The sequence below is a fragment of the Netta rufina genome (assembly GCF_964035555.1).
Source record: "Netta rufina genome assembly, chromosome: 6".
Taxonomy (NCBI): Eukaryota; Metazoa; Chordata; class Aves; order Anseriformes; family Anatidae; genus Netta; species Netta rufina.
In genome coordinates, this window is record NC_140129.1 from 24,181,329 (window position 1) to 25,091,034 (window position 909,706).

General features: G+C 42.8%; 8 protein-coding genes across 19 annotated transcripts; 6 read left to right on the forward strand and 2 right to left on the reverse strand.

Annotated features, from left to right (window-relative positions):
* Positions 1–2,744: 2,744 nt before the first annotated feature.
* SNX4 (sorting nexin 4) lies at positions 2,745–35,728 on the forward strand. The gene is made up of 14 exons (XM_084289600.1): positions 2,745–2,846; positions 3,799–3,914; positions 12,669–12,807; positions 12,884–13,033; positions 14,162–14,209; positions 18,109–18,164; positions 22,288–22,360; positions 23,873–23,934; positions 25,415–25,480; positions 29,589–29,678; positions 30,890–30,989; positions 31,880–32,025; positions 33,382–33,496; positions 33,842–35,728. The coding sequence occupies exons 1-14, from the start codon at positions 2,760–2,762 to the stop codon at positions 33,887–33,889; spliced, it is 1,296 nt and encodes a 431-aa protein (XP_084145726.1). The 5' UTR covers positions 2,745–2,759; the 3' UTR covers positions 33,890–35,728.
* A 20,926-nt stretch (positions 35,729–56,654) lies between these two features.
* ZNF148 (zinc finger protein 148) lies at positions 56,655–95,756 on the forward strand. Of its 2 annotated transcripts, XM_084289117.1 has the most exons (7): positions 56,655–56,913; positions 74,739–75,084; positions 76,306–76,431; positions 79,401–79,524; positions 80,187–80,270; positions 86,363–86,481; positions 86,824–95,756. In XM_084289117.1, exons 2-7 carry the CDS (start codon positions 74,755–74,757, stop codon positions 88,417–88,419), a joined length of 2,379 nt encoding a protein of 792 aa, XP_084145243.1. In that variant the 5' UTR covers positions 56,655–56,913; positions 74,739–74,754; the 3' UTR covers positions 88,420–95,756. The 2 variants fall into 2 exon arrangements, with proteins under 2 accessions (XP_084145243.1, XP_084145244.1); XM_084289118.1 differs by lacking the exon at positions 76,306–76,431.
* A 9,290-nt stretch (positions 95,757–105,046) lies between these two features.
* On the forward strand, positions 105,047–153,331 carry SLC12A8 (solute carrier family 12 member 8; the record flags this gene model as incomplete). The annotated part of the gene is made up of 13 exons (XM_084289491.1): positions 105,047–105,115; positions 105,988–106,134; positions 109,377–109,568; positions 113,151–113,382; positions 129,734–129,847; positions 136,375–136,462; positions 137,587–137,674; positions 141,108–141,254; positions 144,068–144,740; positions 145,573–145,670; positions 147,989–148,106; positions 150,488–150,548; positions 153,166–153,331. The coding sequence occupies 13 exons, from the start codon at positions 105,047–105,049 to the stop codon at positions 153,329–153,331; spliced, it is 2,193 nt and encodes a 730-aa protein (XP_084145617.1).
* Positions 153,332–161,293: 7,962 nt separating this feature from the next.
* LOC311210672 (uncharacterized protein) lies at positions 161,294–205,431 on the forward strand. Its single transcript, XM_084288759.1, has 21 exons — positions 161,294–161,545; positions 174,950–175,144; positions 175,694–175,987; positions 176,911–177,231; positions 177,625–177,903; positions 178,227–178,556; positions 179,448–179,765; positions 180,406–180,723; positions 181,176–181,481; positions 182,023–182,346; positions 183,403–184,767; positions 187,043–187,162; positions 188,505–188,599; positions 189,316–189,374; positions 189,860–190,020; positions 191,422–191,556; positions 195,803–195,845; positions 195,956–195,993; positions 196,623–196,710; positions 198,049–198,223; positions 199,577–205,431. The coding sequence occupies exons 1-21, from the start codon at positions 161,350–161,352 to the stop codon at positions 199,724–199,726; spliced, it is 5,310 nt and encodes a 1,769-aa protein (XP_084144885.1). The 5' UTR covers positions 161,294–161,349; the 3' UTR covers positions 199,727–205,431.
* Positions 205,432–239,984: 34,553 nt separating this feature from the next.
* On the forward strand, positions 239,985–286,239 carry ITGB5 (integrin subunit beta 5; the record flags this gene model as incomplete). The annotated part of the gene is made up of 15 exons (XM_084288996.1): positions 239,985–240,099; positions 243,228–243,313; positions 248,157–248,361; positions 252,893–253,142; positions 255,909–256,077; positions 260,247–260,408; positions 260,903–260,998; positions 261,697–261,786; positions 264,416–264,550; positions 266,471–266,900; positions 278,982–279,204; positions 279,384–279,484; positions 283,948–284,064; positions 284,979–285,145; positions 285,640–286,239. 15 exons carry the CDS (start codon positions 239,985–239,987, stop codon positions 285,733–285,735), a joined length of 2,442 nt encoding a protein of 813 aa, XP_084145122.1. The 3' UTR covers positions 285,736–286,239.
* Positions 286,240–293,324: 7,085 nt separating this feature from the next.
* On the reverse strand, positions 293,325–299,507 carry UMPS (uridine monophosphate synthetase). 3 transcript variants are annotated; one of them, XR_014618550.1, is made up of 7 exons: positions 299,348–299,507; positions 298,570–298,723; positions 296,384–297,052; positions 295,576–295,751; positions 294,924–295,038; positions 294,085–294,236; positions 293,823–293,939 (listed from the first exon to the last, which is right to left on the reverse strand). XR_014618550.1 is itself a non-coding variant. In XM_084288930.1 (6 exons), the coding sequence occupies exons 1-6, from the start codon at positions 299,486–299,488 to the stop codon at positions 293,764–293,766; spliced, it is 1,431 nt and encodes a 476-aa protein (XP_084145056.1). In that variant the 5' UTR covers positions 299,489–299,507; the 3' UTR covers positions 293,325–293,763. The 3 variants fall into 3 exon arrangements, 2 of the variants coding, with proteins under 2 accessions (XP_084145056.1, XP_084145057.1); XM_084288930.1 differs by lacking the exon at positions 294,085–294,236 and having other exon boundaries at positions 293,325–293,939; XM_084288931.1 differs by lacking the exons at positions 294,085–294,236; positions 299,348–299,507 and adding an exon at positions 298,955–298,994 and having other exon boundaries at positions 293,325–293,939.
* A 3,497-nt stretch (positions 299,508–303,004) lies between these two features.
* On the reverse strand, positions 303,005–796,222 carry KALRN (kalirin RhoGEF kinase). 9 transcript variants are annotated; one of them, XM_084289498.1, is made up of 60 exons: positions 795,978–796,222; positions 640,508–640,582; positions 627,823–627,937; positions 601,789–601,981; positions 597,032–597,544; positions 575,127–575,249; positions 565,850–566,041; positions 558,963–559,094; positions 553,918–554,148; positions 529,373–529,495; positions 507,909–508,100; positions 493,706–493,875; positions 487,559–487,733; positions 475,340–475,535; positions 469,431–469,597; positions 463,690–463,809; positions 460,624–460,842; positions 457,227–457,376; positions 456,163–456,277; positions 453,518–453,633; positions 452,826–452,948; positions 449,714–449,896; positions 448,434–448,552; positions 447,112–447,178; positions 446,119–446,228; positions 443,696–443,765; positions 441,913–442,002; positions 438,838–438,930; positions 437,342–437,453; positions 435,877–436,067; positions 435,365–435,466; positions 434,543–434,685; positions 433,108–433,210; positions 394,959–394,988; positions 393,131–393,377; positions 353,875–354,158; positions 352,922–353,026; positions 347,630–347,760; positions 344,470–344,536; positions 343,009–343,112; positions 340,495–340,564; positions 339,978–340,064; positions 339,121–339,213; positions 338,029–338,079; positions 337,630–337,707; positions 336,597–336,782; positions 332,963–333,134; positions 328,343–328,581; positions 327,188–327,435; positions 323,838–323,961; positions 322,459–322,518; positions 313,416–313,443; positions 312,785–312,956; positions 310,781–310,902; positions 309,783–309,914; positions 309,437–309,601; positions 308,800–308,878; positions 307,423–307,623; positions 306,376–306,514; positions 303,005–304,652 (listed from the first exon to the last, which is right to left on the reverse strand). In XM_084289498.1, exons 1-60 carry the CDS (start codon positions 796,048–796,050, stop codon positions 304,107–304,109), a joined length of 8,856 nt encoding a protein of 2,951 aa, XP_084145624.1. In that variant the 5' UTR covers positions 796,051–796,222; the 3' UTR covers positions 303,005–304,106. The 9 variants fall into 9 exon arrangements, 7 of the variants coding, with proteins under 7 accessions (XP_084145624.1, XP_084145620.1, XP_084145619.1 ...); XM_084289494.1 differs by lacking the exons at positions 303,005–304,652; positions 306,376–306,514; positions 308,800–308,878 and having other exon boundaries at positions 307,468–307,623; positions 460,624–460,815; XM_084289493.1 differs by lacking the exons at positions 303,005–304,652; positions 306,376–306,514; positions 308,800–308,878 and having other exon boundaries at positions 307,468–307,623; positions 352,922–353,023.
* Positions 796,223–833,125: 36,903 nt separating this feature from the next.
* CCDC14 (coiled-coil domain containing 14) lies at positions 833,126–842,369 on the forward strand (the record flags this gene model as incomplete). Its single annotated transcript, XM_084289198.1, has 13 exons — positions 833,126–833,158; positions 833,326–833,381; positions 834,065–834,140; positions 834,820–834,892; positions 834,985–835,125; positions 835,981–836,214; positions 836,305–836,399; positions 837,368–837,923; positions 838,390–838,531; positions 839,162–839,241; positions 839,661–839,879; positions 839,959–840,091; positions 841,403–842,369. The coding sequence occupies 13 exons, from the start codon at positions 833,126–833,128 to the stop codon at positions 842,367–842,369; spliced, it is 2,805 nt and encodes a 934-aa protein (XP_084145324.1).
* Between the last annotated feature and the right edge of the window lie 67,337 nt (positions 842,370–909,706).

Here is a 909,706-nt window from a genome sequence, read left to right on the forward strand (position 1 = left end):
CTGGGGGAACCCTAAAAAACATCCCCTAAAATAGATATGGAATGGTTGCCAGGTCTAAAGAGAGCCTGACTGCAAGAGTGGTTGCGTCTAGCTTTGAGGGAAACACTAAAGCTTATTTTGACCAAATAGAAGTCTTGGAAGTACTCTTAGAAGCACTACTGTGCTGAAACCAGAGCTGGCTAAGGTTTGGGTGCCCTGCCATGACACTGCACTGAAAAAATACCTTCCCAAAACCTGGACACTGGTGATAAATTCCAACCAACTCTCAGCCTTTCAGGTCCTTCAGGAAAAGTTGTGCGATCGGCTTGTTAGACCTGGAGACATTCTTAACTGTTGAGTTTTATTCAGAGGTCTGATGATCACCCAGATGGAGAGACCTTTCACTTTGTCCCAGTTTATCTGTAAGAAAAGACTGTTAGCCCACTTTGCAGGCTGTGTGTGGGAGAAATGTGGCTCAGGAGGAGCACCCTGTACAGCTGTGGGGCCTTTAATGCTTACCAAAGAGCTCTTTGTTGCATGCTAGTTTGTCATGAGGACATCTCACACTTCCCTTTAATGCTCCCCAGGATATAATGTACATGAGGGTTTCCCAGGCAGTAGGTCATCTTGATTTGGATACTCTTTCTGGTACCTTTTTCCAACGTATGCAGTGAATTCATTCTTGTCCAAATCTGTACTATGCCACGTCTCTACTTTTTAGGAGTAATAAGAAAAATCAAAGCTGAAAATAGTTTTTGAAATGACTGGATGTTACAACTGCAAAATATTACTGTATGTTATTGATAATGTTGTTTCCATAATAAAAATATTTAATGCAAAGTATGATATCCTGTATGAGCTTCACATAAATATTTCCATTACGTTGCTGATATGGATCTGAAAAATTTCAGTATGCACATCCTGCAAATGCGAGTGTAATTGATACAAGGTATGTATCTTAATGTACATCTTGAGTAAACATAAGAAGACCATACCCTAATGGAAAACAGACTTTGTCTTACAATGTGCAATCATGCTTTTACATCTAAACTGGACTTTGGGTTTAGAAAACAAATCTTAAATCAATCCTATTCAAAGGACAAACCAGAGTTCACATATTTGTAAAAAAACTTTTGTTCTAGGCAAGCCTTTTGTGAAAAAGCTTGGGAAACTCCATCCAGCTACAGTGGTGGAGGGGTGGGAAAAGAGGTATCAGTTCAAACAATCTGAGGAAAAAGTTGAATAAACACTGAAGACAACAGAATAGAAACCAGACGCCAAATATTCATTCATGGGATCTTCAAAGGGGATTTTGTGATTTATTTTAATTGTTGTTGAAAGAGAAAGATTAATTTTTGGATGAAAAATGTATGCAAATTCAGCCCTGGTCAATGATAAAAAAAAAAAAATGGTTCCTCATCAAAGCACAAGAAAGCAAAATAAAGAAACTCATAGTATCAGTTCTTCAGTCCCCTGAAGTGGCCTTTAACCTGGGTTTGAAAAGGGCAGGTAGGAAAAAAAAAAAAAAAAAGCTACAAAAGTATATTAAAAATATGCCTGAATCAAGGCACAAATCTGGTGCAAAAATGGAAAACCTTAGGGGATCGACGAGGCATCTCCTGAGAGTCTGAAATGAAGTTTGAACTACAAGGGGCAGATGGGAAGAACCTCTCTGTCCAGTTTGCCAGCTGGACAAGGACTGTGTGGGCACCATGGGGTTCTGAGGGAATAAACCCAAAGGCTGTGATAATGGTACGGATCTGTCAAACCCAAAGGCTGCGATAATAGTATGGAAGTATGTTCAGGAGGAGCTGCTGAACATCCCTCTGAAAAGATGGAATCACATGAAAGCACGGTGAGGGCTTGTTCCTGCTCAATGAGAAGAAAGGAGATAGCTGAAACTTTTATTAAATAACAGCAGAGACTTCCCAAAAGGTGAACTCAGGGGATTTTAACTACTCAGGTAACTCTCGGGTAAGCGTGGTGGCGGCCTGTCCATGACAGGACAGGCTTCAGGCACAATGGGAAGGGAAAAGCCTGTCTGGATTTCACAGCACCGCCTGAAAAGAGCCCATAGAGAACACAGGGCAGAAGAGAGGCTAAGTAAAAGCTAACAGAGCATGGAGTCCTTTGGTGCCTGTAAATAGGTGACGTAAAGGAGTAAGAGCAGAAAAATAACCGGCTGGTGGGTTTTACAAAAACGAAAACAAAATCGAGCTGCCAAATGTTAACAAACATCTCATGGGAAAGTTGGCAGCTAGTGAAAGTCTGTAAAGCAAAGTGGCGAGTTGTCTTGCTACAGAGGTCAGCTAGGATGGATGCTGCATGGAAAACCCGTGTGAGTGCATCAGAAACTCCTCGATGACCTGAGCACCAGGAGAGGCAGGCAAGCAGCACCTCCGTGGTACAAACGTAACTGGATGAGGACGAGCGCAGACACGACCACCCAGGGGACAGCTCCAGGCTTGTCCCCGCGGAGGGGAGGCACGAAGCAGCTTCAGGGCGAAGCGGCTGAAGCCTCTCGGTGCCCGGCCGGGCCCTCCACGAGGGGACTTGAGCAGGCGGCCGCGAAGCCGGGGCAGGGAGCCCGAGGCCCCGCCGAGCCCGGCGCTGGAGCCCCGAGCTCCGGCACCCGGGGCGGGCCGGGGCAGCGGCGCCACCTTCCCCCGGTGCCGCCGTGAGCCCGCCCCGGCCGCTCTCTCTAGGACCTGCGATGAGTTTGCCCGCCGGAGCCGGCCTCAGCGCCTGCGCGGAGGGAGGCGGCCGAGCCCCTTATCCCCATGGAGAGCTCCGAGGCCGAGCCGAGCGAGAGCCGCCCGGAGGAGGACGGCGCCGCGCCCGGCAGCGAGCCCCAGCCCCCGGACACGGTGAGGGTGCGGGGGTGGCGGCCTCGGCCCGGCTGCCCCCCGCCGCGGGGCCTCCGGCCTCGGCGCGGCCTAGCCCGGGGGGCCGAGCACCGGCCTTTCCTGAGCGCGCTGCCCGGCCGCCTGCGCCGCCGGCCCGGGGAGGGGGCGCGGGGCTCGGGCGGAGCGGGGAGGCCGGGCCCGGGGGGGAGGTGAGGCCTGGGGGCTGTGCGCTGCTCGCCGCGGGGCTACAGGTGGGAAGAGCCCTGCTCGGCTGCTGCTCCGAGCAGGGGGTGCCAGTTTTCCGTGGTGTTAATTGTAATTATTATTTTTGGCTTCTCGGCCTGCGCCCCCACACCACGGATTGCACAAAGGGATCGGTCTCCTGGCTGGGTTCGCCTAGGGGGTTCCCGGTGCTCTCTGCTTGCCCGGGGGGGCATGCGGTCCGAACCCACTCCTGCCTGGTTGTGTGGGAGATAACCATCGTCCTCGCTGAGATTTAAAGAATAACAGGAAAAAAACAGGGAAATCTCATGCAGGATGTCCTCTCCTCCCTGTGGAAGGGGAGTAGGGGCTGTGTGCATCTCAGGTGTCCGGAGGAGGAATTCACTGGTGGTAGGGAAGTGACTGGGTAGGAAGTACTGAGAACTATTTGCATTAAAAAAAAAAAAAAAAAAAAAAAGTTACTTTGTTACTTGTAGGAAAAATATTTATTCATTCTCTGCCTTCCCGGCTCCTGATGACTGAAGGTGTTCAAAGCTGTTTGTTGACTTAGTTTCATCCCCAAAGCGGGTTTTCTGTGTTTGTTTGCACATGTGGCACAAAACATATGTATAAAACAAAACACTGCCAGAGCCTTTATTCTGTAGAGACCTGCTACTGAATGATAGTGGTGTGAGGAAGGGGAGGTAGGGTTAGTAGCTTTTGCTTTGTGTTGCTAATATTACATGAATCTTTATTTTTCTCCTCTAAAAAGATGGAAGACTGTTTAGCAAAAAAAATGGAAATCACTGTTTCGGAAGCAGAAAAGCGGACTGGGAGAAATGCCATGAACATGCAAGAAACATACACTGCTTACCTCATTGAGACAAGGTGGGTGATGAGAACTTGCTCGCAATTGACCTGGATGTGCCATTCCAAACCCGTTCTCCCTCCTTACCCCATGAAAACATTCAGGTACAGCTGATGAGGGGGTTTAGTTGGTTTATGATTTGTTACGTGATAACAACATGCTCTGGAGGAGTTTTTCCTGCAGAAACCTGGCATCTGGTCTGCAGTTCAGTGCTAACACTGGTTTTGCCTAACTCTGCACTGTAACTCTACATCTGAAGCTAGGTGGAAAAATGTGTGCTCGGAAGGTATTGCTTTAACACAGTGTCAACAACTGGGTTGGATAAATTTATATCTGTATATATAAGGTTGTATATGCAGCTTGCGTGTGAGAGAGGTTGTGCTTTGTGGTCTAAAGTAATGGTTAGACTTGTTTGGGATCACAAGGAAATAAAGAAGTCTCTTGACTTAGGTCATGTGGTCAGAATTTACTGCTCCACTAGTGTTTGAAGTGTATGTGGTGATCAGATCAAGCAGAACTCCTTGTAAATGTTCTAGGGTAAGGGTTAATTATTTCCTTCCTTCATACTAGTTTGAACTTTCACTGGAGAATTTACTGCTTTCAGTCCTCTTCTGTTAGTAAGATTAATAATACCAAGTATGGTTAACACACCCAGTACCCAAATACAACTCACAATTTTAAGTATCGAGTAGTGAACAAAGCTTAAAAATCTTTATTATAGCTCCTTCCCAAACAGTCACAGATGATCCTGCACAACAGGAGTCAGGTTATTCAGCTGAAGCAAGGATTTCAAATTTGCCTTTATTAGGAGTTTTGTATGTGTCTTCTTTACATTAACAGTTTTAACTGTTGGGCCTTGCCTCAGGAATGATGGGCTGTATGGATAATACTCTCTGAAATAAAAAAGTTTGAACTCTTCACAGCCTTAGCAAAATGCAGCCTGAGTTTTCTAGTTGCTAGCTCAAGGGCTTCTCAATTTGTTTAGCTGATGAAGTGTTGTAGCAGCCGTACTGACCATGGTGCAGACCTACGGGGATACACTTACTGTATTTTGCTGAACTTCATACTGTACTTCTGCTTTGGATTTTAGTTGTGTTTTTAGAATACTGTAGCTCTTTGACACTTGTTGAGATGTTTTTAAAATACTTTTACAGTGTATTGATATCAAAGACCAAATCTTCTCACGTAGCTAATGCTATTTTTCCTTTACTGGTATTTGTAAGTGAGAAGGGAAGGAAATTGGAATCACTGGTATCTAACTGTGATATGGAGTATACTCTGGGGGCATCTTTATGCAGCCCTAGAACATGCTGACTGCATCTCCTTTCTCAATCATCCTTACATTACTTTAAACTCTCTCCTGCTGGTCTTTCCCAGTGGTTCCTTCCTAGTGGCAAAACTGTGTTTTGCTGCCCAGATTGCCTTCTTTCATTACGATTTATTTTGTTCTGTGGTCAGCAAATACCAAGACCAATTACATGTTTGTCACAGCGCTATTGAAAATGTGGGTTTGTCACATCTCTAATAAAATAGGTACTCTATTCCTTTTGCTGAGAAGGCAAAATTTCTTGCATAAATATAATTGCTGGCTATTAAATGAGCTTCCTGCTGAGCCTGTAGCTGTAGGTGGGCTTCACAGCAATTTGTCTGTGGGTAATAGGATATTTTGGAGCTGAAGAATAAAACTCAGTTTATAGGAATATAAAAGGACGACCGCTTAATGGTTGTGTTACACTCGTGTGAACTGGGTTTTCGCTGTTACTGCTATCTAGGATTTAACTCTGATTTGAATCGAAGAGTTGTGTGCATCTTGGTGAATGAGGCACAAGATGGGTGCAATTAAAGCCACCATATATTTGTTACAGAACAGGAGCTGACTACTTCAACTTTTAACATGTTAGTTTTGCTAGCTCAGACAAAGCTGTTTTCAGAATATAATTGATGATGTTGCTTCCTTTTTCTTTTTAAAATGAGAAGATTTATTACTACTCTCACATTTTCATGTGATTTGTTGATTTTTTTTTTGTAAGTGATAGTGCACCTCGATGTAGGTTTTTTTTTTTTTTATGAGACAAAACAAACTTCACTGCTGTAGACCACCGGAGTCTCAGCAAATTCCAAGGGTCATGCTTCCTGAAAGCATCTCCTTCAGTCTTGGTTTACACCTTTCTGCATTAGCTTAGTGGATTTTTGTGGTGAGCTATTTCCGTTCAATTAGTCTTGAAGTCAGTTTGTTTCCCAGCTTCCGTTAAACTATACAGTTATTTAAAAATAACTCAGCTCTTACATTCTCCCTGTGAGAACAGATGAACACTTCCACCTCTTTGTGTGAAATGGCATTAAGGGAAATACAAATTCTTATAATTAAGATGTGTAACTAAATATTCCTTCTTGCAATGCAGGTGCTCAGTGTATCATTCCCTTCCTATAAGGGAAAATGCAAATATCCAGGCCCTCTAAATTCACAATTGTTTGCTTATTAGAAATTTAGGCATCTGTGTCTCATACCAGAATCTTCAAGCTGCAAGAACTGAGATGGTATGAAACTGAGCATTTGTCTCCCTGGCTTGTACATTCTTGTTTTTTTGTGACGGGGCTGAAAATTAACCAGGATATAAAGGACCTCTAAATGCTCTGTGTTGATAAACTGCAATTTGTTTTATTTAATTATGGTCCACACAGGGATGCCTTTCTTTCCCCATACTCTATAAACAGCTTCTCCTGTAGTAGTAGGGCACTTCATCAAGCTAACTCTGCTTCTGTCCTTGCTGGCTTTCAGATCTCTAGCCTTGTCCTTGGGGTGAAGATAGTGAATGTAATTATTTTTTCCTTTGTGTGTGTGGCTTTAGGAAAGAGTAACACAACTTTGTGCAGCTTGGTAGTTGACTACATGAAGACTACTCTGAGAGAAATGGGCTTGGAAACCAGTAGCCAGCTAGGTCAGAGTTCAGTGGCACTGATGTAGCACCATGGGACTTCAAGAATTTATCCCTTGCTATGCTTTCTTGGAGTTCCTTTCCCAAAGTCTCCTGTTGCATGTTGCCCAGCATGTGTTTCCTGGGGGTAGCACAGAACAAATGCCCAAAGGGGCATGCTGTCTTCTAGTATAACTGCAAAAATGCAGTTTTCTGCTCATTGAGAGCCGGGAATATTGTTTGCTCCATCCAAAGGAAGTGTTAGGAAAAAAAAAAAAACAAAACAGGAAAGAAGTCTGAATTCAGTATGAGGCTTAAACAGGGAAGAGTCAGGAAGCTGAAAAAAGATGGAAGAGTTAAAACTCAGTTTACTGCTGGTTTTTACTCAATTGATGTTATGAATCATTAGCCTGCCTAGAAGATGTGTGTTTTAATTAAAAACAGCACTCTTTAGCTGATGATATTCATGATGAGGTAACTTGTTTTATGGTCACCTTCTGACAGGAGAACTGCCTCTTTGCCTTACAGCTTGCCAGGTACCTTTGGGTGACTCACAAAGTACAGAGTCGATCTGTAACGATCCTTTTTCTGTTTGTTGAGAGGCCGAAATGCATAGACCGTTTTTAGATATCGAATGGAAAAGGCGTCCTTGGATGGTATTCGTCTTCACAGAGCGTGAACGTTGTCCACTGCAGGGGAGTGGAAGTAGCTGGAAGGTCAAAGGCTGAAAGCTCAGGTGCTGCCTCCCCAGCCGAAGCGGTGATTGGCTTTAAAGGGAAATAAACTAATGTATTTCCTTCTCTTCTGATTTAATATTTTGCAGCCATTCCTCCTTTTATTGCATTAGGAATTGTTTAATGGCTCATTTAAGATAATTAGTTTTAAATGGCGAATGGGAAGAGGTTAATTAGATGGACTGAAGTTTTCACATTGGCACGTCAAATTAAGGCAAATGAACGCGGCTTTTGGAGTAATGTAATTTTCTAATCGCTTACGATAACATCAGTTATGAATGTAAAAGCTGGAGGTTTCAATTTTGTCTTTTAATTTTTTTTTTTCAGGCAGGTTGGTTCATTCAATGAATAACGTGCATTGTTAAAACTGTACTTAGAGGGGAAACATATGGTTTTCCTGCCTGAAGACTGTACAAGTATTATATTGTGTTTTTAAAACCAAAACAAATTGAGAAGTTTGACTGAACGTCAACAAGTGATTATAATCTTAATTGAAACTGGTCTGCAGTACTTGTATTTAATGGTAGAGTTCATAATGTGGTCTAAAAAATTAGATGGTAATGAAGGTATTAAGTGTAACGAGTACTTTTGTGGATTTCCACTTCCTTTCTGGAGCGGTGTTCCTGGGGAGAAACACTCTTGTAATTGGTGATATTTTATGGTCTCATAATGTAGCCAGGTGGGGACATTTTTTGGTGCAATTAAAAAAAAAAAAAAAGGGATTTCTCTCATTGTGCTTGCCTGTCCCAAATCCATCCTTGCAGTTTCAAACTCCTTTTTTTATTTAAACCTTGTTTAAAAGGCCGTTGTGTGGATGTAGGCTTATAATTGAGGGCTGTCCAGTACTTTCCTGCCGCAGCTTTCCAAAGAACTGCTGCTCCTGTCCTTTACTCAGCTGTGCAGTCTTGTGCAAAATCTGGTTGCTTTTACTTTGTCAAAGCTTGGGTGGAAGGGGGATTTTGAGCTAGTATTAATAACTTTAAAATGCATCTTAAACGTATTCAGATGGGTGAATTGGAGAAGCATAGCTGCTTTTTTTGGATGTTGCACAGCTGTCCTGTTGTCTTCCCACTGCAGCTGCTACCAGGGAAGTTTCACTGCCTCTTGGAGAACAACTGGGGTGGGTGCTGCCAGGGCAGAGGCATCAGCAATCCCCATCGTGCAGAGAAGGCAGAGTGTAGTACATGCGTGGAAGACTCTTGCTGAGGTGTACTTTTTACTGAGGTGTTGCTTTTTGCAATGGGAATTCGGGCAAAGAAGTACTGCAAAAGAACTGCAAAAAAAGAGCAAACTACCCAGGCAAGTTTGGCTTGCAAGGTTCTCTAGTAGTCATCTAAACTGCAATTTAATCTATTTCTTCAATGAGGTTTGTGTGCACCTAATAAGAGCTGTAAAGCTTGACTAACTTCAGTTTAGGGTAGCCTAGCCTCCTGTACACAGATCCATTTCCTCAAAACAAACTGGGGCCGGGCCTTCAACTGACCAGACTTCAGTGTGGACAGGGAAGATGTGGTGAGCAGCGTAATCTGTGTGGCATCATCAGTCTGCTTCCTTCCTGCTTGAGTTCTCAAGGCCTCTCTTGAACAAAAAACTAAAGTATCAGGGTCCCCATGTCACTGCTGTGGTGGTACGAGTTGGCTGTGCCTTAGGGCTAGGTATCTACAGAGCTGTGGTCTTTCCCTGCTGAAGCCCTGCACTTCTAGACAGCTTTTCAGAAAAAAATTAATTCCTATTTAATCTCTTGATTCTTTTTTCTTTTGGTGGGTAGGCTGAGATGTTACTACTGATTACTGTGTTATTTTTTTTTCCCTTTTTAGATAACAAATGTGTTGTTAATTCTGACAGGTAGAAAGCTGGTGTAGCAGGCTGCTTGAAAAAGCAAAAAACACGCTTAAGACTCCAAATGGTTTGTCTCTGTGGCTTCTAGTGTATAGTTAACTCTGCAAAGCAGCCATGAAGCATTAAGGGCATAATTTACACCGGAGCATTCTCCTGTCAGAAGGCTGCTCTCTCTTGCAGTGACAGCTTACTGATGGTGTGTTGACCTCAGCCATTGCAAGTGATAAATGAAGTGCTACGCTATTAAAATATGCGATGATCCTATTGATGTGTTTGCCTTCCTTCAGTATTTGTAGGAATGGATGGGAACCTGGAATATAAGTGCGTTCTCTTCTGACCTGCAGTCTGTGTTACAGATGTAGAGGACGCGCTCTTTATCAAGTAGACCCAAGTGTATGAAGGAACTTTAAATTTTATAAATAGATTCTTCTTGATTTCATTTCTCTTTCTTCTGTTTGTAGCAGAGTGCTTTTTTTAGTTCTTTTCCTAGACTTGTGGTGCTAGAATTAATGACAACAAATGATGATAGGACTCTTAAGTGCAGGAATTGAGAGTTTTAAGGAAAACATGGGTCAAATTCTTCATGATAAAGCTGACTTGGCAAAGATGGCTGTGGGGAGGAATGGCAAGCCTGAGCTGGGTATGTGAGGGCAGATCAGCTACGGAAAACAAGTAACTTATTTATGTTATTATATTGGCATGAGAGTGCTATATTGAGACCGCTTCCAAATGCATGCTACCAGAATTCTGGATAGGTCTTTTCTAACATCTTGTGAAGCTGTACTTCTAAAGAAGAGCACTTGAAAATGGTGTTGGAATGTCTGGACCAGAAACTTCAGGCAAGTCTCTGCTGGACACTGCTGCCCTAGCAGTAGGATGTGTCTGCAACGTGGATGAACCCTTCTGCAACATGGCTGCGTTCTCAGGGCTGGCCTGGCCTGTGTTTTTATTCTCTTCCTATTCCTGTTTGCTTGTGCAGTATGTTCTCAGGCAGGGTCTATGTAATCCAGTGGTGTATTGATGGTGGCAGTCTTGCTTAAGTGTCAGCAATAACCCATACAGAAGTGGTGCTCTTGAAGCCTCTGTTGTAAGTCCGTGCAACTGAGTCACAGCTGTTGAAGTTGGAGATCTGAAGGTTCCCTAATTCTGAAGTACTTCAGTGTGAGTGTCTCCAATGGTCAAATTATTTACCAAATCCTGCTGGGAGTTTCTCTTCTAGGAAAGGCAGGTTTGCATCTTCAGCTTTCAGCCAAGCAACTAATCTACTGGGGCCTGATAGCTTAATTCCTTATTTGCATAAATTAACCTCTGGCCCAGCACTAGTACAATCAGCAAATAGGTGCTTTTCAAGAATTGGATAACTGAAATGTTTGAATAATGCAATGTTTGTGTAGCGAGGAATGCCGTGCAGCCTGTCAGCCCAGTGCTGAGCTAAACGTATTCTCCCCAAAATATCATGGTTGTAGTAACGACTTTGAGTCAAAATACTCAGTAATAAGGAAATTCTTCCTACAAACATACAGTAGGCTGTTTGCAGTGTGACTTAGTGGCTGTCAGCGGTGTGCTGGCCTTTTTTCCTAAGTCAGTCTGAAACAGTTTAAATCTGCAGCAGTTTAGGTTGAATTGTTTTTATGAGTATAGCCTTGTTCTTTATTCTTTCTCCCAGTGAATTTTCTTCCTACAGCTTCAGTTACCTTACTCATGATCCTACTCATTTTTAAAAACTCCTATTGTGTAATTCTGTATTATATTACTTCAATCTCAAAGCGGAACCATAATTTATTTTTCAAAGCAAGAGGATATAGAAGTGCTGTTCCTCTCTAGTAAGAGTTCAGAAGGATGACAAAGACTACCTCTATTTTTTTAGGTGTATCAAATACATGGGGCTGCTCTGGGGCAGGGTTGTTTGTTTTTCAGTAAGGTCAGTAGAAAACCAACCTTGTAGATTTAAGAATAGCTTTAAGATACCAAATGATACGTGATCTCTTTAGATATCTTTAAAACTTTAGTCCATGAAGTTCTTAAGAATTCAAGAGCTACGTAGTGTGAAAGAAGCTGTGGCCACAAATGCAAATACAGGAAATCCAATTTAAATGAGAACTTTACTCTGCAGGTCTTCATAGCAAAGAAGTCCATGGGGAATGGGTTGCCCAGAATGGTCGCAGAGTCTCTGCACTTGAAGATATTCAAAACCCAAATGGAAATGGCTTTGAGCAACCTGCTTTGAGAGGGAGTTAGACTACAGACCTGCAGATTCCCTTTCAACTTCAATTACTCTGTGATAAGCTCATAACACAGTTAATATTATTCCATACAGGGTTTTACCAGGGCTTCGTACGTTAAGGAGTCACTTAGTGTAAGAGCTAAGGTAGGCATAGGCATTGCTGGTTTCTGTGAAGTGCCATGTCTGAAGGCTCTCTGTCTATTCTGGCATATGCTAACTGCCAAGAGGTGATCCATCTGATGCTTATTTTAGGATATTGCAAAGATTTTTGGTTGCTTTAACTGTCTTGTATGAAGAATTATTTTTTTCAGGTTTTTAGTTACTCTTCAGTCCTATAAGATTCCACGATTTCTTCTTTTATAGTAACACACAATTCTTTAATCCCTTGCTGGATGATGTTGGCTTTGTGTTCAACGAAATGTTCAGATGCATCAATTTTGTACCCACATACTGTATCTTGAGCTAGGTTATTAGACTACGCATCCTTCCTTAATCCTTACATGTGAAAAGAACAAAAGATTGGAAGTGCTTTGAAATTTGCTCCTTTTTCTTGAAAACAAACAAGCCAACAAAACTTTAAAATTTCATGCTATTTCTCTTTTGAATTATTCTGGCTGTTACAGATGATCTAACTTCTGTCTTATGTGGAGACTCTCCCAATGAATAGTAAATTTCTTCTTGCAATGCACTGTATCCTTCAGCGATTCATGAAGTCATGCTGGCTCGGAGCCTAACGCTGTTCCAAGACAAATATATCTAATTCTATAGTGCTGTGAACTAAGCCACTTGTATAACTGGACTGTGACCTACCTGTTTGTGGTGTGATGAAAATGCATTGACTTTTCCTGTGCTCCTGGCATGTGCAGATGTTTTGAGTGCTATCAGGAAGATATCAACATGATTTGTCTTTTAAATTGAGTTTGTAGACACAAAATTAAGATTAGATTATGAGCAAGTTATGTGGTAATCGTCACTGTGAAACTATTTTTAGGTTCATTGCTGATGGTGTGAGGAAGAAGGCGGTAGCTTACTAATGTTCAAACATGCTGTTTTATTTTTCAGGGCTGTTGAGTCCCAGAATGAGGGACAGTGCTCCCCAGTGGACTCCCTGTGGCGACGTTACAGTGAATTTGAGTTGCTGAGGAATTATTTGTTAGTTACCTATCCACATATTGTTGTTCCACCTTTGCCAGAGAAAAGGGTAAGGAAGCTGTGGCTGCAGCCTGCTCTGTATTGTTTCTTATTTATTTGCCATTAACACTCTTCTTTTCAAATAGGCTGACTTTGTTTGGCACAAACTCTCAGCAGATAATATGGATCCAGATTTTGTGGAAAGAAGAAGAATCGGTTTGGAAAACTTTTTGTTACGTGTGGCTTCTCATCCTGTTCTTTGCCAAGACAAAATCTTTTACTTGTTCTTAACACAGGTACAGGAAAATGATGTACTTTCTAAATATATATTTATAGTGATCATTTATTTAAGATAATGCCCTTTTCCTCTTCCCTCCCACTGTCCTGTGGCTTGTTCTGTGTCTAGGAGAAAGATAGACAACATTAGTACACTTGTTTTAGCCAGATGACCCTGATTAGTACAGATGCTTTTAGCCAGATGACCCTTTTCCACCGTAATAGCCTGTTGCAGTTGTACAGTTGGCCTTCTAATGTACCTTATGGCTTTATTCTAGTCCAATTTTAAGGCTTCTAAGAGAGAATTTTCACCTCTTTCGAACAGCATATTGAGAAGCTAATGTGTTGGCTAAGAACTACTCCAGGTTTAGTCCTAGGAAAGCTAGCTTGTTATACTGCTGGCTGCAGAGGGTGTACTGGCGACTGATTTGCCTTTTGGTTGTGTGTGGTTTCTTTCACATTGCGTTTTAAATTGTGATTCTCTCCTATGTTATCCCAAATGTTGTGATCTGATTGTTAGCCAAAGCATTGCATTCCTGCGGTTTTCAACTTTGGGCATTTTTTGTCTGTGCTCTGATCAGAGATTTCCAAATAGTGGGCTGAACAGAGATGTTTGCAGTAGCACAATAGAGTATGCAGATGAAGTAGTATGGGTAGCAGTATGGAAGCAGTGGAGAAACAGCTACTACACATGAGCAAGATGACTGCGTGCACAGTAAACAGGTGACTTCAGTCACTGCCCGCACGTTTTCTCTGTGCTCTGTCTTAAGCTGCAAAGGTCCTTGGTGCAGCTGATAGTCTGCCGGCAGATATCTACCCTTCTTTCTAAAGAGTTGAATTTTAAGTCTCTTAGACAAAGCTGGGTAGGCTTCTCCCTCACCCCCAGTTGATAGAACGTGGTACTGGAACACCCTTACGTGATGAAAAGAGAAGTTTTGGTGGGAGGTTAGTGTGTAGGCAAAACATAAGGACATGTTAACCTGGGTTCTTGAATTGAGATGGGGAGGGTGCCTGAGGCAGGCCCCAAGCCCACTGGGAGACTCTTCTTTCAGGTCTGATATGGGCTTGGTATAGGGAGTCGGGAAAGCTGTGGCACTCCTAAGTCACTTTAACAGTACCTTCTTTTCTTGTGTGTTATTTCCTTTTAGGAAGGCGGATGGAAGGAAATGGTGAATGAGACTGGATTTCAGTTAAAGGTAATTACTGTAGACATTTCTTTTGTGATTTGTGACACACAAATACTTCAGCAAACATTGTAGGCTATCTACAAAAGGCTATTTGCTGTTAGAATTAGTTAAAGGCATTGCTTTAAGTATATTTATAACTACAAAAAGTGGTGTTCTTGGCATGTAGTAGGTTAAGGCTAAAATTGTCAAGTTCTGTAGGAAGTTTGTTAAAACGTGCCTGTGTTTGATGCCCAGCCTTATAATTCTGCTAGTAACGTGAATTATGCTACTCAGAAGCTTTAAAACTAAGGACTGTGAGATCGTAGCAGTGTTTTTGTATGTTGTCAACTTAGCTTAGTATCAGTTTAAATGTTGGTGTCAGATTTTAGCTGGTAAGAGATACAAGTTGTCTTTGCTTAAAAAAAAAAAAAAAAAAAAAAAAGCAAGAGGAGTGTGAATTTTAAGTTTCTGTTAAGGACTAAGATGGAATGGATGTGGTGCCCCTTAACTGTTTAAGAGGAGCACATCTTGAAGTAGTACTATCCACGTTGACATCAGTGAGTTCCTGACTTGGTAATCTGGTGGAGGACTAGAGGAATAAATGATCAAAGATCTCCTGGCTGGACAGGATACGAATCAGTGAGAAGCTAGCAGATTGCAGGGCTGTGCATGGAAATGTTACTGTATGGGTACAAATACTAAGCTTTTGTTTCGCTGTAACGTGATCAGCTCTTAGGAAATCACAACTGGGAACTAGTTGGAGAAAGCCCATTTTTTTCTGAATAGTGAGAACTGAAGAAAATCACTGGTGCTTATCCTCGGTGTCCAAACAACTTTGTTACTGACACATAATGTTGATAACTTCACTTGACAGTAACTCCCTCCTGTCATGGCAGAGCTTGCATTTTGCTAGTCTTTGTAATGCAACAATGTCAAGCTATTTTGCTAGTCCACATGCTTTTATTTCAGCTGTACTCAAACTTCAGAAAGTTTGGATTGGCAGTGTGTGTTCAGGAGCCCATGTGGTGGAAAAGAAAACTCGTAGAGGAGTGCTGAGAATATTTGAGTACCAGAAACCATATTGCAGATCTAACAAAAGATGAGTGGTCTCATTTTCCTGTTGGATTGGATTGTGGATATAGTTTTCTTTTTCCAGTTCTTGTTTCCTTAAAGAAAAGTAAATTTGCAAAATTCTGGGGAGAATCTTCTTTCCTTTTTTCAATGTTTAAAGTGTAAACCCCTCAGATTGCCTGGTTATTTAGCATTACACTGGAGGACAGAAATCTACAAATGATTCACTGCATGTCTAGGACTAGAGTCAGACCACTGGCTTAAGCGCTGCTGCTGTCTCTGCTGCTGCTGAATTAAAGCAGGATGTGTGCTTGGTCCCAAAAGGTTTGAACCAGGCTAACTTGACTTTAAATTAGGCATTAATGCAGTGTCGCTGGGCATGTTACAGTTGAATGTCAGTGTTGGAGGCTTTGTTTACTCTGCTAGCCATATCATTAAATCATGCCTTTCCTCCCTTCCCCCCACACCGAATTTTGTTCTTTAGGAGATTTGTCACTTGGACCCTTCCTGTAGGGATGAAGAAATAGTGGCAACTATTCTTCCCTCCCTCTTTAGTTTACTTAAACGATTATGGCATCACAGTAGGAATTAACTGTCTGAAACCTCCTTGCTTGTACTTCATTTGGTGGGGTATTACCTCTAAAATGCTTGTTCATATTGATCTTAAATCAAGTTTAAGACTGGACAGATGTTTTTCTAACTGCATAACTGCGTGGTGCGAATGCTCCAAAGTGGTGTGTGGGAGTTACCGTGCTGTTAATGGCAAGAAGGAAATAGTCCAGCATAGTGTTGTGCACCGGCAAGGTCTTGGTTCCTGCCTGACAGTGCTTTTATACTTGCTGAACTCTTCCTTCAGAGCATTGCATGTCTGTAACAGAAGGCAGCAACCTGCCCTGTAATTGTAATGTAGGTAGTGATTCTCTTCAGGTATAAGTCTGTTGAATGTGTACTCTGTCCTTACAAATATGAATGGCTTTGGTGCCTGCCATTTGAACATAAATACAGTATTTTGTGAAAGCTACCTACAGGAAGGGGCTCTGATTAATGACAGCATAACGAGGTAGTGTTTGTACTGCAAGAGATCGTGTAAAGAGGACATATAGGCACATCTGCACTGTCTGAAATCTAGCTGGCATGTATATTGTCTTGTGGGAGCAGAGCAGTGAAGGCATAAGGCTGTACAGGCATGTAGAGCACTCTGAGTAAACACAAAGCCTGGGCTGGGAGCTGGAGATACTGCAGGGCTTTGTGTGCCTTGTGCTGTCTTCGTTGTGCTTCTCAGCCCTGCCTTTCTCTTCACTTTGTGAGGTATTTTTAGAGGAGTGCTGCATTCAGCAGTGATAACGAGCCTGTTTTCTTCCAATATCTCTCAGTCTTACAGATTTCATTTATTTGCCGTTCAGTTCGTGGATTTTTTTTTATTTTCTGATTGCTTGCTGGGAGAAGCAATCTGCCATCCTGATACAGGACTGTTGTGGTGTAGAAGACTTCCGTCAGTAGCTGTCAGCCCAGTTGCTTTTCCCTCAGCTTAGATGCTGTCCTAAGTGCCCTCTGAATAAGGAGGTGGTTCCAGGTGGAAAGAACTTGCAGTGATACTCAAATACAGGTATTTTCTGCTCAGGCTCCATGCAGCGGGAGGTGGAACAGTCTCAAGCAGTGCTTGCCTCCTCAGGAGAAGTTGCTGAGAGAGCCCTAAAGGAAGGACTTCCCCTGGTTTGAGAGGACGCTGTGTTCTGTATGCTGTAAAATTCACAACAGCTCTCCAAGTTCTGAGTTGGCTAAACCAGTGCACAAAATATTCCCATGCCATATACTGGCACTAACAAGTACTGTTGGAGTAACTCACTGCTAGCAGTTGTGACACAGTGCACTATAGGAGATCTTGAACACCTCATAAGGTATATTCTTTTTGTTCTTGCACTGGAAGGAGGGTTGTTTTGATCAAAAGTAAACTTCAGCCATTTTACATGCGCTGTGGCTTTTATGTGGTATAACCGAGCCTTGGTGAAGCTGTATGTGAAGTGCCAGAAACGTTGTAATGTGGGACTTCAGTGGATGAGGCTGAGATGTCTCATCTGGATTTATATATATTTTTAAGAGGAAATAACCATTGCACACTTATTAATGCTCAATTAAACTTAAAAAGCCAACAACCAACCAACCAAAAAACCCCACCTTCTTAGAGATATTTCCTACTGCTGTTGCAGTCGCTAGTAAAATGACATCTCAAAAAGTAGCCAATTAACATTATAATTAGGTATGTACTTTCTTCTGTAGATACCTATATATATATTATAGAAAAGAACATTGAAATTAAAATAGTTCAGTACTGATATACAAATCACATATTTTCTCTAAAGCGACTCATAAAATAAGAGAACACCATATATAAGGTTTTGATTTCACCGGGGAACTGTTCCTAGTAATAAAGAACATACAGAGGTCACTCTACCACTGGTTTTATTTGGTTTGAAAAATATAAAATAGTTTGTCCATATGGTCTTATGTTACCTAATTGCTTCATCTAAGAAGAATGTAAGGTTGTGTATCTTAACTCCATGATTTGTATAGCATTTTTAAGAAGGGACTGTTTTTGTGGGATTTAGGATTATACCTGCTTAGTATTAGTGGATACTGTTTACATCCTAATTCGCAAAAATATATTAGTTTTCTACTTTTTATTAAAAAAAAAATCTGACATGCAGGGCAGCTAGTGTCAACTTGTTCAATGTCTGAAGATTAAAATATGCCAGGAAGGCAGGACTTTTTTCTAATGGTGCTGCCAGAAGGCTGAGATTTTTGTCACTGGAATTTAATTGCATTAAATTAACAAAGCTTTTTTTTTCCCCTTTTTTCAGGCAGATTCCAGATTAAAAGCTCTTAATGCAACATTCAGAGTGAAAAACCCAGACAAGTAAGATTCCACATCCTTCCTCCCTCCCTTTCCCCTTTTCAGTTACAACTGTAACTTCAAATGACAGAATATTCTATCTCCTTAGAATAAATTCAGAAAAGAAAAATGATCTTTCTGCATTTTAATTCTTAACAGAAGCCCAATAAGGAGGCAGTGTGAAAAGACTTGATAAATCCTATTTCTAGAAGCAGGAAGCTTTCAGAAAAATGCCATTACTTCATGTAAAATGAGTCTTTCCTTTTAGCTAGAATAAAAGGAAGGGTTAAAAAAGACCCAGAAAAATAACCTCTTAATATTTGTTTGCAATGAAACCTTTCCAAACATGAACAGAGTACAGATTGATAGTAGGTCTTTCCAAAAGTGTACAATAGTGTACAATTCTGGATGCACGCACGCTGGTGTTGTAGTTCATAGCTGTCTTCAAGCTGCCAAATTTCACAGATGCTCTTGGAAGTCTTGAGGTCAGTTGGGCTCTGCTGCAGCTTAGGAAGCTCAGAGACAGGCGCTAGAGGTATCTGCTGGATCAAAACCTGGAAGTACAAGGGGAGGATCATCCAACCCTAGGTGATGTGAGGAGTGTAAAACGTGAGTTTCTATGCCTGCAGGTGTTGGAAACATCAGGATGCAGCAATAGGATCAGGAGATCTTGCTGTTAGCCCTCTATATACATTAGGCATGCATGCAGCGCCCTTTTGGGTTCATCTGCTGTCCAGTAGTGGCAGTAGGACATGCTGTTTAGGGAGAGGATGTGCCTGACTGCTCTCTGCTGTTCTGTTCCCTTTGTACTTCCCCAGTGCCCGTGGGTGTCATATGAGGGATGTCAGAGGGCACACACCTAGATGTCAGTTAGTAGACTTGTCTGTGAACCGGTCCAGTCCCTCTCTTTTGGAATTTGTTGATAGTGTTTGTTTCTGCAGCCTTCTGTGGCAGCAAGGAAGCTTTTAGCAAGCATTTAATATGTATGAATGCTCATGAATGAGATAAAAGATGGTAATTCTCTTGGTATTTGCAGGTGAAATTGCCCCCTTTTTGAATGTTTCATCCAATATCTTTGTTTGTGACCAGCGGGAGTTTGCTTTTCCAGCTTTCGTGGCAGGGAAACTGCCAGTAGTCTGCTCATAGATAGGAAGGGCTGGTTAATGCCGAGATGAGAAATTTGCTGTTATCTTTCAAGGTAACTTAATGTTGCAGAAAGCAAAGCTGTTGTGAGAAGTGGCTTGGTAAAAAGCAGGAGAAGAGTTAATACAAGGAAAATAGGAGGAATGGCTTGTAACAAAAGCAGTCTCTGAGTATCTAACTCAATAGGGACTTCACAGTACTTGAGAGATACGGCGTGTGCTTTCTGTTGTATTCTGCCAGCTACAAAACTTCCAAATTGAACTTTCAGTTACAACAGCAAGCAGTTTTAAGAGTTGCTGAATAACTGATGAGCGTAACTTGTATTTGTTTATTCAGGGAGAGCCTGTTAATCAGCCTGCATGGCTGTGACAGGAGGTGCAGTGCCTTGCTCTGCCTGGCATAGCTGTGCTCGAGCTGCCTGCAGCCTGACTCCTTACCCTTCTCCGTTACCTTTGGTTATATGAGTAGGTGGTAAAGTGGGTTCAACAACCTCACCTAGCCCAAACAGAAGACGTCCCTGCTGTGTGGAGTGGAGGCTTTCTGGGTACAATCAGATTCCTGAGCCGGGAAGGGTCCTGGTGAAAAATTGCTGCAACTCCCAGTCCAGATTGTCTTGCGGTGCCGTGGAGCTGTGCTCTTTAGCTTAAAGCGATGTAAGGAACTTTAAACAGCTGAAACGATGCTGCTCCAGGTGATCAAATGCAAACCTCCTCCTGTGGGAAGCAATTAAGATCTTTTCTGATGGAATTGTATGGTGATAAAAACGTGATATTCTGGTACTTGGAGGTAAATTTGTAGTTTCTCTCCTACAGACTTCGCTTAATTCGGTCTCATGGCACCCATCCTCTTGTTCTCCTTCTGTGCTTTGAATCAAAACAATAGCTCTCTTCTTGGTGAAAGATTTCTTTAGAAAACACTAAATCCTTTCCTAAGGCAGAATTAAGAAGGCAAACAAAAAACCCTGCTGAGTAAAATGCCTTCTACTGTAAGTGAAAGATTCTTCTTTGTCTTTACCATAAAATACTTTTGAGATGAAACTCACAGAAACGTAACCTGATTTGTTCATCATTTTTATCTGAAGTTCTACTTAATTGCTCAAACTTCTTAAACATCTAGGCTGTTGGTAATGTTGCAGAACCAGGAAAACCAAGGGAAGAGGGTCAGGCTTGCTAGGCAGTTATTGAGTGCCAAAACCAGGTCTTGGTTCATAATGCAAAAACTGGTATTTGTAACATTTGGCCTTCAGGGAACACTGGGCAAAAAATAGCATCACTTTGGTTTATGCTGTTATGAAACAACAAAAAGAAGACAGCTTGATTCTAAGGTGACTTTTTTAATGTACTGGCGTAAGAGACAACGTACGGCTGCTGGAGCCCAGGATACTGAGAGTTCTCTCGGGTTCCTGACCCTTGCCTTCAAGGGAGTACAGCATTCCTGAAAGCTTTCTTGCCACAAAACAGGATAAATAACACTTTTCATTATAAATTTCTGGAGTGGAAAAGGGAGTCTTCCTGAGCTGAAGGCATGCTTTTTAATCTTTTGTTCTTAGTTCAATTATTTCAAATATCTTCACTGTTTGTGTCTGCAGCTGTCTGACATGCTGCCCTGGTGCATATTTTATAAAGTGTAAACTGAAAAGATTGCTCTCTAAACCCCACTGTGCAGATCAATGACTATATTTATTTTTCCCATACAGCTTCTCTGCTGGCTTTTAAATCTTTTTATGTACTTTAACCCTGTGTGTGTCATAATCCTATAAAAGATGCTCCTTGGAGATCAGAAATACTAGAAATGGCAATAAAGCTTCTACTTCCTGAACGTAGGGAGGAGAATGTTTTAGGGGAAGACTTCCTGGCAGGGGAAGAAGAGGTGTTAAATGAAAAACCCTGGAATTTCATACTTGGTCACCCAAAGCAAGTGACCTGACTCATTTCAGTAAGACCTCTTGGGTACAAACTATTCTGAAATACAAAGCCTGGCTGTGTGCATGCAGTGGGTGGAGGAGTTCAGGTGGTTTTTTTTATGGTTGAACATCAGCTTTAGAAGGTTAATTTTAGTATCTCATTCTTTCATTCTAGTTACATTCTTCGGTGTTTATTTTCAGATCATTGTTTAGTAACTTAGGAAGCCAGAAACAACCTTACCTATCTAAAAGAAGCATGTTCTTGTGTACCATGTGCTTTCAGAGTGAGTTGTGAGTTGGATTTCAGTGTAACAGGGAGGGTTTATGCATGAGTGGTCGCTGCTGTGGCTTAACTGGTCACTTGTGACTAGCACAGATGTGGTGACTGACTCAGCTTTCTAATTAGGATGAGCCAAATTGTATCAACTGAAACTACCACCAAGGCTTGATTGGGGTGGCTGATAAATACCTGTTGCTTTCAGCAGTGTGCACGTGAGCACTCCCAACGAGCTGCTGGACTGGTACCTTGTGAGGCTGTGGTAGCCTGCTTGCTTTTAGCTTCAAGCAGCTTCAGTTCTCAGTAGGGTTTCGTGCACAGCTAGTTACTGTATACCTTAGCCTTACAGGCATTGTGATAACTATGAAAGCTTCCTTGAATTTCTCAGAGGCTGTACTGATAACTGGCTAGATGGCAGCTTGAAAGCAAATACCTTTGTCAGGTCAGAAATGCTGAACCATATTACTTCATAAAAACACGTTCACAAATTTCGGCTTGGTACTTATTTTAAACTTTCCTATTCACTAACACTTATTTTTATAAACCCCATAAAAATAAATTTGTAATTTCAGTTCACTACCTATTTCATAAAATGTCTCTTAAATTGATCTGAACCTTCAGCATTTGCATTTCAAAAACAGTAGTCAGCCAAGTGTTGAGGTTGTTCGTTTTAGGGAAACTAAGCTCTGCAGTCGCTTCTTTAGGAGTCTTCAGCGTAACCCGGGCTCCGTCTTGCTGGCTGTAGCGTTGTGGCTCTATCTTGCATTCTGTGAAAGCTTGCTTTCATGATAGCTAATGATGTACTATCTGTTTCCTGCTCCCAGGAGATTTACTGAGCTAAAACACTATAGCGATGAACTGCAGTCTGTCATATCACACCTTCTGCGAGTCAGAGCTGTAAGTATTTCCCATGTGTGTCGTGACAAACAGGGTAATTTATTTATAAGGCAGAATTTCTTGTTTAGTCAAGAGAACTGGTATACGTGTTCTAGAAGAAGGGCAGTTCTGCCTCAGAGAGCCCAACTCTCAAGTGTGGGGCAGGAGATGGGAAGGGGAGTACTGGCTTCGTGCAGATTTTGGGGAGCTGGGGTAGAGGTGTGTGGGGGAGAGTTCCACATAGGACAGTTTAGGTTGATTTGTACTGCTAATCTGCCCACCCTCCCGCTGGTCGCATATCAGGAAGAGGTGTTTTAAAGGGGACCAGGATGTCCACTCAGCTGGCAAGTGGCTTTTGCTGTATGTCTGCATTAGGAAGGGACCCAAAACACAATTTTCTGGTCAGAAATATAAAACTTTGTTTTCCAGAACTTGTAGTATGAATTATGCATGCTTCCCAGCACAGTTTTTTTGGCTTGTTCTTCAGTCTCTGAAGAATAATGTTCTTTTTAATGATGAGAACAACTATGTCATGCATAATATACTGTGGGTTGACAATGGAAGATTTAAAATTAAAAAAAAAAAAAAAGACACAAAAAGTAAACAGGAAATCACAATTCCAATAAAGAGGAGCATGATACTGCCTTTTTAGTATGCTTCACGGAGATTTAATTTTTGATGAAAACTGTGCTGTGGGGAAGGTTGGTAATTGATTGCCCTGTTGAACTGAGGTACATGAGAGGATTAATCACTGGTATTGTACTAACAGTGCCTTTTTCTCAGGACTCTGTGTGTGAGATCTATTAGGTGACTTGCTTACATTTCCTTTGTACTGCTTTAACAAGTTCTGTAATTCTTACAGAACTTCAGTCTCATTCCTTGGTGCATCACAATTACAAGGGCATTATCTGGATTACAAGTCACACCTCAAATTGTACATGTGGTCTCTTTCTGATGTTAGCCAGCATTGTAGTACTGGCTGCAGTAGGTACTAACTCTCCAAACAGCTGAAATGACATATCTAGCTCTAGCAATAAGCTCTGCAATGGATAGCTCATTTCCTTTCCTTTATTTCACTGAGCTAGATGGAAAAATCAAGTCACTTGTTAGAATGCTAGTGAAGCTTTCCCTGCGGTCTTGATGTCAGGATAGATTTTTGTCTTGCCATATTTACGTTAAATAAGCGAGTGTGCATATAAATTTAGCATTATGCAGGCAAAGGAACATATGTCTTACATCTTTCTATCAAAAACTGAATTAACTGATTATTTGTGGACTCCATTGACATACCCTGTACACACGTGCTTCCAAAGAAATACTTCAAATGTTACTCTTCATTATAGCCTTGACTGTGACTTCAGTCTTCAAAGATTTTATGCTGTTGATCTTCTCCTTCAGTAGTAGCTTAGACTAGACTTAGGGCCTATCCTATTTACCTGTGTAAAAATATTAAGACTTGGATTTTGTATGTCGATTTTCACAATGCAAGTTCTCTGATGTTGATGACCAAAAATTAACTTTTAAATGTTTTAGAGGGTGGCAGACCGGCTATATGGTGTCTATAAAGTCCACGGCAACTATGGAAGAGTATTCAGGTAAGATTTTTAGTTTTTAAATGTGCTTACAGGTATATGTAGAGAGAGCAGTGAATTTGTTTTGGTTCCGCTTTGCAAACATGTAACAGCGTCTGCAATATTCAAATGTCTGGCTTGAAAAATTTTGTCTTGCAGAACTAATGAGATTTGTATGTTGGATACAGTGATCTCTCTCCGGATTTGCTGTGCTTAGTTTTAAGTACTTTTGTTTTTTTGTTTTGTATTCCAGAACTTTGAGACTTGTGTTGTGTCATTTGCATTCTGTTTCTTCAGGATGTAACGTACTGCCTGGTTTCATGGTGTTGTCTGAAAAACCTCGAGGTCTTTTAAATAGTTAAAGCTCAACAACTGTATCTATCCAATTTTAGTACCTTTTTTAAAGTGAATTTGCCTATCGTTTTTGATTTATATAAGTGAATTGCATGCTCAAGTTTTCCATCTCACTGGAGAATTGAAGAATCTAAACTTCTGGTTAAGGGAAACCTCCTGCTTCTACACACTGTTCAAGTGCTAAATTTAATTCTCAGGGTTAATGGATTGCAGATGTCTTTCTCATTGGGGGTTTTAAAGTGAAATTAGGTGTAGTTCTGTAATAACACAAAGACAAACAAATGTCAACATTAACGGAGTGGAATGTTTATGAAAAAGTGAAGGACAAAATAGACACATTAGGCACAAATTATGTGAAATAGAAGGGACTGCCCCTCTGCTTTTTTTCTTGCATGAAGAATCGTCGATGTAATTCTTATAACTAATAAATCTCATAAAGTTTCACAAAGCTGAGAACACAATTAAATTTGTGGTGTACATGGGTGTCCTGAACAAGTATCTTACTTTCTTTACTGTTGCTCTGTTTCCTACTTTATCCAAACGGTCTCCCCAGTGTGAACAGGGAGTTGTGGTAATGAGGCGGGAGGCAGTTATGAGTTGATATTTTTTTTAATGAATGGAACTAAACAGCGATCTACCATAAAAATAGAAAACAACATACAGCAAACCATTTCAGAAGAGGTAAAAGGCTTGCAAATGTCCAATCCCACCTTCTGTTTTTTTTGTAATGAAAGGCTTCTACCTGATGTGTTGTAAGTGCGGAGGGCTCAGTTTCTCCTCGGCAAATGAGGTGGACCAAATTCTGTTTTAGAAAGTTTGCTCTCTCTCCTTTAAGTTCTAGTCTCTCTCTGTTTTAGTTTTAGCTATTTAAACAAGACCCTCTTGGCTCAAAACCAACTTAAGCTCTGCATGTTTGTGAGGATGAGTTTAGGCAGCAGGGACAGTTGTTTAACAGAGTGCCTTAAATAGCCTTGCAGTTACACTGTCAGTTACGCTGCCTGCTTAGAGGAAGAAAACAGTTTGGCCAAGTCCAACTTGAAGGCAATTTCCATTCAGGTGTCACCTGGAAAGAAACTATATACAGGATGCAGCTTATTAACTTCCCTTACCCTTCACGTGTGATGTTGTTTCTCGTTTGTTTTTCGTACAGTGAGTGGAGTGCAATTGAAAAGGAGATGGGGGATGGGTTGCAGAGTGCTGGCCACCACATGGATGTGTAAGTACTGACTGAATATCTGATAGCTTGATGGAAGCCAGATGTAGAACTCTCCCTCTTTCCTCTCTTTTCCCTCAACCCCAAAGAGCATACAAGTAGTGCACCGAGAAAGTTGGGGACGCGTTGTTTTTAGGTGCGCAGCGTTTCTGTGACTTGGATGCAGGCACAATTTTAGCATCCATGTACTGTATTAAGTAGCTCAAAAGGTCTCAGGAGAACCAGAGGGGTTTCTTTTTTATTATTATTTTGAAATTGTAGAAGTGCTTGGAATTCTTCCAGCTTTTCTTTTAAGCTACTATGCCAGAAACTGGTGGAATACAACTTTAATGTACTGCAGACCTGATGAGTTCCATTTGTTTTTGATAGTGGTATTTTGTACCATGCAGTAGATGGTACATAGATTTGGACTTAATTACACAAAGCTAAGAAATTTAATTATTCAGCACCAAAACGTTAATGGATTCTTGAAACAAATGCTGTCTGGATGTAATAAAGTAGAGAATCCTCCCTTTTTGCATCTCTAGAGTCAGTTGGCAGAGTACGTGAAACACTGCCTTCAAAATAAGAGTCTAACACTTCAGAGTGCTCACAGAAGTACTATTCTAGGTTCATGCTTTTTGCTTTCCAGGTAGTTGTATCCTGTTACCGTGTTTCAGTTATGGTATAACTTCTCGTGACTCCAATTCCTCTTTTGTAATCAGGTGCTACTGTAAAGTAACAACTTCAACAACAGAGGAAAGCTGTTTGATACTTATACTCTATAAGTTATAGATATACATATAATTTGGGTAGAAGTAAAGCTATCAGTTTACAGTGCAGATCTACGAATGTGGTGCTACTGCTTGGTTGTGTTTGATATTATGCCTCGTCAAATGGAAGGGTTTGAAGAGCCATACCAAACTGCTCTTGGTTTCTTCAGAAGAACCCTGTTTTAATTAGATCTTCAATAATTTGGGCTCTTCTGAATGTGTTCATGCTTCTGTGTTTTGTTCATGTGATGGTTTACGTCCAAAAAAAATCTATTATGTTTTTCTAAATGGAAAGCTCTGGTGAGAATAAATAAATGGAAAATGTGTTTTGCTTTCAGAAGAAAATAATTGCACTCTACTTCAATGTTCAGCACCTACTGCAATATGCAAAAATTGAAGACATTATGAAAACATGCTGTAATGCAGAGAAGCTGGGTAGGCACAAGTAGGTTCTCGGTGGTTGAGATGCATCACACTAAATGTCAACACCTAGAAAAAGCTTAATCAACTGAAGTGGGTCTGACCTCTCAGTCAGGAGGCTGAACCTTCTCTGCACATCAGAGAGGTTTTTCTGAGACATGGTTAGGATTAAAGATCTGGAGTAATGGTGTGGTGGTGACTCTAGCTAACTTTTTTTGCATGATGTCTGAAGTAGCTTTCATTGTCTGTCATCTCTTCTGCTCAGACGTTCTTGTACAACGGTAATCTTTTAGTGGCAGTCAAGAAATGGCAGCGGTAAGATTCATGTAGTCTCCTACCAGCAAGGATCACACTGATGATCTCTTGAAAGTGTAACTTATCAATGCAGCTACTCTTCCCATAACATTAGACTGAGCAGTTTTGTTGCAACAGAAAGCGACTGCAGGAAGGTTGCCTGATAGACAGTAATTAAATTTGTTTTGGAAGTATATCTACCCCATGTGCTGTAGTCTTTAGTATTTATTTATTTAAACTTTTGAGATGTTATTGTTTAGGATGATATAAAACTGCTTAATATATGGAGAAGATATCCCAAAGTACCTCTGGGTGCATGTTGTATAACAGGATGAGGCTTGCTGAAGTCATAAATAAAAACAACTGAATATGCTGAGAAAGCTCAAATGAATGACTGTAATCCTGGCATTTAAAATATGAAAGACGTCTGGCCTTTGACTTCTGTCCTTTATATGATTAATGAATGGCCCTTTATCTCTTTATCAACTGGACTGTCAATACAGGTGGAATCAGTCTAAATTAAAACAGGGTTTTAGTTGAAGATTCCCATGAAGAGTGGGAACATGTTGGGTACCTTTAGTACTTACTACAGTGTTTCTCCGTAATTTTTTTTCCCTGGACAAACCAGTGTCTAAATTTCAGCTTAGGCAGTCAGGAATATAGTTTGTCTTACTACTACTTTGAAAGCAAACTTAAGTGTCTTGAAAGTCTGGCCTAGGTAAGGTGGTTTTTTTTTGTGTGTTTGTTTATTTTGGGAGAGTTGTTCTGCCGCATACAAGCTCTAACAGTTCTACAAACTTAGAATTTAGTTGAAACTGAAATGTGGTCCATCTGCTGCCCTGGGAAATCTAACCGCTATACTAAAATTATTGCACTTCAGAACTTAAGAATAGAGAGGGTAAGCCACATATGACCTGTGTGGCTGTAGGATTTTTCAGAATATGCATGTTTTTCAACAATTTGGACTTCTTCCTTGCTTTGATTCACAATGTGAATTCTCGTTCTCTCTGTTCCTCTTACTCCTTCTACTTGAACTGTTCCACTGCTGCTGATCACCTTGGGTATTGTGCTTATTTATCTCAAGTAGACTTGGTAGGGCTTGTCCTGGGTATGCCATGTCTTTGATTTCACAGAGCATCAGAGGAACCTACCTTGCTTGCAAACTTCAAAAAATAAAATAAAATCATTTTTGCACAGATGAGCATGTCTGCCACTTTTCCTCAAGCTCCTCGTTCTTTGAGTTCTTCTGCAAGTACGTGAAGAACCTATGCAGTTCTTCTGAGGAGGGCAGTGGGTCCGATGATGCTAAATTCACTACTAATGTCTCCATCATATACCCACCTTAGATTCCTGGTATCTAAGTGACGTTACTGTTTCTTCTAGAACTTGCAGGAAGAATGTTCTGTTCTCTACCAAGTCATATTAACAGTTACCTTTCAGCTTGACTCTGCCACTTCTGTCTTAGAGATAATTAGTGGAGAGGCACCAGAAGAAACTGAGGAACTCAAAGACTTTGCACAAACTTTAAAGGCAAGAGGTGCAGTAACTAATATTTGGTTTCGTTGTGCTGGTCACTGGACAGACATGGACACATGCTTACTTCAGGGAGCCTGTAGATGTGGAAATACTTATTTCTTCTGTGCCAGGGATTGCCACGGACTCAAGAACCCAAACTGAATTGGTAGTGTTTGTGATAAGCTCTCATTCATTCTGTTCATCAGTAATGGTACACGCTCCATATTGCTGACTAAAGCAGCATCCTATTTTTGTCACTGTGCCAAGTGAGATGTGCACGTCTCTTAGCTGTGGGCCTGTTCCTGCAGATGTGTCTGAGCACAGTCATGTTGGTTAGTAAGAACCTATTAAATACTGTTCAGTCAGCAATATAAATTAGAAAAAGGAAGTGCTTTTTGCCATTTCTAGTAGAGGTCAGCCTAAATGATGAAACTTACTGAGTATAAGAGCTGTGGAGTTAATTAAAACCCTTGTGCTTCTGAGGATTTTTCCCTAAAAGGCAGGTTTAAACTTCTTGTTGCTCTGAACTGATATGCCTGACTTTCACAGCAGGCAAAGCAACACGTTTTTAAGGAGCCGAAGGACTTCGTGTTTTGGCGTTCAGAGCAGCCACTATGAGTTTTGCTCTCATGCTTATGGGTTGGCTGAATAACAAACAATAAAAGAAGCCTTTTAAATAGTGCCCCTTTGCTTTTCAGAAGGTATGATGTTCACGTTTCTAAGCTGTAGTGCTTTCAGCCTTGCAGGATTTCTTCTGCATCGTATCTTTTCTTTTTGCCTTGGTGCTGTCTGTTGACAATCCACTGAAGACAAGGAATAAATTGTGTTCCTTTCCTGTAATAAAAACTGCCTCATCTTCAGCAGGAAACTTATGATAAATCTTGTACTCATCAAAAGATTTATTGTAGTAACAACCAAAGAAACAGGCCTGCAGGAATGTTTATATTAGCTGACTCAGAGTTTAATTAAAAACAAAGGACAAAGGAAAACCCCTTTCAGAAGCATGTTTCACTGTTTTACTTTGTGACTGGCCTTTCTGTCAAACAGGTGTCCTCCTGTGTTACTGTATGTGCAGTCCATAAAGGTTAAATTAATGAATTCCTAATTGACCATGCCCATTTTTTCACTAGATATGCAGCTTCTATTGATGACATCCTGGAAGAAGAGGAACATTATGCAGATCAGCTGAAAGAGTATCTCTTCTATGCAGAAGCACTACGGTAAGAAACGGAAATATAGAGATCAAGTAAAAATCATTGTGATTTTCTCTAATATTGTGTTGGTGTTTAATTTTGGTATCTTCTGCTCTCTAAGAAGTAGAAATTTCAGTGTTACGGAATCTTCACATTCTTACCTCCTATTTTGCTTACTTGTATTTTGATTGCAATATGGGTGGTAATAAAAATTTAAAACTGAGCTAGCTGGTCAGTAAGTGAAATGATGGAAATATTAAGATCTGGATACTGTGGAAGATAATGCTGTTTCCTTGGCTAGTTGTGCCCCAATGTGCTGAAAGCTTTGTCTTTTAAAAGACAGGCCAAATAAAGCTGCTACAGCTGTTATAAGTCCCAGCAGATTTCAAAGTGCCCCATGTAACTTTTATCCTGTATGTTACTGTGCAGCTAAACATGGATTTTTTATTTTTTAAAATTGTTTTAGACTAGACTTCACAGGGCAGTCTCCCTTACAAACGTGGATGTGAAAGCAAATTTCTTCACGCTGTAAGATTGCACCTAGTGCTATTATGCTCTCTCTAGGTTGGCTCTGAACTTTTCAGAGAGGTCCAGTAACACTATAGAGAATCAAGTTGGCGAGTGTGATGGCTGCTGTCAGGGAACCCAGAGCACAAGTAGCCTCTCCTGGGAGATGAACATGCATCCGGCAGTGGAGTACGGATGTAGCCTCATCAGCCCACACAGGACTGGGACTTGCTGCAGGTGGTCAGAGGAAACTTGCCTCTTTTCCAGATGAAAGGCACTATGCGAGTCTAGGAGCACTGTTTCTTGTTTTGTTTAAAAACTAAAACATGAAGAACTTTATGATTGACTGATGCATTGCTGCTGTGACATGTTCTGTCTCCGTTTACCTTTTGTTGTAGTTGTGATTTTTCTCTGATGTATTTTGAATAAAATTGTTTTACAGTGGTGTACTTAAGTAGGTGGCAGGGCTCACATTGCTGAGAATGTCTTGGAGTGAGTCTAAAAAGAAGAGCAGAATGCTGCTGGAATAAGAACTTTCTTTATACCTTGATGCAAGCTACAGTAATTGCAGAGTTAAGCATTCTGTGATAGGGCTGTTGAATTTGAGCTAGATAAATAACTGAACATGTTGCCTGCCAAACAAAGCATTTTACCATTTGTAAAGTTTAAATGGAGGGAAACGTAGCAAAACAAAGTAGTACGTGACAGATCTTTCATTACTTACTTTTCAGGGCAGTTTGCAGGAAACATGAATTAATGCAATATGACTTGGAAATGGCAGCACAGGACCTAACATCTAAGAAACAGCAGTGTGAGGAGCTGGCAACAGGAGTGAGTCTTTTTCCACTTTCTTCTCCAAGATGCCTTTTTTTTGTGTGTGTGTATGTGAGCCAAGTTACTTAGAATGATATTTAAATGGCACTAACATGCTGGCCCCTGGTTATGAGAAGCAGTATCCTATGAGCTGTAGACCTCTGAGGTTTAAAAGTAATTTGGTTCGTGATGATGTAAGCTGTTAGTGTTCAATAAGAGAATTTGATAGAGAGCAAGTACAAGGTTGCAGGAAATAGGAACTGGGCAGAATAATAACAATAACTACCCTAGAGGTCAAAATGGTAGGACTTCTGGAAGGCTTCCTCTGCCTTTTGGAACATGGACACTAGTGATACGTGGCGTTAGTTCCTCTTATATGGAAGACAATGGCTAAGAAACTACTACTAGTAACATGTATTTAATTTTTTTTTTAATATTGCTAATTGAATCTATTGACATCCTGTGGAGAAATACTTTATAGTTTTTCTTTACCATACAAAATGCAAGGCTTTAAGTTCTTTCCTACCTCAGTCTGAGATAAAAACTTGTCTGGAAGCTTACCCATGCCAGTGGAATGACTTGCTTATGGTCTAATCCACAGACAAGCTGTAAGAGTTTGAACATCAAATTACTTAAAGGTGTCTGAAGGGTCCAGAGTTCCTGGGAATGAAAGCTGAGATACAAGTTTGTTTCTTTCTCCATCCTCACTTGTCTCTATATAATGTGAGCTGCCATACTTTCAATTGCTACCTATATATGGGACACTCAAGAAATTAAATATGCCATTTTCTGGTAGTTAAAGGCAAAAATGAACAGAATAATAAGCCCTAATGCCGGTAAAAGTCATGTGATGTATCATGGCTCTGCTCAAGAATTTCGAAATCTAGAATTTCTTTTGTTTTTCATAGACTATGAGAACATTCTCCCTGAAAGGGATGACCAGCAAGCTGTTCGGGCAGGAAACCCCTGAGCAGAGGGAAGCCAAGATAAAGGTTTTAGAAGAGCAGATACAGGAAGGAGAAGAACAACTAAAATCTAAAAATCTGGAAGGCAGGTAAACAGGCTTGATTTGTTCAAAGGAGATGGGGCTTGTCTTAGCATAAGTCATCGACTGGATGCTCTTGAAGGTGTTTGCATTTTATAAGTGTTTTTAATATATTCTTGGTGTTTATGAGCTGTCTATAAAAGCTCCTGTCAGCTGCAAGTTGTGAAATAAAGTACAGTACATGCAGTTAGCTTCTGGTCTGAGTGTATGGCTTATGTAAAACCTGATGACTTTCCCAGTTACTGAGCCCACTCTAATGGCTGACTTGCTTGCTTTTATGTTCAGCTAGTAATATGTTTAGCAGGTGGGCTTGTAGGTCTGCAGCTGAATAGCCTAAGACTCAAAAGCTGATTTGCTTCAAATACAGTATTTAGTTTGGTTTATATGTATGGGTCCTAAGTTAATATTCTACAGCTCCTCATATGGGGGATAACTGACTCCTGTGTGAAAGAGATTAGAAGTTCTGGCAAGCAGTGTTTGAGTAACTGCTTCTCAATGCTGTAATGAAATTTTCTTCAGGAATGCAAATATGAAAAATAGGAACTAGCATTCCTAAAGCAATGTGTTTGTGTCAAAACATGTTCATCATATAATAGAAGGGGTAAATGTGGTATCTCCTGGTATGTTAGGATTAAAGCTGAGAAGATAAGACTAGTTCATGAGCAGTTCAAAACAACAAGACATTCAGTAAACCCAATTTCTTAATCATTTTGACAGAAGTACTGGAGATCTGCTTTTGTAGCTCTGGAAGCAATTTTCAAGCGAATACTTGTCTTGTGTGTACAGTCCAGCACAAATGAAAAGCCATGAATTACAGAATTCTTCTTCCATTTTGGTTAAGGAGACCTGAAGACACATCCCCAAACCAACAAAATTAATTCCTGAAGTGAATTGTCCAAGTCAAATTTGCATTGTAAATGTTGTTACACTTTACTGTCTCAAATCCTGTTGACAACTGAGTTTTCACATTGGAAAGACCAAGATTCAGACTTGACAATTGAAACAGAAACATGGAATGTTGTGTGCTGAGTGTTAGCATAAAGATATTTTGTCACTGAGAAAATCTGAAAAGTGTATTCTGAATTATGCTGGTTCTACAGCAGTGATGCTTACTATATTTAAAAAAAAATCCTGTGAAACTGGTTCTGGTTTAAAAATCTTAAGAAGTAGATGAAGAATTAAGCAGTAGTGCCAATTACAAAATGAGAACACTGCAGGATGCACAATAAATACAGAACTTGATTTGCTGACTGAAACAAAGTGCTTTATCATACATAAAACTTCCTTGTTGTGGGTTTCAGAAGAAGGAAGATGAGCTGAGATTGTAACATGTAAAACTAACAGAAATATTGCTTTTAATTCCAGAGACTTTGTGAAAAGTGCCTGGGCTGACATTGAACGGTTTAAAGAGCAAAAGAATCGCGATTTGAAGGAGGCTCTTATAAGCTATGCTGTTATGCAGATTAGCATGTGCAAAAAGGTATGTGTAGCTTGTGAAAGGCTAGGCTAGTGTATATATCATGTCAGCAGGGGATCAGATGCAAACTTTCAGCATCTAGGAGCGTTGCAGTCACAGAAGGTTGGAAGTCACTAGCGTAAAACCTCCCACATGTTCCATCCTACTCTAACTCTGTGACATGTTAATGTTGATATATATATAATAGGCAGTGTGGTCCAATCCCAGTGTGGTCTCTGCCTTGTTCTTGTGTGGAGTTTTGTGGGGTTTTCTATAGAGTCTTCCATGGAAAAAAAGTCTGAGGTTTGCAAGCAAATTATATTTCCGTCTATTTTTTGCCTTTATAATTTTTTATTATTATTTTTAAAGGGAATTCAAGTTTGGACAAATGCAAAGGAATGCTTCAGCAAGATGTGATTATCTGGAAATGAATTCCTCCTCCAAGTGCCAGAGAATGGAAGCACAAACGTTTAACACCAATGTTAAGTTGTTACATGACCTACATATAAATCATGAAATAAATGAGTTGAGTGAATAGTTTTTCTTTCTGCTGATTGTAATTGTTAATAAAGGACAAAAAGGTTATGTTATTAAATGTTTAGCTCTGACTGCCACTACTGTGGCATGTTTTATATGTGGTAGCAAATAATTCAGGGGTAAGAGTTACTGAAAACTACAACTCTGTACTTGGGCAAAGGTGTAGGGAAAGTTATCCCAGAAAGTATGAACCGAGCTGTTCTCTCTGAGACTTGTGAAACACCATGCTCCGTAATGTATAGATCACTTCCAGATGCCCTTTTTTTTCAGCTCTTGCTGTTTAGAATTTGTAATGCTCAAGGGTGCTTTGGTTTTATAATAGGACACACAGTTGTGTTCTTGAGGTTTACACCACAGGAGGGACAAAAAATGAAATTGTAATGCGTAGGGTTCATATTTAAATGCCTTTGCATGTCCATAAAGAAATGTGCTTTTCCAAAGGTCAGGTTAAGCAGCTCCTGAGATGTTTGAAACTCTCTACAGTAGAGGTGTTGTACAATGGTTTGATACAATATTCTGCATTTACTGGTTCCCACCTAAGTTTTGATATGGGCATTGATTTCTTATCAAACTTCTTCCTGCAAATTAAGGAAACTGGTGATCCAGCTGAGCAGCAAAACCAAAAACAAGGCTGGTTAAGAAGCAGATGCAACTTCTGCAACTTCTGTTTGGTTGTTTGGAACCTGTTTACATTAGATGTGAATCTGGTTTGTGGTACCTCTTCTTGTAACTGAAGTGGTTTGGCTCGTAAACGAGTAGTCCTTAGTGGAGATGCTGAAATATAAAATCTGGTGTGATTTTTGTAGTAATCAAGAGCAGTGATGTACAGAATCCGCAATGAACTAAGGTATCTGTCTGGCTCTTTTAAGGATGTTTCTGTGTTTAACGTTTATAACATGATATCACCAGTATAACATGATTTGCAGTTACAGGTACTTGCATTAAATGTTGCCAGTTATGAAAAACATTTACCACTGTCTAATATGGGGCTTTTTCTACGTATTTAAAGTTCCTGAAGTCTTGTGGAATTCATCAGACTTGATTGCTAATCCTACAGGAAGCTTCGTAACATTCTCTTGAATAGTGTATTTAATTTTTCCAGATTATAACACTACTCAGATCCTTTTTTTTTTCTTTTGAGATATTCCAGGAAGTCTTTAGAAGTTGTTTTGGTAATTTATCAGTAATATCATTACTTGACGTGTCCCATGTCACTTTTGTCTCTGTGGCATTTTTTCTATAAAATCATTGTAAAGAATTCATAGACCTGGTGTACACTACAACTCAAACTGGAAGTAATGTACTGGTCGCTTTGATAGCGTATGTTAGCTTTCTCAAAGCATTTGACAATGACACTTCTGAGAAATGATATGGACAGAAGGAGGTCTCCATTTAATATTTACAAGGAGAAGTGTTCTCTTCAGAGGATTGCAGTATCCAATTCCGATACAGGTGGAAGGACTTTTACATTCCAAACCAAGAAGTTGCACACTTGACATATTCAGTAAGCCTTCTAAAGGAGTGGTGCCTTAATACAATACCATGAGGCGCTCAGAGTAGGTATTTTTCATGCACTTTGATTTTTGGTAGATCTTTCTGGTGCCTCTTTCCATAATTCACTTGCTGTACAGCTTACTATAAATGTATTAGTATGCCTTTTTTCCCTTGCTAGTTGTACTAAGTTTAAGAAGGGAACAACACCGTTCTTGTAAGTTTTGTGCCAATAAGCTAAATAAAATTGCTCTTTGATATTTTTGTTATGCTGTTTTTGTAAAAATGCTGTATTTTCCCAATGCTGACAAATGTTGCTCACTGTATTGAGTTCAGTTCTTGGCCATCTCAAACAATCTCCAAAATTTGGTTTTAAAATTTAAGAGGTAAGTTGTGCACAACTAGTTGATTCACCTTTTAGGTGAAGAATATAGTATCTAAATCCAAAATAAGATCCTTGTTATAATCCAGTTTTGATCCCTGCTTTGTTTTTGCCCAAACAGAACTAGCTGTCTGAATTGCATGTATGTCATCTGGGTAAGAGAAGATGCATTTCAAAAGGATTTGTGATGTTTGGCAGAACTTGGGTGAAAGCTTAGTTAAGGGTAATTTGAAATAGCTTAATTCCCTTTACTTTTGCTGTTTCCAGATTTGCATTGCATGCAGTCTTGCATGCATTTACTTGTGGATCTTAGCAAACGCTAAGGGTTCCTCCCCCTCTTTTAATTTTTTGTCTTTTGAAGAGGAAATCATCTAGTTAATGTCTGTTTCCATTTGGTTAATAGAGTCCACATGACAGTGCACGCTCGCAAAGTGTGCATTTTTCCAGCACAGATTTAGCTTCTGTAACTCAAGCCCCTCTGCCTTGGCTTGCTTCCTTCTCTTATCCAGTAAACATCAACAACTGGTGGAGGGCCTTGAAAATAACAGCACCCAGGTAGACCACTTCAACTTCATGTCACCCAAATGCTCATATATACAACACCTTACCTACGTGGACAATCTGACTTACTGACAGAGCTGTCACTTCTGCTACAGGCAGGGATTATCAGTGGTGGTGCTGCCCCGACCTTCGCTGCTACTAGCAGGACCTTGATTTGTCAGTGCATTTTACTGGCTACTGTTGTTCATGAAATGCAGCTAGGGTGAGGGAATCAGGTGAAACTGAAAGGTAAGATGTTTTTCTGAAGGGTCTTATTTCTTTTAAAATGTTCTACTTAAATACCTGACATCTTCACAAAGCAGAATTAATTTAGCAGCTCCTCTGGAGTGAGGCTGGGCTGGGCTGCGAGTGCTGCCTCCTAGGAGAGACTTTGTTGTCCTGTATGCTTCTCCCTGCTACTGAAATTCCTGTGTGTGTATTTGTTGAAGAAACAAGAAACATACTTTAATGTTCCCTAAAGGATTACAGAGAAGGCATTTGCCTTATTTTCTCTCCCCTTGCCCCCAACTTGTCTTGCAATGGCAGGGCAATGGTCTAACTCATGTTTTTGTTCTCATGGTCTGTGCATTCCTGGAGCTTCTCTCGTGTTTGCTCCTAGTGCCTCCCCATGGAGCTTTATCTTTTCAATGAAAATCCTACTACGGGGCTGCCATAGAAATAAGGCAAACAAAGGAAACAACTGGAATGAGGGCTGCTAAATGGGAGTAGCAGCTGCAGTGCCAAAATCAAGTACAGTATGCTTGTGTACCACCAGCAAATGCAGCCTCCCCACCCCACACACACACTAACACACTTCTCCCTTGATTCTTCCTCTGCTGTTTTCTGACACTTACTGGTAAAACACAGCGTCACTGAAAGGATTTTGCCATCATGACTTACACTGCAGTGTCAGGTGCAGAGGCAAAACATTGCTGGCTTTTGGTTGCTGTTGAATGGCTTCTGTAGGCTGATAATGTATTTTCTTTCCAGAAGTCTTTTTTTTTTTTTTTTTGACTGACTGTAGAAGGTATCAATCTCCTATTTACTTATTTTAGCCAAATCAGAAATTCTCAGATGGATGTGGAGGAGAAGGATTCCAGGTAGTGGTGGTGCAGTGTTTAAAGATGAGGTGAGATGGCACCATGCCAGGAGAGGAAGGGAGGTTAAACTGTACAAAAGCAAAGAAAGATTTTGGGAAGAGATGCACAGACAGGGTAAGGAGGAGAGGGAAAGTGAAGAGGATGTAGGGCAGACATGGGGTTGGTGGAAGAGCTGGGGAGGAGAACAGAAGGAAAGCATCCATAGCTGGGATGTGCCTTGTGCAGAGGGGGGGGAAGCAGCACTGCATCGCCCTTGTTTGGGAGGGAGGATGAAATGGGGACAGGAGATAAGGACATTTTGAGAGCTGTCAAAGACATGAATGGACTGCCTGTAATACTGATGATGGCCAGCCCAGGTCTGAATTAAACTTCTGGTGGTGGCTGTGGTCTCAAACCTGAGTTGAACACCAGTAATGGTGTAACATCTATTATAACATCTCTTCCACTTGGAAGGAGAGATTTAATTTTCAGCTTGATGCTATATTTAATTTTAATATCTCTTTGGTTTTTAGTATTATTATTTTTGAACGCATAAGATAGGAGAAGATGCTTCTGCCTTTGAAAGCCTAACATAAACTCGGTGGAGACGCAGTCCTGCAACCACCAGCACAATCATGCACACCATTTGGGGGCCCACACAGCCAATGCAAGCCAAGCAGGCTGCCCCATGGAAATCCTAGGACCAGCGGGCATTAAATAGCTCGCCCATCCTCAGCAAGCACTGTCTGTGGTCGGGAGATCTCGTGGCATGCGAGGAGCCCAGCTCTGGCTGTGCACCCAGAGACGCCTTAAGCGGGCCGGGAGCGGCTCTGCGCGGTGAGCGCCTCGCCGGGAGCCGGGGGAAGGATGCTGCGGAGAGGAAAACGCAACCCCGACCGCCCTCTTGTGGGTCTCAGGCGCCGCTTCGCAGGGGCCGGGGGTGTAGCCGGAGAGGTTTCCGTGCAGGATTGCGCGAGGAGTGCGCTCGTTCCCGCAGGGTGCCGCTAACCACGCGCGGTGACTTGCAGGAGCTTCAGAAGCTCGTGGGCAGGTTCCTCGGTCGCCGTCGCACGGGGGCAAACGCTGCCGTGATTTGGGCTTAAAGGTGGGTTTCTAGGCTAGTGGCACACTTCTGATCCTCAGAATTGCTTGGAAGGGGTGCTGGCGGCACGGTCAGCAGGAGCAATCTGTGATCGTTCATGCAATCTGTGCTCTGCAAACGCTGGGAAGGTTGCCCTCGCCCGACGCTGCTTTGAATTAGGGTTTTCTTGAAGCGTGTGCTCTCTGATCCCAGCCTTGAAACTCTCCGGTGACAGTGGCCAAAATCTTACGCTGGTTGTTCCAGAGGCTAAAAGCATACGCTTTCTTTCCAGGCTCATTTGTCTGTTTTAACTTCCAGCCTGTGTTGGGAGGCTTTCGTCTGCTCCCCTCCGAGGGTGTTTCTGCCTGCAGGAGGCAGTCGGGAAATGCTCCTTGTGTGTGGCTGCTACATCGATGCTATTGCTCTGTCAAGGAAACTATGAGCTGTTAAAGCCAGAATCAACCCGACACGGTCTGTTTTCCATGAACATCATGATTGGCATTGATCCCTTCTAATTCAGCATCAACTATTGTTTTCCCAGGGATTACTTTCAGACTGACAGGCCTATAATAATCCAATCTCTCTAATGATATATTTTTATAAATAGGCAAAATATTAGTCGTCTTCCAATTTTGTGGGATTTCTCCTCAAATTCAAAACTTGCTGAAAATCAGTACCAGTGGTTCAGAGATCTCTCACGCTAGGACTTCTGTAAGGCTTGAGAAGAAACTGTAGAGACCTGAGAGGCATTAACGCAAGAAGCTGATCCCCAGTGCTGCACCCTGGATGCGACTAGGAAGAAATGACCTCCTTGTGGTACAGATAAGGCACAGATATGGTTGAGCAAGGCTGCACACACAGCATGATTTATTTTAAGCATCCCCGTAGAATGAAATTAAAAGAATATCCTTAGATGTTGCATATCTAAACTGAGTTATTAGGGGTGAGGAATCCTCCTTTCTAAAACACTTCTCAGTGTTAAATCTTCCCTGAGCACATCTTGTGATGACTGCCAAATAACAGGGCAAGTTGGTCTGGAGGGCTGCTAGGAGAGAGCCTTTTCCAGATGCCCTGGCTGCTCCCCGGGAGCTCCTGCTGGGGGAGAGCTGCAGAGAAGCTCTGGGTGTGACTCTGCTGTGCTGCCGCCTTCGTACGTCCTCGAGTTCCTCCTGCCGGCGTGCCGAGTCCTGCGGCTGTAAGCAGTGTTTGTCCAAATATTTTCCCAAACCTTCAGCGTTTATTGGGCAGGTGACAGCTAAAGGAACTGACTGTTAACGGGGTCGATGGCTGTGTCTCACCTGCTTTTTGGTCCAGTTTTTGGAATTGAAATGTTTTTCAATACTCTGTATTTGATTTCTCTGCATTATTGTCAACAACTCTTCTGTTTCTGGGGTGTGCTGGGCCTGTGCTGGGAACGCTTTTGTTCTTTTTTCTACTTAAGAAGCTTATTCTCACTGCTCGTTCTGCTGGCCATTGGTTTCTCCTTGCTGCCTTATAGATAACTGATCATTCCTAGCCTCTAATTCCTACCTGTGGCTGGATTTACTATTCCTTCCCCCTCCGTAATACTTTACCTGTTTCTATTTCTATTTCTATTTCTCTATTTCTATATAAAGACACGATGGGGATTTGAATGGGTGTTGCCTTTTCCAATTCCAGGGCACTCTAAAATACTCTCAGATAATTTCTGGTGATAGTTTCCGTTCTGCTCAAATTCCTTCTTCCAGCTGATTTGGTCACTGCTATTTTTAGCTTCAAAATGCTAAATATGTGGTGCTTAGCTGGGCCTTTTTCTGTTTCCTTCTAACAAATACAATGATTGTGATTACAAGGCAACTCACTGGATGCTCAGTTTCATGTTACTTTTAAATTTGAAAACATTTCCTTTTGACATCCAGCATAGAACTTCCCGCACTGGAGTTAAATAAAAATGCATCTCTGCAGCTTTTGAAAGTGTAAAGCGTTTGCTCAGGAGGTGTCTCCAGGATCGGCATCAGACATGGTATCACTTTCCCATGCCATGTGGATAGGGGGTTAACTTGCCTCACATCCCATTTCCTGAGCTCCTGGAGGTGCCAGCCAGCCTCCCTTTGCTTAGCTGTCCTTCGCTCTCCTGTCTCCAGCCCGTGGTACTTTGCCCTTTTGTCTCATGTTTAGAAAACTACAGAAACTCTTGCTTAGGTTTGATATGAACCATATTGCTCACAGACACTTTTCTTTTTCCCCACATTCCTTAAAGATGGAGTGACAAGCCTTCTCCAGCTCAGTGGTCCAAGAATTCCTCAATTGCTTGCCAGCATTTGTCTTCCACTCCACTGATGTCTTGGTGGCACAGTGACCAGTGTTGGCTTCTCACAGAGGAAAATCCTTCTGCCTCAGGTAGGAGACGTGGCATGCGGCAGCAGGTAGGAGGTGCGTTTCCATGGCTGTCCATATCAGTGCAATATAATGCGTTTCTCTCAGAAGCTGTTCTGGATCCAATGAGCGGAAAAGCAAATGGTTGTGTGGCTGTATTTGAGCTCTAAATCTAGATAGTAGACTGCCTTAATGTGGGAAAGAAGGGAGAAAATAAAGTGCTGGTAAAATGAAGCCGATGGTCTCTGAGGTCAGCGTGCACCAAGGACATTCCTTTACCTCAAAGTGTCTGAAGGGGCTGATGCTCAGAAGCATAACCTCTTCTTACCTTCTGCCAAGGGGCAATCTGACCCCCATGTCACCAAAGGGGGGATCTGGAGTCATTTCTGTGCAGTTTTCCTGTCTGTCCAAGGGCACTGGATGCGAGACAGATTCAGTCACGTCCCAAGGTAAGGGCTTCAGGTGGGCTCAACGGCTGGCTCCCCGCAGACCCCTCTGTCTGCATCGACTGCTCAGGGAGTTGTAGAGAGATAATTAGATCTTGGATGTAGTCTGCCCTAAATAAGGAACAAAAGCTGTGGTGGATTGTTTTGGTTCTGCTTTTGAAGATTTTTGACCCTCTTGTGTCTGTGAAAATCAGAAACTGGGACTTTTAAAGATCCTTCTTGGAAGTGCTCTGGAAATATCCACTTAGGGCTTCCTTTTGCTAAAGAGCAGTCTTGAAGATATTTTTTCCTTTGTAAAAGAGAAAGAAGTGCAGGTCCATGTGCAGCTGTTCTCTCTGCTTGAGGCATGGGGTGCAGATCCTGGAGATGCAAGGCTCCAGCTGGAGAGCTCGGTGCTGCGTGCTGGGGTAGGTATCGTCTGCATCTTGCCTAATGGCAGCGGTGCAGGCTTGCAGAGCCCTCTGGCAAAGAAGGGTTAACTCATGTCTGTTTGCACCGGGCAGCCGCTAATCCACTAAAGAACGTGTTCCAACAGCAAAAATAAATCTTGTCTGTACCTGCGCTTGCTGGCTCCCACTGGAGCCAAATCGCAGCAGTCGCGGTTCTTACCTGGCTCCTGCTCAGCGCTGCTGCAGGGTTTGCAGCATTGCATGCAAGCGGACTGGGGCTCAGAGCACCCACGCCAAGCACGGGGAAGGCTCTGGTGGAAGGTGACAGCCTGTGTGTGGTCCTGCAACGTGATCTCCCCCTGCTTGTGCCTTTGTGGGAGCTGACTCGCCTGCCCTGTGCGCCGTGTGCCAGTCGCTGCTCTCCAGATGTCGTCGCGAACGTGAGTGTGTGGTTCCTGGTGACTCACAGCCCTGCGGTAGTTTGTTTGTCTCTGGGCGCTGGCAGGAGCACCTGTGGAGCCTCAGACTTCAGGGTTTCATCACAAAAGCTCATGGGTGTTACATGCCCAGGCAGCAGGTGGCACAATGGCAGTGGCCGCACACAGCAAGCCCATGCCACGCAGTGTTAAAAGTGGTGTGGTTTGGTTCAGAAGTCTGCAGCAGAGAAAATCAAAACTAGACTTAAAAATGAAGAAAATAAAAAGGATTTAGGGTGTGATCTTTAAAAGCTGAACAGTTGCTGCAGGGTTTCTTCTTCTTTAGCTTTCCATGTTAGCCCTTAGCTTTGCTCTGAAAATCAGACCATTCATCGTGAATTTTGAGAAGATACTCTGGAAACCTTCACCTGCTGTGCAGTAGCCATCACCGCAGTATCTGTGGTTGCCAGTAGTTTGTATGAGTTCTTCAGAATATTTGCTGCGTTAGGGAAATGAAGGCAAGTTTCCACCTGAGATGCCATGGTGGGAAAAGTGCTTGTGGTGGCTGCATCACAGCCAGGTGTGATGGGGAGGGTGGTGGAGGAGAAGCTGCCTCTGACACTGACAGCACTCACAGTAAAGGGACAACGTGCCAGGCAAGCTGGGTTTTGAAAGAAATGCAAAGCAACATCAAAAGTCATTTAATGCATGCTTTTTGTAAGCCCTGACGTGTTGTCTCTGCTATAACCATGAAAGCAAAACCCTTCAGTTCAAGATTTTCCTACTGCACAATGTCTCTGAGAGAGAAACTCATGTTGATTGTGGGCCCGGGGAATTAAAACAATAGAAATTACTTTTTTTTTTTCTATTTCTTACCTGTCAGAGGAGGGAGAAATCTTGGCCATCGCACTTACATCTTAATCCAAACTTCCTCAATGCTTGGAGCAGACAGATTGGAGCTGTTCTGGCTTACACAGCTCCAGATGCAAAGCTTTGTTCCAGCTGCTTCAAGAGGTTTCTTTGGATTTCACGCTTGGCTGGGGACCATCCCTGACAGGAACTTTATGAGCAGAGCCTGAACTTGTATCTTCTGCTTAGAAAAATACAAAGTACCCTGGGGCAGAGAACCAACCATCAGGGTGCTTCTCAGGCTGGTTGGAGATGCTGCTTCCCTCCTCTTCATCAGCAAAAGCCAGGTCCTTGTTTTCTTCACTTTGGTATTTTTTTTCTATTACTTGATAATCTAAAACTCTTTTTTTCCTTGTGGCATGCTTTTGGCCTTGTTCCTATTATTTCTGCCATGCTTCAGAGCAGCTGGTGGTGAGTTCCTGCCATCCTGGCCATGGCACTGACATCGTGCATGCCACCATAGAATCTGAAATTCAGATGGAGCCAGTCTGATGACAGGGAGACCAAAGGAAGAGGTTCCTTTTGGGGACCATGGGAAGGGTGGCAGCAGCTGCCGGAGATGTGGGACACCCTGGTTCATCCAGACCTCTCATCCTCCCTGGCATTGGCTCAGCCTTTCCAAAGACCCTGGGGTTGTCTGCCCACCCTTGCCTTGGTCCCCCCACCCTGTGCAAACCTGCCTGAAGCTGCTGGGTGGCTTCAGAAGTGGAGGAGGAAGGGGAAATAGAAAGACGAACTGCCTGGTGTCAGGGCCCTTTCAGCTTCCCCACAGTAGGAAATAAGCTGAAGGCAAGTTCCTTGTTTGGGCCACAGTCCCCTATGCTTGTGTTTCAAGCTTGTGCCTGATGCTGTGAATTAGGGGGAAAACTGCCATGGGATGCTACTTTGAGTAGTGCAGCTTAGCATGCTGCCATCATACTGCTAATGTGGTGGTGGGTAGGGATCCTCTGGACCGAGACCCATTTAGCTCTCTCTGTTGATTGCCCTGCTTGCAACTTTTCATGAATAGCTGCTGCCTGCAGCACAGCAAAGCCCTCCTCACAGAGACCTCCCCAGCAGTCAGCCAGTGCTCTGAAGTAGCAGATAGGGCTACTCCCAGTTTCTTACATCTTCTCCCCTGAAAAACCACTGTCTCCACAGCACATGCCTTGCTCCTGCAGGTAGAGCTGCTGGCTGAAGCTGCCTCTTAATGCTCTGCTCCAGAAATCTTTTGTTTCACACCACAAAGAGGGTGTTGCAGCTGGTGTGGCCCCATTCCCCTGATGCCATGTTTGCAGTGTCCTTGCTATTTGTACTCTTCACTAATTGCAAAGCCAGGGAATCTTACAAGGGGTCTGGAATAAAACCCAGCTGCAACTTCTGCTCGAGCGGGGGGGCTGCAGCAGGTGATCTCCAGGGGTCCCTTCCAACTTCAGCCTCTGTTAGCACCAGCCAGCATCTTGTCCCAGGATGGAAGATCTCCCTGGGAAATAACACTTTTATTTTTGTGCTAAACCTGGGCTGCTGGTAGCTTCTGGTGGGCTGAGATGTGCCCTCAGCCCTCCATGTGCAAAGAGGCATTTTAAGGAGCAGAGTTTTAATGCTTTAAGGTGCTTAGAAGGGGCTGAGGCCTGGCTGAACCTGCAGCCCTCTGCGTGAGGGGACACGTGGCCACGGGGGAGCAAAGCAGTCGATGGGATGGGGTCCCAGCTAATGGTGGGGGGCACAGGGGCACGGTATGGGGGGCTCTTCCCCAGGGAAGGCATGGTCTGGGAGCAGAAGGCAGTGTGCTGGGGAGACCCGGCCTGCTCAGGGCGTGCCACTGCGCAGCCAGGCTGTGTAAGTGCCTTCTGGGCCCCAGCTGCTGCTCCAGTGTTACTGTGGTTAAATGGGCACATGTTGTGTGTTTTGAGTGTTTTGTGAACAATTAAACTGCAATTTGTGCCAGCGTGATGGCTCTTCCTCACAACGTGATAACAATTAAGTGAAGTGCAGTATTTAATGACCAGGATCTCATTTTCTAGAGGGTGATTGAGATTTCTTTTCCCACACTACAATGCTTTTTTTTTTTTTTTTTTTTTTTTTAATATATATATACATATAACCTGAAGAACCACCAAGAGGAAAAGGGAACGGTTTGTCTAAGAGAAAGCACAGAAGTTTTCACTTAGACATATGTGTGCTGCATTCCTGCTATCTCTTTTGCTGCTACAGGCTTTGCTGTGGGCCTGAAAAACTTCCACCTTTCTTCTGAGACATCTGAAGTGATGACCCTCACTGGAAGCTATTCAGCTACAGAGGAGTGCCTGCTGCTGCAAGGTGCTGCTTTCAGGCAAGCTGGTGAGCAGGGTCAGGTATGTCACTCGAGAGCATCACTGAAGCTTGCTTCTCTTCTGCCCAAGTTCCCTTTCTGCAGTGGATGATTTAAGGTTAGCATTCCTTTATTCATGAATTTAGTTGTAGCTGTAAATAATACACAACTTACAGGGACTGCTAAGAGGATGTGCAAATTCAGCAACGAGAGACTGAGAACGCTGTACTCGTGTTGGTGGCTGTGCCTTTGCATGTTGTAACAGACGGAAGGACTAGCAGACATCTCTGTCTTCTGAGGACAAGTGTCCAGCACAAGCAGTGCTTTGGTTCCAGCAGGACCCCTCAAGTGATATACCACAATACCAACTAGGAATGATCTGATATATATTAAATGATTTCCTAAGTTTAGATGATTAAATTGATTAAGCTTAGATGATTAAACATTTCCAATAACAAAAAGCATCTGTTGGGTTTTGTTTTGTGTTGTAAAAGGCTGTGCCTGTCCTTACCACCTGCAAGAACATCAGTCTGACAGAACAGAGAGGGGCTGGTGCTCCCCGTCAGCTTCAGGACGCTGGGCTTTGCAAAATCAGGTGAAATTGTTGTGTTTGTCTTTTCTATTTCAAGTTCAGAGGACTCCTTTTTATTGTTCAAGTTACTATGAAAAACATCTTTTGGTAGCCTTAACTTTGAGACTGCAATATTTCACATGTCTACGATCAGCCTTTCTGTGGTAAAGATGCAGCAACATCCTCTTTCTGTTTTGGCCCAGCCCACCTGCTGGTTTTGCATTCACTATTTTTGGTATTTTTGTCGTGTCATACTATACTACTCCCTACTCTTCTGTTTCTTTTCCTTACTTGTGACTCAGGTAACGTTTGTATCATCAAGATAATTTACTCTGAAAACACATTCAGTTTAAGAGAAAAATGCCGTTTTGAACTTGCTTTGTGTTTCTTTCCAACCTCCCTCTCTCCCCCCTGCCTCCAATGATATTATTTCTCTGTGACTCTTTGGCACTAAATCAAACCTGTTTTTATTTCTTTTTACTGATGTACTGATCCCTACATGAAAAAATCACCAGCATTAACATTACTCATTGGTATGCATAGCTATAGCACAGGATGTTTTTTTTTTTGACAGCTTCAGCTTTGTAAACTTCTCTGTAAACTGTGGGGAAAAAGCAGCCATTTTAGTACATAAGTGGGCTGAACTACAAACAGATACATTTCCCAGGCAGGAACTGATCTCCAAAATATTGCCGCTTTGCATGCAGTCGGGAATAAGATTGACTATTACATCTTTAATTAAATATGCCAAGTGAGTTGATCAAAAATGGCCAAGCTGACGAAATGAAAGAATCCTTGATCTACATCTAAATATTCATTTTTCAAATGAAGTAGCTTTTTGTGGTGCCTTCCAATAGCTGACATTGATTTCAGCCTGTCAGCTTGCATCTACTGGTGATAATAAGGAGTCTCTGATAACATGTTGGTTTTTAATAAAGCTGTTTTTCCTCCAGAGATGCATGGATTTGGGGTCACCTTCCTGGGTTTTCCCTTTTGTACTAAATGAATGATTCAGAATCTCCACCATTTATTTATTTATGCCAACCGGTGAAGTTAATGGCTAGATACTTCAACACAGTATTTTTCCAGGGTATATTCACTCCATGCCACTGGCTTCTGAAAACAGAATCAGCTTTGTGTCACAGGTAGGGACAGCAGCACAGCCACCAGCAACTCTGCAATGCTCAGCTCACTGGAGGGGAAGAACCTTCTCTCTCGGGATAAGGCTTTGCCCACAGCTTTGACCCAGGCTGGAAAAAAATCAGTGTGTTACCTCAGTCTGCTGAAAACATTTGTCCTCTCCGACTATGAGTTGTTACACTCTGCTCTCACCCTCTCACCACCTCCTTTGACACCTGACCTTTGAAGCACTGATGGGATGTTTTCTTCCACTCTTTGCTGCAGCTCCTCTCAGGCTGGGCAAGACTCTTTGCTTCCACCCAGGGAGTGTTTTTACTTCATCTGCTTGTCTGGTTTGGTGTGGGCACGTCCAGCCAGCAAACAAGGCCAGTTCGCTTTACAAAGAAACATGGTTTTATTTATTACATGTAATTTTTAATCATACATTTGACTTGTAAATTATCCTCGGCAGTGAACCCTCATCTGTTTTGCAGATGGAAGGCAGCACTTACTAACCAGCCTTTGTTGTCTGGGATATCCCCAGCCCCCAGTCAAACCATTTTGATGTTCTTCTGACCGCTTTCATCTTAACACTGTCCCTAAGGCTCAGGCTCCCTGGATTTCCCAAGCAGGTGGTAACTCGTATTCTGGATGCTTTCTGAGCTAGCACCCTTTGGGCTATCTGACCAACCTCCAAGGCAGGCTTTCTGAATCTGCCTGGGCATGAAATGCAAGGGTATCTTAGTCTCCAGAGGCTCTCCTGCCTTGTTCTTAGCTTGTTCCCAGCTGAGGCCTTCTGGAGGGTTACACCAGCATGAAAGAGGCTTTATGAAGGCTGTGCTGGGTGTGATGCTCCAGAGGCTGCAGGCTGGCATGCACAGCGCTAGCAGAGGGTCTTGCTGTTCTGCCAGCTGTGATGAGCAGAGGTGGTGCTCTTCTCTCAGGCTAGCTGGAAGTCAGGTGTAGTTTGAAAACTGCATCAGTGCTGTTAGCCAAAAATAATATGCAGTTGCAACATCTCTAGCTTCAATGGTAAAAAACAAAACAAAAGACCACCACCAACAAAAAAAAACCAACTGCTACTACTGAGATCATCTACAGAGAGACCACGTGGAGCCACAGAGAGAAGCTGAGGAGGGCTCTGTTTCCAGGTATAAAATGTGATGTATTTAGCATTTCAAAGGTCAAGTTTTTCTTAACGTGCACATGCAGCACCACATTCCTTCCAGAAATTGCTGGTCTCTTGACATTTGTGTTTTAAACAAATTTCTGGCTAAGCTGCTGGTATGTCTCTGATGTGTCCTTGAACTGTTGGCTCTTGTTCTGGGATCCCCCCTCAAGTTCAGTTCTTCATAGGCGCTAGCTGAAATGTATAACATTGGAAGCTAGTGGTTGGAGTTACTCAGTAATAAGTAGATTTGTTTGTTAAGTTAACTTTGGATAAGACTTTGCAGTGAAGACCTTTGCCCCTCTGTTTATAGATACTGTCAGTGCTGTCATCCGGGTTGGAGATCGTTTGTCACTGCTCATTATTGGCTAAACAAGACACACAACCAGCTAGATACACCTCCTTGATACACACACATTCTGTTTTCTTAGGATGATAACAAGGCCATGATTTTGCGAAGGCTGTTCAAGTTACTGCTTTGGGGCAGAGCACTTTTTTGGGTCAGGACACGTACAGCTTAGGGCTTGGGTCAGACCTCTCCTCTGTTCTTTCAACCATGGCCAGTCCTCAGCCTACTGGGGTGGATGGTGCCCTCTTAAAAACAAGCATTCCCTCTGGTTTGGGGGGTGGGTGGCAGCTGGGCTGGGTTTGGTGGCTCCTGACCCAGTCCTTCTGCTCTTGGGAGCACAATGGATGGTTTTCTCCTGGACTGAGGTTGGTAACACATTTTCTTTCTGAACCCTTTTGTTTTCAGCATCGATGCTTTGGATGTACCATAGCAGTGAAGCTCCATATTTGAATCTCTTGTTGTGCATTTTATTTTTATTTTTAGTGTTCTTTATTATTTTTATTTTATTTTTTAGTTTGGACTAACCCACCTTCAGTTTGATAGTTTGGAGAACGTCCCTTTATTTGGCAGTATGAGAGAAGAACAGAAGTCACTGATCGGTCTGTACCAGACATTACTTCATGTACTTTTATTCTGTCTCCATTTTTTTTTCTCTGAAGATAATAATCCCAATCTTCTCCATCTTTCATGAATTGCCATGCCCTTGCTCCTGCTTGCTTTGAATCTTCTGAAGTTTCCAGTCTCTTTGAGATGGCTGGTCCACAGCAGTCTGCCTGAGATTGTACCACGTTTTTTCATTGCTCTTCATCCTATTTTATCTGCTTATAATCTGCTCACTTATTTTACCTGCACACTGAAGGGATGAAGTTATAAAGGTTTCTGTTGCACAATGGAAAACAAAGCTAGGTGGCACTTCAGGGTAAAGGCGATGAACTAGGTTACTTCGTAAAGCATTCCCTTTATGTTTATCCAATCTGTTCCTAAAGACCATTCACAGCCCTCTAGGCTCTCCCAGTGTTTTGTGACCTTTGCTATTAGAAAGATACTTAACCTAAAGAAAACTTCCTTGCTACGATTCACCTGTACAGCTCCCATGGGCAGGGAAAACAGCTTTTTCCACTTGTCTGTGCAATGGCCTCTTACATATTTGAAGACTCCTATCATGTTTCCCCTCTAGCACTCTGCTTGGGAACAAGTGCAGTTCATTTAGGCTTTTTTAGTCATGTTTTCTTCATCTCTTTTCATTCTCACTGTCCCCCCTCTGACTGGGACATCTATTTCCTTAGCTTCATGCCCCAGACCAGCCACAATACTTACAGCTGACATTTCAACAGCACAGTGTAGACTGAATGGGAACAAGTCCTTTGAGTCTTTCACACTTGCCAGTTTGTATGTAACAGCGTAATGTGAACTTTTTTGGTGACTGCATGATATCAGTTCATGTCCAGCTTGTGAGCGACCATCTTCTGAAACATTGCTGTCCTTCAGCTCTGCAGCTGATCCAGGCCTGTCCCTCCATCCTTACTGAGTGGAGCTCCAGCTTCTCCAGCTCACTCCTAGCTTATCCGAGGAGGTTGAAGTTGAACCTGGACACCAGTCATTGTCATGGCCATCTCCAGCTTGGTGCAATCTGAAAATTTAGCTGTGTTCATTCTCTAGTTGAAACATTGAATAGTCTGGTCCAAATCTTGAGCAGTTTCATTCAATGCACCCTTATCCGTTGAAAGAAAATCAGTTGTAACTACTTTCAAGAAAGGTTTGCTAATTAGAGAAAATTCATCTAGTCTATTTCCCATATTTTATGAGAAGGGCACATGACAAAATTGCTTACTGACAGTAATAACTTACCTTCTAGCTTTTACCTGCCAAAAAGAAACCCCACCTGAAGCCGTAGCTCAACTATTTTTTATTTGTAAGGTGTGTTAGCAGGTTGCCTGTTCTCCCAAATGTGCAGCTTCATACAGATGCCATGAACTTTTTTGGTTGTTGTATTGTTCATTCACCCAGCTTTTTTGAAACTCCAAGTCTCCTTCACTCCCCTCGGGCCTGGTTAACTTGGTAACTTCATATCTCTGTTTTTTGTTTATATCTATCAAATCCCAGTTTACCATTCATCACTTCTCAATCTGTATTATAACAAACAACATGAGATGGATTTAGGATGGAAGACTGATACCCTGATCAAAAATGACCATCTAACCCTACTTTCCACTTTCTGTCTCCTGGACAAATTCTGGCATCAAAAAATGTCAAATGTCTTTTGAAAGACAAAGTAAACTTTTTATTTTCCTTTTTCCTTACCCTTTTCCTTACTTTTCTGATACAATTGATAATTCTAAGAGCTTCATTCATAAAACTTTACTTGTAATAACATGATCTTCCAAATATTTTGAAAGATAATTCTGACTGGTTTGTCAGATAGGGATGTGTGGCTGCATATTTTTGCTGGCAGACCAGCTATTTCAGCTTCTGACAGCCACTAGGTATGCTGTGATTTGAAGAATTGCTAATAGTCTCTTTTGTTACAATATTTCTGTATTATTCAGATGCAATTTTGAGAGTATTACCAGAAAAGACCAATAAAAGGAGGGCAACTCTGATGTTTTTGATTATGAAACTTCAAAACCCTAAGGTTTTCAAAGCCCTTTCATGCCTTTCTCATTTTCCTCCTCTTCACTGCCAACTGAAGTTTGAAATTTTCCTTTCTACTGGCTTTTGTAGATTCAGATTTCCATATTCTGTTGGCTTTCCTATTGGCTCAAATAACATGGAAACTTCCCATTTAGCATAATGGCTTGATCCTTGTCCCTGGTGGGAATGTACATCATCTTGGACTTCATTGCTTTCAGCAGTATCCATGTCATCTCCACACGGTGATTTTTTTTATTTTTTATTTTTTGGTAAGTTTTAACTTTGAATGTCTGGTTAATAAATATCAATATCTCCCAGCATTATCCCAGTGCAATGAAGTAGTAATGCAAATGTCCCCCACCCGCTCTTTCAATCTTTGAGTTTTGCTTTAAATTGGGTTAGACTCATGAAGAGGTGTGGTTCTGAATTTTAAAGTATAGTAGTTCCTTGTGTGAGCTCTCTGTGCGTGTTAATTGGTTTGATGCAACCTATAACACCTTGTGTCAGGGAGTATACATTAAAGTAGATATGAAGTAGCTGCCGTATCTTGTCTCACATCTACACCAAATAACCTTCCCTTATGGACAAGCCTTTAGTTAATGCTATCTTTTGAATTAGATTCACTGTAATAGTTCAAACTAAAGAACTCAGCTGCAGTGGGACACTTGGGAAAGATTAAGATGAATTAAGTAAAGGTGTGACATTAAATTGTATTAGTTAAAGCCCACCAAATCCCTGTGTGGATGCTTTCCCTTTAACACATAAAATACACGTAGTTTCCTTTGCATTTAATTCTGAAAGGCTTAATCCTAAAATGTTCACACCAGGGTTTAAGGCCCTTTTCCTTTTCCAACTTCAGTTAATTCAACTTAAATGTCCTAAGTAGACAGGGGATTTCAGTTAAGAGCAGGTGGGTTTCTGCTCTGCTTATGATTTGTGTTTTAAGGCAGAGAAATTGGTTCTCTAAATTCTGCCACGTTGTGTCATTTGGACAATTTATGTTAGGCAGAGTACTACATTATCATCATTTTTGTTGCTTTTTCTGTCTGTTAGGCATCTCGGCATGGGACATTAAACATCCTCTCTTCTTTTAATCTGGAGATTTATAATGTTAATTTTATAGGAATGCCATGTGGGACCAAGTCAAATATATTACAGATATGTGAATGTCTTATGTCTACATAAAACTGTCTTGACTGACGCTGACTTGCTATCTTTCTTTGTTTCAGACAGGTACATCTCATATCAAACTATTACTTTTCATTTTATTTGGGATTTTTGTGATGTCTTTGGATCAAGTTTTAAAGCACTTCAAGATACTTCATTTCTGTAAAATAAATGAGTAAGTTGAGTCAGGCATGTTTGTGGCATTAGAAACTAATCCGATATTAAGATTTCTTCAGGGCTTCAGTACCAGTGTTCCCCTCTAAAGAGATTTAGGAGCAGAGAAGACTTTGGAAATGAGGAAAAGGGCTAAGTCACTTTCCTTCTGACCAATATTTTCTTGAAAGCATTTTTTGTTTGCAGGCATCAGATGCACAGGTATTTTCAGACATACCATAACACATTTATTCATGTCAGGACAACCATGTGACTGATAGCAATGTGATTGATTCCAGATCTGCTAGGAATATAGTGTAATGTAGCTTCAATTGAGTCAGGCTTCTGTAGGATCACGAACTGAAAGCCTGCTCTTAAAAAATGATTAAAACGCAAATTCAATCAGGGCTGTTGAAATAAATAGGAGCAATTTACAGACAATGTGAGTGGATACTCAGACAATAGACACATTTAATTTTCTGCATTGAGTATTTGTGCTAGTTAAATTCCCAGTGAAATGACTGAATTGAAAAAATGGATGGAAGATTTTCTACCTTTAAATAGCAATTGTTCCCTGATTACATCTACTGCTGAAATGTCAGGTGTTCATCTAGGCATTTCTGAAGCACTGTTCATTGTATCACTTGCAGAAACTAGTATTAACTATGTCTACAGCACTTTTAATGGTCCAAGGAAGAAGGAGAGAAATTGAAGAAGGCATTTGGTTTTATTTCTGACTCAATATCTGATACCTCCATTTAATTAAATGGGATATTTGCATTTTTGAAGCTAGACATGCTTGGCTCTTTTGCTGAATGGGGAAGAAGGCATAAATCTACGAGGACCAAACTGTGTTCATCTCCACTGTTATGGTGACAACCCAGTTGCAATAAATGTGTTTATACTTGCTTCACTGTCCATTCTGTGTTTACTACTAATTATGATTACCATTTCTTTATTACAGTCACTGTCTGATCCGGTGCTCATTTTTGTCAAACGGGTTCCAGGCAAAATTGTAGGTCATAGCTAGCATGAAGACTGGTGTGAGACCTAAGTAGAAAATGAACATCTTTCAGCTAGTGTTTGCCATCTACAAGTTATGAGTATGAACATTGATAACCTCAAAAGTCTTCTTCTTTTGAGATTTCACATGGTTACAAAATATCCAGTAAGATATTGATCCTTGATATGAAGACTGCTTTTCAGATTTCCTTTGACCCTATCCTGTAGCCATGTAGAGACATGAATAGTTGGACAGAATTTTTTCCACTCAAGGAAAGGCAGTTGTTTGTGTTTGAAGGAATGGGACTATAGCTGAATGGCATCATCTGCATGGGGAAGGGAAGAAGACAGATGTGTTTTATCCTTGTTTTACACCAAGAAGGACAGAAACAAAGCAAGGAGCTTTCATCACCAGACAGAGTCAATAGGACAAACCACATCACTAGGTTTTGTACATCGCGCCAAAGCCACAGATAAGCTAAGTGGACATTCACATCAGGCACAAAGAAAACCAACACCCTACCCTTGACGTTAGTTGATTCACCTCTCTCTGTGTGCTACACCATCAGAGCAGAAGGCCCACACTAATGACATTTTCAAGCAAACAAAAATATTTTTTGAAAAACTGTATTTTAAAAAAGAGTTACAATGGTAAAGCAAGACTTCAAAAACATAATTAAGAATTCTGATAGTTTTAGATACTGGATTTACAGACTGTCTAAGCTCAGTTAGAGCTTGGTGAAGTCAGACAACTATAAAGGCATAACTTTAACTGTTAGGCTAAGCAGCCATCTCAATAGCATACCTAAGTCGTGGACTTCTCGCTCCAATTCAAAGAGTGGACCTGCCCAGGTTAGCTTTTGCTTCACTAGAAGTTACTATCCTGATGCAGAAATTCCTGAGTGCAATCCTTCAGTTCATCAATAAATGAGGTTAAATGAGGTGGTTCTTATTGCTCTGCACAGTTATTTCTAAAGTCCCTTCCTGTTTAAGACCTTTCAAAACACACACTCTCCAAAGATTCCTGGTAGCCATTCTTTTTAATATGTAATTTACGTGTGGTTCTTATTCCTCTTGGTTTCTGGGTTTATACAGAAAAGGGAAACATTATTCTTTTTATTATATCCATTATTTTGCACCCTGAAATAAATGAAAAGAACCTGAAATGCACCCTACTCAACAAGGTATGCACGCTGCCTTTTGGAGGGCTTTTCATGGGTGGGCAACTTCTGGATTTCAGAAAGGAGAGGGAAGACTACTAAATTTTTCTCTAGGAAAAAGCAAAGTTTGTCTGTTATTTCTGGAGTCATAAGAAAAAAAAAGAAAAAAAAAAAGTCAAAGTGCCCCTTTAAACTTATCAAGCTCCAGACTTTTACATTTTTGTTATGTCTGAACATCGATATTAATAAACACTACATTATTAAATGTGCATCAAAGCATCAAAACACTAGTACGAACAACTTCAGTGTAATAGCTGTGTGACTTGGTGAGAAATTACCATCATTTGAAAATATGGGTGGCAGGGGTAAAGGCCCGAGGTCTGCAATGCCCTGTAACCACACCTGCCTCGGCATGGGGGACTTTCAGGTGAAGGCATCACCGTCAGATTCTCCCAGATGTAGGTGCTCAGTTCCTCTTAAAACAACAACAGAAAACTCCACCCTAACCCAAACTGACATTTGAAAATGGAGCATGTCTTGATTAAAGTCGGAGAAGATTGGTAATGAACAGAAACTAAATATGCTGAGTCTTACTTCTTTGCTTTAAATACAAGACAGTCTTCTTATTATATTGTTAATTGCCAAACAAAATTTTTGAAAAGCAGGCTCCAATTGATGTGTCCTTGGAGAAAGACTTGTGCTCACCCTGCAGAAAGCTTTAATTCCTCAGTGTATTTTAAAACAAGGTTTTAGTGCTGAGCTTCCTGACTCAGACCAAATGAAATTCAAAAGATTTTTTGACAGGTAAAAATGAATAGTTACTAAATTAATTGTCTTTGAAGGAAAAAAAAATATATCAAAGCTGCATAAATGTACATCTTCCCTCAGTTTCTAAAATTCTATTTCTGGAGATTAAAAAGTTTCCCATTTTATTCAGCAAGCAGGTTAACGACGCTTCTTGTGTGTATGTAAAGCTGTAAACGGCTGCGTGAGATGTAGGCACGTTTTATTAACTCCTTCCTCTGTTCATAGAGTGAGTAGTCGGCGCAATTATTTTGAAATATAGCTATTGCATAAAGGCAGGGCAGACCTTCAAACTGGGTCTTAATGTCATTAATACTTTCTTAACGCAATTTATTACAGCACAACGAAGTGCCACGATCTCTGACCCGTGTGAGGATGCAGAACCTTATGAAGGCATCTCGTTAAAGGGAGGTGGGAGCCCTATGTGGGGTTGTTTGGTGCTGCTGGCTCCCCAGATGCACCTTCATCCTAACAGGGTCTGCATGAGGGCTGTGAGCTTTGTGGCGGGGACAGGGCAATCTGGGCATAGCCAAAGTGCGGCGAAAAGCTTTGTGCTGCAGTTGGGTGGCTGCCTCACGAAGCCCTACAGAGCTGCTGAACACCACCCAACAGCACCATTAGGGTTGGGAGCGACCTCCAAGAGGCCAACCGTGCCCTTAGGACCAGTGTCACCCACTCAGTGCGTCCCCAAGGAGCAGCTCCAGCCTTCCCTTGGACACCCACAGGGATGATGACCCTGCCACCTCCACGGACAACCCGGTAGAGCCTGCAAGAAGAGGTCCCGCACAGCGCGGCGCCCCCCTCCCAGTGCCAAGAAGCGACACCAGGCGATGCAGCGGGGCTGGGGGCTTCGCCTGGAGGACGCTGCTCCCGCTCCGGCTCCGGCTGAGGAGGCAGCGAGGCGGCGAGGCCGTGCGCCCCCCCCCCCCAACCTCCTCCCTCTCCCCTCAGGCGCTGCAGGGCCGCCATGTCACCCCGCCGCCCGGCACCGCCCCGGGCTCGGCGGCTCGGGGCCGGCCCCCGCGGGCAGGCGGCCTCCGCCCGGGCCCCGCTGCTGCTGGCGGCGGCGGTGGCGGCGGTCCTCCGGGCGCCTTTCCCATGCTGCACCGCGGCGCGGCGGCGCTCTGTCGCTGTCACCGCCAGCAGGAGGCTGAGGGGAAGGCGCCGATCGCGCCGCCGGAGCCGGAGCGGGAGCAGGAAGGGGCCGGAGCCGCCGCCGCCGCCAACTTCCCCTCGGCCTCCCCGCGCCCCGCCATGCCCGGGGCCTCCGCGCGGCCGCTCTGAGCCGCCCCCTGCAGCCGCCGCCGCCTCGGCCCCGGCTCCGGTCCCGGCCCCGGCTCCGGCCCCGGCCCCGGCCCCGGCCCCGGCCCCGGCCCGCCTTCTCCTCGCAGCCCCGCGGCCGGTAAGTGCCGGGCAGGGGGGAGCCGGGCCCGGCCGGCGGGGAGGGACGGGAGGAAGGGAGGCAGGGGCCGCGGGGAAGGCAGGGGCAGCGCCGCGTCCCGCCCGCCCGCATGGGCCGCGCTTGGCCCCGCCGGCGGCTGAGGAGCGGGGGGAGGCGGCGGGAGCCCCCGGGACCCCCCCGCGGCTCGCTCGGGGTGCGGGGGGCTCCCCGCGGGCCCTCCGGCTCCCCCCGCGTCCCTCCCGGTTCCCCCCCTCGCCGCTCCCCCCCGGCCCAGCCGGCCCCCAGCGCGCCGGGCCCCGCTGCAGGCCGCGGTGGGGCCGGCTGACAGGCAGACAGACGGACAGACCGACAGACAAAGAGCCGGGGCAGCCGCCGACAGACCGACGGACAGCGTGTGTGTGTGTGTGGCCCCGCAGCCCGGCCCCATCCCCGTGCCCCCACACCCCTCGTGGCCCTATTCCCCCCCCCTCCTGCCCGCCCCCATTGTTCCCGGTGTAAGGCAGGTGAAGCGCGCGGAGTTGTGGAGGGTGATTTATTTTTTATTTATTTATCTATCTCCCCCCCCCCCCCCCCCTCCTCTTCTTAAATAACCTTTCCCGAGTCGCTGCTCGGAGGGAGCTTTTGGAAGTGGCCTTTCTGCGGTGCTGGGAGCCTCTAACAAGTGCCAGGCGGGAAGGGCAGGGAGCACGGGGAGTCCAGCAGGAACGAGCCGGGCTCCGAAAGCTTGCACTCAGCTCCCCTGCCCCGGTCCCTGCCAAATCTCAGCTGGGATGAGCGCAGCAAAGGCTTGATTAAGCTGGCTCATAAAAAGGGAAGGCATTTATGTCGCGGCCGTAAATCACCTCTCCGATGGCTTCATCTTCGCGAAGTGTGTGGAGCAGCTCGGAGATGCTTTGCGCAGTGGTCGGAGACAAGTGTGCGGATCCCAGCGGTCGTGGCTTTGGTTTTGCTTTGAAAGTCTGCCGGCAGCGTGACCTGTGCACATGTGACAGTCCGGCCCAGGAAGTTTTAGGTGGGAGAGATGTTGTGCTGCTGCTCAGCAGCATCTTTGCCTTTGGTACCAGGAAGAAAAATTACAGGGAGCTGTTGTTTTGTCTCCACTGGGATCTTGGTTGCCTTGTTTATTTGCCGTACTTACAGATTTCAGCGAGGCTTTTCAGGCTTGCTGGCAGTATGTACCTGGGCCTGTCACGCTTACATATTTTGGAGTGCCCATATCAGATTTCTTTGTAAGCGAGACAGCTTTTGCACTCGTTCTCCATGCGTTTGGTGATGCGTGCCTTGCAAAGAAAAGAGGTGGAGAGGTAGTGCTAACCTACATCGTTTTTTACAGGTGTTCTTAAGCTGTAATCAGAATTCGACCAGGCAGTGGTTGAACCCAGACGTGAAGTCTCTCCTGCCGCGAGACAAGTTGCACACCTGCAGACAGGGTTGGTTTCCCAGTGCCCCGCTTCCCACGCTGGGGATTGGGGCGCTGCCGCTGACAGCTGTCATCTGCAGGAGCTGGGGCTGGGCTGGGAAGCTCCGGAGCTCCTGAGGCCTGGTCACACGTGGATCCAGTGGGATCTGCAGGCTCTCGATGCGGGGTGCAGTCAGGTTCATAGCGGGGGCAGGCAGCCTTGCTCTTGTTGCAGTGATAAAGGGGAATTCTACAAAAGTTAGTTCTTCAGTTGTACTGTTTCCCTGAAAGCAATTCTTACGGCCTTTCCTCCTGAATATTCAGCTGAATGTATGCGCGTATTCAGTTTCCAGAAGTGTTTTCTTTCTCGTTTCTGTATGTCTGCATGCTCTTCTTCCCCAAACGTGTGTAGGCAGTGAGCTCATAGAGCTGAATAAAGCTCAAAAGGACGAGGCTGACCTCTTGCATGCAGCTGGTACGTTTTCTGTCTTTACTGCTCAGGCTAGGGCATGAGATAACAGATGCACTTATAACCGATGTTTCTGTTATTGTTTTCCTTGCCCACGTGCGTTTAATTGCTGCTGTACTGCAAACATATTCTACTTATGGAAAATCCCTAATATAATGGATTATGAAAGGAAAGCTTAAGTGGGTAAGTAGCTGCGTGAAGACCACAGTGGTTAAAAAAGTACTGTCTGGAAGAAAAACTGCTCAGACATTAAAGGTTACGTTGCAGGCTAAATTGTTCACCTGACAGAACCTCCTGTAATGCTACTGTGTAGTTTCTTAAAGGACAATTTTCACTCTTCAGTTCAGTGTATTTAAGTTTATTGGTATTAGGATTTAAAGCTTTGTAGAGCAGGCGTTTATTCTAGAGAGAGTTGGTGTGGTAAAGCCACTGAGGGTGGAAATTCGTACTTCCAGTTGAGAACTTCTGTGTACCAGTAGTGGTAGAGTTGAATTACCAGAATATTAAGAATATATTACTCGAGTGAAATATAATAACAGTACATCTAAAAGAGCTTAGCTCGCTTCTAGCTGGGTTCTTTGCACTACAGGTTTGATGATGTAAAACTGGAAATGGTGAAGATCAGGATATTAGGTGTTAGGCTGTTGACTTAGGTAAAATATTTTAAATTTACCAACGGGGAGGAAAGGTTTAGCTGCTTTCTAGTATCGTGGGGAAAAGCAGAGTGGGATTGTCTTTTCTATCTGGTGGTAGAATTAGCGATGTTTTTTTGTGACTAGGATCTCTGTGGAGAATTCCTCCTGTGAGGACTGTTACGTGTACTGTTGTCCCCCTGTAAATACTACAAGGGGAGACCTGTCTGTGGCGAGCAGCTTGATGGAGTGAGTGGGCCTTAATCTATCTAAAAAGGCTTTAATTGTTTAGCATAGTTTGGGATTAAGCTTGATTTAATTTTGGCTCTAATATGAAATAGATTTTTGTGTGAAGTAACTAAAGTTAAATAAGAAACGGCGACATATAAATCTTTGACAAATAAACTTACTGGTATTGTTCTGGAGTTCTTGAACATGAAACCAAAGTGTCTGATTTTGTTTTCCAAACTTAAAAATCTTTTCCACTGAGTGAATGTGAGAAGGAATGAGAAGTAAATGCCACTGGAAATATTTTAAAGACTCCTCTAAGTGGATCCAGCAGAGAATAGCATCACAGAATCATAGGTATGTTTTATTTAAAATAAGCACTCTTTCTGCCTCTGTCTGGCATTTCAATGATATCTACCTTTCAAATCAACATAATTTACGATGAAATAGATTCAAGCCTTTAGCTCTCAGTCTGATCTGCAGAGCTGAGTGCCTAAAGACAAATGAAGTCCCACAAAGCCTCCATGGATGTAAGTAGACGTGTGTGTCTGCTTCTAACAAGTTACAAGGCTCATGTGAAGCATCACTACAGTGATTAACTCATATTTTAATTTAATTTGATTTTTTTGACAGAAATATGTTTTTGAAAAATTAAATTTCCTGGAATACTGAGATTCATGAGAATATTTTTTTGCTCTTCTGTGTATTGGAATCTGCAGAAACCCTTGAACTAGCGGTGAAGTTTAACTTACTTTAACACACACGCAACTTACTAGCTTTTGGGAGCTGAGACAGCGCTTGACAGGACGTGTCAGAAAGCAGCAGCCATTGGCTGTAACATATGTAGGTGTATGCCAAGCACAAACTTCCCCCTAACAAAAGAAAACCCATTCAGACTTTCATGAGGTTTATTTTCAGTTGCACAAATGCTTTTAGTTACTTCATTCCAGTTACTGTTCAGTGCAGTTAAAAGCACAGTTCCATCTGTTTAGTTCATTAGTGCACTATATGTTTTTCAATATACATTTTTTATCATCTCATTAGAATATTTTATACACCAGCAATAATGTCATAAACTACACAAGTGACATAGGTTAAACCTATTTAACTTACAAATTATCACACAAATTAAAAAACTAACATATGTGAGTGTTCCAGTGTTATTTCTGATTAAAATGCCTGCCCCTGCCCGCATATAGGGATTTTTTTTCATATGTTATTCTGATATTCAGCATTTTGGATAAAATATCAGGAAAAATCCATAATAAGTTCTCACAGGACTTGATTATAAGTGTGTCCTAAAGGGGAAATTCAGCATCTTTTAGAAAGATGGCAGAAAGTTCAACATGCAAAAAGGTTGAACCTCCTGATAACTTCTTCCACGCCGTCAGAATTTTACACTGGGAGGTGATACAGAGACTGTTATCACAGTTGCTCAGAAATAATTATTAGTGTACTTTTATGATATTGTCAGTGTGTTAATGTATTTAAGCCTGATACTGCGAGGCAGCTTTTTCACAAATAAGGTGATACAGTTAATGTATTACTAATTTGTGTTACTTAATGATTTCATTCCCTTTTGTGGAACCAGCAAGGCACAGCTCTTCAGCTGGCTCTGCATGCTGGCCATAGCCTGCCACTGATGCGCTCCATGGACATATTAGTAGTGGAGTACCTGCGTCTCGTCACAGTCTGTGCAGAAAACTCTAAGGCAGTACTGTCTGATTCTCTCCTTATGACTAGGCTGACGTTTTTGTAAGTGCAGAATTAAACAGTCTGATGATAAAACGAAATCTGTGTGGGAAGACGTTCCAACCTGCAAACAGCACCAGGGTATAATTTATGAGCAGCCTATCGAATATAAACTGTCTAGGTCTCTAGCATGGCAAAAAAAATACCACAAGGTGCCTGTGAAGTAGCTGTGAAGCAAAATCATTTTTTGATGCAACACGTGATACTACTATTGCATAAAGCTGTTGTGGTATCTGTGTAAATAAACTCAGATATGGGAGTGATAAACAGTTTTACAAAAGACTTCAAACGGCAGTTGTGTCCGTAAGCTAAAAAGATGCCCATTCATAAGCATTTCAACAAGTATCGTAGTGGTGTGGTAATCATTTCCCATAAAGTCCATGTAAACTTTTACTACATATGTAGCCCAGCACGGATGTAAAAACCGCTGTTAGCAGCGTTTACAGTGCCAGTAACATCGTGACCAGGTCATGCCACCTCAGTGCAAGAGGTGCAGTGACAAATAGTGATGCTGGGCAGGTTTGACACAGCCATATGTTCGCTGGCAGTGGTTAAGACAGAAAGGGGAGACAAATGTGTTGTACACTCCCTGAATTTTAACTTCTACGCGATTGCCTGGAAAATGAGTCAAATTTATTTCTTTTTTTTGCTTTTACTGGGATTAGGTTTGAATGAAGGAGTTAGCATTATATTCCTAAAAAGTATGGGTGAACGTATAAAACAATTCTGGCATCTGTTTGTGATGATTTCTGGCCTAAGGCTTTAGTCAACTGAGCTTGAGAAATGCTCAGCGTAAACTGGAGAGAGTTTTGCCAACCCCAGCAGCACGCTGCCTGCCTGGCATGCAGCTGGAACCCGTAGCTGTTTCCTGGGAAGGGGCAGAGCACACGGGCAATCTCTGCCTTTGCCAGCTTTCTGCAGGCTTCCTTTGGTGATGCAAGCTATTTAGCTGGGCTTTCACCAAGCAAATCTGAAATATTACATCGCTGACATTCTTCAGTTTCGTAAAGGGGAGGAAGAGGGAGCAAAATGGATGTGAAAGCCAAGAAATGAGTGCATTGCACTGGGCTTGATGTCCGGGGATGATGTTTTAGTCTGTAAGCATTATAACAGCATTTCCAGATGCAGCCGATGATTTCGGAGTTTTTCAAATGAAAGTGCTCGGAAGCAAAGTACCATCTCTGCTGCTGACCTCCTGAAATGCAATTCTCCCCTGGTTTTGACCACATACACAGTGAGTCCTGACACAGGTCACTGCTATGCGAGTCTGTCAGATGAAATATGCCTGAGGTGGATGACAATTGTCAGGCTTTTACGTCGGGTCATCTGTAGCGCTGCGCAGTTCTGGACACAATAGGAGCTATAAATAAATTTAAAAAGTCTTCGCGTGTTGTGTCCTAAGTTTCTTTTATCAAAGGGGTTCTTGGCTAAAGATTGCTAAGCTCAAGCAGCACCTTTTTTGCTGAAATAATCTTAACATGTCAGGGGAATTTTTGTGATGAGCACTGCAGACAGAGCAGGTCAATCCTGAGGACACCACAGTGTGGTGTAACTGATGTTAGAGATGATGTCTTCAAGAAGAGTCTGTAGAATATGGGTTTTCAGCTTCTCCTGTGACCTTATAACCACTTTATTTTTTGGGGGTATAAAATCTAGAGTAAAGGTGCTGTGTGTGAATACAACAATATCAAACAGAAATGAGTAAGTTGCATGGGAGGAAGCCTGCCGTCATTCCTCAAGGAGAGCTTTATCAGGCTGCTGTCCTCAGGACCTCCCTCTGGCTCTGGTGAACTCGACAGGTAGATGCTGCTGAGTTTTTGTGTGGGCCAGCAAGAAGATGTGGAAAGTTATGTGGTTGTCTGCAGAGGGCCTGGGAAGTTTGGATTGTTTGGGGGTATGAGGGAGTCATGGAAAGCTACTTGGCTTTAGTTTTGCTTTTTCCTTTTAGAGATTATGAAGTTTGCCAGTAATATCTTTTAAAATGACTCATAGCAAATAATTTTGATGTATTTAAAATATTTATTTTTGTGAGCACAGGTTATTTATACTTGACATGAAATTAAGGGATTGGGATGGAATAAAGCAGAGTTTGTAGGAAAGGAGCATGCAGAGGATGATCATCCAGTTGTCATAATACATCACTTGAATACGTAGACTAGGCGGCAATTTGTAGACAAACCCAGGGAGCTTGTGTTCTTAATCCGACAGGTAAAAGCAGATCAAGCCAACCAGACATGCTCGGGCTTTTCTGGTGCCTGTTAGGAGCCCCTGCTCAGCGCTGTATCCTCTGTATCGGGTCAAATATAAGGAAGCTTCAAGCAGGAGTCGACTGTACTGTAGAAGGGGAAATTGGCACGAAACCTTATCTCTCAATCCTTTGCCTGACCCTGCAGTTCGCTGCCTAGGGAGCCTTTGTGTTGTCCCCAGCTCGCATTCCTTCTGGGCCACGGGGCAGCGTGGAGCTTCCCACAGCTGTGGTGATCCTGTGCGTATGGCTGCGTGTCCAGAAAGCGCGGGATCGCTTGTACTTACACGTGCCAGGTGCCTGGAATTTGCCCCTAAGTCGGGCAGCTCTTCTGTTTCCATCTGTGGTTATGCACGAGTTGGCTTGGGCTTCTCCTGGTGCTGTCGCCCAGTGGGAACCAGTGGGTGCAGGGCTGGAGCCTCTTAGCAGGGTTGGACAATAAAACAGTGTCTGGAAGGCAGTCTGTAAACACAGGGCATGCTGGATTTCTCTTTTCCCCAAGTCTTGTAGGAATATTTTCCTTCTTTACAGGTTAGTTTCCTGCTCATGCAGTAATACAGGATTGTATTGGATGTATCCTACTAAGACTTGGCTTCCCCGTGGAATTGCTCGACCAGGGCTTCTTGGAAGTTTCAGACCTGCTGGGGATGGCAGCTCTGAATTGTTGGCCTGGGAGTTAATGGCATCGAGGACCTTCAAGATTTTTGTTCCTAATAGTCATAGGAGTATGATAGAAATCAGTGGGGTTCCCTGTGCATGCAATTTTTGGGGCACTAAAGTGGCGTTATCTGGAAGTTTTCTTTGGGGTTGTGGCTGGTCTTGAGAAGCAGACGTGCTGCAGAAGCACAGCGTGTTTAGGAGTTACCTGATTTGACTTTTTTTTTTTTCCTTTGGAGTGAGGATCAGCCAGACTGAAAAAAGGCTGACTTACAGCTCTGGTATTTGGTGTAAGCGGGGTGGGAATAGTTCTTAGTTGATTCAGTCTGACCACAAATGTTGGTTATCAGGAGGGAGGTGATGGATTTGTTGCAGCAACATGGAAAAAAAGGCCCAGACTGTACAGAAGCGTGCTCTTCAAAAACTTCTTCGTTGTCCTGGCAACTTTACGTGGTCTGTCACTTGCTATTGTACCAGCTGTGGGTTTTAAGAAAGTGCCCTAGTTGTTGCTCACTTTCCTTAATTATGAATTTGTTTCTACAGCTTCTCCTCTGGCCGATTTCCTGCAGTCTATAAACACAGACGTGTGTTGGTTTGTGTACTGACTGCTCCCCTCCCCCTTGCTGAAGATGCTTGGTACTCCCCTTACGCCGTTATAGCAGGGTGTGGGTTAGGCCACGGTCCCTAATTCGTGGGACAGAAATTGCTCCTTGGTGATGGTACCGAGACCGTTGCCTCTTTGCTATTTTCATATCCTGATCCCGCTGTCACCTCGGAGGGGTCTGACCACCTTACGGAAATGTCTCCTGTGTTAGGATGAGCGGCTGCCACCTGTGGTTCTCTCCTGCTTTTTCCAGGGATTATTACGTGGCTTTATTTTCTATACCATGTTGTGTGTGTTGCCTTGTGCTCACATTAACAGAAACGAGGTAGGTTAGCTTCCTTGAGCTTGAACTATTTTTTTTTATGCTTTGTTTTGTTTAGTACCTTGTAGTTGCTGAATCTTGTGGAATGGGTCCCTGAAAGGACCTGAATTTTTGGGGGGAAGCGGAGCCGTCATCCAAGGCGTTTTTCTGAACTTTTGGGAGGCCTCTATCTGATATTCTGGCCCACGGTGATGGCCTTGAGATATGCCCACTGAAGGTAGCACAATGGTGTCTGAAAAACAATAAAAGAGAGCAGAGGATTCGCCTGGTCTGCCCGCAGTGCCTCTTTCTGTAAAGGAGGGATTCACCCTCTCATGCTCTTGGCTAATTGGATTTTCTGAGGTTACTGTTCCGTGTGCGGGTGAAAGGTATGGTTAAAAAGCAGCCAAAATGCAATAAATATACATTAAAAATAAAGTTACACTGGCATATTGCACAGCCTCCTCAGCAGGCTTAAATGAGAAAATGCTCCTTGCTGGTGCCGCTGTGTGAAAAGTCAGGCTGCAGAGAGCGCAGCATCCCTCACGAGTCCTTCCGAGACCTTACACAGAATGCAGCCTTCCCCTGAATAAGTCTACTGTAATGAAGTTAAGGAAAAAATGTGTACTTAGCTCATGCCAATATCCTAGAACTGAAATTGCAGCTTAGGAGAATGATTCCTGTATTCCAAAACATTTTCCTTGCCCTCACAGTCTGAGAGCCAGTGTTTAAATCATGCTTTCAACCACTCAAGTAAGATGTAGAAATAAATATTGTCTGAGCTCCATGAGATGCTTTGTGTCTGTTATTTGTGTCCTTCTCACCTGTGGTTTAGGTTACTGTTGGTACTTTCCTAAAAGTTTTCCTTATGCTGTTGTGTATGTACATGAGGGATGTCCTCCAGGTTCTCTTGAGACAGCTTTCCCTGGTAACTTCAAGGTTTTGGGATCAAATCCTTCCTGATTATACTTTCATTAGCATATTGCCCAATGTTATTTAGTCTATGTGGACTTACCAGGGAATTGGCTTGAATTTTTTCTGTAATTATAATTTTTCTTTAATGCCTGTGGATGACCTTTTAGAAGAGAATGAGAAGATGAAGTAAAATCATTTCAGGCACGAAAATGGTGCACTTAGAACGCTTCTAGCTATAAGTCAAGCACACAAATGTTAAAATTGCAGTGTTCACCTATGCCACCGTAAGTTTACCATCTGAAGTGTAGGTGCACTGACCCAGGAGTAATATTATCTGGTGGTCTTTAGTGGTACATGAGCACGGCGTTTCCCCCTGCAGTCCCCTACCTTTCTGAATGTACAGGATCCATAGCGCTCGCTGGCTAAGCAGCTGCTCGCTAATTTGTTTTCTGCTCATTGCATAATGCCTCCTCTTACTGTGCTCTGCTTAATCCTGCTCGGAGGGCAGACTGAATATATTTCTTCGTGAAGGAGAGGTTTGTGAGGCCCTCAGAAATAGCTCCTACTGCTCTCTTCGCACCCAGATCCTAGGTAGGTCAGTGCCCCCGCTGCAGCGATGAGGAAGCGGCAGTGCGGGAGGGGAAGGTGATGTGCCAAGACGACAGATTTGCCCAACAGCAGCGGCACGGCTGAGAAACGGAGCCAAGCTCTGTTACAACATCGTGCTTGTAACCCGTCGTGCCGTTGTACTCACCTTTTCTTGATGGTCCTGTGTCTGTGCTCCCAAATTCCTCAGCTTATTCTCCACTGAAGCGACTTGTCTGGATGAGCTGGAAACACGCTGGCTGTGCCCTCCGAGCAGTGCCTCGGTCCCAGGGGATGCCAAACCCCTGCGGTCTGCCTTCTTGCAGTAGTTACCTAAGCCACTAAGGCGTGGGCTCAGCTGTCCCTCTTGCATATGCCACCTTCTTCCCCCAGGAGCTGTGTTGGCTGCAGGAACGTGAGCACCATGGAGTGATCAGTTCACCCTGCTGACCTATATTGAACACTGCTTATTCTTACGACTATTTCAGTGTGCCTCAGGGAAATGAAACGGGTACCTCCATTCTTATTTTATGGTTGGGGAATTGATGCCGGGGAGTTAGATCGAGATTTGTGTGTAGTGTGGCTCCCACTGAGCTCTGGGAGCTGTAGAATTGCAGAAGAAGGAGCAAGGATAGGACCCTATTTTGCAAGGCAGTGTTGAGTGGTCATGACTTTCTTTTCCTGCTATCCATGCCTCGTTTGCACACGTTTCAGCCATCACAGCAAATGCAGCAAGGGTGTTATAAACGTTCTCACTATTTTACCTGCTTATATGGAGCAGATTGATCCAGTGTGCTGAACAAAATGATGCTTTATAGAAAAATACAAATGATCTTTAATTAAAAAGAAGAAAAGATGTGAAAATCTATCATATTTTCATATGATAGATATGAAAATAAGCTAGAGAGGCAAATGATGATGAACCTAATGATGAAAAGTACCTGCAGTGTGGCTGTCCCTGGCTTCTGTAAGTTTGCATGCAACTTCTTGTACTCTCCCAGGGCTTGTTGTGTAAAATGTTTGAAGGATTTTTAAAAATCAATCTGGAAAGAAACAGCAGAAGTACTGTTGTACATACATACATATGCAGAGACCTCTGCCATTTGAGCCAGGAGGGTAACTGATAGCAACAGCAGGTTGTCATCTTCTGTAAAATAACACTAGCATGGTGCTAGTGACAAGAAGAGATGCTTCACAGATACTTGCAGATAGTAGAGGGGTGGTGAAACCCAGGAATTTCTCCAAGGAACTCAAGGGCTTGTCAAAAAAAAAAAAATCACAGTTTTTAAAAAGCAACATATTTTCCTTTTCCGTTTGTTTTCAAGGTGAAATTATACGGGAAAGGCTGAGCCAGTTAGCCTCTGAATGCTGCATGGGGAAGGACCTACTCCCACGCTATTTCGAGCTGCTTCTGACAGATTCTGTACAGTACATCAACTCAGTGAGTTAACCTGGCAGAAAATAAGTAACTTTTTTTTTTCTTGCCAGCCTGAAGGACTTTTAAATGACCATGTATTTGTAGGAGCATTGGGGTAGGCACAAAAGATAGGGTGGCGTGTCCCAGGAGGAGGGAGCTTAGCTATGTCATACGACTGCACTGTAAAAAAAAAAAAAAAAAAAAAGGCATGATACATTATCTGAAATAATTCTACAAAAATTCAGCTTTAGAGGTATGCTTGCAATATATCAAATTTTACAAAATTTTAACAAGTTGGTGTGAAGTTATAAACTAGCACAAGTACTTACAAGGTGCTGGCTAGCCTTTGCTTTGTGTAGGGCTTTCTGTCCCGTGTACAAATTCATCTGAGGATTGAGTTTCATAACGTAAGGGCAGAAATTCTGCTCTTTTGGGTTAGCTGCACAGTGGTAGAGGTCCAAATATACATTCTCAAAACTACTTGTTTTCTAGCAGGTTGAAATTAAGTGCCACCAGATCAGTGGCAAACCAGCTTTTTCTCTAGATAAAAAGCAACACTGCCTGTGACTTCTGTAATAGGGAAAGTGTGTTTGCTCCACTGGTAACATCCCTGTGGGTGTTGCAGTGCAACTGGGCTTTGCTGACACGGTCCGGAGAGCTTCTGATGTGCCTGCTTGATGTTAGACCGTGGTTGTGCTGGGCGTGATCAAATACTGAATTTAGAGTAAGCAAGGTGGCAAGGATTTTCATGCACGGATAATTTTATGCACAATAAGTAGATTTTCGGTGAGTAATCCTGTTGATTGTAAGAGGACTATTCACAGCTCAGCGCGAGCGTAAGTCTGGGTGGGATCAGGCCCTGCGCTGGCACGTGTTCAGTAACATGGGGTGTTTGGAAATAGCTGTGCAACAAGTCTTAGGAGTGTTTGTATCGTACGTTGCATTTTAGGATGCGTTATTTTTATGATCTGTGAACCTGTGCACAATGATTTATGTTTGTTCACTTTTTCTGTTATACAAGTCATCATTTTAATTCATCCTTTCAAATGCCTGTGTGCTAATTGCAAAATCTTTCAGTTGTGTCTTATTTTCTCAGCAGGGAGAAGGGATGCTAAGTTCATGTAATGTTCTTTATTTAAAACCATTAACGAGGGTGGTATTTTCTACTTTCCAGGTGTATGATCAGAATTGAACTTTTGGTATTGTGAAAGCGAGCAGTGTTTCCCTTTCCATTTGACTGCATCCGTACTTTAATAATGCCGCCAAGTATCTTTTCTGAGGTGGGAATCCTCAACATGTTTCATGAGCTGATAGGGTTTTCAAATGGCTAGTAGGAACCTGTGGAATTGCGATCTTTTCCTTCTTTTGGAGAGCGTTGCATTGAGGGCAGTTTTATTAATAGGAATGCATCACCATAAAACGTGACCTAGGCACGTGTAGTTTTTAATGTGCTATTAAGCCATGTTGCTATTTCTTTCTTCTCTCGCATTAGGAATTGCAGAATTACGTGGGTTTTTTTGCACTGCCTTGAGGATATAGATACACATTGCACCTCTAAATTTAGCATAGCCTGTAGGTACGTCTGCGTGGCAGCTGTACCTCCTTCATTTGCATGTGTACATCACACTCGGGCTGCAGGTTCCCCATACACCCATCTCTCATCTAAGCACTGCCTGCAGCAGAAAGAAGCAGCCCCTTTCCCTTCTCCCTGCCTCTTCCCTTGCCCATCTCCTGTGCTCGCTTCCTGCCTACCCCCGTGACCCGGAGGACAGCCGGTGGCTTTGCTGGTGGCCTTTTGTCCAGCTCCACTCGTGGTGGCACGGTGACAGTCGCGCTGCTCATCCCAGTGAAGGCAATGAGAACACTGGGAGAGGGGCTGGGCACCGGGCCATATACCTTCCATTCATTAAAGTTTACATTTTAGCACAAACCATTGTAGTTGGGCCATAAAGGTGAGCTCCAAGAAGGAGTCTTAGTGGTGGGTGCTTACATCAGAACACCATGGAGGTGCTACAGGCACCCTAGGATTGCTGTTGTGTGTGCACACTATTTTCTCTATCTTGTCTCTCAGTTTTTAATTGTCCAACATACTTTTTTTTTTATCTCTCAGTCTTTTAAATCCTACCCATAGAAACTTCATCCAGTACTGCACATAAAGATTAATTTCAGAGGTGAACCAAAGCAGTATCTCTAGGTGCTTGCTGATCATTAAGTAATCCTTTGCTGCCTGCTTCAGAAAAGAAGGGAAGAAGTCGGAGTGGAAAGAAGTGGAGAAAAAGAAGTGGAAAGAGCAGGAAAGTACATGGCACTCCGGTGGCTAACAAGTTGTAGCACTTGCCTTCAGGGGTGCTGCTCAACCTTAGTGCAGAGCAGCCACCATCCCACCAGCCTTTTTATTTTTGTTTTTTACCTATTAATGTTTTCTTTTGACTGTATTGCAACTGTTGATTCTGAATTGGAAAGGTTGTCACGCTTCTCATTTACCCTGATGTGGTTTAGGTGACTGTTTCTATGATAGGAATATTGTCTTTCCCACTCAGCTCTCCAACTTGCTGCACCAGGGATCGCTGGAAAAACTGATGTCAGGGGTACTGAAACGAACAGTTCTGAAGGACTGCCGTAGGCTCTGGCACGGCAGCGGCTTTTGAAAAGGAGCACATTGTTCACTGGCTGTGGATGTTCTGCGAGCAGCTGCTGAGCACTGTGTGAAGAGAGAAGATGCTGAGATGATCTGATGAGACCTTTTCTATGCAGTCCCTCCCCAGCCTCTTTTTTATTTTTCTTTCCTCAAAATGGGAGCTATATATTCAAAGAAAATGCTAAAATTATGCGATTATTTGGTGGAGCTTAATAAAAGTTCTGCAATTTCATTGAAAATGTCTCTGCAATAAGGATAACAATGTTTGATGCCAAGGGAAGTACTTGTGTACGTTCGTGTATGCTTTGTGTTATTGTAACTTCGCTCAAGATAATCTCAAAATGAGTTGATCTTTATCTCACAGATGCATCTTGCACTTGAAATATTTATTTAATCTTTGCAGGCTTGGTAAAGTGAGCTGCTTTGAATGTTTTTAACTTAAATTTTCTTTATCCCACTGTCATTCTTCCAAGAACACTTCTCCTCATCTTTAATGTAAATGATAGGATTCCTTTTATGTGAGCCAAAAGGTGTCAGATGACAAATTACCCTTGTTTCACTGAGATGGTGGCAATTGGGATACTTCTCATTTGAATTAGTAGCTTATTTGTGTTTGTAGTTCTTCTTTTTCAAGCAGTACCTGATGTCATATGACTTACACTGTGCTTCATCGCTTAGAGTACGCAGCCTAAGAATATGCTACAAGTTCTTGTTATTTCTCTCTGAAAAGCCAGATGTTTGAAAGCCTGATTCAATAAGCAGCACGCTCACTGTACCAGCAGCTGATATGACTCAAGATCATGATTGGAAAACAACCGAGTGTTTGCAGTTGCATGACTCTGCTAAGTCTACTTGGCAGGGTGAGAACGAAATAGTTTCCCTTCCCCTGGCAATTCAGAGCTCTAGTGAGACCAGGACATGCCATCTAGTGCCCGACTGTCTTCTGGGCAGCTGCTCTGTCTTGCCAGCTCCCCTATGAATCTGCCTGTCTCTGTTGGCGAGAGCAGCAGCTCTTCTGCAGCCTGAAACGCTCGGGTCTCTCTATTATCATTTGTCTGCCTATCTTCCTGCCGGGAAATAGCTTTGTATCCAGGATTTCCTCAATTCATACCTAACTTCGGGGTGAGACGGCAGTATGCTCCATGTGGAGCAACCGTTTCCGTGAGTGGCTTGAGCAGAGCGATCAGGGCCACTGTGTTCTCAGACTTGATGCTGGTTTTTTTTCCTTAAATCACCTTGCGTTCTTGTATCCCAGTACCTGCACATACCATTCCTCTAAAGACTCTGTGCTGAGCTTACACTGTCGCATTTCTGTAGCATGGAACAAAAGTGCAGCAGATGATGATCTATGTAAGATGTATGCTGAGAGTGGATAAACTTGGGATAAAGGCTGAAAGGAATAAATATATCTGCTCGTTTTCCTTGGAGTCTATCTTTCATTGTACATATTTAACATGCCCTACCAAGAAACCTTAGCTCCTTCGCACCATCCTTTATCAAATAGTAACTCCATGGGAGACAGATTCTCAAGACCTTGAGTTCCTTCTCGCATTTCTTACTTGACACAGGATCCTCTGCACTGATAAAATGATAAATTCACCCTTATGTTCTTTTAGGATCACTAAGGTCTGTTGCACGATCTCTCTGGGAGACCTGCACTGGTAGAAAAAATGCAGCCTTTGTGCTATGCCAGGGGTTTTTTTTGTTTGTATTACTGCTGAGAAACTATCAGTATGGTTTCCCAGTTACCTCCCCGAAATACTTTATGGATTATATAATGTCTCTAGGTGGCTGTGTGGCATGCCAGACATCCGTTTTCTCTTGAAGATGTGAAATCCCATTCTCTTCCTATAAAGTGGATTAACTGGGAGTAAGCTTGTCACCTAGCACTACCTGAGCTCGCTTACGACATTAAGGAGTTGTCAGTACTTGAAGACAGATGCTTTGAAAATCAAGAGAAAGACTCCAAACTTCCTTGTGTTAAAATTGCAGAAGAACAAAAAAGGACAGATAACAAGCAAAAATGCTCTTAACAGAATTTTTCCTCTTCTGCTTCCATCACAGGCTTTTTTGGGTCTCTAAAATGTTTTTGTTTTTTTGCATAGGAAGGGAGATTATTAAAATTGTTGATGACATTGTCATATATAAACAGATTTAGCTTGGTGACTGCGTCCTCCTGACTTGTGGCATCAGAAGGCTTATTAAAAAGACCTGTAATTGTCTGAAAAGCTTCTTTCTTTGGCGTGCCACTTAAATAGCTGAAACTTGGAGAAGTCAGCCCATGCTGGCTATCAGCTTTTCAGTGATACAGTCAGAAATTTGGAACATCTCCTGGTAGGGCATGGGAATAAATATTATTCCAATTCTGTGCTATATGACATGAGCTGTAACTAGAAGGTGTTAATGTGGAATTTTTTAATTTCATTTTTTAGAAAAAATGAGTGAATTTTACTTTAGGAAGAAGATTAAGAGCTAACAGTAGGATTGGAAGCAAAGTATAATGTAGCAGAACTTCGAGATCTTTGTCAGCTGGTTCTCTGGTGGCTTGTGTTCCTACCCAGTAGGCTAGGATCTCACCTGCAGAAAGGCTGCTCCGTGCTTTGTAAGCTCCCTGTAGTTCAGCACAAACAAATCTTTGCAAAGGTTTCAGGTGCATCAAGAATTTTCAGAAGATATTCCTGGTGAAGAAAGTGCTTTGGAAAGCGATCAAACAAGACTGGTAATTTAAATAGTTGATGTACACTCATTTGATCCAGTCGTTTGGCGAGCTGGCAGTGGGTTTGCAAGGAGCTGGCAGTGGGTTTGCAGGGGGCTGCACCACCATCCCGTTCATATTGTGATTCTGAATGCGACAAAATCCAAGGGGCTGGCGTAGCTGTCCCCAAGATATGCTGTTTGTGCTTCACCCCGCGCTGTCCGGCCCCGCTGTGCCTCTGCTCCCACCCCATGCTGTTGTGTAGCCATTGCTGCCAGCTGTGGGACGAGGCAGGGGTGCAGGAGGGATGTCTGTCTGTCTGTGGGTCTGTCTGGAGCAGTGGACCAGAGCGCTGTGCAGCAGGTAGGAGTTAGGGGCCTGGGGACTAGCACGGAGGAGGCTGGCTCCTGGGACCCATGCAGGACACCAAGAAGTTTTAGCCCTGCCATGCCACACATCCCACGGTGTGTAGGGAGGTCCAGAGGGCTGTGTCCTGTCCTAGCAAAGTCACATCACCTGAGGAACAGGGAGGGGACAAGCAGATGCTGCCACTGCCAGCCACAAAAGCCTGCTGCCCTGTGTTAGACAACAGAGGAGAAAGCCATGCCACTTGTTGGAATATTCCACTTGGTATCTGTGCATCACGAATCAGTGTAACTACCGGTATTGCTCTTCACGACTGGAATTAATGTTTCCTGACTAATGCGCCAGCTTAGCGGGTGTGAAAATGACTGCCCTTTTCATAAACAAATTGTACCTCGCTGTAGTCCTTCCTCGACGTGCACGCTTAGCCAGAAAGTTCTCTTTTCTCTCACTCGGGGATATTAAAGGTGTTCCTGCAGCTATAGCATGCCCCGGGGTAGCTGTAACAAAAGAGCACATAAAGAACAAGGAAATAGGGGGGAGCTGGACCAGTATGACATTGGCATTTCTCAGACAAACAAAGCAGAAAAAGAGAAAAAGGGGAAGAAAAAAACAACATTTTTTGAAAAAATAAGGAGTTAGGTCTCATTTAATCTTAGGCTTTTGCCAGCAATCGGAGGGCACCTTGTTACAAACCTTTTGTCTGAAAGTCTTCATTGGTGTACACATGAATGTGTGTGAAAGGAGAATCGTTTCGTGTTGAAGCAAGGTATCCAACTCCCCGCTTCTGTTTGGGTATTGGTGTTAGGAGTGGAGTGCATGTACGTATGCTGAGTACTGACTGGGGCCTTATAAATGTTTTTAAGTGAAAACTTGAAGCAAGAGCACCGATTGGAGATGTTTACTATTAAAACTTTCTTTGTAGGTTATTGCACTTAAGAATGAACATTGAAGACAAGCTGGGAGGATTATTTCTTAAATGTGGTGGCATAGACCAAATGCAGTCATCCAGGGCTATGGTAGGGATGGGTGCAGTATCTGACCAGTCCGGAGTATCGGGAGACCGGCAAGAGGCAGTGCTTCAAGATCGGACTATGGCACACCAAGAAATTCTTGCGGCAGACGAAGTGTTACAGGAAAGTGAACTTCGACAGCAAGAGATGATTTCACATGATGAACTCATGGTCCATGAGGAGACGGTAAAAAATGATGATGACATGGATGCGCAAGATAGACTTCCTCAAGGGCTGCAGTATGCTGTTAATGTCCCTGTAAGCAATTTCTTTGTGAAATATTGGAGAAATTACTAGGGAGCTTGATCCGATAGTCTTATCCTACTCTGGCAAGAATCTATTAATTGCTTGTTTGGATTTTGATTATCAAAATATTTATGAATAGATGCTGTTTATGAAAATGTCATTTGCCTCTGGCTGTGGACAAATTTTTCCAATTAAGTATAATCTTTAAGTATCTGTTTTATAAATATTTTATAATCAGGCTGTTGCCATAAAATTAACGAGTTAAATTGTGCTCTTTTAAATACATTTAATGTTCGAGGGTAACTACAAACCAGAATAAATAGCGTTATGAAAAGTTGCATACTGTTTATGCTGTTGATAGTGCTGTTTAGTTTCTTTTGACGCAGGAAGCATCTTCTTATATGTTTTCAAGCTATGTGGACGCTTAGCAATTGCATTCACGCTGCAGGTTGGACTGTGACACTTCATACATGACCATAAATATGCCCCTCCTTGAGATCTAATAGAAAGTTTCCCTCATCTTGCCCAGAGAGAATACAGATGACTTCCTTTTGAAAGCAGAACGTCTGTCTGTAAAGCAGCACACCATCACTGATAGCTGTCAAACATAAAGGATAATTACAAGGACCTTAAAAGCAGCTAGCCTTATATATGAAGAATAATCCTCGGAAAGGTAGCGTTGTGAAAACACGACTCTGTTAGCTGTAGATCAGGCAGTTCAGCTGTTAGAAAAATGTAAGAGTATCTTGCTCTTCATTGAAGTGCACAATAGGTGAAGAAATATTTTTGGAAAAAAAAAATCCCATCGTTAGCAATATTTTTGTTTTCTTTAAAAGTACTTCTGTCTTAAATATATACTAAACTATTCCGTTAAATCTTGCATTGACAATACACGGACTAAAGTAAAGTAGGTGTGAAAAGCTGAATGCTTTTACAGATGGAAGTGATTTTAATATAAGAACTGATCTCAAAATCACCACAGATCAGAAGGAAAAAAGACTTTGGGAGATGAATGAAAGGATACATCAAAATGTCACTGTAAAAATTAACTATGCCCTTTTTACTTAAGATTCTTATTATTCCTTTCACTTAAATTTCTGAAAGAATGAAGCCACACGATAATTCCCTTAGAAAAAGGTTTTCTGTTTCAGCAGTTTGTCATCTTCTAAAATTGAAAAATTGCTTTTCTGTAGTGAGAACCTTACCTGAAACTGGCACTTGGTATCTTAACAGATCAGTGTAAAGCAAGAAATTACCTTTACTGATGCATCTGAACAACAGAAACGAGACAAAAAACAAATACGAGAGCCAGTAGATTTGCAGAAAAAGAAGAAAAGAAAACAGCGTTCACCAGCAAAAGTAAGACATTGATTTGGCAAAACCAAGATTAAAAGAACCTGAAGATTGGGTTGACTATGACTAATTTCATTAGCATTTGAAGTAGTTAGGCTGGAAATTGTTTGTTTGCTCAGTGAAGATGCAGTTCTGAAGTTTACCAGAGACCCAAATCAAAACCTGATATAACAGTGTTTTTCTTTGAACTCTTTTTAGCAACATGAACCCTTGACATATTTTAACATCTGTCTCTCCAGGGAGTTCTCTCCAAATATTTTTTTTAAATTATGAGTCAGTAGCTTTGTAGACAACCTATAAATCATTACTCTGTATCAGTCTAATAATAGTTGTGCTTTTCTGTGAGCCTGTCAATTTTATATGCTTTATGCATAGTGAAAAGTTTTTAAAAAGAAATCTAAAATGGTAGTTTGGAAAATTCTAAAAAGTTATTAATATATATAAAATAATCTACCAGTAGGGAATATTCCTGTGGTCATAATCATCTTCATATATGTATTTATTGATATCAAAAGATTCTTATGATAGCTGCTGGTTTGTTACTTCAAAAATTGTTTTGTAGATCCATTCATGAAGAGTATGTATCCCTATATGTCTGAAAATTTAGGTTTTCTTCTGTTGAGAGCCACTTCAGATAAAAACAGAATCATTTCACCTCGTGAGGTAGCAGTGTTATACCTTCTAGCAACTCTCCAAATCCATCTTCAGATTTAAAATAGAACATATGCTGGAAGCTCTGATAGGTAAAAACCAGTTATATATCATCACACAGAAGCCCTAAAATAAGCCTACTCTGAAACCAACCTAGACTGTGTATGCATTGAAGGAAAACTCAGCCTAACACCACGAAGAATTCCAAAAACTCCTGCTTGTTGTCCTGGGATTGGGACCCTTCAACCCTCCTCAAAGCACTGTCGTATTCTTGGAAAGTTGACAAATTATATCAAATTGGGTGTGGAAGCAAGTTCCAAATCCTTTGCATCAAGGTATTTGTCCTTTTGATAGAGAAAGGCGATGTAGGTCGAGTACCCTCCACAGATCACTTCCATGGAAACATTGCAAGGTAGGAGAGGCATGTGTCCCTCTTTCTACAGACATATACTTGCATGCTTCCTTTTTATCTTCCAGTCTGTCAGTGCCATTCTTTTGAGATAACAAAAGATTGAAAAATGATCAGGAGAATTGTTAAACAGGTTCTTTTTCAGTCTCTCTTCCCCTTTTTTCAAGCTTGTCAGAGTAGAATGGCAGGATGAAGCTGAAGGGCTGACATAGGTGAGAGCCTTCTGCAGTTTGAGTTAGTGCTCCCAGAGTAACAGGGTAGATTTTTCCATCCAAACAGCAGCTGGGACTTTTACAAATGGAAGTCAATTAATTTACTGAAACATTTGAAATTTTCTTCTATTAATGTAGTCCTCATATACATAAAAAGTCAGTAGCTCTTATGAATCCTATCTACTTTTCCCCTTCCATGCACACACACATGCACAAGAACACAAATGCATGCATGTACACACACACACACACACACACACGTTACTTTTATTATGAAAACTGTCAAAGTTTTCTTGATTTAAGACATGATGCAATGAATGGATGCAGTGGAAGAGCTCAGGGTTAGTTTGCACAATTATTTAAAAAAAATCAATATATGAAAAAAATCATAGCAGGTATTTAAATTTATTTTAAATAACCAGTTTCATTAGCTGAATGCTGTTACAGTACCTAATTATAGTTGTCTGTATCAGAGACTTACTGGAGCTGTAACATACCAACCCTACAAACGTATGAATGTGCTTGTCCTTCAGAGTGAATGCGCAAGAATTTGCTAGCTGAGACTTTCACTCTTGCTGATTTTTTGATGCAGCAAAATTAAAAATTGTTAAGTAGATCCTATAGTATTTGCTACTGTGCAGAGATACTTCATTTATTCTGACTCCCTTTCTCATCGCTATCATTATCATAAAACTTTAAACATCATAGCTAATCAAAATGCAGATGTGTTTCCCCAGCAGATTTTTATTTTATATTTTTTAATAACAAGGGACTAAATGTTTTATGTAAGGTTATTTAAGCGCTTCTTTATAGCTCTGTTTTCAGTTAAGTAAGACTTCTGGAAATGTAATTTATTTACTGGTTTCCTTATGCTCTTGCCAGAGATGATAGAGAGTTTGGGTGTGGGTTTTTTTTTTTTTTTTTTTTTTGACAAATTAGAGCAAACCTGTAATGAGCTTTACTGAATAAGATATGGTGTAATTTTTTTTTTCAATTACTTTTTTCAACTTTATATTAAAACAGCTGCTTTGACACCAAAGCAGTTGAGTGTAGAACGTTGAATTTGTCAAGGAGATGCTCTAACATGTATATTGAGTGAGCAATATTTTATTGAGTGAAAACCTTGGGAGAAGAATGATACTATTTTCTTAGTTGTTTGGCTTTGGGGTTTTAGTTTTTAAAATATAATGTTGTCTCCAAGATTGCTGATATATGTAGATATAGGTAATTTGTATGACTATCCTGGATAATTTGTATGTTACTTTGCAAATTGCAATAATGATTTGAAAAAAAGAACATAACTTTTCACTTTTACTTTAAAATGTGATTATCCATGGTTCAGTGCCCAGAGGTGGTTTGGTTACTTCACGTCCTTTCCAACAGACGGACAAAGTAAACAGTAGCATATAAAATGACTCAGCTGTGAGTAGGGAAGCTCTAAGTTGATTTTCTGAGATGCTTTTGCCTCCGTCCTGTTGAAATACTTCTTAACGTACAATGAGACACAAGTTGGATTGGACTGCAATTGGAAATGTAAGCTAAAAGCCTAAGAAGTAGCTTTATAGAAATTAGCATTGTTTTACCTGAAATATTTAAATTTTCTGCATCGAAAAAATGTTTTTTTTTTTTTTTTTTTTTTTTTGTAGTTAATAAGACATCTTTAGAGGGTAGTGTGAGAACAAATTTTACTCTTTTTAAAATAGATCCTTACAATAAATGAGGATGGATCACTTGGTCTGAAAACCCACAAATCTCATGTTTGTGAGCATTGCAATGCTGCCTTTAGAACCAACTACCATTTACAGAGACATGTCTTCATTCATACAGGTACTGCTTGACTTCAAATTTGTCTTTTCTGCTATATAAAGGGTTGTTTACTTATGTTAAAATGTTTTCAGCTATATGCGGATTTCAGTGTTAAGACTGTAGCAAACTTGGCATCTAAGCTTAGAGATTCCATGCACCAAAGTGTCAAAAGAATACCAGGAAAAAAAAAATCAACGTATGTTTAATCAACTTAAGACCTAACTGTTTACAAGGTTTCTTTTCTTTCTTTATCAGAAAGTAATGGGTTGACTTGTAGCCTAAGTGCCAAAATTGACCCCTTTGTAAAATGTGCTCCGGCTGCTTATTTGCCTGATGAGGTATCTCTCTGGTTCGGAGAAGTGAAAAAGGTACTTACCATTATAATAGCTTGCCAGTATCCTGAATGCAGTCTTATGCCAGCATCATGATTGATCTTGTTCATGAGGATGTTACAGCCATTTCAGATCACTCTTCCATGCTAGTCTCAATGTGATTCTTAGGATCATGGAAACAATTCTGGAGTTCATATACTTAGTAAGGCTAATGTTTTTTGGTACTAGAGTATTTTTGGAATTTGCTCAGATGCTGGTTTCTTATAAAGATTTTAATAATCCTCAAAAGTAGTTATCAGAAACAACACTGTGTAGTTATTAACTTATGGATGTGGAATTATATTGTTCAAGGTGAAAAACCATTTCAGTGCAGTCAGTGCGACATGCGTTTCATACAGAAGTACCTGCTACAGAGGCATGAGAAGATTCATACTGGTGAGTATAGTGCCTTGAGTATCTTTGCTAGTGTGCTTAAAAACTGTTTCCCCAGTCAGGCAAGATTTTGGATAAGAAGTATGCAGCCTAAGACCCTGTTGTAGTTTGTTTTGACTTAACAAATGTTATAAGACTTTAAAAAAAATTACCTTTGTGCTTTCAACATGTTCCACTTTTCTGTGGCTGTAAAGTGGTATAAACTGTAATAAGCGATTTTGAAAGTAGTCTCTGTAAATAATCCCAGAGTGACAAATTTTGAAGTTTGTGCGTTCCTTAAAAACAAGGTTTATTAAGCAGTTCTATCTTTTGTAGTATCAATGTAACGTGGACAACAGGGATTTCCAAATCATATTTTGGTAGATTTTTCTTTTTTTATTAATTTCTTTTGGAATTTGATGGATAAGTGCCAGGACTAAAATGGCCAAAATGCCGAACCCCAAAGGTATTAGTATCAGCTTTACTTCTCACCTTTTTTTTTTTTTTAAAGGTTTAATTCAGAACTGTTCTAAAAATAAGAGCTTTAGCTTAAAAATATCGTAGGTCAAGTAAGGCCTGAATTTTTAAGCCAAAGAGAGTTAAAGTTTACACATGTTTATTTTTTATCTTGTTGCACCGCACAAAACCACATTCTTTAACAGGTTTGGCTTCATTGGGTTTTTGGCATTTTGGTGCATGGCCTTTCAATCCCTCTTTAAATATTTTGTAATATGGTCCCTTTGGACTAGATGCCAACTTCTCAGCCTCTTTTACAGAAAAGCAGAGCTGGTGAATACGCACAGTGTTTCTTGGCTCTAGCATTTAAGTGGATATGAAAGCTACTAACACGCAGTGCAGTGCGTGCATGTGTAAGAGTCGAGAGGGAGAAAAATCTTTGCAAAATGAATTTTCAGAGCAGTGTACAGGGAGTTGCATGCACAAGTGCCCTGTTGTTTATGGGATTTTTGTATCCAAGGTTGCCATGAGTCCAGACTAAGTAGGTTTCTTCAGCCAGTCAGCCACAGAAGCTGCCTCCATTCTTCTGTCCCAAGTCTTTGTTCTGTTCATAGTCTTTCCTCTGGCCCTGAATTGGTGAACCATGCAGCCTTCACTTTGTGTAGATATTATTCTTGAAAAGAACGCTCATTTACTCTCATTTGTCTGTATATCTGCCCCTGACTCCCAAAAGAAAAGGCAATTTTTTTCCACATTTTTCAGAAGTGTTTTTTTTTTTTCTTTTTTTCTTTTTTTTTTTTTTTTCTCCATGATGATTATTCCCTGTACGTGGCTTTGAAAATGAGAGTCTGGGCAATGTAGTTAATTAACACTTGACTGAAAATATTTTTTTAACTGCATCTGATTATCTTTTAAAATTCAGTTTCTAGCTCAAATGACAATTCCGCTGCATTGATTGTAAGCTTTGGAGGCAGGGTTGGGTCTGATGTTGGTGGGACTTTTATTTTTCAGCTCTTATATACTTAAGTCTTTGTCTAGCAGAGAAAGATCTGCCATTTAACAACTTAACTGTATTGTTATCTGAATTTTTAGATAGCTATGTTTTCCTCTTTCCTTAGCACCCAGAGGCATAGTCTGTTTGTTTCCCAAAAAAATAAAATCAGTGATTGTGATTAAATTGCTGAATTGTGTATGTTTCCCTAGATGACAGCTAGTAAATGCTTTGGAGAAATCATTTAAGACCCAACTTCCAGTAGAGTAATTCCTACTTTATTTAGCTAGTTTCCAGTAGACAAACATCTTTCATCTTCAGTGAGATTGTAGTTACTGGATATATACAACTTATTCTGAAAAAAAAAAGAAAAACACGGATTTTATTTTTTTACCTCCTCAAACAGAACAAAACAAAACAACAACAAAGCCACAACAAGCAACACAAACAAAAAACACACAAAAACGATCAAAAAAAAACAAACAAAAGGAAAAAAAAAACATCTTTTTTGAAGTTCACTTGGTTAGTAAGTATTTGACTAGAGCTCTGTTTTAGGGCCTGGCCCCGTATAGCTAATTGTCATTCTGTGTGCCCATCTGTGCTTTCATTTCGATGTGACAATATATTCACTCCTGGGCCATAGCTGTCTGCTTAGTGGTATTCTGTTCTGCAGAACTGCATGTTTGAACCCACCCAGAAAAGGGGAATTTTCAGTTTGCTTCTCTGACATGGAGGTGAACACTGGGTCCATGGTTTTTGCTTTGATGGAAGTGAAGGAAAGTTCTCTTTGTATTACTCATACTATAAGAAATATTCCTTTTAAATTCTGCTGTATTTTTTGTTTTTATTTTGCATTTTTAATGTCTGCCTGGTTTTAGCACCAGTTTTTGTACATTGTTCAAAATACCAATGAATAGCATATGCTTCTTATTTTTTAAAGATGTTTATCAAATTTTCAAGTTCATTATTTTAAGAGAATCAAAGATGGCAGTTATACATAGAAGCCCTATTTTATGCCTCTCATAAGCCCTAAATTTAGAGGTGCTCCAACTAGTTCCAGTCTGATTTGAATTTGGTTCTTTGAACCACTCTGTCGAATGAAGTGTTACGATGGAGGTAGGAAGCAATCAATGAACAGCCTTATTCTGTGTAAATAATTAAATAGTTGCATCTAAAAGCAGACATTATATTAATACAAAATTCACTTTCTAGAAACAATTGTATATAGAGGAGGGCAGCGGCGCTTAGATCCTTGCTGCTGAACTTGTCACTAATGATACGGAAAATTGCCATTTCAGTTGTGAGAAAATGAACAGTCATTGGCACACAAATAATTTCATATTTTGAGTTTACTAGGCTCATGAAGATAGCAGATTTTTTTTCAAGTATATCTGCTTTATTGTTGTTTATAAATGTATCCATAGACGTTACCCACTCATGCATTCATGTGTCCTAATTCTGTAAGCCACCCTACTTTCCATTTTAAACATACACAAAAAAAAGAGATTACATTTAAAAAAGACAAACAAACAAGAAAACAGCATTAGTGGCTAAACATTCAAGTGCCTTAATATTCTGTCATGCTGCTTTTTATTGTCTTATTTTATATTTTATCATTTGTATTTTGTCTGTTTAGATTTTAAACTGCCCTGGAGATTTGCTGCTATAATTGTTAAAGACTTCATACACACAGTAGTTGCAGCCATGCTTTATAAATAGTTCTACTGCTCACTTGTAACATATTTCCAGTCTAGACGCAAAACATAGGCTGCTTTTGTAAATAATGTATATAATTATTTTATTATATTTTAAATATTTTATTTTTTTTCCTACAACTGATTTTTTCCTATGTCACCAATGCACTTCAGAAAAATATATTTTGGATTCTCCCTATGTTACCAGAAGGTTTTTAATAATGAGCTCCATTTGCAATATATCCTGTTCTAAAAGTACAACAAAATTTCAGAATGCACCTGAAGTTTCAGGCTTCTGCTAGGAAGAAAGTATTACAGGATGCATATCTTCATATTAATTTTTAATCTTTTTCTAACACTATCTTCCTTATGAAGATTAAAACAAGAATTAAGCATGGTATCAGTTTCACAAAATGTGTCTTAATTTACTTCCAGTGTTCTGGAATTCTCCTGGAAAGTATGATTTGCTGTCTGGTACTAGTTAGTTGAGGGGAGTATTCCCAAACTTTTCTTCCTATTGAGGCATGGCCAGCAGTGCCCTGATAACGTCCCCATAAGGTCTCCAAAACAAGCAGTCGCAGCCTGCTCCTGTCCTACCCCTGGGGTATGGAAGCTGTTTAGCAGTGGTGCTCGGTCTGGCACAGATGCTGCTGCTGCCAGAGGTACACCTCTGCCGTCTTGCCATCGCTGGTGGGAATACACTGCAGGGAAAAAAATGTTTAAGCCCAGTTAAGCCTAGGAAAGGGAATAGATAGCAGTTAGGCTTTTGCCAGTAAATAGCCAGCTTGTTAAGGACTCTGGGACCGTTGGCTTACAGAGATGGGTGTGAGGCTGAAGGTAAATGTACCCCCAAAGCAGAATGCATTTGAGCCTCCCTGGGATACAGGAGAGCTCCACGGAGGGCTGCTCTGCACTGCAGCAGGACTGAGCTGTCTCGCTTCTCTGGCTTGGTTCAGCTTCTGTGGAGGCTCAGGACAGTCTGCATCCCAACCAGCATTGTGCTGCTCTTAGAAGAGTTTAAGAGACTGAAAACAGACTTTCAGACAACGTAACAAGAGTTGTTCTAAGGGGGTGATTTAAATGAAGCACCAAGTGGAATAGTGGAGAAAAGGAAAATAAAACATAAACTAAAAAGGATTAAGTAATAGTCTTTGGGAATGGAAGGGATTGGTGTATAACAGTAGAACATCAAGACCTAAAACTCTTGCCTCATCTTTCTTAAAAGTGCAAACAGGGAATTTAATTTGACTGACAAAGCCTGAAGAGACTTGGTGCAAGTAAAACACCATAGTAGTAGGTATGCCTAACTAATACAGAGAACATGGCAAGACTGAAACTGGAATTTGAAAGTAAAGGAATAGGCCAGAGAGGAGGATTTACTTGTAGACAGTATGAGCAAGGATTAAGTGGTAGGTGCTACAATTTATAGAGGGTGCTGAAAAGATCAAAATTTTATGGTGGTTATTAATAAACAAGATATGGTAAAGTTGGTCTCGGACCAAAAGTGAAAGAAGAGAGAGGATGCTGAGGTTGTGAGACTGCAAAAAAACAAAGATGGTAGCTGTGAAAGATCTTAGGAGGGGAGATAATTTGATCTAGGAGAGAATAAATTGGAATTATTTCATCCAAGAAAAGGTTTGGTTGACAAGCCACACGGAGAGGTAAGAACTAATAACTGAAAATTGGGTATAGGCTTACAAAGAGAGAGGTTTAGAAGTTGCTTGGAATTAAGAATTGAAACTCTGGGCATTCATGATCTGACAAGGAGCAAACATGTGGGTGAGGCATCGCTTTTCCATTCTAGTTTCTATAAGTACTGACATCTTATTTTAAGGTGTAGTCATATCAATAGTGTTTCCATTTATAGAAGGATTTGGCTGAATTTATCCACTCTAAACAGAAAATAATAATGAAATAAAATTAATATTTTATTTATCATTAATAATTTGGTAATGCTATTTAGTAAATTAATTTTTAAGGAAAAAAAAAAAAACCTACCTTAGAAAAAAATAAGTCTGCATACTCCTGGAAACAAAAGATAGATATTTTATATCCCAAAAATCTGCAGGACAGCATCCAGAACAAAGGATGTTGACTGATTTTGCCAAGATATTTCCTTATGACTGCATCAATTCAGAAGACTTTTTAGTAAATATTAAGGGGAAAGATGACTGTTTTTCAGGATGAGTTCTGAAAAATAATAGTGAACTTTTGTAAAATCAAAACTGACTTTTCAACACATTTGGGATTGTTCAGTTTTGTTGGAGAAACCTAGAAAGTAAATGAATCATAAGGAAAATGTAAGGCAAAAGTTAAAGGAAGTAAAACCAGTTACTGCATGTTCTGAAAGGATCAAAACCCTATTTGCCTGTGTTAGTTCAGCTACAGAGGTTTTCCTTTTTTTTTTTTTTTAATTAATTGCAATTTTAAAATGAATTTTGGTTCCAACCAAAATAGTAAATTGGTTTCAGAGCAGTTATTTCAATTTCACAAACAGATAAGGGGAAAGAAACAACTGAAAATACAGAGTATCCTACAAAAATCTAAATCAACAGCTTGAAAACACACAATTATCTTCTAGATGGGATAGGATTGAGTTAAATGAGTTGGTGAGAGAATTAAGGTATTTTTTAGATAGTCCTCTGCCCTGAAAATTATTTAGGAAGGTTATTTTTGTGGTTCTTCATTTGTTAGGTTTAAGGCAGATATTTGCACCTGCATTAGAAAGAAGGGAGAAATCATTTTAAAGGTGGATTTTTAAATTTTTTTAGTGTAAAGATTTACAGTAATTTGGAAGCATCAGCTCCTGAGTGCTGGGAGAACTGTGATATGAGCAAGCCATAATTTGTTTTTCAGTAGCAACAATCTAAATCTTCTTTATTACTTCTATTAGAGAATGTAATATTTGACCTGGTAATTGTGTGGAAGAACATCGATGGTTTTTTAGATTAATATTGCTACATGTTTTTTATCAGGTGAGAAGCCATTTCGTTGTGATGAATGTGGTATGAGGTTTATTCAGAAGTATCACATGGAAAGGCACAAAAGAACTCACAGTGGAGAGAAGCCTTACCAGTGTGAATATTGTTTGCAGGTAAGATGTTGTAGTGAAGTCTTTCACAATTAGAAAGCAAAATACCAGTCAGTTCCCAAGCAGTACACAGGGAAATTTCTCCAGATACCGTAGCTTTGCGTATACAAATAAACATACAAAAGAATCGTGTTGTTTGTTTTTTTTTCAGTTACAGTGAGCTGTCTGTATGCACAGGAGTCGCAGCTGTCTGCAGTTGATTTTATTGATATACGCTATCATTAGAAGTCAGTAAAGTGGACAGACTGTCAAGTAAATTTGCTAGAATTAGTTTCCTTTCTTAGTGTTAATGTTTTGTTTTGTTTTGTTTTTTTCTCTAATTAAATATATATGTGTATTCTGCAGTATTTCTCCAGAACTGATCGTGTGCTGAAACATAAACGTATGTGCCATGAGAACCGTGACAAGAAACCGAACAGAAGTGCCACCAAAGTTGGCTTTTTGCCATCGGAGGAAGATTCTGGTTTCTCTACGCCTATGAAAGACAGCTCCTTGCCAAAGAAGAAAAGGCAGAAAACAGAGAAAACAAAATCTGGAGATAAGGACGGTATAGATAAATCCGAACAGAAGAAGGACAAAAATGACTACTTGCCTTTGTACTCTGCTAGTACAAAAGTAAAAGATGAGTATATGGTAGCGGAATATGCTGTTGAGATGCCCCATTCTTCTGTCAGCGGGACGCACTTAGAAGAAGCAAATTCTGGAGAAATACACCCACCCAAGCTTGTTCTCAAAAAAGTTAACAGCAAAAGGAGTCTGAAACAGCCACTTGAGCAAAGTCAAACCATTTCACCTTTATCTACATATGAAGACAGCAAGGTTTCAAAGTATGCCTTTGATCTTGTGGACAAACAGAGTTTACTGGACTCTGAAGGTAATGCTGACATTGATCAAGTTGACACATTACAAGAAGGGCCCAGTAAACCTGTACACAGCAGCACTAACTACGATGATGCAATGCAGTTTTTAAAGAAAAAGAGGTATCTACAAGCAGCTAGTAACAACAGTAGAGAATATGCCTTGAATGTAAGTACCATAGCATCTCAGCCTTCGGTTACGCAGGCGGCTGTGGCAAGCGTCATTGATGAAACTGCTACAGCCTCCATATTAGACACACAGGCACTGAATGTTGAAATTAAAGGTAGCCATGACAAAAATGTCATTCCAGATGAGGTACTGCAAACTCTGTTAGATCATTATTCACACAAGGCTAACGGACAGCATGAGATATCCTTCAGCGTGGCCGACACTGAGGTGACCTCCAGTATATCAATCAATTCGTCTGAAGTGTCTGAGGTCACCCAATCTGAGACAGTTGGAACAAGCTCTCAGGCTTCCTCATCAGATAAAGCTAGTATGTTACAGGAATATTCAAAGTTTTTACAACAAGCTTTGGACAGAACTAGCCAAAATGATGCCTATTTGAACAACCCGAGCCTTAATTTTGTGACTGATAACCAGACTCTTACAACCCAGCCAGCATTTCCTTCCATAGAGAAGCAGGTCTACACGTCTATCCCCGTCAATAGCTTTCGATCGGGAATGAACTCTCCATTAAGAACAACTCCAGACAAGTCTCATTTTGGACTAATGGTTGGTGATTCGCAGCACCCTTTTCCCTTTTCAGGTGATGAGGCAAATCATTCTTCTTCCTCCTCTACCCAGGACTTCTTGGATCAAGTAACTTCTCAGAAGAAAGCAGAGGCACAGCCTGTTCATCAAGCATATCAAATTAGCTCCTTTGAGCAGCCCTTCAGAGCTCAGTACCATGGGGCAAGAGCTGGAATATCATCTCAGTTTAGCACTGCCAATGGACAGGTGAACCTTCGGGGACCAGGGACAAGTGCTGATTTCCCAGAATTTCCCTTGGTGAATGTAAATGATACCAGAGCTGGGATGACTTCTTCACCTGATGCCACAACAGGCCAGACTTTTGGCTAAGAAATCTTTGTAAATAATACTGGCACTTTAGAACACATTTGTCAAAAGGGGGTTGCTCTGTATAAGATGGAGTTCTGTACAGCTTTTAAGAGCGCTATGTTAAAACAAAAGTAAGCTGATATTAGCAAGACCAATAACTGCTTTCTTTTTCTTTTCTTTCCTTTTTTTTTTTTTTTTTAAATGGTTAGTCACCAGTCATTGATCTGCCTGATGTTGTTGCCCCTATCAAAGGCAGGTTATTATTCACTTGTTTGAATCCAGTAATTATTTTACCTTCTATGAAAATTAAAATAAACAAAATCCCCAGGTAAGACTTTCCCCCATGGTTGCTTCCTTACTGGTTTCCTTGTATGCTTTGGGAGGACAGTTTATTGTCTGATACTATTCATATTGTCATTTTTAAGCTTGTCAGTGTAGTCATTGCTCTTCAGCAGGGAATCAACATGTATTAAACACACAGAATAAACTATAAGTTTCAAAGTCAAGTAAATAAGGCTTTAAAAGATGGCATTTTCTAGGAAAATAATCTTTCTTCCAACTCTCTTAAAAATAATTTTAGACCATATGCCCTATGTTTCTGCTTTGCATTACCCGAGTCGTGTTTGGAGGAAAAAAAAAAAAAAAACAACAAAAATTCTGGTAGACTAACTCTACTATTTAAAAGTCTAATTAATTTAAAATTGTTTAAACACTTTTTTAAGCAAAATACATAACTGCTAATGCCTTTACTTCATTCCTGAAGTAATGTGTATTTCTTTGTACAGCTGAATCTAGATGTAACTTTTTAATGACTTTTTCATACACAGATACCAAGATTTTGAAGTTTTAGTTAAAATACTCTGTAGATGACATTCCCAATTACGTAATGCTTACACAAACTGTGTGTTCCAAGATTTCAAAGTTTAATTGTACCTTACCCTACATATTCACAATGATTAACATAGAGCACTTAGTTTATTTGATAGATTTGATTTCTCAAAAAATAAAACCATTCTAGATTTTTAGGTTTGATATGGTTGCATCATTTTCATCTCATACAACTCCAACGATTACTTTCAGCATACATTGAAATCGAATATTCTGAGCTTCTGTAAAAACTGTTTTAATTCTTTGTCTAGAGTTTTGACAATTCAGCTCATTAAATTTATCAAAGTATCCCCAAAAGCTGAAGAAGTGGGCATTCAGATTCCATATGTCTTTTTCGAGTTTGCTTGGTGAAAGTCATTACAATTTTGCCAACCAAAACCATTGGATAATGTTAGTGAAAAGGATTTCTTTTCAGCATAGATGAGTGATCAGAAGTTTTCATTGCATTTCACAATATAAATAAACTACAAAGTTTATCCCTGTACCATGAATATGTTTTTTTGAATAGTACTTTGTCTTGATGTATGCAGTATGGTACGATAAGTAGTTCTGTGTGCATTTTAAGGTGGTAAGATTTGAGTAGCATAACTATTGTGTAGTTTAAGTTAACAATTTACAGATTTTTGAACTGTATGTTCATTATATTGCACCTTCCCTAAAGGGACACTGTCTGGTAGTTTAAGGCAGTTTAAGCCTAATACAGGCTGATTAACCAGGGAAAAACGCACTCACACACAACACGTGTGTGTGTGTGTATATATATATATATGTATGTATGTATATGTATTTTTTATAGGATTGCATACATTCTTTTACAGCACTATTGCTAGCTGATATTTCTCAGATGAAGCCATCAGCTGTGAGAAAAGGCTGCACCTCAAGGGGCTAAGATATACGCTGTCTTTTGAAGGGACTTGAGCAGGACACACGAGAGTCCCCACCTCTTCCCAAAACAGCAGCAACATTTTTCTTGACTTTTATGACTAGGAAGCCAATTTCCCTCTCTCTCGTTTCCCTTGTGGTCTCGCTCTTAAAGCACTAACTTTGCTTGGTACAGTTCAGGGAGAAGGCCTGTTTGTAACCCACAGCTTGGTTCCTACATGGACAGGAAATACAATTTATGTAAACTTCTCACTTAGTACTTTTGTATAAGGGAACAGATTATGTTGTGATTCATTGACCCTGTGTATGATATAAGGAAGGTGTTTCTGCATGTTATCACTTACCAGTAATTTGGTCTGAGTATTTGGCCCAGAGTTAAGAATTGAGCATCAAGGGAGAATAGTTAATTCCTTCTGGATTATTAATGATACATGTAAAGAAATTTATTTGAAAGAATAATTTCAATTTGTTCCATGTCTCTGTTTTCTTCCGTTATGATCAGTTTGGGTTTTTTGACTTTCCGTTCTACTTTGCATAGACACAATAAATATGGCCCCTATTCCCCAGGAAGCCACCTCTTGTTACGCATGTTTCGTTTTCATTGTTTCATTTCCATGACATCTTAGCTTGTGCTGCCTGAATAATAATACTGTGTCGACATCTTTGTTCTAGTGCCCTGTTGTTGCAAGTAGGTGACCATTAATAGTACTATTTGTTAAATATAACAAGCAGCAAATGCCAAAAGAAGAAAAAAATTAAAAAAAAAAGTAAGATTATTACTGTACTAGTCTGTTCCAACAGAGAGGTAAAAGGAATATAAAGCCTGCTTCTCCCTAAGCAGATTGATTCAGCTTTATTTAAAGAAAAAAAATAGTTATTGCATTGATCCTCTGCTGTGAAAAAGTGATTGAGGAGTAGGAGGGAGTAATTCTCGCTCCATGCCATCTTCACACTTATGGATTGCTGCTTGGGTACGTGAGTAAGCTCTTGTATGGAGGGAAGGAACTTGCTCTTCCCCGGAGCAAAATGGGAATTGTCGGAGAAAATGTTACTCCTTATGTCGCAGTTCATTCTCTAGTCTGCTGCTGAGCCATTACAGCTATCCTCTGTGCCTTAGGACAGATTGTGAAGTCCCAGCCTAGCCCACAGGGACTATCTTGTAGGATTCTCGCACATGCACAATTAAAGAGGTGGTGTGAATACTTGATCCGCTGATGCTTGAAGCTTTCTGTGATGGAGGAGCTAACCAAAAATACTGCTATAATTTCCTGAGTACATGGCCTTTTATTCTGGAAAAACTCTGTATGTAGTTCTGGAAGGTTTCTCTGTGTGAAAAGCTCTTTTTTAATAATTACATTATTTAATAACATTTTCTACTGCTCTTATTTTGCTGCTTCTAATCTGCTACAGATGCACATTCTCTGTTTTGACCTGGTCAGTGTTTGTTTTTGTTAGTTTTCCATGTATGTCCAAAAGAGCCGGGGAAAAAAAAAGTCTTTGGTTTTCTGTTCTGTTCTTGTACTGATATTGTTCAGTCGGTCAGCATGAGTTCGGGGTTAGCATTTATATTGCACAGAGCTAACAATAGAGGTTCTTTCTTAAAGGTCATGCAGGCACCATGTGTGTGTGCACGATGGAATTTTTTGTGGCTATCTCCTAGTGATAGAGCGATGATGATTTCAAAAAAGGAAAAAAAAAAAGAGGAAATTCATAATGTTTACTATCAAACTATATATATACATATATGTCTATATATATAGACACATACTAATAGGCCATATTTTGGACCTAAATTACTTGACAGTGTCCCTTTTAGCATGAGTCCTTTGGTATGTTTTACCATTAATGTAACAGACAATGAAGGAATCAGCTTGTGATGGTATACTAATAACCAGTTACGTTTTCTGCTTTTGATTTGGGAATGAATTAACCATAAACGACAAGGTCTAGGGAGAAGGATTAACAATGTGTATCCCTGTATGTTGGTTTACAAATAACAGCATAATTTAAATTGGATGATAAAGGAATTATGTTTTATGATCTTGTGTCTCCTAGTATGTCTTTAGGAAAAAGGTGTTTGAGGAAGAAAATAGGACAACAAACTCTTCACATGAATTAACACTTGCATTATTTTTATATTGTACTTGTCAGTTTTTTGCGTGAAGGGAGCTTTTCATTGTTGATTGAGAAGTACAGTAAAATCTTGCTAATTCGCTGACTGCTAATCCGATCAGTTTATACATCCCCCATGGTCTGTCCCCACCTCTCTGCAACGTTCCAAAAAGTACTGGAGCGAGGTCTCGTCTCAGTAGCACTGTACTGCTTCACCCTAGTATACTGCACATATCAGTATACTGGGAGGTACAAGGAACACTGAAAACTAAATTACAGTTGTCAAAATAAATGAACAAGTACCTTTTGTGACGTGACATCCTTGCTTTCATTGCCTGCTTCTTCGCTCTTCTCAAAATTGTCATTTGTGAAGGGTTTCTAAGTCACTGCTGCGAATTATTGGGGTTCTACTGTAACTTTTGGAGTTTATTCTAAAGTATTCATGTTCTCCTATGAAAACTTTCCACCTGGACATATACATTATATTCCATGCTTGTTCAGACTATTTTTATGGTGTTTGTATCATATGTAGTAACTATTTGAAATGAACCAGAATATTTGGATGAATTCACTCTGCATTTTGCAGCGTTGGATTTCTTTATGTATGCATATTTGCTAACTAAATTTTCTTGGTTTTTGAGAGCTTTGATTTTTATTCTTCTTTGTTTGTTTGTTTTAATACCATTACAAATTGCAGGGAAAATCCTAATACTCCTGGGAATACGTTTGGAAGTTTTATTAGGCAGAAATACGCCATCGGTACCAGTATACATGTGAACTTTCAAATTACATGGTTGGTACCGAAGCAAGTTAATGATGTTACACGTCCCTAGTTTTAAATGTTCTCCTGAGATGAAGCCTTGTAACTTTGAAAGTTCATTCAACTTGCAGTAATGCATGTTTATGTTAGGCATGTGATGCATTTAGCTAAAACTCACTTTGCAAAGGGCAAGTACTAAGAAGTATTACTTCTAATGAAAGGAAATGTCGTTAAGTTAAAATTTAAACCTTTGTTCAATTTTAAATTGCTTTGTGTCAGGGAAATACATTTATAGTCGCTTTTGCTCTACTCTGCTAAAGAACCTTATGTTTCCTTTTTAAAATTGTACCTTTTGGTAGGAAACACAAACTGAGGCAAGCAACATTTCTAAGAGCTGTTTCTTGCTTTCCTTAATCCAATGGATGGAAAGGTAATATTGTGTAAACAACATTATTTTATTTTTTTATGCAATATCATGCTGTAAATATGATTTATCAAATAAGGATGTACCTATGATTGAATCTTTGATTCTGCACAGTTAGAGTTTATATATAAATATAAATGTGTCTTGACAATCAAGGACTTATGTCAGTCTTCCTTTATGATGTTTATTATTGTTATGCATTCCATTTGTTTGAATTGAGTACCAATGTGGAAATTTGTATTGTCTGTAAAGTATGTAATGTTTTTTATAGCTTGTTTAAAGAAGAAAGAAAAAACCCTGTTGTAAATACAAACAAACTGAACACAGTACCGCTCTGTTAGAAGGCATACGATGTTGTACTGTTTGTAAGCAATAATACATGACAGTGCTAACTTTACAAGTAGCATAAGGATAAGTTCCAAAAATACCTTTGGGAGTTATTAGCCTTGAGTTAATGAATATTCTTAATCATTTTTTATAAATAAATTCAAACGTCCTCCTGCTGGAGTATATAACATTGTTTACACAGCACAATTTCAGACACAGAGGGGACAGTCTTTAGATCTATGGCTTCATCCGTGCACACTTTGAGTAAGAAATGAATGGCTTGGCTGCACTTCTGCAAGAGGAGGAAGACTGCAAAAGTTGAATAGCTGTGTCTCTAAAGGATGAGAGATACTATTCTGCTTCTGTGCTGATTCTTGACAAGTCCTCTACTTAAATTTGGAGTCTTTAAGTCCTGATATTGAACTGATGAGACTTGGGCCTCCAGTAGAAAGGAGTAGCTCTCTTTGAGTTGCATATTTTTCAAATTATGAGCTACGAGATGAGTTTATTCTGATAAATCAACGTCAAACTTATAGTTTGAATTGAATAGGTATTAGACTGTACAGAGCAGCGAAACTATTTGAACACAGTCATCACTGCTTTAGAACCCCCCATCCCAATTTATAAATGTATATGACCTACATTTTATAGAAAAAAAAATGTTTTTAAATGCTAGTCATTTATATAATATGTGCTTTGAAGGATTTGCTAGTCCACTTCTGTCACTTTTAGTACACTGGTATCTTTTATATGTAATGTATGCTTTTTATTATTATTGTAGTAAAGCATTTCAGTAGGAGGAATTTTGCAACAGTATGAGGGGTTGAAATTTTCATTGTCAGAAATGAATTATACTGGACTTTGTCTGTGTAGTCTTGTCTTTCTTTTAATGCTGTCTGGAAGGCAACTTGGAATATTCAATAAAGCAAGTGACCTCCTTTTCTTTTGAAGGCATACTATGTAGTGCTGAATTGGATCTGGAAACACGATGAATTTGAAGACAGAAATTAATACAAAATCTAGTGTACAGAAGAAATTGTGTTATGAAAAACCTGATGATATATATATTGGAACACTGTTACAGTGCATTTTCTGATATAGTGTTATTTTGCTGAAGTCCATATGCCTTCTTTGTATTTCAACTATTAAAAAAATCCGTATGGATAAATTTAGGATAATAGGTTTATATTAATAACTATACAATATTTCTTTATCCTACAACATCTATTCCGTCCCTTTATTATTAGGCAAAAGATCGTAACCTGAGTTCCATCAGTAAAAGTATGTACATAAATAAGAGATGGTTTTGTAGGAACCTGAAGAGTGTGAAAGTTGTATATTCCTTATGTTTCTGACAGAAATCAGTACAGGAGTCTGTCTTTATACCTGTGAAATGAGGAATTCCCTGATAAAATGTGTGTGTGTCTGCGTGTGTGTGTGTGTACGTACGCGAAAGATGCTTGGATCTCATGGCAAAAATGATACAAGGTATAAAAGGATTTAATGTAGCTCAACATCTGACATTTAATATGTAAAAGAAACATATAAATTTCATAATTCAGAAAGACAATAGTTTTGCAGGAAACAAAACTATTTGGATAGCAGGCTTGACCAAATGAATTTTTTGGTTAAACTTGATATATTTTAAATGATTCTATTTCTGCCTTTATTTCTGCCCTAAAAGCAACTTAAAAATATTTTGGGAGTTATTCTATCTGTTCATTTGACTGTGAGTGTAATTTATATCATGGTTTACAAAACGTGGCATGAAGGATTGGATTGTTTTATCTGTATAATACAATGAAAGATTGCTTTTTTACATAATCATGGTGAATGGTATTGTATTATTAGGATTGATTTATTCATTAAGTGACTTAATAAGTTCCATCACTTTTGAAATTACTGTTTTCTTATGATTAACTTAGTCATTTGGGGTTCATAATACCCTCCTATGTATTGTGATACTAAGGGAAGTTATGTTTTTGCTTTATTTTTAATTAAACTAATAGTTTGATAATTTATATTTGCAAATGATGCATTTTAAATGTGGTCACTTGCTGTTTGAAAAATAAAAATATAGAATACTGTTTTATGAATAGACTTAGCAGTATTTTTCATGTTAGATGATTTCAAATCTTTCTTAACGAGACAGATGAAGGCATGTGAGGATACATGTCGCTGTGTAAGCACTGAAGTGGATGCTTTCAACAATTAAATATTTAAGTACTCGATTTGAGATGTACCAAATTTATTTGGGTTTCCTTCCCCTGTGGATCTCCATCTTGCCACATTTGGTTAAACTGCATATCTGACCTTAATTTTAATCCTGGACTTTGCACGATGGTAGCAGTGGAGTCACTTGCACAGGACCACATAGCGTTAGGCTAGCTTGCCTCTTGTGCTTCTTTTGTCCCCAGAGAGGCATTACTACACAGTGCCAGCAACTCCTCGTGTAAATGAGGATGAGGACTTTGTCTGTTTTAATCTCAGTTGTAAGAAAGGTGAATTTTATTTAACTTTATTGCCTACTGGATACAAATACGCCATGTGTGCGCTACATCATTTTGTAGTCTGTGTAGTATACAACCTATTTAACATGCAGCGTATTTTTGTACCATTCAAGCAGATATGTGAGAAATACTGATGATAGCATTTTTGCACTTAAAACCAGAAATGTGCCCCTTAGCATTAATTACTGGTAATTTAGTTTTCCTTACCTCTGTTTATTCAAACGTTAAAGGTATCATTTGAACCTTTTGGTAAGGTCACTTCTGATGAAGACTTGATTTTTGTGAAATACATGGCTGTCTGGATTTTACTTTGTGTAAGAACAAGTTTTATGTTGGACAATGTTAAAACTTGCACATCACCTTTTAAAGAGAAAAAAGAAAGAGTTAAACTGTGTTCAAACTTGAGCCATGATCAGATGATCACTGCAGAAACAGCTGTGTTGGTTTAGATCCCCTCCGGTCTGTTACAGCACTGGTCCTGGAGCCCGCAGAGGGGTGACTTTCAGCAGGAACCTCAGGGAACCTCCTCTGGTTAGCACAGATTGCGGGTGAGGAGTTTTTTGTCTGGCTTAAACCATTTCTGAGGCTGTTTAAGTCAAGGTGACTGAATTTGCATTGCAGCAGAGAAAGAGCGCTCCTGAGATTTGCTTTAATGTCTCAGCCAGTGGGGTGGTAACTCTAACAGATGAAGGAGCACACAGCCAGAAATACATGAAATCAGCACAGACATTTCTGCAGGAACTATCTGAAATTGGCCTTAGTAGGGCTGCCCTTAGTCCAGCCCCTGTTAGTTGTGTCAGGCTATAATCCTTGCTGCCTCGTAGTCCCTTTACATATGTCTGAGACATGGAATGAGTACAGCAGTATTATTTTATATGACTTTGTTTCAATATTATTCCAGTATGCTTGTTCTGGTATTGTTTTTAAAATAACCTATAAAGAACTTAATGTTGTATGTTGACATCCATCTAGTATAGTTATTACTTTTGTTTTATGTTCAATAGTCTTAAATTGTGGGTGAATTATGCAATATACCTTAGTAAGTAGCGTCTGCTTACTCAGCCACCCTGCTTGTCTTTGTTTTTGTTAGTTTTGCTTACATTAGTCACAATGATTTTTATTTGTTTCAATTATGTGGTGAGAATAAGGAATCAGAACTGATAGTTTCTGCTTTTTGACTCTCATAATTAGATTTTAAAATGTTTTGATGCTGGAAAGAATTGTTAGGACCTACGTTTTGTGTTGAATGAGAAAAATAACCCATGTAGCTTTATTTTTCCTTGTACCACACAGGATAATCTGTTTTGTAGCTCCAAGTAGGACAGCAGGCAGTTCACAACAGCAGAGATTTGGCGGTGGTTGGTTTAGGGAGACGGGGTGGAAGTGTCCAGCTTCTTGGTTATCCTGTGTGTTGCACCTGCCACATCAACAGAGGGCAGTTTCCTCTAGAATATTGTTTGCTCTTTTGTCTGCTTTAGCTGTCAAGATACGAAGTGCAAAGAAACAAGCTTTCTGCTGGAGCTGTACTCGGTCATGGGGGGTTAAAACGGAGCCCGTATGTGTTGTCCTCCCTGAAGTCCTGCAAGCAGTCCTGCAGCGGTCACTCAGGTAAGCTGCCTCCTCCTCAGCATCCTTCCACGTCCACGTCAGGCTGAGCTTTGGGTCTACAACATCCCTAACGCAGCATCTGCTCTGGTTTTTGAATTTCAAAGGCAGTCTCGTGGACACGAGTCGCTGACAGAAATTAAAACACAATTTGGTGAGGTGCCTGCCATCTTACGAGGTGCCACCGTGGGGTGGTGGTGGCAGTCTGCAGCCTGGCCAGCTAAGTTGCTGTTAGCCATGTCAGCAGCCCCGCGTGTCATGCAAAAGAGCACGAGATCCGGTTCCTTCCTCCATTATTTGTACTTCTGGATGTTCGCTGGGTGCACAAGAAGCTGTGTTTTTCTGCTTGGAGTCACTTCGGGCAGTTCCGCCTGCCTTACATGGGAGAGCCGAAGGAGGTTTCTGCGTGGTGACTGAACACTGCTGCCTTCTGGTAGCATGGAGGCTTTTGTCTGCCTGGCAGCTGCACCTTGCAAGCCTCCCTCCTGGAAATCCGGCTGCCTAGTCCCAAATCAAACATTGTGCTGGCACCTTCTGGCTCAGGTCGGCGTGCTGGCAGCGCACAGATTGGACGTAGCTGCCTGTGTTTGGAGGAGGCAGTACTTTCTCCACAGCATTGCCCCAGAGAGGTATGCTGGCACAGCAAGCTGGGCCACTGAACACAGTAGTTTTCAATTCTATTTCTGTGTATATCTGTATTTTTTTCCTGGCTGGATGCAATAATTAGTGCCATTTCAGAGAGGCAGCTTTTCTGTTGGACCAAAGCACGAGTCTGGCCTAAGTGGAACCAAGAGGAATCGTTATTTTTCCACTGCAATTAAAAATATTTCTGTGCTTTGATATGAATAACAACTGTTCAAAATGTATTATTTTAATACTCGGGAGGCTCTTTGGTAGCAGCACTTCCTTGTTCTTATCAAAGGAGATCCCTGTCTTGTCAAAAGATAAACTAAGTGGTGGGAGATGATAAAGTAACAGCTGCTGGGGATACCTCCAGGTGGTTGCAAGGTAATCTTCGCCATGGAGTACTATGTGAGAACAACGCAGAGGATGCCATCAGAAGCTGAAAGGATGACCTGTGAGTTTGCTCTCAAGACCTGCATTTGCTTTGCCAGTTCCTGAAAGCTTCTTTATGATAAGGCTAATTATGGACAGCCTAAGAACACTGCAGCTCCAGAAGAAGGAAAAGCAAGTGCAAAGTAAGCAATGTGCCAAAGTGATCTGTCTCCAAACCTGTAGTCAGAAGGGAGGATTTTCAGGGATTTTAATTTCTTCAAGGCTGTATTTGTTAGCTTACAGAGCAGTCGGTCAGCTAGTCGAACCCACAAATGGACTTCTGGATACGGCAGCTTCTGGAAGGGAGCCACGACGGGAGCAGGAGTCCCTCTGATGTCAGCCGTGGCAAAATGCACTGGCAGTGTGAGCCCTCTGTCAGCCGTCCTGTGCTGCCTGACGTTCTGTTTTAAGGAGTTGAAACAAGAACGTCGTTTGTGGTGGTGCCTGGATACTGTGCCAATAACTGCTGTATGCATGCTCTGAACGACGTTAGGTAAAATGCAATTTAAAAGCAAGGTTTGAACTCCAATAGAAAAATGCTGGCTCTTCGTGTACAGAGCTCTGTTTAACTGTTGGTCTAGGGCTGGTATGTAGAGCGACTGGTTAAATCACGCGACTAGTTAAATCATGAAGTTTATTCACAGCTCTGTCCTCGTGAAAGGAGCGGGCTGTGTGTGTACCTGGAACTCAGCTTGCACACCGCTGCGGCAGGCGATGCAGGTGGGTCGAGCAGCTGAAGCAGGTGGTGCTGAGGTACGTGGTGGTTAACATCCATTCCACTAAGAATCAGCCTTTTCTACAATTCATGTCATCTCTCAGACCTGTGGACAAAAATACACATTTTGTCTTGCCGACTGACCTAAGCCCTGCTGCTTTCCCGCTCCCTGAGGGCTGCTTGTGTGTAGTTTTCCCTTCCCTGTTTTATCTCATAACATTTGCCACCTCCTGTCATTTAAGGAAAAAACACTTTGCACATGACTGCAATTCAGTTACGCTCGGAGAAGCGATGTCAGTCCATGTTTCTGCTAATGTGCTAGGCATGGAAAAGCAGCGTGCTCAGCAGGAATGCATGCAGACCCATCGAAGGCATGCTGTGGGTTGGATTTGGTTGCCCAGAAGGAAAATGTTGAAAACTGCCATGACTTAAATAGGAGCAGGCAGAGAGCGACACCAAGCACTCCTGAAAGTGTTTTTAGCATCGGTGCTTTGTGATTTTACCTTGGAGGGAAGCAGGATGTCTTTAAGGACTGTTCAGCAGTGGGAGATGGCAGCAGTAACTGCCCCAAGAAGTTTTTAATCTCCTGCACATGTGCACATAGAGGCAGAGGTGCCTGCAGGCAAGCCACAGGGCTCAGCTGGTTACTGAATTAGCAAGTCTTCAGCAAGTTTGCAACAAATCACATACTTCAGATTTTGCCCTGGCCCACAAGGTGAGGGAATCTGGCCGAGCCTGTTCCCTGGCAGGTGTAAAACTCGCCTCTGAAGGCAAAAGGGGAGAGTTTTGGAAACATCCCAGGAATGGGAGACCTCTGAGGGAGGAACCTGCTGCTTTCCCCCATCAGGCTTCGTCCTCCTGCGAGAAGTCTCCTCTCCTCTTTGGACTCCTGCTTTCCTCTTCTACCACTCCATCCCTGATGTTTCTGTCCAAGAATACGGGCTGGTTCATGCTTTATCTCTGTGGAAAATCAGAGCGGGCCAGCTGCATTGAACAGGTGTCCTGTACGGATACTATAGTGAATGGTAGAAGGGCCCTGGCTTACTCTAGTTTATTTCATTTTGGAAGCAAATTAAGTCAATGTCAAGTGTTCAAATGCTAAGGAAGGGCACCCAGCTTTAAAATTAATCCCGTTTCCAGAAAGACCACCCCAGATCATGCCTTTAATCCATCCAGATCACCGTCCCCACAGGACACGGCATTTTTGGCAGCCCCGAACGGGGAAACTGGGAGGTGAGCGAGGGCTGCGAGCAGGTGGCGGCTGTTCCGGGGCGGAACAGGAACCCCATCTCCCTTCGGGGGGCACCGAGGAGCCCCATTTCCCTTCGGGGGGGCACCGAGCCCCTTGGCATTTATCAATCTCTTTAACTATCCCTTTGCTTCCTCAGCCTCCTGACGATTCAGGGTTCGGGAGAAGCCTGCAAAAAAACCCCTAAGCGGCTCTGCCCCGCTGCCTGCCGTCGTCTGGGGGGCCGGATTGTGGCAGCCCCTCGCTGCCGAAGCGGTAAGGGAGCGCTCCCCGACCTGCCCGGCCGCGCAGGAGGGCCCCGGGCACACGTGGCAGCGCCGGGCCGGCCCCCAGCGGGGAGGCGCCGCCGGGCAGCGCCGGGCCGGGGGCAGCGGAGCGGCACCGCCAGTGAGTGGGGGACGGGGAAAAAAAAAAGGGAGGGGGACAGAAAGGGTAAAAAAGTCCTCGTAAAGGCTCCATAAAGAGCTAGAGGAGGCAAAAAAGGCAAAAGAAGGAAGGGAAAAGAAAAGGAAAAACACAGGGCAAAAGAAGGCAAGATGGCAAAAAAAAAAGGGGGGGGGGGGGGGGGGCAAAAGAAGGCAAAAAGGAGTTAAAAAGGGCAAAAGGGAAAAAAAGGAGCTAAAAAGCAAAAAAAAAAAAAACAAAAAAAAAAACAAGAAAAGTGCAAAAGAAGAAAAAAAACAAACTAAAGCAGCAAAACAGAAAAAAAAAAAAAGGGTAAAAAAGAGGGGCAAAATAAAAGGGCAAAAGAAGACAAAAAAAAAAAAGAGCTAAAACAGAAAAAAAAAAAAAGGTAAAAAAGAGGGGCAAAGAGGAAAAGAAGGGCAATGAGGAAAAGGGAGAGAGGAAGAAGAAAAAGTGACGGGGGGGAGGTAGAGGGGGAGGAAGGCAGAGCCGGCCAGGTGAGAGGTTCTGGCTGGGCTGGTGGCTTCAGGTGGCTCAGTGCCCGGCACCACCACTGCGGGGTTGTGGCAGGGACATGCTGGCACCCCTGGCACTGCTGGCACCCGAGGCACTTCTGGCACTGCTGTCACCGCTGGCACTGCCACCGCCTCGGTGCAGCCCCAGTGTGCTGACCGTGCCACGGAGGTAGCACTGCTCTGGTGAGCCCAGGCTTGCTTTTTGCCTCTCATGTTCCACACGTTATTTGTGCTGAATATATGTGAAAAAAATAAAAGAGCTGGGTAATTGTTGTGGCTGTTACGGTAAATGAGTAACAGGGAGGGCGAGGGCAGGGCGAGCACTGCTATGTGTGGTGTTACATTCGTGGTGCTGGCGGCTGCTTCGTTTCCCTTTAATCCATCCTTTCCTCAGGGTCCCCTAAATCAGGTGTTTTTAAGAACTTGACCAGGAGAGGAGTGGAGGGGATTTAAGAAACCCGAAGTGCTGCCCGGTCCTTTGGCTGAGCGAGGCCTTGGAAGTGCCTCTTCTGGCAGCAACAGAGCGGGACCACACGCAGTCATGTTTGTACAACCAGCCCTCTGTTGGAGAGCTCGCAGCTCTGAGATGCCTTTAATGGGACTATTAATAAAACATCGCTGCTTTGATAAGGTGCGAAGGCCACAGAAAATTCATCTGCAGGAATATGCTTTTGTAATTAAGCAGGGAAGCGTCTCGGTAAAAGGAGACGAGGCTTTTCACCACCCCACAAGGGGGTTTCTAATGTGCTAGCTTGAAATGTGTTGGAAAGATTAAAACAAGCATTCTCCCTTAATTTATAGACTGGTTAGTGTCTTTGGCAGAAACCTGAGGAAAAGTAGTATCAATTAACTTTGGGATTAGATGCTCGCTTATATTAGAGGAAAACGACGGCTGTTTGGTGGTTTTGGCAGACTCGCCTGTATAGCTCAACACTGAGCTTCCACCCAGTCAGCGACGCAGATAGATAATGCCGCCACAAAATATGTGTGTTTTGCAGTCACTTAGAAACCATGGTGTGCTCATGGTGAGAGGAAGGCTCCTGCCTGGAGGATTGCCACTTCCAAAGCCTGAGTTTCCACGGACGTGCGCCCGGCATCGCGTGCTGGGTCCTGGCGCGCTCCTTCAGCAATGTTTGCTTCGGTTACCTTTAGTCTAAATGGATGTGTACAGCTGTGCGTGTAAACAGTCGCCGAATTAAATAATAGGCGAGGGGAAGGTATTAGGAGGCTTGAAACGCTACTGAGGAGCAATGCTGGAGAGGCAATTTCCTGTAATTGCGGAGGAGAAAGTGCTTGTGGCAACGCCACTGGGAGCGTGTTGAAGCGGAAAGAGCACCGGGAGCTGTGTGCGGGGTGAGGGAGCGGAATAGGAGAGAGCTTGTAACACTGAGGAAAAGGAAGGAAATCCTCAGATGTGGGGCTTTAAATATCTAAGAGGGTAATGTTTCCTACGAGGTCAGCTCCAGGGATGAAACCCATGGATCTCCTCGCTGCGTCGCTCAAATTTTGGCCCCGTAATACTGGTGCATCCAACTTCCCTGTGCTGTTGTACACAGGATGTGCTTCCAGCTGTCCCTACCTGCTGCAAAGGGCTGGGGCCGGCCACTTGTGGGCTCCCTTAGGGGAATGTATCAAGAGACCAAGATCAAGAGAAGGCTGCCTGTAGCCTTCCTCACCTCCATGCATACAGCTGGAACTGCTGCAAAAGACAGGAGCTTGTGTGACCACAGGGAATCCTTTACTGAATAAAATTGCTGGCTTGGAAGGGCTGCACTGGGGAATCTTAGGAGAATGTGTCTATTCAGTTGTAATTGTGGTTCATGTTGCGTGTTTTCTTCCTCAGAAAAAAAACAGAAACGCCTCCCATGCTGCCCATTGTGCCTGGTCCTACAGGAGACTTGCGGCCACCTGAAGGAGCAGTGGTGGTTATAGATTTCACAGGGTCATGGAGGCAGGGTGGTGAAAGCTCTGATAAAAGCTGCGATTCACACCCTGCTGCCAAAATCCTGACGGACCTAAAGTGATTTTCACTCTGATTCTCTGTGTCTCTGTCCCTGTGAAACAGGAGCAGCACGTTTCTGTCGTTTGCCTTGTCTCGTTAGCTTGTGAGTGTGACAAGTCAGAGATTTCTGCACTGTGCCTGTGGTAAAGCGGGTACATTGGTGTGGGTGATCATGTTTGGTTCTTGTAAACCTGTGAACTCAGCTGGCCAGGAGCTGAATCAGCCCTGGGAGAGTGGAGCAGGCAGGTGGGCTACGCTCCCCAGGTGCTGTGTAGCTGTGCTGAGAAGTGGCAATTGGGGGGATGTGGCCACTGCAGGGCCACCTGGGGAAGGTTAAGGCTTGTGGCCAGCTGGAGGGAGGGGTATAAAAGCAGCTCTCTGTAATTAGGAGCATAGAAAACAGACTGACAAAGAGAAGAATGAGGGATGTCAAGGTAGAGAAGTGCTTGTGCTAGCTTTTTCCCTTCTGTTAAGTGGTGTTAAGGTATCCTTGAGAGAAAACCTGATGCTACCCTTCTGGGAACACAGAAGGTGTTGAATTAAGGCTGGCCCTCTGGTGGAGCCTGCCTCTGGCAGCTACAGATTTGAAGCCAGGCCACTGCAGGCAAGAAGGGTGTACCTGCAGGGGTGGGTATGACCACGGTTAAGGCAGTGTAATCATTAGCGGTGCTGGGAAGTAAACACTTCATGTGTCTCGTGTCATAAGAGTGCAGGAGCGTGGAATAAAATTATCAGGTGCCAGAATTAAAAGCAGTGAAAGGAAATACTTTTCCCAGGCAGCGCATAACAAAGCTCTGGAGCTCGTGCTGCAGGATGCTGAGGGTGCCAGGAGTATGAGCAGGCTCAGCAAAGCCCGTCAAGGGCCATTAAGTGTCAGGCTGCTGATACTGCCCCTGTCATGGGTGGGAGTGCTGCTGAGGGAGCACTGCTCTCTGCTGTGCTGTTCAGTGTCGGCTGCCAGCCTCTGTTGGCTCTGGGTTACAGCCTTGTGCCTCTACGGGCTCAGAAAGCAGCACCGGTGTCTTCTGTCTTTCCTTCTTCCACAGTGAGTGCAACAAAACCATGATTCTCCCACAACGGGGGACCCAGCACTGCAGGGGTCTGAGGGAGGAGAAGAGCTGACCTGCTCGGGTCGGTCCTGCCCGCCGTGAGGGCCGCAGCCGTGCCTGGGGCAGGCAGAGGAGACACGAGGGGTGCCATGTCCGGCCTGCGTGCTGCCAGAAGCGAGGGCTACGTGCAGGAGCTGTTCCACGAGGAGGCACAGCAGGTACGTCGGAGATCCGTCTCCCTTCACAGCCCGGGTTTCCGTCTCTGGTGGTCTGCTCCTGTTGCCCTTGGTGGCATTTTAACAGGACTGAGCAGAGCTGCCCCCCATTCTACTACCTAAACCTGAGGTGCTCCCTTTAGAAAGTCCAGCTTTTCACAGGCAAAGAGCAGCAGCAGGTTTTGGTCTGTAGAAAGGGTGTGAAATAATGTCCTGCCCAGGCAGCAGGGGCAGGATGAGGGCAGCTGCAATGGGAAAAGCTGCAGTTCCCTAGAGTTTTAGCTCTTGGCTCCAGCAGCTCTTAAATTCACAGGTGCCCTGAGTACCAGAGTACTGTGTCTCCTCTCAAAATGCAGTATCGTCATCCCCAGCTCTTTTGGAGATGGCTGTATGTGATGGGGAAGCCTTCTTAACTTACTCTTCCAGTCCAAGTCTGTCCAGCCTGCTTTGTCATCTCCTCTGAGACACTTCTCCAGTGCAGAGAGGACCCTGCTCATCTTGGTGGGGACAGAAAGAGAGGCATGACATAAGACATGGCAATAAATAGCTGCAGTCCCTGTAAAGAACCCCTCAAATGACATTTTTTGTTCATGTAACATCATGGACCAGGTTAATTTGCTGAGGCTGAGTAGGATTCTGTTGCTACTTATCCTACAATAATATTAATTCAGTGTTGAAGGGAGCCCTCTCTTCTATGGCCCAGTGATCCCAACAGCTCTGCAGCCCCTTGATCTTGGAGAACTCACAGCAAAGTCATGTTTTGGCACCTGTTGGTGGCCACCCCTGTTGCAATAATGCTGGTCGGCTGTTGCACCACTTCTGCAGCCTGCCCATAGAGCATGAGAGGTAAAACTGAAGGCTTTGCTTTCCTCTAGGTATCTCAAACGCAGACCAGGCCCTGGTGGAAGATTCAGCTGTTTGTGTGGGAGCCGGTGCTTTTTGGAACGTGGGACGGCGTCTTCACCTCCTGCATGATCAACATTTTTGGAGTGGTTCTTTTCCTGAGGACGGGATGGCTCGTGGTGAGTGCTGATTTGGTTGAATGTGTGACTAGGTAATCTCCTTCTCGCCACTTGTCTCCATCACCACCCTTTCTGGTTCTGTAATGCTTGTAGGCACTTTCTTGGTTCAGTCCTCTGGTTATTGCTTAGCTTTTCAGGAGGTTCTACTAAAATCGGAAGCTTAAGTGGTTTCTTCAAGCGTTCCTATTTTAGCTTTCAGAAAAGAAAAAACAGCACATCAACCCACCTGGAAAATAAACAGGAACACCCTTGCCTTGCACTGTTGAGGCAAAATAACCACTTTACCTGAAAAATGTAGTTAGAGCTACTCTGCTGTCTTCCCAGTGCCACCAAAGGGGGTTTGTTCCAAACACATCTGTATTGTTTGGAGTCCCCATTGTGTCTGGAATGGAGAGTCCTCAGTCAGGTGAAATTGTCATCCCTGCCAAAGGGACTTGCACTTGGGGATCCAGAGCAGTATCTCACTCAGGGTCAGTGCTCGTCTCTGCTCTCTTGCAGTGCGATGCAGGACTCTTCCTGATACAATATGTTGTACTGTCCCTTAAAATTTCCCCTCAATAAAAGGCAAGCATCTCCAGGGAATGGTGGAATCTGAGCTTCAGGCAGAATTTGCGTCACAGGGACAAGTTCATGTCACAGGCACGGTGGCCATCTTCCAAAAGGAGCAGGAAGCAACTTGCACTCTATATTGGAAATTGCTTCACTGAGGGCCAGAAAACCAAAGGGAATATCGGGACCCACACTGAAGGAAGAGCCGTAGAAACTCTGCAGGACAACTGAGATGAAATAGGGCTGCTCCCTTGTTGATGGCAGGGTGCAAACTGCATCCCACAAATCCCCCAGTGGATTCAGATCAGAGGGCAGAGTGCTACTGCGTGTTGTGCTTGCTTTGCCTTTGCTAGCAGAAGCATGGCTTGCAAATTTTGAGGAGAACCGCGGTCTGTTCTGGTGAAGAAGTCAGGATGATTTTCCTAGCTCCCTCTTCCTCTTGATCTGATTTCCTCCATGTCTCCTCTGAAAGCGAGTTAACTGCTGGAACAAGCACAAATAAAAATAAAGTAAGTAAATAAAAGAAAAAATGTAACAGCTGGAAGCTAGCATGACGGGGAAGGGAGGAGAAGTCAGGGCTGGCAGAGTTCACGTGGCAGAGCACGGTCAGATGTTGATCCATGCGCAGTCAGGCTTTTGCTATGAATTTCCAGAGGTAAAGGTTGCGATTGCAGGGGACCCTAACCTTACAGGCATGTTCAGCACTCACTGCCTTGCTACACTACTCTATCGTGCTCCATCTTAACACCTTCCAGCATGCATGCATAAATAAGCGTTGCTGTTTAATTTGGACTTTTTTTTTCCCTACTTTCTCGGCTTGCTGTTGTTGCTGCGAGACAACTCCATCCTTCCTCCCTGCTGGTGATCTGCAAGGATCTGTAAGGATCTCTCCTGGTCCCGGCGTTAACCCATTCTTCTGCAGAAACCACTAGCATTAACTAGCTGCCACGTAGCCTGGTGTGTCCAGCAGGTTCTGGGAAAGCCCAAGGCCACGTGTATGTTTGCATGAGTGCATTTTTTATTTTTTTTTAACTGAAGTGTGTCTTATTTATTAACCATTTTAACCTGAGGGTAAGCGGGCAAGCTGCGGAAGAAAAAGAACAATTGTTCTTTTAAAAAGGAGTGTCAGATCCTAGTGGACTGTGGTGCTGACCCAGCCAGCAGCTGCATTTATGACAAACCTTGGCTCTGTTCCCTACTGACCAGATAAAGCCCTGTCAAAGGCAGCGGGACACTGAACCAAAATAGGATTTTATGATGATAGCAACATCCTGGATATGTTTCTGTTGTTTCACAAAAAGCAGAAAAGAGGAAAGGAAGGGAGAAAAAAAAAAAAAAAGGATCTGGGATTTCAACCAACCCCAAAGCTGAGAAGCAGCCTTTTAGTGCTGGTAATAAACAAACCCGTATCAAGGCTAGCGTGACCTCAGAAACTGCTGGAGTGGGAGGAGAGGGAGCGAGGTTGGAAAGGAGCGATGGGGACACGGCCTGTAATACGAGTCAAGGCAGAGGAGAGGAAGCCAGACGTTAACGAACCGCTGGGCACTGGAAGAGATTTCTGACAATGAGTTGGAGTCAACCGTGCACTGGACTAAGCGATTTGCCAGAAGGGAAGGTGGGCTGGAGCACGAAGAAAAACTTTTGACCCTGGAAAATAAATTACAGCCGTGTGAGAGAGAGGAGCAGAGGGTCCTGAGCGCAGAAGAGGCGCTTGAATGCTTTTGGAGGCACCCAGCACCTTCCCTTTGGTCCTGCAGAAGGCAGCCTTCCACTCTTCTTGGAAAATCCATGCCCAGATAGCAAACTGAGTGCCCCGAAGCAGGGGTTTGTGCTGGCCCCTGTGAGACCCGCACCTGGCATTGCTCAGAGGCTTTTGCTCCTCGCCCTGCAGCAGCTCCTCCCTGGCGCTTCCTCTGCCTGGAGCAGGAAGGAAATTTTTGTCAGCAGGGCGAAATCCTCCGCACAAAACTATGTGCGAGTAAATTGAGAGCGAGAACCACCTGCTACTTTGCATATATTGTGCAGATAAGGCCCAGCGTGAGGCAGTTTATGACTGTATTATTTATCTTCCACGCAGTGTTTCCTTTGGGGTTTTGTTCTTTGTTATCTCATCGTTTGGGAGGATTAGAGCTTTCAAAGGTAAATGTTCTGATAAATTAAAATGCTGGCTTGATGCTTTTAATAAATCAGTTGTCACAGATCCCAAATGTTCAGTTTTGAAACTGTTTTTGCTTTTTTTTTCTGAAAGCTTTTTAAAAAACAAAACAAAACATTTCATTCTAAAACATGATGAAACATGGCAATAGGCAGTGACCTCCCTGTGGTCATTGAGTCATTGTTTGACATCATTCTCTCTGAACCAGAGGACAAAATCAGTGATTCATGCAGGAGTCCAGTGATGGAGCAGGACCTTATCACGCAAAGGTCTGTCTGGCCACACAACGAGGCAGGTCTTCTGCAAAAGGGTATTAATGGGAACTTCAGATTTGGCAATCAGTTACATTAATTAGATAATTAGGGTGGCAGTGTGTTGTTTTTGTTTTTTAACCTGTAGTGACTCCATAGTCATTGATCACAAGGAACTAGAAGCAGATGGGTCTTTTTTTTTTTTTTTTGTCTCAATCGATCTGTGTTGTGTGAGTTGGGATTTTTTAATTGTTGTTTTGTGTCTTTTTTTGTTTGTTTCATTGCAGGGAAACACTGGAGTTGTGATGGGCATGTTTCTGGTGTCCTTTGTGGTCCTGGTTGCCCTGGTGACAGTCTTATCTGGAATTGGGGTTTGCGAGAGGTGCAGCATTGGAAGTGGAGGCGTCTACTCCATGATTTCTACTGTCCTCGGAGGTCAAGTTGGGGGGACCATTGGCTTCCTTTATATTTTTGGCCAGGTAAATAAGAAAAAAAAATAAATAAAAACTTTGCAATGTTTCTAAATATGCCCATAAGAGCAGGCCTGTGCATGGCAATCCACCACCTGGCACGGTCAAAATGGAGGAGCTGGGTGTCTGAGCAGGTGAACTGTGCAGGACATCCCTTCTGATCCCAAATTACCCCAGGTGCCAAGACAACTCCTCGCTGGCTTAATGAAACTGAAGAGGGAGAGGCCAGGGTGGCCACCTAAAGCAGAATGAGCAGTCTGGGCTACCATGTTGGCCTCAGCACACTCACCGTGTGCTTGGGGGGAGCACTTCGACCAGGTGAGCCTTGGCCGCTTCCCTGCGGGAGCCAAAGAGAGCAGAAATGGAGCTGCTATGGGAGGGGAGCTGGGCAGAGGTGAGGACCACAGCTAAGTGACTTCTTGAGATCAGGAGTCACAACTTTCTCTGTTCTCTGAAGGGCCCCAAGCAGCAAGTGGTGAAGCGCTGAAATGCAAGTGCAGTAAACATAAGGAATGGAAAGTAATCTCTTAAATCTGTAGTAACTTAACCCCCTCCCCCCCATAAAGATGTTATGAACAGTCTAAAATGTGGTGAGCCGGGAAGAATTTTTATTGAGGTTTGTTTTTAAACGACTGGCTTGCAGCAATCTCTGAAAACCCTTAAAAAACACAACCCAAAAATAATCCCCTCTTCTCCTTTCACTCCAGATTAAAAGCAAGTGTCCATAAAATACAAATTGAATGCAGTTACAAGCCAAGATATGGAAATGGGCCACACATGAGAATCCTTCCTGTAATATTTTCCACTCTCGCTCTCCGAGCGGACCCTGTCTGGGAAAGCAATCAGGTTGCAGCCTGTCCCCAGGGTCGTAAAAGCTGGGCTCTGGCAGCCCCAGCCCGTAGCAAGGCATCCAGCACGCATGGGGGGCTGTGGGGTGGGAATTGGCAGCTCGCAGAGAAACTCTTTGCGTGCTCCTGAAAGCTGATGTTTCCTTTCTCTCTGGCTGTACTCAGCAGACTTTCTGCCCGGTGTGCTTTGCACCAGTTCTGAGCTGCATCCCCACTGCAAGCTGTGTAGGGAGTGCTGTAGTCAGTCAGAAATGGGGCAGTAACTGGCCACATGCTGCTGATGCCCTCAGTGATGAGGAATTGCTCAGCATCCTGCTGCAGTTCTGCCTGCTGGGGCTGCCTCAGCCAAGCTGAGCTGGGACGCAGCTTGGGGTCCTCTTGCGGTGCTCCAGAGGAGAGGTTTAATTGAATCCAGCACACCTATACCAGGTGTACAGAAACCAATGTGTGCTTGGTCACAGTGGCCCTGACTGCAGGGTTGGGGTTTGGTGCTTTTCTCTGCAGTCTCCTTGTCTGGAGTGGCTCACAGTGAGAACTGTTTGTGCAAGGAAACGTTTTCTAGCCTTAAAACCGCTTCGTGCTAAAAGCTAAGATGAGGCAGCACTTGTCTGGGTGTGGAAAACCCACTATGTTCTTCACCCAGCAAAATGTGTGGCTTGCAAATGCAAGCTGATTGCTGCAAGCGTTCAGTGTAGAAGTTCACTTCTGATTTCAAGATGGGTAGTTCAAACCCTGAGAAAGAAGCCTTTCTTGCTGGGGTGATGGTCACTGCTGTGCAAGGTGCAGGGGGGACTTTGCAGCACCCAACCACCTGGTCTGCTGGTGATGCTCATGTTTTATCAAGGGAAAGGCTTCAAGAACATTTGTCATGTTGAGGCTATCACAAGTTCTCTCCTGGCCTACTTCCTTCCAAGTGTCCTCCTAACAAGGAGAAGTGGTACATTGCAGTTGATGTCAGGGAAGTAAAGCAATCTTGTTTAACTCCTTCAAAAATGGTGTTGGTCAGAACTGGGAGTGCAACCATCCTGCTTGCTGCCTGTGGTGCTTTTCTTCATGTGAGATGCAGCCACCGCACCTTGTTTTAATACATTTATTTGAGTTAGAATCTGGTGTTTTTTTTTTTTTTTTTTTTTTTTTTTTTTTTTTTTATGGTTTTATCTCTACTTCAAATCTGAAGTGCAGTGTTTGTGTGCCCCCTTGGAGCTGTGTGGGCTCACGGTTCAATCTCAGCCAGCTCAGGAGAGAGCCTGTTTTGAGAAGTGAGTGTGTGGGTAGTACATGTGTTGTCCTCTTAGTGGTGGTGTATAGGCTGTGCCAAACACAAGTAAAGAAGAGAAAATCCACTTATTTGGGGACTATAGAATGAGCCTAAACAAACAGATTTTTATGTATTGGTTCTCAAGCAAGGCATTCACTTTGCAGGTCCTGAGATATCTTCGGTGGAGATGTTTATGGTGGGGCTATCAGCAAGAAAAAGACTCTTTCAGGGTGTAGTTCACCTCATCTGTGCTAGGTCTGTTCTGCTAGAACTGTTGCATAAATCTGGTTTCTCCAAGAAGTACAGCTATTGCAGGCATTGAAATCATGAGGCTTAAATGTATTCTGTGGAGACTAGCTCATTTTCACACTCGAAAAACCAGTGTATATAGGCCGATCTAATCACTTTCCTGGACAATTAACTTTCTTGTCTAGACTATCTGGATAATGACATTTATGAGAAGAAAAATAATAATGTTATGTCTTAACCGCTTGCAAGCATTTAAGCTGACATCAGAGTAAATGATCAGAACATAGTTTAGGACGTGTGTGCCCCCTGTTTTTTTAATGAGATGTTTGCCTGTGGTGGAAATGAATCCTTCTGCAGCTTGGTGGTCCTGGAGGTGTCTGAGCCCAAACAGGTGAATCCCATGTGTGTTGTTTGCCTAAAACAGTGCATGAGCATGAACTGATCAGAAACTTTTTCCAGGTGCATGATGAAGCTCATATCTTCCCTGTCACCTGGCTGCTGTCACCTAAGCAAAAGAGCAGGCTGGTGGGTTGGGAGGCTCAGGTCCCCGAAGGCATGATGCTCTCCCAAGGGAGGAATTACCCTGCCCTGCAGGGTGATCTGAGGCCTGAACCTGCAGCGATTTTCCTGCACTGCAGCTGTCCTGTCCTGCAGCCTGCCAGCCACCCTGGGAAGGGTGCTCATCCTGCTCTGCAGCAAGAAAAACAAACAGCTTTCCCAAGTGCACGGGGGGCATGGGCTGCACAGTGTGCTCTCCTCAAGTGTGCAGGCTGCCTTCCAGTAGCAAGATGGGGAGCCAGTGAAACATCAGGCTTTGCATCCAAACCAAATACTGAGTTAAAAATAAACCTTAGGAGGCAGCGAAGGGGGAAGTATGCAGCCATTCTTCAGGCAGGTGTTTGACCAAGAGCCTTTCTTTGAGAGAAATAGGAGAAGGGAAGAAGCTTACAGAGCTTGACCCATCCTTTTCTTCCTTGGATATGTCAGGGGGGTTTCTCTTGGGAAGTTAATTGAGGGTAAATTTTAAAGCCAGTGGGAAGTTTCTGGTTGCTGCTGTGTTTACCCAAGCAGAACATGTGCTGCCTTCCCCACACTGCCCTGACAGCGGGCTCTGTTGTAGTAATAAGGTTCAGTCCCTGTGGGTCAGAGTTGCCTTAAATATTGTCGTGTGACAACAAATGCCTGCCTGCTGTGGGCACTGCACCCACGGGATGCTCACAGACCGCTGTCCTTCAGTGTGTTGCAGGTGCCATGTACATCACGGGCTTTGCGGAGTCCATCGCAGATGTGCTGAGCCTCAGCAACATCTGGGCAGTGCGGGGCATTTCCCTGGCCGTCCTGCTGGGGCTGCTCGGCATCAACCTGGCAGGAGTGAAGTGGATCATCCGCCTCCAGCTCCTGCTGCTCTTGCTGCTGGCTGTCTCGACGCTGGACTTTGTCATCGGGTCCTTTTCGCACCTTGATCCAGGTAAAGCTGGGGGTCCTGAGCTTTGGGATCAGTGCACGTTGGTTGTATGTTTGTTTTTTTTTTTTTCCATAGGAGTCTTCGTGAAGGTGTACATCCAGACAGAGGTAGAGCTCAGGGCTGCCAGATGTGGCTTTCCTGTGCTATGTTACCAAGTCTGTAAGAGACAACCCCTAATTTTGCAAGGAATAAGTTTTTCCAGAGCGTTGCCTGAAGATAAGTCATTAATTTGGCAACTAACCTTAGGAATCTAGCTTTTAACTTGTGCTTTTGTTATACTCCTATTGCCCTTGAAGGTTTTCTAGCAACTGAGAGCTGCTGCGCTTGTGATTGAGGTTTGTAACCTGCTTGCTGTTTGACTTTGCATTAAGTATTGTGCTGAGAAAAATGTACGATTACAGAATCACAGAATGGCTGAGGTTGGAAGGGACCTCCGGAGGTCATCTGGTCCAACCCCCTGCTCGTACAGGGCCACCTAGAGCAGGTTGCCCAGCACCGTGATTATTACAGATCCAACTTGTCATGGAGGAGATTTTCTCACTGGAGGTGTGTGGCATCCCTTAAGCCCTGGCATTGAGGTATGCGGTCAGTGCTGGCCCCAGGCTTCCCAGCTGAGGAAGCAGCATCTATTTGCTGCTCAGGACAGGGACAGGTGGGGTGGGGAAGGGAGTTGCTGGGGTTCCAAAGAGTTTCCCCCATTAACTTTCACCAGCCTGATGGCAGCCCACAGTGGGGTCTTCAGTGTGGGGCAGCTGGGCATTGGCAAGGCAGAGGGATGGGGCTCCACGAGTCCCCTTTCCCTTCCCTGCATCCTCATCCTGAAAGGATGTGGGAAACCTGCTGCAGGGAGTTGAGGAGCACTGCAGCCAGCACTTCAGCAATCACTGAGTGCAATTAGCTGAGTAAACAGAAGGTGTCACCTTTTTCTTGGGTTCCCCTGCATCCGAAAGGATCTTAGGCAGGGGTTCAGGAACCTGCTGAAGTAGCTGGAGGGGGAAGATCTCCAGTTGTGACGAGCTTGTTACAGCTAGAATTCAGCTGGAGGGGCTTAGATTCCAGCTGTGCACTGAGGAGACCTTTCATGTAGCCCCAGAGACCTTTCTGATAAGGGGCAGAAGGGGAATGCTCGGGGTGGGGGATGACGATGGGGAAGCAAAGGTGGGACCAGGAGGAGAGAGAGGAGTACATGCGTCAGCAGGAGGCACGGCCAAGCTGAGGTCAGTGTTAGCTGTCTTTGATTTCATCCACTGCTGACAGCTGAGCCATTTTCTTCTGACAGAAAATAGAGAAAGGAGCAGGAATGAGGTGGCTGAGCTGTGGCGGGTGGCAGAGGAGGGTGTGGGACCCGAGGGAGGGCCAGATCCTGCCCAGCAGCTCTGTGCCCACATGGCCATGTCTGTGGCCTGGCTGGGAAGAGCTGCACTGTCTTGTCTTATTTTTAGACAGCTTCTGTGTGAGGGAATGATCCCGAGCTCAGGCTGGATGCCCGGCACGGCGCTGCATTTCCCCAGCAGGCCTCTGAGTGGTGTGTCAGCACTGACGGTGAGCCCCAGCCTCCGCCAGCCTCATCCTCCCCGGCTGGCCAGGTTAGGGTCAGCCTCCTGCCTCTGTGTTGCACCCCTTGGCAAAACACCTCTCCTGCCAGCACCCCACAAACGGCTGGGATGTGCTGGGGTCGGTACCCATCACATCATCACACCATCCCTCAGCCACAGGCAGCGGGGTGCAGTGTATCGGAATGCTGCCCTGGGGGAGGCACTGGGAGCCATATGGCTCTGGGGACAGAAATTAGTTATCTTTGGCCTTCGGTGACAGCAAGAAGTCCTTTTGTTTGTGGGCAGCATTTAGCTGCAGTCTTTTCCTCCTTGAGCACCTGTGATCGGTTGTCTGCAGGCTTCACATATGTACGGTTGCTTCAGGTCTGGTTAAGTGGCTACAGCAGCAACTGTAAATGCAAGGGAAAGCATGAGACATATGCTAAAGGGGTAATTTTGGAGGAAGGACCTGTGAGCTGCAAAGGTTTGGGTTGCTTCCTTGTTTTTGGCAGGTTTCCACAGTTCTGCTTGCAGCTTTGGGGCTCAGTTTCCCCACCTGCGCACTGGGCACACAGCAGCCCTCCCGCCGCGGCGCTGGGAGCATTTCCCCTCGCTCACAGCTCCAAGTGCTCGGTGAACGCTGAAGACCTGTGCCTCTGCCAAGCAGTGATTGTTTGGATTGCAGTGATCTGCAGGAATGCCTGTCCATGCTGAAGGCCTGAAGCCCGTGCCTGTGTGTGGTTGCACTGGATGGGGGCCCCTTGCTCGTCTCCCCCGTTCCCCAATCTCACACCCAGGCACACACAACGTGGGATGTGGGCCAGGCACTCACTCCCTTCCTGTGGTTTGCCTTTATTTTTAGTCAGAGGACAGGCAGTATTTACACAAAAGGGGCTTCTCAGCAGGGCTTCCCGCTGCTATTTCTCCTTTCTCTCTCTCTCTTGCTGTGGCTTGTCCTGCAGCCAGCCTGGGCAGTGCCGGTCCCTTCTCCAGATGCTGCCGTCCCATGCAGAGACTGCAGGGCTCGGCCTCCGAGGGGAGCCAGGAACCTCGAAAAGCTGCAGTGGAGGAGAAGCTGTAAAGAGCGAGGGCAGGAAAAACGAGTGTTTGTGTATTTTAGACGCAAGGGGGAAAACAAACAAAAGGGAAGAAGAAAGGTGAGGATCGCTGTCATTCTGAAGCAAACCTGCCTGCCCTACCTGAGCACTGTGACCACCAGGCTGCAGTGTCCCTGCTCCTGGCCCCAAGGACTTTGGCTTCTCTCTGCATGCTGGTGTGGTCCCAAGCCCTGCAGCCTCCTTTGGGTGCCATACCCGAGGCAGGAACTCTGGCCTGAAGCACCACGGAGAGTGATGCTGGGTGCCTGGTGAGCACAGGAGATGTCCTCCTGACCCATCTCCAGGGCAGGAGGTGGATGCTAGGGGTTTGGATATGACCCAAGGGCTCAGCCAGGGTGTGCTGGGGTGCTGCAGGTCAGGCTGCAGGCAGAGTGGGGTTGGACTGTCTGGTTCTGGAGTTGATCCTAAATCCCCACCTTAGACCCAGCCAGTGCTTCCCCCAGTGATGGGTCATAGTCCCATGCTGGGATCCCTGCGAAGGTCAGTGTTGAGGAGAGGGGCTCTTGTGTTAGCTAAAATCCAGGCTCTGAGCTGTCTCCAGCCTCTCACCTTAAAACTCAGTCTTACCTCCAGAAATGGAGACCCCTGTGTTACCTTCCTGCCTTGCTTTCTTGCCAAACCTAATGCAGGTGAATTAAGATCAGCACTCAGCTTCTTGGCCCACAGCTGGGACCTTGTGCTTGCTACGCTGCCGAATAACAGGTTCCAGGCAGAGCAGCAGTGCTGGGGTTTCTTGGCCTGTTTGTTTTAATTCTGTAGGTGCACACCTCAGAATCAGCCTGAGTCATTTCGGGGGAAGCAGTGAACATAAAAGAGAGGACACTGTCTGCGAGCAGCTCCTCAGAACAGCATGTGAAGCTTTTTGGCCTCTTCACGTACTGAACATTAGAGTCATGGAAAAAGAAGATAAGACTGCTGTTAATGCCCACACTTTTATTTTCCTAGCATATCTCTGCTAATTTTTGTGTAGGGTGACTCCCAAATACTCCCTTCAATTAGGCGCCTGCTTTCCTGTTTTGGCAGTTGCTCGCAGGTACCCCGCTAAAGCAAAGCGGCCGTGGGATTAAATCGGGCGGGGTGGGGTTATTTTGGGGGAGATCTGGTGTTAATTTGGTCCTGCTTTGTTTTGTTGGTGAGATGAAAGGAGTCGCAATACAAGGAAAAGTGCCCCAGCTACAGCCTCTTAAATGCCTGGAATGTTCCTGCGGAAAAAAAAAAAATAAGGATTTTGTTGTGGCAGGGAGTTAAATAATGGGAAGGAGAGGATCTGGCTGAGGGACTGAGGCCTGGGCACTGCTTGGGCTGGGACCCCCATTCTGCAGCTCACTTAGGGTGAGCACAGAGCTGTCCAAGTGGGGCTGAGCCCCTCTCCTGGAAGGAACCCACGCAATTCATCTCCCAGGGATGTCTGGAGGCTTTGAAGCCTGCCGAGGCCCTCAGCACAGCCCCTGCCTGCATCCAGCCCGCTGCAGCCCCTAGGCTGTTGCTGCTGGAGCGCTTCTGGTTGGGATCACTCCCCACACAAACCACATCCTCCGTGTCACCCGCTTCTGTTTTAGCTTTCTGACACTGTTCTCACAGAGCTTAGGAAAGAAACATTTATCCTCATGTCTTCCTCTGACGGCAAGTCCTGTGAAGGATTTCTCCCCTTGGCTGTCCTGTGGCTGCCTGGGAGAGCTGGTGCTCTCCTGGGGGTACTGCTGGTGAGGAGCCGTGGGGAGGGGACTGGGGGGATATCTGCATGGGGCTGCTCCAGCAGAAAGGGGACCTGCAGTTGTTCAGATGGTGTGTACACATAAACACGCTGGAGCTGTAAAGATCCTTAAAATGATGCCTCAGGGGCTTTGGTGGATTGAATTAATGAAATGCATTCACATCTTCTATTTAACGTGAAAATGATCAAAGCGTCCTAATCAGAGGCCTCTGCTTGGCCTGGGCTGTTCTATTGTATTTTTGGGCACGAGGGGTGTGCCCCAGTTCTCTAAGAGAGGGTGCAGGAAGGATGTGTGTGTCAGAAGATGATCTGCAGTTAATCCCAGAGGCTTTATCCAGGCTGATTGCTGACTTCCTGGCTTGAAACACATCTGGAAACTGGCATCGAATTCCAAGTAGAAATCACTGAGCGAGCGGCAGCAGAAAATCCCACTTTGCTACTGAACAAGGTAGACCCGGTGGTGAATAAAAGCAGGAGGCTGCTAATGCGATCTTTATTTATTAAAAAACACGCAATCGCTTTCCCCAGGTTTTTCCAATTATAGCACATTGAATTGGCGTGACATCACCTTTGAGCCAGGGCCAGCCTATTCAACAGTCTGGCGAAGAAATTTATTAACTGGTTACCTGCCAATTGTCTGGGCTAGGAGCTGCAGCACAGATGTGTTTTGAAAAGTGATAACATTGTTAGGGGCCTTGTTTAGATACAGACAGGAAAGCTACACCAGTCTCTCTGAAGTAGGTATTTTAAGGCAGTTGGTTTTCTAAAAGAAGTAAAAATTCAGCCCACCAGCCTGAGGCATCTCCCTGGGGGTGGTGAGGAAGGGATGGGAGCTCAGGGTCCTGTGGGTCCCTGCCCTCCTGCACCCACTGGGTCATGCTGGGGATGCTGCAAAGCATCCAGCTTCATTGATGCTGGTAGCATCCCTGGGAAGGGAGGAAGTTTTTAGCATCTCCCCATGGATGCCCTCATTTTTCCCCATGCTGGCTGCTCAAGCTTGGGGAAAATGTCCCATCAAAGCTCCCAGGCTGCTGCTCTTTTCTCTCGTTTGGCTTTTCTTCAAAATCTGCGACCGCCTTACCCACCAACCTCCCTGCAGTCCTCTGGCCTCAAGCAGCCTGGCTGGAAAGAGGGTTATGATGGGATTTGAGAGCTGGCTTGCTCTCTCCCCACTCTGTTACTGCTCCTGGGATGTGCATGTGTCTAACTGGCTCTTAAAAATTGCAAGCGATGGATTCTCCATTGCATTCCCAGGGACACTGCTCTGGTCACAGCTATCCCAGGCTGTCTCCCTTCCTGCAGCCACAGCCCACTGCTTTGGCTCTCCTGGGGACTTGGGGACTAGCTTTTCTCCTTCTGCTCTGCATGAAGTCCTGCTCCCCTATAGTCTTCTCTGCTCTGGGCTATGCTGTGTGAGTGGCTGTGTGGGAGCAAGCATCATCCTTGGAGCTTGCAGAGGTAGGGATGTCATCAGTCAATGCCCTACTATGTGCTGCTGCCCTCAGGAGAGGGCCAGGAGGCAGGGCTGGGGCAGCAGAGGGTTTGCTTTTATCTTGTGGGTGTTAGTTTTTAACTCATTTAATAGGTGTATAGTAGGAATTAGGCTTTTGATTCAGCTTGTGATAGTATTAGCGTGGAAGAAAAAACACTGCCTAGCCCCATAGTGAAGGGGAGATGATATCCCTACCGATTAATAAAGGAGGTTTCATTTGTGGTTGGTTTAACCTTTAAATTCTTTGCTGTTTCCCTGTGAGATGCTGCTAAGCTTATCTTCCTAGAGCTTGTAGATAAATCCTGAAACACCTCTGAGGCTTAGGTGGTGGTCAGCCCGTGCTGCCCCCCAGCAGGATGCTGTTCAGGGTGCAGAAGCAGAAAGCTGATCCATGCCCCCATGTGTTTGGGACAGGTCAGCTGCTGCTTGGTACCCTGGGCTTTGTCCCCTGCTAGATATTGCCTTCACATGGGGTTTCCTCTGATAAAACCTCCTGCTCTCAGGTTTAGCAGACACTTGCTTAATGCTAGGGGCCTCACAAAACGGGCTGGCTCGGGAATGATGTATATCAGCCCGTAATCCCTCCATCTCTCCCTGTTGCTGTGTTTTAACTGGACAGTTTTATTGGATTGCATTGATTTTTGTGTGTGTGTGCCGCTACATGATTGTTTTCAAACGATGGAGATTTGATACCGTCTCTTATTTCATCCCCCCAGAGTTTAATTCCAGTCACAGTTCGGCTGTGCCCTGAATCAGCTTTCCTTATTAAGGGATTTGACTTAGGAAGGTAATTTCTGGGTATTGGAGTCTTTCTGCCGCCACTTCACTTCTAATTTGCATTTGTGTCCTAGGCTAAAGAGGAAACTGTGCAGGATATGGGTTCTTATCTACTGCTCATCATCTTCCCTGCTGGCTTGTCTGAACGGTTTTTGGCCTTTTTTGGTTGTAGGTGAAAGATTTCGGCCTGGTTGTATCTGCACTGCCCTGGAGGATGGCCTGATGGTGGTTCTTGGTTTTCTTTTATAGTCAAAGAAATGTATTCATTGAAAAATGTGGTTTTAGCGGGGGAAATGTGTTCTCTGATTTAAACTGAATTCAGTGAATGGTTTCAAACAAAACAAAACAAAAAGATCCTTTTATGTGGCAATGTCTTGCTCAGCTTTTCCAAAATCAAACGCTGCTTGATTCCCAGTTCTGAAGCTAGGCTTCGAGCTGTAGCTGTGTGTGCTGTGCAAAGGGGAATGAAAACCTCCCCAAAATAAAATCAAACTATTGTTTTGGACGCAAAGAATTAACAAATGGACTGGTTTTCTTTTTAAATATTGTTACCATCCAATTAATATATCCATAGCTTGGAGGTATGGGATGCTCTAGCCATGAGTATGGCAGGAGAGCGTGTAGAGCACTGAGGCTGTTGCTGCCTCTCGGAAGCTGGGGAGCCGATCCCCATGGGTTGGGCTTTGTCCCAAGCAACACACAGAGCAGCTCGGAGCGAGCTAGCCCAAAGGATGTGTGTCATCGCTGCTGCAGCTCCAGTGCCGCTCACTTTCCTCCAATTGTTGTGCCTTGACTCAGCCTAAATTCTGGGTTCTTAAGGCTGGGAGTTTTCATCTGAGAAGCTCTGCGGAGCCTCCCGCAACAGGGACTTTGGGCATGGCTTCCAAGAAATACCTCTCTAATTAATAAAAATATCCCATTTGTGCAAAATGTTTTCCTAGAAAAAGGGTGAAGCAAGGGATGTTTTATTTCTCGTGTGACTTGTAATGAATAAAACCATTTCTGCTGGCAGGTTTGAATAGTGCTGAACAGCCAGGTAGCGGATACCACATCAAGAAATAAAATAGAAATGGAAGTATTTTATATATTATGGCAAGACTATACTTAGTATTAAGTAATATAAAGCATAAGTGGACTTTATAAAGTTGAAATACCCGTGTCGTGTTAAAACCTTTTCCTTTTCTTTTTTTTCCTCCTAACCAAAATTTCAGATTTTCTACCTGTAGAAAATGCTCTTTCATTATTTTATTTTTCATGGCTTTTTTTTTTTTTTTTTTTTTTTTTTCAGAAAATAGTTAGAAAACACCAGCCTGCGTGGCCAGTGTAGAGGCCAAACAGCTCTGAGTTACTTCCATAAGGCTTACGTTGTTGTTTTTCCAGGTCTCCATCCCCCAGAAGCCGGGGTGGGGATGGAGCAGGGAGTGCTTGTCCCTGGATCACCAAGCCCTGCATCATGCAGAGCTGAGCTCTCCCTCCTGGTGGCTGCCCAGGGCTGTGGGCAGCACAGGCTCCTGCGTTGGCTGCAAGAGGCAAGGGTGTCCCAAGGATGAAATGTGCTCAATCAGCTAAATCCAACCATCGGGGGCTGATTTAAGCAGCTCCTTTTGTTTATTACGGCTTTTGTGCTATTTTTTGCTGCTGGCCAGCACTCATTGTTGCAGGTCTGTTGGATTTAGGGGAAGGAGGATGCCTGCGACCTGCTGGCTGTTGTGGCCAGGATGCCCCAAGGTCCCTGCACCACGAGGAGATCAGGGATGGTACCCATGTGGTGAGTGACAGGGAGCAAGTGCATCTATGGGGGGTCACCTACACCTGGGCCTCTGTCCCCCTTCTTGGGGTCTCTGGGCAGAAGAGAAGGATGCAAATATTTGGGTTTGCCATGCATGCAAAGGTAACTGATAATCCCTGTGTGTTTTTGTTTGTTTTTGCTTTTCTCCAAAACCACCCCACAGCACTTCTGCTCTAGGCTTTCCTTCTTGCTCACAGTTTTCAGCACACAAACCCTGGCCTCCCCCATGCCTGTTGTAACAGAGCACAATATTGTAGCGTCCTGAGTCCAGCCTTTTTCAGAGCATCCTGGAACGGGCAGCAGGATGCTCTGCCGAAGCCCTGAGCAACCTGAGAAGAGGCCACCTTGGAGAAGAGCAAGCCGTTTGGTGAGACAGAAAGCAGGCAAGGAGTGCTTCCCCGTGCAAATGTTGTCACACTGCATGCTGGTTTGTTTGTCTGCTCGACACAGCAATATTTATGCAATGGGGCTGATTCATCACCCTGCAGCAGCCGTGCTGGCAGCTGCCGGCGTGATGCCTGTCCCTGTGCTGGATGCACGGCAGCTGGAGCCGGACCCAAATATCCTGTGATCCTCCCCAGCAGGTGCAGCCGAGGGCGGTTTTGGGGAGAGGGTTAAGGCTGGGATCGCTCGGGGCCCGCCGCCGCAGGAAGCCGCATTGTGTGCTGGCTTTAAACAGGAGGTTTGGGAGATCAGTGCTGGATCAGAAAACAGGGACTTGGGAGGAACAAACACTCGCTGCTTCAGAAGGGCGGTGATTTCCTTTTGGGTAAACACGTCATTAATCTAAGGGAGCACATTCTTTTCCATCAAAAGATAAGGGATTCGGATTGCATTTCTCAGGGCTTGGTCTTTTCAGATTGTTTTAACTGTGGCTTTCACTCCTTCAATTACAGACTTTATATAATCTCTCATTTTGGGTTTGCCGGCCTTATTATGGGTGCAGAGAAGGTCTCGGACAAGGGAACTCCTTTCCTCCTTCCTTTAAAAATACTCTGATCCTTCTCCCCATCTACTTCTTGCCAATTTTTTTTTTAATTTTTTTTAAGTAAAACCTTTCTGCTTCTTGTTCCTTGCAACTCTGACGCATTTGAAGTGCATTTTTGTTACTTGTCCTAATTTATGAATCTGGCTTTCCAAGAAGCCGGGGATAAAAGGAGCTGATTTGTGCACCAGGAGCAGCAAACCTGCTACGGCCCTGCTGCTCGCATTGCTGAGCTGCTCATGCTTTGGGGATGCCTCTTGCCATGGCCTGGGGAGATGCCAACTGTGGCATCCAGCTTAATTTTCAGCTGATGCCATCCCAAAGTGTGGTGGGACACCACTTTTTTCACTCACGCTGTCCCTAGGGCTGTGTGGTTTCTTCGAGCTGGGATTTTTGTTCAGTGAGCCCAGTTTCACAGGAGCAGCAGGGCGAAGGAAACTCTTTTGATGGCAGATTTGTCAAACGGGAACTTAGAGATGAAATTATGGTGTTAAGGCCTTAATAGCCATGCTTTTAGCTCAATATAATCATTGACCTGCAAGCATCCAAAGCCAACTGCCCAAAATCCCCCAAGTTTGGGGAGAGGCAGAGTTGGGGCTATAAGAGACTGGGGGCTCTGGGATAGACAGACGTGACTGCCATTGTCCCACCAGGCCAGGTGGGACCCATGGGAGATGCCAAAAAGGGCTACCCAAATTTGGTGCATTTGGGCCCGTGAGTACATCAGTCCCCTGGTACCAGTCAGGAGGTAGGGCTGCCAATCTCTTCCCCATCTACCTCCAGCTCACCCCACTGCTGGTCTTTCAGCTGAAACTTGTATGTCCAAACAAGAAGCAGGAGATGTCCTGAAAAAATGTTGCAGCATTTTTGTATCTCTGTGAGTTCAGAGAAGTTCTGTTCATTCTCTGAACCTGCCAGCACAGTTCTGCCTCTTACAGTGCTCTGCTTTCCTGACTCGCCCTCGTAAGAGGGCTGGGGATGATCTGGTGAAAATCTGTTCCTGCATCTCACCAACTTGAGTTTCAGCCCACAGCAAGGTGTTGCAGTGAATAGTTAGCACGGAAAAAAACTACTGTTTCTGTCCTCTGTCCACCTGCAGTGCTGCTTCCCTGTCGCTGTTTTCCTTCCCAACCTTTCTGTATTTCCCCTGTGCCTCTTTGCCTCCATCTGTCCTGCGCCAGGCTGGCAGCAGCAGGGCAATGCCTGGGGGTACAGATGGTGGCGTTGGACTTACTGGGAAAAAAAGATGGTGTGGTTTCTGCTTACTTGGCAGGTTGCTTGGTGTCGGCATGCGGTGGACCTCGGGAGCTGGAAATGGAGCTCAGTGGCTGCAGAGGCTTTGGAAGGGAGTCTGAGATCTGATTGTTAATGCAGTTGTTAAAAAAGCCCAAACACAGGAAGCCAAATGTGTGCACAGAGGGATGCGGAGAGGTGGGGCTTGGTGCTGCGCCGCTTTGATTTTTATTATTTCTTCATTCTGTTGGGAAAGGTAATTAAAGCATTACTCATCACCCCTGTGCCCTCTTCATGCCTTGTCTATGATATGGCAAAAACATTCAGAGCTGGTGCCACTGAGGATCCTGAGCTGCTTGTTGCCTCAGGCAAATTACATTTTTGTGTACTGGTAGCTTAGGACTTGGGTGACGTTTATGGGTTTGCATCCACCTCTTCACATCCGCTGTTTCTAGGTGTGTGGCCGATCCTGTGTGTCTTGCAACTGTGCTTGGAGGTGCTGAAAATCCTGGTGGTGGTGGTTTGACGTCTAAGTGTTAAAGCTGGGCATGTCATTCACCAAGGGTAATGATGCTGCTGTTCTTGTGTGACTGGCAGTGGGTAGTGAGTGTGGTTTGGTGACCACCAGACCATGCAGGGACAAACTTCTACAGGTAGGGAAGAATTAGTGCTGCAAGGGAGAGAATTTCAGTCCTCTGCTGTAGAGTGCTTTGACATACTGATGTGTACAGAAATTAATTTGGTTTAGGCCACCCAACGGTCATCTGATTGAGCACAACTTCTGAGAACTACCAGCCTGACAGGGCTTGACTTGCCCAAGGGGGAGTTCACAGCCCATAAATCCTGGGCTTGTGCCTTGCCCTCTGTTAAGTTTGGAGGAAAACTATATGAACTTGGTGCTGGCAAGGAGTTGTGAAGCTTTGTCTGACTGTGAAGGTCTGTGTTCAGCTGCAAGGCTGGGCTGTGGGGTCAGCCCCTGCCTCCTCCATGCTGATGTGCCCAGGTATCTCCAGCAGCCACACCAGGCTCGCTCTGGGAGGATGCTTGGGCTGGGGCCACCTCAGTGGTGACCCAGGGGAATGGTTGGACTTTGGAGCTTGTGCCAAAAGGGTTTAGAGATGGAAGGAGAAGCCACTCTTTGTGGCTTTTCAGATGGGAACGTGTGGGCCTATTTATTTAGGAAAAGAAAAAATACCCCAGCACTTCAAGCCTTCAGCATCCACCTTCATAATTAAACCCCTAATCACAAGCAGAGCGCAGTACGTGACTCTTCTGGGAGCTGTTTCTTAAGGTAGCTTTCCATTTTGCATTATTTCGCTCCATGCTCAGGCCTGCCTACATGCCAGGGTTTACTTAACCTTAAGCTGGTGAACAGGCTTATTGAATTTGGCCAGGACTTGTCTAATCCGTAATGAGCTGCAGGTTGCCTGAGGCTTGATGTCGAGGCAGTCCTGCATGTATTTGTGTAAGGGGCTGGCCCAGCGTTGTCACCCCTGCACCATCAGCATGCTTGTGCCCTGCTCTTTCTCCAGCCTCTTGACATCCTGCTCTGAAGCCTGGGGCTTTGTGGAGGGGTCGCCCGCAAAGGTGTGTCCTGAGGGATGGAAACCTGCTCAGATACTTTCATCCATGGGGAGAGAGGCAGTGGGGAGGGAAAATGCAGCAAGAAAAGACCAAAACCCAGCTGGGGTGGAGGGAGGATGCAGCTGTCTCCATGCAGGACTCCCTGATGGCTTCATGGAGCTTGGGGGGTGGAGGACATTCATCCTGGAAAGTCTCCCATCTAGAATGTCCTGGGTGTGTTTTTTCTTGTTTCCTTTTTTTTTTTTTTTTTCCCTCCTCTGGTTTACTATCTCATTTTAATAAGGGCAACGGGAAGGACTCTAGGTGAGGTCCTTACTACAAACAAAGCGTGCCAGAAATGGGTAACTTAGCAAATATAGTATATTGTAAGGAGATCCAAAGAATGTGCTTAAATTTGGATTGAGTTGGCTGGAAAGGGTTGTGTCTGTGAAGGTTTTTGTCTAAAGATATGAAAAAAGAAATCAAAAAATGATGGAACATCTTACATTGACCTTTCAATGAAGCATTGTGCCTTGGAAATGCTGAAATGTTTCATCTAGATTCAAAATCCGACTTTTTTTTCTTTACCGTGCAGTGACATTTTTCATTTAAAATAGACCTGAGATATCATCTTTTTTTTTTTCCTTTTAGAAAAAAAGAAAAGAGGAAGATAAAAATCAAAGAAAAATTAGAATTCCAGAATGAAAACAAATGTTTTGGGATTGAGCAAAGTAATTTGACTTGAACCAAAGCAAAGCTTTTTAGTGTCTTAATTTGTCAAAGGTCGCAGAAATAATTCAGATGTTGGTTTAAGTCAATTTTTTCCCCTTTGTTTATTTACTTCAGCTCAGCCACTTGAGAAATCCATTATTTGCCTGCTTCTTATTGAGTATCTAATGATGAAAATAAATTGTTACCACTCTTTACTACTCTTTTCCCATAAGACTGACACAGCACAGAAGAAGAACCAGATTCTTTTCCTTCTAGCATGACACTGGGAAGATTGTTTATAGCACTTCAGCTCCATCCCTCCACAAACCAGCAGGGATCAGGCTCATTAAGGGCAGGATTTAGAGTCTGTGGGGTCGCATAAATTAACTGAGAGCAAAACTTGTCAGACACAAATTTTGTCCTGAGTGATGCAGGAGGAATCTGGCTCAGATCTCACATACCCAGCAGCTAGGTGGAGGGAAAAGATCCCCTTGCAGGAATTAAAAAATGGTCGTGCCTTGTTTGAGATCAGAGAGCCAAATATAGACCCTATCGCGCTTCCTTCCCTCCTCCTTCCGAAGCGCGGCCTTTTGAAGTGCACTTTAAATGGGATGTGGATAATTGACTCCATGAACACCCGAGTGAGTGCTCTGTTGGTTTAACCGATTGGTCTCAGTTGCTGATTCCTGTTTTGTTTTGGATGATTTTCAGCCCAATTGCCCCGTCAGCTACAATTAGGACCATTGATAGGACAGCCGAAAGGTCACCCATGGCTCACAGCAGCAGCCAGGAGCTATTCCCCCTGTGGTGTTCTCAGCTCCGAGGTCGTGTGTGTCGACGGTCGGCTCAAATTGATGGTCATTGCCAGCCGGGGCATAAAACTGATCAAAAGGGACATAGGGGGACTGTTTTACAGGAGGATAATTGACTGAGAAATGAGGTCGTCGTAAGATGTAACATTTGGATGAACTTTTCTTTAATGAGACGAGAAAGCTCCTGATTCTGTATAAAGGGGAAATTTTGAACTGCTGGGCTTCCTCCATCCCGCCAAAGCCGCGAGAAAAGGAAATAGAAGTGGGACAGAGCAGTGCGTGTATCCTGTGACTTCTGCAATAAATCTCTTGCTGTCACGGTCGAGTAACATCTGCCATTGTTTGGGGCTTTGTGCATATAAACAGACAGTCTCTGCCATCCAAGACTTATACTTGGAGGAATAAAATATATATGGAATTACATAGACCCCAAAACCACTTCGAAGACCCCAGTCGGAGACGGTCCACTTGCAGAGGAGGAGGTTGTGTGTGGTGAGGTTGTGCAAGGTTTTGGTTTGGTGGTGTTTGGTATTCTCCTTAACTGAGGGAAAAGAGAATATACTTATGAAATAGGCAGATGACTGCAAGCTGGGAAGGGTTTGCAAGCAGCCGGGCTGATAGGATCAGACTTCCAGGTGACCTTGCACAAACTGTGGGAGTGGTGTGAAAAGAAACATTTGTGGTTTGGTCAAGGCAAACAAGGCTTTGCAGCCTGGCAGAAATGATGGACCGTGCCAGCGTGGGATGGGGACTGTTCCAAGTAGGTGAAAGGGCACTACAAAGAAAATGCAGGTAACTTGTGGGCCAGGCAAGAAACAGAGCATGAACTTCAAATGGGGTGATTTTGGCTAGACTCTTTGGTTAGACTCCAGAGTCCGCTTCACGGGGATTTTTAAGACTGTTGGGCAAATTTTTATGAAGAGGGACATAGTGACAGTCAGTGCTGCTCTGAAGCATGGGTTGGAGGTCTGCCTATATCCCTGATTCCTCAGGGTGAGATGAATATTTTCCCCACCCCTTTTATTCTAATAACAAAACGTTACCGTTGCTGTGAGGATCGCGTGAAGAATTGTTTGATCGTAGACCAACATTTTCCTCAAGCAGCTTGATGGAAGTTCTGCGGCTGTGGGTGCAGATTCCAGGGAAGTCTGTAGGAACATCATCTGAAAAAGGGAGTTTGGGTCTTTTCTTGTAGGAATGTACAACGTGCACAAATTCCCCCTTTATTTTCTACAGAAGCTGCACTTTATGCAGACTTCCACAAGGCCCAGAGGTCAGGGTGATGCACTGAGTGTATTCCTTTTAAATCTTGTCTGTGCCTTGTTCTTGTGAAGATGGCTGGTGCTGTTAAAAAGCCGAGCAGCAGGAGACCTTTTCTATCAGTGTGTTTCCATCCATGTTTGGGTAACACAATGAATGCAGATGTAGGAAACTTTTGATTATCTATAGGATTTTTCTGTGGCAACTTCAAAGCTCTGCGGTTAGTTATATTCTGAGGCTTTAAATGGATATGTAGTGTGTTCAGAAATCTTATTTAATTTTCCGGTTTAATCTATTGTCCAAACATCGTTAATGTTGTCTTTGAGGCATGGGACAGCTTTGATGGAGTCTTTTTTTAATTTCTGGCTGTCACCCCGCACAGCCATAAACAACATCCTGCCTGCTAATGAGAAAATTCAAGTTAATGCAGTCACATGTCTTGTGGAAATAGATTGGGGTGGCTGGAATTAAAAAGAAACCAGCTCTGCTCACCTCCCCCTGCAGCTAGCACTAGCATTTGGAGCTCTGACAGGGAGGAGAAATTTCCACAAATGAAGATACGCCATTGCAAAGCAGCATTACCAGCTGAAAATGAAAGTATTTCATAGATGTATCTTTAATTCTTTAATCTCCTCTTGTGAGTTATCTTTTCTACTTATAAACATCTAAAACCTTTCCCATTAAATACTGTGTTGGTCTCAAGTGTTCCTGGCAAATTCAGGCTTGTGGAAGCACTTGACTCGTTAAAGCAAGGGAGCGGGGTACACCATTAAATACATGTGAAGCAGTTCCACGACGTTGCTGTCCTCTCTGTTGCTTCCCCTGCCCTCCCATCTCCTGAAAACGTTTCTGTTTAGGGAGTAAAACCTGTGTATGTGTGTATGACCTTGGAAAAACTTGGTGGAAGTTTGGCGGGGGGCACAGCCTAAGGCAGGCTGGCTTGGTGTTTGCTCTGTGTTGGGCCACATCCCCATGTGCCATGCTAAACATCCATTTGGAAGTGAAGGATTAAAGCGGCATGGGCAAATGGAAATAGATGTTAGCTGATCTCTACAGCAAGTTTTCCTCCATGGAGACGTTTCACAGGCAGGTGTCCTGCTTGCTCACAGGCAGGGCTCGATGTGAGGCAGCAGTGCCCATGCTGAGCAGCACCAACCGCTGTGCTCACCATCAACTATGGCCTTCCCTGGCACTTGCACCCATTTAACCACGTTTACATCTTCCCCCCAGTAAAAAAAAGTTGACGTTTGCCATTTCAAACTACCACTGAAAGCAGGTAGTGTGGCCATGCAGGGGCAGGCGTGGTGGCTCTGCCACATCCATGTCCTGTCTGAGGCTTTCCTCTCTCCCTCCCTGTGTCTGCAGAGCACGGCTTCGTTGGCTACTCCGAAGAGCTTTTGTTCAACAACACGCTGCCGGACTACAGCCAGGGGGAGTCCTTCTTCACTGTTTTTGGAGTGTTCTTCCCAGCTGCCACAGGTACTGTGAGCTTTATCCTCCCCTTTTCCTCCACAGGCACATCTCCAGATGAGCAGAAGCCAGGGGGGTTTCTGCAGCACCTTTCGGTGAGCACTCAGCCAGAGCAGACTCATGCAGCCGATTCAAAATGTACAGCCTTTCCTGCAAAGCCTCAAGTTTTGCACAGTCCTGTCTGGTTTGCTTGAATGTGCTCTGCTTTCTCTCATGTGGCCAGAAACTGTTTCTCAAGTCTGTGAGTTGATCTGATGGTATCACTCCTTTGTTGCCAAGGATTAGGCACTGATCTTGACCAGTGCTTCCAGGCCACAGGATACCAAGCCTTTTTAGTAGTGTCAATCATGATTTATCTTGTTCAATAAGCCTTGTGATTAGATTGTGCTGGACAGGTGGGAAGGGGACAGGAGGGCTTTTCCTCCAGCCTCGCAGCTTGGTTGGTGCTATCACTCAGGATGCTGACTCTCTGCACTGCCTGCTCAGCAGAGCTCACATTCATTAAGTTTAATTGGATGCTTTTGTGTTATTCCTTCCCTTAAATTAAGAGGAAGATCGATGTCCCCTCTCCACAGCTGGCACTCTGAAGTGGGAATGAAATAGCTATCAGTTGGAGTTACAATACCTTTTGTTGATGCTGGTTTTTAAGCTATAAAAAGTACTGATTATAAGCAGTTTCCATAGTGATGAATCCTTGGATTATAGGATGAATTTGCAGAGGATTAGCTCTAAGCAACTAGCTAAAAGTTGTTAGCAGAATTGCTGCAGTACAGAGAGACAAACTAAAAGGTTTTGTGAAACAGATGAGCTGGAGGAACAATCTGCTACCAGACAAAGTCAGGTATACCTAGAGCAGGATCTCAGATTTTCCTTTGAAATCCTCTCTCTCGATTTACCTGGTTGGCTGTTGCCTCCAGGTAGGCTTTCTCCTGGAAAAAGAGCCTGCATGAACTGTTGGCACCATGGAGAAGTTGGCTGCTGCCCTCTTCCTCATTGTTTTGTCTGGCCCACACGAGTCCCCCAGCCACAAAAAGAAACCTTCCTCATGAGCCCTACCACTGATGCAGGAAAATGGGTTTTTCCAGTTCTCTGATTACAGAAGAAGGAATAGTTATGACAAAGCAGAAAATTGTGATGGCTAACCATATTAAATGGTTCTCCATCACTGCTAATGCTTGGCTGCTAGGAAGAAGGCCAAAGCTAATAGATACAATTTATTTAAAGTCTTGACAGCCTGTTAATTTGTTAGTTAGTGGTAGTAACACCAGTAATACTGTTAAATATTCTCCCAAAATACAGTTTGGGCTGATGTGTAATTACTTTGGTTGCTGCAGAGCTTTTTCTTGTGTTCTTTTTAATTGCTTGGTTATTTAGAGGATTTAAATTGTTCTTTGGAGCAATGGTGCCATATAACACCACCATTGTTGCTGTTCATAGCGCTGCAGTGTTCAGGAACCTCCTGAAAGAAAACACAGTGCTGTGTTAGGTGCTCTACGTGGGAGAACTTGTGATCTGATTAAGAAAGATTAAAAAGGCAGGAGATGGGAGTCGTGACTTCTCTGCTCCAGATCACGGCTGGGATCCCAGTGCAACTTCAGAGGTACTGGGAGTAAAGCTCACATCTCCAAGAGCTGGTGCAATGCCTTATCTTGCATACTTACCTATGCTGGGGCTGCAGAGGGGACAGCAGCTTTTTCAGTGTCCAATGTGCTGCAGCACAGCTGCTTCCCATGGTGTTGTGGGCAAGAGGATGATGCTCCCTGCCTGGAGGCAGCCTCAGCCCCCCAGCAGGACAGGCTGCCTGCAAGGCTCCAGGTGACATGTCAGGGAGGGTTTGGGCAGTGGCATTAAGAGCAGACCAGATAGATGCAATGCAATCTCCAGGCCTCTCCTGCAGGGCAGAAAGAAAAGGAGCGGCAGGAATATGTGAGCATTGCTGCCTGGCTACACCTCTGGTTTGTGTTCCTGCACCATCCCAAAGTGGTTTCCACATCTGTTGGGACTCCCTTGGTGATGGGGATGCATCAGCAGCAAAATCCTATGCACTAAGCAAGGTGCAACCAAAATTCAGGGAGAGTTTCAGCAGAACAATGTGCTGTTTGGGGGTTTCCTTTGAATGTTTGCTTTGGGTCAAAGTGATTTTTTCAATGTTGTGTTTACCTTTTATTATTAAATGTTTTGTTTGCTTTTTTTTTTTTTTTAATTTCTAGCATATGCTAGTTTGCAATCTAAGATGCTGTTTTGGTTATTTTTTTAAAAGAATGTAGGAAATTGTGAAACAAGATGTTTAGGTCTTTCTGTGATGAAATGCTTCTCTTTGAAGTGAAACTATTTTGATGTCTTCAGGATAAGCTCTTTAGTCTTCCCTGGAAATTGTTATCTGAATTCAGCTGGTTTAAGTTTGGTCTCTGGGACATGCTGAAAAGTGTTTTATAGTTGTCTATTTCCACCCAAAATAGCTCAAGAAACTATTGAAGAAGATGGCTCAGATTTGCTGGCTTAAATTGGAGACTAACACACTTGCTATGGAGGATGTGAATATACGTTACAGAGATGCTGTGTGTTAACCAGATGTTTTTTTGAGTGTTTGTAAACACCTTAACGTGCATGTTTTGCTGCTGTGTTGTGAAAGGCAGCTCAGCTACCTGTCTAAGCAAGGGGTTTTGTGGGAAAGGAGGCTCAGGAGCTGCCTGCCCACACCACGCATGCGGTTGCTCAGCAGCCACACAGCTGTCAGTGCAGCAACAAAATGAAGTTAAACATTGCTGTGGTGCAGCAAATGGTTTTCTTTTCTACTAAACCCCCAAGGTGTACCATTTAATGAAAGAAGTGTGTTGTCACGAGATGCGAGAAAGTAAGATGATGTTTGAAGTGGCGTTAGTGGAAAATGTAGTTGTACTGACACCAGTTCTGAAAAATCCCATACTTGGCACTCGCAAAATGACAGCATTTAGAAGATTTAGATTTAGAAGTTTTGAGCTAAGTTATCAGATGATGTAAACTGGCGCAACTCCACTGGAGCCTATGGAGGGGTGCCAGCTTACATCAGTGGAGAATTTGGCCCTTTAAAAAAAAAAAAAACTAGCTGCAATTCCTATCTCAGATTTTCCATTCTTCATCTCTTGGTGAAGGAAAAAAAAAAAACAGAACACAACGCTTTTACGCTTTATAGTGAGTTTGCTGAAAAATGCCATGGGTGTTTGCAGGCAGTCGTATCTGCAGTTGTGAGCCATAGCTGGTAGAGCTGTGGGCCAGAGCTGGTGGAGCTGACGACTGCGTCTAACCTACAACGTAGGTGGTCCCCTCGTGCACGTATCCACTGCCTGGATGACTCCCAGGACAGGATTATGCTGGGAATAGCAGCAATGTACAGACTGTCTCGGCCATAATTTCCTGGCTGAGCTGACCGTGTTTTCATGCTCCCTTGTCCAGAAGCTTTGTCATTATCTGCTGCTCTCTGAGATAATAGCCAGTGTGGAAAATCCAGCCTGCTATCTCGTTGGAACAGAGAGGTGGGTAATTTTCTCCGTGGACAATCTGCAGATAGGATTGCTTGAGTTCAGACAGGATTGGCTGTTTCCTTGGGGGGTAGGTCTGTGTCTGGAGAATGAAATGTCCCAGCTTCTTCACTTCATTGAATTTGTAGGGTTTTTTCTTCTCTTGAGTAGCTGAAGTCTCTGGAAACCCTGTTTTTGGCTACTTGCAAGGCAGACTGGTTTGCTGTTTGGCAGGGGGTGACCGAAGCTAGTGCAAGTGGAATCTGTTTGGTTCCTTTTGTCTTTTCACTGAAGAGTGTGGTCATTAGTCTGCTGCTCACAATGATCTTCTCAGCACTGCTCCTTGGCAGCTGACACCCTGTCTGGAAAGTTACTTTTTGGGTGGTGGTGGCGGTGGAAAGGTGGCTTTCCACCAGGGCAGGGGTCAATCATCAATCTCAAGATCCCACTTATGTGGGTTCTGGAGGTCATCTTCTGGCTGCTCCTCAGTATGTGTGGGTCTGTGGGAGGGAGGCAACGAGGTGAACGGGGCTGTGCAGTCATCACTGTACGGGTGACTCACGTGGCTTCAACTTTTTTCGTATTTGGTCCAGAAAACGCCATTTTGGTGTTTCCCCAGTGCTTTGCTGAGCTAAGAGCTTGGATGAGGAAGAGGTGAGTCAAGCTCAAGCTGGAAGATAGAGAAGCGGTGCCAGATGTTTGGGAAACTTGGCCAAGAGGTACATTAGATAAACAGCTGTCCTTCTGACCACAGCTTGCTCCCTTTGGAAGAAAAATTCAGGGCATTCTGTGTTCTCTGCTTTGCCCTTGAAATGCAAAGTAGCTTGTCACCAAAGAGTGCTTTATAGATGCTCCATGTAGCCTGATGTTTTTGACTGTTTCCATGGACTTCTGCCTTCCTAACTTGTCTCACCTCCAGCTAAGGTCATTGTATAACTCTCGAAAAAGGAGCAGTGCTTGAGCCGCGCTTGGAAGCTTTATCCAGGGAAAAGCTCACCAGCTGATGGGCTTTTAGCAGCACTACTCAGATCTATGTCCATGGAGTAGTCTTCCAGGAGAAAATTAACAACTCGTTTTGATTTTTAAAGCCTTCAGTATGGTCCCAGGGATTCAAATCTGGTCTAAATCTGGAAGACAGCTCCTCTGGGAGCAGAGAAGTGCCAGGGGCCCGCAGGGGCTGAGAGCGGCTGCTGGGGCTCTGGCCCTGGGGTGGAGAGGATGACAGAAAGGAATGGCTGCTGGGTGGGCCTGGGATGATCAAGGGGAAGAGAAAAAAAAAATAAAAGAAATAAAGCTCTGGATCTTTAGCTTGATGTGTTTGGCAACATGTGAGTGCCTTGTGCTCATTAGTGTGCTGTCCTCACAGCAGCATAGCGAGCAGAGGAAGTGTTATGATTCCTATTTAGCACAGATGGGGACGTGGGGCTGTGAAAATGCACAGAAAAGCCTGGGATGGAGCAGGCAGTTGAGCCTCTGGTCCCTGATTAGCAACCAAATGTTTGCTCCCCGGTGGCCATCAATCCGTGGCTGTGCAAGGTCTTTAGAGAAGACGCCCATCGGCTGATCTGGGTTTGTCCCCTCTGCTGTGGGATGTGTTCCACGGCTCCTGTCCACCCTTTGCTGAGAAAATCCTCCCAAGCAGCAGTCAGTGTTTGAGCTTTAATATGCAATTGTTAAATTGACCAGTTGTCCTGGCCTGGAGCTGCAGCCGCTTGCATTTGCAGCCTCAGAGGCTGACTTGATCGCTCCTGTGCCCGGTGAATGGCTGCTGGCATTGGCAGCCAAGTGACAGCCCTACGTGCTCCCTGCTTTCTGCCTGCGAGTGCCATGCTGTTGGCATCCTCATCCTCATTGCTCTTTGTTACTGGTCTCACCTGAGCTCCCAGCAGGGTCCTGTGGGTGCTGTGGACTGGCACTTAGCCCACGTGGCCTAGTGATGTTCATCCAACATCCAAGGGATGGGACAGAGGTGGGCAGGAATTAATATGTCAAGGAGGCTCAGCCTGCCTTCAGATTGTCCATATTCTCATCAGGAATCCAAACCATAGATTCTCTTTATAGCAGGTATCTGAAATATTCTAACAAATTTTGTGGGATAATTTGATGAGGAAAGGTGTGCTTTCTTGCCAAGTCTGTTGTGACTCCCTCTTCAAGTGTGAGTAAAGTCTCTTAACCCTTTTGTAGCTTGGGTTCCCAGCCTGAATGCAGAGATTTTAATCCTTTGCTCCATCCTGTTTCCTTTTTCTTTGTTGTCGGTTGCTAATTTGTTAGGCTTAGGTCTGTCCCTTGTCATACAGTACCCTGTACTCTGGCCTAAAATAACATCTCAGTACTTTATTCTTAGTTCTACCGTGTGCTTTCTGTGACGCTGGGACAATCGCTTACCCGCTCAGAGCTTCTATTCTCCTATCTGCAAAGCAGAGATAATGCCAGCCTCCCGGAGCCATGAGCGATGCCTGCGACGCACAGCCCTTGGATGGAAGGTGCCACCTACGTGCAGAGCCTCTCATTCTGCCCTCTAAATGCGCCTGTGAAAGCCATTAACAAGCACAAGCTGCTCTGCAATCGCGGCTGTCCCTTGTGAATGTGGGCACCTGTAATAGATCTGGTCTAACCGGCAGGGTCTGGGCAGGGTAGGACAACCTGCTGAATGTCCTGCAGTGATGAACGGTGGCGTTTTTCTTTTCAACACTCAGATGGCACTGTTTTCCGCTATGGTTGCATTAAGATAAGATGGGTTTTGTTTGGATTTCTGCTTTTTCACCCCCCATTTTCTCCCAGCATTGTTCAAACTGGACAAAGGGTTCTTTGTAGACATGTTAGCGGTAGCTCCTTTCTGTTAAAGACAAGAGCAGTTACTTACCAAGCAGTTGATGGGAGCCAGTAACCCTGTCCATGGCAGTGCAATGAAATGATATAGTTACTGTTCTGAAGTAATCGATTAAGTGACTGATTAAATTATATTGCATATTATAATATATGTCATGTATGCTATAACTTAAATTAACTCTAAATTGTATTTATGTCTGCAAAACATAGGTGTGATGGCTGGGTTCAATATGAGTGGAGATCTCCAGAAGCCTGCTACCAACATCCCCCTAGGGTCTCTGGCTGCTATTGGCACCTCGTAAGTAATAGATTGGGGAGAATTTACTGTCTAGAGTCTGCCCTGGATGTGACCAACCCATTTCATACTCCCATCAACCTTTTATTACTCAGCCATCTGGAAAATTAAAGTCTGGCTCTCATTCAAATCCTCATCCATTACCACCACCTACTCCGGCTGGGTTGGAGAGGAGATTCGTTAATGTGGATACAATCAGTCCTTCCTCATGCTTCAGCCTTCCTCTGCCGGATGGGATGTGTGTTGGTGCTAGAGCAGTTGTGCTGCTGCAGCCAGGCTGTTCCCAAACAGCATGCAAAGTTCTGGAAGGCTTGGAGCACGTGGTTTTGTCACTTCTCGCAGCTGGTCTCAAAGCGCTCCCGTTGCAAAAAAGGAAAATGCATTCGTTATTATTAGAGAAAACGGTACCACGAGAGGTAAAATGACCTGCCTGCCTGCAAGGCAAGGGGAGCACAGGTGCCCTGCATCCCTGGGCAAAGCAGTCCTCCTGGGAAAAGCTGTTTTCCAGGAGTAATAGGATGTTGTGTGTTTAAAAGAACTTCAGTAGGTTCCTGCCTGCTTTCATAGCCAACTAAACTACTTTTAAAATATTACATATATTTGCATACCCAGGTTCAGATGGAAAAGAGGGACCTTCTGAATTTAGTGGGATTCTTGCTGAAAACTGGTGCTTATTTTCTTTTGAGTCAGGGGATTCACATCTCTGCTGTCCAGACTTTGCAGACAGCCTAGCTTATCCCTCCAACTGAGTACTGGAAAAGCCAGAGATACCGATGAGGATCATGGCTGAGGCAGTAAATTTGGCACATTCAATGCTGCCACCAGATGAGGGGACCTGCATACGGGCAGGATGAGGTTATTCCCTCTGTGTGCACATCAAGAGTGCAGGTTTCCTCACCTCAGGGTACCATGCCATCACTCTGTGTCTCTCCCCACTGCACTGCAGTGGGCAAGTGATATGTGTGGGTGTTACGCCGAGCCTCGAGGCTGCCGTGCAGGAGCAGCCAGGACAGAGTGGCTGAAGACCCAGTTTACAGCTTCTTGGCCTTCTTCTGGCTCTGCTGGTGGGCATGGTTCTCAGTGGTCATGTCTGGTTGGTGAAAATAGTTTGTTTTTGTTGCTTGCAGGTGGTTTCTGTACATGGTCTTTGTCTTCTTGCTGGGAGCCATTTGCACCCGCCAGTCCCTCCGCTACGACTTCATGATAGCAGAGAAGGTAACTTGTTCAACAGACTCAGTGTAGTGTTATATAACGGGGCTTTCAGATTTCCTTCAGCATTGTTGAACGCTTGAACTTTTCCCAAATCCTGAGCAATTTGGGTGCCCATCTCTCATTGATATTCAGGGGATTTTCCCATTGCAAATCCCAGCGTACAATTGATTTGAATGGCTTTGCATTCACCAGCATATCCGATAATGCTGAATCTTGGCGTAATCACCCGGCAATAGCTTGAAGAGCTAAAATATGCTAATGTTGTCCAGTGATAAATGCTGTATCTTATTCAACGTATCCTGTCTCATTGGTGAAAGCTCAGACCAAATTGAAATCTCTAAAGAGCTGCACTGCTTATCTTTACTAAGTCAAGCGAAGCTTACGTTTTCATATCGAGTGGACTGTAATTGCAGTGTGAGCAGTAAGATTATCGAACTTGAGATGTTCCACGTTGGTGTATATAAATGAAGGAGGGTTGTAGTGTTACAGGCAAGGAACGTTACCATTACAGGCCTTTGAAAAGAGAGTAAAGATTTTGTTGTGTTGCTGTCTTACTTTAAATTGGATATGTAAGAGCTAATTTTACAATATTCAGCATTACACAAAAGCATTGCCTTACAATATATAACTATTTTATAACTATTTTCTGTATAACTATTTTCCTAATTAATTGGAGATGTTTTCCATTGATTTAATTTATAATATGATTTTAATCTAAAATGTCAGTTTGAGACTCAGACTTCGTTTTCTCTCCAAGTAATTGTAGCCCTAGACTTCCTCCAGTCCCCAAAATAAGCTACAGGTTATTGGTGGGCTTCTATGACTTCCTGCTAAGGAAAAAAAAAAAAAAAAAATCTGTTTCAGGGAACAAAAAGAATGAGCCTACATTCTTTAAGGCAACGCCTTTGTTATGCAAATGAGACAGTTAATGGATGGAAAGTACAGTAATGAAATGGTACTTATAACTGAACCAGCTGAAGAGAGAGAGATTACTGAAGCTATGTTTTAATTTTAAAACCCTCTGTAGGGAAAAAAAAAAAAAAAAAAAAAAAGAAAAATCTCCCAGTAAATGAATCCGGAGATATTTAGTTATGTTAAATAACAAACAAACAACAAAAAAGCAAAATCAGTTTTCTCTTCCCTTTTTATGGTACAATCCGTATACTCATGTGGTTTCTTTATATTTTATACAAGTTGCTTTATATTTTAATGACTGTGTGGACAGAGAGAAGGAGAGAGGGGTCATTATACATTGAGCATGCAAACTCCCCGTTTTCATCAGTCACAGGTGAATGAGTGTTTAGTTGCTTTTCTGCCTCACAATACTTGTTTGGCTTTTTAAACACAGAAATGAGATTCAGTAATTTCCCTTCTTAATGAGCCAGAAGTGCCAATTTCTTACGAAGTATTCATACTCTCTGTGCTTAAAACCAACAGCAAAACCTTTCATCAGCCTCAGTGAAAGGGACTCTTCCCCTCTAACCCTGATTTGAATGTCAAGTAGAACATTTAAATGCAAGCATTTTTGGCAGCTAAACTAATATATGATGTCTGCCACAATTGATTGTTTCGGTCAAGTATTTTTCAAACCAGGCCTGTACTGTAGGAGAGGGAAGGGAAGTTCTGCTCATAAGACTGCTGCGTCCAAGGTCTGTCCATTTGTCTGATGGAAGCTGATAGCTGCTAATCTTTCCCTCAAGTTTCTTCTGTCCCACAAGATAAAATTCCCAAGGCAAGTGGATTTTTGTGGTGAAAAGAAGTGTGTATTTGAGTGGCAGCAGGTTGGTACGGTTCTGAAACACCACATTAATTTTACGTGCCTTCCCTGAGCAGCAAGTGTTTTTTTGTCTCTTTACCCAGTCTCCTTTTTGCCACATGCTGATTTCATAGATAAGAAAAAGGCAGATGTATCTTCAATCATCTTAAGACATGTAAATTTGTCTAATTGCTACTAATAAAGCATATGCCATCAGACTTCAACAGCAGCAGATGCTCGGAGGATGCAGAAAATGGCAGCCGGTCCATTTAGATGTTATTTTCCATGAGGAGAAGGGCAGGAGTGGAGGTCATGCAGTGAGTGAAGGTTGAAGGACCTGCACTGGGTGCTGTCCTCTGGCACCATGTTGTGTGCACCTCCACCTCTGCTTGCAGCAGTTGACACTGGGGACCCACGCAGGGATACACCAGTCCTCACTCTTGTTTGACAGACCCTGAGAGCATTTTGTGTCCCCAGGGGGAGAGAAGGGATGCTTTCAACTCCATCTGTACTTGGCATTTCCCCTTCAGCTTGCCTCTCCCTGCAGTCTGATGAAGGCTGATGTCAGCTCAGGGCTCCCCCAGGAGATGGCTGCTCCCCCTCCCATCCCTCTGCTTGTTTGACATTTGTAGGAACTTCCTGCACTCAGACCTGTGTCAGACTGAGCTGAGATCAAGGAGCGTGTTCAAAAATCATCTGGAAACATCTGGCAAACATGGTGAAAACACATCTTCCCGTGGAAAAATGAGCTAAAAACCTGTTATTAGCAAACCAAGAGAACAACCCTGAAGTCTCTGTATAGACAACTTGTATTTTGGCCTGTAGAAGTTGCCCATAACTACAGGGTTCAGCAGGACCTCCCTTTGCTCTCCCTGAGAAAGGTCAGAGCTATCAGGCTTCAGCTGAACTTTGCAGTCTGTAGGTGCTGGTGGCCGTGCCCAGCTCACAGCTTGCTGCTGCAGCACCGCCAGGTTTCCACCCCTGCAGGAGGTGCTACGCAGTCGCACTGGCAGCTCGAGGTGATGCTCAATACAAACTGGTAATAAAACCAGCCTTGGAGCACTGTGGCTTTAAAGAGTTTGAAGTTTCACGTTGGCTGAAGGAAATTCTTTACTCATTGAAGACAGGAAAATAAGGTCATTGTATTATATCCCTTGGAGCATATTTTTTTTAAGATGCCATTTGTTTAAGTGGCAAGTTTGGTTTGGTTTTACTGCAGATTTTCTTTCAGGATTGGTTTTCCCCTCTGGGACACAGGGGTTTGTCTTCCTGTTTTGGATGGTTGGAAGCCTGGGTAGCTTTTCCTGTACGATGTGCTCTGTATATAAGCGATCTCTCCTGAAATAAACTCACTTCCAGTTACTTAAGTGGAATCTAATAGCTGCTGCTTTGCTGCAATTGCTCCTAGTGACAAAGAATTTCTTGGATATGAGCTTGTCAAATGGCTCTGTTGGTACAGGATGTTTGGTATTAACTTACTTCTATGGGGTAATTTTCCCGTATTAATTGCTTGTACATTATACCACAGACCAGTTAAATTGCTGCTTTCCCAGGGTTCGCTCAGTTCATCATGCAATGTTACAAAATGCAGGGGGTTTCTGAAAATACATGTGTTTAAAATCACTCACAGGTCTTCAAAGAATGAAGTAATGAACTTTGCATCCCCTCTGCTTCCTCCAGGTATCCTTGGTGGGTTTCTTGTTTTTGCTAGGGCTGTACATCTCGTCCCTGGCCTCCTGCATGGGAGGGCTCTACGGAGCGCCCAGAATCCTGCAGTGCATCGCCCAGGAGAACGTGGTCCCCATGCTCGCCTTTCTTGGACGCGGGGTTAGTGATCCTTCTCTGAAATTACTGTCAAAACCCAACCTGAGGGAAAACTGTTGATATGAGGAGGCAGTATTTCTGTGTGTCTGTGGGGCAGGATGGGATCTGTGCACCCCATCTCAGCCATGCCCTGCCCCAGAGCTGTCAGTCCTGTCGCTGTACCAGGACAGCCCTTCCTTGGCTGTGGGACCTCCTCCTTTTGGTCCCTTTCTTTTGAGATGTCTCCAGGAAAACAGCCACTTATGATACAATTTGCCTGTCATTTGTTTTTTGCAAACACCTGATCTAAGCCCATTACTTAGCACTTCTGTGCCCACCCTTTCAGAGCAGAGGCCTGAAGCTTTTGTCTAACCACTCTGGTCAGATGGATGCTAGCTGCCTCTTTATCTTTTTGTTCTTTTCTTCTTCTTTCCTTCACTTTCTCTTTGAAATCTTCCTACCTTCTTTGGTGACCTCAGAGCTGAGTACAGTGCTAGTCCCAGTGCAGTGGATTCAGTTTGTGCATGCTGGAGAAGAGGACACTTCTTTATAGGGTGAGATGCCTTTTGGGCTCAATAAAAGTAATAAGAGAGTAGATTTGAAAGGTTAATTTAGGGGGCTGCTAAGCTTTAGATATACTTTGAAACAAAGCCTTGCTTTGAATATGACAAGAGGCTTTTTCCTTGTCTCAGTCACTAATCCTCATTCACATGAGTTATTCCCCTGAGAACAGCCAAAGTCCCAGTCACTAAGGATTGTGTAGTCTTGGGCTATATGTTTAGAACAAAGTATTTCTTATGGATTTCCCTTTTTCTAAACAGGGAGAAAAAAATTCCATTGCTCTAAATAACCTGCAGCATCTAACTGTCTGTACTGAGCAGCTGGGAAAATCTTAAGACGTTTTACTCCTTCAGAGCAGCTTGTAAATACAGAAAAATATTTCACAATAGTAATATTTAAAATTGTTTTATAAGCATGATTATCTCCTCTGTCATTTTATATTTCTCAAAGCAATTCTTGAAACTGAAAGTCAAGATGATAGTCATAAATATAGGAGAATCAGGAATGGTAAGAACAGCAAAAACTTCCAGCTACTGAGGATAGTTGTCAGGCAATCCCAGAACAGACTGTTCTCCATGTGGTGACGCTTGCCAAATTGTCAGTGATTTAGCCCTAGGACTGCGAAATTGATTCCCTTTCTTCTCTGATGGTTTTCTGTCTTTCTGTAATATTTTCTGCTCTGAACTCTGTCTAGGCAGAGTGCCACAGTGGAAGTACTCAGAAAGAGGTGAGACGTTAAAGGCAGATCACTTTACCCGTTCCTTCTCTCTGCCACCTTGAAAAATGTCTAGATTTGGTTCATGGAGAGTTAAAAAACGTAATTTGCCCTTAACAATCTGTTCCACATCAGTTCTTCTTTTCCATGGTTTAGGAAAGTGTTATAGTCAACATAACCCCAGCTAATGTGAAGGACACTGTTGTTTTCTGTAGTGCTAAACCTAAGCCAGAGGCATCCTGAGATCGTACCATCTGTTCCCTATCTCACTAAGTCTTTCTAATACCTAAGATGTTTTCTGAGAACCGTGCTCACTTATCCCTGAGACATATTTCTCATTTCATTGTGAAAAGGCGTAAGGTCCAGAACTGGTCCCCTTTTCTATTAATAAGTTGGAGGAAATAGAAATAGTTTCCATTTGAGCTGTGTGTTTATTGAAGAAGCACATGCAGTAAATGAAAATGTAGAATGGAAAATGTTCCCCGTCTTGTGCTGGTGTTGGTGCGAGGGGGCTGTAAGAGCACCTTCCCAGCCCATTGCTGAAGTGCATCCCTCAGCTGCTATGCTGCTGGCAGAACTCCGTGTTGTGCCAAGATAACTCAAAGCATTTCCTTTTGATCCTTTTCAGAACTGAAGCTTGTTCTTAAGGGACATTGCCATGGTTTCAATTTCTACCTGTCTTTAGAAAGTCCTTGGAGGTGAGGAGTACAGGACAAACCCTGATCGCAAAAGGGCCTTGGCAGGGGCTCTGATGGACACTTAGCATCATTTCATCTGATTCTAGCAATGACTGAGAAAGGGCATATTAGACCTAGGGTTTAAATTTGTGAGCAGATGGCTGTCACCCCACTTCCTGATGTGCTTTGCTTCGTCTCTCTCTCTCTCTCGTAGTCTCGCTAGCCTAACCCTGCCCCAAAGGAGAAGAACAAGCTAAGTTTCTTCTGGTTGCCTGCCTTCCTGACTGATGCCTGGCATTGCTGGTGCCCCCAGTGTCCTTTAGCTGCTAAACCTTTCTGCTGCTTTCCTCCTGGTGCTGGGCTGATGCAGCTTTCGTAGAAGAAAGGAGAAAATGCCAAGTACAGAGTCTCAGCAGATCATGGATTTAGCTCAGCCTTGAGTCAGGGTAGGGCCTGAAGCTACTGATAGAAAAACGGCACAAAAATACAGAAATTAGAAACGAACAGTTAACTCTAATTAACACGTTTTGTTGCCAGAACACAGCCCAGACTTCCCATAGGCCCCACGTGTCTCTCTGAAAGTGTATTACTGTTGCAATGCCATACTCTGAGATACAGAGGAGAGTTGATGAGTTTTTCCAAGGCAAAGATTGAGTGAGGATCAGAGGTGAGGTGGGAACTCAGCAGCTTTTGGCTTCCAGTCTGTTCTTTAATTTATTAAGCCAATGGGCCTCTGCTTGTGTGCATAGGGGTGTGCATTTCATGACTATGCATGTACCTGCAGACTGCTGGGGTAACCATTCTTTACAGCTAAGCCACCAGAGACCCACAAGGCAAAGTTCATGAGTATTAATTTAAATATGTTTCTTTTATTTATGTAATAGAAAGGACCCAACAGGACTCCAGTGGCTGCAATTTGCTTAACAAGTCTCATCACCATGGCTTTTGTCTTCATTGGGCAAGTGAACGTTCTTGCTCCGATAGTGACCATCAACTTCATGTTGACATACATTGCTGTTGACTATTCCTACTTCTCGATCTCCTTGTGCTACGATGATCAGCAAAAAGCTGGCAAGACACAAGTGGAAAACACTAAGCCTCCAAACTCTTCCCAGCCTTTGATTTTCAACAAGCCCTCCAGCCATGCATCAGATGGAGTAATTCAAAGCAGATCGAATGGCACCTTGCTGGAATTCACAAAAGACATGGACCAGCTTTTTAAACCATTTCGTAATGAGCCAAGTGCTAGCAAAAAAGGAGCTGAGAGTTTAACCCAAAAGGTCAAACAGAAAAAGGTGAAGAAGCCAGCCAAGCAGACATTACAAGACAGCTTCCTTCTGGATCTCGATCACGATGCTCCTCCAGCTCAGTGTGGCTGGGATGAGACTGCAGAGTCCCACCATGAAAGCTGGCAGGACCTCGCTGAGCAGGGCCACCAGCTGGAGGTGGGTCCGTGCTGGTCGCCTGCTGCGGACACCCAGGGGACACCTGAGCTGCTGGAGCAGGGGGAGCAGCTCCGTAGCCAGGCACCGGCGATCTGCAGCCAAAAGGTGGAAGGTGAGTGTGTAGGAGATGGGCATCTCCATGCTCACAGGGAATTATCTACAGTCTTAGTCCTCCTGGTGCTTTGCTGGAGGCAGGCGAGAAACTAGCTTTATAGGGGGCTGTCATTCAGTGATTCATAGCAATAATATCTTTTATTACAGGTGAGGGTAGAGTTCATCGTAATGAATCACAGGAGAAGTTCCAATGTAATTTCCCATGGAAGATTAATCACAGGAAAGCAGGCAGGACTCTATGTAGTGTAGGGCTGTTTACTGCATACTCATTATTCTACAAATGGGATCTTAACACCGTACATTAAAAACATTTTGAGTGTTATCTTGGGCCTTATTTCACCATGATGTGGAGTAGGAGCGATGGAGCCTTGAGAGACTAAAACTCTGGCTGTGGAAATGAGATGATCCCCATGCTGCAGGTGGAGGCTGTAATTTGTCATCCACAGCTAGGAATCTGAATTTATTTCGTTGGCAATATGGGTGTTTTGCCACAGAGGTTGTTGTCTCAGATCTATCAGCATTAGTCAATTAAGCTTCATAAACGCATGTGAGGGAGAAAAGAATTTTAGTTTCTTTTACAAACATGGAAACTGTGCCTCAGTTTCCATCGCAGGCAATGACATCTGTGAGGCCTAAAGATAGACTCAGTACCAAAGTTGTAATTTTTTTTTTCTTGATCATCTTTTCTGCTTTCATTTTAGAAATTTTGGTTAAACTGTGCCATACTCAACTGTCACCTAGAATTTCTGGTTTGTTTTTTGGCAAAGTGGAAAGAGACCAATTCTTTAGCTCATTTTTAACATTTTTTTTTCTTTCCTTTTCTCCTCTAGAACCATCTGTAAGGCAACAAAATCTAGAACTGGGAATTCAGCCAATTCCAGAATCATTCTACTCCAGATTCTGCAATCACTGGGTTTCCTTTGCTGGTGTAAGTAATTTTCTTTTATTTTGAGCACTGGTTTATCACTGCCGAAATGGAAGGAAATTCATCACTTAGTGTAAATACACTCCAGTACTTTCAAATGGCTTTTGTTTCTGGTATCCCAGGAGGTCACCTGAACTAAATACTTAAGAGACCATAGACCCAGCGGTTCAAATTAAGAGAAAGGTAGATGACATTATTTAAAACAACAACAGCAATAAATAAACTCCAACATCTTAGGACTTTTCTAGAGTTAAATGTACATGGCTTGCTGGGAAAAAGTCACAGTGTCCCTCTCTTCACTATGAACCAAAGAGCCTGCTTTTGCTTGCCGTGGAATGGATTGAGACATCAGCTTCAAAGATGTGTTATTTTTATTTACGAAACAGCTTCTGCAAGCTTGGGGTGGGGTTTCAGCAGCACTGAACTCCTGATCAGAGCTGCCTGGCTGTGAAATTCCACATTTTGAGGGAGGAAAGCAGAGCATTCCTCTAGCATGTTACTTTAAAGAATAAATGACTTTTAAATTGCTTGTTCCTGAAGCCACGGAAGAGTTTAGGACATTTAAATTCTTCTTGGGAAGACGGATTAATGGGCAGATAACAGGAAAAGGGTCAGATATGGATAATGAGTGAACCATCTGGCTTTGCTGCATGGATTGGGATTTAATAGCTGTACATAAAACATAACAAACACCCTTGAACAACACACTGAACCCTTCTAATTTAATCCTCAGAGTTTGACACCTACTTTTCAGATTTGATGCTCTGGCTGCCAGCAGCCAACTACTGGGGAAAGGTCTTGCCAGACCCTGGCGCAGTGGGTGGGATGGATGCTGGAGGCTCCTCTCTAGCGATGACATCTCTAGGAGGTTGCACGCTAATGCTTTCTCTGGGCTCAGTAACTAACAGGGCCCCCAAGTGTTTGTTATCGTGGGGTTCAGAGTGGTCAGCTCTGCCTTCGTGGGGGAATTGGCTTAAAGAGATGACTGATGTGCTCATTAAAGCAGATTTGGTTTCCTGTTAATAATCAGACTTGAGAGGAGTTTGCAACAGAGCTGAGAAGAGATCAACACAAAATAAAATCACTGAAATAAAATCAGATGCACTTATTCATCCAAGCTCCTTTCCCCTCTGCCTCATCTTCAGGCTTCACCAGCCATGTCAGCCGTGACTGCTTTAGCTCTTACGTGCTGCCTCTTGCTGTGTCTAGCCTGATCTGTGAAGATGCTGCTTCTGCCCCTACTCATATGCCCCTTGAGCCATTTCTACCCTGCGAGCTGGTGAGGCTCCAGATACAGCTTCATGCTCCCAAATAGTGACCTGTTGGCTGCTGCAGCTTGGAGCTCCCTGTGGGCTAGCCAACACTTCCATGACCTACAGCTGGTGTATGTTTGAGTAGCCTGAGCAAAAACTCTGCCTCTAGGACCCGAGGTAGCTCACTAAAAGCTACCTGCACGCTGCTGAAGGTGACAGTGCAAGCCTGTGCTGTCCCTCATTTATGAGTGAGACCAAATGAAGCTCTGTATAGCATGGGGAACTCCTTGCTGAGAAACCTCAGCCATGCCATACCCAAATCTTTTCTGATAATACTGGATAGCAATGCTTTATGTGTGGCCAAAAGCCACTCGTGATGGAGTGCTCTGGAAGCAGGAGATGATGTGGTTCCTCCAGGGACCTACACCACAGCCCTCAGCTGCTGGTGCCCGTAAGGTCCATCCACCCATGGTTGTGGCTGCTGTCGGTCCTCCCATGGGCAGGGTGCAGGCTGTGCAGTAGATCTCGTGCAAGGAGAACCTTGGCTCTGTCCCCATCATGGGGTGTTATTAAGAGGAAGACACCTCAACAGAAACACTCAGCAGGGTAAACCTGAGTGTCTGCGTCCCAGGTCTAGATGATGCACATCTCTTACACAGTACTCCCAAGAGGGCCTGAGAAAGATGGAGATGCAGAGATGCCATCATAGCACTAGTTCTACATGAATTTGAAACACAAGGTTCAGTATTTCTAGCAGTAAATAAATAAAAATGCAGTTACTGATGCTTTCGTAACAGCTTGAGAACCCTAGCACTGCCTCACTTATTAACAAGGTTTTATTGGGGTTGTAAACCATGCTCAGATTGCAAGATTCAAGAATAAATTTCTGAAACCATGTGAAGCTGTGTGTGAAGGTGGGTAGTCCTCCTCGGGCACGTGCTGCCAGCTCTCCCATGGGCCAGAGCAAGAGATGATCAGAGCTTCTCTGGACTTTGCAGAACAGCTGTCAGATTGACAGCAGTATGCTACCTCGCTCTGGAGCAACCCTAAACCTTGTCTTTTCAACAGGCAATCGTGTCCCTCATCATAATGTTTGTCATTCAGTGGATCTACACCCTTGTCAGCCTGGGAGCAGCAGTTATTCTGTACTTCTACATTGGCCAAGTGAGTCCAGGACTCCCCCTGGGTGAGTAATTTTTTTTCTGTATTATTAAATCTGCTTAAAAATTCATTAAGCTTTAATTTAACTTAATTAGGAATTGAGATGCTTGTGTTTAATATGCAGGTGGCACAGTGAGTGATGAAATTTAATTTCTTTGGTAGTTTCAATGCATTTTATGTCTGGCTCTTTAATATTTGATTCCAACTGTAACTAGCATTAGCCTGATAGTTTGCACATTGCGCTTGCTTTTCGACTGTACTGTACTTTAAATGGCAAAAGCAGATTCTGAGACTTAACAGGGATGGCAGATTGCAAACGTATCGTGGCAATGAGAAAAATCTGTTTTAAAAAATCTGTTGTAAATACATTTTAATAAATTTAATTAATCGGTCTAAAACCACCTGAGAAAACTTTAATGAAAATGGGAATTATGACAAGTATCTCATTAAATCTCAGCATTCGTAACTGCAAAACAAGAGAGCCTTTTGATTCCAGATCTAAACAGGTTGAATATGTTAGGAACGTAATCTGGGAAAATACTCTTAGGCAAAGGGCTTTAAAAAGGTCTGTGCATGTGATGGGCTTAAACAAGTTCATAATTAAATATTGAAGCATGTTGAAAAAGCAGCTCATAATTGCATAGTCCTTGGCACGGAGGCAGGAGAGGTTTGCGTTGGTCTGCTTCTGAAGGGAGAGGGTGATACACAGTAGGTGCCTGCTCACGTCCATATGCATACATATATATGTAGGGGTATAATGCGTACGTACCTGCATGCATGGATGTGCAATGTTTTGTTTGGCACCTGGCTGAGAGAAGTCAAAAAACCTGAGTTTGTGTCTTTTAAACAATGCAGAGGTAGCCACCTGTGTTTATTTAGATAAAAGGTTATTTGGCATTCAGTGAGTAGACACCAGATTTCAGAAACCCGTGCTGTGAGAAAGCAAAAATGAGTAGTCGTTCAGGAACTATCAATATATCACTCACCAATCTTTCTACTACAGCTGAATTCTTTTTTTATTTATCTGTATGGGGTGGAAAAGAGTTGCTGTGAGCAATCTGAGCTAGCACAAGCTATCCCTGCTCTCGGCAGGGAAGTTGGACCAGATGATCTTTACAAGTTCCTTCCAACCCGCACCGTTCTGTGACTCTGTGAATTAGTTCTTCCTACTTGCAGCTTTGTATCTTTGGAAATACATAAATTTTACTTTAACAAACTTTTTGTACTGCCCCCAAATACTGAACAAAACACAAGTAGTGTCTTCAGGCCTTAGGGTTTTCTTTGCCTTTGTTTACTCACTGTTACATCTTTGTTATTTTCTTTTTAAATATTTCCAAAAATGACTCTAAAAATAATTTCTCAGTGTGTAGAGGATTATGGAAAGTGATTTGAGAAATGACAGCATAATTAAACATTTTTGTCCTGGTTTGTTTTGCACTTGTGTTCCCATGCATGCTGTAAAAAAGCACATGGCAAAGAAGTTAAAAATGAACACACAAAGTTCAGCCTGATTTTTATTTGGTTGTGAGTGAAAATGATTTTTGCAGTCGCACCACATCAAATGACCCATTTTGTTCTTCAAAAGACTGCATGACCATTCTATACAGAGAAGTTGTGGGACACTGTCTTGAGAGATGCTCTGAAGTAAGGACTAGATGAAAACCTCAGGAGCGGTGGCTCTGCCACAGGAATGCTCCATGATTTTGACGGGTCCCTCCTCCTCTCTCTTTCCCTCCAACAGCCTAAAAAAAAAAATCCAGCAGTTGTTTCTGGGTCTCTGCTCTCCTCCCTAAAAAAAAAAAAATCCAGCAGTTGTTTCTGGGTCTCTGCTCTCCTCCCTATCCCTCACCACAGACTTCGGGGGCTGCTTTTGCTGCCAGCTCCAGAACATATCTGCCCCTGCAGTTAGCCAGTGCAGGAAATTAATTCTAAAAAAAAAAAAATCCCAAAATAAACCTTGGTGTTGATCAAATAAGTTAAACCAGCTCTCCGTGGGGACAGCCAAGAGGGAGCAGTGAGACCATGGCCATTGTGGCTTAGGTCAGCTGAGCAGCTCTTTGTCTCCCCATCCCTGCAGTGGGAATGGTCTTTGCAGCCTAAGGAGGAGAAGGTGCTGCAGCTGGTATCTTTGCTTTGGCCATCACTTTGCTGGTATTTTAACAAGCTGTCAGTCTGGGAAGGAATAGCTGTTCTCCATATGAACTTTGGGTTAGATTCTCAGCAATCATTTAAAAGCCACAGCGAGTGGGAAGACTTCAGAATTGTTCTCACAGTTGCTAAATCTTTGTGTACTGAAAGCTAGTAACAAACATGTCAGTTTGGGATTTTATGCAAAAAAATTAAATGGTGAAATGCTATTATGAGGGAATTAGCAACATACTGACTTTTCATGTCTTTTCTCTGTAGGAGCAGCAGCGAATTTCAGTTTGTTCAGCTGGATTAAGTCAGCTTTGATCACCTCATGCAGGTTGGTACCAGTCACTTGGCAGAGATTGAGGCAGTGCTCCTTGTTCCCACTAATGTGCATGGGAAGAGTTGACCTGCTTCTTACCTCAAGCAGTCTGTCTGGCCCTTCCTGAAGTTCTTAGTTAAAGGCAAACAGGGCTGTTGGCTTCAATTAGTCCAGTGCTGATGTATCCCAGTGGCTGAAGCTTTCTTGATATTACTCTCCAAACCCCAAAGGTCTGTGCTCAACCTTGGAGGAACAGCTTGAACCCAAAAACACAGTAGTAAATGAGGAGTGGGAGACTCCAGCTCTTCCACCCATGGCAGGTGGTGAACTGCTGTGGTGGTGGAACAGGTACACAGGTGCCAGCTGGGCTGGAGTGACAGAGGGGAGATTTGGGGGGAAGCAGCAATAGCTGCAGAGGCAAATACAATAAACAAGGTCTTCAATGAAGGAACCATTCAGTATCGAGTTTGTATGGGATTGCAGCAGAAAATACATGTATCTTGGTGTTTTCCTTCTCAGAAGGCCTCAGAGCTTTTATTTGGTTGGATACTAACTGGTTTTGTTAATTTATTTTGATCCTATTAATTATTAATTCTGTCATGTTTGGGTTTCCTATGGGGGGTAATGACCATCTCTGCTGCTGTACAGAGCAGTGGGATTTGGGGTTCCTAATCTGTTTGGCTGTTTTACTGTTGCAATGGGGGAGCACTGTAGTAAAGATCACATAACATGAGCTGCCAGGCATTAGGTGTGCAAATTTGGTGGCTTCTTTAAAGTAAATGAAGGTCCAGGCACTTAAGCATGTTGGCACATGTGTATGCCTGTCTTGCCAGCTCCCGTCTCTGCCCACTGTCCCTATAACATGGCTACATGCCTTTGGTGGCAGAGGTGGCTCAGGAGAGTGGCCAGAGGTGATGGGACCTCTCTTAGATCCCCATGAAAGGTCCATGGCACGGCTGAGAACAGACATGTCAGGTCTCCTGCATCACCATCCATAGCTGCCTCTACCAGACCAGTGGATTTCCCCAGGTGTGGGGCTGCCCTGAACACCCACCTGTCCTGCAAACCTCTTTTGCTGTGAATAGCTTTGTTTATGCAGCTGCTGCTGCCTCTCATGGCAGTTGCATAAAGCCACACACTTCTCTGTTAGCGGGATGGGAGCCCAAGTCAGACAAGCAACACAGAACAGGAGGAGCGAGGGGGTGTCAAGGGTGTGCACTGTGCTTTGTGCGTGTCTCATTTGGAATAAGGGGTTGCCCCCTCCTTTCTCCCTCTCACTCACCATGTCTGCTGCACTCCTAACACGAGCCAAAGCCAGGGGTGAAGAGGTGAGGAGGAGAACAGGGTGCACGGGGCTGTGCTGGAAGCGCTGCCAGAATTACTCATTGCAGGGTGAGTCAGACCCCGCTGCTTTGTGTCCCAGGCATTTAGCTGTCCTGTTCCGCCTCGGTGTACAGCCGCATCCACTGCCTGTAATTTTGCCGTGCTGCAGCTATGATGATGGAGCAGTTTTTCCTCCTGGTTGTCCCTCGGCACTTCTCAACCCTGCCTGTTGTCAGATGCTCCCTGTGGGAGGCTGGTTAACTTCACGGACAGCTGCCGTATGTGACTGGGAGTAGGAAAGATGAAGCTAGCCCTTCCGGAGAGGCAGCCCTTGTGCTCCTTGTGGGCAGAGGTGTCATTGGTGCCGGGCGTTTTGCCCTGCAGGTTATCTGGCTGGCACAGGCCTCAGCGCTTTGATCAGTGCAATCGATGAGGAGAGGCTCTGTCAGGGAAGATGGAGTGAGGAACTGGCAGCAGCCCAAGACGGAGACCGATCTTTCTTCTCTCCCCCTAAGACTGCAATCTCTGAGCCAGCCAGCTTGGTAACCTCATCCTAATGCCAGGGATCCTGCTTATGCTGGTATGGACACAATTTTGGCTCTGCTTGTGGGCCGGGTGGGTTGTTTTGAAGCCCACCTTTGCTAAGCTGCAAGAAATTGCATTGAAATCACTTGCACATTTTTCCTCAGCCACAATTTCTTGAAATCCAAACAAGACACATTAAAAAATTTGATGTAAAGAAGTCATTGCATTAGAGTGCAAGAGCAATGAAAGCAACCAAGGATCCTTGGCACCTCAAAGAGGGCTGAGTCAGTGTTATAAGGTCCTCCAGTTTTGATTTGCAGGTGTGCAGTAAGGTTTTCTTAAAGTTGGCCTCTGGGAAAAAGAAACTGCAGGGAAGTCTCCTCTTATATTTAAAAGAGGAAAAGAGTTTCCTGCCTACATGGTCTCAAAAGTAATTGAAATGTACACGAAAGCTTAGGAAACTATAAGAAGGATATTTTTCATTAGCAATAGTTCGTGCTCCTTCTTTTCCTGCACCGTCTGGAAACTGGCAGAGCCAACTTTTGGAGCAATTCCAAAGAGGAAATGTATTTGCTAAGAAAATGTATATTTTCCAGTGTTTATGAGGGAGGAGGTTGAAGTATAGTTTTTGCATGCCTTCTAGGAAACTGTTTGCAGATTAACTCTCTGCCTTCCGAGGGCAATGCAGCCCCTTCTCCAAGCGCCCTGCCGCGGGTGCATTTTTCCTTGGCACAGCCGGGCGCGTGGCTGCTAATGGGTCGTGCCTCTGCTTCTGTGTTTGCAGGAGAAGGCCATCTCCAAAGGAGCAGATCGTTGTGACACCGGCCTTTGCGACAGTTGGCATGGAGACCACGCAGCTCACCGAGGAGAACGCAGACTTTGCCTCTCGAGACCGCTATCACCAGTCCTCCCGTATCAGCAGAGAAGAGTTTGTGAATCAGTTTCAGTAAAGGGGGAGGACAGAAAAAATACCGAGTTGTCGCTTCTGAAAGGGCTGATAAGTGCTAGCCCCTGCCACGGGGCCTTGTGAAATACTTGAATGTATATGGAAAGGATGTGAATAGTTATTTACATATTCAAGGCTTGTTTGTTTATGCAAACTACAGCATGCCCAGGTTTCAAACCGTATCCAAAAGGGAGGGGGATAAAACCAACACGCAAATGAAAGGGCCGATCCAGTGAAGTGATGAGTTACTGAGAATGATATAATCCTTTAAAAAAATCAATTATAAGCACTACTGAGCTCTGAAAACTGCCGCTGCTGTAAGAGCTAACAACACCCGATTTCAGATGTCCTCTGGGGGAGCAGGGCAGCAGTGTGCATTGTATTTGCAAGCAGTGACCTCAGATGCAGGAGCCGAGTGCCCGGTCCCAGCTGTGCCACCGATGGATGCGACCTTCCAGGTCAATTCACTTCTCCTCCCGGCGTGAATTTGCCTGCTTGTGATACAGCAATTTTCTACCTCAGTGTTTCAATTACCAAGGTCTTAGAAAGTACTTTAAGGCATTAGACAATAGGCCAGAACCAGTGGCAAGTGCAAGAGGATTATGAAATATATTCGTAACTGGAATCGAACCTGCGCGTTTCTATGCAGTAATGCAGTATAATGAACTCTTCTCTACTGTGAAACCACAAAGTGATGCCTTAGCATCTTTTCATAGTGGCTTCCCACATCCTTTCTGAAACAAGAACCAAGACGTAAAATCAAAGCTATCTCCAAATACAGCATCTCTTGGATAAAAGGAGAGATGATTCAGAAGTGCCTTAACAAAATGCATTTTGCTAATTCTGCTTCAAGCTCATCCTGTGCTGAGCTTTATAGATGTATGCACCTAAGTAAGAGGGGGAAATCGCTGCCTCTCGCTTCCTGTAATCTCTGATCATTTCAGCCATTAAATTATTTATTTCATCTGTGCAATAAAAAACTTGAGACAGCAGAAATGCCTCTCTATGCTAGCTGTGGGCGTGTTCAGTGCCTCTGAGCACCGGGGCTGTTCAGGGCTGTGGCCCAATGTTGGGCACCCTCTGTCCCACCACGTGGTCTGATCTGCTGTGGCTTTGGCTCTCCAGGTTTCTTAGAAGGACCAAGGGAGACTTTCAGCTGACATGAAGAAGAGAGCAATCCTGCAACACTGCAGAAAGCATATTCATTTTCCTAGGTTGCAGGTATTTCATTAAATATCTGTAACCTTGTCTTTACTATGTCAATAGAAGCAAGCAGAAAACGGTGGCCAATGCTGAACTACCTCATATCATTCTCTGTTGGGAGCTGTCCTGTCAGGATTTCTTGCTGTCGTTTTGTGTTGGATTTCCAAATGGTGTGGATCTGCTGTTTGGATGTGCTGAAGCTTCCCCCAGGTCCTCTGGGGCCACCTGCGTGCTCAGGAGGGCCCTTCCTGTGCTCACAGCATCAGGACACATCTTGCAGTGCTGAATTAAGAGAAAAAATGAATAGCAAAGGCACAGGGCTGAGTTTGGGGATGTCTGTGCTGGTACACGGTAGGCAGAATTACACGGATTCTTCTCTGAAGACAAATCTGAGAAACTTCGCTGGTGCTTTGCTCTTATCAGTTCAAAGCGTGGCAAGATAACAGTCAATTTTTATTGTCAGCTATTAAGATCAAATTAACTTATCTTTGACCTTGGCAGTTGCTGCTGTTGTGCAAGCTTTTAGACTCTGCTTGGAGCTAATCCACCTCTCTGACAAGGCGCATGGTGCTGTGCTGTCTCCTGCAAGTTGGATATGTGACCGCAGCACCAGGGCTGTGAGCCCTCGGGTTTCAAAGAGAGCCCCTGTGTGAGCACTGCGGGGTGCCTGCCCTCCCCAGCATGAGCTTGCCCAGCCCTGCAGCCTCAGGAGCACAGCTTAAACTCAAGGAAACCCCAGAGCCCAGCATGAAGTGATTAATGAGTGGAAATCCCTGCGTTAACCTCGTTAGCTCCCACACAATTTAGTTCCCTTCTTAAAGCCAGGCAGCACTCAGGGGATCCTGGGGAGGGAAGAGAGCAGGTACTGTGCTCACCAGACCCCACAGGGGAGCCATGCTTCCTGCTCTTCCCCAAAACCAGCAATACAAACAGCTCCTCCCTTTGACTACCAGGATTTCGGCCAGCTCTCTCAGGACAGTGCTCACAGCTTTGCTTGTGGCCACAGCCCTGTGAGTGCTCCAGGTGCAGCAAAACACCTTTTGCCTGGGTTTTCTGGGCTTTGGGCTCCACGTGCTGCTTCTGGAGAAGCTTTCCCCAAAGCATCCACCCCTCCTGGCATCACCAGCACGGCAGGTACCAGATCCTGCACCGCGATGTAAGGCTGGCATTTGGTCTTTTCCTCCCATCAGGCCTGCAAGAGGAGTGTATCGTGTGGGGCTGGTTTCCTCACCACCGCTGTGTGTTGTAAGTAGAGCAACTTTCCTTTTCAGTGCTCAAGAAGGGGTGTGCTCATCTTTCTCAGGGCATTACCTTTGATGTAGTTAACAGTGACGGTGGAGGGAAGGCTTGTTTCAGGAGCCACCACCTCCGAAGGGATGGGGACAATGGTGTTAGGAGCAGTCTGACCTACTTCCTCATGCATCCTGTGCTTTTGAAAAGCCAATGCCAGTCAAAAATCAAGCCTGTGCTTTATTTTCTTCCCAACCACTGACTTAATCCTGACAAGGCCTGTGGTTTGGGGTACCCTAATCAACCTCAGAGCAACTGTATTTGAAGTTTCTGGCTGGCCCCCCCTTCTGTAACCCCACAGACTCATCCACTTCTGAGGCTGGATGAGTTCAGACCCCACTGGCATGCAGGTCTTTGTGTATCAAGGAAGCTTCTCTAGGAAGAGAGGAAGACTAATAGCATTGCAGATCATCGGGGTGCATTGTCAAAAACGTCTGTAGCTTTTGTAGCACTCTAAAAATGCATGAAATTAGGGATAGCAATTTGTCAGCTTAACATTTAGTGGTTGAAGGGAAGTAATGTGGGTGTCAATTCCTGCTGTGAGTGGGAAGTGTTCCTTCTGCCCACCTGGGAGCCAAACTGTGGCTCTGGCTGCTGCAGCTTTAGTGAACGCTCAGCATCCCTGAAGGTCAGCTTGGGGCCCAGCACTGAGCCTTATCTGTCCACTACAAGTTGCTTTTTGGTTAACGTCCTTATGAAAAGACCCTTCTATCTTTTTAGCCATGTGAGCTTTGTCATCATCTACAATCTGCTTTCCTTGGAGTTCATGGAATTGTTTTTAAGAAATTAGGATGTTTAGCAATGGGGCAGGGAAGGAGAACATTTGTTTTTGAGAGATATGTGGATGTAAAAGGGCTTTTTTTTTTTTTTTTTTTTTTTTTTAAGGCTTCAACTGTAGGTTGCTAGATCGAGTTTTGACAGGTTCATTTGCAGAAGATATAAGCACAGACGGTAGGATAAATATTTTATTATTTGCCTTGCAGTCTCGCCGAGAAGCTCATGCTGTGTTTGTGATGCCACAACATTAACAAGTGTCCAGAAATCAGAATCTTCTGCCTCAAAACACTTACAACACAAATAAGATTGAGAATGGGCAGGAGGAAAGCCAAGTTTCATTGTGATATCAGCGTTAAATGACAGCTCCTTGGTATAAGTTGCCATCACCCCCCCCAGGTCTGTCTGTGTTCCCCCATCAGGAGTCTGCTCAGGGAGAGCCAAACCCCTTAAATCCAGAGCTTAACCCATATCCATATTTCTTTTTTCTCCCCTCATGGCTCTCTCTTGTCAGCTTTGGGTTTCCTTGGATGTTCTTTGTTGTGTATGTTGGCCAAAAAGCCTCACAGCTAGGGTGGTCGCTTGTTCCTAGCAGGTAACAGCGATCACAGAAGCAGCATGACAAAACGTGCTGAATAAAGGACGATTCTGTGTGTGGGCTAATGCAGGAACAGGCTCCCTGCGAGAGTGAGGCGGTGTGTTCTCACCCCTGCCTTTCTGGTTCACTTTCTGGTTCAGGCAGGCACGGTTTTGTGCGGCATCGTACCCCCACCTGCAAGGCTGGACGAGATGTGCTGAATCACAGCAGCCAGCCTAGGGTAGTCATTTAAATCAGAGGGAAAATGAGGTTATTTGAATTATTGCCTTTGTCTGGTGAATTCTAGAAAGGGCAATTACTGCAATAAACGAGAGAAAATTAAAAGATTATAGTCAACCTATAAATCTGGTAACTCCATATAAAACAGGAACGCAGTGAACTTACATTCCTGATTTCACAGTGCTGAGACCCAGATCTGGTGTAATGGCATTTAAACCCGAGACAAGGCGAGACCTCTGGGTAAAACAGCCCAAAAAGCTGTGGATGAGAGGCTCTGGCAGCCAACTGCGGGCTGGAAACACAGAGCCCTAAAGCTGTGGGGTGCAACAGAGGCTCCTTCCCCTTCTGCCCCTCGTGGCTTTGGGATTTGCCCGGATTTGAGAGGTTTGTGGGCAGAAGCCTTGGGGCCACTCAGCAGAGCTCGGTGGTACGGGGTGCACCTGTAGCTTTATGGGATCCAAATGCTGCTCGTGAACCTTGGCAGCAGCAGCAGCAGCTTCTTGGATCGCGGCGGTGCTGCTGTGCAGGGCTGTTGGAAGGGCTGGGTTGTTCTTGATGCGCTCCAAACCAGAGCTGGCTGAAAAGGGTCCTGAAAGAAATAAATCAGAGGTTTAGAGTTGCCTCTTACCAGATAGATTGAAATGGCTGATTTTTTTTTTCTTCTTTTCCAGAAAATGTTGGGTTTATTTCCAACAACGGGATTCAAAAGGCAACATTTTGTATCCAGTGGCTTTATTTTGTTGTGCATTTTTCTGTGAGGGATGAAAAGAGAGCACAAGACCCGTATCCATCCTGACCTCCAAATGTCAAGGATCTGGAATGAGCTGCTTCCAAGGGAGGTACGAGGCAGGCATTTCTTGTAAAAATAAATCAATCAAGCACCACTATCCCCAGAATTTCAAGAAAAATGTTTAGGTGCTAAGTGCTTTTTGGATGATTGGGATCCATTAATGGATGGCTTACAGCATCGAGAGGAGACGGCGAAGGTAATTAATTGCTTGGTTAGGAACTATCTGTCCACTTCGGAAACTCAGGACTTTTAATAACAAATTCCAGGAGTAGAAAATATTCACTTTGTACCTTAATTCATCATCAGCTTAAAACTTGTCTGAGGTTTATGAGCCTGATCCAAGTTTTAGACAGATCTGGGCTGCGTTTCAAGCGAGCTGCAGGAGTTTCATGATGTTGGCTGGGGCTGTGAAGGGTTCCTATAGAACTGACGAGAAGTGACCAGTGAGTGTAATCCTTACGAGGTGTTACGGAGATGCCTCTTCTGTAGAAACTCCCGTGTTTTTTAGTGATTTCAGGCTGAAACAATGCAGAAACTGGTAAATTGGGCTGTGTGCCTCCAGCCCCTCAGACTGGAACGTGGAAATCAAGGTGAAACAAAAACTGTTTTTCCTCCCCCAGAGCAGGGTGATGGGTGGGATTCAATTAATCAGCATTTACTATCAATCATGTTTTATATAGTAATGTTAGAGGCTTCCTGTGTTGCTGTTATTCTTTTTAAACTCTTTTTTGAGTTGAATGTGCTGCTTTTGGATGGAAGCATTGAATGTATTTATACGTAATTTGGGGAGACTTTTAGGTCACAGCCTCTTTCAGGAGGCATTGTTTGACATCGGGGTTTGCTTGGTCCTTCTTGGGAAATGAATTCCATGCATTTAAATCTCCCATTACTAGGGAGCAGGATGCGGCCCTGCCAAGAGTGCTGGTGCCATGTACAATGCCACGGGGACGCACAGCTCGTGGCCACGCGGGGAGAAGTGAACTGGAGCTCACTTGGTGAGCTGGACCTCAAAGATAGCAGAATTTGTTGTGAGTTGACTTCTTCAGTGTTAGGGTGTTCCTCATTGAAGCAGCAAAGGTAGGACTGAAGTGAGGTGGCAGGAAAAGGCGGTAGCCTGGCATTTACAGCCACGAGGCCTTGGCAAATGGGGCAGCTGGTGGGGGAAGGGATCGTGTTTGGGAAATACAAAACAGCCTGGACATCAGCGCTTCCTTTCCAGGTGCCTGTGAATAACACACTGTTTGTGACTGGAGTCGCGATGGAGCGGGGATAGCTTTTTCTGTATGGTAAATACTCAGTTAATGGTACCAGCTCCCATCATGGTGCTTTTTTCTCAGCCTTGGATGTTGTAGGAGAGGCAGGGCATGGCGGGGGCCCTGCTGTGCACCACCGGGACACCAGGAGATGGGGACACTTGATACCAACCCTGTCTTCCTCAAGGTTGTTCTTTCAGCGACGTTTATTTTGCATTTACGCGTGGCTGATTTTGTTCTCAACGTGCCTGTTGAGTAAAACAGTAGGAAGAATTTATGGAGACTTGTTGGAAGAGCAGTCGATCCCGCGCTTCCTGCTTGCTGGATTTACAGCTTCGGAGGATGCGGAGTGCTTGTTGTCATAGGAGTTGGTGGCGGGGAGTCATGCACTTCGTGCAAAAGGATATCCCCCAGCTATTTGAGCTGCTGCTCTGCATTCCCTGGGCCTTCTCCCAAAGTAGCAAGCTACTTTACAGCTCCTCACACCCGCTTTAACTCTTGATGGCACATTGCTTCGCTGAATGTGGGTATCTCCATCGTGTTGAGGAGGAAGCCTTTTTTTTTAGGCGACCTGTTCTGTAAGGTGTGGGTGAATCCCTTGGCGTAGGCTGGAGGACCCCAAGGATGTCCTGTGCAGACCATGCAGCTTGGTGGCCGCTGCCTGCAGCTTCTGGGTCGCTCAGGTGGCCCCAGCTGCCCGGGCTGGGGTGTTGCCTCGTGTAATGAGAAGCGGGGTTGCGATGTGCTGGTTCATTTCAGGGAAAACCATAATAACGGGATGCCAAATCCCCGTGTCCGGGACTAACTGGACAAGCCCCTGTCATTCCCGTACTTGTGTGGGCTCATCAGTGCCACCTTTTGGGTGGAAAGAGGCCTTCAGGAGAGTTTGTGTTTGGTAGCTGGCTACTGGCTTCTCTTTTGGTGAAGGAAGAAAGAGGGAGCAGGGGGTACAGACCAAATCGGCATTTGGTCCTGTATTCAGTGGGATGTCGCTTGCCAGCTGTGTTCAAAACACCATTTTCTGCTTGGCTGGGGGAAATTCAGCCTGAACCTGAAATAAACAGCTCAGGGAGGGAAAGCAAAGGGCATGCGAGCATCCCAGAGGGGGAGAGGCTGCCGAGGACGGGGTGCTGCTGGTGTGGGGATGGGGGGTTCGCTGGGGACACTGCGACCAGGCTCCTTGGGGCTGCCAGCAGCCAGGGCCGAGCCCGAGCCCCAGCTCGGCGGCGTGTGCTCTCGCTGAACCAGGAGCACGGGGCGAGGAAGGGGAATTTCAGAACAATAAAGGGAAATCCTTTGCCTCCCGTGCAGCCCAGCCTGGGAACTCACCCCCGCAAGAAGCTGCAGCCGCAAAAAGCCGCTGCTGGCACGGTGAAGCCAGCAGCGGGTTCGCTTTATAACCAATAAAAGCTTTCAAAGTTACTTGGCAGGGGCTCGAAGGAGCAGCCGGGAGGGGGCTGGAGCCTGGGGGCTGCCCGACGCCCCCCGTGCTCGGCTCGGAGCCGCTCCGGCGGTGCCCCCCGGGGGACTCGGGCATCGCCCCCCCAGCCGCTGCCGGGTGCCCGGGGGAGGCCAGGCCGGGGTCAAAGCAGCGCAGGAGCGGGGCCGGCCCGGGGGAGGGATGCGGGGGGGGCCGTGCCGAGCAGTGCCGAGCCGTGCGGGGCCGCGCCGGGTGATGTCAGGCTCGAGGAGGAGCCTCGGCCGCCTGCCCTTTTACTTTCGGCCGCCGGCACTTGGCCGCAAGCTGCCGCCGCCGCTGGCCGACCCCCCCCTACCCCCCCACCCCCGGCGCTATGGGCACCCCCACACCGGCCTGGCCTCGTCCCCCGGCGGGCATGTGAGCCCCCCTTCGTCCTTCTCCTCCTCCTCTTCCTCCCCGTCCCGTCCCCAGCGCCATGCCGGCAGCCTGCACCCTGCTGGTGCTGCTGGGGCTGGGGCTGGCCCCGCCGGCCGGGTCGCTGCCCCTCGCACCCCTTCCTCCCCGGCGCCTTCCTCCTCCTCCTCCTCCTCCTCCTCCTCCTCTTCCATCGCCCCGCAGCCGCCTCGGCCGCCCCTGCTCGCCGCCCGCCGCGGGACACGCCGGCCGCCCCGGTGAGTGGGGTCGGGATGGGGACGGGGGGACACGCTGGTGGATAAAGCCGGGGGGCTTTATCCGAGCCCCCTGCCCCGCTCCCTGGGGCTTCCCGGAGCCCCCCGGGTGCTGGGATCCTTCCAGAGGTGAAGGGAGCCGGGGGAGAAGCAGCGAACAGGACGTGGGTGCACGGGTGGGCAGCGAGTCCATGCCACGCATGGGACAGGTGCGTCGGGGTGTCTCCGTGTCACCCCAACCCAGCACATCAGTCACCTGCAAAGTCACGGCTTTCCTTGCCTGCCACATCTGTGACCGGGAGCGGGGACTGGCGTGGTGCTTTGCCGGTGATGCCGGGGCTGGTTTCAGCACAGGGAGTGGGTGGGCTGGGTTTTTGGTAGGAATCGCAGAGCTCGCTTCATCCCCTTGTGATGGGGTTTACTCAGGTGCCAAGAAGAGACAGGGCTCACAGGATGAGTAAGTCCTGATGCGCTGGGGGAGTTGGTGCTGGGCGGCTGCAAGTGGGCTAAGGAGCTCCAGCATGTCAACACAGACCTGTGTGGGTTTTGGGTCCGGACGGCTGATCACCTGCCTGGGATGGAGCGCCGAGTTTTGGCTTAGTTCCTGATGTGAGGAGAGTACCACACTGTGCCACGCAGGGGTCAGTTTATAAAACCCAAGTTGTGAAACTTCAGGAAATGTGGCGAAACTGCATTTGTAATGTTTTGGTTGTCTTTGGGTACCCAAAGCGTGCCTTTGTAGGATGTGCCCATGCTATACAAGGTGTTTGGCTGGGGATCCTGGCTGGGATGTGCCCTGCAGTGCATGAAAGCTGCTAACAGTGTTTGTGAGAGCAGCCTGGTGACCAGGATACCGCGCTGAAATTAGGGAGATTTGGGTCCCTTCCCGGCCCAGCTACAGAGCTCTCGGTGCCACTTCAAGTCAATTCTCCCTCCAGAAGGGGTGAAAATAACACTGCCTTTCCTGCTGTGTGCCTCGCGGAGATAAAATCTGCAACTGCCTGCAAAGTTCTCAGCTGTTATTTGACGAGAGCCTTTGCAGAACCCTTGCCGGATAGAAAAAAAAAATAATATTCAATTTCACCTCAGATTCCTATCTGGCATCTTTTCCTGTGACCTTGATGGCTCCTGAGAGTCGGCGGAGGAATGCGTTTCCTTTGTTCGAGCCTGAAAAGCCCGAGCTGGCTGTCCTCGTGCTGCAAAACCCTGGGTCTGGCCAGGGGCGTGGGGTTCTGCAGTTAGCTCTGTGCTGCCGGCAGCTACAGGTGCTCGTGAATCACGTCAGCCCCGAGCCAGGAGCGGTGATAAATAGCACAGTAGTAGCTCGATCTAGAGCAAATGGCATAATAAATTACGGGGTGTCCCGACAGCTGCAATTCACTCGCTGTTAGCTACAGCTCTAGGCTTGTGTCAGTCAAGGGAAGCGGTGCGGTGGGACGGGATCTCCTGAACCGCTTTCAGGCCAACCTGCAGAAAGCCCCGTCGTCTGTCTCGTGGGCGCTTGCACCGCTCTGAGGGGTTCTTTGAAAATGTTTGTTTGAAGTGGGGAGCGTTTCTTGTGAACCCGTCGCCCTGCCGCTACGTGGAAACGCAGATTACATCTTGGGTGGCTTCGAGACAGCTCTGAGGTTAGGAGGCAGCGGCCCTTCGTCAGCGAGCTGGTAGCAACGTGGGTACAAGTGGGCTTGGGGAGCCCGGCTGCCCTCCCTGGCCTGCTTGTGCCTCCATACCCGGGGAGCGGGAAGGTTGGGGAAAGGAAGTGTTGGTGTCAAAGCCTGTGGTGGGATTTTCCCTGGCAGCTGCTTTGCATCTGAGACAGGCAACCCAATGGGCACCGGCAAGCTGGGGCGTATGTGGGCTCAGTCATGAGCTCTGTCTCCAGCTGGTCTTGTTATTGCAGGTTTCCCACCTGTAAAATGGGAATAACACACCTCTGTTTTCCATAGCTCCATGGGATGCACGGCATGTGGTCACCTCTTTGGCAAACGCTGCTGCTCCTGCTGCGCCCTGCAGAGGCTGTCACAGTGGTGCTGTGGGGAGGGCAGAGGTGGCACTGAGCCCCTGATGAGGTCCCTGTGGACGGGGTCTCTGGCTCTGCGAATCCTCCCCCTGCTCCTACAATGTCCCTTTTCTCACCACACCTCCCCACAGCCCTCTGTCAGCACTGGTGCCCCGTGGGGACGCCAGTCGTGCGGCTGCCCTGATAACTCAATCTGCTGTTCTGCCATCTGTGCCTGCCCTCCTGTCCTTTCTCCCTCCTTCCCCTGCCAGCTGCTGCCTTTCCTTGCAGCTTCCCCGGTGTGAGGCCGGGAAATGAGGTAGGAGATCACCCAAGAAGGAACCAACGTTGCCTGCAGCCCAGGAGAGCCAGGCTGGCTGTCAGGAGCCTCCTGCCCTGGCAGAGGGGCACTCGCTCATCTGTTCATTAACTCTCCTCCTCTGAAACTGTCTGTGGGTGGAAGAAGCAGATTTAGGAGCAAAGGAAGAGGTTCACGAGGATGCTTGTTCGCACAAAAGTGCTGTATTGCCTCCAAATCTGCCTCAGACTTTCCGGTACGTATCGGGTGGCTCTGCGGGGGCAGAAGCCCAGCTGTCCGTGTGGTCGTGCTGGTGCAGGATGCTGCTGGCGAGCTTCGGCACGACGTCAGGAGACAGCTGGTGGCACAGAAGGGATGCTGAATTTGTTTTGTGGGCCGAGAGGTCCCTGGGGTTGCATAGGTTCAGCTCTGCTCCTTTGGGGTACAGAATGAAGAGTGTAAAAGGAAAGAGGAAAAAAAAAGAAGCCGTTTCAGAAAAGGAGGGGGAAAGGCGCGGTTCTGCTCGGCTCACCTGAAGTTTTCGTTTCCCTGTAGCAAACTGCCAGAGCTGGTCCGTGTGTCTCATGAGCTCAGTGCTTCAGCAGCCATTCGCACATCTCTCTTCCCAAGCTGTGATCGCCACTTCAGACGGATAATTTAATTTGCTGTAATTATTTTGTGTGGCTGGGAAGCCAAGGGAGGCAGGCGGCTGCTGCAGCACCTCTGCTGGCTATGGCCAGCCCTGCTGGGCAGTGGGTACCCTCCCCAGGGGATGAGATTTTCAGTGTCAAAAGTCTCTGCTGCTTTGTTTTAAGCAGCAGAGTTCCTAAAATCCTGGAAGTCCTCTGGAGCTTCTTTCCCCCGTTACAGGTCCCAGTTTTAGGGCTGGTAGTCAGAAATGTTCCCTGGTAGGAAATGGAAATAAAAAAAGAGAAGCAGTGGTGGGTTGGCTGTACTGGCTGTGGGTCGCTCTGCCCCGCCAGCTGCCCACCCTGGCACCGAGCTGTCCTCCAGGCGAAAGCAGAGACTGATCCCAGGCAAAATAAAGAATTATTTCCATGGAAAGGTCAAAAATCTGCCTTCTTGCAACATGAAAATGCCATCCTGAAGCACAGCCAAATCCCGGCACCTGCTCTAGCATCTCTCTGCTGTCAGAGTGGTGCAAGGAAGCTTTAAGGGCGGTTTGGCTGTCCAGAGGGTCAGCAGGTGCTCCGAGCAAATGAAAGGTTGCTTGTTCAGTATATTCCCCTGGTAACGCCCGATAGATAATCCATAGTCTGCAGCTGGTGAGCAAGCTTGTCACGAGCCTCTAATACCCCAAACCCAGGCCCTGTTATTTACATTCGATTGAAGATGTAGGTCATACAATGTGTTTTTCTCTTTCCTGATCGGCTGAGCATAAAAGGCAGAATCCAATTTTCAGTGGAAATAGGCCTGATTACAAATTCAAATTTTTATTTCTCTGAGCACTTTTGCAACATTTGCATTGTAATTTGCTGTTTCCATAAATACCAGAGCTTCAATTGCTGAGATATTCAGCCAGAGCACATGCAAGTGGGCTGCGAGCACAGGCTCGGTGAAAGAATGAAGTCTGTAGGTGCACAGAAAGTGGTTTTGTTACATCTGGGCACCCGTCCCTCTCACCCTCTTCTGTATATGTGCAGCTGGGGTGTGCACATGACTGGCCCTACATTTTTAATGCCTGTGTGTTGTGCCACAGCATCCCGCTGCTGCAGCCAGGGGCACGGTTCCCTGACAGCTCTTCGATTATGCACTGAATTTGCAGTCATCCTTTCGGGCTGAAATCATTCGAGTCAGAGGACAAGGAGAGAACTTTCCCACCCAAAAGGGAAATGATGTTGCATTGCTGAGCGACCAGCCCAAGTAATAATATAATCTTAGAAAAATGCAGTTCCCTCGAGGAAAGGAAGCTCTGTAAACTTCAGCTCCTCCAAGCTGCCCGCGTTGCTGTTGCCTGTGTTAGAGCAGTGTCAAAGCTTGTCTGCCGGGGTGCTCGGGAGATCACACAGCAAAGTGGGAATGAGAACCAGCTCCTGCTTGAAATGAGGATCTCTTAGGGTCAGGACTCTGTGAGGTTTCCAGTGCAGATTTCAGGATGCTGGGTCCTGTCCTTTCTTTGCTGTTAATCGCCTGTTTGTGCCAGCTGGGTGTTGTCTGTGGTGGCAGCCACCCTGGTCCTGAAGAAGGAGCAGGGGTGGGACCACCTGCAGGAAGGTGAAACACCTGCAGGGTTTCACTGGTGGGGACGATGGGGTCAAAAGTATGCTTGTGTGGAGCTGGGGAGGGGGGGGAAGGTGGTTTGTTCTTAGAGCTGTCTGTCTTTGGGCAAAGCCACACAAGGGAAAGGTGTGATAAATTGCTCAGATGAAGCTGTCTCATGAGCTTTGTCTTTTCAGAAGCCAGGATAAAATGCACAAGGAATAAGAAAGCCTTTTATTAAGTATCTGAAGTGCAGTAGGCAAACTGTCTCCCCCAGGCAAGGCTCGCTGTGGTGTCCCCAGTCCCACAAGGAATTCTTCATCGCCTGTCCCCCGTGCAGGTGGGGCTCCTCGGGAGGTGTAGACCTGTACATAAATCTATGTCCCAACACCAAGTTGTTCGCTAACTGGTTTTGCAGGCAACCGGTTACTGGAGCATCGCCCCAGCTGCACTCAGCATCTCGGCTGTGGATGATGGGCTGCTGCCAAAAGTCCTGATCTGTGCTGAGTGCCTCGGAAGGTTTGGCTTTCTCTCCTGAAAGCTCCGACTCCTGGAGCTGTCGTTACAGGAGAATCACTTAGAGGGGGAGAAAAGGAGCTGCTGGCTGTGGAGGTGGTAGAAAAAAACATGAAAACATGAGCTGCGAATCCAGGAGACAGACTAGAAGTGCAGGCTGGTTGTATTTAAAAGCAGCACAAGTGCAAAAGTGGTCTCTGGGGCATTTGAGAGGCAATTTTAGCCACTCCTGATGGTCATGCTGTGTGTGTGCACAAGCATCTGGGCCACTGTGATGGTCTCACTCCGCTGGGAGAAGGGAAGGCCAGCAAAGAGTGTGCTAGTGCTGGAAGCACAGGGCCATGCTACAGGAAAACTGGGAGTAAGCACAGCTGTTTTCTGCCCAGTGTTGTGGGCACCCTGTGGTGGCCTTGGCACTTTGACGTGAAGCTGAAAGGGCTTTTAAAGCTGCTTTTGTGTGGACAGCCACCTTGTTCACAATAGGACTGAGCCTGCCCTGCTGCCCTTCACCCTGATGCGGGTCTTTGGCTCCTGGGTCAGCGCTTGGATCCAGCTGGCCAAGGTAACTGTGGAGATGTTTGAGGAAAGCAAAAACCTAAACTCAAAAGATAATCACTGTTTGCACAGTGATTAGAATGGCAGCGAGCTTCTCACGGGTGAACTTTGGGAAAAATGCCCTTTTCTTTTCAACCTGAAGCTAATTTAGCTCAGGTGTGAAGTCAGCTGGGGAGTGATGCTACCTGCTGGGGTAGAAGTGCCCGTGGGTCCCAGGAGGGGTTCACTGGGCCAGGTTGGTGGCTGTCCTGGGGTCCCTGCATCTCCCAGAGTACATGGGATAGTCGTGGTGATACCTCCAGAGCCAGCACATGCACCTTTGGGGCGTTTTTCTCATCATTTTTCCTCATGATGTGGTGTCAGGGATTTGAGAGGCTGTAGCAGAGACCGGGCCTACCTCCTGCCTGTAGTGAGGTGCATATCATTTCCAGATCTGCTTCCCCGAGGTTCCCTCTGGGATGTCTGGACCATGGAAGAAACCCCATGCAGGGGCTTTGGAATTAATGGGCAGCCTCCTTTGGGCTAACAAAGGAGGGTTTCCTCTTGCTGCTGTGTTTTTGGTGGGATTCACTCGGGAGTTTCCATGTACCTCTTATTCCTAAAGCATCCTGCATGCTTGAAACCAAAACATCAAAGTAAAACCTTTTCAGGATGAACTTGCTCTTCACAAGTAAAGGGTCCCCCAGGTACAGGGCAGGGCTGTAAAATCACCCTGCAGTGGCTGTGCAGACAGGGGCCTGCGAAGTGCAGGATTTGCTCTCCAGGAGATTTTGGGCTTTGCTGCCACCCGTGCAGGCAGCTCCCTGGCACGGTGCTTGCTTAAAAGGCACCGGCTGGGGCAGCAGGAGGAATCTGGGCCTGCAGGGCACAATTACCCACGTCACCGCCTGCCGGGACGCTGCTGTTAACACCCTTCCTCTGGTGGAAAATCTCTTAAGCCCTGAGGACCGGTGTGAAACGTCACACTGTGGTGAGCATCGCCATGCTGGGGATGTGGCCGCAGAACCGATGGCAGCCTTGTGGCAGGGTGCTGCAGCCCAGCAGGGGAGGACAGCACTTTTTGGAGTATGGGTACATTGAGGGGAGGAGGCTGGGGCGGGTTGGAGCTTGGGTGTTTGAGAGGTTTGGGGTTTGGTTTCGGTTTTGAGCTCTCTGTAAAAAGCACAAGGCAGGGCTGAAAAGGAGCTGAAGGCATCTCCCCTTGCAGGATTGCCCCAAAAGATGTTTATCTAACATGTTTTCAAGGGGAAGGGTTTCACAGCGTCTCTGAATAGTGGTTCCACTGCACCTGTGCCATCCCAGGTAAGAAAACACTTTCTTATCAGGGAAACTGTAGCAGCCAGAAGTTAAACCTTCTGGGAGGAGCGGTACCAGGTACAAGTGCTGGCCGGGTTTGTCCCCGCACAACTCGTGAGATCTCTCGAGCTGACAAGCAGAGGTAGCTGAGCAGTGTCAGGAGGGAGCACAAAAGGGAGGAATGCAACCTTGTATGCTGGGCTAAGTCCTAGCACAGTGCTGTGAGTGTCCTTCCAGGAGGGGAAGCCTCAGCAAACAAACTGCGCATGATTTGCTTTCCTTGTGCGCCGGAATCAAGGGCCCCGATTGTGGAGCACAATCCTGCTCTTGTAACTCATCCTTTATCTCTGGGCTGGAGCTGGGCACAATTGTGTCTGTGTCTGCAGGACACGGAGCAGGGTTTCAGTAGCTGTGGCTCACAAAGACATCCTTAGAGAGCTCCTTACCCCTGGTACAGGCTTGGAAGAGCTCAAAGGAAAATACCTCTGAGGAGCTTTAGGCATTGAACATTCATCATTGCCGGCTTGGGATTCGGTTACAGGACTAAGATCTAAAAGTTAATTCTTTTCGGGACGTTATCAGCTCTTTCAACAGATGCAGAATGGGGCTACGGTATGAAAGCAGCAGCCAACCCTGCAGATAAAAGCCCTTTGAAGGGATGTTTCTTAGGGGGGAAACTTGATCAGAGAGTGCAGAGTAACTGCGAAGGTTTTATTCTGAGGGACTCCGGGTAGCTAAACCTAAGCCCATGGCAGTCCCTGCTCTGCAGGCACATACCAAGGCTGTGGGTACAGCGCTGCTCCCTGACCCTGCCTTTCTCCATCACCTCCAGCATCCCACTGCACGGAGCCAAAACTGGGAGAATCCCATCCCCGTGGGAGGAACCGGTGGTGTCAGTGCGGAGTGGGAGCAGGGCTGGTGTCCGTGTGCCATGGGGAAGGACCTGGCTCATCCCCGGGAAGAAGGAGGTGCAGCACCATCCTGAGCTCTGCTATTGCTGTGGCCAGCGGCCGCTCGACATGGTGTCATCGAGGAAATGTGATCTAGATCATTGTCCTTTCATGGAGGGTGGGAGAAGGGAGTCAGGGGTCCTTATCTCGTCAGGGGATCCATTTCTCTTTAAGCTTTTAAATTTATTTATTTTTTCTTATTCACCCTCGGGGTGGTTCTGAGTTTTGCTAGCCCAGATGGAAGGGGAAGCCAGCAAGCCTTGTATCTGAGTGTCTCCAACACACATCCACCCTTGGTGGCCTTGGGATTTTCATCCCTCTTGTCCCTGCTACATCCTTTGGTTACTGAGCTCCCAGGTTGGCCATCTGCTCCCAAACCCATTCCTAGCCAGTGACCATAGAACTTGTCCCTCCCCTCGCAGTGAGATGCTGCTTAGAAAACCCCTTTAAAAGAATATAATTAGATACATCTTTGAAAGCACAATCCTTTTTAAACCCCAACGTGGGACCAAACCTTCGACCCCGGCTCAGTGGCACCCACTCCCCTTTCCTGGCAGAGCTGCGCTGGTGCAGTTGGCACCCGCAGGAAGGGTTTCCTTGGCAGGGTGGTGGCTTTCCTGCTTGTTGTCCCTCCCGGCTGCGGGAAGCAGCTCTCAGAGCTCCCGCTTGTTTTGCTTCCAGGGTTTGACGTGGAAATACCGTGCTTTTTTTTTTTTTTTTTTTTAGATTGCCAAGCGATGCCTGTGGTCCCCAGGCTGCCACTGCCGTGTTCAGCTGCGGATGCTCCTTGTGGCTCTGTGCAGCACTGAGGGTGTCCAGCTGTCCAGCTGTCCAGCTGGAGGGCGCTGGGCTTTTCTGAGGAACTTCTGCCAGTGGCTTTGGTTCTTTTAGGTGGCATTTGTGCCACTTCTTCTATGGCTCTGAGTCAAACTGAGCTGCTTTTTTCTCCCCTGTGGGCCACAGCCCGTGACCCGGCTAAAGGTCTTACCCTCCTGCCCCCACAGGAGAAAACACAGCGTCCCAAACCAAGCAGTCCTCTTGGTATCCACACCAGCCCACAAATACCCGTAGCTTATTCTTTTTTTCCCCTGCAAGCTCTGTTTAAGCCTAAACCAAGGCACTGTGCTTATGTTGGGAATAAATAAGCTCCGTTCAGTGACTTCTGCTACACATGAGGTCAGGCAGAATGAGCTAATGCTCCCTCCTGGCCCTGAAATAAATTAAACGCTCAGAAAGCAAAATTTGGTCCTGCAACTTCTGAGCTGCTCTCGCCTTTTCTTTCAGAGGAGCAGGAGCCCCGGGACCACCTCGTGCCCACTTAAATGCACAAGGGCAGCTGCTGGGGGCTGGAGTGCTGCAGGAGGCTGCACAATGCGGGGTGATGCCCTCAGCAGCATTCAGAGGGTAATTAATCTCGCCGTACCAGCAGTGGGCTGGCTTCCCCTGAAATATTGTTCTGGTGAGCCCCATGTGAGATTTTTAACAATTGCAAAGCTTGCGGACAAACCCCTTGTTTCTATTATTTCCTTATTTGTGTGAGAAAGGGCCGGTTATAAATGAACTCGTGTGCTTATAAAAGCCAGCAGTGGCATTGTCCTGCTCTCCCAGGCCTCATTTTGTCCCCCCTTCGCCAGCACTGTACACGCTGGTGGAGCTGCCATAGCATTTTTTTTTTTTTCATTTTTCCCCCCCTTTTTCTTTTTTCCTTTCTTTTTTGCAGCCAGGATGTTTTTTCTTGCCTTTTTATTGTTCCAGTGACCTAGCAACTCGGCTGCGGTGGAGCCCTGCCAGCAGACTTCCTCCCCGCGCCGTCTGACAGTCTCCAGCAGCACTGCCCTCGGATGGGAGCAGGAGTTACACCGACAACAGCCTGGGTCCAGCACGGCTTGGCTCTGCCCTCGCCTGCGCTGGTGGCCCTGCTGCTGCCTTCCCGCCCGGGAAAGCTTTGAGGGGACCTTAAATCCCTGGAAAGAGGAGCGAGGAGTAGTGCGTGGGTGATTTTTCCTCTTGCACCGCTGCAGCAGAAAAGCCTGGAGGATTTTAAGAGGGAATTAGGTGTCTGCAAGCTGCCCGGTTCTTGCTCAGGGAGTTTTTAGTGGAGTTTCTGCATGGATATGGGGTCTTGTGGGGAGTGCGGATAGTCACGAGACGGCTTATCACTATTCGAAGTGGGCTTGTATTTGAAAGTGTTTTCCAAAGGTTCAGCAGTAAAACAGGAGTGTTTTTTTTTTTTTTTTTTTTTTTTTTTTTTTTTTTTTTTGTCAATTCAGTTGCCAAAAGCTGTACAAAAGGCAGACCTTGTGACCAGAGGCTTAAGTCACTGCTCTGAGCCCCAGGGTGGTGGGTTTCCAGAAATATGGGTCCATGGGATCCCAGGGACCTGGGCATTAAACCCAAATTGTCCAAGCAAGTTGAGCACAAAATGCAGGTTTCCTAGGCCTGAGCTGAGGCCTGGGAGGCTGTGCCTCCACAGAGCAGTGCTTCGGACACCAAAACTGAAAGGCTGGAAAGCACTGGGTAAGCAGGACGGCATCCTGTCCTTCCACGGCACAAGCTTTGTCCTTGGCCTTTGGAAGCGACCCCGGCTGGTGTGTGCTCTTCATTTCAGAGTACCTGCTCTTTGCTGCTTCAGGGTGCTGCTCTGAGAGCAATTATGGATTTTTTTCTTCTCTTACGTTATCTCAGGTCCCTGGACTTTGGGATCATGAACGTGGAGCAACTAAAACGGATAGGAAGTAAAAGCAGCCCTCGTCATCCTGTTGTGGTCCCACATAGCAGCCCCACAAGGACCACACCGCTGTCCCCAGCAACGGGGCAGCACAGGCAGACGGACACAGACAGCCAGCCACTGAAATTCCAGCTGCTGCCACCCACGCCAGGGACCTCAAAACTCGCAGCCTGCAGGGCTGTGTCTGGTGTTAAGCCCCATCCCGAGCTGCTGTATTAAAGCATGGGTCACTGGTGGCTGGATAAATCCTCCTCGTCGTGGAGTGGAGAGGGAGCCGCGATGCCAGAGAAAAAATTAGAAAGAACTAGTAAAAAGGGTTAAGTGCATGTGGTTAAAAACCTCTTGCATTCTTCCCGTGCTTAGTGCACACGAGGGACCTGCTTGAAGCAATATTATCAGCGTGTTTACGCTGAGCTGACCAGTCTCAAGCACGAACGTTTTATTTTTTTTTTTTAAGCTCCAGTTTTCCTCCTCCTCCCCCCCGCCTCGGGCTGCTCCTTTCAGGGCAAGAACAAGGAAGGAAATTGAAAATCCCAGCGCGCCCTGGACGGTCCAGATTTAGGGCTGCGGCTTTTGTTCACACAACCTCGCTTGGCTCCCAACCGGCCTCCGCCCTTCATCCCGACATCCGCAGCCGCGCTTCCCAACACAGCGCCCGGGGGCCGGCAGCCACCGTGCCCCCCGCTGCCCTGCCTGCGGCTCTGCCCCTGCTCCTCCTCCTCCTCCCTCGAGCCCACAGCTTCGCCTCCGGCCAGCCGCGAGTTTTCTAAGTTTAGCTGACTTTTTCCCCACCCCGAGCCTGGGGTGATGCTGAGATGATGCAACCCCGCAGATGTGGGCTCCGCAGTTGTGGCTGCGCTGCCTCTTGGGGAGGCTGCTGTGTGCTCACGTCGCCCTAGGATGGTCCTGGGGTGGCCACAGCCCTCCCGAGGATGCCTGTGAGGTGGCACAGCTGCTGCTGAACGCTGGCAGTGTTGTGGTTTTTGGTATCGTGCTGTCCCACGGCTGAGGATGTGGCCAGGGCTGAGCCTTCACCGTCCCTGCATCGGTCACCTCCTGGCCAGGGCAGTGCCTTGATCACTGACGGCGTGGCTGGACACCCAAAATCACCGGTCCCCAGCAGGTCGCTGCATGTTTCCAGCAGTTTCACAAGGTCCAGCCAAGCCAGGGCCTTGGGAAATCTGCTGGAACCTGATCTGTTTGTGCTGGCCACGCCGTAGCTCGGCTCCCCCAAACCAGCTGCCTTGTTATTGCTTGCAGAGAAAAAGGAGCTCCCAGCCCCACTCCGCCTGGGGAGCAGCACTGCTGCTTTTAACGGGAAGCGCAAACACTGGGCCCGCAGGTGGCGCGACGGCTTTGGGCTGGAAGTAAAATATTTCTCTTGACAGCCGTGGTCGTGGGGAGGTAAGAGGCAGCACCCAGTTGGCAGCTTAGCGTGCGACAAAGGAGTGGTGACGGGTTTGTGCCCGAGCTACGGGGCTGCCCTGCTGTAAGCCTTCAATGAGCGGAGGAGGCCGGGTGGTCCCGGGTATGGTTTGTTGGGAGAACCTTGCATCTGGCCCATGCTCTGCAGGAGAGTCAAGGAGCAAGAGGTTGTGGTGGTTGGGGGTCTCCAGCGGTCTGCCTGGTCCCAAAGGGTTCCTTCACCTTTCTTTTTTAAAGCTTTTATGGATAGGGGAAGGGAGAAAAGCTGTTGTGATGCCCTCCAGCACACACGGAGTTTTTGGCAGCGGGTGGACTCATGGGCTATGGTTATAGGCCAAGTGTTGACTTGCAAGGGAGGGCAGCAAGCATCCCACCACGACGTGCAGGCTGAGCTACCAAAACGTCTCTCTGTTCTTCTTGGTGAGCTCCCACCGAAGCTATGGCAGATGGAGGGAGGAGAGCGCTCCCCAAACTGCTGCTGGCTGCTGAGCCACATCCTCAGCCCTTGTCCGGAGGCTGGTGGGGAGATGTGTTTGTGTTCTGGAGGTGCTTGCGGCTTTTGGAAATCCTGTAGAGCACATAATGCCTGTTGCCTTCCCTGGGAGAAGGCAGTTCTGCATCCCCAAAATCCTGCAGGCCCTCGTGCAAGGAAGGGGAGCTTGCTGCTGGTAGCACGTGAGCACAGCTGGCAGCAAGCACTTTGGGGGAAGAGCAAGCTGAGCTAAGGGGCAGTGCTGGCCTGGGAATAAGCGTTTATTCTGCAAATTTGTTTGTTCATTTTCTAACGCATTGAGGAAACACTTCTGGGTGAGGGCAGAGGTGGGAGCTTGGAGCAGCCTTTTCGCAGGAGCAACAACCTAAATCTTTTGGGATGTAGCAGGGGTTCTGGCCACCTTAGCTCACAGAAAAGACTTGAAGATCAAAGCTCTTCCCTATCTTGTTGGTGAAGTTCTGATAGGCACTGGCACTGTTACACCAAAATGTCTCTCACCTTGAGGTGCAGCAGTGCCTGGATGGCCGGTGTAATCCTCTCCATAAGTTTCTCCCCTTTGTCCTATGATGGGCACATGGTGCCTGGCACTAGCTCTGGCTGGACACAGCACATGAATCTCTAGTGGTTATTATTATTATTTTTTCCTCCTTTAAAGATTTATTCCTCCTATCGCACACACAAAAAGCATGAGGGTGTTGAGTGGCACTGCTCCTGCACCTAGAGGTGGGTTTCGGTGTTTGGCACCGCTGACTGGTCTGATTTACACTGGTGTGAATCCAAAAATAAATTTCATGGCTGTGTTTTGATTATGCAACGTTTTCTCTAGTGCAAATGAGCTCAGAGCTTGGCCTCGCTGTTACTGCAGTGAGCCGAGCCTGCACATCCAGCACTGATGGGATTTTAATTTTTCCTCGTTATTCCTTTCAGTCATTGACAGCCATCAGGTGAGGAGAAGTTCGGACACGGCAATGAGGACTTCCAGCTCTCTCGTGGGTGACGTGGAGCTTGTGACGATGCTGGCCAGCAGCCGGGAGCCAGGGGCAGACCATTTCAGTCCGCCCTCCAGCACTGGGGCTTTCCCCCTGCCAGGAGCAGGGGGCACAGCGAGCAGCCCCCCTCCTGGTGAGTTCCCACACCAGCAGGACAGGGCTGTGCTGATTTCCCAGTCCCCATTTCCACTTTTTTCTTAACACCTCTTTGTGAAATAAGTGTTGCTGGGATATAGGAACGTAGAGGTTGTCCTAAATTTTTTTCATTCCTCATTTTTCCCCATTTGAGGACTTCAACAGGAGCTGTCACATCCCAGGCAGCTGCCCCAGCTGCCAGCTACTGTTTGTCCTGGTGGGAGCACTCCACACCTCACACATTTGTAGTAGTTTTTAAAAAAGTCTGTGTTTCTCTTGCCACATAGACAAATGCAGACAAATTTTGAAATCCTGACATCCCATTTTTGATGGCAGAAATCCCTTTTTTGATGACAGAAGCCCTCTGTTCCCAGCAGTCCCTCTAGCTGCATGTGCTGTGAGAAATGTGGGCAGTGCTGCTGTGACCCTACTTACTGCATGTCGTAGTGGTGGGTACCACTGTGGGTGATGCTGCTGCAACCCCATCTGACACACCTTAACCTGGTCAGCAGGAATATTCATTTCTCTTCTTTCTTGCTCTTTGCAGCTGCTGGAAGCCTGGTCAGAGGCAAGAGGGCACTGGCTTCTCCTGGAAACCCTGCAGACACAGAGACAATGCCAACAGCGGGGCCAGCCTGGTCCTCATCCCCAGCTTCGCAGGCCCACAGGGTGCTCCCCAGCACCCCCGTGCCTGGCTCCCCGGGGCAGCCCTCGTCCTCCCACCATGCACTCAGCACCCAGCCTGGTGTGAGCAGTGCCACGCTGCACTCTGAGGACGCCACGGGGAACTCTGCAAGCCCTGCACTTACAGCATTGCCTGCTTCTGAAAACACTTCCAGAGGTGAGCTCTGCTGGCCTATGGTTCTGTGTTGTATCTCCAAAATATCTCTGGAAGACAGGGACCTCCTCCCACCACGCTCCTTGCCCAGGTGCTACCTTTCCTCTGCTGGTTATGTGCCTGAGAAGCTTTCAGATGCACAAGCCATGCCCACGTTCACAAGCATTTGCTTGCTACAGGAGTAGGGGTGTATATGGTTCCTACTGCCTTCTAAGGCCAGTTATGGGCTACTTTATGGAAAATCTGAGCTTTCCGCAGAAATGCTGATTTATTTATTTATTTCAGTGCTTGTTATTGTTCTGATGGTTAGCTGAAATTCCTGGCAGAGACCAGAAAAAAGCATCTGGTCAAAAAACCCCAACATTTTCCATTACCAAAAAAAAAAAAAAAAGGCAGGTAGAACCTTGGGGCCTTATCAATGCTTTTTCATCAGGGTGGGGGCCTGTAGCAACACAATTTCCCTGCTGGCCCACTGCTGGCTGCAGAGTAAAGCCCAACTTCCCACTCAAGCCACGCCGCAGCAGGGGCCTGTGCTTCAGACCTGATAACAGGTTCCCCACAGGGGCTCTGTGGGGAACACAGATCAGCCCCCACCTCTGCAGCCTCCTTGGTTGACCTTCCTTGGGCCTTCCACATCTCGCCTGGCTTTGGGAAGCCTGGAGCAGGCGAGCTGGTTACTCCACCATTTGTAGACTTTTCCATGGGGGCTTCAGCGCGGTGCTTTCCAAGCCGCGGTTCTTGCACATGCAGTAACTCGGGTCTTCCTGAATGGAGGGGATTCATGCCTTTCCAAAAGAGCATTTCATCCAGATTGAAAACTTCCTTTGCTTAATATCCATACGTGCAGTGTAAGCATCTGGGAAGAAAATGGATCCATCTGTTTATAATTTCATGTATATAAATCCAGCTCTTTTATTGTGCCGTAGCCACTGGAAGCAGCTACCAGCCGTCCAACAGCTCAGCAGCAGAGAAGAGAATTCGGGGGTTTCACACCACCAGCACCTTCATGTCCACGACAGCCACCAGAGGTGCCGGGAGGACGTTACGGTCTCTGCCAGCCAGCACCAGACTGGCCCATGCAGCAGAGATTTCCACCTCTGGTACAGAAACCATCTCCTCTCCAGACCAGACCCGGTCCCCTAGGCCATCTGTGGGAGCAGACGCTGGTGGTGGCACGGATGCCATCGTACCCTCCACAGCCCCGCAGCTTGCCCGCTCATCGTCTGCCTCGGGCAGTGCCGCCACGTGTGAGTTTTGATAGCTAGCTGTATAACTCAGAACATTATTTAAAGAGTCTTTATAAACAAAATACATCCTTTCTATTTTAAAGAAAGGAGGAATAATATTGTGCTTGGCACATTCTGTACGTTTAAAAACATTTCACAGAAGTGAAAGTATGGATAAATATTATTCTTGTTGGAAGAGGAGGATAGATTTTTTGTTGAAAACTTACAGTTGAATTTTGCAAGCAATTACTTCAGGAGTTCCTATGTTGAAACCATTTTTTCCTTGTCCTAATGATTTCCCAGTAGTAAATATTTCCTTATTGCATATTCACACATATGTTGTCTGCACCTAGCGATGTTGGGACATAACCTACCCGGCTGTTTTAGTTTTCTATTTCCTCTCTCCTTTTTCAGCTTTTCACAGCAGTCATGGACCCAAGAGCATCCCAGTCACAGGAGAGGCAATGCTGCACTCAGAAGTGCCCCCTGCACTCACCAGTGTGGTTGTGGGGACACCAGGGTCCCCCTCGAGCTCTGCCACCAGCACTGACTCCACCAGCAGTTTGGGACAAACCTTGTCCTCCTCGGTGGCCAAGGCACACCAAACTGATGGCTGGCAGGGAGACACAGCCCTCACTGAGCATCCCCAGGAGCTCAACAGCTTGCTGTCTGCCTCTGCACATGTTTTTACAGGTAATGTGGTTAGTCTGAAAGATGCCTGCTTTGTGCCTGGGGTGGGTTTTGCATCCCTGATCTTCATTTTTTTCCTGTAGGGTATCACCATCAGTCACTGTTGGATGTATGTGTATTTTTATTACCAGCTGCACTGGGACTAGGGGAAGGGTGGAAGTTGTTTTCAGCTTATGAAAAACTGCAAAGTAGCAGTGTCCTAGCTGCTATTGAAATTCCCATACTGAGAAAAGCAGCCATTGTTTATAAATACATATGAAAAAAGATCACTCATCGTATGTGCAACTCTGTATGCGTAAGTCAAATCTGGTTTTGTCCTATCTTAGGTATCAGAAGCAGCCGCCAACCAACTGACACATCGACGGCGGAGAAAGAAACCTCAGCTTCCTTTACCACCAGTGCTTACGTTTCAGCCACCGCCACCGGCAGTGGAGGGAGGCCACCAAGGTCTGTCACAAACAGCAGCCGCTGGGCGACAGAAGTCTCTGCTCCCAGCAGTGGCGTGTCCAGGACCTCGGGCACCATCAGATCCTCACCTGCCTCTTCTGTAAGAGCAACCTATGGAGTGCATGGGGCCAGAGAGACCACAGGTTTCAGCCAGCCTGTGGAAGACCCTTTGCTGCTACGCTCTCACTCTCCTGCAGAAGGTCCTACAGGTGAGCTCGAGTTAGAGGTGAAGCCCATTTTTATGGGGAGTAAAAGGAGGGTAGTTATTTTATCCTGCACTACCTATGTATCACAAAACATTACAACTATGTTGAATATACTGTTAAAGGTGTAGCATGATTTCTGGGTCTGAAGGAATTCAGCTCTTTTTTGAGGAAAAAATTTGGTTTAGTGTTTTTACCTAAAAGGCACACGTGAAAAGTTTCCTTAGGCCAAGAAAAATAATTTACTTTCAAATCATGGTATTTTTTTACCATCTCCAGTTGTTATTTCTATTTCATAAGCAAGGGAACTAAGCACGTGGGGATTCAATCATGTCCCTGCAGTTCCAGGGATTAGGCTTCAGTTCCTGCCTTGTACCCAATGGACCATACTCCTTCTCAGAAATGGAACCAGCTCAACAGATTCAGGGCAGCTTTGGATGTGGTCTCTGAGGTCCATCAGGCTGTGCTTTGCTCCTTGACCCTGCTGTGGTGCTGAAGGAATCTGAGCCCACTTCTTCAGCCATGACCTTCACACACTGCTCAGCGTTGTGCCTGGTCTGAACTAAATTCCTGCCTTTTCTGGGTTGTTAGGATATGTGTTTGTTCTAGCAGCAAGGAGTGCCCTCAGGCACTTAATGGTGAAATCAAGTGCAAGGCATAGTTGTTCAGCAGTTTTTACATAACAGCACTTTTCCTGGCATCAACCCCCTTTTTTTTATGAGACAGATTTCTATGGGAAGGAGTCACATCTTTGGAAATTTCCTATTTTTCCTGGATTTATGTCTTCTCGTATTTTCTACCTGTGCATGTACTCACTGCCTCTGGGTGCTATTGGAAGAAAGCTCATCTGTTTATTTATAGTTTTACATATGTAATTTTTTCTTGGTCGTATCTTAGCTACTGGAAGCAGCCTTGCATCATTCAGCATCCTGACAACGGAGAGGAGAACTGATTTTGATGCCACCAGCTCCTCCATGTCCATGACAGCCACCAGAGGTGCCGGGAGGACGTTACGGTCTCTGCCAGCCAGCACCGGACTGGCCCATGCAGCAGAGATTTCCACCTCTGGTACACAAACCATCTCCTCTCCAGACCAGACCCAGTCCCCTGGCCCATCTGTGGGAGCAGAAGCTGGTGGTGGCAGAGATGCCATCGTACCCTCCACAGCCCCGCAGCTCGCCCACTCATCGTCTGCCTCGGGCAGTGCTGCCATAGGTGAGCTCCGACCCCGTAGGTCTCAAGTACCCGCTGTGTGGAGGAGTGAGGGGACGTTAGGAGGTGCTGGACAATGCTATCAGGTGTTATGGAGGAAAGTTTCAGTGAATGTTAGCTATTTTTTGCATTTAGTCACCAGAATAGCCCAGCCTTATTGCAATGAGCAGCCTGGCACCCAGCTTTGTTGTGGTTTCTGAGGTAGCACCATTTCAAGACAGGCCTGCTGGCTGTATGGGAGGCAAGGCCCATTGGCCCTGATTCCACCCTAGCAAACGAATGCATTATTTACTGATAAAAGCACAGTCATGCTTTGTTTCAAGTACCAGGGAGTTACAGGGTGCTGTAGCCCCATCTCACTTTGCCACGGGCATCATGGGGCACACAGGGCAGACTGGAGCAGGTCGGTGAGCACTCCAGTGCTCCCACCTCTTGTTTTTGGTGCCCTCTTCAGGGTGCCGTCCTGTGAGCAGCCTTTCCCCAGACCCTCAGGTTGGAAAGGCTTGTCTTTGCAATTGGCATCTTCTCCAGGTTTAAACCTTCTCACTCCTTGTATCTTCCTGAGGGTGGTGAGGGAAGAGGGGTGTGCCTATCTGCTTATACTTTAATACGTATAAACCCATTTTGCTTTGTCGTTTCCCAGCTGAAGGAGCTATAACATCAGCCAGGGGACAAAGCCTGCCTGACACTCCTCTGACCAGCACCCCCAGCTCGGTGACAGCCACCAGTGGTGGGGAGAGAACCGTGGAGCCCATGGTGGACACCAGCACAGGCAACTCTGCTCCTGCTTCAGCCAGCACCAGCTCCCTGGATATTGTCCTTCTGCTGTCTTCAGTGACAGAGCCCAGGAGGCAGAGAGATATTTCACAGAGCGATGCTGGCCTCGTTGAGCTTCCAACAAAGCCACTGCCTGTGTTTCCTCCTGGTGTTTCAGTGCCTTCATCTTCACCAAGTGCTTCAGGTGGGTTGTGTGGGTTCCTCATTTGCCATGAAGGGCCCCTCATCCAAGTTCCTACCCTTGCTTTCTGGTTTTAAGCTAGATTTTCCATATTAATGATCCCAGTTTGTGGTGAAGGAAGCCTGAGCATTGCAGGGCTGGTGAGTTATTCACCTCTGCATTGAGGCAGCACTTCTCTTGCCAGGATGTAGACAGCCAGGCAGCTTCTCAGGGCCACACGTACATGGAGCAAATGTTTAAACTCAAGCATGAACTCATCTGGGTTCCTACCTCACAGCTCTTAATATTCCAGCATGAAGTTTTCAAGCAGATATATATTTTTTATTTTATTTTTATTTTTTTTCTCCCTACATTTAAAATTCTGCCTTTTTCTCAGAGCCTGCACATCCTGCACTCCCTGGCCAGGGATAATAATATCATAAATATATGTATGTATGTCTGTCTTTGCTTTGCAGTTCCAGAGAGAGGGCAGTGGGTTTCTGGTGTTCCTACTGAGACCACATATGTCTTGACTGTGCTCTCCACCCGTGGGGAGGGGACATCTCGGGATGAAGCTAACCGCGGCACATGGAGCATGGAAATGGAAAGTCCCACATCCCATCCGGGCACAGCTGGGGAGCCCCACTCGGGCCCCCTCCCATCCTTCCCAGCATGGTCTGGAGGGGGACATGTCTCCTCTGACTATGCAGGGTACACAGAGCCCAAGGTCACCCTTTCATCCAGAGTCTCCACCTATTTCTCAGCCTCCGGTGAACCTTCCAGTGAGTCTTTCTGAACTTCATAGTCGTGGCTGAATTAAGACAAAGCCCCCTTCCCTCACCTCCCAGCTCTTCCATGGGCTGATGTTTCCGCCAACACCATTCAGAGCTGCTGTGGGTGTCGTGGGTATTATTTAAAAGCTATGGTGCTTCAGCTCATTAGTATTGTGTATCTGCAGCTGTTGGTGTTTTAACAGTAACAGTCTCAGGAATGTGACCTGTATCTTCTTGCTACAGGGAACATCTAATACCTGCCTGGGTTGGGGTGACAATTATAAGTAGCCTAAATATGCCATTGTGATGCTAAGGGTGTACTGATTGTGCCTGTATATTTAAACACTCCTCTTCCCTTGGAGTAGGCTTTGTTTGTTAAATCCATATTTAAGGTAACAGATATGTGAGGACTACCTAATCTGTGTTTAATCTGTATTGATAAGTGCAATTTTATTAATCTGCATTTCAAACTAGAATTACTATAGAGCTCAAGAGTACTGTCTGATCTGTGGTGGTAAAATCAAACGCCTGATTTTCAATCCTATTTCAGCTGTGGGAAGCAGCCATCATTCCCCCAGCAGCTTGAGTACAGAGGAAGAGATTTCCAGCTCCTACACCGATGCCTTGCACCATTCAGCCACGTTAGCTGGTGGAGAGGGGACACGGGTGACAAGCAGTGAACTGGCCCATAGCACAGAGAGCTCCGCTTCCTACACAGGGACCGCCAGCTTTTCAGAGCCGATTTGGCCAGCATCAGCAGACCAGAGCAGGGCAGTCAATGCCTCAGTTGGCAGCACAGGCTTCGCAACAGAGACTCTCTTCACACATTCTTCTGAGATAGCCACTGATTCATCTTTCCAAAATGATCTCACAAGTAAGTTAGTGTGTCCAAATGTGTGCTTTTTGAGGGTAAGAGGGTTCCCATTGACATGCATTTATCTGTTATGTTCAAAGCTCTCGTTCATTGGTACATGCAATGCCACCCGTGGGTGTACTTGGAGATGTTCTCATGTCTCCAAATGCTGACACAAACAGAGGCCTCAAAGCCAGGTCCCTCGTAGCAGGATGCTCAATCCAAAAGCGAAGCCCTGAACCTGAGCAGCAGCAGGAAAACTCTCCTGTTTTGATGGTCATGGTATTTTTTTTGCATCCTAACTGGTTTGTTGTGGGTAATGCTTTCAGAAGTGTGTCATGCTGTAGGTCAGCATGAATTAAAGAGTCAGTAATAGAGTTATACCAAATTCTGAAATTTTAATATCCTATTTTTTGATTTTTAGTGATTGTTGAAATTATATGTACATCCTGAAATTCATATTATAAGATTGACTGCTCCTTTAATGCTAAATAATCTGAATTTTTGCATGCTGTTGTGCTATTCATTTAGGATTTCCTGACTGCAAAGTTTTCAGTCAATGAGTTCATGATAAGCTGCAAATTAACATAATGTAATAATTTCATCCTACAGAGGCATGGAGTTCACTGTATCTAAAAACAAACTGACTTAAGAAGATGGATATATTTTAGTTTGGAAAGGAGGATAAGAGGGAGACAGTTTTATATGAGTTTTATAAATAATGAAAGATAGAAAGTGCTGATGGGTTTTCCTGCTTAGCTTGCCACAAAATATCACAGAACGATAAGTGCTCAATCACATTAAAAAAGCAATACTGGAAGAAGAGTTTTTTTTTAGAAACCTGCACTTTTCATGGGAGTTTTATGTCTGTTAGAGTTCATCATTTTAAAATGAGCTAAGGAGTACAGAAGACTCCTAATTCAATAGCCACACTTGGATTATGCTTTGAACTTTTAGATGAGTATGGGCTTATTTATAGACGAGAACATTTTATGTATTTATCACATAGCTATAATATGATATCAAAATAGTTTAATTTTATTCTGTCATTGTGGTGTATTTTGTCCTTTACTCCAGGCTTTTCAAGTAGCCATCAGCCAGTCAGTAGCCTTGATGCTGAGAAAAGGACCTCAGTTTCTCATACGGATGGCACGTACATTTCAACCACGTACACCAGAGGAGGAGAAAGGACCCTCCTGTCTATCTCAAATAGCAGCACCTCTGCTGACTCCTCCGAAAGTTCCACCTTTTTTTCAGAAATTTCCAACCCTTCTGACTCATCAAAATCTTCCGTGGCACAGGACAGGAGGAGCAATGCATCCAGCAATGGCAGTTTTGTTGAACCATCTACGGAGCCGTTGTTGGTGCACTCTTCCCAGCCATTGACTTCTGCTTCTGTAGGCAACACACAAAATACGACTCTCTTTGACACTGACTCCGAGGTGTTGCCCACTGGCAGATCATCTCTGTCTTCATCAGCATTTCCACCCTCTTCCTCAGCGTCACCACTGCATCACTCGCTCACATCAACACCACCAACAACTTACCTGTTGGCAACATCAGAGCCATCCGAGATGCTCTCGTCCTCTGTGATGGCATCTTCAGCCCCTCTGCAGGCTTTGTCGTCCTCTTTGTCCACTTCCTCGCTGCTTTTGTCATCGTATTCATTACCATCGTTACTGCCTCTGTTTTCATCACCATCATCCATCTCACAGTCCGATGACAGCAGTCGAATAAGCACCCCCATAGCTACGACTGCGGTCAGGCGGGTGCCCTCCACGGCCGCCGTGGCTGGCAGCTCACCCAGGGAGACCAGCAAGCACGGTGGTACTCGCCAGCCCCCAAACACCACCACCATCACCCCCACCACGTCTCCCCCACTCCCCACGACGCCCATGGAGCTGCTCGGTGGCCGCATCGCATCCACGCCTGCTCCCACGGTGGTAACAGAGAACACCTCACCGAGAGCCGCCACCTCCAAGGGGGGCACCGCTGGGAAGGCGCCGCCGCTGCTCACCACGGCCAGCGAAGCCCCACGGGCAGTGCTGACGGATGCTCCCCTCAGCACCTCACCAAGTGCAACAAGCCACGGCGCCGTCGTACCTGCAGTACCATTGACCACGGTGAAACCCCTTGTGCTGACAACCCCGGCCAGCCGCCGGCCAACCCCGACTGATGCTAGCACCACAAAACCTCACAGAACTCAAACACCCGCTGCCACTAAACACGTTTATACCCCTGGTGAAAGGACAGAAGCTACAGATCTCACCACTTCAATACCTAGTAAAGTCACCAAGGAAAATATCCCTGCTACAAGTCCTCCTGAAATCCCTCCAACCATTAAGACCACTGTGAGCATAAGAACTACTTTGGCTGCTACCAAACGCACAACCATCCCTCCACCAAGTAGCACAGCTGGCGTGAGGACATCTCCAGCAACAGGTAAGGTGTCTAAAGGTGCTCTTCAGCGTTGGGGCCAGCAGTAGCTGGGTCCCACTTGAAAGGTCTTTGAAGGGTTACTTATGCGTATATGACAAGTCTGTTGTCAGCTGCATTTGGGAATAAGAATTCTGTCTCTGTTCTGGTATTTTTAAGATAAGGATTTAGCAATCATGCTGAGCTGCTGGGGAAAAAAACAAACATTTTTCTGAATGTTTCCGATGGAAATGTTAAGCTGAAATATGGGAATTTAAAAAAAATAAAGCTGATTGGCTTTCCAGGTAAGCTTAGGATGCACTGTATATTTGTCATGAAGAATTGAAGAATAGACCAAGCTCTCTCTTATTCGGGTGAAAAGGCACTCAGTTGGCCAGCACTCAGTATTTTTGTTGGAAGTTTTTCTGTTATCACGACCTATGGCCGGTCTCTCCCCATCCCACTAACTAACCACCCCCTCAGGGGCCTGTCACTTCTCCCGGCATGTCACATGCCATGGTCTTGCTCAGCACATTGTGGCAACCGAGATTGTCAAAGGGAAGCTGAGAAACACCTTATTCAACCATTTCAGATTTGCTTTTTAATTACCTTGTGGCCCAGGAGCGTTCTGTGAATCCATAGTGGTATTAGAGGTGGGAAGGGTTGTGCTTGGGCACAGTGTTCACCCTGGAGAACCCAGGCTTGGCATGGGCAGATGTCTCCCCACATGACTGAAGGGATGCTCCCTGAGCAGGAGTGGGGGCTCTCAGGATGTGGGAGTCTACAGGCAGTGGCAAACTGCAGCACATTCTGAGGAGTCTAGTGTCGAAAAGCACTGGGGAAGAACAAAGGTTTTCATTTATCGCTGCTGCCAGGCTCCTTATCTTCTCAAGTATATATATTGAGCTGTTTTATATGAACGGAAATCGATTCTACATTTAAAGTTCAGACGTCTGACCCTAGTGCCACTATAGGGTATTGTGTATACTAATTGCACTAATCTCAGCGCAATACTGGCAGTAGTGTATATTCTACAAGTAATTAAGCATTTAAAGGTTATTTCTTGGGCTGATTGGTTTTAATTATTGCTATGGATTCATACCAAAAAACAAACAGACCTGGGGGGGATTTTTTTTTAAATCAAAAACTAATGTAATGGATCCATTCTACAGAATGATTTGCATGCTTTCCAAGTTACTCTTTCCTCTAAATACTGAGTTTTGCCGTTTGCCAGAATGAAAAATATCCTCCTTGTGGGATGCTTCGTACATGGGCATCTGCTGCTGCGAGAGAAGGAACTGCTGTCGGCCCCACCACGCAAAGTGTGTGCTGAAGCACGGGGAAACAACAGCAGAGGTTTTAAAATAAACCCACTTGTTTCTGACTGCTCAGGTCAGAGACAGCAAGTCTCCCTCTTGCTGATGCTGAAATGGCCCTGCCAGATGGCCCAGGACACGGGGATTATCCCCTGTTGCTGTCCCGAGGCGGGGGTCAGCTTGGGACTGTCTGGGCTGTGGGGGCTGCGTGGTGTCATGGGCATCGCAGGGGCGTCACAAATAGTGCATGTAAGCTTGTGGCCCCTGTGCTTTGTGCTTTAACCACAAAGCCCATCCTTCCTGCCTCTGTGAGAGTGCTCAGCAGGAACTGCAAAGCACGCCTGTGACGTGTGCTTGTGCTCCTGTGGGCAGCACGCACAACGAGAGGAGCCATTTAGACAAAACATTTTTGAATTATTTTTTTTTTCAAAGGGAAATATTGTGTATCTTCAGAATTTGCAGTCTGAATTGTCTTGTTTAAAAGCTTCTGAGGCTACCACCATTAATTCCCTGAAGCACCGTGTTTCCAGATGGCGTCTGCTCCCCAGACCCTTGCACACCCAGCAGGCAGTGGCTTACCAGGGCTTTGGGAAGAAGCCCTTGCCCGTGTGTCTAGCTCTGCCTGCCATTCCCTTGTTTGATGTCCTTGTCCAGAGCTGTAGCGTTGGTTGTCTTTGAAAAGCGTTCCGAGCTCTGCAGAGGAGCAGTGCTGCTGGGTGTTAATATTAACATGGATCAACACTGGTTCCCAAGGGCTTTTGGATGAATATTCAAGAGAAAGTGTTTTGCATTTATTCTTTCAGCTCCAGCAGAATAATTAAAAACAGGATAAACAGTAAGTGCAAATGATGCAATGAACCATCTGATAATGCTCAGGGGGTCACAGGAGAGAAGCCAAGTTGATCTTTTTTAGCATAACAGTTGTTGATTTTGGGATTCTGTAACTATAGGCTGATCTTTTTTTTTTTTTTTTTTTTTTTTTGTAGATGTGGATAAATGTCTTTCCAACCCTTGTCCCGCACTGGCTACCTGCAACAACACCCAAGGCTCCTATGTCTGTCAGTGCCCTCTTGGATATGAGCTGGAAAAAGGAAAGTGCAATTTGGGTAAGCAAACGAAAGTGAAAAAACAAGGGAGAAAAAGATGGAAATAATTACCTGTAATCTTCTAAAATCAATGAGCCTAAGCTCAGACAAGTTCAGAGCTCAATGTACCCCGCAACTACCACTTTTACAAGAGCCTTTAGTGTTTACACAAGTGCAGTGTCTAACATGTGACCAGACACAGCGATAGGTAAGAGTTTCTCAGCCTGCCCTAAAACACACCAGCAGAGCGGTGAGCTCAGGCTCGTTAGTAAGGACAGATGTGCCACTTCTGTTTCTAATGTGTTTTATTACCCCAAAGCAGATCAGTGAGCAGGGCTGTTGTACAACCTGACTTCAGTGGGCTCAGCCAGGTGCATAAAATTAGGAGCCATGAAAGCCTTTGTAAGATCAAGATTTTGTTTCTTACCTTTCACGTTTTCTGTGCAGCACAGTTATTATTTGGGCTCAGGTTCTGGCTCCCTCCTTTCTAATAAAGGTCTTGAATCCCAAGGACTTTCAGAGATCTGTTGCAAAGGAGAATTTGTTTTGCTGCAGTTTCTTCTGGCCCTTAATCAGCGAGGTTTAAAGGCATGGGCATTTTGCTAAGCAGCATGACTGATGTGTCCCTGAAGGGTGTTTTGAAACCTTTCTTCATGTAGGAATGTGTCAGCTTCTAATTTAGAGAGTTGTTTTGGTTGTGCCTTGGACCGGTATATGGGCAGATTATGCAAATACCATGAAGGTGATTCTAGTCTCATTTTTACCAGGAGTTGTTACATTAGAGCTGTCTGATATAAAATTTGTGGTGAAGATAGACTCCATGGATGGGAAAAAAAATGGGAAAGAATTGGAAGCTTTATAATGTTATCTGCAACTGTATTTGTTTTTCTGGTGGAACATAAAACTTGAGCTCTGAGTTCTCATTTCCACTGAGTATCTCATGGCACTTAATACAAGATTTAGGGATATTATCTCTCTGAGGCTGAACAACTTGGATTATTGCATTCTGTTGCCATGAATCAACTCTGAATCTAAGCATGGAAAAATGCATCTTTTGGGCCTCCTTTCAAACGTCATTGCTCATTCTGTCCAACAATTTAAAAAGAGAAAATATCCTTTCTACAGTGCTTCATTTTGACTTCTCGGTTTGCTTTCCTTCCACTGGAGGGAGGGATAAAAGATTTGATACATCTGACCTGAATTATTATAAATTAGCTTTGACACCTGGAACCACCTTGCCACAAATTTTCCCCCTCTCTCTCTCTGTGTTCAGAGGTCCTTTTAAATGAGCCTGTGTTGCTTAAACAGCTTCAGTTTATAGAAAGGATGAATATGTTCCAACTCACCCCATTCTCCTTTTTAGTAAGAATATTCATCGGCCAGGTCCCCCTGAAACTTAACATGACCCACGGGAAATATGCAGATCTCAAGCAAGTGGAGGGTGAAATCCTGGCGATGGTGAGTGTCCCTTCCAGGGTGGTGGTGGTTCTCCTCGTACAGTTAGGACAGGTAGCCACAAGGCTCTCTGGTCTGGGCTGAACCCTTTTAGTTGCTGAACATCCTGGTGTGGTGGGAGCTTCTAAAGCTTCCCAGGCTTCTAAAGGGTGTTAATGCTTCTCTGAGGTCAGACGTTGGAATGGTGACTTTGGGGCTCACGACACTCACCATAAATCTCCTGTGTGCCTGCTGGCTGTGGTGGCTTGGACTGCACCTGGTGGCAGCTTGCTCATAGCCAAATCCCGAGGGATAAAGGGCAGCAGCAGAGCCCAGCTGAGCATACGGTGCTCTCAGCAGCATTTCCCAGTCACAGTCGGTTCACAGCAAGATCTGGGTGGGATGGTGGGTTCCCCATATGTTGTGCCTTCACCTGTTCCAGAAAGACCCCTGGGATAGGGATATATATACATCTCTGTGCATTATTTAGGCAGATTGTTGCATGCAAGAGTTCATCCAGCCATTCCTGGCTGCAGTTCATCCCAGCACTTTTAGGAGCAGGTGGTTTGGAGATGCAACAAAAGCAGCAGGGTGCTGGGGTGAACCACCTGGGTGCTGCCAGCACTGCTTCTGCTGCAAAGGGAAAACAAATGCCCGTGTTTGGGGGCTGTCTTGGAGTGAGGGGGGCTGCTCGGAGCCGTGCTGCTCTCTCCTCATAGCTACTCTCTCCTTCCTTTCAGCTGGATGCCTCGCTGTCAGGCTTGCCTGGGTACCACCACTCCACAGTCAAAGCCACCAGGTAAGGGGCCGTGAGGAAGAGCGACAAACAGCATCGGTTGCCTGCGTATTCAGGGTGGCCAGCTTGAGGTCCTCATTTTGAGTCAGCCCCAGGGGTGCTGTGCTTAATGAAATCAAGCCCAGCAATAGCGCAGGGCATGGGAAATGCCTTTGCACCCTGGCCATCTCTCCTGGTACCCCTGTTGGGGACAGCTTGCCAAGCAACAGCCTGAAAAAGCCTGTTGCCCAGGGTGGGTTTGTGGCTGGATTCACAGTGAACAACCAGCACCCCATCCAGCCCTAAATCTGCCTCTCTATGTGCAAGTTTGTCTTGCCTTTAAAGTACAACAGAGGTCTGCTGCGATGCACAGCTTTCTTGGTCTGTATGTGGTGTTGTTTCTGTGTTAAACATTGCTTGCATTAATAATTAGCAGGTTGTTAATGTACTAACAATGGACTCAGACTGACCCGTGGTACTCAGGGCTGTTTTGTTTTGTTTTCTGTTAGGGAGGCAAATTTTGTGCATGTTTCAGTGCAATCCACGTTCTCTTTAGCATCCAACGTGACTTTCTATGACATTGTCGGCAGCGTGCAAAGCTACATTCGGGCTTGCAAATCCCCCCCTGATCCCTGCCAGTTCATCTCCAGCTTGAAACCACTCCACAGAGGTAAACAGCATCAGAGAGACTGTGATGGGAGGGTGGGTGAACACGTTTTGGTTGGCTCCTTTTATAAAAGGGGGTGGAAGATTTTGGCATTTAGCAAAACCCCTCTAAAAGTTTTAGTCTCGTTTCAATGGGAATCATCTTAACATGATGTTTTAAACTGCTCACGTGGCTGTGAGTTACGGAGTCAATGGGGTATAAAAGTTGTTCACAATTTAGAGTTTTTGGGCCAAGAATAATTTCTGTGCCAAGTCCCCCACCTGCTGAATGAGCAGAAGGAGAAGCCCACCAGTGCTGGGCAGAACCTTCTCCAGGCTTGGCCCCAGTGGTGCTGCTGCCCCCAAGCTCTGCACCTCCTGATCCTGCCTTCCTGAGGCAGTGAGAGGGGTGATCCTGGTGGGATGCCAGGAGTGAGGATGGTCGGTGGCAGCAGCTACTTTGGGTGAGGTGGGAAGCCTCGGCTGGTCATTCTGGCAAAGTAAACGTGGAGATGAGAAATCCAATGTGGGATTTCATTTTAACATGGTGTATTTTAAAGCCACGCTCTACTATTGTGGACTGAATCAATTTAAATGACTTCAGTGAACCAGCTCAAATTATACTCGGCGGTTACCTCCGTTACAGTGCTTCTGGTAAAGTCTACTTCCTTGCTTAAAATAACTAAGAAACAAATTCAATTCTTGTGTAAGTACTTAAAGAAAAGATGTGAGGTCAAACAATACGATGGTGCGCCCAGCAGGGAGGGGCTTGCAAAAGGGGAGCTCCGGGTGAGTGGCACATACGCCATACGAGTTCCTGCTTCTCATGAAAACATTTTCATTTGTTGGCTCCATTTATCCTACCTCCCAGTAAAATAGGTAGATTGGTGGCACAATTTCCATTGTTTACCCCCAGTTTTGCTGTATGCTCATTTCAACAAATCTGACTTTTTAGAGTAAAACATCACTTCAAAGTAATGTAAATGAAAGGACAAAATCCGTGGTTTAAAAGTGGAAAGAATATGGGGCTTGATACTGAAATGGAAGAATCTCTTTTGGGCTGAGCAAAATGTTTTGCTAGATATAAACCTAAAAAATGATTTGTTGAACTGTCTCGGGGGGAGGATGTGTTTCAGCTTGAGCCAAAACAAATTTTTCTTTTTAATTTCCCCTCCTGCCTCCAAGCTGAAATATTTATTATTCACCCACTCTCCTTTCCTGTACAAATGACAGTAGATATGCAAGAAATTGTGACGTGTTGTAATGTTGATTGTCTCATAGTGGAACAAATATTGTTTTTTTTTTTAAAAAAAAAAAGAGAGGTGAAAGCAGTGCATCAGCTGAATGCAATGCCTGGGGAAAGCAAATGTGCATGGTGGTGTGTTCAGAGAGAAACGTGCTGTTCTTGGCTGTGTCTTCCCAACAGTTGGCAGCTTGTGCAAGCAGAAGGACCCCGAATGCGACAAGGAGACTTCTGAGTGCACCGACTTCGATGGGGTTGCACTCTGCCAGTGCAAAAGCGGGTACTTCAAATACAACAAGATGGACCATTCCTGCAGAGGTATTGTCCTTTATACAGCATTCTTGTTTTGGCCTGAATTCTGCTTAACTTTTTTTTTTTTCCCCCAGCTAAAAGAGTCGTGCATGTGTGTGTTTGCCTTATGCATCACTGTGTGTGCAAGAAGCATGATCTTATGAATAAATATTAGCAGCTCAAGTTTCTTTTTGTTAGTTAGGGGACTTTTCAGCAGACATTGGAGATACTGTCTCTCTCTAGGAATAATATTATCTCTTTCTGGAGCATGCTGCGAGTCACAACGATTGAGAAGAGGGAGAAGGGGGCCTGATTGCTTTGGGCTTCAGTTCAGTGGCACAGAGCAGAGATGTAGTGCAGCTCTGCCTGTTTAGATTTTGTCTGAACTCTCGGCGAACTGGAGATAATTGCTTTAAACTCACAAGCTTATATCAATACATCATCACTATTTTTTAAATAAGCAACTATCTGAAAATGATTATGAATTTATTTTTCAACGGGGTTCTTAATAGAAATTTTAAGCTTCAGGGTTATATTATTTTTTAGCTACTCCTCAGATCATGAAATTTCTTTTGTTACATCTTAAACAAGGTCTTTGTCCTTGTGCCAGCAGTCAGAGTGACTTTTGTAGGATCAGGACGTCCACTCCCTACTTGCAGTGGTTTTCATAGGTCCTAAGAAGAATTCAGTTTTCTGATTCAGTTTCAGAGTTTTCAGAAATTCAGTTTTCTGATGTTATATCAATAATAATTTCAATAATGTTTATATGTTGTTTCTGGCAGTGTCAGCAGGGTTACTGTTGAAGTAGGAGATGCTTTGTCAGTTCCAAATCTGATCAGTGAGAGAAATGTGTCTGGAAATAATGCATGTGCTGCAGGCTCTGGGCTGGGCCCCTCTGAGATGGGCATCCCTGGCTGCTGGGTTGTGGTCCTGCTTCTCCTTTGCGCTGTGGCTCCAGGCTAAACCTTTCTCCTTTGTATTTCCCTCCCATCAACTTGTATTTTGGGGAGGATTTTTATTAGGAAATACTGACTGCCTCCACCTTGACAGGCAGAGAGGGGCTCATGCAGTGAGTGGGGAGCTGAGAAGACTCCTGGGAGGATATTGCCCAACTCTTTCCCCACCACCTGTGGAGGGAACCATCCATTTGTTTTGGATGTGACCCGTGCCAAATAGTTGTGTAAAGATAAATACCTAAAAGGCTGCAAGGCACTTGGATGTGATGGTTATGGAGTGCTACATGATGTAATGTCTTGTAGGGAGGGAGATGTGATCAGTCCCTACCCACTTGTCTTATTTGCTGTGCAAAATATGAAAGACCAACCCCCACACTATGAGGTTGCGATTTCCCACCTTCAGCTCTCTGCTGGCACTAGGAAACATCTTACTGACCAGCTTGGGAGTGCCTGGGGGACAGGGATGGTGAGGGGTTGAGCCTGGGGATGGAGGTTAGGGGTTGATGCCGAGCGCACGGTGCGGTGCTCCGGCGATGTACCAGGCTGTCGGCATCACTGTCCCCACTGGGTAAGCCAGGCCATCACATTTTTAAAAGTCTTTTTCAAATACCATGCTATGGCCCTTATTTGAAATTTAGGGCTATTCTCTCCCATCAATACAGCAAGTAATATGCCAGGCTCTTTTAAAATCCTTGCCCTCTTAGTGACTAAACAGGAACTGCGGCCTCCCGAGCATCCGACCCCCATTGTGGATCATGCAGACGTGGAGTGCTAACTCCTATTATGTCCTTGCAAAGAGGGAAACAGCCATTGTGCTGCCCCGTCTGGCCTCCCCGTGGGAGGTTTAGGTTTGTTCTTCCCTGCCTGGCTCTGTCTGTCACCTGGGGCACGCCTGGAAAGTGTCCCCTGGAGCTGGGAAGGGTCCCTCTGAGCCAGGGCAGTTTGATGTTTGGGCTGAGGTACCGTGCGGTGTGCATTCAGTCATCTCGGGGTTCTTGCTGGTTTCAACCTTCCTGGTGTCTTCAGGGCTGCTCTAGAAAGAGGTCAACAGCCTCACTGTGCCAGCTTTTCTGAGGCGTGCAACTTGGGAGAAAAAGGGAGAGTCAGGAGAGGCAAGGACATAAACTCTGAGCATTAAAGCTCTGCATTGCTCTAAGTAAAGTAAGACACCAAGACACACCTTCAGGACCTTGCTTTTCCTCTTTCCAGCCCATGTGGAGCTCCCGGGCTGGCAGCCGTGTGCCAATGGGTCCCCAGGGCTGCTCCTGCCGAAAGGGGGCTGCAGTGCTGAGGCTGCTCGGGATGCGTATGCCTGCATGGCTGGGTACAGCTCCTGCACCTCTTGGATGGAGCAACCCTCTTGGGATGTAGCAAACAGCATTTCTACATGACCACAAGCATCTGAGACAAGAGTGCCAGGCATGCTGCGAGTCACATCTCCTGAAAAGCCAGGACTGGGACAGAGCTGCAGAGGGGGCCTGGCAAGCAAAGAGGAGTCCCAAGCTCTGGCTCAGGATAATGCCATGCCTGGTGCATTTAGGGGCATGGGCAGGCAGAAGAAGGGAGGTTTTGTTATCCCTGTGCTTGCAACATCCAGTTCTGGGAACCAGAACTCAAAAGGGTCAGAGAGAGAATGGGAGTGTTCAGAGCAAAGCTGCAAGAGCCAGGGAAGCTCAAAAATCTCGGAGTACTTGGCTTTACAAGAGGCAAAGGAGTGATCTGATGGCGAGGGGAAGAAATGGGATAATATAACCTTTTCCAGCCTACCGAGAAAACATCCAAAGACTGGATTTTGACACAGGAATAATGCAGAACAGAAAGAAGGTGAATGTTTTTTGTGGCTGGGGAAATTAACTTTATGAGCATCTGACCCAGGGTTGTGGTTGATTGTCCGTTGCTGGAAATATTAAAATCAGGCTTGGATGGTTCTGTAAAATGTAGTTCCAGTTCAACTATTTGATTTGAAACTGGAACTGAATTTAGGGAAGTTCTGTGACCTGCATTATGAGAGAGGGGTCATGGTCACATTGCTCCCAGCTGGCACTGACACCCCTTGTTATTGGTGCTGCGAGAGCCATGAGCTTCTGTGTCCAGCTAGAAAACTAGGGGTCCCTCTTGGTTTATTATGGTATTGCCAGCCCATCATAATAAGCTGCACATTTGCCCTCCTTTCCTCCTCCCTCCCCTCCTGTGCTAGGTGCTTCTGAAAACATGTGGGCTCCAGCTGTGCGGGGGGAATGGCATCTCCCGTGCTGTGCTGGGAGGAGGTGAGCACTTGGCCACGCTCCTGCAGCTCTGTGGGGCAGCCCCCTGCACCCCGAGGGATTTCCCTGAGCTTGGTGGGGTTTAGAGAGCCCCCATGTTTGCAGCCACACCTTATCCCTGCAGCTAGAGGTCAAGGAAGAGGGAGGAGGGCTCAAGAGCTGCTGCATTGCTGTTTTTAAGCATACGGTGTCAGGAAAACAATCCACGAGCAATGCCTACCGAGGGACTAATGCGTGAAAAAGTGCTGGTCTAGGCAGTAACCCAAAACTTGTAGTTGTGTGCCCAGTGGGTCACCACCTTTGCTGTTCATCAGAAGCATAATACAATTTTCTCAGGTCATTCAGATGATGAGAGAGCTGTCCATTAAGCACATCAGTATGGCTTCGGGGTTGTTTTTTATCCAAGATTTTATATGTAGCAGTTTCTGGGTTATGTATACCTACTCCAAAATTTAATTTATATTCAATACAACTATACTATCGTGAAATATGACATTTCAAACTTTGATTTAGCTCCAGCTTTAAGAGAAAAAAAAAAAAGTGGCATTCTTAATGAGGTAAAACATAACATCTCACTTTGGGTTAACCGCAGCTCTGTTTGGATAACATTTTCTGGCAGTATTAACATTTAAAAACAATGAATAACGTGCATCATTGCTAAAGTAGCACAACTTAAGTGAGGTTTCAAAATGAAAGCTGGTGACACTTGCAGATTTTGTACTCTGATATTTTGTGGGAACAATACAAGCGTGCGGTGAGTTTCCATTTGCGCAAGGAGGGATTGTGTCAGGAATTGTTTTACCAGCTGCCCACCCTATGGCAGGTTCCAGGTTAGTTCTTGGGAAACTGAAACGGCCCTGTCAAAGCTAGTGGGAGGTGAGTTTAAGTTCACAGCATTTTGTTTAAAACAGAGGAGACGGAGCGGGAGGTGGTCCTGCTGCTGTTGGTCCCGAGGCTGGCTGGGGAGCAGCTGCCGAGGGAGGTGGCGATGCTGAATGCCTTCTGTGCACCACTGTGGGGTGCTCATGGCCCTTCTCTCTTGTCTGCTTGTAGCCTGTGAAGATGGATATAAGCTGGAAAACGAGACCTGTGTGAGGTATGGTGACTGCTCTGCCCCCTCCTACCCCACCATCCTTCTTAGTCCTGCTTTCGTGACCTGTTGGCATAACCAAGCTACTGAAACTCCCTCTTGTTTTCTGTTATCAGCTGTCCCTTTGGCTTAGGCGGGTTCAACTGTGGAAACCGTAAGTACAGAGTTTCGTTTCGTTTCATTCATTTTGTTTCGTTTCATTTCGTTTCATTTCATTTCACTTCATTTCATTTCCACTGTGTCAGAAGTGGGAAATTTTGAAGAAGTAATTGCAAATAACTGTGTCTAAAACTCAGTAAGTGTAGACTACTCTCATCAGGGTTTTCTGTTTCCTCAATGTCTGTCAAAAATTATTTTGTCTGCCAAAATATTTCTTTGACAGAAATTATTTCTGTGACAGAGTTGCGTTAATATTATCTGCTAACAAGATCAGTATTTTCCTTGGAGATCTTTCTCTGGATACTCTGTCATGACAGCACATATAGCATGCACTCTTGAAGCAAGATATTTGGAGGTGAATCAATGAAAGATCAATTGAGTTACTGAGATTTATCAGTAAGGGGAATCATTCCCCTCAGCACACAGGAGCTTCTCCTTTCCTCAGCTAGAGATCCCCAGCTCCATCTATTTCACTTGAAAAAATGCAGTAATATTGTTTATAGAAGGAGGGAAGGCAGGAAGCAAACAGTTAATCCTCTTGTGTGAGGACTGTGGAGATGTTTACATGAATACTTATGACCGCATTGCTGTTTCTAAGTGAGAATATGTCTTTCTTGTCCCTAGCATACCAGCTCATCACTGTGGTGATTGCGGCTGCAGGAGGGGGACTTCTGCTTATCATGGGCATAGCGCTGATTGTCACCTGCTGTCGGTAGGTATCGCTGCCAGTCCCACTTACACTGTGCTTAGCACTCCATGTAGGAGCCCTGAAGGATACAAAAAACACAGCTAAGCAAGCAGTTTAAGCAGAGGTATTTAAGTATTACCTTGCGCTTTCATTTGGGACATGCCTCTTTTTTTTTTTCCAGCAGTCAGGTTAATAAATTCAACTAGGTGTCTCTTAATTAATTGCCTGGCAATTGTGTCCTGTATGGATGGAGAGGCAAAGGAGTCCTTCCCACTCAGAGCCACAGGGCACCAGGCAGTAGCCTCCAAAAATGCAAGCTAAGTAGAAGAGAAAAGTTTAGGCAACAGGAAGGGCTTCTGGGACATTGCTGAAGAGGTGTGGGAATGCGTTCAATGCTCTTTTCCTCCAAGCACAAGCCCTGCATGTGCTCTCACTGTGTCTTTCCCTCTCAGACACACACATGTGCACATGTAGTTCCCATACCAGCAGATAGCTTCGGAGTAGAGGCAAGATGTGCTGCTGAGGTAGCTGTGCTTCATGATTTACATACCATGAGAAAGGGCTGCCTTGCAGTAACACCCTCTGCCCCCCATTCCAGCCCCCAAATCTGGGATTTCAAAGCTCTCTGACAAAAGTCAGCAGCTGGATTTCTCAGTAGCAGCAAGGTCCAGCTGGGAGGTGAGACGGTCACTCCAGGTCCCTGTCTGCGGGGACAGACCAGTCTTCTCATCAGTCCTGGCCTTTTGCAGGCTATGTGCTTTCCTGGAGGGTATTCTGCTCTGGACTGGGACTGTCACCAAAATCCGCTCCTACAACATGGCAGTGATGTAGGGGTGTTTGGTGGTGTTCAGACTGGCAGCTTGCCAGCCTTTTTTCTCAGGAATTAAGGTGGTGCCTGGAAGTGCTACAGTTCAGCATTTGGAGACTTGAATAGCATGGGGGCTTCCATGCATTTTTCATTCTTCCTAGGCTTTTTCACTGACTCTAGTGAACATGCACATTTTCAAGAGACAAGGGGCATACATTGAAACAGGAGAGGTTTAAACTGAATATAAGGAAAAACTCTTTCACCAAGAGGACAGCAAGGCAATGGAACAAGCTGCTCAGAGATGTTATGCCATCTCTGTCCTCAGAGATTTCAAATCCCACCAGACAGTGCTCTGTATGGCACGATCATATGGCTCCTATCTGTGCCTTAGAGCAGGAGGTGGATTGTAGCCCTTCTGGGGTCTCACCTGGTTATCTTTGTTCCTGGTGAAAGTTTGCAACATGTGGTAAGTCTCCTGAGATCATGTCAGAAATGCACATAATATATGAGGATAAGTTACATCTTTTCGCTTTCCTTCATTCTTTTCTAAACAGAAAGAATAAAAATGACATAAGTAAACTCATTTTCAAGAGTGGGGATTTCCAGATGTCACCATATGCTGAATATCCAAAGAACCCCCGAGCACAAGAGTGGGGCAGAGAGACCATCGAGATGCAGGAGAACGGAAGCACCAAGAACCTATTGCAGATGACAGATGTGTATTACTCGGTATCTATCCATAGCTTAACTATTAACCCTTTGTACCTGATACAGCAAAGATACATTCCTTTATTTTGGGAATCACAGATCCCTTTCCTGCAAAACAAAAAAGCTAAGCAAATGGCTTCCATAGACAGCAAGGCACTGGGAGTTCGGTGGACTCCAGCTATTACTTGTGTGTTGAATACCACAAGGAGCTGTCATTAGGAAGAGTGCTAGGGAAATGTCTAGGAACATTTTGGTAGATGCCTAAAAAGCCCTATCGTAGAGTAGAGAAGGAGAGTTGAAGGTTTGGGGCAGTCTTGTAGGAATCTCTGTGGGCAGTTTTCTCCCTTTCACTCTCACTGATGATGCTGAAAGGTTGAGACCTCTCCCTGGGGGTTCTTCACCCCCAAATGGGAAGATGATGGTCACTGAGGACCCCTCTTTTCTTCCACTCCTCTCCTCTCCAAGGTATAGGCCCCTTTCTGAAGCCAAAAGGATGCATAAGAAGCATCCCTCCAGCTCTGTGAGAACACGCATCAGGAAGGAGGTGGTGAAGGAGTAATGGGCTGTGTAGGGCAGAGGAAGGGTCACAATACCTGTCGTAATGGATACTGTAATACCTGCATGGTTGGTACCAGCTGCTAATGTCTATATCCAGAGCTGTTGTGTTGGTATATCATTTTTCACTATCCCACATCAATATACCGGATGCACTCGAATCTGTGTGGGGTTACTCACGTTGGTGAAGGTTGCAGGATTTCATCCGAATCACACTTTGTAGATTCCTGCTTTCCAGAGAAGAGAGTGGTGGGCAATACTTTTTTTTTTTTTTTTTTTTTTTTTTTTTTTCTGGCTTGTATTTTAAGTTTTCCCAAAGCAATTTTACTGGGTTACACAGCATCACAGCATGAAGGGAAATGAGAAAAAAAAGTCCTTTCAGATAATACTGAGAAGGAAACAAACTTGGCTTTTCTAGAAACGTTTCCTTCAAAGATGACTCTGGGACAATATCCTGAATTAAGGAGTGTTATTTCAGTGCCCGAGATCATCAGCACAATTCACTTGGATTAAAAATTAACTGTGTACTTAGACTGCACTTGGAGTCAGGTAAATTTCCAGCCAGGTAAACTTCAAGTCTTCTAATTGGCAAGACATCAAAACTCAGTTGCGTGAGAATACTGCCCTCCAGAAAATGCATAACTCTCGCAGTGAAAATCATTCTAAGTTACAGAGATAACTAGTGATCATATTATTATTCCTTGTAGCTACTGAAATAACTGCTGGGAAAGGTGGTAAGGATGTGTTGGAAAGAGGATTTGACTATAAGAATAAGACCCTTTTAAAATGTTATTTATCTATTTATTTTTGCTAATACAGCCAACTGGACTGAGAAATCCTGAACTGGAAAGGAATGGACTTTATCCTCCCTACACTGGTTTGCCTGGATCTCGACATTCATGCATCTATCCTGGACAATACAATCCATCCTTCATTAGTGATGAAACCAGAAGAAGAGACTATTTTTAGCAGGACAGAGAGGGAGTGGAAGACTGACGCAAATTGGCCCTTGATCCCCAGGTACAATGTGTCTCCTGGCAGTTCAGCCCGCACCAATCTTACTCTTCCCATATAACAGGATGATCTTTGAACTCCATGCCAAGCATTGCTGCCCCGAGGAATGGTTACACTTGCTGAGCAGCAGCGAAGAAGAGGAGGAGGAGGGAATGGCTCAATGTGCACATCAGTAAAAGACCCAAGTGGAAGCTAGTGCGTGTACTCCGGTTTTGTTCTGTGCTGTTTCTTCACCCTTCACGCTACACGGCAAGCATCGATAAGTACAGGCAGATGAACTGTTCCCAGCACCCAGTGAATACCACTAGGGAGTGTTTTGTTTACAGATCTTGTTCACTGTTGACTGTGCTTGTCTTCTTGGCTAACCTTCATGCAAAGATTCACTGTGTGACTGGTTTTGGTAGGACAAGTTTGTCCACCCCCATTTCCCCTTGCTGCATTGCTTTTTGCATCGTATGTGACAGGAAATTGGCTTGTCCTCTGGCCTTGATCTCCATACTGGTAGAAGTTCTCCAAATGGCCGGGCCCTTACTGAAGGCTGGTGCCTGGCAGTGTTGGCTGAATTCATGGGTTGATTGTCTCCAAGGAGTAAGGGAAAGTTAGTCATACCACTGCAGTTCAAACTGAAAACAGGCACAGTTGATTGTGTAGCTCTGAAAACTTACATATATAGGGAAGAGTTGGTGTATGTTGTCGTTTTGTCAGCCAGCGTGGTTCAGAAGTGATGACACTACACATCATCATGGTGCTTCTGTGTAGGACCTTATGAGGCTGTTTATTTGCAGGGATTTAAAGGCTTATAAAAACAGCTATGAAATGTAAAATTTTATCACTTCGTTGCTCATAAGGAAGAAAAACATGATCTGGGAATTCACCGTGCCTCTTATGTGGAACTCAAGGAAGGAGCAGTAAGGCTATGTCTCTGGCTGGATAGGCAGCACGTGAGTGCTGGGCACTGTGGGTGGGACGTAGTTTTCAGCCCTCCACAGCCACCTTGACTTCCTTGAAGGAAGTCAAGGAGCTATATCAAAATAGGTTGATTTCTTCTGTCCTAGTTTAGAGTGATTCAAACCAGGCAGGTTTCCCCATCTGGGCGTAAATTCATGTCAAGCACCTTGGCAAAAGCAGAAGAATGTACGTTATTACATTCCTCACCAAAGATCAGATCAAAAGTTTATTGACTTTTTTTTCTTTACAGAGCAGGGTGTCAAAAGAGATCTTATTACTGATGTATATTTCCCACTTATTTTTACTGCAGAGATGTAAACCTAAATCATCGCAACCGCAGTGCCTCTGTATGCCTCACCCCTTACCCACCACCAATAACAGCCATGTGGTCTTCAGAAAAACAAATCTTTTTGGATGCCTGGGGCAGCATGCTGTGCACTGACGTCATTTTATGGTGACAATGTATGTGACTTAATCCACAATCAAACTTGCAGGTGGTAGTACACTGCTTATCTCACATGTAGGCAGGAAATGGATGCTTATGCTGCCAAAGGAACTATATTTAAGGAACATTCCAGTTGCAGTATCCAAAATAGTGTAACAAGTAAAACACAAAAATTAACCGTTCCCAGTGGTTTTGGTCTGTGAATGACACTCTTCTGCCTGTCACTAGCAGCCAACATCTTAATTTCACAGGGTCCACTGGATGATGTGAAGCAAGGGCTTGGCCCTGCTGTGCTCTGAGGTCCTTCAAAGAGTGTGTTGGTGAGGTTGTTCTTGCAGGGGTGAGTAACACCAACTCTAGTTTTAAGCATGCCTAGGACGGATGGGACTGCTTCTCCCATGGTGTGAAGGAGGGTTTTGTCCCTATTACGGATGAAAATGGGGAAGCTGGGACTTTGTGCTGGATCTAAATCCAAAGTGTATAGATGAGCACTGGAATCTGTCTCTGTCTACTAAAGAAGCTTATCAAAAACTAAGCAGCATGTCTCAGCAGTGATGGTAGGATTTAACTGCATGCCAGCATTTCCTCAGACAGGAAAGGGTTTAGGTATTTACTTATACAAGGTATGTTTAATCACTTGTTTAGTTTGAAGGCTGTGAAATGTTCCTTTGTGTGACAGGTGCAAAGACAAAGTAAGAAATACCAGCTCACAAATGCAGATTAATCCTTCTGTATAAAGTGTAACATATGGGTTATATGAGCAAAACTCCTGGTCTGTATCGTCTCACAGCAATTTGCAAATTATCAGTGTCTCGGTAAACCCAGCAGGGTTTTCTAGGTGAGGACTGCAAAACCTGGCTCTTTTCCAAAAGAACAAACTTTGTTGCACTGAAGTTTTGTCTCTGCCAGAACAGGTAAATGTTGGGGAAATTATTATGAAATTAACCCATTGCAGCTTCCTTTTGGTTTTGGTGAGAAAAAAGTCAGTGCTTATCCCACAGGAGAAGGAAGGGGGTCTCTGCTGACCTGCCCCTGCCAAGACCTTCATTGGTGTTCCAGGAGAGGAAGGAAGAGGAGAGGATCTGGGGAGGTGACAGCCCCGAGGTCAGTGCAGGTGCTTACCTGCGTGGGAACCCAGGAAGTGTCAGCCAGCCCTGCCGCTCCCTGCGCTCCCCTCTGTCTGCACCCAAACCCCACCGGCTCCACAAAGGCAGAGAGGATGGGTGGAGTGCAGCGTGTTTTGCCATGGTTTGACAGTAGCTTTACTGCAATTAATTGGCAATAAATTACTACTGCATCCCAGTAGCAATGGGCTCTCCCAGCTGCGGCAAGGATGTGAGTTGTTTCCGTGCAGCGTGCCTCTGCTGAAACTGCCACCGGGATCCTCTCCATCTGCTTGTCTATTTGCCATCAACTAAGCACCCTTGGTAGTGGTTTTAGGTTTTGTTGATATAAGGTTAGGTTTTGGATATAAGTCAGGTCTCCATGCGCCCTATCAGTCCCTCAAGTCCACCTTTGAATATGGATAACTCTCCTAGGGTGCCTAAGTAAGTGCAGCTTGTTTCTCAGGCTATTTAGATTGCTTTTAGCTACCCCAAATTGCAAATTTTGAGCACACTGGATGCTTTTGCCAAGGAGAATTGTTTTCAACTATCCAAAAGGATAAGATGGAAATGGCACGTTTCTTGTAAGAAGACTGCAAGTGGCTCAGACAGATGTGGGGAAAGGAAGTAAAGCCACACCAATACTGCATGGAAATCTGCTCGTACTCCTGGCTGATGTGTCCAGCTGAGCTGTCAGCAAGGGGCCATGGGCAGGTGTGTGGGAGTAGTTTTGATCAACTTTGGGGGGAAAAAAAGCTAATTGTGTTGCTTGAAAGAGAAGGATGTAGGAGGCATATGTTTGCTGCTATAGTGCTCTGACAATTGTGTTGACAAAAGCCCCTTGCCCAGAGAAATACCCCTGGCAGTCAGCCTAGGAGAGGCAGTCAGAATGAACAGAGCAGTGAGAGGCAGGCTGGAGGGGTCATTGGAAAGGGATGCAGCAGCCTCCCTGTGTCCCTGTCCTGCACTGCTGCTCATCCTGGCTGACCCTCCCACGCTGCACTGGGAAAGCAGAGTGCTTTTGCACACTGTTGAAACCTTGAAGCACTGAATTTAGCTGACGTAAGGAGTACGGGGAACAGGGATAGTTTGATGCCTTTTGCCCTCCACGTATTTATATCCTTTATAGTGTTAAGCAAAAGACTGGCTCGTTGCTTTTTCAGCATGTCCCATAAAGTTCCACTGTCACAGTCATATACAGAGACACTGCCTGTGACCTGCCTTCTAAAAGTGATTTGTTTCCACAACGAGCAATAGGGAAAAAAAAAAAATCTAAAAATAGCAATAAATTGTATTTACTGAGAGGTGTTTGTGACTGCAAATTTGTGCCAACACTTGTAAAGGTTGTTCAGCAGGGCCTGAGAGAGCAGCAGAGTGGTTTTGGACACTGCTTAAGCCATGTGAAGTGCTTCCCTGGGACATGTTCCTAATGCTGGTCAATGGCTATATCCGTTCCAAATCCATCTGGACTTCTCATTCCCTCATAGTGATGTTTAATCTTTAATTTTCTTCCTTAAATTAACAAGAACGGATGCATTTGACTTAAATGTTCTTCCTATGCTGACTATTGTTTTTTTCCTCTTTACACACAAAGGACCCAAGCCAGCATCCACTCTAGTGGGCTGGGATAACTCTCTCACGGATTTTAATGAAGTTTTTTTAGGCCTGAATCATTCCACTGTCAGGGTCACTTGTGCGTACAATATGCATTCCTGCAGCTCTGTTTTCTGCCCATTTCTGTGACATTGTTGCTGCCTTTTCATGTCGTATTTATTTTTTGGATGTATCCTTATTACTGTAGCAGAACCTGTATTATGTGAGATTGAACAGGTTGTTCAAGATTTGTAACACCTTTCTGAGAAGAGGATGAATGTGAATTTTGTAAAGTGTTTTTTTTTTTTTTTTTTTTTTTTTTTACTGATCAGCCAACCTGTTTCCCATTGTGTGAGATTGTCTAGGGATGTAGAGGTAGAGATGCTTCATGCATTCACAGATAAGAACTACCCATCAGTTCACGTACTTGTGCCTTCAGAAATGAAACAAGATCTCCCAGTTTTGAAAGGGGTAAGCACTGTGTTCTTGTAAGTTCTGGGAGCCTCTTAATGTGTATTTAATTCTTCGTTCCTTTGAACTGTTGGAATTGAAAAGCAGGACAGAAATCTGTAAAGAGGTAAAAAAAAAAAAAAAAAAAAAAGGAAATTTAGAAAGAAAAAAGAGACAGAAATGAAGAAAAGAAATATACTTCCTTGTTTTGTAGAAGTAAACATCGAAATTGAGTGTAACACTGTGGCTTCTGTACTGTAAGGTTATGTTTGGGATGACACGCTTCTTCTGTGTGTGGTTTGTGTTGTGTATGAGTAATATCTTTGTTGATGGAAAACCTAAAGCAGGTGCCTAATGTTCCTCAAAAGTCACGTGTAAATGCTAAGTCCCCTGGTCTTCATTCTGGTAAGATGCTCAAAGTGATGGGAGTCTTGCTTGGGTAATTGCTGGAGCAGGTGGCCCACAAGTCTGTAAAATCTGATATGGAAGAGTCCTGGGGAATCCAGGAAGAAGCGATCAGTTCTCTTGAGCAGTGCCACAGAATTTATCTGACATAAAATATCTGTTATAAAAACCATTAGGGTGGTTAACTTTAAAGAAAAAAAAAAAGACATTAAATATTTAATTATTTCATTAAAAAAGAAAAAGGAAATTCTGTTAAATTCAGTCATTTGTTTTGAGCCCTCTTAAATTCTGCAAGACTTTCTCCTAGCAGAAGGCAAAATCTTATATGTAAAGTCATGATAGTTTCTTTGAGCAGCTTTCAGAACTGCGGTTGCAATATCTTTAGTGAAGTCTGTTTCAAAAGGTAAATTTTAAGCATTTGTTTGTGCTTCCTCTACCAACCTGAATGTAAACCTGTGTTATGTTCTTCACATTGTCCTGCTTCCCTCCCTGTAGCTCTGATTGTTCGCTTTCAAGTTGCTGGGGTTCTAAAGATGTTTTCCAAACCAGTATTATTTAAAGTTGTATCATATTTTCAGCCTTCACTAATTATACAGTACTGTAGTAGCAAAATATAATTTTTAAGGATTGGACTATTTTTATACCTGCATCCAATATTGTTAAATCTGGCGTTCTAGTCAGTATTATAAAAGGATACAATAAAACTATGAATATTAGTTTGTCTCGGCTTTTTTATTGTCTAAAGCTTTCCCTGTAAAGAGATGCATATCTGACTTTTAGATTGTTTTAACAATAATTAGAAGTCTAAACTATAAAATAAGAAATTTTATAGTACTTCTGTTCTTCTACTGTTGTTTAGTGATTGAATAACTTAAGTGTAAAGCAAAGAAGAAAGGAGTATGTTCTGTTATGCTAAACAAGCTTTTGCTCAGCCTAAATGTAAGTTCTTTATTTCAGTAATATTAAGCAACTCAAAGTTTAATTTAAAAATTTTCCTCAATTTAATTTTTCATCCATCTGGAAATACTAGAATTGGTGAAATTGTGTATGTGCATGCTGGAGGGAAGGAAAATGTTGGCAGAGGTTGGTGCACAAGGGCTCTTTGCAAGGGCAGGAGACTTGACCACAGTGAGGTCAGTCCCACATCTCTAATTGCCACTACAGACCATGAAGACTCTGCAGCTGAGTGTCTCTCAGAGGAGGAAGGCTGATCCCTTGAATCCAGATGAACACAGTGTCCAGGGGAGAGGCATGATGTGGAAGAAAATTTTTTAGGCTTCATTCTGCTCCCTGTCTCTGCCTTCCAGCTCAGCAGGCTGGTTAATCCAAGAACAATTAGTCTTACTAATTAAGACTAAGGCAAATAAGTCATTAAGTACTTCAGCCTTTTCCTCATCTCTCATCACCGTGTTTTCTCCCTGCATCCAGTAAAGGATGGAGATTCTCCTTGGTCCTCTTTTTATTGTTTATGTATTTATAAAAACATTTGTATTGTCTTTTACTGTAATGCTTGGGTTAAATTCCACCTGGTCTTTGGCCCTTCTAATTTTCTCCCTGAATCATCTCACAACATCTCTGTAGTCCTCCTGAATTGCCTGCCCCTTCTTCTCAAACTCTGTTTTCTTTCCTAAGGTCCAGAAGAAGCAGTCTGTTCATCTATGTCTCATCTTTTGAGACATAGGGATGGCCTGCTCCTGTGCCTTCAAGATTTCATTCTTTTAAAATGTCCAGACTTTGCTGGACTCTTGCCTTTTAGAACTGCCTCTCAAAGAATTTTGTCAACCAGGTTCCCATCTTGGGAACTACCCAAGAAAAGATGGTGAGCTGCATATACTTTCCCTGATCATGGGTGAATCTGTATGTATATCATTTTGATTTAGACTTCCTGCAGGTTTGTTTGAACCTTTAGCTAATTGCAACATATATTTCTACATGTGTGTAATACACAGTGGAAGAACTAAATTTACATGAGATAGCAAAATATATAGGAATTTAGTAAGGAATAGAACTGAAAAATACACAGGAAAAAAGTACCCAGCTGACGCATGTGAAGAGCAATAAAAGACACTTCAATGTACATCTTACAGCATGATTGCCCCTTGCTTACATTCAGTTTATGGGTACGTAACTGGGCCATGCGTGACTATACAGCTTATAATAGGTACAGAAGACCTTTTACCTTTGATAACTTTTTTTTTTCTGATGTAAGCAAGGATAAAGACAATGAACAACTACTGTTTGTAGCTAAATATAGCACACTTTTTATAACAATCATTGGTCAATGTTCTTGCCTGCCATAACTGAACTTCAATGCATATCAGCTTGGTCTTACACCTTCTGGTAAGTAATTTAGAAATCCCTGTAAAGAAAGACTTGTCTGTGAGTCTTTTCAGCATATCATAACTGCTGTGGCTGTGCAAGCCTGTCTGCACTAACAGTCAACTACCTATTATCTAAATGTGTGCTTAATAATTGCATTAATAATACCATTAGAGGTACTGATGTTTCACTGATACCGGTTTTCCTCTTTTGATAATTTTCTGTGTCTGAGCTCCTAAACTATCAAATCTCTTAAGTTCCTCCAGAGATTTGCAAGCAAGGAGGTACGCAGAGCCTCATTGCCCCATCTCTCACTGAGAGAGTCTGTTGTGACCACTGGTTTGTCACAAGCAGAGGCAAGAGGATCTGATATGTCTACATGTGTTTGCTCAGTGTTTGCTTCCTGGAGGAACTGGTGCCTTTTGCACAGTGAATGTGTCACACACACTTCCCAGAGGTGACAGCAGCAACCAAGTAAGAACGGAAGTTAACTCTAAAGACATGGATTAGGGTATGCCAGGTTCTGTTGTGTACTTGTTGTAGAAAACAGTCTTAATGAACAGGACAATACATTCAGCCAGCTGACGGTGGTGTAGCCAGCTCTCAGCCACTATCATCTACACCTGCTGAAGGCTCAACCCACATTTTTAATAGCACTCTGGGAAGGTCTCTTTTTCCTACACCGTCAATTCACAACTAACAATAAGACTTTAAAACATGGATTGGTCCAATTGCACCTTAAAGTGACATTGGGAAATGGGGATGTGTCACGATGACTCAGGAATCCAGATGGGAATGGTAAACAGTCAGAAGACTAGTGGCATTCAGCTCTCCTGAATGCCCATCACAACCAGGTTTGTCTCTCTTTGCATAGAGATTCCCAGCTGAAATATGGGCTGCAACTCCCCAAAGAAGTGTTTTTTAGAGGCATTGAGCTTCCCTGGGGGCTCACAGCAGTCAGGGATGATGGAAATGCTCCACCCTGACAAGAGTCTGGGGTTAGTGTAGGTGTCCCTTGCCATCTGCAAAGCAGAGCTTTAAGATGGGTGGTAACCTGAGGTTTGTACAAAATACTTCTCATGCATGTCTTCCTCTTTCTCTGTCAGCTTTGTAGGAAGAGGGGATTTAAGAAGGGGTCTGGAGGACATGGACAGGTTGGGAAGTGGGCATCAGAGTGAGTGGCAGAGGGGCAGCAGGGTGGCAGGACAGCCGTGCTGAGCATGAGGTGAGGGGTGTTGTGAGGGCCCTGAGCAGGGCTGAGCCTGCTCCTCAGGGGTACCCTGAGCCCTGGCCATTTCACACATCCCTGGGACTTGGGCAACAAAGGGTTCCTGGTAGTGCCAAGCCCTGCAGCCAGGGCCTGTCCCACCACCTCAGGAACACTGGGGGCAGCCCCCACGACTGGGTTCCAAGACCTGTCACGGCCCCTCTGACAGGGCACAGACGGACAAGATCGGTCACTCCCTGCAGAATCAGAGAGGCACTCAACCAAATTTGCTATCTGCAAGCCACTGATATTTCCTGGTTCAGCAAAAGTTAAAAGTTGAAGACATCTCTATGCTTGCAAACAACTTGAGTAATACTTCTGATGCTGTCTACCCTCTTGCATACAAAGAGAGCCACCCTCTGAATATATTAGATTAGTACACGAGACTGCATGTCTTGTTAGCACAGCAGATCAAACAAAAGCAGGTGAAGGACGGGAAGAAGCCTTCCACATGCAAAGCTATCATTTTGCATTTGGAAATTGTTCACAACCTGCTAGTGTTGCTGGCTGGGGTGTTTACCAGAGGAGAGCAACTCCACAGATTCCTGAGGTGGCTTTGCAGGGGGAAACACCAATGGTTTGCTCACCCTTTTTGTCTATGGCTGAGAATGACAGGATAGCCTGTGCTTATTTCTCAGAAGGGCTTTACTGGTAGCTGTGGCAGGATCCGGGGTCAGCCGTACCTTCAAAGCGAGAGAAATGACACCTTTGCTTGAAAAGGAGGAACTGGAAACCATCATGGGATGTCTGCTGATCTGAAGAAGTGCATTTTACTAGAGCATAAACTAGAATAAATGCACTATTCAGCTAGAGAGCTTGGGTAGGTGAGGCAGGTGAGAATAAGAGGGATTGGGAGAAACAGATCCTGTGCACAGGCCTTTTTTCCCATCTTGGTCTCTATGTAGCAATTTTCAGAGGCTTCCTGAGATGCAGTTTCAAAAAGTCTCTCTATCCCACAAGTTTTCCTTGTGTCATGGCTGTGTTACTTCATGGCATTCTGCACTATTTCCCGTTTCCGGATCTGCTGCAGGCTCCCATATAGGCAAACAGAACAGCAATAATCATTGCCACAATGGCCAAGGAGAATTTGGTTTCTTTGACGTCCAAGATGCAGTTATTTTCTGTTGCTTTTTACCCTGCTGAGCAATAAGAAGTGCTTTGGTGTAAACTTTTGCTTTTAAGGACAGAGAAGTTGGGGGTCTGAGGCATAGAGCTCATCTATTCTGGTAATTTATTGCAAAGGGTGTGTGTGTATGTCCCAAGTACTCTAAATGCATCCTTAGCATGCCTTGGTATAAGATAGCTTCTTCCACTTTAAGAACAGACGATACTGCAACCTCCACTTAACTTGCACTGAAAGTGGCTGTACATAGAGCCAGCAGGGGCTAGCTAGTGTCCTGTCAGTTCACAGGTCAAATTATTTAGCGCTAACTTCCTTGTGTCAACAGGTCTCAAGTGTTTATGGCTTACAGGAAGAATATTGCAGATCCAGAAATCTCCTCCCAGACACAGGAGGAAGAGAAAAAACAGCTTGGATCTGTCATTTGCCACTTGCCACCATGACGTCAGCTCAGGGCTGAACTCTACCTGTGGCTGAGACCTTAAATGAGCTGCCGCTAGAAGAGAAAAGCACTTTCTCTCAAGTTTAACGGCGAGTAGCAGCAGCAACAGAAGCAGCAATGAGATTCTGTGTATTCTTCACTGTGTTGCTCGGACTGGTGCTGAACCTTTCAGTCGGTAAGAAACACTATCTTCTGCTTTGGGATTTGTTGGGGAAGCTATTCTGTTACAGTGAATGGATTGCTTAGTGCTTTTAACAGCTGTTGAGAGACTGAAGGTCGGTGGCCAAACACAATTCAGGACGTCTAGATTTTGATTAATTAGTGATGAAATATGTTACTGCAGGAAAACAGTTTTCGTTGTTCACAGAACAATGAAAAAGCGCTGGTGCTTGTGATTAACCTAATTTAGCCTGTTCCAAGAGCAGTTTTCAGAACCTGTAGACTAAACCCAGGTAATTCAAGCTCTGTTACAGTCATAACAAAAGATGAGTGTTCTACCCCAGCACCCAGGGAAAAGGAGTGCTGCCGCTGGCCTTCCGAATGGAATCTCCTTAAACAATCAGTCTGGAAAGCAGTACTGCCTGAGCTGGCTCACTGAGCATTTCTTCTCCTTCGATTAAAACTAATTAATTGGAACTTCACCAACTCAGATGGCAGAGGGCTGCACTATGGTCTATTCAAATGCAAGGGCGTGTGTCATTCCTTAAATCTCAATAGTTTTTCTAGCATTGTGGCAATTTTGGTGGTTGTAGGTCAGAGCATCAGCCTGAACTTGCCTGTCCCTGGTATTCAGTGACAGTTCCAGGGTAGCAGAGGAGTCAGTATTATTTAAGGTTAGTTAGGTTAATTAGTTAAGGTTAATTAGTTAAGTTAGTTATATGAAGAGTTTTGTGGCAACTTGAACCTGTGAGAGGAAATCCCAGCTACTTTAAAGAGATATGAGCTAAACTAAGACCTTCACTGATGCTATCAAGCTTGTTTCAGACGGTGACAGATGGTAGTGAGTCTGCACTGAGTACTGTGAGTGAACATAAGTATTTACAGCAACATCTACAACATGCTACAGACTGATTTTTAACCATAAATTATAAGTGTAGAAATCTTCATGACTGTCAGTTGTCTGGTTTTCTGTTTCTGGATAGCAGCAAGATGTGAAAAATCTTGACCCAAGAAGTACTGGAAGCGAGGGGAGGCTTTCACTGACTTGAGCAGATTTTGCATTAGGTCAGCCCTGACCAGAAACCTTTTTCATTCTGAGCAAACATTGTAAAAGCTTTGTATGATGTGTCCATTTGCAGAGTACTTACAAACTCCCTGCTCTGCTCAGCAGTCAGATGTCTGTTGTTCCATAGCCTGCATCTTAAGATCCATTACTTTATCTCCATGGTAAACGTCTATTATACATCCTGTTTCCTGCCGTGGAAGGTTGGGTCTGGGCAAATATGGCCATAAAAGAGCCACCTTTGCTCAGTTTACCTTCAACAAGCCCAACGGTAGCTCATGCGCACTGCAGTCACCACAGATGTGATTCTTCCTGAGTCCAAAGGTACTCCTGGAGAGCTGTTAGCCAGAGTCTGTATGGGGCTAACAGCTGTTGTAGGCCAAGGACTAGCTCTGCATGACATTAAGGCTGTAACATTGAGTTTGAGAAGGCAATCAAGAACAAGGCACCAAACCCACAGCCTGTGGCCAGCATAGACTCATAGATACTATCGTGATTACAGCCAAAATGTACATTTCTTCATGTTGACCAGGGAGCTGATTGCAGCCTACGGGACTCAGGGACAAGTGAAGGCAGAAGGCTTGGCAGAGAACTGGCACAGTTTCTGGCATTTCCTCTCCACCCTGAGGAGACTAATGGATTACCTTAGGCCTCATCTTTTTGACATGCATTTCCAAATCAGCTTTATTGATCAGAAGAACAAAGTCTATTAAATTTACTTCTGTTTGGGATTTTTGAAGGCCTGTAAAAGTTCTTGAAGGGAGGTGCCTTTTTTTTTTTTTTTTTTTTGGGGGGGGGGGGGTTGGGGGGAGATTTTAGAGTCATTTGCAGTATTTTATTTAATATAACAGCTGTAAGAGTATGCTAGTGCCAAGGGTGTTAGCCACAATATTAGCCTTCCATCTGTGTTGTTTATAGTTTAGATTAAATTATGATTGCATCAGCATTAACTGAGATTAAATACATTTATTCCTAACTCATAATAATTAAATACCTCAGATTGAAGTTATATCACGTGATCCAAACTGGCTGTTTATCAGTATAATGAATTTAACAGCAAGCCTGTGTTATTAGTTGCTTTCTTTACTTCGCACACAAATGAAACAAGCAAACCCCCAACACCCGAAAAACTTTTACATCTTTATAACAAAAGTTAAGAATGGTACTTTCTAAATAATAATAATAAAAAAAAGCAAACAAACAAATCAAACAAGCACAATAAAGACAATATTCTAAATATAATTAGACAAAAGAGTTGAGAGTTAACACAATAACAGGTAATGCTGAAACCAAACTGGAGGAAACTTCTTTTTCCTCAACTGTTCCTAGAATCAGCCAAATTTCTTCTCATTCAGAAAGAACTATAATGAGGAAGAAAAAGAATAATGAAAAATCAGAGGCAGAGGGAACTTTCCCACTGGGAGACACATGTCTGCTGGCAACAGAACTGTCTGTGGCTGGGAAGTACAGCTGAGCCGGGGGGGGGGGGGGGGGGGGGGGGATGTACTTCCCTTGTGGAAAATGTGCTCAAGAAAGGAGGTTTTTAAAGAGGAGCCAAAAACACATCGCACTACAGAGTCATCAGGGCCTGGACAGCCCAGAGGCAGGGCAAAGCTGCCCTGGGATGGCCCAGTGGACACCACTCAGCTCCCCTCCTAAACTGCCCAGAGGTTGTTCTTCTGCACATGCTGCGGTTCCCCAAGACCTTTCCTCCACACACCATGAAGTAGCACTACAGTGTCTTTTGTTTTTCCTTCATCAGGAGACACATCTACAACAACTGTGTCAGGAACCACACCTACAACAACTGTGTCACCTCCTGCTACAAATGCAACAAATGCAACAGAAGGTAAGGATGAAAAATCCCTCAGGCTGCCCCTAGGAGGACACATTTGGGTTACTCACTGCATGGAGCCCCAGAGCCCTGATAGGCAGTGGTGTATTGCCCTGCCTGGTCTACCCTTAGTTTATCTGGGGGAGGAGTCACAGAGCCTCAGGACAAGGCTAAATCTCCTCTCCTGACTTCCTTCTCTTTCCTGACTGGCCTTTACTGTGAGGGAGGAGTGCTGGGAAGGAGTTCACAACCTGGTCCTCTCCTGGTGAGGCTCTCAGCCTCCTGGATCAGACCTGAGGATCCCCATCTATTTCATACATCCTTGCCATGCAGAAACAGTTGCTGCTTCACCATTTCCCCAAAAGACTGCCACAGAGCAGGCCACGATGGGTAGTGTGTTCAGGGTATGTTGGGTGCCCTTGATCTGGCAGTGGGAGTCACCTGTGCAGAGCTGCTTTAGCCAGGTGCAGGGAAGGCTGCCACAGGTTCACCCACTGGACATCCCATATCTCCCCTCCTTACATATGCAGAGGTAATTCTGCACAAACTTCTTCCCTGGAACTCTCCTCCACACACCATGAAGTAGCACTACAATGTCTTTTGTTTTTCCTTCAGCAGGAACATCAGGAGCTACAGCAACTGTGACGCCTACTGCTAGCTATACAACAGGAACAACAGTAGGTAAGGATGAAAATCCCTCAGCCTGCCCCTTATGAGGACACGTTGGGGCTATTCAGTCGATGGATCTCCAGAGCCCCCCTCTACCTCAGGGAGTGGTGTATTCCCCTGCCTAGGTTTCTGTGCTGGCGGGGGTGTAGCAGAGCCTCAGGACAAAGGCTGACTCTCCTCTCCTGCTTCCCTTCTCTTCCCTTTCCGGCCATTGCTGCAAGGGGAAGTGTTGGGCACAATTTGAAGAGGCTGATCTTTTCCTGCTTGTTGCCTTTTCTTCCCAGACCTGTCCTGGATGCAAGAGGATCCCTCTAGACCTGGTAGCTAGGGCAAGTTCTGATCAGACTCTGCAGGGAGTTGCTGCTGTAGCTCTTTAGAGCATGATCAGGGATGGAAATGGGGGCCTGGCCTCCCTGATTATGCTCTAAGGCCCACATCTATTTCAGACATCCTTGCCATATGGACAGAGATGCAGCTCCACAGTTTCCCCAAAAGGGTGGCTGCAGAGCAGGCCATGATGGTGGATGCCTTTATTGGCTGGTGGCTGCTTTCATCCTCTTCTGGTAGCTGGCACTGATGGAGCTGAACTGGGGCAAAGGCACTGCTCTTGTGGTGAATGTGCTCAAGACCAGGGATTGTGGGGAGAGGACATAAGGACACTTCATGCTATGGAGTCATCAGGGCCTGGGAGAGCCCAGAGGCAGGGCATGGCTGCCCTGGGATGGCACTCTGTGCCCCATGCAACTCTCCTCCTTAGCTGCCCAGAGATTGTTCTGCACACACAGTTGTTCCACCACAAACTATGAAATAGCACTACAGTGTCTTTTGCTTTCCCTTCATCAGGAACCACAGATACAACAAATGTGTCATCTCCTGCTACAACTGCAACAAATGCAACAGAAGGTAAGGATGAAAAATCCCTCAGGGTGCCCCTTAGGAGGACACATTAGGGTTACTTGCTGCATGGAGCCCCAGAGCCCTGATAGGCAGTGGTGTATTCCCCTGCCTAGTTTACCCTTAGTTTCTCTTGGAGGAGGAGTTGCAGAGTGCCAGGACAAGGTTGAGTCTCCTCTCCTGACTTCCTTCTCTTTCCTGGCTGGCCTTTGCTGTGAGGGAAGAGTGCTAGGGAGGAGTTCACAACCTGGTCCTCTCCTGGTGAGGCTCTCAGCCTCCTGGATCAGACGTCAGGACCCCCATCTATTTCATACATCCTTGCCATGCAGAAACAGTTGCTGCTTCACCGTTTCTCCAAAAGACTGCCACAGAGCAGGCCACAATGGGTAGCGTGCTAAGGAATTGTTGGGTGCCCTTGATCTACCCTGGCAGCAGGAGTCACCTGTGCAGAGCTGCCTGGGTAAGGCAGATGGAACTTTTCTGTTCCCACTGAGAGACACATGTCTGCTGGAAAAAGAGCTGCCTGTGTCCCATAAGTGCAGCTAAGCTGGGGCAAATGCACTCTCCTTGTGGGAAATGTGCTCAAGACCAGGAACTGCAGAGAGAGAAGTCACAGACACATCACAGGGTCATCAGGGCCTGGGACAGCCCAAAGGCAGCACTGTCCGGGAGGGGGGGTGGGATGGCCCACTGTACCCCACACAGCTCTCCTCCTAATCTGCCCAGAGGTTGTTCTGCACATGCAGCAGTTCCCCAAGACCTCTCCTCCACACACCATGAAGTAGCACTACAATATCTTTTGTTTTCCCTTCAACAGAGACAACAAGCGTGACACCTACTGCTAACTCTACAACAAATGCAACAGAAGGTAAGGATGAAAAATCCCTCAGGCTGCCCCTTATGAGGAAGCTTTGTGGTTCCTCATTCCATGGAGCTCCAGAGCTCCCACAGCCAGTGTCTCATGTTCTAGCATGAGTTTCAAAGGGTTTCTCTGTTGGTGAAGTTGCGGAGCCCCAGGACAAAGCTGAGTCTCCTCTCCTGACTTCCTTCTCCTTCCTGACTGGCCTTTGCTGTGAGGGAGGAGTGCTGGGAAGGAGTTCACAACCTGGTCCTCTCCTGGTGAGGCTCTCAGCCTCCTGGATCAGACCTGAGGATCCCCATCTATTTCACACATCCTTGCCATGCAGGAACGGTTGCTGCTTCACCGTTTCCCCAAAAGACTGCCACAGAGTAGGCCACGATGGGTAGTGTGTTCAGGGTATGTTGGGTGCCCTTGATCTGGCAGTGGGAGTCACCTGTGCAGAGCTGCTTTAGCCAGGTGCAGGGAAGGCTGCCACAGGTTCACCCACTGAACACCCCATATCTCCCCTCCTTACATATGCAGAGGTAATTCTGCACAAACTTCTTCCCTGGAACTCTCCTCCATGGACCTTGAAGTAGATCTATGATGTCTCTTCTTTTCTTTTCATCAGGAAACACAAATACAACTGTGACACCTACTGCTAACTATACAACAGAACCAACAGAAGGTAAGGGTGAAAAATCCCTCAGGCTGCCTCTTAGGAAGACACTTGTGAGTTACTCCGTCCATGGAGCCCCAGAGCCCTGATAGGCAGTGGTGTATTGCCCTGCCTGGTCTACCCTTATTTTATCAGGGGGAGGAGTCGCAGAACACCAGGACAAGGCTAAATCTCCTCTCCTGACTTCCTTCTCCTTCCTGGCTGGCCTTTGCTGTGAGGGAGGAGTGCTGGGGAGGAGTTCACAACCTGGTCCTCTCCTGGTGAGGCTCTCAGCCTCCTGGATCAGACCTGAGGATCCCCATCTATTTCACACATCCTTGCCATGCAGGAACGGTTGCTGCTTCACCGTTTCCCCAAAAGACTGCCACAGAGTAGGCCACGATGGGTAGTGTGTTCAGGGTATGTTGGGTGCCCTTGATCTGGCAGTGGGAGTCACCTGTGCAGAGCTGCTTTAGCCAGGTGCAGGGAAGGCTGCCACAGGTTCACCCACTGAACACCCCATATCTCCCCTCCTTACATATGCAGAGGTAATTCTGCACAAACTTCTTCCCTGGAACTCTCCTCCATGGACCTTGAAGTAGATCTATGATGTCTCTTCTTTTCTTTTCATCAGGAAACACAAATACAACTGTGACACCTACTGCTAACTATACAACAGAACCAACAGAAGGTAAGGGTGAAAAATCCCTCAGGCTGCCTCTTAGGAAGACACTTGTGAGTTACTCCGTCCATGGAGCCCCAGAGCCCTGATAGGCAGTGGTGTATTGCCCTGCCTGGTCTACCCTTATTTTATCAGGGGGAGGAGTCGCAGAACACCAGGACAAGGCTGAATCTCCTCTCCTGACTTCCTTCTCCTTCCTGGCTGGCCTTTGCTGTGAGGGAGGAGTGCTGGGGAGGAGTTCACAACCTGGTCCTCTCCTGGTGAGGCTCTCAGCCTCCTGGATCAGACCTGAGGATCCCCATCTATTTCACACATCCTTGCCATGCAGAAACGGTTGCTGCTTCACAGTTTCCCCAAAGTGCTGCCAAGGAGGCTATTGTGGGTAATGAGTTCAGGGACTGCTGGGTGCCATTGACCTGCTCTGGCAGTCAGAGTCATCTGTGCAGAGCTGCCTTAGTGAGGTGGATTTAATGCTGCCACACGTCCCCCCCCGAACCCCACACACCTCTCCTCCTTATCTGCTCAGAGGTTCTTCTGCACACACAAGAGTTCCCTAAGACCTTTCCTCCACACACCATGAAGTAGAACTACAATGTCTTTTGTTTTTCCTTCATCAGAAAACACAACTACAACAACTGTGACACCTGCTGCTACAACTACAACAAAACCATCATCAGGTAAGGATGAAAAATCCCTCAAATCAACCCTCATAGGGACACTCTGGGGTTACTCATTCCCATTGGGGATGGCCTTTTCTTTTAACCAGCCTTGCCTGAGTTTTTGTAGAGGAGGTGTCACAGAACCCAAGGACAAGGCTGAATCTCCTCTCCTGACACCTTCTCCTTCCTGGCTGATCTTTGCTGCAAGGGAGAAGTGCTGGGGATGAGTTCACAAAACTCCCTTTCCGAGTAGGGACTCAGACCTCATAATTAGACTCAAAGACCCACATCTATTTCACATATCCTTCCCATGTATAAATAGTTGCTGCTTCACAGTTTCACCAAAGGACTGCCACAGAGCAGACTGTCATGAATAGTGCATCCAGAAGCTGGTGGGTGTCCTCAACATCACCTCTTTCCAACAGTTGGAATCACCTCTGCAGATCTTCCTTGCTCAAGTGGAGGTAGCATTCCTGCAGGGAGTCTAGGTTGTGTGCATAACTGGACCAGTTGTGTCCAGTCTGTGTTCCTGAGCTTGGGGGAATATGCTCTTCTCGTGGGAATGTAATGAAGCTTGACTATTGCAAATTCATAGAAATCTTGACATCAACATCTTTCATCTTTGTATCAGAAGATCCATGCAACAAAAATCCTTGCGGAGAAAATTCGGCTAAATGTATTTCTATGTATTCCACCTATGACTGCCAATGCCCCTATGGATTCTACTACGACAATGGTACTTGTTATCCAGGTGAGTTGCAGGACAGCAATCTATATTTAAGATAACTGCAATCTATATTTTAGGTACTTCATAGATAACTGCTCAAGTGGAGTTTTCTTCCCACATGCCTGGTTCTCATGTTATAATTGAAAACATAATCGGTCTGGGAAAATAGCTGGTGAATAATGCCTTGTTTTGCAGACAGCCACTTCTACAATGACCTAGATTGTTATCTCACAAAACAGTAACAGCCAAAGAGGTTAATGTGATAAGAAAAGAAGGTGAATTCCCTGAGTGTCAGGCATGCTGGAGATCAAAATGTGTGAAAACCAGGAAAGTAATGCAAGTGTAAGCTTGCATTATATTTATGGCCAAGATTTATGAAAGCCCAAGCCTATAAAGACAGAATATTTGCCTTGATTTTCCCTCTTGCTAATCTTTCATCAAAGTCCTGTTGAAATGCACCTCTGAGATGCTGTTGAAGGACAAGCATGGGAGCAAATGGGGCTTGTTATTTAAGTGCCAGCAGGTAGGACTACCAAATTTACGTGTGAGCCGAAGCAAACAGGTAGACACCAATTTTTGTTTTAGATACGGTGAACCATGTTAGCTGCTTAGTGGCTGTGACTACAGATTTAGTCTTTAATGTGTATTACTAAATTCTGTAACACCTCAGATGGAGTCTTTTGTTAGCTTTGGATCATGCTTATAGTTAATGTCATTCAATTTCACAGTCTGTCCAGTTTAATTGAGACCAGGATCCTGCCTGCTTCTCAGGTAGCCAGAGTATGTACTCTATTGCTGCTGAACTGATGGAGCAGACATTTGCTCCATACCAAATCCTCCATGGATATATGAAAAATAGTAAAGATTGTTTTTTTTGTGCTGTATTTCCTCATCTCTGAAGGCTGGAGAACCCTAAGGTAAAACCCAAATTTCTTGAATGGTTTCTAATAAATTAATAACCTCTGTTTTCATTGCAGGGAAAATATTCCCAGGGACCATTATACTGGCAGAAACTTACCCTAAGGATGTTGAAACTGTAAATTCCTCACTGTATCAACAGATGTCCAAAAATTTAACAGATTTTGTGAGTGACTTTATTTTTAAACTTTCCTGCATATTTAATGCTTTACTGAATGTGATGCAGACAGAGGGGATACGTGCTGCCTTTAAGTTTAGTTTCAGTTTCAGTTAGGAAATCTACTTTCAGAGAATACTTCACACTCACTTAGACCTATTCATTAAAGAGTTGAATTTTGCCCTCAGATGACTATATGTATGGCTCTTGCTGAAGGAAGGGTTGCACCTGAGATAAAGCAATATTGGCAATTCCCAGCGTTCTGGGAAGTCCTCAGATTGCTCTGTATGTGAAAGCACCATTCTCTCTCCATAAACCATTGGGTGAAGCAAAGTTTTCCAAAACATTTAGTTTCTGATCTCTACTGTTTTCTGAGGACTCAGTAATACTCAGCAGTTGAATAAAAACAACAAAAAAAAACTTCTATCTTTTCCCTATCTTTTCCCTATCCTTTCCCTATCCTTTCCACAAAGCACAAACTTTTCAGAACGACTGTCTAGCTGTGTCTAAATACCTAAATAATGTCTCTTCCATAAGCATACCAGTATCCATATTTTAATTATATCAATGAGATGGATATTACACATGTTGAGCATTCTGTGACTATGGATAAAGTCTTGTAATGGACTTCGTGTAGAAGTAAGATAAAATGTTTAATTCACACTGCTCTGTAAGCAAACCAGGGGATTCGCTTAGGTCATTTTTCTGGAAGTAAGGAATCAGAGAACCGTAGAATATCTGAGTTGGAAGGGACCCACAAGGATCACCCAAGGGTTCCAAAGGACCACTTAGCCCCCAAAAAAGGAAGGAAGAGGTCTGCACCTCTGCCAGAGACCCAATCAGATAATATGAAATATTAATGAAATATTAATCAGAAGTCATCACACATGGCTTACAAATTCTTTGTGTTATTATATTGCTTCCTGTGAAATTCTTAGCAGGGAGTAACCAAAAGTTGTCCCTTCAGAATGTTAAAAAAAAAAAGTCTGCTCATTTTTTTGGTCCGACATTTTTTCATGTCATGACTACATGACATGAAGCACTAGAATAGATATGTAATACTATAAAAAGTGAAAATAACATAAAAACGATTTTCATTTTATTATAAAGAAGGATAGTTTATCTTTCATTTCAGCTGTCTTAGGCACTTTTTCCTTTTCTTATGGTGCCTCCTGTGTATGTGGCAGTTGGCTGCCTCCACTAGTTGTTCCCTGCTTCACACGGTGTGAGGGAGAGCAGTGACTTTTCTACTGACCCCATCCATCCCCTTGTACTTTTATCAGTGCTGTGTTTCTCCCCACAAGATCAGCCCCTGATGATCCCACTTGATTGCATGTTAGTGACATGCGCCATCTGTAAGGATGTCTATTTCTCCCTTTTCTCTCTGCATCTATGTAGGCTGATACTGCAGACTTCCTTCTAAGTGGTAAGTCTGCAAGGCAGTGTCTGTAGCTGTCCATCCAACCTGCCCAAATGCACTGCTTTCCATTCATGCAACTCATGTCTCTCCATTCATCCACTGCTCTCCCGTACTTCCTGTTTTGCAGCATCACCCCACAGCTCCTCTTCTGCAGTATCTTGCATGGCTGATGTGACTGATTAGTTTATTTGTGCCCATGGTAATGTGTTCTGGGTCAAAAATTCACAGCTGAAGAATCAGTGCTTCATGGGATTATGGTCTATGTTTCTGCTTGGCTTTAACTCTAATTCATTTATCTTTTACAGTTTGAGGAAGCATTTAACTTAACAGACTACAAACAGACTGTCATCGTGAAAGTTCAGTAAGTTTGCCAGTTTGTTTTTTCCACTGTGTGTGAAGCTTGCTTTGTGTGCTTCCCACAGACCTCTTTTTAATCTGTTTCCTGTGGAGTCCTCAGTTCAAGAAAGAATATGGGATGAATTCAGTTCAATATTACTGTTGTTAAATCACGCCATTCATTTGCTATTTTTAAAATCCCTGCTCCATTTTTGCTCTATGTCTATAGATTTCTGATAGGTCTGTGAAGTGGGCAGGCTGTGATAGCTCTACAGTGGATCTCCCACTTTTTTCACCGTGTAGGATACAGCACTGTGCCAGTGACTAGGCAGTTTGTTCCTGTGATGGCTGACATGCCTCTGAAAATGTAACAGTTAACACTGAAGTTCCAATGAATATGTCCAACTTGGAGTCCCAATTTAATTTCAGAAATGGCCTCACTACAGAAACCCACTGCATTTCTTTCCGTATTTGCCGGTCTTCCCTGATGGCAGGCTGAACAAAAAGGTTATTGAATGGGCTGTGGGCATAGGTCCTTTGCTGGTGTAGGTGGACACTGCAACATGTCCTTCTCTTCCCATCCCCATCTGCTACAGATTACTGTTCTGAGAGCTTTGCCATCTTCTCTGCACACACTCCCTAACCACATCAAGCAAAATCTGGCTTGATAGCACATGGAGCAGTGTAAACCCTTTCAGCTAATCCTGTGGCTTGATCAATTAAGCAGACTGTTGTTCTAGAAGAGTTGTGAGGGCAGTAACTTCCATCAGAGTGGTTGTGACAAACACATGGGGCACAGTAACTTTTTAAGGCACTACAGCAATCTGCCATTTAAAGGAATTTGTGTGCATGTCCGAGCACTATGAAGTTCAAGCTGAAGAATAGTCACTGCTGCGCTGCACCTCATGCCAAGGAGATCGCTATCCAGCTGAACCCAATCCAGCTAATGTGAAGTTGTCATAAATATAGTGTGAACAGACACTTCTGACTTCATTGTGGCCATACCCCGAATTGTCCGCACTGTGCTTCAGGGTGGCCTCTCCAAGTCAGTCTTCAATGACAGCCCAGGCTGATAAGACTATGAAAAATTGGGATCTAGTGGATTAGATCTTCCACACTGCAACAGGTTTGAAGCTAGCCCAGTAAAAAAAAAAACATTAGTTTCATAGCACTTTCATGCCAACAGCACACAAAGGAGTTACACTGTTAGCATGAAACCCAACTGCTTTTGCTTACCAGCATTCCATTTACGTTTGTGTGTAAAAGAAGATGGCTGTTACTGGATTCGTGAGTAAGCCTTGAACTCATTTTCAGGTGCCTTAGCAACTACCTACGTTGTGGGATGAAAGAAGTTAGGGGGGAGGGGGAAGTTTGGAAGAAATCTTCTGCTGTCTTTGCATCTAGCTTTTTACCTATATGGGTTATTTGAGATGTTAAAATGATGTTATCATCTGTATTTCTCAGTGTTACTACAGGAAACACCAGAAGTGAAAATTTTGGAGTGAACATAACAGTGATGAACATATTTGAGAAAAACACAAAAGAAACCACCAAAACTGTTTCTGAAAAAATAAAAAATAATACCCAGTCCGGCTACCTGAAATCCTACGACAGTATGTAATTCCTTACTGTTGAAGTAAATAATCAATTGAGGCAGAGTTGATTGTTTTCAAAGTTGATTGGAACATTTCTGTATGCAGCAAAGCTCATTAGAGCATAAACCTTGTTGATTTTAAGGAGCTGAGTGTTCGATCTAACATGATTTTGAGGAATCAAGCATTCAGTGCTGGGCTTTTTTGTCTTACTAAAGCTTTCTACCTCCTGTGTGTGCAAGTGATGGAAAATAATTATTCCCAAATAAGCAATGGCATGTTTTGATTTTAATCTGATGAGCGTTAAGCATCTGGAGAAAACAGGACAAAACACTTGCAGACATAGATTTTGCTTCTCAGAATAAACCAGTGTTTTACTGGAAAAAGAGGATGAAACTTTCTTTAGATGTTTTCTTCCATAATTGACCATATTTATTGATAAGAACCCTCACTGATTAGATGCTCAGCTAGGCGATGCTAAACCTGTAAAATCCTGAATTACTAAAAGTGTAATTCTTGGAGAGCATTTTTGTAATAAAGTAAGGATTATTTTTTTTTTAAGGTGTTCACATTTTGAAATTAGCTTTTGCTAAAGGTGTATCTAATAATTAAAAGAATCCAGTTCATAGCTTATAGCCTGAGTTTGGTCTCCAAGATGACTGTATCCACCTCAGCCTTGACATTTCCTATGTGCTAGTCCTAAATATGAGGAGAAAACAGAAAACCTGACAGCTCACAAAGCATTGGTGCAATCACATACCTCCATTCCTCCACTGTATGCCACCCACTGAGCTCTGTTAACTGTTGCCAGCATTGGAACATGGATCTGAAGAACAACCTGCTTGGCAAACATCATACTGATATTTGTCATGCAGTGAGCTGCATGCCCATAAACATTTAAATCTGTGCAGAACTCCATGAGATCTGGCCCTCACAGTTCAGTTGTACAAAATACTAAAGAAATAGTGCTGGAATTTTTAAAATATATATTTTTATATATATTTCTTCTTATTTTTTTTAGGGTGAGCTAGAAAATCAGTGTTCAGAATATGAACTTATGGGTAGAATTTCCATCTTTCTATACTGGTTTGGGGCGGGGGTGGTGGAGAGGAAGGAAGATATGGAGGCAGTTGCAGGAGGCTGAGAAACAGAATGTCAGAAGATACAATGGAAACAGGGCCTTAAGTGGTGATGGGCAAGAGAAAAGAAAGGACTGGTCCAAATGCCTGCAGTAAGTGATGTCCCCTCAAAAAAAAAAGACATAATTTTTTATTCAGAACTGCTAAAAAAATTGGTTTATGGCTTACTCAGCAATTGTACTACTTTCTATGAAAGGATACTATTAGTACTCATGTTTGCTTCCTGACCATTTCTCTTTTAAAGGTACAACCCATTGTGCTGTTTTTAATTGTGATAATGCAACCACAGAATGTCAAGAAAGTGAGTATCCAGAATGCAAGTGCAAAAACGGTTTATCAAAGACAGCGTGGGATGTTTTTTCTTGTTCAGGTAAGAACCTTGCTACTTTATTTATCCCTGAAAGGCTGACCTGGTCATCCCGTCTCAGTCTTTTTGAATTCTCAAATGCTCTGAGCTCTAAAAGTCAGGAAACACGTGTCATATTAAGCAAGCAATAGAGACACATTCTCACCTTTCACTTTGAACACATCCATAATTCTATTCCAGTAAAATAAATCACTAAAGCCTGAGAAAAGTATCACTGAAATCAGTGATTGGGCAACTATTTAAATTCATTGTTAAACTCTTGGTAAGAACTGAAACCTATATGGATAAAGAGTGGAACAAAATTAATCTTATATCACAGCTTTCTCTGGACATATTTTGGGAATAAACTCCACATGCTACCTGAAGGCAGCTATGGAAATACAAACAGAACTGGAAGTCTAAGTATTCACCACAATAATCTGTTAAAACTATGTCCCCTGTTGGTAGTTCCAGGATTGTATTACCCATGTTTAAACAAATATTTGTGTAATTAATGAATTTTTGGACCTGTTAATTGTTTAATTGTTGAGTTTTTATTTGATTGCTTGCTTTGAATTTTCACAGTACTCTTCTTGTATTTTAACAATTCTCCAGAGACCTGAGATGTACACTATTTCCTTGCTATGAAAACTAAATTTTTTTACACTACAGAAAAGATGCGACATTTTAAGAAAAACAACAAATATTACAAACTCTCGTGATAAAATCATGAAAGTTGGCTACAATAAAGACCAATGAGATGCTGTCTGGTGTAGGCCTTTATGGCTCCTACCCTGTCTAAATACGATCCAGTTTTAGATCATTTGCAGTATAGATCATTTGTTGTGAGATCAAACTGTAGGATAATTGGATTGCCTACACAAGATGAAGCCTAGATGATCCCAGTTCTGAACTGTGAACGCAGATGTTTTGAACAAGTTCTCATTAGTTCTTAGTTCTCATTTTGTGCTTTTGTATTTCAGGTTCTGTTCTACATACATACAACGCTAAAAAAAAACTATTCTGCTGTTTTGAAGCACAACAAAGTTGTGTGTGTTTGCATTTCAATTAAAAAAAAAAAAATGTGTGTGTGTGGAAATTATCCCAGGTTTTATAGTATCATTAGAATATAGAAATGTTTCCAAGATGGTGTTCTACAAAGTTTTTTTTTTTGTTTGTTTGTTTTGTTTTGTTTTGTTTTGTTTTGGTGCTATCTTCAATACATTGTATTTTTCCCTCTGAAAACAGATTGCAGTAGTGACTGCTCTGCAGATGACAACGAGTACTGTTTCAGAGAAGATGGGGTTCCACAATGCCATTGCATGACTAACTTTAAGAGGGAGGACGAAAAATGTGTAAGGTGAGTGGTCAGCTTTTTTCTGCATTCCTATGTTGTAGGTAGTTAGGGAAGAAAAACAGTGTCAAAAAAAAAAAAAAAAAAAATCTAAAACAGAGTCACCCTCAGTCTAAAAGAACAGCCTGCAGCTATGTGAATCAGGGAGGTGCCTGAGGTGGTTAGCAGGTAGACAAATTCACACATTGTCACAAGTTAGGATGGTTTAGCTGCTTGGCATTAGCTGTTGGTATGCACTCATAATACCCCAGAGGAAAGTCATGGAGGCCCAAGGTCACCTGTGATCCAGTGAAGAAGATAAACTACCTCACACTTATTTTGTGGGATACTCCCATAGATATAAACTATTCTTCCAGAGTAACTAAGCTGCAGGAATTTGTATGCTGAAGTGTTCAGTAAGCAACCTGCAGTAGTGCAAGAATTGCCTCAAATCCCTGGAAAATTTCCTCTGGTATTAGGAGGGACTTTGTTCCCTGATAAGTTTCAGACCTATGTTATTTTGTCTTGGTTTTCCCTCTGTGGGTATTGCTGTCAGCTCACATTCAGAACAGAGCAGAGTTGTTTGCTGGTAAAGCTAAGAAGGTTGTTGTGCTCTGTTCTTGTGGATAAGAAGTAGGACCTTACTTCTCCAAACTGTTAATTCACTACTTTTTATTGTTACTGCTGCTCTGCACAGAATGGAATCACTTCTTACCATGATGTCAATATATTTTAAATTTAAGAAACTAGTATGGGAGGAAGACAAAGAGTAACCAGTCCTTACAGACCTTATACTGAAACTTTTGATGAAGAATATTTTTCAGCAGCAGGTTGCAATTACAAGTGTTTTAGGGATCCACAGGTTAGTTCTTCGAAGAGATTAGTCCTTTTTAGCATTTTTTCAGGCTGAGAACCTGAAACTTTGAGTTCCCAGCTTACCAATCATCCTGAAAATCTCAGATTGTTTTCCTCTAACAATGAAACTAAATTTAATATTTAGATAGAATCAAAAAGGAAACCTGTAATGAGCGAATATTGCAGAAATATTTTATGATAAAGTGTGGTAATTACTATTATTTTGTGATCATCCGCTGAATGACATTGTCTTTCTTTTTCACCTTTTTTTTCTTTCTTGTCTCATGTAGCTGTCCAGTGGGCTACTCTGGACAGAACTGTGAGAACAGTAAGTACAAGAATTTCTGATTTTGAATTATAGCATGGAAAAATACCCATTAATGTTTAACTTGCTTGAGATAACAAAAATAACAAGTAGTAGCCTTTAGAGGTGTGATCATTCTATAGTGATAGCAGGAAGATGTTAGAAAAGAATGAGTGAAATTCCACTGTTGCCTGAAAGACCGAATTCTTGAATCTCACATTCAGACAGATGGTAGCATTTCTTTTAATGACCTCTTCATTAAGCCTGATAGCTTTTAGTCAAACACAGGTTATTTGGCGGAAAAGCTTTTAGTCCTCATCTGAAGATATGCAATGCTGAATTTAGCACCACCGACAGATTAGTTTCCCCTGTAATTAATCACTCCCTGTAATTATTCACTCTCATAAAACATCAGTGAATTGCTTTCACTTGAAATGTTCCTGCTGTAATATCCAACTACTAGCTCTTGTTTGTGCTTTACCTTGCAAGCACTGTTTAATATCTAGTATCCTGTACCGGTGAAGAGATGATGGACCCAACTGTGTTGTCCCATAATTGTAATTGTTGGGACAAACTAATCAGACTGGCTTTCCAAAGCTTTTTCCATTTTCTGAGTCTGTTTTGCAGCTGTTCTGTGCACCCTCTCCAAATTCCACTGTCATATAAATTAGGAGGGGACATCCTTCATCTCTGCTAGCATTTGCACATGCTTAAATTCAGAACATTTTCTGTTGTCTATGCCTAAAATTTTGTAGATTGGCTAATGGTGGTTGTAGTGCAGCACAAAGTAGCTTTCCAGGTATAAATATCTGGCAGGAAGGATATTTTTCATCCTATGGAACATGCATTTTTGGGGAAAGTTTTGGAAATCTTAATGCCTTTTTCTTAAAGCAAATGAAAACACTAAATATGTACAAAACCAACACAGACATTGGGAATTTAAGCACAAATTTGAGACCCTTTAATAATAAACTCCATTAATAACCCCATCTTCTCTACATGGCACTTAGTGTGTAATAATGTAAGCAGTTGCTGAGCAGTAATCAAGGATACTTTACACATGTTTGATGTAATATTCTTCTGAGAAATCATACTCCCTGGTGTCTTGATATATGTCCCCAATATGATTAAGATTTTGCTTGATTGCTCTGCTGGTTGATGGTTTCATGTTGTGCATGTCTACAGTAGGCATTCAGTATATTAAATGGTAAACTTAAAAAATCAGACAGGGATCCCCAAGCAGTAAGGTTGGGCAGCTCAAGAGACTGTCTTATTCATCCTGTCCTTTTCTTGAAATGATGCCCTACAGGACACCATTCTTAGTCTTTTCTTTACTATGTCTATGGAGAGCTATACGTAGGTTGTAGTAGCAATTCCATTCATATTTGAAGGGAGATATGCAGAATCCAGGTCTTCCTTCCCTTAGTTATCCTGTTTCTACAGCAAGGTCAGTGAAATTGAATTTTCCTTGCCAAACATTTGTTCAGATATCAAATATTTATTCAGTGTTCACAGGGCCACATAATAGACACCCTAAATCAGTCTGCCCTAAGTACCTAGTGTGCCTGTGGGAGTCAGATAACTACTCGTTAGCAGCAATTTTAGCTTAAGCAACCCCTATATCCTCCTGGTCCTTCCTGTTCCCCAGTTATAATGGAACAACCATATGTGAAGCCATTCAGTGCATGGGTTTAGAAACCTGAGCTAGAATCAAAATAGCCATCCAGAAGAGTCTTTAATGCAAATTAGTGCATTAATTTACAGCTTTCAGTGTCCACACAGACAGTTGGACTAAAGCAGCATCAGGAGCCTAGGAATGAATAACGTTTTTTTTTATTATTATTTTTATTTTTTTTTTATTTTAACAGCAAGAGCTTCAATATTTGCCACGAGTTTTGAATTGCCGTATCTTTGTTTTTTCCAGATTTTGAACTCATCCTTATAATAGTGGGCACAGTTTTTGGAGCCATTATCCTGTGTTTAGTGGTAGCAGTCTCAATTGTTTCAGTAAGGTAAGAGTATTTCTGACAATTGAATAGAAAGTGCATTGCTGTGTGTTACTAGAGAACTAAGCAGAAATTTAGAGAGGGACAGGGCTGCAAAAGTAGTTGCACTTTTGCAACTGTGGTTGCAAAAATGAACCTGGGCCATCAAGTTCATTTAAGCTCTGTAGCCATCAGTAGCCAGGCATCTCTTTAATTCTTACTATTCCTAGTCTACTGGTGAATTCCTGTTTACAGATGAACCTCCTCCCCTCTGTCCATACAATAAATAAACATTCAAGCACCTTCTCTGCCTTTGCTTTAAGTGCTGCCCAAGTAAAGACTATCATAAGACCTGCCATAATGAACATACTTCACCTTCAGTGCACAAGCTAGTGCTGAGTGTGTGAGAAATGTGGACTTGTGATCACAGGCAATTCAAACACATCATTTGACTGTGAAGCTTTTGCTGCCAGCAAGAAGGCAACTTTTCTAAACTGGACCTAATGGATGTCTCATTTCCTCCTCTGAATAGTCAGTCAGAGCTAGTGGTGGTCAGGGTAACTCCTTCAGTTCAGGATCTAGCTGAGAGGTCAAAGTTGCCCTCTGTCTTTCCTAGCAGCTTATCCCCATCTGTGATAAGAGATGCCAAGTTTGCACTCTGCCACTGATTACAAGGGATTTTGCAAGATGTATGCTAGAAAAATCCGTTGCATGTTTCAGAACAGGACTGAGCATTCAAAATAAGGTGGAGGGACATCTGAATAGGTAAGGTACTTTTAAAGGTCTTTTAAAAACTCTTTTTTTTGTTTGTTTTTGTTTTGTTTCCTCTGAAGAGCCAAACACAGTCAAGATCCAGAGAAAAAGAGCTTGATAAAGCCAAAACATTCCAATCCTGATACCTCTAGTGAGACTAGGATCTTCCCCAGAATCCAGACCACTTCTGGCCATGCAAATCCAGGGTATCAGCCAAACCCGTATGAGGCTCGTTCCTCAAACAGGAATCGTTTTATGGACGGGGATTATGATGATGTGGTAAGTGTTTCATACAGTCCTATGGGAACTGTGTTCCTGGACTGTGGTGTTGTGGGTTACTGACATTGTTGGAACCTAAACTCCACTCTGTCTCCCTCCCTTGATCTAAAGGGATGGAGTGTCACAAAGACAGCAAAAGGACTGTAGCTGCAGCTGAAAAAAGTTCCCTAACACAAAGATCAGCAGACATCTCGTGAAGACCTTTTTTAAGCCCTATTGGTCATTCCTGAGTCACAAGTGTCATAGGTGAAAAGCAAAGGTCTAAGCAACAGTCTGGCTGCCCAGAGGTCTGCTGTATGATAGGACCTTTTTCTACATCAACTGCAGACATCCTTCAGCACAGGGGCACGTGGAAGCATCACAAGCCATTGCAACGTGTGCTTCTTTTAAGATAGTTGTAGTAAAATTTGATACTAAAATTTGATACAAGTGCTGCAGTGGTGCTCCCCAGTTGCAGCTTCATGAAAGATTCACAGTCAGTTTAAGCTGGCACAGCTACACAGACAGACAGCATCCTCCCACTGTCTCTCTGAGCTGCGTAGTTCACAGCAATAAACCTCTGCAATTCCTACAGCACTGAAAAGGGGTGAAGTGCAAAGTGCCATGAAAAAAATAGCACAGCTTTTGCATTCATGTAACATGGGTGAGCCTGTTCAGCAAAAAAGTGTCATGAGCTGCATGTGTGTTCTGAAAAACTGACTGTTTTATCCTTGTATTCTGCAAGGGAGCTGTGAAGGAAGCAGGGACTTGAGAAGTGATATGAGTGATTTGTTGGGTTCTGCACATATCCAGTAAATAGGGAGTGCTTTGTCCATTCAGAACTCTTTAAACAACATCTTAGACCTTTGCAGTCTGAGAAACTACCCCTGTATACTGAAGACAATTTGTTTAATTGCAATACACTTACATGTCTTGCAGAATTGAGGCCTATGCCATGATAAAAGCAACACAGAAGCCTGATGTTTAAAAAAAAGAACTTTTAAAAAGCTGCCAGCTAAAAGAAGAAATACATCCATATAGTTAGTTAACTGATCAGATTCACGTGGATTTTGGCTTTTCTAACTTTCCAAAGATGTCAACTTTTTGTTGATGAAAACCTGTTGAAAATCTGTCTGTGAAATACATTTGGTTTTCCATGAGGGCTGATGTGTTGCTTATTGGGCTATCATGTGCACTGTGTTACATGCTGAGCTATTCTGAGAAAAAATCTTTCTGACCATGAGAAACTCTTTTTTCCTTTTCTTGTCCAAATTCTCTCTAGTATGACATATCACGGGAGCCTGAGGGCTTTAGGATGCAACGCAGATAACTAAGTGGCCAGAGTGGCAGAAGGATGGATGACCACCGCAACAGTGGGTCAGACCAAAGAGTTTCACAGCCTCTTACCAGTGCAGTTATTTCAGCAGCAGAGACAAAGTCCTTAACACCAGATTCTCTGAAGATTTTCTAAATGAAGGCTTCTACTTGAAGGAGAATAGCGGGCAATAGCTCTCTGAAATAAAGGAAAATAAAAATGAAGCAGAAGGTAGGGAGAAGATGATGACTTCAAAATCTAAAAGGGTCCTGTAAACACTAAACTCCCTTCAGAAGGCCAGTGCATTGATGAGAAAGTGAGTGTAGACAAGATACCAGGATTTTAATCCTGCTGTTATTCTGTTCTTGTGAAAGATGGTCACTGCAACACGTGTGATGTTGATAAATGTCAGCTCCCAGAGCTTTGCCTACATCACTCCATTGCAGCTAAACGCTACCTGTGTAGCTGTGGGCAGATCAAAGCAGTATCAAAACTGTTCTTCATGAGAACCTATCACTCTCTGTACTATATAAGATACAGTCTTTTTTCCCCTACTCAACCCCACAGTATTTCCCATCTGAAAGTATTCGGTTCAAATCTCTGCTGACACCTGTTGTGTGAGACAATTGTACTGTCTGACCTCTTATGCAGCCTTCCTTCCAAATACAACAACAAAACCCTGTAACTTCAAACACTTTTTTTCTCCATTTTGCATAAGTACATTGGTTGTTTGTGGAAAGCATTACCATTATATTTTTCCCTCTTGCACTCTGTAAGTTTTGATGGAATCATCTTGAGTCTTTATTTTTCATTACTTAAGTACACTCAATAGATACTGTAAAAAATCCGTATTTTACCATATTTTTCTGTGTGCATTTGCATTATCTGTTGACTAGTCATTGGCATTTCTTTATATATATAATATACATATTGCCCAGAAATGTACATATATTTATAGGTTATGTTCATTTAAAACATCATTAAATTCTGTATTATGTTTTGTGTTTTGCTTTTGTTGTATTAGATTAACTTTTCCTATTAAACATTGTTGTTTCTCAGTACCAAGTCTTTCTTATGTTACTGTGAAGTGGTGTTTCTTTGTTTTTAATAAATCCAGTCTATTTGATGTTAAAACTTGTGCAGAGTTTAAATGCAAGTGTGCACAGACTTGCACAGACAAACATCTTTCACTCAGAGGTTCTGATAAAAAATGTTACTAAATCTTAATGAACCTAAAATGTTTACTGTCGTAGGGCTAGCACCAAATTTCTGTAATCACTTTCAGTGGGAACTGTGTCGATAAGGCAGGTAGGTCTTCTATAAAAAAGTTGTCCACACTGCTCTCTGAATGGCAGGGGAGACCCCTTCCTTCCTCCGGCTGGGAACCCTGCTGGGGGAACCAGAGGGTGGGAAGCAGCCCCCCCAGGTATGATGAGCACCAGCCTCATGACAAAGGGACTCGGTCCCTTCCCCAACAGCTTCACTACTGCATGCCCCCCATGCCTACTGCCCCTCTCTTGTCTTCTGGACCCTGTGTCCTTGCCATTCCCTGGGTGAGAGAGAGGCTCCCTCTCCTACTCCCCTGCTAAGCCTTTGGGAGAGGAGGACTCCTTTCCTTTTCCCCTACTTTTCACCAGCAGGATTAGGTTATGCTGCTAGAAGAACACACCAGGGCAGGTGCAAGGAGGTAAGGCACTGATAAACAGATGGGATATAGAGAGAGCAAATAGCAAAAAGTCATTAAGTTCAGTGTAAACTTTGACTTTGTTCAGCTGACTTCTGCTTGGAAACCCTCTCCTCACCTTCTTTATAAGGCAGACTGAAACTTACGTCAAGCCTAATAAAAAGATTTATCTACATCAAGAGCAACAGCCCATGGTCTTTCATTGAAGTAAATTTCCCGTTTTCTCCACTGAGTGCTGAGGATCCCTTAAAGGATCCTGTGTACCAGTACCCTGTTACAGATGTACAAGAAAAGCCTTTTAAGAGTTCTTTTTCACCTTTTCGCAAAGTAATACAGACTTGAAATGCGGCTGGAAGCTCAACAAACAACACAGAAAACTATAATGCAGTAAAACTTTATTGAGGGTGTAGCATGTAGAAATGCAGTGTAATTGATAATAAAAGCCTTGAAATAGGCAGATGTTTGCGTCATTTAATGGGAAGGAAATTTTCATTGCTCTGGTGCAAAGGTGCTTTCTGCTGCTGCAACCAGGTGCAATTCAGCTCCTGTTGGGGAGGGGCCGCCAGATACTACTGGAAACCTGGGTTGCTCTTTAGCATTTCAAAGGCAGCTGCAGCTATTTTATCTGGATTGAAATTCTGTACCAGAAGGGCAAACTCTCAGATGTTTCGCTTCTCTGTGGCTATCACTGACGTGTAATTCTGCTGGGAAAAGTGATTGTGGAAGAGAGCCAAACCCAGCCAGGCACTGGAAACAGGGCAGAGTGCAACGAGAGATGTGCTGCAGGCAGGGGAAAGCCTCCAGGGGGCTGCCACAGCAGCTTTTGGGGTCCTGGGTTCTGCCATCCTCCTGCTCCCCTGAGACACAGGGTGTCCCACTGGCACTGGAGCCACAGGGGAGGAGGGAAAATGGTGCCACTGGAGTCTGCCACCTGCTTTTGTCCTAGACCCAGAATAACAGAAGGGAAATTTCTTGGTATGTCTGCACAGGGTGTGCTAAATAGTGCCAAAGAGGCCGGACACAGGTGTTTGCGTGGTTACAGCCCATGCTTGTATGGAGATACTGGGGTCGCTTAAGTCATGCACCATTCTTAATTTATTTGGAGACATTTGGGCATGTTAAGTGATGCAGGATGCTCAAGGAGGGGTATGGCGCTGTGGGTGGCTGTGGGCTAAGAGTCTGGATCTGGGCAGCTGCCTTAGAGGAGCAGTCACAGCATAACATGATGTGATGTGGGATAAGTTGGGCTGGACTGCTTGAGGCTGAAACTAGCCTCGAAACTGAGCCATGAGGCCCAGTGCCCAAGCAGTCCACAGCACGACTGCTCAGCATCCAAACTTGTTTGTGAAAGCATGAAAAGCAGTTCTGTTCGGTCCTGAAAGCAGAAAGATTTTCGTGTTTTTCTAGTTATCTGCTGGTGAAAAAAAAAAAAAAAAAAAAAAAAAACCAAACACTCTGTTTCATTTATGAGGTTGGTTTTAGGTGGATCCTGCACATGAAGATCCAGCCTGCAGTCATCAGCCAGTGAGAGCGAGCAATGAAGGTAAGAAGGTACCCCAAACCCAAGGGCCTGACTTTTCATTTCTGGTCTGCTTCCTCTGACTTTGATGGTTTGTTGTTTAATGAAGGAGCTCTAGCACCCCTTCAAACAGTAGGAGCAGCAGATCTCTTTGTTCTTTTTAGCCGTTATATCCTGTTATCTGTGACCTGCTATGCTTTATGGGCTTCCCTGTTCTTAGGCCAATCAGGACTGATGTTTTTTTTTTAAGGCTTGGTTTGGAGATTATTATTATTTTTTTTGCTAATTTCTGCAAAAATGTGTAGGTTCAGCTCGTACCTTCTAAACCTGGGAGAAGTCAATTAATTCCTCCTGAAAACTCTTACTAGGCAAAACTGCTCCACTTGCAAACACCAGACAGAAGGCTAAAAAAAGAATCCACAAAGTACTATACAAAGGACTGCCGGTAAAAGGCTCTATAAATACATCAAAACCAGGTAGGAAATCAGTGGGACTGCTGACGAGGCTGTAAAAGGGGCAGGTGGGAATGAGGAAGCTATAGCAGAGGAGCTTCGGGATGTCTTTGGGAATGTTTTTGCTGCTGAAGCTGTTGGGGGGCTTCCTGCACCCTTCCCAGTCTGTGCAGCGGGATCAGCCGGAGGAGCCAGATCAGCCTAAATTAAATAAGTAATGGAGTAAAGAGATGGTAGGAGCAAAAGAAAGTACCTGAAGTAAATGGGTAACAGGAGGGATCAGGTCAAATAGATACAGGGGTGGTTAATAAATGGCCTGGACCCGATGGCTCTGACAGAAGGACCCAAAGGAGCGGTGCAGCAGCAGCACGGGGACCACTGCACTGTGCTGGGAGGACAGCCTGGGACAGAGCCGTGTTTCTCACTGTCAGCCCCCCCCTGCCCTGCCTTTTCCACCAGCAGCACCAGCTGAAGAGGTTGGCTGGGGTTGATGGATGTGAGCAGCGTGCCCCGTGTGCCCTAATGACACTAATTATTGGGGGTGTTGGTAAACCGCAGAGAGGCCGGGTGACGTGCTGTATGGCTGGTGGTTTATTGTTTATGTAAAAACTGCCCCGTAACAGAAAACAGGGGTGTTTTTTTCCAGCAGATAACTAGGCAAATGCAGAACACTTCCTGCTCACCAGCCCCAGAGGTGCTGCCTTTCACACGTAGGCTCCAGCTGGCCACCTGCTGGCTCCTGCCTTGGGGACACAGAGCTGGTCCTTGCTTCTCCTCCGAAAGCAAGCCAAGGCCAGCAGCAGCACCAGGCCGGCACCTCCTGCTGCAGCCCAAGAGGTTGGCCAAGGGGCTGTGCCTCTCCTGCTCCCCGCTGTCCCCAGGCCCTGGGCACCGACCCCCTGGCATCACCTTTCTGTCTGGGCTGAAAGGCTGCTGTCCCTGGTAGCACCCTGAGGGACATCTGTCCCAAAAGGTTCCTCAGCTGGGCCACTGCTTTGTCGCCTGCTGTCCACTGTCAGCTTCCTAAAAGTGACCTTCAAGTCTGCCTGGAACAATGCTTGTGGGGTGGGGAGGGGGAGAAAAGCTCTCTGCCTCCCTGAGGTGCCCCCCTTGCCCCCAAGGCCCTCGTTGGGTGTCGCTGCCACCTGCCCTGTGCCCTCTGAAACGACCTGGTTAAACATTAGAGGATTTCCACCTCTGGTTTAGTCACGGACAACCAGGTGCAGCTGGGAGAGGAAAGTCTGCTGCATCTGGGAGGGGAGACTTTGGAAAAAAAGACTTTCTCCGAAATCTTTTATCTGCAGAGATCCTTTTATAGGGCCAGTTAGACAAAACAGAGAGCTGCCCATGACAGAGGCCACAGCAGGAAACCCTGGTGTCTTAGAATCACATTTTCTTTTTAAAGAATTTGATTTTTCATATTTAAAAATATATATACTCCATGTCTGGGGCATCTAACAAACTGAAGGCACTGTTGTAGTGCTAAGGGGCTTAATTCACTCTTGAGTAGAGGAATGTTTAAATTGGGGGAATCAGGGGTCACATCCAGGTGGGTATTTCAGTGCCTAACTTGCACTGAAATTAATAGGAACTGGGGTCCCTGAAGAGGAACCGTGGATCTGGCCCTACACGTTGTTCCTGTAAATGAAGCAGGGCTCGTGCTTCACAAACATAACTGTGTTCTTCTTCTTCTCATGGCAAGGTCTTTCCTTGTACAATTTCCATCACATTCTGGAGCAAGCTAATGCTGGGTGGCAACAGCTTGCCAGAAAAATAAGCAAAAAGCAGGCTTCCAGCGGGCACAGCCCCAGGGTGAATTTCCTTGGCTGTTTGTGCCCCCCGAGCGCTCCACTCGCCTGGTTGCTTGGGACCTGGGCTTTTACTGACCTCGGTGGGAATTTTGCCAGAGATTTCAGCAGAGCCAAGGCTAACGGGCTCTACCTGCTGACATAGGAAATCATACTTAATGATGATTGCCTCGCATACACACATATACAGGAAATCTCTTTGGGGTTTTCTTTCCAATAGCACTTTATGAGAAGCCCTCTGCTAAATGTATGCAGTAGATGCCCCTCGCTTTTGTGGCTCTCCCGTAGCATTAATCAGCTCCAGTTTGCGTGGGATGAGATGCACAGCAAGAGAGAATATTTGCTTTTAACATAGCAGACAGGGCGGTAGGGATGGGCGAGCCTTCAGGCTATCAGACTTTGTCCCCTCTCCGCGAGTTGGCAAAGTCCCTGCCACAAGATGGTGCTGGCTCTTCGCAGCTGCAGGAAGGACCGCAAGAAATGCAAAACCTTTGAATGAGCAGATTTTAGTCAGGGCTAAGCATTAACAGGGACCACAGGCAGATTTCCAGTATGCTGCTGACTTTTAACCCTCTCCTGTGTCACAGCCTCGTGCACCCTTACGCCCGTCCCTTTTCAGGCTTCTTAGCTTCACACAGCACACACAGCCCCTTGGGTTGCTGACTGAAGGCACAGAGATTTATTCTGAACCTATTTTATTTTATTTTATTTTATTTTATTTTATTTTATTTTATTTTATTTTATTTTATTTATTTATTTTATTTTATTAAATTTATCCTTTTCATTTCCTTTTTATCCTTTTATCCTTTTTCACGCAGGAGAAGGACAAAACTTGGCAAGAGGTTTTCAGGTATCCCTCCTTTGCCTCCCAGCACAGCAGCAATGTTTCTTCCCGGCAGCAGAGAGTGCTGGTGTTGCTTTTGTGAGGCTGAGAACAGAGACTGGTCCTCAGACGGTAAAAATAGCTATTTTTTTTTAAATAGGAAGCAGCAACGTGAGCTGCATCATCACCCGGAGGAGAATATACTGTTTAATAATGAAACTCATGGTTGCTGTGTTTTGGAATGTTGCCTGTTACTGCCATCTGACATGGGTTTTGTAGGAGTTGGAATTATTATTATTATGTTTTGTAGCTTCCATGCAAAAAGCAGGAGATGAGCTGTTTCCAGTGCTGTGAAAAGGCCATCAGCTAAGCTCCACGGAGCCCACAGGACAGCCCTGGCATGTAAGGAAAAGGAGAGGAAGTGTTTTCTCAATCCCCAAGGCTCAAACGAGTTCGCCTTTTATTTCACAGCTAATCCTACCACCCAGCTTGGCCCTAGCTCCTCCCCAGACTCTGAAAAGCAAAACAATGCTTTTATTTATTTATTTTTTAACCAGGCATCAGCCCAGCTTGGTCATCACCTAGTTTCCAGTTTTGCCCATCTATGGGAAGCTGCTTGGACCAAGGGTTGTGGGATGCTCAGGACCTGCTGTCTGTGTGCCAGGCCAGGCTCAATCCTTCTTCCAGCAGCTACCAGCTGCCCCGTGACTCCTGGAAATGGAAATGTTTGCTGTCTTAACTGGTCTTTCTGGCACAGCAGACAGCTGTGCTCAAGGTCCTATGACTTCTGAACTTACTGCAGGTATGGTGGTTTAATGAGTTACATCCAAAAATGTTGGAGTTATAAGGCATTATATCCAGTTATAAGGAGTTGTATCCAGTTGGGAAATGTCTCAGGACATTTGGCACTGGGGCTGCTAGCAAGCAACAACCCTCAAACTACGTCAGAGAGCCTCGAACTATGAGCCCAGGCTCAAGCCCACGCTTTGTGAGACGTGTGGGCAGAGGGGCAGTGTCACCCCTGAAGCAGGCTGAGGCTGTGGGACCACCGTTTGGCCGGACTGATGCAGGAAGGGGAGTCAGCCCTGGGAACCTAGAATGGCTTCAGCAACACGGCAGATTATCTAGCTGTGACTCAGATGCTTTTATCCACACCTTCTGCCACAAGGGAGATATGACAATGAAAACATGTCTTTGATACACTCAAAAGTATCTCTGATAAAGCATTTTGTTTGTTTTGACTGATAACTGAAGAATCAAAGAACAAATTTTAAATTGCATCACTTGCAAATGCATGCCTAGGTCAGAAACACCGGGGTTATGTCCTACTTGCACCATGGCTTCAAAATGCAACTGATAAGGGAGCAAGCACAAAGATCAGGGCTTTTCAGCCCAGGGTTTTCACATCTCCTTTCCAACAGAATCATGCAGTTATAGCCAAAAAACACAAGTTCACGTGGCTCCTAAATTCTTGAGAGAAACTGAGAGGTCTCAGTCCCATGGATTAAGTCATCCTCAATAATAGCGTTTTGTAGGCAGGAGGTGTGATGTCAAGAGTGAAAAGACATGGGAAGCAATGAAGGATGCTTTGGGAGAACAAGGCTGACTTTTTGCAGCCCCTCTTTAGGTTCCCAACCCCAAATTGCTGTGCTGTGCAAAATGTGTGCATAATGCTTATGGAAAGCCCAAGAGGTGGCTTCTGTCCAGGAATAGAGGAAAGTCCAGGAAAGGGAACATCCGGGCTGGTTTTCACATATGCCAGGCTGGGGGCTCCTCACCAGGTTGTGTCTCAGGGTACTCAGGCACGGTCAGAGTACTAGGTCCACACATGGGCATTGTGCCTCAGGCTGGCTATTTTCACTCCTGCAAACACGGGAGCTGCCTTTCACTTTCCGTCTCATCACAGAATTCCTGTGAGCACACCGCAGTGCCCTCACCTTTCCAGGTCAGTGTGGGGTAAGTACCATTACTGGGGGGGGCACAGGGTGCACCAGGGGGTGTTCGAGGCAGCAGCAGGAGACACAGGGCAGCTCCTGGTGCTGCGGCATGGCCTGAAAACCCCGGTCTGTGTGCAGGCAGGAACTCCAGGATGCACCTGCAGCCACATCAGGCGTTAATGTTGCTTAGCAGCCCCAGCACGCTTGAAACATTGAAAGTGTGGCCCAAGGGTCTGGAGACTCTGGAGAAGCCAGCGGCGTGTCCGAAAGCAGCGCTGGAAATCAGTGGAAAGAAGGAGAAATTTTCCCAAGTGGCGTTAGAGTTAACAAACCCTGCCGGAGAGCAGCGACGCGCGGGGCGGGGATGGAGGGCGGGCGTTTCGAGCAAACCCAAGGCGCTACCTTGTAGGGTTTATGTCAGATTGGCACAAAGGTCTGCAGGCCGCCGGCAGGTAACGCGTGCCATAAATTGCCTTTTAAACCAGCCATCGGCCACGGACCTGATTTATGATTTCTTTTTAAAGCAGAAGGGAAAAAAAAAAAAAAAAAAAGAGAGAGCTTGTCGGGATAATGGGGTCATAAATCCGCCGTTCCCTTTAGACCTGCGCTGCAGATGTCCCGCGGTGCTGGGGACCAGGTAGGACAGGTCCCCTCCCGGCCGCCTGGGACCTGCTGGCAGGGCGCAGATCCCCGCGGCACCAAAACCTGTGAGTCGCGGGGAAGTCGGTGCGGGGCGAGCCTGCGGCTCCCACCCGTGTCTGCGCGTGTGCCCGTGGGCGTGCAGCCCCACGAGGAGCTCCTCGAGCCCCCGGGGGCTCGCACCGGAGCCGCGGGGTTCCGCCACCCGCCGCCGCGGGGAGCCCCCGGGCTGCGGCCGCCGAGCGGAGCGCGGCGCCCCCCCGGCACCGCCTCCTCCTCCTCCTCCTCCTCTTCCTCCTCCTCCTCCTCCTCGCACAAAAGGCGGCGGGAGGAGGGCCCGGGCTGCCCCGGCCGGCCGCACCATGCCCCGCCGAGGGGGGCTGCCGGCCCCCGCCGCCGCCCGCCGGCCCCCCCCGCGCTCCTTCCTCCTCCTCCTCCTCCTCCTCGTCCTGGCCGCCCTGCTGCAGCCCGGCAGAGGTAAGGCTCGCCGCGCTCCCCCCACTCCTTTCCCGGCCCTAGAAAAGCCCCCGGGGAAGGCGGGTTGCCCCCAGCCTCCTCGGCGCGTTTTTTGTCGAGGTTTTCCATTTTTTTTTTTTTACTTATTTTCCCTTTCCTTTGCTTCCCCCCCTTCCGGCTGGCTGCAGCCCTGTTTCCATCCCCATCCCGGCTCCTGCCTCCCCCCCATCACCACCCCGCTCCGGGGGTCCCTGCGGGGCCGATGCTCTCGGTGCTGGGCGCTTTAACGGGGTGGCCCGGGACACCGCGCTGCGGCACGCGGTTGCGAATAAAGCGCCGAGGAGATTTTCTTAGCTTTTTAAATTATTATTATTACTATTTTTAATTTATTTTGTGCTTGCGATGCTTGGAGCTGCTGGTGAAAGTGCAGCAAACCGTTTCAGGGAAGAGCCCTTACTGCAAGGGTAAATAAAATGATCTTTTCACACTGAGCTGGATAAAGCATAAAATATATAACTTTTTTTTTTTTTTTTTCCTCCCTCACCAACCCACTACATTCACCTCTCACTTTGGGGAGCTGCCCAAACTAGGATTTCTTGCAGAACAGGTTTAAAATGAGCTCTGATTGCCCGGAGCATCTTCGGGAATAAATCTGTTGCACACCTCTCATGAGAGGCTCCTGTCTTGCCTTGCATCGTTAGTTTTACATAGTCAACTCCTGGCTGTCTGCTGGGTGCAGTTGTCCTCTGAGTTCTGAGTGTTCGAGCTCTCCAGGGGCTCAGCCTGAGGGCAGGATGTAGATTGGAGATGCCTTCGTGCCTGCTGGACGCTGCTCTGCAAAATGAAATTGGGTTTGGGAGCCGGCAGCATCAGCATGAGTGTGTACGTGGGGTGGGGAGCTCGGCAGTCCAACGGGGTGGATTATCAACCTCCAGAGTAATCCCAGTAAATCCTGGATGGAATTTTTCCCATTGTGGGAAGTTTAGTTGAGAGGAGTGGTCCTGTTAGATGCATGGGAAGGACTCAGTTTCTTTCAACCTTACGTGGCATCTCACCCCTGGATCTGGACTAGCACAGGCATCTTCAAATCCCTCCTTTGCCCAGTTCATTTTGATCCAGTACAAAAAAACTGCACGGAACTGAGTGCAGCTAAGACTGTCATTGGGAAAATCCTGTGTGTTTTAACTCAAAAAGCTCAGCTTTCACTCCAAATTCAGCTTTTCAAAGCTCCATTTTCACAACAATGTTGGAAGTGTTTTGGTTTTGCTCTGAAGTGGAAAGAAAAGCATACTTTGCATCTCCAAAAGCTGCCCCTGGGAGCAATGGCCCCCAGGAGTGTGGCCGCCGCCAGGCTTTGCCCATGGCACCGGCTGTAAGGGAGGAGACCTTGGTTTCCATTCAGATATTACCACCACTAAATAAACATCCAGAAATTCACTAGTTGGGAACGGAGGCAAACACTGTCCTGTTTCCAGACAGACGGGTGAGAGAAGCCTGCTGGCTAGCCAGGGCTGGATAGTGTGGGCATGACTGCAGCTATGTGCTTTATAAAGCCAGTCACATTGTACTTTCTATTATTTTTCTGTATTTTGAGCTCTTGCAGTGCCCAGGAGCTGAAGGCTGACTTGTGGATGTGAACAAGGAACGGGCATGTGCTAACACTCAGTGAGAGGGCATTAATGAGCCTCTTGTTCGGCGTGGGGGAAGCCAGCAGCCTGCCTGAATGAAAGCCATAGATGCAGCCCGGGGTGAGGGTTAACCACCTTGGAGGGCACGGAAAGCGTCAGCGCAGGGCTGGGGCACGGTCACACTGCTGGGGTGGCTTAGGAGCAGTGACAGGACCACTTGTCCTCCCTCTGTGCTTAGCCTCGGGCATGGTGTGATTTTGTGCAGCTGTCCGGCTCGGTGCACCACTCCTCAGGCAGCTTTAGGTTTGCAGTAAATTATTCTTAAAGAATACAGCAGCAAGCTCCTGTCCAGGGCTCCTGCTGCTGAAGGTCCTTGCCACAGGCCCAAGCTCAGTGAGGTTTTTCTGCAGCTGTCAGCGTGTCCCCAAGGTCTGCAGGTGACATCCAGCAGCAGCGCCGGGCAGGGCGAGCCGTGGCTACAAGCCCTCCAAAACCAGAGGCTGGACAAAGCCCTTATTGACATCTGGGAGGGAAAAGTAAAGCAGGCTTGGAGTTCACGCCCAAAGCATTCCGCTTGGAGGCTGCAACCTCTGTGCTGAGTCCTCGGCTGAAAATTTGTTTAATTACTTATTGACCGTGGACGTTAATAGCTGCACCCCGGGGAGAGCTGGGGCATCGGTGCCACTGAAGGGCACATTCATAGCCACAGGCTCGGTTAAACAAGCCGCCGCATTCAGAGCCCATACCAATGACATTTGGTTTAATCTGTGCGATTCCACTTTATTTTAAAATCCTCTCGAAGCTCAGAGCCTGGGTTTTGCCTGGAAGCAGGCAGCCCCGGAGCAGGCAGCGTCTCTGGGACGGCATTGGGCCAGCCTTGGATGCACCCCAAGGTGAAGAGGCAGGCTGGCGTAACCTGGATGTCCTGTGGAAGTGACTCCTGTCGTAAATTAAAGCAATTTACTGCAGTGGGAGTCAGCTATGGACGTCATCTGTGTGGAGGGGGAATATCTTGTAAGACTGCTTTATGGTGAAAGTTTTGGGGAGGAAGGTCCTGTATATTCAGTTGGAAACATCCAGAAGATGTGCCTTGTGTGGCTTTTAAAGTCAGCATCTGGGGGATCGGGGGACAGCCTCCTTCAGGGCAGTGGAACAGCTATTGCATTGTCAGCAGCGATTGGAGGGTTTCATTAGAAAGATGGACAGGTTCCTTCTTTCATTAACCGGAAACCACTGGAAAAGAGTGGTTCCTAGAATCATATTGTAGGTGTTCTAAGCCCCCGGTGCCCATTTCTGCCCTTCTGATTTTTTTTGTGAAAGGAGAAGTCAGGACTTCCTCGCAGGAGAGGTGGAGAGGTTTGTTCCTCCTCCAGCCTTTTCAGCTCCTGGGAGATTCCCTGCTCATGACACTGAACTTGCAGCGTGTTTAGCGTTAAAACCACATCAGGACCCCCCTGATCCCTATTTTCAGGCTGTAACCGCTCAGCCCAGCCCACTTTCTGTCCTTCTCTCTTGCTGAAGGTCTCAACATGTGCACGAGTGGGAGCGCCTCATCCTGCGAAGAGTGTCTCCTCATCCACCCAAAGTGCGCCTGGTGCTCCAAAGAGGTACGTGGGCAGACTCTGGTTTTTGCTTTAAATGCTGCAGTTGGTTCTCAGGTGCTTTTTGTAACACAGAGAGGAGGCTGCAGCCCCCCCTTTGCCTATCCTGGTGCCAGAGGGGGCTGGTGAGGGCAGCGGGGACTCCCAGGCAGAGTGTGGCTCGGGCGCATGCAACTCGTAGGAAATGTCCTCCACCCTGCTCAGGGAGCAGCGCTGGTGCTTCAGGTCTCCTGTTCCTTCAGTTCCCTTCCTGTTTTCTCCCTGGGAGCCCCATGAATCCTGGTACGTGCCCCGTGCTGCAACAAAGATCATTCCCCCTCGACTGTGTCCTTTTGGGAGGCAACCAGCACTTCTGGCATGTGCACTGTCATCAAGGTGATGAGCTGCACAGCTTAACTGCATGCTTCGTGGCCAAAATGCATCCTATGTTGGTGCTGAAGCTTCTCTCCGGTTTTTACCCTGGTCCTCCTTGGTTTGCAAGAAGTTGCAAATACCTTTCCCTGCTCCCTAAGTATAGCTTATGGGTTCTCATATATACCTCTTATCGAATGTGCGTCTTATCAAGCAGACTTACAATTTTTAGAGATTAAGGTGTTTGAAAGACCTGATGATACATGATGTGTAGATGGTGTTTGCCTGCTTAGCGCCTGTATCTGCCCTCGGTGTTGACAAGAGAAGTAAGGAATAGAATAGAACAGAAAATAATAGAGTAAAATGGAAGAGAATGGTTCAGTTGGAAGGGACCTGCAAAGATCCTCGCGTCCAGCTGCCTGACCACTGCACGGCTGCAGCTCTCCAAGGAAAACCTCTTAACGCAGCTAACACCATGTTACCTGACAGCGGAGTAGTTCTCCTGTTTTATTTTTTCCCCCCAGCAGGTTGACTGATGTGTAGAAGGGAAAGGGTAAAGCAATAGATCCTGCTTTTGAGACATCTTGTAAACAGCTGTAAGAGCTCCTCTTCCAGCCAGCTCATCTGCGGCGTGATATTGGATCCAGGAGCGCTTGCTGGTCAGCTACGGGTACCCAATAGCTTGCCTTTTTTTTTTTTTTTTTTTTTTTTAATTCTTGGCATCAAAAGACAATTTTGGCAAACGCTGCCAGAGGAAATGTTTGTCTGGTGGTCGCTGTGACCACTAATTGTATGTCAGCCCTTGGCACTGGCTGCTTGACTCTTATCTTGCAAACAGAAGAGTTACTAAAAAAAAAATAATCCTGAATGGAGCAGAGGGGCCAAGTGAAGGAAAAGGTGTGTTTATAAGGAAGTCCTGGAATACGTCCTGACCTTTAGCCTGGCGCAGCTATTTAAAAATACACTTCGATGTATTTCTTGCCAAGAGTGATGTGTTAAAAAGCTGCTGTCCCTGCTATACGCTACATGCTAAGACTTAGGAAGCTCTTATCCTAACTCTCTGTATATTTTTTTAAATTTCATGTTTGAAACTGAATTGTTTCTAACTATGAAATCATCAGATGAGGTAATGGGATTGTGAAAGATATCTAGGGGTTTTCAACTTCAGAAGTTTATAATGTTATAAACTCTTCACGATTGGCTCTCTTTGCATGTCATGTCACCACCTTATTTCCCCTTCCCTCTGCTGCAGCCTCGTCAGTCATGCCTATAAAATTGCTGGCTTTCGGTCTGTTTTGCTTTCCTGCTTCCATTAGCTGCCATTCACAGCAGCGTGTGCCCGGGAGCATTATATGCTGCTCAAATTCTGTAGCTCTGCTGACGTTCAAATATCAAGGCTCAGATAGCAGAGCGGTTTCCACAGGCGCTAATTATGTTGTGGTAGAAACACAATCAGCCCATTAGCATGTATTTACTGCTCGCCTTGCATTTGCTTAGCGCATTTGGGACTAAATTGGGCCAACTGTTGTCATCTTTACAGGCAAGAATTATGGTTTTTTTTTGGTATCTGCACACCCACATGTGCATGCACACCTTTCTCAGTGACACCAGCATGGTGAAGCCCACAGGACATCTCAAAGTCATCCCTGTGCTGATGCTTCAGAGGATGCCCTGGCTGTGGGAGAGGAGGGCTGTGCTGTTTCCCACTCCCAGCTCACCACCTCCTGCCCCACAAGTGTGGGGCACATTGCCGCTTCTATCGGCCTCTGCTCATCCCTGCTGCCATCCGGGAGGATGATGATGGATGAGCTGATGAGAGCAGCTGCTGGTGTCCGTGCAGCCCGGAGTTCCCAGGGGCTGGTGAGCTAACCACAAGGCTTTGGGCTGCTGGAAATTTGGAAGCAAAAGCTGACTGTTGGCTCTCGGACTAATACCTTGAAAGGCAGGGCTTAAACGGGGCGATGCGTTTAAATTACGCTCTAAAGAGAAGGCATGACAGTATGTGTGTGCATGCAAAACAGAGATGCACATTAATTATTTTAAATTAAAATGAAATTTGCTTTATGATGAATTCAACTGAAATTTCCCCTGTGGCACCCTGTTTTCCAGCGGGTTGCACGTATCCCATGCTCTCTGAACACATTTGTGCCTGGAGGATGAGGAAGGAAAATCAAGGGATTTCCTACAGGGGACATGTAAGGTTATTTTAATGAAGAAAGAAGGCATCATTCAGGCTGACTTAATGCAGAATTGAACTGATTAAAACAAAAATTGTAGGCAATAGCCTAGAACATGTAAAGTTAGGAGTTGGATACGGTCAACGCTGTTTGCGCGTGAGCCAAGCAATTTGTCTTAAAACTCTCAAACTGAAGAGCGTGTAATTGTCACATTATTGGCCTCGTCTCCCTGAACTCCCCCGTCTGCTCGCGTGCATTGCCTTTTGCCTGTTTGTTGGTGCACCGTGCCCGCGAGCAGTGCCAGTTGATCCTGAGAGCCACGGGGCACAATCCCCGAGGGGATGCTGTTGTGCAGCATGAGGTAACGAGGACTTTTTTTGCTTTGGTTGCTTGTGGAGTATTTGGACCTGTGAAATACCCCGCAGAGCTTCCTGTCCTTTTCCCCTTTCATTTAGTCTCTGGGATTTTCCTTGTTGGAGACAACGTTGTGGTTTGGTTTGATGGGACAGGGTGGCCAAAGCTGCAAGGGGCAGCTTAGGCTTTGCCTGGTTTTGTAATGCAACACCATGGTCCTGCTCGCTGCCTTCCTCACCCCAACATGGGACCCCTCTTGCCTCCCCCATTGTGTCCCCACCTCTGGGTGGGCTTTCTTTTCCCCTACCCTTAGTAACGCAGCATTTCACCGAACAGGTGAGGGCTTGGATTTGCTTAGAGCTGCAGCTCCGCAGTTGCCATCCTGTAGCAATTCCCCTGGGCCCATTTTAGAAGAAATTTAAACAGAAACCTGCTAAGTCAGGAGTGGTGGGGACTGGGAACTGAGGAGGTGCAGAGGTGCTGCTGAAGTGAGAGCTTTCGCAGTTACCATTAGATGGTATTCTGCATCCCCACAGGGATGATTGGAAGTGCTTGATAAAGCCTGGCTTTTCACTGACTTAAGGTCAAATCGTGTCCGAGACAAACTGTTCCTCGAGGCTGCCCTAAACCTGCTGCTCTGAAACGCCAGGCGTTGTTCTCGGTTGGGAGGGACCCTGGTTTCTGTTTTGTCATGCTGGAGATGATTTACGTAGTCCCAGTCCTCTTCTCTGGAAGTCCAGCTGTTTACACGAGGCGATCCAAGAAATTCATGTTCACATCCATCCAGCGTGCCGTCGCCTTGGCTGGACACCGCTGCTCAACGCAGGAATGCAAACCTCTCATTTTTCCAATAGCGTTTGGACCTCGTAGTGAGGAAACGCAGCAGAGATGCTCTGTCTGCGTCCCAGGCTGTCCTCGGGGATCCTCCAGAGCTGTGTGTGACATCAGTCAGACGATCTTGACATCTCCCCTGTCCTCTGCTGTACCTCAGCAGCAGCAGCAAGTGGGGTTTATTCAGCCCTGCTGTGGTTTTTGGGTGTGTGGCTGAAGGAGGGGCTGGTGTGGCTGTGAGCATCTTTTCTGCATTATTTCCTGTATTTTCAGTAGCTCAGCCCCAGAGCAGGAGATGGCTGCGTCTCTTGTTAGAGCACAGAAACAAGTAGAAATCGGCTGTTGAGAATGCAGTAAGCTTTGGGCAACTCACTCCTTTTGGTCCTTTTAGGAAACTAAACTGGCATGCTGACAAATGGGACATGCTGGCTGCAAAAGGCCATGTTGTGTGGCCGGGTTGTTTCCCAGCAGTGTGCTGCCACTGGGGCTGGCATGGGGAGTATGAGATGTCTGGGTATGGGGGAAGATGCTCAATGGGGAGTGCTGAGCCCCATATCGGCCTTAGGGATGTTGTGCCCCAAACCACTGCTGTCTGTTCCCGGTCTGCGCCAGCCCGGAGGACGCTCATGGTGGTGGCATTTCTCCTGCAGGATAGAGCTGGGGCAGTGCTGGCTGTGCAGGGTTTTGAGGAAAGGGGGATGTGATGGGATGTGGGGGCTCACAGGGGAGCAGGGTCTCCAGCTTCACACCTGGACTTGGCCTCCTTCCCTCGGTGACACCTCCCTGTCCTCTCTTCCTTTTGCAAAGCTCCCCTGAGGTGATGCTGCTGGGGATGCAGAACAGTGTGTGTCTTTATGCTGCTGTGGTCTGAGAGCAAATTCCATTTGCAGACCTACAGGCCAGGCGCTGAAATGCTGAGGGCTTGGGAGCACAGCGCATAAAACCTTGCTGTGTTTCTTTCTTGGTAGATCCCTTTGAAAGGCTCGGGGCTCAATGCAAGCTGCTTTTGAGGCACAGCCAGCTCAAATGCCACTGAGGGCTCCTTGTCATTTGCTACAGACCCCAGCACATCCACACAGTTGCAGGGCTGATATTTCTCCTTCCTCTTTCCCTTTTGCCCACCTTTCACCTCGCAGGAGTTTGGCAGCACCAGGTCCGTCCCGTCGCGGTGCGACCTCCTGCAGAACCTCATCGCGAACGGCTGTACAGGCGCCATCGAAAACCCTCGCAGCAGCAGCAGCGTGGTGAAGGATGTCCCTCTGAGCAGCAAGGGCTCTGGCCAGACCCACCTGGACGTCACACAGATCACGCCGCAGAAGGTCGCCCTGAGCCTGCGTCCCGGTGAGTCTCAGCAGCTGCAAGACCCATGGGGGGGCTGCAGGCACGTGGCAGGGCAAGGAAAGGTGCCGGGACTCTAAACTCTCTAAACTTTCATCTGACTCTAAACTGAGACAGCTCCTCATATAAATTTATGAAAAAGAAAAAGGAAAAAAAAATCTTTTGGTATGCAAAAGAGCCGTGGGATCAAGGCCTGAGATGAAGATTTGAACTTGTGACTCAGAGCTTGGACTGTATCCATGTCCCTGTTTCATTCCCCATAGCCATTGATTTTCATAAATCTTTTCATTTTAATTAAAAATTAAAAGTGAATGGCTAGAGCAAGCCACACGAGTGTGCTTGTTATCTAAAGCTTTTGCATGGTGGGGGCAGACTGTAGTGTGGGTTCAGAGTTCTTGCAAAAATTTGGCAGCCGCTGTTTCTGAAGGGGGAAAAAAAGCTCTTTATTGCAAAGTGAAGGAGCAAATATAAAAGCTCGATTCATTATAAGCGATCGGTGTGGGTTTTGAGGGCTTACACTTCTGTGACAGCTCTCATGAGCAAACAGAAAGATGAAATATGACGTTTTGCCCAAGAAAAACAGCAGCTCGAGCCGGTGTTCACGCTACCAGCGCTCTTCCAGAGCCGACCAGTTCCTGCAGGCCTTGTTGTTTTAGTTCCGTAGGATGAATAGTAACGATGTCTCTTAATTAAATCTTCCTGAGTAGCGGGACTGCTGTCATCGGTCAGACCCCTAAACCTAAGGAATTGTTGCTTTGAAGCAGGTGCCTGAGGTCAGTCACCATGGCGTGCCTGACCGAGGGACCCACCAGTGGCTCTGCTGCAGCGGCACTTCTGCAGTTCAGTTTGTTTCTGAAACAGGTCTGCTCCTGTCGGAAGTGAGTTATTATTCCTCCTGTTCCTCGAGGCAATCGCTGGGGGAAAGGGCTGGCTCAGCTTCTCCATCTCGCCTCCACAGCACATTCCTTTCCCAGCCCCTGGCTGTTCGGCACGGCCGGAGGCGCGGGCGCCCACGGCTCTGGTGGCTTGGGAGAGATGGGACGTGGGGTCCAGCTCCCTGAGGCTTTCCTGGGGCTGCTTTGCTGGATGATGGAGCTGCTGTGCCTGCCAGACCTCGTTTCAGCAGATTTCCAGGTGCTTGAGAGCAGCACAGTGGTGTGCCAGGCAGCTTTTGGTTCTGGTGGGATGGCAAGAGAAGCCCCTGCAGGTCTGGTTTGAGGTGGAAACCCTAATGTGCTGACAAGTTCCTATACGGGATGAGCTGCAGCACTGCTCTTGCTTCACCTGGATGCTGAGGGTTGCAGTAGGCTGTGGTTTGCTTGGCAGGTCAGCAGAAGCTGAGGCTGTACAGGATCCCCAGGGTACCCAACAGCTGCAGGAGCAAGGGAGTGTTAGGAGATGTGCCAGCAGCTTTCGGCTGTCCCGCCCCGGGCTCAGTGGCCAGGCAGCTGCTCCTGCGGCTCCACGACTTGCTCTGGGGTGAGCAGCTCTGCCAGAGCAGCTTGGAAGTGCTTTTGAAAGTGCCCAGAACAGCAGGAATTGCTCCGAGGGCTTGTGCAGTGCTCTGAGTGGGGCTGAGCCCATGAGCTCTGCTTCATGTGCTCCTGTTGTAGAGCGTCAGAGGCATTATGGGAGGACAAACATTTCTGCACGTTTTTCATAATATCTCCCATTTTTGCTGTCTTTTTGATGTTGAGGTGCATGCCATCTTACTCAGGGCCGATGACTTCCCACACCCTTGGATTAGCATCCCCAATTTAAATTATCCATTAACTCTTGAGCTAGAGAACAGGTCCTGAGGGTTGCAGCCTGTGGACCCAAGACAAAAAGGAGACAATGTTGATTTAATTTTGTGCACAATGCCAATTTTGTGTTCCATCAGGAATCTTTTATTTTGCTTGCAGAGTGTAGAATTTCAAGGCTGAGCTCCCACAGCAGTCGTGGTGATTGTGCTCTTCTATTCTCAGACTGCTAAGCAGAAGAAGAAGAGGGCAAATTGTCAATTGTTTGCTGGTCCCACCCAGGCAGTTTGATCTAAGCATCCTGTGGCTGAGGACGTATCCCCAAATCTCTGTGCTCAGAGATAATTCCCGAAGGCCTTAAACTGATGTCTTTCTGGGGCAGCTTTCAGATCAAGCATTTAGTTTTTATAGCATTGCTTTTTAACCTTGGGTCCAGCTATAAGGCAGAGCGTCCTGATTTTGAAAAACATGAATAGTGTAAAAGGAATTTAAAACAATGAATAGGTTCATGTTGTGCTGTCCATTAAGCCTGGAGCCTCAGCAAGCAGAAGCAAGAGGTTTTCGTGGGTAATCATGATTGTTGAGTTTGCATTCTTAAATTAGCTGAAAGCAGCTTTTCCATTTGTTTTTACTGCCTCTGTATGACTGTATCCAAGAAGCATTTCTGTATTCATTTTTGACTTAAAAACTTCTCAGTAAAAGCTCTAAGGAGAGGATGGTGGTGATGGTATGCGGGGAGCGAGAGGGCTGGATTATCCCTAAACTATGAGAGTAATACCGTGCACAGAGAATAATAAATGCTTTTGTACTGACATCTGCATACATTAGCAATATTTTCTGTGAGATAATCAATTTGTACAGTTAGGAATGAAAAGAGAACCAGGCCTGGAATCCTGTTATTTTTGGTGCCTTTTCATGGACTAATAAATTCATAACTGTTAAGAGAAGGTTCATTAGAGCATCCCAAGTGCTCTTTCCAGCACAGCAATTCCCATCTTAGGGCCTGCTCTGGAAGAAGGGCAGTTTGGAAACCGTAGTGTCTGAGGCAGCATGTGCAAAGGACACGTCCTCTTTTTCTCAAAGGGCTGAGTATTACAGTGGTGAAAAATATGTAGGAATGAAAAAGAAATAGGCATAGGAGTGGATATTCCTGGAGTGAAAGACTGTCTTGCAGCACTGAATTGAAGGAGAGAGATAAAGAGAAGAGAAAGAGAGAAGAGCTGAGATAGCTGGGTGGGAGTAAGAGGGGCTGCGAAGAAGATCCTGGAGTTGGGGGTGGCATGGGGCTTGCAGGACTGGGATATTCCAGCTCTGCACGGGGCTGCAGAGCCCCTCCTGCCTCGTTTCTCCGGCGTGGTGGTTTGAGGATGCTGCTGCTGCCTGCTCATGGGCTGGGAGTAAGTGGGAGCAGCTGTGCTGCTGCGAACAATGAGGAGAACAATAAAACTTTTAGGGAAATGTTTTCACGATAATAAAAAATGTGCATTTGATTTCTGGGGAAGAGGGAGGGAGCAAAGAGATTTTTGCAGAACCTGCTGGTGCCCAAAGTTCAGCCGTGGCCAGGAAGAGCTGGGAGAGGTGGGAAGGAGGGGGAGCTTTGGTCTGGAGGTGGTCTGAGTCCCGGAGGAGCCATTGAGCTGGAAAAGATGCTGAGCTGGCAGCTGGAGGTGTGGGCTTTCCCATGGCTCGAGTGCATGCATCTGGGGGTCTCATTTTGTCCCCTCTCTCAGCTATTGGCAAAGTGTAAGGCAAATGTTTGCCATGTCCCTTCTGGCTCCACTGAGGTCTGTCTGGCTTGAACATGAGTTTGTTTTGATGCCAGTTCACCTGTTTTCAACATGTGGCTTTCTGCCAGCATGGCCTCTGCTCCTGGACACCCTTCTGGAGAGCATTTCAGCTGAGGGCAGCTTTGCAAAAGGGAAGCAGTTGGAGAAGGTCAGGGGAAAAGCTTTCCTCAGCTCTTTTTCACATGTCCACAGCCTGACTCCGTCCTGTCAGCTCCTTCCCTTGTGTTCATCACTTCAGAAAGCTTCATCTCTGTTTTGGTACTTCCCCATGTGATTGCAACAACCTTCTTTTTCCAGTTCGCTTCCCTTTTGCCGTACTTTCTCCGGGGTGATGGTGGCAAGACTTTTTTTTCTGGAGAAATTTCCTTCTGAAAGGTGTTTCTTCTGTGTCTGCTTTGACTCGACTTCTCTGCACAGCTCGGAGAACATCTTGCATTCATCTCACACCAGCTGTTTTCTCCTGACCCACTTCTTTCTCCTGCTCCACCTCCTTTCTCTCTTGTGCAGGGCTTATGTGACTGGTCTGGTTTCATTCGAGGATGTACCCAAACAAGAGCGTGAAGAATCCCTCTTCCATGACGCATCCCACTTGAGGTTCACTCTGCTTACTTTTCTTTCCAGTTTTCTAGGAAAATGCCCATGGGTTCTGACCAGTTTGGGACAGCAACATTTTCATGTGTGTATCTGTAGACATTCTCTCAGCTGAGATTGAAAGACCCTTTCTCATATCTCCAAAGCTAAATGGAGACATGCACTTGATGGATAAGTGTTTTTATCTTGCCAGCTGGTACAATACATAGCTTAAGACCCCAAAGCATGTCCTGCTTTTCTGTTCGTCTCCTGAGGATCAGATTTGAACAGGCTTGTTCCCCTTGCCCTCTTCTTTTCCAAGAGATCTGTCTGCTCTGCATGGGAAAAAAACAAAAGGCAACAGTCTGGATTTTGTGTGTGCTAGGGGTTCTCTGGCAGTGCTTTTCACCGCTCTCAACTCTTATATGTGTGCAGGTGACCAGACCTCCTTCCGAGTTCAGGTCCGGCAAGTGGAGGACTATCCTGTGGACCTCTACTACCTGATGGACCTCTCCCTGTCCATGAACGACGACCTAGACAATATTCGCAATCTGGGGACCAAGCTGGCTGAAGAGATGCGAAAGCTCACTAGCAATTTCCGCCTGGGGTTTGGCTCTTTCGTGGACAAAAACATTTCTCCTTTCTCCTACACGGCACCAAGATACCAAAACAATCCCTGCATTGGGTAAGTGGTAGGTGTTCTCCAGAGTCTGCACAGACGGTGGTTGCAGGGTCTTTTCTTGCATTTCTGGCTTTAGATAGTGAACCCCATTTATGCCCCAGTTTTTGGGAATGCACGATGCTCCAGAGCCATTCAAAATAGGGCAGTTTCCAATTTTGCAGTGGCTGTTGAAGGATACCTACATCTAGACACATGAAACTATTGTACCAGGAGCCTAATGCTATTTTTAAGTACCTGAAGAGGATGCAGACATTGCAAGCATTTTTACAGGCTTTAAGGAAAAGAAGCAAGAGCCAGAAATTCCTGCTTTCTGATCCTAGCTCTGAGTCATAGTTTGGCCTTGGGTAGATCAATTAAACTCTTCTCCATTTTACAGATAAGGAAACCAAGGCGGTGTGAGTCTTTCCCAACAGAAGTGTTTGAGGGAAGTGAGATCTGGAAGGGCCTGTGGGACTGATTAATGAGTACTTGTAAAGTGTTGTAAAAATTGCAGGCAGTTTTCTTCATCTTTATTGCTGTGGGAGGAAAGCAAACTGGCAGTTGCGAAAGACACAAATGATGCGATTTGCTGTGCAATGTTATCAGAGCCTTCCTCTTTTTTTTTTTTTTTCTTATTAGTGTATTTGCTAGTGTCTTTTTGTTTGCCTTTTAACAGATGGAATTTGGGATCAAGTCCATTGTATTAGGGATTGTGTCAGAATCAAATGGGCTGAAGTGGAGGGTGTCCAGGCTCAGATGGGCTGGAATGTTGGCAAAAGAGGGCGGATACAGCAATAAATGACTCTTACCTTTGTGTTCCCTGTCCTGCCCCTTAACCTCATCCCTCTTATCCCTCTTTGGGCTTCTGGTTAGTTGGGTAAGGGCAGTGTGGTTAGCCCTTTTGTTGGAGCCATTCTTGGATACTTAAATTGTAAAGTCACATCACAGACAGTTGCCAAGCTCTGTGAGCAAGCATGCTCTAAGTTTGCCATATGAGAGGCAGATTAAAGAGAGCTGTCATCAGCTATGAAGTTTCTTGCCATCTTTTGGCATTGACCAAACATTTGGCATCTCATCACACGTTGACCATTGACCAGACAAAATTACCCATATTCTTTTTTCATCAGTTCTTCCCAAAGAGGAAAGTCAAATGGATCTACTTCAGTGCTAAAAGCTTGTGCTTTGGCCATGAAGCCTAGCCACAAAACTGGAACTCCTTTCCCTTTGGTGGCCTTGCACATGTTTATAGTGTGATGAAGTTAAGTAAGTCAGAGGGAAATACAGAGCTTGTTCTGCTGGAATAGATTCAGTTTCCAAGTGTGGAGCACATAAAGTTTTTCAGTGCCCAGATGAAAGCCCTGGCCGGTGGAGGAATACTTACGTCTGTCCCTTTTTCTTCAAACACTTCTTGCTCTGAGCATTCAGGTTACACAGTATTTTCCATTCTCTGTCCCCTGTGTGCCTAACTTTGGGATGCTGCTGTAATGGAAACCACCTGGCTGAAAAGCATGGCCGGGCATGGAGGAGTGGCTCTGCGTGAGCTGTTCCCACCCCATGGACATGCTCTTGCTTCCCACAAAAGCATGTGGCTGCTCTTGTTCTGTGCCACCACAGCACCATGTCTGTGCTCTTCACAGGTCTTCTCCCTCTGAAATTTGGCCTCAAGGATGCACTCAGTCATCTCCATCATCCTCATCTCCATCAGCCACTCGTGTTGGGGGGACGGGGTTTTGCTTCAGGCTACAAAATCTTCTCAGGAACTTTGGCTTACGTGTGATTTAAAGCAACAGGCCTTTTGTGGAGTGAGATGGGGTAAGACATGCAGGAGGGGGAGGCAGTGCTGGCAGAGGAGAGGATGGGGCTGTTGGTGATGTTCACAAGCTGTGGGTGCCCCATCCCTGGATGTGTTCAAGGCCAGGCTGGATGGGGCTTTGTGCACCCTGGTCTGGTGGTGGGAGGTGTCCATGCTCATGGCAAGGGGCTTGGAACAGGGTGGGCTTTAATGTCGCTGCCAACCCAAACCACTCTGTGATTCTGTGGATCACCTGGAGCTGCTTTCACCAAGGCAGTCCAGAGCTGTCACCTCACCTTCTGCCCTTGTGATCAGGCTGTCCTTATGGCCTTTCGGTTTTACCCAGCAGATTGCTTTTCTGTCTATGGGTTACATTAAGCAAGGCTGTTCTTGGGAAGCCACTTAGGTGTGATTGCCAAAGGCAGCCCTCCCGGCGGGTGCTCCCTTCCTGTCACCATCTGTCTCCCCATTGCAGCGCTGCATGCAGGCTGTCACTGCTGCCAGGTGGCTTGCTGATTTGGCTGTGAGATGGGTTGAGAGGTTTTGTTTTGTTTTCGGATACTTCTAGTGTCAAAGCAGTCCTTGTCCAGTGACCTGTTTGCATCTGGAAAAAGCTGCGGTGGGTGGTTTTTGCCTCTGGTCCAGGCATCCCCATCCTCCTCCCTGCGCCTTTGGGCCCAGGCAGCCAGGTCCAGTGTCCAGTGCTGGTGTCTCTGCTCAAACCTTCTGTGGAGAGAAACTTTTGGTCTGGATGAGGTATCTGGAAACTTCAGCTGCTCAAAGCACCTTCTGGGTGGGGTGGGACAGAAAGGCAGACTCTACTGTTTGTAGATAACTGGCCAGAAATCAAAGCATCCAGAACACAAAACCTCATGAAAGCATTTCAACCCTCTGGACAAAGGTTTGGATACCAACCTGTTCGGGCTGTCGACTCTTGCAGCTCCTGGCTCCTGCTAGGGTTCATGCTAACTAACCGCTCCCCTGTGCTTCTCTTGCAGCTACAAGCTATTCCCAAGCTGCGTCCCGTCCTTTGGCTTCCGCCACCTCTTGTCTCTGACGGATAAAGTCGACCGTTTTAATGAAGAAGTTCAGAAGCAGAAGGTGTCCCGGAACAGGGATGCTCCGGAGGGCGGCTTCGATGCGATTTTGCAAGCTGCAGTGTGCAAGGTGAGTCACGCTGGTTGCTGGGGTTTTAACACAAAGCAGAACAGGAGGAGCTCTTCAGCTGTGTTTTTGAACCCTGGTGAGGCTTTGGTGTATGGTTTCTTGGAAGGAACCACTAATTTCTTTTTGCAGAAACCAACAAGAATGCATTGAAAAGAAGCTATTGTTTTTATGTGCTTTTGTGCATGAACAGGCAAAGAAACCATTTAATACCTTCTCCAGTTTGAAGGCGTAAAATGAACCTTTTGCGAATGGAGATTCAGGTGGCAGCATCTCCAGGTGCTGAGGGCTTGTGCAGTGGGGGTTGCTCTCCAGCTTAGGGTCCTCTTTGTGCTCTTTCTCCCACCACAGCAAGGAGGAATGCATTTCCTCCCCTGTCACCCTCCCACAAGGGACAAGCCCTCTCCCTGCAGTGGCTGTCTGGGTTTGCTGTGCCGTCGCTCTCCTCACCATGAGGTTTGGGAGAGAATTGCTCAGAACTGTCATGGAGCAAGTAGGTGGGTTGCTCCATGTCCCTTTGTGAGCTGGGGTTGAAAATGCAATGCTGCTCCCCTGCACGGTGTGGTTGGGCTGCCCTGCTCTCCAGTGCCAGCTTTTTACCTTTGACACACAATTTGATTTCTGTGTGCTCCAGCCTTGTGCAGTCCTGTTGGTAGGTCTCGTTTAATCATAGGTCTAGATTTTGGGAGCCAGGAGATAAGCATCACCTGCAGGAGCGGTTGATGCGGGTTTGCGCAACCAGGTTGAGTGGTAAAGCAGAGTTTCCTTCTTGCGGGCTGGCTTCATGCACGCTTCATGCTCCTGGCAGGACTGAGCCTGCCCTGTTGGATCTGGCACCTCTGAGCAGCCGTCTTTCTGTTTCCGGCCTGGCACAGATGCTGTCGCTGGCACCACGACAGCGCTGCTCCCAGGCCTCCTCCAGGCACAGAGCTCTTCGTGTCCCTGCTGGGTGGCACTGATGGACACAGCAGAGATATCTCAGGGCAGTGACTGCTGTGCTGCCCATCATGTGGTTCTTCACAGTTCTCTCCAGCACATTTTTCTTATTGCAGAAATGGGATAGCATTTCCTTATGGTGTAGAAACACCCCCTAAGCCCTGCAGCCCAAGTAGGAGCTTCCTTTCCCTTGCAGCAGCCGAGAGATGCCCCAGCTCCACCTGTGGCCACACGTTGGCAGTGAAATATGTTGTGGTCAACAGCAGTTTGTGGTGTCACGGGGGACATCCCAGGAGAGCCAATGGAAGAACCTGGCTGTTTCCAAGCCACGGTGTCCAAATGCCTATTCTCCTCCCCTTCACGCAGAGAGGTAGGAGAAACCATACCTCGTCTGCTGACTAGGTGGTTTTGTGCTGCAGTTCATATCAGGCATTTCTTCTGCATGAGCTGTCCTAAGAGCTCTGTAACGTTCAAGTCATTTTTTTGGCCTGTGTTTTAAACCCAGGAGTGGGGAGAGTTTGTACAGCTAATACAGGCTAATAACCAGGCCCAGCGCTTGGCTCCTCTCTGAAAGATGAAGATATGGTAAGTGTTATTCTGGAGGCAATGAGAGAGCCAGAGACAATAAGCCTTTATACTGATGCGAAAATGGTTAGCCAGGAATATTAATCAACTTTCTGTAATTATATTTTCCATTTGCAGTATTCTGGTCTTCTGCCATTCTGTAAGTGCAAACATCATATAGCTTGGTGGTGTGTTTAAGTTTCGGGTCACACACACTAAACTGCAGTGAGGAGATAAGTCTGTTTTATAAAACTGTGCCTTTTGAAATACTTTTGGTGAGTGTTTGCTAGACACTGGTGCATGGAGATGGCCAAGACATCTGGGAGACACTGAGGTGCCTTTCAGAGCTGTGCAGGGCTAAGGAGGCTTTGGAGAATGGATGCTTTGGCTTTTAACCTCCAAGGCTTTCTTGTCATGCACGTGTCAGTTTCTTTCTTCCAAGAAGGCCCGCACCTAAGAAACGAGTGGAGTTTTATGCATACGGATGAGTCCAGGGGGATCTCCTGGCAGTCAGTGCCTTGGCAATTGAGCTCTTTTTATTCAGAGGCCAAAGCATAAATTTAGATACTTACTTCAGGCTTGGAAATGCTGATAGGAATTGTTGCAGCCTTTTTGATAGGATTTGAAGGGTGAGCCAGCTGTGGTGGTTTTAACCCTGGTGGCAGGCTGTTGGGAGCAAAGAGGTGGTTGTCTGGGGAAAGGGGGCAGCTCCATTTGGTCGTGGGATTGGGGGCAGGATCCGTCCATGCCAGCCCTGTGGAGACACGTCTTTCCCCTTCACTCTGCCTTGGGTCAGGTCCCACCTTGGTTTAAAATGCTTTCTATCCCACGGGGATCAAAAACAAGGCCGGTGTCAATGCAGATGTCTGTTCAAAACTCGCTGTCCAGTAAAAATAAATTAAAACCTCTTTGGTTATTTGTTTTAGGCAGAGCAGAGTGCTGTGTGATCGGTGGTGGAGGCTGCTGGCAGAGGTGGTGTGAAGTGCTGTGGCTGCTCGGTGTGTGGCGTTGCACGTTGCCCTCTTGGGGTGATTTTTCCCCAAGAAAAATGAGGGATTTTTCCCTGGTGGTCTCTAGCAGCCATGCCATTGTTGCAGCACTTTGGTGTTCACTGTGTTGGCTCAAAGTGCTGTACCCAGCCTGCCAGGCAGCTTTGGCACTGGGTCGGGTGCCCCAGCTGAGGTGTCCTGCCCTGATTTTTTTCAGCATTTCTGCGTGTTTGGCTTAAGTACAAGAATAGGGGATAGTTTGCCTGAAAGGATGCTCAGCCTTTGATGTGAAGGTGGTGCTAGCAGGCAGATAAGCAGAAGCGTCATTCCCTAAGTGACCTTGTAACTGTTGAGCTTGTTTTCTTTGTGCATAACACATTTCTCAGCGAGTCAAACTCAAGTTATCATCTCAATCCTTAATAGAAACCAACTTTGGATACCCAAAGAAAAGTGAGTTCGATGGACCGCTGGGTGGGCAACTGTCTGGTGGCCGGGTAGACCAAGAGCTGCTTTTTGCATTGTCAGTCATAATCACTTTTGGGTTCAGTTTGTAAGAAACCACATTTTGGCACTAAGAGCCTTGCCCTTTATCCAGTGGAGTCACTTCAGTTGAATGGCTCCTGCTTCACAGACCACAACAGTCCTCGTAGTGTAATGACCTGGGCGGTAAAGTGCTGGTGCAGGACAGATGTGTTTTGCCAAAGATTTCTTCCTGTGGCCATACTTGAATTGCATGGCTCTTTAAAATGCCATTAACAAAAAAATACTTTTTGCATTAGGGAAGAAAAAGAAATAAAGTCTGGAATAGTTGTCCCAGAGTACGAGTTGTATTTATTGGAAAGATCAGCAGACTTTGGGCTCTGACTCACATCTGCAAGCGAAAATTGTGGTGGCAATCATGATTACCATCCTTCTGCATGCTCTGCCTGCTCGCTGTGACCCCACCAGTGGTGTCTATAGGAAGTGCCTGAAAACAGACTCTAGTAGTTTGTTGGCTGACATATTAATTAATGTAGAACAAGGTAGCTTTCAGATTTTGCTAAGTAAGCTGAGCAGTGAAATATGGAGGAGTTGGGTATATTGATGTGTGGATTGCTTCTGGATGCTGCTGGCTCTGTGCCCTGAGTATCTGCGGGTAATTATCCTCTAACTCTTACATCTCTCCTCACAAAAGCCCTGCAGATCTGTCCATGCAAAGGTGGTAGTGACGTCTGTTGCACAGGCAGGGACCTTGCTTCAAGTGTTGCAGCTCGGGAATCCTTTTCTGAGCGGGCTGTAAGGAAAGCACTCACCAAGGATGCAGCAGCTCTCGTTGCTGCCTCGTGCTGCGCGCAGCAGCACGGCCATACCACCAAGCTGGGGAAACAAGGTCAGATTAAATGCGCATGGAGGAATTTGGCAGGTCTCCTTTGGCCGTAAAAGCAGCTGAAATTCTTATTCTTGGATCGGGGCAGAGAAGGTCTGGTGGACAGTCGCTGTACCTCCTCATGCCTTTTTAAGTAAGTGCGTTGGAAGGCGATGCTGGGGAGTGCCAGAAGGGCCCCAGCAGCTTGTTTCCTCGCCAGGGATGGGTGCACAGACATGTGGTGCTCTTCTAGTTGGTGGTAACAGGGGCTCTGATGGATGGATGGGTGCACAGCCTGCCGGGGAGCTGTCTGTCTGATGGGTTTTGTTCCCCCCCAGGAGAAGATCGGCTGGCGGAAGGAAGCATCTCACCTGCTGGTCTTCACGACGGATGATGTGCCCCACATTGCCCTGGATGGGAAGCTGGGGGGGCTGGTGCAGCCACACGATGGTCAGTGCCACCTGAACGAGGCCAACGAGTACAGCGCCTCCAGCCAGCTGGTGAGAGGGGACAGGGGCTGTGGGGGGCAGGTGCTGGAGACCTCGGGGTGTCAGCAGGCCCCTTGGTGCTCTGGGCACCAGCCACCCTGCTTTTTTTTTTTTTTTTTTTTTTTAATTCTTTCTAATGCTTAGTGCAGTTCTAGATAATGGTCTCGTCTTGCATTCCCGGAGGTTGCAGCCAGGTTATTACACATATACACTGGCTGATGGCAAAATAGAAAGAGAAGAGAAAACAATTCACTGTTTCAGGTGTTGCTGTAGGTCATGATGTTTTGTAGTGATAGGTGCAGCAGAAAATATTTAAGGGGTGACAGAATTGCCGGAATGTTTCTGCTGTTTCAGTTGTAGTGGTACATCAGGAACTTCGTGCTGCAGTGAAATACCACATTTCTGTAACAAATCTTGCTGTTGGGAGGAGAACAGTGAAATGAACCTTTGTTTCTGGGCTACCCATCAGTCTTTTTGGATTTATTTTTTTTTTTTTTTGCCCCTAGGATTATCCTTCCCTGGCGCTTCTTGGGGAGAAACTGGCTGAAAACAACATCCACCTGATTTTCGCTGTTACAAAAAGTCATTATGTCCTGTACAAGGTAAGTGCTGCCTGGGCTGGGCAGGGCTTTCGATGCCCCTTGAGAGCATCTCCCCTTCAGCAGGGCCGTGATGGGGACAGCCCTTCAGGGCACAGCGGCTCGGTGCAGCCATCCCCTCTCCCTGCGAGCACCCTGAGCACGGTCATTCAGAGAAAAGCACTAAAGCTGCTTAGAACAAACAGACCTATATGTCAGTGAGCGTGTGTGTACCTAAAATAGACCCTAGCCTAATCTTGACTTTAGGAGGGCTGCCAGCCGTGCAGCAGACAAGGGAGCAGAAACCTGTTCAACCCATTCTGCTGTGACTCAATCCCATTACCTAATGCAGCGCAGGGCTGCTGCCCAGCTGTGTTTTTCCATCACGGAGCCCAGCACCACAGCCCTGGTTTGAGCTCCCTTGCCACCTCCACTGGCAGGGGGGGCTTTCCTGGGGCTGCCCCGCGGGGGTCACCCCTCTTCAGGAGTGTGGAACAAACTTGTGAGGATGAAGGGGTTCAGGGAGGGGATCAGGCTTTCGGGAAGCTCTGGATGCTTCTGAGCTGAGCCAGCAAAGCCAAGCGAGCAGCGAGGCGGTGGCAGTTCTGCTGCTGCCCCGCGGGGCTGGGGGCTGAGCTCATCCTCCCCGCCCGCTCCTGGGGAAGCTTGGCTTTTGTGGCATGTCGCAGCACGTTTTTTTTCCTGCTCCTTGTCTTTTCAAGAACTTCACTGCTTTGATTCCTGGGACCACGGTGGAGATTTTGCATAAGGACTCCAAGAATATCATCGAGCTGATAGTTAAGGCCTACAACGTAAGTGCCTTTTAACATCACAGCTGCTGGGGTGGGAAGCGCCAAGAGCTGAGCTAGCTCGGCTCTGCCTCGGGTGCTCCACCCAGGCTTGGCTGTCTCCATGCCTGGGTCCCCTCCGCAGTGGGTCACTGCTGGCGTGGTTGCACCCACACTGGGGAGGGAGGGGAACAGCTCGCCCTGCTTGGGATGACGCCGGTTCTTGGGCTGATGGCTGCTCGAGGCCCTGCTGGTGTGGCTGTGGAGCACTTTGTGGGTCCTCCCTGCATGAGCTGCTTGAGGTGGAGTGGGAGCACCAGTAGAGGTTTGGCCCCACGTCTCTCGTGCAGGATAGCACTATAAGTTCAACCTGGTTTGAAGCAGTTCTCACAGACCACCCTGCCACTAGATAAAATTGATTATTTCTTTGCGATTTGATGCCCAGTGGCCTCCCAGGGACATGATGCAGCTCCAGCTCAGGTTGCATCCTTGGGTTGGTCCTCATGCCTCATGTTGCTCCTGAGATCCCTCTCCCCCATCTCTTCATTTCCTGCCTCACTTTTTCCTCCCTGCCAGGTGTGACAACCCCACTGCAGTGTACCTGCTGTCAGCGCTCTCCTGTCCTGGGGGCATGAAACAAAAGAGAACAGGATGGCTTTTCTGTCCGCCCTGACAAAAACCCTTCCTGCTTCCACAGAATCTCACCACACCTGCAAGGTGGAGATGCTCTGGGGAGCCGTGCAGGCTGTGCCACTGCCCGGCTGGCATGGTGCCGGCAGGATTTTGGCACAGACTCCCGGCTGGATTTGGCCCGAAGGGAGTGAACAGGACGCTTCTTTTACAACGGCTTTCCTAAAGCCAGCCCCAGCAGGTCTCAGGCATGTTTCTCATTACAACACAACGGGTTTCCCATGGCGGGTGGCCTTCACATCATCTGTCCCTGGAGCAGCTGTGGGTCCAGGATCCCTTTGTTTATACTCTGAAGAGCTCCATCCTTTGAATTTTCCCTGTACTATGACAGCTTTATTTCAGATGGAGGAGTTGCTCCATCTCAGCGCCAAGTCTTTCCCCTAGGTCTCCCCAGGGTCCTCTGCTCATCCCTGAAGGTGTAGCAGGCTTGAGGCCACCAAACAGCACAGCAGCAAAGTCCCTCTGGTAGTGACAGCAGTGCTGTGAGGAGGTACTGCTGCGTGACGGTGCAAAGTGGCTAATAATAATGGCATTACGATTAGGCTAATGGCATTACCCTCTCAGGCTAATAAGAAATCTTGGTGTCTGTGTGAGAACATAAGAATGACCCAGGTGAGGTCAGGCCTGGTGTCCTGCCTTCTCTGGAAAACTATGAGGAGTGTGGTCAGTGAAATGTGTTACCGCCTTGTGCACCTCTGCAGCTTCCACGGTCCTTCTAACAGACTTGGGCTTGACAAAGGGATAAGCCAGCATCTTTCCATCATGGTAATTAATCGCCCTTTTAGGCTGCAGGAGGCTGGTGAGTTTGGCTCAGGACAGGAAGAAGAGAGCACGTCTGTGTGACAGTGTGTTGTGCTGTGATAATTTGGGGCAGAGCAGCAGATGCACATGCACTATGTTCAGTGTTATGACACACTGGTCAAAAGTCATGTATTTCCTGTCCTTTTTCAAAAGTGGTAGCTCTTGGCTAGCACATGGACCTCGGCTTTGCTAACACACTGACTGGTGAGAGGTTTAAATTAGCACTTCTCCTTTATCTGGCCACTTCAGTGAGGGGAGAGACAAGGGGCAGAGGAATGGAGTCACGAGCTAGCTTTGGAAAATGAATGTGGTTATACAAAAATCTCCATTTTGAAAGCCTCTGTCTTTTTTGGACACCACTCACAAAAAAAGCGGTTCCAGCCATTGGAAGAATTAAACAAAACAACCTCATTTCACATTAATACTTATAAACAGAGTTTTCCCTTTGTTTTGTTTTGACTTTAAAAGTCTGGGTTGTGTAGCAGGATGGAGAGATGAGAAGCAGAACAAAAGGGAATAGGAGGATACCAAAACCTCAGTGATGAAAACCGCTTTTTACTTTGAAATGTTTCACAGAGATTTTTTCATTTATTCTTTTTTCCTGTGGAAAACCTGGTGTTTGTTACTGACATATCTGAAAGGGTACTTTTTGTCTGGTATTTTCTCTTAAGAGGGAAAATACGTTTTTCCGACAAGTCGTGTCAAATCAAAAAGTAGGACAGAGTTGCAGGTTCAGTCTCAGAGAAATTTTATGCTGCCTTTATGCAGTACGAAAGGCATCACAGGATGGATACCAGCGGAGAACTGGGCTTTGTACTCCTCCAGCAGTCTTTGATACGGACGAGGTGCAGATGTGCACATCAGCTTCTGACCTTCAACTCTGAGATGAAGCACATGGTCCACCTGTGATCAAGAATATTTCCTTCTTTTTTTTTTTTTTCTTGTGTATGTATATCTTTCTGATATGGTGGTCTTCATGACCCTCCTAGACTGCATAAACCATTGCCAGATTCTTCAGTCCAATTCAAGTTATTTTTTGTATCAGTACACAGGTGTCCTAGCTCTGAAAACAAGAGGAGAAGAGACTAAAGCAGAACACTCTGCAAAAGAAAAAGGTCCACCTGTGCTAACCTGACAGCTTTCTTTTCCATTGTGTTTCCAGAGTATTCGGTCGAAAGTAGAACTGACTGTCTGGGACAGCCCCGAGGACATTGCTTTGAGCTTCACTGCCACATGCCAGGATGGTTTGTCCTACCCTGGGCTCAGGAAGTGCGGGGATCTCAAGATAGGAGATACGGTGAGTCTGCCTCTCTGCACATCCCTTGGACAGGCTGTTGTAACGCTCCGCAGCGTCCATCTTCCTGTGCTAGCCTCAAAGCAATGTCACGTTTATACAGAAACCCACTGAAAGCGGCTCTGCCAGAAGTGGCTTTGCATGGCGCAGATCAATCCAAGGTCCCCTGGTGGTCCAGAAAGAGGGAATGCAGGTGTCTTGCTTCCAGCACCTACAGTCAAAAAGTCTTCATCACGCAGCAGAGTGCAATGGTCAAGAAAGGGCTTGTCTTTAATCCCCGATATTCATGTTATGCTCTCTCAGCATTTCTTTTTTTAGGTGGTTTAGAGAGATGTTGCAATATGGTTGATGTGGGAGTGAGAAGGGAGGGAAGTTCTCAGTGGTGGTGATGAATGGCACAGGAGGACATGCCAGAGGGCACGGTCCCCGCTGCTGATGGGTGCTGAGCCTCTGGGACAGCACAGCCCCTTCCCACCAGCAAGGACCGCGTTCTTCTCCTCTCCTGCTTTAATCTAAATTAAAAAACAGCCTCTTGCAGATGTAGCTGAACTGCTGGGCAAGGCAGGAGGGCACATTGTCATCTGGTGTCACTCAGCCTGGCTGGGAATCCCGTCCCCTTTTCCTGGCCTTTGCTGTTTGTGAGGATGAACGTGTGCTCATTAGCAAGACAATTTCCTTATTTGAGAATAAAGTCTTTAAAAACATACCAGAGTGCTAAGCACTCAGAGGCATATAAAAATAGTTTGAAAGAATAAACAGTAGCTGAATTTTTATCCCTCCTAATAAGGGCCATGGAAAGTGTTAAAAAGGAAGGTGACCTCAGCAATTTTAGCTGACTTGACTGGATTTCAGGTCAGTGGATTGCAGTCCTTGGAGCTGTGCCACCATAGGCACGTGCCTTCCTGGTGTCCCCAGCAAAGCCAGGGCTCCCGAGGCAGCAGAGTTAATCTGGGCTTTGGCATGAGCACGGAGCTAACCGAGCTGCTGCAGTGTGTCCCTGTGTCCCCTCCTGCTCAGCAGCTTCAGGCCCCATTGCATCTATGGGGTCAAGAACTATCTGCTGCAAACTGCTGAGAAATCTTTCCCAAAACTGGCACCGGGCCATGACCTGCTGTGGTTTGGTCCTGGTGGCACAGGTACCAGGAAGAAAGCAGGGTTGTGCCAGTCCCTGGGCTTGTCTTCTGATCTCCTCTGCAATTTGAGCGTGTTCCCTAATTGGGGCTTTGTGAGTGAGGCAGGTCAGGATTCCCACAAAATGCACTAAATCCTTGACTTTGTGGGCATCTTGGGTCCTTGTGCTATACTGGCTCTGTGCTAGTACTTGGTTTCAAGAAAATGTTTTCTTTTTGATGTCATGAAAACCTGGCTATTTGCTAGACATTCGCCCTAGTTATTTCATGGGATAAACAGGTTCCTTCCTGCCTCACAGAAACCAGTGGTCCATGATGGAGAAAATTACCACTAATAGGTGACCGTAATAAGTATTAAAACTTCACTCTGCTGCTTGTGGTGTCTTTTAAAATGAGCCATCCAGAGAATAACAAGCATTTTGCTTAGGGCTGGGGTTGCCCTCATGAGCTGTGGGTTTGGCAGGAAAAGGCTACAGGGCCAAGGCTCTCCTCAGACAGCACCAGCACTTCCCTGTTGGTGCTTTTTTCCCCCCATTGTGGAGTTTGTGGGTATGAAACACCTGCTTTGTGCCTCTTTTTGTCCCATTTGGGTCACCGGGTTGCCTGTGGGAAACCAAAGGGGCCTGAAGGATGCCAAAACCCCCGGTGCGGGCTGTCCAGGTGCTGAGCTGCAGGTGCCCACATGAAACGTGGATTTGGGATGGTTCTTCCACATGGGGGAGTGAAGGTCGACTGTCCCTCAGGAGGCAGTTTCAGGCCATGCTCTAACTCCCTCCTCACCCTTCCTCCCCAGGTCTCCTTCGAGGTGTCTGTGGAGGCCCGCAGCTGCCCGGCCGAGGACACCTCCCATGTCTTCACCATCAAACCAGCCGGCTTCAGAGACACGCTGGAGGTGGCCGTGACCTACAACTGCCTCTGTGGGTGCACAGGCCGTGCCGAGCCGGCCAGCGGCAAGTGCAGTGGCAATGGGACCTATGCCTGCGGGCTCTGCGAGTGCGACGCTGGCTACCTGGGGGCCCGCTGCGAGTGTGAGGAGGGGGCCGGCGGGGAGACGCACCAAGGGCTGTGCCGCGAGGTGGAGGGCAAGCCCCTGTGCAGCGGGCGTGGGGAGTGCAGCTGCAACCAGTGTGTCTGCTACGAGAGCGAGTTCGGGAACATCTATGGGCCCTTCTGCGAGTGCGACGACTTCTCCTGCGCCAGGTACAAGGGAGTCCTCTGCTCAGGTAGGTGCTGTCCCATCCCATGCCCTCTGCGTTGCTCGGGTCGGAAAGCCACATGTGGTTCTTGCAGGCTGAAGTGCAGCCCTAGGAACGAGTAAAACTTCACAGGCTTGAATTCTCCCAAGTTTCATGGTGACTTCTTAGGTTGGATTTCTCCACATGAACCATCCTTGCCTGCATAGACAGAAACCATCTTTTTTTTAAAGCAATCTGATGGTACAGTGCAAGTGAAAGGAAAGGTTGTGTTTCAATCTGTTACTCATTAGAGAAAATCTTTGCTGGAGATTCCAAAAGATACTTACATACAGATTTATTTATTTTTTCTACGGGGAAAACAGTCGTTCATCACTCAAGATGCAACCGGTCCGTTCTGCTTAAGCAAAGGCAGAGGAGTTATTTAGTGGTGTTTGCTAAAATGGCTTTAATTCCTTGTCAGCCTGAGGTCACATAATTTACCTTGCACATATTGCCTGGATTAGCCCTTGGACGCAATTCCTTCACTTGGAGCTCGGCAAAATGTTACTCTTCAAAACTTGCCTGTTTTCAAGCAAGTGAAATATTTCCCCAGCTGAAAATCTCAGACCAAATATCCAGAACACCATGCAGGTTTGTGTTGGCTTTATGGTTGTTAGAGGAAGCTTGGAAAAACTGCTATTTTTCACTGTTCTCTGGGGAAGTCGAAGATTTTTTTCCCCATGGTGTCTTCCCCTAAAGGTTTCTGAGATGGACAGTAAATAGTGGGCCACCCTTGGGTTGGGCTGTGCATTTCTGGCTGTTTGAGACTGTCAAGTTGATAGGTAGGTAGGGACAATTGGAAGCAGCACCTTAACTGAGAACTGTATTACCTGGGGTTTTTCCATATGACCACCCTGCTCTGGTAGCATCATCCCACCAAGAGGAATATATTTACTAGCAAGCAGGACGGCAGAGCTAAGGAGAGGTTGGAAGATCCTGGTGCAGCAGTTGGTACAGCGAGGCAAGGACACCCCTTTGCCCCAATTTCCATGCCGTCAGGAGAGCCAGAGCTCTGCTGGACCACAGGAAAACAAGTTATGTGTCCTCTACTGCATCTGCTTTCTTCTGCCCCTGTGGAGAGCTTCTGGCAGTGGGAAGAACAGCATAGCTGGTTTGGGATGTGCAAGATTTTTAAAGTCATTTAAAAGTCCTTTTTATAGCTGTGAAAGAAAACAAGGAGTAGGCTGAGGCCAAGCACCCTCCTCGTTGCTCCAAGGGTGGGATGGTGTCCAGCAAGGCTGCATGGACTGGTGGGGTTGTTCTTGGTATGCCTCCTGGTATTTCTATTGTTCTTTGTTGGCTTTTTTTCTTTTAAATTCCAGCCACTACAATACTATATCTGAGCAGTAGCAAGCATTGTGCCAATGACATGACATTCAGATGTGTTTTATTCAGCCCAAGGGGCTTGGGGCTTCTGCAGCCCACCAAAAGTGCCTGAGTTTGCATAGTAGGGCTGCCCAAAGCAGTGTGGGGTGTGCCCAAAGCTGCCCCTATCTATCAGCTGTCTCTGTAAGTCCGCCAGGTATCCTCTCAAAACAGCTTGCTTTCTCCTCCCTGCCAGTGTGGTCTTACTGGAAAAGACTATTTCAATCCACCCGCACATGTGGATGCTTGACAGCCAGAAAGCTTGAGTAGTGCCGTGGCTGCAGGAGCTTCCCCCAAGGTGGTGGCATGGGGACAATTTTCTGTTTGCTGCTTTTGTTCCTACCGGGAGGGAGCAACGACACCATGCCCCCTTCTGTCTCCTTCTGGGCACAGCTCCTGCAGGCTGGTCCCACAGCGAGGGCAGACCCACTGGGTTTTAGGAAATAGCTTTCTCCTGAGGCTCCAGTGGCCCAGGGCAGGTTGCTGGGAGCAATGAAGGAGTGTATCCTGCCTGCCCTGCTGCCAGGATTCCCTACTGCTGGCAGGTGTCACACTATCCAGGCGAGCAGGCCTGTGCTCTGCCTTCCCAAAACACTTGTTGCCTCAGAAAAGCCCAAGTGTCCCTATGCTCTGAGACACTTTCCTCTTTTTGAAGGGTTGGGTCTTCCCCTGCTCCTCCGTGTTATGCAGTTAATATGGTTGCTCCTACTAAAGCAAGCGGCTGAAGGCACGGAGGGTTTGAAATAGTCGGAACAGTCTGAAATGAACTCCAAGCTTCTCGTCTGTCAGTGCTCAGCCCTTTGGCCAGCAAAAGTGTTTTCATTCCTGGGTCTGTTTATGAATACTGGCACCTCATTTTGTCAGTGCTGGAGAGATGAGAGGACTGTGGATGAGGCTGAGTACAGATCCTGTCCTTTTGTGGCCTGCGTGAAGTAGAGAAGCAGATTTTGGGCAGAAGATAACCTCAAGGAGAGGCAAAAACAGTTTTGAAGTGGGTTAGAAGGGGTTGTGGAGGAACTTCAGCTCTCCTGCAGGCTGTGTCCATAGGGGGGCTGTGCTCTGTTAATGCGAGGTATAAGATGCCTTCTGTACCTTAAGGTGAGATGGGGTGGGGAGAGAAGTGGTTTATAGGATGTTGTAAATGTTGATTGAAGTTGCATCCAACTGTTAGTAAGTGCCACTTCTTAGTAAGGATGTGATGTGTGTGCTGTTGCTCCCCAGGCAGTTAGCAGCCCCAGAATAGCTGTTCCAAACCATCATTCAGCTTCTGGGAGGGCTGCACAGGACAGCTCGCAGGCGTGCTCTGTTCCTCAGCCCCTCCACACTTTTTCCCTTGAGAACTGAATGGGTAACTCATTGCAGCAGGCATTTTTACAAAATAGGGAGACCCTTTGCAAACCCCTGAATGCTTCACCTCAAGCTTGTCTCTGGAAGAAGTTGCTTGGGTGGATTCAGCCTTTCTGAAGGAGAGGACAGAAGAGTTTCTGAATGCTGCACGTAGCTGTACGTCATGCTGGGAGCTTCAGCGCGGTGCTCCAGCCTCTGCTCGATGGTTTGGATGGCTGCCATGGAGAGGCAGAGTCCTGCTTTCAGCCTGCCTCCCTGCCTGGAGCCCAGGCTCAGGAATTTGCGGATCACTGCACGTCCCAGTGACTTTTGGACCCCTTGGCTGCCTTCCAGGATATTTGACAAAGGAGGAAACATCTCGGTGCTAATTGCATTCCTAAAGGTTCCATAAAATGAGGTAGTAAGAAGGAGGGGAGGCCCTGGTGAGAGCATCACACATTTGCCTCTAATGAAGAGAGACTGGTTCGCTGGAGGCCACGCTTCATTAGCTTCAGTGCTCAGACCCCTCTGTTGCTGGGGGAGGGTAGTACAGCGTCTTCTTTGCTTTGGTGTCTCTAGAGAAATGTCCTCTCAAGCACCACTGCTTGTATCCTGGCTTCCCACATGGGTACCATTTGTCAGCTCTTCAGTCCCAGCTTGGTTACTCATGTTGTGACTGGGCAGTAGGATCGCAGCCTTGAAGGGCTACTGTGGAGTAAATTACCATGGGATAAATAAACAGCGTGTACCACGTTGTGATGGCAGCTGAAGGTTGTGAGCAGCTGGCTGAAATGCAAAGACATCCCCACACACCAGAGGAGACAGGATCCGGCCTTGCCTACCTGTGCAGCGCTCCCTGCGGCACAACAGCTAGCGTCAGCATCAGGTGTCAGATTTGCAAACACATGCAAGTGCCAAAAACACTTTTGAAATGGGATTTAGGAAAGGGCAACTCATTGAAAACCCGTGGTTTATTTCACAAAGACTGTCTACATAGACAAGCCAGCGTGCAGTGCAACTCCAGCTGCCCTATGGAAACCACTTCAAAACTGCTGAGGATGTGCAAGTCCTTTGTTGACTCGGTAGTTATTTCTGAATGCTTCCCTTTCTTGGTTTCTGTGAGGTTTTAGCCCTTACTGGTACCCAGTGACATAAGAGTTTTGTTTAACACAACCACAAATTAGAAATCACACTCCTGCTTCTGCAATTTGTTTCTGGAGTTCCTGGTCCCAGGCGCCGTATCGAGGTTCAGCAGGTCTCATGGCAAGGGGCCTCCCGGTGCTGGCACTGCAGTTTCTGGGGGTGCAAGAGAGACCCAAAGCACGATAGCCCTGTGTTTTGAGGGCAGTGCTCAGGTTTGATGGTACTGCCAGTATCTCCACCCTGTGAGTCCTACTGCAGCCTGTTACTGCACAGATGATGATGGACTGGGACACTTCTTATGGAAACAGACTTTTTTCCTCACCTTCCTTTGAAGGCATCATCTAGACCTGGGCTCTGGTGTGCCAGGGAGGGCTCAGATGGAGGTGCAAAGAAGCTGCTGTGTTTTATTAAGGAAGATGTGGGCAGTATTGGGTAATGTCAGAGGTAGAGGTGACGGTCGAGTGTGGTTTGGGAGGGAAAGGGAACTGGTGTGTGCCTGCATCTTCAGACATCCTGCAGTGGCACTGGGGGTGTCCCTACAAAGCGAATGTTGTACAGACCAGAAGGGAAGAGGGTGGCCTGTGGAAGAAAGAGGCATCCATACAGGGAAGAGAGCCTAAACCGCATTTGCAATGTTTTCTGTTCCGTCATGTCAATTTCTGCTATTCTGGGGATTTTGATTCAGGGGATTTAAATATTTTTTTTTTTTGTTTGTGTAAAAAAATGCAGAATCTGAATGCAGATGCATGTTACTGCCAGGAAAAGAAGGACACAAAGGGGAGAGACAAAAGGGCCCTACAAGAAGTGGAAGTTAAAAATAGTGTTTGCACGGGGGCTGCTGCAGCAGCAATGCACGCTGCTGCCTCAGCATTGTTTCTGCTCCCGCCCCAGGCTGGGGTGAGCTGGGGGGAGTACACACTCCAACAAATGTTTTTGAGGCCTATTTTGGTGATGGAGGAGGTGGTCTCAGCTTGGGACACTGTGGTGCAGTGCCAGGCAGCTTTTGCTTGTGCCAATGGGGCTGCAGCTTGGGGTGAGCTGAACCCAGTAAAATCCTACAAACCAAAACCTCCTTTTGTAATTAGTGTCATAGTACTGTGTCTCTTTTCCTTCTCTCTTTGAATCCTCCCCACAATGGCAAAGATGAGCACTGTGTGCCCATTGCTCCTTCTTACCAGCCAGCAGACCTGGCTTCAGGCAGCTTGAGGTCTTCTGCCTGGAGAAGACAGGGGATGTTGTGGCTAGTGCAAGGAACAAGGAGATGGCACTGCCGTAGCATCCATTTCTCTTTGAAGATGTGGTCAAGAGTTACTGCACAATTTCCTCGAGCTCCCTAAAAGCCCGTTTCTCCTTGCTGTGTTTCCATTCACCTTGGCTTTTATTGCCTACAGAAAGTGCAGGAAGTGGCTGTGGAGAAGTCGCTGCCGCCATCTGGGGTCAGCTCCAGCTGTGTCCTACAGTGTCATCCCGAAAGGTCGGGTCTGGCCATGCTTGGCCCTGGGGAAGCGGCTCCAGATGCTTGAGGTCTGAGAGCAGCTCTCCAAACCTCTCAGCCTGTAGTGGGGAATGTCACCAAGATGCTCCCTGCTCCTTACACAGCCTGGAGAGGATGAGGAGCCGCAGGGATGCACAGGGGCCCTGCTTAGTCGCTATAGACAGCCCACAGTGCACATCCTGCTCATGGACGTCCTGCCCTTGGGCACCTTCTGCAGTGGCAGCAGGGATGCCCAGCCCTGTACTGCCAGGAATTTGGAAAGGGCTAAAGTCCTTCCCAAATGGACTGAGCGCTGCTTTGCCGGAGGTCCCTTTCCTTGCACAAGAGGGAGGTGCCATCTTTTCTTACCCCTCCTTTCCCCCTGTCCTGGCCCTCAGTGCTGTGAAAGACTCGTGCAGCCCTCCCAAAATCTGGCAGCGATTCCTTCGAGGACCTGACCGCACAGAGCGCTGCTTTTCCGGCTGCTTTTCACTGCTGTTTCTCCTTGCCCTTTGAGCGGGCATTTTGCAACCATTAATGCATGCTAATGAGGCGTTCAATGCCATGGCAGAATTAAAGAATAAAGTGGTGACGCTTGTACATCTTTGCAGGAGCCAGAGCTCTGGCTGGGGGTCTGCTCTTAAAGCAGCAGCGAGAGGTGACATCTGATGGCACACGCACCTACCCAAATCCCGTGTGCAGGCACAGCCGCCCCCATGGCCCATAACCTCATGTCTTGGGGTTAGGAAGCTCCAAAATAAAAAAAAACAATACAGACTCTGAACACAAACTGTGTCACGCATTTGCTCCCCAGAGAGAGACAATGTGCTGGGATGGTCTCGCTTCAGTGCTCTGCTTTTATGGCCAGCTCGTTTGATGTTTGCATTTGGCCTTTCTGATTACAGTAATTAACAGAAATAAACTTTGGGAGATGAATGCTGTATTTTGGGTTTAGAGGCAAATGAAGGCCTAAAACAAGCAGGTGAGTGAAATTTTGGGTCTCTGCGTTTCTTGTTGGCATGCATGGTCAGCCCCTGAATTTTGCTCTGTTTGGTTTAGAAAATCAAATATAAGACCTGAAAGTACAGTGCAGTGTAAGCTGCAGGTTCTTTTTCTTTGTCTTTCTCTCTCTCTCTTTCTCTCTTTCTCTTTCTCTCTTTCTTTCTCTCTCTCTCTCTCTTTCTTTGTCTTATTTTGAATGAAATTCTGACTTCTTCTAGCTTCTTTGGGAAGGGAGAAATCCATTCCAAAACCATGGACCTTCAGTGAACTTGCACCAGATTATGTGTTTGCATCCAAACGCAGAACTGGGCAAGGCTCCCGCGGCACTGGATTTTGTAGAGAAAGAATGTCTCTTTGCTCTGGAGACCACTCCTCATAATGAGGTCCAGCTGAAAGGACATTCAGCCCATTCGTACCACGGTAGGTTGGGAATTAGCCTGCTTTTCATTTTAAGGATGACTTGAACCATTTGGCCCCAAAGTTCAAGCATTTGGGATCCTGCAGCTTTGTTTTGGAGCCAAGTTATATTTTAGGAATGAATCTGGGGGGTTGGGTGGTGTTGTTTTGTTTTTTTTTTGTGTGCATGCTTGAGATAAGTCCATCCCTGCTGGCCTGCCATACTGTGCCTGCGAAGGGTTGGGCCAAGGAGCACATAAGTGGGAAGAAGCTCCTGATCATGGACCTCATGGCATCTGCAGTGAGGGGATCTGCACACTGTAGGAGTGGATATCATCAACTACGTGATAGCAGATGAAGTTCCCTAAATGCTCCCATGGTGCTGGAGAGTTGGCTTTTGTCAGCCTTTGGTGGCAAGTGCAGGGACATTGTGGTAGGAGAGAGAACGCATCCCATGGGAGAGCCTGTGGAGACCTGCAGCAAAGGGGGGTGGAGGTCTCTGGAAGCAGGCAGTGGCACCAGCCCTTTTAGAGTTAAAGGGTTGGAGGGAAACACGGGAGGGGGAAAAAAACAGGGCTCCCCTCCCCACTTCCCATTGCCTTTAGGAATAATATGAATTATTAGCCATTTCTGCTGTGCCTTTCATTTCAATCCTTAAGGACCTAGGAGGTCCATAAGGGGTGATGAAGCCATGGATGTACCCGATTTGAGTGGGTGTTATTTCAACACACAGCTCTAAGGGAACCTGCACACCCATCCCAGTTCCCTTCTCTTGTTTCTGGGAGGGTCTGGCAGCCCCATATCGCTCCCTGCAGCGGTAGCAGAGTCTGCAGCAGGACCCGAAAGCTCCAATTCCCAGCTCGGGGTCTCCGTCCAAAAGGCCACGTGTGGCAGGCTCAGCCGAGGCACTCTCAGCAAAAGCTGAGAGGTTTGCGGCGTGCTGAGATTGCTTAAACAAAAAATAAATAAGTTAAAAAAAGAGGAAAAGAAAAAAAAAAAAAAGCGGTGGTTTTATTTTAAGAAACTCAGCTTTAGATCTCTGTCAGGAGCTGTATCTCATGATTGCATTTCAGTTCCACTTCTGTGGCGGAGAGAAGGAAAATGAGGAAAGGCTGGCCAGGGCTGCCGCAGGAAATCCGCTCTGCCCCGGATCACTTTCAGCTGCCTTCGTGAGACAGCAGTTTCCAAAGCCCTGTTTTCCCTGCCCTGTTCTCGATTAACCCAGAAGTTCCCAAATGAGGGAGAAAGCAGGAGGATGGTGTGGGGTGGGGGTTGTAATGTATCACTGCGATGTGTGGGATACTGACAGTAATGGGATGTGGCTTGTGGTACCCAAGGGTGAATTAGCAGCTCAGATGTATTTATTCCTTTGTCTTTGCTTTCATTAGTCTGCATCTCTGATGCTATTTTCAGTGACAGAACTGGTGAGCCCAGCCAGCGCTAGGATTGAAATTAAGGATTATTTAAAGCCTTGTCGATTCTTGGCCAAACCCATATACTCCAAGATATAAATATCCTTTAAAATGAATGCACTGGCAGGATGCACAGGTCCACGGTGTCTTGTGTAATTAATGTATAGAAAAAGCACTTTTCCTATTATTATTTTGCCTTTTAGTGCTCGTTTCGGTACAGCGCTGTGGATACACGAGCGTGGGCGAGTTCTGGCGTAAACGGAGCCCGTCAGTGGCTGTGCTTCAGTTACACAGAGACCTTGTGCCCTCGCTGTCTGTGTTTAGATAGTAACCTTTTAGGACAAGGACAGAGGCTGGGATGCCCCTGCCAGCCCTTGTTTTCCCTGCCAGCCCTGCAGGACAGGCGGATGGGATCCCAGTCCCATCCCCACGCAGTGCCGTGGTTTTGTGCAGGGCGGGCACTGCAGCCTGTGGCTTCTTTGAGTCATGGAAAGAGACGAGTGGGAAGCCAGATGATTTATTTGCCTAAGCAGGCACTGCATCTTACCAGGGCCCTTTCCCAAGCGGAAAGTTTTCCAAGCACTCTGAGCTTCTTCCGCTGCCCTTCTCCCTCCCACGCACACCATGCGGTGCCAGGGGCTCCAATCCTGTGCCTGCCGCGGGCACCAAAGGGTTGGCTGGGCAGACACTGAAACTGCTCAAGCACTGCCCCGCATCAGTGGGTTTTGAGCGCTCCCTCTTCTGTAGGCAGCTATTTTTGGTGCCTTCACCCCGAGGGAATGCAAACAACATGTGGCTGCTGCGTCAGGGCTGGCTGGACATCGAGCATGGAGAGCAGGGCTCAGCACGCTGGTGGGAGGCATGGCGTGGCGAGGCTGTAAGCTGCTTGCCATCACTTATTTGTCTTAGCAGGTTCAGTACCCAGCTTTTTTTTTTTTTTTTTTTTTTTTTTTTTTTTTTTTAACTAGTCATTCAGGTAACCAAAAATGACAAAAACAAGTGCCCAGAATTTGGAAGGTCCTGATCCAAAGGTTCATCCAAGACCACAGAGGCACAGAATTTATTATTGTGTCTGATTTAATGGGAAATAAATGCAGTAACCTCTTCTGTCCCGAGAGCCTCAGAAACTAAGAAACTGGTTTAAAAATCATGAGGATTTTTTTTTCTTTTATCATATCAATTTTATTTTCCTAGAGAATTGCTAAAAGGTGGGCAAAAGGGGCTTGTTTCCAGACCCTCTCACCTTCTCCTTAAAAGCTGGGGTCACATTTTATTTCTCTCAAAAGAAAGACAATATTTTTTATGTAATATCATGTGGCCCCAAGAGCTGGGGGCTTTAGGAGAAACATTCCCAACCATAAGAGCCAGCGACAGGGCTTTTAGTACACTAGGTTTCTGACCTCTTGGTGCACCAGTGGTTGGTGCAGTTCCTAAAAGGCAAACAGCCACGACCACAGGCTGGAGCAAAGCAAGGGCGGCTGGACGTCCTGCCAAAAGCCAGGCAAATGACTACCAGTGTGACAGTGACAGTCAGTGCTCAGCAGTGTCATGCCCTGCAGCTCCCACCCAGAGCCCAGGCAAGCCCACATCTGTTTTGGGGGCTGCTCTCCACCCCCAGGAGCTTGGTGTGGCTCTGCTACACCCTCCCAGTGGGTCTCTGCAGCCTCCCACACATGTGTTTTGTGTTACCCCCAACAATTAAGAGTTGGCTGGCTAACTTATGTTATCAAATTCAGAGGGAGCTTTCAATTTCCCAATGAGATCTCGATCTTCTAAACATCTAAGATCCTCACATTTCAAGGATGGGAACAGAAGAAAACATACCTTGTTATGTTTGGAGAACATAATTAGTGTCTTTTGGCTTCACGAACCAGCTGTAATAGAAAACACACAAGCCCAAATGGTTCAAGGTGGGGTTAAAATCCGGGCTAATATCCTGCACCCTGAGCCTGCTGCTGGTGCACAGTCCTGGAGCACAGTCCCTGGTGTCCCTGAGGTTGCATTTTTGTCTTGAAAATGACAGTGGGACTAGGTTCGGCATGGATGTAGTGGTGGAAGGGCTTCCACTGGCATGATCTTAGGTGCCATATTGAGCCCTTCACCTTGTCAGCCTTGTCTGTGACTGTGGCATAGCTCAGAGTGGGAACCTGCAGGACATTTTGCTGTGAAACACAAGCACCATGGAGCACTCTCCATGCTGCAAACCTCAAGTCTGCGTCACAGTCATCTAAAGACTCCCAGCGACCGGCACGATGAATTGCCTCAGCCTCCTGTGTCCTGAGCAGAAGGACACGAGGTGTGTCAAGTCACAAGCATGAATTCCCATCCTGGGACCCCGGGTGGACCTTGAGAAGTGGGTCAGCTCTTGTCAAGCCCATACGAGAAATAAATGTATCCCACCCACTCATGGTTCTCCAGTCTTCATGCTGTATGGGAGGTGGATGGGGGATGGAGGGCACCACAAATGGAGCTCGTGGCGGGGAAGGAGTGGCTGCTCTTTCAAGCTGGTTCAGGCCCAAAGATATTAACATCTTTGCTGCTAAAAGTCAACATGGAAATTTTCACTTCTTGGCACGTTCCCTGTGAGGAGCTTCAGCCAGTGGCTTCTTGTATGTTGAGCCAGTGTGGCCAAGGCAGAAAGCACATTTCAACGTGTTCTTGTATTTCCTGCTCACACCCCACAGTTAGTCACCTTCATATATAAGGGCTTTTTCTTGATCCTCTTCAGTAACCAAAACCATTTACTTCAAGAGGCTGTTTCTTACATTTTGCAGTTGCAGTGCTGGACTAGGGTGCATTATTTGGAAGCGGTTGTTTCCCTTCCCTGGGGCAGTTGTTCCAGGCTCCATCCCCAGCGTGCCAGAGCAGGAAGGGACGTGCAGGCTCTCTAGCTTCCTAGGCTGGCCTGGCACCATCTGCTTGAAAAACTGAACCATTTCATGAGCAATTCAACTTCCAGAGACGGATTTCCAGTGGATTTGCATCCTGTGCTGGGCTCTGTGGTGTCCAAACGGGTCTGAGCTGAGGCTGAAGGTGCAGGGGCTTCGAGATGGGCTCTGCCCCTCTCCTAGGGCAGGGGGTGACTCACACTCCAGTTGGGACCATGGGTGGTGTGGAGGGAGGTCACCTTCAGGGATCTGGTGAACGTGGCCTCCTCTGTCCAGTAGTGTTTGAGTTCACAGACTGGATCCAAAGCAAACGGTGGGAGTACAAAAGAGGCTGTAGGAGGGCATCTGGCATTTGGCAAGGGGTACAGCCCCTCTGGCAATCTCAGAGACAGGGCTATCAACGGTTTTGTGCTGATGAAAAGAGCACGTATATAATTTATCTTGTCTGAGGAACTTGAGGCTGTTTCCAGTGGGAAAGCTGAGCTGTAATTAGGTTGCTGATGAGCCTTGTGTACAAACCATTCAGCTCTATAAACCGTGCGTTCAGAAGCATCCCTTCTCCTAGGGACCGACCACGGAGGAATTCGAGCAGTGTTTCCAGCGAGCTGATGGATGCCTCTCTGAAACCAGATGCTCGGCAGCCAGCCACTCCACTTACTGTAATTGAAAGCCTTGAAGTCTGTTGACTTTCTCAGGCTGTCGCTTAACACCATAGCTGCAAGAGGATGCTTTGGTTAGGGAAGAATCCTCACTGAGGCGGTTCCTTCATTCATCTCTGCTGTGAGCTGCCCTGAGCTGCTGCCTGGATGAGGTTCAGCTGGTCCTGGCAGACTTTGTGGGGCTGGCTGGGGTGCTGAGGTCTCATTTGAACACAGGAGGTGGTGCTGGTTTAATTCTTTTAATACACTGCCTTGGGATTACTTCTTAAATAAAGCTGTTAGGAAAGCAGGACAGGAAAGACCTTAGGTCAGCCTGGTAGGCTTTTTGCTTTCAGACCCATCAGCATCATGCCAGCACTGGCTCCAGCCACTGCTGACACCCTTGTCACATCTCTGTTCCCTAGGCCATGGCGAGTGTCACTGTGGGGAGTGCAAGTGCCACGCGGGCTACATCGGGGACAACTGCAACTGCTCCACCGAGACCGGCGGCTGTGTGTCCAGTGATGGGCAGATGTGCAGTGGCCGCGGCACCTGTGTCTGCGGGAGGTGTCAGTGCACCGAGCCCGGGGCTTTTGGAGAGACTTGTGAGAAGTGTCCCACCTGCCCAGGTGTCTGCAGCACTAAAAGGTACACACGGGGGCTTTGGGAGAGGCTTCTCGCTGGTGGAAAGGGGAGATGGCTGATCCTGATGTTCCTCTTCCCTTGTGGTGCAGCTTCTAGACCTACACCTCCCTTTCCGTGGGGGTGCAGGTGGCAGGCTGCAGTGTTCGTGTGCTCAGTCTTTCTCTCTGTGTGTCTTTCTGCAGGGACTGCATTGAATGCAAGCTGTTTAACTCAGGAAGACTGGATAACCAAACCTGCCAAAAGCACTGCAAGGACGAGATCATCACCACTGTGGATGTTCTCAGTAAGTATGCAGCTGAAAGCAGTGCCCAGTGACTGCAGCATCCAAATCCTCTTAACCCATCCAAGACCTATCTGTGAAGAAAGCCTCAGGGAAAATGCAGTATTTAGAAAGCATAATGTATGACCCTCTGTCTGGGCTGTAATCTGCATTGCTTTGAGTGTTCATGTTAGCAGCTCAATTGCTCTTCTGTTACTATTTCCATATTAGTTACATAAAACACCATTATTTGATGCTAAGTAAAAAACCCTTGATTTTAAATAACATCTTAAAACCTGGATCCAAGCAGCAGTACATAACACTAACATAACCACCTCATTTCCTTTTGGAAGGAAACGCATCAATTTTATTTAATGAAGTCATTTAGAAGAAATTATGAGTTTTATGAATTGGACATGTTGGCTTGCTAGAGACATGAGATAAGCGTCCCCCCATCCTAAGGTTAGGCATTACGTACGTCTTTCTGGGCACATGTTTGCTGCGAGCAGCTGTGGCTCTGCAGTGCTGAGCTAACAGCCGTGTAACCCTCTGCACAGAGATGGTGTGGAGGGTGTCCAAAGCAGTCCTCCCTTCGCCCTGTCTGGTGTACGAGGACCACAATTCCCAGCACGAAGAGCAAAGAGAGTAGGATAAGATCAGATGACAGGAGAGATTAGATGAGCTGCGAGAGAGTGCAGAAGGACAAAGTATCACCCAAAAAAGGCGTTCTCTAATCTTCCTGAGATTTCCTCTTGGAAGAAGTGGGCCTGTAAGAGAAATCAAAGCTGTTTTGAGGATGAGTTCTGCTGTGGTTGAACTGACTTCTAAAAGTCCTGCCCATTGTGTCCTCTTCTCGAGGTCACACCACACCTTGTCCCTCAGCAGATGACTTTTTCCCCCCTTCTTTTCAAGCTTCAGTCTGGCAATCTCTGGTTGCTGTTTGAGACAGTAGAGGAGACCCAAACTGTGACAGCTTTAGTCCCAGACCTTACCCTGGCCTTGGCTATACCCCTTGGAGAAGGGTTAGAGAGGCTGGGATAAATTCCCACCCACATCTGACAACTGCTCATTCTCTTTCATAGGTCATATATTACAAGTGCTCTACCTTGCTCGTCCTTTTTCTCCCTTCCTCCTGAGCTGCCTGCAGATGATGCTTCTCATGTTGACTCCTCTCATACACAGAGCCCAGCTTTTAAATTACCACCAACAGGGTTTTGTACCTTCTCCCTTGGAGGCTTGCTCTAGTCCTCCCCATCCTCACTGCAGTTTACCAGGGGAGTGAACCTACATCAGTGCACTGTGAGAGGTTACAAGTCCCTTTTAAATGCTTCCAAACCACATGAAGCTCCTTTCTGATGCCTGGCTGGCCCATGGTTCTTAGGAGCCAGCACATACTGGGGGTTAAAGCTCAGCTCTCCTGCCTGCGTGTTGCACAACGCCAAAGCCAGCCTTTGTGCTGACTGCACCCTGGGAGGTGAGGCTGGGCTGTGGTTGGCCAACCCCCCATTGCTTTCTGAGGAAAACGGCCAAATTTCTGTTTTAAGACATTCTGGGGAATTATGCTTATTCTTCTGCTGCACTGCCGCAGTCTGATCCTGGGCGGTGCAGAGCTCTGGGACCTCAGAGCACTGAACAGCTTGGAGAGCTGGGCTGCATAATATTCCTAGAGAAAGTGCGCAGGGACTGCAGGCTACCTCACAGGCAAACTCCGCCAAATCCTCGCCTTCAAGTATTTTTGCGCTATGTAGCACATGTTCACAATCCCTGCTGAAAGGCTGAAGTCTGGTATTTGTCACTGGCAGCCAGAAGACTCGTGTGTGTGTTGTCCCAGCAGTGGAGGCTAGGACCTTAAATACCAAGCGGTGCTGAGCATCCCCTGGGAGATCCCGAGTGCCTTCTGGCTCTGGGTATGAACCATGGAATTGTTTAGGTTGAAAGATCCCTTAGAACATCAAGTCCAACCATCATCTAACACTATGAAGACTGCTGCTAAACCATGCTGATACCATAAAAACTGGTCAAAGAAACTCTCAGTTTGGAGTTTAAGAAAGCAGGCATTCTTCAGCTGGGGCACCAGACACACAGGGGATTGCTCCTCCTAGTGTGCGTACCGAATCGTTCAAGCTACAGGGGTTATATACAATCAAAACATACATATACATTGGATTTCCAAGAAATAATTAACATTCACACTATTGCCCATTAAAGCATTTAAATACCCCTGGTGCATGCACATTTGTTTTCACTGGTGTTTTTTTGGGGTCTTCTGGTGGTCGTCGCTAGTCTTCCTCGCTGTATTTGCTGGTTGAGCCCAGTTCCTGCGCACGCTCAGGCCACCTCCTTCTTTCTTATCTTATTGTTTCAACTCAGGCATGCATGCTACGTGAAGTCATTTATGTATCCAAGGACATAGGTGCACCATGAGTTCCTCACTTAATCTGTTCAGACACATCCTCCACGCCTGGGTCAGCTTAACCCCCTCATTCTGAGAGACAATTCTGTATGGGCTTACTGATAAAGCTGACTAATTAGTATGGTAGCAACAGAGATACAGACTTTCTAAGCTTCCTTCTGTCTAACTAAACACAGTAAAGGTTTGTCCTATCTGTTCATAAAACGTTTCAGATTTGTTTCTATTTTTCTGTCAGGGAAAGATCCGTATGTCCCTCTGACTTGGTGTTAATGCCCCTAAGTGCCTCATCCACACACCTCTTAAATACCTCCAGGGACAGCAACTCCAGCATGTCCCTGGGCAGTCCGTTCCCATGCATGACCACCCTTTCCATGCAGAAGTTCATCCTGATACCCAACTAAACATCCCCTGATGCAAACCGAGGCCGTTCCCTGTTTCTTTGCAGCATCCTGTCTTTCAAAGCTTTATAAAGCAGAGCCATCTAACGTTGGACTTATGAACCAGAATGATGCTTTTTGGGAGGCTTCTATGAGCTGTGTTGTGTGCTGCAGGATCCCCTTTATTTCTGTAATACCAAGTTTCCATTCTTGATGGTCCCAGAGAGGAGCTTTCAGCATGAGGGGCTGTGACAGATCCGGTGCTGAGCTGCCCCTGCCAAGAGCACATGGTGGTGGACCTGAAAGCTCAAGGGGGCCGTCACTGCTCTCTGGGGGTGCGTAAACTCCAAACCAAGTTTTCTCTCTATTAGTCTAATTGTACCTTGCTAGGTACAAGTGTGCCCTGCCTTCGGTACCATGGGTGAAGGTGGAGCAGGTTTTGCTGTCCTGAGGCAGGAGCAGCTGAGGTTTGTGTGCACCAGGACCCTGCTGGGGCTCACCAGAGGTGCAGCTGTGGCTGGGCTCGGAGCCGTTGAAGTGGAAGGAATTAATCTTCCCACTGAAGGCAGGTTGAAGGCATTGAAAGGAAAGACAAACAGAAGGGCAGGAGATAAGGGTCTGGAATAGCTGCCGTCATTAAAGCCAGGCCATTTCTGTGTGACAGATGGGCACAGATGCTAGTGACAAACTGCAGGAAGCATTTTCCAGGTGCCTAAACCAAAGCCGTGTCTTGCCAGCAAATAGGACTGAGTGCCCAAAATCCCTTTCTTGAAAACACCATCCCACAAAGGCAAGAGGGGCTCTTGCAGAGCTTGGCATGACTGGAGGTGTTTTCCAGCCTTTCCTGAGCTCAGCTCAGCTGGAGCACCAGCCAGACACAGGCTGCTGTTGGGTGTTACCAAGGCTGGATGTGTCCCCATTACTTTTCCTCCAGCTTTCACACCTTAGGAAGCTGAAAAAATCAAGAAGAAAAGGGGCATTTATTATTTCCCTGCATGAAGGAAGAGTGTGCATGAACGAGCTTGCTCCTGTTTGCTGTGCACTGTTTGTTGAGCAGTGAGTGTGACACTTGCTGACTTCAGCACCCTGGGGTGCTCCGGGCTGCAGGGACATGGCAGCCCCCAACTGTGTGTTGCCACAGTCCCAGTTAACAACCGTATTTTCACGTGAATCAAGATCAGTATGCTGATCATTTCCAGGTGCTGCTTTTCTTCCCCGTTTTCCTCCCTCCCCAGGCCCCTGGGGGTGCCCACCTTGCCTCCTCATTTATTCTATGCCATTTCCCAGCTCTGTCAGGCTTTTTCTCAGCCAAGTGTGCCTTGCAGCAGGACCAGAGGTAGCTGCAAAGCAAAGGCACTATAGTGGAGGCTTTTAAGCTTTTCTTAATGCTTTCTCCCTCCCCCCACGTGATGCTGAGTTAGGCTGGAGCTGGGCTGTAATGTGCACCATATGTAGGACAGGAAGCCCCTCGGATGGGAAGGAATGCAAGGTCCCCAGTGTGACACTGCTCCAGAAGAGCAGGAGCCAGCTCCAAGGCTGGGCTTTGGGTGGAAACGAATCTCTCCTCCCCATGCAAAGCACCGCGCTGGGTGTGCCATCATGTGCAGAGCTGCCTTGATGTGCAGGGTGACAGTGGCACATGGTCTCCTGGCCAAGTAACTGGCAGGGACTCAGAGCTGCTCTTCATTTCGTTCCAGAAACGGACGACCCGAATGCCATCCTGTGTGCCTACCCAGTGAACAACTGTGTCATGAAGTTCACCTACTCAGAGCTCGCCAGTGGGAAGTCCAACCTCACCGTCCTCAAGGAGCCAGGTTTGCCCTCCTTTGCCCTCCTTGTGTCAGCACAGCCTGCCCCGCGGGAGGTGCTGGGCTGCTGCTGGCTGGCAGAAAGCTGGTTTCACGGGCTGCATGCATGAGCAAATAACTGGGGTGAAACCCAGAGCCAAATGCTCCCAACTTAGTAAAAAAGGCTTCTGACTGAGAGTGTGATGTGCAAGAAGCCCCCACAGGAGCTGTGGATTTCTGCATTTCCAAGCAGTAGCTCTGGTCCCAGCAGCACAGTGTGTGTGCCCCACCTCCCCTCCCCTGGGGCAGCTGCAGTTCGCAGCATGGGCCCTGTGTGTTGCTTCAATCACAGGCAATGCGGCTTCTCAAAGAAAATCCCTTGTGGCACTGCAGGAATTGCTGGTGAGCACCCAGCGGTAGCTTCTTGTGCTCTGATTTGGCCCTCTGAGACACAGGGCAGGGTGGGAAGTTTTGGAGGAAGCACATTTTATTTCATTTAGGCTGCAGCCTGCACTTAATTGAAAGGCCAGCTGATTAGCTGGCAGGCAAAGTGCCTAGTTAAAGCAACCCGTAATCACCTGTCTCCAGGTCAGAGTGGGCCAGGAGTTGCGTTGGGTTTTGCCAGAGGTGTCTTTGCCCTCTGTGTCCCATGGGGACCGCCCAGCTCGTCCCCCAAAGCTGTGTGACATCCCAGCCCTGGTGACGTCCTTGTGAACTGTGCTGCTGCCCTGCCCCCAGCCAGGAATAAATGCTCTTGAATGTAAAAATAAAAGATCCCTTCCGTTACAGCGAGGACTGTTGCTTTTTTTAACTCAGTCCCTGCTGCTCGAACTGCCCTGAGGCCACTTGCTCAGTGGCTGCGCTCCAGGTCATGACGTCTCGGTATCCTGGTCTGGATACACCTGCTCCAGAGCTGATTTTCTTCTCCCCCTCCTTTCCAGCATGTAGCTCAGCCCCCAGCGCTGTGACCATCGTGCTGGCCGTCATCGGCAGTGTGGTGCTGATCGGCACCATCCTGCTGGGGCTCTGGAAGCTGCTCGTCACCATTCACGACAGGAGGGAGTTCGACCGCTTCCAGAGCGAACGCTCCCGGGCGAGATACGAAATGGTGAGCCTTGGGGTGCTGCTGGGGCTCTGGGGGGGATCTCTCAGCATAGCTGGCAGCAAACAGCTCTGCAGTGATGGAGAAAAGAGATGGATGTGTGTACTGTGCTGACTGGAAATTCAGGTGGCCAGGTCTACAAGGAAGCATTGTGGGGAGGCTTCCTGCCCATGGGGCTGGTCAGCATTAGAGGGCATCACTTCGTGCATGCAGATGGGACAGAAGGTGGGTCAAAGCCAAATACAGTCAGCATCTCTGAAGTAATTAGAGCAGGAAGGGGAGGATGGAAGTGAAATTGTGGCTGTTCCATCCCTGGAGGCGTTCAAGGCCAGGTTGGATGGGGCTTTGAGCAATATGGCCTAGTGTAAAGGGTCCCAGCCCACGGTCTGTATAGGTCCCTTCCAAACCTAAACCGTTCTGCAATCCTGTGAGATTACACACATTTTTGCCATGACACAGGTTCTGCTCCTTACCTTTTCCCTTTGTTTACTTCTCCAAAGGCATCCAACCCCCTCTACCGAAAGCCCATTTCTACGCATAACGTGGAGTTTACGTTCAACAAGCTCAACAAGTCCTACAACGGTACGGTTGACTGATCAGGTCTCAGCACGTGGGACTGCTGTGGACAATTGCCTGACTGTATTTGCTGCTCCTGACTTGAAGACGGGACCAATCCTCTTCAGGGGAGGGAATACCTTACAACAGGACTGGTCGATGACGGAAGCCTGTTATTTGCACAGTGAGGAGAAGAGTAGCGTGCTGTCTGGGGACACGCCGACGCCAAGGCAGGCTCGCCGCCTGTGCTCGTGGACTCCGAGCCACGTGAGGCTCCACAGCCCAGCTTTCTGGATATATTAAACCTGCCAACTAAGTGAATCAAGTGCCATATTGCAGCTTTAGACATATCCCATCCCACTAGAAAGGGTGACTAGGCCAAAATCAGGGGAACCCCATGCCATTGCAAGTTGTTAGGGGGGGAATTAGCTTAAAGAAAAGAGGAGGGTGTTGGAAGCATTTGTATAAGAAATTAGGATACAAGAATTCTGCAGTCTTTAGGATTTTTTTTTTTATATAAAAACAAAATAAAACTATTGTGCATACATGATGCTGCGAGCGGAGTTTGTCATCTCCTTGCTGAGCCCCGCGGGGACAGACTGAGACGGGGCGTGCTTCTGCAAGGAAAACGGGTGCTGCCTTATTTATTTATCGGTAGCACCTTATCAGTCCCAGCACGAGGACACAAACAGGAACTGGAGCCGCAGTGACGGCTGCAGAAGGTATGTTGGTTTAACGCCGCGCTGTTGACCAAGGGTGGGGACTGCCAGACATCGCTCAGCACTCACACTCAGTGTAGCTGCTCTGTCGAGCAGCAGGAAGGCTTGGGGAAGCCCGAGGGAAATGGGAGTTTAGGCTGAGGAAATGTTCAGCACTGACTCCTTGGGCTTTGCAAGCAGGCATCCAGCCTGGGCGGCTGCTAGCTCAGCTTGCTGGCCACACATCTCCCTCTGAGCATTTCACATCCGAGGTTTTAACACAGAATTGAGCTGGGGGGTCCAGCCTCAGCTTCTGGCTGGGCAGGGAGCTGGTTAAGGCCCAGCGTTGTTATTTCAGAACTTTTTGTTTTGTTTTGTTTTGTTTTGTTTTGTTTTGTTTTTTCCCTGAAACTGTTCCTCCTGCCCCATCTGTTTTCCTCTGAAGCTGGGGTTTGTGTTACCCCAGATGACAGCTGCAGCTTTAAACCCACACGAGCTCTGCACTGGGACTTCAGCAGAAGGCAGGAGAGAGAAGCCAGAGCAATTGCTACTGCTTTTTATTTTTTTTGGCTTTTTTTTTTTTTTTTTCCCCTCTTCACCCTGAACAGATCATGCAATAGTCAGCTGAAGGAAGCTTGCCAGGGAAAAGCAAAAACAAATGGCGTTCATTGTTTTGACTTGCTTTTCTCATTGGAAGACAGCCACGGGCCCATCCTTCCGGATTTTTTTTTTATATATTTGTTTTTGCCTCTATAAACAGGAGCCCTTATTTGCTCGGTATAAACAGCTCTCCTTCAAGAAGTTTATGGTCCCCCTCCTCCTACCAGCAACACTGAAGAAGCGCAACAAACCATGTTAAAAATAGCTAGGGACAGGGATTAAGAACGCAGTAAGTTACATGCTGTCAGCATCAGAATTGATCAGGTGGCCTTACAAATCAAAACAAAACAGTGCTCTGTCCTCACACTTCATTTTTTAATCCAGGATGGTTACTGAATCCGACCTAGCAAGGGCAGTTTGATATAGCATAAATGCAGAGGGTAGGGAACGAGGCTGGCACAAGAGCAGAGCTGCCTGGGGCACACCAAGGCTGTGCACCACTGGCCACATCGTGCCCAGAGCCAGGACACAGCAGGTGCAGGGGTTTCTCCCTGCGCTTTTGCAAGAAATAGGAAAGGTCTGAGCACAGCAAAGGGGCAGCAGCAGCTGCTGTCGCAGTGGCAAGCTGGCTTCAGCAGCCAGCAATGGCACAGAAGTGCTCTTCAGGGGAAGCTAACGCTAACTGCACATTTCCTACACGGTGCTTTAATGAAAGGCAATGAGAGCAGCTTAAGGTGATTTGCCCTGTTGCGTATTGAATCCCTGGGAATAGTGCTGCCACCTGGGAAGGGCTATCCAGGAAAAAGTCTGGTTTTACCACCATCGGGCTGCCTAGCACTGCTTTGAGAAATTTCATTGCTAACACAAGGTTAACAAAAATACTGCATCCAAGAAAAAAAAAAATCCATCCTAAGTAGGCCAGATTGTTTGTTACAGATCAAGTTTTAGCTCGGTTCACTTGCAAGGTTCACAGGCATGGAAAGGGAGAGCAGGAAGGAAAGTGGCGGGAAAGGTAGGGCAGGAACTTTGTGCCAGCTTTGCCACCCAGAGCAGCAAACACTTTGAACACAGCTCCACTGCCTCTAGTTTGTGAGGGACCAAGCAGCTTAAAAACAAAAGAAAACCATTTGCTTTCTTCCTTTGCATTTGGAAAGGAAAGGCGCAGCCAGTGCTCCCCTTTCCAGCATTTCTTTTGCAGATTACCTTTAAGCTGTGGCATTTCCTAGCACATTAGTTTGGTGCTGAGAGAACAGTGAATGATGGCAATGTGAAGTTTGACCCTGCTAGGGGGTTACTCGGGTAGGGAGGGTAGAAAGAAGGAAAGGAAGGGACCTGGAGATGCGATGAAAAGCTTTGCTTCTTCCCCTGCTCATGGGGTTGGGGGGAAAATCAGCTGTGAAACAAACTGCTCCGAAGAGTTGCCAGGGTATATAACATGGAGAACAAGTGGAAGATGGGAGTCTGTCCTGTGGCACCCTTCTGAGAAAGTGCAGAGTAATTCCAGCAAGAAGGAAACAGGGCCAGTTGCTGTCAGGGACAAGCGAGCAGCTGCCTGTTCCCTGGCTGGCAGCACTAGGGCACTGAAGGCAGAGCAGCACCACGGGCAAGCCGCTGTGTCCTACAGGGATGTCTACTACCACATCTGGGTGGGGGAAGGATTGATCCTGTAGGTCAGGCTTGTCTTTTACCAAAAGAATATCAGAAGGTACCAGAGAAACTTTATACAAATGAATAATCAATTGTATGTTTTTAATTTTTATGGTCTCTCCCTCCAAGTTTAGCTTCTACTTAAGGTTGCATCTGGAAATAAAATAAAAACAAAAAAGAAGTGATGCTGTGAGTGAGAAGCTTTACTTTCCTGTGTAAGCAGATCTGCCTGTACCCTTGGCAAGGTTAGTGCCAAGCTCTGTCATAGGAATGGTGTATTTCAGTCAGCAGCCACTTATTTGTGTCCCTAAACACACGCAGCCTGACCACAGCTAGCATTCCTGAATGAAAGCTAAAGCAGAAGGCATCAGCAGGTCACATGGTGATGGAAAATGTCAGCTCTTGTCTGGCCAACTTGGAACCCAGATGCCGTTGCAACATCAGCTCCATGTTTCCACAGCCACAGCTGGAGGCTGCTGCTACACAGCCCTGCAGGGGCTCACTTGCTGTCTCATCAACGTGTTTTCCCATTTCTGGGAGTGCTGTTGTGTCACACCTTGGGAAAAGTCAAGGTCAAGCACAGCCTTCGTTGCCTTGTTAGCATGGAGATTCCTTGCAGCTTGTGATGTACAAAAGCCAGGTGTGATACATGCCCTCCTAGCAGCCTCCTTGCCCCGTACAACGATGCAGTAAGAAGGTGATCAACAGCTGGAGGCTAAGCCCAAGCTTTAGAACACGAATGCCTCATGCTTCTGCACGCATTTAATCTTGCATTTCTCCAGTTGCATGGAAAGTGAATGAGCTAGCGTATCGAGGAGTGTCACTAAGATGTCTGGCAGGAAATACCAAGGCGAGGTAACTAACTACATGTGCAACCCAGCATCTCCTGTGGGTTCCAGCATCATTTCCTGATCTGAACATACTTTACATTGGAATTCAGCTCACTGTCGTTCCTCCTCCTCTTCACTGCCCATCTGAAAAAAAAAAAAAAAGAAAAGAAAAACTACAAATACAAGGGAGGTTTTGATTTCATCCTGCCCTTTCTCTATTCCAATTATCAGTGGTGTCGTGCTCTGGTCCCAGCACAACAGAATCTTCTCCATTCTGCTTTACATTGACACCTCTCAGCAGAGCAGAAATAATCAGCTGCAGAGAACACAGCAGAATTTCCCCAGCTAAACAGTCCTATTCGTTAAAGTGTCTGTTGTATAGCTACTATTATTTCTACAGGGATAGATCAAAAGTGACTGCACTGCTCATCTGCTCCTACATTATCTATTTGACCTAAGCACAGCCTATGGCCATACTATTACACATGGTCTGAGGCTTTATTTTTCATCTCTGCTCAGGAAACTGTGCTCTAAGCAAGAACTTCACAGCTATATCCTTGTTCGGGCTTCCTCCTCTCCTCTGTATTGGCCAGCTTCCACACATAACCCTGCATTTTCACAGCCTGACCGTGGACAGCACGAGCTTATGAGTTCAGAGCATGACACAGGTCATGCAGAAATGGAGAATCAAGAGCGAGGACAAAGTCGACCCAGACAAGCAGGCAGGGTCACTGCTTTCAGCCTGCAGGAGTCTGTCAAAAGACAGAAAAACCCAAAGCCTGAGCAAGCACCAAACTGACTTTTAATTTGTTGCAGAGTTCGAACACGAAGCTCTACTTGTCAGTGTGATGTAGACCAACCAAGACCTAACAGAGTGATTACAAACAAACAAGATGTCCAGCCCTGTCTAGTCTGCAGTTCAATTAAAAGTCTTCCAAAACAGACCATTTCCCTGAGTCACTGACCTCCAAAACTCAGGAATGGAAACAAACTTCCTCTGGGTATTTCACATTCCTTCGGTTCTAACTGTTTCCTAAATGCAATGTTTGTGTCACTTGCTAAGAACCCACAGCAACAGGCTTTCCAAGTACATTTAAGGGGAAGTGATGCAGTCATTTTTTCTGGATTTAGATCTCCAATAACTTTTTATGGAAGTTTATGGAAACAATAACATGACCTGTCAACTATTGGCTACTAAACCATGTTGACACTGTTATGTACAAGTACATTTAAGGACAAAAATTTAAACTGTTTTAATTTGATGCTGGCTTTATCAAGACTTTTGCAAGAATTTTAAGTCTGAGTAAAACACTGTACTTAAGCAGCTATCTTGATTAAAAGTACCCATGCTGCTCCTCCTTGTTCTAGGCAGAAATGCCCACAACAAAAAGATACAGTGAAAATTACACACAAATGTGTGTGCTACATTCCTTAATGATTCCAGATTGGGCTGATCTCTCATGCAGTCCCCGGTGACTTGCTCAGAAATACCAGCAAGGTAGCTGTCATCCTGGTGCAAGCACTGACATCACTTGACCACAGCCTTACCCATTATGAAAAGGACAGTATCTTTTCATTCTGCTATCAACGATCCTCCAGAGTGAATTAAGGACAGCAAGTTCATATAAATGCTTCCTTGACAGATAACATAGATCATGTGACAACCAACAAAGTTAAGTACAGCCTTATGCCTCTATAAGAGGCTCTGATCAGAGCAGAGAATGAACTGCAAGACTTCCAGATTCATATATTATAATGCAAATTAGTTTTGTAAATTGTGACCTAGTTCCCATGTTAGAAACAGTTGGGACCAACAGCAGGAACTATGCTACGAATGTGAGCAGCAGAGGCAAGCAAGGAAATTAACATTTGTTCTTAATTTGAAATGGATTTTTAATCATTTTCAGGTGCCTCAAAAAAAGGCACACATGCTTGTTTACTATAATCACCCGGACACAAGAATGCATGTAGGAGGTAACATGTTTTTGTTTTGCTAATTGAAATGTTTGTGACGCTGGTGTCAAATGAAGTACTGGAATACAACTTTTTCCGTGACTTACTCAATGCACAATGCAGGACTGAGAAATAGTTTTCCGATCTGTTGCTCAGAACTTGTTTCATAAAGTTGAGTTGCAAATACCTTCCCAAAGTAACAAGATATTAGATCACATCGATATCTCCAAATTCAGCGGCTATTTTTTTCCACCAGGGGCCTGATAAAGTAGCTCTCGGATCTTCCTCATGGTTTTAGCTGCATAAATTTCAGATGCATACTTCATGGTTTGTGGAAAATACTGAACTCACCAAGTTCTGCTTGTGCTCTAACAGTGACCCTACTAAAAGACACAGTGCTAAACCCAAATCTGAGGCAGCTGTCTAGTAAACTCTACTGCCTTAAGTTATGGCATCACAAGGGAGTAAGTTGTTGAAAACCAGGTAAGTTTCATCTTAAGCATATCTCAAGTTGGCATCAACAGTGGAAACTATCGGCTATAGAAGGGCTAGGGCATCAACCACCTTGAAAAATAGAGCCTCGGCTCCACCTGGTGGACAAAGAAGTTTTCTGCAAAGCAGTTTAAGCAAGAAAGCCTTGCTTCTGCTACATGCCTAAAGGATATTAGGGAATTAATGAGAAACAGCAAACAAATCCCTGAACCCACATTCACTTTAAAGGATTGAAACTTCTTAGAAGTTGATGCAAAGTATCCTGACTTTCAGATTATTGCAGGGCAGCTCACAAGAGACAACACACTCATCAAGTTCCAGTGGTGAAAGGTGGCCACGAGAACCTTCACGTTTCCTGTGCATGGAGAACTCCATCTAAACATGGTACAATAAGACTCTTGAACCAAACAAAAGCCCCACAGAATTTTCTCTGTGTATGTTTTGTTTTTCTAATACTCTTTCCACAGTAACAGATTTATAAGCCCTGTAAGAAACCTTCATCAAGCACAGGAGAAACACTTCCAAGGAAAATGAAATGCAAAAGGATAAGGTCATTATCCTCAACCTACACAGGCAGCTAGGAAGCTTTTCAATTGCAAGTTTCTGAAGTCTGCCTGCCTGCACAAGGTCATAGATACAAGAAGCATACCACAGACCCTTAAATCCAAGCCCATTTCTCTTCTTAGGCACTCTGCATATGTTAATCCAACTGACAGCAAGCACAAAATCTCCATTTGAACTTCAGCATAACCCTAATCTCCTGAAAGGCTGGGAAAAATGTCAAATATTAAAGCCCCAAAAAATCTCACCGGATATAATTGCTCCTAGCCTACAGGCAGATGTATTTAAAAAAGGATACATCTTTCTTAGTGTACTTTGCATCAGCAAAGAAATAGCAATGGTCTAGAACCATACCACCAAGCATCTGCATTCTTCACGTTTTCATGTTGGCAATGAAAATTCAAGCTGATTTCCACCTGGAAAATACTGGATCTATTTAAGGTGATTCCATCCTATCATACGTGATATTTCAACTTAACCTTTCTTCACAATGCCAAAGCATGGAAAGTAATTCCTGGAAAGATTCCACAAACACTTTAATAAATCAAGCAACAGAGAGTATGTATTTGTTTCTCATTAGAGCAATCAGCAATTCCACCATAATTAAAAGCACAACAGCTGGGACCTATAAAGACTCTTGTCAGAGCAGACTATAAGCACCATCAGCAGTAACTCCTGCAGTCACAAAAAACAGCAGAATGACTTATTTTTGTAATGCCCTGGCTCTGAAAATAAACAGTGTTTCGCACTGACACAGAAAAAAAGACTTACAGATCCAGTTACATGAAAATAGTAGCAAATTTATTTCAGAACATATTATTCAATTTCACAGCATAGGATCAAGACGTGATACCTTTACTTGGAAATTGTGGAGTTGAGCAATCCTGTGAGAGTAAGACAGGTCGGTGCTGCAGGTGAAGTTAATAGTGAAATACTGACCCAATTTAAGGGTGAGGAGGATAAACAGGAGCAACAACCGCAAGGCAAATATCCTTGGAGTGTTCTCATTCAACATTTTTCAGCATAGAAAATGATTAAGACTAAAAACTGAACATAAAATTTTGGTTTCATATATCCAACAACTAAAAATACTGAAAAATAACCACGGCAGGTACAACTTTGTCTGTATGTATGCAATTAAAAAGTAATTTAGCCAGCAACAGATTTCTTTCCAAAAGGGCCCAGTATTCTACTGGCTGAAGTGTCAATGTATTTACGTAGAAGTCTCACGATGATTACAGCTCCATCAGCTCTGCTCATTGAGTCGGGAAGTGACCTGCATCCCATCTCACACATGACCACCAAGCCTGCTTATGTAGCTCTCCCAAGCTGCCTTCCTGTACTTCTCTGCTTCTTGAAGGCGGTCTGAAGCTGACAAGATGCCTCGTCCCACAATAATGATGTCTGAACCTCTTTCACTAATAACTTCCTTGGGGCTTAGGTACCTCTGTCCAAGATTATCACCTGAAACAGACACATCATTTTTTTTTTAGTTTGTGCAAAATTATACATTCTAAAAACTTTCAAAGAGATGGAACAGAAAACAGGTACGTTGTTTCAGTTCTCACCCTAGTAATCCATCAGGTACCTCCAACTAACAAACACCTACCAATTACTGTGGCAGGCATGCTCTGCTCCTGTACTTGACATAAGTCTTGCTCAGGCTTATGAGCCACAGCAGGCCTCAACGTGATCGCTCCTCGAACCAGACAGCTCATTAGCCACAGAGCCTCAGGAAGACCTCTATACCATGAAATCTCACTGAAAATAATGAAGGAATTTCAGCTTGACTACAAATCAATCACTTTATTAGACAAATGTGATACTTCATCTCTTTCCTCTGTTTAATCAAAGGAGAAGTCATCTTGACACCATTCCTGTTATTTATAGAGGGAAGCTTGATGCTCTCTCCCCTTCATACCTGTTGTTTATGCCATATAGGCACTGGACAATCAGCCCTCCCCTCCAGCTGTATCCAGCCCCTGTGGTGTAACTAATTGACAAGGACAGGATTAAATGCTAAGGGGAAGGGGACTGTCCAACCTGAATCATAAAAAATTGGCAAGAGCCTTGTATCCTGGAAAATTACTGAACAAAAGACAACAGCCTCACAATCCTATAAATAGTAATCCCAAGCAAGAAATTGGATACTGATTAACTGCTGTTAAAAAAATTATAACATTGCTGTTAAAATCATTATATTCTATACTATAAAAAAATTAAACCTTGTTATTTTCTATAAAGGTATATAATAAATCCTTAACTGCTTCTATATGAGAGTTTTGTAAAATCTAATTCCATGACAATGACACAGATCAAATTTGACATAGAGAGCCCTCATTTTTCATGATTTACCAATTCCAATAGATGGAACTGATGCTCAAAAAAGCACTGATCTTGCACCTACTGCATTTACAAACACACTCTAAGTATTTCAGGAGACATTACCTCCAGCTTGCAGCTGTACCCCTGGAGTTAAGTGAAGAAATTCTGGTTTCTTAATAACTCTAGATCCAGATATGAATCCAAAAACAAAATCAGAGTTTTCTTCAGCCATCTGTACCTGAAAAAGACCAGTAAACAGTTTCAAGTCATATACCTAAAATCAAGCTTGCCCACTAATCTATTTCTGATGCATGCATTGACACATTAAGGTGTGCAGAGCAGGGGAATGAAACATTGGAGTGTTCTAGCAAGTTCTTGCTTTACCAATATAAAGTCACCTAGAATTGACTGATCCCTTATTGATTTTAGCTTTGCTTGCAGACAGGAATGCAGAAGTTACTCTTGTTTCTATGTTGTAAATGATACACTCAATGAACTTACACTGATTAGAATTCTATTGCTCATTTAAAAAAAGGTGGTGAGTGGCAAACCTATCACATTCACTAGAGCTCACAGTGTGAATGACAACAACCTGACACCAGCAGCCTGCAGATATAAAACTTTAAGTGTGACACTGTCAGATTCCTGAGTCTGCACAGAAAGAGAGCCTATAATAAATAGTGCTGGAGAGACTTTTGGAAGCATAGATGTCAGCAGCACACAAAACCTCCCTCATCAGAACACTTGACAAGCTGAAACAGAAGTGCCTACTTACTGCAGCTTCTGTGTATTTGCCCGTTGCAAGTGACCCTTGGGAACTCATCTCAGCAATGAGAAGGCAGCCCCGCTGCAGAGGAAGGCCGACTTCCTTCAGACCCTTCACAACTCCAGAACCTGGCACCACGTGAGCATTAACTATGTCTGACCAGGATGCTATTTTGAACGTACCACCTGAGAAGAGAGAGAGAAAGACACACACAAAGTGAAATTAGTCATTAGAAATGTATTAAACAAGAATCATGACTTAAACAAAACAAGCAGCATACTAACTCATTCACGTTAAAAGACTTTTTACTACTGAAGCTTAACAGTTGCAAGTGCAGTTTTACCAGACATTCCTGACAGCTGCACAACCACAAAGCATCATCTCCCAGTTTTATATTACAGAAGCACTTAGTAACTTGCCTTTACTATTCATTAAGTCATTTACAGTGAGCTAAAATTCTACCATCACAGGTGCAACAGTATTCTGATCATTTACAGCTGCAGTAACAAATGAAAGCCATAACAAGCACACAAGCATAGCAGGCTGCTTTATAAGCCCCACTGCATTTCTCGTGGCAAACAGCTATTCAGAAGTACTTACTGAGGACAAGCATAGATTCGTTAAAAGATTTAGGTTTTGGAAGGGACCTCTGGAGGTCGTGCCCTCTCAGCAGGGCTAACTTCAAAGCTAGATCAGGTTGCTCACGAGTTTTTTCCAAGGTCAGAGATCCCACAGTCTCTCCTGACAGCCTGTTCCAGTGCTGCAGTTACACAGACTGGCAGCAAAATTATTGTAAACCAAGGTCGATGATAATCACCTTCATACTGATGTTTCACTGTGTTTCCAATGTCTGCAAATTTCCTATCTTCAAAAATCAAGAACTCGTGTCGATCTGCGAGTGCTCTCAACTCCTTTACTACTTCCTGGGTGAAATCATTCAGGATATCTATGTGAGTCTTTAGGATACAAATGCTGGGGCCCAGGCTGGCAGCTAACTGCAGCAGCTCTTTGGATCCTGTGACATCAACGGAAAGGCACAAGTTGGTTTGTTTCTTTTCCATGAGCGTGAGAAGCCTGGCTGCAACAGGATGCACCCCGGGCAGCTCAGCACGAGCCCTGAAGCTCAGCTCTTTACAAATCCTTTTCACAGGAGCAGGACCATTCTGAGCCACTGGCTCAAATACATTTCCCCGAATGAAGTCCTTCACCTTCTCAACCATCTCAGCGTCCACTTCTCCCTGCTGCTGGAGAATATCTAACAGCCCCGACAACGTGCATACAGAGTGCAGACGAATCCCACGTTCTTCTAACCTGGCCTTCCCACCCTGCTCCCTGTCCAACAGCACTACAGCATCTGTGACTTTCAATCCTTCTTTCTGAAGAACTTCTGCAGTTTCCAGTACACTAGATCCACTTGTTACCACATCTTCAATGATTAAACATGTTTCTCCTGGATTAATGATGCCTTCTACCAGTCGCTTGGTACCTTTAAAACAAAAGGCATACACTTAACTAAATGAACAAGGTTTAAAAGACCACATCAGAACGCATCAGAAGTATCAAGATTTTAACCTGATATGTTAATGATGATATCTATTTTACATACAAGCATATGTTGCAGTAAAAAATCAAATCAGACTTCAAGAAAACAGCAATTTCATACTGTCAGTATGTAGAGAGAATTTCTTTAGTTAATACCTGATACCAGGTATCACAGTTCTTACCACAGCTCAGTAATTGACTTGTAATCCAATTCACAAAGACTGTTACTTCTCCAAGGGGATAAACAGATTTTGTATATTCCATTAACAGAAGTGACATATTATTAGCTGCACATATTTAAATAATCATTGTGTAAGTTGACTACAGAAATTCTGGTTTAGTATTACTATGCATTGAACCTTCAAAACACCAACAATATTTTCTCCTGTAACTTAGAAGTCTTTAAACTAAAAGTTACTTTAAATGTCTTTGAAGTAGCAAAGCCATTGATACTCTTCAACATATTTTCTATTTTTCACAGGCATTATTCTGTGCTTAACATCTCTGTTGTTAGAACAATTAGGAGGAGTAAACCCCCCAAATGTCTTTGCCAGAACGAATAATAGGCACAAATCCATGAAAGGTGTCCCGGGGGGCAACAACAAAGGCTGCCTCGCTTTACACAGACCGCGGTGCTTCAACCATGACGGTCTCACCAGTGTAAGTACAGCTCTGCAATCTGTGTGACACCGGAACCCTTGTACCAGGCAGTTAATTGCTGTCACAATCAACTTGTCCTTCACAAGAAGGAATAGCAACAGCTCTCCTGCCTAGCACACTGGCTAACATTTAACTTTGAAAAACATCCTCTCTGACTGAACGCTGTTGGAAGAGGATAGTATTTATCACACAAAGAAATCCATTTGACAGAGTATGTTAATGCTTCAGTTTCCCTCTCCTACACACACCCCTCATCCCCTTTCCACCAAACTAAAATAAAATTGATCACTGTGTAGAGAACTCACTGCTTCTCACCCGGTACACCTTGCCCACTGATTAAAGGGTTACAGGATATGAAAGAAAAAGAGGTTTGAGAGACAAAACAAGAACAGACTACAAAAGATTCCTCTTGGAATCAATATGCAAGAAGTTCTGTTTAGGGTTGAGACATGGCACTGGTCTCAGCACGTCAGAAACTGCAGCAACTGTTTTTGTAGAGGGCGGTAACCCACAATAACTGTGCCAGAGGGAAAAAAAAAGACACTGTGGAAGCAAAGAAGCAGCTCATGAGCTTCCAAACCTACTACAGCAGGATTTGAGCTGCAGGCTAATAAGAGACCAGCTGGGAGAGCCTGATGCTGTGGGAGGTATATTTCAGGGCAAAAGGTGTAGCTATTTCCATTGAAGTGGTAGTCTTAAACTGAAAGAGGGATGTATATTAGAGAAGAACCTTAAAAATATAGTTATTTCACAAACCAGCCAACAAGTAAATACAAATTCATCACGTGAAGAAGGTTTTACCGTAGTCTTTTGCTTCCTTCCTCCGTATAAGCATGGGAACCTGCTTTTCTGAGCAGATAATTGTGGCCAGTGGCAATGCCGTGTAGGGAACACCACACACACAGTCATACTCGAGGCCAGCATCTTTTGCTGTTTGAAACAGAAGATCTGCAACCTGAAAAATACGTGTATGCGAGGCGTCAGACTGGAGCGACCACTCCTCAACAAGTCCACCACCAAGGGAAGGGAAGGCACAAAAAGCTCTCTCCTTTGCATTATTTGATAGCTGCCTAACACCGATAAAGAAACTCCAGCAGTTTCTCCACAGGAAAGCATCACTGCTGTGAACGATGCTGCTGTGAAGGATGCTCGGGACTCTTCACACCCTCTTTTTTTGGTTACTTACCACGAATTTCCCCGCCTTGAAGCAGGCAGAGCGGGGAAGCGATGCCACAAACGCCCCAGGCGCCACCACAGGGCAGGACCCCCAGGCCCCTGATACGGCAGCATCCCCCCTCCTCCTTCCTCCTCCTCCTCCTCTTCCTCACAGGATCACGGAACATTAGGGACAGGAAGGGACCCTGAACGATCATCGAGCCCAATCTCATCTCTTCTCCTCTTCCCTTTTCCCTCCTCTTCCTCTTTCTCCTCCTCTTCCTCCCTTATATTCCTCCTCCTCCTCCTCCTCCTCCTCCTCCTCCTCCTCCTTCCTCCCTCCTCCTCTTTCACCTTCCTCCTCCTCCTCCTCCTCCTCCTCCTCCTCCCAGCGCAGCAGGGGCTCCCCCCCCAGGGCCAGCACCTGCCGAAGGAGGCGTGGGTGCGAAACGAGGCCTCGCAGGTCCACGTAGACGGGCGAGGTGATGCCGCTCTTCAGCACGAAGCTGCCGAAGCGCAGCGCGCCCGCCGCCAGCAGCGCCGCCGCCACGCCGCCCGCCGCCATCTGCCCGGCCCCCCGAGATGGCGGGCGCGGCGTCAGGCTGGGTGGCTGCGCATGCGCAGCGCTGTGTTTTCCCCAACCGCCCCCGGTCCCTGGGGACGGGCACGAACGGTCCGGGTGTGATTGGTTCCGCCCGTTAAAAAAAAAAAAAAAAAAAAAAAAAAAAAAAAAAAGAAAAGAAAAAAGCCGCGTTGGGAAATGAGACGGAGCCACTTGTTCTCCCAACAACCGAGTTTTAATCCAAAATAGAGAACAGCCCAGAAAACGCGTCGCTAGCACAGTCCGTTTATAGAAAGGGTGCACAGTCCAAGCACACGGGCATGGCAGCCATGGCGGCGGTGCCAGCCCATACCAAGAGGCCGACTTTACAAATGGCGAGCGGGCAGTCGTGTGCCCCAGAGCCACACGGCGCTTTGGGCAGGCCAGCGGCGTGCCGAAATTGTTAAGGCTGTGGACGTACTTCGCACCTTGAAAGCGCTGTGTCGCTGGCCATGCCGCTCCCCCCTAGCTCCAGTTGGTGGTCGCAGTCGTGGACAGGCATTAGAGTTTTGCCCTTAGCGAACAAGGCTGACACATTTTATATATATATATATTTTCCCTTTCTGTCACATTTGCCTTCCAAAAGTCACCAGCCAACAGGTCTCAGTGATGGAGCAATGCCAATGGGTTTGGTAGAAGGAGAGCACCAGGAGGTGGACGTAGCAGTGCCGTATGGCTTCTACTGAGGCTAGCTCGTCTGTCCCAGCCGCCACGGTCATGGCCAACACGCGGTGGTGACACTCGGTGTGACACGTCCCAGCACCAGGCCCAGCACTTGGTGGCACCGTGCGACCAGCCTGGCGGCATGGGGCCAGGCCCCGTGTCCCTGGAAAGCACCATTTTCTGATGGAGTGAGGACAAACAAGCAGGGAAATAGACCCAGGCCCTGTGTTAGGGGGGGATCTGCTGCTGGGTGGAAAGGAACAGAAACAAAAATTGTTAGCTTGTTAGCCCCTGTGCGCGTTAATTATCTGTCAGACTTGTATATACAGGCTAGCCTTGACATTTCTCTCCGAAGTTTACATTATCCCAGGTCATCTGATGTAGCCCTCTCATTGCAAGGGTATTAAAATACGGTTGTATATAGCCAAGTCATACTGTGCTGTTCTGCGCCTTCGTCTGTGGCATTTGTAACAAGGGCCTGACGGCATCTTCAGAAATGCTGGGCACCAAAACCTGGGAAGGTCAGCTGAGGGCACAGGCTTTCTCTCAGCATTATTGTAGGTTGAAAGTAAAAATGATTTTAAAGGTAAATGTTAATGAAAAAAAAAATAAAGTCATTTAAAATAAAAAGGCAATGGGACTAAGCAAGACTTGTTGGTACAATTAGGACAAGAGAAGCATTGCAAATGCATACTCTGGGTTGCTTTAGGGTTTTCAAGCCTAAGACCCTGGTGCTGTGTGTCAACCTGGCCCACCCTAGCTGCAGGGCGTGCTGCTCCTTAGCTCACCTAAGACATGAATTTGGATTCCAGTGGCAGTGCAGCAGCCTGCAGGCAGTGGCTACTTGCCTGGAGGGCTGCTCTGCACCAAGCCTGTGCAGCCAAAGCGCTGATATTGCTGCTGGTTGTAATGGCTGGGGTGACTACCAGCACTGCACATGATGCTGCCCTCTGGGAAGGCCCTGAGTTTACCAAGGGGTCACCTACTCCCTGCAGAAGGTGGCAAAGGCTGAAAAAGACCTTGGGAGAGCAATTTTGAATGCTTCCTCTGTGTTTATCAGATGGCAGTATGTCATATCAACCTGACATAAATGACGATTCAGGCAAAAACATATAATGTTTGCACTAAAATGCAAGGTTTATAATCAGACACACCTGGAGGTACCGACGGGTTTGAGTTTTCCTGAATGTGCTGTAAGAAAAGCAGTGCCCAGGAAGAGGAGCTACCTAACATGAACATGCAAAAAGCAGGGCCATAAAGGAAAGCAACTCCAAAACACTCAAAATCTTCAGAGCTCAGCAGCTCCAGCTCTCCCTTCAAGAGGAATCTCTTTTTTGAATATGAGCACCAGAACCATATGAGCACCATGTATCCTCTTTCAGCCTTTTTTTTTTTTCCCTGCTATTTGATAGCAATTGGAGACTTCAGTTTTCCTTTAATCAATCCAGCTTTTACCCCTATATGCCCAAAGTGCCTATTTTCACAGTTTGAGATGTGAATGCAAGACACAGCAAAATAAAATGATAAATAACTCCAGATTTCCTGTGATACATGAGAATTTGTTTGTATTAATGCCAAGCAGAAAGACTGCGGCTTAAACAGTACCCACGGGCCTAATAAAAGCTGTGGGTTTTATAAACCGCACTTCCATAAACATTTTCTTAAGGGCAGCACAATCACAGCACAAAGAGCCAGCTTCGACAAATAGGAAGAAGCACAAACAGTCCTGCAGTGAGAAGTACCTGCGGCTGGTGCTAATTAAAGACACCCCTCGATGACTGCTGCCTGAAGTTTTGGTTGCTAAGAAATCACATACTTCGCACTCTTGCTCAGGAAGAGAGTCTGTTCTTTGTCTATGAGGTGCTGCTGAGTTGCTCAGAAAATTATCTGCTGCACCACAAAGGGAAACCAAAGCTTTAGCCCTCTGTGAACACTCAAACCTTTCCACAACTTTCCCCAGTATTAGACCTCTCCATCACTCACACAGTCCCATACGCTGCCTCTGACTCTGCTCGGGCACCTGGGCTCGCCTCTCTGACTGCAGCTCCCAGATCTTAAGGTCTGCTCTCGTGTTGCGTGCATGCAGCACCAACATCGTGATTTGCTGTGCCTGATAAAGCAAGCACAAAGAGAAGGCCTCCTACCTGCCATGAAACTGAGCTTGGAGTTGGATCAGAAGAAGGGCTAGCAGAGCCCTGAGAGTGCGCACTTGCAGAGAATCTCCATCACCTGCTGGTAGAGCCAGCTTTTGCTCCTGCAGAGATGTTGCAGGCTCACAGTGCAGTTACTTAGATGGCAAGTTGAATTTGGCTCTTGCCCTTATGAGACATCTCAAGAGAGCCTCTGCTGAGTACACATGGCCAGAGCAAGCCCTTTTTCATTAGGAAAACCTTTGGTAACAACTGACATTTCCTATTGCAGGCACAGCAGTGGCACTCAGCACCAAGGCAATGTACTCACGTGCTAGGGTTAAAAAAATTCTCTGATCATCAGCCTAGAAGGCTGTAGGGTTTTATGGTGCTGCAGCAGGATGGGGAAGCACCAGCCTGGGAGGTGTTTCCCCTTCCAGTCCTGCTGCTAGAGAGAGGAAGACTTGGCCAACCTATGAACTGCTGATCTGTCACTGCAGACTCTGCGTTGCTTGTACTAAGGCTGGCTCTGTCACTGTAACATCAATGTGATGATGTTGCAACTTGGCTTGCAAGAGAGAAATGTTTTAATTGCAGATTTTTTTTATTTTATTACAAATTAGGCTTTGGACATAAAAATATCCTCACGAATGCTTTGGTGATGAGGTGCTAACGGCAGCTGAGAGATATTTACAAGTTTGGAAATGAAACAAATGACATACTTTAAACACTGAAAACTATTTTTGAGCTGTAAGCACGGGTGGACTCACCACTTACCAACTACACTTTGAAAGGCTTTAGATGGACTTTGGGCCAAGCAATTCTGAAGCTAGAAATGGAACAGGATCCTCTATATATATATACTCTATATATGATACAATATATGTATACTGAAAACCTGTGATAGAAAAAATTGTCTTCGTCAATCATCGTTTAGTTTACAGATACTGCAAAAATTGGACATCCTTTTCTCAATGCACAGGTTTTGCAAAAGATTTCTGTACAGTGTATATAAAATGCTTTAAAAAAAAAAACACCATCGTAGTCCCATTGTGCTTCATCAGAAACAGCTGTATGCTCCAATGAATTCATTGCCTTAATCATAGCTCCAAAAGGTACTGCATGTTGACTTGACAAAGCAGAAAGCCCAAGGGTTAACACAGAATTTTATTCTGAGCACTACCATGTAACGAGAGTGTACCTAAGCCACGCCACCACAGAAGCTGATCCAACAAGACCTGATCTTGCATGTCCCATGCAGGCAAAGTCCCCACTGAAATTATGGGAGACCTGGGTGTACAGGGTGTGCAAAATCCACCTGTTAACCTGGAGCAGGCTTGCAGTGACCTCAGCAAGAGCTGAATTCAGTGCAGTCCTGCAGCACACGTTAAGGTCGGCCAGACTTACTCCTCCACATGCTATCCTACTCCTAATCTCTCAGATGCTTTGAAATCAGTTCAGCAAGATCAAGAGGATTTCTCATAAGGCTGCCTCCCAAAGATTAAGGCAACTGCAGTTTTGGCTCTTGTTTCCAGTTGGTGTTTGCTGCCCGCAGCCCTGTGGAGATGCTTCCAGGAGGAGCCTGCCGAGGGAGGGGAGCAGGTACCTGTCGCTGTTACCCTGTTTGCTTTGGTTCTGAGTAACTGGGCAAGGACTGTGGCCTCCAGACAGATTTGTACCCCTCAAATGCCAACGCCAAATACAGAAGTATGTACAGAAGATCTTTGTGCCTGCTCGCTCCCTGTGCCGTGCCTCAGCACCAGCAGTGTCTTGTCCCGGGGAGCCAGGCATTACGTTCCTGGGTTCAGCCTGCTCATCAGGAAACTCTTGACACTGGGGACGGGGTGCACGTCATACTGGTGTCTGCGGCGCTCGATGAAGGAAGCCAAGCGGGAGGTATCCAGAGGGATTTTGGAATAGCTGCCGTTGTGCGGTTGCAGCCATGGATGCTGTAAACACGTGGCTGCTGTTGGCCTTCTTCTGAAGTCTTCCTGGAGGATAACATTGATGAAATCCCTGGCGGCATGGCTCACATCAGAGAAGTACTCGGGTGGGAAGCTGAAATCTACTCTGCACACATTGATACAAGTCTCCTCTTTGCTTTCATCCAGGAAGGGAGAGACACCGCTCAGCATGACGTAGGTGAGGACCCCGATGCTCCAGATGTCTGTGCTCAGGGAGACGGGAAGGCCTTGGATAACTTCAGGAGCTGCAAACTCTGGGTTTCCAAGGAGGTGGTGGACGTGATAATGGCCTGTGATTTGAACTGCATCTTCCAAATCGATGATCTTGACACGAGGTACTGGGATTCTTAAATCAATGAGCAGATTTTCTGGCTGCGGAAAACAGAATAACAAAAACTTAATTATGCTCTAGTTCTGCAAACAAAAAGGTGTAGCCTTTATTCTAGATACACCCCTACCCAAATATTTAGCTTTGTGTTTTAGGTTGAAGAACTGGTCAAAAATCATATTTTCTCAGGTATGTGTGACATACAGAGCAGGAGAGTTACTGACAAGGAACCAGCTCAGCTCCTGTGTACCCTGTTGTCAGTTTGGATCAACACTGAAGCTGCAATGACACCATTCCCGTTTTACACCAGTGCAACACAGTGTGATTTTGTACTTAGTCCCAAATACTTGCAATTTATTTTTCTCAAAATAATCTGTACAGATTAAGAGCACTGACAGTTGTAATTTTGAGACAAGCTACAACACCTCTGATCAATTCATTCAGATTCCACTTGTTTGCGTGACACCTCGATGATATAAATGTATGCCAGAAATGTTCTCTGTAAAGCAAATATTAAACTTTTTTCCCCACTACCTCTCTAGAGTCACTTTTCCATGCATTTGTCCTATAGCTCCTCATGCTCATGCACATACATATGCAACTCAAAGTCTACTACACTACTGTTCAAACCTCTCCACTTGCTCTTCTGTTGTGGAAAGAAGAAATTAGGAAGAAATTAGAGGATCTTGGGACAAGACAGTCCATGGCTAGGTCTGTTGTCCCTAGCAATGCATTTCCTTCTTCCCACTCAGCAACAGAAGGTGCTTTATTTAGCATGCCTCATTCAGGAGAACTGTAAATAGGTCACAGAAAATTGGCTTCCCACCTTGTTTTTGGGAGGTATCTTATGATCAAATAAAGAATTCAGTGCAGTTTCTTACCTACAAGTGATGTCTATTTTTGACAAATCCTATAAATACAGCAGAAGATACAAGCAGAAAGACTGAAAGAAACCAGGATAATATAGCTTTTTGGGACTAATGCTCACATAAGATATTGCACAAAAGTTTTTTTTGTTTGTTTTTTTCTTTCTCTCTCTTTTTTTTTTTTTTTTTTTTTTTTTTGTAGTAGCAGCAGTAAGAAGCAGAAGAATGAAAACACCATTTCATCTGATGTGCCTGGGGGCTGCAGGGCTGAGATGAGACCTCCATGGAGTTGGATTGTCCACGATACATGACAGTCAAATCCATCTCTCATTCTCCATTTTTAAATTCCATTTAAGTCTTCAAATAAATTATAGATTATCTGATACCCCTGGCAACCTGAATCAAAGCTGCGGACCACAAAGCCCAGAGCACTTGATCATAACTTCAATCACCAGTTCTCTGCCAACCCAGATCACTGGGATGTTGATGAGGACGGCAGCACAATGCCGAATCCAGGACAACACAGTGCCTCCTGCCACGTGTGCTATCACGGGGAGGAATGAGCTGTGCTAGTCTCACATTAGAGACTGCAGCTTATTCTTCCTCACTCAGCAGCTACTGACATCTTACTCCTGCCCTTCTTCATTAAATCCCTTTTTCAGAAAGCCCTTGAGAACAAACCAATGAATCAAGGACAAAGTACATCTCTGAGCTGAAGGAAGATATAGACCTCATGCTGCAGGTCCTAAGCCCTTTTTCTGGCCAATAGGTCTGAAAAGTAGCACTTGTCCATTCAGCGATCATCACTCAGGGCACAGACTGCACCTCCTCGCTGTCAGTGAAGCTTGGAACTGTCTGTACCAGGGCACTGAGTAACAGCATCATTTTCTTCTTTTCTTACCTTTATGTCTAAATGAGCCACTCGGCAATTGTGAAGATACTGCAAGGCTTCCATTGTGTCTCTTATGTAGAAAGCTACCTTTTCCTCCATGAGTTCATCGTGGTTCATTAGGTAATCTAAGAGACGACCGTCATCCATCCTGCAAACAAACCAAACCCCACACGTGAAAGATCACACAGGATCTCCAGGAACAACAAAATTGCAATGGAAACTTTGTGACCTAAAAATAAAGGAAACCAAAAGGAGAGATCTGATATTTAACGATATCTCAAGATACTGCAGGCTGTGGAAGTGGTAGAATGATTAACCCTCAATTGCTAAACCCAGTCCTAAAAAATTTAGCAACAGTCTCAAAGTAAAGTAATATGCTTAAGGATGTATTCAACAGACAGAGGAGGTTCCTTTGAAAACAGATCCACTTAATTATTTGGCTTCGTCTATTTATTTACAGAGAAGATTGCATAATGCAGAAAGAATTACTGGCATTTTCAGCTGGTAATATGTTCTGTGGGAAAACTAAACGCATAAAAGTTTTCCACCTAGTTTTATTTATGTGTATAAATAAATAAGCAAAAAGCTCAAATGTATTTCATTGGATACTCTGTAACAAAGAAGCATTTTGGATTTTGGTTGCTATTTCTCCTTAGAGGGACAAGCATAGTCCCTGTGCAGCTTTTTTTTCACCAAAAACTATTAGAAAAGTGTAGGCTGCAATCCAGCTGAAGCACGTTTACTCACATATAAACAGTGGACAAAACTGCCCAAATAAATTTCATCCTATTCAGTGTGACAGACTAACTGCTGATACAATTACCCAGGCCTCACCAGAGTAGAAAGCAGTTTTATTTGTACCCCTGAATCTTATTTACTGTAAAGAAAAGGCAGCAGAAAGTCTGCAGAAAATGGCTATATCATTTGATGTCACAATCAATAAAAAACAGATGACAAAGTCTTTGCCCTGCTGAAGTGAGGGTGGATTGTATCCTTGGCTTTAAATAGTGCTGTGATTCCTACCCAGACACTTGAATTGAAGCTCCGTGTACTTACAGCTCCAAAACTAGGATGTAAGAAGTCGGAGACTCGTAGGTATCATGGATAGTGATGTACTGAGGATGCTGTAAGTGCTGTAACAGGGCTGCTTCATGTGCCGCTTGCTCTTTCTTTTTCATTTTTTTACTAATGAATTTTACAGCAACGTCTTTCCTGGTAGCTTTGTGAACGCATTTCTTTACTATGGAGAATCGTCCCCTGGAAAAAAAAAAATCACATTAATGAATGGGACGAATAAATAAATCATGCTCGTTTTCCAGTGCAATAGCAGGCTGATTTTCAAAGTGTTATTTGATTTAGTACATTAACATTTCACAGAGAATCACACTTAACTAGTCGTTCATAACCTTTTTCCAGCAAGAACCCCTGTCTCTTACCCTGGCTGTTTGGATTCTTTGGGGATTAGCAAGCACCGACAGCAAACAGCCACTTTGTTTCGTGCAGCCCTACTGATGTCCTCTAACAATCTCCCCTGGGTTCAATTTGCTGCTGCTTTTACAGGTTCTGCCTCCTTGTTCCTGAACTTGGCTCTCCCCTCTCCAGTTACTTAAATAATGAGCCCAAACTTACTCAGACAACAAAAGGAAAACCCTTGTTAAATAATCGCTAAGCAATCATTTTGTCTTGCAGTTTTAGGCATACGGCGAGAAATCAGGGGCAAACAGCTGGCATGAGGGCATTTAGGAAAGTCACACAGACCGGTGCCTAGCGCTGTTCTTGGAAGCAAGAGTACTTGATGAAGCCACGTGCTGCACTTGGCCTGCAGGTAACACATACACTCTCCTTTCCCCAGAATCAGGCAGGCTCCTACCTCTCAGCCCCAGAAGCACTCGTCGCTGACCTCTGGGATAAGACATGACTGCATGAACATCAACCTGCATTGTTTGTGTGCTCTTGTCGGCTGTCTGCACAAGGTCCTGCTCACTGACCACCCCGCTCAGCAGAGCCCTTCAGCACCTGATTTAAGTCAGTCACATGCCTAAGTGCTTTGCAAACAGTCTCTGAGGTTAAGCACAGCCAGAACCAGCAAGTCATCCTGACTTCAAAAGCCCACATCAAACCCGAGATGTCAGAGGAGATACCAGCAACTGCTGGTGGTAGCTGCCAGAGATTTGGCTGTCTAATTGTTGAGAGGTTTGCATTTGGTCACCCATGTCCTAGTTGCAATCCTCAAATCACAACTCATCTTGAAAGATGAGATTTAGCCAGCATTTTAGCCTGTCTGTATTGTAATCAGTACTTAACGTGCAATGCTCTCTGAAAGGAGCAGTTTTCAAGCTAACTACAAAAAGAAGCCTAAGCTCTCTTCCAAGGCCACATCTTCAAGCCATTGTTTCAGTGTTTCATTGCAGCGATAAGCAGGGTTAATATTACCTCCCAATCTCATGCAGCTCTGCATAAGCAAGGTCAAAGTTTTCCTTCCATGAAATAGTGGCACCATCAGCAGCAGAATCTTTGGGAAAACAAAGCACATGCAAGAGAGTGTAAATACAAGACAGGTTAGTGTGGATTATAAACTATATTTCTGAATTAGGTGAGAATATGTTACTTAAGAACAGCAAAAATTACTACTGAGTCCAATTTCATGCTGCTCCATCAAATCCAGTGTATTAGACCACCAAAAGCCAGAGCTCCCCAGAGCGAGGTGTCGATAAGATGAATTCAAATCTGTCCTTGCTATTTTGGGCTGGAAAGGAACCACACAGACCATTTCAGGGCTTATCTGTGTGCAAACGGAAGGGAGATCTATGCCATGTGAGATCTCATTTCATCCAGCACAGGCTATTGAAGCCACTCACACAGCTGGTTATGTGCTTGAGCTACTGAAACCTGGGGAAATGCATGCACACTGAGCAGCAGCTGCGAGCCCAGCGGTGCAGGAAAAGGCATGGAAAGCCTTTCCAGTGGCAGGAGCTGGCTCTGAGCATCTCCCAGGCTTAGGAGACCCCTCAAGTCCTGCTCACCATGGATGCCCGGCAAGCATCATCCCCTCCTCACCATACCCACTCACCATACTCTGGGAGCCTCACAAATTCAGATGGGTCACTGGGCAAGCTGATCCCCCAGGGGTTGCTGGCGCTCACTCGAAACTGGTACTGGCAGCCTGGGGACAGGTCTTCAATGACAAGGTAGGTGTCCAGAGTTGAGGCCACTGACTGCTGCCAGACCTGCGAGCCTGTGGTGTAGGGAGGGAGAGAAGGAGAGGTGATGGAGACAGCCCCAGTGTGTGAACTCAGAGCAGGGGACTTGTTCTTGCTGCCCAGAGGTTATATGGCCAAATGCTGGAGGGCATTTCATAAACTGCTGTCAACATGAGAACGTTTTCTCAGCTAGTGACCAGAGCTCAAACCACTTACCTTCTTCTCTGTACTCCACAGTGTAGCCTGAAATGGTGCAATTGCCTGTACTGGAGGGGGGAAGCCAGCGAAGGATCACAGAGGTGCAGCTTCTCTCCTGAGCAATGGGGCGATTTGGGGCAGCCGGGACACCTTGGGGAGAGAAAACAGGCACCCAGTCTAGCATCATGTCAGCAAGCCCTAGTGCTTTAACTGAGGGAAACAAGTGTTCCCGTGGACTTCACTGAGCAGCACTGAGGTGGGGAGGTGGTTACCCTCAAAGTGTCCAAAAACGACAGAAGGAAGCCATTTGGAGTGCATCTGTGTGTGTGGTGCTTGGTGTGGTGGCAGTGGGTTGACAAATAACCAGCCAGGCTGCTGTGTTTTGCCCAGGGCTCCCTTCAGTGCCATAGCAGTTAATACAGCCACTAACTTGTTTGGATAAATTGGGGAAATGGTAATTCTAGGGCCAAAGGGAAGAAGAAACAAATTGACTTCACAATGCTGGTGACACTCCTGGTCCATAATTCACCGGCCAGACATTCATCTCTGCGCCATGCCCTTGAATGCAGCAGGCATCCACATCTCTCACATTAACACATCCATCCCAGAGCTGGAGGTCAGGAGCAATCAGCTCACCATTTTCTATTTATTACAATTAGCTGGGTCACTAATCACAGCGCTGAGGACTCAGGCTGGGTTTGAATCCCAGCAGAAGGGTTCGCCCTGGCCCAAGCTCCCCGAGCCCTGGGAAGCAGCACTGCAAGCAGGACGCAGGAGCTGAGCCCCTGCCAATACGTTTCCATTGCCCAGATGTGATGCTTACATTCGGACAACTTCATCAACGCAAAGAGCCTGTGATGCCTTCAGCCAGCAGTGGGAGGCTTGGCTGAGGATGAGTTATATTTGTCTCGGTTCACCTGGCACACCTCCATGCCCAGCTGCCTTTGCACCAAGCATTTCGGCATGTTCCCGGCCCTGTAGAGGAAAAGGCTGGCTGTGAGGGTCAATTACATTACCTTGGACTTTAACTGTGGCTGAGGTTGATGCTGTCCCGTGCTCATTAACTGCCACGCAGGTGTAAATGCCGCTGTCTTGGGGCATCACGTTACAGATCTTCAGCGTCAGCTCCCCGGATTCACTGTGGGTGCAGAAGTCTGGATTACAAAGCGCTGCTTTGCCCACTGATGCTTTTTATCCCCACTTCTGTCCTGCCTCATTACAAACACACATGCACGCAAATCCTGTTAACCCATTTCAAGGAGCATCTCCCCAAAGATGCTCCCAAATGCAACCCCTCCATCTCTCAGGATTAGGTTGCCATAAAACTTTCAAGCAGAATGGTGCCAATGGGGCCCTGTGGGGCAAATCTGCCACTCTGCTGTGGTCTCAAAGGAGATTCAGACCCCTGGAGCATGTCATGGTGACCTATGTGGCCAGGAGAGTGGACATTTCACAGCAGCTGGGAGTAACAAATGTCAGCGCTGAGTTCTTGGGAGACGCTCGGTCTTTGGGCCAATCTGAGCAAATAAACAGCTCTACTCAACCTAATGAATTTATAGCAGGTCTGCAGATAGTCAGCTCTTCGACACGCACTGTGGAGTTGGCCTGAATGAAGGGATTGTGCTTGTGTAACTGAGCTAGCTGTGCTGGACACCCCACTTAGAGCCAACAATAAATTTCCTTGATGGCAAAACTAGAGCAGTTCTTGAATGTGCAAGCCATCAGAAACTGCACAGGGACCCGGCTGCCAGTGTAACCGCACGGACACTGCAGCTTCGGCTGGCCCAACTGTGCTGGTTGAGGAACGGGATAGAAACATCCCCTTCCCCCGCAATCTGGACACCGATGCCAGCAGGATTTGTAAGACAGATGCTGATCTGCTGGGCCTCTTTGGCAGGCAGCGCCTGCACGGAAAAACAAGCAGGAGGAACGAGACAACACGAGTGCTGATAGCACACAGCAAGGGACGGCACAGGCGAAAGGCTGATGTAAAACAGAGCCCCACATGGAAATACCCCCCCCCCATCCCAGCCCCGGCCAGCAGCCTGAAGATAAGGCTCTATCAATCTAATAGCTAAAAAGGCAATTTGGGGTACCCTGGGGCAGCTTCACAAGGCAACGGTCTCTGAAGAAAGCTCTTGATCGGACGTCTTTTCTTTTCAAATTTTTTTTTGAACATGTAAAATCCCTTCTCTCTTAGTGTTCATTTGTCACTTCCATGGACTTCGTACTCCCTGGGTTTGTCTCAGCCTGAGCCAGCAGTGCTCACAAGTTCACATGAAAGATTGCCTCCTGGAGATTTCCACTTCAGTTTGGCCCAAATAGCTTACGTAAGCCACAGACGAGCATCCAGCAGCGGGCTGTTACCTGACCTGAATTCAACTCCAGATCATCCCACTGCTTGCTGTAAAGATGGGCCAGGAACATCATGACAAGCATCTTTCTGTCCAAGCACAGCTGGATGTAGCCTTCCCAGGAGCACATGTAGGCTCTTTGAGGAACAGCTGAGGAAAGGCTCAGGAAAACTGTGTGAGTTACCACCTCTGCCGTGAGATGAGAACATTCCCAATGGTGTGAATAAGTAAATGAAGAATATTGAAAGCTGATGAGGGCTTGCTCTGCTCTACTCCTGTCCCTACCAAAGGTGAGCATTGTATCAAACCCAAGCAGACAAGCCCCAGCAAAGCAGAGGCAATATTACCCAAAATAATATGGTGGAAACATTAATTGCTTCTGGATTGCAGCTGGCTCAGAGGTCTTGGCATTCTGGGGAACAGCACAACCAAAGCTCACAACTGCCCACAACACACTTGGTGAAGATAGGCTACATCAACTTGAGAAACTAGAGTTACCCAAAACCCAGAGTTCAACCCTTTCTAGCTGAAGTGTGGCTCAGTGATGTGCCAGTTCACCATGCCGGTCTTGATTAACTGCATTTCTAATGAGTCTTGTAGCCCAGTAGGTGCCATACTTGAGGGGGACATGACCAGATGTGTTGGGATCCAGAGGTGGGACCTTACCAGGATGACACCGTGTAGGTGGCCGTGCTGTTGTCATTGTCAAGAATGTTTTGATCTGGTCCTTTCCAGGTTATAGTTGGTTTGGGACGTCCACAGACTTTGCACTGCAGCATCACCGTGTCGCCGAGCAGGCAGGTGATATCCACTAAAGGCACAAGAAACTCTGGAGCCACTGGAGAAGAACATAGGGGGAACACCTTTTAATGCACAGGAGAGGATGTTTCCCGTGCAAGTCTGGAGAATGCATTATAGGATCAGTTGTGGTTTGGTTTTGTAGAGGGGCAATGCGTCAGGGTTAAGCACTGAAGATCTGGGTCCCAAATGGATTATCCCAGAGCTGTTAGCAAAACTCCACCTTCACTAAGAGCCAGCTGCCAGCAGCCCAGGGAAGGAGGTAGCAGGGACTGGCTGTGCCTGGGTCTGAGCTCTGGCAGGAAGGTGAGGTATGGTGAAGGTGTGTTTGGTGATGGGTGGGTTTGGGGCACTCAGTGCTTGGTCTCAGGCTCTGTGAGCCCACCAGCAGATTGTTGAAGAAGAGTTGCCTCTGCTGTGAGCACTGCTGTGTGGGACTGAATCCCACCTGCTGGCTCGCCCCTCAATGCAAGTCAGTGCACAGCTGTCTTTAACTCACCTTCTTGAATGAAATTGGGGTTGATTATCTGAAAAATACAAAGAAATAATACATATAAAGCAATTATTTAGTTGTCTGGACAGTTACAGAGAGACATCTGGTTTCACAAGGCAAGGTGGTGAGGCTGACCCGAACTGCAGAAACACCGACCAGTGGGCTCAAGCAGTCTCAACAACTGGCAAACACAGCAAGCTCTGGTGACAACTGAACAAGCCAGTGCACAGTTGAAACAGTAAATGACAGCTACAGTTTCTGGAAGGCTGATAAAGCAGACTGTGTGAACTGCATCGCAGGTAGCAGGCACAACACCAAGGCTGAGGAAGGTGACCGTGCTTTCTCTTTGCTCAGGTGATGCTCAAGCCATTAATCGCTTTCCACCTGGATGTGGTTTGTGCCCCCCTGTGCCCAGCTCCAGACCCACATCACACAGCACCTGCAGCCACCATGCACCTGGGGCACCTCACCTGTGCTCTGGCCACTAACCAGCTGTGGGGAGCTTCTGCTCAGCTTCAGGGGAAAAAAAGGTAAAGTGCTAAAACAGAAATACTGGCCTCTTTTCACCTACTGACACATATCAGTGCTGCAACAGCTGGTGGCCTATCATGAGTAAAATATCACTTGTTTCATTGGGCTGCTGGAAACTTTATAACTTGAACCTGGAATTGTATAACTGAGTTATTTTGTCTAACTTGTTAACTGGTGAGTTAGCAAAGACTTGAAAAGTTACTGTCTCACCATAGCATGGATATACGTGCTAGTTACATCATGCTAGTCCTAGAGGAAAAGCTGGGGGATAGCAAAGACAACAGCGGTAAGTTCTCACACACAGCATCAACTCTAATTATGTAATGGTGTACCACAGTATAAATGTTTTAGCCTCATGAACTGGTTTAATAATCCAATAAAGTCTTGTTATCCAAAGTCACACTAATAAATATCAAGCACCATAAACACCAGTGTGGTTATCTCACCTTGTTTCTTTGCTACTGTCTATTTCAGAGCTATTTTGAAAGGTGTCAGTGAAGCAGTGACCTAATTCATGGTCTGCCAAAGCTGATGGGAGTTATTGCAGTGATCAGAAACCAGGCCACGAGGCAGAAGCAACAAGCCTTCAAACTCATAGATGCATCCTTGAGATTCGTATTTATTTTGGAGAGTTATAAATAGCTTTCCAAGGTGCATGGCTCAAGGTGCCATTCAAGGAGGCACTGGAGTGCACTCAGATTAATTTTGGCTGCATAGCCCTTCTGCATAGCCCTAGGCTAAGCTCTGGTATCAGCACTCAGCCCCCAGGCTCTGTTTCCCCCATCACCACCAGAAAGCATGAATGGATGAGTCCAACATGGACTCATTGCTCTCATGGGCATTTTTTCCCATGGAAACATACCTTCCATAAATTCCTCATCGTCTGAGACTATCCTTTGGCATAGCAGCAGGCAGAATTTGGTCCTACAGGAGTGTATATAGAGAACCTAATTCACCATACAGGCTGAAGCAACCCATCAATGCCAGTGCTTTATGCTGTGCTCCAGGGAGGGGTGAGGGCTGATGCTGGTGGGCACAGCAGTTACGGTCCCTATCACGTGGCCAGCCCATCCTTCAGGTCTGGACCTGGCAGGCGAGATGGTTTGGGCTCTTGGGTTCTCCCAAGAGCACCGAGAGTTCAAACACTTCACCCCCAGCAGCCTGGAAGCAGCCAACCTCTCTACACCCCTGGAGAGGCCCCTTTGAGGACTATTTCTATCGTCCTTGTACGGCCACACTGGGGGCACCTGGGGGCCCCTCCATGGGGAGGTGACAGCAGAGTGTGTTCCCACTGTGGTGGGATGGCACAGCTTGGCCTGGCTGCACCCACAGGGCCCCAGAACCCTGATGGCCTTCTGTGTCTCATCCATCATCCCTGTTGTCACCCACCCTTCTGCAACTGCTACCCATGGGGCCCAGGACCCACATATAGCCTCCAGCCCCCATGGGCAGTAAGTAATCGAGGTGTAAGAGGTCACTGGGTGAAGAAAAACATCTCTCCGCCTGTGGGGAGGGAAAGGGGAGATGGCATTTGTGATTAACTTGTAGCGTTCATGTGGCACTGCAAAGGAAGAAAAAGCTGTTGTAGGGAGGGAGATTTCCAGCTAGATAACCACCACTTGCCACTTCTCACTAAATGAGACCATCTATTTATCAGATTAGTAACCTGAGGCAGTGGTTCATTTGCACATACATCTTCATTTTTGTAGTTTGTGGCTTAACTGGAGCACACGTACATCCTCGGTAGCACTCTCCTTTCTTCCCTGCAGCGTGCATTAAATTCCCTTATTATTCACCGATTTCTGTCCTGGTAAGATTAGAGATCCCAAGAAAGAAATGCTCCTAACACTTTGTATTAATTTTATAGCGCTAAAGGATCTATTAGAAGATACAGCTACAGTGATATATGTTATAGATACATCTATAAATAAATAATGCTACAATTTCAATATTTTCTAAGGCACAATCAGTTATAATAATTGACTTACCAATGTTTTTTTTCCATTGCCTTACCAACGGAATATCATAAAAGAAAATTACCGCTGCTAGATAACATTGGAAGAGTCTAGGGGTAAAATTTACATTTCCTTTGATAAAACTTCAGCTGCTAATTAATAAAATGCTGCCTAACGACACCCCACAGCCATGTCTCATTTCACCTGCTGTAAGCTTAGAGAAAAATAAAAGCCTTTTCGCAAGAGAATGCTAAATGCTACCAAAATGATTTAATACATCACTTGAATAGGGAACAGGATTTGCTTAAATCACAGGGTGAGAAGTGCAGAAATAGCAAAGATTCACAGCCAGAAGCCAGCTTTCCTGACCCACACATCAGCCCCATGGGGATTTGGTGCCTCCTCCCAGGTTTCTGGGCAATGGGTGTATGGCAGGAGAGGAGAGACTCCATGAAGTCCTTCTTGACTAACTGAAAGGCCTTTGGAGGTCAATTCTTCATGTGCCAAATTGATTTTTAATTGGAAAAGAGAGCTCCGGAGCATGGCCTCACCCTCTGAGAACTTTGCACAGCCTCCTGCAGGTGAGGGAGCTGAAGGGAGATGACAGATTTCTTTTTTTGTCAGACAAAATACCTGCAGATGGATCCAGAGTGGACAAAATCTTCTAACTGCATGACTGGTAGAGTTTGTTTCCCAAACAATGGTGGCTAAAAATGGAAACCCTGTGCAAAGTGACAAAGGCAGCCCACAAAGTGGTCTCTGCTCGCACCATATGGGGTCCAGCACTGACAAGGCAAAGAATGGGAGCTGGAGAGAAGGGGCTGAGACGCACAAATGGGATGACAGGCCAGTATTATTCCATACAGAAGACAGAAATAGACCTTGCTCCTCCCTTCTCCAGCCTGCATTGTTTCAGGGCTCAGACCAAGAATGGTCCACATGCCTTTGTGGGTCTAAGTGACTCTTTTTGTTGCAAAACTGGGTTTGGAGATGATTGCCAAATTCACCCGTAACACCTAAGCCTACTTGCAAAGGGCTCACCAGGCTTCCAGATGCGTCATGCTGAATTCTTTGTGAGTTTGCTTAAACGGGACAAAAGAAGCAATTTAGGGTTGCAGTCAGACTTCGGAAAAGCAGCACAGATGCTGCATACAGCAACTCAGCACTTTGCAGCACTGGATCACATTTTTCCTGGTTTGCCAAGCTCACGTTATGAGCACAGAAAGGCATTTGCATTCATCACAGCAAAGCTGTCCACTTGCAAAGTGACTCCAACCTCTGACTCCTTAACAGAGCTTATCTGTTATGCATATGCACACCCTGCATAAGTGCATCACAAACAGGACAGACAGTGTTTTTCCCTACTTTTGCCGACTCGTGAAGCTGGACTGCCAACCAAACCCTCCATAAAAAGAGCCATGCTTTAGCTAAACAGCAGAGGGCATGTTTACTCCAAGGCAAGCAGCTCGGCATTTGGTAAACACCTCCTAGCACTTCTTGCTCATCAAGTTAAAATAAAATATTGAGTCATTCGCACATGCTGGTAGCAAAGCCAGCAGCAAGCTCCTTGCTCCTTCATTTTCATTTAAAAAAGGAAAAAAAAAAAGTAATGGTTCTCAGAAAAAAAAAAAAAAAGAAAAAGAAAAAAAAAAAAGAAGAACTGAAGAAGAATTAAACCAATTGCAATTTACAAGAAAAGATATATTAGTCTCTCTCTGATCAGGTCAACTTCTAATGTGAAAGTTTTAGGGGGAACAAGTCTCCTCCCCCCCCCCAAAAAAAAAAAAAAAAAAAAAGACAAGAGAAATCCCTCGATAAGTAGAGTGAATAAGGATCCCCGCTGTATGTGGGTAGGTGCCACCAATGGGAGAAATTATTTAAAATGGAAGAATGGTACCTGATGAAACATCCCCCAGCACCAGGCCTTTGGTGGGGAAGGGGGATGCCTTCTGGCACCCGGCATGGATGGGCTTGGCTGCTGCTGAGAGGAGCCACAGGAGATGCTGGCTGTGTCCCATGGGTCTGTATATGGCAGGAGTCCTTTTCCCTGCATCAGGCTCCAGCTGAGGTGCTTCAGTAGCTGAAGCTGCGGGGTGTCCCTGCTTTTGAAGGCTACCACACCGTGTTGTGGCACCCTATTGTCTTCTTGCAGATTAGCAGATCACTTGTTCCTCTTCTGAAAGCTTAACTACAGCACCTGTGCTGCCAACTGGCTTGACACCTGATAAGCTGCCTGCCCACTCCATCTCAGCATCCCTGTCTACCCAGGGCAGCGGGACTGGTATTGCCTGTGGAGACCACCCCAGGGACATTGGAAGCTCTCAGGATTGCGTTTTTTCGTGTTGTATCTGTGATAAGAGTCTCTTCCCAGAGTAAGGCTGTTCTGTACTATGCACACAGACATGGGAAAACAATCTGTACCTGGATAGGCTTTCTTACCAGTATTGTCTGAGAACAGAGAGAGTATGTTAGATATGCTCTGGAGACGGAAAACTCAAGGCAGAGGGATGAAGGCATTTGCCTAAAGCACTTGGGAATTCCTGGCCTGAGCTGAGAGTTGACGCGAAGCCAATGCTGTATCCACTGAGCTATTGCTTACTCAACCGCTTGGGCCGTGAGGGTGCTAACACGACGTTCTTGCCTGCAGTGTGCTCCCAGTGCTGATCTCCCTTGGTCTCTGGGTAGTCTTGAATGTGCCTAAGTGTCATAACTGAAAAAAAATGATGATGAAGCCCAACCTACATACCTTGGCAATATCCCAGTTCACTAACCTCCTGATGGCACTTCCATCAACTCAGGGTGGGCCTGGACTTCATCGCACCTTTGCAGGGCTAAGAAGCAGGAACAAACACACTGCGTGTTGGCTGCCTGTTGGTCAGGATTACCTGCAATGCACTGCAGCTGGCATCGCCCTGTGCAAAACAAGATGTCAGGTCCCTACAGGAGAGGTCTGCTCTGAAGCCTGGAAGCTGAATTTTGTGAGCCTCAGCTTCATCAGGTCTTCTGACTGTTGGGAGGACATCTGCTCAGAGAAGAGACATGTGGCCTGATGGGATCTGCACAGGTGACTTCTGACCTCCTCAGCAATATTGAAACCCCAGGAGGTGTTATGACACCAAATTGTACAACAATTAGTTGTGTCATTGTCCAGGACCCCAGACATGGGTGTGGACGATATTCACTGATTCACAAGGACATACACCTTCTTCCCAGAAGGAGAACTGCCTGTCCCTGTGCAATTAGCTACAGACACGTGGAAAGGGACTCTCTGATCTTTCTTAAACATAGGTTACTCCTATCCTTCACGTGGCTACAACTGCTCCTCACATTCCTGTTCCTACACTCCACATGCCTGACAGGTGACTTTACACCTTCTGTTTTGTGTAACAATTGCACAAAATAGAAACTAGGAAAAAAAAAACACAACCCAACAAAACAAAACACCACCATATTTCGTTTCCATTCTTGTCGGCTTTCATTACATATTGATAAATTACAAGAAAAGAAACAGCCACCAAGAGATGCAATTTCTATTCCAAGTTACAAAGAATGGAAAGTTCTCCAGGGCTAGCCTGTCCCTATGCAGATAAAAATACAGTAATAGCATTTTAGCTCTTTGAAAAGTCACTCACAATTCCAGGTTTTTGCTCTCATTATACGTTCTTCACATTTCTCTCCTTCTTTCTATTTCCCCTTGAAACAAAACAAAGCCAAAGTGCTTCAATAATCTGGAATCTACTGAACAGATCCGTGGTATTTTATAAATAGCAACCAAAGCTGGACCTGAAAGACTGCAGCAGCCGTGGGACTTCATGGATCTATCATGACCAGCTTACTGACTTCTTGCACAGGAAACAGGCTGGAGGTAAAATGCACCAACACTTCCAACTAATTAATATGGCTTTGTTGCATTTAGAGCCTGCTCTCTCTTCTAGCACTGGGAGCATGTTCTCACGTAAGATGGGAAGAGGGATGTCAGTGTGTTAGGGGTGACAGCCCTGTAGGAGAAGCCGGGTGACTCGCCCAAGGCTGTAAGTACAGAGGCCTCCTCCTTAATGACATGGGTAGGCTGCGTGGGCCTCTAAATGGTGGTGTTTGGGCCAGGACACAGCTCTCCTGCTAGCACTCCCACAGACTGTGAAATTGTCACATGCTGAGCCTATGAAACTGTCACAAGCTGAGCCAGGTGTCAGAGCCAGGTCTGCCCCCACCACAGGCAGCTGGCGATGCTCCTGGCCCCTGGAACAGAGAAGGGGGAGCCTGGTGAGAGGCTGGTTTTCACTATGTGCACAGCTTGGGGTAGAGGGTATCACAGCTTTTTAGCAATATTTAAGCACGGGACACAAAGCCAGAAAAGTCAGTTGTTTTTTTTTTTCCTGCAAAATATGGTTAAGGATGTACAGCAGCTGCCCCACTCCCTCTGTGTCAGGTACAGCCCCCAGAGGAGACTGAAAACACACTGGCTGACGGAGGATTTGACAGTCCTGCTCTGATACTATGTGCAGGCACAAGCACAATCATGGGACACAAGAACCTGAAAAAGCAAGGGACTAATGTTTCCCCCATGGACTGGGTCAGGTTCAAAGTCTTCATGGTGAGCCTGCCACAAGAAAGGAGCTGGAGGTTGTGATGAATGATGTTGAAAGGGCTTGCCAATGTTGCTTTCCCCTCGCTGACAAGCCTTAAAACTGGAACCATCACCAGAGGAGAGGAATGCAGACTAGAAAGAGCCTGGAGAGCCCATCAGCCCTGGGAGCTGCCAGAGATCCAGCTGCAGTTCCTCTGAGAAGAGATTTCACAGCCCATGCTGAGACCTGTGCTGTGAGGCGTGCTAGCCAGCTGCTCTGCAGCTTAGACATCTCTGCATAGACCTCCTGATGCTCTGCCATCACTGTCTGATTTCCTCCACAGACCTCCTGCCCAATGAAGTCCTGCATCAGGCTCAAGGTGTGGAAAAAGCTTGCCTTGCTTCTGTTTTAATGGGAAAAGGTTGTAGCTCCTGAGGCCTTAATCCAATACATTTCTCACAACACATTTGAAAAGGAGCATCACAACATTCATAATAAAGGGACAAGGAGAACAACTGTGTGGCCAGCAGCGAAAACCCCAGACACTGCAGACTGTGCTGCTACAATACCACTTCTAGGGCCGTTTCCCTCACGCACGTTTTAGCAGCCTGCCCTTGCGCTGCTCCCTCTGGATGGCAATCCTCACCCAGCTCTGTACATCAGGCCTGTGTCTCAGCTGTTTTTCATTCCATGGAGCAATTTCCAATGATCTAAAGCTTACATAGATTTATGTGCAGTAACTGGGCACTGCCTTGTACCAAATACATATATTTCTAGTTGTTACCTGTGATTGGCAAAATGCTTTTTGAAAATGCAAAGACACTCCTAAGAATAATGGAGCTTTAGTGGCAAATATCATTCAATCTCCAGCATGTCAGCTGGGTCAAAAGCTTTCCTTTAACACACATCCTTTTCTCAAAGATGTATTTACTGATGCCAACACAATTACAACAGAAGAGAACCTGCAGGTTAATAGCTGAGGTGGTACATCCCAATACACTTCTGCTGTTTTTTAACCCCAGGAGGAAGGTCAGCTTTCTTTTGTGTTACGTTTGTAGTGCAATCTGGCTAACAGCTTCCTGGAGGTGCGATATCCCTCTTCTCCAATGACCTGCTCTACTATCTCTGCAAAATCATGGAGGTCTTGCTGAACCTTTTCCTCGCCTGTTTCAGTAGGAAGCCTCAGCCGTGGTACAATGTACACAGGTGTTTAGTGTGGTCACCATACACAGAAAAATGGGCTCTGCAAGATATTAATTGAGAAGAGCCAGACATGCAGCTCTCATGATTTTAAGCTCTTTCTGACTCTCTCAGCAAGGCATGTCTTGGTCACTCCACTAAAATCGGTGGCTTCACGCTGGAAATAAAGAGTCATGTAATGCATCACAGGTTGGGTCCACTTATCTACAGTCTTATCTATGATACAGGTACATAAAAGCAACTAATTTTACCAAGATCTTTCAGTACCTTTACAGAAATGCAATTTCCCATTTTTTAAGTGACATCAACTTCTAGGGAAAAAAAACAAAACAAAACTTTTATTTTCTGATCTAGATTTAAAGCACCAGCTTGGTGCAACAACGCTTGCTCCAGTAATTCACAACACAAGCCTGACTAGCAGCCCAGCATGTGTTGCCAGGACAGTGGGTGTTTTTAAAATAGAGAGCTGCTGCATTTACTGGTAGCTGACAGGCATGCACGATCATTTCATTGAGAGAGGTCCCAGGTGGGAAGCAGCGACTGAGGGCGGCTTTGTAAGCCTCCAGCTCAGCAAGAACTTGTTCCTCAGCTTCCTCCACTGCTGCTATCACAAAGGCAGCCTGAACTCCAGTTCACTGGTTGGCAAAAACAGAATTGGTGCTTTGTGTGACTCATGTTTAATTGGCACATATGTCCATGAGCGATGCAGACCCACCAGCTCCCCTTCCAGCACAGGCATTTCAAAACAGGCACATGTTCTTGGACAAAAATAATGACAAGGATGATTGTCTCTACCTCCATGCTAGTATTGGGGTCAAGGTCATCACACTCTGACTCCTCTGAGCTGTTTGTCTCCTTGTTTGGCAGCATGAAGAGGAAGAAAGAGAACAAGAGATTAGAGGAGAGATTGGTTAGACAGGGCAGAGCAGCAAGGAGTTGTGAGCAGCATGGGGATGGATAACAGGACAGAATATGTTCCAAAAAAAAAACAAACAAAACGAAACCCAAACCCAAACCAAACCAACAACAAAACAAGAGAAGCAAAGGCAAAGACATGCTTTTGCCAGAGGAAAGGTAGTGCTTCTGCAAGTCGTTCGGGCAGTACAACAGCAAGGAAGCAGGAGAAGGAAGCCCCGTGACTACCATGCTGCAGCAGCTGCTGCCCTTAGCTCTGGGTGCGAGGGGCAGCCAGGTGGCAGTGGCAGGGCTTCTCTTTGCGCATGCCATCTGTTTCAAGAGGCATACATGAGGGAAAGCCTCCAGAAAGGAAAACACTTAATCATGGGCTCTCCTGGAGAGGGGTGGATCCATAGTACATGCTCAAGTGCTTTCCTGCATCAAGGCTGGGCTTTGGTTGTGTCAAAACCACAACGAGTATTTGTTTGCTTGCCTCTGCTGGGAGGGATAGCCCCAGATTAGTCCTGAGCAGGCCTCATGGCTGGTTTATAGAGATGGATCCTCTCAATTGGAGCAGAGAAGTCAGGCACTCAATGCAGAAGATGGAGCTTAACCCCACCGTTCTCAACCTTTTCCACACTGGGAGATCTCAGAGAGAGAGAGACAGACACGGACACACACACACACGGACACACACAAAACCCTCTCCTGGCAAGACCAAGTCATCTCTTCCCTGTCTGGTGATATGGAAATAAAGAGGTCATTCAGACCATCTCCCCACAGCGAACTTCTTTAGCATCTCAAGATTGAGAGCCCCTTATCATAATATGTGGGGAAATATTGGCCTGAGGAAAACTTGTCAACATTAAAAAGGCAGTCATTTCACCCGGTGGCTTTCTCACCGCTGCAGTTGCTCTGATGGAGCTGCAGATTGGTCTAGATCAGAGGAAAGTCATTCACTGTTTTCAGTTATTTACAGAACAGTTATTTAACCTCATACATAGTCTTTTAATGAAGATTACTTACTTGTGTATGGGATGCCAGGAAAAAGAAAATGAAAAACAAAGGCTGCATTTTATCTTGCATGCAAAAATCCTGCTAAAATGGATACTACAAAAAAAAAAAAAAAAAAAAAAAAAAAGATAACTGAAGTGGAAAAAAACAAAAACACAACCCAAAATTGCCGCCCCCTCCCTCTCTCAGGAGAGGATGTTATAGGGGGTGAAAAGGATGGGAAGCAGGAGAGTGGCACACAGCTTTCCGTTGGCCTTACTCACTTTAACAGAGACTTTGTTCCCCAGAATATCCTTGGATTTACGTGGCCCATTGGCTTCACTTTTGCCACTGCTCTCCTTTTCCGCCCGCTTTCTCATGCGCAGGGTATGCCATGAACATGACTTCCTGTTGTACCAAAAAACGCAGCAATCAAATGGCAAATCATAGCAGGAAGGAAGGATTGGGAAAGGAGAACCAGCATCCACATTTGCGATTACTGCAATTCCCTAGAAGGTGGAAGCCACCGGCAATACGCCTATCTCTACTTGAGCAATGAGAGTTGAAGTTAAAAAACAAACCAAAGAGTTCTGCAAAGCAGATGTTGTGCCACACTTGCTGTTTAAATGCATGGAGCAAGAAAAAATATCCCATGATGGAAGCAGGCAACTAGAACTCGATCAGCTGGTTTCAGGGACTTTGTCTTGCATTGCCACAAACAGAGACTTATTTTGTTTTTGCTATAGTTAATAGGTCAATTCAGTCCTCAGTCTTGTTGGTTAAAAGCAACAAATGTAATAAATGAGAACCATCTTCATAGATTACTTTGTTGAGCAAATAAAAAGATTTAAGAAATTGAAGGTGTTGCTCCCTACATGTTACTCAGAACACGAATAGCTCAGAAAATGGGAGCTACATCACTAACTTTCCAAGAGATAAGTACTTTCCTAGAATGACAAGCTCTGCTCTGCTTCTCAAGACCAATAATTTCCCATTAGTGTAATATTTGATTTTGCCAATTGGGATAGAGAGGACATCAATCAGTCCATGCTTTTTGACTAGAATCACAGCAGGCATGATTTCCAGAATATTTTTCACCCCTCATTACTGTGCCTGTGACCTTACTCTTGGAAAAAAGAAAAAAAAAAGATCATGTCACCCTTTGTAAGAGCAATGCTGTGTCAACAACAGAAATTGCATATCAAAGCAGACGTAAAAAAATCAAGAAAACAAAACAAAACAAAACATTTCTCAATATGGAATTCATTTGGTTTAAATAGTGGGCAGGTGGGGGAGGATTTGGGAAGTGGTATGTTGTCCAAAGCTGAAAGCTCTCGAAACAGCAGTGTGATGAGCTGGGATCCAGGTTCAAAGCATCTGCCCACCTTTAAGTCATGCAAATTTTATTTGCATGTTTTAAGCCCAATGTTTGGCACATGTCATGTCACGTCTACAGTACCTTGATACATTTTACAAAGCAAGTTGCATGTAATCCAACGATCACCTGCGATGCCAATAAAATGCAGTATGTTAGCAAGGTAGGACTTGAAGGACACCCCACACAGCCGATGCTCCCCCATGATCACTGACGATGATTCATAAGCATCTTTCTGTATTTCAGCACCTGACTGGAGCTGTACAATAGATCATTTTTTTAAAAAGTAAACCCAAGGGCCTCCCAGGAACTGGCTGCACTGATGTAAGACCAAAATGGTTCATGGTGACTGTTTTTGGTGTGGCAGCACTGTGGGCCAGGTGCCTAACAGTGGCATGGAGCTGGTGGCCGGCAGGGGCAGTTGTGTTTTGGCACAATGAGCACCAACACTCCCTGCGCACCCTGGCTGGACAGGAAGGATGGCTTGGTATTTGGGCATTTTTGGGGGGAGGTCTGCATTAGGTGTGCAGACCAGGGGGCATTATCCAGCACTTTGGCACTGTTATATTTTCTTTTATGACATGATAAAGAGTCAAGGATGTGGCTGATGGACTCCCTGACCCTCACCTATCATGATGCTAACACTACTGGATCGAACACATATTTTGTGTATAGTATTTGTCAACAGAAGAAACAGTTTTATTACTTTTAACTCCCCGTGATCTGGCAGACTAGACAGGGCTGAAAACAGCTGCATTTTTAACCCATTAAATTTATATTAGAAAGTCATTCAGGCTTCTTCTTAGTTGCAGGGTTGTTTTAGCTCTGAGTCCGAAAACATGATTTAAGACTGAGAGAGAAGTGCAATACATGTGTCTTTCAATTCTGGTATTCCTTCCTGGCCCCAATTCATATGACTATATTGCAGAATTTGACTGCACAGCTGCCATGAAATCAACATCTTCCACCAGGAGCCCAGTGCTGGGGTGAATGTAAAGGCACATGTTTGCAGACTGTGGTTAGAGGGGAACCCAGGAATAGCTGTGGCACACGAGCAAGAGATGTGCTGAGCAATTTTTTTTTGGCTTAATATTTCATTTGCAATAGCATTCAATAGTATTCCTGAGATCACCAACTGATGGGTCAAGTCACCGTATTTCTTAACTGAGTCTTTAGCAGATAGCAAATTACTACTTTTAGGGAATCTCTCACAAAATCTTTCCTCACATTCAGTTCTTCACCTCAAGGCACTCACATAAGATAACAGAATGTGTAGCATACACCACGCATTACCAAGTAGTCATTTTAGATGTTAAAAGAAATCAATCGGTATTACTGAAAAGAGGGTTGTACCTTCTGTATTTAATACCAAAAAAACACTTTCTTGCATTAGTCATTTCAGACTGACAAATTTCTAAAAATCAAAAAAGAAAAATATATATCCACACATTTGTTAAATAAACAACAAAATGTTATAAACAAAACAAAACTAAACAAAAAAGGGTCAAACTAGTTCTTTTACCTCATTAAAACATGCTCATGGTGAAAATTTATTTTACATATTTAAAATAGTACATTTAAAATTAGTTACATTACAGGTACAATGATGAACATTGCGACTATCCATTATATTGCACAACCTGACTTCATCAATATGAGTTTGTTTCTTTTCTTTCTTTTTAAATAGTGCAAAATACTTTATACAGGAATGTACTTGGATGGGGGTCTTGCAAACCAAAAATATTTTACAAAAGTTACTGCGAACAGAAAAAAAAGAACAAACCAAAACAAACTTAAAAAAAAAAAATGATACAAGCTGTACAAGGAAATTGCCATAGACAACAAAATCTCTCCTCTTAGAGAAGCGAACCTCAGTCCAACTCAGGGCCTGATTATTTTTTTGCTAGATGCTGTTATAACCAATATATAGATTAGTAACTTAATACAACATAAATATAAGTCCAGTCCAAGCAGGTCCATGTTGGTGTAAAATGGTGTAATGTAAAATACATCTTTAACCATTTATGGATTTATTTCTCTCCAAAGTATAAACAAAACCCCACAAAACAAAAATAAGCCAAACCCAAGCTATCCACCATGGCTGCCCGATGCTGGGGATTGACCACTCAACTTGTTCCAATGGCACTGTAGATAAAAATCAGCAGGAATTCCCTACCATTTGGGTTTGTTTATTTTTATTTATTTTTTTTCCTCAAAAAATCCACATAGTGCTCCCAGCGAAGCCAACATGGCACTTACTTGATGCTTCCGTCGCTACTATCTGTGGTGGATTTAGTGAGGGGAGCCAAGATATTGCCAGGGATCCATCCTTCAGCAGCTGGAGAGTGGTCGTTTGCAGGCTGGTACACCAGGAACATGTTCTGCTGGTTGATAGCGAGGATCTGAACCACCTCTCCTTGATTCACACAGATCTCATCCTCCTTCAGTGCATAGTAATCTTTAATCACAACCATGGAAGAGGTCCCATTGCACCCTCCCAATTCAGTCTGTGGAAGTGGACACAAGAGAAACCTGGTGAGCAGGTGGTGCTGAGGAACCTGCCTTTTCTGGCAGCAGCCACAGAAAGCACTTCATTCCCAGCCTAACTGCAACAGGGAAAAAGATACAAAACGCATGCAAGTTCACATAGGTAGAGAAGGATTTTAAGCATCAGCAGGAACCTGATACAAACCAACCTCCTGCTTCAGATTAGATTTCACAGCTGTTCTGAAGGCGACGGTGCCCTAGCAGTGTACTCATTTTGTATTGCAAATGAACTACCTGTGCTGAACCAAATGCAGGGAAAGACCAATGAAAGCTCACATTAGAAGCCAAATGAATACTCACACATTTCATTGATCTTAAATATAGGTCGTATTGGAAAGTGGCTTTGGCCAACCGCAGCCAGCAGCTGGGTCCAACCACCACTGACAGTTACTGCTTCCTTGGTGGTTTGTGTGAATTGTGTTGGGGTAGTGCACACGCACCTGGATTACAACCTTCAGCTGGCATCCTTGGAGCTGTTACGTGAGAAAAGGTCTAAACTATTTAAACCATTGGGGTAGACCTCTTCAGGAATGGGTGGTTAATGGATATTAAAGAGGCCTGAATATTGCTGTTGGTGATACTGCAAATGGAAATTCATTTCACCAAGTCTGCAAACGTAGTGCCCTGAAGAACACTGGGGTCAGGGCTCCGGGCAGGTTCTGTTCCAGATTTCCAGCTGAAGAGCCACCTGCCTGAACGTCAGAGCTTTCACAGTCTCCATTTAACTTCAAATCACATTTCACACCATTGCTTCAGTATGTTGATTCCCGTTGACCTGGTTAGCTGATAATTAAAGCTAACGTCACTGATAGTCTATCGTACAAGAAATGGACTATGAGATCATGTTTTACCAGATGAGTTCAGTACCTTGCTTTGTTCGTACTTGTCTCCGGGCTGTGAGTGTTCATACCCTGTGCTGCCGTTGGAGGTAGATATCTTCAGGGGTGGGAGAGAGGGATTACGGCTTGTAGCCTTCAAAGGCTTCTCAGACCCTACTGGAACAGAAGAATAGGGTCTGCTGTTGGGCTGAGAGACCCTTCCGGTCTGGGGCCTCAGCACTGCTGAGCTACTTTCTTTGCGTTGGTACTCTATGGGAGACTGTAGCGCTGCAAAAGAGGACAAGAATTAGTGATATGCTTTCAATGACATTGAAAAGGGATGTAGGGAATGTATGGGGTGACTCAATTGGAGCAGATACATAAATTGCAAAACAAACAGGCACAGAAAAGGCCACCCATGGAAGCACATGGCATGTTCACAGCTAGACAGGATGCAAGCGTGTCACGCTGTACTGTGCATGAACTGAACGCAGCAGTCCATGCTACTGGGAGGAACAGCTTCTCTAACGAGCACAGTGGGCTAACTCATTTGCCATTCACAGTACACGTAATTGCACTCAGTTTCTTTGAAATTGCACAAATGAAGTATCAGAAAAATAATCCTGAAAAAAAAGTCTGAATAAGAGATGTACAGCTTTTTTATACTGAATTTTGCTTATCATCAGGAAACACAGATTAAGACCCATAAATCTCATTTGTGTATTCCCATGAGAGCTCGACTACTAAATTATCTTCAAATATGCTGCACTGAAACTTTTCTCCCTATGTACTTTCCGTATTAACTGCTTTGGCTCAAAGAAACCACTGGAGATGACCAGCAAGCTAGGAAGTATAGATTGTACAACGATATCAATCCCAGCAGCCCTGACCTCTCCAGAAAACACCCAAAAAGCAATATTAAACAGCTTCACAAGCCTTTAAAAAAGACTGCTTGTGAAAGAGTACATTTTGTAGTCATGGATAGAGCTTACACTCTGGGAAAAGGAAGGACAAAAATACCAGATGGTGAAGAATTTGATATGTTTGGAGGAGAAGGGACAAGGGCTGGGACTCACATGGGATGGGAAAGAGACAGATTTACTAGGCTCAGACTCCCATCCCCAGACCTATGGGTTTGTTTTCTGCATGTCATGTGGCTTTAATGGCTGATTTATAGGCAGTTAATGCTGTGTACATGCACCAGACTAAACCTACTGGAATGCGGAGAGACTAGTCTAGCAGGAGGCAGACAGGAGGACATAATGTCACAGCATCGGCCCAGCCAGGGAACCACAACAGAAGGAATGTCTTTCCCAACAAGAGGAAAAGGAAAGACAAACAGAAAGGCTCAGCACCACACAACATACTCTCTAACGTTCCCCTTCCAGAGAAAGGCAGGGCTGGTCCAACAAGAAACCACTTGATACTAGAGAATGAGACTGAAAAAATCAACACGGCCAGACCACTGTTTTCTTCAAAAGCACACATTTTAACGTAGATCTGGAAGATTAATTGGCTCAAAAGCCTATGCAGTAACCCTTGCCACAGAAGTGACTTGTGTTTCTGCCACACGGACTACCCATTTCACTCGCTTACCTCAACAGCCGCTGAAAATGCTTTGGTCCTGCTGCAGATCAGCCATTGAGGAGGAGGAGGGTTGGGGACATCTTTGACAGTGATTTTGACAGTGACATTTTTCTAGTATATATAGCAGATTAGGCTGCAAGATCTTTAGCAATAAGGCCTGAATTAGTACTCCTCTATCTTGAAACAATACATCCTAATCAGTGCCTTTAAAGGGTGCTCAGCTTGGAGCCCACTGGTGGCTACTAATTCCACAGTTAACTATGACAATGATGCCTGGCTTCCAGTCTCCTATTCAACATCTGTTAGTATTCTTTCAGGCTTCTGGCAAAAATCAATGTTCGTGTACTTCCTCTCTCAAAAAAAACAAAAAACAAAAAACAAAACAAAACAACAACAACAAAAAACTCATAAAACATGATAAAAAAAAGTTACAGATCTATGGCGTTTTTCATAAGAAACACATCCATTGGTGACATATTTTCCTTATCCATTGGTGACATATTTTCTTTACACCTTGCTTCTTAAAAGCAGAAGTAGAGAGCAGTCACTACAGGCAATCATTTGCTGCACAGTCTGTTTCTCAAGCTTAGCAGCGTTTGTTATTCCAAGGGAAAATATGAAAAGCTTGAATATCACAGTGTAATTGCACCAAGTTTTACGTTTATAAACTGACTACGCAAATACTATGGTTCGTGCATGGTGCCTTACTCTCTAGGGCTTCCCAGTTAAAGACAGAAAATCAGAGACAGCTTGGGTAAGAACTCACAGGGAATATCTTGTTATTAAGTTTACATAGCATTGGCTCAGTGTGGATTTAATATGATTTTAAGGACAGAAAACATCCGCTTTAATGAAATGCAAAGCTGAAGAACGTATTTAAAGATTAGTCAGCCTCAATGAGATTACCTCCTAAAAGCCACTTAAATTGTTCTAAACTGGACAAGCTCTACTGGATACAGTATCACTTTCTTGGATCTTATTTATAGGTTTAAAGTAAATCCTTAAGCTTGTGTTTTAATATAAATCTATTTTTATTTCTAGCTTTAGAGATACTGAATATTTTATTCCTAACCCATCATGTTCCTTGCTGGTCTCACAGAACAGAGGCTAAACAGGGGCTATAAGAATGCTTCAGTAGAAAAAGGTACTCACAGGGAAGTAAGTCCTGGTTAGGACAGGGGGGGGAGAAAAAAAAAAAAAAAAAAAAAAGGAAAGACAGACATGGAAGGGATACAAAATCACTGCAGTAGTGTCTACGGAGTCCTCACTAGGTTTACAGAAAAATTTCTGTAGCTGAGCATTACTGGAACTTACTTTTATTCCAATAAGCCCTCATTCAAAGTCAACTGCACTGACACAAAACCTGCAAGTTTTGGTATCAGCCAGTCAAACAGGAGAATTCAAGCTGCTCATCTTACCAATCTCTTCAAGGAATCATTTTACAGTGACTATATGAGGTTCTTTCAATTCTGAGTCATGAAAATCAAACATCAAGCTTTGGAATCACATGAAACACTCTCTTCTCAGCTCAGCCATAGTTTTCAAACTTCCACAAACATCCTTTGTAACCCTTTCCTATTTAACTTTTGAGACGCAAAACTATGCTAAATTCAAATTAACATATATATATATACACACACACATACACACACACACAACTCCACAATGAAGAAAAGAGAAGTTTTGTTTGGATGTGAATTGAAAGAGACTCTTCAGATTTTGCAACAAAAAAATCCACAAGCAGAACACCACAAATCTAACAACTTGTGCCAAGCCAAAATATTTTGATTCAAGCTAGTAAATTTCTTTATAGATCATGTATTGAGTTTTTAAATATCGAATGCTTTTTAATTTAATTTAATTTTTTTTAAATAAGCTCTTTTGAAATGAATAGTACAAAACAATTTTGAAATGAATAGTACAAAACAATTCTGGAAGCTTCCAAAGAAATAATTCCCACTTTCTTGCTTCCAAACAAACAAAAAGATACTATTTTTAATTTTTGACTCTAGTCCTGGTTGCTTCTCTTTCCTTTACCCAATTGTGAGCATGAACAAACTGAAATTGTTAACTGAATGGTTCCTTTTTATTTTCAAAATCTACACTTTTGTTGATCATGAATGTATTATTATTTTTTAAGTAGAAAGACTATTTTAATTTGAAATAGTATTTCAAACAACCCTGAATCTATTCTTAAAGCAGAGCTGACATTTTGAAAAGACCCCTGTTCATGCAGAGCTCCTGTAGTTACCACGGGAAACAAGCCCAGATGTTTCCTTGCCCTCTCTTTTTTTTGTTGTTGTTATTGTAAGCAGTTGCTGCCCCATGGAGTTTAGTATGGGGGCGGATGGATGGTGAGGCAGCCTTCATCCCACCTCATATCCTCAGTTTGTAGCACATGGTGACATTAAATAAGAGGCTCCTGGGGATATGACTTGCTCTGACTAAGTTGCAGATACTGTGTTGATACAATGGCATCCTGGTTTTGACATGGTCTTGGGAAGAGATGCGATTTAAAGCCTCTTTACAGAATAGAAAGCAGCAGGTGATACAGCCTTGCATTTTTAAAGGATCTTGCACGAAAGTACCACCACAGCACGTAACTGGGGGGGGGGGGGGGGGGCTTGAGATCTGAACATGAACCTGACTGATGCAGCAGGTCAACCACACAGCAACCCACCACCAAGCTGCCAAAATCAGCCCACAAGACACCACTAATCGAGGCAGGCCAGAACGACCTGCAGTCTTTAATGCAGGAGGAAGCTCCAGCAGCCTCCGGCTTGGGCTCCAGGGCAACCCAACAGTTCATCACAGGCTTGCCCCATCCTCTTTCACCATCCCACTCAGCTGATCTGGCATGCAGGACTGAGACTTCCACACTGTTACTGAGGTGGTCTCTTTTAACACCAGCTGTCACTTATGACAACTTCTTGCATGTACCGGGCTCTCATTTTCTCCATGGGATTTTCCTTATGAAAAATAAGTTGCTGAATGTTTTCCTTACAGAGGGACCAAAGTTGCAAAGATTATGAGTCCCATTAGCATCACAGTTTGGGAAACATCACAAAGACCATGTACATACCATTTAGGAAATCTCTTTGTGTGTCCAAAACCTGGTTGATGTCCTGTACCCAAGCTTGCTGAATTTCTGGATTAGCTGCCTGTAAAATAACTCTCTCTGATGTTTCCCGGCTCATCAGAGCAAACTTGCAAGGATCATTGTCCACATTTTCTTCAATGATAAGGTAGTTCATCTGAAATAAGCCAAGGTAAGCATGTGTTACATGGAGCACGATTTAGCATTACTCAAGAATCAGAATAAAATTGTTGTGAGAAGTTCCTGACAATAATTGAGTCCAGTATCAGATTGTAAGATTATAGTCAGAAGAACTTGTCTCATAGATTTAGGCAGATATATCTTAAGCTGAAATACGATGCTTAATAGAGCTGTTACAGATGTACCAGACATCCATCTGCCTTGTCTTCAATTACAATTTCTATTTTAAGGTGACACAGACTTGACTGATGTGCTAAAAAGTTACTGTGACACAAAAACATAATTAAGCTGTTCCTATTACGATGTTAATAAGGTCTATCATTCCCCCAATTTAAATGAGTTTACATTTCTTATCCTCCATGGGAAGAAAGTCTCAGTCTTTAGACTATTTTAAGACTGGAATGGACACTGTACAGGGATATACGAAAAAAAAAAAGAGCAATTCTCCACAGATGCTGCAACGGATCTTATTTCTAGAGGATTACACCATCAACTGTGTGCAATCACTTCACTTGACTGTAGTCACAGATACTCTTCCTGGAAATCTCATGGATGGCAATTTCAGCTGCTGTCCTGTAGGATACCTTGTCCTTGTGAGGTATCTGAGTAAGTGTACTCTTAACTTTGAATTCTCCTGAGTTATTCACATCTGTGATAGTAAACAAGAGTAGGCTGGCATATCCTTTCTGCTTTAGAGGGCAATTTGGGGTTACTATAATGGAATCATGACAAGTTAATTTACAAGATAGTGACTGAAACACCCATCCATGCGACTTCACAAGTTAGTCCCATGCAGGCAAAAAAAAAAAAAAAAAAAATCACAAAAAAATACCAACCCACAAACCAAAAAAGGTGGGTCCTCACTGTTAAAGACAGACAGCTCTGAAGACTAAGATCATCACATCCCTCTAGGTCTCTCTCCTGTTGCTCCGAACATCATTCAAGGTATGGAGAAATTTACCCCACATCTGAATGCTGTCCAGCACACAAACTGCAAGACAGATGGAGCCTCTTCCCTCTCTTCTGAGGGTCCCTGTGGAGTTAGTGGGACAGGCAGAAACTCTTCTGACATGAAGACAAGGAAAGGGGTGGACAGTGAGCCTGGCCAGTGCCTCCTCTGAGCTCTTGCTCTTCTGGCTGACAGCCAAAGCAAGCAAGTCAATCCTGGTATGACTCTAAGAAAAGGACTTGCAGGTCAGAGTCCCACACCTACTGTTTGTGTCTTGGAGAGACGCATTTACCAAGGCTACCCACGTAGGTATTTTGAAACCTTGAAAGGTATCCAACTGAGAAATGTGCAAGAAGGGATGTGCTATTTCTGAATGCCAACTTTAAAAAGGGCTCTTTGCTAATGTAGGACATCACGATGAAGCTTGTGTCATGGCCTGAGTGTGACAGACCTTGGAGAAAAGTATTTGGGAATCTAATCTCCTTGGCAGACCTGAATGGCTCCATCTGAAGTCATATGCACTTCTTACTCTAACAGAGAGGCCTCAGTGCTCAGCAGTGGCTGTGACACAGAGGAATTAAATGAGACCTCTGGCGCTGGCAAGGTTCTTCTGCTGTGTGGGAGGATGTGCTCAGCAGAGAAACAGCCCACATCTCTCAGGGAGTGTCTCCCAGGAAGCTGGACAAGTGTGACTGAGGACAGTACTGAAGCATTGCAATGGCCCACGTGCCATAAGATGGCTAGGCAGCCTGGTAATTGCTGCAAAGATAGCAAGGTAGCAAAGAAAGCAGGTAAGAGCCAATACAGGGAATGGTCCTATCCCTGTAGGAAGGCACGAGAGCAAAGCAGAGGCAGCCAGAAGCTGAAGCAGGGGCTGGGAGCAGGCTGTGAGTGCTTTTGGTGCACAGACTCCCTGCTGCAGTGGGGGAGATGCACATGGAGCCACGGGGGATCCCACATTTGCTGCAGGCACAGAAGAACAAGCTGTTTGCCAAATGGAAGAAAACAGGGACTGGAAAATTGTCACACAGAAATTTTAAGGCAACTCAGGCACTGGGAACAGCATTATGTTCATAAGCTGTTTAACTAGAAAAGCAACCCATACCCTTGAGGCAAGCTAATTTTATTGACATTAGAAGAGATTTATTTTTCTCTCTTTATCTACAATATACAATTCAGGAATTGTTTCCTGCAGATAAAAGCTTCATTGTTATACATACAATAAACTGAAGCAAAAATGATTTACATTATTTCTATCTCCAACTTTAATCATGATTTAAATCAGCAGCAGGATAAAACCAAAGCTGATCATCTAAATTAAGATTAATGTTTATTTGTACACTTCAGGTTTTTCCGTTATAACTTATTACTTGGTTGGAAACTATGAAATACAGCGACTTGCAAAGGATATGCTTTTCAGTAAATGCTGCAGTTTCTGTCAGCCAAGAAGATGCCTATTATCTATTGTTTATTATCATAGATCATATGGTTAATATGCATTATTTTCCCTGGCATTGTTCTCTTCTGTTTCATATTAATGCACCATTTAAATTTTAGTGCAAACACATTCATTCTCCCACTCCTTATTTTAACTATATCTTTGGAAAGGAAATCAATCCCAGACTGGTTTATCACCTTTGAATAATCAAGACATTCAGATAAACCAGTGACTTTGCTGTTTCTGCAGCCACAGCAAAGGCTGTTCTACTGAAAGAGGTGTAGCACACATTCACCCTCAGCTACCATTTCAGAGGGGAATTCTGCATTTATTAAACAAACATAAAAACCCCTGAAAAAAACAAACAAACAAACAAAAACAAACAAACATGTTTTCCCTGGTTACTTTCAGTACTTTAATACTTTTCAGTACTTTAGTACTTTTACTTTTAATCCCAATCCCATACTCTAGAAAGATCTTTTAAAAAATAAAATTAAATTTCTTAAAACTTTCTTGATAGGTCAGCTAGTTTTGTAATTCCTCTTCACTACATTTTTATTACTGTGTGTATTTTTGTTTGCTTTTGACATAGTTCTGTCTCGTGCAACACTCACATTTGCACTAAGAGCCCTGTCCCCATTAGGAAGGGTATTTCCAGTAATGTCACATCCAGGCTTAATATTGACTTACAGTTAGACGAGTGTTTTGTTTACCCCACCTTTTATAATCATGCTTAAAAGCAACTATCATACACTTACTTTGACTACTGCAGGCTTTGTAGCACTATTTGCTAGCTTAGAGCTATGAATGTCAGAGGCCCTGCCCTGGCTGTGCTTCCTCTAAAAATCACCCAGTAAATTTAGACAACCTGTGGTTTATTTAATGTCGTTGGTCTTAAATGGCTTCTGATGTACTGAAAAGTAAATGTAAGTGTTTTCTGCAAATTGTTGTCCAGCTATGGCAGGACAGACCTGACTCACAGTAGAGAAAATTGATAAGATTTCCCTATGTGACAATCAAATAGGACAAACATCTCCCACTCCGTTTCTTACCTTTATGCTTTTCTTGAACATGTAGCCTGGTGTTAAGGATCCTTTCCTAAGCAGTTCACTGAAGATAACTATTTGCTCAAAGAGAAACACCCTACGTTCCTTTGGTCGGGACTGAACTCCAGAATCCTGCTCGGTCACATAGAAAGTGTCCTGCTGCAGCAGCTTGCCTTGAGCTGTCAGCTTGCCCTGAGAAGCAGACAAGGCACCAGTGTTACAGATCCCAACCCAGTACGGTCCCTTGAGATGATCTGCTATATTTCATGCAGTCCACATTGTTCAAGCAGAGCTGAATTCATTTGAGACATATCCCCTCTAATTTATTAAAGCAGCAGTCTTTTAAATCAAGAACTCAGTTTAAGGAAAATAATACAAGTTTTCTTTACTGTCATCACCATCATATGTACATATAAAACCAAAAGCAAGTAGACTGTTTTTGTACTTAATTTCGAACACTGTTCCCATTAAGTAATTTGCTACTGTAGTGCAGTAGCCAAACCAGAAGTGAAAGACGCAATCTCTGAAGGTGCAAAACAGGACCTACCTGTTTGCAGGAATGCCATGATGTATAACAAGGTATGAGAAACTTAAACTTCATTTTGGAGATAAGACATCTCACTGGGTCTGCCAAAGACTACACTGGCTTAGTTACAAATCCCAAGCTGTAACCTGTGGGGTTATAACTCATGAGTCCCCTCCTGGATGTTGCCAAACTTGGAGGAAGCTGTTGATGTTAATGTTAGGTGACCTTACTAACAGGCAGAGCGGTCTGGTTCAATGTTTATTTTGCTCTGACAACAGAGATAAGAAGTCTAATTCGGGCTTGCAGAAGCTTTCACAGACCTCACATTTTGAAGAAACAATAGCTTGATTGTTACAAGTTTAGAATGACACTTTCAAAACCTCACCAAAGCATGCTGCTCACCACCACAGAGACAGCACTAGATAAATAGCCTGGGATGGGGCTGATTGTAGAGACAATCACAGAAAGATAAAACACCTTTCCTAGCCTGGTCGTTATTAAAGCAGAACATACCTCAAAGCCCTGGAGGCGACCCAGGTTCATCATATCATTGCAACGTTTCGGTACAAGGCACATTAATTCAACTGCTTTCTGTTAAGGAAAACAAAGGTTGTATTGGTACAAGGAAGTCAGAGGGTCCCTAAAAGAGAAGTGTCAAACAATGGACTCCAACAGCATAATCACTGCTAAAAATTATTCACGTTGAGGCCCTCGTGTACTGAACATTTACAGTAATATCTAAAAGAGGACCATGCCTTCATCTTTTCTTCTGACTGAAGCTAAAGAGAAACATCACATTTGGAATATCAGCGGGATCTTCGATCATTTTCAAAGGACTACCGGGGCTTGCATTTCTGCATATAAAGTACCATTAGACAATGCAATATCACTGTCCAGGCCATGAAAACATACCTCTATATCTGAGCACTCCAGCCCAGCTTTTTCACTGTACCGCAGGAAGTCCTAGGGAAAGCAGAAAGGTTTGCATTAAGGCACTTCAGAAAGAGAAGAAAGACGTCAGTTTTAAAAAAGAAAAAGTGTATTTAGCATGCGAGTTTCTGAGAAGGAACTTGCTAATATTAATGAATACATGTTCAGAAGTTGCTGAATGTTATGACCACTTTGTAGATATGGAAAAGGGGTGTGGATGGTTGCTGAAAATACCACAAGAAAAAGACAAAGCTGGGATTAGCCCTTGGGAATGCTGACTTGGTCCTTGTCTTAAGCCACAGGACCACACACGCTTGAGGAATTTTCTTTTCCTTTTGGCATTTCAGGGAACATGTTGCTGTCTCTTCACAAGTGTGCAGTTACCAAACTGTGGGCTGATGGCAGCCTGCTTGAGACTAGTTCAAAAGAGAGAAGAAACCACCTCAGAGCCCCGGTACTGCTGGAAATTACAGTATATGGTCCAGACATGCCTAATTTTGGATGTTACCTTGAGACCCCTAAGGATGAATATTCAGAAATGCTGAGTAATTGGCATAGTGAATAAAGTCAGCAGAAGCCATAGTGGTCAGACTCCTTAGGGAAAAAATTACCATGCACTCTCCAGACCAGAATATTGTGGAAATATGTTTTGCATGCTAATTTGAAGAGAGATATTCAGCAATGAGATATTCTGAGACATTCAGAATAAATAGTGACATACCATTCAGCACCAAAAAATGGGTTTATTAATAGTCTCGTGTGCATTTACTGCAATTTAAAAAACTTGAATGCAAGTTTGCTTTGAAATTTTAGAGGATGAAAAATTCTATTTGAAATTTATTTTCCTATAAAAATATTCCAACAGAAAATTATTTTAAAGAAATCTGATTATCATCAATTACAAACTACTCCCATAGAGATGGGACCCTCCTGCTCTCTGGACATTTTTCACAGGATGCCCACATATAAACATTCTTTCTTCCTAATCTGATGAAGTTATTCTTCAATTAAAACTAAGGCTGATTTAAAGTAACAGTGTCTAGTACAAGATCCAAACTGCATCTTTCCACTCACCTTGAGAAGAAGCTGATATTTAGTTATTCTTTGAATGGGTTTGATCAGAAAATCACTGATGGTTAGTCGTTGGTTTATTTCCTGTTGAACCTCCTAAAAATTGAGGATTAAAACACAATTGCAAACAAGCACAGAATAAGGCAAAGATAAAATGTCTCCACAGAGACTTATTTCTACAGAAAGCTGATCTGTTCTTAATCTTTTGTTTGCAAAAGGGTACTTTAGAGGATTTAAAAATCTGGCATATCCTATTTAAGCAGGGACTGGGTAAAAGTCATGACCGAGCTGGAAGACATTTGAAAGCACAAGATTCCTTCCCACTTTGAGCTGACCAAGCAGGGCTGCAAGGTCTGGAGACTGCTCTCTCCAATGCGGCAGGGTTTCTCCCACAAACAAGTACTACAGAACACGCCTTGTGCCCTTGGGTGAAACAAAATATCTTCCCATTGTTAAACAAGCTTCTTTCACATTAATATCTAAATGTGTCTAGTCCCACGGATTTCTTGAAACAACATTATTGGAAATTTATGAGAGGTACCACCCAGCTCCAACAACTTTCACCTCCTCCCTTGTTTGTAGGCTACAGATTAAAAAGTCTGTTTTATTTTGGACAGAACTCAGTTGTGGCACTCTGAAGACAACAGACAATGCGCACTGGATCAAGTATGTATTAGAAATTAACATTAAAAATTGAGACAAAATGAACTTTTCTTCCCTGTAGCAGAGAATTTATCAGCATGCATAATACCAACATGCTCAGGAGTTTGTTTTAGACAAACCTCACGAGTTACAGAATGGTCTACTTTACTAGGACTCACAGCTGTAAGTAGCAATAATGGATAATGAGCCACGCTTACCTCAAAATATGCCTCATACTCAGCTACTATGTATTCAGACCGTGGCTTATTTTGGCAATACACCACATACATGTGTAATCGACGCTCCTGTGAAAACAAGATGCAGAGCAGCCTGGTGAGATATTGGCTACTGTTCTGTCCTGCTATTAAAAGCCGGCAGATAATTGCTAAAATGTTCTGATAGGTCATCTTTCTTTTTAGTTTAATCAAAGATTTAGTTTCCTGAAGTGGGGAAACAAATTGATAACGGGTTCTGTTTCCCCTTAGGCAAGGGAAGTTTCCATGGGGGAAGCCGGTTAATCGAGAGACCAATTTTTCCCTCAAAATAAGAAGTCTGCAAGAAGATGGTGACTAATGTTTCAGGGAAACCCATCTGCTCACTGAAGATGAATAATGATGTTTAAATTAAGTTTAGACATTAAAAATATCAAGACAACACAAGCAGATGCTTCTGGAAAGGAGTTATCACACTTTAAATGACGATTAGACTAGAGATAGGTAACAAAATAAAACTTACATGTTTAATAAAAAGCTGTGCTAAACGGTCATGCTCTTGAAGACATTTTTCCAGTTCAGCCAGGAAAAAGCTGAAAGAAAGGATATCAACATTTCAGAAGACTTTTTTTAGGTCATTCCAGGGCAGATCGGTCATCCTTCAGTAATATATCAATGCAATTTTAGCTAGAGTGTTCAATAATAAATGAAAAGACAAGCCTGGCTTCAGCCCGTAATGGTGGCATTTCTAAAACAGTAGATGAGAGCTGTGAAATATGGAGATCTTGTCTTGCAAACTCTCTGGTCCTCTTTACTGTTACACTTACAGAGGTTTCAGGTTTTTAAAACTGTCAATGCCTAACTGCGAGAGTTACATTCCTTCACTGAGAACTTCTAAAGTAAAACTCGTCTGTATATCAAAACACTTGTGAAAACTCAACTGAAGCTTTACCAGGAATTCTCAGTTGCATGAGCAGATTTGGAATACTGGTCAACGTGAAAGAAATGCAGAAGTTTTCACTTGAGTAAACAAATCAACACCTTTTTGGTCACAGAGTAGTGGCATGTTCTATTTTACACCGTTTCTCATGATATTACCATTAGTTTTATTCATAAACTCAGCCTCTGTCTTGACCTGCACCTTTTGTAGGTGCCTGCTTGAATGCCCTTTCCAAGAATACACTGAGATGCCTGGAAGTGAGGTATTATCATCTCAACTAAAGTTTAGAAATGCTGATAGGTTTTTCTAACTGGTAGGTAAATTCTGACAATCTCATTTTCCATGATGTTCCTCTTTTTCACTGCAGGATTTCTGTCTCAAATGCCTCCATGGACTTGCTACAGAAACCAGTTGCAGAGCATATGCCAGCAATGGTCTGGCCCCAAGAAATCCCAGAACCTCCAAGAAGATGCATGTTGAACAGCTGTCCCAGCTAAACAACCCTATCACCACTATCAGCTACAGCTACTTTCGCAACTCAGTCCTGAAAAAAAAGTTAAATTAATCTGCATTTAAACAGACTTCTTGACCCAGATATGCAGAACTAAAAATAGAGACTCCCTCCCTGTGTGTTACAGAAAACTCTTATCACATTTAAACAGTGAATGGCACTGTTAAAAAATGCTCCATTGCTTATATAAACTTAATATTTTTCTCACATTTTTGTGTTTTGTGCTTCCAAGAGCTGTTGTCAGAACATAAGGACAGGACCTGATTGGCACCCAAGAGATGCATGATGGCAATGACACTGTGACTCCTTGATGAGGAAAATGTCCAGAGCCAAAGGAATACCTAGTCTGGTGTCCATTGCTCAGATATTCACACTGCCTGTACTCAAATTCTAGTTAACCAAAGGCATGGGGTTTTTATGAGTAGCAGAGTTGAAATGGTGACCATATTACCGAAAAGCATGACCCTGCTGTTCATAAAGTTACAGTAGAAATGGCTCTGGGTTTGAAATAACCCTTGTATTTCCAGCAACTTTTCAAAAGCAGCTTGAATGGGGACAGAATAAGATTTTCAAGGAAAAAAGTTCCTAATTCAGAGTCAAAAGCATCAGACAGGCCAAAGCCTGACAGAGCTTTAATGTGAGAAGTATCTTATCACCCTCCTAGCCTAATATTGCTTCCGTGGTCAGCATTCTTAATCCTATCAGCTGAACGTGCAGATGCTAGTGTTGCTGAGAACCACCAGATCCATGCCCACAAACCCCAGAGAGCCAAGAAGAGGGTATGTAGTAGTAGTTCATACAAAGGAAGGAAACAATAATTTTCCTGCATTGCTACTGCTCAGTGGCAGGATGAATTCAGCCTACAGCTGTGACCCAGGCAACAGAGTTACAGCAGCCTCAGAAGCTTTTCTGAGGATCCAGCAAGCACCCCACAAGCAACACCCCTCTTGGAGCTATGCTGGGACAGCTGAGGAGCCCTGCACTGACCACAGTGATGTCTCCCATGGAGCCTCTTGTTGTGGCTCCTCAGCAGGGAATGGCAGAGCTATTGGCAGCACAGCACTGACACAGACCCTCTTGTGATCCACAACATCTCTGTCACCCTGACCAGCACTCCTGGCATGGGGTGTGAGCCAGCATGTTGTATCTGTAATCAGAGATGGTACCACAAAAACCCTCCCATGAAGCCAGCCAGTGCAAAGCTGTAGCCCATTGCATTTTTTAACACTGGGAAAAAGGATTTTATGTAGGATTGATGCTTTGCATCATGCAGCTCTGCCATTTTTGGTTGGGTAGACAGAATCTTATATCAGAATCTAGTATACTGTTGAACTGAGGCTAAAAGCACATGAACTGTAACATATTCTTGGGAGTCACAGCAGCCATGATTTGTGAAGTTAGGAAGCAGCACTTACAAACCAACAGAGGCCATTTAAAGTGAAGCAACATCCTTTGGAAGCTCGGCCCTGAATGACCTGCTGATGATCAAGTAAAAACAGCTTAGATGTGCAGATACTACATACCCCAATCCTTCATAAACGAGTGGTTACAAGGGTGCTGAAAAGCAAACTAAACCAATGACTTACTCTTTGTGCCAGTCATAGATCTGGTGAATATTGCCAAATACTATCTTGTCTTTCCCTTTCATATCTTCGGAAACTCCTTTTTCTTCTATTCTCTTCATGAAGCCCTTTAGGATTAATGATCAGTGATTAGCAAAGGGTTTACTTAAAGAGGGAGTATGTATAATTACACTCACTTTAAAAAAAAAAAAAAAAGTAAAAGTTTAATGTCAGGCTTTTTGCTTTGAAAACACTTAAAATACCTTTTTTTTTTTTTTTTTTTTAATACAACTTAAAATCAGAAACCCATCTAGATATTCTAAATTACATAGTCTGCTTAAAAGAAAACTTTAAAGGATTTATTCTGAATAACTACAGTTGTTTTAGGAACCCCTTTGTTAGATGTCATTGAAGTGACAAGTGCAATTAGAAGATAAAAGTTAAACAAAAGTAGCTTATCATGCTCTTGGCTTCACTGGTAAGAGGGAGAAGCCAGACTCTGCACAGACAAAATTCTTCTGTTCATCACAGGGATGTGGGAGCACAAAGCCATGCAGAAAGTTTAAATAGTCACATGAACGGGATTTCTCACACCTCCTGAGAGTTTCTTTATAAGTCTTTGGAGCACTGCAGCCCTGTTAGCTTTGCCAGTGGAGCGTGATGTAAACAGAAGACAACACAAGTCTTCAAATTTGGAAGCTCTTGAAAATCACTGCTAGACGGGCTGATAATTCTCCCTGGACTAGTGAACGCCAGAAGCATTCCCAAAAGCCCACTTCAACCGAGTGCCTCCAGTTCTCAGTCCTTGCTGGGAATCAAACCAGACTGTGCATGTGAGTTGTCTCTGACAGGTGATTCCTAGGGATCAGCCAGGTCTTTACAAGTTGAAACTTACAAAACAATGACTGATTTTGAAAAAAATAGGAAAACAAAACAAAAATAAATCCTCCCTCTATGTTATCTCAAGGTGTGTGGGTATTTTTTTTTTTTTCCAAAACATGAATCCATTGGCCACACACACACCTCAGCACAGACCCGAAGCCAGGCTTTGGGAAGCTACTCAAACACAGCACTGTAGCCCCGGTGCAAACTCAAGGGAAGTATGTGCTACCACTATTCAGTATTGATTTGAAGTGTATCACTGCATGACAGCAAGAATGGAATGAAATAAATGGAAGGGGCGTAAATTCTCTCCCATTGCCCTCAAGGCTGCATTACAGCAGAGTTTGTTAGAAGCAGGGTAGCCAAGAAAAACCTTTACATGCTGGAGTTGAAACCTAAAATACAACATTTGTTAGATGGAAACAGAAATAGTTTCCGAAGGCATTTCTTCTTGTTTCTGTCAACATGAGGAGGGGACCATGGAAGCAGTGTGCAAAATAAACCAGTTTGTTTCTCATGCTGTATTTTTTGTTGTTGCCACTTTGCAGAATGGTGTTTGTTAGTGAGAAAACATTTTGCATAGCAGGGCTTGCTTCAGCTCACCTCCACAACAGTTCCCAAGTCTTTGACGTAGTCTTTTTCGGTCTGCACCAGCTCATTTAAGACAAACCTAAATTTAAACAGAACACACGCATTTGACCATGTTCCTTGATGTTACTATTTGGTCCTCTTACCACATATTACCTCCTGAAAAAAAAACACCACCATCCCAGGAAACACAACACTCTTCGCTCATAGCTCAGTGGGACGAAAACGACAAAAACTTTACATTTCAGGCCAGAGTAGTTTCAGTGCTCTTAACTCATCTCTCCTTCCCCTCTTTTGCACCAGGTTCCAGGGCAGTGCTAGAGCAGCAGCACAACCAGGTGCCTCTGCTTTCAACCACCTCTCCCTGCCCTGCTCTCATCTGTCCCCCCCATGCAGCCCTCCTGATAGCAATGGGGACATTTCCCAACCCATTTTGCAGCATGTAGGAGAGGGTTTCTTGCCCCAGTTAAGATGTAATTCGGAAGTTTTAAACACTGGAAAACAAATTCCCCTTCTTGCCTTAATGCGGAGCTTAATCTCTCAGCCTAGGTAATCCTTGTGGGGGTGGCCAGTGATTCCCACTTATCTCAGAACTAATAATCCCAGGGAGGAGAGTCAGCTAATGAAGGCTTGATGCATGCAAACAATACCAAGCTAAAAAAAAAAACAAAAACAAAAACAAAAATAACCCTCCTTTGTATGTCAAACTGACTAATCACATAATGTTCTTTCTAGGACAATTTCAAGAAGTTACAGCTTGCTGCAGACAGTTTTCCTCTCAATTACGCCAATACATGGATTTGGCACATGACAAATAAACTCCATCTGTGCTCCAGCTCGCTCTGGCGGTAACAAGGCTAACAAGATAGAGGAGTGCTTTCATGTCTAATATCGCTCCGTTCATGTCAATCAGCAGCCTGACCCACTTGAAGTGATAGGTCTGAGGGCAAACAGTGCTAAGATAAAAGCCTGCTTGAGAATATCTAGGGGAAAAAAAAACACAAGCTGGCTTTTGGCTCCAATACAATGGCTGTGCTCCCAAGGTGTCCCTTGCTAGGACGGAGCAGAGGAGCTGCTTGGACGCAGGGAGGAGATGCTTGGACACGAGGCAGGGAGAGGTCAGACAGCTTCACATTCATTTGAGAGTGAAATCCAGCCCCCTTGGCAGAGGCCTGGGCTGGCAGCAGTGGTGCTGGATGCTTGTGCTCTCGGCAGTGCCCTGCCAAGCTGCGTGCCTGGGTAGTAAACACGAGCGGGGCAGAAGGCTGCTCCCTCACACAGCGGCCGCGTGCGTCCCGTGCGGTGCCCTCTCGCTGGCTGACCTGGTGCCCTTGGGACAGGCTGGCTGCATCTCGTCCAAATGGGCTCACATCCCCTCTGGCTGCACTGCTCCTGGTGGAGCAGAGAGCTGCCCAGAGGCTGGGGAATCTCTGCCACCACCCGCCCCCAGCTCCCTGGTTTCACCTGCTGTGAGGGTACAGCTGGCCAAAGCCTGCTCTGAAAATGAGGCAGCAAATTAAACCTGCCATTCTGTACCTGTGTTAGGAATCAGGGTCTCCATCACCATTATTTAAGTTAAATTTGGCACTAGGGTTCCCCAGCTCCCCTCTCCCTGAAAAGCAAAAAAATCATCCTTCGTCCTCTGCTAGTTCCCTGAAGCCTATCTGACACAGGACCCTAAAGGTAGTCACAATTTGAGATTTCTAAGAAGCATGTTGCAAAAATTCATGTTCATTCATCTCCTCATCTGACAACACAGAGCAAGGACAGACAGTTACTTAGAAAGTGCTTGCCCCAGCCACCAGCAGGTATTGTCTACACAGTTGTAGTTAAAATGGCATTAAATGCACCAGGGGTAGAGCCTCACTTCTGAGTCAGTCTGAATATCTGAATTTGGGTATCTCAGTAACTCCACACTAAGGCTATACTGACACTGCTCAGTAAGACTACTGCCTGGATGCTCACAGGGACGCAGAAATTGGGTCTGATGGAACAGGGGTTTCCCAGTGCCAAGGCTAACTGCTGACAGGCACATGTTGCCTGAGACAGAGGAAATGACCACCCATGCCTGAGCAAGGATTCAGTTGCTGTTTTGTGGGAAATGGGGGGTCACAGCTCGAGTTTGGAGCCCGGCTTCCTAATATGGCTATGGAATTACACACAACCAGAGGCACAGACACAGAGCACAGACACCAGGGAGCTGGAGAGGAGACAGATGTCTTGTGCTGAAAGCCACTAGCAGGTGCTCCTAAACATCCTGGCGTTTCGGAAATCTGGACGGAGGCAGCAGCTAATTACGTGTAACACGCTGCCAGTCTGCCTGCCAGAAGCGTCACAAGTTAGAAAGCCTTACTGTACGGGGGCTTACACCAGCACTAACCTGAAGTTATCTAATGAATGAACTGCTACCAGAAACCCCCCCAAATTGAAATATCGAGGAGCTTTAAGGAGACAGACAGGGGCAGAGAGGTTTCCTGCAGAAAGGCTGACAGCTGTTTAGCAGAAAACTTCTTTCAGTCAGAAGCACGCCCAGGAGTGCTGTGCCCCTGCCCGCTGCTGGCAGCCCATCCCGTCCCTCGCTATAGTGCTTCTCCAGCTTCCTACAACAAACGATGTTTGTTGTAGATATCGATGGCTTTCACGGACCTGCAACAACCTCCTGTTTCCTCTCCCATTACCATGACCATGAGGGTTTCCCCAAATTAAACTTTCTCTTCTGTGGCATTTTCCCACCACAAATGCTTCTGAATTCTGCCCCTTCCTTTGCTAGGGTGAAAAATCATCATCTCATTAAAAAAAATATTTCTTTTCCTTGGAAGTAGCTAACAAGGTCAACAATATATTGCCCTTTGCAAGCTGATTTCACCTCTGGCACAGTAATTTCCAAAGCAAACACCTCAGTAACTCTGTGTGTAACTGCCCAGAGGCCTCTACAGTAATAGATACATGCTATCTGGGGTAAAAGCTGCACATTTTTAAGAGTGAAGATGAACTTCCTGGGTGTGAAAGCGCTTTTAAAAAGTATTTTTGCAGGTTAAGAAGAAACAGATGCAGCAGGACAGAGTTTTACTCCCAGTTCTGTGCTGGATCAATGACTACAAAGTATTCTTTCAGAGCAGCTACGTGCCCTCCCTCGGTGCCTATTTCAAAAATACGAACAAGCGAGACAACTTACATCCTGCCTCTCATTGCTTTGGCTTTTTGTTCCTCTTCAAGGTTTCTTGGGGGAGTTGAAGGCGTCATTCCTTCGTTTAAGCAGCCAGTGGCATCTTTTAAGGTTCCTCGGTAAGATCCTCCTTCAAGGGTCTACGAAAACCCCAAAGAACAACAGAAAAAACATTACCCTTGAACTCCAGCATCGGTGTTACCTCCTGCTTCAAGTCAATTCTGCAATCATCAGTGCAGTCTAAAACCAAGAGGAATATTTAGTTTTCCCCCAGGCCTTAGTGAGACAAAACCAAACTAGTTTTAAACTGATACAAGCCCCCTCCTCCAAAAAGGATTAAAAACAGAGAAAATATCCTTTTGCCAGAAGGTGAAAAAACATCCCAGTAGCCCCAGGATGAGGAAACTCTTCCAAATTCTTTCAAAACAACCTGAAAGCATCCTAGTGTCACAATCAGACCCAAGGTTAGGCTACACGTGGACAGTGTTTCTCTGCCAAAGACTGAGCAAGAATTCCTAGTAGCAAAGTAGAACATAGGCTGAAACAAATGGATGGATACAGAGCAACATTCCACAATAATTAAAGTTTCCCCCAGATCCCTGGAAAGTAATCGCAGTTGACCTAACAGTGTACACACTAGGGAGAGAAAATAAAATATCCTCTGAAAATACATGTAACTGGGTTAATGAAATACTCAAAATTTTTTAGTCCCTCAATGGAATAAAACTATTTTGAGTAAATTTTCTGGGAATGTCCTTCTCAGTTTCCCATGTCCCAGAGAGATCCTTCTCCACTTGCTCCAACTGAGCACCCTATTAACAGACCTCTTCATAACAACATCTCAAACTGAGAAAACGCCAAAACTTTTTGATATTATTCACTAGACAGAGCTGCTTGCACAGTTACAATAATTCAATGATTTTGTGTGTGCGTTGTTTTCACACACATAAGGAAATAAACCTTTGTAAGCTCATTGTAACTGCTTCAATCCTGGTTTATTAATCAGTAAAATTTGCTCAAAGCAAGTGTTTTCCTAATTTTAGAGGTCCTGGGACATGTAGAAAAAAAGGTTTATCTTTTACATTGACATTTTGTACTTCTGGGGGCAAAACTTAAAAGAAGCCAATATATGAAACACGATTTATTCCTTGTCCAACAGACATGGGATCACACATGTCATGTATGACAGTGCACGAGTGCACGATATTGAAGTTTTCGAAGAAATTAAACCCAGAGCATTTGTATTGCTTATTCCAGTCCCCGTCAGGTAGAGTTGACAAGACAGATTAAAAGCAACATATGAATCTTTTTAAAAATTAAAGCACAGCTGAGGTACTTCAAGCAGTTTTACTCTTCACATTTTTTTTTCACAGAAGCCAGAATACCAAACAAATTCATGTGCTGGGTATCAAAACTCCTCTGCCTCAGAACAATTTTGTTTGTTTTTTAAATCACTGCAGGGAAAGAACAGTCCCCAGGAAGAGGATAGTACAGTAGCTCATACCCTGCAAAGCCCTCTCCAAAACTGCCTTTTGACTTTGCAGTGCAGAGCCCATGGGCTTTGTCTCACATGTGGAGCAAAAATATTCGATACTCTACTGAGAAGCAGAGCACACAGGGTTAATAGAAGCATAGCAGATGAAGGTGGAAAGCAAGGAAACCAGAAACAGAAGTAGCCTTTAAATCCCTTCCTTAGAGCTGTATCAGGCCTGTTGTATACACAGTTTTCACAGCACTAAACTTACCAGCTTACTTTTGACCAACTTTTCTATTGCACTGACAAGATCCGCAGCAGTCGGGACATCGGAGGAGCTCTGTCGAGCAGCTAGCAAAGAAGAGGACTGCAAGACACCAGGTTGCAAAGGAAAAGCAAGTTAGGAGGATGAGAAGGGAACAGGAAACCAGTGGTCAGTGAAGCAGCTTCTGAGACAGGAGAAGAATAAACGTAGAAGGGGAGCAGGAGGGTTAGAGGAACACATGCACAGTAAAGTGAGTGAGTGTTGCTTTATCAGACAAGCACAGAATTGCCATCCAAGTCTGTCTGTGCATTCCTCTGCAGCAGTTCCAAGGCTGGGAAACAGGGAGCAGCATCAGAAACCAAGTTCATTTGCAACTGTGCTAAAATATTCTTAATGTCTCCTGGTTCCTCCTTCCAAGGACATCTATGGTTTTACAGGCTCCAGAAAATTGATCTTCTTGCTGCAGATGTAAGAAATTACCTTCTCCCTCATACATGCATATTTAATAGATGCAATAAGTGAAGGTACACGTGGAGTTACAGGCAATAGGGGAGGGAGGCAGGGGCAAAGAAATCCTTCCTCCTTCCTTCCCCAAAGATCAATCACAATGCCTAGTGAACTCAGATGATACCACACATTCATGCAACTTCAGCCAACTAAAATTTGCATCTTTTCTCTCCACTCTCTGCAATCAGTGGAGAGAAAATTCCCTTATGTATACCATCTATCCTAGATACCTGGCATAGGAGGGGCAGAAACACTCTCTAGAGATGCTCACTTTTCCCTACTGGCATTAGTTAAAATATTTTCAGTCTCAACTGAAAATTTTAAGATTGTCACAAATCTCCAGAAAACGCTAAGACCTCATCACTATACTGCCCGAACATCCCCACGGCAGTGTGAAGGCTGGCATCTCTGTGAAATGCTCAGCTCTAGCTGAAGGATTTTGCTCTACATGGACACCCCTTGGTCTTTGTCCTAAGAAATCTCAGTTTGAAAACCAAAGCTCAGATGATACCTACGGGAATTAACATTTATTAGCTCACCTGTATGTACATTTCTTCTGAACAAAATACTGACCAAACCCTTTGATAACCAGCTTTCAACAGACTGACACAGACTAAACATGGTTAAATTTTTAAAAATTCCACAGTAGAATTATTAAAAAGCTTATTCATCTCTCAGCTACTTGATATAGGTCTTCTGGAGAGTGCCTATTTCAGCGAAGTCATCAGGCAGGTGCCAACACATGCATCTGAGATTAAATAGTGCTGGGGAATGAGACGTGGAAAGGTGATGGCAGGAATTAGGCAGCTGGCCATCTCTTTCAGCAGCCCTTTGGGGATGCTGCTCATGGTGAGTGACACAGCCCCAGGAAAAAAAAGGAAAGGAGAAAGACAAAGCAGGAATGTGAACAGCCTGCCACTTTTAGTCTCCTCTTTCACTCAAATAATACATCTAATCAACAGTTCTAATTACAACAACAACAAAAATTATAGGTAATCAGGCTGGTAATTGAGGAATTAGGCTGGAAATGCAGGAATCTCATACAAATGTAAAAGTTCAGGCAGACAGATTCCCCTGCAATGCGACAGGCATGTCTTGGACTAAAAAGACCGAAAAAACAGGGACTCTAAGAGATACCGGACAAATACAGAGATGATAACTGTCAAACATATCCCTTCTAGTGGGAGGAATCCAAATTTTGGAGGCACTGAACAGCTGTTGCTCTCACTTCTTTTACCCAAAATTGCTCAATATCTCTAAAAAGTAAATAAGCGCAAGATTTTCAAGGGAGCACGGAAACATTTGCTGCCTACAAGTCTTTCAGGGTAAAACAACTCTTTGGTGATTGTCAAAAGAGCCTGGTTTGTGTGAGGCAAATCAAAAAATGGTGTTTCGATTTCCCAGTGAGTAAATTATGAATTTCTGATATGAAGATATCTGGTGATTAGTGGTTATAAGTGCCACCAGGAGCAGAGAGGCACTATTACTGCTAGGGCAGGGTGTCACCTCCCACCACTTCTGCTTCCCCACGCTGCTGCTCTTCCAACCTAGGGCTGTACCTGTAAGCAGTCACAGGACATGAGGACATGAGCAAGGAGCCATAGCCAAATTAACAAAGTTAAAGAGCTTTTGGCTCCAGAATGGCTCAGACACCGCTTGCTTAGTGTTTCTGTGCCAGGGAGTTCAGGAGCCACGTTTGTGGGCTGAAGTTGTGTATCCTCGTGACATAGGGGGAAAAGTGACCAGAGCTAGAGCAGCTTTGTTTTTCTTTCTCTTTAAACAAACAAACAAACTAACTAACCCCAAACTATTTAGCTAAATGACCCGGAGAACAAGCCAGGAGCAACTGCTCTTGTGCTGGGCAGGGATCCACCAGAGCTCTGCTTTGCAGACCTTTCGCCCCTGCCTCTCGCAGGCAGCCAGCAGCACACGCAGCACTCAGACAGCACCAGTCCGGGGCTCCAGCTACTTCCTCCTGGCCCTGCTGCCACCGCAATGTCACAGTGCTTCCTGGCAGATTAGCAGCAAGCCCCGAATCCTTTCCTCCATTGCTTTGCATCCTAGAAACATTTGCTCCCTTTCCTCTCGCTCTTCTTCCAAACTGCTGCCTGAACCTTTCCCAGGAACATTCTAGGTTATCACTTTTAATTTTTTTTTATTTTATTAATTTCCCCTATCCTTGCTTCTTTGCATGCGGTAATTACAATCAGAGGATAGAGATACAAAAGTGGCAGTGCTAAAAACAGATGCCAGCAGGAAAGCAGGAAACAGCCAGACAGGAGGATGGATTTCTGCAAGGGAGATGCCAGCACCAGGAAAGGGTGGGGGAGGACACATGGAGACAGGGCCCACGCTAACTGAGAAAGCAAACCACTTCCATAGCCAAATCCACAGATCCTCACCTCAAGTCCAAAACAGTAATTGAAGGACGCTGCAAACAACTGCACCATCTACCACAACAAATTCCTGATTTAACATTCAGCAGACGCTAGCTAATGGCAGAGAACTACAACCAGAAATACCACGTGCTAGGAATGGATTTTTTCCATGTGCAAGTTTTAAGGCACTTCAGAATAGGGGGTGTATGGTGGGACACAGACTGACAAAGTTCCTGGAGCCCAACCACATAGAAAGCCTGATGGAAAACACAAGTTATCCAACTCTTGGTAAAGGTGGTATTTCAGGATTCAAGCAGACTCCAGCACCTATCCCAGTCCTCAGGCCCAGGCTGCAACGAAATACCATTTCTGCTGCTACTGCCAGACACCAACAGCACTTTTGAAACCCGTGTGGAGAACACACGTCATCAACCTGAGTGGAGTTTCTGACCACACACAGCACAAGCACACCACACCTGGCATGAAATGCAATCCCGAGGCTAAACTGCATATCAGGCACTGTTTGTAAATTCAGTTGGTGAGAGGTATTAGGTTATGATTCGCATGTAGGTGCCTAGTGTAACCACATGTCTAGAAGACCACTGGGAAACCACTATAAGACAGCTCTGTGAGAAAAGCACTTAGAGAGCAAATTGATACAGTAGAGGAGGTCTTACCATCTCATCTTGGGTTGGATCATTGTCAAAAATCTTCATGGGAGGAGGAAGAGGTGTATGAGATTCTTCGTCTGGCTCATCTTCTCCCCAACCCTTCTTGCTCTTCTGAAGGAAAGTGAAATATGATTAGAGACAGGGAGGGGTTTCTTTTTATCTTTTCAGATATCTGAGCCCTGCCACCAGGCTTTGAGTCTGTTAGTGATACTAATAGTGTCTCACTATGGCACTGGGTGGAGGGAGTTGCAGGTAATACTAAACATCATAGAAGAGAAGCAATAAAGATGCAAGGCCTGTTAATCCGATTAAATTCTAAGAGTTACAGGAACACAAGTACTGGGGCACCAAAGCAGCTACAGCTGTCTGTGTGCTGGCGGAAAAGTATTTTCTAATTTAAATGAAAACAGCTCAACATACAGTTTTCAGAATGCATTGCTCTATTTGTGTTCAGTTAATATCTTCTCCATTTTCCTCCTGTAACTCTTTATTCACTTTGTCAGGAAAGAGCCATTCTAGCAAAGAACATGCCTGCAGAGAAACTGCAGCTACAAACACGCAGCTGATTTAACAGAGACATGGCTATTTCTCTGAGTGTTCCCTTTCAATAAGGAATTACACTGCCATGGCACGATGAAGGTGATATGAACCTCAGCAAAAACTGATAACAACTGCTCAGAAATGGCTTCATTTCTATCCTTGGCAGACTCCCAATAGGCTATTAAAAAAATCTAGTTAAAGGATGACAATGTATGCAGACTCTGAAAAGCTGTTCCCTACACATTCCGCTGCTCTTTAGATGACAATACTTCTTGCAAGACAGCTTTAATCAATTTAGTTTTTCATATGATTCGCTGCTCCCTCTAGACCCTCAGGGAGCTGCATTTGCTCAAGTGCGAATCACACACCCCAGACTATCAGAAACATCAGGCTTCCCTGCAACAAACCCCAGCACACACCTCATCGGCGCTGTCTCCTTGCGGAGTGGTTTCATCTCCGGTCTTTGGTGAGCCGAGGTCAAAGCTCTTCCTGCCATCTCGCACCTTCTTTTGCTTCTTGATATTGCTCTCAGCCTTGCCACTGTTCAGCCGGCGCACAGGGCTGGTCAGCCATTTCTTCAGCGTGTTGGTCGAGCGCTTGGGGCCCGGAGAGCTCTGGATGGAGTTGAGGGATGGCTGAGGCTGTAGGTTGGCCACCGAATCTGACTTGCCCCCGTTGTCATTGGAGGAAACTGAATATGCTTCTGCAAGAAAACAGTGCACGCGGGAGATTATACCAGCCCCTGCCCTATTTCCTAGTGTACATCAAGCGCTTGACATTTCTAAACATGAAAATACAAAATGCCTCAATGGAAAATGTTGTGACCTATGAGCGTTGTGTAATCCTTGTACACCAGAGAGGACAGAGAGGAATATGCCATGCTGAGGGCATTTTCCACTATCTTACACACTTCGCCCATCTGCTACCGTACTGTCTGTCCTTAAGAAAGATCACAGGCAGCAAAGTTACCTAGTTATTTATGAAAGTCTGAATTTCATGTTAAGTGCTGAATTTCTCAGCTTCTTCTCACAGATTTCATTGTGAATTGCCAGGAAGAAATCAAGCACAAAAAGCAGATTACTACAAGAGATCTGACAGCCACCAACACTTTGTCAGTTTCTGGTGCCATAAACGTTTCTCAGCCGTTGCCAGACCTCAATAACATTACTGATAGTTTGACTACATATTAACTTCTGAAGGTTATTTGAAACACCTTAAAATCATCTCCTTTGCCCCTGAAAGCAATTTGTCAGAAGACTTTACACCTTCCCTAGAACTAAGAAATTAGAATGAACAATTAGAAGAGATGACAAATTGTTCAAACCAAAGGAAACACGCAAGAAGGAGATACAGGCTTAAAATTAAAAAGATTTCCTTTTATCCTAGCAGGAAATTCTGCTGAACCATATCCAATTGCAATTATCAATACACATGTTCAGACTTGCACCTTAGAAATGGGCACAACCTCCCTTACCCTCCTGAAGCAACAGAGCAAAGATGTGCCAATATCAGTAAGTCTTTAAAAACAAAGCAAACAAGTTGCTGGAACATTTCTCAATTGCCCTTTAGGAACAAGTGCCCTGCTCTCACCTTTCTGAAACTGTGGCAAAGGCAACTCCCTCCCCAGAAGGGATCAGGGACCGAGGTGTTTTATCCCACACAGTTTAAGAAGATATTTTTTTTACAGAATTCAGAAATTCTGTTGTGCTCTTGTAAGGCTTATCTCACACTGTGCATCAGAAAGCAGTCACCTGACATTATTACACATTTTTAGATGTTTATCTCTGAATCTCCTATCCACCCCAGCAGAAAACAAAAACATAAGTTACAACACACAAACACAGCCTGGTGCATGCAGATATTCGCAGTTCCACAATAAATACCATGACAGATATTGGGTAATGCATGTGCTGAGGGAGAGCTGCTCTCCCAGTCCCCTGTACTGGTTTAGGAGCCAGTTTCTGCCACCTGCACACAGAGCTCCTGCCCTGGTGGGCAGAGCTGCTGCTCAGAGCCAGCTGCACACCCAGCAGAGATCGCAGCCCACATCGTCTGTCAGCTTGTCACCTGCAGACCAGGGGAGTAGTGACAAGGCTTCACGACCAGAGATGGCGTCAGTCAGAAGTTACACCAGTAATGTGTTACGTACCTGGGATCAAAAGTCAGGTTTTTAGAACATATGGAAATAACTGTAAGCAGCTAGGAGAAGTCAAAGTTCATTTCCCAGAGAGCAGAAAATCTAACTCGTCTGTCTTCTGACAACAGGAGGCGTGGGGGCGAGGGTGGCTGGGAGGAGGGCAGGTCCCAGGTGGAGCTGCTTTGGTCTGCCTGCAGCTGATCTGCCAATTTCAGGCATTCCTCCATCAGGGCAAAGTAGGAGTCTTATCTCAAAAAAGCCTGGTTTCAGCCAGCTCCTGTTGATGTTCCGTGAATGTGAAGTCGTGTTAAATCAACGAGCGCAAGATAATATTTGTCCATGACCAGCTTATCTTCCATTCAATAGGCTTTAGATAGCCTGCCCCAGCAGACTCCACGTGATGCTCTGGCAGTTTATCAGCACACCTTGCGTCAGCACAATTCAGCGTTTCAGGATGAGGTGATTCTGAGCACTTAGGCAGCTTGCAGGGTGCAAGGACCTTCTCCCTTCCATCCCCCCAGCCAGGGAGGTCCTGGTGCAAAGGGAGCTGGGCTGCAGTCACAGGGGAAAATTGCTGGAAGAACTCACTCACTGCAGGCTACCACTTCGGGGGGTGAGATTTGGGGAAAGCAGGCATATTACAGACTTTGCAGGGGACTGGGCTTAGGGGATAGTTGGACTTAAAATGAGGATAAGCCATCTCCTACATCTTGGTTGATTAATGTACAGAGAGGCTTTTACTACAGCTTGGAAGTAGCATAGCCCAAGCTCCTGCCTCAAGATGAAGGCACCTTGCCAATTTACCTCTTAGTGCTGGAGGGGAGCTGATAGGAGGCAAAATGGAGCACGGGACAACCACCAGCACCCCAAGGACTTGTTATTGAGCTGTGGGATCCCACTTCAGGCTGACGGGCTCGAGGCAGGGCCAAACCCAGGAGCCCCAAAGCCTGGGATGGCAGATGCAGGGACCTCCCTTCCCACCAGGGAACACCCCGGGTTTTATGAGCAGACAGCACAGCCACAGCCTGGGCATGGACAGACACACAGCTTCTCCCACACCACCGCAATCCAATTGAGGTGGTCCCCAGGATGCAATAGCCAGTCTTTGTCCCCTGCTACCCAGAAAAAGGCAGCACTTCAGCACAAATGCTCCAAGTCCCAGAGCTGGCCCGCCGACCACCATACCCACTTTCAGGGTTTTTGTCTGAAGTTTAACCTACAGCCATGAGAGCTCTCCAGGCTGAACATCAGGCCTCCAGAACATCAAGCTGAGATGAAAGCCAACCCAAAGGCTTCCAGAGGGAAAGCTTTGAATAGTCGGGAGTGTTACACAGCAAAATGATCCCACTTGAAGGAGGCTCTGGATGTTCCTGCTCAAGGACACAGCTTTGGTGATGCAAAAGGCTATTTACCAGCAATGGTGTGTTTTCCATGCCCCTGGGAACAGCCAGAGGTTACTGAATCTCAGTTGTGCCATGCCGTACGTGTCCCTAGCAGATATGAATTCTCCTTCTTTCTCCTTATCTGCTGGAGTGCCCAACTGACTGCCGTAAGGCACCTGGGAGAGAACCCTGGGCCTGGCTTGGCCACGCAGCAGCTTGAGGCTGGAAGTGCAGCCTGCCCCAGCCTTATCTCGCGGTTAGATGTCAGTGTGCTCTCTGGTTGGAATAAAGGCAGGGAAAGGGGCTGGAAAGGACGGTGTAAATCTCCCTGCTTTGCAGCCACCTCGAGAGCCTCCAGCATTGGGTGAATTCTTTCTATTCAGTACGTAAAGGTTGTACAAAGCACTCTCACCTCATTCACCTCATTGTCTTATTTCTCACCATCTCCAAATATGAACTGTCTGAAATGCAAATGAGTCCATACACAATATTGATAACCATTTTTTTTTTCCTTTTCAAGGAACTGCAAACGTTACTGTGTTTTGTACCAAACAAGCCACACTTGCTGTTTGCCATCCCTGTGGAGAATGATTTGCTTTACACACAACACAGGTCACCCCTGACACGGCCATGGAGGCAGGAGTGGAACTCAAGAAAGAGCAGAGCTCCCACAACAGACATAGACATGTTATGCACAAAATCTGCTATGAAAGACTTTTGGGACAAGCTCCAAAGCCCTGCTGGTGTGAGCTGCACTGCTTCCGTGGCACATACAGCTACAAACACATTTATTAAACACGTGGTAGGAGATTGGGATCCAGACACAGAGTGGATCAAGTGGAACATGTTACCGTGTTCTTCCAATGCACCAGCATGTATGTGCTCTGCAAACTGTATCATTAGAGCTGTCTGGAGACAGATTTTGCTCAAGAAGAGCCAGAGGCCCATTGTGTGGCAGTTCAGGGAGCTGCTGCCCACCAGGAGCCACCAAGCAGCAGCACCAGAGGGGTCTGCAGGAACTGCAGGGCTGGCAGCGAGCTGCAGCGCGTGGTCATCCTGCCACCGCCATCCTGGGATGCAGAAATCTAAAAAAAGGTATCTGGCAAAGTAGAGTGGGCGCAGGGAGGTCAGCAGACTAGTGTGGCTAGATGGATTTCCTGGCCAACCCATTCATTCAGACAGAAGAAATGACAGTTTCCAAAACACGCCTAAGCAAACCTCCGAGAAACTTCTGGCAATATGACTGTGGCAGATACACAGCCAGACCAGAGAGCTTTAACTTTCAGAGCTTTTGCACTGCCACAGTCATGAAATCTTTGCTGTTGCTGCTGAAATGAACAGACGTCTAGAAAAGCACAGCTCTTTTACTTGGAAAATGGAAGGTTCCCGTTCTGTGCAACCTTGGGTGAAAGGAAAAACAAAAATCTCACAGACACATTTTAGAGGCACGGCTGTATTCCCACTTGAGCCAGTAGGAATTGCTGCTGGAACTTAACTACAAGACATTTTATTTTTACCTCGCCATTCCCCAGAGCATGCAGGGGAGAGGAGGTCTGACCAGGCTCACGCAGCAGAGGATTCATCTGCAGGAACCCAAGTCTTTAACGGGAAATGGGAAAGGCTTCTCAGAGTGATTCCGAATAAAACATAAGGCTTGTCTTTTTGATCCACACTAACCACAGACCATATATGGCAGAAGGGAAATATGCCTTGATACCCAGAAGTTAATACAGACTACAGCTATGAAGACGTGACTACAGCAGGACACACTCTTGCTCGAGGTGAGAAGAGTTGAATAATTACATGGGACCAGCAGATTTATGTATGGCTCCATTTCTCACCCCAGAAAAACAGCCTTAGAGAAAAGGATTTTTCCACAGAAGTTAGAGAAAATGAGCCAGAATGGGAACTCTGTAATCCTATTAGCATGTGCATTTAAATCAACATTTTTTTTCACAGAAATAATTCTACTCATGAATGAAAGCCAATAACGAAAATCTGACCGATGAGCACATAAATTAACTCTGCTCAGCAGAGCCCATTTTCCATATTTAGTGATTGCTGTAAAATAACATTTTTGACAAAGGCAGAATTGAATCAGATGTGGGTGAAAGAGTAACTCAGTCTGTCCTCAAGCTATTATTTCCTGAAGGACAGGAATCTCTGTAGCAGAAAATCTTGGAAAGCAGGAGTCATCCAGACTCACCCTATGCACAAACAAAGCCCCTGTGTTAGTATTTCCCACTAAACAAACAAGGATCATCCAAACCATCGAAACGCTGCCTCTCCTGCCCTTTCCAAGCATATTTCCTTCACCACGCAGGCTGTGGTGAAGGAAACCTCGTGGCTTTATGTGCTCCCCAGGGGAAGCTGTGTGGTGGGAGCCACCTCCTGTCTGCTCCAGCACTTCAGGGCCAACGCTCTACTTGGCGAGCTCAAAGATGGCAGAAGGAGTGACAAACACTGATTCCTTGGTCTCTTCTGTGCTTTTGTATTAAATGTTTAAAACACACTCAGAGAAACATTTTTATTGGCACGAGTCAGGGTTACAAAACTTTGTGGCTTAGGCAGATGACAGTACAGATCCCAGTTTTAGTGTTAGAGCCTATTCTGTATGTAAAACCTGGCATGGATTTGCAAAAATTTGGGAGGTAGTGACATCTGGATAATTCAAAGTCACTTTACAGCTATTCTTCAAGTGAAAACACTGCTTCGTAACACATGTAAATAATGAACCCGATGTGTTTTAATGTCAACAGATAAACTGCCTCCTCAGGCACTGCCTCCACATAAGGTCCCAGCAAAGAACGCAAATGGACATGAGGAAATTTTCAGTGCCCGTGTCGGACGAAGATAAAGGACAACTGGCTTGAAAAGCCCTTTAGATTAGAAGTACACTAAACTTTCGCAACGGAATTGCAAAACTTGTCTGGAGTCCTCCCCAGCTCCCAACCCGCACCCAGCCCCAGTCGCATCCAGCTGCATGTGGAGATGCTGGCAAGGGAGAACCGAGAGGACACAACGTAGGACCCACCTCACACGCGAGGGTAAGGACACCCTCAAACACTGCTATTGAAATTTAGATGCAAATTCTGCTCCGAGTTCCAATGTTCTCCTGAACTTCACAATCTCCTAGAAATGGGCAGCCTTGGGAAGTTTCAATGGAATTTTCTGTTTGTATCTTGGAGTATCACTTGAAGCTTCAGCTTGGAAGCAATGTCAAAAAGGCACAAATCAATCTGGCAGGATTGTCACAATTCCATTCACATGGACAAAATTGCTTCTGTCCGAACTCAAAGAGTGGTATGGAGTTAAATATTTTATGCAATTTTTTCTAATCCAACAGAGAAAGAAACCTATGTTGCTAAAAGCAAACATACTTGACAAACTGTCCAATCACTGCAACATAAAAACTCAAAATTTGGCTGTTGGGTTCACTGCCAAACTTGAAAACAAGACTAACTTCCAAAATTAAACAGAAAAAATGTGACTAAAAAATAAATAAATCACATGACATTCAGAATGCAACTGTTCCTTTATTGAAGAGCTGATGTTTCTTGGAACTGGGCAAGAAGAGCTGTTGGAGAAAGAGGATGTTCTGCCGAGATCCCTGTAGTTACACTGTAATAAAGGAAGGATGCTGCTGTGGGAATTGTGTTTGACTTACAGTTTTGGGGAAAGAACCACTGATCTGTAACTTTTAATACTCAAATTCTGATTGTTATTTTCAGGTAGGAAACGAAGTGGAGGACAACAAGCACTCGCCTAGCTGGGGTGGCAAAGCAGCTGCACTTGGGTTTGTTCATTTTTGTGGCAGGGAGCAGCTCACCCCAGGCCCTCGCAGTCAAGGAGCTGTGCTCACTTCTGCCTGAGGGGGATGCAGAGAGGGGCTTGCCCCCTGTAGCACCCTTTCTCTTTCCATTAACGACAGAGGGAGTCCAAGGAAATTACACCCTTAGCTAAATTTAGTTATTGTGAATCCCCTTCCCACATTTGAGGATGTTTCATACCAGGCCGATCTCGCAGCAGGAAATGATTAGCTGAAGTTAAGCATCTGACAATTCGCTTTAATGAGCAATAACTCATGGCAACCCGCCATTAGCTCCAGTTGAATAGCTTTTATTTTTAGCTGGTGTTGCTCAGATGAGGCTTTCATCCAGCATGCTCTGGGAAAGCTGACATCCCAAAGTAGTCTCCAGGTCTTGGTTGTGCCAGTCAGAGTGTCAGGGCTCAAGAGCGCTGGTTCCTGGGGGTCAGAGAAAAGTCACTGCAGTTCTGGGAAAGTTTCAAAGGGTGAGATAAAACCAAGAGCCTGGAGAAACAGCACAGAGGCTCATGGTCTCAAGAGACCTTGCAAGAAAAGTTACTGAAATCCAGAGAGCGTGCTGAATGAGTGAGCCTGGCCTCCAGGGAGAGGAACAGCACAAGGGTGAGGCACAGTGACAGAGCCTGCTGCATGAAAGCATGACTTCGTTACTGTCCAAGAGTGCCTGGTAAGAGGAACAGCCACAGCAGTCATCACCACATCTGCTGTTTCACATGAGCCTAAAGCTATTGCCAGAGGCGACTTTAGGGAAGGCGCAGGGAGAAGAAGAAAGGGAGTCCTCAGATTGCTACAGGTCAAGATCTTGCTTCCTAGAGATGAGCATTTAACTGAGGGGCTGCTGCGCATGATGGCAGAGCACATCCTTGGGGCTCTGAAGAGGCTATCAGGATGGTGTACAACTCAACTTGGCAGCACCAAGCACTGCAATGGCAGCTGACGTATCTGTGGTCCTCTCTTCAAATGTCCCAGTCAGAAACGTGTTTCTGTGTAACTGCTTAAAACCATAATGGGTATCCGTGTCATGTCCAGTGGGAGGTTTCTGTACCACTCTCAGTCAGTCTTTTTGACAAAATCATCTTTCTTCAGAGTCCCATACGACCCCTCATATAAACTGCTGTGAGTTCAGGGCAAGAGTGATAAGAGGACAACACCCCCAGAGTGAATCCACTAATCTGCTGGGGTGATGCTCCCAGCCAGCTCCTACCCCACAACACTGTGAGATAGGTACATTGTTGGCCTACCTTGAGTCCTTCAGTGACACCTCACTTATCTCCCCAGACACAGCAACTCCTTTCTAGAATATGTTTTTACTGAATGAAAGGATGTGGAAAAGCTCAAAGAGCAACTGCTCCACGCAGCAGAGTTTGAGGACAAACACAGTATGTCTACGCACTCGATTTCATGTACCCATGCTCTTGCCTGGGGTTTGCGCCCAGCGCACAGCCAGAGCAAGCGCACCACGTCTGCAGGGAAGGCGTGTAGGAATAGTCTGCTGGAAATGCCTCACAGCTGGGTGAGCGGATTTCTGAAGGCTAGAGGCACGCATCTTGCTTTAGCAAAGAAAGGAAATAAAAAGTCAAGACTTAACAAGATCCAGAAAGGGCATGCTTTTTTTTTTTTTGAACAAATCAACATTTATTTCAATTTAGTCAAACAACTTGTTGAAGCACTTCTCTAAGTTCTTCTACTTTACATTTTGTATTTACACTGTCCTCTTTCTGTGACAAAAATAATGTAATCCCAAACCCTGAAGTTTCCAGAGTAAGTGTCACTAGCAGCGAAAAGAACAGAACTCCAAACACAAAGCAAAAACCTCCTTGATATATTTTGACAGGAGACTTATGCACGTTCTTTAAAAAAGTAAGTTTTAACCCTGAACCTTTACAGAAACTTATACGGGATGATAAGGGGAAAAATGTCATGATTGAAGCTGAACAAGAAGAGCAGCATTTGCTGGCCTTTGCAAGTACACTGTTACTTTTAGCATAAGGAACTGTGAAATGCTTAGACACCCACATAGAAGCAGACTTTTAAACTTTGATCTAAGCAGTGTCACTCTGCTGAGAGTATTAAGGGTACCAGAGTCAGCGAATGCCATCTTTTATCCTAGTGGTGGGCACAAAAACAAAATTTATTACACATGGTTTCCAAGCAGCTGTTAATACAACACAAGCCTTATTCTTTTGCAAAGTGTCAGGGGTCAGCTTCATTCAGCAGCTTTCAAATTGAGCTACTGTAAGAACTTTTCCACATTTAACGAAGTAATTTCTCAGTCAAATGACATCATTGCTAAGGTCAGCTCTGCCTTACGCTGGAAGCCAGCAGCCTGCATGACAAGGTGGATTGCTGCTGGATTTCTGGGGAGAGAGGAGGACGTTTGAATGTCCTATTTATATCTCCCTACCTCAAAGGAAATTGTATGTTCCCAAACAATTCCTAATGGAAACAGCAGAGGAGTATCAGTGACAAAATAAATTGGAATTGGGGGGAGCGGGGAAAGCAAGAACAGAACCCAAAGCTTTTTGGGATAGGAAGAAAAACTGCATGTTGATAAAGAAGGCATTGGTCATTAAACTTTCCAGGCACACACAGGGCTCAGAAAGCACAGAAAACAAGCAGAACAAACAAACACAACTGTGTGCATCTTAGCGTCAGCTTCTTTTGCCAAATGCAGTAGCTTCCAACATTCAGCAGCTGTCTCTTGCTTTCTAGTGGTGTGGAGTTCTCTTTGGTACTTGGAGGCTGTCAGGAGCTCCGGGCAAAGAGAAAGTCTTTGTCCATTTACCAACCAATTCCAAAGGCGCTGATCTTGAATAACTTTACTAAGCAAGAGTGACACAGATGTCTAGGAAAGGGGGCTTTTCTCTTAGTAAAGTTGTGGTAGGTGCAGTGGAAACCCAAGGCAATCTACATGCTTGTCAAATTGTGCCTAGGTAAGAACTGAGTCCTCCATGAACGTCTCTCATTTGTTCACTCTTAAATTATTCAGGCTCTGACAGCCCCTGAAAAGAAAAGAACGGAATAAGAATAAGTTGTAAGTGGTGCAGGCGAGGGCGGACACCACGAAACCACCAAGAACAACGAGGTTGGGGTGCTGGACGACAGACACACAGCAGCCTGAGCCTCCAGGGCTGGTGCCCAAAGCAGCTTCCTCCACACCCTTCTCCTCCAGAAATACTAGCGGAAAATACAAGCTCACAGCAAAGGTACTGGTTGTGATGAGTTAAAAGAAGTAATGGATGAAGTAAATGCAAACAGTGGTTGGGAAATAAAACACACAGATAAGAACTGCTGGTGCTTGCGATGCTTGGTTCTTTGAACACGGCACAGGGAAATGGCTAAGCAGCTCAGAGACTTTTAACTGCACACTCACGACTATCAGACTTGTGGGAAGCTTTGGCTCACTCAGCTCAAGCAGGAAATGCAGAACATCACTTGCCGCCCCATATAACAGCCTCACGCGATCTGTGTCTCGGTTGGCATTTGACAGCTCTCCAGGGCAGGGAGCAGTTCTGTAAGGAGCCTTCCCCGTGGCACCAGTCAACACGCTTGTCATAGAGCAGGTGATGAAATCACTACTACACTCTATCTGCGTCAGCAAGAAAGATGGGATGGGAACTTGAAGTCTTGGAGAGCATCTGGCATCTGCTGCTCGGGAACAGGAGAGCTCTCTGCAGCACCCTGCCAAGCTCTCAGCCCTCTGAAGCTGTGCGAGTGCCTTGACCCAGCTACCAGCCTTCCCCACAAGGCTGGTCCTGAGGAACTGGGTGATTTTGGTTTCTGGAGGGCCCCATGGAGCCTCCTGTGGCTTTTGCAGTGCCTACACCATTTCTTCTTACCAGCAAGTTCCTCTTGAGAAAAAATTCAAAGTCCAGTTTAGCAGAGACATGGAGAGGTGCACTACATAAACTGCACTTGCTTAGTTCCCCACTGCATCAGTGGCTAACTGCAAGTAGCTGCAAAAATGCTCTACCAGGGAGCATGTTTAACAGGAGATATTATCATTGTAAACCCCCTCTTCACAGCTACACCACTGGTGCTGAGTAGTTATTTCCTTTAGCCACATCTTTCAAAATAGCTAGGAAAAATAATTTTTTATTTGAAAACAACAGCAAGGGTAGACTGGCCTAGCAGCAGAGGCTCTTTGACTCTGGAAAGACTTTGCTGAGTATGGTAATCATTTACTGCAACGTACAATGCCCCCCCACCACCCACCCGGTAGTTGTTATCTCCGGGACAAGAGACTGCAGCAAATATTCAGCAAGCGATAGCCTTTACGTGTTTGGAGCCTGCCTTGCTCACAGCTTTTCTCAGACACGCTGTCAGATCAAATTTTACAGCAGCACTGCTCTCAGCAGCTACAGCCCTCCCCAGTCAGCCCGGGATGCTCAGGCCTGAGTAAGCTCTCAGATGCTCCCTGACATGGAGCCAAGGAAGATGATGCTGTCTGCTCAGCACCTGCACCATGGCAGGAGCTGTGCTCTGCCCTCACCAGCTTGAAATCACTCCTGGAACACTCCAAATGCTCGCCTCCTTTTTGCCTGAAGCTATGATTTTCCTTCTGCTGCCCTCAAAAGGATCCCCGTTGATTAATACTTATTCTATTTCCTAAAGAAATCTATTCAACCTCCACATACTTCAGCTGAGAGACGTGTTTGAGTATCGTGTTGATCCTCAGGGTTCAAACTACAGAAGGTGTAATGAATACCAGACTCGAGGCACTTCAATGGCATTAGCTGTGAATCATCTTTTTACATTGTACTGCTCAGATACATTTGGATCTAAAATACATTTGCATTTCTAATTAAAACAGATTACCATTGGTAATGAAAGAATGTCTTAAATCAGAATCCTTAGGCCATAAAAGCTAATTGCATGATGCTAAAACTGGATTTCAAAAATATACATATTATACCCCCTGCAGGATTAATTAGGCAACATCTCTTCAAAAGAGTTCTCAAAAGTGTATTTATTCAGCATGTGGTTAAATTATACGGGGTTGTGCAACACTCCCCATAGCCTGCCTGGGTGCATGCAGCCGCAGCGGCTGGGGCCTTGGTCTGCAGGGGAGCTCAGCACGGGCAGGGGGGCTCAGGGCTGCCACAAGGCCTGGCTGATGTGAAGGGACACACGTACCCGAATGCTGCCTGCACCCCTAACGTGGTTTTAGCCACGGTTAATTCTGGTGCTGCTGAGAAACATCACCTTGGGTATGTGTGTGGTCTGTATACTAAAACATGCAGGCCTATGAAAAGGTCAAAATCAACGGGTAGATAGAAATCTGGAAGCTTGAACTGGTGATTATTTGATGCCCATTTTGTCACCTGTTCCTTCACGTGACCCCAAGAAAGTTTTACAGCACTCACTGAAGTGCAGCATGTTGTCAGATAGGTCAGGACTGTACTGCACGCCTGGGGATGTATGAACTGTCTGTTCACTAAAGCTGCTTGTGTTTTTTGAAGGAAAGAGGGAAAAAAAAACAAACACAGCACACCAGGGCACATCCTCAGCTGCTATACTTTGTACCTGTAATTGTCAGCAAGCCTAAACTGCAAGAAAAAGTGTCCTCAGAGGATTTAGCCATAACTTGGGATGTGTCACTCTGCTCTCCTTGCTCAGAGCTACTTGCTCCGTGTAAAATTTCAACATGGAAAAATGTCCAGGTACATAACAGTAGAGACACCTCCAGGGCCACTAAACCCATTCCCTTCTGATTCCAGGCAAAGAGTCCATCTCTTTCATAAATGTTTAATTCAGAGCTGCCTTGTGGAAGTGAACAAAGGATTTTTGCTCAAAACTGACATACAGAACCTACTTGTGCTTTCCAGAGCACAGGGATGCAACATTTTCACGTCTGTTTTGCAGACTCCCAGAACAGAACATAAAACCTCCACCAGTAACCATCTTCTGGTTCCTTGGGACCACATTTGCTAATGGGTTAGCAGCAGGTCTGGCTCCCAGACTTCACCCTTTATGGACTTGCCCAGCCTGACAAATAATTTCACAGGGAGCCAAGATTTCACAACTGTTGAGCTGTACCAGGACTAACACTGGCTGTAGCACACTGAGCAACCAAGTGCATCGGGGTGCAACAGGGGCAGCTGGACAGAAACTACCAACTCCTCATGTGACGAGATGTATTTGTTCTATTTTCCAAAAGTACTGAGCAACCGGAGCTGCATGGGGCTTTCTGCAATGTAATACTCTGGATGTTACCTTAGAGAAAAGCCAATGACAAATACATAAGCTGAACCATATTTAATGGCTCTCTCCCCATCAAAGAGAAGAAATACCCGTAGCTGTTCTATTATTAACTGCTGTAATTCAGTTTGCAGGTTCCATTTTGTGTCATTAGGACTTCACTGGTTACATTTTCATATTTTATCTTAATTATCTGTAAGGAGCCCAGGTGACGTGTGTAACTTCCACGTTCTCAGTCTGATGAGGACAGCCCAGGACAGAGGCTGATGGATCGCGTGGCACATCAAACTCAACAGGAGAGCTAATGGGATGCACTAGCCACCTTTAATTTGAGGAATGGATTGTGTTTCAGCATCATCAGCCACATCAAACGTGAACTAAAAGCAAATAGGTTGATTTTTGGTTTGTGGTTTTCTAGTGGCAAAGAACATTAGCCAAGGGAGACATTTTTGAGCATATCTCCTCAGGTATTTTCTGATAATTCTTCACACATGCTCAGGTCCTACCTATAATCTACAGAATATTATTTATTTATTTTTCAGGAAACCGCCTGATGTGCTTCTATAGTTATTTTAAAAATACTTTTTACATCACGCTGAATTGTGTGATTCAATATTTGCAGTTGAACTGTTCTGCAATAGCAACTGATATGCAGTGGCTGAACTGGCAGAGAACTGGATTTTCGTACAAATTGAAAACCACTTCTATAGATTCCCCCTGCATTCACTACCTACCCAACCAATTCTTCTCTTTTGAAAAGAAATTGCAACTTTTGCCAAAAAAATCAAAATATTTTCATAGAGCCTGTTAACAGAAAAGAATTACACTGAAAAGTAACAGTGCTCAGTTGTGTTTGAGTAGTATGATATTGATGATATTTTTAGACTCAAATGTTTTTTCTTTTTTAACTTCAAAATGATAAATTAGATTTCTTAATACATACAAAAGTTTTAACAAGGTGTATGCTGAAACATAACGGTTTGGAAAAGCAACAAAATCTTTCTTGGGTCATGTGAAATTGCTGCCCTTTTTCTTTCACTTCAAAATGGATAGATTTTATTTCAGCATCCGTGCATTGAATTCCTAAACAATACATCTGTCTGGCACTTATTTTTAAAGGAAAGCAGCATGCTTAGTTACCCCGTGTTCCTTGAACTGAGCAGGGAGTTACCCAAGCTATATTTTTCACAATTATCTGTTCTTTTTCCCCTTAGAATAAAGTCTCCCTTCTTCAGGCTTTTGACAGGATGAATAAAGCCTTGTGAATTCTTATATGTTTCTTGGTGTGAATGGAAAGTTTAGGAGCTTTGACTGAATAAAAGCAAACCCCATGTTTCTTTAACGCTGGATGAATTTATGAAAGTCGAAAACAATGCAGCAATCTGAATAATAAGTATCCCCCCATGCATTCAGCCCCAGACTAGTAACTGAAAACTGATCTTTATAGGAGCTCTTGCTGTCTATTTTACTCATATGAGTTAAGATCTGAACGTTTATTTTCTGTACAACTGCTGTTACATCCTGTATATGGCTGCATCTCAAAAGATAAGGCTGCAAGATCCGTCTCGAAAGGGAGACACAAAGCCGGGGGATGAGGTGCTAGCTCACGGCAAGAGAGCTAGAGTTATCTAGTGGTGCGTGCAATTTGCAAAAAAAAATAGAAAAAAGAAAAATAATGCTTGTACTACTGGCATCTTGGAAACTAACAGAAAGTTGGTGAAGCATCCTGAACTTTGGCATTGATGCAGTGAACATCAGGTTTATAGAAAGTGGCTGGCAGCTGGTGAGTGTGGCGAGCAAAGGAGCCCTGGGCAGCCACCAGCCCTGTGAAATACCCCACACCTCCCGCGCTTGTACGGCGGCAACACAGAGCCACTGAAAGGCTGTATCGGTGAGCCGTGTCTCTACCCCCCAGAAATACTCTCACAAAGAGGTAAGATTTAGCACACTTGTACCTAATTAATCCTAAGCAGAGCTTGCTGCTCCCCAGCCTGCCACACCACCAGATCACAGACGGCAGCGGCCGTGCTTTCCGTTCCACTGCTCATGTTCAGCTTATCAGCCTCGTGACTTCCCCTGCCAAAATCTCTGTAGGTCTCATTGCCACGTTCAAGGGAGGACACACAAATGCTAACAGGTTCAGACCCATGAGTCTTCATTTATCCCAAAAGACTGGTAGGGGGCCTGCCAGGCACACCTTCTGGACATGCTTAGCTCAGGACACTGTCCAAAACGTGCAAAGCAGGCACGAGAAAGCACAACTCTGCACCAACAGAAAGCACAGGTGCTTTGCTAACAGTGTTCACCTTGTCATGCTAATCCTGCTTGCTCAGCTGAGCACCATTCTCACCAGCTCTTCCGTCCCTACAGTAACTTTCTGCCACGACCTGCTCCAACTCCTGACTCAGCCTGCAGAGGTGGGAAAATGCAGGACTTGGAAGGGATGTTCCTGTCATGGGCTTACTGGTTTTCTCTTACTAGAACTGGAAGGAGACATTAACAGCGCTCCCAAACCTCACCACAGGTTTCTTGTGAACCTGCCAGGAGAAAGAGCTGAGCCCAATGCCGGTGCCCTCACAAAACCTGCACACTTCATCCTCTTGCCTTTACGGAGGTGCAGCTAACGAGCAACAGACTGACTTTACCCACCAAGTAGATTTAGAGAAGGTAACAGTTTCCTCATATTTCTTATTCAGGAAGGACCAGGAAACAAAGCAAACTTTGGTTGACACCCTTCATTTTACTATTGTTTTCTCCTCTGCCTCAATTTTGACAGAACTGCCTTGGCCACGCATTCCATTGCGCTTTACACAGTGTAACCATGGCTCGGCCTGAAACACTAAATAAAATATGTTCAAATTAGGAAATGTTATGGGCTCGAACATATTACTGCAGATCACTGTCTTGCTACCACACAGCACTAAGGTACCAGTTCCCTTAGCAAAGCCCTGCAGCTCACTCTAACACGATGTCAGCACCTTCTATAAAAAGCAGCATCGGATCTCACTTTTTACCTAATGAAGAAAAAACTTTTATTAACATGCTGTTGACAGCCCTTGTAATTATGCCAGTTTGCCCAACTTCCAGTTAAGGCTCTGTTTCTGACCAGCTCGCAAAGATGTACAAGGTGGCTGGCTGAGCTCCCTTCCCTGCACATTAGTCACCACCACGCTTGTCAGGAGAAACGAACTTTGTTAATCCTACGGCGAAGAGGTTCATCAGACCGAGCCAATAACAAATCAAAGACTCGAAGGAGGATAGCAAGAAGAGGAAAAGAAAGGAAAGAAAGAAGCAGAGGACAGTAACACAAAGAATGCAGAAGGAAGAGAAAAGCTGTGGATAGGAGATGAGAAGGCAGAGGGACCAGGAATTGAAGAGCCTTGTCAGGAGCTTAGCACAGACACTAAGCCACCCCATCTTTCATTTTTAATGCACTGAGATTAAAGGCCTGACATTCAGATTAGCTTTATTTTGTTCTGGAAAGAAAAGTTGGGATATGACTGGCAGCCTGCTCGGAAGAGCAACTGCTCAAGGAGGCAGAGGGACATGTTCTGCACTGAAACCAACAAGCACATCCATCTAAATCAATCTTCCCTGTCTCTAGCTACCCTCAAGTAAAACATGTTTTATGTCCTCCCCTAAAGCCACCCTGTAGCCACACGATATTACCTAGAAAGGGGTGTAAGATGTTTCACTGCAAAATTATGCTGACAACAGATTATTTTTAACCACAGACCCTTTCCTTTGGGATGCGCATGGTGCACTCTTAGCCAAATTCTCAGGTCCAGTAGCTGGGAACATCTTCCTTGTGCTCGAAGAGAAGCAATTCCTGCACCCTGATAATGCTTCCCCTGCTCCTAGTGCCCTGCAGGGCACTGAGAGCCCAGCGTACTGCAGGCAGAGCTAGACCTGAACGAGCTGGACTACTGCGAAGAGATGGCCTTTAAATATGGCTATAATACAACACCCAGAATTTAATGTCTAGGTTAAATCTGAGTCATAAATTCTTTACAACCCTCATGTGTTAATTACAACCTGGAAGCCAGCTTCCACCTGACGCCAGCCCCGTGCGCCCACAGCCAGGCTGCAGAGAGCTGCGCTGGAGGGAGTGCGGGGTAACGGCACCGAACCCTGGCCTCTGCTCCCTGATTACAGGGAATGAAGCTTTGACCTTGTGACAGTCGAGGCACGCGGCTGATCCTCCTTTGCTTCAGTAAAGACATTTCGCAAAGTACATGTCCCTCCAGTTTCCCTGCTTTCCCACATCGTGATCCTTTTAACGGAGCCTCAAACCTGAACCATGTAAGGAAACAAGGAGGTGGACTCAGTGTTAAAAGAAAGTAAGTTGTTTTCAATCGCAAATCTTGGGCTGTTTTTTAAGGAGAGTTCAATGACTGTCTAGTTATCAGAACACCAGTAGAACTTGAACCCTCTTATCAGTCTGCTTTCAAAGCCACTTCTGCAGTGCTGAGAAGCATCCTATTACTCCAGATCACTTTACATTTGTGTATTTAAGAAACACTGCAAAAAGCCTTGCTTATCCACTCTTGGCTGATTAAGGCCTTTGGCCTGAAGGCTATACAAGCCTACTGCTCTTAACTACCCCTTTTTATGGCTGAGAGCAAGTGACACACTCTTGCTATGAGGCACTCCTATATTAGGATTCATGTCTCCCCATACTGAAAGACAGAGAACTAGTCCTTATTTAGTTCATGTAGAGGACTATCTGGGTCGGAGCAAAACTGGGAACAGTACTAAGTGTCAGTCACTTTCCCTGTATGGATCCCAATAGCTTTGTACATGGGCAATCAGAAACTCACCAAGAGAAACAAGCAAAAAAGCAGGATCAAGGTTGCTACTGCTGCAAATAACAGGGTAAGATTTATGCAATAGAGTAGATCAAGTTATCTGTCAAATGTTTCAGAGAAATGACCAATTACACAAGATTTATGTATTTCATGATATATTGGAGACCTAGTTTTTGTATGTTTGTTTTTGTGTTTTGTTTTGTTTCTTCTACAGCTCTGCGTTAATATTGCTGTTTAGGAGCTCAAACATCCACATCACTTCCAAGCCTCACAGCACAAAATGCACTGACACAGTTTGTACCAACATAATCCCTGTTTGAGGGTGGGCTGCCCACTCAGCTGCTCCATTTTGCTCACCAGAAAGTTCTTATTGACACAACAAAACCTACTCAGTTGTTGCAAAGATCAAGACAGGTTTGGCATTTGTCACCAGGAAAAAGGAGAGGTGCTTTCCCATGGGTGAAGGGAAGGTGGTTTATGGGGCAGCAGCAAGAATGACCCTAAGGTGCTTCACATCCATCTTAAACACAAAGTCACCTCTCTTCCTACTGCAAGTCTGAGACCGGGGAGCCCTGGGGAAGAAGCATCTCCCCAAAAGCAAAGACAATCACTGACAATGCACAATACACGAAGCTCCGAGAGTCAGGTTGTCACTTTAAAAGCATCTCCAAGCTTAACAGCAGAAGCTGCCAACAATAGCATGCTGATGCTGTAGTCTGGGGCACCCAAATCCCTCATCAAATGTCAGGTTTGGTATCTGCTTATGCTTACGGAGTACTTCCACCATCCGACTGCCTCTGGATTTTACAACTTTCTGCCTGTTCAAAGTTGACGTCCAAGGACACGAAAGAAATAAAGCGACCAGTATCACAAAACACCTTTTGTTACTAGCTGGGTAAACCAGAACTGCAAACACAGTTAACATTTCAAGAGGAGAGAGAAGAGCCAGCTGCTTCCCTTTCCCCCTTCTGGATAGGTCTGCAGGCAGGACAGGCAGCGGGGAGATGTTAATCTGTTAGAATCAACATTTTAAAGACCAGAGCCATGTCAGAGAGCTTGAAGCCTGCTCCAAATGTGCTGCGTGGGCCAACACATTAAAGCACAGTCTGTCCTAGAGACTTGGCTTTTCACAGCGATTTAATTTTACAACCTTTCTGTTGATTTAATTCTACAACCCTACCCCGACCACCAGGTTACGTGTCTTTTTTTACAGCCCTTGAAGTCCCCTACTTGGCGTGAAGTAGCATGTTCTTCCCAGCCTGGAAAAGATCATCTTATGAACCCATGGCAGACTGAGCAGCTCTGGTTTGCTGCTCTCACCATGTAAGTAAGCATGACTCTAGGTCAATAACTGGGGAAACAGGGCTTCTGCACTGCAAACGTGTGCCTCGTGAAATAAGCAAGTCACCCATCCTCAAGCCATCTTCCTCTGCAGATGAATTACTAAAAAACTGCATTGGAAAGCTTTGATCTTTAAACAACAGCAACAGCTCAAAACAAAAGAGAAAAACAAGTTTTGTTTGGGACATTTATGCTTGGCCACTCAGAGAGCAGGAAACACTGAAATACCACGGCGACTCCTCCTCAGCAAGCTCACACTATCCAGACCGAGTTCAAGAGCCAGTATCACAGCATAAAGGCTGCAGGCTGGGAAACCTTCACTCGGTGCATCTCAGCTGTGGCGTGCCTTGCAAAAGCCAGTTGTTTTTTTTTATTTTATTTTCACAAGGCACTCCCGCTGCTGTGGCTTTCCCACATCTCTGCGAGCAGCAGTCTCAGCCCGCGTCCCCAGACCTTCCCACATCACCATTCAGAGATTTGCGAACTGCGAGAAACAGATGTTCTCAGCGCATGGCGCTCTACCCGAGCCCAAGAAAGACTAGCGGCGGGGGAAGGGAGGGAGGGAAGGAGAGAAATCTCATTTAAGCAAATATTTCTCCCTGCCCCGCTGACCTTGCAGTCCCGGGGTGTTTCCTACCAGCCACGCCAACACACAGCCCGGCAACTCCAGCCCGCAGCCTGTCCACCCGCCCCTCCGGCTGCCTCCCAGCCGAGGGGACTCCGGTAGCCCCGGAGGGGTCCCAGCCACCCCCTTGCAGCCCAGCGGGGCTGCGGGGCACCGCTCCCGGCTACCGCCCGCCCCTTCCCTCCGCTCTCCCTACCCGGGGCAGCCCGGCGGGGATGCTGCCGGGGGGTACCGCCGAGCCCCATCCCGCGGAGGGTTGGCTGGGGGCCCCTCTCCCTCCCCTATCTATCCCCTTTTTGCCCACCGACCTTTGCAGGAGCAGCAGCAGCAACACTTCGCTAAGAGCCATCCTACACCGGAGCGGGCGGGATAGCCGCGCCTGCCCGCTTTCATGCTGCCTTCGGGTTGCTCATGGCAAGGAGCCGCCGGCCCGCTTGGAGAAAAAAAAAAAAAAAAAAAAAAAAGAAAAGGAAAAAAAAAGAAAAAAAAAAAAAGACCAGGGACGAGCGGTCGAGCAGCCACTGTCCCCGCGGAGCCCTACGCGCACCTCCAGGGGCGGAGCGGGGCCGCCTTATGCAACGGGGCGGCGGCGGGCGGAGCGCGGCCGCGCAGCTCCCGCACCCGCGGGCGGCCGGGGAGGGAGAGAGGGGGGTCCGCGGCCGGCCGGGCTGCGGCCTCTCCCCGCCAGGAAAAGCCCCTCGAGCTGGGCAAGGGGGCCGGGAAAAGCTCCGGCAGCGCGCAGCGGGTGGGAGGCAGCCGAAGGTTGTTGGGAATAAAGAGCTGCCTGGGAGGAAGTTTGCCGGAGCTCTGATATGTTGCGGAGAGGGTTTCCTCCGAGGTTTTCAAAAGGCAAAACTTGTGTCGCTGCGTTTTTTTTTTTTTTTTTTTAAATGAACAACTTTAAAAAAATTTTTCCCCCTCCAAGAACCATTCCTCAGCTTTAAGCATCTGACAGCTAAAACCTTTTACTAGTTGGAAGCACCACCCTGCCCAACTACTCTGCCAGCCTGCTTTCTGCAGGACACCTGCCTCAAGCACCACAGCCCTTTTGCTCAGGGTAAGCTAGGTGCTTACCCTTCCAAAGCACAGATCAGCCTGCGTGAGATCCGAAAGCACTGCTTGGTTTGGAAGGTGCCAGCCTGTCACGTTAGGGTTTTCCACCTAAAGCATGGAAAACTGGAGGTGCCAAAAATGGCCCAAACCTCGCTGGAGGCAGCTGGTAGGAGAGGTTGGGCAGGATTCCAGAGTGGCAGCATCATAGCTTTTGCACACTTGTATCAAAAGCTGAACAAACCCAACAAACTGCTTCTCCCAGGCATAAATACACGTAGGGAGGGAATAGCTGAGAGCGAAGATGTTGCTGTGCTTTGTGCCGCTGTGTGCCAGGACTTCAGCCTGAGCCGTCTGGCTGTATCGATGCCATACACCGGGCGTCTGGACTAAGGTTTTGGTTTGCTGCCTAACTGCTTTGGAGGAAGCAGCTCTTCTGTGGGGCCAAGGGGTGGTTTTGGACAGGAGGCTTGGGCTGTGGCTTCAGCACTGCTTTCACAAACCCTCACGAGGTTGCACCTACACGGTGGGTGACTGCATGTTGCTGCCAGGCAGGATCCTTCAGACCCTCGAGCTGCCCTGGAGAGTCACCTTGCACAGCCCCAGGCCAGCAGAGTGGCCGAGACCCTCCCCAAGAGGCTGCCTCCACCACAACTGCAATAGAAAACCTCCCTGCCTTGCTTCTGCCTGCAGTGTGCAAGCTGCTCTTTGACTGCAGCCTCACTAGAAGCACTGGCAACCTCACAACAAGCCTGCAGCACGCAAAATTTTCCTGCCCTTGAGCACCACAACGCTGTTCAGTACATAAGGATGAAGTGAACCTTCATTCTGTCTCCCCTTCACTGTGTTGTGTCTTTCTCTGGCTTGGGGCTTTGCCTATCTGGGAGATGCACAGGAATGTCTCGGGGCACAGGCAGGGCTTCCGAGCCTGCAGCAGGCAGATAATGCATCTCGCTGGGAACAGCGGCCTCAGCAGCAGCTGGAGAAGGAAGATGGGGATGGGGAACCAGCAGGGGCACCCCTGCCCTTCTGCCCCTCTCCCTTTCCCCACAGCCTGGGCCAGGGGCAGTCCCTCACTGAGGGTCCACACAGCACCTAGCACACTGGAACCTTACTCTTGGTGTGTTTTAAAAGCCATCCCAAGACAAACTTTAAGACTTCTTGTTTAAGAAACTAGAAAACATTCTAAAAGAAGCATTTCACTATTTAATTCCCATGCCTCTTGGCAGAGCTGACCACTGCCAGGATAAGCTCTGCAGGAGCTCAGGCTGAGCAGTGCATGGGCACAGCATCCCACGAGGGCACAGCACCCCAAGTGTGCAGGATCCCATGAGGGCACAGCATCCCACAAAGGCACAGCATCCCATGAGGATGCAGCATCCCACGGCAGCGCTCAGATTTCCTCAGCTGGCTCCTGCAAAACCCCACGGACCTGGGAGGTTTGAGGGATTCACAGGGACATCTAGTGGTAAACCCTAGCGGCACGGAGAACAAATCCCAGCGTTGCTTGAGGGAGCCAAAAAGTTCATTTCTGATTTCCCTCAAGGAACGCTTGAGCCATCAGGCCAAGAAAGAGCATCTTAGAGATACAGTGCACGTTCTAACAATGGCACATGGCAATAAAACAGTGCTTAGAGATGAAGTTTCAGTAAAGCAGTGCTTACAGGTGAAGTTTGAGAGTCTCAAGAGGGCTTTAAAACAAGTTTGTAGCTCTTGTAATTGCAGCTGAACTTTAAAGCCTAATTAAGATGCAATCTCAGCTCTGAAAAACTGTTTGCTTAATTAAGACAGAATTGAAGGAATTGAAGTCATTATTCAGGAGGTGGGGAGGAAGCAAGCTTTTTTTTTTTTTTTTTTTTTTTTTTTCCCCTTTCTCCCCAAACGTACAATGCTGGGAATATTGTGAAGGCTATATCTGAAAAGTTACTCTTTTAAGAAAGATACACCTATGTATATTCAATGATGAATTACACATGCAATAAATATTTAATAAAGCAAGATATGAACGAAAGACATTTTTAATAATCACACCGTTTCAATTAGCTCCCACAGTGCAGAAGAAGAGACATGCTGTGGGCACAGTCTAGCTCAGCTTCAGCACTGGATGAGGAAAAATTCTGCCCTGAACTTGAGTGGGAACTGTGCTGTCACCTGCATTGGGCCTGCAGCTTCAGACTGGGAGCTCAGCCGACAGGAGGTAGCAGCGTGGCAGAGATCGCATTGGGAAAAATAATTCTGCACAGTTCACTTGCCCTAGACGAGGGCTGAGGAGGCTTTTGCCTGGGATTAGAAAGGGTCCTTAACCTCACTTCCTATGTTCACATTATATTCTTTATGTTATTTTTGGACAGGATGCAATAATGTGTGGCTCTGCGGTCCCCGAATGGCCTCCATGTCCCCTGTCATGGAAAACATTCCCAGCCTTGCTCTAAACCAGCCCAGCTCTCAGGATTTTGAGGAAACACCTCCCGGCACCACGCTCTAAACCCAGCTGCTGTTATCTGCAGTGCAGTGACCGAGGAAACGTCGGGGTCCTGACTCGCCCCAGCTGAAGCTGAGGCTATTAGCAGTGTGTCTGCACCGCAGGCCAAATGTGCTGCCCTGTGCAACACCGATGATGGAAGGGAAGTCATTTGAGTCAGGATGATGAGGAAATTAGTTCTGTCTGCTCTTAAATACAGCTTCAGAAAATTCCCCAGGCATGAGTTGCTTTTGTATGAAATCCGAGAGAGTCTGCAGAACTGACTTTTGCTGTAGAGTGGAAATAAGTTCCTCCAATTTTTTTACGCAGTCCTTTCATGGAAATTTTGGGGTGAAAGTTGGAACATATCAAACCTTACACTGTATCTAGTGCTCTGTTGTACACGAAGAGGCTGCTTAATTGTCTTAGGTTATAAAGTGAGGGACAAATCTGAGGGAAACACAGGGCAAAATACCTGGTGGATACAACAGCTTCATCTGGGTCAACAGCAACGTGGAGAAATACGCCTGGCCTATGTTGCCTCAGAGGTCTGTCATGCAGGCCAGCAGTGACAACGTTTGTCACTGTAACAGGTGCTGCTTCCTTCCCCCATCACATAAAGATAGAGATAAATAACATAATGGCCATCAGGAGCATCTGTTCGTTACTTATGCGAGTCAATCCTACATCGTGCTTTGGGGTGTAAAGCGATCTCTGCTGAAAATCCATCCCCACGGGCACCACCATCAGGGAGCGAGATGCATTATGGCTGCTTTATTTTTTTAGTCCAATGAAGCTTAAGTATTAGCCACTCGTTTCTTATGAAGGAACAGGGAAACAACTGTCTCACAGAAATAACTCACAGATGGCAAAAGAGAGATGGATTTGCCCAGTTTTAAATACATCATTGAATTATGTGATAAAACTTGCAGAAACAAACAGTGCAAGAACGTGCATGAAATTTAAGCTTAGTTAATAAGGAGAGCTAGGTACCTCCACAGAGCAACTCAGATGCTGTGGGCAGGACAGTAAACATGGATGTGCGGAGAACCAGAACGTGAGAAACACCAGGAGCAAGGACTCAGCAGCATTTCTTTTCTGACTACAGCCTAGTTTCAGCTCATGGAGATATCAAGAGTTACACAGCAGCTCACAGAGCCCAGGAGACACTGGGTGACTTGATTCATTACCAACTCTCACACTCATTTTCGGGGTGACTTTGGGGAAAAAATGTGTGCAATAAAAGGATACTACCATTTCTTGTTCCCCTCAAAGTGGTCAGAAACTGAGGTTAGACATCCTGCACTGAACAACAAGAAGAGTTTTTATTGTTTGATGTGTCTTGATATGAGGGTGGCAAAATACATGGCTCTGATGTTATCAACTGTTAGATATAGTATTAAAAAAGCTCTTTGATCAATATGCCTTGCCTGCTAATGCTACTCACAAAACCAGGTAAATCTGAACAACTGGAAGGAACGCAGATTGGCAGACTGAAGCAGTCCTTGTTCAACCAGTACATTGCAGTACATTATTCTTGGCTCTGGCTCCAGCTATTTTCAACAGCACTAAACATTCATTAGATTAAATCAAATGAACCACGTTCTTTAAAAATAGCCAGAGCCCTGTCATGCCAGTTGGAAAAAACAACAACTTTATTGGGTATTAAAACAGATCAAATAAATTAAAAATAAATAAATAAATTGAGTCACATTCCCTCCTGGCGCAAGAGAGCACAACTCCAAGGAGAGGTTTTTGGCTTCTCAATTCGGCACAGTGGTAGGTAAAAAAAAGAACATTCTCAACTAGCTAAAACAAACAAATTAAAAAGAAATATAGACAGCCCAGCACAAACTCCACGCTGAACTGCAGTGTAGGCATATGTTCAGCAAATGTTAGGGTATATCATTCCTTATGCCTCTGCTCTAGACAACAGCATGGGATTGGCTGACGACAATTTAGAAGAGTTGCATGGCCAAAGAGCATCCTGGCCAACCAACTCTTCTGTAAAGCCTTGAAGGCCACATCCAGACCTGTCTCCCTTGCCAAATGCTCCAATGTGAGATGGGCCTCACCTTTCTGTGCTACATCACACATTTCTCTCAAGAGTCACAGGCCCCCCACTGACAACATAACTTCTCTTTCCTAATTTACAACTCATCCTTTTTCTTTTTCTGCACTTTGTAAGAAGGAAGAGCCCTGTCCTGCTGCCTTCCTCCGACACCTCAGCAGAGGCTCTAGTGCTTTGGCAAGGTAGGGGCAGCTTCTGGCAAGGCCTGCCCTTGGGCCAGCAGAGTGGTTTCCCCGGACCCATGAGCCATACCACCAGAGCAGTCAGCAAAGAGCCTCCCCTCACCAACCACTTTAACGTAAGAGGCCCACTGGAGCCACGTACCGCTTTATCATAGAATCATGAAGGTTGGAAAAGACCTCCAAGATCATCTAGTCCAACCGTCCCCCTGCTACCAATGTCACCCATTAAACCATGTCCCTAAGCACCAGGTCCAACCTTTCCTTGAACAACCACAGGGATGGTGATGTTAGTAATGGGTTACTTGGGTTCTGGAGAACTACACTAGGCGGTGGACACATCCTGAACAAGCTCCTGGACAAAATAATAAAAAAAAAAAAAATAATAAAACCTTCAGAAAAAAAAAAAAGTGAAATAAAAATTTAAAGTAGCTTTTGTATTCATTTCCTGAAGCACTTATCTCCATTAAAGCAGAGACATATCTTTGGGAGTTACAGCAATAAGCAATGATGGAAGACGCAAGCATTAAAGTGCTGCCTTTTGGACAAGTTTTGGCTCCTCTCTTACCGTGTTGCGCCTCAGTGGGGAAATCATGAGCCTATCTCAGCCCATCATAGTCTGATTTCCAAGACAAACAGGAGCCTCACCCACTTGTGCATGACAAAGGTGAGTTGTTTTAGCAACTATAGCCTAATAGTGTACCAGAAGTAGTCCTGATGTGCCTGTCTCAACTTGCCTGAGGTTGTTCTATTTGGATGCTAGAAACCACAGCTAATTTTCTCTTTCAATGGGATTTCTCCTTCCTTAGAGAAAGTCTTCTTGTTTGTTTTGTTTTGTTTCTGATAGAAGAGAAGTAGACATCTCGGTCTACTTGCCTGAGATGTCGTGCAGTAAACAGCAAGCTGTGTTCATCAGCTGTCCCCCCATCCAGTATCCAACACAATTATAATTCAAGGCAAACTGAAAGAAACATTAAAAAACTGGCAAACACCATTTGCTAGAGAGGAAACTTTCTCCGTTTGGCCAGTCTGGAAGAATTGGATTGGAATTAAAATAAAATTCAATGTCAATATTGTCAAAGCCCTTATTTATTTGGGCCAAACTATTGGAGTAAGTTTATTTTCCACTTTCCTTTTTCTTAGGGTAAAAAAGAGAACATAGAGGAATTCTTACCAGGCAATGTTTAGGATGGCAAAGCTTGCTGGTTTACAGCACCAGATCTAAGACAAGCATAAAAGAATCTGCAAAGCTGTTATTAAAACTTAAGGAGGATAAAAATAACAAGGACACACGTAACAGGCAGCCTGTTGTGGGGAGAATTAAAAATATATATATAGTTTTTAAACTATATTTTATCAGTTTGTGGAATGACTAGCTAGAAAACAACTGTATGTTGGAACAATGTGGAGTACCTCTGCCCACTTCTGTTCTTTACTGTCCACAGACCAGCAATAACTGCATTTCTCAGATCCTAGCTCTCTGGCAGGTAGGATTTCTGCAGATCTCCTTAACAGAAATGCTGCTCCAAAGGATGTCTGTGAGTGATTGCTGGTTCAGCACCAAACACTCAAGAAATCCTTCTTCTGCTTGGTACCATCAGACATTACCAAAATCTGAACTGCAGCACATTGGCATTTCTAGTCACTACAAGACAGAAAAACCTGTTGCATTTCTGCAAGAGGAACAAGTACACGATGTCTTGGAATAATTTTTCATTCCTATGTTTAGCCAATCTCTTGGTACGTAACAGCTCTGCATTATATGATAGTTCCACGAGCACTTCACATTGTCAAGAGCCAACTGCCCTGCCAAAACTCATTGTTGCCTTTTCTGTCTCTCCCAGGTGCCTGTGCCTTCCTGCCTCTTCCCTGTGCCAACAGAAATGTTTGTGCAGCCTCGCAGTGAATCTGATCCACACATGGATCAAGGTTAAAATTAACCTAAGATGGGGGGGGGGGGGGGGGGGGGGGGGGAAGAAAAAAAAAAAGTTTCTTTTAGTCCAGATCAGTTCCTTGATCTACCTTGTTTCTCCTGCCATTATTGGCAATAATTTAGTGGAAGAGCCTCAGGGTACATGACAGATGCATCACCTGTATTATTTCTTAGTCTCAGAGATCCCACTCGCTATGGTAGATCCTGACTGCTTGGGGAGGCACGGTGTGCAGGTTTGATGGTTCAGATTCAGTCTCTCTGTGTCAGACAAAATGGGTACTTCCATCTGGCTGGCTATCTTTTGCTCAGCAGAGAGAAGGAAGCACCAGCCCCAAGTGCTGCTAAGAACAGGCCCATCTCTGGCATTCCTGCATGTCCCCTAGCACGTTTTTTGATGGATGGTGAGTGAGCTGATGGAGAGCAGAATGTGCATTTTTATGGGCAGAAAGACACATTTTTGAATATAAGGAAAGACTGTACACTGCAGAAGGTGTACAACTTTCAGGTGAAGGCTCTGTCCAAAGTAGTTGTCCCATGGAGCAGCAGCATGTCTGTGTAGCACACGAGGCAGATTTATCTGAGCAGACATGAAACACCCACGAAGATTACTGTAGTGAAAAGCCTGAACTGCCCTTCCCTGCCATCCATGCACAAACTTTTTTTTACTAAGCTTTTTCACAGGTTAGAAAGGCTTTTCTCTGCAGCAAGAGCACCTTGATTCCTTTACACTGCATGAAACTTGTTTTTTGCAGTCTGTGGAAGTAAAAATGTACTTATTTCACTGAGTCCTGCAGAGTTAATGAATTCCTCAGTGCTTTTCCGAAGAATGACATTTGGCTCTTAAGGCTGCATTCTGTTCTCTGATACCTAAATGTAATTCCCATAGATTTCCAAGGAAACTGGGTATATGTTCCTTGGCAAAATGCAACCACTAACTTAAAAATCTGAAGATATGTGAAATCTGCAGAAAAAAATAATGAGCTGGGCACAGTCTGCAAGGAATAAAACTGAAATGTATGAGGACCTTAGAACACTTCTAAAAAACGATCTATGGGAAAGAAAAAGCTTGAGCTAAAAGATTTCAGCAATCCTCCCTACTCTAGAAACTAGAACAATGCCCTTGAAATGGAAACACGGGGTGCTACTATCTAACTTTTAATTTCTTTGGTTTGCAAAAGCAAAGGGCAACAAAAACTTAATTTGGCATCAGGCAGTTAAATGTTATTGGTGAGAAACATGGAACACTGGGTCCTCTTCATTAAAACAGGAGTCAACAGCATATATGAGTTGCAAATTGCATTGGTGAGGAGATGAAATCAGAGCTGCTTTGTTATGGGAAGTCTTGGATAGAGTATCACTGCTGCTTCTGTTTGACCGCACACCTTTAGAGAGACCGGAGGCCATCCCAACCCTCACTGCAATCTGCAAGCAATTATCCCTCTACTGTTTGAGACTGCATGGAATTTAATTTGTATTTTTTAAACTCCAGAAAGGAAAGGAAATGCTTATTTCACTCCATTACAATTCTGCAGAGTCAATAATTCTTCAGTGCTCTTATGAAGAATTTGTGATACATATGTAAAACAGAGCCTCTTAGGAAATGCTGAGGACAACCAGAGACAAGAATGGTTTAGCCTCTTATAATAAAAGAGGGAACCATTCTTTAGGTGTTCTGAACTGCAAGAGACTTATTTAAACAGATTTAGGGAAAATATAGTCAAACATGGGCTCTGCCTTGAAGAAACGATAAATGCAGTTCTGTAGTTAAAGCAAGGCAGTATTTGTGAGAAGAAGTAATGCCTTTTATTGGGCCAGTTAATATGAATGGGAAACAAAACAAAAAACACTGGCACTTATGTAAATAACCTCCTGCCCTAAGACTTTTAGATCATCAGAGCAACAACAACATTAACTCTACTTTCTTGAATTTGGGATTAATCTGAACTAAGTGAAGCTGACATGGGTTCAGGCTCTTCTTGCAAAATGTGTAACCTGGGAATAACTGCTCTGTCAAAATGCTTGCGTAAATGACAGGAAAATCAGGCTTCTTGTGTCAGAATCAATATATCAAATCCGTGCAGTGTGCTGAAGCACATATACAGAAACATAATTTCAATTACTTAAAATACATTATTTAATACACATGTGCTTTGCATTTCAGTTTGCCTAGCTCTGGTTCAGACTGGTCAGGGAAATGGGATTTTTAGCCTAGCTAGTTCACTTCAAAACACACTCATAAAATATTTGTTTAAGATTAGCAACGGAAGGACCAGCCCAGCAGTGTACAGACCTTGCAGGGTGTAAATACTGCATTTAGGATTAATCCCTTTAACTGTCTGGAAGCTGGGAAGCCTTAAACGAGATTTGCCCTCATCGTTAGTATCTGCATTACTACAAATCTCACAGGTACGATCTATAGGCTCAGCCCTCGTGTTGATGCTATAGAAAGTACATCCACAGTCTGACTTTGAGTTAGTACAAACACAGAACCAGCAGTCTTTATTTTTCTTTCATGCTTAAACTTTAAACAGTTCAGGGCAAGCGACCAGGGAGGAGGTTGCAGCGCATTCAGCAAGGCAGAAGAGGGGCATAATAATGAATGGTGGCTCGCTGGGGCTGGTTACGCAGCAAAAAGCCTAGGCAAACAACCCAGATCCCACTCTTCTCCCCACAGTCCCAGATGGATTACAGTCCAACGTCCATCTGCGAATCTGCTAAATTTAGTCTGGCCTCAGAGGAAACACAAGACACAAGCCGTCCACATGCTCCCGCCGCTCTTTCAGCGAAGGCGGCCGGTGACCTTCCTGTTAGCTCAACAGGCCAAGCACTGCACAGCAACTCCCCCCTTCCCACCATGCTACACGTATCTCAAGACACACGACTAAATAGAGAGGAAATAGATTTTACTCAAAGAGCTATTTTTATACCTCCAGGCTGCTTGTTTTTCACTAGTGGGGCAGAGGCGTGGAGATATTATGGCTGCTGGCTTCAGGTCAGAGCCAGCACAAAAACTCATGCTGCAAACTCTGCTTTGCCTGCTTGCTCTGGTGTCTACAGTACACTCAGCTCAAAGGAGAAGAAGAAAGTCCCTGGGCAGTTATTAAAAAGAAACTTGCACTGAATTCAAACCATTCTCAATAGGTGCCTCCTCTCCTGGATAACTGCATGGGGAGTCCTGGAAAATACCTGCTCTGACCTGGTTTCCCCAGCACCACAGCAGAAGCCTGGCTCATTCCTCAGTAGAGCAACTGCTGCTCAGACTCGATCACTGCTTTTCACGGAGTCCCTTCAAAGGCCCCTCTGTCTGCTCTGACCCTGTTACAGGAAAGGAAGTTCAGAGCTAAGCTGTTTTATGAAAGGATGGGATGAGCACCAGGAGAACTGGGGACTGGGTAGGACAGGCCATTCCTGGCTCAGACTCCTTTTGATGGGAGATGCCTCTGGTCTTCCCCAGGCAATATGAGATGCTGCACAGCCCAGATTTCTCCAGAAAGCAGTCTCACTTAATGAAATAAAAGTATAGTATTTACTTAGTAGTTCTATCTTACTGACCTTGTCCTTTGTGATGTCCCAACAATTGGGAAATCAATACATTAGTAATACAAATTAAAGATTCCTTTTGCAGCATGCCTTTGAAGACAAGGTGGGAAAATAGGACCAGAGCAGTCTTGCTTGTCTAGGTGTGCACAGCTGAACTACTCCCAGTCTGTCCCAGATGGCTCACAAGGCCAGGAGAAGGCTGTGACCACCCCCCAAAACCCACCAAAGCAGCTAGGTTCTCCTCTTCATCTGTGAGCATGCAGCCAAGGAAGGAGGTTCCTGCTTCTCTGCAGAAAATGGATAGAGACATGGGTGCTCTGAGGCTTCTCAACGCCTGCAGTGAGGAGCACAATCATATCCCATTGCACAGAGCCCTAAATATGTGAGTTGATTTAACTTGCCCCTGGAAAGCAAGGGGTGGCCCTCTGGGAAATCTGGCAGGAGAGCATGGAGAATTTCTGACCCTGGTCTTCCACATAGGCTGCAGGAGAAAAACATGTGCTGAGCTTGAGGGGGACTCACAAGAGCTGCTTTCCCTCTCCCGAGCTCCAGCTCTCGATGGGGAGACCCAGCCTGCCCAGACTACTGCACGTTGGGCTCCACCACCCAAGCCTGGACCTGCCAAGCCACCCTCTGCATGCAACAGAAGCACTGCAATAATTAACTGTACCCTTTTCTAAAACCTGCCTCTCCAACAAGCCCACAAGCATATCTACAGGAAACAAATGACTCTTTATCTTGAGAGAGAAGATTTTTCGTTTTGGAAACAGCCAACTCATGTGCACCACTGGGCGCAGTGCTGACAGGCGCTGCGTGGCAGCGATACACCATGGTCCTCACTTCCTTCTGCAGAGACCAGCACTTAACCCTCCAAAGTGCGAATGCTTCTGTCCTCCTACAGGTCCACGCAGTTTGGAAACATCCCGCACTACATTTTTGCTGATGCTTTCCCATTTGACTACTAGTAGTGTTTCTCTGCCAGTTTTTTGTTGGGTTTTAGTTGGCTGACTAATGCGATGCTAAAAGCAGAAAGATTTATTATCTCAATCGGCAGAAATTCTATATTCCATATTCAGCCACAGCCTAAGATGCTGGTGCCAGTATGTTAATGAAGAGGTATGAGCAATCGATATTATACCTGCTACCAGGAAAGCCTGTTCTCTGACAGCCTCCCAGCCAAATTAAGCAAAAATCCCAAAGGCTCAGTAAACGACGCATTAGAAAACCGAGCATGAGTTACACAATAATAAAGCTGTCGGAGACTGTAATGCCAGAATAAACCTTCAGCTCAGGTGCCTGACCTTTGTGCAATATCAGCTACTGGATTTTGTCCAGTTTTATGCTGTACCCTCCAAACTGCTCCTGGTACATGCACCATGAGGGTGACCTGTCAAAGGGTTCCACATTAATACAGAGAATCAGGCCCAACACATGCTATGTCCAAGCGTCTAATCCTTCTGATCAGATTATTTGTGATCACAGCAGGTGGATTACAGCTCTGTGTGTACCACAGCTGAATTTCCCCCCAGACCAGGTGCTGAATCCTCTGGCATCCTTGATGAGCACAGCTGACTGCAGCATTTTAAATCCCAGTCCCCCTTCCCCCTTTTCTTCTTTCCCAGTGAAAAAAAAAAAAAAAAATCAGCATGGCCACTGTACAGTGAACCTTGGGGTTAAGCTGACAAGGGATTAGGTGGATAAAGTTTTACCCCCTGTCAGAAGGGGAAGCAAAGGCAAAGTAAACAAGAAAATTTGCAGGCCTTCTCTCTTTTAAACAAAGACTCCTGTGTTTAAAATAATAAAAATCCACTGAACAAAAGCAAAGCAACTTCCCCCAAAATAGCCTTTCCTGTTTTATCAAAGCATTCATCTAAATTGTACTTCTCCACAAAAATAAAGTTTCAGGTAGAGCACTGGAGGCCTTGGGCTTTGATTAGATAACAGAACAGCTGAAGCAATAAGTATAATTGACTTCAGTGGTACCTGATACGTCTTAAACAAACCCACGTGGCTGAATCTAGCTTTAAATATCTAGTGATGACATACTGAAAAAAAAAAAAAGGAAGAAAGAAATAGAAACACCATGTCAGAGAAGTAGTGGCGTTCATGACCTATCAGAACAGGACTCCAACAGCCTGCACTCAATCTGCCCCCATGCCTTGTAGCTGCTGAGACTCACTGTGGAGGCCAAGTACTTGCAAGGCTTGGTCAGGCTGTGCCTACCTTATCTAGCTGCCCTGGGGGTGCTTGGACTGACACAACCTCTAGGGCTTGGCTGCACAAGAATTTATCAGTACAGTTATGTCTTCTGGATGTACTAATGTATCTGCCATTTGTGGCAGAGCTACAGCTGTAGTGACAGGAATATTCCTATTCAGCTTTAGCTCATCTTGGTCTACCTCTTAGAAAGAACAAAAAGCACATCTCATCACCCATATTGCCACTTGTTGCTAAATATTTGTTCATTTTTGATTATTTTGGTGATAATGCAGTCCAGGAGAAGGTGTAAGCATTGACAACACCAAGAGTGGACACTTTATGATTATCTGAGTTCTCCCACAGTTGACTATGAGGTAGGAGAAAGTATAGGATCCAAGACCAAAAGGTAACAGCTGATAAGGGAGTGAAGCATCATCAATCATTCCAGCACCCAAGCAGGAGTTGCCTTCTAAGGGAGAAAGAAGTGATGTGGGGAGAAGCTGTGAAGGTCCATGAAAGTGAAGCCAAAAACCACCAACCATTTCAAGAGCAAGAGGAGGAAGACACAGCAGTGAAAAAACAAAGGAAAGGATGACCTGACCGAAATAGCAAAGCGGTTTTGAGTTCTCTAGTCTTTCTATTCCCATTCCTTAGCATTATTCATTTTTCCCCTGGTATATTGAGGTGGAACACTGGTCCCAAGCTGGGCCCAGAAGCCCTTGGTGTCAGCCTACAGAGAACTGCCATGTTACAAAATGCTTGTTAGCCGACTTGTTTCCAGCTGCTCTATCATAATTGAAACAGAGTGAAAATGCAGTAGAAGCTTTCCTGGTGGGATTTTTCAACATATGTCATGTCCTGAACTTGTAACAAGGATGCCATGAGGCACTAAGCACTAGTAGGAGGGGTTTGTGTGACCTCTTTTGAAAGGCTGTACAATGAAATTCTGACTTTGAACACCCCTGTTGGACCGGTATTAGGAACAGAGGAACGGGGTTTTTGTTTGTTTGTTTGTTTTAATACTGCGTGTTTATATTGACAATGGGAGCCTGAACACTGTTCATTTAATAAAAAGCCCATGACCTGTTTATGTGCCAGATAAATCAACTGTTACCTAATAAAATGTTTCTTTTAGTTCAGAGCCATACAAACATTTTAATTGACTGCTCTTCATTAAGACTTTCAAAAACAAAAACAACTTCTCTGCCTCTACAAGGACAACTGAAGGTTTAATGCAGTGCACTAAAACTTCTGAATCGTCCTCACACAGCTCCCCCGAGAAATCAGGAATCGTTACCATCGAATATGTTTTGCAACAGAGATTGCTTAAAACAACAGAGAAAGTGCGCAAGCCAATGTAGATCACAATTTAATACTCAACAGGAACAGGGACACAACAAAAGCAACCTAGACTCTTTTCCCCTACTAAAATCCAAGATGTTCTTAAAAACAGAGACGTGGGAAGAAACGATCATGCTTTTCCCTACATAGATTGCTCTTCTGAGATCAGGGGCTGGAGGGAAGAGACTTCCAACCCCAAAAAGAGCCACATTATAGCCTCACTGGTTTTGCACACTAATCCATATAATGATCCATATAATGTTTCCCACGAGGAGTGGTCACAAAAATGCAGGTTTCTGGGTAGCCTCTTTTTCATTGATACTATTCTTTTTTTCACCAGATTTTATTCATCTTCCCTCTTTTCTTCCTCTGCAGCTTAGCCTGCAGTCACACCTACCAGCCACAGGATCCCACAGGCCATAAGATCAGGCAGGTGGGACTCTCTAAATGGAGAAGCTTTCACCTGAGCAGCACTGAAACCCCTGGCCCTCCTGCCTGAAGTCTGACAGTGTCCCAGCTGATGCACCCAAGCCAGCATGAGCAGGCTGGGAAAAGCAGACAGGATGCTCACTCTGCCAACACACACCTTGCGAGGCCTACGTTCCCTCTGCAGTTGGAAGACACCCAACTATTGCTCAGTTTGCGCTGTTACAAGGACCCACCGCTGCCACCAAAGCCCTGCTGTTAAGTGGCCATCTGCCTGCGCAGCAAGATGTTTGCATAGTATCTTAAAACAATGTACTTCTCATCTCCTCCAGGGATTTGGACCAGAAACAAGCATCCTGCAGGCTGAATCTGGTTTGGGGCCCTGAATGGGATCCCTTTGCATATCATCAGCCTAAACCAAATGCTATAAACCCTATTGTTTTAACGCTTTCTGTTGTGATGATTGACATTGTTTAAAATTACTACAAGAACTAGCCTTTGAATTACACTGTGACTATGATATTACAACAGAAATGTTGAGTGAGCGATCATAAAACAAGATTTGTAAGATCAAGATTTCTTCTAAAGGTTTGATAGGCCAAATTCAAATTTGGAATCACTCAGATGAAACTAACAGGCTGACACCAGGAACATGCTTGTCCCAGTGTGCTTAATGAATATTGACTAGGTCATTAGGTCGCTTTCCATCCATGCACATTTCTCCCTTAATGTGAAATTTATAGTTTAATACCTTAGAGCTCAATTATAGAATAAAAGAGACAGGAATAAAAGTCACAGTTTTCTGTAATTAGCCCCGTGAGACAATTCAAACAGAGCTTCATTCCTAGTGTCACAAGCCTTTCTTTTTCCTTCTGAAGGAATGCCAGTAAGGAAAAAAATAGTAACACAAATTCTCGATTACAGTAACAAGACTGCAGACCAGTTCCTCATATTCAGTCATCTATAAATTATTTGCAAAAAGGTGAATCTCAGAAACCCGTTTGACTTTTTACAGGGGGTAATTGCAAACTCCGTCAGCTCACTGGAAAGCACAGACAGGCAGGACTGTACTTGGGCTCTGAACTGTAGTAAAGTCATGAGAAAAACAAGTGTGTATCCTTCAAAGGAACACAGCCAGGAGTCAGTCGGAAGGCTGGGAGACTAGTCCTTGACATCTCTGTGCTTTCACTGATCAACAAGAGAAATCTGCAAAGATATTCCATTATGAAATGTAGGGAATGTTCTTTTTTTTTTTTTTTTTTTTTTTTGTCTCTTATATTTCCACCAACTTTTCCCTTTTGTAATATTTTATGTTAACTCAATAACTATTTAGAATGGAATAGTGTTAAGGGGGGGGGGGGAGGGGGGGGGGCGGGGGAGGGAAAAGAGCCAGAGCACATGTTCAGTTGTGATGTTTGATTTTGTTTCCAGTGGCTTTCACAGGTGTTCTGTTCAGATGTTGATGTTTCAGGTGCATCTTTTGTCTTTCATTTTAAGGATGGTAGGTACTTTCTGTGAGCCTCATGATTTATATTTACAGTCCACCATAATTTATATAGGACAAAACACAGTTATTTACCATTTTCATTAAGCAGATGCAACTATTCTACATTTGTCAAAAACTGCATGTTTATATCACAGATGGCAAATTTTACTATTAGAAATTTTATGTACAGATACTTTCTATTCTTGAAATTACCGTGCTTATAAAAGCAAAAAGAATGGTGTGCCTTGTTAACTGCAAGCAAAATTCAGCTATTCTGCAGCTGTGTATCTTTACGTATTTGAAACAGATGGGGGGAGACCACTTGATGCTGACATAAGACGTGCCAGCCTTTGCCCTACATAAAGCAAGGATTGTAGAGAAGGGCCAGACATTTTGGAATCTTGGACCAAGGGGTTCCTAATCCAAACCATGCCCGAAGATACTGGAAATAGAGAAGGACACAAATCTGAACAGCTAGAAGCCGTTTGTGATGTTAATCCTTGCAGGATCTCATGAGACTGGCAAGCTCTTCCAGTGGATAGTTCATTTTCCACTTTAAACTTACTCTCCTCTCTTTATTTCAAGCATCTGTACATTCATTTTAAACAATTTCCTGTTTTCCTAGTGGAAGGAGAACTGATTAGACACAGAAGAACCTATTTGCTGTACTCTGGCCAAAACTGTGGACTGGGTGGCTATTTTTATCATTTCTAGAAGCACTTCTGGAGATCCCATTAATGCTGAGTCTCCCTGTTACAGGTCTGGTGTGTGCAGGAAGAAAACAGAGGCTGAGGGGGAGAGAGATGCAAGGAGCTAAAGGCAATGAATGCATGGATGGAGCCGGCTGGCCCCAGACTGACTGCACCTGCCTGGAGAAGGGGGGGTGAGAGCCAGCTCAGTGAGTTCCCTGGGATCATCCATCTCATGGCCTGGCAAGGTGCTGGCACAGGCCGGGTGCTGTGTTCAGGCAGCCTGGAGCCCACTGGACATCGGTTGGCTCCTGCCAGCCAGCCACAGCCCCACACTATGCCCATCGCACTGTGCCCACCGTGCGGCATTGGCCTGGTGCTCAGCCCTCATCCCCACACCACCTGGCCTCCATCCTCCTCAGGGCTTCCTGCCTCCCTGCCCATGGCCTACACCTGCAATTTTTTGGTGTTGTTTCATTTGAGGAGAAACTCTTCAAACCAACGAGGTCTGAGCGGCATTTCACAGCATCCCTCAGCAGAGGAGCCGAGCCCAGCGCGCTCCCAGTGGGCACGTCTCTGTCTTCCTGTGAGTCACCTCATGTCAGGTGCTGGCTGCTCTTACGCAGTCCAGGCTGATTTTCGGCTTCACCTCTTTACTCACATGTTTAATCTGCAGGGAGGTGTGGCAGCGCTTCTCAGAAGACAGCCCTGTAGGGCTGAAGGGAGAAGCTGAGGACCAGGACAGGCTCCTAGGGCAGCAGCAGCAGCCAGAAGAGCCGGCAGGGCACGGGCATGCGGGGAGGAGAGGTGTGGCAGGTCTACGTGACATGGGACAAGTTGGAGTTTGCACCTCAGGCAGCGAGGACAGTCAGCAGCAGCTTCACCTCCTGCCTCCTGGGCTTTAAAGTAAACTCTGACTCCAGACCCCTTACAGTGCCCTGTGCACCTCCCCCCACTGCAACCACAGGGCTGCAGGCAGGGAGCAAAGGCAGACGAGAGCTCGATTTCAATGCTTTTTCTCAAAACAAACATAACCACCAAGCTTAACTTGTTCAAACAAGAACGGATCAAGTTCTATTTCCCCTAACTCAGGGGGAGAAACAAACAAATTTTAAAAGCCAGTTGAGGCTGTGGGTTTGAAGCCAGGAGTGGGACCTGTGGAGCTATTCCCCTGCACCCTACAGAACACAGCCAGAAGGGGACTCGCTCCAGCCACACTGAACCGAACAGGTCCTGGTCTAGCAGTCTGAGGCATCTCCTGTGTCTGGCTGCACTGATGTGATGCGTGGGACACAGAGCTCAGAACACAACATCAACGGAATAGGCCACAGACACCACAGAGACGAACAATATTTCACCTTTCAGTGCAGGTGTTTGTAGGAAAGGGTAGGACATTTCCCTGAAAACTGATGTAAACACCCAAGCTCTCAGGGTAATACAGGTGACGTGTTTTGTCATGCACTGATTGTAAAGGACTCTTAACCCCTTGTACTGTGGCATTACGCACAAAGTCTTCATTTCACCAGTCAGTCAGTACTGGTGTACCAGTACTCACTGGTGTTTCTAGCCATAGACAGTCAGCTGGGATACACTAAAAGACCACACACTAGTGGCATTCCTAAAGTAACACATCCATAACTTGGGGCATCTTGGGTGTATATACAGCTTGACTTTCCCTCCTTCTAGGCTTTTAGATTCTGAAAGTGGTCCCTTTGTTGTTTAAAAGCTCTTACTATTATCCCGTGTCTCAAGACAATAACAATTGCCACACAGCAAAAGACACACAGGTACAACATTGATTCATGGAATGGAGCTAGGCTAGCGCTGTGCTGATTCACAGAGATCCAATAACAAAACTCACTCATGATGCACAGTCCTTTACCCACGTTGACTGCAACAGCAGCCCAAGCAGCTTTGCACTTACATGATACAAAAGGGGAAATCTGAAACAGTCTTAACACCTGTCAGGGTGTTGCCTACCTTTTCCTGAAGGGAAGAAGCAATCCATCTCCACGCTGCTGCGGGAATGGGAAATGCAGAGAGCGCTGCTGGGGACCAGACCCTCCTGCGGTGGGCTCCGCTCCGTGGTCCGGACCAAACACCAGCCTGGCCTTTCGCTCGGTCTCTCCAGCAGCTCCACTGTCTGCCCCACCTGAATGCTCAGCTCGCTGCTGTGGCCTGCTATGAAGTCCTGGAGCACCACGGTTAGTTCACACCCTCCAGACAACTGCCCAGGTTCAAGAGGAAAGAAAAAAATGGAATAAGAGTTAGAGAGGGCAGGATTAAAGCAATCATCTGTGTATCATATTTACACTGGCAAAGACAGGCTCTGTATTCCTTAGAAGCCAAGTTAATCATTTCTTTTGTCAAAGTTCAACATGTTGTGACCCTGGTTTCCTTTACTTCTAACTGATTCTGTTGGGCTTAAGTGAGAAATCAAAGCTACCCACCCAGTAACCTTTTGAATGCCATCACTTTCTAGCTGTGGGTGTCCATCAGAAACCTTGCTTTTTTTCTTGCTTTAGCTTCTGGGGTGACTGGGCAATAGCCCAGGCTGCCCTGGCGCTGTGCCTCATGGCGGAACAAATTCCAGCTCCCCCTCCACAGCATAAGCTAGACACATTTCCACATGCCACCAGTGCAGTGAGGATACAGATACAACTTTTTGCAAGACAAGAAATGTGCCCTTGTCTTCCCAAACTTGCTCTCAGGACCCCTTGGGAGATTAGGGAATCCTGACAGGGCAGATCAGAAAAGCTCCTCCCATGCTCTCTGACGGAAAACAGAGGTGTAAATATATAAACGCAGAGTGACTGATTATATGCTGACTTCCAGGATTTGTATCTAAGAATAAATGTATCGTCTTACTTCCGTACTGAGTGCTGGCAACCTGCTGCTTTCCTTCAGTCTCACACCCTGCAATGCTCAATGAACAATACTGGTCTCTGCTTAACCACTGTCTCTATACAACCAGAGACCAGATATATAAGTGTTTGTGTATAAAGCAGAACAAAACAGAAAAAGTGACTGCACAAGCAGCATAGCTAACAAAGCTTGTTATCTTAAAGATTTGGATCTCAGGGTTGGCTTTGCAGGTGTCTAAAAGGGTGTGAGTACAAATCTATAAGTGTTTTTTTTTTTTTTTTTTTTGTTTTTTTTTTTTTTTTTTTTTTTTTTTGTGGTATAAGGAAGCTCTGTGAATGTTCCTCTCCAATCTGGATTCCTTTCTGTCTGCCTGTCTTTAGGGGCCTTCATCAGGGCCCTTCTGTATGTCCTGCCTGCTTCCTGGAACATGCAGGAATCTTTGAGGTCCTTATTCCGATGTAAAATTTGATTGAATTAGCCCACTGATTCAAAAGTTACTAAGACGAGAAGTAAACAAGCTGATTCAAAACAGTGTAATACCACATACCTCACTTTCTTTGGATATCAAGCTAAAAACAGGCACTTTATAAAATGTTTTTAAATAATCTGCTTGTAAATCCAACTGAACTGGGAGAAATCTTGTAAGGTGTAACAGTACCTTTGTGAAATCAGTGAGAACTGGAACCTGCTTATTGGCTTGACAGGGTGAGCCCCTGAAGAGAGCACACCCACCTCTACAGGCTCTACTTTCAAGTTGGTACAACCTCAAAATCCCTCACTGCAGCCCACTCGGGCCGAATGCACGCCCCCACGGGAACAGCCTGTCTCCCCACCCAGTGGCATAGTGGTTTGTGTGTCTAATGCAGGCAAGAAAGAAATCCCATTCACAGTTGTGATATTTACAATTACAGAAAAGGGTCAGTGGACAAGGACTGGTTCTCACCTGTCCTGTGTCTCTGCCGTAGACGAAATGCTAGATTTGGGGAAGAAGAAGGAAATATTTCTCTGAAAGATTATTTGTAAATAAATAGGAAAAAAAACAAACAAACAAAACAAACCATGGTGGCTGTTTGAGGCCATTCAGACAGAGTGGTAGCATTAATCCTGGCAGAAAGAGCTCAGTGGGTTGATGGAAGCACACCAGATCAGCTTGGCACCTAGCAATGCAGTTGACCAACAAACCCACCACTCATCACACTGACACACTCTCCCCGTAACTTGAATACAAACATTCACAGGCATGGTAAGAATAACATATTGCTATGATACCTGCTGAGGTTTCTTTGCTATGGGCTAATTTGAGAACTAGTTTATTTTTTTATTTTTTTATTTTTTATTTTTTTCTGATCCAGTATGGGACCTGGTCTGGTATGGTATGAGGTATTTAAGACACAAGTAAAATCCTGACTACTTTGTGGTAAATTCACTGACGAATTTTATAAAATTAATTTTGTGATGAATATCACTTTCAGTACTCCTTGCCAAACATTTTTTCTTTCCTCAACATTACGTTATTTGTGATTTCTTCTCTGAACACAATCAAATCTCGTTTCCTTCTGGGGGATAACACGAACAAATACTGCGTTGCACTTCTCTTCCAGAGACAAATTTCAAACATTCACATGCCCTGCACTGAAGTACCACTAGGTGTCCGTGTTTGCCATCACACAGGAAACATCTGCTATAAACAATTAACTCTCGCCTTCAGACAAAGGGCCTAAGTGCCGTGTATGGTATCTGGGCATGAAGAAGTCGGTCAAAACAGGAGCCCAGGATCCATCGTTTCCAACAATACGGACAAAGGATGTTCCAGAGCAGTCAAAAACTGTCTTCACATGGTTAGGTTGATTTTTGACAGATAAGTCATTTTAATTGCTTGAGAGGTGAAACAATCCAGAAATATCCCAGGAAACGAGGTCTGGGGAAGTTAGCAGTTCAGAAAGTTTGGAACTAATGAGGCACTTGCTAGGGAGCATCAGCTCAGGAAGGGCTGCCCTAAGCAGTTTCCAGCCTGCCATGCTGCCCTGGGCACAGCAGGCTAAGGGGCAGCTATCCTAAAATCAGCCTTTCCTGGGCCTTTGACAATCCCTTCTCAAACAACTAAACACCTGATATAAGCAGATGCTTCCATTAGGACCACACCTGTAACCATTATCCCAGAGGAGGCAGGTGCACTCCATGACTCCATCTAGCCCCAAACTCCTGTTTTCCCTGTCTCATTAAAATAGCTATTTAATATAATGAGAACCAGAAGAAATCAGACCCTCTAGTTGCTGCTGGGCACCTGGTGTGATCAAGCTCTTCCTCAGCATTCATAGCCTCTAGCTTTAGAAACCCACCTCTGATGTGAGGATGTGAGGGAGCGAGCTGCCCTTCCCCAGCTGCCTGCCATGAATTTCTATCACCTGCTCCTCCAGCATCCTCTGGATTGAAACATGGACCAGGGCTTCCCTCCATGCTCCACCTCACCACTGGAATAGCCAGTGCTAAAATTTGCAAGGAAAGACCCAATCTTTGGCAGAAGAAATTAAACAGGGTCCCTTTACAGGTGCAGTTAACACAGGTAGAGACCCACAAGTCATTTTTAGAGGCTGTCCACAAAGAATGGAACAGAAATCTCTCCCTTTTGCAAAGGACTTCCAGGTTTTTACCATGCCTGTTCTTGTGTCTTACCTACCACCACACCACAAAGGATATGTACTGACCAGATTAACCCAGGGCAAAGTAATCTCTCTGGAAGGACTATATTACACTAATACGTGTACAATTTGTCAGCCACTTACGAATAATGCAAATACATCTGATTCCTGATGACAGAAATCCTTTCACCTCTGAAGTGTTCCCTCAAGCTATTAATTACTTAATTTATTTTTGGAGAGTAACTTTGCAATCTCAGAGAAAGATATCATGCCTCTCTCTACCTCTGAGCATACAAATTGGAATACAGACAGGCTGCTGCTTTCTCACATGTATTGCATTTCATTTGGAAGAAGAAAATAAAGGATGTCCTTAAGGTTGCACTTCACAGGTAAATGGCTCAATAATTTAACATATAATATTCACTTTTATTATTCCTGTGATAAAAACCACCATTAAAGCCATTGGCTGGTACATTTAAAACCCAGACAGCAGTCTAATCTGTGTGCTGTACAACAAGATCAGTGAGAGACATTAAAATAAAAATAACGATGCAATATGCCTTTGCAAACCATAAGGCATAACCGAAAGATCTGACACAGGGATGAATGTAATGAATTAAACAGAAAGCAATGGCTTGAAAATCAAGAAGAAAAGGGAATGCAGAGGCAAATAGTGAAATGTTGCAAAGATGCAGGAGGGCCCCGAGCAGCCCAGAGCGAACGTGCCGTGTCCTGAGTGCAGCCGGCAGGAGCCCCAGCCTGTCCCCACGTTCAACAAAGGCAGCCCCACAGAGATGGCTGCTGCCTGCCACCAGCAAACCAACTCCCATCCTCTGCGATCGCTTGTGCCTGGGCTAGGAAGCGTCATCATGCATTCAGTGTGTAAATGTTCTCATCAGGATGTGCTAAAATAGATGAAATCTGTGCTAGAAAAGAGCCCTGCCCTATGCCACAGGTGCAGGCAGGGATCCAGCCACACAGCTACCCTCCCTGCTGCAGGACACTGCTCACAAAACTCTGAGCACTGATGGGAGCCATCTAGGGCAGACACTGACCCTGGGAAAGGAGTTTTCTTGTGACTTACACGAGCCTTTTTGACTTTGGGAACACCCATCTGAGTGCTCATCAGTCTCAGGAGGGTGAAGTGCAAGCCACCAAAAAGATCCCAGACAAGGACATGTCCTACTATGGGGACATCCCAGCTGCTCCAAGCATGGGAGCCAACTCAGCTCCAGGCATCAGGAGGTACTGGTGTACCACGACAGGATTACCATTTGATGGCCTTTCCTGAGCCATAGTACGTGTGCACGGCCACTGCGGCATCTGTTAAATTTCCAGCCATGAAGCAGCAGTCAGAGGAAGCAAGACTGAACACCAGAGGAACATTTATCATTACCGTACAGATGGAAAAGACCTATCAGGTCACTGGCTGTCTTCCTTCCTGCTAGAACAGAGCTTAACTAGTACTAAATCCACTTCAGTTTAAAGTCTAGTGGGAATTAATAGCTCTCCAACAGGGCAAGCAGGGGGTTGGAAGATGGTCTTTGGAAAAGGACACCTCAGACACTTCTTAAAAACAGGCAGCTGACAGGTTTATCCTGCAAACTGCAATTGATCTCACACTGGTTCTAAATACGAACCCGTCTCAGAGAGGCTGAGAACTGGTAATAGAGATACTGCAGTGGCTTTAACAGCATGGGTGAATAAATACCTCTCACCCCAGCAAATGTGGTGGCATTTCAATTGGCTGCTTCTACACGGGTGCAAAATACTGGTGTACTTGGTCTTCCCTCCTGTGATACAGTGCCATAATTAAGGTTTTAGTCCTTTTGTAAATAAGGTATTAAATTTGCTGCAGAACCTCACAAAGCACATTGTGGTCTGTGACCTGTGAGTGCACATAACAGAGAGGACCTGGCTACCTGAGGTGTCAGGGAACTACATCTGATGCTCATGGCAGTCCTTGTGAGCAGCATCACAGCCAGGGGTTCTGTGCTGCTGTGTCCTCCCTGACAGCTCTGGGGCAGATGCTGCTCATACCTCATACCTGATGCTCAGTGTGGTATTTGGATCCCTGAGCTGAATGCTGAGCAATGATTACAGCTCCAGTAATCACATTGCCGGTCATTGACACTCACTGCCAAGGGAGGCAAACAGATCAGTTATATTTGGGGTTCTCCATTTCCAAATATGCCTGTATTTTGGTCAGCTCCCTCTCATAACAGAGTAGTAACAGAAGGCAGGAGGATAAACATCAGCGCATTACACTTATCTCTCACCTTTGCCTTGACTCCTTTGGAGAATCACACCACAAAAACACAGCAAGCTGAAGCTGCCACACCTTTGGCAAAGCCCAAATTCAAACCGTTGCTACATGTGTTGTATTAGACCATCATTTGTCTGGTCTAAGTGCTTGTGATTGCTAAAGATGCTCTGTCAGTACGCAACACGCACAACATCCTCTCATGTAATACTAAGCTATTAAAAAATACATTATAATGTAAAGAACTATGCCCAGCCCAACTCACTGTGCTAGATTATCCAATCTGTTATTAAAATTGCTGTATCATTTTGGTCATATTTATCTCCTTTTTTCTGCTCCTAGAATGTTTTGGTTATGCCTTCAGTATATTTTTTTTAATCACAAATCCAGAATATTCAGAAGCAGAATCAGCAGTGCACAGCATCTACAGACAGAGGTAAAAAACAATATATTTCAGGTAGGTGAGAATTCGTTTACTCTGTAGTACAAATCTCAAGCCACCATCTGATTTTCACTCAAAGAACCAGCAACAGAGAATGAATCTGTCAGGGTCAGAAGAGCTGCTCAGAGTATTTAAGTATTTTAAAATATGCCAGCATCATTGTAGAAACCCACACTAGCCGGTTATTTACATATATTCAATAGCACACAGAGCTCTGCTAGTTTAAACAAAGCATTCTGTGTGGTGCTGCTCTGTGTCCTAATATAAATTGCTAGTTTTCTGTTGCTTTTAGGCTTTCTGCCCATCTGGATTTGGATGGCAGCCAGTTTTGGATAGAAGCATTTAGTCACCATAAACAGCCTATTTCAAGAGGGTGAGAGCGGCAGCGGGAGAAAGAATGGGATTTGCATTCTTATCAAGAGGGTAAAAAAAAAAAAAGCGAATAAGACCACTTAGACGCCGATTCTGTCTGCACTGAAATAAATCCAGGAGCTGTCACTCGAGCTGGGGGATAGGCACTAGAAATCTTATCCCCCACAGAATTCTTTGTGAAAATTTCTGAAATTCCATAGGGATTTTCTTTTTACTGGGAAGTTGGAGAGAGAGAGATCAAATCCAGAAAAAGCCTTTGAGGAATTTCAGTCCTGGAGAATTGGTTTAGTTTTACTGTGGTGTAACAGGCTCTGTTTGGGGTGCGAACACTGAGTCACCCATGTTCCTCCCTCTAAAAGCTCTGCACCTCTGAGGGATGCTGAGCTGAGAGCTCTGGCAAGTTTGGTGATTGCTTCATTGCAGCAGTATGGAGGTGTTTCTGTGGGGTAGATTATATTTCAGGAGCTAGGAACTGAACCAGGAATAACCTATCATGGTTAGCAAAATTGCTCCAGATTGAGCTCACTTCAGAAAGTCCTTGGAGAATACCTGGCTCACCTCTGAGTCCTTCTTGATCCTCAGGCCCCTACACTCATCTGCCCTTAAAATGGAGATGGTGCTTCCCACTCTTTGCTTTGTCTGACCAAATGAAGATGATCCCTGCTTGAGCTTCACAGGAAGGTCTCTTTATATTTAAGCTATTTGTCAAACACATGGTGAAGATGATGGTGACAGCCTGTAGCCCAAATGTACCAGCTTTGCTCCTCTCAGCGAGGAGATAACAAGAGGCATCTGGATGCTCAGCATTCCATAAATCAAGACACAGTATGCTATTCCGCAGCAGGAAGAAGAAACAGAGATGGCACACGGGACATATAAATATGCTAATGGAAAGGAAATCTGATGTTATGGTCTCAAATAGCACAAATCTTTCCTGTCCAGCATATCTTGCTGGAGTCCCTTACTATACGACCATATCCTGGCTGTGCTGGATTTTGGACTCCAGCATATGCTGACATCTGCAGAACAGCTTGAATGGAGCTGCCTGAATTATTTCTGGAGCCTTTTTTTTCCCAGAAAGTAAGGCTAGAGTCAGCCCAAATTAAACAGCGCATGCAACTGTAAAAAAATCTTTTGAAGATAAAGACGACCAGACTCTGTTTCACCCTACAAACTGAACCAGAGCATCAGTCTGTGTTTGGCCTTTTAAGACTGGAGGTTTTCTCATGGTATTTGGCTTAGAGAGCTGGTACCAAAATCCCATTTCCTTCCCTGGAGAAGCACAAAATAAAGCATATATCATCGGTATTTCCTCAGTGCCACGGGGCCAGCACAACTTGCTCCAAAACCATTTGCTACCAGTGTAGCAGAGGGCGAGACAGGCAGATGGCTGGAACACCCCAAGGTAAAGCTCCAGCTGTCACCTCTTGCAGCCACAAGATGTTCTGAACACGCCTAGGGTTAACAAAAGCACAAGAGTAGACTGAAATTAGGCAGTAATGACTAGTGACGTTTTTTTTTTTGTTTTTTTTTTTTTTTTTGTATGTTCAGCACACTGAGCAAAACAGACAGTCTTGCCCCAGGAGGTCAAGGGTTTCAGTCAATGTATCATTTATCAGGCATCAACTCCCAAGACACTGCTAGCAAGTACACGAAATCTGGTCATGTAATCTGGCCAGGAACTTTGTGAAACATCTCCAGGTACAAACAGCAAAGTGTACACAGTAAAAGGTCTTTGTCGATGAGTTTAAAACCAGAAGCCAGTTGTCTGCATTACATACTTGGTACCACTGGAGAAGGGGAGTTCAAATCCAGCGGAAGCTTCTGAAAAACAAGCACAGAATGGGACAAGCACACAAGCCCTTGCAAAAGGCAGGCACTGTGCACATCTGTCTTTATCTAACTGAGGAGTTCTGTTTTGGCCAGAGTTTTGAGAAGAGAGGAATCATATCATCTTCCAGCAGCCCTGTTCTCTTCTCAGACTGTGTTCCCAGCTGAGTATGTACCCTGCCACTTGCTTGTCAGCAGAGAACCTACAGCCTACAGCCTCCCTGATATCACCTGATATCAACAACAAGGAATGTTTAGGATCTACAGGTCCCTGATTAGCCACCTCTGCTTTTACATTACGCTGAAATAAAAACAATTACCTGAAGAACCAGAAACAATGGCTTGCCACAGCCAGAGGAGAGACATCAGACTGATGTCCTCCTGAGAAGGATGCAAATGATATTCAGAGGAAAAGGACAGTAAGATCACCCTAGGGATGCTTTGGAACAAAGCAAATCTCAGTTTGTGCACTGGATCAAATTTGCTTGATATACATATCCCCAGCTTATATTTCCTTTACAATCTGGATAATTATTTTTGACAGGTATGTTGCCATCTGCACAGCTAGATTTCCAATGGAGTTATGAAAAGCGGTATCATTTCTAATAATACCTGCAACAGATCTCCCTCCCCTTATCAAATAAAAAGCAGACATTTCCAAGGCAAGCAGTTATATATAGATTGTTTCAAAGCTGTTTTTTGTTGTGGTTCTGTAGTGAATGCATGCAGGCAGAAAAGGGATAATCTTGTACTCTCTTTACCTCTGCTAGTATTCAGGGATCAGGATTTAGTGGCTAACTCTTTTAGATACATGTAAGCCTGATGACATTAGACAGATACCCTGCCAGCGGAGTATCATGCCCAGCTGCCAGCAGCGTTACGGGGGCAGTGCCTAAGGCTGAAGGCAGAGTCTGTCTTCTTGCATCTGCCCAGACTCATTGCTGATCTTCACTGACCTGCCTTGGGTATGCTGGGCTCTCTTGAAACAACCAACCCTTTGCAAGGATGGCTGGCTATCCACAGGCTCTGTGGCTGGGGAGTGCGTGAAAACGAGAATGTCCAGCAAAGGAAAATGCAAAAGCCTGCACTGATACTTGCTAGTATCACAGGAAACAACAAACACTCCTCCTTCAGTCTCAAAAGGGCTAAGGATCTGAACAGAGAAACAAAAACACGACGGAAGATTTATTTATTTTTGTCCAAATTGTTGAATTTAGAGAACAGATGTTTTATATAAAACTGGCTTTATTTTTAATTGGAAGGGATTATTCAAACTATGCCTAAGCCATATGGTCCTTTAAGTCTGACTCCCCTCTGCCATTGCTGGAGAGGCTAGCTTGGCATCCCTCGCCTTTTCCAAGTTGTTTCCTTTTTACAGATTTAATAGCTGCTATTTTTCATTTTTATTGTGGGTCCCTAGGTCCCATCACTGTAAGTCAGAGCCTTAGGCTCAAAATTAACTCAAAGGTAGATTTAGATAAGTTGTTCTTAATGATTTTCAGTAGGTTGGTCGAATAGACTGTAGAGGCAAAAGTAGATTTGAGATTACAGAACCTGTAGGATTAATGCCAGTGACCAGTGTTCACCTCAAAGTGCCTCACCTCACTGCCCAAGGAAGACCTGGCCCTGACGTGCACATTTTCCTGCCCCTTTTCCCCTTGTGGGTGTCACAGTGAGAGAAACAATGTTTCTGGTAAAATTTAAATGACATTTTAAGAGGCTTGGCCCCTGTTTGGGTGAGGTGCCTGCAGTTGCCTGGTAGTGGCTGGAGACAGCCAGGTAACCCCATAGATCCTTCACCCTCCTGCATTCCCAAGGTGTTTCCTCTAATGCCTGTATTTATGGCTGGTACATTAATGCCTTATTCCAACAATATGCTCCAGCTCACTGTTCCCATTAATCACCATGTAAAACCACGCAACTGCTGCTGCAAATAGGCTGCAGGGGTGAACTGCATATGAAGCATGCCCATGCCCTCAGTCAGTGCTTGGCACAGTGGAAAGCGGATCTCGAGGGACCTGGTTACTTGTGTTTGAGTCCCCCCTGTTGCTTGCCTCTTCCACTGCACCCGCTGAACCTTTTCAGCATTGCTGCATCATTGTCACGCATCATGGCGGGTTGCAGCTTGAGCCCTAGCAGTTAAATCCCGGGGCTTTCATTCTCCTTGCCATAATACTGCTATTTACTTGAGGTGACCTCATTTGCCAAGTGATGTAACAGGGTGCTTGATCGAGCCTGGCACGTCTAAGCAGATGTTTCCAGTGGACACAGAAACAGCATTATGAAACGAAAATATCGCCTAAAACTTGAGCAGTGCAAGAGATTACAATGGCTTTTATGCAGATCAGCTTACCTAAAACTGCGTTGAAAGGACTTTGGCTGCAGTCATATGCTTCCCTTTTTAAAAAGAAAGACTGTTGCTTGTACTACTGTAATGTGACTCCCAAAGGAACTGGCAGCTGCAGGTTTTGAATTTTATCATTCTTGGCCTCTTTGATAGAGTTGACTGGAGCAAGCCCAGAGGACACTCCTCCCATAACATTGTTCTTCTTTAACTACAATAACAAAAAATGGTTGCACCCTTTTTGTTTTATTTCCTAACAAGGTAATAAATTCTGCTGCAAACAAGAATATAAATCCAAAGAGTTTGATAGTCAGTCTGACTTGCTTTGTTTCAGCTGAAAGAAAATACTCATTGACTTTGCCATTTACATTTGCTGTCTTGTCACATTATCAGGCCTGGCTAAATATGGATCAATGAAGTCCAGTACAAACAAGTAAAAGATTGAGGGGAGCCTAAAAGAACTTGCTATGTTAATTTATCAAAGGATGAGCAGAATAATAAGGTCTATTGATAAGCACATTCCCACTCCCGCTTCGTTTCTTTCACTGAAAACACTTCAGATAAAATACTCTGTCCTATTGCTGTTGTATGTAAATAGACCCCAGCTGAATTTCTTTCATTCTGTTCTTGCTAGACTCAGTGTGATCAATACAGAAGCCTCAATATTCAGACAGGTGTCTGTGTTTACCCACAACACTCATGCACGTGATTCTTTTGTTCCCCAAAACCACATTTCTCTTTTGCACTCAACACTCATAAAGGAAGGCTGCAAGAACTGAGCTTAAAATATACTCAGGCTATTTGACAACATAAAATACAACAGTGCCTAGGATAAACAAAAGGTTCTGGTAGCCGAATGTGATATTTTCAGTGTGAGATCCAAGTGCACTTAATATTTGACATTACCATATCCAGTGTGTCTCTAAAGCTATGTGGAGGACGTGTTCAGGGTAGCTCAATCAGAGAGCCACTGCTGAGGCTAAAGTCAGTGAAGTTTAGCATGAACTGAACATTTACTTCTTTTGGATTCCTTTGGAAAATCCTACACTAAATCTCTATCTTATCCTTAACTGACAGATAGAAATATATGCGCTCTGGGGAGCTACATTTTTTTTTTTTTTTCACTAAGTAATTGGGAGATAAACTGTGTAAGATATCTATTGCAGAAAGACAGAGAACCTAAAGAATTGGACAGTGGATCTGACTTGCTATTTCCCTTGGGATAGCAAGGGATTTCGTGGCATCCCAGCTGCAGATGAGAGTGACACAGGAGCCTGAGCACGAATGGGTGAAGGCTTGGGAAAAGAACAGGACTGTGGCAGAACTGGGGCTGGAGAGATGGGGGGCAGATGACAAACTGGGATCCCAGGAGCAGATAAAAGAAATAACCAACTAGGATGACAAAGGACCCTCAGTGCTGATCAGTACTGTAATGAAACCAAGCAATTCCCATACGAAACCTTGACTCACTCTGAGATGTTTCCCAAACTGCATATTGGAGAACTCTAAAATGAAGAAAGAAATGATTAACCTTTGCTGCACCTTTCTTAAATGCCATTCATGTCTACGCTTAACAACCACAGCCTGTCTTCCATATGTGTGCGTATGGTATTAACATTATATTAATTGCACTTACTTAAACCACATACCCAACACGACGTTTCCTTGGCTGAATATCTTCTTTTCCACTCATAAAATTGTGTTCTCTTAATAAATCCCGTTTCACTAATTCATTATTCCTTCATCTCTGCCGTAAGATTTTTGGCATAAGCATCTGTTTCCTTTCATAAAACGCAAGCACATTTTGGACAAGAATGATAATGATAAATAATAAGTAAGCAATTTCCTCAATCCAAGGCAATACAGTAGCAGAACTGTCTGCCCAAACCTCATTAACCCCTATCCAACCTAAAGAAACAACTGCTGAAATGCTCTGGTCACCAGAATGAGTTCTAAATGGAAGGAAAACATGCTTAAACTAAAAGAGAATGAACCTAGTCTTTACTGCATGAAAAATGATTTTACTGTGGCACCACCACACAAAACACTGTAATTATGGGCTGGTGGCTCTTTCAAAGATAAATTTCCACAAGAAAATGATGAAAACACAGTGTAAAACATCTTTCTTTCATTCTTAGGGTTTGCACGCAAGGCCTTAGCGAGTAGTGACCCTATTAAGAGCATGTACATAATTTATCACAGACCGCACAGTTTCCTTTCTGATTCCCCTATTTATCCCTCCAGCAAAAAAAAAAAAAAAAAAAAAAGGGACTCTTTATCACACTGCTCCATATTGTACTGTAACTAATGCCTGGATTGATCCACAGTGCCGATAAATGAATTTGCCTCTCTCCTGTATCAAAGGTATTTTCCTCACTAAGATGCACCATTGAGGCATGGGAAAAAAAAAAAAAAAAAAAGGCAAAGGGAATCTAAAAAGTCCCTGTAGAAACCAGAGAAATTCTGGGGAAATAGCATTTAGAGGCAGGCCCACTCTTGGCCACGGCCCAGATGCTGCAGCAAGCCATCTCCTCCCCTGTCCTGGTGCCCAAGGATGCTGGGGTTGATCCCCATGGATGCAGGCAGTAGGGGCACCTACTCCAGAGGGATGGGGAGCTCTTGGGGATGGGGAGCAGGACCTGTGGCAGCCCTCTGAGACTCCCCTCTTCCCTGGGCTCTCCAGTGACCTGCTCTTGGTGCCTAATGGGGGATAGGGTAAATATCAATCAAAAAGGCCAAATCCTGAATGTTTTCAAAACCCCCTACAGTTTGCTGGTCTCAAAAAGTGAAGAGCGATCAGGCAGTTTGAGCAGTCAAGTCAAGACTTTTCTGCTAAGTAGAGTTTAAAAAAAGGGAATGATTGAGGAAAAAAGGATTGGGATAGAATTTGAATAGAGTTTAGCACAGAAAGCTTGAAATAAAAGTAGAGGGGGAAAAGGACATTCAATACCCTTATGAATGCTTATTTTATGTTCCACCTGCAATTTGCCGAATTTGATGCAAGAGGCACAAACTGTAGGTCTAATTTACTATGTGGCAACTTTGTTATAGAGACCCCAGCCACATCTCACTGCTATCGGTGATGAAGGCAAAAGGGGCACCTGTAAAACTAGACCATACATTTTGCCATGCCTTGGTTCCCCTATCAGTGTTAGTAAAAGCTCCGAGTCTTATTTCAAGAACATCTACAAAGCCTTCTTCTCATCTTCCAGCCACAAAGTGCCCAAATAAAATTAAATGATACTACAGTGCCTTTAGATCACACAAAATAACCATTTCTGTCAGGCTGTTACATTTGAAATTGCCAGAAAGGAGTAGGAAAAAATTGTAGAGGAGTGTGCAGCATTTCCCGAACTGAAGCCAAAGAGATTTACAGTTCTTTGTACACATTGTTGGAATATTTACACATTCTCACCACAACAGCATTAGTACTAATATAGGTAAACCTTATTTCTTTCCTATGAAGGACAATTTCATCTTCTATGGAAACCAAAAAGTTTATCATTGAGCTTTATTCTACCCCCTAAAAACTTGGCAGTCCTTTTATATCATCCATCTCTATTACGACGCCATGGATTATCAATTGAACACTTATCTTAATTGCTTGGCTATTTGGAAAATTACAATCCCAGACTGGTCTGTCTTACAAACATTTCTACAGTTCTCTGGCTCCACTACATACATTTGGTTTCTATCCATACAGTAACTGTCATTTACTTTGACTGACTCCATTTTTCTTTTCTGATCACCCTATGTCATTTTACGACATTTTCTCAGCCTCAGTTCCATTCTGCAACCCCATATAATTCAAATCATCATTCATATCACTGGCTTTTCTTCTCCTCTCACTAACTGTATGATATGAAAAATATCCATTCAATGGCTATTGTTTAGCAATAACAAGGGAACACTTTAATTTTATCAAAATTACTGTGAATACTGCTAAGAAATGCAACTGTTGTAAATTCATGTTTTAGCCACAGCAACAAAAACTGCGTCAGCTACTGACATAGTGCAATTATTTAACTGATTGAAGGCCTGCTGCAATCACATCATCCAGGTACATGATTTTGGTAGTTCACATCAACAGTTCAGCACAAATGGACTATTTTCTCTGCTAAAACATTTTCTTGAGAAAAGAAATTACATTGTTTTTAAGAAATTCTTACAGCTTTTTTTTTTTTTTTAATTTTAATTACTAAAAATAGGAAGGTAGTCACCAATGCAACACTGAATGAAGAGAAAAAGTAGCCTAATCTCACTTTGCAAAATAGAAAATGTAGCCAGACAACAACACTAAACACAAAAGCATCACGGTAAAAAAAAAAAAAAAAAAAAAAAAAGGAGGAAAACAGTAATTCCAAAAATAGGTTACAGCTTATAGTTGCACATCTACAGCTACAGATGTGGTGTGATAACTATAGGTTCGTTTTTCCCTTTTTATAGAAGTCTTTCTAGAAAGTTGCTTGGGTAAATGCTAGCAAACCCTTTACTCCCAAGCAAAGCAAATACAATGAAGGAGGTCAGTGCTCTTCTTTAGAAGTACAAGTCTGCAGTCTTCACCCTCCAGAAGGATACCCAGACCAGGAGGGTTTGTAGAACAGCACCGACTGAGCAAATGCTTCTAACTGGGTTTCTCTCTGACTGCAAGCTCCAGCACCACCTGCTTACAGCCTGAATTTGCCACAGCCCAGGAAAACTGCCCCAGGACTTGGGTAACACTTTGTAGGCGTTCACCCACAGTTGTTTAGAATCAGGGATGGAAAATGTAAAAGCCGACATACCTTCCTTCCCCTCTGGCAGTTCAACAGGTGTGTGTTCTGTTAACTAACCCTGTCTCCGTGCCACTGCCACCTTGACGTCATTGTTACTGGGCTGACAAAAGGTTTCCATGACAAACCAGAAAGCTGATCTGTTATCTCCCCTTTGGAGGAAACCGAAATGCCCTCTCTCCCATGTTGTGCTAGAACCACCCATCTTTTATTTGGCACGTAGCACACCGGGTGCATTTTCATGGGTGAGTTTGATTTTTCTCTGCTCTGGGACAGAGCAGCTGGGTCCTTTGTTGCTTCTCCCCTAAACGAGAGCAGAGGGTGTCACCCCTGCACCCCACCACAGAAAGGAGAACAGATAACACTGAAAGAGGATGAACTTTGAAGCAAAGAACAAAATCACTATTAAGTCACTTGATTCTTGGCTGTAATTTATTACCTCCCCTAGCAGGCATGGCCCGTAATAGTTAGCAGATGTCTGAAACATCTCGTTTTGAACTTTGACTAAGATTAAAAAGAGATTTCGTACTGTTTAAATAGCAGCTGCAGAATGAAATAAGGTTTCCTTCCTAATGTGACAGAAATGTTCATCCTGGCCTTAAACAAGGAGGATTGTTTTATATTCTGTAAATATTGAGGGAACTATATTTCTGTGCACAGGCACCCACACATTATAAATTTTATATGCCTCTAATTTGCAGCAATTGACATGAAATAACCCCACTGGAAAAGGCTGGCCCAGAAGCCTGAATGCTGCCTAGGTTTTTGCTACAGTTTGCCCCACGCCTACGGCTCACCACAGGCAGAAGATTAGCACAGCTTGGCTGCAGATGCCAGGTTAGCAAAGTCACTGGGCCAAATTTCAATTATTGTCATTGTCATGGCATCGAGGGAGAACCTAGAAGTCCTCAGAGAGGACCACAGCCTGGCTGTGCGAACAGAACCAAAACCCACTAAGGAGCAATGAAGTATGCTTAATTACGCCCATGGTCCCCCCCAAACTTACTGCCACGCTGGACCCACAGGGGTTTAACCATGCCCAACAATACAAATTCTCCCCTGTATTTGAGCCTGGGGACCTGATGCTGGTTTGATTGCATGGCACAGGCCCTGTGACCCCTCCAGGCCTACCGATTCCCCTTCCTCATGTTCCGACACTGCTTTAGTTTCAGCCAAAGGCTAACCAATTAACTGAAACAGATGGCTAAGACTCTGATTGAGGAAGTTAACATACAAACTGCTTATTTAAAAACAGGTTTAGATTCCAAAATGAATTATTTTTCCCTTTCAGCCTGTGTGTATTTCTTATGTGCTGGCTAGAGGGGATACTTTCTGAGTTTTTCATGAATTCCTTGTGCTTGCAGGTTTCTCGATGGGCACAAACAAATATGTGGCAGACAGCACCAGTATGAAAGAGGTTTCAAAAGGTCTGCTGTGGTGAACAAAGATGGCACTAACCTGTACACATCTGGTTTGAGTTAATATTTTTATCCCGTTAGAATACATGAGAATTTTTCCTAAGCTAGTTTTTTCCTGGTACACATGTTTCTCCCGATTTTAGTAACATAAGGTTGTAATATAGTGTTCTTGACCAGATGTGATTTTGGAGCCAGTCCTGAGGAGCGCTGCTCACCTTCAGTGAAGGCAAACGCTAAACCGTGTACTGTTGTCTTTGGGGATGACAAAACACCTTTCCTTTGGCTCCTGTTAAGACCATTTTAAATCCTGCTGCAGGACAGCTGGTTACAATGTGGCATGTAATACTAAAGATGTTATTACCGAATATGAAAATACCTAACGCTTTTGAAAATACAATCAACATATTTTATTCATTGTCCCAGTGAGGTTCACAACTCTAAGACCTTCAAACCATAGCAGGACTTAAAAACATACGCTTAACCTCAAGCCAGTGCTAACCCTGTTCCTATGAAGCGAAGCAGAGCATATGCTTAACATTAGGGGCATGTGCTTAATGGGCTTATGAAACAAGCCTTGTTTTATGATTCAGCGCAAGCAATTTGCAGCTCTGTATTCATCTTCCTTACAACTGGTAACGTGCCTGGGAAATCACAACCGGCTGGTGCAGGGACGGAAGCACCGATGGGGCTGTTACACTGCATGAACACAGTGCCCAGCACCAGCCCAGGACCATCCAACCTGCCCCACTCAGGTCTCTGTCGATATGTTCAATATTCCCAGCCATGGAACAGGCGAGTGAAAACCAGCCCAGCTAATTAAACACCCTAGCTGTTTAGCATAAAGAAACTATATGCAGGAATAATACCCACAGATGTTTTTATCCAGATTTACAGTAACTCCGCCACTCCCAGCAGGTGCCAGCACTTCTGACTTGGAGAACACGACGCCTGCACATATTTCTATTTAATTACCAACATTTTCAGAAATTTGCTCTGCGGTGCTCAGAGCGGAGTCATTAATCTTCCGTAATTTCTTTGAACAACAATTTTAACTTTTATGAGGCTGGAACCCCTCTCTGCAGCAGCGGCTGCATTGCCGGAGAGCTGGGTTTTATGCAAGGCAGTTGTCATGGAAACTTGCTGGGGAGGGGAGAACCCAAACAATAATCGAGCATCAAAGAATTGTATGTGCAGGGAAAATTCAACGCTAGGCTCCACATTAGAGCCATAGGGTCTCCAAACTGCAGATTTTAAAGCTTAGGAGGACTGGATATTATTATAAGCTCTCTTGGGGATGGCTGTATTCCAGTAATGCATTATCACTGATCTGTTCCCATTATAATCCATCCATTTCACTGGAAATGACATGTTTGTGGGGCAGTGGAAAAGCAATCTGAATAGGAACAATTGCACATCTCTGGTTTTGGGAGAGAAAAGAGAAAGAGAGAGGAGGGAAAAAAAGGTTATAATCAAAACTATATTTCAATAGCAAGCCTAGCTGTTGCAAAAATAATAATGGTCTTGGCTAGCCTCTTGTTGTGAAATAATGAACCTTCTGCACCTTTATAATATTATTGCAGGCATTCTATAGAGCACCCTAATAAAAATGGATGGCTAACTAAATGAGAAAAGGCTGCTGCGTTGTTTTATGAGGCAATAATCCAGTTCCAGAACACATAAATTGTAAACCCCAAACCAAAGAGTTTATCCCAGGGACCCAGCACAACTTTATTGTTATTGTTACCCTGTTGCTCTTGTATATGACATTACAGATGTGTTTTCAAAATAATTAAAATCTTAAAGTTAGCAAAGGTGCATAAATGTGCACCAAGAGTGCTGAGTGCCACAAACTATTATGAACTTGCATATAAGAAGGGTGCTTTTTTTATATTCAGAGGGATTGGTTTACCGCTTAAAGATGGGAACATACAGATAGGGAAGCTAAAATAACCTAGCTGAAGGCCGCTGCCTGGGACACAGATGATCTTGGTTTTAACTCCAACTCTGTCTCTTCTCTAGTGTTTGATTTGGGCCATCTCATTCTCCTGTAACACTTCTGTGTCTTGGAAGTAGGGACAGTGCCAGTCATCTTTTCATGAGACTAAGCAGAAGCTTACATTTCAACCCATGTATTTGTAGCAAGAAACACTCCATTTGTTTCACAAACACATTTATAGCAATGCCAAACTTCCACAAATATGCTGAAATCATCAGTCTCCTCAAACCCATTTCGAACCTCTGTGCCTATACCTGGGGCTGGCAGTCTTCCCTCCATGACAATCAGATCTGCATGTATTAGGGCTCATCCTGTTTATACCTCTGCCAAGCTTACCAAGCTATTTGGATCAGTAGGCTGTTCTCTTTGCTCCTGTCAGATCACCCAGCTGCAGGCATTACCAGTGTGCTTTTAATCTTTCTGTTTCCCATGGATAACTAGCAGTCCCTGTGGAGCAGAACCAGCACAGCCCAACTCCCCACAGATCTGGACTGTGTGGTCAGTCTCCAGCTGTGGTGGAAGTTGTTTTTTTTTGGCTCAAGCATCTACGAGGTTTCTCATCCCTGTCTATTCTCTAGCAATGCACATGCTCACACCACTGCATTTCTCCTAATTAGAGCAGTTTCTTTGTCTCTCTCCCAACCCTTATGCTGACTTCCAGGAACCCCACAGAAATCATCTTTGAGATCAGAAGCTTTCTGCCAATTTACTTGAAAATTTCCATGAGCAGATGTGGAAAATACAAAAGAAAACCTTGTTTTCTTTGAAAACTAAGTTAAAAACTTTCTTCTATCACAAGAGTAAGGACAGATCTCTTCAGGATATTCTACAAACTTGCCTGCCCTATAATAATTCTATTTATATCTACGTCTCTCAATTAGCCATGTTTCAATCCATTTAATACATGCTGTTTATTTTCTATTGTTCTGCTTTGTTTGTAAAAATATCACGTGGCCCAAATCAAATGCCCACAAAAGCCTATCACTGAGACGCTGTTTCCTCTATTAGCTGAATTAAAACCTCATCAAAAAATACCAAACTAGTTTAATATTATTTTCTATAAACAGATGCTAGCATTACTGGCTTTACTTACTGATTTAATCTATTGAAAACTCACCCTCTTTGTTTGTAGTTTCTTTGTTACTCCTGGAGTCAATATACCAGGTATACAGTTCAGTTGTGTTAACTAAAAATGAGAGGTTGCAGATTTTGAGAACTGCAATCTCTTTACCAAGTCACAGGTGAAGTGGGACAATTGGACACTTATGGATCCTCTTACTGTTTTCATTTTTAGGTCAAGTAAGATTTCTGAAGGTTTCTCAAAATCTTTTGTATAATTTGTATTTCATACAGGAAACACAAATACCATTGATAAATCATTAGGAACAATATCATTTTTAATTACTCTAAATCAGACAATTCTTCTAGGATAAGAGAATCCTATGGAAACTTGAACAGAAATTGGAAAGCAACTCCCTAATGGATGTGTTAATATAGCCTGTTTGTGGCACAGATCCCTTGTCCCATTCCTTCTGGCTAGGGCCAAATGGTTCCATTACACTAACACCTATCACAGGTGTCTTGGAAGAGAGGCCAAGGACTACCTGTACCTGACTGTTGAACTGCACTCTAATTTTAGCCTTGAATCCCAGAGACTGGAAATGACTCACAGTGGGCGTAATCTGAAGTTGCTCAATACAAATACCAAGTGTAAGCATAGGCGTGGGTCTGTTTGCTTGCATGCTGCAGTCATGTTTTGCTAATGCATCATTTTTCTGAGACATGCTAGAAACAACCTCCACAGCCTATGGGATGGATCAGTACTATCAGCAATTGCTCAGCACAAATCACTCAGAGCTCTTTTTATACCTTTAGGATAAGCAACTTCCACATGTACAGTAATATAGCTCTCCCTGTGCTTACAAGGCAACACAAACGATGACAGCATGTTTTATTGTATCAGCTTCTGATTCATAATTCTTTGGCTTTATGGTGACCAACTGCATATGCATTTAGAAATTTAAAGATGCTTCTTTCCCAAGCTACTCTCAGCTGCCTCTGCAGTAATAACAAAGAATGATCTTGGACAGTTTCGCATGTGATTAATAGCTGTTCAGATTGCTTTGGCAGTTTTAGCATATGCTAATTGGGTTAACAAGGTACTAAGTGCTCCAAGGTGTTATGAATGTGTCGTAAAATCAGAAGCTCTGCTGTCAAATACATTCTCGTGGTTTGTAATTTACTTGCAATGCGCCTACTCCAACACACAGTGTTCCAACAATCTCTCCTACTCTCCCATGAAAGGCACTAGTACAACAGCACAAAGTGCATCTTTACGTGACACCGTCTAATTTCTGGGATGCCTGGACAATCGAGCCTCGGTGGACCCTTTGCCACGGGTCCCTGACACCAGGCTCCTCTCAGGCAAGCCAGCCACATGGTCTCCCGGGGCACAGCTAGGCTGCCAGGGCCTGGCGGGGCTCATGAGGGTCTCTGTCCACTGCTCCTCCTGCTGTGCCCCCAGTCCCTGCTCTGCTCCATCTCAGTCTCCAGGTTTATTGCTGTTTCTGTTCTGCTGCTCCCCACCTTTTGCCCTTTAGGCATGATTCCTTGTGCCCACCACTTGCTACCCAGTGACACTGCCTGGGAGAGGTTTCTAAGACTAGTAAGGTCTGCATGGAGAACAGGCACACAGGCCTTTGCATGTCCTATATTCTTTGCAAACGTGAGCCAATGAGCTGTCACAAGTACCCTGCGTGCTCTGTTTTACAGATAATCTCAGAAAAAACAGTCACATTGCTGTTTACAGGACAGAGCAGGAAAAAAAAACACAGCATCACCTGTTCCTATTTGCTCATTTTGCCAGAACCCACTTACTCACTAACATAAGAGACAGGTTCACCTGATACCTTCTCCTTCTTCTGCTAGTTCTCTCTTATCAAAATTCACATCTCTGATTATTATTTCTGTGGAAATGAGCTACTCACTATTTATTGCCCTCCCTCTCCCTCTTCCTTTTCCTTTCCCATTAACTTTTTAATATTCTTATTCGACAATAAAATTTAAGTTGACGTTGATTTGGAGTCAATAAAATAAACCATATATTTTTGCCTGATTACACTTTACAACAAAAAACATTCCTGCCTAAAGGTACCACCAGATCACACCAACCTGAGTAACTGCACCAGTCATTTTACACAGCCAAATCACTGGATGAAATTATAACTAGGTAGTGGATTTAAAGCTCTTCATTGACTAATCAGCCTCAATGAACACAGCTCCTGGCAACAAAGAAGTTGAACCTTACATTCTATATGCATCAGGAAATTAAGGATAAGAAATTTCATTTATTTTCCAACTGAAGATTCCCACTGGTTCCAACTGAACCAGTGCACGATATGCAGCAGACAGGAGAATAACAAGTGTATGAGACATCAGGCAAGGAAATGATCAATCAGTCAAGGGTTTGTTTGCCTAAGACCTAATCACCCAAGAACACATTTTACCAGGAGCTTGAGAGGAGTCGACAGAAGACAACTTGTTCCAAGGCACAGATCTGACTGTAAATGTAGAGACTCTTCATGCAATTAACACTCCTTAGTGGAAACAGGGGTGACAGCAGGAAGGAAATGTTTAATCTTTGGATCTAAAAACATGATTCCTCCTTGCTTGACTAAAAGATTAGTCTTGGCCCAAAGCCAGTATGAGGCTCATAAAACTCTCTGTTTTCCAGGGTAAAGGTTCATAGCAATAAACTGCTTGAGAGGGGAGCCAAAATCAGGTCCCAAAAATGTCAGCCCCCGTGTGCAGGCTTTGTCCTGGACACATAACGGGTTTTCGAAAGAGAAGGTGGGAAGACAGATGCAATGGGCTGCTGGAATCCATACAGCTCATATCATAGAATCACAGAATGGTTTGAGTTGGAATGAACCTTAAAGATCATCCAGTTCCAAACCCACCTGTCATGGGCTGGGACACTTATGGTCCTAGATACCTTTGTATACTTCCACACAACACTTTCACATGACTGAGTTGTATTTGCTACATTGCAATTGACTAAAAGAGAAAACATCCATCTTTCTGCACCAAAAGAGATAACTGTGACCAGTCACATAATAGAAATGTGCCACACCTCAAACAGCTCCTGGAATAATCACTTCCCTTAGGACACTGCACCAGTTCATATTGCTGGCTTCAACCTGGCAATGCCAAATAAATAAAAATAAAATAACTTGGCATAGAGCCCCCAACTTAGCAAGCAAAGCACATCAGGTTTAAATCCCACTTACCTCAAAGGACAATAAATATATGCCCAACAGTGAGCTTACATTGAGAGGAATCGAGGCTACCGTTCCCTCTCTCTGCCTGCTGCTCTTGAATTATGTACAAGGCTGAACAGTTTGGCCACCTACCCTACATGGTGAGTAGAAGATGTGTGATTCAAGCTGCACATGCAGTTGCTGCTTCCAGCGGCTTCTTCGCTCCTGCTCACCCACTACAGCCCCTGTAACATGCAACTGGGCTATGCAGGGGGAATGGCTGCAGCTGGATAAGCTAACACTCCTAACCCTCTTGGCTCAAGCAGTTTAAAGGAATGCACACAATTTATTTAATCCCCAAATCCATCTTATTGTAGGAGTTAATAGTTAGATAATGCTATGTATAACATTCCAAACATGCCCCTATAAATAAGAAAGCACTGAAATAGAGGAGTTTGCAGTAAATGATCAAATCCAGTTCCAAGTTTCTCTTCATTAAAAAACAAACCAATGTATTAATCTTCACTGCTGTAAATTTTAACGATGTGAAAAACAGATTCTAACAGCTTCTGAGCACTACAAGCTGCTTCCACATTTTGAAAAGAAAGGAGAAATAACATTAAATCCACTTTTAAAAGGCTTGTCCTTCCTTTGCATGTTCCCATTCTTACAGCACATTTCATTTGTAACCTGGCATTCAGCCCTGGAGAGCATTTTTTACCAACTCAAAAATGCTTCCAGGAACAAAACAAGGTCCTCACTACACTTACAGACTTCTGGTTAAAACTATAGAGTGTCAAACCAAGCTCTGCTTAATGCTTTCTTATGAACATAAACCACCAATAAAAAAAAGTAGGACATGGCAAATGATCCTCTCTCAGCCCTCCTGATGAGCAATGGCTGGCACTCCTTTACAAACCTGACAGCAGAGGGGACTTGGTCCTCATGCAGATGAATGCAGGTAACAGCTTGACTTGAGCTGTGTCTCAACAAAGAAGGCAAGAAATTTCATAAGATATTCTGTTTTGATGAAAAACTTCAACATGGACTTTTAAAAAAGTCTCACAGCTCACTGTCTATGGATGATGTTAAACACAGTCTGATTGGGATGCCAAGCTCCCATCAGATTCAGCAGAAACACTCTCTTCTCTTGGCAGTTAACCTTGCTCATAGCTGCTTCACTGTACTTTTTCCATAGCTGCTCGGACCCAGTTACAGAAAGTTAAATTCCTCCTTAATAAAATTAGGCTTTAAAGTAAATTCACCTTATTTGCCACTAAAACAAGATGCTTAACAAAATTGTTGAATTGAAATCCCAGCCTGGAATGACTATGATCTTCGGAAAATATGCATTTGGACCCAGAAATTATTTTGTGGCTCTTTAGCTTTTTAATGGATCCTGAAAATGTGGACCATAACATTCCTTGAGCAGATAAATTTAATCTGTTTCCCTACGGAACAGTCAACTTGAATTCAGGCATCCTTCCTGAAATGGGCTGAATTTCTCTCTCAAAATAAAAATGCAGACCCTATTTGTAAAGATTTGGCACATCTCAGCTTTGAATAATGAAAAGAGGTAAATTTGTACCACTAATTTAGACAAAACTGAAGGCAGGGATGACAAGATACACACAAATAACATTTTGAGTTGTACAACCACAAAGATGTCAGGAAAACCTCTGAACAAGTACTATCCATTGATCTATAAAAAAGGATGCCCAATGGTCTCAGCACGAAGTGGAACTAAACCAGAACTTCTCCTGACACGATCACTGGGGCAGCAGGGTGAACTCTGGCAAATCACGTCACTTCTCTGTGACCTGGTTTTCTCAACTGTAAAATGACTCTGGCTGTTTTCCAGCGGGCTTTGAGATCTCTGAATACAGAATATGAAATAGACATGACATGCAATTGAAATCACTTGCTTTTTTGCAGCTTGTCTGCATATTTGTTTAATCAAGATTTACCATCAAAATAGAAGGAACAGTGAGATCTCTCCTTTTAGTGATGATAAAGTGATAAAGATAAAAACTCTACCTAATTCTGCCATCATTCAGGACTCACTTAATACTCACTCACTGCTAATGGCTGCCATGATTTGGTTTCATTTTCCTCATCCATATAGATGGTGCCTTGGGACATTCAGAATTGCTCTTTTATTGTGCCCCATCAAGAGTTTATCTTAAGGTTTTAAAAATCACTTTTCTTTGTTAGATTTACCTCCTCTACAGCACAAAGAAATTTAGCAAAAGAGACACAATCTGCTGTGATTAAAGAGAAAAACTAGAAAAGTGTTCTAGCCCTTATGATGGTACTTTACATTGTTTTCCATGAGGGGAATTATATCCATTAATGGTGATTACAAATCCCCCTATCTGGGACATTAGCATCCCTTATGCTTGCTACTGACATGAAAATAGACAACTAAAATATTACAGAACTGCTTTATCAAGCACTTATCCTATTGAATCATTTAATTTTAGCCTTTACATTGGGATGGGATGCCCAGAAGAATTGTTTGAGGAATTTATCGGATATAAAATTTAAGAAATGCAAAGGAAACCCCTCAACCATTAGGATCAGTATTAGCAGTTCCTGTATTATTCCTATCAAAAATTATTCCAACAAAAATGCCAGGTTCATGGATGGACTGTGCAAGTGCCTTGTTTCAGGTCTGCACCCTGGGATGTACACCCTGGTTCTCCTGAAATACAGCAATGCTGCTCTGTCTCACAGCAACCGTGGACTGGGAACCAGCAGATGGAAAATGAGTTGCATATTTGTTTAGAAGACATCTGCTTTGGCCCAGCTTTTACTGGACTATTTTTAATCATTTATCTTTCCCCTGAAAAGGAAAGTGTTTTGTTCAAAGGCTGGAGGCCAATCCTGCTAACACTGAACCAAAACCCCAACTTGATGATGGGTTCCTGAAGAGCTGGACATGGTGTGGAATGATGGGATGCTCAGGATCGTGCTCAGATATTCACCCGGTGTACAGTGAGGTGCTTTTCTTGACCCAGTGAAAAAAAAGACTAATGTTTTTCCCTTTTTTTTTTTTCTCCATTTCTTCCAATGACTTATATTTTCTGCCTTGCATCTCTGACCTTAGCAGCTGCCTAACCCAGTGCAACAGCTCTTGTCTTCTTCCTGCCTCTCTGCAGCACCACATAGATAATTGCATTTCAATTTCAACAGTGTTTAAATTTCTGTGGCGAAGGGTGGCCAAGTGCTCATAAATAACACATGGGCATCACACAACGACAGGGTCATAAAGCAGCATTCTGATGAGCTTGAGAAAGGGTAGATTTTTAACGTTATTTATCAGTCCTGAAATTTTAAGGGCAGATGTTTCATAAAGTTAGAAGGTATTGAAGGTTCAGTTGCTGTAGGGGGACAGCACAACTTCAGGGCTGGAAGACAGGCTTTGCAAAATAACTGCAAGTAGTATTGAGACCAGCACCCCTGGAAGAATAGGAAACCCCAGAGATTTTAAATGACAACCCACAAAAACAACAACAAAAACTGTGAGGGCCTGGTTCATACACTATTACTTTCAACCACTGAGGGAGTGAGGATGCAGTGGTAGTCTGTTCAGCCACTGTAACAACACCCAGAAAGTGACCGATGAAGCACAGCCCTCAGCCCCTGGCCCATAGGCTGCAGTCAGCAGCACCTAAGCAAGCACAAAGCTAGGGGCCAGCACCCACAGGCTGGGTTTCTCAGTGTGTTTTAATTTACTTTCTTCTCTTCCTATATCTGCTACACTTCTAACTGATGGTTTAACAACTCCTGTTTTAAAGGAACATCGCATGCTTGGGTTAATAAGTGTTCATCCCCGTGGGTAGACCCCCTGCTGCCCTTCTCTATCGACTCCTCAAGATCACACAGCAAATATCAACACTGGAAAACTTTTAGAAGTAATAAAGCCAACTGAGGCCCGAGACCTGTGGGACACAGCTGGTTCCCATCCTCAATTCCTCCTGCAGCCTCTCTGCAAGCTGAGAAGGCTCAGCACCTTAAGAGATTGTGCCCTGAAGACACAACAACAAACCCAACCGCCTCTTGTGAAAATAAATAACAACCAGCCAACACACAGCTTTTCTCCACAAGAGTGGAAAATACACATGTGTGGTCCAGCCATGTTCTTTCAGTAATTGTTTATTTGCAAGTACGGCCAGGAAGTGATGCTGTAGTGTCAGGAAAAATGAACCCAGGGAGGAAAGGGGCTGTGGAGTTGTGCCACACATTTCACACCCCTCTGTTTCTCGCCCACACGCACATTTGAGGAGGGTGAGTTTGATTTTGATTGTTGGTGGCTTTTAAATTAATGCAAGATCCAAACAGAAAAATAAAGTTGGTCTGGACAGCAGCAGCACTGTGATTCTTGAAACCAAGGCTTGAGGGAAGCTTTGGATGTCTCTCTAGTCTGTAGGTTGCCAGTAGCAAGGCATGCATGTGGTTTATAAGGTGGGGAAAATGCTGACTCCAAGACAGGGAATTGCCTCCTAAAGAATCCTGCAGCAGAGAGACTTGGCCCCAGAATAAATACTGCCTCAGATGACTAAAAGGACTGGGAGTTTGTGGACTAGCAGAGATGAACATCATGAACCTCCCTATAATTCAGAGACTTTTCTTCCCTTCTTGATCTTGGGTTAGAGGAGGCAAACCCTTACTGGGAACGAAAGGGAAAGAAAAAACAACGATATATTGGGTGGTGTGATCTCTTCCTCTGCTACCCTCATATTTAACTTCCCCATTTCTGCTGTAAACTGTCACCTCCCTAAGCTGCCTGCTCAGTTCTGTGTTTTCCTGTATCACCTCCCAGCCCAGCCAGTACCTTTGTTCTGGTGATCCTTCAAGGTCCTGGACATGATCATCACTGCTGCACTTGGCCAGGCAACATATAAAGACCGAGCTAGATGTGGCCCTGATCGAAGAGTTAAAAACAATTCACTCATCATCTGTCTGCTCCTTTTTGCCCACACTCAGGCATTGTAAAGCATGAAAACGTGTAAATGAGTTTTATATAGATTTTATGTATAGTTTGGATGGAGAAACAGTTACCAGCAGACAGAAAGCTAAAGAGAGGAAAAGTTCATGCCAAGATGGTAAATTGTGAACTTTTCCAGGAACTGATCAGCTCTGGAGACAAGCAGTCTTCCCTGAATCCCCAGGAACGGATAGATTCAGTGCACCAAGAGTCAGCTGAATCTGGACAAGACCAGCTCACACTAGCATCACATACTGGTGGTATAATTCAGGCTGCATCCAAAAAGTAGTGGCTGCAGTAAGCAAATATAAATACACACTTGATGAAATAAAGTACTTTCCAGCAATCTTTGTGATCAGCTTCCTAAGAGCTACTGCACACCAGTATGACCCTCCACTCCTGAATTAAAAGTGCTCTAACAAATATTGGTTGTGATCTATGTTTTCCCTGTTTTGATCTCTTATGAAGAAAAAGAGAATTTGCAACTCTTTCCCTCTTTCCCTTTTTTTCTCCTCCTTCACACTGTTTTGCTTCCAATATCAAAGCTCTTGCTAATATTAACTTTGAACTTGGATGATCTCCAATGCCCCCTAATGTCCTTGATCAAGCAAGTCTAACAGTGTTGCTCAAAAATCTGTTCTTAACACTAATTTTTGATCACACACAGTCTTTTCTTCCCTTTCAAACAGTTATTCTGTTATCTCTTTATAGCTGGAACTATGCCTTTCCAAAACGAAGTTCCTTGAACAAACCCAGCTCTTCACAGCTAATAAGCATTAACTACACAAAAATGATAAATTCTAAAAGGAAAAAAAAATCTATGCCAACAACAACAAAAAAAGCGTACTGTTCCTCTAGAGAGATATATTTAATGTTGTACAGCCAAATCAAACAAACATGCTGTAATCACCAGAATGAAACCTCAGAAACAACTCAAAACAACAGCAGAGGACAAATAAATATGAACTCAAGTTCTTGGAAGAACAGGAGGAGAATGATCAGGTTTAGATGAGGAAAAGCTTCTTGCTTAATGACAACATTGAAGGTAGAACTTGAGAAGAAGTAAAAACAAATAAAAAAACCTCTCATTTAAAATAAGTTCCGAATCCTGTTTGCTCCTTTCTTTCTAAGCCACTTTATATTATCTAGGAGCTGACCCAAGAATGGTTAGAGACAACCCTGAAATCTCTAATGGATGCTTTGTATTCCATGTAAGACCTCATTTTGGGGGACGACTGTATAATCTATCCATTTTTAATCAGTCCTTTTGTCCCTTCTATCCATGCAAAAATAGCATGATGCTGAACCTGGAGGACTCATTTCACCTCTTGAGGAGACTTGTTTACAAAGTGGTGTGCAGACCTTATAGGCAGTAAGTCTCAGGAAATGCCAGTGCAATCCCATTTGATATGACAATGCAAGAGAGTCTAGGGGCAGACTACGGGATCATCTCACCTGCCTTCTGCCCAATGCTGGTATTCTGTGCTGTGTGAGAACAAAATTGAAAAGTAGCTTTTCATAAGGGAAAGGGAAATGAGTTAGTAAATAATTTACAGGTCACTTAATGTTAATTTTGATAAGCAGTAATAAAGAAATGCCCTTTAATAATTTACAGTTCAGTTTACACTCTCATTAACATATATTTAGAAGAAAAAGCAACTCAGACAGTTGATCTCAGAACACATATGTATTTTTGTCTCCCCACTACAGACAGAATCTTGCTGGAAAAGAATACTATTTATGATTATCACGATGTAATTTTAATCACTCCTCACTACGTCAAAGATCAGTTCAGATCTTCAAACTCCTCTACTGTTCGAAGTCCAACTCAGTTTTTTAATGTAACATAAATGGCAACAAATCTTTGACATCTCGTTTCTTTGAAAATCACGGTGTATTTATAAAAGTCAGACAACAGCTGGTCTGGCTTTAGAGATGAAAAATAGAGTATCCTTTAATTCTTCTGTGCAAATCATTTTTATTCTTTTTTTTAATTCTTCTATTTAAAAGTGTGCAAAACTCGGGTTGGTGATCTTTGAAAGAAAGATTGGGATTTTACAGCATTTCCCTCCTTCTTATTTTGTTTTGTTTGAATCAAACTGATTCACTTAAACATCCTCATGACTTAAACATTCTCTTTCTTCCCGGCAGGCATCAAAACATTTTTTGATGTTCAGTTTGGTAATAAAGATTCGTTAATATGGAGTATGATTTATTTCCTGTCATTTAACTCCACAGTGTACACCACAGTTAAGCCTTTCAACCACCTTTACAAGGGCAGCTTTCTGCACCTTATGCCTGTGAGTTTTAAAATTACAGCCGTCCTAGCTAAGCAGGATCACATGTTCTTCAGAAATGCCTTGTGATTGTGAGATACCACATTTGCAGTAAATTTGGAACACTCCATGTATCCACTAGGATGACCTTTAGCTGTGTGCCTTGTGCCTGTAAGCGGAATGTGTTCATCAGCACGTTAGTGTGGAATCTGATTTTCATGCTGCTCGAAGGAATGGAACGGAGATATCAAGTGGGCAGCCACGGAAATTACACTTAATACCCTTGCATGTATGTGTTGACCCTTGGCATTCATACCTGCATTGTTCTCAGGAGAGATTCAGCCTGAAGGAGTCCCATACACTTGTTTTATCTGAGTGACTTGGTTTGATTTTGCAATGTGATTAACTTATTATCTACCAGAAGATGCATTAGATTGAAATGGTTTAAGGAAAAGACAGAAAGCAGACTAAATGCTGATTCTTACTTCCTAAAAAGAAAAAAAAAATCTATGAAAATCAATAACAAACTTTCTTTATGAAAGGGACAGCAACTAGATGAAAATTTACTAAAGAACGTACTTTATAAAAGAAATACAATGCACTTATAAAAGTAAATACAACTTTTTATAAAAGAAATACAACGCACCGCCAGTTATGCATAGAAGAAAATGCTGTCAAAAAATCTTTGAAAAATCTCTTTCCATAGGACTGTGCTTTCAGGGACTTTCAATTGGATCTCTTCTCATCATCTAATCATCCAACTGAATCTGGTTTTATATCTGCTACTATTTACAGTTGCAAATTAAAGAAAAAAAAAAAGAGAGAGGTGTAAAAAAATATCTGCTGCTTCTGCACTGAAGGAAAGAAACCTTTGAATGCAGAGCAGTTACTGTTCATACACCAGCACAGGAATAGCCTTCCTCTGGGGACACAGCATTTTTAGAGCAGAAATCCCATGAAAATTCAACAACAATTCCAGAAATCCCAGCTAAGATATTTAAAATGCATGGAAAATTTCATGCATGCCTTTTATGACATTATTCCCTGGGAATATCAGCCACTGAGCACTAACTTTTCTATTCCTGTATTCTATACACTACAGATGTTCCAAGTTTCCTGATATTCATTCATTTGAATCCATGCAATGAAACTACAGGCTGCTCCTGAGCCAACAAGCTCTCCATAGGCAGCTTTTTTTGTCTTTCAGAGCGCATTAGAAACAACTGCATTGGGATTTAAACTTCTAAAATATAATATAATTAAAAATCTGATGCTATTCATTTCACATGAAATGTCTTTTGAGGGGAGAAAGAAGGAACCCTTTGCAAAGCTTGTGCCTTATTCTATGTTTTGGCTTTGCTATATTTGTCTGTGATGAAGCAAACCTTGGTGAAACACTAAAATCTCTGAGAAATTTCTTTGCTAAAATTTTACTACTGGATTAAAAAAACAATGTCTTTGCTGAAATTCATCTACTGTCATCATCTCTTTTTTGGCTGTGGGGGAAGTTGTACAACCCCTCAGTACACAAAGAAATAGATGTGGCTCAACTGCATGGTATGGACTTTAGATAAGGTTCCCTGAAAAATTACTATGAAATTTCCACAAGCTTGCAACAAGTGTCATGTTTTAAAAGGAGTTGTTCATGTATTGCTTGCTTTTCAAAAGAATATGTACATCTTTTCTAAGAAAACTCTTTGAAACCAGACAGCCTGCCTTTAGTGCTCTCTCCACCCACAGCTCCAAAAATACTTGCTGGCAACAACAGAAAGCAAATGTCCCTACCCTCAGCAACACTTGGACAGGTCACTTCTCTTGATCACCCACTTGTTACATTTAGAAATGGGTGATGGAAAAAACAGATAACACATAATTCATGCCAGGATTAAACCGGGATGAAAACCAAGGTTGTTAAGAATTACTTTTTCCCTTGTTTTGAGATGTTTTCAAAGTTCTCAGGGAAACCTAAAGGCCAGGGCCCCCAAATTTGCCCTGGGAGGTTTGTGCTGAAGGCATTGCCAGTAGTGATACCAGTGCTGAGGGAGCTGCAGATTGTGCGCTACATACATTACACATCCGAGTAAAGAGCTGTCCACTGACTCCACTTGTAGATGACAGACAGGTAAATTCCTACAAAGCTGCAAGTCACAGTGATCAGTATACAAACAAAAAGGTAATGTGAGATCTGCCATTCAAGTCTCCAAACCAGAGATTAAGTTATACCAAAGCAGAGTTTAGGCCTGGTCCTGTAGAGCATAAATTCAGATGCAGACTCCCAAAGCTTAAAGAAATCTGAAGAAACAACTACTGGGGAGATGTCAGCTCCTGGCTGAACGATTTATTTCCTTGATAAGATAAACATTTTGCTACCACATGACAGTATCTTGAAAAGAGTTAACAACCTATAGCTAGTGAGCACTCAGTAAGGCTAATTAAAGTGCCAAAATATTTTATCTCAGGATTGCCTTTGCTAGCTATCATGTTCTCCCTGTTCCACAGGTGAGGGCAGTAAGAACTCAGTGTGATAACGGCAGCAATGCTGGGCAGTGTCAAAGCAATAGAAATCTGTCCTCTGGGGTTATAATTCACTCATTTTTTCCATCATATCTTTACGGGAAAAATTCACTAAACAGTCAGAGGTCATTCTCTATTACATAAATTTAATTTTACTTGTGGTACCACAATTTATCAGCCACTGTAAGGGAGCAGAACTCCAGACAATGCACTACTGCATTTGGGAACGTCACTTGCCTGGACAGGATCAGTGCAGAATAACCACAACAACACTTAGCTAAATGAGACCAAATCAATCACTTCCTTTCCCTGTTAGAAACTCTCCGCTGCTAAATCTAACCTAATTTACTGTGAGTAAGATATATAGGTTACAGGAAGAAATCTCTCCAAGCCAATGCCCAGCCCCACCTGTCAGACAGCTCTGTATGTAACATCTTTCACTGGGCTCTGGAAAACTAGAAGATTTCTAAAGAAATACTCCAAGTGCTGTAGTTAAGCAGCAGCCTGCTTTACCACCCCACTCCCTGTTCCCATGATCATGCTTTCCCTTAGCTCTTTTGTAGCCAGAATTTCCATCATGCCTTCTGACTCCCTTCCCATCAGCTGTAGCCTGCAGCAGCCATTAATGACTGACAGAGTGGCTGGCCACTGAAAGGTGATTTGTATTCACTTCAGTCCCACTGCGCTAGGTCTGTAAAGACTCCAGCCTGTAGTGATACCTTTGATACAAGCACGACCGAGGGTCAGCAGTTCTTGTCCCTTGGGGTTCCTCCCGTGCTGCTACAGAAAGGTGCCTCTTGCCCACAAACCTGCTCTGACTCGGTACAGAACTGAGAAGGCAGAGAAGGAAAAAGCTGAATTTGGATCATGGGATGCACATGCTGTGCCACAACAATGCCGGAGGGATAGAGGACTTGGATCGCTAGCTGTGTACCTGTTTTGTAAGAGTTTAGAGATGATTTAAAAAACCCTAGTACCAGCGGATTCAAAGGAAAAAAAATGCTTCAGGAAAGTAAACTCAATAACTGAAAGCTGCAGAAAACTTTAATACTGTTGAAGAGAAACAGAGATCTGCTATGTAGTTTTTATATCTGCTTGTTATATAGGTTCCCTTGCTAAGGAACTAAGCAAAAATTAAATTGTCAGCTCAGTCCTAGTGAGAGTGCTCTTGTTAGCAGAATTAATTAATGCCTGCATTTGCCTTATGGTATTGTTTTAATTTCCCTGTTAAATTCCCTCTCTGAAAATGTGAATGTCTCTCATTTTTATTCCACATCTAGACATTCTCTACTTGAAAAAATAATGTTATATATCGGCATCAGTGCTTTAAAATGTTTTTTTTTTTTTGTTTTTTTTTTTTTTTTTTTTGTTGTTTTGTTTTTTTCCCCTTATGTTGATGTTCTTATTTCAAGGGGATTTTCATAAAATGATTACTGTTGTTTCAGCATTTTGTAGCAAGTGTTTTTATTTATTTGAGATTAAATTGCATAATTTAATCTGTTAATTTAAGTATTGATAAGTATTCCTGATCACCTTACCATACTTCACTTCTTTACAAGATCCCTGGATAGAGTGGGATCTTTGTTTTTTCAGTTTGGTTTTAGGCACTTTCAATACTTAATTTCCAGATTAATTTATGATGGGAAGCAATTATCAACCACTTTTTACTGCATATGTTGAAGGTGGCATCTAATAAACATAGTGATTTCCCTTATATTCTCCATGTGAGGTACATTACAGAAGAGGTTTCCTTTACTATTGAATATCTGGGCATTTCTGTTTGTTATTTTTTTAATTTGCGTTTTAATAAGAATGCATTAACACTAGGCAACAGTCCCAGGACGTATACCTATTTAAGAAAGCTTGCAGCATGTTGGTGCATGACTCTACAGAGCTCAAGCTCCCAACGATCAGTAGCATCAAGGGGATCAAGGCTTCCCTCATTCCCATATTACTTGGAAAGGAAACTTCCAAGGAACTGAGAATTACACCTGAGTAATTACCTCTACTCCTGGCAAGCACTGAGACCCTTAGAAATGATGGATTTTAAGGACAGAAGGGAGCCCAAATACTTGGTGCCCCGGTTTCCTTTGTAACAGAGAATCTAAAGTAATACTTCCTGCATCAAATCCTATTTTTTCCTTCAGTGACAATATCGCAGAGAGAAAGCTATTTTGCCTTGACTTGAAGCCTTTAAAGAAAAGAGAATCCACTCCTGTGTCACTTCTTCCAAAAAGCCTAAGTTCTAAGAGCTCCCCTCTTACACTAATTACCTCTACCAACAAGGCAGAAGAGGTCAAGATCTCAGTCTCATGACTTCTGATGATGAATCTAAGATGAGCTAAGTCCAGTATCTAATGGAAGAGACAAAAGTATATCATGTATATTTATTTTTAAAGAGCAAAACGTTTTCAGTTCACATTTCAGTGCTTTTTTCCCTATCCAAAAACAACAGGAGGAAACCAGAGCTGTTCTCAGCATTCTGCAAAAGCCAACAAAAAGAGGCTATTAGAAGATGGAGCAGTATCACCAGAAACAGCTGGTTTACAAGCCAATAGATCAATGGGCTTAACAAATGAGAATGCCCTGCACGCTGGCATTTTTAATGCAATTCCCCACTGCTTTGAATCCAAACATAAAGACTGAAATCCTGTCTGCTGTGAACTGAATAGGGCAAGGATTTCTCACGAAGAAATGGTTTTCAGATAACGTGTTGAAGAGGGCTTACTGTACAGAACAAAAGCCGTCTACTCTGCCTTTTGGAGGAAGATGAAGAAATTTTGCATAGTAGGTTACCTAGGACCTGACATGGATGCCCAATGGGAATAACACTTAGTGTAATAGTGTTCGTTATCTATTGATTCCGTGAGACCAGCTCATGAAGCCACTTTTTCCCTCTACATAATACTTTCCCAAATGACAATCCTAATCATTCTTTTTTCGGTCTATTAAATATTTTAGGTTACATATTGCATATATAAAAACATTGTAATATTTTATATGTTCTCTTTTTTTTTTTTTTTTTTTTTCTTTTTTAAAAGGTGCAGACCTACAGATCTGACTTGAAGTCTGAGGTTTCGCTACACAGTATTTAATGAAAATGAAATGTCTGAGCCCAGGGATAATAGCTTTATATATTTTTGTGAGATAAAAATCCAAGAAAATTAAAGATATTAAGGACTAAGATCCAGATTTAAGAAGCTACTTAAACATGCATTTCATTTAAAAGAAAGGAGTAATCTCTCTCTCTCTCTCTTTTTTTTTTTTTTTAAAGAGACTTGGATTTCTTTTATTTTTTAATCTGAAGACTCTCATATAATCACCTGACCCCTGCCTGCAGCCAGGAAAACCTGAATATTTAAAGACTTGGTAACGATTTTGGAGCTAGGCATATAACTAGGAATAATTTCAAAGAGGAGCCTGCTACCATAAATATTGCTGTGAATTATCTTCGACACAAAACACTGGTCTGAATTCTGGTCTGTATCCTGTGTTGGGTGTTGTACAAACACAATGATTGGAAGAATTCCCACCCGCCTTTGGATTAAATTCTTAATCCAAACAGAAAAAAAAAAGAAAAAAAGGTAAGTGCAGTGCACCCTGAGATGTAATCTGTGATGGCACCCACCATACGCATGACAGATTTTGCTCTGTAGAAATAGGACTCAGCACTTCTGGCCCCCAGTCAAGTATACTCTGTACACCAAATGATCCCCCTGGTAAATATTGCAGCTAGGTTCAGCTGTCTTCAGAGAAAGCAAAATCCTTGCTGAATTTACAGTAATGTTATCTCATGCCCACTTAACAACAAAAATACCTTCTGCCTTTCTTGAGTTTGAAATGCAAAGGTAAAGCTTTGCTCTAGGGCTGCGCCTTGAAGAGACACGAGACAGAAAGCACTACTCACAACCCAGGAGGAGTTGGCTTACAAATAATTTGAAAGAAATACATGTGACTTGAGGCACAAGGAGTGTTATTAAGCCAAAACGCTTCTTGAACTTGGGAGTCTTTGAGATTTTTTTTTTTTTTCTGTCTAAATTGTTGTTTGGCATTCTCTTCTGTGAAAATTCAGTTCATGCTTTAGGTAATCCTTGGGCATAAAAGCAAAATTTAGGAAAGGGATAAAGCATGTCATCTAAAGCTTTGCATTCTTTTGCCTTCAGATGCAATATCAATTCAGGTAATGTTGATTCTTAAATGCTGCTTCAGAGTTGTTTCTGGCACTCAGTTAATACATAAATGTTCCCAGCACATGATTAATCTGTTCCCAACCTGGCACACTACTAGCACTGCAAAGCTCTTGCATGTGCTTGTAAATGAGCCTGCTCTGAACAGCCAAAGTGTTTTGTTTTTCTTAAAGGTAGGAGTTGTCTTCTGGCTCTTCTGGTTGGGGATATCACTGGAGCACAGAGGGAGGTCACTCAGAGCCTGACTTTGAACTCCTGGGAATAACTCTGGTGACTGTGCTAGAGTTTAATAGCCAGGGAAACTGCAATCTGCTGAACACTTTACCTATTGGTGCAGTTATCAGTACCACACAGGTTAATTACAACACGTTACAGCATTTATCATGTCAACTCTGTCAAGAAACCTGTGCTAGCAAGCACAAAATGGCACAGTCTTCCAACACTGGTATCTCAGTACCTGTCTATGCGAGAAGGTAAATCTTCCCAACAAGATTGTCAGACCACCCTACAAGATAAACTCAAATACACAGTGGAGGAAGAAATCCCTTTTCAAAGTTGGAGAGTAAAATAACCTGGAATGACAGCAAATCATTCCAGTTCTGTGAAATGTCACCACTAGGAGTTCTGTGCTCCTTGCACAGCTTCGGGATCCGCTAACACAGAATTCCCTCTTAGCAGATGCCAGTCTGTGCTCAGGGCCTTGCACAGCAAACAGTGGAAAAGCCTGCACCTGTGCTGAGACTGAACACAGGTGGGCCTGCAAGGGGAAGTAAGACAACTCAGCTCCAGCTGTCATTAACTGGGGTAACATTGTGTAGAAAAAAAAAGAGAACCATAAAACTATGTGGGGAGTTCACTTGCCTTGCAGCGAAGACATGGAAATGGAGTACTTTGGGGGCTAAATTCTCCACAGTTCGCTGGCACTAGCATCAGTGACAAAAAGGAAAGTGCTTTAGCAGGAATTGCCTCTCTATCTCAGGATGGATGCTACACCAGTTGCTCAGACTCAACAAAGCACATACATTTAAGCTTTAACAGTAAACTGGAATTTGTTTCTATCCAGTAAATGTATATATACAGTTGCATGACCACAAATAGCTTTAAATCAGCAAGTGAACCTATCTATCTTTAAAAAGTAACATGGCCCAACCCTAGAACTGATTTAGCCTGTCATCAGTGGTAACAAATTTTTGCCTGTGTGATTTGGTGCTCAGTTTATCCCACATGCATTTACCTTTCAGTTCAGACAAGATCTGTAGGCAGAAATTCCTACAACTCTTTCCAGCCTTGTATCCTTAAACCAGCTGTTGCAATGATGTGCTGTCTTTCAAGGCACAGCCCAACATCTCTGGCGCTGCTGGCCCTATAGATCTTATATGCAGCTACAGCAGTGTGGGGTGTCTTACCAGAGCTTGCCTGTCTTCCCTAATTCATGCAACTGAGTCAATGGGTGCAGGGCAAAACAGCAAAGCTTATGTGAATGATTAAAATTAAGCATGAGCTCAAGTATTCTACTGAGCTAGGGCCTTTGTCAGGAATGATAAATGCGAAAAACATGGAAAAGCATGGTGATTCCACATGGATTAAAGACATAAGAAAGTAATTCTTTCACATCATGCAAAGTATTTGCATATATTACAGTGGCCTTTGGAGTAATACTTTTCTAAGGCACATTCTTAGTTAAATAAAAAAAAATAATAATAAAAACAACAACATGGGAACATGCTTTTAAGATAAATATAATAGGTGGTCTTCCAAAGGTAATTTGCAATTAACTCAATTAATTCCTATTTCTGAGTCCAGCTTTCAAAAGCTTTCAAAAGCTTTCAAAAAATACCTTCTGCACTACACTGCATTTGTGAACCTTATGACCATAAACATGAATTCTGAGTTTATGAAGATACCTTCCTACTCTGTGCAAAGAGCAACATAATTAGAGCCCTGACACAGAGATAAATTCAGAATGATTCTGCAGAATTCATCCCTTTGCAAGCTAAACAGTTTCAAAACAACACATGAAGAGAATATGGATATTCTCGTGTTGGATATGACAAAACTCATCAGCTTAGCTGAAGTAAATTCTCACTAACAGCCCATTTACTCCTACCACCAACTGCTGAAGACAGCAGTTGGAGGTATCAGGGTGACAAATTCAAGTCAGGCATCCTCGTGGAGCTGAGAATCTGGACTCAGATTGTCTGACAAACAAACCGTCGAGTACATACGTGCCGACAGCATGCAGCAATCCAACAGAACGCAGCGCGTCTTGGGGCCATCCATATGCTCCACCACATGTCCACGAGGCATAGGGTCCAGAATCACAGTCTCTGGAAAGGGTAGGTCTCCCAGGCTCTCAAGATACCAGCCAGGATCCCAGTTTTGCTCTATTAATTGGTGTGTAAGCACCTGTATTCCCTCCAACAAACTAGTGATTTTAGCTCAAAGGGTAAATGTGGAACGCAACCAACTGTTCACTGATTCAGAAGCTGGCTCCCAAAAGGCAGGTTTTACTAGGGAAAGAAAAGGTTGCTCTGGGCTGTTTCTTCAGAGCCAATTCAAACTCTATGTACTAACTACAAAGAAGCTGCAGCAAAAGATGTTACCATGTAAAACAGTGGTACTGATGAGCATCCAGAAACAGGCTGGATTTAACAGCCTAGCAAAAGGGAATACAAGTTTTGACTCAGTAGAAGTCAGGTTGCTGTGTTATGTCTTTTCTATTCTGCTTTTCACTTACATTTTTTTTCTGGGGCCAATTAGCTGCAGTGTATTTTCACATTTCAGTCCTACCTTATCACTGTCCACTGTATTCTGTGATGTCCTGGATGCAATGGAAATGGTGTCTGGTTGACTGCTGCCGTCTCCTTGGCTGTCTGCATCATCTACTCCATCTCTGCAAAAGACATAAGAGGAAAACAACCATGCTTACTTAATGCACCACCTTGGAATGTGCACAACTTTATAGGTGGATTTGAGAAGTGCCGAATCAGCGTGCCAGGGCTGGCTTTACACTAAAATTACCTCACCGATACAGCCTATGTTGTTGTGTAGCTTGCAATTTAAAATGATGTAACCCTCAGACATCGGGTTGGGATTAGCACATAATCACCACGTTTGTTGCTGGAAACAGGATGGCTGTTGCCTGCGTATTTACAGCACAGAAAGCTCTGGTGTTCAGAAATAGCTCTGTAATGAGGGTGTTAGGCAGAAATTTTCCTTAAATTAGATTTCTGCCTTAACCAAAACCATTCAGCCCTGGCTACATGTGGCACAGAAGGAAAGGACATTTCTCTTGTCTCACAGGAACCACACTTTCAGGAATTTAATATTAAGCAATAAAATGATATCCAAACAAATATGAATAATGACAGTGTATTGCTCTCTGAGACTACCTCTATGAATCTGCCAGCAGAGGGTATTTTCTCCCTTTTGCAGTTCTCCTAAATTTTTATCGGTCTTTCAAAATATTTCAATAATACAAAATACAATAAATTATAACATAAACAACAACACTGCACTAGAAAGCTCTTAGATTGGCACATGTCCCCAGGAAGAAAGCTCTGGATCTCTGCCTTGCTTCTAGATGACTAGCTTACTCACTCTTTGGATACCTCTATAAAACAGCCTGTATTATGAGACTGGATACATGATAATATTTGATGAGGAAGGGGAGATGCTCAAACTGCAAGTGGCTTTTGGGAATGTCAGCCTGGCAACGAAAGAATAATCAGTTTTATATAATTTCTATTTAATCCAGAATTGAAAGAGGTTGAACAAAAAAAATAATATTATTTTCTAGGATGAAATGAATTTGAATTTGATGATGAAACACAGATTCTTCATCCTAGTAATATACTGTAATGACCAGCTATGACTTTCATTGTCAAACAATTCAAAATGCCAAACAGGAAAAAAAATAAAAATCTGTTAATACTCAATTAAATAGGTAATTTCTCCTTTGGGAAAGAAACATAACCTTGGACTCTGAAGAATTTTTACTGTTCATTTTTCTCCAATACTTCAGAGTAGTAAAATTAAAGACCTTTGCATGAATATAATAGAAAAGTTACTTTTGCCAAAACAACATAAAATGCAAGATGATGAAAACTGCTTTCAACTATAGTAAGAAACGCAAGTGAATCCAGTAAAGAGTCCACAGACACTACACTGCTGTCGGCTGATAAACCTCTAATGATTTCATGTTGTATGCAATGACTGAGGTTACCTTCTACTGTTGTTTCGCTGCTTTGCTGGTGTCTTGGGGAGCTGAATTGGCTCTTTCAGAGCTCCTTTCAGATGGATAATCCTTTCTTGAATGACTTCCCGGATGTTTTTGATCCATTCTTGTTTCGTTTCAATACTGGACGCCTGAAGTTCCACAAGGCAGAAAGACAGACACTCTATCACATTCCCAGCGTATCACCTTCTATGTAGAAGAATCGTGGTTGGCTGATAAAAATGCATGATTAACCGCTTCTCCTCTCTGATGTATTGTTCTAGCTGCTGGATACCTGGTAACCCCAACTGAGGGTATTTTACCAGACCTACTTGGCAAGCAACAGCAAAGCAGCTAAGCTCTGGATAAATATAGTTAATGCTAGCAATACAGTGTGCTCTGTGGAGAGGAAATAGGTTATCAGTGCACAGTGGGATTTCCTCAGACTAAATAACTACCAAAAAAATTCTTCATTTGAAAATCACTTGACAGAAATGGCTGTCAGCTCTGGAGGGCTGAGGAAAATGTTGACTGTCAACAAACCCAGTGGCATAGGACTAAGGGAATTACACCTCCCAGAAAACACCCCAAGATGTGTCCTGTGTTAGTGTGCAGCTGCTTAGTCGAGATTGCAAGAGATGCGATTTCAGCAAGGCTTGACTCAGACTGTGGCCTTGGATCCGAATTGCTCCTGACGCAGGCATGACCCCACCAACAGATATGGAAGCCATGTGAGTATGAGAGTGGAAGAAACTGACCTTCCATTTAGGGCTCTTGAGGCCTCAACTAGCAGCTCTAAAGGCAAAGGAAATAAACAAAAAAAAGACTTACTTTCAGCACTGTTTTATTGTCTGAGGATGGTGTTCGTCCAGACCACAAAGCAAATTTACAGGGGTCTCCTTCCACATGTTCAGTCACTCCCAGTTCTGAGGTCTAGTGTGGAGGAAAGACGGTAAGAGATTTCATATAAATGAAGCCTCATGAATCCAGACAACTTTACAGTTTTAGGGAGAATCAGAGGAGGCAGGGATGGATAGGGGAATGAGATCTTGTCTCTGTTTTACTACACACAGGTAAAAGACAGAAAACCATCAGGGTATGTCAAGAAAGAGTGAATAGTTTAAGTGGTCCTCCTTGCACTTCCCACCCACCCATCACATCTCACTCTCTTAAACCTCCCCAGACTCGCTGTGAGTTTGGCTTCCCACAGGGCCCAGAGCCAGCCCCTCCAGGTGGCATAAGCATCTCCAACCCAAGACAGGGAAGTACAAGCCATCCCCCAAACTCTACTTCTACCTACAAGAAATGCAACACCCAGAATATTTCTTTGCAGCCACACCTACCAGTAGCTTGTTCTTGTAAACATATTTTGTATGTCCTGAAGAATCTTTGATCTCTTTGCTAAACACCAAAGAGATTTCAAAGAGAAACAAATGCCTCTCACGGCCTTTCCGAATTAAAGACTTGGGATCCCACACTTGGAAGGAATCCTGAAGGATCAGCTCTCCCTGGACGTCCAGGTTCTCATCAAACCCTAAACAGAGCACACAAAACACATCGGCTAGTACTTGTTCTTGGGGGCAGAAATGCCCAGAAGCAACAGAGCTAGGAGGATTTGGAATAAAAGGGTCTTTCTGTTTTTTATGCATATTCTGAAAGAACATTAATGGGCATTTACTGTCCTGGTGAAAATATTTTTTTTTTTTTGTCTACTGCCAAATCATAATTATTTCATCAGAGCCAAATGTCTTATGTGCTAAATGAGACTTCAGCTAAGAATAGTAGTAATTACTTAAAGATAAATTATAATATTTATCTTTAAAGCTTTCGGTGGTGGTTACTGTACACAGAACTGCAACGCAAGGAATCTTATGTGTGTCACCACAACTTCAGAGGAATCTAAGATGCTGTGGCTAGAAGTACTCTGTCATACCATGATGCCCTCAAGCATGCTAACCCAACCTCCAAGAGTCCGTCTGAGCCCAAAGCAGTGTGCTGGGGGAGCTACATGTATAAGAGCAAATCAGTAGGCTGTCTGAAACATGCCCTCCAGAAGTAGTTCTTCATCTTCCAAGCTGCATGTTAAAAACCTTCATATCTAAGGATTGCAGGATACCCTCCACATAACTTGGAGGCCTGATGGAAAAGGGAGTCCTGGGGACAGTTCACAGGTGTGGGCTGGGTACAAGGTGCTCTTCTCGCTGCTATCTCAGCAGCCCATGGGACACACTTCTCTCCAATGAAAACATTTTCTATAAATTTGGAATATATATTTTTGTACTTTTTTGTGATTCTTTTTTTTTTTTTTTTCCCTTTGGGCTGATTATACATATACTAATATTTTGAAACACAAACTGTTTTGACTCAGAAAAACAGAACTTTTTCTTTTGAAATGTTGAGATGTTTAGATGTTAGAAATATTTTCATCCAATAATTATTACACCTGTGAGCAGCTAAACTGATACTGTTTCAGAAGGTATTTTTGTTTCAGTACGTAGGAAAATCTTCAGCATATATATATTGCATATGTTTACATATACATTCAGATGTATTTATACAAATAAATGTATACATAACATACACATATACTACATATGTAAATATTTTATACATAAATGTAAACAAAACTCCAAAACTTCCTAGCCAGTCTCCAAGACTTTTGAAGAAATTTCAGAAGGAGCTGGGAATGTCCTGAAAGTGATAGCCAGCCAACAGTACTGCTACAGCCAACCTGTGTTAACCTTCTAAACAAGTTGCAAGAAGACTCAATTCACACCCAAGTCCTTTCCTTTCCCCATCCACCCATACCTTCCAGCATGCTGACATGCATTGCATCGTTGGCCTTCTTGGGGACACTGAGCATCACTTCCAGACCATCTTTGAGCTCCCCTTTGCCTTCCTCACAGCAGGTTAGCAGTTCCTAAGAAGCAATGCAGAACACCTGTAAGCAAACTCTGACCATGCTGTCTCTATCTCATGTTGTGTTTCTTGGTATGTAGAGTGCAAAGTTGGGACCATGTCACTAACAGTGACAGGAAAAAGCTGAATTTCATCAAAACTCACTGTGGATGCTCAAAAATATTGGGTATCATATGGGAAGGACTATAAACCAAGATGAGTCAAGGTGCTATTGAACGAGACTGCACTCAGAGGGTTTCTGAGGTTTTATGCCCGTGTTTTAGCTACCATGTTTCCCCAGCTGGGGAGCAGGATCCCAGCCTGCTCCAGCAGCATGTCTGTGGCAGGTCTGGCAGGGCGCTGTGCCCAGGGCAGGCAGGTCCCTTCTAGAAAGAGTCATCTTAGAAGGAACCCAAAGGGTGACAACTGAAGGACTGTTTTAGCCATCCCAGTAGCTTTGGTTTGCGCAGTGCAGACTTGTTGTTCCACAGCACTCACAAGACTGTAAGCACATTGTTTCAGTAAACTGGTACAAAGCACAAATTTGTTGAAACACTGATTGTACCCAGTAAGTACCTTGGTAGTACAGCACACCACTCCATTTGTACGCAGGAAACATGCATTGAAAGAGATGCAAATATCATCTATGGTCCTAGCTTGTCAAGGTCAGAACCTGTCTCTTCCATTATCCCTAAGATATTTTTTTCTTTGCTTTTCTAGTTTAGAACTGAACAACAGCTGGTTAAGTTATATCTAAAATTCAGCTATTGACAAGATTTGGCAAAAAACTATAACCAATTTACAAGAAACCAATCAAAAGTTTTTGTTGTTGTTATTTTTAAATGGAAAATGTTAGTGCTTCATTTTTAAGTCTGTTTTGTATATGAAGGTTTTCCCTGTATTTCAAACACAAAAGTGTCCGTCCCCAAACAGAATCTAACAGGAATCTCGGTAAAGAATTATTTTCCAAAGTTCACGACTGCTGTCATTGAAGCCCTTAATTAAAATATTATGTCACAAATGCTATAGCAAGAAGAAAAGGAAACTTAAACCATTCTGCCATCCTTTCAATTTCCCTTTCCCAGTTCTTGCTCTTCAGGATTAAATCCAGGTTGTACACCCACAACCAGCTGGAACAAGCCATCACTTGTTTGCTGTTTGCTTTTTTTTTTTTTTTTTTTTTCTTTTTTTTTACTCCTTTCTGTGAATATTTTCCTTTAAAATATGCAACCTGATTTCACACTTTGTTGTCATGCTCAGGCCCAGGTAGTAGGAGCAGCAGCTCAGCAGTAGCTGCTTACAGATCACGGACAGCTTGATGAAGCAGCTCCTTATAGAATAAAAGTTAACTCATTACAACTGTGAACTGCTCTGCGTGAGCTGATTTGGGCAGCTCACTAAGGTACCTTCAGTAGGAGTTGGTATTTTGTGATCCTCTGGACAGGCTTGATTAAATAAGAAGAGATAGAATTCGCCAGACCATGCCTTTGCTGAATTTCCTAGAAGAGATAAAAACAGCAGTCAGTCATGGAAAAGTGTAAACCCCCTGCCAGACGGAACCACCCATAACAAATGTCAGCTCTGTATCTCTGCATTTCTTTGTTTAGCATTTTAACTCTCTTCAAGTTCACATACAAATAGTGTGGTTTCAGAGAGGCTGGCAATAAACTGCAGTGTCCCCCTATGGCCACTCAGACTGCAGGAGCACTGTGCAAGTTGAGCTAAGGCTACACTGAGTAAACTACACAGGCTTTGATTTAAATGTGACTTATCTGTCATGTCAACTGGTTTCTCTTAGCTACGAAGGCTGAAAGCAGAGTTTTAACGTTCAATTAAAATGGAGTGACATTAAATTAAATTGCACAAGTAGGGTGCAATTTAGCTGTCTAAACATAAGCAGCTAGTACCATCTGAGAGCCCTGAGGTAGCTGAAATATCCACATGGGAGCAACGCAGCTGACAGTGCTGACAGACCTGTGCTGTTCTGAGGCAGCAGCTGGGGGCCAGGAGAGAGGCCCTTATGATACCTCTTACAGCACTGAGTGCTTCTGAATGGCAGCCAAATGTCTGGGCTGATCACTGTGACGTGCTCATGAACTTCTGGAGTCATCGCAGATAGGTACTGGGTGAGGTCTGCAAAGGACTCCAGTGGGAGCTCCTGAGAATCCCTGAAGACCCTACTGCACATACTTAGTCATCTAAAAGATTTGTAATATTTGATCCCTGCTACCCTTCAGGGACAGGTTCTGTGCTGAAGTAGGACAGGCTGGGATTCCTCTGCCTCCGCCAGGCTCTGGGCATGCCTGCCCCCCTCCTGGCCAGGATATACCCCAGTATGAGGGGAAGAGATAGGAAGGGGGGGAATGGGATTTATCTGAGGCTGGAGGGTAACTTTTAGGCTATAAAGTGAAGAGGTTGCACAAGATGAAGGGGGAAGAGCTGCCAAGAACAGTTTGATTTTCTGCTGAATACTACTTTTTATTTATTTATTTTAGCTCTAGTGTTTATGCTGAGATGCAAAAATAGCCATTTTTTTTCACAAAACGTGCCAACAGATGGTGTTGGTTTTTGTACTAGGCATTTTTTTCTTTTTCTTTCTGAAATAAATGTCTGTGCCGTGAACAAGACCCAAAAGGAAAGGGACTCTGTGTGGGGCTTAGGAGAGTTTGCATGAAGCTGAGTCACGGCTGGCTCTGTGTTTGGTGGTGTCTGCAGAGCAGACAGCTGGGCTTCAATTAGTAACTGCGTGAGACAGCATGGCTTTGGCCACACCTGTGAACTTCCCAAAGCTGGCTAAGGACACTAATTTTTGTAGGATCTAAGTGATTAATTCAGCACTACTCCTTCCTTCCAGCTCTTTGAGCAGCATGACATGCTCCCAGCAAGATGTGTCCCCCTTGGACACCCCCTTCTCTGCCAGGATGCTCCCTGGTCAGGCTGCATAAAAGCAGAGGAGGTTGGTGGAATAACAGATGTCCCTGCTTTGTAGGAGCCTGCAGCTGGAAAGCAGTAGCACTGCTACATGCAATCAGATAAATGCACTGCTGGAGAGGGACGTTCTCCCTGCAGCTCTTCCCTTTGGTCTCTGAAGTCTCAGAATAAGACAGCAACCTGCTTGACTGTGACTGCCAGGCACAGAGATACCTGAACGAGATTTGAAGCAGCCTAGCCACAGAGCAATGTGCTCTCATCTTTGCTCTGGTTCTTGTTTGAAGCAAGCTTAGTTCATGTTATAGCATACAATGGCTCACCATTAGACAGAGCTTAAGTTACTACTTGGGTTGAAAAGCGTCCTAAGGGCTTGGGAGAACTGAAGGTGTGTGAGGCACTGAGCTAGCAGTTGTCTTGCACCCAGCTGAGCTGCAAACAGGATCAACATGTAGTCTTATATGCAACGACAGCAACCCAGGCAAACATAAAAAATATCCTCTGCACAGGGCAGCAGAGGACCTTACAGATAGACCTGGGATAGACAACATGGAGAACCAGTGCACACCATTCAACAGGCTCAAGCGCCACCTCCTGGAAAATCCATTTCGGTTCAATTCTACTTTCACCATTAGGCAACACGGAAAACAAAAACAAAAACAAAAACAAAAACAAAACCCTTCATTACTTTTCTTCTGGCTCACATGAGCCCCTTCAGTGTTGAGTTTAACTGATCAGTGGCACAGACAAAACCCAGAGGAACTGATTCATGTCAATTGCCAACCACATCATAGGTTGGATACTGCTGAGTCTTAAGGATTTGTAAAAGGGTTTCTCTTTGGAAAAGAGACATAAAGGGGTATTCATTTATTTATTTATTGGGGGTTGGGGAGGGAGGGTTGCTTTTGGTTTGTGTTTCCTCAGAAAGACAATTACTTAAAGCTATAAGCTAGCAGACAGGCATGGAAAACTGCATGAGGTTCCAAAAATCAGAGGGAGTGCTTAGTATAAAAGTACTGAGAAACATCAACGATTTTTTTCTCAGTCCACAAAACCGTGATGGGAGCCTGCAAATGTTTATAACCGGGTGTATTGCTTGTAAGAGAAACAGTCTAATTGCAGGCAATGGAGTCCCTTACTAGCATGATGAGGCAAATGTTTACTAGGGTGGGTTAGATTTGCAGAACAGGAGGACAGGATCTTGTTTTGGACTTAAGGATTTCAGGTCATAAAATATATTGGGATTTGCTTTTCATTTTACCGCTAAACCCGGAAGCATAGAGTATATCTAAACCAGACCTTCAGAAAGGACTGGGTCTGAAAAATGCACAAAGGTTCCCATGAGAGTGCCTGCCTCCATTAAAAATGACTTGCCACACTGATGAAGATCACACATCACACTACAGCCTATCAGTTTTCACAGCATGTGGTATCTGCAGTGGAATGGAAAACTCAAATGTTAAGGCACAAAAATGAATCTGTTGCTCAGATGTAAAGAGGAGGTGTTTCGGATGCAGCATGTGTGCTGAAGGAAAATGGCAGTGGCTGCTTACATCAAAGAAAGTCCCTGCGTGTTCCAGGATGAGCTGGCTGGAGTCGGGCTTGTTTTTGCAGTAGGTGACATACATCTGAAATTTATCTGCCTGTGAAAACAAACATCAAGGGAAAAGCAAGATAAGCTATTTCTCTGCTCGCACAGTCCCTCATTAGGGCTCACCAGGACAAATACAAGTGACAAACCCCCACCTCTCGAAGCAACGTGAGAAATATGAATTAAGAATGGAAGACTTAGAGGCAGTTCACACCTTACCTGAGCAGTTCTGAGGGGAATGAGGTGCACCATGTAACAGCTATGGGAGGCTTTCTTTAACAAATGTGACAGAGGGAAGGCCTAAAACTTTAATCCAGCTGAAAAACAATTTCTAAGAGCTCTGATGAGGTTACACAGATTGCATCCAAATCCCAATCATGAAGTGTTGGCTCTATCACCTACTTGCAGATAAAGCCAGCATGAGAACTCCTGGCAAGACACTCACCTAGCTGAAAGTGGCTTGAGCCAGCACTTTCGTCTTAAGACTGGCTCCGATTTGTGATGTCTGGCTCAAACTTGCTTTTCCTACCTTGGTTCAGACTTTAATGGCTCAAACTTTATGTTGTGCTAAGAGTGTTTTGCATTTCATTTCCTAATTTATTTAAGAGGAAATTAAAAGCATCTGTGCAGTCCTGTCTTAGAGCAGTTTCATATCACTCAACGCTGGTCTCAGAGAGAGAGAGGCAGGCAGAAGAGGATGGCCTCCTTTGATTACTATTGCTTTTTTGATACCATGAATCTAAATAACAGGACCTTGAAATTGGGCAGGCAATTCTGCATATACATCTATAAGCACAGCTCTTGGCAAGTACTGTTGCTGAGGTGATGCGGTACCATGAATATCTTGCACAGAATGATACGTAAATGCATTCATCTTTCATAAATATGTAACCTCTTCCTTGTAAACTACATTTCTGAATCCATTTCATCAGTATTTGTGCCATGTTTTCAAATTAAAAGCATATTCAAAATCATCCAAACATGCTCATTTTTTTGGTAAGTGAAAAGGTTCCGTAATGACTTCAAAAATACTAATTCACAGTTTTAAAATATCAATAAAACCAGCAGGAAAAACAAAACAAAAAACAAACAAACAAAAAACAAACATGAAGAAGGTTGAACTGTCTGGTAAATATTTTGAAAAAATAACATTTTTCATATAGATAAATTACCATAGCCAATTCCTGGAGCCTCCTATTCCCATGAAGACTCTTAGCATCAAGATTTCAAAGTCCTGCTGGAAATTTTCATGGCAGTGGGTAATGGAATGAGAGAGTACAGTGGCTCAGCAATTTGACACTCATTTCTGAAGCAAAATGTTGATAAAAGAAGATGCTCATGCCTTTGTAAAGGCCTCATGCATGACTAAAACTCTCTAAGGAGGGTAGATTATGATTTTAAATGTTTCATCCTTGCAGGGTCCTTTGCAAAGGAATAAATGTCACCTTAAATACAGATTTGGTTTGATAAATTCCTTTTGAACAGGCTCTTGAACCGTCAGAGGTAAGTACTGTGTTGGTCAGTGCAGGACAAGGAGTGGTACTCCAGAAGGTTTCATACCGCTCAAGAGAAGAGTTAAGGAAGGGAGCTTCCATCCTGAGAGGGTGATGCTGGAAACAGTCCTCATTACAGATTAACTCTTGATTTCACTTTTCTCCAGGGATGTAACCCCTGCACCAATTCTCAGCTTGTTTCTGTCTGTACTGGAGGAATTAATTTGAATAAATAAAAAGAAGGCTCATTACCCAGGTGACGAAGCAATGGCCCACATCCTCAGGCAGTTGTTCATATTTCTCGAGTTCTTTCAGGAAAATGCTAAAAAAAAAAGAAGACACCCATATAATTAGTTACAGTCAAATACCCAGGAGAAGCAGAATGACCAATGAGCTGATCAGTGTTAATGATCAATAGTTGTAACTTGACTGTGAGGCTAATAAAGTGTGCTGCCAGTGAAGAAACTGTGTCTTTGCAAAGGCATGCTTTGCTATTTGAGTATAAACATGCCCCACTCAACTATAATGAAACAGGTAAGGGTCCAGCGTGTCCGAGAAGACAAAGTGATATTCAAGAACCAGACCAAATCTTCAAAAAGATCTTGTGAAGTGGTTCAAAAACAGGAGCCCAAATGTTCCAGCTTCCCATTGTGAATCTCAGCACTCTGAGCAAAGAACAATTTAAACAAGCATGACACTTTGTGGGTAAGTAGTAAATTCCCCACATAAAGATTTCATAATCAACTTGCTCCCATCACCTTGTACTGTGAGTGACATCTCTGATTTCAGACAGAGCCTTATACAGTGCCAAGGTGGAAAGAGCAACATGAAACAGAAGTTGCAGAAGGAGAAGCAACTATGTGTGCTGTTTCCTTTGCCCTGAATCAGGTTGGGGGATGCATTAACATCTCTGTCCAAAGCAGAAGATTGTGGAGAGTGCAGGTATGAAGGGGACAATTTATTTTAGTGTTGTTAGAAGCTCTGGTGGGAAAAGGATGATGCGCATACAGCGAGCTGGTAAAGGATAGGTCAGAGAAAGGAGAAACCAGCAACAGGGAGCTGTGGGGCATGGCTGAGGGCTGAAGGGGGTGGCAGCTGAGAGTGAGGGAAAGTCAAAAAGAGTAATCAGATGTCATTGGTCAGAGTCACTGAAAGGAAAACAGCATCACAGAGAGGAGAGGGGAAGTGGGAAGGCAACTGGGTGATCCTGGCATAGTTAAATGAGGAAGAATATTTGTTGGTATGACTGCACAATTCTTGTGGGCTGTAAGTCAATTCATCCATTAATTAAAGGTCTTTTTAATCTAATATGTAGTTTGACTCTACTATTTTGTAATGCTTTGAAGCATGCAAACAGTAGCCTCTCCTGGACCATATTCATGTGCATACAATGGCACATTTACCTGTCTGAAGCACTGAAAGTCTCCCAGAACTTCTACAGAGAACAGTCTTCTGAGCTGTTTTTCAAACTGCCTTGCTTCTGATGTACAACTTGAAGACAGACTTTGAAATTCAAACTGAACTTGTGGGATTCAGCATCCCTAAGTGTTGTAACTCCCATTGCATTCATATTATATCAGGGAAACAATGCTCTCTAAGCATATCTGATACAGTCTCATCTTGATAAAAGGGAGCACTGTTACTTACAGATTAAACACAGTGAGTCTCTAAGTGGCAAGAAAGCTGCTTTTTAATCCAGCTCATGTCAGCCATTTCTTTTTCCTCCCCTTGTGTTTTCCAAGAGATTGTATTTTTGACAGACAAGCTTCCAGACCTGATCTATTTTCTATTTCATAATTTCCACTTAAAATGTTCACTTTACTTATCAGCTCTCACCCCAGCATGATTTAGAGAGAGTCACAGCTGTGGTACCATGATGTTACTAAATTTTGCCACGATCAATCCTTTGAATGTGATAGTATTTTTTTTTACCAACAGATACCAATGACAAAGTCCTACCATTGATAACCTTGATATCCATCTGATTAATATAAACACTATCAATTCACACAAAAGCGTCACCTATCAGCCTCTCCCTAGGCAACAAGTAACCTCAGAGCACAGCGTTCCTCAGTTATTAAGTCACTCACAAGCATCAGAAACAATAAAAGTTAATTCCAAAGTTTCTACTCCTTTAATTTTGCTGAACATTACTATGAATTCACATCCACCAGTTGGAGACATGCAGCTATAATGGAGCCAAAGGCTGCAGTTCTCACATTTTGATAAGGATATGGTTGTGATGCTATATATATGAAAAATAATATGCATCCATCAAGAAGACCTCATTTCCTAAACTGTAAAGCTGAAGGAGTATGGCTGCTACCTCAGTGCCCCATTCTTCCTCAAATGGAAGACATGCAAAGCACAAATACAGTGCTGTGAGATGGAAAACATGCGTAAGACTACAAACTGTTGGTATAATAGGACTTCAACATTGTTAATCAGCTGTAGGCACAGTTTAAACAAAAATGCAATTCATTTTTTTTTTTGTAAAGAAAAACAAAACAAAATGAAATCAAACATTATTTTATAAATCTAGATCAATTACTTTACACTCTGCTGTACATTCTACTGTAGGCGTTCAGAGCAGACACCACATAGATGTGTAGGTATATGTATGCTTTTGGTTTCCTTAGTCAGTAAACATCAACATAAATGTTAGGAAAACCTACTTGTTATGAAAGTCATATATCTCCTGAATATTGCCAAAGATGATGTGTTCTTTATTAAGGATCCCAGCGGGTATTTCTTCCACTCCACTTGTCATTTCCCAAAGGTAAGTCTGGAAGACAGCAAAAACTCTTAGCTTTCAGAGAATAAATGCAGTGAAAAAGCATAGATCTCCTTGCTTTCTTGCCGAAGGCATGGGCTGACAAGGGAACTACACACTTTGTGATTAAACAAACAGAGTAAAAAAACAGATGTTCCAGTGTCACAAAAAGCTCCCCAGAGAAATTCAAAGTGCTGACACTGAGAAGTTGTTTGAGGAAAAAGCAAAAATGTGGCAATAGCACCTGTCTTTGCTGTCCAACTGATGGTGACCAAGAACTTCAGGCAGAAACAGTTGAAAGATAAGCTGCATTTGCCACTTCAGTAACATTAGATATAGAAATCCAGTTCAAACTGCAGGAATGTGAAATCTGACAGATTTCACTGAAAAACACTCTGCTTTTTGCCCTGAGTATCACAGTCTCCTTCAGAACTACTCTGCTGCAGAGCTAGGTAAGCCATTTGACAGTGCAAATCCAGCTGTTTGTCTAGCTTGAGGTGATCTCTAGCTTGAGAACATCCAAACAAAGAGAACTAAATTCTTAAGAAAATGCTTCATGACTGAAAAAAAGACTGGAATCCAGCAAATTTCAGGTCAACTCATGAACGTACCGCTATTTACTGAGTCCCAAGACATTACTTACTCTCTTACTATCTGTTTTGATATTAAATGCACATTGAGGTGTCCCCAGAGGTGCAGACGTTCACAGATATAAGTGAGAAGCACAGGGCACTGTTCTGCCATTGGCAGACAGGCTCCCTCCACGCTCACCAAGCTCCCACCACCAGACGTGGTTCTGCTGTCAATCGCCAATGGTGGGTAACCTCACACCACCACCACAAAGGACACCGTGTCCTTCCTAAAAACATCGAAGACTCCCCAGGCTGTAACTTACCTCTAAACATTCATGTAAATCCCTGACATAAGCTTTTTCTGTCTGAAGCAGCTCAGCCATAATGAATCTAGAAAAAAAAAAAAAAACCAAACACATTTAATGTGCTTTGGGCACTATTGGCAATGTAATGAAGAGAAAACACAACATTCTTCTACTGCCTTCACGAATCAACGTACTTCCACTCTGAACCTCCAGCTGCCTCATCTTGCACATTTCAGCTTCATATATGAAATATCACTTGATATTCTAGTATCTTGTAGCATTATTTTTAAACAACTTCTCTGCATAAAATTCTGTTAAGTTGTATTTCTGCAGTGCTGAGGCATGATTTACTATCTACATACCAAGCTATAGCAGTCAACCAATTGTCAGATTTTTTTTTTTTTTCCATAAGAAAAGACTTGAGATTCCCTGAAAACATTTGCAACTTCACTAACATGCAATTAAAAGTCACCCTGCAATTTGAATTTCAGTGGGAATACTAATGGATTTGGGAGACACCGCTAATTTGAAGAGGATACAACAACTTGGTACCTGACTGGAGACAATGCAAACTGCTGGGAAGCCCAGCAACCTCATTTGTAGTGCTCAAGCTCAAAAATCAAATGCTCAATGCTTTGAAAATGTGCTACAGGAGGACCAAGTGTAACCACTGTCCCCTAAAGAAGAAATGGTTTCTTATTAAGGTTGTCCAGAGTATTTCAGAGGGATGAGAAGGATCATACATACAAATGCTTTCCAGAATATTCTCACACAAAATTTAAGGCAAAGTATTGTAAAAGTGAAGCATTTCTAGATTTAAGTGCAACAACCACTCTCACAATATTTCAACTAGTATGAAAAATTTCCATCCCTCTCAGTTATACACCCACTGAAATTTGAACCTAAACGTCAAGTGACTGAAAACCAGATAACTCCTCTGGATGTCAGTGGAGTTTAAATAATACTTAGACTTATGAGGATGGATTTTTTTTTTTTTTTTTTTTTTTCCTTCCTCTGTTCATTTTACTTGTCACATACAGCCAGAAAGAAATCATGACAATGAGTATCTTCATGATGTTGTCAGGGTCTACTCGAAGTACTCAACTAACTCTTTTCCCTTTCTAAAAGTAATTTCTGATTAAAAACAAAAGAAATTCAAACTGTATGTTCTGATATTCTCCTGCCTACACATCACAACTTTAGCTCTACACCTGTGAACATATCTCAATAGCTCCACTGCTAGGAGTTATAGTGATATTAGTCCATTCTGGTCATGTAAATATCATAGAATCACTTGTAGATATTATATCATGGCTCATTGTGAGAGTTTTGGGACATACTCTTTCTTTCTGGCTGATTTTCTTTTTTCTTCATTGACTTCATGATTTGCATCTCGCAGCTTTACCTCCCGGTCTGAAAGACTTGCTGGAATAATATCTAGTTCTAGGTCCTTGTTATCCTAGAAAAAGTAACAGTACAGATTTTAAATTCATGTAAGATTACTGTTGTGTAAATTGCAGCATGTCCATGAGAATAAAATGAAGGGACAAAAGTAAGATAAAGATACTAGTGTAAGAAAGAAGAAAATTCAAAGAGATTTAGAAAAACAACAGTGAGAGGGAAGAAGATGAGAAGGTGAGAAAGAAATCTTTGTAAAACAAACCAAAAAAACCCACACTGCCACCCACCCACCCACCCAAGCCCACTATGAAATTGATTACAGTCTCTGCTGTTACTTCTATCTGTCTAGGAATAAGCATTGATGACAAATGTCTAAATATTACCTTACTCCTTTCACATCTCAATGTATTGCCTAGTATCAGACCTCACAAATAGTCTGAAAAAGTGGGGCACTATCCAACAAGAGCACAGAGACTATTCCAACTTCTAAACGCCTTCTGCTATGGAAATGCCCTTCCAGAAAGTAGTTAGTAAGTCTATGCAAACTAGAGACCCTGCAAGGAACAGGACATTTAAGTTATCTTGAGGATGTGAGGGAATTTTTTCATCTTTCTTTGATACTTTGTTTTAAAGGATGGTTGACCAAAAGGTTTTTAAGTGTTTCTGCTTCTGACACACCACTGATAATGAGGCTTGGGAATACAGGGAGGTTCTCATTTTTGTTGCTTTTGTATTGCTTTATTTCACCTAAAAGAGCTCAGAGATGAGGCTGGTGATCATTTTTTTCATTTAGTTAAAGGATGAGAGAATAGTAACATCCAATCCAAGCCTGAGTTTGATTCAAAATAATGGTGTAGCATTAATATTTATGGCTTATGATAAAATTAATACAGACTTTTGTTCAAATAATATGTTTCTCCCTCCTTCACAGTAGCTGTATAGTCTCCTGGAGAATACTGCAAACATTTGTTTAGAAAGTCCTTCTGATCTTCATCTGATTCCTCCTCATATCATTGATATGACACAAAAACAATAACAAACAAACAAAAACAACCCCACAACACTTTTTCTCTTCAGAAAGAACAGTTCTAGTATTGACTAGTTTTAAGTGGTTATAATAGACGTGTGATAACCTGCAGCATTCATTCTGTAGCCTACACTTCCCTCTGTGACTTTCAGCTTTGGTATAAAACCTCAGCAGGACACAGACTTAAAGTACCTCTGTATTGATTCCAAGGGCTTTTTCCAGGGAGTAGCGGTATTTCCCCATTCTGAGAGAGAAGTCACGGTAGCGTTTGTCAACAGTGGTGACCCACTTCCTGATTTCAGTGGCGTGCATATGTCCTTTTTCTACAAAGCTGTCAGCCAGCTGGATGAGGAGCTTCACTTTCTCCTTCGTTTGCTGCCCAAAACATGGTGCTCAGTTATGTTACACTATTATTTCTTTTGATTTTAATTTACACTTCATTCAGAAACAGCTCACAATTTTATATAGATCATTTAAATTCATCTTATGCAGAATAAAATGCTTTAAACTTTTTATCAGTAAAACATGAAAGAAATTATATTTTTATAATGAAACTTATGAAGCTGCAGGAGATACAAAAAGTCAAATATTTGAAACCACACACACAAACACATAAGGAATACATGTTGGAAGTTAGAGACATCACCTTCCCATAACCAAAAACTTATTTTAGTGAGCCTTGGAGTAGAAGATAGGATTTCAGAATCATACCTCATAAAACACACCCAGTTACTTTGAATTTGTATGTATGTGGTTCTGCAGACCTGTGTAGACAGGTCATCAGTGCATCACAGGCCAATCCAGGAAGTGAATTTGAATTGCTACTTTCTGCTTCAGAAACAAACAGAAATTAAATCCAAATTCCTTGTCCATTATAAAATCCCCGGTCAGTATTGTAGCTCCAGTTGGAGCATTACAAAGTAAAAGATGCCTGAACTCCAAAACACACAATAAGCTCTCAAATCTTCCAGAGGTCTTATCTATACCTTTAGGGCTCAGATTGCCCCTCAGTCAGCATGTTTTTCCACACTGAGGAACTTTGCGAACTTTTTGGAACTTTTTGTTTTGAGGAACAAATCCGGTACAAAGGGGCTAGTCACAAATTTTATCTTAGATTCCAAATCAGTCCCAGCAATTGAAGGTGCCTGAACCCTATGTTTAAGCCAACTCAAGTGCAAAACGCTTCTAAAAAAAAAGAGTTATCAACTGTATGGATTGAACTCCAGCTGTAATGCACATGTTAATCCTCAAAAGCAGAGGAGAATCAGTTGTACCCCTAGAGATGCTGGTGAGCTGCTTTTCAGAGAAAGCGAGAACTCTCCCCTCTGCCAGAAGTGGTTCATGCTGTCAAGTACTAGACATTATCAGCAATCTGGCCAAAAAAGGACAAGCACTTGTCAACCCACTATTTTCTTGAATTTAGTTTTATGTTTGAAACCTGCTAGAAATTTTATCAGCAAAATAAACTAACAGCAGAATCAGAGGCCATCTTCATACACTGAGTACTTAAGCAAGGCTAGGTATGGAGGAGTAAAAATCTGACTTTCTGTCATATTTAAAGGGTTTTTCTTTCCCAAAAGCTACTGGTGTTTTTGCTGTCCAAACATTTGGTTTGGACAGAAAGGAATTGGGATCAGGAAAGCTTTCAATTACAGCTTAATTTGAGAATAACATCATCTGAGAGTGACTTGCATTTACCAGATTGCACATGGCCCTGGAAATATTCTAGGTCAGCAGCAGGATAGTGATTTAGTAGAGCCCCAGGGAGCAGGATTGGATGTGTCAGTGTAAGGAATGACCAGTAATGGTCAGAAACCAACAAGGTATAAAACTTAATTCTAGGCTAAATCATGAATAGAAATAGCTTGGAAACTTTGGGATGAATTGGGATTATTCTGCTTACAAATTAAATGATAAATTGGAACAACTGCAGGCATGCTGATGATTAGGGGACAGAAGTTCTGTTAAAGGAATGTTGTATATGTCCTGTTTGATTAATTTAGCTCCCATCCACTCTTCTTATCTCCTATTTTCACAAATGTGCAAACTCAGTAAAAAGGAAGGGGACACGAAGAACACAAAGCCTGTGAATCAAATCCATGCAAGCATGGACAACCTAATAAGGAATTTAAGGATTACAGAAGATCAATTTTAAGACACAGTGAAATGAAGCTACATCATACCAAAGCCATGGTCATGCTGCAGTCTGACTTTGCAGTTTAGATCCTTATCAATGACTGTTAATACCATTGTAGATTCATGGTCTGTGAATTACCTATGGTTTGAATTAATTTGTCTGAAGCACATCCAATCACTATTCCATTGTAAACCCGACCAGACTTCTCAGAATTGCTCCATATAAATTAATAGATTCTTGGTAATGCAGCTTTGTATTGAAAAATGCTCACTCCAGAGTTTACAAACCCATTTATTTAAAATATTTCGTTGGGATCAGTGGAACATTTCTAGTAAGATAAATTACCGCCTGTGATCAGTCCAGCTGCAATGAATCAAACAAACTGTGGTTGTAATCACAGAATCACAGAATAGCTGAGGTTGGAAGGGACCTCTGGAGGCCATCTGGTCCACCCCTGCTGCTCAAGCAGTGCCACCTAGAGCAACTTGCCCTGGACCGTGTCCAAGTGGCTTTTGAAGATCTCCAAGGAGGAGACTTCACAACCTATCTGGTCAGCCTGAGCCAGTGCTCAGCACCTGCAAAGCACGAAGTGCTCCCTGATGTTCAGAGGGAACCTTCTGTGCTCCAGTTTGTGCCCATTGACTCTTCTCCTATCCCTGAGCAGCACTGGAGAGAGCCTGGCTCTGTCTTTATCACATCCTCCCTTCAGGTATTTATACACACTGATGAGATCTGCCCCCCAGGCCTCTTCTTCTCCAGGCTAAGAAGAAGGGAAAGGGAATCCAAGATGATCATGGGTATATTTAGAAGCTGCAGATCAATTAAGAACTCTGTATCATTCTTGTGTGATTTCTGAGGATGGAATTTAGATATGTCTTGTTAGGTTGCCGTGTTGTGTATGCAAATGAACTTTCTCTTCATTCTGATGAAAGCAAAAATGCTCCATAATCAGTACAAGCCAAGGGGAAGAAAAACACATTTTTGTGCTTATGTCTTGCTAAAAATGAAAGGTCACAATTCTCAAAGGACATTTATATTTTGGGCTAGGAACGTCAGGAGGAAAATACAAAATCAAGAGAATGTGATTACAGAGATTTAAGACATTTATAGGACCATAAATAATCAGACTAAGGTAGATGCCATAATTAGACTAATGCCATTTTTTACCTTTGCAGGTACTCTGAATTCCCCATATTCTTTCAGGAGTTCCTGAGTTTCCTCAGCCGATTCCCCTGTGGAGTTGTGAGTAGAGAGGTAATATTCGCCTGTTTCTTGGATCCAGTCTAAGGCCTGTGAATGTCAGAAACAACCAAAGGAAAAACAAAACAAATAGTCTTTGTATTTCAAGAACTAATCCACTAACAAAAAAATCTGCCGAATAAAGGATATCAGGGCAACTGTGACATAATACTGTGTGTATTAATACACTTTCTAGGAACACATAAAAAGAACACGATAATTAAAGCAGATGGGAAAGGATACAAAAGGTGCTGTCTGTTTCCTAGGAGAAAAAGGAGTGTAGGGAATTCAACCTACATACAGCAAAATATGGACAGAGGGAAATCAGTTTTCTTATTCAATAAAAGCTCAATAAAACAAATTTGCTCTTATATTTATTTTCCAATAGAAGAACAAATCCTGAAATGAATATGACCTGGCAAAAATACTGAGTTTTGTTGTTGGACTTGGGAATTCTTTTAAATTGTTTTTAAAATGTATATTTGCCATGTATTCAAAAGTTACAGTTTTAAAATACAATTTAGGATTGCAGTAGGAACCCCACAAAGATATATGATGTGGATACAAGGGTTATTTACAGATTGCCAGGACAGAAAGACAAACAGGGGTTGTTACACTACCTGCTTGGCACTACGCTCGAAGACAACGTACTGTTGGCACTGGTCTAATCGTCGCTTTTTCAGGGTCCAGAAGTGAAGGACCCGGTTCTCCCTCTGCAGCAACTCACTCAAAATGGCTGTAGGGCAAAGGAACTGCAGGATTAGTTGTTATAGGAATGCATAAAGAAATAAGCCATAAAAATCTGAATTTAATCACTCTGACTGGACCCAAGGACTGCCCCTGAGATTGTGCTTCCTAAAAAAAAAAACAAAAAACAAAAACAAAAAAAAACTGATTCAAAGGGACTGCTTTAAATAATAATAACAACAGTAATAAGATGCAGTTGCAGAGTTATCTGGTAAAGGAGGAGGTGCTAGAACAGAGCTGGAAATTTACCCCAGCAAATACATTGGGGTACCTGATTTCTAGTCCTTTTGTTCTCTTCTGTTGCTTATTTTAGGAGTCTGGTGCTAATTGACACAGAAGAGTTGCCTTTTTACTGCCTTGTTCTGGCCACAGGCTACCCAGCACTTGGCACCAAAGAATGCGGTTTTGAGCAGAACTCATCACGATTAGATGTAAACAGACCTAAGCCTCCAGTCTGACATATTGGTAAGGTCTTTGTACAGCTGTGCTTCCTGGGGAGCTGCAATAACTGCTGAGTTAGGACTTTGGGTTAGGGTCTGGTATTGATCTTCTAAACTCTTTTTCTGTGTGAAGGGGATGTGGCAGACATTGAGGCTCAGGAACAGACTTGAAAGAGACTGGCCTCACTTTGGGGTCTAGTGCATATGTTTTCTGAAACCTGAGGGTGCTCAGCCAGACTGTATCAACTTGATAAAAGGGTCTGATTTTACTCAAAAAAAAAAAAAAAAAAAAAAAAAAAGCACCACGGATTTAATCGAAAGATCACACGCACAGAAACTGCAAGATACTTACACCCTGTCACTGACACAGACATCAGTAAAAGCTGTGTTTTCTAATCAAACCATGCTAAGTCCCGTGTGGCTGGCAGCCCTGCAGCTCAGCTCGTGTCAAGCACTTCTGGGTGAGGAGCTCAGGTATGGCACCGCAGCCCCTTGCCATAGCATCAAATGTGGCATCCACTAGAGGGGGCTTCGGCACACGCAGTCTGAGCAGCAGCCACGCTATTTTGTATTAAAGCATTAAGTCCAGATTGTCAATCCCTTACAGAGAGTTATGATCAGTTACTTCACCCGGTAAAATAATCTCTCTTACCTAAAGCCCTTTCTGAGCCTTGATTCATCCATTACTTATGTATCCACTCCACTAGTAGAAAGCAGATTTGGATACATCCATTCCCATTTACAAGTCTGACACTTATTATGGTCAAAAGTTGATAATTTTTAAGTAAATTGTAAAATGTAGCCCAGACCCTGCTGGAGGTAGCAGGAATTTTGTCTGAATGACAAAATTAATGGGAAGCTTGTCATGGGTGTTCCAGATCAGGTCTCTGAGTAACTAGTTTATGCCAAATAAAACTAATTTTGTTCTAAATAAACAACTTTGTTTTAGACATTTGACTTACAAAAAGACTAACAAATGAGCTGATTTCTAAACGTGTGAGTAATTTCAAAGAAACCCAGTGAGGAAAACTCACAAGCTTATATCAGGTGCATATTTAGGGACTCACTGAATGAGGGTTTAAGCAATTTCCCCAAGATTTTCAACTGTACAGAACAACTGTCCACAACACACACAAAAAAATATTTGACACAGTAGCAGGGAAAATGGACCAAAGCCAGATTAATACTGCAGAACTGGTATCAACAGAAAGGAATAAAAATAATCTTTTCAGACCCACCATTTTCACCCTCTGTCTTTAAGCAAGGCTTTTATCCCTCCCACAGACATAATGGCTGCACTGCTACGGCTGTCTCTTTCTGTAGTTTGCAAGCCAGCCAATAATAATTAAAAAATGCTTTAGTTCTGTAGGTTCACTTTGATTATTGTTATCAGTACCTTGCAGCATTGCTAGCCACAGGTTGACAAATGATTAATTAAGCAGAGAAGTGAAAACATTTAAAACATCTCAGATGTATCACATGATTGCAAACTGCTCTTCTGGCCAAAGGAAAATTACAGGCAGGTATTTTTGCTGGTGATTGTTTGATGTGGTAGGGTGATTCCAGAGAAAAAAAAAAAAATGCAGATCCATCCTAGGACCAAACAAGCTTGGAGTTTTTTTGTTTTTGTTTTTGTTTCAGTGCTCAGCAGAAATGGGATGCATATGTGCTTTTTTATTTATGCTTTTTTAGATATTAAGACAAAACAGCATCTGATCATCACAGCTGACTAGTTGTGTAGTGAACAATGGCACAATGTCACTCCCATGCACTCCCCTGACAAGGGAAGCCAGAGAGAGCCCAAGTTTCAAAGCCCTTTCCTTTATTCCCCACTACCACTTGCAATAGCAGAGCTATGCATGAGAGCTTAGCAGAGGAGGGATCATCTTCTGAGAGGTCTCACTACCACTGCTAACAGTGTCAGGCATGTACATCATTTCAGTGAAAGCAGATGGCAAAACTTAAGGTGCCTTCTCAGCAAGCACAAACTTCAGGATGACAACAACTAAGAACTTAGCAAGGGAGGAGGAAGGATGCAAGGAAAACCTGTGATGCTGTCATTGCATCAGTGCACCAACCTTTCACTTGCTGCTCAGGCCCCCTGGTATGGCTTGCTACTCCAGGCATGCTAACATTGTTCCTGTGGATGTACTTGAGGAATACCTCGGCATTTCTTCGTGCCAGAGTGCAGGCCTAAGAAAAACAGCCCCCACCAAGAAAAGTTAGTAAAGATAAACAAAGAAAGCAAAAGGGATTCAAGGGAACTGTCCAGTTATTTTGCAAGAAGTTCTCTTTCATATGGAAACACAGGGGCTTCAGTTAAGAGTCAACAAACCCAGCTAATAAACTAACAGCCTCATGAATGTATTAAAATACATGAGTCATTTTGAATTCAGTGCCTGGTTTTACATCTTAAGGCAAATTAATGACAATAATCAAGCAACTGGTTGCAAAGAGCTAGTACCTCACATACATTTTCAATCTAATCAATCCTAATCCTCCCTCAAGAAGAGTACTCGTTTCTTCCAAAAGTGTGCAATCTACAGGCATCGGTTCTTAAGCCATGCCTGTCAGACTAGTTTCACGTTGTACACCAGTTTTAGTGGAAGTGGGAAGCTGGCTGTCAGCTGACTTGTCAGCCTGTCAGCTCTGCAATTCTTAGCAAGCAACACCTGGAAGTCAGGAGGAAATCAGTCTCCATCCCAGTGCTGTGCTAGAGAGACACAGTGGCTTCAGTTGTTAGCAGTTTTTCAGGTATTGGCTTAGAAGACAGAGTCTGAAATTCTGTACAGTTTGTATAAGCCAGCACCAAAATACCATATAACATTTGTCATTTATAATGCTCCTTGTATGAAATTTTGAGAATAAATACTTTGAACCACCATAACAACTAGCATCCTCAACGTGCAATGCACACATCACCTAACTAGTCCTGATGACATCTCCTGGAGATACACATTGATGATAATGCTTATCACTCTTATTATATCAGTGTGAAATTAGCCTAGGGCTTATACAGACAGCCAGTATCTGAACTGGAATTACACCTCAGAGCCTTCTCTCAAACTTACCAACAGTGCCCTAAATTGACTACCTAATGGGGAGGTTTTTTTTCTGATTTATTACAGAACTAAAATGAGACCTTGAGAAAAGCCTCCTTCTGCTCCAGATGTTTGCTGATCAGTGGGATGACGTGGTCTATCTCAGCTGCTGGTCCAAGTTTATCTCGGCCTCCACACCAATCTTCATCCCGTCTGTATTCTTGCTCCAGGCTCTCTAATACACTGCACACCTGAAGCACGCCCAGAGCACAACAACTTAGTTATCCACAATCATAACAAGGAGGAACATATTCAGAAAAAGTCTAAAAACCAAAAACATTTCAAACCCAAATATTTTAGACTGTAGGCTATGGCATGGAGGATAACCAGGTATGAAACAGGCCCTGGACAGAATGATCTATTAGTTATTCTTGCCCACAGGGATCTCTACTGTTTGGGATGCAATTCATCTGGTATAAGGGTGATAAATCCTTCTTCTCTTCCAATGCATAGCAGGGGGGAAGCTCAAAAGGTATAACCAAGGCAGGGGTCAGTCTGGTCCCTGTGGATCATTCAGGAAACAATCCCTATTCCAGAAGGGTGCTTTAGATGTGTTTAAATCCCACTGAAGTCAAGGGAATTAGCACATACTTAAAGAAAAACACATGCTTAAATACTTTCCTGAAACAAGTTCTGAAGCTGGAACTAATTCTCTTCAGCTGCATGTTAGCTGCTCCCTATACAGCTTTTGTAAAGACTTATGGATACCAATAGACATTAAATCAGTGTCGCAACGTAGGTGGATGCAGGTGTTCCACTGTACAGGGCTTACAGAAGGATCTTCTATCTTGGTTGAATAATGGGAATAAGGCAAATAAACCAGCACAGTCTGAAAGTTGTGTGTGCGGCAGCCTTGGACAAGGTTGAGTCTTTTGCATTGCAGATCCTGAAAATGACTCTCAGTGCTCTGTGCAGACACTGAAATATCTGTAAGTTTTCCTGACTGTTGGGGACTTTCCTCTTCTTTCCTAGAGGACTGTTCCTACACACTCCACTACTGAGATTACTGAAGATCCAGGCAGTTATTGCTGGGGTTCCAGCTAACCATGTTCACCCGTTTCTTGCTCACTCCTGCAATCTTTATATGAACAAAGATATAATTCAGAGGACCCCACATGCTTAAGAACATAGTTTAGAAGAGACTCTGGAACCACTCAATCCTCCCCACCATTACAGGTTATTTTCATAAAACTCCATTCATGAACACATCAAAATCCATTTTAAGACTGGTGAACTGAGGTTAACTGATTGACTTATCCTGCTGCCGGGCATTTGACAATCTGAAATCAGTTCCTTGCTTGGATGCAAACCAGCCCTCACCCTCAAACACTTGCTGGAGAGCAAATGCCCCATGTGTTATTTAGGCACAGAAAATTTCTGTTTTACATGTTGGTTCTTGAGAATTTTGGTACTCTGCTGGGGTTTGGTGACTTAAAAGCAATGAAAGTAGATGGACTGCCTTGGGTCCACATCTTTGCAGAAAGACTGTTCCTGCACATACAGGTATCACCTCATTGTTAAGAGGATGAGAGAAATCATCAGGAAGCAGGCTGTAGATGAATTCAGTGAGAAACTGGACTATTTGAAAGCCAGGGCTGTACCACTTATACCATGAGTGAATTGGAGAAGACAGGCGTGAAGAAGTTTGGCTGGTTGTGACAGTCTCTCTGGCCACCCTTTTAGCTGCTTTTTGTAGATACTCAAGAGAACTCAGGATCCAATAAATTACTCAATCCACTGCCATGCAGCCAGGGACCAGACTGCTAAGGCCTGTAGGCCTGCAGCCTGAGAGAATGACAGACTGCTTGCAGCAGCAAGTTCATGAGCATTAAAGACAGAATGATCTTTGTCCAAACATTTGCTGAAGAGACACCACTCATGAATGAACTGGTGGGCACTGTAGCATGCTTGTCTATCACTTGGAGAAAGGAAGAGAGACTGAATTGATAAATGACTGGCTATGCATATTTTGGCCAGCACATTTGACTGTCTAAAGCACTAATGAATCCCTTAATGGCTTCCATTTCTCACAGTCCTCCACCAGCAGTAATTCTTTCCAATCCTGAGTGCATCAGGGACTGTAAATCTGTAAACCCTTCACAGGGAAGGACATTCATTATAAGGAATTAATTTATTTTAAACAGTCTTATAAATGCATTACACAATGACAACAAAAAGTGGCCCAAGGATCATCTACAGCCTCGATATTAAGGAAAAATTATCTTGGTCCATAATGACATACTTAGCTGTGCTAAAATACTTTCCAAGCCTGTTCTCTAATAGAGGAACTAACTGTGTGGTGGTAACAATAGAAATTTTAACGGAAAACATTGCTGCTTTTCACAAAACCGCAGGTTCCTACTGCTAACACAAGCTGCCTGGCTGCAGTAAATTACATCACACGAGGCCATTCAGGTATCCATAGCATGACACTAATTCTCACCACCAGCTACAGTGAAGTTGCACCTGTTTATGCAAGAGATGAATGATCCTATTGTACCTGCAGCCAACTGGATGTGGTTTACAATTCATGGATTCCTGGAACGAGGCACAGTTGTGTCAACATATGATGGTTACTGCCATAATTACCTGTGCTGCAGATGGGTTTCAGAGAAATCGCTTTGTATCTTGGCATCTTTTTTGGCATGGTGGTGTTTTACTACTATTGAAAACACTGGCTATTTCTGCTCACAAAATATTAAGTAATTAATGGTAAGCAGTTCTCAAAGAAATGAAGGTTTATATTCCTCAAAATGAACTCTGGTATAATGAGGACTTGAAAATAAGATGATAGGATTTCAGAAATTTTTCCCTTTGGGAAGGAGACAATTAAAAAAAGCTCAAAAATTATATTGTTTCAACACAGTTTCAATAAAAACTTTAAGTTACTGCATAATTCAAACTGCCTGTCTGAAATACAGTTTTGGCCAATTCAACCTTTAGTTTCCCTGTGTGGCTGAGTATTGCTATACCACTTGATAAAACATCTTTTTGGTTAATTTTGTTAATGCTGTACAATCCCTTGCTGATAAAAGACTCTGCACTTGGGGTCAGAGTAAAAAACCCACATGAACCACCGCTGTCATGGGGTCGAGTGCAATCACATTGGTGTTTGTTAGCTGGGGGGCACCTGAGGACACACATGGCTGGGTCCTATTCTGGTGACAGAAAGCTTTGTTTGCACCTTGTGTGTGGACGATGTCAAAAGGCAAAAAAGCAGCATTTTGGGGCAAGCAGGGCTGACCAAAGCCCCACACTTCCTGTTTCTGGGATTGCTCAAGGAAAAGGGACCAGATATTTGGAACAATTCATCATCCTAAAGGAGTAGAGAGACTACTGCCTCAGAGATCTTACTGAGACCTTCGCACTACACACTGGGAACTAAATGCAAGCCCGTAAGCAATTGCCATGAAATGGACACAGCACTGTTCAGCTCACCTGCTCAGAGGTTTTATAGAAAGCCACTGAAGCATTGACCAGTTTGAGCCTGTCCTCCATCTTCAGCATCAGCTGTTGCCAGTGCAGGGCCACCTTTTCAGCACATTCTCTGATGGCATCAGCATCATAATGCCCTGCCTGCAGCAGAACTTCGGCTTTCTGCTGGACCTGCAGGGCACTCTGGTGTGTCTTCTGTAAGGAAGTGGCATGAAACAGGGACTGTGTATGAGGGGAGGAAAGAGAGGTTGTACAGATGCGCCAGATTTATGGTAGAAAGGTGGAGCGAGGTGTGAACATGGAGATGTGAGAGAGTGAAACATTTTCAGAGTTATCTCCAGTTAATAGTTACTTTCCGCAAAGCATTTTAGTTTCAGTTATTCACACACATTTACAACATTATTAAAGCTTGGGACAAGCAAGCATTGGCCACAGTGGGTTAGCTCCGCTGCACAGCTACTGCCCCATGGGCAACAACCTGAGGCAAGGGGGAGAGTCCTTGTAGATCCCTTGTGGCAACCCCAGTGCAGGGAGCTACCGTGCTGAGCTCCCACCCTGCCTGTACTCAGTGCTGACTGCATCCCACACAGTCTGCAGGCACAACGAGTTTCCAAACTACAGGCCGAATCACCCCGATTTGACTCTTGCCAGGCAGTTTGCTGGCATCAGCAGCTTTCCTCATGTATGCAATTGTCCTGTCTGCAGGATACAAAACGTTAAGCCAGGAAACATGAGGATGCCTTACAGGGAACACTGCTGCACCACGTAAATTAAAGATATTAGGAATGGCTTTCATCAACAAATGTTGAAAATAATATTTGGGCCAAAATGACAAAAAAAACCCTTCCCCATTATGATAATGTTTCTTTAGTCACATATATATATATATATATATATATATATATATATATATATATATATATATATATAAAAGCATGAACTATGTCACAGATACCAGTTCAAATAAGATAGGTTTCAGACAGTTCACTCACATTGGACTTATATTGTGCTACCTTTAAGGGCAGAACTCGGAGGGGAGTCAAGCTATTTTCCACACCTTTGCCCAGTTGACTCAGTTGCAGGCAGGACTGATACATCTGCCCCATTCCCCAGCCTGCATCAGTGCCTCTCAGTTAACCAAATGGTGGTTACACCTTCCTTTGTAGGTTATTGAGGGGAAAACAGCCCCTGTCCCTTCCCAGCTCCTAAGTAATTGTGTTCAGGTTTAGCCCAATATTTGATTTTAATCTTCTGAACAGAAGCCCTAAAATCTCCCCCAAACTCCTCTGTTCTGCATCCCATTTGTAACTGCTGCTGACAAATTCTCATGTGATACATTTATGATCTAATCCTTGAACCTGGAAAGAAGCTTGAAATCATCTGGTAATACATTGATGAATAATGCAATGTAGAGAAAGCTATTAGCAAAAAAAAAAAAAAAAAAAAAAAAGGATTAATACTTGGCAGAAACAGTTAGGAAGATGTTCAAGAACAACTGGTTAAATTTAATATCCAGCTGCTTTACTGATGTTAGAGTCATAATACTTGTTTTAAATAGACTTTAAAGGACTTTAACTGAAAATCAATACCACATCTAGCGTGCCTTTAGAGGACTGTCTGCCCTGCATGCTTTGCTGATCTCTTCCCCATATTGAGCTTTAAACACTTGAAATATTTAATCTAGTGTTTTCTGCCTTTGAAAACTTATTTTCCCCATACTGTGGTGTAACCCTCTTCTCCCTCTGTGATTTGCATTTACCACCAAATACAAGCACTTGCTCAATGGCAGCAAGCTGTGATAACACAGCTGGTGGGTGTCTTGTCCCCAACCGCTGCCTGGTGATGGCTGCCAAGACGTGGTCAGCAAGGCTCAGTACCAGCCAGCTCATACAGAATTGATAGAAAACTTCTTTCCATTCCCTTAGGAGCTACAGCAGCTGCTCCTTCCTTACTGTGAATGGAGCTGGATCAAAACAGGTCATTTACAAAGATTTAAACTCTATACTTACTAGCCACACTATAATGTATACTGACTGCTTTGAAGTTTATCAGAAGAACAAATGACAGTTTTTTCCCCATAATCTGGGCATTTTTTAAAATCTCCATTATGGGAATATTATTCTCATAGTGTATTTTTTATTTTTTTTTTCCCCAGACACATATAAACCACAGAAAGTGATTTGCCAACCTGTTCTTTTGCTTTGTAAAAAGGTAACAATTAACACGGAAAACTGGGGAAGCATATGCACCTTGATAAGCAGGAACAGGAGAAAGTAATGTACCTCCTTACACATAATTGGAGTGAGCACACCCTGTGAGTGTAGGATGTGTTCATAATAGCAAGGGTACATGAAGAACTGAGCCAAACTATGAGTTCTGAAGTCCCCTGCTCAGGGGAGCGGATAACTTTCCACTTCTTATCCAAAGCACAGCAGCTCAGAGGATGTGCTATTACTCCTGACATGTCCTGACACCATGATGGAGGCAAATGCACTGGCTCACTATTGGTTTTCAAGAGCCATGTCAAAAATGTGCTCCTCCTGGGCAAGCAGGGGCATGAGCTCATTTCAGCAGGCAATTCTTAAGAATCACCCCTGTTGCTTAAAGCAAAGGTGTTTGAGAATGTGGGTTTGAATGAAAATCTCCTCTGCCACCAACAACAGAGCCGCTGAATCAAACAAAGATTACAAGTGAGAGCATTATCCAGAATCAAAGATATTCATACGTGAATGCTCTGAAATGATCTGACTTCATGAACTTCTACCATTTTCAGATCACTTTGTGAATTTTAATCTTATTGTTTTTTACCAAAGAAATTATCAGACATGTGAGTGTCATTTTCATGAATGGAAAAGGCTGATATTTGACAGCAGAAGAATTAGCTGCAGATGATAAATAATTTATCTCACTACTAACCTCCATCTACTTTATGAGTTTAATGGTAGGATGACTTTCTAAAATTTTTACTCTTTTTCCTCCTTCAAGCAAGCAACGACTGATGCCCAAGAGATAACCTTTTGCATGCTGTACAGCTGGGATGAAGAAACAAAGTTAATTTATTTGTATTACCTCTATGGCCAGCTGAAATTGTTCATGCTCTCGCTGGAGCTGCTCAGCTTCAGAGAGGGAGCTTGCATTGACAAGGCTTGCATTCAGCATTGATTCACCATTCCGGATCCAGCCAAGCACCTGCAAAGAAAGGATGTGCTTAAAGGATGCTTCCATACAAAGGTTTCTGTAGTCAGCTATCAAAAAATAGCTCGGCCTAACAGAAAGGTACTTTGCCCAGTGTGGTCTCAGGCTGAATCAGTGAGGAGAAAGAAATCCTAGGATAAGGACTCAGTGACAGAAACTGTCAGAGGGAAAGATCTTACTGCAGAAGCTACTGATTAAGGAACCAAATACCAAAATATTTACGTGGATATTCAGATGGAAAAGAGCTTTCATTTCAAAGGTCTGATCACAAAAATGAATATTCTCCTGTGCAAATACCCCAGGGCAAAACCACAAAGTACACTAAGGGGTATTTGAAATAAAACATAAAGATCTCTCTCCTTTTTGAATTTCCACCTGGAATTATGGACCTTGCTGGGTCATGCTGCAGCTTCCTTCATTCTTGTGTTTCTTTCATGCAAAAGTCAGAGCTTGGGGGTAAGGAGAAGATGCAGTTGGTTTCATCTGGCACGTAGTTAAGATGCAGTTGGAGTTTCTGTGCACATGCAGAACTAGGAAGAAACTCCATGTCTTGCATTTTATATTTAGTCAAGAGGCTGTACTTCAGGGATGTTCAGATTATTTGTAGACATGCAACGCATGCTGTTATGACTACAGAATCAAACACTAAATGTAGGTAATTAATCTATCAAGCTCTTATTTATTTATTTAAACAGCGACACTTTCTACTATTTTAAGGCATGTTTTTTGAAAATTAGCAACCCACACGCATGCACAAGTTCTCTGCTGTGTTGGCTCAAAGCCTATTTTCTACCTGTGTGGGTGTCAAATTATTCCAATAAAGCCAGCAAGTTGCTGAATTCAATTCACAGATGCACAGGAAATCCTGACTGCCCAGGCACTGCCCTAAATTTAGCTTGTGATTTACAAAGCTCCCAAATTGACTTTGCTGCAATATTCTACACAGCAATTTCCCTTTTGTGCCATCATTTTCATCAAGTGATCCATTAAATTGTCTGAAAGAAACAGGGATTTTCTGTTGTTTTGTTTTTTATCCCTGCATCAAGTATCACCCTACTTGTGGCCATTCAATTCCCTGTGGGGTAGGAAAATGAGTTTTCCCTAGGACAAAGAAAGAGGAAACATTTACACATGTATCTGACCCTAATTTGTAGGAAATTACATCTGCTCAGTATAACAGTGTGGAAGATTTCATTTGTCAGCTTTCTGTCTTTCATCAGCAGGTATTATTGATCCTGTGGGAAATGCAACAAAGATTTAAAGGAAAAGAAATCGGGTTATCATGTGGCAATCGTTTTGGCTAGCATTTTGTATAATCCATCAGAGAAGAAAGCTACATTATTACCCACTCACTACATGGTACCAAAAGCTGAAGTTAACCAAAAGATGGCTGTATCTGAAAAAGGGTTGAGGAGAGTATATCATAAAGCAATGCATCATTTTACACTTGATATATTGCGATATATCCTGGCTTAGGCCGTTTAGACTGTAAAAAAATACTGAGTCTGTATGCTAAAAATGCAGCAACTGAATTGATTTTTTTTTTTCCCCCCAAGCAATATAATCAGTACATGACAGGGTCCTCTGGGCAACAGCTTTCATTTGATCTGAAATTTTCAAAACTTGTCAAAGAGATTTTGGTACAGATTTTATATAAACATCCATGTTTCCAAAAAGACAAACAAAACAAAACAAAACAAATAAACAAAAACACTGGAAGCCTCAGTCTTAAAAAAAAAGAACTAAACTAGTAAAAAGCTAATCGACAAGTTTGAGTAAGGAGGAAGAGGAACTATGCAACTGAAAGCAGCAAGGTTTCCTCCAGTGTTAATGGATGTGCAGATCACTCTTTACAACTGTCTCGTTAACTCAGTAACTTGCAGAATGAAGTACTCCGGGTCAGGCCTGAGGTTCTCCATCCTGAAAGCCTCTCAGAGCTCTTCTTGACCAAGGCTGCTGCCACCTCCGTTGTGTCCCCCACATCCTCCCCAAAGAAAGTGGGCTCAGACACTCACTGTGGGACCCCTGCACTCCCTCTTCCAGACCCAGTGAGCACCCAAACCCCAGCAGATTTTGTCTGAAAGAACTTAAATAACCCCGTTCTACCTCCAAAAGTGCAACACTTAAATGTCAGTACCTCATCTGGGATTGTATCAGCTTTTTCCAAAATAATGTTTTCCTGTTATTTTTTTTTCCTCTTTTTGCATGCATGTGGTTTACATACAAAGAAAACATTTTGTGGCGTATCTAAAGCTTCCTTAAGTCTAAGTGCAAAATCCAGTCACCTGCAGAGCTTTTTATTGTACCTCTATTTTGGAAGTAAACCGTGAAATGACTGGGAGAGAGCATTGTACTGGGTCTGGCTGGAATGTTAACTTTCCCACACATTTGTACCTGGTTAACAAGAACTTATATGGTGCTCTACACCTTTTCATTAAAATACATATAGAAGCTGCTAATACAGCACCAAAACACGTCTCTGGTTGTTGCATTTATTAATAGATTCACCACTATCTGGGAATGCACAGGCAAGCCAATGATTTAAGGATGCTTTTACACAGACACATCCTACAAATCACAGATTTTATCAACTTTGTAGAAGCAGTGATTAAATAATCCTGGAGTTAAATAAATCTCCAAAGACTCTTAAAAAAAAGCCTAACCATTTTCTTTACAATGAAGAAACAGAAATGCATTAACAATGACTTACATAAAAGCCACGTCTTCCTGGAGAACAACTTCAAGGCATGGGTTCTCTAACACAGCAACCACCACAGCTCTGAAACAATTCCCACCTGTGTCTCTAATTTTCTTAAAACAGACTGCTTTTGGATAAGGCTCCACCGTAATTAAATAATAGTTCCAAATTCTTATAAGATTAATACCCTGAAACTCTGACATCTTCACTGAGCACAGCATCAGAACTTACAGGAAAAAAAAAAAAAAAAAGTGAGGCACCTCATGTGCAACCTTCCTTAAGAAACAAGAGCTCTGCATCCTGTAGTGAGTCTCTCTGCTGGTTTACTTTAGTCAGAACTCTTCTCTTGCTGTTCCTAAAAAAGGCTTTAAGGCCTTGATAATGATACAAGTCAAATTAGGTTGGAACAGACTTTTAAGTTTAAAAGGCAAAACAATGTAAGAGAACCTTTTACATCTCTGATCCCTTTGAAGATTCTCTGAGTGGCTTTTACCAGGAAAGACACCACCACCAGCAGGGACACCTTCTGGTAAATTTCAGTCATGTTCAAAACTGCACTCCAGTTTTCAGGAACTTTGTGACATATTTGCATGGGGAAAAAACAACAAGAAGAAACCCAACACCAGAACAAAAAAAAGAAGTGCATTCGATATACCTTGAATGACTGGTTTCCACCATCCTTTGGGCATATCTACCTGGAAGCAAATCTAACGCTAAAATACCGAAAGTGGATGAATAATGGCCATGTGAAAAAAATATCCAAAATTCATTTAAAAACAACCTGGTAAGTAATTATAGTGGTACACTGTGACAATATCCGGGGCTATATTACAGGAAGTTCAACACTTATCAAACAAGAAATAAAACTACAGACAAGAAGCAAGAGATTTTGGAAGCCAAATATCTGCAAGCACAGCACTGGAGAGTTTGTTTTTTAAATTGATCTCCACAACTCTATTCTACTATTACTTTTATGTGAGCAATCCAAGCTCTGTAGTTTCTGTCGAAAATGAGTGGGGAAAGTGAGGGGAAATCAGTCTTGGGAAGGGTATTTCTAAATAACAAAGAGTTTGTGAATCACTGGTCTATACTATTTCCAGTCTAAAGCAGTTCGCAGAACATCTCACTTTGAATTGTTCTGCTTTAATGGCCTCAAACTTTGATTCATTGTCCTGGCATTCGAACCCTTGGTGCATATGATTTAAAGCAGAAACCCCTCCTAAACGAGACTTAAATAGATAGAGACAGTTAAAAGATTTTGCATTTCCATGAGCCATTACATCAAAATGCAAACACATGTACGCGTAGCAGTCTTGACCGATTTTCCTATGTCAGCAGAAGTAAACCACCACTACAGTAGGTGTCTTGTGGCAACCAAATCTCAGCTGATTTGCAAGAGTGAGTGCAATTTGGTAATGAGATCATCCATCGTCTCAGATGCATTAAAATGAAAGTGAAGGAAATTTGGACCAGACTGGAGATGAACTACAAGCCAAAATCAATATATTTCCCAATTTCGCTAAATGGTTGGGAATATGACTCATCTACAGGAAACCAAATAGATAGGGCACAGATATATTTTAACTTGGCTCTTTTCAAGAGAAACTGTAGCTGTGGTAATTTATAGGTTAATAAGAAAAGGAGTCCGTAGCATTCAGCTGAACAAATAAAATGATTCTTCACTATTGGTTTGGTGAAAGGTCACAGTAATAAAGATTCTGATAGTCCCAAACTATGTTAAGAAAATACTAATTCAAGGCAGCTGTATGTTCTCTAACAGTAAGTATTAGATATTTCAGTCCTAAAACCACTTCCTTTGGTTAGATTTTGATTTGTAGAATAGTAGAGCCCAACAGATACTTGACAGTGAGGCAAGTAACATAAAGTACCTGCAGAGAGTGCTACACTGCCACTGCATGGCTCCAGGAACAGCCGCCGGGCTGGCTGACCGAAGCAGCATCCTGGGTCAATAGGGTTACAGGGATTTGGTCAGCTAGCAATAACCTGTATTTTTTGTATTTTTTCATTTTATTATTTATTTATTATTTTATTTTTTAGCATTTATTCTTTTAGTACTTAGCTATTAAGTAGTGTATAACAAACATCAGGAACCTATGGAAAAAAAGGATTCTCTGCACATTAACATGGTGACTATGAATATCACAGTGTCTCAAGAAGAAAGCCAAAGTACACTGTAGAGCTCTGGAACTTTGTAAGGAGGGTCCTTTCAATTTATCACAAACACAAATCAACTGCATTTTCAAAATCAAAATTCAGGACAGTTCCATGTTAGTTTCAGTTATGGTTGCAAAATATTCAAATCAAAGTGGGCTTTGAAAGCACGAGAAAACAAAGAAATGCAAGGCATCCAAATGAAATATTAGGGGGGAAAACAAGGGAGGCAGAACATGATTGCCTAAGCTAGAATGAAATCTGGAGGAAAAGCAATATAACAATACCAAGATGGTTAAGCAAATCCTAGGATAGAGACCACAAATTGAAGTTTTTATCTGACCCAGAAGATTTTAAAGGATCCTACAGGTCAACGGATGTGTAGCGATAACTTAAAATGTGAAACTACTGTAAGGACATGCTTAGACATCACTGTTCAGTTATCCTTTGCTTTGGGCCAATTCTACATAATAACTTCAGTCTGGATCCCATATGAAATCATTGTACTCCCAAAACACAGGCTTTGAGGCACATTCCAGTTGAGAAGATAGGGTGTCCGTTCTGCACGGAGTTCCCATAACTATTCATGAAGCCTCACATACACGCAGTACAAGGAACAGAGCCCTTCATTATTTGTAAAAGGTCATGATGCAATCTGTCAGCAAATTAAGTACTGCTAAGGAAAAAGGGATTACTGCTAAGGAAAAAGGGATTAAGACCCGGCAGCATGGTTAAAAACTCTCACCTGCTTGACCTCAGCCTGTAGGTGCCGAAGCTGTAGGCACTGCTCTAACCTCTTGTGAGTTTGGTCAGCATTAAGCTCCAGCTCATGCTGTTTCTCATGAAGGAATTCCAGCAGCTCTTGAACTTGTGTTGCAAGATCAATGTCCTTTTCACAGATCAGCTCAATGCCTACAACAGAACAACATGCAGACAGATCATTACACTTACCTGCAATTCTAGTTGCACAAACATTTTTTGCCACCTAACACATTGATTTGTAACTCGTTTAGTAATTCCTTCTCACTGAACTCTCTCATCGTCAGTATTTGGCCTGTCCAGTTTCCCATTCTGCACCACTACATCTTTTCTACAATGTAGTGTTTCTCTGGTAATCATTGCTCATCTCACCCATCAGCAATTGACTAAGAGAACATGATTTAACCATAGCTTTGCTCAAAAACTTGTGTGAACATTAAATTAAAAAAAAAAGGCAGAAATTCTCCCTTCATTACAGTAAATCATTAACCTATACTTTACAAACGCATGTTGAAAAAAACTTAGAAGAGGAAGAAAGAAGTGGAAGAAATTAGAAAAGTGAAATAAAGTAAATTCTAGTCACCAGATTTACAATAGTGCCCACGAGTAGTTGGAACTCCACAGGGCAAACAACCTTTCCATCTGAGGACTTTAGGGTATCATTAACAACAACTTAGTTTAAACCAACCTGTAGTTCATTCAGAATTATTCCACAGAGTGACTTTCATCCATTCCTCACATACCAGATAAAAAAGGCTGCCTTGTACCACGTTTTCTGTTCCTTGCATCTTGCATGAAAAGGATAAACTCTCGAATGACCTGGCCTGATCTCACAGCTGACCCTAATTTGATCAGAGGCTGAAAGAGAGACCTCCTGAGGACCCTTCCCACCTCCTGAATTTTCTTGTGACCCTATGGGCCTTGCGAGTGGTAGTTATATGAAATACAAACACAGAGTGTCACATATTCCTTCTTGGTATGATAGCATTGGTGAGTACATTACAAGTGTAACTGGGAAAGTTTGGCCTGGAAGAGTTATGATGTCATCCTACGTTACTGTAATCCCTTATAAACTAATAAAGACCCGACTCTTCCCTTACTGAGGTCTACTGGAATTTTGCCACTGGCCTCAGTACAGGGAGGATCAGGAACCTAATAAGAAAATAATCAAATTGCTGTAATGCTGAGAAAACACTACACTTTTCTCCAAAGCCATTTGACTCCATGGAATATTAGGACATTAAAAAAGAAATGTGTTAATTAGAAGCTTCTGTACAAAGGCTGAAGATAATTTTTAAAATCCATTTAAAAAGATTTATTTTCTTTCCCCTTTATCCTCCTCAGAGACTCGTGACTTTCATTCTCTCTCACAGTGGTATCCACAGAGGACAGTACACAAAATAAATATGACCTTATGATTGACTCTATCCTCTTTTTCCTGCTTTCTGGTTTTATCAGGAAAAAAGCACATGGGAATGCAAGGGATTGGCTTATTCCCTTTCCCGGCCAAAACAAAACAGTTTTTTCATTACCAAATAAAGCAGAATGGCCCCTGGCTTCTCATTTAAGACCTGGAAATTTAATATATGCTTCTATTCTTAGGAGTGAAGTTCCTTTCAAATGCCAGACATGAGGCATCGTTGTTACAATTAGCCTGCGTATGGCTCTGTATCCTTAGGACATGACGGGCTTTTCATACGCTTGACTTCACCATACCTATAAGATATTAAATGCATGGTTTTCCTCCGTGCACACTCAGCTGGTATGGTTTTGATTGTGCTAACTCATCAGCGGCAACCAGTGAACTGACTGGGATGCTATCCAAGGGCAGCCAGCACTCCCCATGATGAATGATCTGCCCTTTCTTGCTTGTCATATGTCACACAGATTTATTCTGCAACGCCAGTGCATGCAGCGAGAACACTTATTCTTCTCAAAGATTGGTTTGCAAATTGGAAAGCTTTGCTTTCAGAATAATTTCATACATAAAATCTTTACATTGTGTTTTGATAGACAGAAAAGCACAGATGATTTTCTGATAAAACTGAACTCAGTTGCCATTTTTTTCTCATGTCTCAACCATTGCAGCAGATATGACATGAAGGATAATGAATTTAATATGTTTTTTTAAAAGATATTTACAAAAAAAAGTACCCACATTGGTCAGCATCCTACAAGACGTACGTGAGTTACAGCTGAGCTATTTGCAGTGTGACATACTATTCAGTGTAGGGAAGTGGTATTGCTTTTTGACCTGTACAAAGCTCTTCTGAAGTTCTTCTGAACCTGTTTCTTAGACCAAACTGTTACAAGCCTGTAACTGAACAGCACACTCTCCTCTTTATTGCAATATGTATTTTTTATCCCAGAAATGACATCACAGCCAAAAAGAAACAGATTTGCATTTCCCTTTTAAGTGATGCAATGCTGGGAAAAGACATGAATTATGTTAGTTTGACACCCAGGACACAAAAGGGCTTTGAATTTTCCACATAACAGGCAGGGATTGTGTAAATTACCCTGACATCAGTTTTTCAGTGTATTTCAGGCTAGGCTTAGAGAAATTGCTTCTAACACATAAAAAGCTAGCTCTGTAAACCTTGAGTGACACCTGACTGTGGTGCTCGTGGTGACAATGATATTAACAATGCAAACGGACATTAATAACAAAATAAATGTGTGTTGTCAGTTAATCAGCTATCAGAGTGTAGTTGCTTTTAGTACCTAGAAGCAGATTGACTGAGGGACATATGATAATGAATGTGACATGAACGTGTCATCACTGCCGCTTGGGTTGAGGTTTTAAACCACCCATGAACTGTGATCCTAAACTCTCAGAAATCTCCAAGCTGCCTCTTTTGGAAACACCAGGCCTTTTAATTTATCAAGATAGACACCCAAAAATCAATATCCATTTTTGAGAATTTTTGCACACAGATCCCCTTTAATCAGGGGATACTTTGATGTATAGAGCTGCAATCAAACTGGAAAAACAGAATATAGACTCATTGAAATAAGAACTGATGAGTCATTAAGAAGTCCAGTCTTTCTGAGAATACTGTTACAATATTCTCTAATGTAAACCTCTTTCCTGAAGGACACTGGTATTAGTCAGACAGGAAGACAATTTGAAAGTACTGCAAAATTTCAGAAAACACGACTTGACTTCCAGATCTTACATATTCCCTAACAAAAACAAACATTTATTTGAGTTTCAAAAGAGTTTTTTAACATTCAAAGAGTTATAATTCTCATTGTGAAAAACAGGCTAATCTAAAGCAGGCTCATCCACAAGTGCTGGACTAGTGGAAGAAAACATGGGACATCACTCTGTGCTGTATGGCATTTTGGAAACAGTGGACTTGCACAGATGTGGAACATACGCAGATGCCCTGTATATCTGGATGGATTCTGACATGGTCCATTACAGGACAACTGGATTTACTGTACCCACACCACAGTGTTCATAGAGAATTCCAGGTACTCCACAGCCTGAGAATCACTGCTCCAAATCTACACGAGATGTGCAAAAAATCATGGGCACATGTCTAAAACCTTTATGTACCTGCACAAGGTTTTCAAGTGAAAAAGGCGTCATGCACGCATGGAAAAAAACCTGGATGTAATTTTATCTGACAGACTTACTAGCTTAAGGACCTCCAAGACAAACTCCAGAACGATCAAAATTGAATCTGGTTCCTCTGTGACATGTTAAAATGAATAAAGCTGAAAGAGAACTACATGGAAGGGAAGAAACCTCAGGCGATTAAGAGTGCCTGATTAGGTGGAATGTCCCTGAAAAATCACCATTTTTTTAAATGTTTTAACTTCTATGGCTGTAGCTGAGTTTTGATTGTAGCAGTGGTGACACTGTACAATGGGAAGCAGCAATAGCAGTTGATTTCCCAGAACCCCTACAAGTTCACAGCTCTGACAGTAAGAACAATCATCCCTTAACTTCTGCACTGAGTGACTGTGATATAGGATTTAGCAAGACGGAGTAAAATTAAATGAATTTTTTATGGACTACAGCTTTCCTTTATTAAAATAAGAAACAGTAGGGTCCCAGGTGTAATCTCTCTCCCTTATTTTGCCATTCTCCCATCATTTAGCATTCTGCGCAAGGCAGACGTGACCATTACCTTTGATTAACTACAGTTACTGTGCATCCCCATGAGGCTTCCATTTCCTTGCCTTTGGGAGCAATGGATTTTTATCAGGTAGACTTTATAGAAAGAGATCTTAGATAATCTTATAAAAACGTTTTAACAGTCACTTCATTTAGCTGTTGATCTTTTGTCTGCAATCAAAAAAAAAAAAAAAAAAAAGCAGGCCCTGAGACTCCTGACTGTTCTCTGTTCTGGATCATATTCTGTACCTCCCACAGATTCCTACTCATATTAAGATGCTTCCAAGATGTACTAAAAAAAAAAAAAAAAAAAAAAAAAAGCATACTAACTGATGTATTAGGACTAATTTGTTACCCCAGAAAGCAAGGGTGCTGAAGCACAGGGCCAGACACAGTGTGGGCAGATCTCCTACAAGCTTACACACATGGTTCACACAATGCACCAGCTTGTCTAGTTCACAACATACTCTTGTAGCAATCTTTAAGCCTCTGTTGAGTGCAGCCTGCCAAATCAGGCTGAATACTGCCAATTTTTTTTTTTTTTTTAAAGGTGGGTGCCTAAGGGTAAAATGTTTGCCAAAGAATAAAACCATAAAAATCTTTTTTTATGTTGAAAGTGCATATGGGGAGGGAAAGAACAGGAATCACTCTTGCTTTGCACTCTTTCCAGACATTCAAGAAGGTTAAAACGCTTTGCAAGTAACATTCACTTCTGGGCTTTTATGCAGTGATTAATTTGAATGACAACACTCTTTTTTCCAAATGCAGAATGCAAGGACACAAAAATCCTGATTCATAGGATGTCTTGGAAACAGGATCTTACTGCTGAGAAGCAGAGTAGAAGTACCAGACAGACTCCCAATCAACATGAATCAAGTCTGTCACCTAAAAGCACATGCCAAAGGTTTTTTGCATCCAACTAGTTATCTTTAACTTTCAAATGCACATTGAAAAGGAAAATTCCAGTAGCATTTATCATATTGCCTTTTTATACACAAAATAATTCCAATTGGAGCTGGCTGGAAACAAGAATTCAATTCCATGGTACATTTCAAGGCTCTCATATTTGGATTATTTTCCAGAGGGCTTCTGGATAACTAGCTCCTCTCTCCCTCCACCTCTCTCTGTCCCTTGGGCATGTCTGCACCCAGAAACATGGCACAGGGAAGGGATACTCAAGCGTGAGGAGAACCGAGTTAGCACATCTGGTCAGCTTGCCTCTGGATAAAATCTAGTTGCAGAAAGGTTTACAAGCTTAGGAGTCTAGAGCAGCTAGAATTTATCCAGACCTGAGGTCAGACTGGCCAGCTCAAGTATTCATAACTCATGACTACCCGCAGTGCTTGTTCTGGAGCTGGTACAAGGACAAGTGTCCTTACCTGTGTAATGTGTCTTGCCCTCTCCTCTCCCTCCATGTTGAAACTGACAACAAACTCCATCCTGCAGTTGTAAAAGTTTCCAAATGGAACTTGAAAGTCAGCTTTACTTTCACACTGAGTTTTGGTTTCAAAGAAACAGCAATTTCTGACTTATAATCCTGAATCCAAAATTTCCCCAAACTTATGGAACAGTTCTGGGTGTGGAGACAGCTATAGGCCAGAGTGGCTCATGTTAAAAGTTGAAGTATTTTGTATGTAGTGGGGTACTTTTGTTTGATATACAGGATTTTTTTTTATTTATTTTTTATTTTGTGTGTGTGTGTGTGTGGGGGGGGTGGTTCTTTTGTTTCTTCTCATATAAAACAGAGAACAATTTTTTCTGCTGACCTGAAGCCTGGACCTCCATGATGTATTGGTGTAAATCTTGCCCTTGTTGGATGACTTCAAAGGTCATGTTGTTCATGGCCAATTTCCGCTCAGTGTGACGCTGCAGACGTTGCTCAGCCAGAGTGAGGTCTTCAGTATTGAAATCATTCATTTGTCTCAGCAGATCTTCATTCCAGGCATCTAACTCTGCTGTAACCTTCATGGGCAGAAGATAAGACACTGTAAGCACTCAAGAGCAATGAAAAATCTTACTTTCAAACTGTGTATGGATCACTGAAATACTTCACATTTTGACTGTGATCCAGAAACCCCCAAACCACCGCCTCAATACACTCTAGATTCTGCCCATTTAATGGTCACAGTTAACATTTTACTTTGGTAAGGATCAATGGAAAGATGATCAATCCAGCGAGAAATCCGACAACTTCTTTTTCCCTTCCACATTCCACTGTAAGAAAAGACTCACTGTATTCACATGGGTGGTAGAGATAGTGCTTATGAATAAATTCAAATTTAAATTAAGAAATAATGCTGTCAGAATTGCAAAAAAATATTTGACACCTGTGATTACATAATCGCCAAATTGCCTGAATATTTCTAAAAATTTCTTGTAGCACACTATGTGTTACATACTACAGATGGGAATATTTTTTATTATTATTGTTTATTCTTTTTCTTCATAGAATTTAAATTATAAGATGCTTCCATTAAGCTCTAAAACAGGGATAAATAATACATTTGCAGAATATATTATAATACTATGTTGTTATAAATTATATAAGTTATATATTAATATAATGCATTGTGAACAGTATCTACATGTTGTTCACAGAAAATGCATCATGACACCTAACATTTTATTATGAAATTGGTGAGTTAGCCCCCACAGCATTGACTGCAGTTGTCTCAGTCTGTGCTTTCAGGGACTTTGTCTTTTTAAGGGTCTTTCTGCTAGCTGGAGTGGGAACAGGCCCTGTATAAACTTCCTTCTGTGAATCTCAAAGATTTCATACTGGGGAACGAATATAAATAATAATCCCAGGGCAGTGGTCACAGACTGACAGAGTTAAAGAAGCATTTGGACAATGCTTTCAGACATTGGGTCTGATTTTTGGGTGGTCCTGTGCAGACCCAGGAGTCGGAACTTGATGATCCTCGTCAGTCCCTTCCAACTCGGGATCTTCTACAATTCTATGAACACATTTTTACAGATGGTGAAAGCACAACACAGACACATCACACTCGAGGGCTGGGTGAATCACCAGGAGCATCACAGGCAGGACCCAGTTCTTGCCAAAGACCAATGTTACCTGCCAATAGCTCATGGGAACAGGCAAAATCTTCTGTTGCTCTCTCTGCTTCCTAATTTAAACAGGCAGACTGATGATTCTAGCAGTCCATTTACTATACCATTTACATTTTAGCTCACAAGTAGCCAACCAATATCACAGTCCTGCTCTGGTTTTGCCTGTACAATGAATGCAAGCTTTAACCCCACTCAAACAGCCCAGCCTCCCTTCAAATTCGACTCTGCTACTAAAAGATGGAACGTGCTAGCGACAATGAACTGGGGAAGTGGGACAAGGGGAATGGGAATTAAATCACACACATAGGCTAGTACTGTGCAGCATATAATTGTTTAAAGTATTTCAGAACTATTAAATATATGCCTGAATTCACATTCATTGGTCAGCTCTTCATAGCTAGAGCCAGGAGAGCTAAAAATAGGTATCTAAATTCACACTTGAGCATGTTATCATGTAGTGAGAGGTTCTCTGTTTCTCACTAAAAGCACTCTTCAGTGCCTGTGTGCAGTGAGATGTTTAGCTTCCCAAGTAGCCAGGATTCGAAATTTTCCACTTGGTTTTCCTTTCCAGAAAGCATAACATTAAATCCAACACAGGCACTAGAAGGGAACCCAAAAGGACCGGCTTTCAGCCCCTCTCACATTAGTATGGATGGGAGCTTTGCATTAGATGGGAAAACATAAGCACAATTTCTAGGCTCTTGTTTGAGAGAAGCAAAAAAGCAGATTTACTCAACCGAGAACCTGGGATCTCAGCTGCAGGGTGGAAGGCAGAGTGTGAACGTTCCGAGGAGCTTCTATTTTTCTTCAGCTTTTTCCATCACCCATTTCACTCAATTACCTTTAAATAACAACTATCTCTACAGTCTCTTTGGCCCCATTCCTGATTCCAACAGCCTCTGATTCATTTATATGTTTTAGCTGGGGTCCCTGGACTGTGGAGGCTTCTTGGCAGATTTAACAGCTATGGAGGAATGGTTGGAGTAGATGCTGGAGAAGGGTTTTACTAGATACATTTACTTTAGAGAAAGATCCTTGGCTAACTGCAATCAGAACTGAGGTAGCCTTGACCTTGTTTTAAAGTAAAAAATGGAATGAATTTAGAGTAAGCACAGGTTCCTACAGTCATGACAATAACACAGTTCAATGCAAAGCCCCTTCTGCTTGTAGGATTTAGTAGTGATATAAACAAACCAAAGGATTTTTTATTTTATTTTAATGAGGTATTAAAAATATTGTCTGTTCAAATTCATTGCACTAAGCATAAGGCTGCTAAAACAATCACTTGAAATTTTGCAGGGGCTTGCAAAGTACTTCCCAATTCCCTGCAAGCATTCCCATGTATATGCACTCAGGAAGATGTCTAAAAGCATTTGTAAGTGACTGCAATACAAAACATTAAAACAGTCAAGGAACATGTTACAATAGTTTGCTCTTGCAGCCATGCTACAATATGGGGATTCCGATCAATCTCTTTTCATCCTGCTTATGTCTCTGGACATCATCTCCAGTACAGGAAAATACAAATCTTTTGGAGGGTTGGACTGCCAGGGAAGTCGAGGATGGACTTATGAACGAATCAACAGATAGTCCCACATCTTCAAGTAGGCTGGGATCCAGCACTACTACATGAGTGCCTGGCTAAGCCTCTCTGCTGTGATGCCATTTCTCTTAGCAACTTTTCCATTTGCAGGAGAAGGGACACTGAGCAGCACTGATTTTATCATTAAATCCACTACAGTTTCCACTCATGCACAGGAAAAGGGCTGTTCCTGACTGCACTGGCTTTTGTCCCTAAGCATCCAAGACAGGTGAACAGCAGAGAGGCATCTACAGGCACTCAGGAGAGGAATTGCTTCCCAGGCAACCCATGCTCCTGATGCTTACGTCAGCAGCCATCTCTCACCAGGCTCCTAGCACAGAAGGAGCTCCACGTGGGTATCTATGTGTTCTGCTATCCACTGCAAGGCACAGAGGGATTCATGCTCCGTTATCCACATTCCCCAGTTCAAATCACTAGTTGCAAATGGAGGAAAGGAGGCAGGTCAGGCAGAACACAAGCTGGTAAACTCCTCAGGCTGCAAAGCCAGACCGGGTGCTCTATGTTGTGTTGTCAGGGCCATGAGCTGGAGCTGTGTCTGTGCCTGTGAGGCTCTGGATGGTCAGTCAGGTCCAGCAAGGCTCCTTAGTTCAGCCACAGGCAGCAGGGAAGAGGAACGAAGGAGGGGAGCTGTCTCTGAGTGGGAGCTGAGGAAGCAGTGCTAATTATCCCATGTGCTGGGTTAGGGGAGGAGAGGAAGGAGTCAGACACAGAGAGAGGTGGAACATCACCAAGCTCCTCTGGCGACGTGTGTGCACAGGAAGGTTGGGTACGTTGCTCTGAGTAACTGAGACAAGCAGATGGCTAGAAGGGAATCTAAAGCACACGGAGGCAAAGAAGCAATAGCAGAGCTGTGATAACAACCCAGGTTTCCTGACTCCCAATCTGGTGCCCTATCCCAGAGACTGTGCTGCTTGGCATATCTCATTAAGACACTTCCTTTTCTGTCTGTACAGCCAATGCCTCAAAATCCCAGCAGTTTCTGTATTTCATATCGGACCATTTGGAAATGGTCCCAGAGTCTGAGTGCCTAGCTAGATTGACTTGGGTATAGGGAAAATTTATTTTTCTTTAGAAAGAGGCTGTAATTAGGCAGCTCTGTTAACTACAGATGTATATTTTTCAAGCCTAAAAAAGGACGTTGGATGCTTTCACAGAATAGGTCAGACATTGACATCTATGGTGAAACTTGGGACTACACAAGTTGAAACTACTTGAACTGTGTGTGGCAAGAGCCAATTACACTGAGCCTATGTCAGGGACTGTCTCATAACAGGGACTGCCTCATAACTTCTCTTGAACTGTGGTAAGAGCCAATTACACTGAGACTATGTCAGGGACTGTCTCATAAATGAGGCTCACTTGGCCATGAACTTGTTTAATTCCCTTTTGACCCAGAAGAATGGCTGATTAGAGTTTGTTCTGTTCATCTATTGGATTTTCGGTGGGAAGAACTGATAGCACTTCTTATGCTTATTCATTTTCCTTCACAGTGTTTGTGATTCTAAATAGACCTTAGCATCCTTCACATGCCCTGAAAGAAGAAGAGTGCTGCCACGAGAGAAGCCCTGAGCTCTGCTTTGTTCCGCTATGGCATGAGAGAGAAATTGTACCAAAGCAGGAGGGTCATGAGGGCAGCAACAGTGGCAGTGCACAGGCCTGCATTAGCAAAAGTGGCAGGCCCTCCAAAGTACTCACACTGCTCAAAGGAAAGCTAGATGCATACCTCACTGTCAGCCACTCTCCAACTGACTCTGGAAGGAGCCACATTCCTTTTCCTTGCAGGTCATATAAGGTTGGTGGCCAAGAAACAGGTCCGAAGCAATAAAAGGAGGTCAAATGACCCCAGAGTGTAAATGAGAGAGAAAGACACAACAAAGCTATATATTGAAAATGAGCATGGAAAGTATGATCCTTTTTTCTTCATCTGAAACAGATTCTCATGCTGTCATGATCATGGGAGAAGAAATGATGCAGGTAGAGAACCCAAGCTAGCATTAAATGAGCTACCTGAGATATCCACCTGACAGCAGCAGGGACAGCCCAGGAGTTCACTTCAGCACGTGACCAAATACTGGGTTCGTGCTGAACTCCACTATCACAAGACCATAACAGATATACAGAGTACATCAGCCAGATTTGTGTTTTGTGCAGACACAGCAACCACAGTCTAGACCACATATTTTTTAGGCAGGCATCCTACTAAAGCAGCAACTTAATATACCCAAATTCCTATTGCTGCAAAACTGCTGCTTTTGCTGCTTCCTGGATTTACCATGTTGCAACGCCAGCAGATAACACGACTGTGGGGAGAGAGACATGTTCATCTTCAACCCTGGAGAGAGAGAGGAGAGGCACAGAGAGGTAGTGGGCAGGTCAAAAGTAATAGCACTAATACCAACAGACACAGTCCTGCCATCTCACTCCTGTAGTGCAGTTGTTTGTGGATTAGGCCAAAGAGCCTATTCAAGCTAAAGCAGCTGCTGCACAGGCAATTGTATATCTGCAATGGTTTCATATCTAAATCCTATCTGTTTTTTGATGCCACTGCTGAAATTTTCTATAAAATGGTGCTGCTGAGCCTTGAATGCTGCTTGGTTGGCCCACATTCAGTGTTTGACACCTAAAGTCTTCTTGTTTAATGCCAGCCAGAAAAAAAATAATGTTTGCCAATTGAAGAAGGTGGAGAGGAAAATGAAGAATCAAGCAAGAGAAAATAAATGTTATATGGTGAATGAATCATATAGGAGCTGATATTTTGAAGTATGGGCTAGGGAATGGGCATATGAGGAGGAGGAAAAAGAAAGTTCTACCCTGGGAGCAGCCACTATCAACAAAAAGAGAGTGGGCTTGTGAGAGGGATCTGGAAAAGAGTAAAGACGATTGGGAAGAATAAGCAAATGTAGGAGGTAGGTTGCAAGAGAAAGGATGGTGGAGGTAGGAGGAGGAGCAAAGGTGAGGAGTGTGGGTAGAGTACAGGGATGAGGCAGGATGGGAAGAATAGTCACACAGGCACAGGGCAGAGCTCAGAATCAAGGAAAGGGAGTATCTACCTCTTTTCAAGAATATGAAGAGGGGGTGGATGAGATGGGAGCTCAGATGTGATCTAGGGAGGAATAAAAAAAAAAAAAAAAAAAGATCATTCTGACTCCTGGATGCTAAGGGAATGTCTATGAGTGAAGAAAGAAAGGGATTATAATAGAGTAGGGGAAACCAGATCTCCAGGGCACATACTTTTATTATTATTTTTATGTTTTAACCAGATGTGCCAGGGGTAGCAGCACTCAGCTCTGGTTTGGAATTCAGAGGGCGCTGGAAGAGCAGAAGACTGGACGTGACCCTATAAGCGGATCTATGAGCAGGCTAAAACTGCAGGTATATGGTCGGAGATGTAGGTAGGAAAGGGTGAATGAAACTGTCACTTCTACAAACCACGTATGCAGAAAGTTTGCCATTCCTTCTTCTCAGGTCTTGGTTTGGACTGACGTTGTGCAGTGTGACAATGCTGTCACCCATTCCTTTTGACATGTGGCAGAGAAACAATACTGGCTTAGTAGGGACCTGAGCTATTGAAATGTGAAAAGGCTGTCACAGTGATGATTCCGCTCCAGTGCCTCTGGCTCCTGAGTCCCAAAAATATCAAGAGAAACAATAGAATTGAACTCTAAAGACAAGGTACCCAAGAGAGACTCATGCCTTGCTTTCCTTAAAATGAAGTGATGTGCAGTTTGAAACCCATGCATGTGAAAAAGAAAAACAAACAAACAAACAACAACAACAAACACCTAAGTATGGGGCATTATAAGATTCCAGCAACTCTTATGTCTTATAAAGAAGCTCACATCTGAGTGTCAGCTATAAGTCAGTGGGGGGTTATAAAGCATCTTGTACCTCCAAGCAGGCAGCTATTTCACTTGAAAGATCCTGCTAATGTTAGAAACCTGGAATGGGAAACTCAAGTAAGTTGTAAATAACAGTGAATCAAACTACTGTCTGCAAGCTGGCTTCTGCTCCCTTCTACAGGAATGGGTGGGAAGAGCCAAAAGAATCAGCAAATGAAATCAAGGCTGAACAATTTAATTAGCAAGTGAAATGGAAAATTGGATAACCAGCAGGTGAAGATTTTAGTGATTGTGGTACTTTTTGAAAGATAACAGTATACAAGATGCAATTTATATTGTACAGCAGGGACCCCATAATCCCTTCCAGGACTATGTCTTTGCATAGAAAGTACACTGCTCTAAGACTACAGTGGACTGGCTTTGCCTAGCACTGCACAGAACCATGTGTATTGCAGGAAACAACAACACACACACTGTACAAAAGATATAAAGAAAACATATGCAGAAAGATGTGGTCTGTGCTCTGGATGGTATTCATTGTGGTAGGGGTTGCAATTCTGAGTATTTTACCATTCATTTCTTATGCAATCACCCAGCATTTTACTAAATATTAACATCCACCCAAATAATGGTTAATAAGCCTTTAAGTGACTATTTTTGAAGCACAAGTCGAAGAATACTTGACAGATTTTAGTGAAGCTATATCTCTGGGATACTACTGTGTTTCATACATATAATGTGCTCAGTGTGGTGCCAGCGCTGCCGCTGATGCCTGCCAGCTATTGTCCCCAGGGTCTTATACCCTACTTCCTCATAGTGGATCAACTACTCCATTCACATTGCATGAAATCTCCTGAGTTACTTGGTTGGCTGCATGAACTCAGTCATAGCATGCATCACACAGAAAGCCCCACCATATAATCCTAATGATCCCATCTTGTCTTGGAATGTGCAATGACTTGGTAAAGGAATAAAACATATCAGGCATCAAAGTTAGACACGTTTCCTAAATAAAGAATGGGTTGTCACTTTATGGTTTTAAAACCTAAGGCAGAAAAACCTCCCACTGGGATAGCTAGGCTCTCTCATATTTCTGTTATGCTGGTTTCCAGGTGTCGTCATCGCTTGGATTTCATACTTTACCCCAAGAACCTACAGTGTAAATATCAGTCAATATAATGAGATTAAGGCAAAAAAATAAAAGGCAGCACATGCTATGTGCCTCTGGGTTCACATCCAAATTCATATCTGCCAAACCTGCCTTGACTCAAATACAACACAAAAGCTGCCTAGGCAACTCACAAGTCCTTAGAAGTCCTAAATGAAGACAGCTGCTCTGCCCTACTGACAAAAAAGGCAGGTGGCTTCTCTTTACATAAAATACTCTTCCTGAAGACAAAATGAGACAATAGTTGGCAGATTCCACTGAAGCACAGAGAAGGTTAATGATGCCTAAGTAGATGGAAGTGAGTGTTGCTCATGAAGTACCATTAATTCTGAAGTTTGTCTGGACTCCAAACCTCTGTCGGGAGGAAAAGATCATAGAAAAGTCCAAAAACCACAACAGCTATGAAGTGGATGGGTACAGTGCAAGTCCAGAAAGAAGTGCCAGAGGAAAGGGTTACGTGGTCCATGGCATGGACTTCAATATCTGGGAAGAACAGTAAAACATGAAAGTTTCCAAAAAACAAATTGCAGTCAGACACTTTCTAAATATAAAAAATAAAGGTCAAATAGTCCATGGCCATTTGTGAGCTTGAAAAATTCCCTAATACGTTCAGTTTGCAGTATCAATTAGAAAAGGGAGAGAGAGAGAGGTTAGTAGGGAAAGGCAATGAAAGAAAACATGTTTGGTATCAAAACTGGATGGAAAAAGACTACACAGGATGCAACTATTCTCTGAGATTGAGTTCTAATATGAAACCTTCCCCAAAACTTTTGGGAGGAGATGGGCTCCCACAGTTGCATATCTGGCTTTCGTTGAAGAGAGGAAAGGTTTTCTTCTGAGCAGTTCTGAGGGAAGGATCCTCATCACATGGGCTTCCTAGGAACTCAAGAACCTGACAACTGAGGCTGAGAACACAGACATCCATAGAAAGAGTGGGAAACACAACACTTAACAAGACAGAAGCAGCAAAGAGAACAAGAGCATTCAAATTTGGGAGATGGAGACAAAAAAAAATGAGATGACTGGAACAGAAACACCAGGCCACTGTTTTGCTATCAGACCAAGATCTGCTGGCTAATTTTTGGAAATCCAGTAAAACTTCCATTTGGAAACCCATGTCAATCAAGTGCTTTTGTTGTGAAAGCACAGGTGCCTTACAACCTATGTACCAAATTGCTCTGCACAGAGCAGCTTCAGGGTTCTCAAGGAAACTTTTGCCTGTGCAACCTGGTCCCCTTGGAGCAAACCTGCCCTAGCAGCACTGTCCTTGCACGCTGCCAGCCAGCTCTTCTTGCTCGCTTCCTTCTCTGGGGAGGTAATGTGCATGATGTTCTTAGACAAGGGGGCTGGAAGATCCTGTGTCAACCTCTAACTTCCTCAGCTGCTCTACTTAAAACAGGATGCTGATGACTGAGATTTCCAGCATGCTGAGAAGAGCTTCTGCTACAACAGCACTGTGCCTTGGGCCCGCTTTTGTAGATGATTTGCAGGAAGGAGAGAGATTTAACATGGATGCAGCAGGTAGAGGGGTTTTGTTAGGGATATGTTCAACATGGCACCGCTCTTTGGACAGATGGAAGGGGGCTTATCTAGGCTAGAGGAGGAGAAATTCATTTGAGAATCATACTGGTACACATTGGTTCCCTGTTCTTAATCTATGCTGGATCTGGGCTATTATGGAAAATTACAACCTAAATACATTACCAGCCATAGCCCAAGCTACTCATCTTTAGTTAAAAAAAAAAAAAAAAAAAAAAAAAAAAAGATATTTAATTTCTCAATTTAAATTTCATCATCTTTTTCCCTTACAAGCTTAGAATAGCTAACCATCAGAAATACTACATGCTTTTTAATTATGGGGATGAAAACATCTTTTTGTTTCTTAAAAATGGTGTGAGATAATTGTGTTAATGTTGATAAGTTTCCTACTGACTTGTAATCTTTATTATACGGCTGAGGCAACTGACTGCAATCTAGTTTCTAAAGATCTTTATTGTGTCACTTTGAGCTAATTCAGCTGTTGTTTGAAATGCACAGCATAAATTTATCATTTAATATAGTATTTCAAATTACTTTTCTTTTTATTAATCAGACTTTTTTTCTTGTTTGAGCGCTAAACGTACTTATAAAATTTAAGATACTGACATGGATATGATAACTTTTACTCTGTGTTCAGTTATAAATTAAATGTAGTAATTATTTTAAAATAAAAATATTTTCCCCTGAAAGAGAGAGCTTTCTAAATAAAAATCATATGCCCATAAACTCCCTATGAAATGTGTTCTCATATTTCCTTGTAATGTTAATCCTGCAGAGGGAATTCAGATGTTCTGATGATAAAAAAGTAGCAAATCTACACTGACAACTAAGTGATGATTTTCTTTAAAGTCCTTTCTAGCTAATCTGATTTGAGAAGACTGAAGTACATTTCCAATTTTAAATATCTTAATGTATCACAGACAGTCTAAATGTTATCTCTGAATACACTGAAGTAGGATTCGTGCTGAAACAAAACAGAGGGATCCACGCAGCATTCCCACCTCTGGCACAACATACAGAGTGGGCCAGGACAACCCACATCATTTGATGCCTCAGTTGTCCCATCAATAAAGCAATCTATAATGGTAAAGGTCTTTGTGATCTTTGGTTGGGTGACAATGTAAGAAGGAAAAGAATTTGAAAACAGAGGTTTGGTTTTTAACCCGCCTGGAATTTGCAGTGAAATACAGACAGGCTGAGATCTTAATGAATGATCCAAGCAGGTTCAAGATATACTGCCAACAGATATATTTGGGTGTCCAGAAGCACATACTATTATTCATGTTTTGCTTCATTTTTGAAAACACAGGTGCCATTTATAGGTAGGTACACATATATTTATTCACTTATAATTCCTATCTTCAGAGTCCAAGCCTTAATTACCGTTCACCACACCACTGTATCAAAATACCTTCCATATAAGTTCAGCAGATAGCACAGTTATTGCAGGCTCCTGAGCTGGGAATGTAGTAGTCTTAGGGCAGCACTGCTCACACAGCAATGCTATCCAATCTGAAGTGTACATATTTATACATATACGCACATACTCACAGGGAATACTGCCTCCCAGTATCAGGAAGCCTGTATGTAACTGGTGAGTAAAATAATGTTAATTAATCTAATTGACATTAATAACAAGCACTGTAGAACAGCTTTCAGTACAATACCTAACTTACCAGTCACAACAAGAAAGCTCAGATACTCTTCACTGATTTCTTTCTCTTGCATCCAATTAAAAAACATATACAAACCCCTGTTCCTAGCCTTTCATTCTACTGTAATTCATCATGCCATGTTTCAAAATACACATAAACTGTAACCCAGCATACTAAAGCTCCCAATTAATTATCAGTACCCACCTTGAGATTGCTGATAGATTTACAAATGATATCAGGAATATCTCATCATAAAACACTTAAAGTGCTGCATGACCTGAACAAGGACCAGTGGGATATAGTAGGAGGAACACATCCCAGGAAGGACATGTGTGCTGCTACATGGCTGTCATGGATTTTGTGTGCAAGTTAATTTACATGTTGTTCTTTTTGCACCACGTCCTATCAGAATTACAGCAAGCAGTTAATGAGATTGCCTAGTCTCTTTAAAGTTACTCTGTCCAAGAATACCTCAATTATTAATGCTTTGATGAGTTTTCCTTCCAGTGCTTTTGATTTCAAAATAGCAGTAAAAAAAAGGCAAACTGAAAGACCTTTTTAAACAGGCACATGAAAATTACTTAAAAGCTTCTTCTACTATTCCCCCCTCTCCCCAGTAAATAAATGATAAAAAAAATCCACTGTGATGCTCAAAGTCCAGCTTTTAATTATCCTCTCCCTTCATAGATATATATATTTTTTTTTCTCAGAGGTTTAAAGATGATCACACGTCTGTTTGCATACATCTATGTTTGTATTGGAAGAGACAGACCTCACTGCCAAGTGATGGAGAACTTGCAAACCCTGACTAGTGCCAATAAAGCACTGTAACAGTGCTTTACACCTTACACAGCTTCTCCCTGGAGCAGGCAGATTCTCAGCATACAGCCAGCTGAGCAAACATGAAGCTATTTCACTGCATTTAAGCAGTACATCCTAAAGCATATTTTTACCTTCAAGATGTCAAATTTAAAATGTGGTTTTATCACTCTTTCCCGCTGGACAGCTGAGCGCAGTCAAGCAGCTGGGGGTGTTTCCTAACACAGTACCTTTACACACACCCCTTTCCCCCTGCTCTACCTTCCTCAGGTCGTGCAGCCAGCTCTTACCTCGATGGTGTACTGTTCAAAAATCCGGAGCTGAAGAAAAATATCTAGCTTAATCTTCCTCTCATGGAAGAGCTCTTCCATCTGTACCTGGGCCTCGTCGAGCTGCTGAAGTACAGATTCGATGTGGCTGATGGAGCTATTGTGTGGAGTCTTATTGTTGGAAACGGCTGAGTCCCTGTGGCAAGGCAGAGAGCATGGTTAAAGCTGAGCTTCAAGGCAGGCAAAAGAGCAAGAACTACACGTTTGTGATTCTGCGTGCTGCTGAGAAGCAAGCCCAAGCACAAAGGGCTGAGGGAAGGTGTGTGCAGCACTCATTGCTGCTACTTGCTGAAATCCTGCAGCTCCTGAGCTTGGCACCAAGTTTGAACAAGGGGATATCCTTTCTTGTGCTGTGACACTGTGACCTTACATGTTTGTGAGGGGTTAGAGGGGCAGAGAGGGGAGAGAATGGCACATCAATCTCAATAGCTCTCTTAAGGAGTCTGGCTGGCAATCCTGGCCAGTCCTACACACTGACCTGCTCCAGCCTCTGCTCACACTGCCCAGGGGCACCAAGCTCAGAGTTGCTATTTAGCCACCTTATTGTTTAGCCACCTGGGCTTTTACAAGTTAATTTTGAGCATTTGCTCTAGTATAGATTAATTGAATCAGAATTACCAGCATTTTTGACTAGGGAACAGGGATGCTTTGATTTCCTCTGCATTTCTTAGTAATGCAACAGTCTCAGAACACAGTGCAAAACCTCCACTGAAGGAAAACACCTTTAAAACATTGTATGATGGTGTCATCCACTTGTCTTTTCACCAGAGTAAGTGAAATGAGATGTTCCTGGGAGGGGTCAGGCACTGCTCCATCTGTGCTCCCCATATACAGGGAACAAAAGGGAGCAAACCCTTTAACTGGTATGGGTACCAAGGGGAAGTTTGCTGTACCTGAAATAGATCTTAGCACGGATATAGGAGAGTCCTCACATTTTCTTTTCTATTTGTGCTCTCTCATATATTAATGAGCTCACCTACAGTCTGTTATGTCTTCAGTAAATTTAAGCGTATGCTTTATAGATAAAGGGCCTTTTCAGGCACAATGAGCTGAAACTTACTCTTGAATGTACCATGAAACATCCCTTGACATTAACAAGAACCAGAAAGTAAAGTCTGAAGCCATAATTAAATGCTTGGCTTTGGTACTTCAGCAAAACCAAGATTTAGATGCAGTGATTTTCTCTGTCCAACCTGCTTAAAGTGATGTGTTAGCAGCTGCATTGTTTGGGTATTTAAAGCAAACCAACTGAAAGCCCTCTCAGATACCCTGCACATTGTGACCAGATGGCATGGGTAAAACAGCAGGTTTTACCATCAGTATTTCCTACCAACCTCTAGTTCTGCTTTGGAGAAGGTGGTGGTGGTGGCGGGACAATCACAAATCCAATGGCATACACTGGACTACTGGTTTATCAAACTCCCACGTGTGCAGGGAACTGGCTGACAAAATGGGAGGACAAGGACAATGTCAGGTAACACTGCCAGGTCACCACATTGTCCCACAGGGACCAAACGCAGCTGGGAGCCCTTCTTCTGGCCAGCTAACCTGGGCTGCCAAGTAAATGTGTCCATGGAGTCTTCCCACTGAGGAACAGTGCTAGTGTTTCCAATTTTTTAGGTTTCTATTTCCTTTTTCTGTGTTGACTTTTCCTTCCATAAACATCTAGCAAAGTATAGGTAGTTTTCTGTGGAATTTGTCTGAAATGTTTGTACTTTGCTCTTTGCACATTATCATCACATAGGGTCAGATCAAAACAACACACAGTCAACTTAAATGTTAATTGAACACTGTCAGCAAGTGTAATTGAGGTAAAAAGTACAACCTTTTACAGACGTTTTAAATTGAAACTAGGCACTGACACAGTCATTTTAGGCAAGTTTACAACACACCTTTGAGGTTCCAAGGCAACAAAAACCATGTTACTCTGATTTCATTATATGTCTTGAAGGAAAAAAACCACACATTTTCCTGAACATATGAAAACTAAGAATACAGTTAAAAATACAGAATACTATTAAGTGCTTAGTAACTTGCTCTGTGGATGTGTTTCTCTGCTTTTCCCTCAAATATTTTCTGTTTGACACAATGAAGAGATGATTCTGTTCAACGATCATCTGAATCCTGATGAATGCTGGAATGAGATGATCCACCATTATTCTGAGCTATACTACCAACTTCCTTTGCCAATAAGAAAATATTACACCAATATTACTCTCTTCAGCTGGCAGTTTCTGCCCCATTCTGTAAGTCTTGTGTTTTTCACCTTCTTGGTGACTACAGGGTCTCTCTTTGCCTAGACAGAGAAAGGATGTACAGAGAAAGGATGAACGAAGATATAACAAGGTGAGATTTGAAACCACAGCTTTATGTGACTCCACATTCAATCAAGTTCTGCTTCCTTCAGTCAGCACCTGTCTTCTATAAAAGGACAAGAAATAAGTCTTCATTCAAGTGCAGGATTATTACTATTCATATATTATCTAAATGACTCAATGAATTATTCAAGAGTGGTAGATCTCACATGGGATCTAAAGGCACATTTGGTTTTAGAAATTCCTTTTCATTAAATATTTCACTCTTCAAATCAAGCCACACTTGCATTTCAGTGGCTGATGCAATCTAAACATTTAGCTGTAGTAATGTTATTTTTTCATAGTCTCCTCAGATGAGGCCTTCAGATCCCTATATAGGCTGTTTTGAGAAAGATCTCCATCTGGAAAAAGAAATTTCTCAGACTGGATGCTTCTACCACTAGATTTCTTGTTTGTCGGATGATGAGAAATTCTGGGTAAAAATTCATAAAAGATTCCTAGTATTCTTTGAAAGGACATGAATCAGAGTTTACAATGCAGGGAAATTACTGAAAAAAATACAAAATAGACTTTGGGGAACATATAATAAGGCTTTGTTCACTGCTGTTGAGCTTGCTTAGAATGAACGTTGTACTCCTGAAATCACTTTAAGCACCTGAACTGGTTGAATGCTTAGTGAAACTTACTGATTATCAAAAGCTCATATGTTGAACTACTGCAAAAAAAAAAAAAGCAAGATTCATGACTCTAACTGCCTTATTTTTGGCCCTATCATTCCTGCTCTTTCACATCTCACTGGAGCAAGTCATTGTTTTGACTTCCACAGATGTGCAAAAATATTGCCCCCAGTAGTGCTCCTGGAAACGCAGTTCAAAAGATCTCCTTTGTGTTGATTGCAGGGAACAATGCTCACCTCAGGACAATACTGATAACAAAGACTAAAAAAAAAGTGGTTTCAGTGCTAGCCATGATATGTACAATGTTTTAAGCCAGGTCTGTTTTGTTCCTGATGGGCATGGTCTCCTGATTCAAAGCGTCACTAAAGGCTCCGATGATCTTCTGCGAAGCGTGTTCCCAGGCATGGTACTTCACTGGTTTGGACAGCTGAGATTTTCCTGTGCTAGCTGAAGGAGACAGTGTGCTATTACACAAATGGTCTTCTCTAAATGAATATCTTTGCTCTCAGAGATAAGGACAAGAAATGGAAACTTTTTCAAGGCCCCATTAGTTTTATTCATTTTAACATGTTTGGTAAGAGCAGTGTATTTCATTTTCTTCAGCGTTGTAGCACTTGCAGTCTTCAGCCATTCTTCACAGTAGGTACTAGGTGACCCACACTGTGAAATGCAATGCTGTGTTAAGGAAAGATTGCAGCAATTCCATTTTTTCCTCCATTCCTTTATCTCTGTATTCTTTACTTTTGTCATCAGCCACAAAAGATGTTCAAGTGGGCACACACACACACAGGTGGTTTCATGGTTTTCTTATGCAGTTCTTCTTCACTTTTTGAAAGAGTCCAGGATCACATTACAGGCTTTGCAGTTAGCCATAGCTCAAAACTGATACTGGAATCAGAGGTCATCGTGACAGTTCAGCTTTGCAAATCACTGTGTGTGCTCAGGGTTGCTTTATTTCAGACAACATTTGTGTGCTTCTCTCTGTGTTTGGCCTTAACTTCACCAGAAGTAGGGGATTACTTCACATAAAGATGCTCACCCCATACCACCTTGCTCACTGCCCAGAACACAAGCCAGATCCCAAAATATGATTTCTTGGTTAAATTCAACTGTCTCAAAATCTGTCTTGGCATTTCACAAATGTTTAAGTGTGACACCAGTCCTAAAAAAAGTCTCAAACCTGAGGCCACCATTTAAAAACCGACAAAGTTTACATTAAAAAAAGCTGAACTCCCACATTTCCAGTTCACTTCTTTGCCAGCATGACCTTGTAGCCACTACAAGAAACTTTCTCCAATAACTGCTGTTCATACTGGTGCTCTGCTGACTTCTCTGCTCCAAATATTGCCCTGGCCTCTGTACAACTCCACATTCTGCCTTCCTGCTGACTCAGGTGCAGGCAAAAACCTTTAGGCCAATCCCACAGCCTGCACCAGGACTACTTCTAGTAGTCCACCCGATGGCCTTATACAGGGCCCCTTCCAGGGTCTTCTCTCTCTTTGGGTGTTCATGATGGTATACCAACAGGTGGGGTAGCAAGAAAAAAATGTTTTAGTAAAAAAATTCACCATCTTTCTCACGGTCTCATAGATATCCCCTAAATTTAGCAAAATGTTTCTTTGCACAATGGGAAACTGCCACACAGACCTTTGGCTGACCTGGTAGGGGCAGCCATATGCATGTTCTTACCTATAGCCCCCTCCATCTGGCAGCATACAAACCAAGCAAAGCATGTTTCCTTCCTAATTATCAGCAAAGATGCATGGATGGATGGAGCCTAGCTCTTTCTTTCCCTGATCCCTTCTTCCCAACTCTGGTCTCAGCAAACAATACCACTTGGGTTCCGTGTTCTCCATGATGCAGGTAAGCCTCATTCACCAAGAAGAGGCATTTATACAGTCTGTCTCTCCTTGTGGCTGCCTACAACTGAATGACAATCAAAACCTAGAAAAGACTTTCAAATCTACTTTTTTTTTTTTTTTCTTTTTTTTTTTTTTCCCCAAACCAGTGGAGAAGACTCCACATCCAGGGTGATAAGAGAAAGTATAGAGGAAAGCTCAGCATGTGGCTGTAGTAGAAGACCTAGAACCCCTGCAGGGTTCTACCACGGTGCTTCATTACTACCTTGCAATAGGCACCTTTGGCTCTTCCTATGCAAGAACTGAAGACATCAGACTCAAAAAACTCAGGCTGGGGAGGACAACATAAGACCTGTACCACTTGGATATTATATATGTAGAAAGAATATTCACACTATATACAGGTAGATGAGGGAAATATGTAACAATATAAATAAAAATAAATAAAGAAATGTCTCAAGAACAAGGGACTCAATGGTCTTGGTTTTGAACTCAGTAACATCTCTAGAAGGCAGGAAAAATCCACTGCCGTCAATGACGTTAAAGGTATAGAAAATTGCTGTAAGTAAAAACAAGTGAGAAAGCTCTCAGAACTAAAACTCTGGGGTAAGCTTACTGTGTGCTCTGCAGATATTAGTTGTTACACTTACAGACTGAGAAAGAAAAAAATATAAATCCAAACACCCAACTTCTCTGAGCCAGTCACTTTGTGTATTTCAAATCAGATAAAATGAGTTTTAATTCATAATGCAAATAGAGTTGGCAGCACAGGACCCTTCTTGACAGTAAGAATAAACAGCTCATGGACAAAGATAAATAGAAGGGTGCTGCATGCAAAATAAAAGAGCAAAGATTGTTAGATATGCATGTTTTACTATGAGGAATACACTTCTCTTACACCAGGAGTAACCACATAAATCACAAGGCCTCAGCTCACAACCGTTTAACAATCTTCTATAAATACCAACTAAAAATATTCACCTGAAACGCATTTGTTTCAATTCACTTCACTGTGCCTATAAATAATCTCCCTGTCAAACAGCAACCCATGCTGATCCACAGACTACTCTAATCAGTCCACATAAATCACTCACTGCAATTTCAATATATTACTCAAAGAAACTGAAGAATAATAAATAAGCAAGGAATGAATAAACTCTCCCCATTAATCCTAAACTTACACTTTCCCATTTATGCACACCCAAACCACAGCAAAGACCAGATTTCTCAACACCTGTCCTCCAGGTGGATGCTTACCTGAGCTGTTGGATTAGATCTTCCCCTTCTTTAATAACATTGAGGGTTGCATCCAAGGTGGCTGTTTGCTGCTGCTGAAACTGCTTGATGAGCTCCTGAACCGCATCCACGGAGTCAGCACAGACATCCTCTAAGAGCTCCTTCTGCAGATCTTCCATCCATGTCCACAGCTGGGAAGGAGGGGAGGGAAATATAAATCAGAGAGGGATTGAGATTTAACCCTTTTGCTCTCTAATTCCAGATCAGAAAACATTAACTAGGGCTGCATATTTCACAGGAAAACTGACCTGAAGTTTTTAAAGACAAAAAGACACTGGTTATTCAATACTGGTTGGTGCAATCCCATTTTAAGCTACAAAGGAAAATAAATATAGTATCAGATAATATTTTTTTTTCCAAAACTAATGTGTGTTTCAGTCTAATATATGACAACAACTAGCCTAATGATATTCTTCCTATTAATTCTTTAACACAAGTAATGAATTACAATGTCTTATAGCTGTGATAACCTAGCCCTTTCAGGAGCTGTGTGCCATCAGCTCCTATTAATTTCACATGCTGCTGAAGCCTGTTGCAGGACTGAGACCTAAAATATTTGTTATGTGTGTATAGTACTGACTGAAGTCTAGCTGTAGTTGCTCAGCTATGCCTTCCCAGGCAGAAGGTTTTGTGTTCTGCTTTCTCTCTCTCTTTTTTTTTTTTTTTTTTTTTTTTTTTTTTTTTTTTCTCCCCTAAATGTACCTCAGCCTTTTGGAAATCCCAGAAATAGGAAACAGCAATCTCACCAATCTATCTCACACACATCCATTCATTCTAAACAGTCTTGACTACCAATTTCAAAACAACAACAACAACAAAATCATTTGAGTAAGTGCTCAGATGAGAATTTCCAGCCAGCTGTTCAGCAGATATCTGGACAGTGGCAGCAAGCCCCAGCCCCTCCTGGCTGTAAAGCCTCAGAGCGAACAGAGGTTTCCCCTTTAAGCTTTCTCTGAAAAGTGAGTGTAAAATTGCACCAACCGAGCAGGCAATCTGCCAGCAAATCCTAATGACTCCGCCAGAGAGACTATTTTCTGTGCCATGCCTGCCCCATTAACCCACATTCTGCTGGTCTATCCCACGAGGTAGCAGGATGCACCACGCTGCACCACTGCCCTGGGGAATGTCAAAGGATGCTGTGCTGCCAGCCCAGGGAACTGCAAAGCAATTTGTCTCACAGGGAGCTGGAAGTACACGTGAAGCAGATGACAGACGCTGTGTGGGGGCGGCAAGAGAGCTGGTAAAAACGTCTCTGTTCAGAACGAGACGCACTGGATCCCCATCCTACAGGATTTCTTCTGCGATTGTGAATTCTGCCTGTCCTTGTACAGCGAGAGGAATAGAGAGATGCTCTAAGTGCCAGCTGATAGAGCTTTTCACAGTTAGGATCCAAACCTAAGGCTGCCATCCCAAACTAAAACAAAACAATCCAAACCAGAACTTGTCTCAGCATGTCTGGTGATATCAGAGAAGAAAAAGCCCAGTTCTCTATGCCCTATCCTCACCTCTGCTTCTGACTCCTTGCTTGATAGGCTACAAGCCACTCATACATTTTAAAATATCTGCTTAATTTGAAGGCTTCTCATTAAGCTTTTCAGAGTCAGCTTTGAATATTTAGGGTGAACCCTTCTGTTTATTCATAAGTAGCATAATCATAATTCCTACTCTACTACTGGCCTAAAATGGAATGTGTCTGCTCCATTTATTTATATATTTTCACTTTCACAGAGGAAAGACATGATATAAAAAGGCAAATATTAATACAAGAAAAATATAATTAAGTAGTTAGCCTCATAATATAGAAGAAATAATGAGAACATATTTAAAGAAGCAAGCAGAGAACTTTTCCATTTGTGGCCTGAGTTCCGGGTACTGAATTCTGAGAAGCCACTGTAAAGGAAAATGTGTTTGTGCCTTTATCTATGAGTCACATTCAGAATCATCCTGGTTTTGAGCTGATCCCTGCTCCCGCTGAAACAGCAGGGACAGCTGGACTATAACAGGCAAGGACCATTTGGGGGGAAATATTATTTTCTCTGCTTATCAGATCTTCAAGTCACAGAGCACTTTGTAAATACAGAAGAGAAAAATGGTCATGCATATAAATCATTCTTCTGTTTTGAATTGGGAAAGCCAGTATATTTTTAATTTCTTGCTGCTTTTTGTCTTTTTTTTTTTTTTTTTTTTTTTTTTTCCCCCACTTCTTAAGATAACAAAAAAAAGCTCAGGGAATTTCGTTTACAAAAATGAAAGTGAAATAAATAACTTGCTTTATTGGTAGCAATCTTCCGTTTTCCTGAAATTATCACATTAGAAAGGGCAGGGAATAAAATTTCCAACCCCCCCACTGGGACTTCAGAGGAAACTCCATTTTCAAAAGTGTCTCCAGAACCAATCCGTCAGCAGCAGCCAAAAGGATTTGGACTTTTAAGATCCTACATCATGTTTTGAGTATGCTTCTACCTCAAAGCAGTTTTGAAATACTTAATAAACTGCACTGTACTCACCTGGAACAGAAACACTTGTGAATTTCAGAGAGCACACAGATATATGAACTCACATTAACTTCAGATGTTCCCATAAATGACCTCTGATTGTAAGGATTTGCATAATAAAAGCTATCAGAATCTAGGTCATCCTTGACTCAGAGGCCTCTAATCCTTTAGACTCCACCAATCCCTGGGAAATCCTAATACAAAGAATCAGTCAATATTAATAAGATTAGGAAGATCTTTCAGGAACAATTTACAATAGGAACTGGATTCAAAAACCTCCTACGTTATGTGCTACAACTGATGGCACCTGAAATAAATTACCACCAAGCCCCATTTGTGAATGCCACAGAAACGAGAAGATGAACTCCATGTCACCACAGCACCAAAGTCAGATGAGCTGTTAATCATGAAACAGAAATCACATCCTGGCTTGTTCGTGTTTGTCACAACTCAGAAAATCAGTCCCTATTAAGGCTTGATGTTTAATTCTAATGCAACTATTCAACTACTTTTAAAAATCCTCACTATTAAAACGCCAAATCATCAGACACTTTGTGAATTTCCTAATTCAAGCTGTGACACTCTCTTAAACAGCTAGCTAGCTCAGACTGAATGCACACTTTCAAATTTTTGTTGAAATTTGATATATTACACAGGCCAGTTTTTATGTCATATTTGCAGAATCCAACTCTTTTCTCTTTTATTCTTTGCATGAGCAGCATTTGTGAGCACCTGTCCCATTCCCATACATGTTCCAAACTACTGCTAATCTATCACCAATCCGTAAAGGATGTGTGTGTGTGTGGGGGGTAGCTGCAGACATTTCAAATACTAGCACAGTATCTACACATCCAGCTGCAGTGACCCTGTTTCACAGTGATGCACATGTCCAGAATACATTCTCTCTACATTGCATTGCTTAACACATTCTAATCCAAATATATAAAATCCTGCAAAATAATGAAGAAAAACACAAAAATATTGTTTTTCAAATTGATCTGTGCTTTGGTACAGCTAACTGGATGTGGAAAGATGTGATGCATTAGTGGCAAAACCTGAATTAATTCTATCAGAAAGAGCCAGCCGCAAATCAAACTCAAGGAAACTAAGTCTACAAGCTTTATAAGTGTTGATTGCACTGAAGTCTAAAGCAAATATCTAGCCCTAAAATGATCATGCTGCTCCATAGAGGCTCCAGAATTGAGACTTTATTTACCAAGGTAACCATGGCTTTCAACAAGAAAAACACTTCTCTTCTTATTACTAGGCCAGTGGAAAAGAAGAATGAAAGCCACCTCTTCTGGGGGAGCATCTGGCACCTCTCTAATGCACTGTAACAACTTCTCTGTCTTTCTTGGCTATAAAACACAGGCAGTTTCTCTCCATCCAGGAGACAATACTGCTCTCTATTCTCAGCTATTTTATCTGATGCAATACCCTTCATTTTACTCAAGTACTTAATGAGACCACTTACCGGAGGTTTGAAGGACATCTGTGCCTGTCACCTAGAAATTAATGCTTCTGACTTAGAGTAAGAGACCACTTAAAAAAAATAAATCTGAAACCTAGAGAGATTGCTGAGAAAATCTTGCCTTCATGTTTGGAATAAATATTAAACACCCAGTGTTTGTACACTGCGATGTGCAAATGTCACTGATGAGTTTTAACCCCCGCCTCCAAAACATTTTAAAAACATTGAGTAATGAGACCAGGGAAAAGCAAAGAAACAGTCAGTTCAATCCATGAGAATAACCACTGTACATTTTTTCATTCAAAACAAGGGTATTAATGGAAACAAGCAACTTTCCAGGGTATATCATCTACTCCTTTACAGCGTCAGCAAAGTGCCATGTGTTGCAGTGAATGCCACAAGAGGATTTGCATTCCAACTCAATAAAGTGAATGTCCATCACAGAAACCAAGGCTAAAGCAGAACTGAGAAGAATTCAGTGATATATGGGATTCCTCTTTTCCCACCTGACTTGCATTGCACACAGAAGTGTGCAGAGAACCAAGAGCATGCTGAGAAAAATAAAACAGATTTGTTCCAAAGAGAGATGTCCATCCATGCAATTTCCCCCTCCTTCTAAACCAGGCTTATACAAACCCATTCTGAGCAGTAAAACATCTAGCTATTTTACCATACACAGAAGGAGGTCCCATAAACCCTAGGAGGGGAGATAGATTTGGGAAACAGATTCTGTTTCAGGTTAATTTATGGCAGGACTTCAGCATGTGTATATGTTCATGTACCTGTTGTGAATCTGTTTTCACTGTGTGAAAAATTATAAATTTTTAAATTTATAATTTTTACATTTTTAAATTTATAATTTTATTTTTTATTAAAAATTATAAATTTTTAAATTTATATTTTTTTTTTTCTGCCTTGATTTCTCTCCACCAACATGGTGAAGAAAACAAAACTTCTCAGCATAACTAATTTCCAACAGCCATTGTTGTTCGCTCTTAGAATGCATCCAGAGCTGTTTAAATTGAAGGAAGTGATGGTTATAAATTAAGAGCATACTTCAACAACACTTTCTAAAGTCACAAAGGCATATTCAAGGTCTGATGCAAATGTCAATGGAAACACGTCAAACAATGTATGTAATGATGAGCTGTAACGTGACCGCATACCACCAGTGAAGTGTCACATGATGACAGCATACCTAATAAAATGTGACAAGATAGGATATGACCAGACACTACATGTGATGAAATGCCACAATATGCAACTTCCATGGTAAGATGCAGCTGGTGAGACACCCTGCTGCAAGATGTAATGTCAAATATTACCAAACTGGTTGGGAAGAAATGGTGAGTGGAAAAAAGGGAACGTTCTGTGATAAAAAAATAAAAATCCGATCTCTTCCTAACCTCTTTCTTGCTTTTTCCCTTTTTCTTGCCAATTTCTTGACATTCATCCTTGGTTAGGTTGCATCTGGTGCTTCTGTATGCTAACACGTTTTAATTAGTAACCTTGCCTATGGCAAAAGGATTTGCAATGCCTAAACATCTGATGCTTTTTCCAAGTCCTGCATGGACCAGATTGATACAGCACAAAATAATCCCCTCTCAAGGGAAACGTGATTTGGGTAGTTACACTTCCATCAGAGAGTGTGAGATCCCCAGCCCAAGGTCATGTAAATGTAATTCAGGGCCTATTTGCTCTAGGAGAAGAGTTGGCTTATTACTGAAGAATCAGTTGTAAATGTTCTATGCTTTTGCTACCATCATGAATTGCAAAAACATGTTCACCTTCTAGTATAATTTTAGTATGTTACTTGTAATTACAAATCTGGATGTAATTAGCTGCAGTAATTGTACTAAGCAAATCAAATTCCGCACATCTTCATACTGATATATGCTTGGAGAAGTTCTTCCTACATCAAAAGTTTTACTCAGATTTACACCAGTGTAATACAGTACAATTTGTTGCAGGAGGAGCTTTCCATATCTTCAAAATATGCTCTACAAATTCAGCAGTACACTTAAATAAATACAGGTACTATTAAGTTTTCCTCTAAATTGTTCCCTGACTCTAAACATTTTGTTACTTCTCATATGGGGAGTTGCACTACCTCTTCCCTCTGTGCTTTTTCAATAGATTTGCTGTCTGACTTGCAGTCTTACCCTGATCTGCTGCTTTGAGACCTTTGCGCAACTTTGAGCTCTACAAAGGAATCTAGGAAGCTCAGAAATAAATCACATTTGACACTTCTGAATCATTCTGAGACTTGCTAAGGATTAAACAAACTTGCGACCTTTCTCTTACCAAACAGTCCTACGGAATCCATCAACTGGAACCACTACACTGACATTAACCATTTTAAACTAGTTTTATAGGCTCTATTGCACATGTACACTTAAGAGGCAACAGAACATGTCTTTTGAGTGATGAGTGAATTATAGGGGTGCTCCTGTAATGCTTTGATGAAGAGTACTCCCTACACAAATTGTCACAGGCACTGGCTGCCCACTCTGTTGCCTTTGTATACAACAACAAAAGCTGCAAGCCCACACACTGGGAATGGGAGAAGCCCACCTTCTTCATTATAAGCCCTTCCTTCCTTATTGTAAGACTAATAAAAGAGTACTTTAAGAGAGCTGGTGCCCCTTATTTAAAAGTGCTTATAAGGCACCCTTCTAGTTGCAGTATGAACCACTGTTACTTGGAGAGCACGACATACAGGCTGAAGTCCCATCTCCATAACACACAAAACACATGCAAGGGTTTTCTGAAGCTGGTAATATTTGATTCATAGGAAGAAATCAGTCAAAATACCAACAATTGGCCTGAAAAATGTGGCTGTCAATGTACAAATTGAACTGAAGTCTGTAGGAATCCTTTGGTAAGGACATGGGAGAGAAAGACGGAAAGAACTTACCTTCCATGCATCTGCCTCAACTCTGCTGAAGGTTGGACATTTAATTCTTATTAGCTTGATTCTGTCTCACAACTTTTTTTTTTTTTTTTTTTTTTTTTAATTTTTTTTAAGGAAGATCACAGATGGCAGAATTTTATTCACTAGAGGTCTGGCCACGCTTCAAACTCCTCTGCTCAAGATCTGGATGTGCTACCAGGATATCACAGCTCTCTCCACTCCCAGCTTCTTAATCCTTCACGAAAAAAAATCTTGCTTCTAGACAACAAATCGACAGGGAAGGGGGGCACACTGCACCACCCCAGCTGTCCTCATTCCTCAGCCCTCAGCCTCAGAGCTTTGCTATCATTACAGAAAAGATTTAAACTACCTGCAAAGAAACCACCAAAAAAGCAATGACTGGTGAATGCTTACCTTTGGGTCAAAGCCACAGGCTGTGCTCTGGAGATGGAAGAGGGTTTTGTTCCTATTTTTTTTTTTGCTTCATGGTAATTGATTAGTAGTAACTCAGAGTCAACTTTCACATAGCTCACACAAAAGTAATGCTTGTTTTACTAGCAGAGCTCTCTCTGTAGACCCAGTTACCAGAATCATAATGGTAAGCTAGCAGGTAAAGAAACACATCTGTCTTCTTCAAGGCATCTGCCTTCCAGGCAAAGGGCAGCATACACATACATATATGTTACTGATGCATGCAGTGTTGTCTTTTCCCTTCATCCACATCTCCTGCTGTCTGCCAGCTAAACCACCTCTGATTGGAACATCAGAACCGTTAAAAAACCTAGCACTTGTTTAAAAAAAAACAACAGCATTTACTTAATCTCTTGTAAAAGCATTTGCTTCCTCCCCTCCCTTTATTTTGCAAGTTCTCTGTTTACAGTATTCCCTCTGATCAAACTACACTGATTCAGCTCCCAAGAACCACGCACTTGTAAAAAGCATAAATTTAAAGTTTGATGTTTCACAGTCATGCAGTGAGAGAAGGAGCAGGCATTTTCACAGTCCGCTTTTGTTTGCTGTTTTAGAAATCTCAGCTGGAAATATTAGTCCATTGAAGGAACAAAATTTTAATCTTTTCAACCAGACACGTGGTCTTCATTCACGCCCTGAAAAATGTTGGCATATTAGATGCCCCGTCAGAGCACATTTTAAGCATAGGGAGCCAATTTGAGTCATTTTAGTGTTTTGTGCTTTCACTGTTTTTAGATCTGGCCATAATATGAGAAAAGCAACAAAAGCACTGACCAGGATGGCAGTTCAGGAAAGAAGTGCTTTTGTGGGAACCATGTCCCCAGAATGAGACCTTTTCAGAGCTTCCAGAAGTTGCCAGAAAGTGGAATTGCTGAACTGATTATCCCCTTCATCATAAATCTGTATAATCTGATGGGTGGTTGCTCTGAAATGTCAATATTAACAGTTAAAGTAAAACAACCAATTATTAAGTTCAGTAACGTTAACTGTGAATCCTGGGTCAATTTACCACAAATGATAGGATTATACAATATATCCCTGAACCACTGCCATGTTTGCTCCATGATTAACTTTGATTCATTCTGTCAACTCTTCTGACACGAGTCAATAGCAGCAACCCTTAGCCAGTGAGCTTTTTGCTCCCTGCTTCCCAGAAACTTCCTCAACATGAGATCCAAACCCTGTCAAAATTAGTGACCTACATTAAAATAATTTCCTAATCATGATACTCAATCGAAGCAGAGAGAATTTAATTTCACAGCCCTTGGTTATCGAGCAAAATTAAGTTAGCAGTGCCTGCAGTAAAACACTTCCTAAACGACGGGGTAAACCCACTTCCATTACTCACTTGAGTAGCCCCACTGATGTCTGTGGGGTGACCAAGGTGACCTGCTGAACACAAATAATGTAAGTCTTTCTAGGAAGCTGCCTGACACTTAATGGTCTAGGACTTTGTTCTCAGTTTCACATGGCCTTATCAGACAAGCTGTTCCGAGTAAAACTTTCCATACCAGGTATCTGCCTAAGGCTGAACTTGATGAATTTTGAGGTAAAAGGTCCTGAATGATAGGAAGGGGTAAAAAGAGTTATTCTGCCTGTGTTAGAAAAGGAGTCTTATTTCTGCTTGCATGAGATGCTCCAGACACTCCACGCTTTTAAGCAGGGGTTTGAAATTTTGCAGGGATACCCTTGATGTAAAGAACATATATTATGTCATCCCTGTGAAAATCTGCCCAAATTTGGTCACTCAGAAGACCTCTGTCAAATTCCAGTTTGCACACGTTCAGTAAGAACCTGCTAAGAGTTTGGCAGTTCTTTTTTTTTTTCAACATTAAATACTTCCTGAGCTTGCTCATCATCCATTCTATGGGCCAGGTAGGCCTGGCAGGCTCCTCATGGCACTGCAAGCACTGAGCGCCTCTTTGTACTGCTCTGACCCACTAAAAGCCAACAAAGCCTGGACCTGCCTCTCCTACTTTTCCTGGTTTTCACTGTTCTGTTGCAGGGCTTGGAGCAACACAAAGGTGGAAACCTGAAATCCACTGAAAAATGGGAAATTTAGAGGTGCTAAGACATGCTTTCCATATCCCGAAGAGCTATGAGGCATTTGCAGAACTGTTTTGGAGTTCAGGTTAAGACCCATGTGCTGTAAATGGATCCAAATGCAAAGTTCCTCCTTGTATTTTAAGTTAGTGACTTCATGATCAGCCAACACAAGTAATGCAACAAACCTTTACTACAGCTACATACAGAATACAGGTATACTTTCTCTTAAACACCCACGCAAATTCTAAAATCCTGCAGATGGAGACAAGACTTTATTTGCAGGTATCACACACATGTAAGTGTAGCCTAACCTCAACACTTACTTGACAAAAGCAATTTCTGGGCCTTTCTATACTGTTGTTTAAACCTGCGACTCTGAAGCTGAATCAGAAATTGCTGGTAGCACTACGTCCTGCTTCCCTAAGCAAGAGAAAACAAAACTGTGAGTGCTAAACAGAAAATCTGTAGGGAAAGTGAGGACGTCTACAACATATTGTCATTATTTATTTATGCAAAAATATTTCAAAAGTTAGTAACGATATAGAAATGTTGATAGTGCCCTTTTGTGTCTACATTTTTATACTTGGAATGATAAAGTCCACTTCAGAACCATAAATATAAAACTGTGAAACGTTAAGATTCAGACAAATAATTATTTGCACTGAGGTTTTTCAGTCCGCAGGGTGAGATCTTATCACATCTGCGAACTCTTCTCCAAGAGGCTCAAAAACTATTCTCATTTAAACAAAATGAAATGGCAGCCAAGAATCTTGTATTATTATTTGATCCTAGAAGCTGAGAGCTCACAAAAGAACATCAACCATCATGAGATTTGTGATAGAATTGCAAGATATGGCAATTCTGCCACTAATTGATTTAGATCTGAAATAAGATCCTGAATTCAATCACACTTAATCCTGAGAGAAATGATTCAGGTACAAGTCTGTTGGAAGCATTTCTCCCTCTGACAATAATTTATAACTTTATCCTGCCATACAGATAATTGGATTTGATTCCCAAGGTAACAGGTTTCTGCTCACACCATCAGGAATGCCTTGCCTAAAAGAGTATAAAAATATTGATTAAACACTGAGAGCATCATGAATACTGTAGGACAGTGAGACACAACATCTCTTTTATAGGAAAGGCAATAGGACAACTACCTCACTCACGAGTTATGATACTAACAGTCACTTAGGGGACTGCTCTAAATTTGTGCTTCTAAAATGTTTCTACCATTTCAGAAAGTCATAATTTTAGCCTATTGCATGTCTTCATACAGTAAGACTGCTTAAAAAAAATCTGAATTATTGTTATGTTTAATTGTTAGTCTTTCGTATTCCCTCAACTGTATAGGTCAATGTTTAGCATAAAGAATCCTATCATGATTATTTGACATGAAGTGAGCAGTGATTCAAGTCTGCTGTGGTATTAAGAAAAAATTGCTTCTAGCTTTCATTGCTCATGGGATATCTAGATTTAAAGTTAATTCAGTACTATGTATTGTCCTGAAGAAATTCTAGCAAGGAAGATTTTTAAAAGAAACATTTATTTGACAACATGGCTTTTTAAAAATGGGAGCTGTTGAAAGTTTCTCAGATGCTGGAAATCTTAGTAGTCACACATGGAGACGAAGAGGTGAGCAGAGTACAGGTGAAGCAGTGAGAAGTTCACTGTCGATGCACTCAGCCACGTCTGGGAATTACTGCATCAGAAATGCAATTCATCTGCTCTAGGAAGATTGTCAAAAGCAACGTGTTTGCTGCAGGAAGATATTTCGGATATTTCCATAAAAAACATGTCAGTAAGACTGATTCTTTCTACTTAACTCTCCCTTTCAACAGTTCTGTCTCAGTAGATTAATATATCAAGAAATAATGAGAATTTGGGAAAGTTAGATGAAAAATACATCTAGGCCATAGTTTCCTGCATTATTGCCAAGAAAACACTAGGCCAACTGTTTATTCATTTCCAAGGTCATAAGAGAAATACTCGTTAATAGTTTAAGAAATGGTTTCTTTAAGAATTACAAAGGCTGAAATGAATAATGACAGTTAGTATTAAGTAATTAATAACGTCTTCTAGAATAATGCAAAACATGCCAGGTGTTAAACACCCTAACATGCCAGCCAAACGGCTTTCTCCTTGCCCCAAGACACTCCCAGGTGAAGTGTTTAAATGGGCACAGTACAGCAAAGTACCAAGCACAACGCTGCAGGTAGGAGAGCAGGGTTAATCACGGAGGCATCTGTTGGCACTGTAGCTGGAATGCCTCCTGGTAAAACAGCAGCAATGGATCTCAGATGTTGCTGTATTTCACTGCTGTAGCAAAAGGATTTTTGCCTTGCCATCTGCTAGAATTTAAATCTGACTCCACACTCTTTCTTTAGCTCAGCTAAAACTGCCATTGACTCAAACAGAATTTTGCTTGATAAACCCTACCTTTAAGAATTGGAATCTAATGTTATCTTTGTTGGACTGAAATGCCAGCTAATACGGTGGATTTACTTTTAAGCAATTTTGGGAAACTAGCATGGGTGGTGCATGTCTGGCCTGGGCAAGTGGCTAGAGCAAGAACCTGCATTGGGTCCAGCCCAACCCTGTAGATGTTCTCACCACAGCTGGGTGCATCTCCTGGTCAGAGTCTGGGGAGAAATCAGCTGAGCTCAGATATGAAACAGAGAAAGGACATAATATTATCAGAGGCAAGGTGGAAAAGGAAGGATGTTTGTATTTCTTCATTTTTGACAAATTCCACTATCTGTTTTTCACGTTGAAAAACAACAAATACATTGGTTAACATGTCAGTTTAAAATATACGTGCAGAAATGCACCACTGAAGGAGGCAGGTAGTGACACACAAATAAATTCAGTGAATTTACTGAATGACCTGAGTGTTCAGCCTCCCCAGGAGTGGAGATAACACAGGGGTGAAGAAGTGAAAACTTTTCTTGCAAAAAGCTACTGTGCATCCTCCAGATATTGGGGGGAAGGTGCTGCAGGAGACTGCAATAACTTTTGCAACCTCTTTCCATCCAATCTAATAGCTATCATTTACCGTGATTAACATGGATCTCTGGATTCATCTTGACTTTGCTGTATTCCACTTTTATGCCACAGCTCCCTCATCTGTCCCTCTGGAGTGAGAGAGCTTAGGCACCCAGAAGAGCCTGTCCACTCCGAATCTCCCTAAAACTGACTGCAAGTACTTATGGGGTATCACAGCACCCATCTGTCCCAAGGGTAAATGACAATAAGGCTGAGATTAAGGGTTCACTCTTAATACCTAGTAAACAGCACTGATTCTCTTTATTTAAAAAAAGATTCTCTTTTTAACAGTTTCAAAAAAGATTGGTGTTTTAGTACATCTGCATTTTTATACCCCCAAAACATGGCTCACTGAAACCAGGTGAGTGCAGCTGGCTAGCTCCCTTCTTGTTGAAGAAGGTTAGAGGTGAGCATTCTGCACTGCAATCCAAAACCTTCACACAGGGAAGCTTTAGTTCCCAAACCCAAATTAGGCCACTCAGTACCAGGAATCATCAGAAGAAATTTAGATGATAGAAAACATTATACTGATAGCTTCCTGGCATGACTAGTCACCACCTGCACAGGTGAGGCAAGGTTAATCACAGTAAGAAACTGTTATGAAATAATTTGAGTGAGGAAATAACCAATTAAGTTTCTCCTGTGGCAAACCAAAATAGCTGCAATCATTTGAGATACACTGGAAACAATAGTACTATTCACAAGCTTAAAGTACGTAGTTTTTTTTTTTTTTCCTTCGTATATTTCTGAAGCAGGACATAAAAGGAAAACCCTCATGTATCAACAGCTATAACAGACATGCTGAATCTCCAACTATCTTCCACGCACACATATATATGAATGTGTGCATACACCCTCTATTTAAGGAGGCTCCCCAGCACATTAAGACCTGCTACATCCAACTTGTTTGTAACATGTAAATCAACAAACACAAGGTAAAGCTTCAGTTTCTAACAACATCTTTCCGATTAAGTGTGCTGTTGCAAACAGATGCTACAGACCATGAAAACAACCATTCTGACTAATTCCATCTCTCTCAGCAGAAAGCCTATCTTTAAAAGTCACTCATCACTGAATGGCCTTTGGTCTGCAGAAAAATGTGAAGTATGCTTTAATTACATCCCCAGTGGCCTCCCATTTGATGGCCTGTCCACTGTATCTCTGGCGAGACAGCCTTATCTCTGGATATTTTTCAATTATGCTAAATTGCATTTATTCAGGTCCTCACTGATTCACTGTATCAGTACGTGGCTGTTTGCTCTTTACCCATAATTTTGAAAAGTGAAGTCTGCCTCATTAAAAAATGTAAGATTTCCAGTAACACTTAATGGTTACATTAATTAACATTTCATTCAAATAGAATTCCTCTGATGATATGTATCATCCTGCAAGCATGTTTATATCTAGTGTGTTAATATCAACTGATGTTCTTACAAGAAAATTCTTGCTTTACGACATAAATTCTAGTTGTGAATTAAGCACCATTTGATCTGTTTGTTATGTAATTCCTTAATTTTACTGTGCTATTTTGCTCATGTGTTTCATTCACATTTTGTTTTCTCTTTACAACAGATATTCTTATGTATCAAGCACACTAGATTTCAGTCTGGCACAACGATGATGCCCTTTCAATTTTATCTGGGTTTTCAGTTTGTACCCAGAGTCAGCCTCTTGCAGCACTGTGCAGTACACAGAAAAAAACCCTCATGCACATCTTACCTCTTTGGTGTGGGTATGGAAGGAGACTGACATGTCCAAGAGAAGTTTCCTCTGTTCCACCCTCCGGACAAAGTCCTGAATCCGTACTTCCAGATGCCGGGCTGCTTTATAGATCTCTTCAGGGTCACATTCCCCAGTCTGAGCCAGCTGCTCTGCAGCCTCTAAAAGCTTGTCTGCATTGGTGTACGTATTCTACCAGCAAACAAAGCAAGAAACAGAGTATGAGTAATACAACTGTGGCAAGTATACCCCTGAAACAGGCTGTTTATACTTTCAAAGGCATGAAAGCAAGTGATTACTAGTATTTTAAACAATAGTAATAATTCCTATGGGTGCTGCCATCTGTGGAAAGAGAATGTATAAAGCCACACAGACTAAGCCTTGAGTAGGCATGAAACAATTTCTTATTTGAAACACACCACCCCACCCCAGTCCAGGCACAGCAACAGGACTGTGCACTTGTTTATTTCCAAGTCCCCTGGAATTTCTCAAAGATAATGTAATGAAGCAAGGGGTCTCACCACCTCAGAAGCCAATAGTGCTTCATGTGACACTGGGCTACAAGCTCACTGCAAAGGCCTCCCAATGGCTATGGCATTACAGCATGGAACCAAGTCAGCCAGAGATGCCTCAGCCTCAGGAAACATTTCCCTTTCAATGGCTTTTGTGAGATAAATCGAAAGACTGTATCTTGAAGTTCCTTCTGTATTTTTCCCTCTTGTCTGCTGTTCTGCACTGTATTTCTAAGCAGAGTAGGTCCACTTGATTAGCTGGCAGCTGCCAGTATGCAACGCTTAGATTGGTTTGGAGGGGTATAATTTCCAGACTGCCCGAGCCATGTACCTGCCCTCCATTACAAAAGGATTGGAACACTTCACTGTCCTGATTTACCCCATAGCCATGGCCTTTGCAATATGAGACCCCTTACCCCAACCACACAGAGGGAACTGAAGAATGCAGAAGTTCCATGAAGTACCCAAGACATGTTAAGCTGAAGGAAAAGATGTGAATCCTACTCCACCAAACTTAACTCAGTGTTCAGAGTACCCGCTCATCCTTTCTCTCCCTCTTTCATGTTTGCAGAAAACACCACCAAACCAATACACCTGAGATTCCCATAAATAGCAGCAGAAAGGTAATGGGAGTGCAAACATCTTCTCCATAGCCAGGAATTAAAGATAGTCAGCCCTTGCTGTCACAGAAAAGCTTTCTTATCTCAAGTTGAGGGCTATAGCTCTGTGGTGTTAAACACTTAATACAGAGAGACAAAGATATCAGCTTGATGTAGGGAGTTTCCAGTACTGGGTGGGATCTTCAGAAATGCTCAGCCTTGGCCTACGACTGCTCCCACTGGGAATTTTAACTTCCCCATCAATAGAAGAAGAATTGTAGCACTTTCCTTTTCAAAATCCTACTGAGAATCCTCCTCAATTTAAAAATGCATTAACTTGAAACATATACTTAAAAGACATTTCAAAACTGTGGACACACATACTTCAGAGCATTAAAGGAACACTGTCAAACATATAAGCCATAAATCAAATCCTGTTGTTCTTACTGGGATAATACCTTGCTACAATCAATAGCTGTTACTAAAGAAAATATTGAACACAAAGATGGAACGCTGGCTTCCAAGTGTTTAATGGGGAAAATATTTCCAGTTATAAAAAGCAAAAAGAAAACAGCTCATTCACTGTTCATTTTCCCAGTTTCTGAGGGCTGACTATAAATACATGGTATTTGCATTTCTCCTTTTGGACTGTGAAGAACACATTCTAGACAGTTTTGTTACCAACAGTAAATTTTTATTCCCTCACTTTCAGGTCACTGCTGTAATGGCTAGGTTGTTAACAGTGGCAAAACTTTATGTTTTAATAACGATTTTTTGGAAACCTCTTTAGCTGAGAATTTGTAAAAATTTTCCATTTAATATGATCTGTATTAGGGTCCAGTTTCACTTAACAGCATCCTTTCTGAATAATCCTCTTCCAACAGTATTTGGAGCACGTGCCAAAGCTACCACTGTTTTTCAAAGTCTATTTTACTCTTGGCTTTTTTCACATATTACCACTACAACAGCACAAATACCAGTGCAACTCCCTAGGGAGAAGACTGTCCCTTGCTTTTGTGTAATATTTAGTACTCTTTTAAACACATTCACACCCTGCTTATAGAACAATTCTGAGAGACAAACACCTTGTTGAGACACAGTATGAATACAACTCTCGTACTTTTATCCTAGCACCTACACACTTGCGTCCATCTCAGCTGAAAACCATCGTGAGTTTACTGATCCCAAGATGTGAGTTGGAGTGAGGTGAGTTCACTGATGTGATGATCAGACACAAGTGGCCTGGATGGCACGTCCTGGATGGTGAAAAGAGTGTAGGCAGAGCCCTAGGCTTTGAGGAAGAAAAAGAATGAAGATTGTCCTCAAAAGAGGCTCTGGCCATTGTGTACAGACACTAAAGGATGCAGTGGTCCTTCAGTAATCCCTCTGTATTACACAACATTCTCCAAAGGCAAATGGAATTTTCTACAAGGAAGCTGGCTGGGTGTAGATGGAGATGTATATTGTGTTTGCCCAGGGCTCTGCCAGGCACTGTCAACATACGACAAAAGTTTGCATCTGCAAAGTATTCATACCTAAATTTGGCCAAGACTGCTATAGCTGTGAACACTTAGCGTGGACAACAAGTCTGAACACAGCACATTTTGAGCTTGGTGAAATCTTTGTCCCCCTGCTTTTTATCTGTTCCTACGAAGCTCCCAGCTAATTATCTGGGTTTTAAAAACAGGTGCAGTTTATGATAGGAAAAACACTAATGTCTTCATCCCTGCCATTCCAGAAGGAAGGGTTGGTGCTGAGAGATTTCCAGCTCAGTGATGCAGATTCAAGAGGTTTAGATACACTTCAGATAAGCAACCACAGCTGGGAGTTAACCGCACTTGCCTTGAACTCCAGAGCTTGATGTATTTGTGAAAGGATTGTCATCTACTGTCAGATGAGATACAAATACAGCATATGCCAAATAAGCTAGAGGTTAGTTCTTTAGTGAGAGCCTGTGCTATTTTTGTTTGTTCTACTCATTTGCTTCAAGTGCAAATAAATCATATTGAGTTGTTACATATATCGAATATTTTCATGTACATCTATCTCTCTACAAGTGCCGTATTAAAGCTATGTTCAACCCGAGAGCTTCAACTTGGTTAGTACTATAATGCTCCACTACTTGCCTGCTTCGCACTTTCACATTTTTGTCCCAAGCTCCCTCTCTTGATAGCAAGCTCTTCAGAGCACAGGTCCTTTTTTCATCTGTTCAAAGCACTTTGTACTTTTTTGGTGTGACATAACAAGTACTAGATCAGGACACAGGGGGAATCCAAGAGAGAATTAGGTCTCATGATGAAGAAAAGCATATAATAAATAGGTCTTCCTTTACAAATTCCTTCTTGTCCCCCTGCCACAAGAGTGCTTCAGATTCCCAGCCCTCCCAAGACCTGGAAGGATGTACCCAGAGCACCAGATCTAGGTACATCTCCACAATGGCACCAAGGTACAAAACCTTGGCAGACATTATCATCTAATGCAACCACTAGAAGAAAAAATGTTGCTAGAAGGATATTCATAGCTATCCCCTTTTCTGCAAGTGCCAGCCCCACAGAATATTTTCTACGGCATCCTGAGGAAGAAGATGCCAAAAATGGCTAATCCCTCTGGAAGGCAAGACCCTACACAGAATCTCTCTTCTACATAGGGATTTGTGGAAACTAGTTCCTGTTAAACAATGATAGCACCAATTACACACAAAAAAATCTTGGAGCTGTAACATGATATGCTCTCTGAAAGTTTAGTGGTGCATGGTATTTTTTCCTAAAGTTGCTTTAACGCATGAGAAAACTCAGAATCCTTGAATTTCTGTCTCAGTGATCTACTAACTTGCATTACATACTTCTGAAACATTTCAAGAGCAAAACCTATTTCTATCTCAAATCTCTTAGTATCTTTCTCTACTAATCTTTCCATGATCACCTACTCATCTTGCGAAATCTGCAATTACACAAAAAAAGTAAATGCATGCCTCAGGCTTCAGAATAAGAACAGCTGGAGTATATGATTTTGGAATTCATTTTTTCATCTGTCTTCTGTTTGTTGCAAATAAAAAAAGAAACACAGGAAAAGAAACAGACTAGCAAAACCCATACAGTAATCCCTACCACAATTCAGAATGAGAAGTGCTTGCAGTTTGATCACATAGCAATATTTGCTAATAAGATTCTCATAATTTTGGTTCTTAATTTTTAAGAGTTTGACATTCTGTAGCAAGCTTAAAAAAAAGACTGCTTATGAGAAAAGCTGATGTGAATTTTCCCCATTATACTTACTACTCTATCCTTTTTACTTCATATCAACAAATGCTAAAATGCCATGATCAATTTCTGTCTCTGAGCAGATCTCATCTGATTCCACCATGTCTCCAGGTTAACATGTGTGAAGCTGTAGCAGCATCAGAAGTGTGCTATCCCAACACAGCTCCTTCAGCTAACTGCCTATGAGATTTCCTTCAAGTTGAAACCAACATTACTGTGTCCATAATCCTTGTATCATAGATGTATTTTGTCAACCATTCTCTCCAAATCTATCTAACCCAGAGTAGGAGTTGCACTGATTCTCAACATCGGAGAGTACTGGCTGCATGCAGCCAGTGCCGGCCTCACCTGCTACGGAGAGAGAAAATTGCATTACAATGCTTACTAAAACAATTCTGCTTTGAAAGACTTTGGCATATTTTTTCTAAAAACAAACAAAAAACAACAACAAAACAAAGAAAAAAAAAAGAAAAAAAATATATACCTGAATAATGCATCAGTTAATTATTGTCCCAAAGTAAAGGTTAGAGGTATGAGAACAGAAATATTTTGCCTTTCTTGTTTATGATATCTATTGCAACCTAAAGTCTAACAGTTTAGTCACTTAGAGACAAATTATTTTGAAAACATTTGAAAGATCAGATTAGTGCAGCATTTTGCTTTTAACCTAAGGGTATTTTTACAAAATGATTCCACATAAAGATTTTCCTTCAGTTCTAGCAATTAAACTTATAACTAGTTTATTGCTGCATGTTTCTATGCAGATTACATTGAAAACGGCTGTCTAATAGTTGTCCAGGGATGAATTTATGGCTAAAAGTTGGTCTTGTTCCCCCCTCCAAATAATCTCCCCTTTCATGATATTTTACAGCTGTTTATTATATCTGAGAAATTTTCATGGTACCTGTCTCCAAGATGGAGATCCTGGTCTCCAAGATCTCCAGAGTGATGTGAACTATGCTGATCAGCCAGAGAAAGACATTTCGTTGCATGAATCAGAAGCATGAGGCAGGAGAATGGGGCAGGTGATCAGATATATCGTTGTGTTTAACCCAGACTACATACCTCAGACACCTCACTTCCTAAGAACATGTTTAGATACGCTGAAGGGGAATGAGGCAGCACTGGTCTGCCTTATTCCATATTGATCAAGTTCTGGCGCTGTGGAAGGAAGTTCCAGGCAAAGGTTTCTCATATTCTTTCAGAGTTGTGTCACCCGGGTTTTACCACATAAATAATGCAGAAAAGATGCCACCTCCAGACACCAGTAAATACTGACAAGAGAGAGAACTTAAATGACTAGCTTAGACCTGATCTTCTTGACTAAAGACAAGTGATGGGAATCCAATTTTATGTTTTCAAGCTGAAGTTTAGCAAAATTATTAGATTTTCTCTGATGTGATACCTTCTCTGTGAGCTGGAACTTGCTCAACACTAATGATGAAATTCCAGTATTATTACTCCTGCAGTGAGGATGGGATGTTGAGACAAAGGTCAAAGCCTGATCCATCTCTCACTGAAAACAGCAAAAAGGATCCTACTGACTACAGTGAGAACTGGGTCAGCCTCTGAGTCATTGACTCAAGAAGGAGAAGGAGACAAAAAACGGTGAAGTGCTGCAAGCAGACCTCTGGAAGCCACGTACCTCTGTTCAGTGCATATAGGAGAGCAGGCAGCATTCCTCCTCACAGAAACTACAACATGATTCACGTTCACAAAATGATTATGGAGCTGATTCTGCATTTCTTCTCAATCCTTATAATCTATTGTTGTCCTTTATTACCAAGTTCAGTTACTGTTAACAGATATTTGCTCAGGCCACTTTGTTAAAAGTAGCTCTGTTTTTTTTGTTTAGGTTAAATGATGTCACAGAGAGGCTTTTGTTGGAGCATTATATCTTTAGTAATTTGATATTCTAAAGGTAAAATGAGTGACCACGATGAAGGATTCCTTTGATAAATAAATCTGGGGTTTAGAGAAGCATCCATCTTTGTCAAAATTCCTCCTCCCTTAAGGGCAAAGGCTAAGTGTATATGATGATCTAATGTAAAATGTGATTTTATTCAGTTTCAATTTCACATAATCAAATCAAGACCTATGTTCTTACTTGTGTTCTATTGCTCTAATTCAAAACAGACTTACAAGGAACTATGGCTACACAACTTAAAGGCAGAATGTCTCTCTGAGGTCATGTAGCCACTTGCTCTATTGATACAGGATCACTCCCTACTGTACACTAGGAATGGATACAGTAGACCTTTCTTAAAAACATCCAGATTAATGAAGTTTCCATTATAATCTTTAGCAGACTGATCTTTCCTTAAATCTGACGATTCATCTAAGGCTTTTCTTGTCATAATTCTGCACCAGTTCTCTTTACTCTGTCCTTCCTGAAGTCTGAGATCTTCAAATCCTAGAGCCTGTTATATTTTCTTTCGATGAACACTTAAGACCATGCCTACCCTTAAATGAGTGAATAATAATCGCATCTGTTTAAGTAGTTTACCAAATGAGGGTCTCAGGTAAGCTTATGAGTGCAAGCATGTACGAGTTTGTGTCCAAATTTCAACCTCTTGACAATTTCAATAAAATTACTACTGTTCTCAGGACTGCATCCTATTTGCCAATGTACTTGAAGAACCAGAGTGCCTGGAAAGTCATTTCAGCATGCAAGCACTGCATAGAAGACCTCTCCCAGCTCCTCAAAAAGTTATCCTGGAGCTGATAGATACATGGGGTTGCAATGTCCTGCCTCTCATGTCCTGTTGAGGGATTGTGGGTAATTCATGCTGTTTTAAATTATTTTTCTTTCAGACATTTTCTGGCTGAGCACCCGTATTTACTGGTCTATTGTCACTATCCTCACCAGAATTTGAAACTTAGCTCAGTTCAGAAACATCCACAAATTTCAGGAATGAAAATTTTACTCCCATTTCAAATGGTGAGGAGACCATGTATAAATAATAATATAAAATAAATAATAAATAAATAAATAATATAAATATAAAATAAATAATATAATAATATAAAATAAATAATACCATGCTGATGTTAATTACTACTTTAATCCACAAGTAGTATCATGGTTTCAGTGGGTTATTTAAGCATAAGGGATTTTTCAGGATGAATGAGAAACAAACTGTTCCCAAGAACAAACAAGGTAGATGCAACACAGCATCCTCACTAAACATGAAGAACCACGTATTTTTCCATGTATTGTTATTTTTTATTTATGCTTTTCCCTCAGGGTTCACCTACAAGCTGAGATGAATTTATTATTTGACATTACACATTACGTTAAAAGCTCAAACCCATAAAAATGGCTTAAAAGTTAACTCAGTCCTTTAAACAAACAAGTAAGATTAGAATTATATATTATATATCAATATAATATAAATATTATTATATACATAGGAAATATAACAGCTAAAAGAATTCTTTGTCCTACTTCATATTGAGGGCTTACTTTAGATTAAAACAATGTCACTTATGTTATATTTTAATCACATCAACTATTCATCTTAAATCAGGAGTGCAATCACAGTATAGAAAAATACTCTATTAGCACAATCACACTAATTAACTTTGCTGTGATCACAACTATTATTCAATGAAATGCAAGTGATACACATAGTGAACTAATGTTTTAAATTCCATCTAATATCACACATCACATCCAATATTAATAAGTATGCAAAGGCGTAGATATGCCCAAATACCACACACACACAAATCACAAACTACTAACCCAGTACTTCTTAGGTCAGCTTAACCATCACTGAATTTTACTGTCACTACTGAAAAAGACCATCCATGCAAGGACTTTAATCGGAATGCCTCCAAAGGTATTTTCTTCTCTGATAACCAAATGCTCAAATGCATTTTTGGCTGAGATTTAGACTTTTCAAACCTCTGCTGGGATTTTTTTTTAATTTTTAATATTGCAAGATTCATTTTAGTTTTTGCTCCAAGGGGGAAGATGGGATTTCATTCTTTCTTTAGCTAGAAATGCTACCAAAGGTTTCACCCACATCCTGCCAAACCTCCTCTTTCCTCTCCATTTTATTTTAATGAGTTTATATGAGTAAGTTCCTCTGTTAAATAAACATCTAAGCACAAACTTAATATGAGACATGTAAATAAACCTACTCTTTCCAGAGAAGCAATCTGGACACTTCATGTGGTGTGTGTATCCACTTCATGTGGAGTGTGCATCATTGCAGGATTACTCTGGAGTCCAATACACATCTTTAAAAAGTTGCAGTTTGAAGCATGAGGAATACATACTACTTTACAGTTTGTGAGCTGTGATTCAAGAAGTTCTGATTTGCAAGGCTCCACACACAGGAGCTGGAAGAACACTCCTTTGGCACAAGAATGGTGTTTTAATCTCACAAAGCCAGCTTTTGGTGTCTTTCCTGAGACCTAAAGAGGTTGCCAGCTGAGAAAGCAGTGTTGCCCCAGGAAGGCTCATACGCTGGGTCTAATGCACAAACAGCTGTGTTTACAAACCAAAGAAATTTCTGAGAAAACAATTTTCTGAGACTGTATTGAAAAAAAAAATTAACAGTTTTAATTGAGGAGGTCTCATAGCCCTTCAAAGCCAGCAGTTATACCTTACTTTGGCACCCTACAGCACCTTAAACAGAAAGATTGCCTACTTACTATGTAGGCTCATTCTGTGCTTATAGGGGAAGGAATATGAAATACAATAGAGAGCTAGGTAAAGATCAATTAATACTCTTAGGAATACTTTCCTCTTTTTCTGTCAACCTATTGCTGTTCTAGGAAAAGAATATTTAAACAGCGCATTAAAACGAGATGATGAAATACTCCCGTTGTTGTTTCAATATTTTATGGATGGAGGGATGTACAAGAAGAGTGGAAGATATCTGAAATGGACAATTATTGGCCAAATTTTATCCTAGCATGAAAACAGCTTGATACCTTCCTCTTTGAGAACACCTTTGCACAGTAACAGGCATGTGGAAGTATGGAAGCATGGAACTGACAACAAGAACAGCAGAACAATGTTCGGGGGTCAGACGTGAAACCAAACTGGCCTTGCAGCCAAAAATTAACATCTGGTATCGGTTAGTTTTATGCAGAATGGTGAGGGTACCAGGAAATATTATGACTGCAAAATGACTTGTTAATCAAGTGATTAGCAAAGAGTATGAATGAGAGCTGCTGAAGTGACTGCGAGGTAACTGAGCCTTTGAAGAAAGCTCAACAGAGGTGAGAAAAGCATTTTGTTTTGCACAGATGACAAGGGAGCACAATAAAGCGAACTGTCAGGAGCAAACCGGAGTGTTCTGAAAGCTTCTCAAATGATAAATATTATCAACAAACCCAGACAGTACATAGCAAAGCCTCCCAAGTTCTGTATGATAGGAAGGAAAAGGGAAGGAGAGTGGAGGAAGACAGCCGTGTGGCAGCTCAGAGGTGAGCAATCTGGGAGGACACGGTATTGTTTTCTGTCCCAAAGGCTCAGCTTGTGTCTTTTCTGAGCCCTGCAGACATGAGTGCAATCATGACAGCTTTATCAAGTCCTGCTGGCCTTCTCAATTGAAATAACTTCGGGCATTCTGGATTTAATATCATGCTCACAATTTGGAGGTTTCAAAGAAACAGTGATGACAGTATTAAAAGGCTTTAGACTGTCAGCAGCACTGGGAAAAGTCAGTACCAAAACCAACTGGCAGCACTACTGCCATGAAAACAGAGGCGGAAATAAAGCTATGACATGAATTCTGCAAACTCTCTGGCTTTGTTTCTAGTGTCTTGGTTTTTATGAAACCTGTTTTAAATAAGGCAGCAAAACATTTATTTCCCCACAGCCACTTCCTCAGCTGTGCCTCTCTTTCTATCACTGTAGAGATAGGTTATACATTTTTCCTGCAGCACGTCTTGAACAAGATGGGGCTGCTTATAGAACGAGATAATGTTTAACACAAGAAAATTCAGCAGAACTCTCTCCTGAATTCCCCAGAGCTTCCAGCTTACAAAATCCTATATAGACAAATACGGAGACCAGGCAGGCTGGACCACAACACAGTATTGTATATACGTCACGTAACAATTATATTTTTTATGCATGCAACGTAAGCTTCTGCAAAAAAACAGGTCTAACAAGAATTCATCACAGGACCCCAAGATTTGCAGCCAACTCTATTTTTCCATAAGTTAAAGGCCACCTCTGACAAACAAATGGATATTTGTGAACAACACGGACAGAAAAAACGTGCCGAAAGATGTGCCACAGCCTTTCAGCAGGGTCAGCGCGCTGCTGCTGCCTCTGGAGGGATGCAGAGATTTAATGAAATTTTTGCTGCTGCTCCTTTGTAACACAGATTACCTCCCTGACATGCTACACTGCATCAGCTCCTGTGCTCGCACCCAGGTGGGAGTGGTGTGGGAGATTTTCTCAGCGAGGCCACCGCATCTCCTGGTGCAGCTGAGCTGCTGTGACATGCTAGTGCTGTCTACATTCCCCCTAGACCCAGAGGGAAGCAAGGAGTCTTTTGGTACTCTCCTAGGTCCCTTGTATTCACCCAGGCAAATCTGACTTGTAGCAAAGATGCACTTAAAAATTGCCATTTCCATCCAGAGGAAACCTCACACTTGGGTACACTGCCTGCCAGAGACAAAACATGATGAGAAGAAAATGTCAACACCTCTATTTTGCTGACAATTTGGACATTTCAATTTGGCAGAAGGGGAAGGTTTCTCAACATACCCTTTGAGCAGGACTGGTAACACACCACCTGCCCATCTCTCAGATAACCTCAGTCCCCATCCCCCTGCTCTCTGGCCTTCAGATAATTTGATGGCAAGTTTCTCTATTCTCTATCTACAAGAATAAGCCAGCCTCCCCAGCTTCAATTACAACTGAGGTAACTTTTGACTTCACCTCCTTGTTCCAGCTCAGCATCCTTAGGAGCAGGTCAGTGAGATCCAAAGGGATTCAGAATCTCTTCACTGTCAGCATTAATTCAGCTCTCCATCACGGTTTACACATAGGAATTTGTTTCAAATGAGTAGAAACTATTCTCTGAATCTTATTAGATTTATAAGCCCATTTTTCACCACTGTTATTTCAGTGACGTGAAATGTCCATACAGCTTACCCATCAAATTAGTTCTTCAGAGGTGTGCTGTGAAAGCAAAAATGGACTAAGGGCATTGTCTTCCCTACAACTTATAAGGATTAAGATCTTCTCTAACAGCTAGTGAGATGTACTGCATATTGGTAATGTGGAAAAGAAAATGAGTTTTCACTATCCTGGAAGAAATAAACTTTTTTTTTTTAATTATTTTTTTAAAACACCCAACATTCATATACTTTAGAGAAGTTTTAGACAGGGACCTACATTTTTCATGTTGGTCAGAATGCATTTGTATGGGGAACATTTTAACAATGTGTTCTACTGTGTGAAATTCAATTCAGGCTACTTATAATCACAACAAAGATTTAGAAATATAACATTTTAAATTTCTGATTCTTATTAGAAGGCCACACATGATTTGAGCTAAACATATCCTAATAATGACTTACAATGAGAGATCTGGTACAGAACCGTGCTATAAAAATGTATTGATTTTTGGCATGTAGTAGATCTCCAAGAACACCGCAGCCATATGAGATACTGCCTCTGTAGTCAACTTCTGCCAATTTATTTTATTTTATTTTTTACTATAAAAATTTGCCCAAATTCTGAGCTTTCTAGTTTATTCTTTACTTAATGTTGCCAAACCATTCCTTCTCCCTGCCCAACCCCCTTTCCTCTAAAAATCCCAACCAGGTCCCAAAATGATAAGACAGGACATGATATTAGACAAAATCAAAGATCAGAGAAATTCTCCTTGAGCTGTCTTTGACCTCTCTTTGCCTGCTCTCCTGGAGCCCCAGCTTCATGCCCGCCCCTAAGGAGCAGGATTTGGGCACCTGCTCCTGCTCCCAGAGGCATACCCTGCAGGGGCAAGCAGCAATTTACACTCCCCTTGCCATTCCCATCCCCACATAATCTCCTTATTTTTGTGTCTCTGTCCTAGCTCACAAATCCACTTCTGCTCTGTGCTGTGCCATCTTTCTTCCTTGTCCCACATTCACATTCCATTATAAAAAAAACTAATTTTACAATGGTTACATGACCCAGTGACCCAATTACCAGTCCCAGAGGGGAGCGCACACTCTGGTGAGTTGGCTGATATTCCAGCAGCTGACGTGGCTGCAGCCCTGGCTGTGCTGTGGGGCTGCCTCCTCTCTCACATAGCTGCCTCCTCTCTCACATAGCTCACATTGGGGCACAACGGTGCAGCGGGAAGTGAGACCACCCCTTGGTGTGCACCCTGCAGGGATAAAACCTCAAATCCTTTTGGAAAGGGCCTGGAGCTGGGAGGGACAGCTTGCCACCCCATGACAGGAGGCAGCAATGGCGTGAATGCATTTCTGACTGGGCGGTATTTCTTTGAGCCATTTCTGTGGTGGGAGAAAACACCTACCCCTGATTTTAAAAAGGATTTGGTTACGTCTATTTGGAGCCTAAAATATACCCCAGAGCCAACAGAAAGTGACACTGAAATCATATAAGACTTCTCCCCCCTCCAGTAGCATCTATTTCAGAGTCAAACCAGGGAGCACTGCAAATCCTTCCTGCACCCCACTTTGATGTGTGGGCATTGTCAAATCCTGATTCTGGTTGTCAATACAGATCCTGGCCACAGGCAAAGCAGCCAGGCACCAGGTGCCAAAAACTAGCACATGCAGCCACCTCCATGCCCTACCATCCTTCATTTCACCCTGCATCCAGTGCGTTCACCTCAGCTCTCAAGTTGACACATTTAACACGAAGGCTGTGCTGTTAATTCCCTGATGGGAATGAGTCACGACCACCTTTTTGTGCTGCGCACTTTTGCAGTGAGGACTAATATCACACCGGGGGAGGCAGAAGCAAGCTCTGTTCTCCCTTCTCTGCCTAGCTCCGCATCTCACTAATGTCATGAGGAGTTACCTACGTTGCATGGAAAAAACAAGCCTTATGCATCGAACAAAGCGCTCTAATAATGAGGGTTGCTTGCTAATAGGGCACGCACACTGTCATTGTTTTGCAGCACATGCTGGCTTCTATTGTATTAGCTGCATGCTAATATAGGCAACCGTGCCAGACAAACACGTGCACACGCTCACTGACAGGTCAGAAACACCTCCTGTCTCCCTTCCTGGCTTTTCACAAATTCTGCAATTCCTTCCTCCCAAACAAGCTTCATTTCAAATGCAGTGACATGACAAGTCCAATTCGGCTTGCTTTTCTCATGTCAGTCTTCAGAGCTTCCCTCCCTCCCTCCGCAAAGGCTGAGGCAGGAGAGGAACCTGTGTTTTTGCATGTGGTTGTGCTCTCAAGCAGACACTAAACAAAGATGCCTAAATGCTTCAAACCATATGCCATTTCCATAGTGACACAAACCAGTGCTTTCCTGGGGCTCAGTTATGCAAAGCCAGACCTCACAGACAGCAGCTATGGAGGGCAATATTAATGACTCTATTACATGCACTGAATCAACAAGTTATTTATACACACAGTAGGATTTTGCCCCTGTTCACACACATGTTATTCTAAAAGACTTATATAAATCCACCGATATCCCTCTATTCCTACGCAGGAGAAGCTGAGATCTGAACTCTATTGCAGGGCAACAAATTAAAAAAAAATAGGATTATATGCAATAAAATTTTGGTAGAATACTGACATAAAACGTTGGTAATAGTCACATAATGCAACTGTTCTCAGACAACTCAAATGCCTGACACGAGAAATAAGAGGACATTCCTCATCTGGACCTATGATAGGTAAAGAGAAGAGCAACCAGACTGCAGAGCAACTTTCCCACAGAATAGATCAGCCACTGAATGGGATTCTCTGCTCTTTAGCACAAGTTATTACAAGCAGTTTCTCTGAAACTGGAAATGTGACATTGTTCTAAATCTTCTGCAGCAGATCTATTGGACCCCATTAGTCTATTCCCAGAATATTTGCACAATGATAATAAATACCTAAAACCTGCCCCTGAAAATTATTTTACTTTATTACTGAATATACATCTCTTTGATATTTGCTTAACCTAAATAAAATCACCAAATACCTGCAAAGCAGTATATCTGTGATTAGCCACATCTGCTGTGCTAATGCTGTACCATTCTCCCACAAGCACCACAGGCTGGCCTGGAGGCAGCAGCAAGTAAAAACTCAGATGGATTCATAATGTCACCTTCTTCCCCTTGAATTCCCCCTGCTATCAATAGCTACAAGAAATTGAACTGAAGAGTACTAGTCCACCATCATTACAAATGAGATTCGGACACTGCTGCAATTAATCTTCCTGAGTCAATAGGCACGGTTTGGTAACCCAATAAGAAAAGCACATGGGAGAATGATCAGAGGGGATCCAAAGCCTTTGGATGACAATGATTTTCACCAGCATACACAATGCTGTCAAAACAGCAGTGGTACATTAGCAGTTCCAATAGTAAACAGCTTTTATTTCAGCTGTACATTCATTCAGTCAAGACATCAGCACAACATTGAACATATCTTTAGCATGCATGTTATACAATACAACAGTGTTACATTTTTCCAAAGTTATCTTTAAAAATATATATATAGGGGCCTGAAAAAAAAAACAATTTCCAGAATTTTTCTTCTGTAGGCAATTCTTTCTGTCTCTGTTTTCTTATTCTGAATGAAATGAGTTCAAAAACTAAGATATCCCCACACAATAGAAATTCAAATTTCTAGAGCTTCTAGAATTAAAAATACATGTTTCTTAAATAGCTTCATTGTTCCGCCAGTCTGTCAAGGGAGCAGTATTTTGCATTTATAGGCAAACTAAAGGAACACATTTTAAAGAACCAAAAATAAACCTACCCAAATAAACCAGCTATAGGAAGCTAGCTCCTGGCAACTGTCAAAAACGTATTGTGTTACCAATCCTTGAGATTTTACAGGGAATATTTGGATTCTGAATCAAGCTCCAGGCAGTTTAAGGAAAAGATCCATCTGTCATGTGATTTTGGAAGAAATAGGAAAGAAAATCACCTCTAGCTCGATGAGCAATATACTGAAATGTAACTCGGAGACATGGCATACTTAGTACAGCTCTTCAGGCAATTGCCAGGAAGATTTCTCTGCTCTTACAGAGCCTCTCTAAAAACAGTTCTCATTACTTGGGAACTTGTGAAGTACCGGTGGCTACCAATTCAATTACTCTGCTATCCAAACTCTCAGAAGATCAGCCAAGAAGCTCTTTCAGCAACCTCTGCTAATGAGGTCTCCATGGGCATGTCTAGACCACTCAACGGAGCATGGTACTGACACATCCACAGCCTACTCTGATAGCCTACTCTATCACACTTCCTCGGGAAGCACACGTGTTACATGGCCTTCTTCTGGCTCATGTTTGGCAGCAGAGTCCCCATGCTTGCACAGGAGTGCATCCAGCACAGCTATACGGCTCTGTCCTTCCCAGCTTTTCTGTGCAGAACAGCTCCAGCATCTTTGCACTTGCAGCTCAAGTATGTCCTGAGTCACCAGGAGCTGCTAGAATTCACACAGAGTTACACTATTGCTTCCATGATAAACTACCTGGCTCTTTAACTGTGTTCTTGGAAGGTTTTAAATCCACAAGTCACCAGATAACCTTCCCATACAACCTATACATAGGCACTGTTTCATTTTTCTCTGCTGTCTATGACTGCCAGATGCTGCCTGCTGCCAGCCAGAAGAAACCAAGAGTTCTGGAGCCCAGAGCTCTGCACCACAGCACACATGCTTGTGTAATCTGCTGCCAGTGGGCATTTTTTCCTCTTTGTGTAGAAATGTATACATTTGCATAAATGAAGTGAACAGGAAACTGCATTATAGCTTCAGAGCTTGCTCATGACCATGCAAAGGGTGATGAAGAAGATATAAATGGAGCTGAGTTTCTCTTGCCTTTCTCATTATTGTTTTATTTTATTTTATTTTAATTTTATTTTTTATAAAAGCATTTGGCATTATTGAAACTACAGTTATACTGCAAACTTTGAGCATAGTTCTTACCAGGTTTAATTGCCTGCTTTCTCCCTGTTTTGGACTAATATTTCATCCTACACTGTATTTTAGTCACCCAACACAAAGGGAGAAATCCAGCATGCCTGGTGAGCTATTCCATTCAACAACCAGGTAGGTCACAAAATTAAAAAAAAACAACTAATAATAATAATAAAAAAAAATCACCCTGGGACAATGCTCCCTAAGTGCTCATTATCAACCTGGGCTCCTCATTTATGCCTAGCTGTTTTACATCAGCACTGAACTTCATGCCAAACTTTAGAACAATGACATCCAGCAGAGCTGGAATCTGTATAGGAAAGCGCTAGGTTTTTATCCTGAAGGCCAAACAAGTAGCTGTTTGCAATTCAGTTTGGCCTGACTATTCCATTACCTCACTTAGTTTTAAAGCAGTTCAAGTAAAACTACATGGGACTGAAAGATCACAGAATACCTTTTTTTTTTTTTTTTTTTTTTTTTTACCCACAGTGGATATTCTTACTGAAACCATTGGATATTTCACAGGACAAACACTATAATCATATTATTCAACATATTTACACTTAAAGATCTTTTTATCTCCAAGAGCCATTTGAAAACTCTGAACTGATGGCATCTGGGAAATAGAACTATGAAGGAAGGGGAGACTCAAGACAGGATCACCAGAGTACAAATTGCATCTCAGATGAAGAACATCACCTAATTTTTGAGGATATAAGCCACTGGCTTTTTAGTTCTCATTTGAAACTCTTTTCTTGCAGGAAATACCTTTATCTCCCTCAGAAAAATACAGAAGAAAGGGATTCTTAAAGGAACTATACACATTTACATACATGTAAGTTTAGCTTTGATGGTTCAAAACCTGTGTTCAGTGTTTAATCATCTCCCAAAAGTTCTTTTGGAGGAAAGCGAGCATAGACACCCAAGAACCGGAACACCAATTAGCTTCCCAAATAGCATACTGCAGAGCTCAGCACTTTTGCTTCCAATTTTGCCCATGTTTTACCTAGCTCTCCACTTCCATAATTCAAGAATAGCCCACTGCACCTTGGCAAAATGGAGCCTGTAGATCTTTCAGGTACTAAATACAAAACTCAGCTGTAGCTGTGAGTACAGTGCAGTTCAAGAGGCTTGAAAGCATCTCCATAGACCTGAGAGCAGCTTATCCTCCAAATGCAAATAAGCACCACCTTGCATGAGAGCACAGACCGCCCAGCTCTGCATTTACAGAATCCAGGCAGGTTGTTTGTCTGGGTGACCCCAAACAACGCGGGGTTTGGCAGGAGAGGGAGAACACCAAGGGGACAGCGTGTGAGCCAGCTTCTACTTCTGCTTCATTTCACTTTGGTACAACGTTCGGTTAGTTTGGATTAGAAACACCCGCTGTTTACCGGTAGTTGAACTGAAAGCTTTTAAAATGCACAGCGAGTGCCATCTGCAGGCTGAAGTACATACTGGTGGGCCTCCTCCTGCTAAAAATGCAGATAAACCTGCCTGATAGAAAAGCGGACAAACGCAGAAGGACTACAGGCACATTTTTTTGCAGATCATTCGAATCACAAACCACTCGGTCCTGCGGCAGCGGAGTGCCGCATAGCCAGAGGTGTTTCCCCACCATCTTTCCAAATTCCCTGCCAGCACAAATGCAGCGATGCTCTTTGTGAGCAGAGAAGGATGACAAAGCCACCTTAACATCCAATTGCCAGGAATAACAGAAGGGAGAATGATCTGTGGCCCCTCTCTCATGTACAGCAGCCCCTCTCATATACAGAGAAGAGAAGAAGGGTTTCCAACACGTAGAGCTCAACTCAATAGTGCTCAAGTGCTGGGAGACTTGGGGAGCACAACCCAGTTAACACAATTTTTCCACCGGTTTTCAGGTAAACGCTCTGAATAAGTAAAAGCTAGAAAGTCTAAAATGAAATTGTCCCTGGATTTACAATCTTAATTGGCTGAATGAGGGTTATTTGATTCACACAAAGTAATCTGAGACAAGCTGTCATTGCACGAACAGCTACATCTACAGAGTGGTGTTTATTTGTTGATGGTTACCTTGATACCTATCTTGCCATTAATGCCCAACTGCTCAGTTTCTCTGTGCAGGAGGCACAGTGCCTAAAGCTGGCATTATCAAGCTGCAGCCAGAGACCAGCATCAGCACTGGCAGAGAAACAGTCCCAGGTATACTCAAGATAAAAACCTCCCTCCCAGGAACTCATTCAAATTCAAACATTTCCCATCTGTGCATCCTGTGTAGAATAAATACGATGAGAAAAAAATGCTAGAGCATTGTCTAGTTATGAGAGAAAGGGACCCCAAATTGTATTTCCTATTGCCCATAATGCACCACTCGAAAATCACTGACATTTTCCAAGTGCAGCTGTATGCAGGAAGGTGATCTATTTGGGCCATGCCTGATTGGATCATTACATCCAGATTTATAAATCTGTGAGGTTTCTAATCAGACATAGAGGGAATACATTCCACCTCTCAATCTAGTGCCTTGGCAGGTCAGTCAATCAGAGCATTTCTCAGCACAGCAATCCCAGATATAATTCTCTTCTTTACTTGCAGCTAGGCAGCATTCAAAAACATGAACTTTTTGTCCACTGTTGCAAATACCACAAAAACTCATGAAAATTGCTTTTAGCTTGACCTTTGCAAATACCTTCCTCAAACAGTAGGAGATAAGAACAAATATATCAGAGCCAAAAGAAAGTAGATGTTGAAGAATAAATTTATACTGTATGGCAGACTATGTGTTATTTTCAGAGAACTGCCAGAAGCAAGAAGACTTGTACTGTCAGTCTCACCAGGTATGTCAGTATTGCAGTTAAATATATATATATATATATATATAAAATCATTAGCAGACAATAATTGACATCCTGATGAGGGGAGTGAGCATACTATTCAGTCTTTTGTTTCAGGATCTTAGCATGTGTGCTTTGTTATGTGGCTATATCAGGAATAAGCAATACCAGTTACCCATCTTAGCCACGACAAAGTTATTCACTATTATTAGGAAAAAAAAAAAAAAAGTTAAAATTAATTAATTATAGACCAACTATAAAGAGTTAAGCATCAGGAGGAAGGGAATCAGGAAGAGTAAAAACTGGTAATAGTCAGAGTGGAGAGGAGATTTATTCCTCAACACAAAATTGACCTCATGAAAAGCTTCTGCAGGAGAACTCCAGGTGTGATAAATTTATGGCCCTTCCTGTTACCCTTGCTATTACTCTTTTGAAAGCAAACAGTATTATATTCTCAAGTCCTTGACCTGGGATAAAGCCTGAGATTCCTTTCACTTCCCCCAGCACATGTCCCCATGTCCATTTGCCAGCCTCGCATTCCAGTGTCACGCTGCAGACAGGAAGATTCAGAGAATATTAATGCCACAAAAGATACCAGATCACCTAGTTTCAGTTTCTGTGTATGTAATGTAATGTAATGGCTATCTGACTTAAACACATCTTTGGGAAGGCACCTTATGTTGATTTCAGGATGAAACCTCCCACTAACTCCTGATTTTGGATGGGCCCTGTAAGACTGTGGTTTGCAGCCTCCAGCCTAAGGCCTATTTTAATCCATTTGCGTAAGTTAACTCTAGAATTTCAAATCTATTGTCATAAATTTTAAATCCACAGAAGGTCCTATAAAATTTTAGAGATCCAGCAATCTAGAACTGCTGCTTTCAGACTGCGTGATTTGTCAGTGGCATGCAAAGATACCTCATCACAGCCGAAAGGTAACACTGAAATTCACTATCAAGCCAAGGAATATGAGTATTACATTGATAGCTGAAGGTCTAATTAAAAGAAGGATGTCGGCAAACTGAATGGATTCAAGCAAATAGTTAACAAAAGAGCATTTAATAAGAACATGTTAGCAGATTTAAATATGCTTAACGTAGATAAGAGGCACTTAGGAGAAGACATGATAACATTCAACAGATATTGCAGGGCTGTTATTTTATCTCCTTCCTTGGCATTTACCTCCTTAAGCGAGATAACCAAGACTAAAGGGATATAAACAACAATTTATATATATGTATATATATATCCTGAATATCAGGGAGAGAAAAAATAATAATAATCCTGCCAGTCTGCCAGTAGCTGCTGTCAGGCAGTGAAATAATTTCCCTTGGAGCACAGTGAAAGAGTTACGTCCCTGTCGCTGGAACCATCTAAAACTAAAGTAGGCCAACACATGGGAAAGTTACCATAGAAAAATGAAACCAAAGTCTAAAACATTGTTGTCTTATGCCGCAGTGAAATATTTGAGCAATAACCAGCCTGTGTTCATCAGGAAATCAAAGCATTTCCTCTACATAAAAAAGAATGTATCAATCAGAATTTTATCTAAAATACCCAGTGCAGGAGTACCTTCATAGGAGACCAATTTCTGACAGATGATGCTTCAATCTAAAGCAAAAAGTGTAACATGATCTAGCAGGCAGAACTGAGACTGGATAATTTCTGGCCATAAGATATTTTTTTTATTGAAAGAATAAATATAAAAAATTGGTCCCTGGAAGAACTTATCAAGTTTCCTTCTTCATTTTAATTCTGTAAGTAAAGGCTAGTTGTATGTTTAAACATCTGCTATGAGCATGCTTCAAGGAAAATTACGGGCTTTCAGGCCGGAATTTTGGCTTCATACCAAAATTCCTCGTCATGCTTTGCTTGCCCTGTGCTATGAGGAAGATCCTGTAACAACAATAACAGCTATCCTCTAATTCTGGAAAAAAAATAAACAAAAATCTTTCTAGGCAACAGGCTGTACTTGCACAGACCCACCCACTGCGGTGATTTTCTAATTGTAATTGCTGCTGCTACTACACGTAACATATAAACTGCGCAAGGATCCTGTTCAGCTCCCAGTGTTTGAAGAGAGCAGTGTGAATTTACCAGGCCCCTAAAACTCCAGTAGATTTTTTCTTATTGTATGAGAGAAGTAACAAAAATCAAGCCAGAAAGCAGAAGTCTTTGATTCAGACTCTTACCTGTGCTACCTCTTCAAAATCATCATGTCTTTTCTGCAGTGCACGTGCTCTATGTAGAGACTTCCCAACTCCTGTGTGTTTACTCAGAAAGGCTTCCCCGTGATTTTCAATCCAGTCCAGTACCTGTCAAAAAAGAAGAGCATCCAATTACCTCTCCTGTCTCAGCAGCACAGAGCAATTGTTGGGGTGAGGATAAAACAGCTGCAGAGCTATAGCTTTATGTTTGCAGTAGCTAAACACATGGAGATCTGTCAAGATCCATTCCAATAAGATAGAAGATAAATGTTTATAGATCTTACTGGTAAATTAGGATTATTGTATTTTTACTATTCAATTTGTTTTGAAGTGTAGCTTAGTTATTTGAGCCTGACAGATATTAAGTATTTACTTTCCCATAAATGAATTTTGGGGAAAGGAGGTCAGAAATCTGGAATCTTTTGCAGTAAGCATCCTCCCCTTAAAGCTCCCTGTGTAAACCAAAAAACAGAGATAGCAGATTTCACATAAAGAGCAGATTCCAATAGGAAGCATCTTAAATGAGTCCAAAAGCGTGATGGAGGGATCAATTCAAATTGATTTTGAAATGGGGAGAAAAAATCAGAGTAAGTAGAATGAAAAGGTTAAGAATCCTTCACTGCAGGCCACAGAACATTGACTGAATGCACCTTTCAACTCTTATCAGGTTTCCAGTTCCAAATGTAACTGAACCCTATGGAAAAGTAAAGTGGCAAATCTGGTATACTGAGAGCTAAAGAAGATTTTCTTTTAAAAATAGATCAACTGTATGACTGCCATCCATTTGGAGCTCCTTCACACAACAACACTGGCACAATTCTGTTATTAAGCCACTGAAATTTGGATTAAATCTGTTCAGGGTCCACTACAAGCTGCAATACCTCAAAAACAGTGTTTGATGCTGTCATCTTGGGAAATTTCAGGATGTGATCTCCACCCTTCCTCAATACACAGAGGCTAAGAGTATGACAGTAATAGATCAGTACTGGTTGCAACCACAGGTCCCAGCAATGGTGGCCAGGGGCTGCAGGAGCCGTGCCAGCTTGGCCTGAGAGGGGCTCTGCTACTGGGGCACAGAACTGGACAGGAGAAAGCTGCTGTGTGAGGAGCTGTGTGTTGTATGCGGGGCTGATAAAGGAGCAGATATTATTGACAAAGCCTAGAAACCTACGAGGGGAAAAGTTGAAGATGTGGTTTTTTCCTCTTTTAGGCAAGCAGAGCTATTTGATGGCTTGGTTGTAGAGAATACAACTTGGCTTTCAACCTGTACTTTAGACCCCAAGTATATTTTAATAAATAAAATAAATAAATAAATAAAAAGTTCCAAGTACAAACAAAAATTTATATGCATATACTTGTTTTTCACTCCCATTTCTTTGCTGGTAAAAGCACTCTTTTAATCAGTATTTTGTGCTTACAAGGTATTTTTCATTCACAGTACGAAGCACTTCACAAAGTGGGGTATCACAACACTTCAGGCCCTGCTAGAACAACATGGATTTGGCACAAGCATCACTGTGGAGATGAAGAAGCAGAACCAGGCGTGTTAGCAGCTCAGTCACCGCTTCCTGCTTCCCTTTCTCTGATCAGTTCAGCTCCCGGTTGCTCTCAATATAGAGTCCCAAATACATCCCTTCAAACTTTGGCAGCCACGTGCCAGCTGGTCTGCTAAGGCTACAATATATTCTTGACCAGGAATGTGTATGTTATTTGTAATAACATTAGGTATTGGAGAGTGGCCTTCTAGCATCTGTGTCATTAACAGTCTGCAAATAATTCTGTTAACATCCTCCTTCCTCTTGTCAGGAGTTTTCAACTTATCTGTTAAAAATGGAAACAGAGAAAAACTAAATTCTGGAAAAAATATATCTGATGAGGACTAATTTTAAAATATGATTTTTAAAATTGCAAATAGCTTTAATTTAAACAATGCTTTATATGAAGTATGCATGCTTTCTATCCATTAATCTTTGACAGCCGTGCACTGTAATTCCCCCCAAAATTATTCTGAAGACTTTTTCATGTTTATAGCATAAAAGTAGTGCCCACATAATAGTTAAATTTTCAACCCAATCAATGTTAGCTTAGGTCGCTTTAGTCACTGTTCGATGACTGTTGACAGAGATCTCTGCTTTTATTTTATAAAGGGATGTTTCAGTACATGCTGCAACTCAAAACAAGTAATACAACATGTGATGCTTACTTTAAACAAAGATGACAACAGAAACAATGAATCTAGATCAGAGTACTGGTCCAAATATGGATGCTTTCTCTCAACAAAAACAAACAAAAGTGCTAGTACATTAATCCACAGGGAATCAACCTTTGTTCCAGGTCTCAACCAGAAACTGACAACTGCCACAAAGTCTCATGTTGCATTTGGGCAGTTATTCCATGGTGCTGATGCAGAAGGTGATTCACCAAATCCTTCCTGTAACATGAAAGCTTCCCACTGAAGTCTTCTATTCAAATATTGATTAGGTTTGCAAATCCTTTAGTTCATGAGATTACAGAATCACAGAATCACAGAATTTTCTAGGTTGGAAGAGACCTCAAGGTCATCGAGTCCAACCTCTGACCTAACGCTAACAGCCCTCCACTAAACCATATCCCTAAGCTCTGAGGTGATAAAATCTTACAGCCACTTAACAAATCGGTACTAGGTGGAAAGACAAGATAAAAATCTATACACCATCCCCTAATGACACTGAGTGTAACACCCTGTTTGACTACCTCTTTCCTATGCCATTTCTCTGCTGATGGTGCCACATTTCAGATTTCCCAGACCCTACCTGCTCTTTAAAGAGTTCTAATTGCTCCACAAATTCTAGTTCTGCCATGATTCCTACAAGAAAAAAAAAATCACGACTTTAAAGAGTAACTTGCTTAACAATGTTTTCTGTGGCTCTGAAACTCACAATAGCATATTTAGCAACTCCAGGCATCAATGTATTTGATTTTGCAGCCATTGTCAGATATGTGAATCCTATCATTCTTTTGCTTAGAGTGAAAAGAAAAAAAAAAAAAAAAAAAAGAGAGAGAGAGATTAAGAGACAAAATGAATCGCTGAGATGTCCCAGGAAGTTGGCATAAGACAGGATCTTAGTTCAAGGCTCTGTGAATCTGTCAGCCCTAACTGTTAAAACAATCCTCAGCATTAAAGCATTTGCCCTCTAATAAGCTCACAATACTTGGCAAGCAGGGAGAATATCGCATCTTTGCTTCCATCCTATGAGGCACGGAAAGTTTGCACTAAATGAGGAGCTGTGATATGGAATAACAGAGCAAAGCTACAACAAGAACATAAATCAGGTACAAGAAAAAGACAGGTACAGCAGCACTTACTTCCAGAGAAAACAATGAGAAATGTTGAGCAATTATCTACAGCAAACACAGGAACAGCTCCGAAAGGTCATAAACCTGAAATCACCAGCTCTTTTAAACATTTACCTGTCAGTGGGTTTGGAGACTTTCTCCCTTATGCGGAAAAAAGGAAACATTTTTAGAAGCAGCATAACTGTGTAATAATTCAAGATAAACATTAACATTTTAATTGAAAGCATGGACTTTTTAACTTACTCTACTGCTGAAAATTTATATCCTGAGATATAGTTAGCCATTGAATTTATGGTGGCTTAGTTCAAATAATTTAATTACTCCTTAAAAACTTAAACAGCTTGAAGATGCTGTTAAAAAGGCAGTTAAGAGTGTTTTCCAAATTACATCTTCAAATTTCATAACTATCCTTTATTGCCAAGCTATTTTTTTCTTAAAACAGCTAGAAAAAGGCTGTAGGTCATGAATTGGCTGGCATTACAATCCTGCACTCCAGACAGGTCCATCATCTGGGGCGTTTCTTGAAACAAAAAATACTCTGCAACTCCAGTATATGTCAACGCTCTTTTCATTATGCATTTACCACTGTACTACTACTACTCTGAAAGCTGCCTGAAGCAGGGGCCAGGACCTCCCTCCTGCTTTGCAGCTTCTAGCAGAGTAAAGTCGAATCCTGCATGACTGCAATGTACATTCAGGCTAACCACTGTGGGGACACTTCCTGGTCAGAGGGTGTTTTCCAGTCCAGGCCACTGTCCATCAGACAACACTACTATGTTAATGAAAACATGCTGAGTTCCAAGCCTAAGGCATCTCCAAGCATGCCACCAGAATCACCTAGGAAACTTTATAACTCACAGATATCTTAGAAGGCTGGAGAATACTATGGTACTTTATCTCCTTCCATGGCAGATGCACATCCCAGACTTTACTGACCCCATTGCTCTTGGAGAGTGGATTGGGGTAGCTTTGTTTCTGCTGTTAATCCACCCAATCCAAAAGATGCCAACAGGGTATAATAGAGTTACTCTTTACTCTTACGTGCCTTCGTAGCTTCCAAAGGACTCCAGAAAGAGTGCATGCGAGGCTGGGAGATGAGAAAGGGACCCCATTTCTTTTCTGGATGGGGATTCATAACTGTGCTTAATTCCCAGCTAGTAAAAGTTTATACAGCATTAGGCTCAAAATCATGAATTGTTTCCTAAAAGCCTGTTTAACAGAAGGAGAACACAAACCAAATGTTCAAGAAGCACATCTGACGTCAGCAACATCTATTGGTGGGAATGCTGCTGGATACACACGTATGTTAAAAACACGGTGCTAATCTCTCTTTCTACATGTCACCTAATTTAAGATCAAAAGTGGTAGGAGCATTATTTTATTTCTATAATGATGTGAATGTCCTGTCTCTCTTTTGTCCTCAGGGGCAAAATTACACACCCAACAAAATAAACAGCAAACTCAGGTCACCAAGAAAATTAAATAAAATTCCAGCACAATTACAGCGGGCTGACTGTGCTAGCTATTACAGTCATTATATGGCTGGATAATCACAAGACTCAAAATGCTACCTGGAGGAAGAATAGCTGTAACTGTCCCTTTATGAATGATCTGTGTAACTTCAGAAAGAACAAGAGTGACAATTCGTATAGGTTTTATCTGAGCACAGCATCAGGAAGCCCGTGTTCTGAAGAGAAACTCTTCCAGAGGCCCCTCGATAGTGCATTTTGCTGATGCAAAACTCTTGCCTATGTCAAGTCCTGCGGCATACTGACAAAATAAATAACACACAGGTGAGGTTGTGGAAAAATGTACTGGACACTCCATTTGCAGGGAATGGTGATAGTTTCTACAAGACAAAGTAGGAAGACAGAGTAGGATGACAAGAAAGAAGTGGAAGAATGATTTTAAAGGAAGAAGGTTGAAGAAGCAATCAGGGAATAATTAAAGAAAGTTCTAGGATGATAATTGTTCTTCCTCTAGGCTAATTTGTATGATGGGAATATGGCGAGATGATTGCATTAGTGAAGTTAAGGTCAATTCTTTTAATAGCTTAAAAAGCTAAATTTGATTTTTAAATTAAAAAAAAAAAAAAAAGAGTTGGACACTATTTTTAAAGAGCAGACAGCTCAATGCAGCTCTTAGAAAATGCAAACTCTATCCATAGGTATCTTTCCTAATTCGTAAGAGTGAAAACTAAGAAGCATCTCATAACTTTATTTGACTTTAAGTTAAAAACTCATTGGAATCCAGTCTCTTTTCTCAGGTGATGAGTGGTGGGACTCAAGGTTTCAGGTTGCACCAGGGGAGGTTTAGATTAGATATTAGGAAGAATTTTTTCACAGAGCGTGATCAAGCATCGGAACAAGTGGCCCAGGGAAGCAACTGAGTCTCCATCCCTGGAAGCATTTAAGAGACATGTGGACATGGTGCTAAGGGACATTATTTAGTGATGGGATGCAGTAGGTCAAGTTTATGGCTGGACTTGATCTTGGATGTCTTTTCCAACGCAGATGATTCTATGACTCATTCTTAGCAAACCCTCATGCTCTGATCCTATTTTACAGTGATACAAACTGTGAAAGGAGTAGTGAATCTGTTACTTTCTTTCAGGAACCATTTCTGTTGGTGAAGTTAGTTGAAAAATTGTGTTTTTGCATTCTTTTAAATTATATTTCTTTTAGCAGCAAGGAATGAAGATGAAATGAGAGAGACTTGGAGAAGAACAAAGAGGCTCAAAAAAAAAACAAACCAAACCAAACAAACAACAACAAAAAAAACCACATGGAAAACACGTGAGGTGGAATTAGACGATATTTAAGGCCCCTTCCAACCCAAAGCATTCTGTTATTCTGTGAAATAACTGATGGTAGAACCCTACCCTGCTCCTACACAGGAAGGAGATGAGGAGCATAAGCTGCTGATTAAACACACATGAATAAGCTGCAGTGTGCTGTGGTAGCAGTGATGGGGCATCCTGACTTCTGCATTTGACCCAGACCTGTTCTGAACGGTTTTATTGCTCCTGAGCAAGATGACCTGTTGAAGAAGTGCCTTGGCTGAGGGAACGATTACTCTTTGTTACTCTATGTCCCACTGTTGTTGCCATAGTGAGTCAAACTGGGTTACTCTGAAAACTGAAAATAAATGATACCGTTTTCCATTTTAAGGAGTTAAGAGTCAGATCTCGATCTCAGCTAAAATGGTACCAATCTAGCATAACTTTAAGGGCTTAGATTAACTCTTTGGTAACTTTAGCAGGGTTGTAATAAATTCCAAAGCAATTCCAATGAAGTGCACCCAATTTATCCTGCTTTAAATGAGGCCCCATTTCAAACAGATGCATAAGCATTGCCTAACTTTAAACACATGGATGAAGCCTCCAAAATCTACTAGGCTTATGCCTTAAACGTGCCAGTGAGAAACAGCCAAACTGTATCAAGTTGCCACTATATACACTTTATTGCTTGCTGTTGAGATACTTTGGGATAATTAGAGTTTTGGTGGGATACCAGGAATTTATACGGCACTTCAAAACTTGTGTTTTTAAAGTATTTTCGCCATCTCCACTCAGGAATCAAAAATCATCTTTACTTATTCAGTAGGTGCTATGATGAACAGGAACTCAAAGGCCTTGTTTGTCTGAAATCCCCATTTCAAAACCCTGCCCTTGCCAACCATGCATTTTGTAACCAGGAAGTGTAGTTAAAGGGTTCATGTTTCAAATCGCGCTTTCATAGAGACTTTATATCCAAAGATTATTGTAAATGTTTTGTTCTACTGCACAGCAACAAAATCTGATCTCTTCTGTCAAAGCCCTTCAAAATCATACAAGCCTATTTAACAACACTTACTGGCTGAGCTGGAATTTGCTGATATGACAAAGAATGTTGTGGCAGAAGATAACTCATTTTCTTACAGTAGAAGTACTAGAAACTGCACAGCATATGTGGATTTATGAGCAATACAATTCAAAGTATATGTGTTCTCAGGATACCCACAAACCACTCCTTCCTTGGGAGGTAAAAGGAAAAGGCCTCCGAGGATAAAATATACACATTTGCCAGGGGGAGCGCTGCATCTCTGTGAAGGCGGTAGCCACTGTGTGACTGTCAACTTCTGTCCACTGCAATTATATCTGCTCCTGGATAACATCGTTCCGTGCAGGCTGGCATGGGCAGCCCAACCCCTGGTCTGCTACCAGGCCCTCCAGGAGAATTTTGTGTCAGCACCAGTAAAGAAAGAACAAACACCAAGAATCAGAAGAAAATTAAAAAAAAAAAAAAAAAAGTTCTCCCAAACCCACAACGACTCAAGGAGACTTAATATATCCTAATCCTCTTTAATGACTAAAATGCACACCAAGTCTGATTTCAATTAAAACATAGTTTCTTTGTTGCATTCCAAATCATAGCTGAAAATAGATTTCTTTTCTCTCCTGTCCCTGGCCCTGTCACAGCAGGGTAATGTCAAGTAAAGGTCTAGCTGAGAAAATACACCAAAATACAAAGGAACTTATCCTCTGGCTTTTCCTGCCATTATTAATGGTTTATAATAAAACCCTAAACAAAAGTCAGCCATTGCACTTGTGGTTTCTCCATCCCAATTAAAACAGAGCTCCTTTTTTCCACCTCTTTCATTATAATTTTACATTAGTGATACAGTATCTTTAAAAACATTTTTTTTAAAGAGAAATAAAGTTTGATCATGCCTCATTTTTAAAAGTGGAACCATAATTTTGGCTCTCATGCCATTATTTTTAAATTCAGAAATATCTAAATCTGACACTAAAACTTAGATCTTGCTCCCACCAAAATCCTCAGCAAAATTTCAACTGACTTCAGTAAATATTGATAAAGACTCCATGTTTGTAAAAGATAGGCAGGGGCTAATTATTCATCCAGCAGAATCCAAGCCTCCAAACACACACTTCAACCCCACATTCTATGTCCCATTTAGCAACTTCTGAACAAATTTAGTTCCTCTGACAGCATGTTACAAGCTGCATATAGGCTAATGTGGATAAGTGCACTCCTAATGTACAGATACAGCTCTGCTAATGGAGTTTTGTCGTGGAGGAAGGGAACAGTGCCTTACTCTGCTCACTCTGTTTGGCTAATCATGCCAAATCATTTGAGAGCTTTAAGAAATAAGCAAAAAGCAACAAGGATTTCATATCAAAAGTAGACTGGAATTTAAGCAATTTGGTTCAATGCCCAGCACTGCAGTTCAGCAAATGACTCAACTTCCCTGCCTCCATTCTCATTTGTAAAATGACATTAACCACACTTACAGTCAAAACAAGTGAGGCTGACAGAGAAAGTGTTTGGAGTGAAAGCTGCCTTTATTTTAAGTTTTTGCAGCCTCTAGCAATATGTGGCTCTAAATCTGGTTGGGATTCTAGAAACCTTTTCCAATACTTGAACACACTAAAATATCATAAATAGCAAAAAACATCATGGCTGCTACACACAAATAAGCAGACAATCAATTTGAAAGCAAGGCTATAAAATCAGCTGAAAATTGCTCCAAATTCACTGCAGTATAAATACCTAATTGCTGAACATATATCTATAAAATCTGAAACACCGTAGCTTGACCTATTTATATGTCCATAACTAATTCATCTTCAGAAAATAATGTGCCAGCCAACCAGCTTTGTCTTTATTTGATTCATCTTAGGTGGTCATACATGTTACTTCTTTCAAATTGGCTTGAGACCTAATTGGTGCATTCTGCTATCACACAAATGAAGCAATCTGAGGTCTGGGGATTCTGTTCTTTTGTTGTTGATTTTTTTTTTTTTTTTTTTTTTTTTTTTTTTACTTTTTGTAGAGAAGGTGTAATTGAGTCATCAGAGCTACACTGATTAACATACTCTTAGGACTGGGTGTTAGGACTGGACAACAAATACAAATTTTGATACTTCCTCAGTCTTTTGTCAATGAAGGTCACTCTCAAAATGATACAACAGACAACCTTTCCTGAAGTCACTCAGAAGTTTGTCATCTCCATTTTGCCCTTCCTTTTCACCACAACAGCATCTCGTAAATATGTATCAAGCCATGCCTGCATCTCTTTCAAAAGCCAAAGAACTAATGCAGCTGCTATTAAGTATGATTTTTTAATCACTCCCTGCTTTTCTCCTCTAATTGTAGTTATTCCAAATACCACCACATAATTAAAGAGGTCTTTTCAAAAAGAAAAGCCATGCAGTCCCTTTTACCCTTGGAAGGAAAAGCAACCTTACAGACCTATCAGTATTATTCTGCTGCATAGAGCAACTAAATTAACAAGGAGGATTAAATGCAGAGCCAATTACAACATTAAAAAAACTTCTTCTATTCCCTTGTCTACATTCAACCAGAAAAACAAGTCCCCATGAAATCAGATCGTAGGTGTTTTTATGAGTTTCCTGGACACTATGTGAAAGGTTCACCTCTGCACAGTTTCTCATTTTAACAACAAAATATAACCTCAGTGGTTAAAAAAATAAAATACTGTTTTGCCAAAAGCAGGACATCCATGTTCTGCTCTTTATAGTAGTGACAGCCTTGCATAGCACAGCTGATACTAATGAATGTACTTCAGTAAATTATACAACTACTGAAATATGGGACAACAAATATAAAAGAGACAAATAGGTACCAGAACGTCCTCAATAAGTGAAAATACACGCGGAGACTCCAGACTCCTCACTGCTTCCAACACCCATAGCTACTCTATGTTTACAAACCCATCTGGAAGCAGGACCGTAAGAGTTTGGCCAGCCATGTCTGTCCCTGCAACACAATCCCTTGTTCATCAACATCTCCTGCACTGGAAATCACTCCAGAAAAACTCTCCCTGGCTGTCTTCTTCTTAGCAGCTTCTAATGCACAAGTGTGCAAAAAGAATTAGTTGTAAAAGGGTTCAAAAGTTAACAGCATGACAAAGTGAAGACATCCTAAATATCTCCTGCAGTGCTGTGGCCTGAGCACCAACAAGACTGTTATCTTTTCTAGCAGTCTCATTCCTTGCTGCTTCAGGCCTTGCAAGGGTGTTGTTCTTCCATTTCCACCCCTATCTCACTCCAAGAGACTTGAGATGAGCGTAGAACTGTACAACAGTCAAAAATATTCTTGCCTGCTCCATGTATGCTGCCCTCCCATGGAGGAAGAGGGCTGCTCACTTCAGGAGGGGAAGCAGCTCCAACTTAACTCCTTACCTTTTCACAGACTTACATGGCAAAAATAACTGTCACTGCTTTCTACAGATTGCCATTTTGTACTTGTACAGTTCTTCACCCAAGCCTTTCACATCTATAACCATATTCTGATGGTTTAAAACTGACAAGTGTTTGGATAAGTGAGAATGTGATGTGTTCTGGCACCATCCACCTTCACTTCACGTAAAGGAGAGAGCTGATCCCAGCCCTGGTAATTAGGGAGATGCAGCATTTAGTCATGTGTCTCTTGGGAACAGCACATTTATTTCAGGGCTTTGGCAGAGTTGGTTGGGTGTAGGCTGGGCATTTTGAGTACAGTACTTGCCCATTTCCTCTGAGCAGTGACGGAGGTCATGCAGCCTCAACTTGCTCTTTCACTGAATATGGTCATCTAGGCTACAAGCTCTCCACAAGGGAGTGTGAACACATATGCTTCTCTTACCATGAGGAAGGGTTTCCTTCAACTTAATGCTGCTTTCCTTCGGTAAGGCTCCCATTCATCAAATGCATCCCACTTATCTTTCATTTTCTTGATCAAATGTTTTACTTGATAAAATTTGGAAACTGCCTCTCTAAAAACATTCCAAGTAAGAGAACAATAGACAGACAAATGAAGAACTAATGTTTCTTCCTTGATGCCTGGCTTGTTTCTAATGTTCCCAGAATATTGTTTTTAAGGAAATAAAAAAAGGAAAAAAAAAAATCATCAGGTTAAAAAAAACCCTCTGTTGTATTCTTTAAATGCTAACTTCTTTTACAGCAAGTTTTCAAAGCTGTGTGGGGGTGGAGAAGCTATAAATAACGACATTTGTGCATGTTCCTTCTGTGCAAGACACAGAAAATGTGCTCTGCATCAGCACAGAAAGATGCTGCTGTGCTCTGCATGAGGCTTCTCAAGGCTTGTGGGTAGATTTTTTTCTTTTGCAATTACGCTGCTGGTGTTGCTGTTGGTGAGCCTTTTCTCCAATGCTTAGGAAACATACCTGGCACTTAACTGTAGCACGATGAATTAGCAATACAACTAATTGATGTCAATCTCCTATCAAGGGTAATATGCAGAAATACAGAAATATTTTCTTACCTAGAGCAGCTAGAAGGTTTTGGTTGTTGCTGTTTGTAGCACTAGTTTGAACAGATTTCACTCCTCCTAAGGCTTAGTGGCTACTTCACTTTCCCCAGGTCCCCATTTCCCGTCCCACATTTGCCCTCTCAGACCAGTTTTTCAGGGCACAACCACCAGGTCAGCCAATGTTGGGCCCAGCTACACTCTTAGGTCTGGCTCCCTCAGACCTTAGGCTGTTTGCTTAGACATAGTCAGAGTTTCCTGAAAGAACACCCTGGGCCCCTCTCAGCTCAAGAGGATGGGAAGAAAAATGTGCCAGGCAGAGTAGACATTGAAGCAAAGGCAATCTGAAAAGTTGTTAATTTTTTACTCAAGCAATCTCTCATCCTCCATTGCTGTTGTTTCCACCATTTTAGAATGCGGTTTGGAGCTCTCTCAAGAAGAGAAACACCTGGCCCAAACCCAGGGTCCTCCTCACATGCTCTGAAGTAGGATTAGGACATCCCAGAAGCAAAAGGACTGAGCTCAGTTATTGCTGCAAGTGCAGATTCCTGGAGCCTAAATAAGAACCAACAACACAGACAGAGAAATCATAGGTCTCATGTTGATCACAAACCCTAATGGCATAGACACAGTGCCAGAAGCTCAAGTCCTCCTGCACATCATCCCCCAAAGAGCCAGAGAGCCAGCTGATCCACAGAAGAGAGAGCTCTAAAGAAACAGTTAACAGTGCTCAGACTATGCTACAACCATACTAGGGCCTTTTTCAATTCCTCAGTAATACCCCCCCTCCAGTAACTCGTATGTGACCTCTCTGGCATCAGAGCAGAACAGAAAATCAGCACTTGCAGTCCTGATAGTAAATAGAGACACCTGCAGGACCCAGCTGATTTGGATTTTTGATAGGCAGTTATGATTTAGACCTCCAAGGTGTTGACAGAAGTTATTATTAACTGCTAACATCACAGCTAATTGCCCAGTGCTGATTTTCATGTTTGTGAGGGAAAGCATCTGATCCTGAAGAGATTATTAATTTTATTATTATTATCATTTTTAAGAGTAGCCCACTATGGCTTGCAAAGTAGATTCCTTGCATATATTCACTTAATTTGTTTTTTTCTCAGTGGGATTGTCCAAAATGTAAAATGTCCCTAAAGAAATACAGCACATACACAGGAGGGACCAAAGGAGTGTCATGAACTCTTTAGAAAAGTACATTAACCTCGAGTATGTAAATAGAGCAGTTGATTTTAACTCTGTCAGTGACAAATGTGCCTAAAGGCTTTAAGAGAGGAAACAAAACTACTGGAGGACATATTTACTACATGTTTTTCAGCTGTAACCAGAGCATAACTGTTAGCGTAGGCAGAAGTGGAATAGTGTAATGGTAAGCAGGGTTAGGCACCTACCTTGGGTAACAACTCCTCATTTACTCTGTAGGAAAGGAACTACCTACGTGACTGGCTTCTAATTTTGGTGCTCTGGGACACTGTCTGGACCTGCTACTAACCTGGACTGCACTGTGAATTTAGACATGGATTAAGATGGTACCATCGACAGCTTGATAGTATCAACCCACCTGAACTGTTACTAAATAAGATGTTTAAAGCCAATGAACAAATAGAAAGGACTGATAAAGCAAAGATGAGCTTCACGACAGAGCAGTCTTTAATGCAAGCACTATGCTCCAGGCCTAATGTTGACAACCCTCACTGTGCTGAGTTGTCTGCTTCGCCGTAGAGAAAACTGCTGATCGACCAGAATATTAAATAAAGTTCTGCTTAGGTTACTGTTGGGAGCAGACGATTTAATCATCTTCATTTAACCAGGCTTATAATCCCAGCACAGACAAGTTTAGTATGAGAACAACCTCCAACTGGGATAAATGGGTCTTGGTACGTAGTGTTGTCTCAGTAACAGAAAAACTATGCAAAATGGTACAGCACTGCAGCAGCCTCAAACACCCTTGCCAGGGTCAGAGCCCCATGGGGCTGGGTTTTGTGCCACCACATTGGAAAACACCTTTCCTCCATGGGGCTCTGACCTGGTTTGAAACTTGAGGCAAAACCTGAGTACAAATAAGAAGTGCCCTGAATGCCAGGAGTGGCTCTTCTCCATCCTGGCAGTTCCCAACTATCAGAGACTTTTCTAACATCACTTGTTTGTCTTTTAAACAATTAACCTAACTCCTCAAATGTTTTCTCTCCCAGTTTGAGACATTCTGTGCATCAGGCTGTGCCCAGGGTAGACAGGATGGCAGCACAAGGCTGCCTTTGGGGGTTGGCCTCCCAGCAGGGCTTTTCTACCACAGGGTCCCGCTCAGGGACTCACACTGGCACCACAGCATCCCTTCTGCTCACACTGCCTGTCGGTCAGTCACCGCTCAGGCCAACCAGCTGCATATGACACATGGTCTCCCTGAACAGAGAAGTCAAAGCTCGGTGCTGCAAATAAGCGGGGAAAGGGCTGAGTTGCTGAGATGTGTGAGAAGTTTGGCATGTGGCATACAGACTCCATGCTGAGCCAAACACTCAATGTGAAAGACACAACAGAACTGAAAATAAAAAGCTCAGGACATTTGCATTGCTGTGTAACCTACCCATAATCATATGGCTGATTTCTTCCAAAGGTCACTGCAGAAACGGATCTTACGAGGGTTTTGAAGGGTGAAGGGCCAACGACCTTACAGACTGATCAAAGGAGGCTGTGGATAACGGCAATGAGGAGCTGTTTGTGGGGAGGCAAACAAATGGATGCTGAGCCCTAAGTCCCCTGGCAGACTGGTTGAGATGATGCAAAAATAAACTAAGATTTATGTGCAAGCAGGATGAGACTTATGAAAAGCTCTTTCAGCAAGGAACAACCTTGAACTGTTCAGGAGAGAAAAGACACTTGAAGGACTCCAGATGTGTGAGTCATGGGCAGAGCAAGGCCCAGAAGTGGTTGGGGACTTCCCATGAGCATCTCATTTAATGAAAAAATCACTTTCCTCACACGTGAAGTTTTCCGTGAAAAAAAACTCATTCCTTTCTTTCTTTTCTTTTTTTTTTTTTTTTTTTTTTTTGGGTGGGGGTGAGGGGTGGGTTGTGTCTCCCAGCATATAGCATCCCCTCTCCCCTCATCCTGAACTTACTGCTCTTCTTGTTTCCTGACCCCACATAACACTTTAAAAAACCTGAGGAGGCTAGCAAGCAAGCAAAAGCAACACCCCAAATACATTCTGATTTTTTAAAAATTACCTTTTGTTATAGAGAAAAAAAAAAAAAAGGAAAAAAAAAAGAAAAAAAAAAGAAAAGAAGTGATTATTGATTTGTTTTTGTTTTGTGATTTTTTTTCCCTAACTTTTCATGCTGGTTTGGGAAGGAAACTATCTCAAGGTCAAAATGCTTTTTGTGGCTGAAGCCAAAAATAAAAGTAATTTTCTCCATCCCTCGACACATGTCCCCCATCCAAAAAACTCCAAAAGGCAGGAAGAAGAAACAAGTAAAGAACTGTCAGACCAACAGGAGGAGAAATATAAAAGACCAGTGGACAGGCATGAAATATGTTTGTTTTACATGGTTTTTATGTTTGAAGGACATTTTTTTTTAAAAGGGAATCATAGCATAAAAGAAAGTTTATATTTGTAATAGTATACAGGAGTTTGGGCCTACCAGTTCTAAAATGTGCCTGGGGGTCACCCCAGCCTAGGCAATAGCTTCCAGAACTGCAATCCAAAGATTACAACTTTAAAAAGCAAACAAGAGGCTTTGTTGTAAGAGCTCCCTGTGAGGAATATGAAACAAAAGTAGTTGCTTAAAAGTCTCCTGTGAGCTAAAGCATTGTGTTCAGACTTAGATGGTACACAAACTGACTTCCAAGGACAGAAATACCAGAACTTTTCAATCAAGTTGTTTGGGTAGGGACGCTACTTAAGGTACAGCCAACAGGAGAACAGAGCACAGTTATATGGAGCAGAGCTAGAAAAAACAGTTTGTGACACGGGTTGAGGTAGAGCTGCTAGAAGTGAGAAGTAGTGAGAATGACTGGCCTGGAGAGGAACAGCTAGCATAAACAGGTCATGGTGCCAGATCAGCTCAACCTAAATTGGGCCTCGCTACACAGTAAGACATAATAATCTCAAATTGTGAGCGCAGGTCATTGCCAGAGGCAGAAAGTAACCAGCTGGCTGAGCAGCTGCCCCATGCAGGAAAACACCGTGAAATCGTTATAGTTATACTTCAGCAACTAGCTATCATTATCCTCTTTGTTGTCTGGCTAGTTGTTTTCTCACTTTAATGAAAATACCTTTTGTTGGCCATCAGTCAAAAGCAATATGAAAGAGGATTGATCACTGAGTGACAGGCAGAATCATGAAAAGGCTGGGAGATCATGTGAGGAGGTAATTGGAAGGAAAGATCACGGGAAACAAATGGAGTAGAAAAGAAAGACTATTTTAGACTCCTAAACCAATGCCCAAAATAGCATATTTATTTCTTAGCATAACAGACCCATATTTCATTTTTACATAGTCCAAATAAATCCCGTAAGACATTCTCTTCAGGGGTAAAACTGGACTAGCAATGACTTTGAAGGTTTAGAGCAAGGATTTGTGAATCAGACATCCTGACATGAGGAGTTCTGGCCATGAAGGTTTCAGTGACCTTTGGCAAGTCGCTTAGCATCAACCTTTCAGAAGACCCATAATCCTGAGATGAAAGAAACCACAACAAGCAAGAAGTACTACTGTTATTGTTACTTAAAGTTGCAGGAGGAAAAGCCTTCTAGCATTCCAGCTTATGTTTATTCAGAGACCTTATTTTTTCTCTGTACCCTTAGTGACAATTACTCATTCTAGCAATTGCTTTCAAAAATATATATATATTTCTGGAGAAAATTATTTTTCTTCCTTCACCACTGCAGCCCTACTATTTTTGTAGGCCTAATCAGTAACAGACGAGCCTGATTCTTTCCCCCCATTTTGCCATGACAATGGGAGCCAATGATGCCTTTCAAAAACAATAAACTAAACGTCGTATTTTCAGGGATGCTGACATGCAAACAATCTGGGTATAGAACTAAACAACGAGGATATGCTATATAAGGCGGATGATTCTGCTCGAGCATAACAACAGCAAATTTTAGCACTTTCCCTAGGACTGACTTCTCAAGTTTGCTACAGAGTGAACCCTGGATCAGACAGGCACTGAATGGCCTGGCATGGTGGCTAGAAGTGCTCAGCACCACACAGGATTGGTCTCCTGCATCCTATTTCATCTCACCCAACACCAGGTAATATCAAACTGAAGGACCTCCCTGGAGAGCCTACTTTCTCATTATTTCCCCTGACAGAAAGAGTATCCACAGTACAATTCAGATCTTAGACAGACTGAGTCATTCCCTGAAGATGCCAGTGTCTCTCCACTGACTATAAAAGGAGACTATGCATTAGGGTCCTGACTTAGATGATTCAGTTACGTTCTTAAAGACAGGCAGGATAAATCCAGACCACGGAGAGCTGCCTCTACCTCCTGAGAGGTAACTGTATTATTATATCATCTTTTCCATTTGTTCATACAACATGTTGCATCCTCTCCATTTGCTATGAGGTAGATTCAAAGCCTGGAGGAGTCAGCAGGATTTTCAAGAGTTTCTGGAAGGCCTTCTTAGAGATTCCTAAACTCTTAGTAAGAATCCAAACTTTTCCAGTTCAGAAAGCAGCAAAACAGACCATCTGTAAGGACTGTGTCTTAAAGGACAGACAGTATCCTAAACAAGAAAAACAGTTTAGGGGGCACAAAGGATTATTTTTTTTCTGTTCCTCTTCTCACTTAAGTAGGTTCAGAGATCAAGATGGCTGGTTCAGATTTCTTCAGATCCTATTTCCCAAGACAGCTGTGGAGCTCATCAAAGTGTTCTTGCACTGCTCTTACATCAATACTAAGTAAACTTCAGTTAGTAACTGAAGCTGGCCCCTGAAGTTTGATATCCCTAGTGCTTCTGCTCTGTGTAGAAATTAAAAAGTGATCATTATTATTTTTTAATCAGTGACTCCTCAAAAGCACAAAGAACAATTGTCTACTTGGCTTAATAACTATATAGAGTAAGAAAGATAAAAGGTTGATTCCAGATAATTTCAAGTTACACTTTAAATCAAATTTTGCAGAGGATACAGTACTGTTAATCAACAAGCCTTAAGGAATTTCCTGAAAAAAATATCATTAAATGAAAATGTAATTGCTTAAACCCATATTTCTTTGTAAAAACTTTTGGCACAGAAAGTATAATACTGATATATATGATACTGTTATAAATGTTGTCAGAAGTTCAGAACACAGCTTGCTCTCTCATGTGAGTTTGAAGTATTTAAAGAAATTAACTTCTTGGGCTGCTTTCTTAAGACATCTGAGTTGTTCTTACATGAGACACTGATCACTGGTTAGAGGGTACAAGCGTGACTACCAGGACAGAAACACAAAGCCTTGTGTTATTTAAATGGCCATGTTATTATTAGTTCATTTCATAGGATCTGCAGGATACTAATCAGTACCACTTCACTTTCAAGTCAGTGACAGCGTTGGTTACTTGTCAGCCCTCTTCAGAAGATGAGTGGGGCCACAAACCTCTTCATTGCCTGGACTTGCACTCATACAGCCTGAAAAGGTGCCAGTTCCTTTGGCAGGAACAAAAGAATGGAATGAAAATTGCTCTAGGGAAGCAGTTGCCAAGATATTTTATTGCATGGTCTGTGACAAAAAGGGGATGGAAACAAACAAACAAAAATCATTTTACTACAGACTTACTGTTGTTTATGGCATAAATAATACACCAGACAAGCACCAAGAAAGAGGCCGTTAAGGATATAATGTGGATTTGTAAGCATGTGCACATCTTATTAAGTTAGCCATTTAGAGATATGTAGGTAAAAGTTTTACTGTGATCTACCAAATTCTGTGGTGAGATATTTATATTAGATAATAAACTAGGTGTGGACACTTTGGCCACAACCATTATCTGGAAGGGCAAGGTTTGCAAAAGCAGTGTTATTTATTTATCTCTTGGTCTAGGGTGACAAAAGATTATTTTCTTCTGTCACTTCCCACTGGGACAAGGTTGCCAGGTAGTTTTACCAGTATTGACTCCTGAGTTCCTTTTTTCATTAATTCTTTGGTACAGTACAACCAGAGTTCAACCTTTCCTCACCATCAGGTACCACTGCAACCATATGGATGGTAAGATCACATATACCTTGTAAGCTCAGAGAAAGTATGGCAGTAATGCTTTGACAATTCAAACACTTGAATGACAAACTAAGTGCATTTCATTAGTTGATAAATTTACCAAAGGGGCTGTGAAAATTCTCTAGGATGCTTCTAATGTTTTAATTATTTATCTGTCAGTGGTAGTAATTTACAAGCTAAATCTGCTCAGATGGCGCAGAGAGCAGTGACGTGTTTTTGCAGGGTGCTGTAGCTGAAGTCATATGGCAGTAAATATAATCTTGACTTGACTCTAATGTTCTTTTTACTTTTCTCTTGTTTACAAATAAATCTATTGTTTTACAAGGCTCAGTGAAGGTACTTATTGTTAACAAAGCATAAAAGGAGACATATAGTCTGATTTCTTCCTTTGAAACAAACTGTGACAAACTGTGATAGAAAACTACAGAATTTTGGAGAAGTCATTGCCTTGAAGTGATCAAAACAACTGATTGTCCACATGCATATGTGGGGGATGTACAGACCTAATCCTCTAAAATCTTGTGTGAAAGCTAAATGAATCATGAACTGTGCCACAAACATCCCAGCATTCTTCTGCAAATGGACTATGTAGATCACACACATCACATGAAGTATTCAGTGTTTTTGGACAGTGTATGGAGGCAGATAGATGTTGGCAGGACATTTTTCTCCATACAAGTGAAGCAGGGCAGGAACAGGGAATGATCTGTTTTCTCGGCCAGTAAAAGCCAGACATGTTACAAGTTAAAGTGCTTGGTTATGAAGAGAGACAGCCTTTCCTCTGCAATACTTTGCAGTCTCCCACAACAATGGCAGCTGGTAAATGTAATGATATCAGTGTGGCCACATGGCCTTTTTATCCATCACCAGAGGCAGATAACCACACAAGGAAACCAAAGCTATGCTCATTAATGTCTCTGGGCATGAGGCCAACAGGACACAGATCTACAAATTTAGAGAAACCCAGATGAACCTGATTCTGGTCTAGCTTGACCTTCTTTAATAACAAAAGGGCTTTGACACATCACTACAACTGGTATGGCAACAGTCCTTGCTTTCTTAGTATACTGGTACCCACGTGCTAATAAGGGTTTATTAGTGATGGACATCCTGTGGCTTACTGCGAGTCTTCACCTGGCACGAGGTGCATGTCTCCTTTTTCCATGCAGAACCACCCCAGCTAAATCAAGACATTGTACAAAGCCAAAAAACACCAGTACAGACAGGACCTCTACATCCACCTATTTTCCAGCTCCTCCTTTACAGGCAATCATCACAACCAAAGTGAAGCAAGAAGGAAGCAGCACCAGCAATGTGAGAAACACGTGAGTCTGTAGAATGTGAATCTGTAGAGAATAAGGTTGGCTGTGTCAGGCAGGGTGTTGGTGTCTGTGCATACACAGATGGGTGGAAAGACCAAGAACTTCCACAAGAAGGAACGACGCCTGCAGAATAAGAGCAGCAGTTTGACTATTCCACCATCAAAGTGCCTTAAAATACCAACTTCAAGGCATGCACAGACCATTTCAATAATGCATCTGATAGGTCTCCATTTTTCTTCTACTTTAATAGGTATGCTTTGGGCTTTACAGCTTCATTTGAATGAGTTTATGAAGTGAGAGAATTCAGACAAAATTCTTGCCTATATTAAACCAAGGGGATAGGGGAAGGCAATGGAGTGAAGAACAATGCTATAAACTTACTACAGTTATTTCTAAGGCTGTTCAATAACATCTGCTTATGGTACAACACTCTTTGTGCCTTGCTATTTTACACTGTTGGTGTTCAAGAGTGCAAAGGGAACATATTAAAGTGGAGAAACACATGCCAAGGCAGACAGGGTAAATCAAGATGTAACAGGGCAAAGCAGGCAAAATTGGAGACAACATTAGAACAATTTCAATTTTCAACAGAAATTGAAATGGTGTAAATTTGCTGGTAAGTAGTCTGGAGAAGCAGAAGACCCAGAACAGAGGGGGACAAAAAGAAAAAGCTACCATAAATGGGCTAAAGCATCTGCAGCAATTACAGAATAACAGTATGAATGTCAAAGGGATTTTTTTCCTCCCTTGTAAGACAGAATCTCAGCACTTCCTCCCACAGCTGTGTTAAGGGATCAAACAGCACAGCTCTTCCCTATCTGAAATGATAGAGAACTTCTGAAAAACAAGAGAAGCAATGAAGTATTTTACACAGTTGGCAATCCAACATTTCTTTTTATAATGATCCTAAATACTTCTGGTGTTAAAAGAGTTCCTTGTCAGTTTATGCCTGTGTAGAGCCTCATAACAGCTCACAAATTGTCTTATCTGCTATTTCTATTGTGTGAATGGTGCTCCATTTCCTGTGAAGGCTGCAAATGCAGTTTCACACCATTTATTTTCTTCCCTTCTTTAAAATGCTATATGTTCATAACTCATAGTTCTTACTACACCAGTATTTACCTTTGTTCACATGTGCAAACTGATATCATTGTACTTACATATAGATTTAACAGCAAATAATCTTGGAAAATGTCTGATGGTGTGAGGTAGTGATTATTTTAATGACATTTTATAGCATAACATTTCTTATACTTGTAACTTGGCAATCCACAGTGTTTGTTTAAACTTTTTTTCTATAGCACAACTTCTATTTTGGTTACAACTTGACCGTACAGATACATTCTTTCTCAAAATAGGAGTTCCTTTTGTTTCTTTTAATTTATCATTTTCAATGTTTTCAGGTTTTGTGCAGTTCAAACCGAAACCAAATTACAGTCAAAAGGATTTCCTTGTCAGTGGGAGATTATCTCAGAACACTGCCCTGACCTGCTAGCAATGCATACAGTGTGTACTCTGGCCTTGCAAATGGTGTAGAAGATATCAAGAATGAAGTGAACAAGCCCTGTCTAACACAGAATAAACCTTTAATCCAGTCCAAAGAGCACACCTGGACGACATAAAACTTTCATCCTGCTACCCAGTTTTGCAAAACTTATGGAAACTTGACATTGCATGACTAAGTATTTGAACCTTCTGTCAAGTCTAATTAGAGTAGTTAAATGAAAAATAATTGATCTCTCAGGATCCAAAAGGATCCATTCTCAGAGATCTGTCTTTACTAAAAACTATTAATGCAGTTAAGCATAGAGCAAGAACATGCAAAATAATCCTGGAATCTGTACTAGAAACATGAAACATAACAAAACTAGTTCCTGTTCACATCTGCTTTTAGGAGAAGATTGATGCAGAACAGCTGACATGAAGAGAAAGGTAGAGATGAAGAAGTTGAGTGAGTGTAAGGTCTGACAGATCATCTTCCACCTGAATTTTTCACTGCATTGGCCAACCCTGGAGAGGGTGAACCATGGGACATGAACAGTGGTAAGCTTAAATTTGAAGCTGGGTGGAAAGGGAAGAGGAACTCTTCCTTTGAGAAACTACACTGTATCATTGCCAGTCTAGAAGACAGCAATTTCTAATAAATTCAGGCCTCTCTTGTCAGGATTTGTTCTCCCACATACCTTTTTTGATTTGAACCAGGAAGAAGCTAGTTAAAAGTTATTAAATATTGATAAGGCAGATGTTACTTTGGCTAGCAGACAACTTACTAGTAGACAGCTTCACCTGCCAGCTGATAGCTATTTAAAAAAGCAAGCATAATAGGAACTGTATGACAGATACATAGGACGTGATTACTTTCAAAACAAAATCAAATCAACAAGCAAAAAAAAAAAAAAAAACACAAACCAAAAAGCATGCTCAGAGATCTTCCTCCTCCTCATGGAATCTACACTTCGTATTTCTGTTTAGCTGCTAATTTCACTTATGAGTTACAAAGCATTCATTTTGAATAGTACAGATGTTTAGTGAACAGAATGATTCATCTCTTCCTCTCTACTTTCTAAGTAGGACAAAGGGATGGAAGTGTGTGCTGGGACAGAAGCATGTCTGTCATTAAGCTGTTGTTTCCCAGATAATAACTACCCATTAAGAGAAAAATTTGGAAAGATTGCTGCCAACAGAACTCACACAGAGTGATGCTTTCTAAATCGATTGGAATCCAGCAACTCTTACTGCTTGTTTCCCCCCCCTCACCAAAAGTCAGATTATACACAAAAGACCAGTACTTTTTGAAAACCAGTGACAGAGTCTCGTTGCCCTGCATTAAGCAGGAAGTAAAAGCCTGAACGTGTTTCTCGAATGCACCTCTTAAGCACTGCTACTGATTTCAAAAGATTGAAAAGAAAGCTTTGGAGTGGAGGTATTGAACGAAAGTGTAAGTAACCCTAGGGGATGAAGAATACATAGCTAGTATGGATACCTATTGACGTTATATACCGCAGTTGGATAAAATACCAGAATTTACAATGCCTTGGTTTTTAAGATTTTAACCCCAAAATTGTATTAAGATAATATATCAAAGTTGAGAAAGTTTGCAGAGCATTCTATCTGAATTCCAAGTATGTGCTCTATTTAATATATGGCTTATGAATTTCATTACCATGCAGTACGTTTGCTGGTACATAATGAAAGTGAAGTTGCTTAAATTAAGCATCTGTTACATTAAATCTCAGTTTTAATTATATATATGGCATGAATACTTGTGCGGTTTCATGGGAAAAAATGAGCAGGTATAAATTTTAGCAAACTTCTCAAGTCTGCCAAAGAAATGGTCACACGTATTTGTGAAGGATATCTACAGCCACAGTTCTGTCTGTGCTGGTGCACTTTAACTATGGCACTAACAGGACCACAAATGTACACATGTTGCATACAAGTGGCCTGTCCCCCTTCCTTGCTGGTTCACATCTATTTTGCCTGTGACAGCTTTGTCGCTCCATCTCCACCTCATGTTTCACTGGGAGGAAGGCACTGACATAAAGAACCCCAGGGACATTAGAATGCTCCATAAACACGATTAGAGCATTCAGCCTCTTCATTTAAAGCAAGTACCATATTGCCACCAACATCTGTTTCAGGCTGTACAGGGGCCCATAAACAAACCACACCCTGAGGAATGAGCAGAGTCCTGTAGCATCTGTTGATTGTGTTTGCATATTTAGCAGCTATGAAAATGGCATCTCATTCTTACTATCAGTTACACTGTTGTGATTGTACTCAAAAGGATTTCTTTTTGACAGAAATTTTATTTCCCTGGAGCCTGAATTCTAAGAGGCAAGCCTGTATGGTATGAACTCCGTTTCTGTGAGGTGGGCTACGTACATTGGGGTGTGTAGTTCATTTGAGCCAGCAAACTCATAGTACAGGTACCTGCCCTCCACAAATGGTAATAATGTAAAGATCACCTAAGCATCGCCACTGAAAGGTCTGTATCTGTATTGCCTCCACACAAGAAGATGAAATATACCATGGTTCGATTGCTTTTTACACTTGAAATCCTTCTTTTTCTAGTAAACACTGTTTTCTCAAAAACAGCAGAGTACCTACAGCTAATTGCTCACTTGTGACAAATTAACCACTGAAAAGAGTGTCACATTCCCTCGGGGAATGGATTGATCAATAATCAGTGGACTGACTGATGACTTCAATGTGAAACTGAGAGATACTGAAAGGTGCATTAGTATTTCAGCCTGGTTCCAGCACAGGCAAAGCTGCGCACGAAATCTTGGTTGTGACAATATCCTCCAGATAAGGCACCAAACAATCTTTATGTCTGCAAATAAAAGACCATTCTTTACCTCCTTTAGTAATGGCATTACCTGTTGAACATCCTGCTGGAAAACGCAGAGTTGCAGCCTCTGATGTAGCCGGACTTTTCGGTGTTGCCAGATGCTCTCTAGGCGCCGCTGGTGATGCAGGACTTCATGTACCACATCCAACACCTGGTGAACAGCCTTGGAGTAATTTGCAGTAGCAGTGAGGGATTCAGAGTTCCCAGGGCTCAAGGGACGCTGTAAGACATCCAACAAAGCTTTCCCATCCTGGCTCACCTGTGTGAAGAAACACATCTACTTCACTGCTCTGGTACTCAAACATCCAAGAGCTGAGAGAGAACAGTCTAGCTGATTCTTCTTCCCTCATATCTTTTCCTTTAGTCAAAAAGGAAGAAAGACCTTGTAACATCTCTTTTTGACTTGTACTTGCACATGCAGTGCCTACCTTTGCTTCCTGGTGGGCCTCCAGTGCCACTCAGCAGGAGCACAGATACCGTGCTGCTGGCGCTGCATGGAACCAGAGATCCCAAGGCTGCGTTATGTTCTGACACTCGGGCACCGAACACTCTTGACGTGCACTAGCTGATGACAGGTGGCATTTGCAATAGCAGGCCTATTTTTTGTGAGGAGGTGGCATTTTAAGAAAACCACAGATGGTAGAGTCAGTCATATTCTGTACAGTATGGGAGAGTCCTTTCTTCGTAGGATTACTAAGTATGAATATACATTCAGAAGTGTGACATTCTGATTCTATACTTCATTCAGTGACAGTGAAAAATAAATTAGTATATGGTAGCGATTCTTCTCTTTCCCAGGATAGCTCAGATGCATCTATAGCCTCCATTTTCAATGGCCTACAAAGTTTGTTGGCAAATAGAAAGCCTTCTGCATGTATGTAACCTTTTTCGTGCATATTAAAACACGTTTTCAGATGCAAAGGCATTGGGGAATTAAAAAATAGAATGCCAGCTTTTTTTTTTCCTGGAACGTTTCTGGAGCATTTTCATATTGCAGGGGCAAAATGAAAAGTAGAACAACAACAAAAAAATAATCCCAACAAACATTATTAATAAGTGCATGTAAATATTAATTCTCTAAAAATGTTTTTGAAATATTTTTCAACTGCAGAGTACAACATTAGAATATTTTGATCAACAGAAACACTAAATAAGGACATTATTGGAATCTGCTATTTTCCCAGTCCACTTTCCTTCTGAAACAAACTACAGTGGCATGACAAGATTTTCTGAAAAGTGTTTTCATTTCTATGCAATCATAATCACCAACCTTGCTAGAGAACAGTCTAAAGAACACTTTCCATCCAGGTTGGATTTTGAGCATTATCAGTCTAAGTTAAACATTTCTCAAGGATTTTTCAAGTCTCACTTATATCTGTATTATAAATTGCTTGTTCAAATGTAGCAAATACCCATTAATCCCAAACTGAGTCTTTTGGCAAGCCATGCTACATTGCAGTCTGTTACAGCAGCATATGTCTGGTGCAATTGCAGAGAAATGAAGAGAGCCTTTGTGATTTATACTAGCAAAACTGGGAGTCAAATCTCATCATACTTGGTGGCTACTAGGTGGGCTTCGGCAGATCCTTGGGGATTTTTTTTAAATATTCAGGGTAACTTGGAATTAGATCAGGAAGTAAATGGAGAGTCCACAGGGAGAGGCTTTCCATACTCAAATTCAGTTGCTGCTGAGGACCAGCTGGAACAATTTGCACATGCTGAAGCCTGCTGGGGCCGCAGAAGGAACAGTCGCACTTGCCAGCAGCAGTGCACAGTGGAGATGCTGGGGATTTTAGCAGGGCACACCGAGGCACAGGTGTTACCTTAGCAACTTTATAGAGGTGGCAATAGCTGCTAGGCAGGAAGAAGAAGCATTCGTACAGGGAAGAAAAGGCATACGACATGCTATTGTATCTGGGAGAAGATAATCAGCAACAATCTAATCACCGTGAACAGGAAACCACGGCCATGCACACGATTGGGAGCAGCTTCTTAGACCTGGAACTCACTTTTCACTGGCTAAATTCACCATGTGAGTTCACTACTGTCCTGGTACTGGCTTTTGGTTTTACAGTTGGTCCACATCTGTCCCTGGCTGGTGTTACAGCAATTTTTGTATATGCACCTGCTTCATCCAAAGCTGAGACAGGAGCTGAGACAATCTCCTAGACTCACACTGTGAGGAGGAGGAGGAAGAGAGACAAGTGCACTTCTGCATTCTCTCTGACTCCTTGCTTCTTCTACAGGATTTAGGCTTTTATCTATTCCATGAGTTATTTGTTCCTGTTGTCTACCCAAAAAACCTCAGAGATTACAAGTTATGGTTCTTCCCTGATGGGCATAGCCTTCCAGTCATTCTCTGCACAGCTAGAGATAAATACCAGGCACCAGGTGCTTGAGTTGTCCTGCTAATAATCATTAACACAAATTAGAGGCTATTAGAAATGTTCTCCTGCTCTCCAACTTACAGGCTTGTCCTGTCATGCTGGATGAAGTGTACAATAAATACATGGCAAGCAGCACAGTGACAAACAGATAACCAGTGGTGCTCTATATTTGCAAAAATACTTATATATTCCAGGACTTCATGTCTCCTGCAGCTCTGCACTTCTTTGGTTTAAAAAGTTTCCTTCCTGGAAGTATTTTTGTTGTGAATATTACTGCATTCTCAATCAAGGGGCACAGAAGATTTGTGCTTTCAGAGCTCAGCAATGCGCAATTTACAGAAAGGAAGGGAACAGCTTCACAAATGGAGGAGCTACATGCTGTGCTCTTCCAGTCATTTCCATGTTCTTAGAATTGCAAAAAATAAAACAATCTCTTTTCATGTGATTCTTCTGAGTTTTTCAGGGACTGTGCAAGGTCACAAGCATCACTTACGATACATTTTTAAAAAGTGCTGCAAAAGTCTTCAAGATTAATGGATCTACACCCAGCATAACTTGCAGCCCCTAGGATGTCTAAGTGCCAGTGCTGTGTTTGTCAAAGCAAATTTGACCATTTCTCACTTATTTTGAAAAGTACAAAATTGCCTGGAGTTTCTGGAAAGGTTTAACTCATCATGTGATATGTACATACTCCTGTCATTTGGTGATATTCCTGCATTTTGACTTCATGATGGGAAAAGGGATAGGGTGGGCTGTATGTAAACGTTTCTGTAAGACACTGTGTGTCCTTGAGTTAACCAAAAAAGCTAGATTTTACTGCGCTAATGCAATAATCTCCATGGAAGTTGTATGCATAAGTAGTGAATAAGCTATAATCTGTAAACATCATATATATATTGGGTCAGCAATACCTCCAAAACTTTGCCAGTGACTAGAGTAATGGTGCCATCTGTGAAACAGCTACAATTTGCACTAGGAAAAAAATGGGTCTTTAGAGCAAATGTATCATGCCTCTGGGAACAGACGGTAAAATTCAGTTAATCAAGTCACACTGAACAAAAGTTACCATCAACATAGCTCAAGCCTGACTAAAGAGAACCTTTTTGGTGTTACCAGTGGGGTAGAAGAGGATTGCATATCAGACCCATGGTCCCTGCTTTCACTATTTTTGAGCTTCACTCATGGTCAATAAAGAAAAAAGGCAGACAATTATGGCTATAACCACGGTAAGGTGGAATTTTTTTTTTTCCTAAAATTCCTTGGGCATTTCTTCTTGGGTTCCTGCAGAGTATGTGAAACGCTTCATTTTTCTATGTAATAGAACAGAAGAGGCCCCTATATCCAGATTTAGATGTTTATTCCATGGAACGTGCATTCCATTTCAAATATCTTACAATTACAGAAGTAAAAACAGATTTTCAGTGACTCTGCAGGAAAATAAAAGAAAGAGAAAGCTACCATTTTCATCCCATCATAGAGAGCTCTGAGGGAAGACATTAAATTATACAGGCAAGAGGCGTTGTCTGCATTGGAGATACGGGCATGTGGATAGGAGGCAGGACCCTTAGGTCTAATCTAGGCTTTTCAGCTCACCATGTAGCTGTAGTCAAAGGAATGAACATTTCAGAAATAACAGACTGTAACCTCTCTGGCAGTTCTACAGACTGTTTAAAAATGTGCTTATTAGTGAAATAATACGGAAATGTATTAAACAGCTGTGTCTGTGACAATTTGTAGCTTTCTGAGGAAGCATCAGTAAAAGCAATATGCATTTTAAAAATTGCTTTTGTTTTTTAAATCAATTTTCTTTTCACAAAAAATAAGACTGGGGCTTCTAAACAAAATGCCAGTTTTAAACATTATTTTTATTTAACCCCAATTTGACTTACTTTTTAGAAGTATTTTTAAGTGCCAACAGAAAACCTTAGTTTCTGACTAGACACATGTATAAAACTCATGGTTGTAACTGGAGGTCAACTGGGCTGTTCTGTGTTTACTTAAACAAGCCACTGCTCCTGAGAAGCCTGTCTGAGTACTGAATTAGGAACAGATCTTTGTGATTACAATCCAGAATTGCTCTAATAATTAACGCTCAAATTCTTCCAGTTATTCAGAAAATAGGAGATTACTATTTAACATCACTTACGTTCATGGTATCTGAACAACTTCACCGTATATGTGTACCACCAACCCTCAAATAGCGAATAATTTTCTCCTGCATTTTATTCTACATGTTCTTCCAAGAATATGATGAACAGAGCAAGAGCTGAACAGTGTGACTTTGTATGTTGAAACAAGAAGCTTTGTCATCCTCAGTTCCCATTCACGTACCTGTGTCATGACTCATTCACAACAGGAAATCAACAGAAGTAAAGCTACTGCCATCTAAAATGGGTTTCCATTTCAGCAAAGGCAGTGAAACTGTTCTTCTTTGGGGTGCCAACACTAGTTCCAGATTCCATTTGTGTTTGGGTTTGTCCCCTAGATTGTCCTGGTGCACCCTTGCAACAAGATTACTGTGACTCCCCAGAATCCCACAGCCTGGGAGAAGGTAGATTTGACTCCTTCTTTGAAAAAGTTGCAACAATGGAATACAAACCTATCTTACTTGGAAAAGCCAACCTCCCAAACATAGTTAAGTATCTTATCACTTAGATACTCACATAATCCTCTGGGAAACACATACCTCTGTGTATGCCTGTGTTACTTGTTCATACAGGGTCTGATGGTGATGGATGGCCAGTTCCAGATCTTGCATCTCAGAGGGGAGCCCTCCTTCACTGCACATTTTACACCAGGCATCCACACCTGAAAGGAACTGAAACAATTCCAGAAACAATGAGCAACAGCGACACAGAACATCTCATCACTGTCAGCTTTAGAAAACTTTGCAGAGTGCCACAGATGACTGTAGATTGGACCATGGAGAACATAACAGTTATAAGGGGTTCATATGGGCACCCTGAAACAGCACATTCCCATCACCCCTTCAAGTGCCTGAAAAAACACCTATATCCAAATGTAATGCTTTTTGCATTTTCTTGATTAAAAACTAATGCTTCTTTAACCAGGTCTAGAAAACATCCATTCTAAGAGACTTTGCAGGGAGGCTGAAACATTTTGAAAAAAAACATCAGTGTGAGGCACAGGAGGACACAGTTGCACATCCAGCTGTATTTGTCATCATCTCAGCTGCCAACTTCCCTTGGTCACTTACCTGTACTTAACACTGCTAATTTGGGCAATACAAACTCCCACTAAAAATCAATGTTGACATGCATTTTAATGATAGACAGACAGTTTGTATTCAAGTAGCTCCCACCTCAGCACCAGCTCAGTGGGATTGCTAACAGAATACCAAGGCTTTAACCCCTGGGTCACACGTTTGATTCTGGCCCAGGTCAGCAGTGATCAGATACCATTACCATCTGATGGCTGTCAGGCAGCCAATGCAAAATGAGCTGCTGGTTTCAGTCCAGTTCCTGGTGGGCAGACATCCACAAAAAGGGAGAAAAAAGTCATTGCCATTGCAATAGATATGGGTTAGCACCTTGGTTGGAAGCCTTAACAGAGAGCCAGAAATGGAACAGGCTTGGGGAGCAGAGGGATGGAAATTTTTTTTTTTCCACTCTTAAAGGCCTCCTGAGCAGTGCTGATGCACTTTGGCAGAACATATTGGGGAGGCTCTCCTGGGGGCTGCCTGTTCTGTAAAAGAAAAGTGGAATTTAGTCTGTAAGGTTCCCATCCTCCTTTTCTTTTAAACAGAGCCTACTTCAACAACACAGCATCTAACGTGCTCATATTTTGTCCGTACTGACTGCCTAATGCCACCTCATTACTACTCATTAATATTTTCTCTTTCTCCATCTTGCTGTTAAGCCAGCCTGCCATACTTCAGGGCTATTTATAAAAATAAAAAAGAACAGCTAATTATACAACAGATGCAGTACCCTGTAGGGTGAATGTATAATGCTGCAAAACCACCCCCAGGACCACAGTTTTATCCACTCCTGAAGCGTTCACCTGTGGCTTGTTAGTAAAGCACTAACTCACAACATGAAAGGCTGTGAGATTCAAAGTAAAGAATTTCAATTCAACTCTGGTTCTGGCATCAGCATCCTTTTTTATTAGCAGTGTAAAGCTATTCACCACGCTGCTGTGTAATCAGGGCTATAAAGTGTTTGCACTGTAAATACTTTTCAGTGTACAAAGATTCAATAACAAAGATAAACTCCTAAACATTCATATCTACAAAGTAAAAATCTACCAGTGAAACCTGTGCTTTCTAGAAGACTGGACTCAAGGATGGCAGATTCTCTTGTGTTGATTCGACCACTGATTTGTTGAATCTCTTAAGATGAAATTCCCAAACACTCCTGCATGAAGCTGAGGTCATCATCTTTTTTTGCTAAGCTAGTGGGATTCACATAATGTCCTATGCAATTTTAAGAGTACGGAGCTGAGACCAATACTTTCTAGAGCTGTTACATAAACCTCTTGGTGAACAGAGGGAACAAAAGATCTTTACACCTTAGAGACCAGTGTTCCTACTACTGAAATCACACAGTTATGGCTCTTATCTAAACGGCCAAATTCTACCAATTTTTGTACAAGCACTTATAGACCTGTTTCTCATATATGACCATGTCTCCAGAACATGATTTGCAGTGTAGGTGGAAGACACCTCAAGAAGATGAATGTAAGTACATTCACACCTGGTTGTCTCACATCTATCTTTCCTCTATATATCAATTGTATATAGAGAACATCACATCAGCAATTACATCAGCAATTTCACTACTACCACCACCACCAGAAACAGTTGATATCCTCTCTTTTGAGAAGTTTTAAGAAATACAGCTTGTCAGTGTTTTACTCTGATACCCTGAAGTGGTGGTCTACATGGAGATCCACACAGAGAGCAAGTTGTTTTTAAAGGATTTTTGCAAAGTATTACATCACAACATTGGAATTTGTGTATCTTGAAAAAAGCAGCTATGTTAATTTTTATTACTTCTCACTTATTGTAGCGGACCTGATCAACTTTATTTTATGTAACCCTTCACACTAGAAGCACATTCATATAACAAAGTCGCCATTTGAGTTAAATAAATTTAAAATTGTAAATTTCTAACTGTGAGATCAGAACAGGAGCTGTTACTGTCTAGTGGATACTCAATACCATTTAAATTAATTGCTTAAGTTTCTAGTTAGCCCTTAGACAGGAATAGCTCCTACTGGGAACATAAAAGCTGCCTAAATATGATTTGAAATGACAGACTCCAATAATTCTACATGTTTTTCAAGACTTGAGGAAAGATTAAGAAAAATCTCTCCTAAAATTAAAAGTTTCCCTAAGGTATCTTTGTGCCTCTGATGTAATCCAAAAGTAACTTTAAAGTAATGACCCACACTTACTCCTAACTCACAACCTATTCACCGAAGTCACAAATTCTGTATTAGGTCAGGTACTAATGGATTCTTAGGCAACTTCTTTCAAGTTCTCCTTTCTAACTCCTATTCTGGATCACATGGCTGCTCCAAAACACAGCTCTGTCATTTTGTAGTCCATATTCCTTCAACTTTTTTTGCACAGTCTTTGCTTGCTGTTTACTAGGCCTCCACCTGGGAACTGTGGCATAACCAGGGTAGTTCTCCCAGGCCCAGAAAAATTAAAAACAGACTCTAGTCTGCCTTTGTCATCCTGAGCATCCTGAGATGGATCCAGAAAGTCTGTGGGGAAAGATGAAAAGGCAGCAATGAAATTGTTTTTTCAGTGGCCTAAAATATCTATTGATGTCCTGATTTTATATTTTATATAGATATATATATTTTTTTGATGAGGTTAACCGTATGCTTCCTGATGTTGTTTTTGGAATTTCCTTTCCCTACCTAATGCAGAAGTTATCTTGTTTTTATCCCTGCATCTCACAGATATCAATTGACTTTTCCTTTCCTCCCTTTCCTCAAATTCTTCCTCCCTTTTTTGTTTTCTTCTCTTTTGCATTTCCTTTCCTCAAACAGAGAACCCCAGGACATACTGAGAGGGATCCAGATACGGATGAGAACAGTAATATTCCTGTCTGGGGAATAAGGCAACATGAAATGAATAGTCAAGGGTCAGTTTTCAGAGAATCAGCATGAATGTCTAGTGTACGCACCCAACACCAACTACTTTAACCAGTAAGTCTGCTTGTGTCCTTCTGAGGGTAGATGCTAGCCCAGAATTAATTGATTTGGATCTCTCAGATGATTGAAGACGTTAATTTGTTCATTCTGACAAAATCTGAGATGTGAGCATCCTATTAATACTTCAGCACACTTTCAGAGATTGCAACCAAGAAAGGGGAGGACACATAGTACGTCTGCTTCTGCCATCTGGTACTCAGTGGGTCAGAATCTCCTCTGGCATAACTCAGCACAGCTCTCTCAAAATCACAGTGAGATAAGACACTTTTTCTTGCAACCTTGAATAGCCTCAGATATACCCAAAGATATAGAAGTGGATTCTCTTTTGCTCTAGAAGATCTTTCCATGACAACATGAGAAGAGAAAAAAAAAAAAAGAAAGATTTGTAGCAGGCAGAATTAAGGGACATTTGGGAAACACCTCCATTGAGTATCCTGAGTTGTGCCTTCACCTGGACACAGCAGGTATTTGGAGTTTAATTTACTAGTTTTGATCAAACACACGTGCTGAAGAAAGCTTGGCTGGAGGCTGAGTTGGCAACATTTGTCTTTTCTTTCCTTCCTTTTTTTTTTTTCCCCTTTTCTTTGTATGCATTTTTGGGCACATGCGTGTCTTCCTTATTTTTTTTAAACATAATTTATACATACCAAACCATCATCAAGAAAACGCCAAAGAAAAGGAAAGAAGGAAAAGAAAGAGACAAAGCAAAAACCCAGCTTTGATCCAGGAACTCATTCAGCCAAGTTCAATTCAGTGTGCCACATGTATCTGCTGTGAGAGCCAGGCTAGCAACGTGATTCTGAAGCACGTGAAGACAGATGTGAGGTTCAATTCCCAGCAGGGTTGACTCAGCCTTTCATCCTTCCAAACCAGACAAATTGTATTCTGTACAGTGTGCTGTGTGGGGTCTTTAGGAAGAGACCTTGAAAAACAAGTTGTTTCCTGCTCAGCTTGCATATTATAAGATATAGAGCTTTTCATAAATCTCTGTCCCAAGCCAACAACTTCCTTGCAGGCTGTGGTGTGCCAACGGCTGGAAGATTATGATCTTACTAAGATTTACAATCAGTAGGAAGGATGGAATAAAGAGATGGTAGTGGCTTATCGCACTGGAGAGGGAAAGGCAATCTGCATATCAGACTGGTATGGGGAGGCAGGGGCATATTGTGGGAAAAACTGTTTGGATCTGCATCAGTACTACCATTACCAACACAACAGAGGGAGCAAAAACAAGATTTGATCTAGGGCAGAGGAAGTAGTGGGTTTATCTACATCTTTGTTTCAGAGATATAAGCCTTATTTATTGTAAAATGAGGAAGCTCTGATCTGAGTTTAAAAAGTAAAACAGTAACAAAAAAAAACAAAACAACACAAACACAGAACACCACCACAACCCTGGGTGCTGCCACATAATAAAGGACCACATTTGGAATGAAGGCTTGATAGACCACAGATTTGGTCTGAGTTAGAGAACAGATGCCAAACACCTCACTTTTTATACTATACAGAGGTCAAATGACTAAATTATTAGCCTACAAGTCACTGCTTTATTCTATCAGAGTTACTGAAGCAGGACCAACACTTCAGCCTTGGTTAATGGACACACTAACTCCCACACTCCCCTTCTTCCAGCAGTCTGAGCCTACAGGCTTGAGATCAGCGCTTACCTCCCACTGAATTGTTGCTTATTACAAGTGAGGAGCAACTGCTGTTCAGAATTAGCAAACTCTCCTGTCTGCCTAATAATGAGATACTGTATTCTGTCAGGCAGAACAAAATTCAGTTCCTTTTATAGAGGTGCCAAGGGAGGACTGAGTTTTTCAGACCCATCCATTCAATTGTAAAATAAAAAAGAGCCAAAGCTGAAAGTGACATTAGTGGAACTTTTTTTCAAGTTCAGGCTGAAGCAAAATATCCACTTTGACAGTGTTCAAAGGGTAGAGTGACAAAAAAAATTCACCTTTAGCTGACAGACAGCTTAGTATAGCTTTCTGTTTTATTGCCTTTTGTGCTATAAAATACCTTGGCAACTCCTCATAAATTGCAAACAAGACTGACACTTCAGAAAAATAGAGGATTGCTTGTGAACAAGCAAAACAAACCCCAAAACAAACACACATCAAACCAAAGCAAACAAAAAAGAACTAATTCATTAATAAACCTTGTATGATTCTCATTAAGACTGTAGACTGGATAAATTCTTTTTTGATTCTTCTATATGACAGACAATTATCAGTATGAATTCTACAACTATGCTTTACAGTGTCCATTGTACTGAGATGAACGTACTTGTACTGGTCATCTTGTTAGCGTATCAGTCTCAAAGCCAATGAGCATGCTTACATGAGTAAGTGCCCAGTAGGGTGAGTAATTGCTCTGTGCTATGGTCTGCTGTCAGTAAGAAACAGAAAATAAAGAAAAATCCATGATAATTCTATGCTCAGAAACAAACAAAGAAAATCTTTACTTTTTCAGCTAAACATTTCCATGCATACATTCAGATTTACAAGGCGCAGTTTCTAGCATATCAGTAATAATTTCTTCTTTAGCCACTTGAAATATGGGTTATTATAGAAATATCAACCACAGCCACTTAGTAGCTTTAAATAAACTACTTGGAAAAAACAAGTGCACAACAGCACTCAAGAGAGCCTCAAAGCACCATTTGTCAATGGAAAATAAATGTAATCAACATATAACCAAAGTTGAACCATCAATATTAAGTGAAGCTGGTTTAGGTGTAAAAAAGCAGGTTTCTTCACTGACACATTTTAAGTCTGCTTTTAGTTGTGAAATTATGGAACAATTCTGGTAGTTGTTAAAGATGCAAACCAGAGTTCAGGGACAGAAAGTTCTTTGGGATGCTACTAGCTGTCTTTTAATGAGGCTTAACAAAGCTTGGGGCAATGGAGAATGCTGCAGGAGTGGAGGTGGACTGAATTTTGTAAGCTTCATTAACAGTAATATGCCTTGGCTTCTGGAAATTGTCTGCTGGTGTAGGTCTATGCTATACCTATGAATATTTCTGTGCACATTCCATGTATACATATGAATGTAGATACATACTTTTTTTATTGACCATAATAATCCCGACTTTATCCACAGCACTGATGAAATACTAGGCAACTGAAACAAGGCAGCACGTTACTGCACCAGAGTACTTCAGTTATCACCAGATCTCAACACTAAGGCCTAAACATATTTTCTTATCCACTCAGAAGTGGGGAGGGGTCGACATCACTGTTTGTGTTTGAGACACTGCTCCACTAGGAACAAGAATTTTAACCTCACCGTATATAATCCAAAAGCCATAGGGTAATAACTGCAGCATCACAATTATCAAAGCGGCAGTGGACCACTTTGCCAGTCACAAAAGCAGCTTACCTGTTCAGCTTTCTGGTGAAAGACAGCGGACATGGCTAAAATGGTGCTACGCTCATCCAGGGCTGCAGCAAAACTCTTCCACTCTTGATCCAGCTGGGTAGAAATTTGTTTAATTTGCTGGGATGCATAATGGCCTGCCTCAGAAAGCCTGGATGCAACAGACATGATCCGATTGATGTTGACATAGGCGTTCTGAAAATTAAAAAACACACATAAATAATGAGCAAGAAGAACCATGACCACCCCCTGCCTTCATTACGTATTCCAAACACCATCAGCTGGAGAAAAGCCGAGCAGTTCAGAGAGAGCAATCAACCACCCATTTAAATATGCATGAATAGCAGGCATACTACCTTCCACTCTAAAAATACATCCCCCAGGAATCTTTTTGCACATCTATGCCATTATCTACCACCGTTATCTTGCCCGGCTTCTTCTTCAGTTTATTTTTTTCTGTATTTATTTAGGTAAAACCATTTGTCGCACATTAGCTATTTACTCACCTGTTGGGGTTTACTCATTGCTTCTATCTTATTCTTGATATTTCTGTTGAATTACTTAATCTTTCTGTGTGTTAAGTCCACATATTTACAAATGAAATGTTTGCTTTCTATTCTTTGAGACCTCTCTGACAATCCTTTATAGACATGCAGTGTCAACAAATGTAAAAATGTTATAGAATTTAAAAGAGCTCATAAGGATATTCTATAGAGAAATAAATTTCCATAGAAATAAGTATTATATTGTGTTCTTCAGTTAAAACGTTATTTTTTCTGTAGGTTATTTTAAGCTGTTCTCCAGCAGAGAGATCATTTAACTACATTGTGAATTTAGAAGGATTCAAAAAGCCTACTAAAAGGATATTTTCTATTCTTTCACAAGACTTCCTCATGGCGATTCTTACCAAGCCTCAAAGCAGTGGAAGAACAGGTCTTTCTCAAACAGGACAGTGGACAGCAGTAACTACATTATGATACCCCAAGCATTGGAACATAAGCCTAAAAATAAAGGGCCACCATGACAATGTCATATACAGATGCACTGTCAAGAGAAAAATGACAGCTGTCTTGCAGATTTCTGGACTGTCACTTGATGCAAACGCTTCTCCTTCTTCTGCTTTCACTGGAAGGAAGGAACGTACGTCCCAGCATTTGAGATGTTTTGCCAGTACTGACTCACTGCTTTTCGTCTCACTGAGCCACTTCAAAAGGGCTTTAGGAATTTCAGAGTGGAATCTGTAAGACCCCTACACACAAGGGCAGACAGAGCCCTGATGATTTTTACAGTACTACTCATGGACAAATAACAAATTGGAGGTTGAAAAGTTTTCTGGAGCAGGATCTCATCATAGTGAGTAGGAGCACCATGTGGCAAGGTATCTGCCAATCCAAATATGAAACACAACAGAGCACTGCTAAGGTAGGCACAGCTCCAAACTAAGTTGTGAAGCAGGGCAACGTATGTCTGCAAAGCCTGTTGGATAACTACAAAGTATACTAACCACACCTGTAGGTGCTAAAGTAATGAGGGATGTGACCACAGTCCTCACAACCAGTCTGCTCTCCTAGTAAAACCATGACTGGGAAAGCTGTGACATGAATTACACAGACAAAGCAGTACCCAGCCTCCAATTTTAGTTTTTCCCTTACCTCATAGCCTCTCTTAAAAATTTCATTTAAATAGAAGTTGTCAGATTAATTTTAAAGAAACAAAACTCCCCCCCCCCCCCCCGTATGGTTAGAAGAACACTGATTTTTTTTTTTTTTTCCTGGAGTTTAACATATTTTTAAAAAATTGTTATGATTTGACTGTGGCTGGTGATCTAAAATTCAAACACCTCTAAAAGTAATTTAGAATAATAAATATTTAAAGCTTTTCTCCCTGAAAGCCTTCATGACTAAACCTCAGCCAAGATGACTCCTTAACATTTCAGGTCAGCAATTCTGATGGAAAGCAGTATAGCATCGCAACAGTTGCTAAAAACTGGATGAGGTACACCAACTGAAGAAATGAACCTTTGCTGTGTTTCAAGAATAAAAAAAAATGTTGCTGAAAAACTTTTGATTTCATGTCAAAAATAGTAGGTTTCCTTTTTTTTTTTTTTTTTTTTTTTTTTTTTTAAGTTGTTGTTGTTTCTCCCCTACAGAATTGTCTCAGCCATTGCAATACAGTGGACGTGATTCCATAGGAGGAAAACAGCTGAATGCCTTAGATCTCTGTAGCTACAGTATATGGACTTACTAACTAGTAGAAGGATAAAATGTACAATTAGTTGAAATATAGCAGATAGAGTCCTAGTCTTATTTTTTTTTTTTTTGGTAGATTTATATATTGTTATGTCTGTTTTTTACATGTTTATATGGAGAAGAGGATTTTTATAGAGGGAATTTCACTTTACTAGATGAAACTTTCTCATGGAGGAGTACCAAGCTGTCCTGTAGCCAACCCACTAACTCCACAGCTCCTCCAACAAGGAGCCCTCCAGCAAGGAGCAGTTTGGTAGTTACCTGCTCACCCTATGTTCTTCCTGGTGCTTCCTGGGTGATAAATGGATTCATGGATTCAAGAGCAGACTGTCACACATGGTGTGCTCTTCTGTACAGGTCCTAGTGGTAGTGTAATGCAGGTATCTTCTACTCCACAACACCGGTATCCTTTCCTTCTGCTTTATCTGTCACACCTCTGTGAGGCAGTGACATTGAAGCGGGGCTTGGAGACACAATGCTCATCCAAGGTCTCAGAGATACCCAAGAAACAGGGAAGACTTAAAACTGAAATTTAGAATAGCACATCCTATCAGACGTTGCTGTTATGGGATCAGGATTGTGAGGGAGATTTGGATGCCTGTTGTGGGTTGAAAAATTCAATACAGCTTCAAAGCACTCTAGAATTTAGTTTTAGGAGGAAATATTTAATTGACCACAATCCGCAAAAAGACTCAAGACATTTCCATCGTGAAGTAGAATAAAGTTGTAAACTGGCTGCTTTCATCTTTATCTGCCAATGTGTAATGTTCCGAGTAAAATGGAACAAAAGTCTGTGCTGCCAACTGTCAACATTTCACAGAGCTAAACCTTCCTTTCCCTCTGGTTTGTTCATCTCTAAAAACTGAATGAATTGAGAGCTTCTGTATTATTACTACACTGATCTTTTTATCCTAACAGGATGTAAATTAAATTGAGCAACTAATGTCTGTGACTTTATTTTTCCTTTAGGCCGGAAACTACCAGGTTCATAGAGAGTTTCACTTTAAATATAACGGAAGTCTTCTCCTTCCCTCCTCCCCCTTGTCTTTTTCTTCAAAACAGAGAGGTGTCCCCAAAGAGCACTGCAAGGGATCACTGATTTATGGCTACATAGGAATACAATAGGTCAAACAATGAGAAAACATATATTAATGTCTAGAAGTAATGACAAAAACACTTCCGTTGACATTCTGTTGTAGTGATACTAGGGTACAGCCAAGTTTTGACGAACATGTTCCCTATATCATTGATAAAACTTTATTCTACATGTAGGGACTGCTTTTTGAAAGTCTGCAAATACAACAGGAGGGAATTTTTCATCTAGTTACTTCAACTTTGAAATTCTGGGCAAGAAAGGGGATTTTTTACTCCTAAAAGACACGTGGTGGACAAACAAAACAAAAGCAAAAATTCTCTGTATGTGCAACAGCATCATGATATGCAAGTTTCTTTGACAGTTTAGGGAGGCCACCTGCAATGCCTTTCAAATTCAGAATACCTTGTGTGTGTGTGTGTCTCCACCATCTCTTAGTCCATTCCTGTAGCGTAAGTGAGGCCTTGATTTTTATAACTAATGTCTATAACATAGACATTCCTTCCAGTGCATGTGTTCATTGCAAAAGTCCCTAACACTTGTTAGGATAACAGCCATCAGCAGTAAGCACTGACAGTAGTGGTGGTTCAGCTGTGGAATGATCTCCCACAGGGAAATACAACACTAATTCAGAACTGATCATCTAATAATCATGCTGGGAGACCTTCCCTCTTAATTAAACCTTCCAGCTCTAGCTGGAACATTACTTTCTTCTATTACAGATATATAGAGAATACCTTACACTCTTGAAAGAAAAATGAGCAGTGAGAAGCACTAAATCTGCAAGAAACTTGGCTGTGTTCATCTCATTTCCTAGAGAACTAGCTGAGATATTGTGGTGGCAGTGGATGTGGGCTGCAAAAGAAGGGTTTTGCAGATTAACTGAAGGTGAAATTTGATTGCTGAAGATGTTGTTTAAAAAAAAAAAAAAAAGTCAAGAAAAGCTTTCACTGTGTTACTGTAAGTTTAGAAACCATCTGCAAAATGAACCTAACACATAAACCCAAAGCAGAATGTTTCAGTGACAAAATAATCTCATGAGATATCTTTAAGACCTTTAAGTTTCTATAACAAGGCCAATTACATCTAGAATGTTGCAGAATAATATTGGATGGCATTTTAGCTCAGCCTACATACAGAAAAATACTGTTCATTTAAGACAAACGCTGGGAATTTTCAAAATACATTATTAGCCTTTACAGGAAAATTGTAACATGTATGAAATATATTGCGACTTCCTTAGGACAATATGCATCTCCATCTAGTGTCAGACAACTGCCTCCCTGACAGCAGGACGGGCAGCAGTGAGCTCTGCCATATTTACATATGCTCCAAGGAAAGTGATAACTCACTCTTCCAGGAGGTTAACAGATCCAGGCACAGAACAGTTCCAGCAAAGGAAGTACAAGTACCTTCAGTCCAGAACAAGTGATACACATACCATATATCCAAGTGCAGAGCGATGATTAATATGCTTTGCATCATATTGAAACACCAAGGCTTTCCTCTATCAAAGTGACTAGAGGAATGAGATTACTCACACAATGGTAGAGCTAAATATTAATCTTTGTGAGAAGTAGCATTGCTTCAGTATAAATATTATACAGCTGTGATAAAGACCAACAATTTATTTTGAAACTGAAATAAAAACAAGCACTGTCTTGAATCACAGGAAAAAATATCTATGGCATTTATTTGAAAAAACTACTATGCTACAGTTTATTACCTCAGATATGACTTTTTCACATTCCATATGCCATATTGTTCATTTAAAAAGAATTATTATTTTTAAAAAAGTAACACTGTTGATTCAAGAAGGAGCTTTGTTCACAGAACACCTAGGAAGAGCATGCAACAAAAGGAATGACCTAAAAAACATCCAGAGAGTGCATCTTCTCGAGGAACTGTGAAAAAATGTTGTAAATATTGTTAGTTACACCAGGCCTATGGTGCACTGAGCATAATATAAGGAAAACAAAAGACCTTTAGAAGATCCCAGATCTGATCCAACTGCTGCTGAAATCTGTATGGTTTCTCCCTGTAAAACACACAGCCACCCTTATCTACATCTTCTCTAAATACCAATTTTGATGTATTGAGAAAAAAAGCAAAACACGCAAAAAAAAAACACAAAACAAAACAACCCAATGCCTCACACCCAATAAGAGCGCTTCAAGATTGAATTTTTTTTTCATTACTCAGATTCATGATGGCTGACCTGTTCTCAATCTAACTATCTGCTGTGACTAACATGCTGCTTAAAAATGATCTAGTTAAATTAAAAAGCAAATTTCTATCAAAAATAAAGTTACATAGCAAATGTCTAGAGAAAAAGTGGATAGTGTGATCTAGTTCACCCTGGAGACTCAGAAACAAAAAAAAATTGCATTAAAAAAAAAAAGCCACACCATTTACCTGGGTTTGTAATGTCATTATTCTTGAACCAATCTCCGCATTTTGAGCATGAAGAGGTAGCTAAATATTTCAGTTTTGTAATTAGCATAAGAAAGCTTGAAGGCTCATCAGATATGAATGTGTATGTTAATTAAAACTCATCAAAATCTTAAGTTTTCAGACCAAGGTGGATAAATCTACTATACTTGGGATGACAAACAGGTCTGAAGGACCTCTTGCTCTCATTTTTGGTAAAGGAACAGTAAAGTACTCCTGTGATCTTCTCTTAGCAGCCAAGGGTATGACAGGAGAGATTGAAAAAAACTGAATTATAATTCCAAATGAGTACTTAAATATCAGTCACCAGAGCTATATTTTTCTCTCACCTTCTGCGTTATGTTACTTAGTGCTAATCCTTAAGTCTACAAATATATATCAGTGGGAACTTAATAACGGAGGCTTCCCAATGTACAAAAGTAATTCATGTACATGAAATCTGCAGAAGCAGAGCCTTTGGCAACAGATGCTGCAAGGCAAAGAACGGTGTACCTAGCACAGCAACCTAGACCTCTTACTGCACCATGAATATTATCAAATAATAGGCACACATGCACTAGCCATTTTCAGACAGTCTTCTTTCTGCAGAAATCAAACAATAGCTTGAATAAGTATGCTAAGATACTATTATAAAAACAAGACAGCTGCGTAAAAGCAGTTATGTGGTAGCAATTGCATGACTTTTTATTTCTGATATCCCTGACTACAATTTTCTTATGGAAAACCTGCATATGGTAAAAACCTCCAGTCAGACCAACCATCAGAAAAACCTAACAAAATACACAGACCAGATTGCTGTGTAGGCAGTTGTGTGTCCCAAGCCTACCACTAAGCTCACAATCAACACCCACATTCCTCTGTATTTGCTTTGTTCAAGTAAGTCTATCTGTCCCAAGTCTGTTGCTACCACTGGCTCTTGCCTTAAAGAAGTGCAGAGGCTTCCTCCTTACTACCTATTGTCTTCCCACATGCTCACACAGAGCTCCCATGTGTGCCAAGAGGCAACTATCATCTATCACAGGAGTTGGGCCATGGCCAGGAAACGGTTGCTTTAATTTTAATCTCCTTTTGCTCTTCCTGCATGCTTTGCCTCAGTCAGAGTGACTAGTATGCAGCCCAACACCCTCATGCAGCAAGCTGATGCCTCCCGCATGCTAACACCCTCATCTTCACAACGTCAACTTTTGGGGACAGCAGGAGTCACTCCCTGTTTTTCTAACAAAGAATTTACTCCATCTAAAAACCAGCATCGCTGCTGACTGCGGCGCCAGGTTAGTGCAAGGAGGCTGCAGCTTAAGGTTATTACCCCTTTTCCACTAATTTTCAAATGTCCTTTCAGCTTGATACATTCACCCTCATGCCAGCTATTCCAAAAATAGGATGACTGGCCCTCCGCAAGACAGCAGCCCTGTTTAATTCCGCAAGACAGTGTCACCAGGCTGGAAAACTCATCTCGATTGCCAGCCTGTGCAACCCAGGAATTGAAACCCCCCAGAAAGGCCACTGTGCAGACACATAACAGGAATATAGGCTTTTCAGCAAGCGTATGAACCACATGCTCATACGTTTCAGCCCAGTTAATTAGTGCAGAGTAGAGTGCCATTTCTCAATGCACTTAGAGGTTGAAAGCTAAAGGTGCCCAGTATGGACGCCCTTCCACACAGATCTTGTGTGCGTAAGAGATGAAGACAACAATCTTCTTTGCAGTATCGCTCATGCTGACCATATGGGCCTCCATATGACTATACATGTGTGGTTTACACCAGAGACAGCAAAATGGGAGGCACATCATCTGCCCCAAAACACAAAAGGTTTCTCTTCTGGGCAGCACTATCAGACGAGAGCTTGGCAGTGGTGAGACGGCACAGCCAGAAGCCATGGCCACCCTCAGAAGGGACCCCATGATCTTTACAAATGCCTCACTTCCTTGCATTCTTCATCCCAAAAGTTCACTTGGAGACAGATGGAAGAATAATGGAGGAAATTAGGTTTTTCTTTCATTAGGCAGCACCCTTGCCTTCACCCATTAATTTTCAATTAACAGTGATCCCTTTCCAAGTTCAGTTCCCAGATATTTTTAGAAAAATAATGCCAGGCAGTACCACAAAAGTGATAAAAGGAGGTCTTCCAACTTGACTCTTCTCACAATGCTTTGTGAAGGATTATGACTGGGTTTACATCTATCATAATCCAAATGAGTTTTAACGCATTAACCTCCAGGACACATGTATTCGTTAGGATTCTGTGAACAGCAGCACTACACGGAGGCTGCTCTACCCTGCATTTTGTTAGTTGGCTTTGTGATTGCAAGCTTAGCAATCAGTTGCCTAGAGCTTATTTTTCAGTGCTCATTTCAATTATAATCACAATAAATACATAACAGCCATTATAAACATTTCTCATCCTCTGCTTTTATGCATTGCCTTAGTGAGACACGATGATTTAGTGAGGAATAGGTAGACAGGTGGAAATGGTGGGTGGAATTTAATTACCTGAGCTGAAATTTGGCCTGAGTAACAGGGTTAACGTAATCTTATGAAAGTGGTGGGCAGTCTTTAACATTTCAGACAGCACCTTGCCTTCTGGCACCACAGGGTGGTGTGGCTCTCTAGTGACTGAAATATCAACCAACACCTTTGAAGTCTCAGCCCCAATGCAAACGTAGTCTGACCATGCACAGTGTGTACAGGTACATCTGCAGGCATTGGCTGACTTGGGCAAGCTTTTGTGTAACTGACAGCCTTCAGAGAGACTCGTATCTGCGTTGTGTGATTGCAGCAGGGGGTATGCATCCGTTTCTCTAACCCACTGCAACAACCAAAAGATCAATACAGTCAGTCCTTACTTCTGTGCTGAAAACAGGGCAGCTTCCAGAAACAAGTATCTTATACAAGAATAAGAAAAAATAAGCAAAGCTCTTAAAAATGGATAATGACACTTCCTTTTTTTTTTTTTTTTTCCCCTTTCTTTTATTAAAAGAAAAGAAGAAAAGAAAAAAAAAAAAAAACCTCAACATGAGGTGAGTTGCATTAAAAAGGACTAACCAATTAACTATTGAAAAAGCCAAAATCCCACCATGGCCATAACTGACAGCTTGATTAGTGTCTCTTTTTCAAGGTTTTGAAAAGTACCTTAGCAGGACATAGGGGAAGAAGCATAAATTATTAAAGGACTACATAGAGCTCTCATTAATTCCCAAAGAAATGTCAAAAAAGTAAAAAAATATTGTATTCACTCTCCAAAATGTAAACAAACTCCACAGGACTGTGCTGATTTTAAGTCAAGGAAATAATCACATCAGCATCTGGGCAGATAGAGCATCAATTTTCTTCCCAGAAAGAGGGCTGCTACCACAGCCCAGCCTGACCTTCCCTGCTTCACCTCTCGTAGGTCCTCAGCACTCCCTGATCTGGAGGTGGCCTCATGTGCCTTTTCCTTCCTTGCTCACACTCCCAGACCTGCTCTTCACAGTGTGCTCCCAACTCACCATTGAATTCATGGCAAAATGATTGTGCTGTGTCTGTAGGTCAAGGGCATGTTGATAGCTCACGCCAATCTCTGTGTGGCTCTGCAGGAACAATTCTTTGTTGTGGCTGATCCAGTCAAACATCTAGAAGAAGGAAAAAGAAAGTGTTAGGGAGGAATGAAGAAGATTGAAACAGCACAAAATAAATGTCTTTGAACTGTGGAATTTTATGTGACCACCACCCCACACCCAACTATGTTGCCTTACAAATAAATGTTCCGTATTGAAATAAGCTGCTAAAGCAACAACAGCATTTAAGTTATCCACACGTGAGTGGAGTAATAGGCTAAGAAACATAATTCATAAAGCATATTCGTCAGTAAACTGATACTACAATCTTTTCCTACATGCAATAACAACTTCATATATAGAAAAATGGCAGCAGAGGGACCTAAATCAGGGGTTGCTCCATTTACCAAAGATCTAACAGTTCATAAAGTACCCTTAATCCAGAAATGGACCAAAAATTCCGTAATTATTGATGGGATTTTCTCATCCCCTTTCCTTATAGTCTATACATAAAGTTTCCAAATGTTGTATCCAAATAGCCAGTTGACTTCCTACACCTATTTCCTAGATCTTTCCAATTCCAATGCCAAAACCTAGTCTATCTTCCGCTTATTATTTTTGGGATGAAGGAAAAAAAGTATTTTATTAATATCTATAAAGAGTATGCATTCCAACTTCTCCCTCTTCCAAATGTGTTTCCAAGTAAAATGTACAGTTCTTCAGGCACAGATAGAAATATGTTGAATAAAGCTGATGAAACTCATTCCTTACTTCGTAGCATATTAATGTGATGCTCCAATCTGCAGCATGTTCATTCGTTATAACTGTCACAGGACAGATAGGAGATAGTATGTTTACAATTTGGCTTGCTCTGTGTTGTGTTGGAGACTAAATGCTTTCAAAGTGGGAACCATTCCTTATGCCTGTCTGCAGCTGTGCAGACATTACGGTCCTGGATTTCTTTATTCCTGCAAAGATTTTCTTTAGAGAACCCCTTCAATCCTCATTCCCTCATGCTGTCTCCATCTTCATCCCAGTGAGCCAAGGACCTCTCTGTTAATAAGAGCTCTATAGCAACAACAACAACATAAAAAACCTCACCAATTCATTATAAGGGAAAGAAAAGCCAATTTTAGAAGCAGCAGAGGTCAGGCAGGTCAATATAGTCATAGGTGTTAAAGCAAGCATTTTAGGGTGAAAAGGAGGAAGTGAGGCAGCTTCTAAGCAGCCACCTTACAGTCAAGGGATCAGTCCAGATCTTTGTTACGCCACTGATGTGTCCTCCAGCCAGCAGACATTTTGTTCCATAGCACTGAATAACAATTTTCAGGCTGACACCTGAAAAGCACTGTGCGTTGCTTGAGTTTCTCAGCATCCATTATCTGTTCCCTGCAGAGATAGTGCTCCCAGGAGCAAAGAAAAGGCCCTGTTTGGGTAACTTCAAATTCCTGAGATAAACCCAGTATTTTGTGCTGAGTGCTCAATTCAGCACAGGGATGAATTGCTTTGTGCAGGGGATTTGCAGCAAAAATATTGTGTATCCCTTTCATTAGAAGGAAAATAAACACTACAAGTGCTCCAATGCCACTGGACACACGGCACTGACCCAGTCCCCAAAACCTGTCACTTACACCAGATTTCTTAATCTTTTATTTATAAGAATACACTTGCAACTACAGAGTCTCCACTATTTCATATTGATGAATAGTCTTCAAGGGTAAATTTGATTCAAGTTACAATGATGCAAGTTCAAAGTAATATCCTCAAGTTGGCTGCTTTCCGATTTGTACCAATGGAGCTGATCCAATTCAGGCCTACGACTATTTTTTTTTTTTTTTCCCAGACAGCACAAATAAGATTTAATGCAACGATGAGATCAGGGCTTTCAAATATTACTGCCAATTAAACAGAATAAGAAAGCTTTAGGTGGCTTTTCAGGTAGAAGATAGTAGGTTCTCTCATTGGATTCCTTTTTCCCACTCTATTAAGATTTAACAAGAAAAATAAGCACAAAATCATTTGCCACATTTGTGGACTTCAAAAACAAAAAAGCCACAAAGGCAGAAAGATTCCATAGCAGTGAAGTTCATGTCCCAACAAGATTTTACATCTCTGCTTAGAAACGAACACAGACTACTTATAAGTAGATAAACGTTCAACGTGAACATTTTTTTAGTGTTTTAAACAATCTAAAAGACATTCAAGAAGAAAACTGGCAGCAATCCACTGAAAATAAACAGTAAATCTAATAGTTTATGGTCAGCAAGGCCAAATGAGGATCTTTGTAAGACGAGTAATTTAAACTACTCATCTATTATTCTGTGGATAGAGAGCATTTCCTTCATCTAATCTATACACACATTATTGGACAAGAACGTAGGTTAAGTTAAATCATGCTTCTGCCTTCTAAAACACAATAATAGACTATCAAGGAAAAAAAAAAAAAAGAGGTTTTAAAGTTGAATCATCTTTTTGTTTAATCAACTGAAATACACAAAGCAGTTGAAAGGATGACCTTCAGGAATTTTGAGTGACACATGATGAGGTCTCTATCACCTTTCAGAACAGTATGCTTTTTCAACTTCTATTCATGGACAGCAGCAGATGTTGGAAGAGACTCAACTTCAAATTAGACTTTGAATCTTTCTATTATATTCTTCATAAAAAAGGTAACTTTGGTTTCAGCTAGCATATGTCTGTAGCAAATTATCCCCCACAGTGCTGTCTGGAGTCTCTCCCATTAGCTGCTGCAAACTTCGCTGACTTGAAACTCAAAAGTCTTTCTTCTCTGAGTTTTCACGTGGTTTGAACCAGGAAGAAGATGAAGCAAGATGCCCAGAGAAAAGGAGATACAGATTCACTGTGGTCTAAAATAGGGTTAATGACATACTTTGTTCGGTAAAAGCATTCATTGCACTTCTGTTTTAATGACTAATAAGGCAGAAGTGATTGTATATACTTACTCAACAGCCAGGGCTTTGCAAGACTGTAGGCACATCTACCTTACACAATGCATCACTAAAGCCAAGGTACCCAAACGAGTTCCAGGTGAACTGGTACCTCTGCATGGTTTAGTCCAGTGCTGTGTCGAAATACTAGTCTGATGCCCAAAACCAGAACAGTCTGGGCACAGTAATGGTTTGATTTGTCTGTATTGCTTTTGTTTCCAGGGCTCGTTCATTCAGAGACTTTAAGCATTTCTGCTTCACACTTATTGAACTGTAGTCATTTTCTAAATACTATGAAGAAGGGATTAGGTTTTCTTTATCACACATCACTGGCAGCATGGGAAAAATTGTACTTTCACCCTCCTAATCAAGGATGCACAGGAATGATAAGTATCACCATCCTACAGACCACAAGATTTGTGTAACAATCATGGGATTTAAATAAATAAATAAATAAATAAATGAAGTCTAGGTTGCTTGTGACATCCAATGGGTTGTGTTTCTCTTCAACCACAAAGTCCATTTATGGACTTAAAATTATTTTCTCATAATATGACTGGAAGCTGAGACTCTGTGAATATACCAGATGTTGGGTGACTTGTGATGATGCTGTGAGGGATGGTAATGTGTGGCCAGTGGGTTCAATACAAAGGCCTGTCTGCATTGTCTACCCTGCCTGCCCACATTACAAGCAGTCTTTCCTGGAAGCTTTCTAGTTAAACTTGTTTTCCACATGAGAAACACTGATGCTTCCTGTGTTCCTGAAGTGAGTGTGTTGCTTTCTCTGCTTAATTAAAGGATGTGAGCATGGCAATGACCCAATAATTGCTGTTTTACTCCATCCTGCAAAGACTGCTCTAGTATCAAGGGCCTAGCTTGGGCTCCTGGAAAAACATTCAATATCCTTTGATAAGTTAGTTTCCCTGTCAAAGAAATGAGTTTTTAATGCAGTAAACAACAGAATCCAGAAAACGTGCCCTGTGAGATCAGCTTAGACTAGACGGTGTCTCAGCTGAGAATTTCCATGTCATTATAATGTTGCTAGACAGCACAGTATCAATGGATCTCATCCCATTCATTAAAAGGGCCCTTACAAACCTAGCCTAGTGATCACTATAAAATTAATGGATCTTGAATTATTCCTTTGACTTGCTTCTTAGTTGGAGTGGTGCTGACTGACTGTGAGCTAATTCTCTTAAGTCTGTTAATCATTCCTGCAGTCATGAATTCACACTAAACAGGAACACAGAATAGCTGAGATCAGACACTATCACTTAAAACATGCAAACCAGCTGTCCTCATTGTCTCCCTGACTGGCACCTTGCTGCACTGCTGTGCCTAATCTGGAGACCAATGGCTGGAGTTTTCCAGTTACTGAGTAGCTGGGAGGAGGGGTTAAGTACATGTAAAACAGAAGATAAACTTTCAGTGTTATTATCTTTTGTAGTCCCTGTTTCTAACAATACATAAAGAAAATAAAACACACACATTGAAGAATGTTAAATGCTAAAAACAAAAAAAAAAAAGAAAAGAAAAGAAAAGAAAATACACCCTACATTTAATTAAGAGAATTAGTCCCTTATAAGAAAGTCAAGGGAGCCAAAACCAGTCTCCTGGGTCTCCTCAGAAAGCTTTGCTAAAACATCTACCTGAACCCTCGTTAATGATTATGCATGCACCTGTAATTATTACACGTGCGGTCTCCAGGCCACTTCACTTAAGAGTTAGGGTATCAGATTGTATCTCCAGCATCACTTGTGCTGCAACAATGAGTTCTTAACCTCATGTTTTGTCATCAAAGTTGATGAGTTACTAGAAAAATCCAGGTTAAGTGTTAGACCAAACAGCAGGTCTCCAGCTGGTCATGAATAAGTCCAATGGAGGGAGAAGGGGACCCCACACTTTCCTTGGATTTGTAACATCTGGCAGGCTAGTGAGAACAGTGTGAGAGCAGCTGTTTGGGAACAGAGAAGAAACACACGGTTGTGGAACAGCATGTCTGCAGATTGTATGCTGCCCTGCCCTAGCTCTGATAAAATGGGATTTGTAATATTTCAAGTAGCAACCTCTGCGCTCTGGCTTTTGTCAGAGCTCACTGAGCATTGGTGCTGGATTCTGGAAGGGTGGGACAGAGCACCACACGATGATGCTTCCATCACGTGGCCAGCAGCACGCCCTGTACCAAGTGGTACTGGTGGGAGGATTACAGTCCTCATGGTCAAATCTTTTGGCAGCAAGGTAACCAAATGTAATTGTTAATGAAGTTGGTCATACATGTTAAAAAAAAAAAAATACAACTAACAACAACAAAAAAAAAAAAAACACAACCAAATCTATCTAACACTGTAATACAACCGGATTTAATTGTGACCCTGTTTGTAGCAAGTCATATTGTCCGTAGTTCTGAGCCATAAATATCAAATTCACACAGGTAAGTAAAAGCAGAATGATAACTACTATAACCACACCATCTTGAACAATATAGGATACACATCAAGAATACATCCAGGTATTCTCAGGGATATTCAGTATGAAGCTTTCAGAGTCTCCCAGGTCTAAATCAAATTCGTGGGTAGTTTATACACATTTGCTCTTACGCCAAGATTTCCTTCAAGTTAAAACACATCCTCCTCCAAGGTGTGAAACCTTTTGCAGTGTGAACAAGTCCAGGTCTTTTAGTTTTTCCTCATAAGACACAGCCTCTCTCTGTACACGTTCTGGTTGATGGTCATCTTACTGTCCAAGTTAAGGTCCTAACAGGACTCTGGGGAAGTGTCATTTTTTATCTCCCTGGAAATACTCCAGCTGATGCCATCTAGATTAATCTGTGCTTCTGGACTCATAGAAAAGAAGGTACACAAAAAGGAGAGCAACAGCTACTGAATCAACATCTGTACCTACTGCATTACCTGGCTTTTTTTTTTCTTGGTCACCTCCAGCATAAATATCGACAAATAACAGTAGCAGTTACTAGATTTGTTCTCACAAACACAGCTCAAATTATGCTCCAAATAAGAAAAGAACGTTTAAGAGCACTCAGAAAAAGCATACAAGGTGGATTTTTTTTAATAAACTACAGTCAATCTCACATATAATACACCAGGCATAAACATATTCTCACACTATGCCTCCATATGCTGCTAACAAAGAGGAAAAACATTGTTAATCTAAAAAGAAAAAAAAAGAAAAAGCCTGTAGTTGAGCAGAGGACATATGACTAATTACATGCCAGATGAAAACCAAATAATATGCCCTACTGTAACAGCGTTTGTTGTACTTTTTCCAGTTTGGGGACCCCATAAAGTTTTTCAAGGTAAGTGTTACAGCAAGTCAAAATCTTTGAATAATAAGTCAGCTTTAATGAATATAAACTACTAAGAAACCGTGGTCCATAGGTGGGAAACCATTAGAAATAAGCTTGTGCTGCTTATTAAGAAAACATCCACATAAGAATCCATGCGTATTTTGGAATTTCAAAACTACCCAGCCAGTGTTAAATTGACTAATCTACAACAGAAAGTGGAAAGTTCCACTGCAAGGCCATTTAAGGCTCAACAAGTTCATTTTCATATGCCTCCAGAATATAAACAAAATAACACACATAGAGCAGAAACTACCAGAGCCTCTCTCCTGAGGTTCACAAGTTTCCAACTACAAGGTCTATGCCTATCACATTAAGTAAATTAAAGCATTCAGAGCAATTCAGTTAAAGATAAATCAAGCCATATTCCTTGTATCTCCTGCAATTGAACTTCACCAGAACTTTAACAAGAAGAAGGCCGCAGAACATTTTTGTGGCATATACACAACCTATACTGACACAGGAGGACTCAGTCTTGGAAAGCACTGCATCAGCTACCTTTATAAAAAGAAATTAACCAAATAATAACAATATTAAATCTCCAGTGCCTCCAAACAAGAAACATAGCTACAGTTTAATCAGAAGAGGCTATACAGAGGTCTCCTAAAAATCTAGAAAGAGACAGAAAGTGTGCAACACCTTCACAAAGGCCTTGAAGAAAAGAGCCAAAAGTGTTCCACTGCAAAAGAGCCAGCAGTCCAACAAATGAGCCCATTTACCTGGAATAGAGGAAACCTCCCTGATCCAACCTCGAGGCTAAATTCAGCCAAACAGAGAGCTGATGGTGGGTGTCCAGGCCACTCCCTAAGGGATGAGGATCTGGGAACCATAACCCAGCAGCAGGCACGGGACTCCTCAACCAGAGCCCACCCTATAGCCCCTAAGACCTGAGAGCAGCCAAGTTGAGTCAAGAAATTAATCACAGGGATAGTCCACACAAGCAAAACAGGTCCCAGATCACAGTAGAAAGTCAGACCATGCATCCATATGCTGTTCAGCAGAACCTATGGCATAGGCTATAGGCTAATATCCCCCAGCTGAGCTGAAATGAAGCTCCGGGCCCATGAGTAGTTGTTGGGGAGGACCAGATGAGGCTGGTTAGGGTCAACGACACTAATTATTACCCACAGTGCCTGACATGGGGCAGGTCACATAGAGGGTCGCTAGGAGAATGGCTGTTATTCTGGTGAGACTGTGCTGGCTGAGAATAATTTTTGGACCCAAGGAGAACTTCTGATGAAAATTTTGATGACAACTGCTTCAACGCATGAGAATTTCCAATTGACTGAAATCCCCATCTCCACTCTGTAACATACATCCTTAATTAAATCAAAGTACTTATAGGTTTAAAATAGAGCTCAGCATACATTTAAGTGTTTTGCTAAACCAGGGCCTAAACACAAATCTGTGCTTGTTTCTGTGTTTGTTTCTTGTTCACAGACAGTGACGGACAAGCTGATACTTCAGCCAGATCTTTCCCTTTCACATGTGTTCGGCACAGTCCTCAGCCAGGGCAAATTGGTGTTGTGCCAATGAAGCCAATTTACACCAGCTGAAGATTCAGACCTACAGCTGTATTTGTGTAACCTCAACACTGCATGAACACAGTTTTTCCATTATAAATATCTGTGTATATGATTCATAGAGTAAAGCAAGTTTAAGCTACAGCACATTAAATTATTCCAGACAATGGGCCCAACTGTCAACCCACTAGAAAATTAACTAGATATGTGACATGACAAATAGCTTTGTATTAATGTCAGAACACCCCTTCTAACATACTCACGCTGAATTTTCCTACTAAATACCACAGTAAGAGATATGTGTTTTTTTCCTGACAGATATGAAGGCACAGTCATGCACAGAGTAAGGCATGAGATTCCTGTAATGCTGAATAGAGAAGCAATAATTTTATTGTTGAAGGTGGGAGAAAATTACAGATACTGAATACATAAATATGTCTAATGATATCTGGGCGTATTTTATGCATCCTCATGTTTGCCTCATTTTTTGAAATATCGTGCTTTTCCACCACAGTTGGAGACACCAAACACTCAGTCATTCTTGGAAAGAATTTTCTGTTCCTTAGAATGGAAACTGCCTTTCCCAAGTATAACTCATTTGCAGAAAACTGTGTGCTACCTAAGTGTAAATCAATGCATTGGCTACATTACAAATGTAATACTAAAAGAAACAAATAAACAGCATTCGGGTGAACAGAAAAAATAAAGAAACAAAAAAAAACAACAAACAGTATAAATTATGAAGAGATCAGAGTGGTTCTCCCAGATAAGGAAATGTTCCTCTTAATGTTCAGAATCTGGGAGATATATAGTAAACTTCATTCACTTGAAAATGCTGTATGAGTTTGGTGACTTTATAGGCTCTGGTTCCATGCCCATCATGTGTGACATTCCTGCAACTCCAGATAGCTGCCACTACAAACGAAACAGCCAGACAGATGTTTACTGTTTTGTATCAGAAGTGTGGCATTTCCCCTACCAAAATTACCCGTGTCTAAAGCCCAGAGATACAGCTGTAGGGTAATCACAGGTTTTAACTCCAGGCAAGTCATGAAACGTCAGGTCTGGAGCCAGCATCTCTGTGCAGAAGGACAGCCAAAGGCACCAGCTTCCTGCTGGAATTCGGGGTGTTTCCAGCTGGCCCCACTGCAGCAGGCAGGGCTGTACCCTGGCTATTTCCACATCCCTTAAACCAGACAGCTCCATCTTTCCCCTCTACACCAGCAAATCTGGCAAGCTGTGAGGGTGGATGTGTTCCCCACCTCAGCACACAAGCTCAGGTGGCACCAGGTCTTGCTGCTGCTGCTCCAGCTCCCCAGTTTTCAGAGGACTGCCGTAGGGCCTACCTCAGTGAAGAGGTTTGCTGCTGAAAAGATTTAAATCCAGCTCAGTCCAAATCACAAGGATTGTGAAAGCTAATTTGGTGAGGAGCAGGGGTTTCTAACAATGGTGCTTGCCTATGCTGCCGAACAACAGGCACCAACAAGGGCATGCACAGTGGGACAGCAGGAGGAGACCATGAGCCACCCCAGTGGGGAAAACCACCACATGCCAGCACCCAACCATCACACCAAAATGCCCGTCAGCCAGTGGGGCACCCAGATACAGCATTTGGGGAAGAAAAAGGAAGTAGCTGAGGACTGAAGACATTCTCAGTGGTGGGGTGGGGTGGAGGGGCTCGATGGCACAGACACTGCTGAGGGACCAGAGGTGACCCACACTGGGACAGGGACACTAAGGAACACACAGCATCAGGAAAATGTTAAGAATCGGAGAGTAGCTGTAACATTGGCAGAAAGAAACTCATGCAAACATTATCCCTGACTTCCTCCACTGCCTGTCTCCCCGCCAGAAGTATTTTGATGGACTGACTATAAACCATGATAAAAATAGGGGAAATTGAGACTGTTTCATTGTGTCCTACTTTTGCCTCTCATCACCATTACCAAGATCAGACATGTGTGTTGATTAGCAATGAACTAAGCAAAAATTCTCAACTTGAGACTGTTTTGCTTGCAACACCTTTTCAGTGCCTGTGTTAGAAGTAAGGCATTGAAGATTTTGGCAATACATGAAGGCTCAAGAAAACATTTCTTTTCTGTTTTTTTTTTTTTTTTTTTTTTTTTTTTTTTTTTTCATAGTGCATATGGTATGCAAGAAGAAAAGCCAGAGCATCTTAGTCTAAAGTGACACTGATACTGGAAACCAACCATTGACTGTGCTCCTGGCTTCACCTCTTCAGCCACCACCAGTTCCTGAGGAGGCAACCTCTTGACTGCATACCCACCACCGTGTGTCCCTATAAATACTTATGAAGTCTAATTTAAGATATACTTTTAAGAACCTAAACTTTGCCAAGTATGGGCCATTTAAAGCATTTCATCCAGGCAAGGAAGATGTTTATTTAGGAATAATCACACAGATACCTCTGAAAGATGCTGCAGAATAGGTCTGTTAACCTCATGCACAGTGTAATTGCATTATTTCCTGACACCTAGGCTTTTAGCACCTAACCTTCTTGAGGATCAAAGCAATTAAAAAAACAACACAAAACAAAAAAAAACTGCTTTCTTCTCTTTCTATATGTGTAGGCTTCCTTGCCCTTTAGAGCATTTGGGTCTCCTTGCCTTCATTAGTTAAAGCAGAACTTCTTGGTTATAATATCCTATATTTGTACCTAAAAATGAGTTTTAGGCCTGTATTCAGATGCCAAAACACTTTATCTTGCCATACTGATCAGGGGAGCATTCCTGTGCCTCCCAGTGGTGCCAAGTTGGAGAAGCTGAAACAGCTTCGAAATGCTCTATATCAAAATTGGCAACAGAAATAAAGAGGAAATTTGTGCAAATGCAAAAATATTCTATCAGAACATACTGCCTTCAATTATTTTTGGATCCATTCTAATGTTCATGGAGGAAGCAAGAGGAATAGTAACTGCATATCCAATGTCGGCAGCAGGAAACTACAAATAGTACAGCACACCATGTTCCAGTTCCAATAACGGCGGGCTTCAGAGCTGTTTCCTTACAGTTAGGTGCGGACGGACTGCGAGGCGATTGCTGCCAGAGTTAGGAAACAAAGCAGGAACTACGCCATCACTCAGCTAATGTTCTGCCCTCTTACTCTGAAAGGTCACAGCCGTGTTGGATGATCCAGTGCAAGCTGGATAGTAAGTGCTGTAGAGTGCTAAACTATGTTATAGGGCACACTTAGCATGAAGGAAATGTGCAGGTCTTCCTCATCCTCAGCTATAGCAATGGAGCAATGAGTTGTTATTACTTTTACACACCTATCAAAAAGATCAGGTTCATTTCTAAGTGCTGTGGAGGCAACATATTTAACTGCCTGAAAAAAAATAAAAAATATGCAGATTTGGCAGCATGGGGCAGGATGAATTGATACAGAAAGATGGAAAGCACTGAGATATCTATTTTGCACATCAGATCAGGACTCCTACTTCAGGACAGACTTCCCGTGTGACAGGAGGAAAGGCAATTAACCCCTGTGGTTTTTAATTCCCCATTTTTTGCTTTGAACCTTGCATTCTTTGTACTTTCATTTTGCTGCTCCAAAGCTGATCCAGCTCAACAGCAATCAGTCTCTGGCAGATGATTGCTCCTCTTGATGGACAGCTGTCCATATCTACAAAATCAGCACTGCAAATGGAATTCAGAAAATTCTAATGTGCTTTGCTTATGGAGTCTGAATGCAGGTCCAGTTGTGGAAATGTTATGGAAGGAAGTTTGTATCCTCTGATCTGTCAAACCAACTACAGACTCACTGCAGAAGAAACAGAAATATCAACAGTGGACTCCAAAAGGAGTCCTGTCACTTCCTCCAAAGAGAAACAAATGATGGTTGTAACATGGTAGGTGACATTCACCACTAGAAAAACATCCACTGGGAAGATTTTTGACGCGTATTTATCCAATTACCTCGACTGCTCTGCTCAGCAGGCAAGGCAATCCCACACTTCCTCAAACCAGATGGCAAAAATGGGTTTGTAGAGGCTTTCTGTTGTAGGAGCTACACAAAGCAATTGGCACGTACTTGTGGATTTGTCTTGTTATTAGCTTTGTCCCTAAACCTTCTACTGGTGGATGGAAGGGCAGAAAAGCAAATGTTCATAGTGCAATTGGTACGCAGAGGAAGACCCCCTGTGGCCTTGCCTGATAAAAAAGAAAATAGCAGGATAGAAGCTTGACACTGAAAAATCCAGAAGCTCCTTTGGTACATCACTAATAAAGAAGACATTTTGATTTTACAATCTAATTAGCAGAAATGAGCTCTGTTTGTGCTTTGAGGGAAGTTAAAATCTTCTATAATGATCTCTTGATCTTGCAAAATCTGTTCTTTCCTACAGATACCAAGAACAGGATCTTATTAAGTGTGACCAGCAGTGGTCAAAGTAATGAACAGTTCCCACAGAGCCCCCCATGATTACTTCCCGCTCCAACAACTCTTCACTTTAGATTGTCGGCAGCAAATTGAGGGTGGCATTAGCAACCTGCTAGAATCCTACTTCATATTAAACAGAGCAGACGCCAGCTAGCTGCATCTTTAATTCAGAGCTATAGCCTGCAATGAGTGGAAGTCCCAGCATGCAGGTTTCTAACTACAAGATATAGGCTACACAGGATTCATCTTTCTATTAAAGATTTTTGAAAATGCCTTGTCTTTATAGATGCTGAAGTGTTTTTACCCCCCAGTTCACCAACAGCTCTTTCATGTCCATGACTTGGAGAGGGGCATTGCAGATTATACACAGTTTAGCAGCATCCTTAGAGCCCACTAAAATTGAAGGTGTTGATCCCACTCTGATATCTCTTCAGCACATGACATCTATGCTCACAGCATCACAAGAGGCTGTCAATGCACATTCTGTGTGCAATCATCCCTCATTATTTTTCTTTTTCTAGGCAAACTGTGTTTCTTTTAAAAAAAAAAAAAAAAAAAAGAAAAAAATTGAGGTCATGCAAGCCTAGTAATTTGGGGTATCTATGAGCCTAAACCCTTTTCTGCTGCCACTGAGCTTCAGAAAAAAATAATAATCAGAAAAGATGGATTCAGAATATAATACTGTTTATTCAGCTGCATCAGACCATCTAATGGTGGCTTGTCCAAAACAGAAAGCACTGACTACTTGCCTCAAGACAGAGCAGAAGCAGTACTCAGAAGCAAGAATTCTATTAAAAAAAAGAACACGATACAGGACACATTTGAATAAACACACTGAAAATTAATGAAAAACTGCTGTCACAATAGAGTTATTGTTGCATGCTTTCAATTCTCACCTGTTTTATTAAAGCCTCCTTTATTCTAAGATGCGTGATGTAATTAAATAAAAGTGATTAGAGCTGGCATAGGTTCATTTAGCGAAACACAAAGATTTTTAAGAATGGATATAGAGGTTCTCTCTTTGATATGAATTTTCTGTGTTGGTCCTTTGTCCTTGATGCTATTAGAAATGTTTTACACAAAACATCTGAAGTGAAGCTGAATATTCTCAGTACTATACTAAAGCAACTTAAATCATGTGTGGATATGTATCTGTATTCACAAGGAATGTTTCCATGCCATTACATCTGCAAGGGCATTTTTTCAACTGCAAAGCTGCATTTCTTTGCTGGAAACAGCCAATGCCCCAGCCCAATTCACTCTATTACTGTGCTAGGTGCTACATAACTGTGCACTTAACTGTTGTTTGTGCACCCAGCTCAGTCTCAAGTTGAACCTCCTTTACAAGTCATCTATATAATTATCCTTCCAGTGTTTTAGGATCTAGTATTTTTAGATGGTGTCTGCCAGTTCAACAATTTAGGAACCTAACTGCACCCATTTTCTGTGTTCTGCCTCATATTAGCAATTCTGTGTCATCGCAAACACTTTATGCTCAGCATGGGGCTCATCCCCTCTTTTGTCACCTTTGTTTCAGAGTGGGCTTAAACACTAAGAATGGCACAAGGATAACAGGAGTGATGGTAAGTCCTCGATGATCTTCTACTTACATGGCAGCTTATTTGGACTGATAGCTGACTTCCCTTCCCCACACTGGCATCCCAAGCCTGATTTTATGAACGGGGAAGAACAGCCACCTAGTGAGAATTTCTATATCCAAAAAGGCACCATATGCCAGGGGAAACTTCAGATTATAAAAGAAAGAATTTTTCACTTGCAGTATGATAGAGTAGACACCAGACATGGAAATACAATTTCAGAAGAGAACAGACACTGTGCACTGTGCATGAGTCCATATGTATGAGAAAAGGCAGAGAAAGAGAAGGTAAAGCAACTTTAAAATACTTTGACTGGATGTTGCAATTAAGCAATCTTTGGTCACAAAGACCTCTCTATTCCTTTTCAGATCCATAAATAGAGATCTCTGCATTTTTTCTATAGTTAAAAATAAAACCAATTGTGTCAGGTACACTTTCAAAGCCAATTTTTCTTACATTAGGACTAATACAAGCCCTGGCAAATCAAGGTGCCCATAGCATTGCGAATGTGCACTTGCATAACTGGAATATCACATAGGGCACCAGCACTGACAGCTGGAAGCAAGGTCCCGTGTCTCTAAGTGGGTGGCAAAGCTGCTAACCCAGCCATCAGTAAGGCTGGCACCAGAGACAGTAGCTAGACATGGTGGCTTCAAGAGGTGCTGGAGTTGTACAGAAGTGCGTGGCTCCTGCACGCAGAGCTCTAACAACACAGGCTTGCTGAATACCTGCCAGTGGGAGCTCTTAGAGAGACCATGAGAGTCTTCCACTAATTCCAATGGAAGCTAAGGCTACTTCTGCTTTACAGGACCAGGCACTGCTTTCTTAAGGAGATGCCAAAATGTTATCAGGTCAGTGGATGCAGCTAAAACCAGCCTGAAACTGAGCGTCTTCACCCGATGAAGAGAGAAGTAGCTGCTTTGGAATGAGAGGGCTAGGTACCACCAAAAAATCAAACCCTTGTGATCTCTGAGAACTCTATTTCTGGGGTTATGGGCAGGGGATTTCATTTGTACTTAGTCAAATTCTTGGTCACTCTTCTTACAAAGCCCTCTGCAAACACATGCGTCTTCACAAGCACTGACCCCAGTGTTGAGCTTCTCCCAGTCAGTATCTGTACCTCAGGGCTACTACCCTTTGTCTGCACAGGCATTCGGGATGGGCTGAGAACAAAAGTAACATGCTAAAATGAGCCTCATGTAGATCCTCAGTCAAATGTCTCTGCAGAAGACACTAAGCTTATTGACTCCTTTTATTGAGGAAGTCTTATGGAGCTTACCTCAGGTCTAACAACACCCCCCGTGTTCAAAATCTCCAGGAAAGCTCCTTACTGTGATGCTCGCTTACTGTGCTGTTGTGATATCAGTGGTGTAAGTACTTAGGTGGAAAATCCAGAGCACTCTGAGTTCTGTACGCCAATGGGGTACTCATGGAGCTTCAATGAAATCTAAATCCTACGCAAAAATCCATGTCTAATCCATGCTTATTATGCCAGCATGATTATTACTGTTAACAGTTAAATATGCTCATTCAATAACAAATCCTTTCCCAGTGAAACAGCACAGGGGGCATATATATGTCTCTTTGGTGCAAGACACTAAGGACATGCTCTTGTTATTATCCCAGTTCTGGTTCTTTCCCCTCCTAACATGCCTCCTCCCCAGCCCTAATTAACCATGTCCCAGAACTCACTGACTTTACATTCATTTCACACGACAGCTCCATCAGCTTCTGAGTGCTTCCCTCGCCACTTTCCCATTCTCGCTCCCTGGGACACATCCCCTTTGCATTAATTTCTAAGCCAATGTTTCACACAAAATTGTGGAGGCAATTGCATATATGGCATGTAGAACAGACCAAAGAAAGCAAGTGGTTCCAGAAGTGAAATAAGAGTGGTGAAATGTTCTTTCACTGAGTAGCTTTTATCTCAGTCAGAGGAGTCTCTCCCAGGTGCTGTGCCTTTTGGTGTTAGACAAATCCTTAAGGGTTAATAATGACATAGTATAAATAATAAAATTATATCATCTACTTATATATATCAATTCCAGAGTGTTTTGACACTGCTGCAAGAAGGAAACGTAGAGATGAAGGGAAATGAGGAAGGAGGTAAAGATATTGCTGATCTTTTTAATCTTTCTAATGCTACTCTTCCAGAAAGTCAGCTAAGATCCATTTCTTAGAAATGCTTCTTGAAACAGCATCACTTGACTAAAGGAGCAGTTACAATTCCCCTGCCTAATGGACTGTAATAAAATAAACTGGCTCCTATTAGCAAGAAGGATCATATCATCAGATTTGTAATGCATTTTATTACAGAACATACAGCATCAGAATTTTAAAGTGCAGTATAAAGGGAAGTAATGTATGAAATGGTTAATGTGGACATGTATCACACAGTCACAAATACACTGCTAGCCTCCCTTCACTCAACAGCAAGATTTCAGTGGTTCTTTCTTCCTACCACCTTTTTTTCCTAAACCAAAAGGTAAATTTCTACATTTTTCATTCTCTTTTTTTTTTTTTTTTTTTTTTTTTTTTTTTTTCCCCAATCAAACTTATCCTGCATCTTTTTAGACAACAAATAGCTCGCACAGCATTCCTTCTTTCTGAGGAACATAAACCCTTGACACATGTAATACTCCAATAATAGTGTGAGCATGGCTCAAATACTAAGATTATACACTTACTGGATAATCTTTTCTTGCTTTGACTTCATTGTAAAGCTAGAGGTTCTTTGTACTCTTCTAGACTAACTCTGCATGGTGTTAAATTAGGTTCCAAACCAGGAACTCCTGCATTTCATATGGCACTTCAAAATAATTGTAAACGGTAGACGGTGTGTCTGTGATTTTCCTCTTTCAGGAACCAAATGCCCCATTATTTGTTTGACTAAATGGAGGCTGAGTTTAATAGAGCCTATCTGGTAAAACAGCTCTCATTAGTTCCCTTATTTAAGGAGCCCAGACAGAGGAAAAGGCCTGAAGAAGCACTGCATGTGAGGAGAGGGATGCAGAATCTGCTCCTTGGTGCTGTGTTCTCGCTGTCCCTCATGGCAGTGGGATGCAGGGGAATTAGTGCCACTATTATCCCACCTTATTCCCCTCCTGACCCTTTTGTTTAGTGTTCCCCCTCTCTAAAAGTGTCTTTTACCATAAGGACTTCACATTTTATCACATTCTGATCACTCTTACGCTTACTGAAATCTTCCCATCATCCCAGACCAGTCCCATCGTCCGGGAAATGGGAGCGACGACTGCGGTGGGGTAGGAGCCGCATGGAGCCCTCTGCTCCTTCTCTGCAGCCACCCGCAGAGCAGCAGTACCACGGCAGCCCCTGGCAGCCAGCACAGCTTCCCAGAGCTGCTCCACAGGGAAAATCACAGGCCAAGCTATCCTTTTCAAAGGGAAGCTTTAGTATGGATGAGCAGAAGGTTTTGACTGCAAGCCTGCTGCTTCGCTGCCCCCTGAATACTTGATGTGGCCAGTGGTTTGCCACTAGACTTTCCACAAAGCTGGCCCTATCCAAACAAAATATTTCTTCTACCACAAGCTTCCAGTGAAATTCACTCATTGCATTTTCCACCAACCATTGCCATTTTTTTTGGAGTTTGTGTTGTGGACTCTGTGGAAAGGCAGAAAGCAGAAGGAGAGAGGGCGACCAAACAACCATGCAAGTCTCCTCTGGCTCTCGATAGAGGCTGACTCCAGCGATTTTACAGCAGCCTGCTCTGTCTTTGCTCTGGTATTACAGGTTTGTAACAGAGACCCTAGGTTCAGTCCAGCTGATGACTATATCATCTTTTTTAATGTGGACAACACTGATTACATCATGATAACTGTTTTTCATTCACTTACATGAGGGTAGTAAAATTGATATGGAACAAATCCAAAATGGGGAAATTCCTACAAAAGTCAATTTGGGTGCCAGTTACAAATGATTTCCAGAAGGACTGGAAAGTGCAGAGTGTAAGGATAATTTTTTGTCTTTTTTGGTATTTATTCAGTGCAAAACATGTGGACTCTTGCCTGAATTCTTTGCCCTGTCCAGATTTCAACCAACCAATTAATATTTCTCAGATAGTTCTAATAGTTGGATCTATGTTCATTGTGTTTTTTTTTTTTTTGTTTATTTTAAACAATATTCAGTTTGGACTGGACCACATTTTTTTTTCATGTAACTGATCACTAAAGTATTTTCTTTGTTACCAAGTAAAAACACAGCGAAGGCTCAGCTCTCGTTTCAGACTTGTGTACATCTATATGTATGTACGTATATTAGCTGGTGAGGAATTAATTTGTCGAGCAGTGAGAGCTGGGGCTACACTTGCAGCTGAAATGTGTTATTTATCAGCAGATCATTACAGTCGGCAGTGCACAGCATGTGAACTTCCTCGCAGCGCTCTGCCAAAGCTCCCCGCGTGGCTGCCCTGCCTGCTGACTTGAGCTTCAGGGAGCTTCCAGCCTCCATCTGGTGATCCCATCTCACTGCGCTGTGCCGATGGCAGAGCCCAACTTTTCCGCTCCCTCTGCCCCAGCACAGGAAAATAAAACACCAAAGGTCTGACTCGGAGACAAAGTTTCTCCACAGGTGACTGCGCTCTCGCCCACTCATTTGTGACTGCCATCCTCTCCTTTTATTTGCCAGTGATATGAGATGCTTAGCAGAGAAGCATGCAGACCTTCTTTAAGTTGTGATACCTGTAGTTTGAATAATTCACATGTCCAGCCAGCGACTGTCATTTATAAATGTTCCAATAGAGGGGATCTATATGGAAAAAAGTGAACTGATTTGCTTTGAAAAAATGTAGTATTTTAATACCAAGTGGTTCAAAAATAAACCTATCTGAAAATACTGTGTGTTTTTCCATCTTGTGCCCCCCTTTTTTTTCTATCTTATCTTTAACAATTTTTCAGGCAATGAGGACAGCTAGAATTTTTAAAGTCAGAGGTGTCCAGAAAATGGAAAGTCCTTGTCCATTTTCACCTTTTGGAACTGTTTTCCTAAAATACCACCCAATGACAATACAGATATTTTTCAAGGCCCTAACGTCTTACTCATATTCAGAATTTTGTGTTTGAGCTTTTATCAGGTATTAACGTTGTCATTTGATTAGCACTAAATGACATATCCAGGCTATAGGGTAAGAGCTGTGCCTTTCCCCAGGAGATGAAGACCATGGCTCTGCTACCATACCTAATAGTAGAGGGTAGAGTTCAAGTGAGCAAATAGAGGTACCCGGAAACTTGAAAATTCAAAACACAGACACATTGTGCTGGATACATATACAGCGGAGACAGCTCTCAGTCTGGGTTTTGCTCTGAACTTTTTATGAGACAAGTACATTCCAGTCTCAGATGATCAGACTACTTCAAAGAGATCTGCAAAAGCAGAATAAGCACATCAATATTTTACACCAGTCTACCTATGTGAAATGTGAAGTAAAAGGCTTTGCAACCTTCACTGGAAAAATTTTAGGGAGAATTTCATAAACCAAAAAGATTACAAACTCTGACTTGTGAGAATAATGCAACAAAATATTTTTTATTCTTTGGGATAATGCAGTAGTCATCAAAGTAAGGCAAGGAGAGCTACTCAGAAAAGCCAAAGCAAGACTGTGTGCTTAGTTTTTGTTTATTGATTATGAGAGGTAAATGAATAAGAGATACCTAGAAGATCAAAACACCTGTTTTGTCAGTCAGGAATTGCTCAAGACAGCCAGTGTGAAAAAGGGAAGATTCATGTTCGCACTGCTTCTGTCTTCACCTCAAAGTTTCATGTACCTGCTGACTTGCCCAAACCTTGCACTTAACCTCAGAATAACACATGCAAAGAGCCCAGCTGTCACAGTGCTCAGGCTTGTATTACACCATCCATTTGTGCTTGTTCAGGAGAAAGAAATGGAAAAGCATTTCAGAAAGTTCCTTCAACACTACAGAAAAGTGCTGGGCAACAAAAGCTTCACAGACACTGACTTGATCTAAGAGCTTTCAGCTGATAAAGTTAATAACATAGCAAGTAATCATTAGTAAAAATAAGAACTTATGTTAGCAAGCACTTGTCATCTGAAAAATCCCAAAGAAATGGAAAATCCAAGCTGACTGAAATGCAGCCACCACTGGGAAGGGCAGCAGTAAGTGCTCTGCTTACAGCATGGCATACACAAGAAAAAGGGAGAGGAAGAAAATACTGTAGCATTTTGAAGAAAAACTCTGCTCTTATGCATTCTTCAGTGATTCTGCAGTGATTCTCACTTTAGGCAGACTCATCTGAATTCAAGGCTTTCCCAAGAGGAGGATTGATTATACAACAATGGTGCCTTTTTTGTCCTAGCATCCCTTAGAGATATTTAGTACATGCACAGAAAACCAATGTCCTGTGCTTTTCCCTGAAGTACTGACGGCTGTATTTGCTTCAGCAATGTGCTTCTCCCTGACATTTAAAAACAAAATTAATTTGCAATTAAAATTAATATAAATTGATTTAAAAGATCATATTCAATGGGACGCCCCTTCAGATGATGTCCGCATTTCTTTTGCAAACCCTCCCGGGCCCAGCAGACATGGTAGTGAAACAACCGGCTCATACATTAAGGGGAGATCTGGAGATTGGGACTTTTGATGGATATACAGACTAGATAAACAAGAGTCTAAGAGCTCAGTACTTTCCCCTGAGAATATCCTACTTCTGTGGCCTAGAATTTCAAATGTGCAGCAAGGACTTCTTACAAAAACACCTAATAAGATGCCAAGCACAACTGTATTAAGAAAGTGAGGCTGCCAAGACTCCAGCATGACATGGTTTTATAAAACAAATTCACCAAAATTGGTACCTGCTTCCAGTGACAAGCAGCAGACAAATGGTAATGTTGAGAAGCCTACTTTATTGTGGATTGCTGAAGTTTGAAGGGTTGTTGTGTCTGAAAGCTGGTTAGGGAACTCTGTTTTTTAGCCAGTGTTTTCAACAAACGTGACAAACTGCTATGATTTGCTTATATGGGACTTCCCTATCTAGTACAGGTTCCCAAATGAATATCTTCTGAAGAAGGAGGTGGTGAGGGTGTAACTCTGCAGTGGTACTACACACTACAGCTTCCTAAAGCCATGTTGCTCACCACTTCTGCTGCTCTACATTCTTTTGTGTACTGTGTTTCATTTTGAGACACCCTATGTACTTTTCAGGCTGATACACCGTATTACAAATGTCTAAGAACTATGAAGTCACCATGCAATCTCTATGGAATAATTTAATGTTAAATATTTCTCAAATAATAAGGTCTTACACTGGTGAACAGGAATCTTGGCCACTGACTCAACATCAGGTATGAACTCAAATGCCATCCTTATGTGTTATTTAATGTAAAACAGCCACAGTGAGGTTTACTTGCTGTCATCATTTCAGAATGCTTTCTCTAGGTCTGTTTATATGTTTAACTTAAACACATTCTCAGATCTCATGCTGTGGGAACTAAGCGGCCATGTCGTTGGTACGCACTTCCATTACTAAAGGTTTTACCAGTTGCAAAACCTGTTGTGATTTCCTAGGATAGGGAAAATGAAAATGTTTGGGATAACAATTAGGATGATTTAAACTACAAATTTCCCACAGCCTCACAAGAAGTACAAACAACAATCATAGTGGATCAAACCCTAAAATCATTCTTCTTTAGGTGCTGCGACATGTAGATAAATATATCCATAAGCTTAGTAAAAGACACTTGAAAAAAGGACCAATTTATGTGCTGACATCAACCAAATGTACCCATTGTGACACAAAAAAAGCAGATTAACTTTCATCAAAAGTGAAACAAGCAGGTTATTCTTGGATGTCATTATGTCTGCTACATCCAACAATTAGTTCAGTCAATTTGGTTTCCCAGTCACATAAAGTACATCAGCTGGCAACATGAGATTTACACCTGTGATGAATACCTCATGTGTCTAATTACAGGAGAAAATGATCACATTTTTTTCTATAATTGGCCCTTGTGATAGTCTGGGTAAAAGTAAGAAGAAAACAGGTTTTCCCTTACCTTCTCAGCATCTTGCTCAAAAAGCCGGAGTTGAAAGCACTGGTCCAGTTTTAGCTTGCGGACATGCCACATCTGATGCAAATGTTGTCGGGTAGAATGCAGCTTGTCTAAAAGGCTGGTGATCTTTGGCACAAGACTTTGAAAGTCTGCACTTCCAGGAATGCAGTTCCTACCAGAAAAACCATCACTGCATCTTATACATTGTAATAACCTCTGACCCTCACGATCCAGTTCTTCCACAGGAGCTTTAATCACTTTTTTCTTAAGCTGTGTGTGCTCATCAATCAGCCTCCTTGAGCCCTCGACATCAACTGGGAACTCTTTCCTAGCCAACATTTCCTGGAGGTCCTCCAGTCTTGATAATAGATGAATGGCACTGTTGAAAAATTCTTCTAAGGAGACACGTAACTCTATCCATTCATCATGGTTGTAATCCAATGATCCTTCAAACTCATCTGTCAGTTGAGAAGGATCTACGAGTTTTGCCAGGCCTTCAACAGATACCATACTTGTCTAAGGAAGAGAAAATGACAGCATTAGAATTTGTGACTAAGAAGAAATAACAGCACAATCCATAAATAGCATGAAACGATTATTTTCCTCATCAATACATAATTGCAACAACATTGTTAAAGATGCTGAGAATGATGTTTAATTTTGAAGAATTAATTGGATTGAAAAGCTTTCTATTAATAGCACTGATTCTATTTATTTATTTAAAGACATGGTATTTACTGTAATAATGTCTGTCTTTTCAAACCAGACTCTCCTTCAAAAATTTATCATGGGAATGCTTCTGCCATAGATTACTTTAATCCAGTCGGACAGTGAAGACTTCTTCCTACATCTGTTAAATATCTGGACATGATTATTCATTAAACATGTATATGGTATTACAGGGATTCTGTGATTTACATTACATTCAGGTTAGTGGCTGTACAGCAGCAAAAGTTTTAAGCACTTGAACTTAAGCAGGTATTGTGACCTGCCAAAACCTACAATATGCACTTTTTTTTTCTTCTTCCAGATTATGCAGTTGGCTTTTGCCACAGGCAGAGCTCTTTCATATTAGTAATTTCAAATGCAATTAAACCAAAATCAATGTAAAAGCAGAATGTCACTAGAGTATTAACAATTAGAATTTATTGCTAATAGAAAGAACTGATCATGAATCATACAGAATGAGAAATGGTTTTAATTCATTTAGGCTCAGTAATCAGTGATAGAGAAATGCACTGGGTGCCTAGAAAGCAGATTACAGTTTAAGGACCCAACAACTGATGGCTTTTCCCATTTTTTATTTTATTTTATTTTTTTTAGACAAAGTATTTTTTTCTGAAACATAAGCATGGGGTGTCAAATGTTATACTAGAGATTTTTGGTGTTGTCATGTTAACACTCAAGTTGGTAACCCTTCAAGGCTTGCAATGTTCACCAACAGCTGCGTGTCTATCCCCTAAAAGTCATGCCTCCACAGAAAGTTGGAGTTTCTGCTCTTCAGAAGTGGAGACACCCAATAATCACAGCAATCTCACAAAAGTCATCTATAAAGAAAAGTACTTAAGTTCTGTCCGTTATCCTGAACTATGTCCAAAATAGCAGGCTGCCCACTGGTTTTAAGTTAATAGTAGGCTTTTCTTCCAATTTGTATCCAGCTAAAGACATCAGGCATTCTGAAATGTAAAAAATGGGGATTCTATTGAACATATGCTCAGCAGAAAGATTCTTTTAAAGACCTTTTGCAATGTTCCTTGGTCTGGGGAAGGGGAAAGAGCCGACAAACAATGGGAAGGTAAGCATGCAGCTTGAGAGGGATTTCAAATTTCTAAATCTCTGAACACTAACCCTTTCAAGATAATTAAATTTAGAATTTAGCTGTCAAGAAAAGACTTCCCTTAATACCTGGGCATTCCCCCTGAAGTGCTTCTCACTAAGGCAACATTACCCTTATCATACTGAGAATTTGACATGAGAATATATCAGAAAGGCTTTTCATTAGATGACTTCTGTAGCAAATGTCTTTATTCAGATTTGTTTCTCTACAGACTTCTTCAGACTCTCATGAAAACAACCTTAGTTTGACAGGTATGTGGTAAGACAAAGTAACTGCATATCAGGCTTCACCCATCTTTCTTTTAAAAATCACTTTAAAAAGCACTGCCCACTATTTAAACCCTTTTGGCAGGAGAAAAAATAATTTGAAAGCACCTCTGAATTAATACTGTAAGCTGCCTGGTCTATTCCTTAAAATGACAGAAAGTTTTGGAGTCTGCATACATCAACCAAACTTTTTTTTTCCTCCTTTTTTTTTTTTTTTTTTCTGGGTGTGACAAACTGCAGGGCATGCTTCACTCTCCAGACTGTAACAGAAACTTTCTGCCAGCAGCTCACAACACAAAATCCAGAGCATTAGCCTCCACCAAGGGCCATGCTCTGCCCTGGCACATGCATAATGCTTCCTTTAAGCCCAGAAGCAGAATCTGGCCTTAAAACTGACAGTGGTAACTTAAGTTGGTGCATAGGGTAATTCAAAAGAGACTTTCATTGCCTTCCACTGCAGTGTGTTCCTGCTGAGTACCTAGTGTTTGATCTGAGTTGTGGGAAATCACCAGGGTGGTTCAGTGCAAAGAGGGTGCATGTGTGTTGTCTCACATAAATCAAATAAATGTGACTCATAGTGGCCTGGGATGCTTATTTAATAATCACAGCTCTCATGTAAAGCATGAGCTGCCCCAGAGTCAGAGGCTACCGCTAAGCAAGAGCAGCCACAAAACCCCCTTAAAACAGATGCTCCTGGACTGTGGAGGCTGTATTGCAGTGGATCTACTGTACTGTGGGCCATGGCTTAAATATCTCTTTAAAATCATAAAACTGTCCAACAGAGATCTGACTTTCTCTTCCTCTGGTCCCCAAAATTTTTGCACCATCACAGGCATCCATGTGAACAGCTCAGCAGACAGACCAAGGCTCAAAGGCACACACATAAAATTAAAAATATCCTTATTGCATGCCAGAATTTACAGCAAATGACTCCAGAACTTTTAACACAATACAGACTTGGAGCTGTACCTATGAAGAATAGCTTGACCACAGTTTACTCTTCATCATCACACCAACTCCACACAGTAAATAATATAAGTCAAGCCTTCAGAAAGAATTAAATCATTTTAAAAACAAACAAATGATCTAAAATATGCATTTGAACTCTGTTACCTTACCTCTAGGTTTTGATTATTAAAGCACTGAAGGATTGAAATTCAGTGTTGGGTATACATGCAAAGAAAGTTGTCTTTCTTTGGGCTGCTGTGGGACTGCCCCTTGATGTTCCCATATATGTGAAACAGAAGCCTCCCCACATCCAACAGGTCTTCTGTTATGAGTCTCTGCATGAGCTCCCTCCTGTTCCTTTGTAGCCCCTGCATCTCCCCTCTCCTTCCCATTGCCCTGATCCCTTTCACTCCCCACAGGTAGCATTGTCAGTCTCATTGCACTGAAATGGTAGGCACTTCTGCCAGGAGCAGTGATTTCAGTAAGCATGAGCAATGTCTGGAGGTGATACAAACCTCTGCTGAAGGCAGCCTTGCTTTCAAAGGCTCATAGAGGATAGCAAGTGGAAGTCCTTTCCCTGTCTAAGTCCTCACAGGAAGCCAACGAAGATAAAGTCCATTTAAACTTAGCGAAATTTGAGTTGAATCATTTTCATTGAGATTTCATGAATTGGGGGTAAAATCTACAAATACTTGGATTGTGGTAATACTGTAAAAGCCTGTTAATGTTTCATGGTAATCTAGTTGCCCAGTGTAGTTAAACAGTGCTCTTAGGCAGAGGCTGAAAATACCACATTACCTTCAGTAGATCTTAAGTATGTACTTAAATATACTCTTCCATTGCAGTCAAGAATAAGAACTACATCCAAATTCTATTCTGAGTTACAGAGCTTCAAATTCAGAGTCTATATCTGAACTTAATAACATTGGTAAGACAGTCAACTATACATTTGTTTCTCAGTGAATTAAAAAAAAACAAACAACAAAAACATACAACGTGACTTACCCATGGCTGGGCATTACTGATATATGAGCACTTGACACACCTGAGCTTTGCTTCTCTTTGAGTGAGAAGCTGAAATTCCGAGAAAGCTAAGAAGCACTAAGAGAACATAAGAGATTTGTCTTCACTGATGATGAAGTCAGTAAAATTTCCTTTAATTATGCAGTTTCGTATATTGGTTACCTCTCAGAGAACCTGCCTGAGGCACCTTATCATTAACATGAATTGTTATTGTTAGCCCTGAATTGTAAATTGCAGTTAAATTAAAGTGGTGACAATATATAGATGAATTTAATCTAAATGTCTTTTATTAAAAGAGCCATTATCTGAAGTTGGATAGAGGTCAGCTAACAAACCCGTACATTAGCAGATAGAGAACTTTGTCTTTAGCGTTTTGACTAATTTGATGGTTGGTTTTTGTTTGTTTGTTTGTTCTAAAAGAAACAAAGGAATGTTGAATGCTACCACCAAAAATAAAACCCACAGTAAAACTCTCAGTAATGTGAACCACATGTGTACCTCTGAGATGAAATGTGTGTCCCATTCCACAGATGTGCTCAGAAGGCCACCTGATGCCAGGCATAAACCCCTCTGGGAAGCAGATCTAAATGTCATGTTTTTCTTTCCAGGTTTGAGATTTTTTTCCCCTGAAGAACATTTCTTATCAGGGATAATGCTTTGCCATACATCCCTCATGTGGCTCTCACCTCAAAGATGAACTTGGAACTGCCGAAGTTTGTTTTCTGCTTCTGCCAGAAATTATCAGGTTTTATAATCAGGGCAACGTGAATCTCGGCAGGAAAGGCTTCTTGAAGGGTCTTTAGGAGAGGTTTGATCAAATCCCATTTTGATCCCCGCATATCGATGATAACAGTGAATCCTCGTTTACAGACATCTTCACTGTAGGAATAAAAGCATGTCAAGATAATTAATATTGTGTGCAGTCACACTGAGATTTAACTTTTGTTGATAGCATTCAGTGCTGGAGAGCAAAGCAAGGAATGATACACTGAAAATTAAAAGCTAAAGAGTAAAGCATAAAGGCTATATGAATTTTAAGAGTTTTGCAATAATCTAATTTACATGAAGTCAGGTATATACATTACAGTTTAATCTCTTATTTCCCAAATATGCACAATTCAAATTTTCACTGAAAACATACACACTTACCATCAAAACCAGAATAAAATGTATCTATATAGTAGCTGTAAATGTACACAACAGATTCTGCTTCCAACCTATTGAATTCAGTCCACAACCAAAGCCAATAAGCAGGTTTCTGTGTCTTAACATTGCTGACCATCTGTAAATTTGTGTGTCTTAATCTTTAAATGTCTCTTTAAGAACTTTAAAAAAAATTGCAATTTCCATAAAAGCACCTAGCAGCTGTTCCATGAAAGGAAGGTCTGTGTGATTTCGCATGTGCACTGTTAAAACTGCATCTCTTTTCTGTCCTGATTGATCTTCCAAATGTTGCAGGTCTTTTAAGGTCTGAAGTCATACCTTTCCTCCACCCTTCTCTTTTCCCTTCTCAAATGTTAAAGATGGTTATCTGGCCTGCTCCTGAGCGATGCATGTGGACCAAGAGTACCACAGCATTAGCTTGCAAATGTGCCTTTCATTTTTACTCACAGGAGAGGAGAAAGGATGAAAGGACATGTTGATTCAACTCAAATATGGGTAGCTTTCAGAATAGCTTTTCCAGTGTCATAGTACTGCTTTCTTAGGAAAAGGGATATGGTTCAAAAGTGTCATCCTCCATCTGCAGTGTCCAAACCATGGATTAGAATTGGGAAGTGCCTGCTCCTCTGACTGCCATGCACAACACTGAACTTGGAGAGCTTTGGTGTCTCGTGTGGGTCTCAAGCACTTGCATAAAATGTGAATTCCCCACCCCCAGTAATATTATTGGCATGGTAATTAATAAAATTCATTGCCAAGGCACTAAAAATGGCAGAATGGCCTAATTGCCAATGTAATATATATTTTTAAGACGGAATAGAGGTCACAGCCAGAAGGAGAAGCTGCTAGAAGAAAGGGAGTGTAGAAAAAAGAAAGGAAGATATTAACTGAAAGAACAGTGTTGTAAGAAGAGATATGTGACATAACATGAACACAATTTGTGAAACAGTGAAGTACAGAATAAGAAATCCTCTCTAATATATGAATATAGCACCCGTGGCCTTTCTGCAAACTGGCCATCATTATAAACAGCATCAATACTGCAGACATAAAGGCATATGTAAGATACTTCAAAATAGCAAGTGTTGATATTGTTAGAATGAATTAAAAATATGCTTGACAGATATTATTAAGCATGGTTATGATGCGGAAACTGTAAGACTGTTTAGCCTCCACATGAACACTCTCAGTGCACACCCAGAGGATGATTTTCACTATATTCTACCTCTCTGCATCCTTAAAGCACTCTCTGCTGGTAAGATCCAAGTCCCACATGTCTCACTGAAAAAAACTCTGTAAAGCTCTAAAAATCGAAGATGGGGTATTTTTCGTAGGAGGCACACTGGATTAACACACCTAACTTAAAAATGAAAGTCCTTGGTGACCTTACCAAGATCTAAAAAAGTTTGTGCACAGACTGCTCAAAGGGTACCCATGGCAAAGGGTACAATGCCACGTTAAAGGAGGTCCCTAACTTGAACAGTCTCCACTTAGTGCCAGGAAGAAGCAGTCAGAGCCAATGAGCTTGGTCCTCTGCCTTAATGTTATTGGCACACTCAGAGCATGCTGCTTACAACAGTCTGTATAAAGAAAAACTAGGCAGACCAGGCACTTCCTAGCACCATCAGGAATATAGATCTTTTTATTCTCCTTTTACCTAGTGCTGAAAGGTCAGACATCTGATCCTTCTATAACTAATGCCAAAAAAAGACTGTCAAAGAAGCTTTGTTGGTGTTGCTACTGCCTCTTGCCCTTTGGAACTAGAGCTGAGACAAAGAATCAAATCAGAAAGGGCTGAATAGGGGGTTTGTGTTGTTTTTTCTTGCAAAGCTTTATGGGGTCTTCCGTAACTTCTGCCAAGTCACCAATCCTTGTTATATTGAACTGATTTTTTGAAGGACTGATTTTTCTTAAGACTCTCAGCACAGAGAGTAGCCAGACAAAGAGGAGGGAGATAAGAAAAATATTTATTTAGATTGTAAGCTCTTCAGGGCAGAAACCATCTACTATGCTGTGTTTGTGTAAGGAGCTTGCCTTGGTGGATATCTCCAGGTACCTACACAGTCTTCAGCTGTCTAGAATCAATTAAAAAAAAATTACTTTTCAGGAAACTATATATGCAAATCTAAATAATTTTATGAAATATTAAAAAAACGGTCTGTAAAAACACAACAGAACGTATATGCAAAAGTGCTTACATATATGCAAAAAATGCTTATATAAACGTGGGGAAACACCATAGGCAATGTAGTTTAAAAAATAATTGAAAAGACCAAAATTTAAGTTGCAATATCCAAATACAGCCATTGATAAGGTCCTAAAAGAAGTGTTCTCATTTGTAGATGTAATGAAGTACACAAAAATTCTGGCGACTCAGAGCAATCTCTGAACATTTGTCATCCTTGACAGTCAGTCATTTTTCATCAGTTACCTCAATATGTAGAGGAAATGACCCTAGGTTTCTTTTGAATAGTCTAGCCATGCTTATTAAATTTATTGTTTAAAAGCAACAACTCAAACCCTCCCCAGTTTAGCAATTGATCGGAAAAAACATCAGTAGCAATCAGGCTTCCTTCACACTGTCTGAGCAAGACATGCCTTATCCCTGACTCTCAGGAGGCTACAGCAATCTATTATGCACAAGTAATCATTTTAGGATAGCAATTAATGTTGATTGTAGTGCTTAATTTTTTCCGGTATTGATATTTGACCAGAAACTGGAGAAAACACTCAGATCAAGGTATTTGGACAATCCATCAGCCTTTTGACTGTGCTCATCTGGACTAGATTTGCAATGATGAGCACAAAATATTTGATAGTTGATATGTCATTTCAGTTGCTATACTGCTTTTAAGCAAAGACAGAGACCAGCTTAGAAATTTAATAAAAACATCCTAGAATATTTGTGAAAACAATACTTAGGATCTGTTTGTTTGTTTGTTTTAAAGAATAAAATAGAAACTCAAAAGCAGATATGCTAATTTTGTCAAAATAACCCCCTTATTTTGGTTTCTAGGTTACTTTCACAAGGTTATTTTCTCAAATTTCCTCTTTAATTCAGGCACATTCTAAATTATATTTTCTTTGGCAAGAAGTTGCTTGCTGGGTATGAAGCAAGTTTAAGCACTTCATGCTTTCTGATTAATCTTTGAAATACCTATCATTGATTATATATATTTTTCATCTTACAATTTGGCCAAAGCTTCTGGCATTTAGAAGCTTCAGCACTTGATTAGCTGAAATAATGTAATATCTCCATGCCCATTTTGCAGTCATGAGTTAATGACAAAGCAGCACATTTAGCACGCCTGTTGGACCACTAAAAGCACAGATCTGACATATATGGCATCTCATTCAACATATGATTTGTTAACTGTGAGAGAAAGATCTCCTTCAAGGAAGGTCAATGTAACCTTGTCAGGAGACGCTCTCGGCATAACAAGTAGCTCTACAGGCATCAATTTGTGAGCACAAAATCTGCAGGAACTTAATTATTTTTGCGATCGCCATTCCTTTGACAAATGTGGTTGTAATCAGCCAATTGAACAACAAGCTGAGGGTGGAAAAGGGAGAGGAAGAGGAGAAAAATGAGTATGTGAAAGCCTCCAAGCACAGACCATTATCCCAAAGGCCTCATTTCATACTGAGACCAAACTAACTCTCCTGCCTAGTTTCCATATCAAAATGTGCCAAGGATCACTTGAGTAATTTAAGTGTTAACATTTCTTATTTACTGTAACTCTATTCATCTTGTCTGTGGTTTGTTAACGCAGCTTGAAAATGAAGCTAGATCGGGAGGTTTATAATCAGTGTCACTTACTGGCTTTAATAGTTTGGTTCTTCATTACCAGATTGAGCCTGAAGATCAACTTGTCAACAGAAACAGCTATCTGTAGTGATAATACGCTTTCCAATGCATTTATCTGAGTGATAATACGCTTTCTAATACATTTGGAGGACAAGATAAAATCCTTTCTAATAAACCTGTTTATCAAGAACTCTCAAGCCAGCATTATTTATTAAAATACTTGACATTTAAAACTTCTCAGCAAATTGTACCTTGCTCATTATTTCAATTACCAGGTGTGATTCTGAACTCACACCGTCAAGAGTTGCCACCCACGTCCCCCAGTGACCGTGGCTGCTTGGCTTTGGGGCAGTCTGTCTTCTTAGAGATCTCAGGACACCTCTGCCTGCTGATCCTCACATTTCCCTTACATGCTGGTGTACCAGTGACCAGTGGGGGAAGGTAAATGATACACATCCCGAGAATGCCATTACTCTGGAAAAACAATTCATGGAATTCTCCCACCAGAGAATTTCAGCTACCTAAAAGACCATAGACAGACAGAATTCAGCCTAAATTTTCCCTCTTATATTTTTTTTTACTTCATTTCACTTTTTTTTTTTTTTTTTTTGTAATTAGAGGAGAAACAGTCATCCAACCTCCATTTCCAATTAATCCTTTGTTCCTTACTGTGACCTAATTTTGTTTCTTCTCTTGCAGCACTGAAAAGGAAATATTCATTCTCACTTTCCATTTTTAGAAAGAGAAAGAAAGAAACCCAAGACAGTTTCACACTGGCTGGAGCTGGACATAAAGCAGCAATGTAGAGAAATTTCAATGACATCTTGTAAAAAGACTTGGAGCCAGTGAGGTCTGGTCAGAGACAAACCTCCTGTCTCTGCTTTCCAGCCACTGCTCTTAGGGGACAGAGGTGTGATTGCAAATGGCATAAGAATGCAGATGTGTGGGCTGCACAATGTCCACATTCAACCCCCGGTTTTGGCCACATGTCAACAGGAGGGAACAGAAAGGCAGGAAAAAAAAAATATTGGCAGAAGCTAACTGGTGCCAGAATGGGTGCTCCTGCAATTCTCAAGCAAGTAACTCATTTTGGTATTCAAATTTTCCTTCTAAGAGAATAGCTCTGGAGTCAAAGTGATTCTGCTATAAAATTATATAAGCTGGGAAAGACTTAGACTTAGACACCAGCTTGATCTAAGAAAACCTTTTCCTAACATGTAAGCATGACGGTGTGAGATCCTGAGTGTCACTATGAGAGGTGCTGGTCACAGTTAGTATCTCAGGAGAATCTGCCAGGATCCAGCAGGATTGTACTGTGTTGTCTTCTACCCAGGTAAAAATCCTGATCTACACCATTATAACCCAGATTAGATCTCTGCAGGCATTCATCCTCTTATTTAATTGAGCAAATAAACACTATTTGAGAAGCTTTCTGTCTTTATTTAAATAGCAAATATATAAAACACAGCTGTGTCCAAGAATACATGATTGCAGCTGTTAAAGCCAAAGCCGGAGGATGAATATTATAGTTTTTTACATTCCTATTAAGTTTCTGCTGGTAAATGATGCCTTCACACAAACTCATTTACCCTCTTCCCCTTTTGTTGCTTCATGTCTACTATATTTGGATCAATATCTGGCAGGTCTTCCTTGAAACAGCTGCTGAGATAAACATGAAATTAATCAAGGCTTTGTTTTTGTTGAAGCTGGGCTACATTTAAAGATTTGTTACTACAACAAAGAAATATTTGAACAGTAAGTACCATTCAACTCTCTCTTGAGCATTTAAACTCTTGTGTTTGGGATGATTTAGCAGAAACAAAACAAAAATGATTTACTAAATGAAAATGATATGTTATTGACATTTGCTGGAAAAAATAAATATTAGAGTTGTGTTGAAATGTAAACACACCATTCTTGAAAAAGTTTGGCTGAACAAATGCTATTTGAGAATATGTTCGGAGATTCAGATTTACTGGATTCTAGGTGAGACGTAAATAAGTGACTGTGTTTAACACAGCCAAACTAGTGAGATTTATTTAAAAAACAACAATAACAAAACACGTTATGCCTGTATTTTAAGTACTTAGTTCACTCAAGGAGACCATGAAGTCCATTTCATGTGCAGTCACTATAACATTTAGTCTACAGTCAACACTGCCAGATTTTAATATAAGGAAAAGGATACTTCATCTGGGCAATGACTGCTCAGGGCTCTTAGACCTAAGATCCTGATTTATCAGTTCAAGACATCAGCAACTTAAAAAGTGAGTGAATGGAGAGTGGCAAACAGCTCCAGGAATTCTAGTCATTGTAGTAAAACACTGTTACCCCAGAGTGGAAAGTCTCCAGATTGCAAATACACACATTCCATTGAAACACATTGTGGGAGGCAGAGTTACCCACAGTGGAAAGACCTTTTATAGCACAAATAAGCCTGCAAACATGTTTAGCTCATGCTTTACTTTTTTTACCTTTTTTTTTTTTTTAAAAAAAAAAGGAATGATTAATGTAGGTTTAGGCAACAATAACACACTTGATCCAGGGTTCAATTGGGCTTACAGGTGAGAAGAAAAAAAACTCTTCAAAGATGCTAAAATTACTGTTTCTAAGTAGTATTGACATTTCTTGCAGTACACACTCATCAGTTATCACACACTGCTTCTGGCAGCACAGGAAAGCAATGTACATCCATGTATGGAAGAGCTGCAATTGAAAAAAGATCTAGGGAACTAGGGAGAACTAGGGAGACCTGGAAAAATACACTTTGATCCAAAATAACATGTTTCATGAAGGGTGCATGTTCTCATGAAAGTGTATACTGAAATAAAAAATGAAAAAAGTGTTTTATAACGGCAAAATATTTTGTCTGAGCCTCTTCAGCTTAAATATCTTTATCTTTCATTTTGTTCTATAGCTTTAAAACAGATATCAAATAAAGAGAAAAAAAAGCACCAACTTTGAATTTTATCAAAACAAACCATCTTGATCAACAAAATATTTTAGAGGTATTTTTTGGTAAGGATTTTCTGAAGTTTTTGAATTTTTTCTCTTTTAAAATCTGCACTTCAAAAGAGCAGATTCTCTCACTAATAAGTAACCTAGCTTCTGCCCTTTTGCAGTGCATAGTTCAGCATGGAAGTTGCCTAGCAGAATTGATGAGTTACTTGTTTGAGAGTTACCGGATTTTGGCTTAAATCCACACGTTCATTTTGTTTAAGGGTACATGCTGAATTCAGGTGCATCCCTTAGGCGAAGAGGTGGAGTGCTACAGCCCAGAAACAGTCTGCAGGCCCTGCAAGGATTTTGCTAGGACACTTAGTGAGAATTTGAGTTCTTTGGGGAAATATGTAGTTTAAAAGTTGATGTCTCCATTTTCCCCAGGTTGGACAATGGGGAGTTTCCATGACTAATAAATCTAGCGGTACATTTTTTTGAGCTCCACCCGTATAGAAACAAAACAAGTCTTTTTAGTCACAATGATTTATCCCCAAATAGTTCACTTATCAGATAGATACTTCCTGCTGTGCCAGACTGGGTGAAGATTGGGTGCCTGGGGTATTATGTGCAGAAGGGTTTGCTCTGAAGCTGCAGAATCAACCTATGTGTTAAAGACACACTTGTAAAATCATATCTTGTGTATTTCTTTACACAACAGACTTCACTCATTCTTTCAAATAACTACCATGATGACATTTAGAGGAGAAAAAGTCCATTTTACCGAGTCCTCAAGAGACAGTGGATACTGATGTGTTTTTTACAATCTTTCAAACCATCTTTCAAACTTTCAAAACACTTTCAAACCATCTAGCTCTGATTTTTTCTGAATCTGTCTCCTAGTAAGGCCAGGCTCTCTCACTCCTCTTAGCAAAGGGGGCTAAGGCTTGACATTGAAGCTACTTGACATGAGGTGTCACTTATTATTTGCATGGTGACATAAGTGTGTGGTAGACCAAAATGATGCAAACTGAACACAAATGAGTCAATAGTTCAGTATTTCAAAAGGAGTGAAGGAACAAGAAGGCTGGATCCAAAAAGCTTCCGGAAAGTACAGAAGAACCAAACAACTGAATAACGGAGCCAAAAATTGGTGTTGTGGCTCTGATAGCTTTGCAAAACTCAGCTGAATCTCTGAGCTAACATTCTGCCTGTCTTGCCAAGCGCACATGAGGTATTTCTTTCATTTCTGCAGCCTCACATGCTCTCACCTGTAGGATGTTGAGCTCCTCAGATGCCTGTGTTTTGTCCCACCAATTTTACAGTCCATCTTGATAGAGCACTTTCTCACCCATGGACCGGCATCACAGCAACACCGTTTTAAGGTTACTCCATGCAGTCCTCCAAGAAAATGTTCCTTATTATCCCAAATTTCCTCCACAACTGCTAACCATTTCTGTTCTCCACCAGTACCTCTTCTCATCAGTCACCACTAATTGGAAAAATCCAGAATAACTGTTTCATCAACTAAAGCAGGTTCAGATAAATGCTCTGACAAGTAATTGCTTGATTTCAGCTGCCTGCTCCTTTTCCACTATTAGCTGTGTCACTTCTCTATCAAAAGCACAATAAAACATCGCAAGCAAATCCATCTCCAAGTGCCACATGTGAATGTGCAGCATCCTATTCATATAATGAAATGCATACCCCATATAGTGCCTACCCTGCTGCCAGACCTGAGAATTGTATTGACAAATTAATGTATGCCAGAGTAGGAATGACAGGAGTCTGGTAGTCGAAAAACTCATAACATTTATTGTAGATATCAGCCAGGCCATGGTAATAAAAAACACAGAGTAGATTCATGGAGAACTGTACCTGCTGACATTTGTCCTAATACTGAGTGGCTCATTTGATCTGGAAGAGACACATCAAAGATATGCTACCAGCCACATCTCCTCTGCTAGACTAATGAGTTTCCTACCTGTGAGTTAAACTAATGTAACATAATGCCTTGTGTAGGAAAGAGCATAAATGGGGAAGGTTTCTGTAGAAAGAAATACTACCACCATCACAAATTCTGGGCAACAATTGTCAAGAAACAACAGAAAACATTTCACAACGGCACCACAAACCTGTAGCTAATGCTCACGCTGGACAAGCCGCCCACTACAAGAAAAGCCTACCTAGTACAGCTCCCTGACGCTAAGAAAACACAAATAACTGCAAGCAGCTGCCTTTCAATTATCACTTCACAACTTACTCATTTTTAAACCTTGCTGAAGCACCACAGTCCAGGATAGGTGACTGGGAGTCAGAGGATCCTAGCTTTGGGTTAATTGGCCCCTGCTTGTGTTTTGGTGCTATAGCTCAACTCTACTCCATTTTATTTCCTGTAAAATGGGTGTAATGGTATTTTTCTTTTTTGAGGCTAATGAATTTTCCAATGAATGCATTGTATTTACCACATTTTCAGGCACAGGTGTGATAAATAATTGTGGGAGAATTACAAATTGCAGATAGTCATGTCTGCTTCGTGGTTAATTCACAGAAGCTTAAGACAGAGCATTAATAACCTAAGCATGTGCTTATTTATCCATGCTGGGCAATATTCTCTGTTACACGTGTGCTGATTTTATATAGGGAGCATTTATTGCTCTATACATATGCTTATCTAATTGCACTGAATACACATGCTTTATTAAACTCATAAATGAGCACGCTTATGGGTCTATGTGAAATTAGAGCCCTTCATATTTTATTTATAAAGTGGGACAATAGAACTGCATTGGCATAGAACATCCATTTAATTCAGAGGATTTAGGGTCGTCCCACAGATTTTGCTATTTTTGACAGAATCAAAGCTTTTGGATTTTTTTAATTAGATTTCCAGCCCATCTGCTTGCAAAGATAGCCTTGACAATATAAACTAATGCACATTTGTCTTGCTGAGTCTGCAGCCAGTGGAAAGAAACAATGAGCCTAGAAGAATAGTGAACTTGTACTCTCCATCTTATTGGGGTGTTAAGTAAAAAGCCAGTTCTGACTGCCTAATATCAGGATTCTTAACTATTTCCCTATTTCCTTACTCTTAATTTTGCCACCTAACCTAAAAAATAATAAAAAAAAAATAAACAAATAAAAAGCTTGTCAAAGCCCTGATTTATTCACATAACCTTTTACCCATTTTGATGTCTGTGCTGGAAAATCAGGCTGTCAGTTAGGACCATGCAAGTGTCTCGCCAAATATAGAATATTACAATTATAATCAAGTATTTTGCATCTTTTTTAACATGTGGAGTAACAGCATTGATCACAGCATAATCAGACAACTAGTATTAGAAGCCTAAGTGGAAAAGATTGCAAACCCACAATTATTTTGGATTTGTTATAGAACCCACAGGAGCACTAGCCTAATATATGGTTTAAAAAGCTTTATGATATAAAACTAAGGAAAACAGATTAAAAGATGTCTGTTGCTATGGCATGCTTTAAAAACAGCATACAAAACAAAGCTCAAATAGACTCAGACTTTTTCCTACCACTTGAAAATAGTAAGAATACTGCATTGGTGACTTTAAAAAGTGACACTCTACCAATTCAGAGCACTTCAATATAATTTTTAAAATCACCCACAAAACTAATGACTCTAAAAAGAATGGACTATTCCTGCATTTTCTGTAATATTAAAATTGTGATTCTTAATAACTGTTACACAACATTTCTTGATGTTATCTCTCTTAAAATCACTGACAACATTGGCTTACGTCGGTCAAACAAGCTTACACAGGCTATAGATATCAGAAAACAAGGAGCTAAGATTGCTTCTGAGTTTAAGACAGTGAGTACTGTCTGAATTATCATGTTGTGGGGACACTGTATGGATGCAACCATATCCTGATACTGTGTTTTTAAAGGACAGCAATGTTCAATGACCGTGCTTCTTTAGTCCTATGGACTGTCTGATAAAAATATCTTCCATCTGGTTCCTGCTTGTATCCTTGTTCCTCACAATATAAAGAGCTTGATTAAGCAATTAAGACGATGCGTAAAGCACATGTTTACACTTGCTGGATACAGATGGACTTACGCACACACTTGACTGCTTTGCTGGAGGAGCATCACAATCCTTAAATAAGAACTAGGAAAGGACATGTGAAGTAGAAGCCTGTAGGCCAGGCAGACCTTTTCCTGCTTCGGTTGAACTCTTGAATCAATTTCCAAGTTTATTTTACTGAATTAATGTGTTAGCCTAACAAAGTATTGATATCCACCAGTCATTTGTGATTAACAGTAAATATGGTGAATGCATGTTTCCACCTTGATGACTTCCCTCCTATGTCCCTGATAATTTACATCACACAAATGCCTTTGTTTTGTAATTAGATGTTCTTTAAAGTAAGAGAGTTATAAAAGTCTTATGTGTGGTGAATGGCTGCTTAGATGGATCTGCTATAGTCTATTGTTTTGAGATACATTTCTTGACTGAGTCTGTTTGCAGAACAGATGTGCATTTGTTACGTTCAGACTCTGTTGAAGTCATCTGTAGCCAGAAGAACCAACAGATGAAATCCTACCATTTTCACAGAAGGCATCTATCAAAGGCTGGAAGAATTAATGGCTTGATAAATAAATCCAGATCCACTATTAAAATGACCTGATATATTTTTATAACTACAAGATCCACCAAAAATGTCCTATTGCTTCATCTGGTGATAATGAACCTTAGCTCTTTATTCTACCCCATCTAACTAACATAGTTTATCAATGGCTGTGATAGAACTCGGCCAACATTTGAATCTATCTGATGCGAAACAGAAGGTGCCCCATACATTACATTTAGCATTGGAAGGACGAACAGCACTGTCATAAACTGTTGTACCATCTTTCATTCTGAAGGATCTTGAAGAGCATTACTATGAGTTTTTGAGTATGAGTTATTGTTATAATTAGGTGTTAAAAAAACAGGATCTAATATTATGCTTTAGAACATTTCACTCAACAACAAAAGCAGAGGAAACTGCCTTTTTATATTGGATTTAGACAAAGAACAAAATATACCCCAAAAGATCTTTGACAATTTTCTTTGAAAAGGAACTTAATTCTTGGCCAAGAACAAGAGAAACAGGAGAAGAAAAGCAAGGAGTATTGTGCCAAAAAAATGTTCACAGGTGCAGGAATTAGACATTTAAGAGAATCCCTAATTACACATCTGATATTTGGCATCCTTTCAAGGCAGCGTGAACACAGTTAAAGTTCTTTTGTGCATGTGTGTCCTCCTAAAAAAAGACAAAAAATGTGTTTTCCTTTGTAAATACAATCATAAGTCAATTACCTGTAAGTGGGAAAAGCAAGCACAATATTAGCAAGATGGACTTCAGCTTCTGGAAACACTGACTTGTCACTAATTTTAAAAGTTCAAAAATGAAAATCAAGGCAACTTTGTACTGGTACTGTATCTGATGCATTTATATTATTTATACAACTCCACCTTCTGTACCTTACTTAAGTATCTCTGCTTAAATTTTGCTGGTGCCAGTGGGAATGTAGAAAATATTGATTTTAACATGAGAACAATTAGCATCGTCTTCACTAACAAAATATTTCTAAACCTGGCGTTTGAGCAAGTAGATCCACAAGTAGCCTGTTTCTCAAAGGTGTTGAGTTGATCTTACCTAATGAAAATGTGTGCCTTATTGTTATAATTGGTAGTACCCAACAAGTCTTTGGAAAAGTGCTACCAATGCTAATATACCACAGATGCAATTTAACAGTCCATAAAACCACACAGATTAAGTTTCCTACAGTATTTATTCCTAAATGGAAATCCCAGGAAAAGTTTTTATCTGATCCTATCTGATCCTATTTTCTTGTCACCTACCATATTACAGCATCTGACACTGCAAAATCGTTGGGGAGGCTGTTCTGGAACTTAAGGGGAAACTGAGTTTTCCAGTAAGCCTGGTAAATGTGACATGATATAGTGGATGGGCTCTGCCGTGAGAAGACGGCAACCCTACAGAAAAAGCACATACTGCCTGTGTATTTTATTCCTAGTTTGAAAGTTCATTAACAAAGCAGAGCTTCCGGACACTCTTCCTATGGGTAAGATTGTCTGCTACTTTCCTATGTAGCTGCTTTTTAATTAGATGTTAGAACTGCAGCTCCTTCCCACAAATCTCCAATGGGAAGCAAAATTTAAACTGATCTGTGATCCTTGAGATATTTGCTTCTCCAGATGCAGTTTCTGAACTGAATTACAAATGCTACAGAAATGGGAGAACAGAAAAGTAAGAGGACATAACCACAAAACTGGATGTGATTAATCACAGTTGGAAGAGATCAATTCTATCTTGACAATGGAGTTAAAAAGAGGTCTTCAAGAAAAAGTACATATTGCCTATTTGATTACTACTTAGACTGACAGATTATTAGCAGGCAGCATGTCCAGCCATTCTTCCTATGCTTAAGATCTGTTAGTTTATCAGGTACTTGTTTTTCATTTAGATTTTGTTTTGGAATTAGTTCTTTCTTGTTCTCTGTACTTGCTGAATGGCAAAATGGTACATTTATAATGAAGACCGCTTACCATGTGCGTTTTCTAAGGTCAGGAGATGACACAGTATATGGACAATTTCTTACACAGTGCTCCCAAGGCAGTAATGGGAATTGCAACTTTAAAGAGCTTGCTTCCCAGAAATAAGAGGTCTATTCAGTGTGTACTATTAAATGAACCTGTATTTTTGCCTCATGCAGCATAACTTTGATAAAATGCTTAGGATTTTCTATCCTCAAAACGTAAAAATATCAGCTAATTTAATTTCCTGAAACTTTGTGAGGTACCTACTGCATGGACTACTAAATTCAAGTTTTGCAGTTAAGCTAAGGGCGAAGATAACTCAACGTTGAAAACAGAACTAAAATTCAGGAAACTCTGCATATTTTCCCAGGTGTTCCAGGATGGCACATACATTAGTGCAAATGTGACCTAAATGGGTGACCTAAATTACACCTGAGACTCCCATTTGGTTTCCATCTACAAAGAGCACAAAAAACATAAGCAGAACTACTAATAAACACCATTCTTAGGTGGTGGTCTAAGCAGAGCTGCTAAAGCAGAAATACAATTTTGGTCTCAAGTTAGGAGTGACACACAGTAGAAAAACAATGGAAGGGAAAATTGACATTGCTACATTAGCGGAGGACTTTGGTCTCTAAGGCTGTCATATGCCAAATCACAGAAGATTGAGATAGAAGAGACCTATTTAATCATCCTAGGTGGGGATGTAGTTGGTACTTTGCCAAGAAAGAATACTAATCAATACCATAAGCCTACTTTTCTTGAAACTAAGCTTTCACTGGCATTAAATTCACATGCAAATAAAGAAAAAATGGTAGGGAATCAATTTAGATTTATACCTCATGTTAATATAGTTTAATGAACATTTGAAAATATGAAATACAAAAGTCTCCATCTACTGTTACTGATGGTAAGATACTAGATACCTTTTCCACATGACGTACGAAGCGTAAGTGCACAGTAGATGAAACACAGTGAGCCCACTTGGAGTTCTCTAAGGAAAAAATCTTTTGTTCCTAGTGGAAAGTGATGTTTTCCTGCTGAGCTGCTTAATCATGAAATAGTTTGGACTGGAAGAGACCTTTAAAGGTCGCCTAATTCCAACCCCCTGCTGTGGGCAGGGATGTCTTCCACTAGATTTGGTTCCTCCATCCAACCTGACCTTGAACACTTAATTAATATCATGCAACAGCACTTCAGAATATAGCGTTCATTGTTGAGCTGAGACAAAGTATTTCAAAACTGTTTTGCTCATCATCCCTCAGGACCACAAAAGCCATTACCTTGTTTAGCAGAATGGTAACCTGGGCAGATAATTTGAAATTACCAACTGGAGTTCCGAAGTATCACAGCCCTATGTGTTATCCCAGATTGAGGTTGTTGATGGATCTTGCTTATGAATTGTTCATCCAAACACAGACATGCATTACAATGTCACTGTAGGGATTGCTACTGATTGGTTGAATTTAATGCATTGAAATCAGTGGCATTGCTCCAGGATTAGTTTAGTCCAATGTGTATTTCTGAAATGCCATAAAGTTTCTACTAAGGATCCCACCCATCTTCATACTAACGCTATGCTGACATATTTTTTATTTTTACCCCTCAAACGGACATGTTTAATAACTGCTTGGGTCTTCAACCCTGACTTAGGGTGGGGGGCAGGGGAGTGCAGAAAGGTTGAATTTAAGCAGCCAAGTATTTTAATGAGTATATCTTTCAAATTGAGCTTCAAAGTAATATTTATCCGATCCTCAATGACAACATCAATAGCAGAAGCATCTGGCCAGCCAGATGCTCAAATAAATGAATTAAAAATCAAGCTTAACTCAACATTTTATTAAAAGACTAAGTGGTAGTATCACTGCATAGATATTCGAGATTGTCAGTTCTCCTCCTATTCCCACGGGAAGCAGGGTGATAGATGAGAGCTGCATCACATCAACATCACATACACACTTGAGTAGTGCACAGAAAATATGTATAAAAACAGCCTAAATCTGGCTCATGATGAACTGCTGCTGCTGTTGCAGAGAGATGCACTTATTCTACAAAGCCAATGCTTCGCTTCGATCTCTATTCAATGACTTTAACCAGAAGGATCATTCAGCAAAGACATCTCTTTTAAATATTACACAGAGCCCATAGAAGGATCCTATTTTCTCTTGCTTGCATTGCAGCAGGGGTAGGTGGGTACAGGGAAGAGCAAGGAAATGGAAGAGGCTTCTCTGAATGCAGCTGCAGAACAAAGGAAAGCTGTTCTGGAGGTTTGACTTTTTGGCAGAAAGTACTACAAAGGAACCTGCTAAAATATTACATCACTGGAAAATTCTCCAGAGACTACGGATTTTCTTTAAAGTTAAACATAAAATAAAGCTCTGTGTACACAGGCAGGGAAATCAGTGCTCCCTTCTTCATAATAGAAAAGTACACCATGGCAAAAATTGCAGACCAGAAAATATCTGCTGAGCCAAAAGCAGGTTTGAATAACACTTTTCCACCTTTTTGGGGTGCAGGGGGCAGCACTTTCTAGAATTATTTCTCTTATTTATGTTTTTCTTCTGAATTAAGGTATTTCCTTTTCTCTCTCTCTTCGCCCCCCCCCCCTTTTAAAAAAAAAAAAAAAAAAAAATCAAAGTAGCCTGGCAGCCTCACACCACATAGTTACAATTACATTTTGCTGCACACAGCATTACAGGATCCATAGGGAACTCCAGAGCAGTGCCAGGATCCACAAGGAAAACATTAAAGAAGCACCTTGTGGAAAATGAGAGGAAACCATTGATGAGATTTACAACTGCCTACCAAACTCTTGGATACCAATTCCCTTTGGAAACAGCAGGGAACTGAGCATCCCAACCTCTGAGACGAAGTCCCAACCCATACTTTCCATGCTGTAAGAGCATCAGCCTGCTCAATACCACATGTTACCATGAATTGGTCATTGTTCTATTTTAGTATGATCCAATTTTCTACGACCATAAACTAGCATGCACTTTCAGGAGCACTAGAACTGCCGAATCCTCAGTGGTGGTTTGTGCACTGAGTCTCTAATGTCTAATAATGCATTTGCCTCTTCTGGAGCTCTTGTGCTCCAAGATAACCCCTCTGCCTTCAGTTTCTAGGAAGGGGTGAGGTACCAATTACTGCCCACCTTTCCCTCTTTGTGGACACTAATTAGGTCTCCTCTCCTTGACAGAGCTGTCTAATTTCATTAGACTTGTAGGAGTTTAGTATTCTTGAGACTCTTCTCTGACAGATTTGGTTTAAACACTGACTGACAGACAGCATGTTTGCATAAGCTTTGTATCATTTGGAGACAAGGCTAAAAATACATTCCTGAAAGTGCATCTCCAGTCCTCCTCAAGCAGTGCATTGGCGAATCCAGGCTTTGAAGCAGCATCCCAAACACCTCTATCCATCCCATGAGGCCAAGGACCAAGCAGTCTTGACTGATCTGACTCTGCTTCTCCATCTCCCATTATTTGCTCCATACTGGGATGCAGTAAAGGTCTCATTCCTTCCCCATGGGACTTTACAAGAGCTTTCCATTCATATTAAAACACCTTTGACAATATTCCTGTTACAAAGAAAACTACAAAGCACTGCAGCAGTTTTCCTGCTCCTAGAGACATCCATGAAGAGGGTGGCATAAAACACTTCCAAGCTATAATAGTTTCTGAGAGTGAAAAGGAAGTAGCACGTACTGAAATTACTGATGAGGAACACAAGCACCCATGCAGGAATGAGACAAAACCATTTTACAGTCTCTGTAAAAGCTGTAGGAAAGAGATCACCAACAAGAAAAGTTAGGATTGGCTGAACTGCTGCATATTCTGCTGATGGCTGCTGACAGCTTCACCAGGGAACCGCAGGGAAGCAAACCAGTGCTGGCTCTGCTGCTAACATGTAGCTCCCACAAAAGGTCTCTGTCTGCTAATTTTAGCTCCTCTGAATTACTGCTCACATTAGTGCAAAGCTGCCCTCTTCTTGGAAGTCTCCAGGTCGCTGCTGCCCGCACCTCTCTGAGTACTGTGGAACCACAGGTCTGGTGGCTAAAAAGCCCACGAGGAGCAGGCACCAACCTTAAATCAGCACTAGCATGGCAAAGGCCAGAGAGAGCATCACAGTGAAGCGTGCTGCAGAGACTCACAAACCACTTCTCTGCCACTGAAGAAGATGGAGAAAATGATGCTTTGCATAGAATTAACATCAGGTTACAGTGCCCACTGGCTTCCTCAGCAGCGAGTGGCCACGGGTTATATCCTAGTTTACCAGGGGGGTTTTTCACTTGTCTCCATCACCTCAGCTCTTTCTTCCAGGCAGCTAATGCTGTCATAATCAACATGCAGAAACCATTTAGCAAGGAGGAACAATGCTGATCTAATCCCCAGGTTGAGGGCTTGGACAGAGCCCAAAAAGCAGAGTGAGGCAGCACAGCTCTACGTGAGGCAGCTCAGGAGATGGGATTGAGCCCAGCCCTCGAAGGTGGCTCCTGCATCCCATAGCTGGAAGCACACCTGGGGCCACCCCTTGGCAGAGATAGGGCAGTGCCTGCCACAGACAGAGCAGTGAAAGGCTTTGCCTACACCTGTTTTGGGTGCAGGAAATACAAAGGAAATGCACATCTTCAAATCTGCTCTCACTTGCCCTTTATGAATGCAGGTTGGTTTGCTGTTTACCCCAGACTTGGAGAAACCCAGGCAGAATACTTCCCAGCCCTGAAAGCCCTGTTAGAAATGCAGTTACTACAGTCAATATCAACATGAGAAGGCAGCTGGGGTTTTTCCAATGCCATGGCAAAGCTCTGTGCCATCGACCCCTTGTGATGCCTTGAGGAGGCTCAGCAGATGCTGCTGCGTGGAGGTCACTGTTTCTAGGTTAGCTCCCCTTTGGCCATGCCTTTCATGGGAAGTGCCGCCACAGGTATCTCTACCCCTGCTCAAGGCTGCATTGGTGTTTTTTAGGAACCCTCCAGACCATTCTTTCTCACTGAGGAATGACCTTTTTTTTTTTTCTGAGGAACAGCGAAGCCAGGTGTGCTGATGTTGTGGAGCTATGGCTTAGCAGTAGCAGCCTGTGGGCTTTCTATTTCTTGCCCAGTGGACACGGGAAGACTGGGGCTGTGGGGAAGCACTCCACTCACTGCTACTTTTCTGGTGGCTCCGAACTCCCAGGTTGAACACGCTGCCTGCAGTGAGGAGAAGCAGGAGCAGGGTAGGGTAGGGCTCTGAGCAGAGAGGGCCAGACCAGTAACACCAAAAGGCAAAATGGACCTGAACGGGCAGAGACACTTGCTTTGCTGCTGGGGAGAGCACAAAGTAAACCAGTGACCTTTAATTTCATCAAATTTGTTCCCCTTTGAGCCTTATCCACTGACTCAGCTGAAGAAGGCATGACTGAGCTCCCACTGGGCTGGAACAGCAGTGAAGCTTCAAGAAAAGGAACTTCTCTTCCAGACCTGTGCTCTTTCTTTTTATATTAAACTTGGCCAGCAGGACTACCGCTGCAATGTGAAATCTTCAAATCAGCAACCCACTGGAGAAGCTTTACATTGGAGACATTAGATGAACCAGAAAGAACCCAACATGCATTTGAAATCTCAACATGAGTCTGCATGGTTGGCAGTAAGAGAAAACTGGACACACACACCCCACTGTAAAAAAGAACAATCGCCTTGGAAATAATTCAGACACAATAAATGAAGGATTCCTTGATATTAACTGTTTTCAATTGCAGATTTAGAGCCTAGAATTAAGCAGATGTCGAGTGCAGAATAGAATGCTTAAAAACACAATGGCAATTTGAAAACCTAGTTTTTCTGCTTGTAACAATCAGTAATTTCAATTATTTATTGAAATACAATTAATATCAAACAAAAATGGAGCAAGCTACTATTTAAAAAATACAGAAATATTGGAGAAGTTAGTGTTAAAATCCAGTAATAGACTTTCAGATCTTCCAGAATAGTGCAAATATTTTTGGATAAAATCTAGACAGTTTACAAAGGGATCTGCAAAGTATTTTCCATATCCTTTAAGGAATTAATTTCAAATAAAGATTCAGTCTTGAAATAGCAAAGAATTTTTTTTTAAATAAAAAAAAAGTCTCCGAATTTGTGTTTTGACACAAGACAATCAAATCTCCATGTGTTTGTTTCAATATTAACATTATATTACTCTCATTTGCCTCTATTTCACAAACTATTTCCATCATAAGGATAAGGGATGCTTCTGCTAGATGAAACAGAATGCATTGGATGATCTCTGGTGCGAGTGATAAGCAGAGCTCAGCTTGCCCTGCCTTTTATCAGTCTTTAGAAGAAAAAGGCTATGTGAGCTGTGCAATTCACAGTACATTACCTACGAAGCTCTGTATCATGCTATTTGTGTTGGTCACCACAAAACCAGGCTGAAAACACTTGCACGGTTATCCAGCTGGAAGACAGAGCAGGTCTCAGCAGCAAACAGAGCTAGTACCAGCCTGAGAGTGCTCCTGGCTCCCATAAAGTGCAGAAGAATAGAGGACATTTGCTTTAGATCCAGAGCTTTGTAAGATTAATCCTTGCAATATCCAGAAAACAGCAGCAGGCAATGAAAGCAGGAAGTTATTTGGAACCTGGTATGGAAAGCCCCCATTTACTTTAAGTTTGGGCTGGTTTTCAAAAATAAATAAAAAATCTGGGGATTACAAATAAACAAACATAAGAAAATTTTGTATCTATTTGGAAAAAAAAAAAAAACAAACCCACAGGTTTATATAAACACTGTCAGAAGAGATATTGAGAAGATGCCACTTTAATCCTTCTGCTGCAAAACAGGAACACCACCAATACATGGGTCACTCCTGATAAACTTTCCAACAGGCTTCCCAAATTTGCAGATGCTACAGCAACCTGCTGCGTGCTTCATTTCTTTTACCTGTGTTTTAACCCCTTTCTTTTTGCCCTATTTGCCATGTACACCTGGATTATTGTTTCCTTTAGCTCAGTTTTGCATACTGGATTGCCATAATATGTATTTACTTTCCCTCTTGTTAAACTAAGCTATGCCAACACCTGTAATCTTTTCTTGTAACTCCTACTCCACAGTCTTTGACTGCTGTTGTTGCTCTCTGCATTTCTAGGAAGCCCACATTTTCTAGTAGCTTTTGGTCACAGGGGAGCAGGCCATCCTGGAGCTGTAATGACTTATTGCAGAATTTGGCATCAATTATAGAAACTGTCCAGCTATCTATAAAATCTATAAAATGTCACAGCCCAATTCGCAGCAGGTCATTAACACAGCTGGCAGAAGACCAGAAATTCTCTTTTGGAGAGCTGACTTCCAATAAAAGGTGAACATGCAACTTGAATGTGCAACCTGGTCCTTACGTGGTCTGTAAGTAGACAGATACAGAACAGGGATATAGTCAGAAGCCCTCTGAAAGGTCACAAGATGAGACCCCCAGCCATTTCCACAGAGGCTCCCTTGTCACTTCGGGATAGCGATGAGTGGCAGCATTGTGTACCAATGCCACATACAATACAGGCTGGATGTGAACTGGCTATCAAATGGTGAAAGGAAAGGCTCTTAAATCTACTGGCATTCATGTCAGTTATATACTCCTAATGAACTTCTTTCTCCAAAACACTTACCTTTTTTTCTTTTCTTTTCTTTTTTTTTTTTTAAATCAAATTATGTCTGAAGCAAATATTAAACCTCCATTAGCCTCATTAGCTTCAGTTCACTTGTTAATATGGTATTTTGATGCAAGTGGATGAAGGAATAATTATCTCACACGTGGCACCATATATTTAGTTACTAAAATTATTATGAAGTCCCTGGTGTTATTTTTAAAATACATGGATATTTTTGTAGATCTGCAACAGCCTCAAGCAAAAACCATCCTCAGAAGCTTCTTTTATGCTGGGATCGTGTCACAGAAAGTAGAGCTCCAGGGTTTAATACCTATCAATCAACAAAACAAGTTTCACACTACTCCTGGCCAGAGGAGCTAATATACACAGTACCACAGGTCATGAGAGAAGAGCTTAAAATAAATCCAACAGAGGTGAGTATTGCTACGTTTTGCCAACCCCTGTGCTGTTCTCTTAATTTTAAGAAGCCCCAATCATTGAACTAATTTTTAGGGGCACTTGTGTTGGTTTACTGATCCTAGCACCTTTAATCCAGCTCAGGCAGCTCTGACAAGCTGTTCAAACACACTGGGCTGTCCCTTGGAAACACTTTGCTACTGTTATGAGCCCTGGATGTCCCCCAGAACTGGGAAATACTTGAGCAAGTTTTTAAACAGAGGACAAATAAAAGTAGATGCCTTTAAAAATACAGGCCTCTGAGGCATCTCGGGTTTCCCCCTCTGCAGAGAGCATACAGGACTGCTTATCTTGGCTCCAAAACAGACTGATGTGTTCATCCGGAAGATTCACTATAGCTGACAGAGAACATTTCCTTCATCATATTGCTTTGCCATGTGGGGAGATAACTCAAGCTAATAATATTCTGTCTCCGTATTATCTTCCTATAGCCTATGCATAACTTAATTCTTAATTCCAAAGGGCTCACAGCTGAGATTGGCCTGGTGCTAGTTTCATTTACACACACATAAATCAAAACTCACTCTACTGGAATAAATGGCTCTGTGCTAGTGTTAAAAAATAAAATCCTCAGCGAGGTCAGAAAATTCCCCCTTATTGAACTAGCTCAGCTCCCCTGATCATAAACACAATGCTATCCCAGATTCAGTCACGCCTTCCAAATTTCTAAACACCTCATCCCATTTAAATTTGCATGTAAATAGGAGCTATCCTGATTCACAAGAAATACAGCCTGCCTATCCAGAAAGCATTAGTGCAGATGTGAATCAAGCAGAAAATGGCAGAGCAGTAGGGACCTGGCATCCGTGGCAATTATCTTTACTTCTAATGAAGAGCATCTTAGTTTCTTGCTAATTAGACAGGAGCACTTTAGAGAAAAGGACCTCTCGGTATGCCTACAAGTCAGCATACAGCACCAAACTAAGACTGCATTCGTCTGCAATGTCAGATAGCTGCTTGCCTCCTCCTCCTAGTTCCCAAGACTGCAGGATCAGGACCTGAGGCTCATAGATCTGAAGTCTCACCCCCACACAGCAGTCCTCAGCTGTGTAAGAAACCCCACTGACTTCGGGCACCCGCCTGGCCGTCACTGCTAGCTGCATGAAAGCACTCACTATTCTGCTCTAACTCAAGCAGACATTGCTGCTTTCAGAAAACCCACATTATTATTCTGTTTCTGAAGAAGGAATTACAGAAAGCTGAATCAGAAACTTTGAAAGCTGCTAGGCAGGCCATGGTTTCACTTACCCTAATCTATCATCATATTTCATCACCAACCTTATACCTGCTCCCAGCTCCAACAACGTGCCACCTCTGCCCCTCCGTTAAGATACAAAACCAGGGTTAAGTGATAGATAGTATCAATGTAGATAGCAATCTGTCTCACTCAGAAACCACTGCAGTAGGAATAAAGAAAGAATTATTATACTGGTGTCAATAAGATAAATTACAGCTTTTTTTTTTTTTTTTTTCCACCAAGAAATTCCAGTTTTTCAACCAGCAGAGAATCTCTCCCCCTTTCAGCACTCCGAGCATCAGACTAGTTTCTCCTGACATTGCGCCCAGAGTCTCAGCTAATGAAACTGTTTATTTTGTAGATGGCTGATGCAGTTATTCATTACAGCAGTCATCTTGGAATAGATAGAAACTAGAGTGATATGAATTCAAATTCACTGCTGTTCCTCACATTTATTTGTTTCCAAAAAGTAAATAAGTTTGAAAGCTCTGCTGGTTGACCTAGTTAAAGCAAACTAAATGTTTAGGGAAGGATGAGTTTTCAGTGTTTTCTCACACTGCATAGCTTACACAGTCCCACGTGCCAAACTCTCAAAGTCTGTGATCACTTTTTCCTCCCACCACAGTGAGTTCACAACCACAGCACCAGAAAAAACAGGACTGGGAAGAACCTAAAAGTCACCTGCTGGTTCATTTCTTCTCCCTAACATTTATACCCATGCTAGAGGTTTTTGTACAGAGCTGTGGAGGTTTTTAAGAAGAGATGAGATGATTTATTCTAGTGTTTACCATTCCTATTTATAAATCTTTTCCTCTTGTCCAGCTTAAACTGTTCTGTTAACTTTCTCCTGTTCTCTAGGCTAAGCAGCCTCTGCCATTTTAATCCTCCATGACAGGTTGCTTTTGCTACACCTCCGATCACTTTCTGCTCCCCATCTCTCAGTGTGTGATATCCCAAACAGGAGGCAGTACTCTGGTTAACGGCTCCGAAGTACCAATCTGCAAGTATCCTTGGAAAACTGGTGAAAGGCCTTCATGAACAAGCAATCCTTTACTGATTGTCACAATGGGAGGCTGTACTGCAGAGGAAGAAACGTTGTCTGTCATAACTAGAGACGTGTCCTTCAAAGGTGTCAAATATCAGGGCAGAACAAGGCTCTGAAGTGGGGGTCACAAGGGGGAATTTTTATTTTATTTTTTTTCCCATGTTCCTGAGTTTTGTATTAGCTCCTTCAGCATGCACCTCTGCTCCCCAACTTCACCATCACTAGAGAAAAATCATTGCTGGACTGATTCACAGTGAGGCAACGAAAAGCAGCATCAAAGACTAAGCTAATCTTTTCAGTTGTGAGTGGAAAACACAATGGGTGGATCTTGCTATTACTGCCATACAAGAAGAGAAATTAATAGAAAAGTTTGACATATTAGAAGGTCATTTTAACTGTGCAATTGCTTGCAACCCCTATCTCCGAGGGAAAAGAGGCAATGTCATATCTTTGTACTTGAAACCATGCAAAGGATAATAAAATATAAAGGAGCAGTTTCATTACTGGAGCAGCTGGAGGGGAATTGTCAAGCCCTGGGACACGAACTCCCAGGGAGTGACCTATTGCTCTCCCAACTCCAAAGCATGTCCATAATCTCCCTCACGATGTTGTTGAAAATAGAGTTGGCTAGAGGAAAAGAGAGGGAAAAAGAGCAAAAGTAAAAGCAAACCAATTCAACTTATTAGTAAAAGCTTGATGAGCAAAAGTCTAGTGCAGCAAAAAAAATGCATCACCTGAGACAGTGTGAAGTACTGTCAATATGAAACGAACACTGGCAGATCTGGTACATGTGGTTTCTTTTGCCCTTAACTCTGCAATCTCCCAACAGCCTTCACTTTCTTTCTGTAGCAAAAGCAGGAACTTTGATTTCTGTACATCATACATTTAAGGAACTGAGAGCACTCCTGAGACGCTTACCTCCTTATATCCAGCTACAACCAGCCCTCCATTTTGAGATGTTAACTTTTCACTCTTTACAAAAATATAAGCATTATTGAAAGGGTTTTATCCCAGGTTTTAAAAAAATAAGGAATTCCATGGTGGTGGCACAGGGTCCACCACTGAAACCCTGAGCAACCCTTCTCAGCCCCTCACTCACCCTGGGATATCCACACCTCAACACCCAGTGTGGTGGTTATCGGGTAAGGACAGTGGACAGGCTTGAAAACAGGGAAAGGAAGCTGGATGAGGGTGTGCATAGCCTCGTACTCTCTGAGGCATTAAACACTGGCCTAGAAATACCTACCTGGGCACTGAGCCCAACAAACCGTCTCCCGAATCTTGCTAAGATAAATATGCACTGGCAATAGAGATACATATGTACTGGCAATAGATCCATCTTCCATCATCCCTAGGAAAGGAATGGGGACCTGCATGTTGAAGGAAGGGCATGAGGACTAATGCTTGGACAAACACCTTCTAACAGAGCTGGCTTGCATGCATAGCCATTTAAAGTGACTCTTTGCAAACTGCCCCTTTTGTCCACCCATTTTCCTTCCTGAGCCTGGAGAAAGCTCAGGGAAGTGCCAGTGCCTCCAGCTACTCTCCTTTTCCACACCTCTAGGAGAGCTGCACAGAAACATTGGAAATGAGAGCAGCTCCTTGCTGCTGTCACGAGCTGGGTTTGCAAGCCTGAGGCTCACGTTTGCGAACACTGCTCTTGGGGACTTCTGCATTGCTGCTTGTATGATAAAAACCATCAGAACACATGCAGGAGGAGGAAGGGAACACTTTTGTTTCTCTGTCCCAAGAACTGAAGGTACTAAAGGTTAATACTTGGAAATCAGCAACTGCCAAGAACAAGTTCCCCACCCATCCATCCACACTGACTTTGAAGTGTTTTCTTTCTAGCTTTACCTTGGCACGCTGGCCAAATAAGTCACAAGTTTCCGAAGGTCTTCCTGCCTTATTCTGTCATGATTGCTGCGGGCTGGGAAGGTCAAGACAGGACCACCTCGTTTATCACGGCCACCTGCGGAAAATAGAGGATTGTTAGAAAATCAGGCAGGAAGCACACGTCAAAAAAACTATGTGCACTGAATTGATAAACATAAATTAAGGCACATTCAAGAGCCTGCGCACTCTTTGTAGCTTTCAGGCTTGCTTAATTGAGGAAGACATGCTTGCATTTGTTAGAGCGCCAAGGAAGAAAAAAAACAACACACCAACCACAAGGAAATTTGCTACTAGCTTTTCTTCTGGCTTTCACATAATCCCATAAAATCCAGTATGACTGGTCAACAGCAAGAAAGTGAAAATATTTCTGTTACTCAATGAACTGCATCCTTCATTACCAGGCAGTTTATAAAGTCCTACCAGCTGGATGCAGCGCACCCCCGCCACATTTATGCAGCCAGACATACTAATCTATCTGGCAACTCATTAGAGACTGAAGTTCTGATTAGAACTTTGTGCCTGTGTTTTCTATTTAGAGAATGTTGTCAGCAGTTGGAGTTTCTCTTGCAGCTTTCCTGTCTTAAAATCCACTCCTTTTAAACTGCCAGTGTCTGGCACTTAATGCTTTACAGCAATTTTCAAAAGAGCCACAAAGGAGTGGTTCTACCCTGAATTATACAATCACAAACATAGGGGCGAATACAACCTATTCTACTGCACCTCATTTGTTTCTCTGCTGTGAATAAAGTTTAATAAGCTTGTAACAGAAATCTAGTTCCTCATGCAATGTTTAGTTCTTCCTTCATGTATTATCAATGGATTTTTTCAGGAACTGTGTGTTGTCAGAAACATGTTGGCATTGTTATCTAGCAAAAAATTCATATCAAAACTACAGTTCAAAAAGCTAGCACAGGACTACACCTTGCCAATAAGCTGTAAAAAAAACAGATCGACGTTCACTTTTTTAATGGAACGTATAATCCCTTTAAGAGAAATATCACTTCTGACAAAGGGAAATCACGTGCTTCCTCTGAATTATATTATCTGGCCAAAAAGAAGGAAAAGCTATGCAAAGACACGTGCATCTCCAGCACTCACACACACTGTGTTCTCTGTTACAGGGCACAGGACACCTCCGCTCCATGGGGCCATGACTTCTGCAGGGGTCCCAACCACCACAGCTTGGTAGGAAGAGCCCTGGGAGGCTCTGCTGTAAGAGCAGGACTGGCACGAGAGCTTGGATAAACAGAATCCTAGCTCACCACAGGACAAAGAATTGCTCTGAAGAGAATTTAGATCAGGACTCAAGGAGGTGTCTCATACAGCAGGAGTTCCAGCAGGTGCACATCAATCCAGTGATGTATATGAACATATCCCTGAGGCACAGGTTTTCCACCTGACCCTGACTACAAGACAGAGGTTTCTTGTAGATGCAGCTGCCAGCTGACAACATAGTCCCTGTTCATTGTAGTCTGAAAGTGTCCATTGAGTTCATGCCACGATAGGTACAAGCTCACTTTCTAGCACAAAGTGTCTCCACATAACTCAAGTCATGTAGAAGCAGCTAAAAATAGCAATGTTGTTTTTTATGTATATATATTCTATTTCTTTTACAAAATTTCCAGGGCTATGAGTTTTCTACAGCCCTGCAGACTGTGCAGCTCAAAGCCTGTCACATTATAGATAAACTTCACCTACAGAGATATAGATGCCAATGTAACCCAGTGTTACATTCTGTCTGCATTGAAATTCCTGTAGCTTTCAGTGGATGCTTTACACCCGAAGGGCAACACCTTCCAATTTTTCAGTCACATCCAAAGGTACAGAGAGGGAAAGACAAGGTGACATCTTCATTTTGAGCCTTCGTGCAGCCAGGGGAACATGTAGAGTACAAAAAAACTGCCCTGCCTCAGCTCCACCTAAAGCTGGGTGCCTGATGCTTGCCTTTGGCTAACGGTGTGCAGTGTGCTGCCCAGCACTGCAGGAAATCCTCTGGGTGATTTCTCAGAGGCACCTTGCTGCTTCCAGTTAAACTGCTTACATGGGTCTCTCTGCAGCAGCCTTCAAACAGCAGAGCCTCTGCTGCAACAAGCATGCCACAAATGCTAGGAGGATCCAAGGGAATTTGGTCTCACCTTGGCTGATCCATCCCTCTGCCACATGGCACAAGAATGGGGGTGTAATGTAAAAAGGATTCAATTTACAAGGAAATAAGCTCATTTTTATTTTCAGGACTACATTTAAACATAAAAAGATCCTCATTTCAAGCACATTCCCCCATTGTTGGGATTATTTCACACACCATAACAAAGCCAAAACCATTATATCATGCGTGATGTGTCCAACAGGAAAGCAAGCCAGCCTATAGAATGGCAAACCAATATTGAAACTAAAGCTGGTGGGAAAGATTTCTTTTTTTTTTTTTTTTTTTTTTTTGTCACAGGAAGCTTTTCATGGTTTTGAAACATTTCCCATCATATCAAGATGTAACCAAGGCTTTCAAAAGTTTCCAGATATTCACTAAAGGAGAGACATGAACTTGAATTACATCCCAGAAGAATATGCTGCCCACTACTTAGTCAGGCTCCCCCTCCTCCCCCAGTCCCAACTATTTTAATACTTCTACAAATGAAAAAAAGTGTTAAGAGATGAGATCAAGAGACATCCAAGCACACATTTATAATCCTCTCCCAGGATATGAAACGCCCAGAAAGGGCCATGATCTTCCCTCAGCCCAGCAGCCCCAACCACTCCAATGCTGCCTGTTCACCTCAGCTTGGTCATGACCAGAAGTTGTGTTTGGGTTCAGGGACCCTTTTCACAACTACATTTCCAAAGTGAGCTCTGAAAACAAAACAAAAACAAACAAGAAAAGAAACACCACACACTGAATTCTGGGAGACTGAGAAAGTTAAAATGGAAAATTCTTGACCATTTTGCTGACAGTAATGGAAGTTGCAGAAAGGGAAACAGAGGTCAGAACATTTCTGTCCTGTCTTTTTTTTCAGGACAAAACTTCTCCTACATCAGTTCATCTGAACTGTCCTCAGGAGAACAGGATAAATAAGGCTTGCACAGAGTCAGAAGTTATCAGGACAGACCAGAGAAAATGGGTTAATTCTCTTTGGAGGAAGATTACAAGATGACCCAGATGGAGTTTTCTGGAGGATGGAAGGATAAATAAGTGCCTGGAATGATTCCTTCTACTTCCATAGCACAGCAAAACAAGAAATATGAGGTTTAGAAACAAATGTGATAAAAATCACTGCTCTATGCTTTGAGTAATAGGGTGAAAATATTATTACAAGTGCATCATACATACTAAAAATCTTTCACTTGTTTCCAATAGTTTATGAGCAATCCCTAATTTTTATGAATGCCTGCATTATTTACAATTTTATGAAGAGCCTGCGTGATGAAATGTCAGGTTTCTTCCAGAAGCAACCACAGTGTGTTTAATTCACCATAGGTCCTGCAGAGTCCAGTAACTGCGGTTACTCTCTTAAATACTAATAAAACGTAGCTTCTCTGTTGAGCTTCATAACTGCAAATGTCAGCTTTACCAGACAGACTAAACAGGATGGTCACACCACCTAACTTTAGACACCTGCCATGCCAATGTTAGGACCCTCATCTCCTCTAAGGAAGCCTCCAAACAAGGAGTAAGAACCACTAAAAGAAGAAATTATTTTTGCATTTGCTCTGCAGGAAGTCTAATGTCCCATGCATATCTTTCCTCTTCTCTATTATTATTATTTTTACTGAGAGAAATAGTAAAGTACAGAGAGGGGACGAAATTGGAGGAAATTCACCCCAGATCTCACTTGAAGTACCAGAAGTAGAAATGAGGATTTCTGATCCCTAGTACACTGTATTAGGGTTTTATAGTACTTAGGCTAAACATCAGCAACTAGAAACCTTACAGAAGCTCTGTCTGTGCTTACAAGGAACCCACCCACAGAGGCTAATCTTGCCTCAAGTCAGCCCTGATTTGCACACTGATTTTACATGCACAGCTTCATCAGAGAACTACCCAGCATATTGTTTTAAAAGAAAACAAAAAATGGAGGGGAGCAAAGAAGCTCAATTGCTCTAATCAATATGTCCCATCTTCTGCCTCCCACTGGGCTCACAGACATGGGATGCAATAATCAAACATATCATTATGTTTGCTAATTACAGTTATTAAATGCTAAAACAAACAGCTGATAATTTCTAATTGGTTTTCAAGGTGGGCTTTCATGGGGTTTGTTCTGATTTAGAGAGGCAAACAGATGGTCTAGTTATTAGTGCTCTGGAATAAAGGAGTCAGAAAAACACATGTTCCTCAGGGCACAAAGAACACTGAAAACAAATATTTAGCCATATATGTCTTGTCTCCCTCCTACAAAATCCTTTGTTGATTGTCTTTCCTGTGACTGGCATGCTTGCCCATTCTTCCCATCTTCTTCTACCTGTACAGAAACCACCACTACATTCAGCACCTGGTCCCAGAAGTAGGATCACATCATTTTTCCTCCATAAATAATACAGGAGATACTGCAGCAATAGCATGAGACATGATGATGGGCACCACTTCTACATATTAAAAGAAAACAAACAAAAAAAATAATTAAAGAAACCTCAAAAAACCTGCAAACAGGGGCAATGGAAGCCGGCAGCAGACAACTTGGGCAGGTTTCAGTGACCTACTGATAGGCACTTTTCTGGTTGTGGTCAGGCTTTTGACTGAGACAAAAGGGACTCCAGCCATAAGATGCTTTCCCTAGCAGCTGCCTGAACTGAGATTTTAATCACCTCAGTGGTCTGGGTGGCTCCAGCTGCCTACAGGTAAGGGAAGATGTTGGCCAGCCCAGAGTTATTAATGTGTACCGTGGGTATGGGTTCCATATTTCAAGTCCTGAGAAATAACTATCCCCAATAATACCCAGAAGGGTGAAATTCCAACTCTGGAATCCTGTTTAGGAAAGGAACTAAGACATTTCCTGTAATGCAGACTTCTTGTATACAACAGATAATGACTAAGGAGAGCTCTGTTTTCAAGCCATGTCACTCCGGTCCTATCTACCTCTCTACCACAATGCTTTCCTACTTGAATTCATCTATATTTAAGAATATTCCAGTCCTTTTCTTCCTTCTGCATGCTTTTTGTAAGCCAGAATTCACAAGGATTAACCACAGAAGCAGACAAATTCCCCCACACATAAAGGCTCCTGAGTACCTTTTCTAAGGTCCTGCAACACCCATCAGCAGTGGGGACAGAAGTAGCACACAGCACCTCTGGCCTCTGTTCCGGTGTCTGCTGTAGCTCAAATGGATGTGCTGCTCCGTCTAACCCCTGCAGACCATAAGCTGATCAATCTTGATACTGCAGACTGTGCTGGGACCATAAGTGACTTTCCAGAGGAGCTGAAACACTCCTCAAAAGATATTTCAGTCCAAAATATGGTGAAAAAATGAATGATAATGAAGAGAACTAGGAGACAGAATGAGCTCAGCTGATGTCAGGCGCCTCTATAAAATGACAAACAATATGGTCTGGATTTCTAAATCTAATTGACAGACTTCCTAGAAAAGAAAAGTATCAAGGAATTGATATCCAGAGCCTCAAAATAATATTTCTTTTCCTTTAGTCTGCCATAACTGAGCTCTGTGAGAGTCTTCTTGCTACCAGACCTCCTGCAAACAGACCTCCACACTAAAACTCTTCCAGCTTCAAGAAGCACTAATTTCTTGCAAGGGTTCTTTATAGGATTATCTGTATGAGCACACACAAACTCAGTTGATTCCAAAGCAGGTGATTCCAGTGTAATAGTTAAGGAAATTTAACCTCCCACAACAAATCCCCCCTGCAAATTAACACAGCTGCAATGCAGTCAGCAGAGAATGATCCTCCAGTGTGTTCCTCTTTGCAGAATGCCATAAACAAGTGTCAAGTGCCTGAAACAAACCCTAGTGGTATTAGGGTTAATGACCCCCCAAAACAAGGCTGTGTGTTCCCACCAGGAGATTCCTTGGCAGAACAGATCAGAGAAATGGCTGTAGATGGGATGCTCAGCACAGCTGCTGGATGAGCCCATTTCCCACCTGATGGATTTGTTCCATAACCACACAGAGCATGGGTGGTTTATTTCTGATTTATTACAAGTATTTTGGGGTAATTCTTTGATTTTGAATGCTTTCTTGAAAACAAGCCACTGAGAAAATTGTCTCATTTCCCACTGAGAAAATTACTGTCCCAGCAAAGCAAAATTAAGAACAGGTGAAACTTGTTACAATAAAGGAAGAGCTTCTTTGTGTGGAAGGTAGAACTTGCCCATTCCAGAGGAGCTTGTTTTTTCCTCTGGAAGATACAGATTTGCTTTGAAGTATCAAGGCAGCCCAGAAGCATCCTCTTCAACACTGCCCCTCACTCACACACATACAAACCTTGCTTCCTTTTGCTCTTCTATCTCAGATGTATGGGAATACCTGCTTCTATTAAAAAATAAATAAAAATAAAAAAGATGCAGAAACAAACAAAATAAACCCCAAATTTTCTAAAACAAAATACTCTGCTGCAAACACTCCTGAACCTGATGGTGAGGGGAAAGGAACAGAACAGCCCACAGCCGTGTTGATCACGCTGCTGATGGCAGTGCCAATAGGCACTCCAGACTCATGTCTCTGAGCATCATATTAGAAGCTATACAGAGTAAAGGGAAACAAACAAACAAAAAGAGAAACTGCATTCACCCTGACCACACACTGTTTGTCTTCCTAATCTGAGGTGAGCACACCAGAAACAGAAAGTTTCTGATGTCACTTCAGCAAAGTGAAACATGTAATGAATGGATTCAACGCAAGTGGCTGTTCAGGCTTGCCATGTCCCAGCAGGGAAGTCCTTGACAGCTACAGCCAAGTAGAGGCTCCTGCAAATTTATGGAAGTTCAGGGGAAAGTTCAAGCTATCAGACTTACACAATTGCTATTAGGAAGTCTTTTTCTCCTTTGGCTCTGAGAAGAAATTTGGCCTAGAGCTGGAAAACACCATCAGATAAAAATGTTTCTAAAATTGCACATTCCAGCAAAGTATTTCCATTTCATCAAGCCTATATTTTCCTACAAAAAAAAGTATGAAAAAAAAAGCAACCACAAAACCCACAACCATTTGCTAATACAGAGATGTCCAGTTGTGAACTTCAGAGCTTCTTGTATGTTAAAATAGATTCCTTAGGAAAACCAAATAAACAAGCAAAACAAACGTAAGCCTACGAAGCAAAGTGCTTTTGCAGAAACAAGGAAGTTTTCAGAGGTGATGTGTTTTGTCAGTGGGATGCAAGTGCACACCCTACTACAAAATGACCTTATATTGATTTATAAGGTCCCAGGTTACATTTCTGTACAAGGACTACTCTTATCTGCCTGCATAAATGAAGCAGAGACCTTTGCTGAGATACGTATGGAGCTCACTGTGTCTTTAAGGACTAGAAAGCCTTGTGAGCTGGAACAGGATGGGATGTATACAGAACATCTTGCTTCACAGGCTCAGTTCCTTCCTCTTATTGTTATTTTGAAAGTCTCTATCATTAATTTAAAAGCTAAACCCGTGTGACTGGATGCAGAGAACCACTGACCCGTGGGCTCTGAAGGCTTTTCCAGGAGGCAGTCAGGAACTCAACGCACTTGGATGGCACCCACAGTTTCATTTACATCCCACAAGTTCTTCTGAGTCCTTTCAGACAAAAATGTTTATTGGGTTGTTTTTTTGGGGTTGTTTTTTTGTGTTTCCACAAGGCAGCACAGGTAGCATCCCTGCTCTCACACCTGCTAATTAAGGAAGCACACAAAGAAGAAGTCTCCTTGCTGGAAGGAGACGGTGGTGGATCTTGGCAAGCTGCTGGTGTCCGAGAGCCAGGACGGTAAGTGTTGGCAGTCACTAGGCACTCTCCACAGAAATTCTTAAATTTAGTCCATGGCTACAGTTAAAACATATGGAGAGAAACATGGCAACTGATTTGGCACCCTAGCAATGCTTTAGCTGAGTATCACTGGATATCCCAGAGAATGTTTTGATTTCTGCTCTGACCTTAGAGTCCTGATGAGGATATCTAAACAGACACTATAGGTAAAGGTTCTTCGGTATCCTCACAAATGATCTAGCAATCTTGCAAGGCAAAAGAAACAAAACAAGACCAAACAAAACAAAAAAGCAGGCTCAGACCTCATCAAAAGACCTGGAAACTTTGCAGTCTAAACTTCCTTTTTCTTCTTCAAAGAAAAACGTGCATCGATGCAGGAGTAAATTCCAGATGAAAGGATGATGGACCAAAACCACTATGAAAATTCAATAGTTAAGCAGTGTTATATTTTTCTAATAGCATATTTCTTCTTTTTGGAGTTCCCATAGATTTCAAACTACATCAGGGAAAGGTATAAACAAGAAGCCACTTTTCTCTACCAAAATGTAGAAGAATTGTTGATGTTTCACTTGAAATTTCCATTACAGAGGAAGATAATAGAAACTTTTAAAATTGGAATCAAAACTTTTTGTGCAAATACAAAATGTTTACATCATTCAAAAATTAAATATTTTGGTTAGTTCTCTTCCCAATCCAATACAATTTCCAGTGTCCACAAATCTGTGTTGGAGACCTCCTGAAATCCAGACCTGAACTCTTCCAGCATGTGGAGGGCCTTGGGAATCTCATTTCAGTCCCTTCTCCAAAGAGTGAAGCACATCCGTCGCACAGAAAGCAAAACGTGCTTCTGCACACATGGTCCCACATATCTCTGGTACATAGTGACCTGGGGTGACTTCAGACCCATAGTTTTTGGGAAGGTCAATCTCTTCCCCCCTAACAGTCCTTGGAGCAATTTTTTCCCAGATTCCTCTCTCAGAAGCCAAACAACCTGTAAGCCTTCCTTTTGGATTCATCTTGCCAGCCTACATTTAGTGAGACCTAGTTGCAAAGTTTCATCTGGTCTATTTACACTGAGCTTCTTCCTCTGAAAAACCTTTTGGGAAATCTCTGTGCTTTCCCTTCAGGCTCTCAGTCAGGCTCAGACATCGCTGTGCTCCTGTCACCAAATTGTGACACCATTCTACCTTTTGCTGTTGACTCCCTCTTGCTTGAATAGCCTCTCAGCAACCTGGCCACCTCCTCCTCTGTGCTCCTGCCTTGGCAGAGGAGCAGAAGGCACCTGGATGGCTGGCAGGAGCCTACACACCGCGGGTCTTAAGAGTCCCATAGGAATGGGAAGTGTTGGGAGGGATCCTGCAAAACTCTTCTGGGTGGGACATGGGGAAAGGGCAAATGGTTTCAGCAACACCCACTGTGCTAGTCAGCTAAAAAGCTTTTCATAGCCATGTGTATGAAAAGCTCCATGTGCAGGAAGGCAACGTGGCAACATGCTCCACTCCCTCTCCCAAGAGCCTCATCCACTTCTTTCTGTACTGCCCTGATCAATAGAAAATCTCCTATGACTATAATCAAGCAGCTGAACGACATCTCAAGTTAAACCACCCTTCGAAAGCAGCATATGCATTTCCCAGGAAAGGCTATAGCCACAGCTTCCAAAATATCACTTTCACCACCTCTCACGAAAAAAAAATACTGAAATAATCTACAACCTGCTTTATTTCCTTTCCTCTTTGCTCATCTCCTCAGAATATAAAAATCAGCCTTTGGCTTGAAGCTTGCTCTCTAATGGTTCCCAAAGCCTTTCCATTGCTGGAAACAACACTGTGAACCACCCAGGCAAAGCCAAGATTTTATCAGGGTTTAGGCAACAAGCAGGCGGCCAAAGCCTCCCTCCCAGCCCTGGCTGAATCTGCCTCAGCGAGGTCAGTGATGGGAGCAGTCAGGCTGCGATGGCTGGGATGCACTGCCACTGCTCAGGCTATCTCCGTGCTTATGAGAGATGGCATGGGGTTTTCAGATCTTGTTTAGATACACACATATATGAACCTTGCTTGGGTTCAGTCCAGCTTAGAAACAAGGTCACTGGAAGAAATCAAGAAGCAGTTCCAGGAATAAAACCACAGGAAGTGCCAGGCACGAAGCCCCAGGTGGCGTTCAGGCTGGGTGAATCCATGCCCAGCTAGCTACAGCTGTGTTGCAACTCTGAAATTAAGTGCACTTCTGAAAGCCTGAGTGTGCCTCTGAGATTGCACTGCAGTGTGGGCAGGCAGTAGCTGGTGTCCAGCCCGTTCTCCCCACTGCTCTATGTGGTCGAGGTGTGGAGCATCCACGGCACTGAAACACAGAACAGCACAGCCCCTTCCACAAGGAGCTTATTTGTTCTTGCAGCCGTCCTGTCAAAGACTGGTTGAAAAGACAAGGTGGTGTAGCTGGAACAGATGAGAAAAGGAAAAAGTGTGTAACTGAGATGTTCAACAGATTTACTTTGTGTGCTGATAAATTCTGCCGGTGTAAGGACAAGATGAACCCACTCGACATCCCTACTGTACTGTTACCGTTAAAATTAACTGTAGTATAAACTCCAACAAGACTCAATAAAACTCTCCTTTTCCTCAAGGAAGCCTGATTGCAAATGCAATGTGCTCACAGACTCAGTGTTAACTGCATCTCGAACTCGAATATATATATATATATCCTCACAAAGTTCAGCAATTTGTTTTTTCTTTTTCTGGCAAACACTTTCTTTTCTGTGCTCAGAGCACACTCTAGGAAGTTACTCCATTTTAATTAAAAAGAACGTAGCCATCACTTGAAGCTGTCAAATCCTTTTCTTCATCTGCTTTATTACATCAACCCAGGGAAAGTCGGAGCAGTTCCTAAACTCTGGGCTGGAGGGTGATGCTGGGGCTATTTTAATAAGGCACCAGAGCCTCAGCACATTTTATCTACAAAGGCTCAGACACTTGTTCCCATAGCCACTGCATTTGGAGACCTTGGAAAGAAGGTGGAAATCCTGGGACTGCTACCTAGTGAGCTGGGTTAGGAACAGGAACATTTTGAGCAGAGATGAGTCTGGAGGGTGGTGGGTCTAAAAGTAACAAACAATCTCCTGCCTGCAGCAGACTGTGGTGAGAAACCCCTGGGGGTGCGCTGGCACCTCTCACTTGTTCAACCCCCCCAAGGCAAGCTTGGCCCGGGACAGCATCAACAGGAGCTGATGATTTTGTGTGAGACCCTCTGGCTGCAAGCTGAACCCAGGTACAGTAAGGAAAGGTGCTATATAAACATCCCAGACAAGTTGTTGTTATTAAATATTCCATGCATTACCAAATGATCATGTGGTCATTTCCATGTGAAGCAACAGCAGGAGCCAAGAACTAAATTCCAGTACAGTCCCTGCATAAATTCCTGCCTTTTGCTTCCCCAGAGCACCCGGTTCAGCTTCATGTCACCAACAAGTCTGCAAGTACCGTGCCTTTTTATGACTATGTTCCCCTCTTCAGAGCAGTGAAAGACAATAAGGACATAAAATATTTCGTGACACTCAGAATGAGACACCAGTGTGAGGCAAATAGTGGTGCAAGGGAGAATTGCTGGGAGAGTCGGGTGGGTCATGAGGTGCATTTGGTGTCTCACAAACTTCCCGAGTCCTGGATTTTCATATCATCGGTAAAAAAACTTGAGGGCTTATAGAGCCACATATTGTCTGCCCAAGCCCTTGCTGGTTCCTGTGCCATTTCAGTGATGCTAAGTGGGAGGGCAGCTTGCACCAGCTGCTAGTCCAAGGGAAGGGTTCTCCTCCTCGCCAGGCATCCCCTGGCCCCGCTTGGCAGCCAGCAGGGAGCGGAGGAGGAAGGCCCAGGCACCTCATGGCCTCACTGCTGCTCTCCTGCCTTCTGCACTCAGCAGCACTGTGGAGATGAAGGAAACAAAGAGCTAAGACTGCAGACAATGGGCCGAGCAGGCTGGCTGCTTGATACTGGTCTTCTTGTTGCATCAGGCAAGGTCACCAAAAGCAGCTCAAATGGCTTACAGTCATCAGAAACACCAACACTGGAAGTACCCTCTTTTCGTACTGCTGATTTGTATGACTTCATGCAAGATTATGATCGCTTCAGACATTCTCTCCCCACCCATCCCCCTGCCTGACAAGTTGTAATTCACCCCAGAAACAATATAACCTAAGCCATTCTCAAAGCATTTTCCATACTGTCTAGCCCTCATTCATCCCCATGTCCTCGAGATTCATCCCCTGAATGAAGGCTGTAAATTTTTGCACGGGATGACAGAAGATCTTTGAGCATCGGAGTTATGAAAATGTAGCAGTGGCACTTTTAAGTGCAGATTGATTGGGATTGCAAACCAAATACCAGTGATTTACAGGACCAAGTGCTTCCTACAGACAGGACTGAGTGATATTCACTGACCTGAACCATCCTGGATCCTGACACAGCCCAGGTCTGACCTGGAGCTGACATTCCTTCCCACCTGTGCTGCCCATTTACCCATTTCTCAGAATAGGAAGAAAATCACCATGGGCCAGTTTCCAACTCTCTGAGTATTATTGGGTGGCCCTGGTCTACATATGGCCCTTTTCTTGGCAAAAGAGCCAGTGTAAGTACGCTAAGTACCACAAAGTCCAAACATGAAACTGGTCCCTTGTGCCTGCACAGCACTGTAAGGACCAGCGGGTGACAGGCAGAGCTCATGCTGGGCTGGAGGAACCAGGAGGGATGTGCTTACCTGACACAAAGGCCACTTTCTCCTTTAGTATAGGAAGGACATCAGCAGCTTTTAAGCCATCATTTCGGAATGAACCTGCAAAAGAGATGAAGACAGGAAAGCCACATTAGAAGATACAATGTCCTGGCTTCAGACTTCACCAACAATCCATGTTTCTCACTCAGACCGGAGGAAGTCTATAAATTACATAAAGGCACCAAGAGCCAGGCCCTTATGGCTGATAAATGAATATCATTAGCATCAACAGAGACATGCTTGTGAAAAGAAAATAGAGAGTATCAACTCATCCCACTTCATCCTTCAGAAGTTCTGAAAGGTTAATAAATTGGAGGGAGATATAAAAAGGAGCAGAAACCAGTGTAACTGCAATTTCAACAGGCACTGGAGGACAGTCCTGAGAGATCCCTAAAGAGCCCTTTGTGTCAGAAAAGCACTGAGGAATTTAGTTCTGGTTGCCGAATTCTTTCTGTGTTCAAGTAAGAAGGGCTTCATGCACTCTGAATTAAAGACATGAGTCTTTGCTATTAACTTGTCCTTTTTATGAGAATAACCCCACAGATCCTGGGCTTTGGCTAGCTCTCACATCAAAGACAGGAACCGTTCAGCCAAAGGTAATATTTTGGAATTTAAGCAGATTTGTATGTATGCATCTCATCCAACCGTGAAGCAAACCAGAACAGCCAATGTGCTAGACATATCATGATGGCTCAAAGACACTGAACCAGAGTTCTGGGCCAAATTCCCCCAGCTGCAAGATCAGCAAGTGTCAATGCAAGCTGAGTTTTGGCCAATGCATGTTAAATTCATTGGGGAAACAGCGAACTCAATTCTTAGGCACTTAACTATTCAGTAGACATTACATAACTGAAGTCATAGTGAACACATTACAAAAAAATTAAAAAAAAAAATCAGTGGCTATGTGAAATATATAATAAAGACTTCTCAGCAAGAAGCGTTTGTAGACTGCTACACCGAGGGCTCAAGGACAACTTGAAACACTCTCCTACCTCAGTGCATCTCCTGGAGGCAATGCACCTGGAGCCCAGGGGAAAGATATCTGACTTTTAAAGACAGTCACCTCCTGAGCTGCAGCAGGGCAGGCTAAAGGCAGGGGGGCCTGCTGCTAACAGCTCCGATGTCCTGGCTGTGTGCAGGAGAGGCAAGGAAGGACATGAACGGGGACAGTGCTGCCAGAAGGTGTTTTCAACATTCTCAGTATTCCCCAGGACAGATTGGTCACACTCCAAAATGATGAAAGAACTGGAAAGCTGTGACCCTGTTGTCCAGCCAGAAAATCCACAAAAGCTCCCCAAAACTGCAAATCTTCCCTCAGGATGAGGGATGAAACTCCTAAAGACAGAGTAGTGCTTAAAGCAAGGTCCCTGCCCTAGGTGAGGTGCATGCTCACCTGAGCAGCAGCTCATGACCTGCAGACCGGGCCGTGACCGCAGCGTGCAGAGCTCACTGCAGCTCATGCCAAATGCCACACACCAGCAGCTCCATCTCGGAGCAGGCTGGCAGGTTTTCCAGCAAGGGCTGGGGGAAAGGATGCCTGAACAGGAAAAACAATGGCTGTAATAAGGGCTCCAAAAGCAACGGCAAATCTGTCTCCAGGAGGGCCCCAAGCAGCAATGATGCATTCCCCAGTTCATGAGTTATTATAAGCATACTCCTAATAATGCTCATTTTCATCCTAACCCCCAGCTGTTTCTAATACATTTGTTTTGTTTATTTGCATGCTGGATCTGAAGCCATGTCTGCATAGCACCATCTCATTTTGTCGCAGAGCCCCAGTTATACAACTGTGTAGGCAGTGCCTTCCTAGTCGATGATGAAGGCCACGCTTTGTACTCTGCCCCACACTTCCCCCTACCCTTGTATGACTCGAGCCCCTCTGCAGCAGATGAACAGGGAAGGACAGATGGATGAGGGAAGGGCAGGCTGAACTCTGAGCATTTGGGCACTGGTTTGCTGGTTCACAATCGCCATAAGCCATCATAAGCCATCGACACAACAGTGCCCCTCTTGCTCTTCTACCTGCAAGTCTCACCATGCTTTGCAAAGAAGTGTCAGCATTGCAAGTGCCTCTTTACCAAAAAGAATCAGAGGTGCAGAGAGCATGGTGCCACATCCCAGTCACCCTGCAGCACCTCACTCCTTTGCCACACCTTGGCTTAGCATGCTATCCACATGGTGGGGATGCTCTGGTTATCCACAAACCTTTGTTACTCCAGGCACACAAGAAGAAAACATACCATGCCTGCAGGAGCAGCAGACCGAATAATGTATTCTTGGAAACTTGGAAACACTGAAAATTTTAAAAACTGGATGCTCAGCATGGCTGAGTCACTTTTCAGGGCAGATCAATGCTGTAAATGCACAGCCTGTCTCCTAGCAGGGATTCCCTGTGCAGCAGAAACAGCTCACAGTTTTAGGTGAGATGCTGTAATGAGAAGCCAGCTGGGTGAGATGGGAAACTTAAAGCACATTTCCACATTAAAGGCAGCAAACTTGAAACTGATAAGAGGAAATTTGTTTTGGTTTGGGTTTGGGTTGGGTTGGGTTTTCTTCCCCACACTAATGCCCCATTTGGCCTGGGGAACTTGCTGCTATAGGACGTGGAGGTCAGCAGCACAAGAGGCTTTCCCAAAGGCTTAGAGATCTGCAAGCTGCAAACATCTCCAGGGAACTGTAAAGATTAATAAAATAAACAAGAGTTTTGGAAAGAATATAAGCCTCCAGACTTTGGAGTGAAAGCCAGACTCTAGCTATTGGAGTGAAATATAAATTATGCCTGGAGGGAGCCCTGCAGGCTTTAGGATTTCGTTCTCTAAGAAGAGGTCAGTGGCCTCTGTTGGAGACGCTGTCTTGGGTTAGATGGACCAACCCGTGGTCTGCTCCAGAGTGGCTTTTCCTAGAAAAGCTCTAGCTCCAATCTGAAAAAAGCAGTGTGCTCTTGGCTTCAAATAAAGATCAGCTGCTGGAAATATGGAAATACTTTCTATACTGAAAAAAGTATGCGTAGGCAAGAAGAAGGCCTCCTGTCAGAGCACTGCATGGGGCTTAATCACTTGGCTCCTGATGTCTTCAGCGGGAGTAGTTCATCCCAAGTCCCATGCAATGTTTCATGAAATTCAGCCCACATTCTCATAGTTCTCAGAACAGATTTGACTATTTAAAAACTTTGGCATGAAGTTTCTTTAACCAAACAAAACTGAACTCCTTCAGCTGAACCCATCCCTTGAGGAACTCCACTGGAGTCCAGGAGGCAACAGTAGGATTAATCTGGTCCATATTGTTCATTTCTTCTTGCCTGAGTAAAGGCCTCTTTCATATTTCTTACTTTTTTTCCCCTCAGTTTTTCAGAGCAGTTATCTCCTAAGTTTATCACAGCCTATTTACCTCCCCCCTCCCAAAGCCTCAGTGGATTTTATTTGTGTTTACAGTACAGTAGCATCTTGCCTTTCTACAATGTGCAAACAGAAGGGATGTCTGATGTGAGCAGAGAGAGGGAGAACAAAGGAGACATTATTATTCCCATTGTAGCCTTTGCAAACTGAGACAGAGAAAATTGACTTGTCCAGTGTCAGACAGAAAGTTTGTGCAGAGCTGAGCCCTCATTTCCCCAGCGCTTCCCCAGTGCTTTCCTCACACAACCATCCCTTTGTTTTCTGGAAGAATATCATCCTCCTTTCTCTCGTCTTAATACTTTTTGCTTCCTCCTCCTGCCTTTCTCTCTCCGCTATTCGTTCTTTCTGCTTTTCTCCCTCAAATATTTACTTTTCTTGTCTGGGATAGGCTATCTTTAACCCTTTCCTTCACTTCTTGCATGCTATTGTCCATCTCCACAGGGCTGCGAGCCTTCCTGGCTGGATTTCTCCGAGCTCCACAGGGCGCACAGAGGGGCTTAGCCGAGGGCTGGCGGGGGCTTTGCCACTGGGATTTCCCTGGTAGGGGCTCATTGGTTTGCAGGCAGAAAGGCCACAGCATGGCACGAGCATTTTGTTGAATAGAAGCAACATGTGCTCCGGACTTGCATTTTAGCACCATCTGGCAGAGATAAATGGGCCTGGACACTCTGCATCTGCCTGTCGCTCCTCTGCGGATGACAGGCTGATCCCTGATGCAAAGAAAGGGCGTTTTGGTGCCCTGAACTCCCCAGGGGCCATGTGAGGCTCTCCTGCTAGCCTTCCCCGCTGCAGGCTGCAGTTATAAACCGAGTCAGAAACTTCACTAACAAAGGATATTATTCTCATTATTAACTGATAGACAGTGATAAAATGACCTCACAGGAAGCACATACAGTGCTGGGCCTGCAGGTCAGAGTATGGCAGGGCCAGGGTGAGTGAGGCAGGTTGGGCTGCCAGGCACCATAGGCAGGGGGTGAGGACAGTGCCCCTTGAGCTGGGGATGGCCTCAGCAAGCACTGACGGGGACATTGCGGGTATTTTCCGAGGAAGCACAGCTGGCGTTGGCTGTGTTCCTCACCCCATGCAGAGCAAGGGCTGGAGCTGGCTTTCAGCTCTGCGATGGAAATGCAAATAATCCCCAGGACCTTCATAGACACGATGGCTCTCCCGCTATACAACTGGAGACCCACGCAGCATCGAAGCTTATGCTGAAATGTCTATTTATTTCTGCATGTGTGAGTGTATATAAACACAGGATTATAGACAAATATGCATGAAAAGTGCCTAACAGCTACCTGACAGAGGACCCAACCATAAATCTGCTTTGAATCTGATCTCCAGCACTCCTGTTAGCCTTGTACAGGGTAAATGTCTTTATGCCATCAGATGTAGTGTGCAGACGGACACACAGACCTATGCCTTAGTCTCGCTTTCCAGGTGACCTCCTGAAAAGTTGCAAGAGCCATGGAAACCAAACAGACAGGCTGCACAGAAGACTCACACCACTGCACCACATGCCAAAGACGTTATCCCAGCTGTGACAAAAGTTATATTCACTACATTGTTGCATTTATTCTAAAATGAAAAGATTAATGCTGTTTTTATATGTAATGCTTAGCCTCGGTCCAAGACCAACACTATTTTCTCCACACTTCCTTATTTTGTCCTCCCGTCTATTAATTATACAACACCACTGCTCGCTGGAACACCCTTCTGGTCACGGCTATTGGGCAGTGATGCTAAGAGCTTCCTTCCTCCGCTGCCAAGTTTTGCCAGTGCTTGTCAGAGGTCCAGCAGCTTTTCTGTCCCCTCTACATGGGGCAGTCGGTCCCTCTGATTTCCCACTGCTCGAATGCTCCCAAAGGGACAGCCTCTGTGAACACAGCTCCCTTCCCTCCCTTGCCTACAACGCTGCAAAAAGCAGGGCTGGGGTTCAGGGAGCTCGCTAATTGCTGAGATTGTTATTCCTTCCACGAGGTACTTGGCAGCACCGATCCTCCCAGCACAGCCTTTGAATGTCCACACATTTAAACAGTAGCCTCAGCTTGAAAGCAGGCCAAAGAATAGGCAAGGCTTCAACAAAGGTACAGCCCCTTGCAGCAAACATGCAAATTCATTAGCCTCTGTGCACATGTGGTCTCTAATAAGCTGAATTTAGCATCTGAAACCTAAAACACTGCACCCTGTGCATCCCACTTAAGCCAACACTCAGGCTTTGCCTTCTCATACACGGCACAAAACTAGTCAAAGCATCAGAAGGATACCAAATTAACACACAATCTGTGGCAAAGGCTGAGCTTCATCTCCATCCAGGGGGTATTTTATTCATTTCATTTGAAGCAAACATTAACAGGGATGCTAAGAGAACGCAATGAGTGTGAGTCAATCTTTTACGCATTTCCTTTTTATTTTCATCAGTACTTGGAACCAGGCTGAGATCTTTCAGTTCCTACCCTTAGAAAAATAATTAGACATTATAGGTAGCCCTGTGGATAGCACATCTGACTGCTAGTCAAAAGACTTGGCTCTGTTTGTGGTTCTGCTCCTGAACTGCTTTGTGATCCTGAACAGGCTGTTTTAACTGTGCTAGATCTTGGTTTTCCTGGCTGTGGAAGGGGGATAATGACTGCCCACATTAGTAAAGTACAGTCAGGTCCACAGACCTCAAAAGTACCTTAAAAATGTGAATTAATTTTGTCTCAAAAAACCTTTCTGAGACAGGGAACTGCTGCAATCTGCTTTTATAAATAGGCGAAATGTGGCAGTGACGGTAGGAAATACTTGCCCTGGTGAACACAACTTTCTGGGGAGGAAAGGGAGATGTTAAGAGAACTGGAAAAGATTATGTCACAAAATCCTGTGTTTTATTTCTTAAGTGTGCAAGGGACAGATCTGCTACCCAAGAGGGAAATAATCACATTTAGCACCTTGAGCTTCAAGACATTGAGTATCTTTCTGTAGGTTGCGGTATGCTTCAGTAACCACCCACAAGCAACAGCCTTTTACAGCGTTAATAAAGAGCTATGGGCCATTTGTAACCTGAAGTAGAATTTCAAGCATGGACATGGTTTCTACCCAGGCTAGTGTGCATGAATATTTTCTTTTCATTTCACTTCCCTCTCGATTACAATCAGATTCCTTATGGAAACATTCCTCAGAATTTTATAATCCTATAAAAAGTTTAAACCTGCTGATGGATTCCTGCAGGAAGGATGCAAGTCCTCTGTGAAATCTGAGAGGCTGGGTACACAGGGGCTCATCCTCTATTAAATTCTGGTAGGTAGAATAATTTCCTTTAGCCAGCACTTGTTTAGTTTACTGGCTTTTTCCAAAAAGCAGCAGCAGGGCATCAGCCAGCACCTGTAACTTGTAATCTGTCCCTGCAAAAGCCCTGCTCAGGTCCTGGAGGTCCCCAGCCACCAGGAATTTATCTGGGACAAAAAATAAAATAAAATATCTAATTATATACAACATTCAGGAGGCACTTTGCTGAAACGCCAGCCATACAAAGGGACCATATGCCAGTGCCTCAAGTGTGCTTTGCAAACATCTGCCTCTCAGGGGGATTTCATGCCAGACAGTAAGAAAGCAACTTTAATTAGAAGCCAATTGAGATCCTTGTCCCAAGGCCTGTGACTCCCCTAAAAAATAAAAAACAAACAACCACCACCAACAAAAACACAACAAATGATCTAACCAAATACATTTGCCCATGTGTTTAAAAACAATCTGTACATTTTCTCTCTGAATGCAGAGCACTCTCTGAAGTTTTTCTGGCAGGGTTCAGTGTACCCTGTCCTAATGCATGCACAGGCTGACAAAGTTCCCGTTGCCTTCAGCAGGATCCCTGCCCTGGAGAGACAGTTGTGTCTTGTGTGAGTGTCAGGGGGGATTTTAAACTGATCATATGTGATTGTGGCTCATCCAGCATTCACAAACTAACACCTCACTATTAATTAGGATTTCTTTTCCCTCTGTCTCACCTCACTTCACTTCAAATCCCATCTGATCAGATACATGTCTTCCTTTGCTCGTTCCCTTTGGTATTTATTTCTTTCTGCTAGAGCTTAGGATTTCAGCATGCAACTACAGTGTCATTCTGCAAAGCCAATTTAAATAAAATAAAATAAAATAAAATAAAATAAATAAAATAAAATAAAATAAAATAAAATAATTTTTTTTAAAAAAAAAAGCAGAGACTTGCAGGAGAATTTTCCTTAGGGATAAATCAAGATGTTGTCTCTGGCTGTGCATCTCCAGTTGTGCTGGCACAGAGGGGATAAATGAAGCTGCCAGCCAGCAGCCAATGCAGCAGATCCCACAGTGGCACAGGGGATGCTCATGGGCTCTGCTCTCCTGCTGGGCTACTCCAAAAGCAGCAATCTGGGGAGCAGGGGCTCCCCTGGCACCCATTGTCCGCATTACAGTTTCCCAGGACCTACTGTTCCTCAAGCTAACCTCTAAATGATGACAGTACATATCCCCCTCACAGGCTGCCTCACTCTAACAAAGCACGAAAGTACAGGGTGGCCGCAGCAGCTCCTCTGAGGGTCCCACGAGGTATAACAGCCATTGGCTTAACTCCCCCAGCCGCATCCAAAACCTAAACAAAACCAGGGCAAATGCTTTACATACACCAGCAGGAAGGAGAGGGCAAGGCACTCACGGGGCTAAATAATTCATCTGCCTTTCTTAGGTACGCTGACATGTTTGACACACATTAAACATTAATGGAAATCATTTTACGGATGGCTGAGTCATGCCATCGGCGCACCATCTTCTGCCTCTCCACCTGCCCTTTTCCCCCTCATCCAGCCCCAACGGTGGAGCATGGCCACTTGTAATGCTGCCCTTGGATGGGACCAGGAGCCCCCAGATGCTGGGGGACAGAGGGGGCTCAGCATCCCCTGGGAATGCAGGGACGAGAGCAGAGCTCACTGAACCCCAGCCCCGCTGCTGCTAAATTCACCAGCCCGCTGTTGTGTTAATTGCTGAATGCAAGGGGCTGGGAATTATTTTGCAAAGCAAATTACCTCCCTGATTTCTAAAAGCTTCCTAGCCATGTTTTTTTTTTATCTTCCTATTTTTAGTTTCAATATATAAATGCCAATTATATTATTGCCTGCCTCTGTTTAATCTAAAGTTAGCCTACTCATTTTTTCAGTCATTTCACTCTAAGGCCAGTATGTCCCCTTCTGCCCAAATCTCCTTGGCATGCTACCATAAATGTTTATAGCCCTACGACTTACTGTTGTAAAAAGCTTGACGTTTTTGTGGTAAAAACCTGCAATGTGATTGTAATGTTGAATCAAAAAGGATCACCAGCAGGTTGAAAACGCAGCTTTCTTTTGGTTTTATTCCAGCTAAAGACGCGTATAAAGAGATGACTGGGATTAAAGCCTCATTAACTGCCTGGATGTCTTCTTGGGCAAGCACTCCTCTTAAATTTACTGCAGTGGTACTCAACAGAAGGTAAAGGTACACAATGCCACCAGACAGCCTTCAAAGACAGAGGATACACGTTTAACCTCATCTCACATATCCTATTAGACTGTGAGACTGGATGACATAATTACCAAAATATGTTCTTCATCCCAAACATGCTTTCTTTTTTTTTTTTTTTTTTTTTTTAATTGAAAGGGCTAAAATATTTCTAACACGATTATCACCTAGACTTGATAAGTTGGCTACTTTTCACTAAGGGGGAGCTAAGAGTGGCACAAATACCTAGCTACAGGTTAATGAGATCTGACTGATCTCCAGAGGGTGCAAGCTGCTGCTCTATAGATGCCCATCAACTGGAGTCAAATGACCATCCCACTAACTCATCCCTAAAACACAGGGAAAAAAATTAAGACCCCTCTTCCCAGCCCACTGCCAGGTTGTAAAAGAAAAAGTCACATACCTGACAATGTTTACTTTTTTTATTTTTTTCGACACAGCTGACTAAAGAGCTATTATTTCAGGAATGATTCTTTAACTTCACAGAATGCAATATAAAATCTTTTTCCCGCACGTATCTTCTCTTCTTATAAAGGGATTTTATTGGTTGGTGTCTCCCCCCATTCCAGTTTCACCAACCAGCACTCTCTGCAAAGACTTGCAATTTCAGGCAGGAGGAAACTGCCCCATGCGAAGAGCTGGTAATAGTCCACAAAGCTCGTCTGAGAGGTCTCCTAAAGGCAGTGAAATTATGCGTCAATTACAGACTTGATCTATTGCAGCTTGAGGTTTCCTATTAGGATCTTGAGCACAGTACTGAGCAGCAGACCCCAATCCAAACTCAGCCAAGCCAACAAAAAGACATTGATTACCTTCAGTAAGTTGAAGATGAGAGGCAAGGAGAGTTCCTCCTTTCACCCACATCTCCTACTGCAGGTGAGATTTCACTTCTTTGGCTGCAGCAGTTTTCATAACCCATTTAAAATCCGTTTTTCTATTTTTCCCCATCCAGTAATACAACCTGCATGCACATCTTATGCTCAGTGTCCCTGCTCTCCAGCACAAATGTACCCACCAGCACCTTCTCTTACTTTCATTCTAGGTTTGCTGATAAAAGGACAGACCTAGTCAACGTTTTCAGCCTATAAGTAAACCCAGGCTTTCCATGACCTTTTCCTGCAAAATCCAGCTCTACAGTTGGAATGACTTATCCATTACATTGGTTCAATAACTCTTAGGCTCTACCATGCTAATACAGCTTTGAACACATGACAAGACACAGTCAGAAGTCAATAAAACATTAGGAACAATCACAAAACAAAAACGGCAAATTAACTGCACAAAGGGAAAGAAAGAAACATATTTTTCTACCTGCTTCCAAAGCAAAAGCAGAATGAAAGATGGGCTGGAGAGAACAGATTATCATGCTTTGACTTCATTATTATAATAATTAATTTAAATTAGCAAGTGTACATTAAGAAGATGTGTTTCCACCCCTTTGCCACCACCAGCTGGTACAACATGTGTGTGTCAGTCATTGGAAACAGTAGCTGTGCTGATGGCCCTCTCCATCCATCTTATATCTGCATCCTGTCCTGACTGCAGCTGTCTTTTGGGGTCAAGTCAGCAGTAGAACTGCACCAACACATCATGGAGAACAGTTCCTGCCCAAAAGTATCTAAAATGGCCACAACCAAGTACAGTTGTAGACAACTGAACATGTAATGACTTCTCCCTTTTTCATAGCAGCTGACCGATGGCAGAGAGCAGGTGTCATGGACAGGGATTTTAGGCAAGACATTCATAATAACCTTTTCGAAACCTGTTATTTACAAACCTGTGCTGGAAAAGGAGCTAGGTTATGGCTTTTCAGCCTGAGCTCTTGTTCCTTTAATATGCTGAGAAAATACTCAATTTTGCTCCACAAATCAGTTTTATATCTCCTCCAGTGGATCCCTCTGCAGTATTTGGACCTGTCCTCACCAGCAGGTTTTGGGAATATTGCCTGGGACTGGGAGGACTAGGAAAATATCCTCTTGGCAATGTCTGCTTAAATTTGGTGATCTGATGAAAATTCAGCCTATGTAAACACATCTACCCTGTCTGCCACTTTCCTGAGAAGCCCTATCAAACATGACAATAATCATTTATAACAAGGAGAGTAGTAACTACAGAAAGTCAAGATACATGAGACTGACAACTAATAAAAGCTGCAGGATAAAGCATTAACAACATGCTTGTGAATAAAAAAGGCATACTGAAATATTATGGAAAGAAATTTACCATGCAGGAGTAAAGGTACAAAATCCAGTTTTCCACGTGGTATACTGGCTTTAGTGATATAGACAAACAACCTTCTCACAGTCATGAAATGCATCTTTGGAAATGTTTTGTGAACTCATACACAGAGAACAAAACAGAGATAAATAGACTCTTCTTCCCCTTTACTGAAGAGCCACAGTACTGAGCACACTGCCTGCTATAAGGCTACTGACAATTAAGGATGTGTCACTCTGAGCAGTATCTCTGTCTGTACATATCTAACCCAACCATTACTACCATCCTCAGCCACCACCACACAACCATGCACAGAAACCCTACATTATGGGAATAAATATCCATTGAAGCCAAAATGGCAAGTCAGCTGAGCACATAAATTGCCCAGATTCTACCCGAGGACAAGAATAATTATCTTGCTAAATCCACTTTAAAACCCTCACTTAAGAATACTTTCTGAAGAGGTCAAGCCCTGATGGGAGCTAATACTTTCAAATGAACCTTTGTTATTGCCCAAATACAAAGAGCCGTTTTAACGCACTGCGTCAGAAGAATGCCTTCTCCAGGAGCAAGGCTGCCTCCATTTGTATAGATCACCACTTAAGTGTTCAGTGAGTCATATGACTTTGTGGCTTTGAAAGAATGCACTTTGATGTCCAACAGACAGATGTCAGCATAAAAAAAAAAACGGGGAAAAAAAAGTCCAAGCTCTGCACAGCCAGCATTAATTTACAAAACAGCAGTGAGCTCATGTGCAGACACCGAATAAGTACCAGCAACCAAGCTACCTCCTCTCTGCTTTGCTTCCAAAATATTTTTAGCAATTGTGTATCTACAGAAGTGCCAGTAAAACGAGGTACCCTAACACACAGCAACCTGCTCAGCAACAGGGGTGTGCAACCACTTGCATTACGCTAGCTCAGGAGCACCGTACCCAGTAAAGCAGTGCACTTGGAGCTGTAACGTCAGCTAGTCCCTCCGTGTCAATTGCTTGAGGAACAGTGTGTTGGAGCTCACACTGCCACTGTCACTGCTGCTCCACGGATAAACAGAAGGCTTCTGTCATCAGTGTTTTCAATCCAGCACTTTTCACGAGCACTGCTATTCAATTATAATGATTGTTTTGTTAAGTGTGGTTCTACTCTGAAAACTGACTCCATGAAAATAGGATCATGGAGTTCATGTTTATTGCAGCTCAATGATTTCCAGATCAAATGCAGTCAGTTTACAAGTAAAAAGATGTTTGGTTTGTTTTTCCAACTACCAGGTCTACAAGCCCATGCTGGGATCTAGAAATTAAGTTGTCATCTTTTTGGCAAAACGAACGGAGAAGAATTCTGCTCGCCCACTCCCGGAGCTGCTGCGTATCTCCAGCTTCAACAGAGATTACAAGGAATAAAAATGAAGACAATATTTTCTAACCCACTTATCTCATTCCGCGCCTTAGGGCCCCAGCAAGGTAATCTGATTTTAAAAGCTACATCGAGGGCAACTTGAAGTGACAAGACTTAAGTACCACTTAAAATCTCCCTGCATATTTAGGTAGCTATAGTATGTACCTAACTTTAGGCACCCATTTTTCAAAACTGTTCCCCTTAATTTAGTCAGCAAATTAATCAGATCTGCATATGATTACACAGAGATAGCAGATCATTTCAGTAGGAAGGTGCTATTTTTATATAGACACTTGTCAGAGCAGAATTGCATGTTAAACTAAAATTTATGAGTCCACAAGCCGAGTCTCCATTAACTATTTGACAGCTGCAAATTATTGCATTAGAGGCACAGCCAACTTGCGTACACAGATACACGTGTGCATGTGACTTAACCATTCCACAGCTGTCTGTCTGTCTGTTTGTCTGTCTGCCTGCAAAACCTCAGCTCTGCAAGGGTTAGAAACTCTCTGTCACGGCAGCTCCCATAGGTCATAGCCAGGTGTCTGAGCCCCACAGTTACACATATGGAAGAAGCAAGGTATTCGAGGGGCAGAAGAACTCTTAAAACCTGCTTTGCGATGGATTAGGATCTTACACCATTCTTACAGCGCTCTTTATCAGGTCCCCTGTGATTCCCCTACAGAAAAACCTCCAGTTTTCAGCCATGTCTTTTCTTCTCCACATTTCCTCCCCCCATACACCCAGCTCTTTCCTTCTGGGCTCCTGTGCTGACTGCTGCTGGTTGCCACTGGTCAAACAAACACCCCTAGTAGGATGGCTGCCTCGAGCTTTGCAGAGGATTTGAAGGAGCATTAACTAACAGCTGTATACGAAACCTGGATTTATTGAGAGTAAACTGAGGCACTGTTTGCCCCCGCTGAAGATCTGCCATGAAAGGTTCCCACAGTACAGCATCAGCACTGCCCACCCCGTCTGGATCTGGCCTTTGCCTCCTTCTGCCTTGCACCTTTGGGAGTTAATGGGAACATCTGATGGCAACCCAAGAGATAATGCAGAAGAGCTTGCAGGAAAAGAGAGCTGAAAATAAAGGCTGGGAACACGGCCAGCATTTACAGATGTACTGAGTTAACGAGTTTGGGGGAACTTTCCAAAACATTATCCGGTTTTACCCACCCGGCCTCTCATGTTGGTGTCACAAGCTGGAGATGACTCCTTGCAGGGGCAGTCCTGCCAGGCCATCCTGGCAGGATTACTCTGGCTCTCCCCCTTCTCCCACCCCCTCCAACAAGGACAAACAAGGGTGTTTAATTAAATCCCAATGTTATCATTTCTAGCTAAGTGTAAAATCGTTGATTTGGAAAGCACGGCGCCTGGCTTTCATCGTTAAAGAGCACTGTGATCAATGGAACATCAGGCCAATTACGGCTGTTATGGTACCCAGAGATGTGTTTCTGTTCTCTGGCTCTCTTTATGTATTCAGGTGCAAAATGAAGGAAAGTACAGCAGCAAACACAAAGTGCACTGCTGAGGACACATTCGCTCCCGAGGAGCTCCTTCCAGGGCCCCTTCCATCACAGGGCTGGTTAGTGCTGGGCAATTGCCCTCCCTTTCCCACTCCAGCCACAGTCAAAGTCTCACCCACAATGATAAAATCTGCCTGGAGATTTTAGAAAGCTATATTCGTGCAAGACAGGGTTGTTGCTCCAGCAAACAAGCCACCGCTGACATGTCTTTACAAACAGTCATGGGAACTCTGAAATGAGTACAGCTAAGAGGTACGGGGGTACTTGTGGCTCATCCCATCCTCCGGATGATATTTTCCCAGCACGCAGTCACAGCTCGTGCTATTTGACTCATCCTCATCTGAGAATGCAAGTAGTTCCCAACTGGTAATGCAGCATTTCTGCTTGCGGGCTTAGAGCTCGGTTTCTCTCGTGATGCTTCAAGCTGAGCTGGGTCCAGGACAGCCAGTGGATGTTCGATGTTGGGAAGAAGGGTCTAGGTACATCATTCATGTGCTTTGCAGAGAGAGAGCCCACAGGACAAATCTGGACCTCAGCAGCAGACCCTGATATGGGGGTTGAAGGAGCTGAGTGCAGCTGTCTGTGAATCAGTTTTGTCTGATGTTTAAGCAGAATAAACTTTTACCCTGCCAAAGCTAATCCTTCTGCCTTGCTGCAGGAAGGGTGTTGTTCCAAGCCCCAGCCTTGTAGCAATGAGATAGGCCTTGAACAACCCTAATTTTCTTCCAGATTGTGCTCACTATAGGCAATGCTGTGTTGTAAAAGCCAAACTGTGCTGCTGCCCAAGGAGGGATGGTAGGTAAGGAAATGTTTTAGGCTGGAGGAAAAATGGAGCTCTCCCAAATACTACTGGCATTAGACTTTGGATTAAACCCTGTCCTTAGTCATGCCAGTGCAGAGCTGCTCCTCTCTGCACAGCTTTCAGAGAACTGCAGATTTGTCCCTGTTAAATCATGCTTCAGTTCCACGCTTCTGTATCACTTTCCTCACAGTTTCTCTCTGAATTATTTTAATTCCTTATTAGAATAAATCAGTCTGCCTTGCCAGTTAGAGCACAAGACGTTGCAGATAGTTACTGACTCAGAACTGAACACTTACTACTGGATTCCCAAGAAAAATAACATTACATTCAGATATCTGAAAGCAAAAGTAGCATTCTGTGGGAAGCTGTAATTATTCCAGATAACCAACAGAAATCCAAAAAACTCAGAGAAGAGTTAAATGTAAAAGCAAACCAAGATGGCCAAGGTACAGAAATCAGTGCTGAGGCATAGCAAGTTGCAGGCAGCCTTCAGGGATACCAGGAAATCAGTGGACATGTATGGCTGGCATGCAGTGCTATTGATGGCTGCAGATTAAATTGATATTGAAAGCCCATTTCATTTTTTATCTTTCTCTTATTAAATTATTTTAGGATAAGAAAAAGGAGACCACAAATCTGTCTGCTAAGAGCAACATAGAGGTATACCACATTAAAGTGGCAATAAAGACATCATGGACAATCCCTTGGCTCAGAGCCTCAAGATGTATATCTTACACAAACCTTGCTCATAAATTAATTTAGACCAGAATACAGTCACTGCCTCATAAGCACAGGATGTTTCTAACCTTTCAATTACCTGTTTTTCTGCAAAAATAAAAGATGGTAGAGATCCCCAGACACTGGTGCAGATCCCAACCCCTTTTTGTAGCTCATATGAGACAGATCTCCAGAAATTAACACTGATCCTGTGCTTGCACTTTATCCCTTGTAAGGAAACAGCCTTGTCTTTCTTGGCGTACCCTCTCTGGGTGCCTGTGAATGAAGTAACCCATGTCACAGAGAAGCTAATAAAAGTGGCGGGTGGCCCAACATGTGAAACCTTCCCCCAGCTCTGTGTAGCTCTGCTCGCTGGGTCTTGCTGTGCCAGCTCTGGTCTCCAGGAAGCTCTGACATTTTCCTTGATGGTCCCGAGATAAGGAAAGAGAACGGTTACTTGGGTTAGCATGAAACATTTGGTTTTGAATCCTGGCCACAGATGTACCCTGTGATCAAACACAGATCATCTGCTCTTCCTGCATCTTGATTCACCCATATGCTGGGGACAGCAGCATTTCCTTACCTCCCAGAGCAGCCTCAGAGCTTGGAAGCAGCATCTTGTTTTTTCGCTGGCCAAGAAAATTTCTTACCATCAGTGCTAAGTGGGTGTTTTCTCTGTACGGTTTGCTCAAAGGGAAATAAAAAGGCAGAAAGAAAAGATGTAAAGCTGTTCTTAAAAGAAGACATGTTCATCTTTAGAAAACTGAGAAAATATTCAAGTGCCACTCATTTAGCACTTCTGACAAATCAAGCCTGGAGCAATTAGCTTGCTGACTGCTTGAACATTGCTGGGTGTCATCTAACTTACCATCAGGACAACTGACGGGACATCTCCAGCACATCCTGGTTACAGAGAGCTATTCCCATCTGCCCTGCTGGCCTGGTTTGAGGACCTTCAGGTGCACCCACCAACCACTGCCAATTCTTAAATGAGAAACAAGAATGGAGAATATTGGGTTCAGGAAGAAAACCAGCTTGTCTGGTCATCCCTGAGCTTTCACCACACACATCCTTGGACAGGAACATTCATTTCTCAGAGCAGCCACTCACAGAGAATGATGCGTTTTGTCCCAAAGTCTGTGGGTGAAGGAAGAGCAGCATGGGAAAGCCATGTACCTCTCTGAGGTCACGCATCAGCTTATCACAGGCTCAGGATAAGCCCCTTATCCTTTGCAGAGACCCCTGTGCTATGTACCACACTGTTTGTCCTGACAAAAACCAGAACTGAATCAGTCATTTGCTTATCCTCCATGCTGCAGATGTTTACAGGCATTCTTACCAACACTTCAACAAGGCGCTTGTCCCAGGAGACTGTTTACACATTCTTCAACTTCTGAGCTTTCAAACACTCCATTAAATCTGAAATTCCCACCACAAGCAGTGAGCATGCGTCAGAAGGTGAGGAGTGAGCCCACACGTAGTCTGGGTGGCACAAGGAGCACACATTCAAACACAGAGTGGGTGTTAGCCCAATCTCTTCCCCCTCAAGCCTTTCCCTACATCAGACAATGACTGCACCAAATTTCCAAGCAGTAATAGCTCTGAAAGTTGGCAGACTTGAAAATAAAACATGAAACCACATACTTAATCACCTGGGTACTGGAGCATATAATTTCTCTACCCACAAGCCTGAAAGCTGCCAACGCAGTTGCAAAAAGGAGCTGCAGTGTGGGGCAGAAAGCACAGGTCTTTTGTAAAATGTTTTTTGCCCAAGAAGCAAGAACACTTGGTTACCAAAACTATCATCTTCAACTTTTAAGACACGTGCCCCAACTCTTTGTGTTTTTCAGTGAAATGAGGTTGAAGATACTGTCCTTGATAGAAAAACCTGCACATCGAGATACAGAGAAATCAGTTGCTGGTCTCTGTTCAGATGAGATGCAGAAGTGAAGCAGAACTGACACCGAATTACCCCTCACATTTAAGGTGCTTGTCCTATGGCTGTGTGTGAGGTGTTAAGCAGGGCATGGTGAGGAAGTTGGCAACCAGCAGTGTTTGATGTGTAGCTAAAAAACAAAGATTGCTTCGGGAAAGAAAGACTCCCACTGCTGACGGTCTTTCACAGTCGAAGAGTCATGTCTAGACCAAATCCAATATTCCTAAAGAGGAGACACATTACTTGGGCTGTAGCTTCCAGCTCTGGAAATATTGGGTTTGTTGGAGTCTGTGATTTTAAATTAGGTTATCTAACCAATAATGTGTCCAAGGAAATCCATGCTGAAAATGGAAAAAAATGGCAATGGGCAGCAGAGAAATGTTACATGAAGATATTAACAACTAGATGATGTTTGTCCTTCATCCTACTTTCCTGTGAGAGAAACCAGGTCTCACGTAGGATTAGTGCTAGCTGTTTGTCAAATCTTTTCCTCCAGACAGGACAACTGGCCAAGATTTCAAAAGCATCTGCACCACAACGGGTCTTGAACATGCTCTTCTGGCACAGACGGCTGAATTTCAAGGCCTTTTTTATGCCAAGACCTAGATTTATTGTGAGGGGACTTGTGCTGAAAACAAGTCAGTAAGTCATAAAGAGACATGCTCATCTCTGAACTCTCCAGGCTGGAGACGTATCTGTTTATTAGAGATATCCGTTAGAGAACTCGAGTCATCTGGGCAACAATGCTTATCAATTATTCAGGCTGCATACTTTTTTTATCCAAGATACAGATACACAAGGTTTCTTGAAAACAGGGTAATCCAGCTATCCCATGTTCTACCTTTAATCCACCTGGAATTTATAGGAATTTAATGGAATATATAGGACTTTCCTAAAGGAATGAAACTGCATGAGAGCTCTGAACTCACAGGCCTTTCCACCTAAAACTGTGATGGGGTGAAAGCAGACAGTTAATCAACGAAACTGAAGACAAGGAGTCAAAAAAGAGATGTCAGAAAGGAAGACTCACAGGCAATTTAATGAAAATATTATCATCCTAAATTGCATGTTTAAAAGTCAAGAAAATAAAATTTTAATGTGGCATGAGTAAAAAGAGTTACATTTGAATACACTTTTCTTTAAAAAATAAAAATAAAAAATCTCGTCTTCTAAATAGTCAACAATCTGTTGCAGATAAAACCATAGGATGGTAATTGGAAACGAGTCTAGTCCCATGACAGGAAATGAACTCTTATCAATGGCTTTTGCAGATCTCAGTCAAACAGTTGGGAAATCAGTAGTCATGGAAATTCATGAACCTAATATTTTTGTTCTAAAGAAGTATATAGCAAATACATTCCCATGTAATGAGTCCACACAGATTTATTCTGTTTGTATGTTTGTTTGTTTTGCCATAAAGATAACCCTGGACAAGAAATCCAGCACTTCCTGGTTTGGACTGTGTCAGGATTCCTGGTAACAACATTGAGGAGAAAACCCACGTAATTCGCTTGGCAAACCGAGACAGACTCCAGCTTCCAAGAGAGTGACAAGAGATTTTCTAGCATCTCCCAAGCTGGGCTAAAGACAATAACAGAACATTATATAACGTGACAGAAAGCCATTTTCACCACAGTCCATTAGTGCAGCTGAATCACTCAATTCCGCAAACTGTGCTGATCATTCAACATTAATTGGAGCAAATTATATTATAATTTATGACCTTTTTCCTTCATAATTACTTATAGAAGGAAATGGTGAGGAACTAGTAATTAGGATGATGGGAAAAAGCTTCAGAATAACTTTTGAACAGGAGTGTCCTGTCTTTTTCTTCCCCTTCCTCTCAGCTTAACAACAGACAAGTAAATTACCTGGCACTTACTTGGGTCATCATTTACAGCCATGCCCCAGTCTCAAATGGAAAATTCACAGCATACTTTCTCTAGATGCATGGGGAGGACCTTTGTCCTTTCCTGTATTAGAGACACAGGGCCTGTGCCACTCTTTCTCCAGAAGGATGATTTGAAACCTTAATGAAATCCAGATATCTTTTCAAGCAGGACCAATAACCACTGCTTATCTTATACGCACAGAAGAGAAAATGTTACTTAGGCTCAAAGGCAAATTATAGCGAAAAAGAAAACCTCTAGCAATGTAACTTCATAAGCAATTATTCCTTTCACAGCCCTTTATTCCTTGCATATTGTCAGCCTTCTTCAGCTAAATGCCCTGCACTATTTGATTGCCTATAAGTCAGTGCTAGTTGAAATGGACATTGTAAATTCATGCAAATGAGGAAGACATATATCCAAGCCATAATTCTTTACTTCAGGCTAACTTGCTCAAGTTATATACTGCTTTTTTGGATACAAAACAGGCCTGACTGATCCATTTTTCCATGGTGATCAGAAGACAGGGTGCGGGGTTGGTAAAAATGTACTGATATTTTGGCAGTAAAAACTCTTCAAACCTTTCCAGACAAGATAATATTCAAATCCAGAATCTGGAATAAAAGCAGCATGCAATTTCTAGCTCAAGCTGAAAATTCAGGATCACACTGTACCCGTTTTACTCCTGTCACGCATTGTTTTCTTAAGCAGAAGGTGTACGTTGAAGGGAAAACAATAAAGGAGTTGATGTGAATAACAAGGCTTTGGTTCCTACTCTACCTTCCTGTTTACCAAGAAACAAATCTCATCTGAATTTCTGTACAGTACACAAAGATAACTAGCATCTAAATAAGATACTGCAAGCAAACTTATTGTTACAAGGCCAAGTCAATCCATGCAATCCATGCAAATAATGCCCTCTGAAAGAGATGGGAAACCTTGACATGAAGTGATTACAGACTCAGGATGAGGTGGTAGCGTGGCATGCATAAACCAGGGACAAATCTGGCTCTATGTTTATATTTTTGAAGATAATGCATTTTTAAACAAAAATGAAGGAAGCTAGAGACTAGCAAAAGGCTCAAATTATGGCTGTTTTTTCAGAGGAGAACACAAAGCCACATTGGTGCAAAGAGGAAAGATGCCTCTCCACTTCTGTGGGTGCGGTGAGGAGGCAGAAAAGGGTTCTGGGGACAGCTCACATGTGAGGATGTCTCCACTACAAGCAGCAGTGAAGCATACAAATAATGAAGCAGCTGCAGGGGCACTTGAGAGGCTACAGCCATAAAAAGCTGAACAGAGGCACCGACGAGCTTCTAGACAAGCAAAATGCCCCAGTCTGCCATGTCACTGGTGCCCAAGTAAGCCTCTTGTGAGACAACCTCTCAGCTACAATGCCACTGGCAGCTTAGATATATGTACAAGAACAACTCCACTATCTGGAAAGGACTCCTTGAGATACTCAGGTTGGTGAAAAAGCAGAGCCTGACCAGGAACAGCTCAAAACAGTCCATAATACTGCCACATAACTTCAGGATGGAGATGCTCCTCGCTCTGTTCCCTCAGTTCTTCTTCACTGGCATTAACCATGCAGGCTTAGAAAAGGACCTGTCGTCCCTTTTCCAAAAAAGGCATAGGTGTTTTTCTCAGTGCTGCAAGTAGGCCTTGTTTCCATTAAAATCAATCTTTCAGCTGGCTTTGGAAGTTCAAACAAGCACTTGGCTGTAAATCTCAAAGTTTTATCCAGACAGTGATGTTAGCTGTTTCTGTCTGTAGGAAATGCTGCAGTTTGACCTAACAGTTCTTCTAAACAGGAGCTTTACTACATCTCCAGTGTCAGTCTCAAAAGTGATGGTTGGAAAAAAATGTCCATTGTTATTAAAAAGGAAAGTCAGTTCCCAAAATAAGATATATCACGCTCCATCGTTTCCCTGCCAAACATTCCCGTGCACTTAACGACTCCACTAGGAAAAGAGTTTAAAGAGAACAGTATAGATCGGATTATCAAATGACAAACTCTTTCAACCTTTAATTCAGAAAGCACAGCGCTCTGGCATCCCACCCCATGTTTTAGCAACTGGAATATCAGATACAACCAGGGCGTACTGAATCTACCATTAGTGAGAAACACGCTGTACAGTGTGATGGGAGTCTTTTACTGTCGAGCAGACTGGAGGGGAGTTTTTCTGTTAGTCCCACACAGAAAGCAGTGCAGCTGAGCAGAACACAGGGCAGTTTTGTCCTTTTCACTTGCCCTGCTGAATGGACTGTCAGCGGTTCAGTCTGTGCATCATGAATGCTAAAGTACTGGTTCACACTGGAGTCCTCAATAGACCTGCTGTGGTACCAGGCAGCCTCATAATTCCCACCACTGCAGGAGAAGCACAGCATTACCAAAAAAAAAAAAAAAAAAAAAAAAAAAAAAAGAAAATCCCCCCAAGCCTCAATCAGCCCCTGTAGCCATACATTTAATGATGTTTCTGCTCTCCATTTCTGCCTCCTCTTTCTGAACTGTTGAGTATACATATGGGACCTACTCAGTAACATGGCATTGCTGCCCACTTTATCCCAGTACTGTACTGGAAACAGGAATCACTTTAAGTGCATCTTAAGCAAATTTCTTCAGTGGCTTCTTGTTCTGCACCCCCTCACTGACTTTCCAGATCTCTGAATAATTTGTTCACACAGTGTTGCTTCCTCACCATTAGAAGCCATAAATCAAAACAGAAGTACTGCAAGATCTCACATTCTTGGAATCAAGTACTTTTATATATATATATATATTTTTTTTTTTAAATGAAAAATAATATACGCAAGAAGTACCAGGGAGTCACAACTGCTCTTTTAACAAAGGTTGATACAAACTGAGTTTAACCCAAATTTGTGCCAAAAAAAGAGAACATTTTTTCCCTATTACTTTAAAAACAGAAGAATTCCCCCAACCTTGGCTTGCTTCCTGCCTGCAGCCTTTGGGTTTGCAGATCTGTACCCATACCACATGCCTGCCTGCCAGGCTCCTTCCCTGCACGCTCCATCCCAGCCTCTGGCATCCCGTGGCTCCAAGCCAGCAATTTGAGGAGGGCTTGCAGCTGGCCAGCACATCCCCCTGGGTCCAGGCATCTCCTGTCTGCTTTGCTATTTGTCCCCACAGAGCAGCACAGAGGAATGATTCCATGGTCAGGGAAACTGCCATTACAAGGCTGGCTGTGGGGGTCTCACAGTCAGGCTCAGTATGTCAGGACAATATAACCATGGTGTAGGGAAGCACTGAAAGAGGCAGCAGAGAGGAGCTGCTCAGCAAGAGAGATGTGTGCTGTCACCTAAGCTGTTTTTCCTACTCTTCTGGACCAAATCCCCTTTTGCCACTCAATACTCTCATGAGATCTTCATATCAACAGGCCCAGAGTAACAGCATGGCCTGTGGAGCTGCAGATTAGAAAATACCTTATCAGCTTTACTGAAGAAATAGGAGAGCTGGCCGCTGGCACACTGTTATCTGTTAATGGCTACACCATCATGGATCATCTCTACGACCTTCCTATGCAGAAATCCTGCCCGTAATTCAAGGACAAACACCCACTCTTCACCACTGCACCTCACAAGCCTTTCAATCTGCTTTTGGACCCTACCTACCCAAAATCTGCAGCAGTATGTTCACAGAAGTGACATGAACATGCAGAGTGTTGTTTAATTACCACCAGTCTTCAGAAGCTGTATGATAACAGTGCATGCCCTGCAGAGGGATCAACACCTCTTATGCAAGTCCCTAAAGCATGTAATTCCACCCCCCAGAAAAGCATCTGGAAGCTAACAGCAATGGTCTGAGCCTTGCAGATGACCTAAGTGAAAACAAACACACACATTCGATAGCACCCAACAATTACAGCCATTTAGTGAGGCCACCACAGCCAGCCAATGCCAGAGGCAGAGGCTCAGAGCCATGCTGAAATAGCTTTTTCATCATGGCTCTCATCTGGAACTGAAAATATGCATTTTGCAGAGTCAGATCAGCAGCAAGTTATCTTGGCTTTCTGCATCCCATATCCCTGAGAAGAAAATAGTAAAGAGCTGCGAGTAACCAGAAATTTGTAAGTCACATTAGGTTGATGATGGCTGTTTTTTCTGGGTTGCTATATAGCTGTTAGAATTAATTACTACTGATTTTCCTTTCATTAAGAAAATAATTTTTATAGCTTGATTTCACCAGCTGCAAATAAGTGAGACAACATTTAAAGCACTGAGCTGGCTTGTAAGGACTTTCACCACTTCAGACCATCAGTTTTTGTAACCATTTCTACAAATCTGCAGAATTTATAGCTGAAGTGTGTTTGCTATTTGCATGCGATCCCAGAAACAGGATCCTAAATAATTCAAAGATAAACAAGGACTCACACATACGCTAGACTCTGAGGTCTTTTTTTTTTTTTTTTTTTTTTTTTTTTTCCAGGAGCTTCTGAGCATAACAGTGTGATCAGAGTCAAGTTATGATCTGGCTCTCTATTCCCAAGAACTAACACAGTTGTAGTAACCATTAAGGCCTATAGTCCCTGTTAGAGGATTTGAGCACAGTTGAATGCTTTAGTAATGATCTATATGCCATTAACAAAGATTATACACATGCATACAAACTTCCAAAGGCCAACAGTTATGTTAACAAATGGTTTTAGCTAATCTGTGAAAACTGGGCAATTAGTGCAACTTCTCCTGTTAAGAGCTGGTGTCCTTTGTTAACAGCTCACGACAGATCACTGAAAACAATTAGGGTTGTTAACATGCGAGGCACTAATGACATTTACAGTGTGAAGTCATGTGGTGTTCCTGCACGATGTGGGAATTTTAAACTAGAAAATACGTATGCTCGTGCATGTCATAAACCTGCTCATTAGGGACTACCAGAGATGTCATCGTAGAATCCCGATTCCTTTGAATACAAATGTAAAAGGAGTCATGCTTTTTCTTCTGGCGATGCATAATATGACAGTTCACTAGAGTTGTCCATTTAAAACAAGAGAAAGACAAAGAGACAGAAAGGAAAAAGACAAAACCTTGTACCCCAGGACCTCTGCTGTCCTCCAGCAAGGTGCTTGTAGCGCCTGCTGGTGCCCTGCTCAGTCCTCCTGTTCTGCAGCTCAGTGCCACAATGTAATAGCAAGAATGGGCACACACCAGAGATGGATTTAAAATTCAGATATCCCGTGCAACTCTCCTCTTGCAACTCTCCTCCGTTATCTTTTAGAAAGTAGGGGAGTTCCTTCTGTGCTGCCAATAGATGGGATCCAATTCCCACAGCTCTTTTCAGCCAGGTTTACATGTGGTAGAAGGAGACACATTTCTCCTCTAGCTTTGCAAATTCTATTCCAAAGGGAAATTTTAACAAGGACATTAGTATTCAAATTTTGAAAGACTAATTCTGTAATGTCAAATTTTCTGTAAAACTGGACTTCCAAGTATTGACCAACTGTCATCCTGATGCTTTAATGGGCACCAAAAATAACAAATTTGAAACAGCTTATATACCTGGAAAAATTAAATAGAAACTCTTGATTTAGGAAAAATATAAACTGATGGAGTAACCTGCATTAGATGCAGAATTAAAATGCACATGGGAAATAAACTGGAATACCTCGCTCAATTTCTGTTCTTCGCAGGTCATCAAACTAAAATGAGAAAAGCAAACTTACAGTGTATTGCTAACCTGGGTTATGCAATAGAAAGTGGTCTAGGTGCTCCCATAGCAGTTTAGGAAAATACGTATTTTGAAAAGGACTGATTATTTTGGCTAATTCAGAATGAGTATGGTAAAGTACAGACCACACACATGCTTTCTGGACAAAGGATTGGACAGAAGTCTTTCTCCTGACTTCACGATACAAACCGGTTGGTTATCAGTATGTACCTACTTGCAAATAAAGGTCATTATTCAGTAATGCTTCTCTGCTCAGAGAGGTCAGTTAAGCCTGTGCATAAACAATATGGAAGGCAATGGAATATAAGAATCCACCTTTGATATAACCTTCAAAATAACCAGGAGCCAATAGCAGAAGTTTTAAAACTGACAAGAGATTTTTCCTCTGTTTTACTTTTTGAAATTATTTATCTTATATTACTTATATGATATTATTTTGATATTATTTATGATTTGATAACAGGCTCTGAGGCACCTCCACTGACCTGCACAGTCTGGCTTTGTCAGAAGCTTTACTGTATAACCACAAAATCTCCTTACTAGAAATTTTAGATAACTCAGACAACCTTTTGTTCAAATTTACTAACTTATGGCATAATATTGGCTTGTGAAAAACCTGCCAGTTTTACAGCTGCTCTCTCCAGATCCGAAGCGGAGGGAGCATCAGTCATTCACCACATACACCAGGCCACTTCCACCCAAAGGAGCCTGTTTACCCACAGACAGTATGTATGTCAGCTTGGGAATCCTTGTCTTCAGCACTAATTGGGTAAGAAAACCACTTTCATTTACAGTGTGAGTAATAATAAAAGAGCAGAGGAGCAAGATTTTTTTTTTTTATTATTATTATTTTTTTCCAGTAAGCAGTCTCACCTCTTGTATCTCCTCACTTTTGGCTTTGTCCACCCAATATTTTGGGCATCAACCTGCATGCTTGAGCAGTCACAGGCACTTGTCCATTGCCACTCACATGCATCCCAATAACATTTCTAGTGCTACAATCCACCTTAATCTTCCTGTTAATGACAATCAACAGAGAGATGTCCCCCACAAAAGCTTTCAGCTGCCCCATGAACAAAAATGGTATTTTCAGGAGACATTTCTACCCAGTTTTTCAGACAGAAGGATGGATCAGATCAAACCAAGCTGTTTCAGCCCAGAGGAGGGAGCGGGCAGGAGACGAATGCGAAGGCATACGGGGAAAACACATGCACGACCAGTATTTGACTGCAGGGACCTACAATCTGGCAGTAGGAGACATCCAGCTTCTTTTTTTTTTTAACCTTTTGTTCATTGTTTTAGTAATTTTATCTCTTGATGACAGATGAGGCGGATATTGCTAGGAAACTAAATGATTTCTTTGACTCAGTGTTCTGTGGGGAGGATGAAGGAAACATGCCAGAAATGGAGAGAAATTTCCCGGGGGCAGAAAATGAAAAATTAATGAAATGCTAAGCAACACCAGAGTATGTCAAGTGAAAGGAAAAAAAAAGGGGGATAAGAACAATTGAAATCAGACAGTGCTCTAAAGGGGTTGGGATGATCAGCAAGGCAAGAGTGATAACCTGAAGAACTTGTGTGGTGAAATCCCTTTAACTCCCTGGGGGGAGCAGAAGACAGACAGGGAGCGTTCAGGCTCAGGACAGAGAGCAGGGAAGATCAGGCTCTCTAAGCCTGGCCTTAACACCGGCAAAAGTTACTTGAGTGACTTGAATAAAGAGTGACACAGATTTACAGGAGGAACGTCAGGGTGGACAGCCCAATTTTCTCTTCCTGCAGGGCAGTGATACCAAAGACAGAGCCAGAATGAATAAGCCAATCTCATCGACTTGTTTTTCATCAGGCAAGTACGATTCCTACAGCATGAGAGCAAATGGAGAAGGCAGCATGGACGCTTATCAGGAAAGGGAAAAAAGTAGCAAATTTGAGCTAATGTTCCTTATCGTACACATGGCTTTGCTGACATCTGCCCATGACATCTGGCTATTGATAGGCTGAGCATCAGCACCGAGCCCAAATTTGCTGCTCCCGTCTTCTGGCCACTCAGCTGCCCACGAGGCATTTAGTGGAGTAGGTGACAGCTCCAGCGCTCAGTCTCTACCTAATCACAGCTTGGGGATGCCAAACCAACACTTCATACTGATTCTGCAGCGGCTCTCAGATGCCTTGGGTTCACGATGTGAGTCCTAGTTTGGAAACAGCTCGGTCTCGACAGGGGACAGCAGGAGAAGGGCATGGATTTAGGTCTAAACTCGAGCAGGCACTGAGGCATATGGCTGTGCCTCTCTGGGACAAGGCTGTTTTCCTAGATTAGTGAGTGATGCTTCAGCTTGCTAATAATAACGCAGGGGAAGACTAGATGCAGAGACATGAAGAAACAAGAAAATAGGTCATTCTCTTCTGAGAATAAGAGAGAGAGGGGATAATGCTGGAAAACAAATAACTGAAGGACTAAAGCCCCACTTTGATGGGGCAGGATGTTAACCAAGAAAGCATCACTGGTGCAAAAGAAAAAAAAAAGAAGAAAGGAAAAAAAGGGCAACAATGGAGGACAGACAGCATGTAGTTTACAAAATGTACAAACAGGCTTTCTGTGGACCATATCCCTGAGACCAATGTTGTTCAGGGAACAGTGTGGTAGCCTCTGCTCTCCCCTTTAAAAAGGCTTAATCTGCTAATGCAGTGCTTGCCAGCAGGTCCCATGCTGAGCCCAGCGTGTCTGTTGGTACCAGCTAGGTTGTGCTCCCCAACCAGAGCAGCCAGATTTTGTTTTAGAGAGACAGGGCGAGGGGAACTGTCAGATGGAGAGTGTGGTGCCAAGACTTCTTTGATGGAAGGCGATAGACAGGTCTCACACTTCTGTACCAACTGTCTCAAAGCCTGATTTTTCAATCAGTTTTAATAATTTCTTCTGGACTCAAAATAAATGTGGACAGATGACATGATACCCAGACAAAACTTGATTCTCCCAGTGGGAAAAGGAATATTCCTGAGGTTAGTAGGAACTCAGCTCTTAAAGCCAAAGAAAGTAACTTTTTTTTCTATATGCAGCCATTACATTTCTTTTCTGTGCATCTCTTCCTTCCTGTAAAAGAAAAACACTCATGACTAAGTGAGATCCAATGTATATATTTATGTATATATATGAAGTGTGATGCTGGAAGAATCCTGCTGCCAGAAACCCTGGATGATTTGGGACTGGAGCCATCCTGAAATCAACTGGAGCCCTTTGTTCACGACTCAGTGAGCATCTTCCCAAACTTCATGGAGATATACCACTGAGCCTCTCCTGCTGCTGTCAGAGGGCTTGTGGATGTTATGTCAGAGTTGCACAATGTGAGAAATGGTCGAATTCCTCCTGCCAAATTGATCAGTGGACTTTTACCTTGACTGAGTGCTTCACCAGTTCAACAATGCCATACACGCCGTAACTGGCTGCCCACCTACAGCACGGTGGTAAAGTTTTGCTCACTAAAACCCAACCAGTCAAAAAGCCTTTGCTTTTTGCCAGCTGGTGCCTTTCTAAGGAAGCCAGTGGTAGGCTGCAAATTTTGACTTCAGGTACATCTGCTCAGGCTTGCGGAGCCCTCAGTCTGGGAGAAGATTTGTGCAGGTGTAGCCAGCACTTTTACTGCATTTATCACAATGCCAGATTTTAAACTGCTGGTACAATGGTGAGCAATGAAATCACAGCCTGGATTTGTTCTTGGATCCACAACTGTTTATCTGAGTTTTTGGCAGCCATCTCCATGAGCTACATGTAAGATTTTCATTGGGCTCTTTGTTTGGTACCGGCTGGATCCTCAGCAGCTGGAGTCAGCAGCTGTAATTTCACATAGCTTCAGTGAGACCCAGGTTCTGATTTATCCCAGCTGAGGATCTGGCCCACGGTACGAAGGAGATCACACTGTATGGAAAGCAGCTTCACTGGAGAGCAAGGCTGCAGGGCCACCGAGTCTGCCATCTGGCTCAGCAGCATGAGGGGCTGATGCTTTAAGAGAGGCAAGGAAGGAAAGTCTCCACCAGGCTGCTACCTGGCTGTGCAACACTGCACTGCATTTGGCTGGGGAGATAAAGCCCTGCATGCAATCCTTTTGTACTCTGAAACACCATTCTGCCCACTGGATAATGCTACGTGCTTTTCTACATTACAGTATCCAGTGCATACAAGCCAGTGGCATCACCAAGATCCTGTAATATATTCATTGGCACAAGTGAGGCCTAAATAAAACTCAGTGCTTTGCAGATTAGAATCCCCTGCACAGAAAAAGGAGAAAAAACAGCGTTTTTACTCTTCTGTAAAATCCAGCACAAGGTAATGACTGGAGAAGGCTGTGAGCTGCTTGCAAAGTACCATTACAATAAACCTGCACGACACGCAAGGATGAACTCGAGATACTTTGTGCAAGAGTAGCTTAGGAAGACATCACAACACCTCTCGTGTATATTTTCACAGACCAGGCCCTCAGCTTCTCCCTTTGTCTCCTTCTCTTGTTGTTCCAAGCATTCGGACACCTTGTGGGGAGTCCTCTATCCCCGTTTATGTCAGGGGATGTGCTGAGGCAGGGCAGAGGGCATTTGCAGGATGCTCAGGGCCAGCTCCTGTCCCAGGGGTGAGAGCCAGCAGCTGTGGAGCTGAAATGGCCATGTGGGGAGAGGAAGGGTTGTGCAGGGCATGGATGCTAAGCTCTCAGGAGAGAAACATTTCCAAAATCTGTGGATTATCCTGGCCCTTGGTGTAAGAGAGGGTGAAGAGCCCCCACTACACAGGACTCACTGTCAGGGCGAGGAGGGCATGCATCCCACAGTAGTATGCCCCCAGGCCCTTTTTCTCCACTTGCAGGTTGGGTCTCACATCACCTCGTGATGCATCCCAGCCTCTGCACCATCCTGATTTCCCTCACAGAGCAATGCTAGAAAACAGCGTCTGAAAAACCTCAACAAGAGGCTGGCTCAGCAGCAGGCCCCAAGCAAGCCCTGACCCTTGCTGTGTGGCTCGTAGACCTGCAGGTCCCATCACACAATTACAGAGAAAGCTGAAAGCATTTAGGTTTGATAAGCAGGTGTGTGTGTGGCAGGCGCTCACTGAAATAGTATTTCAATTTGTCAGAGCATCTCCTCATGACAAGATCTTGATATTATGAGGTTAAGAAAATCTGGACGTGAAGCTGAGGCACAACATAAAAGCCATGCTATCTGTCAAAGTCATCAACAACCTCATCGGTGGGATTTAGCAGTAAAACTCCCAGCCCAGAGCCTGTCAGCTCCATCTCGTGCAGCCGATAACGCATTTAGCAGCAAAACCCGTTCACATGAGACAAAAAAAATTATGTGACCACAGAAGTGAACTTTGGATTTTAGCTTCTCCTTTTTTTAATTGGTGATGAACATGTAATAAAGAAGAAAAAAAAAAAAAAAAAAAAAGCTGCAAAAAAATTAAAAAAAGATTAACCTCTGTACGTTTTTCTGAGTTAGACTGGGAGCTTTTGCTGCCGGGGGAATGCACACACCTGATCTGCAGGACTTGCAGGATTGCATGCCTGAAATATTTCCTAACATAGCAAGTAGGCTGGAGATTTTCTGCAGAGTAATAGCCGACCGTGACAGCCACTGATCAGAAAACACTGTAGTATAGAGCAATTCTCTCACAGGCTGTGTATAAAAGTGTTTAAAGTGCTCCCACCATCACTACAAATGTATGGTTATAAACAAAAGGTGCTTCTGTTTAGCCTCCGTGCACCCCTTGAGAAAATGGCAGCAGGGAATAAAATCAAAATCATTTTAGAGGAACACGTCAATTCAAACTGGGGAATGCAAAATATGCAAAACTAGTACAGAACTCCATGCTGAGCAGTTGTGTTTGTTATGTGCTACAGCACAGCACAGGGAGAAAATAAGCCCTGTCCTGAGCTGAGTTTGCTCTAAAGTGGGGTCCCAGGGACAGTACAGTGCCAGTGGTGCCCAGACTGTGTTGTGACCTCCACGCTTAACAGAGGGCATACAGCTACCTCCAGCTGCAGAGAGTCGAGCCTGAAGTCCCCCTCCCCTCTCTGAAATCCTTATAAATTCTTCGTCATTCCCTGAAGATATGAAGCTGCATCAGGCATCATTTCACAGAGATGCACCCTGGTCCATACAGGAACCAGGATGCTGCATCAGTGCCCTGAGCGTGGTTCCTGGTGCCATATGCACCAGCAGCGCTGCTCCCAGTGCTTCTGCCCTCTCTGAGGACCCCTTGGTATGAACAAAGGAGTATTTGGCCTTTCTGTTTGAAGGAGTTTGCTTAAAGATTAGCCCTCTAAACCTGCCTCGGTTGGACTGGGTTAAAAGGGGGAGCCTTCACTCTCTGCAGTAAATCTGTAATTCAGAGCTGTGTGGCAGTGCAGTGGAAGAACTGAGCAGCAGGGATAAGGAGGGCAGCTGACACCTAACAGATGTCAGTTTTTATCTTTTTTTTTTTTTTTTCTTCTCTCTTCCAAGTCTAGACAGTGGCTCTCACGTGCTCCCACCTGGGGACACGGCCACTTGACGGGGTGGTGGAAAAGAGCATTGCTGCAGCTCGTCTGGATCACCTCGTGGTATGTAGATCCCAGGGGAAAACCCATGTCCCTGCCAGTGGCAATGGCAGGTTGGAGGCAGGACAACAAGGGCAGAGCCAGGCTGCTGCACTGTTTAAAACAAACTTCAATGAAACCAGTGGCAGAGAAGGAGAGCTTGCCCTGATGTCACGACACCAGCAGCAGAGCACCTCCAGCACCAGCTGCCCAAAGCAGCAGTCTGTGGATGAGGACAGGGAGAAAAGCAGCGAGTCTTCCTCACCACTCAGTCTTTGAGTTTTTCAATTTGTCCTAAAAGCTGTCCTAAAATTCTTTGTTCTTCAGCATTTGCAGGTCACCTCTTTGATAAACTAGTTTGCAGCTGAACTTTTAAGGACGAGCAAGGTACCTGCAGGTTCCTGGGTCGGGTGCCTGAAATCTCTGCCAGTACCCCCTGCCCAGAATGCTGAGAGCTCGAACCTTGCACCCTACAGCCAAACAGCAGCAAAGAGATGTAAGATGTTCAAGATAAGTGGGTCAACTACACAAGGCTGTGACTGGTGTTTCCAGAAGCATGTTATTTATATAGCACCACGGGGGACTTTGGAGATTCAAAGGCAAATAAATCATGACAGATTCCCTTCCCCAGGGGCTCTGTAATGTTCAACTCAAACCCTCCGGGACGTTAAATGCCTCCTGTGAGGTGCTAAGTGCTATCAACTCCCATTGACTTTAATGGACATAAGGATGCTCAACACCTCGAAAGACAGCACTTTCAAATTACTTTGGTCTCCAGCAGTGTGACCGTTTACCCAGTTTTAACATAATGAAGGTGCAAGCAATAAATATACCACAGAACAACTTGGTCCCCAAGGGACAGATGAAGGACATGACTTAGATTTTCATCTTGAGCTTCTACAGTACAGAGATTGTCTTGGAGAAGATGGGCATCTCGGAGAGGATGAACAAAAAAGTTACCTTATATGAGCATGCGACAAGAAGTGAAAGCTTCACAACCAAAGGTGACCTTCATCAAACTCTGGGGCATGGCACGCTGCTGCCTTAAGCTGGCTTTTTCATTTCGTTTTTTGTTTTTAGCATTTTCACTACCATTGCTTAATGAATGTTAGCTATGTCCTTAGAGATAGTAAGCCATCTAGAGACCAGAGACTGTTTTCCAAACAGGCAAGTGATCCAGGCATGATGCAGGGGTGCCCTGGATCTTCAAACTGTAAAACTAATTCAGCTGCTACCTCCAAGCCCAATCTCTAATTATTTTGTCTCTCTTTATAAAGGTTCTCCCTCCTCTCCCCCCAAGTCTTGCTGCAATGGGTTTGGCTTTCCCTTGTCTTATCTTTTTTCTTTTTTCTTTTCTTTTTTTTTTTTTTTTTAATCTTTAAATCTCCAGGTAATTTAAGCTGCTTCTGCCATGTAATCCTTGCTCGGGGCATTGCTACAGCTCCATAAAAATTTCAGCCAACAGAGAGACAGGTCAAGCCTTACAATGAAGCTGATCTCGAAGGGGTTGTAACATATTTATTTGTTAATCCACTCACAAGCACCTTTGATGGCTAATAGTGAAGGTTATTTGTGTTTTATGATTTTTTGTTTGTTTTTATGTTAACTGAAATTACCTATATTTCCATAAAGACAGGAACAGATTTTGATGCTCTTCAACTAAATGATACAGAACCAAATGTTCAAATCACTAAGCAGAAAAACAGGATCACTCTAGTGTATGTGGAAAATACTATTCACCTTCTCAGCACTTTTCATTTGAAGATGTCAAAGTGTTTTGAAAATATGAAGGGTGTGTGTGTGTGTGAAGAGCCAGTGTTCATGAAAATCAAAGCTAAAATTTCCAAGCGATCTGTGTCCCTACCTCATTCCTACCAGCAGAGAGATAGAGTAGCGCTCCCACCAGGTTTAACACCAACAGGAGATGAAGAGAAGAACCTCACCAGGAGTGAGACACCCAGGTGGAGCAGCAGATGAGGCCACCAGGGGCTCTGCACCTGCTGGGCAGGACCCACCTTCTCATGCTTCTGGCTGCACAACACCCCCAGCACGCCCCACGCCCGCCTGCCACACACACTGCTCTGCTCTGCTCTGTCAGCAGCTCGAGGTGTGAAACGCGCTGGGACTTTCACGCCCAAGTAGCTCTAAAAAGGGACAGGACAACTCTAATTTATGTCAGCAGTTTCAAAGATAAATCCCAAAGTGCAACTACTTCTAGTTCCAGAGACAGTAATATAAATATAGGTAGTGTCCTAAAAATAAATCTCTTCCCAGATGGATAGAGACACGAAGAGTCAGAAGAGAGATGTAAGCTTATTTACAGACCAGTGTGAAACAGCAGAGCGCTTTCCAGCCGCGTCATCCTCTGCTTCCCAAAGGACTCCTTAACCGTGTTATTGTTTTCACTGGGATTTCATTCCAATGGGGGAAAGCAATCCATCAAAGACATGCACTTATTCTGCTCTAAAATGCTGCTTGGCTTTATGAGGTAATAATAAACATATTCATATTAAATTTTATTCCCGTGAAAGACAAATAGCAGCAGCACGTATAAGAACAATTGCTCTGACTTAAGCTCCATATTTTCTCAATTCACTGACAAAACCAGGCTTCCTTTCCATCTTGCATTTCATACAGTGCTAAATTTCAAATGAGGACTGCCTTTTGCAGGTGTATTTTTGCTCCCCCATAATTAAGGTACTCCTATTTGCGTGCCAGCTGTTGAGAAGAAAGAGCTGGGCTGAATACTTGCACTTCTTACTGATTCTTTGTGGTTGCAAATCAAAGATATAGAAAATATTCTGACTTGCACCTCAAATTCATTTAGATGTACAAAAAAACACAAGAAAGGCTCAGGGCTTCAAAAGCTGTACCCCAGCAAGTGCTGCATTAACCATCACCTCTTCCAAGGAATAATTTCAAATTGCTTTGTCTACTCAGCATAGACCAAATTCGAGTTTGTTTGTGGCTTGTTAAAGAAAGCTCCTACTCACTAGCACAGTTCAGAGAAAGCAGTGAGAAACGCAAAAAGAAAATCAAAGCAACGACAACAAACGCAAAGCACATAACCTGCTTTATAACTTCAGTGTATAGGTAACTTACAAAAGTCAAGAGAGTTGTGAAGGACAGGCAGAGAAAGCTGAGCACGTGTTTATAACTATACATGTATATATATATGCATGTGTTCAGTGCATATATATATACACACATATTTATGTACACTCCCCCTGTGTTTACATACACATGTATGGGCATGCATGGTAGGAACATGTCAGATTACCGGTCTGCATAAAGACATTGCAACACCTCTGGGAGTTATCAGAGACAATTTGTGGAGATGCTGTTGCATGGAAGGGGTTTGAGGAACAAGTTCCTCAAAAAAACAGTCCTGGTTCACCCATATCTGAGACAGCTGGCTTTCTTCAGGTCGTGGACTCACTGTGTGCTGTTCTGGCTCCCTGGCTGGTGCATGCTGCATGTCCAGCTGCAGGTTGTGCTGCATCAACAGCATGGCTCTTTCCATTCACCAGATGGTTTGGCTGCTGTGAGTGACCGAGCTGGCAATGCCCTTTCCACCATAACCCCCAATAACTACAAAGCCCCTAAAGGCACTTTCATTTGACATCACTGGTCTGCAGAGAATGAAAATATCATCCCAATTTTACAATAGATTTGCTCCTTCTATGTACTCAAATACACGACCTTACTCTATACCTGTTCCTCAGTATGCAACAAGCAACTGAGCAGCAAACAGCTTTCGGTCACCTAAATGCCTCTGTACGCCTGCAGAGTGGCTCCAGCACTGTTTAGCATCACCTGATCTGGGCAAAATGGCCACTGGTCTTCAAAGAACTGAGATCATAATGTTTCTATCTAATAGCACTCGATTTCTTCCTGTTACATAGAGTAATAATATTCCATAATACAGGCAGTTGTCCACATGCTGTGCCCCTCTAAATAACCCAGTTTAAATTTCTATGAACAGGCATAATATATCTCATCTTCCCCTCCACAGAATTCTTCCTTTGTCCCTAATATGCTTTCTAGCAATTTTTATTTGGAAATAAAAATGCTTGTGAAGCATCATCTCATTTAATTAGGCCCTGAGGACAGCAGATATGGCTCGAGCACTGGCAGATAGTCATATGTCTTCCAAATAAAAACGGCTTGCAGATATAGGAAAGCTGTTTAAGTGGCTTTGGCAAGACACACGAGGTAATGTTTACACTTCTTTGTACACAGATCTGTCCTTAGATGTATTCAGGATTTTTTTTTGAACCTACGAGTTCTGCTATTGATTTGGCCCCCTTGGCTATTGAGTAGCTTTGGAAAACACCCTAAAATGATACAGAGCAAAAAATAAAACTGGGGAAGATGGGAGTACAGGGAGAATTAGAGCTGCGTTCCCACCTTATTGACTCAACTTGTCCAGCACCCTTCTGGATGATGCCATTTGAGTTTGTGCAGATGGGATGAAATTCAGAGCAGAGTTTGCCCAAGCCCTTGTTCAGCACCTACTGGGAGTTTCCAAACCAGAGACTGGGACCTCATGCAGCTGCTTAAAAGCCTATGCATTTGTCAGCAATGAGCAGCAAAGATTTTCCTCAAGCACAGAAGGACATGCTCAGGCTCCCACACAAGCAAATACATAGTCCTGTTTACTGGAGAGGATTGCCTGAAAGCAGTGGCATGGGTTCACCAGCATCTGAATATCACTGTCAGCATCTGCAATCATTTGTCAGATGCTCTATTTTCAGGTGGAAAAAGAAGGAAATACTTGCAGGGCATCCATGTGCAGAGAGCAAAGTGGAGTCCCTTTTCAGCTAAAACCAATGCTGAGAGTTGAAAGAGACCAAACGTTAGTACATCCTGATCCCAGATCCCTGCACCCAGGGAGAAAATGCTGAAGAACAAGCTTTTTCCTATTTTCCAATCTTGCTGGTTGAATATAGCAATAGGAGATGCTTTCAAGACTCCAGCTAGCAGCTATGCTCATTTCTGAAACCATATAGTTCTGCTATGGATTATCCCAGCCAAGATTTTCTGAAAAAGAAACAAATCAGAAAATATATAAAGACACAAAGGTCATTAAAACCTCTTTTGGAGTATCCATCAAGTCATGTTTACTGTCATCAAAAGGTTGTATTTCTCTAAAAACATTACAAACTGAAGCATTTTGTGCTGTGATGTATGAGAAGCAACAAGGATGTTGCAAACAAGCCATAGACTGGAGAACAGTATTCCACCTCGGGCCATCCAGGGTGGGAGGACAATAAATCCTCCTTCAATCCCATTCACAAGTCTTTGCACATCAGACTAAAGCTGAATGATGAGATTGCTGGGAGCAATATCTTATAAATCTCAGCTGCTGTCCAGCTTTTCAACACCTTCAGCAGGAGAGTCTGTATGTCCACCTGGGCATCAGCCAGGGACTCTCACCATCCTAAATGATCATTTAAATTTTGATAGCTGAACCACAAGACAGGAAAAGGCATAAACCTCATGAATTAAATGGTATAACTCTGAATGGTCATTTCATTTCTAAGACATTGCTACACGATTCAAAGAACAGGACCTCAAGACATCATCTGGTCTATGTCACCCCCATAAGCAGGTCTTCAAATAAACCTAACAATAACTGTTTTCACTTAAAAGTCCACATGAAAAGAGCTTTAGTTTTAGAGTGAGGTTGTCAAAATTTAGCTGTCCCATCCTTTGCCTTTTCTCTTCCAGAAGAAAGAATTCCCTCAAATTCCACACAGAAAAGCCACATGAACATCATACGCGTGTAAATGCTGAAGTCAGCATTTGAGTACTACTCTGTATCTGGCTAAACAATGAGAAATAATTGTGAAAAACCATCTCCAACCACAGTGTATGAAAACTATAGTAAATAGGTTCATTGTGTCTGTTTACTGAGAGAAACAGCTTTCAGTGAAGTGTACGACTGTCCTTCCACCCCAAACTTGCCTTGCTACTGACTATTGACTTCCACAAGTTTGTATCTGGGTTTGACCTGTTCTGCTCAGGAATGGAATTTGAAAGAAAAACTAAGATGACATTTAGGATCCTCATTGATACCAACATTCAAGACTCCTTGTATTGAATTAAATACCCTTATTTTTACTTGACTTCTGTATTGAATACAGGCATTCAGAATGTTACAGGAAATGCTTTTTACAAGATATTATCACCTTGAAATCATAACTCTTCAAAAGCCTAGAGTAGAACTGCATCCATGGATGCAGTTTGTCATAGATGATATACCAAAGAGATAGAAGAGGACAGCATCTTGGCCCCATTGAAGGTCTACCGAACTCAAATCTGGTTGTATATCACATAGCATGATGTCCAGCCACCTCCAATGTAGTGGCAGAAGAAAGGAGAGCATGCAGAAGAGAAGCAGGACAGAGTATGGGAGTGTACCTGATTCTACCCCTATGACGAAGAGAGGAAGAATGAGTCTCTGGGATGCATGCCATGCCTGGATTGGTGCAGCTGCATGAATCCTCTTACAAGGTCAGACGGGAAACAGAGCCTAACCAAAATAAACACAATTTCCAGAACCTCTGACATCTGACCCCAAGGCATGGGAGGAAAATCCCTGCATTTAAATTAGGTATGAAAATGCAAAAATACAAGTCTATTCTGCTATAATGCATAGAATTACAATATATCTAGATATCTAAGCATCAATTAAAATCAGACACTTCTGAGTAGGTCAACCATGTTGAAAACACGCCTGGCTTGTTTGTGCTTCTCTGAAAAGAACACCCTGTCCACCCTTAGCAAGACTCATTTTTTTATTTAAAGCAATATAATCTTAAAAAACTTGCTCTAGCCTTTGATCTCTAGTCATCAGTACAAAAGCCATTTGGAATACTGCTCAGACTTAATTAGCTTACTCCTTTTTTATATGTGACCTCAGTCACGGTCTAATTAATCCATTTATAGTTAAAAATCTATCAGCCAAATCCCATACTTCATTCTTAAGACAACTTCAGAAATGGATCCACTCCTCCTCCTAATTTGTTTCACTACTGGCAACACCCACCCCTCCTTTGGACAGTCCTCCCTTTCCCGTCAAAGGGAAAAAAACACCTCAAAGGAGTAACTGAACTCAGACCACCCGGAAACGGGGCTCCTTGGTACACAGAATAAAAAGGAAAATATGACCCTTATTTTGGAAGAAAAGGAGAAGTATGAAAAGCTGAACCCCACCTCCAGTACTGCACAGAGCCACTGCTGCAGCAATGCAGAGAGCTGTCAAGAGATTTAATTAGGGTACAAAATCCAGTGATTTAAGAATTCTCTCTCCTTAGAACATTCTTAGGCATTTGCTGAGAATTAGAGGGTGGTTTAAACATTAAAGGTTTTTTTTTCCTCCCTTTAATGAGATCAGCTGCACAGTGGAAAATGAGACTTTATTTATCTAAATATCACATGAAAAACTGAATAATTTAATAACCTCTCTCAACTAAATCCAACCTAATATATTTACATGTTTTTTTTTGTTTGTTTGTTTTTTTGTTTTTTCTTATGCATATAAAATCCTTATTTTGTACTTGAATTCCAGTGTATAAACAATCCTTAGCTTTACAAACCTTAAGATAAGTAATTGGAATTCTGCATTTAAAATTGACTGTTATTCTTGCTAACAATAAAAAACTCTTTCAGTTTATACTTATATTTACTTCTGAAATCTTATGAAGGTTATTCACTTGGGCTAGATCTCTCAGTGAGTATTTCTAGGCATTAAAAGTGTGGGGATGTTTCTCCCTTCTTCAAAACAAAACAAAACAAAACAAAACAAAACAACAACTTTCATGTAAAATGTTATGCACCATTCTAAAATTCTTGTCCATTTTTGGTCAAAAATAGCACTGGGAATGATATCCAAAACCACACAATTGATCATTAGGTGCCTAGGAACACCTGAGTTATGTATTCAGTTGTATAGAAAACTTAAAGATTTCAGCTTTTGGAAAGACAATTAACAGATATTGAATAGCTTAAAATATAAACACATCCTCATCTTTTAATACTACTTTATCTGTCACAAGGGTTTCATTCTGACAGGACTGAAACTCTCATTGTCTCAATGGAATGATCCAGTTAGCTTAGTTTAATTTGGTTCAATAAAGACAGTGTAATCAGTTCACCTAGGATTAAGAAAAGCACTGAGTGTGCAAATAATAATAATAATAATAATAATAATAATAATAATAATAATAATAATAATAATAATAATAAAAGATTTGTTTCCCCCTTCTGATACATGAAGAAGAAACATTTGTGGAAAGCTGGCATCTACCATTCAGAAGGACAGGTTGACCAAAAATCATAGAATCACTGAACAGCTTGGGTTGTTCTTAAACCAAAGATCATCTTAAAGATCATCTAGTTCCAGCCTCCCTGCCTCCTTTCCAAAATAATCAGTCTAGTTTATTGCCTAGAAGTAATATTCAGAATATTTCTAAATATCAACATGCTTGGTTTAGTTTTAAAATAATAATAATAAAAATCTCTTGCATCCAGCACAAGTAAAGTAGCTTTACTTAGCTAATACCAAAACAATTTTACACTGCAGGTTTTCTGCATTTTAACTGAATTTCAATTTACATCTGTACCAAGCCTGCTATAAATCATGAATAAAAAGTAGGTCTGTAAGTAAGTAAGTAAATAAATAAACAAATAAAGTTCTAACTATTTTCTAAGTGGTAAAAAATGAAAAGTTTAAAATATGAAAATATGAAAAATAAATTTGAATTACATACATAATTACTTTCATATGTGTATAGTATATCCTATTGATGGCAAAAAATGCCAGATTTGGTGAAAATTATGTACTTTGGCAAATCATCATGTCCTAATGTTTACTAAATAATACCAAGTCAATCCTCATTACTAATGAGATCAAAAAGTAAAAATTACAAACAAAGACACTTCTCATGTTAATTGTACAGACTAGATGTGCTCATTGGTGTGACGGCGTTAGGGATGCATCTGCCCTCTTTGGTACATCTCCCCTCCCTGTGTAATTCTGTAGCCACGCCTGATCTTAACAAATGGAAAACCTTAATTAGTGCACAGCTGCCAGCCTGAACTCTGCTCACCAGTCCCTCTTTCCTAGCAGGAAAGCACATGCTCATAGCCACATTTATTAAAACCCTCTAATGGTGCCGACTTATTTGTGCACTTCCATTTCAGTCCGTTGTTGCCTCGCAAGAGCGTGGCGTGAAATAAATCAACTCCCCATTTGCAATGTCTGTTTCTCTGACTGCAATATATGGCTGTGTGTTGTGGCAAAATGCAAGCTAGGTTTCCACCTCAAGTAGCTTTCCCCTTTCAGCTCCAAATAGCACAGAGTGGAAGAGTGCTGGTCGCTGTGGTCTCTCACCACTTCCTTTCAAGTCAGAGGTGCTCCTTGATCAAGTAAAGCAGGAGGAGAGAAAATGAGCAAGTGAAATCTTGTAGGTTGTGAAGATGCACTGCACAGAGAGCAGTAAAACCCTAAAGCACTCTGTGGGTCTGGGAATACATTCAATTGTGGCTTTCAATCACTGTTTTTTCCAGCCACCACTGACACTTTGGAGCATTCTCAACTCCTCCATTCCCACCAAGCCATCACTTTGGTGGTGCTCCCTTTGCAGCAGGGCACTGGAAGACATCTTGGAGACAGCTGTAGAGGGCAATGTTCAATGATTTTCCCTCCTTAGATACAAATGGCTCACCACGGAATAAAACGAACAAACAGAGAAATAGGGTGATGTAGAGGGCAGCTCTTACTTGAAGAAGACATCTAAAACCATGGGATACATCTAGTTTCTCTTAATTAACAACAAAGGGATCTCCAGTTAGCCCAGATTTAGGTGTAAATGGTGTAAACTTCTGAAGTGGGACCCATCAATCCCATCCACGGCACTTTCAGAGAGCTGAGCTGCTTGGTTTCTTTGAGTTTCCTCCCCCTGGAGTTTTACCATTAGCAGCTAAACACCATGTTTACGTCCAGTAGCACAGCACATGCTGATTGCAGTCAGACTGCACATGGGGTGAGGGTCCAGGCACGGACAGGGGGACAAGCCATCCCTCCTGGGGCAGCCTCTGCTTGTGCCAGCTGGGAACCTGAGGAGTTAGCACTTCCCAAGGGCAAGGCAATCTCTAAAAACACACAGAGTAGGAGAAGGGAAGGAGCACAATCCTATTTATACAAAGAGCAAACTGCAGAACCAGAGAGATGAAGAGCTGGAAATTAATTCACCTCAAACCACCATAATCAAGGGTTCAAGTAAAGAACTCTCCTTCCTTTCCAAAAGAAAAGGAAAGAAAAAGGAAAATTCTAATTTTTTTTTTCTTTTTTCTTTCTTTTTTTTTTCTTCAGAAAGGAAATACTTGTGTGTAAGAGTACAAGGAGTGAGAACATGGGCATCTGTAGCAATCAGCACAGTATTGGCTTACAGATCTTTAAAGATGGATGTTCTTGGGATACAATTAAGAAGCTGACACTTTCCCAGCAGTAGCACAGCACAGACTCAGGATGAACTGAAAATGAGACCATGTTATCAGTAGTTCACCACCGATGCCAGGTTCTCCTAGTCTGCTTTTCATTTTCATTTTCATCAAGCCTACTTCATTACCCTGGTCTTGATGCAAATTAAAATAAAGTCATCAGTCTCTAGACAGACACACACAATTTTTGTTAGAAAGGCGATGAACTCAGTTCCTGTTCCTGCAAACAATTATGCAAGTAAGCAGTCTAATTTTCTACAGATGGCTTAATGAGGCTGCATGTGTGTAAAAAGTTACCCACAGGCGAATTTGCAGTAGAAAGGCCATGGTTATCTCTTAGCTGCAGGGTCTTCCAGAGACCCAAGCAGTTACCATTGTTGAGAGCAACAAAAGCAAGGCTGCAAATTCATTGTTGGATCAAATATTTCATAACTGTGTTTTAGTAGTTACACCTGGTGATAATATGCTTGCTGCTGGGGCAGGACTCAGGAGGACAGCTTCCAGCACTGCATGGTGGTGGACTGTGTCCAGGCGAGGGTGGCGTCGGTGTGATGGGGACACCAGGCAGGTCTGCCTCGTGGGAGCAGGAGCAGTGCTCAGGGGGGAAGGAGCAGGATCCCAGTAATATCCCCAAATGCACGACACACGCAGAAATGTGCCAGGAGCCAGTCGGGGCAGTATCCTGATAAGCACTGCAGTCTGCCTGTGACTGTAATGGGATGTTTCCAGAGGCAGCTCCAGCATTACCATTCCTGCCTTTCCTCACTGGCTGCTCTCAGCATACATCTTTAGGCTTTTTGAAGGCTGAGCTGTAGCCCTTCATTCTTTATGACAGGCCAGCTGTGATACCTTCCAACTCTCCTATATAATTTTTAAATGAAATTCTGACTGCAGCTTGAATGGAAATGCGTTTTCTCACTGTCAGTAAATGTCCTGCCTTGCCACACTGTAGCATGAAGGCGCATCTCCCAGGGCATGAGGAACAGGGACTTTTACCAATGACTGCCTTGCATATATTATTTGCTTCCACCACTGTGGGAGCAGGATGACAGAGTTGTTACAAACTGAAGACGAGACAGCCCCAGGTAGCCTTGGGTGAGGCTAAGAGAGTGGAAACTATTCCCTTGCAGCCTGCACGGAGCATGGGCCCTGCAGGTACCCAGGAGCAGAGCATGTGGCCCAGAGAGCTTCAAAGAGATTTGGAAAGGAAACAGCTGGTGATTCCAGCTCCCCTGTGTGATTGTGAAAAGCTGTGTGAAGCATGTAAAAGGAAAGGAAGCATTTGTCTTTTTAAAAAACAAACAAAAAAGTAGTTAACATCACGGAAGATGTGACAACGTACAGGAAACAGGGGAGAAGTAGTTCTTAGAAAATATAGTACTTAATTTAGGTGCCTGATATTCCTAGGGCTCTCGCATTAGACCAGAAGTCAGGAAGGCTGCCTGCTTTGATCGGACACCAACCAAAGACCCCATAAGGGCTCAGAGAGTGGAGCAGTGACTATGAGCTTGCACATACCTGTACAGAGAAGGATAATAAAAGCTACTCCAAACCTGGGGGAACCCCTTGGAGGAGACACTAGAGGTGTGAGGAATGCTGTCACATCTGTATCTGCAGCACAGTTGTACTATAAATACCTTCAGAAATTGGAACTGGCAGGGACTAATTGGATAAGCCCTGAATTAACTAAAATAGCAATAGAAAACACGTACCTAAATTGAAAAGTTGTTCTGTTATGTGGAACAAATAGATCTTCTGGCTCTGGACCCAGCATTTTTGTCAAAATAATTATCAGTGAGTGAAGCAGAATCTATGGTCCCTTACAGACACCAGAGAGATCCTCTCAGGGACTATTATCAGCCCAGGGTTAGACCTCGTTAACCCTAACTAAAACAAGGGGGATTATAAACTGCAAACCAGATCTGAATTTGGCTTCCCATCCACCATGTGTTTACACAGCAGATTACTCAGAGCCCGTTTCTGCTTCCAGATACCCTCAGTGGCCACTCCGTGCTGCCATGGGAAAATTCTAATAAAACAACCTTGCTCTTCTGCATCGGCGCTGCACTTTTGGATCCCAGGCAGGCTGGTCAAAGCCCAGGTGTGGCTTGGTGTCAGTATCTCTTTGCTAAACAATTTTCCAGCAGCACAGCACAGACCATGGACCATTCCCCACGAGCAATGTGCACATAGCCACCCTGCTTTGGAGGCTAAGCCAAGGCCATCATCACAGACGTGGGCTGCCCACCCCAGATGCCCTCACCACTAGAGCCCCATCACCCCTCTGGACCAGCTGGAATGAGGCAGAGGTGCAGAAGAGACAGGGAGAATAAGACCAGGAGAACTTACAGGTACAGACCAGATCTGTGCTTAAGCATCTCCCCACCTCCATTGCTAGGAAGCTCCAGCTCACCGTATTTCTTTGCTTTTTGTTTGGGAAACAAAGCAAACAGCGAAGCATGTCTGTACGCACCAACCCAGGCAGCGCACCACGATAGAGCCAGGCGAGTGAGGACTGCTTGACCTGGAGGATTTAATTAGCGCCCTAAACTGTCTGAAGGGTTTTGAGTTTTATTCCTACTAACTTGCAAATTTACTGCTTTTATTCGAAAGGAAAATTCACGATCTCAAATGTCAAGAAGTTGTGTTCAATTTCCTCCTGGCATTTTGACCTTCTCAACATGAGGGAAGTAACCCTTGAAGATCCAGTGCAGCGAGGCAGCAGAGAATCCATATGTTAAATATGGATTTCTGTACATCAGTTAGGACAAATCAGTTATTTTCTGATATGGGTTTCTGTACATCAGTTAGGACAAATCCCCGTGCTGGGGACCTTTCATTTGCCTGAGATTCAGGAAATACCTCCTCACCTCTGTGGACTAGTGTAGAACAAATAATGTCATTTTTTCCAAAGAATTTACAAAAAACAGTGAACCATCTAACACGTTCAGTTTAGATTCCAATATGAAAACTCAAACACATTTCTAATTCAGCTAGGTTTTAACATGAGTCAGTAGGGAACATTCTGACATTGCAGGGTGAATTTTGGGCAGTTAGTGATTTTCAGCTAAAATTTCCAGAAGCAAATCAATCACTGGGTTTCATTTTGGACATCGATGAAAATGTCACCTATCAAGCTGGAAGAGAGTTTGTATTCATTAAAGATTACTTCAATTCCTGACAAGAAAGGAGGAGATGGGAGGATTTCACCACATGGGGATTTCACTCTACTATTTTTAGAAATAGAACTAATAACAAAAATATAGAAAATGTGAAAAACTCATCTGTCACATCAATTGTAAGTATACCTTAAAAATTAGGACAATTCATCGCAATTTCATTTAAAAGTCCACTGGCTCAGCAGCAACTAGGAGAGCATTCACTCTGTGGTGGTCTGGTGTAAACCCAGACTGTGAATGTCACTGTCCACATGCAGTGCTTGGCTTCAAGTACTACAACGTCCATCCATCCACAGGCTGTGGAAGGGACAGGTGCCCACATGCTAAAAGCCACCCTCAGAACCAGCATTTTTGCTGGCAGTCCCAGTAGCGAGAGGGAGGAAGCAAATGTGCACAGAAATGGAGTGTCTCCCGCTCCCTTTGCTCACAACAGGCTCACTTGGGGCAACTGCTGTGTCTCAAAATAGTGGCAATGCTGGAAAATGTGCCCATGTACCTCAAGGAGGAATGTGAAACTGTTAGATGCCAACAACTTCCAGCAAGTCACTTCCACACCATTTGGGGATTTCCCCAGAGAAAGCACGGGTTTCTTTATCCAGTGTTGTGCAAAGAGGTTTTTTTTCATCTGTTGGCATCATCTTTTCATGCTCAGCCACATGACCTATTCAGGCATCCTTGCTGGTGCCGACACACAGGGCATGCTATGTGGCCACAGGACCTTAATGTTAAGGAAAGCCACTTCTCTCTGTTACAGCAGCATTGCTGCTGATGCTGCAGTATCGAAAAAGGGAGGTGAAAAGACTCCTACAGAAGATCTGCAGAATTGATTTGTGTTGTTTTTCAGCCATTGCAAGAGATCAATGAGGCATAAGAGTGAAAGAAAGATGGCCTTCACTGCCATGAAGGTTTACAAGCATCCTCCCACTGCTTCAGCCAGTTTGCACATTTCATGGCATTACAAAGTTTAAATGCCATCAAATAGATCTGTCTGGCAATAAATTCAGCCAAAGGCAATCTCTTAAAAAGTCATCATTATGTAAGGGTATGCTTGCTCATTATAATGAAGGATGGAAAATACAGTATGCATCACATAGTGTAATTCAGAATTGATTTCCTATCACGGAACATTTTACAGAGACTATTCTGCACAGTGGCTTTGTCATGCTCTAAACCAGGACAGTTTTCTCACTTTCCTTCCCTTTCATCCTCTCCTTTTTGCCCAGTTCAGGAGACTATTTCAAGGCAACGCCTTCATCTTCACCGCACATCAAAAGCAAATCGAGCGAGGAGTGCAGCTCCTAGCCTGGCAGCTCTCCATCACATTTTAAAACTCTTCCTTGAACCAAAAAAGCACATCACTCATTTTATTTTGCTTCTCATCAAAGAAGAACTGGTTGCTAACAGCAAAAAGAGCCACTTGTGAAACATGCCAGCTCCTGGTCTGATCCTGCCAGGAGCTCTGTCATCTCTGTTCCCACCAACGCTCTGCTTCCTACAGGAATCAGGACCATGCAGGATTGGCCTCTCCTAGAGACTCAGGTGGTGCTGAGTTATGTGTCTACTCTGAAGCATGTATATTAAATGCCCTGTCATAGTGCCCTCTGTTTTTCAGTTGAGCTTTCAGTTTATTTAGTTCTTACCTCTTCAGCCACTTCAGATCTGTCATCTTTATGTGCAGATGCCACTAAGTGGGTTTTTATAGCCCCCAAACTGCTTTATTGCCAGCACTGCTTGAAAACTCAACAGAGGTGCCAAGGGCTATGGATGAAAACTGCACTTACTACCTTTGATCTGCTGTTGGATGGTGCCCTTGACACCACTGGTACATACCTGTATCCCTTCACAGGCTTGTCAAGTCAGTGTTACATGCACACACAGCCATGTTCACACCTACAGGAGGTTAGTTTCAGCTGGTGTCAGAAAGGGAAAAACAGAAGACTGCAGTCCCTGGGGAAATAAAATGCAATTTGCTGCCTACACAGATCCACTGCAATAAGGTGACCTGCTATAATACCATGCTATGACCTGCAGCGTAAAGCGAATGGCTGGTGGGGCAGAGGAGCCTTGGGTGGCTCAGAGCCCTCTCTGCTCACTCCAAATCCTGACATCCCGGGGCTGCAAAGGCCTCGAGCATAATTCAGTGTCAATCTTTCCAACATCACAGCCCTTTCTCTAGCCTGCCCTGTGTGCTACAGTTACACTGCAGCGTGTCAAGAACACAGTTAAGCTCTCCTTACTAAATCCGTACCTATTACATGCTCTTGCGTGCTACCCAACACGCTTCATGCCCTTCTGTGCAACCCAGGGGAGGCAGATGGGTTCTTCGGCTGCTGCCCCAGAGGGGCTCTGGTTGCCCCTCTGCTTGCACCAGGAGTGGAGCTGCCAGGATTGGAGAAAGGAGCTCAAGCAGGCACTTACATGTGCTCCATATGCTATAAAGAAGCTGCAATTCCCTATCTTCAGAACTTCCAGAAAACATTATAAGATTAATAAGTAAATGTCTGGGGTCCAATAAAAATTGGACTTTCCACTTTTTTTTTTTTTTTAGAAGTCATAATAGAATTATTATTATTTCTGCTCTGCAAGATGGAAAGCTCAAAAACCTCAGCATTTGGACCAGAGCAGGGCAGGAAAACAAAGCAGCCTGACAGCCGTACAAAGCCTATCGGCCTTCAGCTCTTGAAATCCTGCCCTATGCTTGAGCTACAGCACCATACTTGGTTCCTTTTGTCTTCCCAAAATAGCAACTAGCAGGGCTAGGGGAAAATCAATTCCCAAGGAAATCGCATGCAAATTGGAGCCACACAAAGGAGGCTGTTAAACCAGAATGGACAACGTCAGTGCCGCTCTCGGACCTGCACAACGTTTCAAAAAGAGACTGATAGTAATTAAAAATGTGTCTCTAATTATTTATGTTTCTTTCCACCATGCTTTGTTATATTGATCACTGAAATAATGACATCCGTGACCTATTCAATGGTACAGTTTTATTCATAATTAATACATGCGCATAATCATTATTAAATTACATAAAAAAAAAAGGGACTTTTACCTCCACTATAAAACAACAAATTAGGTTTTGTCTGGAGTTTCAACGTGTCCAATAATGATATTTAAACATATTTGAAATTAAGCAGCACAGAAGTTAATCAGATAGTAGGTCTGCCGTACCTTTGCATGAGTAATGCTGCATGAAATAATTAAAATTTCACATTTATGTAACACTTTCCATCTCCAAGGGATCCCAGAACCTATTCATAAGTACAGCCTAACAGACATATTTTGTAATATTTTGCCTTCATCTGACAGCCTCTTTCCATAGATTTCAAATCACTTCCCAAACACTAATCAAGCCTTCACCACCCTGTGAAGCTGCCGTGGGCACGCAGCCCCCAGGCTGGGTGAATTGCAACACACCCTAGTTCAGGGCAACTGGCACAGACCACCCCAATTCAGCAAAGATTTCTGTTTAATAAACCAGTTAATCATCTGGTTAGGTGCTCTTTCATAGATGTACGCACAGCCTCAAGCATCTTGTTGAATGTGAGCATGCGATGATCTGGGACCCAGGTAAAATGGCGTGGAGTGGAGGAGAGCGTGGTCACTACTGCTCTCCCATCTATCTGTCATAATTACTTCAGGTTAGGCGTGAAATAACCTAATAAGTTATTTTATTCACCTTTCATGTGTGGCAGTATTAACTAAATATCCTCAGACTGAGTGCCATTTTTTGTTTCACAAATCACCATGTCTTTAACATGCCGTGTAACTCAGTTTTCCTTCCTGTATGCTTTCCAGTATTCTGACTGACAAATTCTCCAGGTGATGTTTTCTAGAAGAGAGTACACGTCAAATCAAGGATAGCTCTCCCAAATTTTCTGTGCCCAAGATGCGCTTGGTGCAACAGGGTGGCACCATGAAGTGAGGCAATGGGTGAAGCTCTCTACCTGCCACAAGGAGTGCTCCCAGCCCTGCTTCCACTGCTCCCAGCTAGGCCAGCTGGGTCCAGGGTACACAAGCACAGCTTTGGCAGCTTGCTGTGGCAACCTTCCTCTTAGGCATAAGGAAGAACGGATGAAATGCAATTCACTTGAATGTATGAAAACCTCCTGTGTCCGTGATAATGACTTTGTTTAGAACAATGTGATGGAAAAACATGTATGTACACAAAAAGAGTTTCACATAAGCTGCTCGTTACAACACCAGAATGTTTCCAAGCTCTCTTCAGCAGCCTAAAAATCATATTGATTTGCAGATAACATAGTAGCCATTGAATTTCTCTTTCTGGGTCATTAACATAACAACTGGACTTAATTCACCATCATGGTGCAAAGGACACAGAGGATTCTGCCTAGGGCTTTAGCTGGATTTTTATTTTATTTTTTCCCCCCTGTATTAGCACTAAAGGATCATTTTAAGAGCTCTAGGAGATTGTAGCAGACTGAAAAAATGATTATCCTCGTCTTTTAAGAAAATGAGAGCAGGGACTTGGAAGAAATAACTGATAAAGTCCATAAACTTCCATCAAGCTCCAAGCTGAGAGCCATACCACCCCCTTCATCTTGCTAAGGTCCATATGGACAGCAAGCCATGTTATGAAATATAAGGATTATTTCAGCCCAAGTTTTTTGTTTGTTTGTTTGTTTTTATTCCCCCCCCCCCCTTTTTCTAAACAAAAGATGGAAGTTTGTGGTTAGTCCTTTACCCACAACCAGCCTTAACTGCATTCAGAAGAAGAGGAACAATGATATTCTGTATTTATGCTGCCTATTATTAAGTGCTAGTTTCCAGTTTTGTTTAAATGCCAGTTATCAGGATTCAATTTACCCCCTCCAATGGGATGTCTGGTATCATTCTGAGAGTAATAACTGCAATATATTATGCTAATTGAGCACTAATAAGCTGCACAGCGCTTTTGCTTCCAAACAGGAATGGAAATGTCATTTTTTAAATAGAATCCAGTAATCACCTGTCTATACCTGCACCATCTCCTTTCTGAATCCAGGAATATGAGGAGGCAGCAGAGATTTGCTGGGGATTACAGAGAACACAAGGAAAACCCCAAAGATCTAACTTCTATTAACACGCTTTTCCTTAAACCCCAACCCCCTTTTGGGAAACTAGGAAATGCCCCATGAAGAGTGCATTTCATCGAGATGTCCTCCCCTGTCAGCAGCCTCCGATGTAATGAACTTTAAGGCTGTTGTCCCACGTATCATCAGTCTTAAAGATGAGGAGTCTCCAGCAGTGAATTTCTCTTCTGTTTAACTCTCAATAGGACTGTATTTCATGCAATTAATGTCAGATGCTGCTTGTGCATTTTGATCATTTCATTTATTTACAGCACAAGAAATGATCATGACCACAAATCCAAGGCATTTTTGCACTCACTTAAATTGTGGCAGTAAGTCTGCAAGATTTTATTGGCTTGAGAAGACTCTCAGAGATGAAAGATGATTATACTAGTTACCCTAATTAATATTTTGTTATTAGTTATACTAGGGAAAATGACCTTTACAGATAAACAAGAATTCCCTCCTATGTCTGAAAAAGAAGACTAAATGCAGTTGCATAGATTTGTAGTGGCATAGATTTTGAAGGGAAGATGTCAAAGCCATCTTGCGTTTCTTAGTTTGGCATGACAAAAATAAATATGAAATTTTTAATGCTGCTTCAGTCTGAACCTTTGCAATGGAACCAAAACAAACAAATAACCTTTATTATTGCACAAAGTCCACCTACACTGACTTGTTTTGAAGCCAGTTCAGATGCATATTAGGAGGAAGGTCTAGAAGCAGACCTGACATATTCACTTATCACACTGACACCTTTTACAAAACACTGTCAGATCTACAGGCAAGGTGCCCTGTCAAAGGGTTGGATACTTTACAGTGATATTTCTAACGTTTGTTAAGGGCTAGAAGGCCTTTGGTGAGTTGCCTTTCTCAGCTGCCTGATGACTAACACCATTGTTTATGACTCTGATTAAAACTGTACCAGTCCTTGATGCAAATTTAACATGTTCACTGCTGGTAACAGGCATGCTGCCAGCTCACACCTAGCATCTGGCAATCAGGCCAGTGCCTCCTTCTTCCATCGCTGACATAAATATTACAAAGAGCCTACCAGCAGGAAGATCTAGGAAGCCACACTGCTTACTCCTCTCTTACAAGACCTACTGCCATTCACCCGGAGATCAGAAACTTCATTAGGTGAGTTTATATGCATCTAACACTCCTGAATGGGACTTCCAGGACACTATCAGGAGGTGTTCTGGATGTGCCAAGTTCACTGCTCATGCACAGCACAACTGGCAGAAATGCCAAGCAGGTCCACCCCACAGCACCTAGAAGTGTCAGACCCATCACGTGCAGCCCCTCAGACTTATAACTGCTGCCTTGGATGCTTCCTGGAAGCATCAGGCTTTGTGGGCAGATGAGCAAGTAGGGGAACTCTGTGTAAGATGGGTAACTTTTAGGACTACCTGACACCTGGAGTTCAGCAGTAAAGGCACAAAACACTTGAAATTCCCAGGCATAAAAAAAAGCACAGGTGGACCAACACATCTGAAGTACGGTAGCTCTAGCCCTGCTTCAGCAACAGTTTTATCTTGCTTCCACATAGAGTGGCAGGTAGGACAGCGATTAGCCCCCAGTCATCAAAGCACTCTCATTAACTTCACACTGAAGTTAATAACATGCTTAAAAGCTTTGCTGAACTAAGTCTGTAATGATCAGCCCAATCTAAATACAGAAACCGCACAGCTCATGCAAGGGGGAAGCTGGTGTTAACTGGGAAGAGAAGCATATATAAAATTTCCCCCAAATCCACCCTTGCTTCAGTAAAGCTACGCACACGCAATGTTCTAGCAAAGCCAGGGTGTTTCCTGCTGAGCTGGGACTGCTTGCTAGCATCTATCATTTGCAGGAATTCCTTCCCCAGTGCATGAAGGTAACTGCTCATTCGTGCTCAAAGGTGTACAGATGTGGGCATGATGCATCCTCATTCACTGCTCATGCCCAGCAGTGAATACCTTTTATCTTGTAGCCAGATATCAAAGACACAAGCTGCCAGGAAAATAACCTGATTTATTACATACCACGCTCATTTAGAAATCACCATTGATTTGAAAAACCACAGGGGGAAGTAATTAGATTTAGTAGGTAGCAAAGCTTCTAAGTGATGATGTAAAGTCATTTTGTTCAACACTCCCAATATAGAAAGTGGCAGAAAAATTAAATAACAAAACCGGTCCCTCTCACCAGGCACAAAAATAAATAAAACAAAATCAACGTTTCACCAAATGCATGAAATTAAATACGTGCTTGCTGGCATGTGCTATGAGGGCATCACTCAGGAGAGCATTTCGATGCATGTGCTTGTATTTAGTGAGTTATATAAGGCTTAGGAGCAGGTTTAACATCAAGCATGTGCATCTGTGTTTTACTGCACAGGGGAGGTGTGGAAAGCTGAGGTCTCGGGTGCTGAAGCACCCTGGGGGCATAGGGCCCGGCAGTGAGGAAAACCAAGTGTGCCTTGCCCCTGCAGAGCTGCTTGGCGTTTTTCATGGCCGATCCCCTGTGTGTTTCATAGCAAACGCACATTACTGCACTTTGGTCATTCTTGCCAAATATGGTTTACTGCAGCCATGTGGTGGTTCTCTTGCTAGGAGGAAGAATAGCTGACACCTTCTTGTCTCACAGTGACTCTTACTCTTTAAATCAAGTTGACTATTACATGTAAATCCCCCTTCTTGTTCATGCCTGTGGCCAGGTGAACAGGTGTTTTTGACATCTAGGCTGAAAACAAATGATGAGACAGACTAAACTAGGACCTCTGGAGGCTCGTGTGAGGCTGGAAGCAGGAGAGAGGCTGCCTTTGTCCACACCTGTACTGCTCTCCACGGTGGGCAACTGAGCCGTCCGCTGGGGTCACAGGGAAAGAGAGGAGGAGGAGGATGCCTGAAGCCCAGAGGGTGATGGACCACAAAGGATACCCCTGGACTCCCTCATTCCCATTCCTGACATCTAAGCTGTCTCCTTGGACTGTAATTACAGAGTGAAAAGAAAAATAAATAAATAAAGACCTCAGTTTCAGCTTTGAAATTAACTGAAAAACAATATATTTGTAAAAGGATAATGCACATAAGTAAGAAGACTAAATGCCTGAGTGATTATTTCAGTCTTCTGTCTCATCAGCTTCTACCGCACGATCAAATTCTCAGCATAAAGTAAAAGCTTCACACCAGATGGATCCCTCCAAGGGAACCTCTGGTTACAGGTGCTGCTTTTTGATCAGGTATACGGAATAGAAGAAGGGTGCATGGGGTAAGCTCAGTGCTTCTCTAGCTCTGGCAGAGCTGGAAGAAAGGTGGAGGGATTTGGCTGAAGTAGGTCCAGGCCAGGTGTACCTGGAGGCCCAGACTGAAGTCAGGAGCCAGCATGCACATTACTATGCAAATGCACAGTAAAAGCCTGATGAACTTACAACTCTGGACACACACGGCTAGAGCAATGTCCAGCTGGAGGGTGGCATCAGCAGTGCTGCCACCCGTCTGCCTTACAGTGAGGATGGGGACACAGGACTGTGTCCACCTCCTGCCTCCAGTGGAAACATCTCCCTCATCCCTCTTGATTTTGTCACATCAGTTGTCCTTGCAAATGATTTTTGTGCTACCAAAAGCTGTTCAATGTAGACCCAGAGAGCTGGGCTACACGTTCTGCCTCACCACCAGGAGGAGTGCCTTTAAGGGAACAATTAGTCACGGAGTGCTGGTGAAGTGGGGGGACTTTTCCGCTCATTAGAGGCAGAGGGAGGGGGCCCACCGCTGTCCTTCCACACACAGAACTGGGCAGCCCCCAAATGAGACCATGCTCCCTCATTAGAGAGTGGGGCAATGAGCACGTCTGTCAGCCTTCTGTTACTATTTCCAAATGAACTCAATTAAGTTAATGAATTTTTCAGCGCAACAAAAATGGCAAGGAAGAGGCTGGAACACTAAATGAGAATAAAAATAAAACATTGCTCCTCCTTCTCCAACCCAGATTTCAAGATTGTTTGCTTTCAAATTAAAATATTTTTCCAAACATTAGCTTAGTTGAGGAAAATCTCAAAGTGTTTTTCTCTGTGGCTGTTTTATTTGAACAGTCACACCCACTCTGTTCACTGCAACCAAGTATGATTAATGCCAAGCAACACACTTTCCTAAAAGAGGAATTGCTGTCACACTTCATAATTTCCATCAATTACGGACACTTCAAAAAACACAATGAGTCTGCATTTAATTGCTATAAAAGTTTAAAGGAAAACTACTTAAATGCTTTGGATATAACAGGATTTGGGCACATCATTTTCATTTGAGCTAAATCTTTTGGAGGAAATCTGACAGGTAATTTACATGTAAACACACAATTTCATAAATTTTTGTTTTGTCTCCTGATGGCTTCTTTAAAAGTACAAACTCATTAGCAGCCTTGTGCATGTGCCTGTATGTTCTGCCGACCATACACATTTCTAGAAGGGGGAGAAAGCAGAAAAGCTTTCCACTTTTTTTTTTTTTTTTTTTTTTTTTTTTTTATCACCAGTAGATGAGAGTTTAAAAAAAAAATACAGCCATAAACAGTAGTAGAGCAGATATATGATAAATCTCAAAAATAATTCCTTTCTATATTATTTCCATTTCACTGCTGCTTTATCCTTTTTGTTAATGATTTTATGATTGCATCCAGCAAAACCAAACAAACCGTTTTGCTTTTTTTCCTTTGGAGTAATGACGGTATGAGTGAAATTTAGTGCATGAAAGACATGTTTGGAGAATAATTTCTAAAATTTCTATTATCTTTTATTGGTGCATTAAAAAGAATGATAACAATAGGAAAGGATGCCTTCTGTCTGGAAACTGGTTTTAGTTTTCTTTCTGGTGAAAACACAGACTTTTACATGAAGTTCAACCAAATACGAACCCAAGAAGTTTTAGCCAAGAAACACTGCATATTACGTGTACAGTGATAACAGAAGATCCCTTCACAGATGGGGGCTGCATTGTGCTATGCCCTGTGTGAAAGCCAGGCTAAAAAAGTTATTGAATGCTTCAATGAACATTGCAAGCTGGTCAAAAGTTGGATAAAGCTTCATCTCAATGCAGAAACTGAACAACCTCAACTAGAGAGTAAGATACACTTCCACTTTCTAAGTGAGTTTTATGTAATTATTAGAAAAAAATCATCATCTCTACTCTGTAGCACACGTTCAAAGTCAACATCCTCACCATCCCTGACACTAATTTCACCCTGTGCTCTGCTTCCTCTAGCATCAAACCACTTAGGAGCCTAATACTCTTCTTGTTGAAACACAGTTAACTGGAATTATCTTCCATCTGGGTGCAATATGGTCAGTGGCAGAAGGAGTGAAAATGTTTTTTATCTTTTTGTCCCAGCTCTCTAATAATGGTCATTGAACGAGTTCACAGAAGATTCCTACAGTAGTGCTGTTAAACGACTTTACTGCATTTAGAAAAAAAAAAAAAAGTTGTAAAAAAAAACCCTACCTATTAAAAGTGCCTTGTATTTGATGCTTAGAGACTCTGGACTGCCTCTGGAGACTCCACTGAGTTTATACAGATCACCTACATTGCTGATTTAGATACTCAGATCAAATTAGCAAAAGTGGGATGGGAATATTCCCTATTGGAGACTGAGTTTCAAAGGTGCTGCCTCACATCCCAGAAGTTTACCCAGGTGACACCGTCAAATAAATCAGGCAAAGCAGACAGTGTTTACATGGGCACATCTAAACTACGGTGTCTGGGAAATTTTCCCAGCTCCCAGTCTGGATGTATGTTCTGGCCACATCCCAAATTAATGTCAGGGCAAGTGCTAAGTCCCACTGTCTGCCCTCCTGGTCCTGGTTTTAACTGGAGGAAAACCTTTGTTACTCAGGAAACCCTGAGTTATGGTGTGCTCTGACTCATTGCATGACAAGGGCTGTGGGGCACAGCTAACGTGCTTTGGCACCAACTACAGCTTTTGGGACTTCAGCCTCATAGGAAGTTGAAAAAACTCAACACCCAGGAAACTCATAAAGGTTTCTGATGATGCAAGCACTTCTGCTCTCTCATTTTGTAAATTTAGAATGCACACCATGGATGTTGTTATTAATAATACCGGTCACCCTTATTGAAGGATCAGACTTTTCAGGTCTGGCCAAGGCTGCAGCTCCTTCCCTCTGTACACACCAGCTCTCAGGCAGTGGTGACAAGTGACCCAGGCCAGCCCTGGTTCTCAAACCCTTTTGTTTCTGTGTCTGTGGGGGATGACTCTGGTGCCAAAGTGCCTGACATGTGGAGGAAATGGTCCATAACAAGTCCCTAACGCTGCCCATAAGAAGGTCACCCATTTGTCTCCCTGTTCAATACCTTCCTGGCAATTGATGCCCCCTTCCATAGTGTGTCTGGTAATAAGCAAAGCATCCTGCTAGCAGCTCTTTTGTGCTGCCTTCCTACAGCCTTACTCGTTCACAAAAGCTTTCCTGTACATCAGCTTAATGGATAAAGCAATCAATACAAATAATATCAGGCACTGTCCAACTTTCTTCCTTCACTAAGTAGGGCCTGAATCTTAGGGTTTTGTCTGAACTGCTCCCTGTGTCCGGAATAACTAAGGATAATCTGGATGTTATGTTCTTCCATAGAAATTCTGGCAATTGCAAGTTTTGGCTAATTTCTTCAGTCCATTTTACTGACAGGCAAAAGGAATCTCACTGGTGAAAACTGACATGGTGCTGCACTGCTGCAGACCATCAGGGACCATGGGACAGCTTTTGAAACCAGTATTTGTTGTCAGTTCTCACTTGATACCAAATCAGTGAAGTGCAGATCAAGAATTCAAAGGTCCAGCAACATCGATTGGGGTGAAGGTCCAGCAACATTGATTTGACAGGGATGAAGTCAAACAGCTACACGTGTTTGCTTTCTATCAAGGTTCTCTTCAGGTTCTCATGCCACCAGTAAAAATAGAAAAGGAGCCGAACACCAGGCTTCTGTTGTTGGAGGTTCTGGGTTGTTTAATCTACCTGTTGCAGAGAGATGCGGTGTGTTCCCAGTTATCCACGTTTTAGCCTGCTGTCTCCCATGCTAAATTTCACCATGAATACATTCCCCACAAGGGAAAAATAGTGAAAAATTAAATGAACAACAGAAACACATGGATATCAGGTTCTTGAATACCTGTAAGATCACCAGCACAAGACTGTGTGAGCAGGAACTGCTATTTATTTATTTATTTATTTTCACATTGCTCTGTAAGCACCCAGGTTATCATCTGGGAAAAATGCTGATAAACCACTCTAAAGATTCTTACTCCAGAGCTTTCAGCTTGCTTCACCCTGCAATGCACACCAACGTTGCAATCACCAGGAGACACCGAGCAGCTCAATTTTCTGTCTCCTGCAAACTCAGAACATTTTCAGGATTGTGCACTGTTTAGGAGCCAGGGGAACCAAGAGCTCTGCATCCCTCTGTTCCCAGCTATGTTGCTGACCCCAGATGCTATTTCACCCTTGCGTATCTTGATTGGTCCTAAAAGCTTTTGTTTATCACTTCTGTTTAGGCTGGAATTATTTCAAGACAGAAACTGCTTCTGACAGAAGGGTGCTCTAGTCTCAAGCACAACCACAATACCAAAATAACCAAGAGATGTTTGCCAGTTATGATGGATGCTTCTCTGTATTTTAAAGTGTTTCCTCACTAGGACTTAGACACTGATTACAAATTGCATGCAGTACAAATCTGAAAAATTTAGCAGCCAATCTGCTGTTCTGGGGGGAGATTTCCTTGTCAGCAAGGTGATCCCTAGCCCAAACCTGCCAGCACAGCAGGGCAACCAAAGTAAGGAGCTGTGTTTTGTGGGGAGGGTGAGAGTTATAATCTCCCTGATTTACAGGACACTAACTGCCTCGCAAGGCAGTAATGACTTCCCACCGAGGTCATCGCAGACACTGTTTATCAGTCTGCTTGGAGCAAACCCCATTAATAAATAGGCGGCTGCGATGTTTATTAAGAAAACCACGAGGCACGTGACAGAGCTGTAATATTACCATCTCGGTTCCACTGCACGGCACACATAATAACGGGGACTCAACGAAGCAGGTATTCCCAAGAGAGGAATATTAACTACAAATAATAGAGAGAGGGCTATGAGGACAGATCGGCACAGCCTGCGTTCTCTGCACTGCTTGGATTGTTTACCCTGTGAGCACACTTTATACTTATCTTTCCCTACATTGATCTTTGAGCTCAGATTTTTACCTCCTTATCCTCTCTTTGTCCATCTAGCGCATCAGAAGGATTTATAGCACGTTACACAGGGTGAACCTGTGAAAAAGCAGTTACCATGGCAACCCGGTATTTCTTTTCTGTATAAACTTGAAGTACCAGAGTAGAGGAAGGCCAGAACACCACGCCAACATCAAAGTTGCTTTTTGTTCCCATTATTATGTTTTAAAATAATTAAAATTATTTTACTACCATCAATCAAATATATTAAATATGTCTTGTAAAACCCTTTCAGAAAACACATCCCTCAGGGCCGGTCATTGCCAAGTACCTGAAAGGCGCGCTGCAGAGGCCGCCCACTATGCATTAAACTCGCCCTTGAAGAAGAAGCATCTCAAGAGACACCCCAAGCATGCACACCTGTGAAGAAGCGTGTGAAGGTGCAGTGGGTCACCACACACCACCACAGGAGCTCAGAATTGCAGGTCGATATGGCAGTATTAAGACACTTCACAGCCACTTGCCTACGTATTCTTCTACTGGCTCCCAAGCCTTGACCCACAAAGCCAAGTCACAGCTGTATTTTCTAAATGTATAGAAACAGAAGGGCCTTTTCAGGAAAACAGCACTATGCCTTTGCCCTGCCATTTATCAAAAAATGCTTTATCTTCTCATAGGTAGCCCCCACTGCCCCTCCAGGCTGCTGTGCTGTACTATTCCCCAGCAAACTGCCCCTTAATTGAGGGTGCCCTCCTGTTCATGTTTACATCAGGCAGCTTCACTGCAGAAGATGTCAGCACACACCTTGGGGTCAGGTTGCTTGCTGCAAACCCTTGAGCCCCTTCATGCCTCTGTAATTAGCCCTGGGCTCCACAGAGGGAAAAAGGGATCTGAACTGGGAGAAAGAGAAACTGCCTGTTCTCTGCATGCAAAACATTGCTGCCCACGGTGTGCAGGATCTGGGGCCCACACACTGCACAGAGCCCAATGGGTCCAACACAAATAAACAGCTGTGCACCAAGGTGGCCTAAACATCTGCTAGGACCATTTGTTCAGACCTTTTGATGTAGAGCATTTCTTGAAAGAAAAAAAAAGGCCAGGAGGAAAAAGCATATTTCCAGGGAAAATCAGATAAACAGTAGACCTAAAAATAGTGACACGGCAACCTCGAGTCTTTCTCTCTTTTTCCTATGGACAACACTGGCATAAATGGTTTTCTCTAGAAGGTACATTACTCACCTCGGAACAAAATTAATAATTTTGGCTGGGGAACTGAGCAGCTCAGTGGCCTCCAGCAATACGTCCCTTGCACCTCCATTCATCCAGGAAGCATCAACAACACTGTGCCAACGCAGAGGGTGAGCAGAGCACCTTAGACAGGCCCAGGCAGACATCCTGGCTGTTTCATATCCCGCTGTGGCTTTTCCTGTTACCTCCTGCGGTGTATTTTCCACACAGCCAAAGCCCTTACTGGTGGCCGTTGCTGCCCAGCTCCTATGTCCTTGGGACACCGGATCAGCTCCTGAATGCACTGCACTTGTCCTGAACTCCCTTCCAAGTGAAATCGCTAAGTCCTTTTTTTATTATTAGCAAGGGCTGAATTTCCTGTGGTGCTGGAAGTGTGGAAACGCAAGCTCCATTTCACAATATTAGAAACACATTTTCCAAGCAGAGTGGGGTGAAAACAGAGGGAGAGAGGCAGTGGGATACACGCGTGCCCCATTGAAGACAGCTGAGCCTCAGAAAGTCACCGGATAGATACGGGAGCACTACCACATGACAGAAATGAAACAAAAACAAAACAAAAAAGGTGTTTTTGTTTTGTTTTGATACTACTATATAAATGGCGTAGATATAGCAAATACATGGCTTGCTATGTAAACTGTAAGGTGACTGTTTTTTCACCTGCTAAACTGCTGCTGATACGATGCACTAGATCATTTTGTGTACAGATGGGAACCAAAGCTCAAGTGCTTTCTTCTCCAGCTATACAATGGGTCCCAGAGAACCTGCAGTAATGCAGCGTTATTAAGTGGAGGCCCACTGCTGATCTCACTAAGACTGGTATCAGAGCAGAGCCATTCCTTTTTATTGCGGAACTCCATTTTAATTTTATTTAGGGAGGCAGTATGATCTCATAGGCAAGGCATCAGGAGCTCTGGGTTGTGTTCTCAGCCATGCCATGTGATCACAGGCAAATCTTGCAAGTGTTCTCTGTTGTGTTTTTTTTTTAATCATATGCCACATGCTGGAAATAATATTTATTAACTGCCACAGAGTGCTCTGAGATCAATGAATGATAAACCATAAAGAAATGCTAAGTGTTACCAATGAAGTGAATGATTTTTATAAGATTAGAATGACATAAATCAAGACTAACCCCATTGTCACCATCGTAATGCAAAATCAAGTCTCAGGGTAACCTGAATTGGTAGCAAAGTTCCTGGGAACAACACATGACCTCGTGAAAGCACAGTTTACTACTCAGCACACAAATGATGTAATGGTATAATAGGTTTTGACATGGAAAACAAAGTGCAATAGCACAAAAAAGTGAGTTCATAATATTTTGTTCATATTGTGTCAATTTTCCTTTCCTTTTATGAATGCATTCTCTTGCTGACATATTCTACCTCTTTCTGTTCTGGCTGCCTTTGTCTTGGCCTTATGGCCTCCTCCCTTCTTCCCCCTTCTAAATTCATGCTGTGCATGAAATTGTTGGTCTACAAGTTCACTCATTTACAGTAAGATTTACTCTTTTTGGCCTGATGCTGTGCTCCATTGTAGGCTGCTGGTTCTAAAGCAGGGAGATTTAGCATGTGTTTCATAAAATATTTCAACCTTTATTTCACTTTTTTATTCTTTTCAATTTCTGTTATTTTTCCTTTTAATAGAACTTCATCAACACCACAGGATTGGTACCTAGGTGATAAAAACAACTGGTTCAATAGCGTGCTACCCCCATCACTCTCAGCTTAGTACATACAAATGATAACCCTCTATCGGTTTTGTTCCTCATTAAGCTGAATCATATGAGAAAGCCAGAAACTGAATGAACACTGCTGGCTGTACCTTGACTCTAATTTCATCTTCAGAGTGGCATCACCGTATCTATTATTTGTATCAAAACTCCCGGCATTGTAATGCATTTGTGCTCTGAGCACATGAAATATGAAAATGTGAAAGAGAACAAGTAGAAACGTTTCCCTATTGACATTTACTAATCTTGGACACTCAAGCCAAGTCTATCAAATAAAATGCCTACTGCAATGCATAAACCTCATAATTCTAAGAACAATCAGTTTTAAAAATAAAACAGAAGTCACTATTTAGAAACAATACAGTGCATAAGGCAGGAAAGAAAATAATGAGATGCATCTCTGAGCCTCTAGTGACTGGCAGGTACCCAGTGTCTCCCTACAAGCTGAAGTGGAGAGAACACTGCGTAAATGAGCACTACTGACTAGTTACTATTTGTAAATACCTAAAGCCAAGCTAACTGTTGCAAACATGCTGGAAGTTGTTATTATTAGAATTACAAATATGATAGGGGACTCCAGATTCAGTTCTTTACTTCTGTCAAATGCAAACACTTTTTGAAAGCCACAGTTTTCTGTTAAAACTACGTGGCAAGGTAAGTACTGCAACACCTGTAAAGTAGCTCAACTCTATTCTGTGTTTCCCTTTAAAAGCTGTAGAGCTTTGTGGGATAAAAGACAGCTCTTCCCATCTTTCTGGAGAGGGAAAGATAATTGAGAGCTACAGAACAACCATGTCTTCCATCAGCAGTAACCTCAAACAGGTCAGTGGGATGTGATCTCTGCAAGAGAACTGCCAGGTCCACAGCAGGATTCAGCACAAGCTCTACAAGCCAGAGCAGTGTGAAATGCATTAATAGAGTCAGCTTAGAGAAAAAACAGGTCTTTAACTCTTGGGTGTGTATCTCATTGACTGCCAGCCTAAACACAAGAGAGACTGAAATACCCTTTTAGTGAAAAGGGGTTTAAAATCTCCCTGGTTTTCTATTTTGAGTAGCAAGTTTATTCATGCAGATGGAAGAAATGAGCCTCTAGAAGGCTTTGCTTATGTAGCCAGGTAGCACCAGGGACAACGAATATAAAATACTTTAAAATATTGCAAGTGAAGTTGCTCTGCTTGATTCTGAAAAAGAATCAAAAGTATTTCCAGCTTGTCATTGCCAAGTCAAATTTGGCCTATAACAAAAAATCAAACTCTTAATAAAACCAGAAAGTGTAGGTATGTTCCCATAACTAAAAATGATTGAGCTGTTACAGCTCAGCAATTTAGTGCCCATCCACTGAGTTGCAATAACTATGTGTGCACTTTAAGCCCACTTCAATACTGAAATAAAATACATTTGCTGGAAATGTGCTTCAGGGGATATCTGCAGCTGCTTCACGGAGGTTTAAACCCACCACGTTAGTGACTGGGGTAAGCCAAGAGCACACTAACAGTAGATTAGCATGTTCTGCCTGATAAACCAGGATTAGTTAAGCTGCAGCTATCTGACCACTTCCAACCATGCAAATTCACCATTAGACCATTTGCTGAAAGACTCGGTGCTCACAATGACACCAGCCCAAATAATTAAAACTGCTGCTGGTTCAAAATGAAACAGTCAAGAATGACAGTCACAGACAGACCAAAAGGTTTTGAGATAAATGATTTTGAGCTTTTGATCCCTTTTTGGGATAGGTAGCATAATCAGACATTGAAGCTGGTAGAATTATAAGACCGTGTCGATCACAGTTCTTCAGGTTGCTTTTAAACGCATATATCTGAAAATTTGAAAACAAAACGTGTTTCTGCATATATTTTCAGAAATGAATGGTCCACTTTGTGGGGGTTCTTAATGCTCCTGTATGCAAATCTCGATGTTAATCATTTCCAAATCACTCCCTGGAATACTATACATATGATAAATATTTAATTCCTTGCACTGACATTACAGGTTGAACGCTTTTCTTTTCCTATGACATTATTAAAGGCATGAATGGTAGGGAACAGGCTGAAATAATTAATTGTATTTGATCATTCTCGGCCACAGATACTGCAAGAATAAATTTGCCAAAGGAAAAGAAAATGTGACAATGCAAGAAGGTGACAAAGAGCTTAAGGAACTCGTTCATTTGGCATTATGTGGCAGGGACAATATATCACTCCTTCTAGCCTAGACACTAGAAGAGGCATCCAGTTTTTCAACACCAATAACTGTAAGGAAAATAAATACCCCATGCAATATATATAACTGTGTGTTTGAACCACAATCAAGACCTTTTCCGGTGAAAATCCAAAGACTAAATCAGGAGCATGGGAGAGAAGCCCACCCTACTGGCAGGGCTGAGAGACCTGGGGCAGGTGGGTTTCTATCCCTGTGAGCACCCAGGAGGTCTGACACCAAAGTTCTGCTTTTCCTGCTTTGCAGGGAGAAAGAGGGAAGTGTTTGGAGAAACGTGCTCCTGCAGGAGCTTTGCACAAAACCCTCCTTCCCAGCTCTACCATCAAGACCTGGGCCTAACCAAAAAGCCCCAAAAAATTCCTGTCTAGACCTGTTGTGCCCATGGTGTCCCAGCCTCCCACCACCCTCCTGCTGCCACTGCCTCCTATGACCACAGCAGCAAACTGTTGATCCCTCTTCCAGCTCTTTTCAACCCGGTGAGCCAGAGATGTGCTCACAGTGATTTTTCTGTCACTGTTAATTTGCAGATTATCCAACTGCATTTGGTCAAGACAGAGTGAAGAAACTAATAATATAGCACAGCACTTAGGAACACTAATTGCAAATTACTCTTAAATAATAGATCATCCCTCTCTTAATTATGGCATCTTTCACTCTCCCCATAAAAGTGCAACATCTGCTAATGTATTTTTCTAATTATTAGTATGAAGTTGCAGGGAAAAGGTAGCCTAGTGGCTTCTATCTTGACCTACTCAGCCCAAGTTTCCCTGAATGTCCATAAAGCATTTTTCCCCTTTCTTAAAAATTCATTCTTAAGATATATTTCTTGAACCAAGGCTTACACTGTGTGATCGGTTAACCCATTAACACCCTTTTTGGCAGGAAAGCATGCACCAGGAAACAAACTTGCATGAATATGTGACTGAATCTTGTATTTCCCATTCATTTCCAAAGGTTTTCAAGACGGGAACACCTTCAAGTTTGCAAATTTCATCTTTCCATTTGCTTTACTCTATGAAAATCCTTGCTGACATTTTCTCCATTTAACGTGCCATTTTTCTCAGTACTGACTGAAAGATGTTGAAGGATAACTCATCCACATGCAATCCCATCACCAGAGTTTTCAAAATGGACCTGTGACTCTGAGCTCTTTCATTTCCTTACATCAAATAAAAAGATGGTCATGACAAATTCTCAGCAGTGGCACTGAAAACTAGGCACATGGCAAATTTGATTCTATACCCAAAGCAAATGGCCACTTTTGAAAAATGTTGTGGAAAATGATTTTCTGAGTGCTTTCCATGATGCCAGCAGTAGAGCTGGAACCTGAGCTCAGCTCTTCTGAATTAACCCCCTGGTACTGCTTCTTGGGGCACTGCACTCTAAGACCTCTAACTTGAATTTTTAAGTAACTTGGGAAATTGCCAACTAGAACTGTTCATGCTATTCTGATGTCTAATGTTTCCATCAGATTCCAAATAAATAATGCTTAGTGGATAGACCTGACATGCAAATAAAAGAGTAATGCAGCTTCCAGACCCATTGCTGCCTTTAAGCAACAAAGTCCCGCTCCAGGGTCTTTCTGCAGCTGTAATTAGCTGGTCAGCTCTCTCACCTGCAGCCCCATGACAGTATCACCAAACTAATAATGTAAATGAGACACCCTTCTTGCTCCTGTTAATCACCTCTCCTTATCTGACAGGCGCAGGCTTGAGATTATTGCTCGGAGCGACCAGCATTCCTTACCTGGGAGGAAACCAACAATTGATAATCAAAAGAAAAGATGAGAAAAAGAAAAAACAACCTCAACCACAATGAAAATCAATGTGGGTCTGTAAAGAGATTTTTTCAGCCTGTACGTCACAGGATATGCATCCTCTGACTGACAAAAACAAAAGTGAGCTTTTAGGTTTTCAGGTGTTTCTAGGTGTAACCTAGAGCTGAACAAAGGATAATTTCAATTTGCACAGAATATTAGGTTCTTTTCTTTGAGTTCTTCATTCTAAAAACCTTTTCAGTTTTACTGGAAAACCAGTAGTGTTAAAATGCCTATTTCAAGGTAGAAAAGATGAGGGGCATGATCTTGCTCCTCCTTTTCAGAAGCAAGGGTCTACAACACTTCCCAAATTATTCCTTTAGAAAACATCCCTGAGACCCATGTGTTACCACAAAACATTTCAGTTTCAATGCACAGCATGTTTGCTGAAAATGGACTCCACCACAATTTTTCTGATGAGCTCTAACAGAATTGCAGCCCCAGCAAAGCCACTCTTCCTTACTATCCCCAAATTTTCCTGTCACTAGCAGAGGAAGCCTGACTGTGTGTTTCCTCAGAGAATGCAAAATAGGAAACAGCCGTAATGGTGCAAACGTCATAGATAATTAAACAGAAAATCTGGCAGATTTTCAGACACGCTGCTACCTGACTGTGAATATAAAGCAGTTTTGCTTGACAGTCAGCTAAAGCACTGGGACCCCTGCCTGGCTTTAGGTTAGTCACCTGGAAGACTTTGAGCAAATATTTATCATAGATCAGCACTGCACAGCTCACATGGTCTCGTCCAAAAGACATGACACCCACATCAGTCTCTGATGACTCAAATAAAAATTCCTCAGCCTCTTGCAGCAGAATACATGATCCTACTCGTTTTTTCATCTCAGCAGTGCCCAGCCCACTTCTGGGTATTTTCACTGGCAGTGCTGTAGATCCAGGTATTAACTAGCAGTCCATGAGCTGGTGCTACTCAATTGCATTCATAGCTGTTTCCATAGGATTTCCAGTCGTTCCAGACAACGATTTTAACACTGACAGACTCAGTGTGGGGTCTATTAACCCCACAGTATCCAGGCAGGTAAAAATGAACTAGTTTCCTCTCTTCCCAGCAGCCATAACAGCTGAAGTGTTAAGAGCGTACTGAGGGCAATGCTCTTTTTAACAGCACTTGGCACAATTACATTTTATTAATTCAGGGCTGTTATTTTACAGCTTCATTTGTTTCTGCCAATTTTATGTTTGGAAGGGAAAAGAAAGCATGAAGGAAGACCAAGTGAAGTGGAGCTCGGCAGATGGAGAAAAAGTACCTCTTACTCTCTCCATCACCACTGAAGCCAGAAGTGTTCCACCTCGCAGGGGTCCCTTGCCAAAAAGAGGGAAAAAAGGAACATCTCAGCAGTTACTGGAGCACTTGAACCATCACTGATAAGCATGTTTCTTTGCACTGAGTTGTAACTGGGATGAACAGGGACCTCAGCAGCACCACAAATGATGGGTAGTTGGTGCAGTGAACTGCATCTTCTGAAGACCCAGGTGTCAAGACAAACCAGCAATTTTCAGCCTCTCCTTTATCCTAACATTCTGGACATAATGGGGAAAGCTGCAGGAAAACACAACCCTATCATGCCTGGCATTGACAGATAGTCCTGCAAGTAAAGGATCATGCAAGCTCATGAGAGTAAAAAGGTAGAGCTGTTTGTATGGGATTTGTCACAGGAAGCTATGGGTATATCCATGCTCAAGAAGCAGGGTGAATCAGCAGCTCCACACATATGAAACACGATAGACTTCAAAACAAACTTTCTGTTGAAATGGTCCAAAGGAGGAAATGTGCTCCTGCTGACGTGGCATGGCTTTGGTCCGTAACGCCAGGGTCCCATTTTGTCCAAGCTGAAGTAGCCCTGTCACAATCAACATCACTACAGCATGATGGACCTATAGGTCCCGGTGGAAAACCCCATATAGGAAATCCTCTCCGCACACGGTCGAAACACAATGACTGGAAACACAATGAGTAGTAACCGCTCTGGGGCCACCCCCTTCCTAATGTTCAGAAAGGGGATGGCAAACTCAACAGCCCCCCACCAGCCACCTCCCTAAAACCGAGCAGCAGCAAGTGGAACATGGTGCAGGATCCTGCCCTGGGGAATTTTGTTTTTCAATCTGCTTTTCAGCTCAGTGCACAAAGTGCTCTCATACCACAGTAATGAGCGCAGGATAGAAATGCCTCCAGAGGTAGATTAGATTAGAGACAGTCAAACAAAAATGCCGTGGCTGAAGGGATAATCAGAGCTCCCCTCCGAAAGGGAAAGGGCAGGTCTCAGCACTCGCTCTGTCAAATCGCTTCTAAAAATAAAACTCGGGAGCCAGATTCAGGCCTGATGGCATGACAAGTGTTAAATTACAGCACTGGGGGTCTGTCATGTCTAGTACAGCTACAGAACTGATCTGCTCAGAGGACAGGTATGCTCATAAGTATTTCTCTGGAGTCCTTCACCATGGGCAGCGCTCAGGTCCTGGCCAGGATGCTGGGTCAGCTCACACTCCTACCCTCCATTTCAGAGCCCAACTTTTACTTTTTCCTCCGGAAAGACAACTTCTTGTCTTTTCCACCACAGTTTCCAGTAGCACAAGGCAGCACAGGCTCAGTAAGTTTCACTCAGAACTCACTATGCCATGATATAAAAACCTACCCCTTCCTACGCCACCACCGAGCAAGGCAGAACCCAAACTGTCCTTTCAGCTGGGGCTAGGGGAGTGCAAAAAAACCTTGTTTTATCTCCCTTCAAATGAATTGTAGCAAACACATTTTTTCCTATCTATGTAAGAGCACAAGAAAATCAATGTTACAGCTAATACACCCTTTCATGGGACTGGAGTAATCAGTTGTAGATGTCTGCACTGCAAAATAATACTTGGCAAACTCTCAGTGCTTTAGGGTCAGCAGAGAGATGTCATTCCTTCCTACATAAAATCATTAACACTGACGCCATGGCTATGCTACTCATAATGCTGGGTAAATATCCCAGAAAGATTAATAATATTTTCATTGAACTCTCTATTTAAAAGAATATAGAAGCACCATTTCATCCCTAAGCTGATAATAGGGTCCACGTGTGAAAACAGTAAAATAATAAAAGCGACATGAATAAGCTTTCAACAGAAAAAGCTCTACCCGAGGAAAAGTTTCTACATCAAAGCAGGCAGATAATCTGACAATATTTTCTTCTACAAGACTGTATAAAGTTACTTAATGATTTAAACAAGATGCAGTATTATAATTTTTATTAGTCCCTAGGGAGCTACAACTAAGCTGCAGGGGAAAATTGCCTGCCTTATAGTGGTAGGAAAATTAGAGGTAATTGTTATTTTTTCCGTTTTGCATGATCAGGACCAAAAATTTAAACAAATACTTGATTTTCAAAAATTATAACTGCAAACATTTGGGGGTTAGGTATGAAAGTAGCCAGGAGTTAAAGTATGCAAGGATCAGAAGTTTTCCAAATAAATGGGAGAAGAAGGCCCCATCCTCTCTTATGCTCCTCACATTGCTCTTGTGTTCCTATGAGCAAGCAATACTCCCAGTATGAGACGCTAAGAGGTGCAGGACATTAGGTAGGGCACGATGATTCACAGGAAGGATGGATCTCATCTTGTGAAGTCAAGATGCACTTTCCTGACGAAAAGAGTTTCAAGCCGGCCACCTCTCCTAATAATAGCTAAGTGCAACTGAATTCCACTATTCCACACAGCAGCAGAGAAAATTAATGGGCTTTCACTGCCTACTTAAAGAAGTGATATATATTGCTGTTAAGGGATAAGTATCAGTAATAATATGTGCAATATGCAGCTCAACTCCTAAAAAGTGAGAGGCATTCCTTGTATCTCTTGGGCTTCAGAGCTTCTCCGCAACCTCTAACACTTTGCCAACAGTGGAGAAGTGTGAGTAGTAGTATGAGTGTTGCCATTTTAATAACAGTCAAGTACACAGTAATTTACTCACATGAGAAGAAATCAACTACAAAACTAACTGTGAATCTGTTACTATTTTAATCAAGTTCTCAGCAAGTTTTCTTCTTTCACTTTTTTCACTCTACCAGCCCTCGCCATGGTCAATGTTGTATTCAGCAGGGTACCTGTATGCGTGGCTGCTGACGAATACCTTGAAGTTTAGCCCTTCATCTATCTCCTGAGTTTTCCAGGTCCCCCAGACAATACAACTGAAGATCTCCAGGTAAAACATATGTCAAGAAGAGAGATAGGATAATAGTAAGTGAACAAGACCAGAAATTGGCCGATCAGGACTTTAACCATATTTGCAAAATGAATTAGTGTGTACTACATGCTCTCACATAATCCCTTCAGAACTAAGAAGATCTTAGTGGTTTTCTAAGCATAGATGTTACAGCTTTCCCTTGGTTCTCTGTATAAATGTAATCCTGGTCATAATTACATGCATATGTTAGATATTATTTATAATTCAATGAGAAGAGATTTCTTTTTTGTTTAGTCACTGCTGCTCTGTATGTTTGTGCTGCATAAAGCACAGATGTACTTTGCTAATCAAAATCTAATATCTGAGATCCCTGTGGTGAAATAGACTTTTCTTTTTTTTTTAATCCTTCAAAAGCTTTTTCTTTTTCCACAGTGCTCAAAATTCTTTCTTCTGCTTCTTTTTCTTTACTGACTGTCTAATCTCTTGATCCTCATGCTTATACTATGCTTATCACCAAAGTATTTGAGTAGCAAGGGAGCTGGGGCAACTTACTGAAAAGCCAAACAGCTCCACTTCAGAGCTCAGATGCACCCACCAGATCACACAGGGGCCCACTGCACAACACTCACCTTCTCACATCACAAAGCAGGTTTCACCCTTTCCCCTGTAGCAGTAGGGTGACAGCACTGAACGGGAAGTACAAGGAGGTTTCAGGAATTAGTTTGGAAGCAGCATAAAATGTTTATTTGTGAGCAGCACATCAAGAGAGCAGGTCTGTATCCTCGTAGTGTTTGGGCCATCCGCCTCGTGTGAGGGGCCAAGGATCAGAACACCTCCTTTCAAGAAACCAATTACATTCAATGGCCTCATGATATGGATATTAATAGTAGTAAAAAAAAAAAAAAAAAAAAAAAAAAAGATGACTGAACTCTATGCATCTGAAGAGAGAGCTAAAGCACCAGCAATGGTGACATCCTCAGAGAGTTAGGAGGGAGAAGAGGTAACTGCCTTTAGATATATGAAACCAAAAAGGCATTTAGTGTGCACTGTGTAAACACGCATCAGATCCTCAGGCTATGCTACCTTCTCTAACAGACATCTCAGGGACAGCCCAGTCTTCTGAAATATTCATTTTGAGAGTCTCTTTGGTCTAATAACAATACAGGTATGCAGTGGTTTATACCACTAAAGCTGTTCATGGTGCAACCAACCTGTAAGACCAGAACCAGACTGCTGAAGAGATACATGAGGAAAAAAACACCACCAACAACAAACAACAACAATGAATTACATCTTTTTGTTTGTTTGTTTCTGAGCAACCTACTGACACTGTCTCTATTAGTTTTACTCACTCCCAAGTTCATAATTCAGAGGAAACTGGAGGATTTATTTATTACATTTGTTCCTGAAGTAAACACAGTAAACAAGGTATGCCCATAGGTGGACTACTGGGTAAATGACCAGCAGAGTGCATGTTTCTCTGTAAATCACCTCAAAAATCCAACCACACTAGCCAAAATGACTTACTTGATCTTAATAAATATTGCATCCAAATTCAGAACAAGAAATAGAAAGTTTGTACGTGAGATTTATGTTTCACTCTCTGATTCACACTATAAGCGGTTTGATTAAATATTTATTCTAATATCCTCTTGGGTTAAGAATTACAACAATCTGTCTGTTCCATGCAGAAGCTCTTAGAAAAACTTATTAATTTACCAGAAATGCATTATCAACCTTCCAGTTCTAAAGCTGTATTTTTTTTCTTTCTTGCTAAAAAAAAACCTGCCAATACAATTTATTCCTTGCCACCAACGGGATATTGATCTTCACAACTCTTGCTCATGGGATAAATCAAGAAAGGTTTCCATAGAGAGGGAAAGTGATCCTCTTCTCAGGCTTTTCAAATGACTTCTGAAGCAGGAGTTCAGTAGAGTGAACATTAAAGGAGAACTTTTAGAAGGTTGCAGGTAAGCTCTGTTGCTTCATGATGTTCTTTGACACATTTCAAGGTTGAAATTTAATTATTCAACAAATGAAAATTCATCCCTCTGATACTTCAGTTAACAACACATTCTTTCTGCTAGAGGGAATGATTATAACAGCTTGGCTTTTCTCATATTGAATCAGCCCAAAAGTACAAGTTATTTTCCTGGGAAGACAAAGAGATCAACAACATTTACATGAAAACAGGCCTGAATATTTTAAAATGGCAGGCGATTTTGAGAGACATTTAAGAAATCTTGTTCTTAAAAATGTTTATGCCTGGGACTCAGCAAATATGCTCAAGTTATGCGTTCCACTATCATTAGTCATATCACAAAACAGAAGCCACAAGTCATGATTGAATGCCTTGATTATTGGGAGCTGACAGCTACACGTAAGCAGAGCTGAGCTTGAGGAGCTCTGTTGTCAGCTCTGGCACTGCTTAATTCTCTGGGTTATGTTGTTCCCATCTGTGTTTTTCTCCCTCTTCGTGAATGAAGAAGGTGTATCTACCTCAGTTAAGTGCTGTGAAGTTGAAAGACAAAAGTTACTATATATATTCCCAATGCATGCTGTTTATTAATTAATGTAGTAAAAAGACAAGAGCGTATATATTTTTGTTCAGTAACACAATGGAATGATGTGAAAAAAAGCTTCAAATTTCACTCCTGATTATTTGATAGAGGAAATATCATACTATTAGATACAAAAATGACAAGCATGTCATGATTCTGTTTGTCTTTGCCAGAAGCCCTCAGTAGACATGCATAGATGTTGAGAGTGTAACAAAAAAGTTATATGTAGTAAAAAATACTCATCAATCTCTCATCTGTTTTTACTACAATTTCTGTCACTGAGCTAGCTAAGAACACCACCTAACAGATTTAAATTTCAGCTCAGAAACTAGACGCAAAATGAAAGAGATTTGCCTTGCCTTTTTCCCCTTTATTTCTTAGCAGTGGGGAATGGATTTTAACTCTCCAGATCAGGTGTGGGTATCACCAAGTTAATCTACCTGGAGAGAGCACATCAGTACAGATGCTATGGACCCTCCTCAGTGTTGGAAAAAACAAGATGTGTTTCCAGTCTCAGTCACATTGCAGCCCTCATGTGCGACCCTAAACAAGGTATCTTACCTCAGCTACTTTTCATCAGTAAGACACATATAATAAAGATGTCTGAGTTAAAAAGTGCTTTGAAACTCATCCTGAGAATTTTTTAGGTCTAAATGTATGAAGTTCAGGAACTGGTGTCAATCAATTGCTTTATCAACCCCTTAATGTTGTTACTTAAGAATCTGCAGAAATAATCAAAGTAACATAGGTACATATGTTTTGAAGCAAAAAGACATCATCACAAGCACAGAAATTTAGACCCTCCACTTCAGACGAGTTGTAAAAACTTCCTATCTCTTCTTGAGAAATGGAGCTACAGACTGTGGTCACTTTAGATCATTTACTTCAGAAAGATATTTAATCTTTATTGTAATATTCAAGGTAATTAAAATCTTCCCACATCCCCTGGTAAGCTACTGCAATTGCTATAATGATTGTAAAAGTGTTATCCATCTTTCTTGTTTCAACATATCTCACTTCAGCTCCAGATAAGGGATCTCAATATGCTTGTTCCTCCTAATGAAACAATTCTTTAACAGAGTATACCTTTCTCTAGGTGTTCACAGGTCATTTTTGAGACTTGTTTTCACTTCACTGTGACTGTAGTCACAGTGTAAGACACTGTAGTGACTTAAAGGTTACTAAAACTGTGGTCTCAACAGTGGTGTTGTCTAAAAGCACTTGAAGCTCCTTCTTGCATGTTTGTAGATGTGACTCTATGATTATTTTTGTCTGTTAAGCCAGAGTATTGCCAGTGGAATGCATCCTGGCATAATTCCATTGTATCACTGATAGGGCAAAATTGCCCTAACCTGCTTGCCAGTAGTTGATGGCTTTGGTGTCCTTGCCTAAGCAAGCTTTTCTGCAAGCCAACCCAGGTGATATGGTCTAACCCCCTGTTTCCAACCAGAGAGAGGTCATTATCATAGAAGCCTAGGTGGCTCTCCAGCCTGTTTCAGGTCATCCATCAAATTCCACTCTTTAGAAGATGCCAATCTGGCTATGTAATCCAGACATCCTTTCTTCCCTACTTCTCTGGTTCAGTGTTTGATCAAGCAAAGAAGCTATGAAAGTAATAGAAGATTATTTTACAGAAAATATACTCCAATACCTCTCTCTTTTAATTCATTGTGTCAAATGAATCTTAAATTTGGCTGATCCCAAAAGCTGGCAAAACCATAATTATTCAGCTGTTAAGATCAACATTGTTATTCACAATGTACCATTTATTTACTCTACGTTGATTAAAGGGGAGATTGAGTGGAGAATGGCATACAGAGAAAATACTGTCCCCAGATTGCTTCTCCTCAGGAAAGGTGTGGTGGTCAGACCCAAAAGGACACCCCTCCTGTTGCCAGCTGTGAGCAGGACAGCCAGAATACTAAATGTGTCCAGGTGAGCATCATCACCCACAGTAGGTGCAATCAAACCAGCTATTTTTCCTTTTCAGCTCTCTTTGATCAACTATTCAAGTGCTGCCACATCAGCATTTCCCCCTCAACAAGGAACGGACACAACAATCTGTCCCAGAGAACTAGGACTGTGCAGGATTTGCCAGTTTTGCCTTGATTGCCTTTCTGAACTGTGAATCACTCAAGAGCCTGTGCAGGGTACTAAGGTTTCCACATTGCTATGGGAACACGGTACTTGGCAGCTACTGAAATATTCAGCCCACCTCCATACAACACCAGAATTCACAGGTGCCAGCCGAATACCTGAGCAAAGAAAGGTTTTCAAATGCCAGTCAGATATTAGCATATAATAAGGAAAAAGGAAGGTTATTTTCTTTGAACAGCTTGAGAATACTCCAAACATTGAAATTGCTCTGATGTCCTGCACTCAACAACTCTGCCTCCCCCTCGCTAGAGAAGTTCATGAAAGGGCAAGACCCCGATGGTGGGAAAAGACAAAAAGAAACACCTACCTCCAGAATAACACGAACAGTGGTCATCCAAATGCAGCTGAATGCTTGTGGTCAGTATCCAGCTAACTAAAGGCCAACATTTGGATCATTTCTGCCCTGAAATTACCCTCCCCCAGACCTCCAGGATAGGCATACAGACAACATCCAGATGTCTGTCTTCTACCTCAGGGCTGAGGTTAGATGGAATTCCTGTTCAAAGAGCTGGGTATTTTCTCTTTTCTTTTAGCCACAAACTAAAATATCAGAAGCAAAATAAGAGTTTATTTCCCATAAATTGCTGGCACAAATTTTATGTGATCTGGAACAATAAACAAAGACACTTGCATGGGATTTGGCTTTTGTTAGGCAAGGATATTAGTGGGATTCAATGAGTTTACTTCTGGTTTATTGGGCTATCCCATTTTAATAAGCCAGTTCTTACGCAAACATATTTGTCTGTCAAGTGGTAAGACAAGGCACGAAAACTAAGTTGCAACAGAGTTGAATTCAGCAGGAGGGGAATTAATTACTTCTCTTTGAACAAAGCAAAACAAAAGAAAAAAAAAGTCTTCCAAGCATATTTCCAGGATCATCCTGAATCTATCAAATTACCACTCAGCCAGAAAACACCGAAGGGGAAGAAAGATGATCGACTGGATGACAGTTAAAAACACTGTAAAGCTGCTCTCACTGAAACTTTTGTGCTTGGCTTTGCTGTGTTCCCAGCGGTGGTAAGAGCTGCAAGGATGTAGGGAGTGCAGGAAGACAGCTATAACTGTGGCTTTTATACCAACACCAACCATGCTCCCTGGAGACCAAGCTCCTGGGCCACAAGGGTCAGCCTAGTAGGAAGGGGAGGGCCAGTCCATGATGACTGGCCACAGCCCAAGATTTGCTTCTCACTTAAGTAATGATCGCCCACGGTTCCCATAGCCTCCCAATTTCTGTACAGACTGACTGAAACAAAAGTCACATCTGTGCACCGTTCAGGTCATGCATTATACATTTCTAGTGTTTGGTAGGTCACAAGACCCTCAATCGTTGCATTTTATCTATTATTAAAAGTATTTACAGGATACTTGCAAGTCATAGGAAACCAGTTATCCCAAGATGAGTCATCCAGCCCACCAGACACTGCCCATGATTTGAGAGGACCTATCTGGAAGTTCTTTAAAGAACTTCATATTGTTCTCACAAACTGTGACCAAATTCAAGCTTTCTCTTTCTTAGAAAACTCACAAAAAAAGTTCAAAAAATAGCTGCTAAGCCATCTAACTTCACCTGATATACTGGGACAATATGGACTAGACAGGAACACGAAGTTCAACCTCTGTTAGTGCTGGAGTAATGGATTATCTCCTTCTGAGGAAGGAAATAGGGAAGACACCATTCACCTCTCCCTGGACTGCAGCTAACCATAGGACATCACTCTTTCATCTGACAGAGACAGTTCAGAGGAATAGAAATGCACTCAAAAGCAGATAAAAGCATGGTGTCAAGACTATTTTCTCCTCAGCTACTAAAGGACTGTTCCAAATCTCACTCTGTTACTGGTGAGAAAATATGGCCAAATACATTGAGTATAATGAAAAACACTGGCACAACCCCGTTTTATAGTTTATGTAGTTTTTTGTATCCCTCAGTAATTCTTCCTTGTGTATTTGTAGAAAAACAATTCTTATCTCCCCTCAGTCTTCTGGATAAATAAACAAGTCTCCTCTTTCAGTACCAATGAGATCCCCATACATATCTTTTCCAATTTTCTAATGATCCTAGCAGCCCTTCTTGGTACCTTTCCTACACACAGATGTCTGGGCTTCTCTATGTGTTTTATTGTCTTACTTTGAGGTTGGAAGTACTGTCTTTGACTTTGTAGTACTCAGTTACTCATTACATGATAGTGTTTCCTTAAGCTCTGGTAATGTAGTAATGAGTTTCAGCTCTTCTTTGGATTGCCTAATGCACCACTGGAAGACAGTCAACTCTGGATATCATGAGCACAGGACACTAATGTTGGATAGGAGAGGACAGAAGGAAACAGAATTACTGGCCATGCTGCTACAGATCACAGTAACATTAAAGACTGAATGTTCAAAAAAAAAAACAAAAATAAATACATAAATAAATATAAACAAAAACAATAACAATAACAACAACAACCCACAAATACAACAAAACAAGCCACAATAATACATCTCTTTTTAATGAACAGGCAGATAGCTTCAGTCTATGCCATGCACAAGTACATGAAATGATAGTGATTTATGTTTTTTAAACAAAGAGAATAAGTATTTCAATTAGGCTTGTGGGGGAGGGAGTGTGTGGCTTTATATTCAAAGCCTCATTTTAACCAGGGAAAATTACTGACTGCTGCATGAGGCAGCATTTAGCTGCTTTCCTTTCCTTGAGCAGGGCTCCTGGCTTGCCTTGGGAATCCAGCCCCGGTGGGATGCCTTTCTGACATCTACCTCCTGACCAGCTGTAGGTGTAGCTACTGACATTAAGCAGCATGAGATCTTCTCAAGGAAGCAAAGCCCTACATGAAAAGGTTGCACTGCAAAAAGAAGAAAAGTCTTCAAAGGAAAAACTACCCAGCATGCTGCTCCAGAAACCATGCTGAACTTTCATTTAAGACATGAGCACTCTAAAAACAGAGTGCTCATCTACTTTGTACAGTACATTTTTCTTCCTCAGCTGTATTTCTCTACAGTTTAAATTTTGATATGAACTTCTACAGAAAAAGAAATCCTAGCAATTATAATCCTAGCAATTATGTAGGCCCTTTGCTAGACTGCAGAAATGAATTGTTAGCAGTGACAAAAGCACTCTACCCTGAAAGAAAGAGGAGAATGGATTCCCATCAAGCAAAGATGATGAACCCTTTCCAGGTAATGGAAATCTGAAAACAATGTCAGGCAGCATCTGTGGGAAAGAAAAAAAAAAAGAAGAAAAAAAAGAAAAAAAAAAAAAAAGAAGGAAAGAAGGAAAGAAAGCGGCAAGACGCAAAGGTCTTACAGCCTAGACATGATTGCCTGGCAAATTACACCAGGGAAAAATCTTTCACAGAGAACTAATGAACTAATGCTGTGCCAACACTGAAAAAGAAGCAGCAGCCACTTAGAAAAACTATAAACTATGAAGTCTGACATCAATTGCAGGCAGATGAATGCAAAAGTTAATACAGAATGTGGTTGATAAAGATGAATGCGGACAATACCTGAGCATACTTCAAGGCTAAAACACCTTGTCAAGCAAACCGGACCTCATTACATAAAGAGCTTGCAAATTTTGTTGTTGAAGTCTGGTTTTATTGATATGCACTTCTCTTTTTATAAAGTATTTGATTTAAAGTGGTATGAGAGTGATTAAAAATTAGCTTGATAGAATACCAATAAAGCATGCATTAAATGAATTCAGAACTGACTAACTGACAGATCTCCAAAATATTTTTTCAGTGGGGAATCACCCATGAGTGATGGGGTGTTTGCAGCAGCTTCTTTGGAAATTTTTATTATTTTTTCTCTGAAAATATTCATCAGTGTACAGAAGGTAAAGGCAACACTGCTGCTAATATAATGCCTGATACAGAATCTGGTGAAGTAGTAGGCAGTGATGAATGCTGTCTTATTCAGCAGCAACCTGACTTTCTGGGGAATCCATTTGGAAACAGAGGACTGTAAAAGGAGAACTGGAAGAAATGATAGATTACTTCAGATTATAATCATTACTGCTAAAGTGAGGTTGAAATTTTGGAAGTGATGCAGAAAAAGGCCATCAACAATTTTTTCAGGTTTAAAAAAATCTTACAATGAGATTTCAAAACCTTAGTTTACAGAATTTACTAGAAAGAAGACATCTGAGTGCTTTCCAGAGTATATTTCCATCTATATGCGTGTACAGATATATATAAAAAAAAAAACACATTTCATACGGGAAAGACTAAAGAAAGAGCATGACTGGCCACTGTATTGACAACAGGAAGACATAGGTCCTATATGAATTCTATATGAATTCCCCAGTTCTCGCTACATTTTATCAAATGGGATTTTGTTCTAGAATAAAAAGCAGCCTAGTGAACTGACCTGCTGAGGCTCAGACCTTTAAGACACTAGCTAAATAAAATATATTCCTTAAAAAAATTGTATCATCATTGTGAAAGTCACCAGGTGTGTCCTGACTCACAGTCTCAAACAATCCACACAGCAGCAAAGCGCAGTGGTGTGATCCTCTGCGTGGTCACGGAAAAGACTTGTTGGGAACTTGGTGCATCAAGAATTCAGTTCCAAAGCCCTTATCTGGGCAGCACCGTCCTGGCCTGTGGATGGTGTAAGCTCAACAGATTTAAACTATTCCATTTGAGAGACAGGAGAAAAAAAAAGGGATTGGGGGAGGGGGAGAGAAGAGATTTGCAAAGAGAGATACTTGTAGTGAAAGGCTGAAATAGATGAAAAATGCTTTCAAATTAATACTTTCCATCTGGATAAAGTGTTCATGGTCTTTGGATGAGTAGAATTAGTATCTCCACAATCCAAATGGGACAGGTGGGTCACCAAGGATGTAGGACGCACTTTTCTTTACCCCTCTGTCAGGTGCCTTTGTTATATATCACAATTAAAGTGGGTTGCAAGCACTAGAAATACATCTCTTTGCGTGGAAACTAGACCATGGCATCTCAGACAGACTATGGAGACAGTTTGTGGGTCTGTTCCATATTATCTTCAATTAATTTTGTGTGTAGCTTAATAACATTTTTGTGCTGTTATTGCACAACAATAACAGAGGGCAACCCAGCTGTGTGCTCTGCATCATTCAAACAATGTCTCAGGTCTCACAAAGCCTGCAGCCCAAGCTCAAGACAGAAGACCAAAGCTTCACCAAGACCTGTCCCAGGGAGGGCAGAGCCTCACCTGTGGCCTCTGGCCCCCAGCACGCCTCCAGCTGCACAGCCCAGTGCAACCACCGCCAGACAGCAAGGCTGTAAAATCCAGACCTCCTGGCTGCTCTCCTGAGCTTCTCGCACCCAGCCCCAAATGACACTTTGTATATATACATAGCTGAAAAATCTGCACGCATTTAAGCTGCTAAGTACTATATATGTTGTTACACCAAATATTCAGTGACCTCTTTCTGAATGCATTTTAATTGAAGTAATTACTCATTCAACTCCAGCTGTTAAAACTCCATCCTGATATGTCTGAAAGCAAATGGCTTTTCAGATTCATCACTCCAGAGGCTGGAAAGTATCTAAAGATCAATATGCAGCTGGGAAGAGAGTCTTCCCAGTCCTGTATGATTTTCATTATTTCTCTTAACAATTTATCTTTTTTTTTTTTTTTTTTTCTTTCTTAATGTTCTTATCAGTTAGTTCCTGTTAGGTTAGCAGCTCATGGTATTGAAGAAAGGCATAGTCAGGGAGAGGTTTATGTTTTGCTGGTTTCCAGTGTTTCCAAACTTTTCAACATTCTCTTGTTTTCATCAGTGTAAACTGTCTTTAAACTTCCAAAGTTATGTGTGTTTCTTGAGTTTCTGTGTGAAGATTTTCTCTCATTAATTAGCGAATATGTTAGAAGCTTGGGATTACCAAAGCAATTGGGAAAGCTTCCACTGATTTGACATGGAAAGATTTCATCCTAACCTTAATACTGGCTTAGTTTTCATGCTTTCCCTAGAAAGGATATGATGTTACAAAAGAAAGTTTTTGCCCTTCCAGCTTCTGAAAAGGCCTTTTTTGAATGTTAGCTAAAGCTTCCTGTAGGGTAAAATATGTTTTAAGTACACAAGTTCGGTTACATTGCCCTTCTCATTTTGCTGAAGAAGACGGTCTCTGGTAACAGCCCAGATGAGAATATCATAGTCCCACTACTGACGAGTGGGTCTGGATGGCACAAAAGCTAAATGCCACTCCTCTAGATAAAACATAATGTTATTACCATGAGTAGGATGAACAGCAAAACTTTTTCCTCTTTTTCAAGTTTGACCAAGAGGGTAAAAAAATAATATAAAATAAATTAAAAATTGTCCAAACCATTGAAACAAGTCAAGGTCAGAGTTAGGGAAAAAAAAAAAAAAAAAAAAAAAAAAAACAGATTTAATGTTTCCCAGTCTTATGCTCTAATTAAATAAAATCAACACTAGAATTAACAATGTCCCATTTCTGATGGGTTTCTGTCTTGTGGAAGAGTTCCCTGGGGAGTAAGACATTTTGATCCAATGCTTTCTCTACAGCTTGGGCTTTCAGAACCACCCTTTACAATAGGGCTTCTCTGTGGTCTAATAATGATATAACTCGATTCATGCTCAGCCTTTCCCCACAGGGTTCAAAAATTATTATCCACAGAGCTGCCAGTATCTCTCTACCACCACAATGACATGAATCCTCAGAAACCAGGCTAAGAAACAGACTGGATTTGTTCAGTTCTGCTCCAATACTCAAAACTGCTCAAATACTCAAAACTTTTTCTAAATCTTCTCCTGCTCTATATAGAGATGTCACAGTTAGCACATCCCAGGTATTTCTAAACATGCCAAAGGTTTTTCTGAACTTATTATGCTCTTTGTGAATAGCTAAGTGGGACTACATAAACAACTGAAAATTCAGGCTTTAAGAAGTTTCTGTGTAGCAATTTATATCAGATCCATCACTAGGGATGATGGCGTTAAAATTCTTGACAGTGTTTGGTAGTCTAGTAACAACAGAAGAATTAAAAGATCTGTTTAGTTGTTCAGTCAGGACTCCTAGTGTTGTTTACAACACAAAGGGGCTTATGTATACATTAATTACATTCAATTTAAAAAATTTAAACCCATGGCATTGTAGGAAAGATTTATAATGCAAATGACCAAGGCAAAAAGACTGTTAAAGAGAAAGCAGAAAATTAATTACAAAGGCTTACCCAGTTAATAATGGCTTTGCATATAATACTATCGTGGTTATTTTCAAAAGTTAAAGCTGGAAAGTGATTGTAATTATTAGGGAGGCCTCAGCTCTGCTGATTTTGTTAGACCTCTGGCAATTGCATTTTACAGGTTAATGAAAGGAGCAAATTACTCAGTTTCACATTATAAATAAAAATCTGACATTTTTTAATGCATGGTGAACTCCTCTAGCAGAGCCTTTGTCACGAAGCAATCCCCTCTGCTAAGAGGACACCCTAAAAGATCGCTACAAGTATCAGGAATGATTCTGAAGATTGCTTCCCCTTTGGAATCAAAGATTAGGAATGGCTCGTGGAAGAAAGTGGAGACTTGAAGTGAGGTCTAAGTGGGGTAGAATATATAAGTTTGTTAAAGTAAATATGACTAGAGACACTTGGATGATGCAGATTGCAGGAGATGGTACAACAGAGGAGAGAGGGAAGATGGTTTACTTATCAATAGTGTAAGCAACAGTTAGAAAAGTCATCATCAAAAGAAACCACTTTCTGCTTTGAGACCTCTCCAATACAACTTTTCTTCATTCAGTAGACAAGGTCACTTGCCAAAAGGTACAGGGCTACAAATCCCCTTAGAAAGCATTTCAGGTAAACAAGGCAGCTAAAATGCTATCCAAAACAGACATCCAGTGCCAAGCATGGCCAGCCCAACCTTGTGCTAGGCCATGGCCTCCCCACTGCCTACCATCTCATGAGTCATCCTCAAAGCTCTCAAGAGGGTCCCCCACCAGACTATTTACGGTTGGGTGCCCACCTATCAGCCTTGCTTTTACTTCATGTGTTTGAGGAAGTGCCCAGGTCCCACTTCTCCCAGCTCAGTCTGCATCCCTGCCTCATCTTCTGCAGCTACTAGCAAAAAATATATATATATATAAATAAATCAAGAGTTCTCCCCTCACCCAAACACTGGCACAGAGAATTGAGGTTTTGCATTTATTCTGACCTTTCTAAAAGGCTTGGTTCTTTTCCAAAATCAGAATATACATTTCATGTACATACATAAATTTTCTACAGGGCTGCTCCATCCACTTGTGTTAGGTTGTACTGACTTGGATGCATAGTTCATTTTTCCTTTTTCTAGGCTGCAAATTCCCCGAGTAAGGGATCCTTTTGATATTTGCAACACATACGGCATTGTGAGAATTACAAACACTTAACAAATACACAGCAATATCCATATACATTAGACAACCCAAACAGAAAAAAAAAAAAAAAAAAAAAAAAAAAAGCATGATGAGAATGTTACGTCTAAGAAGCAACTGAGAAAGAGTAAAGTAGAGCACTGAATTTCTCATGTTCTATCCCCAGTGTATCTCCAAGCTTACTTTGGCAGAGAATGGCCACTTTTTAGGGGTACTTCACTGGCACTAGCAGGTTTTAAATGAATATAAAATGAGTGAAAAACATTCCACAATGAAATAGCATGTGGCACTATACTGAGACATTAAATTTTAAGAGCCATTTTACCATTGGAATTAGACATTAATCTTAAGGCATCTCATGTCAGATACTGTATGATACTTCCACAGGGCAGGAATTAAAACATATATAAATCTATCCTAAATGTGCAGTTCACCCCTTTGATTTCAAGAGTCCAGATTTCCCAAAACAAAGAAATTCTGCAAGATCTGTTTTGTGTGTACACCAATGGAAGCAAGACATCTGTTAATGCCAAGAGGTTTAGTTAAGCACATTCAGAACAGATTTGCTGCACAATGTTAGTGGTGCTGAACCTGAAAGCAATCGTTGGAGAAGGAATTTATTCTTGTGCTAACCCCAAGCAAGAGTCACCATCCAGCCAATTTAATATCAACAGCAGTAATTTCAACAAGATGATATTTAACCACAATCCAAAATGGTTCGGTCTGGAAGCAACACAGTATCAACGTTTGAAAGAATGCATACCCAGCAGCATACGAAGAGGGAGGAAAGATTCAAGGCCACAGTGGCTTTTTCATGGGGTTGCATGCACAGCTTTTGCTTGAACTTTCTTAATTGAGGTTGCAAAAGAGTATGCTGAAGAATGAACTCAAATATCATTCAGTTGGCAGCAAATTCCTTCTCCAGAGGCCAGTAATGAAGGAAAAGCTCTCTGCTTTGAGGAGCATACAGATGCAATGCTACACCACAACCTGTGTGCACCAACAGACACTTGTGTACCCATCAGCACTTCGCAGTTTTTACGGTGTGGTGAACCTCTGCATACATCATGAATGAAGAACACAAGGCCCACAGATAAATCCTTTTCTCCTGTTATCCTCCATTTGCTCTTCTCTTCTCCAGTAAATTCCCTTTCCCCAAAGACAAATTCTCTTTGGCTTCTGCTCCCCTGAAATTGTCCAAAACCAAAGCATATTTTCTTCTGTGCTTTAGAGGGCCTCTGCTGTGGCTCCTAAACAGCCCCAGCTCAGGAAAGCCTGATTATAGCCCCAGGGACGGACAAAGTTTTTCATGAGAGACCATTTGGCCTTGAAGGCTTTCTTGTGGCCCTTGGGAAGGAGGATGGCAGTTCAAAACAGTTCAAAATGTTTAATTTTTGACACTCTTCAATTTTTGAAATCCCGTTTCCATTAAAATTAAGTTAGTTAAATGAATTTCAATGGCAGAGGATTGCAATCATTAAGGAAAATAAATAGACATGCAAGCTAATGTCAAGAAACCTCTGTTTCTTGACAGCCACTTGCCAACAAAGAATGATGTTAAACTCTTCCACTGAATAGACAGATAATATCACAAATGTAACTCCCTGAAATAAAATAGCAACACTGCTTTTGAAATTTGTTTTATAGCCACTCAATAAGCAGGGATGAAATAAATAAAAAAGATATGGGAAAAAAAAAAAAAAAAGTTAGAAGCAAAGGAAAACACCCAGAAATATGCACTAAAGAGATTATAGGTTTGACCTGGTGTTGCAGGCCCCATGCTCTTACAAACCCAAATATTCTCCTCGCCATAACACTGAAGAAACTGTGTGTTTTATATCTGGAATTTCCTTGTTCTTTCCCTCTCAAAGTTTATTGTACTTTGGGAAGAGATATTCTCAAGATGCCACAGACAAATGAAACAAAAGAATTCCAGCTGATAGCTCCTTGGCTAATTGCCATGAACACATCCAACATACCAGCGGGGTTTTCTCTAAGTATCAGCATCTTCTTCTCCTCCAGGCATCAATAAAATATGAAAATTTTGCTGCTGAAGGAGACACTTATATCACCTTTTTAACTGTTGCTTTGTACTACCTGTGGATAACTTGAATGGTTTAAAGTATTCCATTAAATTAAACACAAGTTGTTACAAAGGATCAGATGAACTTTAAGGCGCTAATAATACCTAATCAATGCTTCTGTAGAGTGTCTCTTGTTCCCTTATCATTTGTAAGAAAACAAATGTACTTGTACTGATAGATCATAGACTTACAGCCTCCAGGAGCACCTGGTTGTGACTTTAAACATTCCCATCTGTCAGCACAGTCACTTTGATTTAGCATTATCTAACCTGTGATTACACAAATTAAATATCCTAACTTCCCATTCAAACAACGAGCAAAGTTGTTATCAGACAGTTCACTCTAAGCAAACCAATTTAGGGAAATGCATGCTGATGAACAAAGAAGTTACCCACTTGCTGGATGTTTTGAATAACTTCAGTCTCTTTTTCCTTAGTCAACTACCCTTTATCAGTCTCTGCCACTTATGTCTGAAGCAAAAGGGTTACTGTACTGTAGCCAAGCACAGCTCCTAGCACTCCATTCATTAAGTCCTTCTTTTAAATTTTCCTTTTTCTTTCACTGTCACACATGTACACACGCATCGTTCAAGTTTACCATAACTGATCCCATGTCAAGAAAACACTCTTCATTTTATCACGGATTACAGTTAAAAATGCACCAGGTAAGCTTGCTCTTCTGATAGTTAGCTTGAGTAAAGCAAACAAACAAGATGATAAACTCATAACTAAACATTAATTTGAACTGTCACAAAGGCATATTTTAACTTCTATCAGTTCTTGTCCTCATTTCTTTGCAGTTGCCAGTAAAAGAAGTATATTTGGACACTGAAAAATGAATAACTGTAAATAAATTTGATTGTAGGAGAATTTCAATACCATGAACTGTAGATTGGATGGAGCACATTTCAACACAACACTGAATAGTTTAGATTAGTTGAGTCATGACTCATACACTCCCCAAACAGAAAATGATGAAATTGATAATTTACCAAAGCAAACCTAGATGGTTATTTACCTGCACACTAGCTATGCCTCATCAGGTTTACATTTGCTTCTGTGTATAATTATCATGAATTTGTATCCAGCCTAAAGAAGTCACATGGTATTTCCACAGTGCAATCAGACAGTCTGAGCACCAAAATTACTAAAGCTGGGACTGCTCAGGATTCAGAGTTAGCTACACTTTTCTGAGAAACAAGCCTGCTGGGAACCCCAGCTTTTCAGACATGAACACCCTTGGAGTAAGTACATCTTGAGAAGCACTCGTCCTCTGATTAGCCCACACAGAACTGAGCCCTGACTACGTGTGCCACAAGTTGTCTGGTGAAAAGGATGTATGCAAGCCGAGCTGAGCTTAGTTTACTTTATGCCAATATAGAGTCTTAATTTTTTAATTACTTTTGCAGAAGGTGCAAATGCGAAGGAGTGGATCTAAAATAATGTCTGTATCTGGGCCATTGTACCCAAATGTCCTGTGAACTCAACTTTTACATGTTTCTTCGAGTTCTGGAAAGAAAATTGATGGATATATTGCCCGGTTTGGACGGAATTCTAAGATCACTTTTGACAGACACCTGGGAGGCCTCTGTGCAACATATGCAAATAAAAGACTGGAAAGGAGCCTTGCCATTAAAACTTTGTAGCTCTCCCACACATCTATAAATGGAATGGAAAGAATGAAGACAACAGTTGCAAATTTTGTCTCAGAAGTCCCATCAAGATTGAATTATGGTCCCAAGAAGATGCATGCTTCTTACTTAAGCATTTTAAACTCTTCTTATCTTTGCAGAAGGTAAAAACAAATCATTTCTAAAATAGAACTTCTGGTGACCTTGTTGTGGGATTTGATTTCTCCAGCATTGGCAGGCCCAAAATACCTTGACTTTCTTTGGATAAAGACAGAAGATGTCAATGAGCCAAACTGAAATCCTTTCCTACCTTGCCAGGTAAACGTTTCTAATTGAGCCTTTACTGCTGCTAGTGAGGAAGTCTTGGTTATTTATGTGAACTCCCTTTTCCGAAGAGCTATTCAACATACCTTTGGTGAGATGGAGGTTGCAGTAGATGGAGGCTCCTGTTTCTAAGGAATTAAATTCTGTATTAAGATCATGATTATAATAAACTGTAGAATGCAAATACCAAGGGCTGAAGAACCAAAATATCTTCACCACGCTAGCAAAGTTAAATCCATTTTAGTAAGAGCTTTCTGATTTTCTTGAAGATCCCTGGGCTGGGAGGTTGCACATACAGAAGCTCTGAGTGCCTCCAGGGAACTAATCATTGACAATGATCTGGAAATTGCAGGGGGGGAGAAAAAAAAAAAATAATAATAATGGGATCTGGTGCAATGGAATAGATCTTGTGTAGTCAATATCATGGTCATATTGCCAGAGATCACTGGATCGGTCAGAAATTTACTGGACAGCAGAAAGAGTTTTTCACTGACATGGAAGACAGCATGACAGACATGAGAGGGTTGTGTCTTAAAAGACAGTTTTTATCTGCACATCAGACCTAAAGTTTACATGCAGTTGTCAGTGTTCCTCATACCAGATCAGATGTTTGTCCTGGAAACTAAGGAGGGAATGATTTGTCATTTGACAATGATACCCAAAGATGATGAGAATGAGTATATCCAGGCATGGTTTGCTTGGTAAATATAAGATTGTCAACTAGCTTCAAATATGCTGCTCAAGAGTCTGACATGCTGAGCTACATGGATGCAAGGTGCCGTGGATCCCAGCCAACCTTGGCAGGATCTGGCTACTAAGACCGTGTGAACTTGTGAAGTGTTTCACAGATTTCAGAGGGGCTAAAATTCTTCTTGAGAAGCCAGCTGGCCAGTGATACAGAGTCAGCACAGACTCTGCGAGCAGTGTTTCACATGGTAGTACCAACTTTTCGTTGTTTTACCACATACCTTACTAAGAAAGGGGGAACTGGTCCTGAGAGATTTTGAAGGAACAGATGCACTTGTATACTGAGAGCAATGAAGCAAGAGGAAACTTGGTGCAGCCCCATGCTTTACAACATTGAAAGGAGGGATAAGGAGGACAGGACAAGGAGCAGTCACTGGATGCAAACACATATATCTAGCAATTCCTTTTCTGATAGCTCCAAGTGGCTCAGCACTCGGAGCTCTGTTTTTTACCTTGACAGGGCCAACCCTGAGCACAGCTCCTCTCCTCTCACAGAGGCAGAAAAGCACAGAAGCTCATCAGCCATTAACAGCCCTGTGCTCTCCCCTGTGCAGACCAGTTTTGGATGCATGGAGTTGTGCTCTGTCATGTCAACATTTGCTCTTAGGTTCAAGATACATTTATATTCAGACAGGCACAAAGGTATGGCATTTTCACATTTCATTTGCCATTTATTCTCATTAATGTGAGCTTTGAAGTGTTACCCACTTTGTGTCCTCTCCTACCACCTGTGCCTTCACTTGTTTCCCTTTTGCACACCAACATTTGCCTTCAGCTCTTTCATTGGACACTGTAGGTTTGGCCTGAGGACTGTGCAGCCAGCTTGTCCCAAGTTTTCTTTTCCCACAGGCAAACTAAAATGTGCCCACAACAGCTTCCCCAATCACTATCTCCTATTTATGTTGGGAGGACAAAGCAGACAAAGCCTTGATTTGCACCACAGACAAGAAAAATAAGGATCCCCTTTTTCCTTTGAGACACTTCTTCTGTGTTTCCTCTCTAAGCAAAGGGTAATGGGACTCTGAGTAAGGGGAAAGCACAGTCATGGCAAAACACCTTTTTGGTTCAAGGTGAGCATGCCCTAGGCCCAAGGAGAATAACCCACAGGTATTGGATGCACTGCTCACAGTTGGGGATTTTAACAAAAACTTCAGCTTCAGACTTAAAAAGAAATAGGGTAGACTTTACACTTGCAAAGCAAATAACCAGGAAGGTTACATTGCCACAGGCATTTCTGGGGAGCTTTTGCATCCATTGGTACTTACAGATCTTCACAGTTAAAACTGAAATTGCAATGCAGATAGGTGGCTTACCGTAAAGTATTTCAGTGTCCAGTCCTACCTGCCTTTCACGTGCAATTTCTTCTGCTCCCCTGAGAGTTCAGAGCCAGGCTGTGTCAGACCCTGAGGACCAAACTCCCTTGCTGATGTCCCCCTGAACCATCACTGACAATGCTGCTCTCAGCACGAAAAATAGCTCCATCCCTGCCCTCATGGCAAGCAGGCTCCCAGTTCAAACGTTCAAGCTCTGGTGGGCTGGCTGAGGCAATGTTTATAGTTCAGTGGTACGGATGAAAACTTACACAACACTTTATGCTGTCAAAGCAAAATGTGATTGTTCCAAACTGTGCACTGACATTAGTAAAAATATCAATTAAGGCCAAAAATGCACTTTTACACTGAGCTGCTTGGATTAGATTGTAACCAGCTAAAGGATAAGAAACACTGCTTGTTTATCTTAATCACATTTAAAAATCCAGGCCTTTGTATTATTCTCCCCAACAGCCATTTCAAGTGACAGTAGGAATTCCCCAGTGGCTTCAAATGGATTTTTCTGCCAACATATTCACTTCTTCAGATTTACTTTTTTCTTTCTCCTGTTTTTATTACTTTTAGGTAAATATTACCAACTCATGATTCCCCCCAAAACAAAGAAACAAAGCAAAAAGAATAAAAAGCTCAATGCACAATGACAAGAAACAAGCAGGACAATTTGCAACGCAGTGCCAAATAAACACTCATTTGTCTTCACTGGAGGTCAGTGGGGCAAATTGGTGGGAACTATTTGTAATTACAGGTTGGTGAGATACCATTGTGGTAGTTGTGCAGCATTTTAATGATTCATTTTGCTCTAATTTAGCCCTGGAGATCACACAAGAAATGGAAAACAGAGCTCTGCATGTTCCCAGAATGTCTGTTTGAATGTGTTCAAATAAGCCCAAGATGAATTTGTTTCCAAACTCCTAAATTTTATCTCAATAAAATCTGTGAAATTACTGCATGCAATTAAATTATGATCAGTGCATTGTGTTGGATGAATATCAAGAAGTCCCATTTGTGTCTCATCTGGAAGTACATATATTATGCATAAGAGAAAATGTTATAAAACTTCACTCCTCTATTACTTTGCATTCTGGACTTAACAGACGATACAACAGAGATTGCAGTGCTACCGATTTTACCACAAGTGTTCCCAAACTTTCCTTGAAACGTGCTTATCAATGTAAACTTTCAAAGGACAGATCATAGAGGTTTAAAGTCCAGAACACAACTACAAAAATCAAGGAAATGTATACTGTTTGCAAATATAATTTGTAATTCATTGGTGAACCCAACCAACAATTTTTGAAAACCCGAGGTTCACAATGTTGTATAAGGCTTCCAGCTAACTACATGTATTAAATAATCCCTATCATATGCCAGGAAGGAGGGTGAAACCTTGTAGAGATAAACAATCTTGTGTCTGGTGATAGCATTTTACAGATGTGAAGATTCTAAACAGAGGTTCTGTTAAGTTTAAGATATGTTTACAATAACAAGCACAGAACACTTACGATATCTTTAAGGTTTTCCATTTTTGGACATTTTATTCTGTTACTATTACTGGTTTTATCCTGCTTCCAAGATACTATTCATGCTTATCAGGTTTATGATTAACCAAATTTACTGCCTGAAGCCCACTTGCAACACCTCTCTAGGAAGAAGCTGCACCACTGCAGAACCCCAAACGCAAAATTAAAGTTTAGATTTTGAATTCTGTCAGAGTTCAGTTTTTCTCTTGATCTCTGCCACACATATTATATGTGTGTCAAAACACTCACCTCTATATTTCCCAAATATCAAGCTGAGGATTTTTGTTCATGTTTCCTCTTACGCACCAACGACCAAAAGCATTGTGCTACTTTCTTGTTTCTGAAAGATGATGTTTTTGGCCTGTTTAGGACTTTTGATGATAATGAGTAATGAAAGTAGGACAGGAGAACAACAGCAGAACTACACTTGAAGAATACCTGCAGCACTGACAGCTGAAACGTGGATTTCTCCATGCTTTCAGGTCACATATTTCATTTAAAAATTACCTCCTAACATTGAGAAAAAAACACTATCATGCTGCAATCAAGTGCTAGCCCCAGGCAGAGCATTTCCTTACAGAAAAGAAAACACAAACCATTTCCTCTCTGCGCCTTTGACTTCTCACACCAACCAACTCCCTACAGTGGGCACCAGGAGGGTGATTTCAGGGTGGGACAGGGAAACACAAAGCACAATTTCTATGCCTTTTTAAAAACAGTTCTGTGGCCACAGCAACAGTCTCTATGTACATATAGACTGCAGAATAGTTGAGCTCTTGGCAGATGTAATCTGGTCGAGCGGCTGTGCGTGTGGCTGTTACCAGCAAGAACAGCTCTGCCGTTGTAACTCCACCAAGATCTAATGTTATTTTTACCACACACTGACTGTTTAATATTAGTAATTATGCGCATTTATGAGGTTTCATTTTTGTATGCAGAAAAAAAAGGAAAAACACAACAAAACAAGGAAAGCACTCAAGCATCCCACAGCTTTAAATCCCACGACATGGACTGTGAGGGCTTTTACAGCATCCTGGGTGAGGTCTGCTGTGTAACACTGAGGTGCTGTTTGAAAACAAAGGACGCTCTTCTGCAGGCCTAGTGAGATTGACGGGCTGAGGGATGCAAAACGGAAGGGGCACACACAAAAAAATAGTTTACATCCTCTAATTCCTTCTCACATTTTGCAAATACTCTGGCACTTCATGAATGCAGATGTTTCTTGGCTCTACAGCTTCATTTAATCCAGAAGAGGTTAGCTACTGAGCCTGTGATTTAACCTTTAATGAGCAAAATAGGGAAAGATTTCCCATATATATCCATATTATCCATTCATTAGTTTAAATCTGTGCATCTGAACTCACTTACACCCAGGCCACGCTGGTAGAATTTCCTCCTTAAACCAAGGTTTCAACTTATAGGCTGTTGGCCTAAAATATATGCCAGAAACATTGTTGATTAAAGACATAAATTAAAATAGAAGAAAAATTAATTCAAGAAAAATCTTGTACAGCTTAAAAAAGCAAACATCATCTAATTTTGTAATCAACAGCTTTAAAAACAGGACTCCAGCATCACAGGGAGGAGGAATGAACCACAGGAGAAACGACGAGCTTCTCCACACCACAGTGCGGTCCTGGTGCCTCCCAAAAGCTTTTTCTTAGAGGCTTGATTTTGTCTTGTAGCAACTGACTCTATTTGTCCTAAAAATCCAGCTGAAAATATGGTCTACATTACAGTATTGCAAAGAGAGTCTTTTAAAAGGCTTGTGATCGTTAAAGTTAAAAGTCTGATGAGTAATGCTGTTCTGCCTAAAGTATATGTCATTCCCTTTGCCTCCTTCTTGCTTTATTTTGAGACAGATATACTTAAAATAGTTTTTTAAAATATGGAGATTATTATCCAATCTAAGAGATTTAATTTAGCATTTATATGGGTTTTAAATGCATGCCAACACTTTCCTTCATTTCAGTGTTTTGGCAAGTGTTCACTATTCACAATTCCAAAGGCTGCAGACGCATGTCTGATCATTTTAGGATATTTACAGTTGTAGGCAATAAAGACAGTGCTGACTTTAATTAAACTTTTTAATTGCTTTCTGAGACAACAAGAAGCCACGATTGCGTTAAATTGTGACTGGCTCCTTTAAATAACAGTGGGTGCGGACTGCCAGAAGCATCGCTGTCCATCACTTCTTAATGGGTGGGTATAAATAAATGCTAAATCATCACTCCTGATAACATCAGTGACAGTTTGGTAATCCAGCTCGACTGTAAACATCTTTGTTTCCAGTGAGAAGCAGAATATGGACTGGACAAATAATAATAATAATTAAAAATTAAAATACAATTAAAAAACATAACAAAACAAACAAACAAATAAAAAAACATTATTTAACTGTTCTGCCAGCCCTCCCTTAAGAGAATGTTTTCCAGCCCTACAGCTACAAGGAATAGCACTATATATTTATAGCAATTCTTCAGGCAGAGCAGGACATTTCTGGGCACTGGGAGCAGTGCACTCTCACTTCTACCACAGGCTCCAGTATATCTCAGGTCTCCTGGGAGTGAAGGGCCTTTGCTTCCTGGAGCCTGTACTGTAGCACTCACATTTTCCAGACTTTTCCCAATCGCCCTCCCTGTCAGTCACACTTAGGAGACACCTCCCATGCTATCCATGCGTGTGTCCACTGCTCACATGGAAAACTCCAGTGTTTCTGCAGCCACCCTACAAGGCACTTGAGCAGCTGCAAGCAGAGTGGTGGCTCGGGGCTGTGTGAGTCACCCATCCCAAGGGACCACCAGCAAACATCCTCCAAGCTCGGCTGAGAGCCGTGGGTGGGTGGGAGAAGCATCAGTGGCCTTGGTCCAGTTCCTCCAGGCGCACACCCGTGTCATAAAGTCACCAGTCCTTTCTGGGCCGGTGGGTCCCTCACACATAGCCCTGGGGGCTTTCCCATACAAGGCCAGACACTACACTGCTGTGTGCAGGACGGCTCCATGCATAAATAAATGACTTCAGCCCTCAGGGTTCTCACGAGCAATAAACGGCCATTGAAAAACATAAATCACACAGCCAGCCTGTGGGTGATGGAGAGACTGCTGAGCAGGCAGCTGGCATGGTCTGTGCCTCCATGCAACCTTCTAAGCGATGGAGAGGGCAGCACCCCGTACCCAGCCAGGGGTGTCCCCTGTGAGCACGGGTGACCACCCTGCAGCACCCCCAACAGACAGAAACACTGAGCAGAGACTTCCCTGCACAAGGCTAGCAAGGGTGACATCCAATTTCTTTTTATAGACCTCCTTCAAATCATCCGCAGTTTACATATTGAAACAAATTATGTCATTCTGCAAGATTCTGGGAAGATTTGGTTCCCTGTTAGTTAGTCCTGCTGTCTTTTGGAAGACAACAGCAACTTGGATCTATCATTAGTATTTTGTGACAATTAGACAAAACATTGCAAGGTCTCTTTGTACAAAACATTTTCAGGTTCATCAAACACAACTGTGTGGGCCATGTCAAGAAACGGCCTTTTTATGTGGTTCTTTATGGCATAGGAGCTGTTAGCCTATCTATAAATGCTTACCAAAGCATCCCAGTGTAATTTGCCTCTGTGTTGAAATGTAAATATATTCAGTCTCATCTGTAGACAGGGAACACATAAGACAGGCAAGATATAAGCTTCTAACCATCAGCTAATAACAATGTTTAGTTATCGGGAGCTTTCTTTCTCCAAGATGCTTACATAGTTATGGCCAAAGCTGCTTTGTGAAATGACCTGCCAGACATTAACGCTGTCGGGGCACGTTAGGTGTGGTTACACAGCTATTCCAGGCCAGGAAAGCCCTGCCTGAGGGCTGCAGGAACGGGCTCTTATGGTCAGTGATGGCTGGCGATGACAGTCCCACCAACATTTCTAAATGATTAAAACTTCCCAACATTGCTGAAAACCTCCTTCATTCCCCTAAAGCACCTTAAAGCTGTTTGGCCACATATCCCACAGTCTCGTTTGTTATTCAACACTGAGTGCCTGCTCAAGCCCCTCCTGCACCTTGCTTCTTGTAAATCATGCAAAATCTCCCCCTAAGCTTGTTGACTTGTTATAATCTACTTTGAGTGCTCATATGCAGAGACCTACAGGTTCTCAAACCACTTCATTAATGAAAATAGTGAAAATCCCGCTATACAGACAGAAACAGCTCACGATGCAACACGAGAAGACCCTTGCTAAGAACAATGCTTCCTCAGGAACTGGAGGTTTCCCACAAAGTAAAAACAAAGTACAAATGATTACTATATGCTCTCACAGAGAAGTCCTTTGCTATCCGGTCCATTTACTCCAGTCAACATTTATCATCCCAGTCCCTTGAGTGTTAGTGTTAGATTGTTATCTGCAGTTACATCTCCTTACCGGTACTATACAGGGTTAATTCAGAAGAAGGACCTGTAAATACCCTATTAATTATTATTATTTTTTTTTTTAATGGTTTGAGCCAATTTTGTACAACAGAGAAATATTTTACACCTGTGCAATTGCAGTAGTGTCTGAACATCATCTACACCAGGGCCCATCCACGCTACACACAGATCTGGAAAGCACTGGCCAAAACTTATTCTGGGAGTATTTGGAAGCTCAGATAAAGAGGCAAATCTACAAACAGGCTCCATGATGGGCTTCAGTTTTTAAGATGTTAGGTACGTGCCAGTGAGCAGCCTCGCAAAGAGCACTGCAGTACTACGCTACCTCCTTCTCCTGCCGGGAACCATTGCAAAATTTTATTTTGTTTTATGAAAAAGAACCAGGTGAGAGAAGAAATCTTGAAGGAAAAAAAAAAAAGAAGTCATCATAATCAATCTATAGAAGTGGCAAAAAAAGGGACTGACAAAAGAAAAAGGTCCACTTAATGCTTGCAAAGACTAAACAAATATTCCCAAGCTCAAAACTTATTAAATTCCATATGATTTTCCAATTTTTGCCAAGTTCTGCCTGCAGTTAAATTCCCCGTGCAGTTAAATCTCCTTTAGCCTGAGTGATGTCAATGAATTTACACAAGTTTAACAAAGAACAGGATTTTTTTTCCCCACTGGCAACGTCTTTACTGAAAGGGCAGGACAGAGTGCTTGTCTTCTCAAAGCTGGGGAGACCCCTGGGGAGCAACACCATGTACCCAACACTTGGTCTGCCCGCCTAGCTCATTTCAATGATTGCTTCATGGGTGGAACATACTGTACATTGGCCACAGGAATACAGGGAAAAGACTGTGGAGACAAATGTCTCTCCATCTTCAAATCAAATAGGATATACATCAAATTAGTATTGTACTGCTACGTTCCTGAGCATTTAAATTAATATTTGTCAAAAGCTGGTCATTTGCACAAGGGCATGTAATAAAATAAAGGCTAAGTGATCAATAATCTACCATGCAGACCTCATACTTTGAAGTATTAAATTGAAAACTCCTTTAATTGTACCTCACCTACTGTTATCTTCAAACTCTCAGCACTGCAACACAAAGAGAAGCTGTGGAAGATTCCCTTAATCGATTTGTTCATCAGCTTTTTAGGCTGTTTGCTGTGGTTTTGTATGCTGCTTTGACAATTACATGTATTTTACACTTCTAAAATATTGGCATACGCTTGCACTCAAATGCAAGTCCTAGGCAACTCAATGAGAATCCTTCTGTTACCTTCAATGGACTTTCAGAAAAACCTCAAAGACCTTTGATTTCAAGCTGTATTAGCTAGCTGTCTAATGAAAATTACTGTATTTTCATGGAATATAGCTAAGTACCTTTCTACACCTGCAACTTTTTCTGAAGAGTTCACTTTATTGTCTTTGCATCTGAATGAACTTACAAATGAGGTATTTGGATGTCTCAGATTAATACATGGCATTACTTTTTTTTTCTTTTTGTGTGAATTCCCTGGGAGAAATATATGATCGTGACCCAGTAGCACTGTGATCAGGCTGGCTAGGTAAGATTCAGAGCTCTCTGCTGGTCAAGCTTCCTTATAGAAATCGTTACTGAGACTTGGAATCATTAAGAAGAGAGGCTGAGGCAGGCTGACTATGAGGATGTTTGAAAATTCTTTCTCTTAGAAGTGCTTAATGTGACAGCTTGAAAAGCCATACAATATTTGCAGTGCATTTTGATACCTGTTGCCATAACGAGATTTCTTGAATAGTGTGGGACAGTTCCAGAACTTTTTTGCAATCATGTCCATCTACTACCTTTTCTGACTGTCAGTGATGAGTGGCTGTTATTTTACTTATATTAAAAGCATTTTACTCACTGCCTAAAATATATTTTTCTTATTTAGTTCCATGAGGTTGCCTTGACTTAACCTTAGTAATGCTATGTAACTGTGTCAAAAATGCAAACAACTTTGGCAGATCATAAAATGTCATCTAACTCCACCATAGAGAACTACTGGCAACAAATAGATTAAAATCATCCACACAGACTTCTATTGCACTTCAAATTAATAGACATATTTTACCCAGTGAGTAAATTTTTCCATGCTTCCTAATTGATTTGGAAGCTATATCACATTGAAATTGAAACCCTATGTGATAAAGATGAATTTTTAAATACATCCTCATGTTTTCAGAACTAATGCACAACAGCACTATGTCAGCACCAATGCCAAGCAAACAGATATATTTTACTGTTATATCAAAAATATTAAAACGATGACAAGATGGCATTAATTCTTTCACCATTTCATCTGAAATTACTATGTGATGCTTCTAAGGCATAATTGGGATTATTTAGTTTCATAGGCTACATCTCCTTCAAGAGCCCAGTTTGAAAGAAACATAGAGGAGTAATCTTACAAACCACAAAGTCCCATATTTTTCATGCCATTTCAAGGCAAGACCAAACACTGGTAAACTGATTTAATCCCATTACGTGGGGACCAGGAAAATGTGCAATTGAAACAGAAGTATTACAGAAATTTGGTGCCATTGTTTCTTTGAGCTGAACATTTTGCTGAGGTTGCAAAAGTTTCCTCACTATTTCTGGTACTCTCATATACCAAGATCTAAATGTATATTTTCCCTCTAAACTTATATTTTATCTTATATTTTGTATATAAAGAACCATGGACAACCCTTAGTTCTGAGAATAAAAATATTTTCTAAAGTAGAGCTCTCAGAAAAGTATAGTTGCTGTTCAGTGTGTGCAGAGCAGACAAATCACCTGCTCCAAATCACAGCTCCACCCAAGACAATAATTGCTTCCACCATATAATATACACCTTAAACATTAGTGGCACTTAATGTTTAAAAGCATGTCGAAGATGACAGAATGCCGTATCATTCACACCAAATACTGTAAAAGAAAACAAGCAGTTTGGACTGGGATCTAGGTTAGGCTTATGGTTAGTTAAAACACTGGAGCACCAAAGCTTGGATCACTGCCCTAGATAACACCGGTTGTCTTAGCAGTTATGAGAAGGTGCTAGAGAACATCAGTACCTCACCTGGGGAAACAACAAGGCTTCTTGTACAAGGATCTTGGCCCAAAAGAAATGAGGCCAGAACAGTAATGTATTTATTTATTTATTTTCCCCAAAATAAAAATGACAGAATATTATATCTTGCATCGTTTTATGGTTTAAGTACTGTAATTTTTTTGCTATTGTTTGTAATTTGGAAACACCTACGTGCACTAATCAGATGCAGGGTCTATCAAGCTGAAATCACATACAACTTCTGGGCTGCAAAGCCTGAATGCTGAATATTCAACCAAAGGATAAAAGAAATGTGAAGCAGAAGACAGAGAACTGAGGCTCACAGAGTTTAAGAGACTTGCCCACTGTCCAATGGGACATTTATAGCAAGGACAATAACTAAACGCAGATTTTCTGTCACATAGTATAAACACATTACCACTCTTCCTCCATAATCCTACTCTACTCCTTCTGCTGAAAAATTAACCTAAAGTTTGCGCCAAGTTACAACAGCTGGAGAAACACACTGGGCCCTAGCTACTACAGAAATTTGTGTCACAAATCTAACAAATAAGTGGTTTATTCTTCAATATGTCAACATCTTTCTTGTTTATCCCCTCTTCTTCCTGATCTTTTACATATCCTGAATTGTACACATGGGCTGCGTCAGTTCTTTAACATTATTTGCATTCAGTAGTGCTTATTCAAACAGTATTTTTAGGGAACGTGCAATTTGGATAAGACTAGCATTCCAAATGTAGCATTTATCTTGATTATTTTAAGCTAACTGTACCCACAGGCTCTAAAATACCAGTTTGGAAAGTGCTCTGGGCACAAGATAATATGAGATCGCTAATTAACTAGGAAGTTTTACAAGAAGATCTGATTTAGGCCTTGATTCAGCAAACAAATGACATTATGTATGAGTAACCCTGTGGAAAACATGTGAAGTCATTACATAAATCATACAACTTTAAGTGTACGCTGAAAGCACCTTGCTGAAATTGGGTCTAATTTAAAAGTCTCGTGTTCTCTTTAATGGCATGTACTTCAAGTGCCTGGTGTGTTGTGGTTTCCTCTTCTCCGTTAGGGTAAACGGTCTGAGCTCAGGGCCAAGAGCCAGGAATTCCCGCTTCCTTAATCTCGTTTTGAAACCATCTGCGTTTTGGACGAGTCAACTGACATGACTGCATCCCAAAATTATCACTTGAAAAATGTGTAAGAAGTTTCTACTCAGCATCTTCCTCTACAAAACCATGGTTAGGAGAAGAAATTATTGTTTGAAAAGTTGGGGTGATTCACTAGTAAAAAGTCTCCTAATATAGTTTTAACAGATTTTCTACTTTTCATAATTAACTTTCCAAAGTCATGCATACTGCGTTTACATCCCTTTGTTGCTTTTTGGTTTTGTGGTTTCTTTTTTTTATTAAAAAAAAAAAAAAAAGTTAATATAAGTTATTTAAGGTTCTTAAGGACCTCTGGCATCGAGAGGAACAATAATTGAGAAGATTCTTTCGATTCTTTCCCACTGCAAACATTCTGCACAAGAGATTGATGAGACCCCACCATGTGAGGCAGTATCACAAGGATGGCTTGTGGCTGGTGACACTTTCAGGCACACCTTGGTGCACACCTTGAAGTAGCTCCATTGCATCCCTTCCATGTTCTGCTGTCAGACTCCAGGGCTTGCTTGCAAGCATTATCTCCTTACCTCACCTCCATCAGGTCACCACCATTTGCTAGCCTTACAAAATTAAGAAAATAAAAATAAAAGGCACTGGGACCCTAAGGAGATCTAACTTGCAATTTCAGTGCAATGTTGTAGTTCTTCCTCAGCTGAGTAGTTCTGGACCTAGAGGACACATGGCACAGCAGGATATATCACGAAAAGGAGAATGGAGACCAGCCAAAGATCATGGCATGCATTTCTCTCTTTTTACATATCCTGGCTCTCCCTTTGATGCAGCCCATCTGTAAGTAAGGTGTTTACTTTAACAGGAGGTAGCAGAGTCAGAAAAAAGGGAGGCAGCAAAAACAGATGAGAAAGAGAGCTTTCTGAAGAAGGATCTGATGTAAAGGAAGGGAACTTCAGGCAAAGTGAGTGCCAACATGGAAAAAGCAAGTGTGGCTCCTACACTGAGACATCTCCTTCTGAAGTTCTTTCCATGTCTCATATTTTACAGACAAGGACATACATAAAGCATGTAACAAGTCCCCATTACTCCTAACAGTAGATACCATTCCTTATGTAATCCTCTCCAGTGGGTCTGAAAATAAGCATGTTAAGAAAATGGGAGAATATAATCACAGGCTTTGAGACAAACACTGTTTTTTTCTTAACCACGACAGACATTCTTAAACAGTATTTCTCATACAAATAGAGTTCAGATGTTGCAATTTTTTAATGCATTCTTCCCTGGAAAATAATTTCTGAACAATGTAAAGAATGATAATCGCTGGTACTTAAATTACCAGGAAATACATTCCTACCATTACAGGTGGAGGAAAGATTTTTAATTAATTTCCTGGGAGAACATTTTTCAAAATATTCACACAAATATAACCTGCATATTATAGTTTAATTTGGACCTTTATGGGGACCTAACACTCACACAAGGAAAGGACAGGGGAGCGGCAAACTTCCCTCCCATCCCTGCCTTTGAGCCTGACTTGAATTTATTTTGAATTCAGAAGTCTGCCAGCTCACTGTCTCACCCTGAGCCACTGGGAGCTCTGGTGTATGAGCTCCTCTATGTGAAGGCAGCCGGGTGAAAATATTTTGCCTGATCACCATATTTAGGGGTCTGTTGTATTCCCCGAACAAGCTACAATTTCATTCATGACTGAAGAAAGCAGGTAGAGCCACGCAAATGTAAGCAGCTACATAATGGCTGCATCTGTTTTAATTTTTTCGTGGCTTGTCAAATAATGATTGTTATTAAAACAAAGTATATTTTGTCACAGATGCTTGCAACAAAGACTAATTGGCTGCGCAATTACCAGGCTGTGGCTGAGCGGGCGCCAGTGCAGAAAGCACCGTGGCGGAGCTGGGTCTGCACAGGCAGCGGGGTCAGCACCCCACAGCCCGCTCGTGGTGGGGAAAGACCAAGGGCTATATGAGGGGCTCCCGGCTTAACCAACAAGAAATAAATAAATAAATAAATAAATAAAATAAAGAGTTCGAAAACCATCCTACATAACCAGGCCTTGGCACCACCAGGGGGAAAAATGTTTTGATTTGTCTCATTTCTGGTTTAGATCTTAAGCTTTAGGAGTGTGGTAAAAGACACACTCCAAGTTCAGAAAGTTTTGGGAACAAGTGTGATGGCAGAGGAGGCTTGTCTTGTGAATACACACTATCCACAGCCCCATAAAGCATCAAAAATCAGGAGCTGCCACAGCTTGCTTTGTCTTGATCCTAAGGGGAAGGAAGGGCAAAGATGTGACCTGCTGAGCCACCCTTCAGTCCCAGAGCAACCCTGCCCAGAGTTTGGGATGAAAGCATCTATTCAAACAAAGGTTTCTTTGCTTGTCTGGCCTTTAAGAAATGATAGTAAGACCTGTTCTGTAAAAGGTTTCGTCCACCCAGGTTGCAAGCAGTCTACAGAACTGGAAGCCAATATTTTTAGACAAACATTGATTGCTCTGAAAATCTCTCATTACTTCAGCAAATCAGACACAAACCCAACGTTTTTCAGAAACATGTTTAAAAAGAATTTTTGCACGTTTTTAATCCAGCATGATGTGTCCTCCTTTAAAAGCAATTTTAATTATGTTTAGATTTTGAATTTATTTCTGCAAGATGCATATGATATTATTCTTCATTTAGACTGTGTCACTGGAAGCTTTTCATTAGATGATAAAAATCCCCACAAGCCTGTCTGGCCTCAGGGTAGAAGTGACTGGAATGACATCTCTGTAGTTTTAGTTGGAGAATTAAATCTGTATGGGCTGCAGTTCCAGAGGGAAGGGAAGGGAAGGGAAGGGAAGGGAAGGGAAGGGAAGGGAAGGGAAGGGAAGGGAAGGGAAGGGAAGGGAAGGGAAGGGAAGGGAAGGGAAGGGAAGGGAAGGGAAGGGAAGGGAAGGGAAGGGAAGGGAAGGGAAGGGAAGGGAAGGGAAGGGAAGGGAAGGGAAGGGAAGGGAAGGGAAGGGAAGGGAAGGGAAGGGAAGGGAAGGGAAGGGAAGGGAAGGGAAGTTGGTAATGGGAGGCAGGTAAGAGACTAACAACAGCCAAATTTGAATTTTTTAGAGGCATGGAAAAGCCCATAGTAAAACCACATTGAGCCTAAAAAGGAAAGGAGGAGTGACCATCTGGTACACCTGATAGAAGGGCATAAGGGAGTCAATAATTCATAGGAATATATAGCATCAGATAAATTGCCAAGCGTTTTGCAACTTAAGCTGCTTCAGGAAAAATGGGTGAGGCAATTGCAGTAAAACATCTAGGCTCTGCCGGTGGGTGCACAATACTAACAAGGCTTAGCTACTGGATCCGCTGGGCTGTATTCTCTGCTTTAAGGTATACATATTCAAGCATGCAAAAACAACTCCTTCTCTCTGCACTGATACTGCATTTGAGTGGGATTATTCAGCATCCAAATTATACGCTCAGCAAGATCACCTCCATTTTGATAATTGCCTTATGAATGCATAACATGGCAGCGTGGGGATTTGTATTCCCAGGAACGTCTGCTATCAGGCATCAATCGTTAGTCTGCCGAGGACGTGGCGCACCAGTTGATAAAGAAGAGCACACGGCACGCTCACAAGATTATCAGTGAGAATCTGATCTTCCCTGGTTTTCCAGAGCTCTTGCTCCATACATCCTCACCCAGAGGTAAATTCCAGGCATGCCCTTGTGATATATGTGAGACAAAGCTTCCCTTTCCCAGAGCAAGAGCAGGGAAGGTCAGGTCTCAGGACAATTTTTGCAGGTCTGGTAGAGAGCACAGCCCTGCACTATTTCCCATGGAGGATGCAGGGTGCAGCCCTCTCTGCCCTAACACCCCTGATCGATACAAAGGGATGCTTTAGAGACACCATTAGTCTCACTTAAATAAATAAATAAATAAGAAGGGGAAAAAAAAAAAAAAAAAAAAAAAAGCTATTATAAATTCCTCACTTAAGGCTTGCAAATTGCTTCTCTCCATAGGGTGCACAAGAAGCCAGGATTTGGCATCCTTAAAATGAGAGACCTCAATTACTCATCACTCCCTTAACCTCAGATACCCCAGTAATTGCTGTGACTCAGTCAGGCACTTCCAGTAAGTGCTCTGCACAGGGGCTGGTATCCTCTCTGCTCTCTTCCAAAATAGCAACCACTTGACTGGGAGCGGTGCTGATGTGCACACGGATGTCCCTGGGAGAGATGGAGGTGGAGGCGCTGGAGGGAAGCTGAGTGCCAGAGGTAAATGCATTACGCTGGGGAAGGGAAACGTGAGAGGACGTCATTTTGGAGGAGTGTTCACCCTTCAGAGTCAGGATAACAATTATGGCTGGTCTGAGGAACACATGTGGTAAACTGGGCATGCAGGTACGCTCAGCTAGGGTGAAGGTAGGTGCAAATACTTCAGCACAGGTTGGGAATGCATTTTTGAAGGCATCTTCCAGTTGGCCCTGCTTATTGCACTTTGATTCATGTTGCAGAGTGGGCTTGGGGCACCCAAAGTGCATCGTTTTGGATGATACTCAAATGGCTGATCCACCCCACCACAAATGCTTGATCTGAGCATCCGTGGGGTCAGCCCAAAGTGCAACAGCCAAAACTTGCAGCGTGCAAACATCCTCCCTGTCACGCCAAATGGCTCTCAGCGCAGATCCACCCCTCCTTGCTCAGCTCTGCTTGCTACCACACACATAGCAGCACGTACCGGCTGGGGATTCCTCACCATTCCTCAGCTCCCTGCCTCCAGAAACAGAAACAGCATTTTCCCTTCCACCAGCCTCATTTTTCCGAGGCTGAAAGTCTGATCTTAACTATTCTCCAGCACTTAGTCAGCTGTGGATTGGAAAGTGCTGAGCAAAATGACTGGTCAGATGGATGGTTTTCTTCAGCTATAGGAACAGGAAATTCAGATCTTATCTGGTATTCTAGGCATGGAAAGCATTCTACTCTAAGAATTACAGGCCCAGCCAGGAAATGCCTGTTGTCACCACATTGCACTCTGTGGCTACTAAACGTGCAGAAGTGGGAACAGTCAGGCACAGGTCTCCATCATCCCAAAACACCGCTCTGAGCTTTGGGAAAGTTCAGCGCTTTCTTCTTCTTTCTTTTGTTGCTGTTGGTGTTTGCTCTGTCATACAGGTACAACAGACTTTTACACTATTAGATTAAGCGGAATTTCTCCCACATCTTGCTACAAAACCAAGAATACCCCAAGAAGCCATGCAGCCATCACAGTTGTTCTTGCTTTCGCAGGCTTACACAGCCTCAAGGGAATTTGGGTTGCTGTGCATTTTGCTGCCTCTCTCTCACAGAAGGCTGTGTGATTTGAGATGTTTTTCTTGTGGTCTTCTTGCCAGGTTAAGAAAGAGCTGTTCCTCCAGGTCACCTCAGCCTTGCTGCAACCGGGGCATTTTCACTGCAGAACCCAATCTTTTGGCATCTGTGAGCCCTGGCCTGTTCGGCACATCCCCCCCCGACAGAAACGCGCCTTCGAGCCATACTCCTGCAAACCAGAAGTCTCTACATGTGGGCCTGATTTGCAGCTTTTCTGCAACTCCACTTCTGAATCCAGTCCATTTATTCAGTGGAAAAGGCCAAGATTATTACCGCAGGTAACCACAGCTCAGAGCTGCAAATCAGCACAGAAACGATAAGCTAGTAGAAGCAGTAACAGTCAAGAACCCAGATACAGATCCCATAAAACCAGCACTATGCCAAACTGTTTAGGCCAAAAATCCTTCAGCAGATGCCTTATGAGTAACTTTTTAGAAATCATAATTTGAAAACCATTGGACAGATCAGCAACCAAAAGATAACATCACTAAAAGCCCAAACCATGTGGGTTTTCTTTTTCTTTTTTTTTTTTTCTTTTTTTTTTTTTTTTCTATAAACAAGCAGGACCATATTTCTGTTCTCATTTATAGCTGTAAAGGATCGCTGCTCTCAGCAAACATCCATCCAAGATTTACATTCACAAAACACAGAAAAACTGAGTTCATGATATTTCCGTGGCTGAAACTTTTGTTCTTGGACACAGACGGAGCTTTGATACAGCTTCAGCTGTCTTAGGATAGCAAGGAAACACAAGAAGAGTTTTCTGATGTCCCAGACTGCTGCCACAATAGGAAGGAGGGCTGAATCAGAGTTAGAAAGTAGAGGGCAGCTGGTTTGCAGATGAAGATAGAGATAAATCACCCTGCAGATGGGATGGAACGCAGCAGCCAGTAAATTTCCATTTTCTTGTGCTGTATCTCTTCGTTCCATCCTTGGTTACTCAAAAATCCCATCTGAAACCTAGCAGCAAGTAAATACTATAGGTTGGAGCAGGAGAGAATAAAGAGAGAATAAGGGAATTGCAACTTTCAGGAAATGAAGGCATCCCAATCACTTGCATCAGAACAAGAAGAAATTCATTAAATTGGCACTTGGCCACCTGGAACAAGCCAAATTTGCTGACTAACCAAAAGTCAATTCTTCAGTTTTGCCTTCTATTTTGCTCAATCAGCTGTTTGCAAGCACTAACTAACCAACGCTAACTAAATAATAATAGCAATAATAAAAAAGATATGGACATATTGGATAAAGGCCAGAAGAGAAGAGTGCAAATATGCAGAGCTCCAGAGCACGAGTTCTTGAGAAAGACTGAGGGAACTACAGTTATCATAAGAAAGGTCTGTGAAAAGACATGTTAAGGGTATTCAAACAAAAACTTCAAAGGACAGCTTCAAAACTGCAGATTCCTACAGAATTTGAAGAATTCCTTCAAAACTGCAGAAGCCACACCAGTGTCCCCTGCCTGGGGGACTGGCCTTTCCTATACCTCTTGTGGCATAAAATGTTAAGTGTCCCCCTGTGCAACATGCAGTTGGGAAACCTCAGACACTCGACAGCTTCACTATTGTGACAAATCTGAACCACAGCTGAAGAATCTCAGGAGACTTTTAATTAATACACATTTCCTTTAAAATATCGTTATAATTCATTTTGCAGTGGTGGTAGAAAATGATTTAAACATGGAAAGGGTCATTTTAGGTAACTCTCCAAAGGGCAGCCTCTATTACCTACAAGCCTGAGAAATATCCATTACAGATATCCCATAAACTTGGTAATGAGCCATATTTAATAGGTTGTTGGTGGGTTTTTGTTTGTTTGTTTTTTGTTTTTTGTTGGTTTGCACTGTGTTTTTTCTTATAAGTAAATTTGAAACAGATTCTCCAAGTAATGAAACAAAGTTGGCGAGCTAGAATTTCACCATGTGGCTGAGCGCCGGCATCACAAGTATGTGGGGGTGCTCAGGTCCCTGTGTCTGTCCCAGGCATTTGGCAAAAAAACACTATTCTGTTCCTGCTGCCACATGATGCTTTTATGTTCATAGGATTTAAACGTTTCCTGTTCCTGCCCATCCATTTATCATTTTCTGAATGAAAACCTGAAAAGAAGATTTTAACAAGCAAATATTTACTTTAGGCACCTCAGCTTAGGCACCAGCTAGCGACCACAGATACAAGAACCTGAATTATAGGTTGCCCATTGTAGCACATGTATCTCAAGTTAAATGTGTCTAACCAAAGGTTAAATTTAACTACAGATGAATAAAAACATTGGGGATAATTCTGGACAGAATTCTGGACTGTATCCTACGGTCTCTGCTATGGCATATCTATAATCTGCTTTTCCTCTAGGTATCCTTTGGGCACAGTAAAGACCTAACAATATTATATTTAATTTTGTAGCTCTGATTGCCCTGTGCTTAATCAACCTATGCTCTTTTGGATTTCCCAGTTTGCAAAACTAATTATAATGAATTGGCCAGCCTGTAGATGCACTGCTGCCCTTCACTGTATTGAAAAGGACTGTCCAAATACACACCACAGGTCAGCTACATGCTAACAACCAAAGATAAATTTGAGTCAATGTCGGTAGCAAAGAGTTTGGGCTTTAAGAACTGGAGGACAATGCTGCATCCTTGCTGCCCCTTTGAGATTCGACCTACCTTCTATTGCACCGTTGGAACTGATCACCATTTCTTTATTTTTGGTTTTGGTTTGTTTTTATTATCACTATCACCAGTCACAGATGATCTGCAGTATTTTTGCACATTATTGTTGCAGGAATATAATAGACACCCTCAAGTAGGTAAAAAATGCATGCCTCCCACCATCCCATCAGTAAGAAACAACAGACTACAGCTAGTTTTAAAATAGCTGTGCACGGACTTTATAAACAGAACCTAACAGGCAAATCTGAAGGCAAAATCTGTGGTGAAAAATTACACCGCTACATGAATGAATACAGTAAAGCTCGAGAGTGAAAAAGACTTACAGTCAGCCTTGCAGCAACGCTTAACATTTTTTCTCTACAGAGCCAGAACATCTTTCCCCAAGTATTTTTGTCTCCCTCATCTAGATTATAAATCCTGCAGAATATAACAGTTGCCACCAACATAAAAGATCCCTTGACTGCTGACCTGCTTTTTTTGTCCCTTTGAAACAACCGATTAAATAGGGTGCACAGGAACCTACTTGCTTTTCCCCAGCGGTGACAAAAATAGCTTCTCTGAGCAAGCACATCAAGAGTAAACACAAGCTGCTTCAATAAAAGAGAAAGTTTGATTTCATAATTCTTCCTTGTGCAAGGAAGCCTTTTAAAGAGAATATTAGGTTAGGCAGGACTGCAGACAAAGCAGGGGAAGTCCCCTGGCAGCCACACAATAAATGGCAGCACTATTACCATTAGGTCATAACCCTCGTGTCTCTGAGCCTTTGTGTGCTCTGAGCCTGGTGTGCTCAGAGCTGCCGACAGCTGTTCCAGGGCAACACATGGCAAAAGAGAAATGCAGCAGCCAGCGACGGGTTAAAAACATTGATTTAGGTTTTTTTTTGTTTTGTTTTCCTTCAAGCAGCACCCTCTGAACTTGTTATTATCTTCCTACCATCTCCTCCAGACCTGCCCCAAAACACAGCAGGGCGATGGAGGTCTCTGAAACCAACGTAGACATGCCAGGTGCTTTCTGTATGAAACAGCCATCCCTTTCCTACATTTCTTTTTAAATGGTCATTTGTTTCTAACACTTGTGTGAGAAATCCATCATCGAGACTTATTCAAGGACACTGTCAGCTCAGCATCCACATTATCTGCTCCTGTATTTTCCTTACTTCTTGGGATTCTGTTGAGATTTATTTCATTTTATTATTTTTTTAAGCATTTGCTATACCCCAGGACTTTGAATTCCTCCATTCGAAATAGCTAGCAAACCGGCACACTACTTCACACCCCAATAACAAGTTTATCTCAAACATCAGATGTGTCATAAACATTATCCTTACAATCTTCTTTTAAGCAACAAAAACAAACATTCTTTAGTCTCATGGCTTTTCTCAAGGCACCGACAATATATTATTTCCCAATATAAACTATTCTCAAAGTCCAAACATCACATGTAATATAAGATGTAACTTTTAGGAGCATCTGTTGGCTTACTGCCAAAAAGCATATAACTATCTTCCTATCAGGAGCTCCTATTTATTCCTGAGGAGCACTAGATGGAGTTGATAAATAATTCAAAAAGCAAAATACTCCTTTACTACAAATGGGAAAGTCCTCACTCGACATGGAAAGAACAGAAAAGCTAGGGGGAAAGAGAGAAGTTGTGCTGGAAACTAATTCTTTGGGATGTTACAATGACATTGCACAGGGTAAAACAGCTTCCTTCATAGCACACCTCTGCGTCTTCATTGACCACGTGAAGCTTATGCCAAGGGGCTCGGTGCAGAGGAGTTACATAAAATGGAAAGTGAAGCTGCATGGATTTCTCTAATTACTAAATCCAGGTCTGCACCCAGTTTCCACAAGGTCAGGGATGTGATTTTGTACCTACACAGTTATAAATACACTGTGCCACTGTAAAGCCTGCTGCAGACATCACTGTGGGATAATCAAGGCCCACATAGGTAGACCAGGTCCTGGGGAAGAGATGCTCTGTGCAAAGCACCTTTACCTGTGCACACTGTGGTTATGTCAGAGAGTGCAGTACAGCTTCAGTGATACTGCTCGTGTGACTGGTAACACAACTCGCCAGGAGGCAAGGTCTTAGGAAACTGCTGTGGGTATCTGGCAAACCCAGGAGATGATGCGTGCTGCAGCATGAAAGAGCCTGTAATCGCTGTTCCTTGCTGAAACTCTACAGACTGAGGTCCCCGTGCGCTGCAGAGCATAACGTCAACAGCAAACACAGCCAGCAAAGAGATTTCTGGGGGCTTGAGACAAAGCAGAAACTTAAGAAAAAAAAAAAAAAAAAAAAAAAAAAAAGGAAGTAAGCAAGCAAAAAAACAACCTCCTATCACCCTTGTGTTCAACAGACACACAAACAGTTTTGTTTCCTATTAAGATCTTGTCTTAGTCTGGTAAAATCAGACCCTCTGCTTTATAACTAGGCCTGGCACCAGCCCCCCTCCCTCTCCCATGCATGGGACAAGATGAGGTTCAAGACCTCAGAGCTCCTCAGTCATTTACAGCTTTCCAAATAGGCCTGCCATTAATTCCCCCTTTCTCTCCCTTGAGTCACACATAAAAGCTGCACACCCATTAGTAACTATTAACCAAGCCTAATCAAATACTCTAGGCGAGTTTGAATGTTGCTATTCAGTTTGGGATGTTTAAATGTAATTACAGGCAGCAAGACTTTTTGACATGACAAATATTTTTTAATAACATTACCAGAATTGTTAGTTCTGTTTTCACTGTGAAAGCAAACAGAGCAATTCCAGCTGGAAAGTTAACATTTGTTCTTGCAGTAGGCTAAAAAGACAGATTCTGGCAGCCATGCAGCCAAGGAAACTGCTTCCTCTAACCAAGGAGCAATGGTGCTTCCAGGGAGACTCTCCTACAGCCAATTTTGCTGCAGCTTAGAGCAGGGAATCATTGCAAAACTTCATGTACTAATCACGCCCTTCTTTCACCGATTTTTTTTCCCTGATTCCTTCGTAACATCTCTCTGCTCACACACTTCTTTTCACTTGCACCAGGTTGACTCCTGATGAAAATTATTTTCTTTAGAAAGGGAAACACTGAGGTAGTTGTTGAGGGAAATCTTCCAATAAGACGATAGCCCAATGCCGAGCATGAAGGGGTCAGCAGAGGGAAGGTGCATGCTAAAACCTTTGCGATCAGAGCTGACAACAATAGATTTTTGTTCACTTACGCTCATTGTTTAAATTGTGTTCTACTACAAGGAGTCTGGGCGCCTTTCAAATGTAAATATTTTACAAGAGAATACCATATGGGAGACACAGCTGTTTGTTTTTATTAGGAAAAAAAAAAAAAAAAAAAAAGAATCCTTTCATTTTGCAAAGATCTTTTTTTTTTAAAAAAAAGCCCGACTCGTGGTTATATGCCAACACTTGAATTATCTTAATTCAAATTAATCCCTAAGTAGTTGCAGGAAGTGTTTGAAGTTGGGCTTTTGCAGTTGTTAAGCGCTTAAATAAGTTGTAAAGGAAATCGAATTGCAAGATGTTTATACATCAGTATTTTCCCATGCTTGATAAAAAAAAAAAAAAAATACACTGATTTCTTACTCATTACTACAGGTGACATTCAGAGTTCAATAAGGCATGTTTACATTTAAGCAGGCACATAAGCGATATCAACTATCAAAATAACACTACCTGCCCTAAAATCAAAGGCCAGTAAAAGCTTTAAAGTAATTAATTCATTTGCCAAATTAAGCCTGTAATATTGTTTATGGATTACTCAAACAAAACCTTGCAGATTTTCTCAAACGTGTTGCTGCTGAAAACTATTTGCCAAATAATACCCTGACAGTGAGTTACTGCAGAAACAATGCTTCCATAGTGTCTCAAAAGCCCAATTTGCCCGGTACACAAAGAGCCATGAGCAGGAACAGAGCACCCACATCCACAAGTTGAGCATGCACGTAGGTCCCAGGAATTCGCTTCTGTTTTTTTGGGAGAAACCTCACTGTGCTAGCCCCATTAAGCAAGGAAAAATGTACATGCACATGTCCCTCCTTTAGTTATTCCACTAATTATTTTCTTCTTATCCTCACACTTTACATAGCAACAAAAATATTTTTGTACATCACCAAGAAAGAGGCAGCACAGTGTGCGCCATCAGTGCTGCAGTGCTCCACCTGCTCAGCCCTAAGCCCAACCCAAAGAGGGGCTGATGTGGTGAGAGGAACCTTACCCAGAGGCTACCAGACCAGAAACACAAGGAGTGACTCTTCTCCAGGATACTCTTCCAGCAAGCAGTGGTTTCAGAGTTTCTTCAGAAAGAGATTCAAATTGATTTTTTAATATTTTTTTTTCTGGACTTTTCTTTCATTAATTTACATAATCCCTTTCTGAATCCATTTGTAATTTCGATCCCTACAACCCCCTGTGACTAGGAATTTCCTATTTTAATTACATGCTGGGTAGAAAAAACATTTCCTTTGCTTTAATACTTCCCTGTTGTGCAAAACTCCCTCAGACTTGTAAAATGCACTGTGCCGATGCAGCCAGCCAAGAGTAACACTAGGTCCAAAAGCACAGGAGTTGAGAAGCATCGTGAGCTCCATCTCTACTGCCCCATCACTCAACTGCTGCCAGGGGCTGGGCACCAAACTGATCTAGGGGGAGAAAGGGCAAGGAAGCATGCTTTAGTTTAAAATTACACCTGAGGATGTATTAATCAAACGTATTAGCTAGAGCAGCCAGGTGAGCAGTTCTGAATATCAGAAACCAGCCACTGCATCATAACTGAACCCGCCAGCTTGCCAACACCCAAACCCCTCTGCTTTGCAGTGCTTGCTCCACTACAACTCTCCTCACGTGTGCTTCTGAGAGTGATGCAAACCCTCTGCTTTTCTTGTGCATCAGCTGACGACATCCTGCCCCTCCTCATGCTCCCACTTCTGCTTCTAAACCCATCCCAGAAGACAAAGGCCAGTGCTGTGGTGCTGGGCGAGGAAGGCTCCACTCTTCTCCTCTGTGGGGCAAGGGGACACCCCCCAGGGGCAGCTGCTCCCCTGGGCTGCCCAGATGGAGAAGCCCACATCACTGCTTCCAAAGGGACAACAGATGGTACTGCAAGTTTCAAGATTTATCATTTAGGAGTTACTTACAAATGCAGCCGCTTGATCTACACTTCAGCTCTTATCCCACTGAAACATTTTTCCCCCACTGTGCAGAGTCTGGGCTTTCCTGGCCCAGGATCTGCAGCATCTACTACGAGCCACCATGCACACAGTAAAGACAGCATCCACTCTAAAGAGCTCAAATCATGGAATAAGAAGACAAATGAGGACTAACAGAATTTGGGTCAGCACTCCCATTTCCCAAGCAGGGAGTAGTATTGGGCAACACAAGCTGCTGCAGATGGATGGCCCCGGTATTATCTCTACAGGTTACAGCCACTTCACACTCCCTGCGGGAGGCTGGATATCAGAATAACACTTCTGCACTAGGCTGAAGGTAACACATGGCATGGACTGGTTTAAAATTAATTATATCCTTCAATATAGATGGCACTCCTCAGTCAAGACTGGAAGCCCTTCTCCCAAATTAAAGGGGTTTTGGTGCAGACCCTGAGGGACAGCACAAAATACAGGGCTCAGACAGTTTGCCTAGTGTACATCTGCACGAGGTAAATTTCACTGCTGCTTACATGTCCCTCCACAAGGTCTCTGGGATTCTGTTTTCTACCTGCTCTGAGCAAACCATTCTGCAGTACCAACACTGCATGCACTTTTTGGAAGTAAAGCCCTTCTGGGGGAAGGCTGAAACCCAAGGTCGCTCATGCAGCATCCTTGCAGCTCCCCATGCTCCTTGCACCTTGCACAAAGCAAACAAAACACACTGCTCCCTAACACAGTACGCCTAAAAAGCACCTTCAGGCTTTTCCTGAACCATGGGACAGTGGCTAAGCCTTTCTGTCACTCCCTGGTAAGAGCTGGTCACACTGCAAACATCAATGCCCAATTTTAATTTACACTAGCAAGAAGTAATCGACATATGCTACAGCCTGTTCAATAACAATGCTGAAAAGACATTCTACATGAGGGCATTCTCTTTTTAGGTGGGTTTGTGTACGAAATGCAGTGGTAGGATATAGAACAGAGAGATAAAATATTTAAATTAAAAAAAAAAAAAAGTAAATTAAAAAAGTAAGGGAACAGGATTTCTCTGGACAATTGGCAACAGAGGGGTTACTGATGTTTAAATGCATGCTCCAGGCAAGAGCTGACTTTCTGACACTGTGCCCCAAACCATGTTGTTCTTATAATAAAATCATTCAGGCATCAGTCGTGAGGTGGAAGATTACACTGAAATAGTACTCCCCACACAGTATCTTTTTCATTTGCATCATTTACTGCTGGGCATCCGAAAAGAAAGGATCGCTTATGTAAGGGCCTTACCCGGGTCTGGGAATGTTTTTCCTTTCTACTTTGACACAAAATCCTTTTTCCATAAAGGGAAAGGCAATGTTTTTTCAAAGCTGGACTATACAAATTTAGACATTTCCTCTTGCTGGTCCAAGAGTTTTGTAAGAGCAGTTATCACTTTGGCCCCTTGCTCAGGCTGAGAAGCACACATACCCTTATTGATATTGATATCTGTGTGTTTCGAGGCTGTTTTTGAAGGGGCAACCCCAACCACTCACCACTGCTTTGAGCATCACTGAACTGCTGCGATGCCATCAAAACTAGCGCTAGGCTTTGAGAGGCACCTGGCAGCACAGGAGCCTAACTGAGAGCTAACACAGATGACTTTCCACCTCAGAGCACAAGAGACATTCAGTATCTAATGACACAGCTCTTCTTTACCACCGAGCCAGCTGCAGCTGGGCATTAGCCTGCCTTTAGTTTCCTACATTTAGCTATTATTTCCTTTTAAAGGTGTAACCCTGTATTCTAGCTCCATCTCATTGCATTCCTCCAGCAGTCAGAGATCATATTAAAAGTATTTATTAGGACTGAAAACCAACGGTGGAGATTTGCTTGGGTTTCTTATCTCATCTTGCTCCTCACCCCTCCTTGTCAATATGAAGTAGCAGTTTTGTGTGCAGGATTTAGAGGGTCAGCACAGCTCCTGTGTCCTTCACGTTTTCTTCTTCCCCTCCAAAAGTTAGCTAGTAACCAAATTCTCCTAATCCTGCCCTGGTCTCACCATCAGTCTTAAAATGCTACAGAACAAGACACAGGCAGCAGGAGCATCACCTGCCAGCTTTTACAGCTTCATAATACAATCTCTCTTCCCCACAATTTGTATGCCCTTTGTAGTTAGAGGTGAAGATCCTCCTATCTGCTGAAGGTTACCTTAGCTCAGGAGTGAAAGCAGCCACTCATCTAGCAGGACCCTGAACCTCCCGTAACAGCAGCAACACAACTGCGTGCGACACCATCTCTACCTCACCACTGCCTGGGGTTGGTGGATGGGACCCCTCCCTGCCGAATCCAGGTAGTTGTTACAGTACCTGGGAGAAACATCTGGCGAGTAGCTGGAAGTTACAGTTCAGATTTACGTTAATAACAATGACAAAATGAACCCAATAATTTTCCAGTGTAAATGCTTCAAAGTCAGCAGAGAAATTGTTACCGTGAATCCAAATTTGACATATATCCATCAGTATGCAACAAGCAATCAAAGAAGGTAGTCCAAATAATTTTTTTTTTTTTTTTTTTTTTTTGCATTAGCAATAAATTTGCCACAAAAGATTTTCAGTAAGTCATTAATAATAGCATATTCCCCACTCAGGACTCAAGTGCCATCAAATAAAAATAAGCTGCTGCTGCCAATTGGAAAACTAGCTCCATATGTGTCTGTAGGAGCAATAACAGCACTAGTGTCCAGGTGTAGAGGTTGCAGTTTTGGCAAGGAAAGGCCTCTCACTTCTGGAGGTATCTAACCAACAGGAGCCCAGCCTGGTGCACCGTCCCCACTCTTGCCAGGCCCCATCAAGAGGATGTGTGCATCAGCAGCAACAGTTAATGTAACAAAGCAGAGATTTCAAATGGCATTTTGGCATGCAACCCATTTAGAGTTTACATAAAATTATTACCAAAATACAAGTGAGGATACAAGACTCCCTCCATAACCTGAACCCACAAAACCAGCTTCACTTTCACACACTGACTTGTTAAGTTTGGACACAAGAGCCACCGAAAACAGTGGAAAATAAAAGCCAAAATATTCCGATGAATCTAGACCCTGAATTCTTTTTCATTTCAGTAGGGACCTAGGAGCCTAAAGTAAAAGTTAGGAGCTTAAATACATCTTAAACTTAGATGGCAGGCAGCAGGCACCTGTGCATGTACACAACCTGGGAAAGACTTTAGACTCTTCTCAATGTTTTTGCGTCACCAAAATGATACATAAAATAATGAGAATTATAACTTTTCTTGCCGTCACTGGCTCAAATGGGATCGATCTGAAATGCCAGGAATGCAACAGCATTGAAACCATCAAGGAGAGGGGAAAGAAAGATGAAGTCAATGCTTCAAAATACAGTAAGAACATGGGGAGTATATTATGCTAACATATGACACATTTTTGTCAGAGGCACAGCATAATTCATACAAATGACAGAAAGAAGTGAGGCTGGAAAGAGCGGCTCCCCAGTGTACAATACTTTCTGGGTTAGTTCAAACTGCAGCTGAGCTAGCTAAGAGGGAAAGAGAGGCCCTGAGGCCAGTCTCTCACTTGGTGTAGTACCAAGTCTTCCCCTATTGATAACCAAAGAGATCATAAAGACTTACACCCTTTCTTCCAAATCCTCAATGACTTAAAACCAAAAACACTTAAATCACAGGTTTACAGATCCTCTGTCTATTTAATCACTGTAAATTTCACTGAAATCACAGACAAGGTACCCACACAAGAAGGTGGAATCAATTAAGCTTTTTTCTCCAGACTCTTTGGTTTTCAGTTTCATGTGTTGCACTGGCATCAACTCTCTCCTGCCCAGGCATCAGTATGAATAAATGCTCTGTGATGCTCGCATCCCTCATGATGTAAAATCACCTCTCCTTCCCATCCAACTTCTCGAGGACGGGTCTGGCAACAGGGCAGGTTGTGCAGCTGGTCCTGGGAGCCCAGCAAGGGTGCAAGCCACGTGCTGCTCCTGCCGTGCAACAACACGGGTACACGTCACCTCCCAAAATATCTTCTTGATCAGAGCCCATTTGTAATGGTAATCACCAGGATGCAGTCTGGTTCAGCGTTAATAAATCCATCATTATGCCGCGAATATGTTCTGCTCATTTAGATCTAACAGGAGTGGGAGCATGATTTGGGCATATTTAGATCTAACATGGGCAGGAGCATGATTTGGGTGCTGCAGCGATAATGATGCCAATTTATAATCGTTCCCTGAGACTCCCAGTTAATCATTAACATTTTTTTGGGGAAGAAAAAAAAAAGAAAGAAATCCTTAGTATGCAACACAGGATCCGTACAGAAATATTCTTTGCTTTTAGTAATGTGCCCTTTGACAGTTTTGGTTTACTAGCAAAAGCTTCAAATTCAACATTTTGATTGATGCTTTGTCATGTTTTCATCTTCACAAGGTGTAAGAAGACATAATTCAGCCTTGGCAGCTACAGGTAATCATTTAGCAAGTTACACCACTAGCCAAGAACAAATAGGAACATTATGCCAGTGAATCTAATCCATTATGAGAAGCAAGCAAGGATCTGTTATACTGAACAGTTTTTGCAATAAATTTGGAGTAATGGAAATAGGGACTTTGACTCCCGTGATAAAGAACTGAAACTTCCAAGAGATCACCACATCTTATGCACACAGCTCCACCAAAATAATACATTGCCTTACCTAGGCATGCAAATTTGGAAAGCAGATCAAAAAGGCCATGCTGCAAGAGATGCCACAAACTGTTACTCATTAAATGAACGAATACTGGACTTGTTCATTACTAAAAGAGATGAAAGGGACCTCATCTTCCAATGAACCTCTTCATCCACAATTTAACAAATAGGATAAAGCTCTGAGCATTGCAGCACTTGGTATAACGAACCCATCAGATAGCATTAAGTTAAAACAATGGCTCAGATATCAATAAGCCTCTTACAAGAATTTGGTCAAATCCAGACATTTGGATTACATGGCAGTTTGGGAAATCCAGTGGTAGAGGATCATTTTCCTTCCAATCAAGCTCAAAGAATCTGAATTTTTTTCTTCTCTTACAAGAAAAAAAAAATAATACATTGGCCTTGTATAAAATTGCTCAACTGCACCAACTTGAAGCCAGCCCAGAAGCTTAGTGACTGCGTCTCTGTGCCAAGTCTGAATAATGATCCCTGTCTGCAGCTCCTGAGGCCAAGAGCACTCAAGAGGCAACAGAAGCAGCTTATTTCAGAAAAGGGTACATCTCACGTTGTTCAGTAATAGCCCACTTTGGCCCTGGTCCTATAGATCAGGAGTTAGAAAAGCACTGATAAGATTTGAAGAAAGCCTTATTTCAGCTCTCCTGGAGCACTGAGCCTCACTTCCCCTTCTCTGGGTCTAGTGAGAGAAGACATCACATGGCTGCACCTTCTGGAAACCAACCAAACGTACTGCATGCCAAGACCTGAACACCTCTGAAACCAAACTTGGGAAGACGCACTTTCAGCTGGTGTAAATCAGCAAAGCTCTGCTGACTGCAGTGGATCTGCACTTAGTTTGGGGAGCTGAGCATCTGGCTCAAACGCCTGGGTGCTCCAGTAGTGGGCACACACATGTGGGAAGCAGACCCAAAGCCTTACATGAGCATAAGCAGCAAACATCTCCATTTCCATTTCTGTCAACGGGGTCTACAGAGACTCGGTATGTCTGAAAGCAGGCATGTATTAACCATGTGTCCTTATATGGGCTTAAATGTCTGTCTTTTTAGGATGCTGCATGGAAATATTGGCCTTTTCTACTCATAACTGTTAGCACCCGATAGCTCTTTAGATTGAAGGAAAAGATTTCTCTTACTTCATTCTTATGACAGTGTAGCATCGCTGGCTTCAAAATGAATTATAACAGAGTAAAACTGAGCGTTACAAGTGAAAATTCAGGCCCTAAAAATTACATTTGATAACTAAACTAAATTGAAGTAAATAAATGAGCAGACTTGTCTGAGAATAACTCAACCAGAACTCTCCGTGCTTTTGCTGGTCTATAAAGGAGAACTTGTGGATGTTGTGACAAAACTCAGCTTGAAGTTATTAATTTTCCAAACAATGACATACCCTGATGTTGATCTGAAAGTTGTAAATTAGGAGATGGAAAGAATTCCTGACTTTCAGATTCCATCACATTTTCATGGTCAAGAAGAAAGCTTTGTTTTCCTCATCAGAGGACTGTTGCATCTTTAGGAACAGCTTTCCTTTTGTTCAGTGGTGCCGTCTTCCCATGCGGCGTTGTTCAGCCGTGTGCTGTGGCTCTGCATGACAGGCCTATGTGGCTCAAATAGTTCTTAAGAACCACTATGTCAAGATGCTGAGATTAAAAGTAAAACAACACTGCTGTAAACTTCACCACTTCACCTTCAGCTGGAAATTCTTTTTTTTTTTTTTTTTTTTTTTTTTTTCTGGTTCATACATCATCAGCAATAATACAAATCCTTTCAGGTCCAGCACTATGCAAATCCATTACTCATGAATTATGTCTCCTGTGTCATCTGGCCAACCCTATTTCCTTCTTTGGGGTTGTACATGTGCCACTGGGAGCATTAGTGGAAGACAAAGAGTTTTTACAGATAGCTTTGCAAGAAAAATACAGATAAGATACAGATAAAATACAGAGTTACAAGCTAGGAAAGGTTTCTTTTTTTTTTTTTTTTTTTTTGTCAGAGTTGTGGTGGGTCCACAGAGTAAAGTAACAGACTTCAAGACCTGACTTTCACAGTGTGTAGCAAGCAGCTCTCTGGAACAAGACTAGCTTTATATAATTTCTTGACCAAGAACTGTATTTTAATCACTGAGGCTGTCATAGTTTCAAGAAAAGGAAATAGGAAAGCAAAGGTTAAACCCAGCACAAAGCAGGTGTTTTTAAGTGCCCAAGTATTTTCGCCTGTGCGGTGCACTGTGTCAGTCAGGGATGCGCTGAGGTCTTCGCTCCAGCTGACAGAGCAGTGCTACTGCAAGGGTTTCATGTCAATGCAATTAAACCAGGACAACTGTGCTGATGGGGCTGTGGATGCAGCATGTGTAAGAAAAAGGATAAAACTGCTTGTCAGATTTATTCAAGTCTTTTCCAGGGCAGCATGAGCACAGCTGTGTTGGTAGAGGTGCATCTGTGCAAAGGCCTTTGGCCAGAAGAGCCATGTTGATACAGGAGCTCAGCAGTGACAATCACATGGCATAGAGGCTACAAGTGGCCTGTGAAGTGACTGAAAACAGCATATCAAAAAACACACATCAATCCACACTGGTTTTCTGAGCCATGTACTGTCACCTCCAAGACCAGTTCGTCCTCGGGCTCCAGTAAGTGAGAGCCTCAAGTACACGTGAGTGGCCCGGAGCTGCTCCTAAGGGAGTCGGTGCCAAAGCTCCCAGCAGTCTTGACAGAAACAGGATCTGGCACAAAATGCTGCAAGTCATTGCATGATCTTATTATGACAGTACTCTGAGCAAATCAATACTTGGGCTGAATTTCATTTTGTATATTAAATCGAGGATTCAATTCCTTTGTCTTGCAAGAAATCTCTGCCTCAAAAGACACTAAAAGGAGGAGGAAAAGGAGACTACAAGGAGAAAACTCAAATGCACCTTATAATCAGTTGCACCTATTCTAGGACCACAACCACTAAAATACCTTAAGCACATATTTGGCATTATTGTAGGGTATTAGTATAAAGCAGATTATTTAACTAACTTAATTGTGCATTTCTTATTATATAAGAGTGATTTATTCTGAATGTCTCTGTAACTGAAAATTCCTTGTGCTTGCAGTGCTTAGACTTGGGGAAATTACGATGAAGCTGCCAATACGATACTCTCCACCCTCCCCCAGCCCCCAGGGGGAGGAGGACCTGTCTGGGATTGTATAAACTCAAATGATACTTTGGCTGTTTACATCCGCAGACAATCTGGCCCAAAGTATGTTGCAAAGCTCAGGATGGGAGAAAGGAACAGCATGTTCCAGCCTAGAAAGCAGGCAAGAAGGACATCAGACCCCTCCTTAGTTGTACTTAGATTAAAACAGCTGATATTGGGAGTGTCCTAAACACTCAAATTCACTCCACTGCTGCTGCTGCTAGAAAATCATATGATGTGTCGGGGTGGAATGCTAATTTTAAATCATCATTTGAGGAAACATTTTTAGAAAGAGGTTGTGCCTACAAGGTTGGATACAGGGCTGCTGAAAGCCATGAACAGGTGGGTAGAGGTACCACCCCAGCACCATGCCCCTTCACACTTTTGGGAAGGCAGTAACCCACTCTCATCCCTCATGTTCAAAAGGGCAATGGGATTTACTCAGCTTGGTACTAAAGATGAATTAATTACTCACCTGTTCCTTCCCTCAGTTACATTGCAAGTCTGATTTCACTATCAGTCAAAGCTAAAAACAACATTTGTTTCATTGTTCAATCAATCAGAACTCAGGAAATCAGAACAGTTCCTCCACCATTAGAAGAACCACTGGCATAACGTTAAAAATAACCTGGACCATACTTAAAACTGTCTGATTTAGAGCTAGCTCTGCCCATCTGCTTCCTTCCTGTTCCCCCCTCCAATAAAACTAATTTCATTCATCTTTGTTTCTATGAGCTCCCCATACATCATTGGTTGTGCTCCTTGTTTTCTTGGTTCGATTTCTAAGATTACCTATCAGCTATATTTTCAGATGGTTCAGTGAACTTCATTGTTCTGACTTATTAGAAATTGATGAGGGTTAAAATAACTTCTTCTATTAAAAGCACAGCCAAGAGAGGAAAAAAAAATTGCTTTGGAGGAAATCCATTTGGATGCACTCACTCCTAGAAGCCCTAGACAGCTTGATCCAGGACCTGCTAAAAAGAAGCGTAATTTCTACTTATAGCAGGCTGAAGCAACTTTTCCCTTGAAGATTACATCACTTTGATTGGATGCTATGGTTTCCACCCTGATCTCTTTAGTAGAGTTAAAATGTAGGAGAAGTATATTGCTCATTGAAAAGCTCATAAAGTAATATGGCAAAACTGGGAGAAAAATACCAAAGGAAATAGAAATCACTTTAGTCAAATTCTTTCCTGCCATCATTTACCTCTGTACAACCAGGCTTGACTGAAAAGTGTGGTCTTCAGCATGGGAAGGACAAAATTGATAATACTTTCCTTTAACTATTAACTGTTAAAAATGTTCAGAAACAAACCTGAAAGACGAAACAACTCCGCATGAAACAAAGAACAAATAACTAGCTGAAATCCAACACTAACATTACAAAACATTTATTTTAGTTTATACCGTGTGCATATAAATAGAACACAGTGCAAGCAAGCACCACTCTGAGGCAACGAGAAGGTTGCACAAAATAGCATTCAAAAATCAGGAAATGCCACAATTAAGGTTGCCTGGGCAACCTTAATTTTACCCCCTGTGCATATGCATTTTACAACACAGTCTTTAAATACACCATAGCATTCCATTTCTCAAATAGTATCACATACAGAAGAAAGCTCCTAGCAGCAATACCACCTTGTCATGTTGTACGTGTTGGTTACTTTCACTACAGGGAAGACGTGGACGGGTTTGCAATATTTCTCATTTCAATAGTGAATTAATTTCACTAAAAGTTTAGGACAGAAGTGTCCCCCAACATAGACTTGGGCAGTGAGCTTTCAACTATTTTAAAACCTTGCAAAGCAGAAAGTGATTTCAATCCTGGGTTAATGTCTATCACCAACACATTTAAAATACATCTACCTGTGTGGGCATTGTAGTCTTTGCTCACAGTGGTAGCTTCCTTTTCTGGTGTGTGTAACAGATACCGTGTTTGCCCTATAGTTAGAAAAAGTCTGGACTATTGCCCTGAAGAGACTAGATGAATTAGTTAAAGCAAACCCAGAGCTTGTAAGCTTTACTGAATCCTTTTCTCCCATGGGTGAAAACTGGTCCAGGAAATAAACCAGCCTCTGCGAAACAACAGAAAAGAAATCCCCCCTCCAGAAGGAGCTGTGGATGTGTAAAGCCACAGAACTGCAGACAAATGAAGTCAACGAGTACAGGAATAGGAGTAAAATACTTCACAGTAGCTTTATGAAGTTAAGGATCCCTTATTAATAACGAACTAGATGAAAACATACACTGCTTCCTCTCCAACATAGTATAATGAATAAAGAAACCCAAACAGTCACCACCTTGAAAACATAAGATACTGAATATAATGATGCATTTTGTTGCCAAAAGCCTTGCTTCCCTCCTGTTTTAACAAGGATCTTTGGCATTTTTGAAAAGTCAGTAAGGGAAACTTCAATTTGTGTTGAAACTCCACCGCACAGCACAATGAAACACTGAATATCCGAACAACTTTCCTGAGAACGCAAATGGTTACTCACAGGACCAGATGGCCTAAGTGGCTTCTATTCACCTCCATAACAGGCACCGTAATTCCCCATTAGGAAAGAACCTGGCTCTTCTCCTGCTGCCCTCAGACAGCAATGGACAAAGAGCACTCCAGCTGCAATCAGTTTTGAAAACTCCCTCAGGTCCGTAGGAATAGCTCCAAAATTAGTCCAGAACAAACCAGAGATGTGTGCTTCAGAGTGCTGAACCTGGACAGAAGAGCCTTGGCTTCACCCCTCAGCCTCGATGGCCACTCCAAGCTGGCTGTGTCCTGTCTGAGAACCCCTGCTCCCCTGCCAGCTTTTCCCCATCTCCCTGTTTACCCTACAAGCAATCTGGGGCAGGCTTCTGCTGCAAGTACCCATTGGTGCAGTGCATGGCCTAATGAAGCCCTGATCATAGCTGGGGTCTCCGGGTATGCTTGGAGGACAAATCACAATGAGAAAACTTGCAATAAGAAAAAATAGCAACTAAGACAACGACCTTGATTTGTATAAAATAATCCATGGCTTGGATATCACAACTTGTGACAGATTCTTTCCTACTCTCATTAAGTTGATGGCAAAGCTCCCATTAACCTCTGTGGGATGAGGATCAGACAAGCCTGTGTACATCAAACACTTTGAAAAGGCCAACAATGTCTACTTTGAATGACACAGAGTATTTCAGTTCCTATGGAAACTTCAAAGTCTCATTAAGTGTGTGATGCAGTCAGTCCTGAGCCACAAGTTACATCCATTTCCGAGCACAGAGGATCCTCAGGGACACAGGCACCTCAGACGCACTGGATGCTTTATGAGAAACTTCAGTGACCCAGCCAATAATACTTACAACAAAAATAATATTTTCCATTCTCACATATTGCTAAGTTGTAAACTGTTCCTTAGATACCTGGACACAGAGTTTATGAGAAACATATGTAAAATCCTGACAAGCAAACCGTGTTTATACCTTTACACAGAATAACTACTGAAAGGACCAATTTTCAGAAGATGTCTGTCGGGACCTGACAAGTATGCAGCATGCTGAAGGTGTCTTCAAGCAATGCATTTCAGACTCCATCTGCTTTCCCTGTGATTCATGCCACCCCCTGAAACTCCCCTTGCTTTTTTCCCAGGACAGATATCACCCTGATGGTTGCCATCAGGCTTCACCAGTAACTCGATAAGAGCTTGCTGAGCTTCTGCAGTAAAGGGAGGAAAAAATCTCATGTTCCAAAGAATTTCTCATAACATTACATTGTCTGGTTTAAATCATTAGTGGATGAACACCACATCTTTAAGATGTTTCATTAGGACGTGATAAAGACCTTCCTACTCAGCTTAGAAGATGAGAGACCCAATAAGCTGCTCTACATTTTCGAAAGAGCCAGAGGACTGATTGTGTCCTCCCTGTGGGATTCATAATATTTCTATTTTCACTCATGTCCCCAAAATAAGGATAAGCCAACACTGTAAGGACTTTCTGTTCCTAAATCTGTAATTCCCAAACACTTGGTACAATTGAGTCTGTTTTAACCAGCTGCAGGGCTGGTGTTTTTTTTGGTGCTGTTGTTTGGGGTTTTATCCAGCGTGTTTCAACATGACAGTGTATGGAAGGATCTCAGTCACAGCACTGGTGTGTACCAATAACATGACTTCATCTCTCTTACCACCTATAAAGAGAGGACAGGGACAAGTAATTGGTTAATTGCTTTCAACTACTTTCTCCTTCTGTCCTTACTCTGTCATCTCATGACGCCCTTTAGTTAGCTTGACTTTCATACTTTCCAACAGAGTAATTGAAGCAGTGCATTCAAGATTGTATTTGTACTCCTTGCAGCAATGCCTCAATGTAATTAAGCTGTTTTATCTGAATTCTAAGATGACAGAAAGCTGGTTTCCATGTTTAGATACCCATATGCCTTGAAAGTACACCAGAAAAATACTCCTTTCAGCTTTGCACTGTTATGCAGTTTTAATCCCCTGAGCAATAAATTTGGCTCTAATATATCACTCAGTACCTTGACTGATAAAAATGGATTCACTGTAGATGAGTAGTGCTGTAACAGAATAAAATCTGTTGCTACAGTGCCTGGGTTTACTCAGCAAATAATCTGCATCTTCCAAAGTTCACCAAAATGTATCCCTTTATCTAAAATTAGACCAAAATGTAAAAGATTCATTTCCAGTCCTTATCTCTCTTTTACTTTCAGCTACAGCTTCCTAAAATTGTGCCACAGACAAAGGCAATCATTTAAGAAGTGCTATAAAAGTTTACATTCTGCACAACCCAGTCACTCTAAAATTCTGATCAGAAGCAGTAGCATTGGTTTATGTCATTTTAGAGGATCTAATACATCATCATTTCATCCTCTACACTACCTGGTATTACCATCTAGTGGGCTTGGAATTCCTTGCGTTTCTAGAGAAGCTATTCCTCATTTTACAGGCTGCTTTTATTTATTTACTAGTGCACAGGTAAAAAATATCCTGAGAAAACAACTGTGTTCTGCAAGAAGTGATAGATGTGCAAATTGGACATCTCTCTTTTTTTGAATACAACTAATATTTTTAGCATGAAACCAGCAGCATTATGTCCCTACTGAATTTAGGATACAATTAGAAGAACTTTTTTGTCTTGGACATTTTGTAAATACTCTTTGAAGATTTCAGAGGCCCCTCACAAGCTCAATCTGCCTAAATCAGCAGTTGCAAATCAGTAAGTGCAAATACTTAATGAGGGTGCTGAACAAACTGTTCTTTGAATATCTCCAAATTACAAAATTGAAGATGGGAACTGACATCAAACTGGGGATTAACTTTATCACGGCCAGAAAAAGAGTGAAGTGGTTACTTCCCTTAGCATGTTTTTAGAAGTACGCACCAGCACAAGGGTGAACGAGAAATCTCAGTTAACACTGTTGGTCCAAAGGAGAAATCTGAAACCAGAACTCAGAGAATTGCAGCCCCATTAAAAGATTTAGAAGAACCCTTAATCCACCTGCTCTTTAGACATCAGATGCCCTTCAAAGGTTAAAAAACACCCTCCAAATGCACCACTGATAGAAAGGACAGATGTGTCCAGGATAAATTTACCTACAAGACAACAAAGAAAAGAGAGAGAAATCTCAGTTGTCCCACTGATAACATCTTAAGCACCTAAAAGGACAGGATATTCTTTTCCCATCATTGAGGTATTGATGAAGACTAAAGTAATGAATGGAATCTCAGAACTTCAGTCATACGTGCCAAATGCTCCAGTTTGGCAGGCTCATAGGGACATCCAACATGTTACTCCCTAAAAGCTCAGTTAATATTTTGTAAGACCAGCACGTAGCTCTCTAGAGATCACTGCCTCTTATTTATGCCATGACTGCCTAGTACCACATGTTGCTAATGCCAACACTCAGGAAACACAGACACCACCCAAAGAGCTTGAGTTTTATAAAAAAGACACAACCATGGAGAGCAGCTTATCATAGTACAGCCAGGCAGTCAAACCAGCTCATGGAGCAATTCCCAAACAGAGGTGGTGAGATTTTAAAATTACTTTTATAAGCTGTCATTCATTTAGACAACCACTGAGTACATCATTTGATGGACCAACTGTTGTTATCCATGATTTCTTCTGTGCCACTTGAACTGTTCACCTTCACCCATTCCATCCCATCTATTTAGTGAGCTAAATGCTTGCTAGTGGAGATGGTCACCTGCCGCCTGAATGCCCAATACAGCTAGATCTGACAGGCCTCAAGTTATTTATGATAAATACATCAGTCAACCTCTTCTTGCCGTCAAACCATTAGGATAACAATTTCACCATAGGTCAGGGTCTCTTCTGGCTATTTTGGAGGAGAAAGAGGCAAGTAAGCTCATTGAGGAGTCCAGGCACTTACATTAATGGGGCAGTACGAAGGCTTAGTGCTGAAAGCCTGCCTGGTTTTCCTGATTGCCTGGCAGACACTCATAAGGCAGCCATTATTTCCATAGTGTTTCTGTTCTTTTCCTGGAAATCCAACCAAGTAGGCTAAGGCTGTTATGATCTGCACCAATATATCACATATGAGAAAGCATCTTGCTGTTGGAAACGTGCATGTAGGCTGCCAAAACAGACAGATACATTCCCTTTAAATCTCACTTCCATCAATGCAGACAGCTTTTCTGACCATCGCTCTCCGAGGGCTTGTCTGAGGTTACTACGTGGGTGACAGAGCAGTTATTTCACCTAAGACAGCCTGCTTCCTTGGGGCAACAGGAGGAGGAAGCTTAAGTGGCCCTGGTCTGCCAGCTTCTCGCTGCTTTCTTGGATGTAATCCAACCTATTAACTGGCTAGAAATCCCTCTGAGGCTCCAGCTGGAGCTCCATGGAAGATTTTCCCTGTCCTTCTTTACTGCCTACTCAAACAGTATCATACAAAATGCTCGAGCAAAACTTGAACCTTTTCAGAGCCAGACCCTACTTTCTATTACAAGAGGCTGCAGTGGGAGAAAGGAAGTCCTGCAGTTAAACCTCAGAAAATTGGAGCCATTTCTGTTCCCCCAGCACTGTCAGATCCTAGCATTTCATCCACCTCTCCATGCCTCAGTGCCATCTGTAAACCAGAGATGCTAATAATCCCCCACGTCTCGCAGCTGTTCTAGGAATTGACTCACCAGGGTTTAGCAGCATTTCAGTTCTGGTGATGGGAGCTAACAGGACATACACAATGTCAACTCTTTTCTTTGTCAGATTATTAATTACTGCACATATTCTCCAGGTCTCTGCAACTCGGGGTGTTTTAATGGCTGGAATAAATAAGAGTAAATAACCTTTCCCTGCCTATAAATCATCCATCTGTCACATTCTTGGATATGACAAAACTTCTAATCAATATATAATTTTCACCCTCTCTTAATGAGTGTTGCTGTGTTACAGGCTACCTACTGCTGATTGTGGCTATGTCTCCTGTTGGACTGGGATTAAACAGTGCTGTAATGCGAGATGATGCCAGCCCAAACCCTTCATCCTTCAGTTGTACCGGATAAGCCTGCATACGCTGAGTGCATGTTTATATTACATATTTCACTCAGCTTCTTGAACAGGAGACAGCAACAGTTTTATAACCATAGCAGATCTTGAAAATTAAAGCAGTCATGGTAGGTTTTGCAGAACTTTTTCATGGAATAACCAATGAAGTTTTCATACATTTTCTTTTAGACTAAACGGAGTTCTCTCTCGCTGTCTGGGCTGTATCTCCTTCTGTTGGGATTTAAGGAGCACGTTAAACAAATACCTAGATGGGAAACATCCAAGGAATAGTTAATGGCTGAGAGAATGGGATTTGGGATGGTCCTCTTCCTCCAGGGTCAGGAATAACCGGAGCTGGGAAGAGAAAGGCTGTTGCCTAATGCAGGATTTCAGTGTTTAAAAATCTGGTTTTCTTCCAAAAGAAAAAATGGGGCCCTAGTGACTTGGCAGCCTGCTCCTCAGCCACAGATCCCACGATGCCAGGATCCTCAGCCCCACGGCAGTCTGCACGCCTGGCTGCCCCAGTGCCACGTACCCTGCCGGGAGGGGATCACCAGCCCCACAGCGGCTTGCACAGCTGGCTGGCTCCACAGCAGGCACCCTGGAAAGGGTCCAGCTTCTGTCACAATTTCAGCAAAATCAGAGCATGTCAGCGAAATATACAGCTCCTTTCACAGCAGGAAATCCAAAGAAATAAATTTATCTTATCAGCTTTAATGTAAATCTGACAGCCCAGTATGGTGTGGGGTAAAGTGAGATTTCAAGTGAACGCAAGCAAGATCAGGTTTGTGACCACATTTGGGTTCTTTGTAACTCTTGCAAGAAAAACCTTTGCAGTCCAGCCTGGGTCATGCTCTGCTTCACAGAAATAGTGACAGGAGATTGAAGAAATTGGAAATAGTAAAATTGCAATTAAAAAATAAATAAATAAAATTGTAGCAAGGCCTTTGTTAACACGTGATGAAATAACTATTAGGAGTTTGCTATTCCTAATTGTATCACCTTGTAGGAATACAACTTAAAGCTTAAATTTTAACTTTGATACATCAGCCACCCAACCCAGGAAGGGGTAACAGAGAGAAACCACCACATAGCACGAGCAAACGTTTTCCATCACAGCACTTGGAAAGATGGGTAGCATTGCAAATACCATGAGGGGGACACATGGGCAGCCCCTTGTTTCTCACACTGAGACCGACCTCTTGTAACACTCGATTCATTATTTAAAATATATAAAAAACACTGTGTATGTGAGATGCTTCAACAGTATGAGGGCAGAATTACAGATGGTAGCAGACCTTCTGCTTGTATAAACTGCCATAGCTCTATCAAGCTAATTTCTAGAGGAACAACACAAATTGAAATAGATGGAGCTGGAGGAAAGAGCAGATCTAGGCTCACCTGAACACAATACACCAGATAAAACCTCCAACATGTCAGCTGCCCTCCTACAAGCCCCCAGGATGTTCATATTGCTTCCTCAAAATGTGGATCTGGAGGGCAGCTCAGTGATGGCAGAGGCTGGTGCTGGTCCTGGAGGGAGCTGAACCCTACCAGAATGCACTACATTTTTGCTTTCCTGGCAAAAGCTGCAGTGCCTATGGGCCATGGCTCACAGTACCCAGTTTACTCTGTGTGTGAGTTACCTGAGTTCACACACACTGGGACAGTGTGGAGAAAAGGGATGCTGAGCCTTGAGTCTTAGTTTTCATCCCAAGTCGTATCCCGACTCACTGCACCACCGAAGACGAGGTCCTTCTTCCCCAGGAGGCACTGCTCCCTCGGTCACAGGCAATGGAAAGTCAGGGGGAAATAAAATAATCAACATCATGAGCTTTAGTGCCTCCGTCACAGGATGCTAAAGCCACTTCTTTCACCAGGCTACCCACGAGGACGCCACATTAAACCCCCCACAACACACACAGATAAACAAAGCCCAGATGGCACTGGGGAGAGACAGAGAAAACCTCGCTGTATGTGCACACTTTATAATTTGGGGAAAACTTTTGGATACCAGGGTGCAGAGCTTTGATACATCAGACAGATGTGCATTTGAACAAGTCTCCAAAATTGCTGGTACACTACAGCTTTTAATCTCTGCTAGAATAGCAGTGAAAAAAGGATCAGGTGACTACAGGAAAGGGAATTTTTGGTGGTTAGAACAGACCTGGCTGGCGCAATAAATCACTGCTGTTTCTATTCCTTTCTGCTGCAGAATGATCTAACCTAACTAAAAGCAATGGCAAAACTCCCGTTGACTTCACTGGAAGGAGGATTACTGAAAACTGCGGCACTGGAGGTGTCAGGAACCCTGATTCTAACCAACATTTTAATAACCTACCAAAGCCCTGCTTTGTGCTTCTTTAAAGGCTATTAAACCTTTACAACACTGATATTGTTTCCAGTTACAAATTCATATTGTGAAGTACAAACTGGGACAGAAAAGGGTCTGGGACACACCATTTAATACTTGCCAGAGCTCTGTTTGTCTATCTATGCTCCCAATTACACTGTTTAGAGAAAACATATTTTCCCTTCTTAAAACTTCTCTGCACTAGGCTCTAGGCTGCATGTCTGAGATGTTGAGCGAACTGCTCTATCACAGCACCTGATCACCAAGCTAAGCAATAACAGCAACCATGGATGGCAAAAGTCACAGAAAATTGACCTTTTGTTGCTACCACAACCTTATTTGGTGTGGAAGCTCAAACATGCCATTATTAATGAATCAGACCAGAAGTATTTCTGTCTCTCGACTTGTTCAGAACAGACAAAGCTACTGCACCATTTATGCTGCTGGAGCACTGAGCACAGCACCACAGGCTGCTGCTCACAAGTCCTGGAAGTCCTGCCCATGGTGGGCTTAGGGATTCTCCAGCTGCCCACCAGTGCGAGCAATCCATCACCTCATTCACCCTAAAGCCACAGCCAGCATCTTGTCTACCCATGCTAAATATCTAACTCACATTCTTGAACAAGTGACTGCATTTGCAGAAGCCAGAGAGAGCTGCATTATCACTCTTTTCCAAAACGCAGTCTTGATTCATATACGAGTCCAAAGTACACTTATAACTCTAATATTAGCAACTGTGATCTGAGTCTTTTAACCTAAGTATGCAGAAGTCTTCTGGTAACAAAACCCTTTTTCACCATGATGGAGTAGAAGGTTTTGTACGTTGCTTACACATCTCAGTGTCTGGTGCTTGTAACAGTTGGGTTACTTCAGGTGCTCAACAGGGCTGTTGTGGTGGGTTGTTCAGCAAAGTTGTTAGCATACGTACACTTCAGCAGAATGAAGCAATGGGGTTTGATATTTTAACTAAAGGTGCCCAGATGTCAACAATTCTTGTTGGTCTGAAGGAAAAAAGATAGATAACCATAAAGGGTTCTGATAGCTAAGGGAATACTGCACCCAAAGCAGAAATTGAATAAAATGCCTCACCTGGGGCACAATGATGCTGATTTGTAACCAAGGGCACCAGCTGTTCAACATATTTCAACATCAGCTTTTAAACAATGGAGCTTGACAACTTTGAGCAGGGGAAAAAAATCTCAGGCCTTCCCCCCCAAAAATAAATAAATAAATAAATAAATAAATAAATAAATAAATAAATAAATATACACACATATATATATATATACACACACACATACTGTTAAAAAAATAAATACTGCACACATTCAGTTTCTGGTTGCTATAGGGGCAAAGGCATCCACTAAGGAATCCCTTCACAAAAATATGGCAGCACTTGTCAAGATTTTCAAAGTGTTCATGACGCTTATATTGTTTCCTTTCTGGACCATCTATCTTGAACCAAAATAGTGGGGTCATGTTTCTGAAGGGCTGAATATCTGAATGAGGAAAACCACTTCTCTTAAAGATCTATGTGCAGGCAGAGCAGCTTTCCTGTTGCTCTGCTGGGATACACAGAGATGTAAAAGAAAGCAAAAACCGCATTTGGCAGAAGTCCTACGGAACAAAGCTAAGTGTTACAAAACCGGCTCAGAGCAACACATTGTGCCACCCTGGCAAGGTGGCAAACAGAGAACCAAACAAATGCCAAAGCACTCCAGTGCATGCATGGAAGTGGTGGCAGTGGAGCTGGAGCTGCAGCTATTACCAGCTCTTCTGAGCAACCCCAAGGCTGTAGGATGGAGCACATTTTACTGATGTTTTAAGCCGTGACCAGTTCAATGTTCTCCCTACAGCTCTGATCACACCAACGTGACCAGTCAAAAAGAAAAAGCGCATGTCTGATTTAATTTATTTTTTAAATATGAAATTAAAATGCCTGGAATAAACATGACCTATAGGCAGCGTCCTCTGCAAGCCACACAAACAAGCGTATTACTGCTCTCCGGCTCCACACCGCTGTTTTCCTAGAGCACAGTGTCCAGTATATGTTCACCCTGCATAAGGAGCATCCTCAGAGGGCAAGGCCAGTGGCTGCTGATGCTGCTACGCTGTGCTATCCAGCCCAACCTTGGCTGAACGGCTTTGTGAATACGGAAACACACAAAAAAGCACCGAGGAGCGTAACACAATCTGCCTCGGGGAAACAAAGAGGACGTAAAGGCAAGTTAAAAAACTGGAACTATCCAAACAGGAGTGAGACTGAATGAAACCCCTTCCAGTAGCAGAGTAAATAAACCCAGCTTTCCTAGATTCATTTATTTTTCTAGAGCTGGACAGTAAATTCAACAAGGAAGTGCGACCATGATGTAAGGGGGAAAAGCATTCATCAGGTCCCTAGAAACTGATTTTCCGCTAAGGAAGTAATAAATATTTGGAATCACCTGCAAGATTTTCTTAACAAAAATTCACTGCAACATCCAAGCGTCACACAGATTACATTTTTCAAAGGAAATACAATAAATGGGAGAGGAAATTACATAATGAATGGATTTTTTTCCTTTTAATTCTTCACGTTTTACTTCAGAGACAAAATTTCCCTCGGATTTACAGGAGAACATTGTTTTCCTTTTAAACATCCTAAATCACATTCAGCAGACAGAATATGGGCATACGGACCTACTGTGCAAGGTACAGAAGAGGAGAAAAAGTCTGACCTTCATTTACTACCTGGTTTGCTTAAGGCAAGAGCTTCTGATGCAAGCATTCACACCTACAGCCTCAGAATGAAAACGCCAACCAAAAATAACAACAAAAGATGTTGCAGCATGGACTAGCCCCAGTTTCTAAACACCAGGCCTCCATTTGGAAGCCACCAGTAGGCTTCAAAAAATGCTAGTCACTGGCAACTATTCAAAATCTCAGCTTAAAACCTGGCTTCCAGGTTTTTCTCCAATCGCTTCATTTTCATGCAGCGCAGTGCATCGTCCTGCGTGGCCGGCCGCACGCAACAAACTCTCAGGGGGACCGCACTCGGGTGGCCTCATGCAGCAGGAGCAGACCACTGAGAGACGTTATCCAAGACAGGATTTTGACAGCTGCTGTAGAGAAGACAGCAAAATCGCACGTGAAAACAATTTCAATAAGGTTGCAATAACCCCACTGCGGATGAGCGCTGCCCATGTTGTCCCATGGGAGAGGTGGGATGCCATCCCCAGTGTGCTGGAGATTGTGCTCATCACTGCCATGTACCTCGTCTCCTTCCTCAAAGTCATTTAGATAAGCTTTAATTTTTATTTTTTTTTTTAAATCATCTGTAATCACTGGAAAAAATCCAAATGCAGACCAATAGAAACATTAGTCTCTGTTTATTTGTTAAATTTTATTTCTGCTCAAGTTTTGCACTCCATAATAAATAAAAACAACTTTATCTCACCTAAACTACTATGAAACATGACAGCAAATCTGTCAGTCTCATAACCCAATGCCACACATATCTGTCTTTCCCTGCCATAAACTTCTGCTCGAGCAGCAGGAATATGACAGCTGTACCATGTACTGGCAGATTTGCAAAACTAAACCTACTCTCTGGAGTAGGTACAATGATGATGGTACAAAAACTCCATATCAGTGAAAAAAAGCAAGGGACATAAATCCCAAATTGCCTCAATGGCTAATGGCACTTTGTACAGTTTTGTGCATAAATAGTGCAGGAGTCTGCAAACTGCAACCTCTGTTGTCCTTCTGGAACCATAATACTTTATGATTTCCAGATCATTAGAAAACGGACTGCAGCACTGTGGCAAGTTGTTCTTCCCCCCATTCACGGTATATGTTCCACTGAAATATACTGCAGAAGGATAATATATATATATTTTAATCTCAAGATTTCTTGCCTTTGAAACAAACAAGAGAGATAGGGGTGGATCACCATCTTGCAAGAATTACTTATCCTTAAGCCAAGTATCCTACACAGACAGTGAGCTCAGGATCTCTTTGACCCATCAGACTCAAATATATATATTAAAAAAAAAAAAAAAAAAAAAAAAAAAGTGTAAAAAGAAGCAGGGAATTAATTTTGTTAGAAATACTCTTGCTTTCCCTTCTACTTCTGATGTACACTACTCCTACATTGCAATCATATAGGCAGCAGTTGATCCAAATATCTTAGAGTCTTTTTATGGTTCCTGAACCTATCCTATATTCACTGGTGGCATATGTCCCTGAAGCCCCCTTCCTCCCACGCTGTTCAGTCTTTACTCTTCACATATTCTATTTAGGGTAGAAGCTCCCCGGTTGACTTTGCTGCTTAAATTGCTGCATCTAACCTGGGATCTCTAAATTGCCCTTGCCTTTTAAAATATTTATTCTTACTAATGATATAACCACAGGCTTGTAAGTTTAATAATGTGCTGAGCTGGTCCTACCATAAAATAACTGATAGAGACGATACCAAGTAGGACAAACAGAAGGCTTGCTGTATCAGAGAGACTAATCTGCCTGTACGCTACACACCACTGAATAAATAGTGATTTGGAGCATCTTTATGACAAGGAAAAGCTTTGGGCTGTTTTGAAGGCATTATGAACATATTTCCATAAGGAATCGCACCCATAGAGAAAAACTGTTTCACAAGGTTTACGTGAGCTTTGGATGTCTGTACATGAAGCATAAAAGCCAAGGGCATCCATCACACAGGTACAGCTCAACAAATAGTCAGAAATGGACTCCTCCATGCCCAGTGCCAAATCTTCAGATTCACTGAAATTCAACGTGCCACCTTGTTTCACTGGGTGGTGCTCCTATAAGCAGGAATGTGCTTGTCTCCAGGTCAAATTCTTCCTGCTGAATTACTCCAAGTGACCAGAAGCACACTTCAGAGAAACACAGACACGTGTTCTGAGGCCTGCCAGCACTCAGAAACAAAAATAAGACAAATCTGTATTAAAGTGCATCATTATTCAACAAGTGGAGGCATTAACATGCAGACAAGACAGAGCGAGGGGGAAGAAGCAACTCCATCAGAGCACACATCAATCACTGCAGCACGAGGAGAGCCGACAGCTCCATTAACTCTGGGACGTGCAGGTCGCAGGCTTGCTTGTTTGTTTTTTAATATATATCAGACGTATTTGGAACTTAAACATTACTGTCATGGTAAATTTACTGTGGAAGGAATATGAATGGTTTTATAGGAGACACTTAACAACTAGTTGGAGGAGCAGGGCTGAACAAGAAGTTTCCAACAAAACTTTCTTCCTACAAAGAAACATGGCTTTGACTCAGTAAAATAATCCAATGAGAGTACCACTTGTCTTCCAAATAAAATAAAACACTTTTTTTTTCTTTTTTTTGGTTTTTGAAAATGTAAACCACTCATCCACTAGATTTCTATTCTTACTTTCTGTAAAGTTTTCAAAAAAAAAAATCAGTTTAGTGTTTTTGTCCAAACCTCATCAAAACATACTTTTTTTTTTTTTTTTTTCTCTCTCTCAACAAAATGCTGAGGAAGTTTTTCCAGAAATCACCATGACCACAGACATTTTTATTGTCACTACCAAAATGTTCAGGATGAGATGATGTGGAGACCATCTCACTACTGGGATGCAGAGATAGCATGAAAAAAAGCGTAAGAATTGGTAAGTGAAACAGCCTGAATACCATGAAATTGGACTGAAATTCTACAAATAAAAGACAGTTGTTGCAGAAAAGCAATGTTTAAGGTTGAAGGTAGCCAGTTCCAGCTCACGCCGTGAGCTCACGGAGTCCTGGCCTCCGGGCAGTTACACAATTTGAAGGAGACCAGGCAACGTTACGAATGCCAAGTATTCCAAGAAAACACAATCAAATCATAGGGAAAAGCATCTGGGATGCAGCTTTTCCTGTGTTTTTGTGTCTACCAAGCTTGTTTTCAGAAATGCAAATAAATCATTCATGCACAGAGGTTTTCAAAATGCTGAAGACAGGCCGTGTATAGTTTTGTCTCTGCAAACACACACCAAGCAGGAGGATCTGGTCTGTGAGCACACATTGGTAATGCAGGAGGAATTGTAGATTTGCCGAATGCAGCTGGCTGAGGCCAGACTGCCCAGGCACTGCTCAGCCCCACAAGCATCTGAGCTCAGCCACAGGATCTCTCACGCCATGTCCATGAGTATTCGTGTCCCCACAGGCCGTGCTGCAACAGGGTCAGTTCCTTTGGGCTGGATGGGCTGTTGCATTGTGCTACAGCCCTGCCGGGGTCTGTGTATGTGAGGGACCACGCTTCGAGTATCAATCAATTTATTTCTCCCCACATGAATCATGCTTATTGACAAAATCATGGGGTTTAAATGGCTACAACAAAATTAAAAGCAACAAAACCAGGTTGATGGGCTGAGATGAAAGACATTGTATTTCTTCAGTGAAGGACAAGCATATAATGCAGTTGATGACCCAGAAAAACATACTGCAACATCTAGGTCTGTTCGTTACAAGTACAAGTCAAGTGAAGTGAAAGAAGAAAAGAGAGGTCGAGCCTTCGCCTCAGCCAGCAAGAGCTGGGGAAGCACCGAGTCACGCTGCGACTGCATTTGGAAATAAACACCGACATGGGAAAGTCACTTCTCGGGCTGTCATCAGCTTCAGGGCTAGACAACATGAAGCTGTCACACACCATCAGCAGCACAGCTGCAGCAGGCACCAGATGGGATAATTAATGGCAGAGATGGGCACTGACATTTGGGGTACCCTGCCTGAGGCTCGTTCCTTACCACCAAGCACCTCAACGCGGCATCCCATTTATTCATGTGGCTGCTGAGTGAACCCACACACCAAAATAGGATTCCTGTCACCTCCACCAGCAACTGAAAGATGTTGGCCAGAACATATCCTCCTGGTGAGGAGCTGGATCACAGCATCTAGTTCATGCTCTGTGGGAGCAAGGAGATCGTGTCTCCTGAGGAGTGGAGACCAGGTAAGAAAATACCTTTTTATAGCAGAGGGTATTTTGGAAATGCCTGTTGGCAAATGATGCGGAGTTGTGGCTTGTCACACAGACAGGCTGCAGAGTGTGGGCATGACCTGTGTGTCTACCACCTAGTAGTTCCTGAGGGGGAAGAAAAAGTCTCCATCCTTTTGGGGGGCCTCATTCTGCTCTCACGCACACAGTGATGTTAAATCAGAGTAATTGAGTCTCAGCACAGCAGAAATCAATGAGATCACTGCCAAGGCCAATGTCAGACACACACATTTACAAACTTGCCCAAGGTAGAATTACAGGGATTTTTAGACTGAAAGATGTGAACTAATATCCTGAATGCTTTCAATCAGTTTCTGCAGAAAGCCTCACTATATCTGCCCCTTATCAGCATGTTTGGAAGGCTGTGAAAGCACGCAGGACATCTCTCATGTCAAGACCACATGTGTCACTCATGTGCATAAACACCTGGAAATCACTGTTGTTATCCAGAAAACGTTGCCTGGGTAACAAGCTTCCTTATGGCCATTGCAAGCAGTTTGGGAGAACTTTGAAGTCTCTCTAAATCAGCTGTAGGGTAAAAAAATAGCCCCTGCCAGGCCCTTGGACAGGAATGCATCTATGAGTCCATCTACTGTGTACAGCATCAGACTGCAAGCTCTGACAGACACCACGCCTGGGAAAAATCAGTTGCTTTTCTAGCCCCTAGAGTATTATATTACTTCCCATGAAAAAAAAAAGATGACTGAATGAGACAAATTTCTGGGCAGTTCACTGAACTCACCTTCAAGTAAAGTTGCTCAGCCTGTGGTCAAAGGCAGGGTGCAGCTGCAGCAGAGCTGGGTTACAGCCCCCTCCAACCTGCCGCTTTATCCGCATGCAGTCACTCCCTAGCCCGGTTGTGTCAAAATGATCCAGGTTGGCTTACTATTTAAAAGTATGGAGGGCTTTCTTTAACCCAGATCACTTTGACTGATTTGGGTTAGAGAAGGACTGCATGCGCAGCTACGTCTGCAGACACCAACCCCACAGCAGCGGGGACAAGGCCCAGCCACTATGAGCCTGGCTGGGGTTCAAAGCCTTTGAACCTGGCTCAGCTGCAAGCCAAGCAGCACATCTGGCCACAGCTGTAGATACTGTTCGGGGAAAAAAAAAGGCATACGAGGTTGAATTCAGTGTCAGAGATGAACTATGTACTGTAAAAAGTATGATTCATGGGAAATACCACTCAGCTTCAGATTCCATTAGTGCAAGAAGAAAAGATGCTAGTACTAATGGCCCTCATTTTCAAACTAAATTATTCATTTTAGGGCAACTAGGTATGGCTTGTTAATACTGCATAGCCATACACAAATAGCATCTCACAATAAGGGGTACAGCTTAAGTCACCTCCTGAACTGGAGCTGAATGTGCATGTTTCAGTCAATCCATCTCCAGAAAGATCAACTTTAAAATGGAAGCACACTGAAAGAGCTGGAAAGCTGCTCTCCCATAAGCAAAATGCTATCTGTTGTCTGTACGGTACCAGGGGAGTCCAGCTCTCTCTCCCTGCACTTGCTGCTGTCTTGTACATCAGAACCCCTTCCTGGCTTCCAAGGCACAAGCAGAGTTCACCAAGAGACCCACTAAAATATAATCTCTAAGTTAAAGTAGGAGAGAAACAGCTTTGCACACTTTGTAGAGCTTAGGGAAATGGTTTAGTGGGGACTGTTAGCGTTAGGTCAGAGGTTGGTCTCGATGACCTTGAGGTCTCTTCCAACCTAGAAAATTCTGTGATTCTGTGACTTCTGTTGTTGCCCTGCAAGAGGCAGTCAGTCATGTGTCCAGGATCACATTCAAGTCAACCAAAAATAGTGTGACTCCAACAACCTTTTCCCTAAGTTTCTTATATAGGCATGCCATCCTGTATCATGGTACAGAACTCTTTGCTACCAGCCTGACATGTGGTCCAGACTATGTTCTCCTGCTGGCTAATGTGGCTGCAAAATGGGTAATGCTATTTTCTTGTTTCACAGAAGTTTGGTTAGAATGAATTCATTTGGTTTTGTACAATCCATCACAATCCAGAAACGAAAGATGCTCCTAAGGTGCAAAATGGAAATGATTTTCTTATTTTAAGAATACAGGATCTGTTAATCCAGAATTTGTTCAGAGATGTTTTGAAAGATTAGACTCTTCAGATTCATTAAAAAAAATGTTCTACATATGCTTCAGAATAAAAGTATTTATCTGACAACCAGCCAAAACCATTTTATCTCTGTAAGCAATCCTCAAACACTGCAGAATGCATTCACTGCTTTCATTACCAAATTACTTTTTAAGAGTTCAGCAGGTAATTGAAGTTCCAAATGTCTTAAACGGGTTTGGCAACACTGAGAATTCTTAATGGACTTGCTATCCAAGAATTTTAGAGACAAAAAAAAATATGGTTGGATTCTAAATATACACCCTAACATAAGATGGATTCAAATTACACAAAGAAGCTGGCTTTTAAAGAGGGAGAACATTTTAAATGAAGAGCAAAGCTCTGCCCAGAAGAGGTTCCATGATGCCAGAGCTTCAGCTCATATTCAAAACCAGACAGCAAAAAGTCCTGAGAATATTTCAATGACACTGTGTCGGCCTAAATGTATTCCTCTTGAACTCAAGGACTGCTAATTTCAACAGAAAACTAATTAGGACAATGCTGTCCCATATATTGTGTACTATTAATGTATTCTCGTTAAAAACGGAGGGCTCAAAACCTTTTTTTCCTAGATAAAAAACATTTTGTTTATTACTTCTCCAATTCACTCAGCGGGACCACTGAAAGGAACGAGCCTGAACCTGCTCTGCATGCCCGCGTCCCCACATTGACCAGCGCTGTGGTGTGCAGGGGCAGGAGGCTGAGGAGCAGCACGAAGCCTGCAGGCTGGCCCAGCAGCCGCCAGCTCCGGAGGTCTAATGAGGACTCTTGCCCTGCCTGCATCAATAGCTTTTGGCAAACCATTTTCTGCCTCAGTTCCTCACATTTATAAAGCAGAGATGATGACAGCACTCCGTGTTAATAACTGTTATGTGCACAGCTTTAAGTGTTATTATTGTACAGGGCTTTTCATCCACAGCCAATTACCCAATTCTCAGAGGGAAACTGAGGCATGGAGGGATGCTAATTGCTTAATGTCATCCAGCAGGCCACAGCAGAAGTAGGACCTTCGTCTCCTGAATTTTGCATTATCCACTAAACTTCTCTACAACCTTGGCATTACAAGGTGAAAATGAGCTAGCTGATTGTCCAGCACTAACAGACAACAGGATACTTGCTTACTTCTGCTAACATCGCTATTTGCAGCCTATCTTCTTGTTGCTGTTGTTCCTGCAGGGAAAGCACAGTGTTAGATTTGTAAAATCACATTATAGGGGAAGACACTGCGATGGCAATCGCAGGATTATGGTCTCACTGCAGGCTCCAGCAGCAGGAAAAGCTGGTGATGATATGGGCTGCTTGAGGTCTAACACAAAAAGCTTTAATGATGACAAGAGGAGCACAGAACAACAGGACCATGGGCTTTGCTTTGCACAGAAGCAATCTTTTCTTTTAGGATTACTCCAATGCAAAAATCCTCTTTCTGCAATGCCTCAGTTATCACAGCAAGGGAATAACTTATATTTAAAATGAACATGAAAAACTGAAGAATTTGTATTTCTGACATGTGCCAGCAAAGATGAGATGCACAGAATAGAAAACCTAGTAAAAGATACTGGTCTTTAACATAAGACTCCTTTACTCAAATTATGGCTCCTACCCATGAAGGCACAAACCTTTCACCTTCCAGGCATGCAACATTCCTTCCTTTCTCAAAAGCCTACTGCTGAGGCATTTCCATTGCAACAACACTGACCCTTGTACCTCCATCACACCTACGACTTTAAGATGAAAGTTGCTGACTGCACGTGGATGCACAGACACCACCAGAGTAAGCCATTAGAAATACCAACTGAGCTGTCCAAGATAAAGCAAGCCAGGCTATATGTAAGGGAGCCTCAGAGAAGTTATGGATGCAGAAGCTCAGGAGCTGCTGTCAAAGAAGCTGCATTCCAGCTGCTGCAACACAGTTTACCCTGTGTGAGAACTAAACATTGAAAAGCAGAAGAGAGTTGAGATATGGGGAAGACTGATTTGCTAAAAACTTAGCTCCAACCAGCACCAGAAACATCCTTTGCTCTGGGACACAGCAGCTCTGTTTAGAGCCTGTCTTTCCCCTTCTTTGCCCACAACAGGTGCTCACTTATGAGCCTGTTATCAAGCAGTGGAAATGGGAAAACTCTGCTTGGCCAACACGTGGTGTTTAACAGCTTATAAACTTCTCTAACAACAATAACATCCTTTTACGACCCCCTTCACACTGCTGGACCACAACACGCTTTGCCATCTTAAACAATGAGCTGTGACATGCTGGCCCACGTACAGATGGACAGGAAAAGCTGAAGATGTAGGGAGGTTTCCTCCAGACGTACAGGCTGGGGCGTGACGGGAAGCCCATGTATTCCCAGACTGCTTTGGCAGCAGCTGGGAAGGACAGGGTGCCTGGATGTGGTACTCGCATGTGCTGATCCTGACACAGAGCTGCCAGAGGCTGTGCTCATTTTATCTTGCCTAAAGCAAGAGAGGTGATGCAAAGACACCAGAGGTGTTAAGAACAGAGTCTTTACCCGGAAGTCCTACGGAAGAATCACAGATATGAATTACCTCTCAATGTAAAAATGCAGCAATTTGTACAGTCAAATTCAGCAAATACCTGTTCACAGACATCACCATTAGAAAGCTTAATTTTCGAATAGGAAATGTACAAAAGCAAGAAAGGAATATAATTATCACAAAGAACACACTTAGAGGAATATAATTATTCCACATAATATAGTTATCCAGCCAGAATATTAGGAACCAGCTTTCCTTCCCAACAATTGCTTGTGGTGTGGCGATGTCCTTTAGTTGCTCCAACAGCTTCAAAACTGTGAACCTCAAGTTTTGACTTCAAAGAAAGTGCAATTTCAAACCTAGGTGTCTTTTTTGTCTCAAATGGATGTGTGCAAACAAGAGATCCATCAGCACCTATACATCCATGCAGGCTTCCCATCTAAAGACCCCGTCAATTTGCAGAGTTCCTGCAGGAGTTCTGTATGATAAATATCTCCGTGACAAGTCTTCAACTTCTAAATTAACATATTCATTTACTTATCTGCATGTAAAAGTACAATGCAAACAGACAGTTTTCTTGACCATCAACACCACCTAATCCAAAGCAATGCAGTACAGCTTTCCCATTTGTTTCTAGAAGGAGAATAAACTCAAGTTACTCCAGCACAGTGGAAATATTGTGTAGAATTACACAATAGAAATATTGAGACGGTTTCAAGAGACTGAATACAAGGTTTATATTCACTCCTACATGCTGAATGCCTCATATAAAATGAGGTACAAACCCAGGCCAGTGCCCACCAGAGTCCTGCTGTACAACTCTTGTACCACTGATGTTAAGAGGAACTTAGCAGGCATGTGCCCAGGCTAGATATAAGGGACAAATGATGCAAAAGCCAGTGGCTTTCCAGATTGAGGCTGTTCAAGCTTTGTTTGATGTAGCTGAGGAACATGGGTGTTTGTAACTCATGATTTAAGGTTTTACACAATACCTACATCTGTACGTTAATGGCAAAATTAGGGATGAAGCTTACATAAAGTAACTATGCAGTCATGGAGAGTTTTTTAAATCTCTTTCCGCAGATAGCCAAAATCAAGAACATAATGGCATTTCATAAAAGAGAACAGCCACAACTCCAGCCTCCCACCACTTGAAGGGAAGCAGGACAGCCAAGAAACAGGACTGTTACAGTTTTGCTTTCCCCAGCAAAAGCTTTGCAACTCCCTCCATCATCAAGCCACAGGATAAACAGTACTGAGAAGGAAGAGAATAATTTCCTGCTGCCTGAGAAGTGGCTGGCATGTTACCTCTGCCAGGCCAGGCTAAGAGCAAGCCTCAGAACTGGGTATGATCAGAAAGATTGCAATGGGGAGATGGACAGCAGCAAGGCTCCTGCGGGCTCAGGCTGAGGTGACACAACACACGTGTGCCCAAGACCAGTTCAAATCAGGTCACAAAATCCAATTCATGAAAATAACCTTTTAAAAATAGATCGCTACAGTTGGCTACTTCGGAAACCTAAGGGCTTCAGGCTGTTGTCTGAGCCACTAGTTGCAAGGTGCCCGTACACCAAAAGGAAAAATAACAATTAGGGAAGCTTAAATTCAGTTCCTGGAACAGTTCTCCTCCCAGGGAAAATACATACATAGATGGTAAAAGCAAAAAGGGAGCCAGGAGAGGAGATCCCTTTAGAAGTCATTAGCTGCAGCTCTTAACATGGCTGCATGGTAGTTAAAAAAAATAAATAAATAAAATAATAATAAAAACGTAGTCCTGCTTTTTTTCATGTGTGTACTTCACTGAGTCTGCCCTCTGTGCCATCCTATTAGTTTCAGGATTTTTGGCTTAATCTGTATAAAGTTGCTGTCTCGTCCATTTGAAATCCAGCTATTCTGTGTACAAATGGAGTCACTGCGCACCCCAGGAATGGGAATAGAGGGAAAGGAATGACAGGTTGCCCCCCTAGCACTCCTGCTCAATTCAACAAGGGAAGCTCGTTTGGATTCGGGGCACTCAGAAAACAAAGCCAGACATCAGGTTTGCACCTTCCCAAAGGGAAAACTTTGCCAGGGAACTTCAGACTTTATTTCTTGTTAGCATGAAAATGACTCTTTGGAGTAGTGCTTATTCACATCTCTTCCTAATTCTCTCCTTCACACCACACATGGGAAATGTAGCAGTTACACACAGGTGGTAAGTGGTCCAGCTCTCCTCAGAAGGCCGCAGGTATTTATTCTACCCTGGACAACGCCACATGAAACGAAAGGCCCCATTTGGAGGAGCAACATGCAGCTTTCACATTCACTAGATATATACACCAAGAGGAAAAAGTATGAGGAAAAATGAGACCAAGGGAAGGAAATCATATACTATGTTTATAGCTCTTTTAAACTATGTTGTGTGGAACCAGAGAGGAGGTACCTCCCCGTGCCCCCAAGTAACTCACGTACCCACGGGAGACATCCACGGCATAAACCTCATGGCAGAGCAGTTGGATCTGTAGCAAAAGGGAATCTGGCACTTGTAAAAGACCAAAAAAAGAGCAGGATCAGAGTTTTAAATGGCTCCTGACAGCATTCTCTTCATGAAGAGATCTCTGTAAAATATGGAATATATTACCAAACCTGGGCTGGAAAGCAAAGCATTTTTAGGTAGGTGGAACTTTTTAATAGCATGTCATTAAATCTCTCTTACATTTAGCATTTAATAGATGTAACTTTCACAGCAGCATGCTCATTACAAAAAAGGCACAGGGGACCATACCAAACAGTAAGCAGAATGGACCCAGAGCCCAAGTGCCTCATTTTTTTTTGAGCATTTGGATACCATGGTGATGAGAAAAATCATCTGGATGTCTTAACACATTAAATTAGAAATATCCTTACTCTGCTACCAGTCCTCTTTGGCCCCATCCCCACAAGAGTCTGTCAGCTGAACACGGGCCAGAATTTCCGCCTGTGTAAATTACTGGAGCTCCTCTGCTGCCACTGGCTCTGGGCCATTTCTTAAGCCAGATGTGGATATGACCTACGTATATTTAAAAATAGGGTCAGCATAATGAAAATCTTAAGACCATTTGACTGGCTAGTGTGGATGCAGGAAAGGTGCATTAATCCCATTTCCAGGAGTAAGGCCAAACCGTACAACCTGTCTGAAGTAGGTCACCAGCATCCATATATAGGTGTCTGTACCGAGTGGTTTAAGAGGAACTGAGTGTTTGCACATCAATCTGATTTCACTTGTCACTTTAGCCGTGACTTTTGACAATCCTGAGGTACAAAGGGATTGGTGTGCTTTTCCTGGTCCGTGCCATGGCAATGTAAGTTAAAGCCACACAGCATTTTGGCAGGGTGTGCTCGATGACCAGAATGTGGGTTTTAAAGAGGAAAAAAAAAAATTGTGCAAAGCACATAACCTCAAGAAAACATCTTACTACAGCTTTATGTCTGATTATTCCCATTTCATAGGTGGGTTTGGTAAGACTTCCCTATCCTACACAAAGACTGTAACTTTTCACATGCTTTGAAATGCCTCACAAAATTTGTATGCTATTTCTAATTACCATTGTCACTCCACACCAAGGAGCGCTGAGCCAAGCAATGCAATTTCTGTTCATCCTGCACGTCTCGAGCACAGCTTGACTTCTGAGGTGGAAGCTGCAGAAAGCTGCCATTTGACCACCTGTGTGAGAGCCCACCAGCTGCCGGTTATGAACTACTGCACGTGACCACCATAAGCCTCAAGTGAAAAAAAATAAAAATAAATAAAAATGCAGTGGAGCTGAAGCTAGACTGAGTGCTGAGATCTACCCCAGGCACAGCAACCAGGTCTGAGCTGCCCAGCTCAATGATGTGGGCAAGCAACATTTTTTTTCTGTTGTTGTTGTTTAAATCTTTTCCCATGATAAGGACTCACATCCTGAGAAGCATCATTTTTACAAATTGTCATTACCACACAAAACAATTTTAATCAATCTGAACTCATCTAACCAAACAGCTTTTCCCTCTGCTCAGATTTAGCACCAGAGGTGTTTAAAACCAAGCCAGTGTTAGCAACTTTCTCCTGGTCCCTAATAATTAAAGACTACCTCATTAGGAAATTGATGAATCACCTGAAGAAGCAGAGATAACAGGCCATCAGGAACCTGTAACAGATAGCTGACCCATTTAACACCCCGGCTAACTTTCCAGAAGGATTGAGTTGAATTGGAGCAAACTGCTAACCAGAGAACCACGCACCGTAGATCTCAGTCCTGGAAGCTCACAAGATCATTACTATTTACCCGGCAGGCCTGACTGGCTCCTTCGGAGTAAATTTATCTGAATGCTTCAGACTGACTCTATTAGCATCACTCCTGAACTCCCTGCTTCAGCACGGAAAAGCAGAACAGGAAAGTTAAATTGCTGCAAACACAGCGGCAGTCGGATCCAAGGAGGCTGCCTCTTCAGGCCATATTTCTACGAACACGAGACATTAAACGTGAAGGAGAACACCCAAGGATTTTGGCTCTATGTCTTTGCTTCAGAGGCAAATGTCTTATTTCTCCAGCATCAAAGCAAGACAGGCATTTGGTACAGTCACCATTAAAAGACTGCAGTGTGATAATAATGGTCATAGATGGTGACAGGCATCTCCTGGTGGAGAAAATTCTACTGTTTTTCCTGTGCTTTGCATGGTCACCTTCCTCTTTCTGAGTATGACACATGCATAGGCATAGCCTATTCCCTCCTTTAACTATGTACCCAGCCAAAGCCTGCTGATATTTTCATCTTACACGTGAGAAAACCTACAGCTGTAGTTTTCAGGATGGAAAGCCAAAGGTAATCAAACCTCTTATTGTCTCATTTCTGCGATTTCCTTTGGCTTCTGACCTTCACTTCACTGACATCACTCACTTCCCTTCCACGAAGGATGCAGGCTGCGATCGCTTTCCCAGCAAAGGGCCTTCCAGCTCTGAAGTACTCTGATTGATACCTTTGTTGCTTTCTCCCACATTTTCAGGTTTCCCTACAGTTTTCTCATTTCTCCCCATTATTTTTTTTTTTTTTTTGCATTGTTCTCAGCCATTCCCTCTGCTTCACACCCAGTGTCAGACCCCTATAACACCACTGGCTCATCCTCTGCTCAAAAGCAGAGCAAAGCGAAAGACGAGTGAGTCTTTGGTTAAATGAATTCAAAATCCACTTAAGCACTTTTATCGTAAACACGCTGTGGCAGGGACCATCTTTTTGTTCAGCGTTCATGCAGCATTTACTTCAGAAGGAACTAATCAGCGACAGCGACAATTAGAGAAATAAACTCCTGTAGAGAGCCATCATAACATAACAGCAACGCCGTCGGGCCTGTAAGAGATCAGCCGTACATCCACTCACTTCAACTGGCCTCCTGCACCTATAGCTTCAAGGCCTGCACAGACTGACAGGTAGAGCACTGGGACCTGCTGAAACCAGCAGCAACCCATGAAACTTCTCATCTGGCATTTCCACTAAACCTGTCCTGTGGGAAAAGACAGTAGTAAACAGTGCACAAGAAACACAGTCCAGACATCTCCACAGAAAGTAAATCTGCTACCAGAGTACCGCATATTTCTTGTTAGCTATTATTTTTAACCTCTTGCAGATTTATTTTTACTGCAATTTGAATGTATCTGTTATATGCCATAACATTAGTATTACGAGACGCACTAAAATAGTAAAATATCCTAGGCACTTGATACCATTTTACAAATCTGGGTGTTAAAGCCAGTGAGGACCGTGGGTCGCTGCAGCAGCCACCAGTGCAATGACCCCACTACAGCTTTACTTCTTAAACCATCTTCATGAACAGCAGAAAAAATTAATGATTGAACAGCAGGGGTGTGTTTTTTATCTCACCATTAAACGAGGGGTGAGCAAAACCAGAATTATAATACGTCCAAAGGGATGGACTGCTGCTACCAGGCTGTGGGTGTGAGCCTTGAGCTCACAGCCTGCAGCCCAGAGCCCCTACAGACCTCATACCAAAAGGACTTGAAAACTACATGGGATTGACACACACCTCAAAGTCTTCATTCCATTTTTTATAAAGCTGTTTTAAATAAGCAAAAGTTTGTCTGAATAAAGGCCTCAGGACCTGGCTTTATAGTATATTCTCTGTGAAGCCTAATAAAAGACAGTTAAATACATAAATTATGCTCTCATTAGTCATCTTAACTTTTCAGTGATGCAAAACTGATGGTTGTCTATTGGCACCCAGGCAAGCTAGAGGAGAGTTGAACTTTCCACTCCCAAAAAGCACTGCCACAAAGCTCTTTGTTTTCAGCTTGGATGCTGTTTGGCACAACAGTTTGACGTTCACTTAGAAGACCAGGGAAAAATACGCACTGCTAATTTTCCTAAGTGCCATGCCAGCGTCTCTGGGGGCCGCGTGTTTGCCCACCTTCCCATCCAGTAATGTGATTTGCTCCCAGCTAATAAAGCATGCCTCACATTAGCTAGGAAAAGGAGTTTAGTTAGTGGGTTTTGAATGATATATTCATAGAAAAAAAAAAAAAAAAAAAAAAAGCTGATGAAAAGCATATTTAAAATACTCTTCTTTGTTTATATATTTTAAACATGGGAGACACAAGCCGATAATCCCTGCAGATCTCCTTTTTCTTCCCCATTGCCCCCGTGGTTTATCATGTCCAATTAGCCATCTGCCATGCCTGCACTGCCATACAAAGGGGGCCGGCTCTCCTCCACCGCAGCCCATCAGCGGGGCTATTGTCCCAGCTGACAAACAAGAATCAGCCACTATTGTTTCCAGCTGACAATGCTGCTCCAGCCTAGGCTGCCAGTTGCGATTACAACAGCAGGAGCACCAGGGTACACCCCGGGAGTCGTGAACCACGCAGCAGTGTCGGCATTAGCGGGGAACCTTCACAAAGCCCTCTTTGCAGCATCTATTCTAATTTCAGGTAATAAACCAGCCTGGACCAGCCTCCATCCTTCATATCGTGGCTGCACCGGGACACACCACCTCTGCTGCTTTTCCCAGCGCTCCCCTTGCCAAGGCAGGCTCACCGTCCCCAGAGGAGAGCAACTTCCGAGAGGGAAATCTTTCTTTTTATCGATTTTTATTTTCAATATATGCCTTATCTTCTGCCTCTTCAGCACAGCTTATTGCACACACGTACAAAAGGATTTAAAAAATCTGAAAACTCCACTAAGTCTCTGCATGGGTACCAATTACGCCATGAGGTTAATTTAATTTCTCTCACAAACAGCACTCACTCACCCTTTTTCCCAAGGCCACTTCACTAACAGAAATGACCAGAGCAGCTGGTCTGCCAGTCACCGCGATGTTAAATTGAAGATCATTTCCTCTTATTATTCTCAGCAAAGCATGATGTGACCTTACGCTAAAAACTAAAGTCTGCCTAATTATGGTAGTTTTGTTCCATCAGTGAGACTGAAATGCTGGTTCAGATAATTAAGGTTACAAAAAGGGAATTTCATTTTTAGTTTTAAAGGCAATTTGTTGCCTTGAAGTGGGAGTGTGACAAATTAGGCCTATGTACTTATATGTTCCCAGCCATTATATAGTGTAATTTTTGAAGAAACAGAAGGCAGCCCTAGGTTTAGTAGCAAAGCCACACATGTTGTTTAGGGAGAAAGAACCCCAATAAGACACAATTTATTCTAGGCACTGGTTAATGAAAGCGAGCAAATACAAATCAATTTTTATAGTTCTGTTTCCACTTTTCAATATTTCCTAAGCCCCTGAGTAGGGAACAGGAATTATTTAAACTTCAATCTTTTTACCTGCTATTTCCAACTTCAGCACTAAATGTATGTAATTTGAATATACCATTTCCAACCTTAACTGAATTGTGCTAAACAAAATAAATGCAAAGTGACTGAAATAGATGTTATTCCAGCGGTCACATACATAACGTTTGCAATGACTTAAAACAGAGAAAAGTCCTTGTCCTGAATTTCAAACACCAGGCTTTCTGAAACAGACATGAAACAAAACAAACAAAAAAAAAGAAAACCAAATATTTTGCTGAAATATCACTCCATCCTTAGCCTGCAAAACATGAAACCTTACTTCAACATGCTGCAATCCACATCTTGCACAGGTGACTGACTTGAACCTAGATTTATGGCTGCTGTTGCAATGCCAGGACCAAGTGCTGGTTTTGGTTACATCAGTGAAAATTCCCAAACAATTCCTCAGAAGTCTTCTGAATAAGTGTGATGGTAACAACACAGTCTTTCCCAGAACTGAGTGGGGAAAAAAAAAATCACAATATTATGGCTTCTTTCTTACAGCCCTCTACATCCTAGGGCTCTCTATTCAGACAATCATATTTGACTTATCTGTTTGCCTTCTCTTTTTGTATCCTGCTTTCTTTTGCAACACATATATCATAATATTCGCTGTTATTCTCTGAGTGGCTAGGCAAAATTCCCCAAATGGCAGAGTCCCTTTAGTTAAACACAGGGCATGTGTGCCATAAAAGCCTGTAAAACGGGAGTTGTTTATCTAAAGAAATATTAAAAGCAGGACACCAATCCAAATCAAACAAAAGCATAAATACCTCTAACTTGTTTCATGACTTACTTTAAGTTCCAGCCATAAAACACACAGCGCTGTGGGTTTATAAGGTCTAATACTCTATAAGTATTTTCTTTGATGCAACTACGAAGTACTTACAAATACCACTGGGTACTGTATGGTACAGGTCGCCACAGAGCTATAAAGCTGCTTTACGTCCATAATCAAACTTCCTAGGGACCATAAGGTCACAGCAGCTGAAACAACAAAATACTTCATCCCAAATCTTCAAGGGGTCCAGAACACCTGCCCAGCCAGAGGATTCCTCAAGGGGCTCTAAACACAGAGGGGGGTGTGCTTGGAGTGGGCGGGAACCTGCAAAAAAACAAAATTGCTCCCATTTCTAAGCCCCCCTGTTTCTCTAGCACCTTATTATGGGACTTGACACAATATAGGGGTTTTGGGGGAAGAGCAGTAGATATATTTTCATGGCCCAGTGGGATGCTTGCTTGTATCCATGGAGCCCATCACCCCAAAACATAAGTGGCCACCTATGCTGGATGCAAAACGGAGCACTAGGAGAGTTACATGAGCACTAGGAGAGTTGTGTGGAGCTCCTCTTTGATGGAAAGATTTTGGGGTAGCACTTTCCTTCTTTGTGATCTTTGCCCCCAAACCCAGTGAAGGCAGTGAAGGCCCCAGAGGGGCTTTCCCCACCCCTTCAGTAACATCACAGGTGATGTATGAAACCTCATCACATCACCTGTGAACTTCACTGGCGTCTGCACTATGATCTTACTTGCCCTACTTCACCCTGTTATGGAAAGCAAGGATTGTGACTTCAGTACCTAGCAGCTCTGACCAGAAGCTAGATGCAACAAGCTTTTGCCTCTGGAACTCTGTTCCTCTTAATTTGATTAATATCAGACAGAACAAATACCTTCCTACTGGCCTGTAACACAATGCAAGCTCATCCAGCAGAAGCACATTATTAACAACCAACAGGTGTCACCCCTGTTGCCCTGTTCATACTTCTGAGTGACAAAAAAGGAAGGAGTTGGGAAAGAAATGTTCCTTCAAATACCTTTTCTGAACTAAATCACTAATTTAAATTACTCCTTTCTAGGACCAGACAGCAGAGATCCTTCCCCTTCTGTCACAAGACCTCACAAATCAGTAGGTTCTGCCTCATTTCTGAGCAGCACCTGCAGGGTCAGGGGGGGGGAGATGACAGTTACTCCTGCCAAAATCTCTGGATCCACTGGTGTGTCCTTTGTCATATGTCCATGCCAGTTCCCAGTCCAGCAGAGCTCCCTCTCAGGGTCCCAGGGAAGAGCAGGGCAGATCCATATGGCCCACCCCATGCACTGGACTGTGTGGTGACAGAGACTTGGGAGCATCTGGGTCCTCACATGGAATGACATAACCAGCTTTCTCTCCCACATCAGTCACATGAAACAATGCCTACATTAGATAATAAGGAAAGAAAGGAACAAACCTCATGTTCCTGACAGGGTCAGAGGTCAAAGCCCCCAGAGAGCAGTATGGATTTTAATTAACAGCATCACCATCAAGAGCATGGGCGCTTTCCACGTGGTCCATACAACCTGACAGCCTTTCCTACGGCAAAGCCTCCTTTATCAGCATGCATTACTGGACCGGACCTTATAAATTATGAAGTCTCAAGGTGAGGAAGTCATGCGTCATGCAAACACCTCACTCCCTGTGACAACTAGATTGAATCAATTTATCCGCTCTACGAGGAGACACTTGATTCCATCAACCTCGAGGAGCACTTCTCCGTAGACATCATTTCAAGCACATCTATTGATCAAACAACCTGGCCACTGCCAATCATTTTAAAGTTATTTAGTAGCGGAGCTGCCAGTCACTTGTGCACAAATGAACAATGCTGGAAGTCTGAGCGGCTGGTGGAGAGCCGAAAGCAAACAGAATAATTCATCGTAGTCAAAGGAGATGGAATAATATCAATTTTCAACTTACCCACAGGAATTATCTCTGACAAATTCGGCATCTTCATATCAGATATAATCAATGTTAAGTGCCAGAAAAATAATTTAGAAAACCGTTCCACTAGTGGATAAGAAGTATTGATGATTAACCTTCCCAGTAATCAGTAGTTTGCTAAACTGTTCTGTCAATGACCTCTATAAATATTTAATATTTTGGTAAAGGATTTTCTCATTTGTTTTACCTCTGCTTCCAAAACACGCTGCAGAAATTTCTGCAATTTAGGCACAAAGACAAAGCTTTCCCTCTGTGCCTGTATCTGAGGGAGATCTGTCGTTTGTACACTTTACAAAGAGACTCATTTTATGTTTCAAACAACAGGTATTTGGCTTTGGTTCCATGCAATGTAAAAGTCTCAGTACACTTTTAATATAGACTGCTAAGAGCTCTACAGAACTTGCTTGTATTTTATTATCTGTCACTGAAATAAACATGAGGAACTTAATAAGGTATACCTAGGCACAAATTTGGTTTCTCACTCAAACATAAGCTCAAACAGCAGTGATAGACTCTGCAGAAATTACTGCCTTGATTCAGCAGCCTGTTATCTCACAAATCAGAGCTGGAGATTGCAATGGTCATTTCTGCCCTTGAAGTCCCTTCCGTCTGCAAGGTGATTTTTATCCCAATTACATGGAAATGATTCTCTAAAAGACAGAATTACTCTGCACACATCTGATGGTGAAAACTAGAATAGTCCCAGTCCTGCGTGCCTCCAGGGATGAATTCCAGCACCAACCACACAGGTGTTAAATCCACTCTTTTCTGAAAAGTCCTTCCTAGTTCTCATCTGCGTACTCTCCAGAACAGGCCCTCCTTTACCACCTCGTGTTAATTCCCTTGGTTTTACTTCCCAGCTCCAGCTCAGAGACCTGCTGTCTCAATGGTTCTCGCTGAAAAGGGACCGCTATGTCCAGTGTTTGGGTGCTGCCGGTGGAGCTGCTCCGCACACGGCGCCATTCACAGCATCAGCCTCCTCTGCTGGTACCAGGGAGCAGCCTATCGATCCTCCCGGCTCAGTGCAGAGCCCGTCTGCTTGCTAAAAGCCTCCGAGTGAGATATTAGTTGTTTGGACTCCATCTTTTCACTGAGAATAATGAATTCATGCTTTTCCATGCAGTAGCTGTGAATTCAGGATGGGTTTAGGCAGCCTGGTGTATGCTCATGCTATTGGAGCAGCTAATCTTTAAGCCACACGGATTCTTTTTTTTTTTTTTTTTGGTGACCATTCAAGAGCATGAAAGCCACAATGGTTATGGCTTTATGGCTTTACAAATCCGGCATACAAGCCAGGACAGGAGAAATAAAAGCAAAAAGCTAATACCAAGAGAAAAGAAATGCTAAGTCTATGCAGGTCTCCACAGCTACTACAAACCAGACCCCATCTCACAGCCCTCACTCAGGCAAGACTGGGACTGATGGGGGAGAACCCCCAAAGCCCCACATGTGCTGGTCTCTCTGCCATCCAGTGAGACCAGCAACAGCTTCAGGCAGTCACAGCCCCAAGAAGCAAGCAGCACGCAAACATCGCAGAAAACCAACATTGCAATTTCACGTGAGTCATGCCTGCTATCGTTTGCTTTCTCCCCATTCCTCAGTGATGTCTCCCGGTCATTATAACAGCTGGCAATCAACATGAATTACTAATATTTTTCCATGTCATATTTTTGGACACAAAATGCTACATTAACAGTGCAGAAACAAGAATTTTCTGATCTCCTTCAATGAAGCTTTGAGGCAGATGAGCCAACCACTAGGGATGGCCTGCGTGTGTACACATGCTTCAGCACACGGCTGTGGCCTGAGCATCCCTTCCAAGCCTACATTTCTGTGATTTTGTTTCCTTGGGGAACAGAAGCATCAAGAAGTTGAAACAGGCAGCAGTGTATTTCTGGTTCTACAGGTGAAATAGCCAGGGAAGAAGACAGAGTGGGAGAAGAACATAGTGCTTCTCTATGCTTTTTCCTCATTTAAGATTTTTTATTATTTTTTCATAAAAGCTAGACAGACTTGACTCTCTCCAGATTCAATTCTGCTAATGTGCTTACGCTCAGAAGGCAGTGCCACAGGGAAATGATTTAGTTTTGGAGGAAGGAGGGGAGAGGAAAAAAGGTGGGGAGAACCTTCAGTGATGTGTGTCTAAAAGGAAAATTGTCGTGATTTTTGTTTCGTGTGTGCGTTTTTTTCTTTTCTTTAAAGAAATCTTCTTTTGCCTACAAATGCTAATATTGAGGCAGCTTGGGAAATGAGCTTATAACCTGGTAAGCTATCAACAGGCAAGTATCCTATGCCTTAATGGCTTGTGGATCACAAGATACACACAGCCAGACCTTATTATAGTTATCCTCTAGATCAAAGGGTTTTCACATAAATGGGGTGCAGTCTACCATGGCAGGGAACCGCTGCAGCCTTCAGGATTTAACTACTTAAAGTTTTGGTGATTACATAGTTGTTTTTTTGTAACCGGAGCTCAAAGCACTCTGTATAGCTAATGAGCAGGTAGAAGGAGGAAGACAGCTGAAAAGCAAAGCCTTGACAAACAGCTGTGGCAATAAGTGGCAATCCCAGCCCAAAAGGGTCAATCCCCTTATGAAACAAGCATTTAATCCTTTACAATTTTTAATTAAATATCTACCAAGAAGCCCGTAATACTTTCTTGAGACTCTGATTCCGTCGGGGGAGGGGGAGGGACCGCAAGTAGTTTCAGCTGAGATGCTGAGCCTGTGCAAAGCCGAGGGCCCCCAGGGAACAGCACCTCTCGGGCGGGTGGCGCAGGGGGAGCCCCAGCACATCCCCGCTGCCCGCAGAATTTAATTAACGAAGGAGCGATTAATGAAGCCCCCACTCCGCCGGAGTCCGACGACCCTCGAAGCCCAGGCAGGGCATAGGGCGGGCAGCCGGCTCCGCGACCCGCAGGGTCCCCCGGGGAGGGGATTAGCGGGGGACACGCCGAGCATCCCTGTAGGGTTTTTGGGACTGCCGGGGGCGGGGGCCCGGCCGGTCCCCTCCCGACGTGGCCGGCGGTAGGAGGGCAGCCCCGTGCGGCGGCTCCGCGGCAGCATCTTCCCGGGGACACGGAGGGGAGGGGAGCCGGGGAAGCGAGCCCAGGGGGCTGCGGGGGACAAAGCCAGGAGGCAGGCGGGGACCCCCGGCTCTCCCCCCGCTTCGCCTCTCCCTTCCTTCGGCTCCGCTGCCGGCGGTGCCCGCGCTGCCGCCGCCAGCCCCGCATCCCAGGCAGGGCCCGGCGGTGCCCCAGCCCCTTCCCCTTCCCCTGGGCTCCCCTTACCTGTTCGGAAGAAAGCATCCACCTCGGAGTCGGGGACAGCGCCTTCCTCCGCCGCCCCTTCGCTGGGATTCATGGCTGGGGGAGAGGAGGCGGCGAGCCCGGCGGCTGGTAATATCCAGTGAGTTAGGGAGGAGGAGGAGAGCCGGGAGAGAGAGAGAGAGGAGAAAAAAAAAAAAAAAAAAAGAGGGAGGGAAGAGAGGAGGGAGGAGAAGAGGGATGGAGGCGCGTTTAGCAGCGAGCCCAGCCGAGCGCCGCCCGGCTCATCCCAGCCGCGGTGCCTGCGGGGCGGCTGCCCCGGGGCTGGGCTGGGCTGCCCGGGGCGGGGTGCTGAGTCCCCGCCGAGTGAGTCCCCGCCGCCGCCGCCCCCCTCTCTCCCTCCGTCCCCTCCCTCCGCCCGCTATTGTTCCGACCTGCCCCTCTCGGCGCTGATAACCCGGCACGGCTCGGCACGGCACCCACCGCTCCCCTGCCGGCACCTCCCGAGCCTGCGGCTCCCCCCGGGCAGCCCAAGCCGGGGGCTGGTGCTGGGTTTCCTCCCCCAGCCCTACTGCTGCGCATCGCCAGCTTGCGCCGCTGCCATTCCGCCCCCCGGGCGAGCAGCCGCGGTGCCGGGGCTGTCAGCTGGGCAGGTGGTCGGGGATCGAGAGCAATAGCTCCTGTGGTTGAAAGGAAACACTCCCCCACACCCTTTTTTTTTTCCCCTCCTTCCCTGGTTGCTGTTCAGGGGTTTTGGAAAGGCTCAGTGCAGCTGCGTGTTGCTGCAGGTACGCCTTCGTGGCTTACCCCTTGCGGTCCCAGGGGTGGAGAGGCCAAAAGGAGTTGGACAAGCCGAGGTCCTGCTCCCAGCTCAGCTGCTGATGTAGCTATTCAAATGATTTTATTTCTCTGCTCTAGCTGCAGTATTTGTGATTTGGGACAATAATTGTTGTCCCCAAAGGAACACCGTGAGGAATGCTTGTTTGTACTCCAGCAGCTGTGTTAAACATTATTCCCTAAGCCCAGCTATCAAGATTTCAAGCACAGACAGGCAGAGATAGACAGAAAGGCAGATATTTGCCATTTGGGCACTTTCCTTCCTTCTGTTCACCTATTTGAAGCCTCACCAGCTCCTCATTCCTCTGCAATCACGTAACAGCCCTAGGACTAGCAGCCTGCTTAAGGAGAAACATTGTTTAAGGAGAAATGTTCCACCTAGGCAGAGCCCCACTGTAAAACAGGACTGCTCCCACACCTTGGTTGCTCATTTTTTGTTACCTCTGCCCTGGGAAAGGGGAAGCAACTGCTGGAGCAGCCACCCCTCTCGCTGGATCACCCTTGGATAACCCAGCCCTGCTGCAGAAAAGCACCTTCCACTCTCAAGACCAAGGGTCTCAGCCAGCAGGTCCCCGTGCCCCCACAATACCCATATCCCTGTAAGGATGATGCCCACTCACCGCTCCTGTGCCACTGAAGAACTCAGATGTTTGAGGGACTCTCGAGGTGCACACAGGAGGAAGCATGCTGGAGAAGACACATAAAAAATGTCTCCAGGTCACCACAGAGGGATTCGCAGGGGCACTTCCAAAGAGCTCAGCACCAGTCTAGTGCCTCTCAGGAAATAAAATATTCCAGGTACCAGAAATCTCAGAACCAACTGGTTGTAAGCAACACTGTCTGGATCAGATCTCAATCTGTTGGGCAGGTTAGCAGCTGAGGCCAGCAGAGCCTTTTCTATTTTACCGCTGAGTATTTCACACAACACAGGAAAATGGATTTCCTCCATCAGCTCTCTTCCCAAGAGAGGGTAGGGGAAGGCTGGATTTGGACACACACCCACAGACTAGGTATATTGTACTTGATAAGAGGCTGAATCTTTCCCTGAAGAAGCTGAAATATCAGAACAGCATTGAGCAGGCAGGCTGAGCAGAGGCATCTCAGTCACATCTTCTCCAACCTTACTGTTTACTGCTGGAACTGAAACAGAATTGAGAAACAAACCATACATCAGGCCTGAGCATGGCAGAATTATAAGCAAGCATCCTATAGAGATCTAGCATTTAGTTTCCCTCTGGTTGCTTTATTCTCTCTCTTCTGATCTACTGCCCATTTCCCAAGCCTCACGCCAGCTGTGTTTAAGTACAGCCATTTACCTTTTTATGCCTAGGGATAAAAGGGGTCATTTCACAACTATCTGCAGAAAACAAGGCTTGGTACAGACCTCTGTGATGCCTCCTTAGGGCCATCAGCACACCAGGGCTAGCTCAAACTCCAACAGCAGGGCATTAACACACCACAAACACCTGAGCACAATCAGTCTTCTAAGCACTAACCTTCTTTAGTGACCACTCATCCCTTTTCCACACCACAAGGCAGAAAAGCCTTCTCTCTTCAAGGCCTAAGCAAGCTGCACCATTTCAAGTCCTGCCACAAGATTTCATCTCTGAATATTCACTACATACAGCCCTGCTTCACTCCTTAGCCCTTTCTGCCCCCCAGACTCTCACATGCAGACTGATGTGCAAGTGTGAGCTAAAGCTGTGGTAGCTGGGAAGATCAGGACTTCCCAGTGAAGCATTTAGAGTCCACTTGGGATCTTGTACAGTTTGGTGGGTTTCTGAGTCAAAGCGTTCCTCCTCCAGGAGCATCCTTAGAAGTGCAACAGAAGTTACCCATAGCAAGGAAGGTTTTGCATCATTCAGCAAGGAGAATTAATGATGTCAGTGACAGAAATTTATATGAATCCTGCAGGTGTGGCCTATACCATTGATTGTAGAAGTCACATAGGCAACAGAAAATGTCCTTGTCTGCATAACCTGCAACCACTTTAGAAAATGCTGAGATGGAGAGCAGTTCGTTTAACTCACCTGCCATGCTGATAACTATACTGATTTCTGTTAATGATTAAACCAGTTAAGGCACTTAGATTTAACCATATAAAATACAGATAGTTTCTGAAAACAACTATTTTTTTTCTTCAGAGGGCATCTTCATTAGAATAGGAATGGCCCTAGGTCTTTCTCATGCTTTAAAACAAATGGGAATTCCCACTTTGTAAAGAATATTTTTTTTTATTCAGTTCCTTTAAAGTACACCAAGACCTAGCTGCGCATTTCTGTTGCCACCTCTGTTGGGCTAGGCACAGCACTCCTGAGCTTGCAGCTCCACTTGTCAGGAAAGCCCTGCACAACATTTTCACTGTTTTCATGGCATTATCATTGAAGCATCAGTGCTGTTGCCATGTTTTCCACACAGCATGGCCATGCAGGATGGGGAGAACACACATCAGTGAGTAGCAATGCAGCCCCAGACATTGTAAGCTGCTATTTTCATTACCATTGTGATACAAGCAGGGCGGTCACTGTAAAGTATCTTCAACAACTTGGAGCCACCATGATTTCAGTTCAAGTCTCAGCAACAAGTTCACAATTTGTATTGTTCAAAGAAGAGCTGTTAAATATGGAATAAAATACTTTCTGCAATCTATGTCACTTTGTTGTTGTTGTTGTTGTTGTTATAATGCTGAAGGTACCTCCAATTTCTTTGCGATACAAAACACCAAATAAACCAACCAAACAAAACCACCTAGAGAATTACATAAGCCAAAGTACACCAGTCTCATTGACAGACATTGTTTTAAACTTTTGCATGGCTCTACTTGGCAAATATTCCAATTCATAACAAAAAACTACTTTAGCTGGGTGCCATTGTTCTTATTTGTGTGACTCTTGAAGCTGCTCAAGTAGCAGAAACTGTCACACAGGCTTTTGATTTAAGTCCCCTACTACAGTCAAGTTTTCCAACAGGACAGCAATAGATGGCATCAGAGACAAAACATTTTTCAGCTTGATCTCACAAGCCTGAGAACTATAGGATGGGAGGAGGGAGAAGTATATGAACAAGAAATCAATAAATTTAATTTTACCAAGATGGCAGATCCGACGGGAGAAATGTATTTGAAGGCTGTAGGGCAGTTACAGTGCTGAAAACAATACAGCACTCAGAGGAAGCACATGCAATGTGGGTGTCCCACACGAGGGATCAGGAGTCAACTGCTGCAATACCCAGGACCCATGCCAAGGCTCTTTATTCAGAAAGGAACAGAGAGAAAACCCATCCTGCCAGGCTCAGCCGACAGCTGAAGTCTGCAAGGCACTGCAGAGACCGTTACTTGTGCAGAAAGTCCTTCCCTGTCGGTGTCACAGCACCATCTAAATGCAAAGTGTTAATGGGTAGGATCAAAGAGAAAGCCTCAACAGCAGAGCAGGAAAACCTAAGTCTTAAAAGCACCTAGGGCTGCCTCATTAATAAGTTATTTGCAGCTACATTCTGGGGTATGTGAGAAAAACTTCTCACACACAGAGACCTGTTCAAACCCATGCCTAGGTATTAGAGTTGAAATTACAGTGCTCTTACACTGGGCTGAGTGCAGGGGGTGAAGGTGTCCGCTCATATTCCAGACAATTAGGAATCCTGCAGGGGAAAATCTGTGAGCCCCCAGAAACACGGTGTGCACAGAAGCCTCTAGGGCAAGATGGAGGAGGCAGATTTAGACACAAATGCCCACATATATGTCAAAGATTATTGCTGTGTTCAATAGACAGTGCGCATATCAAGGTTGACTTTGCAACAGCCATGTGTATGTTTACACATGCAGCTTAGCTCGATCCTTTACTCAGATACGAACAGCTGTATGAGCAGGCATGGAGCAAGCCCTAATCCCATGGCAAAGGGTTTGTCTCAGCATCATCCCTGCTGCTGTTATCCTCCAAAGCTGAAGTGGGAATGTCTATTCAGTTGCCACCTACTCTCCTGCTTCAAGAGTCAACATTATCTCCAATTTCCCTGAACTTGGGCAGGAAGATGAGCAATAATCACTCCTTCTCAAAAAACCTACCCTGTCTAGAAGACAGTGACAACAATTAGCAAGGTAATTTAAAAACTATATAATAGCTTTGAACAGGTCCTTTGCTAAGTTTATAGGTCTGAGTCTGGAAAGAGTCAATCGTGACTGAAAATCCTTTTTCCCATGGTAGCTGTTTTGTTACACTTGTTAATTAAATTGTTAGTGCCAGTGGATCACCAGTTTTATTAAATAGTAGGGACAAAAAAAGAAAAAAAAAAGAAAAAAAACTAATTGCAAAGGTGGTATCCCTCAGCCAGATCCCATTTGCTACAGCAAGGCAGACAAGACAAGCTTGCATTGGCCAAGTCCACATTCTATTTTTACGTACACAAAGAACTTCAGTCTCAAGCACTGTTAAGCTGGAACATTTTCTTCTAACTAAATTTCTTGCAAACTTTTAATCCTGGCTCTGCAATTTGACCACATTCTTAATGATACAGAGAATTATTTATTTACCAGGAGCTTCTGTACTCCCTGCAACCTCCCGGGCATGTTCTGCCCAGTGCAGAAAGAGTTACAGAGGTAGACCAGAAAAAGGAAGTATTAAACATTGAAATGTTTGGGGGAGAATTTTAAATGCACATATTAGCTATTCAGAAAAACAATTTTAAAGTGAAGCATGCATTAAAATTAAACAGTGACTACTACTTTATTACCACAAGCATTCATTTCAGTGCACTTGTAGGATACTAATTTCACACATGGTTGGGCATAAATACTAACCTGTTTTCTATTTCACCAGTACAAATTAGTGTAAGAAAGAGAACTTTTTCCCTGCTGTTGTGTATGCAAAACCAAAAACAATTTGAGCTCAGTTTAGTTTCTGTAGAAAGTTAGAGAACTAAATGACTGGATCTGAGATTGGATCTATAAATTTGTTGCAGCATTTAAGATTTGGATTCTCATAAGAAGCCCTAACAAACTTACAATAATCAGCTAAAACACTAAAAGTATCCGTAGGGCGTCAAGTGATTCAGGCATTTTTATTAAGTGGTGTCATCACAGATATCCTTTCAAAATCCCCTGGACCCTCTTACTGCAAACTGCACTATAAAGTCCTCACACAACCTGCCAGAAACCTGTACAGACCCTACCAGAAGGTCACTGACCTTGCTCCATGCATTACAGTGTCTGATGTACGGAACATTGTAACATTCACAGCACCAGATATTGGTGACTGGAGAATCTTTTCTGAAATGTCACAAATGAGGGCTTTTTGCTTGTTGGGTTGGGTTGGTGTTTTTTGTTTGTTTGTTTGTTTGTTGGTTGGCCATTTTTATAAATGAACATCACGGCATTGGTCATGTAATAAATTTAGTTGAGCCCTATCTGCAGAGCTTCATGTGAATAACTGTCACAAGATACCCATCAGTTGTATTTATTTATTTATTTATTTATTTTAAACAGAATTACTGTTACTGAAGGCTGCACTCAGTAAATTACCAACACCCAATCTGATGCACTGGAGTTGTTCAGTGATTATTTACCCACACTCCTACAAGCACACGTTTGTTTTGTTCCATAGATCTCAGGGGCAGTTCTAAGTCTTCCCTACTCCAGGGCAGGGGGCAGTTGTTCAGTGTCTCTCTGCTTTCTGGCAACTACTTTTCTCCAGAGAGCTTTAAGGGTCCTGCTAAGCAGAACTCCCGTTCTGCCACTTTCCCCATATCTCTTTGCAGCCTGGCTTAAAGCTATGGCTGGAGAGTTTCCAGATATTCTGCTTCATTATTTGTCCTTTTGGCTTTCTCTTTCTTGACTATTAGTGGGTCTCCTTTCCCTGCTGCCTATAAACAGAGGGTCACAAGGAAGCAGAATAGTTCCAGCTTGCTCCCAGTACCGCTTGCTGAAGGTAAGCGTGAAGGAGAAAAGGTCTGAGGACACTGAGAGTGCAAAAGAAACACGTGTGACTGTGACCAAGGACTAAGCAGTAGGCAAGGAGGAAGGTTTGGCCAACCAGGCACGTCCCGGTGTTGCCAGGTCTCGTGTGTTGAGGGCCAGGCTCCCACCCCGCTCCCAACCCTTACAGGCCTGGTGCTTCGCTGCTTGTAGTGCTCCTTCAGATCTCACGCAGCTGAAAGCCCAGCCTAGCTCTGGACTCTAAAAGTAGGTCTCTGCTGCCACCACATCCTGCTTGGTGTACCCTACATTTCCCATACATTAAAAAGTCAGGGATGGATTTCCATAGTTCGCAAGGAGTCCTAAGCAGACAGACAGGGATGATGTGAGCATATGCTTCGTTGCCAGTTCCTTATGAGCTTTGTTCCAGTTCTGCCAATCACAGAATCATAAAATCATAGAAACACAAGGTTGGAAAGGACCTACGAGATTTTCTAGTCCAACTATCCTCTGTCACCAATACTACCCACCATGCTATTAAATCATATCTCATAGCACCTTGTCCAGGCGCTTCTTGAACATTCTGAGGGACGGTAACTCCACCACCCCCCTGGGCAGGCCGTTCCAGTGCCTGACCACTCCGAGAGAAAAAGTTTTTCTTCATATCTAATCTAAGTCTCCCCAGGCACAACTTGTGGCCATTTCCTCAAGTCCTGTCATTAGTTACCTGAGAGAAGAGGCCAACCCCCTCCTCATCACAACCTCCCTTCAGGTAGTTGTAGAGTGCAATGAGGTCTCCCCTGAGCCTCCTCTTCTCCAGACTAAACAACCCCAGTTCCCTCAGCTGCTCCTCATAAGACTGGTGCTCCAGACCCCCCACCAGTTTTGTTGCCCTTCTCTGGCCACACTGCCAGATCACCTCAATGTCCTTATTGTACTGAGGAGCCCAAAACTGAACACAGTACTCAAGGTGCAGCCTCACCAGAGTACAGGGGGATGTCTAAGTAGACTACATAACAACCCTTCCCTCATCTACCAGTCTGGTCACACAGTCATAGAAGGAGATGAGGTTGGACAACCACGACCTGCCTTTCATGAACCCCTGCTGGCTGGGCCTGATCCCCTGGATGCAACACAAGTGCCGTGTGATCTCACCCAAGATGATTTGCTCCATAACTTTCCCTGGAACCAAGGTCAGGCTGACAGGCCTGTAGTTCCCCAGGTCCTCCTTCTTGTAGATGGGAGTCACATCAGCAAACCTCCAATCCTTTGGAACCTCTCCAGATAACCAGGAATGCTGATAGATGCTGCAAAGCGGCTTGGCAATTACCTCTGCCAGCTCCCTTAGCACCCTAGGGTGCTGACTGCACTTTGCCAACTTCAGATGTGAATGATTTTCACCTTAGAAGAATGCTCCAGTGGCAGAAGATTCAGCATGGAAACTCAGTACCACAGAAAGACCCCAAAGCCTCCACATTATTGTTGCTGTCATTGTTATTGCTGCTGATTTTGGTATAATTTGTCACATTGTATTTTTAATTCCAGCATGGATGGGACCTACAGTCAGGCAGAAGTACAGATCTGGTATGGTGAAATCTTAGAAGGAGATAAAGTAAGGATCCAGGTGGGAAGTCCCAGATGATCCCACTTCACAGGAGGGGCAGGACAGTATCTGGATGTAGCATTTTCAAAACATCCCTGTTCCTAACCGCTGTGGCACATGCCCCAAGATGGGGGTCAGTTACATGACAAAAGGAAAGGCTGATATACTTTCACCAGAAGAAGAGCTGCCTCCAAGATGGGTATTTCTCCATCCCAGTCTGTCAGTCCAATAGAAGCTGGTATCAAAATTACCTCCATGAAAGCTGAGCTATAAATTCTTAAGGACCACACATGATTCTGAGTATCTTTGAAAGCCTAATGCCTCACAGCTGCTAGAGCCAGAGTACTCCATTCCTTCAAAGGGGAAACCTTCATTGGTCATCTGGATCTGTTTAGAAACACTGATATCTGCTAAAAGGAAGCTCTCTGTATCATTATGGCTGATATCACGAATCTAGTAACTTCAACCACTGTGCATAAGCACCAACCATTTTCCTTTCTTTGACTACGTAAGTCAGTTCTTCCCCATACTCTGGTGAACATCTGGAAGAGACCAAATCCACACTATGCTCTGTTAGCAAACTTTATTTCACAGACATCACTAGACAGCTCATGATCCAGAGCGGCAACAGGTCCAAGCTATAGGTCATGGGCCACCTGGCTACTGAGACTCAGCATCTTTGGATCAGGTCTCATTGGTCCTGGAAGAAAATGTTTTTTAACTTGCCAGAGGACCAGCAGACCTGCTGTATGACACATACAGAAGTTTACAAAGGACTTCGTATTAATTGTCCTGTCAGTAACTAGAAGAGGCATAACCCATTTCGGAAAGACTTCACTTCTTGGGTAGAGCCAGCTGGGGCAGCGCTAGGGAGCTCAGGATACCAAACAAATAGCCAGAAAGGGAAGGCTGGGCAACCTTTGTTGTTTCATTGCAAGGTAAAGTTGGGCTAATATCAGTTTTTAACATCTAATAAATTTGCTGTAACACACAGTTTTGGCAGGAGTGACTGAAATAGTTCTGCCAGAAGTCAGGAGAAAGAATTCAGGATGTGTTGCTTTCAAAACTTGACATTTTGACCCTCTATCTGAAAACGGTACTTTTTGCTTCAGAGAGACTTCTTTCTTTAAATGGATGGTGGTTAAAGACAAGCCAAGCATCCTGAAAGTGAAACAAATACAGGGTGCCTGCGCAGCTCAAGGAGTTATGGCTACTGGAAATGTTCTAAACCTGTGTCCATGCGGTGCGTGCTCAGCAATATTCACTCTGGTACACAGCCAAAGAAAAATACTTTTACTCCAGTGCCAAAAACAGAACAACAAATACATATGACATAGAAACAAATACTGGGAGTAAGGATTCTTAGATTAATTTCCAAAGTTTCTTTGTGCTATGAATTGTGACCTTTCATAGAACAATTACCCCTCTAAATAATAATTAACCTATCTGCAACAGGGCAGTACTATATTCTTACCTTCAGGGAAAGGCTAAATTCATTATGGTTCAGTGAAATATTCTTAGTTATACAGCTTAATGACACACTACTTCAGGGTGAATTTTACTCCTATGAGAAGTCTCAGCTAATCCTTTGCACAGAGGTGAATTCCACATTCATATTTATGAAGAGTCATACGGAGTTACAGCAAGGTATTTTAGTGCTCAAGAGACACACATTTCCCTTCCAGCTTCTGGTTTCTCCTCCCAGCCAGCACTGCAGGTACTGCTCTGGGACACAGCCACATTTGTCCCCATTTGGTCATAGGAATGACACTCAAAAAGCAGACCCCCCTGCTCCAACTCTGATATTCTGCAAGTGCTAAATAATATCTGATTGTGAGGTTCTGCGAGACAAAGCTTTTATCTCAAAGATAAATCTCGTCATCAGTCACAAAATGGAGCAGAACGACGTGACAAATAAATTTAAGATTCAAATGCTGATATTGTAAACGTACTTGCTTTTCCAAGACAACAGAAGTAAGCACTGCAGTCAGTGGTACCATTCTCACAGTCATATAATATTTGAAACCCATGAATTCATATTTTTTTGTGTAATGACATTTTGATCCTTTTATTTTAATCTCTTGCCATGGCAATCCTTCCTGCTCTCTTTATATATGCATGTATATACAGAAAATTTGGGGATGATTTTCTTCTCCAGTCAATGAGTCAATGGAAAGGGGAGTTGCATGCTTTTTTTGTTTGTTTGTTTGTTTGCTTTTGTTTTTGTTTTTGTTTTTTTTTCTTTTCCTTAATGTGGGAAAGCAAATTATGACCAATTTTGGCAATGAAGACAAAAGTTCTCTACTAAACATTTTTCTAGATTTCCCAATGACTATTATTTTGTCTAAGCTATTAGACAAAAAAGTTTTTCTGTGTCTTGTAATTGCAACATAGCACAACATTGGCATTTAGTTTCAGTCAGTAGAGTACATAAGTGTCATAAGTCTCTTTTGTCTTTAGCTATGGAACTGAAGTAAAATCTTGGACTCAATAAAATTAAAGGCAAAAGTCCTTGTAGCAAAAAGGAGACCAAATTTCATCCAAACATTTCTTAGTCTGATCAGTGTAAGATGCTTTTATTGCTGAAAATCCCAGGTTCAAATACTACACACCATCCATTTAGATTGTGAAACTGGAACTAATCTTAGGAAGTTTACTCAGGAGCAATTTCTCATACTTGAGTTAAAATCAACATTTGTTACATTTTCATGGTTTCAGTAAAGTGTATTGTTCAGAAATTCAGTCCTCCACCCTATGCTAATGTGCTCCAGGATCTCCCTCACTACTTTCTTCTGCATCAGTTATTAGACCTTGCCCTACCCTAATGACACCAAGATCTTTCTTTGTGAAGTTGCAGCTAATTCTGAATTCACAGTGTACACAAATAGCTTAATCCCTCCCCCCCCCCGATATATTTTCATGTGTTTATCTTCACTGAATTTCATTTGCCATCATACTGCCCCATCATCTAGCTTTATTAAATCCTTCCAGACATCCTCCCAGTCTTTTATGGTTTCTTGCTTAGTTTTGCCACTTCATTATTCAATTCATCTTTTAGATCATAATGAATTGTATTGAAAGCTATATTCTCTACAGTACAGAGTGATTATTCTTAATATTGAATTGGCTTGTGCTATGATACATTTAGTGGTGCAAGAAACAAAATCCAACAAGCATTAGAAAAAGAAAAATACTCTAACACAAGTCCCTAAAGAAAAGGAAACATAGCTGGACTTCTCATCCTTGCCAGGGCACAGGGCTTTTTTTTCCCTTTTCTTTCTTTTTTTTTTTTTTTTTTTTTTTCTTTTCCCGGGCTCCAAACCCCTTTCTGTGGTTTATGGTATGCTAACAAAACAGCACACATTTAAAATAGAGCTTGATGCTTCCAACCCTTCCAGTGCATGGGAGCTGAATATCCCCACTGCATCAGCATTGCCTGTGCTTGCTTCAGCCCTCCTTGTACCCGGGAAGAGTAATGCTAGGCTGGTCCCACACCCTGACACGTCTGCCTCCCCACTAGGAGCTCCTGCCATCTCCTGCAAGCCAAGATGGAAGAGGGAATAAGTGAGAAACAAAAGAGGAGGGAAGGGAAACATCACCACACTGGAATGATGCCCAGAGTCCAGTGAAGTTAGGCACTCAAGTCCTATTACCATTTTGTAGAAGTTAAGTGCCAAAGCCCCTGAAAACCATTTTTAAAATCCCTAAAGAAATGATTATATCTGCCACACTTTGCCAAGGCATGGAGCTGCCTCCTCGCTGTGCTGCAGTTTTTTCTCTAAGAGTGTGGGTGGACATTTTTAGACACTAACATCAGGCAGAGGAGCTACTGACTCAGAATCTGCTGTGAACTTTCAACTAACAGGAGTCAACCCCAGAGTCTCTCTCTGGAAAAAAAAAAAAATAATAATAATAATAAAATAAAAGTGTTTTCTGCAGCCTCTGAGAAATTTGTCCATTAAAAGGTTTCAGAAACCACCAGCTGAGCCCACCCAACAGACACTGCTCTGTGGCCACCCCCTGTGCATAGGCACACGCCTTCAGAGCCCGGTGTAACTTTCATAGAAGCCAACAGAAAGGCAGCTCGAGCTCCAGGGCTGTCACTTCCTTACTCGTTTTGGAAATACCCTCGGCTAAAGCAAAATTGCCATTGGCCTTCTTCCAGATTTCAAGCAGAGAACTGCAGGATTTGACTCTTGTTTGTAGTTTCTGATTCTTTGCGACTGACAGTTTTCTACCCATGTTTTAGAAGCCTCATTTTCCCACCTTATTCTCTACCATCTTAATAAAAGATGACATATATAAACTAAAAGAACAGTTGGGGGTTGATCAAACACAACATCCATGTGCCACAGTTGTCAGCAAGAGGTGGGAGGCTTTGATGACCCAGAAAGTCCCTTCCAGCCCTGGGCTCAGCTACGTTGATGGCAAGGGGAACACAGGGCCAGGGAAAGTGCAAATGAGCACAAAGAGCTGGATATTTTTTCTTCCCTAAAGATATTTTGCCATTTTAAAGATTTTAAATACTGCCTTTCTCATACCTAAAGCCTCTGGATGATTTGTATGTATGAGTGGCTGTGTGTGCAGGCACATTCTTACACATGCACTGAAATCTCTGGTTCTTATAACAATTCTGCTACGGGTTTGCAAAATGACCCCAAACAATTCACAGTTTTGTGCCTCTCTTTTGTACTTCTGTAAAATGGTTATAGCGATACTTATTTGCCTCACAGGGATGGCAAGGAGCCCTTGTTCCAGTTTATAAAGTGTTCTGAGATGCTCAAGGAGCAGTAAAGAAAAGCAAAGTTAATTGGTTCATAAATTGTCAAATGTGTGGTCATCCTGTGTGCTAAAATTAGCATTAATAAATCAGTTCTTCTTGAGTTTACACAGAAATAGGCAATTACTTATGACAAGGTAGGAATGGTGTGGGGTTTTTTTGTTTTGTTTTGTTTTGTTGAAATGGACCCAAACACTAATTAGTGTGTAAACTTTTATTAGCAACTACCACTCTTTGGAGACCTGCAAACAGTACAATCTTAACAAATGTTACAGCACGGACTACCAAGCACGTGTCATATATATTTTTGTAACATATTATTGTACCACTAATTGCTTCAAGACTCTAGTATGCAATTATAACACCATTACGGAGATAAAACCATATTTCCATGGTTGTACCGAGGTGATGTTATGATACTAGAATGGGGCAACATCAGTGTGCATATATGGAGGTGATGCTGGATGGTCAAAGTGAACCAAGAGGACATTGCTGTGAATCATTGATGAGCAACCTTTAGCAAGAAAACGGGAGTGACACCAATATGGCTCTGTAAAGAGAGCACGATGGCCAAATTAAATAAAACAAAATCAGTGACATTCTATTTAAATCATATCACGAGTGGGAGCCATTTATGCAGTTGTGATTTGGCTTTTTAAATGAGTCAGGTACAATAAATGACAATGTTTTGACAAATGTTTTGACAGTTCCATCATGAACTGAGCCATATGACTGTTTTATTTTTTTTTTCCCTCCTCCTCTAATCACCTTCCAAAGAGGTTATAAAGTGCATTTCTGGTAAGAAGAGTGGTTTCATAAGACAGCACTCTGGAGATCAATATTTCTTCATTGTCAGTGACCACCAGAGAAAAGCTCTATTCCTACCTTTTTTGCCTATAATGCCTCTCTTTTACTTTACTGGAGACTGCACTAAGATCAGAGCCTTTTCTTGCCATGCACTACCTAGACTGTAAATGCACATGAAGCCTGGTTTAGAAGAGTTTGCAGCCTGAACAGCAGAATCACTGGGAAGTTTCAGTTATGATGTTACATTTTAAGGAAAAAGAGCCTTCCAAAATTCAAAATTTGTGGACTTCCCTACATTTTTTTTCACTTTTTCAGTATTATCACAGAAAAATCCTTTTTTTTTTTTTTTTGTTTTGTTTTGTTTTGTTTTTCAGGCCAAACTCCTTATCTCTCCATTTTCTTCTAAGATCTAGTCTTCCAGCCTGATCTACTTCACATGAGGTGACACAGCTTTGCCCTAAAAAAGCCACCACAATATGGTGCAGGACCCACAGTCAGTTCAGAAATTGCAACCACAGAGGAGAAACATCCTTCCTGTAATTCCCCTGAAGTAAAGATGGAGCAGAAGTCACAATACAGACCTACATTTAGGTACACTTCTGTTCTTAGCTCCCTCCTCAGCTCCATACACCCTGAGAGGCAGGAGCTCAAACCCCACTCCCATATGCAGCCACCGGAGCCTTCTACAAAATCTCCAGCTTATTGGTGTGAAATGCATCCTCCTTCTTTTCAAGAAACCCTTGCTGAACCACTGATGTCTCTTGCTCCCACTTGAGCATGCAGAGGGTCCTGCGTGCGCCCACGGTAGTCCCCCAGCTCTCATAGCAGTACCCAACCCAAGCCATACACAGGTTGCCAACCTGCTCTGTGAGCTCTGACAGGGAGGTGCCAAAGATGCTCATCAGAAATCAAAATTCTTCTCATTTCGTATTTTTAAGGTAGCATTTGAAAGAGAAAATCTCTAGTGTCACTGCTCAGTTCATCCAGCTGACATATAACTGCCTAGGCAAAATCCTCTGCTCCTTATAAAATAAAGCATTATTGAATGGTTAAAATGAACTATCAGGGAGCCTTTACTACAGAAGAGACCACATCATTCCATCCAGATAACTGTTGTTTTTCTACATACCTGCTACATAAAGCTATAGCACAGCTGACAGATAGCCAGAGGAATAGAGCAGCAACAGTGCTATTGCTCCCTCTACTGTAAATATTCATTATTTCTTAACACAAGTGATACACTCCAAGTCATTAGAAATAATTCAACTTGTCAAAAAGAAAATCATGTTTTCAGAGTGGTGTAACCAAAAGATTATGTTCCCTAGCAATGAAGTCAGAAAAAGATCCAATGAAATGAGATGTTGTTTGCTTGTTGTTCGTTTTTGTTTTGTTTTGTTTTTTAAAAAAAGGCAAGTTATCTGATGGTTTTAATTCTAGCTGTAGTCACAGATAAGTGATAGATGTACTTGCATCCACTAACTTAAAAAAGCGAAGAGGTGAGCAAACCTTTCTGCTGATGATCCTGCCCTTGCTTTCTAGTGCCAAAGGGCATGAAAGAGATGAAAGCAGAAGTTAGAGGTGTCCAGTGGGAGGTATTTTGAATCTTCAACAGCCTCCCACTGCAAAAATCAGCCCTGAGGAACTCAGAAAATTAATCAGGGAGAATGGAATATAAACAAGAAGGTGACAGAAGCAGAGCCTCGGTGACTGAGCCAGCTGATTCCTCAGCTCAGGAGCGAGTGCTCTCTGCCTGCTGCAGTGCTGGGCTTACACGGGGCATCTTCAAACAAGCTCTGATCCTCAAAATTTGTTCCAGTGGGCAATTTAAAATCGCCTCCCCACTTTCTCAGGCCCCACTAAGCCTCGAGCATCAGCAGTGAGTGCAGCATGGTGCAGGCCAAGCTGGGGTAGGTGCCCCCAAAAGCACCAAGACACCTGTAGGGCACTCAACTCGACAGCATCGCCACAACCCCAGGTGCCCAGCACCAGGCAGGAGAAGGCTCACACACACTTCCACATGTCCTGGTTATGTAGCACATCCTTGGAGAGCTCAGTGCCCTTTTCGCCTTTCTCCAAACTGTTTCCAGGAAGGAATGAGAGTAGAAAATTTCATTTTCTACTAATTTTAACTACACAGGATAAGGATCATCGACTGGTTTGTTTTAACACGCTCTCTGCTCTTCATTTGGGACAAATCTCAACTTCATGTTTTACCAGCTATTGAAATCAATAGAAAAATCCTCACCAATTTCACTGATCTATGGATCAGTTGTTGTGCTCTGCAGCCCTTAAGGATCTGTAACTGTGACAGTATTTTAGCATGCAGATTTCTTTCCTTTTGTGCAAGAAAGCATGCAATGCACACTTTGGCAAGTGTATTTCAGTTGTCTTATTCACGCCATGCTCTGTTGCTTGAGGAAGCATATGGCTCATTGTGTTTGAAGTCCCATAAATCTGCATTAGTTTAAAATATATGAATGTGAATCATTAGCTTAAGACTTCAGAGCTAGTAAAAGAGCACACGAGTTCAATATCTCTCCTAAGCTTTTCTGAATTTGACATTATCATGAGAACAAATATGAAACACCATTGCTGCATATTTAAAGTGTATGACTGACCACTCTCCAGACAGTTTTTGTAGGGATAAAGACTTCTTCTAAAGTTTAAAAACTTTTTTTTTTTTCTTCTAACCATTCCCAGACAAATAGCTTGTGAAGATTAGATCCACAAAATAGCATCATCATCACTTGAATCTAATTAAAGCCATTTGTCAGAAACATCTTTTAAAATTCAATGAGACCTGTACAGCCAGCCTTGAGTTCAAGCTACAATTATCCTGTCCTGGGTGTAATTAGAATCCCAGGGATTAATGAGAACATACAGTTACACTTTTTTTCCTCCACACAGGTTTTTCATTGTAGGGGAGGAAGGAATTGTCATTGAGGAAGAAGATAAAAAAAATAAAATAAAAGGAAGAATTGTATGTTTTGGACCACATTAAAGTGAAAAACATCCATAGACAGTAAAGTTTATGTTTTTTTTTTTAGGGGGGAGGGGATGGTTTATTTGGTTGGTGGTTTGTTTGTTGTTGTCATTGTAGTAGTAGTTGTTGTTGTTGTGAAGGAAAGACTTGGCAAAGCTTGGAAATATTTCCAAAACTGATACTTCTAAACTGTCTTCATGACATTTGGCCAGAGAGATTTAGGACTCAGGTGTGCCGCTTTTTTTTTTTTTTTTTTTTTTTTTTGAAACAAGGATTATTGTGTTAAATTAGCCGTGGAATTTTAGATGTTTAACCACCGACTGACTTAACAACAGCCATTTATTCTGAGTAGAGAGAAAACATTAAAATACAAGGAGGCAAGAAAAAAATAATCCTTCTTGTCGTGCACCTTGTTTCCATTTTTTTCTTTATGTAAATGAAGGGGAAAAAATGAAAGAGCGATGTAATACCAAGGCAGCTTTTCATTACCTTAGTGCTCCTTGTGCTTCAGACTTCTAGCAAAACCTTGCAGCTATTCCAGCCCTTGCTCCGGAATCACAAGGTGCAGATCAGCTAGAGAAAAGTGAGCTCTTCCTAAAAGCCCTCTCTCACACCTTATTTTATAAACTCGCTGGACATTTCTCCCATGGCAGATTAAAGGTGGACCAGCAATGGGCTGTTCCATATCAGAGAGGATGAGCAGAACTAAATAGGATAAAAGGCAAAGATCCTGAAAATAGAAATTTATATATATATATATATATATATATGCAAAGATGAGGAACATCTTCTACTAATTCAGCAGATGTAATTAAGGAAAAAAAAAAAAAAAAAAAAAAAAAAAAAAAGATGGTTTGGGGTGCATAAAGCCTCCTTGAGGCTCTTGCAAAACTTTTCCCTAGGAAGAGGTTTATATTCCCCAAAATATGTCTGTTCTCCCAGTGATACAATGTGACATAATAAAATACAGTGCCTTCTGATACAGTCGCCTTGCCTACACCTTTAGCTTGGATTGTCACAACCATAACACTGCTACTACCACGGCAAGACTGACTCACACATTTGTGAGCTTAGCAGCAGGCTGGCAGGCACCAGCAGCTTCTCATCACTCAGAAATAGTTCTCAAATAATAATCTTTAAAAATTCCCAGACAGGAAAAAGTCTGTGGTGATAAGAGAAGAAACCTTCATGTCATGTGTATGTCCGAAGCTCAGGACTCTGATTTAGTTATCACGATTTTTATTTTAATTCATGAGTGCTATGCCTGGGCAAGGCTTCATAGCCCCGCTCCTAACCTGATCCAAAGCGTGCCTTTTCACCAGCTTTTCACAGGCTCTTGGCACAGCAGAATTAATTGATTCGGTCAATACAGAATCTCTCTTGTTGGCATCATCCAACTTGCTTCAGTTGCTTTTCCCCCACGGAGATCCTGCCTTTCAGGCTTGATGGAGACTGCACCCACAGCATGGATATGCAGATTCCTTATGTTGTTTTTCTTTTTTAGCTTTCACCCATATAGATAATATGTGGAGCTTGCATGGAGTGGGAAGAGACAACTTGTCTTTACAACAAATGCCTCTATTTGCTGTAGGAAATCCAAGCACTTTGCAAAACAAAGGGAGGGGGGGGAAGCAGGCTGGCTGCAGCCAGGCGAAGCAGTCCAAACAGCGGCAGTTTTTTAATTCTATCAGCAGTAGTTTCTTTCCAATTTTCACTGCCAAGTTATTTCCTCCCATGGTCATTACGCTATTATTTGTAGAGAGATAGATGCTTACAGGAGAACTAAAAGCCGCTGCTCCTTTTGCCAATACCAGTAGGCAATGCGAGGACGGCATCCCAGGTCTGAGGACAGGCTCACATGAAAGGGCTTTGTGCAGGCACGCTTGATTGCCTTCGCAGTGCCAGAAGAGAACTAAGACTCTCGTTTTCAAATGATCCAAAAGCAAAAAGTTACAAACTGCACAGGACTGAGAAAAGAAAGGCCGAGCTCTGTAATGACATGATCACACAAGTCTCTAGTTTGTCTGTGCATTCAAATACGTTAGCTCTTTTTCCAATTAAAGCTGTGATTTAGTGGCCTTCCTAACAGCAAACAACCAGTCCATAGCAAGTGTTTTCTGTGACTTAAGCATCAGTATCAGACTCTATCTTTTACCCTTGTTAGCAATTGAAGGCAATTCCTGAAATTTCTGTCTCCTTGCTTTAAGCAGAAGTTGTCTTTGTCAATGCCTCTGCTGGCAGGGCTCACCGGAGGCAGTACCTTGCTCACTCGACCTTCCAAAGGAGGACTTGCCCCTTTTGAAGGGGTCCTGGTTTGAAAAGGAACTTGGTTTGATTTCATCTTGTTTAGACAAAGGGAGGAGACAGACTTTCTGGACTGAAAGAATTTATGATCATAAGTACCTGAGTTGGTGAAGATTTTCATTACAATACTCTTCAAGGTCACAAGAAGGCAAGATTTTATTTTATTTTCACTACAAAGTTTGCAGTCATGTTGCATTTCTTCTTGCTTATCTAAGAGAAGCCCCAGAGTCTTTCTGAATCTTAATTACATTAAAATTACATGATCAGAAGGAAGTCGTTCCAATGTGATCATTTACAATGCCACTTACTGAAATGAGCCCTGTGGCTAATTTCAGAAATAAGCAGATTAACCCCCATCTTCTATGGACAGACAAGAAGTCACTATTTGTATAAGAAATATTATCATTCAAAACCAGGATTTTCTTCCTTCCTTGTCTATTCAGTTGCTGAAAGCAAGAAAGAAATTCAGAGTAGGTTGACCACCCCAGAATCACTACCAATGATCGTGGTTACTGCAAGCCTGCAGGCTGCCCAGAAGTGTAGTTTATTTCTATGCTGAGATCTCCCCTTCCCATAGGAAGTCCCATTCTCCAAAGCCTAAGCATAAAATAATACTTGAGGACAAGTGTAGAAAATCATTGTCCAGTGTGTATGATATTTAAACAAATGATGTGGTAATTATCAGGAGGGTAAACACTAATACCTTGTAAAGATGATGATTGCCTTTTCATCATTTTCCATTGCAGGGGAACATTTCTGCTCCCCTATTACAGAATTTCTTTCCTTCCCCAGCAGGGTAGAGCAAAAAGTCCTCTCTTAACTGCAGAACTCCAGGAGTTTAGAAAATTAGCAAAAACGAGTCATACTGAGCAAAATGTGGGATGCTAGGGACAACTAAACTTCAGAAAAACAACAGAAGAAACCTAACATCCATGCTTCTGGGGTCCTCAGTTCCAGATGGTTGGCTGAAAGTCATGAAGAAGGACATAATCACAAGGACTGCCATATTGTTGAGCAGAGAGCTGAAAACACCCTTCCTGCTGTCAGGCTGTCATGCAAAGTATACAAATCCAGCGGGTAAGGTCGCATACTTAAGCCCTGATCCCAGGAAGATGACATCACCAAAGGGGTCATTGATGCCTACAAGCAATGGGCCTAGACCACAGATTATTCTTACAGAGTGCTTCTGTTCCATTGCCAGAAATGCCAGCTGGCAAGTGGCATTAAGAGAACACTGGGTGCCAAATTGGAGATGACCAGCACTGTTTCTGAAATGCCAAGGAAGCCACTGTATGGAATATCTCCACCCCATCCCCTCCTGAACTCTCCCTTGGAGGCCCTTACTAAACTCTCTGGCTACTGCTCCCTCCTGGGCAGAGGGATGCCATGGAGCTTTGGCTTTTTCATGCTCAGCTTCATGCCCATCTCTACATTTTATAGGAACTTCCTACAGCACACAACAACCCACTATAACATGTGGCAAGTTATATATATTTATTTCCTAATGCTGTTTAAGCAGGGCCCTTTTTAGAGCTCTTGTACTGCTACTCATGCATCTGAACAGAGGACCTCACAGTTTGAGACAGGCACATGATAACTGAAGCTAAGCACAAAAAAGGGGTCAAAAGAAGTAGTGTTCTTGACTTGTGCAATATTGCTCTCTTCAGCTTCCTTTCAGCTAGATGTACGCACGCACACTTACAAGTCTCCTATAAACTCCAACGAGATGCTCACCAGTTAAAAATGATTAGAGTCATCTCTGGAGGGAAATATCACCTTCTGCACATGCACAGAAAGGTCCTCTCATTTTACTGCCCATATTTACCGTCAGAATAGCATGAGGGTTTTTAGCAGTAAAAGGAGTCAGACCCTTATTCCCATCTCCATTTCAGGATGCATGATTCTCCACCAGTGTTTTCCACTGTAATCAGTTTTCTTTTAGGTATCTCAAGCAACTGGGTTTTCCCATGAAGCACATTTTGCTGACATTTCATTACATGGGGTTATGTTCAAAACCAAGTCCCACCCCAACGAGAAAGTCCTGTGGAGATGCTAAAGGATCTGCTTTGAAAATTAACAGTACCACTGACTTTTTTAACTACCTCTGAGGCCCTTCTGCAGACTGCATGCCAGATAATTTATTCCATCATATTTTCAATATTTTGTGACTGAGGCTGATTTCGGTATTTCTCCACTGATACATCATCCCTTATCTATTTCCCCTGCTAGTGGACAAAACACTGAGTGTGGGGAGGAGAGGTTAAACAGAGGTCTGCTGCCATTCACGTTAATGGCACTAAACCTGCAAATATTAATGCTGCTATTCAGTTCATTGAAAACAGGCTGGGACTCAACAGTGATTTTGATTTAGTGAATACATATTATTTTAAAACAATACATTTTCTCTCTTGACACTCTCTTTTTTCTCCAGAGAAACCACTGTGTCTATGCCTAATTTTTCTGGATTCTTTTTTTCTTATTTTCATCACAGAAGTTAGAGGGACGAGAAGCCTAGTTTGTTCCACGTGGCTCTTGACTGGGACAAAATGTAGAACAGGTGATAAAAACCTGGATCATTTTTTGAGACAATATGGGGAAAAACCTTCATAAAAGATTGTCACACAGTCAAGAATGTAGAAATAACTTCAGAATTCAGTAGAAAAAAAATCCTGTAAGCCAAAAAAACTTGTGTGGAAAGTGATTTTGCTTCTCACTTTCAGCACAAATGGCCAAGAAATTTAGGAAATTTGACTGCTCTGTAGGATTCCATAGAGAAGAGCCCAAATCTCTCCACTAGCTACAGATTAAGACAGCAACAAAAACTGACAAGAGAGAAAACTAGTCATAAAATCAGAAATGTCACCCTGACTCTCTCCCATTCCCACCCAATGACCTTAAGATCATCACCTGGCATCTGCTACCAATCTCAAGTCCCTAGAAGCAGGATCACATTTACCAGGAGTTGCTCGTGTAGTTCTTGATTTGTAACTTAGTAGTTTGAAAGAAATGTCCCTAATTATCATATTTTGGGCAGAAGGAGGTCTAGCAGAACAGCACTCAAAGAATGCTAAACTGATCAGCTGTGTGAATTGCTTCAGCCAGTTTTCTAAAGATCCTCAGCTGAACATAACATTGAGAGGAAGCACATTTCTCTTTGCACCACTGTGAAAGGATTTCCAGCACCTCTCCCAGAACAGCTGAAGCCAAAGCTATGACTGTTTTTATGCTTTCACTGCCACCATCCCTTGATATAAATGACAGCCTGCTCCTCCATTTAGCAGTCACTTTGCTTTGCTCTGCTCTGCTGTTTCCCCTCAAGTTCTGTTTCACTCTCATTTTTTGATTTAGTTCCTTTCAGTTTCCCTTTCCAACTGCGCATCATTAAGACTCCTCTTTCCTAGTCTTCTCCCAGCTGCTGAAAATTACAATTCTTTCTTCTAGTACTTGGCTTCCTACCCTTTGATCCTTTTTTTGCCTTCCTAGTAAGCCATCTGACCCTTTCGTACTTCCTCCACCCCCTTTTCCTTCACTCCCCTCCTCCTCTTCTTTCTCAATTGCTTTCATCTTTCTTCGTCTTTGTGCTCTGGGTTCCCAGTTTCTCTTCTCTTCAGCTGAAAATGTGCATTTTTTCCTAGAGCCTGATAAAGCCCAGAAGCCAAAAACGTCATCTTTCATCTTATTTTCTGATTTTCAGTATGGATTCTATTAAAATAGAGTTGTTAGGGCTTACCACTTCACAGTGTACTGACACAGAATCAGCAGAGTCCCAGTCACATAATAAAGAATTGAAGGAATTGGAAGGAATTAAAAGCCAAAGCAAAATTTATCTATTTTAAATATTTTGCAGTATTATTAGCTAAAATTATGTACAGATTTAGATAGAGATATAGACATGCATGTGGGTACACACAGCATCTTCATTTTTCATTACATGCTGCTCTCTGTAACTGTATGGTCTCTTTCCATTAACAATACCAAATAAAATAAAATAAAATAAAGTAAAAACCTTAGAGCAAATCAGGAGATTGTTATCCAGCCAGGCAGCTTTCTGTTGGTAGGCAGGGGACTGGCCAAGCTGCACAATGGGAGAAGAGTGAGGGGATGTAATGTGTGCCAGTGGCTTTCAGCACACAGCACATAGGTGGGCGAGGTGTGCTCAGCTCTCAGGTTTGGTGGGGTGGGCCACCCAGACTGCTCAGCGCGATCCCACAGGGGAATGCAAGCACAGAAGAGGACTCTGCCTTGCCCACGTGTTTCTTCTCAAATTTCTGAGTGGGGTAGAAAGAAAGCAGCTGAGAGCTTTTCCTACAAAAGAAAGAAAGCAGACTGGATTCTCCAAACTTGTGTCCCCCCAACCTACTGGTAGCAAAAGACTTACAAAACTACCCTGTTCTTCTCACAGATTCCCCCAACCAGCAAGTTCCCAGTTTTCCCAGTTAAAACACAAGAAATCATGGCTGGAACAGGCAAGTCAGCTTTACCAAAGCTGCAGCAAGGATAGAAGAATACTTCTAACAATTTCAGCAAAGAAAATGTAGTTTTCTACTCTCCCCATGTCAGTTTTACCTGTTTAACCTCCTTTAGCTCCCTGGAACCACATGAGGACATCTGCCTGTGCAAGGTTACTGGCTCGGCACGCGTGCTGTGCTGGGACGGTTTCAAGGCACACATTGCAGCGAGGTCTCTGCACGAGGCAGCACTCAGCCAGACCTTGTCACAAACCAACATCCAGCCCTTCGTCAGGGCTCTGATTGCACCCTTGGACCTTACGAGGCTCTGTGAAGACTCAGACATATGTGAGAAATGTTTTCAGGTTTCTATCAAGCACCAAGCCCTTCTAAGCAAATTGCAGCACACCTCGAACCTGCTGAGAAGCCTTGGAGATGTTTCACAGCAGCTCTCAGTTTCTGAGCTGTGTCAAGGCACAGCCTTGGTGCGTTCATGTGCTCTACATTCCTCGCTGTCTGAGGCAGTCTCTGAGCTCCACCTTCATGGGCTTTCTGGCTCACACTGTATGTCTGAAGCCAAGGCACTGGTCTCAGAAAGATTATGTGCTCAGCAACGTTTAAAACAGCCTATCTTTTAATGGAGTGGAAGTTCTGCTGGCTATATTTTGTTACTAAATTAGTAATCGTGGCCCTGATTGCTGTAAAGCCCAGTGTCAACACTAACTTGGGTGTACATCACCATCATCCTTAAGATACATGAGTGAGTGATACGGTCCTCACATGTCTCAAAGGTGAATTTCTTCCCAGGAACGTGGTCTCCCAAGCTGCAACACAACCCTGCAACTCTGCAGTGTCATACTGCCCTCAGTGAAGCATCACTGCTCAGGGGACTCAACACACAGCCCTGCTATGGAAAAAAAATGTCCCAGTAGGCTGCTTTGCTCTTTTCCATGCCGAGGAGCACCTGGGCAGGGAAAAGAAAGATGAGGATGTTAAGTTTCCTCCCTGACACAGAGGGATACAGGTTGGGGAATGAGGACTCCATGGAAAGCAGGAGAAAGGAGAGTCTGAAATGCATCAGGAAGCAGTGGGTGGTGAGGCAGTTGCACAGAACTGGTGTGCAGATGCAGAATGCCACCTTTTATCCACAGCTCACCCACCAAACCCCTGTCCTCCAGCTCCTGGTCACCTTCATTTTTTTCTCCCCTGCTTGTGGAGCCAGGGTCAGGAAGGAAATGTGTCTGCATGGTAGCAGTGCCCAGGCACTGTGCCTTCACCTTGCTGCTGGCTTGTAGTCCCTGTGGTGCCAATTTGACATAAGAAAAATTATGTTTGATGACGAGTTGAAAACGTGGAATCTTTTGATAGCATCACTATAGCTGGCAACCCCTCTCAAAATACCTTTCCTGCTTCCTCCCTAGCTAGCTTGGAAGCAGCCACAGGCTACACCTGAGGCAGTCTGAGCCCAAGTCCCCTCCCAGCTGCAGCTGGATAGCAGCTTCTCTGCTGGATGCTGCCTGGGTCACGGAGAGGGAAGAGACAAAACCAGTCTCTCTGGCTTCTTTAGGATCTGTTTCTCACTGAGGCATGGAGTTGTCAGGAGAAGCAGAGGGGAGGAAAGGCTCAGGGGATCCAAATGAACTGTGATAAACAGGCTCCCTGCTGCCACTCAGGTAAGCCTAGGGGCCATGAAATAAGAAAACCCAGCAATCAGGTCATAGCTGTCCCTTTTTTTTTTTTTTTTCTTTTTTTTTTTTTTTTTTCCCTGCCAAGTGTCAGAGCAGCCAGTGTTACACCGGGAGGCTGTAAAGGCTCAGGGGTCATTTAGGATGAGGGCGCGAGCACTTTAGTTCATGCCACTCCTGTGTCAACCCACTTGCACCAGACAATTCGGAAATAAAAAAAACAAATGAAGTCTGAAGGAGACACCCTAGCGAATTCTGCTGCCTTTGTATTGTCAGATTAGATGGCAAAAATCAAGATCAAGCAAGGAATTTACACTAAATAATTGATTGAGATCTCTCAGGCTTGCTGAAAGGTGTATTGTTGAGATGAAGATGGTAACATCTGAGCTTCAAAAATGTATTCAGCATTCCAAATCGGCCACCTAAATACACTAAATACATATTTCACCCTGCTAAGGCCCGAGAGCAAACACTATATGCAAGACTATATATGCAAGACATTGTTTCCCTTGGTTATGGCTACAAATAGGGAAATAATAAGCATTCAAGTCTCCCCCTCTCTATTTAAGGGAGATGGTGACATAAAAACAGCAAGCTCCTCTTTGTTGTCTTTCTCCCGTACCTCTTGCAGATTATTTGCTCTTTCTGAAAGATAAGACAGGACACAAACACAGCATGCCTCTACTGCCCAGCCATTTGTTTCTGTTTTGTTTCTGTCAAATGATGCCAGCGCTCCAGCCCGTGGAGGAATGATTAGCCCCTCTTTGCTCACCTTCTTCTCGGAACATGGATTAGAGATGCGTAGACCACTAGGATCGATCCGGGGGAGGAAGGAGCATAAGCAGTCTTCCTAATGCTTGCAGCACGCTTGCATGCCCATAGCAACCTGCTGCCTACTTACTTCCATTAGCGGGAACGTGGTTACCACGCAGCAGCACGCTTTCTGAGAGACAGTTCCTTTGCACACCTTGTCCCACTCATCGCTATTAAGTTCTCATTTAAATCAACATTACTGTGCTATGCTAAATCAAGAATTCGTGTTTCTCTATAGATTAATTAAATTCATTCCTATTAAACAAGGCTTAGGAACTATTCTGCATAGCAATAAATAATGGCAAAGACTAAAATAGAAATGTGAATCATAACAAAAATCATGGGGATTACTTGATGAAACCCCAATAAAACTTATTTAATTGAATATTCTCAAGGAATAAGTGTCTCTATTTGCAGTTTCTCTGATTTAATTCATTCTCTGTAACATGTTGAGCTTAATTTCTGCTCTTAGTAATCCACAGGAAAAGTTACTGTGCATTCTGTTCTGTTGCATTTGCATCCTCTCAACAGTGTTATAAATGCTATTAAGCCTCCACGGTGGCAATTGGTTCTATATTTACAGATCATTACTTTTTTTATATATATTATTTTTAACCCTGGTACAATGCTGTAACAAAAAATACCTTAATGGGAAAACAGAATGAAAAAATGATGTTTTTGCCTTTATATTCTGCCTTACTACAATGCATTTAAAATTTAAATTTACCTGCCTGTTAAAATGAGATAACTATAAGTGTAAAAATAAAGATGTATAACTAGATATAAATAAATATGTATACACAGCCATGGTGAATATTTTCAGATGACTCTTAAATGGTTTCTGAGAACCTTGACGGAAGGTGAAGAATCCCACAGATAGCTGTTCATTTCCCAGGTGCCATGGGCAGTCTACAAAGAAGATAACACCAATCTTCCGCCTCTAATTGATATCAAGCTCCTGTGCCCTTCTATTTAAGCAGTGCTATCACCAACCTGAAGAGAACAAAGTCCCCTTGATGCTGAGGCCAGTGTCTCCTGCACATGGTTTGGAAGTGCTAGGGATCCCTGTGCCGCCTTCTCCCTGCCAGGGGAAGGAGCAGGTGGTGTAACGCTCCTCCTTTCCAATGGAAGAACTGAAGAAAGCTCAGACAGGAGCAACTTGGCAGAATCTTGCTCTCCTCTGCATTCCTCCCACAGGTTTTCCAACAAGGCAGCACGATTCAGCCCTCAGTAATTAAGATGCCCATCCTATTCCCACTACATTCAAGTACAAAAGCCTACCCTGACATCAATAGGAAAGGGGAAGTAATATTATTAGTGCTAATTGGTTAGCAACAAATCTCTCTGGGACATATAAAGCCTAATCACAACTTGAAACAGTTAGATACAAGAACACTTATCAGAGCCTGAGAACTCACCAAGGATTCTCAGCAAGACTGCAACCAGTTCGGCACAGACTTCAACCGGCTAAATGTCAATTTAGCAAGATTATTTTTCTTACATTTGTGCGAATAAAGAACTGCTTGAAAGAGCTGTATATTTATGTCATTTCACTTTCACAAGCAGCAAGCTATATGCCCTGCACTTTTTTGCCTTCAAAGATACTTTGATAAGATCTGATTCAGAAAGTTCCCAGTAGCTAAACTGGGAATACACGTCTGCTTTTTAGCTCATGTAAATGAAGTTTTTGATAGCTATACATTAGGCTAAGTTTATATTTTTCCAGAAATACTAGACCATTCAGGGAGAACACTATGATGTGTCTCACACATTCTACTTGCCTAATACAATTGTTGACAAAAATAATCCTTATTAATTAGTTAAAATGGCATAAACATGTGCATATAACCAATTAGGTTTGTTATGAACTTGTTTCTCCATTATCCCATTGTCATGTTCTGAAGCCAACCCACTGAAGCCAACATCTGATGCAATATACTTAATTTTTCTTACAAAGTCTTCTGACAAAACTTAGTTACCATAATATGGTGTTACTTTGACTCAAAATTAAAATCAAAATGTCTGTGCTGTTAATTATTTTGCTGATCCAAAAAAGTAAGGGAAAGTATTTGTCATAAGAATTGGGTAGAGACAACTGCATGAGGACAGATTAAAGGGAGCAAATTCTAATCTGGAAAAAAATCAAGGACCCCAGGGATGAAATTAAGATTAAAAATTCTCTTACCATAAACCATAAAAAAATTCTCTTACCATTAGTCTCATTTTATGAGACTAATCTTGTGGAGAAATGATAGCCATTCAGCCAGGGAGTGTGCAAGGTTTTACAGTGCGTCAGGAATCAACAGCAACATGTACAATTTAAGGAACAACTGGACAGCTCATAATGTTGCAGAAAAAGTTTTGAGGACTCTTGCGAAATAGAAACTCAACATTATTGAACAACACCATGCTTTACAAAAGAGAAAAACATCATAATGGGCAGTATAAACATGGAGATCATTTACAGCCAACTGATGTAACCCTCCTGCTATTTTTAGCATTGGTAAGGTCTCAGCTGGAGTGTTTTGTCCAGTTTTGGGCATCGTATTTCAAGAAAGATCAGCTGAAGACTCCAGGCGAGAGTAACTACAATTTTATGAAACATAACACACAAAGCAGGCCTGAGCACTCTCAGGCTGTTTACAACAGAAAAGAGAAAAACAAAGGTGACGTGGTAATTGTCTGCAAATCTCTCAAACACTGCTGCAAAGAAAGGCAAGCGGTGCTCATGAAGTTCACGGAGAACAGAAAATCAAACAGTAGGCTAAAATACAGCAAGAAGGACTTAAGGTGGGAACAGGACAGACTTTCTCACAGTGAAGCACTGAGGCAGATTGCTCAGGGGAGCAGTAGCACCAGGGCAGGATGAGAGCCAGCTGCTCCCCCGGTGTGGGAAGGCAGCAGCCAAGTGCCATGCCACAGCTGGCAGGGCAGGACCTCTTAGAGGTCCTGCATCAAAGAGCAAGACATATCTTCCCTGCTTCTGGGGCAAATATATGAGAGACGGGTAATTTACATCTGTAGGCTTTCTGTTATATTTATTATTCCATCAGTATTGTTACACTGACTACATTTTCAGGTTGAATAATCTTCTTTCCCCTCTATGTCCATAAATATTCTATAGAGTTAATAAAAATATAATGGATATGGTGAATACTAATGAATTGTCTGTTTCTATATAGTAGAAAGTAGATTATTTCTTCAGCTGTGCTTCTGAAGACTGATGGTTTTCATACTCAGATCACTTGCTCACCCAAGTCATACCAACGTAGCCAAAGAAAGTCTGAGCATGAATAAATGTCCAATAAAAAAAAAAATAAAATTACAGTCAGGACACACTTCTGTGAAATTAACTTCCTTCCAGATGTTACAGAAGCAATTATTTGCTGTACTCACACTGTTAATTTTACCTCTATTTTTATAACGTGCAATTATTATGTGCTTCCACTCCCCCACCCCTTCTTTTTTTCTATAGCACTTTTGCTATAATCTTTCCTAACGGTATGCACCAAATGCGTGCTTCAGGCATACAGCTAGTCTCTGATATCACCAATGCTCCTGATATATCTAGTCCCCAATCACATCACAGCACACTTCAAAAAAAAAAAAAAAAAAAAAGTATTTGGGTCTAATTTTGGATTCCTGGAAATTTTGTCTTCTTCTGAATGGAGGCAAAATAGCACGCTTTCTTCCGCAGTGTATTTTCATTTCTGCTTATTTCCAGTGGGAAGCACTGACGCTCTCAGAGGTCTTACTTGCAAATGTGATGAATATTGGACTTTTTTACTGATGAAAATGAGTGGCTGCTGTTTTTAGCCCTGGCATGTAATCTGATTGGAATGGTAACCTCTTTCACACTTTGTTGTATATTGTGATTTTGAGTTAATGTCTGTGTTAAAGTTGGAGACAGAATAATAATGAATTTTAACAGTCTCACTGACTAACCCAGCCATTGGTTCTTGTCAGTTGGAAGTCTTTTTTTTTTTTTTTTTTTTTTTCATAAGAAAGGAATTAGTTTAGTTTAACTAAACTAAAGGCCAGGGAGGTGGTGGAGTCACCATCCCTGGAAGTCTTTAAAAGACGTTTAGATGTAGAGCTTAGGGATATGGTTTAGTGGGGACTGTTAGCGTTAGGTCAGAGGTTGGACTCGATGATCTTGAGGTCTCTTCCAACCTAGAAATTCTGTGATTCTGTGATATTCTTTCAGCAATCTATGGAGTCAGAATATGTGTAGTAGACTCCTTTTCAATTTTTACCTATTTTTACCTTTGTAGACAATTCACAACAGATTAAACACTGGGGAAGTTAGCTGTGAGCCTTATCTAATGACTTGCTAAAAATGTTTTTGCAGTGCTATGCCTCAGCTGTGAGGGTAAGCCCAGAACAGTCCCTTGCTTCCAGCATTGCTCAGCGAGTATGACTGATGAGAAATATCCTGGCTCTGTCCTGCTATTCCTTACTCATTCTGATTTTGTGTAGTTAATTTAGATGACTGAAGCAAACTTCTTATGTCAAAGGAAACAGATCAGCATCTTTTCACCACTAGCTAATATCCAGACAATGTCTGTCAAAGAAAACCAAGAATACGAGGGCAACTTGGTACCTTAACATGCGTTTTCAGTTCATGTTTTCCTGACTAAGAAAACCAGAAGAAAACCATATCACACAGAATCACAGAATCACAGAATTTCTAGGTTGGAAGAGACCTCAAGATCATCGAGTCCAACCTCTACCTAATGCTAACAATCCCCACTAAACCATATCCCTAAGCTCTACATCTAAACGTCTTTTAAAGACTTCCAGGGATGGTGACTCCACCACCTCCCTGGCCAGCCTGTTCCAGTGTCTAACAACCCTTTCGGTAAAGAAGTTCTTCCTAACATCTAACCTAAAACTCCCCTGGCGCAACTTTAGCCCATTCCCCCTCGTCCTGTCACCAGGCACGTGGGAGAACAGACCAACCCCCACCTCGCTACAGCCTCCTTTAAGGTACCTGTAGAGAGCCATAAGGTCGCCCCTGAGCCTCCTTTTCTCCAGGCTGAACAAGCCCAGCTCCCTCAGCCGCTCCTCGTAGGACTTGTTCTCCAGGCCCCTCACCAGCTTCGTTGCCCTTCTCTGGAATCGCTCGAGCACCTCGATGTCCTTCTTGTAGCAAGGGGCCCAAAACTGAACACAGTACTCGAGGTGCGACCTCACCAGAGCCGAGTACAGGGGGACGATCACCTCCCTAGCCCTGCTGGTCACACTGCTTCTTATACAAGCCAGGATGCTGTTGGTCTTCTTGGCCACCTGAGCACACTGCTGGCTCATATTCAGCTGACTATCAACCATCACTCCCAGGTCCTTCTCTGCCTGGCAGCTCTCCAGCCACTCATCTCCCAGCCTGTAGCTCTGCTTGGGGTTATTGCGCCCCAGGTGCAGGACCTGGCACTTGGCCTTGTTGAACTTCATGCAGTTGACCTCAGCCCATCGGTGCAGCCTATCCAGATCCTCCTGCAGAGCTTTCCTACCCTCGAGCAGATCGACACACGCACCTAACTTGGTGTCATCTGCGAACTTACTGAGGGTGCACTCGATGCCCTCGTCCAGATCATCGATGAAGATATTAAAGAGGACCGGCCCCAGCACAGAGCCCTGGGGGACTCCACTAGTGACCGGCCTCGAACTGGACTTGGCTCCATTCACCACGACTCTTTGGGCCCGGCTATCCAGCCAGTTTCTAACCCAACGAAGCGTGCGCCAGTCCAAGCCTAGGGCAGCCAGTTTCTTGAGGAGAATGCTGTGGGAGACGGTGTCAAAAGCCTTGCTGAAGTCAAGGTAGACCACATCCACAGCCTTTCCCTCATCCACCCAGCGCGTCACTTTGTCATAGAAGGAGATCAGGTTCGTCAAGCAGGATCTGCCTTTCATAAACCCATGCTGACTGGGCCTGATCGCCTGCTTGCCCTGCGAGTGCTGCGTGATGACTCTCAGGAGGATCTGCTCCATGAGCTTCCCTGGCACTGAGGGCAAACTGACAGGCCTGTAGTTCCCTGGGTCTGCCCTCCGGCCCTTCTTGTAGATGGGCGTCACGTTTGCTAGCCGCCAGTCAACTGGGACCTCCCCCGATAGCCAGGACTGCTGATAAATGATGGACAGTGGCTTGGCCAGCTCCTCTGCCAGTTCACTCAGAACCCTTGGGTGGATCCCATCCAGCCCCATCGATTTGTGCACATCCAAGTGCCACAGCAGGTCGCCAACCAGTTCTTCATGGATAATGAGGGCCACATCCTGCTCCCCATCCCCTTCCACCAGTTCAGGGTACTGGGTATCCAGACAACAACCGGTATTGCCGCTAAAGACTGAGGCAAAGAAGGCATTGAGCACCTCCGCCTTTTCCTCATCTCTTGTAACTAAGTTTCCCCCCGCATCCAGTAAAGGATGGAGATTCTCCTTCGTCCTCCTTTTTGTGTTGATGTATTTATAGAAACGTTTTTTGTTATCTTTAACGGCAGTAGCCAGATTGAACTCCAGATGAGCTTTGGCCTTCCTAATTTTGTCCCTGCACAGCCTCACTACATCCTTATAGTCCTCCCTAGTGGCCTGCCCACTTTTCCAAAGATTATAAACCCTCTTTTTTCTCCTAAGATCAAGCCACAATTCTCTGTTGAGCCAGGCTGGTCTTCTTCCCCGCCAGCTCGTCTTTGGGCAGGTGGGGACAGACCGTTCCTGCGCCATTAACATTTCCTTCTTGAAGAGCGCCCAGCCTTCCTGGACCCCTCTGCCCTTCAGAACCGCCTCCCAAGGGACTCCACCAACCAGTGTCCTGAGCAGCTCAAAGTCAGCCCTCCAAAAGTCCAATACAGCGGTTTTACTGGTCCCCTTCCTGGCCTCGCCAAGAATAGTGAACTCCACCATTTCGTGGTCACTCTGCCCAAGACAGCTCCCGACAATCACATCCTCCACCAGTCCTTCTCTGTTTGTGAAGAGAAGGTCTAGCGGGGCACCACCCCTGGTAGGTTCACTAACCAGCTGCGTCAGGAAGCTATCTTCCACGCTCTCCAGAAACCTCCCAGACTGCTTTCTCAGGGCTGTGTTGTGCTTCCAGGATATGTCAGGGAAGTTGAAGTCCCCCACGAGAACAAGCGCTGAAGATTTCGCAACCTCTGTCAGCTGCCTGTAGAACTCCTCATCCGTCTCCTCATCCTGGTTCGGCGGTCTATAGCAGACCCCGACCAGGACACTAGCCTTGTTGTCCCTGCCGATCCTAACCCAAAGGGACTCGACCTTGTCATTCCCAGCCTCGAGTTCTACAACATCGAAAGACTCTTTAACATAGAGAGCCACACCACCACCCCTTCTATGCTGCCTGTCCCTTCTATAGAGCTTATAGCCAGGCATTGCAGCACTCCAGTCATGAGACTGGTCCCACCACGTCTCCGTGATGGCAACCAAGTCGTAGCCTGCCTGCTGCACGATGGCTTCCAGCTCCTCCTGTTCGTTACCCATGCTGCATGCATTGGTGTAGATGCACTTCAGCTGGGCCATTGCCTTATCCCCCAGCCTTGCCATTGTTCCCCCTGGCACAGCCAATGTTACAGTACATTTTAGCCATGTTACAGTACATTTTATATTTAGTAGAGCAGTAAAGAAGTAGTAAATAAGTAGTGTCATAAAGTTTTAGCCAAAAATTACTGTTTTCATACACAACTCTTTCACTAATAAAGTATTATTCCTATAAGTAAAAGTACCTGTGTAAACAATTTTTTACAAAGTTTATAAAACGTCAGAGGAATTGTCCTAACATTACTGCAACAAATTTTGGCATTGATTTATCTTAAGGAAATAATGAGTCATGTTGTGCTGCTCATACTATTCTCTGTTCACATGGCACCACCTTGTGGAATTCAAAAATCATGCACAAGTACTTAGTGGAGCACAATATTCTCGATAATCCGGGTTTTTATTTAAAACGCCATCAGCTCAAAAAGGTCAAAACATTTTGAATCATAGTGATATTTCCTAAGTTATAACTCAATAAACTTATGATCTTCTCTGTGTGAGAGCTTCTCTATGTGAAGAGCATTTAATCTGCTTTATATATATTTCTATTTCAATGTGTGCAGGCAGGCCAAAGCTAAGTTTTTCTTCTTTCTTCTTTTCTTTTCTTTTCTTTTCTTTTCTTTTCTTTTCTTTTCTTTTCTTTTCTTTTCTTTTCTTTTCTTTTCTTTTCTTTTCTTTTCTTTTCTTTTCTTTTCTTTTCGTTTCGTTTCGTTTCGTTTCGTTTCTTTTTCTTTTTTCTTCTTTCCTTTTTCCTTTCCTTTCCTTTCCTTTCCTTTCCTTTCCTTTCCTTTCCTTTCCTTTCCTTTCCTTTCCTTTCCTTTCCTTTCCTTTCCTTTCCTTTCCTTTCCTTTCCTTTCCTTTCCTTTCCTTTCCTTTCCTTTCCTTCCCTTTCCTTCCCTTCCCTTTTCCTTCCCTTCCCTTCCCTTCCCTTCCCTTCCCTTCCCTTCCCTTCCCTTCCCTTCCCTTCCCTTCCCTTCCCTTCCCTTCCCTTCCCTTCCCTTCCCTTCCCTTCCCTTCCTTTCCCTAAACATCCTCCCCTGAAAAAAGGGAGGATGTTTAGGGAAATCAGCTATACATATATATATATATATAAGTACACATAAAAATGTGTATATATATATATTTTTTTTTTCAAATCAGTAGAGAATAATACAGTTCTGTGCAGTTTTCTTCTTTGTTGTTTACCCCCAAATCTGCCAAGAAGCTCTGAGAGGAATGGAGGTAATTAATGACGCCTAATTCACAGCCTTGGCAAATCTGGGCATAATCTCTGCTTTGATCCTGAGGTTGTAGGTCAGCCCATGTCCTTGATATTAATGCCACTATTAATAAAGACTTCATTATAGCTATGTGTCTACTCATTTTTTTCTTGTATCTGTTCATTTTTTTTCTTGTAAAAAAGCAGATGGATTCACCAAAAGGAAGTCACGTTTCACCAATCTGCTATCTTTCTATGATGAGATGACTGGCTGGGTAGACGAGGGGAGATCAGTGGATGTGGTCTACCTTGGCTTCAGCAAGGCTTTTGACGCTGTCTCCCACAACATGCTCATAAGCAAGCTCAGGAAGTGCGGCCTATATGAGTGGACCGTGAGGTGGATTGGCAATCGGCTCGGTGTCAATGCTCAGAGAGCTGTGCTTGGTGGTGCAGAATCTACTTCGAGGCCTGTAGCTAGCGGTGTCCTCCAGGGGTCAGTACTGGGTCGAGTGTTGTTCAACTCACTCATCAACAAGCAGGACGAAGGAAGGGAGCGCACCCCCAGCAAGTTTGCTGACAACACAAAGCTCGTGAGGCCTGGTGAGGCCGCACCTGGAGTACTGTGTCCAGTTCAGGGCTCCCCAGTACAAGAGGGACACAAAACTACTTCAGCGAGTCCAGAGGAGGGCTACTAAGATGATTATAGGCCTGGAGCACTTGTACCAGCACAGGCTGAGAGAGCTGGGCCTGTTTAGCCTCGAAAACAGAAGACTGAGGGGAGACCTCATCAACACGTATAAATATCTGAGGGGAGGACATCAAGAGAATGGAGCTGGTCTCTTTTCAGTCATGCCCAGCGACAGGATGAGAAGCAACAGGCACAAACTGAAGAACAGGAGGTTCCGGCTGAATATGAGGGGGCACTTCTTTACTGTGAGGCTGACCCATCACAGGTTGCCCACAGAGGTTGTGGAGTCTCCCTCTCTGGAGATACTCAAAACCCGCCTCAATGCCGCCATCTTGTGCAACGTGCTCTAGGTGATCCTGCTTGGCAGGGGGCTGGACTAGGTGATCTTCAGAAATCCCTTCCAACCTCAGCCATTCTGTGATTCTGTGATTAATTATTTTAATCACCACACTCATGCCCATCAGTTCAATGAGGAATCACCCATAGAGTTCCATAAACACCCTAATGAAGAACGAACACCAATGTTTCTGGCACTGGTTGGGTAGTTGCCATATGTCTGTTTGAGTTCTCTTAATCTTCTTCCATTTTGCTAGTTTGTATTCTTCAGCAAATTTGAAAGAGGACTTCAGTTGTTTTAATCCTCTCAGAAACCTTTTTTTTTTTTTTTTTTTTTGACAAGATAACTAAATTCACATGGTTTTACTCAGTTCAGCACAGTTTCAGTGCAAATGTAGTAATTCCCAAAACCAATGTACATGTTGGGAGAGCACAGAGATTGAATATGCACCTCTGCTACAGTACTCTAGTAACACAGTACTGTAATTACATTTTCAGCCTGAGTAAGTGCAACTGCTTTCCATGCTGTTTTCAGGTCTGTTTATTCAGTTAACAAAACTGAATATATGCGGAATGCTAATGTCAGCCTGTGCAAAACTCGGCTGAGGCGCTGTCTGTCCTTTACCACCTACATACAGTGGTGTTTTAAGGGAAGCTTTGGCACTAGCTGGAGACCAAAGGCCTCATATATGCCAAACGTCAGCGATTCCCTTTGACTTTCCACCACTCCGCTCAACATTTGTGCTGCTGAGGCCGAGCTCAGGCCGTTAAGGCACTTTTATGAAGCACTTTTCCTTCAGGGGGCGCCGCGCACCATTCAAACCCCGTTCCTTGGGGTGTTTTGTGGGCGCATACAGCCACCACCCGGCAGGACATGCGGCAAAAGCAGCCCTAAAGCCCCAGCGGGCACCCCGAGGGGCACCCCGGCTCTGCGTGAGGCTGCGTGAGCCACCGCACCACCCCCAGCCGCCCGCCGGGGGTTCTGAGGGGAGAAGCAGGGCGGGAACGAGAAGCCCTTCAGCAATGGGCGGGCCCGCGGTGCGGCCACACCCCCACGGCCATCTCCGCTTTCCCATTGGCTCTTTCGCTCCTTTCTCCACCAATCTCCGCGCAGGCCCTCCCCGCACAGACCCCTCCCTCCCTCCTTCCCGCGCTCGACTAAACGGCGGGGCGGGACGGGGCGGGGCCTAAGGAGCGTTAGCCCCGCCCCCTCGGCTCAACGGCCGCGGCAGGGGCTGGGGCTATGGCGAGGGCGGGCGCCGCGCGGCCCTGCAAGGTGCGGGCAGGAGCCGGGGTCGGGGCTGTCCCGTCACAGGGCTCGGGACCCTCGGGGAGGGCGGGCTGGGGTGTCCTGCTGAGGGCCCTGCGGGGAGCGCTGCCTTCGGGCAGCCCTTCCCCGTTGTGGGGGTGTTGGTGAAAGTGAAAGGTTTCTGTGCCCGGCAGGTGCTGTCCTCTGGGAGGCAGGCGGGAGCAGCGAAGGTGCCGGGTGGAAGGAGGCGGTAAGGCTCGGGTCGGGGCTGTGTCTGGGCTGGAGGGTGGGTGTTAGCATCCGGGGGCCTTGTACCTGCTGTCAAGCAGCCAGAAATTGTGTGTGTGCATCGATAAAGGTGCCTGGCTTGAAGGCTGAGCAGCCTGTGGACAGACAGAGCTAACCTGAGCAAAAGGCTTGACTGGGGAAATAAGACCTTAACTCTATACATTACATTTATGAAAGACTGTATCCATATAGTTACTAGTCTCATATAAGTGTTAAGACTAAATTCTCCTTGGACGTAAGTTGTTACTATCTGTTCAATGCTTCTGCTGCAGCAGTAGAGTTTGCAAAAAGAGAAAGATACTTGTTTATATGCTGTATACATTGTGTATGTATATATTAGATGCATATATTGTATATACATACATATCATATCGAATAGCCTGAGTTGGAAGAGAACTCAAAGACCACCCAGTTCCAACCCCCTGCCATGGGCAGGGATGCCTCCCGCTGCATCAGGTTGCTCAGGGTCTCATCCAACCTGGTCTTGAACACCTGCAGGGATGGGGCACCCACAACCTCTCTGAGCAAAAAAAAAAAAAAAAAAATGTTGACAGAATAATTTTTAGTTTGCTATTATCGAATAAAGGTAACTTCTTAGTTTGCATGCTAAGGAGGTAATATGAACAGTGAACTTAACTCTTTCAGGTTTGGATTAAGAAAAGAACGTCACCCTGACGTGGAGGCTGGATACTCTCTCTATTCCACTGATTCTGATGACCAGGTAGTCAAGTGACTTTTTAATACAATCATCTATGTTATCTAGAGAGAACGTAAGCTGGAATACGTGCAAAAAAAAAAGTCAACACGTTAATTTAAATACTACTGCATCTCGACTAGAAACAGCTCCGGCAAAGCCAGCAAGAGCGTTTCTACTCCATGTTGCAGATGCGTGCAAGTTGGCTTTGTGTGTATTTTGACTATTGACAGAGCTTATTAAGGCACAACATATGTTTTGCAAACATAACGATGCTGTATATGCTGCCAGAACCATAGCCATATTTGTTAGATTTTGTGCCGGAAAGAGTATGTTGCATGCTGCAGCAATGTTTTCTGTGCAGTGCTGAGTCAATTATTTCCAAACCAAAAATATGCTGTAGATAATATCTAAACTGTACCTTAAAGTAGCAATAAAAAACCCACATGCTTGTAATTACCAAAGCATGTACTCCAACAAAAGGACATACATGCAACAACATATGTTTTGTTTTGTTTTCTCAAAAATTGTATGTTTGCTAATTTTCAAATAATTGCAAATAATTGTAGACTAATACATGGGAAATCAAGCATTTTTGCTGATGATCAATAGTTGTTTTTTCAGGTAATAGTGGGGAACAGTCTTCTCTAAAATGGTGTCTTATTTTACTGATGCTCTTTTTCTGACCACAGTATTCTTTATGCAGGTTGATTCTATTCATAATGGACTTGACCGTTGTGCAGCTTTACTGAAGAATATCTTACAAAATGAGGCTACAGGTTGTACCTATTGAAAATTTGTTAAGTCTTCAGTTTTTGTAATGCTGTTTTGATTTGTTTTGTTGACCAGCTTTTGTTTCAAATATTAATAGGAAGGGAGACTAACCATAAACAACCTGGGAAAACAACTTCTGTTAAATCTAATTCCAAGCCTTTGCTAACAAAAGCAAGTGCATCCAATAAGAAAGGGCTGAAAAAAAATACTACTGCTGCGCACATCCGAAAAGAAATTGGTAAGCAGATTTTTGGGGGCTTGCTTTTTTCCCTCAAACAATACTGAGAGACTGTTGAACCTCTCAAGGAGATGTAATAAGGCTTCAGATAGTTGTATTTTGTTGTAGGTTGATCCAGGGCTAGATCTGCAAAGGATATAGACGTTGCTCATTACTTTTAGAAACTATAAATATTTTAGCAATTACGGAAACTCTCAGATGTTTGAGCTTCATGTAAAAAAAAGAAAGCTAGGTGGGTTTACAAATACCAGCATAATAAAGAGTTTAGCTATTAGGAAATACAAAACAGAATGTTATTTGAAGTAATTCGTGTTTTTATTAGCATTTCTTCCTCTCTCCACTCCATTTCTTTTGTGCAATTTCTAATCCAGTAGACAGGCGGGACCTGTGAACTTGGTATATAGCAGAATGACTCTTTTGTCAATTATAGAAAATGGGCACCTAGTTCATGTCTTTCCAGCACTGGAAGAATATGTAATTTTAATTATACCCAACATTAAAAAAATTATATTTGGAGAGTGCTTGGTATGGGTTATTTCCAATAGCCTAAAAGTTTAGGAAACAGCTTAGCAGAGATGTTACAAGTAGTGTTTTCGAACTTTATATAGGATTAAATCCCTTTGCTTCTTTCAAGGACAACAGTCTATCCAACTGGGTTAGTTTGCTCTATCTGGGGGGGGGGGTGGGGGGGGGTGGGGAACCTAAGATGAATTGATTTGCTGCTCATCAAATCTGACTAGGATCTTAGGCCATAAGATATTTTATATGCGAAAGGAACTTACCAGTGAGCCTGATGACACAATGTGTTTGTGTAGGTCTTCAACTTCAGCTGAGTTTTTTGATCCTTTTCTCTAGTGCAAATATCAAATAAGAAACTTGCCCTATCTACCGGACCATCTACGGAGAAAGAACTTTCCATTGCACAACAGAATCAGCTGGTTCAACCAATTCATATGCCTTGTAGTCAACAGTCTCCTGTGATGCATCAGAAACTATGTGAACATGTGCAAACTCAGATGTCTCTGGTAACTGACCAGCCACCGCAGAACAGTAACCAAATTCCTGCTGTAACTCCTACCTCAGATCATGGTTAGTAGAGCTATTAATAGTGGGTTTGCTATTTTACTCTGAGTTTTGTCCAGTATTGCCCTGATCTATGACACCATTGTTTTCCTTCAGGATATCAAAATGTTCCAGCTTTTAATTATCGATTACCTACCTCCACAGCAGATCTGTCCCTACAGTGTGCAGCTAATCCCTTATCTACTCAATCAGTAAGTAAAAGTTTGATTTGAAATATTAATAAGCATTTTAAATGAGCAATAACTATTTATTTCTTCATTTATTTGTGGGGTTTTTATTGGGTTTACATAATTTTTTTTCCTTAAGAAAAAAATGTACATATTTCAACCTATATTGATGAACAGAATAAATAATGACAGGAAATACTTCTATTTAAAATGTTTTATACATAGACACGGATGAATGACATTGGAGGCATTACAAATGGCTGTTTGTCGCTCTGTGGTGGATTCTGTAATAGACAGTGAGCATGAAAAGTGCAGGGAATTATTTTTTAGTGTTAATAATTATATTCGCAGTCATGCGCATTAGGGTCACTAAACAATTTCTGATTAAATAAATCATTTGATATGTACCTTCTTCCCACCAATGATCAAGTTGCGTATTTCTTTAGATACTGTGTTGTATCTTAGAGCCATATTTTAAAAGGCTTGTGTGTTTCAGGGCATAAAATAATACTAATGGAGAGTACCAACCGCCATCTTGGGAAATGTTAAAGGCTCGCACCTTGAGACTGTAGACTTATTTTCCATCTGCAGGCATTCCATGTATAGTTAGTGCTAACTCTGACTCTTTAAAAATTAGTCAAGTCCTTTTTTTTCCCATTCTGGTTTGCTTTCAAGGAATGTGTACTTACAAAGCAAAAAGCAACAGCAACAAAAATGCTGCTGAGGTTTTTTTCTTCAACAACAGCTGAGAATGACTGTGCTTTATGTTATCTATATTTAAGGTAAAGATAATGTAAACCAGATTTACACGTGAATTATTCAGTCTGCTGGAAAACTTATGCAATTAAGGAGTTTGAGATGCATTTATTTTTATAAAATGCAAAGAATGATCAAGACTACAGTGAGGGAGACTAGCTTTTTGTTGTTGTTTTTTAAACATTTGAAAAACCTCCATGTTAATTTTCTGTTCAATATGAATAATCTTCATGCAGGATGTTCTTGTAAGCAGTGGCAATGAATGCATGGCACAGATGAAGGGAACTGTGGCTTTCCCCACAGTTTCTAATTCTACTGCTCCACAAACACAATCAGCCAGTGCTCTTCCTGGTGTGATGCCCTGTATAGCATCAGGTGCATCACATAACTCTACAGTGCCTATGTTCACCCCATCGTCTGTTGGCAGAGAGATGACCCCAAGCCATGAGCAGCAGCGTAAAGAAGCAGACCTAATAAGATGCATACAGGCTCACCTGTCCCTGTTACAATCGCATGAAATGACAAATGGCAGGACTGATCAGAAGCACTGTAATCATTGTCCAGCACCACAAAATGTTTCAATGAACAGGGAGGAAGATGCTTTTGAAGAACTCAGTGAAGAAGACGACTTGAATGTACTTGATGTAGCCCCAGTGAGAGATACAAGTTGCCAGAGAAGTTTTGTAAGGAAAGATCTAAAACAGAGACAAGAAAGCCCAGAAAAAACAGCCCATAAAGTTAAGACAGTGAAATACCTCTTGGGAGAGCTCCGAGCACTGATAACAGATCAAGGTAGGACACACTCACTTTGCCATAGAGCAATTATGTAAAAATAACAGAAAAACTGCATAAAATGAGCAAGCACTTCATTTTCAGGAAGTTGTGTGATATTTTGGATTGGTTTTCCACAGCTTTAAGTCCTTAATGTTTCACTGTGGAGAAGAATTAAGTTGTTTTGGGGAGTATTTTAACATCGTTGTAACAGCGAGGATAAAGATAGTTCTCATTTCATACACAGTGTTTTCACTTCAGAAAGAGAGCGGTGTAGACAGGTTGCAACAGCAACCCCACCAAGGTTAGTTAGATAGGATTTACCAAGATCCAAAAGTGTAGTTCTTATAGTCAAGCTTTAAAGTTTTAAATAGAGGTGGGTGGACAGAATAAATTGGGTTTTCTTTTAATGTAGATTACTTACTATTGCATCAGTTTGACTGTCCCATTACAGGTTTTTCTGTTTCTTTTTTCCCACCTTGTGCAGATGATTCAGAGATGTTAAGGTTGATGAATGAAATAGAAGACTGCATATCATTGCTCCCAGCTGTAGTGGGAAGTACGAACGTACAAACCGAAATAGCGCTAGCTCTACAGCCTCTCAGAAGTGAAAATGCACAGCTGCGTAGGTTAGTAACTGTTTGGTGATTCTGTGTTTACTGCAAAAGCACCTAAGGTATTCTTAATTGATCTGTTCTAAGTATTCTTAATTGGTCTGTTCTAAATTGCATGTTTTGGCATTGTTGTGTTCTAAGTGCTGTGGCCCTTTTATCTTTGTCTATACTATATATTGCCAAGTGTGTTGGTAAGACTTTGTTTTAATTAACGCGTAGCCACTGAAGCAAGGTGTCAGTTAATACTGGTGTTTTATTAGCATCAGTTACATCACGGATGGGACTTTGTCTAGGTGGGATCAGCATAGCATCTTGTCTGAAAACTACAGTATTAACATAATCAGTTTGCTCTTTATTCCTTTTGTAGTGTATTCTTAGATGTAGAAATAAAGCTCATTTCAGAGGAGCTTTCAGTTACATAACTGGGTAACACTTCACTTCAGAGCAGAGGGAAATATGTTTACCAGACTTTGCAAAGGGTCTTTTGTGTTGAAGAAAGATTGGAATGCAAGAAAAAAACACTAATAAAACTTTTTCATATTTCTAAAATATTGTGACATTTTATTCTTACCAAACTAATTTAAAATGCATTGTTTTGGGACTTATTTTGAACTTTCTGAATATGCACTTTTTCACAATTCACAGGAGACTAAGAATATTAAACCAGCAACTCAGGGAACGAGAGAGAAATGAGAAGACATCTGGACAGAGCTGTAGCTATGAATGTAAAGTACTAGTAGATAATGATGTTTATTAGGGGAATTTTTGTTAAGGCTTTGTTTAAAGAGATAAGCATAATAAAGATATATAAATAAAAAATAACACTACATACTACGGTCTTTAGTGACAACTAAACTAAGAATTGAGGATCTAGTCACACAACTGCATTTGTATGGCTTGTTGTGCCTGTTTAGGTTCCAGGGACATAAAGGTTTCAGCTCCAGAACAGATTACTTTACCTTATGTCCTCTTACAATGATAATGACAATCAACTAAGAAGAAAGCTTGCAGTTTATCTCCCTGCCTCAAAAAAATTATTTTTATCTGTAAGCAAAATTATGAGCATTTCTTAAAAACAGTTCAGTGTATAAGTCCAAACTGTACCACACAAGACACTTAACTTCATATATTTTATTTTTGGTAGTAGTTTCCTTGCAGTCCTTGAACATGATGCTCCAGACTCAATTGAAAGAATCACTGAAAGGCCTAGAGTCGCTACAGGCTAAAAATGAAGAGCTACTTAAAGTAATAGAAAATCAGAAGGAAGAAAATAAACATCTTGCGAAAGATATTCAAGATAAAGAAAAGGAATTGCTTGAAAACAAACAGCAATACGATATTCATTCCACCAAGCTCAAGATCGGTAAGTATTTTAAAATTATTCTTCATTTGGTTTTTAAAATTTGAAAAAAAAAAAAGCTAAATTCTTATTGGTATTTTAGAGGTGGAAGAGGCATTAGCAAACGTGAAGAGCCTTCAATTTAACCTGGAAGCTTCTGAGAAGGAAAATAAGATTTTGGGCATAACATTACGCCAGCGTGATGCAGAAGTTAACAGACTACGTGAGTTAACCAGGTACTGTTGGCTAAGTGTTATTTTGGCCTCTTGACATCACTTTTTTTCCTCCATCCTTCAGGTTATTGTAATCTGTAGTAATACATCAGTATCTTTAAGGTAGGCTAAAACCTCTCTTGGTGCATACTATTTGCTACTATAGTGCTATAACTTCATGAAAACAGTTATCTTGTTCTGTGATGTTAGTCCTCTTTTAAAGAGCAATGCTACCTGACGTAACTTGTGCAAAGTCTTAACTCTTGTAGCAGACTGCAAGTAAGGAGCTGCTTGGGAAGTGCATGGACCTGAAAACCTACTGATACTTTCCTTGAAGCTGTAGAATTATTCAGTTCAAAAGTTAATTTCCTAAAGGAGGGATTTCTCTTTCCCCTTAGAAAATCAGAAATCAAACTCTTATGAAAAGAACTACCAGAAAGATCAGTCTTCCAGTCTCCCACAGTGAGCTCTTCTTGTGGGAATGAGCAGTCCCTCATTTAATTGTACATACACTTGAATTAGATTATACTTAAATTTTAATGAAGGATGAGGGTAGGAACTCTTAGATCCCCTGAAGGAACGTTGCATTATTCACCTTTTTTTTTTTTTTTTTTTTTTTAATGTTACTGTGAATTTATTTCATCGTGTTCTATGAATCTGGTGACAAGCTGAGAGGCTCACAAATGTTTGTAAACATCCAGAGTGGCGTGTACATAAAATTTGTGTGGACATGATGTGCAGAGGAAGATCATCTGTCTTGTTTTTAGGTGATATTCATTGAAATGGTGGAGTGTTTTTAATCATTATTTCTATCTTTAGTAGACATTCAGATACATTATGCTTTTCTGTAGCTGTTAAATACTGACCACCAGATGGTAGTATAATGATGTCTCATTATTGCCTGTTTATATAAATATCCTGGATAATATATATAGTAGGATTAAGTGTTCAGTTTTTGATACAGAAAACAGAAAATTAGAAAAATTGATTTTTTTTTTTCTTTAGAAGATAATATTTTGGAAAAACTTCCTCTGATTTCAATAGTTGTTTCTATATGCTTTATAATAGTTTCTTGACATCTATTTACTTTGCAGTACTCAAAACAGGTAAATCAGGAATAATCTGAATAACTTCAGTGTGTTCATTTCTCTGAGGCAAGTTTCTTCAATTTAATTCTCTGCAATTGGTTCATATCTATATTAGTATTTTCTGTATGTAGAAAGAATTGTAATTTTGCTGTCATCTGATAAATCTGTTTTCATTTTTATATAAAAGTTTTTGAAAAATAGTTGCCAAAAACATAGTTAACCTGCTGCATTTATCTTCTCTTAATAGAACTTTGCAGTGCAGTATGGCCAAACTTCTGTCAGACCTCACAGCAGACAATATTAAACCCAGATCTGAAAAAGGTCTCTCAAAGTCCCTTTTGGAAGACTATGAGAAACGGATGCAGCCTGATCCATTTCCTGGGAGTAGTTCAGTAATGACTTACCTTAAAAAATTAGAAATGGATCATATTTTGACAGATACAGAACTTCAATTTTCAAATAAAAACGGAGAATTGCAAATGCTAAATCTAGCCTATGAAAAGTTTGCTGCTGAAGAAAATAATATAAACCATATATTCTCAGAAGAAAGAACATCAGCTTCCAGAATATTGCCAACCTTACTGAAGCAAGATGCAGAAACAGTTAGTGATTCTGGGACTTTAATAGATGAACAAAGCAAGTTGGATGAGACTGTTTACATTCCATTGACTAGCAGTGCCTCTAAAAAACAGGTTGTCTCGGGGAGAACTGGTGGACTACACCATACTAGAGGGGCTTGTAAGATGTTAGACTTCAACTGTGAGCTGTCAAACTCTTTGCAGCAGAATAGATGTGAAATGTCAAAGGATCCAACTATTCTGGATAAATTAAGCACTGAGTACAGTGTGAAAAAGACTATGGAAAACACACTTGAAGTTACAGGGGATAAGGTGAAGCCAGGAGACAAAGTCCAAGTGAAGCCAAAAGGTGCTCCAAGTGGAGTTGCAAAAGACCGCACAGACGAACCAGGCCAAATTCAGCCATATGTTCCAATGCCATTTCAGAAAGAGTTTCCTAAGAAGCGAGGCAATGAAGCAACTGATACTAGTTTTATTTCATTTGATGATATATCAGGGAAGTCTGAGTGGAGTGCATCCTCTTTTTCAACATTTACTTCTCGAGATGAAGAGGACTTTAAGAATGGCTTAGCAGCGTTGGATGCCAACATAGCTAGGTTACAAAGAACTCTGCAAAATACCATTATGAAACAATGACTATGAGGAAACAAAATAGGATGTGCTTCTTCAGATAATTTAGTTTTTTTCTGAGGTGCATTAATAAGTATGGTACTGATAGTAGTATTTGTATTTTTTTGTATGAATTGAGTTCCTAGCTGTTTAAATTATGAATGGAATTTGTTCCTCATTAAAATATTGGTGCTGCTTCCCTTGATGTGTATAACTTCAAATAACTGGCATAAATCCATTTTTTAAAAACTGATGACTTAGGTTTATACCCTTTAACTGCAAAATCTAATTCTTAGCACAACCTTTGATAACTCTAATAAATTAATGTACTGTTGGCAGTATTTTTTTTCTATTAAATGATAAAAGGACGCAATTGTTTTCTGTGCTTTTCTAAAGTAGAAAGAACAGCATTAAGAGATGCATTTGAAGTCAACTGCAAATGTGATAAAATTGGGAGAATTTTTGATTTAATAATAATTTGACATGTATAAAATAAGATGCATAGTTACTTTCCTTGTTTTTGACTTTCAGTTTTCAAAAGTTAACTCTTTGTGGCTTATGGTGAAGGAGCGCAAAGTGTCAACATCAAAGAAATGGGTGGACAGGACTTTTTTCAGCTGCATTGTTTTTAAGCCAAGCTGAGTTTAAATCCAATATAATTCAGTAATAAAGTGGGAATTTAACTGATGAAAGTGGAGCTGCTTTGAACTTTAAAAAAAAAAAAAAATCCACCTTGGCCAGATAATTCTCTTCACGTATTTTTTTTTTATTGCTATTTTTAAAGGGGAATTTAAGGACTTAAGGGCAGAAGGCTTAAACCTTGCTTTATTGAATTGTTTTCTTCCCTGAAGATCAGTTGCAAGGTACCATTAGCAGGCGAGAGATTCCACAGGTAAATGCCAGGGAAGAGCTAACTACAGAGCAGCTCTGCAGCAGCATTGGAGAATTAAAATTAATGTGTGGGGATAAACAAATGCAGACATTGTACGGGATTTACAGTGTATGGTAGATCCTGCAAAACACATGAAGTAGCCCTTTTTCACTCATCATTGAGTAAGACTCAATTTTCACTTTAGAAAATTGTATTTGAAAGAATAAGTGGAGAGTCCAAACCCTTCAGAGTTCTGTTTTGCTTTACAGTTCTGTTTAAGGTCATAGTTTTTATAGATGATTGTTTGTTGCTTTTTTTTATCTTGAATATAGTACCAGTGCATAAACACAAAACACACTGGTGCTAAGAAACAGAAGCAGTAAGAGGCTTCAGTTAATATAAAAGAGAAGAATTAGGCATTATTTAGAGCTGGCAAACCAGAACAGTTAGCAAAGCACTAGAATACAGAGAATAGTTGTTGAGGTGTCAAATATCTACTGGGCATAAATAAAGTCTGGGCTGAGTCATGCAAGTTGGCTTACACAGGAATGGGAGCAGAGCAGAGAATCGTTCCAGTCCTTTACTCTCCTTGATAGGTATTTCCAGATCTCGACATGGATCAGGAAAGATTTGAAGTTGAGATACAGAGAGGTTGGGTTACTGCTACTGTTATGTTCCTCTTGCACACATAACAGCACTGAAATGGTGGTTTTTTCATGGCTCACGGTTTTTCAGGGAAAGCATCTTTGGAAATGGAACAGCACTATAAGAACCTGAATTTAACACCTCTTTTCCTGCAATGTTTGTGGTTGTGTTTTATTTTCCCTAGAAGCTGGTAGAACCTGGTGCTGGCCTTTTCTCTTATGTTTCTTTGTCAGATACAGGTATCGCTTTAGCAGTTTGAAGTTTTTCTTTCCATGGTTAGTTACTTGAATGAACATGTTTCAAAGTTGGTCTGCTAACCATGCGTATGTTGTGCTGTGTAGAAGTTCTGAGCTTATTTTCATTACTGGTAACTGGGCAATGAGAAGGTATGAAGACAATGCATACTAGAAAGAATTTTAAAAAAAGCCAACTGGCACTCTAACTTCGAAAAAGGAAAGTTAGACTAAATAGTGACTTCAGTGATTTAGAATGCTTTTAAGGCTTGGCCTGAAAATCTTAGTACTCTCCACACTACTGGTCCTCAGATTCAAAATAAGTTTGATGGTATGAAAGCTCACATGTTTTAATTAAATATTTACAAGCTGTTTCAGAGAAAAAGCAAAGCAAGATTTAAGCTATGATTATAGCATAGATTAAAGAAAAGCTACAATAAATTCTAGTCTTTAAATCTCACAAGAAGGCTGACAAAAGATTGCAAATTATTTGTTACTACACAAATTAAGCCAGTTTTCTTCTTACAGTTACTCCTTTTGAAGGAGGATATTTGTCCTGGCCAAAGACAGTTACAATCTGCATTAAGCAGCCATGGTGTCAAGATGCCTGAGCATGTTATTCTTACATTTTCATTCACTTTTGTCTCAATGGGGAGGATGTTACACCATCTTATTTGTGTCCTACTCATGCTTACAAAATTAGTTTTATCAAAGCAAGAGATAACTGCTGCAAAAAGTTTTCAGGGCAATGAGATGCGAGCAGATTTTTAATGTCCTCTTAGAGGAGGAGAAGCTAAGAAGAAATAGGAGGAAAGATTTTTCTTTAATAAGAGTCTTTGATTTTTACTGAGATGTGTCGATCAGCACTATAAGAATTTAAACGAACTATAAAATTTCTAATATGTAAATATGTAGTCATTTATTAATTTGCAGTGTTGTGGAAGCAAAAGCTGGCAAGGTGAAATACGCAGGTCCTTAAAAGGTGAGAGTGGTACAACGGAAAATAAGTAATGATAATATTTCTTACAAGCTCTTTACTTAAGGAGTGTTGCATATAATAAAACACCAAATTAAAAACTCTTCTAGAATTTGTATGTCATAGAAGCAGTTTGTCCACTCAAGTTTCATAGTCTGAGAAGTAGACAGCAAGGAAGATCCCAGATCCCAAGTAATTGCATAGAGAGATTTGTCTTTGCTGGCTAAACCTGCTTGAGTGATTTCTTCACATTTCCCATAATAAGGAGCAAATCACAATGAACATCACCTTTGTTAACACCAGTTCTTGGAATACTGGAGCAGTTCATGCTGCAGCAAGTATCAGTGCCCTTCAGCAGTAACAGAGGTGGCTTCCTCTCCACGCTACTTTGGGGACCTTTTAAGTCTGATCCTACTGGTGGCATTACCTAGCTAGATTCCAACACCAAACACTGTTTCCCCACCACTCACAGTTACACTTGTCAAAAACTGTAACTTTTTATTTGAAAGTAGTATTGAATTTTAACTTCTGTAAGTCCAACGTCCATACCAACTGCTCCAAGAAGAGTGAGGTAATCTGCTGAATTCGGGTTTTGAGCACAATCCAACAAAGGGAGACAGTCATGAGAGTGGAGTCAACGTGTATATGTGACAATTCCAGTCCCATTTCTGTCCCAAGCTTTGTTAAGAATGCTTTGGGATAGCCTGGAAGAGGTAAAGAATAAAGTAATTAATTGGACTGTAGTGTCAACTACACAGGTCATTTTTGTGTGGCACATGAAATTTTGCTGTTGTTTCTAAGGAAAAAAAAAAAAAGTATTTAAATTCGGGCAGATTTATTGTCTAGTTTGAAAAGCATAGACCTCCCTCAGAGCTGAAGGATCAGACAAAGGACAACCAGCTGTGATGCTTCAGTTTTTGTAGCCAGAAGACAATGTTTGAATGAGGAAGATGAAGAGTACCCTAAACAGCCCTGAGATAACACAGAGAGCTCAAAAGGAGCTAGCACCTCCGTGTCTGAAGGCCTGTCCTTCCACACCTGCTGTTTTACTACAATCGTAGGAAAGGCAGCTTAAGATTTTCTTCCATGGTATAGTATATAGTTTAAAAATAAGTTATTTTATAATATAATTTAAGAGGTTAAGATTTGCAGTTGAAATTTATGATGCCAAGTTGAGCAGACTGCAGCTAGTTGGGCTGAGCAGTTTCAGTCACAGGTAGCGTGCTGATCGTACAGCCAAACACATTGTGCAAACAGGCATTCAGCACAATGTTCAGCTTGGCCAGGATGGCTGGTTTCAGGTTATGTTCACCACTGTATCAGTCTCCAAATATAAGGGATATGTGAAATGTGTGTATTCAACATTAAATCATTGTTCTGTTTTACATTCAGGAATAGCTGCTGTGAAACACCTCTCCACTTCCAAGGATTAGTTTACAAGGAACAGTTCAGCAGCTACAGGCTTAGCCATCGTGTAGCCTCATCTAGATTTATGTCAGCACAAAGGGACAAGATACAGTGGTTTCATTTTTATGGAGCATATTCTGTGAAGTTGACATCTGCACTTTCCAGAGACACAGAAAGGAAAGGAACTCTTTGAATATGCTTTGCCAAGCTCTTATCAGTAAATTTCCCCTTATGCACCCTCTTCCATATGGAACGTAAATGGATAGGGCAAAACTGCAGTGTCCAGCATACCTGAGTTTAAGCTGTATTTATTTCCCTGCTCTGACATCCTGGGTGATGAGTGTCTATAATTCAGTGTCTCATTCAGAGATCCGGGGAATGGTGATAGCTCCCTGCAGACACAGAGAATTGCTGCCTTACCACTGCGTGCAAGTCTCTCCACATCTGCATAAGAAACAAAGATGCCTTACTTGCTGAAGTGAAGCCAGTGCTACTTCTGTATGTGTACATAAACTGTCTGGGACACCAGCCCGTGTCAAGTGGCAACATCATTCAGCTCTGTCCTGAAGGAGTTTCACAGCTCATGATACATTTTGCAAAGTAACGGTGGTTGCTAATAGTATATAGCAGCTTTCTAAGTCATTGGCTTACACAGTCATCCTTAATAATAATGATTTTTTTTTTTTTTAATTTTTTCCCTAAGAAGGTAAAGAAACGCATCCCTGGTTAGAATCTGAAGGCTAGAAAAACAGATTCAGAAAGGAAAAATAAATACAATTTTAAAAATCATAGATTTAGTCACTGAACTCACTAAAATCATAGATTTAGTCACTTCAGTGATCTCCCCAAAAAACACAGTGGAATTTTCAAGTCAATGGGTTTTGATGGTAACATGCTGCCCCGGTGAGCTCTGTCTTGCTATACAGTGAACAGCCAAAATGCTTGTTAAAAACATTTTTGCTCAGCTGCTTTCTATAACTTCTTGGAGCAACTGTCTGGAGTGCTGGGTGAATACATCCAAGGACAGTGCTGGACCAGCTGAGACAGTTTTGCACACCCACCACTGTGCCAGAACCAGAATGTCCAAAAACTGAGAATGTTGTCAGCTCAGGGGCATTAAAGCCAAACAGAGATTTGGCTCTTAACCATCCTAGGCAGATCAGGCTGCCACATTAATGACCTGTTTCCAGTTAATCTCAGGAAGGCCATTTCAAGTGGTTCTTGATCAAGACTGAGTCAAATAGTGTTAGAGATTAGTGTCTGCCTTCCCCAAAGTTCAGTAAATTCCTTCAGTAATTTCATTGCACAACCAAGTCCTTGAGTCAGTTTTTCTTCAGCCAGATTCAGGGATATTCAGTAGTCTTTGGTTACACAAGTGAATCAGGGATTTTGCCTGCTGAGCCTGAGGTGCAGGGGACTCAAACAAACAGCAGATATGGTCTCATTGCTGAGCTTACCCCAGGCTGTCTGCCGTAAGGTGGGATCGAGAGTGATAGTAACTTCCATGACTGCTCTCTGCTCTTATGAGTTGAGCTGTAACCAGGCAGAAGCCTGAACAAAACATAGCCTTTCTCACAGCCTTCAATCAGTATCACATTTGAACAGATCTTTCTTCAGGCCAAGTTTACATTTTTCTGTTGTTTTTTTTTTTTGTTTTTTTTTTTTTTTTAATAAATTAAAAGAAAAACAATGGCTGCAGCATTGTGTACTCGTATGGTATACAGACACATATTGTCCATAAGTTGTGAAATCTTTTTGGTAGAGAAGAAATCAGATTTCTCAGTTTTTGGTCTTTGGATTTCTTTTAAATGGTGAAAATGGACCCTATTTCTACAGTCTTTAATGTTTTTCAGAAATGCAGTCACTGTAGGTCTTTTCATCTGTTACTGCAGTGTAGGCAAGGGAGAGGTACCTCTGTAAGTAGTCCATACCATCAGGTATTGGCAATTCTCCATGATTCTTGCCAAGAGTCCTCAAAGATCTTCCTGGTATACCACAGTGCAGCTGTGAGGAGAGAAATATTCACTAGATTATCTTTGTGCAGATGTGAGTTAGTCAATCCACATAGTCACGTACTGATTTCCCTTCAGAAATTTAACAGAAGTGCCACACTTACATGGTGATCTTTTTTTCAGTAATGAAATCGTATGTAAACAGGATGGTGTCAAACATGAATTGTAAATCTGCACAGCTGCTGCAGTGAATCGGTGAAAGCTTGCACTTGATGTTTGAAGAACAAGCACCAATGTGAAAAACAAATGCTCTGCTTATCAGGACACAAAGTGGAGAGTATTATCCCATGGGTTCTCCAGTCCTACCCTCAAATGTTGGTCCTTGCCACACACAAGTCTTCAGTCTTCATGCACAGCCCTGCTGCAACGCCTGGTCATGAGGTACACCACCAGGATAACAAGTTCACTAGCACTGAGACATGCTGATAATCTCCTTTTTGCACCCTTGAGAACATCCCTTACTGGTGTTCTCTACACTATAGTCCAAAGACAGTGTAAAAACTGGGACTTCACTGACCAGAAAAAGAGCAGCTTAAACTATAGCTAGAATGTAGCAGCCATCTGTGCTGAAGCTCACATTATGTGGTTTATAGGCCCTTAAAGTATTTGCATGTCTAAAGACTACTTAGAAGTAGTATTTCTTTTAAGACTCCTGGTTTTGTTCAAGCCTGTGATGAATTCTGGCTACCTCCATGCTGCAATAATACAGCCAAAACATATATTTTCTTACTGCCTCCTCCCAGATTCTGTTCTCTATTTAGAAGCTAGCAGTGATGGTTTTGGACTCATGATTATGGTATTAAGCTAAGTGTAAAATATTTTTCTTGGCATAAGATAGAGCATAAATAGCTTTAATATCAGTTTCAGGTTCTCTTTATTCCTTAGGGAATGCCAGTTCTCTCTCAGACTGAATCCCAGAACTAAGATCATCCCAACATCACCCTTACCCCAGCACCCTCTTTCCAAGAAACACAAACGGAGCATGGCCAGGAGCTCTGCTCTGCCCCCCAGGACTTCAGACAAACAGCACAGAAGTATTGCTCTGTGCAGATCTTTAGCCTTCATCCCCCTTCCCTCCCAACCTGCAGAGATGCAGCAGTTCACCATATCAGGCTCTCTCCAGCACTAGTGTTGTCTCCGGCCTAAGTTGGTGTTGCTGTTCAAAGAATTTTTCACCATGGCATTTTTATATCTTCCACTGGCCCCTGCAGCTGAGTTTGAAATTAAAGGGCTAGTGATTTTCATTTTCTGTAGCACAAGCACATGGGAATGTTGCCACTAATTCCAGGTTTTAAACCATGAACGTCTGTTTGACAGAATGGAGCTTCCCTAAGTCATGAAGCTGGAATTTCAGTGATTACTGTCACAGCAGCCATTGACTAAGGAGTTATGTGGTCAGATCAGATTTTGAAGTGAGGTCTTTCAAGAGTACCTGCTCTTTTTCCTTTGAAAAGACGTCGTCGTTCAATCCAATCTACTTGGTGTACTATATCCTGAGCAAACACCAGCATTTGCCTGTTTGAGCTCCCTAGTTGAGTTCTTCCCAGGAACATTCCTGAAGAAGGTCCTGCAGCCACCACTACATTGTTAAAAAACCTTTAAAAGCCCCACCTGAAGTCGTTGCGAACAGCTACCTTCCTGCTGTAAGAGTAGGCAGCAATGCCAACCGTGATTTCAATCAAGCTGATGGCCAGTAGCAAGCAAATGGACCAGAGAGTCACAGCCCCATCACATTCATGCACTGTTTTCACTGAATGCACGCCTCAGGGTTAAACACTCCCTGATGTGCCATCACCATCTTTATTTCACTTTAGTCTCTGCCATCCAATCCTCACACAAGGGCTAAGATCATCCCTGTTAAAGCACCGCTTGGAGAGCCAGGCTCAGGGCACACTGAGGACAGCAGAGCCTCTCTCCTAGCAGCTGCCTGGGGCATCGAGGAGAGGAAACACCACCACGAACCAGCTGAGGAGCCTCAGACACCCTTCTTGCAGACCATCTTGAGCCATGTGTGGAAGAACTGCTATTGTTAGTGCCACTCAGGAAATATTCTAGGGAGTGTGTAATTGTTTACACACAGATTCTTTTATCAAGACTTAATTAACTGCAGTCACAACACATGTTCACTATTAATATTTTAAATTACTGAGATGGTTTTAAAATCTATTCTGTCGGTCTTCTTAGAAACTTCCACCAAAGGTTCCAGAAGTGGTAGGACATTCCTCTGCTTGCAGTGCTAGCCCCTTCTTGCACAAAGGTCTTCAAGTATGATCTTGCATGGCTTCTACATTTCATGCTTATGACAGAACAAAAGGGACCATTTCTAAACGTTATCTGGTGGTGATCTAATTTTCTTCCTTTGTAAATAGCTCTGGGCATTTCTAAAAAATAAAATATTTTACCCAGCTACAACAAAAGTTGTTGTCATCCACCCTAACTGCAGAAAGTGGTTACTTTGGATTTGGCCGCATCTTCCAAATACAGTTTCAACAGTCATTTGATCCAACAGAAGAAGCCACAATGAGAAGCATTTTGCTTCTAAAATCCAGAGACCATTTATAAAAGTCTAGACATTTATCCTAGTCAGCTTCTTCAGCTGGATCCCCTTTACTGAAGTAACAGAGCAGCAGCTTCTTCACCTTTTAAATAGAAAACTACTTAGTCTAATTCAGACATAGTAGGATTCCTTATACAAAGACCTGGGAGGACTGCAAATGAAAGCCATTTTGCACTACTTTTGGGTTTTGTTGAAAAGTTAGTCAGTGCTTCAAAAACTATCAGGAAAAAAAAAATCATATCCTTTTGAAGATTACATTACAGGCTTGCAAGAAGATTCATTACTTGGGTCACAAGGCTTGAAGCTGATCATTCTCAGCCTATGCTCTAGACAGTCTGGCTGTGCAGTACGCCTAGTCATTAAAGATTTCATGTTTGTGGTTTTGCAGAATTTTAGTTTCTAAAGAAGTTATTCTGACATTTTAAGGAGACATTGACTAGCCTGGTTGTTCCCATCCACCTCTTGAAAATATTGGCATTTGAATCAAGATTATAATTCATGCATTCCTTCTGTGCATTGTTACACTTATGGTTGACCAAATCTGGCAACATCATTCCATTAACATTGAGAATACTGTTGTAGGTTTCTTCATCTAATCTATGTAGGTTTATGCTTATATATTAAAGCCTCTCCTTTTCCTTCCTGCCATAATTCTCTCCTTGCGTATATCATATTGGGCAAGGTTCTGCTCCCATATTCCTTCCAATGCAACCTTTATTGGAATAAAGGTCTACCCTGGTTACCCACCAGAGGAAGCAAATTCTTACCATCTGAATGTCTGTGGGTAGTTTATTATAAATCATGGCTCTAACTTCCAGGGACACTGCATTTCCGAGCCAAGTTCCCCAAAAAATGCTCATAAAAGTGAGTGTTCTTGAGATTAGCTTAAGTGTCTGGGCTCCAAGCCCATTGAGGCACTCTGTGCCTCTGTTTTAGGATCAGGACCTATATTCCTCTGATTATGCAGTTCTTGCACTATGTAACAGAGAAACTAATAGCTGAAGGGGTGCTTTATCTAAGTTTGTGGTTATTCTTGTTCTTCCTACTCCATCCATAATCAATAAAAAATTGCAACATTCTCATGTTTCTCATGCTTCCCAATGTATTTACCTAAGGCTACCACTGATATAGGGAATATTAGGACTACTGCTAGAGGGCTATCCAGATTTGAATGAAAAGCATTTATTTCCATATTTTCTTAAAAAGCAAGCAAGCAAACAAATGATGACTACAACAACAAAAAGCATTATCTTTTTCAGGTATGCACTAGCTATAAACTATATCTAGTAATAGAAGACCAGTTTTGAGGAAATACTGTAAAAATCACAGTGATGCAGTGCAACATCACTGTTACAAGCCAGAGGGCTTCATTTTTATTTTTTATGAAGGTAAAATCTTTGCTTTTATCACCACTTATTTTATTAGTGGATAAAGACAAACATAAATTGTTAACCTAACTCTGATGGCAGGGATATGATCTGTGCAAAGCTAAATCCATTTTAACAGTGAGAGTAAAATGAGCAGTTTCCTCATGGGTTTCAAAACTAAGCTGTATTATCATACTTCTAAAGAGGCTTTGTATGTAACATAAAATACAACTTTTCACAAAAGTATATTTTTTTCAATGTAGCAAAGGCTTTAGAGATTAAGCAAAGATCTAAGTAATACAGAACAAGTAATTGAATAAATGTTAAAATTCTTACCTGTGAAACAAGCCAAGAAAACATAAGAAAGCTTTAACTACAGCACGTAATTTCTAAACCCTACACCTTCACTTTTCTGCTTACCATTTGACTATCCCTACTAAATAAGACCTAGAGTACTGAACTTGGATTTATTTGTTGAGATAAAACACAAAACACTTCAGCTTTACCACATTCACCACTGAACGCATTCTGTTTTGACTGGCAAATGCCAAGGTAGCTGAAGGGTCCCAGTAGTCAGCACTTAGAAACAGCTCCTGACAACTTTATATTACTTGCATGTTCCTACTTGAATGTTCCCACTATTTCTAATTAGTCTGGACAAGGAGTTATTAAACTTCTTGCTAAGCTCCTGTTTTCATCTGGATTTTTCATACGTACCTTTTTCCTTAAGCAATATCATGGTTTGTTTGACAGTGGGACTCTGCCAGCTATTTTTGACCTGAACTTTGGAAAAATCTGCAGGAAATCATGCTTTGCTACTTCTAGTACTAGCAGAGATACTTGAATCTTGCTTATTTATTTTCTTTTCAACATAGTTATATGTTTTGGGGAAAGAGAAACTTCTTAAAATATACCCTATATCACTGGAGAAGGTGTGAGTTGACGGACAATGGTCCTGGAATCTGAGGAGACATTCCCTTGTAGAGCTGGAGCTGCCCTGGGAATAGTGGGAATAGCCCTTCTGTACTTCTCCTGCTGAGCACTAATGCTGGACCAGTAATGCCTGCACCATTAGATTTCACATTAAATTTTCCTGAAGAGGTCAAAGGGCAGACTGTAAGTTTTATGAAATTTACATGCACTTAATAATTCTTACGTCATATGACTTTTGAAGCTTTGTAGCTGTCCTGGTATCATTCTGATAATCTGAAGTGTTAATTAAGCATGAATGCATTTTCTAAAGGTTGTAAGGTATGACAGTAATTACTATCTTATTAGATACCCTTATCCAGGAATACAATCTCTTCCTTCATTGCTCTAGGAAAGGGCATGGGCCCAGCTTATTACAGGTACAGTGAATGGCAGTGAAAGCCAGGCTGGGACTAAAAAGATTTGAGTGAAAAGAGAGAAAGAGAGAAAAAAATCAGAGAGAGGGAGAACATTTCTATCTTAGTTTCTGTGCAATCAACCGTAGCAGACATCTGGCTGGTTAGATAATCTCCCTCCATGTCCAGGATGGTTGAGTCATTGATACATCTAAGGGAGCACTTTGCAGCTAGGTATCACCAGCATTTATATTCTATTACATTTAGGCTGCTCCACTGTAAATTTATTTTGAGTCATTGCTAGAATGCTTTTGTTTTCTGTTTAAGCATGTCTGGTCCTATGAAGGATTCCAGTTAGCTCTAGCAGGCATGAGGTATGCCGTTTCTGTGGAAACATCAAATCTAATTAAAATGGTAGTCAAGATATAGTGCCCTTGGGTGCCTGCAACCCAAGGCATATCTGGGATGCTGGGAGATGGGATAATTTCCCGTCAATCTGTAAAGACATACATCCCGTCATCTTCCAAGACATAGAGAAGGCAGATGTTAATAAAGTCCTCTAGCAAGGCCCAGAAAGCAGAGAGAGAGACAGTGACACCAGGAAGCACTAGATCACCATCTGTGGCGTAACGACCACACGGACACCAGGGTTCTTTTAGGATCAGTAACTGCTACTACTGTGTTGATGACATAACTTCAACTCTCTCTTATCGAGGGCATAACTTCAATCTCCCTTATTAAGGACAGGCTCCCTTCTTACACCATTCACCCCACAGCAGTACTTTTCCACTAACTATTCATTGGTCAACAACTTTGCCCGGCAACAGCTAAACTTAACATTCCTGATGGCCTCATCGTTAAGAGTCCAATGTTATCACCAACCATGGGGCTTATCAACCCCCATGGCCACACTCCCACAAATATCATTTAATACCATTTAAATATTAACTGTTAAAGACTGATCGATTGATCTATTAGGCCAGATTTACCCAAATTGCTGAGCAAATGAATCCTTTTCCTCATCAGTCAGGTTCCAGCCTCTACCAAACTTCACTATAGGGGTGAATGAAGTGCCCAGAGATTCCACGCTATGCTCTAGAGGAATATGGCCATCCCAGCAGCATAGAGCCAACCAGCTCCGTCTTTGCAGCTCCATCCCACCTGCCTGGTAGGTACTTCTCCCTGCTACTCCTTTGGTGCTGCATGTTTCTTGTTGTTGTCGTGCCACAATGCAAACTACCATTCTTTACATTGTTCCACAAAACTTCAAAGCCATTTTTCAACAGCAGGGCTTTCCAGACTCTTTCCTACCTCTTAATATGACATATTTTTCTCTTAAGTCTATCGATTTAGATTTTCCAAAACTAAGTTTTCCTTCTTTTATTGCTTTTTAGATCTGTTTCTAATCATTTGGCATTATTTTTACTCCACTTGGCAAAAATTCCCAATGTACTGTAAATTAATGTATTGTAAATTTAAGATTTAATTATTTTTCTGTTTTCTCTCTTTCCAACTTTTTTTTTTTTTAATGTTGGTTTTGGCCTTAGCATCAAAGCTTCTATATTTACTGTTAAACTTTCAGATTAACTGTGTTGTCCCTACACAACTTATGATATATCTTGAACTGTAAGTTTAAATTCTGTATGCACTAACACAATGTATAACAAAACTAAAGTTCTTAACACCCATACAGGGAGCTAATTGGATTTGGAATTCTTTTAACCTTTTGGCCTCAATGCTATCAGGTATTTGTGCCTTGGAAGCTGTTTATATTCTGGGATAATAAGCACTATTTCATTCTGTTGTAAATATGCTGCCCTGAAGTTTCAGTTGCTATTCCATTGCCTCATAATGGCAGACACAATAACAGGACAGCCTGATAGGCTTTCTTTGGTACCATATATCATTTTACAATCCTAGTGTCCCTTCTTATTTACCTTCTCTCTAAACTGCACACATGCATAGCCACATTAAAAGCAGACAATGTTACCTGCATAAAAATGATAAAAATTGTCATTCAGCTTTATTGAAGCCAAATGTGTTCTGGACAAAGCTTTTGTTTCAGATAAAGATTCCAGGTTAAGAGGAAACGGGCTTTCCAAGAACAGCTATAGAGCCTAAAGCCTCAGGTAAATTTAGGTTAACAACAGTCCCTCTGTTAATACTTCACCAGTTCTCAGTATAGAATTAAAGCAGATTTCTTTTTGTGGTTTTAGCATGTTATATTTGGTCAATTGTTGTTTTCAACCTTTCATTAAATTTGCCTTAATGAGATTAACTTACTACAAACCATAGTTCCATGAATTGGCTAATTAATGTACATGTTCTGTTCTTTAGACATTTAACTAATTATTTCGAAATCTCTCAGGAAAACAATAATCTATTGCATTGGAAAAAATGTTAAAGCTTTTATTGTGAGACTTGTTGTAAATCATTTAGCACTTGAATGCCTCTACTGATGAATAGGAATCTGATCTGAGTTGGAGTCTCCAGCTTACTCTGTTAATTAATTAAGGCTATTTTTCTGTGAAGTCAACATGATTAATCATATTGGTATGAGACTAAAAGACTGCAAACTAGACTCTGTTTTAGAAGATGGGGAATATGTATAGAAGAAAAGACTGTCAGTCTTGTAGTCCTGAAAGTCTAGAAAAATTGCCAAGGAATAGCATAACCAATTATTATTATAACTTCCATTTCAAAGCAGGGAAATTGAGACACAGAGAGATGCCCAAATCAGATTATATTGTAAATCCATAATAAAGAAATTAAAATGTTTCTTGAGCTGTACAGATGTGGTGAAAACATTTCACTTTCACGTGACTGAGTTATTCCAACTTCCAATTTTCAGCTAACCTGAGAGACATATTTATGCTACCAATGAACACATGCTTCAGGATAAAAGCAAGATATACAACCTATAAAGATGTCAAACAGCTCCAGTTCAAAATAAAATTCTGGCAACAAAATTAATTGGTCGAGGGATATTTTCTGCAGTTTATTTTGTGGGTAGATTTTGTAGTCCTTTTTGGTTGTTTCTAACCCCAGTGTAGTGGATGATTTAGGGTGAAATGACTGCAGTGTTTGAGCTTAAGTAGGAATGATTTCCAACTTAAATGTATTTACAGAAATATGGCTGGTAGTAAACCTCCCTGTTTTTCATTAAAGGATAAAAATATAACTGTATTTTGTAACACCTACAAAAACTATGGGAATTGACAAGTCTGGAGACATTCTATTTAAGTCTGGAAATGTCCATTCCTTTTCTGTTTCTCACGCCTTCTAGAATTTGCAGGTGGACAGCAAAGTTGTTCTTTCAGTCTAAGAAGGCAGCCCATGAGGGTGTTAAATCAGTACTACTAGTGAGTTAAGCAGCCTAAGCAATAATCTGATTTAAAAATAATTAAGACACATCAGAAATGCATTTAAATTTAAAAACAAACAAACAAAAAAAATGCATAAAAATCTTCAAGAGACATAAACTTTAATGTGTAAAAATACGTAACTGAGAGTGGGAGAAACTCTGAACCCTATTTGTTGCACTAGCATACCGATAAATAGCTGAATATTAACATAATTCACCTGGATTTCACACCTTTAATATTGCCTCATTTGGGGCCTTTTGTTACTTCATTTTTACAGTTGGACATTTTGCAGCACTCCAGTAGAAACATCCATCCTGATGGGATGACATCAGAGGTCTGGGGATGTAAGCAAGCTGTGGTTAGTACATATCTGAAACTGTGGGAAAAGCTTGAAAATAGTATTCATTGAAAGAATGTGCTTGTTAAGATATTTATGCTTCAATCCTTTATTTCTGCAGTTCACCAAAACTATGACGCCCTTTGAGCTGTCACAGCTATCAATCTGCAAATACCTCAAACTCATTCAAAACAATTGTTTTTGAAAATAATAATCAGAGTTGACATCTGCATTGCAATGACATCTTGGTCTGTTTTGAAGGTCAGAGAGGCAAGCTAGCAGCCTTTCTCCAGATTTCTGCTTAATGACTAAATATTGCCTTAGTGCTAAAGATGGTCACACTCACTCAGACACATGTATATTTTTATATGTATGCATCGAGGAAAAAAAAAAATACAGCCACAACATTATTTGAAAAGACTTGAATATTTTGTTAATCCTTATGGTGGAATAACAGAACATAAGTCACCAGTTTCAGTATCAGGAGCACTTCCAGAAATGAAATCCACAAAGTACACACTTTCACCAGAGTCAAATTCCAGCTTCTCCAGCAGGGATATATACTGGAAGTCTTAATGAATGCCAGGTACAAAATACCTACCCACAGCTGCCTTCCTTTCCCTGCTAACAGCTTGTGTTGGAGCAGCATCAAAGCAAGCTACAAGCATAGCAAATATAGGCACCTGCACAGAGTAATTACCGAAGCTAATGCCAGTATATATTAGTTTCAGTGCCCCTGTGGAAAAAAAAAAAAAAAAAGGTATGGATTAACTCATAGCATTCAGTTTATTATAACTGTCTCACTGCACATCCAGTTTTTATGAGCACTAATAAAGCAATATCCATCTTTGTTCCTTTTTTTTATGTCTGATGGTGGAGTCCTTCAGACATGACATTGGAGTATGCTTCAAAGCTACCCCTTTGTCTGATTTTCTCCTTTTTTTTTTTTTTTTCATTGCAAGCTCAGCATTAGTTTGCAGGTTACTGCCTATTCCCTGCCAGCACACATACCTCTGTTGATCGATGTGCACCTCTGATATAATATTTACTTTTAAATATCTGATTATGTGTTTTTTCCTCATCATCTGTAACCAGCAGGAATCCTGGTTAGCCCCAAAAGACAATTTAGATATCTCTTCTAAAATTCAAAATGAATTTCAAAATCAGTGCTGTGTGCACTGGATATCAATCTAATGGGAATTAAATTTAGGAACTCCTAATTTTGGTGAATATTGTCCTATGCTGGAATAAATCTGGAAACGCAGAAATGGAAAAACTGCTACTTCTGTAACCATTCTCTTGAGCTGCCCCCAAAACCACTTAAAATTATTTGTATTGTGAAACTGTTATTTTTTTTTTCTGCAAAAATGAAGTAAAGATAAAAATAAATTTGAGCTCTCATACGTTGCCTGCTCTGCATGTGCCTGTTTTGTCTAGACTGTGAGCAATGAGAACCAGACACCATCTGAAATGTTAATTTAGTTTATTAAGGAAACAAGGCTTATATGATCCCAGTATCTGTGTCCCCTTAATGACTTTTGAACTCTGTCTGATTCGAGCTAATGTGAGAAGTGGGGGAACAACAAGCTAATTAAACTGTTACAAGTTTCATGCAAGTTAGAAGCTGGACAGAAGAGAGCAAGCTATAAATGCTCCAAAAGTCTGTTGCAAGAATGCACGTATACTCTGAGATCAAAGAATCTGTACAGGCAAGATGTCTGACAAATCTCTGCAGGAAAAATAAATAAATAAATTAATTAAAAAAACAAACTGAAATTACAATTGCTCAAGATACTCAAGAGAGACAAACAGCAAGCCATGCTTTGTTCATCTGGTGTCCCATGAATCAGGCTGTTAACCTGCTGAAAAACAGCAATGCATCCTGCGATGCTGCTGCCTGACAGAGATCAGGTTGTCCTGGTGCTGGGCTGAGGATCAGCTGCTGGGGCTAGGCTGGGGCTGGCATAGTTGGCACAGCTTGGTACAGATACCAAGCTGCGTAAATGTTGTGTGAAAACAGTGTTTGCTGTATGTGTGTGCACATTTGGCTTCCAAAATTGGAGGAACTACAGGGGCATAAAGCAGCTCTGACAAAAGTAGCTTTCAGTCAGAAGTGGGCTGAATATCCAATGTGTCACCTAGGGCTGCAGGGAAAAGAAATGCTAACTGATGTCTGCAGGTTCTCTGCTGCAAGGTAGACAGTAAATTTATCTTCCACTGCCTCTTTTTTAGCATGGGTGAAAGGAAAGAGTAGAAATAGCATTGAGAGACCATCCCTGGCACCACAACTCATAGTGATGCTGGACCAGAAGAGCAGTGGTGGGAGACAGTGCATACAGGTGTGGTATATTCTGCACAGAGCACATGGGGTGGGGCCAGGAGGGCCAGCAGAGAGAGATCTGAGAAGAAATAAGCTGCATTTTGCTCCTGGTACTATGTGCTCCTCTGGGCTGTTACTCATTTCTTGCTGAGTCTCGCCCCATTTCAGCTTGAAAGTTCAGGGACACTCTGAAGGCTTTCTACACATAGCTCGAGGGTGAGCACGTGGTGAAGTCAGCTGCTTTCTGTCCACTGCCCTCCTTGGGGAGCCCTGCCCTGGTTGCTGCAGGAAAGGGATCCCTTCTGAGGCTGGGGACAAAGAGTTGGGTGCAGGGGCAAGAACCCAGCTGTACCTTTGCTGGTGGAGCTGTCCCAGGTTGGCAGGCATGAAGAGACACTCAGCATCCCAAGGAAAGGTGTTTCCCAAGTGTCACATTAAAAATTCAGCTGTTTGCTCTGCAACTGCTAATAGCTTAGTGATAACACTCATGCAGCAAGCTCTGATCATTGATATTTTCTGGTAGATGGAGCTTGCTGCTTCCTTCTGCCAGCCACTTGCTGGTTTGGAAGTTGTCTAGATGGGGAATTATTGTACTCAGGATAGAGTTAATTCATTCTATAGTCTTGTTGAAAATGAAGCTCAGCTGCATGCTGCCCTGCTGGGCTCTGAAGCTCCCAGCTACTGTGGCAGCGGGCAGCAGAGGGTGGGCAGCTCTGTCTCTCTGTCTCTGGGTGCTCCGGCTCCTGGCTCCTCAGCTCCCAGGGCTCCGGTTCTCCTGTTCGCTAGCAGCTCCTGCACAGTGGTGGCCTGGTTGGAGGGGAGTTTTCTGAAAGATTCTGCGCTCAGTGTAACTCTCACCCATTATACTTCAGGTTCGTCTCCTCTGGTGAGTGGGAGATGCTGACAGCGAAAGGGTGCATTAACTGGGTGGTTGGTGATGTGGAGTGTGGCTGTTGTAATTATCTATTGCGGGGGCAAAGAAGGAATAAGATCTTGCCCTGAGCAGTGCTCGATCCTGCACTGTGGCTCCAGGAGTCCCTTAACCTTCCCTGGGGAGGGAAGGGAGGAAGGGATAGGGTGGCTTTTGTAAGGAACAAAATTTAAGCCAGTACAAATTACTCTTCTGTTTCCATTTCTAAGTTTTATCAGATGGGCAGTGGCCAACATTTGTTTAAGAAAAAATCCCAGCACAAGGCTGGGATATACGTGACTGCCATGGAGCACATTGGGATCAGAACTAGTGTGAGAAAGTCCCTGGACACCAGCAGTACTAGGTCTTCAAGCAGAGCTGGCTGCCTTTCTTTGTAAGCACACCCCATATACTATAGAATTCCTGTACAAATGCTTGTACCTGGAGGATCAACCCAAGAGGCTGTAAGGGCACCAGATCCTAATTTAGCAGCCCTAGGTTTCAAAGGAATCACAGACTTGTTTCCCAACTGTGAAACTTTCCCGTTTTGACTGAACTTCTAATCATGCAAAGTAAGTTCAAGCAAGTTCTAGATTTCAAGTGAAGAGAAGCAGGCACCAATATGTTCTCTATTGCCTTTTCTTATTATTATTACTATTGCTCATTTCCAGCAACCGAAACACTGTTTATATCCCTGCCTGTGTGCCAATGTTTTAAAATATTTTCTTGGTTTTCCTGTGAGCAAGTGGAGGCCCTCGTGTTTGGTCTCAAAGTGCTTTTTCCTTCAATCCCAGTGGATTAAAATGTGTATGAATAAAATACACAACTCTATAAGGTGAAGATGCTTCTGAGAAGGTTGTGTTTAGTAAAGCCGAAGGTCTGACTTTGGACAATTGGTTCTTTGTATTGCAGGAGGCCTGGAAGTCCTGCTGGGTGAGGAATTTTCACAGGTCTGTATCAGAAAAACCCCCGCCATGGGAGGAGCAGAGGAGCCTGCAGTGTTCCTCCTTGTGCTGCAGCCTAGAAGCAGAACTTGCCTGTGAATGGCCTCTTGAACCTGGGCCACTGAGCTAGGAGAAGTGGCCAGGCTGTAACTGCCTTTGTTCTCCCAAAACTTTCTTGTAGCTTAATTTCCGTCAGAGAATATCTTGACACTTATGAATAGGACAGATTAATTCTTGGTTTCTGCTGATTGATGGTAGACCTGGAAACAGCACATGCTGTCTTCAGGGGAGTTATGATTGTCTGATTCTCTCTGTGAATGACACTGGGGGCTGTGCTTGGATAGGGGAGTGCCACTCACTGCACGAGGAAAGGTACTATAAGAATACAGTGAGAAGGCAGACCTTGGCTTAAAATAAATGACACTTCCTCTTCCTACAGAAAGAAAAACAGGAAATGTTTTTAAAGATCTTTTAAAGAAAAACTTGATCCTGCAGAAGGAAGTAGGGGGTCCAAAATATGAAGACAGTGAGAATTTTGCAAGGGGAGGAGTCTCCAGGTGGAGCGTAATCTTCTGACCTGCTCTTCGGGGTTGGGACCTCATTGCATCTACGTAAGTATTTGCTCACTGGCTACATGCTTTTAAATGCTGTGGCAGGAAGAGAAGTTGGTTTGAAGCAAACATATAAAGCGTTCATGGTCTTGTGTAATTCTTGGTATGTTGACAGAGCAGTAATGAAAGGCTGTTTCAGCTGACCAGTTGGAATATAAATGGAGAATGTGCATGTGGTAAGGAGATCTGCATTCAATTACTATCTTACCACAGACTGGCTGCAGACAAGACAATTCTTCTGTGCCTCAGTTCCCTAATTCTGAAACAATGATGTTCCTTTGTCTGGCTTGTCTACTTAAATGAGATGCTCCTTAAGGCAGTGATTGTCTCTTAAAATGTTTTTTTGTTTTACCAGCTAATTCAAAGCAGCTCTGATTATCTGAGTGCTACTGGAATTCTATTGCTCCTAATGGGACGAAGTGGTTAATTATTCATTTGTTATCTCTGGATTTCATTTCTGTTTTATTTATTTAATCTTGGCAAAAAAATGCTTTATTCTTAGATAATAACATCGTATAGTATTTTTGGAAAACCATTCTATGTGATGTCTTTTTTTCTCTTTAAACTCATTGCAATGAAATTCAACAACATCAGCAATGATATTACAAATTCCTGTACTAGACCATGCAGACTGTTGTGTGGTTTTTGTTGTTGTTGTTTATTTTCTCTCAAACGAAGACATTTTGCTCTAAGCAAACACCTGTGATTACCTCCACAGTGTTGTTTCATTGCCAGTTAGCATCTGGTGCATGAAGATAGGCTGATGTTGCCAGATTAAACTTGAGATGCCAAAATGTCACTAGCCTAGGTAAATTTTATTACAGTCTCTTTGCATGTGTGTTATTCACATTAAAACTATCGCTTTGGCGCAGAAGCCACTTGACCTAACTTAAAAATATTTGACCAGATAACAAGGAGACGTAACAGTCACTGGAAGCACTTCCAACTTGGGATATTTAATTAGACCTTATGACTGAAAATTCTTGTGATCATCAGAAGATCAACATTCCAACATATTCCTGGTTGTGTTTATTAAATATTCCCTTTTTTGGTCCTGAGTGTGAATGTTTGGAAAAATGTTCAGTTAATACAACCCACTTGACTTCATTGGCACATTTCACAAAAGAAGGAGAAAAAAATGTGGAAGCCATTGAAAACTAAAGGGCTCTTGCTTTGGAGAAAAACAAAGTTTAAGCCAGTGCAACAGACAGGCTGGAACTCCTCCACAGCTTTAAAAGGAAAAGACTCTATTGAAGACTCTTCACAAAGCTCCTTTGCTTCCTTTAAATAAAAGAGGAACCAAAACACTTAACACTGTGTAAAACACATTTCTTTCAGAGAAGCCAGCTTTATCTTAAATCCCTAGCTAGTTAATCTATACAAATTCATTTTTTAGCTTGAAGTCTCAGAAATTTGACGCACCACAGGGACTTCAAGTTTTTAGTCTGGATGGAATTTGCTGACAATACTCTTAGCTAGGGCACTGATATAGCGGGATTAGTTTCTTTCATTATGTTTGGTAAGAATAACTGTTTTCTGTCTCGGGAAAAAGGCGAAAGGGGGACAAGTAAAGAAAACATTTTCTTTCTTTCTCCCCAGATCTCCACATGGTATCTTGAGACACATGTTCCACATAAGAATGATGTGCAGACATGGTCATTTTGAATGTGGCTGGGAAATTCTTTGTGAAGCCACAAGCTCCACAAGTTGCATGTTTACACCTGCTCAACAAGGGAGGTCTAGTTATAAATCTGGAAGCCTAGGTATAGTTACTGTGGAATGAGGGTTGGCTTCCAAAATGTAGGTGGTCAGTTTTTTCTGTGGAACTTCTGCTGTGGGTGACTGGCAATCCCAAATGTGCCCATGGTCAGGTATGCATTGCATTTCCAGACAACTCTAACATCCTCTTGCATTTCCTCTGTTTGGGTATTGGTTGATGATCACAATAGAATTTCCTGGAAAAAACTTTTGCTTTACAAATGCTGTGTTACTCTCTTGTAAGTGTTGAAGTTACTTACTACGAGCTTTGTCAAACAACAGTCTGATTGTCATGAAGGCAACCTTCAAATATACCACCTGAATAAAATACTTTTAATTCTTCAGTGTAACAGATTTGTTTTATAGAAGATGTAACAGCAGTTCTTTCTTTCTAGCCCAAGGGTAAGGCTGATTATGTGCATGTTGCTCTTAAACTTTATATTTCAAAATAATAATAATAATAAAGGCAAGAATATTGTACATCTCTGTAATCATGCTGTAGCCATGTAGCCATTACCACTGCTTCTTTCTTTAGGCTAGAAACTGAGATTAGAGACTGAAGGTTGTAATAACAGTAAATTATACTCTATAGCTTGGCTGTTCTCTGTATGGAATGGGCACTAACTCGACTGTGTGTAATGGATGCTCTCTAGTTCTGGACCATTACTTGTGCAGAACATAAGTATGCTCTGGTAGAAATTGTTAATAAGCATACTTGCTGATTTTCCTCCAGCCTCCAATTCATCTCAGAACCTCCCCATCAATTTGAACTCATTTTGGCTGAAGTGAGAGCTTCAGGGAAAAGCAAAAAAAAAAAAAAAAAGAAAAGCAAAAAAAAAAAAAAAAAAAAAGCTGTAGTCTTCCACATATGTGCAGTTACTGCCTGTTTCTGTTCTGTGAAGAAAAGGGTAAAGTTAACTTCATGACGTAGAGTCGTGTTGCCTTCCTATTGCCTTTATATTGATCCATGCATTTGTAGGGTCAATCTAGACTCAGTCATTACCTGTTTCTGAATGAACTTTTGTGTAACACACAGTAACCACTCCCTTTATCCATCACCTGGCTTGCATGAATACCAGTAGCGCTCCATTAGTGGCTTTAATTCAGCAAGGGTCAGTAGTAGTTAATGTTTTTAATGCTTTTAGTTTATGAAAGTGGAATTAATCTGCTACCACCAGTGGCTTTAGAAGAATGATGGTGAGGAATTTTTGCAGTCTGACCAGATATTTGGCCTGCTAGTTTGAACAGAAATGTCAGGTTCTAACACAAGTTTTACATTTTAGTTTCTACTAAAATTAGTGAAATTGCCAGCTTTTCCTTGTTTATGCCTTTTGTTTATACATTATTCCAACCTCTAAGTACAAGGGACTAAAACATCTGCTGAGTTTCCAAACCTGTAATTTCCCCCCAACAGCCAAATGCTTACAACCCTGTTGACTTTTTCCAGCAAACCTAAATTTGTAAAGACTCAGCTACCTGTATATTTCACCAGATGGGCACACACTTCTTTTGTGGTGTTTTGCTGACAGATCTAATTCATTTTTTTTTCTTCTGCTTTTGAGCTGAGTGAACTGATGCTGGTCTAAACATTATATGTCAGTGTTAGTGCTGCATTGTGCTTGACCTAGTGGGCCTGACCTCTTGGCTTCCTGCCTCCTTAGCTACTCATTCTCTGCAGCACAAAACTTAAAGGTTCTCAATGCCTTTGATATACCCAGTCAGCAAAGACACGAGCAAGATGGGGGATAATAATTTAGTCTGCCTGCAGATTTGGGAAGATATTATAGTGACTTTTAGAAGATTACCTTCTAATCTTAAGAGGCTACAAGCTGCATTGCTTTTTAAAATGCTTATGCCCTGCAAAAATAGGCCCCTGCATTCCAGGAAGAGAAAAGAAAGAATTAGTTCTGGAAAATGGATGAATGTGTTCCTTCCCAACAAAGTTATTTCCTCAGCATCTTCAATTCTACCAGTTTCTCTTGTTAATAAGGGGTTGTATCAAGATCTAGCACTATTCTTAATTTCTGAAGCAAAAGTTTGAGTGAGAAAGAAACACATAAAATTGCAATTGTGGTTAGGCACCTTCTGAACTTCTTGCTGAAAGGAGCCTAAAAGACTTTACTGTTGAAGACTTACAACTTTAAGTGAGAGAATGAATCAGGAAAAAAGCACAAGGTAAAGGAGAGAGAGGTTATCTTTGCTCCCTTTACGCAGCTCTGCTCTTTGAGCTCCTAATCATCTGATAATCATCTGAACCTATAGTTCTGCCTCAGTAACTCACTTTTCCGAACACTTCAGCTGGGTAACTTCATCCTTCATTTGTTTCCTGTGCCTTGCCCTACAGAAGCTATATAAGCTCTCTGAGGGTTTCGCTGTTTAAAGCCTTGGGTTGTAAGCTACAGAAATCTAAATGTAGGTCAAGATGAGTTGAAATCTTTTAAATACAGCCAGCCACTGCTTCCTAAACATATTCCTGGAGCAGCTGCATGAAGAATGTTTACAATTAAAAACAAAACAAAACCTCAAGCAGCCAGTTGAGAATGTACTCCTGTTCTAGCCAGCAACATTCATTAAATGTGATATGTGAATAAAAGGTTATTTTGTGCTTGACCTGACTTAGGATCAGCATCTACAGAAGTGGTTCTATTCACTTGCTGCTCCTGTACCTCCTGGAGGACCCTCAGAATGAAGGCCCAGCCTGAAGTTAAATGGCCCTAGCAAGGATGCTGGGGAGATACCATGACTGGATGTGAAGCGTTACCTCATCCTGGTTTCTAGTAGGATGGGACATCCCCCAGTTTTTTTTTCTTTTTTTTACTTCTTCATTTGACTTGTGCAAACAAAATAACAGGAGGGGAAAAAAGAGTGTGAGAGAGAGAAATATGTGAGTGAGTTCTGCTGAGAATGAGTCAATCCCTTGAAACCCAGCAGGGGCACCGTCTGCTCTCCTTATGGAGCTCAGTGGCTTTCATCCCGATTCAAGTGTCTCCTACTCCTCCCTCCCAGCTGAAGGCAGATGTGGGTTCACTGGCAACAGTGGGCCTTGTTCTTTGTGAGTGTTTAAGGCCTGAGCAATCATTTTAAATTGAAAGCAGAGACAGTGATGCTATTACAAGATTGTCTAGAGCAGCGGTTCCCAACTGGTAAGACATGCGTACATTTAGAGGAAGGGAGTTTCACAAAGCCTAGACTAGAAATCAGCAGAGAAAAACATGAGTATGATACAGAGCAGCATCTTCTCAGAGCTCATGCTTTAGAATATTGAGAAGAAAACTTTATCAAAACATGTTGCCAGCACAGACTTTGGTCAGCTATGACATAGAAAAGGTCAAAGCAAGTTCACAGGAGGCTCTACAAGGTGGTATGTGTTCTTTATGTTAGGGGTATGTGTTCTTTCCTAATTTTAATGGCAAATAATCATTTATCTACAGAAAGAAAACAATTGCATAAGATGCACCTCTTTATAAAACAGCTGACATGCCCATGACATGCACGTGCATTGCCATTTGCAACAGGGGAGGAGGATCAAGTATAGACAGTTACACACTTCAGCAGGGATCAGGGATTTATGTGCATTTGCTTTTCTCTAAAGGAAAACAGTCTGAGATATGTCACCAGTGTGCACCGAAGAGGGAAAAGCAGCCTAGACGTAAAAGCCTGGCTTTACAGATATTCTTAAAATTTCTTTGAAACTTCCTTGTGATTTTACCAAGGTATAAATCTGATGAAGAAGGTTCAACAGAGCCAGTGACAACTGAGGTATTTAGAACCTCAGGAAATAAAGACACTTTTCTTTAAAACACTTCTCAGTCATTCAAGTTTGAAAAAGAGGGAAAGAAAAAAAAAAAAAAAGCCCCTGGAACCTTTAAAACAGTGAAAGCATCTCATCTTTTCAGCAGATAGTCAATTTAAGGGATTAAAGGGTAAGAAAAGCATCATTGCCAGCATGCAATTTCCTCCTAGCAATTACTCCTCATTCACTCAGTTTCTACTGCACTTGGAAGAATCTAAAGAGATGGCTACGACTCTTCATAGACTCATACCGGTAGATGTTTTTACCCTTGGCAGAGGTTGCACTCAGTAAGACAGATGATGTACCAGGAAAAAGCAGCATTTTGTCCTGTCACCTACTCAGGTTGCAGAACATGTACATCCTCTGTCGGTGGCTGAAAAAATTCACCTCAGGATCAAAACGAAAAACATTGAGGTCTCTGTCAATGTACGACTCCTATCACTAATGCAGCAAATTGCAGCTTTGCTGTGACTTCCTTATCTTGTCCACATTTTTCTGAGTTGGTCGCTGTTTAGCAGAAAAAGAAATGGGGGGAGAGAGGGGGGAGATTAGAGCCTGTGGTTTGCTCCATGGCCCCTAGAGGCGTTTCAGAGCTCAGTCCTCTGCAGCTTGTGCCTTCCCTTTTCCGTAGCAGCTAGGAACCACTTTCGGGATACCTAGCAGCATTTTGATGGCAGCACAGAAGAATGCAAGATGATGGAAAGGTGAGGCTTTATCCCTAGAACCTGGGCTTTTGGTGCATCTATCCCCACGTGTTTGTATTATCTCACTATAAATTCGTTCCAGGCGAAAAGTCAAGTGTTTTTTAAAATGAGTAAAAACCTTTAAAAGTACTGAAATACAAAGTGGTTTAATTTTGCCACTTACCTGGCTTTCCTTGTCCTTCCTCTTCAGGGTCTCTCATTCCACCTTAGGGAGCAGCAGTAAGGTCTCGGTGTGGAGAAGGTTTCTTTTTGTCCCCATCTCACATCGGTTCTTAATTGGCACTAATTTAGCACTTGATACAATTAGCAGTGAGCTGTTTATCAAACCAACCCCCCTGCCCCAGGTCCAGACACCCCAAGCTGGTGCACCAGGTCCTGGGGGTGAGGCAGGGAGGCAAAGCCCCCTGCGTGCCTGGGAGGGCACCCTATAGCCGGCATTTGCACACCCCATGCACATCCACACACCCCTGTAAATCCCTCAGGCATCCCCTCCACATCCCATACAGCCCTTCCCATGCACCCTCTGTGTGTGCCATTCGCCCCCTGGATATGCATCCTGTACCTATTCCACGGGCACCACAAAATAGCTCTGGATGCCCCAAACCCACAAACGCCCTGCCTGCACCCCAGCGCGCACCTTGCACAGCCAAACACATCCCTGCGCCCTCTTCAGCACCCCTAGGCACCCCTCAGCACCCCTTCCCCACCGCTCCCTGCCCGTCCCCGGCCCCGATGCGGAGCTGCCGGGAGCTTCGCCGACCGCAGCCTCTATCGCCTCCGGGCACCGCTTCCCCCCGGGATGTGGGGGGGAGGGGGGACAACGAAGGGGCTGCGGGCTCCGGGGAGGGACCGGGTGGCGGTTCCCGGTGCCGAGCCGCGGAGGGGAAGCCCGGGGGCGGGGGGACGCCGGGCATCGCCGGGTGAAAGCAAGCCCGGGGGTGTCGGAGGTAGGCGGGGAGGAGGAGGCAGACCTGCCCCTCCGGGGGGAGCGGGCAGGCAGATGCCGGGCTGGGAGCGGCGGAGCCGCGGGACCCCGGCGGGTGGGGGCTCGGTGCGGCTGCCGCCCACCCCCCTGGCTCTCCCGGGGGTCTGCCGCTGGGAGAAGCGCTCACCTAGGGTTCACCTCCCCGGGGCACGCTGAGCAGAGAGGGAGCGAGCCGGGCTGTAAGTACTGGGCATCTTTTGTGCGGGGTTTGGCGCAGGTCTGTCGTTCCCCGGCGGCAGGTAGCAGGGGCTCGGGCAGGAGAAGCGTTTGCAGGCGGGGCTGCGAGGGTCGGCTCTCGGGCTCTGCTTGGACTGAGGAGCCTTTCAAATATCAGGGTGCACATGTGTAGGCACGCTGAAGTGTTCCTGCACCGCGCATCTAGGTCTCCTGCTTCAGACAAAACGTGTTGGGTTTTCTATCTTTTTCCCCCCCTTTTTCTTTTCAATTTTTTAAAATTTCTGCTCCTCTCACAGTACTTTGCACCATGTCACACAACTCTCTTACTGTCTCAGGAAAGGATAAAACCCGGTGACACCACTAAAGTGCAATGTGTGAGGGTGAGGGAATGAGATGAAAGCTTTGTATCATTAACTTGGGAGAGAGGAGGAGGTGGAATCACTTCTCTGCATGCTGCCTTCACACAGTGGAGCAATGTGCTTTTGGGGACTGCTTTGCCACAAAAATAAAATAAATGCTTTGCCAATTAACTCCCTTTCCTGTACGTGCATATCTGGATACTGGCCTGGCACCACACCCTGCACTCAGGCTAGAAGGGGATGGCATAGCAGGGGCTGCAGATTGGGGACAAAAAGACAGGGAACCTGTCTCTTCCTTTGCAGCTTAAAGATGCTTTTTAGCCCCAGCCCAGTTTTCTGCAGAGCAAGTCCATAGGGATAATTCTCCCAAACTTGGGAAGCAGAATCAAGTGTTTTGAAGCCCAGATTATGCTCTCCACAAATGGAATGTCTGAAAGGATAAATGCAAATACCTGGCTCCAGACATCTTACTTCAGATGTTCCCAAGTATTGAGTCCTATGGAGAGTGAGCCAGGAGTTGCATGATGTGCAGAAGGTGTGTTCCCTACTAAGACACCCCACACACGCTCCAGATGATGCTGTCTCTTACTGGAGTGCAGGAAATACCATTTCTGTCAGTGACACTATTAGAGAAGGAGTCATTCCTCTCACATTTTAAATCCCAAACTGATGGACTATCTCCCTCCCCCTACTTCCTTCACACATCTTTATTTTTGCCTAATGACTTGCATTATTATTTTCCAAATATGGCTTGCGTCTTCCTGTGAAACTTCACATTTGCTGAGATCTTCCTGGTACTAGGCTCTAACTGCACACTTTAGGAGTCTTCTGTTTTTAAACCAGAATTGTATATTTACTAATAGCTGTCAGATGGCAAGAACTGGTAATTTTCATCTAGCGTATATCCACAGCATTCTCTGGTTCTTCATGATGCAATTCTTGTGTAGTGACACAGGCTAGCAGCTATCTGAGCTGTAGTTTTGGTATATGGTGCTCATTGTAACACGTCTCCGTAATACATCTATGCTGTGCTCGTCCTTAGCACTTTGCATTCCAGCCCGGCAGGACAAGTGTGCTAACGCCAGAAGTCATCGGAGTGACTTTGTTAGCTGTAGGAGGAGTATTTTAACCACCAGAGGAGCAGCCACGTACCATGCTGACGTGTGATATGTTAATGGTATTTAACCTCTTTAGGGAGACATGAAGAGAAGAACATGCCTGGTTTAACATGTATCACAGCTAGGATTTTCTATAAATGTGGGAGGCTCACACTAGTTAATATCACTGACCCAATTTTTATTGGTCTTGTAGGGAAATCTTAAAAGGTCTGCTGCAAAGGAAGTTAGAAATCTGATACTCTGATGTTGCAAGCATCTCTCCATAACTTCAGTTGCCTTGCAACGTGGTATAAAGGAGGATGAAGGAAATAAATCACTGAAGTTCTGTTGATTTGCTTGTATAATGTTGAATGTAAATTTATTAAGTTTGGAATAAGCAGTGATCATGCATTGTCATTTGCTTAAGTTAAATTGTATAGATGCATGATTTTTCACTGGTTTTTGGTCTGTTAATCTATTCTGCCTCCTCCTCCTTTAAGACCATAAGGACTTCCTCTGGGCGATGATCCTGTTTTTACAGTCAATCAAAATCCATACCAATATCCTTATGCAGGCCAAAAACACTGTATTAGACTACAAACCAACAGTTACAAATTACTTTCAGAGCTCTCCTAAAACAAAATGCAGATGTAAATACAGTTCAGAGCTGCTTCAAGTGCTACGCCTTAAAGTTGTGGATGTCTAAATCTGGAAAGTGTGCTCAGAAGCTCTCTTTGTGACAACCATGCAGGCAGATGGGTGAAGTTTCTGGTAGGACCTCTGGAGAACTGGGAGCCACAGCCTGTGGTGGCTGGACTCTCCACTTTGGGTTCAGAGCTGAGCATGGTCTGAAAGCGATCCTGAACCATTTAATCCTGATTTTGCAGACTCATCTCCTTTTTAAAAAATTGTCAAATTCATACTAAAACATGTTGAAGATGTTTGCTTTTACCCTGTTCAGAGCTGTACTCAATAGTTTTAACAAATTATATTCCACAGGCTTGAGTTAAGATGTTTGTAACAAAGATAATGGTGGTGTTCTTTTTTATTTTTATTTATTTATTTTCCATGGCTGGTTAATATCCTCTTCTGTCTTTGTCACTAAATTATTCATTTCTAGCCTCCCTGTGGAAAGTAGGATGTCCTTTCTCTGATTGTTCTTGCAAGGTGTAGCTACACCTGTTGCAGCAGATATTGTTTGTTTGTTTGTTTATTTATTTGCCTATGATATTTTTCTGAACCCAAATGACCACAGTGGCATCCAGAGTCCCAGACAGGATCTTAGCAAGCCTTGCACAGCTGCCTTAATCCCCTTCACTGATGGAAATCAGTCCATGATGTACATTAGGATTACATGTGCTATTTGGACTTTAGCATTGCATGACAGAGAAGAGAGATGATTATAGTGCTTTGTGGTGCTGAACAGGATTTATTAATGAAACCAGATGGATCCAGGTAGGACAGACTCCAGACTTTTTTTTTTTTTATGGCTAGCCCTCTGCCAAATTTAATGCTATCTAATTTGTCTGTCATTACAGTATACATTTTGCTAAAATCTGTATCTTTCCTGAGCAATTGTAAGGGGTCTGTTGCAAGTGCTACAGCAAGGTCTGTTCTAATAATGTCTTCATTAAGCTTCTCTACAAACAGGAGAGTGTACTAATTGCCAGGCTAACATGCCATTTGGCTCTGTGAACAAGCTACCGAACACTAACTTATGAATGGAAACTTGAAAGGATCATTTGCAACCTGCTACATGAAAGAAATACCAAAATGAAATGAAAATGCACTTGTATCTCTGTTGCTGCTGCTGCTGCTATTAAAGAGCTGGAAACAGAAGGCTGATTAGAGAGTCACTTTAATTTTCCTGGGAGACTTGACTGATTTCATAAATGTTTTTTGCCTCCTGAGTTGCAGCAGCTGCTCCCTATATAAAAGCTAGAAATAACTGGTTCTTCTTTAGTAAGAATGAAAGGAGAATTGAGCTCTATACAAATGAGGAGATTAGAGCTCCATGAGGCATATACCCATTTAATGCTGCTGGAGACTAAACACACTAGAATAATCTTAACTCTCGCTTCTGGTGAGCAGAAATTCTAAGAAAAAAAATTTCCTTTAGTGACTTATTAACAAAGGCTTTTCAGGTTTACTGGGATTTATCATGTGAGCCTAATCTACCTTTTGTTCATCCTGCTGGCAGGCTTTAAAATTTAAAAGGGTCTGCAGAAACTCTTCCCCCAAACTCCTTATTTAATTAAAGAGGCTTGGTGCATTATTTACCTTTGAGTCTTCCATCTATGTGGGAACAATGAGTTGGCATTAACATATTGTAAAATATTTGTGAATGCTGCATTATAAGCAGAGGCAGGGAAAAGAAACAGAAATTTTGACGATAACTTTGAGTTTCCAACCACCTAAATAGGCTCTTTTAGAATGTCTGGAAACGAGGCCACTCCTACATAAATACTAAATATAAATACAGGTGTGTAACTCCACAACATATTTCCCTTCTTCTGTAGGTGATTTAGGAGCCTGGATGCAAGTCACTCTTTGCTTCTAAGGGAGCTCTCCAGATTGATTGGATGTGTAGATCAGGTATTGCACACAATGGTATTTTATATGTTTTTGATTTGGTAGCTTAGCAAGGACTCATAGCTATAGTTCTCTCACTGTTTCCCCAGTTTCTCCTCCTCCCCCACTCCATTCACTGCTGTAGCTGTGAGCATCAAGTTGCAGATAAAACGACTTCTGAGAGAGCAACGGGATGCAGCTCTTGCCAAAGGCAATTAAGTGCTTAGGATTACAGTGTGCTTTACAAAGTGTGTTCTTGCTGAATCTCTTTCCTCTTCTGCTTGCTGGCACAAAGCACTTTCTTGGCACTTATCTTTGTTATAACGAGTCTGAGCATTGCTGAACTTCACTACAGTGTGTCAGCTCTCTCAAGCAGTCCAGCAAGCTGCTGTGTCTTGTGTTTTGAGGACAGTCTTGTTGGTGATTCTTCACTAAGAGTCAGCTTGACCTCATCACCTCTGCTGTAATTGGATTAAATTTACTCACTTGCCAAAAACACTTCCAGCTTATGGCACATTTATTCTTTAGGCTGAAGTGCTGTTTGTATGCACAGCATTCTTAACACCAAAGGCATTTTAGGGCCTATGTGATTCAGCTGATATGCTGCAGGATTCAGAATCCTGAGGGACGTTTTCAGTAATTTGCTTCATCCAGAAAGGATTAAAACAGACCATATATTCTGTTTGAACGTTGAACATATAACCTGTGGGAGAAAGAAGAGATGCTGTAGTTGCCAGTACTATGCATCTTTTATCTTCTTTTCTCGTGAAATATCACAAGTTGTTGAGAGCCCACAGGTGGTCTAAAGCTGTAGCCTTCAGGCTGAGGGAAGCGTGTGATGGTGAGTGCTGTTATTGTACACCCAGTGCAATGTATTTTTGATTGCTGCACAACAGGTTAGGATCACCACTCTGGATTATCCTTTTACTGCTTTTTCTGGTATTCTACAGCTCTCTTGTGTTTTGGGACATTTGCAGAGCAGCAGGATGATATCTGAACAGACAGAAAGGTGTGTCCAAAATAATACAGGGACTGTGTAGTCGAGGACAATCTGACCACCAGACCTGTAGTTTCATCCCAAGAGGCTTTATGTACTCTCTAGAACAATGCAATCCAGCTTTTGGTGGGAAAGACAGTCAAGTAACGAAAATTACTATCCTTACTGTTAACCTCAGCAAAATAATAAGGGACAAGTCAGTGATGGGGAGACCAAGGACCAAGTGAGTTGCCAATGTTCTCACAAAGAGGGTCAGGATTTGAGTGCCTAGAGAGAGGCACAGGTTGGTACTTGGTCTGGCCTAGGCACTTTCTGAAATGTCCCAAATAATGAAAGGATCCCCATTTGGGGAATTAGCTGTTCTTATCTGCCTGGCAGTATTGCAAATTTTCTGTCTGCTTCTAAGGCTTAGTAGAGTTATATTTTGAAGACAGCTTTGGTAACAAGAGCTGCAGCTACCAGCTCTCTAGTTCTGATCAGGATGTTGTTGCATTTTATTTCATGGTGGTGCTTTTCTCTGAAGTGCTATGAACTGATGAATACTCATGGTGCAAAGCATTAACTGATAAATAAACAAACTGTGACATGGACATGAGGCTTTTGATATGTACTGAGTAACAGTTACAATATCATTTACTGAGTAAATGTGCAGTACAAGTAGCAGGATGACAAATTCAATATCTCCCTCTAAAAAGTCTGTAGTTATTCAGGTGTTTTCTGCACCGTTAACTCTTAGGAAGTTGATCAACTCTTAATGAATTAAGTATATAATTCCATAAACTCCTTATAATGATGTAAACTGTTTGTTAATACTGAAGTATTGGGTGTTCTTTTATTTTATGTCATGTATTTGGAATCAATGTAATATTTAAAAATTAAAATAAAAAAAAACTGACCATGTTGCCTGAACAAGGATTAACAGCCTGCATCTGAAAGAAGTTGGACTCAATGGTCTTTGTGAGTCCCTTCCAACTCAGGAGATTCTGTGATTCTGAGAACAAATGTGAGGATGTGTTCAGTAAGAAACACTTGCAAAGTCAAAGTCAGGGAACTACTGTTGGTATGGTCTTATACTCGTTTGTGTCAAAAGGAGAGTTACAGAACAAAAGCAATCAGCAGACTGTGTTTAAAATATACATGAAAGAGAAAATTGAAATAAATAAATAAATAAAGCCTTCTTTACTTGGGTTATTTACTCTCAATCTTTTTTACGGCCATAAATTTCCCTCTCCTTTGGTGGAAGAAGAGAAATATATTATGTAAATGCTTCCTGTCTGAACGTGTTGCTAGGCCTCCACATCACTAGTTCAAGTCCAGCCCAGCTCTGGAGGTGAGAAACCCTTTATTTCTATTTTATGCAGTGTAAGTTTGGTCTTTGTTGTGGGTTATATCAGTGGGATCCGTTTGTGTACACGTGGTCCTCCTTTAAATGCCCCCTTTCTGGCTGTGGTGGCCTCAGGGGATGTATCTCCTGCAGAGCCTGTGAGACCATCGCACAGGGAGCCCTGGCTTTGAAATGTAACAGCTGGTTTATGGGCATCTCACCCCCAGCTTCAGAGCAGTGCCATTCCTCTGACCTCAACTGAGCTGCAGCATTCATGGTTTTCAGTAACATGGGGGTTAAACTGGGCCTATATTCTTTTAACTGGTCTATTTAGCAGCTCTTTTCCTTATGCAGTCTCCATGCCAGTGACAGGAGCTTCCTGGAACTGACAGGAGACACAAAAGGCTCTCTTCTCTAAATCACTGGACCTTAAGGATATTGAAAGGATGTTACAACAAGCCTCATAATACACCATTGTCAGGCTCTCTCTGAAGATGCCTGCGGTGGTATCATACCTCTAAGCTTTCCAGAGGGGGTGTGATGACCCCAAATGGCAGAAAATAGAAGAGTAATGGTTTGGGTGGCTGTGAGGAATTTTATGGCACTGCTTCCCTGGTCTGTAACTTGAAACCAGCTGGAAGTAGTTGCTGCTGACTGAACTCCTATCAGTAAGAGGCAAGCAAATATATGAACATGCATCAAGCAGTTTTTTTAGGAAGAGATCCTGTCTTATGTGTCTGTGCATGCCTGGATGCATCTTTCTCACAGACAAGGGAGTGGTGAAAGATGCTTTGTTTCTTCTTCATTTCCCTTTCTTCTTCCTACTCTTTTCCCTGTTCCTCCTCAGTACAGAAATTTTTCATGTTGCTGTGAAAATGTCCATGCTCATGAGTGGAGTGAACACATTTGAATGGAAGATGGCTGCTGGTTTTTGAAGTCCAAAAGTCAGCATTCCTGGGGGGGGCACAGGGTGTGTGCTGTGCTATTCCCTGGTCAGGGAGGTGCCTGAACAGCACATTGTACTTTTGCTGGAGAGTTTGTGGCAAGACAACTCTGTGTTGCTGGGAAAAAAGAAAAAAAAAAAAAAAAAAGGCTTGAGTCAGGGAATTTTGAATTTTATTTACTATTTTTTGCCAATCAATACAGTGTTGAGCATCTCCAAAGCTGGAGACTGCACACCCTCTCTGGATGACCGTTGCTCAACCACACTCATGCTGACGGACATTTTGGCGCCACGGCTGGGCTCTGGTGGCTTTTTCTCACTGGGCCGCCCCAGTGCCAGAGCCCGCCAGAACCATCTGGAAACAGTTTGGAGCAGCTCACAGCCTCCACCCTGGCACACAAACCTGCCCATTACAGTTTTGTGTGTGAGAGAGGTGAATAAAGAGGGGACTGAGGGATGGCAGTGAGTATCCAGTGAGGCGATCCCCTCAAGCTGAGGGTCGTGTGAGGTGGCAGGGTCTTGTCTTGCGCTGCGGACATGGCTGGCCGGTGCCTGGGCAGGCTCAGAAGCAGTCACTCCATTTTGCCTCAGCCCCAATTTGTTGGACCAAAATTTTATTTCAGCTGGTGGGGAGTTTTGCTCAAGACATGAGTTCTAGTCAACCTGAACATGGCATTTGTACTGGGCTCCTCACTGATAAATGCCTCAGAAGCTTCAAATGCTTCTCAGTTTAGTCAGTTGAGATATTACTCCTTCATTTTACCTTAGCTTGTGCTAATATCTAGTTCATCTCAGATGACTTGTAAACCATTTAGGTTGCATTCAATCTATTTAGCTCTTATCTGCTATAAAACTCAGAAGTTACTCTCATTCTCCAAGGCATTTCCAAGCATGGGGACTTTGAAGGATGGAGACCAAATCAGATGTCCTGGTTAGCCCGAACAGAAGTGGAGGCTCAGCTCCTGACTGGGTCACACTGACATCCAGAAAGTGAGTTTGCACAGATTAATGACTTGCATGGCATCTTGACAGCCAGGACAGAAAGCCAGGGATGTTCAAATAGTTTTCCAGGTAAAATAATTTGGACCTTTCTCCACATGTGATCTTGACCTTAGATTTGATGTAATATCCTTTAACTGCAATCTTGTTACCACTTTATCCCTTTTGTTTTGTCTGAGGTGGCAAAAAGTAAACATGAATGTGTAAGTATATTTAGTACTTGGCATTAGAATATACCCTTTAGGGACACTGTTGTTTCTCAAAACAACACCTCTTGGATTTGTTTTTCTCTAGTTCTATAGTTTGCTTGACAATTAAGGTAACCTGCTTTGAGCTTGGTGTGGTCATTCATCAGTGTATGGGCACTGTGAAGGATCCTGAATGTATGGGATGTACCATACATTATATTAGAGATGCATGGTTATTGATATCAGTGTAAGAAACTGTAGTAACGTAGCTTACTTCTCACAAAATTAAAAAGGATAAAAATGCCAATGGTGTTTCTTGTCTCTTCATGCCCATTATGTGTTCTGTGATGAATGGAATTCTCTATAAAACTTCCCAGTGCTCATTCCTTTCTAGCTGGTTTTATTACAACCACAAAATTTTGAGATAGATTATGTCAAGACACAAGACACAAGAGAGATCTTTGTCTAATATTTGATCTGTGTAGCATACAGATATTTTTTCCCCAAAGAATCAAAAAAAAATATTTTCTTTTACAACTGTAGGAGTTAAAAATAATGAGGAAATAAATTGAACCTCAAAACAAAAGCTCTATTGTCTTGAAGACAAACTCAGTATAATAGCACTTCTTGTGAGGTATTTTTTCTGTCTGTCCTTATATTTCACTTACAAGACAGGAAATACAGCTTTGCTGATTAAATGTCATTATAAGATAAAAATAAATTATGGTCTTCAAAGATGGTATTCTTAAACAGCTACTTAAAGAGGTATAGTATTCTTAGATTCTTGAACAGCTACTGTTTGAGATCCACTTCTCTCCCTGCCTTTCCACTTCCCACCGTTCTTGTGTTAACGTTAGGATACATACCCATTTAGTCCTTTAACTGTATATTTATGGACCTGTTGTTCAGAAGTTTGTTTAATCCATTTTTGAACCTACGGACATCCTTTGCCTTTACTGCCTCCCATGAAAGCAAGTTACAGAAGCTTGTAACCTGCTGTGTTAACAAATATTCTCTATTTAGATAGATGGGTATACTGTAATATTCAGTAAGTACAGCCTCATTCCAGCATTGTGGGATTTGGAAAATAACTTTTCTGCATCACTTTTTTTTTGTGTGTATGTTGTCTAGCAGGTAGCCTTTATAGCTTTCTCTTGTTTGGACTGTTCCATACACCTAGAAGTGTCTTTTGCACTGGAGAACTGTATATGAATCTAGAATGATGACCAATACTGTATCATTCCTTCCTTCCCTAAATGGACAAAGAATAATTATTTCTGTAATCCTTATGTGTTGATGATATATGGCAGCTATTAGTACTGTAATAATGTGGAAACAAACAATTAAAATTGAGAGGCACAAAGTTATTTGGGGAACTAACGGAACTACATATATTCCATTTTGCATATACATGGTATATGCAGTGATGTGCAAATCTTTGTATTTGTACACATTCTAGCCCAGGCTTTCATAAAATTTAACCCCCCTGCTCTTAAGACATACAGAAAGAGCTTTGCTCTTTCAACTTTTCAGACACAGAAAAAAACTGAAGGAGGATTTTCTGAGGTTATTTGAGAGGTCTCAGTAGGCACGTTTACAAGAGCTGAAGTGTGTTTATATTAATTTCTGTGCAGTTACCAGAACATTGTCCTTCTTCCATAAAGCACGTGCTGCTCTTCTTAGAGGCACATTCCAGCACTGATAGGAGATATTCAAACAAATTATTGTTAATTAATATTGCTTAGCTAGTCAAAGCTAATATTAACCAATAACACCTAGATAGGTGAATAGTCTAGTGCTGTGTTCTCTGCACTGTATGCATTTTCCTGGACCATGTCCTGTCCCCTGCTTTTGCAATCACCTTACATTCTATAAATAGTCTCACCTAAATCTGCAGAGCTTTTTTTTGAGTCTTTACTTAACCTATGAGTACTGGACCAGTCTTTCTTCAGATCCAGCTATATGTTTGTGCTTTCCTGTTGAAGGCCTTGGATTCAAGCCTACTACATGACTGTCTGGAGCAGAGAGCTGTTGGAAACGTACATGTTGTCTCTGTGTGAGCCTGGGGCAGTGATGTGTATAGATGACTTTGCTGATGAGTTGCAGGAGTTCCCCATCACACCAGCAACTAAAAAATGAAGAAGAGTTGTATATTTTAAAAGTTACTGAAGAAAAAAAAAAAAAAAAAGTGAAATTGTCCAGAGCAATTTCTTCATCAAAGCTGACTGGAATAACATCTGTGGTGAAAACCTGTATCTCATCATTTCATTGTAATATGTGCAAGGGAAATGATGTTAAGTGAAACAGTTGCCTGTCATAAAGAGGAACTGGACTTCATGATGCAGAGTACTTGCAGTTGTGTCTGATGAATCTGTTCTCATGAATGATTTCTCATCAAATGAAATTTCAGTGGCTGTCAGGAACTTTTGTGATCATTGGCCTCTGTGGACCTATTAGGCTATGGATTTATTCTCAGTGCTAGGCTTCAGAATGATTTTCCTTGTTATCTAGATATCATTTTTTATTTCACTTGTGTATTTATGTGGCTAAGCTAGCCACACTTTACTAGTCTGATATTTAGGTATTGATAATTTCAACAACATAATCATTTATATTTTTCTAACTAAAATGCCTTCTTTAACGTGAATTATTTGTAGGATTTCTATTAGAATATTTTTCAAATGCTATGGTCAAATACATAGTTCTTATTGCTTTCATCACTAGATTTCAAAACACTTTACAGACAAGGATCAGAAGGGAAGGAGCTTGAAAGGACTTCTCTAAAGCCTGAAAAAAGGTAAGCAATGTTATTCTTCTGAGTGCATATCTGAATGCAAAATTGTTTTACTCTAGCTAAAATCAATTTAGTAGTTCAGTGGATAAAATCTGTGAGTGGTATGCTTGCATTACCTATAATAGGCTTAGTCTAGGTTTACCTTGATATACTGAGGGGGTGGGAGGAGCAGAGGTATCATTTTTAAACGCAAGTGTACACACTTGGGTGTTCGACTTTCATCAATATTTTAATTTCTTACCTTTAAAATATATGCTTCATATGCCAAATTTTTGTGACTCATTGGAGAATTCTTGTTGTAGTGTGGAATATATTTTTGGGTTGATTTTTGTTCCTAGCTCTCTGTGAGTCTCTAAGATTTTTCCCTAGGATTGCAATATTGAGAAAAAAAAATAAATTGTGACTCTGTTGGCTCAGCTAGATTAATTAGCTCAAAAATATGTACTTAATAAAAAAAATAATTTCACCCACATTAAGAGATTTGATGTAAAAATAATTTTCAGAGGTAAACTCTGATTTCTAATTATCCATATTTATTCCACCCCATTTGCAGACCAAGAAGATTTTAGATGCTTACAAACTAAGCATGAAGGTATTATGAGCTACCATTCCCAATTTATACCCTGAAAAATAAATAAGATTTTAAAATCACCCTTTAAAATTATTACATTTATTCCCTGTTTCTTGCCCCTTCCATATAACAAAGTTATTCACTCTTCTCCACCCTTAGATGAGAGATCTTTAATGTGCTTTATTGAAAAACTGCTCTGCAAAGTTTCCAGTTTTACAGGAGGCAGAAAGACTTCTGGAAACTAAAAAATGAGCTTATGAGAAAAATAAAAAGCTTTGGTGAACTGTTTGACAAATATTGAATCTCAGCTTGTGAAAACAAAACCAGAATTTAGGTTCACTGTCGGGACATGATGCAGTTATTATGAACAGTTCTGGTTAACTTCATTTCAGAACAAGGGCTGACTGCTCCCTTTTGCATTATGCAGTTACGTAGTACAACGATTAACTTTGAGCTGTGTTATGCCAGCTTGTGTGCAAACACTGAGGAAGACTTTGTCACTGCCCCCAAAGAGCTTTGTGCAAGATAATGAACAGCTTACTTCCAGTGAGATGATTTTCTTTTTTTCTTTTTTTTTTTTTTTGTAAATTGGAGAACTTTACTGAACTGATAAAAATTGCATCTTTGTGATTTCTGTGTTTCTTTAATCTAGATGTATTTGAAGTCTTTCTGCTCTTACTCCTTGCTTTTCAGAAGCCAATGTCTTTTCATTAGTCTTGTAACATGCTCGTTAACTTCTGTTGTTTAAACATATCATCCACAAAAACAGCTTTTTTTTTTTTTTTTTTTTATTCAAAAGAGAATGAAAGGGGACCAAAATCATAGGCAATCATATGCAACACCTTTTTTTCTTTTTTTTTTTTTTTTTTTCTCTCTGATTTGTAACCTTTCCTCATGCTTTAGAAGAAATTCACTCTGAAATTTAGATTTCTGAAGCTTCAGTTTCCAGCACCTGGATTTTGATATGACTTTCTCCAAGATAACTTTCAAACCTGAGACAGCTAGTCTTTTGCCTCAGAAAGCATTTCTGTCTTCTGTGGTAAAAAACCTTGTAAGCATTTTAAAATGACATTTGTACTTTTTTTGTTGTTGTTTTTGTTGCTTATAGTAAACATTTATATAAGTACATATTTTTTCTAATCTCTGGATTATTGTCATGGCCCATTCAATTCTCTCTAGACTATTTCAATGCCCTTTTAAGGGATTATCTGGGTAACTCCACTGTTAAAGCAGAAGTCTGTGCCTTTTTCTGGCTTATGTGTGAGGGGACTTTTTCTTTCAGCCAGGCAGTAGATGTTTTCCATTACATGTATGTGCGTCAAATAAACTGGGAGGCCTTGCTTGCACTTCGAAGTTGTCTGAATTGGTGAATTTTAACCCAAACACTGGAAGAAAAACACTAATGCTGGATGTTTTCTAAAGGAAAAATAGGAAGAAAACAAAGGAGGGGAAGAACAACTAAACAGACCCTGGGGATTGATCTTGACTGTGCCTTATTACCACAGCTTTATCCTTTCCAGTTCTTCAAGATGCTGGCAGTTATTGAACTCTGACCTGATTAATGCATTGGACTGATGCCTATAGATTGTGGTAGTGATATTGCTTCCAGCTGGTTTCCTGGCAGGCAGATTGGCAGCAAGTTGTCATCTTTGTGGTCGTGAAGGGGAATAGTATGGATTTTTTTCTTTTTTTTATAGAGCTTGTCTCAGCAAATAAATACCAGTCATTGGGTCCATTTCTCTGAGAAACAGTAGCCTTGTGGTAAACTGAATTCTGTAGATTTATTGGAGTCTATAGAGTAATACAGTAAAAGGATGTGATATCTATATTGCTACCAGAGACTTAAAACCCTGTAATACCTGCTCTTCCTCCAGTCAGCAGGGAGTTGTATTTTGAAGCTACGTGTATCTTGTGCGTGTGGAATCTATGGGATAATCCCAGACATATTTCCTGGGCAAATACTGGATTTCATAGGACTTAATTCAGAGACTTGAGTTCAGTCAATGCAGCAGCCACAGCTGTTAGAAATTGTTTGGGCACCACTGTTCAGGAATTATCTTTCTATATTTTGTGCATCATGCAGGTAGAAAACATCAGTTTCAGTATAGATGTGAGAGGGTTAAATTGAATTGCTTACAGTATCCAGTGGGTCAAAATAAATGACTGAACTGTATCTTCTGGCCTTGCACCCTAAAACTTTGTGACACCACTGCAGTGTCCTATCCACTTTTTTGTGCTGCCAAGAAATTGCTTCTTTTTAGTGACGATGTTGTTTTGTTTGCATGATGGCTGCATGTACAGCTGGTTCCATTTAACCTACAAAGCTGAAATGGTTTGTGAATCAGCTTCTTATTTTTATTGTTAGAGCAAAGATTAGCTTCTAATCTCCTTTTCCTTACAAGGGGATTTATTCCATTTATCAATATATAAAGTGAAGACTGATTGGGCAGAATGAGATTGGGAGACTGAGAATGTCACAACTCAGTTACTCCTTCAGGTCTGAGTTCTTTTAATCCTAGAAAAATGCTACCCCTCTGTGAAGGGAGAGGAGCAGGACTCAGTGGGAAGTCTCTATTTGTGGGCTATGTTGTTTCACCATCACTAACTCATTTTAAAACTGGTTCAAGTATATCTGGATGAGTTGTATTCTGTGCAAACAGTAGTGCACATATGTTTAATGCATCATAACTTGTATGGAATGAGATGGAAAATTCCTTAGATTATTTTCCTTCCACCATCATTGCATTACTGTTCCACGCCACAAACACATAAATATATGTTCCTACCTGTGATCATGTTTGGGCACAATATTTTTATTTCTCTCTCATCAGTTGATCTCTTTTGATGAGAGAAGAGATGAAGATGGAATGAGATGATATATTTTGCTGACCTCAGGACCCAGTGGACTCCCTGCAACTTGCACAGAAAGTGGGTTTTTTGGAAGGCGGATTCTGTAGTTCTGAAATGTTATTGCACATATTTTAACATATAACCTAGAGAGACCATTGCACTGTTGCTCTTTTACCACTGGAAGAGAGAGAGATGATAAACTGTTACAGGACAAAAAGCTTTGGCTAGAGTTTCAAACTTTAATAACAGTTTTTGTTGCAAGGAAGCTCTGAAATTGCAGTGGTTCTGAGCCAGACCATGCTATAAATCCATGAAGTTAGAGAGAACTTGCTAGTAATGTTCTCTGAGGCCGAGATTTCTGACAGAAAATGTGGTTCTTATTGCAATGTGCCTCCTCATTCCAAGACAACTGGCAGCTGGTTCTACTACTACTTGTGCCAACAAGGCTTTAACTCTGTTTTTTTCTCTTAATCATCATATTAATTTTCTTCTAGCCCATGAAGCAGAGCCTTCCACTTATGTACAGGTTTAACAGTGGGTTTAAACTTGCTGTGGCCTCTAGGTTGGTAGTATGTAATGTAGCAGGGAGAGGCTGATGGTTTTGGAAATGCTCCAGTTACCTACTTCACTTAAATTCGGTTTGTGTCCTCATTAGCTTCACTACTGAGTCCTACCTGCTTCCATCTGCAACCAGGCCAGTAAAAATGCCATAGAAATTTGAAATAATGCATAACAGATGCAATAGGAGAAAGCCAACTCATTCTGCTATGGTTCTAAACCAACTAAATCCCTAATGCATGATTTGTGTCTTGGGTGCATCTGGCCAAATGCTCCCATGCAGTAATTAATGGCAACTGTCTGGTGAGAAATCTCTAGTGGAAGAATCAGTAAAGCTTTCTGTGAGAAAGCTCATGAGGAAAATCAGTCTTCCAACTTCATTTCACCACTTCAGTTGTTTTCTGGGGACCCCCAGCAGCCTGAAGAGTACAGAAGCAACCAATGTCTTTCTCTCCATATTAATTCCATTTTGTAATATAAACTAGAGCAAATACATATCAATGTCATTGGCTAGTGCCTTCCATAGCAGGAGAAATTACTCCAAAAGGGATTCATTGCTATAGATGTTTAGGGAGGGGAGGGGAGCATCTTGGCTTAATCCGCCTAAACCAAGGAAATCTGAAATAGATATTTATGTTCCTAGTTTAATTGTTAAAGTTGTGGGCAGGGAGGAAGGAAGAGAAGTGTATTCAGTGGTACAAGGCTAGAGGCAAATTGCCCAGATCTGCCCTCAGATACGTAAGCACAACTTTCAGTAATTTCAGAGGGAAGAGCACAACATAATGAAAGGATAACGAGGTACACAGAAGTATCCAGCTCTGGTACTATCCTCGCAGGGAATGAGACCCAGTGGTCCAGGAGGGCCTATCCTACATTTTAAATAGCTGTGTCATACCTCTTTCACACTCTGATCTTTAAGCACAATTAAGTTTTTTTTTCTTTAGTTGGAAGTTACTTCTTTACCATACTTGTGAACATTACTCTGATTTTAAAACTAAATATGTTCCCTGTTTAATTTTTACCTATGATTTTTTTTTGTCTTTGGCTATCTCAGAGACATCTCTGGTAATCTCTTGTTGCTCAGAGTTGTTTTTGTTTTGTTTTGTTTTTTGGTCTTGTAGCTATTAAAAGTATGCTATGTATGAAAAAAATGGGGCTAAAACCCAGCTGTGTAAGAAACTAATATGAGTGAGACACAGAATGAACCAGTAGGCAACTTATACATGAAAGGTAACCGGTTAGATTGCAAAACTGCAGATGTAGGTGTAGGACTGTTCCTCTCCAAAGGCACAGTTGAACTCTTGCTATGGTCCTTTGCCATCTGAGCAAGAGGAGGTTGAAGGCACTTGTGGCCTTATGCATAGGGTTCTTGGAAGTGGTTTGGTGGCAAGAAAATAAATTAGCATGCTACGGATTCATTTTATATCCCAGGTCCCTTGAAATCAGCAGTGTGTTTAGTCTGTACAAGGGCAAGATACTATGATGTGGAGCAGTAGCTGCCAGAGAAGATTCATGAGGAATTATTAATTTGAGAATGGGGGAGGGGGGGGAGAGAGAGAAAACAAAACATTTTATTTTGTGCCAGATCTGGTAGTTCCTAAAAATAAATAATAAGAAGAGCCATTAGTGCACTAGAGGTGAAGCTTAAATGTATGTATATTGTTTGGCCTCTACCTTTCTTTCTTTGTGTAGCAGCACTTTTCAGAACTACCTATGTTCTCTTGAACATCAATGGAATTTAGCATATCATTATCTGAGGGGCTCTCTGAAAAATGTGTTCTCTATGAACCATGCTGCTTGTGTAATGACTCTGCAGGGATTAATGCTGTATTTGGGATCAAGGAGCTTACCTGCTCTGCCATGGTTCTCCTGGATATGGGCTGAACTAGAAATGCAAATTCCCGATCAGTGTGGAAATGGGAAAGGAGGCTGCTGTCCCATGGTTAAATGTGTGGAAAATGATATGAATTTGATTTCTTTTTTGGATTGAAGAACTTGAAGCATGTATAAGGGTTGTTTAGGTATTCAGGTCCTCCTCTTGGTCATACCTCAAACTTGTTCCTCAGCAAGCTAAAATAAATTAAGGATCAGGAAGAATATGCTTTAGAAGTTATTATCACTGTCTGTCATGTTTTACACCTCACAGAAGTTACTACGTGCTATATTATGAGAAGAGTAAAGGAAATTTCCATTTGCAGTAGTGACAGTGTGAAAGAAATGAAATGGCTTGCTGTGAGATTCCAAAGAGCCCCTCTGATTTCTGTGTGAAACAGTAACTGAAACCTGGTGAATATTGCTTGTGAATTGTGCTGCTCCTGCCTCCATCGGCTTGCCTAATGGAGGTCCAGAAATAATGTAATTAAAAGAAAAAAAGAGGGAGTACTTGAATTTTATGCTTTCTTTACAGTTTACCTGTTCTTAAAACATCAATATATTTCCAGTTGCTTTGTCTCAGTGGAAGTCATATAGAGGTTTTGATTAGTTCACTGTGAAGCTTGTTTGGATAGTTGATGACAATTGCCTTGGTATTTATACCAGCTCTTCTTGGGATCTCTGATAGCCACAGCATGGCTTGGGCTGCTGTGTTACCTTCTCTTCAGCCAAATCAGAAGTCAAAAGTAGTGAGCTAATGAAACACACTTCTTTTATAACTCCCATTTTTCTCTTCCCAAAACTCTCATGCAAGCTGGTAAGATTTCTCCTCCTTCCCCCACACTGGGAAGTACCAGAAACTTCACATAAGTAAGATGCCTCTCCTAGCCTTGCTTTAAATTACAGTCATGAGCAGCATTACAAAAACTCTAAGGCTAAATAATGCTTGGCTCATATCTGCTTAGGTGGAGGATTATAGCATGTGCTTCACTTACTACTTCAGAGGCTACAGCAGTTGCTTAGTTTGCAAAACCACTACCATGCCTCTCGCCTATGCACTAGATGGATGTGCGCAAGTCGATGGGGCCGGATGGGATCCACCCGAGGGTACTGAGAGAACTGGCAGAGGAGCTGGCCAAGCCGCTTACCATCATTTATCAACAGTCCTGGCTATCGGGGGAGGTCCCAGTTGACTGGCAGCTAGCAAACGTGAAGCCCATCTACAAGAAGGGCTGGAGGGCAGACCCGGGGAACTATAGGCCTGTCAGTTTGACCTCAGTGCCAGGGAATCTCATGGAGCAGATTATCTTGAGAGTCATCACACGGCACTTGCAGGGCAAGCAGGCGATCAGGCCCAGTCAGCATGGGTTTATGAAAGACAGATCCTGCTTGACGAACCTGATCTCCTTCTATGACAAAGTGATGCGCTTGGTGGATGAGGGAAAGGCTGTTGATGTGGTCTACCTTGACTTCAGCAAGGCTTTTGACACCATTTCCCACAGCATTCTCCTCAAGAAACTGGCTGCTCTTGGCTTGGACTAGCGCACGTTTCATTGGGTTAGAAACTGGCTGGATAGCCGGGCCCAAAGAGTCGTGGTGAATGGAGTCAAATCCAGTTGGAGGCCGGTCACTAGTGGCGTTCCCCAGGGCTCGGTGCTGGGGCCGGTCCTCTTTAATATCTTCATCAATGATCTGGACGAGGGCATTGAGTGCACCCTCAGTAAGTTCGCAGATGACACCAAGTTAGGTGCGTGTATCGATCTGCTCGAGGGTAGGAAAGCTCTGCAGGAGGATCTGGATAGGCTGCACCGATGGGCTGAGGTCAACTGCATGAAGTTCAACAAGGCCAAGTGCCAGGTCCTGCACCTGGGGCGCAATAACCCCAAGCAGAGCTACAGGCTGGGAGATGAGTGGCTGGAGAGCTGCCAGGCAGAGAAGGACCTGGGAGTGATAGTGGATAGTCAGCTGAATATGAGCCAGCAGTGTGCTCAGGTGGCCAAGAAGGCCAACAGCATCCTGGCTTGTATAAGAAGCAGTGTGGCCAACAGGGCTAGGGAGGTGATCGTCCCCCTGTACTCGGCTCTGGTGAGGCCGCACCTCGAGTACTGTGTTCAGTTTTGGGCCCCTTGCTACAAGAAGGACATCGAGGTGCTCGAGCGAGTCCAGAGAAGGGCAACGAAGCTGGTGAGGGGCCTGGAGAACAAGTCCTACGAGGAGCGGCTGAGGGAGCTGGGCTTGTTCAGCCTGGAGAAGAGGAGGCTCAGGGGCGACCTTATGGCTCTCTACAGGTACCTTAAAGGAGGCTGTAGCGAGGTGGGGGTTGGTCTGTTCTCCCACGTGCCTGGTGACAGGACGAGGGGGAATGGGCTAAAGTTGCGCCAGGGGAGTTTTAGGTTGGATGTTAGGAAGAATTTCTTTACCAAAAGGGTTGTTAGACATTGGAACGGGCTGCCCAGAGAAGTGGTGGAATCACCATCCCTGGAGGTCTTTAAAAGACGTTTAGATGTAGAGCTTAGGGATATGGTTTAGTGGGGACTGTTAGTGTTAGGTCAGAGGTTGGACTCGATGGTCTTGAGGTCTCTTCCAACCTAGAAATTCTGTGATTCTGTGATAGATCTGGGTGCAGTGAGGGTAAACCCATATTTGCCCTTTTTCACTTATGTAAATTGGCCCTGAAGCTTCACAGCTCCCTTTCTGTTCTCTGTTCTCCAAAAGTATTCTAATATTTGGAATTTGTAAACACAGGATTTGGGATTCCATGTGCATCTGGAAATGATAAACTTGGTATTACAGAGATGTAACCCTTTATACCTCTAACCTAAGAATTCTCCAGAGAGAACTTTCAGGCACATCTGATGTAGATGCAGGCAGATTCCTAGCAGCTAAAAGCAAAATGAAAAAGTTGCTGTTGAATGAGTGGAATTTTCATTGAAAACTATGTCATTGGGAGGGGCTGGGGGGTAAAAATTATAGAGTCTGGCAATAAATACAGCCATAATAATTTGAGCTAGGAACTGAAGAGATGAAACAAACAAAACTTGTCAGGCAGCATTAGTGGAGGAGAGAACCTTTTGCAAGCAATGGGGTAGTGGAAAACAAAAACCAAACCGAACTAAACCACAAAACCCAAGACCCCTAACAGAATCTTGGATTAGTTGAGGTTCAGTGAATGGCTTTGTTAAAAACTCAAGAAAAGAATTTAAATAGAGAAGTCCTGATAAAGGTGCAGGGCATCACAGCCCTGTTTCCATAGTGACATTGTTCAAACAGAGGCTTAAGGAACATGAATACCATTGCAGCTGAGCTCTATAGAAGATACCAGCCTTCCAGTGGGGATTCCAGCCATAGTTTGTTTAATGTTTTTCCCCCTCTAGATGGATATGGGGGGGGGGGGGGGGGGGGGAGGGAAAAAAAAAAAAATGTTGGGAAAAAAAAACAAGAGTTTAGACAAATAAATGGCTTGACAGACTACTGCTTCCTTCTGGCTCCAGCTTTCTACATTTTACATACCCTCTCCACTCATCTTTACTTTGATTGTTGGAGGTATTAAGAACTGCATTTTACTGTTGTTTAAAAAAAAAAAAAAAAAAAAAAAAAAACACCTCCTCCACACACACTTGTCTATACTGAAGCAAACAAGACTTTACACCAAGTGAGATTAAAATATGCATGTTCCTTCATGTCTGTATTTACTCTCCTTTGACAAGAAGATGGAGTCCAACCATTTACTCAAAAGTGGTCTTGGTGTGAGTGGAGCCCAGCAGATTTACTCTTTCATGTTTCTCACTTTTCTAATCATTTTATATCCATTCGGAAATTCACCAAGAACCACCTTTTTTCATAACTCTTGCTTTTCTCTTTGAAAAGCAGGGTCAAGCTCTGGGTAGAAAAAAAGCTGTTTCCTGTTACAAATATTTTGGTGTTGGAGTTCTTCCTTCCCCTTTTCTTCTTCAAATTGCCATTTTGCAGATTTTTCTTAGCTAAGTGTACTCTGAAAATAAGTACAAAGTCTCAACTTGTAGCTGTATTGTGCATATTTTAAGGTTGAAAGCATACCAGTCATGTCTCTGTCTAAATTACGATACACTTTCTTAAAAACATTCTTTATTCAAATAAATCTGTAGCAATTCTTGGACTTGCTTTAGCTTTTCAGTATAGGCTGAATAATGCAGCCAATTAAGAAGAGAAATTGATGAATAAAGTTTGGGTGGAAAAACTGTATCTGCTTCTTTGGAAGCTTGACTTCAGTGCGTAGGAAACTGGGGCAGTATGAAAATGCTGATTTTTATGAGAATGGCCAGGTTTAGACAACTCTTACTTAGACCTTATTTTGCATGGATCATCTGGTGCTCATCATTACTGTGACTATTCTTACCAGTGTTTGAAACCATACGAAGTCACTGGAGTTGCACCAATCTGGATTTGATCATCAGCCTGTTTTCATCTAAAACACGAGTAATTCGAAGTGGTAACACTATTTACTCATTGAATCCATTGACCTTTAGTGTTAGGGAGCATTACCTAGGGAAGGATTTCAGCTTCAGTGAGGTGAATGGATTTTTTTTTTTCCCAAAATTGACCAGTTGGCTCAAAACTTCACCTTTAAACTGTTTTGAATGCATATTGCAAGATACTAATTTTCTGTATATTGATTCAATAACTTTTTTATAAGGACATATCCCAAGGTGCTCAGAAGCAGAGAGAAGAAAAATAATTGTGAAAATGCAGTGTCTTGGCATGAATATATGAAGTTTAAACATACTATTCTGGTTAAACTTTGTGTTTGTTTTTGTTAAGGAAACAGGCTAGTACAAATGTCCTGTAAAAGCATAAATATGGGTATCTAACTAACTGCAATGATGACAATGAACTTGGGAGAGAGTTCATTTTAAAATAGGTGTTCCTGCAGAATATTCTGTTTATACTTTGTAATGAGAGCTGCTTTTACATATTTCTTGTTTTATTTTTCTCTCAGTCATAACCCTTCTGGCCAGCAAAAGAACAGAGCATATGAATTAAATTCTTCCTCTTTTCCACTTCCTACCCTTACCTTAGGAGAAAAAAGCTTACATCAAATACATCAAAATTTCTGATTTCAACAGTGGAGTGGAACTTACAGGCACCAGAGAAAAAGTTATTCCTCTTCTAAAAGCATGGAAGCAAAATGTCACACTTCTAACTAAATTCAGCTTTTAATGAGAAGTGTTGTTTTATACCATACTATCTTATACCAAAGTATTTTATTTAACATAAATTTGAATGTAAAATGAATGGGAAACTGAACATTTACTCCTCAGTCTCTCTTCCCATTCAAAGAGATTTCACTGTGAAGTGTCTCCTACTGAGGTGAGAGATTTTCAAATATTTAATATGTAATATTATTACTGAGCTGTTTTAACTCTGTACGGCACAGAATTGCCTTAGAAAAAAATTATTAATACATAATGTACGTCTCTTCATCTGGAGGGTGGTTACAGAATCAGAAATGGAAACTGTGGGAAATATTGTTCCCAACATTGTTCAGCATTGTTATCTGCAGAGCAGATGCTGTGACAAAATAAGCCTCTAAACTGGGAGACAGTCCGTATTGACCCACTCTGTGATGGAGTTTTGTTCTACAAGGTCCTTGAGAAACTTGATGGTTGAGCCAAAGTAAATCATGTGGTGTTTGACAAAGAGTGCAAAGTTCCTGAACAGAGTTGTTTGCTCCCCTCAGCTTGGCTTGGGGGTGAGTACCCTGGAATGCCACACCCAGCTTTTGGGCCACATCTCAGCAAGCTGTCAAGAAAGTGGAGATGGTTGAGGGGAAGGTGGTTAAAGGTCTGGCATGCACAGAATCTGAGAATGGTTTGGGTTAGAAGGGACTTCAAAGACCACCCTGTTCCAACCCCCTGCCATGGGCAGTGACACCTCCCATAAGACCAGATTGACCAAAGCCCCATCCAGCCTGGCCTTCGATACTTCCAAGGATGGGACCTCCACAACTGCATGCTTATAAGGAGAGAATGAAGAAGCTGGGCTTCTTTAATATGATGAAGAAGAGGCTAAGGGGCAATCAAATAGCAGCTTACCACTACTTGAAGGGGAGTTACAAATAAACAGACAAGCTTTTCTCAGTGGTAGCAGATGGAAAAACAAAGAGCAGTGACCACACGTTGAAGCTTGGGTGGCTAACACTGAGCCCGAGGCAAGCCTTTCTCACTAGGAGGGTAGTGCTGTACTGTAATCAGTGACCCAGAAATTTTTCTGGCATCTCTGTTTGTGGAGGTATTCAAGGCTTGACTAGAAAAAGCTGTAGCTGATCTGGTCTGGTGTTGGTTCAGCTTCAAGTGGGATGTTGGCTTAGGGATGTCTAGAGATCCCTTCCACCCAGCACTTCTGGAACTCTGTTGTTATGTTATCGGTTTATTAGCTTTCCTTCTTTCACCTGTTTGTACAGCATCCCTGGGTAAAATAAAGACCTCTTACAGCATCTCCCAAAATAGATGAAATCTATTTATCTATTTATCTTCATCTGTCTGGAGTCCTGGTTCATGGTTTAAAATTTTGGACAGCTCATTCTGCTTAAAGCCTATGAAGCTGTCTCTGTCAGCCTTGTTCTGATCTTTCTTGGATCTCAGCAAACAATGGCAAGTTTTGGTTATAATTTCCTTGTTTTTATTTCTTTATTTATTTTCCTGATCTAAAAAGCCATCTCTATCTATCCAACTTCCATGGAAATGATTATGTCCTACATCTCTTAATTTACTGCTATATATTGTGAGCCTAAGGATGCATGTTCTTAAAACTCCGCAACTCCGCACGGTAGCCGTAAAATACCTGCCTAGAATATAAAAGTCCAATACTCCTGAATTTAAAGATCACAAAAGCACATGCATTTTTAAAAGCAGTAAACTCATTTAGTGTTGTGTTCCTCACTGCAGCACATCTTTTTCTTGGAAGTCCTCTTTTAAAGGGAATATGGTTGTGTTTGAACTTTCTGTCTGCCTTGTAGAACTGAGTAATTTCTGTTTGAAAATGAAACAAACATTATGTTTTTGACTGGCATTAAAAGAAATAGAACTCGGGTTATCTCTCTCTGGAGCTTGCATCAGTGCTTTGTTACTGTCAGCTTGAATCTGTGCAGACAAAAGTTTTTGAAGAAAACGCATGTTGAATCTTATAATTACACCTGTAATATGTTGTGAAAGTCCATTACTAAAGGGGTAATGCCAGAAATATCCTAAATGGTGCTTTAGGCTAGCTTTCCGTACAGCTAGAATCACAGAATTCCTAGTCTGTCTGAACAGACATTGTCACAAGCACTTCAGCTGGGCTTTGACTACGCCTTCTGTTGTTCTCCAAGCCAGGAAGGCTTCCTGACACAATTCTTGTTTGGTGGATTACTTATGCGTGTATGGACAGCTCCACTGGCAGTGTAATTCATTGAGGGTGCCTTCTGTACCTTTTGGATTTTGGAGAAACGTACTGGAAAGCTGAGCATGACAAGAACATTGTAGTGTGCTTGTTTTAAGGCCAGTAACTCCTATGACAAAAACAGTATACCTTTTGCTTTGAAGTAGCTCTTAGTGCGTTGAAGGAAGTTACACTGAATACTTTTCTTTTTAAAATTCCAAGTAGGTAGTACTGAAAGAAAGATTTTTCTATAAAGATACGAGTGACAATACAGTGAAAAATCCTACTTATCTGCCAAAACAAATCAAAAATGCTTCCCTAGGTAACAAGCAATGAGTGTTACGCTATAATTCTGAAAATACAGTTCTCTGTGCAGGAGGAACTTGTTTTGATGGAGCTTGTCGGTTTTAGCTCTGTCTTGTCTGGGATTTATTTGAGCTTGTCAGGTCATCTGATTACCTAATGGGAGGTAGTTTTGCCTGTATTTGCTGGTACCTAGATGGCTTTTGCCTCTTTTTATATACTGTTGTCACTTTGGTGCAGTCATCTGCTTTTTACTATCCTATTATCTAATTATTAGCTTACTGAGCAGTAGGATTTTCTATGCTATCTATCCTGAATATTGCAGAAAATGTATTTTATATGAGCACATCAACTGACTTCTGAAACACAAAAAGGTATGTTTGGATTGTTTACTGAAGCATCTTAGTGGTTTTTACTTGAGATGACAAATTATGATTTTGGAATAACAGAACTACAGCCACTCTGTTTTGTTCTTAACAAAGAATTCAAGGAATATTGTGACATTGGTCTAGAATATATTTCTAAGACAGCGTGTAAACTGGGACTTTTGAAAAGTCATGTCTTAGATTTGAGAGAGATCTTCAAGGAAATCTAAATTCCTGTCCTTTTGAATGTAATGTGACTTTATTTTATTTTCAGTCCTAATCCACCCCCTCCCTGTGCTTGGATGAATGCCAGAGTTAGGAAAAAAAGGAAAAAGTATATGAGAACAGGGGAATGAGCAGGAAAATGTTGTCACTGGTAGCAGCTGACACTTAAGGAGTGGATCCAAGATCCCTCAAGACTAAAGATTAAAAACTTGATTACATTGCTGTACAGATCAACAGATGCAGCTCCTTGCCTGAGGAGTTTCCACCTAGAAACACTGAGTAGCAATCCTTTTATGAGCAAAGAGATGAAGAACTCAATTCTGGAAAGATGAGGTACCTTGCCAAAGGTCACTGTAGTCAGCCCTTCTCATGCACACTGACAGCGGCCTAACTCATGTCTTTAGAGTCCAGGGCATTCCTGCCAAACCACACTTTCCTTAATGTTTTCTTACAGTCCAGTCAACAAAGTAGAAAGTTAATTACCATGGACCTGGTAGAGACCTTCCCAGTGTTACAGAGAGTGGGTGTGAACATACTCTATTCCTAGAATAAAACTACAGTTTTATCTTCCAGCAGCCTTTGGAAATAATTTTCTATCACATGGTACTCGGGCACGCAGAATTCAGCCAGTGGATTTGGTAACTTAGCACCAGGAGCCATTTACTGTTTCTGAACCTAGCACTGCATGTACAGAACCTGGAAGCTCTCTCAGTGGGTGAACAAAAAGCAAGCCTTCCCAAGTACCTTTTGATGCACATATATAACTTTTTTTTTTTTTCTTTTGAGTGCACTGATATTGGTCAATATTTGTCAGAATTAACAGTGAAGAAATCAGGATCTTTCTTATGCTTCCAAAGGAGTCTACATTAATTTTGTCTGCTCTGGTTGCTTAAAATGAGAAAATAAATAAAGCCGTTCCATGAGGGAAAACTATTAAATACAATGAATAATTTTGCAAAGGAAGTATCATACTGTGAGATCTGACACTAGAGTTTTTTTTTCTTTTGTTTGGGGGGTATATTTATGTTCTTCCCTCCCATCCTTAGTCACCCTTCTACTTCTAAGTGATATGGAAAATGCTGGTGCCAAAAAATAGCTAGATGAAATATTGATAAATGTGGGAATCACTTACTTAGAACAGAGGCAAATTAGAAGGCAGCTGGTTTTCATCTCTTCTGTTAACTTGGGAGCAGGGGGGAGACTGAAGAATTGAGGCTATTGATTTATATCCCCATATCATGCCCTTGAAGAAGGGAAAAACGAGTGCTGAGAGTGAGAATCAAGTACACAGCATTTATTCAGGCTTCTCTTTATTATGGATTGGCTTTTAACAAATGGAGGGAATGTTCTTTGCAGCTCTTTGTCCCTGCTGTATGTCAGATGTCATAAGTGCTAGGGATGACATGAGACAAATTCATGGTATGCTTTATTCCCAAAACAACCTTCTACTTTTACTTTATTAAAAGTGGACTGAGTATACTCCAGTGTTCACGGTATTGAAGAGAAGCTGTGGTGCTGAACACAATGTCTGTGTTAATTCTAGATTGGCTGTCATAGAGGTGTTATGGTAATTAGTAAAACTGAGGATTCAAGGATCCACATGCAATAATTTAATGGAGAATGTAATTAGAATTCTTATGTATATCAAGTGATCTTGGCATTGTTATACATGGTTCTTTCAAATATCCACTCAGGGGTGACCAGAAGAGGAACTTAGGAATTATAATACAGAATAAAACAGAAATAATTTTTTTGTCATTATCAAAATTTATATGTGTGGCTCTGACTGTAACTCAGAAAGGCATGATAGAACTGAGTAGGATTCTGTGATGGGCAGAAAAATCAAAGGTATGGAATGACATCCATAGGACCAGAGAGTAAAACTAGGGCTCTTTAGCTTGGAAAAATGTTGGTTGGAGGCTGAAGATGTCATAAATCCAGAAATGGCATGGAGAAGGTAAACAAGGAATAATGACTCCTAGCCTCACTTGAATAAAGGCATAAATCAGTAAAACTTTGGCAATAAGCTTGAAAGAAAAGTCTTGTTTAATTAATTAATTAATTTTAATACAAGTGTGTGCAATTCCTTGTGGAACTCACTAGAGTAAAATGTCATGAAGGCCAAAGTGGGTTCAGGAAAAGGTTAAATTCATAGAGGTTAAACTCAGGGACTATGTAACATGATGGCCTGTCTTCTTAAGTCCATAAACTGCTGATTTTCAGAAGCCAGAAGGGTGTATTTGGGAAAGAATTGCTGTAAGATTACTCTGGCTTTGTGTTCTTTCCCAAGGCATGTATTACTGATGGTCACTGGAGATAGGATATGTGTAAGAATGAGACATTGGGATGTTTTCATGGCTTTCTTTCCAGCATCTCTAGGTGACTGATTCCATTTGTAGACAAGATACTTTGGTAACATTCCACCTAATGACCAAACTGCATCCTTATATTTATTCTGTACACCTCTGTTCATACAACAAAGGCATACAGTAGCCCTATCTGCCATGGCATCATCCAGGAACTTCTGAGTCACTTATTCAGTGTGACTCCATGCATTTCATCAGAGCAGCTGCCTGTGAGGTGCTGATCCCCATTCTGTTTTGTCATTTGCGTAGCATTAGATGCTCATTTGCACTTTCGTTGCTACTACTTTAATTGTCTTGGAAACCTTTTCCATTATATCCACTTCTCTTTATTGAAGTTATTCACAGTTGTTATCTAATTAATTTAGCTGTTGCTTTCCTAGTTGGAACCCACACTTCTTTCCAGCCCCTGTCTATCCACTTTCGGTTTTCAGTATTTTTTTCCTTGAAATAATGGGTGGGGGGTATTTCCTACTTTTGTCATGGAAAGGATGGAAGTGTGGTACTCGGGTTCATGTTTGTTGTGTCTGAGGGAAGCAACACTGTAAACTGTTTGCTCTGAAAATCTCCTTTGACAAATGACCAACAATTGTTTTTCACATGGGCAAAATGCACGTGTGATTTTGTTTTTCAGGACTTTGCTTGTTTAATCCTGTAACTGCCATGAGTGAAGTTCAGGTCAATGCCGGTGTCACATCAGTGGTGTGTGAGCCAGCACAGTGAAGCTGCGGGGGCCCACTCATTTGTTAACCTCTGTAGTAGTATGCTCAGAAAGTGTGTATACTTTTGCTGCTGTCCCAGAGACTGGGAGTGGGAACTTGGAATTTTCCCACTACAATCAATAGGAAACAAGCGAGTACTGAGGAATGAGAATTGCTTTCCTTTCTGGTACCTGGCTTGTTGCCTATTTTTGTGATTTATGTAGTATTCCATCTTTCACACTCCTCCAGGGGTGCAGAGGTGACTGCTTTCTTCCCTGGTAATGCATATTAAAATACAGTTTGCATGCAGTGTGAATGTATGCAGCCCTGGGCGTGCCATCTTCAGGGAGCTGAGGAGGCTTTTATGCCTTTCTGAGAAGGACGTCTTGTTGACAAAACTGTCCTGAGGGAAAGCAAAGAGCTGCGTCTCAAACACAAGATTTAAATAAATAAAGCATGCTTCTTTAAAAAGAACTAGCTAAAGGTTGAAGGTTAGACAAATATAACAGTCATACCCTACTTTCTATGACCAGAAGATTTCAAACTACCTTTTGGGCTCTTGTAGTTGTGAAGAAACCTTTTGAAGTGTGACCAACATGCAACTGCTGCAGCCACAGCCACCTGAGTTGGCAGGCAGCCTGAAACAATAAGCCTTGAGGTGTGAATTCCTCTCATTCATTCAATGGGTGGCTAATTCAAGTGGCATCGATTGGACTTTAAAGGTGAACCTTAACCATTGCATTGTGCATCAGAGCAGCTCGAAAAATGGAAGGGGTGTGTAATGAAGGTGAGTGGCATTGTGTTGGGCAGTCTTTTAACAAACACTTAGCTTCTGAGTATCTGTGCAGCACGAGTCTGCTCAATTAAAGATACATTAGTTATAGATGAGTGGAGATAAACAGTGGAAAGCATGAAGTAAATAAAGAGAAAGGGAAAAATAGACTTTAGTCATAAAATTTCAACTGGAGTTAGTCATGCATTTGCATGCTGGCAGTCTCATGATCACTGAAATATTCTACAATCTTACAATGCAGAAATGTTTGTGTGCTTGCTGGATTTGGCGTTGGTACCTATCTAATCAGAGGGGGAAGAGATTGAGTGTGCTTCTTACCTGATGTGAGTAGATTTTTTAGATAGGGAAGTGCAAGCTATATTTTGTTGCTGGCAGAAGTAAATAGTACACTTATACTTTTCATTAAGTACAAAAAGATTGGTTTGAGGGGGAGAGTGTTTTAGCTATGTGGTCCAACTCAGAAAGTACCGACATGGTCTTTTAAAAAGGTTTTGTGATCATCTGTGTTAGAGAACACAGAACAGATTTACTGTATGAGTTTTTATTTCAAAGCAGCTCCAGCTGCTAAATAACAGTCTTGAGAGGCTGAGATGCAGCTAAAAATCTCCTTTTTGTTTCTCTATATCAAACATGGCTTAATTGCTCTGATTAGATTATTAATATTTTCAAATTGTTCTATAGTTAAAGGATTTCGGTGCCATAGTTTGGGAAAAGGACTGCTAGCCTCAAAGTGCTGTTGTCTGGAATTAAGTCAAATACTACAAAAGTAGAAAAGTAAGGTAGTAAAGCCTTCTGAGACATTTGTTGTGGATAGGAAGAACTCTCAGATTAACATGGAAGTCAGTTCTATAGAAGCCAGGAGCAGATAGACATTGGCCACTGGTAGTGATAAGGAAATACTGATTTGAATATTTATAGTTAGTTATAGCAAAATCCTTCTTAGGCTGTGTCCTCCCCTTACAGAAGCTTCTTGACAGCATATTCTCTTTGTCCATTTGGACATTTAATGATAAAATAGACTTTTGCCAAGAAGCCTGGAAGATCAAACAGCAGAGCTAGTCCAGAAACATTTTGCTGAACAAAATAATCTTAATTCATGTCACTGGGCCTCATGTGGGCCTGTAGTTGCCTCAGAAAGCTTGAACCTTTGTGGGTTTGAATTGTTCTGGATGCCCGTTGCTCTAAGCATTGACCTTTAAAAATAATGCTGCAGGTTTTTCCATCCTGGCTTAATGGGTTTGTTAACACGTGTCCTACCTTTTGTTTAGAAACTCTTAAACACTGTGAAAGAGGCACTGCAGTTTTCATCTATTGGTAGAGTTATGTCAGAGCCACCTTAAGTCTGCCTAGTTTCACACTCTGCTTTGAGTCATTACTTTCCCTGGTGTATCACATGTACTTTCCAAAGTAAGTGGCCAAATGCTGTGAAACTTATTGGAAAGGTTTAAAATCTTTGACCTGTACCACGTTCCACTTGTTCCTGTTTTTCTTAGACTCTCTACAATTGGTAATTCCATTCAGTCCTTCCCTTATCCTTCTAATCAGATCCCTCCTAGATCTTTTTCCATTCTGCTGTTCTTGGAGACTTCTGGACTTGTTGCCCCAAACTCCTAAACTGGTTTGTTCTCGTGCCTTGTAAGTGTTATAAAATTTTTTAGGTATCCAATAGCTGCCCAGGTCTTCAAACTGATGCTGTATCTACTACTGCCCTAATTGATGCTGCTCACCTGGTACTGTTAAAGCTGCATCCCACATCAATGATGGCCACAATCCAAGGCTGGGAGTAACAAATCACATAAAAAAGCTGCAATACCTGGAAAGCAGCTTGGGACAAATGGACACATGAGTGTGTCCGATACTGATGCCAGTGTTCCTGGAGGCCTTACTGTCTCCCCAGTAAAACAGGTCCAGAGGTTGGCTTTGTTTCCCTACGGCTGAATTCAGCCAAGATCATTCCTATCCAGCTTCTTAAGTGACTTGAAAACACTGAAATGAATTGCTTTAAACCCTAATATGTAATTTCTATTACTGAGAAGGATGCATTCACTGCCAGCATGGTACTGGTGCTGAAAGTGGATTACATTAGCCTTTTGTTTGAAATCAATTGAGTTTACAACTCCACTTCAAAGTCTTTACAGCTTTAAAATAGAGCCAGCAGAAACTGTTTAACAAGTCAATGCTGCCCTGGGATTTGCATTGTTCTATCTTTAGTTGTGAGAAGGAAAGACTTCATTTTCCTGTACTTTCACTTCACCCAGGGAGAGTGTTGCAGAACAATAAGCAGCCTATTCAGTTTTGCCTTACCACTGGTTTGCTAGGATTTGCCTAGGCGCAGATGTCTCTTTATGCAATGAATTGTAACTCCTCCAGTGTTTCCGAGTGCTCTCACTTGAAAGCCTGATTTATTGTTAGATCACACTGTCCTTTTGGATTATTTCACTTTTGAAAACTTTAGATATGATGAAGAATACCTTAAAAAGTTGTTTATGGAACAGTGGAGCCTTTTAAACTTTGCACATTAAATTCTTGCTCCAATTACACAAAGAGCAGCACATTTTTTCAATGACCAAGGGAAAACAAAAGCAATAGTTTATATTGTGAATGCTACCCTGCCATTTCAAATTCATAAATTTCTCAATCACTGCATGAGTTATAATGAAACCAACAAACCAGGAAGCCTTTGCTTAAACATGAATTACATCTTTTGAGGTAGGGGACGGTTTTTGATAAAGTAAGGGCTTCTTTTTAACTTCTGCACAATGGAAAGACTTTTGTCAATGTAAGCAGGCAGAAGGAGAAGCAGAGAGTGAGTGGGTGAGTACCATTATTTCACTAAATATTTGTCTTTGCTCTCTCATTTATGGATCAAGCAGTGAGGAAGCTGAAGCAAGCAACAAGGTGCCCTTACCTTAATAAAATTCTACATCAGTCTTGGTCTGCTTTTCATCCCTTCCCTGGTCTGTGTTTTTCCAACTCAGGCATAAAACTTCCTTCTTTTTCAAGGGCCACTCACCTAGAAGAAGATGAAATGAAATGTCAGCTCTGTGGAAATTAAGATAATAGCTGTTTCCTTTTTAGGGCTAAGGTAGTTTAATTTCTAGTTTGAGGAGGAAGTGTAGGCACTGGGCTAGTTCTAGAGTCCATCAAAAATGCAGTAGATAACAAGGAGCAATATGCATTCAAATAAAGTTTGGTGTGCTGAGCATGCAGATTTTTCTGTGTCTCTGCCACAGGAGGATCCCCAGACAGTTCTGGACTCCCCTTTGCCTCTTTCCTTTCAAGGGCAGGAAAAAGGGGAGACATATGCATATGTTCATTCTATGAAAAAACTTCCAAATGCACAGTTCCAAATACGTGGAACTCCAAGGTCTGTAGCTGGTGTGAGCATCAGGCAGAACCTGAAGCAGGATTTCCCACAGTCTCTGAATGCCTGTGAATATCTGGGTTCTGACTCGTTTGGGGTAAGTCAAGGCTGGTTTTGCACCTTCTACCTTTAACTGGAAATGACTTCTTTCAGACTGGCCTGCATTTTCCCTTGAAATGCTCTATCTGTGACAAAGGAACTGTTTTATTGAATTACTTTGCCAGAAAAATCCTCATTCGCTCCTATTCCATTAACATCTCTTTTTTTTTAGAGGAACACAAAGAGACCTTGGCTGTCCAGCTCTCTTACATGTGGTATCTCTGACACCTAACATAAGGCTCTGTCTTGCCGCACAAAATGAAACAAAGTTTGAGTAGCCTGGTAGCATGAAGTGTTAAAACTTTGGACAGCCCCTGGTGTTTGCTGCTCAGAGCTTCCTTGTTCATATAGCACACACACAAAACGCAAGTGATGGGACTGAAAAGATCTTGGGGTGTGTGTGTGGAAGTGGTAGATAATGAGTAAGGCAGTGTGCCTCCCTCTCTAGCTGTTGTTTCTACTAAGCATCTACAGGAATTTGTTTCATCACTTGTTTTGCAGTACTGCCAAAGGGAAAGAAGCAACTAATATCAAGTGAGCAAAGCCTGAATTAGATTTTGTACTCTGATTCTTTATCTAATGATTTTAATGTCTCTGTGTTCTAGGACAGATAAGATTGATGCTAAGACTGGAGGTTGTGACTAATACTTATTTCTGCACTCCCTGAAGATTTGTGGAGAGGAGAGGAGAGGAGAGGAGAGGAGAGGAGAGGAGAGGAGAGGAGAGGAGAGGAGAGGAGAGGAGAGGAGAGGAGAGGAGAGGAGAGGAGAGGAGAGGAGAGGAGAGGAGAGGAGAGGAGAGGAGAGGAGAGGAGAGGAGAGGAGAGGAGAGGAGAGGAGAGGAGAAGAAAAAAGTAATAAACCCAGGCCTTCTGCTTAGATCTTAGAAGAACATGCTATCACAAAATGGCTTTGAATGAATAATAACTGGTATTTACAAATAGTTTTTTCTGTTGGAGGGCAATTTTGAATCCAAGTAAGCTCTTCATTATAAATGCTGGTTTCCCAGTGCTGGTACAGCAGACACATCAGTGCCTCATGCTGCCAAGCACTGTGGTTTTTCAGAAGGAAGAAAAGGGCTTAATGCTATTTGTTCAACCCAGCCAGAGATCTACTGTTTATAATCTGAAATATCATAAAATGTGTTTTCAATTACTTCGTGCATATTTTTAAAGAATTAAATTTCCATCAAAGGATTTTGTGAGCTGTTTGATCTCACTGTGTCTAAAGAGCCCAATCTGACTGGAGATAATTTTGTCTGAACACATATGGCCCAATTGTAACAAATGTGCCTTTTCAGTGTCTATGACTTTAAGAGAAATCAGGCAATTTATTAGTGAGAGATGAGGATGGTGGGGGGCTAATTTCCAGTGTTAGCTGTGAAATGAGGAGCTAAGGACTGGACGTGTAAAGGGACTATGGTTCTTTGTGCTCTATGGCTGACTTAAGCTTTTGTTTTCCCACTGTGTTAATCTGGATATAGTATTCCATTTTCCAGACATCTTTAAGCGTGAGACAGAGCCCTACCCTACTGTGAGAACCTGGAGACAAAAGATATAGTTTTTTTTTGTTGTTGCACAGCTTCTTTGCAATGAGTTTCAGTACACAAAGCAAAGATAAAAGAAAGAGAAAGAAAAATGAAATGTTTTTATCCAGAAATAGTGTCAGATGTTTGAATTCCTGCTACCTGGTTGTTCTGCCTGCTATGTCATGTTGTCTTTCCAGAGTCAGGCTTGGAAGAGTGGAATGATGAATTCAGATTTTTGTTGCTCCTAGACGGGAACTGCAGTATTTAAACCAGAAAAGAAAGGAAAAATGTGGAAAGTCTACACCTTTCCTTGCTGTACGAGTGCCTCTTACACCAAGAAACACCTGGAAAAATTAGCTTAAGTCTCAAGAGTGATAATTAGTCCCGTGGATTAGCATGGTCATGTTGCTATTTTAGCTTTGAACCGGCCTGGATGTGTCTATAGGATATTGTACTGCCCTGATTAGGCTTACACTGGATGTAAGAACACCTTTCCCATTCTATTAAAGGAGCTGTCATACCTCCTTAATCAACATCCCTATTTGGAAACAACTCTCCTACTGCAGTCCAGCATGTATTCTTGCTTTTGATTTCTGTTCCTGTCATGCTTTGTTCTTAAGGAATTCTGATGTGAAAGCGGAGATTTTCTTGTACATTTTGCTTCTTCCTAGCATTTACTGCCCACCTGAAATCCAGGTCTTGTTTCAGTTCAGCTGAAGATTGGGTAGCTGTTGCTATTTCTACCCACTAATTCACAGTTCCTTCAGAAAGATAAATTTATCTGCATTTAACTAATAAATGAAAACACGTACTATGCCAAACTAAATTGAAATTAAATTGGGGACATTTGATTATTTGTGTTAGTGTGGTGGCCTTTGATCAGTCTTCTGCTGACATTGTAATTGTTATTTAGGAAATGCCTGTGATATCACAAATAGATGTCACATGGAAAATAAACAGCAGAAGGTGAAGCCTTAAAAAGAGCCTTTCTATGCAGATGTCATCCAAACTAAGGAAAGGGAAAGAGAAAGACAGACACTCTGTACAGCAACACCAGTTGTATCTACACAGAAAGGGGCCTATTTTTTCCAAGTTTCCAGCTAGTGATAGTAGAGGCAGTAATGAGATACAGAACTGCTTTCCATCTTACCCTGCCAATTTAGCTCCAACAAAGGTGCCAAATAAGTTTCCATTTTGAGTTTTTTTCAGTAGAAAACAGCTTTAGCAAAATCCCTGCTCTTTTTTCTGTTGAAATTTTCTTTCCCAGTTTGTGATATTTGCTACCTGTCTGAGTGTCATTAGCATGAAGCAATGGAAGATTTGTACAAATGATATGTATGGAAAATCTCTAAATCATTCACTGTCTGTTTCTTAGTACTGCTGGAAGAGAAAGTAGTGATATCTCTAGGGATGGTTTTTCTATCAGCTGGACCTTCACTAATGTGATTAACAGGCTAAATGCTCAAAATAAATCCATCGCTGGCATCAGTTATATTGGAGGTGAATTTTATTCGCTTGTGAATACATCACTAAAAAAACAATGTTAGTTTCTGAGAGCCAGTGAGAGAATGGATCAAATTCATTATTTATTTTTATCCATACGGAGTTTCAGGTTCATATTCCTATATGACACGTATGAAAATGTTACTACATTATGACCTTCAGTTTGACTGAAATTCCCTCGTGTCAGAAGCACCTTGACTGCAGTATACCACATTCTGATTCTGGGTGAGTGGTTAATTGTAAGGACTCGTTGACACCATGCAAGCCTCAGTGGGGCAGAGTTTGTGGTTGGTTTTGATGTTGCTTGGTTTGGCTTTCCTTGTTGTTTTTGTTTGTTTGTTTTGTTTCTGTTTTCTTCCTTTTTTAAAGTCAATAATATAAGTAGAGAAGGCTTATTATATGTGCTAATCTGAATTTTATTGCAAGGCAGAATCTTGTTAACAGTCACTTGTTAGATCAAAAATATGGGAGAAGAGCATGGGTCAGAAGACAGGCTGTTACATCTGACAAAGCCTAGCTTTGGAAAGGTCTGGGGGCTAGTACTGGATAAACAAGGAAATAAGGACTCTCATTGTGATGCAGTAGACAAGAAGTTTGATTAAAACCTTACTGAGCTATAGAGGAGGAAAAAAACATCAAGGAGAAGGAGAGGTGAGGTGTTACTTTTTAGAGACCGTTATACATTTACTATCCAATACTAGTAGCCACACTTCACGAAAGAGGCTGAAATTGGAAAGGATTCAGGAAATAGATAAAAGAATGAGTCATTTTCTGGAAAAATGCCTTGAAACCAGAGACTAAAGAAGCTTGGTCCATGTAACTTTTCAAAAGGATAAAATGTGACTCTTACTGGTTCTAATTGTACCTACCTGGATAGGAGGTTACTTGTGGTGGAATGAGATTCAGAGGCTGGAAGCTGAAGGAGAGCTTAATTCCCTTAGAAGCGAGATGCCAAAATGCTGAACCACCTTTAAAGTAAATAAACAATAATAATAATCTGGATTTAGAGACATTAAGATGTGACTGGATGTCTTCTACAGAGTATCTTAAATAAGAGGAGGAATTCTTGCATGATTTCTTTGGTCTGTGTCCCACTAAGCTCAGACAATATGATTGGAATAATCTTCTTCGACTTTGAACTCAGTAAAACTTCTCAGTTGCCAGTTTGAATTCAGTTCAAACTTCCACTTTGTGGTCCTGTTTATAGTCTATCTGAAGACCTATTTAGAAGATAATTAGTGTTGTCTTATTTTTGGAGGACAGACAGCTGTTAAAAAGCATCTTTATAACTGGTGCCAAGGGAAAGCCTCCTTAGAGCCTGTGTGACTTTGGTAGTTCTCTATTGTTACAATATTGCTTTAACTCTGGAGTTACAGCTGGCTGTCTTCCCATAAATCGTGTTGAAGACTCGTAGCCAAATGAAGGCTGGAATCTCTGTTCATTTGTACTGTAAAGCTAGCACAGGTAAACTAGGGAAAAACTGGAGTATACAGCCAGCCTTAGAGCACACAAACAGGACAAGCTTTTGTTCTCTAATCCCACTTCTGTGGTTTTTGAGAATTCAATTTGGCCAAAAATGTTACGAATGAGTGAGCATAAGTGTGCATGTCACCCTGAAGCACGCTCAAGTGTAAGGCTTGTGTCAGCAGAAGCAGGCGAAGCTTGTGTGCATTTGTGTGCAACAGAGACATACAGAAAGCTTGAGCTTTAACGAAGGCAATTTGGGTTATTTTGTCCACTGTAGCTGTGACTTCAAAAACAAAATAAAAAATAGTAATTTGACTAAAGAGAGCCACAATGAGCAGCTGGATTGTATTACTGGTAGGTGTGTCAGCCACAGGAAGGCCTGCTGTCTCCTTCTGTCAGGGCTATGGGAAAACTGGCAGTCTCTGAAAATGCCTCACTTCTCAGCTCATATGCAAATTGAAACCCAAAAGAAGAATAAGATCACTTTATCCTCGGTCTGTCTGAGGAGCCAGCTACTGATAATGAAAACATGTATGGTATTGCGCAAGGACAATGACTTCTCTTAAGAGGTGTTTGAAATCTCTTAAGGAGAGTTGCCACTGTTACAGGTGAGCCTATATAGTACCTAATTAGAATGTATTGATCCAAATTTGAGAGAAAAAGATGAAAAGCAATCACAGTTTATTGAGCAAAATTTTCAAGAGTACCAGCACAGTATTTCCACCATGGAGTGAAAAATTGGCGTCTGTGAGTGTTTCTCATGTAAACACATTCTTTTTTCAAGTAACCTTATTTCATGTGTTTGTGTTTATTCCAAAATACACAAATCATCCTGGGTGAAAGCTATAAACTTTATCTTATTTGTTTTGTTTGGAAATGGCATTGGCCTCTCTCAGACCCATAGAAAATGAATGGCTCTAGTGACTGGCACAGTAGAGAGGAATTTGGGTTTAGGTTATGGACTGCAGTTATCAAAATACATGGGAGGGTATTTCCCAGGGCTTTCCAGTGGACAAATCATCATCTTAAAGGTGGCAGATGCTCTTCTGTGTATGCTGTAAGTCTCTATGCCTCCCTCTTCTTGCAGAATATACATATATATATATATATATAGTCTTTTGAAAATACACAGAAAGAAAGGGTCATATGAAATATGTCTATGATTCTATGAATAGGTTTCATAATTTCATTGATTAATAGAACGATTTCCACCAAGAAGTAAGTGGGAACTCCTCTTGCCTGAGCCAGCATGCAGGACTGGAAAACCCCAACTCAATTCTTATCTGGAAAAGATAAGAGAATTTTTGCTGTATTCCATATGTTCTCAAGACAGTTGTGCTAACAGTTTGAAGATTGATCAGCAAAGACTAGGCTAATTATTGCAACTCTCTGTAGGCAGTCTTTTATTTCTAATAAATGGCAATACCTTCAACAAGTCTCCTGTGTATCAGTTGGTAATACATTCTCTTGCTGCCTGTTTAAACAACTGTAGTTTCAGTCATATACCTGTTGTCTAAATCTCTTACCTTCAGTATTTACAGATTTGCAGTAATGCATAGAGGATAGTCTATTTCTGGCCAAGGTGCTTGCTTCTTTTTTTTTTTTTTTTTTTTTTTTTTTTTTTTTTTTTTACCATGCAGGTTATCTGTATTGTATTTGTGCTGTCTTGCCTGTTTTCTCTGTAAAGTTCCAGGTGTAGCAGACACAGCTACGTTTAACCTGAGCCCAACCATTACCAAGGAAAAGAGGAAGCTGTTAGCTCTGAATGGGGTATGATACTGCACTAGACTGAGATTCAACTTATTAACAAGGCACAAAACCAGTCTAGGTTTGAGCAAAGAGAATGGCTGAAGCGCTGGGATACAACTGTAGTGCATTATCTGTGGGTATGGCAATGCACTGTTTGTTTTGGATATCTTGGAATTTAGAGACATTGGAGGAGGAAGAGTTTTTGGTTGGTCAGGTTTACTGTTAAAATGCGTTTCACTGCACAGATCATCTTCAGTTAAATATTCACTTAAATATTTCTTTGGGGAAGTGAGTGTAGAAGGAAGTAATTTTCTACTTGCTGAAAATCTTATGGGGACCAGGAATAGATCAGGGTTGATTCTTTATGGGGAATGGCATATATTGTTGCTTTTCATGGCACAGCTCTGATTAATTTTAATACTACTTAAAGGAAATTTCGATATATTTTATGTGATTAGACTTTCTTTCCCCTCCTCTTCCCCTCTAAAAATCCCATCCGTGCAATATAAAACTACTGGCTCCCCTTATGAGTCTAAATTCAAGGAATTATATTTCAAACAGCTGATGCAAGTTATTGTAATCCATCCACTCCACTCTTGTGAATGTCTGCTTCTCAAGTGGATTCAAAAATCCTGAAAGAAATTTAGATAAACACGACTATATTCTGAAGTCTATAAAAGGAGAAACTATTGACCATTTATGAGAATTAAATACACAAATTCTAGACTTTTTTTCTTTCTTTTTTTTTTTTTTTGCAAATTGTATAGTCTTATCAGCTTTCCAACTACTGAAGGATTTGAGGTTCTTTTTCTTCCTCTTATGACTAAAAGTTACAGCCTTCTTCTAGTTAAAGGGATGCCAATGACTGTATTTTCAATTACTGTGTTTTCCAGTGTTCATGTGTCTGAACCTCTAAATAATGTATGTATAAAACTCCTGAAGGCAGTAGCCCTGTTCCCATAAATGCATTAATTCAGTACAGTTTGGATCTTCCATCCTTTAAAGGGTGGTGAATTAAGTTTGCAATGAATTTCCATTTTTCCTATTATTGAGTGATGTCATTGCAGGAATAAAGAAAGAAAATGAATAC

Bases quoted from the DNA above. Each gene is read 5' to 3' on its own strand.
- ZNF148 (XM_084289117.1), top strand. From the start codon at position 74,755: ATGAACATTGAAGACAAGCTGGGAGGATTATTTCTTAAATGTGGTGGC. The intron at 76,432-79,400 runs GTAAGACATTGA...TTTTTAAAATAG, and splicing joins AACAGCGTTCACCAGCAAAA to ATCCTTACAATAAATGAGGA. The intron at 80,271-86,362 runs GTGAGTATAGTG...GTTTTTTATCAG, and splicing joins GCATGAGAAGATTCATACTG to GTGAGAAGCCATTTCGTTGT.
- UMPS (XM_084288930.1), bottom strand. From the start codon at position 299,488: ATGGCGGCGGGCGGCGTGGCGGCGGCGCTGCTGGCGGCGGGCGCGCTG. The intron at 298,724-299,347 runs GTGCTGGCCCTG...CGTATTTTTCAG, and splicing joins ACCCACGCCTCCTTCGGCAG to GTTGCAGATCTTCTGTTTCA. The intron at 293,940-294,923 runs GTAATGTCTCCT...TGTCTGTTTCAG, and splicing joins GGTACAGCTGCAAGCTGGAG to GTGATAATCTTGGACAGAGG.
- LOC311210672 (XM_084288759.1), top strand. From the start codon at position 161,350: ATGCCGGCAGCCTGCACCCTGCTGGTGCTGCTGGGGCTGGGGCTGGCC. The intron at 180,724-181,175 runs GTGGGTTGTGTG...TTTGCTTTGCAG, and splicing joins ATCTTCACCAAGTGCTTCAG to TTCCAGAGAGAGGGCAGTGG. The intron at 189,375-189,859 runs GTAAGGGGCCGT...GTTTTCTGTTAG, and splicing joins TCCACAGTCAAAGCCACCAG to GGAGGCAAATTTTGTGCATG.
- KALRN (XM_084289498.1), bottom strand. From the start codon at position 796,050: ATGAATCCCAGCGAAGGGGCGGCGGAGGAAGGCGCTGTCCCCGACTCC. The intron at 559,095-565,849 runs GTAAGCTGCTTT...GAATTGTTTCAG, and splicing joins TTCACCAGAAAGCTGAACAG to TTCCTTTCAGGTGTGGATGC. The intron at 394,989-433,107 runs GTAGGACTGAAA...CCCCAAATCTAG, and splicing joins ATACAGTGGACAGTGATAAG to CATTTCGTCTACGGCAGAGA.
- SNX4 (XM_084289600.1), top strand. From the start codon at position 2,760: ATGGAGAGCTCCGAGGCCGAGCCGAGCGAGAGCCGCCCGGAGGAGGAC. The intron at 14,210-18,108 runs GTAATTACTGTA...CCCTTTTTTCAG, and splicing joins AGACTGGATTTCAGTTAAAG to GCAGATTCCAGATTAAAAGC. The intron at 23,935-25,414 runs GTAAGATTTTTA...TTTTTCGTACAG, and splicing joins AACTATGGAAGAGTATTCAG to TGAGTGGAGTGCAATTGAAA.